The sequence below is a fragment of the Thalassophryne amazonica genome, chromosome 1, assembly GCF_902500255.1.
Source record: "Thalassophryne amazonica chromosome 1, fThaAma1.1, whole genome shotgun sequence".
NCBI lineage: Eukaryota > Metazoa > Chordata > Actinopteri > Batrachoidiformes > Batrachoididae > Thalassophryne > Thalassophryne amazonica.
Window position 1 is genome coordinate 107,374,540 of NC_047103.1, and position 1,089,942 is coordinate 108,464,481.

The window sequence follows — 1,089,942 nt, forward strand, 5'->3', positions numbered from 1 at the left end:
GCAGGATCATACTGGTTTGTGAAAAAAGTCCTCATAAACCACCCGTACCTGTGTGTGTGTGTGTGTGTGTGCGTGTGTGTGTGCGTTGGTGCGACCTGTATATGAGGACATAGCACCTGAATACGTACCGACATTATGAGGACATTTTTTGGGGGGGGGGGGTGGGCGGTTTATGAGGACAGGGCCAATGTCCTCATAATTCTGGCAGTGTAGAAGTGCTTAAAATGGCACCAGGAACACTCTCCCGCTTTTTCTCCACACATCTTTATAATTCGGTTTTACCTGATTATTGTGTATTTCTGTGTATCCTTGCTGTGTATAATCTCCAACTAGAGGCACCTCGATGATACTGCAGGGTTTTTACACATTTCTGCCGTTGATACACAGAAAATGCACAATTTCATTGGTTAAACAATCCTGGGCACTGAGTGGCTGCATTTGATGTCAGTCAACGAGATGCCGACCAGTGATTGGCCGACCAGTGATTGGCTGAAATGACATCAGCGAAAGAGACCCGTATGAAGTCCTGAAACCAGGTGAAGTGACGTGCAATTTAAATACCCAGTTAAAGAGTCCATCGAGAAGTTTACACCGAAGAAAAACTCCGGTACGAGGCGAAAATAAAACTTTCTTGAAGTTGAACGGTTACATTGGGGGAGTTTTTTTCATGTGTTCACTCAAGGTAAGTTTGAGATATATAATTTCCATGGGTTTGGCATCTATTTATTAGGCTAATTACAGTAAAGCTAATACGTTAAATAGTTAGCAATGCTAAGTTATTTAGCAGCAAATGGCTATTCATGTGCATTGCTACTGGCTACTTGCTGCACAGACATGATACGAATCTTACAGTGCAAGGTCCCTTTACAGATTAAATTAACAGATTCACGTGTATTAAGTAATGTGTTGCAGCCTACACAACCCTGTTATTATCTTAACAAAATGCATTTTGATAATTTAAAGAGTAGATGAATGTTTTAGAATACAAAACAGTACTTGTTTAATCAGACATAATTCACAGTCCCATTCTTTTTTCAGTAAACATGGAACAAAGAAGGAGAAAAAAACCAGAGAAGGATGCCAAGCAGCATATATATTATAACATTTAACATATATATTAGCTGGAAAAGACAAACCCTTCTTTGAGAAAAGATATATCAATGCATTTAAAGGTAAGTTGTGCATCACATGTTGCAATAGGCAGTTGCACACTTGTGAATCTTACCCAGAGGTGAAGGTTTCTTTTTATCATGTTAAATCCCCTCTTGTAAAAAATTTGCACACTCCAGTGACCAGTTCAGAGATAATTTACAAATGATGACTGTATTCGTATTCATATGAACACTACCTGTATCTGGATGGATCTGCAAAATCAATGAAAGAGTCAAGAGTCAACAGTTTGCTATATGAAGAAGGGTGACAAGAATATATAGAATATAAAGATACAAGAATTTCAGGGTAACCACTTTGCTTACAGTGATGCTGTGCAGTATGATGACAATGTTTAGATGCATCACACAGCAAATAAGAGCAGCAGCTGCTCTTCTGAAAGCACCTGTTCAGGAGACGCTTCTTCATATGTAGTTGGAGATTGGCTGATTTAGTACGTGCAGCTATTCTATCAGGACTCACAAGATTTAAACTCATAAGCAATGCTGTGGAATGTCATGAAATGGCAAAACTATACATGTTATCAAAATTAATAGGTCTAACAGAAAAAAGTGAGACTGTGAAAAATCTGAACCGTAGCATAACGGGCGTTACTGTATTGTATCTGGGCTCCAGAGCTTCTTGCTTTGCAAAACGTTTCATCTTCACCGCGTGTGTGAGCACTGTGCATGCTCGGCTTACGCCAGTGATTGGCTGTTACTCATACCAGTGCTTCTTGTGTAACCACTCTGATAAGCCTGTCACAATGATTATTATATGGACTTATCATTCTATAAGTAAAATGGAATCAATAGTTTTTTCTAGACTCGATAAATTGTTTATATGCATGTTCCTTTATCAACATTTAGTCGTGCTGCTTCTTTTCCTCTTCTGTCAGTGTTGTTCTTTGTGGAAGGCGTAAACCACGTGCACACACACCCAGACAGGCATGTGGACAGCATTGAAGCAGGTGAAGCACAAAGAAAGAATTAGTGTATTTGAAGCTAAGTTTTCCGAGAGGTTTCGTCCAGATGATAGCCCTACTTGTCACAGCCATACACAGTAATTAGTATGAAATCTAAAATACATGAGTGAGGCCGTTTCACATTCAGTTGAGTAAGAACATGAAAGCAACAGTGACTTGGATAATGGCAAATAAATTAATTGGAAAATAAGAAAGGTTGGAGAGATTATTTGGTGACATGGGAGTGAAGATGAGATGTTGGGATTCTGTGAAGATGTCACAGTGAGGAGTAACTTTTTTAAATTCATGTGGCCATTCATTTATTGCCATGCCAAAATACCACAAAATATAATGCTTTGTAAGCCATTTAAAAAAATTCCAATAGTTTCTTGTGTGGTGAATGAGATGTTGCGGAGATTTTCATGAATATTGTCATCCCATTGGTTTCTTGGACTGTACTAGATTGTGTGCCAATCTTGACACAAGCACAGTGCTCAAATAACAAGCTAAATTTTGACACCAAAAGCAAGCCAAACCATTTAAAACTGAGGAAAATAACGATAATTTAATTTGTTCTAAACATCAGAACCACAATTTAAATCCTGAGAAAACAGAAGCCGCAGTGCATTACAAATAACATATATTTGTCTTTTAACGGGTCCAAATTGACCCAGATGATTTAGTTTTTGAATAAAAAACAGGTCCTATCACTTTTAAAAGCATTTCTAACTAAAACCAAGTCAGAAATGCAGTAATAGTTTTACACTAGTGTTACACGTTTGTACATGACGACTGCTACTGAGCTATATCTTTTAACTTTTGTGGTTGAGTATTGTGGGATTCTCTCAGAAAATGAAGCTGAAGACGATCAAGGAACCTACTTATTTGACTTCAAGTGGAATGGAAAACATTATTGGTAAGTTGTTTGGTTTTTAGAGTCCTTTGAAATTCAACAAAAACCAAAAGGTTTAGATCAATACAGAGCACAGTGACTAAAAATTTTGGAAAAGTCCCAGACATGTAATCCCTATGTAAGGACGCGTTTTGGCGCCAAACCGTGCAGCGCGATGCAATGGACGCGAATGAAGTGACGCGAGTGAAGGGATTTTGAGCGTTTTGCGCATTTGTGGCGTGATATTGCGTCGCATCATGTCGTGTTGCCCTCCTCCCCAATTTGAAAAATCTTAACTTTTTCATCTCTTCGCGCCGCGATGACCAATCAGGGACTGAATATGTAGCGACGTGGAGATGTCTGGAGTTTGACTGAAGATATGAACATCTCAGTCTCTTTTGTCCTTTATTTCACAATTATGACAGAGTTTTTGGAGAGAGCAGCAGCACCTCAGTAGCGGGAGCGGAGTTTCTTTTTCCTTTTATGTACGTGCGCGCGCGAGTGAATCGTCTGTGGAGATTATTTTACTTATTAACTACACAGATGTATAATAAAGAAAATGGTGACTGATTTCTAAACACAATTATGACACAGTTTTTTTTGGGGGGGGGGGGGGCGAGCTGCAGCAAGCAGCGGAGTTTTTTTTTTCTTTTTTTTTTTTAATTGTTTACATGTGCGCGTGAACGGGACAGGAGGTCCTCAAACTGGGTCCTGCAGAGGTGGAAGGAGCTGAAAACGGCCATCATCCAGACGCAGCTCCTGCAGCAAATAATGATCCTCCCTGAATTGGGAGCTTTCCACCACAACTCGCTCCGTGTCATCAAGATCCATCATGTTAACTTGACTGACAACCAGAGCCTGCGAGGGGAATGGAAGCTCCTCCTATTTGATGACGCACCAGGGCGAATTTTCGCTGCAAAAGCAGAACAACACACCGGGCGAAGGAGGCGCGCCTGTCGCCACGCGACCTCCACAAATTTGTAGCGTCTGATCACGTCCAGTGTGAACGCAGCATAAAGCGCACTTAAAATCCCTAAATTTTCTCAAAAATTGGTAGTGTGCCTCATAATCCTGCACACCTTATGTATGAATACTTGTTGTGCATACTCACCTCGAACCAATTTTATGAGGTACACTACGTTGATGGATTGTCAATGTGCCCAGCTGACACAGGGACATTGTGTTAACGTTGGTCCTTGGTTGGATATGGGTTGCAACGGCAGACAACGTTAGATAACTAATTATGTAGTGCTGGCAAGCAACCATCCTCCAACATCTAGTCAATGTTACACTTGATAATTGTGATAACTGCACGTTTTCCTTGCTGCCACATGTGTGAATGTTTTTCTAAGAGTGAGCGGTTGTGGCTTCACTTATGTAGTAGTATAATTAGACATCAAGCCAAAGTTAGGTTTTTAAACCCAGTCACGCCAGTAGATGTGACCTGGGTGATGTCAGAAACAGTATATAAGCACACATTACCCAGCACTGAGTTATTTTTTCCATCTCTCGCATGAGAAGCAGAAGGTTGAGCCTTTATTCAGATTGCTTGTTGATCAGAGCCTCACAACCTTCCATGGTTGAAGCTGCGCATAGATGCCCTCCAGAGGCTGCAAGACCATGAGTTCTTTGTTCTGCTTACCGCTGTGGGTGAGTAACCCCACTTGGTCCAGGTGTTTGGTTGATTTGGCCTCAGCTCTCTGTGAGTAACTGTTTTTCTATGAGTGAGCGGTTGTGGCTTCACTTGTTTTTCCGCTACTGTGTGCGGCACGTGTCGCTCTCGTTTCCTACGAGTGCACGTTAATTTGTTACCGCTACTGAGAGCGGCACGTGTTGCTCTCGTTTTTCCGAGTGCACGTTAATTTGTTACCGCTAATGTGTGTTTGTGTGTGTGTGTGGGACATGCCAGGTCATGTTGCGCTGTAGGACATGCCGCACTGTCTTGACGTTGTGGTATGAATGTTAATTAGTCACTCTGAAGTTATTACACACTGCTGGCTTTCATGGCACCGTTTGCGCCCACGTGCCTGTTTTGCTTGCTGCTTTGATATATTACACTGCTACAAGTTTGGACACTGTTGTGAGTGTTTTTTCCGCTCCTCGTCATTCTGCTCCAAACATACAGCTCACTGGCGTTTTCTTAAATTGACGCTGCGGCACTTGCAAATTGCTCCTGCTGCATTTGAAATTGAGGCTGTGGCTCTTACAAATTGATGCTGTTGTTACGTGCTGAGTTTGGACACTGTGCTGTGAGGGTTTTTCTGCTCCCTTGTCACTTGCTTCGAACGTGCAGCTCGATGACGTTTCCTTTGAAATTACATTGTAGATTTTCACTCCTGCTCTACAGTTGTTGACATTGTGCTGTAGCGTTTTTTTCTCCTGCTCTATGGCTGTTGCTCTAGTTGTTGACATCTTGTTGACATTGTGCTGTAGTTGTGAGTGTTTTTCGCTCCTGCTCTACAGCTGTTGCTCGTTGCTCCACGTGCCGAGTTTGGAAGCTATGTGAAGCCCCTTTCACACCGGGGTTGCTCCCAGTTGCTTCCTGTGGTGTCATAATGATGCAGGAATTTCTGCGTCAGGTGCACGCAGCAGGGGGCAGAGAGGAAGTGAGAACGCAGCCTGCAGGTTCTCTGCACAGAGAAGTCAGTGCGCTCTGAGTTCTGTTATAGTTTATCTTTCCTCCCTTGACCGCAGGATGCGCGCAAACGAACCGTCAAGCAAATTTGGAGATGTCTGGAATTCCACTTGATGTTGACATGTCCTGTCTCAGGACTTACGTCCTTTTTTGTCTGTGATGTGAGAGTTTGAGCAGAGAACAAGGAACTAATGCCTGCAGCCAGACTTTTTTTTGTTCACATGTGCGCGCGTTTTTTTTTTCAGCATGTAGTTTTTACTGCATTAAGTACACGGTATAAAAACAATCCTGCGTGATTTATACTGCGGGGACAATGGAACACAGCAGGAATCATAAATCTGCTTCGAGCCACGCCGGGTAACGCCTCTTTTCCCCGACTTGCACTGGAACCACTTCCTTTCTGCGTCGAGCACAGGACGCCAAAGAAATTAAACAGGTTTAATTTTTCAGCGCCTGACTTGCTTTCTCCTTTTCGCCCTTGCGCTGTTGTGGCGCCGAGCTGCATCATCTGGGCACCGAGTTGCTTCCACGCAGCATCGTTATAATGACGCACGGCGCAACTGGGAGCAACCGGGAGCACCCCCGGTGTGAAAGGGGCTTTATGAGTGTCTGTGCTCCTGTTGCACTGTTGGTCTACATGCATTTGTGGAGTATTCTCAGATATCCCTGCTGATTGCGAGTGTTTTTGCTCTTTTCCTACAGCATTTGTTTTTCACAGGCTGTGTTTGCCCGCTGCTCTGTGTGTAGTTTTCCACAGTAGCTAGGGATACTTTGCCATTTGGTGGCTTACATTTGTAAGTGGGCTGTGAGTGCCACCGCTCACTACTGTTCTTACAACTAATACCTGGGTATGAGCCTGGGACACTGAGTGCTTTCACTCACTGCACCCCAACTTTTGTGTCTCTGTCACTGCTACACCCACACGCGTTAATGTCTACTGCATTGGTGCAAACGTGCAACAGCTGTCTGGTACCTCTGAGCCCAGAAAATGGCCATACGTTATGCCCATCCTGTCTCAAACATGGACACTTGAAACAAGCACTCACAGAAGATGCTTGCTTCAACTGTGTTTCTATGCCATTGACTGACAGATTGAATAGACTCTCCAAGCTTTAAGCAGCGATGTCCAGAGAGCATTCCCCCTGTCCTTCAACCACAAATTTCTACACTTTAGATGGTGATGCTCCTCGGGTGTCTGAGTCTGGCCTGTTAGTTGTTACACGGGCCATTCAGTTGGCCTTGTCATGGTTTGGTGTGGATGCTCCTCCCATGGAGACTGCCTCTTCTAGTGCGTTTTTTTTAGGGACACTCAGAAGCCAGCTTTCAGTGTCCCACCCTCCTTGCCATATATTGAAGAGCTGCAGAAGTGCTGGCCTGACTCAAAATCCTTCACCCATTTGCCACAGGATTTTAGGGTGCTGTGCACAATGTCTGATGCACCACAGTATGGCTTAGACCACATGCCTCCAGTGGATAGTGTTGCTAGTAGCCTGATTGTAGCACCTGCTGATGCTGCCCAGTCAGAGGCCCGTTGCCCGCGACCTCAATGTGGCAACTGTTTGTTGTGATTTGGCGCTATATAAAAAAATTGATTGATTGAATGTAGGGTCACTGATGACCTCCTTACCGAGAGCTATGACACTGCAGCTCGAATTGGTCATCTGGGAAACTCTCTGTTTCACCTTGTCCTTGCACTCTTCTGGTCTCTCCAGGATAATGGAGCTGACACTGACACGTAGAGCCTGAGTGATGCTTCGCTCCAGGCTTTTGCTTACATGTCATTGGTGCTTGGCAGACATGCCTGGCACCAGGTGTGGCTGGCTCAGTCTCTTCTGTCTGAGACTTGCAGGGGATCACTACGCACTCTGCCTATTATCCCAGATCAGGGTTCCAGCGGACCCAGCAGAACCTGTAGTGGCTGTTCAGGCTAACAGGTCTTGGCAGCAATTTGCCAAATTACTCCCAGGCGCCAACCTAAGTGCACAGATGGCTTCCTTCCAGCTAACGGACATGCTCCCTGGGTGTACCGCGTCAGCCCTCCAAGCAGTGTACCTTTTAGCCACATGTGGGTAAGCCACCCATGGCTGGATCACCCAGAAATTGCCGCCGTGACGGACAGGACAGTCGTGCTCACCCCTCAAAATCATTGTGGGGCCATAGTAGTCAAGTTTGATGCCAAATACAGGGCCACCGGTCATTTCTCCCAGACACACCTCAACCGGTGGCAGGAATGGTCTCAGATCAGCGGGTGATTTCCGCGTTGATCAGGGGCTACAATATTCAGTTCAGTCGTCGTCCTCCCAAGTTCAATGGTGTAAAGGTCACAGTTGTTACAGGCCCAGAGAGGTCTCGCATTCTCAGGCCGCAGACTCTCGAGCTCCCGAAGAAAAGAGCCATAGAGCGGGTCCACAGTTCAGATCACCTGGGGGAGGTTCTATTCAACCTGTTTTGTAGTTCCAAAAAAGGATGGTGGCTTTTGCCCCATCCTCGACCTCAGGAAGTTGAATAAGTATTTTCACATCACACTGTCAGTTCACCACAGGCATTCCTCCGGTTTGCATTTGAAGGACAGGTGTACCAGTTCAGAGTCCTCCCTTTTGGGCTCTCACTTGCTCCTCGTATGCTCACGAGGTGCATGGCGGCAGCACTTTCTCCCTTGCAGGCTCATGGGATATAGATTGTGGACATGGGATACGGATTCCGTATCTGGATGACTGGCTTGTATGCGCACAGAGCCAGCAGGAATCAATCAACAATACATGCACCCTTCTGGAAAATGTGTCACAACTAGGGCTCACTGTGAACTTTGCAAAGTGTTGTGTGGGCCGTTGAAGAGGAGGTACTGCTGGCCCACCACCACCAGATGGCACCCTGCTTGAAGTGCGGGCTTCAAGCACGAGAGGGCGTCATAGCAACCGGGAGTGACAGCTGTCACTCGTCATCAGCACCAGCTGTCACTCATCCACATCACCACCACCATAAAGGCCGGACTGCAACTCCACTTCCCTGCCGAGAAATCAACTACCACTCAGGTAACCTTCTCTGCGGTGATTTTGTTGTATCTAAACATTGTTCTGTGTGCAGCCGTGTTCCTGTGGCTACAGTCTGAAGCTGGATTGGCGGAAAGTGTGAGCGCAACGTCTTCACCTCTCACTCCTTCCAGGGAAGTGACTGACAGGAGCTGCACGGGTGACTCTGTTTCTGGAGGTGGAGGTTCTCCCTCCCGCAGGACCTGAGTACAGAGAGATTACTGGGTGTGTATCCACGCACCCACCATTAACTGTTTCTGTTTCTGCCAGCAGTACCAGGTCTGACAGCTGGAGACGGTGGCCACCTGGGACCCAGGACTTGGCGGCTACGGTGTTCTTCAGATCCGTTGGCGATGGAAGCCGTGTGGGATCCGGCTCTTCTCTGAACAGACGTCTTCTATCCTCGAGCCTGCCCACACGTCACCTTGTGTATGATTGACTGTACTCCTCAACTGCAATTGTCTGTATTCCGTTGTGCAATTCACAACATTAAATTGTTACTTTTTGGCTTAATCCATTGTCCGTTCATTACCGCCCCCCTGTTGTGGGTCCGTGTCACTACACTTTCACAACAGGATTTCTCGGCCAGCGTCATGGATCCCGAGGGGCGTCAACCATCGCTTGAACAGCCAATGGAAGAGCGAGGTGAACAGGCGTCAGCAGGAGGTGTGTTAGGTGAGCTGCAGCAAATCTTAACCGCTTTCACTGCTCAGTCACTGAGCAGAATGTTATTCTCAATCGGAGATGGAGGCTCTCACCGCCCAGGTGGAAGCGTGTGCTCAGGGCGCTGCTGCAGCACCTCCTCCTGTTGACCGGAGGCCTGAAACAGACATTCCGCTGGTCGTTCAACGACCCCCCCCCCCCCCCCACCATCCCCTGAAGCTTACATGAGCCCTCCGGAGCCGTATGGAGGCTGTGTCGAGACGTGCGCGGACTTCTTAATGCAGTGCTCGCTCGTCTTTTCACAGCGTCCCGTCATGTACGAGTCAGACGCCAGCCGGGTGGCTTACGTAATAAATTTGCTTCGAGGAGAGGCACGCGCCTGGGCTACGGCGCTCTGGGAGCAGAATTCACGGCTCCTAACGACATATACTGGGTTTGTGAGGGAGTTCAGACAGGTGTTCGACCACCCTCATAGAGGCGAGACTGCTTCAAGCGTGCTGCTGTCGATAAGACAGGGGTGCCGGAGCGCGGCTAAGTATGCAGTCGGCTTCCGCATCGCGGCAGCGCGAGCCGGCTGGAATGTTGTTGCGCTCCGCGCCGCCTTCGTAAACGGACTGTCTCTGGTCCTTAAGGAGCACCTGGTGGCGAAGGACGAGCCGCGGGATTTAGACGGGCTAATCGACCTGGTTATTCGGTTAGACAACCGATTAACAAAACACCGACGGGAGCGAGACAAAGGGCGTGGTCAGGCACAAGCCGTCCCTCTTCCTCCTGGGTCCGAAAGGGCGCAGACTTCCCCACGCTCCACAGCCAGGGTACTCCACGTGACGACAGCTCCCCCTGCTGCCGTTGTTAGGGAAACGAGCAGGACCAAAATAAGATCAGATCAGAGACAAAGGAGGCTGGTCCGTGGGGAGTGTTTTCTCTGCAGCTCAACCGAGCACTCGCAGAGAAACTGCCCCAAACGGTCAAAACAGCAGCACTCGTCCTTAGAGACTGGGCTAAGTTGGGTCATAATACTCACGCGGGGAAACCCCAACGATCTGCACGCATCCCAGTTATGATCCTGAGTGGGGATCTAACCCTTCACGCCCCAGCACTGGTGGACATGCGGTCAGAGGGGAATCTGCTGGATAGCAGATGGGCAAAGGAGGTTGGGCTCCCTCTAGTGGCCTTACCGTCACCATTGTCGGTACGGGCACTAGATGGCACCCTTCTTCCACTAATCACACACCAGACACAGCCAGTGACATTGGTTGTGTCTGGAAATCACAGGGAGGAGATTGTGTTTTATGTAACAACTTCTACCTCCCGAGTGATTTTGGGTTTTCCATGGGTGTTAAAACACAATCCCCGGATTGATTGGCCGTCTCGGGTTGTGGTTCAGTGGAGCGAAACCTGCCATCGGGAGTGTTTAGGATCCTCGGTTCCACCCGGTGTGACAGCTAAGGAGGAGGTTTTAGTCCCCCCCAATCTGGCGGCGGTGCCAGCCGAGTACCATGACCTTGCTGACGTCTTCAGCAAGGATCTGGCACTCACGCTGCCCCCGCACTGTCCGTACGATTGTGCCATTGATTTGATACCGGGCGCTGAGTACCCGTCCAGCAGGCTGTACAACCTCTCACATCCGGAACGCGAATCAATGGAGACCTACATCTGGGACTCGTTAGCTGCCGGGTTGATCCGGAACTCCACCTCCCCGATGGGTGCTGGTTTCTTTTTTGTGGGCAAGAAGGACGGCGGACTCCGTCCATGCATTGATTACAGAGGGCTGAACGAGATCACGGTTCGCAACCGATACCCGTTACCTCTGTTGGATTGAGTGTTCACGCCCTTGCATGGAACCCAAATTTTCACAAAATTGGATCTTAGGAATGCTTATCACCTGGTTCGGATCCAGGAGGGAGACGAGTGGAAGACGGCATTTAACACCCCGTTAGGTCACTTTGAGTACCTGGTCATGCCGTTCGGCCTCACCAATGCGCCCGCGATGTTCCAAGCGTTGGTTAATGACGTCTTGCGGGACTTCCCGCATCGGTTTGTCTTCGTATATCTGGACGATTTACTCATCTTTTCTCCGGATCCTGAGACCCATGTCAAGCATGTACATCAGGTCCTGCAGCGGTTATTGGAGAACCGGCTGTTTGTGAAGGGCGAGAAGTGCGAGTTCCACCGCACTTCTTTGTCCTTCCTGGGGTTCATAATCTCCTCCAACTCCGTCGCCCCTGATCCGGCCAAGGTTGCGGCGGTGAGAGATTGGCCCCAACCAACAAACCATAGGAAACTGCAACAGTTCCTCGGTTTTGCAAATTTCTACCGGAGGTTCATCAAGGGCTACACTCAGGTAGTTAGCCCCCTGACAGCCCTGACCTCCACAAAAGTCCCCTTCACCTGGTCGGATCGGTGCGAAGCCGCGTTTAGGGAGTTGAAACGCCGGTTCTCGACTGCACCAGTTCTGGTGCAGCCCGATCCCAATCGTTTATAGTTGAAGTGGACGCCTCTGACTCAGGGATAGGAGCCGTGCTATCCCAGAGTGGGGAGTCCGACAAGGTTCTCCATCCATGTGCCTACTTTTCCCGCAGGTTGATCCCGGCTGAAAGGAACTATGACGTTGGCAATCGGGAACTTCTTGCAGTGAAGGAGGCTCTTGAGGAGTGGAGACACCTGTTGGGGGGAGCATCGGTACCATTTACGGTTTTCACGGACCATCGGAACCTGGAGTACATCCGGACCGCGAAGCGTCTGAACCCCAGGCAAGCCCGCTGGTCACTATTCTTTGGGCGTTTTGACTTTCGGATCACCTACCGCCCCGGGACGAAGAACCAACGATCTGACGCCCTGTCCCGGGTGCACGAAGAGGAGGTCAAGACCGAGCTGTCAGACCCGACGGAAACCATCATCCCCGAGTCCACTGTCGTGGCCACCCTCACCTGGGATGTGGAGAAGACCGTCCGGGAGGCCCTGACACGGAGCCCGGACCCGGGGACAGGTCCGAAGGACAAGTTGTACGTCCCACCAGAGGCCAGACTGCTGTCACGGTTCCAAGCTCTCCTGTCATCCAGGGGTGCGAAGGACCGTGGCAGTGGTCCGGCAGCGCTTCTGGTGGGCGTCTATGGAATCCGATGTCTGGGAGTATGTCCAGGCCTGTACCACCTGTGCCAGGGGCAAAGCCGACCACCACAAGGCCCAAGGCCTCCTCCAGCCTCTGCCCGTGCCTCATCACCCCTGGTCTCACATCGGCCTGGACTTTGTCACGGGCCTCCCGCTGTCCCAGGGCATGACTACCATCCTCACGATAGTGGACCGGTTCTCCAAGGCGGCCCACTTCGTGGCCCTCCCGAAGCTCCCGACGGCCCAGGAGACTGCAGACCTCCTGGTCCACCACATCGTGCGTCTGCATGGGATTCCATCAGATATTGTCTCAGACCGTGGTCCTCAGTTCTCCTCTCAGGTCTGGAGGAGTTTCTGCAGGGAACTGGGGGCCACCATGAGTCTCTCGTCCGTGGTACCATCCTCAGACAAACGGACAGGCAGAGCGGGCGAACCAGGAATTGGAGCAGGCCCTCTGCTGCGTGACCTCCGCGCACCCGACGGCCTGGAGTAACCATCTTGCCTGGATCGAGTACGCTCATAATAGCCAAGTATCGTCTGCTACCGGCCTCTCCCCGTTTGAGGTGTGTTTGGGGTACCAGCCCCCATTGTTCCCGCTAGTGGAGGGAGAGGTCGGGGTGCCCTCGGTCCAGGCCTATCTGAGAAGGTGCCGTCGGGTGTGGCGTACCGCCCGCTCTGCCCTGCTCAAAGCCCGGACGAGGGCCAAGAACCATGCAGACCGCCGGCATGCCCTGGCCCCTACGTATCAGCCTGGGCAGGAGATTTGGCTTTCCACAAAAGACATTCCCCTGCAAGTGGAATCCCAGAAGTTAAAGGACAGATACATTGGACCTTTCACCATACTCAAAATCCTCAGTCCAGCCGCAGTGAAGCTGGCAGCTTCAGCTTCACTGCGGATACATCCAGTTTTCCATGTGTCACGCATCAAACCTCACCACGTTTCACCCCTCTGTACCCCCGGACCGGCGCCGCCTCCTGCCCGGATCATCGATGGGGAGCCGGCTTGGACTGTGCACCGGCTCCTGGACGTCCGTCAGAAGGGCCGGGGGTTCCAGTATTTGGTGGACTGGGAGGGGTATGGACCTGAAGAATGCTCCTGGGTGAAGAGGAGCTTCATCCTGGACCCAGCCCTCCTGGCCGACTTCTACCGGCAGCACCCGGACACTGTCCGACTTTGTCATACTGCAGCACTGAAACAGATTGCGGTGCAGCAGACTTTAATTGTGTGCACGTCAGAGAAGGACGATGTCATGCTCTATTAAGGATCACCACTAATCAAGACAGATCAACACACTCAGTTGCAACCTCCATGACATGAGGCAAAATGAGGGTGGTGTGTGACATTCATGGAAGATTTTCTGACAGCCAAAAACATGCTTCACGAAAATCACAAATATCACGCACCAACACGCATTACAACCCCAATTCCAATGAAGTTTGGACAAATGTAAATAAAAAAAGAATAACATGATTTGCAAATCCTTTTCAACCTATACGAGGTCTGTTAGAAAAGTATCCGACCTTTTTATTTTTTTGCAAAAACCTGATGGATTTGAATCACGTGTGCTTGCATGAGCCAACCTTGAACCTTGGTGCGCATGCGTGAATTTTTTCACGCCTGTTGATTGTGTCATTTGCTTGTAAGCAGCCTTTGTGTAAGGACATGTGCTGTGCGCTCAGCGGATTTTCATTGCGAGGAAAATGTCGGAACGACTGGAGCAGCGCTGCATCAAATTTTGCCAGAAACTGGGCGACAGCCAGGTGGAAACCATTTGGAAGATTCAGACAGCTTTCGGTGACGATCCTATGGGCATCACACAGATTAAGGAGCGTTACAACCGGTTTAAAGACGGCCGCACAACGGTGGAGAGCGAGCCACCGGGCGGCCATCAACATGCTGAAATGACCAGATCATTTCCAAAGTGAACGCTGTGGTGATGTGGGACCGTCGTGTGACTGTCGTGTGACTAAATCAATTCAAATCAAATCAAATCAATTTTATTTATATAGCGCCAAATCACAACAAACAGTTGCCCCAAGGCGCTTTATATTGTAAGGCAAAGCCATTCAATAATTACGGAAAAACCCCAACGGTCAAAACGACCCCCTGTGAGCAAGCACTTGGCGACAGTGGGAAGGAAAAACTCCCTTTTAACAGGAAGAAACCTCCAGCAGAACCAGGCTCAGGGAGGGGCAGTCTCCTGCTGGGACTGGTTGGGGCTGAGGGAGAGAACCAGGAAAAAGACATGCTGTGGAGGGGAGCAGAGATCAATCACTAATGATTAAATGCAGAGTGGTGCATACAGAGCAAAAAGAGAAAGAAACACTCAGTGCATCATGGGAACCTCCCAGCAGTCTAAGTCTATAGCAGCATAACTAAGGGATGGTTCAGGGTCACCTGATCCAGCCCTAACTATAAGCTTTAGCAAAAAGGAAAGTTTTAAGCCTAATCTTAAAAGTAGAGAGGGTGTCTGTCTCCCTGATCCGAATTGGGAACTGGTTCCAGAGGAGAGGAGCCTGAAAGCTGAAGGCTCTGCCTCCCATTCTACTCTTACAAACCCTAGGAACTACAAGTAAGCCTGCAGTCTGAGAGCGAAGCGCTCTACTGGGGTGATATGGTACTATGAGGTCCCTAAGATAAGATGGGACCTGATTATTCAAAACCTTATAAGTAAGAAGAAGAATTTTAAATTATATTCTAGAATTAACAGGAAGCCAGTGAAGAGAGGCCAGTATGGGTGAGATATGCTCTCTCCTTCTAGTCCCTGTCAGCACTCTAGCTGCAGCATTTTGAATTAACTGAAGGCTTTTCATGGAACTTTTAGGACAACCTGATAATAATCAATTACAATAGTCTAGCCTAGAGGAAATAAATGCATGAATTAGTTTTTCAGCATCACTCTGAGACAAGACCTTTCTAATTTTAGAGATATTGCGTAAATGCAAAAAAGCAGTCCTACATATTTGTTTAATATGCACATTGAATGACATATCCTGATCAAAAATGACTCCAAGATTTTCACAGTATTACTAGAGGTCAGGGTAATGCAATCCAGAGTAAGGATCTGGTTAGACACCATGTTTCTAAGATTTGTGGGGCCAAGTACAATAACTTCAGTTTTATCTGAGTTTAAAAGCAGGAAATTAGAGGTCATCCATGTCTTTATGTCTGTAAGACAATCCTGCAGTTTAGCTAATTGGTGTGTGTCCTCTGGCTTCATGGATAGATAAACCTGGATATCATCTGTGTAACAATGAAAATTTAAGCAATGCTGTCTAATAATACTGCCTAAGGGAAACATGTATAAAGTGAATAAAATTGGTCCTAGCACAGAACCTTGTGGAACTCCATAATTAACCTTAGCCTGTGAAGAAGATTCCCCATTTACATGAACAAATTGTAATCTATTAGATAAATATGATTCAAACCACCGCAGCGCAGTGCCTTTAATACCTATCGCATGCTCTAATCTCTGTAATAAAATTTTATGGTCAACAGTATCAAAAGCAGCACTGAGGTCTAACAGAACAAGCACAGAGATGAGTCCACTGTCTGAGGCCATAAGAAGATCATTTGTAACCTTCACTAATGCTGTTTCTGTACTATGATGAATTCTAAACCCTGACTGAAACTCTTCAAATAGACCATTCCTCTGCAGATGATCAGTTAGCTGTTTTACAACTACCCCTTTCAAGAATTTTTGAGAGAAAAGGAAGGTTGGAGATTGGCCTATAATTAGCTAAGATAGCTGGGTCAAGTGATGGCTTTTTAAGTAATGGTTTAATTACTGCCACCTTAAAAGCCTGTGGTACATAGCCAACTAATAAAGATAGATTGATCAAATTTAAGATCGAAGCATTAATTAATGGTAGGGCTTCCTTGAGCAGCCTGGTAGGAATGGGGTCTAATAGACATGTTGATGGTCTGGAGGAAGTAACTAATGAAAATAACTCAGACAGAACAATCGGAGAGAAAGAGTCTAACCAAATACCGGCATCACTGAAAGCAGCCAAAGATAACGATTTGTCTTTGGGATGGTTATGAGTAATTTTTTTCTCTAATAGTTAAAATGTTATTAGAGCAGGGGTGGTAGCCAAGTGGTTAATGTGCTTGGTTTCAATGCAGAAGGTTCCGGGTTCAAATCCCACCCCTGCCACATTTCTCCATGTAATGTGGAGTTGCGTCAGGAAGGGCATCCGGCGTAAAACCTGTGCCAGGTGAACATGCAGATCCACCTTGGATTTGCTGTGGTGACCCTGAGTGCAAACAAGGGAGCAGCCGAAGGGACTTACTAGTTAAAATTTTATTAGCAAAGAAAGTCATGAAGTCATTACTAGTTAAAGTTAAAGGAATACTCGGCTCAATAGAGCTCTGACTCTTTGTCAGCCTGGCTACAGTGCTGAAAAGAAACCTGGGGTTGTTCTTATTTTCTTCAATCAGTGATGAGTAGTAAGATGTCCTAGCTTTATGGAGGGCTTTTTTATAGAGCAACATACTCTTTTTCCAGGCTAAGTGAAGATCTTCTAAATTAGTGAGACACCATTTCCTCTCCAACTTACGGGTTATCTGCTTTAAGCTGCGAGTTTGTGAGTTATACCACGGAGTCAGGCACTTGTGATTTAAGGCTCTCTTTTTCAGAGGAGCTACAGCATCCAAAGTTGTCCTCAATGAGGATATAAAACTATTGACAAGATAATCTATCTCACTCACAGAGTTTAGGTAGCTACTCTGCCCTGTGTTGGTATATGGCGTTGGAGAACATAAAGAAGGAATCATATCCTTAAACCTAGTTACAGCGCTTTCTGAAAGACTTCTACTGTAATGAAACTTATTCCCCACTGCTGGGTAGTCCATCAGAGTAAATGTAAATGTTATTAAGAAATGATCAGACAGAAGGGGGTTTTCAGGGAATACTGTTAAGTCTTCAGTTCCCATACCATAAGTCAGAACAAGATCTCAATGTGGGGTTTAAATGTGGGGCTCACCTCTTCCACAATTTCTCGGATAGTCACACAACTGAAAAGCCACTGAAAGCCATCTACGTGTGGTCCTTACAGTCTTTCAGTAGTGTTCAGTGGCTTAAGTTAACTGTGGAACGGATTTTAAAGGACCAGAATGTACAAAAATGGAAAAGCCAATTACGGGAAATGACATCGTGTGACGTTTACGTTGAACTAAAAAAAGAATTCAGACTAGAAAAGTATCTATTGTGTGAAAATTTCAAATACAGGCAGGCCATTTGCAACCTGAGAACTAATAACACCAGGATCCCCAAGGTCATTGGCAGATACAAAGGCCTGGACAGATCACTGAGGACTTGTAACCTTTGTAATAGCTGTTCTGTGGGAGATGAATTCCATGTTTTGTTTGTTTGTACACATCATGAGGTCAACAGACTAAGAGAAAAATATATCCCTGTTTTTTATAGAGAGTGTCCGTCTAAACATAAGTTTGTGTTACTGTTTCAATCTGAAAACAGGAAAATTATTTGTAAACTTGGTGCCTATTTGAAACGGGTTCTGGATTTCTACTGAATTTTGATTTCTAGTGTTTTCCTTTTGTCAAAGTATGAATTTGTTTTTGTTTGTGCTCCATACCATGGATTGGTATGAGTAATCTATCTATTAAATTGAATTGAATTAAATTGAATCTTCCAAATGGTGGAAGAGGTGGGCATCATTTTTCAGAGTCCAGCATGTCCTGTGAGACTTCAACACGGAGTTGTTTTTTGTTCTGCCATTAGCGGCTTTGTGCCGAAGCGCGAATTTCTCCGCACATCTTTTCATGGCCAAATCTTCTGTCACAGTGGAATGTGCCGAAAAAGTGCTGATGTCCACCTCTTCTGCAATTTCTCAGATAGTCACACGACAGTCCCGCATCACCATAGCGTTCACTTTGGAAATGATCTGGTCATTTCAGCATGTTGATGGCCGCCCAGAGCACGGCTCGCTCTCCACCGTTGTACGGCCGTCTTTAAACCGGTTGTAACGCTCCTTAATCTGTGTGATGCCCATAGGATCGTCACCGAAAGCCATCTGAATCTTCCGAATTGTTTCCACCTGGCTGTCGCCCAGTTTCTGGCCAAATTTGATGAAGTCACGCTGCTCCAGTCATTCAGTCATTTTCCTCACAATGAAAAAACAATGAGCGCACACACATGTCCTCACACAAAGGCTGCTTACAAGCAAATGACGCAATCGACAGGCGTGAAAAAATTCACGCATGCGCACGAAGGTTCAAGGTTGGCTCATGCAAGCACACGTGATTCAAATCCATCAGGTTTTTGCAAAAAATAAAAAGGTCCGATACTTTTCTAACAGACCTCGTATTCTATTGAATACATCACAAAGACAATACATTAATGTTCAAACTGATAAACTTTGTTTTTGTGCAAATATTTGCTCATTTTGAAATGGATGCCTGCAACACATTTCAAAAAACCTGGGACAGTGGTATGTTTACCGCTGTGCTACGTCACCTTTCCTTCTAACAACACTCAATAAGCTTTTGGGAACTGAGGACGCTAATTGTTGAAGCTTTGTAGGTGGAATTCTTTCTCATTCTTGCTTGATGTATACAACTTCAGTTGTTCAACAGTCCGGGGTCTCCGTTGTCATATGTTGCACTTCATAAAGCGCAACACATTTTCAATGGGCGACAGGTCTGGACTGCAGGCAGGCCAGTCTAATACCTGCACTCTTTTACTTTGAAGCCATGCTGTTGTAACACATGCAGAATATGGCTTGGCATTGTCTTACTGAAATAAGCAGGGATGTGCATGAAAGACATTGCTTTGATGGCAGCATGTGTTGCTCCAAAATCTGGATGTACCTTTCAGCATTGATGGTGCCATCACAGATTTGTAAGTTGGCCATGTCATGGGCACTAACACACCCCCATACTATCACAGATGTTGGCTTTTGAACTTTTCGCTGGTAACAATCTGGATGGTCTTTTTCCTATTTTGTCCAGGCGTCATGATGTCCATGAATTTCAAAAACAATTTGAAATGTGGACTCATCAGGCCACAGCACACTTTTCCACTTTGCGTCTGTCCATTTCAAATGAGCTCGAGCCCAGAGAAGGTGGGGGCATTTCTGGATGTTGTTGATATGATTTTTGCGTTGCATGGTAGAGCTTTAACTTGCACTTGTAGATGTAGTGACGAACTGTGTTAACTGACAATGATTTTCTGAAGTGTTCCTGAGCCCACGCGGTAAGATCCTTTACACAATGATGTTGATTTTTAATGCAGTGCCGCCTGAGGGATCGAAGGTCACGAGGATTCAGTGTTCATTTTCGGCCTTACCGCTTACGTGTAGAAAGTTCTCCAGATTCTCTGAATTTTTTGATTATATTATGGACTGTAGATGATGGAATCCCTAAATTCCTTGCAATTGAACATTAAGAAACATTGTTCTTAAACTGTTGGACTATTTTTTCATGCAGTTGTTCACAAAGGGGTGATCCTTGCCCCATCTTTGTTTGTGAATGGCTGAGACTTTTGGGATGTTCCTTTTATACCCAATCATGAGTGTCCTCAGTTCCCAAATGCTTATTGAGTTTTGTTAGAAGGAAAGGTGATGTAACACATTGGTAAACATACCACTGTCCCAACTTTTTTGAAACGTGTTGCAGGCATCCATTTCAAAATGAGCAAATATTTGCACAACAATAAAGTTTATCAGTTTGAACATTAACTATCTTGTCTTTGTGGTGTATTCAATTGAATGTAGGTTGAAAAGGATTTGCAAATCATTGTATTCTGTTTTTATTTACATTTTACACAATGTCCCAACTTCATTGGAATTGGTGTTGTATTTTCAATCCCTCATTTGGCCATGTGGTCAGATAAATAACTTTCAAATTTTCACCATGAGTTGGTACATGTCTGAAGATATGATCAAAATATAGTGTTGTTACTGATCTTTATTCTGGAGTTCTGATGTTATTTTTCCATATTAAATACTTGCAAAGGTATGATGGAGGTGAATTTATTAAATTGAATTACTGCTTCAAGTGATAATACCCCCGTCACACATAGCCGGAATCACGCAGATTGGCGTCAGATTTATGAATTGGCACACATCCGAAAGGTGTCAGATTTCATTTCCAAAATGTTGTGACAGCCGTCTGTGGGACTCCACACAGTTGGTCAAAATCGGCCGATGGCCTTGAGTGTGATGCACTTTCATAATTCTCTGGGCGCAGTTGAGATGGGACTCCTATCCGACAGCGATCCATGTGTAATCTGACTATATTATCTGACTGCAATTTACATATTCTGACAGCAATTGAAATGATCTGATCACAGTTGATTGAACTCTGAGATCGATTGGTCACAGCAAAGCCTGCTGATATGTTGTTCCACATTTGTCCACCTCCACTGGACCTCGGCCAGGGAAAGTGAAGGAAATGTCATCATGTAATAAACATGTACGTGGCACTGTGTGCATGTCAGAGGCTTGGTGCAGTGCCCAACAGCGCAGTTGAACCAGGATTTCACCATCGTAACACAAGTATTCTTACACGTTCAGCTCCTAAGTCTGTTGCAGGTATGATGTGAAAATGTTTGCCAAGCACGGGATGACATAAATAAACATGTAACTCACCTCTGGTACCCCGAGTTCCACAGCGCAGACAGCTGGTCCCTTTCACCCCGCTGCTCTGTGTGCTGTCAATCAGATGACAAAAGTATAATCCACCTCTGATATACAAGAGTAGGCTGAAAGGTTCTAAGGCTCACCATGAAGGAGTAATGCCAGTTCAGTGAAACTTGGCATGCATCAATTTAAACTCTTCTGATGACTAAGTGTGTTGTTTGTTTGCAGATTATATACTAGTTTATGGTTCATAGCTGAGTTTGAAAGTTTGTGGTAGCGGGTTTCAGGGAAAATGGACAAAATCTGGCATCGTAGTGTTATTAAGTACCTGCAGAAGAAGGTGTTAACACCCAAGGACATTCATGCCGATATGGTTGTGGCATTAGGGGATAATGCTCCCTCCATATCTACAGTGCAGAAGTGGGCAGCTGAATTTAAGAGGGGTAGAGAGAGTCTTGAAGATGACCCAAGGTCTGGATGGCGTGTAACAGCCACAACCCAGAAAAACATTGACCTTGTTCATGAAATGGTGATGGACGACAGGCGATTGACGATAAATCAGCTAGCAGATGCTCTAGGAAAATCCCGTGAAAGAGTTGAACACATTCTTCATGAAGAACTTGGCATGGCAAAGGTTTCCCCTCGGTGGGTGCCGCGTCTTCTGACGTGTGATCAAAAATGCACCAGACTGGTCATGTCGAAGACAAACGTGGAACGTTTTGAAGAGGATCCAACTGATTACATGGAACGTTTTCTTACCCAGGATGAGTGTTGGGTTCACCACTTTGAACCAGAGACAAAAAGACAATCAATGCAGTGGAAACACCCAGGGTCACCGCCTCCAAAGAAAGCCAAGGTTGTTTCATCTGCTGGGAAGGTCATGGCCTCAGTTTTCTGGGATGCCAATGGCACTGTGTTCATGCACTGCCTTAAAAAGGGACAAACCATCAACGGAGAGTACTAACTTACTGAGACAGTTACACAAGGCTATAAAACCGAAACATCCAGAAAAACTGAGGAAAGGAGTGTTTTCCATCAAGACAATGCTCCAGCTCACAAGTCAATGGTGGCCATGCCTACTGTGCACGAATGTGGCTTCAAACTGGTAGATCACCCACCATACTCCCCTGACTTGGCAACCTTGGACTTCCATCTGTTTCCAAACCTGAAAAAAAAAAAAAAGAAAACTTAGCGGGGAAGCAATATCAGAGTGATGATAAGCTGATAGCAGCCGTTGAGGACTATTTTGACTCTCAAGATGAAAGCTTCTCCCTCAATGGGATTGAAGCACTGCAGCACCACTGGAATAAATGTGTGGAGCTAAAAGGGGACAATGTTGAAAATTAAAAATTAAATTGGTTTAATTCCACAACTGCATCATAGTGAGCCTTAGAACTTTTCAGCCTTCCCTCATAATTAAATCCCATGTGACGTGCCCTCCCGCACCAATTATCCAATTGCATTTGTGTTAAGATGCATATGAAGTAACATAACACCAAAAAATAACATTTAAGAAAAGAGAAAGCCCACTGGCTCCCTCTGAAAGTTGCACACGTGGGAAGTTGGTGCACTGACAGCATAATCAGCAGCAGTTGAGTGGCTGGTACAGTGTTCATGAACACATATACACACAACTGAGTGATCATTTTGGCCACACACTTGCACACTGCTTTGATCACCCGTTATGCACACTCACAGTGGCTCCTTCAGCCATTGTGAAAACAGGCGCAGCTGAGTGGACACACACTCATTACTCAAATCACCTGTTCTGCACGCGTGCACTCAGTCATGTGAGAGACGCTGATGAGAGGTGAGTTTAGCGCTGGGAATGTGAAAAAGCGGAAAACCGGAGATTTGAGTGGGTGGGTAAGTGACAGCTCCAATGTTGCTGCTGTCTGACAGCACTCTGTGTCATCTGACTGGCATCTGAAATATGTTTGGGCTGCATCCTGCAGGTGTGCACGAGGCAGTCCGGATGCGTTCAGGCCATGAAAGACCACGCCTCTTTTTCTGCAGACTTGAGTTCGCTTATGAAAATATTTGCCATGTCGGAATGGCTCCTCCACATTCTTGCTACAACCCCTAGCAAAAATTTGGAATCACCGGTCTCGGAGGATGTTCATTCAGTTGTTTAATTTTGTAGAAAACAAGCAGATCACAGACATGACACAAAATTAAAGTCATTTCAAATGGCAACTTTCTGGCTTTAAGAAACACTATAAGAAATCAGGAAAAAAAATTGTGGCAGTCAGTAACGGTTACTTTTGTAAACCAACCAGAGGGGAAAAAATATGGACTCACTCATTTCTGAGGAATAAATTATGGAATCACCCTGTAAATGTTTATCCCCAAAACTAACACCTGCATCAAATCAGATCTGCTCGTTAGTCTGCATCTAAAAAGGAGTGATCACACCTTGGAGAGCTGTTGCACCAAGTGGACTGACATGAATCATGGCTCCAACATGAGAGATGTCAATTGAAACAAAGGAAAGGATTATCAAACTCTTAAAAGAGGGTAAATCATCACGCAATGTTGCAAAAGATGTTGGTTGTTCACAGTCAGCTGTGTCTAAACTCTGGACCAAATACAAACAACATGGGAAGGTTGTTAAAGGCAAACATACTGGTAGACCAAGGAAGACATCAAAGCGTCAAGACAGAAAACTTAAAGCAATATGTCGAAATGCACAACAAAACAAATGAGGAATGAATGGGAGGAAACTGGAGTCAACGTCTGTGACCGAACTGTAAGAAACCGCCTAAAGGAAATGGGATTTACATACAGAAAAGCTAAACAAAAGTCATCATTAACACTTAAACAGAAAAAAACAAGGTTACAATGGGCTAAGGAAAAACAATCGTGGACTGTGGATGACTGGATGAAAGTCATATTCAGTGATGAATCTCGAATCTGCATTGGGCAAGGTGATGATGCTGGAACTTTTGTTTGGTGCCGTTCCAATAGGATTTATAAAGATGACTGCCTGAAGAGAACATGTAAATTTCCACAGTCATTGATGATATGGGGCTGCATGTCAAGTAAAGGCACTGGGGAGATGGCTGTCATTACATCATCAATAAATGCACAAGTCTACGTTGATATTTTGGACACTTTTCTTATCCCATCAATTGAAAGGATGTTTGGGGATGATGAAATCATTTTTCAAGATGATAATGCATCTTGCCATAGAGCAAAAACTGTGAAAACATTCCTTGCAAAAAGACACATAGGGTCAAGGTCATGGCCTGCAAATAGTCCGGATCTTAATCCAATTGAAAATCTTTGGTGGAAGTTGAAGAAAATGGTCCATGACAAGGCTCCAACCTGCAAAGCTGATCTGGCAGCAGCAATCAGAGAAATGTGGAGCCAGATTGATGAAGAGTACTGTTTGTCACTCATAAAGTCCATGCCTCAGAGACTGCAAGCTGTTATAAAAGCCAGAGGTGGTGCAACAAAATACTAGTGATGTGTTGGAGCGTTCTTTTGTTTTTCATGATCCCATAATTTTTTTCCTCAGAATTAAGTGATTCAATATTTTTTCCCTCTGCTTGGTCTAAAAAAGTAACCATTACTGACTGCCACAATTTTTTTTTCCTGATTTCTTATAGTGTTTCTTAAAGCCAGAAAATTGCCATTTGAAATGACTTGAGTTTTGTGTCATGTCTGTGATCTGCTTTTTTCTACAAAATTAAACAACTGAATGAATATCCTCCGAGGCCGGTGATTCCATAATTTTTGCCACGGGTTGTATGTGAGACAGTGGCTTAAGTATCAGAGCTGCCAAATAGACTTTTTACAGCAGTAATTAGTTTAATTCCTATTTTAGTTGAAAACAATGAAAAACCAACAATTTTATCCAGTTCACCACATTTGTTAAATGCTACAAACACCAGAGGTGTCAATGAAGTTTTACTTGTTAATAAGCCCCACATCCCGACTCCGGATAAAGCGGAAGAAAATGGATGGATGGATAATCCCCACAGCATAATTTCTTCAATTAACAAAGTCCACATTCAGGAATAAATCAATTTTAACCAGTTACATTTTAACGAACTTTAGTTACATTTTTACACACAAAAACTTGTAAGTTGGGTTTAGTGGGACATGTGTTTGAGACAGGCCCATTTGAAGCCTTTCACAGCGGATGTCGACGTGTACTCACACACGCCGACTCTAAGGCGGTTAATAAGGACGTGTGTTTATGAGAACATTGTCAATGTGGGGGATGGGTGACTAACCTGTTTGCACAGTGGTGAATGCAATTCATCTGTATTTGTCTTTTCAAGGAGTTTTCTAAGTTGTCCTGATGCTGTGTTCCTCTCTCACACACACATTTACAGGAAATGTGTAATGAGGAGCTGGGGACACAGAACATCGAGAAGCCCTGCTCATCAGAGACAGAGAAAGTAAGTGAACATATCTTCCTTCTTATGCTGCATTTATACATAACGACGGCAAGTCACGAATGCCACAAAGTATACATTCTTGGCTGCTGATCACGAATGTGATGATTCAGGGCAGAGGCATCGGGTGTCCTCAGGAACTGCTGCAACCTGTTACCACATGTAACAATTAATGGCACGTGTTGCTGGAGAATTATCAGGAACCATTACGCACGGACAAGAATAATGTTCCGCATTATGCACGATAGCGCACAACAGTGCATTCTTTACGTTCCAAATTGTCTCCCCACACATCCCCATATTCATCCTACCGTTAGTTGCTGAACAGTTCAGATCACTCCAGGTTTCTCCTCAAAATCTACAGCAGAAGACCTTTGTGACTGCATGCTTAGTTGGGCTCTGTGCCATGGAGTGGCGCAGAGAGGAGGAGGAGACTGAGAGAGCCAGATGTAACATAACACCAAAAATGACGTTTCAGAAAAGAGAAAGCCCACTGGCTTCATCTGAAAGTTGCACACATGCGAAGTTGGCGCACTGACAGCACAATCAGCAGCAATTGAGTGGCTGGTACAATGTTCATGAACACATATACACACAACTGAGTGATCATTTCAGCCACACACTTGCACACTGCTTTGATCACCCTTTATGCACACGCGTAGTGGCTCCTTCAGCCATTGTGAAAATGTGCGCAGCTGAGTGGGCACACACTCATTACTCAAATCACCTGTTCTACACGCGTACGTGTGCACACTCAGTCATGTCAGACACACACTGATGAGAGGTCAGTTTAGCGCTGGGAATGTGAGGAAAAGCGGCGATTTGATTGGGTGGGTAGGTGAGTGAGTGACGGCTCCAGTGTCGCTGCCGTCTGACAGCACTCTGTGTCATCTGACTGTTGTCTGAAATAGGTTTGGGCTGCATCCTGCAGGTGTGCCCGAGGCAGTTCGGATGCGTTCGGGCCACGGCAGACCACGCCTCTTTTTCTGCAAACTGCGTCAGATTATGAAAATATTTGCCATGTCGGAATGGCTCCTCCACATTCTTGCTATGTGAGACAGTGGCTTAAGTTTCAGAGCTGCCAAATAGACTTTTCACAGCAATAATTAGTTTAATTCCTATTTTAGTTGAAAACAATGAAAAACCAACAATTTTATCCAGTTCACCACATTTGTTAATGCTACAAACACCACAGGTGTCAATGAAGTTTTACTTGTAAATAATCCCCACAGCATAATTTCTTCAATCAACAAAGTCAACATTCAGTTTTAACCAATTACATTTTAACGAACTCTGGTTACATTTTTACACACAAAAACTTGTAAGTTGGGTTTAGTGGGACATGTGTTTGTGACAGGCCCATTTGAAGCCTTTCACGGTGGATGTCGATGTGTACTCACACACACACAGGCCGACTCTAAGGCGGTTAATAAGGACACGTGTTTATGAGAACTTTGTCAATGTGGGGGATGGGCGACTAACTTGTTTGCACAGTGGTGAATGCAATTCAATTGTTTTTGTCTGTTAAAGGAGTTTTCTAAGTTGTCCTGACGCTGTGTTCCTCTCTCACACACACATTTACAGGAAATGTGTAATGAGGCGCTGGGGGCACAGAACATCGAGCATCCCTGCTCATCAGAGACAGAGAAAGTAAGTGAACATATCTTCTTTCTTATGCTGCATTTATACATAACGACGGCAAGTCACGAATGCCACGAAGTATACATTCTTGGCCACTGCTCACGAATGTGATGATTTGAGGCAGAGGTGTCCTCAGGAACTGCTGCAATCCGTTACCACGCGTGAGGATTAATGGCTCCATGTTGTTATGCATGATAGCGCGCAACAGTGCATTCATTACATTCCGAATTGTCTCCCCACACACCCCCATATTCATCCTACCGTCAGTTGCTGAACAATTCAGATCGCTCCAGTTTGCTCCTCAAACTCCACAGCAGAAGAACTTTGTGACTGCATGCTTAGTTGAGCTCTGTGCCATGGAGTGGCGCAGAGAGGAGGAGGAGACTGAGAGAGCCAAATGTGTGGCTCCACGCAGCTCTCATCTCACTTGTTTTCCCAAACATCAGGCACAGTAGCAGCAGGTGGAACACCTGCAGGAGCTCACTGATGAGCATTGGAATGAGACTTTTAGTTGACTTGGCATCACTGTCCTTCAGCATACTGCAGCAATGAAACTGAATGCGTTGCAGCAGGGTTTAATTGTGTGCACGTCAGAGAAGGACGCTGTCACGCTCTATTAAGGATCACCACTAATCAAGATGGATCAACACACTCTGTTGCAACCTCCACAACATGAAGCGAAATGAGGGTGGTGCGTGTCATTTATGGAATATTTTTTGACAGCCAAAAATATGCTTCACGAACTTCACAAATATCACGCACCAACACGCATTATCAAGAAAGCTATTCTGATGCGTTAAGTTACATAAAGAATGTCAGGAATGTGCCAAGAATAACTCCATATGACATTTGTAACGTGTCTTGACTATGTGTAAACGCACCATTAGTGCTGACTTGTTCTGAGATTTAAGAAACCCTGACTGCTGCCCACAGTGGTCACTATACACAGACTCTCCTTTGAGATTGATAGTTACCTTGTAAAACCTTGGGTCATTCATCAAAATTACTAATGAATGGAAAAAAATATTGCTGTTTGGATAAGGGTCATTCCATCTCAAATTACCCAATATTGGAGGAATTTCCCAAGTCACCCTTTCAGATTCTTCTGAAAAAAATCTGAGGTGCTCCTATAGCACAGATATATAAAAACCCAAAATATTAGAGCTGTATCTGAGATAGTGTTGAAACCACAGCTCCTGGAAATTTTTGATAATTTTTTGAATTTTACCAAATGAGGCTTTTTGTTTGCTTTCTACCATGAATATCTCCCAATTGTATAGAATACACAGCTTTGAAAGTCAAAAGCAAGGGCTAACCTTTTCTGTAGAACTTGAAAATCTTTTCAGATTATATAAAGCACAGATTTTTTCTCATTAGTTTTGACATATTAGACCATATCTATAAGAAAAGCAACCTGTTGCTACTTCTGGAATGGCACAATTGTTAGATATATGCTTGATTTTTAATTTTGCCATTTTCAAACCTCATTTGGCCATGTGGTCAGACAAATATCTTTCATATTTTCACTATAAGTTGGCACATGACTGAAGACGATATATCAAAATATATAGTGTTGTTACTGGCCTTTATTCTGGAGTTCTAATGTTATTTTTCCAGATTAAATATTTGCATATGTATGATGAAGGTGAAATTATTAAATTGAATTACTGCTTCAAATAGACTTTTCACAGCAATAATTAGTTTCATTCTTATTTTAGTTGAAAACAATGAAAAACCAACACTGTTATCCAGTTCATCACATTTATTAAATGTTACAAGGACCACAGGTGTCGACTAGCTTTTACATGTAAATAATCCCTACAGCATAAATTCTTAAATCAACAAAGTCCATCAATTTTAACCAATTACATTTTAACCTACTTTGGGTACGTTTTTACACACAAAAACTTGTAAGTTGGGTTTAGTGGGACATGTGATTGAGACAGGCCCATTTGAAGCCTTTCACGGCGGATGTCGATGTGTACTCACACACACACAGGCCGACTCTAAGGCGGTTAATAAGGACGTTGTGTGGGCCGCTGAAGAGGAGGTACTGCTGGCCCACCACCACCAGATGGCGCCCTGCTTGGAGTGCGGGCTTCAAGCACGAGAGGGCACCGGAGCCACTGGGAGTGACAGCTGTCACTCTTCATCAGCACCAGCTGTCACTCAGCCAACTCATCACCATCTCCATAAAGGCCGGACTGCGACTCTACCTCCTCGCTGAGAAATCAACTACCTATCAGGTAATTTTCTCTGCTGAACAAAAACATTGTGTAATAGTCTGAACTTCTTTTGCAGCCGTTATCCTGTGGTGTTTGCCTTATCTGTGGGATTGGCGTTTGGTGTGATCAGCGACGGCTTCGCTTCACACGCCAACCAGATAAGTGGTTAGACAGGAGCTGCACGAGTGTGTGATTGGAGGTGGAGGTTCTCCCTCCTTTACTGAATACAGACTGTGGGATTACTGAGTGTGTGACCTCACACTCATCTGGACTGTCTCTGTTCTCTGCCAGCAGTACCGGATCTGACTGCTGAAGAAAGCGGCCACCTGGGGCGCAGGGCTTGGCGGCTCCGGTGTTCTTCAGCTCCGTTGGCGGTGGAAGCTGTGTGGATCCGGATTTTCTCTCGCCAGGCGTCTTCTATCGTCGAGCCTGCCCACACGTCACCTGGTGTATGATTGACAGTCACTGTATTGTTATTGTCTGTACATCGTTGTGTGATTCACAACATTAAATTGTTACTTTTTGGCTTATCCATTGTCCGTTCATTTACGCCCCCTGTTGTGGGTCCGTGTTCCTACACTTTCACAACAGGATTTCTCGGCCAGCGTCATGGATCCCGAGGGGCGTCAACCATCGCTTTAACAGCCAATGGAAGAGCGGGGTGCACAGGCGCCAGCAGGAGGCGTGTTGGGTGAGCTGCAGCACATCTTAACCGCCTTTACTGCTCGGTTGGACTTAATTACCGAGCAGAGCAGTGTTCTCAATCGTAGGATGGAGGCTCTCACCGCCCAGGTGGAAGCGCGTGCTCAGGGCGCTGCTGCATTACCTCCTCCTGCTGACCGTGTGCCAGAAACAGACATTCCGCTGGTCGTTCAACAAACCCCCCCACCTTCCCCTGAAGCATACATAAGTCCTCTGGAGCCGTACGGAGGCTGTGTGGAGACGTGCGCGGACTTCTTGATGCAGTGCTCGCTCGTCTTTTCACAGTGTCCCGTCATGTACGCAGCAGACGCCAGCCGGGTGGCTTATGTGATCAATTTGCTTCGAGGAGAGGCACGCGCCTGGGCTACGGCGCTTTGGGAGCAGAATTCACGGCTCCTAAAGGTTTATACTGAGTTTGTGAGGGAGTTCCGACAGGTGTTCGACCACCCTCATAGAGGCGAGACCGCTTCAAGTGTGCTGCTGTCGATACGGCAGGGGCGTCGGAGCGCAGCGAAGTATGCAGTCGACTTCCGCATTGCGGCAGCGCGAGCTGGCTGGAATGCTGTTGCGCTCCGCGCCGCCTTTGTAAATGGACTGTCTCTGGTCCTTAAGGAGCACCTGGTGGCGAAGGACAAGCCGCGGGATTTAGATGGGCTTATCGACCTGGTTATATGGTTAGACACCCGATTAATGGAACACCGACGGGAACGAGACGAGGGGCGTGGCCAGGCACAAGCCGTCCCTCTTCCTCCCGGGTCCGAAAGGAAGCCGACTTCCCCACGCTCCACTGCCAGGGCTCTCCACGTGACAACAGCTCCCCCTGCTGACATTGCTATGGAAACGAGCATGGCCAAAAAACGATCAGATCAGAGACAAAGGAGGCTGATCCGTGGAGAGTGTTTTCTCTGCAGCTCTACCGAGCACACACAGAGAGAATGCCCCAAACGGTCAAAACAACAGCACTTGTCCTTAGAGACTGGGCTAAGGGTGGGTCACAACACCCACGTGGGGAAACCCCGACGATCTGCACGAATCCCAGTCACGATCCTGAGTGGGGATCTAACCCTTCACGCCCCAGCACTGGTAGACACGGGGTCGGAGGGGAATCTGCTGGATAGCAGATGGGCAAAGGAGGTTGGGTTCCCTCTAGTGGCCTTACCGTCACCATTGTCGGTGCGGGCGCTAGATGGCACCCTTCTTCCACTAATCACACACCAGACTCAGCCAGTGACATTGGTGGTGTCTGGGAATCACAGGGAGGAGATTGTGTTTTATGTAACACCTTCTACCTCCCGAGTGATTTTGGGTTTTCCATGGGTGTTAAAACACAATCCCCGGATTGATTGGCTGTCTGGGGTTGTGGTTCAGTGGAGCGAAACCTGCCACCGGGAGTGTTTAGGATCCTCGGTTCCACCCAGTGTGACTGCTAAGGAGGAGGTTTCAGTCCCCCCCAATCTGACAGCGGTACCGGCCGAGTACCACGACCTTGCTGACGTCTTCAGCAAGGATCTGGCGCTCACGCTGCCCCCGCACCGTCCGTACGATTGTGCCATTGATTTGATACCGGGCGCTGAGTACCCGTCCAGCAGGCTGTACAACCTCTCACGTCCGGAATGCGAATCAATGGAGACCTACATCCGGGACTCGTTAGCTGCCGGGTTGATCCGGAACTCCACCTCCCCGATGGGTGCTGGTTTCTTTTTTGTGGGCAAGAAGGACGGCAGACTCCGTCCATGCATTGATTACAGAGGGCCGAGAACGAGATCACGGTTCGCAACCGATACCCGTTACCTCTGTTGGATTCAGTGTTCACGCCCCTGCATGGAGCCCAAATTTTCACGAAATTGGATCTTAGGAATGCTTATCACCTGGTTTGGATCCGGGAGGGAGACGAGTGGAAGACGGCATTTAACACCCCGTTAGGTCACTTTGAGTACCTGGTCATGCCATTCGGCCTCACCAATGCACCCGCGACATTCCAAGCATTGGTTAATGACGTCTTGCGGGACTTCCTGCATCGGTTTGTCTTCGTATATCTAGACGATATACTCATCTTTTCTCCGGATCCTGAGACCCATGTCAAGCATGTACATCAGGTCCTACAGCGGTTATTGGAGAACCGGCTGTTTGTGAAGGGCGAGAAGTGTGAGTTCCACCGCACTTCTTTGTCCTTCTTGGGGTTCATCATCTCCTCCAACTCCGTCACCCCTGATCCGGCCAAGGTTGCGGTGGTGAGAGATTGGCCCCAACCAACGAACCGTAGGAAACTACAACAGTTCCTCGGTTTTGCAAATTTCTACCAGAGGTTCATCAAGGGCTACAGTCAGGTAGTTAGCCCCCTGACAGCCCTGACCTCCACAAAAGTCCCCTTCACCTGGTCGGATCGGTGCGAAGCCGCGTTTAGGGAGTTGAAACGCCGGATCTCGACTGCACCGGTTCTGGTGCAGCCCGATCCCAAGCGCCAGTTTGTTGTTGAAGTGGATGCCTCTGACTCAGGGATAGGAGCCATGCTGTCCCAGAGCGGGGAGTCCGACAAGGTTCTCCATCCTTGTGCCTACTTTTCCCGCAGGTTGACCCCAGCTGAACGGAACTATGACGTCGGCAATCGGGAACTTCTTGCGGTGAAGGAGGCTCTTGAGGAGTGGAGACACCTGTTGGAGGGAGCATCGGTACCATTTACAGTTTTCACGGACCATCGGAACCTGGAGTACATCCGGACCGCGAAGCGTCTGAACGCCAGGCAAGCCCGCTGGTCGCTGTTCTTCGGGCGTTTTGACTTCCGGATCACCTACCGCCCCGGAACAAAGAACCAACGATCTGACGCCCTGTGCCGGGTGCACGAAGAGGAGGTCAAGACCGAGCTGTCAGACCCCCCTGAAACCATCATCCCAGAGTCCACTGTCGTGGCCGCCCTTACCTGGGACGTGGAGAAGACCGTCCGGGAGGCCCTGACACGGAGCCCGGACCCGGGGACAGGTCCAAAGAACAAACTGTACGTCCCACCAGAGGCCAGGGCTGCGGTCCTTGACTTCTGTCACGGTTCCAAGCTCTCCTGTCACCCAGGGGTGCGAAGGACCGTGGCAGTGGTCCGGCAGCGCTTCTGGTGGGCGTCTATGGAAGCCGACGTCTGGGAGTATGTCCAGGCCTGCACCACCTGTGCCAGGGGCAAAGCCGACCATCACAAGGCCCAAGGCCTCCTCCAGCCTCTGCCTGTGCCTCGTTGCCCCTGGTCTCATATCGGCCTGGACTTTGTCACGGGCCTCCCGCCGTCCCAGGGCAACACCACCATCTTAACGATAGTGGACCGGTTCTCCAAGGTGGCCCACTTCGTGGCCCTCCCGAAGCTCCCGACGGCCCAGGAGACTACAGACCTCCTGGTCCACCACGTCGTGCGTCTGCATGGGATTCCATCAGACATTGTCTCGGATCGTGGTCCTCAGTTCTCCTCCCAGGTCTGGAGGAGTTTCTGCAGGGAACTGGGGGCCACCGTCAGTCTCTCGTCTGGGTACCACCCCCAGACGAACGGGCAGGCAGAGCGGACGAACCAGGAACTGGAGCAGGCCTTCCGCTGCATGACCTCCACGCACCCGACAGCCTGGAGTGACCATCTGGCCTGGATCGAGTACGCTCACAATAGCCAAGTTTCATCTGCCACCGGCCTCTCCCCGTTTGAGGTGTGTTTGGGGTACCAGCCCCCATTGTTTCCACTGGTGGAGGGAGAGGTCGGGGTGCCCTCGGTCCAGGCCCATCTGAGGAAGTGCCGTCGGGTGTGGCGTACCGCCCGCTCTGCCCTGCTCAGAGCCCGGACGAGGGCTAAGGCCCATGCAGACCGCCGGCGTTCCCCAGCCCCTGCATACCAGCCCGGGCAGGAGGTTTGGCTATCCACAAAGGCCATCCCCCTGCAGGTGGAATCCCAGAAGCTCAAGGACAGGTACATAGGACCTTTTGCCATAACCAAAGTCCTCAGTCCGGCCGCAGTGAAGCTGGTAGCTTCAGCTTCACTGCGGATTCATCCAGTGTTCCATACCTCAAGGATCAAACCCTACCACACGTCGACTCTCTGAATCCCCGGACCGGCGCCGCCTCCTGCCTGGATCATAGATGGAGAGCCTGCCTGGACCGTGCGCAGGCTCCTGGATGTCCGCCGAAAGGGCCGGGGGTTCCAGTATCTGGTGGACTGGGAGGGGTATGGACCCGAAGAACGCTCCTGGGTGAAGAGGAGCTTCATCCTGGACACGGCCCTCCTGGCCGACTTCTACCGGCGGCACCCGGACAAGCCTGGTCGGGCGCCAGGAGGCGCCCATTGAGGGGGGGGTCCTGTTGTGTGGGCCGCTGAAGAGGAGGTACTGCTGGCCCACCACCACCAGATGGCGCCCTGCTTGGAGTGCGGGCTTCAAGCACGAGAGGGCGCCGGAGCCACTGGGAGTGACAGCTGTCACTCTTCATCAGCACCAGCTGTCACTCAGCCAACTCATCACCATCTCCATAAAGGCCGGACTGCGACTCCACCTCCTCGCCGAGAAATCAACTACCTATCAGGTAATTTTCTCTGCTGAACAAAAACATTGTGTAATAGTCTGAACTTCTTTTGCAGCCGTTATCCTGTGGTGTTTGCCTTATCTGTGGGATTGGCGTTTGGTGTGATCAGCGACGGCTTCGCTTCACACTCCAACCAGATAAGTGGTTAGACAGGAGCTGCACGAGTGTGTGATTGGAGGTGGAGGTTCTCCCTCCTTTACTGAATACAGACTGTGGGATTACTGAGTGTGCAACCTCACACTCATCTGGACTGTCTCTGTTCTCTGCCAGCAGTACCGGGTCTGACTGCTGAAGACAGCGGCCACCTGGGGCACAGGGCTTGGCGGCTCCGGTGTTCTTCAGCTCCGTTGGCGGTGGAAGCTGTGTGGATCCGGCTTTTCTCTCGCCAGGCGTCTTCTATCGTCGAGCCTGCCCACACGTCACCTGGTGTATGATTGACAGTCACTGTATTGTTATTGTCTGTACATCGTTGTGTGATTCACAACATTAAATTGTTACTTTTTGGCTTATCCATTGTCCGTTCATTTACGCCCCCTGTTGTGGGTCCGTGTTCCTACACTTTCACAACAGACATGTGTTTATGAGAACTTTGTCAGTGTGGGGGATGGGCGACTAACTTGTTCGTACAGTGGTGAATGCAATTCAATTGTATTTGTCTTTTAAAGGAGTTTTCTAAGTTGTCCTGACGCTGTGTTCCTCTCTCACACACACATTTACAGGAAATGTGTATTGAGGCGCTGGGGACACAGAACATCAAGAAGCCCTGCTCATCAGAGACAGAGAAAGTAAGTGAACATATCTTCCTTCTTATGCTGCATTTATACATAACGACGGCAAGTCACGAATGCCACAAAGTATACATTCTTGGCTGCTGATCACGAATGTGATGATTCGGGGCAGAGGCATCGGGTGTCCTCAGGAACTGCTGCAACCTGTTACCACGTGTAACGATTAATGGCACATGTTGCTGGAGAATTAGCAGGAACCATTACGCACGGACAAGAATATTGATCCCCTGTCAGTTTTGCAGGTTTTCCCACCTACAAAGAATGGAGAAGTCTGTAATTTTTATCATAGGTACACTTAAACTGTGAGAAACAGAATCTAAAAAAAAATCCAGAAAATCACATTTTGATTTTTAAATAATTAATTTGCATTTTATTGCATGAAATAAGCATTTGACCCCCTAGAAAACAGAGCTTAACAATTGGTACAGAAACATTTGTCTGCCATTACAGAGGTCAGACATTTCCTTGGCCAAGTTTTCACACACTGCAACAGGGATTTTGGTCCACTCCTCCATACAAAGGTTCTCCAAATCTTTCAGGTTTGGAGTTTCAGCTCCCTCCAAAGATTTTCTATTGAGTTCAGGTCTGCAGACTGGCCAGGCCACTCCAGGACCTTGAAATGCTTCTTACGGAGCCCCTTCTTAATTGTCCTGGCTGTGTGTTTGGGGTCATTGTCATGCTGGAAGACCCAGCCATGACCCATCTTCAATGCTCTTACTGAGGGAAGGAGGTTGTTTGCCAAAATCTCGCGATGGATGACCCCATCCATCCTCCCTTCAATACGGTGCAGTTGTCCTGTCCCCTTTGGGAGAAAGCACCCCCCAGACATGGAATCCCAGACCGAGGGAGATTGACAGTCATCTTGTGTTTCTTCCACATTCTAATAAATAATCATAACAGTTGTTGTCTTCTACTACCTACGATAAAAATTACAGACCTCTCCATTCTTTGAAGGTGCAAAAACCTGCAAAACTGACAGGGAGTCAAATACTTATTTCCCCCACTGTATTTGTCTGGGCTGAAAACTCCCTAAACGGATGCAACAAACAGGATGACATACTGGTGTGGTAGGCTTTAGTCAGAGACAAAACAGGCACAATGTACTTCTGGTTTTAATTAAAGTTACTGCTCACTCTGCATATTTAAAATTTAAGACAAAAGTTGCCTTAAAGATAGGATGCTTAATAAGCTGCAATTAAATTGAGACGTGACATCTGAAGTGTCCCACAGGCCCAGGACAAGTTGTAAAATGCCTGCTGTTTTGAAACTATTTGCATTGATGACATTACAGATGGTTTTAACAAATTACATGGCACATCAGTCTAGCCATTCATACAAAGGTAATTGAAGTCTTTTGGAGCCTTATAATCAGTAAAAATGTGACATCCCATGAAATGCCACTTAATAAATGCTTTTGTAATGTTCTTGGTAAAATTGTATTTTATGGCATTTGGCGTCAAATTGCACTCATGGTGTCTTTGAACATGACATGGGGATGACTGAAGTAATTACTCTTTAAAAAATACATTCTCCTGTCAGCTGTATGTTGAAATTTTATGGTATTTGTATTGTTGAAATTGATTATATAAGGGATTTCAATTGTTGCTTTTTATAGAAGAAGGGGAGATGGTAATGGAAGACACAAACAGCTTGTCAGGTATATTCATATTATTTTCATATTTTATTCCAGTCAAAGTGTTTAAATCCTTTCCAGTTCAAGAATTTAATGTTTGTTTTTCTTCTCAGAGGAAAGACAAGAGATGAATATGACCCAAGATGAGCCAGAAAGCTCCAAAGGTACACACACACGTGTGTATGTATGCGAAATTGAATGTTAATGTGAATCCATTTTTCCAAGGGCCTGTAAAGAGACTATGTTTCTTCCTTAAGATGTTTGCTCAGATTCAAGATGGTTAGGAAGTGTTTGGATTGAGAAGATTTATGGAGTAGTTTTCATGTGTTATTTGTGTTCACAGAGGTCACAGGTTTTGGAGCAACACATGCTGCCACCCAAGCAATGTCTTTTTCAGGGATGTCCGTGCTTATCTCAGCAAGACAATGCCAAGCCACATTCTGCACATGTTACAACAGCGTGGCTTTGTAGTAAAAGAGTGCGGGTACTAGACTGGACTGTTGAACAACTGAAGTCGTACATCAAGCAAGAATGAGAACGAATTCCACCTACAAAGCTTCAACAATTAGTGTCCTCAGTTCCCAAACGCTTATTGAGTGTTGTTAGAAGGAAAGGTGATGTAACACAGTGGTAAATATACCACTGTCCCAGCTTTTTTGAAACGTGTTGCAGGCATCCATTTCAAAATGAGCAAATATTTGCACAAAAACAGTTTATCAGTTTTTACATTAAATATCTTGTCTTTGTGGTGTATTTAATTTAATCTAGGTTGATGAGGATTTGCAAATTAATGTATTCTGTTTTTATTTACATTTTACACAACATCCCAGCTTCATGAAGTCATCAGCACAGGGATCTCTAGCAGCAGGCAACAGCAACCAGCAGGGTATTCTATCACCTTTGTAAAGGCTGGGGAGAAACGACGGCAGAGCCTACTGCTGGCAACAGCGCGGGACTGGCAGCTGAAGATTGACCTCGGGAGACGGCTTAAATTCCTGGAAAACACTGCAGTAACCACACTCAAGCCAGACATAGTCTTGGTGTCAGAAACAACAAGGCAAGTGGTCCTGCTGGAGTTGACTGTTGTCTGGGAAGACCGGATGGAGGAGGCCTTCGAGAGGAAGAGGGCCAAGTATGAGGAGTTGGCAAGCGAATGCCAAAGCAGGGGATAGAGGACTCAATGCAATCCCATTGAGGTCAGCTGCAGAGGATTCGTTGGCCAGTCACTCATCAGAGCACTCAAGATGTTTGGAAGTGAAGGGACTGCATTACAGAAGAGCCATTAAAAACATCACTGATGCGGCAGAAAAGGGGTGATTTGTGGACCTTTAAGCTACTCAGACACAAGCTGGGGCCTGATCACCCCCGGCTGGGTCGCCTGGGCGAGGGTGTATGATATGGAGAGACCCGAAACACCCATTGACCCCAGGGTACATCACTGAAGATGTGTCTGAGTTGCACCAAAAGTGTTTGTGAAAACCAAACTAAGACAGTCCGTCATTCAAATTGAGGCAATGTGAATGTGGTGGGGCCGCAGCAGTGTCCCCTGCAGATGCGAGCTCGGGGGGAGTGGCAAGGCGGAGGCAAGGAGGGTAGTAGGGGTGGGGGAGGGGAGATGGGGCGTGTGTCATGTGTGCAGATGAGATGAGTTCGCATCAGTCAGATGAGTTTGTATGTTTCGGTCAGTGTGTGCATAATGTCTGGAGTTGCCTTGACAACATCAGACTGTGGGGGAGGGCAGAAGATAAGAGGGCAGCCGAATGGTTCACCAAGGCCGTAGAACGTCTTCTGGAGGAAAACAGCAGGACGTTTTGACCTTCGGAGGCTGATAAGCCTGCCATGTTTAGGGTTCAGCAGAGAAACAACATTTGCAGCTCCTCTGACTGACCAAATCCAATTTGAGTATTCCCTGGTCTCCGACATCTTCCTTTGCAAGGCATACATTTGCTCCAATATGTTAACATCTTACATCTGACTTCAAGTTTGAGAATGTATCTCCTTGCCCAACTCATTAATCATGATGGACAGATGATGGGTCGTGGTTCTGGTAGCAGTCATCTTGCCAGTTCTCCAGTAGGACAAGCAGCACATAAACCAATAAGTACCAGCCCTTCCACAATAAAGCCAAATATAAATAAATCTTCGACGTCCTCCACAGAGAGTGGTACCAAGCACGCAACACGCTACTTCTCCCAGGTGTCGAGAACGTAACCCGTAGGGTAGGTTCCATCTGGGCACAAAGGGTCACCCAGCCCTGATTTCCTTGTTGAAAAAATTGTGTCGGTAGCATTCACAGACGAGCTGATCATTTCCATGGTTAATCCAAGTATAGTTTGAAGAATTCACAGTCCGGTGAAGTCCGGACTGTGAAGTTTGGAGCAGAGATTGAGGATAGAGAAGGAGATGCAACCGCCCTCACCAGAGTCCCAAGCTGAAGTGTTACCATGCGTTACAATTAATGGCACATGTTGCTGGAGAATTATCAGGAACCATTACGCAGTCAAGAATAATGTTCCACGTTGTTGCACACTATTGCACGTAACAGTGCATCATTACGTTCTGCCATATTGTGAATGAGGCGAATTGTCTCCACACACACCCCCATATTCATCCTGCTGTCAGTTGCTGAACAATTCAGATACTCCAGTTTACTCCTCAAAAGCCACAGCAGAAGAACTTTGTGACTGCATGCTTAGTTAGGCTTAGAATGGAGGAGGAAACTGAGAGAGCCAGATGTGTGGCTACATCGCTCGTTTTCCCAAACATCAGGCGCAACAGCAGCAGCAGGTGGAACACCTGCAGGAGCGTGCTAATGAGCATTGGAACGAGACTTTTAGCTGACTCTGGGTCACTGTCCTTCAGCATGTTGCAGCAATGAAACTGAATGCAGTGCAGCAGGGTTTAATTGTGAGCACGTCAGAGAAGAACACTGTCATGCTCTATTAAGGATCACCACTAATCAAGACGGATCAATACGCTCATTTGCGACCTCCACGACATGAGGGAAAATGAGGGTGGTGCGTGACATTCGTGTGAGATTTTTTGACAGCCAAAAACATGCTCCACGAAAATCACGAATATTACGCACTATTAAGAAACCTATTCAGATGCATTAAGTCACTTTAAGAATGTCAGGAATATGCCAAGAAGGACGCAAATATGACATTCATAACGCGTCTTGCCTATGTGTAAATGCACCATTACATGGAAACACCCACCATGCTTATAGGTTTCAGATGTGGCTGCATTTTATCTGGCAAAAAAATGCAACAGTGGACACGTACCTCGTTTTAGATGTCTCCTTGCTCCAACATACCTGAATTAAATGAAATTATCAGGCTTCTGCAGAGTTTAATAATGCACTATTTCAAACCAGGTGTGTTAGGGAAGGGAGACATCTAAAACTTTTAGGAAGGCAGATCTTGAGGACTGAACTTAGGCCCATGTGTGTTAAAAATTATCCCAAGACACATTATAGCGGAAAAAAATTCGAATGATGTTGAGTCTAAAAAGGAAAATGTTCTAATGTTGTGATTTTTGCAGAGGCCAATCGAAGGAGGAATTTGAAAAGGCCATGGAATGACAATGAAGTGAATGCGGTTATGAAACATTTCAAAACCCATATTTTAAAGGGGCATCTTGCAACAATGAAAGAATGTGAGCAGTGCTTTAATTATACTTGAACATTTATTTATTTAATTTTAGCAAAATGGATCTTTAGTTAGCCGATAACTTTTTATTTACTTTCAACAACACTGCACTTTAATTTTTGTAAAGAGAACATTTTATTTACCTTAAGGCAGATTTTCTTTGAATATGTTAAGGTCAAGAGATTTTATTTTATTATTGTTGGCCATGTTTATGTTCAAGAAATTACTTTGTGTCACAATGGTTGTGAACAAAATAAATGTTTTTTGTTCTAAAGTAATGATTTTGATCTTAATTCCAAGGTCTCCTTGATGCTGTTGCAGCAGAACTTCATAGTTTGCAAATAATTTTGTCACAGGTATGAGGACCTAATACCGCAACACTGATGCAATGAAATGGTCTTTCGATGTTTATTAAAGCAAATAGGGAGTGAGGAAGGGCAATGGTCAGGGGCAGCAAAGACTGCGTGTGAAGAGATCCCCAGGCTTGAGCAGAGGAGCGTGGGTCAGAAGCAGAACAGGCAGCACTAGAAAATCCAGATCCTTTAGTCACACAAACGGAACAAAATCCTATAACTAGGTAGGGTGTAAAGAGGGCAAGCAAGGCTTGGTAGTCAAAACAAACTGCTCTGGAAACACGGATGAACTCGCAACACGAAAAAGTACTGAATCCTAATATACATATACTAGTTACACCATGTGAATACAATGACATTTAGGCTGGGTGCATCACATTCGAGCGGTGACATGCAATCATACACTGAGGAAGGGAAGTTGAGGAGCCTGAAATGAAAGACAGCGTGAGACTTGAAAAATAAAATGGGAAACAGACGGGACAGAAATGTGAGTCTGTGACTAATTTAGCCGGCGTGGTCCACATTCTTGATAGAGTGCATACATCTGAGCCTATTTTAATGTGTGTATATAATATAATCATTAAGATTTAGCTAGACGTGGGTTTGGATTATGTCCTTATAAACTTAGACTGTCCTTATAATCAAGCTGCAGTTAGGTGTGTGTGTGGATGGTTCATGTCCTTCTTATAAACTCAGACTGTCCTCACAATCAAGCTGTAGTTAGGCATGTGTGTGTATGGTTTATGTCCTTATAAACCTAGATTGTCCTCACAATTCAGGTTTGGTTAGCCATATGTGTGTGTATGGTTGACTCCCTGTTAAACCTAGTTTGTCCTCAGAATTAATGTTTATGTCAACCCTTGTGTGTGTGTATGGTTAATGTCCACATAATCCCAGGATGTCCTATTAATTCATAATTGAGGTGTGTGTGTGTGTATGGTTCATGTCCTTATAAACTCAGACTGTCCACACAATCAAGCTGAAGATAGGCGTGTGTACGGTTTATCAAATCAAATCAATTTTATTTATATAGCGCCAAATCACAACAAACAGTTGACCCCAAGGCGCTTTATATTGTAAGGCAAAGCCATACAATAATTACGGAAAAACCCCAACGGTCAAAACGACCCCCTGTGAGCAAGCACTTGGTGACAGTGAGAAGGAAAAACTCCCTTTTAACAGGAAGAAACCTCCAGCAGAACCAGGCTCAGGGAGGGGCAGTCTTCTGCTGGGACTGGTTGGGGCTGAGGGAGAGAACCAGGAAAAAGACATGCTGTGGAAGGAAGCAGAGATCAATCACTAATGATTAAATGCAGAGTGGTGCATACAGAGCAAAAAGAAAAAGAAACACTCAGTGCATCATGGGAACCCCCCAGCAGTCTAAGTCTATAGCAGCATAACTAAGGGATGGTTCAGGGTCACCTGATCCAGCCCTAACTATAAGCTTTAGCAACAAGGAAAGTTATAAGCCTAATCTTAAAAGTAGAGAGGGTGTCTGTCTCCCTGATCCGAATTGGGAAATGGTTCCACAGGAGAGGAGCCTGAAAGCTGAAGGCTGTGCCTCCCATTCTACGCTTAAAAACCCTAGGAACTACAAGTAAACCTGCAGTCTGAAAGCGAAACGCTCTATTGGGGTGATATGGTACTATGAGGTCCCTAAGATAAGATGGGACCTGATTATTCAAAACCTTATAAGTAAGAAGAAGAATTTCACATTCTATTCTAGAATTAACAGGAAGCCAATGAAGAGAGGCCAATATGGGTGAAATATGCTCTCTCCTTCTAGTCCCCGTCAGTACTCTAGCTGCAGCAAATTGAATTAACTGAAGGCTTTTCAGGGAACTTTTAGGACAACCTGATAATAATGAATTACAATAGTCCAGCCTAGAGGAAATAAATGCATGAATTAGTTTTTCAGCATCACTCTGAGACAAGACCTTTCTAATTTTAGAGATATTGCGCAAATGCAAAAAAGCAGTCCTACATATTTGCTTAATATGCACATTGACGGACATATCCTGATCAAAAATGACTCCAAGATTTCTCACAGTATTACTAGAGGTCAGGGTAATGCCATCCAGAGTAAGGATCTGGTTAGACACCATGTTTCTAAGATTTGTGGGGCCAAGTACAATAACTTCAGTTTTATCTGAGTTTAAAAGCAGGAAATTAGAGGTCATCCATGTCTTTGTCTGTAAGACAATCCTGCAGTTTAGCTAAGTGGTGTGTGTCCTCTGGCTTCATGGATAGATAAAGCTGGGTATCATCTGCGTAACAATGAAAATTTAAGCAATGCTGTCTAATAATACTGCCTAACGGAAGCATGTATAAAGTGAATAAAATTGGTCCTAGCACAGAACCTTGTGGAACTCCATAATTAACCTTAGTCTGTGAAGACGTTTCTCCATTTACATGAACAAATTGTAATCTATTAGATAAATATGATTCAAACCACTGCAGCACAATACCTATGGCATGCTCTAATCTCTGTAATAAAATTTTATGGTCAACAGTATAAAAAGCAGCACTGAGGTCTAACAGGACAAGCACAGAGATGAGTCCACTGTCTGAGGCCAAAAGAAGATCATTTGTAACCTTCACTAATGCTGTTTCTGTACTATGAAGAATTCTAAAACCTGACTGAAACTCTTCAAACAGACCATTCCTCTGCAGATGATCAGTTAGCTGTTTTACAACTACCCTTTCAAGAATTTTTGAGAGAAAAGGAAGGTTGGAGATTGGCCTATAATTAGCTAAGATAGCTGGGTCAAGTGATGGCTTTTTAAGTAATGGTTTAATTACTGCCACCTTAAAAGCCTGTGCTACATAGCCAACTAATAAAGATAGATTGATCATATTTAAGATCGAAGCATTAATTAATGGTAGGGCTTCCTTGAGCAGCCTGGTAGGAATGGGGTCTAATAGACATGTTGATGGTTTGGATGAAGTAACTAATGAAAATAACTCAGACAGAACAATCGGAGAGAAAGAGTCTAACCAAATACCGGCATCACTGAAAGCAGCCAAAGATAACGATATGTCTTTGGGATGGTTATGAGTAAGTTTTTCTCTAATAGTTAAAATTTTATTAGCAAAGAAAGTCATGAAGTTAAAGTTAAAGGAATTGAGTTAAAGCTCAATAGAGCTCTGACTCTTTGTCAGCCTGGCTACAGTGCTGAAAAGAAACCTGGGGTTGTTCTTATTTTCTTCAATAAGTGATGAGTAGTAAGATGTCCTAGCTTTACAGAGGGCTTTTTTATAGAGCAACAGACTCTTTTTCCAGGCTAAGTGAAGATCTTCTAAATTAGTGAGACGCCATTTCCTCTCCAACTTATGGGTTATCTGCTTTAAGCTGCGAGTTTGTGAGTTATACCATGGAGTCAGGCACTTCTGATTTAAGGCTCTCTTTTTCAGAGGAGATACAGCATCCAAAGTTGAACTCAATGAGGATGTAAAACTATTGATGAGATAATCTATCTCACTCACAGAGTTAGGTAGCTACTCTGCCCTGTGTTGGTATATGGCGTTGGAGAACATAAAGAAGGAATCATATCCTTAAACCTAGTTACAGCGCTTTCTGAAAGACTTCTACTGTAATGAAACTTATTCCCCACTGCTTGGTAGTCCATCAGAGTAAATGTAAATGTTATTAAGAAATGATCGGACAGAAGGGGGTTTTCAGGGAATACTGTTAAGTCTTCAATTTCCATACCATAAGTCAGAACAAGATCTAAGGTATGATTAAAGTGGTGGGTGGAGTCATTTACATTTTGAGCAAAGCCAATCGAGTCTAACAATAGATTAAATGCAGTGTTGAGACTGTCATTCTCAGCATCTGTGTGGATGTTAAAATCGCCCACTATAATTATATCTGAGCTAAGCACTAAGTCAGACAAAAGGTCCGAAAATTCACAGAGAAACTCACAGTAACGACCAGGTGGACGATTGATAACAACAAATAAAACTGGTTTTTGGGACTTCCAATTTGGATGGACAAGACTAAGAGACAAGCTTTCAAATGAATTAAAGCTCTGTCTGGGTTTTTGATTAATTAATAAGCTGGAGTGGAAGATTGCTGCTAATCCTCCGCCTCGGCCCGTGCTACGAGGGTTCTGGCAGTTAGTATGACTCGGGGGTGTTGACTCATTTAAACTAACATATTCATCCTGCCGTAACCAGATTTCTGTAAGGCACAATAAATCAATATGTTGATCAATTATTATATCATTTACTAACAGGGACTTAGAAGAGAGAGACCTAATGTTTAATAGACCACATTTAACTGTTTTAGTCTGTGGTACAGTTGAAGGTGCTATGTTATTTTTTCTTTTTGAATTTTTATGCTTAAATAGATTTTTGCTGGTTATTGGTGGTCTGGGAGCAGGCACCGTCTCTACGGGGATGGCAGGGGGGAGAGAAGCTGCAGAGAGGTGTGTAAGACTACAACTCTGCTTCCTGGTCCCAACCCTGGGTAGTCACGGTTTGGAAGATTTAATAAAATTGGCCAGATTTCTAGAAATGAGAGCTGCTCCATCCAAAGTGGGATGGATGCCGTCTTTCCTAACAAGACCAGGTTTTCCCCAGAAGCTTTGTCAATTATCTATGAAGCCCACCTCATTTTTTGGACACCACTCAGACAGCCAGCAATTCAAGGAGAACATGCGGCTAAACATGTCACTCCCGGTCCGATTGGGGAGGGGCCCAGAGAAAACTACAGACTACAGGTTTATGTCCTTATAAACCTAGATTGTCCTCACAATTCAGGTTTGGTTAGCCATATGTGTGTGTATGGTTGACTCCCTGTTAAACCTAGTTTGTCCTCATAATTAATGTTTATGTCAACCCTTGTGTGTGTGTGTATGGTTAATGTCCACATAATCCCAGGATGTCCTGTTAATTCATAATTGAGGTGTGTGTGCGTGTATGGTTCATGTCCTTATAAACTCAGACTGTCCTCACAGTCAAGCTGAAAATAGGTGTGTGTACGGTTTATGTCCTTATAAACTCAGACTGTCCTCACAGTCAAGCTGAAGATAGGCGTGTGTACGGTTTATGTCCTTATAAACCTAGAATGTCCTCACAATTAAGGTTTGGTTAGATGTATGTGTATGGTTGACTCCCTGATAAACCTAGTTTGTCCTCATAATTAATGTTTATGTCAACCCTTGTGTGTGTATGTATGGTTGATGTCCACATAATCCCAGGATGTCCTATTAATTCATAATTGAGGCGTGTGTGTGTATGGTTCACGTCCTTATAAACTCAAACTGTCCTCACAATCAAGCTTGTAGATAGGCGTGTGTGTGTGTGTGTGTATGGTTTATGTCCTTATAAACCTAGTTTGTCCTCATAATTAAGGTTTATGTCAACCCTTGTGTGTGTGTATGGTTAATGTCCACATAATCCCAGGGTGTCCTATTAATTCATAATTAAGGTGTGTGTGCGTGTATGGTTCATGTCCTTATAAACTCAGACTGTCCTCACAATCAAGCTGAAGATAGGCGTGTGTATGGTTTATGTCCTTATAAACCTAGATTGTCCTCACAATTAAGGTTTGGTTAGATGTATGTGTATGGTTGACTCCCTGATAAACCTAGTTTGTCCTCATAATTAATGTTTATGTCAACCCTTGTGTGTGTGTGTATGGTTGATGTCCACATAATCCCAGGATGTCCTATTAATTCATAATTGAGGCGTGTGTGTGTGTGTATGGTTCACGTCCTTATAAACTCAGACTGTCCTCACAATCAAGCTGTAGATAGGCGTGTGTGTGTGTGTGTGTGTGTGTGTGTGTGTGTGTGTGGTTTATGTCCTTATAAACCTAGTTTGTCCTCATAATTAAGGTTTATGTCAACCCTTGTGTGTGTGTATGGTTGATGTCCACATAATCCTGGGATGTCCTGTTAATTCATAATTGAATCAAGAAACGCCTACTCCCGCCCCGTCCTTATAACAGTGTGGTGTCAGGTCTTAATATCTCTGGACTCTTTCACCATATTTGAATACCGAGTAGTGGGAATTTTAGCCCACATTTTTAGGAGCTGTTTGATACCTCTCACTCATGTCTAACACAACAGGAAGGATGTGTCCCCATAATGCAGGATCATACTGGTTTGTGAAAATGACAATAAAGTACACTTTGACACTTTGACTTTGTTGTTTTTATTGACCAATAATGTTGGCCTGTGTAACGGTGACCCCTTTTTATGAAGTGATCCAAATACCAGTAAATAATTTTGAAAATTCACTTAGTCATCCTTTGTGACATGCATTAGTTCTAAGCAGGTAACAATGCTAAGTGATTAACTGATTATTTTTACCTAGGATGGACAGCAACCAACTGCTAAGGATCAGTTAGTATCTTCTCAGAATCTGAATACCTGCTATAGGTAAGCTGGTAAGCTGGTATAGGTAATAGGCAAATTTGCCAAAGTGTTGGAATATCTCTTTAATGTTACCGGTCTTCTCTGATACTGCTATTGTTCTAAGGCAGTGGTGTCCAAAGTCATTCTAGAAAGGGCCAAGAGGGGCAGGTTTTCTCCTCCCATCTGCTCAAAGTGAAGGTAATTAGTGAAATCACCTGCTGGAGTCAGTGGCTGCAAGTTTTCTTTGTAACCACAACACCACCAGATGACTTCACTGATTAACAGCAGACAGGATGAGTTCAGTGAAATCACCTGGTGGAGATGTGGTTACAAAGAAAACCTGCACCCTCATGGCCCTTTCTGGAACGTATTTGGATACCACTGTTCCTAAACATGTTAGTCTTTTTTTTTCTCTCTCTCTGAATATGTTGTAGGTTCAAGGATGGGCTTTCAGCACTTGATGTCATTCATGCTTTGGAGCAGCATCCACTCCTATTCAAGACATGTATGTGCTCAAGTGTGGAAGAGCTGACATCCATAACACTGGACAATGTTTCTGTGTAGGCTCTCAGTTGTCCAGGTGGTTTCCATAGTAGAGAAGCTTGAATCTTCGACTGGACTGGGTTGCTTGACGCAAGGACGTTTCGCTTCAAATTGCAGAAGCTTCCTCAGCTAAAATTCTTGCTCTGGTGGTCTGACTTCTGTCTTGACTCTTGTAGAGAAGAATAATCAAGAAGTCACAAAAGCTGGAGTTTTAAACCTAACCAGACCCCTCCTACCGAGAGGCAGACTGCTATAGGCTGGTGACTAAACAATAGCTGTAATTAGCACCTATTGTGCTCTAGTTAACACCCTCCTAATGACAGGGCAGCTGTCCCTCTCCTGATGGCTCCCTTGACGACTCTGCTGATGACGTGAATGACTCATTACCATGAACAAAAGACTGAAACTGCTTTGACCTGAGTACCCCATTGTAAACAGGGGATAAAGCATGTCTCAGACCCCCTCCCCGGTTAAGGCTAGGTTTCAAACATTTCACAAAGAATGCCTCCTTGACCCCTCTCTCAAACCATTTCTTCTCTCTGGCTAATATTTTAACTTCCTTGTCCTCAAATGTGTGGTTAGTGTCTTTAAGGTGGAGATGAACTGCAGACTGAGGTCCACTGGCGCCCTCTCTGTGGTGCTGGTATAGCCTTTTGTGTAAAGGTTGCTTAGTCTCACCTATGTAGTGTTTGTTACAGTTTTCCTGACATCTGATAGAATACACTACATTGCTCTGTTTGTAACTAGGGATCCTGTCCTTAGGGTGAACTAATTTCTGTCTCAAGGTGTTAACCGGTTTAAAGTAAACTGGGATTTTGTGCTGTCTGAAGATCCTCTGTAGTTTTTCTCCTACTCCTGCTAAATAAGGGAGAGACATTCCTCTTCTTCTTGTCTCCGTCTCCTGTCTATCTGGTCTCTTTGTTCTCTGGGACTTCTGGACTTTGTCTAGGGACCATCGTGGGTACCCACATACTGTGAGGGCTTTCCGGACAAGTTGTTGTTCTTTAGCCCTTCCCTCTGCAGTTGTGGGCACCTGTAGGGCTCTGTGTTGAAGGGTCCTGATCACCCCGAGCTTGTGTTCAAGGGGGTGGTTTGAGCCAAAGAGCAGATATTGGTCAGTGTGAGTTGGTTTTCTGTAAACCCCTGTCTGGAGCTGCCTGTTCTCTCCAATCGTAACATCACAGTCCAAGAAGGCTAAATGGTTGTTTCTGGCATCCTCACTTGTGAACTTGATATTGGTGTCCACCAAGTTGATGTGTTCTGTAAAGTCCTCAACTTCCTGTTGCTTGATTTTAACCCATGTGTCATCAACATATCTGAACCAGTGTCTGGGAGAGATGCCCGTGAAAGATGTCAAGGCTGTCTTCTCCACTTGCTCCATGTACAGATTGGCCACAATGGGGGATACCGGAGACCCCATTGCACAGCCATGAATCTGCCTGCAGTAATTCCCCCTAAACAGGAAATACGTGGTGTTAAGACAGATCTCCTGGCAGATGTGGTCTGGTGTGAGTTTGGTCCTTTCAAGTAGAGACACATCCTCCAGCAGTCTCTGCCTCACAGCTGGACAGCCTCAGCGGTGGGGATGCAGGTGAACAACGAAGTCACATCAAAAGACACACTTGTTTCATCTGCCTCCAGCTGCAGGTCCTTGATCTTGTTCACAAAATCTTGTGTGTTCTCCACATGGTGTTCTGAGTTACCCACTAGAGGAGCCAAAATCAACTTGAGGTGCTTGGCCACATTGTACGTGATGGAATCTGTGCTACATACAATAGGCCTGAGTGGCACGTCCTGTTTGTGGATTTTGGGCAGTCCATAGATGCACGGAGTGGCATCCCCAGGGTACAGTCTGTAGTATGTCTGCCTGTCGATGAGTCCCTCTTTCTCCAGGTTTTGGAGGTAGCTATTGATTTTCTTCTTATAGCCGCTCGTGGGGTCTCTCTTCAGATGTTCGTATGTATTGGAGTCACTGAGCAAGTTGTTGATCTTGGCCTCGTAGTCAGATTTGTTCAGGACCACCGTGCATCTGCCTTTATCCGCTGGCAGGATAAGGATGCTTTGGTCCTTTTGCAGTGCTGACAAAGCTTTCCGTTCTTCTCCTGTGATGTTGGACGGAGGAGGCTTAGCACTGTTCAGCACTGCTGTGACTCTTAGTCGGAGGTCCCCAGCTTCTGACTCTAACAAACTGTTATGTTTAATGGCTGACTCTACTGCAGTGATGTTTAGGGGTCACTGAGAAATTTAGTCCTTTAGCGAGCACATCCTTTTCTGTCTGTGTAAGAACCCTGTTGGAGAGATTCTTTACCCAATTTTCCTTGTTGTCACTAATTTGTCTGGGTGTATCTTTAAAAATACTCCCACTGAAAGTACACCTTTTCTGCACTAAAAGGTTGTGAAACTTCCTGATTTGCTGCTCCTTACTTTTTAAATGCTCAGCCATTTGAATTTTAACTATGAACTTTGTGATTTTATTATGGGCCTCTTCCTCCACTAAAGTTTCTAACATTTTGTGCAGACTATCAAGATTATTTTGGAGGTCTAATATTTTAAAATGAAGCCTTCTAATTCTAAGACCCAAAATCCTCCTAAGGTAACTGTGCTGGATCTTTTCTGCTGTGTGACCTGCTTCTAGTGCCTTTTGCTTCATGCATTTGGGAATAACATTGTTTTGTTTGCATCTCAGGTTAAATCTTAAGTGGTTTCTAAAGTTAGCTATCTTTTTAGCAGTCTTTTCCAGCTTACGTACCAGTGCCAGGGCCTCATGCCCACAGTTGGTCGCAATGTTTCTAGCTGAGGAAGCTTCTGCGATTTGAAGCGAAACGTCCTCGTGTCAAGCAACCCAGTCCAGTCGAAGATTCAAGCTTCTCTAATAAACAACACTGGACAATCTTTTCCATGTTCAGCTCAGTGAACAAGGCACCACAAGGTGGCAAGAGGATAATAGAGTTCTAGCATTCTGGAGAGACTATCTCCTCGACACAGAAGGTTTATTAAAATAGCATGTCATAATATTGTTCCCATTTCTCTCATTTTATGAATGACAGCTAAAACAGTAATGCCCCCCCCCCACAGATAAACAAACTGGACTCTCCCTCTCGGACATCCTGATGTTCGCCACATGACTTGGGTCTCTGCCCCCATCTGGTTTTAAGCCAAGACCACAGCTGATATTTCAGAGGACGTCTCGATTCCCATGCAGCAGAACCTGTTCAAACACAATGGAAATTCCACTGTCAATGACATATGAACAGTTTAAGGAGGACATGGACTTTGGAATAAAAAGCTCGCCAGGTTTTGGACTGCACTAAATTGTTTTACCTGTTCAGTTCTGTTACAAATCAGCCAGTGTCTTCAGTGTTATATAAAGTTCAACACAGGTTTCCCAGATCTTTGGCTGCATTAGACCACTTTGTCTCTGAAGACCATCAAAGCATGACTGGAGATGCCGATCTCCACATGGATTGTGTGTTGCCTCAATCTGAAATGGCCGCAGTTCCTCCAGTGCAACTGGAAACCCACAGTTAGTTCCACCAAACCTAGTCATATGAGCAGGTACGTTACCATTCATGTATCACTTGTGGTTAATCTGTTGAGCTGAATTTAATCCTGTATAATGTTATCTGAGTGTGAGGATTTTGCACATCTTTTGATGATGTACTTTATTGTTCTTAAATTTTACACTGTTACGGTGCTTTCAAAATGTACAAGGATTTTGCACATCTTTTGATGTACTTTATTGTTCTTACATTTTATACTGTTACAGTGCCTTCAAGAAATATTCAGCCGCTTGGTTTTTCACACATTTTAATTTGTTTGACATTGCAAATACAAAAAGAAAATCAGACTTCTCAATGTAAACATTTCTAAAATGATCTTCCTCAAACTCAAAGCAAATCTTTACAATTTGATATAAATTAAAAATATAAAAGCCAATATGATGGGTTCCATTTTGTATCACCAGTTATACAGCTTCACGATGAAGTGGTATGTAGGAGGGTTTTCTTACGAAGCCCTGAAACTTTAGCTACAGACTGCCAGAAGGTACATCTGAGATGCAAGCCTAGATCTGATCTGTTTTGGTGAAAGAATATCCTCCGCTCTACTCCAAAATGAAGCTAACAGTGGTGATGCAAAATTGGCACTGTCTACAATTTCTCCATTCACAGCCACATAAGCCTATAACAACTTCTTGGTGTGTTAATGGTTTTCCTCACTCTTCTCCTTCTTGCACAGTCACAATTTTTGTAAGAACTGTCTGCTTCACATAGATTTACCATAGAGTGCCATACTGTTTGTATTTCTTCATAACTGATGTAAATAAAGTTCAAGACATATTCAGTGACTTGGAAATGCTGATGTATCTATCCCCACTTTGAAGAAAATTGGCAATAAAGCTGATTATTTACAGGTATACAAAAGCATTCCATAACTTAAGCTAGCCACCATCTTGGCTTTTTTATCCATCCATCCATCCATCCATTTTCTTCCGCTTTAGTCGGGTCGCGGGGGCAGCAGCTCAAGCAAAGCGGCCCAGACCTCCCGATCCAGACCTCCCACACCTTTTTTATTTTTAATTAATTGAAACCAGATTGTAGAGATTTGCTTTAAGTTTGAGTTTAAGGAAGATAATGTTGGGAAGGTGTCGTAGCACGGACCCACAACAGGGGGCGCAAAGGAACGGACAATGAATAAGCCAAAAAGTAACAATTTAATGTTGTGATAACACACAACTAAACACACAAAATCTGTAAAGTCAATTAACACCAGGTGACGTGTGGGCAGGCTCGAAGATAGAAGACCCCTGACGAGAGAGGAGCCGCGTCCCACACGGCTTCCACCACCAACGGTCTGAAGAACACCGGATCCGCCAAGTCCCGAGTCCCCAGGTGGCCTCTGTCTTCGGCTGTCGACCCTGGTACTGCTGGCAGAAAACAAAAACAGGATGGATGAGTGGGAATTCGTACACTCAGTAATCCACAGTCTGCACTCAGTTAGGAGGGAGCACCTCCACCTCCAATCACACACTCGTGCAGCTCCTGTTTAACCACTTATCTGATTGAAGTGTGAAGCGAAGCCGTCGCTGATCACACCAAACGCCAATCCCACAGATAAGGCAGACACAACAGGATAACGGCTGCAAAAGAAGTTCAGATTATCACTCAACGATTTGAGTCAGCAGAGAAAATTACCTCTTCGGTTGTTGATTTCTCGGCGAGGAGGTGGAGTCGCAGTCCGGCCTTTATGGTGATGGTGATGATGATGAATGAGTGACAGCTGGTGCTGAGGATGAGTGACAGCTGTCACTTCTTCTGGGTCTGGCGCCCTCTCGTGCTTGGAGCCCGCACTCCAAGCAGGGCGCCCTCTGGTGGTGGTGGGCTAGCAGTACCTCCTCTTCAGCGGCCCACATAACAGATAATTGTATAAATTTTTATATGGAGAAGTCTGATTTACTTTTTATATTTGAAATGACAAAATAAAAATGGGTGAAATACTGAGGGGTGAATACTTTTTCAAGGCACTGTATTTCAGGGAAGATGAAAAAAAAATTTAAAGCTGAAAACAAACCTGTGAGGTAGGTTATACATGACAGAGAGAAAACTAAGAGACTTTATGTCACATCAAAGGCTTTTGTTTGATGGATGATGTCACAGCCAATCAGAATCGACTATGTCACTAAACCCCGGCCCTAACCCCGCCCCTAACCCCGCCCCCACTATGATGTCACAGGCAATCAGAATCGACTGTCACTAAACCCTGCCCCTAATCCCGCCCCTATGACATCACAGCCAATCAGAATCTACTACATCACTAAGCCCTGCCCCAGCCCCCCTCTCCAAGCCCTGCCTCCAAGCTCTGCTTCCAAGCCCCGCCTCCCCGCCCCCTCCCACCAGGGTCTAATATTTTAATGTCCTTTTATTTCTTGAATTAAAGAATGATTAAAAAATACCTAGATCTTTTTTAATGTATTAATTAAAGAATTAACTAATTCTGAAATAATTAAACATAAATATCTAAAACAGCGTGTAATATATAGTACCCCTTTAATATTTTTTTATTCTTAAATTAAAGCATGTCCTTTTATGTTTTTTTAATTCCTCAATTAAAGAACGATTAAAAAATACCTGTATCTTTTACACAATTATGGGAGGTTTTCTTCAATTTACTGATTAAACGTGAATATTTTAACGCCCCTTTAATACGAGGTCTGTTAGAAAAGTAACGGACCTTTTAATTTTTTTCAAAACCTATATGGATTTGATTCATATGTTTTTACGTCACTCAAGCTTGAGCATGCGTGAGTTTTTCCACGCCTGTCGGTTGTGTCATTTGCCTGTGGGCAGGCTTTGAGTGAGCACTGCTCCACCCCTCTCGTCGTTGTTTCATTGCGAGGAAATGGCGGAATGATTTGGGCTTTTTTTTCCATCAGAATTTTTTCCGAAACTGTTAGAGACAGGCAGCTGGAAACCATTCGAAAAATTTATCTGGCTTTCGGTGAAAATTTTACGGGCTTCACAGAGAATAAGGAGTGTTACTACCGCTTTAAGGATGACCCACAATGGTGCACGGCGCGCCACGCTCTGAGCCGCCATCAAGAGGCAGAAACCACCACATAATTTCTAAACGGATGGCTCTGTGGATCCAGGACTGTCGTGTGCAGTTTCTCTGCTTATCACAAGAGCTGGACATCAGCCATTTTCCGGCAGATTTCACATTTAACAAGAGATTTTGTCATGGAAAGCTGTGCAGAGGCTTCGCGCATCACGACCAATTTGCTGATGAAGCGAGACAAAGGAACACCTCCGTTTCGGAGTGCCAGAGGACAAGTTGGGACATGCCCAGCTCTCCACAATTTCTCTTATACTCACTCGACTGGTAAGCACTGAAAGCCGAGATAGGCATGTCCCAACTTGTCCTCTGGCACTCCTAAACGGAGGTGTTCCTTTGTCTCGCTCCATCAGCGGCTCCGTCATGACGCGCGAAGCCTCTGCACGGCTTTCCATGACAAAATCTCTTGTTAAAAGTGAAATCTGCCAGAAAATGGCTGCTGTCCAGCTCTTGTGATAACCAGATAAATTGCACACGACCGTCCCGGATCCACAGAGCCATCCGTTTAGAAATGATGTGGTAGTTTCTGCCTCTCGATGGCGGCTCGGAGCGCGGCACACCATGCGCCATTGTGGGCCGTCCTTAAAGCGGTAGTAACACTCCTTATTCTCTGTGAAGCCCGTCAAATTTTCACTGAAAGCCAGATAAATTTTTCGAATGGTTTCCAGCTGCCTGTCTCTAACAGTTTCTGAAAAGATTCTGATGGAAAAAAAAAGCCCAAATCATTCCGCCATTTCCTCGCAATGAAACAACGACGAGAGGGGTGGACCAGTGCTCACTCAAAGCCTGCCCACAGGTGAATGACGCAACCGACAGGCATGGAAAAACTCACGCATGCGCACAAAGGTTCAAGCTTGGCTGATGTAATCACATGTGATTCAAATCCATATAGTTTTTGAAAAAAAGAAAAAGGTACGATACTTTTCTAACAGACCTTGTATTTTTAATTCTTAAGGATTTCTTTAATTTACTAATTACAGAAATATTGAGTTAGGATATAATTAAACATGAATATTTAAAACAGACTCTAATATTTTAATACCCCCTTTAATAATTTTTAATTCTTAAATTAAAGAAGGATTAAAAAATAACTGCCTCTTCAGTGTAATGGTGGGAGGGTTAAGTCTTTTGCAGCAAGAGCACCAGGCAAATACCCACTGAAGCTCCTCACCGAAACATAACCCCGCGACTGTAATACCTGTTTCAGAGGTGTGTGTGTGTGTGTGTGTGTGTGTGTGTGTGTGTGTGTGTGTGTGTGTGTGTGTGTGTGTGGCCTGGCAGGATGGCTGGGTGTCACGCCAGATGGTGGTTTTTTTTAGAGCAAAAGATTACCCGATCGAAGACTGTGGCGGGTCCGTTCGTTGATCGGGTAGATGCCGCTGGGGGCAGTTTTTTGAAGACAAAAAAACAAACTTTCTTCTCCGTCACGACCACCGTGAGAAGGAGTCTCCGCTCATTTTCAGCACGACAATTGAAGAGAGAAGACGTCAGGAGTCCACGATGGGTATAATATAGAATTAATTTGCGGTAAAAATTCCCTGGTCGTGAAAAAACCACGTTGTTTAATTAAGTTTTCTTGTCTTCGAGCAGAGTGCGAAAACCAGATCAGCTTTCAGGGTAAGCGATTTAAGTAATCTTTTTTTGATAGAAATGCATGTTTTTTTAAATGATGCTCATGGTCTGAAACAATGTCATTTTTTAGACAAAGCCACGCAGACGCTCCAGAGTGCATTTGGACCCGGTCTCAGTAATATATTTGAAATATTACAGAATATTAGTTTGGGAGACAGCTGCCTTTTTTTATTTTTATTTATTTTTTAATTCTAGAAATCAAGTCAGAGCCCCCTGAAGAAGTTCGAAGCCTGGAAGCCCCGACTTCATCACACAGATGTAAGTACACCGAGCGAAAATTAATTTACGTTTAAAACTTTGGAATAATAACCAGATTTTTTTCTGTTACAGCCCATGGAGAAGCGGGTCAGTGTCAGAGAACCGTAAAACGAACCTCAGAATTACATGGTAAGGAGCTGGTGTCATGTATTGTGTTTGCCCTCTATTGTAAATGTGGGGTTTTGGTTTTGGATTTTGTTGCTTTTCTGGCTGGGGGTGCTTTGCTTGGGTTTTTTCTGGTCTGTATGTCTCTTGGCTGCCTTCTCTGAGCTTGGTGGGGAGCGGTTCTTTGTGATTGGGTCACGTCTTGTTCTGGGTCTTTCTGCACCTTTTGCTGGGATTATTTAAACACCACTGGTTGCACCGGGTTTTTGCCTGATCGTTGTGCCCTGTGCCATTGTTTCAAGCTCTGTACCTCGCTCTGTCTAAGTCCTGCTTCCACCTTGTGTTTTGACTGCCTGCCTGTGTTTTTTGACCACGCCTTTGCCTGACGTTTTGGATCTGTTTGCTCTTAGACTGCCTTACTGCGTACCGTACCCAGCTAAGCCTCTCAGTAAACGCTTCCTTGAACCAGAGCTACTAAGTGAGTCCTGCATTTGTCTCCTGCCTTCTTTGTCTGACACTCCTGATAGAACGATCAGGCCAACAATGGAGACAGCGGACTCGGACCCATTCCAGCTGGCTGTTTGTCACCATAGCCGCCAGCTGCCAGAACAAGAGGACCGCATCACCATCTTAAGCACTGGTATCTCTGACGTGGCCAAAAGACAGGACACCTTCATGTCCTCAGTAAGCGCACAGATTAACCAGCTTGTAACCTCCCTGATGCCTCAGGCTCCGTCCAACTCGGCCTCTACCAACCAGCCGCCGACAGGACCGAGTGCGGGCCAGCCGTTGCCTACAGCTGCCCCTGTCGTCTGCAACCAGCTGTCTCGACCTGAGCATTTCTCCGGGGAATCCGGAGACGTCAAGTCTTTCCTTACACAATGCGACCTGCACTTCGAGTTAATGTCAGCAATGTTTCCGTCCGACAGGGCGAAGATCGCCTTCATCATAACTCACCTCACCGGCCGGGCAGCGGCGTGGGCCTCGGCAGAGTGGAGCAGGCAGTCTCCGTGTGGAATGCTCCAGGCTTTCAAGACCGCACTCCGCCAGGTTTTCCAGCATATCTCACCGGGCCATGAGGCAGCCCGTTCCCTGATGCGTCTCCGGCAGGGAAACAGACGTGTCGCCGACTACGCCATTGATTTCCGCATTCTCGCAGCTAAGAGCGAGTGGAACCCGGCCGCACTCCAAGACGTGTTCTTCCAAGGCCTGTCCACGCAGATCCAGGATCAGCTGATAGCCGTCGACCTCCCGGAACAACTGGACGAGCTAATCGCGTTAGCCATCCGCACTGATCGCCGGCTGGCGGATCTGCCCCGACGAGATGTGCGCGCCTCATCCCAGCTCTCGGAATCTTCATCTGCTTGTCACGTCGGGTCCTCGGCTTCCAGCTCCAGCTCGTCTCATGCAGCCTCAGAAGAACCGATGCAGTTGGGTCGTACCCGGCTGACCACCGAGGAGCGGCAGCGTCGGAGAGACCAGGGATTGTGTTTCTATTGTGGTCAGGCGGGTCATGTGGTCACTGAGTGCCAAGCCAGGGGTGCCCCCATGCGAACACAACGGGTACGCTGGGTGAGTCAATATTCTATTACTTCTGTCACTCCTCAAAACGTGATCACGGACAGGTTAATTTCTAATCATTCGTCATGTTCAGTTCCGATATTTATTGATTCAGGTTCTGACGCGAATTTAGTGCAATCTTCTCTCGCCAGGTCTTTACACCTCAAGCTTTACCGTCTCACACGGCCGCTGGTTATGCATGCCGTTGATGGTCATGTACTGGGTCACATCACCCACCGCACTCAGTCCGTTCAGTTGATCATAGCCGGTACCCATTCAGAAATGATAAGCTTTCATGTATTCGATAAAATGACTCACTCCGCCATTTTGGGGCATCCCTGGTTAAAAATACATTGTCCGATTATAAACTGGTCCGACGGACAAATCACTTCCTGGGGCTCCGCCTGTACGGGGCGCTGTTTCGCGATGTCCGTGAAGGTCGCTAATCCCTTTAACCCTGATTTGGCAGGCGTTCCTACTGAGTACCACGATTTATCCGAAGTGTTTAGCAAAGTCAAGGCAAAGTCGCTGCCACCACATCGTGCTTATGACTGTGCCATTGAGCTACTTCAGGGCACGAGTCCCCCACGGGGAAAACTATTTTCTCTGACCGGTCCTGAATGCATCGCCATGAACGAATACATCCAGGAATCCTTGGAGGCCGGTTTGATTCGCCCATCATCTTCTCCCGCAGGGGCGGGGTTTTTCTTTGTAGAAAAGAAAGATAAGTCACTCCATCCCTGTATTGACTATCGCGGGCTTAACGACGTCACTGTGAAGAACCGTTATCCCCTGCCCCTAATAGCTTCCGCGTTTGAGCTACTAGAAGGCGCCACTATCTTCACCAAGCTCAAGTCTCCGCAATGCCTATCATTTAGTGCGAATCAGACAGGGAGATGAATGGAAGACCGCTTTCAATACTCCCACTGGCCATTATGAATATTTAGTCATGCCCTTTGGCTTAACCAATGCACCTGCGGTATTTCAAAACCTGATTAATGACGTGCTACAAGATTTTTTGGGTAAATTTGTGTTTGTGTATCTTGATGATATTCTGATTTTTTCCCCGGATGCTGAAACACACTCTCGACATGTGCGTACCGTGCTTGAGACCCTGTTACGTAATCAGTTATATGTAAAAGCAGAAAAATGCGAATTTCACAAGTCCACTGTATCATTTCTAGGATTTATAATTACACCAGGGTCTAGCCGGATGGACCCAGCTAAGGTAGCCGCTGTGCGTGATTGGTCTACACCTAAGGATTGCAAGGAGGTCCAAAGGTTTCTTGGATTTGCAAACTTTTACCGAAGGTTCATTCGAAATTTCAGTGCGGTAGCTGCCCCGCTGCATAATGTCACCTCAGTACTCCGGCCCTTTTGCTGGACTCCAGAGTGTGAGGAAGCATTTCAGGTCCTAAAGAAACGCTTTACTACGGCCCCTGTGTTGCTCCTCCCTGACCCCGCCCTACAGTTTGTGGTCGAAGTAGACGCCTCCGACATAGGGATCGGTGCCGTCTTGTCTCAGGTCCATCCCATTGATCAGAAATTACATCCCTGTGTGTTTTTGTCCCGTAAACTGACTCCGGCTGAGCGTAATTATCACATCGGTGACCGCGAACTGTTGGCGGTTAAAGTGGCCTTGGAGGAGTGGCGCCACTGGTTGGAAGGGGCACAAGTGCCGTTTTTAGTATGGACCAATCATAAGAATCTCGAATATCTGCACTCAGCGAAATGACTCAATGCCAGACAGGCTAGATGGTCCATTTTCTTTAGTCGTTTTGACTTTGTTTTATCATACCGGCCTGGAACAAAGAACGGTAAACCCGATGCTCTCTCTTGTCGGGAAGAACCATCGGATGAATCGGCTGAACCGGGGTCCGTCTTGCCCGCATCCTGCTTCCTTTCAGTTCTTACCTGGGACATTGAGACCAAAGTCCGGTCCCCAATGCGCAGTATTCCTGTACCTCAGGACTGCCCTCTGGGGAGGCTGTACGTACCAGAGGGCCTCAGGGGGGAGGTGATTTGTTGGGCACATAGCAGCCATTTTGCTTGCCATCCAGGAATAGGAAAGACAGCCACAATCATCCGGGAAAGATTTTGTTGGCCTCGTTTACTCTCCAACGTCACAGCATATGTTGGGGCATGTACTACATGCGCTATGCACAAGGCGTCCAACCGATCACCAACCGGCAAGCTCCATCCGTTACCTGTCCCCACCTGACCATGGTCACACATCTCAGTGGACTTTGTTACCGGATTGCCTCCTTCCAAGGGACATACTGTAATTCTTACAGTGGTAGATCGTCTATCCAAGATGGCCCATTTTATACCGCTACCGAAGCTTCCTACAGCCAAAGAAACCGCAGAGGCCTTGTTAAACCATGTGTTCAGATTACACGGTTTCCCACAGGACATAGTGTCCGATCGAGGGCCCCAGTTTGTCTCACACTTTTGGGTGGAGTTTTGTCGTCTCCTGGGAGTCACCTCCAGCCTCACCTCCGGGTATCACCCTCAGGCCAATGGGCAGGCTGAGAGGGTCAATCAGGAGTTGGAAAAGGGACTTCATATTCTCGCCTCACAGCACCCGGCTTCCTGGTCATCTCAGTTAGTATGGATAGAGCTCGCACACAACTGTTTGCCATCTGCTTCTACCGGCTACTCTCCTATCCACGTATCACATGGGTTTCACCCTTCTTTGTTCTCTTCTACAGACTTGACCTCCCGGGTGCCCTCGGCCCTCTCCTTAATTTGCCGTTGTCGCCTAACCTGGAACATTGCTACGATCTTCGGCAACCTACAAAGAGGTGGCCGACAGGAGGAGGACCCAGGAACCGAGATACTCCCCGGGACAATGGGTTTGGCTCTCCACCCGGCATCTGTCCCTCCGAGGTCTGCTGAGGAAACTCGCTCCCAGGTTCGTGGGGCCGTTCCCCATCTCAAGGGTGGTTAATCCGGTCTCGGTGTGTCTGTGTCTGCCCCGGTCTATGAGAATTCATCCCACCTTCCACGTCAGCCAGGTCAAGCCTGCTCGGTCCAGTGTTCTGTGCCCTCCGGCCGTTCCCCCGCCTTCTGCCCGGTTTGTGGCCGGGGGTCCGGTTTTTACTGTGAGGCGCCTCGTGGGGTCTCGGCGGCGTGGGAGGGGGGTGCAGTACTTGGTGGACTGGGAGGGCTACGGGCCTGAGGAACGCTCATGGATCCCCTCTCGTTTTGTTTTGGATCCTGGACTGATCACGGACTTTCACGCTCAGCATCCTGGGTCCCCCGGGCCGTCAGGGGCCGGCTGTTGAGGGAGGGGTCCTGTCATGTATTGTGTTGGCCCTCTATTGTAAATGTGGGGTTTTGGTTTTGGATTTTGTTGCTTTTCTGGCTGGGGGTGCTTTGCTTGGGATTTTCTGGTCTGTATGTCTCTTGGCTGCCTTCTCTGAGCTTGGTGGGGGGGCGGTTCTTTGTGATTGGGTCACGCCTTGTTCTGGGTCTTTCTGCACCTTTTGCTGGGAGTATTTAAACACCACTGGTTGCACCGGGTTTTTGCCTGATCGTTGTGCCCTGTGCCATTGTTTCAAGCTCTGTACCTCGCTCTGTCTAAGTCCTGCTTCCACCTTGTGTTTTGACCGCCTGCCTGTGTTTTTTGACCACGCCTTTGCCTGATGTTTTGGATCTGTTTGCTTTTCTTGGACTGCCTTACTGTGTACCGTACCCAGTTAAGCCTCTCAGTAAACGCTTCCTTGAACCAGAGCTACTAAGTGAGTCCTGCATTTGTCTCCTGCCTTCTTTGTCTGACACTCCTGATAGCTGGAGTTTATTTATTTATTTTAAATATTTAATAACTAACGTTTTTTTCTCTTTTTTTTTCAGCTCACGCTGGTGGGAAAGCATCTATTTTCCACCGACACACCAAGCTCGAAGATATTCTGAGCTGGAATTAATTTCATCTTGCAACTTGTTGGAAAATGTGTATTCTGTTTTTTGTTTTTGTTTTTTTCTTATCCCGATGGAACGGGAGAATTCATTTTGAAGAGGTATATTAATTGATTGTTTTTTTAGGTAGATTCATCTTGGCACATTTTTTTTTTAAAGATGGAAGGAGAGAATTCAGACCGGGAGAATAACTTCGGACGGGTATATAAACGCTTCAATAATCGACTCAGCGGGGAGCGCTCCTGGAACAGATGGTCCATTAGCTGAGGTGTTAAATTCGCCGCCTCGAAATAACACCGAGTTCGGAGAGAGACTTTTAAGCCAAGTTCGTTTAACACCGCTAAATGAAGCTCTTAACAATTTGGCCGCTGAACGGGAATCGGAAGGACATTAACCCTCACATCATTTCTGCGATTAACGCATTAAATTCGCCGGTCCAGTCTGTGAGTGAAGATTGCCCTGATTCACCACACACCCCGCCTCGACATGAGTCCGGAGACAGAGTTTTAAACTGAGTACGCCTGACTCCTTTGAATGACGCCGTAAACCTCCTCGCTTGCGAAGTTAATCCTCACGTCCAGTCCGCGGTAGATGAATTAAACTAAATGCCTAACAACGCTTTTTCACCTTTAAGAAGTCCCTCCCCGTGCAATGCGTGCGGAGAAGATATTTTAAACAGAATGCGTTTAACTCCAATAAACACTGCAATCTCTGTTTTGATGGAAAGCGTCGATGATGCAGGAACTCGGTCTAGCTGCCATTCTCCTATGACAGGCGGTGGGGCTGCTAACGTCATCAGGAGACTGGCTTTTAACAATATCGAAATCAGGCAACCTCTAAATTTCCACCATGCTGATGAAATTCCCAACTACGCTGAATTTTATCGTAACGTCATTGGGACTCTTCAAAACTCAGTCAAAAAGGCTTTAACACACGCCAGGGTCGGGGACTTTATCCAGATGGAAATTCGTGGGGACTCATTTTACAACGAGGCTGCTTTGATCAGCTCATATAATGATGGAGCCGATGTGACAGCCTTCCAAAATCTGCTAGAACAATTGATACAATCGAATTCCAGTGTTTTATCCGACGACTCTCTGGAATTAGTGGTCCAAGTCATCCGCAACCAGAATGGTGCAGGGAAACGCAGAATAGATGACCTCCTCCATCACGAGGTTCTGAAGAAAAAAATCCAAATGCCTTAATATCGTGTATAATCCTGACTTTGAAACGTATGTCAATAATGACGGGGAACACGTACCATTTTACATCAGCGCTGTAACAAACACTGGGGATTTTTGGAGCGCGTGGGGGTCAGACTGCGTAGCCCGGTTCTTTAAACATTTTAGAATGAGAAAATTCAAAGAATACTTGTTCATCACTCACAACTCAAAAGGTTTTGACGGCTATCTGCTTCTAAAGTATCTAGTCGAGCAAGGCGTAACCCCCGCTGTGATTATGACCGGGAGTAAACTATTACTCATGACAGACGCCATCTTTAAACAGATATATATAGACTCGTTATCTTTCCTCACAATGCGCTTGGCTCAAATGCCGAAAGCCATGGGAATCCAGCTGAAAGACGAAATCGCATGAAAAGGTTACTTTCTGCAGCTGTTCAGTTCAGAAAAAAATCTGAACTATGTCAGCCTATACCCTGACTCTGCAGCTTATGGGGTCGTCAATATGTCAGAGGGAGAAAGAGAGGAATTTAACGCGTGGTACATGAGCAAAAAAAACGCAATTTTCGATTTTAAAGCCGAGCCCGTAATGTATTGTGATAATGACACAAAAATCCTGGCTGCAGCCTGTTCCAAGTTTATGTCAGAATTCATCGCTGAAACATGCGCGGACCCATTCACCTGCGTCACAATTGCCTCAGCGTGTATGAAAGTCTTCCAAACTAACTTTCTTGCTCCAAAAACGCTGGTGATCCCCTCTGCCGACAATTACTGAACGATGCATAAAAAATATTCGGACGTTGCCGTGCAGTGGTTAGAATGGGTTTCTGAGGCGCAAAACATAGCCATCGATCACGCTCTAAACAGGGGTGAGAAAAAAATAGGGTGTTATTATGTTGATGGGTATGCTCAGATTGACGGGCGGATAAAAGTGTGGGAGTTTCTCGGGTGTTTTTACCATGGGTGTCCTTCATGTTTTACACAGCACAAAATAAACCCGCTCACAAACACCTCATTTGGAGAGCTCCATGCCGCATGTCAGGAAAAAATAGCCTTTCTGCGGGCTATGCCGGGCGTCACCCTCAGCGTAATTTGGGAACATCAGTGGCTTGAAATAAGGCAGAGGCATGACAGCGTTCGGCGTTTCCTCAGCCGCAGGGGGTTACCGGCTCCCCTCGAACCTCGCGACGCTTTATACGGAGGTCGGACTTGCGCGTCCCGTCTGAGGTACACGGCTAAGCAAGATGAGAGGGTCTATTACGTCGACGTGACCTCGCTGTATCCTTACATTAACGTAAATTCATATATCCCACGGGGCATCCGGAAATTATTGACAGAAATTTCTGAGACCCCAGGACTTATTTCGGCCTCATCAAAGCCGTCGTGTATCCGCCCCGGGGGCTAAAATTCCCCATCCATCCGCACAGAACTCCTCATGGTAAACTGGTGTTTACTCTGTGTTGCACCTGCGCTGATGAAAATAATCAAGCAGGAGTGTGCACACACAGTCAGCAGCAGAGAGCTCTGTCTGGGACTTGGACGACCCCGGAATTCCACAAAGCTCTGGATACAGGCTACATTGTAGCTAAGATTTTTGAAGTCTGGCATTTTGAGGAAAAAAGTGATAAAATCTTTGAGGGGTACATAAACACCTTATTAAAACACAAGCAGGAAGCCTCCGGTTTCCCTCCTGAATTTGATAAAGACCCCGAGAGCAGAGAAAAATATATCACGGACTACTGGCTGAATCAGAAGATTCATTTAGATCCAGAAAAAATCACTCACAATCTTGCAAAACGACAGATGGCTAAGATCTGCCTCAAAGAATTCTGGGGGAAATTCGCCCAGAGGTCAAATCTGACACAGAACGCGCTCATGAAAAAAGCTGACGAGCTGTTCAGGTATCTGTTTTCTGAAGAGTATGAGGTCACTTATCTAAAATTCCTCAGCAGTCAGGTGGCTACGGTTCAATGGAGGTACGGCCCGTGGTACGTCAGCCGACCGGGTAAAGCCGTCAATATTTTCATCGCCGCATTTACAACGGCGTACGTGCGTTTGACCTTGTACTGTTTTATGGAGGCTGTGACAAATCCTGACAGGATTCTGTTTTATGATACCGATAGCCTGATTTACGTTTGTAGGCAGGATGAAACCCCGCTGCCTACCGGTAATTATCTGGGTCAGCTCACCGATGAGTTACGCTTATAAAACCGCAGGAGGTAAAACGGTCATGCGTGTGAAGGGGATCACTCAAACCCATGAGAGCTGTCAGAAAATAAACTTTGACAGCGTCAAAGATCTGGTCGAGGGTTATATAAAAGACCCCGCCCTCGCAGCATCTATCAAAACACCGCAGCAGGGAATTAAACGTCATAAAACCAGTTTCAGTCTGACAAATGTGTCATTTCAAAAATCCTTCAGGGTGGTGTATGACAAGCTGCGTCTTTTAAAGGACGGGGAAACCGAGCCGTTCGGGTTTTTTGAAACATGTCTCACTCTGGAAATACAGTGGAGTTTGACCCCAGACTTCAGCCCCCATTCTCCTGTCTCATCGTTGGACCGAGTGGTTCGGGAAAGACTGTGTTTGTGAAAACATTGCTGGAAAATTGTAGCCACGCTATGAGATATGTGCCTGACAACATTGTATGGCTGTATACGTCTGAACAACCTCTGTATTCTGAACTGAAGGTGAAGAATAAAAATATTAATATATTAAGAGGACTGCCTGACTCGTTTCTGGACGACAGCCTTTTCCCTGAGGGTCAGAGCCATCTGGTTATTTTGGACGATCTCATCTTTCAAGCAATGGATCATCCTGAAGTTGTAAGAATTTTTACCCAGTACAGACATCATCGGAATATGAGCGTCATCATGATCACACAGAACGTGTTTCATAAAGGGAAATACAGTCGAACCATCAGCCTGAATTGTAATTATATGGTGCTGTTTAAAAACCCCAGAGACAAGTTACAGATGAACATTCTGGCTCAGCAAATGTTTCCCGGCAGAAAACAATTTTTTTTGGAGGCTCTTGATGATGCTACGAGCGGACCTTACGGGTATTTATTACTGGATTGCACGCAGGAGTGTCCAGATCAGTTCAGACTGAGATCGGGATTACTCCCGCACGAGTGGCCCGCGGTTTATTTACAGAAAGATAAACGGATATGAGCTCTCTTTTAAAAAGGAACGCCCCCGCTCTTAAAACGCTAATCAAAGCTGGGGCGAGGTAGCGGCAGCACATCTTGAAGACGTGCAGGCCGAAGCTTCTGAAAACTTTATCCGAGATCGCTTTGAATATATTAAAGGGGAATATCGCCTTGAGCGACGTGCCTTGAAAAAATGAAAAAGAGTTTTACGTCTTCTGGCCGACAGAAAAAACAGTTACAAAAGGAAGCAGGGAGCGCTGATTCAGACGGGCGGCTTTCTCCTGCCTCTGCTCGCCGCGGCCCTGCCCACTATAACGAGTCTAATACTGCCCAGAGGATAATGGCCTTCAAAGCGGCACAAAAGATGTTTTTACTGACTCCTCAACAGCTGCATCAACTCGGCCATCCCGTCCAGCCGAGCGGAAATAGCATCAAACGGCCGAAAATGATTTAGACTCGCAAATGCGAGCCGTGCTGGAGGAACGTACTCACTCCCCTTATGAAAAAATTAAAAAGTATGAGGCTTTGCTGCAGTGTTATTTAAATCTGATCAAACAGGGGGAACTTGAGTCGCATGTTTCAGCCCCGCAAGAGACGCGTCACTAAACAACCTGAGGAGGAGGAGGAGGGGGAGGTGTGGGATGAGACTGTCACAGAGGTCCTGAAGAACATTCCCTCCAGAGATCGTAGGAACGCTGAATATATTATGAGGAAACTGTCAATGGGTGATACGCGCTGGAGTCCCCCCTACAGGCTGGGAGAAGTTCCTCAATACTTTACAGGAGCAGAACATTCCAGTGGCGTGCGTATCAAACCCGCAAGCCCGCGAACAGTTTCAGAAGCTTAAAAAAGGACGGAGCAGCTCACCGAATGAAATCCTTCTTTCAAATAAGTCGCCGGCCAGGAAGAAACTTAAGAAAAAAAAAGACTTCCAACGCTGGGAAGGTTTCTCGCCATAAAAGGAGGACGTGCGTGTCAAATAAAAAAAACTGAGTGGATATTATGATGAAGATTTTTTAATAAATTACCGTCAGACATGTTTTTTCTACCTTGTTACTAATAAAACACCGACTGAAACTAATCACCGGTCTTCATCACTTTTAATCGGCAGATGGTTAAAAACAACTTTCAACATCAACACTTCTGTATATAATAACAACGTTTTAAATTATGCAAACGCGATGAAACTTTAAAGGTATGTTCGGGAGACCATTTTCTACACATCTGGAACATTTTTTCACAAAAAACACATAAAAAAATCAAAGGTCAAAGGTCATCGCTTCATTCTGCGCTTAATAACAGCGCATCAAAGCGTGCAGATGGGAAAAAACTTTAAAGATATGATCGGGAGGCCACTCTCTCACATCCAACTCGTTTTCAGGCGAAAAAAGATAAAAAAAATTTAGGATCAAAGATTAACACTAGCCGTGACCATTTTTAAACGCGTGCAAACGCGATAAAACTTTAAAGGTATGTTCGGGAGACCATTTTCTACACATGAAGAACAGTTTTTCACAAAAAACACACATTAAAAAAACCAAGGTCAAAGGTCAATGCTTCTTTCAACGCTTAATAACGGCGTTTTAAATTATGCAAACGTGATGAAACTTTAAAGGTATGTTTGGGAGGTTGGCCTAAGACAGGGGTTACATTTTCACGCAAAAAAAAAAACATAAAAAAAAATTTAGGATCAAAGGTCGTGGCCGTGACAGAAAAAATCACTCACAATCCTGCAAAACGACAGATGGCTAAGACAGGCTGTGACAATATTTAAACTCATGCAAAGGCCCTGCTAGCTGGTTACAGGAGGTATTGCACCTTTTCTTAAGGCAATAACGATATCTTTTCACAAAATCAGAAACCAAATCATCATTTGCGATAGTATTTTCGGTGTATAAAGACAGCACATCTTGGTACGACTTCCCGACAGCTCTGTTATACAGATAATACACGCAGTGTTGTCCGCATACGTCCGATAGCTCGTGTTGAAGCTGTTTGTTGTGATACAGAATGTTTTTAATGCCGGGGTGATTCTCCAGATACTGCAGGATGCTTGTAAGATAGTATTCAAAGTCGGGGGTGAGGCCGAACGAGTCAAAAAATGTAGGTTGACCATTTTTTTCAACGGTGACCGCTAACCAGTGTTCCCCCGGTAAATGTCTCGGGTGGGTGTTTACAATAAAATATACGGGAGGGTTCGACTTGATCCGGAATAACTCGTCAGACGCGAAAACACCGACGAACAGGTCTCCTATTAAGCCCCTCATAACAGCATCCAATTCCAGGGTGTTCATCAGTAAAAATCCACGAGGACCTGCCGCTTGGAATTAATTTCCAGGAGAGAATCGTAACACGCGTACACTATCAGCATGGTGGGATGCGGAGTTGTGACTCTGAATCTCATCTCAAGTCGCAGGGTCCCTGTCGAGACAAGGCTCAGAGCCCCCCTGTCCTCCTCCGGGTTTAAATTGAAGACGTACAGGGCGTAACTGTGTGCAAAATCCCCCGGTCTATACAGAGAGGTAGGTCCTTGAGGTGTCTCCCCGTTGCCGTGTAGAGATGGTAAAACTCCCTCACAGAGAGTTCGTTGTTAAATTCAGGCTGGAAAGCTTTAGCCGGCAGCTGTCTCCCATTTTGACTGAGTGCGAGGTACTCCAGGTCATAGTGTGCAAAATCAAACGGGGACAGATCTCTTCTCCCGCTGAATGCATTGTGATTCACCATACCCAGAACCACATATTTGGGCATGGTTCCGAAAAACAGGTTCTCCTGGTTGCATATCCTGGAATGGCTGGGGATCACGTAAGTCTTAACGTTGATTCGTGATAACGGGTACACGGCGTTCCCTTTCATGAGAGCCGCGGAGTGACCCAATCTCTTTGCAGGGGATACGGAGACTTTCTTAACGAATAGGGAAGCACCCAGAATTTTCAGCTTGAAAGTAGAGGCCGCCAGCCCCATCAGGCAGAAATCATTGCTGGCTCGAATTAATTTAGCTCTTAGATCAACATTAGTCAGAAGAAGCCTCTCGCAAAAAAATATGTCCGCATGCAGCGGGCCCTGAACTTGAAATTCACGCGATTTGGCGCTAAAGCGTGCTCTGGTAACGAGGCCTTTATTTGGGCCCACGTCATCCACGATGGTCGAATTGTGGTGACCCGGGGTGTCTTTGTAAAACAATCCAGCTGTGAACTGTGATTTCAATGAAGCGGGCGAAAAGTTCAGCAGCGTCTCAATCATAGCCCTGTACGGGTGCATCACGCTGGACTGGGAAATTAGCCGGTCACTCAGAGTCACGTCGACTTGCGAGAAAATCGTGTTGAGAGGGTAATTTATTACCCCCACCCCCACGCGGGCGTCATTAGCCAGGTCAGTCCCGTCAGCGTTTGTAATTTTCAATCACAGATAAAGCATCGTATTATTGAGGTCTAAATACCTCTCACTGTCTCCGGGGATAAAAAATTCGATAGGGCCCGTGTCCGTCAGTGCTGATACTGGACTGACCTCGACGTATTGGCTTTGCTCGATGGACAGCTGGGTCCCGGGGACAGCAAATAAATCCAATTTGCTCTTGGTACATTCTGTTCTGAATTTTCATTGCCAATTTTATTATCCTCTCATGCGTCGGAGGGCTCCCAGTAGAGGAACCATACACTACTTTAGGTCGAGTACAATAATTTACTTCTCGAAATAAATAACAGTGAAATTACCCTACTTAAATTACCCTACTTAATTATACCCTAATTAAGGTCCTAAAATAAACATTATTGCGTTTCCAAAGTCTAAGAATAACCTTAATAGCATATCATCTTATACCTGTCTGAGAAATCTCAGGTACATTTCTCACAAGTATCCCCAACCCAGAATGCGTTTAGCACACACTGCGCACTTTAGCCACTTATTACCCTTTATCCCATCAGCCGGGCATTCTTTCTACGGTGCCTGGGGTGTAGAATCATCTCAGGAACATCTCACCGATCATCGCGTCACCTATGGATACCGTGCTCCGATTGAAAGGTGTTAATGGCGATTACCCTTTATCCCATCAGCCGAGCGTTCTCTCTAAAGTGCCTGGGGTATTTTTTTTTTGGTAACCTTTCCCCCGCATTTCAGAGTGCAGAGCGTCAATGATAATCAAGCTGATACATTTTCTCTTGTATTTAAAAATTCAGATCATTCACTTAAACTCTGCAACAAGGGATTGCATATACTGTACTAGTACATAATATTTTCTTTTTCATCAATCATTCCATCATTTTCCCCCCGGGGTGTTTGCGTTTGTTCCCCCAAACCCCCGAACTAGTAAAATTAGGCTTATCTAAAAACCAATCAAACCAAAACCATTTAACAATTCAAATAAATATATTATAAACTTAGGCTTATAAATTTGATCAAATACAATACATCAATAACTTAAATCATATAGGTTTATTAACCAAACGAAGTACTAACTTCCTAAATCACAATACGCTAAAATATATAACAAACACAATCGTTACTCTCTTTGTCCTATAATTCTTTTGAGTATTTCTTTGGCCTAACCTAAAATTAGGCTTAGTTATAACCCTTTATAACTACCTTAATTACTTACATCCTGTATTAATATATAGTTGAACTATCAAAAATGATTACACCACACCTCACACACGAATGTGGTATTTTTAAACAATTTACCATTTTATTCATTTTTAATAAAATTTTTACACAAATAACCTAAAATCTGGCTTAATTCTATAACCTTAATTTATCGAGTTTAACCATTTTTACCCAAAATCTTCTAGATCTTTTTTATGTGACTTGTTTATATCTTGTACTGGTGCATAGATCCCCCACCCCTTTAGCAGCCCACAACAACCCTTAAACCCTACACCCATCATAGACTACCTTAATCCTATATACTCCAAGGACTTCCCATCACACATTCCATTAAAATCTTCCTAAACTTTAAATGCCTATTTCCCTACTTTTACCAATAAGCATATTAAATCCTATATAACCCTAACTGTAAAAATTTGGTCCTAGTTTTATTATCAACTTTTACTAAGATTATACATGCAAATCTCCATCCACCAGTGAGAATGCCCATAACCCTAAAAGACTAATGGAGCAGATATCAGGCACGCACCTGCAGCCCACAACATCTTGCTTAGCCACACCTCCAAAGGACACAGCAGTAACTGATATTAGGCAATAGGTGAAAACCTGATCTAGTTATAGTAAATATAGTTAGTCAAATTCGTGCCAGCCACCGCGGTTACACGAATAACTAGAGTTGATAAACCCAGCACAAAGGGTGGTTAATTTACAAACAGATAAAGTCAAATATACCCACAGCTGTATAAACCTAAATAATAGTAGAAGCCCAATTCAGAAAGAAACTTTATTTCTTTGACACCACGTAAACTACAGCACAAACTGGGATTAGATACCCCACTATGCTTAGTCGTAAACTTTGTTACCACCAGGGCACTACGTGCTACCGCTTAAAAACCAAAAGACCTGACGGTGCTTTACTCCACCTAGAGGAGCCTGTTTCATAACCGATAATCCATGTTTTACCTTACCCTTTCTCGCATTCAGCTTATATACCGCCGTCTTCAGTCTATCTTAAAAAGATCAACACTAGGCATAGTTTAATTTCCTTCAGAACGTCAGGTCGAGGCGTAGCCTATGAAAGGGTGCAAAATGGGCTACATTCCCTTCCAGGGAATATGAAATAAGCACTGAAAAATGCTTAAGAAGGAGGATTTAGAAGTAAGTAAGCTTAGAATAGCCTACTGAAACCAGCCCTAAAGCATGTACATACTGCCCGTCACCCTCTCCATCTAATTACTAATCCTAACATAAACCACACTCAAAAGGATAAGGGGAGGTAAGTCGTAACAAGGTAGGTGTACTAGAAAGTGTACTGAAAAACAAAGTATAGCTAAAACAAAGCATCTCCCTTACAATGAAAAGATGTCCTCTAATCAGGACTACCTTGACACGCCCAATTGCTAGTCGAAACATATACACATATATAATCACATAAATAACCTAAAAACACTAACAAAATATTTACCTCTTTAGTATAGACGATAGAAAAAGCTAAACGAACTATAGAAAAAGTACTGCAAGGGAATGCTGAAAAAGAATTGAAATAAATATATCAGCACTAAAAAGTAGGCCTTAACCCCCGTACCTTTTGCATCATGGACTAGCTAGTCTAATAAGCACAGACCTCCTTCAGTTTCATCCCCCGAAACTACATGAGCTACTTCAGGCCATCAATTTTAAAGGATTATCCTAATCTCTGTGGCAAAAGAGTAGGAAGAGCCTCAAGTAGAGACGACACATCTACAGAATGTAGTGATAGCTGGTTGCTTAAGAAATGAATAAAAGTTCAGCCTTGTAAACCTTAACTTCACCTGTAGATCCATAAGACTTACAAGAGTCATCAAATGGGGGACAGCCCCTTTGATATCAGAAACAACTGCTAAGCAGGATAAAGTTCATAATTTATAATATTATCATTAGAGTAGGCTTAACACCAGCCACCTTAAGAGAAAGCGTTAAAGCTCAAACCATTAACACCAAATCCCGATAAATTAACTTACTCCCCTTAACCTATTAAGCTACACCACCCTGTGGTAAAAATAATGCGAGTATGAGTAATAAGAGGCACATGCCTCTCCTCGCACCACTGTTCATCACCCCCGAACATCGACTGATACTTATTCGGCCTCCCACCAGAGAGCATTAAAAACTATATAAACTACTAGATAACTTATTTTACTAAACCATAAAACCTACACAGGCGTGCATCAAAGGAAAGATAAAAAGAAAGTAAAGGAACTCGGCAAACAAGAATCTTGCCTGTTTACCAAAAACATCGCTTCTCGAACTTATAAGAAGTCCCGTCTGCCCTGTGATAATATTTAACGGCTGCAGTAACATAACTGTACAAAGGTAGCGTAATCACTTGTCTTTTAATTAAAGACCTGTATGAATGGCATCACGAGGATTCAACTGCCTCTATTTTCCCGTCAATTAAATTATTCTCTTCATGCAGAAACGAAGATTCTTCTATAAGACGAGAAGACCCTATGGAGCTTCAAACAGACCAAGAATATTCACAAACCCATATTCACTTAAAATCTGCTTTTGGTTGGGGCGACCATGAAGAACAACACAACCCTCATAAGGAATGAACCTCCTAAAACACGAACGACAGTTTTAATTAACAGAATTTCTGACCATCAAGACCCAGTACAACTGATTAATGAACCAAGTTACCCTAGGGATAACAGCGCAATTTTCTTCAAGAGCCCCTATCGACAAGAAAGTTTACGACCTCGATGTTGGATCAGGACATCCTAACAGTGCATCCGCAGTTAAGGGTTCGTTTGTTCAACGATTAAAGTCCTACGTGATCTGAGTTCAGACCAAAGCAATTCAGGTCAGTTTCTATCTATAACTTGCTTTTCTTCAGTACGAAAGGACCAAATAAAGAAGGCCAATAAAACATTTAAGCCTTATCCCTAAACAATTAATTAACCTAAAGTGTTAACAAGACATTAACATAATACTCGAGACAATGTTAAGGTAGCAGTATGGGTGATGCAAAGGGCCTAAGCCCCTTCAAAAGAAGTTCAACTCTTCTCCTTAACTATGATTACTATAATTAATTTATTAACTCTTATTATTCCAATTCTTCTAACCGTAGCATTCCTAACCTTAGCCGAATGAAAAATCCTGGGCTACATACAAACTCGAAAAGGCCCAAACATTGTAGGACCCTATGGAATACTACAACCTATTGCAGACGGAGTAAAACTATTTATTAAAGAACCAATTAAACCTTTATCCTCCTCCCACTATCTCTTTCTCCTAACCCCCATACTTGCGCTGTCATTAGCATTACTATTATGAACCCCTATCCCTCTTCCAACCCCCACAATCAACCTTAATCTCCCAGTACTTCTTATCCTTGCCCTCTCCAGTCTTGCAGTCTACTCACTCCTAGGTTCCGGGTGAGCCTCCAACTCTAAATACGCCCTTATAGGAGCCCTACGAGCCGTTGCTCAAACCATCTCCTATGAAGTCGTCTTAGCTTTAATTCTACTTAACCTACTTCTTATAACAGGGAACTTTTCCCTAGCAAGCTTCAGCGTAACTCAAGAAAAAATACCCTTTTTCCTATCCGCCTGACCCCTCGCAATAATATGGTTCACCTCAACCTTAGCAGAAACCAACCAAACACCCTTCGACCTAGCAGAAGGAGAATCCAAACTAGTCTCTGGGTATAATGTAGAGTATGCAGGAGGACCATTTGCCTTATTCTTCCTAGCCGAATATTCCAACATCCTTTTAATAAGCACCCTCACAACAATTTTTTTCCTGGGCACTACCCACTGACCTCTCATACCAGACATCTCTACACACCTTATTATAACCAAAATACTTATTATCTCCCTTTTATTCTTGTGAGTCCGAGCATCCTACCCTCGATTCCGTTATGATCAACTTATACATCTCACATGAAAAACCTTCCTACCCCTTACACTAGCATTACTTCTACTTAATAATTCACTAATTAATACACTACTAGGCACTCCCCCTATAAGACTTGTAGGACATAAACCCACATCTCCTGTATGCAAAACAGGCACTTTAATTAAGCTAAAATCTTTATACTAGATGAGCAGGCTTCGATCCCACAACCTCTTAGTTAACAGCTAAGCACTTAAACCAACAAGCATTCACCTAGGCTCCCCCGCCTGGGGGGAATGAAGGCGGGGGAGCCCCCCGGGGCAAATAAGGGGAGGGACATTCCTCTGTGGACAAATTTACAATTTGCCACCTATCTCGGTCACCTTACTAGAGCCCTAGTAAAAATTATATCGTTTTGTCATAACGAAGTTGTAAGTCAAAGCCTTACGAGCCCTACATGCCTCTAGCCGCCCAACTTAGTTTTCAAGATGCTACATCCCCTCACATAGAAAAGTTATTACTCTTCCATGATTCAGGCTTAATTGTAATTATCTTTATTAGCTCTTTTGTACTTTATATTTTATTCACCTTAACCTCTACTAAAACCTATAATAAATTCATTCTAGACTCTGATGTAGCTGAAACAGTCTGAACTATAATCCCCGCCCTAATTCTTATTTCATTGGCCCTTCCATCCCTACGAATCTTATATCTAATAGAAGAACTAAACTTTCCTTCTTTAACTATTAAAGCTGTTGGTCACCAATGGTATTGAACTTATGTATATACTGATCAAAACAATTTAGAGTTCTCCTCCTATATAATACCAACTAACGACCTAATACATGGAGAGTTTCGCCTTTTAGATGTAGACCACCGTATGGTTATACCTTTTAAAACTCCTGTTCGACTCTTAATTACAGCAGATGATGTAATTCACTCTTGAACCGTTCAAACCTTAGGGGTTAAAATAGATGCCGTTCCAGGACGACTAAACCAAACAGCAATAGTAGCATCACTTCCAGGAGTTTTCTATGGTCAGTGTTCTGAAATCTGCGGCGCAAATCACAGCTTTATACCAATTGTTGTTGAAGCCCTACCTTTACAGTACTTCAAAGACTGAGTAGAGACTCAAAGTGAGTCCTAAATATAAGTCTTAACCGAAACTATGCCTAAGCAATGCCTCAACTTAACCCGAACCCCTGATTAAAATACCTCCTTTTTTCTTGAATTGTTTTAATTATCCCTATAACTTTAATTATAATAAGCACTTATATTAACATACCCAATCTCTCTGAAAATAAAGAAAACTCAGCTCACTGAACTTGAACCTGGACATAGTGTTAACTTAATACAAGCCTAATGACTCTTCCATACTTCCTCCCCTATTCTACTCTAGTTTTAAAATTAATTATATATTAACCAATTGTCCATACATGAATCTTTTTGACCAATTTGAAAGCCCACTTCTTATAGGCCTTCCGTTAATTATTATTGCCCTATGCTTTCCCTTACTTATTATTAAACCTAAATCCTCTCGTTGAACAAAAAAACGCTTCACCACAATTCAAATATATTGAATTAAACAATTTATTATTCAACTTATACAACCTATTAATAAGCCAGGACATAAATGAACGCTTCTAAAACCCTCTTTTTATTCCTAATTTCCATTAATACTTTAGGCCTCCTCCCTTTTACCTTCACCCCAACCACACAATTATCAATTAACCTTGGCTTTGCTGTTCCCTTGTGAATGGCCACAGTCCTAACAGGGTTTTGAAATGATAGCACTAAAGCCTTAGGACACTTACTGCCCGAAAGCACACCACCTCTTTTAATCCCTATCTTAGTGATTATCGAAACAGTAAGTCTACTTATCCGCCCATTAGCCTTGGGCGTCCGTCTTACAGCTAACCTTACAGCCGGACATCTACTTATTCACCTCATCGCTACCGCAACCTATAAACTCCTAACAATCTCTATATTAACTGCTATATTTACCCTAATCCTCCTCGCCCTCCTCTCATTGTTAGAAATTGCTGTTGCTATAATCCAAGCGTATGTTTTTGTTCTTCTTCTAAGCCTATATTTACAAGAAAACGTTTAATGACTCATCATGCACATGCATTCCACATAGTTGACCCCAGCCCATGACCGCTTACAGGCGCCTCATCCGCCCTCCTCCTGACAACAGGCTTAATTATATGATTTCACTATAATTCTTCTAAACTATTACTTATAGGCTTAATTCTTCTTCTTCTTCTCACTATATATCAATGATGACGAGACGTTGTACGAGAAAGCACATATTTAGGTCACCATACACCTCCAGTCCAAAAAAACCTACGTTATGGCATAATTCTATTTATTACATCAGAAGTCTTCTTTTTCCTGGGGTTCTTCTGAGCCTTTTTCCACTCTAGCCTTGCTCCAACTCCTGAAATCGGTGGCCATTGACCCCCAACAGGTATTATACCCGTTAACCCATTCGAAGTTCCCCTTCTTAATACTGCTGTCCTACTCGCTTCTGGTGTAACCGTAACATGAACACATCATAGCTTAACTCAAGGGAATCATAAAGAAGCAATTCAATCTTTAACCCTTACCATCCTTCTAGGCTTTTACTTTACCCTTCTTCAAGCTATAGAATATTATGAAGCGCCTTTTACAATCGCAGATAGTGTTTATGGTTCTACATTTTTCGTTGCCACAGGATTCCACGGCCTTCACGTAATTATCGGCTCAACATTCCTTCTAGTTTGCCTATTACGACTAATCAACTTCCACTTTACTACAACACACCACTTTGGCTTTGAAGCCGCCGCTTGATACTGTTATATTATAAAAGTTATAATATAACTTTTATAACCTGATAAAGTTCAAGGCTCTCTTGTGCTTTAAAGATAGAAGTATCATTTGGCCTTAGGAGTCAACTCCCTTGGCGCAACTCCAAGTTAAAGCTATGAATAATCTCCCACTTACACCATCATGTTTCCTAATAATATTTGTTATCCTTGTACATCCACTTCTCCGCCCACAAACCCCTAACGCCCAGCTTCCCCTCTTAATTAAAAACACGGTAAAAACCACTTTCTTTATCAGCCTTATTCCACTTTTCCTGCTACTTAATAAAGGCCTAGAAAACACTACCACTTGTTTCACCTGAATAAACCTTCTCACCCTCCCTATCCGCATTAGCTTTAAATTCGATTTCTACTCAATTTTATTTACACCCGTAGCCTTATATGTAACCTGATCAATCCTAGATTTTGCTATTTGATACATAGCCACTGACCCCTACATAGACATCTTCTTCAAATATCTTCTTTTATTCCTTAGTACTATAATTATCCTTTTTACAGCAAACAACCTTTTCCAACTTTTTATTGGCTGAGAAGGTGTAGGAATTATGTCCTTCCTTCTCATTGGATGGTGATTCGGCCGAACCGAAGCTAATTCTGCAGCACTCCAAGCAGTGATTTATAACCGCGTTGGAGATGTCGGTTTAATCCTCTCAATTGCCTGAACCGCAACACACCTAAACACTTGGGAACTTAACCAGCTGTTTATTATAAACCAAAAACTAGATATAACGTTACCCCTTTTAGGGTTTATTTTGGCAGCCGCCGGAAAATCCGCCCAGTTTGGGCTTCACCCATGACTTCCATCTGCTATAGAGGGTCCTACCCCAGTCTCCGCCCTGTTACATTCTAGTACTATAGTAGTGGCTGGCATCTTCCTCTTAATTCACGTTAACCCTTTAATATATAATAACCAATTAGCCCTCACAACCTGCCTATGTTTGGGAGCAATCACAACAATATTTACCGCAACATGTGCTTTAACACAAAATGATATCAAAAAAATTATTGCCTTTTCAACCTCAAGCCAACTAGGCTTAATGATAGTTACCATTGGCCTTAATATACCCCAATTAGCCTTCTTTCCCATCTGTACTCATGCCTTCTTTAAGGCTATACTATTTAGGTGTTCTGGCTCAATTATTCATAGCCTTAACAATGAGCAAGATATTCGTAAAATGGGGGGCCTACATAATCTTCTACCAACAACATCCTCCTGCCTTACTATTGGAAGCCTTGCCCTCACAGGCTTTCCCTTCTTAGCAGGTTTCTATTCTAAAGACTTAATTATCGAAACAATAAACATATCTTACCTTAACTCATGGGCTATCACATTAACCCTGATTGCTACTTCTTTTACTACTATTTACTCTACCCGATTAATTTACCTAGTTGTACTAGGCCACCCACGATTTATATCCTTCTCACCATTAAATGAAAATAATCCGACACTCATCAACCCACTTAAACGCCTAGCTTACGGAAGTATAATTTCAGGCTTATTATTTATCTCATTAATTGTTCCAACAAAAACCCCTCCCACGACCCTACCCTTAATAGTAAAGCTAATTACCCTTCCATTAACCTTAACAGGCTTCCTAATAGCCCTAGAACTAGCCTCTTTTACTAATAAGCAAATTCAACCCTCACCTAATTCATCCCTGTTTTCCTTCTCCTCTTCATTAGGGTACTTCCCATCTATTATTCACCGACACCTTCCCAAACTCAACCTCCTTCTTGGTCACCACCTAGCTACCCAAACCATTGACCTCTTCTTCCTAGAGAAAACAGGCCCTCACCTTCTCTCATCCACCAACCAAAAAACAAGCATATACACAAGCAACCTCCAAAAAGGAAAAATCATAACCTACCTACTAGCTCTCGTACTAACTGCCTCATTAACAACCCTAGTAATAAAATACACTCCAACCTAAACTCTACAACATTATGCCTTATAATGATCTCGAGTTTCTCTCGCTTTTAAGCATGTTAATGTACTAATACATATTATGCATGTATTAGGACACTCATTTTTTTCGAACATTAATTGACATTACCCAAGAAACCCATCAAAAAAGTCATATATGACGAATTATTTCCTTGTTAATGACACACCCATTTTTCTCGACATGACTTCCAAGTTTATATAACAACCACATTTCTCGAAATAAATAACAGTGAAATTACCCTACTTAATTATACCCTAATTAAGGTCCTAAAATAAACATTATTGCGTTTCCAAAGTCTAAGAATAACCTTAATAGCATATCATCTTATACCTGTCTGAGAAATCTCAGGTACATTTCTCACAAGTATCCCCAACCCAGAATGCGTTTAGCACACACTGCGCACTTTATCCACTTATTACCCTTTATCCCATCAGCCGGGCGTTCTTTCTACGGTGCCTGGGGTGTAGAATCATCTCAGGAACATCTCACCGATCATCGCGTCACCTATGGATACCGTGCTCCGATTGAAAGGTGTTAATGGCGATTACCCTTTATCCCATCAGCCGAGCGTTCTCTCTAAAGTGCCTGGGATATTTTTTTTTTGGTAACCTTTCCCCCGCATTTCAGAGTGCAGAGCGTCAATGATAATCAAGCTGGTACATTTTCTCTTGTATTTAAAAATTCAGATCATTCACTTAAACTCTGCAACAAGGGATTGCATATACTGTACTAGTACATAATATTTTCTTTTTCATCAATCATTCCATCGTTTCCCCCCCGGGGTGTTTGCGTTTGTTCCCCCAAACCCCCGAACTAGTAAAATTAGGCTTATCTAAAAACCAATCAAAACAAAACCATTTAACAATTCAAATAAATATATTATAAACTTAGGCTTATAAATTTGATCAAATACAATACATCAATAACTTAAATCATATAGGTTTATTAACCAAACGAAGTACTAACTTCCTAAATCACAATACGCCAAAATATATAACAAACACAATCGTTACTCTCTTTGTCCTATAATTCTTTTGAGTATTTCTTTGGCCTAACGTAAAATTAGGCTTAGTTATAACCCTTTATAACTACCTTAATTACTTACATCCTGTATTAATATATAGTTGAACTATCAAAAATGATTACACCACACCTTACACACGAACGTGGTATTTTTAAACAATTTACCATTTTATTCATTTTTAATAACATTTTTACACAAATAACCTAAAATCTGGCTTAATTCTATAACCTTAATTTATCGAGTTTAACCATTTTTACCCAAAATCTTCTAGATCTTTTTTATGTGCCTTGTTTATATCTTGTACTGGTACATAGATCCCCCACCCCTTTGGGCCACACAACACACTCCACCTTCCCTATTTGCACAGCCCAAGAAAACAGCTATTCAAAGAAAGAAGACTTAAACCTCTACTATTGGCCCCCAAAGCCAAAATTCTACTTAAACTATTCTTTGCTATATACGCTAATGTAGCTTACATAAAGCATATCGATGAAAACGATAAGAAGAATGTCTAATTCCAGAAGCAATTAAGGAGTTATCCCCGAAAAAGGATCACCTTGATAGGGTGAAACATGAAAGCACTAATCTTTCTAACTCCTAGAAAAAAAGGTCTTGAACCTATCCCTGGGAGATCAAAACTCCCTGTGCTCCCTCTACACCACTTTCTAGTAAAATAAGCTAAATTAAGCTTTTGGGCTCATACCCCAAAAATGTTGGCCATTCCTTCTTTTACTAATGAGTCCTATAATCCTATCCCTTTTCCTATTAAATTTAGGCCTAGGTACTACTATTACCTTTGCTAGCTCCCACTGATTACTTGCCTGGATAGGTTTAGAATTAAGCACCTTAGCCATTATCCCACTTATAGTCCAACAGCACCACCCATCGCCCATTTCGGCTGAATCATTATTATCATTAAAATTTCCCCAATAATTGCACTTATGACTCTATTTATATAATAATAACATATTCCCTATTTATTATATTTTACCTAAACAAAGCCTACAACATCAATAGCTTAGCCCTATCCTGAACTAAAACCCCAACCATAATAACTTCAATAATTATTATTCTTCTAGCCATTGGTGGACTACCCCCATTAACCGGTTTCCTACCAAAATGACTTATCCTCCAACAATTAGCTAATCATAACCTAATTTTCCTAGCCACCATAACTACACTTTCCTCCCTACTTAGCCTCTTCTTCTATGTCCGACTATCATATAACCTAACACTAACTACACCCCCCAATAATATATCCTTTTCTTTACCATGACGTCTAAACCAACCCAGCCTAAACTTCTCTCTCCCTATCTCCATTTTATTATCTACAATATTACTTCCACTAACCCCCCTCTTAGAAATAATTTTTCTTTAAGCCTAGGTTAGCAAACACTAACTACTTAGGATTTGCAATCCTACATGTAAAACACCTCTAAGCTTCTAAACAGGGGTTAAGGATCATTCGACCAAGAGCCTTCAAAGCCCTAAGAGAAAGTCTTAACCTTTCAACCCCTAAACAACACCGGTGTCAATTACACGTTGAATATTCTCAACTAATCACAAAGACATCGGCATCCTTTACTTAATTTTTGGTGCCTGAGCAGCAATAGTAGGCATGGCCCTCAGCCTACTTATCCAAACAGAACTAACCCAACCCGGCTCACTCCTCGGAAATGACCAAATCTATAACTTTATTGTTACTGCCCATGCCTTTGTTATAATTTTCTTTATAGTAATACCTATTATAATTGGAGGCTTCGGTAACTGACTAATTCCCCTAATAATTGGAGCCCCAGATATAGCCTTCCCCCGAATAAATAACATAAGCTTTTGACTCCTCCCACCATCATTTCTTCTACTCTTAGCTTCCTCTATTGTCGAAAGTGGTGCTGGTACTGGTTGAACTGTTTACCCCCCTCTTGCTGGAAACCTGGCCCATGCCGGTGCTTCTGTAGACCTCGCCATCTTCTCACTGTTGTATGGCTGGGGGGCCTGGCTGCCTTTTTGTTTCTGTCTTTTGTTTTTCCTTCCAGGTGGCTTGCATTTGGGACTGAGTGGCTGTGTTGCTGAGGTTATCAGGACCTCACCCTGATCACCTGCGGCTCGTCAGGACTCACAGCTGAGGTGCATCTATATGGATTGGAACATGGTGGCATTTAAGACTGGAGTATACAGTGTGTATTTGCCAGAGACTCGACCTTGTGACCAGACGGGTGAGATCGTCGTCTCGGGAGCCATCTCATCATCAGTGGATGCAGAGAACGTCCAGGGTTTGATGCACAGTCTGTGAAAGAGGAGGGGGTGAGGTCTCACGCTCATCAGCACACTTCCTGAGGTACGTTAGATTTTGTGACTAACATTTATACAGTCAGTAAATGTGGTGTCCCTCACACCTTTATTATATTGAGCTGTATGTTAGTCATGTATCGGCTTCCACTGCAGTGGAGTTTTGTGAACTGGATGTTCCATGCCTGCAGGTTGGGAAGCTGATTAGTAATCAAGCCAGGAAGTGTTTGCTGTTTGTACACCTTTAAGTGTTCTCTCTGTGTGTAGAGTGTGGACTCACATAATGGTTCCTTCTTTCACAGACTCGGTTTGTTGCGGCCACCTGGGGGGTGTCGGCGGGATCCTTGGGTCCGAACAGCTTCTGGCTCCGGACCGTTAGCGCTGCTGGGAGCGCACCACGCCAGACCGCACTTTCTTTTGTTGTTTTTTGTATCACTGTTATGTATTAAATTCAGTTAGCCTTTGTACCGTGCTCTGCTTATTTCATACTGGGTCCTTCAAACGCTGGTCGGTTCTCCGAGCTGCGTCCGACACATAACACTCACTCCACCTTGCAGGTGTATCCTCCATCTTAGGCGCAATTAACTTTATTACTACAATTATTAATATAAAACCCCCAACTACTACACAGTATCAAACACCATTATTCATTTGATCAACACTAGTAACTACCGTACTTCTACTCTTATCATTACCTGTCCTAGCAGCTGGCATTACAATACTTCTTACAGACCGAAACCTTAATATTACATTCTTCGATCCAGCTGGAGGCGGCGATCCTATCTTATACCAACACCTCTTCTGATTTTTCGGCCATCCAGAAGTTTATATTCTCATTCTACCAGGATTTGGAATAATCTCTCACGTAGTAACATTTTACTCAGGCAAAACAGAACCCTTTGGATACATGGGCATAGTATGAGCCATAGTAGCCATTGGCTTCCTCGGCTTCATCGTGTGAGCCCACCATATGTTTACCGTAGGAATAGACGTTGACACCCACGCCTATTTTACTTCCGCAACAATAGTAATTGCTATTCCAACAGTTGTTAAAGTCTTCAGCTGATTAGCTACTATCCATGGAGGTACTATTTCATGAGACCCCCCCCCCCCCCCTTCTATGGGCGCTCGGTTTTATCTTCTTATTTACTGTTGGTGGCCTCACAGGCATTATTCTAGCAAACTCATCGCTAGATATTGTCCTCCACGACACATACTACGTAGTTGCCCACTTTCATTATGTGCTTTCAATAGGCACTGTATTTGCAATTATGGCTGGGTTCACCCATTGATTCCCCTTATTCACAGGCTACACCCTGAACAACTCACTCTCAAAAGTCCAATTCTACGTCATATTTATCGGCGTTAATCTCACATTCTTTCCTCAACATTTCCTAGGTCTAGCTGGGATACCACGACGTTACTCAGACTACCCAGATGCCTACACTTCTTGAAACCTAATTTCCTCAATAGGGTCTACCATTTCATTAACTGCAACCATTCTACTTCTATTCATTATTTGAGAGGGCTTTTCCTCAAAACGCAGAGTCCTTACCGTTCAACTCATACCTACCAATGTAGAGTGATTAAACAACACTCCTCCTCCATATCACACTTTCGAAGAAATCCCCTTCGTCCTCTCTCCTAAAAGTAGGCTTCTTAACCTCATTCCTATGGTATTACTAACCCTGTCTTTATAGACTACCCACTACAGTAAATATAGTTTAATAAAACACTAGATTGTGATTCTAGAAATAGGAGACCAAATCTCCTTATTCACCACTTTACTTTCGCCTGTGCCCCAACACCCTTATTTTATATATGTACCATGACACAATCCTCGAGTTATCTCTAACACTACAAATAAAGTTAAAAATAATACCCACCCTCCAATTATTAGTATTTTACCACACAACCCATACATTTCCCCTACCCCTACATCACCTAATAAATTACTTAATTCACAGCTGACATCCAAAACCCAAACTTCATCCAACCATCACTGTCAAAAAACCCCTAAAATACTAACTACAAAAACTATATATAACATTCCACCATATAGTGTTCCCCCTAATGATACTTCAGGGAATGGATCAGTAGCTAATGCTGTTGTATAAACAAACACGACCATTATCCCTCCCAAATAAATTAAAAATAACACTAAAGATAAGAAAAACTCCCCAACCTCACTCAATAATACACAACCCATGCCAGCAACAACTACTAAACCCAGCGCTCCAAAATAAGGAGAAGGATTATAAGCCACTGCTGCCACTCCCAAAACCATTATAATTACTACTAAAATCGTTATATATGCCATTATTCTAACTAGGACTTTAACCTAGATCTATGACCTGAAAAATCACAGTTATAATTTAACTATTAGAACATAATGACACTTCTCCGAAAGCGTAACCCACTCCTAAACATTATTAATAAAACTATTCTAGATCTTCCCTCCCCATCCAATCTTTCCATTTGATGAAACACTGGGTCTCTCCTAGGATTATGCCTAATTATACAAATAATCACCAGCGTTTTCATTGCAATACATTATATCCCAGACACAGCTATGGCCTTCCCATCCCTTGCACATTTAACCCGTGATGTTAACTACGGCTGATTTCTTCGTAATCTCCATGCCAACGGAGCCTCTATTTTCTTCATTTGCATATACCTTCACATTGCCCGAGGCCTCTACTATGCTTCCTATCTTAATAAGGAGACCTGAAACATTGGAGTAATTATTTTCCTAATAACAATACTAACAGCTTTTATAGGTTACGTCCTTCCATGAGGCCAAATGTTCTTCTGAGCTGCAAAAGAGACAATAAGAGAAAATATCTCCGGACAACCTCCTCTTCTTATGCTTCCTTCGAACTGTTATGCTTTTTCCGGGGGTCTTTCGCTTTTTAACCGTTTTGACCCATTTTCCCGGGGGGCGTTTCTGGGGTCTTCTTGAGAGCACCATGATCCCGGACCCCCGCTGCTGCTCGGGTTCCTGACTCCATCCGGCCCTCTCAACAATGTGGCTCACTACGTCGGAAGCGATGCTTCGAGCGGCATTTTTCAGGTGAGGTTTGGCGATCGTGTATCCTTGTTTAATCAGCGGCGACACAAATTTGAACAGTTTCGAAAATATGTTCCCGAGGCCACGACCATACAGGAGCGCCGTGGAACCCGTGAAGGCCATTCCTGACTTGATTTTCATAGTAAGGCACAAATCTATAAATGTCGGCTTTGTGCGCTGCTCCAGACATTTTTCATCCCGCCGGTTTAAAATGTAATGTCACAATCACTTTACCGTATGTGAAATTCACCGGTTGATCTTGATCGCTTTTGATTTCGATACGTATCTTCTCAATATGTCTTTTGAAGACCGGAATGTAATAAGCGGGGTTGAATTTCTTTGTAATTATTTCCCCGAAACGACCTTCAATTTCAAACGCTCAGAGGAGAGGAGCAAAAGTGTCGCTCACCGTCTGAGGCTGTACAACATCTGTATAGCAGAAGAGATGATACATCCTTGCTTTTATATCAGGGAAGTGGGGAGAACCCGTGACCCCAGGACCGCATCTCATCCATTTATAAGGCTGTATCCCCAGCATGTACGTCGTTGGGGGTTCAAGATATATGTGGCAGGGCTTGGAGGCGGGGCTGGGGGAGGGGGTTAGGGGCGGGGCTTAGTGATGTAGTCAATTCTGATTGGCTGTGACATCATAGGGAGTGGAATTAGGGGAGGGGTTAGGGGCGGGGCTTAGTGACAGTCTATTCTGATTGGCTGTGACGTCATCCATCAAAGAAAAGCCTTTGATGTGACATAAAGTGTCTTAGTTTTCTCTCTCATGACCTCTGGTTTCCCAGATGGACAATGAGACTGTTTAACAGGTCTGATTGTATGAGTATTCCACTTCTCTCTGCATTCATCAAGGTCATTTTGTAGCACATCCATAAACACAAATCGTAGCAGGCATGTGTGCTCATGACTACCATTGAAGAGACCTCTCTCTCAGATCATTCAGAAGGTCCATCCAAAATTGAGACCTGAAAAACACAAACTGGAATTAGTGTAATTTAATGGAATGTTTTTGGATTCTGCTGCAATATAAAATGATTGGATTTAATGATAAATATAATTTGTTGTTCCATCAAATGGCAATAAACATACAAGGACCACAATATCCTGAATAAATCTATCCATCTTTGCCTTTACTAGGGTGCAGTTTGGAAGTTGAATGAAAGTATATGGTGTATTTGTTTTAAAGTGTTTCCAGCTTGTAAAAATGAATAATGACACCACTGTTTGCGGAAATATGACCACCAGCTTTCAATTCTTTGGTTTGCCATTGAAGAACCGTACAAATGACTTGCAGCACCAGCATACTCGTTAGTGTGAGATGATCTTAAGGTACGCTGAATTGCTGCCATGGTGCCATTTTCAGTACCACAGTCAGCGCAAAGTCTCATTGGAATGATTCCAAGTTCTGAGAGACAGTCCAAATAATACTGGGCAATGACCCCTGGGTCATTGTTGCTTACTCCACATTTCAACCACAGCACTTTTCGAGAGTATCCATCTATGCAGCCACTTAATCCAAAACCATAGGGCTTTAATTTTCATAACCATCCACATGCCACACATGGTTTGGTCCATCAGAACTGTAAACTCTTTTTATAAATTTTCTTCTAGTACGAAGTTGAATTCCTTGTGGATCACGTTCTCTCATCAGGGCCATAACATCATCCCTCTTAATTGTCAAAGAGTACTTTTGGCACAGTGTCTGCCACATTGATCGGTAGCCGTAGTATTGACCTGGCCCCTTTAACTCCACCTGTATGGCAGCACGAACAGTATCAAGAGGAGAGTTTCAGATTCTTCAGCTCGCCGCGTTTGTGTGGACGTGGTGGAGGACTTGCTGCAGTTTGTAGGAGCAGCTTTGTGTGTCGACGTGTGAGCTCAGAATCGTTTCCATCATTTGAATCACTGATTTTAAAAGTTGGGAGAACTAATCCTTTTTATTGTGTTTTAATATATCATCCACCTGGTCAATGCACTTCCTTTCTCAAGGAGTTTAGTGACTTTTTATCTACAACTCTCAAACTGTCCAGACTTTTAATTGTTGGTGATTTTAATTTCCATGTTGATGATGATTCAGATAAATCTGCTGCTAAATTCATCAGTCTGATGGAATCTTTCAATTTGATCCAAAACGTGTCTGACCCCACACACAGCAAAGGTCATGTTTTAGATCTTGTTTTTACTCTGGGTCTTAATATTGAGTCTATTTATTCTGAGGATATTTTTTATTTCTGATCATGTGTGTATTCTCTTTAATTTGTCTCTTAATCTGGATTGTCTGTCTGCTCCTCCTGTGATCTGCTCTCGCATTTTTAATCATTTTACTGCAAATGTATTTTCTGCTGCTTTTAACCTTGATGAGTTGTTTAGTTTAGATGATGTTAATATTTTAGTTAATTCTTTCAATCATCATTGTCTCTCAATTTTGGACAGAGTGGCTCCTTTTAAAGCCAGACACGCCCCTCTGAATAACTCCTCCCCCTGAATGAATGACTATTCTTAGTGTTAAGAGATCATGTCGGAAAGTGGAGCGGTTGTGGAAATCTACAAAGCTCCAGGTCCACCTCCTTCATTTAAAGGAGCTTTTAATCTCTTTTAATAATATGGTGAAAGATGCGAGGGCTGCTTATTTTTCCACTTTAATTTCTAACAGCCGACGGAATCCAAAAATTTTGTTTGGCACAATCAGAGACATTGTTACACCTGCATCTCCTGCTGCTATCATTCAGTCAAATGAAGACTGTGACAATTTTTTGTCCTTTTTATCAGTAAAATTCGTGATATCAGGGCAACTATTAATCCCTCTCTTTCTTCTCCTGTCCCCTATCTTACTCGGCCATCAGTTCTGGATAGTTTTAAACCTATATCACTGAAAGAGCTCACTGGTCTGGTGGACAGATTGAAACCTTCCTCCTGCCCACTTGATATCGTCCCTACCTCCTTCTTTAAAAAGGTCTTCCATTCTATTGGCCCGGTTGTTTTATTGATAATAAACAGATCCCTGCTTTCCGGCTATGTCCCTCAGTATTTTAAACAGGCAATTATTCACCCTCTTTTAAAAAAAAAGCCTAATGCTGATCCTTCACGCCTTCAAAATTTTAGACCAATTTCAAAGTTGCCTTTTATTTCCAAAGTCTTAGAGAAAGTGGTGGCCAAACAGCTTAATGAGGTTTTAGCTGAACATAATATTCTTGATAAATTCCAGTCTGGGGTCCGTCACTTGCACTCTACAGAAACTGCCCTTCTCAGAGTTTCAAACGATATTTTAATGCGCAGAGATGCAGGTGAATATTCTGTACTTGTCCTTTTAGATCTCTCTGCAGCTTTTGACACGGTGGATCATGGAGTTTTAGTTGAGAGACTTGGGTGGGCATTTCTGGGTCTGCTCTGGACTGGTTTTTATCTTATCTTTCACACAGGACTTTCGCTGTTGCTACTGATAAATTTATGTCCTCCTCTGCCATGCTATCCTGTGGTGTGCCTCAAGGTTCTGTTCTGGGACCTATATTGTTTGCTCTATATTTGCTCCCACTTGGTCATGTCTTGAGCAGTTTTAAGGATGTCTCCTACCACTGTTATGCGGATAACATCCAGCTGTATATTTCATTCACTCCTCAAACGGTCTGTAGGGTATTTGCTCTTCAGAGCTGTGTTGAGGTTATTGGTGGCTGGATGGCGGCCAACTATTTGTCTTTAAATATAGCAAAAACTGAGGTCCTTGTTTGTGCCCCTGACGAGTTTGTTCCCACTGTGGTTGGGAATCTTGGTTCTCTGGCCCCTTTTGTTCGCTCAGCAGGGAGGAACTTGGGTGTTACATTCGAATTTTGACGCGTATGTAAACCACCTGGCACAGTCTTGTTTTTTCCATTTGCGTAATATTGCCCGTCTGTGCAGCACTGTGTCTCGGGCGGAGTTGGAAATGATCATTCATGCATTTGTGTCATCACGTCTAGATTACTGTAACTCACTATTTTTTAGCCTTAGCAAGTCCTCTTTGGACCGCTTACAAACGGTTCAGAATGCGGCTGCAAGGCTGCTGACGAGGTCATCAAAGAGGTCACATATAACCCCAATCCTCTCCTCCTTGCACTGGCTCCCCATCCATTTCAGACTCCAATTTAAAATTCTAGTACTGACTTTTAGAGCTCTGCATGGTCAAATGCCATCTTATATCACCGAGCTATTACATCCATATGTGACAAGCAGGTCTCTAAGGTCTTCGGACCTGGGCCTATTGGTTGTGCCTAGGACAAGACTGAAGACCAGGGGTGACTGTGCTTTCGAAGTGGTGGCACCTAAAATGTGGAATGCACTGCCTTTGGACCTACGCTCCGTGGACTCTGTTGAAACATTTAAAGTGAAGCTAAAGACCCTTTTGTATAGGTTGGCTTTTACCTAGTTTTATGGTTCTATGTTTCTGCTGCTTTTAATTTCTTTGTTCTTATGTGAAGCACTTTGTGATTTCTGTCTTGAAAGGTGCTATATAAATAAACCTTACTTACTTACTTACTTACTAGAGTAGTTTTTATGCCTGGATAAAGACAAGCTTTTCAGCTTCCTCTTCAGGGAGCGAAGTGTTGGGAAGGTGTCGTAGCACGGACCCACAACAGGGGGCGCAAATGAACGGACAATGAGTAAGCCAAAAGGTAACAATTTAATGTTGTGATAATACACAACGAAACGTGCAGGAATCTTCACAGTCAATAAACACCAGGTGACGTGTGGGCAGGCTCGAAGATAGAAGACCCCCGACGAGAGAGAAGCCGCGTCCCACACGGCCTCCACCACCAACGGTCTGAAGAACACCGGAGCCGCCAAGTCCCGAGTCCCCAGGTGGCCTCTGTCTTCGGCTGTTGACCCTGGTACTGCTGGCAGAAAGCAGAGATATGATGTGTGAGTGTGAGTCCGCACACTCAGTAATTCACAGTCCAAACACAGTTGGGAGGGAGCACCTCCACCTCCAAATCACACACACTCGTGCAGCTCCTGGTCAACCACTTATCTGAGATGGGGTGTGAGGCGAAGCCGTCGCTGTCACACCAAACGCCAATCCTCCAGATAAGGCAACACTCCAGGAAAACGGCTGCAATAGAAGTTCAAGTTATTACACACACAGTGTTAGTCAGCAGAGAAATTACCTTGGTACTGGTAGTCGATTTCTCTGCGAGGAGGTGGAGTTGCAGTCCGGCTTTTATGGTGGTGATGATGATGAACGAGTGACAGCTGGTGCAGGGGATGAATGACAGCTGTCACTTCTTCTAGGTCTGGCACCCTCTCGTGCTTGGAGCCCGCACTCCAAGCAGGGCGCCCTCTGGTGGTGGTGGGCCAGCAGTACCTCCTCTTCAGCGGCCCACACAACAGCGAAGGCTCATATGGATATCATGTCTTGAAGCCAAAAAATCCAAAATTTCAGCATTGCTGTAGTTGTGATTAAAAAGTCTTTGAATTAGATCCTCTTCTGTGGGGATATCTGGTGCTGACCCTGCCAAACATAAATGGGATAAAGACAGAGATTGACTTTTGTTAAAAGTACAACACTTTGCCTCTGATGTATGGTTGAGGTCCTTTAACATTAGAATCTGCATAAACACTAACTTTCTACCCTATGGCAGTGAAACTCTCTGCACCTCAGCGGCACAGAGCTGACTAAGATTTGTTTAGCTATATCACCATTCACCAAGCCCTATAAACTGATTACACAACACAAGCTGTTAAGTCAAATTTACATCAATGTACGAGGTGCGAACTACAATATCATTAAAACTTTGGGTATGAGTAATTTCATTAAATATCCACACTGCATAAATTAAAAGTCCACTTACTGTTGTCTGCATACTCTGCTAAAAATTGTACATTAGAGCCACATGAGGCACAGAACACTTGAATGGCTCCCAAATTTTGTCCACAGTAAGGGCAAAACATAGTAGCCTAGAAAAAGGTAGGCATGGAAGACTGGTGTAAGAGGGATTCTTAATGTACTATTAAAAAGTTATTTTGTATCAATTGTTAATCTTCTTATTGCTATTAGCATGCAGGCTAATCATCATGCAAATGTGCAGTGTTGTACATTTACAGACTACAGTCTGGTGTAAAATACAACAAAATAAACATCATGTAATGTGCACGTGGTATAGCGAAATAAATAATATAATATAATCAAATCAAAATCACTTTACCGTACAACGTCTCAACTTTCCAATTCACGGTGAGCCAGCTATTCTCCATCCTGTGTTCTATGGCTGTTATGGTGAGAGTGCCCCCTGCAGGTTTGGAGCACTTCTGTTGTGGTGACTGCCTATGCAGTGTTTTCACAGTTTGCATCGTTTCTCTATTTGCAGCACATTTGATGACGATGCATTTGCTTTTGTTTCTTGCAGCGCTTTTTTTTCTTTTGCATGTGTTTTCTTGGTTTGCATTGTTTTGTGCTTTGCATCGTTTCTCTATTTGAAGCGCATTTTTGATTATGCATTTATTTTTGTTTGTTTTTTTGTCTTGCAGCACATTTGGCCATTGCAGTGCGTTTGGTCCCTGTCGGCCACCGTAGGTTAGTGTTGACCCAGCGAGCATGCCCATTAGCATCAGCCTAGAAATGCTGGCTGTGGAGGACAGTTTTCTGACTGTGGTTAGGCGGAGAAACTCACGTAGGGCTTGGTTGTGGTACCTCGGTCACACACACCACTGTGAACTGTGAACTGGATTTCTCCCTTGGATACGCCTGGTGTGATTTCTTTGAGGCCACGGGTAACTTCCAGTCCTATCTCCAGGCCGAAATGCTGGGTTTTAGTTATAGGGGATTGTATCACCCGCCAAGTCAGGTTACAGACACCGGCTGAGGTTAAATGTGTTCCTGGGGCCAGAGCTCCTGACATTGCCTGCCATCTTATGGTGCTGGCACTCCAGAAGGGTAGACAGACAAAGGAACATGGCACTAGATTCAGTCACATAGTTATTCACGTCAGCGCCAATGATGTCAGGATAAAGCACACAGACACCACAAAAACAGACAGAGAGAGGACTTGTGACCTTGTCAGAAAGATGTGTTGGCATCAATTAATTGCCTCTGGTCCCCTCCCCTCCCGGGGTAATGATGAGGCGTTTAGCAGGCTGACATCATTAAATAGGTGGCTGGCATAATTTTGTAGACAGCAAGGCTTTAGCTTTATTGATAACTGGCCTTTGTTCTGGGGCCATCATGGCTTGCTGATGCTGAACAGCCTTCACTCCACTGGGGAAGGTGCCACCATCTTGTCTGTGAACATAGACAGAGCTCTACAGGGAGGGTAACATTAGGATTTTACAGCAGGCCATGGAGCAGGTGATTACAGACTCTGCAAGGCTTATGACAAATGTGGCTGTGGAATCCATTAGCTTAGCGAGGATTTAGTACAGAAAGTCCACTATGGTGAAAATGCCAGGGAGGGAAATTCAGCAAGTTGAGACTGGGGCGTGTTTCAATAGACATGTCCATAAAAATCACAGAGGGATATGGTTTGCAAACTTAATACCCATTACTACATTGCATACAGTGAAATTGAGGATGGCCTGATGGTTGTTCCAGCAATGTCAAATATTTTGTGTCTGCGACCTACAACCCATGTGAAATGTCTCACACCTAAACGTACTTCCAGGCATCTTATATATGCTACTCTGGAACCACTCCTTAAACTATGCAGTCCAACTGTCAACCCCACTGAGGTCCTTCGTCTGGGTCTCACCAACATAAGATAACTGTCCTCATAATCATTATTGATAAATGATCTAATTATCGATCATCACTTAGATGTGATTGGGTTCTGTGAAACCTGGCTTAAACCTACAGCTTTCTTCCCCTTAAATGAGGCCTGCCCACCGGCATACACATTTAGTCACGTCCCTCGTGATGTGAAGCAAGGTGGGGTCTTGCTCTTATTTCAAAATCTAGGTTTAGCTTATTAGCTGTTGGGGGTAATAAAGACCTGACTTATGTGAAGTGCCTTGAGGCAACCTAGTTGGAATTTGGTGCTATATAAATGAAAATAAAATGAAATTGTCAGAACAATAAAAATCAGCCGTGTTATTTTGTCACTGTATATAGGCCCCCTGGCCCATACTCTGAATTCTTAGATTAATTTGGTGCATTCCTCTCTAACTTGTCAACAAGTACAATTAACATTCTAATTTCTGATGACTTTAAGATTCATATAAATGAGCCTTCTGGATTTGGTTCTCACACGTGGTATTGCTGTCACGAATATTGACATTATGCCTCTTACATCAGTGATCTCTGATCACTCACTTATTAAGTTTACAGTTTCAATGCCTTGTTTAGTGGAACAATAACCTTTATATATCACTACAGTGATGCATCAATTCCTCAACTAAGACTGAACTTGAAGCTAGACTTGCCTGATGTGTGAGCTTCATATTTGGCAAATACCCAATCAGTAGACAGTCTTGTGGATAGTTTAAACTCAGTGCTCAGAACTTCACTCAACATGATTGCGCCACCTGTGTTTTAAAACTGCGCTCCCCCAAAACACAGTTCAATGAACACTTGGTTCAATGATTACCTGCGTGACCTCAAGCATATGCTAGAGGTCTAGAACAGAAATGGAGTACTTCAGAATTAGAAGTATTCCACCTTGCATGGCATGATGCTATCTTAGACTATAAGCATGCATTACTGGCTACAAAGCGGACATATTACTCTGATTTGATCAACAATAACAAGCATAACTCAAAATTCTTGTTCGACACACGGTGGCAACACTTATTCATAGACAACCACCTGTAGTTCACTCTCCTTTTACAGCACAGATTTCCTGGGTTACTTTGAGAAGAAAATAGAAGACATTAGGTTAAACATATCCCAGCATGCCTTAACCCAGCCATTACACTCTGCTCTTGAGGTGGGCGCCATTACTGAGGTGTTACCTAGATTCACAGAATTTGATAGTATCTCACTAGGCATGCTGACAAAACTCATAACGTCAACAAAAAGCACAACCTGTTTATTTGATCTTACACCAACAAAACTGTTTATGGACCTGTGGCCCACTCTTGGGCTGACTGTGCTGGAAATTATTAACCTTTCTTTAATTCTGGATCTGTTCCTAAATGTTTCAAATCTGCAGTGATTAAACCATTACTTAAGAAACCAAATCTTGACCCTAGTGCATTGAAAAACTTTCGGCCGATATCAAATCCATCATTTTGCTCTAAAATTCTGGAAAAAGTGGTTTCATGGCAGCTCATGGACTATCTTACTGAGAATAATCTCTTTAAGCCACTACAGTCTGCTTTTAGAAAATATCATTCCACAGAGACAGCTCTCACTAAAGTGGTGAATGATCTTCTGCTTACAATGGATTTGGGCACCACTACGGTTCTGGTGCTGTTAGATCTCAGTGCTGCATTTGATACTGTGGATCATCATATTCTACTTGATAAACTGCAAAATCATTTTGGGATTACTGGGAGTGCCCTTGCATGGTTGACATCATACTTGACCAGTTGTTTTCACTGTGTTTTGTACAGTAATACTACCCCTAACCTTAGTGACATGAAATTTGGGGTTCCACAGGGGTCGACTTAGGTCCCCTGCTTTTCTCCCTTTTTTATAGCACCCCTTGGGCACTTTTTGCGGCATTTTGGGATTACCTTTCACTGCTATGCTGATGATACTCAGTTATACATGCCAATAACTGCTGGTAATCTCATTCACATAAAATCCTTAGAAGATTGCCTTGCATCAGTGAGAAGTTGGATTCTACAAACATCCTTATTTTAAACTCCGATAAGACTGAAATGATTGTTCTTGGTCCAGTGAGACATCGGCATCAATTTTACCAGTTAATGCCTAGCCTAGGCTCATGTGTCAAACATCACACTGCAGTAGTCCAATCTAGAAGAGACAAACACATGAATCAGGGTCTCAGCATTAGCCATAGACAGGATGGGATGAATCTTCGCTATATTTTGCAGGTGGAAGAAAGCAGTCCTCGTAACATTTCTAATGTGGAGGTCAAAGGACAACATAGGATCAAAAATGACCCCAATGTTCCTCACTTTGTCAGTGTAATAACAAAGGTGTGACAAACATTACACTGACGAAGTGTAATGTTTGTTTAAACTAGCCGCAAGAATGTCGACTGATTGGGCTTTTGCCAAACATGAAGCTAAGATATCAGGCAGTCTAGCTTCGAGTTCAGTTGTAGTTGAGGAGTTGATGCATCACCACAGTGATAAATAAGGTTGTTGTTCCACTAAACACAGCAGCAAAACTGTAAACCTAATAAGTCAGTGATCAGAGACCACCGAAGCAAGAGGCATAATGTCACTATTCGTGACAGCAATAACACGTACAAGAACCAGATCATGAGATTACAGACCCGCTGCAGGATCATTTTCCTGACACACACCCTCAAAAACAACGGCTGCTCTGAAGGATTGATAAGGGAATCGTTAAGCAAAAAGGCTATTAATGTTGATGAATTGAATCATTTCTTAACGATACCCAAAAAGAACCGGTTCTCAATACCCAACTCTACCCCCAACAGCTAATAAGCTAAACCTAGATTTATAAATAAGAGCAACATCACCACCTTGCTTTGCAGGCCTCATTTAAGGGTAGGACAGCTGTAGGTTTAAACCAGGTTTCACATAACCCAATCATATCTCCGTGATGAGCCATAATTAGAACATTAATCAACAAAGGTTTTGTGGTTAGTGATCTTATGCTAATGACACCCAGACTAACGAACTCAGCGGGGTTGCCATTTGGACTGCTTGGGTTAAGGAGTGGTTCCACAGCAGCATAGATAAGATGCCTGGAAGGAGGTTTAGGTTTGAGACATTCCACGCGAGTTGTAGGTAGCAGACACGAAATCTTTGAAATTGCTGGAACAGCCAATGGGCCATACTTAATTTCAACATCATCAAATCAAATCAAATCAATTTTATTTATATAGCGCCAAATCACAACAAACAGTTGCCCCAAGGCACTTTATATTATAAGGCAAAAGCTATACAGTAATTACAGAAAAACCCCAACGGTCAAAACGACCCCCTATGAGCAAGCACTTGGCGACAGTGGGAAGGAAAAACTCCCTTTTAACAGGAAGAAACCTCCAGCAGAACCAGGCTCAGGGAGGGGCAGTCTTCTGCTGGGAGTGGTTGGGGCTGAGGGGAGAGAATCAGGAAAAAGACATGCTGTGGAAGAGAGCAGAGATCAATCACTAATGATTAAATGCAGAGTGGTGCATACAGAGCAAAAAGAGGTGAATAAAAACAAACACTCAGTGCATCATGGGAATCCCCCAGCAGTCTAAGTCTATAGCAGCATAACTAAGGGATGGTTCAGGGTCACCTGATCCAGCCCTAACTATAAGCTTTAGCAAAAAGGAAAGTTTTAAGCTTAATCTTAAAAGTAGAGAGGGTGTCTGTCTCCCTAATCCAAATTGGGAGCTGGTTCCACAGGAGAGGAGCCTGAAAGCTGAAGGCTCTGCCTCCCATTCTACTCTTACAAACCCTAGGAACTACAAGTAAGCCTGCAGTCTGAGAGCGAAGCGCTCTGTTGGGGTGATACGGTACTATGAGGTCCATAAGATAAGATGGGACCTGATTATTCAAAACCTTATAAGTAAGAAGAATAATTTTAAATTCTATTCTGGAATTAACAGGGAGCCATTGAACAGAAGCCAAAATGGGTGAAATGTGCTCTCTCCTTCTAGTCCCTGTCAGTACTCTAGCTGCAGCATTTTGAATTAACTGAAGGCTTTTCAGGGAACTTTTAGGACAACCTGATAATAATGAATTACAATAGTCCAGCCTAGAAGAAATAAATGCATGAATTAGCTTTTCAGCATCACTCTGAGACAAGACCTTTCTAATTTTAGAGATATTACGCAAATGCAAAAAAGCAGTCCTACATATTTGCTTAATATGCGCATTGAAGGACATATCCTGATCAAAAATGACTCCAAGATTTCTCACAGTATTACTGGAGGTCAGTGTAATGCCATCCAGAGTAAGGATCTGGTTAGACACCATGTTTCTAAGATTTGTGGGGCCAAGTACAATAACTTCAGTTTTATCTGAATTTAAAAGCAGGAAATTAGAGGTCATCCATGTCTTTATGTCTGAAAGACATTCCTGCAGTTTAGCTAATTGGTGTGTGTCCTCTGGCTTCATGGATAGATAAAGCTGGGTATCATCTGCATAACAATGAAAATTTAAGCAATGCTTTCTAATAATACTGCCTAAGGGAAGCATGTATAAAGTGAATAAAATTGGTCCTAGCACAGAACCTTGTGGAACTCCATAATTAACCTTAGTCCGTGAAGAAGACTCCCCATTTACATGAACAAATTGGAATCTATTAGATAAATATGATTCAAACCACTGCAGCGCAGTGCCTTTAATACTGATGGCATGCTCTAATCTCTGTAATAAAATTTTATGGTCAACAGTATCAAAAGCTGCACTGATGTCTAACAGGACGAGCACAGAGATGAGTCCACTATCTGAGGCCATAAGAAGATCATTTGTAACCTTCACTAATGCTGTTTCTGTACTATGATGAATTCTCAAACCTGACTGAAACTCTTCAAATAGACCATTCCTCTGCTGATCAGTTAGCTGTTTTACAACTACCCTTTCAAGAATTTTTGAGAGAAAAGGAAGGTTGGAGATTGGCCTATAATTAGCTAAGATAGCTGGGTCAAGTGATGGCTTTTTAAGTAATGGTTTAATTACTGCCACCTTAAAAGCCTGTGCTACATAGCCAACTAATAAAGATAGACTGATCATATTTAAGATCAATGCATTAATTAATGGTAGGGCTTCCTTGAGCAGCCTGGTAGGAATGGGGTCTAACAGACATGTTGATGGTTTGGAGGAAGTGACTAATGAAAATAACTCAGACAGAACAATCGGAGAGAAAGAGTCTAACCAAATACCAGCATTACTGAAAGCAGCCGAACATAAAGATATGTCTTTGGGATGGTTATGAATATTTTTTTCGGTAATAGTTAAAATTTTATTTGCAAAGAAAGTCATGAAGTCATTACTAGTTAAAGTTAAAGGAATACTCGGCTCAACAGAGCTCTGACTCTTTGTCAGCCTGGCTACAGTGCTGAAAAGAAACCTGGGGTTGTTCTTATTTTCTTCAATTGGTGATGAATAGTAAGATGTCCTAGCTTTACGGAGGGCTTTTTTATAGAGCAACAGACTCTTTTTCCAGGCTAAATGAAGATCTTCTAAATTTGTGAGACGCCATTTCCTCTCCAGCTTACGGGTTATCTGCTTTAAGCTGTGAGTTTGTGAGTTATACCACGGAGTCAGGCACTTCTGATTTAAGGCTCTCTTTTTCAGAGGAGCTACAGCGTCCAAAGTTGTGCTCAATGAGGATGTAAAGCTATTGACGAGATAATCTATCTCACTCACAGAGTTTAGGTAGCTACTCTGCACTGTGTTGGTATATGGCATTGAAGAACATAACAAAGAAGTAATCATATCCTTAAACTTAGTTACAGCGCTTTCAGAAAGACTTCTACTGTAATGAAACTTATTCCCCACTGCTGGGTAGTCCATTAAAGTAAATGTGAATGTTATTAAGAAATGATCAGACAAAAAGGGGTTTTCAGGGAATACTGTTAAGTCTTCAATTTCTATGCCATATGTCAGAACAAGATCTAAAGTGTGGTTAAAGTGATCTCATCCAATGTAGTAATGGGTATTAAGTTTACAAAGCATATCCCTCTATGGACACATCTACAGGAGCAGGCCACAGTGTCAACTTGTTGAATTTCCCTCCCTGGTAGATAAACTGCACTATCACCATAGTGGATTTTCTGCACTAATTTCCCTGCTAAGCTAATGGATTCCACACCCACATTTGTCATAAACCTTGCAGGGTTTTTAATCACCTGCTCCATGGCCTGCTGTAAAATCCTAATGTTACCCTCCCTGTAGAGCTCTATCTATGTTCGGAAACAAGAAGGCCTTCCCCAGTAGGGCGAAGGCCGTCCAGCATCAGCAAGCCACAGCAGCCCCAGAACAAAGGCCGGTTATCAATAAAGCTAAAGCCTTGCTGTCTACAAAATTACGCCAGCCACATATTTAATGATGTCAGCCTGCTAAACGCCTCATCATTACCCCGGGAGGGTAGGGGACAAGAGACTATTAATCAATGCCGATACATCTTTCTGGCAAGGTCATAAGTCCTCACATAGAGAACAGATAGGGTAAACATCAGCCCGCTGATGTCTTGACATCTTGTGTAAACATCCTGCTCCTCTGTTTCCTTTGCACAACAAACTTGCACACTCTCAACCTTGCATTGTTATTCTGCATGGGGAAAATAAAGAAATTGGTTGTACAAGTATTTACTGCTGATGGTCATGTGACAAAGTGTTTCCTTTTATTTTCTGAAATAGGGGTGCCTGCATGTCTCTTGTCCATTCTACAAGAATGCAGGACCTTCAGTTGTACCATCATGTTTTGTAACCATCAAAAAGTAAGAATCAGAATGAAAATACTTTATTACTGGATGTCATATTAATTGTTCATGATTTACATAAGGATTTCTGTGAATTGGTTGCTTGTGCTTAACCTGCTGATTTTATGCACTAATTATTGCTGCTCATGTTTATACACTGCTCTTCAGCTGCACAGTGGACACTGTCCTGTCTTCTACTTCCCATTGTCTTCTACAAAATTAAACTTTGATGTAAGTAACAGAGACCTGCGTACGTATATGCATTGCCACGTAAAGAACAAGCCAACTGCTCACTTTAACTGTGGAGACCCGTTGACTCCATTCTCTAGCTTGGCAGAACACATATTTTGTGTGAAGAGAAAGTGTTACAAAAAGAATGTCTGCTATGCTGTCCCACAGAATTCCTATCTGTTAGTAAAGAGGGCAGCAAAGAGCTCAACACTAAAATGTCTCTCTCAGCTCAAAATAATGGTGAAATAATGTATGCATGGGAAGAGTGATGACACCTCTGTTTTGATCTATTCTGGCACTGACCTGAATTTGTAATAGTGTTAGTTTTCTCTGACTCCCATTAACAGTTCCCTGTAGGCCCACACTCATGGTGGCTGCCTGACTTTAATTTTTAATCATGTTTCAGAACCAATCACACTATTCTCTTTAGACAGCCACAAAGATGAGTTATGGTTAAAGTTTGGGACTAAACTGCAAGTCCACATGGGTAAAGCAAAAAAACTTCAAACATCATGATTTATAATCAATGCAATGCCATGTGTGAGCCTAAATATTTTGCAATTGCATTGTTATTATTATTTTCTAATATTTCAGACACTCCCATTATTGTTATATTTTCAGTGCTGTATGTTTCAACCATTTTTTGAGGACTGGGGATTTCCTGTTCATGTTCTAGCTTTCTGTCATACTTACCGGCAACATGATTCAGCATGACCAGTTTGGTGGTGGGTCAGTGATGGTGACCCACCACCAAACCGGTCATGCTGAATCATGTTGCAGGCAAGCATATGTTCTCTGCAGCATGTCCTGCTCTTATTTGTGAAAAGCACAGGGCACCAGTGCTAGACCTGTCAATTCTTACGTTCTATGGCAAATGCCAGTCAAGCTCCATGGCACTGGCCAGTGAGTACAGGGCCCTCTACAGATCGTCGAGCCCTCACGCTATACCCATGAAGTCTGTTTATGATTATCTGGTCAGAGGCAATCACACCACTGGCCTGCTGGAAGTCATTTTGTACAGCTGTGGCAGTGCTCATCCTGTCCCTCCTTACACAAAGGAGCAGAGGACTACCTGTGCAACCTCAGTAGGGTCCAGGTACCACACTATACTACCAGGAGTGACACTGAACTTAGTCAAATGCAAAACTAGTGAAAAATCAGTCAGAAAAGGTGAGAAGAGAAAAATTATCAGTGGCCTCCACCTGTAAAACATTCCTGTTTTGGCAGTCATCTCACATAGGAGAACAGACCACATACCACCAGCCCCTCAATGAAGACATTGACCCAACAGCAAATGTAGGACTACAGTATATTGCTGTAGCATCTAAGGCCAACCACATCAGAGCAACCAGACCTAATCTAAGACCACAGGATGAATTAAATTTTCCATGAGCAGATGTAACTTACACTCAGTTAGAGAAAGCAGTCAACAGACCCTGAGTAAAATAATGGTCCAGTGCAGCACAGCAGAAGCCAGACAGACTGCAGTACAGCAAGCCCAACTGCACTTACTGTGACTGCAGGAGACGGACAGGCAGTTGGATCAATCCATGGAGTCATCCACTGCTGGGTGTAAGAGCCACACTCGAAAAACTGATATCTAAGAATAATAGAATTAACTTCATTTTTGTCTAAATAGAAAAATAATTTTGTCAAGCATTTTTTTTACATAAGAAAAAATGTATTGTTTTAGGAAAATGTATCTCACTTTTTTGAATAAGTTTTTCCAGCTAATATCAAGCTGCATTTCACCAGAAGCAAGGAAAGGCAATGATTTTAAACCATTCAAGCAAAGGAACACAATTGTTTTCCTTATTTTAAGACAGAGGCTAATCTTAAAATAAGAATTCTGTCTAGTTTTAAGGCACATTTAGATTATTCAGTGCCTAAACATTTTGCTAGTTTTGAGAATTCTAACCAAGTACATTTTTCTTAACCCATTGGCATTCCCACTCCCATTTTCAACCACTTCAATCTCTTCAGCTCTTCAGCTTAAAGGACACAGTGTGAATGATACTGAACAGATTTGCATTTACAATTTGGCAATACACAAAACTCAACCATCTTCAACAGATACATATCTTGAAAACATCATGTCTTTCTTGATTTTTAAACATTGATATTTAGACATTGTTTGAGTTCATCTGTCAGGTTATTCTATAGTCTAGGGCCACACATGGAGACACAGAAACCTTTCCTGGTCGTCTGAGCACCAGCAACTTTAAAATGATACAACCCCTTAAATTATATTTTCCCTCTCTCTCAGTAAAAAAAATTCTTGAATTCTAAAGGGCAGTTGTTTATTTTTCACTTTGTACATTAATTGAACAGTCTTGAACAAAATCATATCGTGAAGTTTTAATATTTGAGATTTAATGAACAATGGGTTGGTGTGGTCTCGATAACCTGCATTATGAATGGTTCTTTTTGCTCTTTTTTGATTAATAAATTATGGTTGCAATATAGTTTCATAATTGTTGCCTCAAACATCAGCACAGTAAGTCAGGTAGGGTGCAACCAATGAACAATACAAAGTATGGAGTGCTCTGCAACCACAACATGCTTTGCTTTGTTTAATACTGCAATACTCTTTGATACCCATCCATCCATCCATCCATCCATCCATCCATCCATCCATCCATCCATCCATCCATCCATTTTCTTCCACTTTATCTGGAGTCGGGTCGCGGGGGCAGCAGCTCAAGCAAAGCCGCCCAGACCTCCCGATCCACACACACCTCCCCCAGCTCCTCCGGGGGAACCCCAAGGTGTTCCCAAGCCAGCCGAGAGATGTAGTCCCTCCAGCGTGTCCTGGGTCTTCCCGGTGGCCTCCTCCCAATGGGACGTGCCCGGAACACCTCTCCAGCGAGGCGTCCAGGGGGCATCCGGAAAAGATGCCCGAGCCACCTCAACTGACTCCTTTCGACATGGAGGAGCAGCGGCTTGACTCCGAGCTCCTCCCGAGTGACCGAGCTCCTCACCCTATCTCTAAGGGAGCGCCCAGCCACCCTGCGGAGGAAACTCATCTCGGCCGCTTGTACTCGCGATCTCGTTCTTTCGGTCATGAGACAAATCTCATGACCATAGGTGAGGATCGGAATGCAGATCGATCGGTAAATCGAGAGCTTTGCCCCCCTACTCAGCGCTCTCTTCACCACGACGGTCCTATACAGCGACCGCATCACTGCAGGTGCTGCACCAATCCGTCTATCGATCTCACGCTCCATCCGTCCCTCACTCGTGAACAAGACCCCGCGATACTTAAACTCCTCCACTTGAGGCAAGGACACCCCACCGACCTGAAGAGGGCAAAGCACCTTTTTCCGGTCAAGAACCATGGCCTCGGATTTGGAGGTGCTGATTTTCATCCCGGACGCTTCACACTCGGCTGTAAACCGCCCCAGTGCACGCTGAAGGTCCTGATTTGATGAAGCCAACAGAACCACATCATCCGCAAATAGCAGAGACAAGATTCTGTGGTTCCTAAACCAGACCCCCTCTGCACCCTGGCTGCGCCTAGAAATTCTGTCCATAAAAATAATGAACAGAACCGGCGACAAAGGGCAGCCATGGCGGAGGCCAACATGCACTGGAAAGAGGTTTGCCTTACTATCGGCAATGCAAACCAAGCTCCTGCTGCGGTCGTACAGGGACCGGATAGCCCTTAGCAAAGGACCCCGAACCCCGTACTCCCGGAGCACTCTCCACAGGGTGCCCCGAGGGACATGGTTGAACGCCTTCTCCAGATCCACAAAACACATGTGGACTAGTTGGGCGAACTCCCATGAACCCTCGAGCACCCGATGGAGCGTGTAGAGTTGGTCCAGTGTGCCGCGACCAGGACGAAAACCACACTGCTCCTCCTGAATCCTAGGTTCAACCATTGGTCGAATTCTCCTCTCCAGTACTCTGGAATAGACCTTAGCGGGGAGGCTGAGGAGTGTGATCCCTCTATAGTTGGAACACACCCTCCGGTCCCCCTTCTTAAACAGAGGGACCACCACCCCGGTCTGCCAATCCAGAGGCACTGTCCCCGATCGCCATGCGATGTTGCAGAGGCGTGTCAGCCAAGACAGTCCCACAACATCCAGAGACTTAAGGTACTCAGGATGGATTTCATCCACCACAGGAGCCTCGCCACCGAGGAGCTTTCTAACCACCTCGGTGGCTTCGGCCTGGGTAATGGATGAGTCCGCCTCTGAGTCCCCAGTCTCTCCTTCATCTTTGGAAGACGTGACGATGGGATTGAGGAGATCCTCGAAGTACTCCTTCCACCGCCCGACAACATCCCCAGTCAGGGTCAACAGCTCCCCACCCGCACCATAAACAGTGCCGGTGGAGAGCTGCTTCCGCCTCCTGAGGCATCGGACGGTTTGCCAGAATCTCTTTGAGGCCGACCGATAGACCTCCTCCATAGCCTCCCCGAACTCCTCCCAGACCCGAGTTTTTGCCTCTGTGACCGCACGGGCTGCAGCACGCTTGACCTGCCGGTACCTGTCAGCTGCCTCTGGGGTCCCACCTACCAACAAAGATAAGTAGGACTCCTTCTTCAGCTTGACGGCATCCCTTACTTCTGGTGTCCACCACCGGGTTCAGGGATTGCCGCCGTGACAGGCACCAGAGACCTTGCGACCACAGCTACGAGTGGCTGCATCGACAGTGGAGGTGGAGAACATGGTCCATGTCTCCAACCTCCCCCGGGATCTGGGAGAAGCTCTCCCGGGGGTGGGAGTTGAAGACCTCGCTGACAAAGGGTTCCGCCAGTCATTCCCAGCAGACCCTCATGATACGTTCGGGCCTGCCAGGTCTGACCGGCTTCCTCCCCTCCCAGCGGATCCAACTCACCACCAGGTGGTGATCGGTCGACAGCTCTCCCCCTCTCTTCACTCGAGTGTCCGAGACACGTGGCCGAAGGTCAGATGATATGACTACAAAGTCGATCATCGACCTCCGGCTCAGGGTGTCCTGGTGCCACGTGCACTTATGGACACCCTTGTGCTCGAACATGGTGTTCGTGATGGACAAACTGTGACTAGCACACTCTTTGATACCTTCTTTTGAATATGTTTAATATGAGCTTTCCAATTGATTCTTTCATCAATAATGGCACCTAAAAATTTATTCTCTTTCACACATTCTATGTTTACCCCTTGTACAGTATATTTAACTGCATTTGTATGTCTTTTTTATATAATTTCCAAATAACATTAATTTAGTTTTTGACAAATTTAATGACAATGTCTTAATCTCAAAGCATCTCTTTAACTTTTGTCATTTCAGTTTCGACAAATATTGCTAAAATTCTTTACACCGGTTCTGATTTTGATTGGAGTTTTGATTGTTTTCTCCTGCTGTGCCATACCCTGTATTAAGGCAATGGTTACCAGGCTGGCAACCAAGCTGTTTGTGCAATTACAATTGGCTCACACACCAACCTATACATTTTTGAACCTCGAGGAGCCCCAGGAAGGATGTGATAATGTGGACTAAGGACAAGACACTTATGATGATAACTGACAGTTTAAAGTAATGAAGTTATGAGTGAAAATGTGTAAACAAGTGCTCATGATGGACGAGTGAAATTATGCTGAATTATTGTCATACACTGTAAATACATTTATTTTTACACTAGCTAACTACAAATAAATGCTAAAAGAGGAGGGAAATGATGGGGATTTTATGAGTTGTTACCATTTATTTAATTAATCATTGCCTGCTTACATGATATTCAATGTAATCAAAAGTAGTCTGAGTTAAGTTTCTGCTTCTTGTGAAATGAACTGTATCAACTATCTGTTATCTGTGTGATGTGGGAGTGAAACCAGCCACAAGACTGAAAGAATATGTCTTAGCTGACTTGTTAAAGGATTCTACATTTATTACTGTCTGAATTATATTCTTTTATACTTCATTTACTCATTCAATCATAATAATTATGTACCCATTCATATATGCTGCATTTAAGCTAAATGATTGCTCAGCCACAGTGATGAACTAAAGGTTGTTTCAGGACTCTGTTGACATCAAAATTTAACTGCTTACTCCCTTCTTTCGGTGAAAGAAACGAGCATGTTTCACAGGAAACCGTAACTCACAAGCAACCGTTCACCCCTCCCTTCCCCAAACGCAATGTACCCTAATGCTACATTGAATTGTTTATGATTTTTTTCTTTTTCAATAAAAGAGCAAGCGCCAGGAGGGGGCGGCAGAGAGGAGCAGGGAAAGCAAGGTTGGTCTTAGGTTTGTACGCTCTCTAAGAAGCTTCTCCCCTTTGCGCAAAGCTCAAAAGAGATCTCTGTCTAATGTTGTCTCTTTTTATGTGATTGTGCTTTGAGAAACTGTGTTTTGCAGGATACAATCTCAGGCACAGTTTAAGTGCCAGGTCCAGTTTGGGCAACGGACCTGACATGATGAAATGTGACAAAAGCCTTTCTTAGGTTAATAAATAAACCTGCTGCTATTACCCTTTGGTCCACATGTTTATTGATCTCTTCTATGGAATCGAGCAATGCCAGTGCAGTGGACCTTTTCGCTGTAAAACCATACTGACTTTCATCAAGCAAGTTATGTTGTTCTATAAATTTATCCAGTCTGCTGTTGTAAAGTTTTTCCAATATCTTTAAAAATTGTGACAATAGAGACACAGGCCTGTAGTCACTAAAAATATGCTTGCTACCAGATTTAAAAAAAGGTATTTTACCATTTTCATACCGTTAGGAACAATTCCAGTTTACTAAGGACATATGTACCTCATTATGATCTGTTGACATTTTACTTTTTTACATGTACTAACTATGTTAATAATTTCCTTTTCATCTATTGGGCCAAGAAACACTGTGTGCAGATTGCTGGCGATTAATTGCTGATTTTCCAATGGACTGTGTGGAATTTCAGCTGCCAGATCTGTCCCAACATTAGCAAAAAAAATTATGGAAACTATTCACTACTTGGCTCATGTTATATTCACCTTTGTTCTTATAAGTAAAGTATGTTTGGTAGTTATTTGATTTGGGTTTATTTTTTATGATATTAATCTGTATTGTCCATGTTGCCTTTATGTTGTTTTTATTATCATTTAGTATTTTTCCAAAGTATGATTTTTTTACAGTTCCACATAATAGTTTTTGGTTTATTTATTTAGTCCTTATATTTAATCTCTGCCTCTCTTGATTTACTTTTAATGAATTCTCTGTATATCATATTTTTCTTCTTACAAGCCTTTTGTAGACCTTTTGTTATCCACGAGTTAGCTTTATATTTATTATTTTTATTATACTGTATAATGTGACAATTGTTGTTGTATACATTGAGAAATATGTTTTCAAATTCGGAATATGCTAAATTTGCATCTTGCCTCTCATAAATGGGATTCCAATCCTGTTAATCATTTTTAAAGGAGTGGCAGCTTCTTCAGATTGCAGGTGCTTACAATGTGTTTTCGCAGTACATTTTTTTATTGAAATTTAGATAAGTTACTATAAAAATCAATCATATCAATATCATTTGTAAGTATACTATCAATGAGAGTAGCTGAATGTGAAGTTATTTTTTAAGGCCAAGTAATTTTTGTATATAAATTTAGATTGTACATAGTATTAATGAAATCCTCAGTTACTTTCTGCTGATACGGGTTTAAGAGATCAATGTTTATATCTCCACAGACAAATACTCGCTTATTACACATCTGTGAAAACAACTTCTCTGTCTAATTTTGAAACTCTTCAATTTTCGAGCCCGAAGCTCTATATATGCAGCTACAATTATATGTTTGCCTTTTTCCATACCTGTTTCAATTGTGATGGATTCCAGAAGATTTTTCACAGCCATAGTCATTTGATCTTTAATTTTGTATTTCAGCCTTTTGTCAACATACAATGCCACTCCTTCTATTCAGATGATTGATTCATTACTAACCCTCCAACTCAAAGTTTGTATCATCAACCTCTGCAAGGCAATTTTCCGTTATGGCAATTCCCATCACTTGTAATGCAGTTATTGTATTGTTCCTCTGTATAATACTGACAGTTACTGTTTATGAAGGAATAGAAATGATTGCCCAGATGTATCTCATATTCCAGATCCTGTATATGATGCTCAGTATACTGAAAAGGTTGTAATTCCAGACTATGATAACCATGTACGTATCATCTCGATTTTACTATTACTCTTCAGAAGCACTGCTGAATGGTCTGTATGTTTGTCAGTCATTATGAAAGTTGGTTGCCTTCACTTGCCATGTTTTATTCTTATTTTGCCAATTCCTCCATGCTTCTGATCAGCAACACTTTGGCTTCTTCTGGGGAACCGTTCAATTTGATGAATACTTTACAGTTTGTAGTCCATATGTTTTGATTTTTGTTTTGTTGTTGTTTTCTCAAGTATCTTGCCTTCTTTACTATATCTGCATTATGCTTGGTAAGATGCTCATTTAAGTAAAAATTGGATCCTTTAAGCTTATATCCTTGTTTGAGCAGAGTTGTTTTGTCTTTCCTGTTAACAAACCTCATGATGACTGTAGGATTGTCTGATGAATCCTTCTTGGGTAATTGGTGACACGCTTCAGTAGTGTTTATGTCCAGATCGATCTCCTTAGTTTGCAGAAAAGCAGCAACCTTTTGCTCCGTGGAGCATTCATGTTGATTATCGGGCTCCTCCCCGTTACCAGAGGCTGCTGTCCTTGCATATGATCTGGGTCTGTTGTAGAGTACAGATACATCATTCATTCGATTGTACTGCTCCATCTCAGTCACCCTCCTTTCCAAAGACATGATATGTTTGTCCTTCTCCTCGATAAGGCCTTTACTAATGCCAGTATCTCCTTTTGCTGAGGTTTTACGGCACAAATATCCTCCGTGAGAATATCCATAACCTTCTAAATATCCTCCAAATCCTCTATCACGCGTGCTGTCTTTGGCCCCATTCTACTGGTCTTATTTAACAGCTGTTTGTTGCACAACAGCTGATAGTAATTCGCTGTTAGCCAAAACCAGGCTGGCTTAGCCTAGCCTGCGACATCCCAGCTTCCCTGTGGGACTTCCCTGCCGACTGCCGATGTTAACTGCGGCCTCCAACGAGCTGCAGGCTTGGATGGTGTTTCTGGCAGCCAAGGGTTGGTGACAACCTCTGACGAGCTGCGGGGCTGTTGCGGCCTCCTTCAAGCTGCAGTCCCGGCTGAGGCCTCCAGTGAGCTGTGGGTTGTTGCGGCCTCCTTCAAATTACGATCCCGGCTGAGTTCTCTGGCGAGCTGCAGGCTGTTGCGGCCTCCTTCAAATTACGATCCCGGCTGAGTTCTCTGGCGAGCTGCAGGCTGTTGCAGCCTCCTTCGAGTTGCGATCCCGGCTGAGGCCTGCAGTGAGCTGCAGGCTCATGGCAAGCTCCTTCTAGCTGTGAGCCTGGCTGAGGCCTCCAGTGAGCTGCAGGCTGTTGGTGTCCATCGACGTGCCACAGTCCTGGCTGGGGCTTTCGACAGGCTGCGTACTCCGATCGAGGCCATGGGCAGTAAAAAATAGTAAGGCCTGCTTTGAGCTTTGGTCCTGGCTGTGGCATCCGGCGAGCTGCGGGTTGTTGGCGTCCACCGATGCACCACAGTCCTGGGTGGGGTCTTCAATGGCTGTGGACTCCGATCAAGGCTGTAGGGTGTAACAAAAGGTACGGCCGCCTGCACAACATGAATATTCTTACACTTACACTTAAGAATATTCATATTCTGAGTTCGTTCAAAAAACTTGTTCTGTAAATAGTTTGCTTACTTACTTTTGTGTTCAAAATTATTGATTTGAATCTCAATTTTGAGGCTGTTCTGTAAATAGTTCCTTTAATGATGTGATCAAAAACACTGAATTTCAATTCTGAGGCTGCTTCTGTAAATATTAATTCATAGACTTAAACATATTCATGTTCTGAGTTCATGAAAAACGTGTTCTGTAAATAATTCTCTTAGTTTTGTGATAAAAATCATTGATTTGAATCTCAATTTTGAGGCTGTTCTGTAAATAGTTTTCAAATAAACAATAAATATAGCAACTTCTGATCAATCCATGTCAATTTCAGGCTTAAAATAATGTACTGATTTAAGCCCCTTAAACCACACACACGCTTCTGGTTTAGGCCCCGCCCACTCTGAGTACAGATACAGATACTTTAGATGGTTGAACAGATACAGATACAGATAGTGGTGTACTCGTTCATCCCTACTTCATACTAGACAATTTGGCTAGATTTCAGATTATTTGGTTTATTTTGAAATGGACAGATTTTGCAGTGCAATGTTTGGTCTGGTCATGTTGCCAGGAAAACAAGGTCAGGCAGGACAGATGGATGTGGTTCCACAGTTGTGGAAAACAAGGTGAGCAGTAAGGTTGAGTTTGGCATAGTCTAATCTACTGTGGTGTTAGTGGACCTCAGGCACATGAGTTTTGAAGCCCAGTTGGTTGTGACACTGGGTAGAACAAGCTGTTCGGTAATGGCTCGGATGCTGGAGTGACTGGAGTCATGATGTCATCAAGACGTTTTAACAGAAGTAATTTACTTGACTTTAGATTCCAGTACTTGACACAACACTGGAAAATGGCAACTTTTGGCACAGACACTATATTCTGCGTGGTTCCTATAGTTGGGCCAACCTTGAGCTTCCTCAGGGCCAGCACTGTCCTACAACTTGCTTTTTTTGGGGGGGTAATATTATGCAATTTTGAGTTTAAAGTACAACTCCATGCTGACAATAACTAGCTCTCAAAATGCTTATCTCTTTAAAACAGCTCTGTTTTATAAATTTATGCAGAACATGCTTTCTGCATAAATTTATAAAACAGAGCTAATCTTGGAAGGTAAGAACAAGATTGTAATCAGATTACAATGCATATCATCAAAACCTGAACTCAAACCCTAATCTGACTTCAACCTCACAGCAAAAAGTGAAAAGCAACTCAACGAGCTAATGATGTGAAAATAAGCATGTTCCAACAAGGAAACAAGCCACTCTGAAGGTGATAGAAAAGCTTCTGTATGACAAACACCTAGTGTGCATAGTGAGTGTGATGAAGCAGGTTGTAAAAATATGTTAGACAGGAAACAATCTTGCTCTGATGGCTAACACTTTGGTTGTCTGCCAAAATGTTTTGCAGGCAGAGCCTGACATCTGTCAATGCTGAGGTGCTGAGGTTTGTGGAAAAGGAATATATGTAAATAAATGTTTATATCAAGCACCAGGTTTGACACAAACTGATGCTTGATGTAAACATTTGGTAACACTTTACTTGAAGGTATCGTCATAATAGAGACATGACACAGTCATGAAGATGTCATAAACTTATGAAATGTCATAAACATTCATGACTCCTGTCATTAAGTGTCATTCGGTTTTTGTATGACAAGTTGACAACTTGGCATACAACGGGAGATCAAAAAGGCCAAAGACAACTTCTGGTCATGTCACTTTGATTAAAGTCAAGTTGTTGTAATCAAGACAACCCAAAAAATGTCAAGTTGCCATTATAAAAACCGAATGACACTTAACGACAGCAGTCATGAAGGTCAGTAGTCATGACACCTTCATTACTGTGTCATGTAACAGTTATGACAGTTGTAGAGCATGACCTCGCTTCACCATAATTAAATAAATACATTAATACTTTCTCAACAAAAACCTGAGGTTTTGAAATGAGGACAGAGACTGTTGTGTTTTCATTCCTAACTGAAATTCCTGGTTCCATCCAGAGATAAGCTTTGGAGACAGTTACTTGGGGCTCCTCTGGCCCGACATCACAACAGAGCTGTCATTCAGAGTTTTTCAAAGGAGCCCTTGCTTGTTTATCGGTACAATTCCGGTTGCTATGAATTACATGACATTATAATTGCTTCACATAAGAATCTGAGTGTCAGGGTGGGCGGAAGCCCGTCACCAGGAGTGGCTGGACCCGCAATACAGACTCCCAGACTAGGCCCAGGTGTGGAGGTAATCATGGTCTATATTCCAGCATCAGGTTTGGTACACATGTAATCAGTCAGCATGGCAGAGGTACAAGAAGGTTCAGGCTGAGACGCAGTGATAAACAAGCAGGGTTCAGAGGCACAAGCAAACACCGTCATCCGAGATGAGGCAAGAGGCATGGTCGAAGACAACAGTGCAGGATTCGTAACACGGCAAGACAAAATCAGGACTATGAAGGGCACTGGAAAGTGTACAAGACAAAAATCTGGCGAGGAAGTGAAGGACTGTGGGGTTTAAATACATGTGGACTAGTTAGTAACAGGTGGTGTTAACAAGGTGCACCTGAGAGGAAGGAACGTGACAGGGGGTGTGGCTAATGAACAAAGATACTATGTTGTGCAAGACTGTGAGGGAAGAGAACACAAGGTGGAGAGAAGAAAAGACAAAGATGTGTGAACAGGAGTCAAGAGTGTGACTAAAGGGAGTGAGCACAGTGATGTGATGTAATAGACAAAGACACGGGAGCAGGTGCAAGAGCATGAGTGAATGGAAACACAAAGCAGACATAAACAAGGTGGGAGACAAAGACATGGGGCAGGTGCAGTGATGTGAAGTGAACATAAATAACTGGACGTGAGACGAGGAACAAAGACTTGATGGGACGTGCGGAGTGGAAACAAATGGCAAAAGCAGAACAGAGCTAAAATGGAAATCAGGGGCAGAATATGATGCAATAGCAAACCAGACATGAACATGAAAACTGAAAGAAGACACAAAGACAAAACTGAACTGGACTGACTAAGAAAACAGAGTGGTAAAACAAACCAAAAATAAAACAGACTGTAATAAAACCTGACACCAAAACACAACAGATAATATAACAAATGAGAAGAACAAAATAAACAAATGGTAAACAATAGAAACACAAACTGGCTGAACAAAACAAGAACAGAACCAGACAATGGCTAAAGTATAAAAGTAGCAAAGTAGCAAAGCAAAATAGAACACAATAAACCCAAGAAAAATAGCTAATAAAACAGAGCTGGGGCAGAGGGTGGGTAAAAGAAGGAGGAAAAATTAGGATTGAAGCCCACAGCTGGCCAAAATCGTAACACTGAGCCTCCCCAGGCCAGGAGAATCCACCTTTTTTGGCACCAAGCCAAGGCCAGAAACTCCCCAGAACTGCAAGAAGATCTCTTCCATGATAAGATGTGGCCAGAAACTTTGAGCCTTGACAACCAGCAACAACCCCAATTCCAATGAAGATGGGACGTTGTGTAAAATGTAAATAAAAACAGAATACAGTGATTTGCAAATCCTCTTCAACCTATATTCAATTGATTACACCACAAAGACAAGATATTTAATGTTCAAACTGATAGACTTTATTGTTTTTCTGCAAATATTTGCTCATTTTGAAATGGATGCCTGCAACACTGTTGTGTGGGCCGCTGAAGAGGAGGTACTGCTGGCCCACCACCACAAGATGGCGCCCTGCTTGAAGTGCGGGCTTCAAGCACGAGAGGGCGTCGGCTTGGCTGGAGGTGACAGCTGTCATCAATCAACACAAGCTGTCACCCATCACCACCACTACAAAGACCGGACTGCAACTCCACCTCCTCGCCGAGAAATCAACTACCATTCAGGTAATTTTCTCTGCTGACAGACACTGTGTGTGTTTAACCTGTACTTCTATTGCAGCCGTTTTCCTGGAGTGTGTCCTTATCTGAGGGATTGGCGTTTGGTGTGACAGCGACGGCTTCGCCTCACACCCCAACCCAGATAAGTGGTTGACCAGGAGCTGCACGAGTGTGTGTGATTGGAGGTGGAGGTTTTCCCTCCTTTACTTAATACAGACTGTGGGATTACTGAGTGTGCGAACTCACACTCATCTGGACTGTCTCTGTTCTCTGCCAGCAGTACCGGGTCTGACTGCTGAAGACAGCGGCCACCTGGGGCGCAGGGCTTGGCGGCTCCGGTGTTCTTCAGCTCTGTTGGTGTTGGAAGCTGTGTGGGGATCCAGCTCTTCTCTCTCCAGGCGTCTTCTATCGTCGAGCCTGCCCACACGTCACCTGGTGTATGATTGACAGTCCACCATATTGTTATTGTCTGTACGTTGTTGTGTGATTCACAACATTAAATTGTTACTTTTTGGCTTATCCATTGTCCGTTCATTAACGCCCCCTGTTGTGGGTCCGTGTCACGACACTTTCACAACAGGATTTCTCGGCCAGCGTCATGGATCCCGAGGGGCGTCAACCATCGCTTGAACAGCCAATGGGAGAGCGAGGTGCACAGGCAGGAGGCGTGGTGGGTGAGCTGCAACACATCTTAACCGCCTTTGCCGCTCGGTTGGACTTAGTTACCGAGCAGAGCAGTGTTCTCAATCGCAGGATAGAGGCTCTCACCGCCCAGGTGAAAGCGCATGATCAGGGCGCTGCTGCAGCACCTCCTCCTGCTGACCGTGTGCCAGAAACAGACATTCCGCTGGTCGTTCAACGACCCCCCCCACCTTCCCCTGAAGCATACATAAGCCCTCCGGAGCCGTACGGAGGCTGTGTGGAGACGTGCGCGGACTTCTTGATGCAGTGCTCGCTCGTCTTTTCACAGCGTCCCGTCATGTACGCGTCAGATGCCAGCCGGGTGGCTTACGTTATAAACTTGCTTCGAGGAGATGCACGCGCCTGGGCTACGGCGCTTTGGGAGCAGAATTCATGGCTCCTAACGGTTTATACTGAGTTTGTGAGGGAGTTCCGACAGGTGTTCGACCACCCTCATAGAGGCGAGACAGCTTCAAGTGTGCTGCTGTCGATAAGACAGGGGTGTCAGAGCGCAGCAAAGTATGCAGTCGACTTCCGTATCGTGGCAGCGCGAGCCGGCTGGAATGCTGTTGCGCTCCGCGCCGCCTTTGTAAACGGACTGTCTCTGGTCCTCAAGGAGCACCTGGTGGCGAAGGACGAGCCGCGGGATTTAGATGGGCTTATCGACCTGGTTATACGGTTAGACAACCGATTAACAGAACACCGACGGGAGCGAGGAGAAGGGCGTGGTCAGGCACAAGCTGTCCCTCTTCCTCCCGGGTCTGAAAGGGAGCCGACTTCCCCACGCTCCACTGCCAGGGCTCTCCACGTGACAACAGCTCCCCCTGCTGACGTTGCTATGGAAACGAGCAGGGCCAAAAAACGATCAGATCAGAGACAAAGGAGGCTGATCCGTGGAGAGTGTTTTCTCTGTAGCTCTACTGAGCACACACAGAGAGAATGCCCCAAACGATCAAAACAGCAGCACTCGTCCTTAGAGACTGGGCTAAGGGTGGGTCACAATACCCACGCGGGGAGACCCCGTAAATCTGCACGAATCCCAGTCACGATCCTGAGTGAGGATTTAACCCTTCACGCCCCAGCACTGGTGGACACGGGGTCGGAGGGAAATCTGCTGGATAGCAGATGGGCAAAGGAGGTTGGGCTCCCTCTAGTGGCCTTACCGTCACCATTGTCGGTGCGGGCACTAGATGGCACCCTTCTTCCACTAATCACACACCAGACTCAGCCAGTGACATTGGTGGTGTCTGGGAATCACAGGGAGGAGATTGTGTTTTATGTAACACCTTCTACCTCCCGAGTGATATTGGGTTTTCCATGGGTGTTAAAACACAATCCCCGGATTGATTGGCCGTCTGGGGTTGTGGTTCAGTGGAGCGAAACCTGCCACTGGGAGTGTTTAGGATCCTCGGTTCCACCCGGTGTGACAGCTAAGGAGGAGGTTTTAGTCCCCCCCAATCTGGCGGCGGTGCCAGCCGAGTACCACGACCTTGCTGACGTCTTCAGCAAGGATCTGGCACTCACGCTGCCCCCGCACCGTCCGTACGATTGTGCCATTGATTTGATACCGGGCGCTGAGTACCCGTCCAGCAGGCTGTACAACCTCTCACGTCCGGAACGCGAATCAATGGAGACCTACATCCGGGACTCATTAGCTGCCGGGTTGATCCGGAACTCCACCTCCCCGATGGGTGCTGGTTTCTTTTTTGTGGGCAAGAAGGACGGCGGACTCCGTCCATGCATTGATTACAGAGGGCTGAACGAGATCACGGTTCGTAACCGATACCCGTTACCTCTGTTGGATTCAGTGTTCACGCCCCTGCATGGAGCCCAAATTTTCACGAAATTGGATCTTAGGAATGCTTATCACCTGGTTCGGATCCGGGAGGGAGACGAGTGGAAGACGGCATTTAACACCCCGTTAGGTCACTTTGAGTACCTGGTCATGCCGTTCGGCCTCACCAATGCGCCCGCGACGTTCCAAGCATTGGTTAATTACGTCTTGCGGGACTTCCTGCATCGGTTTGTCTGCGTATATCTAGACAATATACTCATTTTTTCTCCGGATCCTGAGACCCATGTTAAGCATGTACGTCAGGTCCTACAGCGGTTGTTGGAGAACCGGCTGTTTGTGAAGGGCGAGAAGTGTGAGTTCCACCACTCTTCTTTGTCCTTCTTGGGGTTCATCATCTCCTCCAACTCCGTCGCCCCTGATCCGGCCAAGGTTGCGGCGGTGAGAGATTGGCCCCAACCAACGAACCGTAGGAAACTACAACAGTTCCTCCGTTTTGCAAATTTCTACCGGAGGTTCATCAAGGGCTACAGTCAGGTAGTTAGCCCCCTGACAGCCCTGACCTCCACAAAAGTCCCCTTCACCTGGTCGGATCGGTGCGAAGCCGCGTTTAGGGAGTTGAAACGCCAGTTCTCAACTGCACCAGTTCTGGTGCAGCCCGATCCCAAGCGCCAGTTTATTGTTGAAGTGGATGCCTCTGACTCAGAGATAGGAGCCGTGCTATCCCAGAGCGGGGAGTCCGATAAGGTTCTCCATCCATGTGCCTACTTTTCCCGCAGGTTGACCCCAGCTGAACGGAACTATGACGTCGGCAATCGGGAACTTCTTGCGGTGAAGGAGGCTCTTGAAGAGTGGAGACACCTGTTGGAGGGAGCGTCGGTACCATTTACAGTTTTCACGGACCATCGGAACCTGGAGTACATCCGGACCGTGAAGCGTCTGAACCCCAGGCAAGCCCGCTGGTCGCTGTTCTTCGGGCGTTTTGACTTCCGGATCACCTACCGCCCCGGGACAAAGAACCAACGATCTGATGCCCTGTCCCGGGTGCACGAAGAGGAGGTCAAGACTGAGCTGTCAGACCCCCCTGACACCATCATCCCCGAGTCCACTGTCGTGGCCACCCTTACCTGGGACGTGGAGAAGACCGTCCGGGAGGCCCTGACACGGAGCCTGGACCCGGGGACCGTTCCGAAGAACAAACTGTACGTCCCACCAGAGGCCAGGGCTGCGGTCCTTGACTTCTGTCACGGTTCCAAGCTCTCCTGTCACCCAGGGGTGCGAAGAACCGTGGCAGTGGTCCGGCAGCACTTCTGGTGGGCGTCTATGGAAGCCGACATCCGGGAGTATGTCCAGGCCTGCACCACCTGCGCCAGGGGCAAAGCTGACCATCATAAGGCCCAAGGCCTCCTCCAGCCTCTGCCAGTGCCTCGTCACCCCTGGTCTCATATCGGCCTGGACTTTGTCACGGGCCTCCCGCCGTCCCAGGGAAACACCACCATCCTAACGATAGTGGACCGGTTTTCCAAGGCGGCCCACTTCGTGGCCCTCCCGAAGCTCCCGACGGCCCAGGAGACTGCAGACCTCCTGGTCCACCACGTCGTGCGTCTGCATGGGATTCCATCAGACATTGTCTCGGATCGTGGTCCTCAGTTCTCCTCCCAGGTCTGGAGGAGTTTCTGTAGGGAACTGAGGGCTACCGACAGTCTCTCCTCTGGGTACCACCCCCAGACGAACGGGCAGGCAGAGTGGACAAACCAGGAACTGGAGCAGGCCCTCCGTTGCATGACCTCCGCGCACCCGACGGCCTGGAGTGACCATCTGGCCTGGATCGAGTACGCTCATAATAGCCAAGTCTCGTCTGCCACCGGCCTCTCCCCATTTGAAGTGTGTTTGGGGTACCAGCCCCCATTGTTCCCGCTAGTGGAGGGAGAGGTCGGGGTGCCCTCGGTCCAGGCCCATCTGAGAAGGTGCCGTCGGGTGTGGCGTACCGCCCGCTCTGCCCTGCTCAAAGCCCGGACGAGGGCCAAGAACCATGCAGACCACCGGCGTGCCCCGGCCCCTGCGTACCAGCCTGGGCAGGAGGTTTGGCTTTCTACAAAGGACATTCCCCTGCAAGTGGAATCCCAAAAGTTGAAGGACAGATACATCGGACCTTTCCCTATCCTCAAGGTCCTCAGTCCAGCCGCAGTGAAGCTGAAGCTGCCAGCTTCACTGCGGATCCACCCGGTTTTCCATGTGTCCCACATCAAACCTCACCACGTGTCACCCCTCTGTGCCCCCGGACCGGCGCCGCCTCCTGCCCGGATCATCGACGGGGAGCCGGCTTGGACCGTGCGCCGGCTCCTGGACGTCCGTCGGAAGGGCCGGGGGTTCCAGTATTTGGTGGACTGGGAGGGGTATGGACCCGAAGAACGCTCCTGGGTGAAGAGGAGCTTCATCCTGGACCCGGCCCTCCTGGCCGACTTCTACCGGCGGCATCCGGACAAGCCTGGTCCAGGAGGCGCCCGTTGAGGGGGGGGTCCTGTTGTGTGGGCCGCTGAAGAGGAGGTACTGCTGGCCCACCACCACAAGATGGCGCCCTGCTTGAAGTGCGGGCTTCAAGCACGAGAGGGCGTCGGCTTGGCTGGAGGTGACAGCTGTCATCAATCAACACAAGCTGTCACCCATCACCACCACTACAAAGACCGGACTGCAACTCCACCTCCTCGCCGAGAAATCAACTACCATTCAGGTAATTTTCTCTGCTGACAGACACTGTGTGTGTTTAACCTGTACTTCTATTGCAGCCGTTTTCCTGTAGTGTGTCCTTATCTGAGGGATTGGCGTTTGGTGTGACAGCGACGGCTTCGCCTCACACCCCAACCCAGATAAGTGGTTGACCAGGAGCTGCACGAGTGTGTGTGATTGGAGGTGGAGGTTTTCCCTCCTTTACTTAATACAGACTGTGGGATTACTGAGTGTGCGAACTCACACTCATCTGGACTGTCTCTGTTCTCTGCCAGCAGTACCGGGTCTGACTGCTGAAGACAGCGGCCACCTGGGGCGCAGGGCTTGGCGGCTCCGGTGTTCTTCAGCTCCGTTGGTGTTGGAAGCTGTGTGGGGATCCAGCTCTTCTCTCTCCAGGCGTCTTCTATCGTCGAGCCTGCCCACACGTCACCTGGTGTATGATTGACAGTCCACCATATTGTTATTGTCTGTACATTGTTGTGCGATTCACAACATTAAATTGTTACTTTTTGGCTTATCCATTGTCCGTTCATTAACGCCCCCTGTTGTGGGTCCGTGTCACAACACTTTCACAACAAACACGTTTTAAAAAAGCTGGGGCAGTGGAATGTTTACCAGTGTTACATCACCTTCTCTTAAATTAAAATAGGTGGTGCCCTGAGGTAATTAGATATTATTCTCATTAAATAATAATTATTAAACCCTGAGTGAGCACAGTGAGCACAGTGAGCACAATTGTTAATTATTTTGGTGACCCATTAAATTAGGTCAATTTAATTCAATTTGGGAGTTTAACAATACTTTCACTACATATTTTTGGTGCTCTCCGTCAGGCCAATAATACATTGTGAGGCTTAACTACTTATTCACTGCATTAAATTGGTGCCCGTGTGAAGTGCCATTCATTCCAAATAAGTAAATTAAATGTAATTCGTTACACAGTGTCATGTCTCTATTATGACGATACCTTCAAGTAAAGTGTTACCAAACATTCATATATATATATATATATATATATATATATATATATATATATATATATATATATATATATATATATCATCGTTATCTATTTATGAAATACTATTACCTCGATGAGTGTCTCTTTTCCTATCTGAGAGACTATTCAAGGACAAGTGTTGAGCCATTTAGTGTCTGCTCATAGTACACTGACAGTCATTTCCTAAAAACAAAGCAAAAACCCCCAATCACTGTTTCTCTCTCTCACCCATGTGTGCATGTACACACACACACACACACACACACACACACACACACACACACACACACACACACACACACACACACACTCTTGTCTCTCATAACCTTGCTGGTCCCAGGTCAGGAAAACTGACTGCATCAAAGCAAGGAATTCAATAGAGCAAGTGACATACATTTTGGAGTGAGACAAAAATGGTGTGGACGCACACACACACTCACAGATTCAAGTGTACTGTAGGTGTCTGTGATGGAGGGAGTGTTTCATAATGTTCTCTTTTGCTTCTCTCTTCCTCACCCCTCTCCTCATGACTTAGGAGTGCCTCTCATTTGTGGTGAAGAACTTAATTCATTCCCTGGGCTAAAAGCATTTTTTTTTTTTTTTTTTTTTTACATTCATGGTGTGTGTTAGGTTTTGTGGGACTGTGTGTTGTTTATGATTTGTCTTGCAGGAACAAAAGCTCTGAAAGGTTTTTGAAGTCTCTCTCTCTCTTTTCTCTCCTCTCCTCATCCTCTCCTCCCTCTCATTGGTGCCTGTCTGAGAAACTCTCACATGCTCACGCAATAAACAGACCATAACTGGATTAAGACTCAGCAATTTAGAGAAAGGGAGTTCAGTGAGTATTGGGGTCAACAATCATGCCATATCTCCAGGTTCAGTGATACATGTAGCATGTTCCCCATAACCACTGACATTCACATTCAGCTGTTTAATACATGACTGATAAATATTTTAAGAATACACATTATTATGCTGATATTTCTCTTTGATTTGATCATTTGTTTAATATCCAAGTAATTCATCAAGGCTGTGAGCAAATTGTTTTCATAAATTGACAGACTTCTACTGTACTGAACCCTGCCAAGGTCCCACAGATTAAGAGATACTATGATTTATATACAGTGACCTGGAAAGTATTCACAGCACTTCGCTTTTTCAACATTTTATATTATGTTACAGCATTATTCTAAAATGGATGAAATTTTTTTTCTTTGTCATTATGGGGTGTTGTGTGTAGAATTTTAATGTGGAAAATGTTTTTTTTTTTTAATAAATTTCCAAAAATCTCAAAATCAAACTAGAATGCACATAAGTATTAACAGCCTTTATCGTGAAGCTCAAAATTGAGCTCAGGTGACTGGACATGATTTGGAAAGGCACACACACACACCTGTCTACATATAAAGTCCCACAGTTGACAGTGCATGTCAGAGCGCAAACCAAGCATGAACTCAAAGGAACTGACTGTAGACCTCTGAGATAGGGTTGTCTCAAGGCACAAATCTGGGGAAGGGTACAGAAACATTTCTGCTGCTTTGAAAGTCGCAATGACCACTGTGGCCTTCGTCATCTGTAATTGGAAGAAGTTGTGATCCACCAGAACCCTTCCTAGAGCTGCCACCCATCTAAACTGAATGATCAGGGCAGAAGAGCCTTAATCAGGGAGGAGACCAAGAACCCGATGGTTACTCTGTCAGTGCTCTACCATACAGGCCTGATTGGTGGATTGCTGCTGAAATGGTTGTCCTTCTTGAAGGTTCTCCTCTCTACACAGAGGAATGGTGGAGTGGCCAGGTAGAAGACACTTCTGAATAAAAGACACATAGCAGTCCACCTAGAGTTTGACAAAAAACACCTGAAGGACTGTCAGACCATAAGAAACAAATTTCTCTGGTCTGATAAGACTAAGATGGAACTCTTTGGCCTGAATGCCAGGCATAGTGTTTAGAGGAAACCAGGCACCGTCCCTGCAGTGAAGCATGGTGGTGGCAACATCATGCTGTGGGGATATTTTTTTAGCAGCAGGAACTGGGAGACTGAGATGTGCTCTCAAATTGTTTGAAAATAAACATTAAAGGGACCAGAACACAACAGTAACCCAAAGTCATGTGATCCACACAGGTGGCTGTAACTGTGTAATCAACAGGTGTATATAATTAAAACGGCCACCTCATTATGGGTTCTTGGTCACAAAGAGAAATCTGTTGCCATGTGAGTTGTTCCCTAAATTTTTCATCATTGCACTGGATGCGCACAACACACCTGCTGCATTTCATGACTCTGTTAACAGATTATGGGCCCAGAGTCACCCAGAACCAGCAGTTTACCGAGAACAGTCGCAACGTAAGGCATGTCCGGTGAGAAACAGAAGAGTGTCGAGCCAAGCAGCCGCTGGTCACGGCTATTATTTGATGGAGAAGAACAGAAGTATGCACTATGGGAGACAATGTTTTTGGTTCATCTACAGCTAGTAGGTCGGAAGGAAACCATTCTGAATGAACCACCTGATGATGATGAAGGCGAAGATGAGAGGAATGCTGAGGCATATGCGGAGCTAATTCAGGTCCTCGATGATAAAAGTTTGTTGCTTGTCATGCGAGATACAGCTGATGATGGATGCAAAGCACTGAAAATATTAAGAGATAGTTATGTGTACAGGCTGATCACATAGGGTTTACCTGTGCATGCATAACAGACATCCCTCCTGAAGTTAAGTAGTGAAAATGTGACCAAATATGTCATTCTTACTGAAAAAAACCATCACCGAATCAGTGTCGATGCAAACATAGTGTAGCATGTGTAAGAGCAACACACACAGAGATGCCACTTGCAGGAGGAGGCAATGACATGTAGATGTGAAACAGGTGTCCGAGGAGGTGAGGAGTGCGAAGTTCGCATTTCGAGTGAGTGACAAAGAATGGACAGCCGAGAAACGTTGCAGTGTCAGTGTGGAGGGCCTGATGATGGTGGACTCAGGAGCAACTTCACACATCATTACAGACATTATGAAGTTCAGAGACTTTGATGAAAACTTGTTAATCTCTCACTAACTTCTGGATCTGTTCCTAAATGTTTCAAATCTGCACTGATTAAACCATTGGTTAAGAAATATAATCTTGACCCTAGGGTATTAAAAATTATAGGTGATATGAAATCCATCATTTAGTTCTATAATTCTGTAAAAAGTGGTTTTGCAGCAGCTCGTGGACCACCTTACTGAGAATAATCTTTTTGAGTCATTGCAGTCTGCTTTAAGAAAACATCACAGACAGCTCTCACTAAAGTAGTGAATGACCTTCTGCGAGCAATGGACTCTGACACCACTATGGTTTTATTGCTGTTAGATCATAGTGCTGTGTTTGATACCGTGGATCATCATATTTTACGTGATAGAATTAGTGTTAATATACAAAACAGAGTGAAAACGACTGGTCATGTATGACGTCAACCACACAAGGGTCACTTCCAGTAATCCCAAAATGATTCTCCAGCCTAACCTTAGTGACATGAAATTTGGGGTTCCACAAGGATCCATTTTAGGCCCCCTGCTATTCTCCCTTTATGTAGCACCCCTTGGGCATATACTGTGATGTTTTGGGATTAATTTTTGTTGTTATGCTGATGATACTCAATTGTACATGCCGATAACTGCTGGTAATCTCATCAACATTAAAATCCTTAGAAGACTGCCTTGCAGCAGTGAGAAGTTGGATGTCTAGTAACTTCCTACTTTTAAACTCTGATAAGATTGAAATGTTGGTTCTTGGTCCAGGGAGACATCGGCATCAATTTGACCAGTTAGCTCTTAGTTTAGGTTCGTGTGTTATACATCATACAGAGACAAAGTGAGGAACCTTGCAGTAACTTTTGATCCTACGTTGTCCTTTGACCTCCACATTAGAGACATTACAAGGACTGCTTTCTTCCATCTGCAAAATATAGCGACGCTTTGTCCCATCCTGTCTATGGCTGAGACTCTGATCGATGCATTTTTCTCTTCTAGGATGGACTATTGCAATGCTCTATTTTCTGGTTTACCATAGTCCAGCATTAGGGGTCTTCAATTGGTTCAAAATGCTGCTGCCAGACTTTTGACATGAAGCAGAGGGTCTGACCACATTGCACCCATTCTGGCATCCCTTCACTGGCTTCCTGTCTCTCTGATATCGGATTTTAAGGTGCTGTTACTGGCCTATAAAATTGTTCATGGACTGGCACCTCCCTACCTGGCTGACCTGGTCGAGCCCTACATGCCATCTCAGACCTTGCGTTCACAGGGTGCAGGACTGCTGTGTGTTCCTAGGGTGAGTAAAAAATCTGTGAGTCATAGAGCCTTTTCTTATCATGCCCCTGCTCTGTGGAATGATCCCCCGGTGCAGATATGGCAGTCGGTCTCTGTGAAGATTTTTAAGTCCAGATTGAAGACCAATTTTTTTCCCCCTGTTTTATCATTAGTATTTTATGTTATTGTGTGTTCTTTGTATTCTTTTTACTTTTTATGTTTTTATTCTTTTATTGTGCATTTTAGTCATTTAATTCATTTTGTTCTGTTTTTCAAGTTGTGTTGTGTGGAGCGCCTTGAGACGACCCTGTCATGAATTGGCGCTTTGCAAATTAATTAATTTCACTTCCAGCCCCAAACACACTTTGTCGAGTTGGCTGATGGCACAAGATGCAGCTGAGTTGCAGAGCGCAGAGGTGACGCCCACATACTCTTGATAGACAGCAGAGGACAAGGCTGCAGCACGACGCAGAGAAAAGTGCTGTACATTGCATCCTATTCCCAAGACATGTTTTCAGTGAGAACAGCCACTGCAATGGAGCAACTGTAATCTTTAAAAAGGGAAGTAATGCCTTAATTCACAGAGATGGTACAAAATTTGACATTACTGTGCATATCGGGTTGTTCTATTTGCATAATGAAATGAATGTGATGATAAAATCAAAAGCTGCTATGATATACAGAAATGGCATGAGATCTTTGGTTATTGTAATTTTGATGACAAAGAGATATTACAAGGTGGTGTTGGTGGCATGAGTATTAGCACTAGAATGCCTGGAACTTTCTGCCTCTGCTGCAAGGCCCTCCTCCCCCTCTCAAATTAGTGTTGTGGTGATCACCCTATTGACTGGTTCCTTTGAGTTGCAAATTAGATCAGTACCTGCTCCCTTGCCCCACTCAGACTGTGTTGAAAGAGGGAGACATGTAGGAAAACAGGTCTTGAGGACCAGGGTTGGGCATCCCTGGGCCTAAACTGAAGGATATAGGCCTGAAGGACTTTCACTGAAGGACTTCAGTGAAAAAACAACATTTATTTCACACATAAAAATATTCAAGAGAAATCGCATTGATAAACAGTTTGTGAGCACAGTCAACAAATTGTGAGTTCCTATGTATAGTGTTCTGTTTTATTGTTTGTATGTTTAGTTTTTGCAATTTTTACACATGAATGGAGATCCTTTCCTACATTTCCGACAGGTGTACTTGTGGCAAATGGCACATTTCTCTGTACTGCGATTTCTGTTGAAACTCTGACGCACTTGGCATGTTGTTGTTTTCCCTTTAGAAACTCTTCTCATTTTACGTAGTGCCTCCTCTCTCTCTTTCCAGTGCGCGTTCCTGCATGTGTCTATTTCTCAGTTCAATTGCAAGCTTATGCTGGAACTTTCGCCTCGACTCCTTTGATCCTGTACATGCCTTGTACAGTACATGTGCATTAGCAGCAGCAATGTCCAGGATGTTGTAGAAGACAGCTATAGGCCATCTCTGTGTTCCTGTGTGCACTGTGTAAGCACACAGTTTTTGATCCAGCACATAAACACCACATTTTAAATGGTTGTAGTCTATAATTACATTTGGTTTTTGCTGCAAATCTTCTTCAAGCTCCACTTTCTTATGAAACGTGCTGAGAAGACACACATTTTTCTTTTTTTAGCTGCATAAACTGTTAGCAGGGCACTGCCAGAAGTGAACACCTGTGGTGAAAACTCCTCATGTTCTCTGGTGTTTTTTTACCTGCTCTGGAACTTCCCATCAAATTTTGTTTATTGTGCCAAGCAGAGTTGTGTTGCATTGTAGAAGCCTGTTCGCCAGAGACAACGATGTGAAAAAATTGTCCATAGTTACAGTTCTGCCTCTGTCCAAAAAGGGTTCCATAAGCCTTGTCACAACATTGTCTGCAAGTCTCTCTCCTATGGCACGGCTGGGGTCTTTTCCTACGTAAGGAATGGCATTGCACATGTACTTAGTGTCCAACTCTGCTGCAATACAAAACTTTATTCCAAACTTGTCCGGTTTAGATGCAATGTATTGCAGAAAAGGACATTGGACCTTTGTTGGAAATACCTGTTCATCAACTATGTGTTGCCCTGGGTCGTATGACAGCACACAGTTCTGAATAAAGTGCCCCCAAATGTCTGAAATGGCAGCAAATTTGTCCGTCTGCATGCATTCCAAATGGGTGTCCTTGATATCAAAGTGTAAATAGTGCACCAACTCTTCATATTGGTCTCAGGACATTGTGGACATGATTTCCGGAACGCTGAAACATTTTGACCAGCAGTCACGCATGGCACCGGTTCTGCCAATCGCTCCTCTGAAGAATAAAACAGCGGTGAATGCCATTAGCTCGTAGACACTTGTGCTCCAGTCAGGGTTTGTTTTGCAGACTTTGTATACTGTGCAGTCTATGATGGTCCTCAGCATGATGATGTAAAATAGACAAGGGAAGCTTTGCAAGCAACTAGTCACTTTGCGTCTTGCAATCTCCGTCGGTCCTGCATTGCTGACTGATGTCTGGGTTGTCTGCGTTGGCTGAACGGTGCTGAAGTCCTCAATTTGTCGCTGAACCCAAACAGTTCCATCTCTCGCTGTCTCACAAGGTCCTGCCTAAAAATAACATGAGATAAGATGAAACCTCTATTGCCCAAAAGGGAAGAATTGTTTTGCATTTAGGAGCTTATATAAATAAAACCATAAACAGAAAGACGGGAACACAGACAATGCTACAATATAAAAGCAAAATGTAAATACCTTGGAGTTTTCGCTTGCGTCCTTGCTTTTCTGGGCCTTCTCTTCTCTTTTCTGGGACTTCTGTTCAGTGTACTTGCGCTTCTGGGATGAAGACGACTTTTCTCCAGTGCGCCTGCGTTTTTGGCACCATGGTTTGTCTTCAGCATGCTGTTTGCCTTTTCTGAATTGGGAAGACTTTACTTTCACAGATGAAGGCTTCTCTTCATCATCCTCCTCTGTAACAATTACTAGTCTTTTAGTCCACTTATGTGCAAGTCTCGTATGAAGAGGCTGTTTTGGCTGTGAATCAGTTGGTGCTGGCATGTCCTCATCAGAGGAGGAATCAGAGGGGATGAACTTGATTCACCAACGAAGGAATCTTCATCACTACTCCCTGCGTCCACATCTGTGAGTGCTTGAAAAAGAGCTCAGGCTTCCAGAGGAGTGTATTTCTTGCTTGACCGTCTTGCTGCCATTGTGATGTTTGTCTTCTTGACTTGAAGATGTGTCTGCTTTTATGGGGAACATAAAGTGAACACGGACGTCACATGTGAAAACAGCCATGAATAACAGTGGAAAACAACAAGAGCTTAAAGTCATGAACAAAACCTGAAATGCTGGTGAAACAGAATGGAACAGAAATATAATAATGCAGAGGCAAGAAAAAATAAAAGACTCAAAATACATAGGAGAAAAACCCAACCAGAGCCTGAGGAGCCGAGCTCACGAACCACACATTCACAGACACACCCATGCATGGGCTCCAGCAGCAGGCACCTACCACCAGGCCCAGAGCTAACCGTGCTGGGTGGGACTAACTGTTGCTAATGCAGCAGTAGCCACCCAGCAACAATCAGGGATGCAATGCCACAGAAGAAGACTCCTTCAGTTGAGGAGTTAGATGACATCAAAAGATCCTTGACTTTCTGGCAGAGGAAGTTTCTGCAGTTTGGCTACAGCAAAAAAAATATCTTGGAGCCGGTGGAGGAGGTCAAAACCCTGATCTGGAACAGTACACTCGTATAAACGACTTTATAGTAACCTGGAGACCAAACCCTGGTCATATGCCCAAGCAGTGGCAAGGAGAAATGGAAAGTAGCATGTGATGATTTTCCTTCAGTCCAAAGGGTTCGAGGTAGGCAAAAACAGCATTGGAGGCTGTCACCCTCTATCATGACGAAGCAAGACAGACAAACCTGCCATCATAATTTGATTTGTAAATAGAAAGCATATAAGTGAACTACTAAAATGAGGAACAAAGATGAGGATGTTCAGATGTATATCTGAATGAGTGTCGTGCATGGCCTCGATTCGCCCTGATTAAATAAATTCATTAATGCTGTTTCAACAAAAACCTGAGTTTTCAACTGGAGACAGAGGCTGTGCTTCCACCCCCACTTGAGGAATTCTTAAGTCATCTTGTGATCTTCAGAGAAGCTTGGAGACATCCCCGATGGTCCAACACTGCTTCGCAGAGAAAAACAAAACTGTAATTCAAAGTTCTTCTAAAGGAGCCTTGCCTGGTTTATCGGTTGAACTCCGGTCATTATGAATTACATGACATTATAATTGCTTCACGTCAGAATCTGAGCTTCTCCAGGCCAGGAGAACCCAAATTTTATGACTTCAAGACCAGGACAGAACCTCTCCTCATTGCCAGGACCTTCCCCCATGACAAGACCTGGTCATAAAACTTTGTCTTAACAATCAGCTTTTATCTTGAGGTTTAAAGCAAAGGAAAAGACCTTTTCTTTTAAAATAAAAAATAATTGCATCCGTATTTCTTTTTATACATATATAAAAAAACCTTTTAATGTTGTTGGTACTGATTATTCAAACAAAATGCTTTGCATATAATCAGTCAATTTTATTGATATGTGCTCCTTGCAACTGATATTATTGTGTGTGGGCCGCCAGAAGAGGAGGTACTGCTGGCCCACCACCAGTGGGCGCTCTGCCTGAAGTGCGGGCTTCAGGCACGAGAGGGCGCTGCCGCCATGGACACAGCCGGGGGTGACAACTGTCACTCATTACTTCTTGACAGCTGTCACCCATCTACTCAACATCATCTCACTCCATAAAGACCAGACGTCATCTCCACCTCGTTGCCGAGATATCATACTTCATTGGAGGTAATATCCTCAGCCTTTTGTAAATCTGTTTATTGTGAGTGTTTGCAGGAGAACCGGTCGTTTTTGAGGAGGCTGTGCGAGACGGCGCTCCTTTTCAGCTGAGACCGCTGCAACGCGCTGAGTGTGAGGTGGAGGTGGCATTCCCACCGTTATTGTTACTGGGTGTACACACACCCACACTTGACTGTCTTTGTTCTTCACCAGCAGTACCAGATCCGACAGTCGGGGACGGTGATCACCTGGGAATTCGGGACTTGGCGGCTCCAGTATTCACCAGGTTCTGGGGCGGCGGAAATCGTGTAGTTCCGGCTCTCCTCAGGACAGACGTCTTCTATCCTCGAGCCTGCCCACACGTCACCTTTGTGTATTGACTGTTGTGATATTCTGAGATTGTCTGTATGTTCGTTGTGCACATTCACAACATTAAATTGTTATATTTTGGCTCATCTATTGACTGTTCATTTGCGCCCCCTGTTGTGGGTCCGTGTCACTACACTTTCCCAACAGATATATTTAAATGTGATCTTTCTGCATTTTCAATATGTTGATGTTGAAATATTCTGTTTATCCAAACGATGTGTCTGACTGTTAATAATGTGTATCCATTTGAGTGTCTGAGAACAAATAGTATTTCAAAATAGTTAATGTGTTTAAATAATTTAATCATTTGTGTCTGCACTGTGACCATATGAAGTGTTCTGTGAAACTACACACCCTAAATGGGCGGAATTTGATGACATAAAAACCAGTTTTATTTGTTATTATCTATCGTCCACCTGGTCGTTACTGTGAGTTTCTCTGTGAATTTTCAGACCTTTTGTCTGACTTAGATTAAATGCAGTGTTGAGGCTGTCATTCTCAGCATCTGTGTGGATGTTAAAATCGCCCACTATAATTATCTTATCTGAGCTAAGCACTATTATTAGACTCTATTGGCTTTGCTCAAAAAGTAAATGAGTCCACCCACCACTTTAATCATATCTTAGATCTTGTTCTGACTTATGGTATGGAAATAGAAGACTTAACAGTATTCCCTGAAAACTCCCTTCTGTCTGATCATTTCTTAATAACATTTACATTTACTCTGATGGACTACCCAGCAGTGGGGAATAAGTTTCATTACACTAGAAGTCTTTCAGAAAGCGTTGTAACTAGGTTTAAGGATATGATTCCTTCTTTATGTTCTCTAATGCCATATACCAACACAGTGCAGAGTAGCTACCTAAACTCTGTAAGTGAGATAGAGTATCTCGTCAATAGTTTTACATCCTCATTGAAGACAACTTTGTGAGTTATACCACGGAGTCAGACACTTCTGATTTAAAGCTCTCTTTTTTAGAGGAGCTACAGCATCCAAACTCGTAGCTTAAAGCAGATAACCCGTAAGTTGGAGAGAAAATGGCGTCTCACTAATTTAGAAGATCTTCACTTAGCCTGGAAAGAGAGTCTGTTGCTCTATAAAAAAGCCCTCCGTAAAGCTAGGACATCTTTCTACTCATCACTAATTGAAGAAAATAAGAACAACCCCAGGTTTCTTTTCAGCACTGTAGCCAGGCTGACAAAGAGTCAGAGCTCTATTGAGCTGAGTATTCCATTAACTTTAACTAGTAATGACTTCATGACTTTCTTTGCTAACAAAATTTTTACTATTAGAGAAAAAATTACTCATAACCATCCCAAAGACGTATCGTTATCTTTGGCTGCTTTCAGTGATGCCGGTATTTGGTTAGACTCTTTCTCTCCGATTGTTCTGTCTGAGTTATTTTCATTAGTTACTTCATCCAAACCATCAACATGTTTATTAGACCCCATTCCTACCAGGCTGCTCAAGGAAGCTCTACCATTATTTAATGCTTTGATCTTAAATATGATCAATCTATCTTTGTTAGTTGGCTATGTACCACGGCTTTTAAGGTGGCAGTAATTAAACCATTACTTAAAAAGCCATCACTTGACCCAGCTATCTTAGCTAATTATAGGCCAATCTCCAACCTTCCTTTTCTCTCAAAAATTCTTGAAAGGGTAGTTGTAAAACAGCTAACTGATCATCTGCAGAGGAATGGTCTATTTGAAGAGTTTCAGTCAGGTTTTAGAATTCATCATAGTACAGAAACAGCATTAGTGAAGGTTACAAATGATCTTCTTATGGCCTTGGACAGTGGACTCATCTCTGTGCTTGTTCTGTTAGACCTCAGTGCTGCTTTTGATACTGTTGACCATAAAATTTTATTACAGAGATTAGAGCATGCCATAGGTATTAAAGGCACTGCGCTGCGGTGGTTTGAATCATATTTGTCTAATAGATTACAATTTGTTCATGTAAATGGGGACTCTTCTTCACAGACTAAAGTTAATTATGGAGTTCCACAAGGTTCTGTGCTAGGACCAATTTTATTCACTTTATACATGCTTCCCTTAGGCAGTATTATTAGACGGTATTGCTTAAATTTTCATTGTTACGCAGATGATACCCAGCTTTATCTATCCATGAAGCCAGAGGACACACACCAATTAGCTAAACTGCAGGATTGTCTTACAGACATAAAGACATGGATGACCTCTAATTTCCTGCTTTTAAACTCAGATAAAACTGAAGTTATTGTACTTGGCCCCACAAATCTTAGAAACATGGTGTCTAACCAGATCCTTACTCTGGATGGCATTACCCTGACCTCTAGTAATACTGTGAGAAATCTTGGAGTCATTTTTGATCAGGATATGTCATTCAAAGCGCATATTAAACAAATATGTAGGACTGCTTTTTTGCATTTACGCAATATCTCTAAAATCAGAAAGGTCTTGTCTCAGAGTGATGCTGAAAAACTAATTCTTGCATTTATTTCCTCTAGGCTGGACTATTGTAATTCATTATTATCAGGTTGTCCTAAAAGTTCCCTAAAAAGCCTTCAGTTAATTCAAAATGCTGCAGCTAGAGTACTGACGGGGACTAGAAGGAGAGAGCATATCTCACCCATATTGGCCTCTCTTCATTGGCTTCCTGTTAATTCTAGAATAGAATTTAAAATTCTTCTTCTTACTTATAAGGTTTTGAATAATCAGGTCCCATCTTATCTTAGGGACCTCGTAGTACCATATCACCCCAATAGAGCACTTCGCTCTCAGACTGCAGGCTTACTTGTAGTTCCTAGGGTTTGTAAGAGTAGAATGGGAGGCAGAGCCTTCAGCTTTCAGGCTCCTCTCCTGTGGAACCAGCTCCCAATTCAGATCAGGGAGACAGACACCCTCTCTACTTTTAAGATTAGGCTTAAAACTTTCCTTTTTGCTAAAGCTTATAGTTAGGGCTGGATCAGGTGACCCTGAACCATCCCTTAGTTATGCTGCTATAGACGTAGACTGCTGGGGGGTTCCCATGATGCACTGTTTCTTTCTCTTTTTGCTCTGTATGCACCACTCTGCATTTAATCATTAGTGATCGATCTCTGCTCCCCTCCACAGCATGTCTTTTTCCTGGTTCTCTCCCTCAGCCCCAACCAGTCCCAGCAGAAGACTGCCCCTCCCTGAGCCTGGTTCTGCTGGAGGTTTCTTCCTGTTAAAAGGGAGTTTTTCCTTCCCACTGTAGCCAAGTGCTTGCTCACAGGGGGTCGTTTTGACCGTTGGGGTTTTACATAATTATTGTATGGCCTTGCCTTACAATATAAAGCGCCTTGGGGCAACTGTTTGTTGTGATTTGGCGCTATATAAAAAAATTGATTGATTGATTGATTGACATAAGTCCCCTTTAAGAAGTTAGCACAGTGCCTTGCTCATTTCTCTTTTTCGGCCTCTTGCCCTTCTCCACTCTCTTCCTTGGCCCTCGCCCGTTCTGTATGCTCTTCCTTGGCTCTCTCTTCCTTAACACTTAATTTTTATTTTTGGGCCAAGGCCCCATTGCTAAGCTAAGCTAAGCTACCACATGACATTCATTCATTCTTCCTTTATTTTGACAAACTTAAAGTTTAACCTGATGCTTTAAGGTGCGTCAAGTCTTTTGAATTTTTTCAGAGAACGTCCGAGCTGAGCTTTTCAAATTAATAGCGAATTTACAGAAAAGCGACTCTCCTTTCTGTTGGCTCTTTTGTTTTTCAACACTTCTAAAGTTTTAACCTTTTTCCTAAATTCACAAAGATTTTTAATCTGGCTCCAACAAACTTTTTAAAAGCTACCAGAAACCATTTTCAACAAACACCTTCTACCTCTGGGTTTCTGCAAGCTGATGATGGAGCTAATTTCAAACCAGCAGCTAACCTGTCGGTAAAGCCAGTCGACACAAGCCTTGGTATTGCCCTGGGGAGACTGCTGACTTAACCCCTTTGACCCAAGTGAGCATGACGGATGGACGGACAGATCATCCGAACCATCTCTTCAAATGGACCAGCTAAGTGACCCAGTTAAAGGTTCCAGAAAAAGGGTTAATGGGTGTTGTTAATGGATACAAAGTGGCTCTTCTTATATTTTTAATTCTGCTTCCTTTTTAACATATTCATGTTTGTTTAATATTTTTCTTAATAATTGGCTTCAAATTTCATCATTAAATTTTAATCAGATTTATTCACTTATAATGTTTAAGCTTTATCTCTCTCTCTCTCTTTCGCTTTCAACATCTCATGAGTGAGTTAGAAAATTGCTTCCATGAATGAACTTGTTTTAATCACTGTCCACAAAAATGCCAGTAAACTGTTCATTTCTATATAATTGTAAATAAATTGTAAATATTTCTGCTGTTATTCATTTTGTGTTCAGAAGGAAACCTTTGGTTAATTGTATTGTGAATTCAGAGACTTTCAGATCAGAGACTGATTTAATTAAATTGAGCCTGATTAATTAATGAATGTTTAAATTAAAATACCTATGCTATAAATAGGTGGTGCCCCGAGTAAATGGTAAATGGACTGCATTTATGTAGTGCTTTTCCATCTGCATCAGACGCTCAAAGCGCTTTACAATTATGCCTCACATTCACCCCGATGTCAGGGTGCTGCCATTCAAGGCGCTCGCTACTCACCGGGAGCAATAGGGGATTAAAGGGCCCTTAGTGATTTTCCGGACAGGCGGGGATTTGAACCCATGATCTTCTGGACTCAAGCCCAACACCTTAACCACTAGACCATCACCTCCTCTAGTAATGATTAAATAATAAGTATTAAACCCTAAATTGTTAATTATTGTGGTATCTCATCAGATGGGGCCTAATGCGATCTAATTCAATTTGGGAGTTTAACTGCTTGTTCACTCCCCTCTCATGGTGCTTCCGTGTGGAGGCTCTAATATATAAATTACATATATTTATTGGTGCTCCCGTTTGGAGGCTATAATTGTAATTATGCTACAAATGCTTGAATAACGGTTAGTTGCACAAAGAAATAAAATAATTGTGAAAACATGTTCGGTGCGGTGTCATAATGCATCAATCAGTTGCTCCGTGAGGCATCACATCATCCAACTGGTTAGTGGCTTAGTGCGGTGTTATAACAGATGAATCAGTTGCTCCATGAGGCATCATAACATCAAGCCTGGTTCACATGGCGAGATAATCAGGCCGATATCGGACCCGATCTTCCACTTCCGATAATCTTAAGGACGCCCCGAAAATTGTAATGACACTAAATATAATCTTATCAGATATTCCTGCCGTGTGTGGTGTGTTAAGGACATGAGGAGCTAAATGTGACATGAAGCCAATCAGAAAGTGAGGTGTCTTACCTGAGAATGTTTGTGTATGAAATCTGTTCATGTGTGTTGTTTTTACCATGTGGATGCCACCACACATTGTACAACTACACCTTTTAGATCTATGATTTTTTTTTTTTTTTTATCTCCACATGTGGTCTCTCAGATTTTGGAAACCTACAGATAATTTTAAAATCCTGCGATCATCAGCACTGTGATAAAACCGGTCACCAGTAGATGGCAGTGTTTTATACACTTTAACGCCGGTTATATCACACAGCCTGAATCACAATTTAACAGATTTTTGGCTTTTGCAGGAAGCAGCCTGGGTTTCTTCTGGCATTTTTACATAAAACAAACACAATAACAACATTTATAAACCCAGAGAATATATTCACGAGAGTTTAAGGCACAATATACAAAGAATTTAATGCTGTTGTCCGGTGTGGAGCCTGATCAGAGCATCTCAAATGCATTTCTCCTGTCATGAATTTTTACCCAGAATTTAACCAATCTGTGTTTCTGTATTCTTCCTCTGTCAGGGTAGTACACCATGTAGACGGGGCTATTTCTGTCAAAGCCAATAAAAATGCCTCTTTCACATCTAACATCCAGCTTCTTCTTTTCCTGTTTATATGCAAAACACTCAGATCCAAACTTTTGCATTCTGGACAGGTTAGGCTTTCTACATGTCAAAAGGAAAAACCCCATTCTGCCCTGCATTCACGTATCCTCAGAGATGATTGTCATCAGCTGAAATGTATTTTAATCACACAAGTTTGCTTCCTTTTTGCTGGTCTATTGTGATTGTTTGGACACGCTGTCTCTCGTCTTTTGGATCTCCACATTGTTTATTTAGTAACTTTGTGTGTTGAAGCCGTTTGATTTTTCATACTCTCTGCAGGACTTTGTTCACATTGGGAGTTGTGTCACTGTCATATTTTTCACTGAGGTGTTGAACATTAAAACCTTTTTGCATTGGCACCTTATCCCTCTTAGTCTGGCTGTCTGCATATCCAGGTCCAACCTAGTCTTTTTGGAGTTCTATCTGTAACAGCATAGATCGGCCACTATGGAACCCGTGGACAGCCTTCCTGATTTTTCAACCTTCAAATCATTTTGTGATAAGTTCAACCTGTTTGCTAATTATGTGCACTACTGTAGCAATAAGAAGAAGAAAAACAATTTTGTTAAACAAATTTGGAAGCTAATTAAGACGCACCACTGGGTTTTGGTCCCATTCCCAGAGTTATATGCGCTGGAAGGGATTTTACAGCAGGACAGGCTCCCTGATGATGAAGGAAGGAGAAACCTGCTTCACCTCCAGAGGACGTTCCCAATGATTTCCTGAGTCCTTACCCTGATGGCTTTCCGGAGGAGACACCAGACTCAGTAAATGAGCCACCTCTTGGCTACGGGGTGGGTGTGGGGGCATCTAACATTTGTGCCATATCTTGCAGAGTTGTGAGCAATGCCAATAGTATGCCTGCAGATTACAGACAGGAGTGGCCCAGCTTCAGTGGACACCTTCAAGGGAGCCAGAGTCTCAGCCCCAATGGCGATGCCAAAGAACCGGCGACATCCACAGCCATCGATGTCACCTGGGATTGGATTGTCTCCAGAGTTAACAATGTCCTGGCTGGAAAAACTGCTCCCACACCCAAGGTCAACCCAGACACTACTGCACCTGCACGCACTAATGACATCTGGGAGCAGGTAGCTTCCACAGTGGTGGACATTGATGCTGACCCAGCTGCTTTTACAGCCCTCATGACTGATGATGACCACATCAAATCATCAGCCTCGTCTGAGAAAATCCGCCGGCCACCTGGCCACGATGCAACCTCTACTGATGATGACTATTGGCCACCTGGCCATACCACTCCCTCCACTGAGGACACTCACCAGCTACCTGGTTGCCTCACAGTCTCTGCTAGGGACACTTGCTGGTCGAGGGACCTGTCACCTGTTTCTTCTTTCTGCTCTCGCCAGCAATACAGCCAGGCTCTTGTGCTCAGATTCAGCTGTCGGTGGACAGCTCTGTTGTTGGCGGAGGTGGACATTTTCTATTTCTGAATCAAACTGTAATGTTGAATTGTTGTCTTCTGGGGGTTTGCCCTGGTTTGGGGGTGTTTCCGCGGTTCCTCCACCCACCTTCTGCCCGGTGTGGGGTTTTGGGGGTCTGGGTTTTTGTTTGTTTTCTTTGTTTAGTCTTCCTGTGGTTATCTCGTGTCCCCTGTTTTTTTTATCCATTCTTTTTTGGACGGGGGTTGTTTTTGGGCTGTCATGGATCTGCCTTTGGGGGGAGTCTTGTTGTGGTTCGGTTTGGTTGGCGATATATTTGTGTTCTCTTTATGTGTATCTGCCTTCTGTCATGTCTGGGTCTCTGCATGTGGAACTGATCCTCATTACTTCCTTCCCACAGACTGCATGCTAAATTGACACCCTGCAAATCAATACAAGGTTGTATTAATTTATTTTTCTAACACTTCTTTTAATTTTTAAGTGCATCTATCGTGAATCTCATTTAACTAAATTTCTCCTGTTGTGGTTAATGTTTCGTTTGCGGTTATCTTGCGCTACGTCGGCTGCATTTTGTTTTTGTAATTGGTTCTGTTATGACTGTTACCAGTCTAATACCTCTGCCAGTTTTTCAGTGTAACTGCTGTGAATTGTACCTCATTATTTTACTCCTGTGTGAATCTTAGGAGTCGTTAGCATTTTCATTAGTGGTTAGCTTGGCTGCACTCTTGAATGTTCTGGTGCACAGAGTACATGACTTTACACTTGACATTAATTTGACACAATGCTGGCAGATAGGGTGGCTCATTTAGAAAGCTGTGTCCATAAGCTTGAACAACTTCTTTGTTCAGTGGAGATAGATGTTACAGGCACTCCAGATGAGGTTAGTATTGGGCCAGCTAGTGTGCCCATTAGCATTAGCCTAGAAATGTTGGCTGTGGATGATGGCTTTCGGACCGTGGTTAGGCAGAGGAAGTTACATAAGGGCTTGGTGCCCGGTTGCGGAACCACAATCACACTTGCCACTGCAGACTGTCAACTGGTTTTCTCTCTTGGATATGACTGTTGTTAGTCCTTTAAGCCTACAGGTGACTTCCAAAACTATCTCCAGGCTTAAACGCTGGGCTTTAGTGATAGAGGATTCTATCACTGGGAAAGTCAGGTTACAGACGCCAGTTAACGTTAAATGAATTCCGGGGTCCAGAGCTCCTGACATTGCCTCTCATCTTATGGTGCTGACACTGCAGAAGGGTCAGCAGGGCCATCAAAGGAACATGACAGTAGATACAGCCACACCTCTGCCCCGATGATATCAGAATTAAGCACTCTGAGGTCACAAAAATGGACATAGAGAGGACTTGTGACCTCACATTGTCTCTGGTCCCCTCCCGGGGTAATGATGAGCCATTCAGCAGGCTGACATTGTTAAACAGGTGCAGTTTTGTAGACAGCAAGGCTTTAGTTTTATTGTCAACTGGCCTTCATTTTGGGGCTGCCTTGGCTTGCTGATGCCGGACAGCCTTCACCCTACTGAGGAAGGTGCCGCCATCATGTCTGCGAAAATAGATATAGCTCTACCGAGGGGGTAACATTAGGAATTTATAGCAGGCCACGGGGCAGGTGATTAGATACCCTGCACGGCTTCTGACAAATGTGGATGTGGAATCCTTTACCCTAGCAGGAAATTAGTGCAGAAAATCCACTATGGTGATAGTGCAGTTTGTGTTGCAGGGAGGGAATTTCGTCTAGTGGAGACTTTGGCCTGATTCCACAGATGTGTCCATAAAAAGCAAAGAGGGATATGCTTTGCAAACCTAGTACCCATTGCTACATTGGATGATGTTGAAATTGAGGATGGCCCAGTGGTTTTTCCCGCAATAGCAAAGATTTTGTGTCTGCTAATTAAAATGTGCATGGAATGTCTCAAACTAAACCTACCTCTAGGCATCTTATATATGCTACTCTGGAACCCCTAAATTCAAACAGTTCAATTGTCAATCCCACTGAGTTACTTAGTCTGGATCTCATTAACATAAGATCACTATCATTGACATCACTATCACTCAAAATCATTGTTGATTAATGATATAATTATTGATTATCACTTAGATATGATTGGGTTATGTGAAACCTGGCTTAAGGCTACAGCTGTCCTCCCCTTAAATGAGGCCTGCCCACCAGCATATACGTTTAGTCACGTCCCTCATGATGCAAAGCAAGGTGGGGGTGTTGCTCTTATTTATAAATCTAGGTTTAGCTTATTAGCTGTTGGCAGTCACAAATATTACTCGTTTGAGCATCTGATTCTTCACTCTGCTCAGGATATTACGAATTGCCAAGGTCAGAAGAATAAAAATCAGCTGTATTACTTTGTCACTGTATATAGGCCTCCTGGCCCATATTCTGAATTCTTAGATGAATTTGGTACGTTCATCTCTAACTTGTTAACTAGGGCGGATAACATTCTGATCATTGGTGACTTTAATGTTCATATAAATAAGCCTTCTGATCCCCTCTGCAAATCATTCATGGAAATTGTGGATGCATTAGGATTTCAGCAATGCATTCGGGACTCGACGCACATTAGTCGAAATACACTGGATTTGGTTCTCGCACGTGTTATTGCTGTCCCGAATATTGACATCATACCTCTTACATCAGTGGTCTCTGATCACTCACTTATTAAGTTCACAGTTTCACTGCCTTGTTTAGTGGAACAACCTTATATATCACTACGGCGATGCATCAACTCCTCAACTAAGAATGAACTCGAAGCTAGACTGCCTGATGTCTTAGCTTCACATTTGTCAAATACCCAATCAGTAGGCAGTCTTGTGGATAGTTTAAACTCAGGTGGCGCAATCATGTCGAGTGTAGTTTTGAGCACTGTGTTAAAAACCACGCCCCCCCAAAACACAGTCACCTTGGTTCAATGATGACCTGCATGACCTCAAGCATAGAGGTCTAGAATGGAAATGGCACAGTTCAAAATTGGAAGTATTCCACCTTGCATGGTGTGATGTGATCTTAGACTATAAGAATGCATTACTGGAAACAAAGCAGACCTATTACTCTGATTTGATCAACAAAAACAAGGATAACTGTTGTGTGGGCTGCTGAAGAGGAGGTACTGCTGGCCCACCACCACCAGAGGGCACCCTGCCTGGAGTGCGGGCTCCAGGCACCAGAGGGCGCTGCCGCCTCACAGGAGCAGCCGGGGTGACAGCTGACACTCATCACCTGTGACAGCTGTCACCACTCATCTGATCTGCATCGGTATATCAGCAAGACGTCATCTCCACCTCTTTGCCGAGATATCGTTCTACCTGAAAGGTAATATCCTCAGCCTGACTGCTTGATAGAAAGCCTTTTTGTTGTGATTTTTGTGAGTGATAACAGACTTTTTCTCCAACGAGAGGTGGAGGTAGCTTCCCTGCCGTGCAGATTGCTGGGTGCAGACGCACCCACGTTTAATTGTGTTTTTGTTCCTCGCCAGCAGTACCAGGTCCGACACGCGGAGGCAGTGGCCACCTGGGAGTTCGGGACTTGGCGGCTCCAGTATTCCCGGGTTCTGGTGGCGGAGGAAATCGTGTGGTTCCGGTTCTGCTTTGGACAGGCGTCTCCTATCTTCGAGCCTGCCCACACGACACCTTCTAATTTGACCTTTGATCTATTGTGGAATCTGTTGTGTTTGTTGTGCACGTTCGCAACAGTAAAGTGTTGTTATTTGACCTATTCTATTGTCCGTTCATTTGCGCCCCCTGTTGTGGGTCCGTGTACTTACACTTTCCCAACAGATAACTCAAAGTTCTTGTTCGACACGGTGGCAACACTTATTCATGGACGACCACCTGTCATTTGCTCTCCTTTTACAGAACAAGATTTCCTGGATTACTTTGAGAAGAAAGTGGGCGCCATTACTGAGGTACCTAGATTTACAGAATTTGCCAGTATCTCTCTGATTAAACTCATAACATCAACAAAATGCACAGCCTGTTTATTTGATCCTATACCAACAAAACTGCTTAAGGACCTGTGGCCCATTCTTGGGCCATCTGTGCTGGAAATTATTCATCTTTCTTTAACTTCTGGATCTGTTCCTAATATATTTCAAATCTGCAGTGTTTAAACCATTACTTAAGAAACCTAATCTTGACCCTAGTGTATTGAAAAACTATCAGCCAATGTCAAATCTATCATTTAGCACTAAAATTCTGTAAAAAAAAAAAAAGTAGTGTCATGGCAGCTCGGGGACTATCTTACTGAGAATAATCTCTTTGAGCCACTGCAGTCTGCTTTTAGAAAATATCATTCCACAGAGACGGCTCTCACTAAAGTGGTGAATGATCTTCTGCTTACAATGGATTCAGACACCACTACAGTTCTGGTGCTGTTAGATCTCAGTGCTGCATTTGATACCGTGGATCATTATATTTTACTTGATAGGCTGGAAAATCATTTTGGGATTACTGGGAGTGCCCTTGCATGGCTGAAGCCATATTTGACCAGTCGTTCTCACTGTGGTTTGTACACTAACACTACCTCTAACCTTAGTGACATGAAATTTCGGGTTCCACAGGGGTCTGTCTTAGGCCTCCTGCTTTTCTCCCTTTATATAGCACCCCTTGGGCACATATTGTGTTGCTTTGGGATTAACTTTCACTGCTATGCTGATGATAGTTATACGAGGTCTATTAGAAAAGTATCCGACCTTATTATTTTTTTCAAAAACCATATGGATTTGAATCACGTGTGATTACATCAGACATGCTTGAACCCTCGTGGGCATGCGAGAGTTTTTTCACACCTGTTGGTTACGTCATTCGCCTGTGGGCAGTCTTTGAGTGAGGAGTTGTCCACCCGCTCGTCGATTTTTTTCATTGTTTAGGAATGGCTCAGAGACTGTTGCTTTGTTTGATAAAATTTTTTTCAAAACTGTAAGGCACAACTGAGTGGACACCATTCAATAAATTCAGCTGGTTTTCGGTAAAAATTTTAACGGCTGATGAGAGATTTTGGTCTGGTAGTGTCGCTTTAAGGACGGTCCACGGCGCCTGACGGCGATCTGCGCTTCGAGGCGGCAGCGTCTCACCGTTTCAAGTTGAAAACTTCCACATTTCAGGCTCTGTTGACGCAGTAAGTCGTCAGAGAACAGAGAACTTTCAGAAGAAGTTGGCATGAGGAGTTTATTCGGACATTCCATTGTTAACGGTCATTTTGTAATGAAAGAACGTGCGGGCAGAGTCGCATGTCGGGCTGGACCCGACCGCGGGGGGTCGCGGCAGGAAAAACACCTCCGTTGGAAATCTTAACGGGCAAGTTGGAACATGCCCAAGCTGTTAAACAATTTCTCAGTTACTCACTTGTTGTTGAAAGCCATTAAAAGCCGCCTGAATTCTACAAATGGTTTTCAACACGGAGGTGTTTTTCCTGTCGCGGCGCACACAGATTTGCCGAGTCGTCATGGAAACGACTCGGCGAATTTGCGCGTACGTCTTTCATTAAAAAAATGTCCTTAAACAGTGGAATGTCCGCATAAATTCCTCATGCCGGCCTCTTCTGAATCTTCTCTGTTCTCTCACGATGTCCTGGGTGAATTAAGCCTTAAATTAGGATGTTTTCAGCTCGAAACAGGCCGACGACAGCGCCTGGAAGCGCTGCAGGACGTCCCGCTCCGTGGGAAGTCCTTACACCGACAGAAACACCCCATAATCTCTCATCAGCCGTTAAACTTTTCACAGAAAACCAGCTTAATTTCTCGAATAGTGTCCACTCGGATATTCCTCACAGGTCCAGAAAAATGTTTGATAAAGCAACGCGCGCCGTCTCGAGCAGCGTGTGAAACAAAGGAATTCAGCCGAGAGGGCGGGACCACATCTCACTCAAGGCCTGCCCACAGGGAAATGACGTCACCGACACGCGTGAAAAAACTCACGCATGCGCACGAGGGTTCAAGCATGATTGGTGTAATCGCATGTCATTCAAATCCATATAGTTAAAAAAATAAATAAAAGGGTCGGTTTATTATCTAAGAGACCTCGTACATGCCGATAACTGCTGGTAATCTCATTCACATAAAATCCTTAGAAGATTGCCTTGCATCAGTGAGAAGTTGGATGTCTAGAAACATCCTACTTTTAAACTCTGATAAGACTGAAATGATAGTTCTTGGTCCAGTGAGACATCGGCATCAATTTGACCAGTTAACACTTAGCCTAGGCTCATGTATCATACATAACACTGACAAAATGAGGAACATTGGGGTTATTTTTGATCCTACATTGTCCTTTGACCTCCACATTAGAAATATTGTGAGGACTGCTTTCTTCTACCTGCGAAATATTGCGAAGATTCGTCCCATCCTCTCTATGGCTGATGCTGAGAGCATGATCCATGCGTTTGTCTCTTCTAGATTGGACTACTGCAATGTTCTATCTTCTGATTTACCACAGGCCAGCATTAAGGCCCTCCATTTGGTTCAAAATGCTACAGCCAGACTTTCAACACGAGGCAGAAAGTTTGACCACATTACACCCATTTTGGCATCTCTTCACATGCTTCCTGTCCCAGTGAGATCAGATTTTAAGGTTCTGCTACTAGTCTATAAATTTGTTCACGGACCTCCCGACCTAGATGACCGAATTAAACCCTACCTACCCACCCGGGCTTTGCATTCTCAGGGTGCAGGACTACTTTGTGTCCCTAGGGTGAATAAGAAGTCTGCAGGTCATAGAGCTTTATCTTATCATGCCCCTGTTCTGTGGAATGATCTCCCTGCGTCAATAAAACAGTCAGATTCTGTGGAGACTTTCAAGTCCAGACTTCAGACACACTTATTTTCCCTTTCATATGGCTAGCATACCGGCAAAGTATAGCTCTACGGTTTTTACTCTTTTAATTCATTTTATTACGAAATGGAGCATGTCGTGGCCTCAACTTTACCTAACTTCTCGGTCTTTTAGTGAAGCTTAGAGCTCATGGCTGGCGATCACCTTAGTATTTCCTATTTTTCTTGTTTAATGCTGGCCAATTATACTGTATTTCTTGTCTTTCTGATGCTTGATTCTGTTTTTTTTTCTCTCTGTTTAAGTTGCAGCTCCATCCAGAGATGGATGTGGTATTTTTGCTGGAGACCCTCCTGTCCTGTGCACCAACAGCATTTCCTGTATATTCGTTTTTGTGAATTGAGGTTTCTTCCTCAGGGGGAGTTTTTCCTTACCACTACTGCTCTGGGGGTTAGTAAGGTTAGACCTTACTTGTGTAAAGCGCCTTGAGGCAACTCTTTTGTGATTTGGTGCTACATAAGTGAAAATAAATTGAAATTGAAATTAGGTGTAGTTTTTCCAGCTGACTGATTCTACTCTTTTTCTCTCTGTCTGAGGTACAGATAATGCTGCAAAGGATTGCAGGATTTACTGCTACAAACCACAGGGTGCCAGACTGACCGTGAGATGCCATGCCTGAGGTTGGTGCCGCACACTGAAATCTGCCTTTGGAATGGACATTGTCAATGGGACAGACCCACTGACTGCTTGAGGAATGCTGGATGTCCCCTGCCTGTGGTGCAAATGCCTGCATGGACTTCTCATTAAATTCATCTTCTTTTGTTTTGCTACATTATGTTGTTTGATTTCCTGCTTTCTTTCTTCTTTCTTTTGCAAAAACCTTGTAAGTGTTATAATGTCCTAAGCAGTGGATGACCCCTTTGAGTGTCATCTGCTTGTGGTTTCTTCCTCTGTCATCAGAGTGTTATTTTCCTTACCACTATCACCTCTGTGCTTGCTCTAGGGGTTGATAAGGGCCACTTCACACATTACACGAAGTTGGGTGAAAGAAGGAGAAACCAGCCAAAAAAGGGTGAAAAAAATGAATTGGTGAGCCACAAAAACTTCCAGCCGATGTCAGGCGGTACAGACAGTCAGCCATGCATGAATGATCCTGCGGTGATGGTTTTGTGCATGTATGACCACGTTTCTTGCCAGAAATATTTGAATATTTTGCTTGTTTAATGTGAATTTTAGAATCTACTGGCACAAGACACTGTACAATCTTATTTAACGATAATAATACAAACCTCTGGATATGGATCCGGCTGATGTGAATTAACTGCAGGCACACACTCAACCAACTGGTCGGATGGAGGATTCACTGATTTAAAAAACTCTTATGGCAGCAGGCATGGTTGCTGTTGGGGGGGAAATACAAGCAATAATCCAAAAATATTATTGATCACACTTGTAAAACACAAACAAACAAGTTGAAATCAATCAATCAATCAACTTTTTTCTTATATAGCGCCAAATCACAACAAACAGTTGCCCCAAGGCGCTCAATAATTAATAATACATATGCAAAACGTTCTATGTTGCTAACCAAAGTTACTATCAGTAATTAAATATTCACAGAGAAACAGTGCAAGACAATTGTGGGAATGCATAAATATAACACAATCATCAACTTATCTTCATAAAGTCTCTTTCTGTGCACTGACATTACTTAAACTTCAACTGTGTCAACACCCAATAAAAGACACAGTATATATTTTAGTCATGGTCATAAAAAGTTACGAAAATTTTAAATTTAGCCTTTATTTAACCAAGTTAGTCCTATTGAGATCAAGACCTCTTTTACAAGTGAGACCTGGACAATTATAAAGTTTCCAATTCACCCAACCTGCATGTTCTTGGATGTGGGATGCCCACACAACTTACTGACACTTTTAGGCTCCTGGTTTAATACCAGAATAGATAAAACATGGACAAAATATTAATTAGGCCTGTGTCTCTCTGTGTCTAACGTTAGTTCTTTGCTAGTCAAAAATGTGTTGGTTTGGTTCCCATTAGTCCATGGCTGGCATAATCAAGCTTTAAGCAGGTTCTGTCATTTCTGGCTAAAATGGGTTTGTGCTCACATTTGGTTCTGTTACCTTAAAGTGTCTTTTAATATTCACAGCATCATGGTCATGGTAGAAAGTTACGGTTGAGCCGGATACTCGTTTCAGATGAGTATCCGGTACGGATAAAGCATTTTTGATGAGCACGAGCATGAGCCGCGGAAAACTCATCAATATCTGTGCTCGTGCTGAAGGAAAATCCTGATCGGCTAACTGACTGTCTTCACACTCTGTGATTGGCCAGTCACACACAGAGCCCGCCCTACACAGACATGTCTCTGCAGCTTCTCGCACACACACTCTACCTCACATTACTCTCTCAGTAAAAAGTAAGTCCCTTCGGCTGCTCCCTTGTTTTCACTCAGGGTCACCTCGAATTTGCTGTGGCGAGTGCAAACAAGGGAGTGCAAACAAGGGAGCAGGAAAAATGGTCTGTGGGACTTCTGGATCTGCATGTTGAATTGGCACAGGTTTTACGCCGGATGCCCTTCCTGAAGCAACTCCACATTACATGGAGAAATGTGGCAGGGGTGGGACCTTCTGCACTGAAACCAAGTGCATTAACCACTTGGCCACCACCCCTGCACTCACGTTGCTCTCTCAGTACTCCATATTTTTTCTTCAATTCACCTCTGTTTTGGTTTGTACGGTATTTAAAGTTTCTTGGTGAACTTGTTTCATAACGTACGCAGTGCATTTGACAAGCCAGAGCTGAAAACGGCTTGTGCTGCGTCTGTCACTGCCTCCACTCTGGTCGTGTTTTTTTAACCGTTTGTTTGCTGGCTGGTGATATAAAGTCAGTTGGAAAACTTTGCTCGTACTGAATGTGGTGCTTTTGAGAAGAATACTGTGAACAAGGCTGACATATTATTTCCCTGTTTGCCATCACTGGATGTTTGCATGAATCACCAAGTTCACACAGATCATTAAAAAATAGACTAAATTAATAAATGGTCTTAGAACACCCTCTCTCTCTCCCTCTCACTCGGTCACACAGATGCACACAGACACACGCACAGACACCTGTGAAATCTAGTTGATGTTCTACATGCCACTGTAACATGTGTGAATGCTATATTCACCTCATGTTCAGCATGTGTGTTTAAAAATACGAGTATGTCTGATAATCTTTTAATTGCAACTTGTGAAGTGACCAGTAAAAAATATTGTCTGTGAGCTGTTTTACTTAAATGTCAATGCTTCCTGCTCATGCATGTTGTGAATCAATTTGAAATACCTTTAATGCATTTTTCCTTATCTACAAAAATGTTAAAGATATTATTCTTTTACAAAATTTGGCAAAAATGTATGTAAATCAGGTCTGTGGGACTTCTGGATAATAAGCTGCCATTGCAATCTGTTTCCATAAAAAAAACAAAAAAAAAAACATTTTTGGTAGCTCACAACCACAGTCTGTAGTGACTTAAATTATTTAGCAAAGATTAATATTCCAATTAACATAGCACATGTTTATGCAAGTTGCCCCAAGACATGTTTCTGAGTTAGCTCTGTCAGTTTATCACAGGAATCTTGAAATTATATATTCAGTAAGCCTGAATAATTCATAAATTAACAAATGCTTGGTTACCAATCAATCAATCAATCAACATTTATTTATAAAGCGCTTTACAGCACTGACTGGTGTCCAAAGTGCTTAACATTAAAAACACAAGTTCACAAACCATGGTAACCAGAGTGCTTAAATTATTTCCTATTGTTTATTCTACCTATGTTTGCATACATAATTTAAATGGAGTCCAACATTAACTTTTTCATGTAATAATATATGAAATTTTACAAAATTTTATAATATACACTTTTATTTAGAGGCAAGCTTTACACATACAACATGAACATTATGTGAATGGTCGCAAACACACTGAACATTATGCATACATTCTATGAACATTTGATTGATGTTTGCAAATGTTTGCTTACATGTTTGCCTAATGCTCGCTTCCAAGCAAACATTAGACAAACATCACAAACATTGCATGAACGTTTGCAAACTTGCTGAAGAGTAAATGAACATTCTCTGAATGTTTAATTGATGTTCGCAAATATTTGCTTCCATGCAAACATTAGACAAACATCATGAACGCTACAGGAATGTTCGCAAACTTGCTGAACAGTAAATGAACATTCTATGAACGTTTGATTGATGTTCGCAGATGTTCGCTTCCAGGTTTGACTGTCTGATGCCATAAGAAGATCATTTGTAACCTTCACTAATGCTGTTTCTGTACTATGATGAATTCTGAAACCTGACTGAAACTCTTCAAATAGAACATTTGAACTGTGGGATGAGCTGCCCCTGTACGCACATGCCCAAATCTGGTCACAAGGGGACGCACAGGCCTGGGTTGGCAGTTGCGCGGAACGAGGGCCGGTATTTGACTGCATGCAGTCCTAGTTATTATTATTATTATTATTATCACTTTTAAAATCAAAATTTCGGCCCTTTCCCGTCCTCAAAAACTCACCAAACTTTGCAAAGTCGTCCACTTGGATCCAAAATTCGATATTTTGGGGATCATGCACAAGGTCACAGCGAAATCGCGAAATAGCGCCCCCGAAAAATTTTCAAAAAACACTCCGCATAGGGTTTTTTTCATTGTAGCCTCACGAAATTCAGTACACATATTTACCATGCTGGGACGCACAAAGAAGTCTGTTACCGTAATGGTGAAATGTCGACAGGAAGTCGGCCATTTTGATTTTAAATTTCGATTTTGAGGTAAGGCAGCATGGCGGATTAGTGGTTAGCACTGTTGCCTCACAGCAAGAAGGCCGTGGGTTCAATTCCAATGGCCTTTCTGTGTGGAGTTTGCATGTTCTCCCCATGTTTGTGTGGGTTTCCTCTGGGTGCTCCGGTTTCCTCCCACATCCAAAGACATGCTGGTTAGGTGGATTGGAATCTTTAAAATTGTCTGTAGGTGTGTGTGTGTGTGTGTGTGGGTGTGTCTGTGTTTGTTTTTCTGTTTGTGGCCCTGCGACAGACTGGCATCCTGTCGTGGGTGTACCTCCGCCTCACGCTCTATGACTGCTGGGATAGGCTCCAGCCCCCCATGACCCTTGATAGGACTAAGCGGTAGAAGATGAATGAATTAATGATTTTGAGGTAATTTTTGCCATTTTTGGGAATTTCAACTACTTACATTTGAACAAACTCATCCTAGGGATTTCATCTAATCGTCTTCAAATTTGGTTAACATCATCATGACCCAATGGTGATCAAAAGTTATCAAAATAATGCAATTAGGTCAAAAGGCGTGGCTGCTAGGGTTTGTCAAACTCCTTCATCCTTTGCCTGATTGACTTGAAACGTCACGTGTGATGGCAGTTGGCCCCTGAACACACCTGGCCCCTCTGTTTGTGCTCTTAGCGCCCCCTAATGGATGAACAATCAACTAGTCATAACTCCTTCAGGCTTTACCTGATTGACTTGAAACTTCACATGTGTACTGAGGGTCAGCCCCTTACCATACCTGGCCCATCTATTTGTACACTGAGCTCCCTCTAGTGGATGAACTATCAACATGTTATAACTCCTTCATGCATTGTGTGATTTGCTTGAAATTTGAACTGTGTGATGTGTGGTTGCCCCTGTACACACATGCCCACATTTGGTCACAAGGGGGCGCGGTGGCCTCAGTAGGCTGTTGCGTGGAACGAGGGCCCAAATTTGACTGCTTGCAGTCCTAGTTAATCTTAAAACCATCCAATTAATTTTTTGTTAAGAAATTTAAAGATATTGTCAGTCTCAATAGAAACAAATCATAGGATAAATAATGCAGACCCGCAAGGTCTCCAAACTGCTGAAATGGGCCGAACCCTGAGGGGCTTCCAAAGTAACACTCTTTGTAGCTTTCCAATGTAGAAAAATATAATGCTTTGCTTTGTTTTGTTTATTTTAGTCACTTTGTGCCTCTGACATCAGCCTTTACGGCAAACATCGCCTGGGAGGACCTCATCCACCATCAGCCACCGATGACTCTTCTCGGCCAATACTTTGACACTGGACATGTCAAAGTATTTTGACATGTCCAATATTTTCATCACAAGGATGAAAATATTGGACATCCCTCCACTTCTCCATTAAATTGGGGGATATGTAGTGCATGGCCTCGATTCGCCCTAATTAAATAAATACATTAATGCTTTCTCAACAAAAACCTGAGGTTTTGAACTCAGGACAGAGACTGTTGTTTAACTCCCAACTCTGAAATTCCTTGGCCCATCTGGATATAAGCTCTGGAAGACACCCCCTGGGCCTCCACACTGTGGCCCCACACCATAACAGAACTGTGACTCAGAGCTTCAAAGGAGCCCTTGCTTGTTTATTGGTTAAATTTTGGTTACTATGATTTACATGACTTTATCATTGCTTCACGCCAGAATCTGATCTTCCCCAGGCCCAACGAAACCACCTTTCATGACCTCACATCAAGGCCAGAGCCTCTCTAGACACTGCAGGAAGACCTTTTCAACAATAAGATGTGGCCATAAACTTTGAGTCTTGATAACCAGCTATTATCTCTAAGTGAAGAAAAATACCGTTTTGTTTAAATGCAGAAGAATATTATATTATTTTATTCATATATAAAATTCTAATGCTGTTTCTATTGATTATTCAAACAAAAAGCTTTGCATGTAATCACTTCATTTAAATGACGTTTTCCTGTGTGTTTAAATGTGATGTTTTTCTGACTTGTTTTGATAACAGTAGTGTTGTGTGGGCTGCTGAAGAGGAGGTACTGCTGACCCACCGCCAGAGGGCGCCCTGCCTGAAGTGCGGGCTTCAGGCACGAGAGGGCGCAGCCACCTGCCAGAAGCAGCCTGGAGTGACAGCTGTCACACATCAACCATCAATCACCACATCCCATAAAAGCCAGGCAGCAACTCCACCTTCCTGCCGAGAAATCGTCAAACCATTCAGGTAAAACGACTCAGCCGTCTTGTGCAGTTTGCACATGTTAGGTTTGCAGCTAAGCGTAGTTGTAACGTCCTTTGCATCTAGGCTTGGAGAACTGTTTAACTATCAATTCTGAGTTTGCAGACGTAACCCGTTACACTTGCAGCTGGAGCTGAGGTTGTAGAAGTTGGGAAGAGTTGGCGTTCCCGCTCCTCAGCGGTTAAGTGTAATTTGGGATCTGCACGAACTGTGGATATTGTGAGATCAGGAGGTGGAAGTGTTTTTCCCCACTGGAAAGGAACTGCTTGCTGACTGTTTTGCTGGGTGTGTGCACACACACCCACCATTAATTGTTTCTGCTTCCTGCCAGCAGTACCAGATCTGACAGCTGGAGACGGTGGCCACCTGGGGACTCAGGACTTGGTGGCTCCGGTGTGCTCCAGATCCATTGGCAGTGGAAATCGTGTGGGACCCGGCTCTTCTCTGGACAGACATCTTCTATCCTCGAACCTGCCCACACGTCACCTTTGTACATTGATTGACTCCAAAATCTGTGATTGTTTGTATTTCGTTGTGCAATTCACAACAGTAAATTGTTGTTTTTGGCTTATCCATTGTCCATTCATTTACGCCCCCTGTTGTGGGTCCATGTCTCTACACTTTCCCAACAGGATTTCTCGGCCAGTGTCATGGATTCCGAGGGGCGTCAACCATCAGGTGAACCACCAATGGAAATGCAGGGTGCACAGGCGCCGGCAGGAGGTGTATTAGGTGAGCTGCAGCAAATCTTAACCGCCTTCACTGCTCGGTTGGACTTGGTGACTGAGCAGAATGTTATTCTCAGTCGGAGGATGGAGGCTCTCACCGCCCAGGTGGAAGCGCGCACACAGGGCACTGCTGCAGCTCCTCCTCCTGCTGTTCAGGTGCCGAATACAGACATTCCAGTGGTGATTCAACGAACCCCCCCACCGTCCCCTGAAGCATACATAAGCCCTCCGGAGCCGTACGGAGGTTGTGTGGAGACGTGCGCAGACTTCCTGATGCAGTGTTCGCTCGTCTTTGCACAGCGTCCCGTCATGTACGCGTCAGATGCCAGCCGGGTGGCTTATGTTATAAATCTGCTTCGAGGAGAGGCACGCGCCTGGGCTACGGCACTCTGGGAGCAAAATTAACGGCTCCTAACCACTTATACTGGGTTTGTGAGGGAGTTTAAACAAGTGTTTGATCATCCCAATAGAGGCGAGACCGCTTCAACTGTGCTGCTGTCAATGAGACAGGGACGTCGGAGTGTGGCCGAGTATGCAGTCGACTTCCGCATTGCGGCTGCGAGGTCCGGCTGGAATACTGTTGCACTCCGCGCCGCCTTCATAAACGGACTGTCTCCAGTCCTGAAGGAGCATCTGCTGGCTAAGGATGAGCCATGGGATTTTGATGGGCTTATTGACCTGGTCATACGGTTAGACAACCGATTAGAGGAACATCGTCGGGAGCGGGGTGAAGGGCGTGGCCAGGCGCAAGCCGTCCCTCTTCCTTCCGGGTCCAAAAGGGTGCCGCCATCCCCACGCTCCACAGCCGGAGAGCTCCGTGTGGCAACAGCTCCCCCTGCTGACGAAGCTATGGACACGAGCAGGGCTAAAGTAAAATCTAATGACAGACAACGGAGGCTGGCCCGCGGAGAATGTTTTTTCTGTGGCTCGAGTGAGCACATACAAAAGAACTGCCCCTAGCGGTTAAACTACAACGCCTGCCCCTAGAGACTGGGCTAAGGGTGGGCCATAACATTCATGTGGGGAAATCCCGTAGATCTGCACGCATCCCAGTGACGATCCTGAGTGGGGATCTAACCCTTCACGCCCCAGCACTGGTGGACACGGGGTCGGAAGGGAATCTGCTGGACAGCAGATGGGCAAGGGAGATAGGGCTCCCTCTAGTGGCTCTACCTTCACCATTGAAGGTACGGGCACTAGATGGCACCCTTCTCCCATTAATCACACACCAGACACAGCCCGTGACCTTGGTTGTGTCTGGGAACCACAGGGAGGAGATTGTGTTTTATGTAACACCTTCTACCTCCCGAGTGATTTTGGGATTTCCTTGGATGGTTAAGCACAATCCCCGGATAGATTGGCCGTCTGGGGTAGTGATGCAGTGGAGCGAAGCCTGCCACCGGGAATGCTTAGGATCCTCGGTTCCACCCGGTGTGACAGCTAATGAGGAGGTTAAAGTCCCCCCCCCCCAATCTGTCGGTGGTGCCTGAGGAGTACCATGATCTTGCTGACATCTTCAGCAAAGATCTGGCACTCACTCTTCCCCCACACCGTCCGTACGATTGTGCCATTGATTTGATCCCGGGCGTTGAGTACCCATCCAGCAGGTTGTACAATCTCTCACGTCCTGAGCGCGAATCAATGGAGACCTACATCCGGGACTCTTTAGCTGCTGGGTTGATCCGGAACTCCACCTCCCCGATGGGTGCAGGTTTCTTTTTTGTGGGCAAGAAAGACGGCGGACTCCATCCATGCATCGACTACAGAGGGCTGAACGAAATTACGGTTCGCAACCGATACCCGTTACCTCTGTTGGATTCGGTGTTCACGCCCTTGCATGGAGCCCAAATATTCACTAAATTGGATCTTAGGAATGCGTACCACCTGGTTCGGATCCGGAAGGGAGACGAGTGGAAGACGGCGTTTAACACCCCGTTAGGTCACTTTGAGTACCTGGTCATGCCGTTCGGCCTCACCAATGCGCCCGCGACGTTCCAAGCTTTGGTTAATGACGTCTTGCGGGACTTCCTGCATCGGTTCGTCTTCGTATACCTGCACGATATCCTCATCTTCTCCCCGGATCCTGAGACCCATGTTAAGCATGTATGTCAGGTCCTGCAGCGGTTGATGGAGAACCGGCTGTTTGTGAAGGGCGAGAAGTGCGAGTTCCACCGCACTTCTTTGTCCATCTTGGGGTTCATAATCTCCTCCAACTCCGTCACGCCTGATCCGGCCAAGGTTGCGGCGGTGAGAGATTGGCCCAAACTGACGAGCTGTAGGAAATTGCAGCAGTTCCTCGGCTTCGCAAATTTCTACCGGAGGTTCATCAAGGGTTACAGCCAGGTAGTTAGCCCCCTGACGGCCCTTACCTCCACTAAAGTCCCCTTCACCTGGTCAGATCGGTGCGACGCCGCGTTTAGGGAGTTGAAACGCCGGTTCTCGACTGCACCAGTTCTGGTGCAGCCCGATCCCAGTTGCCAGTTTATTGTTGAAGTGGATGCCTCTGACTCAGGGATAGGAGCTGTGCTGTCCCAGAGCAGGGAGTCCGATAAGGTCCTCCACCCTTGTGCCTATTTTTCCCGCAGGTTGACCCCGGCAGAGCGGAACTATGACGTCGGCAATCGGGAACTCCTAGCGGTGAAAGAGGCTCTTGAGGAGTGGAGACACCTGTTGGAGGGAGCTGCAATTTACGGGTTTCACGGACCATCGGAACCTGGAGTACATCCGGACCGCCAAGCGTCTGAACCCCAGGCAAGCCCGCTGGTCACTGTTCTTCCTGCGTTTTGACTTCCAGATCACCTACCGCCCCGGGACCAAGAACCAACGATCTGACGCCCTGTCCTGGGTCCATGAAGAGGAAGTCAAAACCGAGCTGTCAGATCCACCGGATCCTATCATCCCCGAGTCCACTATCGTGGCCAACCTCACCTGGGACGTGGAGAAGACCATCCGGGAGGCCCTGGCACAGAACCCAGACCCGGGGACCGGCCCTAAGAACAGACTTTCCGTCCCACCAGAAGCCAGAGCTGCAGTCTTGGACTTCTGTCATGGTTCCAAGCTCTCCTGCCACCCAGGGGTGAGAAGAACCATGGCAGTGGTCCGGCAGCGCTTCTGGTGGGCGTCCATGGAAGCTGACGTCTGGGAGTATGTCCAGGCCTGTACCACCTGCGCCAGGGGCAAGGCAGACCATCAGAAAGCACAAAGACTCCTCCATCTGTTGCCTGTGCCTCATCGCCCCCGGTCCCACATTGGCCTGGACTTCGTCACGGCCTCCCGCCGTCCCAGGGCATGACCACCATCCTCACGATAGTGGACCCGTTCTCCAAGGCGGCCCACTTCGTGGCTCTCCCGAAGCTCCCAACGGCCCAGGAGACCACAGACCTCCTGGTCCACCATGTCGTGTGTCTGCATGGGATTCCACCCGATGTCATCTCAGACCGTGGTCCCCAGTTCTCCTCGCAAGTCTGGGGGAGATTCTGTCAGGAACTGGGGGCCACCGTAAGCCTCTCGTCCGGGTACCATCCCCAGACGAATGGACAGGTAGAGTGGGCGAACCAGGATTTGGAGCAGGCCCTCCGCTGCGTGACCTCCGCACACCCGACGGCCTGGAGCATCCATTCGGCCTGGATCGAGTACGCTCACAACAGCCAAATTTCATCTGCCACCGGCCTCTCCCCGTTCGAAGTATGTTTGGGGTACCAGCCTCCATTGTTTCCGCTTATGGAGGGAGAGGTCGGGGTGCCCTCGGTCCAGGCCCATCTGAGGAGGTGCCATCGGGTGTGGCGCACTGCCCGCTCTGCCCTGCTCAAAGCCCGGACGAGGGCCAAGGCCCATGCAGACCGCCAGCGTTCCCCGGCCCCTGCATACCAGCCCAGGCAGGAGGTTTGGTTGTCAACGAAGGACATCCCATTGCAAGTGGAATCCCAAAAACTGAAAGACTGATACATTGGACCATTCACAATCCTCAAGGTTCTCAGTCCGGCCGCAGTGAAGCTGAAGCTGCCAGCGTCACTGCGGATCCACCCAGTTTTCCATGTTTCCCGCATCAAACCGTATCATGCTTCTTCCCTCTGTGCCCCTGGACCGGTGCCGCCTCCTGCCCGGATCATTGACGGGGAGCCTGCTTGGACTGTGCGCAGGCTCCTGGACATCCGTCATCAGGGCCAGGGATTCCAGTATTTGGTGGACTGGGAGGGTTATGGACCCGAAGAACGCTCCTGGGTGAAGAGGAGCTTCATCCTGGACCCGGCCCTCCTGGCCGATTTCTAACGCCGACATCCGGACAAACCTGGTCGGGCACCAGGAGGCGCCCGTTGGGGGGGGGTCCTGTTGTGTAAGCCGCTGAAGAGGAGGTACTGCTGGCCCACCGTCAGAGGGTGTCCTGCCTGAAGTGCGGGCTTCAGGCATGAGAGGGCGCAGCCACCTCCCAGAAGCAGCCTGGACTGACAGCTGTCACACATCAACCATCAATCACCACATCCCATAAAAGCCGGGCAGCAACTCCACCTTCCTGCCGAGAAATCGTCAAACCATTCAGGTAAAACGACTCAGCCGTCTTGTGCAGTTTGCACATATTAAGTTTGCAGCTAAGCGTAGTTGTAACGCCCTTTGCATCTAGGCTTGGAGAGCTGTTTAACTATCAATTCTGAGTTTGCAGACGTAACCCGTTACACTTGCAGCTGGAGCTGAGGTTGTAGAAGTCGGGAGGAGTTGGCGTTCCCGCTCCTCAGTGGTTAAGTGTAATTTGGGATCTGCACGAACTGCAGATATTGTGAGATCAGGAGGTGGAAGTGTTTTCCCCACTGGAAAAGAACTGCTTGCTGACTGTTTTGCTGGGTGTGTGCACACACACCCACCATTAATTGTTTCTGCTTCCTGCCAGCAGTACCAGATCTGACAGCTGGAGACGGTGGCCACCTGGGGACTCAGGACTTGGCGGCTCCTGTGTGCTCCAGATCCATTGGCAGTGGAAATTGTGTGGGACCCGGCTCTTCTCTGGACAGACGTCTTCTATCCTCGAGCCTGCCCACACGGCACCTTTGTACATTGATTGACTCCAAAATCTGTGATTGTTTGTATTTCGTTGTGCACTTCACAACAGTAAATTGTTGTTTTTGGCTTATCCATTGTCCGTTCATTTACGCCCCCTGTTGTGGGTCCGTGTCTCTACACTTTCCCAACAAGTAGAATATTCTATTTATCCAAATGATGTGTTTATGCCTTTAATAACATTATATTCGGCCCAAAAATGTCATTGTTTCATTCATTGCTCGATTTGTTGTTTCATTTTTGATAACTGAACAAATTAATAGCCTTGACAGAATTGACAGAAAAGCAACTTTCCTTTTCTGTAATTTTCCAACACTCTTAAAGTTTTAACTTTTTTTCTAAATTCACAAAGACTTTTAATTTGGCTCCAGGAAATGTTTTAAAAGCTACCAGAACCCATTTTCAACAAACGCCTTGCACCTCTGGAGTAAAGCACGCTGATGACGGAGCTGATTTCAAACCATCCTTTCAAGCCAACCTGTTGGTAAAGCTCGCCTTGGCTGAAGCCTTAGCTGAAGCCAGGTGATCCTTGGGATCATCTGCGGAGAACACTGAGTTAACCCCTGACCCAAGTGAGCACGCTGCAAAGAGCCTAGCATATCAACAATGGACGGACGGGTCATCCGAACCACCTTTTCAACTGATCTGCTAAGTGAACCAGTTAAAGGTTGCAGAGGGTTTTGTTGTCAGTGGATGCAAAGTGGCTTCTTTTTGAACATATTCATATGTTTATACAAGAAATGCCCCAAACTCCTCAGGAGGCTGTGGAAAACCATGAGGAAGATCTGGGCCAAGGGCACAATTCCACCTAGCTTGAAACTGGCAGAGGGATGCTTTGTTCCGAAGGAGGAGAGGTCCTCCACAATCTCTCAGTTCAGGACAATCTCTCTCCTTAGCGTAGAGTGTAAGATCTTCTTCTCTGTTCTGGCATGAAGAATTACCACCTACATGACGCAGAACCAATATATCAACACATCCATCCAGAAAGGTGGCATCCCAGGCTTTTCGGGCTGTCTGGAATGGGACACCTCGATGATCATGTTGTGGCTGGCGTGCCTGGCTGGCTTTTGTTTGTCTTCTGTTTCTGTCTTTTGGTTTTCCTTCCAGGTGGTGCGCATTTGGGACTGAGTGGCTGTGTGGCTGAGTTACCAGGACCTCACCCTGATCACCTGAGGCTGATCAGGTGCGGCTCGTTAGGACTCACAGCTGTGGTGCATCTACACGGATTGGAACATGGTGGCATTTAAGTCTGGAGTACACAGTGTGTATTTGCCAGAGACTCGACCTTGTGACCAGACGGGTGAGATCGTCGTCTCGAGAGCCATCTCATCATCAGTGGATGCAGAGAACATCCAGGTTTGATGCATGGTCTGTGAAAGAGGAGGGGGTGAGGTCTCACACTCGTCAGCACACTTCCTGAGGTACGTTAGGTTTTGTGACTAACATTTGCACAGTCAGTAAATGTGGTGTCCCTCACACCTTATTATATTGAGCTGTATGTTAGTCGTTTAATCAGCTTCCACTGCAGTGGAGTTTGTGAACAGGGTGTTCCATGCCTGCAGGGTGGGAAGCTGATTAGTAATTAAGCCAGGAAGTGTTTGCTGTTTGTACACCTTTGAGCGGTCTCTCTGTGTGTGGAGTGTGGACTCACATAATGATTTCTTCTTTCACAGACTCGGTTTGTCGCGGCCACCTGGGGGGTGTCGGCGGGGTCCTTGGGTCCGAACTGGTTCTGGCGCTGGACCGTTAGTGGTGCTGGGAGCGCACCGCTTTTCTACCACGCCAGACCGCGCACTTATTTGTTATATCTTTTATCACATCACTGTTATGTATTAAATTCAGTTATCCTTTGTACCGTGCTCTGCTTATTTCATACTGGGTCCTTCAAACGCTGGTCGGTTCTCTGTCCTGCGTCCAACACATAACAGATCAGCCAATTGATTCAAGAAGCAAGGCAGAAGAAAGGCAACCTAACAGTCGTCTGGCTACACCTTGCCAATGCTTATGGGTCAATTCCACATGACCTCATCCAAGAAGGGCTTGACCATTATTACATCCCTATGGCAATCCGAGGCTTGATTACCAACTACCCTGCAGGATTCCGACTCAGGTTTTCATCAGCGCTCTTCACCACCAGCTGGCTGGACCTCCAAAAGAGGATTCCAACAGGGTGCACCATCTCCCCCATCTTGTTCATTATGGGAATGAACCTACTGTTATCCGCAGCAGAGGGCATAACTCGGGGCCCCAAATTGGAATCCGGTGTTGTGCAGCCAGTGCTGCGAGTGTTCATGGATGACATCACTGTAACAACTGTGATGCACGTCCAAGCAAGATGGGTGCTGGAAACCTTGGGCAGTGTCGCCACCTGGGCAGGTATGCTGTTTAAAGCCAGGAAGTCCAGGAGCATGGTCATTAAGAAGGGCAGAGTCACCAGCAAGTTTAGCCTCAAAGTCCAGGGTGAGGTCATTCCATCCATCGAGGGCAGCCCAATAAAATGCCTGGGAAAATGGTTCAACGCGTGGCTGACGGATGGCGCCAATGTTGCTGAAGCTGTGAAGTAGACTGAGGAATGGCTGAAGAAGATAGACAAGTCTTTACTCCCGGGCAAGTTCAAGACCTGGCCGTATCAACACGGCCTCTTGCCCAGGCTACTTTGGCTATTCACGGTCTATGAGTTTCCCATGACTACCATCGAGGTCATTGAGAGGAAGACCAACAAGCACCTGTGGAAGTGGCTGGGAATTCCCCCAAGCTTCTCAGCAGTGGGCCTTTACATCCGGTCTTTTCAGCTGCAACTCCCCCTGTCATCAGTTGTTGATGAGTACAAAGTGGCAAAATGCAAGGTCGTCCTAAGCCTGAGGAATTCCAACGATGACCTCATCAAACAAGCTGGCATTACAACCAGGTCTGGATGCAAATGGTCTGCCAACACAGCTGTGGAACAGACCGTTGGGTCTCTGAAGTTGCGGGACATAGTTGGCAACCAATGCGTCCACCGACAAGGTCTCGGCTCTGCACAATTTCAAATCTGGGGAGGCGCAAACATGAGAACCAGGTGAGGCATGGTGCAGGCAGAAGTGAGGAGCAGGGAGGAGGAGAAGCGAGTAGCCAGAGCAGTGCAGCAAGGATCCCAGGGGGTCTGGACAAAATGGGATTTGCCCAGGCGCAAAGTCACGTGGAGGGAGCTGTGGCGCCTGGAGCCATACCGCATCTCCTTCCTCTTGCGGTCGGTCTATGACACCCTCCCCTCCCCAGTACATCTGCACACATGGGGGCTAAGAGAGGATCCACTTTGCAAGTTGTGCAGCCAGAAGGGGACCCTGGCCCACATACTCTCTGGGTGCAAAACATCTCTAACCCATGGGTGGTATAGATGGCGCCACGACAAAGTGCTCCTCTCATTGGCTGACACCATAGAGTGGGAGAGAGTCAAGCAGAGACCAGCCCACACAACTGCAGGAAGAGTGATCACCTTCCTTAAGGAAGGAGCCAGGCCTGTACAGACCACCAAAGGGAAAAGACCCAGCATACTTCATGCCGCAAGCTCCTGGGAGATGAGGGTGGATCTAGGGAGGAGGTTGCAGTTTCCCGAGGTGGTGCAAACATCCCTCCGCCCTGACATAGTGCTGTGGTTGGCAAGAGACCAGAAGATAATCCTGGTCGAGCTGACGGTGCCGTGGGAAGAGGGCTGTGAGGAGGCCCACGAAAGGAAGGCTGCAAAATACCAACCTCTGGTCCAAGAATGCAGAGACAGGGGCTGGCAGGCATGGGTTTTCCTTGTAGAGATAGGGTGTAGGGGCTTCCCAGCGAAGTCCAAATGGAGCTTCCTTTCTGCCATAGGGATGGACGAGCAGAGTAAAAAGCAAGCGGCTCGCCGGATGGGGGAGGAGGCAGAACGTGCCTCATGCTGGATCTGGAGCAAAAGGGAGGAGGAAAGCTGGAAGCCGGGGGCAGATGGGCAGTGAGCTGGCCACTCACTGCGGGCCCACCAACTGGAGGGTGTTGTAGTTCAGGGCCGAAACACCCGGTGAAGGTTGGACACCACCTGATGACATCTGCCCCTGGCCTAAAGCTACAGCTACCTGCTAAGGTAGCTGAGGAAGGCACCAACAAGTGTATTCATCAAGTCATGTTTAATAATTTTCTTAATAATAATTGTCTGAAAAATTTCATCACTAAATTCTAATCCGAGTTATTTACTTAAAGTCTTCAAGCTTTATCTCTCTACTTTCTTTTGTCTCATGAGTAAGCAAATTGTGTCCATAAATTAACTTATTTAATCACTGTCCACAAAAATGCCAGTAAAATGTTAATTTCCTGTATAACTGTAAATAAAATGCAAATGTTTCTGCTGTGGTTCATTTTGTGTTCAGAAGGAAACCCTTGGTCAGTCGTATTGTAGAATTCAAACATTCAGACCAGAGACTGATTCATTAAACTAATTAAATTAAGATTGATTAATTTGAGACTGATAAATGAATGTTTAAATTAAATTACCTTTGCTTTAAATACGTGGTGCCCCGAGGTTAGATATTATTCTAATTAAATAATAATTATTAAATAATTAATAATTATTAAACCCTAAAATTGTTAATTATTTTGGTGACCCATTAAATGAGGTCTTGGCCAATCTAATTCAGTTTAGAGTTTAACAATACTTTCACTATTTTTGGTGATCTCTGTGAGGCCAATAACACATTGCAAGGCTTAACTACTTAGTCACTACATTAATTTGGTGCACGTGTGAGGTGCCATTTATTCCAAATAAGTAAGTTAAATGTCATTTCCTTATAGTTTATTTTGGTTCGCCCGTGTGAGGAGATTTAGTTTCACTACACCAGACTACCTGATGTCTTAGTTTTACATTTGGCAAATACCCAATCAGTAGACAGTCTTGTGGATAGTTTAAACTCAGTGCTCAAAACTACACTCGACATGATTGTGCCACCTGTGTTAAAACCAAGGCCAGAGGTCTGGAACGGAAATGGCGTAGTTCAAAATTAGCAGTATTCCACCTTGCGTGGCGTGATGCTATCAGATTATAAGCATGCATTACTGGTTACAAAGCGAACCTATTACTCTGATTTGAACAACAAAAACAAGCATAGCTCAAAGCTCTTGTTCAACACAGTGGTAACACTTATTCATGGGCAACCACCTGTAGTTCGCTCTCCTTTTACAGCACAAGATTTCCTGGATTACGTTGAGAAGAAAATAGAAGACATTAGGTTAAACATATCCCAGCATGCCTTAACCAAGCCACTACACCCTGCAGTCGAGGTGGGTGCCATTACTGAAGTATTACCTAGTTTTACAGAATTTGAGACTATCTCTCTCAGCATGCTGTTAAAACTTGCAATGTCAACAAAAAGCACAACCTGTTAATTTGATCCAATACCAACAAAACTATAAGGAATAGTGGCCCACTCTTGGGCCGACTGTGCTGGAAATTATTATTTTTTTATTAACTTCTGGATCTGTTCCTAAATGTTTCAAATCTGCAGTGATTAAACCATTAAATAAGAAACCTAATCTTGACCCTAGTGTATTGAAAAACTATCGGCCGTTATCAAATCTATCATTTTTCTCTAAAATTCTGGAAAACGTGGTGTCATGGCAGCTCGTGGACAATCTTACTGAGAATAATCTCTTTGAAACACTGCAGGCTGCTTTTAGAAAATATCATTCCACAGAGACAGCTCTCACTAAAGTGATGAATGATCTTCTGCTTGCAATGGATTTGGACACCAATATGGTTCTGGTGCTGTTAGATCTCAATGCTGCATTTGATACCATGGATCATCATATTCTACTTGATAGGCTGGACCTTGCATGGTTGACATCATATTGATCAGTAGTTCTCACTGTGTTATGTACAGTAATACTACCTCTAACCTTAGTGACATGATATTTGCGGTTCCATAGGAGTCTGTCTTAGGCCCCCTGCTCGTCTCCCTTTATATAGCACCCCTTGGGCACATATTATGGCATTTTGGGATTACCTTTCACTGCTATGCTGATATGCCGATAGCTCCCCCTCTAGCTGCCACCTTATCGTGGTGGGGGAGTTTGCGTACCCGGATGATCCTAGGAGCTATGTTGTCAGGGGCTTTGTGCTCCCTGTAGGATCTCCCAAGGAAAACAGGTCGTAGGTGACGGGTCAGACTAAGGGCAGTTCAGAACCTCCATGACCAGTAAAAGATCAAGGATCAAGATGTCGCCCAGTATGGCGGAGCAGGGGTCCCACCTTGGAGCCAGGCCTGGGGTTGGGGCTCGCGCGTGAACGCCTGGTGGTCGGGCCTGAGCCCATGGGGCCTGGCCAGACTCAGCCCGAAAGAGTGACATGGGCCCGCGCTCCTGTGGGTTCACCACCTGCAGAGGGAGCCATGGGGGTCGGGTGCAGAGAGGATTGGGTGGGTCCATGCTCACAGCCCCTGGCTGTTTGGACGTGGAATGTCACCTCACTAGGGGGGGAAGGAGCCTGAGCTTGTGCGGGAGGGTGAGAGATACCGACTAGAGATAGTCGGGCTCACCTCCATGCGCAGCTTGGGCTCTGGTACCCAACTCCTGGAGAGGGGCTGGACGCTTCATTTTTCTGGTGTTGCCCATGGGGAGAGGCGGAGAGCTGGGGTCACATTGCTTATTGCTCCCCAGCTCAGTCGCCAAGTGTTGGAGTTCACTCCGGTGAACGAGAGGGTCGCGTCCCTACGCCTTCGGGTCGGGGAAAGGTCTCTCACCGTTGTATCGGCCTACGGGCCGAACGGCAATGCAGAGTACCCAACCTTCCTGGAGTCCCTGGGAGGGGTACTAGATAGAGCTCTGACTGGGGACTCCATTGTTCTCCTGGGGGATTTCAATGCCCACGTGGGCGGCGACAGTGAGACCTGGAGGGGGGTGATCGGGAAGCACGGCCTCCCCAATCTGAACCCGAGTGGTGTTCAGTTGTTGGACTTCTGTGCTAGTCACAGTTTGTCCATCACGAACACCATGTTCGAGCACAAGGGTGTCCATAAGTGCACGTGGCACCAGGACACCCTGAGCCGGAGGTCGATGATCGACTTTGTAGTGATATCATCTGACCTTCAGCCATGTGTCTCGGACACTCGGGTGAAGAGAGGGGCAGAGCTGTCGACTGATCACCACCTGGTGGTGAGTTGGATCCGCTGGGAGGGTAGGAAGCCGGTCAGACCTGGCAGGTCTGACCGGTATCGTGAGGGTCTGCTGGGAACGACTGGCAGAACCCTCTGTCAGCGAGGTCTTCAACTCCCACCTCCGGGAGCACTTCACTGCACTTCACTGCACTCCACTGCACTGGCATTGCTCGATTCCATAGAAGAGATCAATAAACATGTGGACCAAAGGGTAATAGCAGCAGGTTTATTTATTAACCTAAGAAAGGCTTTTGTCACATTTGATCACAATATATTATTTCAGAAGTTGAAGCTGTATGGCATCAGAGGGGTTGCTCTGAGTTCGATTAAAAGTTACTTACAAAACCGGAAGCAGTTTGTTAAACTCTGGGAATACTGTTCTTCATGTCTGGACATCATTTGTGGGCTTCCACAGAGTTCTGTGTTGGTCCCAAAATTATTTATTTTATACATTAACAGTTTATGTAAAGTTTCAGATCTGTTTAAAGCAGTTCCTTTTGCGGATGACACAAACCTGTGTTGCTCAGGAGAAAACCTGCAACAATTATTAACTAATTTAGGAACTGAAATGACAAAAGTTAAAGAGATGCTTTGAGATTAAGACATTGTCATTACATTTGTCAAAAACTAAATGTTATTTGGAAATTATATAAAAAAGACATACAAATGCAGTTAAATATACTGTACAAGGGGTAAACATAGAATGTGTCAAAGAGAATAAATTTTTAGGTGCCATTATTGATGAAAGAATCAGTTGGAAAGCTCATATTAAACATATTCAAAAGAAGGTATCAAAGAGTGTGCTAGTCACAGTTTGAGCACAAGGGTGTCCATAAGTGCACGTGGCACCAGGACACCCTGAGCCGGAGGTCGATGATCGACTTTGTAGTCATATCATCTGACCTTCGGCCATGTGTCTCGGACACTCGAGTGAAGAGAGGGGCAGAGCTGTCGACCGATCACCACCTGGTGGTGAGTTGGATCCGCTGGGAGGGGAGGAAGCCGGTCAGACCTGGCAGGCCCAAACGTATCATGAGGGTCTGCTGGGAACGACTGGCGGAACCCTTTGTCAGCGAGGTCTTCAACTCCCACCTCCGGGAGAGCTTCTCCCAGATCCCGGGGGGGGGGGGGGGGGGGGGGGGGGTTGGTGACATGGTGGTGGACACAGGAAGTAAGGGATGCCATCAAGCTGATGAAGGAGTCCTACTTATCATTGTTGGTAGGTGGGACCCCAGAGGCAGCTGACAGGTACCGGCAGGCCAAGCGTTCCGCAGCCCATGCAGTCGCAGAGGAAAAACTCGGGTCTGGGAGGAGTTCGGGGAGGCTATTGAGGAGGACTATCGGTCGGCCTCAAAGAGATTCTGGCAAACCATCCGATGCCTCAGGAGGCGGAAGCAGCTCTCCACTGGCACTGTTTATGGTGCGGGTGGGGAGCTGTTGACCCTGACTGGGGATGTTGTTGGGCGGTGGAAGGAGTACTTCGAGGATCTCCTCAATCCCATCGTCACGTCTTCCGAAGAGGAAGCAGAGACTGGGGACTCAAAGGCGGACTCAACCATTACCCAGGCCGAAGTCACCGAGGTGGTTAGAAAGCTCCTCGGTGGCAAGGCTCCTGGGGTGGATGAAATCCATCCTGAGTACCTTAAGTCTCCTTAAGTCTGGATGTTGTGGGGCTGTCTTGGCTGACACGCCTCTGCAACATCGCATGGCGATCGGTGACAGTGCCTCTGGATTGGCAGACCGGGGTGGTGGTCCCTCTGTTTAAGAAGGGGGACCAGAGGGTGTGTTCCAACTATAGGGGGATCACACTCCTCAGCCTCCCCGGTAAGGTCTATTCCAGAGTATTGGAGAGGAGAATTCGACTGACGGTCGAACCTCGGATTCAGGAGGAGCAGTGTGGTTTTTGTCCTGGTCGCGGCACAATGGACCAGCTCTACACGCTCCATCGGGTGCTCGAGGGTTCATGGGAGTTCGCCCAACCAGTCCAGATGTGTTTTGTGGATCTGGAGAAGGCGTTCGACCGTGTCCCTCGGGGCACCCTGTGGGGAGTGCTCCGTGAGTACGGGGTCCGGGATCCTTTGCTAAGGGCTATCCGGTCCCTGTACGACCACAGCAGGAGCTTGGTTCGCATAAGTCAAACCTGTTTCCAGTTCACGTTGGCCTCCGCCAGGGCTGCCCTTTGTCATCGGTTCTGTTCATTATTTTTATGGACAGAATTTCTAGGCGCAGCCAGGGTGTAGAGGGGGTCTGGTTTGGGAACCACAGAATCTCGTCTCTGCTGTTTGCGGACGATGTGGTTCTGTTGGCTTCATCAAATCAGGACCTTCAGCGTGCACTGGGGCGGTTTGCAGCCGAGTGTAAAGCATCCGGGATGAAAATCAGCACCTCCAAATCCGAGGCCATGGTTCTTGACCGGAAAAAGGTGCTTTGCCCTCTTCAGGTCGGTGGAGTGTCCTTGCCTCAAGTGGAGGAGTTTAAATATCTCGGGGTCTTGTTCACGAGTGAGGGACAGATGGAGCGTGAGAGCGATAGACGGATTGGTGCAGCATCTGCAGTGATGCGGTCGCTGTATCAGACCGTTGTGGTGAAGAGAGAGCTGAGTAGGGGGGCAAAGCTCTCGATTTACCGATCGATCTACGCTCCGATCCTCACCTATGGTCATGAGATTTGGCTCATGACTGAAAGAACTAGATTGCGATTACAAGCGGCCGAGATGAGTTTCCTCTGCAGGGTGGCTGGGCGCTCCCTTAGAGATAGGGTGAGGAGGTCGGTCACTCAGGAGGAGCTCGGAGTCGAGCCGCTGCTCCTCCACATCGAAAGGAGTCAGTTGAGGTGGCTCGGGCATCTTTTCCAAATGCCGCCTGGACGCCTCGCTGGAGAGGTGTTCCGGGCACGTCCCACTGGGAGGAGGCCCCCGGGAAGACCCAGGACACGCTGGAGGGATTACATCTCTCGGCTGGCTTGGGAACGCCTTGGGGTTCTCCCGGAGGAGCTGGGGGAGGTGTGTGTGGATCGGGAGGTCTGGGCGGCTTTGCTTGAGCTGCTGCCCCCGTGACCCGACTCTGGATAAAGCGGAAGAAAATGGATGGATGGATGGATGGATGGATGCTGGTAATCTCATTCACATAAAATCCTTAGAAGATTGCCTTGCATCAGTGAGAAGTTGGATGTCTAGAAACTTCCTACTTTTAAACTCTGATAAGAAATTAAATGTTTCTTGGTCCAGTGAAAGCTGGCTGTAAGCTTTAAAAAGAAAAAAAAAAGCAGTTTATGTTAACACCTTGTCTATGATCCCCTTCATGATCCTGGTGGTGTGTGTGAAGTGTAACCTTGTTATCATCTACATTGGCTCATTTGCTGCTGGGGTCGGAGTTGCTGCAGCGTTCCTCTTGCCCTGGTCAATGCTGCAACGTTGTTGACGATTTCAAGATGATTGACAAAGTGAGGAACCTTGGGGTAAATTTTGATTGAAACTTTGACCTCCTCATTAGAAATATTACAAGGACTGCTTTCTTCCACCCGCGAAATATCGTGAAGATTTGTCCCATATGGCTGATGCTGAGACCCTGATCCATGCGTTTGTCTCTTCTAGATTGGACTACTGCAATGTTCTATTTTCTGGTTTACTGCAGTCCAGTGTTAGGGTTCTCCAATTGGTTCAAAATGCTGCAGCCAGACTTTTGACATGAAGCAGAAAGTTTTACCACATTACACTCATTTTGGAATCTCTTCACCGGCTTCCTGTCCTAGTGAGAGCAGATTTTAAGGTTCTGCTTCTAATCTATAAAATTGTTCATGGACTGGCACCTCCCTTCCTAGCTGACCTACAGTAGTGTTCAGAATAATAGTAGTGCTATGTGAATAAAAAGATTAATCCAGGTTTTGAATATATTTCTTATTGTTAAATGGGAAACAACGTACCAGTAGATTCAGTAGATTCTCACAATTCCAACAAGACCAAGCATTCATGATATGCACACTCTTAAGGCTATGAAATTGGGCTATTAGTAAAAAAAAGTAGAAAAGGGGGTGTTCACAATAATAGCAGCATCTGCTGTTGACGCTACAAACTCAAAACTATTATGTTCAAACTGCTTTTTTAGCAATCCTGTGAATCACTAAACTAGTATTTAGTTGTATAACCACAGTTTTTCATGATTTCTTCACATCTGCGAGGCATTAATTTTGTTGGTTTGGAACCAAGATTTTGCTCGTTTACTAGTGTGCTTGGGGTCATTGTCTTGTTGAAACACCCATTTCAAGGGCATGTCCTCTTCAGCATAAAGCAACATGACCTCTTCAGGTATTTTGACATATCCAAACTGATCCATGATACCTGGTATGTGATATATAGGCCCAACACCATGGTAGGAGACATGCCCATATCATGATGCTTGCACCATGCGTCACTGTCTTCACTGTGAACTGTGGCTTGAATTCAGAGTTTGGGGGTCGTCTCACAAACTGTCTGCAGCCCTTGGACCCAAAAATAACAATTTTACTCTCATCAGTCCACAAAATATTCCTCCATTTCTCTTTAGGCCAGTTGATGTGTTCTTTGGCAAATTGTAACCTCTTCTGCACGTCTTTTATTTAACAGAGGGATTTTGCGGGGGATTCTTGCAAATAAATTAGCTTCACACAGGCGTCTTCTAACTGTCACAGCACTTACAGGTAACTCCAGACTGTCTTTGATCATCCTGGAGTTGATCAATGGGTGAGCCTTTGCCATTCTGGTTATTCTTCTATCCATTTTGATGGTTGTTTTCCATTTTCTTCCACGCGTGTCTGTTTTTTTTTTGTCCATTTTAAAGCATTGGAGATCATTGTAGATGAACAGCCTATAATTTTTTGCACCTGCGTATAAGTTTTCCCCTCTCCAATCAACTTTTTAATCAAACGACACTGTTCTTCTGAACAATGTCTTGAATGTCCCATTTTCCTCAGGCTTTCACAGAGAAAAGCATGTTCAACAGGTGCTGGCTTCATCCTTACATAGGGCACACCTGATTCACACCTGTTTGTTCCACAAAATTGATGAACTCACTGACTGAATGCCATACAACTATTATTGTGAACACCCCGTTTTCTACTTTTTTTTTTTACTAATAGCCCAATTTCATAGCCTTAAGAGTGTGCATATCATGCATGCTTGGTCTTGTTGGATTTGTGAGAATCTACTGAATCTACTGGTACCCTGTTTCCCATGTAACAATAAGAAATATACTCAAAACCTGGATTAATCTTTTTAGTCACATAGCACTACTATTATTCTGAACACTACTGTAATTACACCTTACGTACCGGCCCAGGCTTTGCGTTCTCAGGGTGCATGACTACTTTGTGTCCCTGGGGTGAATAAGAAGTCTGCGGGTCATACATCTTTCTGTTATCATGCCCCTGTTGTGTGGAATGATCTCCCTGTGTCAATAAAACAGTCAGATTCTGTGGAGACTTTCAAGTCCAGACTTAAGGCACACTTGTTTTCCCTTTCTTTTGGTTAGCATAATGGCATTATATAGTTATCCGCTTTTTACTGTTTTAATTAATTTTATTAGGAAACAGAGCGGGCCACGGTTTCAACTTTACTTAAATTCTGGGTCTTTTAGTGAAGCTTAGGGATAGTGGCCAGCGATCACCTTAGTATTTCCTGTATTTCTTTCTGATGCCTGATTCTGTTTTTTCTCTCTGTCTAAAGTGCAGCTCCATCCAGAGATGGGTGTGGTAGTTGTGCTGGAGACCTTCCTGTCCTGTGTACCAACAGCATTTCCCGTATATTCATTTTGTGAATTGTTCTGTAATTTGAGTCTGTAGCATGGTCCAAGCAGAGGGTCACCCCTTTGAGTCTGGTCTGCTTGAGGTTTCTTCCTCAGAGGGAGTTTTTCCTTACCACTGCTGCTCTGGGGGTTAGTAAGGTTAGACCTTACTTGTGTGAAGTGCCTTGAGGCAACTCTGTTGTGATTTGGTGCTATATAAATGAAAATTAATTGAAATTGAAAATCCTGCCACTACTCACTCATCTTCAACTGCTTACTAGGGTCACAGGGGGCTGGAGCCTATCCCAGCAGTCATAGGGTGTAACGGAGGTACACCCTGAACAGGACACCAGTCAGTCACAGGGCCACATATAGACACAAGTACAGTCACACTCGCACGCACACCTACGGACAATTTAACATGTCCAATCCACCTGACCTGTATGTCTTGGGATGTGTGAGGAAGCTGCAGCACCCAGAGAGAACCTGGGCAAACATGCAAACTCCACAAAGAAAGGCCACAGGTGGGAATTGATCCCTTTGTGCTGTGAGGCAACAGTGCTAACCACTAAGCCACTGTGCTGTCCATACTGCCACTACTCTAAAAGTAGATTTTTCATTTGAGCATCTTAAAATATGCTTTTGTCAAGCTTCTCTTCAGCATTGTGTTTATAAGTGATTTTGCAATCACATTAACTTCAAGATACTGTTGGGAGAGAAGGGTGAGAATGCTTCAGACTCAAGCCTGCCTGATACAATATTTGATGATTCTTCTGTTTGATATGCTGATATATACTGACTAAGGTTGGGTAGGATTACTTTGAAATAATACATGTGGATTACATGTATGTATGTGCATACATTTGGACTACATGTAATCTGATTACTTTTGGATTACGTTTCAAAGTAATCCTACCCCACCTTGATATTGACCTTGATTGTTTTTCCCCCAGAATCACATAATCGAATCAAAGATTTCCTCTAAATTTGTTTTGTGTAGTTTTTGTAATGACTCTGCATGACATAATGCAGTCTAAAATTAAATTTGTTTTACTGACCTAAGCTGAATTTGAACAGGACATGAAAATACACTACTTTTGATAAGTATGACTGCTTTGTACACTGTCAGTCAAATGTTTCCCATTCAAATGAATGGGAAAGTGTGCCCAAACATTTGGTACTGTATAAAAATAATCTGTCTAAACTCCTGCAATGGAAGTCATTGTAAAAGCTCCACGCAGTGCTCTTGCAGTGACAAAATGATCTGCTCTAAACAGAATTCATACCGATGGACTTTACAGGCCGTTCACCTGCACACCTGCTCTGCAGTACTTTAATAACCCATACAAATGTCAATAAAGATTACATTAAATTTACATTCCATCCAAGATGTTACGTTTTCAAAATCTGCATCATTTTATATTCATTCTATTATTGGTTTTTTTTTGTTTTGTTTTTTTTTTTCCTGTAAAGTGATGTTGTTAAATTGCACAGTTATGTATTTCACATGACAGCTAGCAACTTACCATGGAAACAAATGCTTTCTATGTTGCCGTCTTCTGTGGCAGCTGATTGTTGTGTTTCACAAATGTATGTTGACAAAAGGGGAGCAGCAAAACACTCTCTCATGGAAAAATTCTGCAATATCAACACTCATGCCATAGTATATTTATTGTTGATTTACTGGTTGGGCTCTGCTTCAGACTTTATTCAGTATTGTATCACACTGTTGTGTCTCTAGCACATTTTAATTTATAATTATAATCTGAACAATTTAAAGTATAATGCTTTTGGCAAGCCTCTCTTTATATTTGTGTTCAGAGATAATTTTGCAGTCTTATGAAATTCAGGATTCTGTTGGGAAGGAAGAGTAAAGTCTGGTTGACAGTTTGTTTGGTAGTGTAATTGCTCTAACTTCCTGAACAAACACAAATATATAAGTATTACTTGTGAATCTATGGACAGCCACTATAATAATAATAATAATAATAATAATAATAATAATAATAATAATAATAACAATAACAACAGTTACCATACCCAGTGATATGTGTCCAAATTAAAACTACCTGCCAATTAAAAAGGAATGAGAAAGCTAGAGGTCATTTCTTGGTTCAGCAAAACCTTGGAATGGCCATACAGTGAGGAAAATAAAAACACCCTGTGATTTTGCAAGTTCTCCCACTTAGAAATCACAGAGGGGTCTGAAATATTCATCTTAGGTGCATGTCCACTGTGAGAGACATAATCTAAAAAAAAACAAACATCCGGAAATCTTGCATGGAATCCCAGACCGAGGGAGATTGACAGTCATCTTGTGTTTCTTCCACTTTCATAAACAATAAGCAGTTGTTGTCTTCTACCAAGCTGCTTACCTGTTGTCCTGTAGTCCATCCCGGCCTAGTGCAGGTCTACAGTTTTGTCCCTGGTGTCCTTAGACAGCTCATTGATCTTGGCTATGGTGGACAGGTTGGAGTGTGATTGATTGAGTGTGTCTTCTATACAGGTAACAAGTTCAAACAGGTGCAATTAATACAGGTAGAGTGCAGAATAAGAGGTCTTCTTAAAGAAAAATTAGCAGGTCTGTGTGAGCCAGAATTCTTGCTGGTTGGTAGGTGTTCAAATACTTATTTGCAGCAGTAACATACAAATAAATTATTAAAAAATCATACATTGTGATTTCTGGATTTTTTTTTTTTTTTTTTTTTTTTTTTTTAAGATTATGTCTCTCACAGTGGACATGCACCTAAGATGAAAATTTCAGACCCCTCCATGATTTCTAAGTGGGAGAACTTGCAAAATTGCAGGGTGTTTAAATACTTATTTTCCTCACTGTATGTAACAGATACACTGCAATCAACAGCATATTCTGCAATTAAATGCACATTTTTTAGGGACATACTGAGATGGAAACATGATCCCAATGTCATTTTGTTTTCTTTTCTTTTTTAAAACATTAACCTGCAAGGTAGTACAATAATATCTTTACAAATGAAACCACTAGCATTACACAAAAGTACAGTGGACAGTATAAACAGAAAACAATGTGCATCCTCAGGTCAACTCGAAATGATCATTTCCCACAACCACATAGCAATAAATGAACTTCACAAAACTCAGAAGATATTTACACAACAAAAAACATAATTATTAATCATACTTTTGTCATTCACATTATTTTGTTGATCCTGGCTTGTTTCAGATAATGTTTAAATCTCCATCAAATTCAAGTCTACATCAACTTATATTACACGTCTTTGTTCACATGCAGTCATTATCTTCATCTATTATAAGTTTTCTGCTTCAGTTTCACACACTGGCAGTACTCTTGACTTTCAAATATACTGCTCTATCAATACATATCTCAACCTTTCTTTTGTGTCGAGTAATTATGATTTTGAATGCATGTTAATCTCCAGTCTTCTGGTTTCACACCTCCAGTCTTCATCGTTTGATCTTGTGAATGATTTATTAAATGTTCTGCAAACTTTCTTCAATTATTTTAATAGCTTGCTTCAAATCCATCTGCATCAAGAGCACTAGCTGTCCTAAATCTCTTTTCCAGCTCATATCCTTTGGCTCTTTTTAGAGTGTTTTCCTGTTATAGTCTTCTGTTTCCTGTTCTTACCCGAAAGATCCATTGGTTCATCAGTTCCCTGTATTATTTATCCTTGTCTTCTTCCAAATCACCTTGTACCAATATTTTTGTATTGGCACAGCAACAAATTCTTGAATGTCTTTTTAAAAGTAGCATTGCACAGGGCATAACAAGCTGGGTTGACAGTAGAGTTGACGTAACAAAGCCAGTAGCCAATAGCCCAAACGGTATCAGGAACACAGGACTGGCAGAAGGTAGAGATCAACACCATTACATTATATGGTGTCCATGTGATGATGAAAGCCAGTAAGATGGCAAAGATGGTTTTTGTGACCTAGAGGGAGGAAAAAGAGGACAAGTGAGATAAGAAAGAGGACGGAAAGGCAGCCTTCCCACCAGCGGCTGAAAGTCATTGAATGCCTTGCGAGTGGCCATTTGACCCATTCATTTCCAGAGTTTGCTGGAGTCCAGGTGCCACCCGCGAACATCCAACACCACTCACGGGGCACTTAGAAAAGGCGGGGCCGTTCGCGCTGCCAGCACGAGAGTAGAGAGCAGGTGACCACTTTTGACACGGCTTTGTGAATGGCCCTACATGTTCTAAGTGTCCCATGAGTGTGCCATTACCAAGCAACACACATGTCATGCAAGCCCCCCACGCCATATTCCAACATTGTCAGGTGCGGCTGAGGTGGCTGGAGTGCGTTCGTTGTCCAGCGCAGCGTACATCTGGATGGCTATAATGTCCAGCTGGAACAGATGACCTCTGTGTACTCGCAACTCAGCTGGAGGACATATGTTGTGCCATCAACAACATAAACAACACTCCATGCAATGCACATGTGAGGGCGGGCTCTCATGTTCTCATGACATGCTGATAATCATGTACAGACAAGATCACATGGGGACCAGCCGGCCATGTATGAGTGTGCACAGCACGGTGTGAACTTTGTTATCAGCTGGCAGCCCGACCTAATGAACCTTCCACCACGTACATTGTACTCCATATGACAGAAAGAAACAGTGGAACATAAATACAACATGTGGAAAGGCGTGAACTCATTCATGTGTTATTGCTTTGCTCATTGCAGTGTGGTCAGTTCCAGCTGACAGCAGCTCAATGCACACAATGTGTTAAATTAAAAACACAGAGACCAGGAAAATTAAATAAATACATACATAACTACACATATAAGTACATAACAAATACATAAAATAAATACTCACATAAAAAAGGAACAGAGAGTGAGACTACTGTCTTTGAGCTGGGTTTGTTCAGTAAGGTGGGTGTGTCCACACCAGCTGCTGCTGTTGGGACATGTGGACTCGCTGGAGAACACATATTGTGTTATGAAGGACATCACCTTACAACACTCCACCGTGAGGTGCGTGCATGGGCATGCTGTGTTCATGTGTAAATACATAAAAACACACATCGAATTTGCAACGGACTGGAGCGTCTGCATCAGCGTGCACATTGGCGGCCTGTCCCATGTGAAAAGAACCATCTGAAAAATGTGTACACTCAGCTGGCGATCTGAATGTCACATCACCTACGTCAGCCATGGTCCACAAGACACGGTGTCCTTCGGCGCGATGCTAGCTAGACATGATAAGAACGCACTGCTTCATTCACGTCATTTCATGACTTGATGTCTATGACCATGGATCATATACAGAGGAACAGAAGGATCCCTTGATAGGAGGGATTAAATATTAGAAAGTGTGTGTGTGTGTGTGTGGGGGGGGGGTTGGTATGTGTTTTTTTCCCACAGCAGCGGCACAATGTGGTGTCACATGTTCCACGTGCTCACACTGTTTGTGCGCGCACACAAACATGCCTGAAACAGTCACAACTGTATCATTCACGCCTGTCTGACCATGGGTCTCTCCCGACAGCAGATGGAATGTTTTGCAGTCCCCATTTTGTTTGTTTTTCAGTTTTTGGCAGGTTCCTGCTTCTTTCGCCCAACGGAGTAAGTGGTTATGTGTGAAGGGGTCATAACATTTACATGGATGTTAATATTAAGTAAGTCATTAAAGGAGTTGTAAATCCTAATAGAAATGTTTCATCTTATCATCAGTCAGAATAAAGTGGTTATATTTAATCAAAAATGTACTCAAAATTAAAAGTGCCTTTCATGATCTCTGAGATAGGAAATATATCCACATCAATATTTGAACAAATTGTCGTCTTTAGCTTTCAAAATTTTTCCACATGCTTTTGTGAACACCAGTGTGATTAGAGAACACAGTGTTTGACACCCGGGTACCCAGTTTATGCAGCACAATGGTTAATAGTATTAGATACTACTACAGTTGTAATTTTCAAAGCTCTAAGGAATGATTCCTTACAATATGCTTGCTCATATGGTTGGCAAAATCTATATCTTACTTGCATATCATGCCTTGAGATGATGGTCAGGTCAGGTCAGGGAGCATCTGCTTGTGCCAGCCATCATTGAATTAACCAAACTAGAGAAACACCCTAAGTCCTGAGTGGTTCATCCCCACCTCCCAAAAGTAGCCATCTATATGTTGCAGTCAAGTGACAGGTGGATGTTGCCTTGACCTTCCATTCCTGTCAAAGGTTCTGGAAAAAACTTCATCATGACCTCAAACACAATAACCTTTTTGAGAAGTTTCAGTCTGATTTCCGCCCTGGCCATACCACAAAAGCAGCCTTGGTCAGGGTCACCAATGGCCTCCTGATGGAAGCAGATTCTGATTTCTCATCCCTACTCATTCTCCTGGACCTAACAGCTGCTTTTAATACAGTAGACCACAACACTGTATACACTGCAGGTGGTGTATTGCACCACCTGCAATACACCACTGGATTCAAGAAATGTTCACAACTGGTTCATCTCATATGTGACCAGCAGAACCGAGCACGTCACCCTGTGCAAAGCCAAATCATACACCCACACTGTATATTATGCATATTACACTGCATATTCCCTCTATAAAAGGACTGCATTTATATAGAATTTTTCCATCTGCATCAGATTCTCAAAGCGCTTTACAATTATGCCTTACATTCACCCATTCACACAATCACACTCACACACTGAGGTCAGGGTGCAACTTTGGAATTAAGGACCTTGACCAAGGGCCCTTAGTGATTTTCCAGTCAAGCTGGGGTTTCAACTGATGATCCCCTGGTCTCAAGCCCAACGCTTAACCGCTAGACCATCAACTAGCAGTGGGCCTGTTATTAGCAGACTGTTATTAGCAGACATGGAATATCATTCCACTGTTGTGCTGATGACACACAGCTTTACTTCAGGACAACCCCCACTTTTTCTGCTCCCCTGCCAACATCCAGGACAGGAGTCAGAGGCATGGATGAAGTTCAGCTTACTTCAGCTGAACAGCTCCAAAATGGAAGCAGTCCTTGTTGGCATACCACATCAGCTCCACTCTTCCACTATCACTATTATCACTTTCTCTGGCCAAAACATCTCCCTTTCCACATCTGTCACCAATGTGGGTGTTAAAATAGATCCTCAACTCACCTTTGACACCCACATCAAACATTTCTGTAAGACATAATTTTACCACCTCAAGAACATCACCAACACTCACCCTGACAGATGCAGGGAAGCTCGTCCATGCCTTTGTCTCCTCCAAGCTGGACTAATGTAATGCATTCATCGGGATCTCTGGAAAGAGCATCCAGAGACTACAGTACATCCAGAACAGCGCTGCCGGGATCCTGATGAGGGTGTGCAAGTATGATCAAATCACCCCAACCTGAAATCCCTTCAATGGCTCCGTGTCTCAGTCAGAATTGATTATAAGGTCTCTCTCCACACCCACCAGTGTACTCATGGACATGCTCCCCTTTACCTCCAGGAACTCTTTACACCCCAAACTGCCTCACACTCCATTCTGCAACCACAAACATCTTCAAAGCCCACAGAACCAGGTTTCACAGCATGGGTGATTGGGCCTTTTCCTCTGCTGCTCCGAGGCTGTGGAACACCCTCCCTGACCATCTGAGGGGCCCACAGATTATATAGGTTTTCAAGTGAAACTTAAAAACCTATCTCTATAAAAAAGCATTTTGCTAAATACGTATATTTTATATGTTTCTCTGATGTCACACGGGAAGAGGTAGAGGACATCATCAAACAAAAAACACAAAATGAAGCCATCCTGTGCCCTGGACCCCTTTCCCTTCAGGCCTGCTGAAGGCCAACATCTCTGCCATTTCTCCATTATTGAACTTAACTTTTAACTGCATTGATTTTTTTTTTTTTTTTCTCCTGCTCTGCAGCACTTTGAGATTGCAGAAATGTAAAATGCAATACAAATAAAATGCATTACTATTGTAGAGAGAAAGGGCTACAGGATGAATATTATAATATTTTGGAATATGGAAAATTATCACTTGTGGATAATTTTACCTCAGGGGCACCACTTATTTCAAGGATAAGTCCTTCTGAGTTCAAGCATTAATTAATTGATTAGTCTCATTTAATTAATCAATCTCAGTTTAATTAATCAGTCTGTTTAATTAATCAGTCTCAAGTTTTAAAGGATAAGATCCGCAGGTCAGATCCGACACCCTCTGTAAAACCATACAAAAATCACAGACAACTTCACAAGTTTAAGATATTTATTTAACCCTGGCAGGAGTTAAATAACAGGACATATCACAGTGAGCAATTTAATTATGACGACATTCAATTAGCAATGATTATACGATGTTCTGATCGTTTGGTTTCGTAGCGGGAGTTTGGAGTAAAATTCGTCCTAATGTAACAGGTAGTTTACTTTGGTATTTGTCAACCTGAGAGAGAGTTAATGATTTTGAATAGAGTTAAATAAAGCCACTCTGTTTATCCGACAACACAGCCCGGTCTTACTTTGCGCCATCTTTGTGAGGTCCGATGCTGGAATCGTCTGGTTCAGTCGACGCTCTGTCCACCACACAGCTTCGTCAGGGACCTTGATAAAGGCTCTTCCGGTCCGACCTGCTCGGTCTCGTCAGTGGCGGGGATGAATTCTTTTATTGCTGTGATATCGCGGAGGCAGTTCAAGTCGCTTTGGGACATCTCAGCTGACCTGGATGTTTTTCTTCTGCAGAGCTCTGGCGTATGGCTTGTCAGAATAAAAGTCTGAGCATCTTTATTCTCTATCAAAAATCAAAATTTCGTCTTTCGTCATCGTCTTTTGGAAGCTTGCTCGAATCAGAATTCAATGCAAAAAGAGTTGACTTTAGAAGAAAAGGTTCGTAAAGGAATTTGGATGTTGAGAAGAAAAAGGATCTTAATTTGAAAATTCGAAAAAGGAAGTTAACTGCGTCCAGCGCGTTTAACTTGACAAAGGTTACAAAAGTTATCTGTCAGAAAAATAAATTCTTGTCGGTACACCAACAAGAATGAAAATCTTAAGTAGCACGTGGCTTCAGACAAAGGGTCATAAAATCTGGACGAAGCAGCTCAGGACACGCAGCAAAAAAACACCTCCGTCTTGGAAGTCTCACAGGACATGTTGGGGCATGTCCAGCTGTTACACAATTTCTCGGATACTCACTCGACTGAAAGCCATCGAAAGGTGTCTGAATGTTCTGAATGGTTTCGCTGCGCGTCCTGAGCAGCTCCGTGCCGATGCGCGAAATTCTCCGCACGTCTTTCATTACAAAATCTCCTGTAACAGTGGAATGTGCCACAAAAGTTGCCAGCTCTGTTGCCATTTCTGTGGTAGTTACATGATGTCCCGGATCAACACAGCGTTCAGTTTAGAAATGATCTGGTCGATCCAGCCTGTCGAATGGCCACTCAGCGCGCCGCGTGCCCTCTGCCGCTGTGGGCCATCTTTAAAAAGGTTTTAACAGTCCATAATCCACGTGACACTGACAGAATCTTCACCGATATCCAACTGAATCTATCGAATGGTTTCCAACTGCCTGTCTCTAACAGTTTCTGAAAAAAATTTCATGGAGCAAAGCGGTAGTCTCTCAGCAAGTTCTCAGACAAAAGAAATCCGACGGGAGGGGTGGACCAGTGCTCACTCAAAGCCTGCCCACAGGCGAATGAGGCAACCAACAGGCATGGAAAAACTCACGCATGCGCACGAAGGTTCAAGCTTGGCTGATGCAATCACATGTGATTCAAATCCATATAGTTTTTGAAAAAAATAAAAAGGTCCGTTACTTTTTGGACAGACCTCGTAAGACCCACAGAGAGACTGATGAAAGAATGGTAAAACACTGCTATGAGCCAGAATGTGTTTGACACCAGTATGACTCAGAATAGTGACAGGCACTCTGTCTGTTTCATTACTGGTCAGTGACACATAACCCTGCATAATCATAGGTTTAAACCTGTCATCAATTATTGTCTTTGCAGATTGTTCTGACTAAGGATAGGCCAGCCAACAGCAAAGGGGATTCCATTAGTATTTTGCAGTTTCTTTAGATTGGGGTGCACAGCAATGAAATGGCCTAATTTATGGCAGTAAAAACATGTGCACTCACTGACAGCAGCACCGTTACGCCGTGATGATTTCAGATATGGTGGCTTCTTATTTTCAGGTTGAGTACCACGATCTTGCTGACGTATTCAGCAAGGATCTGGCACTCACCCTTCCCCCGCACCGTCCGTACGATTGTGCCATTGATTTGGTTCCAGGCGCTATGTTCCCGTCCAGCAGGCTGTACAACCTCTCACGACCTGAGCGCGAATCAATGGAGACCTACATCTGGGACTCATTAGCTGCCGGGCTGATCCGGAACTCCACCTCCCCGATGGGGGCAGGTTTCTTTTTTGTGGGCAAGAAAGATGGCGGACTCCGTCCATGCATTGATTACAGGGGGCTGAATGAGATTGCGGTTCGCAACCGATACCCGTTGCCATTGTTGGATTCCGTGTTCACCCCCCTGCATGGAGCCAAAATCTTTACTAAGCTGGATCTTAGAAATGCGTATCACCTGGTTCGGATCCGGAAGGGAGACGAATGGAAGACGGCATTTAACACCCCGTTAGGTCACTTTGAGTACCTGGTCATGCCGTTCGGCCTCACCAACGCCCCCGCGATGTTCCAAGCCTTGGTTAACGATGTCTTGCGGGACTTTCTGCACCGATTCGTCTTCGTATATCTGGACGATATTCTCATCTTTTCTCCGGATCCTGAGACCCATGTCCAGCATGTACATCAGGTCCTGCAGCGGTTATTAGAGAACCGACTGTTTGTGAAGGGCGAGAAGTGCGAGTTTCACCGCACGTCTTTGTCCTTCCTGGGGTTTATCATCTCCTCTAACTCCGTTGCCCCTGATCCGGCCAAGGTTGCGGCGGTGAGAGATTGGCCCCAACCAACAAGCCGTAGGAAGCTTCAACAGTTCCTCGGCTTTGCTAATTTCTATAGGAGGTTCATTAAGGGCTACAGTCAGGTAGTTAGCCCCCTGACAGCCCTGACCTCTCCAAAAGTCCCCTTCACCTGGTCGGATCGGTGCGAAGCCGCGTTCAAGGAGTTGAAACGACGGTTCTCTACTGCGCCAGTTTTGGTGCAGCCCGACCCTAGCCGCCAGTTCGTGGTTGAAGTGGACGCCTCTGACTCAGGGATAGGAGCCGTGCTATCCCAGAGTGGAGAGACCGATAAGGTTCTTCACCCGTGTGCCTACTTTTCACGCAGGCTGACCCCGGCTGAACGGAACTATGACGTCGGCAATGGAGAACTCCTTGTGGTGAAAGAGGCTCTTGAGGAGTGGAGACACCTGTTGGAGGGAGCATCTGTGCCATTCACGGTTTTCACTGACCATTGGAACCTGGAGTATATCAGGACCGCCAAGCGGCTGAACCCCAGGCAAGCCCGCTGGTCACTGTTCTTCGGACGTTTTGACTTCCGGATCACCTATCGCCCCGGGACCAAGAAGCAGAGATCGGATGCCTTCTCCCGGGTACACGAAGATGAAGTCAAAACGGTGCTGTCGGATCCACCGGTGCCCATCATTCCGGAGTCCACTATCGTGGCCACCCTCACCTGGGACGTGGAGAAGACTGTCCGGGAGGCCCTGGCACGGAGCCCGGACCCCGGAACTGGTCCGAAGAACCGTCTGTACGTCCCACCAGAGGCCAGAGCTGCAGTCTTGGACTTCTGTCACGGTTCCAAGCTCTCCTGTCATCCAGGGGTGCGAAGGACCGTGGCAGTTGTCCGGCAGCGCTTCTGGTGGGCGTCTATGGAGGCCGACGTCTGGGAATATATCCAGGCCTGCACCACCTGTGCCAGGGGCAAGGCAGTACATAAGAAGGCCCAAGGACTCCTCCAGCCGCTGCCGGTGCCTCATCGCCCCTGGTCCCACATCGGCCTGGATTTCGTCACGGGCCTCCCGCCGTCCCAGGGCAACACCACCATCTTCACGATAGTGGACCGATTCTCCAAGGTGGCCCGCTTCGTGGCCCTCCCGAAGCTCCCAACAGCCCAGGAGACAGCAGACCTCCTGGTCCACCACGTCGTCCGTCTGCATGGGATACCCTCCGACATCGTCTCTGATCGTGGTCCCCAGTTCTCCTCACATGTCTGGAGGAGCTTCTGCAGGGAACTGGGGGCCACCGTGAGCCTCTCGTCCGGGTTCCATCCACAGATGAACGGACAGGCAGAGCGGGCCAACCAGGAACTGGAACAGACCCTCCGCTGCGTCACATCTGCACACCCGATGGCCTGGAGTAACCATCTGGCCTGGATCGAGTATGCGCATAACAGCCAGGTGTCTTCTGCCACCGGCCTCTCCCCATTTGAGGTGTGTTTGGGGTATCAGCCCCCATTGTTTCCCGTGGTGGAGGGAGAGGTCGGTGTGCCCTCGGTCCAGGCCCACCTGCGGAAGTGCCGTCAGGTGTGGCGCTCCGCCCGTTCTGCCTTGTTGAAGGCCCGGATGAGGGCGAAGACCCATGCAGACCGCCGGCGATCCCCGGCCCCTGCTTACCAGCCCGGGCAGGAGGTGTGGCTTTCCATGAAGGACATCCCCCTCCAGGTGGACTCCCCGAAACTTCAGGACAGGTACATTGGCCCCTTCAAGATCCTCAAAGTCCTCAGTCCTGCCGCAGTGAAGCTCCAACTCCCGGCTTCACTGCGGATCCATCCGGTTTTCCACGTGTCACGCATCAAACCTCACCACACCTCACCCCTCTGTGCTCCCGGACCGGCGCCGCCTCCTGCTCGGATCATCGACGGGGAGCCGGCTTGGATGATGCGCCGGCTCTTGGACGTCTGTCGGATGGGCCGGGGGTTCCAGTACTTGGTGGACTGGGAGGGGTTTGGACCCGAAGAACGCTCCTTGGAGAATCGGTCCACTATCATGAAGATGGTGGTGTTGCCCTGGGACGGCGGGAGGCCCGTGACGAAATCCAGGCCGATGTGGGACCAGGGGCGATGAGGCACCGGCAGCGGCTGGAAGAGTCCTTGGGCCTTCTTATGTACTGCCTTGCCCCTGGCACAGGTGGTGCAGGCCTGGATATATTCCCAGACGTCGGCCTCCATAGACGCCCACCAGAAGCGCTGCCGGACAACTGCCACGGACCTTGGGGAATCGGTCCACTATCGTGAAGATGGTGGTGTTGCCCTGGGACGGCGGGAGGCCCGTGACGAAATCCAGGCCGATGTGGGACCAGGGGCGATGAGGCACCGGCAGCGGCTGGAGGAGTCCTTGGGCCTTCTTATGTACTGCCTTGCCCCTGGCACAGGTGGTGCAGGCCTGGATATATTCCCAGACGTCGGCCTCCATAGACGCCCACCAGAAGCGCTGCCGGACAACTGCCACGGACCTTGGAGAATCGGTCCACTATCGTGAAGATGGTGGTGTTGCCCTGGGACGGCGGGAGGCCCGTGACGAAATCCAGGCTGATGTGGGACCAGGGGCGATGAGGCACCGGCAGCGGCTGGAGGAGTCCTTGGGCCTTCTTATGTACTGCCTTGCCCCTGGCACAGGTGGTGCAGGCCTGGATATATTCCCAGACGTCGGCCTCCATAGACGCCCACCAGAAGCGCTGCCGGACAACTGCCACGGTCCTTCGTACCCCTGTATGACAGGAGAGCTTGGAACCGTGACAGAAGTCCAAGACTGAGCTTCATCCTGGATCCGGCGCTCCTGGCCGACTTCTACCGTCGACACCCCAACAAGCCGGGTCAGGCGCCAGGGGGGGACTTGGCGGCTCCAGTATTTACCAGGTTCTGTGGCGGCGGAAATCGTGTGGTTCCGGCTCTTCTCAGGACAGACGTCTTCTATCCTCGAGCCTGCCCACACGTCACCTTTGTGGATTGACTGTAATTATATTCTGAGATTGTCTGTATGTTCGTTGTGCACATTTCACAACATTAAATTGTTACCTTTTGGCTCATCTACTGGCCGTTCATTTGCGCCCCCTGTTGTGGGTCTGTGTCACTACACTTTCACAACAGCAGTTGTACAAAATCCTTGACTCTACTGGCCTGGCACGACTTATCAACCAGCCTGCCTTTCTCATGGGCAAAGCCCACATTAAGTCTGGTTAAGTTCTGTTTCAGCACAGAATGTTCCCTGTTCAAAACCCATCCATCCATCTTCTACCGCTTAGTCCAATTAAGGGTCACGGGGGGCTAGAGCCTATCCCAGCACCCACCTCTGTTATATTTCTCTATGTAAGATGGAGTTGCGTCAGAAAGGGCATCCGGCGTAAAACATGCCACATCAACATGCAGATCCACCTTGGATTTGCTGTGGTGACCCCAAGTGAAAAAATAAGGGAGCTGCAAAACTTACCTGCATATGTGCCAGAGCAGCAGGAAACAACCAGTGAGAACAAAAACAAGAGCAATCAGAGATTTCTGATGTCCGCCGATCTGGATCCAGATCACACCCAAAATGCAGTGGAATCTTCCGTGCCCTAATATCTACCAGTGGTGCAAATCTAGTGAGAATCTGTGAAGTAGTTTGGAGGTAATTCTTCAAAGCCTAAATAAAGTGTAACTTGATCCAGAATCTTCATCCAGATCTGGATCACCTCCAGAATTTAATGGATTCTTCCATGTCCTAATGTGTATCTGTGTGGAAAATTTCATCAAAATCCATGCAGTAGTTTTGACGTAATGCTGTTAAGACTAATCCTTCAAAGCCTATATAAAGTGAAACTTGATCTAGAATCTGGATCAAGTTTAATGGAGTCTTCCTTTGTCTAATGTTGTCCAACAGTGATAAATTTTCTCAAAATCTGTGCAGTAGCTTTGATGTAATCTTGTTAACAGACAGACAAATAAATAAATAAGTGCCGATGATTTTATGACACCCTTGGCGGACATAATAATCTGTGCATAATCTGTGCACTGTGGTTGAGCTGAAACGTTGTTCGTCCTCTACGATCTGTGACACTTTTCTCTGCCTTAGACACAAACAAACTGGTTATAGAGATTCAAGCTTTTGTAGTTTTTAAAGTCCTCTGAGGGGTCCAGGTGAAGATAATAAATAATTCACGATGTCCATGTCCACTACACCAGCCAGATGAGGGAGTTCACATGATTTTCACCTCCAGTTAATTTATCTTCATCTTACGATCTCGGTCTCGGTGCGATCCTGCCTCACCGAGACCTCTGAGCGCAGGGACAAAGTCTTGTCAAGTTCACCTGCCTACAGTACTCCTTTTACTGTTTCTAAACACCCCAAAAAAACATTGAGTTGGTGTTTTGTTTTGTTTTTTGTTTTTTTCATCATGACTGGAGCAGTATGCCTGAATGTTTTTTATGACTGAACAGAACGTTGGTTTTTATATCATTACGCAATTCCGCATTCCGCATTCCGCGCGTACACACATGCTCGTGCACGCACGTGCACCCACACATGTGCGTTCACGCACACACAAGACCGATTCACTGTGCTGCCTGGAGGTTGTTAGCAGAAAGAGAGAACAAAAGCTGGACTCATTTCTGATGTGATTTTTTTTCGCTGCACTGAGGACGTATACAGTCTTATTTTTGTTGTTCACGCATGCACAAGCGCCGACCAGGTTGCGTGTGTGTGTGTGCGCGCGCGCGTGGGGGACACTACTCTCCTGAGACATAATTTGAGCTAACTGACACTGCTAATTCTTGTAACACACACACACACACAAAACAAATCCACTTGTGCTGTCTGTTAGCAGGAAGAGAAAGAAAACATTGACTCATTTCTGACGTGACTTTTTTTTTCGCTGCAATGAGGAGGTACACAGCTCAACCAAGCCGGTTGCGTGTGTGCGCGTGGCAGTACAGATGCCTCGGCCCTGCTCAGAAGAATAGAGCAACTGAGCAGTGGAGGACCATTGAAGCACAGGTGGATGTGAATGAGAATCTGATTGCAGCTACTGAGGCTGTGAATCGCTGGGTGATAGCGATGGAGTCCTACTGCACCATGGACCTGGGCTACAGGACTGCTGCTATGGCTGCTGCAGGGACCTTAAGGGAGGTAGAGGTACAGAGGAAGGCAGACCCCACTCACCAGGCAGAGATGGTGTTACCCCCTCCAGCTGTAGTGGCTACAGAGAGCCTTCAGCCCAGCACACCAGCCATGTTACCACCGTGGAGTTTTGTCTTGAGCAATGGGTGTAAAAAGCCAAATATTAATAATACACCCAAGAGGCGACCCGTATCCACTCAAGGGAAACGAGAGCAAACGAATAGGCCTCACGGAATTATTGGCATTGGCACAGAGAGCCAGTGATAATTTAGTTTCCCTAACTTTTAGTCTGCTAACATTTTTTTTTTTTTTTTGCTGGCATAGTAAGTAAAGCTAAACGAACAGAGACATTTGTAAACCCTAAAACCATACATGTTAGTTCCTCTTTGTTGTGTTTTGTAGCAGTCAGACAACTGTGAGGAGCTGAGCACAACCCTACCCCAGCAGATGGGACCTGGCTGCTTGGCTGCTACTACTACTACTACTACTACTACCTCTACTACTACTTGTAGCACGATGGCCTCAATTCACCCTGATTAAATAAAAAAAAAACCCCACTGGAGACAGAGACTGCGTTTCCACCCTTCAGTTGAAAAAATCCTGTCATCTGGAGATCTTCAGATAAGTCTGGAGACGTCACCCAATGCTCCAACACTGTTTCGCAGAGGAAAACAAAACTGTAATTCAAAGTTCTTCAAAGGGAAGCCCTTGCCTTTATTGGTTAAAGTCTGGTCATTATGAATTACATGACATTATAATGGCTTCACGTCAGAATCTGAGCTTCTCCAGGCCACGAGAACCCAAAATTTTATGATCAAGCTAAGAAAGGACCTCTCCTCATCCGGGGGAGCTCCATGATAACACGTGGTCATAAACTTTGTCCTGACAATCAGTTTTTATCTTGAGGTTAAAGCAAAGGAAAATAACTTTCTTTTAAAATAAAAGAATCACATCAGTATTCTTTGATTCACATATATAAAAACTTCTAATGGTGTTTGTATTGATTATTCAAGCAAATGCTGTGCATGTATTCCATTTTATTGACCTGTGTCCTTTTTAACTGTTGTGTGTTTAAGTGATCTTTTTGCAGTGTTAACATGTTGATGAAGCATTCTGTTTTAACCAAATGGAGTGTTTAAGTGTCTATTAATAATGGGTGTCCATTTGAGTGTCTGAGAACAAATAGTATTTCTAATTAATTAATGTGTTTAAATAGTTGAATCATTTCTGTCTGCCCTCTTTTGGAAGACATGAAGCTTTCTGTGAAGTTACACACCCTAAATGGGTGGAATTTGGGGACATCAGTCTCCCTTTAAGAAGTTAGGACAGAACCTCCATCTGCCCTTCTTCTGCTCTTTTCTCCGCCGGCAACTCTTTCTTCTCTCTCTTCTTTAACGCTTAATATATATATACAAGGGCTGTCAATAAAGTAGCGGTCCTTTTTATTTTTTTCAAAAACTATATGGATTTCATTCATATGTTTTTACGTCAGACATGCTTGAACCCTCGTGCGCATGCGTGAGTTTTTCCACGCCTGTCGGTGACGTCATTTGCCTGTGAGCACTCCTTGTGGGAGGAGTCGTCCAGCCCCTCGTCGGAATTCCTTTGTCTGAGAAGTTGCTGAGAGACTGGCGCGTTGTTTGATCAAAATGTTTGATCAAAACAGAGAAGTTTCAGAAGAAGTCGGTTTCAGCATTTTATCCGGATATTCCACTGTTAAAGGAGATTTTTTTTAATGAAAGACGTGCGGACGGGTCCGTGCGGACGGGTCCGTGCGGACGGGTCCGCGCGTCGGGACGCAGCCGACGAGGTGCGGCGGCACAGGAAAAACACCTCCGTGTTGATAACCATTTGTAAAATCCAGGCGGCTTTTGATGGCTTTCAGTGGAGTGAGTATATGAGAAATTGTTTAACAGCAGGACATGTTCCAACTTGTCCTTAAGGCTTCCAACGGAGGTGTTTTTCCTGTGGCGGAACGTCGCGGCGGCTGCGAGCCGACGCGCGGACCCGTCCGCACGTCTTTCATTAAAAAAATCTCCTTTAACAGTGGAATATCCGGATAAAATGCTGAAACCGACTTCTTCTGAAACTTCTCTGTTCTCTCACGATGTCCTGGATCAATAGAGCCTGAAATGTGGAGGTTTTCAGCTTGAACAGGCTGACGACGGCGGCTGAGAGCGCTGAGCGACGTCTCGCACCGTGGGAAGTCCTTAAAGCGACAGTATCACCTCAAAATCTCTCATCAGCCATTAAAATTTTCACTGAAAACCAGCTTAATTTTTCGAACCGTGTCCACTTCGATGTGTCTCACAGGTTTAGAAAAAATTTTGATCAAACAACGCGCCAGTCTCTCAGCAACTTCTCAGACAAAGGAATTCCGACGAGGGACTGGACGACTCCTCCCACAAGGAGTGCTCACAGGCGAAATGACGTCACCGACAGGTGTGGAAAAACTCACGCATGCGCACGAGGGTTCAAGCATGTCTGACGTAAAAACATATGAATGAAATCCATATAGTTTTTGAAAAAAATAAAAAGGACCGCTACTTTATTGACAGCCCTCGTATATGGGTAGGCTGAAAAGTTCTAAGGCTCACTATGATACAGTTAATGCATTAACTGCATTATAGTGAGCCTAAGAACTCTTCGTATTTTGGGCCAAAGCCCAATTGCTAAGCAGTGCTAAACTAAGCTAAGCTAAGCTAAGATACCACGTGGCATTCATTCATTCTTTACTTTTGGACAAACTAAAAGTTTTAACCTGATGCTTTAAGGTGTGTCAAGTCTTTTGAATTTTTAAGAGAACTTCTGAGCTGAGCTTTTCAAATTAAGAGCGAATTTACAGAAAAGCGACTTTTCCTTTTCATAATTTTTCAACGCTTTTAAAGTTTTACTTTTTCTAAATTCATAAAGATTTTTAATCTGGTTCAAACTAACTTTAAAAAAAAAAAAAAAAAAGCTATAGGAACCATTTTCAACAAACACCTTCTACCTCTGGGTTCCTGCAAGGTGACAACGGAGCTGATTTCAAACCTGACTGCATGCAGCTATAACCTCAGCAAAGCCAGCTGACACAAGCCCTGGGATCACTCAGGGCCACCGCTTGTTTAACCCCTCTGACCCAAGTGAGCTCACGCTGCCCAGAGCAGAGACATCCACGATGGATGGATCGATCATCCGAAACATATCTTCAAACGGACCATCTAAGTGACCCAGTCGACGGTTCCACAAAACGGGTTTGCTGTCTATGGATACAAAGTGGCTAATTTTAACCCTTTGGCTCCTTTTCTTAAACATATTCATGCTTAATATTTTTCTTCATAATTGGCTTCACAATTCATCACTAAATTCCAATCAGATTTATTTACTTAAAGTTTTAAGCTTTCCCTCTTTCTTCCAACGTCTCATGAGGGAGTAACAAAATTGTTTCCATGAATGAAGTTATATTTTAATCACTGTCCATAAATGTCAGTAAAATGTTCATTTCTTGTATAAATTGTAATTAAATTGTAAATATTTTCTGGTGTGGCTTATTTTGTGTACAGAAGGAAACTCTTGGTCAACCGTATCATTAGAATTCAGACTTTCAGATCAGAGATTGATTAAATTAAATCGAGACTGATTAATTCATTTGAGACTGATAAATTAATGTTTAAATTATAGTACCTATGCTATATAAAAAAAATTAATAGGTGGTGCCCCCATTACTGATTAAATAATAACTATTAAACCCTAAATTAATTATTTTGGTGACCCTTTACATTGGGTCTAGTCCAATCTGATTCAATTTGGGAGTTTAACTACTCATTCACTATAAATTGCAACATATTAATGGTTCCCCGTGTGTGAGCCGACCGCGTTTCATTCCATAAATAAATGGTACATTTTTGGTGTGTGGAGGCATAAAGATTTAAACAAAAACATTACATATAATGGAGCCCCATGAGAGCGTGATTCAGTAAAAAATATTTTATTAAATAAAATGTTACATACTGCTGAAAATTCAGTTTAAGTCTGACTGATACAGCGCACCAAATGGTGACGGTATGACATTTTGACCCAAAATGCATAGAACACCGCCATCTACTGCAAGGCAGTGTAAGTGTAAATAGCATCCAACTGTCATATGGTCACCATTCCATGGGCTCCTGAATCAGACTTAAACAGAATTTTCAGTGTTGCAAATGCCTCTTTACAAATGAAAAAAATACATATCTACAAATACAGATATATTTGTAAAATCCAACACACACGTTACAGTAACTTGTGTGTTGTTTTGTTTACAACCAACCAGTGATGAGGAGGCTCAATTTCCCATTTCCCTTTGAGCATTTGTGAGTTTTAATGCTCAAACATATCCCAGCATGCCTTAACCCAACCACTACATACTGCTATTGAGGTGGGTGCCATCACTGTGAGGTGTTACCAAGATTTATAGAATTTGATAGTATCTCACTAGGCATGCTGACAAAACTCGTAACGTCTACAAAAAGCACATCCTGCTTATTTGATCCTATACCAAGAAAACTGTTTAAGGACCTGTGGCCCATTCTTGGGATGATTATGCTGGAAAGTATTAATCTCTCATTAACTTCTGGATGTGTTTCTAATTGTTTCAAATCTGCAGTGATTAAACCATTACTCAAGAAATCTAATCTTGACCCTAGTGTATTGAAAAACTATAGGCCGATATCAAATCTATCATTTTGCTCTAAAATTCTGGAAAAAGTGGTTTCACAGCAGCTCATGTACCACTTTACTGAGAATAATCTCTTTGAGCCACTGCAGTCTGCTTTTAGAAAATATCATTTCACAAGGACAGCTCTCACTAAAGTGGTGAATGACCTTCTGCTTGCAATAGGTTCAGCCACCACTACGGTTTTGGTGCTGTGAGATCTCAGGGATGCGTTTGATACTGTGGATCATCATATTCTACTCGATAGGCTGGAGAATCATTTTGGGATTACTGGGAGTCCCCTTGTGTGGTTGACGTCATACCTGACCAGTCGTTCTCGCTGTGTTTTGTACAATAACACTACCTCTAACCTTAGTGACATGAAATTTGGGGTTCCACAGGGGTCTGTCTTAGGCCCCCTGCTTTTCTCCATTTATATATCACCCCTTGGGCACATATTGCAGTGTTTTGGGATTACCTTTCACTGCTATGCTGATGATACTCAGTTGTACATGTTGATAACTGCTGGTAATCTCATTCACATAAAAATCCTTAGAAGATTGCCTTGCATCAGTGAGAAGGTGAATGTCTAGTAACCCCCTGCTTTTAAACTCTGATAAGACCGAAACAATGGTTCTTCGTCCAGTGAGACATCGACATCAATTGACCAGCTGATCCTAGGCGCATGTGCCATACATCACACTGACAAAGTGAGGAACCTTGGGTTCATTTTTGATCCTACATTGTCCTTTGACCTACACATTAGATATATTAGAGGACTGCTTTCTTCCACCTGCAAAATATAGCAAGATTTGTCCCATTCTCTCTATGGCTGATGCTGAGAACCTGATTCATGCATTTGTCTCATAAAGCTGCTGCCAGACTTTTGACATGAAGCTGAAGGTTTGACCACATTACACCCATTTTGGCATCTCTTCACTGGCTTCCTGTCCCTGTGAGATCAGATTTGAAGGTACTGTTACTAGTTGTTACTAGGTACTGTTACTGTTCATGGACTGGCACCTCCCTACTCAATAAAACTTGCAGCATATGCTCCAAGAGACATCCTGACAGCATTCAAGCCATTCATTCTTAAGGGCCCCTACACACATAGTACATTCATTCATTCATGCATCTTCTACCGCTTAGTCCAAATTAAGGGTCACAGGGGGCTGGAGCCTATCCCAGCAGTCATAGGGCGTGAGGCGGGGTACACCCAGGACAGGACGCCAGTCTGTCGCAGGGCCACAAACAGACAAACAAACACAGACACACCCACACACACACCTAAGGACAATTTAAAGATCCCAACCCACCTAACCCGCATGTCTTTGGATGTGGGAGGAAACCAGAGCACCCGGAGGAAACCCATGCAAACACGGGGAGAACATGCAAACTCCACACAGAAAGGCCATGGGAATTGAACCCACAACGTTCTCACTGTGAGGCAACAGTGCTAACCACTAAGCCACCATGCCGCCACACATAGTACAAATAAGTACAAATCAGGGTGAATCACAGCGGAACAGCTCGTATGAGCAAAAAATGAAAACATCTAGCCAACTGACAGGTGTGAATGATGCTGCTGCGATTTTTTCGTTCAGGCAGCAACACAGTGCGAGCAGCTGTAGCATGTATAACCACATCGCGCAGCTGCGTCATGTGGAACAGAGCTCACGTGGGTGACGTGACACTCAGATCACCCGCTGCATGTTATAATCTGATGGTCCATTTCACCTGGGGTAGACTGTCAATGTGCACAGTGTGCGCTCCCTTGCTGCAGCCAATTGTAACAGCAATATATGTTTTTATGTATGTCCATGTGAGGACAGCAAGCAGACACACGGACCTCACAGTGGCCAGTTGTTAGTTCATGTCCGTCCAAACACAGTGCATGTTCCCCAGCTGGGAACTAGAACCAGAGATCTCCACAACCGCTCCTGTGGGTAGCCACCCCCCCCCCTTCAGTTCAGCACACACACCAATGTGTCACTGTGTCTGTTTGCAAAGCCACACTCATGGGGCACTTAGACAAATTCACATCCAGCTCGAAAGTGATCATCTGCTGACTGTTGTCATGCTAATAGGGTGAATGGCCACACATTTTCTAAGTGCCAAGCGAGTGGTGATAGATGTGTGTGCGCGTCACCTGGAATTTGCATGACAACTGCCGTGAGAGGGTTCAATGCGCTTTCACAACGCACACTCTGTCTTTCAGCTGCTGGTGCACTATGTCACTTTGGAATTTTCCAGCTCTTAGCTACATAGCGCGTAGCTCTGCCACACTTCAGTTAAGTTCCTGGTTCCTGGTCCAAAAATTACATTTTTGTGAATTTTATTGCTTATTTTACAACCCCAAATCCAACGAAGTTGGAACGTTGTGTGGAATGTAAATAAAACCATAATACAATGATGTGCAAATCCTCTTCAACCTATATTGAATTGAATACACCACAAAGACAAGATATTTAATGTTCAAACTGATAAACTTTATTGTTTGTGCAAATATTTGCTCATTTTGAAAAAGATGCCTGCAACACATTTCAAAAAGCTGGGACAGTGGTATGTTTACCACTGTGTTACATCACCTTTCCTTCTAACAACACTCAATAAGCATTTGGGAACTGAGGACACGAGGTGTGAGTGTCATGATTGGGTATAAAAGGAGCATCCCCAAAAGGCTCACCCATTCAGAAGCAAAGATGGGGCGAGGATCACCACTTTGTGAACAAATGTGTGAAAAAATAGTCCAACAGTTTAAGAACAATGTTTCTCAACGTTCAATTGCAAGGAATTTAGGGATTCCATCATCTACAGTCCATAATATAATCAGAAGATACAGAGAATCTGAAGAACTTTCTACACATAAGCAGCAAGGCCGAAAACGAACATTGAATGCCTGTGACTTTCGATCCCTCAGGCAGCACTGCATTAAAAACCAATATCATTGTGTAAAGGATCTTACCGTGTGGGCTCAGGAACACTTAAGAAAACCATTGTCAGTTAACACAGTCCGTCACTACATCTACAAGTGCAAGTTAAACTTAAGAAAACCATTGTCAGTTAACACAGTCCGTCACTACATCTACAAGTGCAAGTTAAACCTCTACCATGCAAAGTGAAAGCCATACATCAACAACATCAACAAACGCTGCTGCCTTATCTGGGTGTGAGCTTATTTGCAATGGATAGACGCAAAGTGGAAAAGTGTGCTGTGGTCTGATGAGTCCACATTTCAAATTCTTTTTGGAAGTCATGGACGTTGTGTCCTCCCGACAAAAGAGGAAAGAGATCATTGAGATCAAAGTTCAAAAGCCAGCATCTGTGATGGCATGGGGGTGTGTTAGTGCACATGGCATGGGCAACTTACACATCTGTGATGGCACCAACAATGCTGAAAGGTACTTCCAGGTTATGGAGCAACTCATGCTGCCATCCAAGCAACGTCTCTTTCAGGGACGTCCCTATTTACTTCAGTAAGACAATGCCAAGCCACATTCTCCCACGTGTTACAACAGCGTGGCTTTGTAGTAAGAGTGTGGGTACTAGACTGGCCTGCATGCAGTCCAGACCTGTCGCCCATTGAAAATGCGTGGCGCATTATGAAGGCCAAAATATGACAATGGAGACCCCGGACTGTTGAACAACTGTAGTCGTACATCAAGCAAGAATGGGAACGAATTCCACCTACAAAACTTCAACAATTAGTGTCCTCAGTTCCCGAACGCTTATTGGGTGTTGTTTGAAGGAAAGGTGATGTAACACAATTGTAAACATACCACTGTCCCAGCTTTTTTGAAACATGTTGCAGGCATCCATTTCAAAATGAGCAAACATTTGCATAAAAACAATAAAGTTTTTTAGTTTGAACATTAAATATCTTGTCTTTGTGATGTATTCAATTGAATATAGGTTGAAGAGGATTTGCAAATCATTTTATTCTGTTTTTATTTACATTTCACACAACATCCCAACTTCACTGGAATTGGGGTTGTATGACTTATTTTAATGATAAAAAAAATCACTAAGATTACATTTTTGCACGTTTCTAAACTGAACACTGTAGTACAACCAGTAGGACCCCACTGATGTGTGCAGAAAATTTTCTGTCACTACACTGTATAACATTGAATCTACTGAAATTTTAAACATTAACAAATATCCAAAGTTTTTTCACAATTACATTTTTGTAGTATAACCAGCAGGACCCCATTGATCTGTTCAGTGAATTCGGTGACACCACACCTGAATTTCTTGAACATTTTTCTGGCGTCTCTTTTCGTTTTTGCACTTTGTCGACGGTCCCTATGCTTCTGTTTCACAGCCATCTGCTCCCTCAGATCAATATGACTTTTCCAGCTCAGAGGACAGCTCATATGGATAAAAATAAAGTTGTAGCCCATTGTCTACCTTCCTGAGGCTAGAAACTAGTGCTGTTTGTTTTTCTACAATTTTTCTCTCAAGATTATTGATCTGTTTAGTGGAGGGGGAGGTTTCTATCCTCCCTGAGTTTGACACTTACTTTATCGTTTGAAAGGTGGACCGTCCCAGTCAAACTCCTCACCTGACACTGTCTCCGGAGCAAAACACACCCAGTTAATATATATATAATAATAATAATAATAATAATAATAATTTTTGCAGTGATGGGGTTTGTGATCAAGATTTCCTGCAGTAATTGATCCGTAAACTGAAATCCATAAACTACTTCATGAATGATATTCGCGTTTTGCGAGACCTGCATTCACTTTTTGGGAGATTTTTTTTTTTTCAGTATTCATGTTTTGCAATTAACGGTTTGCAGATAATTCACAATTTGCAACTGATTCACATTTTGGGGGTTAAGAACCCTCAAGATCTCCCACTTATGCCATATCATGGAATGCCAAAAAATTTGGATTTTTGATTACAGAAATAATGATGTATTCAACTTTCCAGCAGAAGATGTTGTGAAGGCCTGTCACAGGGATCTTGTTTGGATGATGAGCCATGCTTTTGAAGGAAGCATAGTACCAGTGTAGGTTGGTTTCAATGCCAAGCTTACTACTGTCAATCTGCTCTGACAAGAAGTTTGTTATATGCCAAGCCTTCATCAGCCCATCACAAATTTCGATGTGATCCACCAGACACTTATTGCAACAAAGATGTGCACAATGGAATGCAACCAAAAAGTATGGGGTAGTAACCAATGATTTAAATGCAGCAAAACCTGCAATTCAAATACAGTCTTCCAAATACGAAGTTTGACAATGTCTTTGTCATGCCGAGTACTTTTCATGTGGAGATGACCTTTTTCAAGGCCCTTGGCAAGCTTGGTGAAGAGTCCGATGGAGCAAACATGCTGGCCGAAAGTGATGTGCTTGCACCTGGGTCGTTGGGTTCCTTACAGTCAAACATTTCATTCTTTGTAAGCAGCTACACTCTCGGGATGTTTCAAGGAACATATCCTGCGAGTTTTATTGATGTACTCCGCATGCTGATTAAAACACTTGGGTGGGGTCAATGAGTGCACTTTTACCTGTCCATCATTCTTAAGTGGATTTGTCCAAACATTTCACACTTAAGAATGATTGATTTTTATTGTATGTTGGTAGAGCAATGCTTTTGGTGTAGATCACATGGATGTACTCAACCATGCTGATGTTAGCCGTTTTTTTTTGCCCCCATCTTTTTTATTTATTTATTTATTTGCATAACAACGGTACTTGGGAATGAATATTTAAATTAGTGACCCTTATTCCTCATTAAATAACACCCACCTATTTTCGGCTTGTGCACAAAAGTTGGACCTACCCAAGTGCCAAAGGTCATAAAAATAACATCTTACACCTCACAGGATTGCAATATGCCTCATTTTAAAGTACAGTTCTTCTAGTTTCTTGTGATATCCACCTTAACACTTAACTATTACACAAATCAAACAATGGCAGCTTAAATTTGACAAAGTTTTATGTTTTTTTCTCTCGAAAATAAAAAGCCTATGTATTCATGTCATTGGTTGAGTTTACATTATACTATGCATTTGAAATTCACACTTGTTATTCATGATGTTAAAAACAAGTGTGACAGGTTTTATGTCTTTGGGACAAAGTATGTTGATACTGTAGGTGTTTTTATATGAAATGGCTGCATTCGGCACAAGTGTGCCAAATCTTGCCAAATGTGCCAACTTTGGTACATGCATTTTACCACTCATTTCATCATAAAAAAGGGGGTTTTATCATTCAGATAGCTATAAAAATAATCTAGACAATGTTTTTTTTCCAGACTTTTTTCAGACTGGTTTTCAGTCCGATCGCTGTGCGTTTGCCGATAACAACAGTCTGTATCATCCACTTTACGCACGCTATTTACATGTCTACAGAGTGAAGAACCCCCAAGACCTGCCTATTGATGGAAACCTCTGCTTATTGGCTGTAGGCTGGTGTCAATCATTTTGACGTAGACCATAAATGAGGTGATGTCACATGAGAAAACAAGGAGAGAGCATGCGCATTGCCGTTCAGCGACAGGAGCATTTGTTATACTCGAAAGGGGTGGAGAAATCTACTCTTTTCACGTAGACTTAAGAGGATTGCAGTGGCTTGGAGATAATAATCAATCAATCAATTTTTTTATATAGCGCCAAATCACAACAAACAGTTGCCCCAAGGCGCTTTATATTGTAAGGCAAGGCCATACAATAATTATGTAAAACCCCAACGGTCAAAACGACCCCCTGTGAGCAAGCACTTGGCTACAGTGGGAAGGAAAAACTCCCTTTTAACAGGAAGAAACCTCCAGCAGAACCAGGCTCAGGGAGGGGCAGTCTTCTGCTGGGACTGGTTGGGGCTGAGGGAGAGAACCAGGAAAAAGACATGCTGTGGAGGGGAGCAGAGATCAATCACTAATGATTAAATGCAGAGTGGTGCATACAGAGCAAAAAGAGAAAGAAACAGTGCATCATGGGAACCCCCCAGCAGTCTACGTCTATAGCAGCATAACTAAGGGATGGTTCAGGGTCACCTGATCCAGCCCTAACTATAAGCTTTAGCAAAAAGGAAAGTTTTAAGCCTAATCTTAAAAGTAGAGAGGGTGTCTGTCTCCCTGATCTGAATTGGGAGCTGGTTCCACAGGAGAGGAGCCTGAAAGCTGAAGGCTCTGCCTCCCATTCTACTCTTACAAACCCTAGGAACTACAAGTAAGCCTGCAGTCTGAGAGTGAAGCGCTCTATTGGGGTGATATGGCACTACGAGGTCCCTAAGATAAGATGGGACCTGATTATTCAAAACCTTATAAGTAAGAAGAAGAATTTTAAATTCTATTCTAGAATTAACAGGAAGCCAATGAAGAGAGGCCAATATGGGTGAGATATGCTCTCTCCTTCTAGTCCCCGTCAGTACTCTAGCTGTAGCATTTTGAATTAACTGAAGGCTTTTTAGGGAACTTTTAGGACAACCTGATAATAATGAATTACAATAGTCCAGCCTAGAGGAAATAAATGCATGAATTAGTTTTTCAGCATCACTCTGAGACAAGACCTTTCTGATTTTAGAGATATTGCGTAAATGCAAAAAAGCAGTCCTACATATTTGTTTAATATGCGCTTTGAATGACATATCCTGATCAAAAATGACTCCAAGATTTCTCACAGTATTACTAGAGGTCAGGGTAATGCCATCCAGAGTAAGGATCTGGTTAGACACCATGTTTGTAAGATTTGTGGGGCCAAGTACAATAACTTCAGTTTTATCTGAGTTTAAAAGCAGGAAATTAGAGGTCATCCATGTCTTTATGTCTGTAAGACAATCCTGCAGTTTAGCTAATTGGTGTGTGTCCTCTGGCTTCATGGATAGATAAAGCTGGGTATCATCTGCGTAACAATGAAAATTTAAGCAATACCGTCTAATAATACTGCCTAAGGGAAGCATGTATAAAGTGAATAAAATTGGTCCTAGCACAGAACCTTGTGGAACTCCATAATTAACTTTAGTCTGTGAAGAAGATTCCCCATTTACATGAACAAATTGTAATCTATTAGACAAATATGATTCAAACCACCGCAGCGCAGTGCCTTTAATACCTATGGCATGCTCTAATCTCTGTAATAAAATGTTATGGTCAACAGTATCAAAAGCAGCACTGAGGTCTAACAGAACAAGCACAGAGATGAGTCCACTGTCCGAGGCCATAAGAAGATCATTTGTAACCTTCACTAATGCTGTTTCTGTACTATGATGAATTCTAAAACCTGACTGAAACTCTTCAAATAGACCATTCCTCTGCAGATGATCAGTTAGCTGTTTTACAACACACCCTTTCAAGAATTTCTGAGAGAAAAGGAAGGTTGGAGATTGGCCTATAATTAGCTAAGATAGCTGGGTCAAGTGATGGCTTTTTAAGTAATGGTTTAATTACTGCCACCTTAAAAGCCTGTGGTACATAGCCAACTAACAAAGATAGATTGATCATATTTAAGGTCGAAGCATTAAATAATGGTAGGGCTTCCTTGAGCAGCCTGGTAGGAATGGGGTCTAATAAACATGTTGATGGTTTGGATGAAGTAACTAATGAAAATAACTCAGACAGAACAATCGGAGAGAAAGAGTCTAACCAAATACCGGCATCACTGAAAGCAGCCAAAGATAACGATACGTCTTTGGGATGGTTATGAGTAATTTTTTCTCTAATAGTTAAAATTTTGTTAGCAAAGAAAGTCATGAAGTCATTACTAGTTAAAGTTAATGGAATACTCAGCTCAATAGAGCTCTGACTCTTTGTCAGCCTGGCTACAGTGCTGAAAAGAAACCTGGGGTTGTTCTTATTTTCTTCAATTAGTGATGAGTAGAAAGATGTCCTAGCTTTACGGAGGGCTTTTTTATAGAGCAACAGACTCTTTTTCCAGGCTAAGTGAAGATCTTCTAAATTAGTGAGACGCCATTTCCTCTCCAACTTACGGGTTATCTGCTTTAAGCTGCGAGTTTGTGAGTTATACCACGGAGTCAGGCACTTCTGATTTAAAGCTCTCTTTTTCAGAGGAGCTACAGCATCCAAAGTTGTCTTCAATGAGGATGTAAAACTATTGACGAGATACTCTATCTCCCTTACAGAGTTTAGGTAGCTACTCTGCACTGTGTTGGTATATGGCATTAGAGAACATAAAGAAGGAATCATATCCTTAAACCTAGTTACAGCGCTTTCTGAAAGACTTCTAATGTAATGAAACTTATTCCCCACTGCTGGGTAGTCCATCAGAGTAAATGTAAATGTTATTAAGAAATGATCAGACAGAAGGGAGTTTTCAGGGAATACTGTTAAGTCTTCTATTTCCATACCATAAGTCAGAACAAGATCTAAGATATGATTAAAGTGGTGGGTGGACTCATTTACTTTTTGAGCAAAGCCAATAGAGTCTAATAATAGATTAAATGCAGTGTTGAGGCTGTCATTCTCAGCATCTGTGTGGATGTTAAAATTGCCCACTATAATTATCTTATCTGAGCTAAGCACTAAGTCAGACAAAAGGTCTGAAAATTCACAGAGAAACTCACAGTAACGACCAGGTGGACGATAGATAATAACAAAAAAAACTGGTTTTTGGGACTTCCAATTTGGATGGACAAGACTAAGAGACAAGCTTTCAAATGAATTAAAGCTCTGTCTGGGTTTTTGATTAATTAATAAGCTGGAATGGAAGATTGCTGCTAATCCTCCTCCTCGGCCCGTGCTACGAGCATTCTGACAGTTAGTGTGACTCGGGGGTGTTGACTCATTTAAACTAACATATTCATCCTGCTGTAACCAGGTTTCTGTTAGGCAGAATAAATCAATATGTTGATCAATTATTATATCATTTACCAACAGGGACTTAGAAGAGAGAGACCTAATGTTTAATAGACCACATTTAACTGTTTTAGTCTGTGGTGCAGTTGAAGGTGCTATATTATTTTTTCTTTTTGAATTTTTATGCTTAAATAGATTTTTGCTGGTTGTTGGTGGTCTGGGAGCAGGCACCGTCTCTACGGGGATGGGGTAATGAGGGGATGGCAGGGGGAGAGAAGCTGCAGAGAGGTGTGTAAGACTACAACTCTGCTTCCTGGTCCCAAACCTGGATAGTCACGGTTTGGAGGAAATCTAACGAACATGCACATACCAAGAAGATGGCAGCTGGTACATGCATTTTGTCACTCATTTCATCAAAAAAAGGGGTTTTATCATTCAGATAGCTATAAAAATAATCTAGACAATGTTTTTTTTTCTTCAGACTTTTTTCAGACTGGTTTTCAGTCCAATCGCTGTGCGCTCATCGATAACAACAGTCGGTATCATCCACTTTACGTACGCTATTTACATGTGTACAGAGTGAAGAACCCCCAAGACCCGCCTATCGATGGAAACCTCTGCTTAATGGCTGTAGGCTGGTGTCAATCATTTTGACGTAGACCGTAAATGAGGTGATGTCACATGAGAAAACAAGGAGAGAGCATGCGCATTGCCGTTCAGCGACAGGAGCATTTGTTTTACTCAAAGGGGTGGAGAAGTCTACTCTTTTCACGTAGACTTAAGTGTTTTGACACCAAATATGAGTGAAAAGGACACAGTACGGAGATTCTACACCTCATTAGATGTAAGTAAAATGTTTTTTTCTATGCAGTAATCCTCAAACAAACTTGTTTGTTGTATTTTGTTTGATGTTTGTGTCATATTTTGAGTGATATGATCATTTTCTTGAGAAAGAGATGAAAAGAATGATGTATGGTGAGCAGGTATTGGGAAAGATTTAGACCAATCTTATAACTCGTGAACTAAATAAAAATGCATATACCCCGCCGGCGGTATAGCGTAGGCTGCAAGAGGTTTTTAAGAACTACATTTTAACACCAATCTTGACCCAGTCCCCCAAAATGGTGAGTCAAGGGAAGAAGGAAATGCACGGGTCACGACCTCTGACCATGTCTTAAGTAGCTTTGTCCACAAAACTGACACTTAAGAATTACCAATAAATATCAGCATGCCATAAAGTATATTCTGTAAAAGTGTCACTGATGTACTCAGCCACCTGATTAAAAGTGATAATTAGCATTAAATAGGTCATTCTTAAGTGGCAATCCACAACGCGTTCACTTAAGAATGACAGATCCTTTATCAGACACCAATGAAGATTAATTTAGCACTGGTTTGGAAGATGTACAGGAGTATGTTGATATAAAGTAATTTTGGAGTTAGTTTGAGAAGTGCCCCCTCGTGGATACCGCAGTTGCAGCACTTCAGAATGGCTTAAGAATTCAGGGATCCATGGCACCTAAGGTGTTCAACCCAGGTGTCAAACATATTGTGATCACCATGCTGATTAAATCTCTCTGGACTCTCTGATTATCACAGGTGCACACAAAGAGCAGGGGAGGCACATCTGCATATGTGTACACAAACCCAGCGGGCACATCCACACACATACAGGCAGGTGGGAGTGCCCGCAGCAACCAAGAAGGGGACAAACTCACACAAACGGGAGACATGAGACAACTCAGACATGCAGACAAAAGAAAATCCAAACACGTCCAAAAACTCAAAACGGCCAAGCGGGCCTCTGGGCGGAACCACAGGTGTTGTTCTGAGTGCACTTGTGATGCAAAGGCATGCCACTCTTTGAACATGAGTCAACGTAACCCTCACCCACTCCAGGCTCCACTCTGGTCCATCAAACTATTGCAGCAAAAATTAGTGTGGGTCTTACCACCGAAGTGTGCCCCGGGAAGTGTCCCTGGAGCAGATTCTTTAGGACATTCACCTGAGTGTTCAGAATGCCCTGTGGTGGAGAAATGAACTGCAGGTGATTGGCTGGATCCTTTCCTAAGATTCTGTATATTTTGAAGGAAACACTTTATCCCTACACCTCTCTATAGAAGGTTCTCCAGTAAAGTCTTTTGGCATTCTTAATGGCTGCTTTGTAACTATTTTCAGTCTTAACACATTGCTTCCATCTTTTAACAAATGTTTGAGTCCTATATCTGAGCCACTTGGCCCTCATGTCTTGCCGGAGTCCTGTTGGCTCTGGTGTCCACCATGATGATCTTCTTACCAGGCTTCCAGGTCTTCTGTGGACAAGCCGTCTCATAGGCCCTCAACACAGTCTCCTGTAAACTGGAAACTTCAATTTCTATATCTATTACAGTCTTAATTCTGACAATTCTACCCCCCATAAGGGTTGCCAGGGTCTTATGATAAGGATCCTGATCTGTCCCCTTTGGGTTTCTATAAGTTATTGGTTCTGTAATTCCTGCCTTCAGTGTGAAGTGGAGTTGTCAATGGTCTGACATCCACTCCTCCTTGGAAACAGACCGGTTACTGACTATATCTATTACGACTGTACTATGAATGACCTCTCTGTTAGAAACATAGAAAGTTGGTTCATTGAAATTCCAGTAAGGCCCTACCCCTTGGATTTATATTTAAGCTCCCCCGGCCTACGTGGTGAGCATTGGCATCACAACCAAGCAAAACAGGAATATGTTTCTGCAATACTTAACAATACTAACCATTTCCCTGATGGTGGGGGATCTGGTGAGTCAAATAAGAGGTAGACATATGCAATGACCATAGCCTTGTCCTCACATTCCAGTTAACATTTACTTGAACTGCAACTGTATAGAAATATATCAGTTCTGGCAGTGCTGTAAATCTTACTCCTTTTGTTAGTACCATTGCACTCTGGTTTTCTCACTGCATGAATCATGCAGGAGAGTACCCCCTGGGTAACCCAGGCCTCTTATGTGTGATCCCTAAAAAAACATGGTTCCTGGATTATGGCTATAACTGTATGCATCCCGCTGAGAGGAACACACAAAACAGCACTCTCCTCCTTACAGTGATGCAAATTAATCTGGATAATATTTGACTGTCTCTGCCATTTTGGCAAGACCATCATATTAGTTACCTTAGCTCTACTAACAGTTTGCCACTGACTTTGAAAGTCAGACAGCTCAGCTCAAAGTAGTGTTTGTTCTCCAGTCCCTCAAGACATTTCAGGGTGGCCCTCGTCCACTCCGAACAAACGAAATTGCCCACCCTCTTGGGGTTGGTTGTGGAGGACTCGCCAGACCTCTGGGTGAAGGTCTGGATTCTGCCTCTGGTGTCTCCACAAAACAATCCCAGACTCCTGCAGGGCACCAAGAAAGAATACAGAAACTCTCCTGATTGTTGGAAAGTCTCAAACCCTGTTTGCTAGGAAGGTGTGGCCCTCCCACTCAGGAAGTGCTAAAACAGTTCTCATGAGCCAGTCCAGTGAGGACTCATTAGTGCAGGTTACCTGAAAGGTCCCCTGCATGAGTGCAGACTCACTAAATCAGGGTGCCTCCTCTTCAGGGCATCCCATCTAGCAGGTTTATTAGACCAGCAGTAGTGAGAGGTCTTTGCTGGTTGTCACCAGAAGACCTGCAAGTCTCTCCCCCTCCACCCCCCACCAGAGTTTTTGTCTCAGCCTTCTGGTTGTCCAATGATAATGGAGACCTCTGTGCCAACCAGACCTGAAAGACCTCCTTCTTCAGCCTGACTGCTTCCCTTACTGCCAGTGTCCACCAGTGGGTGCTTTGGTTGCTGCCACAACAATCTCTGACAACCTTCTGGCCACAGCTCAAAGCAGTTCCCTCAGCAATGGAGGCCTTGAACATGGACCACTCCACTTCCATGCCCCTGGCCTCTCTCTGGATCTGGGAGAAGTTTCTTCAGAGGTGTCAATTAAAGGCTGTCTAGAGAGGCTCTTCCACCAACTATTCCCAGAAAACCATTACCATGTCTACAGACTTTCCAGGCTGGTTGTGTGTCTTATCCCACCATCTGACTCTTCTCATCACCAGGTGGTGATCATTTGATAGCTCCACCCCCTCTTCATGGCCACAGTTCTGATGACACAATTACAAAATTGACCTCTGACCATCAACGTTTGACCTTGGGTGCTCTGGTACTAAGTGTACTTATGAATACCCTTGTGCATGAACAATGTGTTGGTTATAGACAATCCAGGACTAGCACAGAAGTTCAAAAAAACACCACTTGGGTTCAGATCAGGTGAGCTGTTCCTGCCAATCACTCCCTTCCAAGATTCTCCATCATTGCTTCTGGGGGCATTGAAGTCCCTCAGTACAACTAAGATGTCCCCAGCAGGAACCTTTACAAGGATCCTTCTCATAGTCTCCAAGAAGGCTGGGTACTTTGAACTGCCATTTGGTGCATATGCACAAACAACAGTCAAATTCCTGTCTGTGACACAGAGTCGCATTGGGGCAGCCTTCTTATTCAACGTGGAAAACTCAAACATAATAGCACTCAGCCGAGGACTTGTGAGTATCCCCACACCCACCCAGTGCCTCTCATCCTGGACATCTCTGGAGAAAGAAAAAGTCCAGCCCCACTGCAGTTTTGTTCTAGAGCCCTTGCTATGGGTGGAGGTGAGCTCAACCATTTCTAGGTGGTATCATTCAAGTTACCGCACAAACTCAGGCTCATTCCCCACCAGACAGGTGACATTCCAAGAGTCCAATAGTCAAGTACCATAGCTGAGTGTCAGTCCATGTGGGCATTTGCCCCTGTCCACTGCCCGTAACTCAGCCCGCCAACAGGCATTGCCCTGCAAGCTCCCTGCACGCCTATGTATGTCCATTATTTACATTGTGTTATGTGTCGGACGCAGCCCGGAGAACCGACCAGCGTTTGAAGGACCCAGTATAAAATAAGCAGAGCAAGGTACAAAGGATAACAGAGTTTAATAAACATAACAGTGATGTGATAAATATAACAAAAGAGTGCGCGGTCTGGCGTGGTGGATTACGGTGCGCTCCCAGCAGCACTAACGGTCCGGAGCCAGAACCAGTTCGGACCCAAGGACCCCGCCGACACCCCCCAGGTGGCCGCGACAAACCGAGTCTGTGAATGAAGAAATCATCATGTGAGTCCACACTCCACACACAGAGAGACCGCTCAAAGGTGTACAAACAGCAAACACTTCCTGGCTTAATTACTAATCAGCTTCCCACCCTGCAGGCATGGAACACCCTGTTCACAAACTCACTGCAGTGGAAGCTGATTAAAACGACTAACATAACAGCTCAATATAATAAGGTGTGAGGGACACCACATTTACTGACTGTACCAATGTTAGTCACAAAACCTGACGCACGTCAGGAAGTGTGCTGACGAGCGTGAGACCTCACCCTCTCCTCTTTCACAGACCATGCATCAAACCTGGACGTTCTCTGCATCCACTGATGATGAGATGGCTCTCGAGACGACGATCTCACCCGTCTGGTCACAAGGTCGAGTCTCTGGCAAATACACACTGTGTACTCCAGACTTAAATGCCACCATGTTCCAATCCATGTAGATGCACCACAGCTGTGAGTCCTGACGAGCCGCAGGTGATCAGGGTGAGGTCCTAATAACTCACACAGCCATTCAGTCCCAAATGCGCACCACCTGGAAGGAAAACCAAAAGACAGAAACAGAAGACCAACAAAAGCCAGCCAGGCACGCCAGCCACAACAGCACGCCACCCTCACGGGAAGCCTCCCGGCGACCACACAAACCCGGCCCAGGAGAAACACCCCCCTCCAGGGACCATGGCTGGAAACCGTATCTGCATTCATCCTCCAACAGAATCTTCATTTAACAGAACGGTTGATGTCTTCTCCTCTGGCTGCATCTTTGCCTTTGTTTCTGTCAGTCAATTAGCACAGGTGTGGCCAGGAGTTCTTAAACCTGTGCGGTCAGCCTTTGTCCAACCATGTTCACATTCTGATTAGTCATAAAACAAAAAAGACAAACACAAACAACCAATCCACCCCCCCCCTCCCCAGAGGAGAAAAGAAAAACAACCCAAACTTAAGCTTGCAAATAAGAACGCTAACACCCCCCCCCCCCCCCTGACGACATGTAGGGACCAACACCCCCCAGAGGACATCCCGCCAGCTCCAGGAGTGATAACCACAGCCGAGGTCCCTCTGGAATCCAAGGTCACCCACAGGGACTCCCAGCGCCTCCCAGAGGACCGTTCCATCAACCCCAGGAGACGCCTCCCTTCATGACCAACGGACCCAGCCCTGGCCGTCTATGGCTAGATGGACCCACAGCCCTTTCCCCCCCAGAGGACACCACAGTCACACCCTGAGGGTGGAAACTGGGGGGAAAAACAAAAGGAAAGAAAAAAAAACATACAAACAAAACAACCCCAACCCCACCCCCTTGGCGCAGTGGAAACTGGAAGCATGTCCAGCGTCACCAACCATGACTATACCCCAGAAGCCAACCGGGAGGAGTGGAACAGCGGTTATGGCAGACGGCACAAAACGGCGCCACTCCTCCGACTTCCAAACCAGCCACCAGCTGTGGGTATATCCCACTGCCCCAAACCTCAGCCACGCCGATGGCAGACGGCTCAAAGGCGCGCTGAAGCCGGAGGTGGAACAGGGAATCAACAAACAAAAAAAAACAACAACACCCCGAACCCCCCCCCCCCTCCCAGGTGCAGAGGTTACCTGGGAAACGCCCAGCATAACCAAACTGCACCACTCCAGCAACGCCGACACGTACGGCTCACCCGGCTGGAGTCAGAGGAGAAGAGAGGGCATAACAAAAAAACAAAAAAAAGAAAAAAGAAAAAACAACCCAATTACCCCCCCATCACCCCCCAGGGGACCGTCCCATCAAACCCTGGGAGGTGAAACTAAAAGAAATAAAAAGAAAGACTAACAGACTAACATAAAGTTGCTTGGGTCCTTTTTAAGCTCTAAACAGACTGCAGGGTCACGACCCCAGAACACTAAACAGTGTTAAAAAAAAATCCCACACAAAAACCAACTCAAAAAACACCCACAAAAAATGAACCAACACTAAACTAATCAGTGACGTATACCGTTAAGCTCAAACAAATGGAACACACCTGTTCCAACTTAAGAGCTTAACGGTAATGTGACTCAGTTACCAACAGAGGGAGCCAAAGTGCTAAAAATGAAAAACCCCCTTTGGTAACAGAGAACCCAACTCATGCTGCTTTTCTGTGCGCAGCTGTGTGCAAACACACAACCAAAATGTGTTTCAACTAAATAACGCCGGAGCTGAACAACAGACGCAGTAGTTATCTTTACCCGGGGAAACGGGGCTACAACTGTAACACAGGAAGCTCAGCAACCCGTGCCACAGAGCTCCGCCGTGCGCGTTCACCCATTACAGACACACTCTTGCAGCTCCCGTTTAAACCTCTTATCCGGTCGGAGCGTGACGCGAAGCCGTCGCCAGTCACACTCCACCACGACCCACGGATAAGGCACAACACAGGATCACGGCTGCAAGAGAGCACAAATCAGTATTCAGTAATGGGTTCTCAAACACGCACCATCCGGGCGGAGAGCACCCGCAACTGATCCGGATAACTTCTGAACGTCTGCTGCCGCCTTCCCGGCGCGTTACCGTCTCTGCTACCGCTGGGTCCATGATGTTTGGCCAGAGACTACTGTTATGTGTCGGACGCAGCCTGGAGAACCGACCAGCGTTTGAAGGACCCGGTATAAAATAAGCAGAGCACGGTACAAAGGATAACAGAGTTTAATAAACATAACAGTGATGTGATAAATATAACAAAAGAGTGCGCGGTCTGGCGTGGTGGATTACGGTGCGCTCCCAGCAGCACTAACGGTCCGGAGCCAGAACCAGTTCGGACCCAAGGACCCCGCCGACACCCCCCAGGTGGCCGCGACAAACCGAGTCTGTGAATGAAGAAATCATCATGTGAGTCCACACTCCACACACAGAGAGACCGCTCAAAGGTGTACAAACAGCAAACACTTCCAGGCTTAATTACTAATCAGCTTCCCACCCTGCAGGCATGGAACACCGTGTTCACAAACTCACTGTATTATGGTTTTATTTACATTTTACATAATGTCCCAACTTCACTGGAATTGGGGTTGTACGTCCATTAATGCTGTCCACTGATTGGCTGAAACCTACGGTCCTTATGCAGATCGACTGGTTCATTCACACACAGAGCAAATTTGACCTGTTCATTTCAGTCCAATTCACCATCACAGATGTAAGTAAGTAAGCTTTATTTATATAGCACTTTTCACAGACCAAGGTCACAAAGTGCTTCACACGATATAAATAGACAATAAAAACAACACATACAAATATAGAACAATAAAATAAATTGACACTAAAATGCCAGTTTAAAAAATGTGTCTTTAGTTGCTGTCTAAAAACATCCACAGAGTCTAGTGAGCGAAGAGAACAGGGAAGCTCATTCCAGAGGCGAGGTGCCACAGATGGACATGAATCCACATAAAACTCCTGATTTTTCATAATAACATCTGAAAATACTTTAATTCGTGGTTGGAAATGTAACGTTTTAAAGCAAGTCCGTCTGTTTTTCTGCTCCAGGTGCGTTTCTCATGCCAGTGTCACACTGTGATGATTTAAAACGCCATCACTGTGGTGTGATCATTAGATGATCTGATCGATCGATCAGGGTGATCACACCTGATTAATGCACTGTTTAAACATTTAAAGTGCTGTCGCTTTCGGTGATCACCATGCTGACAGATCACACCTGATCGCAGTTGACTGGTGCTTTAAAAGTTTAAATCATCCCAGCATTTCATTTTTCAGGTCTGTGATGACCTGATCAGGTCTGATCAGCAGACTGATCAGAAATCAACAGCGCTTTCAATATTTAAAGAGACAGCACTTCATTCATTCACAGCAGCATTTAACACAGCCAGTCAACTCATCAGCATTCTGTACACAATGAAAGTGGTCCACCAAGATAAAAAAAAATGAAAATAAAATAATGATAAATTACTTGGTTTCTGTCTTGCACCACACCGTGCAGTACTGACCTGAACCACTGGGGGTAAAGAGAGTTTTACTTGGACATTTCACTGTACAATAAACTGTATTCCAGGTGTGATAAAATACTACAAACAGACCCAGTCTCCACAACCAGCCACAGCAAGTGGACTCTGAGCTAAAGACGAGATGCGGAGACACTCCACTCAGCAGCTGTCAGCCAAAGTGACCACACCCCCACCCCCAAATTTACAGAACTTTATGGCTTAAAACATCTTAAACTACAATAAGAAGTAAGAAAACAATACATCCCTGTACAGTTGTCATTGAGGAGAAAACTATAGGGACCAAACCCATTCTTTGCACCAAGCTGTAAACATGCTTATTTCTGCTATAAAGTTGGATATTCTATCATGGACTCCGATAGGAAATTGCTCAGTTTTGGAGCTAGCCTCAAGTGGCCAGTCAAGGAACTGTACTTCCGCAGTGGCTTCATTTCAAGGCCGTGGTTGCCACTTGGTCATATTGTAAAATTCCAGCTAATTTTATTCCTGGTAAAATATTTACTTTGGGCAGATTCCAAGGCAAATACAGTGAGTTCACTCAGTATTATTTTATAGTGAGGAAGAGGAGAAAAGAGGGTGCACATGCTCACATGCACAAGCTCTGAAGTTCATAGTGTCTTCCATGGAAACTGGGAACTCAGACTTTCCAGCTTAACTAAACATATAAAAAATGAAGCTGTAAAAAATGAATAAAATAAGTTAATCTTCGCCCTGACCCATTTTGGTAAACCAAGTAAAAACACTATCACTAACCCCCAATCTCAATTCTCTTCCCCTTCCCCTTGGCCCTACCCCTACACCTACCCCTTTAAAACAAGGGGTAAGGCGAAGGGGTATGCCTCTAGTCCTATGAATTGAGAAAGCCCTCCTCCTTAAGAAAAGGAGAAAAAAAAAACTGCCCGTGTCAAACTGCCGTCTTCACTGTTTGTTAACATTGCAACCGAAATGCAACTTGTTGCAGTAGCCTGTTTGCTCTATTTTCTCGCCTTTCTGCGTAAATGCAAAGAAATAGAAGTCGCAGATTTCTTTGACGCATCGCAATCATGTCATGTTAATTAATTTAATTAATTTGTAATTTATAATAATAATAATGATGATGATAATAATAATAATAATTAATAGTATTAATAATTAATTAATTTGTATGTTGTGTGGGCCGCTGAAGAGGAGGTACTGCTGGCCCACCACCACAAGATGGCGCCCTGCTTGAAGTGCGGGCTTCAAGCACGAGAGGGCGTCGGCTTTGCTGGAGGTGACAGCTGTCATTAATCAACACAAGCTGTCACCCATCACCACCACTACAAAGACCGGACTGCAACTCCACCTCCTCGCCGAGAAATCAACTACCATTCAGGTAATTTCTCTGCTGACTGACACTTTGTGTGTAATAACCTGAACTTCTGTTGCAGCCGTTTTCCTGGAGTGTGTCCTTATCTGAGGGATTGGCGTTTGGTGTGACAGCGACGGCTTCGCCTCACACCCCAACCCAGATAAGTGGTTGACCAGGAGCTGCACGAGTGTGTGTGATTGGAGGTGGAGGTTTTCCCTCCTTTACTTAATACAGACTGTGGGATTACTGAGTGTGCGAACTCACACTCATCAGGACTGTCTCTGTTCTCTGCCAGCAGTACTGGGTCTGACTGCTGAAGACAGCGGCCACCTGGGGCGCAGGGCTTGGCGGCTCCGGTGTTCTTCAGCTCCGTTGGTGTTGGAAGCTGTGTGGGGATCCAGCTCTTCTCTCTCCAGGCGTCTTCTATCGTCGAGCCTGCCCACACGTCACCTGGTGTATGATTGACAGTCCACCATATTGTTATTGTCTGTACGTTGTTGTGCGATTCACAACATTAAATTGTTACTTTTTGGCTTATCCATTGTCCGTTCATTAACGCCCCCTGTTGTGGGTCCGTGTCACGACACTTTCACAACATTGTAATCAATGTTAATAATACTAATAATAATTAATCAATAATAGTAATAATTAATATTATTTGATTAATCATTGATTGATTAGTAATTAATTAATTAATTAATTAATTAGTAATTAAAATAAATAAACACTTGAAATATATCAGTCTGTGTGCAATGAATGCATACATTATATAAGTTTCACTTTTTGAATGGAATTACTGAAATAAATCAACTTTTTCATGATATTCTAATTATATGACCAGCACCTGTATGTATGTTATGGGCTGGAACTAGTTCTGTCAACCTTATAATTATTTTTCAAATTCTCCCATTTTTTGCATCCAGCCGTATTTCCTTTAGAAATTTCCATGACAAATAATAGCAGTCTATTAGGACATCAGGTTATGTGTTATACATATACATGTGTGTATATATTTTACAACTTATTCCCATTGGTGAAACTTCTCATTTTCTGCCTGAAAGCTTATTAGGAGACGAGTGTGCTCAGGGCTCCCTGTTTGTTTACAAAATACACACACGTTACAGACCTTGAAATCCAACAGCAGGGATTGATATTATCCAAAAATTTATGAACATACAAATTAACGTGCTTACACTTTATCGTGATGTTCTCCATTGTGAGATATAAAAGTATCTTATCGTAGCATTCATGTGTATATGCATTTTAACGCCTCAGCACACAAGCGAAGTGACAATATTCTTCAGAACAACAATATATGCAACATGCATCCAGCTGCATACACGTTGCTGTCATAGGCAATTGCCTACTGGACAAGTCAGGGGCTCAGATATATGACCACCCAGGGCACCTGCTGCCTGCACATCTCTGGTGATTTTTGAATGCTCATTCGTTGGGTACTGAGGTCTAGTCTGAGTTACTGCCCATGATTATGCGAGTCAATTTGCTGCAGATTGAGGGGCCACAACTAATGGATGCTGACTACATCCGGGTTTGAATTCAGAGTTTTCCATCTCTTAGATGGGTGGTCAACCAAGTTTAAATGAGTCCCACCTACTCAGCCATTTTGGTCCATGGCCTCCAAAGAAGCCACAAGCAAGTACCAGCCATGCAGGCCAGCCTGCCAGCCCCGGTCATTGACCAAGGCTAACAGAGCCTGCTCACACAGCCAGCTGAGTCCACAGCAACCAAAGGAAGCTCTCCCATCCCTAAGAGGAATGAGAGTTAGTTTCCCACCAGAAGCCCCTTACCAGAATCGGCCACGCAAGCCAGTCTGCCAGCCCCGGTCATTGACAAAGGCCACCAGGACCCACCCACACAGCAAGTCCCAGCCCAAGGCAGCCCAAGGAAGCTCTCCCAACCTCCAAAGGAAAAGGAGCTGCCCCCATCTGCCACCCAGGGGATGCACCTCTATGCTTCAGCACGATGCAGGTATGCCATATATAGGCAGGTTCACAATGTGTGTATGGTCTGGTTGAATTCTCAGGGGTGCATATTAAAACAAAATTAAAACACAACTCAAATCTGTTCATGCACTTTGACACTTTTTCTGTGCAGAAACATTTCCTCACCACAAAACCTCTCACTTCATTCCCAGGGCACCCCCAGCTTTTAAAAGAAGTGAAAAATGACTAGGGTTGAGCCGGATACTCATTTCAGACGAGTATCCGGTATGGATAAAGCATTTTTGATGAGCACAAGCATGATACGAGTAAAACTCGTCAATAACTGTGCTTGTGCTGAAGGAAAATCCTGATTGGCAACTGACTGTCTTCACACTCTGTGATTGGCCAGTCACACATAGCGCCCGCTCCTCCCTACTCAGACACTTCTCTGCAGCCTCTCGCACACACACAGACTCTCTTTCTGTGCTTGGCTTGACTCTACCTCATGTTGATGTATCAGTACTCCTTAGGTTTTCTTCAATTTGCTTCTATTTTGGTTTGTATGGTATTTAAAGTTACTTGGTGAACTTGTTTCATAACATACGCAGTGCATTTGACAAGACAAATCTGAAAACGGTTTGTCTTGTGTCGGTCACTGCCTCCACTCTGGTCGGGTTTTTTTTTTAACCGTTTGCTTGCTCTTAGTTTGGCTGGTGATATAAAGTCAGCTGGAAAGCTTTGCTCGTACTGAAAGTGGTGCTTTTGAGAAGAATACAGTGAATAAGGCTGACATTATTTCCCTGTTTGCCATCACTGGATGTTTGCATGAATCCCCAAGTTCACACAGATCATTAAAAATAAACAGTCTTAGAACAACCTCTCTCTCTCCCTCACTCAGTCACACACACATACACACACACACACACACCTTAATCAACATTGTTTAACTTTGTGTGGAAAAAAATACCAAAAACATTAGGTAGTAAAAATAAATAAATAATTGGGAAAAAATAACAGTTTGATCATAAAATAAAAAAGAAAAAATATTAAAAAAGAAAGTTGTGCTGAGTATGACAACTCTTGCTCATGCATACTTAGTAGTTCATAATTTCCTACAACATTGAATGTCTGAGGCTGTTCTGTAAATATTCATTTATACACTTAAGAATATTCATGTTCTGCATTTATAAAAAAAACTTGTTCTGTACATAGTTCTTTACTATTGTGATCAAAAACATTGAATCTCAATTCTGCGGCTGTTCTGTAAATATTTATTCATACACTTATTTGTGTTCTGAGTTCATAAAAAAACTTGTTCTGTAAATAGTTCTCTTACTTTTGTGATCAAAATCATTGATTTGAATCTCAAATTTGAGGCTGTTCTGTAAATAGTTTTCAAATTACCAATAAATATAGCAACTTCTGATCAATCCATTTCAGGCTTAAAATAATGTACAGATTTAAGCCCCACCCTGGGGGCAAACCATGCCCACTTCCGGTTTAGGTCCGCCCACTCCAAGTACAGATAATTTAGATGGTTGAACAGATACAGATACAGATAGTGGTGTACTCAGTCTTCCCTACAAATGACAATCTTATTACAACATGTTACACCTGAAACACACCCATGATGAACTGGTAAAATACGTACAGCCCTTTAGCACTCTGCACCTTACTTTTCACTATGATTACAAACAAATAGCAATATGGAGTTGGACACGCCACAAATGCACTTGTGCTGTGGATTTTAGACCATGTGCTGCAAATTGTGCAGGTGTGTTGAATGTGATTATAACATACTTTCTTTTCTCTGGCAGCCATCTGTCTTTTCCTCTTCACTTGACTTCTAGCAATGCTTGCAAACTTCCGTGCAACAGCCCTGGGACGACTGATTGGGATTGAACTTCCCTCTGACCCTTCAACAGGTGGAACAATCTCTATAGCTGTGATGCATTCATCTCCTCTCCGTTTTGTTACAATCTTGATCTTTGACCACCTGGAGACATGGTTGATCTTGGGAGCAGCAGCATCAGCCATCAATGTGGTGACTGGCTTGGGATTTGTAACAGCCTACAGATGAGAGTTTTGTAACATAGTGTATATTATATGACCCATGCCCAACAGTACAGCCAAGAAAATTTACTTAAATACTTTGATACAAACCAGAAATCAGAGCTAAATGTTTCCACCAGTTTATATTGAATGTTATAATTAAACGTATCATTAAATTAATTACCATTAAGCAAAAGCTCCATGTCTGATGATATGCAAAATTCTGAATATTGTCTTGAAAAGATCATGTTGGACACATTGTTTATTTTAGCCCAGTTGTCAGGCCAGTATTTGGACAATGATTGTCGAAATACTGTTGGCCTGACTGGCCAAACACTAGCCTGATTTGGGGAAAACACTCCCCCCCCCCTACCAATAAGGAAAACAAGAAAATGGAAAATGAAAAAACCTACAAAAAACAAAGAAAAAATATTATTTTTGTATTTACTTTGACTTCTATTTCATTGCAGGCAGTACAGTACCTTGCAAACGTATTCACCCCTTAGGTTTTTACACATTTAATTTTTTATATCATTTCAAACACAAAAAGTAAAGGCTTCTCTATATTAAAATTTCTAAAATGATCCTCCATAAATCCAAACTGAAAGCAAATCTCTACAACTTGATGTAAATGAAATAAAAAATTAAGCCAAGATGATAAGTTGCATAAGTCAGCCCCCTCCGGTAACATGCAAATCATAAGTTTTCTTCAAACAAGTCAGGGGATAGATACATGAACATTTCCAACTCACTGAATAATAACTTTATTAATAGTAAACAAATTTTATCAGCACTCTTTTTATTTATTTGTTGTTGATTGTTGGTGTGGTAGTCATAGCTCTGTACACTGTAGACGTGAATGTTCAAATTAATTAAAAAGATTAAGTAGTGTAAATTCAAATTTTTAAGAAAATGTTCTACTTAAATATTTCAAGTTTGTGTAACACGGTCTTGCTTTTTGAGAAATATTTAACTCAGAATTTGTGATTGACTTGAACTAATTGCATATTAAGTAAGCAAAACCTCATAGCATAAAATTAAGCACAACTTAAAAGAATTAAGTAATTATATATGAAAAAAATTGAGTTGACTTAATGAACACTTTTGTAGGGGTGGCAGCCAAGTGGTTAGTGTGCTTGGTTTTGGTGCAGAAGGTTCCTGGGTCAAACCTCACCCCTACCACATATTCTCCATGTAATGTGGAGAATATGTGGTAGGGCTGAGGTTTGGAGTTACGTCAGTAAGGGCATCCTGCATAAGGGCACCTTCACACATAACATGATTGAAGCCAACTAGCGTATGAAGGAGGAATTGCATGCCATTCATGAAAAATCTGAGCTGCCTCCAACGCTTTGTACACCTATTGCAACAACCATTCGTGCACACCACCGGCCAAAAGACAGAGTGCCCTGTGAGTGCCCATCCAATGCCTCTGCAGATGTCGGCCAAATTCCAGGTGTCACACATGAACATCCAATACAACATGCGGACCACTTAGGAAATGTGGTGCCATTCGTGCAGTCAGTATGAAAACAGAGAGCAGGCAACTACTTTCGAGCTGGCTGAAAAAATTTGTCTTAAGTGCCCCATGAGTGTGGTGTCAGCAAGCAACACACATGCAGCATGCCAGAGTGTTGGCTCCCCCCTCAACACATGTGGCGTGAGTGTGTTTCATGCACCCCAGCCCAACACATGTGGTGTGTGGGGGGAGGCACACTTGCATGAAATGCATATATGGATGTACAGACATGATCACATGGGGGCCGGCCAGCCACGTCTGAGCACACACAGAACAGCAAGGTGCCTCTCAGCTGATCACCACACACTGACAGCTGGAAATGACAGCTCAGTACAACATTACAAACACAGAGACTACAGCCAGGACAGGTATATAAATAATTACTACAATGACTACATATACAATTACATAACAAATAAAACATTTATCACAGAGCAAAGAAAAGGAGAGTGACACTTTGTTCTGTGGGATTATTGAAAAATTGGGCGCATCCACGCGAGCCACTGCTGTTGGAATCTCTGGACCTCACAGCTGGAGAACATGTACAGTGTTCTGAAGGACATGACATAACAACGCTATGCCGTGAGGCGTGCGCTTGCTGTCCTCATGTAGAAATACATAAAACATGTATCGCCTTTGCCACAGGCTGGAGTGGATGCTCAGCATGCACACCGGCAGGCTGCTCCATGTGAAAAGAACCATCTCATTATGTAAACAGTCAGCTGTTGAACTGAATGTCACATCACCTACGTGAGCTCTGGTCCACATGACGCGGTGCGCTCCGGTGCGCTGCTCGCTGGACACGCGTGTGGGGCCAGCTGGACATGCGGGACCAGCAGATGTGGGCATGATAAGCACACACTGTGTCATTCATGTCATTTCATGAATGTACGTCTATGACCATGGGTCATCTACAGAGGAACAGAAGGTTCATACTTGTATTGTCGGTAAAAGGGATCAAATAAATTGCTATGTTTTTTAATGGTATGTGTGTTTTTTTTTCTCTCTACAGCAGCAGTGCGATGTGGTGCAACACGTTCCAGTAGCTCGCACTGTGTTTGTGCATGTCCACGAGCGTGCACAAACTCTGTCTGCCCTCTGTCGCCACGGTATTGTGCACACCTGTCCAGCCATGCATCCCTCCCAACAGCAGGTGGAATGTTTCGTGGTTCCCCATTTTGGTTTTGGTTTGCGGATTTTCTTCCGGTTTCTGCATCTTCGTGTTATGTGTGAAAGGGCCCTAAAACTTGTGCCAATTCAACATGCAGATCCACCTCGGACCTGCTGTGGTAACCCTGCATGAAAACAACACTGCGAGATTCTGTGGCAATTGATTGCCTCAATATTTTTTGAGTTCTGCTAACTTGTTCGGGTTTACAATGTACGAGCTGATCGCCATTTGTTACTTTTTCTCCCTTATTTATAGTCTTTTCAGTTTTCTTTTGTTTGTTATTCCAGAACCAAAATGACCAATTTTCCTGTTGTCCTGTTCCTGTATTTCCTGTATTTCAACCTCTCGCTCGTTTAACTTTTTTACATTCAGTGTGATTGTGGTCCTTCTACATTTTCTTTTTCATTTCTGTGTTGTTCTGTGACAGAACAGATATATCTTTTGAGTGATGTGAACATGCAGATGACTTTTTGAGGTTATGTCGATGCCCATTCATAAAAAAAAGTTGGGAGTGAAAAGCATAATCATAAGAAGAAGAACAACAAAAAGAAACAAGCTTTACATATTGAAAATGCAGCTGAAAAAAAAATGTTCTTACACATTGCCAAAAGATGATTTCAAATGTTTGACAAATTCAATGAAAAGCCAACATAAAGCCTCTTAATTAGGGATTGGGCCACCACTTGCCACTGGGAGAACTTCAATATACCACACCACTGATTCTACAAGTGTCTGGAACTTCAGCAGCAGCTCAAAATACCATTTTCTGAAAAGATACTCCCTTCTTTGATGTTTTGATGATCATGCTGGACACTGCTGTCTGACTTCTTAGTTCAAAAATCTTCAAAAGTTGTTTATTTAGGAGGGCTGCAACAACCATAGTGTATGATTCACATTATTTTCCAGCTCAACTATTCAGTGAGCCTCCTGGATGGATGATAGTATTAACTGTGTTTCTCCACATATTTATTGAAGTTTTTTCTTTAATGTTTCACTTGTCTATACGTGATGAGGTACTTTTCAGAACAATTGTGATAGTTGTTCGAAAACCAAGTGGGCAAAATGATACTTGAAGTTCAACCGAAGCATTAAAGCAGGATATATCAAGTTGTCAGTCAATTTACAAATGTGTGGACAATACATAAAAGATAGACACCAACTTTTGTTGTCTCGACGCTGTTGGTTTTCTCCTTTGGTTCTGGTGGCGGAATAATTGCTATGGATGAATCATTGGAACTCTCCTTTTCATCCTGGATAGACAGAGAGACATAACGCCAGATGTTGCTTATTAATATTTATTTATTGGTGGCAATAGTGGGTTGTCCATTAACTGATATGTCAGGAACTGAATCCCAGCTACACTTGTCAAAGTCTATTTGAAAGTCTATAAGTATGTTGCAAGACAGTTTTTTTTAATGTGGTGCAAGAAAGAAAGAAAGAAAGAAAGAAAGAAAGAAAGAAAGAAAGAAAGAAAGAAAGAAAGAAAGAATGAATGAATGAACTGATGCAACCCCAAGTCAGAAAAACTTGGGGCAGTTTGGAAAATGCAAAAAAACACAATACAATTATAGAAAAATAACAATAAAAAAAAAAAAAACAGTGATTCTTACACTTACTTTGACTTCTATTTCAAGACCAAATCATGATAGTGTTACCATGATAGTGAGCTGACCACTCACTATCATGGTAACACTTCTCCAGGGTTTTCCTGGAGAAATTGATGAAATCCAGAGAAGTCCAAAACATTCAAGAATGCTTTGTTGAAGTGATCTGAAGACTTATTAATGTGGATATTAAAATCACCAACAAATGAATTGTATCTGCATGTGTGACAAAATCAGCCAGAAAAATCACCAAATTCAACAAAAAAAAATTGCCATAGGTGCCAGGAGGTCAAAACCCAGCTAACAGCTAATGTTATCATAACATTACCATACGGTTCTCACAAGGTCAAGTTTTGTACCATTGTGAGAATGTTCTCAGAATGTTTGAATTGATCCTTAAAATATTTTTTTCTTAAGTAAATCAAATGGGAAAATGAACTTAATAATTTAAAAGCATCGTCTAGTCTAGTTCTTTAGTAACATTAATGGAACATTGCAGGGAAATTTTAAATTATATGTATATAAACTGTGACTGTGACTGGTGACCTCTACTGGTGGTTGGCTCTGACTGCGGTATTGTATCACTTCCTGTTCCGGAGCACAGCAGTGTTTTACCGTATCTGTTAGCTGTTTAATCTGCACAGTTAGATTGATCTAGTTAACTGGATAACGATTTGTTTCACAGTGTAATCTTCACGTGCCTTAACTAAAGCACTCCCTCTGCTGAATCACCTCTAAATTATTTACACATTATTCACTTTGTTTGTTTTTAGGAATCCGCTAGCTTCGCGCAGCTACTAGCTCTTAGCCGGTTTAGCATGGCAGCTTCTCCTGTCTCTCCAGCACTTTTCTGCTCTGGGTGTGAAATGTTTAGTTATTCCTTGGCCTCCTTTAGCAGTAATGGTACTTGTAATAAGTGTAGCTTATTCGTAGCTTTGGAGGCCAGGATGGGCGAATTGGAGACTCGGCTCCGCACCGTGGAAAATCCTAGAGCTAGCCAGGCCCCTGTAGTCGGTGCGGACCAAGGTAACTTAGTTCCCCTCCAGCATATCCCGAGCAGCCAGGAAAGCAGGCCGACTGGGTGGCTGTGAGGAGGAAGCGTAGTCCTAAACAGAAGCCCCGTGTACACCGCCAACCCATTCACATTTCTAACCGTTTTTCCCCACGCGGCGACACACCCGCCGAGGAACAAACTCTGGTTATTGGTGACTCTGTTTTGGGAAATGTGAAGTTAGCGACACCAGCAACCATAGTCAATTGTGTTCCGGGGGCCAGAGCAGGCGACATTGAAGGAAATTTGAAACTGCTGGCTAAGGCTAAGTGTAAATTTGGTAAGATTATAATTCACGTCAGCAGTAATGACACCGGGTTACGCCAATTGGAGGTCACTAAAATTAACATTGAATCGGTGTGTAACTTCACAAAAACAATGTCGGACTCTGTAGTTTTCTCTGGGCCCCTCCCCAATTGGACCGGGAGTGACATGTTTAGCCGCATGTTCTCCCTGAATTGCTGGCTGTCTGAGTGGTGTCCAAAAAATGAGGTGGGCTTCATAGATAATTGGCAAAGCTTCTGGGGAAAACCTGGTCTTGTTAGGAGAGACGGCATCCATCCCACTTTGGATGGAGCAGCTCTCATTTCTAGAAATCTGGCCAATTTTATTAAATCCTCCAAACCGTGACTACCCAGGGTTGGGACCAGGAAGCAGAGTTGTAGTCTTACACACCTCTCTGCAGCTTCTCTCCCCCTGCCATCCCCTCATTACCCCATCCCTGTAGAGACGGTGGCTGCTCCCAGACCACCAATAACCAGCAAAAATCTATTTAAGCATAAAAATTCAAAAAGAAAATATAATATAGCACCTTCAACTGCACCACAGACTAAAACAGTTAAATGTGGTCTATTAAACATTAGATCTCTCTCTTCTAAGTCCCTGTTAGTAAATGATATAATAATTGATCAACATATTGATTTATTCTGCCTTACAGAAACCTGGTTACAGCAGGATGAATATGTTAGTTTAAATGAGTCAACACCCCCGAGTCACACTAACTGCCAAAACGCTTGTAGCACAGGCAGAGGCAGAGGATTAGCAGCAATCTTCCACTCCAGCTTATTAATTAATCAAAAACCCAGACAGAGCTTTAATTCATTTGAAAGCTTGACTCTTAGTCTTGTCCATCCAAATTGGAAGTCCCAAAAACCAGTTTTATTTGTTGTTATCTATCGTCCACCTGGTCGTTACTGTGAGTTTCTCTGTGAATTTTTGAACCTTTTGTCTGACTTAGGGCTTAACTCAGATAAGATAATTATAGTGGGCGATTTTAACATCCACACAGATGCTGAGAATGACAGCCTCAACACTGCATTTAATCTATTGTTAGACTCGATTGGCTTTGCTCAAAATGTAAATGACTCCAACCACCACTTTAATCATACCTTAGATCTTGTTCTGACTTATGGTATGGAAATTGAAGACTTAACAGTATTCCCTGAAAACCCCCTTCTGTCTGATCATTTCTTAATAACATTTACATTTACTCTGATGGACTACCCAGCAGTGGGGAATAAGTTTCATTACAGTAGAAGTCTTTTTTTCTTTAATATTTATTTCATTCATTTAAAAGAAAAACAGAAAAGCAAAAAACAAAAGCACCACAATACCAGAATGAAAAGGAGCAGAAAGAAGAACAAGTCTTATGATTTCTGCCCCTTTTAACAATACAATCTTTCAATATACAGCATCATAGTCAACATTATTTAACAGATTGCATTTCTTTAACTTGTCACATACCACTGACCCATTTCATAATTATGACCATTAATTAATAGATTACATCACTGACAGGTTACATTTAAACTTAAGACACTCCAAACATTATTAACAGTTTACTTTTTTTTTTTTGACTTTCTTGCAGCCCACTGACTTACTTCATAGTTTCATACTTACTTAATACATCTAATTTAATATGTTTTTTAAATAATTTAAGCGACCTTAATTCTTTAATTTCTTTATTAAGATTGTTCCATAATTTGACACCATTTACTGCAATACTCCTTTCCTTTACTTTGGTTCTAAATCTTGGTTTTTTAAAGACTTCTATTCCTTTCAATTTATAACTACTTACTCTTTTTTCAAACATATTTTGAATGTTTGTTGGTAAAGTATTTTTATTAACTTGGTACATCGTTTGTAATATTTTCAAATCAACTAAATCATGAAATTTAAGTACCCTATACTTAATAAACAATGGATTAGATGAATCTCTAAAACCACTGTTACTAATCACTTTTAAAGCTCTTTTCAGCAAATTAAATAAAGGTTGTATATAGGTTGTATATGTTGATCCCCAGATTTCTACACAGTAAGTTAAATATGGGACAATCAATGAATTGTACAATGTTAATAAACCATAACTATTTAATGAATATTTTACTTTATGCAAAACAGCAATGGCTTTTGCTATTTTTCCTTTTATGTAATTTATGTGTGACTTCCATGTAAGATCTTCATCAATCATGACTCCTAAAAATTTCATTTCTTTTACCCTTTGTATATCCATTCCATCTATTTGTAATGACACATTATTTTCTTTCGCTCTATCATTAAACAATATGAAATTTGTCTTATTAATATTTAGTGACAATCTGTTTATATCAAACCAATGTTTAACTTTTTCCAACTCTGTATTTATCACTTGTGCTACTTCCTGTATATCTGATCCAGAGTAAAACAGCGTTGTATCATCAGCAAATAAAATGCTGCCAAGCACATTGGATACATTCACAAAATCATTGATATACAAAATAAACAGTTTGGGTCCAAGTACCGATCCTTGTGGTACTCCATAAATAATGTTACACAATTCTGATTTGGTATTATTTATCTGAACAAACTGTTTTCTATTTTCTAAGTAGCTTTTTACCCACTGATGTGCAACACCTCTTATTCCATATTGTTGTAACTTGTGGAGCAATCTTGAGTGGTCTATAACATCAAAAGCCTTTTTCAGGTCAATAAAAATACTTACAAAATAATCCTTATTATCTATTGTTGTTGATATTTTCTCTATTAGTTCCATAATTGCCATAGCTGTCGAATGTTTTGTTCTGAATCCATACTGAGCATTATTTAAAATATGATGTTTCTCAATAAATTTATCCAATCTTGTTACAAAAACTTTTTCCATAATTTTAGAAAACTGTGGAAGCAATGATACTGGCCTGTAATTAGAAAAATTATGTTTGTCTCCATTTTTATATAATGGGACTACCTTAGCAATTTTCATTTCATCTGGAAAAACCCCAGTTGACAGAGACAGATTACAAATATAAGTAAATGGTTCAATAACAATTTCTATTATACTTTTTACAGTCATCATGTCTAAATCTTCATGGTCAGTTGATCTTTTGCTTACACAGTTTTTTACAATATTTCTTATTTCATCTTTTTCCACATTGTCCAGGAAAATACTATTGACCGTATTTACCAATGTACATAATTTATCTTCTATTATTGGTTTATTTCCCACCAGACTTGACCCTACATTTGAAAAATAATCATTAAACCCATTTGCAACTTCTTTTATATCATATATCTCTTTATTTTCCTTAACAAAGTAATTTGGAATAGTTTCTTTCGTTCCATCACTATCAATCACACTTTTTATAATTCCCCATGTTACCCTCATATTATCTTTACTCTTATTTAGTTTTTCACTGTAATAATCTTTTTTTTGTTTCCTAATTATTGTTAATAGTTTATTTTTATATTTTTTGTATTTATGTTCTGATTCCTTTGTTTGCAATTTTAAAAAGCACCTGTAGAAATAGTTTTTCTTTGCACAAGCATTTTTTATTCCCTTTGTCAGCCATGGTTTATTTACTCTTTTCTTACTAATTTCAATTAATTTACAATTTTTATTGTATGATTTCATCAATATTTTCATAAATGAGTTATATGCTACATTAACATCACTGACATAAACTTCTTCCCAGTTTTGATTTTTAAGGTCATATTTTAATGCCTCTAAGGCTTTTACTGACTTATCTCTTTTAAAGTTTATATCAGTTTTTTTGTTGTACCTATTTTTATATTTAAATATTGAAAAAATTGGTAAATGGTCGCTAATATCTGTCATGAAGATCCCATTCTTGATAATTTCATCTGTTCTGTTTGTAAATATATTATCAATTACCGTTGCACTTTGCGATGTAATTCTGGTTGGTTTTGTTATCAAGGGGAATAACCCCAAACTATACACTGTATTCACAAAATCACTTGATCTTTGGCAGCTGGAGCTTTCTATGTTAATATTAAAGTCCCCACACATAAAAAGCGTTTTGTTTTTAATTTGATGGAATAATTCAATTATTTTATCTGTAAATTTCACAACACAAGAATCTGGTGCTCTGTATACACAACTAACTAAAATATTCTTAGATGTTTCATGTACAAGTTCCACTGTTACAATTTCTATGACATCATTCATAATTGTCATTTCTTCAACAATTGTACACATCAGATCTGTTTTTGTATACAGAGCAATACCACCGCCTTTTTTATATCTTCTGTTTACAAAATACAGCTCATATCCCTCCATTTGAACTTCATCCATGAGATCATCTTTAAGCCAAGATTCAGTGATTGCAACAATACTAAATCTATTTTTAAACTGATTTAAATAATCTTTTATTTGTGACATTTTACAATACAAGCTTCGACTATTTATATGTATGAGTGACAGGGTATCTTCTGCAATTTTTTCACTATTCAGCTGTTCTACTGTATAATACTCACAACCAATCGTTTTTAAGTCAAATATACTTTCATCAATATTAGTGTCTATGTCATATATTTTATCCTCTGTTTCCATGTTTGATCTGATTTTTTGTTGGTCCAATTACCAACAGATGTTATATTTGATTGTCTATTCAGGTCTGTATTTCGTAAGGTCCTCCATGTTTTTGATTTGTATACCGTTTGTTCCTTCTTTCACTCTAATCCACACCCTACAATTCCAGACCCATGTAGCAACAATATGTTTCTGTTTTCTTAGTAGTCTTGCTTCCCTAGCAATATCTGCATTTTTTTTTTGTTAGATGCTCATTTATATAGACACTCGTTCCTTTCAAATTCTTTGCCTGTCTTAATAACTCATATTTATATTTTCTGCTTGTAAATCGTATAACAATGTTAGATAGTTTATTTTTTCTATCTTTAGTTGGAATAGTATAACAGTCTGATATTGTATCTTGATGGATGACAACACCTTTTTGATATAAAAAGTTTGTAACTTGTTGTTCCAATGATTGTCTTTCTTCAGGTGGTGCATCCTCCCCACTGGCTACACCAGAATCCACCACCCTTGCATATGTCCGATGCCTTGTTTCTAGTCCAGATATTATAACGTCATCTTTTCTAGTAAATTGTTCAAGTTCATCTACACGTTGCTCAAGTTTCTTAATGATCTTGTCCTTCTCTTTAACCAGATTTTGGAGTTCTTTAATTTCCACCATCAGTTTGTCTAGATTAGACATGTCTTTTGATATATGGTTTAATGAGGTCTTTATCTCCTCTATATCTTCCTCGAGTTTATCTGTTTTCCTGGGTGGTGCCATGCCGACTGTCGTGGCTCAGTATGGCCACTATTGATTACAAAAACAATTCTCACCAGTAGCCTCCACCACCACAGGTCCGGTAGCCGCACCCCAACCCTCCCCGTTGCTAACCTCGTTCACAGCCGCCCCAGCCACGGTCGTAGCCGCCGCCAGCCCTGGATGTAGCCGCTGCTAGCCGCGGATGTAGCCGACGCCTCGGGCCTGGATGTATCGCCGCCACCGATGCCTCGGGCCTGAATGAACCGCCTCCACCGATGCCTCCGCTGCTAGCCTCGGACGTAGCCGCTGTTAACCTCGGATGTAGCCGACGCCTCGGGCCTGGATGTATCGCCGCCACCGATGCCTCGGCCTGGATGAACCGCCTCCACCGATGCCTCCGCCGCCAGCCACGGATGTAGCCGCTGCTAGCCTCGGATGTAGCCGCTGCTAGCCTCGAACGTAGCCGCTGCTAGCCTCGGACGTAGCCGCTGTTAGCCTCAGATCTTAGCTATCTTAGCTAATTATAGGCCAAACTACAACCTTCCTTTTCTCTGAAAAATTCTTGAAAGGGTAGTTGTAAAACAGCTAAGTGATCATCTGCAGAGGAATGGTCTATTTGAAGAGTTTCAGTCAGGTTGTAGAATTCATCATAGTACAGAAACAGCATTAGTGAAGGTTACAAATGATCTTCTTATGGCCTCAGACAGTGGACTCATCTCTGTGCTTGTTCTGTTCGACCTCAGTGCTGCTTTTGATACTGTTGACCATAACATTTTATTACAGAGATTAGAGCATGCCATAGGTATTAAAGGCACTGCGCCGCGGTGGTTTAAATCATATTTATCTAATAGATTACAATTTGTTCATGTAAATGGGGAATCTTCTTCACAGACTAAGGTTAATTATGGAGTTCCACAAGGTTCTGTGCTAGGACCAATTTTATTCACTTTATACATGCTTCCCTTAGGCAGTATTTTTAGACAGCATTGCTTAAATTTTCATTGTTATGCAGATGATACCCAGCTTTAAAACTAATTCATGCATTTATTTCCTCTAGGCTGGACTATTGTAATTCATTATTATCAGGCTGTCCTAAAAGTTCACTGAAAAGCCTTCAGTTAATTCAAAATGCAGCAGCTAGAGTACTGACAGGGATTAGAAGGAGAGAGCATATCTCACCCATATTGGCCTCTCTTCATTGGCTTCCTGTTAATTCTAGAATAGAATTTAAAATTCTTCTTCTTACTTATAAGGTTTTGAATAATCAGGTCCCATCTTATCTTAGGGACCTCATAGTACCATATCACCCCAATAGAGCGCTTCGCTCTCAGACTGCAAGCTTACTTGTAGTTCCTAGGGTTTGTAAGAGTAGAATGGGAGGCAGAGCCTTCAGCTTTCAGGCTCCTCTCCTCTGGAACCAGCTCCCAATTCGGATCAGGGAGACAGACACCCTCTCTACTTTTAAGATTAGGCTTAAAACTTTCCTTTTTGCTAAAGCTTATAGTTAGCGCTGGATCAGGTGACCCTGAACCATCCCTTAGTTATGCTGCTATAGACTTGGACTGCTGGGGGGTTCCCATTATGCACTGAGTTTCTTTCTCTTTTTGCTTTTTATGCACCACTCTGCATTTAATCATTAGTGATTGATCTCTGCTCCCCTCCACAGCATGTTTTTTTCCTGGTTCTCTCCCTCAGCCCCAACCAGTCCCAGCAGAAGACTGCCCTCCTTGAGCCTGGTTCTGCTGGAGCTGCTGGAAAAACTCCCTTCCTGTTAAAAGGGAGTTTTTCCTTCCCACTGTCGCCAAGTGCTTGCTCACAGGGGGTCGTTTTGACCCTTGGGGTTTTTCCGTAATTACTGTATGGCTTTGCCTTACAATATAAAGCGCCTTGGGGCAACTGTTTGTTGTGATTTGGCGCTATATAAATAAAATTGATTTGATTTGATACCATCATAATCTATTCTGTTGTAACATAGCCTCAGTGCTTATCAAATCAAATTAATTTTATTCAGCACTGGTTATAAGATCTTTGGTCTTGGCTATGGTGGACAGGTTGGAGTGTGATTGATTGAGTGTGTGAACAGGTGTCTTTTATACAGGTAACAAGTTCCAACAGGTGCAATTAATACAGGTAAAGCGTGTAGAATAAGAGGGCTTCTTAAAGAAAAATTAACAGGTCTGTGTGAGCCAGAATTCTTGCTGGTTGGTGCATGTTCAAATACTTATTTGCAGCAGTAACATACAAATAAATTATTAAAAAAATCATACGCGTACATTGTGATTTCCGGATTTTTTTTTTTTTTAGATTATGTCTCTCACCGTGGACATGCACCTAAGACGAAAATTTCAAACCCCTCCATAATTTCTAAGTGGGAGAACTTGCAAAATTGCAGCGTGTTCACATACTTACTTTCCTCACTATATATATATATATATATATATATATATATATATATATATATATATATATATTTATGTATTTCAAATATTTTGATGGCAACCAACATTTACAATGACTGACAAACATACTGACCATTCATCGGTGCTTCTGAACAGTAATAGTATAATCAAGATGATACATGTTTATGAGAACCTCGAATTACAACCTTTTCAGTATACTGGCATCATATACAGGATCTGGAATATGAGATAGATCCAGACAATCATTTCTATTCCTTCACAAATAGTAACTGTAAGTATTATACAGAGGAACAATATAATAACTGCATTACAAATGATGGGAAATGATCAATAATCCACTTTAATAGTAGGAGTCTACAAATTTTGGGGAGTATCAAAGACAATTTAAAACAATTTTGTAAACCATTCAGTATAACTGCCATAACGGAACCTTGGCTTGCAGAGGGTAATGATACAAACTATGAGTTGGAGGGTTATGAATTCAATCATCTGAATTGACAAAATAGAGGATGAGGAGTGGCTTTGTATGTTGATAAAAGGCTTCACTACAAAATTAAAATCAAATGACAATGGCTGTGGAAAATCTTTTGGAAGCCATCACAATCAAAATAAGTATGGAAAAAGGTAAAAATATAATTATTAGCTGCATATATAGAGCTCTGGGCTCTAAGATTGAAGAGTTTCAAAATTGGATAGAGAAGTTTTTTTTTTTCTTTTTTTTCACAGATGTGTAATAAGTGAGTATTTGTCTGTGGATATATAAACATTGATCTCTTAAACTCGTATCAGCATAAAGTGACAGAGGATTTGATTACTACTATGTACTGTCTAACTTTATATCCAGAAATTACTCAGCCTTCAAGAATAACTTCACATTCAGCAACTCTCACTGATAATATATTTACGAATGATATTGATACCAAACATTAAGTGGTTTATTAATTAATGATATTAGTGACCATTTACCAATTTTTATAGTAACTGATCTAAATGTCAATAAAAAATGTACTGAGAAAACACAATATTGTAAATGCCTGCAAGAATCTATCACTACTTTAAAAAATGATTTACTTTTACAGGATTGGAATCCCATTTCTGAGTAGCAAGATGCAAATTTAATATATTCTGAATTTGAAAACATATTTCTCAATATATACAACAGAAATTGTCCAATTATAAAGTATAAATGTTATATATATATATATATATATATATATATATATATATATATATATATACATATATATATAGATAGATATATAGATATAGATATATATATAAAGTATAATAAAAATAATAAATATAAAGTTAACCCATGGATAACAAAAGGTCCTCAACAGGCTTGTAAGAAGAAAAATATGCTATACAGAGAATTCATTAAACTAAACGATAATAAAAATAACATAAAGGAAACATGGAAAATACTGAATAGTATTATTGCAAATAAACCAGGGCTGTGAAATGAAAATTGTGAAATCCGAGGAAAATTTTCAGGGGGTCTGGGGGGTGCAGCTGGGGTCTACGGCCCTGTGGGGCCCCAGAATTAATTTTTTTATCTAATGATACTTTTTCAGCATCTCCTGGAAGAACAAATCTCAAATCGCATATTTAAATGATCCTACATTCAACCTTTTATTTGACCTGTCAATGATGATGTTGAAATAACAGAATATGATGTGGAAGTAGGACCTGGAATGATTTTCCTTTGAATCGTAAACCAAATTATGCATTAACTCAGAACAATTAAACTACATGAAATTTATGAAGACTGAAAAGACTGTTACAGTACTTCAAAAACCACAGCTAAAGCTTGTAGAATATTTTGAAAATCAGGGTAAAATATCAATAACATACCTTATAGTAAAAAGGCACTTATATTCTTGTGTAAATTAATGCAGCCTAAATCCATTCAAAACCACAATGTCTTTTTTACAATGAAAGAAAGTCTAGATTAGTGAAGAAAAGTCACAGAATCTTGTCAAAAATCCTGTTTGAACAGCAGAATGTTTATTTTCCAGGGAGAGAAAAATTCTTACCGTGTTTTCCTGAGAGGGCACAGTTCACTTTTCCAGTGCCAGCGATGATTCCACGGATTCTTGTCCTTATAAGACTTTTTCAAACAGTCTTTCTCGCCATCTTCTCTCTGTGCGACGTTGCTCCGTGATGCAGACATGCTGCACAAATCTTCTTTTAAAAACTTGAAAGCCCTAAAAGTTTGGGATGTCCACATGCTACGTTTAGCTTAAGCGCCGCACAGGAGCCACACGGCGTTACCGTAGCAACCAACCAGTCCTGCTTTATGACAACTGTCGTAACAGCTACGCTCTGAGTGGCATTTTTCCTCCGCGAAACTCCACGGATCCGAGGAAACTGATTTGTATCTGTAACACACAGATCAGTGTCTGCGGACTTATAAAACTTACACGATGTCGTAAAAAAAGAGAACGCTTTGCGATAAGCATTTTAAAAACTCAGTGATGATCACGATTAAATACATCACTAACACCCCACCCCCCTCCCCATGATGAAATCCGCGGAATCCCGTGGATTCGCTGAGTTTTCACAGCCCTGATAAACCCAAATCAAATAACTACCCAATATACTTTACTTGTAACAATAAACATGAATATAACATGAGCCATGTAGTGAATAGATTCAATAAATTTTTTGCTAATCCCACACAGCCCATGGGAAAATCAGCAATTTTAATCGCCAGGAATCCGCACACAATGTTTCTTGGCCCAATTGCCTTCTTAATTTCCTCAGCGTAATTTCACTTGTGAAATTAGCATTTTGTATCTCACCAATACTAGATCAATCTAAGTCCTTAAGAATTTTTTTCATATCTTCCACTTTAGTTTTTGAGGTTTCCATGTATAATCACTCTCACTCACTCTTCTTCAACCGCTTATTGGAGATTGGGCGTGGGGTCCAGGCATCTTCTTCTTTGTCTTTCGGCTGTTCCTGTTAGGGGTCGCCACAGCAGATCAATCGTTTCCATCTCACCCTGTCCTCTGTATCTTCCTCTGTCACACCAACCACCTGCATGTCCTCCCTCAGCACATCCATAAACCTCCTCTTTGGCCTCCCTCTTCTCCTCATGCCTGGTGGCTCCATCCTCAGCATCCTTTTCCCTATATACCCTGGGTCCCTCCTCTGCACATGTCCAAACCATTTCAATCTCGCCTCTCTGACTTTGTCTCCAAACCGGCCCACCTGAGCTGTCCCTCTGATATGTTCATTCCTAATCTTGTCCATTCTCATCACTCCCAAAGACAATCTCAACATCTTCAGCTCTGCCACCTCCAGCTCTGCCTCCTGTCTTTTTGTTAGTGCCACTGTCTCTAAGCCGTACAACATAGCTGGTCTCACTACTGTCTTGTAGGCTTTCCCCTTCACTCTTGCTGATATTCTTCGGTCACAAATCACTCCTGCCACCTTTCTCCACCCACTCCACCCTGCCTGCACTCTCTTCTTCACCTCTTTACCACATTCTCCATTACTTTGAACAGTTGACCCCAAATATTTAAACTCATCTACTTTTGCCACTTCTACTCCTTGTAACTGCACTATTCCACTGGGCTCCCTCCCATTCACACACATATACTCAGTCTTGCTTCTACTAACTTTCATTCCCCTTCGCTCCAAAACATATCTCCACATCTCCAGACTAGACTCATCTTGCTCTCTACTCTCACTATAGATTGCAATGTCATCTGCAAACATCATAGTCCATGGGGACTCCTGTCTGATCTCATCCATCAACCTGTCCATCACCACTGCAAACAAGAAAGGACTCAGAGCTGATCCTTGGTGTAATCCCACCTCCACCTTGAATGAGTCTGTCATTCCGACTGCGCATCTCACTGCTGTCACACTATTCTTGTACATGTCCTGCACTACCCTAACATACTTTTCTGCCACTCCAGACTTCCTCATACAATACCACAGCTCTTCTCTTGGGACCCTATCATAAGCTTTTTCTAAGTCCACAAATACACAATGTAACTCTTTTTGGCCTTCTCTGTACTTTTCCAACAGTATTCTCAGAGCAAACATTGCATCTGCAGTGCTCTTTCTTGGCATGAAACCATACCGCTGCTCACAGATCTTCACCTGTTTTCTAAGTCTCACTTCTACTACTCTTTCTCATAACTTCATGCTGTGGCTGATCAACTTTATGCCTCTGTAGTTACTGCAGCTCTGCACATCACCCTTGTTCTTGAAAATAAGAACCAGCACACTTCATCTCCACTCCTCAGGCATCCTCTCACTTTCCAAGATTTTATTAAACAATCTGGTTAGAAACTCTACTGCCATCTCTCTTAGACATTTCCATGCCTCCACTGGAATGTCATCTGGACCAACTGCCTTTCCACTCTTCATCCTCTTCATAGCAGCCCTCACTTCTTCCTTACTAATCTCTTGTACTTTCTGATTTACTCTCACCACATCATCCAGCTTTTTCTCTCGCTAATTTTCTTCATTCATCAGCTCTTCAAAATATTCCCTCCACCTTCTCAGCACAGACTCCTCACTTGTCAGCACATTACCATGTGCATCTTTTACCACCCTAACCTGCTGCACATCTTTTCCAGCTCTGTCCCTTTGTCTGGCCAGTTGGTACAAGTCCTTTTCTGCTTCCTTGCTATTCAACTTCTTGTACAGCTAGCAATATCCCTTTTCATTTGCTTTTGCCACTTCTCTTTTCGCCTTATGCTGCATTTCCTTGTACTCCTGTCTACTTTCTTCATCTCTCCGACTATCCCAAAACTTTTTTGACAGCGTCTTTCTCCTTATACTTTCCTGGACCTCTTCATTCCACCACCAAGTCTCCTTGTCTTCCTTCCACTGTCCAGATGTCACACCCAATACTGTCCTAGCTGTCGCCCTCACCACATCTGCAGTACTTTTCCAGTTGTCCAAAACTGCTTCCCCTCCCACCAGTGCTTCTCTCACCTGCTCGCTAAATTTCAAATCAAATCAAAATCAATTTTATATAGTGCCAAACCACAACAAACAGTTGCCCCAAGGTGCTTTATATTGTAAGGCAAGGCCATACAATAATTACGGAAAAACCCCAACGGTCAAAACGACCCCCTGTGAGCAAGCACTTGGCAACAGTGGGAAGGAAAAACTCCCTTTTAACAGGAAGAAACCTCCAGCAGAACCAGGCTCAGGGAGGGGCAGTCTTCTGCTGGGACTGGTTGGGGCTGACGGAGAGAACCAGGAAAAAGACATGCTGTGGAGGGGAGCAGAGATCTAATGATTAAATGCAGAGTGGTGCATACAGAGCAAAAAGAGAAAGAAACACTCAGTGCATCATGGGAACCCCCCAGCAGTCTAAGTCTATAGCAGCATGACTAAGGGATGGTTCAGGGTCACCTGATCCAGCCCTAACTATAAGCTTTAGCAAAAAGGAAAGTTTTAAGCCTAATCTTAAAAGTAGAGAGGGTGTCTGTCTCCCTGATCTGAATTGGGAGCTGGTTCCACAGGAGAGGAGCCTGAAAGCTGAAGGCTCTGCCTCCCATTCTACTCTTACAAACCCTAGGAACTACAAGTAAGCCTGCAGTCTGAGAGCGAAGCGCTCTATTGGGGTGATATGGTACTATGAGGTCCCTAAGATAACCTGATTATGACCTGATTATTCAAAACCTTATAAGTAAGAAGAAGAATTTTAAATTCTATTCTAGAATTAACAGGAAGCCAATGAAGAGAGGCCAATATGGGTGAGATATGCTCTCTCCTTCTAGTCCCTGTCAGTACTCTAGCTGCAGCATTTTGAATTAACTGAAGGCTTTTCAGGGACCTTTTAGCACAACCTGATAATAATGAATTACAATAGTCCAGCCTAGAGGAAATAAATGCATGAATTAGTTTTTCAGCATCACTCTGAGACAAGACCTTTCTGATTTTAGAGATATTGCGCAAATGCAAAAAAGCAGTCCTACATATTTGTTTAATATGCGCATTGAATGACATATCCTGATCAAAAATGACTCCAAGATTTCTCACAGTATTACTAGAGGTCAGGGTTGTTGTGAAAGTGTAGTGACACGGACCCACAACAGGGGGCACAAATGAACAGCCAATAGATGAGCCAAAAGGTAACAATTTAATGTTGTGAAATGTGCACAACGAACATACAGACAATCTCAGAATATAATTACAGTCAATCCACAAAGGTGACGTGTGGGCAGGCTCAAGGATAGAAGACGTCTGTCCTGAGAAGAGCCGGAACCACACGATTTCCGCCGCCACAGAACCTGGTGAATACTGGAGCCGCCAAGTCCCTAATTCCCAGGTGATCACCGTTACTCGACTGTCGGATCTGGTACTGCTGGCGAGAACAAAGACAGTCAAGTGTGGGTGTGTGTACACCCAGTAACAACAGCGGTGGGAATGCCACCTCCACCTCTCACTCAATAACTGCAGAGTACTGTAGATTCCTCAGGGGAAAAGAGTGCCTTCAACGCTCTCTCAGCTTTCACCGACGGAGGTACCAGTACTCCTGCAAACACTCACAATATACAAATATTGCAATCACAAATGGCTGAGGATATTACCTCCAATGAAGTATGATATCTCGGCAACGAGGTGGAGATGACGTCTGGTCTTTATGGAGTGAGAGGACGTTGAGTAGATGGGTGACAGCTGTCAAGAGGTAATGAGTGACAGCTGTCACCCCCGGCTGTGTCCATGGCGGCAGCGCCCTCTCGTGCCTGAAGCCCGCACTTCAGGCAGGGTGCCCTCTGGTGGTGGGCCAGCAGTACCTCCTCTTCTGGCGGCCCACACACAACAGGACCCCCCCCTCAACGGGCGCCTCCTGGCGCCCGACCCGGCTTGTTGGGGTGTCGACGGTAGAAGTCGGCCAGGAGGGCCGGATCCAGGATGAAGCTCCTCTTCACCCAGGAGCGTTCTTCGGGTCCATACCCCTCCCAGTCCACCAAGTACTGGAACCACCGGCCCATCCGATGGACATCCAGGAGCCGGCGCACCGTCCAAGCCGGCTCCCCTCGCCGGCGGTCTGCATGGGTCTTCGCCCTCGTCCGGGCCTTCAACAAGGCAGAGCGGGCGGAGCGCCACACCCGACGGCACGTCCGCAGGTGGGCCTGGACCGAGGGCACACCGACCTCTCCCTCCACCACGGGAAACAACGGGGGCTGATACCCCAAACACACCTCAAATGGGGAGAGGCCCGTGGCAGAAGACACCTGGCTGTTATGCGCATACTCGATCCAGGCCAGATGGTTACTCCAGGCCGTCAGGTGCGCAGATGCGACGCAGCGGAGGGTCTGTTCCAGTTCCTGGTTGGCCCGCTCTGCCTGTCCGTTCGTCTGTGGATGGTACCTGGACGAGAGGCTCACGGTGGCCCCCAGTTCCCTGCAGAAGCTCCTCCAGATGTGTGAGGAGAACTGGGGACCACGATCAGAGACAATGTCGGAGGGTATCCCATGCAGACGGACGACGTGGTGGAGCAGGAGGTCTGCTGTCTCCTGGGCTGTTGGGAGCTTCGGGAGGGCCACGAAGTGGGCCGCCTTGGAGAATCGGTCCACTATCGTGAAGATGGTGGTGTTGCCCTGGGACGGCGGGAGGCCCGTGACGAAATCCAGGCCGATGTGGGACCAGGAGCGATGAGGCACCGGCAGCGGCTGGAGGAGTCCTTGGGCCTTCTTATGTACTGCCTTGCCCCTGGCACAGGTGGTGCAGGCCTGGATATATTCCCGGACGTCGGCCTCCATAGACGCCCACCAGAAGCGCTGCCGGACAACTGCCACGGTCCTTCACACCCCTGGATGACAGGAGAGCTTGGAACCGTGACAAAAGTACAAGACTGCAGCTCTGGCCTCTGGTGGGACGTACAGACGGTTCTTCGGACCGGTTCCGGGGTCCGGGCTCCGTGCCAGGGCCTCCCGGACGGTCTTCTCCACGTCCCAGGTGAGGGTGGCCACGATAGTGGACTCCGGAATGATGGGCACCGGTGGATCCGACAGCACCGTTTTGACTTCGTCTTCGTGTACCCGGGACAAGGCATCCAATCTCTGGTTCTTGGTCCCAGGGCGATAGGTGATCCGGAAGTCAAAACGTCCGAAGAACAGTGACCAGCGGGCTTGCCTGGGGTTCAGCCGCTTGGCGGTCCTGATATACTCCAGGTTCCGATGGTCAGTGAAAACCGTGAATGGCACAGACGCTCCCTCCAACAGGTGTCTCCACTCCTCAAGAGCCTCTTTCACCACAAAGAGTTCTCGATTGCCGACGTCATAGTTCCGTTCAGCCGGGGTCAACCTGCGTGAAAAGTAGGCACACGGGTGAAGAACCTTATCGGTCTCTCCGCTCTCGGATAGCACGGCTCCTATCCCTGAGTCAGAGGCGTCCACTTCAACCACGAAGTGGCGGCTAGGGTCGGGCTGCACCAAAACTGGCGCAGTAGAGAACCGTCGTTTCAACTCCTTGAACGTGGCTTCGCACCGATCCGACCAGGTGAAGGGGACTTTTGGAGAGGTCAGGGCTGTCAGGGGGCTAACTACCTGACTGTAGCCCTTAATGAACCTCCTATAGAAATTAGCAAAGCCGAGGAACTGTTGCAGCTTCCTACGGCTTGTTGGTTGGGGCCAATCTCTCACCGCTGCAACCTTGGCCGGATCAGGGGCGACGGAGTTAGAGGAGATGATAAACCCCAGGAAGGACAAAGACGTGCGGTGAAACTCGCACTTCTCGCCCTTCACAAACAGTCGGTTCTCTAATAACCGCTGCAGGACCTGATGTACATGCTGGACATGGGTCTCAGGATCTGGAGAAAAGATGAGAATATCGTCCAGATATACGAAGACGAATCGGTGCAGAAAGTCCCGCAAGACATCGTTAACCAAGGCTTGGAACGTCGCGGGGGCGTTGGTGAGGCCGAACGGCATGACCAGGTACTCAAAGTGACCTAACGGGGTGTTAAATGCCGTCTTCCATTCGTCTCCCTTCCGGATCCGAACCAGGTGATACGCATTTCTAAGATCCAGCTTAGTAAAGATTTTGGCTCCATGCAGGGGGGTGAACACGGAATCCAACAATGGCAACGGGTATCGGTTGCGAACCGCAATCTCATTCAGCCCCCTGTAATCAATGCATGGACGGAGTCCGCCATCTTTCTTGCCCACAAAAAAGAAACCTGCCCCCATCGGGGAGGTGGAGTTCCGGATCAGCCCGGCAGCTAATGAGTCCCAGATGTAGGTCTCCATTGATTCGCGCTCAGGTCGTGAGAGGTTGTACAGCCTGCTGGACGGGAACATAGCGCCTGGAACCAAATCAATGGCACAATCGTACGGACGGTGCGGGGGAAGGGTGAGTGCCAGATCCTTGCTGAAGACGTCAGCAAGATCGTGGTACTCAACCGGCACTGCCGTCAGATTGGGAGGGACTTTGACCTCCTCCTTAGCCTGTAAACTGGGAGGAACCGAGGATCCTAAACACACCCGATGGCAGGTTTCGCTCCACTGAACCACCACCCCAGACGGCCAATCAATCCGGGGATTGTGCTTCAACATCCATGGGAAGCCCAAAATCACGCGGGAGGTAGAAGGAGTTACAAAAAACTCAATCTCCTCCCGATGGTTTCCAGACACCACCAGAGTTACTGGTTGTGTCTTGTGTGTGATTAAAGGGAGGAGGGTGCCATCTAGTGCCCGCACTTGCAATGGTGAAGGAAGCACCACCAGAGGGAGCCCTACCTCCCTTGCCCATCTGCTGTCTAGCAGATTCCCTTCTGACCCCGTGTCCACCAGTGCTGGGGCTTGAAGGGTTAAATCCCTGCTCAGGATTGTAACTGGGAGTCGTGTGGCAATCTGTGAGTGTCTCACGTGAATGTTTTGACCCCCCCTTAGCCCAGTCTCTGAGGGCGGTTGTTGTTTTGGCCGTTTGGGGCAGTTTTTCTGTGTGTGCTCCTTTGAGCTGCAGAGAAAACACTCCCCACGGATCAGCCTCCTCATTTTGGCCCTGTACGTTTCCCTAACAACGTCAGCAGGGGGAGCTGTTGCCCCACAGAGCGCTGCGGCTGTGGAGCATGGGGAGGGCGGCCCCTTTTCGAACCCGGAAGGGAGAGGGGCGGCGCGTATCCGGTCACGTCCTTCGCCTCGCTCCCGACGGTGTTCCTCCAACCGATTGTCTAACCGTATAACGAGATCGATAAGCCCATCTAAATCCCGCGGTTCCTCCTTAGCTACCAGCTGCTCCTTCAGGACCAACGACAGTCCGTTTATGAAGGCGGCGTGGAGCGCAACGTTATTCCAGCCGGACCTCTATTTGCGAGAGCGCAGCCGCTTATGCAGTCAACTTCCGCATCGCGGCTGCGCTCTCGCGTCCCTGTCTCATTGACAGCAGCACAGTTGAAGCGGTCTCTCCTCTGTTAGGGTGATCAAACACTGTTCTGAACTCCCCCACAAACCCAGTGTATGCTGATAACAACCGTGAGTTCTGTTCCCAGAGCGCCGTAGCCCAGGCGCGTGCCTTACCCCGAAGCAGAGCAATCACATAAGCTATTTTACTAGCATCTGACGCGTACATGACGGGACGTTGTGCGAAGACGAGCGAACACTGCATGAGAAAGTCCGCGCACGTCTCCACACAACCTCCGTATGGCTCAGGAGGGCTTATGTATGCTTCAGGGGATGGTGGGAGGGGTTGTTGAACCACCACTGGAACGTTCATATCCTGCACAGGGTCGGCAGGAGGAGGAGCTGCAGCAGCGCCCTGAGCGCTCGCCGTCATCTGTGCGGAGAGAGCCTCCACCCTGTGGGTCAGGAGGATGTTTTGCTCGGTCATCTGATCCAACCGAGCCGTAAAGGCGGTGAGAATGTGCTGCAGCTCACCAATCACACCTCCTGCAGACGCCTGCGCTCCCTGCTCTCCCATTGGTCGTTCAACAGCCGGGTGACGCCCCTCGGAGTCCATGACGCTGGCCGAGATATCCTGTTGTGAAAGTGTAGTGACACGGACCCACAACAGGGGGCGCAAATGAACGGCCAATAGATGAGCCAAAAGGTAACAATTTAATGTTGTGAAATGTGCACAACGAACATACAGACAATCTCAGAATATAATTACAGTCAATCCACAAAGGTGACGTGTGGGCAGGCTCGAGGACAGAAGACGTCTGTCCTGAGAAGAACCGGAACCACACGATTTCCGCCGCCACAGAACCTGGTGAATACTGGAGCCGCCAAGTCCCGAATTCCCAGGTGATCACCATCCCCAACTGTCGGATCTGGTACTGCTGGCGAGAACAAAGACAGTCAAGTGTGGGTGTGTGTACACCCAGTAACAACAGTGGTGGGAATGCCACCTCCACCTCTCACTCAATAACTGCAGAGTACTGTAGATTCCTCAGGGGAAAAGAGTGCCTTCAACGCTCTCTCAGCTTTCACCGACGGAGGTACCAGTACTCCTGCAAACACTCACAATATACGAATATTGCAATCACAAATGGCTGAGGATATTACCTCTAGTGAAGTATGATATCTCGGCAACGAGGTGGAGATGACGTCTGGTCTTTATGGAGTGAGAGGACGTTGAGTAGATGGGTGACAGCTGTCAAGAGGTAATGAGTGACAGCTGTCACCCCCGGCTGTGTCCGTGGCGGCAGCACCCTCTCGTGCCTGAAGCCCGCACTTCAGGCAGGGCGCCCTCTGGTGGTGGGCCAGCAGTACCTCCTCTTCTGGCCGCCCACACACAACAAGGGTAATGCCATCCAGAGTAAGGATCTGGTTAGACACCATGTTTCTAAGATTGAAGATCAAAGTAATGAGTTGATTTGACATAAAGAGCCATGCCACCACTATTATCTGCCCTATTTCTAGCATAAAATAAAAAAGATAACCCTCAAGTTGGACAGGATCAACATCCTCTTCTTTTAACCATGTCTCAGTAACTGCAATAACTGAAAAAATATGTATTAGCAATTTTCAAACAGTCCTGGATTTTGGACAAATTCATGGAAAGGCTTATCCTGTTAGAATGTACAATCGACAATGCACTGTTCATGAAGGACAAATTGTTCCCTCGTAAAATAATTACAGTGGTGATATCTATTTTTGAGAAAGAAATAGTCCGGATCAATATTACTTTTAATGTTATGAAATCTCTGTTCAGTGTCATCAAAAAAATTTAAATGAGCTACTGAGCAGGCGTAAATTTTGAAGACTCAGTTGCCATCCCAAAACAACTGTAATCCATGATTCAAAAATGCAATAAAATCTAACTACACGGCGTTAACCTGAACATGGCACAGAATTTCTCAAGATTTGTCCCTTGACAGATGAAACATCCTTACTCATAACATTCTAACTGACTCAAATTCTTGATGAGCAGACCTCTGGCATTTTCAGGGGCATCCTTTGGTTTGATAAAAACCTTGCAATTTGTGACCCAGACTGCATGAATTTTGCGCTGTTTTTTAAGTAGCCCAGCTTTCTTGGCAATGTCTGCGAGAGAGAATACTGAGAGACCTTATGTTAAAAACTGATTTATGGCCCTGTCAGCCAATCAGAATCGACTATGTCACTAAGCCCCGCCCCTAATCCCACCCCCTTATGACATCACAGCCAATCAGAATCGATTACGTCACTATGTCCCGCCCCTAAGCCCCGCCCCTAACCCCTCCCCTACTCCCGCCCCCTTATGGCGACACAGCCAATCAGAATTGATTATGTCACTATGTCCCGCCCCTAAGCCCCGCCCCTAACCATGCCCCTAGCCCCTCCCCTAGTCCCGCCTCCAAGCCCCGCCCCTGGCTCCTCCTTTAGCCCCACCCCCAAGCTCCGCCCCTGGCTCCTCCCCTAACCCTGCCCCAAGCTCCGCCTCCAAGCCCTACCTCCCCTCTCACCCGGGTCTAATATTTTAATGTCATTTTATTTCATGAATTAAAGAACGATTAAAAAAATACCTAGATCTTTTTTAATGTATTAAAGAATTAACTAATTCTGAAATAATTAAACATAAATCAGTGTCTAATATTTAAAACCCCTTTAATATTTTTTTAATTCTTAAATTAAAGCGCGTCCTTTTATGGTTTTAATGCCTCAATTAAAGAAGGATTAAAAAAATACCCATATCTTTTACACAATTATGGGAGGGTTTCTTCAATTTACTGATTTAACACGAATATTTTAATACCCCTTTAATATTTTTTTTAATTCTTAAATTAAAGCACGTCCTTTTATGGTTTTTAATTCCTCAATTAAAGAAGTATTTAAAAAATACCCGTATCTTTTACACAATTATGGGAGGTTTTCTTCAATTTACTGATTAAACACTAATATTTTAATACCCCTTTAATATTTTTTAATTCTTAAATTAATGCGTCTCTTTTTCTGTTTTTTAATTCTTAAATTAAAGAAGGGTTAAAAATAACCGTCTCTCGGCTGTAACGGCTGTAAGTCTTTGCAGCAAGACGGTCAAATACCCACGCATAGAGCTCCTCACGGAAACATGACCCCACGGCTGTAATACCTGTTGCAGACGCTAGCTGTGTGCGTGTGTGTGTGTGTGTGTGTGTGTGTGTGTGTGTGTGTGTGTGTGTGTGTGTGTGTGTGTGTGTGTGTGTGTGTGTGTGTGTGTGTGTGTGTGTGTGTGTGTGACCTGCGCAGCAGGGGTGTCACGCCGGATGGTCTTTTATAACATAGTAGAGAAGCTTGAATCTTTGGTTGAAGCTTGACTGTTTTATTACATCTGATTTCCTGATGACGGGGTCGTTAGCTGGGCTTGTTTGAAGACGGAAAAACAAAGCTTATTCTACGGGTCTTTTTACAAGGTGTCTGGCCTGGAGGGACGTGATCGATCAGGGGTTGCGGGACACCCACTGATCGGAGATGCTGCCCGAGGTGATGAAGGCGGAAAAAACAAAGTTTCTTCTCAGTCACGTCCCCCTGTGGGAAGGAGTCACCGCTCATTTCCACTACGACTGGTGAAGAGTGAAGGCACCTGGACCCCACGATGGGTATCAAATAGAATTAATTTGCGGTAAAAAAATAAAAAATCCCCTGGTCCTGAAAAACCATGTAGTTTAATTAAGTTTTCTCGTCTTCGAGCAGAGTGCGAAAACCACATCAGCTTTCAGGGTAAGTGATTTAAGTAATCTTTTTTGATAGAAATGACTGTTTTTAAATGATGCACGCCGTCTGACAATGTGTCTTTTTTAGACAAAACCACGCAGACGCTCCAGAGTGCGTTCGAACCCGGCCTCGGTAATATATTAGAAATATTACAGAATATCTGCTTGCGAGGGTGCTGCTTTTTATTTATTTATTTATTTTAATTCTAGAAATCAAGTCAGAGCCCCCTGAAGAAGTTCAAAGGCTGGAAGCCCCGACTTCACCACGCAGATGTAAGTACACCGACCGAAATTAAATCACGGTTAAAACTCTGGAATAACCTGATTTTTTCTGTTACAGCCCGTGGAGAAGCGGGTCAGCGGCAGAGAACCATAAAACGATCCACGGATTTACACGGTAAGGAGTCGGAGTTTATTTATTTTAAATATTTAATAACTAACGTTTTTCTCTTTTTTTCAGCACGCGGTGGAGGGAGACCGTCTATTTTCCACCGAGATGCAAGGCTCGAAGATATTCTTAGCTGGATTAATCTCATCTCGCAACTTTTTTGAAAATGTGTATTCTGTTTTTGTTTTTTTCTTATTCCGATGGAACGGGAGAATTCATTTTGAAGAGGTATATTAATTCATTTTGAAGAGGTATATTAATTGATTTTCTTGAGGTAGATTAATCCTGGTACGGATTTTAAAAGATGGAAGGAGAGAATTCAGGTCGGGAAAATAACTTCGGACGTGTATTGGATTTAAACGCTTCAATAATCGACTCAGCGGGGAGCGCTCCTGGAACAGATGGCCCATTACCCGAGGCATTACCCGCCTCGAAATAACATTGAATCCGGAGAGAGACTTTTAAGCCGTGTTCGTTTAACACCTCTAACTGATGCTCTTAACAATTTGGCGGCTGAACGAGAATCGGAAGAAATTAACCCCTACATCATTTCTGCGATTAACACGATAAATTCGACGGTCCAGTCTGATACTGAAGAGCCCCCTGACCCCCCGCATACCCCGCCTCCAGACGAGTCCGGTCCCGCGGTGTTGAACCAGGTACGTCTGACTCCTCTAAATAACGCCGTAAACCTCCTCGCGTGTGAAGTTAATCCTCACGTCCAATCCGTGGTGGATGAATTAAATCAAACGCCTAACGACGCATGCATTTTTTCACCTTTAAGAAGTCCCTCCCCACGCAATGCGCACGAAGATATTTTAAACAGAGCTTGTTTAACCCCGATAAACGCGGCAATCTCTGTTTTGATGGAAAGCAGGGATGATGCACGACCGGGGTCCAGCTGACACTCTCCCATGACGGGCGGTGGAGCTGCTAACCTCATCAGGAGACCGGCTTTTAACAATATCGAAATCAGGCAGCCTCTAAATTTCCACCGCGTCGACAAAATTCCTGACTACGCGGAATTTTATCGTAACGTCGTTGGGACTCTTCAGAACTCGGTCGAAAAGGCTTTAACACACGCCAGGGCCGGGGACTTTATCCAAATGGAGATTCATGGGGACTCAGTCTACAACGAGGCCGCTTTGATCAGCTCATATAACGACGCGGGCGATGTGACAGGCTTCCAAAATCTGCTAGAACGATTGATACAATCGAATTCCAATGTTTTATGCGACGAGTCTCTGGAATTAGTGGTCCAAGTCATCCGCAACTAGAACGGCGCGGGGAAATGCAGAATAGATGACCTCCTCCATCACGAGGTTCTGAGGAAAAAATCCAAATGCCTTAATATCGTGTATAATCCTGACAACAGTTTATGTTTCGCAATAAACCTTGTTCAATTACTGAATCCTCATCTGACTACGCACGAGGCTGAGCAGCGTGGGCTGGCGTTACAAATTAGCGTCGGATTAACGGCTGCTACGCCGGTATCTTTAGAGCAGGTGGGAAAATTTGAAAACGTTCTGGGTTGTAAAATTGTGGTGTTTTTCAGAGCTGAAGGGGAGAGAAAGCTGACAAAATTCCAGACAGGAATACCGGCGCTGCAGAAAACTCTTTTCGTTTTTCTGTTTAATAATCATTTTTACGGAATCACCGATTTAAAGAGATTTTTGGGAGTTAAATATGTATGTGAGTTTTGCTTTGAGAGGTACAATAACTCCGCCTCCCATAATTGTCCGTCATATTGTAAAATTTGTGAATCCACGCAGTGTTATGAGAAAAATAACCCGGTATTCTGCAGCGAATGTAATAAGAAGTGTCGCTCGCCCGCCTGTTACAGCCTGCATAAACAACCAAAGTATCGTCCTTCCACCGGTAAGTTCGTTAATGTGTGTGATAACAGAAAAAAATGCCCTCGATGTAAACGCGAGTATTACATAGCATTTTCTAAAAACAGCACTCCGCACATGTGTAAGCAGAAGAGGTGTCATATATGCGGTGAGGCTCTCCAGGAGCCGAGCGAGGGTCACCTCTGCTATATGACGCCAGTCAAAGCTGAAGAGACGCATTCATACAAATACGTTTTTTATGTCTTTGAAACGTATGTCGATAATAACGGGGAACACGTACCGTTTTACGTCAGCACTGTAACAAAGACGGGTGATTTTTGGAGCGCATGGGGGACAGACTGCGTAGCCCGCTTCTTTAAACATTTTAGAACGAGAAAATTCAAAGAATACGTGTTCATCGCTCACAACTCAAAAGGTTTTGATGGCTATCTGCTTCTAAAGTATTTAGTCCAGCAGGGCGTAACCCCCGCTGTGATTATGACCGGGAGTAAACTATTACTCATGACAGACGCCGCCTTTAAACAGAAATATATAGATTCGTTATCTTTCCTTACAATGCGCTTATCTCAGATGCCTAAAGCCCTGGGAATCCGGCTGAAAGACAAAATCGTCTGCAAAGGTTACTTTCCGCACCTGTTCAGTTCAGAAAAAAATCTGAACTATGTCGGGCCGTACCCTGACTCTGCGGCTTACGGGGTCGCAAATCTGTCAGAGGGAGAAAGAGAGGAATGTAACGCGTGGTACGTGCGCAAAAAAAAACGCAATTTTCGATTTTAAAGCCGAGGCCGTTATGTATTGTGATAACGATACAAAAATCCTGGCTGCAGCCTGCTCCAAATTTATGGCTGAATTCATCGCTGAAACACGCGTGGATCCTTTTACCTGCGTTACAATCGCCTCAGCGTGTATGAAAGTCTTCCAAACTTAGTTTCTCGCTCCAAAAACGCTGGCGATCCCCTCCGCCGACAATTATAGAACGAAGCATAAAAAATATTCGGATGAGACCGTGCAGTGGTTAGAATGGGTTGCTGAGACGCAAAACATTGCCGTTGATCACGCTCTAAACAGGGGCGAGAAAAAAATAGGAGGTTATTATGTTGATGGGTATGCTCAGATTGACGGGCGGATAAAAGTGTGGGAGTTTCTCGGGTGTTTTTACCACGGGTGTGCAACGTGTTTTACACAGCACGAAATAAACCCTCTCACAAACACCTCATTTGGGGAGCTCCACGCAGCGTGTCAGAAAAAAATAGCCTTTCTGCGGGCTATGCCGGGCATCACCCTCAGCGTAATTTGGGAACATCAGTGGCTTGAAATGAGGCTGAGGGATGAGAGCGTACGCCGTTTCCTCAGCTGCAGGGGGTTACCGCCGCCCCTCGAACCTCGCGATGCTTTATACGGCGGTCGGACGTGCGCGTCCCATCTGAGGTACACGGCTAAGCAAGATGAGAGGGTCTATTACATCGACGTGACCTCGCTGTATCCTTACGTTAACGTAAATTTCACATATCCCACAGGGCATCTGGAAATTATCGAGAGAAATTTCCGAGACCCCAGGACTTATTTCGGGCTCATCAAAGCCCTCGTGTATCCGCCCCGTGGGCTAAAATTCCCCGTCCTCCCACACAGAACTCCTCACGGTAAACTGGTGTTTACTCTGTGTCGCACCTGCGCTGATGAAAATAATCAAGCAGGAGTGTGCACACACAGTCAGCAGCAGAGAGCTCTGTCTGGGACTTGGACGACCCCGGAATTCCACAAAGCTCTGGATACAGGCTACGTTGTAGCTAAGATTTTTGAAGTCTGGCATTTTGAGGAAAAAAGTGATAAAATCTTTGAGGGGTACATAAACACCTTCTTAAAACAGAAGCAGGAAGCCTCCGGTTTCCCTCCCGAATTTGATAAAGACCCCGAGAGCAGAGAAAAATATATCACGGATTACTGGCTGAATCAGAAGATTCGTTTAGACCCAGAAAAAATCACTCACAATCCGGCAAAACGACAGATGGCTAAGATCTGCCTCAACTCCTTCTGGGGGAAATTCGCCCAGAGGTCAAATGTGACGCAGACCGCGCTCGTTAAAAACGCTGACGATCTGTTCAGGTATCTGTTTTCTGAAGAGTACGAGGTCACATATCTAACATTCCTCAGCAGTCAGGTGGCTATGGTTCAATGGAGGTACGGCCCGCGGTACGTCAGCCGACCGGGTAAAGCCGTCAATATTTTCATCGCAGCGTTTACAACGGCGTACGCGCGTTTGACCTTGTACGGTTTTATGGAGGCTGTGGCAAATCCTGACAGGATTCTGTATTATGATACCGATAGCCTGATTTACGTTTGTAGGCGGGGTGAAACCCCGCTGCCTACCGGTAATTATCTGGGGCAGCTCACCGACGAGTTGAACGGCGACGTCATCACAGAGTTTGCAGCAGCGGGGCCTAAAAGTTACGCATATAAAACCGTACGAGGTAAAACGGTCATGCGTGTGAAGGGGATCACTCAAACCCACGAGAGCTGTCAGAAAATAAACTTTGACAGCGTCAAAGATCTGGTCGAGGGTTATATAAAAGACCCCGCCCTCGCTGCATCTATCAAAACACCGCAGCAGGGAATTAAACGTCATAAAAGCAGTTTCAGTTTGACAAAGGTGTCATTTCAAAAATCCTTCAGGGTGGTGTATGACAAGCGGCGTCTTTTAAAGGACGGGGAAACCGAACCGTTCGGATTTTGAAACATGTTTCACTCGGGAAATACGGTGGAATTTGACCCCAGACTTCAGCCCCCATTCTCCTGTCTCATCGTTGGGCCGAGTGGTTCAGGAAAGACTGTGTTTGTGAAAACATTGCTGGAAAATTGTAGCCACGCTATGAGATATGTGCCTGACAACATTGTATGGCTGTATACGTCTGAACAACCTCTGTATTCTGAAGAATAAAAATATTAAATTTGAGGACTCCCTGACTCGTTTCTGGACGAGAGCCTTTTCCCTGAAGGTCAGAGCCATCTGGTTATTTTGGACGATCTCATCTTTCAAGCAACGGATCATCCTGAAGTTGTAAGAATTTTCACCCAGTACAGACATCACCGGAATATGAGCGTCATCATGATCACACAGAACGTGTTTCATAAAGGGAAATACAGTCGAACCATCAGTTTGAATTGTAATTATATGGTGCTGTTTAAAAACCCCAGAGACAAGTTACAGATGAACATTCTGGCTTAGCAAATGTTTCCCGGCAGAAAACAATTTTTTTGGGAGGCTCTTGATGATGCTACGAGCGTACCTTATGGGTATTTATTACTGGATTGCACGCAGGAGTGTCCAGATCAGTTCAGACTGAGATCGGGATTACTCCCGCACGAGTGGCCCGCGGTTTATTTACAGAAAGATAAACGGATATGAGCTCTCTTTTAAAAAGGAACGCCCCCGCTCTTAAAGCGCTAATCAAAGCCGGGGCGAGGGAGCGTCACCACAGCCTGAAGACCTGCAGGCCGGAGCTTCTGAAAACTTTATCCGAGATCGCTTTGAATATATTAAAGGGGAATATCGCCTTGAGCGACTCTCAATTCCGTGCCTTGAAAAAACGAAAAAGAGTTTTACGTCTTCTGGCCGACAGAAAAACCAGTTACAAAAGGAAGCGGGGAGCGCTGATTCAGACAGGCGGCTTTCTCCTGCCTCTGCTCGCCGCGGCCCTGCCCGTTATAACGAGTCTAATAGTACCCAGAGGATAATGACGTTCAAAGCGGCACAAAAGATGTTTTTACTGACTCCTCAACAGATGCTTCAACTCGGACATTCCGTTCCGCCGAGCAGAAATAACATCAGACAAACGGCGGAAAATGATTTAGACTCGCGAATGCGGGCCGTGCTGGAGGAACGTACTCACTCCCCTTATGAAAAAATTAAAAAGTATGAGGCTCTGCTGCAGCGCTATTAAACCCTGATCAAACAGGGGGAACTCGAATCACGCGTTTCACCCCCGCAAGAGACTCGCGTCGCTAAGCAACCTGAGGAGGAGGGGGTGGAGGAGGAGGAGGAGCTGGATGAGGCTGTCACAGAGGTCCTGAAGAATATCCCCTCCAGAGAGCGTAGAAACGCTGAATATATTATGAGGAAATTGTCGATGGGTGATACGCGCTGGAGTCCGTTGGGGGAATTTATTTACAAGGGGAAAGTCGTGAGGGGGGTCTCACGCCATAGATCTTATGAAACATCTCGGATCCTCGTTCAAGAAATCGAGCCCCCCTACAGGCTGGGTGAAGTTCCTCAATATTTTACAGGAGCGGAACATTCCGGTGGCGTGCGTATCAAACCCGCAAGCCCGTGAGCAGTTTCAGAAGCTTAAAAAAGGACGGAGCAGCTCGCCGGATGAAACCCTTCTTTTAACCGATTTGCCGGCCAGGAAGAAACTTAAGAAAAAAAAGACTTCCAACGCTGGGAAGGTTTCTCACCATAAAAGGAGGGTGTCGAATTAAAAACTGACTGGATATTATGATCAATATTTTTAAAAATACATCGCAGTCAGACATGTTTTTGTATATTGTTACTAATAAAACACAGACTGAAACTCATCTCCGGCCTTCATCACTTTTATTCGGCATATGGTTTAAAAACAACTTTCAACACTTCTCTACTTAATAACAACGATGCAAAAAACGAAAAACATTAAAGGTATGATCGGGAGTGTGTTTTCTACACATCCGGAACATTTTTCACAAAAAAACACACATAAAAAAATCAAAGGTCAAAGGTCAAAGCTTCTTTCTACGCTTAATAACGGGGGTTTAAAGCGTGCAAACGCGATAAAACTTTAAAGGTATGATCGGGAGGCTGCTCTTACATATCCATCCTGTTTTCAGGCGAAAAAACACACATAAAAAAATCAAAGGTCAAAGGTCAACATTTCTTTCTACGCTTAATAACGGGGTATTAAATTATGCAAACGCGATAAAACTTTAAAGGTATGATCAGGAGACCGCTCTCCCACATCCATCCCGTTTTCAGGCGAAAAAAACACACATAAAAAAATCAAAGGTCAAAGGTCAACGCTTCTTTCTACGCTTAATAACGGGGGTTTAAAGCGTGCAAACGCGATAAAACTTTAAAGGTATGATCGGGAGAGCGTTCTAAGATGGGGGTTACATTTTCACATGGAAAAACATCAAATAATAGGAACGCCGGTTAACACAAGCCGTGACAATATTTAAACTCATGCAAAGGCCCTGCTAGCTGGTTACAGGAGGTATTGCAGCTTTTCTTAAGGCAATAATGATATCTTTTCACAAAATCAGAAACCAAATCATCGTTCGCGATAGTATTTTCGGTGTATAAAGACACCACGTCCTGGTACAACTTCCCAGTGGCTCTGTTATACAGATAATACACGCAGTGTTGTCCACATACGTCCGATAACTCGTGCTGAAGCTGTTTGTTGTGATACAGAATGTTTTTAACATCTGGGAGATTCTCCAGATATCGCAGGATGCTTTTAGGATAGTATTCAAAGTCCAGGCTGAGGCCGAACGAGTGAAAAAATGTGGCTCGACCATTTTTTTCAACGGTGAGCGCTAACCAGTGTTCCCCCGGTAAATGTCTAGGGTGGGTGTTTACAATGAAATATACGGGAGGGTCCGGCTTGATCCGGAATAACTCGTCAGACACGAAAACACCGGCGAACAGGTCTCCTATTAAGCCCCTCATAACAGCGTCCAATTCCAGGGTGTTCATCAGTAAAAATCCACAAGGACCTGTCGCTTGGAATTAATCTCCAGGAGAGAATCGTAACACGCGTACACTATCAGCGTGGTGGTATGCGGAGTCGCGACTCTGAATCTCATCTCAAGTCGCAGGGTCCCTGTGGAGACGGGGCTCAGAGCTCTGCTGTCCTCCTCCGGGTTTAAATTGAAGACGTACAGCGCATAGCCGTGTGCAAAATCCTCCCGGTCTATACAGAGAGGCAGGTCCTTGAGGTGTCGCCCGGTTGCCGTGTAGAGATTGTAAAACTCCCTCACAGAGAGTCCGTTGTTAAATTCAGGCTGGAAAGCTTTAGCCGGCAGCTGTCTCCCGTTTTGACTGAGTGCGAGGTACTCCAGGTCATAGTGTGCAAATTCAAACGGGGACAGATCTCTTCTCCCGCTGAATGCGTTGTGATTCACCATACCCAGAACCACATATTTGGGCATGGTTCCTAAAAACAGGTTCTCCTGGTTACATATCCTGGAATGGCTGGGGATCACGTAAGTCTTAACGTTGATTCTTGATAACGGGTACACGGCGTTCCCTTTCATGAGAGCTGCGGAGTGACCCAATCTCACTGCAGGGGATACGGTGACTTTCTTAACGAATAGGGACGCACCCAGAATTTTCAGCTTGAAAGTGGAGGCCACCAGCCCCATCAGGCAGAAAGCATCGCTGGCTTGAATTAATTTAACTCTTAGATCAACATTATTCAGAAGAAGCATCTCGCAGAAAAATATGTCCGCGTGCAGCGGGCCCTGAACTTGAAATTCACGCGATTCGGCGCTAAAGCGCGCTCTGCTCACGAGGCCTTTATTCGGGCCCACGTCATCCACAGCGGTCGAATTGTGCTGACCCGGGGTGTCCTTGTAAAACAAACCGCCCGTGAACTGCGATTTCAATGAAGCGGGCGAAAAGTTCAGCAGCGTCTCAATCATCGCCCTGTACGGGTGCGTCGCGCTGGACTGGGAAATCAGCCGGTCACCCAGAGTCACGTCGACTTGCGAGAAAATCGTATTGAGAGGGTAATTTATTACGCCCACGCGGGCGTCATTAGCCAGGTCAGTCCCGTTGGCGTTTGTAATTTTCAATCGCAGATAAAGCAGTGTATTATTGAGGTCTAAATACCTCTCACCGTCTCCGGGGATAAAAAACTCGATAGGGCCCGTGTCCGTCGGGCTGATAACGGGCTGACCTCAACGTATTGGCTTTGCTCGATGGACAGCTGGGTCCCGGGGACGGCGAATAAATCCAATTCGCTCATGGTGCATTCGGGGGAATTATTTCGTAAAAGAGACATTGTTTAAGAGAAAATATCCCTGGACAACCTCCTCTTCTTATGCTTCCTTCGAACTGTTCTGCTTTTTCTGGGGGTCTTTCGCTTTTTAACTGTTTTGATCCGTTTCCCCGGGGGGCGTTTCCGGGGCCTTCTTGAGAGCACCATGATTCCGGACCCCCGCTGCTGCTCGGGTTCCTGACTCCGTCTGGCCCTCTCAACAACGCGGCTCACTACGTCAGAAGCGATGCTTCGAGCTGCATTTTTCAGGTGAGGTTTGGCGATCGTGTATCCTTGTTTAATCAGCGGCGACACAAATTTTAACAGTTTCGAAAATATGTTCCCGAGCCCGCGCCCGTACATAACAGGAGCGCCGTGGAAGCCGTGAAGGCCGTTCCCAACTTGATTTTCATAGTAAGGCACAAATCTATAAATGTCGGCTTTGTGCGCTGCCCCGGCCATTTTTTTATCCCGCCGGTTTAAAATGTAATGTCATAACCACTTTACCGTATCTGAAATTCACCGGTCGATCTTGATCGCTTTTGATTTTGATGCGTATCGTCTCAATATGTCTTTTGGAGACCGGGATGTAATAAGCGGGGTTGAATTTCTTTGTAATTATTTCCCCGAAACGACATCCAATTTCGAACGCTCGGAGGAGAGGAGCAAAAGCGTCGCCCACCGCCTGAGGCTGTACGACGTCTGTATAACAGAACAGGTGATACATGCCCGCTTTTATATCGGGGTAGCGGGGAGAGCTCGTGACCCCGGGTCCGCATCTCAGCCTGTATCCACAGCATGTACGCCGTCGGGGCTTCAAAATATACCTGGCAGGTACCGTCTCCTTCCCACAGAAACTTTTTCTGGATATCGTCATATTTTAAAGTCAGTTTCGGATCTATAGTCTTCAAACGAGGGTTTATCCACGCTGCAATAACCTCAAAGTTATCGTAATATCCCGTTGCGAGTGAACGGCGAGTTTGTTCTTGGGTGGTAAGCCCGTAATTTTCTTCACATGAAATGCACAGCAAGGCTTTTCCGGGATATTTAACCAGGTGTGCGGATAAGAAATTTCCGTCAGCGCCACATCCCAGTCACGCTCTAGATCCAGGTGTCGAGCCAAGTCCACCTGGTAGCATGAAATTGTGTTGTCCGGGAATACTTTTAGGCTGGCGTTTGAAGGCAGAGTCATATAAAATCCGTGTTTCAGATCCCGATCCATTTCTCATATGTCGGTTGAAGATAGATGTTCTCATATTTATACGGCCATCAGCTGGTCCGCGGGAACCCAGGAGTTAAATTTCTCGGGCCAATTTTTCCATCTGACAAATACAAATTTCTTCCCCTTGGTAAAATGTTCACAAATAATTTCTTGAACCTGATACGGTCTGTCTTTTGCTATTTTAACCTTCTGCAATTCTGGTTCATAGAATGAACCTTCAATGATCTCGCCGTCATAATCTTTCAATTTATAAACGGGCGGCGCACGTTGTATACATTCTGACACCGTGAACATTTCATCCGTAAAACTTTGTTCATATTTTTTATCAAAAACTCCCCTGAGCTTGGAGACCCTGACTATATCTCCGACCTTATATTTAAACTTCACAGGCCTCCTGCGTAGGGTGGATGCCCCGTACAAATTTTGAAACACTTGATCCACGTTTCGAGCATTAACCTCATTCGGTCTCATCTTAATGCTTTTATGATAACTCTCGTTATAAGCCGTGAGTAAAGACGGCAGGACGTCGCTGTATCTTCGTGTGTTTTTAGCAGTAAAATATCTCCACATTCTCGTCTTTAGCGTGCGATTAAACCTCTCGACAACCGAGGCTTTCAGATCACTGGCCGTGGCAAAATGTAGAATCCGGTGTTTTTTCATTAAATCTTTGAACGATTTGTTAAAAAACTCTTTCCCTGCATCAGTCTGCAGCTTCAGAGGCACCCCGCTCTGCTTTAAGAGCGAGGCAAAGGCCTGTGAGACTTCGCGCCCTTGCTTCGACTTCAGGGCTCTGGCATACGCTTTTTTTGAGAAGATATCGATAACGGTCAGCAGGTACTTGTACCCGTCGTTAAAATCTGATAACCCCTGCATGTCGCATAAATCCGCCTGAAATTGGTTAAGCGGGTTTGTGACAAATACTCTATTTCTTGGAAAATGCGTCCTGGCAGGTTTGTGTAATGTGTATGCATCTTCCCCCGACAGGAAATCTCTGATATGCTTCATACGAATTTTAGATCCGAGTTAGATCCGTGCAGAGCCCTGCGTAAACGCTCCGGTCCTCCAAAACTCCCTGGATTTGCCGGACTATAATACATAACCCTCATTAAACCCTCATCACCCATCTTTTAAGGCGGATCTCTTCAGAATGATGAAGGGGATAGTCCTTTTTCATTTTTATATGTTTTAGCGAACATAAATATTAATCTTTTGTTTTAAATAGGCGCTCTTGGAAACGTTAAATTGAACTCTGATTCAGTGCCGCGGAGAGCACTCACAGATCAGCCTCGTCCTTTTAATAAGACCGTGTTAAAACCCCGCATAAATTCATACGAGAACCTTTTTTCCACCAAAACCTCGTTTGTATGACTCTGTCTTGCAATATGAAGCGCCTTGGGGCAACTGTTTGTTGTGATTTGGCGCTATATAAATAAATTTGATTTGAAAACATTTCACCCTTTTTTCAACAATATTATTGGAAAGAACACTGACCGTCTAAGTTTTAGAATATATGCTTTATTACATTCATTAAAGTCACACACAGAGAAAAAACAATTGTTCATGTTTATTAAACACAACATACGTGGAGGAAAAAAGTATACGTTGATGTTTATTAAACACAACATACATGAAGGAAAAAGTATACGTTCACGTACAAAACTGGAAAACTCTGAGTAATACATCTCCCCCGCATTTACGGTTTATTTCAGTATTCAGCTGTAAAAGTGTAGGAACAATCTCCCCTCTGGGCAGTTCCAGCTGTTTCACCCGGCACGCTATCACATCCACAAACAGAGTGTATAATGTAAGCAGGTGCAGCGGATTACACCGTGTAAAATCGTCGGTGGTCAAAACAGAGATTTGCAGTAATACGTTGTACAGAGATTTTTCAGATGAATGGAGAGCCGCGTTGTAGATATGTTCTGTCCAGACTCCGGGCCCGGGGCGACGTCTGATAACGTCGAAGACCCTCTCCATAACACATGAAGGCGGGGTGTCTGGGGTCTCCAGCCTGCGAATGACTGCTTGCTCCAGCTTATACGAGAGGCCGCGTATAATATAAACTTCCCGCAGGCTTTGAAAGAGACTCATCACACAATTACCCATGACTGTACACAATATAATGATGATATTAAAAAAAAAATGCAGGTTTTTTTCTTCAGTCGTCTGGGTTATAGACGGCTACCATCCCCTCCAGGTCGAGATCAGCGTCTTCACTAAAATGTGTACAGTTCGTTGATCTTTGCTTCAAAATTATCAGTGTATTTCAGCTCAGTGAGGATGTTTTCTACCGCCCCCTGGACCCTCGCCGCCGATGGGTTGAGGAAGCACTGGGCTAGGAGTTTTACCACAGCCGGAATGAAGGTCAGTCCCCAGAGTCTCACCATTAATCTCTCAAAATGTCCGGTAAAGAAATATTCATTTAACGGGTCCAGGCACTCGTGCTGGCGCTGGCTGGGGTGATCGATCTCACACCCGTAGTTTTTGTCTGTAACTTTTGATCACAGCCAAAAGTAAGTGGGCCACGCCGGCTTTCACCGTTTTCAGGAATTCCTCTGACAGGAACCCGTCTGGCCGGTCTGATGCGTAAGATGTGGCGTATTTCTCAGGCCGCTCGAGGTCTTGTACCTCCCCCGGACTCGCGGCCTCCGTGACAGCGGGAAGAGAGCCCATGCCTCCCGGGCTAGAAAGCGCGTGAGAAGGATGGATCTCGCCCCAGACCGGTTCGAGCTGAACTCCCCACGGGGTCTCGTACCCGCCGCGGGTCCATGAAGCCTTCTGGCGCCGGTCCTGGTTCACGACCGGCTCGGCGGATCTCGTCCAGGCCTGCCCCGGGGATGGCGGGTCTCATCCACAGGCGAGCGCGCAGTCACAAGCGATGTCATCGGCCGGTGCGATGGGGGAGGTTGAGGAGGTCATGCTGGTTTGTCGTCCGATGCTTAAATGAGATGTGGTCCGCTGGTTTTTTTTATAGAAATCCCCGTGCATGCGGGGAAGGAGCTACGGCAGAGTTTTTTTGTTTGTTTGTTTGTTTTTTAAGTAAAAAGAGGGGCCAAGTTTTTTTGGACTTCGATCACGTCCCTCCAGGCCAGACACCTTGTAAAAAGACCCGTAGAATAAGCTTTGTTTTTCCCTCTTCAAACAATCCCAGCGAATGACCCCGTCATCAGGAAATCGGATGTAATAAAACATTCAAGCTTCAACCAAAGATTCAAGCTTCTCTACTATGTTATAAAAGACCATCCGGTGTGACACCCCCGCTGCGCAGGTCACACACACACGCACACACACACACACACACACACACACACACACACACACACACACACACACACCTCCGAAACACACACGCACACAGTTAGCGTCTGCAACAGGTATTACAGCCGTGGGGTCATGTTTCCATGAGGAGCTCTATGCGTGGGTATTTGACCGTCTTGCTGCAAAGACTTACAACCGTTACAGCTGAGAGACGGTTATTTTTAACCCTTCTTTAATTTAAGAATTAAAAAACAGAAAAGGAGACGCATTAATTTAAGAATTAAAAAATATTAAAGGGGTATTAAAATATTCGTGTTTAATCACTAATTGAAGAAAACCTCCCATAATTGTACAAAAGATACGGTATTTTTTAATCCTTCTTTAATTGAGGCATTAAAAACCATAAAAGGACGCGCTTTAATTTAAGAATTAAAAAATATTAAAGGGGTATTAAATATTAGACACCGATTTATGTTTAATTATTTCAGAATTAGTTAATTCTTTAATACATTAAAAAAGATCTAGGTATTTTTTTAATCGTTCTTTAATTCATGAAATAAAATGACATTAAAATATTAGACCCGGGTGGGAGGGGAGGTAGGGCTTGGAGGTGGAGCTTGGGGCAGGGTTAGGGGAGGTGCCAGGGGCGGGGTTAGGGGTGGAGCTTGGGGGCAGGGTTAGGGGAGGAGATTGGGGCGGGGCTAGGGGAGCAGCCAGGGGCGGTGCTTGGAGGCGGGACTAGGAGAGGGCTTAGGGGCGGGACATAGTGACGCAATCGATTCTGATTGGTTGTGACATCATAAGGGGGTGGGAGTAGGGGCGGGGCTTAGTGACGTAGTCGATTCTGATTGGCTGACAGGGCCATAAATCAGTTTTTAACATAAGGTCTCTCAGTATTCTCTCTTCTGCATTACTCTTGATAAGATGCTCATTTATATAAACATTTGTGCCTTTCAGCTTCCTTCCCTGTTTGAGTAATTAAATTTTATGCCTTCTGTTTGTAAACAGATGATGATAACTGGAGTGGATGTCTTATCACAGGTCGGCAAACTGTGACATACTTCGATATTTTCCTTATTAAGCATTTACTTTTACCATAAAATTAATAACGTCAGCATCTGTCATCATTTAATAAAAGGGGTTTCACAAAGAATGGATTAATAATTATGATGTTTTGAATACGTCATTTATTAACTGAGGGGCTCCGGTCTAACAGGAGTCAACGGCAGGCCTTGAACTTTTGCCCAGCATGTGATCTGATGCTTCTCTCTGATTGGCCAGCCTAAATGTTGCTTTTTGGGTGCACAGAACTGTGCCGCAACACTCCCATTTTTATTGACAGTGAATTGTATTGTGTTAGTGTTTCTTGTCCTCATGTGATTGGACAATGAGCACTGTCAATCACATGCCGTCACCGCAGCTGACGTCATACTCATATGCAACGATTGTACAAACCTTTTCTTTGCTCCTACCGTTGTAGAAAATGGCTGCTAAAACTCAGATATTTCATCAAAAAACGACCCATTCTCAAGTCGTTCACTGGAAGAAAGAAAGAGGATAAAGGAGCTTGGACCTGATCAATCCAATTTACAGATAAAGCAGCAGGCGAGTGATTGGGGCAAACTTACACCCAGGGTCATGCTATGCTAAGCACAGCTGGCTAACAGGCTGCAGTGTGAGTAATGGCTTTTATTGTTTCCCGTGTTTGTTGTTTCAAACAGTTGGCACTGATGCGTTGTGGGCCACAGCATGGGTTTGAGACCTGTAGCACCTCTCTGGAAAATGCAAATGGCACAAGAGTAGCTGAAGCCATCTAGACAGTGTTTAAGGCTGACTTTTTGTGGACAGCTCAATAAAGACTACAGGATTGGCATCAGGAGGCACAATGACGATATGAGTGACATGCAAAAATTCCCCCAACACAAAGTTCAAAGTTCTTTATTAAATGTCTCCTTTAGGATAAATTTGGCTTGGTCTATGAGGGGCTCTACTGCACAAAAAATAAAACAAGACCAACATTTAAAACAATTGTGGACTCAAGGCAGCTCCATCAGGTATTCAATTTCAATTTATTTTCATTTATATAGCGCCTCAAAGTATGGTATGCCCATCAGATGCTTTATTAATCTGTCTTTCAGGGAGGAAAGATTAGCTCTTTTATTAAGGTGCATATTTGTCTCAACTTTTAAATATTTAGCATGATGTTTGAAAATATTAGGCTAATTGTGTAAATATTTATCATCAACTAATCGGCAAAAGTTTCAGGTATGACAGAAATTTAATAATGTACTGTTTGCTTTTTTACCCCCAAGTTTTGGTTTTCATCTGTGCTCAAAACAAAACAAAACTGAAATGTTACTTGCATTCCCATGGCAATGAAATCAAAGGTGATTCTTTTTCTCCATTAAATAAAACAGTTAATTATGAAGATAAGACTCATTTTAAATGTCATTATTATGAGGAAAAGTCCTACGAGGACCCTATTGTAATTGCGCTGTTTATTATTATTATTATTATTATTATTATTATTATTTTGAATGAATGAATGAATGAATGAATGAATGAATGAATGAATGAATGAATGAATGAATGCATGATTTATTCAGCACGCACAAACAAAATCTCTCATTTACAAAACAAGTCAAGAGAAAACAAAAATTAAAACATATAGAACAAAACTCAAACAATTTACCAATTTAGTGCGGCTGAAAGGGTGTGGGCAGAAGCAAAAGCTTATAAACGCCCACCCCGTACACCAGTTTCTGTGTACAAACAAAAAATAAACACGAAAAACAATTACCAGTCAGCAATGTAATGCTGTTAAAGTAATACAACAGACAAACAAACAAAAAATAGCCACACAGGCAATTTACTTAATTACGCAAACTATAACAAGTTAATATATTATTTTTATATAGTCTTTTAAAACAAGCCAACGTACTAGATACTTTAATACAATCTAAACAATCATTCCACACTCTTAACACACTTTACGGAAATGCAATGACTTTTAGCAATAGTTCGAATCTTTCTTCTGTCAAACACCAAAGATCCACACAAATTATAACTGGACTCTTTCATTTGAAACAGCTCCTGGACATGTTGAGGCAAGAGTCCGTTTTTAACTTTATACATTATCTGTATTGTAAAATAATCAACCAAGTCATAAAATTTCAAAAACTGAAGATGAACACACAGTGAATTTGTCGGTTCACGATATGGTTTTTTTTTACTTATCACTCTTATAGCTTTTTTTGTAACAGAAATTTTGGATTAGTATTTGTTTTATATGTATTTCCCCAAACTTCAATGCAGTAAGTCATATAAGGGACAAGTAATGAGTGATACAATGAAACCAACAGATGTTGGGGGATAAAGTATTTTACTTTGTACAAGATAGCAATAACTTTTGATATTTTGGACTCAATATGTTTTATATGAGTTTTCCAACTGAGCTTGTCATCAACAAAAACTCCAAGAAATTTAGTTTGAGATACAATTTCAATTTCAAAGCCATTCAACAATAATTTACTACTTAAACGTCTGAGCTTATTTCCAAATATAATGCACTTAGTTTTACCGGAATGAAGTGATAATTTATTAGAGTCAAACCAGTATTTAAATTTTTGCAGTTTCCTCTCCACCAAGTCCAAGAGCTGGCTCAAATTATCTCCACTACCAATCACAGTTGTATCATCAGCAAACAAAATACAACTCAAAGACTTAGAAACCAAACCTATATCATTAATATACAGCAAAAACAATAATGGCCCAAGAACTGACCCTTGGGGCACTCAACATGTAATCCTCAAAAATTCTGATTTCATCCCACCAAGGTGAACACACTATCTATTACGTAAATAACTAGCTATCCAGTTAAAGGCCAGTCCTCTAATACCATACATCTGTAATTTTTTCAAATAATACGGTATGATCAATAGTATCAAATGCTTTCTGTAAGTCAAAAAACAAAACAAAACAACAGTGTATTGCTTCTTCTCTATTGCATTTGTAACTAGTTCCACAAAGTCTATTAAAGCCAAAGAATTTGTTTGATTTTTTTTTTCTGAAACCATACTGCTGTTCGTTAAGTATGTGATGTTTTTCTATAAAATCGTTCTTTTTAAAAATATATTTTTTTTCCAGAATTTTAGAAAACTGTGGTAACAAAGAGATTGGCCTATAATTTGAAAAAAATGTGTTTATCACCAGATTTAAACAATGGTATCACCTTAGCAATTTTCATTCTGGAGGGAAATTTCCCAGTCATGAGGGTTTGATAATACAGTCAATAATGATCTTAATTAAAACCATATCAAAGCTATCAATGTCAGTGGATTTTTTCCATGAATTTTATGAACTATGTTAAAAATTTCCTTTTCATCCGTTTCTTTAATAAACATTGAATCCTGAATTTTATTAATTAATTTACAGTTGTCCATAGAACACTTTGCCGTAGTTACAATTGAGTTTGATACATTTTTATAATTATTATTAGGGCCTGAGTAGGAAAAAGTCCTACGAGGACAATATAAAAAAGTCCTACGAGGACAATATTTTGGGGGTGTCGCACACGGTCGCAGCGAAATCGCGAAATAGCGCCCCCTACAAATTTTTGAAAAATCCCACCGCATTGGGTTTTTTTTGTCGCAGCCTCACGAAATTCGGTACACTTATTTACCATGCGAGGATGCACAGAAAAGTCTCTTACTGTCATGGTGAAATATCAACAGGAAGTCGGCCATTTTGATTTTAAGTTTCAATTTTTAACTAATTTTTGCCATTTTTGGCCATTTCCACTACTTACATTTGAACGAACTCGTCACATGTGTGACTCGCATAGACGTACAAAAAAGTATCTTGCACCATGGGTCTACTCCAAACAGGAAGTTGGCCATTTTGAATTTTCTGGTCATTTTGGTGTGATTTCCTCATGTTTTATTTGAACGAACTCCTCCTACGGATTTTGTCCAATGCACTTCAAATTTCTTTCACAGCATCACAGCTTTTCTCTATGTCGAAGGGTGTGGCCGCCATGGCACCGCCATTTTGACCCTTCGCCATGGAACATTATACTTAAACAGGTACTGAAGTCACATAGTTAACCCCATGAACTTCCTTCCACTTCTAAACCATGCAGAACAAGTTGTTGAATGTAGGCGAGGATCGCCGTGAACTTACGAGTAACGGCTTCTGTGTGGCAGCGTACCGAATATCACCCTTTCGCCATGAAATTACGTTCTTCCTTTTGACGGCTTTAATTTTGTCATATCATCATGAAAAACGATACCCAGGTCAAGCACGACAACCTCTTACAATTCATAGGGGCCTCGCCCATGGGCGGGGCAAAATGTCAATAGCACCCCCTTGAAAATTTCAAAAACCCCTCCCCATAGGGGTTTTTTTGGAGTAGGGAGATGAAAATTGGTACACGTGTGAAATGCATAGACGTACAAAAAGTCTCTTGCACCATCAGTCTACTCCAAACAGGAAGTCAGCCATTTTGAATTTTCTTCTCATTCTGCAATGATTTCCATATGTTATATTTGAACAAACTCCTCCTAGGGATATTGTCCAATGCACTTCAAATTTCTTTGACAGCATCCAGAGATGACACTGACCAAAAGTTATCGAAAGCTTTTCTCCATTTTGACCCTTCGCCATGGAACATCAAGTCATGATAACTCCTTCATGCTTTGCCTGATTGACTTGAAACTTCACATGTATGATGACGGTTGGCTCCTGAACACACCCAGCTCTCTGTTTGTACACTGAGTGCCCCCTAGTGGATGAACAATCAACATGTCATAATTCCTTGATGCATTGTGTGATTTGTTTAAAATTTTAACTGTGTGATGAGTGGTTGCCCCTGCATGCACATGCCCACATGTGGTCACAAGGGCACCCACTGGCCTGGGTAGGCGGTCGAGCAGAACGAGGGCCCGTATATGACTGCTTGCAGTCCAAGTTATTATTATTATTATTATCACTCTTGAAATTGAAATTTCGGCCTGTTCGCGTGCTCAAAAACTCACCAACTTTCCGAACTCATCCGGCAGGATCCGAAATTTGATATTTTGGGGGCGTCGCACATGGTCGCAGCGAAATCACAAAATAGCGCCCCCTAGAAATTTTCAAAAACCCCTCCACATTGGGATTTTTTCGTCGCAGCCGCACGAAATTCGGTACACATATTTACCATGCTAGGACGCACAAAAAAGTCTCTTACCATCATGGTGAAATATCGACAGGAAGTCGGCCATTTTCACTTTAAGTTTCGATTTTGAGCAAATTTTTGCCATTTCCACTACTTACATTTGAACGAACTCGTCCTAGGGATTTCATCCGATCATCTTAAACATTTGGTCAACATCATCACGACACAATGGTGATCAAAAGTTATCAAAAGATTCTAATTAGGCCAAAAGGCGTGGCTGCTAGGGGTCGTCAAACTTTGGCGAGATTTTCGGAGCACGCCGTTTCACGTCGAACGGCTGTCCCGCCCACATAATTCATCATAGATCCTTCAAACTTGCTGAACATGATGAGGGCTCCGCCTTGAACATCTACATATGTTAAGTTCCCACCTCCGCCATAGCACCCCCCGGTGGTGGTGGGAAATGTCCAATTTTTACTTTAAGAGGTCCTGATGTCACATACTTAACCCAATCAACTTCATTCCACTTCTAAAACAGGCATAACAAGTTGGGGAACGTAGGCGATGAACACCATGAAGTTACGAGTAACGGCGTCCGTGTGGCGGTGTGCCGAATATTGCCCATTCGCCATGAAATTACGTTCTTCCTTTTGATGGCTTTAATTTTGTCATATCATGATGAAAATGATACACAGGTCAAGCATGACAACCTCTTACAATTCATAGGGGCGTTGCCCATTGGCTGGGCAACATGCCTCAATAGCTCCCCCTTGAATATTTCAAAAACCCCAACTTGAAACATCACGTGTGATCACGGTTGGCCCCTGAACAAACCTGGCCCATCTGTTTGTACGCTGTCTGCCCCCTAGTGGATGAACCATCAACATGTCATAACTCCTTCAGGCATTGTGTGAATTGCTTGAAATTTTTACTGTATGATGAATGATTGCCACTGTACCCACATGTCCACATCTGGTCACAAGGGGATGCACTGCCCTGGGTAGGCAGTCGCGCGGAACGAGGGCCCATATATGACTGCTTGCCGTCCTAGTTATTATTATTATTATTATTCTCACTCTTGAAATCAAAATTGCGGCCTGTTCCCATACTCAAAAACTCACCAAACTTTCCAAAGTCGTCCGGCCGGATCCAAAATTCGATATTTTAGGGGCGTCGCACATGGTCACAGCGAAATCACGAAATAACGCCCCCTAGAAATTTACAAAATCCCCTCTGCTTTGGGCTTTTTTTTGTCGTAGCCTTACAAAATTCAGTACACATATTTACCATGCTAGGACGCATGAAAAAGTCTCTTACTGTCATGGTGAAATATCGACAGGAAGTCGGCCATTTTGATTTTAAGTTTCGATTTACGTTCCCACCTCCACCATAGCGCCCCTGGTGGTGGCGGGAAATGTCCTATTTTTACTTTAAGAGGTCCTGATGTCACATACGTAACCCAATCAACTTCATTCCACTTCTAAAACATGCAGAACAAATTGTTGAACGTAGGCGATGAACGACGTGAAGTTACGAGTAACGGTGTCCGTGTGGCGGCGTGCCGAATATTGCCCATTCGCCATGAAATTACGTTCTTCCTTTTGACGGCTTTAATTTTGTCACATCATCATGAAAATTGATACACAGGTCGAGGATGACAACCTCTTACAATTCATAGGGGCGTCGCCCATGGGCGGGGCAAAATGACTCAATAGCGCCCCCTTGAATCTTTCAAAACCCCCTCCCCTTAGGGTTTTTTTTGGAGTAGGGAGATGAAAATTGGTACACATGTGTGACTTGCATAGACGTACAAAAAAGTCTCTTGCACCATGGGTCTACTCCAAACAGGAAGTCGGCCATTTTTAATTTTCTTGTCATTTTGGCATGATTTCCACATGTTGTATTTGAACGAACTCCTCCTAGGGATTTTGTCCAATGCACTTCAAATTTCTTCCAGACCACCCAGAGACAATACTGACCAAAAGTTATCAAAAGCTTTTCTTTATGTTGAAAGGTGTGGCCGCTATGGCGCCGCCATTTTGACCCTTCACCATGGAACACTATACTTAAACAGGTACTGAAGTCACATAGTTAACCCCATGAACTTCCTTCCACTTCTAAAACATGCAGAACAAGTTGTTGAACGTAGGCGATGATCGCCGTGAACTTACGAGTAACGGCTTCTGTGTGGCGGCGTACCAAATATCGCCCTTTGCCATGAAATTACGTTCTTCCTTTTGATGGCTTTAATTTTGTCACATCATCATGAAAATTGATACACAGGTCAAGCACAACAACCTCTTACAATTCATAGGGGCCTCGCCCATGGGCGGGGCAAAATGCCTCAATAGCGCCCCCTTGAAAATTTCAAAAACCCCTCCCCATAGGGGTTTTTTTGGAGTAGGGAGATGAAAATTGGTACACATGTGTGATATGCATAGACGTACAAAAAAGTCTCTTGCACCATTTGTCAAACAGGAAGTCAGCCATTTTGAATTTTCTTTTTCATTTTGCCATGATTTCCACATGTTGTATTTGAACAAACGCCTCCTAGGGATTGATCCAATGCACTTCAAATTTATTTAACAGCATCCAGAGATGATACTAACCAAAAGTTATCGAAATCTTTTCTCTATGTTGAAGGGTGTGGCCGCTGTGGTGCCGCCATTTTGACCCTTCGCCATAGAACATCAAGTCATAATAACTTCTTCATGCTTTGCCTGATTGACTTGAAACTTCACATGTATGATGATGGTTGGCCCCTCACCACACCTGGCTCCTCTGTTTGTACACTGAGCGTCCCCTTGTGGATGAACCATCAACATGTCCTACCTCCTTCATGCATTGTGTGATTTGCTTGAAATTTGAACTGTGGGATGAGTGGTTGCCCCTATACGCACGTTCCCACATCTGGTCACAAGACAACACATTGCCCTGGGTAGGCGGTCGCGCGGAACGAGGGCCCGTATATGACTGCTTGCAGTCCTAGTTATTATTTGGGCCCGAGTAGGCAACGTCCTACGAGTACCCTATTGTAATTGCGCTGTTTATTATTATTATTATTATTATTTATTATTCTTTACACTTTTAAAATCCAAATTTCGGCCCTTTCCCATGCTCAAAAACTCACCAAACTTTGCAGCGTAATCTGGTCACATCCGAAATTTGATATTTTTGGGCTCGCGCACAAGGTCGCAGCAAAATTGCGAAATAGCGCCCCCTAGAAATTTAGGCGGTTGCGTGGAACGAGTGCCCGTATATGACTGCTTGCAGTCCTAGTTATTATTATTATTATTATTGCCACTTTTGAAATCGAAATTTCGGCCTCTTAACATGCTCAAAAACTCACCAAACTTTGCAAAGTCATCCGGCCAGATCCGTAATTCGATATTTTGGGGTGTCGCACATGGTCGCAGCGAAATCACGAAAAACCGCCCCCTAGAAATTTTCATAAACCCCCCCGCTTTGGGCTTTTTTCATCGTAGCCTCACGAAATTCGGTACACATATTTACCATGCCAGGATGCACGAAAAAGTCTCTTACTGTCATGGCGAAATATCGACAGGAAGTCGGCCATTTTGATTTTAGCTTTCGAATTTGAGCCAATTTTTGCCATTTTTGCCCATTTGCACTACTTACATTTGAACAAACTCGTCCTAGGGATTTCATCCGATCGTCTTCAAATTTGGTCAAAATCATCACAACACAATGGTGATCAAAAGTCATCAAAAGATTCTAATTAAGTCAAAAGGCGTGGCTACTAGGGGTCGTCAAACTTTGGCGAGCTTTTCGGAGTATGCCATTTCACTTCGAACGTCTGTCACGCCCACATACATCATCGTAGATCCTTCAAGCTTGCTGGTCATGATGAGGGCTCCGCCCTGAACGTCTACATATCTTAAGTTCCCACCTGCGCCATTGCGCCCCCCGGTGGTGGTGGGAAATGTCCTATTTTTACTTTAAGAGGTCCTGATGTCACATACTTAACCCAATCAACTTCATTCCACTTCTAAAACATGCAGAACAAATTGTTGAACGTAGGCGATGAACGACGTGAAGTTACGAGTAACGGTGTCCGTGTGGCGGCGTGCCGAATATTGCCCATTCGCCATGAAATTACGTTCTTCCTTTTGACGGCTTTAATTTTGTCACATCATCATGAAAATTGATACACAGGTCGAGCACGACAACCTCTTACAATTCATAGGGGCACCGCCCATGGGCGATGCAAAATGACTGAATAGCGCCCCCTTGAACCTTTCAAAAACCCCTCCCCATAGGGTTTTTTTTGGAGTAGGGAGATGAAAATTGGTACACATGTGTGACTTGCATAGACGTACAAAAAAGTCTCTTGCACCATGGGTCTACTCCAAACAGGAAGTCGGCCATTTTGAATTTTCTTCTCATTTTGGCGTGATTTCCACATGTTGTATTTGAACGAACTCCTCCTAGGGATTTGGTCCAATGCACTTCATATTTTTTTGACAGCATCCAAAGATGATACTGACCAATAGTTATCGAAAGCTTTTTCTCTATGTTGAAGGGTGTGGCCGCTATGGTGCCGCCATTTTGACCCTTTGCCATGGAACATCAAGTCATGATAACTCCTTCATGATTTGCCTGATTGACTTGAAACTTGTTTGAGTCTCCCATGTACCTTCTGGCAAATTGTGTCTGACATTCCACATCATCTTCCTTCTCTGTGCCTTATCAATTTGTATGTTTTTCCAAACTTGACAATGTTTTGTTGAAACACCCATTACCTCTAAAAGTGAATATGAGTAATGAATATGAGAACAAAAATGCTACAACTAAGAACAGCAGCGTTTACTAAATGCAACAATCCATGCAAAATAAAACAAAAAGAAAATTGCTGCAGCAATGGTGCACAAGTGCAAAGAGTCATTTTGATCTACCTGTGAGACTGTGATGCTGGACTGTGCTCGAGGCTGTGGCTGAGCTGATTTTGGCTCATCAGCTTTGCCGTTCTTCACAGCATCTACTGCGGTCATAGTTGATTCTGTGCTCAGTTTGGGAGTTGAATGTGGACTGGTTTCATTGTTGTTGTTCTGTTTTAACAGGTGTGTCTTCATTAAGTTGGGTATTCTGAAAGAAATTACAACAAACTGTAATGACATATTCCATAAAAAGCCCAAAAGTACCATATAATTTTAAAACAGCTTATAAAGGGCTTTCAGTTCTTCTTTGTCCATTTGTCTGGTGTGAGTCTCACACTCCCACCAGACAAATGGATGCCCACTGTTGCTGTTCTTCACCTGTCAAGCTGTCATTTCTTGCTTCTCGTCATCTGGTAAATACATAATTTAACTGCAGACATGAACCAAACATGAACCCATGGATGTTGAGAGTATCAAAACTGCTTATAAAAAGCTATGACAACATATTATCCTTAAATAAACAGTTTCTCTGTCCATTTCAATCCCATCAAAAATTAAGCAGAAGAGGTCCTGATTTGTATTTAGTTAACCCTCTGGGGCCGACGCCATCGTATACGACAGCTAAGACCAAGCTTTACTAAATTATAAATAAGTTTTGAATGATATGGGATAGAAATGTACTTTTTTTTGCTGAAAAGTTAACTCCGCGGACTTTCGAGCCAGCCATGGGACATCTTTGTACTCCTCATAGAAGCTGTGTGATGACGTGCGCAATGTGAGTGTCCAATCGGAATTGGTTCACCGTCACATGATTTTCCAAAATCCAATCGTAGGGCAGTTTTCCCTTACGTGAAAAGACAAAGATCATTTTCAGGAATGATGTGTTACTAGTTGGCCCATTTGAATAGCCCCCTGGGTGCTCCAATGAGTACATACTTTTAGTACATACTCAGTGCGCCCTGCGCCATTACGCACAGAGATCAGTGAAAGCAGGAGCACATGGAGAGCCTCTGATGACAATCTCAAATGCTCAAACAAAGATTGTGTAACTATCAGGAATGCTCCACTAGTTTGCATGTGAATGTTACTGGATAACTCTGTTGCTTTCTCTGCGTAAAACACTGTTTACCATATCAATGGACAACAAAATACATAGACCATTTTCAAGATTCAAGATTCAAGATGTTTATTTGTCACGTGCAAATATACAATATGTAAAATGCAGTGAAAAGTGTCTTTGTACCTACGCTGACAAAACAATAACAACAACATAGCAAAAGCACGCAATCATTAACACTAAAAAAGTAAAAGGTGCAATAAAAGTGAACTAATATACATATATATATATATACATATATATATATATATATATATATATATATATATATATATATATACGAGGGTAGGCTGAAAAGTTCTAAGGCTCACTATGATGCAGTTAATGCATTAACTGTATCATAGTGAGCCACAATAAAGTGGCAACAATGAAACAAAATTGTGCAAACATTGTGCAAAAAATGTGCTTAACAACAGTTAGGGCCCCTTCACAAATAGTACGAATAAGTACAAATCAGGGCGAATCATGGCGGAACAACTTGTATGAGTGAACCACAAAAACATCGAGCTGACGGGCAAATGTGAACGATCCCACTACAATGGTTTTGTGTACATGACAGTGTTGTGCACAAGTGTGGATGAAACCATCGCAGCGGGAACACTGTGAGCAGCTGTGATGTGTTGCACCACAAATAAAAAACAGCTGTATAATTAGTGAATATCACTGGGTTGATATAAATAATAAATAAAAGGGCATGCAATACAGAACCTTGTGGTTAAATAAGCCTGGTTAAATAAAAAAATAAATGCTACTCACGGGATTCGAACCTGCAATTTACAAAAGCTCTGATTACCAGATGGAGCAATATATGTTTTTATGTATTTCGACGTGAGGACAGCAAGCACACACACACGCATGTCCATCAACATGGTTCACGGACGTCTCACAGAGGTATCGAAGGATCGGAGTTCGTCCAGCCATGCTGAGTGCTTCATGTCAGCCAGTTATCGAAGAGGGGATTTTTAAACCATGTCTTCGGACAGAGTCGTCACAGGGGAGTTTAATTTACCGCCGCGGGTGGAGACACCGCACTCATCGATCAGGTAATTTACCAGCGCGGGGGGAGAATTACATGGTCAGCACCCCAATACATGTCCGCGAGGTCGCTGGACAGACGATATTTTTCAACTCATAAATATTTTGCCCTGTTTTTCTTAAAACAGAAAACAGATGACGAAAAACACCTACTGGTGCCTTTTGCTCTAAAAAACACCCCCTCCCTCTCTACCATCTGGTGTGACACACACACACACACACACACACACACACACAGTTCTAACCTCTGACACAGTCACTAAACACACAAACACAAACACACACACACAGTTCTAGCCTCTGACACAGTCACTACACACACAGACACACACGGGGTCATGTTCCGGTGAGGAGCATCTTGTTTCAGTGAGAGGCTATTTCTTTAATTAATCCAAAAAAAAAAAAGCTTTTTTATTTTAACACCTATTAGGTATTAACGTTAGTGGGGCTCATGGGATGTGATGCAAAAGAATCATGTGACACCTGGGGCTCTCGGTGCAAAGACTTTACCCTCCCTCCATTACATTAAAGAGGGGGTTATTTTTTAATCGCTCTTTAATTTAAGAATTAAAAATATTAAAGGGGTATTAAAATATTCGCGTTTAATTAAAGCATAACTAGATATTTCTGTGATTAGTAAATTAAAGAAATCCTTAAGAATTAAAAAATATTAAAGGGGTATTAAAATATTCACGTTTAATCAGTAAATTAAAGAAAACCTCCCACAATTGTGTAAAAGATATGGGTATTTTTTAATCGTTCTTTAATTCAGGAATTTAAAAAAACAAAAGGACATGCTTTAATTTAAGAATTAACAATATTAAAGGGGTATTAAAATATTAGACACTGTTTTAGATATTCAGCTTCAATTATTTCATAATTAGTTAATTCTTTAATTAATACATTAAAAAATCACCCATAATTACATTAAAAAAGATACAGATATTTTTTAATCGTTCTTTAATTCAAGAAATAAAAGGATATTAAAATATTCGACGCAGGTGGGAGTGGGGGGGAGGTGGGGCGTGGTTTGGAGGTGGGACTTGAGGCGGAGCTTGGAGGCAGGGCTTGGGGGGGTGGGGAGTGACCTTTGACCTTTAGGTCATAAATCAGGGGACCCAACCCTTTGATGTGACATAAGGTGGGTTATTTTTCTCTCTCACAGGACAGGTTGACTCTCGCTGTTCTCAAGCCAGATTCATCTCTGACTCTGAAGGCTTTGTCTCTGGCTCTCAGCAGCTTGTGGACATCACCTGTCAGCCATGGTTTCCGGTTGGCCCGGGTGATGATGGTTTTTGTGTGGGTCACATCATCAATGCACTTTGTGATGTAGGAGGTCTGTGTACTCCTCAATGTCAGTGTTGTTGTAGGTTGCTGCGTGTTTGAACATTTCCCAATCCGTTGTGTCAAAGCAGTCCTGGAGAGTAGAGGTTGCTCCCTCTGGCCACACTCTTACCTGCTTCTTAGCAGATCTGATGACTTTCATAGTTTGTCTGTATGCTGGCATTAGCATAACAGTGATGTGGTCAGATAGTCCCATGTGGGGGAGGGGGGTGGCTTTGTATGCTCCTTTTTGTGTGGTGTAAGCCAAGTCCAAGTTATTTTTCCCCTTGTTGGGAAATCAACATGCAGGTGAAATTTTGGAAGGACAGTTTTGAGATCAGCATGATTAAAATCTCCAGTGAGGATGATAAAACGTGTGCATGATAAAATGTGTGCATAACCACCCAGAAAGCCTTTTTTAAAATTGTGCTATTGGATACATTGTTAGTGCAATTTGATGAGGTTATTATTACCTCAAATCCAATACTTTATGCCTACCTTTAATTGGTTGTGAGGATGTCAAAGCAAACGGTTTTATTATCAAGCAAGATGAGATCATGAATGAAAAGATTATTTAAATTATTTGTATTTTTTACCATATTTGTTCAATTACTTCTAATTATAAATCCACAGCATGAGTCCCCATAGGCCCTCTGGGGCTTCATGTGTGCCTCATTGTGTGCCATAAAATTTTAGCCTGTGTGAAGCCCTTGCTGAGGAATGTTAAATACTGTATGAATTCTACCTGTCAGTACAGTTCAACAGCAACACAATTTGCATCCTCCAAAATGACAAAATAAGTCAACATCTTTCTCAAACTCATTGATGAGAAACAGATTGCACAACTGTTGTGTTATGGTGCATTAGGTTGATCCATGTGTTTTCACTATGATTGCTTTCTGAAGGTCAATGTGGTCAGGGCTGATCACTCACATGTAGTGCACAGAGTGTTTGCAGGACGGATAAAAAAAAAACAAAAACTTTTACTATCACCTCCAGCTGCACATCCTGTCCATTCAGTAATTACAGTTTTACACATCTGTTCTTGTGTCATTAAAGTTTTGCCCACTCACTAAAAGGGCAAAACTAAAAGGCTATGGTTAAGATTTTAATGGCACTACTACTCTGAGAGGTACTGTTTATCTAATCCAATCCTTTATTGGTACTTTTTGGAGTGAAGAATCAATTTAAGACATTGCTGGATTTTCAAAATACAATTTAACATGAAAATGTACAGCAGCAAACTGCAACAACATTGTTGTCAACAAATCAAGATGACATGGATCATATGGGGGGCTGTTACGATCATCAAACCACATACAGCCTCAGAAGAAGGGAAAGACAGAGTTAGAGACAGACACAGAGAATTCTCTATATTAAAAGCCAAGTGGCCTATGTATACGTGTATGCGTGTGTGCATGTATGTGTATAACTTTGATCACAAACTAGGGAGAGTTGACATTTGCCTTTTGGTATACTTATGTATTTTGGATCAAGGAGGAATGTCACCAGAATGGAATGTTGATTGAACAAATATTCTTGGAGAATCTATAGATATTTGGTAACAACAGTGAACAATGGACATTGATAACTACATTCTGGACTCACATGCCATTCCAGCAGGGGGCGGTAAATCATTGATATACAACCTCAATTCCAATGAAGTTGGGATGTTGTGTAAAATGTAAATAAAAACAGAATACAATGATTTGCAAATCCTCTTCAACCTACGAGGTCTATTAGAAAAGTATCCGACCTTATTATTTTTTTCAAAAACCATATGGATTTGAATCACGTGTGATTACGTCAGACAAGCTTGAACCCTCGTGCGCATGCGTGAGTTTTTGCGTCATTCGCCTGTGAGCAGGCTTTGAGTGAGGAGTGGTCCACCCCCTCGGCGGATTTTCATTGTCAGGAAATGGCGGAATGATTTGGGCTTTTTTTCCATCAGAAATTTTTCAGAAACTGTTAGAGACTGGCAGCTGGAAACCATTAGAAAAATTTATCTGGCTTTCGGTGAAAATGAAACGGGCTTGGTAGAGAATAAGGAGTGTTACTGTCGCTTTAAGGACGGCCCCCAGCGGCTGTGGGGCGCGCTGCGCTCTGCAGCTACCATCGACAGGCTGAACGACCATTTCACTTCTAAACGGATGGCTGTCTGGATCCATGACCATCGTGTGACATTTTTCTGGTTATCACAAGAGCTGGACATCAACCATTTTCCGTCAGATTTCACTTTTAACAAGAAGTTTTGTCATGGAAAGCCGAGCGGAGGCTTCGTGCGTCACGATGGATTCGTTACTGGAGCGAGACAAAACCACCTCCATTTTGGTCTCACAGGACGGCTTTGAGACAGCTGTCGGTGGTTTTTCCATCGAGTGATTATCCGAGAAATTGTGGATGTGCCTGGACATGCCAGAACATGTCCCGTGAGGCTTCATCATGGTGTTGCTTTGTGCCATGCGGCACCGCCACGATGCACGGAATTCCTCCGCACGTCTGTCTCAATGTGCCGAAAAAGTGCTGATGTCCACGTCTTTTCACAATTCCTGTGCTAGTCAGACGACGTCCCGGATAAAACACAGCGTCCAGTCCAGAACTTTCAGAAGAGGTCGGGATCAGCAGTTTATCCGGACATTCCACTGTTAAAGGAGATTTTGTAATGAAAGACGTGCGGACGGATTGGCGCATCAGTAGGCAGCCGGCGGGGCACACCGCCACAGGAAGAACACCTCTGTGTTGATAACCACTTGTAAAAACCAGGCGGCTTTTGATGGCTTTCAGTTGAGTGAGTATCTGAGAAACTGTTTAACAGCTGGACATGTTCCAACTTGTCCATAAGGCTTCCAATGGAGGTGTTTTTCCTGTGGCGGCGCGCCGCACCGGCTGCCTGCCAACGCACCAATCCGTCCGCACGTCTTTCATTACAAAAGCTCCTTTAACAGTGGAATGTCTGGATAAACTGCTGATCCCAACCTCTTCTGAAAGTTCTCTGTTCTCTCACGATGTCCTGGGTCAACAGAGGCTTAAATTTGGAGGTTTTCAGCTCGAAACAGGTTGACGACGGCGTCTCCGAGCGCGGCGCGATGTCCCGCTCCGTGGGAAGTCCTTAAGGCGACAGTAACACTCCATAATCTCTCGTCAGCCGTTAAAATTTCACCAAAAACCAGCTGAATTTCTCGAATGGTGTCCACTTCGATGTGCCTCACAGGTTCTGAAAACATTTTGATCAAGCAAAGCGCCAGTATCTCAGGAAGAAGTCAGACAAAGGAATTCCGACGAGGGGGGTGGACCACTCCTCACTCAAAGCCTGCCCACAGGCGAATGATGTAACCGACAGGCATAAAAAAACTGACGCATGTGCACGAGGGTTCAAGGTTAGCTGATGTAATCGCACGTGATTCAAATCCAAATATTTTTATAAAAAAATAAAAAGGTCAGTTTCTTTTCTAATAGACCTCGTATATTCAATTGAATACACCATAAAGACAAGATATTCAATGTTCAAACTGATAAACGTTATTATTTTTGTGCAAATATTTGCTCATTTTGAAATAGATGCCTGCAACACATTTCAAAAAAGCTTGGACAGTGGTATGTTTACCAGTGTGTTACATCACCTTTCCTTCTAACAACACTCAATAAGCGTTAGGGAACTGAGGACACTAATTGTTGAAGCTTTGTAGGTGGAATTCTTTCCCATTCTTGCTTGATGTACAACTTCAGTTGTTCAACAGTCCGGGGTCTCCGTTGTCATATTTTGTGCTTCATAAAGCGCCACACATTTTCAATGGGCGACAGGTCTAGACTGCAGGCAGGTCAGTGTAGTACCCGCACTCTTTTACTACGAAGCCACGCTGTTGTAACACGTACAGAATGTGGCTTGGCATCGTCTTGCTGAAATAAACTGGGACATCCCTGAAAAAGACATTGCTTGGATGGCAGCATGTGTTGCTCCAAAACCTGGATGTACCTTTCAGCATTGATGGTGCCATCACAGCTGTGTTAGTGCCCATGCCATGGGCACTAACACACACCCATACCATCACAGATGCTGGCTTTTGAACTTTGAGCTGGTAACAATCTAGATGGTCTTTTTCCTATTTTGTTCAGAATACATGACATCCAAGGATTTCCAAAAACAATTTGAAATGTGGACTCATCAGACCACAGCACACTTTTTCACGTTGCATCTGTCCATTTCAAATGAGCTCAGGCCCAGAGAAGGCAGCAGCATCTCTGGATGTTGTTGATCTATTGCTTTCGCTTCACATGGTAGAGTTTTAACTTGCACTTGTAGATGTAGCAACATACTGTGTTAACTGACAATGGTTTTCTGAAGTGTTCCTGAGTCCACGCAGTAAGATTCTTTACACAATGATGCTTCACCTCTCTCTTCACCTGAGTGTCCAAACATATGGTTGCAGGTCTGATGACAATGATTACAAAGTCAATCATTAACCTTTGACCTAGGGTGCTGTGGTACCAAGTGTACTTATGAACACCCTTGTGCACAAACAAGGTGTTTCCTATGGAGAAGGGCCTTTTGTCAGGGAGGTGACCAAGAACCCAATGGTCACTGTGTCAGAGCTCCAGCATTCCTCTGTGGATATATGAGAACCTTCTAGAAGGAAACCATCTCCACAAGAATCCACCAATCACACCTGTATGTTATAGTGGCCAGACAGAACCCATTCTTTAGTAAAAGGAACATGGCAACCCATCATATTCAAGAACACTTGAGGCTGTAATTGCTGCCAAAGGTACATCAAAAAAGCACTGAGCAAAGGGCACAAATACTTATGTACATATGATTTCTTTTTCTTTAATAAATTTGCAAAAAAAAAAACTTCTTTCATGTTGTCATTATGGGACATTGTGAGTAGAATTTTGAGGGAAGAAAATTAATTTACTCCATTTTTGAAAGGCTGCAACATAATAATGTGGAAAAAAAGTGTAGCACTGTGAATATTTTCCGATTTTTTTTTTTTGGAATGCCTCACTGATGCTTCTCTATTACCAATAGAATGGTACTGAATTCGGGAATTCTGACACCCTCAGGCATTTTTGTGACAAAGTTGGGAACTAGTCTTGTTTTGTCAGTTTGGGTGTGCTGAATTCAAATCTGCCACATGTCATTTACCTTTACGACCAAAAACGGCAAACTAAAAACATTTTCTGGCCTTCATAGAGAAACCTGGAATAGTAGTATGATGGATGAAAGTGAAAATTGGTTTTACATTGCTGATATACAGAAGTTAAATTGAAATATTCCATGTGTCTTTATTAAAATTGCATGTATGTGTTAGTCCAATAAAGCAAGCGTTGAGCTTGGCACAAAGAGCCAAGCCTCTGCAGTTGTTGTGGCCTCAAGAGACACAGATGTATTGGTTCTTCTTGTAGCTCATTTTTCCAACATCAGCTGTGACAAAATATGGATGATGGCAGGCACATCAAAGAAGCAGAAGTTTCAAAGGATTCAAGGATTCAAAGGATTCAAAAGAAGTTTATTGTCATATGCTGTCATATGCACATAGGAACATGTTCCCTGCACAATGAAATGTGTTTACTGCATTTTACCCATCCTAATTGCCAGTTAGGAGCAGAGGTCACCTTTTTGGCGCCCGGGGACCAGCTCTAGATGTATATCCCTGCCCTAGGTCACGAGCAGGGCTGAGCAAACCTTGACCGGCCTCATGACACTCTTAACAAACAACACACATAAGCCGGTCCGGTACATGAACACATATAAAAGCACACACAAGGACAGAATTGGGAAGAAAAACCTCCATTGCTGCTGTGTTGAACTCGCAGTACCACTGGAGAGCAAAAAAAAAAAAAAAAACCATAGCACAGAAAACAGTCATAACAAAACAAAAAAAACACAATAGACGACAGACAACAGCCGAGACTTGGATGTGTCCACTGTCCAGACAGACAGCCCGGAAAGGCCGCCCTTGAAGCGCCATCAGGCCTTATCTGTCCATCCTGGAGGGGGGGCATCCCAGTCCTGAATCAGTCCACCAGAGTTTCAAGGTCCCACAGTCAAAATCTCAGGACTGGGAAGGGAGGGAGGCAGTGGAAGACAAGGAGGTGGGGGAGACGAGGAGCGAGGCTATCAGGAGTGTTCTTCGGGGGGAGGATTTTATCCCAGCGGCCTTGAAGGACAGCTGGTGTTTGGGAACCAAATAGATATCCAGATTAACAGACGCCTGGCAGAATCCACAGTCTGAAACTTCAAAGTGGCTCCCAAATACATCTGAATAGAGGAAAGATGTGGTCTTACAGATGATCAAAGCGGTTTTCCAGTGCAGCCATTCTCCCCGAGATGGATTCCAATGTGCGGTTGACACCCGCCGACTGAGCTGACACTGCCCTTCCAATCGAATCAATCATGTGGGGCAGCCTGGATGGGCCAATTAACGCCGCCTCCACCTTCTTAATTTTCCGGTAAACCAGTGCTGCGGCCGCTCCACACAGCAGAAACCCGGTCACCACAGCTCCAAATAAGTAAACATCTTCAACGTCCTCCACAGACAATGTGTGCAGGCACATGACTTGCTACCTCCGCCAGCTGTCCATCACGTAACCCGCCACATGTGTCCCGGCAGGACAGGTCGGGTCCTCCGCTCCCGAGTGCCTTGTGGAAAAAAACAGTATCAATTGCGTTCAGAGACCACTTGATCAGATCCATTTTGCCGTTTTCCAGAGGAGCAGGGCTGGCAGCCTCACAGACAAAACATGCTACAGTAGCAAGAAAGTTGGGGAGGGAGGAGGAGAGAAAAATGCGACCGTCCCGACCGAGAGCAAGAAGGCAAAAAAAAAAAAAGTGATCCTTCTGCAGGTTCACCTACGGAAACCTTGTTACGACTTCCAATACACACAGTGGCTGAGAACCCAGGTAATGCTTTGCTCAATTGCTTGCCAGCCGTCCATGCTATCACAGGATGTGACACCACTTCATTCCTGGCAGGTCACTCAAAGAAATCTAGTTTCAAAGTTTTCATTGAGCACCATGATCTCCTGAAAGAACTTGGAAGAGGTGACGCCTGTACTGATGTGGAGGCCTTTATTTGCAAGGTCTTTAAAGCTGGCTTATGCACCTCATCAAACTATGCGAGGGCTTCTCTATTTGCCCAGGCTGTACCTCTGGAATCCTTACCTCCAAGCCAAGATGCTGTATCTTTTCATATCAAGAGGGCATACTATCAAGCAGCTGTATGGCTCCAAGCAAATCTACAAAGATCAGAACTACCTCCACAAGACACAATGGGTTGGCGAATTGAGAAAGATGCGCTTTTACCAGTTCTTGTTGTGTGGGCCGCTGAAGAGGAGGTACTGCTGGCCCACCACCAGAAGGCGCCCTGCCTGAAGTGTGGGCTTCAGGCACGAGAGGGTGCTGCCGCCTCAGGAACAAGCCGTGGTGACAGCTGTCACCCATCATCCGTGACAGCTGTCACTAATCAACACATCTGGTATAAAAGCAGGAAGACACCTCCACCAAACTGCCGAGATATCATCTTCATCTGGAGGTAATACTCTCAGCCCTTTTTGTGAGATTTATAAATCTGTTATTGTGAGTGTTCGCAGGAGAACCGGTCGTTTTTGCGGAGGCTGTGCAAGACGGCGCTCCTTTTCATCTGAGACCGCTGCAACGTGTTGAGTGAGAGGTGGAGGTGGCATTCCCACCATTGTTACTGGGTGTTCACACACCCACCCTTTGACTGTCTTTTGCTTTCTGCCAGCAGTACCAGATCCGACACACCGGGAAGGTGGCCATCTGGGGACTCCGGGACTTGGCGGCTCCAGTATTCCTCGGGTTCAGGTGGCGGTGGAAATCGTGTGGTTCCGGTTCGTTTCCAGACGGGCGTCTCTTATCGTCGAGCCTGCCCACACGACACCTTTATTAATTGACTGTTGCACATTCTGAATCTGCTGTGTTTGGTTGTGACATTCACAACAGTAAAGTGTTATAATTTGACTCCTTCCATTGTCCGTTCATTTACGCCCCCTGTTGTGGGTCCGTGTCACTACACTTTCCCAACAGGATATCTCGGCCAGCGTCATGGACTCCGAGGGGCGTCACCAGGCTGTTGAACAACCAATGGGAGAGCAGGGAGCGCAGGCATCTGCAGGAGGCGTGATTGGTGAGCTACAGCATATTCTCACCGCCTTTATGGCTCGAATGGATCAAATAGCCGAGCAAAACATCCTCCTGAACCGCAGGGTGGAGGCTCTCTCCGCGCAAGTGGTGGCGAGCGCTCAGGGCGCTGCTGCAGCTCCTCCTCCTGTCGATCCTGTGCTAGATATTAATGTTCCAGTGGTGATTCAACAACCCCTCCCACCATCCCCTGAAGCATACATAAGCCCTCCTGAGCCGTACGGAGGTTGTGTGGAGACGTGCGCGGACTTCTTATGCAGTGTTCGCTCGTCTTCGCACAACATCCCGTCATGTACGCGTCAGACGCAAGCAAAATAGCTTATGTGATCACTCTGCTTCGGGGAGAGGCACGCGCTTGGGCTACGGCGCTTTGGGAGCAAAATTCACGGCTCCTTCACACATACACTGGGTTTGTGAGGGAGTTCAGAACTGTGTTTGATCACCCTAACAGGGGAGAGACCGCTTCAACCGTGCTGCTGTCGATGAAACAGGGACGCCGGAGTGCAGCCGCTTATGCAGTCGACTTCCGCATCGCGGCTGCGAGGTCCGGCTGGAATAACGCTGCGCTCCGCGCCGCCTTTGTAAACGGACTGTCGTCAGTCCTAAAGGAGCACCTAGTGGCCAAGGATGAACCGCGGGAATTAGATGGGCTTATTGATCTCGTTATACGGTTAGACAATCGGTTGGAGGAATGCCGTCGGGAACGAGACGAAGGACGTGGCCGGGCGCGCGCCGTCCCTCTTCCTTCCGGGTCCGAGAAAGGTCCGCCCTTCCCACGCTCCCTGGCCTCTACGTCCCGTGGGGCGACAGCTCCCCCTGCTGACGAAGCTATGGACACGAGCAGGGCCACATTTAGACCACCTAATAGACAGAGGAGGTTTCCACGCGGGGCGTGTTTTGTTTGTGGCTCAATGGAGCATCAATTGAGCGATTGCCCTGAACGGTTAAACACCAAAGCCCGCCCCTAGAGACTGGGCTTAGGGTGGGCCAAAAAATTCACGTGGGACACACACATATTGCCGCACGACTCCCAGTTACAATCCTTAGTGGGGATTTAACCCTTCAGGCCTCAGCACTGGTAGACACAGGGTCAGAAGGGAATCTGTTAGACAGCAGATGGGCCAGGGAGGTAGGGCTCCCTCTGGTGGCGCTACCTACACCATTGCAGGTGCAAGCACTAGATGGCACCCTACTCCCTTTACTCACACACAAGACACCACCAGTAACTCTGGTAGTGTCAGGGAATCATAGGGAGGAGATTGAGTTTTTTGTGACTCCTTCTACCTCCCGTGTGATTCTGGGGTTCCCCTGGATGTTGAAACACAATCCCCGGATTGATTGGCCGTCCGGGGTGGTGGTACAGTCGAGCGAAACCTGCCATCGGATGTGTTTGGGATCCTCGGTTCCTCCCGGTTCCCAGGCTAAGGACCAGGTCCAAGTTCCCCCCAATCTGTCGGCGGTGCCGGTTGAGTACCACGATCTTGCTGACGTTTTTAGCAAGGATCGGGCACTCACTCTTCCCCCGCACCGTCCATATGATTGTGCCATCGATTTGTTGCCAGGCGTGGGGTTCCCGTCCAGCAGGCTGTACAACCTCTCCCGACCTGAGCGCGAATCGATGGAGACCTACATCCGGGACTCCTTAGCTGCCGGGCTGATTCGTAACTCCACCTCTCCGATGGGAGCGGGTTTCTTTTTTGTGGGAAAAAAAGATGGCGGTCTTCGTCCATGCATTGATTATCGGGGCTGAACGAGATCACGGTTCGCAACCGATACCCGTTGCCTTTGTTGGATTCAGTGTTCACCCCCCTGCATGGAGCCAAAATCTTCACAAAGTTGGATCTTAGGAATGCATACCACCTAGTTCGGATCCGGAAGGGAGACGAGTGGAAGACGGCATTTAACACCCCGTTAGGTCATTTTGAGTACCTGGTCATGCTGTTCGGCCTCACTAACGCCCCCGCGACGTTCCAAGCTTTGGTTAATGATGTCTTGCGGGACTTCCTGCACCGATTCGTCTTCGTATATCTGGATGATATACTCATCTTTTCTCCGGACCCTGAGACCCATGTACGGCATGTACGTCAGGTCCTGCAGCGGTTGTTGGAGAACCGGTTGTTTGTGAAGGGTGAGAAGTGTGAGTTTCACCGCACTTCTTTGTCCTTCCTGGGGTTTATCATCTCCTCCAACTCCGTCGCCCCGGATCCCGCCAAGGTCGCAGCGGTGAGAGACTGGCCCCAACCTACAAGCCGTAGGAAGCTACAACAGTTCCTCGGCTTCGCAAATTTCTACAGGAGGTTCATTAAGGGGTATAGTCAGGTTGTTAGCCCCCTGACGGCCCTGACCTCACCAAAAGTTCCCTTCACCTGGTCGGATCGGTGCGAAGCCGCGTTTAGGGAGTTGAAACGTCGGTTCTCGACTGCACCGGTCTTGGTGCAGCCCGATCCTGGTCGCCAGTTTGTGGTTGAAGTGGACGCCTCTGACTCAGGGATAGGAGCCGTGCTATCCCAGAGCGGAGAAACCGATAAGGTTCTTCACCCGTGTGCCTATTTTTCCCGCAGGTTGACCCCAGCAGAGCGGAACTATGACGTGGGCAATCGAGAGCTCCTTGCGGTGAAAGAGGCCCTTGAGGAGTGGAGACACCTGCTGGAGGGAGCGTCAGTGCCTTTCACGGTTTTCACTGACCACCGGAACCTGGAGTATATCAGGACCGCCAAGCGACTGAACCCCAGGCAAGCCCGCTGGTCACTGTTTTTCGGCCGTTTTGACTTCCGGATCACCTACCGCCCCGGGACCAAAAACCAAAGATCGGATGCCCTGTCCCGGGTGCATGAACAGGAAGTCAAGACCGAGCTGTCGGATCCACCGGAACCCATTCTCCCGGAGTCCACTATCGTGGCTGCTCTGACCTGGGACGTGGAGAAGACCGTCCGGGAGGCCCTGGCACGGAGCCCGGATCCCAGAACAAGACCGACGAACAGACTATACGTCCCACCAGAGGCCAGGGCTGCCGTCCTGGACTTCTGTCACGGGCCCAAACTCTCCTGCCACCCAGGGGTGCGTAGGACCGTGGCAGTGGTCCGGCAGCGCTTCTGGTGGGCGTCCCTGGAGACTGATGTCCGGGCTTACATCCAGGCCTGCACCACCTGCGCCAGGGGCAAGGCTGACCACCAGAAGGCACAGGGACTTCTACAGCCACTTCCTGTGCCTCACCGCCCCTGGTCCCACATCGGTCTGGATTTTATCACGGGCCTCCCGCCGTCCCGGGGACACACCACCATACTCACGATAGTGGACCGTTTCTCCAAGGCGGCCCACTTCGTGGACCTCCCAAAGCTCCCGTCGGCCCAGGAGACGACGGATCTCCTCGTCCACCATGTTGTCCGGCTGCATGGGATACCAACAGACATCGTTTCGGATCGCGGTCCCCAGTTCTCCTCGCAGGTGTGGAGAGGTTTCTGCCGGGAACTGGGGGCCACTGTAAGCCTCTTGTCTGGGTATCACCCGCAGACTAACGGACAGGTCAAACGGGCCAACCAGGAGTTGGAGCAGGCCCTCAGGTGCACGACCTCCGCACACCCAACGGCTTGGAGTGAACATCTGGCCTGGATCGAGTACGCTCATAACAGCCAGGTGTCCTCTGCCACCGACCTCTCCCCATTCGAGGTGTGTCTGGGGTACCAGCCCCCTTTGTTTCCTTTGGTGGAGGGAGAGGTCGGTGTGCCCTCGGTCCAGGCCCACCTGCGGAGATGCCGTCGGGTGTGGTGCACCGCCCGTTCGGCCTTGTTGAGGGCCCGGACGAGGGCTAAAGCCCATGCAGACCGTCGACGGTCCCCGGCCCCTACTTACCAGCCCGGGCAGGAGGTGTGGCTTTCCACCAAGGACATTCCACTCCAGGTCGAGTCCCCCAAGTTGAAGGACCGATTCATTGGACCCTTCCCCATCCTCAAGCTCCAACCCCCGGCCTCACTGCGGATCCATCCGGTCTTTCATGTCTCCAGGATAAAACCGCATCACACCTCGCCCCTCTGTGCACCCGGTCCAGCGCCGCCTCCTGCCCGTATTATCGACGGGGAGCCGGCTTGGACAGTTCGCCGGCTCTTGGACGTCCGTCAAATGGGCCGGGGTTTCCAGTATTTGGTGGACTGGGAGGGGTATGGACCCGAAGAACGCTCCTGGGTGAAGAGGAGCTTCATCCTGGACCCGGCCCTCCTGGCCGATTTCTATCGTTGCCACCCGGACAAGCCTGGTCGGGCGCCAGGAGGCGCCCATTGAGGGGGGGGGGGGGGGTCCTGTTGTGTGGGCCGCTGAAGAGGAGGTACTGCTGGCCCACCACCAGGAAGGCGCCCTGCCTGAAGTGCGGGCTTCAGGCACGAGAGGGCGCTGCCGCCCTCAGGAACAAGCCGTGGGTGACAGCTGTCACCCATCATCCGTGACAGCTGTCACTAATCAACACATCTGGTATAAAAGCAGGAAGACACCTCCACCAAACTGCCGAGATATCATCTTCATCTGGAGGTAATACTCTCAGCCCTTTTTGTGAGATTTATAAATCTGTTATTGTGAGTGTTCGCAGGAGAACCGGTCATTTTTGCGGAGGCTGTGCAAGACGGCGCTCCTTTTCATCTGAGACCGCTGCAACGTGTTGAGTGAGAGGTGGAGGTGGCATTCCCACCATTGTTACTGGGTGTTCACACACCCACCCTTTGACTGTCTTTTGCTTTCTGCCAGCAGTACCAGATCCGACACGCCGGGAAGGTGGCCACCTGGGGACTCCGGGACTTGGCGGCTCCAGTATTCCTCGGGTTCAGGTGGCGGTGGAAATCGTGTGGTTCTGGTTCGTTTCCAGACGGGCGTCTCTTATCGTCGAGCCTGCCCACACGACACCTTTATTAATTGACTGTTGCACATTCTGAATCTGCTGTGTTTGGTTGTGATAATTTGACTCCTTCCATTGTCTGTTCATTTACGCCCCCTGTTGTGGGTCCGTGTCACTACACTTTCCCAACAGTTCTCTTGTCCCTACCTTCTGTGCCACAGACTGTAATCAATCTTGTGACGTGGCTGCACCACACAGTGTCAAAGAAAGAACTGCAACTGCAAGAAACACAAGCTGCAGTGTTTCGTTGCCACACTTCAGGCAGCATTTGCCGAAACACAGCAGACTAGTTTTGGATGTACACAAAATTTTGATGTCCAGTTTGCGAAAGGAACCAATATAAATGCAATGTTCATCATGCAAATTAAACAAAAGCAGTTACAAAAATCAGATTTGTAAGCAGATGGGATACAGTACAGGACAATTTCAGAGCTCAACGCTTGCTTTATTGGACTAACACATACATGCAATTTGAATAAAGACACATGGAATATTTCAATTTAACTTCTGTATATCAGCAATGTAAGACCAATTTTCACTTTCATCCATCATACTACTATTCCAAGTTTCTCCATGAAGGCCAGAAAATATTTTTAGTTTGCTGTTTTTGGTTGTAAAGGTCAATGACCTTTAGAGGTCACCGGAGGTCACACAGACTTTTTAAGTTAGATTTATGAATTTAAGATCTTAGACTTGACAAAAGAGGGCCATTGCTTGAGTTAATTCATCACTTCAGTGCATCTCATTACTTATCAAACTGAAAAACTGGGTTCTGATGGGGCATTTTGGGTCAAAACGTTCAACGACCTCTCGATGACATGATAGCTTGTCATGTGGCAGATTTGAATTCAGCACACCCAAACTGACAAAACAAGACTGGTTCCCAACTTTGTCCCAAAAATGCTTGAGGGTGTCAGAATTCCTGAATTCTGCACCAGTCTATTTGAATCGCATGATCATCACATCTGTCTGTGTGATGCTAATTAACCACATTAGCACCATAATTCACATTTCAACAAAGTTGAGAAGGGAACAATTCAGGGGTTTAATAATAAAATACTTATAATAATAATACTAATACTTGTTGTGTGTTGGGGGGCTTGGCTGGACACTGTTTTGTTGGGTTTGTGTTTGTTTTCCTTCCTAGGTGGTCTGGGACTGACCTCTGGGAAAATTGTGCTGCAGAAGAGTCTCTCACCTCTGTGATGATTGGTTGCACCTGTTGCATCCTCGTGCGGCTCTTTATCAGGATGATCTGCAACACTTGTGACATTCACGTGCAGACTAAGGACTCTCAGCTGGTGTCAATGAAGAAATGAGGAGTTGCATTTTAAGCCAGCAGTGAATGAGGGGCTGTTTGCCTGAGATACAACCTTGTTATGACCTTGTATTGACCGTTGGGACGCTGAGGGCCGCTCCAGAGTTTGACATTACGTCTGTGAGGGAGGACTAGGGTAAGAGGCAAAAGCTGTCAGCACACATCAGAGGTGATTATCTTTAAAGGCTTATTTGTGAATATAATGTGGCGTTTTTTGCACAGCTAAATTTGAACTTGAAGAAATTGTCTTGTTTGCTCCTCGCGGCTGTGGTGTGCGGAATAATAAACCTACACAAGCCGTGAGCAGCTGTTCATCTGAATTAACTCTGAAACCTGTACTGAACGTGTTGCTGATAAGTGTGCCTTTAATAGCTTTCTGGTAATAGTATGGAATAATCTCACCTCTGTTCCCCCTCCACAGAGTACAGTTCTGGGAAGGGCCACCTGGGGGGTGTCGCCGGAAAACCTGAGTCCAGAACGTTCGGGCTCCGGTCCGTTGAGGCACTGAGAGAGCGCGCGGCCTCTTCACCCCACCAGTATTATTTAATTTGTATTTCTTGTACAGTACCGATGGGTGATTAGAAAATAAAATTGTTTCTTTGGGAGCTGCTTCTGGTTATTTAGCGCTGGGTTCAGTCAGACGCTGGACCGCTCCTTGAGCCGCGTCCCACACATAACAGAATTCTCCGGCCACAGCAGTATGGACCCAGCGGCAGAAGCAGCTCCATTTCAGGAGAGAGTCCAGAAACACCTGGAGATGATTTGGGAGCAAATACAGCACCTTTCAATCCAGATTAAGCAGACAGACGCCCGAGTGACGGAGCTTGTAGCGCAGGCTGTTCCGCTTATTGCGGCTGCAGCTCCGGTTCCATCAAGCCCGGGGCGGATAAGTTCGCCGTCTAGAGATTCGGCAGTTGAACCGGTTATTTGTCACCCAGAGCCTTATTCGGGAAATGTAGAGGCTTGTGCTCCGTTTTTAACGCAGTGTTCTTTAGTTTTTTCTCAGCGACCGGCATCTTTTTCTTCTGAGAGTAGCCGCGTTGCATACGTTATAAATCTGCTGCGGGGTGATGCCACTGTTGGAAACCTTCGATGAATTTTCCCGTGAATTTCGTTTGGTTTTTGATCATCCGGTGAAGGCAGATACATCGGTTCAGCGAATTGCTGAATCTCTGCCAGGGGGCGACGTAGCGCAGCAGACTATTCTGTGGATTTCGAATCTTTTCCGCACAGTCTGGGTGGAACGCTGCTGCTTTGGAGGGGGGTGTTTATAGACGGGTTTGAACGATTTCCTGAAAGACGAGCTAGCGGTCCGTGATGAATCGAAGGAATTAGATGAGTTGATATCCTTGGTTATCCGTCTGGATGATCGGATTAAGGAGCGTGGACGGGAGAGAGGGCGAGTGTCCAAGCGGAGTTTTGGGTCTCGGGGTTCTCCTCGACACAAGTCCGGACCGCCTCTTCTTGGTGCCACTGAGACTCCTCCGACAGGACCTCTAGCTCCTCTAGTGAAGGAGCCGATGAAACTCGGAAGGAATAGAACTGTTATATTGCCCCGGTCGACTGAGCAACTGGAAACAGCTCAGTGATGTTGCTCCAGGTGTTTTTTGGAGGGGTTGGGATGTAAATGGGAAAAAAATCGGTATTTTGATTTATGGGCACAGTATTTGTATGTAGTCCTGGTGGAGTGAACAGGCTGATCAGAGTTCGTTTGGACTCAGGTGAGTAGGAGTTTTTTTTTTTATTGTTTATAGTATTTAATTTTTTTTAGTGGGGTGGGTTGTTTTGTTTTGTTGGTTTTTATTTCCCTGTCCTCTAACCCCAACCTCACACATTTCTGACCATTTGTCTTTAGTGTTGTGGGGTGGTGCAGGTTGGTCACTGAGCATTCCCATGAGGACCTCTGCACCTGCGGGGGCGGTTGCGTTTTTCCTGTTGTCTTCACCGGCTCAGTAGTCCTGAGCCGATTGCCACGACGTGTCTGCCGATAGACTCTGGGCATGTTCCGGGGTCTTTCGGGGTGCTGGGGAGGTCAACGGGGCTTCCTGTTGTTTTTGTTTGCTCCTGGGGTGGTTTTTGGGGATCCCTGGGGGTTTGGGGTTTTTGTTTCCTCCTGTTTCCCCCGGGGTTTGATGGGACGGTCCTCTGGGGGGGAGGTTGGCTGTGGGGCCAACCGGCCGTGTTGGGCTGGGGTGTGGTTCCTGGGTTGTGGGGGTGTCTCCTGGGGTTTGATGGAACGGTCCTCTGGGGGATGTTAAGGCTCCTGTGTATGCCTGGGGATTCCTGGGATGCTCCACATGTTGTGGGAGGGCGTTGTTGTTTTTTCTTTTGACCTGTGTTCTGGTGTGTTGGGGGTTTTTTTGGGGGTTTTTTTTGGGTTTGTACGTTTTTCGTTTCTCCCCAGGGTTTGATGGGACGGTCCCCTGGGGAGGTGTTGGGGTGGGTGTTATGTTTTTTCTTTTGTTTTTCCCCGGTGTGCTTCCCTGGGGTGTGTTAGTGAGGTTCTCTGGGGGGGATGCTGGGGTTTTTTTTTTTTTTGTATTTTTGTTTTTTATGTGGGGTTGTGTTGGGACTCTTTTGGGGTTTTTGGGGGTGTTTTTGTTTTGTTGCCAGCCTGCCTTCCGGCCGCATTTCCTGGCCCTGTTGCCTGCTGTGGACCCTGTGGGCGTCGTTGCTGCCTGTTTCCTGTTTGGACCCCGACCAGGGGGCGGTTTTCGGGTCAGGTCTGTGCGGTCGCCGGGAGGCGTCCCACACATAACAAATACTACTACTAATAATAATAATGATAATAACAACAACAACAATAATAATAATAATAATAATAATAATAATAATAATAATAATAATAATGAGCCTAATTCACCAATATCTTCTTAAGAATCTTTTTAAGTTCCTTCTTAAGCTGTCCCTAAGAAGGTTCTTAAGGAAACTCTATGTCAGATTCATCAACATGTTCTTAAACTGCAGAAATGTTCGCAGCTGTGTTCTTAAATTGATAAATCTCATCTCCTCATAAAATGAAAGCACGCATGTTCAGTGTAAAGAGGAAACAAAATGCCAAAAGCAAAAGGAAAATCAATTTCAGTGCAGCAGACAAAGAGAAAAAAGAACTGTGGCAGTTCAGAGGAGAAGGTAATGCTGCATAATTATAATTCGTGATAAATTTTATTGTGTAAAAAAAGTATAAATTCAAAAAATAAAAGTACAAATTTGTATATATCGACACATCATAACAACACAAAAAGGGAAAAAAAAGATTTAAATCCTTGTGGTGTTACTATAATACAAATCAAAATTTTGTTTAAAAGCATCCACACTCGGCAAGGGAACCACATACCAAGGCAAACTATTCCACAGTATAATAGCTCTATTGCTACTGATTTTTTTTTTCCTTATATTCAAGCTAGTCCTTTCAATCTCAAGGCTCAGCCCACGGCCTCTAAGGCCAGCATATCTTCTCATTTCAAAGAAAGTTTCTAAATGAATATTTTCATGTCTATGTACGATTTTGTACATTTCAATTAAATCATCTCTAGTGTGTCTATCTTCTAAAGCAGGGCTATTCAACTGGTGGCCCGTGGGCCAGAACCAGCCCTTTAATAAATTTTGACCGGCCCGTGGCCCATCTACCGGTAAATAATAATAAATACACGATCAAAAGCCGCAACAAAGCGCATTTGCCAATTTTCTGCATTTTACAACACTTTGTGGCGCTTTGCGGCACGTTGAGTCCTTTACGGCACGTCAGTACTGTTTCCAAACAGACCCGTGTCACATGAGGGCATTGCGGGCACTGAACAGTTGGTGGCGGTAATGTACCATCTTGGTTTGCAAACCGCCAATAAACTTGAACAAAGAAGAAGACGACGATATCATGGCGCATTCAAAGGAGAGGAGACGTAAAGTTGATAATGAAAATAGAAGATTTAATAATGACTGGACTGATAAATATGTGCACATAGAAAATGCCAAAGGCAATCCTATGTGCTTGCTGTGTTATGACTGCTGTTCGGTGAATAAGGAATATAACGTGCGGAGGCACTTCATTACGACTCACTCCCGTTTTGACAATGAATATCCACCAGGTTCTGATGCTCGTCAAATACAAATAAAAGGACTTAATATGAACTACAAGCGAAGCACTGCAATCTTCTCTCGTAGCTGCACTCTGCAACAGAAGACAACAGCAGCATCCCTGCGTGTTGCGTGGGTTCTTGCTAAAAAGAAAATGCCGTTCACTGACTCCGAAACAGTTAAAGAATGCATATTAGCTGCCATCGATGAGGTGGTAGCGGACGACAAGCTGAAACAGCACGTACGGTCTTCACTCAAGTCAATCCCTTTGTCAGATACAACAGCTGCAAGATGAGTGGATGTTTAGCTACAGATGTTTTTGATACCTCTTCTATCTCAGTTGAAGAAAGCTGAATTCATGTCGCCGGCTGTGGATAAGTCACTGATAGCTCTGATACAGCACAACTTTGTTTGTATGTGCAGTTTTTCAATGGTGACTGTTCAAGGAGGATCTGTTGGGCCTAATTCCCTGGAAGGACAACAACAGGGGAAATAATTTTCCAAAAGATTATTGCTTTTTTTAAAGACAATGGACTGGACCTGGAGCATCTTAACCTGCTGGTTACAGATGGAGCTCCCTCGATGGCAGGAAGGGTCAAAGGACTGTCTGCACGACTGTCTGCTGTTGCACCAAAACTACAGTCTCTCCACTGTCTCGTTCACCAGAGTGTCCTCTGCTCTCAGCTTAGTGGTGAGTTGAAAAGTACCATGGACTCTGTGATTGCTGCAGTGAACTTTATCAGAGCAACATCCAGTCTTCAGCACAGGTTGTTTCGCAGACTACTTGCTGATATGTCAGCTGAGCACTCTGACCTACTTTTACACAACATTAGGTAGTTAAGCCAGGGCAATGCACTTCAGAGAGTCTGTGAACTGAGGGAGGAAATGATCACCTTTCTATGTGAATGCAAGCACAAGAAGGCTGAAACATTTCTGACAAAAATGTTGGATGAGAAATTTGTCTCAGAAATGTGCTTTTTAAGTGATGTCATGCATCATTTGAATGGTCTTAATCTGAGTCTTCGGGGGAGGGATAAAACAGTGGCTGATGTGGTTGAAAAGCTAACTGCTTTTATTAAAAAAAATAGACATTTTCGCATGTGAACTTAATGACAGGCTGCTGCACTTTCCCACACTTGAACACTTGAATTCATTAAGTCATCACAATGTGCCAGTGTCACAAAAGTAATGTCAGATTTTCAAGATAAGCTGAGGCACAACTTTGCACAGAGATTTAATGATTTTGGCATCCCAAAAGAGCTGCTGGGTGTAGTGAGGGACCCATTTACCAATACAACACACATTTCTCCCAAAGCAGGAGACTTCCTCAGGCTACATGACATTGATGAAGGGCCCATGCAGCTGGAGATTGTTGACATGCAGGCATCAAGTGAACTGAAAGATGCTTTTAAGCAACAGGGCTGTCCAGAGTTTTGGACCAGGTGTGTTGTTCCAGAGAAATTCCCTAAAATGAAAAGGTTGGCTTTGTGTGTGTTAACGGTGTTTGGTTCAACATACACCTGCGAATCCAGTTTCTCTCACATGAATGCCATAAAAACAGACAATTGTGCCTCTTTGACAAATAAGCGTCTGCATCATTGTTTGTTGTGCTGTGCACAGAGAGGCAGCAGCTGTCACCTTTCTCCACCCACTCCACCCTGCCCGCACTCTCTTCTTCACCCTCTCTACACACTCTCCATTACTTTGGACAGTTGACCCTAAGTATTTAAACTCATCTACTTTCAACACTTCTACTCCTACTTCTACTCTCATAAAGCGGAAAATTACAATTCATTGCATGCAGGCTCAGAGCTGAACAGATCTCACATAAATGTTCACCTTCTAACTCTCCAACAGCGGTCCAGAGGTGCTTCACAGCGCAGACGAGGACATGAAGCCAGGACAGCAGCCTGTAGTTAGAATCCTCTCACCCAAAAGAAAAAAATTATTCCATGTAATAATCCAACCATTGCGGTGTCCAGAGTTGCGTTGTGCTGCTGAAGTGGTCAAACAAGAAAAAAGAAAGTTCCCTGGAAAGCCTCCATCGGAGGGACTGTATGGCCCAACTGCCAGCAAACTTTGGAGTGAAGCTGTCCACTTGTCCAGTGGAAGGCGCGTGCAGGTGCACCCCGTGCGCTTAGTTGCCCATGCAGTGTTATGCGCACACACACACACACACACACACACACACACACACACACACACACACACACACACACACACACACACACACACACACACACTGCTGAGTGATAATTACAGCCCCACACATGTGCGCAGAGCACAGGTGAACACACGCAGACATGCGCATGAGGAAAACAGCGCTCCGGTCTGCCTGCAGCCATCTGGAGATCGGGCAGTCTGCAGCACCTTTTCTGGCCATCTGACCACAATCTATGTCATCCACCTGCTGTCTATCTACGCTTTGGATACCATTGTACAGGTGTGGATGAGGCAGGTTGTTTGCGTTTGGACCACAACTGGCCACACCTCTTTTCCACCAGACTGCATCAGATAATGGCAATGTTTGCCATGTCGGAATGGCTGTTCCACATTCTTGCTATGTGTGAGGGGGCCTTAGTGACGCCGTCTCTAAGCCGTACAACATAGCTGGTCTCACTACTGTCTTGGAGACTTTCTTGCTGATATTCTTCTATCACAAATTACGCCTGCCACCTTTCTCCACCCACCCCACCCTGCCTGCACTCTCTTCTTCACCTCTCTACGACACTCTCCAATACTTTGGACAGTTGACCCCAAGTATTTAACCTCATCTACTTTCAACACTTCTACACCTTGTAACCGCACTATTCCACTGGGCTCCCTCTGATTCACACACATGTACTCAGTCTTGCTCCTACTGACTTTCATTTCCCTTTTCTCCAAAGCATATCTCCACCTCTCCAGACTAGACTCAACCTGCTCTCTACTCTCACTACCAGATCACAATGTCATATGTAAACATCATAGTCCATGGAAACTCCTGTCCGATCTCATCTGTCAACCTGTCCATCACCACTTCGAACAAAAAATGACTCAAAGCTGATCCTTGGTGTAATCCCACCTCCACCTTGAATGAGTAGATCATTCGTACTTCGCATCTCACCGCTGTAACACTATTCTTGTACATGTCTTGTACTACCCTAACATACTTCTCTATCACTCCAGACTTCATCATACAATACCACAACTCTTCTCTTGGCACTCTGTCATAAGCTTTTTCTAAGTCCACAAACACACAATGTAACTCTTTATGGCCTTCTCTATACTTCTCCCACAGTATTCTCAGAGCAAACATTTTATCTGTAGTGCTGTTTCTCAGCATGAAACCATATTGCTGCTCATAGATCTTCACCTGTTTGCTAAACCTAGCTTAACAAATAACACCTGAATGTTTCATTGCATGGCATTTTAAATGACAAATTGTCTTTTAAATGTTGTGAGAAGGAATGGAAACATTACAGGATGGAAAACATTTTAGCTTCTCAATCATTTTGAAAATGTCTTTCAGGCCTTAAATGAATGAATGGATGTATTAAATGGAATGAAGCTGACCACAAAAAAACATGAAATATCTTGAGGTCATACTGTCCGCAATGAAATAGAAGTCACAGTCAAAGTAAGGATCACTTTTTTCCACACTTTCCATCTCATCCCATCCCATGCTAATTTGTTTCTTATTTGAGGATCCAGATCAAAGCATGCAGGTGAAATATTGACATTGTGAACTGTGTCCAAATGCTAGAAGAGAATACATTTAGGATATAAGGTTCATCCTGCTTGAAATGTGGTCAGTAAAGTACTTTTCCAAAGATAACTGGCTCATTTCAGGAATGCTCAGAGATTTTAAGATTTCAGTTTTTCTACATCTTCCATGTCTTTTCTAAGTTATTCCTTAACCCTCTGGGGTCTAAGGGCATTTTTTGGACAGTTCACTCGCCTGGCATAAATGTTTTATTATTGCTGTTAACAACTCTCCCTACATCCCACAATCAAGTTTTATGTCTCTTTTTTTCAGGACAACCTGTACTTTCAAAATATATATGCTGTAGTTGTGTTTTATAAGTGTAATAAAGGTTTACAATCAGAAATAAGAAAGGAAAAAGTAAAGCGGAAATAATTTTCCACAAACATTTATTCAAAACACACAGCAAACTATAATAAACTAGTTACACATGACTCGTAAAAGCAATCTTTGGTGTGTCATGTGAAGTGAATCTGCTCTACGATTAGATTTTGGAAAACCATGTAACGGTGAACCAATTCTGATTGGACACTGACATTGCACACGTCATCACACAGCTTCTATGAGGAGTACAAAGATGGTGATGGTGGCTCGAACGTCCGCGGAGTTAACTTTTCAGCAAAAAAAAGTATGTTTCAATCTCATATCATTAAAAAGTTATTTCTAATTTAGTAAAGCTTGGTGTCAGCCGCCGTATAGGACGACGTCGGCCCCAGAGGGTTAAAGTGAACCATATATCTATAGTGCCATTTATTTTGCTTAAGCGACAAAGTGTACTTACTTGGTTGCCTTCTCTTTCTTCTCTGGTTTGTGTTCGGACACCCTGCTTCTCGAGGCCAGGGAAATGTTGATATAGAGAACTGTCATAATAATGACAGGGAGATAGAATGCTGCTATAGCTGTGCCGAATGTCACTGCAGGGTTAGACAGGAACTGGGAGGGGGGACACAGAGAGAAATATTGATCACATTAGACCTTATACAAGATGATAGTCCTCTCCTTACCTGCCAGAGTGTTGACAAACATTCTCTTGTCACTACATTTTAGGTCCATTTTCACAGTGTGGTGGGCAGTAGAACTGTGAAAATATTCATTGAGAAGCTATCACTAATCAGGCATTTTAGAAACTATCAACATGGTGTTGCTTTTTAATGTTTCTCTGTGGCCATTCTTATTATTTTCCTGATGAAACCTCATTTTGATTTACTAAATAGTCAAAGCTGTATAAGGTGCACAAAGTACCAAAGAATAAAACAGCATGCACAGGTCCCTAAGAGGTTTCTTTTTCTTTTTTTTCTTTTTTTTTTTTGTCTTCATTGGAGTGTCATCTGCACTGTTTTATTGGTTTATTTGAGAATAAAGCCAGTAACTTATTTTTATTTTTATTATTATTATTGTTATTATTCATATGCACACCTTTGTAAAATGTCATTCAGAATAACATTAGATGTTGTTGGTTTTTTTTTCAATAAATATTTTATGTTTAATTTTCATAATCACATATTTTTAATGTCTATGATTGGACCGGCAGGTATATACCTACCCAGGAAAAACATTATTTTATTTTAATTTAATTTAATTAGCTTATAATGTGCCAAATCACAGCAAAAGCCGTCTCAAGGCTCCTTACATAAAACAAGTCAACATAAAATTGAATAAATAATTAAAAATTAATAAAAAATTCAAATACATAAATAAAAACAGAAGTAAAAGAATAAAACAAATAAAAATAAAAACTATCCATATGAAAAAGAATAAAAATAGGTTTTGAGTCTTGACTTAAAAATGTCCACAGACTCAGACTGCCTCATGGTCACAGGAAGACTGTTCCACAGGGTGGGTGCATGATACAAAAAGGCTCTTTGACCTGCTGACTTCTTCTTCACCCTGGGAACACAAAGAAGTCCCGCATCCTGCGACCGCAAAGCCCAGACCGGCACGTAGAGTTCCACCAGATCAGCCAGATAAGATGGCACCAGTCCATGAACAACCTTATAAGTCAATAACAAAACCTTAAAATCTGCTTTCACAGAGACAGGGAGCCAGTGCAAAGATGCCAAAATGGGTGTGATATGTTCAGACCTTCTGCTACGTGTCAGAAGTCTGGCGGCAGCGTTCTGAACCAGCTAAAGACCCCTAATGCTGGACTGTGGTAACCCTGAAAATAGAACATTACAATAATCTAGTCTAGCAGAAACAAAAGCATGAATCAGGGTCTCATCATCAGCCATGGACAGGATGGAGCGGATCCTCGCTATATTTCTCAGATGGAAAAAAGCAGTCCTAGTAACATCCCTGATGTGGAGGTCAAAAGACAACGTGGGATCAAAAATTACCCCAAGGTTCCTCATTTTGTCTGTATGATGTATGACACAGGAACCCAGGCTGAGCGCTAGCTGGTCAAGCTGATGCCGATATCTCGCTGGACCAAGAAACATCATTTCAGTCTTATCAAAGTTTAAAAGTAGGAAGTTACTAGATATCCAACTTCTCACTGATAGAAGACAGTCCTCCAGGGATTTTATGGGAGTGCGATTTCCCGCAGTTATCGGCATGTACAACTGAGTATCATCAGCATAACAATGAAAGGCAATCCCAAAACTCCGCAGTATACGCCCAAGGGGTGCCACATACAGGGACAAAAGCAAGGGGCCTAAAACAGATCCCTGTGGAACCCCAAATCTCATGTCAGCAAGGTCAGAGGTAGTGCCATTATACAAAACACATTGAGAACGACTGGACAGATATGACGTCAACCAGGCAAGGGCACTTCCAGTAATCCCAAAAAAATTCTCCAACCTATTGAGCAAAATATGATGATCCACTGTATCAAACACAGCACTGAGATCTAACAACACTAAAACTGTAGTGGTGTCTGAGTCCATTGCTTGCAGAAGATCATTCACAACTTTAGTGAGCGCTGTCTCTGTGGAGTAATATTTCCTAAAAGCAGACTGCAGCGGCTCAAAAAGATCATTCTCAGTACGGTGGTCTATGAGCTGCCGTGAAACCACCTTTTCTAAAATTTTGGAACAGAATGATAGATTTGATATCGGCCTGTAATTTTTCAATACACTAGGGTCAAGATTAGATTTCTTAAGTAATGGTTTAATCACTGCTGATTTAACCCCTTAACGCCTGAATTTATATAGCTGTATATAAAAAAATGTTTTGTGTGTGTTTTTGCCTTTAAGTAGATGGTAAATAATGTTGAGATTATTAATTTCACTTTTGCACAAAAACTAGATAGCAATATTGAGTATTCTGGTAATGACTTTATGTTATAATGTTATAATAATAATGATGGTATGTTGCAAATTTGCGACAATGGGCATACAGGTCAATTTGGTAAGTTGCATATTTGAGTCAGAGATTGTAGCATATATGTGACGATGGGCGTTAAGGGGTTAAAATATTTCGGAACAGATCCACAGGTTAATGACAGATTAATAATTTCCAGCACAGTCGGCCCAAGAGTGGGCCACAGGTCCTTAAACAATTTTGTTGGTATGGGATCAAATAAACAGGTTGTGCTTTTTGTAGACGCCACAAGTTTCGTCAGCACGCCCAATGAAATACTATTAAATTCTGTCAATCTAGCTAACACCTCAATGGTAGCGCCCACCTCCATAGCAGGTTTTAATGGCTGGGCCGAGGCGTGCTGAGATATGCTCAGCCTAATATCGTCTATTTTCTTCTCAAAATAATCCAAGAAATCCTGTGCTGAAAAGGGAGAATGACTAACAGGTGGCTGCCCATGAATAAGAAATGCGACCATGTCAAACAAAAACTTTGAGTTATGTTTGTTTTTACTGATCAAATCAGAGTAATAGGTCCACTTCGTGGCCAGTAGTGCATGCTTATAATCTAAAATAGCATCCCGCCACACAAGGCGGAACACCTCTAATTTGGAATAATGCCATTTCCGTTCCAAACCTCTAGACTTCTGCCTGAGGTCACGCAAATAATCATTGAACCAAGGTGACTGTGCCTTAGGAGGGCGTGACCTTAAAATAGGAGGCGCAATCTTATCAAGTGTAGTTTTAAGCCAGGGGTAGGCAACCTGTTCCAGAAAGAGCCAAGAGGGTGCAGGTTTTCTTTGCAGCCACTGACTCCACCAGGTGATTTTACTGATTAATATCACTTTGAGCAGATGGAATCAGTTAATCAGTGAAATCACCTGGTGGAGTCAGTGGCTGCAAAGAAAACCTGCACCCTCTTGGCTCTTTCTGGAACACGTTGCCTACCCCTGTTTTAAGCGTTAAATTTAGACTATCCATGAGGCTGTCCACTGATTTAGCATTCTCCAGATTCAAAACCACACATATTTGATACATCATGGGTATAACTCTAAATTTAGATTTTTTTGTGTGTGTTTGTGTGTAAGCATTTACTGACTTTCACTGAAAAAATATGAATGTGTTTAAAAATATCTTTCACTTTATCAGCTGAGATTTATTTTGTCTCCATGATTCAACAACACACGTTATTGTATTATAATATACAAGTAAAATGCTGGTGTTATACTGTATGACAATATTTTACCCTGAATGACACCTATCAAGATGGCCACAAAATATTGATTGAATGTGATTTGTTTTACAAGAACAACCATGATCATATGCACAATTATCAGCAGAACCACCAGTATTGTATTTTATTTTATTTTATTTTTTTATTTTTAAGTTAAAACAGTATGAATAGATACGATCTTTAAAATCTGCTAACTGAACTTTGAATTTTGCTGCACAACATAAAATAAAACTTTTCTGCACTCTGAACATAAAAATATTAACCACATCCAATCTCTGAAAGGAAGTTAGTTATTTGAGATACGAGAGAAAGAGAGAGAGAGAGAGAGAGAGAGAGAGAGAGAGAGAGAGAGAGAGAGAGAGAGATGATGGATGATCCATCCTGAACATACGAGGTCTATTAGAAAAGTATCCGACCTTATTATTTTTTTCAAAAACCATATGGATTTGAATCACGTGTGATTACATCAGACATGCTTGAACCCTCGTGGGCATGCAAGAGTTTTTTCACGCCTGTCGGGTACATCATTCGCCTGTGGGCAGTCTTTGAGTGAGGAGTGGCCCACCCTCTCGTTGATTTTTTCATTGTTTAGGAATGGCTCAGAGACTGCTGCTTTGTTTGATAAAATTTTTTTCAAAACTGTAAGGCACAACTGAGTGGACACCATTCGATAAATTCAGCTGGTTTTCGTTGAAAATTTTAACGGCTGATGAGAGATTTTGGTCTGGTAGTGTCACCGTAAGGACAGCCCACGGCACCTGACGGCGATCTGCGCTCTGAGGCAGCGTCATCTCGCTGTTTCAAGTTGAAAACTTCCACATTTCAGGCTCTGTTCACCCAGTAAGTCGTCAGAGAACAGAGAACTTTCAGAAGAAGTCGGCATGAAGAGTTTATGCGGACATTCCACTGTTAAAGGTCATTTTGTAATGAAAGAACGTGCGGGCAGAGTTGCATGTCGGGCCGCACCCGACCACGGGGGGTCGCGACAGGAAAAACACCTCCGTTGGAAACCTTAACGGACAAGTTGGAACATGCCCAAGCTGTTAAACAATTTCTCAGTTACTCACTTGTTGAAAGCCATCAAAAGCCACCTGAATTTTACAAATGGTTTTCAACACGGAGGTGTTTTTCCTGTCGCGGCGCACACAGATTCGCAGCATCGTCACGGAAACGATTCAACGAATTTGCGCGCACGTTCTTTCATTACAAAATGACCTTTAACAGTGGAATGTCCGCATAAACTCCTCATGCCGGCCTCTTCTGAATCGTCTCTGTTCTCTCACGACGTCCTGGGTCAACAGAGCCTTAAATTAGGATGATTTCAGCTCGAAACAGCCAGACGACGTCGCCTGGGAGCGCTGCGTGACGTCCCGCTCCGTGGGAAGTCCTTAAAGCCACAGAAACACCCCATAATCTCTCATCAGCCGCTAAACTTTTCACCGAAAACCAGCTGAATTTCTCGAATAGTGTCCACTCGGATATCCCTCACAGATCCTGAAAAAAGTTTGATAAAGCAACGCGCCGTCTCGAGCAGCGTCTCAAACAAAGGAATTCAGCCGAGAGGGCTGGACCAGTGCTCACTCAAAGCCTGCCCACAGGGAAATGACGTCACAGACACGCGTGAAAAAACTCACGCATGCGCACGAGGGTTCAAGCATGATTGGTGTAATCGCATGTCATTCAAATCCATATAGTTTTTTTTTTTATAAAACTGCCGGTTAGTTTTATAAGATACCTCGTACACATAGAGTGTGGGTTTTTCTATGCAACATGTAATTCAAATAGTATAATATGCATATAATGAGTGATAACATGATAATTCAGATGAATCCTCTGAAACATGAAATGGACTGTCAATGGATGTGTGATTACATGCTCAATCTAGACGTTATAGCGGTATAACGTCACACAGGCGATGCATCAGTGAGTCAGTGCATCTCAGAGCCAGCAGCCGGCTGTCACTGTGACGCTGGGCATCACTTTTCTCCAGAAGGCATTCGGCTTGTCCATGTGGTCAGCTGCAAATTTCAGGATTGAAGATGTCAATCTTGGAGCAGCGGCTTTGTTCTTGATTGGAAACCTCTCAGTCCATCTATTCATGCATCCATTTTCTGTACCTTCTTACTCCAATTAAAGGTCACGGTAGGGGGACTGCAGCCTATCCCAGCAGTCATAGGGAGTGAGGTGGGGTACACCCTGGGCAGGATGGTAGTCTATTGCAGGGCCCTCTCTGTCCATGACAGTGTAAAACTTGCTTAACTGTGAACCTTGATGCTGGTGTTCCAGTAGTTTCCAGTTCATGACAGGCCTGAGACTTGGTGATTCCTGGGTTGTTCCAGAACATGCTAACAAGTTTCCACTCATTTGAGGGTGACAGTGTGGGTCTTCTTCTAGACCTTGGCAAGGTCTTTCACTATCTTACAGAATGGTGCATAGACTTTTGTCACAAATTTGGTAGTCAGCCTATTGAAACTGTTTGACCATGGCTAACATAGCTGCTGTAATATAACTTAGGTGGTTGGAATTTCATGCTTTTTAACTGGTCAAAGCTCGACACTAATCTGTTTACCACCATGTCTCCCAGGATCCTAATGCCATTGTCATATCATACAATGAAGTAGTCCTGTTCAAGACTGGGAGGGAAATCTGGTGTCGCAGACCAAATGGTCCCCCCTAAAAATCAGTCCACCCTGCCTTCACTGCACATGCATCATTAGCCATGGTTCAGCAAATAACACCTCGTTTCTGCTTCAAACTGCACTCCAGTCATCATCTATCTCAGCGACAGATATCTGAAGCTTTTGTACAACAATCATTTCCACATAAATTCAGCCTTATTTCATAATAAAAGATGGAGGAAGCGATCAGAGCGCCACAGCTACACGAGCTGTTAGCTGACGCATTCACTGCGAGTCAGTTATTTCAAAGCGTCACTAATTGTTGCCTCGTTTCTGCTTAAAACAGCCTCGTTTCTCCTTAAAACTGACTTTAGAATGGTTTAAGAGGTTTTTACGTTGTCATCTGATGGTTAATAATCCCTTTAATCCATTTGTTTGCTTTGGATAAAGAGACTCAGTCTCAGAGCTCCGTAATGACACATGTGCAGTGGAGGCAGGGCGGACCAATTTTTAGGGGCGGACCGTTTGGTCTGCAACACTGGATTGAAATGTAGTGGGGTCAGTGGAGATGAGACATCATCCAGACATTTTCCACTGCTGTTGCTTTCAGAATGATATTTTGTAACACATCGTTGGACATATGAAGGAAATCCACCTCATGGTTTGTAATATTTTGGTTTGGGGGAACACCTTTATTTCTATGAAATTGCCAGAGCGCCATCCACCTGATTTGATCTGAAGTTAGACCTTAATTGTGCAAAGCACCTTGAGGCAGCTTGTTGTGTTTTGAAGCTGTATAAATAAATGAAAATGAAAATGACCTTGTTGACCTCCAGATTTTAAGAGTGCTTTGTAAAAGAATGTCCCCCTTAATGGTTGATACTTCCTAGAAGTATACAAGACATTCTTCATAAGTATAGAGGATATACAGTCTGATTCAATATCAAGCCAGGTAGACTCTGGGTCTTCCTGAAAACAGTCTCAAATACGTATATCTGCAGAGGCAAGACAGTTGGTCCAATTTAATGTCAGGAACAGCTAGACCACCCCTTTCAACTGGAGTTGTAAACGGGCAAGTTTTAGCCTTGATCCCTGGATGAGCTAGAGAAAACCTATGAATGCACGGTTTAACTGTGAATATAGAAAAAGGATGTATGTGTCAGTAATAGAGGGGCCATTTGGAAGGGGTATAGTAAATGTGGTCAAATATTCATTTTAACCCTCGGAGGTCGACGAGGTCGTATACGACCTCAGAGAGTATGCTTTACATTTTCGCATGTATCTTTTGATCCGTAGAAGCAATTTACTTTTTTGTGCAGAATAAAGTTGAGATTTCAAGCTTTCAGTGCATGTCTCCACTTTCCAGTTTGGCCCTCCACAACCTGTGTTTATAAAGCTCTGAAATGCCTGTCCAATAGCAGCATGTGCCTTACGCATATATGACGCGTGGTTCTCCAGTCAGAGCACAAAATACTCATGACAAAGGTTGTCAACAAGAGAATGATCTGCTTCGACTCTGTACGCTTGTAGTCACTATATACTTTTTCTGGGAAGAAGCAAGAATAGCAAAGAAAACTTTCACCTGTCCAGGAAGCTTTGCTGCAGACTTTTGACAACAGTGATGGAATTTTTACACCAACGAGGAGCTGGACTGTCTCGTGCGTTTGGATCCAGTTGAGGAGTAAGTATCCAAATTATTATAGGTAATAAGAAGTGCAGTAAAACTATTATATCTGTAGTAAATTGTGATAAACAGCAGTGCATTATGTTGTTCTGAGTGTATGTTGTTTTTTTTTTGGAGAATATGCAGTTTTCCCCTGCTCAGCAGTGTAAACAATATGAACATGTGCGTCTATGCATTTGTTATATGAGTAGACTATGTGAAACTCAGATTTTAGTGATTCTACACTAGTATTCACACATACTTTAATGTACGTGTACTGACTGTAAAAGCTAAGATTGTTGTTTTACTTTGGGAGTTTACTTGGAGCTCCTTTGTTCCTGTCTGTCACACTATTTTACACCTTTGGCCTGGGGGAATGGGGGTACTTAGGTGTGGCCCCTGGGGGATGAAGTGCATAAATTTGTAGACTTGTCTTTGTGAGATTACAGTGTAAATGCTATATTGTTATAATATAATAATAGTATAATGAGAAGTATTGCAAGATACACAAAGTAACTTATTTCTCTTCTGTTTTAGTGATGAATCTCCACCTACATCTCCTGTCCAGCCTGAAGAATCCCCCACCCAACCCAAGTGTTTTCTATGTCATGTCCCTCTGTGACTGATGGCTGACAGGAACTGTTTTTTTGAGTAGCACCACACCTAATCTGTCAGGACGAGTGACTTTTTTTTATTTATTAAAAAAAAATTACTTATTCCAGAAATTCTAAATTTTGCACATTAGTCAAGTAGACCTCCAAGATCATATTTCAGATGTGACTTTGCTTATTCATTGTTGTTTAGTGTGTTTTTCCATAAGATTATGATTTAAGATTTATTTATTTTATTTTTCGCCTAAATTTTTCCTTTGCATTTCTTGTTCTATACCTTTTTCTACCTTCACGCAAAGAGAACAAAGTGTGTATATTATGAAAATTTAGCTTGTCCTGAAAAAAAGGGTATATAGTACTTGATTGTGGCTCATAAGGTGGTGTTATAACAGCATAATAAAAAAAAAAAAGTCCAGGCGAGAGAAATGGCCAAAAAAGGCCTTAGACCCAGGAGGGTTAAATAAGTGTACCTTGCCCAGAAATTACAGTGGGAAACTGGACCAATGAGCAAGGTCACGGTGTAAAAGAGAGGGAGAAAATTGGCCTTACATAAAATTGTGTGGGGGGGGGGGCAGTGTCCTCCCATTGGTTTAAAATGTAAATTTTTGGCCACTGGTTGGACTGTGTTCTGGAAGGCTCTAACTTAACAAAAAATTATGTTTCCATTTTTTTTTTTTGGTAGTTTCTTTATACTTTTCATCTACTTTTAATATAATTATATTACCCCAAAATACATTCTGTATGCAAAGCAAACACCAAATATTTTGCTAAAAGTAATGTAATAATTAAGGAAAAAACTCTCCTTTGACAACTCAAACTTTTTTTTTTTGTTCTTGACTTTTAAATTGTACATACAGTGGTTAATCTCATAGCTCAAACATGTTTTATTTAGTTCTTTCGGGGCAACTGTTTGTTGTGATTTGGCACTATATAAATAAAATTGATTTGATTTGAACATTATCTGACCAAATTATGACATTTTAATATTATTCAAAGCTCACAAATCAATGAAATGAGAAGGAGGTGGGAATGGGCTTCACTGGGATTTGCATCCAAGATCCAAGGTGATGCAATAGTGTGGTGGATGCAATAACATGCTCCAACACATGCTCCCAGACCTAGCCTTACCTTGTTACAAATAATAACTAATAACAAATACTTGCCGATACAGCTGATAACATCGAAATCCCAAATCATAAAAGGTTTCCCTCTGTATGCAAACCCTTCCCTGTTGTACTACCAATAAACTGACCATTAGCTTTTAATTGCTTGCAGCCTCTGAGATCATTTTAGGTCTTTTCTGTCAGACTACAATTGAACCTTGTGTTCTCCTCTTAGTAGTCGTGCTGCAAGACACCCATAAACACTTGCGCAGCTCATATCCTATTTTATCAAAGATTAAGTAAAATTTAGGGCCCCTTTACACAGAACGCGATCGAAGCCGACTTTCGCACAAAGGAGGAATTGCATGCATTTGTGAAAAATCGGAGCCCCCTCAAATGTGTTGTACACCTGTCGCTGCAACTATTCGCACACACAAGTGGTCAAAAGACAGTGAATGCCTGCGTGTGCCCATTCGATCCCCCTCTCGGCAGGTGTTGGCCAAATTCCAGGTGTTACACATGAACATCTAACACCGCTTGCTACACACTTAGAAAAGGTGGGGCTATTCATGCACCTGTTATGATAGTAGACAGCAGGCAAGCACATGCGACCCGTCTGTGAAAAGTGTCAAAGTGCAACACCAGTATGGCGTCACCTAGTAACACACATGGGTGTAACTGTTCAAAACCCCGCTGCACACACACACACACACACACACACACACAAATGGCTTGTGGAGTGTGTCGTCAAACACATAATAATGCATACATGAAAGTAAAATCACAGAACAAAGCAACAGAGAGTGAGCCTTTTTGTTCTGTGAGCTACTGAGGTCCACTGACAGAGGTGGGCGTGTCCCCCTGTGACGTGCAGGGGGACACCTGTAGTGGCTTGTAGGATATTAAGTCGCATAACTACAGCGTGAAGTGCGAACATCTGCAAGCTGTCCTTGCATGGAAATAAATTAATACACATATTGCTTCAGTTGACCTCTGCATCAGCACACCGCTATGCTGGTGAATATCATCCCATGCAGGAGACCAACTTCAGATGTAGAGATGCTGTCTCGGTCAAGGCAAGGTCACACCTTGAAGATTTAGCCTGCATTTGTTGACCATATTAAACATGCTGGCATACATAGGCGTACGTCTAATAAATTAATGCAGCTGTCACACCTTGAAGATTAGCCTGCGTATGCCGATAGCCCTGTTTCTACCAAGCAGTTTGGGTCGGTACTGCACAGTGTGGTGCGGGTCAGAAACAGAGTAATTTAAATTATTTTATTTTATTTTTATCTTAGTGCATCATTTTCATCTCAAGCAGAATGCAAATGAATCAACTGATGACTGTGGTAAGCGCTGCCGTGAATGAAAGCGCTGTGAACAAACTTTTCAAGTGCTGGTCACCTGTCAGATCGGTTCCCCCCGTCTGAGGAACCAATCAAACTGGGTTTTTCATACATCCATCACTGGCCAGCATTGATGGATGTATTTTGACTCATGAATAAGTTAAAAGCAACGTGTCAACAATCACATAACTTACACACAACTTATGTCCCACATGTGCGGGATGTATACAAGTCATACGCTGGCATACATTGAAAATTTTCAGCATGCCCAAAATTTTTTGAGGTGCTCAGCGCATGAGGACATACGAGGGTAGGCTGAAAAGTTCTAAGGCTCCCCATGAAGGAGTAATGCATTAACTGCATTATAGTGAGCCTTAGAACTTTTCAGCCCACCCTCGTATATCAGCATGCTTTAACATGCTGTTAACTAACTTAATGTATCCATAACATATTAGACATATCCCAGCATTTTAATATGGTTGGCATATGCTGGCTAAATAGTCATGGTATGACAGGGCCTTCAGGAGCAGACCCTAAATAATCATGTTTCTTGATAGTGGGAGAAAAAACGGAGTGCCTGGAAGAAACCCACATGGGGAACATCCAAACTCCATACAGAAAGGATGGGAAGGGATCCCATGACCTTCTTGCTGTGGGGCATCAGTGCTAAACACAAATCCACCGTGCCGCCGCTATCTAAATTGTGTTTTGATGGAAAGTGTCTGTTTTAATATGCACAACTAATAAAGGGGTGTAATTAACAAACTGAAAAAAAGAAGCGAAGGGGGTCCAGAAGCACAATCTCCTGAAATTTTTTTCTAACTTGGGTCTTTTTTCCTTGCATTTCATGCATTTTAGAATACAAATTTGGGTAAAAACAATGCATATTCAACAGAATAAACCGTGTAATCAACCACATTTCACAACTAATGTAAACAAGACAAGGTAAAAGGTAAGCTGCAATAACTGATATTTTAATAGTAAAAAGTCAAACTTTGAGCAAACAAAACAGATTTTGCCAAATGTTAGTCAACTGCACTATCACATGACGCGACAGTACTTCACAGTACCTCAATCAATACCAATTAAAATCTCAGGCCTGTAGCCAGGATCTGAATAGGGGGGGGGGGGGGCTTTTTGGTGAAAGTGCATTTTCAACAATTTTGTATTTTTTTATGCCCAGGGATGTATAACCACAAGAGCTGTAATCATTTTCACATCATTGATTTCCCTCATCCTAACCAAACTGGAGCTACTGTATTGGCAATTTGTTCATGTAAATGGGGAATCTTCTTCACAGACTAAAGTTAATTATGGAGTTCCACAAGGTTCTGTGCTAGGACCAATTTTATTCACTTTATACATGCCTCCCTTAGGCAGTATTATTAGACGGTATTGCTTAAATTTTCATTGTTACGCAGATGATACCCAGCTTTATCTATCCATGAAGCCAGAGGACACACACCAATTAGCTAAACTGCAGGATTGTCTTACAGACAAAGACATGGATGACCTCTAATTTCCTGCTTTTAAACTCAGATAAAACTGAAGTTATTGTACTTGGCCCCACAAATCTTAGAAACATGGTGTCTAACCAGATCCTTACTCTGGATGGCATTACCCTGACCTCTAGTAATACTGTGAGAAATCTTGGAGTCATTTTTGATCAGGATATGTCATTCAAAGCGCATATTAAACAAATATGTAGGACTGCTTTTTTGCATTTACGCAATATCTCTAAAATCAGAAAGGTCTTGTCTCAGAGTGATGCTGAAAAACTAATTCATGCATTTATTTCCTCTAGGCTGGACTATTGTAATTCATTATTATCAGGTTGTCCTAAAAGTTCCCTAAAAAGCCTTCAGTTAATTCAAAATGCTGCAGCTAGAGTACTGACGGGGACTAGAAGGAGAGAGCATATCTCACCCATATTGGCCTCTCTTCATTGGCTTCCTGTTAATTCTAGAATAGAATTTAAAATTCTTCTTCTTACTTATAAGGTTTTGAATAATCAGGTCCCATCTTATCTTAGGGACCTCGTAGTACCATATCACCCCAATAGAGCGCTTCGCTCTCAGACTGCAGGCTTACTTGTAGTTCCTAGGGTTTGTAAGAGTAGAATGGGAGGCAGAGCCTTCAGCTTTCAGGCTCCTCTCCTGTGGAACCAGCTCCCAATTCAGATCAGGGAGACAGACACCCTCTCTACTTTTAAGATTAGGCTTAAAACTTTCCTTTTTGCTAAAGCTTATAGTTAGGGCTGGATCAGGTGACCCTGAACCATCCCTTAGTTATGCTGCTATAGACGTAGACTGCTGGGGGGTTCCCATGATGCACTGTTTCTTTCTCTTTTTGCTCTGTATGCACCACTCTGCATTTAATCATTAGTGATCGATCTCTGCTCCCCTCCACAGCATGTCTTTTTCCTGGTTCTCTCCCTCAGCCCCAACCAGTCCCAGCAGAAGACTGCCCCTTCCTGAGCCTGGTTCTGCTGGAGGTTTCTTCCTGTTAAAAGGGAGTTTTTCCTTCCCACTGTGGCCAAGTGCTTGCTCACAGGGGGTCGTTTTGACCGTTGGGGTTTTACATAATTATTGTATGGCCTTGCCTTACAATGTGAAGCGCCTTGGGGCAACTGTTTGTTGTGATTTGGCGCTATATAAAAAAATTGATTGATTGATTAATGCCTGAGTTTAGGCATTACGTCCAGAAAGTATTCACAGCACTTTTCCCACATTTTGTTATATTACAGCATTATTCCAAAATGGAGTAAATTCATTTTTACCTCAAAATTCTACTGACAACATCTAATAATTACCCCATATACCTTTTGCCAAAAATCCAGGTGGGCTGCCATGTGCCTTTTACTAATGAATGGCTTCTGTCTGGCCACTCTACCATACAGGCCTGATGGTTGTCCACAGAGGAATGCTGGAGCTTTGACACAGTGACCATTGGGTTCTTGGTCACCTCCCCGACTAAGGCCCTTCTCCCCGATCGCTCAGTTTAGAGGGACAGTCAACTCTAGGAAGAGACCTGGTGGATCTGAACTTCTTCCATTTATGGATGATGGAGGCCACAGTGCTCATTGGAACCTTCAAAGCAGCAGAGATGTTTCCGTGCCCTTCCCCAGATTTGTGCCTCGAGACAATCCTGTCTAGGAGGTCTTCAGACAATTCCTTTGACTTCATGCTTGGTTTGTGATCTGTCACACACTGTCAACTGTGGGACCTTATATGTAGACAGGTCTGTGCCTTTCCAAGTCATGTCCAATCAACTGAATTTACCCCAGGTGGACTCCAAATAATGTTACCCCAAATAACGTCCAAATAATGTCACCCCAGGTGGACTCCAGTTAAGCTGTCGAAACATCTCAAAGATGATCAGCAGGATGCACCTGAGCTCAATTTTGAGCTTCATGGCAAAGGGTCTGAATACTTATGTACATGTGATTTATTAGATTTTTTTTATTATTATTATTTTTAATAAATTTGCAAAACTATAAAAAAAAAAAACCTTTGTTCACTTCATCATTATGGTTACTGTGTGCAGAATTTTGAGGGGAAAAATGATTTTATCCATTTTGGAATAAAGCTGTAACATAAATGTGGAAAAAGTGAAGCGCTGTGAATACTTTCCACGTGCTCGCACTGCATTCGTGCACGTGAACACGGGTGTGCGCATGAACACGAACATGCACAAAACCATTGCCGAGATATCGTGCATGCCTATTCGACCGTGCATTCCTCCCGACTTATAGTGCTTCAGCAGCAGCAATCCAAAAATGTTCTTCAAACAGGGAAGATTTTTTGGAATTTTTTCAGACATGGATCCTGAAGGATTGTAAAAGTACCCTTTAGTAATCCTTCAGACAGGGGATCACCAAAGGGTTCGTCTGCCCAAAACAACCATCCATTAAAGGGTCCAGCAATTGCATCTCAAACAAAGAAAATGAGACCTGAAACAATAAACTGGTTAGTTTATTAATAAACTAATAAATAATTAATAATTAATAAACTAATAAACTGGTTATTAGCAACTCTCAAAATAATATTTCTGTGCAGTAATATAACAGAAACAGACTGGATACGAAAGTGGACATCAGCAGTTAGCCTTTAGCTTCACTAACAGACCCAGAATTTAAAATTATGAGATTGAAACCTACTCCATTGTTAGTAACATAATTATAAAGAGGGGAAGAAATAGATCAGTACAGTATAAGTATTCATATGAGAGAACAGATGTGTTTTTAATCTAGATTTGAATGTTTCCGGAGTATCAGGCTGTTTTATTTCGGCAGGCAGATTGTTCCACAAAATAGGTGCATGGAAAGAAAAAGCTGCTGACTCCTTTTTAACTTTTAGAAAACACAGCAGTCTTGCCTCTTGAGAATGCAGAGGATGGGGCATGCATAAGGTTTAATAGTTCGGTCATATAAGAAGGCAATAGTCCATGGTCATAACAAAACCTGACCTGACCTCATATGCACAGGAAGCCAGTGAAGGGAGGACAGAATTGGGATAATTTGGTCAAACTTTCTTCTTCTTCCGTGGTATAACTCACAAACTCGCAGCTTAAAGCACTGAAACACTGGCAGCTGTGGTTACCAGGGAATTCCTGTAAAAATGCAGCAGCACAGTAGATAACATTACAGACATAATATGTAAATGGATTTACAGTGAATGAACCACGGCTGACTCACATTAAAGAAACTGTTAAATCTACAAACAAGAGCTCTCTTTTTTTGTACATTTAACTGCTGTATTGTTTTACAGGAATTCCCTGGTAACCACAGCTGCCAGTGTTTCCCTGTAAAAACAACAGTCTTTTTTTACAGTGTATATATACATATACGAGGTCTGTCCGTAAAGTATAGGTCCTTTTTATTTTTTTCAAAAACTATATGGATTTCATTCATATGTTTTTACGTCAGACATGCTTGAACCCTCGTGCGCATGCGTGAGTTTTTCCACGCCTGTCTGTGACGTCATTCGCCTGTGAGCACTCCTTGTGGGAGGAGTCATCCAGCCCCTCGTCGGAATTCCCTTTGTCTGAGAAGTTGCTGAGAGACTGGCGCTTTGTTTGATCAAAATTTTTTCTAAACCTGAGAGACACATCGAAGTGGACATGGTTCGAAAAATTAAGCTGGTTTTCAGTGAAAATTTTAACAGCTGATGAGAGATTTTGAGGTGATTCTGTCGCTTTAAGGACTTTTCACGGTGCGAGACGTCGCGCAGCGCTCTCAGGCAGCGTCATCAGCCTGTTTCAAGCTTAAAACCTCCACATTTCAGGCTCTGTTGATCCAGGACGTCGTGAGAGAACAGAGAAGTTTCAGAAGAAGTCGGTTTCAGCATTTTATCCAGATATTCCACTGTTAAAGGAGATTTTTTTAATGAAAGACGTGCAGGCGGATTGCAGCGTCGGCTCGCAGCCGCCGCGACGCTCCGTCACAGGAAAAACACCTCTGCTGGAAGCCTTAAGGACAAGTTGGAACATCTCCAGCTGATAAACAATTTCTCATATACTCACTCCACTGAAAGCCATCAAAAGCCAACTGGATTTTAACAAATGGTTATCAACACGGAGGTGTTTTTCCTGTGCCGCCGCACCGCGTCGGCTGCGACCCGACGCGCGGACCCGTCTCTCAGCAACTTCTCAGACAAAGGAATTCCGACGAGGGGCTGGACGACTCCTCCCACAAGGAGTGCTCACAGGCGAATGACGTCACCGACAGGCGTGGAAAAACTCACGCATGCGCACGAGGGTTCAAGCATGTCTGACGTAAAAACATATGAATGAAATCCATATAGTTTTTGAAAAAAATAAAAAGGACCTATACTTTACGGACAGCCCTCGTACATATATGTATTAGCTTCTTGAAAGCCTGGGTGGAGCTGGGAGGAGAGAGTTCAATAATCACACAGCCTGGTGTATGAAGCTCTTTGTGAGTCTGGTGCGGGACCAAACTGAACTGAAGTCTATGAACAGCATTCTCACATATGAGTCCTTCTTGTCCAGATGGGTGAGGACTGGGTGCAGGGCTGAGCAGATTGCGTCCTCTGTAGATCGTTTGGCTCTATATGTGAACTGGGAGGGGTCTAGGGTGTGGGGGAGGATGGATTTGATGATGTGACATGACTAGCACTTCATGATGATGGGTGTCAGTGCCACCGGACCGTAGTCACTGAAGCAGGATGGAGCTGATTTTTTTGGCACAGGTATGATGATGGCAGCTTTGAAGCATGATGGAACAACGGCTTGCTTCAGGGAAGTGTTAAAGATGTCTGTGAAGACATCCATAAACTCCTCTGCGCAGTCCTTCAGCACGCGACCAGGGATGTTGTCTGGACCTGTTGCTTTGCGGGTGTTGATGGCCACTAGTGTCTTCTTCATGCTGGCGACAGAGAGGCACAGGGTCTGGTCGTGGGGAGGGGGTGCGGTCTTCTGTGGCTGTGTGGTGTTCAGTGCTTCAAAGCGTGCAAAGAAGCAGTTCAGGTTGTTGAGCAGAGAGGTGTTGCTCTCACAGCTCTGTGGAGCTGGCTTGTCATCAGTGACAGCCTGAATGCCTCGCCATAGGCTCTGTGTATCCTTGCTGTGTCTGAAGTGGGACGTTATCTTTTGTGTGTAGTCCTTTTTGCCTTCCTGATGCCACGGGACAGGTTGACTCTTGCTGTTCTCAAGCCAGATTCATCTCCGGCTCTGAAGGCTTTGTCTCTGGCTCTCAGCAGCTTGTGGACATCACCTGTCAGCCATGGTTTCCGGTTGGCCCGGGTGATGGTGGTTTTTGTGTGGGTCACATCATCAATGCACTTTGTGACGTAGAAGGTCACAGTGTCTTTGTACTCCTCAATGTTAGTGTTGTTGTTGTAGGTTGCTGCGTGTTATATGTAATGGTTAAATACACTATAATGGTTAAATAACATTTTACAGTGTCTTGTGCCAGTTGATTCTAAAATTCACATTCAACAAGCAGAATATTCAGACATTTTTGGCAAGAACTATTCTGTTGTATTTGGGATATAATTTGAAAATACAGTAAAATCTGCCAGTAATGAAGCTGTATATATTAACTTTCCTTCCTTAAAGAAATCATTTACAGGCCCTGTTACTTAATAAACATTTATTTATTACTGATATAAAGTTTTAGAATTCCTTATACAAAAACTCAATTTCTGTGTCCCTTGCATAATGTTTCATTTGCATTGTGTGTGCATACTGTTTATGGTACCATACACCTGAAACATATGTTGGAGAAAGTGTAAGCCACGGACCCACACAGGGGGCGTAAATGAACGGATAATAGAGATGCCAATAAATACAATTTAATATTGCAAATGTGCACTACAGGTCAAAATACTGCTTTAGTATGTCAATCAAAGTTCCACAAAAAAGGTGACGTGTGTGCAGGCCTGAGGATAGGAGACGCCTATCCAGAGAAGAGCTGGGACCCACAAGATTCCACCGCCAACGGAGACCTGCAATACACCGGAGCCGCCAAATCCCGAGTCCCCAGGTGGCCACTGCTCCCTCAGATCCGGTACTGCTGGCAGGGAAAACAAACAGGTTACAGTGGGTGTGTGTACACCCAGCAAACAGTCAGCAAAAAGTTCAGTTCCTCTCCTGAGGGAAAAATCCACCACTCCCAGAACACAGGAACACTGAAAACGTGCAGTACCAACAGTATACTTAGAGATAAGGAAAGTGAGGAGTGGAAACGCCAACTCCCTCCAACTTCCACAAACCCAGCTCCAAGCTGCGAGTATACAAGAGGTTACGACTGCAAAGGTCAGTAGCAATAAATGTGCGAACGGCACAAAGCGGCTGAGTAGGTTTACCTGTCAGGTAAGCTGATAACTCGGCAGAGTTGTGGTGTCTCTTCCAGACTTTTATGGAATGTGGTGATGATGAGTGATGTCTGACAGCTGTCAGCTTCGGGCTCCTGGGGCTCCTGTGAGGCGACTACGCCCTCTGGTGCCTGAAATCCGACGACAGGCAGGGCGTCCTCTGGTGGTGAGCCAGCAGTACCTCCTCTTCGGGCGGCCCACACAACAGGACCCCCCCCCCCAACAGGCGCCTCCTGGCGCCCGACCAGGCTTGTCGGGGTGTCGTAGAAGTCGGCCAGGAGGGCCGGATGCAGGATGAAGCTCCTTCTTCACCCAGGAGCGCTCTTCGGGTCCATACCCCTCCCAATCCACCAAATACTGGAACCCCCGACCCCTCCGGCGAACATCAAGGAGCCTTCTCACAGTCCATGCAGGCTCCCCGTCGATGATGTGGGCAGGAGGCGGCGCTGGTCCGGGGGTGCAGAGATCGGACGTGTGGCAGGGCTTGACTTTGGAGATGTGAAATACTGGATGGATCCGCAGTGAAGCTGGGAGTTTAAGCTTCACTGCGGCCGGACTGATGACTTTGACGATGGGAAAGGGTCCGATGAATCTGTCCGTTAATTTCAGTGAGTCCATGTGCAGAGGAATGTTCTTAGTGGATAGCCAAACCTCCTGCCCGGGCTGGTAAGCGGGGGCCGGGGTGCGTTGGCGATCTGCATGGCCCTTCGCCCTCGTCCGGGCTTTCAGAAGGGCAGAGCAGGCTGTTCGCCACACCCGACGGCACCTTCTGAGGTGGGCCTGGACCCAGGGGACCTCGACCTCTCCCTCCACAGCCGGAAACAATGGGAGCTGGTACCCCAAGCACACCTTGAAGGGGGAGAGGCCGGTCGCCGATGAGACTTGGCTGTTGTGGGCGTACTCGATCCAGGGCAGATGTTGACTCCAGGCCGTCGGGTGCGCGGAGGTCACACATCTTAGGGCCTGCTCCAGATCTTGATTAGCCCGCTCTGCTTGTCCATTAGTCTGTGGGTGGTACCCGGATGAGAGGCTCACGGTGGCCCCCAGTTCCCTACAGAAACTCCTTCAGACTTGCGATGAGAACTGGGGACCACGGTCTGAGACGATGTTCGTAGGGATACCATGCAGACGCACGACGTGGTGGACCAGGAGGTCTGCAGTCTCCTGGGCCGTCGGGAGCTTCGGGAGGGCCACGAAGTGGGCCGCCTTGGAGAATCGGTCCACTATCGTCATGATGGTAGTCATTCCCTGGGACGCAGGGAGACCTGTGACGGAGTCCAGGCCTATACGGGACCAGGGGCGTCGAGGCACCGGCAACAGCTGGAGGAGTCCTCTCTCTGCTTGATGAACTGCCTTGCCCCTGGCACAGGTGGTGCAGGCCCGGACACACTCCCGGACATCGGCTTCCATTGACGCCCACCAGAATCGCTGCTGGACCACTGCCACGGTTCTTCGCACCCCTGGATGACAGGAGAGCTTGGAACCGTGACAGAAGTCCAGGACCGCAGCTCTTGCGTCTGGTGGGACGTACAATCTGTTCGGTGGTCCACCGCCAGGGTCTGGGTGACGCGTCAGGGCCTCCCTGACGATGTTCTCCATGTCCCACGTGAGGGTGGCGACGATAGCGGACTCTGGGATGATGGTGTCAGGTGGATCCGACAGCTCTGTTCTGACCTCCTCTTCATGCACCCGGGACAGTGCGTCAGACTGTTGGTTTTTGGTCACGGGGCGGTATGTTATCTGGAAGTCAAAGCGTCCAAAGAACAGTGACCAACGGGCTTGCCTGGGGTTCAGACGCTTAGCAGTCCGGATGTACTCCAGGTTCCGATGGTCAGTGAAAACCGTGAATGGAACCACAGCTCCCTCCAACAAGTGTCTTCACTCCTCCAGGGCCTCTTTCACCGCCAGGAGCTCCCGATTGCCGACGTCATAGTTCCGTTCTGCTGGGGTCAACCTGCGGGAAAAATAGGCACAAGGGTGGAGAACCTTATCGGACTCCCCGCTCTGGGACAGCACGGCTCCTATCCCTGAGTCAGAGGCATCCACTTCAACAACAAACTGGTGGTTAGGATCGGGCTGCACCAGAACTGGCGCAGTCGAGAACTGGCGTTTCAACTCCCTAAACGCAGCTTCGCACCAATCTGACAAGGTGAAGGGGACTTTTGGGGAGGTCAGGGCTGTCATGGGACCCACCACCTGACTGTAGCCCTTGATGAACCTTTTGTAGAAATTTGCGAAGCCGAGGAACTGTTGCAGCTTCCTACGGCTTGCTGGTTGGGGCCAATCTCTCACCGCCGCTACCTTGGCCAGATTGGGTGCGATGGAGTTAGAGGAGATGATGAACCCCAGGAAGGACAAAGAAGTACGGTGGAACTCGCACTTCTCGCCCTTCACAAACAGCCGGTTCTCCAACAACCGCTGCAGAACCTGACGTACATGCTTCACATGGGTCTCAGGATCTGGGGAGAAGATGAGGATATCGTCCAGGTATACAAAGATGAACCAATGCAGGAAGTCCCGCAAGACATCATTTACCAAAGCTTGGAACGTCGCGGGGGCGTTAGTGAGGCTGAACGGCATGACCAGGTACTCAAAGTGACCTAACGGGGTGTTAAATGCCGTCTTCCATTCGTCTCCCTTCCGGATCCGAACCAGGTGATAAGCATTCCAAAGATCCAGTTTCGTGAACATTTTGGCTCCATGCAGGGGCGTGAACACTGAATCCAATAGAGGCAACGGGTATCGGTTGCGAACCGTAATCTCGTTCAGCCCTCTATAATCAATGCATGGACGTAGTCTGCCGTCCTTCTTGCCCACAAAAAAGAAACCAGCACCTAACGGGGAGGAAGAGTTCCGGATTAACCCGGCAGCTAAAGAGTCCCGGATGTAGGTCTCCATTGATTTGCGCTCAGGGCATGAGAGGTTGTACAGTCTACTGGACGGATACTCAGCGCCCGGAATCAAATCATTGGCACAATCGTACGGTTGGTGCAGGGGAAGGGTGAGTGCCAGATCTTTGCTGAAAACGTCAGCAAGATCATGGTACTCAGCCGGCACTGCCGTAAGATTGGGGGGAACACGGACCTCCTCTTTAGCAGTCGCACCGGGTGGGACCGAGGATCTTAGACACTCCCAGTGGCAGGTTTCGCTCCATTGAGCCACAACCCCAGTCGGCCAATCGATCCGGGGATTGTGTTTACTCATCCATGGATAACCCAAAATAATTCTGGAAGTAGAAGGTGTTACAAAAAACACAATCTCCTCCCTGTGGTTTCCAGACACAACCACTGTTAAGGGCTGTGTCTGGTGTGTTATTAAAGGTAGAAGGGTGCCATCTAGTGCCCGTACCTTCAATGGTGAAGGAAGGGCCACTAGAGGGAGCCCTACTTCCTTAGCCCATCTGCTATCAAGCAGATTCCCCTCTGACCCCGTGTCGATGAGTACTGGGGCATGAAGGGTTAAATCCCCACAGAGGATCTTGACTTGGACTCGTGCGGATTTTCGTGCATTTCCTGCGTGTGTGTTATGGCCCACCCTTAGCCCAGTCTCTAAGGGCGAGCGTTGGTGTTTAACCGCTTGGGGCAATTCTTCTGCAAATGCTCACTCGAGCCACAGATAAAACACTCTCCGCGGGCCAGCCTCCTTTGTCTGTTGGCTGATCTCATTTTCGCCCTGCTCGTGTCCATAGCTTCATCAGCAGGAGGAGCTGTCGTCACGCGGAGTGCTTTGGCTTTGGAGCGTGGAGAAGGCGGCGCTGTTTCGGACCTGGAAGGGAGAGGGACGGCTTGTGCCCAGCCACGCCCTTCGTCTCGCTCCCGTCGTCGTTCCTCTAATCGGTTGTCTAACCGTATAACGAGGTCGATAAGCCCGTCTAATTCCCGTGGCTCATTCTTAGCCACCAGGTGCTCCTTAAGGACCGGAGACAGTCCGTTTACAAAGGCGGCACGGAGTGCTACCGTATTCCGGCCGGCTCTCGCTGCCGCGACGCAGAAGTTGACTGCATACTCAGCAACGCTCCATCGCCCCTGTCGAATTGACAGCAGCAAGTTGGAAGCAGTTTCGCCTCGGTTCAGGTGATCGAACACCTGTCTGAACTCCCTCACAAACCCAGTGTATGTCATTAGGAGCCGCGAGTTCTGTTCCCAAAGCGCCGTAGCCCAGGCGCGTGCCTCACCTCGAAGCAAATTAACGACATAAGCCACCTGGCTGGAGTCTGACACATACATAACGGGACGTTGTGCAAAGACGAGCAAGCACTGCATCAAGAAGTCCGCACACGTCTCGACACAACCTCCGTACGGTTCCAGGGGGCTGATATATGCTTCAGGGGATTGGGGGTGGGGGGTGGTTCGTTGAACGACCACTCAGCAACAGGAGGAGCTGCAGCCGCGCCCTGTCCGCGCGCTTCCACCTGAGCGGTGAGAGCCTCCATCCTATGATTGAGCAGTATATTCTGCTCGGTCACCAAATCCAGCCGAGCAGTGAGGGTGGTCAGTATTTGCTGCAACTCACCCATCATATATCCTGCTGGAGCCTGTGCACCTTGCATCTCCATTGATTGTTCAACGAATTGTATGTGCCCCTCGGAATCCATGACATATGGCCGAGTTATCCTGTTGGAGAAAGTGTAAGACACGGACCCACACAGGGGGCGTAAATGAACGGACAATAGAGATGCCAATAAATACAATTTAATATTGCAAATGTGCACTACAGGTCAAAATACTGCTTCAGTCTGTCAATCAAAGTTCCACAAAAAAGGTGACGTGTGGGCAGGCCCGAGGATAGGAGACGCCTATCCAGAGAAGAGCCAGGACCCACAAGATTCCACCGCCAACGGAGACCTGCAATACACCGGAGCCGCCAAATCCTGAGTCCCCAGGTCCCAGCTGTCAGATCCGGTACTGCTGGCAGGGAAAACAAACAGGTTACGGTGGGTGTGTGTACACCCAGCAAACAGTCAGCAAAAAGTTCAGTTCCTCTCCTGAGAGAAAAATCCACCACTCCCAGAAAACAGGAACACTGAAAACGTGCAGTACCAACAGTATACTTAGAGATAAGGAAAGTGAGGAGTGGAAACGCCAACTCCCTCCAACTTCCACAAACCCAGCTCCAAGCTGCGAGTATACCAGAGGTTACGACTGCAAAGGTCAGTAGCAATAAATGTGCGAACGGCACAAAGCAGCTGAGTAGGTTTACCTGTCGGGTAAGCTGATAACTTGGCAGAGTTGTGGTGTCTCTTCCAGGCTTTTATGGAATGTGGTGATGATGAGTGATATCTGACAGCTGTCAGCTCTGGGCTCCTGTGAGGCGACTACGCCCTCTGGTGCCTGAAACCCGACGACAGGCAGGGCGTCCTCTGGTGGTGAGCCAGCAGTACCTCCTCTTCAGGCGGCCCACACAACAACATAAGGACTTCTATGCTATACTGCTGAGGTTTAGCACCTTATCTGGGGTGGAAAAACTGGCCTGACCCAACAAGAAATTAATTTTTGGAGATTCTTTTGATGGGTAAATAGATCTGAGAAAGCACCAGAATGCATTTGAGATTTTTCTGGGGGACAACCACCAAACCACGCCAGGGCCTTGCCAATATATTTCAGGTTTTTTTTTCTATGGCTCACTTTCATCACTCAGTTCATTCACAGATTTGTCCGTGCTCACGATGAAAGGTCAACAGCATTGGCTTAATCATTTGTAAAGCATAGGATTTAATGTAAAGTGGGAACTTCTGTATTAAGGTTGTAACATGTGGATATTTATATTTTGTGTTCCAGGAGAAGCAGAATGACATCATTCACAGTATCAAACAGCTGAATGACAAAGTTGATGCACTGCATCCTTGGACCATCCCGGTTCCCGGACATACCGGGAGAGAGAACAATGTGGACACTGTTGAGATGATCATCTGAAGAATGGCCAGCTCTAAACCAGAAGTGTGGGCTAGAACCAATTACAAGCAGTGCCTGGAAGTAATGGGCCTTCCAGTAAAGTCAGTCGAAGAAGTGAGTTAATGTATTTTATGTTTGTTAGATCCTCTTCACTTCAATAAAGTTTTGCCGTTTTATTTTTTACACAGTATATTATGAAACATGCTCTATTTTTGGAAATACAGTAGCTAAAGGGCCTTTCGCATTGCATGCTTTATACACATCAGGCTACGCATCAGGCAACGCCTCCCAATGCGTCTTGACGTCAATCGTGTCAATGCCTCCCGATGCCCCCAACACGTTGCATGCAGCAAGGAGGCGGAGATTTTCACACTGATTTTTTCCAGAGGAAAGCTGACAGATTGCCATGTTGTACAACCCCACTTCCAATGAAGTTGGGACGTTGTGTAAAATGTAAATAAAAACATAATACAATGATTTGCAAATCCTCTTCAACCTATATTCAATTGAATGCACCACAAAGACAAGATATTTAATGTTCATACTGATAAACTTTATTGTTATTGTGCAAATATTTGCTCATTTTGAAATGGATGCCTGCAACACATTTCAAAAAGTTGGGACAGTGGTATGTTTACCACTTTGTTTGTCACATCCCAGCTCAGTCTCACGTTTTTTTTGGGGGGGTTTTTTTTTCGTGCTCCCATGACGAAATGAGTCAAATTTTCGTGACAGGGTTTTTTTTTTTTTTTAAACTCACCATTACTTACCCTACTCCTACCCCCAACCCTAACCTTAATCATAATCTAGTAATCCTACTCCTTACCCTCACCCTAACCATAACCACCCCGACCCCCCGCTTCACTTTTAATTTCATGCAGCCATTACGGAATGAATTAGAATGAATTTGTGCTGCCGTGACGAAAATGAGGTGCTTTCGTCACAATATCACAAACCAATAGATTAATGTATATTTCGTGCTGCTGAATCACGACTTGCCGTGAGACTGTGTTGTACATTTTGACTAGCACAGAGTTAACGTTAGCCGCAGGCAAGCACAGGCCTAATTAAAATTTTGTCTGTTATTTATCTATTTTGGTATGAAGCCAGGAGCCTAAAGTTGTCAATAAGGTGCGCAGGCATCCCACATCAAAAGACATGCAGGTTTGGTGAATTGGAAACTTTATAATTGTCCAGGTCTCCCATGTAAAAGAGAACTCAATCTCAATGGGACTAATTTGGTTTAATAAAGGTTAAATTTAAAACGTACATACCTTTTTATGACCATGATTAAAATGTATACTCTGTGTTTTATTAGGTGTTGAGGCAATAGTAATGTAAAAGTAATGTCAGTGCACAGAAAGAGACTTTATGAAGATAGGTTTATGATTCTGTGATATTTTTTCGTTCCCACAACTGTCTTGCACTGTTTCTCTGTGAATATTTAATTACTGATAGTAACTTTGCTTAGCACCATAGAAAAGTTTGTATGAGTATATTTCAGCTTGTTTATTTGTGCTTTACAAATGTGGTCAATAATAATATTTTTGCATTATTGCTTATTGTTTTCTAACAGCAACCATGCCTGCTGTCATAAGAGTTGTTAAATAAATGAATCCTCCATCTGACCAGTCGGTTGAGCATGTGCCTGCAGTTGAATCACACCAACAGTACAATCCTCTGAGGAGAGGAGTGAATCCACAGGTTTGTATTATTATGGTTATATAAAACTGTACAGTGTCTTGTGCTGGTAGATTCTAAAATTCACATACAACAAGCAAAATATTCAGACATTTCTGGTAAGAAATAATCTGTAGATTTGGGATGTAATTTGAAAATACAGTAAAACTGCCAGTAATGAAGTTGTATATACTGACTTTCCTTCCATAAAGAAATAATTTACAGGCCATGTTACTTAATAAACATGTTTATTTATTACTGATATAAAGTTTTAGAATTCCTTATATAAAAACTCAATTTCTATGTCCCTTGCATAATGTTGCATCTGTATAGTGTGTGTGTGTATACTGTCTATGGTACCATACACTTGTTTCAAGTGTATGGTACCATAGTGTGTGGGGGGGTACATAGATCTGAGAAAGCACCAGAATGCATTTGAGATTTCATATTTTTTGGGGGGGGACAACCACCAGACCCCCTGCCAGGAGCTTCGGGCCATTGGCCCTTGCCAAGATATTTCAGGTTTTTTTTTTTTTTTTTTTTCCATGGCCCACTTTTGGCACTCCATTCGCGCACAGATTTGTCCATGCTCATGATGAAAGGTCGACAGCATTGGCTTAAACATTTGTGAAGCATGAGATTTAATGTAAAGTGGGAACTTCTGTATCAAGGTTGTAACATATGGATATATACATTTTGTGTTCCAGGAGAAGCAGAATGACATCATTCGCAGGATCAAACAGCTGTTTCTGTTCATTAGATCCTCATCACTTTAATAAAGTTTTGCTGCTTTACTTTTTTACACAGTATATTTTGAAACATGCTGAATTTATGGAAATACAATAACAATCAAATAGCAGTGGGTACATAGGATTCATAATTTTTATCTGATCTGCTTTTACTAGTGTGGTATACCTAAATGATAACTTCAGAAAATTTCTGCAAGCAATATAAACAGCTTGTTAAAAATATAGGGCCTGTCCAATAAGGTGTTGAGTTGAATACCAGTTATGACCATGCAGCTCAAATTATACAGTATCTGAACAGTAAAATATAGTTCATTGCTTGTGACTAACAGTGGAAATTTTCAACTTGCAGCTGAAGAGTGCTAATGACAAACTTGATGGCAAGGACAAGGAAACCAAGCACCGGAGGAATGCCTTAATCAATACCTTGACTGCATACACCCCTGGAATGGAACAAGGGAAGAATACAGTAAGAACCACTGTCAGGGGCTGCTTGTATGCTACGGCTCCTGTTTATCTTTGGCAGTGCTTCAGCAGTCAGGGTAAGTCAGGAACCGTCAAAGGCAGCCTTGCCAGGGATGTGCCACAAATTTACAGAGTTGTCATGGCACCTGCAATAAATATTAATCAATGGACAGTACTACCATCATTTCTACAACTGTGCCATAATCTGAAGACAGTCACAGTAGCGAGGCACCGTGACATCTGGGTTCTCTTTGGCTGCTAATCCAACATGGCGGAATCTGCTTCAAACCTGCTTTATTTCATTGTAATCTAACATGTCTATCATATATGTATTATGCTTTTAAAAATGATGTGTGTGTTCAATTGCACTGTCGTATCTGACTAATGTCATACTGAGTCTTCAAATCTATGTGATAAAAACAGAATATCTTTTCATATGAATTTTCAATAGATGAAGTTTTTTAGGGTTCATTTTAATTTCTGAAAGATTTATTCCTTTTGTCTGAACATTTTTTTGGAGTAGTGTCTGGTATACGATGTAAGAAATGTTTTGAAAATAAAGTTGAAAATTTTTCATTTTATGTGCATTATATTTTTGAGCAATGATTATTATTTCTGTAAAGATGAATTCCATCATTTAATCTGTTCTCAATCAAGTGATTTCAAAAGTTTCTGCATTATTGATTTTATATGTTAATTCCATAAATACATTGCAAGTCACTATTGCAATAAAACCTATTGAATTTTAAAATATTTATAAAGTTTCTTTTACTTCATTTTTAGTTCTCAATAGGAACAATTACAAAGATTTTAGGTAATTGAGCAAGAAAATTGCAGGAACAGCATATGAACAAAGAATGAGGATGGGTAATGTTCACATTCGGACATTCTACAAATGTTCATTTAATGTTCTGCTGCAACTGTTCATATGATGTTTGTGAACATTTGTGAATGTTTGTATAATGTTCATGCAAACATTACCTGTTCTCATTCTTTGTTCATATGATGTTCATGCCATGTTTGCCAACATACTCATGTAAACGTTCAATGAACATTCAAAGAATGTTCAGTTTGTGGGTGGGTGATGAAAAGAAATAAAAATGTACATTTTGGTTGTATAATGAATGAATGAATGAATTTATTCAGCACACACAGTCCAAAACAACAACAAACTTACAACGAAGAAAGAAAATGATTTCAATGCATCCGTGTGCCTGAAAGTGAAGCAAAGGCAGAAGCAAAGCTTATTAACGCCTCCCCCTTTAACCAAAAATGAAATTATCTAGTTCAAAAGGAGTGGGGAGAAGTAAAAAAAAAAAACATCTATTCCCACTCCCATTTTTAACCACTTCAAACCTTTCAGCTTAAAGGACACAATCCGAATGCTACCAAACAAATTTACATTTACAATTTTGCAACAGACAAAACTCAGCCTTCTTCAGCAGATACATATCTTGAAAACATCATGTCTTTATACTGCCGGAAAATGGCTGATGTCCAGCTCTTGTGATAACCAGAGAAAGTGCACACGACGGTCTCGGATCCACAGAGCCATCCGTTTAGAAATGATCCGGTGGTTTGTGGCTCTCGATGGCGGCATGGAGCGCGGCGCGCCGAGCGTCCTTAAAGCCATCCTTAAAGCTGTAGTAACAGTCGTTATTATTTGTGAAGCCCATAAAATTTTCACCAAAAGCCAGATACATTTTTCGAATGGTTTCCAGCTGCCAGTCTCTAACAGTTTCTGAAAAAATTCTGATGGAAAAAAGCCCAAATCATTCCGTCATTTCCTGACAATGAAAATCCGCCGAGGGGGTGGACCACTCCTCACTCAAAGCCTGCTCACAGGCGAATGATGCAACCGACAGGCGTGGAAAAACTCACGCATGCGCACGAGGGTTCAAGCTTGTCTGATGCAATCACACGTGATTCAAATCCATATGGTTTTTGAAAAAAATAATAAGGTCGGCTACTTTTCTAATAGACCTCGTATGAATGGCATATTTTACAAAAGCACATTTATATGTAAACCAACACGCACGTCACATTAATGTGTTGGTTTTTACATAGAATGAATGAGTCCAATCAGTGTTAGCAGAGGCTAATTTTACCCATAATGCCTTTGGCATCTGTGTGTGTTTGTTACAAAACTTCAGAATTAGTGCATTATGTAAAATTAAAACATATGTGTTATATTTTAACTTTGTACAAATGACAGAATTGTCATCAATGGAGTAACTGACCATAAGTCAAAACTGCTTTATATTCCAAGACTTCTGAAGAATGATGACTTTTCTTTTTTGTGTGTGTGTTAACCTGGTGGCCAGGTTGCTTTTGCTGCTGTACAGTTGAACTTAGCACCTCAAAACTGCTTCATTGCTGAAAAATAGTGGGCAGGGCGCTCAAAGACAGAAGTGGTGGCTCACTGTTTGGGTTTGTGATCATGGTGTTAAAACTCAAAATCAGCTTGTTAGTACCTGAGCGTGTACTGGATACAATACTGAAAGTTATCGGTTAGCTTTAGCTTCCAACAAATTTGTGGGTGGTTTATCAGTTTAGCTTTATTAAAAGATAACTTTTCAGTTAGCCGATTAGCTGTTATCGAAGCTAACTTTTTGGTTAGGTGTGCCCACCACTGGTGGCACTAAAAAAAGACAGGAGACAGAGCTGGTGGTGACAGAGCTGAAGATATTGCAATTCTCTTTGGGAGTGTTGAGGATGGACATGATTAGGAACGAACATATCAGAGGGACAGATCAGGTGGGACAGTTTGGAGACGAAGTCAGAGAGGTGAGATTGAGATGGTTTGGACATGTGCAGAGGAGGGACCCAGGCTATATACAACCCCAGTTCCAATCAAGTTGGGATGTTGTGTAAAATGTAAATAAAAACAGAATACAATGATTTGCAAATCCTCTTCAACCTATATTAAATTGAATGCATCAGAAAGACAAGATATGTAATGTTCAAACTGATAGACTTTGTTTTTGTGCAAATATTTGCTTATTTTGAAATGGATGCCTGCAACACTTCAAAAAAGTTGGGACGGGGCAACAGAAGACTGGAAACATTAATGAATGCTCAAAGAACACCTAATTGGAAACAGGTGAGTGTCATGATTGGGTATAAAAGGAGCATCCCCAAAACGCTCAGCCGTTCGCAAGCAAAGATGGGGCAAGGATCACCACTTTGTGAACTGCGTGAAAAAATAGTCCAACAGTTTAAGAACAATGTTTCTCAATGTTCAGTTGCAAGGAATTTAGGGATTCCATCATCTACAGTCCATAATATAATCAGAAGATTCCGAGAATCTGGAGAACTTTCTACCCGTAAGCTGCAAGGCCGAAAACCAACACTGAATGCTCGTGACCATCGATCCCTTAGGTGGCACTGCATTAAAAACCGACATCATTGTATAAAGGCTCTTACCATGTGTGCTCCGGAACACCATTGTCAGTTAACACAGTTTGTCACTACATCTATAATTGCAAGTTAAAACTCTACCATGCAAAGCGAACGCCATGCACCAACAACATCCAAAAACGCTGCTGCCTTCTCTGTGCCTGACCTCATTTGAAATGGACAGACGCAAACTGGAAAAGTGTGCTGTGGTCTTATGAGTCTACATTTCAAATTGTTTTTAGAAATCATGGACATTGTGTCCTTCAGACAAAAGAAGAAAAGACCATCCAGATTGTTACCAGTGGAAATTAGGACATTGGTGGACATTAGGTTAAGCATATCCCGGCATGCCTTAACCCAGCCACTACACCATGCTATTGAGGTGGGTGCCACTAATGAGGTATTACCTAGATTTACAGAATTTGATAGTATCTCACTCGGCATGCTGACGAAACTCCTAACATCAACAAAAAGCACAACCTGTTTATTTGATGCCATACCAACAAAACTGTTTAAGGACCTGTGGTCCACTCTTGGGGTGACTTGGCTGGAAATTATTAATCTTTCTTTAACTTCTGGATCTTAAGTAATTAACCATTACTTAAGAAACGTAATCTTGACCCTAATGTATTGAAAAACTATCAGCCGATAACAAATCTATCATTTTGCTCTAAAATTCTGGAAAGCAGTGGTGTCACGGCAGCTCGTAGACTATCTTACTGAGAATAATCTCTTTAAGCCACTGCAGTCTGCTTTTATAAAATATTATTCCACAGAGATGGCTCTCACTAAAGTGGTGAATGATCTTCTGCTTACAATGAATTCGGACACCACTACAGTTCTGTTGCTGTTAGATCTCAGTGCTGCATTTGATACAGTAGATCAGGGGTGGCCAAGTTCGGTCCTCGAGAGCCACCTTCCTGACACTCTTAGTTGTCTCCCTGCTCCAACATACCTGAATCCAATGAAAGGCTCATTAAAAGTCTGCTAACGGGTCTTTCATTGGATTCAGGAAGGTGGCTCTTGAGGACCGAACTTGGCCACCCCTGCAGTAAATCATCATATTCTACTTGATAGGCTGGAAAATCATTTGGGGATTACTGGGAGTGCCCTTGCATGGCTGACGTCATACTTGACCAGTCGATCTGACTGTGCTTTGTACAGTAACACTACCTCTAACCTTAGTGACATGAAATTTGGGGTTCCACAGGGGTCTGTCTTAGGCCCCATGCTTTTCTCCCTTTATATAGCACCCCTTGGGCACATATTGCGGCGTTTTGGGATTACCTTTCACTGCTATGCAGATGATACTCAGTTATACATGCCGATAACTGCTGGGAATCTTGTTCACATAAAATCCTTAGACGATTGCCTTGCAGCAGTGAGAAGTTGGATGTCTCGAAACTTCCTACTTTTAAACTCTGAAAAGACTGAAATGATGGTTCTTGGTCCAGTGAAACATCGGCATCAATTTGACCAGTTAACGCTCAGCCTAGGCTCGTGTGTCATACATCACACTGACAAACTGAGGAACCTTGGGGTAATTTTTGATCCTTTGTTGTCTTTTGGTCTCCACATTAGAAATTTTACTAGGACTGCTTTCTTCCACCTGCGAAATATAGTGAAGATTCATCCCTGTCATGCCTGGCCGGGGTCTAGGCCTTGATCCTTATTTTGCCTCTCTCTTTGGCTCACCTCCTGCCCCAGCTTTGATGTATTAGTTTTTTTTTGTCATCATGTGGTTATCTTCTGTTCTAGTTTTGCTGTGTTACTTTGTTTTGTTACTTTTCATACTTGAGTCATAATCCAGATCCATTCTAGTTTTGTTCTGCCGGTTTGTGTTTGCATTATTGATCATTGTTTTTCACTTGTTGGTTTTGCCTTCTGTAGTTTGTTTTCTTATAGCTTGTTTACCACCTCATTTTCCTAGTTGAGTTTTGCTTAAGCTCCCCCTCTAGCTGCCACCTTATCGTGGTGGGGGAGTTTGCATGCCCGGATGATCCTAGGAGCTATGTTGTCGGGGGCTTTATGCCCCTTGTAGGGTCTCCCAAGGCAAACAGGTCCTAGGTGACGGGTCAGACTAAAGGCAGTTCAGAACCTCCATGACCAGTAAAAAATCAAGGACCGAGACATCGCCCGGTATGGTGGAGCCGGGGCCCCACCCTTGAGCCAGGCCTGGGGTTGGGGCTCACGCATGAGTGCCTGGTGGTCGGGCCTTAGCCCATGGGGCCCGGCCGGGCTCAGCCCGAAAGAGCGACGTGGGCCCGCCCTCCTGTGGGGTCACCACCTGCAGAGGGGGCCATGGGGGTCGGGTGCAGAGAGGATTGGTTGGCGGTCGAAGGCGGGTGGCCCGGTGGCCTGGTCCATGCTCACAGCCCCTGGCTGTTGGGACGTGGAATGTCACCTCGCTGGGGGGGAAGGAGCCTGAGCTTGTGCGGGAGGTTGAGAGATACCGACTAGAGATAGTCGGGCTCACCTCCACGCACAGCTTGGGCTCTGGACCCAACTCCTGGAGAGGGGCTGGACGCTTCATTTTTCTGGCGTTGCCCACGGGGAGAGGCGGAGAGCTGGGGTCGCATTGCTTATTGCTCCCCAGCTCAGTCGCCATGTGTTGGAGTTCACTCCAGTGAACGAGAGGGTCATGTCCCTACGCCTTCGGGTCAGGGACAGGTCTCTCACCGTTGTCTCGGCCTATGGGCTGAGTGGCAGTGCAGAGTACCCGACCTTCTTGGAGTCCTTGGGAGGGGTACTAGATAGAGCTCCGACTGGGGACTCCATTGTTCTCCTGGGGGATTTCAATGCCCACGTGGGCAGCGACAGTGAGACCTGGAGGGGGGTGTTCGGGAAGCACGGCCTCCCCAATCTGAACCCGAGTGGTGTTCAGTTGTTGGACTTCTGTGCTAGACTTCTGTGCTCCATAAGTGCACGTGGCACCAGGACACCCTGAGCCCGAGGTCGATGATCGACTTTGTAGTTGTATGATCTGACCTTCGGCCGCATGTCTCGGACACTCGAGTGAAGAGAGGGGCAGAGCTGTCGACCAAACACCACCTGGTGGTGAGTTGGATCCGCTGGGAGGGGAGGAAGCAGGTCAGACCTGGCAGGCCCAAACGTATCGTGAGGGTCTGCTGGGAACGACTGGTGGAACCCTTTGTCAGCGAGGTCTTCAACTTCCACCTCCGGGAGAGCTTCTCCCAGATCCCGGGGGAGGTTGGAGACATGGACCATGTTCTCCACCTCCATTGTCGATGCAGCCACTTGTAGCTGTGGTCGCAAGGTCTCTGGTGCCTGTCACGGCAGCAATCCCCGAACCCAGTGGTGGAGACCGGACGTAAGGGATGCCGTCAAGCTGAAGAAGGAGTCCTACTTATCTTTGTTGGTAGGTGGGACCCCAGAGGCAGCTGACAGGTATCGGCAGGCCAAGCGTGCTGCAGCCCGTGCGGTTGCAAAGGCAGGTCTGGGAGGAGTTCGGGGAGGCTATGGAGGAGGTCTATCGGTCGGCCTCAAAGAGATTCTGGCAAACCGTCCGACGCCTCAGGAGGCGGAAGCAGCTCTCCACCGGCACTGTTTATGGTGCGGGTGGACCGGAGGGTGTGTTCCAACTATAGGGGGATCACACTCCTCAGCCTCCCCGGTAAGATCTATTCCAGAGTACTGGAGAGGAGAATTCGACCAATGGTCGAGCCTCAGATTCAGGAGGAGCAGTGTGGTTTTCGTCCTGGTCGCAGCCAGGGTGTAGAGGGGGTCTGGTTTGGGAACCACAGGATCTCGTTTCTGCTGTTTTCAGACGATATGGTTCTGTTGGCTTCATCAAATCAGGACCTTCAGTGTGCACTGGGGCGGTTTGCAGCCGAGTGTGAAGCGTCCGGGATGAGAATCAGCACCTCCAAATCCGAGGCCATGGTTCTCGACCGGAAAAAAGTGCTTTGCCCTCTTCAGGTTGGTGGAGTGTACTTGCCTCAAGTGGAGGAGTTTAAGTATCTCTGGGTCTTGCTCATGAGTGAGGGACGGATGGAGCGTGAGATCAATAGACGGATCGGTGCAGCTTCTGCAGTGATGCGGTCGCTGTATCGGACCGTTGAGTAGGGGGGCAAAGCTCTCGATTTATCGATCGAGCTACTTTCCGATCCTTACCTATGGTCATGGGATTTGGCTCATGACCGAAAGAACAAGATCGTAAGTACAAGTGTCCAAGATGAGTTTCCTGTGCAGGGTGGCTGGGCGCTCCCTTAGAGATAGGGTGAGATGCTCGGTCACTCGGGAGGAGCTCGGAGTCGAGCCGCTGCTCCTCCATGTCGAAAGGAGTCAGTTGAGGTGGCTCGGGTATCTTTTCCGGATGCCCCCTGGAGAGGTGTTCCGGGCACTTCCCATTGGGAGGAGGCCCCGGGGAAGACCCAGGACATGCTGGAGGGACTACATCTCTCAGCTGGCTTGGGAACGCCTTGGGGTTCCCCCGGAGTTGCTGGGGGAGGTGTGTGTGGATCGGGAGGTCTGGGCGGCTTTACTTGAGCTGCTGCCCCCGCGACCCGACTCCAGATAAAGCGGAAGAAAATGGATGGATGGATGGAGTTTTGCTTAAGTATTTATGTTCCATTTTCAGTCCTCATGTTCATACCCTGTTCTCGATTATGTTATTCTGCCCTCCGCTTTTATTTTTGTCCTTACATCTCAATTTCCCTCACACCCAGCTAATTAGGTTCACTCCACGTCCTGCACCTGCCATTATGTTTTTCCCTCACTTTGATTCAGTCTGTTTTGTTTCCATTCACTCACGCTCTTGCACCAGCTCACGTGTCTTTGTCTATTACATCACGCCACTTTGTGCACTCCCTTCCTCGCTGTCTTGCCCCATATATACTCTTTGTTCACTAGCCACACCCCCTTTCTAGACCCTTCTCCTCACGTGCACCTTGTTAACACTTGCTTATTTAATCTCCTCCCAGCTTCCACCCTTTTGCCAGTTTGTTGTCACTTTTTGCACACATCCCAGCCTTTTGTTCTCAGTCCTGTTTTGCCAAGCCGTGTATCGATAGTTGCTCTGTTTTTCCTCAACCACGTTTTTTGCCTCATCCTTGATTACTGTTTGCTCGTGCCTTGACCCCTGCTGGATCATGACTGTGTTTTTGTCTGACCCCAATTGTACCTCTGCTTCCCTGCTTGATCACCTGTGCACCGAACCCAAGCCTGAAATAAAAAACATGTTTTTTCCTACTCCAACAACAAGTCTGGAAATCTGCATTGCGGGTCCAGCTGCTATGGATGTCGTGCAGTCGCCCACCCTGACAGTCCCATCCTGTCTATGGCTGATGGTGAGACCCTGATCCTTGCATTTATCTCTTCTAGACTAGACTACTGCAATGTTCTATTTTCTGGTTTACCGCAGTCTAGCATTAGGGCTCTCCACTTGGTTCAAAATGCTGCAGCCAGACTTTTGACATGAAGCAGAAAGTACAACCACATCACACCCATTTTGGCATCCTTCACTGGCTTCCTATCCCAGTGAGATCAGGTTTTAAGGTTCTGCTACTAACCTATAAAATTATTCATGGACTGGCACCTCCCTACCTAGCTGACCTAATTAAACCTTACGTACTAGTCTGGGCTTTACGTTCTCAGGGTGCAGGACTCCTTTGTGTCCCTCGGGTGAATAAGAAGTCTGCGGGTCACAGAGCTTTCTCTTATCGTGCCCCTGTACTGTGGAATGGTCTCCCTGCGTCAATAAAACAGATTCTGTGGAGACTTTCAAGTCCAGACTTAAGACGCACTTCTTTTCCCTTTCATATGGCTAGCATACTGGTACACTTTTGTTTTATGCTTTTTACTCTTTTAATTCATTTTATTAGTAAACGGAGTGTGTCGCGGCCTCAACTTTACCTAAATTCTGGGTCTTTTAGTGAAGCTTAGGTCTTGTGGCTGGCAATCACCTTAGTATTTTTCTGTTTTTCTTGTTGATTAATGCTGGCAAATTATACTGTATTTTTTTGTCTTTCTGATGCCTGATTCTGCCTGATCCCTTTAGATTTTACATACAAGGGTCCTGCAAAATCAATGCCAGTAACTTCAAAGGGAGGTGATTCAGTTACTCTGTCTCGCGGTAAAGGGGCAGTAACCTGCTTGGCTGCTTTAACCTTTAGTTTTTTACAAATGTAACAACCTGAAACAATGCGTTTTACAAGCTGTCTCCCTCTCAAAATCCAGTATTCTTCTCTCAATTGAATCAAAGTGTCTCTTACACCAGAGTGCATCACCTTTTCATGACATGACTGAACCAATAGCTCAGAGAACTTGATTTGTTGCTAGTATCCAAGGATGCTGTTATCTGAAACTAAAATCAGACTTCTGTAGTCTTCCACCAACACTTAACAGACCATTTTCATCTAAGAATTGTTTTAAGTCTTTGATTTTAGAGTGTCTTCTCACATTTTGCTTTGACCTTCGCTGTGATATTTCTAAGCTAAAACAACTCTCCTGTGTCAATTTTACCCAATACATTTCAGCAGCAGTGAGCTCCTCGGTGGTTAACTCTCCTTGGACCTTTTGACTAGACCTTGAGTTAGTGATAAACCGTTTTACCCATGCTGTGACTCTTAACACAGTTTTGAGTCGGCTGTACCTTTCTAAGTTCAACAGAGATTCAGTTTGTTCAGTACCAGTTAGTTGCACAAAGGTTGGACACTTAGATTTCAGCTCAGCATTTACCTCATGAACCACATAGTCATCGTCAATGTCCAGTTTTTCTTCAGCTGTGGATAGTGAACTAGGTCCATTCCACCACAGCTGGTTCTCAATAAGGTTCCGTACATGCTGACCTCGAGTGGGAAGGTCTGCAGGGTTCATTTTGCCAGCACAGTGGGACCACAGCTCTGGGTTTGAGAGACATTGTATTTCAGCTACTCTGTTAGCCACAAATGGCTTCCACTGGACTGAGCTGCAGATCCAGTGAAGAGTGATCATTGAGTCTGTCCACATGTTAAGCTGGTTCCTCTCCATGTTCAATGGTTTAAGAAGACTGTGTCCTAATCTTGCTCCAATAAGTGCTCCCATAAGCTCCAAGCGAGGCAATGTCATTTTCTTTAGTGGAGCAACTCGCGACTTGGAAAAGGCACTTTACTCGAACAGAGAAGGGAGTGAGAAAGCCAATAGGGTCGAATATGTGAGCTGATGTATGTAACACACTTCTTTTTGTATTTTTCTTGTCCTTTAAAATGTCCATTAAGCCCTTTTGATCAAACACAAAATCATCCCTCTCTGGTCGCCAAATGAGTCCTAGCACCTTGAGAACATTCCCACAGGACTCAGTATCTCCAGTGAAATCTCCCGTCTCCTTCCACATAGCTCTCAGGTCTGGTGAGTTAGTGGTCCATTTACCATTTACAGAGGTTCATGCCTGCCTGAGAGAGACTGTCCTTTGCTGCAGATGTCACCTGTAGAGCTTCCTGCACAGAAGGTGAGCTGGAAATAAAGTCATCTACATACAGAGTCTCTGAGAGTCTGTACTGCTTTCGGCTGCTCTGTTTCAAATTGCTTGAGATGTTTTCTAACAGTGGCAGCAAGCAAGAATGGGCTGGGAGAGACTCCAAAAACGACTCTGTTCATTCTGAGGACACGTACCTCGTTTCTGCAGTCCTTAACTGGAGGTCCATGCATCCACAGAAACCTAACAGCATCTTTGTCCCTCTCTGCCAGGGAAATCTGAAGAAAAGCCTTCGTTATAGCAGCAGTAAAGGCTATCTCGTGCAGTCTGAATTTAATAAGAACATCTAGCAGGTTTGGGTTCAGGTTAGGCCCAGTATGTAAACACTCATTGAGGGATGGGCTGTTTTCATCATATGAGGATGCATCAAATACCACTCTGAGTTTTGTTGTGGCCTTGTCCTCTCTCACTACGGCATGATGTGGCATGTAGTATTTCCCAGTCTCTTGAGTCCCTGCCACTGTTTGACCCTCTGAAACCTCCTCACAAATCCCTTGTTGTACCTGTCTAACAAGGTTGCATCAGCTTTAAGTTTTCTTTTAAGGCTCTCAAATCGTTTCCTAGCTACCCTAAAGTTGTCTGGAAGCTGGTCTTTGTCAACTCGCCATGGTAACTTGACTTGGTAACGTCCATTTTCAAAGGTTGTAGTTTCTTCAAAGTGTTGTAAAACGTCCGAGTCCTCTGAGCTCTCTGCCGGTTGGTTTACAATGCCTAAGGACACTACCTCCCAAAATGCATGTAACTGCTTAGAGATTTGGGTGTCTTCAGTCAAACTAATGTGCATGCATGTGGTGTCTGTTACACTAGAAGTAGTCACTGGTCCCTGTAAAGCCCATCCAAAAATGCTTTCAACTGCCACTAATGAATTTGTGACCTTTTGGACCTTTCCAGTAACTGCTTGCCAGTAATAGTCAGCTCCTATTAACACCTGCAACTCTTGGTCATTAGCACCCTCTAGTGGAAAGTCTGCAAGTTGTAACCCTCTTTTGTTTATCTCTGCTTGAATAGGGTCACTTGGTACCCTTATCACTGCAGTACACACCTGAGGAGTCTCTACAGCTTCAATCTCAAGTCTGTGTTCAGTGTTCCACATATTTTCAAGCTTAACTCTCACAACATTGCGTTTTTCTGTTACAGGAGTGGTAGAACCAAAAACATGGAGATTTAGTGTCTCTTGCCTTACAACAGGCAGTCCTAAAGCTCTGACCACACTTCGATGAATGAAACTATGCTGGCTCCCTCCATCGAGCAGGCAGCGAGTTATCTTTCTCTCTTTTGTTCTCTCTTTTGGCCCTACAGTCCATGTCTTGACTGTCTGCAACAGTACCGTTTTCTGAGTATTTGTCTTTACCTCTACAGGGCTTGTCATTGAAGACAATACAGCATCTGTCTTTTCACTATTATTGGCAGCGTTAATTTCTGACTTAGTTTCAGACTGTTCACAAACCAACAGGTGGTGTCTACGGTTGCATAAGTTGCACAAAACCTTCACTCTGCAATATTTTGCGATATGCTTTGGGCCTAAGCAGACATAACACCGTCCAAGTTTTCTCAGCTTATCCTTGCGTGCACTTACTGCATGTTCAGGACGGTTCTCTGGTTTATGGTCACTACTGTCACAATACACGCAGGTCTGAGGCATGGCGCTAGCAGTGTGCAATGCAGTCGCTGAAGGGACGCTCCACTTTCGGGGTTTATCACAGACATAGGATGACTTAACCACAGGCTTGTGTTGTGGGTTAAGGTCCTTCGATGTGTGGCCTCGTCTGGTAAGTTGAAGCGCTCGTTCTCTGCTTTGCACCTCATTTTGCAGAAAGTGAATCAACTCTGGCACCTTCCATTCATTGGTTGAGTTTGGTTGTCGAGTGTAGGCAAGCGCGATGTCCTCTGGGATGAGCTGTAGAAACACTGGACATAGCAGGCAGCCATACGTATCACTTTGCACTGCAAGGGACTCCAAGCTGCATATCTGGATCTCACATTCATCATATAAGTGTCTCAAGGCTGCAACATCAGAAGATCTTTTGACAGGTGTTAAGTTCAGTAGTTTGGACATATGGGCACTTATCACAATGTCCTTTCTCCCAAAACAGCTCTGGAGTAACTCTATTGCAGCATCGTAATTGGCATCTGTCACTGTAAGCCCCGCAATAGTTCTAGCCGCTGCTCCAGTCAGATAGGATCTGAGGTAAGTAAACTTGTCCGTCTTGCATAGTGCATCATTTGTGTGGATAGCTGTTTCATACTGTGACCAGAATTCCTGCCACAGAACACCCAATCAAAAACCCAGACAGAGCTTTAATTCATTTGAAAGCTTGACTCTTAGTCTTGTCCATCCAAATTGGAAGTCCCAAAAACCAGTTTTATTTGTTATTATCTATCGTCCACCTGGTCGTTACTGTGAGTTTCTCTGTGAATTTTCAGACCTTTTGTCTGACTTAGTGCTTAGCTCAGATAAGATAATTATAGTGGGCGATTTTAACATCCACACAGATGCTGAGAATGACAGCCTCAACACTGCGTTTAATCTATTATTAGACTCTATTGGCTTTGCTCCAAATGTAAATGAGTCGACCCACCACTTTAATCATATCTTAGATCTTGTTCTGACTTATGGTATGGAAATTGAAGACTTAACAGTATTCCCTGAAAACTCCCTTCTGTCTGATCATTTCTTAATAACATTTACATTTACTCTGATGGACTACCCAGCAGTGGGGAATAAGTTTCATTACACTAGAAGTCTTTCAGAAAGCGCTGTAACTAGGTTTAAGGATATGATTCCTTCTTTATGTTCTCTAATGCCATATACCAACACAGTGCAGAGTAGCTACCTAAACTCTGTAAGTGAGATAGAGTATCTCGTCAATAGTTTTACATCCTCATTGAAGACAACTTTGGATGCTGTAGCTCCTCTGAAAAAGAGAGCTTTAAATCAGAAGTGCCTGACTCCGTGGTATAACTCACAAACTCGTAGCTTAAAGCAGATAACCCGTAAGTTGGAGAGGAAATGGCGTCTCACTAATTTAGAAGATCTTCACTTAGCCTGGAAAAAGAGTCTGTTGCTCTATAAAAAAGCCCTCCGTAAAGCTAGGACATCTTTCTACTCATCACTAATTGAAGAAAATAAGAACAACCCCAGGTTTCTTTTCAGCACTGTAGCCAGGCTGACAAAGAGTCAGAGCTCTATTGAGCTGAGTATTCCATTGACTTTAGCTAGTAATGACTTCATGACTTTCTTTGCTAATAAAATTTTAACTATTAGAGAAAAAATTACTCATAACCATCCCAAAGACGTATCGTTATCTTTGGCTGCTTTCAGTGATGCTGGTATTTGGTTAGACTCTTTCTCTCCGATTGTTATGTCTGAGTTATTTTCATTAGTTACTTCATCCAAACTATCAACATGTTTATTAGACCCCATTCCTACCAGGCTGCTCAAGGAAGCCCTACCATTATTTAATGCTTCGATCTTAAATATGATCAATCTATCTTTGTTAGTTGGCTATGTACCACAGGCTTTTAAGGTGGCAGTAATTAAACCATTACTTAAAAAGCCGTCACTTGACCCAGCTATCTTAGCTAATTATAGGCCAATCTCCAACCTTCCTTTTCTCTCAAAAATTCTTGAAAGGGTAGTTGTAAAACAGCTAACTGATCATCTGCAGAGGAATGGTCTATTTGAAGAGTTTCAGTCAGGTTTTAGAATTCATCATAGTACAGAAACAGCATTAGTGAAGGTTACAAATGATCTTCTTATGGCCTCGGACAGTGGACTCATCTCTGTGCTTGTTCTGTTAGACCTCAGTGCTGCTTTTGATACTGTTGACCATAAAATTTTATTACAGAGATTAGAGCATGCCATAGGTATTAAAGGCACTGCGCTGCGGTGGTTTGAATCATATTTGTCTAATAGATTACAATTTGTTCATGTAAATGGGGAATCTTCTTCACAGACTAAAGTTAATTATGGAGTTCCACAAGGTTCTGTGCTAGGACCAATTTTATTCACTTTATACATGCTTCCCTTAGGCAGTATTATTAGACGGTATTGCTTAAATTTTCATTGTTACGCAGATGATACCCAGCTTTATCTATCCATGAAGCCAGAGGACACACACCAATTAGCTAAACTGCAGGATTGTCTTACAGACAAAGACATGGATGACCTCTAATTTCCTGCTTTTAAACTCAGATAAAACTGAAGTTATTGTACTTGGCCCCACAAATCTTAGAAACATGGTGTCTAACCAGATCCTTACTCTGGATGGCATTACCCTGACCTCTAGTAATACTGTGAGAAATCTTGGAGTCATTTTTGATCAGGATATGTCATTCAAAGCGCATATTAAACAAATATGTAGGACTGATTTTTTGCATTTACGCAATATCTCTAAAATTAGAAAGGTCTTGTCTCAGAGTGATGCTGAAAAACTAATTCATGCATTTATTTCCTCTAGGCTGGACTATTGTAATTCATTATTATCAGGTTGTCCTAAAAGTTCCCTAAAAAGCCTTCAGTTAATTCAAAATGCTGCAGCTAGAGTACTGACGGGGACTAGAAGGAGAGAGCATATCTCACCCATATTGGCCTCTCTTCATTGGCTTCCTGTTAATTCTAGAATAGAATTTAAAATTCTTCTTCTTACTTATAAGGTTTTGAATAATCAGGTCCCATCTTATCTTAGGGACCTCGTAGTACCATATCACCCCAATAGAGCGCTTCGCTCTAAGACCGCAGGCTTACTTGTAGTTCCTAGGGTTTGTAAGAGTAGAATGGGAGGCAGAGCCTTCAGCTTTCAGGCTCCTCTCCTGTGGAACCAGCTCCCAATTCAGATCAGGGAGACAGACACCCTCTCTATTTTTAAGATTAGGCTTAAAACTTTCCTTTTTGCTAAAGTTTATAGTTAGGGCTGGATCAGGTGACCCTGAACCATCCCTTAGTTATGCTGCTATAGACGTAGACTGCTGGGGGGTTCCCATGATGCATTGTTTCTTTCTCTTTTTGCTCTGTATGCACCACTCTGCATTTAATGATTAGTGATCGATCTCTGCTCCCCTCCACAGCATGTCTTTTTCCTGGTTCTCTCCCTCAGCCCCAACCAGTCCCAGCAGAAGACTGCCCCTCCCTGAGCCTGGTTCTGCTGGAGGTTTCTTCCTGTTAAAAGGGAGTTTTTCCTTCCCACTGTAGCCAAGTGCTTGCTCACAGGGGGTCGTTTTGACCGTTGGGGTTTTACATAATTATTGTATGGCCTTGCCTTACAATATAAAGCGCCTTGGGGCAACTGTTTGTTGTGATTTGGCGCTATATAAAAAAAATTGATTGATTGAATTGATTGATTGACTGGCTTATTTCACCATCATACTTTGTTATCATTAGCTTGGGAAGCTTAACAGTTTGTCTGGACTGTGATGTAAATGAACCACTGCTTACGTCACTCACGCGCACTCTCGGTGTGTCTCTAGCTCTCGTTTGTGACCCGATAACAGTTGTGGCGCGAACTTTCCAAGTAAGAAGGAGGTCCATGTAATCCTGAGTGTGGCTTAGTTCCGTGTCCAGACCATCTGTGGGCGTCTCCTCTTCTATGCCCTTATCCAAGTCCAATAAACTTTCTTCCTTCACTGACAAAAGCACCAGGAACTCACGCATTTTGTCGATATCTGGTCTCTCCTTGCCCACCTCCTCCTCTAGGCGGGTTAACAGCCTGGTAGTAGCGGCGCGAACGCTCGCCCGTTTCTTCTTCATCCGCTCCAGTTGCTCCATCATGGCGGCTGCTAACTAGCCGTTAGCTGTTCACTCCGTTCCCAAAAAATTAATTTAAGTCTTCATCCCAGGTTTCGGCACCAAAATGTTACGTAGTGAAAGCTTCTACAATCATGACGGAGGCGCGGATGTCTTTTGTGAGCCTTAACTGTTCAGAATTTATTTACACAAAAAAAAGAAAAGGGAGCAACACCAACTTGCCATTTCACATCATAGTCAAGATGGCCACTTGAACTCGGAACAGTTCCTGTTAATCGCCTTCAGTATAATACTTCCAGGTTTTCAAAATAAATGAATACAGAATCCTTTCAATACATATTTTGGCACATTTAAATCAATGCACAAGCATGTTAATTAAACTGTTCAAGTAAATCATGTTACATTAATTTCATATCAAATAACAATGAATAATTCACAACAATAAATTGAAATTAAAATTGAAATTGAAATTGGAAAGTTCAAGAGCCAGCATCTGTGATGGTATGGGGTTGTGTTAGTGCCCATGGCATTATCAACTTACACATCTGTGATGGCACCTTCAATGCTCAAGGTACAACCAGGTTTTGGAGCAACACATGCTGCCATCCAAGCACTGTCTTTTTCAGGGACATCCCTGCTTATTTCAGCAACACAATGCCAAGCCACATTCTGCATGTGTTACAACAGCGTGACTTCATCAAATCAAATCAAATCAATTTTATTTATATAGCACCAAATCATAACAAACAGTTGCCCCAAGGCACTTTATATTGTAAGGCAAAAGCCATACAATAATTACAGAAAAACCCCAACGGTCAAAACGACCTTTATAGTAAAAGAGTGCGGGTACTAGACTGGCCTGCCTGCAGTCCAGACCTGCTGCCCATTGAAAATGTGTGGCACATTATGAAGCACAAAATACGACAATGGAGACCCCGGACTGTTGAACAACTTAAGTCGTACATCAAGCAAGAATAGGAAAACCATTGTAAACCATTCAAGAAAAGTTGATCATTAATAGTTTACCATTTACAAATGTAAAATCAGTCACTATTCATTAGTGATAAAAATACTTTACAAATCATATTTTTATTGTCTTTACATTTTTTTTCCTCACAAATTAAGCACTCTTTTTTATTAGCTACTCGTTGGTAAGAACATAAATAGATGACTTAATATTATTAATAACAAAATATGTAATGTCTTTATAAAACATTTATAAATTATTTTCAATTCTCTAAAAACCATTTAAGAATCCCACAATACCGTCTTCTCTCTGCAACTATTATTTGTTCATCACATTCCTCTTCTGTTTTTTAGCTGCTACCTGTTCTATGTGCTCTAATTCTTTCCTCTTTTCCTTTTTAGCTCTCTCAAATACTGTACCTCCGGTTAAGGAGGTCCTCATATTGAGCTTTTTCCCAGTGTCCTGCCCTTGGCAGATAAGAACTATAAAACAGCGTTTTATCACCATGTCGTGGTTGTTTGCTAGAGCAGAAAATTGCATGTTAATACAGGATGTTGTCATATGCAGCTGCCATTTCATTCTCATGCACAACTAGGAGCAGACGTCTGTTCTCTTCTGCAGCCATCCATTCGTTTAGGCTTGTGAAAGCATCATCTGTAAGTTTTTTCTTGTTTGTTGGCTCATATTTAAGCCATATTTGATGAGACTTTGTTATAAGATGTGTCAGTTTGACACATATGGTAAAATGGGAACAGATTACATTTAAAGCTGCATTTAAAGTGCACGTGCATTGTCATTTCATTCACATACAGCATAAATAGATAAGATATTTAAGTTAGAAATTAATATGGTATGCAGTGAGCTAAAGCTACTTGTCATTAAGCAATGTTTGCTATTTCTGTTTATGTTTTGTACAGTTTCACTCTGGTTTATGGATGCATCATCAACGGCATCTTATTAAAGGGCAAGACTAAGATGATTCCTGACTCTGCATTTCATAAACGGAGTTTGGCTGGCTGTTAATTTGTGTCGCCACACAAAGAGAACAGTACAGTGAAAAGATGTAAAACCTGCAAGCAGCGAATCACATGGTAGTGGACCTCATGCTCTTTCTGCATCATGTCTGAAGAAGGCAGATCAGTAACCTTAGCAAAGGAAGCTAAGGATGATGGAACAGGAGGCTCTTCACATTATATGACAGAACACAAGGCTGAGTTGGGCTCAAGACACTCACGCTCATCTCGCCACTCACATCGATCTGGGTCATCTGCTGCAGCGGTTGCAGCCCAAGCTTGAGGTGATGCTGAAGCTGCATGTACATGTGCACTATTTTCACAAAGATAAAATGCTATCAAACTTGACAAAATGAGGTTGTAAATGAGCCATCAGCTTGACCAAGCAAAGGTAGAAGCAGATCTAAATGTGTTACATCATGAGAAAGAGGCAGCCGCAGCTCTAGCTAAAGCTGAAATACTAGAGGCAGCAGCATCAGAGTTTGGAGAAGACTTACCCAGAAAGAAAGATCACGCAGTTTCAATAGAGAGCAAAATGGAACACACAAGAGACTGTAAGGGGTTAAGCTCACTTCACAGGAAGCCATATAACCACAGAACACTCACTTAAGAGAGAACCATCTCTGTACTCAGCAAAAAGCAAGCAGCTTCACCCTTCAGACCCTGTAATTAAAGACAAAAAAATTACATCACACCTGAAGCAAAGCAAAGGTGACAACTTATTCTTGATAAGATAACTTTGGCACAAGTCCACATGCAGCAGTCCATCATCAGCCTCCATCTTGAGATATGCTTGATCTTGCAAGATTTCTAGCACATAGAGAGCTTGTGAATACTGGGCTCACAAAGTTTGATGGCCAACCAGAGACTTTCAGGGCATGGAAGTCTGCTTTCATTAATTCTACGTATGGCTGGTGTGGAACTGGACTTAATCACTAAATGGTTGGGCAAGGAATCTTTGGAGCATGTGAGAAGGATCCGGTCTGTCCATGTGTCAGACCCAACAGCAGCTCTAGAGATGGCTAGGAATAGACTAGTGGAGTGCTATGGTGCACCCGAGATGATCGAAAATGCACTTTTCAAGAAGCTGGATGCCTTTCCTAGAATCTCAAACAGGGACTTTGTCAAGCTCAGAGAGCTTGGAGATCTTCACCTGGAGCTTCAAGCAGCAAAAGATGATAGATACTTGCAAGGTTTGGCATATTTGGACACAGCTAGAGGCATTAATTCCATAGTTGAGAGGTTGCCACATTACCTGCAAGAAAGATGGATTTCTCACAGTACTAAGTACAAAGAAGAGAATCAAAACTGTTTCCCTCCGTTTTGGTATTTCACCAATTTTATCTGTCATGTGGCCAAAGCAAGGAATGACCCTAGCTTCACCATCCCCACTAGTTATCCTGTTAAAGCTGACAAAACTATGCCCAGATTCAGCAGAACACCCATCACTGTCAACAAAGTAGATGTCACCCCCAAAAAGGTCCCAGACACAGATCAACTTCCAAAAGACATTGACCTAAACAAAAACTGTCCTATGCATAATGAGCCACACCCACTGAAAAAGTGTCGAGGCTTCAGAATGAAATCACTCTTTAGAACTTTAGATAACCTTTTCAATGGAAAGGTTATCTAAAGGACAATGGGATCTGTTTTAAGTGCTGTGCATCTTACTCCCATTTGGCACGCAACTGCAATGCTGCAGTCAAGTGTTCAGAGTGCAGCAGCGAAAACCATTGCACTGCCCTTCATCCAGGTCCACCTCCTTCAACCTCTCAAGCATACAGCTCCAGTTTAGGTCATGGTGGGGAGGAAGACCCCTCATCTGCATCACCAACTGTAAACACCTTTGTGCATGTACAAAGGTCTATGGTAAAGGATTTACTGCCAGGTCCTGTTCTAAGATACGTTTGGTCCAAATCTATCCCAAGGGTAAAAGAGAGAATGCAGTGAAAATGTACGCAATGCTGGATGATCAGAGCAGTAGATCACTGGCAAAGTCAGAGTTCTTTGAGCACTTTCACATCAACAGCCTACTCACATCACATCTCCCTACTCACTCAAGACTTGTGCAGACATTACAGACACAGCTGGCAGAAAACCTGAGGGCTACCAGATAGAGCCTGTGCATGGTGGAGTCAGTCTATCACTTCCTGTACTGATAGAATGCAATGAGATACCCGACAACCGATCTGAGATACCCACAGCTGAGGTTGCTTATCACCATCCACATCTCAAGCTGACTACCAAAGAAATACCAAAATTGGATGAGGAAGCTCAAATCCTGTTGCTGCTAGGCCGTGACATCTTAATAGTGCACAAAGTGAGGAAGCGAGTAAATGGACCTTCAAATGCCCCCTGTGCCCTCAAGTTGGATCTGGGCTGGGTAATAGTAGGAGATGTGTGTTTGGGCAGTTCTCATGTTCCTAAAGTGCAATGCTTCAGAACCTCCATTTTGGAAAATGGTAGGCCTTCAACATTCACACCTTGTGAAAGCCACATCAACATCAAAGAAAAGTTAAGCATGCAAGACAGAATACAACATGGATTCCATCATACTCCAAAAGGCAGCTTGACAACAAAATCAGAAGATCTAACTGGACACACAGTGTTTGAACAGACAGAGAATGACCATACACTTGCTCTCTCCATAGAGGATGAAATCTTCTTGGATATCATGGAAAAGGAAATATTCCAAGACGAAACAAACAGTTGGGTAGCTCCTCTCCCTTTCAGACATCCAAGACCTCCTCTACCAAATAACAGAGAGCAAGCTCTGAATCGTCTCTTCTCATTGCAATGCACTCTAGAAAAAGAAACCAGAAATGAAGCAGCAGTTCATCAACTTTATTCAGAGGTTCTTTGAGAATGAACACGCTGAAGCAGCACCTCCTTTGGTCAAGAATGCTGGTATCTGCCGACCTTTGGTGTTTATCATCCAAAAAAGCCTGAGCAAATCAGAGTGGTATTTGACTCAAGCGCACAATACCAAGGTCTCTCTCTCAACAGCATCCTCTTGACAGGACCCAATCTAAACAACAACCTCTTGGGCGTACTGAACTGTTTCAGAAGGGAAACAGTGGCAGTGACAGCAGATATCCAACAAATGTTCCACTGTTTCATGGTAAGGGATGACCACAGAGACTATCTGAGGTTTTTGTGGTTCTGTGACAATGACCTGGACAAAGACGTCATGGAATACAGGATGAGAGTCCATGTCTTTGGAAACACCCCTTCACCTGCAGTAGCTATTTTCGGGCTCCGATGGACACCAAGAGAGGGTGAACCTGAATGTGGTACAGACGTGTAAGTTCATGGAGCGTGAGTTTTACGTGGACGATGGTCTTATATCACTTACCACTGAAGAGGAGGCCATCAGCCTACTAAGAAGGATGCAAGCTTCACTCGCAGAGTCAAATCTCAGGTTTCATAAAATTGCTACCAACAGTGCAACTGTGTTGTCAGCATTCCCCTCAGAAGATTGTGCCAAAGGCATTAAAGACCTTGACCTTAGAGATGGAAATGTGCTCATTCAGCAAAGCCTTGGTCTTTGCTGGGATTTCGCCACAGACACATTTACTTTCCAGACACCAAGTGGTAACAAGCCATTCACAAAGGGTGGAGTCTTGTCTACAGTGAATGGTCTTTATGATCCAATCGGCTTTACAGCCCCAGTTACAATACAAGGGAGATTTATGCTCAGACAACTCTCCAAGGAAGTTGACGACTGGGACACTCCGCTTCCAGAAGGAAAGCTCAAGGAGTGAGAAACATGGAAAAACTCTCTCAATGATCTTCAACAACTTCATATTCCTCGAACATACACCTCAGAGACCCTCTCAAAGGCAAAACACACCGTCCTCTGTCTTTTTTCTGATGCCTCCACTAAAGCAATAGATGCAGTCACATACCTCAGAGTCGTTTATGAGGATGGAAAGTGTGAAATTGGTTTCATCCTGGGAAAAGCAAAGCTGACCCCTCAACACGAACCAACCATACCCAGACTGGAGTTGTGTGGAGCTGTGCTAGCTGTGGAGATGTCAGATTTTATTCTGCAAGAAATGGATATCAAGCCAGATGAAGTACATTTCTACTGCAATAGTAAAGTTGTGCTTGGATACATATACAACCAAAGCAGACACTTTTATGTGTATGTACACAACAGAATCCAGAGTATCAGACAGTCGACAAGACCAGCGCAATGGCATTACATTACTTCCGAGCTCAATCCAGCTGATCATGCTTCCAGATCTGTTCCTGCTTCTCGACTTAGAGACACAAGTTGGTTGACAGGACCAGCTTTCCTCTACAAGACACATGACCTTACGACATCAACCACCTTTCAACTGATGAGTCTAGAGAATGACAATGAGATTCACCCCCAGCCCCAAGTTATCACACCTGTTACAACTGTAAAAAACAAACAACTTGGGACAGAATGCTTTAAGTGGTTCTCCACATGGAACAGTTTGGTGAATGGACTTGCTTTACTCATCCACATTGCTAATTGTTTTCAGTCCCCACCTGACAAATCCAAGTGCACTGGTTGGCACCAAGCCCAGAAAGTAGTCATCGTCTTGGTTCAGAAGTCAGTTTTCACAGAGGAATACAATGCACTCATGGAAGGGAAAAGTATTCCTAAGAATAGCCCTCTGGCCACACTGAATCCTGTCCTTGATGATAATGGACTAATGAGAGTCAGTGGTTGTCTGGCCCATGCAGAACTGAACAGCAAAGAAAGGAACTCCGTCATCCTACCAGGTCACCATCACATCTCCATCCTTTTGATACGACACTACCACAACCAAGTCAAGCATCAGGGTTGCCTGTTCACTGAAGGAACTGTACGTCACTGAAGGTGCCAGCCAGAAACCTGCTGTCACCAACCAGCCAGCAGGTTTCTGGCTGGTTGGTGGCAAAAGTTGCATCAGCAACGTTCTTCACAAATGTCTCATATGCAGGAAGCTACGTGGGAGAAGTCAGCATCAGATTATGGCCAACCTACCAGAAGAACGGCTAAGCACATCTCCTCCATTCTCCTATGTTGGCCTGGATGTGTTTGGTCCTTTCACAGTCACAGCTTGCAGAATGAGAGGAGGACACATATACAGTAAACGACGGGCCATACTTTTCTCTTGCATGGGCACCCGTGAAGTTCATATCGAAGTTATTGAGACAAAGGACACTTCAAGCTGTGTTAATGCACTCAGACGGTTCTTTGCTGTCCGGGGACCTGAAAAGCAGTTACGCTCCGACTGCGGAACCAACTTTGTAGGAGCAAGTAAAGAGCTGGGACTCCACAAAATGGCAAAGGACCCCAAGGTGCTGAAATACCTGAGGGACAACTTCTGCACATGGGAGTTCAACCTGCCCCATGCCTCCCACATGGGAGGTGCCTGGGTACGTATGACTGGGATTACCCAGAGGATACTGGACTCCATGTTGATGCAGGCAAAGTTCAGACCTCTCTCCCATGAGGATCTTTGCACCTTTATGGCGGAAATCTCTGGAATAATCAATGCCAGACTACTAACTCCTGTGTCGACAGATCCTGACTCTCCCTTGATACTCAGTCCATCCATGTTGCTTACCCAAAAGGGTGGACTACCCCCTCCAACTGGAACATTCTCTGGAGGTGACTGCTTCAGACAGAGATGGAACATGGTTCAGAGTCTTGCTGACCAGTTCTGGCATCGGTGGAAACGTGAATATCTTTCCACCTTGTAGACCTGCCGCAAGTGGAGAACAACACAGCCTAACATCCACAAAGGAGACCTTGTCCTGATGAAAGATACTCAAGCAGCAATAAACGGCCCTTGTGTCAGATGTTCTCAAGAGTCCAGATGGAAAAGTTCACAAGACAGAAATCAAGGTTTCCAAAGATGGATCTTGCAAGACATACCTGAGACCAATCACAGAGATCGTTCTCCTGTTGTCAAGAATGGATCAACAGTGTTAGGTGGAGATGACATCTTACAGATCAATCAATCAATCAACTTTTTTTTTATATAGCGCCAAATCACAACAAACAGTTGCCCCAAGGCGCTTTATATTGTAAGGCAAGGCCATACAATAATTATGAAAAACCCCAACGGTCAAAACGACCCCCTGTGAGCAAGCACTTGGCTACAGTGGGAAGGAAAAACTCCCTTTTAACAGGAAGAAACCTCCAGCAGAACCAGGCTCAGGGAGGGGCAGTCTTCTGCTGAGACTGGTTGGGGCTGAGGGAAAGAACCAGGAAAAAGACATGCTGTGGAAGGGGGCAGAGATCGATCACTAATGATTAAATGCGGAGTGATGCATACAGAGCAAAAAGAGAAAGAAACAGTGCATCATGGGAACCCCCCCACAGTCTACGTCTAAAGCAGCATAACCAAGGGATAGTCCAGGGTCACCTGATCCAGCCCTAACTATAAGCCTTAGCGAAAAGGAAAGTTTTAAGCCTAATCTTAAAAGTAGAGAGGGTATCTGTCTCCCTGATCTGAATTGGGAGCTGGTTCCACAGGAGAGGAGCCTGAAAGCTGAAGGCTCTGCCTCCCATTCTACTCTTACAAACCCTAGGAACTACAAGTAAGCCTGCAGTCTGAGAGCGAAGCGCTCTAATGGGGTAATATGGTACTACGAGGTCCCTAAGATAAGATGGGACCTGATTATTCAAAACCTTATAAGTAAGAAGAAGAATTTTAAATTCTATTCTAGAATTAACAGGAAGCCAATGAAGAGAGGCCAACACGGGTGAGATATGCTCTCTCCTGCCAGTCCCCGTCAGTACTCTAGCTGCAGCATTTTGAACTAACTGAAGGCTTTTTAGGGAACTTTTAGGACAACCTGATAATAATGAATTACAATAGTCCAGCCTAGAGGAAATAAATGCATGAATTAGTTTTTCAGCATCACTCTGAGACAAGACCTTTCTGATTTTAGAGATATTGCGTAAATGCAAAAAGGCAGTCCTACATATTTGTTTAATATGCGCTTTGAATGACATATCCTGATCAAAAATGACTCCAAGATTTCTCACAGTATTACTAGAGGTCAGGGTAATGCCATCCAGAGTAAAGATCTGGTTAGAGACCATGCTTCTAAGATTTGTGGGGCCAAGTACAATAACTTCAGTTTTATCTGAGTTTAAAAGCAGGAAATTAGAGGTCATCCATGTCTTTATGTCTGTAAGACAATCCTGCAGTTTAGCTAATTGGTGTGTGTCCTCTGGTTTCATGGATAGATAAAGCTGGGTATCATCTGCGTAACAATGAAAATTTAAGCACAGATGCCAGGTGGGGAGTGTCCTGCCCTTGGCAGATAAGAAATACAAAACAGCGTTTTAGCACCATCTACTGTTTGTTTGCTAGAGCAGGAAATTGCATGTTAATACAAGAAGTTGTCATATGCAGCTGCCATTTCATCCTCATGCACAACTAGGAGCAGACGTCTGTTCCCTTCTGCAGCCATCCATTCATTTAGGCTTGTGAAAGCATCATCTGTAAGTTTTTTCTTATTTGTTGTCTCATATTTAAGCCATATTTGATGAGACTTTGTTATAAGATGTGTCAGTTTGACACATATGGTAAAATGGGAACAGACTACATTTAATGCTGCATTTAAAGTGCACGTGCATTGTCATTTCATTCACATACAGCATAAATAGATAAGATATTTAAGTTAGAAATTAATATGGTATGCAGTGAGCTAAAGCTACTTTGTCATTAAGCAATGTTTGCTATTTCTGTTTATGTTTTGTACAGTTTCACTCTGGTTTATGGATGCATCATCAACGGCATCTTATTAAAGGGCAAGACTAAGATGATCCCTGACTGCATTTTTTAAACGGAGTTTGGCTGGCTGTTAATTTGTGTCGCCACACAAAGAGAACAGTACACCCAGTGCCATCTTTTTTTATTTTTATAGTTATTATTTTATTTATTTATTTATTATTATTTATTAGACCTTATTTTTATTTTGTTTTATTAAATTTCTTAATTTTCATTTTTAGCACCCAATTGTTTGTTTATTTTATATTTTATTAATTAAAGTTCTTAATTTTAAGCACCCAATCATTTCAAGGAACATAAAGCTATTTTTTCAAACCAAATAAGTATGAGAATTGTCGTACAGAGAAGGCTGGAGACAAATGCGGGACTCGACACAGAGGCTCTGATTCAGAGGCGTTTACTGAAATGATCAGTGAGGTCCGGTACACAGAAAGGCAGTCCAAGAGAAGCAAACCCTGTCATCCACGAGTGCAACAACGAGTTTACGTCCACACTCAGATTACCAAAGACAAGATACAGCAATTAATCCACAATTATTACTTGTTTACCGTAATAATGGCACACATCAGAATTAAGACAACACATATACATTTTACATTGTTTATGTGCACTAAACTTGAAACAGTCCGTTTTCCGAATTGAAGCGATGTGAGTGTGGGGTAGCTGCAGCAACATGTAGTAAATGGTAAATGGACTGCATTTATATAGCGCTTTTCCATCTGCATCAGACGCTCAAAGCGCTTTACAATTATGCCTCACATTCACCCCGATGTCAGGGTGCTGCCATACAAGGCGCTCACTACACACTGGGAGCAATAGGGGATTAAAGGCTTTGCCCAAGGGCCCTGAGTGATTTTCCAGTCAGGCAGGGATTTGAACCCATGATCTTCTGGACTCAAGCCCAACACCTTAACCACTAGAAGATCACCTTTCACATGGGAGGTGATGGAGAACATAAACTGTAGTCATGCCGCCGCTAGCTTGGGGGGGTAACGGGGACCTACAGCAGCTAAAACTGCGCAGCACCCTGGAGGGGAAAGGGAGTGGTGTAAGCGGAGGCCGGGATGGGGTGTGGGATGAGGACAAGAGGGGGTAGGGGGGAGGTGGGAGCATGCTGTCTCTGTCCATGTGTGAGTTAAATGAGTCAGTTTCTGTCCGTGTGTGCTGGAGTTGGAGAAGATGAGAAAGGCAGCTGAATGTTCACCAAGGCCGTAGAAATTCTTCTAGAGGAAAACAATGGGGCATTTTGTCCTTCAGAGGCTGATAAGCCTGTCAGGTTTATGGGTGAGCAGTGAAAAACACATTTACAGCTTCAAATGAACAACCCTATCCAATTATGAATATTCCCTGGTCTCTGACATTTTCCTTTGCACGGTGTGCATTTGTTCCGAGAAGTTATCTATTTTGTGTCTGAGTTGAAGGGTTAACGCAGTCTGAGAATGTATCGCCATGCCCAACTCATTAATCATGATGGACAAGTGAGGGGTCGTGGTTATGATGGCAACCGTCTTGTCAATTTTCCGAGCTGCCATTGCCATTTTTTTATTTGTAAAAAAAAAAGCCATTTGTAAAAAAAGCCAAGTTGTAATTAGATAACCATCTGATATAACTGGTGTCAAAACAAATAGAACACTGCCATCTACTGGTGCCCAGATGCTCAGTACTTAGGGCGAATACTGCATGAACACTACTGGCCAGTAGATGGCAGTAGAGACCAGGAAAACTTGCCAAAACAAAATTCCAGATAATCCGTGTCTGGTATGTTTAAGATGTATGGAATTTAATAAACGCAAACTGAATTTCAGACATCTGGAACAAAGATGACAGAAAGTGTTTGACATAAGCAAGACGTTAAAGAGCAAACAGAAATCGATTGCAATGATTCAATTTGAAAATAATGGAGAAGCAACATGGGCTTTTTTCTGGCATTTTTACATAAAACTGTTGTGTGGGCTGCCAGAAGAGGAGGTACTGCTGGCCCACCACCAGAAGGCGCCCTGCCTGAAGTGCGGGCTTCAGGCACGAGAGGGCGCTGCCGCCTCAGGAACAAGCCGTGGTGACAGCTGTCACCCATCATCCGTGACAGCTGTCACTAATCAACACATCTGGTATAAAAGCAGGAAGACACCTCCACCAAACTGCCGAGATATCATCTTCATCTGGAGGTAATACTCTCAGCCCCTTTTGTGAGATCGATAAATCTATTATTGTGAGTGTTTGCAGGAGAACCGGTCGTTTTTAAGGAGGCTGTGCAAGACGGCGCTCCTTTTCAGCTGAGACCGCTGCAACGCACTGAGTGAGAGGTGGAGGTGGCATTCCCACCATTGTTACTGGGTGTTCACACACCCACCCTTTGACTGTCTTTTGCTTTCTGCCAGCAGTACCAGATCCAACACGCCGGGAAGGTGGCCACCTGGGGACTCCGGGACTTGGCGGCTCCAGTACTCCTCGGGTTCAGGTGGCGGTGGAAATCGTGTGGTTCCGGTTCGTTTCCAGACGGGCATCTCCTATCGTCGAGCCTGCCCACATGACACCTTTTATTAATTGACTGTTGCACATTCTGATTCTGCTGTGTTTGGTTGTGACATTCACACCAGTAAAGTGTTATAATTTGACTCCTTCCATTGTCCGTTCATTTACGCCCCCTGTTTCCCAACAGGATATCTCGGCCAGCGTCATGGACTCCGAGGGGCGTCACCAGGTTGTTGAACAACCAATGGGAGAGCAGGGAGTGCAGGCATCTGCAGGAGGCGTGATTGGTGAGCTACAGCATATTCTCACCGCCTTTATGGCTCGAATGGATCAAATAGCCGAGCAAAACATCCTCCTGAACCGCAGGGTGGAGGCTCTCTCCGCACAAGTGGCGGCGAGCGCTCAGGGCACTGCTGCAGCTCCTCCTCCTGTCGATCCTCTGCTAGATATTAATGTTCCAGTGGTGGTCCAACAACCCCTCCCACCATCCCCTGAAGCATACATAAGCCCTCCTGAGCCGTACGGAGGTTGTGTGGAGACGTGCGCGGACTTTCTTATGCAGTGTTCGCTCGTCTTCGCACAACGTCCCGTCATGTACGCATCAGACGCAAGCAAAATAGCTTATGTGATCACTCTGCTTCGGGGAGAGTCACGCGCTTGGGCTACAGTGCTTTGGGAGCAAAATTCACGGCTCCTTCACACGTACACTGGGTTTGTGAGGGAGTTCAGAACTGTGTTTGATCACCCTAACAGGGGAGAGACCGCTTCAACTGTGCTGCTGTCGATGAGACAGGGACGCCGGAGCGCAGCCGCTTATGCAGTCGACTTCCGCATCGCGGCTGCGAGGTCCGGCTGGAATAACGCTGCACTCCGCGCCGCCTTTGTAAACGGACTGTCGTCAGTCCTAAAGGAGCACCTAGTGGCCAAGGATGAACCGCGGGAATTAGATGGGCTTATTGATCTCATTATACGGTTAGACAATCGGTTGGAGGAACGCCGTCGGGAACGAGACGAAGGACGTGGCCGGGCGCGCGCCGTCCCTCTTCCTTCCGGGTCCGAGAAGGGTCCGCCCTTCCCACGCTCCCTGGCCTCTACGTCCCGTGGGGCGACAGCTCCCCCTGCTGACGAAGCTATGGACACAAGCAGGGCCACATTTAGACCACCTAATAGACAGAGGAGGTTTCCACGCGGGGCGTGTTTTGTTTGTGGCTCAATGGAGCATCAATTGAGCGATTGCCCCGAACGGTTAAACACCAACGCCCGCCCCTAGAGACTGGGCTTAGGGTGGGCCAAAAACTTCACGTGGGACACACACATATTGCCGCACGACTCCCAGTTACAATCCTTAGTGGGGATTTAATCCTTCAGGCCTCAGCACTGGTAGACACAGGGTCAGAAGGGAATCTGTTAGACAGCAGATGGGCCAGGGAGTTAGGGCTCCCTCTGGTGGCGCTACCTACACCATTGCAGGTGCGAGCACTAGATGGCACCCTACTCCCTTTACTCACACACAAGACACCACCAGTAACTCTGGTAGTGTCAGGGAATCATAGGGAGGAGATTGAGTTTTTTGTGACTCCTTCTACCTCCCGTGTGATTCTGAGGTTCCCCTGGATGTTGAAACACAATCCCCGGATTGATTGGCCGTCCGGGGTGGTGGTACAGTGGAGCGAAACCTGCCATCGGAGGTGTTTGGGATCTTCGGTTCCTCCCGGTTCCCAGGCGAAGGAGCAGGTCCAAGTACCCCCCAATCTGTCGGCGGTGCCGGTTGAGTACCACGATCTTACTGACGTTTTTAGCAAGGATCGGGCACTCACTCTTCCCCCGCACCGTCCTTATGATTGTGCCATCGATTTGTTGCCAGGCGTGGAGTTCCCGTCCAGCAGGCTGTACAACCTCTCCCGACCTGAGCGCGAATCGATGGAGACCTACATCCGGGACTCCTTAGCTGCCGGGCTGATCCGTAACTCCACCTCTCTGATGGGAGCGGGTTTCTTTTTCGTGGGAAAAAAAGATGGCGGTCTTCGTCCATGCATTGATTATCGGGGGCTGAACGAGATCACGGTTCACAACCGATACCCGTTGTCTTTGTTGGATTCAGTGTTCACCCCCATGCATGGAGCCAAAATCTTCACAAAGTTGGATCTTAGGAACGCATACCACCTAGTTCGGATCCGGAAGGGAGACGAATGGAAGACGGCATTTAACACCCCGTTAGGTCATTTTGAGTACCTGGTCATGCCGTTCGGCCTCACTAATGCCCCTGCGACGTTCCAAGCTTTGGTTAATGATGTCTTGTGGGACTTCCTGCACCGATTCGTCTTCGTATATCTGGATGATATACTCATCTTTTCTCCGGACCCTGAGACCCATGTGCGGCATGTACGTCAGGTCCTGCAGCGGTTGTTGGAGAACCGGTTGTTTGTGAAGGGCGAGAAGTGTGAGTTTCACCGCACTTCTTTGTCCTTCCTGGGGTTTATCATCTCCTCCAACTCTGTCGCCCCGGATCCGGCCAAGGTCGCAGCGGTGAGAGACTGGCCCCAACCGACAAGCCGAAGGAAGCTGCAACAGTTCCTCGGCTTCGCAAATTTCTACAGGAGGTTCATTAAGGGGTATAGTCAGGTTGTTAGCCCCCTGACGGCCCTGACCTCACCAAAAGTTCCCTTCACCTGGTCGGATCGGTGCGAAGCCGCGTTTAGGGAGTTGAAACGCCGGTTCTCGACTGCACCGGTCTTGGTGCAGCCCGATCCTGGTCGCCAGTTCGTGGTTGAAGTGGACGCCTCTGACTCGGGGATAGGAGCCGTGCTATCCCAGAGCGGAGAAACCGATAAGGTTCTTCACCTGTGTGCTTATTTTTCCTGCAGGTTGACCCCAGCAGAGCGGAACTATGACGTGGGCAATCGAGAGCTCCTTGCGGTGAAAGAGGCCCTTGAGGAGTGGAGACACCTGCTGGAGGGAGCGTCAGTGCCTTTCACGGTTTTCACTGACCACCGGAACCTGGAGTATATCAGGACCGCCAAGCGACTGAACCCCAGGCAAGCCCGCTGGTCACTGTTTTTCGGCCGTTTTGACTTCCGGATCACCTACCGCCCCGGGACCAAAAACCAAAGATCGGATGCCCTGTCCCGGGTGCATGAACAGGAAGTCAAGACCGAGCTGTCGGATCCACCGGAACCCATTCTCCCGGAGTCCACTATCGTGGCTGCTCTGACCTGGGACGTGGAGAAGACCGTCCGGGAGGCCCTGGCACGGAGCCCGGATCCCAGAACAAGACCGACGAACAGACTATACGTCCCACCAGAGGCCAGGGCTGCCGTCCTGGACTTCTGTCACGGGCCCAAACTCTCCTGCCACCCAGGGGTGCGTAGGACCGTGGCAGTGGTCCGGCAGCGCTTCTGGTGGGCGTCCCTGGAGACTGATGTCCGGGCTTACATCCAGGCCTGCACCACCTGCGCCAGGGGCAAGGCTGACCACCAGAAGGCACAGGGACTTCTACAGCCACTTCCTGTGCCTCACCGCCCCTGGTCCCACATCGGTCTGGATTTTGTCACGGGCCTCCCGCCGTCCCGGGGGCACACCACCATACTCACGATAGTGGACCGTTTCTCCAAGGCGGCCCACTTCGTGGCCCTCCCGAAGCTCCCGTCGGCCCAGGAGACGGCGGATCTCCTCGTCCACCATGTTGTCCGGCTGCATGGGATACCAACAGACATCGTTTCGGATCGCGGTCCCCAGTTCTCCTCGCAGGTGTGGAGAAGTTTCTGCCGGGAACTGGGGGCCACTGTAAGCCTCTCGTCTGGGTATCACCCGCAGACTAACGGACAGGTCGAACAGGCCAACCAGGAGTTGGAGCAGGCCCTCCGCACACCCGACGGCTTGGAGTCAACATCTGGCCTGGATCGAGTATGCTCATAACAGCCAGGTGTCCTCTGCCACCGGCCTCTCCCCATTCGAGGTGTGTCTGGGGTACCAGCCCCCTTTGTTTCCTGTGGTGGAGGGAGAGGTTGGTGTGCCCTCGGTCCAGCCCCACCTGCGGAGATGCCGTCGGGTGTGGCGCACCGCCCGTTCGGCCTTGTTGAGGGCCCGGACGAGGGCTAAAGCCCATGCAGACCGTCGACGGTCCCCGGCCCCTACTTACCAGCCTGGGCAGGAGGTGTGGCTTTCCACCAAGGACATTCCTGTCCAGGTCAAGTCCCCCAAATTGAAGGACCGCTTCATTGGACCCTTCCCCATCCTCAAGGTCCTCAGTCCTACCGCAGTGAGGCTCCAACTCCCGGCTTCACTGCGGATCCATCCGGTCTTTCATGTCTCCAGGGTAAAACCGCATCACACCTCACCCCTCTGTGCACCCGGTCCGGCGCCGCTTCCTGCCCGTATTATCGACGGGGAGCCGGCTTGGACGGTTCGCCGACTTTTGGACGTCCGTCGAATGGGCCGGGGTTTCCAGTATTTGGTGGACTGGGAGGGGTATGGACCCGAAGAACGCTCCTGGGTGAAGAGGAGCTTCATCCTGGACCCGGCCCTCCTGGCCAATTTCTATCGTCGCCACCCGGACAAGCCTGGTCGGGCGCCACGAGGCGCCCGTTGAGGGGGGGGTCCTGTTGTGTGGGCTGCCAGAAGAGGAGGTACTGCTGGCCCACCACCAGAAGGCGCCCTGCCTGAAGTGCGGGCTTCAGGCACGAGAGGGCGCTGCCGCCTCAGGAACAAGTCGTGGTGACAGCTGTCACCCATCATCCGTGACAGCTGTCACTAATCAACACATCTGGTATAAAAGCAGGAAGACACCTCCACCAAACTGCCGAGATATCATCTTCATCTGGAGGTAATACTCTCAGCCCCTTTTGTGAGATCGATAAATCTATTATTGTGAGTGTTTGCAGGAGAACCGGTCGTTTTTAAGGAGGCTGTGCAAGACGGCGCTCCTTTTCAGCTGAGACCGCTGCAACGCGCTGAGTGAGAGGTGGAGGTGGCATTCCCACCATTGTTAATGGGTGTTCACACACCCACCCTTTGACTGTCTTTTGCTTTCTGCCAGCAGTACCAGATCCGACACACCGGGAAGGTGGCCACCTGGGGACTCCGGGACTTGGCGGCTCCAGTATTCCTCGGGTTCAGGTGGCGGTGGAAATCGTGTGGTTCCGGTTCGTTTCCAGACGGGCGTCTCCTATCGTCGAGCCTGCCCACACGACACCTTTTATTAATTGACTGTTGCACATTCTGATTCTGCTGTGTTTGGTTGTGACATTCACACCAGTAAAGTGTTATAATTTGACTCCTTCCATTGTCCGTTCATTTACACCCCCTGTTGTGGGTCCGTGTCACTACACTTTCCCAACATAAAACAAACACAAAAACAATGTCTATAAACCCAGAGAATATATTCACAAGAGTTGTAGGCACAATATACAAAGAGTTTAATGCTGTTGTCCATGTGGAGCCTGATCAGAGCGTCTCAAATGCATTTCTTCTGTTGTGAATGTACTGAGAGTACCCATAATGCACTGGGCACAGCATGTCCACACTAAAATCTTCCAAATTAGTGCATTACTTTAAAACTAAAACATATATCTGATATTTTCACTTTATAAAACTTCAGATGTGACGCTAATTTAAATAACTTGTCCGAAATTAGTTTGGTTAAAATTTTAACCATAAGTTAAAACTGTATGCCTCTGGATGACTTGGGTGATATTGCCAGCATATCAGTATGGGGTCAAAATAAATTAGCTTTTTTTTCTTTTCTATGATCAGTTATCTTTTGCCTGCAGAAGATAGAGCGGTTTCTTCTGTTTGTAGAGAATAGAACTGCATCTACTACAAAACATTAACAGGTAGGTACTCAACTGATTTTAGACTTCATAAATATTTGTAACTGTTAAGCTTTGTTTACTATGTCTACAAAAATGTTACCAGTCTAAAAATTATCGAAGATAATTGGTCCAATGATGGTTTTCAGAGTTATCTGAAAAGCTAATCCAATAATGAAAACATTATCTTCGATAATTAGCGGTTAGCGGATTAGTGGAAGTGTGCCCACCACTGATTATGGTTAAACCAATCAGTATTCTGGATCTTTTTTAAAGAAATGGACACCAAGTTAGCATCCCAACTTTGTTTTGGAATGTGTTGTAGGGCTGAAATGCAGGAATCGATGAATATTGGCCACACAAACCATAAAATGTCATGGGTTCATGCTGCATGTAATAAAATAGAAGTCAAAGTAAAAATCACTGTGGGTTTTTTTTTTTCCCTTAATTTTCCATACAGTTCAAGGGCAGGGGTGGTGGCAAAAGAGTTAAGTATACTTATTTTCCGTCGTAAAGGTTATTGCTTCCAGGTCAACCCTGCCTATTCTCCATGTAATATGGAGTTGCATCAGGAAGGTGTAGCGAAGATACCCTCATTTAGAATTAATAAAGTGCATTAATTCTCTTTCCTAAAGAGGCTGATCTCAAACTGAAAAAAGACTGGTGTTACACTTTTGACTGACATTCTGATTCCAACTGGGGATGTCTCCCAAACAGCCTGCACATTCCAGCAGAATGCTAATGTAGTTTTCTTCAAAGGTGTCCCTGGAATCCTCCCAGGGAGTGTAATTTGTCGGACATTTTAACAGCCAAGTGTCAAAACCAGAGATATTTCAGGCTAGGAGTAGTTAACATCCCCCATCCCTGGGACCAGTTTTATTGACTACATGTCTACATGCTCTTCAAAGCATGCCTGGGTCAAATATCTGCAAGACAAACTTGGTTCATCACCAGAGTTTATCCTGGTCTTAGCAGTGGGAAAAACTTTGTGTTGCAAAGAACATTATTTTACATATGAAAGTTCTAATGTTTTTCTTGTGTGCATAATTAAGCAAAAACACTATTTGCATATACTATCTAATTTAACCTGACAGTTTCCTTTTATAACTCGGTGTATGTTACATATGTTTCTTGAATTATTAATGCTTTGCCATGGAGACATGTTCTTCTTTTATCAATGGTTTCTTTAAGAAGGTATTCAAAAGCTCTAATCATATTTTGGTGTCGTTAAAAGGAACCTAAGAACAAAATGTATGTCAATATATTTTATGTCTGCATCTGAAGTCACTTTCTCTGAGTGAAACCACACACCAAATGGGTGGAGCTTAGTGACGTAGATTCCACTTTAAAACGATGCTGGAGAGGACGCTGGCCTTTGTGTGTTCACCGCTTCTCTGTCTGAGCTAACATTACTTACGTTTTTGCCTATTTTTAAAACAAGTTAAAGTTATAGGTTTAACTTATAGGACTGTCCCATGTCCCGGTGCGGTTAGACTTCGGCGGACCTGGCGACGCCCCCTCACATCATCAACCCCACCCCCTCGGATGTGAGAGTTATCAAAAAATAAAAATAAAAAAGAAAGAAAAAGAAATACTGGAAAATATAGCAAAATATTAGTTATTCAATAATATCACATATTTAACAAATAAACCAAATTAATTAACTAAACTAATTAATTTTAAAACAAACGGCTATGGCGTGTGTCTGTGTTCAAGCGATTTGATAGGTTGAGGGTTGCGCTTGTCAGTGCAGCATAGGGCAAGGATCCTGAGTCCAGCGATTATGGCAAAGTGGACAAATTAAAGCATGCTCGATTTATTCATGAAGTGTCAGAGCTGGATTTCCTGGGATTCGTCAAGTCCAGTTAGTGCGAGAACTCTTTCTCAACATTAAAAGGAGTGTTCTGTGATCAGACGCAGCATGCTGCATGAACGAAAGGCAAACTTAGGCTGGCCAGACACTGTACGATATTTTCAATCGTTGTACTCGGCTCCAGCTCAAACTGTGCGACAAAACCGCAGGGTTTAAAAGTTCAGAGCGCACGATTCATGTTCTCAAACTGTACGGCCCGATGATCTGATGCGATCTGACTGCTCACATTGTACGTTCAAAAACCACACTGAAGCTTTTTTTTTCTTTAAAAAAAAATGTATTTCATGCCTATCAGCACGCAGTGAGTGAAAATCAGGTGGGGGAGACTGAACGTATATGCGCGCGCGCACACACAGCAGACAGCAACATGATCCATGAGAGGACGGTAAAAAAGAAAACAAACATTCATAAAAGGTGTTGCTGTTGTGTGGGCAGCCCGAAGAGGAGGTACTGCTGGCCCAACGCCAGAGGGCGCCCTGCCTGAAGGCGGGCTTCAGGCACCAGAGGGCGCAGTCGCCGCCAGGAACTGGAATTGACAGCTATCACTCATCACCTTCATCACACCTCACCCATAAAGGCCGGGAGAAGACACCACATCTCTGCCGAGAAATCGTCAAACCATTCAGGTAGACACTCAGCCGTTGCGTAATTCAGCTAAGTTGTGACGTCTTTTGCATCTGAGCTGGTAGTTGGTGAACTGTGCTTCTGAGTTTGCAGCTTTCCACTGTCTGCCGAGTTGGAGGGAGTTGGTAAGAGTTGGCATTCCGCTCTTCACTCTTACACTCGTGGAGTGGAGGCTGCACGTAAAAGGAAGTAGTGAGATCAGGAGGTGGTGTTTTCTCCTAAGGGATTACTGTTTTACTGGGTGTGTGCACACACACCCACTCTTGACTTTTTCTGTTTCCTGCCAGCAGTACCCGATCTGACAGCTGGAGACGGTGGCCACCTGGGGACTCAGGACTTGGCGGCTCCGAGGTGTTCCAGATCCGTTGGCGGTGGAAATCGTGTGGGTTCCGACTCTTCTCTGGACAGGCGTCTCCTATCCTCGAGCCTGCCCACACGACACCAACTTTATAACTGACTGTAGTATTGAATTGTATCTGTATCCGTTGTGCACTTTTCACAACATTAAATTGTTACTTCGTATTTCCATTGACCTTTCATATACGCCCCCTGTTGTGGATCCGTGTCATCACACTTTTCACAACAGTTGCTACTTACACTGTTTTATAAATAAACTATATTTTATACGGAGTCATACAGCTGTGCAAGGTGCAGTAACTTACTCCCTCATCTGTCGTAAATCCTGCTGTTGTCTGCTGTGTGTGTGTGTGTGTGCACGCATATACATTCAGTCTCCCACCGCCTGATTCCACTCACTGTGCGCGCTGATTGGCATGAACTTTAATATGATATTAGGTTATTGCGAGGGAACACACAAAAAAAACATAAGACTTTACATGAGATCACTGTTTGCTCTCTCTGGTGTTTGTTCATGCACAGTGCGCAAGGTAATCAGCGTAATCAACTTGTAGCACTGCTTCAGCAGCGCGGAACCCTCACGAGCCACGACGGCCGACGGCCGTTAATAAGGCTGGCATTTGAGAATGACCTAACCAGGAAATTCAGCGGAGAGTGGTGAGATGTCCTTCTCATAAGATTCAACGTGGCATCCAACCGAAGGCTTCAACTCTTCTGAGATAGGCTAGCATCCAGTTTCCACACAGAATTTTATATTAAGATATGGACTTTTATGGTAAGATAAAAGTTATGTATTGTTGTAAATATATCTACATGAAAGGTTTATCTTTGACCCATTGTGTGACTGTCATGCCCAATTGCGCTGTGTTTGTGCTTGTGATGGAGGGCTGTATGTGGGGTTAATCTACTGTCTCGTGTCATTTCTCAGATCAGTTGTTGGTTTGGTTTTGTGTTATGCAGGAGATCACTTGACTGAGGGTCTATACGTTCAAATAATAATTAAAAAAAATTCTGTCATCACTCTTTACTCTTACTCAGTGAGTCTCTACAATGGTGTAGCCTAAATACACGAGCTTTCCAGGAGTGCACCCAATTCATTACATACGCTCAGAGGCATTCCCCTCCAATGTACACTTTTTTTTGGGGGGGGGGGGGGGGGACGCGACCTCACCCCCTGTGATAAACTCATCGCCCCCTTAATATTTTTTTTCTGGCGCCGGGCCTGGACTTTGGGCTTGGGACCTCTTCCTCCACAGTAAGCTAACTAGCTGCCATTTCCTTCAACACCGGCTGACTGCTAGACAACCCACCACTCTCAGTGGGCTACATCTGGACCCGGACTCCCCATCTATCCATTGCTGTTACTCGGCTAGCTCCAGGCTAATACTCTTGGCGACCAGCAACATGTTCAAATATTTCTTTCCCCAATTGCTGAATCTCAACAACTGCACCACTCCAGCATGCATTTCAGTCATAAAACAACTTGGACTTCTACGCTGTCCACATTATATCCACAGAAGCTCACAGCAAAAGCTTATTTACCACCAGCATGGCCAACTGGCTTCATCCATTCCATCTATCTGGACTACTGTTGCACGTTTTCAGTGTCATCAGAGCACTATCGCTCTTAGTGTTAGTACAATGGGAAACATTGAGAGACCTCTGTATAATGAGTATGACAGAAAACGTGGAGTGGATTACAGTGTATTACGGCCCCTATAAAGGTTTACCACTTCATCAAATGTGAAAATAGAACTTTTTAATGCACAGTCCCTCACAAACAAATCTTCCTTTATACACTACCACATCATGGGCAAGGCACTGGATTTTATGTGTTTAATTGAAAAGCAACAGCCAAAGGTCTACTCCGCTCCAAATAAGGCCTGCCCTCTTGGTTATAATTACATGGAGAAAGCCCGCAGCACTGGTTGTGGAGGTGGCCTAGCAATAATACACCGTAAGGATTTGGATTTGGCCCCGCTACCTTTACCTGTTCTGTCTTCATTCAAATGCCTTGCACTTAAGTGAAACCCCTTTTCCTTGACTCCTTTTTCCTGTCCTTATCTATCAACCCCCTAAATCCAACTTGGCATTCATCTCAGAGATCCACAACCTTCTCATAACACTCTGCACAACCTCTACCAATATTATAATACTGGGAGATATAAATATTCATGTCGACACCCCCTCCAGGCACTCTACAGCCAAGTTTCTTCACCTACTGGACTGCCTCAACCTCCAATTCCAGGGGGCACACACTCGACTTGGTCATCACTAACTCTGCCCCAATTAATAACCTGCAGGTATACGATCTGGGTCTGTCTGACCACAAAGCCATTTCACTGGAGCTGCCTCTCCCCTTTCCCCACATTAAGCACAAGCGCCAAATCTGTTTCACAAATCTGAAAACATAAACCCAGACACCCTGGCACTGGACCTCCAGCTTCTTTCCTCTGCATACCTCTCCTCAGTCAGTGAGTCAGTGAATTACTACAACAAACCTTTAAGTAGTTTCCTCGATCTTCACGCCCCCCTCAGGTCTAGAACAGTTACCTTCTGGCACGCAGCACCAAGTGAGCTGTGGAAGATGAAGGTAGCTGGGCGTGTCCTTGAGCGACGATTCAAAGCCTCTGGCCACACTGTGCACAGACAAGCCTACATAGAGCACCAAAAGACCTATGCAAAGTTCCTCAGGGATGCATGGTCACAATTTTACTCCAACATAATCAACAATAACTCTGGTTGTTGATGTCTTAGTGTTAGTACAATGGGAAACATTGTACTAAGTAGCTTTTTTCTATGACAAACCATCTCCTCAAGCTGCAACCTCTCTCTCTCTCAGAAGACACAGAGGAGCGGTGTAATGACTTTGTCACCTTCTTCAAAAACAAGGTAGACACCATCCGCTTTCTTCTCTCCAGGTCCTCTGCCTTACCACTCCCAATTGCTGACCCTCAGTTTGGGACTTTCCAACCTCTCTGCTGTTTTTCTGACATCTCTCAGCAAGAGGTTGAGGACATCAAACATCTATGAGGCTCACATCAAACATCTGTGTAAGACCTCCTTGTACCACCTCAGGAATATTGCTAAACTCTGACCCATACTCACCCTGGCAGATGCAGAGAGGCTCGTCCATGCCTTTGTCTCCTCCAGGCTGGACTGCTGCAATGCACTCCTCATTGGGATTCCTAGCAAGAGCATTCAGAAGCTCCAGTACATCCAAAACAGTGCCGCTAGGATCCTGATGAGGGTGCGTAAATACGATCACATCACTCCCATTCTTAAATCACTCCACTGGCTTCCTGTCACATTCAGGATTGAGTACAAGGTTTCCCTCCTCACCTATCACTGCATCCATGGTAATGCTCCCCCCTACCTTAAGGAGCTCCTTAACCCCCCAAACTGCCTCATGCAACCTCTGCTCTGGAACTGCTAACATCCTAAACACCCCAGGACCAAGCTCCGGACCATAGGAGATCAGGCCTTCTGCTCAACTGCTCTCAGGCTGTGGAATGCCCTTCCTGAGCATCTGATAATGCCGCAGTCTGAACATTCCTTTAAACAAGGACTGAAAACCCATTTATTAGAGCTTTAATAAATTAATGGGTTTTATTATTGATCCTATAATTTTTACCTTGCACACCTGCTTTATTTTTACCTCAACTTTTGCCATGTTTCCTGTGGTTATTTTATGGCTTTATGTTTTTAATTGTAGCATTTAATGTTTTAATGTTTTTAACCTGTAGCACTTTGAGATGATCAAATGTAAAGTGCTATATAAATAAAATGTATTATTATAATAATAATTATTATTAAAAAAACAAGAACAAAGCAGTTCACGCTCTTGTTTTCTCTTGTTTTCTTCTTACGCTGTTGTTTTCTTTTCTGCTTTTACTTTTAAGAGTGCTTACTTTTCTTTGTGGCTGAACAGGCCCATTAGCTAAAAGCTACCATGTGGGCGTCTTTGCTAATAACTTTTTAAAACTTTTGATGGCAATGTGCCAGCCTGATCATTTTTTGACGTCAAGACTTGTCAAGTTTTTCACTTTTATAGACAACTTCCTAGTGGAGTTTTTCAGAATAAAAGTGAATTTACTGAAAAGCGTTTTTGCCCCTTTTTCTTGTAATTTTACAAGCGCTTTCAAGCCTTTAACTTTTTCTAAGTTTACAAAGACTTTTAATCCAGTCCCAGACATTTTTGAGGACACCAGAGTACCATTTTTAACAAACACCTTGGGTCAACCGGAACTCACAGACAGACTTGCAGAACCACTGGTCTGTCCTGCCAGCAAACTAAGCCAAAACCACATCTGGTATCACTGGGGAAAACCAGCAGTTCAGCCCCAGAACCAGGCAAGCTTATGCCAAAACCGGTGTCATGGACTGAACAGCCCCCCCTAAAAATCGGTCCATCTTGCTTCACTGCACATACGTCATTTCGCACCACAGCAGCACGTCTGAGACGGACTCTCTTCACCCAAAGCAATCAAATGGATTAATGGGATTATTAACCATCAGATGATAAAGGTAAAACCTCTTAAGTCAGTTTTAAGCAGAAACGAGGCCATTTTAAGCAGCTCGTTTAGCCACGGTGCTCTGATCACTTCATTCAACTTTTATGATGAAATAATGCTGAATTTATGTGGAAATGATTGTTGTACAAAAGTTTCAGATATCTGTCGCTGAGATAGATGATGACTGGAGTGCAGTTTTAAGCAGAAACAAGGTGCTAGTCCATGAACCACAGCTAATGCGGTTCACGGATTAGCTGTATGAACCGCATTAGTTCATGCACCAAGTGTGAAACAAGGCACAGTAACGTGCCTTGCTTCACATGCGCAGTGAAGCAAGGCAGACCGATTTTTAGGGGGGAACGTTCGATTGGTGACACCGGCTCATCAGCGACGGAACATGATCTTCAAAGGATCAGCTAAGTGACCCATCAAAAGATTCACCAGGGCTTTGTTAAGTGATACAAGGTGCTTTCTTTCAACACCTCATTGTAATCATTGTTCATATCCTCAAAATGCCAGTAACCTGTTCATTTCTTATATATCTGAAAATGTATGTAAATATCCCTGCAGTGGTTTTATCGTGTTCAAGTGGAAACAGTGTTGGTCAATCGTATCGTAGAAGTTACGACTTTTAGATCTGAGACTGATTAATGATTTAAGACTGCTTAATGATTACTGATAAATGTTTAAATTAAAGTTCCTGGTCTTTAATAAAACTAGGTAGTACCCTTAATTGAATATCATTCCAAATAAATATTCTTTACTAATGAGGCATGACTTATCTTAGTCCCCCACAAGGAGGACATTTCAATATTAAAGATTAATAAATCTTAATATTCAAATTCATTACATTGTTAGTCTGCCCATTTGATCCAAATAATAATTAATTGTTAATTATGTTGGTGCCCCGCTGGTGAGGCCCTTTACAATTTTGGATCTTAATAATTATTAAATATTTAAACTTGCTGCATCTTATGTGGCCGCCGTGTGTGGCCAAAGTTCAAAGTTTAATAACTGCAAATTATTTAAAATGATACTACAAAGGGCAACTGGGATCAAACTTGTGCCAAATCAACATACAGATCCACCATGGATCTGCTATGGTGACCCCAAGTGAAACAAATGAGAAGCTGAAGGGACTTACTTGCTTATGTTCTATACTGTTCGACTTTTTTTCTGATTTCAGGTTATAGGAGTAGATTTATTTGATACTGCAGCTATGTCTGCGATTTATCTATTTCTAAAATAAAAGTCTATAAGACTATGCAGTGATACTTCTGTGACTGCACCCTAAATGATGTCAAAGAACAGTAATATTCCATCTATCTTACATTAGTGCAAATAGCAGTGGAATTCAACTACTGCAACCAACAGAGTTTATCTTAACAGTACATGCTCTTACAAAGATTTATGATGGAGGTAAGAGCCACTAAGGACACTGGTATCTGCCCATTGAATGATGGTGAAATTGTTCATGCTGGATGGGACACCAGTTACAATGGTATCGAGGCAACAAAAGTGGCCAGTTCATAATAGGTATTTTATAATAGTACATCCAAACACTCTTTGAGTAATTTGTGGTGATACACAGACAGACAGAGCATGGCAAGGGTCATAATGCTTAAGTGATTGTTTAGGAATGTGTACCTGTATGTAACACTCTCCATGTGGCACTGTCCGCTCTCCAACGATGAACTGCCAGAACAAAATAGCAGGAGCCCAAAGGATGAATGATAAGATCCACGCTGCAGCAATCATTAATCCTGCCATCTTTGTTGTCCTTCTTGTTGGATACGTAAGTGGTTTTGTCACACAGAAATAGCGATCAAAACTGATGATCAGCAGATTCATTACTGATGCATTTGAGACAACATAATCTAAAGCAAGCCATAAATCACAGATTACTGGCCCAAGTGGCCAATGCCCCACAATGATATAGACTGTGTACAAATTCATGCTGAAAACACCAATTATCAAATCAGCACATGCAAGTGAAAATAAAAAATAGTTATTGACAGTTTGTAGGTGGCGGTTTACTTTGATGGACAACATGACTAAGATGTTTCCTGCAATAGTCACAAAGCTCAGTGACCCTGTAACCAGAGCAATAAAAAGCATCTCTAAAGTCTTGTAAGGACTTCCTGGCCTCACATGATCATCTTCCAGAGAGCAGAGCCTTGAATCATTCATGTACACATTGCAGGAGGTATTGGAGACCAGATCAGTGGACTCGATATATAAGCCTGTAGGGAGAAAAGGTGGGTGGGGGGGGGGGGGGGGGGGGGGGGGGGCTGGTGGTTAGAGTCAAGATATTTCACACAGCACTGACAAGAGATAAAACAGTACTGTGCAAAGATTCTAACATTTTTGTGCATCAAACATCTGAAAATAATGAACCTCATATTTAGTTACTTTATCTTGAGCATTCAACAGACACAATGTATTGTAGTCAATAAAAACTAAAGCACAAAAGTCACATAGTCTACATCACAAAAAACAAGTGTTTTCAAAAAGGGGCAAGAACAAGCACAAATGCTTATCAAATCCTACCCCTTCTTCTGTTATAAATGTTCAAAAGGACACCCCTTATATACTTAGCTTCCAGCTAATTAATTAACCTTTAGGTTAATTAACGTTAGGGGTCGCCACAGCAGATTAATCTTTTCCATCTCACCTGTCCTCTGTATCTTCCTCTGTCACACCAACCACCTGCATGTCCTCCCTCAGCACATCCATAAACCTCCTCTTTAGCCTCCCTCTTCTTCTCCTGCCTGGTGGTTCCATCCTCAGCATCCTTCTCCCTTTATACACTGGGTCCCTCCTCTGCACATGTCCAAACTATCTCAATGTCACCTCTCTGACTTTGTCTCCAAAGCCAACCCACCTAAGCTGCCCCTCTGATAAGAGGAACAGCTTAGGTGGGTTGGTTTGGAGCTACTGCTACTTTCCTCCATGAAAGAGCTGCTGCTACTTTCCTCATCTCTCCAACTATCCTAATTCTTTTTTGCCAACTTCTTTCTCCTTATACTTTCCTAAACATCTTCATTCCACCACCAAGTCTCCTTGTCTTCCTTCCACTGTCTAGATGTCACACCTTGGACCCTCCTAGCTGTCTCCCTTATCACATCTGCAGTACATTTCCAGCTGCCCAAAATTTCTTCCCCTACATCCACTGCTTGTCTCACCTGCCCACTGAATTTCTTCCTCCAGTTTCTAACATCTGATCCTTTGTTGAGCTCTGACTCTCTTCCTCTTCTTCACCTCTAAAGTCATCCTACAAACCACCATCTTATGTTTTTTAGAAACACTCTCTCCTGCCACTACCTTACAGTCTCCAATTTCTTTTAGCTTGCATCTCTACAAAGAATGTAGTCCACCTGTGTACATCTTCCTCCACTCATATGAAAATTCAGTAAGGCTTATCTTCTATTATACATCCCAAATCTAAGGGGGAATCCTCCCAGTACCTACTCAGGCACACCTAAATATCTTTACAAAAGGCAGAGCCACTTAGGTCCCTGGCCTTGAGAACCAGGGGTGATAGGTTAAAAAGCTCTTTTATGGGAACTCTCCCTACCCACCTATGTAGCTCATGGATATGGACAGTATCCATGAGCATTGTGTTACAGTGCATTGTGTACAATGTACTGTAACACAAGTTACAGTACATTGTACACAATCAGGGCAGTAAACAATGAATCCTAGGTGTTCATACAGGAGAGGATTGCAGCCTACATCTTCCTAGTCTGTGGACTTGTTGTAAAACTAAATTATAGCTAGTTGGCAAAGTTATAAATCTGGCTATATTAAGCCCCTTTCACACCGGGCCCACTTCGAGTTGCTTCCTATGGCGTCATGACGATGCAGGAATGTCTGTGTCAGGTGCCAGGTGCGCGCAGCAGGGGGCAGAGAGGATGTGAGATCGCAGCCTGCAGGTCCTCTGCACAGAGAAATCAGACTGCACAGTTTGGCTGCAGCCAGACTGTGCACTCTGATTTCTCTTCGAGTTTATATTTGTTCTTGTGCTGAGCTGTAGGTCTGCGCTCTGATTTCTGTTATAGTTTATCTTTCCTCCTTTGACCATGAGATGTGTGTGCATGCGTGTGAACGCACCATCCGTGAGTAAATGTGGAGATGTCTGGAGTTATACTTGATGTGGACATGTCCTGTCTCTGGCAATCAGTCTGTGAGCAGGACTTATGTCCTTTTTTGTCCTTTTTTAACACAGTGATGAGAGAGTTTGAGGGGAGAACAAGGAACTAACTGCCTGCAGCCAGACAGTTTTTTTTTCTTTTAACTGTTCACATGTGCGCGCGTGAACGAACCGTCTGTGAGTGGACTGGGGATGTCCAAACTTTTTATTGGATGTGGACATGTCCTGTCTCTGGCAATCAGTCTGTGAGCAGCACTTTAATGGACTTTATTTAAACACATTTGTGAGACAAGAGCAAGGAGCAGCAGCAGCAGCTGCAATCTGTATTTTTTTTTTCTGTGCTCTTTTGTGTAGTTTCACTGCATTGTGTACACGGTATAAAAACAATCCTGCATGATTTATATTTCTAGAACAATGGAACACAGCAGGAATAATAAATTGGCATTGCGTAACGTTGTATTGTGAGGGTGTGGCTTCCAGTCACGTTGACTACCGTCACGTTGCTGTGACTTGCGCTGAAACCAGTTAATTTCTGCATCAAGAACAGCACGCAAAAACAAACATTTAATTTAATTGCAACTCAAAATCATCCCGTTTATCAAAAATCTGCTGTTCTAAACTGTCTATCTATAATGCTCAACTCTAAGTATGAATGTTTGCTATTGTTTTCTGTAGTCTTTTTAAGTTCTAAATCTGATGGATACATATTTTTAATTTCATTCTCATAATTAGGGTTAGTTAAAGTAAGTTGGTCATCAATGTAATGGAAGGTATTACTAAAGGTTTTTGCTGACTGGCTATTTGTTTTAAGTTTAGCTTTCATAAATTTATATTCATAATAAAAAAGGAAAAGGTTTGCTAAAAGTGGAGCACAGTCTGTTCCCATAGGTATCCCTATTGTTTGTTTGAAATTCTGTTGCCAACCTCTATATACGAGGTCTGTCCAAAAAGTATCATACCTTTTTATTTTTTGCAAAAACCATACGGATTTGAATCACGTGTGATTGCATCAGCCAAGCTTGAACCTTTGTGTGCATGCGTGAGTTTTTTCATGCCTGTCGGTTGCGTCATTCGCCTGTGAGCAGGCTTTGAGTGAGCAGTGGTCCACCCCTCTCGTCAGATTTTTATTACGAATAAATGTCTGAATGATTTGGAGCTTTGCTGCATCAAATTTTTCCATAAACTGTGAGAGACCTCCAGGTGGACACCATTCGGAAAATTTAGATGGCTTTCAGTGACAATTTTATGGGGATTACACAGATTAAGGAGTGCTCCAGACTGTTTAAAGACCGCCCACAGCGTCTGAGAGCGCGGCACACTCTGAGCGCCGATCGACAGGCTCAAACCCCGCTCAACCAACCAGATCATTTCCAACGTGAAGGCTTTGTTGATCCGGGACGTCGTCTAACTTTCACAAAAAAGGCAGAAGGCGTGGACATCAGCACTTTTTCTGCACATTCTACTGTTACAGGAGTTTTTTCATGGAAAGAGAAGCAGAGGATTGCGCCACCATGCCGCTCATGGCGTGGGACAAAACCACCTCCGTGCTGGTCTCACAGGACGGCTTTCAGATGGCTCAGACGGCTTCCGGTTGCTTTTCAGTCGTGTGAGTATCCGAGAAATTGTGCATGAGCTGGACATGCCCCAACATGTCCTGTGAGGCTTCATCACGGTGTTGCTTTCCTCCGCTCCTCTTTCCATGACAAAAACTCCTGTAACAGTGGAATGTGCCATTCATTTCTAAACTGGACGCTGTCTTGATCCGGTATGTCATCTGACTAGCACAGGAATTGCGGAAGACGTGGACATCAGCACTTTTTGGGCACATTGAGACAGACATGCGGAGGAACTTCGCGCGTTGCGGCGGAGCCACATGGCGCAAAGCAACGCCGTGATGAATTATTCGCAATAAAAATCCGACGAGAGGGGTGGACCACTGCTCACACAAAGCCTGCTCACAGGCGAATGACGCAACCGACAGGCGTGAAAAAACTCACGCATGCGCACGAAGGTTCAAACTTGGCTGATGCAATCACACGTGATTCAAATCCATATGGTTTTTGCAAAAAAAAAAAAAAGGTCCGATACTTTTTGGACAGACCTTGTAGATATAGTCTACAAGGAATTCTATATGGTCAATCATGTTTTCTTCAGTTACATTATGAAAACATGTTGATGTTGTGTTAGACCAGTTTGTTGTGCCATCATTTCTAATAACAATGTATTTAGAGTCTCTAATACTAAAAGCTTCCCTGACTAGTTCACTGATACTATATATAAGTTAGTTATGTCAGATGTTCGTATACAGGGTGGAGAAATCAAAACTATTAAAATGAGTAGCTGCTTTTGTTTTGTTTAACTTTTTTAGTTTATTTAAAACCTCTATGGCATTGTCAGTAATCTAAAAATAGTTAACTCCAGTGTTCCAAGCTATACTTTTGCAGCATTGTTTAAAATGTTTTGTAACTAATTTAAGGCTTGAGGTTAGCAGTTGGGATAATGGCTATAAATCTACTACCTATTGGATTTTTGTGCATTTTTGGAAGCCAGTAAAAGGATGGTAAGTGTTTCATATCTGTAATAATTTTAATGTTATATTTAGTCATACATTTTTGGTGATTTGTTATAATATCTTCTATGTGACTATTACAAGACATATATGTTTGTGGGCTACTCCCATCACTAGTGCCAAGTTCCTTTAAAACTATATCCAAGTAATGTTTTTTGCAAACTATTAGGATATTGTTGCTGGCTTTATCTGCTGGTACTAAAACAAAATGTTTTTGAAAGTTATTTCAGTATTCTAGGCAAACTTTGTCTGACAGTACATGTTTCTTCATAGGGTTTTTTCCTTTCTTCCTAAGTCTGTCTATCCTAATTTGAACTGTTTCTAATACTCTACCTTCCCATTCATCCAGTGTTCTAATATCTACTTTTTTATGTTTTTGGCCTAACGTTTTTTATAATCCCTAATTTTTTTTGTTTTTTAACTATTTTGATGTTAGTGTCCAAGTTAATATTTTGTTCTCTAAACTTACTAAGCAATTTTCAATTTCAATTTATTTTCATTTATATAGCACCAAATCACAACAAGGTTACCTCAAGGCGCTTCACACAAGTAAGGTCTAACCTTACTAACCCAGAGAGCAACAGTAGGAAGGAACAACTCCCTCTGAGGAAGAAACCTCAAGCAGACCAGACTCAAAGGGGTGACGCTCTGCTTGGGCCATGCTACAGACACAAATTACAAAACAATTCACAAAATGAACATACAGGAAATGTTGCCTTTGCAACAGACACCAGACACCACACCCATCTCTGGATGGAGCTGCACCTCAAGGAGAGAGAAAAGAAAAAAAGCAGAATCAAGCATCAGAAAGACAAATACAGTGTAATTTGTCAGCATTAAGCAACAAGAAAAACAGAAGAAATACTAAGGTGATTGTGGCCACTAGCCCTAAGCTTCACTAAAAGACTCAGAATTTAGATAAAGTTGAGGCCGCGGCCTTTTCTAAACTTCCTGTTCTCAATTATTCCAAGGTTACCGGTTATTACATGTCCTGCTGGTTCATATTTGAAATCTGATGGGTGGCAATCGCAGCTAAGGTTTGTAGATCCTAATTCAAATTATAAATTTTTTATGCTTTGTTTGAAATTAAAAACTTTTCCAGCTATAGTTTTAGTATATGAATAGCTAATAACAGGGGGGTTTGATCACTGATGAAACTCGGTATAGTTTTTTTCAGCCCAGTCTCACATTTTTTTTTCCTCCTCCTGTCACGAAATGAGTCAAATTTTCATGACGGGTTTTTTCAACTGACTATTACTAACCCTACTCCTACGCCCAACCCTAAACTTAACCATAACCTAACCCTACTCTTTCTCCCAACACTAACAATAACCACCCCAAGCCCCCCCCCCACTTCATTTTTAATTTCGTGCAGCCATCACAGAATGAATTAGAATGAATTTGTGCTGCCGTGACAAAAATGAGGTGCTTTTTGTCACAATATCACAAACCAATAGATTAATGTATATTTTTGTGCTGCTGAATCAGTACTTGCTGTGAGACTGGGTTGAGTTTTTTGGATTGGTTTGCTATGTAGAATCTGTGATAGTGTGATAATTTCAATGCCTTTATTGTGAAAAGGCATTTTCAAAAAAGATTTTTTACTGTCAACGGTTATTATAGTTTTTTTTTTCCATTTTATCTAAGCCAAAGCTAAAGCTACGTAAGTCTTTTATGACAAGAGTATTGTATTTGCTAAAGCTATTATGATGCTAAGTTTATGTTGTAAAACTGAAAAAAATTAATGTGATAAGTTCATGTAGTAACCCAGGTCTATTGTGATTGTTAACTAGATCTCTCAATCTAAGTTCTAAACCTGTCTTTGTGGTAGCATGTCGTCTATTGCGCTTACGTGATCGTTTTTTTCAATATCATTTTTAGAAACATTACCTAGTTTTTTGGGTATTTGCCTGTATGGGTAAATTGTGGCTAGTTCCTTGTACCAGCATTCCTCCATTTGTAATCATTTAGAGACTAAGCTCAGGCATTCACCCTCTTCCAAAAATGCTTCCTCTATAGGCATTACATCTATGTCATCTACACTATGACCATATGAGCAAAAGTGTTGGTATAAAAATAAATCACACATTTTGTTAAACCTGTCTATGGTTGTTCATTCTACTTCTAAGGGTTTGGCTAGTTTCTCCCACATATTGGATTCCAATTTTTTTTGCAGCTAATCAAGTAAATTACATTTTTTGTTGTGCAAGTCATTTCTGTTTAACGTGAGCTAACCTAGTACTGTCTACCTGCAGCGTTACTACTGAACCTATTCCCTTCTACTATGTGTTTGCAAGTTTTACATCTACTACTAATGCATTTACTAAGTTTGGTGTCCTATGTAGCCTCAGTCACATCCCTTCCTACCAAGGTAGGGTTTGGGGAAGTAACATCATAATCACAGGACGAGTTAGTAATAAGAGGTCTACCCTCGTTTAAGGGACGAGAGTATGAGTCCATCACCTTGGTTTGCCGAGCTAAACGTAGCAATCTTTGTATCAAAAAGGGTTTTGTAGTAGTTTTAGTAAGTTAGAAAAGCTCAGTCAATGAGTTAGTCAGTTAAATTTAGTAGTAGTAGTAGTTCAGGCTTTTGACACAAAGCAGAAAGTTTGACCACATTAAACCCGTTTTGGCATCCCTGCAATGGCTTCCTGTTCCTGCAAGATCAGATTTTAAAGTACTGTTATTAGTTTATAAAATCGTTCATGGACTTGCACCTCCCTATCTGGCTGATCTGGTAAGCCCTTATGTACCAGCTCGTGCCCTGCGTTCTCAGGGTGCAGGACTTCTGTGTGTTCCCAGGGTGAATAAAAAGTCTGCCGGTCACAGAGCTTTCTCCTACCGTGCCCCAGCTCTGTGGAACGATCTCCCAGCACACATTCGGCAGTCGGATAATGTGGAGATTTTTAAGTCACATTTAAAGACTCATTTGTTTTCTCTGTTTTATCATTAGTATTATGAAGTGTTTTTATTCTTGTATTCTTTTATGGTTGTCTTTCTTTTATGGTCATTTTTTATTATGTTTTAAATTTTTTATTGTTTTTTGTGTGAAGCGCCTTGAGACGATTTTATCGTGAATTGGCGCTATATAAATTAATAAATTTGAATTTTAGGTTAGAAAAGCTCAGTCAATGAGTTAGTCAGTTACAAAAGCTCAGTCTCAGTTACACAATGTACAAACAACCATTGGAACATTACCAGGCACGAAAAATGTCCTCCCTTTTCTTAAAGTAGGTATTCACCAAAACCATTTCTATCCTTTTTGCAAACTCAACTACCATCTGGTCTTCCACATTCCTGTCCTTAATACCATATCTACTCATTACTTCCTCATCACCACTGTTCCCTTCACCAACATACCCATTGAAGCTCGCTCCAATCACCACGCTTTCATGCTTGGGTAAACTCTTCATTACCTTATCTTACTCACTCCAGAAATCTTGTTTCTCCTTTGGCACACAACCTAACTGTGGGGCATATGCACCAATGATATTTGCCCCTTCAATTTTCAAATTCACACACATCACCCTGTCAGACACGAGGGGAGGTGATGGTCTAGTGGTTAAGGTGTTGGGCTTGAGTCCAGAAGATCATGGGTTCAAATCCCCGCCTGACTGGAAAATCACTAAGGGCCCTTGGGCAAGGCCTTAGTGAGCTCCTTGTATGGCAGCACCCTGACATCGGGGTGAATGTGAGGCATAATTGTAAAGTGCTTTGAGCATCTGATGCAGATGGAAAAGCTCTATATAAATGCAGTCCATTGCTTAACCTCCAACACACTCTTAAGGGCCCCTTCACACATAGTATGAATGTGGTTGAATTGGACATGAAGCCAATTATAAAATTATACATTATATATTATAAATTATAAATCATTGTATATGTGTATAATTGTTTTTATAATTTATAATTATAAAATTATAAATTATACACAATTATAAATTATAAAAAAATCATACATTGTGATTTCTGGATTTTTTTTTTTTTTTAGATTATGTCTCTCACAGTGAACATGCACCTAAGATGAAAATTTCAGACCCCTCCATGATTTCTAAGTGGGAGAACTTGCAAAATCATAGGGTGTTCAAATACTTATTTTCCTCACTGTATGTGTCCTCACATGGAAATACATAAAAACATATATCGCTTTTGCGATGGGCTGGAGAGAGCGCACACTGACAGGCTGTCCCAGGCTCCAAGCTGAAACAGACCGTCGGTTCATGTGGACATGCAGCAGGTGCTATGAATGTCATGTCTGTCTGACAGGACACACGTGTCCTGTGAGCGATGTGCCACAGGACTGTATGACAAGCCAACAGTGTGACAAATATGGCACTTTCAGTCATGTATCAGCAAAAATATGCTGTAACAAATGCCGTTTGGTCAGTTATCACTGCGCTTTTTTCTGTTTTTATTTAAAATATATTTATGTCCTTGTTGATTTCAGGCTTTTTTTTTGCACCTTTTACAGGACAACAATGGTAGCGCAGTGGTAAAGTTTCTGGCTGGCAATCAGAGCTTTTGTTAATTGCAGGTTCGAATCCTGTAGGTGGCATGTATGTTTTTTTTTTTTTTCACAGCAGCTGCGCGATGTGGTTACGCATGCTCCAGCTGCTGAATTACAATTTCAAATTATTTTCATTTATATAGTGTCAAATCATGACAAAACTGCCTCAAGGCCCTTCAGAAAAGTAAGACTAACCTTACCAACCCCTCGCACTGTGCTGCGACGGTTTCGTGCTTATCCAGGGGAGCTCATCTCCCTGCTAGGTTGTTTAACAGGCTGTGTGAGCAGAGCTGTGGTATTTCTTTCAAATAGATGGTGATTTTTACAGCAATTACATCAAAATGAATGCAGTCGTCCCTTTAAAATAGAATCACAATGACAAACTAGAGCACCACGCTTGTAGAGCACAAACCTCCGTCAACACTCATGTCCAAATCCACAAATTTTTACAATGGAAAAAATGTCAAGGTCAAAGTCCTGTTAGAAGTGGGTTTTCATAAGCAAAAATATGATACAAAATAAAGCTCCAAAGGGCTTTTCAATGTTAAAAGAATCAAATACCCACTAAATCCACAATATGGATAAGATGTGGATCAACGTTAGTCTGTTCATTGAGCGTACCAATTTGCACCTCATTGTCACGAAGAAGACTAACTGGGGCACTTTTGACCGAGATATAATGTGAAATATACGAGGTCTGTTAGAAAAGTATTGTACCTTTTTATTTTTTTCAAAAACTATATGGATTTGATTCATATGTTTTTACGTCAGCCAAGCTTGAACCTTCATGCACATGCGTGAGTTTTTCCACGCCTGTCAGTTGCGTCATTCTTTTTTTTTTTTCTTTCTTTTTAATATTTATTTCATTCATTTAAAAGAAAAACAGAAAAGCAAAAAACAAAAGCACCACAATACCAGAATGAAAAGGAGCAGAAAGAAGAACAAGTCTTATGATTTCTGCCCCTTTTAACAATACAATCTTTCAATATACAGCATCATAGTCAACATTATTTAACAGATTGCATTTCTTTAACTTGTCACATACCACTGACCCATTTCATAATTATGACCAGAAATTAATAGATTACATCACTGACAGGTTACATTTAAACTTAAGACACTCCAAACATTATTAACAGTTTACTTTTTTTTTTTTTTGACTTTCTTGCAGCCCACTGACTTACTTCATAGTTTCATACTTACTTAATACATCTAATTTAATATGTTTTTTAAATAATTTAAGCGACCTTAATTCTTTAATTTCTTTATTAAGATTGTTCCATAATTTGACACCATTTACTGCAATACTCCTTTCCTTTACTTTGGTTCTAAATCTTGGTTTTTTAAAGACTTCTATTCCTTTCAATTTATAACTACTTACTCTTTTTTCAAACATATTTTGAATGTTTGTTGGTAAAGTATTTTTATTAACTTGGTACATCGTTTGTAATATTTTCAAATCAACTAAATCATGAAATTTAAGTACCCTATACTTAATAAACAATGGATTAGATGGATCTCTAAAACCACTGTTACTAATCACTTTTAAAGCTCTTTTCTGCAAAATAAATAAAGGTTGTATATAGGTTGTATATGTTGATCCCCAGATTTCTACACAGTAAGTTAAATATGGGACAATCAATGAATTGTACAATGTTAATAAACCATAACTATTTAATGAATATTTTACTTTATGCAAAACAGCAATGGCTTTCGCTATTTTTCCTTTTATGTAATTTATGTGTGACTTCCATGTAAGATCTTCATCAATCATGACTCCTAAAAATTTCATTTCTTTTACCCTTTGTATATCCATTCCATTCGCCTGTGGGTAGGCTTTGAGTGAGCACTGCTCCACCCCTCTCATCATTGTTTCATTGCGAGGAAATGGCGGAATGATTTGGGCTTTTTTTCCATCAGAATTTTTTCAGAAACTGTTAGAGACAGGCAGCTGGAAACCATTCGAAAAATTTATCTGGCTTTCGGTGAAAATTTTACGGGCTTCACAGAGAATAAGGAGTGTTACTACAGCTTTAAGGACAGCCCACAATGGTGCATGGCGCCGCGCTCCGAGCCCCCATTGAGAGGCAGAAACCACCACATCATTTCTAAACGGATCACTGTGTGGATCCGGGACTATCGTGTGCAATTTCTCTGGTTATCACAAGAGCTGAACATCAGCCATTTTCCGGCAGATTTCACTTTTAACAAGAGATTTTGTCATGGAAAGCCATGCGGAGGCTTCGCGCATCACGACCGATTTGCTGATGAAGCGAGACAAAGGAACACCTCCGTTTCGGAGTGTTAGAGGACAAGTCGGCTTTCAGTGCTTACCAGTCGAGTGAGTATAAGAGAAATTGTGGAGAGCTGGGCATGTCATGGGTGGAGCAGTGCTCACTCAAAGCCTGCCCATAGGCGAATGACGCAACCGACAGGCGTGGAAAAACTCACGCATGCGCACGAAGGTTCAAGCTTGGCTGACGTAAAAACATATGAATCAAATCCATATAGTTTTTGAAAAAAAATAAAAAGGTACGATACTTTTCTAACAGACCTCGTACATCAAATGGATCAAATTTTGTCAGGTGATAGTGAGTGCCAATCTGCACCTCACTTTCAAATATGAGAGTGATTGGGGCATATTTTAGTAAGATATGATGTAAAATATACATTAAATGGGGTTTTCAATATTAAATTCTAATGTCCAAAAAATCCACCATCTGGATCAGATCAGATCAGATCAAAGTCAAAGCTGGCTTTATTGTCAATTCTTCACATGTACTAGACATACAAGGAATCGAAATTTCGTTTCTCACCTTCCCTCTGTGATGACAGGACAAGACATTTCGACAATAAGGACAAGTATTTAGTATTTACAGTGTAGTGTCTGAGGTAATAGTAAAAATAAAAGTGGAGAGTGCAGTAGTGCAGACCATTCAGTATTTGTAGCAGCAGCAGATTTTTGTTAAGACACTGTGCAAGTGGTGTGATGGTGATAAACAAACAGTGCAGGACATTGTCATGGGCAACAGATATCATATATATATATTGAGGAAAATAAGTATTTGAACAAATCAAATCAATTTTATTTACTTTAATTTTATTTTTTACAATTTTATTACAATTTTATTTTTTTTATTTTTATTTTGTTTTATTTGATTTATTTTACCTTGTGTGTGCTTTTTATATGTGTTCATGTACCGGGCCGGCTTATGTGTGTTGTGTGTTATGTGTGTGTCGTCTGTCGTCATGAGGCCGGCCCTGCTGTTGACCTAATGCAGGATATACATCTGGAGCTGGTCCCCGGGCGCCTAAAGGCGACTTCTGCTCCTAACTGGCAATTAGGATGGGTTAAATGCAGTAAACACATTTCATTGTGCAGGGAACATGTTCCATTGTGCATATGACAATAAAATTCTTTTGAATCCTTGAATCCTTTGAATTTATATAGTGCCAAATCACAACAAACAGTCACCCCAAAGCACTTGATATTGTAAGGCAAAAGCCATACAATAATTACAGAAAAACCCCAACGGTCAAAACGACCCCATATGAGCAAGCACTTGGCGACAGTGGGAAGGAAAACTCCCTTTTAATAGGAAGAAACCTCCAGCAGAACCAGGCTCAGGGAGGGGCAGTCTTCTGCTGGGACTGGTTGGGGCTGAGAGGAGAGAGTCAGGAAAAACACATGCAGTGGAAGAGAGCAGAGATCAATCACTAATGATTAAATGCAGAGTGGTGCATACAGAGCAAAAAGAGGTGAATAAAAAGAAACACTCAGTGCATCATGGGAACCCCCCAGCAGTCTCAGTCTATAGCAGCATAACTAAGGGATGGTTCAGGGTCACCTGATCCAACCCTAACTATAAGCTTTAGCAAAAAGGAAAGTTTTATTGTGCAGGCATTGAAATAAATGTGGTCAGATTTCAGAAAGAAATAGCTGATATGTATTTATAAGACCCTTGTGAATGCAGTAAAGTAAATCTGTAAGCACAAATTTGTAATTCAGCGGAGAAATCTTCATTTAAAAATGACAAATTTGCAGCTAAAATTTAGCCCTCCGTGAAAACAGTTTGTACATCCGGATCATTTCCATGACGTCGGGGACAAGATGGAGCACTCGCGCCTTCAGTCCGATCCCGCATTGAAATTGATTTTATCTGTTAGTAATGTTACTATTATACACATCCTGGTTTCAACATCCAAAAGTAAGCTGCAATAAATGCGAGATACAGCTCTGCATGCTCAGATCAGCGGCGGCATCGACAGCAGGCGCCATTCTTCCCCGACGCCTCGCTCTCACTGCCTCCGATGCACTTACCGAGTGCATGCACTCGTTAAGTTCCACCGCGGGCCACTCACACCCCTGTGTCTGCTGTGCAGGCGCAGACACGTCCCTGTCTACTGAATGGAGGTGCAGCCAACTTGGCACAAGTCCAGAGACTACGCTCGCTGTTTTGATGGGGAGCGACCGGTGACACGTGTTGCTCGCAAGGACAGACTTCTTGCGGCAAAATCCGCAGCACCGCACGTCTCAGTAATCGGAGCCGCAGAGCTCCGTGGCCGCTGAGAGAGGTTTATATCTTTCTAATGACTTGGATTCTTTGCGGGTCCCGCATCCGTACCCCGCGACGGTAACACCGGAGGCTAAATTTTCAATGCGACACCACTCAATCAAACGGGCGTATGAAAAAGTCCCCAAAAATAATTTTCAAGCACAAATAAAAGAAATGTGTACTCACCAAGCGTACCGCAAGACAATATGAAGTTTTAAAAACTAGATCCTTCTGTATAAGACAAGAAAAAGGTGCAGATGCAAACTGACGGAAATCCACAAATTACAGTTGGCGTGCGCAATGCATGCTGGGATACGGTCTTCTCCCTGACGTCTCGGCAGCGTCATGGATGTGATGACAGTTTTGCAGAGGGCTAAATTTTAGCTGTAAATTTCTCATTTTTAAATGAAGATTTCTCCGTTGAATGACAGATCTGGGCTTGCAGATTTACTTTACTACATTCAGAAGGATCTTATGTGTAAATATAAGTCATTTTTTGGTCAAAAGATCTGACTGCATTTATTTCAATGCAGGTCTACTTTAAGTTTAATCTTAAAAGTAGAGAGGGTGTCTGTCTCCCTAATCCGAATTGGGAGCTGGTTCCACAGGAGAGGAGCCTGAAAGCTGAAGGCTCTGCCTCCCATTCTACTCTTACAAAACCTAGGAACTACAAGTAAGCCTGCTGTCTAAGAGCTAAGCGCTCTATTGGGGTGATATGGTACTATGAGGTCCCTAAGATAAGATGGGACCTGATTATTCAAAACCTTATAAGTAAGAAGAAGAATTTTAAATTCTATTCTGGAATTAACAGGGAGCCAAAGAAGAGAAGCCAATATGGGTGAAATATGCTCTCTCCTTCTAGTCCCTGTCAGTACTCTAGCTGCAGCATTTTGAATTAACTGAAGGCTTTTCAGGGAACTTTTAGGACAACCTGATAATAATGATTTACATTAGTCCAGCCTAGAAGAAATAAATGCATGAATTAGTTTTTCAGCATCACTCTGAGACAAGACCTTTCTAATTTTAGAGATATTGCGCAAATGCAAAAAAGCAGTCCTACATATTTGCTTAATATGCACATTGAAGGACATATCCTGATCAAAAATGCCTCCAAGATTTCTCACAGTATTACTGGAGGTCAGGGTAATGCCATCCAGAGTAAGGATCTGGTTAGACACCATGTTTCTAAGATTTGTGGGGCCCAGTACAATAACTTCAGTTTTATCTGAATTTAAAAGCAGGAAATTAGAGGTCATCCATGTCGTTATGTCTGAAAGACATTCCTGCAGTTTAACTAATTGGTATGTGTCCTCTGGCTTCATGGATAGATAAAGCTGGGTATCATCTGCATAACAATGAAAATTTAAGCAATGCTTTCTAATAATACTGCCTAATAATAACACCATGCGGTTTTGCAAGTTCTCCCACTTAGAAATCATGGAGGGGTCTGAAATTTTCATCTTAGGTGCATGTCCACTGTGAGAGACATAATCTAAAAAAAAAAAAAAAAAAAAAATCCGGAAATCACAATGTATGATTTTTTTTAATAATTTATTTGTATGTTACTGCTGCAAATAAGTATTTGAACACCTACCAACCAACAAGAATTCTGGCTCACACATTCTGCACTCTTTACCTGTATTAATTGCACCTGTTTGAACTTGTTACCTGTATAAAAGACACCTGTTCACACACTAAATCAATCACACCAACCTGTCCACCGTAGCCAAGACCAAAGAACTGTCTAAGGACACAGGGACAAAATTGTAGACCTGCACAAAGCTGGGATGACTACAGGACTAGCAAGCAGCTTGGTAGAAGACAACAACTGTTATGATTATTTATTAGAAAGTGGAAGGAACACAAGATGACTGTCAAGCTCCCTCAGTCTGGGATTCCATGCATAATCTCACTTTATGGGGTATGGATGATTCTGAGAAAGCTCAGAACTACACAGGAGGACCTGGTCAATGACCTGAAGAGAGCTGGGACCACAGTAAAAAAGATTACATTAGTAACACATGATGCTGTCATGGTTTAAAATCCTGCAGGGCAGCAAGGTCCCCCTGCTCAAGCCAGCACATGTCCAGGCCCGTTTGAAGTTCACCAGTGACCATCTGGATGATCCAGAGGAGGCATGGGAGAAGGTCATGTGGTCAGATGAGACCAGAATAGAGATTTTTGGAATCAACTCCACTTACCATGTTTAGAGGATGAGAACAACCCCAAGAAAACCATCCCAACCGTGAAGCATGGGCGTGGAAACATCATACTCTGGGGGTGCTCTTCTGCAAAGGGGACAGGATGACTGCACCGTATTGAAGGGAGGATGGATGGGGTCATGTATTGCGAGATTTTGGCAAAGAACCTCCTTCCCTCAGTAAAAGCATTGAAGATGGGTCATGGCTGGGTCTTCCAGCATGACAATGACCCCAAACACACAGCCAGGGCAACTAAGGAGGGGCTCCATAAGAAGTATTTCAAGGTCCTGGAGTGGTCTGGCCAGTCTCCAGACCTGAACACAATAGAAAATCTTTGGAGGGAGCTGAAACTCCAAGCCTGAAAGATCCAGAGAAGATCTGTATGGAAGAGTGGACCAAAATCCCTGCTGCAGTGTGTGCAAACCTGGTGAAAAACTACAGGAAACGTTTGACCTCTGTAATTGCAAACAAAGGCTACTGTAACAAATATTAACATTGACTTTCACAGGTGTTCAAATACTTATTTTCCTCACTGTATATATATATGTACACACACACACACACACACACACACACACATATACGAGGGCTGTCAATAAAGTTACGGTCCTTTTTATTTTTTTCAAAAACTAGATGGATTTCATTCATATGTTTTTACGTCAGACATGCTTGAACCCTCGTGCGCATGCGTGAGTTTTTCCACGCCTGTCGGTGACGTCATTCGCCTGTGAGCACTCCTTGTGGGAGGAGTCGTCCAGCCCCTCGTCGGAATTCCTTTGTCTGAGAAGTTGCTGAGAGACTGGCGCGTTGTTTGATCAGAATTTTTTCTAAACCTGTGAGACACACCGAAGTGGACACGGTTCGAAAAATTAAGCTGGTTTTCAGTGAAAATTTTAACAGCTGATGAGAGATTTTGAGGTGATTCTGTCGCTTTAAGGACTTTTCACGGTGTGAGACGTCGCGCAGCGCTCTCAGGCGGCGTCATCAGCCTGTTTCAAGCTGAAAACCTCCACATTTCAGGCTCTATTGATCCAGGACGTCGTGAGAGAACAGAGAAGTTTCAGAAGAAGTCGGTTTCAGCATTTTATCCGGATATTCCACTGTTAAAGGAGATTTTTTTAATGAAAGAAGTGCGGACGGGTCCGTGCGTCGGGACGCAGCCGACGCGGTGCGGTGGCACAGGAAAAACACCTCCGTGTTGATAACCATTTGTAAAATCCAGGCGGCTTTTGATGGCTTTCAGTGGAGTGAGTATATGAGAAATTGTTTAACAGGCAGGACATGTTCCAACTTGTCCTTAAGGCTTTCAACAGAGGTGTTTTTCCTGTGGCGGAGCGTCGCGGCGGCTGCGTCCCGACGCGCGGACCCGTCCGCACGTCTTTCATTAAAAAAATCTCCTTTAACAGTGGAATATCCGGATAAAATGCTGAAACCGACTTCTTCTGAAACTTCTCTGTTCTCTCACGACGTCCTGGATCAATAGAGCCTGAAATGTGGATGTTTTCAGCTTGAACAGGCTGATGACGCCGCCTGAGAGCGCAGCGCGACGTCTCGCACCGTGAAAAGTCCTTAAAGCGACAGAATCACCTCAAAATCTCTCATCAGCCGTTAAAATTTTCACTGAAAACCAGCTTAATTTTTCGAACCGTGTCCACTTCGATGTGTCTCACAGGTTTAGAAAAAATTTTGATCAAACAACGCGCCAGTCTCTCAGCAACTTCTCAGACAAAGGAATTCCGACGAGGGGCTGGACGACTCCTCCCACAAGGAGTGCTCACAGGCGAATGACGTCACCGACAGGCGTGGAAAAACTCACGCACGCGCACGAGGGTTCAAGCATGTCTGACGTAAAAACATATGAATGAAATCCATATAGTTTTTGAAAAAAATAAAAAGGACCGTAACTTTATTGACAGCCCTCGTATATATATATATATATATATATATATATATATATATATATATATATATATATATATACGAGGGTAGGCTGAAAAGTTCTAAGGCTCACTATAATGCAGTTAATGCATTACTCCTTCATGGGGAGCCTTAGAACTTTTCAGCCTACCCTTGTATATATATATATATATATATATATATATATATATATATATATATATATATATATATATATATATATATATATATAGAGGGAGAGAGAGAGAGAGAGAGAGAGAGAGAGAGAGAGAGAGAGAGAGAGAGAGAGAGAGAGAGAGAGAAAGAATCAATCAATTTTGTTGCCCCAAGGCGCTTTATATTGCTGTGGAGGGGAGCAGAGATCAATCACTAATGATTAAATGCAGAGTGGTGCATACAGAGCAAAAAGAGAAAGAAACACTCAGTGCATCATGGGAACCCCCCAGCAGTCTGAATCTATAGCAGCATAACTAAGGGATGGTTCAGGGTCACCTGATCCAGCCCTAACTATAAGCTTTAGCAAAAAGGAAAGTTTTAAGCCTAATCTTAAAAGTAGAGAGGGTGTCTGTCTCCCTGATCTGAATTGGGAGCTGGTTCCACAGGAGAGGAGCCTGAAAGCTGAAGGCTCTGCCTCCCATTCTACTCTTACAAACCCTAGGAACTACAAGTAAGCCTGCAGTCTGAGAGCGAAGTGCTCTATTGGGGTGATATGGTACTATGAGGTCCCTAAGATAAGATGGGACCTGATTATTCAAAACCTTATAAGTAAGAAGAAGAATTTTAAATTCTATTCTAGAATTAACAGGAAGCCAATGAAGAGAGGCCAATATGGGTGAGATATGCTCTCTCCTTCTAGTCCCCGTCAGTACTCTAGCTACAGCATTTTGAATTAACTGAAGGCTTTTCAGGGAACTTTTAAGACAACCTGATAATAATGAATTACAATAGTCCAGCCTAGAGGAAATAAATGCATGAATTAGTTTTTCAGCATCACTCTGAGACAAGACCTTTCTAATTTTAGAGATATTGCGTAAATGCAAAAAAGCAGTTCTACATACTTGTTTAATATGCGCTTTGAATGACATATCCTGATCAAAAATGACTCCAAGATTTCTCACAGTATTACTAGAGGTCAGGGTAATGCCATCCAGAGTAAGGATCTAGTTAGACACCATGTTTCTAAGATTTGTGGGGCCAAGTACAATAACTTTTAAACTTTGTTTAAAAGCAGAAAATTAGAGGTCATCCATGTCTTTATGTCTGTAAGACAATCCTGCAGTTTAGCTAATTGGTGTGTGTCCTCTGGCTTCATGGATAGATAAAGCTTGGTATCATCTGCGTAACAATGAAAATTTAAGCAATGCCGTCTAATAATACTGCCTAAGTGAAGCATGTATAAAGTGAATAAAATTGGTCCTAGCACAGAACCTTGTGGAACTCCATAATTAACCTTAGTCTGTGAAGAGGATTCCCCATTTACATGAACAAATTGTAATCTATTAGATAAATATGATTCAAACCACCGCAACGCAGTGCCTTTAATACCTATGGCATGCTCTAATCTCTGTAATAAAATTTTATGGTCAACAGTATCAAAAGCAGCACTGAGGTCTAACAGAACAAGCACAGAGATGAGTCCACTGTCTGAGGCCATAAGATCATTTGTAACCTTCACTAATGCTGTTTCTGTACTATGATGAATTCTAAACCCTGACTGAAACTCTTCAAATAGACCATTCCTCTGCAGATGATCGGTTAGCTGTTTTACAACTACCCTTTCAAGAATTTTTGAAAGAAAAGGAAGGTTGGAGATTGGCCTATAATTAGCTAAGATAGCTGGGTCAAGTGATGGCTTTTTAAGTAATGGTTTAATTACTGCCACCTTAAAAGCCTGTGGTACATAGCCAACTAATAAAGATAGATTGATCATATTTAAGATCGAAGCATTAAATAGTGGTAGGGCTTCCTTGAGCAGCCTGGTAGGAATGGGGTCTAATAGACATGTTGATGGTTTGGATGAAGTAACTAATGAAAATACCTCAGACAGAACAATCTGAGAGAAAGAGTCTAACCAAATACTGGCATCACTGAAAGCAGCCAAAGATAACGATACGTCTTTGGCATGGTTATGAGTAATTTTTTCTCTAATAGTTAAAATTTTATTAGCAAAGAAAGTCATGAAGTCATTACTAGTTAAAGTTAAAGGAATACTCAGCTCAATAGAGCTCTGACTCTTTGTCAGCCTGGCTACAGTGCTGAAAAGAAACCTGGGGTTGTTCTTATTTTCTTCAATTAGTGATGAGTAGTAAGATGTCCTAGCTTTACGGAGGGCTTTTTTATAGAGCAACAGACTCTTTTTCCAGGCTAAGTGAAGATGTTCTAAATTAGTGAGACGCCATTTCCTCTCCAACTTACGGGTTATCTGCTTTAAGCTGCGAGTTTGTGAGTTATACCACAGAGTCAGGCACTTCTGATTTAAAGCTCTCTTTTTCAGAGGAGCTACAGCATCCAAAGTTGTCTTCAATGACGATGTAAAACTATTGACGAGATACTCTATGTCACTTACAGAGTTTAGGTAGCTACTCTGCACTGTGTTGGTATATGGCATTAGAGAACATAAAGAAGGAATCATATCCTTAAACCTAGTTACAGCGCTTTCTGAAAGACTTCTAGTGTAATGAAACTTATTCCCCACTGCTGGGTAGTCCATCAGAGTAAATGTAAATGTTATTAAGAAATGATCAGACAGAAGGGAGTTTTCAGGGAATACTGTTAAGTCTTCAATTTCCATACCATAAGTCAGAACAAGATCTAAGATATGATTAAAGTGGTGGGTGGACACATTTACATTTTGAGCAAAGCCAATTGAGTCTAATAATAGATTAAATGCAGTGTTGAGGCTGTCATTCTCAGCATCTGTGTGGATGTTAAAATCGCCCACTATAATTATCTAGAGAGAGATTGGAGTGATTGGGGCATGTCTGATTAAGATATAATGTAAAATATACATTAAATTATGTTTTCAATGTTAAATATAAATGGCCACAAAATCTGTAATCTGAATCAAACATTGTCAGTCAGCAAAGGATACCATCCTCCATAATGCTCTCAAATATGAAAGAAATGCAATTTGTTTTTACTTATCGATTTTTTAAAATTCATTCAATGTTAAATATACTTCCCAAGATTTTTCTTGACTTTGCCCTTTGACCTATGACCTTCAAAAACTGAATCACTTCTTACAAATCAGGATATGATTCTTCAGTTTAAAAAAAATCATGATGATATATGAAAAACTGTGGGTTTCAGGCTGTTCACAAACAGACAAACAAAGGTAAAAATCACACTTATGTAAATTTTGTCATTAATCCACAGTAGGGCTGCAGCTAAAGAATATTTTTGGAATTGAGTAGTCTATCAATTATTCTTATTGATTAATCAAGTAATTGAATAAAAAGTACTTTTGCATTTTTAAACAATATCAAGAGCAGGGGCCTGTACTACGAAGCAAGGTTAACTTACTCAGATGTAACCCAGGGTTAACTCCTTAAACCGGGGTTGACAAAACCTGGTCTTCTCAAGTGGTGTTAATTGGTACTACGACGCTGATTAAGATGTTGATTTGTTGAACCTGTGTCAACCTAATTGGAGTTTGTACGCGTTCACATAAAAGGGGCAGGTTGCAGCGCACGTCACCATTTTTCAAGATGGCGTGGTCACCTTGCTTTACTGAAGAAGAATGCATGATTATTATGCGGAGCTACGAGGAATTTAAATTAACATTAAGGGGGAAATCGAACACATCGTCTGCCAATAAAGCAAGATAGGCTTGTTGGCAACGTATTGCTGATCGGGTAAATGCGTAAGTACAATTCAATTGTTCTCCAAATCTGTTACAGATGATTAACCTGTGGAATGTCTGATATGTGTAAAAAATGACCTTCTTTCATTAATTACGCCCAGATGCAACACGATTCAGAAGTGGGCATAGGCCTACTAATACGAGGGTAGGCTGAAAAGTTCTAAGGCTCCATTACTCCTTCATGGGGAGCCTTCAAACTTTTCAGCCTACCCTCGTAAATGTTAGGTTAATATAATGTTTCCTAAATAGGCTACCTTAACTGTATGATTGCTATTCCTAATCATGTCACTATTTCAGATGCAATAGCAGTGCCAAATGCACCTGGCAGCAGGTGAAGATGAAATATAAAAACATCCTTCAGAACGGTAGGTTTATAGTCATAGCTTGTATTAATATTTATTCATTACGAATGATTACGAAAGATGTTTCTAGTCTCCACTTGACTGCCTATTTCTTTCACAGCTAATAAGAAAAAGGTGTCTGTGAAGGGTATTGGTGGAGGGAAGGCACCTGAAGCTTTCACACCAGATGAGGAGTTGGCAATAGCCAACAACAGTGGAAGGCCGATTATGGAGGGGGTTGAGGGAGGCATGCAGTCCCATCCTGGTGCTGGGGAAAGCAGCCGTTATGTGCATGGTAATATGACATTCAAGTTTTACAGTGAAATGGTGATTTCATGATATTCAGTTTCATGTGTGTTGTACAGTTGAGGGGGAGAATGTGGAGCTCCTCCAGCCACCACAACCTAGCACCTCCAGTGATCCTCAGGCACAGGTAGTATAAGAATGGAGTTGAATTAAGTGTGATGTAGGCGCAGCTTCACAAGTGCACATGTTTATTACAGCAGGAGGTGGGTGAGGACTTAGGTGAGGATGTGGATGAGGACACCCTAACTGCCGGTTCAGACATGCACATCCAGGTTGGTTCATCACTCATACTTTACACTGAATAATATAGGAAGATGACTTATTACACTGCAGTGTTGCATCTGTGAATTGAGTGATTTTTATTTTTCAGGAAGAGTTGCAGCAGCCTCCTTCCCCTCCTGTGGCAACCTCCTCTCGGACAGCACGAACTGACAGGGTACATGTGCTCTGTGTTTGATTCCTCATGGTCAAACTTTATGCCTACTTAATGTCTTACTTACAGTAATTGATTATATAGGCAGGATCAGACAATGTGCACAGCCTATACGAGGTCTATTAGAAAAGTATCCGACCTTATTATTTTTTTCAAAAACCATATGGATTTGAATCACGTGTGATTGCGTCAGACAAGCTTGAATCCTCGTGCGCATGCGTGAGTTTTTCCACGCCTGTCGGTTGCGTCATTCGCCTGTGAGCAGGCTTTGACTGAGGAGTGGTCCAGCCCCCTCGGCGGATTTTCATTGTCAGGAAATGTCGGAATGATTTGGGCTTTTTTTCCATCAGAATTTTTTCAGAAACTGTTAGAGACTGGCAGCTGGAAACCATTCGAAAAATTTATCTGGCTTTCGGTGAAAATTTTACGGGCTTCACAGAGAATAAGGAATGTTACTACAGCTTTAAGGACAGCTTTAAGGACGGCTTTAAGGACGCTCGGCGCGCCGCGCTCTGTGCCACCATCGAGAGCCACAAACCACCGGATCATTTCTAAATGGATGGCTCTGTAGACCCGAGACCGTCGTGTGCACTTTCTCTGGTTATCACAAGAGCTGAACATCAGCCATTTTCCGGCAGATTTCATTTTTAACAAGAGATTTTGTCATGGAAAGCCGAGCGGAGGCTTCGCGCGTCACGACCGATTTGCTGATGGAGCGAGACAAAGGAACACCTCCGTTTTGGTCTCACAGGACGGCTTTGAGATGGCGTTCAGACAGCTGTCGGTGGTTTTTCCATCGAGTGATTATCAGAGAAATTGTGGATGTGCCTGGAATTGCCAGAACATGTCCCGTGAGGCTTCATCACAGCGTTGCTTTGCGCCATGCGGCACCGCCGCGACGCACGGAATTCCTCCGCACGTCTGTCTCAATGTGCCGAAAAAGTGCTGGTGTCCACGTCTTTTCACAATTCCTGTGCTAGTCAGACGATGTCCCGGATAAAACACAGCGTCCAGTTTGGAAATGAACGGCACATTCCACTGTTACAGGAGTTTTTGTCATGGAAAGAGGAGCGGAGACTTCACGCATCGCGGCGGTGCCGCATGGTGCACAGCAACGCCATGATGAAGCCTCACGGGACATGTTCTGGCATGTCCAGGCACATCCACAATTTCTCGGATAATCAGCAAATCGGTCGTGACGCGCGAAGCCTCCGCTCGGCTTTCCATGACAAAATCTCTTGTTAAAAGTGAAATCTGCCAGAAAATGGCTGATGTCCAGCTCTTGTGATAACCAGAGAAAGTGCACATGATGGTCTCGGATCCACAGAGCCATCCATTTAGAAATGATCTGGTGGTTTGTGGCTCTCGATGGCGGCACGGAGTGCAGTGCCGAGCGTCCTTAAAGCCGTCCTTAAAGCCGTCCTTAAAGACGTCCTTAAAGCTGTAGTAACACTCCTTTTTCTCTGTGAAGCCCGTAAAATTTTCACCGAAAGCCAGATAAATTTTTTGAATGGTTTCCAGCTGCCAGTCTCTAAGTTTCTGAAAAAATTCTGATGGGAAAAAAAGCCCAAATCATTCCGCCATTTCCTGACCAATGAAAATCCGTCGAGGGGGTGGACCACTCCTCACTCACTGCGTCATTCGCCTGTGAGCAGGCTTGCTCACAGGCGAATGACGCAACCGACAGGCGTGGAAAGACTCACGCATGCGCACGAGGGTTCAAACTTGTCTGACGCAATCACACGTGATTCAAATCCATATGGTTTTTGAAAAAAATAATAAGGTCAGATACTTTTCTAATAGACCTCGTATAAGCACATGCTTGAGCTCGACTGAGAGAAGAAGAAACTTCAAATAAAGAAACTGAGGCTTGAAATTGAGAAGCTAGATAGGCTACAGTAAGTCTACATTTACCAGTTTCATCAATGTGTGTACCATCATTCATTGATCCCACCTGATTTTCAGGAAAGGGAGAGGCCATAATAAAACATCTTGAATGTGTTTCTTTGTGTGGGTGTTTTTACTTTTAATGAGTGAAAAATTGGTTTGTGATTGCCTCTCTCACTGCACGTCCTGTGGGTTGGTCAAGGGTCATGGGGTCAACAATGTCTGGGAGCATAGGAGGGACATTTGGGACTTTCTTTACCAATTGTGGCAATATTGTGAAGCACCACACACGCACTTATAACCTGACAGGCCCACTCTGGCTTTACACGAAGGCCATTCAGACAGGAGAAACGTGCCTTCAAAATGCCAAACGTCATTTCAATCCTGGCCCTTGTGATGCTGTGAGCGGCATTAAAATGTCTCTGCGCCCTTGTTTGTGGGTCCGAATAGGGCGTTTGCAGATGCCTCAGACACGGGTATCCACTTTCCCCCAGCAGCAGACCATCAAAATGCCCTTTAATGAAATGGAAAATGTCACATGCAAGTTTATGTCCCAAAACAACTTTGGGATGCTAACTGCCTTACCCTCTTCAAATTTTGCAGATAGGATGGACTCCCTGAAAATGCGGGAGTTGTGGACTGCACCTGGCCACCTTGTATCCAGGCTGGTCACCATGTACTGGTGATCACATGTCATCTAAGGATTTAAAGCCAGTAATGGTCATTCTGTTAACATAGTTACATATATATCACTTTGGCATGAAGGTTATCCAACAGGACAGCCCCATGTGGGGAGAAAAAGAATGTGAAATATGTAATTATAGTAAATGTATATTAGAATATTTAGAAAAATCAACCAAACCAAAGCAACCCTTATGTTGCTGAAATAAATGAAAAGAAGGTGAGCTTAGAGTGGACTACACGATAATGGGTATATGAAATAGGCCGAATAGAACGGCTATACCTGCACATTGATACTGTGAAAAGATTTGCGATTGACATAATCGCCCTCGTGCTCTCCCAGGGGTGCACTGATTGGGATTTGCGTGCAATCAACGGCTCCTATTACTCTTGGGAAACCTAGGAGAAATTGTTATAAGCCCCACTTCGCCTAATTAATGGACATGCATTAGACCTATTTTGATATTAGTAATTATGTGCATAAAACCCTTCTTTGATTTGCATTGCGGATAAATGGCCAGGGAAAACGACAAATGCATCCAACAGTTTAGATAGAGCAAGTACTACCTTGCGAATCATACGACATACAGTATTCTTGCTCAGATGTTCAGCATCACCGATGGAATACATAAATTGTCCACTGGCAAAATAAGCACAAGGCACATTAGCTGCTCGATCGTCAGGGCATTGCTACGATGGGTGATGTTACAGACACCTGGCCCGATCAGCTGACAAAGATAACGAATTCCCTCGGCTGAGAATCTATATCTTTCATAGAGAATATCGTCCGGGTATGTCAGCGGATTCTGGCGGTATTTAAAAACCCTTGCCCTGCGAAGAGAGCCCCTCACAATTTGTGCCCCAATATCAAACGGATCATCCAGGTAGGCCGGCATTGTCTTCGGAGTGATTGAAGGTGGATGGGCGGTACTTATAAAGGGAGTGGTTAAGCGAAAACCTCAAGCTAACCTAGAACATAACCTGCTCGGAGCAGGTTTGGCATGCAGCGTAAATTGCCATGGCAGCATACCTCGTTCAAAACTCAACCTATCATTCTTTTTGAGTTCTACTCATGTGGTGATACCTTATTTACACCAGGATGTTAATAAAATCAATGCTTGTTATTCTCAGAATAAAGTACTTATATCCACAGTTTCAAATTGCATAGGTCAAATGGTGTCCACTTTATGGTCTTCTCAAAACATTAAAATTACTGTTCTGGATGCTCAGAATGCATCTGAGTTCATCTAGAAACCGTTGGCTTCTGGGGGCCTAAAGCGGCCCCCAGACCCCTGGCCTATGTGCTTCGGCCTTGCGGGACTCGCACTTTGTCCCCCCCAATTTCTAGTTCAAATTTGTGCCCTTGGTTTTGAGCAGTGGGCACAGATAAACAAAAAATTAACTTCGATAACAGATAATCAGATAACTGAAAAGTTATCTTTGATAAAGATAAAATGATAAACCACCCAAAAATGTATCGGAAGTTACAGATAACCAATAACTTCCAGTATTGTCTCTGGTACATTTGCAACAACTAATAAATTGAAATTGAGTTTTAACACCACGATCGCTTCTGGTAGCATCAAAAGCTACAACAGACCAAAACAATGAGCCCACACTTCTGTCTTTCAACATCTTACCCCCTGCTGGAAACTTTTGTTTACTACACAGCATCCAGCACAGACAAGCTGAAAACAGCCACAAAACACAGCTCTCTATCAATCATAATGCTCCGGTCAGACGGAGGTCTTGGAAAATAAAGCGATACTGACTTATGGTTTTGATTTATAAATAACATTAACAATGACAGAATAACTCCATTAATGTCAATTCTGTCATTTGTACAAAGTTAAAATATAACATATATTTTTTAATGTTGAATAATGCACTAATTCTGAGGTTTTGTAACAAACACAGACAGATCGCAAAGGATTCTGGGTAAAATGTGCCTCTGCTAAACACTGATTGGTTCAGTCATTCATTATGTAAACCAACATGTTAATGTGACATGTGTCGTGTGTTTACAGATAAATGTGCTTTTGTAAAATTTTCCATTTTTTTATTTGTAAAAATAGCCTTTTTTACGGAGCCCTGGAAGTGTTATTGCAAAATGTTTTGCATGTGGAGAGAATTGTATGATGTTTTATCTTATCTTTATGACCTATTTCTCACACAATATTGTCATGTGCTCTCATGAATTTGATGATGTTTTATGATGTTGTGTGCACGTTTTATTATATTGTGCAATGTGCACACGTTTTATTAGATTGTAAAACGTGCACTCAATATTGACACATAAATGTTGGCTATTTGCCCTATTGACGTTTCAAATCCCACAAAACCTTGGAGAGGTCGCCGCACTGCGAGATCTCAGTAACATTGAGAACTGCATTGAGACGCTCTGATCACGCTGCACTTTAACTGCACACAGACAAAACCATTAACATCGCAACATAAAACTATGTTTATATTGCCTAAAACTCTCGTGAATATATTCTCTGGATTTATAGACATTGTTATTGTGTTTATTTTATGTAAACATTTGAGAATCACAGGCTGTCTCTCTCTGTGACCAGATGTGGGCATGTGCATACAGGGGCAACCACTCATTTCAAGCAAATCACACAATGCATGAAGGAGTTATGACATGTTGATGGTTCATCCAGTAGGGGGTGCTCAGTGTACAAACAGAGGGGCCAGGTGTGTTGAGGGTCCAACCGTCATCATACATGTGAAGTTTCAAGTCAATCAGGCAAAGCATGAAGGAGTTATCATGACTTGATGTTCTATGACGAAGGGTGAAAATGGAGGCACCACAGCGGCCACACTCTTCAACATAGAGAAAAGCTTTCGATAACTTTTGGTTAGTATCATCTCTGGATGCTGTTAAATAAATCTGAAGTGCATTGGACCAAATCCCTAGGAGGAGTTCTAGAAGACACCCCTATGAATTGTAAGAGGTTGTCGTGCTCGACCTGTGTATCAATTTTCATGATGATGTGACAAAATTAAAGCCGTCAAAAGGAAGAACGTATTTTCATGGCGAATGGGCAATATTCGGCACGCTGCCACACGGACGTTACTCGTAACTTCACGGCGTTCATCGCCTACGTTCAGCAATTTGTTTTGCCTGTTTTAGAAGTGGAATGAAGTTTATTGGGTTAAGTATGTGACATCAGGACCTCTTAAAGTAAAAGTAGGACATTTCTCACCACCACCGGGGGGCGCTATGGCACAGGTGCGAACTTAAGATATGTAGACGTTCAGGACGGAGCCCTCATCATGTCCAGCAAGTTTGAAGGATCTACGATGAAGTATGTGGGCGTGACAGCCTTTCGAAGTGAAATGGCGTGCTCCGAAAAGCTCGCCAAAGTTTGACGACCCCTAGCAGCCACGCCTTTTGACTTAATTAGAATCTTTTGATAACTTTTGATCACCATTGTGTCGTGATGATTTTGACCAAATTTGAAGACGATCGGATGAGATCCCTAGGACGAGTTTGTTCAAATGTAAGTAGTGGAAATGGGCAAAAATGGCAAAAATTTGCTCAAAATCGAAACTTAAAATCAAAATGGCCGACTTCCTGTCGATATTTCACCATGACAGTAAGAGACTTTTTCGTGCGTCCTGGCATGGTAAATATGTGTACCAAATTTCGTGAGGCTACGACGAAAAAAGCCCAAAGCAGAGGGGTTTTTGAAAATTTCTAGGGGGCGCTATTTCGTGATTTTTCTGCGACCATGTGCGACGCCCCCACAATATCGAATTTCGGATCCGGCCGGACGACTTTGGAATGTTTGGTGAGTTTTTGAGCATGGGAAGAGGCCGAAATTTCGATTTCAAGAGTGAGAATAATAATAATAAGTAGGACTGCAAGCAGTCATATACAGGCCCTCGTTCCGCGCAACCGCCTACCCAGGCCAGTGGGTGCCCTTGTGACCACATGTGGGCATGTGCACGCAGGGGCAACCACTCATCACACAGTTAAAATTTTAAACAAATCACACAATGCTTCAAGGAGTTATGACATGTTGATTGTTTGTTCATCCACTAGGGGGCACTCAGTGTACAAACAGAGGGGCTGGGTGTGTTCAGGGGCCAACTGTCATCATACATGTGAAGTTTCAAGTCAATCAGGCAAAGCATGAAGGAGTTATCATGACTTGATGTTCCATGGCAAAGGGTCAAAATGGCGGCACCATAGCGGCCACACCCTTCAACATAGAGAAACGTTTTCGATAACTTTTAGTTAGTATCATCTTTGGATGTTGACAAAGAAATTTGAAGTGCATTGGACAAAATCCCTAGAGGAGTTCGTTCAAATACAACATGTGGAAATCAATTCAAAATGAGAAGAAAATTCAAAATAGCCGACTTCCTGTTTGGAGTAGACTCATGGTGACAAGAGACTTTTTTGTACGTCTATGCAAGTCACACATGTGTACCAATTTTCATCTCCCTACTCCAAAAAAAACCCTATGGGGAGGGGTTTTTGAAATTTTCAAGGGGGCGCTATTGACGCACTTTGATCGCCTTGTATTTTAATTTGGCACTTATTGCCTTTATTTGCTATCAGCTACGGTTTACTTCCTGTTTGAGATTTGATGCTTTTATTTTGCAGAGAACACTTCCTGTTTTTAACTGTTGGTGCGAGTTAGCTTAACAGCATTAACAGCATTAATAGACGGTGAAAGAAAAGTGACAGAGCTAAATTAAAATGTATTTAATTCTTAGCTGCCCCTTGTTAGAGGTACAAGGTACGTTCATATATTTGTGTTACCAATATGTACATTTGTTGAGTTCACTTGCTAAGATTTTTCAAGTAGATGGTTGTAAGAGTGTGGATGTTAGCTTTTGTTAGCTTACACAGTTTTTTGTGTCCTCAGCTCTTATGGTGAAATTAAGGGTTCACTGCCATTAAACCTGATAATTCTGTTGTGGCTGGGGTGCCTGGCTGGCTTTTGTTTCTGTCCTCTGTTTTCTGTCTTTTGTTTTTCCTTCCAGGTGGCATGCGTTCAGGACTGAGTGGCTGTGTGGCTGAGTTATTAGGACCTCACCCTGATTACCTGAGGCTGGTCATGTGCAGCTCATCAGGACTCACAGCTGTGGTGCATCTTTATGGATTGGGGCATGGTTGCATTTAAGTCTGGAGTACACAGTGTGTATTTGCCAGAGACTCGACCTTGTGACCAGACGGGTGAGATCGACGTTTAGAGAACCATCTCATCATCATGGATGCAGAGACCGTACCAGGTTTGATGCCATGGTCTGTGAAAGAGGAGGGGGTGAGGTCTCACGCTCGTCAGCACACTTCCTGAGGTACTTTAGGTTTTGTGACTAACATGAGTACAGTCAGTAAATGTGGTGTCCCTCACACCTTATTATATTAAGCTGTTATGTTAGTCGTTTAATCAGCTTTCACTGCAGTGGAGAATTGAACTGGGTGTTCCATGCCTGCAGGGTGGGAAGCTGATTGGTGATTAAGCCAGGAAGTGTTTGCTGTTTATGTACACCTTTGAGTGGTCTCTCTGTGTGTGGAGTGGTGGACTCACATGATGGTTTCTTCTTTCACAGACTCGGTTGGTCGCGGCCACCTGGGGGGTGTCGGCGGGGTCCTTGGGTCCGAACTGTTCTGTCTCCGGACCGTTTGTGCTGCTGGGAGCGCACCGTCTTTCCACCTCGCCAGACAGCGCACTTATTTGTTATTACTTAAGCACTCACTGTTATGTTATTAAATTCTGTTATCTTTTGAACCGTGCTCTGTTTCCTTTTTGCTGGGTCCTGTCAAACGCTGGTCGGTTCTCCGACTGCGTCTGACACATAACAAATTCATCAGTAAAGTCTCGTCTTTCAGCACAACGGGGGGTATGCTACAGTAAGAACTTGCCTCTCCTGGAGGAGCAAAGAACCTGTCGCCCAGGAGAAGCACGAGGCCTAATCGGAGGGAAAGCGCTTCACGCCACGAGCTACAACAAGCTGCCTGCAATCTCAAGGAACGGCACGGCAACGGAGCAGAGCAGCGAGCTGCAGCAATGCTTTAAGGATACGAGGTCTGTCCAAAAAGTAACGGACCTTTTTATTTTTTCAAAAACTATATGGATTTGAATAACGTGTGATTGCATCAGCCAAGACTGAACCTTCGTGCGCATGCGTGAGTTTTTCCATGCCTGTCGGTTGCGTCATTCGCCTGTGGGCAGGCTTTGAGTGACCACTGGTCCACCCCTCCCGTCGGATTTCTTTTGTCTGAGAACTTGCTGAGAGACTGCCGCTTTGCTCCATGAAGTTTTTTTCAGAAACTGTTAGAGACAGGCACTTGGAAACCATTCGATAGATGTAGTTGGATATCGGTGAAGATTCTGTCGGGGTCACGCGGATTATGGACTGTTAAAACCTTTTTAAAGATGGCCCACAGCGGCGGAGGGTGCGCGGCGTGCCGAGCGGCCATTCGACAGGCTGGATCGACCAGATAATTTCTAAACTGAACGCTGTGTTGATCCGGGACATCATGTGACTACCACAGAAATGGCAACAGAACTGGACATAGCACTTTTGCGGCACATTCCACTCTTACAGGAGATTTTGTAATGAAAGACGTGTGGAGGATTTCGCGCGTCGGCACGAAGCAGCTCAGGACGCGCAGCAAAAAAAAAACACCTCCGTGTTGGAAACCATTCAGAAGATTCAGACGGCTTTCGGTCGAGTGAGTATCCAAGAAATTGTGTAACAGCTGGACATGCCACAACATGTCCTGTGAGACTTCCAAGACGGAGGTGTTTTTTTGCTGCGCGTCCTAAGCTGCTTCGTGCCGACGCGCGAAATTCTCCGCACGTCTTTCATTACAAAATCTCCTGTAACAGGAGCCTCAGGTGATCAGGGTGAGGTCCTGGTAACTCAGCCACACAGCCACTCAATCCCAAATGCGCACCACCTGGAAGGAAAACCAAAAGACAGAAACAGAAGACAAACAAAAGCCAGCCAGGCACGCCAGCCACAACAGCACCCCACCCTCACGGGAAGCCTCCCGGCGACCACACAAACCTGGCCCAGGAGAAACACCCCCCTCCAGGGACCATGGCTGGAAACCGTATCTGCATTCATCTTCCAACAGAATCTTCATTTAACAGAACGGTTGATGTCTTCTCCTCTGGCTGCATCTTTGCCTTTGTTTCTGTCAGTCAATTAGCACACATGTGGCCAGGACGTCTTGAACCTGTGCGGTCAGCCTTTGTCCAACCATGTTCACAGTCTGATTAGTCATAAAACAAAAAAGACAAACACAAACACCCAAACCATCCCCCCCTCCCCAGAGGACCGTCCCATCAAGAAAAGAAAAACAACCCAAACTTAAGCTTGCAAATAAAAACGCTAACACCCCCCCCCCCCTCCCCAGAGGACCGTTCCATCAAACCCCGGGAAGGGGAGAAAAGAAAAACAACCCAAACTCAAGCTTGCAAATAAAAACGCTAACACCCCCCGACAACATGTAGGGATCAACACCCCCCAGAGGACATCCCGCCAGCTCCAGGAGTAATAACCACAGCCGAGGTCCCTCTGGGATCCAGCGTCACCCACGGGGACTCCCAGCGCCTCCCAGAGGACCGTTCCATCAACCCCAGGAGACGCCTCCCCTCATGACCAACGGACCCAGCCCCGGCCGTCTATGGCTAGATGGACCCACAGCCCTTTCCCCCCCAGAGGACACCACAGTCAGACCCTGAGGGTTGGAAACCGGGGGGAAAAACAAAAGGAAAGAAAAAAAACATACAAACAAAACAACCCCAACCCCACCCCCTTGGCGCAGTGGAAACTGGAAGCACGTCCAGCGTCACCAACCGTGACTATACCCCAGAAACCAACCGGGAGGAGTGGAACAGTGGTTATGGCAGACGGCACAAAACGGCGCCACTCCTCCGACTTCCAAACCAGCCACCAGCTGCGGGTATATTCCACTGCCCCAAACCTCAGCCACGCCGATGGCAGACGGCTCAAAGGCGCGCTGAAGCCGGAGGTGGAACAGGGAATGAACAAACAAAAAAAAACAACAACACCCCGAACCCCCCCCCCCCCCCCCCCCCCCCCCCCCCCAGGTGCAGAGGTTACCTGGGAAACGCCCAGCATAACCAAACTGCACCACTCCAGCAACTCCGACACGTACGGCTCACCCGGCTGGAGTCAGAGGAGAAGAGAGGGCATAACAAAAAACAAAAAAAAAGAAAAAACAACCCAATTACCCCCCCATCACCCCCCAGGGGACCGTCCCATCAAACCCTGGGGAGGTGAAACTAAAAGAAATAAAAAGAAAGACTAACAGACTAACATAAAGTTGCTTGGGTCCTTTTTTTGCTCCAAACAGACTGCAGGGTCACGACCCCAGACATTAATAGTGTAAAAAATCCCACACAAAAACCAACTCAAAAAACACCTACAAAAAATGAACCAACACAAAACTAATAAGTGACTTATACCATTAAGCTCAAACAAATGGAACACACCTGTTCCAACTTAAGAGCTTAACGGTAATGTGACTCAGTCACCAACAGAGGGAGCCAAAGTGCTAAAAATAAAACCCCCCTTTGGTAACAGAGAAAACAAACTCATGCTGCTTTTCTTGTGCGCTGCTGTGCGTAACACACAACCAAAAATGTGTTTCAACTAAAGAACACCGGAGCTGACACAACAGACGCAGTAGTTATCTTCACCCGGGGAAACGGGGCCACAACTGTAACACAGGAAGCTCAGCGACCCGTGCCACAGAGCTCCGCCGTGCGCGTTCACCCATTACAGATACTCTCTTGCAGCTCCCGTTTAAACCTCTTATCCGGTCGGAGCGTGACGCGAAGCCGTCGCCAGTCACACTCCACCACGACCTACGGATAAGGCACAACACAGGAACACGGCTGCAAGAGCGCTCAAATCAGTATTCAGTAATGGGTTCTCAAACACGCACCATCCGGGCGGAGAGCACCCGCAACTGATCCGGATAACTTCTGAACGTCTGCTGCCGCCTTCCTGGCGCGTTACCGTCTCTGCTACCGCTGGGTCCGTGATGTTTGGCCAGAGACTACCGTTATGTGTCGGACGCAGGACGGAGAACCGACCAGCGTTTGAAGGACCCAGTATGAAATAAGCAGAGCACGGTACAAAGGATAACTAAATTTAATTACATAACAGTGATGTGTAAAAATATAACCAATGAGTGCGCGGACTGGCGAGGTGGTAAACGGTGCGCTCCCAGCAGCACTATCGGTCCGGAGCCAGAAACTGTTCGGACCCAAGGACCCCGCCGACACCCCCCAGGTGGCCGCGACAAACCGAGTCTGTGAAAGAAGAAATCATCATGTGAGTCCACACTCCACACACAGAGAGACCGCTCAAAGGTGTACATAAACAGCAAACACTTCCTGGCTCAATCGCCAATCAGCTTCCCACCCTGCAGGCATGGAACACCCTGTTCACAAACTCCAACTGCAGTGGAAGCTGATTAAACGACCAACATAACAGCTCAATATAATAAGGTGTGAGGGACACCACATTTACTGACTGTATAAATGTTAGTCACAAAACCTAACGTACCTCAGGAAGTGTGCTGACGAGCGTGAGACCTCACCCCCTCCTCTTTCACAGACCATGCATCAAACCTGGACGTTCTCTGCATCCACTGATGATGAGATGGCTCTCGAGACGACGATCTCACCCATCTGGTCACAAGGTCGAGTCTCTGGCAAATACACACTGTGTACTCCAGACTTAAATGCCACCATGTTCCAATCCGTGTAGATGCACCACAGCTGTGAGTCCTGACGAGCCGCACCTGATCAGCCTCAGGTGATCAGGGTGAGGTCCTGGTAACTCAGCCACACAGCCACTCAGTCCCAAATGCGCACCACCTGGAAGGAAAACCAAAACACAGAAACAGAAGACAAACAAAAGCCAGCCAGGCACGCCAGCCACAACACACCCTTCCCAGCGTCTGTGTGAAATGATTTCTAACCATTTGACTGTTGACTTGACCCTGAATTTAAGTAGATGCATACATACATTTGTTCTGATACGAACACGTGGAAATTATTATTTAGCAATTTATTTTTAGTGCAAAATAAATTTTCACTCACAATTTCAAAATGAGCATTCTGTCCTGTTTCAAAGCATAAAATAAAAATCTCTCTGTAGTGCTTAACAACAAAACAACAGAAAATTTGCATCATCCAAAACAATGTAACAGTGCACATTTACATATTTAGTGTAATAAAAAGTGCAAAAAATAAAGTTTGAAAAGTAAACAATACTTAGCTGTTGTCGCGCACCTTTTCCACCCAGCCATTTTCCTTTTCTCATTCGCCCCTGTATTTTTGCATTCTTTTTTGTTGTTTTTTTTGTTTTTTTTTTGTTTTTTTTTTAGGAGGAGTAATGACGTTACAGACATTGCTGTCCGTAGGCATATCTGCAGTGCCAGTGTCGGTGTCTGTATCGATTAGCGACCGTCGTCGGCTCATGACGTCGGTATCTTCTTGCGAGCAGATGTCCCTCGACCAATGAGATAAGAGTGATTCTGTATTGTCAACTCGTGTCTGTCAGCTCATTGGTGAAGAGCAGGAGAGAGGCTGGGATCAAATTTACCATAAGTTTCCATATAAAGTGCCAGTCAATTCCATTGACATTTTACAGACTTTTTGATTCTCACAGAAATACGGGACAAACTGCGTCCCGTTTCAGGTCAATACGGAACGCACACTTTTATTTCCAAATAAGGGACGATTCCGTTTTTCAAGGGACGGTTGGCAACCCTATATGCATTCAGGACTGAGTGGCTGAGTATTAGGACCTCACCCTGAACACCTGAGGCTTGTTTTCACGTGCAGGTCATCAGGGCTCACAGCTGTGGTGTATTCTGTCTTGATCAGAGATTGCTGCACTTAAACCTTGAATGCACAGTGTGTGATTGCCAGAGACTCGACCTTGTGAGCAGACGTGTGAGATTGGCGTCGGGAGAACAATCTCACCATTACGGACGCAGAGACCGCTCCAGGTTTGACGCCACAGTCTGTGAAGGAGGATTGGGTGAGGTCTCACGCTCTTCAGCACACTTCCTGAGGTAATTTGGTTTTGGTGACTTTTATGAAGTAATGACAGTGGATTTGGTGTCCCTCACACCTTGTTGTATTGAGCTGTCACATTATGCTAATTGTCTAATCAGCTTCTGCTGCAGTGGAGATTTGAACTGAGTTGTTCCGTGCCTGCTGGGTGAGAAGCTGATATATATATTTAAGCCAGGAAGTGTTTGCTGATTGTGTGCACCTTTGAGCTGTGTCTCTCTGCGTGGAGAGTGTTGGACTCACCTCATATTTTCTTGCTTCACAGACTCGGTTTGTCGCGGCCACCTGGGGGGTGTCGGCGGGGTCCCTGGGTCCGAACTGCTGTGGCTCCGGACCGTTTACGCTGCTGAGAGCGCGCTGTGTTTCCACCTCACCAGACCGCGGACTTTTTAGTTGTTTATCACTTCACTCACTTTCATTAAAATGTGTTATCCTTTGAACCATGCTCTGCTTATTTTATGCTGGGTCCTGTCAAACGATGGGTCGGTGCTCCGACCGCGTCCGACACATAACAGGAACGTCATATTATGAAGGAACAAGAGGAGTTGCAATGTGAAATGAATGAAACTGTTAATGAGACGTTACCAAGACAATCAGAACGGCCTAGTGTCCCCACAGAGAAAATGCTCTCATATCAAAGGGATTAACAGACCAAAAGAGAGAAAAAACTGTTAACCATTTATGAACATTGGAAAGTCCAGGTCAGACTATGCAGAGAAGACTTGAAAAGTGATCTATCAGATTCACAATTAGCAGAGATGGCTGATGATATTGAAAAGACAGTAAATGACATGACAAAAGTATACAGTGAACTAAGAGTGCGTAATGCACCGTCCCATGTCATAAGGCGCAAAATGGACTCCTGTCAATCAATGACAAAGGACATTATGAAAATCATTTCTGAGCATTTAGCAGCCATAGATGAGTATGATACAGATCGAGAAAGGCACCGCCTCCATCAGCTCTTAGCTCATGAATATGCTAAGTCCATCTTTGGTACTGCATCACAGACAAGTTACCACTCTGAAGCAAGCATTGCCGCCAAAAGAATTGATGCAGCCGCAGAATTAGCTGCAAAGGAAGCTCAGTATAAAATCACACAAGAGGAAATCAAACAAAGGGAAAAAATAAGAGAAATGGAAGAGCAACACAGGAGGGAATTGGATGCACAAAGGTCTGAACTAGAGCGTTTACAAGCAGAAAAGGAAAAGCAAGCTGCACGTGCAAAATTTGAGATTTATGACAAGCAATTGAAAATTGATATGGACAGTCAGTTCATGTTACAGAACAATGGGACTTCTGTCAACCAAAGCTTTGCACAACCAGCCCCAGCACTTTCTACAGGGTCATATCACCTGCTCATGCAACAATATGCACCCATTCCTGTCAACAATCCTGTACAACAACCACAGTCTCAAGTTGTCACTCCATCATCTCCCACAGACATTTCCCAGCTGGCTAAAGCTATCCAAGATAGTATAGCTGTAAACAGAATCCCAGTGCCAGTGCCCATTGTGTTCAGTGGAGATCCCATCACCTACATAGAATGGAAGGCTTCATTCATCTCTCTGGTGGACTGTAAAGATATATCTCCTGCTGATAAACTGCACTTGTTAAAAAGGTACATCACTGGTCAACCACTTAAATGTCTTGAGGGCATATTTTATCGCAGTGATGAAGAGGCATACAAAGATGCATGGAAAAGGCTTGACCAACGCTATGGTCAGCCTTTTGATGTTCAAAAGGCATTCAGAGACAAACTGTCAAAATGGCCTAAAATCCACTCAAAGGATGCAGAAGGTTTAGGGACATTTTCTGACTTTCTCACAACATGTCATCAAGCAATACCACACGTAAAGGGCTTGGAGATACTAAGTGATTGTGAGGAGAACCAAAAGTTATTGCAAAAGGCCCCAGAATGGCTTGCATCACGTTGGAATTGTCAAGTCACAGTCGCTCTCATGGAAGGCAAAGATTTCCCCTCTTTCAAGGATTTTGCAGAGCTTGTAGCACTTGAGGCAGAAATTGCATGTAATCCCGTGACTTCCTCATATGCACTCCATTCATGCAACTCATCTCTGGAAAAAAGACACGCAAAAGAGATGAAACCAAACAGATCTATGACCCAAGTCTTCACAACACAAGCCACAGTACATGCAGAAAAGGAAAAGTCATCTAACATAAAGGTACCCTGCATGTTCTGCAAAGATGAGAAGCATCAGTTGTCAAAGTGCCAAAGCTTTTCAGAAAAGTCACTAGACGACAAACGAACATTCGTAAAGGACAATAAACTGTGCTACAGGTGCTTAAAGGTGGGTCACAATGCCAAAGACTGTCGTCATCGCCACACGTGATACCTGCAAAGGATGGCACCCCACTTGTTTGTACAATGAGAATTACAGGGTAAATGAAAGACAGAGTCCTACAAACGTGACTCCACCCAGAGAAAATGATACTATGGCAGCCACGGCTCTGAACATTACAAAAGTGGGTCAATCAGGTAGTACCTCCATGATTGTCCCTGTGTGGGTCTCTACCACCCAGAGTCCATCTAAAGAGCAATTAGTGTATGCTTTATTAGACACACAAAGTGACAACACATTTGTCAGCGAAGAGGTAACTAACCAGTTACAAGCAGAATCCCATCCAGTTAAGCTAAAACTAACCACAATGCTGGGAGTTCACATGACTGTCAAGAGTCAGAGAGTATCAGGGTTGCGTATGAGAGGTTATAACTCAGATGTTCACATTGACCTTCCGCCCTCTTACACAAAGGATTATATCCCATTTAACTATGATAACATACCCACGAACAAAATAGCAAAGCAATGGCCCCATCTGTCAGAGATTGTTGATTAAATGCCACCTCTCCTGAGCTGTGATGTTGGACTACTCATTGGATTTAACTGTCCCAGAACTCTAGCTCCAAAACAGGTTCTACTCGGAAAGGACAAGGAGCCATTTGCAATTCAGACAGATCTAGGGTGGAGCATTGTTGGTGGCTCCACATCAGAGTCAAATGAAACTGAAACAAGTGTGTGCCACAGAATTACCATAAAAGAACTGCCTCCTGTAACACCAATCGACGTGATCAGTGTTCCTGAGTCAGACTTTAAGGATACAAAGACAAGTGACAAAACAGCTGTGGTGCATCTTTATGGATTGGGGCATGGTTGCATTTAAGTCTGGAGTACACAGTGTGTATTTGCCAGAGACTCGACCTTGTGACCAGACGGGTGAGATCGACGTTTAGAGAACCATCTCATCATCATGGATGCAGAGACCGTACCAGGTTTGATGCCATGGTCTGTGAAAGAGGAGGGGGTGAGGTCTCACGCTCGTCAGCACACTTCCTGAGGTACTTTAGGTTTTGTGACTAACATGAGTACAGTCAGTAAATGTGGTGTCCCTCACACCTTATTATATTAAGCTGTTATGTTAGTCGTTTAATCAGCTTTCACTGCAGTGGAGAATTGAACTGGGTGTTCCATGCCTGCAGGGTGGGAAGCTGATTGGTGATTAAGCCAGGAAGTGTTTGCTGTTTATGTACACCTTTGAGTGGTCTCTCTGTGTGTGGAGTGGTGGACTCACATGATGGTTTCTTCTTTCACAGACTCGGTTGGTCGCGGCCACCTGGGGGGTGTCGGCGGGGTCCTTGGGTCCGAACTGTTCTGTCTCCGGACCGTTTGTGCTGCTGGGAGCGCACCGTCTTTCCACCTCGCCAGACAGCGCACTTATTTGTTATTACTTAAGCACTCACTGTTATGTTATTAAATTCTGTTATCTTTTGAACCGTGCTCTGTTTCCTTTTTGCTGGGTCCTGTCAAACGCTGGTCGGTTCTCCGACTGCGTCTGACACATAACAAATTCATCAGTAAAGTCTCGTCTTTCAGCACAACGGGGGGTATGCTACAGTAAGAACTTGCCTCTCCTGGAGGAGCAAAGAACCTGTCGCCCAGGAGAAGCACGAGGCCTAATCGGAGGGAAAGCGCTTCACGCCACGAGCTACAACAAGCTGCCTGCAATCTCAAGGAACGGCACGGCAACGGAGCAGAGCAGCGAGCTGCAGCAATGCTTTAAGGATACGAGGTCTGTCCAAAAAGTAACGGACCTTTTTATTTTTTTCAAAAACTATATGGATTTGAATAACGTGTGATTGCATCAGCCAAGACTGAACCTTCGTGCGCATGCGTGAGTTTTTCCATGCCTGTCGGTTGCGTCATTCGCCTGTGGGCAGGCTTTGAGTGACCACTGGTCCACCCCTCCCGTCGGATTTCTTTTGTCTGAGAACTTGCTGAGAGACTGCCGCTTTGCTCCATGAAGTTTTTTTCAGAAACTGTTAGAGACAGGCACTTGGAAACCATTCGATAGATGTAGTTGGATATCGGTGAAGATTCTGTCGGGGTCACGCGGATTATGGACTGTTAAAACCTTTTTAAAGATGGCCCACAGCGGCGGAGGGTGCGCGGCGTGCCGAGCGGCCATTCGACAGGCTGGATCGACCAGATAATTTCTAAACTGAACGCTGTGTTGATCCGGGACATCATGTGACTACCACAGAAATGGCAACAGAACTGGACATAGCACTTTTGCGGCACATTCCACTCTTACAGGAGATTTTGTAATGAAAGACGTGTGGAGGATTTCGCGCGTCGGCACGAAGCAGCTCAGGACGCGCAGCAAAAAAAAAACACCTCCGTGTTGGAAACCATTCAGAAGATTCAGACGGCTTTCGGTCGAGTGAGTATCCAAGAAATTGTGTAACAGCTGGACATGCCACAACATGTCCTGTGAGACTTCCAAGACGGAGGTGTTTTTTTGCTGCGCGTCCTAAGCTGCTTCGTGCCGACGCGCGAAATTCTCCGCACGTCTTTCATTACAAAATCTCCTGTAACAGGAGCCTCAGGTGATCAGGGTGAGGTCCTGGTAACTCAGCCACACAGCCACTCAATCCCAAATGCGCACCACCTGGAAGGAAAACCAAAAGACAGAAACAGAAGACAAACAAAAGCCAGCCAGGCACGCCAGCCACAACAGCACCCCACCCTCACGGGAAGCCTCCCGGCGACCACACAAACCTGGCCCAGGAGAAACACCCCCCTCCAGGGACCATGGCTGGAAACCGTATCTGCATTCATCTTCCAACAGAATCTTCATTTAACAGAACGGTTGATGTCTTCTCCTCTGGCTGCATCTTTGCCTTTGTTTCTGTCAGTCAATTAGCACACATGTGGCCAGGACGTCTTGAACCTGTGCGGTCAGCCTTTGTCCAACCATGTTCACAGTCTGATTAGTCATAAAACAAAAAAGACAAACACAAACACCCAAACCATCCCCCCCTCCCCAGAGGACCGTCCCATCAAGAAAAGAAAAACAACCCAAACTTAAGCTTGCAAATAAAAACGCTAACACCCCCCCCCCCCCTCCCCAGAGGACCGTTCCATCAAACCCCGGGAAGGGGAGAAAAGAAAAACAACCCAAACTCAAGCTTGCAAATAAAAACGCTAACACCCCCCGACAACATGTAGGGATCAACACCCCCCAGAGGACATCCCGCCAGCTCCAGGAGTAATAACCACAGCCGAGGTCCCTCTGGGATCCAGCGTCACCCACGGGGACTCCCAGCGCCTCCCAGAGGACCGTTCCATCAACCCCAGGAGACGCCTCCCCTCATGACCAACGGACCCAGCCCCGGCCGTCTATGGCTAGATGGACCCACAGCCCTTTCCCCCCCAGAGGACACCACAGTCAGACCCTGAGGGTTGGAAACCGGGGGGAAAAACAAAAGGAAAGAAAAAAAACATACAAACAAAACAACCCCAACCCCACCCCCTTGGCGCAGTGGAAACTGGAAGCACGTCCAGCGTCACCAACCGTGACTATACCCCAGAAACCAACCGGGAGGAGTGGAACAGTGGTTATGGCAGACGGCACAAAACGGCGCCACTCCTCCGACTTCCAAACCAGCCACCAGCTGCGGGTATATTCCACTGCCCCAAACCTCAGCCACGCCGATGGCAGACGGCTCAAAGGCGCGCTGAAGCCGGAGGTGGAACAGGGAATGAACAAACAAAAAAAAAACAACAACACCCCGAACCCCCCCCCCCCCCCCCCCCCCCAGGTGCAGAGGTTACCTGGGAAACGCCCAGCATAACCAAACTGCACCACTCCAGCAACTCCGACACGTACGGCTCACCCGGCTGGAGTCAGAGGAGAAGAGAGGGCATAACAAAAAACAAAAAAAAAGAAAAAACAACCCAATTACCCCCCCATCACCCCCCAGGGGACCGTCCCATCAAACCCTGGGGAGGTGAAACTAAAAGAAATAAAAAGAAAGACTAACAGACTAACATAAAGTTGCTTGGGTCCTTTTTTTGCTCCAAACAGACTGCAGGGTCACGACCCCAGACATTAATAGTGTAAAAAATCCCACACAAAAACCAACTCAAAAAACACCTACAAAAAATGAACCAACACAAAACTAATAAGTGACTTATACCATTAAGCTCAAACAAATGGAACACACCTGTTCCAACTTAAGAGCTTAACGGTAATGTGACTCAGTCACCAACAGAGGGAGCCAAAGTGCTAAAAATAAAACCCCCCTTTGGTAACAGAGAAAACAAACTCATGCTGCTTTTCTTGTGCGCTGCTGTGCGTAACACACAACCAAAAATGTGTTTCAACTAAAGAACACCGGAGCTGACACAACAGACGCAGTAGTTATCTTCACCCGGGGAAACGGGGCCACAACTGTAACACAGGAAGCTCAGCGACCCGTGCCACAGAGCTCCGCCGTGCGCGTTCACCCATTACAGATACTCTCTTGCAGCTCCCGTTTAAACCTCTTATCCGGTCGGAGCGTGACGCGAAGCCGTCGCCAGTCACACTCCACCACGACCTACGGATAAGGCACAACACAGGAACACGGCTGCAAGAGCGCTCAAATCAGTATTCAGTAATGGGTTCTCAAACACGCACCATCCGGGCGGAGAGCACCCGCAACTGATCCGGATAACTTCTGAACGTCTGCTGCCGCCTTCCTGGCGCGTTACCGTCTCTGCTACCGCTGGGTCCGTGATGTTTGGCCAGAGACTACCGTTATGTGTCGGACGCAGGACGGAGAACCGACCAGCGTTTGAAGGACCCAGTATGAAATAAGCAGAGCACGGTACAAAGGATAACTAAATTTAATTACATAACAGTGATGTGTAAAAATATAACCAATGAGTGCGCGGACTGGCGAGGTGGTAAACGGTGCGCTCCCAGCAGCACTATCGGTCCGGAGCCAGAAACTGTTCGGACCCAAGGACCCCGCCGACACCCCCCAGGTGGCCGCGACAAACCGAGTCTGTGAAAGAAGAAATCATCATGTGAGTCCACACTCCACACACAGAGAGACCGCTCAAAGGTGTACATAAACAGCAAACACTTCCTGGCTCAATCGCCAATCAGCTTCCCACCCTGCAGGCATGGAACACCCTGTTCACAAACTCCAACTGCAGTGGAAGCTGATTAAACGACCAACATAACAGCTCAATATAATAAGGTGTGAGGGACACCACATTTACTGACTGTATAAATGTTAGTCACAAAACCTAACGTACCTCAGGAAGTGTGCTGACGAGCGTGAGACCTCACCCCCTCCTCTTTCACAGACCATGCATCAAACCTGGACGTTCTCTGCATCCACTGATGATGAGATGGCTCTCGAGACGACGATCTCACCCATCTGGTCACAAGGTCGAGTCTCTGGCAAATACACACTGTGTACTCCAGACTTAAATGCCACCATGTTCCAATCCGTGTAGATGCACCACAGCTGTGAGTCCTGACGAGCCGCACCTGATCAGCCTCAGGTGATCAGGGTGAGGTCCTGGTAACTCAGCCACACAGCCACTCAGTCCCAAATGCGCACCACCTGGAAGGAAAACCAAAACACAGAAACAGAAGACAAACAAAAGCCAGCCAGGCACGCCAGCCACAACACACCCTTCCCAGCGTCTGTGTGAAATGATTTCTAACCATTTGACTGTTGACTTGACCCTGAATTTAAGTAGATGCATACATACATTTGTTCTGATACGAACACGTGGAAATTATTATTTAGCAATTTATTTTTAGTGCAAAATAAATTTTCACTCACAATTTCAAAATGAGCATTCTGTCCTGTTTCAAAGCATAAAATAAAAATCTCTCTGTAGTGCTTAACAACAAAACAACAGAAAATTTGCATCATCCAAACAATGTAACAGTGCACATTTACATATTTAGTGTAATAAAAAGTGCAAAAAATAAAGTTTGAAAAGTAAACAATACTTAGCTGTTGTCGCGCACCTTTTCCACCCAGCCATTTTCCTTTTCTCATTCGCCCCTGTATTTTTGCATTCTTTTTTGTTGTTTTTTTTGTTTTTTTTTAGTTTTTTTTTTAGGAGGAGTAATGACGTTACAGACATTGCTGTCCGTAGGCATATCTGCAGTGCCAGTGTCGGTGTCTGTATCGATTAGCGACCGTCGTCGGCTCATGACGTCGGTATCTTCTTGCGAGCAGATGTCCCTCGACCAATGAGATAAGAGTGATTCTGTATTGTCAACTCGTGTCTGTCAGCTCATTGGTGAAGAGCAGGAGAGAGGCTGGGATCAAATTTACCATAAGTTTCCATATAAAGTGCCAGTCAATTCCATTGACATTTTACAGACTTTTTGATTCTCACAGAAATACGGGACAAACTGCGTCCCGTTTCAGGTCAATACGGAACGCACACTTTTATTTCCAAATAAGGGACGATTCCGTTTTTCAAGGGACGGTTGGCAACCCTATATGCATTCAGGACTGAGTGGCTGAGTATTAGGACCTCACCCTGAACACCTGAGGCTTGTTTTCACGTGCAGGTCATCAGGGCTCACAGCTGTGGTGTATTCTGTCTTGATCAGAGATTGCTGCACTTAAACCTTGAATGCACAGTGTGTGATTGCCAGAGACTCGACCTTGTGAGCAGACGTGTGAGATTGGCGTCGGGAGAACAATCTCACCATTACGGACGCAGAGACCGCTCCAGGTTTGACGCCACAGTCTGTGAAGGAGGATTGGGTGAGGTCTCACGCTCTTCAGCACACTTCCTGAGGTAATTTGGTTTTGGTGACTTTTATGAAGTAATGACAGTGGATTTGGTGTCCCTCACACCTTGTTGTATTGAGCTGTCACATTATGCTAATTGTCTAATCAGCTTCTGCTGCAGTGGAGATTTGAACTGAGTTGTTCCGTGCCTGCTGGGTGAGAAGCTGATATATATATTTAAGCCAGGAAGTGTTTGCTGATTGTGTGCACCTTTGAGCTGTGTCTCTCTGCGTGGAGAGTGTTGGACTCACCTCATATTTTCTTGCTTCACAGACTCGGTTTGTCGCGGCCACCTGGGGGGTGTCGGCGGGGTCCCTGGGTCCGAACTGCTGTGGCTCCGGACCGTTTACGCTGCTGAGAGCGCGCTGTGTTTCCACCTCACCAGACCGCGGACTTTTTAGTTGTTTATCACTTCACTCACTTTCATTAAAATGTGTTATCCTTTGAACCATGCTCTGCTTATTTTATGCTGGGTCCTGTCAAACGATGGGTCGGTGCTCCGACCGCGTCCGACACATAACAGGAACGTCATATTATGAAGGAACAAGAGGAGTTGCAATGTGAAATGAATGAAACTGTTAATGAGACGTTACCAAGACAATCAGAACGGCCTAGTGTCCCCACAGAGAAAATGCTCTCATATCAAAGGGATTAACAGACCAAAAGAGAGAAAAAACTGTTAACCATTTATGAACATTGGAAAGTCCAGGTCAGACTATGCAGAGAAGACTTGAAAAGTGATCTATCAGATTCACAATTAGCAGAGATGGCTGATGATATTGAAAAGACAGTAAATGACATGACAAAAGTATACAGTGAACTAAGAGTGCGTAATGCACCGTCCCATGTCATAAGGCGCAAAATGGACTCCTGTCAATCAATGACAAAGGACATTATGAAAATCATTTCTGAGCATTTAGCAGCCATAGATGAGTATGATACAGATCGAGAAAGGCACCGCCTCCATCAGCTCTTAGCTCATGAATATGCTAAGTCCATCTTTGGTACTGCATCACAGACAAGTTACCACTCTGAAGCAAGCATTGCCGCCAAAAGAATTGATGCAGCCGCAGAATTAGCTGCAAAGGAAGCTCAGTATAAAATCACACAAGAGGAAATCAAACAAAGGGAAAAAATAAGAGAAATGGAAGAGCAACACAGGAGGGAATTGGATGCACAAAGGTCTGAACTAGAGCGTTTACAAGCAGAAAAGGAAAAGCAAGCTGCACGTGCAAAATTTGAGATTTATGACAAGCAATTGAAAATTGATATGGACAGTCAGTTCATGTTACAGAACAATGGGACTTCTGTCAACCAAAGCTTTGCACAACCAGCCCCAGCACTTTCTACAGGGTCATATCACCTGCTCATGCAACAATATGCACCCATTCCTGTCAACAATCCTGTACAACAACCACAGTCTCAAGTTGTCACTCCATCATCTCCCACAGACATTTCCCAGCTGGCTAAAGCTATCCAAGATAGTATAGCTGTAAACAGAATCCCAGTGCCAGTGCCCATTGTGTTCAGTGGAGATCCCATCACCTACATAGAATGGAAGGCTTCATTCATCTCTCTGGTGGACTGTAAAGATATATCTCCTGCTGATAAACTGCACTTGTTAAAAAGGTACATCACTGGTCAACCACTTAAATGTCTTGAGGGCATATTTTATCGCAGTGATGAAGAGGCATACAAAGATGCATGGAAAAGGCTTGACCAACGCTATGGTCAGCCTTTTGATGTTCAAAAGGCATTCAGAGACAAACTGTCAAAATGGCCTAAAATCCACTCAAAGGATGCAGAAGGTTTAGGGACATTTTCTGACTTTCTCACAACATGTCATCAAGCAATACCACACGTAAAGGGCTTGGAGATACTAAGTGATTGTGAGGAGAACCAAAAGTTATTGCAAAAGGCCCCAGAATGGCTTGCATCACGTTGGAATTGTCAAGTCACAGTCGCTCTCATGGAAGGCAAAGATTTCCCCTCTTTCAAGGATTTTGCAGAGCTTGTAGCACTTGAGGCAGAAATTGCATGTAATCCCGTGACTTCCTCATATGCACTCCATTCATGCAACTCATCTCTGGAAAAAAGACACGCAAAAGAGATGAAACCAAACAGATCTATGACCCAAGTCTTCACAACACAAGCCACAGTACATGCAGAAAAGGAAAAGTCATCTAACATAAAGGTACCCTGCATGTTCTGCAAAGATGAGAAGCATCAGTTGTCAAAGTGCCAAAGCTTTTCAGAAAAGTCACTAGACGACAAACGAACATTCGTAAAGGACAATAAACTGTGCTACAGGTGCTTAAAGGTGGGTCACAATGCCAAAGACTGTCGTCATCGCCACACGTGATACCTGCAAAGGATGGCACCCCACTTGTTTGTACAATGAGAATTACAGGGTAAATGAAAGACAGAGTCCTACAAACGTGACTCCACCCAGAGAAAATGATACTATGGCAGCCACGGCTCTGAACATTACAAAAGTGGGTCAATCAGGTAGTACCTCCATGATTGTCCCTGTGTGGGTCTCTACCACCCAGAGTCCATCTAAAGAGCAATTAGTGTATGCTTTATTAGACACACAAAGTGACAACACATTTGTCAGCGAAGAGGTAACTAACCAGTTACAAGCAGAATCCCATCCAGTTAAGCTAAAACTAACCACAATGCTGGGAGTTCACATGACTGTCAAGAGTCAGAGAGTATCAGGGTTGCGTATGAGAGGTTATAACTCAGATGTTCACATTGACCTTCCGCCCTCTTACACAAAGGATTATATCCCATTTAACTATGATAACATACCCACGAACAAAATAGCAAAGCAATGGCCCCATCTGTCAGAGATTGTTGATTAAATGCCACCTCTCCTGAGCTGTGATGTTGGACTACTCATTGGATTTAACTGTCCCAGAACTCTAGCTCCAAAACAGGTTCTACTCGGAAAGGACAAGGAGCCATTTGCAATTCAGACAGATCTAGGGTGGAGCATTGTTGGTGGCTCCACATCAGAGTCAAATGAAACTGAAACAAGTGTGTGCCACAGAATTACCATAAAAGAACTGCCTCCTGTAACACCAATCGACGTGATCAGTGTTCCTGAGTCAGACTTTAAGGATACAAAGACAAGTGACAAAACAGTCTCGAAAGAGGATCTCATTTTTCTGGACAAACTCAAGGAAGGAGCAAAGAAAAACGAACAAGGACACTGTGAGATGCCTCTTCCATTCAAACAAATGCCACACTTAACAGACAACAAAAGGCTTGCAGAAATCAGACTCGATCACTTAAAGCGAAAGTTCAACAAGGATGAGAAATACAAAAAAGACTATGTTGCATACATGAATTACATAATTGAAAGAGGAGACACTGAAGAGGTACACAACGAAGGAATACAAGGTCAGCAGTGGTACATCCCCCACCATAGGATTTACCACCCCAAAAAGCCCACAAAACTGCGTGTCGTATTTGACTGTTCAGCCAAACACAACGGAACAAGTCTCAATGATCATCTCCTCTAAGGGCCAGACTTAATAAACAATCTGACTGGAATTCTCTTAAGGTTCAGGCAACATCCTCTTACTTTAATATGCGACATAGAAAAGATGTTCCATCAGTTTCATGTCGACGAAAGAGGCCGGGATTATCTACATTTCCTCTGGTGGAAAAATGGTGATACAGGCACACAACCTCAAACCTACAGAATGAAGGTTCACCTTTTTGGTGCGACATCATCTCCAGACTGTGCGAATTACAGACTGAAATACTTGGCCAAAGAGCACTGCCACTCACACCCAGTAGGTTCACAGTTCATGGAGAAAGACTTTTATGTTGATGATGGAGTTACAAGCACAAGCACAGTGGAAGGAGCAATACAGTTGGCACAGGAGGCCAGAGAAATTTGTAGCAAAGGCAGCCTCCGTATCCACAAGTTCATTTCTAATGATCACACTGTTTTGCAAAGCATCCCTCCACCAGAATTTGCTGTAAACACAAACACAAAGGACTTAACTTTTAAAGAGATGCCACAAGAAAGAGCATTAGGCATCCAATGGAACATTGAAAAGGACTGTTTCAGATTGGAAAACACGCTAAAAATCTAGCCAGCCACACGCAGGGGCATCCTATCCACTGTTGCATCAGTCTTTGCCCCGATTGGACCCGAGTGTGTGTGTGTCTTACAAGAATTAGCAGTGTCAGTTAGCTCAAATTATGTCTTGGGAGAGTCGTGTCCCCCGCGCACGCACGCGCACACACACACACACACACACACGTGTGGGTGCTCATGCACATGAATGCACGAGCATGTGCATGTGCAACATACTCGTGCTTGCGCACGAGTACGTGTGCACACGTCGCGCACCTATGTGCGCGCACATGTAGGTGCGTGATATGTGCGCACGTGCATGAGGACATGCACGCTTGCGTGTGAGTGTGTGCGTGTGTGTGTGCGTGCGTGCGTGCACGCGTGCATGTGAGAGTGCAATGGTACCAAACGTATGGAACCAAATTTGCACTCTAAATGGAACGAAGCCGCACTCTGAATGCAATCCAACACAAATGGGATGAATTAATCCATAGGTGTCAAACTGATTCCAGAAAGGGCCAAGAGGGTGCAGGTTTTCTTTACAGCTACTGACTCCACCAGGTGACTCCACTGATTAACATCACTTTGAACAGATGGAATCAGTTCGTCAGTGGCTGCAAAGAAAACCTGCACCGTCTTGGCCCTTTCTGGAATCAGTTTGACACCTATGAGTCATGTGACACACAAAGCACCAATCAACTGACAATGACAAAATATTACTAATTTGACAAATATATATATATATATTTGTCAAATTAGTAAATTATTATTATTATTATGCAAAAACTGATTAACTGCGACTACCCAGTAAAAAGCTGTTATTTTACCTAATAATTTAATTGCGTCTTTTCCAGTTAAAACGCTTTATTTTTACCCACATTTAAATGTGTTGTTTAAAGTTCAAAAGAACGTCTGTGTGCTCTGAGCAAATTTATTTAAATATTTGTGGATGGACGCGTCAGACTTTTATTTTTGAAAACACAAAAGTGAATTCTTTTGGCTCCTCAAGTATCCGCTTCAGCCAAGCTGGAAAGCGAACGCGATTTATGACCTGTGACAAGCTACAGCCTCATATTGGCGCGTTAAAAAGCAGCCAACCATCTATTAGCCGCTAACACGTGAGCTAACTTACCTTTAAAATAAGAAACGATTAAATTCGTCGGCGCAAACTAACGTCGATCAACTGAAGGGAAGCTAATGAACAGAAACGTTGAGTCCGCCTACCGGCTTTAAATTTAACACGATAAAATTTACCAGTTAGCACGACAGCACATGGGCTAAGCTAGGCCACGCTACGCTAAGCTAACTCTGCTAACTCACTCGGAAAACCTCAGAAAGTCACCAAGCCCCTGTTGAAGAGCATTGTAAAAGGTTGCAGTGCTTAAACACAGTCGTAGACCAGACCAAAGCAGCCAGAAGATAGTTTTCCAAATTTATTTCTTCTCAAAGTGTCGATAAAAAAGCCTGCTTGGAACTGCGGACAGAACAGGAAGTGAGTGGGGGGAACCCCCCTCCTCTCCTTGAGACTCCAAGCCTATTGAACAAGTGATCCCACCTACAGGTGGAGGACCGCATTGCATCCTTTTTGGTTTCAAAGGCATTAAGCCAAATTTGTAAATAGTTGACCAGCTTCCTTTTGTGAATACTTGACAGTGATCAATGAAACTTATTGCGTCATTTAAAGATTTTTGATCACTTAAACTGATTAAGCTACTTGGGTGGCTTCCACCTCACTCCTGCAATTTAACCTACACCTTCTGCGATCATGTAAATCGAACAGCAAAAAATGAATGCAACACAAATAAAACCTGTAAACAGGATAAGACCCAATGGAATAAGGCTCGCCTCATCAGGGACACAGACCGTTCCTGGTGTAACACCACCCAGGCCCCTTACGCTAAGCGCTGTCACTGTGCAGCCATAGCGCCAACCCAAAAGGGCACTAGAGTCCTCACTTACTATTGGCTATGTGGGACCAAAGTTTACATTCACCTTCCTCTCGATTGGGGTGGAAGATTTGGAATGATTAATTTACACGAACCAGTAGTACATATTCCTAAAGATCAATGGTCCAAGGCCACCGTCAAGTTCCGTGAACCACATAATGTTCGCATTAAACGAGAACTGTCTGATACCAGCCATATTCCTAGTGATAAAATAATATTCAATCAGGGATGGAGGTCACTATTCGGCATGGTTCCACGTGTTAGGGTCAACCTCGTAGCTCTAGAAGTTGAGTTCACCCACTGGAAGTTTTTGCAATTCATGAACTCCACACTTGAGATGGCCAATGCAACCACTGAGGAAATTAGGGCCCTGCGACTGATGGTACTACAAATCCGTATGGTTCTTGATCAGCTGACCGCACCCTCCGGTGGAGTGTGTGGTTTGGTGGGCATCAGGAGATGACAGAGGTCCGTGACTCTGTCCAAGCAACAATGTCATCGCCTAGCTGGAGTTTCTGGTCATGGTTTACATCAGGAAGTTGGTGGCAACTTCTGCTACGAGCTATAACCCCTCTATTGATCAATGTTGCAGTTTTTGCACTCTTATTTTGCTGCGTAGTGCCTTGCCTCCGTTCCATGATTGTGAAATTAGTCTCCAACACCTTTGTCCAATGTAATGTCATACAGTGAGACCTCCATCGAGAGACTACCTATTTCCAACCATTGCCGATCGATGATATTGAGCAGGAACCAGAATATGATGTCCGCCAATCGCCATATGCCTATGCCTAGCCGTATCAACCACCTGATTACGAGGTCGATATTCCTGAGGTTCTGACATCGCCCTGTAAACAATAAAAGACACCATATAATGATTTTAAATCTTTATCATTGGTTCACTGTCATTTTGTCTTCCTGTTTTTGGTTACTACATTCATTTCTGCATTCGTCTATGAGGTTACAACTGGAAATGTTCGTAACAAGCGGTTGTGACTAATGTATTGGATGAGGCTGAGATGTAATAAACGATAAACAGGAGGGATATGTTAGATAAAATGTAATGTACAAACATGTTATTATTATTATTTATTACATCTGCTCTTTTACATTTTCCTTTTGACCATAATTCTCTCATTACCACAACCTGAGATGAACCCTGTAAGAATAGTTGCTTAAACATTCCAAGACCGTCAAGGTTGCAGACAGAGGCTTGATCAAGGACTGCATGTCCCTGTGCCAGCAGAAACTGATTAGTCAGAGGAGCAGAATGTTCCACAGCCTTGAAGTGTCTTGTGTCTGTCTGCTTGCAAAGTGCATCATACGATCACGTGTATGTAAATGAATGATTCACCCTGGAACCACCCATGTTTGTGTTTCAATAAAAGGCTGCAAAGTTGAGGACCTCTTTGGAATAAGCTGCACAGCAGGTTCTGTTGAGCTCTTCCCCTTTGCGCAAAGCCACAAAAAGAAATTTCTCTGTCTGTTTCCGTTGAGTCATTTTTTGTATGTGCAGGTAAAAACGGGGTTAAACCTGACATGAAGCTTGATATGTTGTAAGCAGCCTTTATTTGGGGTCATTTTGCCCAAATCACTCAAAAAATTGGTAATATACAAAAAAAAAAAAAAAAAAAAGCATGTTCACTCAACATGCGAAATTGGATATTTTCATTTTGGACATGATTATACACTAATTTATTCTTTTCATTCATTATTCTTCACATTACATTACTTTTGAGACCCACAAATTTTGGTAAATCCATTTCTAACACCAAAACAGTTTGTCCACATGAATAAAGGAGCATTTTCACTATTTTGAAAAATTCTAAAAATGATTTTTATATTTTATATACTTTTTATAAATGTATACTTTTACGAGGTCTGTCAATAAAGTAACGGTCCTTTTTATTTTTTTCAAAAACTATATGGATTTTATTCATATGTTTTTACGTCAGACATGCTTGAACCCTCGTGCGCATGTCGGTGACGTCATTCGCCTGTGAGCACGCCTTGGGAAGGAGTGGTCCCGCCCCCTCATCGGATTTTCATTGTCTGGAAATGGCGGAATGAAAAGGACTTTTTTTCATCAGAATTTTTTCAGAAGCTGTTAGAGACTGGCACCTGGAAACCATTCGAAAAATTTATCTGGCTTTCTGTGAAAATTTTACGGGCTTCACAGAGAATAAGGTCTGTTACAACAGCTTTAAGGACCCCTTTAAGGACGCTCGGCGCGCCGCGCTCCGAGCTGCGACGACGCGACACAAGACACCATTTCTAAACGGATGGCTCTGTGGATACGAGACCATCGTGTGCTCTTTCTCTGGTTATCGCAAGAGCTGGACATCAGCCATTTTCCAGCAGATTTCACTTTTAACAAGAGATTTTGTCATGGAAAGCCGCGCGGAGGCTTCGCGCGTAAAGACCGATTCGCATTGGAAGCGAGACAAAGGAACACCTCCGTTTCGGCATGTCAGAGCACAAGTTTGGACATGTCTATCTTGGCTTTCAATGCTTACCAGTCCAGTAAGTATCAGTGAAATTGTGGAGAGCTGTCTCGCTTCCAAAGTGAATCGGTCTTTACGCGCGAAGCCTCCGCGTGGCTTTCCATGACAAAATCTCTTGTTAAAAGTGAAATCTGCCAGAAAATGGCTGATGTCCAGCTCTTGTGATAACCAGAGAAAGAGCACACGACGGTCTCGTATCCACAGAGCCATCCGTTTAGAAATGGTCCGGTGGCATGTGTTGCGTCGTCGCAGCTCGGAGCGCCGAGCGTCCTTAAAGGGGTCCTTAAAGCTGTAGTAACAGACCTTATTCTCTGTGAAGCCCGTAAAATTTTCACCGAAAGCCAGATAAATTTTTCAAATGGTTTCCAGGTGCCAGTCTGTAACAGCTTCTGAAAAAATTCTGATGGAAAAAAGTCCTTTTCATTCCGCCATTTCCAGACAATGAAAATCCGACGAGGGGGAGGGACCACTCCTTCCCAAGGCATGCTCACAGGCGAATGACGTCACCAACAGGCGTGGAAAAACTCACGCATGCGCACGAGGGTTCAAGCATGTCTGACGTAAAAACATATGAATGAAATCCATATAGTTTTTGAAAAAAATATAAAGGACCGTTACTTTATTGACAGACCTTGTATATTTTATATGCTTTTTAGCCAACTCATATTGTGTCACAGTGTTCTAGACAAATATATGTCTCACATTCAGAAATCTGAGATTGTTCTGATCATTTTGATATGCATTACATTGGCTTTGTGTTATACACAGGTACATTAAAATAGGAAAGTGCTGAAGGATGGTGAAATTGAGAAAAAAACCTTAGGGCTATAAAGGTTGGTTAAAAATGCTGTAAAAGTTGTATTTCTTTATTTTAAACTGTAACTGTTAGAGTAATTATGCGCCTGACTGTGTATCACAATATAATCATAATATCATTGTATTATCACCAGCGCAACTTATATATATATTATATTGTCACAACGTATAATATCGTTTGTTCTGCATCACGTCACATGCATGCATATATCTTTTGCACCATGTAGTTTTGCACGTCTCTGTTGGGATTACAGCCTTGAAGCAAGGACAGTGTCTGTGGGAGGACAGCGAAACAATGGAATTGATGTGCACCGGCTGGCTTCACGTCATGTCGGGTGACATGATGTTTGATGGGGAAAAGGAGTACAGGCAGACAGCAGCAAACCCACGGAAACACATATTAGCTTGCAATAGCTCACCAGCTGCACAGGATGTTTTGCTCCTATTCATTGCTTTTATTCATGATATTTACAATAACCGACAATGTCATCACGCCCAGCTTGTATGCCACTTTTGCTTAATAAAAACGCTGTGCACAAGAAGACAGTTCGACGAGAGTCGAGAGAGAGGTGGTGACTGTTCTGAGACTGCTCTTCCCGCTGCATGCAGCTGACAAAAGTTTTGCTGGTCTCGTGTTCACTCATTTATAGATGTCCGTAAGGGGTAATGTGTTTTGACCCTGACAGTAACAGAGCTTTGTGGTGTTGGAGCACTGAACCCGACATCAGTATTCTATTCATTACTTTTGTCTGCAGCAAAACCATACACATGCAAACACAAGGCAAATGCATACATGAATGAACAAAGAAAACACACACACACACCTGATTCCTGAGGATGCCTTAAGCATTATCAGAACAATAACTGTCTGAAATTGTAGATTTTTATTTATTTACTTATTTATTTTAATTACAAGTGCGTGTGAACATGCTCAGATGGACAGTGCATAACATAGCACAAGGGGGATGTGGATGACCACGCAACACTTTCTGCTTGTGAAACTCCAGGGGCTGATCTGGCTTCAGGTGGTGGGTGGTTTGGCTCCCCGTGGAAATTTTTAAAAACTTAAAGCCTTTTTCCTGGATTCTAAGGCAATCTGGGAAGCTACATACTGACTCTCTAGTCATTGTTTTAATTCACAATTTTTATTTTAAATACTTTAAATCTTTTGAAGGCAGTGACGAGCATTAGTCAATCTGTTTCCCATATTTTATCACACAGTTTATGTTAAATGTCATATAAAAATACACAAAAACAGTAAATATAGTTTTGCTAAGCTAAAACAGTAGGACTAACGGTAAACCAAAGACATATAAATTTTAAGATTTGCCTTGAAAGATTAAACTGAAGTGGACTTTCTAAAATCATCAGGCAAACTGTTCTATAGGTTCGGAGCACACAGGCAAAGGCTTCAAAACAACCCTGAGAGCACAGAACAGACTCACATTCTGTGATTACAGGCCACAAGAAGGCACCTAAGTTTTGACAAGTTCAAAAAGAGCTTTTGTATTCGAAACTGTGTCATATCAGAATTGAAAAATGTGGATCGGCGCACACTCACACAGACACATGCACATCCAGTTCTGCAAATGTGAGCTCTGACATTTGCTGGTGAAGATGATCAGGAGGAGCAGAACAGAAACGTCGATGTGGAGGAGAAGGATTGCAAGTTCTCTCCATCCTCTGTTTTCATTGAATTATCTCCTCTCCTGCCACCTTTTTATGAGTATGTGTTCTTTAATGTAACTTTATTTTTTCCCAGGTTTAATAACATAATTATTAACCAGTCGTTTCTCGATGAAATCAATTATTTTCTGTTTGTCTCTTTGTTTTGATTGTCTGGATTTTTTTGTTTGTTTGTTTCTTACCAAAAATTCAATGGATGTGAGCCACTCTGAGCTCACGGCTTGATGCGTTTGTTTTTGGCTTCCACTGGCTGGTAGTTCTGAATAAAAGGTGGAATGGATGCGTGTGCGCACTTGGGTGACGCGAGGATTTTTTAACTCACCGCTGATGTTCCACAGGGACTGATGTCCACCGTCTCTGGAGCTGTTGCTGCTCATGATGGATTTCCGAGCGCAGGCAGCAGCGAACCTGAAGGGTTTCAGCTTGATTTCTCCGCCTTCTTGCTCCTGTTTGTCCAAGTTTCTTGTCCGCACTCCCTCGCTGTGTCTTGCCGATGCGTCGATGATGTTTCTTCTCTGGGACGATAAAGAACCATTCCTGCGCTGCAGTTTCTCACTGATGGGTGGTTCTGGTGCCACACCGACCTGCGTGTGACGAGTAGCAGGAGGAGGCTGATTATTTTTGCTTTGATCGTGCACGAAAAGACGGAGCGCTGCGCTGTCACCGCGCGCTTCCTCGCGCGCACGCTGTGTTCGTTGAGAGAGAGAGAAATGGGGGGAAGAAAGAGTGCGAGAGAGTGGAGAGAGAGGAGGGATGGGGAGAAAGAGCAAGAGAAAGGGGGAAAGAGGAGGATGGGGGAGAAAGAAAGAGAGCGGGAGAGAACTGAATGTAAAAACACACCTTTATTTACAACTATTTACATCACACCCCAAACAAAAACCAGTTTATTTAGTTATTTAGTGCGTGTGTGTCTTTCAACATGGACACCACAGACAGACATCAGAAATAGAGCACCAAACTACCATTTTGTGCAGACAGAATATTTCCCACACACTATGTGTCCTTGAAGATGTCCACATTGTAAGATCATAAAGCTGGAAATCCACCCTGATACAGGCTGCCAAGAGGTCCTTCAGCATAAACTCAGGGTCAGCTGACCCCTGACCCAAAACAGTTCTTCCGTGTCTTTCAGATGGCCATCTTGGCAGGTCCACAAAACATGTTGATTAAAACAAGTAATGTCCTTTGCTGTACACAATATTTGGGACCAACAATAAACATCCATGGTAAATGGGCTGCATTTATATTATAGTGCATTTCCATCTGCAGACACTCAAAGCACTTTACAATTATGCCTCACATTCACCCATTCACACTCATACATCGATGTCAGGGTGCTGCCATGCAAGGAGCTCACTACACAACAGGAGCAACAAGGGGATTAAAGACCGTACCCAAGGGCCCTCACTACTACTAACCCTACTCCTACCACCGACTCTAACCTTAACAACCCCTACACCCCCGCTTCACTTTTAATTCCATGCAGCCATCACCGAATGAATTAGCATGAATTCGTGCTCTTGTGATGAAAATGAGACGCTTTTCGTCACAATATCACGAACCAATAGATTAATGTATATTTCTTGCTGCTGAATCACGACTTGCCGTGAGACCAGGTTGACTGGGTTTCAAACAGAGGATCCTTTGGTCTTGAGCCCAACACTTAACCACTACACCATCACCTCCAATGGTGAAAACCAACTCAAATCTGTGAAACCACCTCCCCAACAACCCAAATAGCCACCCGTAACCCTAACCCTGACAACTGTTGGAAAAACATGGTGAACAGTTTCCCTAAGTGAAAAAAGGACAGTAGTCTGGGCTGCTAGGGCTCCAAATGGGTCAGATTGGGCAGATTTGTCTACAAACATGAAATTCGACAATTGTATAGTTTTCAACCTGCTGAATTCAAATCTGCTGGGAGCCAAAACCAATTCTCAGTGGTGTCACCCAGCCCAGTCTCACTTTTTTTGTGTGTATGTTCCCGTGACGAAATGAGTGACATTTTCGTGACTTTTTTAGTTACTCATTATTACTACCCCAACCCTAATCTTAACCATAACCTAACCCTACTCCTTCCCCCCACCCTAACCATAACCACCCCAACCCCCACCCCTGCTTCACTTTTAATTTTGTGTAGCCGTCATGGAATGAATTAGAATTAATTCGTGCTGCCATGATGAAAATGAGGCACTTTTCGTCACAATATCACGAACCAATAGATTAATGTATATTTTGTGCTGCTGAATCACGACTTGCTGTGAGACCAGGTTGTGTCACCATAATTCACATTTCAAAATGGCCACCACCCAAAAACATATATTTCCATTACTGTCCAACAAAAGGTCATAGAATTACAAAGAAAAGCAATTTTCTTTGTTTTTTTAACTTAAGAATTCTAAATCTGGATGTCTGCTTGATAGCAGTTTTGGCAGAGGATGTCATATTGGACAATTCAAGATGGACGACACCAAAAAACTGATTTTTCCATTACTAGCCAAAGAAAAGTCATAATATGCATATGTCACGGACATGAACGAGCAAAGCTCGTCAGCATCTCACCATGGCATTTAAGTTCTTTAGACTTTATTTTGAGTAAATGCTTCAGGGGAGTATTAGCATGGAAAAAACCTTTCAGCTTCTGGGGGAGCCCCCATCTTTTTAAGCATTTTTCTTTATTTGCCTCTCACATGCCTGGAAAAGCTCCTCCCCATCTAACCATGTCTTTTAGGTCCTTCAAGACATTTTTCAGTAAAATGGTTGTTGAGAGCATGAGCATGACTAAAACCTTTCAGTTTCTGAGAGGCCTCCCTCACCCCCCCAGACTCCCTGCCTTAAGCATTTTCCTTATTTTGCCTTTCAGCTTCTGGAGAGGTTCTGTACCCCATACTCTCCACATTTTTAAGCATTTTTCTTTTTTTGCTTTTCAGCTGACCCCCCAGTTACAGCCCTCTTAACCCCCTGCCACTTTAAGCATTTTTTTAATGTAGATGTAAATTAATATTCAAAGTTTTCAGCTAGTTGACAGTAGGGCTGTACAATATACAAGGTTGGATAGGATTACTTTGAAAGAATACATGTGGATTACATGTATGTACATACATTTGGATTACTTGTAATCTGATTACTTTTGGCTTACATTTCAGAGTAATCCTACCCAACCCTGACAATATGGCCAAGTTATCGTATCTCAATAGTCATATAAATTGTCATGTAAATGTCACCAGGCAACTAAGTGGCTCTACTCTTTTTTATTTTATTTTTTAAGATATTTAGGTGTACCTTAGTAAATACTAGTAGAGTTCCATCTTAGATTTGGAATGTATAATAGAAGATACACCTTACTGAATTGTGATATCAGTATGATAGACGATATGACTATGATTTGACACAAAGTGCAGCAACAGTGAAAATTAAACATTCTTAAACAAAACAGTAATAATACCACACTAATTTTGCACTCATCATAAGGTTAGGATACTGTGCCCTCCAAAAGTATCGGAACACTTGGAATTCCACACATTTTAATTTGTTTATGCCATTTTAAATACAAAAAATAAAGAATTAAAATTTCTAAAATTATCTTCCTCAAACTCAAACTGAAAGCAAATCTCTAAAACTTGATAAAACCTGTAAATAATAATCAGCTTTATTGCCAGTTTTCTTTAGAAGAGTCAGGGGATGGAAACATGAACATTTCCAAGTCAACTGAATATGTCTTGGACTTTATTTACATCAGTTATGAAGAAATAAATTATGAAGAGTGGAACCCTGCAATCACTTTGAGCAGATGGAATCAGTTAACCACACTGTTCAAGGAGTATCTTCTCAAGCCTGAATGGAAAGAGTTCTCTCAGGGAAAGGAAGCCTATATTTCTAGTAGCCAGACGTTTGGAGATCTACTAGATGAGGCCAAAAAGTCTCAGATAGATCAGGAGGATGCCTTATTGTTGATGCGAGCAGTAGTGGTCCTTTGGTAATGCTGTCTCCAGAGCACATTTTTGGGTGATTACTGTTTTGATTTATCCAATATGGTGGCCCCTAGCAAGACTACTGGCACACAGACATAAAAGTTATAATCCTTGTGGTCAGAAACTCCCCCAAAAATCCGTTTGTAATACTGTGACTTCTTGTTGGCTAGAAATGTAAAAATCAGTTTTTCAGTGGTGGCCATCTTGAATTGTCCAATATGGCGATCTATGTCAAAACAACTGTCAAGCAGACATCATATTTAGAAATCATGAGGTCAGAAACCCTAGATAAGTGTTTTTATGTGTAATTCTGTGACTTTTTGTTGGTCAGTAATGGAAATAGTTTTTGGGTGGCAGCCATTTTGAATCGTAAATTATGGTGACACCATTGAGAATTGGTTTTGGCTCCTGGCAGATTTGACTTCAACAGGTCAAAAACTTCAAGTGTGCCAAATTTCATGCTTGTAGACAAATCTGCACAATTTGATCCCTAACAGCCTGGACTACAGACCCCACCAACACTTGGATCAAGGCACAGCATATACCCGTTTGTAGCCAGAAGCCCATGCACAATCCTCCAATGAACACCCCTGTTTATCTACAGCATCCCACAAGAAACAAGTCTGTACCAAAAAACTCTGACCACCTTGATGCCTTTAACCCTGCCAAAGAACATGACTGTGACACTTTGGCACAGGTGTAAGAGAGCCTTTTTTCTCACTCTCCCCCAAACTTAGGTGTCCTGAAGCACAGGAAAGCTTTGTGTTCCTCCTGCCATGCTCCAACAGCAGGGGAGACAGTAAGAGACGGGAACACACACTCACATTCATTACAGGGAAGCACAAACCTCCCCCACTACCCTGAGCAGCATCCTTGAGGACCAAACTCCTGTTGTCTCTGCCAACCTCGCAACAGATGTCCGCAGTAGATGGCCCAATTTGAAGCAACACGCCTCTCTCAGGTGGGATCCTTAAGTGGCAGAGGACAACTACTTTGATCTGAAAAAGTCATTGAAGAAAAGGGGCTCCTTAAAACAGCCACTTGCCATTTTGTCTCTGTGAACAGTGAAGACCTGCCATGCATGGAGAACTGACCAGTAAAAAGGGGAGGTGTGCACCCCAATGACATCCTGCTGACACAGGAGGAAAAATGTTTGTCATAACCAAGACCTGCCTCCCTCAGCAGGACACGAGTCTCCTGCCAGTTCAGTCCAGGGGTGTACAACAGTTTTTGGGAGGCCAGCAGTCTGAAGGTTCACACCCTAAATGCAGTATCTGCGAGCCCCTGCCCTCCTTTGTGAAATGGCATGTACAGCATGGGAGCTCTGATCCACTGATAACCAGACCAGGAAGAGTCCACCAGTAAATGCTGCAACTGCTCAATAAGGCCCAGAGGTTGAGGGTTTCTTACAGGCAGGAGGACAGGCAGTTAGGATCACATCACTGAAGAGACCACGCTATTGGTGACCACAACATAACCCCTGTAGGACATCTGGGGCAACGGCCATTTTCATTTGGACAGTCTGGTGCACACCTTCACTAAGTCCTCTGAATTCTTCTTCTGATAATGATCTGTCTCCAACAGAACACCCAAAATCTTCACACCCCCAATCTCCACCTCAAACTGTGTGGCAGACAGAAAACTGACCTTTCCTGCCTGTAGAAATTGAACCAAGAGAAAGAGAGACAATTTCCACTTTTCAACAATGCATCTTGTGTCACTTTATTCACTAGAAAATACACTGACAAATATTCACATACACACAGATTAGAGAAGCTTGAATCTTCGACTGGACTGGATTGCTTGACGCAAGGTGTTTCGCATCAAATCGCATTAGCTTCCTGAGATAAAATTCTTGCTCTGGTAGTCTGACTTCTGTCTTGACCCTTGTAGAGAAAAACAAACAGAAGCCACAACAGCTGGAATTTTAAACCTAACCAGACCCCTCCTACCGAGAGGCAGACTGCTATTGCCTCGTGACTAAACAACTGCTTTAATTAGCAACTATTGTGCTCTAGTTAGCACCCTCCTAATGATAGGGTAGCTGTCCCTCCTAACAATGGGACTGACGCCTCTCCTGATGAGTCTCCTGGTGACGTGAATGACTTATTACCATGAACAAAAGACTGAAACTGCTTGGACCTGAGTACCCCATTGTAAACAGGGGACATTACATGTCTCAGACCCCCTCCCCGGTTAAGGCTGGGTTTCAACTGTTTCAAATACAATGCCTCTTTCACCCCTCTCTCAAACCATTTCTTCTCTCTGGCTAAGATTTTAACTTCCTTGTCCTTAAACGTGTGGTTAGTGTCTCTAAGGTGGAGATGAACTGCAGACTGAGGTCCACTGGCGCCCTCTCTGCGGTGCTAGTATAGCCTTTTGTGTAATGGCTGCTTAGTCTCACCTATGTAGTGTTCGTTACAGTTTTCCTGACATCTGATAGAGTACACTACATTGCTCTGTTTGTAACTAGGGATCCTGTCCTTAGGGTGAACTAATTTCTGTCTCAAGGTGTTACAGGTTTAAAGTACGAGGTCTGTCCATCAAGTATCGTACCTTTTTATTTTTTTCAAAAACTATATGGATTTCATTCATATGTTTTTACGTCAGACATGCTTGAACCCTCGTTCGCATGCGTGAGTTTTTCCACGCCTGTCGGTGACGTCATTCACCTGTGAGCACGCCTTGTGGAAGGAGTGGTCCCGCCCTCTCGTCGGATTTTCATTGTCTGGAAATGGGGGAATGAAAAGGACTTTTTTTCATCAGAATTTTTTCAGAAGCTGTTAGAGACTGGCACCTAGAAACCATTCGAAAAATTTATCTGGCTTTCAGTGAAAATTTTACGGGCTTCACAGAGAATAAGGACTTTAACTACAGGTTTAAGGACGGTCGGTGCACCGCGCTGCGAGCTGCACCTATGCGGCACAAACCACTGGATCATTTCTAAGCTGATGGCTCCTTTGTCTCGCTTCATCAGCGAATCGGTCGTGACGCGCGAAGCCTCCGCGTGGCTTTCCATGACAAAATCTCTTGTTAAAAGTGAAATCTGCCGGAAAATGGCTGATGTCCAGGTCTTGTGATAACCAGAGAAAGAGCACACGACGGTCTCGTATCCACAGAGCCATCAGCTTAGAAATGATCCAGTGGTTTGTGCCGCATCGTTGCAGCTCGCAGCGCGGCGCACCGTCCTTAAAGGGGTCCTTAAACCTGTAGTTAAAGTCCTTATTCTCTGTGAAGCCCGTAAAATTTTCACTGAAAGCCAGATAAATTTTTCGAATGGTTTCTAGGTGCCAGTCTCTAACAGCTTCTGAAAAAATTCTGATGGAAAAAAAGTTTTCATTCCGCCATTTCCAGACAATGAAAATCCGACGAGGGGGCGGGACACTCCTTCCACAAGGCGTGCTCACAGGCGAATGACGTCACCGACAGGCGTGGAAAAACCCACGCATGCGCACGAGGGTTCAAGCATGTCTGACGTAAAAACATATGAATGAAATCCATATAGTTTTTGAAAAAAATAAAAAGGTACGATACTTTATGGACAGACCACGTAAACTGGGATTTTGTGCTGTCTGTAGATCCTCTGTAGTTTTTCCCCTACTCCTGCTAAATAAGGGAGAGACACTCTTCTTCTTGTCTCCGTCTACTGTCTGTCTGTCTGACAGAGTTGCCATTGCTGGCGGGTCGACCAGGGTTCCAATACTTTGGCTATGGCAAAAGTCAGCAGCTTGTGGTTGATGAAAGCAGTAAACTGCCAGCCCTCCAGCAGTATGCAGAAGTGTCGGTTGGCAAGGTGAAGGGCCAGCAGTTCTTGGTCAATCGTGCTGTATTTCCACTTACTGTGGCGTAACTGCTGACTGAAAAAAGTGAGCATCTGCCAGGCTCCACTGTTCATGCACTGCCCCAATAGCATAATCTGATGCACTCGTGGTGATGGCTATGGGGGAGCGTCTGACAATAGATGAGCCAGCATCATTAGACGCCATGGCCACCTTGAGGGTGTGAGAATGCTGTCTCTCTCTCCTGTGACCAGTCCAATGTATGCTTTGGCACTGTCCCTTTCAACGCCCCATACAAGGGGTGCATGACCACAGCAGCTTTGAATGAAGCGGTGCTGAAATCATTCCCAAGAACTCCTGCAGCACTCACACTGTAGTTGGTCATGGGAGGATCAGAACTGCTTCCACCTTAGAGGGGAGTGGCACAACCCTGTCCTTTCTTGGACTCTGTGTCCAAGAAAGTCAGTCAGTGCTCCCTCTGGAGCAGCACCGGTGTGTGGCCGGTGCTGGCTGGGGTAGATGTGGCCATGTGGGCAAGGAGTAAGTGCCGCAGCAGCCCTCCCATGGTGTTGGCCAGCCAGGAAGAATTTATCCACCTCTTCTACTTGCACACAGCAGTCAGTGATGGTGGTGTTGGCCAGAGCTGCCTGCAACTGTGGAAGGAGTTTCTGCAGGAAGAGGTGGTTGAAGAGGAAATCCAGCCTGTGCTCCCCCAGGACCCGTAACATTCTCTCTATCAGTTCAGAGGGTTTGCTGTCCCCAAACCCATGCAGGGAAAAAAGTCTGCTGGCCCTCTCAGCGCCAGGAAGTTTGAGCCCTGAGGGTTGGATATTTATCTGCTGCTAATTTTGCAGAAGAGTGACTGGTCTTGTCATTGTGGAACTGCTGAGGGCTGACATGATGTGATTGTTAAAATGTATGGAAAACATATACAGTGGGGCCAAAAAGTATTTAGTCAGCCCATGATTGTGCAAGTTCTCCTACTTATAAAGATGAGAGAGGTCTGTAATTTTCATCATAGGTAGACTTCAACTATGAGAGACAAAATGAAAAAAAAAAAAAAAAAAATCAGGAAATCACATTGCAGGATTTTTTTTAAGAATTTATTTGTAAATTATGTAAATCTGTAATTATTATGTAATGATTGTATATAATGTATGTAATTATTATGCAGTTATTGTAAATCTGTGGTGTGCTGCATGAGGTGTAGAACATATTTGGAACAGCCTAAAAGGTAATTATTTGTAATGTTTATATTGTAATAGCTTGGTAAAACATCTTGTTATAATCGATTAGATGAGCTATGCTGTGTGTGCTGATGAAATCACTTCATATGCGTGACTCATTATTCGAATAATCACTGAAATTTCTGCCAAATCCATATGTGGCTCATTATTCATGGCTTTATTATTCAGTGGAACCAAAGCTTAAGGCTAGGCCCAACTCCTCACACCACAGGGGTCCTGACAGTAAAACATCAAAGGACCAGGCCAGCTGGTTACACACACAGCAGGGGCAAAATTTTGTCTGCTCCTGTCAGCATGCGGTGAATGGTCAGAATTTAAATATACGAGGGTAGGCTGAAATGTTCTAAGGCTCACTATCATACAGTTAATGCATTAACTGCATGTAATACAGTTAATGCATTAACTGCATCATAGTGAGCCTTAGAACTTTTTAGCCTACCCTGGTACATTATCCAGACAGCTTTAAGAACAATGAATCAAACATCGCCTGGCAGGGGTCCTGCCGGGAAAGCATTTGTGCGCTTATAAGCAGTTGTGAGCTTACTTAAGCACCTTTCACACTGGAGGTGCTCCCAGTTGCACCGTGCACCATTATGACGACGCAGCGTGGAAGCAACTCAGTGCTGAGACAATGCAGCTCGGCGCCACAACAGCGCGGGGGCGCAAAGGAGGAAGCAAGTCAGATGCTGAAAAATTAAACCCGTTTAATTTTTTTGATGTCCTGTGCTCAACGCAGAAAGTAAGTGGTTCCAGCGCAAGTCGGGGCAGAGGCATAACTCGGTGCAAAGAGGCATTACTCGGCGTGACTCGGAAGCCACACCCTCACAAGACGTTACCCAACGCCAATTTATGATTCCTGCTGTATACCATTGTTCCTGCAGTATAAATCACGCAGGATTGTTTTCATACCGTGTACTCAATGCAGTAAAAACCACACGCTTAAAAAAAAGACCACAGAAAAAAATGCTGATTGCAGCTCAGCTTCTTCTTTGTGTGGAGCTCTCTGGTGAAGAGAGGCACTGTGACGCAGCAGCAGCTTCTTCTCTCACAAATGTGTTTAAATAAAATCCATAAAAGTCCTGCTCACAGACTGATTGCCAGAGACATTCGGTAAAAAGTCCGGACATCTCCATTCCACTCACAGATGGTTCGTTCACGCGCGCACATGTGAACAATTAAAATAAAAAACTGTCTGGCTGCAGGCATTAGTTCCTTGTTCTCTGCTCAAACTCTCTCATCACAGTTAAAAAAGGACAAAAAAAGACATAAGTCCTACTCACAGACCGATTGCCAGAGACAGGACATGTCAACGTCAAAGTAGAACTCCAGACATCTCCCCATTTGCTCACGGACGGGTCCCTCACGCGCGCGCATGCGCAAGCGCATCTCGCGGTCAAAGGAAGAAAGATAAACTATAACAGAACTCAGAGCGCAGCCCTGCAGCTCTGCACAAGAACAAATATAAACTAGAAGAGAAGTCAGAGTGCACAGTCTGTCTGCAGCCAAACTGTGCACTCTGACTTCTCTGTACAGAGAACCTGCAGGCTGTGTTCTCACCTCCTCTCTGCCCTCTGCTTTGCACACCTGACGCAGATATTCCTGCGTCGTCATGACACCACAGGAAGCAACTGGGAGCAGCCCCGGTGTGAAAGGGGCTTAACATGCATAAAGCAGAGAATTTGAATATACTTGTGAAACAGGTTTTAACATATAGAGCCAGGAGCCACACATTGCAACCACAAGAGGTGATCTGACTTCATGACTTTGTGTCTGAACAGCACATTGCATGTGCCCATGTGCTACATGCCACCTCCCATCAATAGAACCTCACTCTTCACCCAGTTAACCTTTGGAGAGGCTGCCACCTCATAGAGCCATGCGCTGTCTTGCAAACCATCTACATCTGGCTAATTCACAAAAAAATCAGCAATGTCATCTGCATAAGCAGGCGAGATCAATGTAAACCAGGTAGAACAAGTCCAAAGAGCTTGACTGTTATTCTACACAGGACTAGCTCTTTTCTAAGGAATACAGCTAACCCAAGATAGGACAGCCCTGTCTTAATGCCCTCATTACTGGGACAGGGTGACTCAGCTCCCCCTATCCCAAACTTAACCAAACAAGAAGCCTCTTTATGCAAAACCCCAACATATGACAAAACCCCTTAACGAAAATCAAACAAGATTAAAAAAAAACTGTGGTCAGACTGGTCAAAAGGTTTTTCATGATCAAGTGACCATGGTTTGTGGTTTTGTGAGATGCAATGTTACACAAATCAAACAAATCTCTCATCACATAAAGGTTGTCCATAATTGTTCTGTCAGGCATACAATATGAATGGTCCTTATGAAATATAAGGTCCAGGACACCTTTCAGTCTGTTCACGAAAAGTTTTTATAGTCTGCACAGAAAAGAACAATTGGTCTCCAGTTCTTTAATGGAGTGAGATCCCATTTTTTCAGCAGTAGGGACAGAATGGCATTTGGACAAGAGGTATGCAAGAATCAAATCAAACCAATTTTTTTATATAGCGCCAAATCACAACAAACAGTTGCCCCAAGGTGCTTTATATTGTAGGGCAAAGCCATACAATAATTACGGAAAAAACCAACGGTCACAACGACCCCCTGTGAGCAAGCACTTGGCGACAGTGGGAAGGAAAAACTCCCTTATAACAGGAAGAAACCTCCAGCAGAACCAGGCTCAGGGAGGGGCAGTCTTCTGCTGGGACTGGTTGGGGCTGAGGGAGAGAACCAGGAAAAGGACATGCTGTGGAGGGGAGCAGAGATCAATCACTAATGATTAAATGCAGAGTGGTGCATACAGAGCAAAAAGAGAAAAACACTCAGTGCATCATGGGAACTCCCCAGCAGTCTAAGTCTGTAGCAGCATAACTAAGGGATGGTTCAGGGTCACCTGATCCAGCCCTAACTATAAGCTTTAGCAAAAAGGAAAGTTTTAAGCCTAATCTTAAAAGTAGAGAGGGTGTCTGTCTCCCTGATCCGAATTGGGAGCTGGTTCCACAGGAGAGGAGCCTGAAAGCTGAAGGCTCTGCCTCCCATTCTACTCTTAAAAACCCTAGGAACTACAACTAAGCCTGCAGTCTGAGAGCAAAGGGAAGGACATATCCTGATCAAAAATGACTCCAAGATTTCTCACAGTATTACTAGAGGTCAGGGTAATGCCATCCAGAGTAAGGATCTGGTTAGACACCATGTTTCTAAGATTTAACTTCAGTTTTATCTGAGTTTAAAAGCAGGAAATTAGATGTCATCCATGTCTTTATATCTGTAAGACAATCCTGCAGTTTAGCTAATTGGTGTGTGTCCTCTGGCTTCATGGATAGATAAAGCTGGGTATCATCTGCGTAACAATGAAAATTTAAGCAATGCTGTCTAATAATACTGCCTAAGGGAAGCATGTATAAAGTGAATAAAATTGGTCCTAGCACAGAACCTTGTGGAACTCCATAATTAACCTTAGTCTGTGAAGAAGATTCCCCATTTACATGAACAAATTGTAATCTATTAGATAAATATGATTCAAACCATCTCAGCGCAGTGCCTTTAATACCTATGGCATGCTCTAATCTCTGTAATAAAATTTTATTGTCAACAGTATCAAAAGCAGCACTGAGGTCTAACAGGACAAGCACAGAGATGAGTCCACTGTCTGAGGCCAAAAGATCATTTGTAACCTTCACCAATGCTGTTTCTGTACTATGATGAATTCTAAAACCTGACAAACTCTTCAAATAGACCATTCCTCTGCAGATCAGTTAGCTGTTTTACAACTACCCTTTCAAGAATTTTTGAGAGAAAAGGAAGGTTGGAGATTGGCCTGTAATTAGCTAAGATAGCTGGGTCAAGTGATGGCTTTTTAAGTAATGGTTTAATTACTGCCACCTTAAAAGCCTGTGGTACATAGCCAACTAATAAAGATAGATTGATCATATTTAAGATCGAATTATTAATTAATGGTAGGGCTTCCTTGAGCAGCCTAGTAGGAATGGGGTCTAATAGACATGTTGATGGTTTGGAAGAAGTAACTAATGAAAATAACTCAGACAGAACAATCGGAGAGAAAGATAACCAAATACCGGCATCACTGAAAGCAGCCAAAGATAACGATATGTCTGTGGCATGGTTATGAGTAATTTTTTTTCTCTAATAGTTAAGATTTTATTAGCAAAGAAAGTCATGAAGTTATTACTAGTTACAGTTAAAGGAATACTCGGCTCAATAGAGCTCTGACTCTTTGTCAGCCTGGCTACAGTGCTGAAAAGAAACCTGGGGTTGTTCTTATTTTCTTCAATTAGTGATGAGTAGTAAGATGTCCTAGCTTTACAGAGGGCTTTTTTATAGAGCAACAGACTCTTTTTCCAGGCTAAGTGAAGATCTTCTAAATTAGTGAGACGCCATTTCCTCTCCAACTTATGGGTTATCTGCTTTAAGCTGCGAGTTTGTGAGTTATACCACGGAGTCAGGCACTTCTGATTTAAGGCTCTCTTTTTCAGAGGAGCTACAGCATCCAAATTTGTCCTCAATGAGGATGTAAAACTATTGATGAGATAATCTCTCACTCACAGAGTTTAGGTAGCTACTCTGCTGTTGGGAAGGTGTAGTGACACGGACCCACAACAGGGGGCGTGAATGAACGGACAATGAAAATGCCAAAAGATAATTTAATGTTGTGAGAATGTGCACGAAATACAGATACCACTTTAGGAAACAGTCAATTAAACAATAGGTGACGTGTGGGCAGGCTCGAGGATAGGAGATGCCTGTCCAGAGAAGAGTCGGCCCCCACACAATTTCCACTGCCAGCGGAGACCTGCAAAACACCGGAGCAGCCAAGTCCTGAGTCCCCAGGTGGCCACTGCCTCCAGCTGTCGGATCGGGTACTGCTGGCAGGAAGCACAAAGATTATGTGGGTGTGTGAAACACCCAGCAACAATCAGCAACTCACAGTTCTTTCCTGAGTTAACACAGTCCTCCACTCCAAGGTAACAGGAAACACAATCCGTGCAGTACCTAATGTAACAACTAAGAATTTAGGAGTGGATTCGCCTACTCCCCCAAATTCTCACCAACCAGCTCCAAGCTGCGAGTATACAGAAGGTTACCACTGCAAAAATGTTCAGAACTATCCTCGTGTACGGCAATGATATGGCTGAGATGGTTACCTGTAGGGTAAGCAGATTTCTCAGCAGGGATGTGATGTCACTGCCAGGTTTTTATGGAAGATGGTGATGATGAATTATTGATGACAGCTGTCAGCTCCGGCTCCTGGGGGGGCAACTGCACCCTCTGGTGCCTGAAGCCTGCCTTCAGGCAGGGCGCCCTCTGGTGGTGGGCCAGCAGTACCTCCTCTTCTGGCGGCCCACACAACAGGACTCCCCCCCTCAACGGGCACCTCCTGGCGCCCGACCAGGCTTGTCGGGATGACGGTTGTAGAAATCGGCCAGGAGGGCCGGGTCCAGGATGAAGCTCTTCTTCACCCAGGAGCACTCTTTGGGTCCGTAACCCTCCCAGTCCACCAGATACTGGAACCCCCGGCCCTTTCCACGGACGTCCAGGAGCCAGCGTACTGTCCACGCGGACTCCTCGTCGATGATCCGGGCAGGAGGCGGCGCCGGTCCGGGGGTGCAGAGGGATGAGGTGTGGTGAGGCTTGATCCGGGAGACATGGAAGACGGGATTTATCCGCAATGAAGCTGGCAGCCTTAGCTTCACCACGGCAGGGCTGAGGACCTTGATGATGGTAAAGGGTCCGATATAGCGGTCCTTGAGTTTCTGGGACTCAACCTGTAGTGGGATGTCCCTGGTGGAGAGCCACACCTCCTGCCCAGGCTGGTATGCAGGGGCCGGGATACACCGGCGGTCTGCATGGTCCTTAGCCCTCGTCCGGGCTTTAAGCAGGGCAGAGCGGGCAGTGCGCCACACGCGACGGCACTTCCTGAGATGGGCCTGGACCGAGGGGGCCCCAATCTCTCCCTCCACGACTGGGAACACACCTCGAACGGGGAAAGGCCGGTCGCTGATGATACCTGACTGTTGTGTGCATACTCATTCCAGGCCAGATGGTTACTCCAGGCTGTCGGGTGCATGGAGGTTACACACCGGAGGGCCTGTTCCAGTTCTTGGTTGACCCGCTCTGCCTGTCTGTTGGTTTGCGGGTGGTACCCGGACGAAAGGCTCACGGTGGCCCCCAGTTCCCTACAGAAACTCCTCCAGACTTGCGAGGAGAACTGGGGACCACGATCCGATATGATGTTAGTCGGGATACCATGCAGACGCACGACGTGGTGGACCAGGAGGTCTGCAGTCTCCTGGGCCGTCGGAAGCTTAGGGAGGGCCACGAAGTGGGCCGCCTTAGAGAACCGGTCCACTATTGTCAGGATGGTGGTCATACCCTGGGACGCAGGAGACCCGTGACAAAGTCCAGGCCTATGTGGGACCAGGGGCGACGTGGCACGGGCAGCGGCTGGAGGAGTCCTTGTTCCTTTTTATGTACTGCCTTGCCCCTGGCACAGGTGGTGCAGGCCTGGACGTACTCCCGGACGTCGGCTTCCATCGATGCCCACCAGAAGCGCTGCCGGACCACTGCCATGGTTCGTCGCACCCCGGGGTGGCAGGAGAGCTTGGAACCGTGACAGAAGTCCAAGACTGCAGCTCTGGCCTCTGGTGGGACGTACAATTTGTTCTTCGGTCCATCGCCGGGGTCCAGGTGTCGTATCAGGGCCTCCTGGACGGTCTTCTCCACGTCCCAGGTGAAGGTTGCGATAACAGTGGACTCGGGGATGATGGTGTCTGGTGGATCCGACCGCTCTGGCCTGACCTCCTATTCATGCACCCGGGACAGTGCATCGGACCGTTGGTTTTTGGTCCCGGGGCGATACGTGATTTGGAAGTCAAACCAACCGAAGAACAATGACCAACGGGCTTGCCTGGGGTTCAGACGCTTAGCGGTCCGGATGTACTCCAGGTTCCGATGGTCCGTGAAAACCATAAAAGGTTCCGCAGCTCCCTCCAACAGGCGTCTCCACTCCTCAAGGGCCTCCTTCACCGCCAGAAGTTCCCGATTGCCAACGTCATAGTTCCTTTCGGACGGGGTCAACCTGCGAAAATAATAGGCACAAGGATGGAGGACCTTATCGGACTCCCCGCCCTGGGACAGCACGGCTCCTATCCCTGAGTCAGAGGCATCCACTTCAACTATAAACTGGTGATTGGGATCGGGCTGCACCAGAACTGGTGCAGTCGAGAACCGGCGTTTCAACTCCCTAAACGCGGCTTCACACCGATCCGACCAGGTGAAGGGGACTTTAGTGTAGGTTAGGGCCGTCAGGGGGCTAACTACCTGGCTATAGCCCTTTATGAACCTCCGGTAGAAATTTGCAAAGCCGAGGAACTGCTGCAAATTCTTACAGCTCGTCGGTTGGGGCCAATCTCTCACCGCTGCAACTTTGGCTGGATCAGGGGCGACGGAGTTGGAGGAGATTATAAACCCCAGGAAAGACAAAGAAGTGCGGTGGAACTCGCACTTCTCACCCTTCACAAACAACCGGTTCTCCAACAACCGCTGCAGGACCTGACATACATGCTGCACATGAGTCTCAGGATCTGGGGGAGAAGATGAGAATATCTTCTAGATATACGAAGACGAACCGATGCAGGAAGTCCCGCAAGACATCATTAACCAAAGCTTGGAACGTCGCGGGCACATTGGTGAGGCCGAACGGCATGACCAGGTACTCAAAGTGACCTAACGGGGTGTTAAATGCCGTCTTCCACTCGTCTCCCTTCCGGATCCGAACCAGGTGATATGCATTTCTAAGATCCAATTTGGTGAAGATTTGGGCTCCATGCAAGGGCGTGAACACTGAATCTAACAGGGGTAACGGGTATCGGTTGCGAACCGTTACTTCGTTCAGCCCTCTGTAGTCAATGCATGGACGGAGTCCACCGTCTTTTTCGCCCACAAAAAAGAAACCAGCACCCATCGGGGAGGTGGAGTGCCGGATCAACCCTGCAGCTAAAGAGTCCCGGATGTAGGTCTCCATTGATTCGCGCTCAGGACGTGAGAGGTTGTACAGCCTACTGGACGGGTACTCAACGCCCGGGATCAAATCAATGGCACAATCATACGGACGGTGCGGGGGCAGTGTGAGTGCCAGATCCTTGCTGAAAACGTCAGCAAGGTCGTGGTACTCGGACGGCACCGCCGCCAGATTGGGGGGGACTGGAACCTCCTCCTTAGCTGTCATGCCGGGTGGAACCGAGGACCGAACACTCCCGGTGGCAGGTTTCGCTCCACTGAGCCACAACCCCAGATGGCCAAACAATCCGGGGATTGTGTTTTACCATCCATGGAAAACCCAAAATCACTCTGGAGGTAGAAGGTGTTTCATAAAACACAATCTCCTCCCTGTGATTCCCAAACACAACCAATGTCACAGGCTGTGTCTGGTGTGTGATTAGTGGGAGAAGGGTGCCATCTAGTGCCCATACCTTCAATGGTGAAGGTAGGGCCACTAGAGGGAGCCCAACCTCCCTTGCCCATCTGCTGTCCAGCAGATTCCCTTCTGACCCCGTGTCCACCAGTGCTGGGGCGTGAAGGGTTAGATCCCCACTCAGGATCGTGACTGGGATGCGTGCAGATTTACGGGTTTCCCTGCATGAGTGTTATGACCCACCCTTAACCCAGTCTCTAAGGGCGGGCGTTGTAGTTTAACCGCATGGGGCAGTTCTTTTGTATGTGCTCACTTGAGCCACAGAAGAAACACTCCCCGCGGGCCAGCCTCCGTTGTCTGTTATTTGATTTTACTTTGGCCCTGCTCGTGTCCATAGCTTCGTCAGCAGGGGGAGCTGTTGCCACACTGAGCTCTCTGGCTGTGGAGCGTGGGGACGGCAGCACCCTTTCGGACCCGGGAGGAAGAGGGACGGCTCGTGCCCGGCCACGCCCTTCGCCCCGCTCCCGGCGATGTTCTTCTAATCGGTTGTCTAACCGTATGACCAGGTCGATAAGCCCGTCAAAATCCAGCGGCTCGTCCTTAGCCAGCAGATGCTCCTTCAGGACCGAAGACAGTCCGTTTATGAAGGCGGCGCGGAGTGCAACAGTATTCCAGCTGGACCTCGCTGCCGCGATGCAGAAGTCGACTGCATACTCGGCTGCAGTCCGATGCCCCTGTCTCATTGATAGCAGCACGTTTGAAGCGGTCTCGCCTCTGTTGGGGTGATCAAAAACCTGTTTGAACTCCCTCACAATCCCAGTATATGTCATTAGGAGCCGTGAATTCTGCTCCCAGAGCGCCGTAGCCCAGGTGCGTGCCTCTCCTCGAAGCAAATTTATCACATAAGCCACCCGGCTGGCGTCTGACGCGTACATGACAGGATGCTGCGTAAAGACGAGCGAACACTGCATCAGGAAGTCAGCGCACGTCTCGACACAACCTCTGTACGGCTCCGGAGGGCTTATGTATGCTTCAGGGGACGGGGGGGGTTCGTTGAACGACCACTGGAATGTCTGTTTTTGGCACTCGGCCAGCAGGAGGAGGTGCTGCAGCAACGCCCTGCGCGTGCACCTCCACCTGGGCAGTGAGAGCCTCCATCCTCCGATTGAGTATAACGTTCTGCTTGGTTACTAAGTCCAACCGAGCAGTGAAGGTGGTTAGGATTTGCTGCCGCTCACCCAATACGCCTCCTGCTGGCGCCTGTGCACCTTGCATTTCCATTGGTGGTTCACTCGATGGTTGACGCCCCTCGGGGTCAATGACGACTGGCCGAGAAATCCTGTTGGGAAGGTGTAGTGACACGGACCCACAACAGGGGGCATGAATGAACGGACAATGAAAATGCCAAAAGATAATTTAATGTTGTGAAAATGTGCACAACGAAATACAGATACCACTTTAGGAAACAGTCAATTAAACAATAGGTGACGTGTGGGCAGGCTCGAGGATAGGAGATGCCTGTCCAGAGAAGAGTCGGCCCCCACATGATTTCCACTGCCAGCGGAGACCTGCAACACACCGGAGCCGCCAAGTCCTGAGTCCCCAGGTGGCCACTGCCTCCAGCTGTCGGATCGGGTACTGCTGGGAGGAAGCACAAACAGATTATGTGGGTGTGTGAAACACCCAGCAACAATCAGCAACTCACAGTTCTTTCCTGAGTTAACACAGTCCTCCACTCCAAGGTAGCAGGAAACACAATCCATGCAGTACCTAATGTAACAACCAGTGATGCCGGTTACGCGTTACTCTAATCTGACCACTTCTTTTAGTAACGAGTAATCTAACGCGTTAATCTTTCCAAGTCAGTAATCAGATTAAAGTTACTTCTCCATGTCACTGTGCGTTACTATTATTTTTCATTGTGGGTCGATAGCAGCATTAAACTTGGTCCGTGGGCAGGGGGTCGGGGTTCAACTGAACTGCCCACTTTAAGCGAGCTGTGAGCTTTTCATCCACGGTTTTTTGCAGCTGCTCGACTCGTCCTCACCTCTTAAAGGGCGGTGATCAGCACACCTGCACTGAGCTTTACGAAGACATTTTTATACTTTTTCCTCCTTTATTTAGAATTCTGAGCTGAGCTGCTCCGTATCGTCTCGTTAAAAACAGCTGATCCTCCGCGACGCGTCAACAACTAACACTATTTTCCACTCAAATGCATCTAAACTCTTTCTGAGGACCACATGATGTGAAAACGCAATAAAACTTTCTTACCTGTAAATCTGGTCCTGTTTTCTGCATAAATAAATGTTATCCATTCTTTGTGCTCAAACGCCAAAGCAGGGGCGAATCCAGATGGAATGGGGGCGTGGGGGAGGGATGTGCCCCCCCCCCACAACAGCCCTAGATTAAAGGTCCAGTTTTGAAGCCGTTTTTTACTACAACTACTAATATTGCTTAAAATATAATTTCGACAAGTAAAATGTTTAGAGAGAATTTAAATGTTAGAAAAATGTTAGAATTTAATAGTTACATTTATAAACAATGTAGGTTTGAAATTGCAAGTTTTACTGTTACAGTGCTGTCAACAGTTAAATATGAGGTCAAGAAAGAGGTCTTTATTTTACTTTTTATAAAACAAGCATTTATTTTCATTGAAGTCAAGAAAGGGTGACTATAAAGTGAGTTTTGGCAAAACAGGTATCAGTGTCATGTTGATGTGGGTTGTTGTCGGCAGCTGGGGAAAGTAACTAAAAAAGTAACTAGTAATCTAACTTAGTTACTTTTACAATTGAGCAATCAGTAAAGTAACTAAGTTCCTTTTTCAAGGAGTAATCAGTAATTGGATTACTTTTTCAAAGTAACTGTGGCAACACTGGTAACAACTAAGAATTTAGAAGTGGATTCGCCTACTCCTCCAAATTCTCACCAACCAGCTCCAAGCTGCGAGTATACAGAAGGTTACCATTGCAAAAACGTTCAGAACTATCCTTGCGTACGGCAATGATATGGCTGAGATGGTTACCTGTAGGGTAAGCAGATTTCTCGGCAGGGATGTGATGTCACTGCCAGGTTTTTATGGAAGATGGTGATGATGAATGATTGATGACAGCTGTCAGCTCCGGCTCCTGGGGGGCGACTGCGCCCTCTGGTGCCTGAAGCCCGCCTTCAGGCAGGGCGCCCTCTGGTGGTGGGCCAGCAGTACCTCCTCTTCTGGCGACCCACACAACATCTGCCCTGTGTTGGTATATGGCATTAGAGAACATAAAGAAGGAATCATATCCTTAAACCTAGTTACAGCGCTTTCCAAAAGACTTCTACTGTAATGAAACTTATTCCCCACTGCTGGGTAGTCCATCAGAGTAAATGTAAATGTTATTAAGAAATGATCAGACAGAAGGGGGTTTTCAGGGAATACTGTTAAGTCTTCAATTTCCATACCATAAGTCAGAACAAGATCTAAGGTATGATTAAAATGGTGGGTGGACTCATTTACATTTTGAGCAAAGCCAATCGAGTCTAACAATAGATTAAATGCAGTAGATTAAGAAGCCAGTAGTAATGCTCTCCAACAGCACCTCCAGCAGATCAGCACCCAGAGAGCCTCAGAACTGAACATAAATGTCCACTGGTGAAGCGGACTTTTCATCAATTCCCAGAGCTTTTCCAGACGCCATCTACAGCACAGCCAACATAAGTTCATCCAGCAAGATTTGGAAGTCTAAGGCCGCTCTTTAGATGTCACCAGCTGTGGGAGATCCCTCAGAAGCTCAGCTGTACAGTCCTGCTTACAGTCTGCTGCACCATACAGGGCTGAATAGAACTCCATGGCATGTCTCTGCATCTTTGCTGAATCACTGGCTATCCGTCCATCAGGAAGGTGAAGGAAGACCATCTGTTTCTGATGGATTGCCCAGTTGACCCCCAAAATGTGAATCTGCTACAAATTGTGAATTATCCCCAAACCATTACGGAAAATTTACACAAACCTTGAATAATTGTGAAACATTAATAATTTTGCTGCAAACTGTGAATAAAGTATCCCACAAAACATGAACACAGGTCTCGCAAAGCATAATACCCCCTTCAGAGTTCCGAGCATGGACAGCCCACTTACAATCACATCACAGATTTTCAATAATATTCAGGTCTGGGGACTGAGATGGCCATTCCAGAACATTGTACTTGTTCCTCTGCATGAATGACTTATTGACTGCATGAATGATTTTGAGTAGTGTTTAGGATAGTTGTCTTGTTGAAAGATCCAGAACCGGTGCAACCTCAACTTTGTCACTGATTCATGAACATTGTTCTCAAGAATCTGCTGATACTGACTGGAATCCATGTGACCCTCAACTTTAACAAGATTCCCAGTACCTGCACTGGCCACACAGCATGATGGAACCACCTCCAAATTTTACTGTAGGTAGCAAGTGTTTTTCTTGGAATGCTGTCTTCTTTTTCAGCCATGCATACTGCCCCTTGTTATGTCCAAATAACTCAATTTTAGTTTCATCAGTCCACAGCACCTTATTCCAAAATGAAGCTGGCTTGTCCAAATGTGCTTTAGCATTCCTCAAGCAGCTCTGTAGCGTATACGCAGAAAAGGCTTAATCTGCATTATAGCATCATACAGCATCTCCTTGTGCAAAATGCACTGTATAGTTGAACGATGCAGAGACGCTATCTCTTTGGAGCAGGTCTGTGGGTTGACTATGACTATTCTCACCATCCTTCTGTCAGGTTCTGGGGTTGTTGGGTTGTTTTCTTGTTCTGTCTTCTGCTCTGTCTTTCTGCTTGGGTTTCCTCTGTCCTCTTTCTTCTTGTCTCCCTGTCTTGGCTCTTGGTGGTGGATGTCTCTCTCTCTCTCTGTCTGGCCAGACCCCAGTTCTGTGAGCTTCTCTGCGCATCTGTTCTTGATTTGTAGTAATCACCTGGGTGCTTATGAGCCTCACTGTTTGCCTTTGCTCTTCGCCAGATCGATGTGCCTTGTGCCTTCCTTCCAGCTCTGTTCTTGTTCTCTTGCCTTGCTTTGTTTGCCTTGTCATTTTTTTGATTACCTGCCTGTGTACTCTGACCATGGCTTGTTGCCCGATGTTTTTGACACTGTTCCTCTTTTTGGACTGTCTTTTTGTGTACTGATCCCAGCCTGTTTACCTAGTAATCATTTTGTCTCAACTGAGCTGTGTCCCTGCATTTTGCATTTGCGTCCAGCCTGTCCTGCCTATCGAGCTTGATAGCTCGATCTGGCCAACCATGGATGCAGCAGACAGACCCTTTCCAGCGGGCTGTATGCCACCACAGCCAGCAATTAGTGCAACAAAAGGACCAGCTGGCCGTCCTGAACTCCGGCAAAGCTGGCAATGAGGCAAGACTCATTCATGGACTCAGTGAGCACTCAGATAGAGCAACTATTAATTGCCATAAAACATTAGGCTAAGACCAGCACGACTCCCGCTGCCACACCACTTCCGGGCTTGTCAGCTGCCTTGCCAGTTTCCGTACCTGTTCCAGAGGTCAGCAACCAACTCTCGCGACCTGAACATTTTTCTGGTGAGTCTGGGGATGACAAACCCTTCATAACCCATTGTGAACTACATTTTGAATTGATGGCACCAATGTTCCTGACCGAGCGGTCGAAGATAGCATTCGTCATCACTCACCTGAGCAGTCAGGCAGCAGCGTGGGCTATGGCTGAATGGAGCCGAGATTCGCCATCTTGCTCCTTCCTGGCAGCCTTCACCAAAACACTTCGGTAGATATTCCAGCACTCTTCCCCTGTGCATGATGCAGCACGCGATCTGATGAGGCTAAAGCAAGGTGATCGCCATGCTGCTGACTACGCAATAGATTTCTGCATTCTGGCCATGACAAGCGATTGGACTCCCGCAGCACTCCAGGACGTCTTCTTCCAGGGATTGAACGACAGCATCCGCAATCAGCGCATCACGGTAAACCTGTTCAAAGACCTGGATGACCTCATAGCTCTGCCGTTGAAATGTTGCCAGCACCCCCTGAAGGCCAAAAGGCATGACTTTAAACTGATACATACCAAAAGGCGTTTTAAAGGCCATCAGTTCCTTTATCTCTGGTGCCAGGGCCACCTGCCAATATCCTTTGCTCAGGTCCAATGTGGTGATATAGTTGGCTCTGCCCACTCTTTCCAGCAGGTCATCCACCATGGGCGTTGGATATGGATCAAAGTTGGAAATGGCATTCAAATATCTGAAGTCTATACAAAACCTTAGCGAGTCATCCTTCTTTGGCACCAGAACAATCGGGCTACACCATTCACTGCATGAGATTTCAATAATCCTCATCTCCAACATCAATTGAATCTCCTTACGGAGCACTGGCACCAATCTCTCTGGTATCCGGTAGCTCCTCTGTCGTACTGGAGCATCTTCCTTAATCCGTATCTTGTGCTGTACAAGCGACGTGAACCCTGGACTCTCCTGGAAGAGTTCTGGATCCAAAAGTGGTTGAATGGCTTCCTGTTTCCCGGTAGAGAGATGTGACAGATCAACTGACACAGAATCTGCAGTGCAGGTTGGAAAGAATTTCTCAGATACCTCTTCATCCTGAACTACCCGAACCAATAACTGCTGCTGGATAGGTTCTTCATGACTCTGGAATTCTTTCAGTAAATTCACATGAAATTTCTGATGCTTCTTGAGTTTATCAGGCATATACAGTTCATATGTGACTTTACTCACTCATCTGATGATTTCATAAGGTCCATGCCATTTTGCTAGCAGCTTATTCTCACTGGTTGGGAGCAACAACAACACTTTCTGGCCTGGAGTAAAAACTCTGTCTCTTGCCTTCTGGTCATACCAGGACTTTTGATGACGTTGGGTTGCTCTCATGTTATCATGTGCCAATGCTGCCATCTCCTCCAGTCTCTCCCTCATCTTTACCACATACGCCACCACATTCTCCCCTTCTGGCTTAGGATCCTCCCAATAGTCCTTAAGGAGATCCAAAGGGCTCCTAATCTGGCGCCCATAAAGCAATTCAAAGGGGGAGAACCCAGTTGATGCCTGCGGCACTTCCCGGTAGGCAAATAAGAGGTAGGGCAGCCATTGATCCCAATCTGCACCTGTGGTAGAGACAAACTTGCGCAGCATGTTTTTGAGGGTCTGATTGTATCTCTCCACCAACCCGTCCATTTGGGGGTGATAAGGCGTGGTCTTAATTCCTTTAACCCCTAATAGTTTATACACTTGCTGCAAAAGTTTGGACAAAAAGTTTGTCCCACAATCTGTCAAAATTTCCCTCGCTATTCCTACTCGAGAAAAAAGCTGTAGGAGACAGTTTGCAATATGCTTGGCCTTAACTGACCTGAGTGGAAAGGCTTCTGGGTATCTCGTAGCATAATCACATATGACCAATATGAAACGATTCCCTGAGGAACTCTTTTCTAAGGGGCCCACAATATCCATCCCTATCCTTTTAAAAGGTGTTTCAATGATTGGCATAGATTCTAATTGGGCATGTACAACTCCTTTTCCTGAAGTCAACTGACATTTCTCACAAGAACCACAGAATTTAGAAATCTCAGTATACATCCCTGGCCACACAAATCTTCTACTAATCCTGCTTAAAGTCTTATGGAAGGCCAAGTGTCCTGCCCATGGAACTGAACGGCCAAGTTCCATAACCTTATGCCTGAACTGTAGTGGGAGGACCAAAGCTTCACCCTTACCCTTTCTCTGGTACAGAATGCCCCCTTTTATCACATAAACAGCATCCTTCAGGCAACTTACCTGGCCCTGTTGGACCCCTTCATTCTCAGTTACTTTAGCCAGCCATGGCTTAAGAGTGGGGTCATCTCTCTGCAATGTACCTACATCTGCAGGAATATCAAAATCAAACAAATTAGTTGGTTTAGGAATTTCAGTTCCTTTCCACTGAGAGCCTTTAAATTTATCCTTCCTTCTCTGCGCCTTCGACTTACGGGCCTTCGTTGGCTGAACTTCAAAGTCCTCTCCAAAAAAGGGCAACTCATTTAACCCTCCTTTTGCACTTTGTGCTCTTGTTACCGCATGGCAAGGGTTTACAAGTTCTATTAAACACTCTCCACTCACTGATGGGCCTGGTGAATCTGAAGATTCTTCTTCTAAACCCCCAGATTCTCCGTCACCAATTGACAGATCAGACTGCTTACCCTCAAACTGATGGACAAGGTCTAAAAGAGTGGGGATGTCATTACCCAATATCACTGAATATGGCAAAGTAGGTACCACAGCAACAGGCAAAAGATAAGTTTGACCCCCCACAGTTCAGTATACCTCAGCCGTAGGGTAATTACGCTCATCTCCATGAACACAGCTAATTCTAGTTCCCCCCTGACTCAGCTTTTCTCCCACAATCAGACTAGCATTTACTAAAGTCTGAAAACATCCTATATCCAGTAAAGCGTCCCTCCGCTGACCGTTCACTAAAACTGGTACAGTGCAACCTTTCTGTTCCACAGTCTCTACAGTGCTAGACCTGGGGACTGAACAAAGTGAAGGCTTAGCCTTAAGGGCTGGACAAAAATGCTGAATGTGGCCGAAGCCATTACAGTGGTTAACATCTTACATCCTGCTTAGAAGACTTAAAAGATGAATTTTTAACATAATTAGAGGGATGGGAAATGAGGTGCCTACTGCTTGAAAAATTTCTAACCTGATGTTGACCAGCACCATAATCACCCCCAATAGACTTACTGTGGTGGGCCTGGTAGGTCTCCCCGCTAAAGTTGGCTCTTATTCCCCCTCGTGGCTGATGTGAAGACTTCTGCAAGGCGAGCCGCTTCTTCTGCTGTTTTTGGACCATGCTCACGAATCCAAATCTCCAACTCTGGATGGACCATCCTTAAGAACTGCTCCAAGATTATCTGCTCACCTATATCTTTGACAGTTAATTTTTCAGGTTTGATCCATTTTAAAAACATCTCTTTCAGTCGTACATAAAGCTCACGTGGTGTCTCTCCTTGCTCAATCTTCAGTGACCGGAAGCGGCGCCGGTAAGTATCAGCAGTTATTCCACATTTAGCTAAGATTGCCTCTTTCACTTTATCATAGTCCTCAGCATCTGAAACATCCATGAGAATGTAGGCCATACGTGCTTTCAGCAGAGGTATCAACCGAATAGCCCATTCCTCTCTGGGCCACCGACACACCTGGGCCATTCTCTCAAATGTAATGAGGAAATGTTCAATATCATCATCTGCTGTTAAGGGCAGTAGCCTAGGTTCATTCTGAGGCCTGAAAACACGGCCTACCTGACTGGCTCTTCCATCTGACTCATCATCGTCATCACTTGCAACTCTGCGGGGCTGAACTGTGGAAGGGTCAGGTCTGTCCTCTTCAAGTGAGTTAACATGCTGCTGAATTTGCTGAAATTGGTGCTGCATCCCTTTCCATCTTTGCTCCTGATGTGACAACTCCTTTTCCATTTTCTGGTCTCTGGCTGCTTGTGTCTTCAGCAGAGATTTCACCAGGTCAGTCAGCTCCTCCAATTTCTCTTCAGGGGTAGGTGCCGCCATGGCTCCTTGGTCAGCCAAGGTAGCACCTCCCTCATCAGGTTCACCTTCTTGGCCTGGTTTCTTTGCGCCTCTGGTCATTGTACCTTCACTGTTGCGTGGCCCCCACTTCTGACACCACTTGTGACATAGATGGCCTGTGAGCGGCTGGAAACAGTGATGACCAAACAGAAAAACCAGTCTTTTCTTATCTCTCTTTATTCTTAAATACAAAAGGGAGCCCAGCACTCAAAACCAGTTCCAAGAAGTAGCTCAGCCTCCACCAGCAGCCGTGCCCAAATGAGCCAGCTGGCATCACTTTTGTCCTCTGGTCCTGATTGGACTGAACCACTTCCTCCATTGCAGGTGTTTCTCCCCTATCATAAATACAAACATTTTAAAAACTACCTTTAAACTTCACACACACACCTAAACCTCAAGCTACCAATCCCCCCCCCCCCCCCCCCCCCCCATCTGATGGCCTCTCCTAAAGCCTTTAAATGGCATCCAGGCTTGTAAGAAAAGTTTTGCCTGAACACCCTGGAGAGGGCACCAGATAGGTGAGTAAAGAGGCCTTTTCAATCAACTTCATCCTACTCATTTACCCCCATCTGACCCTGAAGTCTCTCAATATTCTCTTTCACAGGATCTGAAAGACAAAACCACATATATTACTAAATACTCCAATTCCCAATAATCATTTGTGCCAACTTTAAAGTACAGAATATGAATCAAAGTGCAAATAAGCAAGTCCAAGTGCTATACAATTATTTACTTTACACAGTTCATGTGATGAAGTGCTACTTCATCACAGGGCAACACTGCAATTATGACTGTAGTAGATCGATTGTCCAAAATGGTCCATTTTGTACCTTTACCTAAGCTCCCATCTGCTAAAGAAACTGCTGAGGCCCTATTGGTACATATATATAAGCTACACGGTTTGCCTCAGGACATAGTTTCAGACTGGGGTCCCCAGTTTGTTTCCCAGTTCTTGGGGGGAGTTCTGCCGACTTCTTGGGGTCATGTCTAGTCTTACCTCAGGTTACCACCCTCAAGCTAACGGGCAGACTGAACATCTTAATCAGGAACTGGAGAAAGGCCTGCGTATTCTGTCCTCTCAGTTTCCCGCCACCTGGTCCACCCAATTGCCCTGGATTGAACTAGCACATAATTGCCTGCCTACAGCTTCCTCTGGTTTTTCCCTATTCCACGTTGTTTTTGGTCATCAACTTTCTCTGTTCACTTCCACAGATCTGCGCTCATCTGTGCCTTCTGTACTGGGACTTGGTTTGTGGATGGGGGTCCCGTCTTCGCTGTGTGGCGTCTCCTGGCTTCCCGGTGGTGGAGTCAGGGCTTCCAGTACTTGGTGGACTGGGAGGGGTATGGCTCCGAGGAGCGGTCCTAGATTCCCTCCCGTTTTATTTTGGACCCCAGTCTTGTGTGTGAGTTTCATGCTTCTCATCCTTCTGCTCCTGGGTTATTGGGGGTCAGCCCTTGAGGCGGGCTACTGTCAGGTTCTGGGGTTGTTGGGTTGTTTTCTTGTTCTGTCTCCTGCTCTGTCTTTCTGCATGGGTTTTCTCTGTCCTGTTTCTTCTTGTCTCACTCTCCTGGCTCTTGGTGGTGGGTCTCTCTCTCTCTCTCTGTCCGGCCACACCCTGGTTCTGGGAGCTTCTCTGAACACCTGTTCTTGATTTGTAGTAATTACCTGGGTGCTTATAAGCCTCACTGTTTGCCTTTGCTCTTCACCAGATCAATGTGCCTTGTGCCTTCCTAAGCGCTCAGTTCTTGTTCTCTTGCCTTGCTTTGTTTGCCTCATCAGTTTTTTGACTACCTGCCTGTGTACTCCAACCATGCCTTGTTGCCTGATGTTTTTGATACTGTTGCTCTTTTTGGACTGCTTTTTTGTGTACCGACCCCAGCCTGTTTACCCAGTAAACGCTTTGTCTCTACTGAGCTGTGTCCCTGCATTTTGCATTTACGTCCAGCCTATCCTGTCTATCGAGCTTGATACCTTCGCTTCAGCTTATCTGAGATTTTTCTTGGCCTGCCACTTCAGGCCTTAACTAGTGCTGTGCCTGCGGTCTTCCATTTCCTCACTATGTTCCTCACAGTGGAAACTGACAGCTGAAATCTCTGAGATAGCTTTTGTATCCTTCCCCTTAAACCATGACGTTGGAACAATCTTTGTTTTCAGGTCATTTGAGAGTTGTTTAGAGGCTCCCATATTGCCACTCATTAGAAGAGATGCAACGAGGGGAAACATTTGCAAATGACCACCTTAAATACCCTTTCTTATGATTGGATTCACCTGTGTAAGGAGGTCAAGGGTCAATGAGCTTACCAATCCATTTTTTGTTCCAATAATTAGTGGTAAATGTATTAAAATCAATAAAATGTCAAGGGTGCCCAAATTTATGCATCTGCCTAATTTTGTTTAAATAATTATTGCACACTTTCTGTAAATACTAGAAAATTAATTTCACTTCTCAAGTATCAGTGTGTTCGTCTGCTATATGATATATTTAACTAAAATTTCTGATCCAGACAACCAATGATTTATAAAGGAAAATCATGCAGATTATCAGGGGTGCCCAAACGTTTGCATAAAACTGTATTTTAATCAATTTCTATCAGGTTTTAGAGATTTACTTTTTATATTGAGAAGCCTGATTTACTTTGTGTATTTGAAATGCCATAAACAAATTAAAATGCGTGAATTACCAAGGGGCTGAATATCTTTGCAAGGCACTGTATCTCATTACTGACTGAGCAGCAGCAAATGTCAATTATTACATGACAGCTAATATACACTTTATAGACAACATTGCACTCACAAATAACTTAGTGAGTGACAAGCTCAATATAATTCATAAATATAATGCCTAAAACCATTGATATATTTGTGTATTTAAATAATACAACTGCCATTTTGGTTAACTGAGCATTATCATTGTGTTCAGCCAAAAGGCATATGGATTGTTACATGCACAGCTAATTTTTTTCAGCTTTTTTGGGGGGGGGAGGGGGGATCCCACTCACAACATTACCTGTACACCAATATAATTGTTATTATTATCATTAGCATTTACTAAAGTATTGTGTCGTGTATATAACGTGATTTCTTTAGGTGTTATAATCATATTCAGTTTTCAACTGTCATTTTGTGTGAATCTGAATAAAATAACTGAATTGAAAAATTTAATTGTCTCCTGAAAGGACACTGCATGATATAACATTTCATAGTTTCAATTATTTTGTCATTTTGGGGACAAACAGCTGACTCCAGAGCCATCTCTGATTTAAATAGATATTTGCTAGATCTTTACAACTGGGCATTTGATAAATTTCTGATAAAACATAAAATTATGTAAATATTTCTCCTGCTTTATCGTCAGTTATGATTCTAAGCATTCCACACATCGCAAATACGCATATACGTATGCCTAATGTGTGTATGTATACATGTATGTTTCTCTTACTCAGGTGTGGCTTCAGCATGGCAGAATAAATAGTAAAATCAACAACAAAGTGCATGAGTTGATTACTTGAAAATATTTTTGGAAAATGTATGCATTTTCTATTGTTCTTGTGGTTTGCTCCATTAATGATCAAAAATGTATTTATAGTGAAAAAAAATATCTATAGTTGTAAAAAAAATTCACTTTTTGCAATATGTGCGTTCATGTTTCGTGAGAGATTTTTCAGTATTCACATTTTGCAATTCACAATTTACAGCAGATCACATTTTGGGCGTTAACAGGCCTTCTTCTCCTAGTCCATGAGCCAGTCATGAATTTTGACCTAATCTGTACCACGTAAAAGGAAAAAACAACACTTAGAATCCAGCCTCAGTGTATCATGGCCTACACAAAAATGTATGATAGCCATCCCAGGGTGGTAGCTGTAGCCAGGTAGGTCAAACTTTAAAAATGGTCCAATCATGTTGAAAACTATATCACATTATTTGCCTGATCATAACAATTCCAAAAAGGTATAGTTTGGACTATCTATGATGGATTGTTCTAGAGTTATGGGGTAAACGTGAGTTTAACTCTTTCATACTTTGCTCTGTGTATATTCCACCAAGCGCGGATGTGCATGAGGCCGAGCGCGCGCTCGCGGATCAGATTATGAGCGTGGAGAGAGACTTTCCGGACTCTCTTGTTATAATTCTCGGTGATTTTAACAAAGGGAATCTCAGTCAGGAATTACCAAAATACAAACAGTTTGTTAAATGCCCAACCAGAGAAGGGAGCATGTTAGATCATTGTTACATGACAGTGAGTGGTGCGTACCGAGCGGTGGCCCGTGCAGCTTTGGGACTCTCAGATCACGTGATGGTCCACTTGATCCCCACGTACAGACAGAGACTTCAACTCTCTAAACCTGTTGTGAGGACGTCTAAAGTGTGGAGCAATGAAGCTGTAGAGGAGCTACGCGCGTGCATGGCCACCACGGATTGGGATATGTTTGAGGTTTCAACAGACAGTCTAGATGACTACACGGACACTGTGACATCATATATTCATTTCTGTGAAGACAGCATCATCCCACAGCGTACCAGGGTGAGATATAACAATGACAAGCCCTGGTTCACACCTAAACTCCAGCAGCTCCGTCAGCAGAAAGAGGTGGCTTTCAGAGAAGGAGACAGAGACAGCTATAGAGGTGCAAAGTACAGATTTAGCAAGGAGGTGGCAAAGGCTAAATCCATGTACAGTTCACGTCTGCAGCAAAGGTTCTCTGCCAATGACTCGGAATCTGTGTGGAGGGGGGTGAAAGAGATCACCAACTACAAGCCCAAAGCACCTCGTTCTATTGACGACCTCAAGCTGGCCAACGACCTGAACGTCTTCTATTCACGGTTTGAAGACAGGGACTCACACTTCCCCACCCCCCACACAACTGGATATTCAAACACTCTGGACCTCCCCCCTCTCACTGCTGCCCTCCCCACTCCCCCTGTTGCCCTCTCGGTCCAAGAGGAGGACGTGAGGAGACATTTCAAAAGGCTGAATCCACGTAAGGCCCCGGGCCCAGACTGTGTCTCTCCTGCCACCCTGAGACACTGCGCTGATGAGCCGGCCCCAGTCTTCACAGGGATCTTCAACACGTCCCTGGAGTCATGCCATGTTCCAGTCTGTTTGAAGTCCTCAATCATAGTTCCAGTCCCCAAGAAACCACGCATCACTGGACTTGATGACTACAGGCCTGTGGCTCTCACGTCTGTAGTCATGAAGACCTTCGAACGCCTGGTTTTATCCCACCTGAAGTCCATCACCGACCCCCTCCTGGACCCCCTACAGTTTGCCTACAGAGCCAACAGGTCTGTAGATGACGCCATAAACCTGGCCCTGCACTCCATCCTGCAGCACCTGGACTCCCCAGGAACCTACGCTAGGATCCTGTTTGTGGACTTCAGCTCTACATTCAACACCATCCTTCCAGCTTTGCTCCAGGACAAGCTTTCTCTGCTCCACGTGCCCAACTCCACCTGCAGGTGGATCACAGACTTCCTGATGGACCGGAGTCAGCGTGTGAGGCTGGGAAAAAATGTCTCGAACACTCGGGTTCTCAGCACAGGATCTCCACAGGGCTGTGTCCTTTCCCCTCTGCTCTTCTCCCTCTACACTAACTGCTGCACCTCCAGCCACGACTCTGTAAAGCTCATCAAGTTTGCGGATGACACCACCCTCATCGGACTCATTTCGGATGGGGATGAGTCTGCCTACAGGAGGGAGGTGGACCGGCTGGTGACCTGGTGCAGCAGCAACAACTTGGAGCTCAACGCCCAGAAAACAGTGGAGATGATCGTGGACTTCAGGAAAGCCACAGCCCCCCCGCCCTCCCTCGCCCTCACCAACAGCCCCATCACCACTGTGGTCTGTCACCGCTTCCTCGGCACCACCATCAACCAGGACCTCAAGTGGGAGTCAACCATCAGCTCCCTCATCAAGAAGGCCCAGCAGAGGATGTACTTCCTGCGGCAGCTGAAGAAGGCCAAGCTGCCTGTCCAGCTGATGGTGCAGTTCTACACGGCCATCATCGAGTCCATCCTCTGCTCCTCCATCACGGTGTGGTACGCCGGGGCCACAGCCAGGGACAGACACAGACTGCAGCGCATTGTGGCCTCTGCTGAGAAGGTGATCGGCTGTAGCCTTCCATCTCTCCACGACCTACACATCTCCAAGACTCTGGGCCGAGCAGGTCGGATCACAGCTGACCCTTCTCACCCTGCACACGGTCTGTTCAAACCACTCCCCTCAGGCAGGAGGCTACGGTCCATCCGGACCAGAACCTCCCGCCATAAGAACAGTTTCTTCCCCTCTGCCGTTAGACTCATGAACTCCTCATAACTCAGTCACCTTAAGCTTAACTCTGTCACTTTATCATTTTATCACGGGTCACTTTAGACAGTGTACTTTGGTTTTTAATTGCACTCTTCCCACTGCACTGTTTTTTCTGTTTCTCTGTTTTTCTGTTGCACACAGCCTTTCATATTTCTTTTTTTATCTTAGATTTTATCTTAGCATTTTATCTCTTCTTAATGTTGCACCATTGTACCGAAGCAAATTCCTAGTCTGTGAATCCTGTTCACTGGCAATGGCAATAAACTTCTTCTGATTCTGAAAAAACAGCAAAAATGGTGATAAAGGTCAATTTCAGTTTGTACAGGGGTCAAAAGTAAAAGTTGCTCCAATTTCAGGAAAAAAATGATGCAAATTATTGGTTGAAATAAAAGGATCAATAAATGGAATAGTTTTGACTGTGTTGAATGCTTTGTCTCCAAAGAAAAGGTCAAACAAGGTCAACAGCCATTGAATTCTATGACGTGACATGATAACTAAGCATGACAGATGGTGCAAACTATTCCTTTTTAGAACCCTATTAACCCATACAATAATTTGCTTTTTTTAACTGAAATAGGAGCAACTTTAATATTTGACCCCTCTACAAACTGAAACTGACCTTTGTCACCATTTTTGCTGTTTTGACCCCATAACTCCAGAACGTTCTGTCATAGATCATCCAAACTATACCTTTTTGGAATCGTTATCAGACAAGTAATGTATATAGTTTTCAACATGATTGGAGCATTTTTAAAGTTTGACCTCTGTGTAATTCTTCATTAACCCCCTACCTGGCTACAGCTACCAGCCTGGGATGGCTGTCATCATACATTTTGTGTAGGCCATGATACACTGAGGCCGGATTCTAAGTGTTGTTTTTTCCCTTTAAGTGGTACCGAAAACATGCTTGGCCCATGGACTATCCAGGTTGAAGAAAGAATTGGGTGCATCCATGTCTCTGATGTTGGAAAAACGAGCCCTCATCATCGCCCCTTTAACCATTTCCTGTAACACAGCATACAGCTCTGCCTTCTTCCCCTCCAATAGACTTTGCTCTTGAGGAGCACAAGCTGTATGCAGATTGACCTAGAGAGGTTGAATTTTACTGGTCTCCCACCACTGACTTGCTGTCTCAAAGGTCTCTTTTGTTGCTCCTCCAGAACCCACCAAAAGATTTTAATAAATCATAGAAAGCCCTATCCTTCAATAGTTTAATGTTGACTTTCCAGTGTGTGTTGAACCTCCGAGTGTGTGAGTGGAATATTTCTGTGGAATATTTCTGTGTTCATCATCTCATCAGAGATGATGAATGAAAAAAACAAAACAATGGGGTGAATAAAACTCATCAGCGATCTGTTCCTGAATGATTTTGATTAATACGATCCTGTCAAGCCTGACTGCGGACGTAACCCCATCTGAAACCTGAACCCATGTTTACTGTCTATTCTGTTGATGTGTGACCCTCCATGTGTCCAACAAATCCACCTCATGCAAAATCCCAGCCCGAGAGCAAGTGTGGCTCCTCACAATCCAATCCAGTGACATATCTACAGAGCAATTAAAATCACCCCCCAACACCAAACAGTCACCAAGATCATGCTGAATTAAACTGTCCCTCACCCATCTGAATAACCAACCTGGTCTCACGGCAAGTCGTGATTCAGCAGCATGAAATATACATTAATCTATTGGTTCGTGATATTGTGACGAAAAGCGCCTCATTTTCATCACGGCAGCACAAATTCATTCTCATTTATTCCATGACAGCTGCACGAAATTAAAAGTGAAGCGGGGGGTCAGGGGTGGTTATGGTTAGGGTGCGGGGAAGGAGTAAGATTAGGTTATGGTTAAGGTTAGGGTTGGGGGTGGGAGTAGGGTTAAAAAAAAGCCCTGTCACAAAAATTTCACTCATTTCGTCACGGGAGCACAAAAAAAAACAAAAACGTGAGACTGGGCTGGAATAACCCCACCTGGTCCGAGCCATCATTATGTGCATAAATATTTGTGAACACAACTGTCAACACCTCAGTCTGAGCCCTCACCAAAAGCTCCGACCCTGCACAGTCTCAGTGGTGGATCAAACATTGATGTAAGGTGAGGAGAAAAGAGGACCGCCACTCCAGCACTGACACTGGAGCTGTGACTGAGAAGGAACTGGCCCCTCCACCATCGAGCCCAGTCCACTTCATGATCTGTCAGAATGAGTCTCCTGCAGGATCATCCCATGTAACCCCTCCTATTCAAACAGCCTCCTCCGCCCATCCCTGTCACTGTTCATGTTCAAAGAGCCCACCTTCAGATAGTGCATGTGGACTAAGTGGAGAGAGAACAAACAGAAAGACAGAAAATAAAAGACCCAGTGGAACACACGTTTGATCGTTCTATCTATCTATCTACCCCAATTCCAATGAAGTTGGGACATTGTGTAAAACCTAAATAAAAACAGAATACAATGAGGTTTTTCGACGTAGCCTCACAAAATTCGGTACACATATTTACCATGCTGGGATGCACAAAAAAGTCTCTTACCGTCATGGTAAAATGTCGACAGGAAGTCGGCCATTTTGATTTTAAGTTTCGATTTTGAGCTAATGCCATTTTTTACCATTTTTGACCATTTCCACTACTTACATTTGAATGAACTCGTCCCAAGAATTTAATCCAATCATCTTCAAATTTGGTCAACATGATCATGACCCCATGGTGATCCAGAGTTATCAAAGAAATGTAATTAGGTCAAAAGGCGTGGCTGCTAGGGTTCGTCAAACTTTGGTGAGCTTTTCGGAGCACACTATTTCACTTCGAACGGCTGTCACGCCCACATACTTCATCATAGATCCTTCAGTCTTGGTGGACATGATGAGGGCTCTGCCCTGAACATCTGCATATACTAACTTTCCACCTCCGCCACAGCGCCCCCCCCCCAGTGGTAACAGGAAATGTCTTATTTTTACTTTAACATGTCCTGATGTCACATAGTTAACCCAATCAACTTCATTCCACTTCTAAAAAATGCAAAATAAGATGGTGAACGTAGGCCATGAACACCGTGAAGTTATGCGTAACAGCGTCCATGTGGCGGCGTGCAGAATATCCCCTTCACCATGAAATTACGTTCTTCCTTTTGATGGCTTTAATTTTGTCATATCATCACGAAAATTGATACACAGATCAAGCACGACAACCTCTTACAATTCATAGGGGCGTCGCAGGGGAAAATGCCTCAATAGCGCCCCCTTGAATCTTTCAAAAACACCTCCCCAAAGCGTTTTTTTTTTTTTTTTTTTGGAGTAGGGAGATGAAAATTGGTACACGTGTGACTTGCATAGACATACAAAAAAGTCTCTTGCACCATGGGTCCAAACAGGAAGTTGGCCATTTTGAATATTCTTCTCATTTTGGCGTGATTTCCACACTTTATATTTGAACGCACTCCTCCTAGGGATTTTCTCCAGTGCCCTAAAAATTTCTTTCACAGCATCCAGAGATGATACTGATCAAAGTTTTCGAAAGCTATGTCGAAGGCCGCCATTTTGACCCTTCACCATGGAACATCAAGTCATGATAACTCATTCATGCTTTGCCTGATTGACATGAAAGTTCACATGTGATGACAGTTGGCCCCTGAACACACCTAGCAACTCTGTTTCTGAGTGCCCCCTAGTGGATAAACAATCAGCATGTCATAACTCCTTCGTGTTGTGTTGTGTATTGTGTGATTTGGTTGAAATTTTAACTGTGTGATGAGTGTTTGCCCCTGTACGCACATGCCCACATCTGGTCACAAGCTGACATGCTGGCCTGGGTAGGTGGTCGCGCGGAACGAGGGCCTTTTTATGACTGCTTGCAGTCCCAGTTATTATGGCCCGAGTAGGAAAAGTCCTACGAGGACCCTATTGTAATTGCGCTGTTTATTATTATTATTTATTATTATTAGGGCCCGAGTAGGAAAAAGTCCTACGAGGACCATATTGTAATTGTGCTGTTTATTATTATTATTATTATTTCTTTATTTATGATTATTATTATTAGGGCCCGAGTAGGAAAAAGTCCTACGAGGACCCTATTGTAATTACACTGTTTATCAGGGCCCAAGTAGGGAAAAGTCCTACGAGGACCATCTTGTAATTGCGCTGTTTATCAGGGCCCGAGTAGGAAAAAGTCCTACGAGGACCATATTGTAATTGTGCTGTTTATTATTATTATTATTATTTCTTTATTTATGATTATTATTATTAGGGCCCGAGTAGGAAAAAGTCCTACGAGGACCCTATTGTAATTACACTGTTTATCAGGGCCCAAGTAGGGAAAAGTCCTACGAGGACCATCTTGTAATTGCGCTGTTTATCAGGGCCCGAGTAGGGAAAAGTCCTATGAGGACCCTCTTGTAATTGCACTGTTTATTATTATTATTATTATTATTAGAACCCAAGTAGGAAAAAGTCCTACAAAGACCCTATTGTAATTGCGCTGTTTATTATTATTATTTTTTATTATTATTAGGGCCCGAGTAGGAAAAAGTCCTATTAGGACCCTATTGTAATTGCGCTGTTTATTATTATTATTATTATTTATTTATTTTTTTTTTTATTATTATTATTCTCACTCTTGAAATTTGGGCCTGTTCCCGTGCTTAAAAACTCACCAAACTTTGCAAAGTCATCCGGCCAGATCCGAAATTTGATATTTTGGGGGTGTCGCACATGGTCGCAGCGAAATCGCGAAATAGCGCCGAGTAGAAATTTTTAAAAAACCCTCTGCTTTAGGTGTTTTTTGGCACAGCCTCATGAAATTCAGTATATTTTGCCATGAAATTTTGTTGTTACATTTGATGGCTTTAATTTTGTCATATCATCAAAATTTATACACAGGTCAAGCACGACAACTTCTTACAATTCACAGGGGTGTCGCCCATGGGCATGGTAAAATGCCTCAATAGCGCCCCCTTGAAACTTTCAAAAACCCCTCCCCATAGGAGTTTTTTGTTGGAGTAGGGAGATGAAAATTGGTACACGTGTGACTTGCATAGACGTACAAAAAAGTCTCTTGCACCATGGGTCTACTCCAAACAGGAAGTCGGCCATGTTGAATTTTCTTCTCATTTTGGTGTGATTTCCACATGTAGTATTTGAAAGAACTCCTCCTAGGGATTTTGTCCAATGCATTTGAAATTTCTTTCACAGCATCCAGAGACGATACTGATCAAAAGTTATCGAAAGCTTTTCTCTATGTTGAAGGGTGTGGCCGCTATGGTGCCGCCATTTTGACCCTTTGCCATGGAACATTATATTTAAACAGGCACTGATGTCACATACTTAACACCATCAACTTCATTCCACTTCTAAAACATGCAGAACAAGTTGGTGAACGTAGGCGATGATCCCTGTTAAGTTACAAGTAATGGCGTCCCTGTGGCGGCATGCCTAATATCGACCATTCGCCATGAAATTACGTTCTTCCTTTTGACGGATTTAATTTTGTAATATCATCATGAAAATTGATACACAGGTACAGCATAAGAAACTCTTACAATTCATAGGGGCGTCGCCCATGGGTGGGGCAAAATGCCTCAATAGCGCCCCCTTGAAACTTTCAAAAAACCCTCCCCATAGGGATTTTTTGGAGTAGAGAGATGAAAATTGGTACACGTGTGACTTGTATAGACGTACAAAAAAGTCTATTGCACCATGGGTCTACTCCAAACAGGAAGTTGGCCGTTTTTAATTTTCTTCTCATTTTGGCATGATTTCCACATGTTGGATTTGAACAAACTCCTCCGTGGGATTTTGTCCAATGCACTTCAAATTTCTTTTACAGCACTGTAGCGCGATGGCCTCGATTAGACTTCATTAAATAAAATATTTTAATCCTCACTCAACCACAAAACCCCACTGGATGCAGAAACTGCATTTCCACCTCAGTGGAGAAATTCCTAAGTCATCTGGAGATATTCAGATAAGTTTTGGAGACATCACCCCATGGTCTAACACTGCCTTCCAGAGAAAAACAAGGTTGTAATTCGTTAACTACATGACATGATAATGCCTTAACATCAGAATCTGAGTTTCTCCAAGATGCAGGATACGCGATTAACCTGAAACTCGGTCCAAAAACTTCCTGCATGAAAAATCATCCTGCACAGTGTAAAGCACGTTTTACAACATCATAAAACGTGCGCACATTCTCTCCACATGCAAAACATTTTGCGATGACACTTCTAGGGCTCCGTAAAAATGACTGTATTTACAAATAAAAAATGGAATATTTTACAAAAGGACACTTATCTGTAAACACCAACACACGACAGACGTCACATTAACATGTTGGTTTACATAATGAACGACTGAACCAATCAGTGTTTAGCAGAGGCACTTTTACCCAGAATCCTTTGCCTGTATTTGTTACAAAACCTCAGAATTAGTGCATTATTCAACATTAAAAGATATATGCTATATTTTAACTTTGTACAAATGACAGAATTGACATTAATGGAGTTATTCTATCGGTATTAATGTTATTTATAAATCAAAACCATAAGTCAGTATGACTATTTTTCAAGACCTCCGCCGGAGCATTGAGATTGATAGGGAGCTGGTTTTATGACTGCTCTCAGAGGTCCTCTGTGTGAGGAGCTCTGTAGTAAACAAGAACTTCCAGCAGGGGCAGAATGTTCAAAGAAAAAATTGTGGTCTCATTGTTTGGGTCTGTTGTGTTACTTTTAATATTAGTAGAAGCTATTGTGGCATTAAAACTTAAATTGGTTTTATTAGTAGTTGTAAATGTACCAGAGACAATATTGGAAATTATCTGTTATCGGTTATCTGTAACTTGTGATACATTTTTGGGTGGTTTATAGTTTTATCTTTAACGAAGATAACTTTTCAGTTATCTGATTATCTGTTATCAAAGTTAATTTTTTTGGTTATCTGTGCCCACCACTGGTGTGTGTGTGTGACCTTTCTGCAGTATCTAAAATGCTGATGTTGAAGAACTCTGTTTATCCAAAGGATGTGTTTAAATGTCTCGTAATAATGTTTTCATTTGGGTGCCTTAGAACAAATAGTATTTCAAATTAATTAATGTGTTTAAATAGTTGAATCATTTCTGCCTGCTCTAAGACATGAGGTGTCTGAGATTACACACACCCTCAATGGGCGGAGTTTGGTGATGAGTCTTCTTTGCCCTCTCTGCCCCCGCTCTCTCCGCTCTCGCTCTTCCGCAACTTTTTCCTCTTTCTTTTGCTTAACGCTTAATTTTATTTTGGGCCAAGAGCCATTGCTAAGCTAAGCTACCATGTGGCATTTATTCATTCTTTACCTTTGGGACAAACTCAAAGTTTAACCTGACGCGTTTAAGGTGCGTCAAGCTTTTGAATTTTTAAGAGAACTTCCGAGCTGAGCTTTTCAAATTAAGAGCGAATTTACAGAAAAAGCGACTTTTCCTTTTTCATTCAATTTTCAACGCTTTTATTAAAGTTTTACTTTTTCTAAAGTCACAAAGACTTTAATTTGGCTCCAACCATTTTGAAAGCTACTAAGAACCATTTTCAGCAAACACGTTCCACCTCTGGGTTACTGCAAGCGGACAACTTCGCTGATTCCACACCTGACTGCAGCAGCTGGTGAAACCAGCCCACACCAGCCCTGGGATCACACCGGGGACACCTCTGAATGAACCCCTCCGACCCAGGTGAGCTCACGCTGCCCGATATTGATGACGGACGGACGGAACCAGCCCTCCAATAGCAGCTAATCGACCCAGTCCAGGCTCCATGAAGGAGGTTTGTTGTCAATGGGTACAGGTGGCTCCTCATCTCCTTTTTCTTTAAAGACATTCATGTAATATTTTTCCTTCATAATTGGCTTCAAAATTCATCACTAAATTTCAATCAGATTAATTTACTTAAAGTTTTAAGCTTCACCTCTTTCTTCTAACGTCTCATGAGTGAGTAAGAAAATTGTTTTCCTGAATGAACCAATAATTATTAATATTCGTTACAGTTTTATTGGTGCCTCCGTGTGAAGTTTAACCCATATTCATTACATTTTATTGGTGCCCCCTGTGGAGACATTAATATTCACTACAGCACCCAGAGATGATACTGATCAAAAGTTATCGAAAGCTTCTCTCTATTTCGAAGGGTGTGGCCACTATGGCGCCGCCATTTTGAGCCATCACCATGGAACATCAAGTCATCATAACTCCTTCATGCTTTGCCTGACTGATATGAAACTTCACATGTGTAATGAGGGTAAGCCCCTTACCACACCTTGCTCCTCTGTTTGTGCTCTGAGTACCCCCTAGTGGATGAACCATCAACATGTCATAACTCCATGCATTGTGTGATTTACTTGACATTTGAACTATTTGATGAGCGGCCCAAGTAGGCAACGTCCTATGAGGACCCTATTGTAATTGCGCTGTTTATTATTATTATTATTATTTATTATTATTCTCACTCTTGAAATCGAACTTTCGGCCTCTTCCCATGCTCAAAAACTCAAACTTTCCAAAGTCGTCCGGCCGGATCCAAAATTCAATATTTTGGGGGCGACACACATGGTTGCAGAAAAATCGCAAAATAGCGCCCCCTAGACATTTTCAAAAACCTCTCCGCATTGGGCTTTTTTCGTCGTAGCCTCACGAAATTCGGTACACATATTTACCATGCCAGGATGCACGAAAAAGTCTCTTACTGTCATGGTGAAATATCGACAGGAAGTCGGCCATTTTGATTTTAAGTTTCGATTTTGAGCAAATTTTTGCCATTTTTGGCCATTTCCACTAAAGGATGGAAAAGGTGCGCGACAACTGCTATAAGTATTGTTTACTTTTTCAGACTTTCACTGTTACATTGTTTTGGATGAGATTTTTTTTTTTGTTAATTTATACACTTTTAAGTTAAGCAATAACACGACAGAGAAAGATTTATTTTTAAAGAATTTTTTTTATACTTTGAAGCAGGACAGGATGCTCATATTGAAATTATGAGTGAAAATTTATTTTGCACTAAAAATAAATTGCTACATAATTTGTTTTCCGCATGTTCATATCATAACAAATGCATGTGTGCATCTACTTAAATTCAGGGTCAAGTCAATAGTCAAATGGTTAAAAATCGTTTCACACACTCGCTGGGAAGGGTGAAGGCAATGGTTGGTCCATGGAAATAGAGACTGGAATGGACGTCACGTGACTAGCGGCGTGCCCCACGGCGGCCATTACTGAGGGTGGAGAGAGACCATGATCCTGTTAAACAGAAGCGATATGAGGAGAAAAAAGGCAGCCAATGCGTCACCATCAACTGCACGAACCACAAAAACAAGTTCTCCAATACTAAAATGAACTGTACAAGAGCCTTAATGTAATTATGTAAAACAAATGTCTATTTTAAAGTCGTTATGCGGCAAATTAATGTCAATATACTGAGACTATAACTCAACGCCATAAGTTCTTTTCATTAAGCTGCGTTCACATTTATGTCTATATATATACTTGCAGCTGTTTAATATATGTACGTGGTGGTCACAGGAGGCATTTAAATTTGAACAGTGTGGTTGGAGGGGATGGAGGTACTTTTTACCCTGACTGACGGTCAAAAGTCATAAATTCTGAATGACTTTATATCTACTTGTAATAAAATGTTAGTAAAAATCATATATGTTGTTGTCATTAAAAGACTAGCAGTAATATTACAGTGGAAAAAGCAGCAAGGTAAATGAGCACAATGGCAAGGCTTACTTCAGATTAATATTTTAATATTAATCTGAGTAAATGAACAGAATGGAATATTTTCCCCAAATTTCCACACTTTACATAAAACATTTTTTTCTGCCTAGACATGTATGGGTTCATTAGAAAGAGCAATTAAAGGGCTTTAAAACAAGCCTACTTTTATTAAAATCTGTTAAATAGCGACAATAAAGCGAGAAAAGCAGCAGTTTGTCGTAATTTCCCCAAATTTCTGCATTTTACATAAAAGTTTTGTTTTTTTTTTTCACCCACACATGCATAGGTGCATTGGAAAGAGCTTTCAAAGGGCTTTGAAACAAGCCTACATTTATTAAAATCCATTAAGAAATAGTGACGCTAGTGCAAAAAAAGCAGTCAGTTTATTATTTATGAGCTGCACATTTCCACCCTTAGTAATGGCGCCTTCCTTTCCTGAGTGACGCTAATAGATAGAGGCGCGCATGTCCATTCCAGTCTATATTTCCATGGGCCGGTCAGCCCTGCCAGTGAGGTGTCCCTTATTTATTTTTCAGAGAGTTGGCAACCCTAGTCACGAAGCATGTCGCTGCTCCGAATTCACAATGCTCTGATAGCTGTCAAAGCTCTGCTAATGGACATGCGCGCCTCTATCTATTAGCGAAGTTAGCCACTGACTGACCTGACTTTCAGAAGTGACTGTGGAACTTGAAACGCTGGACAATTACAGATGGTTTTGGATTGTGGTGGTTGCCTACGAGTTTGACTAAGTCTGCATATGGAATTTCACCTGGTTTCCGTGGTGTAGCTAAGTTCCTTATCAGCTTATAAGTCTTTGCCCCACACACACTCAGGAGAAACGAGCGCTTCCGAGCCTCTTCAGTAATTCCATTAGCATTGAAAAAGTGTCCCAACCTTTCCTCATACTCGGGCCAATCCTCATCTCCCTCCACAAATGCACCGATTGTCCCAAACGTTGCCATGATGTGCACAGGTCGTTGTACTTCTCTGTGTCCCCTTTCCACAACAACTGGTGCTCTCTTTCTCTTGAAGACCACACCTTGTTCCTCTGCGATGGCTTGTTGTTCCTCTCCACTGTTTTTACTCATAGCTGCCTATTGAAAGCTAGCTATAACACTTGACAAGCTATAGCTAACAACAAAAAATAAATGAGAAAAACTCATCCAGTTCACCTCGTCGCCAAAAATATGGGGTAACTTGTAAATATAAAGAACCACGAAACACAGATGCCGAGTTTTCACCTTTATCTGAATTGTAAATATAAAACATATTTCTGTGTCAGAGAACCAACACGACTCAGGAACATGTAGTCTTCTTCTGTTTAACCCTTGCTGGCAATAGTAGTACACATCCCTACATTCTAATGGTCATAGAGTGCCACCTACTGGTAATAATGTACATTGCCCATATTTACTGCATTACAAGAAAAACGATGCAAGGTGACTGTTGGATTTATGTATATATGGATATGTCAGTTATCACACATTCTTTTATTATACATTCTTCTAGTCTATATTCCTTATATTATACATTCTTTTATTAATACTTTAGTAATGGAAATAAACTCATTGTATCTGTTAGAAGTCTGTTGCTGACTTCTTGATGACCTCTTGATAAAGTATGTTACAAATGAATGATTACATGAGTTGTTTTTATCCTTGCAGTTAGAGAGAAAAAGGAACTTATGTGATGTCGCAAAGCGAGGTCAGAAGAGTTGATGTCCAAAACAACTTATCAAACCATTAAAAATATAAAATATAAAATAAATAATAAGGAATGAAAATGTTTGTATATGATCATATGAATTGCTTTTGTGCAAAAGAGTTGTAAAGATTGAATATGATTCCAAAAGAAAGTATGCTGTATTGCAAATTGTGTTACTAGCTGTGTTGCCAAATGATGTTTCTACTGCACGCATGTGGTTTCAACCACAGGAAAGAACAAAAGGTTAACCGACATGTGCTGACTGAAGATAACACCTGAAGAACGGAGCCCAGGAGAGAAGTCCTGACCGCACCTTCCCCAAACCAGTAGCCTGAGGTCGCAGAAACCAGAAGTCGCAAATCTTGCTCAACTGTAGTTGCAAGACCTGTTTATGATTGCTCAACTGCTTATGCCACGTATGCTGACAACCGCACCTGTATGACGTCCTAATAAAAAGAGCGAGAGTGCAGCCAGAGTTTAGTGCAGTTTGGAGATTGTTAGAATAGTTTGTCTCTGTGCTGCACTCCTCGCGAGCATTTACAATTGAATTCTACTCTGACTCTTATTTGACTGTTGTGTCTTTCTCTGTTACAGTTTTATGATGTTTAGGTGGTTTTAAACCTAACATTACTTTGGTCCTTCGAGCCGGATGTCAACATACCTGAAGGGTTCCAGCGGACGAGACTGACACCAGGAAAATCCTTGGCCAAGGTACCGAGACCCTTTGACGGGACTGGCTCGGTCCGCCGGCTGGGATCCGGAAGGTTGAAGACTAATCCGTGAGGGGAAGACAGCGGTTGAGTGAGTAGAATTTTAATTGAAAAACAAACTATAAGTATGTGTGGTGACAGGTAGTCACATAAACGGACAGGACAGTGAATAGTGACAGGAAGTCATGTTAAAACCCTGAGAATTCTAGACAATGTCAGGTAATGTTAAACGCAGTTAAACCCCGTAAGGGTGAACAGAATCCTCTAGTATCGAACTAGTTAAACTCTGTATTAGGAGGCACGGGCTCCTCTGGCGTCTAAATTAATACCGGTGAAAAAGTGTGACAGTGTAATAAAGGTGACTGAATGAGAGTGACGGGTCATTAGATCCTCCTCTATATAAAATTACGGGAAAGTAAACAGCGACCACTGGTCAGAGGCAGAGGCAAGGATTTCCCGCTTCCTTCGGGGAGGAGAAAGGGAACTCACTGGCTGGTGGAAAATTAAATTCGCTGTCCCGTAAGAAGCACATAACCAGTGTTTAGAACACTGTAGGTGTTGAAAACCCACTGGTCTAAATTTTATCTTTATAAAAACAAAAAAGATAAAAATAACGTAAAAATGGGGAAGTCAAACAGTAAGACACAAAGGCAGGCTCCGCGGGACCGTCTAGGTAACAAAGATTGGAAATTTATGGAACAAAAGATCCTACACATGTCTCATATTTAGACACATGGATTACAAAACATGGATTCGACGGCCAAATAAACAGACCATCATTGTCAAAATTAAGAGAATCTATTAAAAAGAAAAACAAAAATGATGAGTGGAAAATGATGAAGGAGGGATGGAACAAAATTATTGCATGGGAGGAAGCTGCAGATCAAAGACGAGAAGGTGAGAGGAAGAGTAGGGAGAAAGACAGGGAAAAACAAAACAAGACTGAAGGAGGAAATTCAGAAATTTTCTTGCACAAAAAGGAGGACGATGAAACCACCTGTCCACCCATAAGAGTGCAAGTGTATGTTGAAGAAAGACGCGGAGAAAAGGAACAGATAAATGACACCAAATCAGAATCAAAACAAACTGAAAAAATGACTGATTCTACAAAACCAAGTCTGTATCCAGACCTGGAGCAACAAACGGATGACAAACCACCAGCATATCACTCACCGCCGCCCCAGAGACCAGTTACAAGGTCCTTGACACGATCGAGAAATTCTGTCCCCTCCCAGTGCACCTGAAGCATCAGGGTGGGATTGGGTTAAACTAAAGGGCTCAAAATCACCACCCGTATACTCACTTGATGGTACAGAACAGTACCCCATGATACAAGTAGCTAATCCAAATGTGGCGGTGGATCAAAGACCTACACTTTTGGTCTACCGCACTTGGACAATGGACGACATAAAGTCCGCATTAACAGGGGTGGCGGATCCTCAAGAAGATGTTGAACAGTGCTGTCGAGATTTAGAAAACCTCCGTGGTTCATATAATTTAGATGGCACGGAGGTCCAGCAGGTTTATATGGGAGCTTTAAAGAAATACTGGGGGGTTGTAAAAGGGGATTGGTCACCTGCAAGTGGCGACGGCACAGCTTTACCACATAATAGCGACATACTGACCCAGCGAGTGACAGCGTTACAAAAACGAATCAAAGAAAAATTCAAAAAACAAGCTAATTATGCTGATATTAATCGTACTAAACAAAAAGACGATGAACCTTTTGAAGATTACAAGTTAAGAATGGAAAAGGTTTTCCGTGCAAACAGTGGTCTAGTACCAGAGCAGGAAGAAGGAGTATACGAACAACTCAAAAACGCCCTCCATCAAAACAGCAAACAGGGAGTTAAACATTGGATTGAAAAACACATGATAAATTTTCCCACATCCACGTTAGATAACTATGTTGACCATGCTATGCATGCTGATAAGGTCCAGAGTCAGAAGAAAAATACAGGGAAAACACCTGCTGTTTTCCTGGCTGACCTGACCGATGATCCAAACGAGGACCTCTATTATCAAAGAGGATACCCGGATCGTGGTCAACAAGGCCGAGGGAATTTCAAGGGAAGATTTCAGGAAGGACGCCGACACATAGAACAGAGAGGTGGACCTCCACGTTGGAGTCAAAATAGCGACAGATTCAATGACAGGGGAAATCAGAAGAGACAGGACTTTCCACCACCAACAGGGCCGCAACAGTGTTGGATCTGTAATGAGGAAGGACACATCTCTCGGGACTGTCCTCGCAGAGGACAAAACACACATCAGAGTAAATGACTAACCGACCAATCACCAAAATTAGGTCTAGACATGCCTGTTGATCTTGATCTGCAGGAACTCATGTCAGTTGAAAGTGTCCGACCAGAAATAACGCTTTTGGTGAATGGACACTCTGTGTCCTTCTTGTGCGATTCAGGTGCCTGTAAGACAACCTGTAATGTGAAGATTCCTGGTGTCCATCGCGGAAGCGAAATATATTGGGTTCGATCAGCAAATGGGAAAATTACACCAGTCCCACTGTCTGACCCAATATGGCTGCGGGACCCTGAGGGACAATCATGTTACATGCCTATTTTACTGATGCCTGAATGTCCAGTTAATCTGTTGGGCAGAGATGGACTTTGTCAACTGAGACTAGCACTGGTGCCTCAGGGGAATAATATGATTGTGAAGCGAAAAAATGATTTACAACCTACAGATCTTAATGTCCTGACCACTGATGCAACTGATAAGTTTTATTACACATTGGATATTCCAAATGTTGAACCGCAAAACTTTGCTTCTTTACTCCTAAATTGGGGAAGGGACACCCTAACACAGGTCCAGGACGAAATGTCAGCAGAACAACTCCACATAACTATGTGGTACAAAAATACGCCAGGTCCCGACTTGCAATATGAAACCACCTTACGCACTCTTCCTACTCCACGACCGTTGGTGACCTATATCTACAGTGATGGGATCTCCAACGCGGCGTGCGGAGTGGAACAGTTATCGGACGCTGTGATGCATTTGTACAAACAAAGCGGGCCACCACACGTTTCCCTGTTCAAAGATTCTGTTGTCCCTTGGCATTGCTTATCAGCACTAGTGGACATGGGACAAAAAACCACCAATTGGGTGAGGAAAACTAGGGATATTTGGGAAAGCCCTCAGACAGGGTTGACTAGGACTCAAATTTATCTTCCAATCGACGCTCCTGTTGGAGTTCATACTGATGATAGCTCTGATGCATGAAATTTTGTACTAACTCAAGAAGAGCAGTCACTCCTTACGGAAGTACCGCCACATTTGTGGTCTTCAGGGCCAACTGATGTTGGACTAGTCAAGGGAGCACTACCTGTAGTCATCAGGCCAAAGACTGAATACAGACCTTGTATCAGACAATATCCATTAAAACCCGATGCATTGGAAGGCATCAAACCCGTCATAGCAGATCTTATTCAAGCAAAGGTCATTGTGGAGTGTCCTGATTCACCATGCAACACTCCAATTTTTCCGGTGAAAAAGGCAGCTCCTTCCACTGGTTGGAGAATGGTCCAGGACTTACAGGCTGTTAATAATGCTGTAGTCCAGAGGGCACCTTGTGTACCTGACCCACATACATTGCTGAATTCTCTTCGACCTGATGCTACGTTCTTCACGGTTGTGGACATCAGCAATGCCTTTTTCTCCGTTCCTGTAGACAAGGATAGTCAGTTCTGGTTTGCTTTCACCTTTGCGGGAAAGCGATACACGTTTACTCGCCTACCGCAGGGCTATTGTGAAAGTCCCACAATTTATTCGCAAGTAATGTCTGCCAGCATGGCATCCTTTGTTCCACCAGGAAACAGTCAAATTCTCCTGTATGTTGATGATATTTTGCTGGTCTCACCCGATAAAACAACATGTGTAGGAGACACTCTTGCTCTATTATTCCACCTGGCGAAAGAAGGTCACAAAGTCAGTAAGAATAAATTGCAGTTGTGGAAAAATGAAGTAAAGTATTTGGGTCACAATTTGAGTTGTGAAGGACGAACACTCGTAGCAGACAGGAAAACAGCCATTCTACAGGCCCCCAAACCACTGACTAAACGACAAGTGATGTCCTTTTTGGGCCTGACAAACTATTGCAGAAGTTGGGTGCCTGACTATGCACAAATTGTGCACCCTTTAAACAGATTAATGTACACTGAAGACATTTCAATGAACACAACTGTTAAATGGACTTCTGAAGCAGAAGACGCATTTTCAAAAATAAAACAAGCATTAACCTCTGCAGCTGCTTTGGCACTTCCAAATTATAACAAAACTTTTGTACAAATGATTGACTGTAAGGGCCACTTTATGACTTCCGTACTCACACAGCAACATGGAACCAAACTCCGCCCAGTTGCGTACTACTCTGCCAAATTGGATAGTGTGGCTTGCGCCCTCCCCCATTGTGTACGTGCTGTTGTGGCAGCATCAATGGCTGTGGAATGCAGTGCTGGCGTAGTCCTCTTCCACCCACTAATCCTCAAAGTGCCACACGCAGTGTCGGCATTGCTGCTACAAACCAACATGACCTTTTTATCACCGGCACGCCATCTGTCTTGCATGGCCACGCTGCTGTCCCAACCGCATGTCACAATCGAACGATGCACCACACTGAATCCTGCAACTTTGATTCCACTTCCTGATGACGGGGAACCACATGACTGTCTAGATTCGACTCAGACTGTAGCAAAATCCAGACCGGACTTACAAGACACGCCCCTGACACTTGGCGATGTAGTTTTCGTGGATGGATCTTCTAGGAAGAATGATATGGGCATAACTTTAACAGGTTATGCTGTAGTCACAAATACTCGCGTCCTGCGAGCCGAGCGCCTGCCACCGCATTTCTCGTCTCAGGCTGCAGAGCTAATTGCTCTCTCACATGCCTGCACCTTATATAAAGACAAACCAGTCACTGTTTACACTGACAGTCAATATGCATTTGCGTCCGTTCATGTATTTGCTCAACATTGGAAAAACAGGGGGATGGTGACCTCCACTGGTAAACCTGTCACACATGGAGAACAACTAAACCGCCTCCTGGCTGCTGTTCAGTTACCCTCCAAAATTGCAGTATGCAAATGTGCAGCTCACACAGGGAAATCTGACTCTGTATCTCAAGGAAATCATTATGCAGATATTTCTGCAAAGGCTGCTGCAGCAGGAGAGCTTAGTGTACTCCATGTTGACCCAGTACAGGACGTCACACTTCCTGTTGACAAACACAGTTTATCTTCTCAAGTTCTCTCTGATATGCAACATCAGAGTTCAGATGTAGAAAAGGACTTATGGACTAAACGCGGAGCTACTATCCGTGATGGCATTTATTGCTGACCATTGGGGAAACCCATTTTACCTAAAAATTTGTATAGATGGGCTGCCATATTGAGCCATGGAATTTCTCATGTCTCCACAGGGGGGATGATGAGCCAGATTAATGCCATCTATACAACCTTTGGATTTAACACGTACTCTAAACATTTTTGCAGAGCATGTCTCACGTGTGCCAAACACAACTCCCAAGGCAATTTGAGACCTAAAAGAGGAAAATTTCCCACTCCACAATATCCTTTTCAGGTTATACATATGGACTACATTCAACTAAGTAAAAGTGAGGGCAAAGAATATTGTTTAGTAATTGTGGATGCCTTTTCCAAATGGGTAGAACTTTTTCCAACCAAACGACCTGATGCATTGACTGTAGCCAAATCGTTATGCAAAAACATCATACCCCGCTATGGCATACCTGAACGAATCTATAGTGATAATGGCGCTCATTTTGTAAATGAAGTCATTAAAAACATAGGAACTATGTTTTGCATTGAACTAAAAAACCACTGTGCGTACCACCCTCAGAGCGCAGGATTAGTAGAAAGAACAAATGGAACAGTAAAAAACCGACTCAAAAAGACAATGGAAGAAACAGGGAGACCATGGACTCAGTGTCTTGAACTAGTACAGCTGTACATGAACATCACTAGTACTATAGGATTGACACCATTTGAGACCCTTTTTGGAAGACCATTTAAATTGCCTCACTTTAAAAGTCCCTGGGACATAGAAGATGAACCTAACCTAGCAGATTATATGAGAAAAATGCTCGAGAAACAGAAAACACCCACTGACGAAGAAACCCCCATCTCTCCACAGGACGACCTGTTGGTGAAACCGGGTGACTGGGTTCTAATCAGGAGCATCAAGAGGAAATGTTGGCATTCACCTAAGTGGGAAGGACCATATCAGGTCCTGTTGACAACCCCAACAGCCCTTAAAATAGCAGAGAGAGGAACTTGGGTACACCTCACACATGTTAAAAGAGTCATCTGGGCAAACCCGGTAATCAAGTAAGGGAAGTGAAGCAAAGTCTGGTAATAGTGTGGGATTCTGGTGTTAAGATCCAGGGTTGACACGAAAGCCAGTGAAGTTTTTACTGCCACTGACCTGAACTTAGGCTGACACCGGCTTTGACAAGATGGCCTTACCTAAACTGATGTGTATCACAGGAAGTATACAGGTGGTACTCCTGTTACTTATCTATTGGGGATGGTACTCATGGATTTCACAACGGTACTCGTGTAAAAGAATACCCCTAAGGGGGAAATTGGCTGAAAATTGGACAATTGACACTGTAAATAGAACTGAACAGGTGATCCATGAGTATGATCCTACGGTTAACAATTATGATTATGACCCTGCAATTGATGATTATAATCGCAACAGAGTGAGACGCTCTTTTTGTAGGGGAGGATGTACTGGGACTGCTGGGGCCAGACAGTTCACTAATCCTTGCTCCCCGACTACAACTGATACAGTCATTACCAGAGACCTTTATGTCTGTTACAATGCCACTCAGTTTGTTTCAAAAATTGTTATACCTTTTTCAATCATACGGGTGGGAGGACAGGCCACTCCAGAAATGAGTTCCGGCACTCACTGGAAATGGCATGAATGGTATCTCTCCAGTGTTGATTGGGACCAAGATTGGGGAACAATTTTTACGTATACTGGTAGTGACTGGACACCATATCCTACCACCCAGCATGCCAAAGAGTGGAAGCGTAGACTAACTCTGACTCGACATGATAACCATCTCCTGCTGTCGTTTAATACTACCGATCAGCCGCTTCTAGAAAAACCTCCCAGAATACACTCATATACAGAGGCATCTTGTTATCATTTAACATTATTTGTGTACAGGCCCGGTGTTTACACTGACCCACATACCGACTTCTCAATTTGTACTAACATAACAAAACGAACTGACTCTTCTCCGACGACACCCACAGCGGTAGGACTGTCATTGGGTCCACAAACGTCTGTGACAAAAATTCAGATCATAAATGGGAAAATTGAAACCGATGATTGGTTTTTGGTGACCACAGGAATTAGTGGACAAAGAAACAATTGGTTGCTCATGGCAGAGCAGGCAGCAAAACCTGCCAAAAAAGACTGTGTAGTGTGCTTAGGGCCTCGTCCAATACTGCGTGTAGTACCAGCCCCTTTGACCTCCGATTGTTTGCTTGAAATTATGGTGAACACGTTCATTCCTTTGAATCACAGGTGCATAAGTTGGGATACCATCTATCCTGTGGCCAACATGGCCAAAAATAAACCCCTGTTCTCTGAAGATGTGGCAGAGGGAAATTTTACCTGTGTTAAGCTTCCAGGTACTGGTCAAAAGTTAGGGGAACTAAATGAGACCGTGTGGTGTAGCCACACTCTCACACCACCAAGCCCTTTTAAACCCATTGCTAGAAGCGATGTGTGGTGGTGTGGAGATAATAGGATTTTTGATAGATTACCAAACGATGCCTCGGGTCACTGTACTCTAGTATCATTCCTTTTGCCTGTACAAGTGTTGCCCATGACTGGTGAAGAACTAACTTTAAATGCCAAAGCAGTCGTCCCTGAACATTGGACCCGCACTAAGCGAAACGCATGGAAGACTGCTGGAGATCCAACTTACATTGACGCCATAGGGGTCCCTAGAGGGGTTCCAGATGAGTATAAATTAGCTGATCAGATCGCAGCTGGTTTTGAATCCTCTATTTGTTGGTGGTGTACTGTTAACAAAAATGTAGATAGGATCAATTACATCCATTACAATGTTCAAAGATTAAGCAATTGGACTGAGGAAGGATTCCGAGCAGTGCGCTCCCAACTAGCCGCCACATCCTTGATGGCATTCCAGAACCGCATAGCCCTTGACATGCTGTTGGCTGAAAAGGGTGGGGTTTGCGCCATGTTTGGAGAACAGTGTTGTACGTTCATTCCAAACAATACAGCGGCTAATGGCAGCCTGACCCTGGCTATCGAGGGTCTGCGCACCCTGAATCATAAAATGAAGGAGCACAGCGGAGTTAACACTGCGTTTTGGGACTCGTGGTTGGATATGTTTGGGAGATATCGCACGTTAGTCTCATCTGCACTCATCTCTATTGCTGTCTTTGCTGCTATTTTGACCTTGTGTGGATGTTGTTGTATACCCTGTCTACGATCTCTAATCACTAGAATGATCACCACTGCTATCTCACCAGCAGGAAAAGACAATGCTCAGATGTACCCCCTCTTAGGAGACAACCCTGACACAGATGATAAAGAAGGCTGCTGTCATGATGACTTTGATGACAGCGTGCACTTGCCCGACCTGTTCCCAGACCCAGGTGACTACGGTGAACCTGATGACGACAATGACCTCCAAGCCTCCCGAGTGTAAATGCACCCTTACCACTGTTGGATGATCCCACAACTGAAAATCTGAAAAGAAGTGGTTGTTGGAATAAATTTTGTTCATGGGTGAATGTTCTATACCGTAAGAATGCATGATAAACAGGGGGGAAATGTTGGATTTATGTATATATGGATATGTCAGTTATCACACATTCTTTTATTATACATTCTTCTAGTCTATATTCCTTATATTATACATTCTTTTATTAATACTTTAGTAATGGAAATAAACTCATTGTATCTGTTAGAAGTCTGTTGCTGACTTCTTGATGACCTCTTGATAAAGTATGTTACAAATGAATGATTACATGAGTTGTTTTTATCCTTGCAGTTAGAGAGAAAAAGGAACTTATGTGATGTCGCAAAGCGAGGTCAGAAGAGTTGATGTCCAAAACAACTTATCAAACCATTAAAAATATAATAAAATATAAAATAAATAATAAGGAATGAAAATGTTTGTATATGATCATATGAATTGCTTTTGTGCAAAAGAGTTGTAAAGATTGAATATGATTCCAAAAGAAAGTATGCTGTATTGCAAATTGTGTTACTAGCTGTGTTGCCAAATGATGTTTCTACTGCACGCATGTGGTTTCAACCACAGGAAAGAACAAAAGGTTAACCGACATGTGCTGACTGAAGATAACACCTGAAGAACGGAGCCCAGGAGAGAAGTCCTGACCGCACCTTCCCCAAACCAGTAGCCTGAGGTCGCAGAAACCAGAAGTCGCAAATCTTGCTCAACTGTAGTTGCAAGACCTGTTTATGATTGCTCAACTGCTTATGCCACGTATGCTGACAACCGCACCTGTATGACGTCCTAATAAAAAGAGCGAGAGTGCAGCCAGAGTTTAGTGCAGTTTGGAGATTGTTAGAATAGTTTGTCTCTGTGCTGCACTCCTCGCGAGCATTTACAATTGAATTCTACTCTCTGACTCTTATTTGACTGTTGTGTCTTTCTCTGTTACAGTTTTATGATGTTTAGGTGGTTTTAAACCTAACAGTGACCTTGGAAACAAGAGCATTAATACATTTGAATAAACAAATATAAGTACCTGTTGTGTGGGCCGCTGAAGAGGAGGTACTGCTGGCCCACCACCACTAGAGGGCGCCCTGCCTGGAGTGCGGGCTCCAGGCACCGGAGGGCGCTGCCGCCTTACAGGAGCAGCCAGGATGACAGCTGTCACCCATCACTGGAGACAGCTGATCCCAATCAACAAGGAGGTATATCAGTAGGACGGCATCTCCACCTCATTTGCCGAGATATCGCCTTACCAAAGAAGTAACAATCTCAGCCTACACATACGTGTGACTTTAATTGTATTCTTGTTGATTATCTGTAGGACAGCTGACTACCAGACAGCATTTGGATAAGTACTCACCTTCCTACACTTCTTGATTGTTGTTGACGAGAGGTGGACTCTCCACCCTCCGTGTTGCTGGGTGCAGCCGCATCCACACCTGACTGTTTCTGTTTCTTGCCAGCAGTACCGGATCCGACGAGCGGAGGCAGTGGCCACCTGGGAATTCGGGACTTGGCGGCTCCAGTATTCCCGGGGTTCGGTGGCAGAGGAAATCGGGTTGGTTCCGGTTCGACTTGGACAGACGTCTCCTATCGTCGAGCCTGCCCACACGACACCGTTGTAATTAAACTCAGTCTCAATATTGTAATCGGTTGTATTTGTTGTGCCTGTTTCACAACAGTAAAAACAGTGTTATTTGACTCCTCCATTGTCCATTCATTTGCGTCCCCTGTTGTGGGTCCGTGTTCCTACACTTTCACAACAGTACATGCAACTAGTACATCTTGTTACATCATGTAACTGTAATGTGTAAATACACATCTATAACAAGAATGCGTTATTACTATATGTACCAACAATCTTAGTACACATTTGTAACAATACTCTTATTACATTACAAAACACTAGTACACATATTCCATTATGGATGTACAACTGAGTACAAGTAATTACAGATTAATACATTGCACTAAGTGTGGTCGGTACTATGTATTAAGGGTACTGTAAAATAAAGTGTTACCTATGTTTTTAAACACAAAAAAATCAAAGTAACTTAAAAAATAAAATTCTAAGGTACTTACCTAAAAAAGGACAAAAGAAAATAATAACACTAACTTTCCATTTCTAAAAAAAAAAAAAAACAGTTGCTTTTTTCTCAAACAACCACACTACACACAAAGGGTTAAAAGCAACCAAACAACATGAAACTAGGTTTCACTCCCCTGGAAAAAGGTGGGGAGAAAATAAAACTGATAAATAATAATATAAAGCAATAACACTACCCTAACCTAATAACCTACCCAACCTTGCCTACAGACGGGGCCGACAAATTAATGTTAGCTGCACGTCTTGGAGGGACAACACACCCCAGGACCGCTGGGACTTCTCCCACCCTCTAAGGCGCACTTATGCTTCTGTGACCAGGACACATGGACCCAGAAGCAGCGCCATGAGGATGGATCAGGTAAGAGAACAGGGCTACAAGCCAACACTCTTCCAAGGTAGGTCCCAGAATGGGCCAACATTTCCACACAAAAACAACCACAGGCACAAAAAAGACGCTACACGGCGTCACACTAACACACAAATCGCATACATTACACAGGGACACATTACACAGGACCCAGACTTTGGGGTTAAGGTTCACGCAACTCAGTTATTCGAACCATGCACCACCTGAAAAATGTATTGGGGATACTCTTCCACCAACCATAGCAAAGTTAACCAACAACCTGGCATCAATAATAAAGCCAGCAGCTCCCACTACGCAAACCCGAACATTACTGGAGGGCAATGCTAAAAACTGGGCATATACAACCACACTGATATTACAAGATCACGACAAGCACCTCATGGGGGAGGAAATTGGAAAACTAACAAAGATGTCCACCTATGCATGGTACGAACCCTTCAAAGTGGCCTCCATCTGGGCTAAAAGGAACCTAGGCCGTCGTCTAAAGGATGAAACATTGGAGCAGGTTGAAGCTGTACTGGTAGGTAAACTCACAGATCAATCCACATTTCTGATTGAGCCGGCTAGTAGGGAGACTGTACCACCAAACACAGGTCAGCCTGATGCTGCAGCATGTCCATCAATTACAGAGGTGATTGCAGACACACGAGGGTCGCACACCATAATGACACCAACCCCCATCAGTGTGAACACAGCACCCACATCATACAGCTCCCCCACACAGACAACACCAAAGCCACAGAGAAGGATAAGACAGGCTTCATGTACACAGGTCAAGAGAAGGATAAGACAGGCTTCATGCACACAGGTCCAACAGGGGGCACCTACCATGACTCCCACTCCTTCCTATAACCCATGTGTGTCCCGAGAAATACCTAACATCGTGGACTGCGCAGCAGAAGACTTAGAGGCACTGCTGGAGATATCACCCAGAACAAACACATCACAAACACACACTAACACGACACCAATCACAACCAGTACACTCAGAATGGCGATTCAGAGCCAAACGGACCAACGGTCACTCAGCCTCACACCATTGCCACCACCCATACCCATTGACAGACCTACAAGATACCCCAAAACACAAAACAAAATGCAGGATTGGGGTCTTAGTGAGGGCAAGAAGTGGCTAGTGATTCGGGGACTCCAATGTAGCAGGGTTTCCACCTTATGAAATTCCAGACCTACAGGTGGACAGCTACCCGGGGGCCACATTCAGACATGCGGAAACCATCTTAAACAGGGCAAACATTTACAACTCCATAACGGTGGAGACTGTAATTTTATCCTTTGGCTTAAACAACAGGTCACAGAACATAAAACAAACAACAATCAAACAACAACAGAGGATGGTAAAAGCAGCCAAACTCAAATTTCCACAAGCCACAATCTGGATGCCACAAGTCAATTATTCCAGGGCTATTCCCATTAAAGAACAATGCAACCTACAACAACTCAATACTTACATCACAAAAAATTACAGACATACCAAAGCTACCAGCCACAAAATTCTAAACAACAGAAGACAACATCTAATGGACACAAACCACAGCCCAACACATGCTGGAGCACTGGTCTGATATGGTAAACTAAGCATCCCCACAAACCTAACTAGACAGGAGTGGTCTAAGAATGTCAACAATTTGGCAAAAAAATTTAACCTTACGCCTCTGCAGTTTGCTCTACTCAACAGAGAGTTAACATTTATACCAACCAAGGGATGCAACAAACACATCATAGAACAAGGCAGAGCAGACTTACAGTCCTACCACAGAAAACTAAAATTGGCAACCTATTTTCAGCACAGGGACAATGCTATACAACTACCATTCACCCCCAAATCAACCTGGACTCCCCCTGATGGTACACTGCCACGGGAGATCCTGCACCTGATCAACAAGGACACTGCATATTTTGACAGGGATTTCAGGGTTTGCCCGCTAAAACCAAACTTGAGTAGGGAGGAGACAGAGGTCCTGACTGAACTAAAAAAATAACAAAAACATCATTAAACTGGTCGATAAGGGGAGTGCAGTGGTGATTATTGACAGAGAACAGTATCTGTGGGAAGGGTACAGGCGACAACATGTCACATATTAGCAAAACCCATCTACCAAGACACAATCCCCCTGGTGGAAGAAGTCATCCACAATCTACACAGGATTTTTTATTTTTTTTTTTATAAATGCTAAACAAAAAGCATTTTTCCTGGGAAACTCAGAACCCAGAGCCAGACTGTTTGCATGTTGCCAAAAATACAAAAGGACCCAGACAAATGGAGCAAACCTCATGAAATTCCACCAGGAAGACCGATTGTCTCGGATTGCAGTAGTTAGACTTACCACACAGTGGCTTTCATAGATTTTTATTTGAATACTCTGTCAATTTTACATTCAAGTTGTTGTGTGTTGGGGGGGTGTGGCTGGACATTATGGTGTTCTTTTCGTTTCTTTGCTCTCCAGGTGGTATGAAAACTGATTTGTCTGTGGAGAAGGTGCTGGCTAAAGAGTCCTTCACCCTCATCAGCATTATGTGCAGAACCTGTGGATGGTGCTCAAGTGCAACCTTAAAGACTTTCAGCTGGAGCAGATAATGAGATGGCGTTCTGCATTTAAGCCATGTGTGATTCAAGCAGAATTGCCGGGAACTCGACCTTGTGATGTTCGTTTGTGAGACGCTGAGGACTGCGCCTGGGTTTGACACATCGTGCCTGTGAAGGAAGAAGGGTGAGGGACACATGCTGTCAGCACACATCTGAGGTGATTAATTGTTTGACTAATTGTTGATAGTAACTTGGTATTTTGTTACGCAGTAGATTTGAATTGTGATGAGAATTGTGCAGCTTGCTTCTCACTGCTGTGGCGTGCGGAGTGGTAATCCTCCACCTGTTGTGAGAAGCTGCTCATTTACATAAAGCTTAAATACAGACCTGAATGTGTTGCTGATAGTGTGTGCCTTTTGAAGGATATTGGTTGTAGCTGCTGACTTACCTCACCTTTTCTATCTTTCGCAGAGAGTCGGTTTGTCGTGTCCACCTGGGGGGTGTTTGGCGGTAAAGTAAGTCCAGAAGCGCCGGGCTTCGATCCTTTTAGGCGCTGGAGAGCGTGCCAGCCTTCACTCCACCAGACTGACGCATCTTTTGTTCATAGACTTTGTTATGCACCAGAGGGTGGAAAAAATAAATTGTTTTGTTGTTGGAACCGCTTTCTGGTTATTTTAGCGCTGGGTTCCGTCAGACGCAGGTCCGCTCCTCAACCCGCGTCGACACATAACACAAGTTACATTAAGGACACATATGACTTTGTGGAAAAGGTAAAAAACTCAGCATACCCACAGATGCCATCCTGTTCACCATGGATATTGACAGCCTATACACAAATTTTGACATTAAAGAAGGCATACAAGCCATTCAAAAACTATTTCAAAAATACCCAAACAAAAAAAGACAAAGAACTCCTACAACACTTGGAAATAAATTTGACCAGGAATGATTTTGAATTCAATGGCGATTTCTTCCTTCAAATTAAGGGCACAGCCATGGGTAAAAAGTTTGCACCGGCCTACGGAAATATCTTTATGGCCGAATGGGAGACCTCTGCCTTGGCTACTTACCAAAAAAAAAACACTTCATTATTACAGATACGTAGATGACATCTGGGGAGTCTGGACTTACTCCAAGGAGGAATTCAACCAGCTTTTGTCGTGTCTGAATAATCACAATAAATCCATTACTCTTAAATCTACCACGGACTTGACCTCGGTAAATTTTCTGGACACAACATACAAGGGGAAGAATTTTTCGGAGACCAATAACCTGGACATCAAAGTGTTTTTAAAAAAGACGGACACATATTCATTGCTGTACAAAAACAAATCATCCCAAGCATACCTTTGCAGGTTTGATTAAATCACAGATATTACACTTTCATAGAATATGCACACACAGGGATGACTTTAAACAAGCTACCAAAACAATATTCTCAGTCCTATATACAAGGGGCTATTCCAGAGCCTTCCTCAGAAAATCCTACAAAACATTTCTGCAAACTAAACATATAGAGGTGTACGAAAAGTTACCCCTCATAACAATGTACTCTCCATCGGCAGTCCAGTTGGTCAGAATATTAAAAACAATTTCCAAAAGGCCATTACAGGCACAGAAATTTTACCACAACACAGAATTATAGCAGCATTCAGAAACAACAGAAACCTACAGGACCACCTGGTTAAAGCCAAAATCCCCCCGGTTAGGGTTACGGTTAGAGAGGAACTAAAACAACCTATTGACTAGATTCATTCTATACAGGCATAATATTTTAAAAACATAATATTTTAAAACACAAGGCAACAAATACTCCTCTGGTGGATCATTCCCAAAGACATGGATGGCAGGCAATCCAAGCCATAATATAGCAAAGTAATCCCAGATGGACCACTGCAACCATAAAAAGAACAGAAAGTGAATGGATTATTAAATTAAACAATTTGGCGTAGTGGCCTGAACGAGGCTAAGACTGTTCCTGGCTGGGGGCAGTGATGGCCTGCGCACTGAGTTCTGTCATTGGCTCCTGGTGATAAGGCTCAGACTCTAACTCCCTTCAACCCATCCCTAAATATACAACCCTCAAACCCCAACCCTAACACTAAACTCTAATCCAAACCCTAAACCTCACATTCACGCTAACCCGAACCTTAACCCTAATCTGACCTAACCCCAACCTTAACCATTTCACGTAACCCTAAATTAACCCTAACCACAACCCAATCCTGACCTTATCCTAACCCTATCACTACATATGTGGGTTAGGGTTCTGTCCCTACCATAACCCTAACCTTAACCCCTAACACTAACCCTAACCCCTAACTCCTAGCCCTAACCCTTAACATAACACTAACCCTAAAACCTAAACCGAACCCTAACCTCTAACCCTAAACCATAACAATAACCCTAACCCTAACCCCTAAACCCTAACCCTAACCCTAACCCCGAACCCTAACCCTAACCCCCAACTGTAACCACTAATCCTAACCCTATCCCTAACCCTAAACTTTTAGGCTTTGTAAACTGATTGACATCAAATAAACCAAACAGGCATTTTCTCAGCTCAAACAGCTGCTTTGGACACGGAAGCCAAAATACTTTCTGAATGTACAGAATGCAATATAGAATTGTCGAATTGAACACCACCAAGTTAATTTATGTGATTAGAGTCAATTTTTCAAATATTATGCACAAATTTTAATCATAAATTTTAAAAATATTATGCATAAATTCAGCATCATGAGAAGCCCAGCGCAAGACTTTAATCTCTTTCTGTAAATTCATTAATCCATCGATTATCTTTCTGAATCTGCTCTTTGATCATTTTTTTTTACAACCCCAATTCCAATGAAGTTGTGACATTGTGTAAAATGTAAATAAAAACAGAATACAGTGATTTGCAAATCCTCTTATGCTGTGTTTACACATAACGACGACAAGTCACGAATGCCACGAAGTACACATTCTTGGCCGCTGATCACGAATGTGATTATTCTAGGCAGAGGCGTCAGGTGTCCTCAGGAACTGCTGCAACCTGTTACCATACGTTATGATTAATGGCACATGTTGCCGGAGAATTATCAGGAACCATTACGCACGGGTGCGCGCTATTGCACATAATAAGTGGAAGATTTTTTGACAGGCAAAAACATGCTCCACGAATATCAAGAATATCACGCGCCAACACGCACTATTAAGAAACCTATTCAGATGCGTTAAGTCACATTAAGAATGTCAGGAATGTGTCACGAATGACAGAAAAATGACATTCGTAACACGTCTTGCTTATGTGTAAACGCACCTTTAAACCTATTTTCAATTGAATACACCACAAAGACAAGATATTTAATGTTCAAACTGATAAACCTTATTGTTTTTGTGCAAATATTTGCTCAATTTGAAATGGATGCCTGCAACACATTTCAAAAAAGCTGGGACAGTGGTATTTTTACCACTGTGTTACATCACCTAACATCCTTCTAACAACACTCAATAAGCATTTGGGAACTGAGGACACTATTTATTGAAGCTTTGTAGGTGGAATTCTTTCCCAATTTTGCTTGATGTAAGCAGGCCAGTCGAGTACCTGCACTCTTTTACTACCAAGCCATGCTCTTGTAAAACGTGCAGAATATGGCTTGTTGAAATAAGCAGGGACATCCCTGAAAAAGACGTTGCTTGGACGGCAGCATGCGTTGTTCCAAAACCTGGATGTACCTTTCAGCATTGATGGTACCATCACAGATGTGTAAGTTGCCCATGCCATGTGCACTAACACACCCCCATACCATCACAGATGCTGGATTTTGAACTTTGCGCTGGTAACAATCTGGGTGGTCTTTTTCCTCTTTTCTCCAGAGGACATGACGTCCATTATTTCCAAAAACAATTTGAAATGTGGACTCATCAGACCACAGCACACTTTTCCACTTTGCGTCTGTCCATTTCAAATGAGCTCAGGCCCAGAGAAGGAGGCGACGTTTCTGGATGTTGTTGATGTATCGCTTTTGCACAATATCAGTTTTTAATGCAGTGCCACCTGAGGGATTAAAGGTCACGGGCATTCAATGTTGGTTTTCGGCCTTGCCGCTTACATGTAGAAAGTTTCCCAGATTCTCTGAATCTTCTGATTATACTATGGACTATAGATGATGGAATCCCTGAATTCCTTGCAACTGAACGTTGAGAAACATTGTTCTTAAACTGTTGGACTATTTTTTTTTCACACAGTTGTTCACCAAGTGGTGATCCTCGCCCCATCTTTGTTTATGAACGGCTGAGCCTTTTGGGGATGCTCCTTTTATACCCAATCATGACATTCACAATTAGTGTCCTCAGTTCCCAAACGCTTATTGAGTGTTGTTAGAAGGAAAGGTGATGTAATACAGTGGTACACATACAGCAGCATCAGGAACAGAACAGGCAGCCCACAACAGGACCCCCCCAGTGTGAGCCCCCAGGTAACCTACCAGGATGACCAGGACAATCAGGATGGTCCCAGTAGAAGTCCCGGATGAGGGAAGGTTCCAGGATAAGCCCCCGCTTGGCCTAGGAGTGGTCTTCAGGGCCGTATCCCTTCCAGTCCACCAGGTACTGGAACCCCCGTCCCAGACGATGCACATCCAAGATCTCCCGGACAGTCCAGGCAGAATGACCATCCACCATCCGGGCAGGGGGTGGCAGAGGAGCTGGAGCACACAGAGGACTAGAGTGTACAGGCTTCAGCCGGGAAACGTGGAAGACCGGGTGGACCTGCAGTGAGCTGGGCAGCAGGAGCCGGACAGCTGCCAGATTTACCACCCGGTCAACCACAAAAGGTCCAATGCACCTAGGGGCCAGTTTTGGAGAGTCCATTTGAAGGGGAATGTCCCGCGAATAGAGCCACACCTCCTGCCCGGGTCAATAGTCGGGGTGGGGGTCCGGCGCTGATCAGCATGGCCCTGCGTCTGGGCCCCGGTCTTCAGCGGGGCAGAACGGGCAGTTTTCCACGCTCGACGGCACCTCCTGAGGTGGAGCTGTACAGAGGGAACTGAGATCTCCGCTTCTTGGGATGGGAATAGAGGAGATTGATAGCCTAGGGAGGCTTCGAAGGGAGAGAGTCCAATGGCTGAAGATACCTGTGAGTTTTGGGCATACTCCACCCAGGGCATGTGTAGACTACAGTCCATCAGGTGGGCCACTGAGACACACCAGAGGGTGGTTTCGAGGTATTGGTTGGACCGTTCTGCCTGCCCGTTGGTCTGGGGATGGAACCCGGATGACAGGCTGGCATAGAAGCTACGCCAGACTTGTGAGGTGAATTGGGACCCTCAGTCAGATACGATGTCCAAGGGTATGCCATGCAGCCGGAACACATGGAGGACGAGAAGGTCGGCAGCCTGCTGGGCAGATGGGATCTTCGGCAGGGGCACAAAGTGGGCTGCCATGGGGAACCGATCCACGACTGTGAGGACGACTGTGTTACCCTTGGATGGAGGAAGTCTGGTGACGAAGTCCACTCCGATATGTGACCACAGGTGGCCAGGAATCAGTAGTGGTTGTAGAAGTCCAGCGGGAGGTTGGTGGGAAGTCTTGCCCTTGGCACAGACTGAACAGGCTTGAACAAACTCCATGAAGTCTGCTTGGGCCGTGGTCCACCAAAAGCGGCGACGAAGAAGTTCCAGGGTGCGGTAAACTCCGGGATGGCAGGCCAGCTTGGATGAATGACAGAATTGAAGTACTTGAGAACTTGTCTTGGGTGGAACGAAAAGCCGACCGGGATCTGGATGGTGGGTGAGGGCTTCCTGGATGGCTCGCTCGACATCACAGGTCAGCGCCCCCACAATCATGGATCGGGGAAAGATGGTTTCTGGAGTACTGTGTGGTTCCCTTGATGAGGATGAGGAAAACTGATGAGATAAAGCATCTGGTTTAATGTTTTTGCTGCCTGGTCGGTATGAAATGGTGAAGTTAAATCTTCCAAAAAACATTGACCACCTGGCTTGCCGGGAGTTTAATCGTGTGGCAGACTGAATGTACTCCAGATTGTGGTGGTCTGTCCAAACGATGAACAGAACTGCGGCCCCCTCCAGCCAATGTCTCTACTCGGCTAGTGCCTCTTTAACTGCTATGAGTTCCCGGTTACCCACGTCATAATCCCTTTCAGCGGGGGACAGACGCTGTGAAAAATAAGTGCATGATTCATGGTCTCACACTGTACACCAGTCTCACCAGCCTTAGGTGGTGTACTGCTGAGTTAACAATACCGTTCTTGTTTTAACAAAGGCTGGGCTTACACTGTGCGATTTTTGGCCCTTTTTCATCCGATTTTTCACTCATGCGAGAATTTTTTGGATCGCGCAGAGTTTCAACTTAATCGTGTGTCCTGCATCGTGCAGTCTACATGGAGTAACGAGCTGCATTTAACATCTCACGACCACCTCCCGATGGGGAATCATATGGTCGGATAAAAATCAAACCTCGTGAGTGACTCGTGAGGGTTCCGCGCTGTTGAAGCAGCGCTACAAGCGTCTACGTGCTGATTACCTCGCCGGAGAGAGCAATCAGTGATCTCATGTAAAGTCTTGTGTTTTTCTTTCTTTTTTTTTTGCGTTCCCTCGCAATAACCTAATATATTAAAGTTCATCATGGCACACAGTGACTGGAATCAGGTGGGGGGAGACTGAACGTATGTGCGCGTGCACACAGCAGACAACAACAGGATTTACAACAGATGAGCACAGCTGTAAGACTCCATTTGAAATATAGTTTATTTATACAACAGTGTAAGTAGCAACACCTGTTATGAATGTTTGTTGTCTTTTTACCGTCCTCTCGTGAATCATGTTGCTGTCTGCTGTGTGTGCACGCGCGCGCATATGCGCTTTGTCTCCCCACCTGATTTCACTCACTGTGCGCGCTGATAGGCATGAAATAAATTTAAAAAAAAAAAGCTTCTGTTATGTTTTGCTTCCCGACGTGTGGTTTTTGAATGTACAATGTGAACAGTCAGATCGCATCAGAGCATCGGGCCGTACAGTGTGAGACCATGAATCGTGCGCTCTTAACTTTTAAACGCTGCGGTTTTGTCGCACAGTTTGAGCTGGAGCCAAGTACAATGATTGAAAATATCACACAGTGTATGTCCAACTTAACTAACTTTTACGTTCTACTACAACCCCTGGCAAAAATTATGGAATCACCGGCCTCGGAGGATGTTCATTCAGTTGTTTAATTTTGTAGAAAAAAAAAGCAGATCACAGACATGACACAAAACTAAAGTCATTTCAAATGGCAACTTTCTGGCTTTAAGAAACACTATAAGAAATCAAGAAAAAAAAGATTGTGGCAGTCAGTAACAGTTACTTTTTTAGACCAAGCAGAGGAAAAAAAAATATGGAATCACTCAATTCTGAGGAAAAAATTATGGAATCACCCTGTAAATTTTCATCCCAAAAACTAACACCTGCATCATATCAGATCTGCTCGTTAGTCTGCATCTAAAAAGGAGTGATCACACCTTGGAGAGCTGTTGCACCAAGTGGACTGACATGAATCATGGCTCCAACACAAGAGATGTCAATTGAAACAAAGGAGAGGATTATCAAACTCTTAAAAGAGAGTAAATCATCAGGCAATGTTGCAAAAGATGTTGGTTGTTCACAGTCAGCTGTGTCTAAACTCTGGACCAAATACAAACATGGGAAGGTTGTTAAAGGCAAACATACTGGTAGACCAAGGAAGACATCAAAGCGTCAAGACAGAAAACTTAAAGCAATATGTCTCAAAAATCGAAAAATGTACAACAAAACAAATGAGGAACGAATGGGAGGAAACTGGAGTCAACGTCTGTGACCGAACTGTAAGAAACCGCCTAAAGGAAATGGGATTTACATACAGAAAAGCTAAACAAAAGGCATCATTAACACCTAAACAGAAAAAAACAAGGTTACAATGGGCTAAGGAAAAGCAATTGTGGACTGTGGATGACTGGATGAAAGTCATATTCAGTGATGAATCTCGAATCTGCATTGGGCAAGGTGATGATGCTGGAACTTTTGTTTGGTGCCTTTCCAATGAGATTTATAAAGATGACTGCCTGAAGAGAACATGTAAATTTCCACAGTCATTGATGATATGGGGCTGCATGTCAGGTAAAGGCACTGGGGAGATGGCTGTCATTACATCATCAATAAATGCACAAGTTTATGTTGATATTTTGGACAATTGAAAGGATGGTTGGGGATGATGAAATCATTTTTCAAGATGATAATGCTTCTTGCCATAGAGCGAAAACTGCAAAAACATTCCTTGCAAAAAGACACATAGGGTCAATGTCATGGCATAGGGTCAATGTCAATGAGCAGATCTGATTTGATGCAGGTGTTAATTTGGGGGATGAAAATTTACAGGGTGATTCCATAATTTTTTCCTCAGAATTGAGTGATTCCATATTTTTTTCCTCTGCTTGGTCTAAAAAAGTAACCGTTACTGACTGCCACAATCTTTTTTTCTTGATTTCTTATAGTGTTTCTTAAAGCCAGAAAGTTGCCATTTGAAATGACTTTAGTTTTGTCATGTCTGTGATCTGCTTTTTTTCTACAAAATTAAACAACTGAATGAACATCCTCTGAGGCCGGTGATTCCATAATTTTTGCCAGGGGTTGTATAAGCCACCCAATTTTCAGTCAGCACATAAATGCCACAGCAGAACTATCCCTGTGTGCTGGCGGTTTGTGGGCCGTTTCAATATGAAACTCCCGGGCTGAAAAATGTTCCCAGCACACCCCTGATGCTCGCGTATTTACTTTATTGAACCAAGGGTTGGGCGAATAGCCACTCCGATCACTAAAAGTATAAATATAGAGAAATATTTTTTAAAAAATTGTTCTTTTAGTTGCTTTAGCCTGCTATTAAGTTATTTTTTTTTAATGGGCTACATATTGAACCTATGCAACTTAAAAAAATACATTTAACGCTACATCAACTTAATAATTTGATAAATAGCCAAATCAACATAGCTAATATTTAGGCTAGCTGTTACCTGAATTTGCAGTAACTGCAAGCACAAGCATTATAGCATTATTTCTCTTCTCTCAGACATTCAATTTTTTGCCTGTAAAACTTACGTGATGAAGCAATTGTCCCATTTCATTCCATTGCTAAGGTGCCAATAGGCTACATTTGCATGTGCATGTATGTACCTGTAGTTTTACATGCATTCTAATCTCGTGTTGTCTTTTTTCTTGCAAGTGTGCATGTTTAAATCTCGCAAATTTGTAACTTTCTCCTAAATTTGCATGTTTATTCTTGTATATTTGTGACTTTTCTATAGAATTTCCATATACAAGCCTATAGAGCAACCTATAGGCTTCTACAGAAAAATCTATAAGTGCCTATAGGCAATTGGGATGTTTCACCTATAGGATCCCATAGGCAGTCCTGTAGGGCCAGCTATAAGAACCTATAGGCCAACCCATAGGATCTCTATAGGAACCTATAGGCCAACCCATAGCATTTCTATTGGATCCTGTAGGGCCCCCATAAGAACCTATAGGCCAACCTATAGGAATTCTATAAGAACCTATACACCAACCCATAGAATTTCTATCAAAACCTATAGAACAACCTATAGGGCCCCTATAAGAACCTATACAATAACCTATAGGATTTCTATCAGAACCTATAGATCAACCTATAGGAGCTTATACAGTAGCCTATAGGATTTCTATCTAAACCTATAGATCAACCTATAGGCTCTCTATAAGAACCTACAAGTCATTATGCCATAAAATATACAAAGGATAATAGGAACAATTAAGCATTTAAATATAACATTTATTTCACAAATACACAAACGGTGACAATTTAACTTTGTATTGGATGAAATATTGAACATTAGGGGAAGGCTTTAATCAGTGGTATCACACTTCTTCAGTAAGCGTTTGCTTTCCGTGTTCAACAGGTGAGTGATGGCCGTTTTGACTGGTTTAGCATCAGGAGATATGAAAAAAAATTAATTAATTAATTAAATCTGTGAATTGTGGATGCAGCATACAGATAAAACAAAACCAACCAGCATAGGGTTAAACAGCAATTAAAATGGTTATTCAAAAATAATTCTCCAAGAAATATTACTTAAAAATGATACCACCAGTTCCCAAAGCAGGGGAAAAACATTACCGTATTTCTGTTGTATGGCTGGGGGGCCTGGCTGCCTTTTTGTTTCTGTCTTTTGTTTTTCCTTCCAGGTGGCTTGCATTTGGGACTGAGTGGCTGTGTAGCTGAGTTTATCAGGACCTCACCCTGATCACCTGCGGCTCGTCAGGACTCACAGCTGTGGTGCATCTACATGGATTGGAACATGGTGGCATTTAAGACTGGAGTACACAGTGTGTATTGGCCAGAGACTCGACCTTGTGACCAGACGGGTGAGATCGCCGTCTTGAGAGCCATCTCATCATCAGTGGATGCAGAGAACGTCCAGGTTTGATGCATGGTCTGTGAAAGAGGAGAGGGTGAGGTCTCACGCTCGTCAGCACACTTCCTGAGGTACGTTAGATTTTGTGACTAACATTTATACAGTCAGTAAATATGGTGTCCCTCACACCTTTATTATATTGAGCTGTATGTAGTCGTTTAATCAGCTTCCACTGCTGTGGAGTTTTGTGAACTGGATGTTCCATGCCTGCAGGGTGGGAAGCTGATTAGTAATTAAGCCAGGAAGTGCTTGCTGTTTGTGCACCTTTGAGCGTTCTCTCTGTGTGTGGAGTGTGGACTCCCATAATGATTTCTTCATTCACAGACTCGGTTTGTCGCGGCCACCTGGGGGGTGTCGGCAGGGTCCTTGGGTCCGAACCAGTTCTGGCTCCGGACCGTTAGCGCTGCTGGGAGCGCACCGCAATCCACCACACCAGACCGCGCACTTTTATATTTTTCACAGCACTGTTATGTTCATTAAACTCTGTTATCCTTTGTACCGTGCTCTGCTTATTTTATACTGGGTCCTTCAAACGCTGGTCGGTTCTCCGGGCTGCGTCCGACACATAATTTCCTCTATTAGAAGCGCATGGGCTTATGTAAATAATGGGCTTTTTTTAATGGTCTAAATGTTTCTGTTTCGAAAGAATTAAATTTTTGGTCTAGGTGCGCCTCTATTGGACGTGTGCTTCTCATAGAGGAAATATGTTATATGTAAGGCATTGCATTAATATCGTTATTGTTCTGCCAGTTCTGCCACGAGGTTAGGCACAAAATAAAGCTTGAGATGATGTACAACAGTAAGAAAAGTTTCCTACAACAAACAGTATACAAAGCATTGTCTAGAATAAGAAAAACATATTTTTTTCCACCAGTGAGGCTTGATGTGCACAAATGGAAGAAAAAATATTATTGCCTGGGTTTAATTTTGAATATTCCATTATTACTGCACCTACCATGTCCTCGCCACTTGTGTCTTCGGAATGAGCTGGTGAACAAGCAGCAGAAGATGAAGTGGACGCATATGCAGGAGAGGCATGCTGTGAAGAGCATGGTGCAGCTTTTAATTTTTTTACCACATCCGGTAAATCAGGCAAGTCTAAAAGAAAGACAGATTTGTGAGGACTAAAAATTCAAGCTAAACTACAAAAATCGCCAAAAGTTCATGACAACTGAAGATGGCCTGCTGCTGCTTGTGGTAAGATTTATATATACAACTCATCATTTCTGTTCAAACGTGAAAATTTGTTTATATACACAAATTATAGAAATAATTCATGGAAAATAAATGTCTAAACTTCAACAAGTAATATTTGTCATCCACTTGATACTGGGGCTTAGTAAATCACTTTCTAGACTGATTCACTGTGCCCCGGTTACATGTGACACACACGAGTCATGTTATCAAATAGCTGATAGACTGGAGAAGACATAACACATGCTCATCAGTTCGATAGGGTAGTCTTCTAACTAATAATTTTTTTGGGCCACCTTTCCTCTGTTGTGAGAAATAAATGCAAAGACACTGACGTCCACGAAATTTACTTTTGATAGGAAAAAACTGACTTCACTTGCCACTTAGTTTTACCCTTAATGCATCCAAAAACAAAACACAAATTTATAAGGGTAATGTCTTTATGTATAAAAATATGGCATAACTGCTGTAAATATAATATAACGAAAGGCCCCTAAAATGACTCATACAACACTTTTTATATCTTGTGGGTGTTAACATAGGTGTGGTTTAGTCTAACATTTCTAATGTTACTGGCTCTCACCAACAGGGGGAGTTCTCCCTGTGTCTGAAACTTGGACAGATGATAGAGTAAAACTTAACATATTTCTCAGAACGTCCAAACAAATAACACAAATACTTAATAGCTAACATAAAACAAAGAATTAGCACAGATATATATATATGCAAAAACTTCCATTTTGAGTGATAGAATTTAAGATCTACAGTGAAGTTTTAGGCTAGACGGTAGGCATAGTGGTTGAAGTCAGTTTGAAAAACAAGTTCAGTCTTTCATTTTAATTTCTCACCTAAAAAATGAACTGAACTTTGAACTAATTCAAAATTGAAATGGTGATCTATGAATGTGAACAGTTCACTTTGAACATGTGTGAACTGACCTAGTTCATGAAAAGTGTGAACTTGTACAACACTGATCAAGACTACACATGGACATTTTATACTTACTTCTCAGATTCTCAAGGGCCACATGCAGCCACTTATTTCTTGCCAAAAGTTTAGCATTTGCTTTTGTGAGGTTGTTGACCTTCTCTTTCAGCTGTAAATAATTGCAGATTGTTCAATAATTATACAAAGTCAAAATGATTGACACTATTGCCACTGGGTGTTTTATATGAGTTAAAAAGGACAATGAGGTGCTCACCAGTGCAATCTCCATGCCCTTGTCCATTACTTCATCATCATCATCTTCACTCTAACAGAATAATAATCATGATTAATTTAACCCTACTGAAATTAAACAAAGAGTTGCAATGATAAATAAAGCAAACAAAGAACAATAAGAATTGTAGATGTAGCTTACCTCAGGACTCAAAATACATTCTTCTTCTTGTGAAGCCGCTGTGGTCTGTACAGGTGTGGTAAAAAGAACAGTTTAATATGATGTGTATGTAAAGCATGCCAGTTAATGTAATTTATCTCTATATACTATTATACGATTCCTTGGAAACAATCATAATGTACTTTATACATACCTTCTCTTTCATTTCCTTCTCTATAGCTCTTGCTAGTTCTTCATCATTGTTCTTTGAAACCACTTTCTTTTTCTTCTTAATCTACAGAGACAAAATTATATTGCAACATTAACAGTGAAATCCACACATGACAAGGACATACAGACACTATCATAGTGCATTCATGAAGAAAATAATCCCTAAACTGCCATTAAGAGAGCAATGTTACTGGAAGGCATACACTGTCAAAATCACCATCAAATTCCAGAAGTATTTCTTTTACAAAAACTGCACAAATGCTGTGAACTTATTTTCAGTTTCTCAATCGAGATAATGGTGAAATTTGCAGGACATGAAAGCATGTAACACACGTAACACAATCCATACCTCTGTTTTACTTCCAATCGTAGACTCTGCAATCTGTTTCGTGGCCAACAATCCACTTGAATTCGCCTACTTCAACGGCATCTTCCTCAGAAAACTCAAAAAGGACGTATTTCACCATTATACAAGCATAAATGTGAAATAAAGGAAACAGACAAAAGTGACGCGGTCTTTCTCCAAGATTGGCCTCGTTTTAAAATGGCGCGATCCTGAGCGCGTGGCATCATGGGATATAACGACCTATGACCCGGAGACAGATTCATGACTTATACGTGTTTATTTGTTCACATTGATCTAAGTTTTAGATGTTTTTATGAAGAAAACTGAAAAGTTAATTCTATTTTAAATTTTTGTTTCATTTATTTAAAAAAACGTATTCATTTTGAATCATTGCGGGCGCTGTTGTGTTGTACGCATGCGCACATACCTGACGGCATCTCCTGACCAACACTGCAGTCCGGGTGGTGGCGGTAATGCTCCGTATAAGTTGGTTACCAACCGCCTTTAAACACGAAGACGGTGAAGAAGAAGAAGAAGAAGAAGAAGAACAACAACAACAACAACAACAACAACAACCCGACGTCCACAGCCAAAGCAAATATGTTTTGGAACAAATATGTTTGTTTTTTCTATGCACTGTAACCGTATGAATTAGGGCATTGTCTACTCATTTCATGACCTTAACCTTAACAAAAGAAAAACAAATTAAAATATTTTCTTACTTCAAACACACATGTACCATATTTCCTCTATTAGAAGTGCATCTTGGGCCAAAAATTTCATTCTTTGTATACAGGAATTTTAAATTATTTATACTTATTTTATTTTAACCATATACAAGATAAATGGCATAGGTAACCTAATTATTATGCAGTTCAAACAATATACTTTAGGTGTTTTAAATAAATAGTCATTATTGATTTAGAGTAATTATATTTTATTAATACTAAATACATAAAGCTGAGGATTATGCATTTCAAATAAATAGGAATTATTACAGTAATGAATATGACTCATGTAAGGTTTATTTGGTAGGTTTGTATTAAAACTATCTAAAAAAAAGTAAATGGGAATTAGTCATGTAATAAAATTGCATAAATCTTAAAAGTCAGGGTTAAATATTTCTGTGAGTGTAATAGTGTCACAATTAATGTTCGTATAATAAAAAATTAAGGCTCAACCAACTATAAACAGTCCATGTCTGATGAGTGCAGCCACATGTTTATCTAAGGCTCTTTCTGGTATCAGCCCCGTGACTAATGTTACACCTTTCTGATGATGCTCACTGTTTTGTTTTTTTGTGGGGTTTTTTGCCTTTTTTAGGGATTCAGCCTTGAAGATGGAAATCTTCCAATTTATCCAGATGCACCCATCACCAAGTCACAGAGTCTACTGCTGATAGTGTCCTATGTCTTGCAGCATGGTCTTTCTGATAGTGCTTTGGATGATCTTCTTTCTTTGATGAATATACACTGTCCAAACAGTGTTCCTACATCAACGTATTTGCTGTACAAGAGTTCTGAATATTCAGTGTACGAGGTATGTTTATTTTTTATTAAATCGTCATCTGTACTGACCAATGTGTTTCATATAAAGGGAGTTATGCTGCATTTACACATAGGCAGGACGCATTACGAACGTCATATTTGTTTCATTCTTGGCACATTCCTGACATTCTTAACATGATCAGTGGCCAAGAATGTATACTTCGTGGCATTCATTTCTTGTCATTGTTATGTGTAAATGCAGCATTAGTCTGTGCTGTTATCATTTGCCATGATATGCTAGTAAATCATGTTCTTGTTGGTGTATGTTTTTTTTTTTTGTTGCTATACAGATTGCTTATCATTGATAATCAGTGTTGCTCAAGCTTCTGTTGTGTATTACATAAACGACCATGCTCTCGCAGGTTTCAATGTTCTTATATTCATACCATTCTTCTATTTCAATTTCAGGTTCACTATTATTGCATGGCGTGCACTACATATCTTGGCCCCGAGAAATTGACAAGGAATTGTACAAACTGCGGCAATGAATTCAGTGCAGACATCTCAACTGCAGAAGGTAGTTTTTTTCTCAGGATGCCCGTCAGAATACAGCTGCAAAGAATGATGAAAGTACCAGAAGTGGCAGCTGCCCTTGAAAATCGAAATATTGATGAACTCTTGAGAGAAACTAACATAAATGACATTGTTCATGGTAAACTTTATCAAAACCTTCTTCATGATGGCATAATAGGTCCCAATGACTTGTCATTATTGTTCAATACTGATGGAGTTTCTATTTTTAAATCCTTCAATTTTTCTGTTTGGCCTTTGTTTGCCACAGTAAATGAAATTCCACCACATATGCACAGGAAACATATGATTATGGCAGGCTTGTGGTTTGGAGAATGTAAACCCAAAATTAATACTTTCTTAAAACCACTTGTGGATGAACTTAGAGATTTGGGTTTGCACTCACCTCTTGGCCAAACCAGGATTTTTGCTGTTTGCCTGTCAGTGGATGCACCTGCCAGGGCTTTAGTGAGGAATTCCAAACAGTTCAATGGGAAGTATGGATGCGACTGGTGTAAGCAGGAAGGCACATCAATACCAAATGGAAATGTTTATTGTGTGTTGGGGGGGTTTGGCTGGACAACGTTGGGTTGTTTTGTGTTTATTTTCCTTCCCAGGTGATTTGGGGCTGTTCTTTGAGGAAAATGTGCTGCAGAAGAGTCTCTCTCCTCTGTTACGATGATTGGCTGCACCTGTTGCATTCTCATGCGGCTCTCTATCAGGACAATCCACGACACCTGTGATGTTCACATGCAGATCTGAGGACTTCCAGCTGGTACCAATGTAGTGATGAAGAACTACATTTAAACCAGCAGTGAGTTGGATAAGATTGCCGGAGAATACGACCTTGTGACGACTGTGTGGGGACGCTGAGGGCCGTTTCAGAGTCTGACATCGCGCCTGTGAAGGAGGACGAGGGTGAGAGGCAAACGTTGTCAGCACACGACAGAGGTGAATATTCTGAAAAGTTTATCCGTGAATGTAAATTGGCATTTATACGCAGCTATAAGTAATTATTGGTGAAAATTGTTTGGCGTGCTCCTCACGGCAGTGGCGTGCGGATTAATGATCCTCCACTAGCTGTGAGCAGCAGCCTCTTTGAACTAAGTTTGAAACCAGACCTAAACGTGTAGCTGATAAGTTTGCCTCTAAACAATATTTCGTAGTAATAAGTGTTGAATAATCTCATCTCTATTCCTCCTTCGCAGAGTACAGTCTGGGAAAGTCACCTGGGGGGGGGGGTGTTGGCGGAACTCCTGAGTCCTGAACATTCGGACTCCGACTGTTGAGACGCTGAGAGAGCGCGCCGCCTTTTCACCTCACCGGAACTCTAATTATTTAGTATTTCATGTATAGCACAATGGGAGAAAAATAAATGTTTTCTTTTTGGAACTGCTTCTGATTATTTCATGCTGGGTTCAGTCAGATACTGGACCGCTCCTCAATCCGCGTCTTATCCTTAACAATGACCCTCCCATTCGTACTTACCCATACAATGGTGAAGCACTCCCAAGAACTGACGATGATCAGAGGAGATTGTCAATAGAGTCACAGAGAACAGGGATGTGTCAGCAAGGTGTGAAGGGGCCTTCAGTTGTCATGCAGTTACCACATTATGACTCTGTGAAAGGCATTTGTTCTGAATCACAACACACAGCTTTCTTAGGAGTTACTAGACATTTTGTGGGGACTTGGCTGGATTCAGCAAACAGAGCAGAGGCATATTACATTGGGGACCAAGTGAAGAATTTAGATGAGAGACTGCAGGATATAGCACCTCCAAGTGAAATAACCAGATGCCCCAGGTCTCTCAAAACGCGGAAGTATTAGAAGGTATCTGAATGGTGAGCTCTCCTGTTCTATTCTTTGGTGGTATTTCAGGGAATTTTACCTGCTGTGTATATGAAACACTGGTTCCTATTTGTATTTGGTATTTATGACCTCATGAGTGAGAGTGTTTCTGAAAGGTTCGTGAGAGCAACGCTTGCCTCAGGATGTTTGTTCTGATGACTGAGCGTTTATATGGAATAAGACATTGCACTTTCAGTGTCCACTCATTGATTCATTTTGTCCAGTCAGTTATCAACAATGGCCCTTTATGGGCAACTTCCACCTTTGTTTTTGAGGGATACAACAGGACTTTGATTAGGTATTTCCACGGTACCCAGGAAGTTGGTTTTCAGATTTGTGAGACATTCTCTCTCATGAAGGTGATGACAGAGTTAGCAGTTAGTTGCATGGAGGAGAACATTGATGTGTCTGTCCTGTATACCTCATTGGCCAGCAGACACACTAAATCAAAATGTACAAACGTACTTTCAAATAATTTGCATGCTCTTGGCAAAGGAGAGCAAGTTATTCTGCCTCCATCAAAGTTACTGGCTGCAAGCAGACTGACAGGGAACCAAGTGCACACTTCCGCCATTGTATACAAGAGATTTATTTTTCACCACCAGCTGTATTCCAGCAGTGACTATTTTCAATCTGCTCGGCATTGCAACTGCAATGTTGCATTTACTCATGGTGTGTATAAATATGGAAGAATTGAAACTTTTCTCTGTGTTAAGTTGGGACCAGACTGCATGAATGATGATGGTTTTTGTTTGTGTGATAAAGCAAATATCATACTAGTAAAGCCATTCAGCATTACACGAAGACCATTTCTTGATGCAAGACTAGGCTGTTCATCTGACTTTCTTGTAAATATTGACCAACATGCAGATAACCCAAGTATTTGTATTTATCCAGGAGACATCCTGCAAAAATGTATTTTTATGAAATCTGATGTTTCATCTTACCTGTGCCCACTGCCTTTTCGGTTCTACTGGGATTAAATTGTGAACTGATGGTTACACATGAATGTTTTACATGTTTGCAGAACTTGGCCCTCTATAGAATGCTATAGGGCAGCCTATAGAATTCTCCAGGTCCCTCTATAGAATCCTATAGGGCAGCTTACAGAATTCTCCAGGTCTGTCTATAGAATCCTATAGGGCAGCCTATAAAATTCTCTCAAAGTCACCGTCAAGTAACTCTCAAGTCATGAATCGGCCACCAATTGTTTGCAAACTCACTTGAGATTTGACTTCAGACTTGCCGATTCATGACTTGAGAATGATTTGACAGTAACTTAGTCCCACCTCTGGCATATAGGATATAGACGGTCCTACAGGATTGTATACACTGGCGTATGGGTTGAACTGATATAACATATGCATGTGTAGTTTCAGTTACAGATGTTATAGTAACCATTTGAAGCAAACTGTCTGCATTAATGCTGACCTGTTTGGATGTTTACATCTATACTTGTGTTTGATGATACTGCAGTTTCCAAGTTCCATGGTTCTACAAAGAAAATGATATATGTAATTATGTATATACATTTAATAATTTTTAACTTGTAATAAAAGATATTGTTGAATTTGTAATGTTGTCTAACTTTTTTATACTTTGCCTTTATCTACTTGTGTATAAGCGTGATGTGTATATACACACTTCTCAAATATATTATAGTTACAAGTGAACAAAAATTAATATCTCCTTGCTAGTACAGTGGCAATGTTATCTTGCATAAAAATATGCAGACAAAATAAAACAATCTGTTTTTTCATCCAAATTCCACATTTTTTTCTATCAGATAATTTATCAGCTACATTTGAGTAGAATGCCAGAAGTGATTAATATGGTGATTCTATATGCTGGCATGTCTATAGAAACCTATAGGTTTCGATACGCAGTGGCGCCTATAGGTCCTTATGTCTGTAGAATGCTATTGGTCTCTATAGGCCAAGACCCCTGTAGGTCGCTTGTCTATAGGTGTTCTATAGAAAGCTATATGACCTCTATAGAATCCTATAGAAACCTATTGAATTTTTTCGTAAGGGAGAGGATCCTTGGTTCAAATCCCAGCCTGACTGGAAAACCACTAAGGGCCCTCGGGCAAGGTCCTTAATCCCCTCGTTGCTCCCGGTGTGTAGTGATCGCCTTGTGTGGCAGTAGCCTGACATTGGGGTGAATGTGAGGCATTACTGCAAAGCGCTTTGAGCGTCTGATGCAGACAGAAAAATGCTATATAAATGCAATTATTTAATGACGTATTTATTTATTTAATTTCGGCACTTTTACTCTCCATAGACTGGAATAAGGGCGTATAGAAAATTAATGAATGAATTAATTTATTCGCGCATCTCCCCCCGGCTATTTTTTTCGTTTTGCCTTCACTATTCACACTTCAGGCCAGTGCGTGGCGGTACTGCGTCTTTCGCTGGTTTGCCAACTGCCATAACATTTAACAGAAGAAGACAAAGAAGCAAACGAAGAAGACGACGACCGTGGCAACAATAACAAAATACAACATGGCAGCCAGCATAGAAGAGATATTTCAGGATTTTATATTAAATAAAATCAGAGAACTAGAAGGTCACCACGAAGGTCAAAGGTATGTTATTGTGACATGCATTTGTCTCATAGGTCATCAGAGCCCACTGACTAAACTATCTGACTATCTGGTTTGTGATTATGACGGAACCCATTCATTGTTATTAACAAACTTCAACGCATGAAACGTGGCAATTGCGCAGCATATTTAGTGTAGTTAAGTGTTGCAGGTGAAAGCTGAACGAGAATTTCAGAAAGCCACAGTTAATCTCTATAAATGCACATGTGAGAATCCAGAAAAATACGCACGTAGGAGTTTAAACTTAAAATGTTTGCTTCGCCCCGAATATAAACTGCGGTGTACAGGGCATTTATTCGCTTTCTATTGAAATGTTACATCACATTATTTATTTTTTTGCTCCGAAAAAAATTAAAAATAAATATTTCACATTGTTTTTGAGCTTACAGCATTGCGCGCGCGCGTGCGTGTGTGTTTAAGTGTAAGTGTCAGGGTGGGTTCTCAGTCTGTAACGTATTTGATTAAAACAACAAATGGTTCTTGTTTAAAATGTGTCAAATGTCTTGCAAGTATGAAGACCCCAGCTTCTCTGTGAGAGGTGTCAAGACCTTAAAGATAGCATGACTTTAGCATATGGATCCGTGTCATTTCATTGGTGGGTTTTATGTCACATGACGTGATATAATTTGCGGCAGTGGCTACAGGTACTGACCCATATCTACACAGACGTTCTAAAGATACGGAGGGTGCCTTACCGACCAATCAGAATGCGCAAATATGTCCGTACCCGTACCATATGCGGCTAAAGGTCCGGCAAGGCTTCAAAACTCATCCGTACATTGTCCCTCCCTTCATGGACAGCGACATGATGTCTCCTAACTGGGCAAAATATTGATGAAGTACCCGGATGTTAATGCATTTTCATTGGGGATTCGCGACTGAGCACACTCAGAAAAATGCTTGCAAAAACGTGTTAAAATGCCATTTTGACCTGGATATCTAGCCAGTAAAATTAATTTAGATTAAATTATGTCAGGAAAGTATTAAACTTACTGTGACACACACACATTCCCAAATATTGAAAGTTACACAGATCTGCGCTGTTGAAGCTGCTGAGCTGAGGCGTCCTGCTGCAGCTGCTGTGTTCAACGCAGCGTGGCTCCGTACCTTTCGCAGTCCTGCAGAAGATACGGATGTACGTACCCGTAGCCACTTCGATAATTTGTTATTGTGTTTCATTGACCGTGCAATAATTCTTTTTTAGCATGCAATTTTGATGCTATATGAAATTTGCTAATGCATGCTTCGACCACCACGCGCATGCACTCTACTGGCAAAACATGGCAGTTTGTTTTTTTGGCGAACAATGACTTGAATGAGCTAATTGATACTCCTAATTCTTCGAACACAAAACCAATTTAAAGTTCACTTTGGACTGTTGACATGAAAACACTAGTAGAACACCAAATGTAAGTTCCTTTTTCTGTTGTTTATAAATTAATAAATATCAAATAAAAGGATCTATTTTAGCCATTACGTAAACCAAAGAATTAATATTTTTTTCATTCTTTCAGTGGAACAAATATTTAATTCACTTTGTTGAATGGTACATTCCATCATTCACCTCATGAAAATTCAGTAAGGTATGTCTTCTATAATACATTCCAGTTCTAAGTTAGAACTCTACTAGTGTATACCAAGGTATATCTATCTAAAAAAACAAGAGTAGAATAGAAGAGTAGAATAGAGTAGAGTAGAGCCACTTAAGTGCCTGGTCTTGAGAACCAGGAATGGTAGGTTAAAGGCTTTTTTTTATCCCATGGGAACTTATCCCATGGGAACTCTCTCTACCCATCCAAGCAGCTCAAGAAAATGGACATCATGTATATGTGATATTTACACAATAAGGGTAATAAACAACATATACAATAAATATAGTTACTACATAATATTAGAGGAGTTAGCTTCTAAAACCTAAATATTCATACAGGAGAAGATTGTAGAATACTTATACCTAGTCTGTAGACTAGTAGTAAAATTAAATTATAGCTAGTAGGCTAAGCTGTAAATATGGTTATTTTATTATAGAAATGGAAGCTATGATGTAATATGTTTTAGGTATCTAAAGTTCACCCTGCTAGCTTACTATAGGAAGACAAAAAACGTAGTCTATATGCTATCTAATGGAAAACCCAAACTTAGATACTATATGTTGATATCTATTAAAGAACCCATAAACTGAAGAATCATTAAAAATTTACACCATGTAAAATAAAAATGTAAATCACGAAAATAGGCTAACTATAGCTAAATGAGCTACTGTTAAATTAGCCATTAATAAGCCAACCATACCTTGCTAGCCAACAAGGTTAAACAAAGCCAGTAACTAGCGTATAAAGTACAATAGCGTTGTTTAACCCTACAATTACTGTATTAACAAATATATATATAACAACGAATGTAAACAAAAGTGTGTATTAACGCTAGCTTCCCAAACTAAACAGAACCGGCTATATTGTTAGCTATGATAAACGGTGCTGCAGACGGCTCGATAAGCTAACGTTAGCTGTTAGGTTTAACTAATTGTACCCCACTCCTCCATTTTTATCACTAATATAATAATATAAAAAAAAGAACAAGAAAAAGTTAAAGCGTGTTGAAATGTATAAGAAAGAATGGTAAATGGACTGCATTTATATAGTGCTTTTCTATCTGCTTCAGACGCTCAAAGCGCTTTACAATTATGCCTCACATTCACCCCGATGTCAGGGTGCTGCCATACAAGGCGGTCACTACACAGAATACATTAGAATGAAAGACTATAGAGGTGGAAACGCTCCCGACTAAAGAGAGCTCAGGGCTCGTGGCTGCAGCGACATGTAGGCTAGGCCTTTAACTAGCTTGACAGAGAGAGATAGGTAGCACCATATGTAAACCATATGTAGGTTTACTTGGTATGTTACTACTCATATAAGGAAATTTGTCAATATGAAAGTTAAAATCATCCCGTTTGTCAAAAACTGTTGTTCTAAACTGTCTATCTCTAATGCTCAACGCTATATCAAAGTATGAGAGTTTTTTGTTGTTTTCTATAGTTTTTTTAAGCTCTAATTCTGATGGATAAATATTTTAAATTTCATTCTCAAAATTAGGGTTATTTAAAGTAAGTAGGTCATCAGTGTAATGGAAGGTATTACTAAAGGTTTTTGCTGACTGGCTATTTATTTTAAGTTTATTCATTCATAATAAAAAAGGAAAAGGTTTGCCAAAAGTGGAGCACAGTCTGTTCCCATAGGTATCCCGATTGTTTGTTTGAAATTCTGTTGCCAACCTCTATATAGATATTGTCTACAAGTAATTCTATATGCTCAGTCATGTTTTCTTCAGTTACATTATGATAACATGTCGATGTTGTGTTAGACCAGTTTGTTGTGCCATAATTTCTAATAACGATGTATTTAGAACCTCTAATTCTAAAAGCTTCCCTGACTAGTTCACTGATACTACACTCAACAAAAATATAAATGCAACACTTTTGGTTTTGCTCGCATTTTGTACGAGATGAACTCAAAGATCTACAACTTTTTCCACATACACAATATCACCATTTCCCTCAAATATTGTTCACAAACCAGTCTAAATCTGTGATAGTGAGCACTTCTTTGCTGAGATAATCCATCCCACCTCACAGGTGTGCCATACCAAGATGCTGATTAGACACCATGATTAGTGCACAGGTGTGCCTTAGACTGTCCACAATAAAAGGCCACTCTGAAAGGTGCAGTTTTGTTTTATTGGGGGGGATACCAGTCAGTATCTGGTGTGACCACCATTTGCCTCATGCAGTGCAACACATCTCCTTTGCATAGAGTTGATCAGGTTGTCAGTTGTGGCCTGTGTTGGTCCACTCTTCTTCAATGGCTGTGCGAAGTTGCTGGATGTTGGCAGGAACTGGTACACGCTGTCGTATACGCCGGTCCAGAGCATCCCAAACATGCTCAATGGGTGACATGTCCGGTGAGTATGCCAGCCATGCAAGAACTGGGACATTTTCAGCTTCCAAGAATTGTGTACAGATTCTTGCAACATGGGGCCGTGCATTATCCTGCTGCAACATGAGGTGATGTTCTTGGATGTATGGCACAACAATGGGCCTCATGATCTCGTCACGGTATCTCTGTGCATTCAAAATGCCATCAATAAAATGCACCTGTGTTCTTCATCCATAACAGACGCCTGCCCATACCATAACCCCACCGCCACCATGGGCCACTCGATCCACAACATTGACATCAGAAAACCACTCACCCACACGACGCCACACACGCTGTCTGCCATCTGCCCTGAACAGTGTGAACCGGGATTCATCCGTGAAGAGAACACCTCTCCAACGTGCCAAACGCCAGCGAATGTGAGCATTTGCCCACTCAAGTCGGTTACGACGACGAACTGGAGTCAGGTCGAGACCTCGATGAGGACGACGAGCATGCAGATGAGCTTCCCTGAGACGGTTTCTGACAGTTTGTGCAGAAATTCTTTGGTTATGCAAACCGATTGTTTCAGCAGCTGTCCAAGTGGCTGGTCTCAGACGATCTTGGAGGTGAACATGCTGGATGTTGAGGTCCTGGGCTGGTATGGTTACACGTGGTCTGCGATTGTGAGGCTGGTTGGATGTACTGCCAAATTCTCTGAAACGCCTTTGGAGACGGCTTATGGTAGAGAAATGAACATTCAATACACGAGCAACAGCTCTGGTTGACATTCCTGCTGTCAACATGCCAATTGCACGCTCCCTCAAATCTTGCGACATCTGTGGCATTGTGCTGTGTGATAAAACTGCACCTTTCAGAGTGGCCTTTTATTGTGGGCAGTCTAAGGCACACCTGTGCACTAATCATGGTGTCTAATCAGCATCTTGATATGGCACACCTGTGAGGTGGGATGGATTATCTCAGCAAAGGAGAAGTGCTCACTATCACAGATTTAGACTGGTTTGTGAACAATATTTGAGGGAAATGGTGATATTGTGTATGTGGAAAAAGTTTTACATCTTTGAGTTCCTCTCATACAAAATGGGAGAGGCTGCTATTGATCTACTACCTATTGGATTTTTGTGCATTTTTGGAAGCCAGTGCATTTTTGGATGGTAAGTGTTTCATATCCGTAATAATTTTAATGTTATATTTAGTCATAAATTCTTGGTGTTTTGTTACAATATTTTCTATGTGAAAAGGACAGTGTGACTATTATAAGACATACGAGGGCTGTCAATAAAGTAAGGGTCCTTTTTATTTTTTTCAAAAACTATATGGATTTCATTCATATGTTTTTACGTCAGACATGCTTGAACCCTCGTGCGCATGCGTGAGTTTTTCCACGCCTGTCGGTGACGTCATTCGCAGGTGAGCACTCCTTGTGGGAGGAGTCGTCCAGCCCCTCGTCGGAATTCCTTTGTCTGAGAAGTTGCTGAGAGACTGGCATGTTGTTTGATCAAAATTTTTTCTAAACCTGTGAGACACATCGAAGTGGACACAGTTCGAAAAATTAAGCTGGTTTTCAGTGAAAATTTTAACGGCTGATGAGAGATTTTGAGGTGATTCTGTCGCTTTAAGGACTTCCCACGGTGCGAGACGTCGCGCAGCACTCTCAGCCGCCGTCGTCAGCCTGTTCAAGCTGAAAACCTCCACATTTCAGGTTCTATTGATCCAGGACGTCGTGAGAGAACAGAGAAGTTTCAGAAGAAGTCGGTTTCAGCATTTTATCCGGATATTCCACTGTTAAAGGAGATTTTTTTAATGAAAGACGTGCGGACGGGTCCGCGTGTTGGGACGCAGCCGACGCGGTGCGGCGGCACAGGAAAAACACCTCCGTGTTGATAACCATTTGTAAAATCCAGGCGGCTTTTGATGGCTTTCAGTGGAGTGAGTATATGAGAAATTGTTTAACAGGCAGGACATGTTCCAACTTGTCCTTAAGGCTTTCAACAGAGGTGTTTTTCCTGTGGCGGAGCGTCGCGGCGGCTGCGTCCCGACGCGCGGACCTGTCCCCACGTCTTTCATTAAAAAAATCTCCTTTAACAGTGGAATATCCGGATAAAATGCTGAAACCGACTTCTTCTGAAACTTCTCTGTTCTCTCACGACGTCCTGGATCAATAGAACCTGAAATGTGGAGGTTTTCAGCTTGAACAGGCTGACGACGGCGGCTGAGAGCGCTGCGCGACGTCTCGCACCGTGGGAAGTCCTTAAAGCGACAGAATCACCTCAAAATCTCTCATCAGCCGTTAAAATTTTCACTGAAAACCAGCTTAATTTTTCGAACCGTGTCCACTTCGATGTGTCTCACAGGTTTAGAAAAACTTTTGATCAAACAACGCGCCAGTCTCTCAGCAACTTCTCAGACAAAGGAATTCCGACGAGGGGCTGGACGACTCCTCCCACAAGGAGTGCTCACAGGCGAATGACGTCACCGACAGGCGTGGAAAAACTCACGCATGCGCACGAGGGTTCAAGCATGTCTGACGTAAAAACATATGAATGAAATCCATATAGTTTTTGAAAAAAATAAAAAGGACCGTTACTTTATTGACAGCCCTCGTATATGAAGCAGTTGGAGGATGGGCAAGATGGCACCAGCATGTACCGGCAGTTGTCTACCTGCTCTGTTATCTTTTTTTATTGCTGTACTGTCATTTATTTTGTGTGAAAGCATCGCTGGATTGCTAGTGTATGATCACCAGGCACTCATTGATCTCAAACTCTCTCACGAGGTGGTTTTAAGTAACAATTTTGGGCACCAAACATCCAGACTCCTCCCTCCCTTGAGCTCTGTACATGCTTACCTGCTATGCTCACCTGTCTTCACGCAGAAGAAGCGACCCAGAAAGCATGGTAAACGCGGAGGTGTCCTTGTAAAAATTAAGGCTCACTGGAGGTCCAACTGTGGAATTGTCCCTCTCTTCGGGACTCCTGGATTCCCAGTATCTAGAAGATCGTATGGATTATGATGGATCCAGCCCGTGTTCCCTGCGTGTTTGGACGCCGCCCTTTGTCATCTGCCGCTTGCAGCACCTCAGCTCAAACGCCTGGCTAAGTGCTGCGGTGTGGATTTTGGCGCCCTCTGGCCGCTGTGCCGCTGCTACTCGCGGGTCTGTGAAAGTGTGTCTTTACGCCTTGGCTTGTTGAATGCTAGATCGCTAGATAACAAAACGTTTTTATTGAAAGAATTCTTTACATTGTGCAAACTGGATATAATGCTGCACACAGAGACCTGGCTCCAAGTCGGTGAGTCTTCACCGTTCTCTGAGCTTTTACCCCCTGCATGCCTTTATCTTTATACGCCTCGGATGACTGGCAGAGGCGGTGGGCTAGCTACTGTATACAACCCCTGGCAAAAATTATGGAATCACCGGCCTCGGAGGATGTTCATTCTGTTGTTTAATTTTGTAGAAAAAAAGCAGATCACAGACATGACACAAAACTAAAGTCATTTCAAATGGCAACTTTCTGGCTTTAAGAAACACTATAAGAAATCAAGAAAAAAAGATTGTGGCAGTCAGTAACGGTTACTTTTTTAGACCAAGCAGAGGAAAAAAATATGGACTCACTCAATTCTGAGGAATAAATTATGGAATCACCCTGTAAATTTCCATCCCCAAAACTAACACCTGCATCAAATCACATCTGCTCGTTGACATTAACCCTATGTCATGAAATTGACCCTATGTGTCTTTTTGCAAGGAATGTTTTCACAGTTTTTGCTCTATGGCAAGATGCATTATCTTCTTGAAAAATGATTTCATCATCCTTAAACATCAGAAAAGTGTCCAAAATATCAATGTAAACTTGTGCATTTATTGATCATGTAATGACAGCCATCTCCCTAGTGCCTTTACATGACATGCAGCCCCATATCATCAATGACTGTGGAAATTTACATGTTGTCTTCAGGCAGTCATCTTTATAAATCTCATTGGAACGGCACCAAACAAAAGTTCTAGCATCATCACCTTGCCCAATGCAGATTCGAGATTCATCACTGAATATGACTTTCATCCAGTCATCCACAGTCCACGATTGCTTTTCTTTAGCCCATTGTAACCTTGTTTTTTTCTGTTTAGGTGTTAATGATGGCTTTCGTTTAGCTTTTCTGTATGTAAATCCCATTTCCTTTAGGCGGTTTCTTACAGTTCGGTCACAGACGTTGACTCTAGTTTCCTCCCATTCGTTCCTCATTTGTTTTGTTGTGCATTTTCGATTTTTGAGACATATTGCTTTAAGTTGTCTGTCTTGACGCTTTGATGTCTTCCTTGGTCTACCAGTATGTTTGCCTTTAACAACCTTCCCATGTTGTTTGTATTTGGTCCAGAGTTTAGACACAGCTGACTGTGAACAACCAACATCTTTTGCAACATTGCGTGATGATTTACCCTCTTTTAAGAGTTTGATAATTCTCTCCTTTGTTTCAACTGACATCTCTCGTGTTGGAGCCATGATTCATGTCAGTCCACTTGGTGAAACAGCTCTCCAAGGTGTGATCACTCCTTTTTAGATGCAGACTAACAAGCAGATGTGATTTGATGCAGGTGTTAGTTTTGGGGATGAAAATTTACAGGGTGATTCCATAATTTATTCCTCATAATTGAGTGAGTCCATGTTTTTTTTTCCTCTGCTTGGTCTAAAAAAGTAACCGTTACTGACTGCCACAATCTTTTTTTTCTTGATTTCTTATAGTGTTTCTTAAAGCCAGAAAGTTGCCATTTGAAATGACTTTAGTTTTGTGTCATGTCTGTGATCTGCTTTTTTTCTACAAAATTAAACAACTGAATGAACATCCTCCGAGGCCGGTGATTCCATAATTTTTGCCAGGGGTTGTATAAAGAAAGCTACACCTGTCGGCAGGTACCGGCAGGTGTAGCTTTGTCTCCAGCTTTCAAACTGCAGACTTTTGTGATAAGCTCTGATATTGTTGTGGAAGTGTAGGAACACGGACCCACAACAGGGGCGCAATGAACGGACAATGGAGGAAGATAAATAACAAGTTTTACTATTGTGAAACAAGCACAATAATTACAACAATCACAATTTGGGGCCGAATCCGCTGGTGTCGTGTGGGCAGGCTCGAAGGTAGGAGACGCCCGTCTCAGTAGAACCGGAACCACCCAGATCTCCTCTGCCACCGAACCCTGGAGATGCTGGAACCGCCAAGTCCCGAATTCCCAGGTGGCCACTGCCTCCGCTCGTCGGATCCGGTACTGCTGGCAGGAGAGAGCACACACACAGGTGGGATGCGAGCACCCGATAATGGAGAGGGGAGAAGCCGCCTCCACCTCTTGTCAATGTACAACAGGAAGGTGAGTACTTATCCAAGCAATAAGCTCCTAGTAGTCAACACTCCTGAAAAGGCTTTACAAATGATTAGTCAGTTTACACTAAATGTGCATGCGGAGATTACTACCTCAGTCGTAGACGATATCTCGGCACTGAGGTGGAGACGCCGTCCTCCTGATATACCCTGGTGCTGAGTTGAAACAGCTGTGTCCCATAATGGGTGACAGCTGTCACCTTGGCTGCTCTCACCAGGTGGCGACGCCCTCTGGTGGTGGTGGGCCAGCAGTACCTCCTCTTCAGCGGCCCACACATAACAGGACCCCCCCCTCAACGGGCGCCTCCTGGCGCACGACCGGGCTTCCCCGGATGGCGACGGTAAAAGTCGGCCAGGAGGGCCGGGTCCAGGATGAAGCTCCTCTTCACCCAGGAGCGTTCCTCGGGGCCGTACCCCTCCCAGTCCACCAGGTACTGAAGACCCCGGCCCATTCGACGGACATCGAGGAGCCGACGCACGGTCCACGCCGGTTCCCCGTCGATGATCCGGGCAGGAGGTGGTGCCGGACCCGGGGTGCAGAGGGGTGAGGTGTGATGGGGCTTTATCCGGGAGACGTGGAATACTGGGTGAATCCGCAGCGAGGCCGGCAACCGAAGCCTCACTGCGGCGGGATTGATGATCTTGAGGATCGTGAAGGGGCCGATGTATCGGTCCTGGAGCTTGGGGGAGTCCACTTGAAGGGGAATGTCCTTGGTGGATAACCACACCTCCTGCCCAGGACGATATGCGGGAGCCGGGGCCCGCCGCCGGTCTGCATGTGTCTTCGCCCTCGTCCGGGCCTTCAACAAGGCAGAGCGGGCGGTACGCCACACCCGACGGCACTTCCGTAGGTGGGCCTGGACCGAGGGCACACCGACCTCTCCCTCGACCACCGGAAACAAGGGGGGCTGATACCCCAAGCACACCTCAAACGGGGAGAGGCCGGTGGCAGATGACACTTGGCTGTTGTGAGCGTACTCGATCCAGGCCAGGTGGGTACTCCAGGCCGTCGGGTGCGCGGCTGTCACACAGCGTAGAGTCTGCTCCAAGTCCTGGTTCGCCCGCTCTGCTTGCCCGTTGGTCTGGGGATGATACCCAGACGAGAGGCTGACCGTGGCCCCCAGTTCCCGGCAGAAGCTCCTCCAGACATGTGAGGTGAACTGGGGACCGCGATCGGAGACGATGTCTGATGGTATACCATGCAGACGGACGACGTGGTGGACCAGGAGGTCCGCTGTCTCCTGGGCCGTCGGAAGCTTCGGGAGGGCCACGAAGTGGGCCGCCTTGGAGAACCGGTCCACTATCGTGAAGACGACGGTGTTTCCCTGGGACGGCGGGAGACCCGTGACGAAGTCCAGGCCGATGTGGGACCAGGGGCGATGAGGCACGGGCAGTGGCTGTAGCTGCCCTGAGGTCTTCTGGTGATTGGCCTTGCCCCTGGCGCAGGTGGTACAAGCCTGGACGTAGTCCCGGACGTCGGTCTCCAGGGATGCCCACCAGAAGCGTTGCCGGACGACTGCCACGGTCCTTCGCACCCCTGGGTGACAGGAGAGCTTAGAACCGTGACAGAAGTCTAGGACTGCGGCCCTGGCCTCTGGTGGGACGTATAGTTTGTTCTTTGGTCCGTTTCCGGGGTCCGGGACACGGGTCAGGGCCTCCCGGACGGTCTTCTCCACGTCCCAGGTGAGGGCGGCCACGATAGCGGACTCCGGGATGATGGGATCCGGGGGATCCGACGGTTCCGTTCTGACCTCCTCTTCGTGCACCCGGGACAATGCATCCGATCGCTGGTTCTTGGTCCCGGGGCGGTAGGTAATCCGGAAGTCAAAACGGCCAAAGAACAATGACCAGCGGGCTTGCCTGGGGTTCAGACGCTTAGCGGTCCTGATGTACTCCAGGTTCCGATGGTCAGTGAAAACCGTGAATGGCACGGCTGTTCCCTCCAACAGATGTCTCCACTCTTCGAGGGCCTCTTTCACAGCAAGGAGTTCCCGATTGCCGACGTCATAGTTCCGTTCAGCGGGGGTCAACCTGCGGGAAAAATAGGCACACGGGTGAAGGACCTTATCGGTCTTCCCGCTCTGGGAGAGCACCGCTCCTATCCCTGAGTCCGAGGCATCCACTTCAACCACTAACTGGCGGCTAGGATCGGGCTGCACCAGAACTGGTGCAGACGAGAAGCGCCGTTTCAACTCCTTGAACGCGGCCTCGCACCGGTCCGACCAGGTGAAGGGAACTTTTGGAGAGGTCAGGGCTGTCAGGGGGCTAACTACCTGACTGTAGCCCTTAATGAACCTCCTGTAGAAATTCGCAAAGCCGAGGAACTGTTGCAGCTTCCTACGGCTAGTGGGTTGGGGCCAATCTCTCACCGCCGCAACCTTGGCCGGGTCCGGGGCGACGGAGTTAGAGGAGATGATAAACCCCAGGAAGGACAAAGAAGTGCGGTGGAACTCACACTTCTCGCCCTTCACAAACAGACGGTTCTCCAACAACCGCTGCAGGACCTGACGGACATGCCGGACATGAGTCTCAGGATCCGGGGAAAAGATGAGTATATCGTCTAGATATACGAAGACAAACCGGTGCAGGAAGTCCCGCAAGACATCGTTTACCAACGCTTGGAAGGTCGCGGGAGCATTAGTGAGACCGAACGGCATGACCAGGTACTCAAAATGACCTATGGGGGTGTTGAATGCCGTCTTCCATTCGTCTCCCTTCCGAATCCGAACCAAATGATACGCATTCCTAAGATCCAGCTTGGTGAACATCTTGGCTCCATGCAGGGGGGTGAACACCGAATCTAACAAGGGCAACGGGTATCGATTGCGAACCGTGATCTCGTTCAACCCCCTATAATCAATGCATGGACGAAGCCCGCCATCCTTTTTACCCACAAAAAAGAAACCTGCGCCCATCGGTGAGGTGGAATTCCGGATCAACCCGGCAGCTAATGAGTCCCGGATGTAGGTCTCCATGGATTCGCGTTCCGGCCGTGAGAGGTTGTACAGCCTACTGGACGGAAACTCACTGCCTGGAACCAAATCAATGGCACAATCATACGGGCGGTGGGGAGGTAGCGTGAGGGCCAGATCCTTGCTGAACACGTCAGCGAGGTCATGGTACTCCGCTGGCACCGCCTTCAGATTGGGCGGGACTCGGACCTCCTCCTTAGCTTGGGAGCCAGGAGGAACCGAGGAACCGAGACACTCCCGATGGCAGGTTTCGCTCCACTGTACCACTACCCCGGACGGCCAATCAATCCGGGGATTGTGCTTCAGCATCCATGGAAACCCTAAAACCACACGGGAGGTGGCCTGAGTCACGAAGAACTCGATCACCTCCCGGTGGTTACCTGACACCACCAGAGTTACTGGAGGTGTCTTGTGCGTGATTGGTGGGAGTAGGGAGCCATCTAGTGCCCGAACCTGCACAGGCGAGGTAAGAGCCACCAGAGGGAGCCCTATCTCCCTGGCCCATCTGCTGTCAAGCAGATTCCCCTCAGAGCCCGTGTCCACCAGTGCTGGGGCCTTCAGGGTAGAATCCTCATACAGGATCGTGACTGGGAGTCGTGTAGCAATGTGGGTGTGTCCCACGTGCATGTTTTGGCCCACCCCTGGCCCAGTCTCTAGGGGCGGGCGTTGGAGTTTAACCGCTCGGGGCAGTCGTTTGCCATATGCTCACTCGAGCCACAAACATAACAAGCTCCGTGGGCCCGCCTCCTGCTCGTGTCCATAGCTTCGTCAGCAGGGGGAGCCGTAAGCGCACGGAGCGCCGGAACAGAGGAGCGTGGGGACGGCGGAACTCGACCGGACCCGGAAGGGAGAGGGACGACCCGTGCCTGGCCACGCCCTTCGCCTCGCTCCCGGCGACGTTCTTCTAACCGGTTGTCAAGCCGTATGACCAGATCAATGAGCTCATCTAAATCCCGCGGTTCGTCTTTAGCCACCAGGTGCTCTTTTAGGACCAGAGACAATCCATTTACAAAGGCAGCGCGGAGGGCAGTGCTATTCCAGCCGGATCTCGCTGCCGCGATGCGGAAGGCGACTGCATAGGCAGCTGCGCTCCGACGTCCCTGTCGTATGGACAGTAATGCGGTTGAAGCGGACTCTCCTCTGTTGGGATGATCGAACACCGTTCTGAGCTCCCGTACAAACCCGGCGTATGACTGAAGGAGCCGTGAGTTCTGCTCCCAGAGCGCTGTAGCCCAAGCGCGTGCCTCCCCGCGAAGCAGATTTATCACATAAGCTACCCTGCTAGCATCAGCTGCGTACATCACGGGACGCTGAGCGAAGACGAGCGAACATTGCATAAGGAAGTCCGCGCACGTCTCCACACAGCCGTCGTACGGTTCTGGAGGGCTTATGTATGCTTCTGGGGACGGAGGAAGGGACCGTTGAACGACCAGAGGAACGTTACTTTCGCGCGCAGGGTCCTCAGGAGGGAGAGCCGCAGCGGCGCCCGAAGGGCGCGCTTCCACTTGTGCGGCGAGAGCCTCCACCCTGCGGTTCAGGAGTACGTGCTGCTCGGTCATCAAGTCGATCCGAGAGGTGAAAGCGGTGAGGATCCGCTGCAACTCACCGAGTACCCCTCCCGAAGCCTCCGCCGCGCCTTGGTCTTCCATTGGCCGTTCAACAGCCGGTTGACGCCCCTCGGAGTCCATGACGCTGGCCGAGATATCCTGTTGAGGAAGTGTAGGAACACGGACCCACAACAGGGGCGCAATGAACGGACAATGGAGGAAGATAAATAACAAGTTTTACTATTGTGAAACAAGCACAATAATTACAACAATCACAATATGGGGCCGAATCCGCTGGTGTCGTGTGGGCAGGCTCGAAGGTAGGAGACGCCCGTCTCAGTAGAACCGGAACCACCCAGATCTCCTCTGCCACCGAACCCTGGAGATGCTGGAACCGCCAAGTCCCGAATTCCCAGGTGGCCACTGCCTCCGCTCGTCGGATCCGGTACTGCTGGCAGGAGAGAGCACACACACAGGTGGGATGCGAGCACCCGATAATGGAGAGGGGAGAAGCCGCCTCCACCTCTTGTCAATGTACAACAGGAAGGTGAGTACTTATCCAAGCAATAAGCTCCTAGTAGTCAACACTCCTGAAAAGGCTTTACAAATGATTAGTCAGTTTACACTAAATGTGCATGCGGAGATTACTACCTCAGTCGTAGACGATATCTCGGCACTGAGGTGGAGACGCCGTCCTCCTGATATACCCTGGTGCTGAGTTGAAACAGCTGTGTCCCATAATGGGTGACAGCTGTCACCTTGGCTGCTCTCACCAGGTGGCGACGCCCTCTGGTGGTGGTGGGCCAGCAGTACCTCCTCTTCAGCGGCCCACACATAACAGATATTCCAGTCCTGTGCGCGCTGGTGTATCGCCCTCCAAAGCCAAATAAAGACTTCATTCCGGACTTTACTGACTTTGCTGCCAGTTTATCATTGAATTACGATCACTTTCTGATTGTTGGGGATTTTAATATCCACGTCTGTTGTGATTGACTCCTTTAATTTGACTCAGTCTGTGTCAAGCTGTATGCAGAGAAGGGGCTTATTTTGGACATTGTGCTCTCTTTTGGTCTTAATCCTAATGCATTTGGGATTTGTGAAACCCACTTCTCTGATCACTTTGCTGTTCTATTTCATTCCTCCTGACCGCCAGAGTGCGCAGCACAGAGGTCGAGAATATATACCAACAAAGTCACGCCATTGAATGTGATCTGGGTGACGTCACTGGTTGTCTTTATATACCAGACGCACCCAGCACTCGCTTCTTTTCTACATTCTTGCATTCTTAGAGGTTGAGAACGCATTTAGTTGCGATTGCCGCTCTCGCTTGTAGCTTCGCAACCCACCTTCGGTTGGAGCTACGTGCACTGCACACGTCCTCCAGAGGCTGCGAGACACGGCTTCACCGTTTTTTGTATTCTTTGAGCGATGCCTGTCGTGAATACACCTTCCTAAATGCCAGGTGCGCGCCTTTGCCACTGCCCTGCTGGGTATTTTCCTCTGTGCACGTTAGCTGTGTTGTTTCGATGAAAGCTGGCTATTTGTTTAGTTGTGTCACTAACCCCGTTAACTACGTGGTAGTGTGTGTATCAGAACCAGTATAGTGTACTGTGTTGGGCTTGCCGTGAGTGTTTTCCACTCCTTGAAGTACTTCGTCTGCACTGCCGCCATTTGCTAAGTTTAACAGCTCCGCTAGCAGCTAGTGTTGTCGTCGTTGCTCTAAGTGACTTAGCACTTGGGCTGTGAGTTTTTCAGCTGTGTGCATCGTGTTATTACTGTGGCTGTGAGTGTTTCACGCTCCGGGCCTTGTATTAGCTTTTACACTGTGAGTGTTTCACGCTCCGTGCCTCGTGCCGAGTCTGCGGCTGGAGTGCTTCACGCTTCGTGCCTCGGGTCGAGTCTGCGGCTGTGAGTGCTTCACGCTCCGTGCCTTGTGTCGAGTCTGCGGCTGTGAGTGCTTCACGCTCCGTGCCTCGTGTCGAGTCTGCGGCTGTGAGTGCTTTACGCTCCGTGCCTCCTGTCAAGTCGACGGCTGTGAGTGCTTCACGCTCCATGCCACGTGTTACTATTTACACTGCGTATGATTCACGCTTTGTCTTTCCATCTGTAACCGTCAGAGCTTGCGTTAGCCATTTGCACGCAGTCCACAATGTTGACAGGGCCTTTGTTGCATGGCTGTAGTACCTGTTTGGCTCCCATGAGCCCAGATGATGGACATATGTTTTGCCCCTCGTGTCTTGGGATCGGACACCTGAGGGAAGCCCTGACTGGCGATGCCTGCCTTAATTGTGCCAGCATGCCACTGGCAGAGAGATCTGCTAGACTTGTGGCATTGGAAAGTGGAATATCTAGTGCGACTTTGGCCTCCAGCCCCAGGAAGGAACCAAAGCGCCGTAAATGCCCACATGCAGGAGCCCCTTCTGCTAACAAGGTTACTCATGACCATGCTCTGGCTGAAAAGGTCGAAACGTTGACTTCTGAGTTTGCTCAGATTAAGTCCTTGCTTCTGAATCTACAGCCTAGGGATGCAGTGACAGTTCCTGTTGTCCCTAATGAGGCTGATCAGACCAATGTAGTTACTCAGCAGGAGGAAGATGTCGTGTCTATTGCTGTGACTGATTCCTTGTACATGACAAGTGATATAAACTGTGGATGAGGATGAGAGGGGTCTTTCTCCAAGCCATTCATTAGTGGGCTCTCACACCTCTGAGGCAGAGTCCCTGCCGCAAACCTGGACCTGGACTGTCCTTTGTCAAGCAAGCTGTTCAGTTGGCTTTATCCAGGCTTGGGTTCCACAATCCCCCTGCAGAAACCACCGCTTCAAGTGCCTTTTTCAAAGTCAGTCAGAAGCCTGAGTTCAGCGTTCCAGTTTCACAACCATATATCAAGGAGCTCCACCGATGTTGGGCGAACCCCAAATCATTGACCCATCTATCACAGGACTGCAGAGCCCTTAGCTCTATGTGTGATTCGGCGCAGTATGGTCTGAACCGTATGCCCGCCGTTGACAGCATTATTGCGAACCTGGTTGTGGCTCCAGCTGATGCTGCTCCGCCGGATGCCCGCTGTCCACCTCCTCAGTGTAGGGTCACTGATGACCTCCTCACCAAAAACTATGACATAGCTGCTCGCATCAGTCACCTAGGCAACTCACTGTCCCATTTAGCCCTTGACGTCTCAAAGTCTTTGAGGGAGGCAGAGGTTGATGATGCTACGCAAAGTCTTAATGATGCCTCACTTTTGCTTGTATGTCCAGAGAGCTTGGTAGACTGATGTCAACCCTTACCATCACTAGACGTCAGGTGTGGCTTGCGCAGTCCCCCCTGTCCGAATCCTGCAGAGACACACTCCGTTCGCTGCCGGTTCTTGGACGATGTAATTCATCTCGTCTCACACATTCAACGGGCTGTGACGCTGCCTTTTGGTTTGCTGCTCCGGTTGATGGGCAAATTGACTGCAATGTCACTAGTGGTACCTTTGGGACTTCTGTTCTTACGTCCCCTACAGATTTGGATCAACAACCTAGGCCTCAACTCAAAGTTGCATCAGCACAGGCTTGTATGACTCTCCAACCAGTGCCTTCTGCACCTCAAACCCTGGGGGAACGTGGACTTCATCTGCAAGGGTGTCCCTCTAGGCTCCGTTCCTTCTCGCCGAGAGGTGGTTGTTACAGATGCATCACTCAAAGGTTGGGGGGCCGTGTGGAATCACAGGATGGTGAGGGGTATCTGGAGTCCTCAGGAGAGACTCCAACACATAAACATGCTGGAGCTTCGCGCTGTGCAACTGGCTCTCAAGCATTTCCTCCCGGCCCTGAGAGGAAGACATGTTCTTGTCCGGTCGGACAACACGTCAACAGTCTATCGCATAAACCATCAGGGGGGCACCAGGTCCAATCACTCATTGTCAGAAACTCTGAAGCTTCTCTTATGGGCGTTGCCTCGCCTTCAAAGTGTCAGAGCAGTTCATCTGCCCGGCGTACAGAACAGCGCAGCGGATTTACTCTCCAGACAGAAACCACCACCGGGAGAGTGGAGACTGAACCCGATTGTGGTCCAAATGATCTGGTAGAAATATGGTGCAGCGGAAGTGGACCTTTTCGCTTCAAGCACCTTGACACATTGCCCACGGTGATACTCCCTCTTGGAACCAGACAGCCCGCTGGGGCAGGATGCATTGGCTCACCCGTGGCCGGATTGCCTCCTTTATGCCTTCCCTCCTCTCCTGCTGCTAATGTTGACACTTGCACAGGATAGATCAGAGCAGCCACAGGGTGCTGCTGGTTGCTCCATTCTGGCCTGGGAGGATTTGGTTTCTCATGATTTACAAACTCCTCGAGGGGGAACCTTGGGCTCTCCCGGAGAGGAAGGATTTGTTGTCACAGCTACAGGGGAGGATTTGGCACCCTCACCCAAAACGCCTTCAACTGTATGTGTGGCCGTTGAGGGGCCAGACTCCTTGTTAAGTTCTTGTGACCAGGCTGTTGTTCAGACTATCCTTATTTCACGTGCTGCTTCTACCAGGGCTTTGTATGACAACAGATGGAAGCTGTTTGCGCGGTGGTGTGAGAAACAAAAGTTAGACCCGGAGCGTTGCCTTGTGCCTATTCTCCTCAAATATTTACAAGAACTGCTGGAGAAAGGACTTTCTGTCACTACCTTGAAGGTTTATGTTGCTGCAATCTCTGCCCGGCACGTCTACGTTGATGGCCGGTCAGTGGGTTCACACCTCTTAATGTGTCGTTTTTTTGAAAGGTGCTCTACGTTTGCGGCCTCCAAGGCTTGCACACGTACCTTCATGGGACCTTCCTCTAGTCCTGGAGGGTTTAAGCTTATCCCCTTTCGAACCAGTTGAAAGTGCTGATCTTAAATAGGTGTCAGTGAAGACTGCCTTTCTACTTGCACTGTCTTCGGCTAAGCGGTTGGGAGAGCTCCATGCCCTATCAGTCGCTGGGGACTGTTTGCGATGGAATTCTGACGGATCTGAGGTTACGCTGTGGCCTAATCCGTCCTTTTTACCCAAGATAATTTCAACTTTTCATGTTAACCAGCCAGTTTCCTTGGCTGTGTATGTCCCGCATTCTGATCCAGGATTATCTGTTTCAGGTTCCCTGTGTCCTGTCCGAATGTTGAAGCAGTACATTAGTGCGACTGCCGGGATCCGGAAAACGGATCCCCTGTTTGTGTGTTACTGTGATCACAAAAGAGGTTGTGCTGTCTCAAAGCAGCGACTCTCGCATTGGGTCGTGGATGCCATTTTACAAGTATACAGGTCCGGAGGTCTTCAGCCTCCTAAGGTTACGTGCCATTCCACCAGAGGGGTGTCCACCTCCTGGGCTGCACTGAGAGGTGTCCCTTTGAGTGATATTTGTGTTGCTGCTACGTGGGCTTCGTCCTGTACCTTCGCCCGCTATTACAGACTGAATGTGGCTGCTCCTCCTGCGGTGACTTCGGCGGTGTTGTCTGCCTCCACTCCCCACTGCTGATGCGAGGTGAGTGTGACTCTTCGTGACCTTGTTGGTATTAAGTCATCCAGGTGCTAAAGCACCGCCCTCTGGCGGTCAGGAGGAATGAAATAGAACGAGAGTTACGAATGCAACTACGGTTCTATGAATTCCGGATGACTGCCAGAGTTGCTTGTCACTCAGAGTTTTGCGAGTTCATTCCGAAAAGAAACGAGCGCTGGGTGCGTCTGGTATATAAAGACAACCAGTGACGTCACCCAGGTCACATTCAATGGCGTGACTTTGTTGGTATATATTCTCGACCTCTGTGCTGCGCACATGTAGTTATCCAGGTGCTAAAGCACCGCCCTCTGGCGGTCATCCGGAATTCATAGAACCGTAGTTACATTCGTAACTCTCATTTTATTCTTTTTAACGTTGTCTCGGAGTGTAGTCAGTCTGTGCGCCACGGCGTGCTGGGTGTGCACATTCAATACTGAGTCAGCTGCCCTGTTTTCTGATGAAATCTGGTATAGTTTTATGGATTGGTTTGCTATGTAGAATCTGTGATAGTTTGATCATTTCAGTGCCTTTGTTGTGAAAAGGAATTTTCAAGAAAGATTTATTATTATCTTTGATTATTGTAGTTTTTTCTGTTTTATGTAAACCCAACCTAAAGCTAACTAAATCTTTTATGACAAGAGGAATATAAATAGGTAATTTTTTTCTAAAAGTATTGTATTTGTTAAGTTATTAGGATGCCAAGTTTTTGTTGTAAAACCGAAAAAAATTAATGTGATAAGTTAATGTACTAATCCAGGTCTATTGTGATTGTTAACTAGTTCTCTTAATCTAAGTTCTAAATCTGTCTTTGTAGTTGCATGTTGTCTGTTGCGCTTACCTGATCGTTTTTTTTGAACTTGTGTTTTTTGTTAAAGTATGTCCATATTACAATATTTTCAATATCTTTTTTAGAAACATTACTTAGTTTTTTGACATTGTCATTAAGCGCGTATGGATAAATTGTGGCTAGTTCCTTCTACCAGTATTCCTCCCTATGTATTGGTTTTGAGACTAAGCTCAGGCGTTCACCCTCTTCCAAAAATACTTCCTCGATAGTCATTACATCTATGTCATCTACACTATAACCATATGAGCAAAAGTGTTGGTATAAAAATAAATCACACATTTTTTTAAGCCTTTGTCTACGGTTGTTCATTCTACTCCTAAAGTAAGGTAATCAAGGTAAAGCCCCTTTCACACCGGGCCTACGTAGAGTTGCGTAATGCAGCGTACAGACAACACAGCTCTACACCGATCTTAAGCAGCTGTACGCTGAGTTTATGCTGCCCTACGTGGCGGTATGCTGAGGGACACAAAGGGGTATGCGAGATGGACGCAAAAAATTAAACGTTTAATTAATTATTAATTAATTAAACAAGTTTGGAACCTCAGCTGTTCCTTTAAACATGTTTAAGCAAATATACACAACACTGCACAACTGTACACATCCAAAAACTGAGTGCATGCATCCAGAGTAAATTAGCTGGAAGAGAACAGGTGTATGCATGCATTGTACGCCAGTGAGTGCTTACAGGAAGTAAGTGCGTGTGCGTGCAGCTGCATGATCCACCCAGCCCACAGCTCCTCTGCCTGCTTACAACAGGTAGATCGAATGGGTGCACAAGAGTGTAGGGAAATGATCCACGCAGCCAGCCCACAGGACCTGTGCGTGCTTACAACAGGTGATCAAACTGGCGCATGTGTGCGTGCTTACAACAGGTGATCAAACTGGCGCATGTGTGCGTGCTCAGAACAGGAAATCAAACCAGCGCACGAGTGCGAGATGAAATGATCCCTCCACTGGCATGTTTGGTGCTGAATTAAAAATTAAATTTTCAGAATTCTATATGACCTCTGGTCGAGAGGTCATTGACCTTTATGGCAAAATATGGCAAGCTAAAAACAGATTCTTGATTTCATAAATCAGTTAACTGCAGTAATATGCCGTATGAAATTGGTCTTATTTTACCAGTCTGGATATACTTAATTTGAGTTGTCTATGTGACAAAAAAAAAAAAAAAAAAAAAAAAAAAAACTAGGACTGCAAGCAGTCATATACGGGCCCTCGTTCCGCGCGACCGCCTACCCAGGCTAATGCGTGCCCTTGTGACGAGATGTGGGCATGTGCGTACAGGGGCAACGACTCATCCCACAGTTCAAATTTCAAGCAAATCACACAATGCATCAAGGAGTTATGACATGTTGATGGTTCATCCACTAGGGGGTGCTCAGTGTACAAACAGAGAGGCCAGGTGTGTTGAGTGGCCAACCGTCATCATACATGTGAAGTTTCAAGTCAATCAGACAAAGCATGAAGGAGTTATCATGACTTGATGTTCCATGGCGAAGGGTCAAAATGGCGGCACCATAGCGGCCACACCCTTCAACATAGAGAAAAACGTTCGATAACTTTTGGTCAGTATCATCTCTGGATGCTGTTAAAGAAATTTGAACTGCATTGGACAAAATCCCTAGGAGGAGTTCATTCAAATACAACGTGTGGAAATCATGGCAGAATGACAAGAAAATTCCAAATGGCCGACTTCCTGTTTGGAGTAGAGCAATGGTGCAAGAGACTTTTTTGTACATCTATGTAAGTCGCACGTGTACCAATTTTCATCTCCCTGCTACAAAAAACCCCCTATGGGGAGGGGTTTTTGAAAGATTCAAGGGGGCACTATAGAGGCACTTTGCCCCGCCCATGGGCGACGCCCCTATCAATCAATCAATCAGTCAATTTTTTTATATAGCGCCAAATCACAACAAACAGTTGCCCCAAGGCGCTTTATATTGTAAGGCAAGGCCATACAATAATTATGTAAAACCCCAACGGTCAAAACGACCCCCTGTGAGCAAGCACTTGGCTACAGTGGGAAGGAAAAACTCCCTTTTAACAGGAAGAAACCTCCAGCAGAACCAGGCTCAGGGAGGGGCAGTCTTCTGCTGGGACTGGTTGGGGCTGAGGGAGAGAACCAGGAAAAAGACATGCTGTGGAGGGGAGCAGAGATCGATCACTAATGATTAAATGCAGAGTGGTGCATACAGAGCAAAAAGAGAAAGAAACAGTGCATCATGGGAACCCCCCAGCAGTCTACGTCTATAGCAGCATAACTAAGGGATGGTTCAGGGTCACCTGATCCAGCCCTAACTATAAGCTTTAGCAAAAAGGAAAGTTTTAAGCCTAATCTTAAAAGTAGAGAGGGTGTCTGTCTCCCTGATCTGAATTGGGAGCTGGTTCCACAGGAGAGGAGCCTGAAAGCTGAAGGCTCTGCCTCCCATTCTACTCTTACAAACCCTAGGAACTACAAGTAAGCCTGCAGTCTGAGAGCGAAGCGCTCTATTGGGGTGATATGGTACTATGAGGTCCCTAAGATAAGATGGGACCTGATTATTCAAAACCTTATAAGTAAGAAGAAGAATTTTAAATTCTATTCTAGAATTAACAGGAAGCCAATGAAGAGAGGCCAATATGGGTAAGATATGCTCTCCCCTTCTAGTCCCCGTCAGTACTCTAGCTGCAGCATTTTGAATTAACTGAAGGCTTTTTAGGGAACTTTTAGGACAACCTGATAACAATGAATTACAATAGTCCAGCCTAGAGGAAATAAATGCATGAATTAGTTTTTCAGCATCACTCTGAGACAAGACCTTTCTGATTTTAGAGATATTGCGATATTTTAGAGATATGAATTGTAGGAGGTTGTCATGCTTGACCTGTGTATCAATTTTCATGATGATATGACAAAATTAAAGCCGTCAAAAGGAAGAACGTAATTTCATGGCGAAGGGGCGATATTCGGTACGCCACCACACAGAAGCCGTTACTCGTAAGTTCACGGCGATCATCTCCTATGTTCACCAACTTGTTCTGCATGTTTTAGAAGTGGAAGGAAGTTGATGGTGTTAAGTATGTGACATCAGTACCTGTTTAAGTATAATGTTCCATGGCGAAGGGTCAAAATGGCGGCGCCATAGCGGCCACACCCTTCAACATAAAGAAAAGTTTTCGATAATTTTTGGTCAGTATCGTCTGTGGATGATGTGGAAGAAATTTGAAGTGCATTGGACAAAATCCCTAGGAGGAGTTTGTTCAAATACAACATGTGGAAATGACGCCAAAATGAGAAGAAAATTCCAATTACCAATTTTCATCTCCCTATTCCAAAAAACCCCTATGGGGAGGGGTTTTTGAAAGTTTCAAGGGGGCGCTATTGAGGCATTTTGCCCCGCCCATGGGCGACGCCCCTATGAATTGTAAGAGGTTGTCGTGCTCGACCTGTGTATCAATTTTTATGATGATGTGACAAAATTAAAGCCGTCAAAATGAAGAACGTAATTTCATGGCGAATGGGCAATATTCGGCACGCCGCCACACGTACGCCGTTACTCGTACCTTCACGGCGTTCATCGCCTGCGTTCACCAATTTGTTCTGCATGTTTTAGAAGTGGAATGAAGTTGATTGGGTTAAGTATGTGACATCAGGACCTCTTAAAGTAAAAATAGGACATTTCCCGCCACCACCGGGGGCGCTATGGCGCAGGTGGGAACGTAAGATATGTAGACGTTCAGGGCGGAGCCCTCATCATGTCCAGCAGGTTTGAAGGATCTACAATGAAGTATGTGGGCGTGACAGCCGTTCGAAGTGAAATGGCGTGCTCCCAAAAGCTCGCCAAAGTGTGACGACCCCTAGCAGCCACGCCTTTTGACTTAATTAGAATCTTTTGATAACTTTTGATCACCATTGTGTTGTGATGATTTTGACCAAATTTGAAGACCATCGGATGAAATCCCTAGGACGAGTTTGTTCAAATGTAAGTAGGGGTTAATGGCCAAAAATGGCAAAAATTTGCTCAAAATCTAAACTTAAAATCAAAATGGCCGACTTCCTGTCGATATTTCACCATGACAGTAAGAGACTTTTTCGTGCGTCCTGGCATGGTAAATATGTGTACCGGATTTCATGAGGCTATGACGAAAAAAGCCCAATGCGGAGGGGTTTTTGAAAATTTCTAGGGGGCGCTATTTTGAGATTTTTCTGCGACCATGTGCGACGCCCCCAAAATATCGAATTTCGGATCCGGCCGGATGACTTTGGAAAGTTTGGTGAGTTTTTGAGCATGGGAAGAGGCCGAAATTACGATTTCAAACGTGTCAAGAAGAATAATAATAATAACTATGACTGCAAGCAGTCATATACGGGCCCTCGTTCCGCGCAACCGCCTACCCAGGCAAGTGGGTGCCCTTGTGACCAGATGTCGGCATGTGTGTACAGAGGCAACCACTTATCCCACAGTTCAAATTTCAATCAAGTCACACAATGCATGAAGGAGTTATGACATGTTGGTGATTCATCCACTAGGGGGTGGTCAGTGTACAAACAGAGGGGCCAGGTGTGTTGAGGGGCTAACCGTCATCATACATGTGAAGTTTCAAGTCAATCAGGCAAAGCATGAAGGAGTTATAATGACTTGATGTTCCATGGTGAAGGGTCAAAATGGCGGCACCATAGCGGCCACACCCTTCAACATAGAGAAAAGCTTTCGATAACTTTTGGTCAGTATCGTCTCTGGGTGATGTGGAATAAATTTGAAGTGCATTGGACAAAATCCCTAGGAGGAGTTCGTTCAAATACAACATGTGGAAATCACGCCAAAATGACCAGAAAATTCAAAATGGCCGGCTTCCTGTTTAGAGTAGACCCATGGTGCAAGAGATTTTTTTGTACGTCTATGCAAGTCACATGTGTACCAATTTTCATCTCCCTACTCCAAAAAAACCCCTATGGGGAGGGTTTTTTGAAAGTTTCAAGGGGGCACTATTGAGGCATTTTGCCCCTCCCACGGGCGATGCCCCTATGAATTGTAGGAGGTTGTCATGCTTGACCTGTGTTTCAATTTTCATGATGATATGACAAAACTAAAGCCGTCAAAAGGAAGAACGTAATTTCATGGCGAAGGGGCGATATTCGGTACGCCACCACACAGAAGCCGTTACTCGTAAGTTCACGGCGATCATCGCCTATGTTCACCAGCTTGTTCTGCATGTTTTAGAAATGGAAGGAAGTTGATGGTGTTAAGTATGTGACATCAGTACCTGTTTAAGTATAAAGTTCCATGGCGAAGGGTCAAAATGGTGGTGCCATAGCGGCCACACCCTTCGACATAAAGAAAAGCTTTCGATAACTTTTGGTCAGTATCATCTGTGGGTGATGTTGAAGAAATTTGAAGTGCATTGGACAAAATCCCTAGGAGGAGTTTGTTCAAATACAACATGTGGAAATGACGCCAAAATGAGAAGAAATTTCAAAATGGCCGACTTCCTGTTTGGAGTAGACCCATGGTGCAAGTATGCAAGTCACGCGTGTGTACCAATTTTCATCTCCCTACTCCAAAAAAACCTCTAAGGGGAGGGGTTTTTGAAAGTTTCAAGGGGGCGCTAATGAGGCATTTTGCCCCGCCCATGGGCGACGCCCCTATGAATTGTAAAAGGTTGTCGTGTTCGACCTGTGTATCAATTTTCATGATGATGTGACAAAACTAAAGCCGTCAAAAGGAAGAACGTAATTTCATGGCGAATGGGCAATATTCAGCGATTTTTCTGTGACCATGTGCGGCGCCCCCAAAATATTGAATTTCGGATCCGGCCGGACGACTTTGGAAACTTTTTGAGCATGGGAAGAGGCCGAAATTTCGATTTCAAGAGTGAGAATAATAATAATAATAATAACTAGGACTGCAAGCAGTCATATATGGGCCCTTGTTCCGCGCAACTGCCTACCCAGGCCAGTGGGTGCCCTTGTGACCACATGTGGGCATGTGGATGCAGGGGCAACCACTCATCACACAGTTAAAACTTGAAACAAATCACACAATGCATGGAGTTATGATATGTTGATTGTTCATCCACTAGGGGGCGCTCAGTGTACAAACAGAGGGGCTAGGTGTGTTCAGGGGCCAACCGTCATCATACATGTGAAATTTCAAGTCAGTCAGGCAAAGCATGAAGGAGTTATCATGACGTGATGTTCTATGGCAAAGGGTCAAAATGGCGGCACCATAGCGGCCACACCCTTTAACATAGAGAAAAGCTTTCAATAACTTTTGGTCAGTATCATCTTTGGATGCTGTCAAAGAAATTTGAAGTGCATTGGCCAAAATCCCGAGGAGGAGTTCGTTCAAATACAACATGTGGAAATCACGCCAAAATTACAAGAAAATTCAAAATGGCCGACTTCCTGTTTGGAGTAGACCCATGGTGCAAGAGACTTTTTTGTACGTCTATGCAAGTCACACGTGTACCGATTTTCATCTCCCTACTCCAAAAAAACCCCTATGGGGAGGGGTTTTTGAAAGTTTCAAGGGGGCGCTATTGAGGCACTTTGCCCCGCCCATGGGCGACGCCCCTATGAATTGTAAGAGGTTGTCGTGCTCGACCTGTGTATCAATTTTCATGATGATGTGACAAAATTAAAGGCGTCAAAAGGAAGAATGTAATTTCATGGCGAATGGTCAATATTCGGCACGCCGCCACACGGACGCCGTTACTCGTAACTTCACGGCGTTCATCGCCTACGTTCACCAATTTGTTCTGGTCAGAGGTGACACTAGCCCTACGCGTTGAGGCAATGTTCCCAGCAGCAGAGAACAAGCGCTCTGAAGGTGTTGAGGTGGCTGGAATACTGAGAAAAGACTTTGCCAGCTTAGCCAGGGTTGGGTGTCTTACTGCATTTCCTCTCCACCATGACAGTGGATCCTCTTTTTTGGAGAGAGGGTGTTCACCAAAATATTGTAAGACTTCCGTCTGGACCTCTTGATTTTGATTCTCATCATTATCCTCTTCTTCATTGCTACTGGAGTCTGATGAAGGACATTGTGAGCTGATCCATGGGCTTGAGTAGCTGGGGAGTCGCCTTCTATGTTGGTGGTGGATTCATTTCCCTGCATATTGGACTCTTACTTTTGACAGTTAGTGTCATTGTTTGAATTGTGCTTGGGACCTTAAATGATTCCTCAGAAGACAAAAACTTAAGTTGTCTGAAGCGGTGGTCCATGGCAGCAGCAAGTAGGGTGTTAGGGTCCTCAGGTTTAAATACAACAGATCATCCCACCTGTCAGTGATCTGTTGAGCTGCAAGACCCTGAAATGTCTTCACTGTTGCAGTTTCAAAAGCTGAATTCATGGTGGATTTCTTCAGTGTTTGTACCAGCTGAGGAAGCGCAGACAGGGTCGCATATTGCTCCCCACTAAGGAACACTGTAGCCCCATGGAAAGGTTCAGTAACCTGAGCCAGCGCTTCAGTCAATATCCACTGCTCAGGCTTCAGATCCAAATAGTGATGTTTTTCCCGTGGGTTGACTGCAGGGTCGGAAAGCGCAGCAGTCACTGGCCACCTCTCCTCAAGGAGCCTGGACAGCATATGAATTGTACTGTTCCACCGGGTACTGACATCCTGGACCAACATGTGCTATTGCACTCCCATTTGCTGCTGCTTTTCTTTAAGTTTTGTGCAGGCCAGTTCACTCTTTTTAAAGTGCTCCACCAGGCATCTCGCAGAGGCAACACAGCTTGCAATGTTTTTGTTATTGTTTAGTGTATTCTGCACAACTAAATTCAGTGTGTGTCCTGCACATCTGACAGAGGCCCATCTATGCCTCTCTTTCAGAATTCTGGCATTTGAGCTGCCACTACATTGGCCCCATTGTCATGGACAACTGCCTTCACCTTCTCAAAAGGAATGTGAAATTTGGTAGCAGCCTCCTCCAGCCAATCTGCAATGTTTGTGGCTATATGCCTCTCCTCTAGAGGCATTGTAGTAAGGGAGAGGGACTTCATTTCCCAATCGTCTCCCAAGAAATGACATGTGATCCCCAGATAAGCCTCTGTCGCCACACTCGTCCAAATGTCAGTTGTTAGTGCAACAGACTCTATGTCCTTAAGAACACTTTGTAATTTTTCAGTTATTTCTGAGTATTTTTGCTCCATCATATTTGTGAAGTATGTTCTTGAGGGAATGGTGTATTTGGGATTGAATGTTTTGATCATATTCTTGAATCCTGTGTCTTCCACCATGGACAGTGGACGCATGTCTGTGATGAGCATATTTAAAATGCTGTTGGTCAAAACCACGGCCTCCTCAACAGTACATGAGGGACCTGTCTGGACAAAGCTGTCCATGCATCGCTGTGATGTGCTGGGGGGGGACTTTTCATTTGCAGGGTATAACAAATGCTAAAGTTGTCCAAAAGTAAATATATGCTAATGAATTTGTCCATCCATATTATTTATTTTGTGAGTGAGTGAGTGAGTGAGTGAGTGAGAGAGATGAATTGATTTGATGATTTTGTTGCATTTGCTCTCGTTAGCCTACTTATTAGCTTCTTGTTAGCCTATGTCTCATCACTATCGACACATAACACACAAGCTACACATAATTACTGAAATTCTAACAAGCGGTAGTGTTCATATCAGTTAACGTTAACAATCGTAAAATACGTTACCTTTTAGAGGCTCCGAGTCCGCTTGGAGAAGTGCAGTAGTTCACGTGAGGATGCTTTTGGTCGAGGTGTTGCAGCATTGACGAAGTACTGTTATGGTAGGCCAGGTCCGCTTTACAGTGTATACATTGCACTATATTGTCTGCCATACAAAGTGTAAAATGATCCCAAACATTAGACATTTTCTGCCTTTTACTCACACCGGTGTCTTCGTTTTCCGCCATCGCCAGAGAACTACATTGCACCGCATGAAGTCTTGTCCGGGAATTATTACAGTCCAGGGAAACAATGATATGGGAGCTGGCGACATGAATTAAACGAAGCTTCGAGGCAAAGAATTTGCCTCGAGCATTTTTTGTAATCGAGTTACTCGAATAACTCGAATAATCGTTTCAGCCCTAAGTGTGTGCACAGGTGTCTTATGCAGGTAATAAGTTCAAACAGGTGCAGTTAATACAGGTAAAGAGTGCAATAAGAGGGCTTCTTAAAGAAAAATTAACAGGTCTGTGAGAGCCAGAATTCTTGCTGGTTGGTAGGTGATGAGATAGTTATTTCATGCAATAAAATGTAAATTAAGTTTTTAAAAATAATACAATGTGATTTTCTGGATTTTTTTTTATTTTTAAGATTCTGTCTCTCACAGTTGAAGTGTACCTACAATAAACATTACAGACCTCTCCAAAATTGAGAGTGGATCAAATACTTATTTCCCCCACTGTATTATGTAAAAGCTAGAGAGAAATAAACATTTCTAAAACTGAAAACACCTAATAACGCCTCTGAACATATTTACAAGGCATTTCATGGACGTTAGCATGGTGATGTCACAGGCTGGTAGCTAGCTTCAAAACTCTGTTTCGTTTATGTGTAAAATATCCTGTTTTTCATATATTATGTAAAAGCTATTGAGAAATAAACACTTCTAAAACTGAAAATGTTCTTTTTGTTCTGGGGTTGTGCAAGACATTTTGCTTTGTTAGTGTGCATGCTAACCTCCGCTTACTCAAACCTAACTTCCTATGGAGTTAAATTTGTCTCATTAATATCAGCAAATGCACACAGGGTGATCAACAAATATTCCTTGATTTGCAAAACTTATACTCTTGTCAAAAGGTCATGTACACGCACATGCAAGGCCTCTTGCAGATGCCGTGAAGACGTAAATATTGTTTTTGATTGATTGAGGAGCTTTATTGAACATGTACAAATTGTATGTAAGACAACAGAATCTTAGCACATTTTACCATTGCGTTATATTTTAATTTACCTTTGTATTATATTATACCTGGTATTCATATACTGTTGACTTGAAGAAATTAAAACTGTAGACAATACGATGAAGATCTTGAAACAAAACTTATTAAATGCATGTACTTGTAGTGCCTCAATACACATGCACTGTGATGACAATATCAGCCCAATGCTAACGTTTCAAATAATTTATATTTTCATACTGTGAAAGGGGCTATTAAGACAGTCAAGACCCCCCTCCAAAATATACTGAAAGAAGAAATTCTGGACAACCTCCTTATGATTTCTGTTGATGGAGATGAGGTAAAAACATTCAGCTTTGAGTCAGCTTGCAACAACTGGGCCAAGATGAATATTAGAAGAATTGATGTGACAGCCTGAGCACTCTTGAATCAAATCTATGATAGAAATGTACAACTGTTTTAGTTTCAATAAATGTTGTTGTGAGCTCATGATTTGGTAGTATTTTGAGCTTACCTGATTGTCCAATATTTTGGGAACCTGGTATGTAAAAAGTAAAAATATCATTGTCTAATTAAGTTAATTACAGAGCTATTTGGTATATTTAGACAGACAAAGAAGGCCCTTTATAAGCCCATAATGCTAAAGATTTTAAATGTTTTTAAAGTGGTATCTGTATAGATGTTTACAGACTGTGGAGAAACACAAAAAGAAAATTTAAAAAGCAAGAACATGTATCTGTGTATATGTTGCAGAAAAGCTGTAGATCTATGTACACAGCATGGTAGGTGTGGAATGATATGAGGCTGGACCTACATTCAATTAGTCAATGTCATATTGACTAATTGAATATGTATTTTAATGTTGAAAATAACAATAGAAGCCTTCCACTATAGACATACCTTGGGAGAATTGACAGTTATTTCTCTGTGTCTGTCAGTGGTGTCGAAGGTCTGTGTTCTAGAACAAAATTTGCTGCAACAGAGACGGACAAAGAGGATGAGATCAGCAGCCACTGTGTGCAAAAGAAGCATAAGAAGCACAAAAAGCACAAGAAGAAGAAAAGGAAACGAGTGAAGGCAGACAAGGAAAGCAGCTCTGAGTCTGGGGCAGAATCTTATGACGAAACCAATCATGTGTCCAGGTGAGATCTTACAAATTCATTTATATGCTTAGAAAATCTCTAAAGAAATTACACCGTCAGATTAGATACGGTAATTTTGGAATAATTGAAATTACTTGTTGTTGAGGATTAACTCAAAAACACTTTTGAGTTAGATATTGATAATGCTCTGGAGAAGGATCCTTAAAAAATAGCAAATACTTTGACTACTTTTTAAATAGTATGCTCAATATAACAAATCAGTTTTCCCCCACCACTGTTGCACCTTGTTTTCTAAACTGACCAACCCATTTTCCAACTGGAAAAAATAACTGAAGACGAAGTATTAAAAATTATTAAAAGTCTTAAATGTTCCAAAGCTAAAGATGTAAATGGTATGGATACCAACTTTATAAAAACACATGCTAATGCATTTAGTACAGCCTATCACTCACTTGGTTAATTTGTCAATTCTTCATAAAACAGTCCCAACAGCCTGGAAAGTTGCTTCAGTGACTCCCATTTTTAAATCGGGCTGTAAAACTCAAGAGGCCAATTACAGGCCAATCGGCATTCTTCCAATTCTCTCCAAGATAGCTGAAAAAGGGAAATCAGCTGATCAAACACCTTGATAAAGGCTTCACACCACAACATCAAATGCAGTTTGGGTTTCGGTCGCACCACTCAACTGAAAAGGTTAAGTGTCTATTGGATAAGTATTCCTATGTATGTGCAGTGTTTCTTGACTTCAGGAAGGCATTTGACACCATCAATCACAAGGTTTTGCTTAATAAACTCACATACTTTAATTTCTCACCTAGTGCGGTTCAGTGGTTTGATTCGTGTCTTTTAAATACAACTCAGTTCGTTACAGTTGACAGAGTCAAATCTTCCTTTCGTAGATGTCTTGTAGGTGTCCGACAGGGGTCAGTCCTGGGGCCCTCATTATTTTCATTATACAAAAATGACCTTCCAGAGGTATGCTATGATCTCAATACTCAAATGTATACAAACGATGCAGACATTTACACCCATGGTTCTACAACTGATATAATATCTTACAAACTTGCCAATATTTTTAAACAAGGTACAAGACTGGCTTAATGATAATTGCCTGATGCTTAACCCTCTGGGGTCTGAGGGCATTTTTTGGACAGTTCACTCGCCTGGCAGAAATGTCTTATTATTGCAGCTCTCCCTGCATCCCACAATCAAGTTTTATGTCTCTTTTTTTCAGGACAACCTGTTCTTTCATAAAATATATGCTTTTGTTGTGTTTTATAAGTGTAATAAAGGTTTACAATCACAAATAACAAAGAAAAAAGTAAAGCAGAAATAATTTTCCACACATTTATTCAAAAAACACAGCAAACTACTATAATAAACAACTGTTTTGACACTTTCTAAAGGTAATTTGAGGTATTGTGTGAAAGACTGTATAACAGAAAAGTTCAAACAATAAACACAAATGCACATTTTGAACAATATATACAAAATGGTCTATGCGTTTATGCTCCAGTCTGAGGAGCGGCCCCTCTCCCTCACCCCATGATATGGTAAACAGTGCTTTACGCCAGAGGGTGAGAGCCACAGAGTAAATATTTGTATTCGTAGAGCTGCTCATTGTGGCGTATTGTCTGCGCTGAGATGAGCAGCTCTCCGCCCACTTTTAGCAGCTCTACGTTGAGTTTTTTCTCCCTGCGCAGCAATATGTTGAGGGCTACATGCGTAGAACGGAAGAAATTAAACATGTTTAATTTTCTTTGGCATAGAGCGCTGGACACAGTTTTAAGCAGGTCTGCGCAGCACAGTGTTGCTGCATGCAAGACTGTGCAACACTGCGCTCCTGGACACAACTAAAAACTGAGCGCTGCACCCAGAGTGATTCAGCTGAGAACATGATCACATGATCACGCCCACAGCGCCTGTGTGCTCAGAACAGGGAATCCAACCTCAACTCAGAAATCCAGAAATGCAACAGAAACAGCTGGTCGCTCGCTTGCGCTTTCTCTCTCTCTCTCTCTCTCTCGTGCTCTCTCTCTCTCTCTCTCGCGCTCTCTCTCGCGCTCTCTCTCGCGCTCTCTCTCTGTGTCTGATCAGACCTATGACTTTAAAATGAAAGCGCACACGCTGTATGTCGGTGCGCTCATCAAACGCCCTGATCAGTCAGGTCTGATCAAGCCTGAAAAGAGCTGTGACTCTTTAAAATAAAAGCGCACTCGCCAGAGTAGGCAACGTCCTACGAGGACCCTATTGTAATTGTGCTGTTTATTATTATTATTTATTATTATTATTATTATTAGGGCCCGAGTAGGCAACGTCCTACGAGGACCCTATTGTAATTGCGCTGTTTATTATTATTATTATTATTATTATTATTAGGTCCCGAGTAGGCAACATCCTAGGAGGACCCTATTGTAATTGCGCTGTTTATTATTATTATTATTATTAGGGCCCGAGTACGCAGCGTCCTACGAGGAGCCTATTGTAATTGTCCTGTTTTTTATTATTATTATTATTATTATTATTATTATTATTCTTAGGGCCCGAGTAGGCAATGTCCTACGAGGACCCTATTGTAATTGCGCTGTTTATTATTATTATTTTTATTATTATTATTTATTATTATTATTAGGGCCCGAGTAGGCAACGTCCTACGAGGACCCTATTGTAATTGTGCTGTTAATTATTAGGGCCCGAGTAGGAAAACGTCCTACGAGGACACTATTGTAATTGCGCTGTTTATTAAGGCCCGAGTAGGCAACGTCCTACGAGGACCCTATTGTAATTGCGCTGTTTATTATTAGGGCCAGAGTAGGCAACGTCCTACGAGGACCCTATTGTAATTGTGCTGTTTATTATTATTTATTATTATTATTATTATTAGGGCCCGAGTAGGCAACGTCCTACGAGGACCCTATTGTAATTGCGTTGTTTATTATTATTATTATTATTATTATTATTATTATTATTAGGTCCCGAGTAGGCAACATCCTAGGAGGACCCTATTGTAATTGCGCTGTTTATTATTATTATTTATTATTATTATTATTAGGGCCCGAGTACGCAGCGTCCTACGAGGAGCCTATTGTAATTGCGCTGTTTATTATTATTAGGGCCCGAGTAGGCAACGTCCTACGAGGACCCTATTGTAATTGTGCTGTTTTTTATTATTATTATTATTATTATTATTATTATTCTTAGGGCCCGAGTAGGCAATGTCCTATGAGGACCCTATTGTAATTGCACTGTTTATTATTATTATTATTATTATTATTAGGGCCCAAGTAGGCAATGTCCTACGAGGACCCTATTGTAATTGCACTGTTTATTATTATTATTCTTATTATTATTATTAGGGCCCGAGTAGGCAACGTCCTACGAGGACCCTATTGTAATTGCACTGTTTATTATTATTATTAGGGCCCGAGTAGGCAACGTCCTACGAGGACCCTATTGTAATTGCGCTGTTTATTATTAGGGCCCGAGTAGGCAACGTCCTACGAGGACCCTATGGTAATTGCGCTCTTTATTATTATTATTATTATTATTATTATTATTATTAGGGCCCGAGTAGGCAACATCCTACGAGGACTCTATTGTAATTGCACTGTTTATTATTATTATTATTATTATTATTATTTATTATTATTATTATTATTCTTGCCACTTTTGAAATCGAAATTTCAGCCTCTTCCCATGCTCAAAAACTCACCAAACTTTTCAAAGTCGTCCGGCCGGATCCGAAATTCAATATTTTGGGGGCGTCGCACATGGTCGCAGAAAAATCGCGAAATAGTGTCCCCTAGAAATTTTAAAAAACCCCTCCGCATTGGGCTTTTTTCATCGTAGCCTCACGAAATTCGGTACACATATTTACCATGCCAGGACGCACGAAAAAGTCTCTTAATGTCATGGTGAAATATCGACAGGAAGTCGGCCATTTTGATTTTAAGTTTCGATTTTGAGCAAATTTTTGCCATTTTTGGGCATTTCCACTACTTACATTTGAACGAACTCGTCCTAGGGATTTCATCCGATCGTCTTCAAATTTGGTCAAAATCATGACAACACAATGGTGATCAAAAGTTATCAAAAGATTCTACTTAAGTCTACTTAAGGCTTTTCGGAGCACGCCATTTCACTTCGAACGGCTGTCACGCCCACATACTTCATCGTAGATCCTTCAAACCTGCTGGACATGATGAGGGCTCCGCCCTGAACGTCTACATATCTTAAGTTTCCACCTGCGCCATAGCGCCCCCCGGTGGTGGCGGGAAATGTCCTATTTTTACTTTAAGAGGTCCTGATGTCACATACTTAACCCAGTCAACTTCATTCCACTTCTAAAACATTCAGAACAACTTGGTGAACATAGGCGATGATCGCCGTGAACTTACGAGTAACTGCTTCTGTGTGGTGGCGTACCGAATATCGCCCCTTCGCCATGAAATTACGTTCTTCCTTTTGACGGCTTTAATTTTGTCACATCATCATGAAAATTGATACACAGGTCAAGCACGACAACCTCTTACAGTTCATAGGGGCCTCGCCCATGGTCAGGGCAAAGTGCCCCAATAAAAAAAACTTCACATGTATGATGACGGTTGGCTCCTGAACACACCCAGCCCCTTTGTTTGTACAATGAGTGCCCCCTAGTGGATGAACAATCAACATGTCATAACTCCTTGATGCATTGTGTGATTTGCTTGAAATTTGAACTGTGGGATGAGTGGTTGCCCCTGTACGCACATGCCCACATGTGGTCACAAGGGCACCCACTGGCCTGGGTACGCGGTTGCGCGGAACGAGGGCCCGTATATGACTGCTTGCAGTCCTAGTTATTATTATTATTATTATTATTGTTATTCTCACTCTTGAAATCGAAATTTCGGCCTCTTCCTATGCTCAAAAACTCACCAAACTTTCCAAAGTTGTCCGGCCGGATCCGAAATTCGATATTTTGGGGGCGTCGCACATGGTCACAGAAAAATCGCGAAATAGTGCCCCCTAGAAATTTTCAAAAACCCCTCCGCATTGGGCTTTTTTCGTCGTAGCCTCACGAAATTCGGTACACATATTTACCATGCCAGGATGCACGAAAAAGTCTCTTACTGTCATGGTGAAATATCAACAGGAAGTCGGCCATTTTCATTTTAAGTTTCGATTTTGAGCAAATTTTTGCCATTTTTGACCATTTCCACTACTTACATTTGAACGAACTCGTCCTAGGGATTTCATCCGATCGTCTTCAAATTTGGTCAAAATCATCACAACACAGTGGTGATCAAAAGGTATCAAAAATATTCTAATTAAGTCAAAAGGCGTGGCTGCTAGGCGTCGTCAAACTTTGGAGAGCTTTTCGGAGCACGCCATTTCACTTCGAACGGCTGTCACGCCCACATACTTCATCGTAGATCCTTCATTTTGGCATGATTTCCACATGTTGTATTTCAACGAACTCCTCCTAGGGATTTTGTCCAATGCACTTCAGATTTCTTCCGCATCACCCACAGACGATACTGACCAAAAGTTATCGAAAGCTTTTCTTTATGTCGAAGGGTGTTGCCACTGTGGCGCCGCCATTTTGACCCTTCGCCATGGAACATTATATTTACACAGGTACTGATGTCACATACTTAACACCATCAACTTCCTTCCACTTCTAAAACATGCAGAACAAGTTGGTGAACATAGGCAATGATCGCCGTGAACTTACGCGTAACGGCTTCTGTGTGGTGGCATACCGAATATCGCCCCTTCGCCATGAAATTACGTTCTTCCTTTTGATGGCTTTAATTTTGTCACATCATCATGAAAATTGATACACAGGTCAAGCACGACAACCTCTTACAATTCATAGGGGCGTCATCCGTGGGCGGGGCAAATGCCTCAATAGCGCCCCCTTGAAACTTTAAAAAAACCCTCCCCTTAGGGGTTTTTTGTACTAGGGAGATGAAAATTGGTACACATGTGACTTGCATAGACGTACAAAAAAGTCTCTAGTACCATTTGTCTACTCCAAACAGGAAGTCGGCCATTTTGAATTTTCTTGTCATTTTGCCATGATTTCCTCACGTTGTATTTGAATGAACTCCTCCTAGGGATTTTCTCCAATGCACTTCAAATTTATTTAACAGCATCCAGAGATGATACTAACCAAAAGTTATCGAAAGCTTTTCTTTATGTTGAAGGGTGTGGCCGCTGTGGTGCCGCCATTTTGACCCTTCGCCATAGAACATCAAGTCATGATAACTACTTCATGCTTTGCCTGATTGACTTGAAACTTCACATGATGACAGATGGCCCCTCAACACACCTGGCCCCTCTGTTTGTACACTGAGCACCCCCTAATGGATGAACAATCAACATGTCATAACTCATTGATGCATTGTGTGATTTCTTTAAAATTTTAACTGTGGGTTGAGTGGTTGCCCCTGTATGCACATGCCCACATCTGGTCACAAGAGAACACATTGTCCTGGGTAGGCTGTCGCGAGGAACGAGGGCCCATATATGACTGCTTGCAGTCCTAGTTATTATTATTATTATTCTTGCCACTTTTTAAATCGAAATTTCGGCCACTTCCCATGGTCAAAAACTCACCAAACTTTCCAAAGTTGTCCGGCTGGATCCGAAATTCGATATTTTGGGGGTGTCGCACATGGTCACAGCGAAATCGCGAAATAGTGCCCCCTAGAAATTTTACTTAACCCAATCAACTTCATTCCACTTCTAAACCATGCAGAACACATTGGTGAACGTAGGCGAGTAACGGCGTCCGTGTGGCGGCGTGCCGAATATTGCCCATTCACCATGAAATTACGTTCTTCCTTTTGACGGATTTAATTTTGTCACATCATCATGAAAATTGATACACAGGTCGAGCACGACAACCTCTTACAATTCATAGGGGCGTCGCCCATGGGCGGGGCACAATGCCTCAATAGCGCCCCCTTGAAACATTCAAAAACCCCTCCCCGTAGGGGTTTTTTTGGAGTACGGAAATGAAAATTGGTACACGTGTGACTTGCATAGACGTACAAAAAAGTCTCTTGCACCATGGGTCTACTGCCTGGGTAGGCGGTTGCGTGGAACGAGGGCCCGTATATGACTGCTTGCAGTCCTAGTTATTATTATTATTATTTATTATTAGTACCCAAGTAGGCAACGTCCTACGAGGACCCTATTGTAATTGCGCTGATTTATTATTATTATTATTATTATTATTAGGGCCCGAGTAGGCAACGTCCTACGAGGACCCTATTGTAATTGCGCTGTTTATTATTATTATTATTATTATTATTATTATTATTAGGGCCCGAGTAGGCAACGTCCTACGAGGACCCTATTGTAATTGCGCTGTTTATTATTATTATTATTATTATTATTATTCTCACTCTTGAAATCGAAATTTTGGCCTCTTCCCATGCTCAAAAACTCACCAAACTTTCCATAGTCGTCCGGCCGGATCCGAAATTCGATATTTTGGGGGCCTCGCACATGGTTGCAGAAAAATCGTGAAATAGCGCCCCCTAGACATTTTCAAAAACCCCTCCGCTTTGGGCTTTTTTCGTCGTAGCCTCACGAAATTCGGTACACATATTTACCATGCCAGGACGCACGAAAAAGTCTCTTACTGTCATGGTGAAATATCGACAGGAGGTCGGCCATTTTGATTTAAAGTTTAGATTTTGAGCAAATTTTTGCCATTTTTGGGCATTTCCACTACTTACATTTGAACGAACTCGTCCTAGGGATTTCATCCGATCGTCTTCAAATTTTGTCAAAATCATCACAACACAATGGTGATCAAAAGTTATCAAAAGATTCTAATTAAGTCAAAAGGCATGGCTGCTAGGGGTCGTCAAAGTTTGGCGAGCTTTTTGGAGCACGCCGTTTCACTTCGAACGGCTGTCACGCCCACATACTTCATCGTAGATCCTTCAAACTTGCTGGACATGATGAGGGCTCTGCCCTCAACGTCTGCATATCTTAAGTTCCCACATGCGCCATAGCGCCCCCCGGTGGTGGCGGGAAATGTCCTATTTTTACTTTAACAGGTCCTGATGTCACATACTTAACCCAATCAACTTCATTCCACTTAGAAAACATGCAGAACAAATTGGTAAACATAAGCGATAAACGCCGTGAAGTTACGAGTAACGGTTCGTGTGGCGGCGTACCGAATATTGCCCATTCGCCATGAAATTACGTTCTTCTTTTTGACTGCTTTAATTTTGTCACATCATCATGAAAATTCATACACCGGTCGAGCACGACAACCTCTTACAATTCATAGGGGCGGTGCCCATGGGCGGGGCAAAATGCCTCAATAGCGCCCCCTTGAAACTTTTAAAACCCCCTCCCTGTAGGGGTTTTTTTGGAGTAGGGAGATGAAAATTGGTACACATGTGACTTGCATAGACGTACAAAAAAGTCTCTTGCACCATGGGTCTACTCCAAACAGGTAGTCGGCCATTTTGAATTTTCTTCTCATTTTGGCGTGATTTCCACATGTTGTATTTGAACTCCTCCTCCTAGGGATTTTGTCCAATGCACTTCAGATTTCTTACAGATCACCCAGAGACGATACTGACCAAAAGTTATCGAAAGCTTTTCTTTATGTCGAAGGGTGTGGCCGCTATGGTGCCGCCACTTTGACCCTTCGCCATATGAACATTATACTTAAACAGGTACTGAAGTCACATATTTAACCCCATCAACTTCCTTCCACTTCTGAAACATGCAGAACAACTTGGTGAACGTAGGCGATGATTGCCGTGAAGTTACGAGTAACGGCTTCTGTGTGGCGGCGTAGCAAATATCGCCCCTTCGCCATGAAATTACGTTCTTCCTTTTGACAGCTTTAATTTTGTCATATCATCATGAAAATTGATACACAGGTCAAGCACGACAACCTCTTACAATTCATAGGTGCCTCGCCCATGGGCGGGGCAAAATGCCTCAATAGCGCCCCCTTGAAATTTTCAAAAACCTCTCCACATAGGGTTTTTTTGGGAGTAGGGAGATGAAAATTGGTACACATGTGTGACTTGCATAGACGTACAAAAAAGTCTCTTGCACCATGGATCTACTCCAAACAGGTAGTCGGCCATTTTGAATTTTCTTTTCATTTTGTCGTGATTTCCACGTTGTATTTGAACTCCTCCTCCTAGGGATTTTGTCCAATGCACTTCAAATTTATTTAACAGCATCCAGAGATGATACTAACCAAAAGTTATCGAAAGCTTTTCTCTATGTTGAAGGGTGTGGCCGCTGTGGTGCCGCCATTTTGACCCTTCTCCATAGAACATCATGTCATGATAACTCCTTCATGCTTTGCCTGATTGACTTGAAACTTCACATGTATGATGACGGTTGGCCCCTCAACACACCTGGCCCCTCTGTTTGTACACTGAGCGCCCCCTAGTGGATGAACCATCAACATGTCATAACTCCTTCATGCATTGTGTGATTTGCTTGAAATTTGAACTGTGGGATGAGTGGTTGCCCCTGTACGCACATTCCCTGTACGCACATCTGGTCACAAGAGAACACACTGCCCTGGGTAGGCGTCGCGTGGAACGAGGCCCCGTATATGACTACTTGCAGTCCTAGTTATTATTATTATTGTTATTCTGCTCGAAATAAAATCCAAATTTCGGCCTTTTCCCATGCTCAAAAACTCACCAAATTTTGCAAGGTCGTCTGGTCGGATCCAAATTTTGATATTTTGGGGGTCTCATACATGGTCGCAGCGAAATCGCGAAATAGCGCCCCCTAGAAATTTTCAAAAACCCCTCCACTTTGGGCTTTTGTCGTCGTAGCCTCACGAAATTCGGTACACATATTTGCCATGCCAGGATGCACAAAAAAGTCTCTTACTGTCGTGGTGAAATATCGACTGGAAGTCGGCCATTTTTATTTTAAATTTCGATTTTGAGGTAATTTTTGCCGTTTTGGCCATTTCCACTACTTACATTTGAACGATCTCGTCCTAGGGATTTCATCCAATCGTCTTAAAATTTGGTCAACCTCATCACGACACAATGGTGATCAAAAGTTATCAAAAGATTCTAATTAAGTCAAAAGGCGTGGCTGCTAGGGGTCGTCAAACTTTGGCCAGCTTTTCGGAGCACACGTTTCACTTCGAACGGCTGTCACGCCCATATACGTCATCATAGATCCTTCAAACTTGCTGGACATGATGAAGGCTCCACCCTGAACGTCTGCATATATTAAGTTCCCACCTCCGCCATAGTGCCCCCCGGTGGTGGCGGGAAATGTCCTATTTTTACTTTAAGAGGTCCTGATGTCACATACTTAACCCAATCAACTTCATTCCACTTCTAAAACATGCAGAACAAGCTGGTCAACGTAGGCGATGATCACCGTGAAGTTACGAGTAACGGCATCTGTGTGGCGGCATGCCGAATGTCGCCCCTCGCCATGAAATTACCTTCTTCCTTTTGATGGCTTTAATTTCGTCATATCATCATGAAAATTGATACACAGGTCAAGCACGACAACCTCTTACAATTCATAGGGGTGTCACCCATGGGCGGGGCAAAATGTCTCAATAGCGCCCCCTTGAAACTTTCAAAAACCCCTCCCCATAGGGGTTTTTTTTTGGAGTAGGGAGATGAAAATTGGTTCACCTGTGACTTCCATAGACGTACAAAAACGTCCCTTGCACCATAGGTCTACTCCAAACAGGAAGTCGGCCATTTTGAATTTTCTTGTCATTTTGCGGTGATTTCCACGTTGTTTTTGAACGAACTCCTCCGAGGGATTTTGTCCAATGCACTTCAAACTTCTTTTACAGCATCCATGCATCATACTGACCAAAAGTTATCGAAAGCTTTTCTCTATGTTGAAGGGTGTGGCTGCTATGGTGCCGCCATTTTGACCCTTCGCCATTGAACATCAAGTCATGATAACTCCTTCATGCTTTGCCTGATTGACTTGAAACTTCACATGTATGATGACAGTTGGCCCCTCAACACACCTGTCCCCTCTGTTTGTACACTGAGTGCCCCCTAGTGGATGAACCATCAACATGTCATAACTCCTTCATGCATTGTGTGATTTGCTTGAAATTTGAACTGTGGGATGAGTCGTTGCCCCTGTACACACATGCCCACATCTCGTCACAAGGAACACACTGCCCCGGGTAGGCGATTGCGCGGAACGAGGGCCCGTATATGACTGCTTGCAGTCCTAGTTATTATTATTATTTATTATTATTATTATTTTTGAAATCAAAATTTTGGCCTCTTCCCATGCTCATAAACTCACCAAATTTGCAACGGTCTCCGGCCTGATCCAAAATTCAATATTTTGGGTGTTGCGTACATGGTCGCAGTGAAATCGTGCCCCCTAGAAATTTTCAAAAAACCCTCCTCATAGGGGTTTTTTTTCGTCATAGCCTCACAAAATTCGGTAAACATATTTACCATGCAGGGACACACAAAAAGTCTCTTACCGTCATGGTGAAATGTTGACAGGAAGTTGGCTGTTTAGATTTTGAGCTGCTTTTAGCCATTTTTGGCCATTTCCAGTACTTACATTTGAACGAACTCGTCCTAGGGATTTCATCCAATCGTCTTCAAATTTGGTCAACATCATCATGACCCAATGGTTATCAAAAGAATTTAATTAGGTCAAAAGGCGTGGCTGCCAGGGTTCGTCAAACTGTGGCGAGCTTTTCGGAGGACGCCGTTTCACTTCGAATGGCTGTCCTGCCCACATACTTCATCGTAGATCCTTCAAACTTGCTGTCCTGATAACAATATTAAAGGCAGTTACATATTTTGGCAAAATTACAAGTTGAAATGACCATTATGTCATAGAAATTCTACTTTACAATCACACTGCAGTCATTGTTAAATTATTTTCTGTTGCATTTATAATAAACATTTGTATTTATTTACAGTGTCTGTTTTTCTGGTTGAAATGAGATATAAATAATCTATTAGACTTTAAAAATGTACAAGTTTCCATGTTATTTTATTTGTCTAAAAATAAATGTCCAAGGTTCCTTATGTTAAACAAGAAATTATCTAATCTGAAATAACAGGTGGTTTTAATTTACAGATGAAAGGTTTCTAAAGAACCATTTATTGATTTATTTAGCTATTTTACTTACAAGTGTTCTAAACTTTTTTAACAGTAATCAGAAATTCTGAGGTAACAAACAACAGCAAAAAAAATTTCCAAGGATTTTTCTTCAGAAAACTGCTCTATAAATGAACAGTCCTGTGACACGTTTCTGTTTTTGTACAGATCAGTGGTTTCTGCACCGAACCGTTTTGTATAGATCAGTGGTTTCTGCCACTAGTCTTCCGTGTTTTGGCCCTACGCGTCATTCCTATTGGACAGCGCGAAGCTACGTCACAGCTCAGCACGTCGAAAGTTGGATTGGATTGAACTTTGACTGCGTCAGCCTGCCAACAAGCGGCAATGCGTGCTCCCATCAGAAGCGTCGTTTTAGCTCGGATTTTGACGCGATGCTTCTGACGCGTCTAAAAAGCAACATCTCATTGAAAATAATGCTTTTTAGACCGATTTTTGATGCTTCTGGCGTGTCTGACGATTTCAGTGTGAAAGGCCCCTGATGCGTCTAAAAAGCAACGCGTCTTATTGAAAATAATGCTTTTTAGACCGATTTTTGACACTTCTCACGCGTCTGATGCTTTCAGTGCGTAAGGCCCATAACTGCTGGCTCATCAGCTGTTGGTGTTTGCTGGTCACCGATGTTGAGACACTGTCGGCTGCTGGTCATTGGGGATGTTCCGAAACACAGCTAACATAGCTATTAACTGTGCTCTGAATGTCTTTGTGTTGTGTAGTTTAGTTTATTAGATTATTTAAGGGACAATGTACAGCATCATTATGCTCAGTGAGACAGAGATGAGTTGCATCAGATTATAGCTAAATAGCTCATTTTCATCCACAGTCCCTGGGTACATCAAATAAATTAGCAATGAAATTACAAAATATTCTAAAATTCCTCTGCCACAATAAATCACTTTCACAGACAGACAAAGTCAGAGCATATCACAGTCAGTCACAATCAGATCATTTCACATACATTCATCTACCACACAAAAAAAATTCACCATTCTCTACACAATGCTAATCAATTTCATTTCTACTAATATTTACAACACAGCTTACGTTACTTTACAATCCATGCCCCAAATCACAAAACAAAATAGATTGAAAACATGGAAGTAACTTTGAACAATTTCTTACACATTAAAAAAACAAAACAGACTCAGAGTCAATGCTGGCAGGTCTGACCATTCAACGGCCACTTTTTTAATTCACTGGTGAAAATAAAATAATTTGTTTGGCTTTTTAGTACAGTAGGAAGTTTGTTCCATTCTTTAATCGCTCTATATGAAAAAGCTGTCTGTGCAAAAGTTGTTTTACGTTTTGGAAAAGTGCAATGCCCCCTGGTAGTGGAGCATGTACTTCTGTTTGTCACTTGAGATGTTAACTGGACAAAGTTCTGAAGAAGAGCAGGTGCAGACTTATGTATAATTCTATGCTCTAATCAGATACTAGCCATTCTGAATATTTTCAAAATTCAACAATCTGTATTTTTCCAGAACATGGCAATGATGATGCTGCCTTGTTCTCCGCTCCAAAATTTTTAAGGCTTGTTTGTGAATGGATTCTAACAGCTTCAAAGTGGTTTTATTTCCTTGTGACCAGCATGTGATACAATAATGAAATCTAGACATTATCATTGCGTTAAAATTAGTTTTTGCTGCTTCCAAAGTTAGAGAGTTCCTGATACATTTAAAAGTTGCTATATTAAATTTAAGTCTGTGACACATTTGTTTTACATGTTTTTTTAGAAGTAAGCGAAGGATCCAAGATAATGCCTCAGTATTTATATTCTGTTACATTTTCAATCTGTTCCCCGTTTACATACACATTTGGAACACTTTTTTGATTAATTGTAAAAATACATAGTGGATGTTTCTTTATGTTTAAAATTAAGTTTGACTCTAATAGCCATGCTGCCACTTTACCCATGGCCTCAGTCAGTTTAGTAACAACCTGCTCAGTGTCTCTCCCCCAAGTATAAATCACTGTCATCTGCATACATTTGAATATAAATATCCTCCTGTATCACAGATGGCAAGTCGTCTACATAGAGGAAGAAGAGCAAAGGGCCCAAATTGGACCCTTGGGACAGCCTGATGTCAAGCTATGATAGACGATGTGGTATCGTTAATGCGAACACATTGAGAACGGTCTGACAGATAAGATTTTAACCAGGTCAGGATATTCACAGACAGTTTGAATTTAGTTAATTTAGAGAGAAGAACCGGGTGACTGACTGTGTCAAAGGCCTTTCGTAGATCTAAAAAGTTCTGCCTACTACTCCTCTATTATCCAGATGTTTTTTTTATGTTTTCGACAAGGAGGCAGCAAGCTGTTTCTGTTAAGTGGTTTGTCCTAAACCCAAACTGCATAAGATGTAGCAGGTCTTCAGCCTCGAGATGTTCAATGAGTTGCTTAGCTACAACCTTTTCAAGAGCCTTTGACACAACTGGGAGAATACTAATGGGTGTGTAGTTGTTAATGTCTCGTTTATCCCCTGTTTTATGGATAGGAATGACAGTTGCTGTTTTTAAAGTCTTTGGAAATATGGTGATCGGCACTGTTAAGCTGTCTTTGTAAGTTTTGATGAAAAGGGTGTCTTGTCCATGAATATCCTGACATCGTGCACTAGACAGTGAAGTGAGGATTTTGTGCACTTCTCTGCCATTGGTCAAAGTAAAATTTAGCTCATTCATGTTATGTATGCAAAACTGTTTACATGTAGATTGTGGGAAATTTGTGGGAACTTCTGACTGAGCATTTTAACTGATTCAGTAAAATAATGATTAAAATAATATCCAATGGTGAGACTATCAGATAGTTGTGTCATTCAAATTCAGTGTTATGTTATAGTCCTTTGTTTGTCCTCTTCCTGATAGTTTATCAATGCTTTTCCACAACTTTAATATTTCCTTTCGCAGTCTTAATTAATTCTAAGTAAAAATACGCTTTTGCTTTCCTTATCTGCATTGTAACCTTATTCCTTAGGCTTTTAAAAATCATTCTATCCATAATATGTCCCGTTTTAAGAGATATTTTAAGTGCTGAATCCCTTTTTCTTTATTCAGCCAGGGTATTTTTGCTTTTACATGTGTCTTACATGGTTGAGTTGCAGTGTATTTAAGAACTATTTGTTTGATTTCAGACAAAAGTTCATCACATGACCGGTCAATGTTTTCCCAGCTAACAATATTATTCCATGGGGCATTCTTTAGTTCATTTTCCAAAAGTGCCCTACTTCTTTTGGGGATGAAAGATGTCCTCCTTTTTTGTTGTGTAAGTAATTAAATTTTTTTCCTTCTTGCTCGATTTATATTTTGCAGCCAGTAACAGTAATGTCTTCATGTTGTGTAATTAATTTCATTTTCCCTCTCCCCTTGCTTGATTTAGGCTATATTCTGCTAACAGTAACAACAATAACAATGAATCTAATCTTTGTTTACTCATGTGTTTTGCGTGGCTGAGTATTATCGTACTGTGGTGGTGGGATCCAGAGGCACGTCCCCCATCCATCTTTGGATTTCTCCAACTCAGAGACTTGCACTTGGTCAATATCAGCTACTGATAATTTGTTTTCATTTCAGCTGATGTCCTCCTACTTGCAATGATTAATTCAATCAAATCGACAAAATCTTCTTTCCCTTATGTGTATATCAGTCTTACAGAGCAGTTTTACACACATAGAAAACTCACTCATTCTTGGCATGGGACTTCGACGAGGGCGGTCGCATCTCCTTCACTCTCCCTTATGTCTGTTCTCTGCTTTGACCTTCAAGTCCCTACTTCACCAGACTGTGAATTCCTCTAATTATATTGGATTCTGTGTCTATTGGACTACTATTGGATTAACCATGGAATTGATCAGCTGGTCTCTGAATGCTATTGACACCATTTTTTCTACAAGAAGGTCAGGACCGGGGGATCCTACCTGCCCAGATGGAACGTATCCTGCGGGCTATGTTCTTGACTCCCGGAGTTCCTTGCGTGTTGCATGCTTGGTGCCTTTCTCCGTTGAGGACGTCGAGGATTTATTCATTTTTGGTCTTATGGTAGCAGGGCTGGTACTTTTTGGCTTATGTGCTGCCCTGATCTACCGGAAAATTGGCAAGACGGCGGCATCAAGAACCACGGCCCCTCGCTTGTCCGTCATGATTAACGAGGTTGGCAAGGCAGTGCATTCTCAGACTGCGATGACTCTTGAACTCAGACGCAAATTGGATGACATCTTGGAGCAGATGCATGCCTTGCAGTTGAAGTTGAAGATTTCAGAGGCCGGTGAATATTCTTAATTCATAATTGGGAATATTCTTAATTCATAATTGGGATTTGGTTGTGGAACTGTTAAAAAGTGTTTTTCACTGCTCAAACCATAACATTACAGGGTTATCAAGCCTGAAGGTCAAAGTGCCCGACTGTTTTCCTCCAGAGAATTTTTTTCAGCCTGGGGATCATTTGGCTGTTTCTTATCTCAACTCACAAAGACAATAAACTGCTTTTCACAGGACTGAAGCATGTTCCATTAACCTCCCCCCACCTCCTCCTATCCCCCATCAACACTCCCCACACCGGTGCTCACGTCACTCCTTTTCCCTTCTGCTGGGGCGGTGCAGTTATAGCTGCAGCCCCCATTACTCCCCCCAAGCCGACGGCAGCGCATCTCAGGGTTGCTGCGTGACCTTCACCCACTTGCCTCAATTCGGATAACGGACTTCTTCAAACTTAGTGCACATAATCAATGTCAAATGTGTATGTGCTGTCTTTAATTCTGATGTGTGCCATTATTATGGTAAACAAGTAATAATTATGGACTAATTGCTGTCTGAGGTAACTGGAGTGTAAACATAATTTCTCCACTGTGAGATCAATAAAGTATATATCAAAAGGGCTCAGTTTTTAACGTAAAGTGGAAATATCTTGTTCTTCTTCTCCTGTTGTCTGGCAATGTACAGCCTAACCCATTGCCTCTCACCCTCCCTGAAAAATATTGACAATTTCAGAGCCAGATCAGACCTTGGCATCCTTAATTTAAATATCAGGAGTCTGCTTCCTAATGCTGTGTTTACACATAGGCAAGACGTGTTACGAATGTCATATTTGCATCATTCTTGGCACGTTCCTGACATTCTTAATGTGACTTAATGCATCTGAATAGGTTTCTTAATAGTGCGTGTTGGTGTGTGATATTCGTGATTTTCGTGGAGCATGTTTTTGGCTGTCAAAAAAATCTTCCACGAATGTCACACACCAGCCTCATTTCACCTCATGTCGTGGAGGTCGCAACTGAGCGTGTTGAGCCATCTTGATTAGTGGTGGTCCTTAATAGAGCGTGACAGTGTTCTTCTCTGACGTGTGCACAATTAAATCCTGCTGCACCGCATTCAGCTTCATTGCTGCAGTATGCTGAAGAAGGAGAGAGACGCCAAGTCGGCTAAAAGTTCCATTCCTATGCTCATCAGTGCACTCCTGCAGGTGTTCCACCTGCTGCTGTGCCTGATGTTTGGGAAAACAAGTGAGACGAGAGCCGTGTGGAGCCACACACCTGGTTCTCTCCGTCTTCTCCTCCTCTCTGTGCCACTCCATGGCACAGAGCCCAACTAAGCATGCAGTCACAAAGTTCTTCTGCTGCGGATTTTGAGGAGCAAACTGGAGCAATCTGAATTGTTCAGCAACTGATGGATGAATATGGTGGTGTGTGTGGAGACAATTCGCTTCATTCACTATGTGACAGAGCATAACGATGCGCTGTTATGCACATTCGTGCTTGAACAGTGTGCAACATTATTCTTCACCGTGCGTAATAGTTCCTGATAATTCTCCAGCAACACGTGCCATTAATTGTAATGCGTGGTAACAGGTTGCAGCAGTTCCTGAGGACACCTGACACCTCTGCCTCAAGTCATCACATTCGTGATCAGCAGCCAAGAATGTTTACTTTGTGGCATTCGTGACTTGTCATCGTTATGTGTAAGCACAGCATAAGATTGATTTAGTATGGATCTGGGTACAAACAATGGAACCTCATACCCTTGTATTTTCTGAGACTTCGCTGAGTAAATCAGTCTTGAATTCCGATATTGCTGTCAACAACTGCAATGTTTTCCATTGTGATCATCTCAGGACAGGCAGAGGTGTAGCCATTTATGTAAAGAAAGAGATTAATGTGACTCCCCTTTGTATCGATTAGCAAACAATTTGAACTTCTGGCATTGAAACTTGAATTTGAGCGGAGACAGTTTCTCACAGTCATGGGCTATTACAGGCCCCGCTCAGCCTGCTGTGTGACGGTCTAAGCTAGGTACATAATTGTATGTCGGGGTTAAACCCTGGTCAGCTTGTGTTAGTGGTGGACCTAAAGCTTGATTGGTTGTCGTTAGCCTCAGATAGCCTAAAATTTATCTGTGATTCACTAAATCTAAATCAGTGAATAGACAGTCCAACTCCACTCAATATGAAACACCTTTCCAGATTGTCGCTCCTCGATTTAATAGTAATGAATGCCGCCACAAATATCCTGAATTCGGGGTTTGCGGGAATGATCTGAGTGATCATTGTGTGAATGCAGTAGTCAGAAATACCAAACTCCCCCAAACCAAACCACTCATTGTACTTAAAAGAGACTTCAAACATTTTTGCAAACATGATCTATCTAATATCAAGTGGAACTGAATATCTCTCCTAGCTGATGTTGAGCAGGCCTGGCAGTTTTTCTAAAATGAATTAGTGAAGATAATTAATAAACATGCTGCTTGACATAAATTTAGAATTAAGGGGTGGGACAATCCTTGCTTTTCCTCCAAAATTGGGAACCTGTTAAAAGAAAGGGACCATGCCTGGTCCAAGACATGGAAAACTATAACAGGTTGATTGGATAATTTTTCATTAGCTCCACAACAGATGCACTTTCCTCATTAAGAAGGCTAAATCCGAATTCTATTTATCTATAATCACCGAAAATTTGAAAGACCTGGAACGTTGTGGCATCTGCTTGCGGTGTTAGTGGGGAAAATAAGTATTTGACCCCCTGTCAGTTTTGCAGGTTTTCCTACCTACAAAGAATGGAGAAGTCTGTAATTTTTATCGTAGGTACACTTCAACTGTGAGAGACAGAATCTAAAAAAAAAAAAAAAAAATCCACAAAATCACATTGTATGATTTTTAAATAATTAATTTGCATTTTATTGCATAAAATAAGTATTTGATCCCCTACCAACTAGCATGAATTCTGGCTCACACAGACCTGTTAATTTTTCTTTAAGAAGCCCTCTTATTCTGCACTCTTAACGTGTATTAATTGCACCTGTTTGAACTTGTTACCTCTATAAAAGACACCTGTCCACACACTCAGTCAATCACACTCCAACCTGTCCACCATTGCCAAGACCAAAGAGCTGTCTAAAGACACCAGGGACAAAACTGTAGACCTGCACAAGGCTGGGATGGGCTACAGGACAACAAGCAAGCAGCTTGGTAGAAGACAACAACTGTTATGATTATTTATTAGAAAGTGGAAGAAACACAAGATGACTGTCAATCTCCCTCGGTCTGGGATTCCATGCAAGATCTCAATTTGTGGGGTAAGGATGATTCTGAGAAAGCTCAGAACTACACAGGAGGACCTGGTCAATGACCTGAAGAGAGCTGGGACCACAGTCACAAAGATTACATTAGTAGCTCAAGCCAGCATACGTCCAGGTCTGTTTGAAGTTCACCAGTGACCATCTTGATGATCCAGAGGAGGCATGGGAGAAGGTCATGTGGTCACATGAGACCAAAATAGAGCTTTTCGGAATCAACTCCACTTACCATGTTTAGAGGATGAGAACAACCCCAAGAAAACCATCCCAACCATGAAGCATGGGGGTGGAAACATCATACTCTGGGGGTGCTCTTCTGTAAAGGGGACAGGACAACTGCACCGTATTGAAGGGAAGATGGATCGGGTCATGTATTGTGAGATTTTGGCAAACAACCTCCTTCCCTCATTAAGAGCATTGAAGATGGGTCATGGCTAGGTCTTCCAGCATGACAATGACCCCAAACACACAACCAGGGCAACTAAGGAGGGGCTCTGTAAGAATCATTTCAAGGTCCTGGAGTGGCCTGGCCAGTCTCCAGACCTGAACTCAATAGAAAATCTTTGGAGGGAGCTGAAACTCCAAACCTGAAAGATTTGGAGATCTGTATGGTGGAGTTGACCAAAATCCCTGTTACTGTGTGTGAAAACTTGGTCAAGAACTACAGGAAACATCTGACCTCTGTATAATAGCAGACAAATGTTTTTGTGCCAATTGTTAAGCTCTGTTTTTCTAGGGGATCCAATACTTATTTCATGCAATAAAATGCAAATTAATTATTTAAAAATCATACAATGTGATTTTCTGGATTTTTTTTTTTTTTTTAGATTCTGTCTCTGACAGTTGAAGTGTACCTACGATAAAAATTACAGACGGCTCCATTCTCCATTCTTTGTATTGACAGGGGGTCAAATACTTATTTTCCCCAGTGTATGTCTTATAGTGAGTGAGCCACCCAATTTCCTGATCAAAGATTCTATAAATTTGACTGGTAAACATGCCATGTCAGATCACCTTAATGAACATTTCATTAAAGCATATGCAGCTTCATGTTGAAGTGGTACAGAGGAGGGGAAGAAATCTGGGCTTGCATCTCAGATGTACCTTCTGGCAAATTGTAGTTGAACTTTCAGGTCTTCTTTTTAATAAAATCCTCCTCTATGCCACTTCATCTTGAAGTTGTTTAACTTGGGATGCAAAATGCAAAACATGCGCTATGCACAATTTCTCCAATCACAGCCACAGAAGACTGTAACTTCTTCTGGGTTGTCTGGGTGTCTTGTTGGCTTTCCTCACTCTTCTCCTTCTTGCACAGTCATTCAGTTTTTGAGAACTACTTCACACAGATTTACCATACTGTCTGTATTTCTTCATAATTGATGTAAATAAAGTTCAAGACATAATCATTTTTAGAAATTTTTACAACCGCAATTCCAATGATGTTGGGTCATTGTGTAAAATGTAAATAAAAACAGAAGACAATAATTTGCAAATCCTGTTCAACCTATATTGAATTGAATACACCACAAAGACAAGATATTTAAATTCAAACTAATAAACTTTATTGTTTTTGTGCAAATATTGGCTCATTTTGAAATGGATGCCTGCAACACATTTCAAAAAAGCTGGGACAGTGGTATGTTTTCCACTGTGTTACATCATCTTTCCTTCTAACAACACACAATAAGCTTTTGGGAACTGAGGACACTCATGATTGGGTATAAAAGGAGCATCCCCAAAAGTCTCAGCCGTTCACAAGCAAGGATGGGGCGAGGATCACCACTTTGTGAACAACTGCATGAAAAAATAGTCCAGCAGTTGTTCATTGTTGAATGCCCGTGACTTTCGATCCCTCAGGCGGCACTGAATTAAAAACCGGCATCATTGCCTAAGGCTGGGCAGACACTGTACGATATTTTCAATCATTGTACGTGGCTCCAGCTCAAAACTGTGCGACAAAACCGCAGGGGTTAAAAGTTCAGAGCACACGATTCATGTTCTCACACTGTACGGCCCGATTGTTATGTGTCGGACGCAGCTCGGAGAACCGACCAGCGTTTGAAGGACCCAGTATGAAATAAGCAGAGCACGGTACAAAGGCTAACTGAATTTAATACATAACAGTGATACAAAATACAACAAAAGAAAGTGCGGTCTGGCGTGGTGCACTCCCAGCAGCGCTAACGGTCCGGAGCCAGAAGCTGTTCGGACCCAAGGACCCCGCCGACACCCCCCAGGTGGCCGCAACAAACCGAGTCTGTGAAAGAAGGAACCATTATGTGAGTCCACACTCTACACACAGAGAGAACACTTAAAGGTGTACAAACAGCAAACACTTCCTGGCTTGATTACTAATCAGCTTCCCAACCTGCAGGCATGGAACATCCAGTTCACAAAACTCCACTGCAGTGGAAGCCGATACATGACTAACATACAGCTCAATATAATAAAGGTGTGAGGGACACCACATTTACTGACTGTATAAACGTTAGTCACAAAATGTAACGTACCTCAGGAAGTGTGCTGACGAGCGTGAGACCTCACCCCCTCCTCTTTCACAGACCGTGCATCAAACCCTGGACGTTCTCTGCATCCACTGATGATGAGATGGCTCCCGAGACGACGATCTCACCCGTCTGGTCACAAGGTCGAGTCTCTGGCAAATACACACTGTATACTCCAGTCTTAAATGCCACCATGTTCCAATCCATATAGATGCACCTCAGCTGTGAGTCCTGACGAGCCGCAGGTGATCAGGGTGAGGTCCTGATAACCTCAGCAACACAGCCACTCAGTCCCAAATGCAAGCCACCTGGAAGGAAAAACAAAAGACAGAAACAAAAAGGCAGCCAGGCCCCCCAGCCATACAACACCGATGCTCTGATGCGATCTGACTGCTCACACTGTACGTTCAAAAATCACACGTCGGAAGCTTTTCTTTCTTTAAAAAAAAATTATTTCATGCCTATCAGAGCGCACAGTGAGTGAAATCAGGTGGGGGAGACTGAACGTATATGCGCGCGCACACAGCAGACAGCAACATGATTCACGAGAGGACGGTAAAAAAAAAAGAAAATGTAAACATTCATAACAGGTGTTGCTGCTTACACTGTTGTATAAATAAACTATATTTCATACAGAGTCATACAGCTGTGCAAGGTGTAGCAACTTACTCCATCATCTGTCGTAAATCCTGTTGTTGTCTGCTGTGTGTGTGTGTGCATGCACGCATATATGTTCAGTCTCCCCCCACCTGATTCCACTCACTGTGCGCACTGATAGGCATGAACTTTAATATGATATTAGGTTATTGCGAGGGAACGCAAAAAAAAACAACAAAAACCTAAAAAAACCAAAAGAACACAAGACTTTACATGAGATCACTGTTTGCTCTTTCCGGTGTTTTCACATGGACAGTGCGCAAGGTAATCAGCGCGTAGACGCTTGTAGCGCTGCTTCATCAGTGCGGAACCCTCACGAGCCATGACGGCCGACCAAAATATCAAACAGGCTTGATTTTCATCCGACCATACAATTTCCGATCGGGAGGTAGTCGTGAGATGTTAAATGCAGCTCGTTACTTCATGTAGACTGCACTATGCAGGACGCACGATTAACCTGAAACTCGGTGCGATCCAAAAATTCTCGCACGAGTGAAAAATCGGCTGAAAATGGGCCAAAACTCGCACAGTGAAGCCCGCCTTACAGGATCTTACCATGTGGGCTCAGGAACACTTCAGAAAACCATTGTCAGGTTACACAGTTTGTCGCTACATCTACAAGTGCAAGTTAAAACTCTACCATGCAAAGTGAAAGCCATACATCAACAACTTCCAGAAACACTGCCGCCTTCTCTGGGCCCGAGCTCATTTGAAATGGACAGACGCAAAGTGGAAAAGTGTGCTGTGGTCTGATGAGTCCACATTTCAAATTGTTTTTGGAAATCATGGACGTCATGTCGTCTTGACAAAAGACGAAAAAGACCATCCAGATTGTTACCAGCGCAAAGTTCAAAAGCCAGCATCTGTGATGGTATGGGGGTGTGTTAGTGCCCATGGCATGGGCAACTTACATACATCTGCGATGGCACCATCAATGCTGAAAGGTACATCCAGGTTTTGGAGCAGCACATGCTGCCATCCAAGCAGTGTCTTTTTCAGGGACATCCCTGCTTATTTCATCAAGTCAATGCCAAGCCACATTCTGCACGTGTTACAACAGCGTGGCTTCATAGTAAAAGACTGCGAGTACTAGACTGGCCTGCCTGCAGTCCAGACCTGTCGCCCATTGAACATGTGTGGCGCATTATGAAGCACCACACATGGTTAATAAATAAAATAAATAAATAATAAATGGTTTGACAGGGCCTAAAGCAACCATATGCTACTATAAGCAAGTCTAGGAAAGCAACCATGCACCACCACACACCAGCCTACACAGGAACTACACCAAATGTGCGCAGTTTTCCAGCATACGCTATACGCATTTTCGCGCAACTGCATGTAAGCCCGGAGTAAAAGGGGCTTTAATTTGTTTGACACTTTACATTGTTTCCAATGTTGCTATGACCAAGATGATTGTATTTTATTTATTACCAGTGTTCTCATGTTGAGACTAACCTGTCCTTTATGACCTGTGCTGCCGCCTTTCTTGGCCTGGTTATCCTTTTAAAAGAGGTTTCGATCTCAATGGAATTCTACCTGATCAAATAAAGGTTATTATTTCCCGCACAACAATCTCTTGAGTTTACAGAGAAATAGAGATGACATCCCATCAGTGGCAGCTGTGCGGACGAAAATTGCTTGTTGATGTTAGAGGAAAATGGGCTGACTGGTTGAATGGGTTACTGGTTTCATTACACTGTTCAGATTAAAAATCATCAAATTGGCAATTTGGACCAAGATCTCTGAGGAATGTTTCCAACACCTTGTTGAATCTTTGTCACAAAAAATTAAGGCAGTTCTTTAGGCCACTGGGGTCCACCTTGGTATTAGCAAGGTGGTACCTAATACAGTAATAAATGTGCGTGTATTTTTAATATGAGTAAATGAAAAAGAGACAAAGATTGGCCCTGGGCATGAAATTCACAAGGTGCCTGATTAGCATTTGCTTTGTTGCATATGTCTAACTAAGGTTTTATCTTTGCTTCATAGAAGGGGAAGCACAGGAGATACCAAGAAAGACCAAGGTAAGGTTGTTGTTTTTGTTTTCTCTGCAGTATTTTGTGTTATTTTATTCAGGTCCAGATTGTTTTGTAATGTTGCGTATGTAAGCCACCACTGTTCAAATGAAATGAAACAATAGAGGCTGCCCGAGTTTCACCTACCTCCACCCTTTCCATAAAACCTTGCCTAACACCGCAACGCATTCTGGGAAGAAGATTGACATGCCCCACTGTATGTGATGGCATCACTCGACACTTTTTATCTGGTGTGTTTAAGGTGATTTACTTGTGTTAATTGTTCACATGCAGTATGTTTTTTTTTTCTGTGAAACTGCAGAATGTGCATTTCATTTACTCTGCTTTGTTTGTTTCTCTTTGACTAGTTCCATAATGTGTCCAACTAGACCACCTTCAATATTTAGTCAGGTTTAAGTTTGTTTGATTTTTGCGCAAAAGAAACATTACACTGTTCAGATTAAAAATCATCAAAGGCAGTGCGAACATCTTGTCCATGAAATCTGACACCATTTCATATAAAACATAAACTTTTTGAATAAATTGGGGGTGTTGCCTTTGTAAAATTGCATGTAGCACTGTCTGATGTCATATGGGGACAGTGATTCAACACAAATGTGGATCAGTTGGCTTTCACTTTTTCAATTTATTTTCATTTATATAGCGGCAAATCACACCAAAGTTGCCTCAAGGCACTTTACACAAGTAAGGTTGAACTTTACCAACCCCTAGAACAAGCACACAGAGAACACTGGTGGCATTGAGGAAGAAACTTCAAGCAGACCAGGGGTGACCCTCTGCTTGGGCCATGCTACTGACACAATAGACAATACAGGAAATTTTGGGAGAATTTGGGAGTCCATGCTGGTGCACAAGACAGGATGCCTGCAGAAGAAAACATCCACTCCCATCTCTGGATGGAGCCGCACCTTAAAGAGAGAGAAATAACAGAATCAGGCTGTTGTGTGGGCCGCCAGAAGAGGAGGTACTGCTGGCCCACCACCAGAGGGCGCCCTGCCTGAAGTGCGGGCTTCAGGCACGAGAGGGCGCAGTCGCCTCACAGGAGCAGCCAGGGTGACAGCTGTCACGCATCACCTGCAACAGCTGTTACCCATCATTTGATCAGCAGATGAATATCAGCAGGACGACGCCTCCACCTCTTTGCCGAGTTATCGTTCTACCTGGAAGGTAACGTGCTCAGCTGACTGGTTAACAGTGATCTTTTGTGACTTTTGTGAGTTGTTTAGCTGACTCCTTTTCCAACGAGTGGTGGAGGTAGTTTTCCTGCCGTACGGATTCCTGGGTGCAGACGCACCCACATTTAATTGTTCTTTTGTTCCTCGCCAGCAGTACCAGGTCCGACACGCGAAGGCAGTGGCCACCTGGGAGTTCGGGACTTGGCGGCTCCAGTATTCCCGGGGTCTGGTGGCGGAGGAAATCGTGTGGTTCCGGTTCTGCTTTGGACAGACGTCTCCTATCTTCGAGCCTGCCCACACGACACCTTTTGTGATTTGGCTTTTGTCTATTGTTGTAATCTGATTGTATTTGTTGTGCCCATTCACAACAGTAAAGTGTTGTTATTTGACCTCATCCATTGTCCGTTCATTTGCGCCCCCTGTTGTGGGTCCGTGTACCTACACTTTCCCAACAGGATATCTCGGCCAACGTCATGGACCCCGAGGGGCGTCGACCGGCCGTTGAACGGCCAATGGAAGAGCAGGGCGCACAGGCGTCTGCAGGAGGAATGATCGGTGAGTTGCAGCGAATCCTCACCGCTTTTACGGCTCGGCTGGATCTGATGACCGAGCAGAACGTCCTCCTTAACTTCAGGGTGGAGGCTCTCGCCGCGCAGGTGGAAGCGCGCCCTCAGGGCGCTGCTGCGGCTCTCCCTCCTGTCGATCCTGTGCGCAATAGTGACGTTCCACAGGTCGTTCAACGACCCCTCCCACCTTCCCCTGAAGCATACATAAGCCCTCCAGAACCGTACGGGGGTTGTGTGGAGACATGCGCGGACTTTCTTATGCAGTGTTCGCTCGTCTTCGCACAACGTCCCGTCATGTACGCGACTGATGCTAGTAAGATAGCTTATGTGATTAATCTGCTTCGCGGCAAGGCACGCGCTTGGGCTACAGCACTCTGGGAGCAAAATTCACGGCTCCTTCTGACATATGATGGGTTTGTGAGGGAGTTCAGAACAGTGTTCGATCACCCAAATAGAGGAGAGACCTCTTCAGCCGTGCTGCTGTCAATGAGACAGGGGCGCCGGAGCGCAGCTGCTTATGCAGTCAACTTCCGCATCGCGGCTGCGAGGTCCGGCTGGAATAGCACCGCCCTCCGCACCGCCTTTGTAAACGGACTATCGTTGGTCCTGAAGGAGCACCTGGTGGCTAAGGACGAACCGCGGGATTTGGACGGGCTTATTGATCTCGTTATACGATTAGACAATCGGTTAGAGGAACGCCGTCGGGAGCGAGGCGAAGGACGTGACCGGATACGCGCCGCCCCTCTCCCTTCCGGGTTCGAAAAGGGGCCGCCCTCCCCACGCTCCACAGCCGCAGCGCTTTGTGGGGCAACAGCTCCCCCTGTTGACGTTGTTAGGGAAACGCACAGGGCCAAAATGGGGAGGCTGATCCGTGGAGAGTGTTTTCTCTGCAGCTCAACAGAGCACACACAGAGAGACTGCCCCAAACGGCCAAGACGTCAACACTCGCCCTTAGAGACTGGGCTAAGGGGGGGTCAAGACATTCAAGTGAGACACACACAAATTGCCACACGACTCTCAGTCACGATCCTGAGCGGGATTTAACCCTTCAAGCCCGAGCACTGGTGGACACGGTGTCAGAAGGGAATCTGCTAGACAGCGGATGGGCAAAGGAGGTAGGGCTCCCTCTGGTGGCGCTTCCTTCGCCATTGCAAGTGCGGGCACTAGATGGCACCCTCCTCCCTTTACTCACACACAAGACACAACCAGTAACTCTGGTGGTGTCTGGAAACCACCGGGAGGAGATTGAGTTTTTTGTAACTCCTTCTACCTCCCGCGTGATTTTGGGCATCCCATGGATGTTAAAGCACAATCCCCGGATCGATTGGCCGTCTGGGGTGGTGGTTCAGTGGAGCGAAACCTGCCATCGGGTGTGTTTAGGATCCTCGGTTCCTCCCGGTTCCCAGGCTAAGGAGGAGGTCAAAGTCCCTCCCAATCTGACGGCAGTGCCGGTTGAGTACCACGATCTTGCTGACGTCTTCAGCAAGGATCTGGCACTCACCCTTCCCCCGCACCGTCCGTACGATTGTGCCATTGATTTGGTTCCAGGCGCTGAGTTCCCGTCCAGCAGGCTGTACAACCTCTCACGACCTGAGCGCGAATCAATGGAGACCTACATCCGGGACTCATTAGCTGCCGGGCTGATCCGGAACTCCACCTCCCCGATGGGGGCAGGTTTCTTTTTTGTGGGCAAGAAAGATGGCGGACTTCGTCCATGTATTGATTACAGGGGGCTGAATGAGATTACGGTTCGCAACCGATACCCGTTGCCATTATTAGATTCCGTGTTCACCCCCCTGCATGGAGCCAAAATCTTTACTAAGCTGGATCTTAGAAATGCGTATCACCTGGTTCGGATCCGGAAGGGAGACGAATGGAAGACGGCATTCAACACCCCATTAGGTCACTTTGAGTACCTGGTCATGCCGTTCGGCCTCACAAACACCCCCGCGACGTTCCAAGCATTAGTTAATGATGTCTTGCGGGATTTCCTGCACCGATTCGTCTTCGTATATCTAGACGATATACTCATCTTTTCTCCGGATCCTGAGACTCATGTCCGGCATGTACGTCAGGTCCTGCAGCGGTTGCTGGAGAACCGGCTGTTTGTGAAGGGCGAGAAGTGTGAGTTTCACCGCACGTCTTTGTCCTTCCTGGGGTTTATCATCTCCCCCAACTCCGTCGCTCCTGATCCGGCCAAGGTTGCGGCGGTGAGAGACTGGCCCCAACCCACTAGCCGTAGGAAGCTGCAACAGTTCCTCGGCTTTGCAAATTTCTACAGGAGGTTCATTAAGGGCTACAGTCAGGTAGTTAACCCCCTGACAGCCCTGACCTCACCAAAACTCCCCTTCACCTGGTCGGATCGTTGCGATGCCGCGTTCAAGGAGTTGAAACGGCGCTTCTCGTCTGCACCCGTTCTGGTGCAGCCCGATCCTAGTCGCCAGTTAGTGGTTGAAGTGGACGCCTCGGACTCAGGGATAGGAGCTGTGCTTTCCCAGAGCGGGAAGACCGATAAGGTCCTTCACCCGTGTGCCTATTTTTCCCGCAGGTTGACCCCGGCCGAACGGAACTATGACGTCGGCAATCGAGAACTCCTTGCGGTGAAAGAGGCTCTTGAAGAGTGGAGACATCTGTTGGAGGGAACGTCCGTGCCATTCACGGTTTTCACTGACCACCGGAACCTGGAGTATATCAGGACCGCCAAGCGGCTGAATCCCAGGCAAGCCCGCTGGTCACTGTTCTTCGGCCGTTTTGACTTCCGGATCACCTACTGTCCCGGGACCAAAAACCAGAGATCGGATGCCTTGTCCCGGGTACATGAAGATGAAGTTAAAGCGGAGTTGTCGGATCCACCGGAACCCATCATCCCGGAGTCCACTATCGTGGCCACCCTCACCTGGGACGTAGAGAGAACCGTCCGGGAGGCCCTGGCACGAAGCCCGGACCCCGGAACTGGGCCGAAGAACAAACTATACGTCCCACCAGAAGCTAGGGCTGCAGTCCTGGACTTCTGTCACGGCTCCAAGCTCTCCTGTCATCCAGGGGTGCGAAGAACCGTGGCAGTTGTCCGGCAGCGCTTCTGGTGGGCATCCCTAGAGGCAGACGTCTGGGATTATATCCAGGCCTGCACCACCTGCGCCAGGGGCAAGGCTGACCATCGCAGGGCATCAGGACTACTCCAGCCGCTGCCTGTGCCTCATCGCCCCTGGTCCCACATCGGCCTGGATTTTGTCACGGGCCTCCCGCCGTCCCAGGGTAACACCACCATCCTCACGATAGTGAACCGATTCTCCAAGGCGGCCCACGTCGTGGCCCTCCCGAAGCTCCCAACAGCCCAGGAGACAGCGGACCTCCTGGTCCACCACGTCGTCCGGCTGCATGGGATTCCAACAGACATCGTCTCCGATCGCGGTCCCCAGTTCTCCTCGCAAGTCTGGAGGAGCTTCTGCCGGGAACTGGGGGCCACGGTGAGTCTCTCGTCCTGGTACCACCCTCAGACCAACGGGCAAGCAGAACGGGTAAACCAGGAGGTGGAACAGGCTTTGCGCTGCGTGACTGCCGCGCACCCGGCGGCCTGGAGTACCCATTTGGCCTGGATCGAGTATGCTCATAACAGCCAGGTGTCTTCAGCCACCGGCCTCTCCCCTTTTGAGGTATGTCTGGGGTATCAGCCCCCGTTGTTTCCGGTGGTTGAGGGAGAGGTCGGTGTGCCCTCGGTCCAGGCCCACCTACGGAAGTGCCATTGGGTGTGGCGTGCCGCCCGTTCTGCTTTGCTAAAGGCCCGGACGAGGGCAAAAGCCCATGCAGACCGTCGGCGGGCCCCAGCCCCTGCGTATCGGCCAGGGCAGGAGGTGTGGTTATCCACAAAGGACATTCCCCTCAAGGTGGACTCCCCCAAGCTACAGGACCGTTACATCGGCCCATTTAAGATCCTTAAGGTCATCAGTCCAGCCGCGGTGAGGCTTCAGCTTCTGGCCTCACTGCGGATCCATCCTGTGTTTCATGTGTCCCGAATAAAACCACATCACACCTCACCCCTCTGTACTCCGGGTCCGGCACCGCCTCCTGCCCGGATCATCGATGGCGAGCCGGCTTGGACTGTATGCCGGCTTTTGGATGTCCGTAGGATGGGCTGGGGCTTCCAGTATTTGGTGGACTGGGAGGGGTACGGCCCCGAAGAACGCTCCTGGGTGAAGAGGAGCTTCATCCTGGACCCGGCCCTCCTGGCCGATTTCTACCGCCGCCACCCGGACAAGCCTGGTCGGGCGTCAGGAGGCGCCCGTTGAGTGCGGGCTTCAGGCACGAGAGGGCGCAGTCGCCTCACAGGAGCAGCCAGGGTGACAGCTGTCACGCATCACCTGCAACAGCTGTTACCCATCATCTGATCAGCAGGGGAATATCAGCAGGACGACGCCTCCACCTCTTTGCCGAGATATCGTTCTACCTGGAAGGTAACGTGCTCAGCTGACTGGTTAACAGTGATCTTTTGTGACTTTTGTGAGTTGTTTAGCTGACTCCTTTTCCAACGAGTGGTGGAGGTAGTTTTCCTGCCGTACGGATTCCTGGGTGCAGACGCACCCACATTTAATTGTTCTTTTGTTCCTCGCCAGCAGTACCAGGTCCGACACGCGAAGGCAGTGGCCACCTGGGAGTTCGGGACTTGGCGGCTCCAGTATTCCCGGGGTCTGGTGGCGGAGGAAATCGTGTGGTTCCGGTTCTGCTTTGGACAGACGTCTCCTATCTTCGAGCCTGCCCACACGACACCTTTTGTGATTTGGCTTTTGTCTATTGTTGTAATCTGATTGTATTTGTTGTGCCCATTCACAACAGTAAAGTGTTGTTATTTGACCTCACCCCTCTGTACTCCGGGTCCGGCACCGCCTCCTGCCCGGATCATCGATGGCGAGCCGGCTTGGACTGTATGCCGGCTTTTGGATGTCCGTAGGATGGGCCGGGGCTTCCAGTATTTGGTGGACTGGGAGGGGTACGGCCCCGAAGAACGCTCCTGGGTGAAGAGGAGCTTCATCCTGGACCCCCTGTTGTGGGTCCGTGTACCTACACTTTTCCAACACAGGCGGCAGAAAGACAACAAATACAGGATAATTTATCAGCATTTAGCAACAAGAAAACCAGACGAAATAATAAGTTGATCACCAGCCACTTGCCCTAAGCTTCATTAAAAGACCCAGCCTTTTGTTTAGCCACGGCCCACTCTCTTTACTATTAAAATGAATCTAAAAGGGTAGAATGCATAGTAACATACTATACCAGTATGCTAGCCATACGAAAGGGAAAATAAGTGCTTCTTAAGTCTGGACTTGAAAGTCTCTCCAGAATCTGACTGTTTTATTGATGCAGGGAGATCATTCCACAGAATAGGGGTATGATAAGAGAAAGCTCTGTGACCCGCAGACTTTTTATTTGCCCTTGGGTCACAAAGTAGTCTTGCACCCTGAGAATGCAGAGCCCGGGCCAGTACATAGGGTTTAAGTATGTCAGCTAAGTAGGGAGGGGCTGGTCCATGAATAATTTTATAGGTTAGTAACAGAACCTTAAAATCTGATCTCACAGGGACAGGAAGCCAGTGAAGAGACGCCAAAATGGGTGTAATGTGGTCAAACTTTCTGCTTTTTGTCAAGAGTCTGGCTGCAGTATTTTGAACCAGTTGGAGACCCCTAATGCTGGACTGCGGCAAACCAGAAAATAGAACATTGCAGTAGTCCAATCTAGAAGAAACAAATGGCAATGAATCAGGGTCTCAGCATCAGCCATAGGCAGGATTGGACAATTCTTCACTATATTTTGCAGGTGGAAGAAAGCAGTCTTTGTAATATCTCTAATGTTGAGGTCAAAGGACAACAGAGGATCAAAAATTACCATAAGTTTTCTCACTTTGTCAGTGTGATGTATGACACACGAGTCAAGGCTGAGCGCTATGACTCACGCACCTAGCTAGTCAAATTAATGCAGATGTGTCACTGGACCAAGAACCATCATTTCAGTCTTGTCTGGGTTTAAAAGTAGGAAATTGCTAGGCATCCAGCTTTTTATGTGGATGTGATTACCATCAGTTATCTGCATGTATACCTATCATCAGCATAGCAATGAAAGGTAATCCCAAAATGCCACAATATGTGCCCAAGGGGTGCTATATAAAGGGAGAAGAGCAGGGGGGCCTAAGATGGACTCCCATGGAAACTCAAATTTCATGTCACTAAAGTTAGATGTAGTGTTATTGTAGAACCCCAGTTCCAATGTAGTTGGGACATTGTGTAAAACAGGGGTGCTCAAGTTCGGTCCTCAAGATCTACCTTCCTGGCACTCTTAGTTGTCTCCCTGCTCCAACACACCTGAATCCAATAAAAGGCTCATTAAAAGCCTGCTAACGAGTCTTTCATTGGATTCACGTGTGTTGGAACAGGGAGACAACTAAGAGTGTCAGGAAGGTAGATCTTGAGGACCGAACTTGGGCACCCCTGGTGTAAAATGTAACTAAAAACAGAATACAATGATTTGCAAATCCTCTTCAACCTATAGTCAATTGAATACACCACAAAGACTAGATATTTAATGTTCAAACTGATAAACTTTATTGTTTTTGTGCAAATATTTGCTCATTTTGAAATGGATGCCTGCAACTCGTTTCAAGAAAGCTGGGACAGTGGTATGTTTACCATTGTGTTACATCACCTTTCCTTCTAACAACACTCAATAAGCATTTGGGAACTGAGGACACTAATTGTTGAAACTTTGTGGGTGCTAATTGTTGAAACTTTGTGGGTGGATTCTTTCCCAATTTTGCTTGATCTACGACTTCAGTTGCTCAACAGTCCGAGTTCTCCATTGTCGTATTTTACGCTTCATAATGCGCCACACATTTTCAATGGGTGACAGGTCTGGAGTGCAGGCAGGCCAGTCTAGTACCCGCACTCTTTTATTACGAAGCCACGCTGTTGTAACATGTGCAGAATGTGGCTTGGCATTGTCTTGCTGAAATCAACAGGGACATCCCTGAAAAAGACGTTGCTTGGATGGCAGCATGTCTTGCTCCAAAACCTGGATGTAGCTTTCAGCATTGATGGTGACATCACAGATGTGTAAGTTGCCCATGCCATGGGCACTAACACACGCCCATACCATCACAGATGCTGGCTTTTGAACTTTGTGCTGGTAACAGTCTGGATGGTCTTTTTCCTCTTTTGTCCAGAGTACACAACGTCCATGATTTCCAAAACAATTTGAAATGTGGACTCATCAGACCACAGCACACTTTTCCACTTTGCGTCTCTCCATTTCAAATGAGCTCGGACCCAGAGGAGGCGGTGGCATTTCTGGATGTTATTGACGTATGGCTTTTGCTTTGCGTGGTAGAGTTTTAACGACGAACTGTGTAAACTGACAGTGGTTTTCTGAAGTGTTCTTGAGCCCACGCGGTAAGATCCTTTACACAAAGATGTCTGTTTTAATGCATGGTTTCCTGAAGTGTTCTTGAGCCCACGCGGTAAGATCCTTTACACAAAGATGTCTGTTTTAATGCAGTGCCGCCTGAGGGATCGAACGTCACGTGCATTCAATGTTGGTTTTAGGCATTGCTCCTTACATGTAGAAAGTTCTCCAGATTCTCTGAATCTTATGATTATATTATGGACCGTAGATGATGGAATCCCTAAATTCCTTGCAGCTGAATGTTGAGAAACATTGTTCTTAATAAACTGTTGGACTATTTTTTCACACAGTTGTTCACAAAGTGGTGATCCTCACCCCATCTTTGCTTGTGAATGGCTGAGCCCTTTGGGGATGCTCCTTTTACACCCAATCATGACACTCACCTGTTTCCAATTAACCTGATCACCTGTGGAATGTTCCAAACAGGTGTTCTTTGAGCATTCATCAACTTTCCCAGTCTTTTTTGCCCCTGTCCCAGCTTTTTTGAAATGTGTTGCAGGCATCCATTTCAAAATGAGCAAATATTTGCACAAAAACAAAAAAGTCTATCAGTTTGAACATTAAATATCTTGTCTTTGTAGTGTATTCAATTGAATATAGGTTGAGAGGATTTGCAAATCATTCTATTCTGTTTTTATTTACAAAATGTCCCAACTTCATTGGAATTTGGGTTGTACGTTCTGCTCCAGGGCCACCAGCAGTTCAATTCAGTTTCTTTAGTTTATAGGGCATTAACTCACGATAGTGTCGCCTCAAGGCGCTTTACACAAAACAATTCAAAAACAGTTCATTATGTGTTAAAAAATTTAAAAGCACAATTAAAAGATTAAAACAAACACAATTAAGGACTAAAAAGCACAATATTCTAACCATAGGACAGAGTGAGTAGATGTGTCTTAAGTCCAGTTTTAAAAGTCTCCACAGAGTCCGACTGTCTAATTGACGCTGGGAGACCATTCCACAGCACAGGGGCATGATAATAGAAAACCCTTTGTCCCACAGACTTTTTCTTCACCCGAGGAACACAGAGCAGTCCTGCATCCCGTGAACGCAAAGGCCGGGCTGGTACATAGGGTTTAATTAAATCGGCTAAATAGGTCAGTGCCAGTCCGTGAACAGTTTTATAGGCTCACAGCAGGACCTTAAAATCTGATCTCACAGACATAGGTAGCCAATGAAGAGATGCCAGAATAGGTGTAATGTGGTCAAAGTTTCTGCTTGTCAAAAGTCTGGCAGCAGCATAATCCAATCTGGAAGAAACAAAAGCATGGATCAGGGTCTCAACATAAGCCATAGATAAGATGGGACAAATCCTCACTATATTTCGCAGCTGGAAGAAGGCACTCCTCATAATATCTCTAATGTGAAGGCCAGAGGACAATGCAGGAGCAAAAGTTACCCCAAGGTTCCTCACCTTGTCAGTATGATGTATGTCACACAGATCCAGGTCAAGCACTAGCTGGTCAAATTGATGCAGATATCTTGCTGAGCAAGAACCATCATTTCAGTCTTACCAAAATTTAAAAGTAGGAAGTTACTAAACCAGCGTCTCACTGATGCAAGGCAATCCTCTCAAGATTTTATGGAATTAAAATCACCAGCAGTTATCGGCTTGTACAGTTGAGTATCATCAGCATAGCAATGAAAGGCAATCCCAAAACGCCATAGTATGTGCCCAAGTGGTGCTATATACAGAGAAAATGCAGGGGGCCTAAGACAGATCCCTGGGGAACCCCAAATTTCATGTCAGTAAGGTTAGAGCAATGAGGGCCTCTGGTGGTGCTTGGACAAATAACATTAATGATGTTAAAATAGGTTCATGGCCAGGGCAGCAGTTGACAGACAGTGTTGGGAAGCAGCCGGCTGTTGGCAGTGGGAAGGAACAGACTGGCCACCGGGGGACTAGTGGTAATGGGCAGCAGTAGACTGATGCTAATGGGCAGGGGAATGTTCTTAGGCATACCTGGCCCAGGCCTATAGGCAGTATAGACAGTTGCTAAGGGTGAGGTCCATCCAGGGGGGTGCGCCACAAATGAGTGGGGAAAAAAATATCTAATTTTCATGATTCTTATACTAAAAGTAGTTAATGCAATTTAATATAAAATAAATATGTCCATATTGATTTAACTGCATAGCAAAGCCTATTAAATAATAATGATGATCATAATAGTTTCCTGGTCTGTCGGTCCCCATGTGTCTGGTAAGCGGAGCCCTTCTTAAAAAAAAAGAAGGCCCAAATTGTCAAGTGTTGGGTCATGATTAATTACGTGAATTACAAGTCAACAATGTCAAAATGGATGAATTTTTCTGGTGCTCAGTGGAGGAAAAAAGAAAATTAGAGGAGAAAAAATGGGACCAATAGAGGTACAGTGAAAATAATATGAATGCCAGATTATTTTTTTCAGTTGCATTGCGTCAGTGTTAACGTGCCTATATCCATGGTTTGCTAATACCTAACTTGTAAGGCATTTTGGGGTGAGGTTCGCCTAAACTGACCTAACCCAATATAAATTGTGTTTGGTTGGGAGTGGGAATCGTTGGTTGTCGAGTCTGTATGATTTTTAAAAATGTAATTTGCATTTTTATTGCATGAAATAAGTTTTTGATACAATAGTAAAACAAACCTTAATATTTGGTACAGGCAACTTTGTTTGCAATTACAGAGGTCAGATGTTTCCTGTAGTTCTTGACCAAGTTTGCACACTGCAGCAGGGTTTTTGGTCCACTCCTCCGTAGAGATCTTCTCCAGATCTTTCAGGTTTCCAGTTTCAGTTTCCTCCAAAGATTTTCTACTGAGTTCAGGTCTGGAGACTGGCTAGGCCACTCCAGGACCTTGAAATGCTTCTCATGGAGCCCCTCCTTAGTTGCCCTGGCTGTGTGTTTTGGGGTCATTGTCATTCTGGAAGACCCAGCCATGACCCATCTTCAATGCTCTTACTGAGGGAAGGATTTTGCTTGCCAGAATCTCGCGATACATGACCCCATCCATCCTCCCTTCAGTACGGTGCAATTGTCCTGTCCCCTTTGCAGAAAAGCACCCCCAAAAATGATGTTTCCACCCCCATGCTTCATGGTTGGGATGGTGTTCTTGGAGTTGTTCTCATCCTCCAAACAGGGCAAGTGAAGTTTATATGAAACAGCTCTATTTTGGTCTCATCTGACCACATGACCTTCTCACACACCTCCTCTGGATTATCCAGATGGTCACTGGTTAACTTCACACAGGCCTGGACATGTGCTGGCTTGAGCAGGGGGACCTTGCTGTCCTGCAGGATTTTAAACCTTGACGACATCATGTTTTACTAATGTAATCTTTGTGACTGTGGTCCCAGCTCTCTTAAGGTCATTGACCAGATCCTCCAGTGTAGTTCTGAGCTTTCTCAGAATCATCCTTACTCCACAAGGTGAGATCTTTCATGGAACCCCAGACTGAGGAAGATTTAACAGTCATCTTGTGTTTATTCCATTTTCTAATAATTATGCCAAATTGTTGTCATCTCACCAAGCTGCTTGCCTGTTGTCATGTAGCCCATCCCAGCCTTGTGCAGGTCTGCCATTTTGCCCCTGGTGTCCTTAGACAGCTCTTTGGTCTTGACCATGGTGGATAGGTTGGAGTGTGATTGATTGAGTGTGTGGACAGGTGACTTTTATACAGGTAACAAGGTCAAATGGGTGTAATTAATACAGGTAAAGAGCGCAGAATAGGAGGACTTCTTAAAAACAAACAAACAGGTCTGTGAGAGCCAGAATTCTTGCTGGTTGGTAGGTGATCAGATACTTATTTCATACAATAAAATGCAAATTAATTATTTAAAAGTCATACAATGTGATTTTCTGGATTTTTTTTCTTTTAGATTCTGTCTCTCACAGTTGAAGTGTACCTGCGATAAAAATGACAAACCTCTCCATTCTTTGTAGGTGGGAAAACTTCAAAATCAACAGTGGATCAAATACTCATTTGCCTCACTGTAAATTACATATATAATAAACCAGCTAAAATTGTTTCACATGTATAGATTATTTTACTGAGATTATTTTACTTTTAGTAAATCCCTAAATGGGTTAATTGAGAGAGCAAATGTTTGCTATGAACCTCTTAATCCAGAGGTCTCAAACCGGTTCCAGAAAGGGCCGAGAGGGTGCAGGCTTTCTGTGCAACCACCCACTCCAGCAGGTGATTTCACTCATTAACTAATTTCACCTGCTCAAAGTGATGTTAATCAGTGAAATCACCTGCTGGAGTGGGTGGTTGCACAGAAAGCCTGCACCCTCTCGGCCCTTTCTGGAACCGGTTTGAGACCTCTGTCTTTATCTTGTCACAGTCCAATAATGATAAATTTTAGGGTTGTGCCAGAGAGAGTAAATCTATCTGATGGTAACAGCATTCACAAGATGGATGTAGATTGCTACAAGGTAAGAAATTATGATATAATCGCTTACCAGATGTATCAGGACCAATAAGATGAGTATGTATGAAGTTATGTGCTGAAATTATGCGAGTTGTGTAAATGAGAGCCACAGAATTCAGATAGACTCTTGGTGTCAGGACCTCATACAGTGTTGTTGTAGTTCTGACAGAGTACTGGCCAGAGTTAAGGATGGTAGACCATGAAGACCAGGTTGGGCTTTTGAGGTTAAACCATGTCATGATGACTGTATCTTTTGGCACAAGTTATGATTAGATGTATGCTCTCCTAGAAATAGAGTACTTCACGATGTTATTAAATTTACTAAAAAGCAATATATGCATGCTAATAGGAGAAATAAGAGAGAGCAAGATGTAAATACAAGAGAGTTAGCTGCTGCCATCGTTTGCAATGGCAGCAGCTATTGCAAATGATAATTAAGGATTATTAACTGAGCGAGAGGTCTGTACGGGGAAATACTGTATCAGACCAAGGTGTTTAGTACGGACCGAGCACAGCGATGTTAATAATTTGTTATGTGGCTATTACATATTTTTATATATGAACATGCAGACTTACAGTATCGTCCAAATGTGGAAGTTGGTGCTGATGGTGTTGGGCTTGTAGTCAGACCTGTTCGCTTTCTTCACCTCCACTAGCTTAACAAATAGTCTGGTCGTTAGCTGGTAAGCTTTCAGTCTGTGTTTTTTCCGATGCTGTTTAGATATTTATGGAGTACGTTCATGTCCAGCTTGGTTTTTCTAATTATGCTGATCACTCACTTATTAGGTTTACAGTTTTGCTGCCGTGTGTAGTGGAACAACAACCTTGTCTATTCCTGCAGCGATGCATTAACTCCTCAACTATGACTGAACTCGAACCTAGACTGCCTGGTATCTTAGCTTCCCATTTGGAGAATACCCAATCACTAGACAGTCGTAGTAAGTCGCACTCCCTTTTCAGCACAGGACGTCTTGGATTACTTCAAGAAGAAAATAGAAGACATTAAGTTAAATATATCCCAGCATGCTACACCCTGCTATTGAGGTGGTGCCATCATTGAGGTGTTACCTAGATTTACAGAATTTGATTGTATCTCACGAGGCATGCTGACGAAACACGTAATGTCTACAAAAAGCACAACCTGCTTATTTGATCCTATACCAACTGTTTAAGGACCTGTGGCCCACTCTTGGGCCGACTGTGCTGGAAATGATTAATCTCTCATTAACTTCTGGATCTGTTCCTAAATGTTTCAAATCTGCAGTGATTAAGCCATTACTTAAGAAATCTAATCTTGACCCTAGTCTACTGAAAAACTACAGGCCAATATCAAATTGATCATTTTGCTCTAAAATTCTGGAAAAGGTGGTTTCACAGCAGCTCGTGGACTATCTTACTGAGAATAATCTTTTTGAGCAACTGCAGTCTGCATTTAGAAAATATCACTCCACAGAGACAGCTCTCACTAAAGTGGTGAATGACCTTCTGCTTGCAATGGATTCGGACACCATTACGGTTCTGGTGCTGTTAGATCTCAGTGCTGCATTTGATACATCATATTCTACTCGATAGGCTGGAAAATCATTTTGGGATTACTACAAGTACCCTTGCATGGTTGACTTCATACCTGTCCAGTCGTTCTCACTGTGTTTTCTACAATAACACTACCTTTAACCTTAGTTTCATGAAATTTGGTGTTCCACAGGGATCCGTCTTAGGCCCCCTGTTTTTCTCCCTTTATATAGCTCCTCTTGGGCATATACTGCGGCATTTTGGGATTACCTTTCACTGCTATGCTGATGATACTCACTTGTACATGCCGATAACTGCCAGGTAATCTCATCCATATAAAATCCTTAGAAGATTACCTTGCATCAGTGAGAGGCTGGATGTCTAGTAACTTCCTACTTTTAAACTCTGATAAGACTGAAATGATGATTCTTGGTCCAGTGAGACATCGGCATCAATTTGACCAGCTGTTGTGCTTAGCCTTGACTCGTGTGTCATACATCACACTGACAAAGTGAGGAACCTTGGGTTAATTTTTGACCCTACGTTGTCTTTTGACCTCCACATTAGTGATATTACGAGGACTGCTTTTTTCCATCTGCGAAATATAGCAAAGATTCATCCCATCCTGTCTATGGTTGATGCTGATACATGTATTTGTCTCTTCTAGATTGGATTATTACAATGTTCTATTGTCTGGTTTACTGCAGTCCAGTATGAGGGGTCTCCACTTGGTTGAAAATGCTGCTGCCAGACCTTTGACACGAAGCAGAAAGTTTGACCACATTACACCCATTTTGGCATCTCTTCACTGGCTTCCTGTCTCTGTGAGATCAGATTTTAAGCTTCTGCTACTAGCCTATGAAATTGTTCAGGGACTGGCACCTCCCTACATAGTTGATCTAATTAGGCCCTACGTACCGGCCCGGGCTTTGCATTCGCAGGATGCGGGACTACTTTGTGTCCCTAGGGTGAGTAAAAAGTATGCGGGTCACAGAGCTTTCTCTTATCATGCCCTTGTTCTGTGGAATGATCTCCCTGCGTTAATAGAACAGTCAGATTCTGTGGAGACTTTCAAGTCCAGACTTAAGATGCACTTGTTTTCCCTTTCATATGGCTAGCATACTGGCATAGTATGTTACTATGCTTTTTACTTTTTTGCTTTTTTACTGTTCTTTTTTATAATCTTTTATTTTATTTTGTTTTGTGTGAAGCGCTTTGAGGTGACTCTGTTATGATTTGGCACTATATAAAATGAATAAATTGAACTGAATTGAATTTAACTGTTCTGCATACCTAAAGTGGGATGTGAAGCACTATCTTTTTTAATTAGGGAATAACCCTGTTGTGTCTGATTATGTGTCAGACGTTCATGCTTGGATATACGGTCGAAAAAAGGCTTTTCTGGCGAAGCGTAGCGACCATATATAACTGTATATCAACCGTATATAACAGCATGAACGTCCGACACATCATCCAACACAACAGGGTTATTCCCATTCTAATCCAGTTCCATCGTTTGCATGGTTTATTTTTCTGTAGGTAATTCGATTGGCGAGGGTAGGCTTAACTTATTGTGACATAGCGAGCCATCTCTCCAACAGAGGTCAGGGTGCAGAGTAATCCATCAAATGTGAAAATCCATCAAAAGTGAAATGGTAATTCTGTCTCAGAATCCACATCAATACAGTCGTACGGTAGCTAAATTCGTCCATTTAGGTGGCGACACGTGACTTTCTCTCACTCTGAGCTAACAACACTAACAGCTAGCACAGCGCGCAGGCGGTGTTCTGACAAATTGTGTGTCTCAGAAGTTCTGCATCCCGACAATACTGCACATGCGCAGTTGCACGTGGAGGACAGGAATGACAGTAATCACATCTCGTCAGAACAACGGTCAGGGCGCAGAGTAATACATCTTTGGCCACTGGTCTAATATTTTCTTCTGTTCCACAGATACTGTGTTGTACACCTGAGTATGTCACACGATTAACCAATCACCTGATTGGTTAATTGGGAAAAATGTAATTGGATTAGAATGTAATGTGCAACCCTCTGTGCCAAGTTTTATAATATGTCATTGAATGAAAGAGTAGTACAAGATGACTGGAAGATAGCACATATATCGCTTGTTTTTAAGAAAGGTAATACACAACTACTGTCTCAGTACAGACCCATCAGTCTCACCTCTGTTATTTATAAAATACTTGAAAGAGCAATTAGAGAGAAGTCGCTGGGTTATCTTATTTAAAAAAATAATTCCAAAAAAACATGGTTTTGTTCTTAAATAGTCCTCAGTCATAAGCAGTGGTTGGCACATTTCCGATAATCCAATAACCGATAATTATCGAAGATAATGTTTTCATTATCGGATTATCTTTTTAGATAACTTTAAAAACCATTATCGGACTAATTATCTTACGGTAAATTTTTGGCTGATTATTTTTAGACCGATAACGTGGTAAATGCAACTGAACATCTACAAATATTTGGAAAACTTAAAATCAGTTGAGCACCTACCTGTTAAATGTTTCGTAGCTGATGTGTAGTTCTACCCTCTGCAAAACAGAGAAGAGCTGCTTTAAGAAGAAACCGCTCTATCCTCTGCACGCAAAGGAGAACTGGGCTATATTTTCAATCACTGTGCTCGTCTATAGCTCAAAATGTACCACAGACCGCACGGTGTTCTTACACACATTGTACAAACGTACCACACGTCAGACTCGTGTTTCCAGAAGCTACGGAACCCGGGAGAGGTCACTTAAAGTGATATTTTTTTCTGGCCATGATAATTTGTGCGCACATTTTCCTTTAATTGAGCCCACAAATGAATAAAACGTGCTATCAATTTAATAAAACGTGCTCACATTTTCCTGGCCGTGATAATTTGTGCGCACGTTTTCCTTTAATTGAACCCTCGAATGAATAAAACGTGCGCACGTTTTTCTTTCGTTCAAACTGAACTTCATAATATGACCTAAATTCTCATCCTCACAATGGGGAGATGCTTCGTCCTCAGCATCCTTTTTAATGTGCTTAAACTCCAGATGATGCCATGCTGGGCAGCTGAAGTTCTCTATATGTCCTTGTGCACCCAAACCATGATGATACATTCTGACCATATCCATTTCTAATGGGGAAATGCATTACACTGTGTGCTGGTTTAATAGCCAACATTTATGTGTCAAGACAATATTGAGTGCACATTTTACAATATAATAAAACGTGTGCACAATATAATAAAACGTGCGCACATCATAAAACGTGCGCACAATACAATGAAATGAGCGCACATTCTCTCCACATGCTAAAGATTTTGCAATGACACTTCCAGGGCACTGTAAAAATGCCTGTTTTTACAAATAAAAAAAATTGAGTATTTTACAAAAGCACATTTATCTGTAAACACCAACACACGACACACGTCACATTAACGTGTTGGTTTACATAATGAATTACTGAACCAGTCAGTGTCTAGCAGAAGAGGCACATTTTACCCAGAATCCTTTGCGATCTGTCTGTGTTTTTTACAAAACTTCAAAATTAGTGCATGATTCAACATTAAAAGATATATGTTATATTTTAACTTTGTACAAATTACAGAATTGACATTAATGGAGTTATTCTATCAGTATTCATTTTATTTATACACCAGACCATAACTCAGCATTGCTTTATTTTCCAAGACCTCGGCCTGACCGGAGCGGTGTGATTGGGTAGAGAGCTGAGCTTTGCGGCTACTCTCAGCTTGCTTCTGTGCTGGAAGCCATGTAGTAAACAAGAGCTTCCAGCAGGGGGAAAAAGTTCAAAGACAGAAGTGCGGGCTCATTGTTTGGGTCTGTTGTCACTTTTGATGCCACCAGAAGCGATCGTAGTGTTAAAATTCTAATTCAGCTTGTTAGTTGTTGCATATATACCAGAGGCAATACTGGAATTTATCGGTTATTGGTTATCTGTAACTTCCAATACATTTTTGGGTGGTTTATCATTTTATCTTTATCAAAGATAACTTTTCAGTTATCTGATTATCTGTTATCGAAGTTAATTTTTTGGTTATCTGTGCCCACCACTGGTCACAAGTCTGCTTGAATGTATGAATGATTGGACATCACACTTTGGTTAAAAAAAAGCTTCATTGTGACATTGTATATTTAGATTACTCAAAATGTTTCAACACCGTGTGTCTCAGCAAATTATTTCACAAACTGAAGGAAATATGGCCTACAGGGTTCCACTTAGAAATGGTTTGACAGTTTTCAGTGATCAATGATTCTTTGTCCCCACCACTGGCTGTAGAATCAGGTGTGCCAAGGGACACTGTTTAAGGCCGTGTTTTATTCCTTATGTATTCTGATGACCTCCCTAGAGTTGTCAGACTGCATTCCTGGACATCAAAAACCTACGTTATTTGGGGTCCTTCACTGCCTTTAGATCCCCTGCCAACAAAGGTCCATTATCACCCAAACCCCCCCCCCTGGACGCAACAATTTCAGGCCCTGGCTACAAGCCTATATATACTCAACAAAAATATAAACGCAACACTTTTGGTTTTGCTCCCATTTTGTATGAGATGAACTCAAAGATCTAAAACTTTTTCCACATACACAATATCACCATTTCCCTCAAATATTGTTCACAAACCAGTCGAAATCTGTGATAGTGAGCACTTCTCCTTTGCTGAGATAATCCATCCCACCTCACAGGTGTGCCATACGAAGATGCTGATTAGACACCATGATTAGTGCACAGGTGTGCCTTAGACTGCCCACAATAAAAGGCCACTCTGAAAGGTGCAGTTTTGTTTTACTGGGGGGGGATACCAGTCAGTATCTGGTGGGACCACCATTTGCCTCATGCAGTGCAACACATCTCCTTCGCATCATCCGTGAAGAGAACACCTCTCCAACGTGCCAAACGCCAGCAAATGTGAGCATTTGCCCACTCAAGTCGGTTACGATGACGAACTGGAGTCAGGTCGAGACCCCGATGAGGACGACGAGCATGCAGATGAGCTTCCCTGAGATGGTTTCTGACAGTTTGTGCAGAAATTCTTTGGTTATGCAAACCGATTGTTCCAGCAGCTGTCCGAGTGGCTGGTCTCAGACGATCTTGGAGGTGAACATGCTGGATGTGGAGGTCCTGGGCTGGTGTGGTTACACATGGTCTGCAGTTGTGAGGCTGGTTGGATGTACTGCCAAATTCTCTGAAACGCCTTTGGAGACGGCTTATGGTAGAGAACTGAACATTCAATACACGAGCAACAGCTCTGGTTGACATTCCTGCTGTCAGCATGCCAATTGCACGCTCCCTCAAATCTTGCGACATCTGTGGCATTGTGCTGTGTGATAAAACTGCACCTTTCAGAGTGGCCTTTTATTGTGGGCAGTCTAAGGCACACCTGTGCACTAATCATGGTGTCTAATCAGCATCTTGATATGGCACACCTGTGAGGTGGGATGGATTATCTCAGCAAAGGAGAAGTGCTCACTATCACAGATTTAAACTGGTTTGTGAACAATATTTGAGGGAAATGGTGATATTGTGTATGTGGAAAAAGTTTTAGATCTTTGAGTTCATCTCATACAAAATGGGAGCAAAACCAAAAGTGTTGCGTTTATATTTTTGTTGAGTGTATATATATATATATACGAGGTCTGTTAGAAAAGTATCCGACCTTATTATTTTTTCAAAAACCATATGGATTTGAATCACGTGTGATTACATCAGACATGCTTGAACCCTCGTGGGCATGCGAGGGTTTTTTCACGCCTGTCGGTTACGTCATTCGCCTGTGGGCAGTCTTTGAGTGAGGAGTCGCCCACACTCTCGTCGATTTTTTTTCATTGTTTAGGAATGGCTCAGAGACTGCTGCTTTGTTTGATCAAAATTTTTTCAAAACTGTAAGGCACAACTGAGTGGACACCATTCGATAAATTCAGCTGGTTTTCGGTAAAACTTTTAATGGCTGATGAGAGATTTTGGTCTGGTAGTGTCGCCGTAAGGATGGCCCACGGCGCCTGACGGCGATCTGCGCTTCGAGGCGGCAGCGTCTCGCCGTTTCAAGTTGAAAACTTCCACATTTCAGGCTCTGTTGACCCAGTAAGTCATCAGAGACCAGAGAACTTTCAGAAGAAGTCGGCATGAGGAGTTTATTCAGACATTCCATTGTTAAGACATTTTGTAACGAAAGAACGTGCGGGCAGAGTCGCATATCGGGCCGGACCCGACCGCGGGGGGTCGGGACAGGAAAAACACCTCCGTTGGAAACCTTAACGGGCAAGTTGGAACATGCCCAAGCTGTTAAACAATTTCTCAGTTACTCACTTGTTGAAAGCCATCAAAAGCCGCCTGAATTTTACAAATGGTTTTCAACACGGAGGTGTTTTTCCTGTCGCGGCACACGCCGAGTCGTTTCCGTGACGACTCGGCGAATTTGTTAAGTAAATTAGATCAATTTATTTTGTTGTGAACAGCATATGAATGCTTCTAAAATGTCAGTAGCATGCTTGTCTACCTTCTTAGTGTTTTTGGCATCCTTGGAGTTCAATATTTCCACCAGTTCCTCCTCTGTGAACTCAGCAAACCTTGCTGGCAGACGATTTTCTGCTGTTTTGACGTGTTTGTTGCCATTTTTTCAACCAGCGTCTGTCAGCAAGTTCCTGACCTCGTCATAAGTGATGTCATCTCATGAATAATTGTATGCCGCGCTCTGATTGGCTAGCTGTTGGCAGTAAGCTCTAACGCTATTGGTCAGTGGGAACTGATCCAATATAACTTTTGGTCCTAGCCTTTTTGGATCCCTTTGGATCCAACATAACTTTCTGGCGCCAAACATGCCAAAATACAGGCAAATGATGGACAGAAAGGCTAATCTGTGATTGGCTATTGCAATCTGAGTGGAGAATGTGTGTGTGTGTGTGTATATATATATATATATATATATATATATATATATATATATATATATATATATATATATATATATATATATATATATATATATAGATAGATATATATATAAAAAACATACAATGTCTGTGATTTTTAATGGTTAATGCTGGTGACTTAAACCTAGCAGTGTGTACTATTAGCACTTCTTCAACTGCATTGAGATGGTGCACAGAGGCAAATATTCCATGAGAAGAATTTGTCACTGTACAAAATACTTATGTATCTGACTGTATATCCAGAAATTTGACATTGGAACATAAAGTGTTCTGTGATTATACTTTACCGATGAATTCTTTGTCCAGGTGAGGATCCTGCAAAATCCAGCGGTTTAAAGCGATCGTCATCAGGGAAGAAGAAGAAGAAGAGAAAGAGAAGTGAGGATGACATCAAGAAGTTGTCAGATTCTGACTTAGAATTTGTGTCAAATCACATGCTTCAGCAATATAACTGTGGGTCATTATCAGCGCAACAAGACATCCTGCCAGATATCATACCCAAACAGGTAAATGTACACAACTAAAATGTAATGACGAACTAAGTGTCATTCAATTTGATTTTCTTAACATCCCTGCAACAACTTTTGTTTGTTCCAGTGTAAGTGGGGGTTATAACTTTTGACTGTCTGGCATATGATCACAAAACGTCTGTCCTTTATAGTGTAAAGTATTATTAATTATTAATTGAGGACTTCTGAGATTAAAGCACTTGGTACAAATGCCTTTATGGTGTGCTGCTTCAGAGTAAAAATCCAAACAACAGTATTTTTTAGTGAAACAGGGGCATTTGGATAAATGTACTGCAAGAGCTGCTCTCTTGTTTGCACTTGGGGTAACCACAGCAACTCTGAGGTAAATCTGCATGTTGAATTGGCGGAGGTTTTACACTGGATGCCCTTCTTGCCGCAACTCCACATTGCATGGAGAAATGTGGAAGGGGTGGGTTTGAACCGCTGTCGCCGAACAAAAGTCCCCTAAAAATCGGTCCCTCTTGCCATCACTGCGTATGCATCATTTCGGAGCGTCAGCAGCTTCATTTCAGAGTGTTAGCAGCGATTCACTGATTATCGCCTTATTTCTGCGTAAAGCTGTGCTCCAGTACACAATGACAGAACTCAGAGCGCAGAACTGCAGCTCAGCACAAGACCTAGAAACTAGAAGAGAAATCAGAGCGTGCACAGACTGGCTGCAGCTGAGTCTGTCTGCAGCACCTCCTCTGTGTCCTCACCTCCTCTCTGCACCCCTGCTGCGCACACCTGACACAGACAACTCGAAGAGGGCCCGGTGTGAAAGGGCCTTGAGTCTGATGTTCCACTGCGCCTACGTCATTTCGCAGCATCAGTAGCGACTCACCAATTATTGCCTCGTATGTGCTTAAAACTGACTTTAGAATGATTTAACACTCGAAGCTCCACAGCCCAGTCATTTGGCTTTTTTGCCTTCTATGCCCAAAGAGCAGCCAAGTGACTGGATTAGTTTTGAACTAAAGCCCCTTTCACACCGGGCCCACTTCGAGTTGCGTCGTGCAGCGTCATGACGACGCCAAGTGGAAGCAACCCAGTGCAGAGACGATGTAGCTCAGCGCCACAACAGCACGAGGGATGCAAAGGACGAAGCAAATCAGATGCCAAAAATTAAACATGTTTAATTTTTTCTGCGTCCTGTGCTCGACGCAGAAAGGAAGTAGTTTCAATGCAAGTCAGGGCAACGCGATGGCATTCAACGTGACTGGAAGGCACACCCTCACAATACGTTACCCGACGCCAGTTTACGATTCCTGCTGTGTTCCATTGTTCCCGAAGTATAAATCATGCATGATTGTTTTTTATACCTTGTACACAATGCAGTAAAAGTACACGCTCAAAAAGAGCACAGAAAACAAAAAACTGCTGATTGCGGCCTGACTGCTGCTGCAGCTCCTCGTTCTTAAATTCAGTCACAGATGTGTTTAAATAAAGTCCATAAAAGTCCTGCTCACAGACTGATTGCCAGAGACAGGACATGTCCACATGCAGTAAAAAGTCCAGACATCTCCAGTCCACTCATGGACGATTCGCGTACATGCGAACAGTTAAAAGAAGAAAAAAAAACTGTCTGCCTGCTGCAGTTCCTCACTCTCCACTCAAACTCTCTCATCACTGTGTTAAATAAAGGACAAAAAGGACATAAGTCCTGCTCACAGACTGATTGCCAGAGACAGGACATGTCCACATGCAGTAAAAAGTCCGGACATCTCCACATTTACTCACAGACGGTTTGTTCACGCGCGGTCAAAGGAAGAAAGATAAACTATAACAGAAGTCAGAGCGCAGACCTGCAGCTCAGCACAAGAACAAATATAAACTAGAAGAGAAATCAGAGTGCACAGTCTGGCTGCAGCCAAACTGTGCACTCTGATTTCTCGGACGAACACAAAATTAAAAGTGATCACAGTGTGAAATGACTGTGTTTAAAGTCAGGGAGAAAAATAAAGCCAGAAAGCCACAGATGGATTTTAAGCCAGTGAGACTGAGCACAGAAGCAGCTGTCCAGGATTGGAACAACGGCACGCTTGTGCAAAAGAGCGATTTTGCAGAAATAAATGGACGAACACAAAGTTAAAAGTGATCACAGTGTAAAAATGACTGTGTTTAAAGTTAGGGAAAAAATAAGGCCAGCAAGCTACAGATAGATTTTAAGCCAGTGAGACTGAGCACAGAGGCGGCTGTCCAGGAATGGAACAGTGGCGCGCTCGTGCAAAACAGCGATTTTGCAGAAATAAATGGACGAACACAAATTAAAAGTGATCACAGTGTAAAAATGACTGTGTTTAAAGTCAGGGAAAAAATAAAGCCAGCAAGCCACAGATGGATTTTAAGCCAGTGAGACTGACTTTTTTTAAGCCAGTGAGACTGAATGGAACAGCGGCGCGTGCGCGCAAAAGAGCTATTTTGCAGAAATAAACGGAAGAACACAAAGTTTATAGTGGGATTATGGTATGTGTATTTAAGCCGCAGAAGAAATAAAGCCGAGGAGCACAGAGGTGGCTCTCCAGGAACCCTTGGTTCGGTTCTAGCTGGTCTGGTGCAATACAGGTGGACAGCAGCCTGGTGCACAGCGCACAATCGCGGGACTGTACTAGAGCGTCTATTTTTGGACTTCATTTAAAAAAAAAAAGTGACATCTTTAAATGCTGCTGTGAATCTCTGAATTGAAAACCTGTATTTTAAAGGGACCAGGGGTGGGAGGGCTGGAGGTTTGGACCAAACCCATGTCTAAACGTGCGCCAACATGGCGTTATCACAGTACTATGTGGCTTAGTGTGGCTGATGCGAGCCATTCGAGGCTCTAATGACAGGTCGGTCGTGGCTCACTAGAGGCTGCTACATGGCACATGCGAGGTACAGAGAGGCACATAGAGGCACCTTCATAGCGGATACGTGATAGATGAAAACGTGGGCCATTCTTTGAATAATCGCTGACACGCCCATGCGTGGCTTATTATTCATCCTTCATTATTCGGTGGGACTCAGGCTTTACATGAATCATAAAATAGAAAAACATGTTTTGACATCCCGTCTCAATACTTTTTTATTAGCACTTTTTGTAGCACGCAAAGGCACAGTAGTTTTATTCAGATCACAATAGAAAGACAAGCTAGCATAAGAAAAACAAAATGTAACTAATTAAGAATAAAATCACCATAATATTTTTTACAACATAAACATAGTTTTATCAAGAAGAATACAAAAAGAGTACGACAATAAAACACATCAAAATAAACTAGGACTGCAAGCAGTCATATACAGGCCCTCGTTCCGCACGACAGCCTACCCAGGCCAGTGGGTGCCCTTGTGACCACATGTGGGCATGTGCATACAAGGGCAACCAGTCATCACACAGTTAAAATTTTAAACAAATCACACAATGCATCAAGGAGTTATGACATGTTGATGTTTCATCCACTCGGGAGCGCTCAGTGTACAAACTGAGGGGCCTGGTGTGTTGAGGGGCCAACTGTCATCATACATGTGAAGTTTCAAGTCAATCAGGCAAAGCATGAAGGAGTTATCATGACTTGATGTTCCATGGCGAAGGGTCAAAATGGCAGTGCCATAGCGGTCACACCCTTCAACATAGAGAAAAGCTTTCGATAACTTTTGGTCAGTATCATCTTTGGATGCTGTGAAAGAAATTTGAAGTGAGGTTGTCATGCTTGACCTGTGTATTAATTTTCATGATGATATGACAAAATTAAAGCTATCAAAAGGAAGAACGTAATTTCATGGCGAAGGGGCGATATTCGGTACGCCGCCACACAGAAGCCGTTACTTTTAACTTCACGGCGATCATCGCCTACGTTCACCAGCTTGTTCTGCATGCTTTAGAAGTGGAAGGAAGTTGATGGGTTAACTATGTGACTTCAGTACATGTTTAAGTATAATGTTCCATGGCGAAGGGGCAAAATGGCGGCGCCATAGCGGCCACACCCTTCGACATAAAGAAAAGCTTTCTATAACTTTTGGTCAGTATTGTCTCTGGGTGATCTGGAAGAAATTTGAAGTGCATTGGACAAAATCCCTAGGAGGAGTTTGTTCATATACAATGGGCCTCATGTATCAACGTTGCGTACGGCGATATTTGAGCGTATATGGGGTGTACGCCAAAACAGCTGCGCAACTTGGCATTTATCAATGTGGTCGTTGGCGTACGCTACGCTGAAAATATACACCAGGTCGAGAGGTGGTGTAAATTATACACCAAAATGAACCAGCGCTGGAATCCACATAAAAATGAAGATGATCAACATGATAAACAGTGCCATTATACAAATCAATGCATACGAGGGCTGTCAATAAAGTAACGGTCCTTTTTATTTTTTTCAAAAACTATATGGATTTCATTCATATGTTTTTACGTCAGACATGCTTGAACCCTCGTGCGCATGTGAGTTTTTCCACGCCTGTCGGTGACGTCATTCGCCTGTGAGCACTCCTTGTGGGAGGAGTCGTCCAGCCCCTCGTCGGAATTCCTTTGTCTGAGAAGTTGCTGAGAGACTGGCGCGTTGTTTGATCAAAATTTTTTCTAAACCTGTGAGACACATCGAAGTGGACACGGTTCGAAAAATTAAGCTGGTTTTCAGTGAAAATTTTAACGGCTGATGAGAGATTTTGAGGTGATTCTGTCGCTTTAAGGACTTCCCACGGTGCGAGACGTCGCTCAGCGCTCTCAGCCGCCGTCGTCAGCCTGTTCAAGCTGAAAACCTCCACATTTCAGGATCTATTGATCCAGGACGTCGTGAGAGAACAGAGAAGTTTCAGAAGAAGTCGGTTTCAGCATTTTATCCGGATATTCCACTGTTAAAGGAGATTTTTTTAATGAAAGACGTGCGGACGGGTCCGCGCGTCGGCTCACGCGACGCTCCGCCACAGGAAAAACACCTCTGTTGAAAGCCTTAAGGACAAGTTGGAACATGTCCTGCTGTTAAACAATTTCTCATATACTCACTCCACTGAAAGCCATCAAAAGCCACCTGGATTTTACAAATGGTTATCAACACGGAGGTGTTTTTCCTGTGCCGCCGCACCGCGTCGGCTGCGTCCCGACGCGCGGACCCGTCCGCACGTCTTTCATTAAAAAAATCTCCTTTAACAGTGGAATATCCGGATAAAATGCTGAAACCGACTTCTTCTGAAACTTCTCTGTTCTCTCACAACGTCCTGGATCAATAGAGCCTGAAATGTGGAGGTTTTCAGCTTGAACAGGCTGACGACGGCGGCTGAGAGCGCTGAGCGACGTCTCGCACCGTGAAAAGTCCTTAAAGCGACAGAATCACCTCAAAATCTCTCATCAGCCGTTAAAATTTTCATTGAAAACCAGTTTAATTTTTCGAACCGTGTCCACTTCGATGTGTCTCACAGGTTTAGAAAAAATTTTGATCAAACAACGCGCCAGTCTCTCAGCAACTTCTCAGACAAAGGAATTCCGACGACGGGCTGGACGACTCCTCCCACAAGGAGTGCTCACAGGCGAATGACGTCACCGACAGGCGTGGAAAAACTCACGCATGCGCACGAGGGTTCAAGCATGTCTGACGTAAAAACATATGAATGAAATCCATATAGTTTTTGAAAAAAATAAAAAGGACCGTTGCTTTATTGACAGACCTCGTATGTTACATAAATAACACTTTCCTGATTATACTACATAATAATCAATACAAATCCTGCCTTTGCGGGATTGTTGGTCTCGAGCACGATCCGTGGCTACAGCGCTGACAGGAAGGAACCACTGCTCGCCTTTTTCTCCCGACTTCGAGCCTGGAGCCAGAGCAGCACTGAGCTTAACTTCATGTGGTGTGATCGTTTTAGACTATGAAATTGATAATAACAACTGTAGTTTCGTCATTCCCTTAATTCGCCCGTGCTGCAACCAGCTTTTGTCGTCTCCATTCGGTTGTCACAATAAAATAAATACAGAAATACATTTAAAAAATAAAGAAATGTGACAGATTAGGCGTTTTTTATTAATTGAGCGAGCAAATACCCACATGTCAAGAATTATTGACATGTGAAAAGAGAATACAGTGGTCCCTCGCTATAATGCCGTTCACCTGTCGTGGCCTCAGAGTTTCGTGGAGTATTTAGTCCAATTTTGCATGCCTTTTTTTTTTTTTTACAGTGTTCTGTGTTCTGCATATCTGTTTATAAGAATCTTGTTGCCCAGAAGAGAAAAGAGCGCTAACAACTACTCATAGCTGTGTTTGTCACACGGAAACAGACACCTGCAGCCAGGTGTGAGTGGGGAAAAGGCGCGGCGTCAGGACGCAGAGGCCCAATCTGTGAAATACTGGTCAGTCACTATTAATAATTTCTTATGTGTCCGACCTTGTTCGTTGATCGTTAAAATTAATTTGTTAGTTCTAAATGCCATCATAATTATTTATAGGAAAATGTTCTATTTTTATTTCTCAAACAAATGTTTGGGCCTGAAAACAGTTTGGTATTATTTTCCTACTAAGGTTTGAACTTTAAGAGTGTTTACACACGAGAGAAACGTGAGAAAATGTTCATGCCTGATTGAGAAAGCGTATAAACTGTTTAGTGAGGGGTTTTACAGCTTTGAAACGTCTATAATAATTGTAAAAAATAACGCTGCCTAACGTCGCGGTTTCACATATTTCGGGCTATTTTTTAGAACGTAACTCCAGCGATTAATGAGGGACCACTGTAACACTTTATTGATTATATACTAAAAAACAATTGATACGACAGCCACTTTTGACGCTCTATTGGCATGCGTCGTGATTGGTGGAGTTCTTTTTCATTGCCGTCTTTCCGGCTTCCATGTCGTAAAATGAGGTTGTGTCTGAAGCGGAGTCTGAATATTTATGGGAGAGTTTATTATAATTAAGATCGTTTTCACCCGCCGCATTTATCAAGATCACGTCAGGCGTACGCCAGAAATGGGCAGGTGCGCACTGCTTGATACATGTCACGGCGACTTTGGTGTATTTCAAGTTTACGCCATAAATTTACGCCACAAGTGCGCAACACACCTCTCTGCAGCTTCTCTCCCCCTGCCATCCCCTCATTACCCCATCCCCGTAGAGACGGTGCCTGCTCCCAGACCACCAACAACCAGCAAAAATCTATTTAAGCATAAAAATTCAAAAAGAAAAATAATATAGCACCTTCAACTGCACCACAGACTAAAACAGTTAAATGTGGTCTATTAAACATTAGGTCTCTCTCTTCTAAGTCCCTGTTGGTAAATGATATAATAATTGATCAACATATTGATTTATTCTGCCTTACAGAAACCTGGTTACAGCAGGATGAATATGTTAGTTTAAATGAGTCAACACCCCCGAGTCACACTAACTGTCAGAATGCTCGTAGCACGGGCCAGGGCGGAGGATTAGCAGCAATCTTCCATTCCAGCTTATTAATTAATCAAAAACCCAGACAGAGCTTTAATTCATTTGAAAGCTTGACTCTTAGTCTTGTCCATCCAAATTGGAAGTCCCAAAAACCAGTTTTATTTGTTATTATCTATCGTCCACCTGGTCGTTACTGTGAGTTTCTCTGTGAATTTTCAGACCTTTTGTCTGACTTAGTGCTTAGCTCAGATAAGATAATTATAGTGGGCGATTTTAACATCCACACAGATGCTGAGAATGACAGCCTCAACACTGCATTTAATCTATTATTAGACTCTATTGGCTTTGCTCAAAAAGTAAATTAGTCCACCCACCACTTTAATCATATCTTAGATCTTGTTCTGACTTATGGTATGGAAATAGAAGACTTAACAGTATTCCCTGAAAACTCCCTTTTGTCTGATCATTTCTTAATAACATTTACATTTACTCTGATGGACTACCCAGCAGTGGGGAATAAGTTTCATTACACTAGAAGTCTTTCAGAAAGCACTGTAACTAGGTTTAAGGATATGATTCCTTCTTTATGTTCTCTAATGCCATATAACAACACAGTGCAGAGTAGCTACCTAAACTCTGTAAGTGAGATAGAGTATCTCGTCAATAGTTTTACATCCTCATTGAAGACAACTTTGGATGCTGTAGCTCCTCTGAAAAAGAGAGCTTTAAATCAGAAGTGCCTGACTCCGTGGTATAACTCACAAACTCGTAGCTTAAAGCAGATGGCCCGTAAGTTGGAGAGGAAATGGCGTCTCACTAATTTAGAAGATCTTCACTTAGCCTGGAAAAAGAGTCTGTTGCTCTATAAAAAAGCCCTCCGTAAAGCTAGGACATCTTTCTACTCATCACTAATTGAAGAAAATAAGAACAACCCCAGGTTTCTTTTCAGCACTGTAGCCAGGCTGACAAAGAGTCAGAGCTCTATTGAGCTGAGTATTCCATTAACTTTAACTAGTAATGACTTCATGACTTTCTTTGCTAACAAAATTTTAACTATTAGAGAAAAAATTACTCATAACCATCCCAAAGATGTATCGTTATCTTTGGCTGCTTTCAGTGATGCCGGTATTTGGTTAGACTCTTTCTCTCCGATTGTTCTGTCTGAGTTATTTTCATTAGTTACTTCATCCAAACCATCAACATGTTTATTAGACCCCATTCCTACCAGGCTGCTCAAGGAAGCCCTACCATTATTTAATGCTTCGATCTTAAATATGATCAATCTATACTCAACAAAAATATAAACGCAACACTTTTGGTTTTGCTCCCATTTTGTATGGGATGAACTCAAAGATCTAAAACTTTTTCCACATACACAATATCACCATTTCCCTCAAATATTGTTCACAAACCAGTCTAAATCTGTGATAGTGAGCACTTCTCCTTTGCTGAGATAATCCATCCCACCTCACAGGTGTGCCATATCAAGATGCTGATTAGACACCATGATTAGTGCACAGGTGTGCCTTAGACTGCCCACAATAAAAGGCCACTCTGAAAGGTGCAGTTTTGTTTTATTGGGGGGGGGGGATACCAGTCAGTATCTGGTGTGACCACCATTTGCCTCATGCAGTGCAACACATCTCCTTCACATAGAGTTGATCAGGTTGTCAATTGTGGCCTGTGGAATGTTGGCCCACTCCTCTTCAATGGCTGTGTGAAGTTGCTGGATATTGGCAGGAACTGGTACACGCTGTCGTATACGCCGGTCCAGAGCATCCCAAGCATGCTCAATGGGTGACATGTCCGCTGAGTATGCCGACCATGCAAGAACTGGGACATTTTCAGCTTCCAAGAATTGTGCACAGATCCTTGCAACATGGGGCCGTGCATTATCCTGCTGCAACATGAGGTGATGTTCTTGGATGTATGGCACAACAGTGGGCCTCAGGATCTCGTCACGGTATCTCTGTGCATTCAAAATGCCATCAATAAAATGCACCTGTGTTCTTCGTCCATAACAGACGCCTGCCCATACCACAACCCCACCGCCACCATGGGCCACTCGATCCACAACATTGACACCGCTCACCCACACGACGCCACACACGCTGTCTGCCATCTGCCCTGGACAGTGTGAACCGGGATTCATCCGTGAAGAGGACACCTCTCCAACGTGCCAAACGCCAGCGAATGTGAGCATTTGCCCACTCAAGTTGGTTACGACGACGAACTGGAGTCAGGTCGAGACCCCGATGAGGACGACGAGCATGCAGATGAGCTTCCCTGAGACGGTTTCTGACAGTTTGTGCAGAAATTCTTTGATTATGCAAACCGATTGTTTCAGCAGCTGTCCGAGTGGCTGGTCTCAGACGATCTTGGAGGTGAACATGCTGGATGTGGAGGTCCTGGGCTGGTGTGGTTACACATGGTCTGTGGTTGTGAGGCTGGTTGGATGTACTGCCAAATTCTCTGAAACGCCTTTGGAGACGGCTTATGGTAGAGAAATGAACATTCAATACATGAGCAACAGCTCTGGTTGACATTCCTGCTGTCAGCATGCCAATTGCACGCTCCCTCAAATCTTGCGACATCTGTGGCATTGTGCTGTGTGATAAAACTGCACCTTTCAGAGTGGCCTTTTATTGTGGACAGTCTAAGGCACACCTGTGCACTAATCATGGTGTCTAATCAGCATCTTGATATGGCACACCTGTGAGGTGGGATGGATTATCTCAGCAAAGGAGAAGTGCTCACTATCACAGATTTAGACTGGTTTGTGAACAATATTTGAGGGAAATGGTGATATTGTGTATGTGGAAAAAGTTTTAGATCTTTGAGTTCATCTCATACAAAATGAGAGCAAAACCAAAAGTGTTGCATTTATATTTTTGTTGAGTGTATCTTTGTTAGTTGGCTATGTACCACAGGCTTTTAAGGTGGCAGTAATTAAACCATTACTTAAAAAGCCATCACTTGACCCAGCTATCTTAGCTAATTATAGGCCAATCTCCAACCTTCCTTTTCTCTCAAAAATTCTTGAAAGGGTAGTTGTAAAACAGCTAACTGATCATCTGCAGAGGAATGGTCTATTTGAAGACTTTCAGTCAGGTTTTAGAATTCATCATAGTACAGAAACAGCATTAGAGAAGGTAACAAATTATCTTCTTATGGCCTCGGACAGTGGACTCATCTCTGTGCTTGTTCTGTTAGACCTCAGTGCTGCTTTTGATACTGTTGACCATAAAATTTTATTACAGAGATTAGAGCATGCCATAGGTATTAAAGGCACTGTGCTGCGGTGGTTTGAATCATATTTGTCTAATAGATTACAATTTGTTCATGTAAATGGGGAATCTTCTTCACAGACTAAAGTTAATTATGGAGTTCCACAAGGTTCTGTGCTAGGACCAATTTTATTCACTTTATACATGCTTCCCTTAGGCAGTATTATTAGACGGTATTGTTTAAATTTTCATTGTTACGCAGATGATACCCAGCTTTATCTATCCATGAAGCCAGAGGACACACACCAATTAGCTAAACTGCAGGATTGTCTTACAGACATAAAGACATGGATGACCTCTAATTTCCTGCTTTTAAAGTCAGATAAAACTGAAGTTATTGTACTTGGCCCCACAAATCTTAGAAACATGGTGTCTAATCAGATCCTTACTCTGGATGGCATTACCCTGACCTCTAGTAATACTGTGAGAAATCTTGGAGTCATTTTTGATCAGGATATGTCATTCAAAGCGCATATTAAACAAATATGTAGGACTGCTTTTTTGCATTTACGCAATATCTCTAAAATTAGAACGGTCTTGTCTGAGTGATGCTGAAAAACTAATTCATGCATTTATTTCCTCTAGGCTGGACTATTGTAATTCATTATTATCAGGTTGTCCTAAAAGTTCCCTAAAAAGCCTTCAGTTAATTCAAAATGCTGCAGCTAGAGTACTAACGGGGACTAGAAGGAGAGAGCATATCTCACCCATATTGGCCTCTCTTCATTGGCTTCCTGTTAACTCTAGAATAGAATTTAAAATTCTTCTTCTTACTTATAAGGTTTTGAATAATCAGGTCCCATCTTATCTTAGGGACCTCGTAGTACCATATCACCCCAATAGAGCGCTTCGCTCTCAGACTGCAGGCTTACTTGTAGTTCCTAGGGTTTGTAAGAGTAGAATGGGAGGCAGAGCCTTCAGCTTTCAGGCTCCTCTCCTGTGGAACCAGCTCCCAATTCAGATCAGGGAGACAGACACCCTCTCTACTTTTAAGATTAGGCTTAAAACTTTCCTTTTTGCTAAAGCTTATAGTTAGGGTTGGATCAGGTGACCCTGAACCATCCCTTAGTTATGCTGCTATAGACGTAGACTGCTGGGGGGTTCCCACGATGCACTGTTTCTTTCTCTTTTGCTCTGTATGCACCACTCTGCATTTAATCATTAATGATCGATCTCTGCTCCCCTCCACAGCATGTCTTTATCCTGGTTCTCTCCCTCAGCCCCAACCAGTCCCAGCAGAAGACTGCCCCTCCCTGAGCCTGGTTCTGCTGGAGGTTTCTTCCTGTTAAAAGGGAGTTTTTCCTTCCCACTATAGCCAAGTGCTTGCTCACAGGGGGTCGTTTTGACCGTTGGGGTTTTACATAATTATTGTATGGCCTTGCCTTGCAGTATAAGGCGCCTTGGGGCAACTGTTTGTTGTGATTTGGCGCTATATAAAAAAAATTGATTGATTGATTGAATTGAACATAGATCGATGAGGCCCATTGTGTGGAAATCATGGCAAAATGACAAGAAAATTCTAAATGGCTGACTTCTTGTTTGGAGTAGACCTGTGGTGCAGAGACTTTTTTGTACCTCTATGCAAGTCACACATGTATACCAATTTTCATCTCCCTACTCCAAAAAAACCCCTATGCGGAGGGGTCTTTGAAAGTTTCAAGGGGGCGCTATTGAGGCATTTTGCCCCGCCCATGGGCGACACCCCTATGAATTGTAAGTGGTTGTCGTGCTTGACCTGTATATCAATTTTCATGATGATGTGACAAAATTAAAGCCGTCAAAAGGAAGAACGTAATTTCATGGCGAATGGGCAATATTCAGCACGCCGCCACATGGACGCCGTTACTCGTAACTTCACAGCGTTCATCGCCTACATTCACCAACTTGTTCTGCATGTTTTAGAAGTGGAATGAAGTTGATTGGGTTATGACATCAGGACCTCTTAAAGTAAAAATAGGACATTTCCCACCACCACCGGGGGGGCTCTATGGCGGAGGTGGGAACTTAAGATATGTAGACGTTCAGGGCGGAGCCCCTATCATGTCCAGCAAGTTTGAAGGATCTGCGATGAAGTATGTGGGCGGGACAGCTGTTCGAACTGAAATGGCGTGCTCCCAAAAGCTCGCCAAAGTTTGACTACCCCCAGCAGCCACGCCTTTTGACTTAATTAGAATCATTTGATATCTTTTGATCACCATTGTGTTGTGATGATGTTGACCAAATTTGAAGACGATCGGATGAAATCCCTAGGACGAGTTCGTTCAAATGTAAGTAGTGAAAATGGCCAAAAATGGGAAAAATTTGCTCAAAATCGAAACTTAAAATCAAAATGGCCGACTTCGTGCAGATATTTCACCATGACAGTAAGAGACTTTTTTGTGCGTCCTGGCATAGTGAATATGTGTACCGAATATCGTGAGGCTACGACTAAAAAAGCCCAATGCGGAGGGGTTTTTGAAAATTTCTAGGGGGCTCTATTTCGCAATTTCGCTGCGACCATGTGCGACGTCCCCAAAATATCGAATTTCGTATCCGGGTGGATGACTTCGGAAAGTTTGGTGAGTTTTTGAGCACAGGAAGAGGCCGAAATTTCGATTTCAAAAGTGAGAATAATAATAATAATAATAATAATAAATAATAACTAGGACTGCAAGCAGTCATATACGGGCCCTCGTTCCGCCCAACCGCCTACCCAGGCCACTGGGTGCCCTTGTGACCACATGTGGGCATGTGGATGCAGGGGCAACCACTCATCACACAGTTAAAATATTAAACAAATCACACAGTGCATCAAGGAGTTATGACATGTTGATTGTTCATCCACTAGGGGGCGCTCAGTGTAGAAACAGAGGGGCTGGGTGTGTTGAGGGTCCAACCGTCATCATACATGTGAAGTTTCAAGTCAATCAGGCAAAGCATGAAGGAGTTATCATGACTTGATGTTCCATGGCAAAGGGTCAAAATGGCGGCACCATAGCGGCCACACCCTTCAACATAGAGAAAGGCTTTCGATAACTTTTGGTCAGTATCATCTTTGGATGCTGTCAAAGAAATTTGAAGTGCATTGGACAAAATCCCTAGGAGGAGTTTGTTCAAATACAACATGGAAATCATTTCAAAATGAGAAGAAAATTCAAGATGGCCGACTTCCTGTTTGGAGTAGACTCATGGCGCAAGAGACTTTTTTGTACGTCTATGCAAGTCACACGTGTACCAATTTTCATCTCCCTACTCCAAAAAACCCCTATGGGGAGGGTTTTTTGAAATTTTCAAGGGGGCGCTATTGAGGCACTTTGCCCCGCCCATGGGCGAGGCCCCTATGAATTGTAGGAGGTTGTCATGCATGACCTGTGTATCAATTTTCATGATGATATGACAAAATTAAAGCTGTCAAAAGGAAGAACGTAATTTCATGGCGAAGGGGCGATATTCGGTACGCCACCACACTAAAAGCCGTTACTCGTAAGTTCACGGCGATCATCGCCTATGTTCACCAACTTGTTCTGCATGTTTTAGAAGTGGAAGGAAGTTGATGGTGTAAAGTATGTGACATCAGTACCTGTTTAAGTATAATGTTCCATGGCGAAGGGTCAAAATGGCAGCGCCATAGCGGCCACACCCTTCGACATAAAGAAAAGCTTTCGATATCTTTTGGTCAGTATCATCTGTGGGTGATGTGGAAGGAATTTGAAGTGCATTGGACAAAATCCCTAGGAGGAGTTCGTTCAAATACAACATGTGGAAATCACGCCAAAATGAGAAGAAAATTCAAAATGGCCGACTTCCTGTTTGGAGTAGACCCATGGTGCAAGAGACTTTTTTGTACGTCTGTGCAAGTCACACGTGTACCAATTTTCATCTCCCTACTCCCAAAAAACCCCTAGGTGGAGGGGTTTTTGAAAGTTTCAAGGGGGCGCTATTGAGGCATTTTGCCCCGCCCATGGGCAACGCCCCTATGAATTGTAAGAGGTTGTCGTGCTCGACCTGTGTATCAATTTTCATGATGATATGACAAAATTAAAGGCGTCAAAAAGAAGAATGTAATTTCATGGCGAATGGTCAATATGCGGCACACCGCCACACGGACGCCGTTACTCGTAACTTCACGGCGTTCATCGCCTACGTTCAACAATTTGTTCTGCATGTTTTAGAAGTGGAATGAAGTTGATTGGGTTAAGTATGTGACATCAGGACCTCTTAAAGTAAAAATAGGACCTTTCCCGCCACCAGGTGGCGCAGGTGGGAACTTAAGATATGTTGATGTTCAGGGCGGAGCCCTCATCATGTCCAGCAAGTTTGAAGGATCTACGATGAAGTATGTGGGCGTGACAGCCGTTCAAAGTGAAATGGCGTGCTCCTAAAAGCTCGCCAAAGTTTGACGACCCCTAGCAGCCACGCCTTTTGACTTAATTAGAATCTTTTGATAACTTTTGATCACCATTGTGTTGTGATGATTTTGACCAAATTTGAAGACGATCGGATGAAATCCCTAGGACGAGTTCGTTCAAATGTAAGTAGTGTAAATTGGCCAAAAATGGCAAAAATTTGCTCAAAATCGAAACTTTAAATCAAAATGGCCGACTTCCTGTCGATAGTTCACCATGACAGTAAGAGACTTTTTCGTGCATCCTGGCATGGTAAATATGTGTCCCGAATTTCGTGTGGCTACGACGAAAAAAGCCCAATGCGGAGGGGTTTTTGAAAATTTCTAGGGGGCGCTATTTCGCGATTTTTCTGCGACTATGTGCGATGTCCCCAAAATATCGAATTTCGGATCCGGCCGGACGACTTTGGAAAGTTTGGTGAGTTTTTGAGCACAGGAAGAGGCCGAAATTTCGATTTCAAGAGTGAGAATAATAATAATAATAATAATAATAATAATCATAAACAGCCCAATTACAATAGGGTCCTCGTAGGACGTTGCCTACTCGGGCCCTAATAAATCATAATAATAATAATAATAATAATAACTAGGACTGCAAGCAGTCATATACGTGCCCTCGTTCCACGCGACCTCCTACCCAGGGCAGTGTGTTCTCTTGTGACCACATGTGAGCATGTGCATGCAGGGGCAACCACTCATCACACAGTTAAAATTTTAAACAAATCACACAATGCATCAAGGAGTTATGACATGTTGATTGTTCATCCACTAGGGGGCACTCAGTGTACAAACATAGGGGCTGGGTGTGTTCAGGAGCCAACCGTCATCATACATGTGAAGTTTCAAGTCAATCAGGCAAAGCATGAAGGAGTTATTATGACTTGATGGGCGACGCCCCTATGAATTGTAAGAGGGTGTCGTGCTCGACCTGTGTATCAATTTTCATGATGATAATCTTTTTTTTTTTTTTCCTCCTATCTGTAAGAAGGCTGTCGCATGGCATGTTGGCATTTGACAGTGTAGCACAAACCACAAATGGACCTTTATCATTCATCCAAAAAGAACAGAAATGTAGGGCTCCAAAAAGCCATGGAGGAGACAAAGTCTTCTGCTAAACCCATAGGACTTCACTCTGTTTACTAATTCTGAAGTTCTCCTTCCGTTGTTTTTTGGAGCCCAAGACTGGCAGTGAGGAGACCTTTATTAAAATAACTTTAATCAGGAAGCCAGGTTGAGGGGACAAGATTGTGGATGAAAGCCTTCTTGTCTCCAAAATCATCTTGTGCAGTATGTTTGTGCTTGTATCCAAAGATGGAATGTGGGGTTCCATAATGTGGGATTTGAATAAAATTCTTACCACACAATGAAATGAATGTAGACATCAAGCAGACTTATAAACTGTCACATACACTTTACTGTATAGCTGCAACAGACATAGTAACGCAACTGACTTAATTTTCCTTCTTGTTTTATATCAGGACTATTCCATTAAAGGAAGAGGTGATGTCAAGAGTCATGGGAGGATGAGGTGTTTATCATATTCACAGTCTCACAAGTCTTCCTGTTCCCAAGCCTCCTCTCACATAATTTCCTCTTCAATAAGAAAATCCTCTTCTTGGTCTAGTCAACACCACCGGAAATCCAGAGTGTGCTCCCGAACAGGATCGTGTCACGACATTGGCAGGCCCAGGTATGGCAAATAAACAGATAATTGGGGTGCGTTTGTTTAAAATACATTATTGGTTAAAATTTGTATTTTGTTATTATATTTATTATTTATTTATTTATTAGCATTGTGTATGATGTACAGGAAGACTATTGTATTAGTACATTTTATCAGAATCAAATTTATTGCCAAGTAAGTGCTTACATACAAGGAATTTGATCTGGTGTAAATTTGGGTGGTGGTGCATGGGTATTCTTAGTTGGTGGAGCGATTTGTCTGGTTAATTCCCACAACGAACAAGAGTCCAGCATGCTAACTAGTTACGCGGGCCCATGTGGTTTGCGTCAACTTCTTAGAGGGACAATTGGTGTTCGGCCACACGAGATAAGGCAATAACATGTCTGTGATGCCCTGAGATGTCTGTGCCTACATGTGCACCACACTGATCGGATCAGCGTGTGCCTATCCTTTGCCGAGAGGTGTGGGTAACCCCATGAATCCCACTCATGATGGGGAATGGTGAATGCAATTATTTCCCATGAACGAGGAATTCCCAGTAAGCGCCGGTCATAAGCGCGCATTGATTAAGTTCCTGCCCTTTGTACACACAGCCCATCACTACTACTGATTGGATGGTTTAGTGAGGTCCTCGGATCGACCTCACCCGGGTCGGAACACAGCCGTGGCAGAACACTGAGAAGATGATCAAACTTGACTATCTAGAGGAACTAAAAGTCGTAACAAGGTTTCCATAGGTAAACCTGCAGAAAGATCATGAACGTTCTTCAGAAGGTGGTGGCAGCAGAGACAAGCACGCACGCACACCCAGCCTGAGGCAGTCTCCTGCCGTCTGAGCTGAGGATCGGTGCCCACCCCTAGCCAGAGCTTGCCCTGAGGTGACCCTCGGAACACATCTCTCTGTGTGCGAGAGAGGGGGATGGAGACGGTGCAAACTCTGGCCGCCCACCCGCCCCTCCTCTCCTCACACACAGGAACCCACCTCTCCTCCGCCTGCATGCAGGGAGGCAGAGGGTTTTAATGACTCCATCATGTAACACATTAAATTGAAAATTAAACCCGGCCATACTGAAATTTAGTCCCCTACAAGAGTAAGGGCCTTTAGTGAAGGATTGCGTGACGTACCACAGAACAACTAATTAAAATTTTAAAGGAATGGATGGCTTAATTAAAGTTGTTTAACAATATGTCTTATTAGCTGTCGTACCGTTTTTCAAAACTTTGGAAAAGAATGGTGAAGGGCAAGCCCCGAAGGTCAAGACATTTTTGTTTTGTGGTGATGTGTGATGTAAACCACAGTGGTCCTGAATCTAGAATCGATAGTGCAACCACTGCAATGAAAGATTAATACTGTATCCTAATCCAAATACATTTGTTCCGCAAATCTGATTGGTTAATCTTGTGAGATTTCAGACCATAAAATATCACGTTGATGGTGGCAAAATATTCAACCTTTACACATTTGATGTATTACTCCATGCCCTGACCACGTTGCTACGCAGATGTCAATAATGGCGCTGTCAGTTGAGAGCCAGAGAATCTAGTGCAGTGATGACGATGCCGAAATGGGTGAATTTAATCTGTCATACGAAAGTATTGATGTGGATTCTGATATGGAATTACTCAATGCAGTTGATGAGCTGGAGAAATATGTGGGTCTGCTCACAGAATTTCCAGGTTGGCATGTTGCTACGGTAAGCTTCGCCAACCGAATTGCTTACAGAAAAATAAACCGTGCAAACGATGGAATTGGATTATAATGGGAATAACCCTGTTGTGTCTGATGATTTGCAGACGTTAATGCTGGATTATCGTCACAAATTGAGTTTTACCGGCGACGCGTTATAAAATCCAACAGTAACGTCCGCAAATCATCAGACACAGCTAAGGCTGCCACAAACGACTATTTTGATAGTCGACTAGTCAACGATTATTTTTGCGATTAGTCGACTAGTCGGATCATACATAATTTCCTAAATTAAGGCCTGCAGCATTTTCTGAGAAACGTCGGGATGAAAACATGAACATTTCCAAATCAGTGACTATTTCTTAGACTTCATTTACAGCAATCATTCAAAAATACAAACAGTGTGGTACGTTATAGTAAATCTGTGTCAGGTAGGCAATTCTCAAAAACTGAATGTCCATGTTGGAAGGAAGTTAAAATTTCACACAATGCATCAAGACATTACTAGGGGGGTGCTCAGTGTACAATCAGAGGGGGCCAGGTATGTTCAGGGGCCAACCGTCATCATACATGTGAAATTTCAAGTCAATCAGGCAAAGCATGAAGGAGTTATCATGACTTGATGTTCCATGGCGAAAGGACAAAATGGCGGCACCATAGCGGCCACACCCTTCAACATAGAGAAAAGCTTTCGATAACTTTTGATCAATATCATCTTTGGATACTGTGAAAGAATTTTGAAGTGCATTGGACAAAATCCCTAGGAGGAGTTCGTTCAAATACAATATGTGGAAATCACGCCAAAATGACAAGAAAATTCAAAATGGCCAACTTCCTTTTGGGAGTAGACCAATGGTGCAAGAGACTTTTTTGTACATCTGTGCAAGTCACACGTGTACCAATTTTCATCTCCCTACTCCAAAAAAACCCCTAGAGGAGGGTTTTTTGAAAGTTTCAAGGGGGCGCTATTGAGGCATTTTGCCCCGCCCATGGGCGACGCCCCTATGAATTGTAAGAGGTTGTCGTGCTTGACCTATGTATCACGTTTCATGATGATATGACAAAATTAAGGCCGTCAAAAGGAAGAACGTAATTTCATGGCAAATGGGGCGATATTCGGCATGCCTCCACATGGACGCCGTTACTCGTAACTTCACGGCAATTATCGCCTACGTTCAAGAACTTGTTCTGCATGTTTCTGAAGTGGAAGGAAGTTGATGGGGTTAACTATGTGACATCAGTACCTGTTTAAGTATTATGTTCCATGGCTAAGGGTGAAAATGGCGGCGCCATAGCGGCCACACCCTTCGACACAGAGAAAAGCCTTGGATAACTTTTGATCAGTATTGTCTCTGGATGATCTTGAAGAAATTTGAAGTGCATTGGACAAAATCCCTAGGAGGAGTTCGTTCAAATACAACATGTGGAAATCACGCCAAAATGACAAGAAAATTCAAAATGGCCAACTTCCTGTTGGGAGTAGACCAATGGTGCAAGAGACTTTTTTGTACATCTATACAAGTCACACATGTGTACCAATTTTCATCTCCCTACTCCAAAAAAAGCTCTATGGGGAGGGTTTTTTGAAAGATTCAAGGGGGCACTATTGAGGCATTTTGACACGCTCATGGGTGACGCACCTAATAATTGAAAGAGGTTGTTGTGCTGTACCTGTATATCAATTTTCGTGATGATATTACAAAATTAAAGCCATCAAAAGGAAGAATATAATTTCATGGCGAAGGGACAATATTCGGCACGCTGCCACATGGACGCCATTACATGTAACTTCACTGCGATCATCGCCTGCATTCACCAACTTGTTCTGTATGTTTGAGAAGTGGAATGAAGTTGGTTTGTTTAATTATGTGAAATCAGGACCTGTTTAAGTATAATGTTCCATGGTGAAGGGTCAAAATGGCAGCACCAAAGCGGCCACACCCTTCAACATACAGAAAAGCTTTCGATAACTTTTGGTCAGTATCATCTTTGGATGCTGTCAAAGAAATTTGAAGTGCATTGGACAAAATCCCTAGGAGGAGTTCTTTCAAATACAACGTGGAAATCACATCAAAATGACACGAAAATTCAAGATGGCCGACTGCCTGTTTGGAATAGACCCATGGTGCAAGAGACTTTTTTGTACATCTGTGCAAGTCACACGTGTACCAATTTTCATCTCCCTACTCCAAAAAAACCCCTAGAGGAGGGTTTTTTGAAAGTTTCAAGGGGGCGCTATTGAGGCATTTTGCCCCGCCCATGGGCGACGCCCCTATGAATTGTAAGAGGTTGTCGTGCTTGACCTATGTATCAATTTTCATGATGATATGACAAAATTAAGGCCGTCAAAAGGAAGAACGTAATTTCATGGCGAATGTGGCGATATTCGGCATGCCGCCACACAGACGCCGTTACTCGTAACTTCACAGCAATTATCGCCTACGTTCAAGAACTTGTTCTGCATGTTTCTGAAGTGGAAGGAAGTTGATGGGGTTAACTATGTGACATCAGTACCTGTTTAAGTATTATGTTCCATGGCTAAGGGTGAAAATGGCGGCGCCATAGCGGCCACACCCTTCGACACAGAGAAAAGCCTTGGATAACTTTTGATCAGTATTGTCTCTGGATGATCTTGAAGAAATTTGAAGTGCATTGGACAATATCCCTAGGAGGAGTTTGTTCAAATACAACATGTGAAAATCATTTCAAAATGAGAAGAAAATTCAAAATGGCCAACTTCCTGTTTGGAGTAGACTGATGGTGCAAGAGACTTTTTTATACGTCTATGCAAGTCACACGTGTACCAATTTTCATCTCCCTACTCCAAAAAAACCCCTATGGGGAGGGGTTTTTGAAAGTTTCAAGGGGGCGCTATTGAGGCATTTTGCCCCGCCCATGGGCGACGCCCCTATGAATTGTAAGAGGTTTTCGTGCTCAACCGGTGTATCAATGTTCATGATGATATGACAAAATTAAAGCCGTCAAAAGAAAGAATGCAATTTCATGGCGAAGGGGCGATATTCAGTACGCCGTCACACAGACTCCGTTACTCGTAACTTCACGGCAATCATCGCCTATATTCACCAACTTGTTCTGCATGTTTTAGAAGTGGAATGAAGTTGATTGGGTTAAGTATGTGACATCAGGACCTCTTAAAGTAAAAATAGGACATTTCCCGCTACCACCGGGGGGCGCTATGGCGCAGGTGGGAACTTAAGATATGTAGACATTCAGGGCAGAGCCCCCATCATTTCTAGCAAGTTTGAAGGATCTACGATGAAGTATGTGGGCGTGACAGCCGTTCGAAGTGAAATGGCGTGCTCCGAAAAGCTCGCCAAAGTTTGACGACCCCTAGCAGCCACGCCTTTTGACTTAATTAGAATCTTTTGATAACGTTTGATCACCATTGTGTTGTGATGATTTTGACCAAATTTGAAGACGATCGGATGAAATCCCTAGGACGAGTTCGTTCAAATGTAAGTAGTGGAAATGGCCAAAAATGGCAAAAATTTGCTCAAAATCGAAACTTAAAATCAAAATGGCCCACTTCCTGTCTATATTTCACCATAACAGTAAGAGACTTTTTCTTGCGTCCTGGCATGGTAAATATGTGTACCGAATTTCGTGAGGCTACGACGAAAAAAGCCCAATGCGGAGGGGTTTTTGAAAATTTCTAGGGGGCGCTATTTCGCGATTTTTCTGCAACCATGTGCGACGCCCCCAAAATATCGAATTTCGGATCCGGCCGGACGACTTTGGAAAGTTTGGTGAGTTTTTGAGCATGGGAAGAGGCCGAAATTTCGATTTCAAAAGTGAGAATAATAATAATAATAATAATAATAACTATGACTGGTCATATATGGGCCCTCGTTCCGCGCAACCGCCTGTGGGCATGTGCATGCAGGGGTAACCACTCATCACACAGTTAAAATTTTAAACAAAATGGCCGACTTCCTGTTTGGAGTAGACCCATGGTGCAAGAGAGTTTTTTTGTACGTCTATGCAAGTCACACGTGTACCAATTTTCATCTCCCTACTCCAAAAAACCCCCTATGTGGAGGGGTTTTTGAAAGTTTCAAGAGGGCACTATTGAGGCATTTTGCCCCGCCCATGGGCGACGCCCCTATGAATTGTAAGAGGTTGTCGTGCTTGACCTGTGTATGAATTTTCATGATGATGTGACAAAATTAAAGCTGTCAAAAGGAAGAACGTAATTTCATTGCGAATGGTCAATACTCGGCACGCCGCCACACGGACGCCATTGCTCGTAACTTCACGGCGTTCATCGCCTACGTTCACCAATTTGTTCTGCATGTTTTAGAAGTGGAGTGAAGTTGATTGGGTTAAGTATGTGTCATCAGGACCTCTTAAAGTAAAAATAGTACTTTCCCGCCACCACCGGGGGGTGCTATGGTGCAGGTGGGAACTTAAGATATGTATACGTTCAGGGCGGAGCCCTCATCATGTCCAGCAAGTTTGAAGGATCTACGATGAAGTATGTGGGCGTGACAGCCGTTTGAAGTGAAATGGCGTGCTCCGAAAAGCTCACTTTAGTTTGACAACCCCTAGCAGCCACGCCGTTTGACTTAAGTAGAATCTTTTAATAACTTTTGATCACCATTGTGTTGTGATGATTTTGACCAAATTTGAAGACGATCGGATGAAACCCCTAGGACAAGTTCGTTCAAATGTAAGTAGTGGAAATGGCCAAAAATGGCAAAAATTTGCTCAAAATCGAAACTTAAAACCAAAGTGCCGACCTTCTGTCAATATTTCACCATGACAGTTAGAGACTTTTTCGTGCGTCCTGGCATGGTAAATATCTGTACTGAATTTCATGAGGCTACGACGAAAAAATCCCAATGTAGAGGGGTTTTTTACAAAGTTCTAGGGGGTGCTATTTTGTGATTTTTCTGCGACAATGTGCGATGCCCCCAAAATATCGAATTTCGGATCCAGCCGGACGACTTTGGAAAGTTTGGTGAGTTTTTGAGCATGGGAAGAGGCCGAAATTTCGATTTCAAAAGTGGCAATAATAATAATAATAACTAGGACTTGAAGCAGTCATATACGGGCCCTCGTTCCGCGCAACCGCCTACCCAGGCCAGTGGGTGCCCTTGTGACCACATGTGGGCATGTGCATGCAGGGGCAACCACAAATCACAGTGCATCAAGGAGTTATGACATGTTGATTGTTCATCCACTAGACTAGGGTCGCTCAGTGTACAAACAGAGGGGCCAGGTGTGTTCAGGGGCCAACCGTCATCATACATGTGACGTTTCAAGTCAGTCAGGCAAAGCATGAAGGAGTTATCAATTATGTTCCATGGCAAAGGGTCAAAATGGCGGCACCATAGCGGCCACACCCTTCAACATAGAGAAAAGCTTTCGATAACTTTTGGTCATTATCATCTTTGGATGCTGTCAAAGAAATTTGAAGTGCATTGGACAAAATCCCTAGGAGTGGAAATGTGGAAATCACGCTAAAATGAGAAGAAAATTCAAAATGGCCGACTTCCTGTTTGGAGTAGACTCATGGTGCAAGAGACTTTTTTGTACGTCTATGCAAGTCACACGTGTACCAATTTTCATCTCCCTACTCGGAAAAAAAACCCCTAAGTGGAGGGGTTTTTGAAAGTTGCAAGGGGGCGCTATTGAGGCATTTTGCCCCGCCCATGGGCGTCGCCCCTATGAATTGTAAGAGGTTGTCATGCTCGACCTGTGTATCAATTTTCATGATGATGTGACAAAATTAAAGCCGTCAAAAGGAAGAACGTAATTTCATGGCGAATGGGCAATATTCGGCACGCCGCCACACAGACGCCGTTACTCGTAACTTCACAGCGTTCATTGCCTACGTTCACCAATTTGTTCTGCATGTTTTAGAAGTGGAATGAAGTTGATTGGGTTAACTATGTGACATCAGTGCCTGTTTAAGTATAATGTTCCGTGGTGAATGGTCAAAATGGCGGCATCATTGCGGCCCACCCTGCGACATAGAGAAAAGCTTTCGATAACTTTTGATCATTATCGTCTCTTGATGCTGTGAAAGAAATTTGAATTGCATTGATCAAAATCCCTAGGAGTTTGTTCAAATACAACATGTGGAAATCATGCCAAAATGACAAGAAAATTCATGACATCAGGACCTGTTAAAGTAAAAATAGCACACTTCCTGTTAACACCGGGGGGCGCTATGGCGGAGTTGGGAAGTTAATATATGCAGACGTTCAGGGCGGAGCCCTCATCATGTCCAGCAAGTTTGAAGGATCTACAATTAAGTATGTGGGCGTGACAGCCGTTTGAAGTGAAACAACGCCCTCCGAAAAGCTCGCCAAAGTTTGACTAACCCTAGCAGCCACGCCTTTTGACCTAATTACATTCTTTGATAACTTTTGATCACCATTGTGTCCTGATGATGTTGACCAAATTTGAAGATGATTGGATGAAATCCCTAGGACGAGTTCGTTCAAATGTAAGTATTGGAAATGGCCAAAAACGGCAAAAATTACCTCAAAAATGAAACTTTAAATCAAAATGGCCGACTTCTTGTCGACATTTCATCATGACGTTAAGAGACTTTTTTGTGTGTCCTAGCATGGTAGATATGTGTACCGAATTTCATGAGGCTATGACGAAAAAACCCCAATGCAGAGGGGTTTTTGAAAATTTCTAGAACTTGAAACTTCACATGTGATGATAGTTTGCCCCTGAACCTGCCCCCTCGGTTTGTGCTCTGAGCACCCCATCGTGGATGAACCATCAACATGTCATAACTCCTTCATGCACTGAGTGATTTGCTTGAAATTTGAACTGTGGGATGAGTGGTTTCCCCTGTATGCACATGTCCACATCTGGTCACAAGGGGACGCGCAGGCCTGGGTAGGCAGTCACGCGGAACGAGGGCCCGTATTTGACTGCCCATATAGGACCCTATTGTAATTGCGCTGTTTATTGTTAGGGCCCGAGTCAGACAGCGTCCTATGAGGAACCTATTGTTATTGCGCTGTTTATTATTATTATTATTATTCTCACTCTTAAAATCCAAATTTCGGCCCTTTCCCCTTCTCAAAAACTCACCAAACTTTGCAAAGTCGTCCGGCCGGATCCGAAATTTGACATTTTGGGGGTCGTGCATATGGCCGCAGTGAGGAAGTTGATTGGGTTAACTGTGTGACATCAGTACCTGTTTAAGTATAATGTTCCATGGCAAATAGTCAAAATTGTGGCACCATAGCGGCCACACCCTTCGACATAGAGATAAGCTTTTGATAACTTTTGATTAGTATCGTCTCTGCATGATCTGAAAGAAATTTGAAGTGCATTGGACAAAATCCCTAGGAGGAGTTTGTTGCAGAAAACAAGAGACAAAGTGGGAAACCTTTGGTATCAAATGTTAATTTGATGCTCCTGTTACAAGTTTCTAAATAAAATTTTCGAATAAGTTCTCTTTTCAAAAACTTTTGTATGATCAAAAAGTGGTAACATTTTATTGGCCCACCCTGTATAAAATTGTTCACGGACTGGCACCTCCATTCCTAGCTGACCTACTTAAACCCTACGTATCGGCCCGGGTTTGTTTTCTCAGGATGCAGGACTACTTTGTGTCCCTCGGGTGAATAAGGTCATACAGCTTTCTCTTATCGTGCCCCTGTTCTGTGGAATGATATCCCTGCCTCAATAAATCAGTCAGATTCTGTAGAGACTTTCAAATCCAGACTTAAGATGCATTTATTTTCCCTTTCCTATGGCTAGCATACTGGCATAGTATAGTTCTATGCTTTTACTCTTTTAATTCATTTTATTAGGAAACGTTACCTAAATTCTGGGTTTTTTAGTGATTCTTAGGGTTTAGTGGCCGGCGGCCACCTTAGTATTTCCTGTTTTTCTTGTTGTTTAATGCTTGCAAATTATACTGTATTTCTTGCCTTTCTGATGCCTGATTCTGTTTTTTTTTTTTTCTCTCTGTTTAAGGTGCAGCTCCAACCAGAGAATGGTGTGGTATTTGTGCTGGAGACCCTCCTGTCCTGTGTACCAGCAGCATTTCCTGTATATTCGTTTTGTGAATTGCTCTGTAATTTATGTCTGTAGCATTGCCCAAGCAGAGGGTCACCCCTTTGAGTCTGGTCTGCTTGAGGTTTCTTCCTCAGAGGGAGTTTTTCCTTACCACTGCTGTTCTGGGGGTTAATAAAGTTAGACCTTACTTGTGTGAAGTGCCTTGAGGCAGCTCAGTTGTGATTTGTTGCTATATAAATGAAAATAAATTAATAATTGAAAATTTCTACACCATCTTGTCACAATGGCCATTTTGTGTTTCAAAGACCAATCTGAATGTAATTTGCAGCCTTTCTCCATCCTGTACGTCATGTTACTTTGGGCTAACTAAAAAATGTGGAGATAGAGTGCACTTTTCCTAGAACAAGGTAATATGTTTTATTTTAGGCAAATAGGTCAGAACATATGTCATTGCTGGTGAGTTCCTACAGGCCAATATGTTGCCAGTACACGTGCTTTTTTCCCAGCTCAAGGTGAACCTTGTATTCAAAATTCTTCATGGTATGTCTCCTTCAGTTTTTTGGGATCAGTTCAGCTTGGTTTAAAATGTGCACTCCATCAACACAATGTCAAGTGCATCCTCTCTTCATGTCAAAGTATTTGGTAAATCTGCTTTTGTGTACACTGCTATCAAATATTTAATAACTTTCCATCAGCTGTCAGATCTTGTTGCACTCAAGTTTGTTTTAAAGGGCCTTTAACACTGTTCACACAGATGCGGCACACATTGCTCTAAAACCTATTATTTTCAAAGAGAACATTTGCATTGACTGAATTGATTAGATGGTTTGACTGATGCATCAAAAACCATGACTGTGGGGGCAGAGTCAGCAGCACATGGAGTAAGACGCTTATCCATGGGCTCCTGCAGAATTATTGATATATACGTCTTAAAATGCCACTTTTCCTTGTAAAACTTATCTAAATTATCCTGTGGATTGCCTCAAACTACCCAAGAGCTGAACCGACCGCAATATATGAACTTGAATGGATAAAAAATTGGAGAAGATTAAGCTTACAGCTAGTAGCCAGTGAGCTAAAAGAACCACGAGGCAGAACCAACCTACTCCAGCCAGCCCGGAGCAACCTTCACAGACTGCATCCACTGAAAGCATCATCGTGACTGCTGAAAACTTCCAAGCCGACTTCCTCGACACCATGAGGGGAGAAATATTGAAGATAATTAAATAGGAACAAGACTGAGTTACGAGCTGTATGGTCGGAAATTGCTAACACTTCAGCAGCTGTCAGGTCTGAAATAAATTAAATGAAGGCAGAGATACAAGATGTGACAGGAGGACTGTTGACACGGTCCGATGAGGTGACCTCACTGCAGTGGCTTACACGACATGTTTTACTCAAATATGAAATTTGTCCTACTTTAGGTTTTCTTTGACCTCAAGGTAAACCCCGAAGGTCAAGCTTGATCGCTTATCCCAGGTAATGGCTTATGGACAAGGCTAATCACTGTATTCATGCAAACTTTGGGGGCAAAAAAGCTCAAATTGTGACCAGGAAAGTTGTTTTGGTGATTTTAGTGTTTCACCTTCTTGTGAACTTGACGCTTTTGTGTGCTGAAATGTATCTCTATAGGACTGAAATATGTGAAGTTACATGTCTACAATGATGATTTGCATGCTTTTTCACAGCCTTTAAACAATCTAAATGGACATCATAACTTTAAACTATTGACATATTCTGGATCCTAAAGTGAATACTAGTTAATCGTTGGCTCCATATCTATTGTTTCCAGTACATGAATCACCATGGGTCTCACTAACATCAGCGTATTGTTTTTTTTTTTTCTGTTAGGCTTTTACAGCAGCCTCTTTCAGCTCTTGCATGTTTAAAGTCTCCTCTTTAGGAGGTCTTTAGGAGGTGCAGTGCATTTTCAGTTCTTCTTACATACATCTTCTTCTCACATACATGTAAGGGTGAATGCTCCAAAGAGGATTTTAAGTTGGCAAAAGCAACTTATTTTCTGCATGCTGCTATATTCATATGTTCTTGCTTATTTCTGTTCCAAGAAACAGGAGAAACATTACCTGACTTTACTGCATGCATGTAAGAGGCTTACCAGGAGCTGTTTCGGGGCTATTCACTGTTGCACAGTGTGTGCTGGGATTGATTCCTACCCTCACAGCTCTCAAAATGTCCAACCACCTGTTTGGATTATGGAAAGCTATCCGAACGACTTTCTAGGTGTTTCTAATGGCAGTCAGCACCTGTTAAACGTGATGCTGCATTTTATTATGACAGGAAGATTTTTTTTTTTTCTTTGTAATGATACTCTGTGACAGACTGGTGTCCTGTCCAAGGGTGTACCCTGCCTCACGCCCTGTGACTGCTGGGACAGGGTCCAGCACAATCCTTATTTGGAGTAAGAGGTGGAAGGTGAGTGAGTATAATGATATTTAATTCTGTCACTATCTGACTGTTGCCAGCTGTGCCACAAAGATGGAATCTTTGGATGACTCAAAGCCTTCAGTGTCTCCTGTTATGGCCTCCAGCCCAAGATTAAGCTGTATGATGCCAAAGACGAATGAAAATGACAAAGTCTTGAAGATGTATGAAGAGAACGTCCAAGCAACAACAGAAAAACTAGGTTAGTACTGTTTAGTAACCACAATCTGCTGCTTGCGAGTGTGTGTGTGTGTGTGTCTGTCTGTCTGTCTGTCTGTCTGTGTGTGTCTGTCTGTCTGTCTGTCTTTCTGTCCGTCCAACAAAAAAATTGTTAACTTTTATTGCAACTTGGGATGTACCATTCCAGATATCTGTGTAGGTATGTCAATGTGATCTTACAACCCCTGGCAAAAATTATGGAATCACCGGCCTCGGAGGATGTTCATTCAGTTGTTTAATTTTGTAGAAAAAAAGCAGATCACAGACATGACACAAAACTAAAGTCAGTTCAAATGGCAACTTTCTGGCTTTAAGAAACACTATAAGAAATCAGGAAAAAAAATTGTGGCAGTCAGTAACGGTTACTTTTTTAGACCAAGCAGAGGGAAAAAAATATGGAATCACTCAATTCTGAGGAAAAAATTATGGAATCATGAAAAACAAAAGAACGCTCCAACACATCACTAGTATTTTGTTGCACCACCTCTGGCTTTTATAACAGCTTGCAGTCTCTGAGGCATGGACTTAATGAGTGACAAACAGTACTCTTCATCAATCTGGCTCCAACTTTCTCTGATTGCTGTTGCCAGATCAGCTTTACAGGTTGGAGCCTTGTCATGGACCATTTTCTTCAACTTCCACCAAAGATTTTCAGTTGGATTAAGATCCGGACTATTTGCAGGCCTTGACATTGACCCTATGTGTCTTTTTTCAAGGAATGATTTCACAATTTTGCTCTATGGCAAGATGCATTATCATCTTGAAAAATGATTTCATCATCCCCAAACATCCTTTCAATTGATGGGATAAGAAAAGTGTCCAAAATATCAACGTAAACTTGTGCATTTATTGATGATGTAATGACAGCCATCTCCCCAGTGCCTTTACCTGACATGCAGCCCCATATCATCAATGACTGTGGAAATTTACATGTTTTCTTCAGGCAGTCATCTTTATAAATCTCACTGGAACGGCACCAAACAAAAGTTCCAGCATCATCACCTTTCCCAATGCAGATTCGAGATTCATCACTGAATATGACTTTCATCCAGTCATCCACAGTCCACGATTGCTTTTCCTTAGCCCACTGTAACCTTGTTTTTTTCTGTTTAGGTGTTAATGATGGCTTTCGTTTAGCTTTTCTGTATGTAAATCCCATTTCCTTTAGGCGGTTTCTTACAGTTCGGTCACAGACGTTGACTCCAGTTTCCTCCCATTCATTCCTCATTTGTTTTGTTGTGCATTTTCAATTTTTGAGACATATTGCTTTAAGTTTTCTGTCTTGACGCTTTGATGTCTTCCTTGGTCTACCAGTATATTTGCCTTTAACAACCTTCCCATGTTGTTTGTATTTGGTCCAGAGTTTAGACACAGCTGACTGTGAACAACCAACATCTTTTGCAACATTGCGTGATGATTTACCCTCTTTTAAGAGTTTGATAATCCTCTCCTTTGTTTCAATTGACATCTCTCGTGTTGGAGCCATGATTCATGTCAGTCCACTTGATGCAACAGCTCTCCAAGGTGTGATCACTCCTTTTTAGATGCAGACTAACGAGCAGATCTGATTTGATGCAGGTGTTAGTTTTGGGGATGAAAATTTACAGGGTGATTCCATAATTTATTCCTCAGAATTGAGTGAGTCCATATTTTTTTCCCTCTGCTTGGTCTAAAAAAGTAACCGTTACTGACTGCCACAATTTTTTTTCCTGATTTGTTATAGTGTTTCTTAAAGCCAGAAAGTTGCCATTTGAAATCAATCAATCAATCAATCAACTTTTTTCTTATATAGCGCCAAATCACAACAAACAGTTGCCCCAAGGCGCTCCACATTGCAAGGCAAGGCCATACAATAATTATGAAAAACCCCAACGGTCAAAACGACCCCCTATGAGCAAGCACTTGGCCACAGTGGGAAGGAAAAACTCCCTTTTAACAGGAAGAAACCTCCAGCAGAACCAGGCTCAGGGAGGGGCAGTCTTCTGCTGAGACTGGTTGGGGCTGAGGGAAAGAACCAGGAAAAAGAGATCGATCACTAATGATTAAATGCAGAGTGATGCATACGGAGCAAAAAGAGAAAGAAACAGTGCATCATGGGAACCCCCCCACAGTCTACGTCTAAAGCAACATAACCAAGGGATGGTCCAGGGTCACCCGATCCAGCCCTAACTATAAGCCTTAGCGAAAAGGAAAGTTTTAAGCCTAATCTTAAAAGTAGAGAGGGTATCTGTCTCCCTGATCTGAATTGGGAGCTGGTTCCACAGGAGAGGAGCCTGAAAGCTGAAGGCTCTGCCTCCCATTCTACTCTTACAAACCCTAGGAACTACAAGTAAGCCCGCAGTCTGAGAGCGAACCGCTCTAATGGGGTAATATGGTACTACGAGGTCCCTAAGATAAGATGGGACCTGATTATTCAAAACCTTATAAGTAAGAAGAAGAATTTTAAATTCTATTCTAGCATTAACAGGAAGCCAATGAAGGGAGGCCAACACGGGTGAGATATGCTCTCTCCTGCTAGTCCCCGTCAGTACTCTAGCTGCAGCATTCTGAACCAACTGAAGGCTTTTTAGGGAACTTTTAGGACAACCTGATAATAATGAATTACAATAGTCCAGCCTAGAGGAAATAAATGCATGAATTAGTTTTTCAGCATCACTCTGAGACAAGACCTTTCTGATTTTAGAGATATTGCGTAAATGCAAAAAGGCAGTCCTACATATTTGTTTAATATGCGCTTTGAATGACATATCCTGATCAAAAATAACTCCAAGATTTCTCACAGTATTACTAGAGATCAGAGAAATGCCATCCAGAGTAACGATCTGGTTAGACACCATGCTTCTAAGATTTGTGGGGCCAAGTACAATAACTTCAGTTTTATCTGAGTTTAAAAGCAGGAAATTAGAGGTCATCCATGTCTTTATGTCTGTAAGACAATCCTGCAGTTTAGCTAATTGGTGTGTATCCTCTGGCTTCATGGATAGATAAAGCTGGGTATCATCTGCGTAACAATGAAAATTTAAGCAATACCGTCTAATAATACTGCCCAAGGGAAGCATGTACAAAGTGAATAAAATTGGTCCTAGCACAGAACCTTGTGGAACTCCATAATCAACCCTAGTCTGTGAAGAAGACTCCCCATTTACATGAACAAACTGCAATCTATTAGACAAATATGATTCAAACCACCGCAGCGCAATGCCCTTAATACCTATGACATGCTCTAATCTCTGTAATAAAATTTTATGGTCAACAGTATCAAAAGCAGCACTGAGGTCCAACAGAACAAGCACAGAGATAAGTCCACTAATGCTGTTTCTGTACTATGATGAATTCTAAAACCTGACTGAAACTCTTCAAATAGACCATTCCTCTGCAGGTGATCAGTTAGCTGTTTTACAACTATCCTCTCAAGAATCTTTGAGAGAAAAGGAAGGTTGGAGATTGGCCTATAATTAGCTAAGATAGCTGGGTCAAGTGATGGCTTTTTAAGTAATGGTTTAATTACTGCCACCTTAAAGGCCTGTGGTACATAACCAACTAACAAAGATAGATTGATCATATTTAAGATTGAAGCATTAAATAATGGTAGGACTTCCTTGAGCAGCCTGGCAGGAATGGGGTCTAATAAGCATGTTGATGGTTTGGATGAAGTAACTAATGAAAATAACTCAGACAGAACAATCGGAGAGAAAGAGTCTAACCAAATACCGGCATCACTGAAAGCAGCCAAAGATAACGATACATCTTTGGGATGGTTATGAGTAATTTTTTCTCTAATAGTCAAAATTTTGTTAGCGAAGAAAGTCATGAAGTCATTACTAGTTAAAGTTAATGGAATACTCAGCTCAATAGAGCTCTGACTCTTTGTCAGCCTGGGTACAGTGCTGAAAAGAAACCTGGGGTTGTTCTTATTTTCTTCAATTAGTGATGAGTAGAAAGATGTCCTAGCTTCACGAAGGGCTTTCTTATAGAGCAACAAACTCTTTTTCCAGGCTAAGTGAAGATCTTCTAAATTAGTGAGACGCCATTTCCTCTCCAACTTACGGGTTATCTGCTTTAAGCTACGAGTTGGTGAGTTATACCACGGAGTCAGACACTTCTGATTTAAAGCTCTCTTTTTCAGAGGAGCTACAGCATCCAAAGTTGTCTTCAATGAGGATGTAAAACTATTGACAAGATACTCTAACTCCCTTACAGAGTTTAGGTAGCTACTCTGCTCTGTGTTGGTATATGACATTAGAGAACATAAAGAAGGAATCATATCCTTAAACCTAGTTACAGCGCTTTCTGAAAGACTTCTAGTGTAATGAAACTTATTCCCCACTGCAGGGTAGTCCATCAGGGTAAATGTAAATGTTATTAAAAAATGATCAGACAAAAGGGAGTTTTCAGGGAATACTGTTAAGTCTTCTATTTCCATACCATAAGTCAGAACAAGATCTAAAATATGATTAAAGTGGTGGGTGGACTCATTTACTTTTTGAGCAAAGCCGATAGAGTCTAATAATAGATTAAATGCAGTGTTGAGGCTGTCATTCTCAGCATCTGTGTGGATGTTAAAATCGCCCACTATAATTATCTTATCTGAGCTAAGCACTAAGTCAGACAAAAGGTCTGAAAATTCACAGAGAAACTCACAGTAACGACCAGGTGGACGATAGATAATAACAAATAAAACTGGTTTTTGGGACTTCCAATTTGGATGGACAAGACTAAGAGACAAGCTTTCAAATGAATTAAAGCTCTGTCTAGGTTTTTGATTAATTAATAAGCTGGAATGGAAGATTGCTGCTAATCCTCCGCCCCGGCCCGTGCTACGAGCATTCTGACAGTTAGTGTGACTCGGGGGTGTTGACTCATTTAAACTAACATATTCATCCTGCTGTAACCAAGTTTCTGTTAGGCAGAATAAATCAATATGTTGATCAATTATTATATCATTTACCAACAGGGACTTAGAAGAAAGAGACCTAATGTTTAATAGACCACATTTAACTGTTTTAGTCTGTGGTGCAATTGAAGGTGCTATATTATTTTTTCTTTTTGAATTTTTATGCTTAAATAGATTTTTGCTAGTTATTGGTGGTCTGGGAGCAGGCACCGTCTCTACGGGGATGGGGTAATAAGGGGATGGCAGGGGGAGAGAAGCTGCAGAGAGGTGTATAAGACCACAGCTCTGCCTCCTGGTCCCAACGCTAGACAGTCACAGTTTGGAGGATCCCAAAAAATTGGCCAGATTTCTAGAAATGAGAGCTGCTCCCTCTAAAGTGGGATGGATGCCGTCTCTCCTAACAAGACCAGGTTTTCCCCAGAAGCTTTGCCAATTATCAATGAAGCCCACCTCATTTTTTGGACACCACTCAGACAGCCAGCAATTCAAGGAGAACATGCGGCTAAACATGTCACTCCCGGTCTGATTGGGGAGGGGCCCAGAGAAAACAACAGAGTCCGACATTGTTTTTGCAAAGTTACACACCGATTCAATGTTAATTTTAGTGACCTCCGATTGGCGTAACCGAGTGTCATTACTGCCGACGTGAATTACAATCTTACCAAATTTACGCTTAGCCTTAGCCAGCAATTTCAGATGTCCGAAATGACTTTAGTTTTGTGTCATGTCTGTGATCTGCTTTTTTTCTACAAAATTAAACAACTGAATAAACATCCTCCAAGGCCGGTGATTCCATAATTTTTGCCAGGGGTTGTATTTGGCATATCAAGATTGATTAGACACCTCCAATTTGCAATAGTAATCCACATACATTTGGTAAATTAAATGTTTCTTGGTGCACTGATGTGCACCCATGCTGACTGTTAACTGTGGCTTGTCTGTGCTGTCCCTGTAATATTTAATTCTGGTGTTGGTTGTGAGTTAATGAATGATGCATGGACTAGTACAGTACAAAGCTTGATCAAATAAAAATTCAAAATGGCTTTATTGGCTTGGCCATGACCAGTGTTACCAAAGCACAGTGTGCAACATAAATTACCAGAAACAAGCAACAAAACAGTGCAACAGTAATATTATGGTGCAGAACAAATTCATGAGGTTAAACATTCAGAGTAGGAAACACAATTATACGATAACTCAATATGAGAATCAGTTTCTCAAATCAATATAATTCTGTCAGTTGATGGTGGAAAAGAAGTGGTGTAGCGGATATAAGTTAAAACACTGTTTAATTAAATATGAAATTTAATTAAATACCACTTGCACCCTGCAGTAATTCAGATCATGTTATGATAATCATCATAACATGTTATTCAGTTTTTGATCTGAAAGTCATTCTGGATACGATTGATTAAACTTCTGTCTCCAACTGGACACAAGATAAATAACTGGTGTAATATTTACAGATTTATTTAAGGCCCCTTCACGCATAACAGAAGTGAGGCCGAAACAGGCAAAATGGGTGAAAATTGCCAAGTTTGAACCACAGTTGGGAGGGACAGACATTTTGCAGCCGCAAGCGAATGGCGTCCAAATACCACCTAAATACCCAGAATGTGGTTCGAAGCCACCCCAAATGGATCATGTGCAGTCGGAGTGTAGCAGCTCTCGAATCCAGGTTGAATGCGCCAACTAGATTGAATGAATACCCAGAACCCTGAGGTCGGAAGACCAGGCAGAATGCAACCTGAATGCCGCACGACACACGGCTGGATGCTGTCCGAATAACACCTGAGGGTTGGTCGCAAGGCCACTAGGAATACTGTATTACACGAGCACAAAGATGACTAGAAGGCCCCCAGATCATGCACAACTGTGGGGAAAACATGCAGTGAGCCAAAGGGAATGTAGCCTGAATGACAGGAATGGGCCTAGAATGTGTCACGAATCACCCGACTGTAACACAAATGGCGCCCAGACAAACAGCTGTGTCATCATTGCCAGACAACTGTCTCACAATGGGGAATCCATGCAACGGAGTTCCACTGCTGCAGATGCCCTTGCTCCAGCAGCGCTTGTTGGAGAAACTGTGGGGGAGCAGGAGCGGTGCTAGGAGGAAGAGGACAAGGAGGAGGTATCAAACCCAACCATGGCTGGCAGAGGACCGGTGTCACAGACCGAACGGTCCAGCCCTAAAAATCGGTCCGTCTTTTGCATCTACACATGCATCATTTCGGACCACAGCAACACGTTTGAGACGGAGTCTCTTCACCCAAAGCAATCACATTGATTAATGGGATTATTAACCATCAGATGATAAAGGTAAAACCTCTTAAATCATTCTAAAGTCAGTTTTATACAGAAACTCTGTGAAATTCTGTGACACATTGAAATATCCGACACTCAGTGAACTCATCAGCTAGCAGCTCATTTAGCTGTGGTGCTCTGATCTCTTCCTTTGCCATTTATGATGAAATAATGCTGAATTTATGTGGAAATGAATGTTGTACAAAAGCTTCACATATCTGTTGCTGGGATAGATGATGACTGGAGTGCAGTTTGATGCAGAAACGAGGTGATAATCAATGAACTGCGTCATGAACCATGTCATCAAAGGGGGGACTGATTTTTAGGGGGACCATTCGGTCGGCGACACTGGAGACGACTCCATGGGCACTACATGAGGCTCGTGGAAGAGCTCCGTGTCAAACATACACGGGCCTTCCACAACTACTTGTAGATGGAGCCAGCCATGTTCGACGAGCTGGTGCAGATGTTTGGGTCACAGATCCAGCATAAGGACTCTTGTTGGTGGTAGACACTACCGGCAGGTCTAAAATTGGCCATCACAGTGAGGTACCTGGCGATAGGCGTCAGGAGTCCGTGTAGTGCACAACTGTGCCTCCATCCACACGTGTCACAGTCTGTGTGTGTGAAATGGAAGATTCACTGACGAAACCCTTTTGCATTGAGTTAATTACTGCACTACATGCCATGATACATATTGGCAGTGAGCAGTTAATTGGCACCTGTATGCCAGCTAAACCCATGCATTTGGTCGGAGATGCATGGGGCTAGCGGATGTATGACACATACACAACTGTAAAATCCCACCAGGAGTACATGTGTATAGCACACTAAATGAATGGCATCACCTGTGTGCGATGCCATCACATGCCACAGGTTGCAGTTCCCATCAGAAATGGCCTGACCACCACCACACCACCACAGCCTGTCCACAATATCCGTAGGACCTTATATACAGTGGGGGAAGTAAGTATTTGATCCACTGTCAGTTTTGCAGGTTTTCCAACCTACAAAAAATGTAGAGGTCTGTAATTTTTATCGTAGGTACACTTGAACTGTGAGAGACAAAATCTAAAAAAGTAAGTCCCTTCGGCTGCTCCCTTGTTTTGTACTCGGGGTCACCACAGCAAATCCAAGGTGGATCTACATGTTGAATTGGCACAAATTTTATGCCGGATGCCCTTCCTGACGCAACTCCACATTACATGGAGAAATGTGGTAGGGGTGGGATTCGAACCGGGAACCTTCCGCACTGAAACCAAGTGCATTAACCACTTGTCCACCACCCCTACACTTGTAAGAGACAGAATCTAAAAAAAAAAAAAATCCAGAAAATCACATTGTATGATTTTTAAATAATTAATTTGCATTTTTATTGCATGAAATAAGTATTTGATCCCCTAGAAAAACAGAGCTTAACAATTGGTACAGAAACATTTGTCTGCCATTTCAGAGATCAGATGTTTCCTCTAGTTCTTGTACAAGTTTGCACACTGCAGCAGGGATTTTGGTCCACTCCTCCATACAAATCTTCTCCAGATCTTTCAGGTTTGGAGTTTCAGCTCCCTCCAAATATTTTGTATTGAGTTCAGGTCTGGAAACTGGCCAGGCCACTCCAGGACCTTGAAATGCTTCTTACGGAGCCCCTCCTTAGTTGCCCTGGGTTTGTGTTTGGGGTCATTGTCATGCTGAAGACCCACCTACGAACCATCTTCAGTGAACTTACTGAGGGAAGGAGGTTGTTTGACACAATCTCACAATACATGACCCCATCCATCCTCCCTTCAATACGGTGCAGTCGTCCTGTCCCCTTTGCAGAAGAGCACCCCAGAGTATGATGTTTCCATCCCCATGCTTCACGGTTGGGACAGTGATCTTGGGGTTGTGGAGTTGATACCAAAATGTGGAGTTGATACCAAAAAGCTCTATTTTGGTCTCATCTGACCACATGACCTGGATCATCCAGATGGTCACTGTTGAACTTCAAATGGGCCTGGACATGTGCTGGCTTGAGCAGGGGGACCTTGCTGCCCTGCAGGATTTTAAACCATGATGGCGTTGTGTGTTACTAATGTAATCTTTGTGACTGCTGTCCCAGCTCTCTTCTGGTCATTGACCAGGTCCTCCTGTGTAGTTCTGAGCTCTCAGAATCATCCTTACCCCACAAAGTCAGATCTTGCATGGAATCCCAGACCGAAGGAGATTGACAGTCATCTTGTGTTTCTTCCACTTTCTAATAAATAGTCATAACAGTTGTTGTCTTCTCACCAAACTGTTTGCCCCTTGTCCTGTAGCCCATCCCAGCCTTGTGCAGGTCTACAGTTTTGTCCCTGGTGTCCTTAGACAGCTCTTTGGTCTTGACCATGGTGGACAGTTTGGAGTGTGATTGATTGAGTGTGTGGACAGGTGTCTTTTATACAGGTAACAAGTTCAAATAGGTGTAATTAATACAGGTAAAGAGTGCAGAATAGGAGGACTTCTTAAAGAAAAACTAACAGGCCTGTGAGAGCCAGAATTCTTGCTGGCTGGTAGGGGATCATATAGTTATTTAATTGGTATGTCACATGACATGGATTAATTCATCCCATTTGTGTAGCATTGCAGTTTGGCTCCATTAGGGGGGAATTTGGTTCCATACGTTTAGTACCATTGCACTCTTCATACACACATGCACATGTACATATCCTCGTGCACGCGCCCACGCGTGCAGGCGCATGCACGCGCGCGCACACATAAAAAGTGCACACACACAACACACACACTAGGGTTATGACAAATCTCAAATTTATTAGCCTGGGGTTATAAATGATGAACGTTTACCTAAAACTCACAAAAATGACTTTGGTTTTGCCAGACCTTGAAAAAACCTCCCGCACCTAAGACAGTTTCATATTTCACATTAGAACACCTAGCGGCTCAAACACTCTTTATTATAACATGTCAGTTTTACATACAATACACATGAGGAATACATGAAAATGAGTACATATAGCATTTGTCATGTTTTTAATAGTGTTTCAGATTTGTGTATTGGTGTTAATACATTTGCTGCTAAGATATTTGTCTGTTTTGCAACTAGAACAAACCTCCTCCATCAACCTTACAGCTCTCTCAGCTACTATGAGTAGAGAAGCATTTCACAGCTTTGGGACACTTAAGTTTGGATATTGATGACAGCAGGACTTCATAATATGTCTCTGAATAGTGTTGGTTAGAAAACCAGGCCCACGACCATGTAGTTGCAATGAAATCGGAACTTACCCTCAGCTGTTCTCGCCACTTTGCAAGAAGGAAAAATGCAATAAGTGCTAAAATTCCTTGTGAATTCCACCTGGCACTGTGAAGTGATGGCAGCTTGTGCCATTTGATGTGAGGCCATTTTTCCTCCATTTTGTAAAACTTGTATGCTTCACAAAGCTCAAAAAGGAATTTAAAATCATGTCTCCAGCCAAGGTTCTCATATTCCGGTATCACTTCTGTGCCCATGTGTGCATTTTGCAAATCATCATACTGTTCCAAAATCTCATCAATAAACTCGTAGTTAATGTTAGGTGACCGTGACCGTACAGGAAAAAAGAAGTCCAACACGTCACAGAACAAGATCAAGAATGTGGTGCTGGCAGCCGATGTATTAAGGTTCATCGAATCCCTTGTGTCGAAATGTTCTCTGAAGCCTGGCTACAACACAATTTTTGTGACCAGTATTGAATGCTGTTGTGTCAGAGATGATCATCTGAATACTGTTCCATGCAGAGTTGCGCTGTGCTGCTGAAGTGAGCAAAAACACAATAAAGAAAGTCAAGTTCACTGGAAAGCCTACATCTGAGAAATCCTGTGTGCATGGGAAAGCTTGGCCCACTGCCAGCACGCAGCAAAGTTTTAGGAGCAAACAGTGTCCAGTGGCTGACAACAGCACTCATCTGTGCATGCGTAGCGACTCATTCAGCCGTTATGAACACACACACACACACTGACTGAGCAATCATGTCATCATTTCAGCACCTGTTTTATGCACGCAGACACACGTGAGGTCAGTAGCGCTTGGGAAGCAGAGGACGAGCGACAATGTGATTTCATGGGAGTGAGTGAGTGACACATATGGCCTGAATCCAGTCCATACGCTGGCTGTCCGCCGATGTCAAGCACGGCAGGGACTGTGCAAGGGGGGACACAGTGCTCCCTCCCACTCCGGTCCTGTGTTTGTCATCCAGATGTTTGGACATCAGGCAGTCTTCAGCACCTTTTATGGCCGTCTGACAACAGTCTTTGTTGTCTAACTGTTGTCTAAATACACTGTGGATCCGATTGTGCAGGTTTGGGTGAGGCAGTCTGTACGGGATCCGCCTACATTCTACACGCCTCTTTCCCTCTCAACTGCGTCTGGATTATGGCCATGATATTTGTCTGATAGATATTTGTCTGATAGTCAATGAGGTTCAAACTTCACATGTGTGATGATGGTTGGGCCCTGAACAGAAATTGCGCTGTCCCGGGGAGGTGGTGGTGCTGGGACACGAGGGCCTGTCCATGACTGCTTGAAGTCCTAATTTATATAACGGCTGGAGGCTGTTGGCAGGAAGTTGGAAAGAAAAGCTGGATTCATTTCTGATGTGACATTTTTTTTCTCGCTGCACTGACGACGTACACAGTCAACTGACCCGGTTGCGTGTGCACACTCGGGGGAGCAACAACACGATGATTTCATTGAGCTAAATAACGTTGCACACACATACACACACACACACACACACACACACAAAATCCACTCCGCTGTAAGTCGTCTGGATGCATGAAGAGCTGTTCACATGAACAGCTGATGTGATTTTTGGCTGGACTGAGGAACTACACAAAGTCTTTTTTTATGGGAGTGCAAAGTCAGTGCACAGCATCACTGGACTACACATCACAATTTGGACTTCACCAGCAGTGGAACACGAAAATGTAAGTCCCTTTTCTGTTGTTTATAAATTAATAAAATATCAAATGACAAGGATCTATTTTAGCCGTTATATAAAACAAATAATGAATGTTTTTACATTCTTTCAGTGGAATAAATATTTAATTCGGTGAAAGCTGGAACCAACCATTTAACAAGGCGAAGCTGAGTTGAATGGTATGTTCCAGCTTTCACCTCATGAAATATTTGTTCCATTGAACTCATAAACATTCATTATTTGTGTATTGTGTATTATTTGTGCATATATATATATATTTATATACACACACATAAAATATCATCCAGGGTTTGTGGGGGGATGGGCCTATCTGTGAGTACACAGATGGCTGATGAGGCCAATTTGTGCAAATAAAATACGGGGTACTGGGGGCATAGGATGAGGTGGACATTTGGAGGCTTGCTGGCTCAGTCTATCCTAGCTCGCCTCTTCTGTTCTGCTGCAGCAGTCCTGTTGGTCTCATGCAGCTGGGCACCTTTGTGGACTGTGGAGCGCCATCTGTCTCGGTCCATGGCGGTCACCTCCTAGGAGTCAGGGCTGATATCAGATGCTTTCAGTGATGCTTTCAAAGCATCCTTGAATTGTTTCTTCTGTGTTCACTGGGAACCCTTGCCATGCTGGAGCTCACCGTAGAACAGGCTCTTTGGCTGTCGATTGTCTGGCATGTGGGCTATGTGACCAGCCCAGTACAGCTGTGTCTGCATCAAGATGGTATAGATGCTGGTCTTGTCTGCTTGTGCAAGTACCTCAGTGTCTGGAATCCTGTCTTGCCACTTGATGTTAAGGATTTTCCTGAGGCATGTTGTTTGAAAGTGGTAAGTGGTTCTGGCATGGCATTGGTACACTGTCCAAGTCTCGCTAATTGATGTCCAAGACATATTCAGTGGCAGCGTTACCAACTGGGAAGATTAAGAGCTTCATCCACAACTACCACAAAACACTCCAAGCTGTCACAGATGTCAAAAGGGCCAATACACGATATTCAGCCCCAGGCTATGTAAAATTTTGATCAGGGTCATTTGGGTAGTTTTCGTCATCATCATGACATAGAATTAGTCAACACAGTTGTTTGACAATAAGTGGCTTCACACAACCACTAACCATGCTGTCATTCACATTCCTTCAGAAATGACCAGAAAATCCAACATTCTGCCTTGGTATGTACATGTATGCGCACAAGAAGCATGCCATACACTGCAACACACCAAAAGAGGACATAATAAATGTTTATTGACATCGCACATCTGCACAGGACATGTGGTGGCACTCTCCATTACGGCTAAGTACACACACATCACAGCAGCGGCTTGGGGCAACAATTGACACTAAGGATGGGTATTGATAAGATTTTATCGATATCGATACCATTATCAATTCCGCTTATCGATCCGATTCCTTATCAATTCCCTTATTGATACCTCTTGTGAATTTTTTGTGTACTATAGAAGTAGGCTTTACAGGTTTTCTATGTCAGCAGGTCAAAGAGCTTTTTATTATCATGCTCCCGCTCTGTGGAACGGTCTTCCTGTGACCGTGAGCAGTCGGGAGTCCGTGGACATTTTTAAGTCAAGACTTAAAGCATATTTTTCTCTTTCTTATGAATAGTTTTTATTTTTTTAATCTGTTTTATTCTTTTACTTCTGTTTTTCATTATGTATTTGAATTTTTTAATTTATTTATTTTAATTTTTTTATGTTGAACTGTTCTGTGTGAGGCACCTTGAGACGGCTTTTGTTGTGATTTGGTGCTTTATAAGCCGATTAAATTGAAATTGAACATTTTATTGAGTCTTAAAGTAAATAAATATGAAATTAGTCACTGGATCCTTAAACGTTGGACATAATAAACTCTACATGGTGGATCCTTGATATCTGGACATAAGTAGAAATAAACAATATCTCTAGTTACTGTCAGAAGCAGTTCCTTTCAGACATTATTGGCATGAATGTCTTTCCATACATTTGAGCTGAGCTCAGCTGGCTGTGCTGCACGTCAGGATGTAATTTATAAAGAATGCAGGACATCTCATTTTGGGAGGAAAAAACATTTTAATCGATTGTAGTTTCTTGTCTGTATTACAACGTTTGTAAAAGATGTCATTTTATCTAAAGCGGCAATTCATTTTGAAGTTATTAATTCCGAGCGGACTCTGTCTAGACAGAGAGCTGCGCAGTGTTTGGAGCTGTGCCAACGGAACAGAGGACGAATCTCGTTTCTTGACTGCAACAAGACAAGAGTCCCAGTTAGTAACTTTAATCCACACAAAAGTGACTCACAATATTTTAATGGCTTTGAGAGGGGTTAAGAAGCGGACTTACCGTTTCTGAAGAGCAGTGAATCAAAGAACCAAGAAGATAGTGGATCGAAGCATTGCTTCACGCTTCAAAGTGGTGTCGCGCTGCAGAAACAGTTAATTACAGAGGTGCTGCAGGGTCTGTAATCAATGTAGAGGAATTATCATTTTCCTGACAAACACCCTCAAAAACAACGGCTGCTCTGAAGGACCGATAAGGGAATCGTTAAGCAGAAAGACTATTGATATCGGTGGATTGAATCATTTCTTGACGATACTTGAAAAGAACCGGTTCTCGATACCCAACCCTAATTGACACACACAAAGCATGGTGCAGCTGGCACAATATGCATGACAGGTTTAATAGGACATGTTATGTCTTCAAGTGTGGAAATAACACACACAGGTCCATCACAACATTTCTGCACCAGTGTGATGCTGTAGGATACTGTTGGCAAATACACATATGACTGAGATGTGCACCAGGGTACATTGGCATACCAGTGGCACAAGATACCTGCACTGCTGCATGGTGGCACATTGCTACAACAGCGCATGACACATTACCATCAGTGGAGCTAATAGGTGCACAGATACCAACACATACATAGTTTCCCCCTGCCCTCCAAATGGTGTCCCCGGTGTCCCTCATGTCCAGTTGTGCTGGCACTGTCTGTGATGCCTGTGTGGTGGTGGAGTGTGGTGGTGGTGTTGGTGGTAGTGACCAGGTCGTTGGGGAGTAACCAAGAAAAGCTCCCCCTACTAATACTGCTGAGGTTCCCCATGTCCTGTGTGTGAGTGGGTCTGCTGTGCGTGTATGTGGGTGGCTTGTAGAGGTCTCCAGTCAGGATGTTCTGCTGGACCCACCTAGTATCCTGGGAGCCCCACACAGAGGTTTGCTGCTCTGTGTGTGCTGGCCACTGAGATGGGTGGGGATGCCATCCCACGGCGATGGTGATGCCGCTGGGCCCAGCCGCAGGTGTGGGGGAGAAGTGCATGGGGTTGGTGGCAGCCAACTACATGGGTGACAGTATTGCTATACGATGGTCATGCTGGCTGACATATGGGCCACGTACCATGGCGATGTTACCTGTTATGCACATGTAGTATGATATATTGATGTTTGCATTTTAATCACACCTAACTGAGTTTACCTGTGCCATTTCCCAGTCCCACCAAACCATATCTCCCTCCCAAAGTATACATTACTTTTTTGGGGGTGGGGGGGGCACGGTGCCATTTTGTGTGACATGTAGCACGAGCATTGCGGCGACGCTAGTGCTGCATATGACACAAAATGGCGCCATGCCCTCTATAGTCACTACTCACTGTAAGAGGGATAACAACACACATGACCACAGCGCATGGATGTAACACGACAAGGTGTAACATGGTGCTAACACCAACGGTGACTCTCTTATTTTGCACAAGATGTGCCTGCAGGATCCAGGCATCCCTCTCTGTCAGCTCTTGGGCTCCTGCGCCAGATGGTTGGACCTTCATCTTCCAAAACCTGATGCTGTATCACTTCCTGATTTGATCAGCCATCTTCCCCATCTCCCGGGCCTTCACCTCCCACAGCGCATCCTTCAGATGTTTGTGGACATAGTGTGGGTGTTTCTTGTTTAGGAGGCACTCCTGTTCAGGGGCTTGGAGCCACTCCATGATGTCAGTCTCCTGTGCTTTGGTGAATTTCACCATCGCCATGTCTTGGCAGCGCTCAGGACGTCCTGGGACATCCCGGGACGTCTGATACCCTGTTGACATTGTGAAAGGCTTGACGGTTCTTCACAAAACCATTCTGATCTAGGTTGATCACAGTTGGGACCACCGGTTCCAGTCTTCTAGCCATTACTTTAGCAGGGGGATTTCCAGTCTGACTGTGTGATGGAGAAGATGTGCTTTGCCAATGCTCCAGCTAAAACTTTACCTTTTAGTGCTACAAAGCCCTCCACATCTGCTGTTACGATGCATATTGTGCACCTAACCTCTATCGTACATTTATTTAATGACAACTTATTTTAAATGTCTCAGAAGTCATCAAAATCAAGCAGGAAGGATGAGGCTAATGTTAGCATAACCCTCGAGGCTATCACATCGCTACTTGAGGAGCACCGCATAGAGTTATCTGCAGAGTTTAAAGCCACTTTCAGCCAGCTCGATGCCAAACTGGATCAGACCCAGCTCACGGTAAAGGAACAGGGCCAGCGTGTCTCATCACTGGAACTTGCCACTGATGACCTTAGCCAGCACCTGCCAGTCGTGGAAAACTTCTGCTCAACTTTACAGGAGCAGAATGCTAGGCTAAAGGCTAAGCTAGCAGATTTAGAGAGCAGGAGCAGATGGCAAAACATTTGTATTCTGGGTCTACCGGAGTCTACCGAGAGCGGACACCCCATGGACTTCTTCTCCAACTTGTTGTGCGACATCTACGGTCACGACACTCTCCTGTCCCTGCCCGAGCTAGACTGGGTTCATCGATCCCTCGCCCTGAAACCCGCTCTGGACCAGCGGCCGCATCCAGTAACCCTCCGCCTACACTGGGTCTAGGTGAAGGAGCTTCTCATCAGAGAGGCTTGATGAAGGGGAAAACCTGAGTACCAGGGGAAACCGGTGTGGATTGTGGAGGATTACACCCCCAAAGTTCTTGCCCCATGTGCGGGATATAAGGGCATGATGGCTTCACTCTACTCATTGGCTCTTAAGCCCACTTTGCGTTTCCCTGCCTGACTCTGCGTGACTCTACCTGGGGGAAATAGAAGTGGTTCAACTCTGTGGACAAGGCGCAGAACTACATCAGCACTTTAACTCAGTCTTCACAGCGCAAGTAAACATTAGGATGTAATTTTTCTCATGACTGAAGAGCAATGCGCTGATTCCACGCTGGTGGCGTTTCTATTGGCATACATGTGAGTACAGGACCATGCTGTGATGATTACTTAACATTTTCTGGTTATCAGTGCCTTAAGAGTGTGATTTTTGAGTTTTGTATTTATACCTATATAAATAATTGGTGTTTTTACGTATATGTGTAAAATATATACGTTTTTAATATACACACTTTAATTCTAATTTAGCATTCCTCTCTCAGTCCTTGAATAAAAATTGAATAAAACAGGGATGAAGTGGAGGTGTAAGAGTCACTAGGTGTTCACACGAAACTCTTATTTATTTCTATATTTATTTATTTATTTTCATTGTTAGTTTTATCTTTTCTGTTGTGTTTTGCTTCATCAGGTTCATTTAAAGATAAATTTTTGTCTCTTTCTCGAAAATTGTATTGTAGCATTATTAGTTATTGAGTTATTATTACTGTTGTTGTTGTTGTTGTTGCTGCTATTATTATTAATATATGAATAAAAATAAATAAAAAAATATCAGTTTGATTCTTTTCAACAACGAACGCTGAGCCATTAATTATTATACAGAAAACAAATGCACACAAAAGTGCTGAGATGCGTACAGCTTAATGCTAACTTTAACATTGAAAACGCATAGACATGCTAACGCATTAGCATCGGACCCATTTTTAAGTTTTAAAATATATCTATCAACTGTTTCAGAAGTCCATAACAGGTTGGCTTAACATAAAAAAGGTAAATATTGCTCACAGACATATGCACTTTAGGGTTTTAGCGGGGAAAAATTAAGATAAAGCGAAATAAAACAATGTCAATGTCAAATTTATTTATATAGCACATTTAATACAGAAATACCACCCAAAGTGCTGCACACTCCCAAAAGATAATAATAGTAATAATAAAAAACACAACATGAACAAAATGAGTAAAAGATAATCACAGCCAAATCAGAAATCGACTAGCTTGAGTCAAAGGCTAGAGCAAACAAGTGAGTTTTTAACAAAGACTTGAAGATGTTTAAAGACGGGGCCATACAAACATTCAAAGGAAGCCTATTCCAGAGTCTCGGAGCCGCTACTGAAAATGCACGGTCTCCCCTGGTTTTCAACCAGGATCTCAGCACTTCCAGAGTCAGTTGATTGGCTGATTTCATAGTTCTACCTGGAGCATGAACCGACAGAAGCTCAGAGAGGTAGGAGGGAACCAGTCTGCGTCAATTGCGCAAAGCAGGAGGGAGAGCTGACTGCCTGGACATGCAGATGGAGTTGATACATTGGAAAAAAGTCAGAATACATTATTTCCAGGAGTTAATGGACTTTATTACTGATTTCTTTTATCTGATTTCTCTTCTGGTTTATCGTTTTTTTCTGTCCCGTGCTGCAGGTGTGCGCTCTGATGTGTGTTCTAGTGTTTCTTTCTTCTTGTGCAGCGCTGCAGGTGTGTGCTCTGATTTCTCTTCTAGTTTAGATTTCTTCTTGTGCAACGCTACAGGTGTGCGCTCGGACTTCTCTTCTAGTTTAGATTTCTTCTTGTGCAGTGCTACAGGTGCACGCTCTGATTTCTCTTCTAGTTTAGATTTCTTCTTGTGCAAAGCTGCAGGTGTGTGCTCGGATTTCTGTTCATTTATCATTCTTCCTGTGACCACGGAGCTGCAGCTGGCGTGCGCAAACCGTCCGTGAGTGGACGTGGAGACATCCTCTGTGAGGAGTATACTGGATGTGGACATGTCCTGTCACTGGTAATCGGTCTGTGAGCAGGACTGCGTCTCGTATCGTGTCTCACAGTATTGTTTCGTTAGGCTGCATCAGCTCGGCGCTGGGTTGCATCAACTTAGCATCGTCATGACGCTACATGACACAACTTGAAGCAGGCCCGGTGTGAAAGGGGCTTTAGGTTTTTGTTGGTCATTTTGCAGCAACTTGTTGATTCCATGGCTGATTGGAGTCAACCAGACTCCCCAGAAGAATACTTTGACGTGTCGTAAATTAATTAGAGAGTACTTGTAGTTTAACATCCTGATCCTGCTTTGGCCCAGAGAAAATAGTTTGGTGTCATCTTTGATGTTCCACAGGCCTTGGGAGTAGAATTGAAGCCCCCTTTCTAAAAGGGCAGTGATGACATTTGGTTCCATGCAAACTCCAGAAATCTTGTGCAATCTTTCACAGTCTTCTCGTTAAGCAATCCTGTCTCAGAGGTCTGCAGACAATTCCTTTGACTTCATACTTGGTTTGTGCTCTGACTGTCAACTGTGGGACCTTATATGTAGACAGGTGTGTGCCTTTCCAAATCATGTCCAGTCAGCTGAATGTACCCCAGATGGATTCCAGTTAACCCCCCTAAAACTCGCCTCATTTTGGCTTGTCAATATCTCACAAATAAAAAAGTGAAATTTTCCATCGATGGGATATACAGGCTTAGAAGGGGTTAAGCTGTAGAAACATCTCAAGGATGATCAGTGGAAACAGGATTAAACATGTTTTTTTTTTTTTCACGGACTGTCAGAGCAGATGCACGGGCACAGTGTTCCACGCACGTCTACACAGGACTAATAACCCCTCATGGACAGATTGCCAGCAAGAGGACATGTCCATGTCCACTCCTCATAGACAGATTGCACACAAAACCGCCGACTGCAGTGCCACTCTTCTTTCACCTCCTTAAGTTCTCTCACAGTTGTGTCACTTCAAATAAAATCCATTAACTCCTGCTCACGGGCTGATCGCCAGTGAGACGACATGTCCAGGCCCACTCCTCATGGATGGATGCAGCTCTGTGGTGCTTTCACCTTCGTAAGTTCTCTCACAAATGTGGCATATTAAATAAAGTCCATTAACTCCTCAAAATAATGTATTCTGACTTTTTCCAATTTATCAAATCCATGTGCGTGCCCAGGCAGTTTGTAAACAGGGTCATGGAGCCAAGTTTCTCCCCCCTGCGCGCAAGGTTTTTTCCTGTCTTTCTCCCTGTGTGCAACTTACGCAGCCACTCTATGCAAGCCCAGTGTGAAAGGAGCTTTAGGTTTTTTTTTTTTGTTTTTTTTTTTTAAATGGATGCCTGCAACACATTTCAAAAAGTTGGGACAGGGTAACAAAAGACTGGGAAAGTTGATGAATGCTCAAAGGACACCTGTTTGGAAACAGGTGGGTGTCATGATTGGGTATAAAAGGAGCATCCCCAAAAGGCTCAGCCATTCACAGGCAAAGATGGGGTGAGAATCACCACTTCGTGAACAGCTGCATGAAAAATCAGTCCAACATTTTAAGAACAGTGTTTCTCAATGTTCAATTGCAAGGAATTTAGGGATTCCATCATCTACAGTCCATAATATAATCACAAGATTCAGAGAATCTGGAGAACCTCCTGTACGTAAGTGGCAAGGCCGAAAACCAACATTGAATGCCCGTGACCTTTGATCCCTCAGGCGGCACTGCATTAAAAACCAACATCATTGTGTAAAGGATCATACTGCATGGGCAGAGGAACACTTCAGAAAACCATTGTCAGTTAACACAGTTTGTCACGACATCTACAAGTGGAAGTTAAAACTCTACCATACAAAGCAAAAGCCATACATTAACAACATCCAGAAACACCACCGCCTTTTCTGGGCCAGATCTCATTTGAAATGGACAGATGCAAAGTGGAAAAGTATGTTGTGGTCTGATAAGTCCATATTTCAAATTGTTTTTGGAAATCATGGACATCGCGTCCTCCGGACTAAAGAGGAAAAAGACCATCCAGATTCTTACCAGCGCAAAGTTCAAAAGCCAGCATCTGTGATGGTATGGATGGTATGGTGTTAGTGCCCATGGCATGGGTAGCTTACACATCTGTGATGGCACCAACAATTCTGAAAGGTACATCCAGATTTTGGAGCAGCACATGCTGCCATCCAAGCAACGTCTTTTACAGGGATGTCCCTGCTTATTTCAGCAAGACAGTGCCAAGCCACATTCTGCAAATGTTACAACAGCGAAGCTTTGTAGTAAAAGAGTGCGGGTACAAGACTGGCCTGCTTGCAGTCCAGACCTGTCGCAAATTGAAAATGTGTGGCGCATTATGAAGCGCAAAATACGGCAACGGAGACCCCGGACTATTGAACAACTGAAGTCGTACATCAAGCAAGAATGGGAAAGAATTCTACCTACAAAGCTTCAACAATTAGTGTCCTCCGTTCCCAAATGCTTATTGAGTGTTGTTAGAAGGAAAGGTGATGTAACACAGTGGTAAACATACCACTGTCCCAGCTTTTTGGAAACGTGTTGCAGGCATCCATTTCAAAATGAGCAAATATTTGCACAAAAACAATAAAGTTTATCAGTTTGAATACTAAATATCTTGTGTTTGTGGTGTATTCAGTTGAATATAGGTTGAAGAGGATTTGCAAATCATTGTATTCTGTTTTTATTTACATTTTTCACAATGTCCCAGTGTCATAGACAGGCATCCTGTCCAGGGTGTACCCCACATCTTCTCCTATAATTGTTGGGATAGGCTGCAGCCCCCTGTGACCCTTGTTTGGAGTAAGTTGGTATAGAGGATAAATGAGTAACTGCAGGTTTAAAGGTATGGCCATGTATTTTTCATGCTGTAATTATTGAAACACATTATGCTGGATCACAGTATTGACTAACCTAGTTTGTTTCTACAGAATCTGACCAGACCACTGCACCAAACCTTCCTCATCTCAACGCTTCAGAAGACACAAAGTCTATGTCTGCTGCATATACCCAGTCCTCACGCATGATGCTGAAACCACCAAAGTTGCCACAAAATAAAAAGGAAGGAAAATCATCAAAGAAACACAGTAGGACAAAATCACCACACAGGAGCCACAGGAGGAGATCCAGGACCAGGAGTCCTGACAGAAAGAAGAGATCAACTCCAAGGTAGCTGAATTTTTACTTGATGACATTGGAATTCTTCCTGTGGCATACTTTCACATCAGGGCCACAGTATGGGGCACATCATTATTACTTGCTTTGCTAGAGTCAGCCCTTCTCCTGGGTGCACTGTAACTGGTGCACACAAGTGTTAAAAATACATCCAATAAGTGTGAACCACACTGAATAAAGTAAGTAACAAATACTAAATACGTACTGTACCTTGCAACACAACCACATCCTGCTGATTTTACTTCACCTGAAGAGGCATATACAGTAGTGTTCAGAATAATAATAGTGCTATGTGACTAAAAAGATTAATCCAGGTTTTGAGTATATTTCTTATTGTTACATGGGAAACAAGGTACCAGTAGATTCTCACAAATCCAACAAGACCAAGCATTCATGATATGCACAGTTTTAAGGCTATGAAATTGGGCTGTTAGTAAAAAAAAAAAAAAAGTAGAAAAGGGGGTGTCCACAATAATAGTAGCATCTGCTGTTGACACTACAAACTCAAAACTATTATGTTCAAACTGTTTTTTAACAATCCTGTGAATCACTAAACTAGTATTTAGTTGTATAACCACAGTTTTTCATGTTTTCTTCACATCTGCGAGGCATTAATTTTGTTGGTTTGGAACCAAGATTTTGCTCATTTACTAGTGTGCTTGGGGTCATTGTCTTGTTGAAACACCCATTTCAAGGGCATGTCCTCTTCAGCATAAGGCAACATGACCTCTTCAAGTATTTTGACATATCTGAACTGATCCATGATACCTGGTATGCGATATATAGGCCCAACACCATAGTAGGAGAAACATGCCCATATCATGACGCTTGCACCACTATGCTTCACTGTCTTCACTGTGAACTGTGGCTTGAATTCAGAGTTTGGGGGTCGTCTCACAAACTGTCTGCGGCCCTTGGACCCAAAAAGAACAATTTTACTCTCATCGGTCCACAAAATATTCCTCCATTTCTCTTTAGGCCAGTTGATGTGTTCTTTGGCAAATTGTAACCTCTTCTGCACGTCTTTTATTTAACAGATGGATTTTGCGGGGGATTCTTGCAAATAAATTAGCTTCACACAGGCATCTTCTAACTGTCACAGCACTTACAGGAAACTCCAGACTGTCTTTGATCATCCTGGAGATGATCAGTGGGTGAGCCTTTACCATTCTGGTTATTCTTCTATCCGTTTTGATGGTTGTTTTCCGTTTTCTTCCACACGTCTGTTTTTTTTTTGTCCATTTTAAAGCATTGGAGATCATTGTAGATGAACAGCCTATAATTTTTTGCACCTGCGTATAAGTTTTCCCCTCTCCAATCAACTTTTTAATCAAACTACGCTGTTCTTCTGAACAATGACTTGAACATCCCATTTTCCTCAGGCTTTCAAAGAGAAAAGCATGTTCAACAGGTGCTGGCTTCATCCTTAAATAGGGGACACCTGATTCACACCTGTTTGTTCCACAAAATTGACAAGCTCACTGACTGAATGCCACACTACTATTATTGTGAACACCCCCTTTTCTACTTTTTTTTTTTTTACTAATAGTCCAATTTCATAGCCTTAAGAGTGTGCATATCATGAATGCTTGGTCTTGTTGGATTTGTGAGAATCTACTGAATCTACTGGTACCTTGTTTCCCATGTAACAATAAGAAATATACTCAAAACCTGGATTAATCTTTTTAGTCACATAGCACTACTATTATTCTGAACACTAATGTACATAATCTCATGTTTTGTTTTAATTTATTTATTGTAATTATTGTTTGTTGTTGTGTGTCTGAGGACTACAAATGTAAAGTAGTTTTTAGCTAAATCTGGCATATTTACACTAAGGCATGAAAATGTACAAAGTGTTCATTAATGTGCATTGTCCTCATCAAATAAACACTAAAGAAAGAAAGAATGAATGGGTTGTAATGGCATGTGAGTCCAGAATCTTTTTAAAATCTTAGGTCTTAGACCTCAACAGTTTTTAGAACTCAACTCTTTTATTTCCTGTTAATTATGTAATTTTTAAAAATTTGTTATGACCTTTACATATTTATAAAGTGTTTAAGTTCTTATCATATACACAATATTATTATTATTATTATTATTATTATTATTACTTTTATTTTGTCATTTGATTTTTAAATGGACCACAATGGCAATAATTGTTTTCACTTTCTTGTGTCATCCATGTATTTTTAACGTATTTACAATTATATTATGTACTTACATTGAAATCGTTCATTCAAACCACTAGAGAGCTGCGTGTCGTCACTCTCTCAGAGCTGCGTGTCGTCAGAGCGAGCTGCAAAAAGTTTGTACCTGAGTTTTCTGAGGTGATGTTTGTAGTTGCCATCTGCCACGCCGGTGTTTGCCAACCCGGACAGTGGGAATACCACCTCAACCGGCAACTTAGCCCCACGACTGGACAGCAACAACGTCCGAGGCCCGCCCAACATGGTGAATTCACTGAGGCCGCGCGCTGCATCATTAAAGCCGCGCGTCACGAGTGCCGCTTCCCCGAGGCCTCGTGCAGCCACCGCGGATCCATCAGCGCGAAAACAGCGCAGTGCAGATCAAATCAAATCAAATCAATTTAATTTATATAGCGCCAAATCACAACAAACAGTTGCCCCAAGGCGCTTCATATTGCAAGGCAAAAGCCATACAATAATCACAGAAAAACCCCAACGGTCAAAACGACCCCCTATGAGCAAGCACTTGGCGACAGTGGGAAGGAAAAACTCCCTTTTAACAGGAAGAAACCTCCAGCAGAACCAGGCTCAGGGAGGGGCAGTCTTCTGCTGGGACTGGTTGGGGCTGAGGGAGAGAACCAGGAAAAAGACATGCTGTGGAGGGGAGCAGAGATCAATAACTAATGATTAAATGCAGAGTGGTGCATACAGAGCAAAAAGTGTTGAATAAAAAGAAACAGTGCATCATTGGAACCCCCCAGCAGTCTAAGTCTATAGCAGCATAACTAAGGGATGGTTCAGGGTCACCTGATCCAACCCTAAGTATAAGCTTTAGCAAAAAGGAAAGTTTTAAGCCTAATCTTAAAAGTAGAGAGGGTGTCTGTCTCCCTGATCTGAATTGGGAGCTGGTTCCACAGGAGAGGAGCCTGAAAGCTGAAGGCTCTGCCTCCCATTCTACTCTTACAAACCCTAGGAACTACAAGTAAGCCTGCAGTCTGAGAGCGAAGCGCTCTATTGGGGTGATATGGTACTACGAGGTGCCTAAGATAAGATGGGACCTGATTATTCAAAACCTTATAAGTAAGAAGAAGAATTTTAAATTCTATTCTAGAATTAACAGGAAGCCAATGAAGAGAGGCCAATATGGGTGAGATATGCTCTCTCCTTCTAGTCCCCGTTAGTACTCTAGCTGCAGCATTTTGAATTAACTGAAGGCTTTTTAGGGAACTTTTAGGACAACCTGATAATAATGAATTACAATAGTCCAGCCTAGAGGAAATAAATGCATGAATTAGTTTTTCAGCATCACTCTGAGACAAGACCTTTCTAATTTTAAAGATATTGCGTAAATGCAAAAAAGCAGTCCTACATATTTGTTTAATATGCGCTTTGAATGACATATCCTGATCAAAAATGACTCCAAGATTTCTCACAGTATTACTAGAGGTCAGGGTAATGCCATCCAGAGTAAGGATCTAGTTAGACACCATGTTTCTAAGATTTGTGGGGCCAAGTACAATAACTTCAGTTTTATCTGAGTTTAAAAGCAGGAAATTAGAGGTCATCCATGTCTTTATGTCTGTAAGACAATCCTGCAGTTTAGCTAATTGGTGTGTGTCCTCTGGCTTCATGGATAGATAAAGCTGGGTATCATCTGCGTAACAATGAAAATTTAAGCAATACCGTCTAATAATACTGCCTAAGGGAAGCATGTATAAAGTGAATAAAATTGGTCCTAGCACAGAACCTTGTGGAACTCCATAATTAACTTTAGTCTGTGAAGAAGATTCCCCATTTACATGAACAAATTGTAATCTATTAGACAAATATGATTCAAACCACCGCAGCGCAGTGCCTTTAATACCTATGGCATGCTCTAATCTCTGTAATAAAATTTTATGATCAACAGTATCAAAAGCAGCACTGAGGTCTAACAGAACAAGCACAGAGATGAGTCCACTGTCCAAGGCCATAAGAAGATCATTTGTAACCTTCACTAATGCTGTTTCTGTACTATGATGAATTCTAAAACCTGACTGAAACTCTTCAAATAGACCATTCCTCTGCAGATGATCAGTTAGCTGTTTTACAAGTACCCTTTCAAGAATTTTTGAGAGAAAAATTCTTGAAAGATCCATCCCGGTGACAAACAACGCAGGCTGTTAACATCGGCGATCGTCAAGCTGCCCATAAGCCGACCATGGGGCCTAAGAAGGTTCTGACAGCGGAGGAAGGTGACGATATTAAAAAATCTCTGGACTTTCTATCAGAGGAGATTTTTGTTGTGAAGCAGCAACAGAAATCAATCATGGATCTGGTGGAGGAGGTGAAGGCATTACGGCTCCAGAACGCCGAGAAAGACCGGCATCTGGTGCAGCTGGAAAATAGAGTGGCTGAATTGGAGCAGTACACCAGAATTAACGACGTCATCATCACAGGTCTTCACATCAAACCACGGTCCTACGCACGGGCGGTAACAGATGAGAGCAGAGGGGATCCCAGTGAACAGGAGGTCAGCTCTGTGGAAAAACAGGTTGTTGATTTCCTCCTATCTAAAGGTATAGAAATGGATTTAAATAACATTGAAGCGTGCCACTCTCTGCCCCGGAGAAATGACGGTGGTAAACGAACCGTCATCATGAGATTCATCAACAGAAAACACAAAACAGCACTGTTAAAACAAGGAAGAAAACTGAAAGGGACAAACGTATTCATCAATGAACATCTCACCAAACGGAATGCCGACATCGCCAGGAAAGCACGCTTCTTAAAGAAACAGGGAAAAATCCAGCACACATGGACATCAAACTGAACGGATCACCAGAACAAGCAAAGGTTATGGCAATAAGGAACATCGAGGAGCTGGACAAATATGAACAATAGGTATGAGGACTCAAACTCATCACAGCACCATGATGCAGACTGGAGCAACCCACTCATCCACATCATCTACACCCGGAGACAAGAGAGACATAATGACTAAGGATAATGATCCATTTATTTCTGCCCAGGAGCTCTGTCTAGATACATTTAATTATAATAACTCTGCTAACCACCTCTTCGAATCTGAAAATGATCCTGATACCTTTTTCAGTGAGAATTTTGTGAGACAGTGCAAATATTTTACAGAATTCAAAAATTATAAAATCAATGAAGATTTTTCAATTATACATTTCAACAGCAGAAGTCTTTCTCGTAATCTGTCCACTATTAATGATTGTTTGAAAACATCCAAAAAACGTTTTTCAGTTATTGCAATTTCAGAAACATGGTTAAATGAGGATAATAAAGATCTGGTATATCTTGATGGTTATGAATTGTTCCTGGTTAATAGGCAGACGAGAAGGGGCGGAGGCGTTGCATTGTTTGTAAGGTCAGATTATAACTGTAAACTCATTAACAACATGTCATTTACAGTGGACAACATCATGGAATGTGTTACCATAGAAATTACATCTATAAACTCCAAAAACATAGTTGTTAGTTGCATTTACAGAGCTCCTGGGACATATATTGACACCTTTGAAGACATTATCTTAGGAATGTACAACAAAATCAACAGAAATAAGCATTTATTTGTCTGTGGAGATTTCAATATAGATTTTTTTAAACCCTCACAATTATCCACAAATTACCTCATTTATAAACACCTTGTACTGTTTAGGACTGTTTCCAACCATCATTCATCCTAGCAGAATAACTATGGATACAACAACTCTCATTGACAATATTTTAACTAATGTTATATCCGGTAATCTTAGTGGGGGACTACTGGTCAGTGATATCAGTGATCACTTGCCAGTTTTCTCAGTCTTTGCATTGGAGGGTTGTTGTATGTATCGAAGCAATATCAAATTCATGAGTAGAAAAGTAACACCTGAAACAATTGATAATTTAAGGGAGGATTTATCAAGTCAGAATTGGTCAGATGTTTTTGTTGATGATGTTGACAGGTCATATGATGCTTTCATTTCCATTTTTTCCAGTTTGTATAATAAACACTGTACATTTGTTGACAAAATATATAGAAATCAATATAGCAACAAACCATGGATAACTAAGGGGCTTCAGAGGGCATGTAAAAAGAAAAACGTACTATATAAACAATTCATAAAACTACGAACTAAGGAAGCTGAAAGTAAGTATAAAACATATAAGAATAAGTTAATCAATATCATGAGACTCAGTTAAAAAAATATATTATAATGAGTTACTTGTCAAAAATAGAAATAACATCAAAAACACATGGAACATATTAAATGAAATAGTAAAAAAGAATAGAGTAACTAGAGATTATCCTTCATTTTTTCAGAGTAATAACTACATCACGATTGATAATGATGAGTCTATTGCTGAACACTTTAATGAATACTTCGTTAATGTGGGTAAAAATCTTGCCAGTAAAATTGACTCATCAACTAATAACTTCTGTGTAAATAATTCAACGTTTAACAAATCTGTTTCAATGTTCATTGGTGGTACTCATGAAAGGGAAATACTTGATCTGGTTCATGGTTCAAAAAGTAAGAAATCGACTGATTTAAATAATTTGGATATGGCTTTATTAAAAAAAGTTATTGATTGTATAGTAAAACCGTTCAATTATATTTGCAATATGTCACTAACTACTGGTAAATTTCCTTCTGAAATGAAAATAGCCAAAGTAATTCCTCTGTTTAAAACTGGTGACAAACACACATTTTCTAATTATAGACCTATATCACTCCTGCCACAATTTTCCAAAATTTTGGAAAAAATATTTGCTAAAAGATTAAATGATTATTTACTGAAGCATAACATCATTTGTGAAGAACAATATGGATTCAGAAGGTCTCGAACTACATCACATGCTTTGATGGACTTTGTGGAAAGTATAGCAACTGCAATTGACAATAAACAATACACAGTAGGTGTTTTTTTTTTATTTACTGAAAGCGTTTGACACAATTAACCTTGGAATACTATTAATTAAACTGCAGAAATATGGAATCAGAGGTCTGGCATATGAATGGATAGCTAGTTATTTACAAGGCAGATTTCAGTATGTTCAATTCAATAATACAAATTCTGAACTCAGGGATGTCACATGTGGGGTGCCGCAGGGCTCAGTGCTGGGTCCTTTGTTGTTTATAATCTATATAAATGATGTAAGTTGGGTGTCGAGTTCACTGAGATGTGTCCTTTTTGCGGATGATACAACTGTGTTCTGTAGCGGTGAAAATCTTGAAGAGCTTCTGGACATAGTGGAGAAAGAACTGGAAAAATTTAAGATTTGGTTTGACGCTAATAAGTTGTCACTCAACCTTGGGAAAACTAAATGTATTATATTTGGAAATAAACAGGCACCCAAATGTAAAAATTTAACTATAAACAATAAGGAAATTGAGTTAGTAACAGAGAATAAATTTTTGGGTGTTATAATTGATAATAAACGGTTTTGTATAACGATCGTTTTGTAAAACGATTTTGTATAAAGCCAAAGACCTACTGCCGCAAGAAGGGTTACTTACTTTATATCATTCTCTGATGGTACCATATATGACATATTATGTTGAGTCATGGGGAAACACTTACAAATCAAATACCAATCCAATATTCCTTTTGCAAAAACGAGCCATACGAGTCATCTGCAATAAACAATATCGTGAACCAACTCATTCTCTATTTGTGTCTTTAAATTTATTAAAATTCATAGATTTGGTCGATTACATTACAATTCAAACTTTATTTTGAGCGAAAAACCAAGCCTTACCGAGACATGTCCAGAGTCTGTTCCGATTGAGGGAATCCAGATATAGTTTAAGAGGTTGTGCAATTTTTATGAAACCACCAGTAAGAACAAATGTAAAGGATTTTTGTGTGTCTGTGGTTGGGGTGAGGAAATGGAACAAATGTTCAACAGAGGTTAGAATGAGTAGTACCTTAGTAAGATTTAAGAAACTACTCAAAAAGAACATTATGTCTAAGTATCATAAAGAAGCAAATATAATTTGATTTATATGGAATGTTCAATTTATAAGTGGGACTTATTGTATATTTGAATGTGTGGGTACGTATATGCGTATGTACATATAGAGATGGGTAGGTGTATATGTATATAAGTGACTGTGTATATGTATGTATATATTTATGTTTGTAAAGTATATACGTATGTATATAGGTATATATGGCACAGCCCAAGCAAAGGGTCACCCCCAAGAGCCTGGTCTGCTTGAGGTTTCTTCCTTATAGGGAGTTTTTCCTCACCACAGTTGCCTAGTGCTTGCTCTGGGGGTTGGTAAGGTTAGTCCTTACTGGCGTAAAGTGCCTTGATTCGACTTTCTTGTGATCTGGTACTATATAAATATAATTATAAGTGAATAGTATATTGATGTGTATGTCTGTGTGTCGACATGTAGTAGTGAATTTGTATTTATGTAAATATGACTGATTAGAATTGTTGGACTTGTACTAGCAGGGGTGGGCGCTAATAAGCTTTGCTTCAGCCCACACCCTTTCGGACTCACTAGTTTTGTCTGTTTGTGGAATTGTTCATTTTTTTCTATTTGAATATTTTGTGTGCCGAATAAAAAAACTTTGTCAAACTTTGTCACTTAACTTACTCCATAAAATCACAAATCGCACTCATGCACATTTTTAATACATAAATGATGTACTACCCTTGCTGGAATGGGGCATGAGTCCAAAATGTAATTATCACATTGTCCACTGTTGATAGCAAATATCTGTAGTTTCTCCAAAAATATTAGTCCTGTCAACTGTCCGTTTTGGCGGGGTTCGTCCTTGACTTATAGGGTCACTTCTTGAAAAGGCATCACCAATATGTGACATGAGGGTCAATTTTTAAATTTCCCAGCATGGTGATATAGACTGTAAGCTATGAATATATACGAACCATGGGGAATACATAAAATCCACTATTGAGATCAATCATGTTATGTTTTATTTATTTATTTATTTTGGATGGTCTCACGGGAAAGTCCCAGAGTGCTATTTTTGCTATATTAGGACTCGAGTGTAACTGGTTGAACCGGGACGCGAAACAAACATAAAACAAATAATTGATGATGGTTAGTTTATTGTTCAACTAAATTCGGTCTCCCTATGGGTTTAAGGCTCTCAAGAGTGGTGCTTTCATTAGCCGATGCAGTCGGTAGGAAAAGAGGTGTGGTCAGCCGTGCTCCAAATGTATCTGGACTGCCTCGTCCACACCTGCACGATGGCATCCAAACCATATGTAGACAGCAGGCAGATGACTGAGATTGCTGTCAGGGGGCCATATTATACTGGCATGTGCAGGTCATACCGGCAGGCATACTGTGCCAGATCTATCTCGAGGTTCCCTCGTATGCACTCAAATCATTTTGGATCCTGTTTTTCTACCATCAGAATTTGTAAATTGTGGTTAGTTGGTCCTCAGATTACACATGGATCAATGTCAGATATGTGTCCCGTCTCGACAGTGCTCAGAGAATTATGAACATGTGCGTCACACTCGGGGCTGCCTGCCAATTATAACAAAGTGTGTCGACTTCCAGAGATGACTATCAGAAGATTTTGGAACTGAAATCCGACACCTTTCGGATGTACGCCATTTCATAAGCCTGATGCCACTCTGCATGATTACAGCTATGTGTATTACCGACCCTTCCTCATCAGCCTCTCTCACTCATCTTCAACCGCTTTTTCCAGGTTCGGGTCGTGGGGCCAACAGCTCCAGCAGGGGACCCCAGACCTCCCTTTCCCGTGCCACATTGACCACCTCTCACTGGTGGATCCAGAGTCATTCCCAGGCCAGTGTGGAGATATAATCTCTCCACCTAGTCCTGGGTCTTCCCCGGGGTCTCCTGCCAGATGGACGTGCCTGGAACACTTCCCATCGGAGGTGCCCAGTAGGCATCCTTACCAGATGTCCGAGCCACCTCAGCTGGCTCCTTTCAACACGAAGGAGCAGTGACTCTACTCCGAGCTCCCCACGGATGACCAAACGTCTCACCCTGTCTCTAAGGGAGACAACAGCCACCCTCCTGAGGAAGCCTGTTTCTGCCGCTTGTACCTGTGCTCTAGTTCTTTCGGTCATGACCCAACACTCATGACCATAGGTGAGTGTAGGAACAAAGATTGACCAGTAGATTGAGAGCTTTGCCTTTTGGGTCAGCTCCCTTTTCGTCACAACAGTACGGCAGAGCGAATGCAATACCACTCCTGCTGCGCCGTTTCTCCGGCCAATCTCACGCTCCATTGTCCCATCGCTCGTGAACAAGACCCCGAGGTACTTGAACTTGGGGCAAGGCCATATTCCCTACCCGGATTAGGCGATTCATTGGTTTCCTGCTGAGAACCATGGCCTCACATTTAGAGGTGCTGATCCTCATCCCAGCCGCTTCACAATCGGCTTTGAACCGATCTAAGTCTTTGAGGTCACCGGCTGATGAAGCCAACAGGACCATGTCATCTGCAAAAAGCAGTGATGAGACCCTTAGCCCACCAAACCGGAAACCCTCCTCCCCCCGACGACGCCTCGATATCTTGTCCATGAATATCACAAACAGGATTGGTGACAAGGCACAGCCCTGGCGAAGGCCAACCTCCACCGGAAACAGGCCCAACTTACTGCCGAGCACCCGAACACAGCTCTCGCTTTGCAAGTACAGAGATTGGATGGCCCTGAGAAAGGACCCCCTCACTCCATACTCCCGCAGCACCCCCCACAGTATCTCCCATGGTACAGGATCATATGCCTTCTTCAAATTCACAAAATGCATGTAGACTGGTGGGGCATACTCCCAGGCACCCTCCAGGATCCTTCTGAGAGTAAAGTGCTGGTTGGTTGTTCCACGACCAGGATGGAACCCGCATTGTTCCTCTTCAATCAGAGGTTTGACTATCAGCCGAACCCTCCTTTCAAGCACCCTGGAGTAGACTTTATCAGGGAGGCTGAGTAGTGTGATGCCTCTGTAGTTGGCACACACTCTCTGGTCCCCCTTTTTAAATATGGGGACCACCACCCCAGTTTGCCACTCCTTAGGCACTGTCCCAGACCTCAACGCACTGTTGAAGAGACGTCTCATCCAAGACAGTCCCTCCACACCCAGAGCCTTCAGCATTTATGGACGGATCTCATCAACCCTCGGGGCCTTTCCATCAGCTTCCAGCTCTGCCCCTACTATAGAGAGTTCCAGTGTGATGTAGGAGTTCCTGAAAGTGTTCTTTCCAGCGCTGGATTATATCCTCAGTTGAGGTCAACAGAGTCCCGTCCTTTCTGTAGACAGATTGGATGGTTACCTGTTTTCCCCTCCTGAGGTGCCTCAGGAGGAGAGGCAACTCCTCCCACACCTGCTGCTTTGCCTCCCACACAGCAGAGGCTGCTGCCCTTCAGGTCTGTTGGTACCTTGCAACTACCTCTGGAGTCCTCTGAGATAACATATCCCGGAAGAACTCCTCCTTCAGTCGGACAGCTTCCCTGACCACTGGTGTCCACCTCAATGTTCCAGGGTTGCCGCCTCTTGAGGCACCTAAAACCTTCACCACAGTTCAGCTCCCCACTGCAGCTTTAGCAATGGAAATTTTGAGCATTGCCCATTCTTGTTCAATGGCTCCAACCTCCACAGGGATGCTAGAGAAGCTCTGCCGGAGGAGTGAGTTGAAGATCTGCCGGACAGTGGGCTTCTGCAGATGTTCCCAGTTCACCCGCACAGTCCGTTTGGGCTTACCAGGTCTGTTCAAAGTCCTCCCCCCACCCTCTGATCCAGCTGATCACCACCAGATCAGTTGACAGCTCTGCCCTCTCTTCACCCGAATGTCCAGAACACGCGGCCTCAAATCAGATGATACAATCACAAAATCGATCATCGATCTTCGGCCTCCGGTGCTCTAGTACCATGTACACTTATGAGCATCCTTATGTTTGAACATGGTGTTCATTATGGCCAGTCAGTGACTAGCACAGAAGTCCAGTAACAAACGACCATTCGGGTTTAGATCAGGGAGGCCGTTCCTCCCAATCACACCTTTCCAGGTGTATCTGTCATTGCCCACGTGTGCGTTGAAGTCCCCCAGCAGAACAATGGAGTCCCACACCCGGAGCCACATACAGGACTCCATTCAGGGACTTCAACAAGGCCAAGTACTCCAAAATGCTGTTAGGTGAATACGCACAAACAACAGTCAACCCAAAGATGCAAGGAAGGCGACCCTCTCGTCAACTGGAGTACACTCCAATGTAGCGGTGCTCAGCTGGGGACTCGTGAGTATCCCCACACCCGCCCGGAGCCTCACCCCCTGGGCAACTCCAGAAAAGAATAAGGTCCAACCCCTATCAAGGAGACTGGTTCCAGTGCTGAGGCTGCGCATGGAGGCGAGGCCCACCAGAACTAACTGGTATCGCTCCACCTCGCACAAGCGCCAGCTCCTTCCCCCACAGCGAGGTGACGTTCCAAACCCCCAGAGCAAGCCCCTGCCGCCCAGGTCTGGTTGGTCGAGGCCCTTGACCACCCAAAGAACAGCGCACCCGACACCAGCGTTTCCCCCTGTGGGTGGTGAGCCCACATTGTGGTAATGGAAGGTCCACGTTGCTTTTTCGGGCTGTGCCCGACTGGGCTCCGTGGCAAGCGCAGCCAACAGGCACTTGCTGACGGGCTCTACATCCAGGCCTGGCTCCAGATGAGGGCCCCGGACTTCCTCTCGGCCGGGTCATGTTTCCTCTACCTTGTTCTATCATGGTGTCTTGTGAACCATTCTTAGTCTGGCCTCTCGCCTGAGACCAATTTGCCATGGGAGACCCTACCAGGAGCACAAAGGCTGCAGACAACACAGCTCTTAGGTTCATAGCTGTACACAAACCTGTCCACCATGATAAGGTGATGGTTCCTGGAGAAGGGTTTTGTCCACTGCACTTTAAATTTGTTTGACCATCAGTGACCATCAACTTGTCATAACTCCTTAATGCATTACCTGATTGACTTTCACATGTGTAATGAGGCTCAGCCCCTTAACCCACCTGGCCCCTGTGTTTGTGCACTGTTTGTGCCTTAGTGGATGAACCATCAACTTGTCATAACTCCTTCATGCATTACGTGATTGACTTGAAACTTCACATGTGGAATGACAGTCAGCCGCTTAACACACCTGGCCCATCTGTTTGTGCACTGAGCGCCCCATAGTGGATGAACCATTGACTTCTCATAACTACTTCATGCATTGACTGATTTGCTTGAAACTTGAATTGTGTGATGATTGTCTGCCTCGTATGCACTTCACTCATCTATTTGTGTTCTGAGCGCCCCCTAGTCGATGACCCATCAACATGTCATAACTCCTGCATGCATGACCTGATTGACTTGAAACTTCACATGTGTGATGAGGGTCAGCCAGTGAACACACCTGGCCCCTCTGTTTTTGCTCTGAGTGCCCCCTAGTGGATGAACCATCAACTTGTCATAACTCCTTCATGTATTGTCTGATTTGCTTGAAACTTGAACTGTGTGATGAATGTCTTCCCCTGTATGCACCTGCCCACATCGAGTTACAACGGGATGCGCTGTCCTGGGTAGGAGGTTGCATGGCAAGAGGGCCCGTTTGAAATCCCCTCCCTATAGGGTTTTTTTTTTTTTTGGAGTAGGGAGATGAAAATTGGTACACATGTGTGAGTTGCACAGACGTACAAAAAAGTCTCTTGCACCATTGGTCTACTCCAAACAGGGAGTTGGCCATTTTGAATTTTCTTGTCATTTTGGCATGATTTCCACACATTGTATTTGAACAAACTCCTCCTAGGGATTTTGTCCAATGCACTTCAAATTTCTTTCAGAGCATCCAGAGCTGATACTGATCAAAAGTTATTGAAAGCTTTTCTGTATGTCGAAGGGTGTGTCCGCTGTTGCGCCGCCATTTTGACCCTTCGCCGTGGAACATTATACTTCGAGGCACTGATGTCACATAGTTAACCCCATCAACTTCATTCCATTTCTAAAACACGCACAACAAGTTGATGAACATAGGCGATGATCGCCGTTACGAGTAACAGCGTCCATGTGGTGGCGTGCTGAATATCAACCATTCGCCATGAAATTACGTTCTTTCATTTGACAGCTTTAATTTTGTCATATCATCATGAAAATTGATACACAGGTCCAGCAGTGCAACCTCTTACAATTAATAGGGGCATCACCCATGAGCAGGGCAAAATGCCTCAATAGCGCCCCCTTGCAATTTTCAAAAACCCCTCCCTCTAGGGTTTTTTTTTTTTTTTTTGAAGTAGGGAGATGAAAATTGGTACACGTGTGCCTTGCATAGACGTACAAAAAAGTCTCTTGCACCATTGGTGTACTCCAAACAGGAAGTCCGCCATTTTGAATTTCCATGTCATTTTGGCGTGATTTCCACACATTGTATTTGAACAACCTCCTCCGAGGGATTTTGTCCAATGCACTTCAAATTTCTTTCAGTCTACACTGATCAAAAGTTATCAAAATTTTTTCTCTAAGTTGAAGGGTGTGGCCGTTATGGCACCGCCATTTTGACCCTTCACCTTGGAACATCAAGTCATGATAACTCTTTCATGCTTTGCCTGATTGACTTGAAACTTCACATGTGTGATGACAGTTGGCCCCTGAACACACATGGCCCCTCTGTTTGTACTCTGAGTGCCCCAAAGTGGATGAACCATTTATTTGTCATACCTCCTTCATGCATTACTCGATTGACTTGAAACTTCACGTGTAATGAGGGTCAGCGCCTTAACACACCTAGCGCCTCTGTTTGTGCACTGAGCGCAGCCTAGTGGATGAACTATCAACTTGTCATAACTCCTTCATGCATTACCTGATTTACTTGAAACTTTACATGTGTAATGAGGGTCATCCCCTTAACACACCTTGCCCCTCTGTGCACTAAGCGCCCCCTAGTGGATGAACGATCAACTTGTCATAACTCCTTCATGCATTACCTGATTGACTTAAAACTTCACATGTGTAATGAGGGTCAGCCTCTTAACATACCTGGCCACTCGGTTTGTGAACTGAGCGCCCCTTACTTAGTGCATTGACTCATTTGCTTGAAACATGAACTGTGTGATTATTGTCTGCCCCGTACACACCGAACCTCTCTATTTGTGCTCTGAGCGCCCCCTACTGGATGACCCATCAACATGTCATAACTGCTTCATACATTACCTGATTGAATGGAAACTTCACGTGTGATGACGGTTGGCCCCTGAATACACCTGGCCCCTCTGTTTGTACACTGAGCACCCCATAGTGGATACGTTATCAACATATCATAACTCCTTCATGCATTGTCTGATTTGCTTGAAATTTGAACTGTGTGATGAGTGGTTGCCTCTCTACGCACATGCCCACATCTGGTCGCAAGGGGACGCGCTGGCCTGGACAGGCGGTCGCATGGAACAAGGGCCCATATATGACTGCTTGCAGTCCTAGTTATTATTATGGCCAGAATAGGAAAAAGTCCAACGAGGACCCTCTTGTAATTGTGCTGTTTATTAGGGCCCGAGTAGGCAACGTCCTACGAGGACCCTATTGTAATTGCGCTGTTTATTATTATTATTATTTATTATTATTATTATTATTATTATTATTATTAGGGCCCGAGTAGGCAACGTCCTACGAGGACCCTATTGTAATTGCGCTGTTTATTATTATTATTATTATTATTATTAGGGCCCGAGTAGGCAACGTCCTATGAGGACCCTATTGTAATTGTGCTATTTATTATTATTATTATTATTAGGGCCCGAGTAGGCAGCATCCTACGAGGACCCTATTGTAATTGCGCTGTTTATTATTATTATTATTATTTATTAGGGCCCGAGTAGGCAACGTCCTACGAGGACCCTTTTGTAATTGCGCTGTTTATTATTATTATTATTTTTTTTTATTATTATTATTATTATTATTAGGGCCCGAGTAGGCAACGTACTACGAGGACCCTTTTGTAATTGCGCTGTTTATTATTAGGGCCCGAGTAGGCAACGTCCTACGAGGACCCTATTGTAATTGCACTGTTTATTATTATTATTATTAGGGCCCGAGTAGGCAACGTCCTACGAGGACCCTATTGTAATTGCGCTGTTTATTATTATTATTATTTATTATTATTATTATTATTATTATTATTATTAGGGCCCGAGTAGGCAACGTCCTATGAGGACCCTATTGTAATTGCGCTATTTATTATTATTATTATTATTATTATTATTATTAGGGCCCGAGTAGGCAGCGTCCTACGAGGACCCTATTGTAATTGCGCTGTTTATTATTATTATTATTATTTATTAGGGCCCGAGTAGACAACGTCCTACGAGGACCCTTTTGTAATTGCGCTGTTTATTATTATTATTTTTATTATTATTATTATTATTAGGGCCCGAGTAGGCAACGTCCTACGAGGACCCTATTGTAATTGCGCTGTTTATTATTATTATTATTATTTATTAGGGCCCGAGTAGGCAACGTCCTACGAGGACCCTTTTGTAATTGCGCTGTTTATTATTATTATTATTATTATTATTATTATTATTTTTATTATTATTATTATTATTAGGGCCCGAGTAGGCAACGTCCTACGAGGACCCTATTGTAATTGCGCTGTTTATTATTAGGGCTAGAGTAGGCAACGTCCTACAAGGACCCTATTGTAATTGCACTGTTTATTATTATTATTATTAGGGCCCGAGTAGGCAACGTCCTACGAGGACCCTATTGTAATTGCTCTGTTTATTATTATTATTATTATTATTATTCTCACGTTTGAAATCGAAATTTCGGCTTCGTCCCATGCTCAAAAACTCACCAAACTTTCCAAAGTCGTCCGGCCGGATTGGAAATTTGATATTTTGGGGGCGTCGCACATGGTCGCACAAAAATCACGAAATAGCGCCCCCTAGAAATTTTCAAAAACCCCTCCACATTGGCCTTTTTTCGTCGTAGCCTCACGAAATTCGGTACACATATTTACTATGCCAGGACGCACGAAAAAGTCTCATACTGTCATGGTGTAATATCGACAGGAAGTCGGCCATTTTGATTTTAATTTTCGATTTTGAGCACATTTTTGCCATTTTTGGCCATTTCCACTACTTACATTTGAACGAACTCGTCCTAGGGATTTCATCCGATCGTCTTCAAATTTGGTCAAAATCATCACAACACAATGGTGATCAAAAGTTATCAAAAGATTCTAATTAAGTCAAAAAGTGTGGCTGCTAGGGGTCGTCAAACTTTGGCCAGCTTTTGGGAGCACGCCATTTCACTTCGAACGGCTGTCACGCCCACATACTTCATCGTATAACCTTCAAACCAGCTCGACATGATGAGGGCTCCGCCCTGAACGTCTACATATCTTAAGTTCCCACCTGCGCTATAGTGCCCCTTGGTGGTGGCGGGAAATGTCCTATTTTTACTTTAAGAGGTCCTGATGTCACATACTTAACCCAATCAACTTCATTCCACTTCTAAAACATGCAGAACAAATTGTTGAACGTAGGCGATGAACGCCGTGAAGTTACGAGTAACGGCGTCCGTGTGGCGGCGTGCCAAATATTGCCCATTTGCCATGAAATTACGTTCTTCATTTTGATGGCTTTAATTTTGTCACATCATCATGAAAATTGATACACAGGTCAAGCATGACAACATTACAATTCATAGGGGTGTCGCCCATGGGCGGGGCAAAATGACTCAATAGCGCCCCCTTGAAACTTTCAAAAACCCCTCCCCATTGTGGTTTTTTTGGAGTAGGGAGATGAAAATTTGTACACGTGTGACTTGCATAGACGTACAAAAAAGTCTCTTGCACCATGGGTCTACTCCAAACAGGAAGTCGGCCATTTTGAATTTTCTTATCATTTTGAAATGATTTCCACTTTTTATTTCAACTAACTCCTCCTAGGGATTTTGTCCAGTGCACTTCAAATTTCTTTTACAGCATCCAGAGATGATACTGATCAAAAGATATCGAAAGCTTTTCTCTGTGTTGAAAATTGTGGCCCTTTGCCATGGAACATCAATTCATGATAACTCCTTCATGCTTTGCCTGATTGACTTGAAACTTCACATGTATGATGACGGTTGGCCCCTCAACACACCTGGCCCCTCTGTTTCTACACTGAGCGCCCCCTAGTGGATGAACAATCAACATGTCATAACTCCTTGATGCACTGTGTGATTTGTTTAATATTTTAACTGTGTGATGAGTGGTTGCCCCTGCATCCACATGCCCACATGTGGTCACAAGGGCACCCAGTGGCCTGGGTAGGCTGTTGGGCGGAACGAGGGCCCGTATATGACTGCTTGTAGTCCTAGTTATTATTTATTATTATTATTATTATTATTATTATTATTATTATTATTCTCACTTTTGAAATCGAAATTTCGGCCTCTTCCTGTGCTCTGAGCACCCCCTAGTGGATGAACAGTCAACTGGTCATAACTCCTTCATTCTTTACCTGATTAACTTGAAACGTCTCGTGTAATGAAGGTCAGCCCCTTACCACACCTTGCCCCTCTATTGATGAAGTATCAACATATCATAACTCCTTCATGCATTGTGTGATTTGCTTGAAATTTGAACTGTGTGATGAGTGGTTGCCCCTGTACGCACAAGCCCACATCTGGTCACAATGGGACACGCTGGCCTGGGTAGGCGGTCGCGCGGAACGAGGGCCTGTACATGACTGCTTGCAGTCCTAGTTATTATTATTATTTTTTTTTTTTTCTCACTTTTAAAATCCAAATTTCTGCCCTTTCCCATGCTCAAAAACTCACCAGACTTTGCAACGTCGTCCGGTGGGATCCAAAATTCTATATTTTGTGGGCCGCGCACATTGTCGCAACGAAATCGCGAAATGGCTTCCCCTAGAAATTTTCAAAAATCCTCCGCACAGGGGTTTTTTTGTCGAAGCCTCATGAAATTCGGTACACATACGTATTTACCATGCTGGGACGCACAACAAGTCTGTTAATGTCATGGTGAAATGTGGACAGGAAGTCGGCCATTTTGATTTTAAGTTTTGATTTTGAGGTAATTTTTGCCATTTTTGTCCATTTCCACTACTTACATTTGAACGAACTCGTCCTTGGGATTTCATCCAATCATCTTCAATTTTGGTAGTCATCATCATGACCCCATGCTGATCAAAAGTTATCAAAAGAATTTCTGTGTGTCAAAAGGCGTGGTTGCTAGGGTTTGTCAAACTTTGGCAAGAGTTTCGTAGCACGCTATTTCTCTTTGTACAGCTGTCATGCCCACATACTTCATTGTAGATCCTTCAAGCTTGTGGGACATGATGAGGCCTCTGCCCTGAACGTCTGCATAAATTAACTTCCCACCTAACACATAGTGCCCCCTGGTGGTAACAGGAAATGTCCTATTTTTAGTTTAATGGGTACCGATGTCATATATTTAACCCTATCAACTCATTCTACTTCTAAGAAATGCAGAACAAGTTGGTGAACATAGGCGATGATCGCCGTGAAGCTATGAGTAATGGCGTCCATATGGCGGCGTGCCGAATATCAACCCTTCGCCATGATTTATGTTCTTCCTTTTGACGGCTTTAATTTTGTCATATCATCATGAAAATTGATACAAAGGTCAAGCACGACAACCTCTTACAATTCATAGGTGCGTCGCCTATGGGCATGGCAAAATGCCTCAGTAGCACCCCTTTAAAACTTTCAAAAACCCCTACTATAGGGGTTTTTGGAGTCGGGGGATGAAAATTGGTACACGTGTGACTTGCATAGACATGCAGAAAGTCTCTTGCACCATTGGTCTACTCCAAACAAGTAGTCCGCCATTTTGAATTTTCATGTCATTTTGGTGTGATTTCCACACATTGTATTTGAACTAACTCCTCCTAGGGATTTTGTCCAATGCACTTAAAATTTCTTTCAGATCATCCTGAGACGATACTGATCAAAATTTAAAAAGCTTTTCTCTATGTCGAAGGGTGTGGCTGTTATGGCGCCACCATTTGAACCTTCGCCATGGAACATCAAGTCATGATAATTGCTTCTTGCTTTGCCTGATTGACTTGAAATGTGTGATGAGGGTTGGCCCCTGAACACATTTTGCCCCTCTCTTTGTGCTCTAAATGCCCCCTTGTGGATGAACCATCAAATTGTCATAACTCATTCACTCATTACCTGATTCACTTGAAAATTGACATGTGTAATGAGGGCCAGCCCCTTAACACACCTGGCCCCTCTGTTTGTACACTGAGTGCCCCCCTAGTTGATGAACAACCAACGTCTCATAACTTCTACATGCATTGTAGAAGAGGCTTGCTTGCCTCTACTGGTGGTTGGCTCTCACTGCGGTATTGTATCACTTCCTGTTCTGGAGCACAGCGGTGTTTTTCTGTATCTGTTAGCTGTTTAATCTGCGCAGTTAGATTGATCTAGTTATCTAGATTACGATTTGTTTCCCAGTGTAATTTTTACGTGCCTTAACTAAAGCAGAAGTGCAGAAGTGGGCAGCTGAATTTAAGAGGGGCAGAGAGAGCCTTGAAGACGACCCAAGGACTGGGCGGCCTGCAACAGCCACAACCCAGAAAAACATTGACCTTGTTCATGAAATGGTGATGGACGACAGACGATCGATGATTAATCAGCTAGCAGATGCTGTGGGAATATCCCATGAGAGAATTGAACACATTCTGCATGAAGAACTTGGAATGTCAAAGGTGTCAGCTCGGTGGGTGCTACGTCTTCTGACGACTATTTAAGCATAAAAATTCAAAAAGAAAAAATAATATAGCACCTTCAACTGCACCACAGACTAAAACAGTTAAATGTGGTCTATTAAACATTAGGTCTCTCTCTTCTAAGTCCCTGTTGGTAAATGATATAATAATTGATCAACATATTGATTTATTCTGCCTTACAGAAACCTGGTTACAGCAGGATGAATATGTTAGTTTAAATGAGTCAATACCCCCGAGTCACACTAACTGTCAGAATGCTCGTAGCACGGGCCGGGGCGGAGGATTAGCAGCAATCTTCCATTCCAGCTTATTAATTAATCAAAAACCCAGACAGAGCTTTAATTCATTTGAAAGCTTGACTCTTAGTCTTGTCCATCCAAATTGGAAGTCCCAAAAACCAGTTTTATTTGTTATTATCTATCGTCCACCTGGTCGTTACTGTGAGTTTCTCTGTGAATTTTCAGACCTTTTGTCTGACTTAGTGCTTAGCTCAGATAAGATAATTATAGTGGGCGATTTTAACATCCACACAGATGCTGAGAATGACAGCCTCAACACTGCATTTAATCTATTATTAGACTCTATTGGCTTTGCTCAAAAAGTAAATGAGTCCACCCACCACTTTAATCATATCTTAGATCTTGTTCTGACTTATGGTATGGAAATAGAAGACTTAACAGTATTCCCTGAAAACTCCCTTCTGTCTGATCATTTCTTAATAACATTTACATTTACTCTGATGGACTACCCAGCAGTGGGGAATAAGTTTCATTACACTAGAAGTCTTTCAGAAAGCGCTGTAACTAGGTTTAAGGATATGATTCCTTCTTTATGTTCTCTAGTGCCATATACCAACACAGTGCAGAGTAGCTACCTAAACTCTATAAGGGAGATAGAGTATCTCGTCAATAGTTTTACATCCTCATTGAAGACAACTTTGGATGCTGTAGCTCCTCTGAAAAAGAGAGCTTTAAATCAGAAGTGTCTGACTCCGTGGTATAACTCACCAACTCGTAGCTTAAAGCAGATAACCCGTAAGTTGGAGAGGAAATGGCGTCTCACTAATTTAGAAGATCTTCACTTAGCCTGGAAAAAGAGTCTGTTGCTCTATAAAAAAGCCCTCCGTAAAGCTAGGACATCTTTCTACTCATCACTAATTGAAGAAAATAAGAACAACCCCAGGTTTCTTTTCAGCACTGTAGCCAGGCTGACAAAGAGTCAGAGCTCTATTGAGCTGAGTATTCCATTAACTCTAACTAGTAATGACTTCATGACTTTCTTTGCTAACAAAATTTTAACTATTAGAGAAAAAAATACTCATAACCATCCCAAAGACGTATCGTTATCTTTGGCTGCTTTCAGTGATGCCGGTATTTGGTTAGACTCTTTCTCTCCGATTGTTCTGTCTGAGTTATTTTCATTAGTTACTTCTTCCAAATCATCAACATGTTTATTAGACCCCATTCCTACCAGGCTGCTCAAGGAAGCCCTACCATTATTTAATGCTTCGATCTTAAATATGATCAATCTATCTTTGTTAGTTGGCTATGTACCACAGGCTTTTAAGGTGGCAGTAATTAAACCATTACTTAAAAAGCCATCACTTGACCCAGCTATCTTAGCTAATTATAGGCCAATCTCCAACCTTCCTTTTCTCTCAAAAATTCTTGAAAGGGTAGTTGTAAAACAGCTAACTGATCATCTGCAGAGGAATGGTCTATTTGAAGCGTTTCAGTCAGGTTTTAGAATTCATCATAGTACAGAAACAACATTAGTGAAGGTTACAAATGATCTTCTTATGGCCTCGGACAGTGGACTCATCTCTGTGCTTGTTCTGTTAGACCTCAGTGCTGCTTTTGATACTGTTGACCATAAAATTTTATTACAGAGATTAGAGCATGCCATAGGTATTAAAGGCACTGCGCTGCGGTGGTTTGAATCATATTTGTCTAATAGATTACAATTTGTTCATGTAAATAGGGAATCTTCTTCACAGACTAAAAGTTAATTATGGAGTTCCACAAGGTTCTGTGCTAGGACCAATTTTATTCACTTTATACATGCTTCCCTTAGGCAGTATTATTAGACGGTATTGCTTAAATTTTCATTGTTACGCAGATGATACCCAGCTTTATCTATCCATGAAGCCAGAGGACACACCCCAATTAGCTAAACTGCAGGATTGTCTTACAGACATAAAGACATGGATGACCTCTAATTTCCTGCTTTTAAACTCAGATAAAACTGAAGTTATTGTACTTGGCCCCACAAATCTTAGAAACATGGTGTCTAACCAGAGCCTTACTCTGGATGGCATTACCCTGACCTCTAGTAATACTGTGAGAAATCTTGGAGTCATTTTTGATCAGGATATGTCATTCAAAGCGCATATTAAACAAATATGTAGGACTGCTTTTTTGCATTTACGCAATATCTCTAAAATCAGAAAGGTCTTGTCTCAGAGTGATGCTGAAAAACTAATTCATGCATTTATTTCCTCTAGGCTGGACTATTGTAATTCATTATTATCAGGTTGTCCTAAAAGTTCCCTAAAAAGCCTTCAGTTAATTCAAAATGCTGCAGCTAGAGTACTGACGGGGACTAGAAGGAGAGAGCATATCTCACCCATATTGGCCTCTCTTCATTGGCTTCCTGTTAATTCTAGAATAGAATTTAAAATTCTTCTTCTTACTTATAAGGTTTTGAATAATCAGGTCCCATCTTATCTTAGGGCGCTTCGCTCTCAGACTGCAGGCTTACTTGTAGTTCCTAGGGTTTGTAAGAGTAGAATGGGAGGCAGAGCCTTCAGCTTTCAGGCTCCTCTCCTGTGGAACCAGCTCCCAATTCAGATCAGGGAGACAGACACCCTCTCTACTTTTAAGATTAGGCTTAAAACTTTCCTTTTTGCTAAAGCTTATAGTTAGGGCTGGATCAGGTGACCCTGAACCATCCCTTAGTTATGCTGCTATAGACGTAGACTGCTGGGGGGTTCCCATGATGCACTGTTTCTTTCTCTTTTTGCTCTGTATGCACCACTCTGCATTTAATCATTAGTGATCGATCTCTGCTCTCTTCCACAGCATGTCTTTTTCCTGATTCTCTCCCCTCAGCCCCAGCCAGTCCCAGCAGAAGACTGCCCCTCCCTGAGCCTGGTTCTGCTGGAGGTTTCTTCCTGTTAAAAGGGAGTTTTTCCTTCCCACTGTAGCCAAGTGCTTGCTCACAGGGGGTCGTTTTGACCGTTGGGGTTTTACATAATTATTGTATGGCCTTGCCTTACAATATAAAGCGCCTTGGGGCAACTGTTTGTTGTGATTTGGCGCTATATAAAAAAAATTGATTGATTGATTGATTGTCTGATTTGCTTGAAACTTGAACTGTGTGATGAGGGTCGGCCCCTGTATGCACCTGCCCACATCTAGTCACAAGGGGATGCGCTGGCCTGGGTAGGCGGTCACGTGGCACGAGGGCCCGTATATGCCTGCTTGCAGTCCTAGTTATTATTATTATTATTACTTCTATTGTGTCATTTCATTTTTACATGGTCAGTGGAAATAAGTGTTTTCGCTTTCTTTTGTTGTCCATGTTTTTTGACTTATTCTTGATTATATTGTGTCCTTACATTGAACTTAACTAAATAAAATCATTCATGCACATTGTTAATTTATAGATGATTTACCGGTTCTCATATATATGCAGTTCATAATCAGAGTTCTTGGAATAGTTCTTTATCAAAGCACAGTCACCTGGCAAGCGCTGCGTATTGGGATGGTGGTGGCTAAAAATATTATTTTGTTAAACTGGAAGTTCACAACACCACCAAATTCTGAACACTGGCTCCGTGAAATGGTGTCTGTTATCCAAATGGAGTGTGTGCGATTAGACAATATGAACCAAAAACAGAAACATGAGAGAACTTGGTGACTATTTCTTGCTCAATGTCATGTCATAAGTTGATTCTACTTGTGTATCTTATAGCAATGTAATTTGCTCTATAATTATTGACAGTTGCGTTTGTCTTGTCTGGCAGTCTGTATTTTGTTGTTGGTTTTTTTATTTTAAAAATGAAAACTTAATAAAGATAATATGAGAAAAAAAAAAAACATTAGTCCTATCAACATTCCATTTTCGCAGCATTCATCCTTGACCCAATATATATAAGCATACTAAACAACAAATGCCAGCTCTCCCCATTATGTCCGTGATCGAAGCCATAGGCCACTTGGCTATTATAATATAGATGTTGACAATGTAACGCGTTCTGGGTCAATGTTTCCTATGTCCAGTAAAGAGAATGTCACGAGTTATTATTGATACTGTCTCTTGTAGCTTTTACATGGGAAATATTTCACCCAAACTTTTTAAAACTTCAGTGACCCTGAAAATGATATTATTCTCACATGTGCACTTGACACTGGCCATCCTAAGAACAGCCAAGTTTGCCATTCAATTTCAGTTTTCAATTTAATTAGCTTATAATGCACCAAATCACAGCAAAAGCCGTCTCAAGGCACCTTACATAAAACAATTCAACATAAAATTTAAATGAATAATTAAAAATGAATAAAAAATTCAAATACATAAATAAAAACAGAAGTAAAAGAATAAAACAGATAAAAAGTAAAAACTATTCATAAGAAAGAATAAAAATAGGTTTTCAGTCTTGAATTAAAAATGTCCATGGACTCCGACTGCCTCACGGTCGCGGACCGGACTCACGGACGGACTATTCCACAAGGTGGATGCACGATACGGAAAGGCTCTTTGACCTGCTGACTTCTTCTTCACCTTGGGAACACAGAGAAGTCCCGCATCCTGTGAAGCAAAGCCCGGGCTGGCACGTAAAGTTCCACCAAATAAGCCAGATAAGATGAACAAGTCCATGAACAACCCTATAAGTCAATAACAAAACCTTAAAATCTGCTCTCACAGAGACAGGGAGCCAGTGCAAAGATGCCAAAATGTTCAGACCTTCTGCTACATGTCAGAAGTCTGGCGGCAGCATTCTGAACCAGCTGAAGACCCCTGATGCTGGACTGCGGTAACCCTGAAAATAGAACATTACAATAATCTACTCTAGAAGAAACAAAAGCATGAATCAGGGTCTCAGCATCAGCCATGGACAGGATGGGGCGGATCCTCGCTATATTACGCAGATGTAAAAAAGTAGTCCTAGTAACATCCCTGATGTGGAGGGCAAAAGACAACGTGGGATCAAAAATTACCCCAAGGTTCCTCATTTTGTCCGTATGATGTATGACACACGAACCCAGGCTGAGCGCCAGCTGGTCAAACTGATGCCGATGTCTCGCTGGACCAAGAGCCATCATTTCAGTCTTATCAGATTTTAAAAGTAGGAAGTTACAAGACATCCAACTTCTCACTGATAGAAGACAGTCCTTCAGGGATTTTATGGGAGTGAGATTTCCCGCAGTTATCGGCATGTACAACTGAGTATCATCAGCGTAACAATGAAAGGCAATCCCAAAACTCCACAGTATACGCCCAAGGGGTGCCACATACAGGGAGAAAAGCAAGGGGCCTAAAACAGATCCCTGTGGAACCCCAAATCTCATGTCACCAAAGTCAGAGGTTGTGCCATTATACAAGACACATTGAGAACGACTGGACAGATATGATGTCAACCAGGCAAGGGCACTTCCAGTAATCCCCAAAAAATTCTCCAACCTATCGAGCAAAATATGATGATCCATGGTATCAAACGCAGCACTGAGATCTAACAACACCAAAACCGTAGTGGTGTCTGAGTCCATTGCTCGCAGAAGATCATTCACTACTTTAGTGAGCGCTGTCTCTGTGGAGTAATATTTCCTAAAAGCAGACTGCAGCGGCTCAAAAAGATCATTCTCAGTGAGGTGGTCTACAAGCTGCCATGAAACCACATTTTTTAAAATTTGCCATTGCAAATTCTGTATTGTATGGTATTGCAAATCAAGCGCAAGCCATTGTTGCAATACCGTAAACAATTTTTGTAATGGCCAAAATTATGTCTGACACAGGCCTTCCATCTTATATTCATTTTGCATCTGCGCTCACATTTTGACATCAAAGTATGTTGGTAGGATTTGTTATTTTAAACTATACCAAAAACAAAACAAAACAAACAAACAAAAAAACAGCTCAAGTCTGTGCTGTGGTCTCTGCCTGCCAAAAAGTCTTTTAAGGTTATAGACAAATAAAAAAACCCACTTCTGCAGAAGTGACACCTTCAAGCTAGAGTGAAGTATGCTAAGGACAACCTGGAGAAAGATTATGCACACTAGTGTCCTTTGTTCAGATGAAGCAAAACAAGAGCTCTTTGGCCATAGAGATTTTTCTGATGTTTGGAGAAAGAAGGGAGAGGCATTTAACCCAAAGAACATTGTTCCCACAGTGAAACACTGGTGGGAGTATTATGTGTGGGGATGCTTCAATGCATCTGGAACTGGTAATTTCAAGGTGTAAGGAATCATGAAGAAATAAGGATATGTTACAATTTTGACAGAAAACCTCAAGCAGTCAAGAGCAAAACTAGGTCTGGGTCTTTGCTTTGTCTTCCAATGTGACAATGACCCAAAACATACATTAAGTGTACTGTTGAAGAACTGCCTCCAGAAGACCAAAGTGAATGTTATTGACTGGTCTGCACAAAGCCCCAACAGGAATCCCACTGAAAATCTATGAGATGAACTGAAGACCATGGTCCATGCCAGAAGACTGTCAAATCTAGAGTTGCTTGAAAGATTCAGCAATGAATGAGCTAGGATTCCTCAGGAGACATGTCTGAGACTTGTTGAATGCACCAACAAATGACTACAGGCAGTTAGTCAGCAAAAAAAGACACACAATTGAATATTAGCATTGAGCTAATTAAAATGTTAACAGCCACATATTAGCAAGTAATCATTTGTTTCAGATATAATTGTTAAAATACCAAACTGGATCTGGTGTGGATCAGCTGGATGCCCTTTTTAAGGCAACTTGTGATATACAGGGAGAATGACACATGGGTTGCTTTAAACCAGGTACTTTCTTGTTGGGAGGCATTTGTGGTAATCACTTTTATTTCCATGCTGCTTGCCTGTTCACTTTTTTCAAGGACAAATGACAAACATGCCAACCAGATTGGATCCAAAAATCCAAAATGTCGGAGAGATTGAGTAATTAGTAAAATGTTAATAAAGACAATCATTAGTCAGTTTTGCCAGTGGTGGGGATGTTGTATTTTTGTATTGCTTTCAAACATACCAAATTCTGTTTCTGTGCAGATCACGGTCACGTTCATGCTCAGTTTTACGGGAGAAGAGGAGGGATAGACACAGACAGAAGGACCACTGGAAAGAACAGCCAAGCCACTCACCTGTACTCATCCCTCACAGATCATCGGGCAGAAAATACAACTCAAGCAACAGTCCTCAGCGCATCAGTGAACTGGGTCAGCTCACTCAAAATATTTTACACTTCTCTGCATGTTGTATGTTGTGTTCAGGTTTATTCATGGGCGTTTAAGCACCAGTAGCACCTGTCCTGTAACCTTGTTATTTTAAGTTGTTATTCCAGAGGGTAGCTGGATATCCGTCAGATACAGAAATGGTCCCATAACTTGATATTGATGGAGTTCACATTTGAAACAGATTTGCAGTTAGTTGGATCCAAAAGGTTCGACCTGTAACAACATTTAGTGTTTGTTAAAAAAAAGAAATCCATAAAATACGATGTCTGTGAGAAAAGTATCGTACCTTTTTATTTTTTTCAAAAACTATATGGATTTGATTCATATGTTTTTACGTCAGCCAAGCTTGAACCTTCGTGCGCATGCGTGAGTTTTTCCACGCCTGTCGGTTGCGTCATTCGCCTGTGAGCACGCCTTGTGGGAGGAGTGGTCCAGCCCCCTCGTCGGATTTTCATTGTCAGGAAATGGCAGAATGATTTTGGCTTTTTTTCCATCAGAAAGGTCCGTTACTTTTCTCACAGACCTCGTAATTCTGGTCTTTTGCTTACTAGTGTTGGATATGTATTTTGACTATACAAATCTTAAACAAGGACATTAAACTGGACATTTTCAGATTTATTTTGGGCCATGTGCATATTCGTTTTGTAGCGTCTGGCCTCGATTTGTTGTTAAATTGTTTTTATTCAGTTATTAAATTAAACAGCAAAAAAAGAAAAAAAAGTCACAAAACCCTTGGCCCAGGGAAAAAAAACAAAAATAATGGTTAAAAAAAAAAGGAAATAGATATGTCAATGCCCTGAATAAAAAAAAGAACAAGATGCATCATCAAGGTCGCTGCATATGACATACGGTGCCATTAGTACGGTATCCCACATAAAAATCATTAAATAGTCACATCGAACCCAGGTGGGAGAGGAAAGGGTCCCAGATGGCAGCAAACGTGGAAGAATCCGTTCTGGAAAATCTCAGGTCCTCCATCTGTATAACAGATATCGTGTCAGTGATCCAACTTTTGAAAGATGGAGGAGTTGATGATTTCCACTCGTAGAGGATGAGCCGTTTAGCGACTATCGTGCCTAAGTTGGGAGACAGTTGTGTGGTTTTCGGAAGACTCAAAGAAGCCTCGGAGCAGCCAAGAATAGCCAGTCCAGCATCGGGGGGAATGGAACACATATACGCTTTTTCATACCAATCAAATATCTTGGACCAGAATGCTGTCAGAGAAGGGCAAAACCAAAATGCATGAGACAGTGTACTCTCAGACACTTTGCACCTGTCACACAATGGGGAAACAGAGGGATAAATTTTATGCAGCCAAACCTTTGAGTAATGAAGACGATGAACCACTTTAAACTGAATTAAATGGTGTCTGCTATTAATAGAACAAGACGTTATTGTACCTAAGCTGTTCTCCCATACTTGGTCAGAAATGCAAATGCCAAGTTCTGTTGACCAAATGTCTTTAATTTTACTACTAGAAATCAATTCACACTCTTCAAAAACATTTACAAATTTGGACACTAAATGCTTAGAATCTGGGGAATTTTGCAAAATATCAAAAAAAAATGTGTTCCCTTCTAAAAACCTCAGAATTGGATATTTTACTTTGAACATAATGTCTAACTTGAAGATAGCGAAAAAAATGTGAATGTAGCAGACCAAACTTCTCCCTCAGTGATTCAAAAGATGCAAGATGTCCATTTACATAAAGGTGTTTAATAGAAATTAATCCTCTCTCTCGCCAGGAGATGAAAACTTTATCAGACCATCAAGGTAGAAACGAATGATTATAGCAAATTGGTGTTAAAACGGAAGTCTCAGGCAAGCCCAGGGCCTTCCTAAGCTGATTAAGAATCCTGACTGAATGATTCAATACAAAGCCCAACCGCTTTAAATCTCCTGCCTTCTGTAGTTTAGAAAACAATAATGCAGGTAAGGAAGAGTTGACAACAGAGTTTGCCTCCATTTTTAGCCACAGAGGGGCACTGTTCTCTCTCTTATATTAGCAGCCCAATCAATAATAACGTCTGAAGCATGGCAAACCGAGCCCACCCTCAACCTTTGGCTTCTGCAGATGAATTTTAGAAATCCTATGGGTTTTATAATTCTAAACATAGGATAAAATTATAGCATCCAACTCTTTAAAAAAGGTAGACGTAAGAAAGATAGGTAAATTCTGACAAAGATAAAGGAATCTAGGAAGAGAGCACATTTTAATTGAATTTATCCGGCCAATCATAGACAAAGGTAAAGTTTTCCAATTTTCTATATTTCGTTTGAGTTTTGAAACAAACTCTGCAAGTTTAACTTGAACAGCAACCGAGAATCCCTGGGAATAGTTAAACCAAGATATGTGAAGCAATCTTTCACCACTTTAAAGGGTGTACTCTCGAGGAAACCTGAGGTATAACTGTTAGAGAGAGGAATAAACTAGTTTTCGTCCAGTTGATCGCGTAACCAGATAGGTTGCCAAAATATGTAATCAGATTTAACAAGATAGGTACAGATTTCTCTGAATTTTTAAGATACAGTATTACATCGTCAGCATATAAGCTGATACGTGTCTCTACCCCTCCTACTTGCAGGCCGACAATATCCACATGTCCTCTTATTTTGATGGCTAAGGGTTCTAATGCAATAGCAAAAAGTGCAGGTGAGAGAGGGCAGCCCTGCTGAACTGAGCACTGCAGTAAAAATGCTGCTGATCGATCCGAATTGGTCAAAACTGAACACTTTGGCCTAGCATAAATTAATTTTACCCAAGACCTGAATATTTCTCCAAATCCAAATCTGCTGAACGATTCAAATATATAAGGCCACTCAACCTGATTAAAAGCCTTATGAGCGTCCAAGGAAAGAATAGCCTCACCTGAGGTTTTTTGTCGTTCAGTGTATATTACGTTAAGACGACGCCAAACATTAAAAAAGGGAGCCTGCCGGAAATAAATCCAGTCTGATTGGGATGTGTGATAGATGGCAGGTGTGTATTTAATCTGCCGGCCAAAATTCTGGTAATTATTTTCCGGTCCACATTCTGAAGTGCAATAGGCCGGTAGCTAGCTGGATCCATTTCTTCCCTCCCCTTCTTAAGAAAGAGGCAGATATTAGCCTCATACAATGTTTCAGGTAGATGACCATTATTTTTGGAATTTACAATCATTCTCAACAGGAGTGGGGCGAGGATATCACAAAATTTCTTATAGAATTCACAACCGACTCCATCCGGACCAGGAACCTTGGCTGAAGGCGCCTGGCCTTGATTTGCCGTAATTAAATAAATACATTAATGCTGTCTCAACAAAAACCTGAGGTTTGAACTGCAGACAGAGACGGTGTCTTCACTCTCAGTTGAGAAATTCCTAAGTCATCTGGTGATCTTCAGATAAGCTTGGAGACATCCCCCCATGGGCCAGCACTGGGCTTCACAGCAGAAACAGACTGGTAAATCGAAGTTCTTCAAAAGGATCGTTTGCCTGGTTTATCGGTTAAATTCCGGTCATTATGAATTCCATGACATTATAATGGCTTCACGTCAGAATCTGAGCTTCTCCAGGTCAGGAGAACCCAAATTTTATGACCTCACGCCAAGGCCAGACCCTCTCAAGACTGCAAGACGATATCCCTTCCATAACACATGGCCATAAAATTTGCGTCTTGATAACAGCTATAATCTTTAGGGTCTAAGTGAAGAAAGACATTCTTTTAAAATAAAAGAATTGTATCAGTGTTATTTTATTAATATATAAAGACTTGTAATGTTGTATTGATTAATCAAAGGAAATGCTTTGCATATAATCATTCCATTTTATTGACATGTGCTCCTGGTAACTGATGTGTGTTTAAGTGTGATCTTTCTGCATTATCAGTATGTTGATGGTGAAGTATTCTGTTTATCCAAAGGATGTGTTTAAGTGATGATTAATAATGTGTATCCATTCGAGTGTTTTAGAACAATAGTATACCAAAATAGTTAATGTGTTTAAATAGTTGAATCATTTGGGTCTGCCTGGTGAAGACATGAGGTTTTCTGTGAGGTTACACACCCTAAATGGGTGGAGTTTGGTGACGTCAGTTCCCCTTAAAATGTTAGAACAGAGCTCTTCTCTGCCCGCGCTTCCTCTTCGCTGCTCTCTTGCCTCGCTCTCTTCCTTTCTAAAATGCTTAATTATTTTTGGGTCAACAAGGCCCCATGCTAAGCTAACCTGAAGCTACCACGTGGCATTCATTCTTTGTTTTATTCTTGTCTGAATTTTTGAGAATTTTAACCTGACACTTTAAGGTGCATCAAGTCTTTTGAAATTTTAAGAGAACTTCCAAGCTGAACTTTTCAAAATAATAGAGAATTTACAGAAAAGGGACTTTTCCTTTTTTTGTAATTTTCTGATGCTCTTAAAGTTTAACTTTTTTCCTAAATTGACGAAGACTTTGAATATGGCTCCAACAAACTTTTTAAAAGCTACCAGAAACCATTTTCAACAAATGCCTTCCACCTCTGGGGTCCAGCAGCTGACGACGAAGCTGATTTCAAACCTGACTGCAAGCAGCCATCCTGTCGGTAAAGCCAGCTGACACAAGCCTTTGGGATCACTCGGGGAGACCACTGAGTTAACCCCTGACCCAAGTGAGTACACTGCAGAACCAACATCAACGACGGATGGAGGGGCCGTCCGAACCACCTTTTCAATGGATCAGCTAAGTGACCCAGTTAAAGGTTCCAGAAAAAAGGGTTTGGTTGTCATTGGATACAAGGTGGCTTCTTTTTAAACATATTCATATGTTTGTTTAATAATTTTCTTAAAAATAATTGGCTTCCAATTTCATCACTAAATTCTAATCAGATTTATTCACTTAAAGTCTTTAAGCTTCATCTCTCTTTCACGTCTCGTGAGTTAGTAAGAATTTTGTCCATAAATGAGCTTATTTAATCACTGTCCACAAAAGTGCCAGTAAATTGTTAATTTCTTGTATAATTGTAAATATTTCTGCTGTGGTTCATTTTGTGTTCAAAAGGAAACCTTTGGTCAACTGTATCGTAAAATTTAGACTTTCAGACTAGAGACTGATTAATTCAGTTGAGAATGATTGATTAATTTGAGACTGATAAATTAATAAATGTTTAAATTAAAGTACCTATGCTTCAAATAAGTGGTGCCCCGAGTAAATTAAAAATTAAGTAATAATTATTAAACCCTAAAATTGTTAATTATTTTGGTGACCCATTGAATGAGTCCTTGGCCAATCTAATTCAATTTGTGAGTTCAACTACTTATTCACTACATTTTATTTTGGTGCTCCGGTGTAAGCCGATGTAGCAAATATTTGTTACATTATTATATTGCCCCATTGTGAGGCTTTGTAAATTCATTACATTTATTCTGGTGCTCCCGTGTGAGGCCTGAATATTTGTTACATTTATTCTAGTGCTCCCGTGTGTGGCCTTAATATTCGCTACAGTTTACAATAAAGCTGTGAAGTGTGAAATGTAAATAAAAACAGAATACAATGATTTGCAAATCCTCTTCAACCTATATTCAATTGAATACACCACAAAGACAAGATATTTAGTGTCCAAACTGATAAACTTTGTTTTTGTGCAAATATTTGCTCATTTTTAAATGGATGTCTGCAACACATTTCAAAAAAGCTGGGATGGGGCAACAAAAGACTGGGAAAGTTGGTGAATGCCCAAAGAACACCTGTTTGAAACATTCCACAGGTGAACAGGTTAATTGAAAACAGGTGAGTGTCAGGACTGGGTATAAAAGGAGCATCCCCAAAAGGCTCAGCCATTCACAAGCAAAGATGGGGCTAGGATCACCACTTTATGAACAACTGCATGAAAAAATAGTCCAACAGTTTCAGAACAATGTTTCTCAACATTCAGTTGCAGGAAATTTAGGGATTCCATCAGCTACAGTCCATAATATAATCAGAAGATTCAGAGAATCTGGATAACTTTCTACACATAAGTGGCAAGGCCGAAAACCAACATTGAATCCCTCAGGCGGCACTGCATTAAAAACCAACATCATTGTGTAAAGGATCTTACCCCAGGGGCTCAGCAACACTTCAGAAAACCATTGACAGTTAACACAGTTCGTCGCTACATCTACAAGTGCAAGTTAAAACTCTGCCATGCAAAGTGAAAGCCATACATCAACAACTTCCAGAAACACTGCCACCTTCTCTGGGCCAGAGCTCGTTTGAAATGGACAGACACAAGATAACTGAAACTTTGGGGAATGATCGTTCACAGACTGAAGTTTAAATCCAGCAAATTTTTTGAAATTTGTAGGACTTACCTTTGAAGGATTTGTTATAGTTTTATGGGTTCTGTTTTTTTTTTTTGGGGGGGGGGCGTATGTCCTACCATGAATTTGTCCATTCCATTCTCCTACAACTTTTCATATTTTTCAGGAATTGTCCTATTGGTGTCCTGTTGGTTATTTGTGACCCCAGAATAATATTTATATATGCCAGTATATTTTTAAATTAAATTTTTCTTTCTTCTTTTTTTTACCCAAACTGTTACAGCCTAACCGGAATGAAAGAATTGGATCCAAAAATGCAGGGAGCTGGAGTGGAAAAAAACAAGATGTCAGTTTATTGTACAATGTAGAATCATGATACAGAAATGTAGGTAAAGGCACAGGAATTTGGAGACAAAGGCTGGACCAGAACAGGTGGCGTGCAGGGAACCAGAACCACTTGGCCGCGAACGGAGCTGATGGCGAATTTGAATGCTGGAACAAAAATCAGAGGAGAATCAAAGCTCAGGAAAAAGGATGCAAGAAACATACAAAACTATCTGAGGAGATAGGGGCCAGGTTACCACAGGATGGACACTGAGTTTCTGGTGGAGAAAGGGACCTCCTTCTTTAAAGACTTAAATGGGCATGTTGTTGTCTCTGGGTGTTTTGTTGTTTTTCTTGCCTTTAAGTGTGAAGAGAGTTTCTTTGAGAGTTTTGGTTTGGTTGAGTTCTTTAAAGATGTCTTGGTCAATAACCCCTGTATGTTCCTTTGTAATGAAGCCACAGCTTGACACTCAAATTATTCGTTGTCATCCACAACGACGACCAAAAAAACCTCCACAGGATCCTCTGAATCCTGTTAAATATTTTACTTTCAAAAAATAAAACAGTAATTGATACAAAGTTGTCCACAAAGAGAAAGTAAAATGGAGTGGGAAAGACTGAGAAAGAGAGGTCAAAAAACTGTGTGACTCCACTCCGTGCTGCTTAACTGAAAAACAGACCAGGTAACCACACCTACACATAAGCCCGTGCTTGGCTGCAATTACACATGCGCAACCACTTAAAGCCACAAGGGGCTCTACAAAAATACCACATAAAGAATACAGATGAACTCTCAAACTATAAGAATTAGCCACACACATTTAAAGTGCAATAAATTAAATAGTAGGGATGCACTGATACCACTTTTTTTCCAGACTGAGTGTTGTGTGGGCCGCTGAAGAGGAGGTACTGCTGGCCCACCACCACCAGAGGGCGTCCTGCCTGGAGTGCGGGCTCCAGGCACCAGAGGGCGCTGCCGCCTCACAGGAGCAGCCGGGGTGACAGCTGTCGCTTATCACCGACGACAGCTGTCATCAATCATCAGATCCACAATGGTATATCAGCAAGACGGCATCTCCACCTCATTGCCGAGATATCGTTCTACCTGAAAGGTAATATCCTCAGCCTGACAGCTTGATTGAAAGCCTTTTTTTTGTGATTTTGTGAGTGATAACAGACTTTTTCTCCAACGAGAGGTGGAGGTAGCTTCCCTGCCGTGCAGATTGCTGGGTGCAGACGCACCCACGTTTAACTGTGTTTTTGTTCCTCGCCAGCAGTACCAGGTCCGACACGCGGAGGCAGTGGCCACCTGGGAGTTCGGGACTTGGCGGCTCCAGTATTCCCGGGGTCTGGTGGCGGAGGAAATCGTGTGGTTCCGGTTCTGCTTTGGACAGGCGTCTCCTATCCTCGAGCCTGCCCACACGACACCTTGTAATTTGACCTTCGATCTATTGTGTGATCTGTTGTGTTTGTTGTGCACGTTCGCAACAGTAAAGTGTTGTTATTTGACCTATTCCATTGTCCGTTCATTTGCGCCCCCTGTTGTGGGTCCGTGTACTTACACTTTCCCAACACTGAGTACAACTACAAGCACATACATTTGGGTACTTGTCGATACCGAGTATGCATACGAATACTTAATAATACCATTACAGTTTTGTGATGATGTTGAAATGTTTTTATTCATCAGCTGTTCCTTACTTTTTGACTGTAACTGCTACCAATATCATTAGCTTTGTTTTTCTTTACAAACATTTCACTTAAATCATATAACATCACTTTTTTACTCCAAGAAATTGTTCTTTAACATTGTGTGTTTCTTAAACATGACACTGCCAGGCATCTCACTGAAATGTAACCTGTGGACTTCAGCAAAACAAAATATACAACACCAGGAACAGAACCGAAACTGTCCATCAGTAACTATTTATGTCTGTGAGGACCAAAAGCCTTTTTTTGAAAATGTGAGGGACAGATTCATTTTGATGAAAAGAAGCTTCTCTGTGTTATCAGCTCTTTTTTTTTAATCTACAATGTGAAACACTGAGCTAAACAGCCTTTCACTCGCCACACTATTTTTAACTTTTAATGAAATACATACCGGTAACATACACAAATACAAACTGTATTTATTATGCAAAGGTGGAACATGTAATATTGATGAGCACAGCGTGCGCGCACACACACACACACACACACACACTGTTGTGCGGCATCTCTGCAACATGCAGAGGCAAATGGAAGTAGTTTTGCCATTATTTCATTTTTTCTTTCTGGATCATGGAATAATTTCCTCGCATGCAGACAGAATCACCCATTGCCTGTGGTAACTGAGCCGTTAACGACGCACAGCGACTCAACCTTTTGCCCAAATTGCAGCTTGTGGAGGCGAACGCAGGGTCCGAATGTGGCACCACAGACATTCTGCAAACGGATTACAGCTGTTGCGGACAGAGCAGCTCTGCCGAACACCAACAACAGGGGCTGAAACTTGATGGACAATCTCTGCCACCGAAATCGTGTTCGGAGGAGGATCTGGTGCCAAGAAAGTGCTGAACTCACGGAGGAACTTTTTTTTTCAGCCACCTGAGGAATTAAAGTATTTTTTCAGATGTTGTGTTCCAAACTCAGGAGGCTTTGTGCGGATTATTTTTCTTCAAGCTCATATGATGACGAATTCCACTGTAATGAACAGGTAAGACTTTTTATTTACTGTGTGTGCGACTTTACTCTGCATGATGGACAGTGGCTTTCAGCCAATCAGTGGACAGCATTTATGTACGTATTTGACTTATCAGTAAATTACATGAAAGCCTGTAATAATCCATAAATTAGCTGCATCATTGTTAAAGCCTCAGTGATCAAAACATGAAAAAAGTAGTGGTTTATAGTCCGGTAATTTCAGAGTGTGTATGTGAAAATCCCACATTGAGAGGTTGACTTCACACTGCTGTAAATGGGTATCAGGTCAGAGTATCAGAGACATTTTATGAGTACAAGTAAATTAATATGGGTTCGGGCCAATACCCGATCCTGGTATCAGTATTGGTGCATCCCTATTAAATAGTACTCTATTACTCGCAGTAAATGCTGTAAATAGTCCTTATTTGAATAGCCGTGAACTTAAATTATTGTCCAAAGATTAAGTAAGTAAGTGTACTTGCATTTAGGCTTCTGCAACCCTGTCACACTACAGGCTGAATGAGCCCCAATGGCGTCTGAATGAAAATTCAGCCTCCATTCAACTTCCAAAGTCGAGGCACAATAGAAAACCTCCGACAGCATTCTGAGTGCACTCCTGTTGTGTGGGCCGCCAGAAGAGGAGGTACTGCTGGCCCACCACCAGAGGGCGCCCTGTCTGGAGTGCGGGCTCCAGGCACCAGAGGGCGCAGCCGCCTCACAGGAGCAGCCAGGGTGACAGCTGTCACACATCACCGGCAACAGCTGTTACCAATCATCTGATCGGCAGGGGTATATCAGCAGGACGACGTCTCCACCTCTTTGCCGAGATATCGTTCTACCTGGAAGGTAATAATCTCAGCTGACTGCTTGACAGTAACCTTTGTGATTTTTGTGAGTGATTGCAGACTTTTTTCTCCAACGAGAGGTGGAGGTAGCTTCCCTGCCGTGCAGGTTGCTGGGTGCAGACGCGCCCACGTTTAATTGTGTTCTTGTTCCTCACCAGCAGTACCAGGTCCGACACGCGGAGGCAGTGGCCACCTGGGCGTTCGGAACTTGGCGGCTCCAGTATTCCCGGGGTCCTGTGGCAGAGGAAACCGTATGGTTCCGGTTCTACTTTGGAGAGGCGTCTCCTATCTTCGAGCCTGCCCACACGACACCATTGTGAATTGAATTTTGTCCATTGTTGTAATTTGTTGTATTTGTTGTGCACGTTCGCAACAGTAAAGTGTTGTTATTTGACCTATTCCATTGTCCGTTCATTTGCGCCCCCTGTTGTGGGTCCGTGTACTTACACTTTCCCAACACACTCCAAACAGTTGGAGTACCTGTGGCCGGCCCAAATGTTTAGCTCATGTTCAAAACATTTGAGGTGCAGTGGAGGTGGAAAAAGCTCCCAACTGCAGTCGAAGTGTAGTCTGACCACAGTCTGACTGCATTCTAAATATTCTCACGGCATCAAAACAGCATTCGGAACAATCTGATCATGCTCAAGAGAGATTCGCCATGGTCGGGCACGTCAAATGATGCTGGCCTGTCCCAATTGTGCTACGGATGAGCCGTACATGCACCTCCACTGGATCCCATTTGGAGTGCGCAATGGAAATATTGTTACATGCAATGTCTGTGGCACACATTCATCTTGTGAACTGGATGTGAACATTGTGCAAACAAACTGAAAGCGCCGCGTGTCACTGTGAGTCAATGCATCTCAGAGCAGCGCAGGTGCAGCAATGCATACATTTGAGTCATATCCGTAATAAAACAGATTGCCAATCCCTCCCATGATTTTGATAATGTATGTGAAATATTATGATCATCATAGCTGTAATGCTGCGTTCACACCGGGCGCGACGCGAGCGACAGCAGCGAAAGGTTGCCATGTAATCCCTATGGAACGACGCGTTTTGGCGCCAAGTTGCGCGATGCGATGGACGCGAATGAAGCGACACGAGTGAAGCGATTTTGAGCGATTGGCGCGTTTGTGGCACGATATTGCGTCGCATCACGTCACGTTGCCCTCCTCCCCAAGTTGAAAAATCTGAACTTTTTTGTCTCATCGCGCCACGATGACCAATCAGGGACTGAATATGTAGTGACATGGAGATGTCTGTAGTTTGAAGATGTGAACATGTCCTGTATCTGGTAGCCAGCCTGTGAGCAGGACTTATGTCTCTTTTGTCCTTTATTTCACAATTATGACAGAGTTTTTGGAGCGAGCAGCAGCCCGACAGCAGGGGGAGTAGAGTTTCTTTCTCTTTTTATTTTATGTGCGCGCGTGAGTGAATCGTCCGTGGAGATTATTTTACATATTAACTACACAGATGTATAATAAAACAAATGGTGACTGGTTTCTAAACACAATTATGACAGAGTTTTTGGAGCGAGCAACAGCACCGCAGCAGGGGGAGTGGAGTTTCTTTTTCTCTTTTTACGTGTGCACGCGAGCAAATCGTCTGTGGAGAATATTTTATTAATTAACTACACAGATGTATAATAAAACAAATGGTGACTGGTTTCTAAACACAATTATGACAATTTTTTTTGAAGAGCGAGCTGCAGCCCCGCAGCAAGCAGCGGAGTCTCTCTTTTTTTTTTTATTGTTTACTTGTGCACGCGTGAACAGGACAGGAGGTCCTCAAATTGGGTCCCCTAGAGGCGGAAGGACCGCTGAAAGCAGCCGTCATCCAGACACAGCTCCTGTGGCAATAGTGATACTCCCTTAATTGGGAACGTCTCATGACGTTTGTCAGCGTTCCACAACAACTCGCTCCGTGTGATCAAGGTCCGTCATGATAACTTGACTGACAACCGGAGCCGACGAGTGGAATGGAAGCTCCTCCTATTTGATGACGCACTGGGGCGAATTTTCGCAGCAAAAGCAGAGCGACACACCGGCGATGGTGGCACATCCGTCGCCACGCGACCCCCGCAAATTTGTAGCATCTGATCGCACCCGGTGTGAACGCGGCATAAGGCCACGAGCAGATGCGCCGCACTGCTGCTCCACGGCGAGTCAGTGCATTTCAGAGGCTTGGCACGGCACAACAGCTGAATGGGGCAGCTGTATTACACAAATTGTGACATGTACACAATCGAACCCTTTAGGAGGAATGATGTTCCAACTCTGCTGTCAAGCCATTACAATATAAATAAAAGAGAAAATCACCTTTGGAATGGCTCCAGATGCATCTTACAGTGCAGGGCGAAGTGATAAAATTCCTTTCATCCTGGGAGTGCCATGGTTACATCAGCTAAGTGCAGATGGCACATGCCTCATCCACCACGAAATATATATCCCATATGACGCGCCGGACAGCGGGACACCCCACTATGCATCAGGGCAAGTAACATGAGATGACAAAGTCCAGACAGTCTGTCATGTGAAGCACTAACTGATTGGCAGGACACGCACGTGAACCATACCATACCATACCAACTTTATTGCACTTAAATGCAACAACTGCTGACACAAATTGCTGTACACAAAAATATCCATTAAAACATACATTTAAATAAATTAATTTAAAATACAGTTTAAAACTAAGTCTCTCTGGGACCAAAGGCCAAGGAGAAAAATAGATTTTTAACTGAATTTTAAAAATAGGCATTGAAAGACCTCTCTAACAAACAAGGGGAAGCTGTTTCATAATTTAGGAGCAGCAATAGAGAAAGCCCTTTCCCCTCTGAGCTTCCTTCTGTATCTCGGTACTTCTAGGAGCAGCTGAGAGACCAACACGGTACCATATGGAAGAAGAAGCTCAGAAAGGTAAGGTGGGGCAACGCTGTGAAGAGATTTAAAAACAAACATAAGTACAGTGGTCCCTCGTTTATCGTGGGAGTTACGTTCTAAAAATAACCCGCAATAGGCGAAATCCGCAAAGTAATCAGCGTTATTTTTTACAATTATTATTGATGTTTTAAGGCATTTAAAACCCCTCACTACACACTTTATACACTTTTCTCAAACAGGCATTAACATTTTCTCACTTTTCTCTCTTGTGTAAACACTCTCAAAGTTCAAACTTTAGTAGAAAAATAAGTCCAGTATTATAGAATGAAACCAAAGATCAAAACCTGTTTTCAGGCCCAAACATTTGTTTGAGCAATAAAAATAGAAAGTTTTCCTATAAATAATTATGATGGCTTTTAGAACTAACGAATTTGATTTTAACGATCAACCTACGAGGATGGACACATAAGAAATTATTAATAGTGACTCCCCAGTATTTCACAGTTCCTCTGACCGTGTTTCTTGGTCCTGGCGCTGCTCCACTGTAGCGTCTTTTTCCACTGAGTGACACCTCGGTGCAGGTGTATTTTTCCAAGTGAAGAACACAGTTATGGGAAGTTGTTGGCACTCTTTTTTCTTCTGGGCGAGAAGATTATAAATAGGCACACGCAGAACACAATTGGCATGCACTCTCTTCACTCCGGTGTTACCGTTGCGGGACGGATGCGGGACCTGCAAAGAATCCAAGTCATTAAAAAGATACAAACCTCTCTGCGGCTGCGGTTACCAAGACCATGTGGCGCTGCGGATTTTTCCGCAAGAATTCTATCCTTGCGGGCTGCTGGAGCGCTCTGCATCAAAACAGCGAGTGTAGTCTCTGGACCTGTTGCCAGAGTTTGGTCGCAGCTCCGCACAGCAGACAGTGGGAGGTGTGAGTGGCCTGCTGTTGTGCTTACCGAGCCCGCAGACTCAGTAAGCACATCAGAGGCAGTGAGAGCAATCGCGGTGATGCTGACACGACCAGCCCGTCTGATAAGGACGCAGAACACAATACGCTGTTAAAAAAAAAAAAGAGAAGACGACGCATGCAAAATTGCACTAAAAAAATCCAGGTAACTGCGAGGCTGCGAAAGGTGAACCGCGTTATAGCGAGGGACCACTATATTTTAAATTGTACCCTAAAATATACAGGCAGCCAATGGAGAGAGGCCAATATAGGAGTTATATGATCTCGCTTTCGAGTTCCTGTCAAAAGTTGTTCACCAGCATTTTGAATTGCAGATGCGAAAGTAGCAACTGATTGAGTCTCACATAAAGTGAATTACAATAATTCAGCTGAGATTAAATATAAGCATGGATCACTGTGTCAAAATGCTGCCTAGACAGAAAAGATTTCACAGTTGCTAAGCGCCGTAGATGATAAAAACCAGACTTAACCACAGCTTTAATTTGGCTGTCCAATTTAAAATCACTGTCCACCTTAAATATCAATAATAAGAGGTCTAAAATAAACCTCCAAGGGTCCTAAGGCAATGGAGGAGGACTCACAGTGGCCACTGGGTCTAAACACCATCACTTCTGTTTTCATTAAAATTTAAAAAGTTCAAGGCCAACCAGGCTTTAATGTCATCTAGGCGTACCAGGAGCTGTTTTATGGAATTGACATCCTTCTGCCCTAAAGGCAGATAAATTTGGCAGTCATCAGCATAACAATGAAATGAGATCCCATGCCATCTAAGGATGGAACCCAGAGGCAGAAAATTCAATGAAAAAAAACAGTGGCCCTAGAATTGAACCCTGTGGGATGCCACATAACAAAGAAGCTGTAGATGATTCAGAACCATGAATATATGCACAGAAAAGGTTCTGTCTACCAGGTAAGACCTAAACCATTGAAGTGCAGTACCACTGATGCCCACTAAGTGATGTAGTCGAGATAATAAAATGTTATGGTCCACTGTATCAAAGGCAGCAGTTAAATCAAGCAAAACCAAAACAACGTTGTTACCAGAATCACACACATGAAGGATGTCATTAAAAACCCTTATTAAAACAGAGACAAGATCCAGCACTTGTATTGTAACACCACTGCATAGTGGTGTTACAATAATAACGAACTTGAACACTTCAAAAACCAAAGAAATTATAATAGACTTCTGGAAATCCAAATGAACTGAGCACTCTGAGCTGGACATCAATGGGAACAATATGGAGAAGGTGGACTGTTTCAGGTACCTGGGAGTACAAATCACAGCTGATCTCACCTCGTCAGCACACATCAGCCATCAGGTGGGAGAAGCCCATCAGGACGTTCCTCAGGAAGTTGAAGCAGTCCCAGCTTCCACAAAATCTGCTGGTCAGATTTTACATGGCCACTGTTGAAAGCCTCCTGTCCTACTGCTGCACTGTGTGGAGCTGCACAGCAGAGGACAAAAAACTTGACAGTGTGTGGTGAAAACAGCAGAGAGGGTCATAGGGACCACCTTGCCCCTCTGTCTGAGATTTATGCTGGCAGGCTTCAGAGGAAAGCCAGCTCCATCTCCAAAGACCCCACACACCCTGGACACCAACTGTTTACCCCCTCCCTTCTAGAAGGAGATACAGGGCACTCGGTGCACACACCAACAGACTGCTAAATAGCTTTTACCCGCAAGCGGTCAAGTGTATAAAACTTTCTCCTTAATTGCTATGTACATCAGCACTTTTTCTCTAAAAATGCACTTTGAGTCTGCATCAGCACACATCTAGCATCTGTTGTGTGTATATACAACCCCAATCCCAGTGAAGTTGGGACATTGTGTGAAATATAAATAACAATACAATGATTTGCAAATTCTCTTCTTCCTATATTCAGTTGAATACACCACAAAGACAAGATATTTAATGTTCAAACTGATAGACATTATTATTTTTGTGCAAATATTTGCTCATTTTGAAATGGATGCCTGCAACATGTTTCAAAAAAGCTGGGACAGTGGTATGTTTACCACTGTTTTACATCACCTTTCCTTCTAACAACACTCAATAAGTGTTTGGGAACTGAAGACACTAATTATGAGTGTCATAATTGGGCAAAAAGGAGCATCCCCAAAAGGCTCAGCTGTTCATAAGCAAAGAGGTGGTGAGGATCATCACTTTGTGAACAACTACATGAAAAAATAGTCCAACAGTTTAAGAACAATGTTTCTCAAAGTTTAATTGCAAGGAATTTACGGATTCCATCATCTGCAGTCCATAATACATAATCTGAAGATTCAGAGAATCTGGAGAGCTTTCTACACGTAAGCAGCAAGGCCGAAAACCAACATTGAATTTCTCCCTTCTTCAACACCCAGTTAAATACCTTCTGAAAAAGTGGGATTAATATTACCTTAAGTGATCTGTACTTGTTGGTCTTAAGATTTGAGATTGCTCTATTTATTTCTGCATCTGTCACTTCAGCTGTCAAAGCCTCATTCTGTTCTTCTGTTGCTCTTGGTAAATTTAAATTCTCTAAAAATGTATCCATTTGGGCTCCATTTGCCAGCATTTAATGCTGGCAAATTATGCAGTATTTTTTGTCTTTCTGATGCCTGATTCTGTTTTTTCTCTCTGTTTAAGGTGCAGCTCTATCCAGAGATGGGAGTTGTATTTGTGTTGGCGACCCTCCTGTCCTGTGTGCCAACAGCATTTCTTGTGTATTCGTCCGTGAATTGTTCTGTAATTTATGTTTGTAGCATGGCCCAAGCAGAGGGTCACCCCTTTGAGTCTGGTCTGCTTGAGGTTTCTTCCTCAGAGGGAGTTTTTCCTTACCACTGTTGCTCTGGGGTTGGTAAGGTTAGACCTTACCTGTGTGAAGCACTTTGAGGCAACGCTGTTGTGATTTGGCGCTATAGAAATGAAAATAAATTGAATTGAGTGGCTTTATTACAGGTATCTGGTTGAGATAATTGACGTTCAGATAATTTGGTTTCGTAGGGGGAGTTTTAGGAGTAAGATTCGTCCTAATTTAACAGGTAATTTAAATTGGTATTTATTAACTTGAGAGAAGATTAATGATTTTGAATAGAGTTAAATAAAGCCACTCTGTTTATCTGACAACATAGCCCAGTCTTACTTTGCACAGTGCAGAGGGTCTCTGTGAGGTCTGATGCTGGACGCCGTCTGGTTAAGTCAACGCTCCGTCCGCCACACAGCTTCATCAGGGACCTTGACAGAGAGGCTCTGCCGGTCCGACCCGCTCAGTTTCGTCAGTGGCAGGGAGGGTTTCTGTTATTGTGCTGTGATTTTGCGGCGGCAGTTCAAGTCTCTGTTGAACGTCTCAGCTGACCTGGATGTTTTTCTCTGCAGCGCTCTGGAGTATGGTTTGTCAGAATAAAAGTTTGAGCGTCTTTATTCTCTATCAAAAATTCGTCTTTCGTCATCGTCTTTTTGGAAGCTTGGTCAAATCAAAACTCAATGCAAAAATAGCTGACTTTAGAAGAAAAATGTTCGTGAAAGGAATAATAATAATAATAATAGCAATAATAATAATAACTAGGACTGCAAGCAGTCATATACGGGCCCTCGTGCCACGCAACCGCCTACCGAAGCCAGCGCATCCCCTTGTGAGCAGATATGGGCATGTGCGTAGAGGTACAACCACTCATCACAGAGTTCAAATTTCAAGCAAATCACACAATGCATGAAGGAGTTATAACATGTTGATGGTTCATCCACTAGTTTGTGCTCAGTGTACAAACAGAGGGGCAAGGTGTATTAAGGGACTGACCCTCATTACACTTGTGAAGTTTCAAGTCAATCAGGTAAAGCAGGAAGGAGTTATGACCAGTTGGTTGTTCATCCACTAGGGGGCGCTCAGATCACAAACAGAGGTCCATGTGTTTTCAGTGTTTGTGAAGTTTGAAGTCAAATTTCGCGATTTCGCTGCGACCATGTGCGACAAACCTAAAATATCGAATTTCGGATCCGTCCGCATGACTTTGGAAAGTTTGGTGAGTTTTTGAGCACGGGAACAGGCCGAAATTTTGATTTCAAGAGTGAGAATAATAATAATAATAATTATTATTATTATTATAAATAATAATAATAACTAGGACTGCAAGCAGTCATATACCGCGCGACCGCCTACTCAGGCCAGTGGGTGCCCTTGTGACCAGATGTGGGCATGTGCATACAGGGACAACCACTCATTACACAGCACAGTTTAAAATTTTAAACAAATCACACAATGCATCAAGGAGTTATGACATGTTGATGGTTCATCCACTAGGGGGCGCTCAATGTACTAACAGAGGGGCCAGGTGTGTTAAGGGGCCAATCGTCATCATACATATGAAGTTTCAAGTCAATCAGAAAAAGCATGAAGGCATTATCATGACATGATGTTCCATGGTGAAGGGTCAAAATGGCGGCTCCATAACGGCCACACCCTTCAACATAGAGAAAAGCTTTTGATAACGTTTGGTCAGTATCATCTCTGGATGCTGTTAAAGAAATTTGAAGTGCATTGGACAAAATCCCTAGGAGGAGTTCAAATACAACGTGTGGAAATCATGGCAAAATGACAAGAAAATTCAAAATGGCCGACTTCCTGTTTGGAGTAGACCAACGGTGCAAGAGACTTTTTTGTATGTGTATGCAAGTCACACGTGTACCAATTTTCATCTCCCTACTCCAAAAAAACCCCTATGGGGAGGGGTTTTTGAAAGTTTCAAGGGGGCGCTATTGAGGCATTTTGCCCCACCCATGGGCGACACCCCTATGAATTGTAAGAGATTGTCGTGCTTGACCTGTGTATCAATTTTCATGATGATATGACAAAATTAAAGCCGTCAAAAGGAACGTAATTTCATGGCGAAGGGGCAATATTTGGTACGCCGCCACACAGATGCCGTTACTCGAGCATCACCTTTGTTCAACAACTTGTTCTGCATGGTTTAGAAGTGGAAGGAAGTTCATGGGGTTAACTATGTGACTTCAGTACCTGTTTAAGTATAATGTTCCATGGCGAAGGGTCAAAATGGCGGCGTCATAGCGGCCACACCTTTCAACATAAAGAAAAGCTTTCGATAACTTTTGATCAGTATCGTCTCTAGGTGATCTGAAAGAAATTTGAAGTGCATTGGACAAAATCCCTAGGAGGAGTTCGTTCAAATACATGTGGAAATCACGCCAAAATGAGAAGAAAATTCAAAATGGCCGACTTCCTGTTTGGAGTAGACCCATGGTGCATGAGACTTTTTTGTACATCTATGCAAGTCACACCTGTGTACCAATTTTCATCCCCCTACTCCAAAAAAAAAAAAGAATTGTAAGGTTGTTGTGCTCGACCTGTGTATCAATTTTCATGATGATATGACAAAATTAAAGCCGTCAAAAGGCAGAACGTAATTGCATGGCGAATGGGCAATATTTGGCACGCCGCCACACAGACGCCGTTACTCGTACCTTCACGGCATTCGTCGCCTACATTCACCAACTTGTTCTGCATGTTTTAGAAGTGGAATGAAGTTGATTGGGTTAAGTATGTGACATCAGGACCTCTTAAAGTAAAAATAGGACATTTACCGCCACCAGCGGGGGACGCTATGGCCGAGGTGGGAAGTTAATATATGTAGACGTTCAGGACTGAGCCCTCATCATGTACAGCAAGTTTGAAGGATCTACAATGAAGTATGTGGGCGTGACAGTCGTTCGAACTGAAACGGCGTGCTCTGAAAAGCTCGCCAAAGTTTGACGACCCCTAGCAGCCACGCCTTTTGACCTAATTAGAATCTTTTGATAACTTTTGATCACCATTGTGTCGTGATGATGTTGACCAAATTTGAAGACGATCGGATGAAATTCCTAGGACTAGTTCGTGATAATTTTTTGTGCATCGCGGCATGGTAAATATGTGTACTGAATTTTGTGAGGCTATGACGAAAAAACCCCAATGTGGAGGGGTTTTTGAAAATTTCTAGGTGGCTCTATTTCGCGATTTCACTGCAATCATGTGCAACACCCCCAAAATATCGAATTTCGGATCCGGCTGGATGAATTTGCAAAATTTGGTGAGTTTTTGAGCACGGGAACAGGCCGAAATTTCGATTTCAAGAGTGAGAATAATAATAATAATAATAAATAGCACAATTACAATAGGGTCCTCGTAGGACTTTTTCCTACTCAGGCCCTAATAATAATAATAATAATAATAATAAATAATAATAATAAACAGTGCAATTACAATAGGGTCCTCGTAGGAGTTTTTCCTACTCGAGCCCTAATAATAATAATAATAATAAATAATAATAATAAACAGCGCAATTACAATAGGGTCCTCGTATGACATTGTTCTACTTGGGCCCTAATAATAATAAACAGCGCAATTACAATAGGGTCCTCGTAGGACGTTGTCCTACTCGAGCCCTAATAATAACTAGGCCTGCAAGCAGTCATATACGGGCCCTCGTTCCGCGCAACCGCCTACCCAGGCCAACATGTCCCCTTGTGACCAGATGTGGGCATGTGTGTACAGGGGTCCTTGGCAGGCTACAGCTCTTCCACTGCTTCATTCCATGACAGGCTGCTGTGTCACATCGGCTCTGTATGGCATTGGCAAGAAGAGTGCTTGGAATACCTGGAAAGGCCTTCCACAGGTCACTGAGTCCTGTGTGGCTCTGATGCAAGACCCTGCATGTCTCAGCATCAATTCCCCTCACATGCAGACACAAGAGCACTGGGTTGTACGCATGTACGGCAAAGACAGTGAAGCAGTTTCCCTGAATGCACCAAGGAGGCAGATGGACTGAAAGATCTTGACTCCATCCCTCCTACCAAGAATGCATTTTTCCAACATGCAAAGCGGGCACTGCTCTGTGCAGCTCTCATCTGGAAGCAGTCTCTCTGTCAGACTCCTCAGCTTCCATCTCCTGCCGACGGGCTGGACCTGGAATGCTCGAATGAAGGAGCGGGTGCCGCACTGGACGGCCCTGCCAGAGGTGACCCAAGCATGCTCTCTCTTACTGCACTGTGTATGCACAGTCGCTTGCAGAGGCAACTGCAAGTGCAGTAAAGCTGGCCCTTGCTGCACTTCATTGTGCAAATGTCAGGGAGGCTGCACAAACAGCAACCCATAAGTCCAGATTCTATGTTACCAAAGCTTGTCACCAGTTCAGTGGAAACATACATTACACAGAATGAATGGAAGTTCCGAAACTCAAATCTAGTATCTATTTTTAGGATTTTGCTGCTCAGTTCTCTGTTGACATTGATATTATATTATATTATATTATATTTTCCATAAAGTAGGTTTACTGGTCGAACACCCAAAGGAACACGAGTAATTCCAATACTCATGTATGCTTCAGGATTGGAATCTCAGATGGGAAATGTTTATGTACTTCATGTATTTGCTACAAATAAGCTGATACACAAATTTCTAAAGAGGATGCCTATTGTCTGCTCGGAAGGTTGAAATTTTGTTCTAGAAGTAGTAGGTAAGATTACCAGAACCTGTTGTTCTGTTGGTATAGTTTGATTGTACTACTAGTCAATAGGAAGATACACAAATGACATTGTCTAATGATGATGATAATTGTCTGTTCGGAAGGTTGAAGATATGTTCTAGGAGTAGTATGTAAGGTTACCAGTACCCGTTTTTCTTTTGGTATTGTTTGTTGATGTTGTTGTTTGTCAATAAGTCTGATTTGTCCATACTAACCTGGGACATGTACATGTATATAAGTTTGCATTGATTGTAGTTTAAGAAGTTCTTTATTTAAATATTTATCCCAGAGAAGTTGTAAAGTGACCTTGCCTCATCACAATGACAGTGGAACTTCTGGTTTACACCTTGCAGCTGCTGTGAGTCAAACTTGGCTAAGATTCTAAAAGTCAGATATATAGCCAAAGAATGTCAAAAAGATATTTCTCTCACTCCAAAATGTTTAATACTGTGCATTACAAATTGATTTGGAACAAAAACAACCAAGACATGATCTTGCACTCATATTTGACTTTGCCAAGGCAATAAAAATAAGACATTTGGCTGAAATTTTCAGTTTAGCTTTGTTGAAAATTAGGTATTACACTTTAAATTGTATCAAGTAGTTACCGAGATATGACGTTTTTCCTATTTTGAGGTGGCCATCTTGGATTTTGCGCATACTGGACACCAGGGGGCAGCGCCACTTTGTATGCAGTGGTTTTAGAAATGTACTGAGTCATATCTACCACCATGCCAAATTGTAAAAACTTGTCACCAAGTGCACAATTTTTACAGGTTCCCTCCCAGCCTTTGGCAAAAATGCCAACACCAGCCACAGCAGAGAGCAGCATGGGTCCGTAGCGCAGCAGCACATCCAAGCCGTGAGAGCCACAGTCAAGCAGGAGGAAGTGAAAGTGGACAGGGATATATAAAGGAAATGACCCGCAAAAATAAAACCACAGCAGGAAGTAGGGGCGCTACGTCATGTGTGTTACACAGCGCAATTACCATACGGTCCTTGTAGGACTTTTTCCTACTCGGGCCCTAATAATAATAAACAGCGCAATTACAATAGGGTCCTCATAGGACTTTTTCCTACTCGGCCCTAATAAATAATAATAATAAACAGCACAATTACAATAGGGTCCTCGTAGGACTTTTTCCTACTCAGGCCCTAAATATCAAAAATCCTTTCGATGGCTTTTGTATGAATTGGTACAAGCTTTGAAAGAAAGATTGAGGAGAAATTGTCAGAGTAATTTGGATGAAAATTTGTCTTTGCTGAAATGGGAGTTGCTCATGCGGTTTAATGCAGAACTTTTCAGCGCATCCAGATAAAGTTATTTATATGTTCAGCCTCCAGTTTCAGAAATTGTTGCAACAACTCTACTATGGTGGTTATAATGCTCCATCAGGTTATTTACCTTGTCAGTTTTTAAATAGATTTATAGTAATCTTGTTGATAAAATTTGATTTCACAAAGGTAATTTATTCATTAGTTATAGCAGGTTGAGTGAAAGAAGCCACACCCACTCAAAAGTGACAAGCGGTTGGAGCAAAATGGTGAAACAAAAATCTATTTAACAACTTTTATTTGGCTTGGTTCATAATTCCAAAAATTGTCTTTTCTGACTATTTGTGCACCAAACTATGTTGAAATTGGAATAGTTTGGAGAGACCTGTTTGTGCTTTTATTAGCATTTATCCACTTTTGTTGTCATTTTGTTTGTTTACTCAGATAAGGACCAGTTGTTGGAGATTGCCAAGGCCAATGTTGCTGCCATGTGTGCAAGGGCAGGTATGACTATCCCTGTCAGCCTGAGGTCCTCAACACTTCCCCTGACGGTGCCCGCTGTGACCATGAATCCTGCTATGGCCAGTATGACTGCAGGTATGATTTTCACCCTCAGTTTGCTTCCACTTTTTGTATTTTTATGTTATTGTACCATTTCATACACTTCGAGTTAATGCTTCAGTTTGTCAGGCTCCTGTAAATCGTTTGACTGTCAAGTACTGCCCATTACTCATTTTATATACCTGCTTACTCCATTTAAGGGTCATGGAGGGGCTGGAGCTTATCCCAACAGTCACTGGGTGAAAGGTGGGGTACACCGTGGACAGGATGCCAGTCTACTGCAGTCCACATTTTGACAGACAAACATAGTCAGACACACGCTCCCACCTACAACCAGTTTAGAGTCACCAATTCACCGAACTTGCATGTCTTTGGATGTGGGAGGATGCCAGAGCATCTAGAGGGAACCCAGGTGAACATAGTGCCTTAATTGAGAGAGTGGTGTCAACTCAAAACATGGCACCATTTTGGTTCCAACTGCGCTGAGACGACTGAATGTTTATGTTTTCAACATTTTTTTAAAGTAATTTAACCAGATACAGCAACACATCCAGGTACAGGTGCTATCAAAATAAATATAAAATAGTTAAGCTATCAAATTTACATAAATTTACAATTTATTATGATTTATTTAATGAATTTAAAGCCTGATTTTATGCTTCTGCATCTCTGTAACTCCATGTCACGCAATGACATGCATGACAGTTTTAAAGTTTCCGTCTCTGGATTATGCTTTATTCTGGACAAATTTGACCATCAACAAGCTTTTCTTTTTAAAGGAGATTTTTTAATGAAAGACGTGCGGACGGGTCCGCGTGTCGGCTCGCAGCCGCCGCGACACTCCGCCACAGGAAAAACACCTCTGTTGAAAGCCTTAAGGACAAGTTGGAACATGTCCTGCTGTTAAACAATTTCTCATATACTCACTCCACTGAAAGCCATCAAAAGCCGCCTGGATTTTACAAATGGTTATCAACACGGAGGTGTTTTTCCTGTGCCGCCGCACCGCGTCGGCTGCGTCCCGACGCGCGGACCCGTCCGCACGTCTTTCATTAAAAAAATCTCCTTTAACAGTGGAATATCCGGATAAAATGCTGAAACCGACTTCTTCTGAAACTTCTCTGTTCTCTCACGACGTCCTGGATCAATAGAACCTGAAATGTGGAGGTTTTCAGCTTGAACAGGCTGACGACGGTGGCTGAGAGCGCTGCACGAATTTTCACTGAAAACCAGCTTAATTTTTCGAACCGTGTCCACTTCGATGTGTCTCACAGGTTTAGAAAAAATTTTGATCAAACAACGCGCCAGTCTCTCAGCAACTTCTCAGACAAAGGAATTCCGACGAGGGGCTGGACGACTCCTCCCACAAGGAGTGCTCACAGGCGAATGACGTCACCGACAGGCGTGGAAAAACTCACGCATGCGCACGAGGGTTCAAGCATGTCTGACGTAAAAACATATGAATGAAATCCATATAGTTTTTGAAAAAAATAAAAAGGACCGTTGCTTTATTGACAGACCTCGTACATTGCAATCTGACAGGACATTTTTTCCGATGTGAGTGAAAAATCTGTTATACAAATTCCCATATATATGGTGTTTATTACATGGAAAACAACACAAAAACATTGGGACTTTTTTTGTTCGGTGACTGTGAATATCCTGTTTATACAATGACGGTTTAGGTGAGTTTTACTGCGTGGGAGTGAACAATAAATTTACCTCTCAAAACTTTGACAAAGCCGCTTCCATCACACACGGCTGACTTTATTTTCCCATATATTTCTTCTGTTCCGATCCGAAGGGAATCTGTACATCTTGAACCCCTTGTTGTGACCAGTTTTGCATTCAAATGCACAGCAACCCGGCATTTTCAGTGAATAAATAAATAAAATAGCCGGATTTACATGCAGACAGATTAACAGCCAACACTATTTTAGAATCAAGATGGCATCATGAGTCACGTGACCGTTTTTTTGTTGTTTTTTTTTCTCGACTTGTCAGTATACCTCTGTGCTGCCCATACTGGCAAATAGCAGATTGAAAATATTGTCATACAATACAGGGTTCTAGCTAGGATAAAATTTTAGCATAGTGGTAATGTCGAGGGAGCATAGTGACCAGGGGTGGGGGGTGCGGAAGGGGGGGAGCTTTTGAAAATTTAAGCTAAAAATTGGCCGTTCTAGGGCTACCCAAAGGGGAAAAGCCAGGTACGACAGCCCAGGTCCCTTCATCATGTTCAGAAGGCTGGGGAAGTTTGTTGAGTGGGCAATCTCATTCTGGGTTAGCCAGTACATGGCCCTCAGTGAGGCAGTCGGAGTCCGTGGACATTTTTAAGTCAAGACTTAAAACATATTTTTATTCTCTTTCTTATGAGTAGTTTTTATTTTGTTATGTTTTATTCTTTTACTTCCGTTTTTAATTAGGTATTTCATTTTTTTTTATGTTGAACTGTTTTGTGTGAGGCACCTTGAGACGGCTTTTGTTGTAATTTGGCACTTTATAAGCTGATTAAATTTCAATTGAACAACATTTTATTGAGTCTTAAAGTAAATAAATATGAAATTGGTTACTGGATCTTTAAACTCTGGCCATAATAAACTCTACATGGTGGATCCTTGATCTCTGGACATCAACAGAAATAAAATCTGTTAGTTTTTGTCAAAAGCATTTCCTTTCAAACATTATTATTGGCATGCATGTATTTCCATACTTATCTTGCAGCTGTGCTGTAGGTCAGGTTCATAAACAATGCAGGACGTCTCATATTGGGAGGAAAAAATATTTTAGTCAATTGTAGTTTGTTGTCTGTATTGCAACATTTGTAAAGAAATTTTATTTAAAGCAGCAATTCTTTTTGAAGTTATTAATTCCGAGCAGACTCTGTCTCTGCAGAGAGCCGCACAGCATTTGGAGCTGTGCCAACGGAACGGAGGACGATTCTCATTTCTTGACTACAGCAAGACGAGAGTCCCAGTTAGTGACTTTAATACACACAAAAGTGACTCGTGATATTTTAATGGCTTTGAGAGGGGTTAAGAAGTGGACTTACCGCTTCTGAAGAGCAGCAAATCAAAGAGCCACGAGCCATTGAATCAAAGCATTGCTTCATTGATTCACGCTTCAGACTGGAGTCGCGCTGCAGAAACGGTTGATTACAGACCAGCGTAACTGTCCAAAATTATAGCGTAATGGGCCGTAACGCATGTTTGCGCTAGCTAGAACCCTGCAGTAACTAAATTTATTACATGGTTGTGCCACTACACATGCTCTGATTGGCTGATTTCTGGTCTGATATGTTCCCATATCAGACCAGTTACCATGACAGTCAGTCTGGAATGTGTATCACATTCATTACAAACCAGAAAGTTAAAAACACGATTTGAAAAACCAAGTCGGACATGAACATAATACACAAATATTTAAACGGCATTGGAAAAAACAAAGCTTACCAGCTAATGCCTGGATAGTCTGTTAGCAAGTTCTTCACAGAAGTCTGACTATGAACCTTCAGCAGCTTCCATATTCAGGTGATACCGTAAGTTTGCGTAAATATATATATATATATATATATATATATATATATATATAGTAACCATATAATAAATTATTAACCTCGCTTGCTCAGTCTGTACAGGAATATCAGACCTCACTGTTTTTCGCACAGACTGATATTTTCCCGTACAGACCTCACACTCAGTTAATAATCCTTTTAAATAAATAAACAATGCAAGTAGTGCAAGAGAAATTAATGAACTTTTTCAAAACCATTTTAAGTCACAAAACAAAACAAAAATTAATTGCCATGCAATTATACACTACAGTAAATGAAGTATCGCATGTCCAAATATATTTGCATTGATGCTTGCTATTTTAAACTTCTGAATGCTCTATAATCTGATTGGTTAAGCAATTGAAGATAGATACAAATAGTTCAGTCCTTATTGCAGCCTTGTGAGTGGTACAGAACATTCAGATATGCATGGTCTAGTAATTGTTCTTCAAATGGTAAACTTGCTTTTCCTCTTCTCACCCAAGGTTTGTCACAATTTTTGCCGGATCTGGGCTTTGATTCAGGTTTTTCCTCTTTCTTTGTTCCCCTTCACGTGCCCCAGCCTTGATTTACTAGTTATTTTATTTTCATCATGTGGTTATTCTCTGTTCTGTTTTGATTTGTCACTTTGTTTCTTTTCTTACTTTGGTCATGATTCAGTTCCGTTGTTGTTTTATTCAGTAAGTCTGTGTTGTCATTGTTTATCATTCAGTTATCATTTGTTTTTCATTGTTCCCATTGCTTATGTGATCTTTTGTGCTTTAATATCAGTTTTTATCACTTAGTCTCTGTCTTATTTTATGGTCTGTTTAGTCATTTTTGTTTTCTTAGTCAGATCCTGTTCAGTTTCATTTATTTTCTTACTATTTTTTTTTCAGTGTGTTTCCATTCACTCATGCTCTTTGCACCTGTTCATGTATCTTTGTCTTACCTCACTCCACCTTGCATTGTCGTTCCTCACCATCTTGCAACATGCTTTATCTTGGTCTACTAGCCATGCCCCCTTTCTAGATTGCTCCAGACGTGCACCTCGTCCACCCGCATTTAGACCATCACAGCTCACTGCCACTTTGTTGTTGCTTTGTGCACACATCCCAGCCTTTGTATTTAGTCCTGATTTCTTGCCTTGCTGTGTACCGTGTTTTGCTCCATCCTCCTCGGCCACGCCTTTTTGCCTCATTCTTGAAAAAAGTGTTTGCTCATGCCTTTGAACCCTGCCAGAATATGACTGCATTTTTGCTTGACCCCTATTGTGCCTCTGTTCTGCTGACTGACCACCTGTGTACTGAACCAGAGCCTGGAATAATGACCATGATTTCTCACACGCCTAAACTAAGTCTGGGAGTCTGCTTTGTGGGTCCAGCTGCTCCTGGTGCTGGGCAGCCACCCGCCTTGACAAGGTTTTTGCAGTGTTTGTGCTTTTCTTGCCAGGTCTTTTGTGCGTTTGATTGTAGAGGGGCAGCTCTCTTCCATGCCAGCTGACTTGGGGGTCCTTCAGTCACCCCCCCTCCCCCAGATTTAGTTGGAAAATTCTTAAATGTAGGTCTAGTTGTTTATTTTATTTTATTTGTTGATTTTAGTTCTGCTTTTAATACTTTTCACCCTCATCTGTTGATAAGCAGATTGTCTCAGATGACTGTGGACCCACTTATTCTGAAATGGTTTTATTATTTTTTAATTAATAGAACTCAGAACGTTAAAGTAAACAATACAGTCTCAGACTTATGGGTACAGGTGTACCTCAGGGTTGTGTGAGTTCCCCTGTCTTGTTTACTTTCTACAAATTAATGCAGCAGTTATCTCCCCAGTAAACTCATTTTTAAGTTTTCTGATAACACTGCCATCCTCATCCTTTTACACAAGGACAAAGATCCCTCATCTTATTTCTCTGAGGTTGAGTCATTTGTTCAGTGGTGTGTTGCCAATCACTTGGTTATGAATGTAAACAAAAAGCATGAGATTATAGATATCGAGGTGTTCACTTAGATAATCTGTTTAGCTGGGAAACCCATATTAATCATTTATGTGCACGCTTGCAGCAAAGATTGTATTTTTTACATCGACACGGTCGGTGCATTGACCAGTGTGGAGGCCGAAGGATTTTCAGGCTCGTCTGTGAAAGAAAAGAGTCAAGACATTGGCTGTTTGTCAGATGACAGGCTTTTTAATACAGAGTACTCTGGATGCTGTGCCAACCAGGGTGTCCTGATTTGGGTTAGGGTTAGGAATGATTGGATTGGGTGGATAGGGTGGATAGGATTGAACAGTGTAAAGTGTGGCTTTCTGAGCCCAGCTTTTATCCACATCAGGGCAGGGGGCAGTTACACATACAGTGTTAAAAGCGAATACATCTGTTCAAACATAAACAGAGTTAATTACACAGGAACAGGATGTCAAAACAAGGTCTGGACTGAATGATTGTCCTTCTGTCTACAACATTGACAGGGCTGTGATGATCAAAGGGTCCCTTTCATGTAACAGAATGTCTTTTCATCATGGCATGGATCAGGGGTCACTTGGAGGTCTTGGCACGATGTCCCGCTGTGAGCCATTGACCAGAGTTGAGTTCTGCAGTGTCACTCAGAGATCATTTGTGTGATAAGGCAAGGGAAGGCTGGAGAAGTGTCTCTTATCAGATACCTTCACACTAAAGCCCCTTTCACACCGGGCCCACTTTGAGTTGCATTGTGCGGCATCATGACGATGCCACGTGGAAGCAACCCAGTGCCGAGACGATGTACCTCAACATCACAACAGCGCTAGGGCTGCAAAGGACAAAGCGAATTGGACGCCAAAAATTAAACATGTTTAATTTTTTCTGCATCGAGCACAGAACGCAGAAAATAATTAAACATGTTTAATCAGAAAGGAAGTGGTTTCAATGCAAGTCAGGGCAAAGCGAGGGTATTCAACGTGACTGGGAGCCACCCCCTCACAATACAGTGTTACCCGACACCAATTTATGATTCGTGCTGTGTTCCATTGTTCCCGAAGTATAAATCACGCAGGATTATTTTAACAGCTTGGGACTCCGGCAAGGGTGGTCGCATCTCCTCCTCTCTCCTCTATCTCTGCTCCAGCCTTCAAGTCCCCGACTTCACCAGACTGTGAAATCTTCAAAGTATATTGGATTAACCATGGAACTGATCAGCTGGTCTCTGAACACTATTGACACAATTTTTTCAACAAGGAAATCAGGGCCGGGGGACCCTGCGTGCCCAGATGGAACCTACCCTGCTTGCTATGTTCTTGACTCCTGGGAGACATGGTGTGTCGCATGCTTTGTGCCATTCTCTGTGGAGGACGTCGAGGATTTATTTATATTTGGTTTTATTGTAGGAGGGCTGGTACTTATTGGTTTATGTGCTGCCCTGACCTACCAGAGAATTGGCAAGACGGCTGCCACCAGAGCCACGACCCCTCACCTGTCTGTCATGATTAATGAGTCGGGCAAGGTGATACATTCTCAGACTGCATTAACCCTTGAACTCAGATGCAAATTGGATAATATCTTGGCGCAAATGCACGCCTTGCAAAGGAAGATGTCGGAGACCAGGGAATGTTCATAATTGGATCTCGTTGTTCATGTGAGCTATAAAGGTGTTTTTCACTGATCAACCATAAACATGGCAGGCTTATCAGCCTCTGAAGGACAAAATGCCCCATTGTTTTCCTCCAGAAGAATTTCTACGGCCTTCGTGATCTATTCGGCTACCTTCTTTCCTATGTTCTGCAACTCCAGCACACACGGACAGAAACTGACTCATTTGCCACTCACACATGGACAGAGACTGAAAGCGTGCTCCCACCCCCCTCCTGTCCCCATCCACCACCCCATCCCAGCTCCCGCTCATGCCACTCCCTTCCCCCTCCGGGGTGCCGTGCAGTTTTCGCTGCTGTAGCTCCCTGTTCTCCCCCAAGCTGGCGGCGGCGCAACTACATGTTGCTGCGGCTCCCCCACACTCACATTGCCTCAATTCGGAAAATGGACTGTTTCAAAGTTTAGTGCACATAAACAATGTCAAATGGATATGTGTTGTTTTTCATTCTGATGTGTGCCATTATTACGGTAAACAAGTAATAATTGTGGATTATTTGCTGTATCTTGTTTGTGGTAATTGGAGTGTGGACGTAATCTTGTTGTTGCACTCGTGTAATGACAATGACAATAAATCTCATACATCATCCATCCATACCGTGTGCACAATGCAGTAAAACTACATGCTCAAAGAACGCAGAAAAAACTGCTGATTGTCCATAAAAGTCCTGCTCACAGACTAATTGCCAGAAACAGGACATGTCCACATCCAGTAAAAAGTCCAGACATCTCCAGTCTAGTCACGGACGATTCGTTTGCGTGTGCACATGTGAACAATTAAAAGAAAAATATAACTGTCTGGCTGCTGCAGTTCCTCGCTTTCCATTCAAACTCTCTCATCATTGTATTAAATAAAGGACAAAAAAGTACAGAAGTACTGCTCACAGACTGATTGCCAGAGACAGGACATGGCCACATCAAGTAAAAAGTCCGGACATCTCCACTTTTACTCACGGACGGTTTGTGCGCAGCCCGCGGTCAAAGGAAGAAAGATAAATTAGGACCGCAAGCAGTCATATGCGTTCGCCCTCGTTCGCGCGACTGCCTACCCAGGCCAGCGCATCCCCTTGTGACCAGATGTGGGCATGTGCGTACAGGGGCAACCATTCATCACACACAGTTCAAATTTCAAGCAGATCACACAATGAATGAAGGAGATCTAACATGTTGATGGTTCAGCCATTAGGGGGCGCTCATTGTACATACAGAGGGGCCAGGTGTGTTCAGGGGCCAACCGTCGTCACACATGTGAAGTTTCAATTCAATCAGTTAATGCATGAAGGAGTTATGATGAGTTGATGGTTCATCCACTACGGGGCACTTAGTGCACAAACAGAGGGCAAGGTGTGTTAAGGGGCTGACCCTCATTACACATGTGAAGTTTCAAGTCAATCAGGTAATGCATGGAGTTATGACAAGTTGATGGTTCCTCCACTAGGGGGCGCTCAGTGCACAAACAGAGGAGCCAGGTGTGTTAAGGGGCTGCCCCTCATTACACATGTGAATTTTCAAGTCAATCAGGTAATGCATGAAGGAGTTATGACAAGTTGATGGTTCATCCACTAGGGCAGTCAGAGCACAACCAGAGGGGCCAGGTGTGTTCAGGGGCCAACTGTCATCACACATGTGAAGTTTCAAGTCAATCAGGCAAAGCATGAAGGAGTTATCATGACTTGATGTTCCATGGCAGAGGGTCAAAATGGCGGCGCCATAGCGGCCACACCCTTCGACATAGAGAAAAGCTTTCAATCACTTTTGGTCAGTATCATCTCTGGATGCTGTGAAAGAAATTTGAAGTGCATTGGACAAAATCCCTAGGAGGAGTTCGTTCAAATACAACGTGTGTAAATCACGCCAAAATGACAAAAAAATTCAAAATGGCCGACTTCCTGTTTAGAGTAGACCAATGGTGCAGGACACTTTTTTGTACGTCTATGCAAGTCATGTGTACCAATCTTCATCCCCCTACTCCAAAAAAAAAAAAAAAAAACCCTACGGGGAGTGGTTTTTGAAAGTTTCAAGGGGGCGCTATTGAGGCATTTTGCCCTGCCCATGGGCGACGCCCTTATGAATTGTAAGAGGTTGTCCTGCTTGACATGTGTATCAATTTTCATGATGATATGACAAAATTAAAGCCATCAAAACGAAGAACGTAATTTCATGGCGAAGGGTTGATATTTGGCACGTCGCTACACGGACACAGTTACTCCTCACTTCACGGTGATCATTGCCTATGTTCACCAACTTGTTCTGCATGTTTTAGAAGTGAAATGACGGAGAATCAGATGCTGAAACGAGTTATATTTGTGACCCCCCCAACAGCTAATAAGCTAAACCTAGATTTATAAATAACAGCAACACCCCCGCCTTGCTTTGCATCAGGAAGGACGTGACCAAATGTATATGCTGGTAGGCAGACCTCATATAAGTGGAGGACAGCTGTTAATTTAAGCCAGGTTTCACATAACCCAATCATATCTAAGTGATGATCAATAATTAGATCATTAATCAACAATGATTTTGAGGATAGTGATCTTATGTTAATAAGATTCAGACTAAGGACCTCAGTGGGGTTGACAGTTGAACTTTTTGGGTTTAGGGGTGGCTCCAGAGGAGCATATATAAGATGTCTGGAAGTAGTTTTAGGTTTGAGACATTCAATGTGAGTTGTTGGTAGTAGACACAAAATCTTTGATATTCCTGGAACAGCCAATGGGCCATCGTCAATTTCAACATTATCCAAGTAGTAATAGGTATTAAGTTTGCAAGCATAGCCCTCTATGATTTTTATGGACACGTCTACGGAAGCTGGCCACAGTCTCAACTTGTTGAATTTCCCTCCCTGGCAGATAAACTGCACTATTACCATACGAGTGTATTTTCTGCACTAATTCCCCCGCTAAGCTAATGGATTCCCCACCCACATTTGTCATAAGCCTTGCTGGGTCTCTAATCACCTGCTCCGTGGCCTGCTGCTTCCCTGTAGAGTTCTATCTATGTTTGCAAACAAGATGGCGGCGCCTTCCCCAGTAGGGTGGAGGCCATCTGGCATCAGCAAGCCACGGTGGCCAGAGAACAAAGGCCAGTTATCAATAAAGCTAAAGCCTTACTGTCTACAAAATTGTGCCAGCCACCTATTTAACAATGTCAGCCTGTTAAATGCCTCATCAGTACCCCGGGAGGGGAGGGGACCAGAGACTATTAATTAATGCCAACACATCTTTCTGGCAAGGTCACAAGTCCATTTTTGTGACCTCTGAGTGCTTTATCCTGACATCATTGGTGCCGACGTGAATAACTATGTGGCTGTATCTCATGTCATGTTCCTTAGTTCCCTTCTGCAGCGTCAGCACCCTAAGATGGGAGGCAATGTCAAGAACTCTGGCCCCAGGAATACATTTAACATCAGCTGCCGTCTGTATCCTGACTTTGTGGGTGATAGAATCCCCTGTCACTAAAGTCTGTTGTTTTGGCCTGGAGACAGGAGTGGAAGTCACTCGTGGCCTCAGAGAATTCACATCAGGGAAATCCAAGGGGGGGAGAACCGATTCACAATTCGATAAAATAATAAAATCATGTTAGTTGTAACACAAAGTGGTTGTGTTCTTCTGTTCTTCGAACTGTTGACTCCACAGGAAGCTCCCTGTCTTGTAGATATATTTGACCCAGGAATGCTTTGGAGAGTATTTTAGAGACATGTAGGCTATAAATTGGTCACAGGGATGGGGGATGTTAACTTCTCCTGGCCTGGAATACCTCTGGTTTTGATGCTTGGCTGTTAAAATGTCTGATAACGTACACTCGCTGGGACATTTCCAGGGACACTTTTGAAGAAAAAATAAATTATAAGTAATGGTAAGACTGATGGGGGAAGGTTTCGGAGACATCCCCAGTTGGATCCAGGAGGTCAAAAGCGTAACACCAGTCTTTTTTCAGTTTGAGATCAGCCTTTTAGGAAAGAGAATGAATGCACTTTATTGGATTAATTATAAATGAGGGTATCTGCGCTACACATCCCCAGTTCAGTCATATTAACGAAGGATGCACCGATCCCGATACCAGTTTTGGGTATCGGCCCGATCCTGTATTCATTTTCTTGTACTTGTAATCATAAAACTTCTCCTATACTGCAACATCCGATGCCCCTTTACAGCAGCGTGATGTCAAGCTCTCAATGGGGGATTTGCACACACATACTCCATAATTTCTGGACTATAAGCCTCTACTTTTTCATACATTTTGAACACTGTGGCTTAAACAATGATGCAGCTAATTTATGGATTTTTTCAGGCTTTCATGTAATTTACTCATAAGTCGAAATACGTCCATCAGTGCTGTCAGTTGGTTGGCTGAAAGCCGCAGTCCTCATGCAGAGTAATTTCTCACACAGAGTAAATAATAAAGTCTTACCTGTTTCAGTGGAATTCATCATCACATGATCCTGAAGAAAAATTATCCACATACAGCCTCCTGAGTTTCAAAAACATCTGAAAATACTTTAATTCCTTGTTGTGGCTGAAAAAAAGTTCCTGTGTGACTTCGTACTTTGCGCAGCAGTTGCTCCATCAGAACTCAGATCACGGATTCAGCGGTAAAAGTTGTAATCCATTTGCGGAATGTCTGTGTTGCTGTGTTCAGAGCTTCCTCTCCTCTCCACGAGCCGCAGTTTTGCACAAGAAGTTGAAAGTTTTACTGTGCCTCGCTAACATCTCAGTTACCACAGGCAACGGGCAATTCTGTCTGCATGTGATGAAATTATTCCTTGATCTACAAAGAAAAAAATTAAATAATGTAAAAATTACTCTGTTTTGCCTCTGTGTGGAGTGGAGATGCCGCACAGCACCATGTGTGAGTGTGACGCCGTGCTCATCAATTTTGCGTGTTCCACCTTTGGGGAAAAAAACAGTGACGGCTGGCGTGCGCAACCAGTCGATCCCGAGTGATCGGGGGCTGAGTTCCAGTCAATCGCGTGAAGAAAAAAAAAAAAAATCCTAAAAAATTTCCTAATGTTGTGAACTTGTTCACTCATATGGCAGTAAAACTTTTCTGATTCTGATTCTGATTTGGTGAAAAATGTGCCAACTCAACATGCAGACCCCACCACCTTGGATCTACTGTGGCAACCCCAAGTGAAAACAAGGGAGCAGCCGAAGGGATTTACGGATCTGTATGCACAACACCTCATGCATGTTGTGGGAACAACGGCTGTGGATGTGCTGAAAAGTATGGAAGTCTTGGCTGAAGTTGGGCCTCTTGATGGCAAAGTTCTGTAGGTGGGGCCCACAACCCGAGAGTTGCATCATTACAATTCACTTGAACCTTGTGGAGGCTTGGGTGGCGATCCACATTCAGGGCTTGGACCTTGCTAGCAGGTCTGGTTATTATTATTATTATTATTACCTTATTGTTTATTCTCTTTTGTCTCTGTGTTTTAGCCACCATGACAGCAGCCCTATCCAATTTGGGAACTCTGTCTTCATTTCTTACAATGTGGCCTATTACCAACAACCCAGCTTCTAGTGTTGCTGCTCAAACCAACATGGCAGCTTTGGAGGAAATGAAGAGGAAGGTAGTGAAGCAGGCCAACATCATCAGCATTAAAGAATTTACTGATGTAAGTATATTAGCATTTATCATATTTTATATGTTTAAATTGCAGTATTCACTGTAACTGCACTGCACAAATAAAGAAACCACACACTATCCACTCCAAAATTATTTTAAAATAAGTAAATTGACAAACTACTTTGAATGTCAGGTTTTATTTCTTGGATTTGATTTCTAGTTATATTAAATAACATAGAACCTTGCACAATTTCTGTTAGATCATCAAATTTTTGAGTGATCAAAAATATTTGTGGAGGCCATTTTTAAATAAATACTTGGGGCCCTCATACACTCAGCACAAAACAGCACAAAAGACAGAGTAGTTGTCATTGCTCATTTTCTTGAATGCTGTTGTCATGTTGTCATGTTTTCATGTTCATGTCCACTAAATCATAAGACCACTTCATGTGGGTATTTTTGTCAAAAAATTAGATATGGTCATCCATCATGAGAAAACATGCGGAACCAGGCTAGTAAAAACCAAGCCCCCTTCATAAAAGCGACTTGACAATGCATGTCCACTTTGCCTGAAGATGTTATCAGCCAGCAGCAACAGTATAATATTTTTTATTGCCTCCGCCAACGAAGTTGGAGTTATGTTTTTGCCCGTTTGTTTCTGAATAGCGTGAAGTGCACAATTTTTCATAAATCGTTATGAAATTTTTACTGAAGATTCATAATCTGATAGGTAAGAACTAATTCAATGTCACAGGTCAAAAGTCATAGTCAGGAAAAATCTTGGAAAATGTTTAACATTGAATAAATTTTCAAAACTTCATATCTCTAAAAAATTGCATTTCTTTCATATTTGAGAGCGTTATGTAGGAATGTATCTTATATCCACTGACAAACTTTGATCGATATCTTATCTACAGTAGTGTTCAGAATAATAGTAGTGCTATGTGACTAAAAAGATTAATCTAGGTTTTGAGTATATTTCTTATTGTTACATGGGAAACAAGGTACCAGTAGATTCAGTAGATTCTCACAAATCCAACAAGACGAAGCATTCATGATATGCACACTCTTAAGGCTATGAAATTGGGCTATTAGTAAAAAAAAAAAAAAAAAAAAGTAGAAAAGGGGGTGTTCACAATAATAGTAGCATCTGCTGTTGACACTACAATCTCAAAACTATTATGTTCAAGCTGCTTTTTTAGCAATCCTGTGAATCACTAAACTAGTATTTAGTTGTATAACCACAGTTTTTCATGATTTCTTCACATCTGCGATGCATTAATTTTGTTGGTTTGGAACCAAGATTTTGCTCTTTTACTAGTGTGCTTGGAGTCATTGTGTTGTTGAAACACCCACTGCAAGGGCATGTCCTCTTCAGCATAAAGCAACATGACCTCTTCATTGTATTTTGACATATCCAAACTGATCCATGATCCCATGGTATGCGATATATAGGCCCAACACCATAGTAGGAGAAACATGCCCATATCATGATGCTTTCACCACCATGCTTCACTGTCTTCACTGTGAACTGTGGCTTGAATTCAGAGTTTGGGGGTCATCTCACAAACTGTCTGCGGCCCTTGGACCCAAAAAGAACAATTTTACTCTCATCAGTCCACAAAATATTCCTCCATTTCTCTTTAGGCCAGTTGATGTGTTCTTTGGCAAATTGTAACTTCTTCTGCACTTCTTTTATTTAACAGAGGGACTTTGCAGGGGATTCTTGCAAATAAATTAGCTTCACACAGGCATCGTCTGTCACAGCACTTACAGGTAACTCCAGACTGTCTTTGATCATCCTGGAGCTGATCAATGGGTGAGCCTTTGCCATTCTGGTTATTCTTCTATCCATTTTGATGGTTGTTTTCCGTTTTCTTCCACGCGTCTCTGTTTTTTTTGTCCATTTTAAAGCATTGGAGATCATTGTAGATGAACAGCCTATAATTTTTTGCACCTGCGTATAAGTTTTCCCCTCTCCAATCAACTTTTTAATCAAACTACGCTGTTCTTCTGAACAATGTCTTGAACGTCCCATTTTCCTCAGGCTTTCAAAGAGAAAAGCATGTTCAACAGGTGCTGGCTTCATTCTTACATAGGGGACACCTGATTCACACCTGTTTGTTCCACAAAATTGACAAGCTCACTGACTGAATGCCACACTACTATTATTGTGAACACCTCTCCAGCGAGGCGTCCAGGGGGCATCCGGAAAAGATGCCTGAGCCACCTCAACTGACTCCTTTCGACATGGAGGAGCAGCGGCTCCACTCCGAGCTCCTCCCGAGTGACCGAGCTCCCTATCTCTAAGGGAGCGCCCAGCCACCCTGCGGTGGAAACTCATTTCGGCCGCTTGTACTCGCGATCTCGTTCTTTCGGTCATGAGCCAAATCTCATGACCATAGGTGAGGATCGGAACGTAGATCGATCGGTAAATCAAGAGCTTTGCCCCCCTACTCAGCTCTCTCTTCACCACGATGGTCCGATACAGCGACCGCATCACTGCAGATGCTGCACCGATCCGTCTATCGATCTCACGCTCCATCCGTCCCTCACTCGTGAACAAGACCCCGAGATACTTAAACTCCTCCACTTGAGGCAAGGACACTCTACCTACCTGAAGAGGGCAAAGCACCTTTTTCTGGTTGAGAACCATGGCCTCGGATTTGGAGGTGCTGATTTTCATCCCGGACGCTTCACACTCGGCTGCAAACCGCCCCAGTGCACGCTGAAGGTCCTGATTTGACGAAGCCAACAGAACCACATCGTCTGCAAACAGCAGAGACGAGATTCTGTAGTTCCCAAACCAGACCCCCTCTACACCCTGCTGCGCCTTGAAATTCTGTCCATAAAAATAATGAACAGAACCGGTGACAAAGGGCAGCCCTGGCGGAGGCCAACGTGCACTGGAAACAGGTTTGACTTACTACCGGCAATGCGAACCAAGCTCCTGCTGCGGTCGTACAGGGACCGGATAGCCCGTAGCAAAGTACCTCGGACCCCGTACTCCCGGAACACTCCCCACAGGGTGCCCCGAGGGACACGGTCGAACGCCTTCTCCAGATCCACAAAACACATGTGGACTGGTTGGGCGAACTCCCATGAACCCTCGAGCACCCGGTGGAGTGTGTAGAGCTGGTCCAGTGTGCCGCGACCAGGACAAAAACCACACTGCTCCTCCTGAATCCGAGGTTCAACCATCGGTCGAATTCTCCTCTCCAGTACTCTGGAATAGACCTGACCGGGGAGGCTGAGGAGTGTTGGAACACACCCTCCGGTCCCCCTTCTTAAACAGAGGGACCGGAGATACCTTCTTAATAAACAGGTATTTGAACACCTGTGAAAATCAATGTTAATATTTGGTACATTAGCCTTTGTTTGCAATTACAGAGGTCAAACATTTCCTGTAGTTTTTGAACAGGTTTGCACACACTGCAGCAGGGATTTTGGTCCACTCCGCCATACAGATCTTCTCCAAATCTTTCAGTTTTGGAGTTTCAGCTCCCTCCAAAGATTTTCTATTGAGTTCAGGTCTGGAGACTGGCTAGGCCACTCCAGGACCTTGAAATGCTTCTTGCAGAGCCCCTCCTTAGTTGGCCTGGCTGTGTGTTTGGGGTCATTGTCATGCTGGAAGACCCAGCCATGACCCATCTTCAATGCTCTTACTGAGGTTGTTTGCCAAAATCTCGCAATACATGACCCCATCCATCCTCCCTTCAATACAGTGCAGTTGTCCTGTCCCCTTTGCAGAGCATCCCCAGAGTATGACGTTTCCACCCCCATGCTTCACAGTTTGGATGGTTTTCTTGGGGTTGTTCTCATCCTCTAAACATGGTAAGTGGAGTTGATTTCAAAAAGCTCTATTCTGGTCTCATCTGACCACATGACCTTCTCCCATGCCTCCTCTGGATCATCCAGATGGTCACTGGTGAACTTCAAACGGGTCTGGACATGTGCTGGCTTGAGCAGGGGGACCTTGCTGCCCTGTCCTAGTTATTAGGGCCCGAGTAGGAAAAGTCCTACGAGGACCCTTTTGTAATTGCGCTGTTTATTATTATTATTATTATTATTATTATTATTATTTATTATTATTAGGGCCCGAGTAGGAAAAAGTCCTACGAGTACGCTATTGTAATTGCGATGTTTTTTGTTATTATTATTATTATTTATTATTATTATTAGGGCCCGAGTAGGAAAAAGTCCCATGAGGACCCTATTGTAATTGCGCTGTTTATTATTATTATTAGGGCCTGAGTAGGCAACGTCCGACGAGGACCCTATTGTAATTGCGCTGTTTATTATTATTGTTATTATTTATTATTATTATTAGGGCCAGAGTAGGCAACGTCCTACGAGGACCCTATTGTAATTGCGCTGTTTATTATTATTATTATTATTATTTATTATTATTATTATTCTCACTCTTGAAATCGAAATTTCGGCCTCTTCCCATGCTCAAAAACTCACCAAACTTTCCAAAATCGTCCGGCCGGATCCAAAATTCGATATTTTGGGGGCAACGCACATGTTCGCAGAAAAATTGCGAAATAGCGCCCCCTAGAGATTTTCAAAAACCCCTCCGCATTGGGCTTTTTTGGTGTAGGGAGATGAAAATTGGTCCACTTGTGTCTTTCATAGACGTACAAAAAAGTGTCTTGCACCATGAGTCTACTCCAAACAGGAAGTCAGCCATTTTGAGTTTTCTTCTCATTTTGGCGTGATTTCCACATGTTGTATTTGAACGAACTCCTCCTAGGGATGTTGTCCAATGCACTTCAAATTTCTTTGACAGCATCCAAAGATGATACTGACCAAAAGTTATCGAAAGCTTTTCTCTATGTTGAAGGGTGTGGCCGCTATGGTGCCGCCATTTTGACCCTTTGCCATAGAACATCAAGTCATGATAACTCCTTCATGCTTTGCCTGATTGACTTGAAACTTCACATGTATGATGATGGTTGGCCCCAGAACACACCTAGCCCCTCTGTTTGTACACTGAGCGCCCCCTAGTGGATGAACATTCAACATGTCATAACTCCTTCTTGCATTGTGTGATTTGTTTCAAGTTTTAACTGTGTGATGAGTGGTTGCCCCTGTACGCACATGCCCACATCTGGTCACAAGAGAACACACTGCCCTGGGTAGGCGGTCGCGCGGAACGAGGGCCCGTATATGACTGCTTGCAGTCCTAGTTATTATTATTATTATTATTATTATTATTCCCACTTTTGAAATCGAAATTTCGGCCTCTTTCCATGCTCAAAAACTCACCAAACTTTCCAAAGTCGTCCGGCCGGATCCGAAATTCAATATTTTGGGGGCATCGCACATGGTCGCAGCGAAATCGCAAAATAGCGCCCCCTAGAAATTTTCAAAAACCCCTCCGCTTTGGGCTTTTTTCGTCGTAGCCTCACGAAATTCGGTACACATATTTACCATGCCAGCACGCATGAAAAAGTCTCTTACTGTCATGGTGAAATATCGACAGGATGTCGGCCATTTTGATTTTAAGCTTCGATTTTGAGCAAATTTTTGCCATTTTTGGCCATTTCCACTACTTACATTTGAACGAACTCGTCCTAGGGATTTCATCCGATCGACTTCAAATTTGGTCAACATCATCACAACACAATGGTGATCAAAAGTTATCAAAAGATTCTAATTAAGTCAAAAGACGTGGCTGCTAGGGGTCGTCAAACTTTGCCGAGCTTTTGGGAGCATGCCATTTCACTTCGAACGGCTGTCACGCCCACATACTTCATCGTAGATCCTTCAAACTTTCTGGACATGATGAGGGCTCCGCCCTGAATGTCTACATATCTTAAGTTCCCACCTGCGCCATAGCGCCCTCCGGTGGTGGTGGGAAATGTCCTATTTTTACTTTAAGAGGTCCTGATGCCACATACTTAACCCAATCAACTTCATTCCACTTTTAAAACTTGCAGAACAAATTGGTGAACATAGGCGATAAACACCATGAAGTTACGAGTAACGGCGTCCGTGTGGCGGCGTGCCGAATATTGCCCATTCGCCATGAAATTACGTTCTTGCTTTTGGCGGCTTTCATTTTGTCACATCATCATGAAAATTGATACACAGGTCGAGCACGACAACCTCTTACAATTCATAGGGGCTTAGCCCATGGGCGGGGCAAAATGCCTCAATAGCGCCCCCTTGAAACTTTCAAAAACCCCTCCCCAGGTTTTTTTGGAGTAGGGAGATGAAAATTGGTACACATGTGTGACTTGCATAGACGTACAAAAAAGTCTCTTGCACCATGGGTCTACTCCAAACAGGAAGTCGGCCATTTTGAATTTTCTGGTCATTTTGGCGTGATTTCCACATGTTGTATTTGAACGAACTCCTCCTAGGGATTTTGTCCAATGCACTTCAAATTTCTTCCAGATCACCCAGAGACGATACTGAGCAAAATTTATCCAAAGCTTTTCTGTATGTCAAAGGGTGTGGCCACTATGGCGCCGCCATTTTGACCCTTCGCCATGGAACATCAAGTCATGATAACTCCTTCATGCTTTGCCTGATTGACTTGAAACTTCACATGTATGATGACGGTTGGGTCCTGAACACACCCAGCCCCTCTGTTTGTACACTGAGTGCCCCCTAGTGGATGAATTTGTCTTTCTCGCACACCTTGATCTCCGTTTCTGTCATTGTTTTACATGAAGTGGTCATACACATCGCATATGGAAAACTGCATTAACTGAATGATTTATTTCACTGGATGACAGACTCCTACCGTAGGGAAAATATCTTATCAATAACTACAAATTGGCCCTCCCTCTTTGACAACACTGAATGCAATACTGTTGCATAACTGAGAAAGTGCATTATTAAAACTGATTTAGGATTTTTTTTTTTGTTTGTTTGTTTGTTTGTTTTTTTTGTTTGTTTTTGTTTTTTGTTTTTTGCTTCAGTCATTTCAAGTATTGCCTGCTTGATGTTAATGGTATATCAAAATGAACTGAAAGTACTGGTGTTTAAGAAAGGTAAGGAAATGTTTTCCCATATTTTCCTGTCTAAGGGCCCAGGGCCAAACATCAGCCCCCTCCTTTTTTTGAAGAAAGTTGGTTAAACACCCACCTGAAATTAAATTAAATTACATGGAATACATTTAATAAATGAAAAAAGGACAAAAATGGACACAATCAGGTGAGTTATTGGTGATATATTTTTTTGTGATGACATTAAACATTTTATTGTAATTGACATTCCAATATACATGGGCCCTCTGATGGGAGGGCCCATGTGCCCTCTGATGGGAGAACGAGGTCATTTCTGTTCCAGGTTTATGGTTTAGTAAACTGCAGCCGTTATTTTGAATGAGACTCAAAACATAAAAAAAAAAAAAAAAAAAATCTGTCTTGTCCATTAACAGTGTGTTGACTAGAAACAGTACTGGACTTTCTGTTTGATTGTTGATTGTCTGTGATTGTAGAAATGTAAGATGATTGTGGACAGTAAAGGGGAGCTGCCAGTGGCAATGCCTCACATTTCAGATGAAGAGGAAGATGGGAGGCCTTTTGGAGGATCAGCTCTTCGAGATCAAAAAGCCATCACCTTCAACATCAATGTAACACACACACACAGATTACACCATTAATATTTTGCAGGTGTTATTGTTGGATTTTTAGAATTATTCTTAATAGTTTGGGAGACCTCATTCTGCTGTTCATATTTATACACATCTCACAAAACATATGGTCAAATATTTTATTAAATGTTTGTACTCATATCTGCCACAGATAAAACATTCTGTTGTAAAAGACAATGAGTGATGAAAATAGGTTTTCAGTAAGGGTTTGACATACGAGGTCTATTAGAAAAGAAACCGACAGTTTTATTTTTTTTAAAAACTATATGGATTTGAATCACGTGTGATTACATCAGCCAAGCTTGAACCCTCGTGTGCATGCGTGAGTTTTTTCACGCCTGTCGGTGACGTCATTCGCCTGTGAGCACGCCTTGTGGAAGGAGTGGTCCAGCCCCTTCGTCGGATTTTCATTGTCTGAGAAGTTGCTGAGAGACTGGCGCTGTGCTTGATCAAAATTTTTTCAAAACCTGTGAGGCACATCCGAGTGGACACCATTCGAGAAATTCAGCTGGTTTTCTGTGAAAATTTTAACAGCTGATGAGAGATTTTGGATTGTTTCTATCGCTGTAAGGACTTCCCACAGAGCGGGACGTCACACAGCACTCCGAGGCGACGTCGTCATCCTGTTTCAAGCTGAAAACCTCCAAATTTAAGCCTCTGTAGACCCAGGACGTCGTGAGAGAACAGAGAACTTTCAGAAGAGGTCGGAATCAGCAGTTTATCCGGACATTCCACTGTTAAAGGAGATTTTTTTAATGAAAGACGTGCAGACGGATTGGCGCCCGTCACAGGAAAAACACCTCCGTGTTGATAACCATTTGTAAAATCCAGGCGGCTTTTGGTGGCTTTCAGCTGTGGAGTGAGTATCTGAGAAATTGTTTAACAGCAGGGCATGTTCCAACTTGTCCTTAAGGCTTCCAACGGAGGTGTTTCTCCTGTGGCGGGCGCGCCGCGCCACAGGTACATAGAGCACAGCATTATTAGCCCCTGTATGAAAATTGACATTTCCTTTGAAATTTTCACAAGTGCTTTTTGAACAGAGCAAGGAATTTTCAATACAGCATTTCTAAATGTCCTTGTTTATTTTGGATACTTATAATATTTTACTTTGCGAACTGAGAAATTTCACAATGAGGAGCTGTGGCAGCAAGGAAATCAACTACCAGTTGACAGGCAGATTCTAAAGAGAAAATGGAGCTGGATTGGTCATACCTTGCGGAAAGCGCCAAGCAACATCATTCCCCAGTCCATGACATGGAATCCCCAAGGGGAGAGAAGAAGAGAATGACCCAGAAACAGCTGGCGACGCGACACAGAGGCAAACAGCCCAAACTCAAGTCTACTGGTGAGCTGCTGTCAATGGCCTATGATCCATTTGGAGTGAGGGGCTATAGAGGTAGAGCGATTATTTTACTTTGCACACAGAAACAAAATATTTAACAAAAACTACCAGGGTCAAAATTATTAGCTCTCCCCAATGCTAATAGTCAGTTGTGTGTCTTATTTGCTGGAAACCAGCCTGTAGTCATTTGTTGAAGTTTTCAATAAGTCTCAGACAAGTCCCCTTGAGGAATCCCAACCCATTCTTCTTTGGCGAATCTCTCAAGCTCCTCCAGATTTGATGGTCTTCTGGCATGGACCATCGTCTTCAGTTCACCCCACAGATTTTCAGTGGGATTCATGTCAGAGCTTTGTGAGACCAGTCAATAGCATTCACTTTGGTCTTCTGGAGGTAGTTCTTCACCAGGAGTGACAAATGTTTTTGGTCGTTGTCATGTTGGAAGACAATGCAATGACTGAGACCCAGTTTTGCTGCTGGCTGCTTGAGGTTTTCTTTCATTATCTTCACATATCCTTCTTCCTGATTTCTCATTCCCAGTTCCAGGCACAATGAAGCATCCCCACAAAATAAAACTCCCGCTGCCATGTTTCACTGTGGGAACTGAGCTCTTTGGGTTATACGCCTCTCGTGTTTTTCTCCAAACATAAGCAGCATCACTATGGCCACAGTTTCATCTTATCTGATGTATGTGTAATATTTCTCCAGATTGTCCTTAGCATAATTCAGTCTGGCTTGAAGGTGTGTCTTCTGCAGAAGTGGAGTTTTTCTTTGTCTGCAATGTTGCAGTCCATTCCTGTCCAAGGCTCTAGTGATTCATTCACTAGTGTCTTGGCAGTTGTTCTGGAGTCTTTAGACACATCTCTCACTAGTATTCTCTCCAGAGTCTTTGAAATCTTTCACTTCCTCCCTCTGCCGGGCTTATTCTCTACTGTGTGGTTCTCTTTGAATTTCTTGGTAAACAATATAAACTACTTCTCACTCCAGTTCCTGGAACTTGGAAACATTGTGATAACCTTGTATAGTCGCCTCCTACTTTGTGAGCATCAAAGTCTTTTTTTTATGCTTTCTCAAGTGACAGCTCAAACTCTTCCTTAAGTTTTTATACTGTGTGTACATCGGAAGATAACCCTCAGTTTTAACTTGATTTTTCAAGCTTCGAGCATTACAAAGTTAAATACATCACTGCACAATAGTAGTTTCTACTACGGGTCAACAAAGAGGTCAGTTCTTAAGAAGGCTAATAATTTCGACACTTGTGGTTTTTAGTTTTTGTGAAATAATTTTGTTTCTGTTTGCAATGCAAAATAAAACTAGAATGTTTCAAAATGAGGGCAGCACGGTGGCTTAGTGGTTAGCACTGTTGCCTCACAGCGAGAAGGTTATGGGTTCAATTCCTGTGGCCTTTCTGTGTGGAGTTCGCATGTTCTCCCCATGTTTGTGTGGATTTCCTCCGGGTGCTCCGGTTTCCTCCCACATCCAAAGACATGCGGGTTAGGCGGATTGGCATCTTTAAAATTGTCCATAGGTGTGTGTGTGGGTGTGTCTGTGTTTGTTTGTCTATTTGTGGCCCTGCGACAGACTGGCGTCCTGTCCTGGGTGTACCCCGCCTCGCACCCTATGACTGCTGGGATAGGCTCCAGCCCCCCGCGACCCTTAATTGGACTAAGCGGTAGAAGATGAATGAATGAATGAATGTTTCAAAATGATATGTTGCAAATCCCTTGCTTTGTTAAAAAAGCACTTGGGAAAAGTTTGAAGAAAATGTCCAATTGCATAGAGAGGTTAATAATTTTGTCCTCAACTGTAAATCATGTTTTTTTACATTAAGGTGTAAATGCTGCTGTAGTATGTAGCTGATTTCCAGAGAACATGGAGACAGAATTTTAAGTTCATTGTGGCCATTTGATGTTGTGCTCTCTGCTGCAGTTTCTTCCATAGGGCAGTCAATAAAGCTCCTTTAGGCTGCAGGCCTATTTACTTTTTATATGAAATATTTAAATTTCCTAAGGATACAGATGTATTCCCTGCTAGACAAGATGGGCTAGAATATATTGTCTTAGCCAGCAAGTTGAGAGGTGATGGTGTTCATGAGCACATTTCGACACCACCTCAGCACACACTGTATTTGCACAGAAACTGTGTCCACATGCACTTCCAAAACACACATCCCTTAGTTTCTATCTAAAGGTGATCAGCCACCATCTAAGGGCTCAGTCACACCAAGATAAACAGTGACCCAAATTAATGCAACTATGTGCAATCACCTTGTTATTATGTTGCAACCAGGAATCCCTGAAATGGGTGTGTCAACCAGGTCTGAGTCCACCTGTAGTCAGGTGCACAGTGACACTGTGGGAAAAAAAAGGCCATAAAACGGCATCTAACAGCAAGTCACCTGCTATGGGTGTACGATTGAACATGACCAGTTGGGATCCATCCATCCATTTTCAATATCTGAATACTCCAATTTTTTTCTGGTGCAAATTATATTACATTACTTTCTACACTAATCTTGCATGATACTGACAGATAGGGTAGCCCTTTTAGAGAGCTGTGTCCATAAGCTAGAGTAGCTTCTTAGTTCAGTGGAGTTAGATATTACAGGCACTCCAGATAAGCTTAGTGTCGGGGCAGCTACCACATCCGTTAGCACTAGCTTAGCAATGCTGCCTAAAGATGATGGCTTTCACACTTTTGTTAGGTGGAAGAAGTCACATAGGGCTTGGTGCCCTCTTGTGGTACCCGGATAACAGTTGTCACTGTAAACTGTGGCCGAAAGTTGAGTGCAGCTCATTCCTGGACTGCCAGTTTTGAAGAAAGCCCAGCAGTGACTCCACTGCCTGAGGGTGGTCAGGAGAAACAATCTGGCGGAGAAGCTGCTGGTGTTGTTCTACAGAGCCACCATTGAGAGCATCCTGACGTACTGCATCACAGCGTGGTACTGGGGGTGCTCAGCAGTAGACAGGAGATCGCTGCAGAGGGTGTTCAAAACGGCCCAGGGGATCACTGGTTGCTCTCTGCCCAGCCTGGAGGACATTGCCAGCTCTCGCTACCTCAGCAGAGCTGCCAGCATCAGCAAAGACACATCACACCCCATCAACCACCTGTTTGACCTACTACCCTCCGGCCGACGGTAAAGGTCAGTCAAAACTGGGACAAACAGACTCAGGGACAGCTTTCTCCCCAGAGCGATCACTGCACTGAACAATAACAAATCACTCTAATCCGCACCTTTCAAGTCTCTTGTGCAATATCTGTAAACCATGTGCAATATTCCCGTGCAATATGATTCCACAGTTGTATATAATTCTTGTTTTACATTTTACTTGGTCCACATTTTATTTTATTTTACCTTACGTTTATATTAGTTGTACATATACTCTGAATAATTCACCGTTAAATTTCACTATCTTTCATTTGGCTAAAAATTACTCGCACCACGGGAAGCACATTTTTGGAGTTGCACTCAAATCTCATTGCATTGCAAATTACAATGACAATAAAGGCGATTCTGATTCTGAAACGCTGTGTGTTAGTGATAGGGGATTCTATGATACACAAAGTTAGCTGACATTAAATGTATTCCTGGGGCCAGAGCACCCGACATTGCCTCTCACCTTAGGGTGCTGACGTTGCACAAGGGCAGGTAGCCAAAGGAACATGACACAAGTATAGCCACATAATAATTCACGTCGGCACCAATGATATTAGGATGAGACACTTGGATGTCACAAAAATGGACATAGAGAGGACTTGTGACCTCAGCAGAAAAAATGTGTCTGTATCGATTAATAGTCTCTGATCCTCTCTCTTCCTGGGGGTAATGATGAGGCATTTAGCAGGTTGATGTCATTGAATAGGTAGCTGGCACAATTTTGTATACAGCAAGGCTTTAGTTTCATTGATAACTGGCCTTCTTGTTGGGGTCACGGTGGCTTGCTGATGCTGGATGACCTTTACCCTACCGGGGATGGCACAACCATCTTGTTTGCGAACATAGATGGAGCTCTACAGGGAGAGCTACATTAGGACTTTACAGCAGGTGATTAGAGAACCTGCAGGGCTTACAACTAATGTGGCCATGGAATCCATTAGCTTAGTGGGGAAATTAGCACAGAAAATCCACTTTGGTGACAGTGCAGTTTATGTGGAAGGGAGGAAAATTGGTCAGGTTGAGACTGGGGCCTGTTTCCACAGATATGTCCATAAAGAGCATAGAGGGATATGTTTTGCAAATTACCCGTTACTACAACCCCAATTCCAATGAAGTTGGGACGTTGTGTAAAATGTAAATAAAAACAGAATACAATGATTTGCAAATCCTCTTCAACCTGTATTCAGTTGAATACACCACAAAGACAAGATATTTAATGTCAAACTGATAAACTTTATTGTTTGTATGCAAATATTTGCTCATTTTGAAATGGATGCCTGAAACACGTTTCAAAAAAGCTGGGACAGTGATATGTTTACCACTGTATTACATCACCTTTCCGTCTAACAACACTCAATAAGTGTTTTGGAACTGAGGACACTAATGGCGCTTTTCTACTTCACAAAAGTAGCACTACTCGGCACTACTCTACTCGTTTTTTTTTGCTTTTCCACTAGGGTTAGTACCTGGTACCGGGTGCTTTTTTTAGTACCTGCTCAGGAGCGGTTCCAAGCGAGCCGAGCCAATACTAAAATGTGACGTCAGCAGGCTGCCGGCCACTCATTAGTCAGAGAATGTCGTCACTGGATGAGTCATGAGCACGCCGTCCAAGACGAAAATCAAAACCCACCATTTTTAATTAGTCTCAGGGACCGTCCTTTTCTTTCGTTTCACGGCGAGTTTTTTTTTACTCACACAAAACCACACCGTGGTCCGTGGATGAGCTGCGGACATTTCTGTGTTTGGTGGCGGAGGAGAGAATACAGAGAGGTGGATGAAGCGACCCAAAATGAGAAAATCTCCCAGTCTTTGGCCGCTCACGGGTACCGGACATTACAGCAACGCAGAGAACAGCTGAAAAAGCTTAAAAGTGATTACAGGACCACAACGACCAGAGTAGGTTGGACCGTAAGGGCTGGAAACGGTTCGACCGCAGGAACACTGTTTACGGACACCGACTGGTGAGCGGGAGGCAGGATGACCGTGACTCGGCCACGGCTTTGTTGGAAGTGATGGATGGTAAGTGTTGTTGTGACTTTGTCTGTAGTCTGCTTGAAAGCACCGTTTAATGTTACTTATCCCATTGGTGGGAAGCGCACTTTAGCAAACGAAGATTGTGAATCTAAACTTGTGTTAAAGTAACATCGTTGTCTCATGTATGCGGACACAGTGAGCTAGCTGACTGCTAACTAGCGAGCTAGCTAACTCCATGCTCCGCTTTAAAGTATTAACTTCTGACAGAAAAACACCTCAAGTCAGCAAGACAACAAACGTGTACATTTGACTCATTTAGTGCCATTACTGTGATGTGTTTTTTTTTGTTGTTGTTGTTTTTTTACTTGTTGCTATTTTGTGTTTTTGCTGAAGAATCCAGTTCCATAAGCGAGGAGGGTTCGACCACCAGCTTCAACATCTGTATCAACATCCAGCACCATACAGCAACATGTCATCACTGGTAAGAATAACGTATCTCACATCACGTAACTTTCCCAAATACGATATATATACAGGGTGAACTCCCCAGAAAAAAAAAAAAAAAACCCAGAACCCATAAATATTGTAATAAATCCCAAAGTTTCGGTTATCTTGGTCGCTTTGCATAAAAGTCATGTTCTTTCAAAATTATGCTCCAAATGGTCTGATTTGTTGGAGGATAATTTTGAAAGAACAATTTTTATGTGACCAAGATAACTGAAACTCTGGGGAATGATCATAGAGAGAGAGAAGGTTTTTTTTGTAGGATTTTATTACAATTCTTCTGGGGGTTTATTTTTCAGGGGGGGGTGTCACTCTGTTTTTTTTGTTTGTTTGTTTTTAAACTTGCTTTCCCATTTCTACCTTCATGATTGTCCAGGTAAGAGAAAAAGGAGCCTGTTCCAGCAAGTGAATCTGTCCATCTTTAGTGATGTTAAGGCTGAAGCTGAACTGGGCCCAGTGTGATCGACACATCCGACTGATCCTTGAGGAAGCAACGGTGGTGGAAGCTGCGTTTAATCAGGCATATCTTGGCGTGCTGGGCGACCTTGTGCATGCGATGCATGACCGGGGCATGTGACCTGCGCCCCCACCCCAGACTACAGATGCATGAAACTTTTGTACAGTTTGTGTTGCTTTTTTTTTTGGATTTGCTCTTTTTTATTGCAGTAAACAATTTGACTCATGACTGTATGATAACTTGTCATTTCAGGCTGAGTCAACAGTAAAAAACATTTTGTCATTTATGTTTTGGGGGAATGAAGGTTCATTTCTAAGAATTTTTTATTTGGGTTTTGCCGCTCCAGAAGACACTGCACACTACACCTGGCTGAATCTTTACACAGATGCTGGAATAAGCATGTCTAAACTGAGATTTTACCAAATGGTATTTAACATGAACAAAAAGGTTTAGTCACTTCAGTGATAGTACCATTTCATCAAGGAATTTTGAACAACCAGTTTTACTGTCTGTTTACTTCAATTTACATTTATGACCCCATTAAATGTAAAACTTATTTTATTACTGGATTATGCTTAAACAGCTTTTCAAACTGTTAACCTTTAAATCAGTAAACCTTGGTAACTTTTACAAATCAAACTGATGTTACACAAAAGTGGTCTCCACTTTTGTGTAACATCAGTTACACAAAAGTTTGATTTTAGCAAAAAGTACAAAAATTCATTCAAAATTCACAGTGAAACATAACCGGTGTATAACATGATGATGATAAAGGTGTCCCATTCCGTGGCATGAACTTTTGCAGTCGTGACTCTGAGAAAACCATCTGAAACACACACAGCATACATATTTTAAGTAGTGCTGTCAGATTATTAAAAAAAATAATGTAATTGATTACACGGTTTGTGATCTAAATGAATCATTTAATTGCTGTTGTATGGCTGGGGGGGCCTGGCTGCCTTTTTGTTTCTGTCTTTTGGTTTTCCTTCCAGGTGGCTTGCATTTGGGACTGAGTGGCTGTGTAGCTGAGGTTATCAGGACCTCACCCTGATCACCTGCGGCTCGTCAGGACTCACAGCTGTGGTGCATCTATATGGATTGGAACATGGTGGCATTTAAGACTGGAGTATACAGTGTGTATTTGCCAGAGACTCGACCTTGTGACCAGACGGGTGAGATCGTCGTCTCGGGAGCCATTTCATCATCGGTGGATGCAGAGAACGTCCAGGGTTTGATGCACGGTCTGTGAAAGAGGAGGGGGTGAGGTCTCACGCTCGTCAGCACACTTCCTGAGGTACGTTAGATTTTGTGACTAACGTTTATACAGTCAGTAAATGTGGTGTCCGTCACACCTTATTATATTGAGCTGTACGTTAGTCATGTATCGGCTTCCACTGCAGTGGAGTTTTGTGAACTGGATGTTCCATGCCTGCAGGTTGGGAAGCTGATTAGTAATTAAGCCAGGAAGTGTTTGCTGTTTATGTACACCTTTGAGTGGTCTCTCTGTGTGTAGAGTGTGGACTCACATAATGGTTCCTTCTTTCACAGACTCGGTTTGTTGCAGCCACCTGGGGGGTGTCGGCGGGGTCCTTGGGTCCGAACGGCTTCTGGCTCCGGACCGTTAGCGCTGCTGGGAGCGCACCGTATCACCACCACGCCAGACCGCACACTCTTTTGTTGTTTTGTATCACATCACTGTATTAAACTGTGTTAAATTCAGTTAGCCTTTGTACCGTGCTCTGCTTATTTCATACTGGGTCCTTCAAACGCTGGTCGGTTCTCCGAGCTGCGTCCGACACATAACAGTAGTCTCTGGCCAAACATCACGGACCCAGCGGTAGCAGAGACGGTAACGCGCCGGGAAGGCGGCAGCAGACGTTCAGTAGTTATCCGGATCAGTTGCGGGTGCTTTCCGCTCGGATGGTGCGTGTTTGAGACCCATTGCTGAATACTGATTTGTGCTCTCTTGCAGCCGTGTTCCTGTGTTGTGCCTTATCCGTGGGTCGTGGTGGAGTGTGACTGGCGACGGCTTCGCGTCACGCTCCGACCGGATAAGAGGTTTAAACGGGAGCTGCAAGAGTGTGTCTGTAATGGGTGCACGCGCTCGGCGGAGCTCTGTGGCACGGGTCGCTGAGCTTCCTGTGTTACAGTTGTAGCCCCGTTTCCCTGGATAAAGATAACTACTGCGTCTGTTGTATCAGCTCCGGCGTTATTTAGTTGAGCACATTTTGGTTGTGTGTTGCACACAGCTGCGCACGGAGATGCAGCTCGTTTGTTTTCTGTCACCAAAGGGGTTTTTTTCATTTTTTGCACTTTGGCTCCCTCTTTTGGTGACTTAGTCACATTACCGTTAAGCTCTTAAGTTAGAACAGGTGTGTTCGATTTGTTTGAGCTTAACGGTATACGTCACTGATTTGTTTTGTGTTAGTTCATTTCGTGTGGGTGTTTTTTGAGTTGGTTTTTGTGTGGGATTTATTTATTTTTTTCCACTGTTTGTGTCTGGGGTTGTGACCCTGCAGCCTGTCTAAGAAGAAAAAAAAAAAAAAAAGGACCCAAACAACTGTATGTTGGTCTGTTAGTCTTTCTTTTTATTTCTTTTTGTTTCACCTCCCCAGGGTTTGATGGGACGGTCCCCTGGGGGGTGATGGGGTGGTACTTGGGTTTTTTTTTTCTTTTTTTTTTGTTTGTTTTTGTTATGCCCTCTCTTCTCCTCTGACTCCAGCCGGGTGAGCCGTAGTGTCGGCGTTGCTGGAGGGGTGCAGTTTGGTTGTGCTGGGCATTTCCCAGGTAGCCTCTGCACCCGGGAGGGGGGGGGGGGGGGGGTTTGGGGTATTTTCTTTTTCTTCCCTCTCTTCTCCTCTGGCTCCAGCCGGGTGAGCCGTAGTGTCGGCGTTGCTGGAGTGGTGCAGTTTGGTTATACTGGGCGTTTCCCGGGTAACCTCTGCACCTGGGGGGGGGGGGGGGGGGGGTTTGATTCCCTGTTCCACCTCCGGCTTCAGCACGCCTTTGGCCGTCTGCCATCGGCGTGGCTGAGGTTTGGGGCAGTGGGATATACCCGCAGCTAGTGGCTGGTGTAGAAGTCGGAGGAGTGGCGCCGTTTTGTGCCGTTTGCCATAACCGCTGTTCCACTCCTCCCGGTTGGCTTCTGGGGTATAGTCACGGTTGGTGACACTGGACATGCTTCCAGTTTCCACTGCGCCAAGGGGGTGGGGTTGGGGTTGTTTTGTTTGTATGTTTTTTTTTTTTTCTCTCTTCTTGTTTTGCCCCCCAGTTTCCGCCCTCAGGGTTTGACTGTGGTGTCCTCTGGGGGGGAAAGGGCTGTGGGTCCATCTAGCCATAGACGGCCGGGGCTGGGTCCGTTGGTCATGAGGGGAGGCGTCTCCTGGGGTTGACGAGTGGTCCTCTGGGAGGCGCTGGGAGTCCCCGTGGGTGACGTTGGATCCCAGAGGGACCTCGGCTGTGGTTATTACTCCTGGAGCTGGCGGGAAGTCCTCTGGGGGGTGTTGGTCCCTACATGTCGTTTGGGGGGGGGGGGGGGGGGGTGTTTTAGCACTTTTATTTGTAAGCTTAAGTTTGGGGTTTTTCTTTTCTCCTCTTCCCGGGGTTTGATGGGACGGTCCCCTGGGGAGGGGGGGTGTTTTGGTCGTTTGTGTTTGTCTTTTTTGTTTTATGACTAAAGACCGAACATGGTTGGATAAAGGCTGACTGCACAGGTTTAAGAACTCCTGGCCACATCTGTGCTAAATGACTGACTGAAACAAAGGCAAGGATGCAGCCAGAGGAGAGGACATCAACCATTCTGTTGGAAGACGAATGCAGATGCGGTTTCCAGCCATGGTCCCTGGAGGGGGGTGTTTCTCCTGGGCCAGGTTTGTGTGGTCGCCGGGAGGCTTCCCGTGAGGGTGGGGTACTGTTGTATGGCTGGGGGGGCCTGGCTGCCTTTTTGTTTCTGTCTTTTGGTTTTCCTTCCAGGTGGCTTGCATTTGGGACTGAGTGGCTGTGCAGTGGAGTTTTGTGAACTGGATGTTCCATGCCTGCAGGTTGGGAAGCTGATTAGTAATTAAGCCAGGAAGTGTTTGCTGTTTATGTACACCTTTGAGTGGTCTCTCTGTGTGTAGAGTGTGGACTCACATAATGGTTCCTTCTTTCACAGACTCGGTTTGTTGCGGCTGTTAGGTTTAAAACCACCTAAACATCATAAAACTGTAACAGAGAAAGACACAACAGTCAAATAAGAGTCAGAGAGTAGAATTCAATTGTAAATGCTCGCGAGGAGTGCAGCACAGAGACAAACTATTCTAACATGTTGTGTGGGCCGCTGAAGAGGAGGTACTGCTGGCCCACCACCACCAGAGGGCGCCCTGCCTGGAGTGCGGGCTCCAGGCACCAGAGGGCGCTGCCGCCGACGAAGGCTGTCAGGATGACAGCTGTCACCCATTACTAGACACAGCTGACTGCACTCAGGACGGAGTATATCAGCAGGACAGCGTCTCCACCTCAGTGCCGAGATATCGCCTTGAGATTAAGGTAACCTTCTTTGCTAGTATATATATTGAGGACTCTGATAAACCTTGCTAAACCATTTCAGGACAGCTGATTACAGAAAGCACCTTGCTTGGATAAGTACTCACCTTCCTGCTTCATTATTACAAGAGGTGGAGGCGGCTTCTCCCCTCTCCGTCTACTGGGTGCTGTCGCATCCATACCTGTGTGTTTGTGCTCTTTCCCGCCAGCAGTACCGGATCCGACGAGCGAAGGCAGTGGCCACCTGGGAATTCGGGACTTGGCGGTTCCAGTACTCCTGGTTTTCGGTGGCAGAGGAAATCTGGGTGGTTCCGGTTCGACTGGGACGGACGTCTCCTACTTTCGAGCCTGCCCACACAACACCAGCAGATTTCGACTTACAACTCTAAAGTATTAATTGTTGTATTGGTTGTGCCCTGTTCACAACAGTAAAACTTGTTATTCACCTTTCTCTATTGTCCGTTCATTGCGCCCCCTGTTGTGGGTCCGTGTACCTACACTTTCACAACATAACAATCTCCAAACTGCACTAAACTCTGGCTGCACTCTCGCTCTTTTTATTAGGACGTCATACAGGTGCGGTTGTCAGCATACGTGGCATAAGCAGTTGAGCAATCATAAACAGGTCTTGCAACTACAGTTGAGCAAGATTTGCGACTTCTGGTTTCTGCGACCTCAGGCTACTGGTTTGGGGAAGGTGCGGTCAGGACTTCTCTCCTGGGCTCCGTTCTTCAGGTGTTATCTTCAGTCAGCACATGTCGGTTAACCTTTTGTTCTTTCCTGTGGTTGAAACCACATGCGTGCAGTAGAAACATCATTTGGCAACACAGCTAGTAACACAATTTGCAATACAGCATACTTTCTTTTGGAATCATATTCAATCTTTACAACTCTTTTGCACAAAAGCAATTCATATGATCATATACAAACATTTTCATTCCTTATTATTTATTTTATATTTTATTATATTTTTAATGGTTTGATAAGTTGTTTTGGACATCAACTCTTCTGACCTCGCTTTGCGACATCACATAAGTTCCTTTTTCTCTCTAACTGCAAGGATAAAAACAACTCATGTAATCATTCATTTGTAACATACTTTATCAAGAGGTCATCAAGAAGTCAGCAACAGACTTCTAACAGATACAATGAGTTTATTTCCATTACTAAAGTATTAATAAAAGAATGTATAATATAAGGAATATAGACTAGAAGAATGTATAATAAAAGAATGTGTGATAACTGACATATCCATATATACATAAATCCAACATTTCCCCCCTGTTTATCATGCATTCTTACGGTATAGAACATTCACCCATGAACAAAATTTATTCCAACAACCACTTCTTTTCAGATTTTCAGTTGTGGGATCATCCAACAGTGGTAAGGGTGCATTTACACTCGGGAGGCTTGGAGGTCATTGTCGTCATCAGGTTCACCGTAGTCACCTGGGTCTGGGAACAGGTCGGGCAAGTGCACGCTGTCATCAAAGTCATCATGACAGCAGCCTTCTTTATCATCTGTGTCAGGGTTGTCTCCTAAGAGGGGGTACATCTGAGCATTGTCTTTTCCTGCTGGTGAGATAGCAGTGGTGATCATTCTAGTGATTAGAGATCGTAGACAGGGTATACAACAACATCCACACAAGGTCAAAATAGCAGCAAAGACAGCAATAGAAATGAGTGCAGATGAGACTAACGTGCGATATCTCCCAAACATATCCAACCACGAGTCCCAAAACGCAGTGTTAACTCCGCTGTGCTCCTTCATTTTATGATTCAGGGTGCGCAGACCCTCGATAGCCAGGGTCAGGCTGCCATTAGCCGCTGTATTGTTTGGAATGAACGTACAACACTGTTCTCCAAACATGGTGCAAACCCCACCCTTTTCAGCCAACAGCATGTCAAGGGCTATGCGGTTCTGGAATGCCATCAAGGATGTGGCGGCTAGTTGGGAGCGCACTGCTCGGAATCCTTCCTCAGTCCAATTGCTTAATCTTTGAACATTGTAATGGATGTAATTGATCCTATCTACATTTTTGTTAACAGTACACCACCAACAAATAGAGGATTCAAAACCAGCTGCGATCTGATCAGCTAATTTATACTCATCTGGAACCCCTCTAGGGACCCCTATGGCGTCAATGTAAGTTGGATCTCCAGCAGTCTTCCATGCGTTTCGCTTAGTGCGGGTCCAATGTTCAGGGACGACTGCTTTGGCATTTAAAGTTAGTTCTTCACCAGTCATGGGCAACACTTGTACAGGCAAAAGGAATGATACTAGAGTACAGTGACCCGAGGCATCGTTTGGTAATCTATCAAAAATCCTATTATCTCCACACCACCACCACACATCGCTTCTAGCAATGGGTTTAAAAGGGCTTGGTGGTGTGAGAGTGTGGCTACACCACACGGTCTCATTTAGTTCCCCTAACTTTTGACCAGTACCTGGAAGCTTAACACAGGTAAAATTTCCCTCTGCCACATCTTCAGAGAACAGGGGTTTATTTTTGGCCATGTTGGCCACAGGATAGATGGTATCCCAACTTATGCACCTGTGATTCAAAGGAATGAACGTGTTCACCATAATTTCAAGCAAACAATCGGAGGTCAAAGGGGCTGGTACTACACGCAGTATTGGACGAGGCCCTAAGCACACTACACAGTCTTTTTTGGCAGGTTTTGCTGCCTGCTCTGCCATGAGCAACCAATTGTTTCTTTGTCCACTAATTCCTGTGGTCACCAAAAACCAATCATCGGTTTCAATTTTCCCATTTATGATCTGAATTTTTGTCACAGACGTTTGTGGACCCAATGACAGTCCTACCGCTGTGGGTGTCGTCGGAGAAGAGTCAGTTCGTTTTGTTATGTTAGTACAAATTGAGAAGTCGGTATGTGGGTCAGTGTAAACACCGGGCCTGTACACAAATAATGTTAAATGATAACAAGATGCCTCTGTATATGAGTGTATTCTGGGAGGTTTTTCTAGAAGCGGCTGATCGGTAGTATTAAACGACAGCAGGAGATGGTTATCATGTCGAGTCAGAGTTAGTCTACGCTTCCACTCTTTGGCATGCTGGGTGGTAGGATATGGTGTCCAGTCACTACCAGTATACGTAAAAATTGTTCCCCAATCTTGGTCCCAATCAACACTGGAGAGATACCATTCATGCCATTTCCAGTGAGTGCCGGAACTCATTTCTGGAGTGGCCTGTCCTCCCACCCGTATGATTGAAAAAGGTATAACAATTTTTGAAACAAACTGAGTGGCATTGTAACAGACATAAAGGTCTCTGGTAATGACTGTATCAGTTGTAGTCGGGGAGCAAGGATTAGTGAACTGTCTGGCCCCAGCAGTCCCAGTACATCCTCCCCTACAAAAAGAGCGTCTCACTCTGTTGCGATTATAATCATCAATTGCAGGGTCATAATCATAATTGTTAACCGTAGGATCATACTCATGGATCACCTGTTCAGTTCTATTTACAGTGTCAATTGTCCAAGTTTCAGCCAATTTCCCCCTTAGGGGTATTCTTTTACACGAGTACCGTTGTGAAATCCATGAGTACCATCCCCAATAGATAAGTAACAGGAGTACCACCTGTATACTTCCTGTGATACACATCAGTTTAGGTAAGGCCATCTTGTCAAAGCCGGTGTCAGCCTAAGTTCAGGTCAGTGGCAGTAAAAACTTCACTGGCTTTCGTGTCAACCCTGGATCTTAACACCAGAATCCCACACTATTACCAGACTTTGCTTCACTTCCCTTACTTGATTACCGGGTTTGCCCAGATGACTCTTTTAACATGTGTGAGGTGTACCCAAGTTCCTCTCTCTGCTATTTTAAGGGCTGTTGGGGTTGTCAACAGGACCTGATATGGTCCTTCCCACTTAGGTGAATGCCAACATTTCCTCTTGATGCTCCTGATTAGAACCCAGTCACCCGGTTTCACCAACAGGTCGTCCTGTGGAGAGATGGGGGTTTCTTCGTCAGTGGGTGTTTTCTGTTTCTCGAGCATTTTTCTCATATAATCTGCTAGGTTAGGTTCATCTTCTATGTCCCAGGGACTTTTAAAGTGAGGCAATTTAAATGGTCTTCCAAAAAGGGTCTCAAATGGTGTCAATCCTATAGTACTAGTGATGTTCATGTACAGCTGTACTAGTTCAAGACACTGAGTCCATGGTCTCCCTGTTTCTTCCATTGTCTTTTTGAGTCGGTTTTTTACTGTTCCATTTGTTCTTTCTACTAATCCTGCGCTCTGAGGGTGGTACGCACAGTGGTTTTTTAGTTCAATGCAAAACATAGTTCCTATGTTTTTAATGACTTCATTTACAAAATGAGCGCCATTATCACTATAGATTCGTTCAGGTATGCCATAGCGGGGTATGATGTTTTTGCATAACGATTTGGCTACAGTCAATGCATCAGGTCGTTTGGTTGGAAAAAGTTCTACCCATTTGGAAAAGGCATCCACAATTACTAAACAATATTCTTTGCCCTCACTTTTACTTAGTTGAATGTAGTCCATATGTATAACCTGAAAAGGATATTGTGGAGTGGGAAATTTTCCTCTTTTAGGTCTCAAATTGCCTTGGGAGTTGTGTTTGGCACACGTGAGACATGCTCTGCAAAAATGTTTAGAGTACGTGTTAAATCCAAAGGTTGTATAGATGGCATTAATCTGGCTCATCATCCCCCCTGTGGAGACATGAGAAATTCCATGGCTCAATATGGCAGCCCATCTATACAAATTTTTAGGTAAAATGGGTTTCCCCAATGGTCAGCAATAAATGCCATCACGGATAGTAGCTCCGCGTTTAGTCCATAAGTCCTTTTCTACATCTGAACTCTGATGTTGCATATCAGAGAGAACTTGAGAAGACAAACTGTTTTTGTCAACAGGAAGTGTGACGTCCTGTACTGGGTCAACATGGAGTACACTAAGCTCTCCTGCTGCAGCAGCCTTTGCAGAAATATCTGCATAATGATTTCCTTGAGATACAGAGTCAGATTTCCCTGTGTGAGCTGCACATTTGCATACTGCAATTTTGGAGGGTAACTGAACAGCAGCCAGGAGGCGGTTTAGTTGTTCTCCATGTGTGACAGGTTTACCAATGGAGGTCACCATCCCCCTGTTTTTCCAATGTTGAGCAAATACATGAACGGACGCAAATGCATATTGACTGTCAGTGTAAACAGTGACTGGTTTGTCTTTATATAAGGTGCAGGCATGTGAGAGAGCAATTAGCTCTGCAGCCTGAGACGAGAAATGCGGTGGCAGGCGCTCGGCTCGCAGAACGCGAGTATTTGTGACTACAGCATAACCTGTTAAAGTTATGCCCATATCATTCTTCCTAGAAGATCCATCCACGAAAACTACATCGCCAAGTGTCAGGGGCGTGTCTTGTAAGTCCGGTCTGGATTTTGCTACAGTCTGAGTCGAATCTAGACAGTCATGTGGTTCCCCGTCATCAGGAAGTGGAATCAAAGTTGCAGGATTCAGTGTGGTGCATCGTTCGATTGTGACATGCGGTTGGGACAGCAGCGTGGCCATGCAAGACAGATGGCGTGCCGGTGATAAAAAGGTCATGTTGGTTTGTAGCAGCAATGCCGACACTGCGTGTGGCACTTTGAGGATTAGTGGGTGGAAGAGGACTACGCCAGCACTGCATTCCACAGCCATTGATGCTGCCACAACAGCACGTACACAATGGGGGAGGGCGCAAGCCACACTATCCAATTTGGCAGAGTAGTACGCAACTGGGCGGAGTTTGGTTCCATGTTGCTGTGTGAGTACGGAAGTCATAAAGTGGCCCTTACAGTCAATCATTTGTACAAAAGTTTTGTTATAATTTGGAAGTGCCAAAGCAGCTGCAGAGGTTAATGCTTGTTTTATTTTTGAAAATGCATCTTCTGCTTCAGAGGTCCATTTAACAGTTGTGTTCATTGAAATGTCTTCAGTGTACATTAATCTGTTTAAAGGGTGCACAATTTGTGCATAGTCAGGCACCCAACTTCTGCAATAGTTTGTCAGGCCCAAAAAGGACATCACTTGTCGTTTAGTCAGTGGTTTGGGGGCCTGTAGAATGGCTGTTTTCCTGTCTGCTACGATTGTTCGTCCTTCACAACTCAAATTGTGACCCAAATACTTTACTTCATTTTTCCACAACTGCAATTTATTCTTACTGACTTTGTGACCTTCTTTCGCCAGGTGGAATAATAGAGCAAGAGTGTCTCCTACACATGTTGTTTTATCGGGTGAGACCAGCAAAATATCATCAACATACAGGAGAATTTGACTGTTTCCTGGTGGAACAAAGGATGCCATGCTGGCAGACATTACTTGCGAATAAATTGTGGGACTTTCACAATAGCCCTGCGGTAGGCGAGTAAACGTGTATCGCTTTCCCGCAAAGGTGAAAGCAAACCAGAACTGACTATCCTTGTCTACAGGAACGGAGAAAAAGGCATTGCTGATGTCCACAACCGTGAAGAACGTAGCATCAGGTCGAAGAGAATTCAGCAATGTATGTGGGTCAGGTACACAAGGTGCCCTCTGGACTACAGCATTATTAACAGCCTGTAAGTCCTGGACCATTCTCCAACCAGTGGAAGGAGCTGCCTTTTTCACCGGAAAAACTGGAGTGTTGCATGGTGAATCAGGACACTCCACAATGACCTTTGCTTGAATAAGATCTGCTATGACGGGTTTGATGCCTTCCAATGCATCGGGTTTTAATGGATATTGTCTGATACAAGGTCTGTATTCAGTCTTTGGCCTGATGACTACAGGTAGTGCTCCCTTGACTAGTCCAACATCAGTTGGCCCTGAAGACCACAAATGTGGCGGTACTTCCGTAAGGAGTGACTGCTCTTCTTGAGTTAGTACAAAATTTCATGCATCAGAGCTATCATCAGTATGAACTCCAACAGGAGCGTCGATTGGAAGATAAATTTGAGTCCTAGTCAACCCTGTCTGAGGGCTTTCCCAAATATCCCTAGTTTTCCTCACCCAATTGGTGGTTTTTTGTCCCATGTCCACTAGTGCTGATAAGCAATGCCAAGGGACAACAGAATCTTTGAACAGGGAAACGTGTGGTGGCCCGCTTTGTTTGTACAAATGCATCACAGCGTCCGATAACTGTTCCACTCCGCACGCCGCGTTGGAGATCCCATCACTGTAGATATAGGTCACCAACGGTCGTGGAGTAGGAAGAGTGCGTAAGGTGGTTTCATATTGCAAGTCGGGACCTGGCGTATTTTTGTACCACATAGTTATGTGGAGTTGTTCTGCTGACATTTCGTCCTGGACCTGTGTTAGGGTGTCCCTTCCCCAATTTAGGAGTAAAGAAGCAAAGTTTTGCGGTTCAACATTTGGAATATCCAATGTGTAATAAAACTTATCAGTTGCATCAGTGGTCAGGACATTAAGATCTGTAGGTTGTAAATCATTTTTTCGCTTCACAATCATATTATTCCCCTGAGGCACCAGTGCTAGTCTCAGTTGACAAAGTCCATCTCTGCCCAACAGATTAACTGGACATTCAGGCATCAGTAAAATAGGCATGTAACATGATTGTCCCTCAGGGTCCCGCAGCCATATTGGGTCAGACAGTGGGACTGGTGTAATTTTCCCATTTGCTGATCGAACCCAATATATTTCGCTTCCGCGATGGACACCAGGAATCTTCACATTACAGGTTGTCTTACAGGCACCTGAATCGCACAAGAAGGACACAGAGTGTCCATTCACCAAAAGCGTTATTTCTGGTCGGACACTTTCAACTGACATGAGTTCCTGCAGATCAAGATCAACAGGCATGTCTGGACCTAATTTTGGTGATTGGTCGGTTAGTCATTTACTCTGATGTGTGTTTTGTCCTCTGCGAGGACAGTCCCGAGAGATGTGTCCTTCCTCATTACAGATCCAACACTGTCGCGGCCCTGTTGGTGGTGGAAAGTCCTGTCTCTTCTGATTTCCCCTGTCATTGAATCTGTCGCTATTTTGACTCCAACGTGGAGGTCCACCTCTCTGTTCTATGTGTCGGCGTCCTTCCTGAAATCTTCCCTTGAAATTCCCTCGGCCTTGTTGACCACGATCCGGGTATCCTCTTTCATAATAGAGGTCCTCGTTTGGATCATCGGTCAGGTCAGCCAGGAAAACAGCAGGTGTTTTCCCTGTATTTTTCTTCTGACTTTGGACCTTATCAGCATGCATAGCATGGTCAACATAGTTATCTAACGTGGATGTGGGAAAATTTATCATGTGTTTTTCAATCCAATGTTTAACTCCCTGTTTGCTGTTTTGATGGAGGGCGTTTTTGAGTTGTTGTTCGTATACTCCTTCTTCCTGCTCTGGTACTAGACCACTGTTTGCACGGAAAACCTTTTCCATTCTTAACTTGTAATCTTCAAAAGGTTCATCGGGTTTTTGTTTAGTACGATTAATATCAGCATAATTAGCTTGTTTTTTGAATTTTTCTTTGATTCGTTTTTGTAACGCTGTCACTCGCTGGGTCAGTATGTCGCTATTATGTGGTAAAGCTGTGCCGTCGCCACTTGCAGGTGACCAATCCCCTTTTACAACCCCCCAGTATTTCTTTAAAGCTCCCATATAAACCTGCTGGACCTCCGTGCCATCTAAATTATATGAACCACGGAGGTTTTCTAAATCTCGACAGCACTGTTCAACATCTTCCTGAGGATCCGCCACCCCTGTTAATGCGGACTTTATGTCGTCCATTGTCCAAGTGCGGTAGACCAAAAGTGTAGGTCTTTGATCCACCGCCACATTTGGATTAGCTACTTGTATCATGGGGTACTGTTCTGTACCATCAAGTGAGTATACGGGTGGTGATTTTGAGCCCTTTAGTTTAACCCAATCCCACCCTGATGCTTCAGGTGCACTGGGAGGGGACAGAATTTCTCGAGATCGTGTCAAGGACCTTGTAACTGGTCTCTGGGGCGGCGGTGAGTGATATGCTGGTGGTTTGTCATCCGTTTGTTGCTCCAGGTCTGGATACAGACTTGGTTTTGTAGAATCAGTCATTTTTTCAGTTTGTTTTGATTCTGATTTGGTGTCATTTATCTGTTCCTTTTCTCCGCGTCTTTCTTCAACATACACTTGCACTCTTATGGGTGGACAGGTGGTTTCATCGTCCTCCTTTTTGTGCAAGAAAATTTCTGAATTTCCTCCTTCAGTCTTGTTTTGTTTTTCCCTGTCTTTCTCCCTACTCTTCCTCTCACCTTCTCGTCTTTGATCTGCAGCTTCCTCCCATGCAATAATTTTGTTCCATCCCTCCTTCATCATTTTCCACTCATCATTTTTGTTTTTCTTTTTAATAGATTCTCTTAATTTTGACAATGATGGTCTGTTTATTTGGCCGTCGAATCCATGTTTTGTAATCCATGTGTCTAAATATGAGACATGTGTAGGATCTTTTTGTTCCATAAATTTCCAATCTTTGTTACCTAGACGGTCCCGCGGAGCCTGCCTTTGTGTCTTACTGTTTGACTTCCCCATTTTTACGTTATTTTTATCTTTTTTGTTTTTATAAAGATAAAATTTAGACCAGTGGGTTTTCAACACCTACAGTGTTCTAAACACTGGTTATGTGCTTCTTACGGGACAGCGAATTTAATTTTCCACCAGCCAGTGAGTTCCCTTTCTCCTCCCCGAAGGAAGCGGGAAATCCTTGCCTCTGCCTCTGACCAGTGGTCGCTGTTTACTTTCCCGTAATTTTATATAGAGGAGGATCTAATGACCCGTCACTCTCATTCAGTCACCTTTATTACACTGTCACACTTTTTCACCTGTATTAATTTAGACGCCAGAGGAGCCCGTGCCTCCTAATACAGAGTTTAACTAGTTCGATACTAGAGGATTCTGTTCATCCTTACGGGGTTTAACTGCGTTTAACATTACCTGACATTGTCTAGAATTCTCAGGGTTTTAACATGACTTCCTGTCACTATTCACTGTCCTGTCCGTTTATGTGACTACCTGTCACCACACATACTTATAGTTTGTTTTTCAATTAAAATTCTACTCACTCAACCGCTGTCTTCCCCTCACGGATTAGTCTTCAACCTTCCGGATCCCAGCCGGCGGACCGAGCCAGTCCCGTCAAAGGGTCTCGGTACCTTGGCCAAGGATTTTCCTGGTGTCAGTCTCGTCCGCTGGAACCCTTCAGGTATGTTGACATCCGGCTCGAAGGACCAAAGTAATGTTAGGTTTAAAACCACCTAAACATCATAAAACTGTAACAGAGAAAGACACAACAGTCAAATAAGAGTCAGAGAGTAGAATTCAATTGTAAATGCTCGCGAGGAGTGCAGCACAGAGACAAACTATTCTAACAATCTCCAAACTGCACTAAACTCTGGCTGCACTCTCGCTCTTTTTATTAGGACGTCATACAGGTGCGGTTGTCAGCATACGTGGCATAAGCAGTTGAGCAATCATAAACAGGTCTTGCAACTACAGTTGAGCAAGATTTGCGACTTCTGGTTTCTGCGACCTCAGGCTACTGGTTTGGGGAAGGTGCGGTCAGGACTTCTCTCCTGGGCTCCGTTCTTCAGGTGTTATCTTCAGTCAGCACGTCGGTTAACCTTTTGTTCTTTCCTGTGGTTGAAACCACATGCGTGCAGTAGAAACATCATTTGGCAACACAGCTAGTAACACAATTTGCAATACAGCATACTTTCTTTTGGAATCATATTCAATCTTTACAACTCTTTTGCACAAAAGCAATTCATATGATCATATACAAACATTTTCATTCCTTATTATTTATTTTATATTTTATTATATTTTTAATGGTTTGATAAGTTGTTTTGGACATCAACTCTTCTGACCTCGCTTTGCGACATCACATAAGTTCCTTTTTCTCTCTAACTGCAAGGATAAAAACAACTCATGTAATCATTCATTTGTAACATACTTTATCAAGAGGTCATCAAGAAGTCAGCAACAGACTTCTAACAGATACAATGAGTTTATTTCCATTACTAAAGTATTAATAAAAGAATGTATAATATAAGGAATATAGACTAGAAGAATGTATAATAAAAGAATGTGTGATAACTGACATATCCATATATACATAAATCCAACAGCGGCCACCTGGGGGGTGTCGGCGGGGTCCTTGGGTCCGAACGGCTTCTGGCTCCAGACCGTTAGCGCTGCTGGAAGCGCACCGTATCACCACCACGCCAGACCGCACACTCTTTTGTTGTTTTGTATCACATCACTGTTATGCTTATTTCATACTGGGTCCTTCAAACGCTGGTCGGTTCTCCGAGCTGCGTCCGACACATAACAATTGCAGGTATATTAAAAAAACCTCAGATCTGTGTGTGCTTGGGGCATTTAATAATCAGGTAAAAAAGGATCAGGGTTATTTTTGTTACATATGAATGAGGTATTAAACAAGCTGTAAATTGAGCTTAAGTTGGGATTACTGTAACTGTAATTTGGATGGGTTAAATGCAGACAAATTTCATTGTATGTATGTGTACAATGACAATAAAAGGCTATATTATAAAGAATGTCTATAAAAACAGAATTGTGGGAGTTTGGAGGCTGATTCTTTCTTCACATTATGACTCCTTTAATAATTATCTTATTAGATTTCATATTTAAATTTGTCCATTGAACATTAAAAGCTGGATGAAAAACAAACATTTTTAATGTGTTTTAAGCCTGTTAAGTTCAGAGACAATGTTAATTAACGGTCATTAAAACCGAATCAACATTTTGTGCATGAACGTCAGTAAACTTCCACATTTGAGATTTAACAATAAGTTATCAAAGCAAGTTACTTTGGTAAAAAAAAAAAGTATTGACATTAACATGTTTATTGCTCTCAGAAACGCGTCTTTATTTACAGACCAAGTCACTGACGTCAAAACAAAACGGAGCGTGATAGGTGCTGTAATTAATTAATCTAATTAACTAATCTAAATTAAAGCTTTATTTTGACAGCCACAATTTTAATATTACGAGCTACTTAGGAAGCTAACGATTAGCTTACCGTCATGCTTTGTCTCTTCGTTTCTTTTCAGCGTGTACCTTCTCGTCTTCATCTTCATATTGTTGTATGAATTCCCAAAGTCTTCTGTACTTTTCAAGCGTGTTTCGTCTCTCCGCCAGCAGCTTTCTCTTAAAAACTCACACAGCAGTAAACACACGGAGTCCGCCATTGTTTTTGTTTATGTCGCGTGTAAAACGACGTCACTGCAGTTTGCTCTGCTGACCCCACCCACGTTGAAGAGGTACTATTTGTAGTAGAAAAAGACGCGCTTGGAACTAAACCGAGTAGAATAGAGCCGAGTAATGCTACAGCTTTGTACTAGAAAAGCGGCTTAATTGTTGAAGGTTTGTAGGTGGATTTCTTTCCCATTCTTGCTTGATGTACGACTTCAGTTGTTTGTAGCACTCTTTCAAGTTACTTAAAGCAAGGATACCACTTAGGTTAAATAATAGTACTTAACTTAATGGAACCTGAACAATTTGGCCAATAAGTTTGACTACAGACAGGAGAATTGAAAAGAATGAGACTCAGACAACGGCTTGATTTTTTTTTTTTTTTTAATAAGCCGGCTTATATTTTTTAGAAAATTTGTAAGAAAAATAAAATAAAACAAAGTTTTAAAGAAAAGGTTCTTTTTCTGGTACCAGCAGTTCTTGATTACACTTTGTTTCACAATCAAGAAAGCTACTGAACAAAGTTACCCAGATTCACCCTTTTGGAGTCACAGATTAGGTTCAACCTTAGAAATCACAGTTTCAAATGCAAAATGATTCTTTACATTGCATGGACCATCAACAATCGATCAGTAACAAAACCCTTGTCTGAAAATATCTTTCTGTTAACCTGCACCAAATCCACTTCCCGCAATTGAAGATGTGTTACGTTCATAAAAGTCCTTAAGAGTTCCAAAGTCAAGAGTTCCAAGAAAACGTCCAAAAGTCCAGGAGGAATTTGTGTATGTGTATGAATGGGAAGCGAATGTGAGGTGGCCTTCTGTTCTGTTGCAGCTGGCCTACCACACTGCACCGTGCAGTAGAAGAAGTTGAGCAGTTCTTCCGAGGGATTGGCTGGCCATCAATAGTTTGGTCCACCCAGCACAAAAAAAAAAAACTGACCTGTCAACAACAGTGTCATAAAACACAGTAAGGCTGAGTCTCAATTCTACCCCTTGGCCCTTCCCCTTACCCCTTCCCCTCCGTTTGGGCAGGCACGAGAGACAGAGGGGTGTCTCAAAGGGGCTACAAACCCCTGCGTTTGGAGTGAATCTGGATGCACGCTCCGTTTGGAGGGGTAGGAGTAGCTTACTGCTGTCTCCAAAAAAACAAACATGGCGCCGAAAGAGCCGCACAAATGAAGCGGCTTTCATTACAAATTACACTGTTTAGAAAGTTATAACTTGCCAAAAAACTTTACAGCCAGTTGTCTATGACAGCAATGTGTATGCTGCTGGATGCATGTTGCATATATTATCTCACAGTGGAGAAAATCATGATAAAGGATAAGCACGTTAATTTGTATGTTCATAAATCTTTGGATAATATCGATCCCTGCTGTTGGATTTCAAGGTCTGTAATGTGTGTGTATTTTGTAAACAAACAGGGAGCCCTGAGCACACTCATCTCCTAATAAGAAAATGAGGTAGAAAATGAGAAGTTTCACCAATGTTGGAAAATATATACACACACATGTATGTGTGTAACACATAACCTGACGTCCTAATAGACTGATATTATTTGTCAAGGAAATTTCTAAAGGAAATAGGGATGGATGCAAAAAATGGGAGAATTTGAAAAAGCAATATAAGGTTAACAGATCTATAGATGCAGCCCATAACATATGTACAGGTGCTGGTCATATAATTAGAACATCATGAAAAAATTGATTTATTTCAGTAATTCCATTCAAAAAGTGAAACTTGTATACATTCATTGCACACAGACATATATTTCAAATGTTTATTTTAATTAATTACTAATCAATCAATTGATTAATCAAACAATATTAATTATTACTATTATCGATTAATTATTATTAGTATTATTAACATTGATTAATTACTAATTAATTATTAATACTATTATTATTATTATTATAAATTACAAATTAATTACATTAATTAGCATGACGTGATTGCGATGCGTTAAAGAAATCTGCAACTTCTATTTCTTTACATTTACACAGAATGCCGAGAAAATAAAAAGAGCAAACAAGCTACTGCAACAAGTTGCATTTTGGTTGCCATGTCGACAAACAGTGAAGACGACAGTTTGTGATGGGCAGTTTTTTTTTTTTCTCCTAAGGCGGAGGGGTGTCTCATAGGGCTAGAGGCATACCCCTTCACCTTACCTCTTGTTTTAAAGTCATAGGCGTAGGGGTAGGGGAAGGGCCAAGGGGAAGGGGTACAAAAGAGAATTGAGATTGGGGGTTAGTTTCTAAATAAAATTACATTTCACTCTTAGCATTCAAAACACTGCTAGTGACATTGGTCATGTTTGCGTTTTCAAATAAAAGTGCAAAATGTAATATCTGCATTGTTAAATGCATATCTCAGTATTCACATGGAATTACATTCTTATCGGCAAAGTAATAGTTAGGCCTTGCCTTTGGCTTTCAGTACAAAATAAAACAAAATAGTTCTAAAAAAATAAAATATCTCTACAATAAAACACTGTAAACTGCTTGTGTAGTCACTTTCACAACATTTGTCTAATATAACTCACAAAAATGCAATTTTTGTGTAAACAATGAAAACATTAAAATTTTGCTCACCGATCTCACAGAGGACAAGGTGGGAGGCACAAAATGGCACTGCCTCAAAGCTTAGAATTCTCTACAACCAATAGATGCAGAAAATAATCAAATCTGGTCAGTATTCGTACTCTAATTATCTTACAGTGAAACTAAAAGCAGAGCAAATTAGCTCAAAACTATAAATAGTGAAAATATTTTGCTCACCGATCTCTCCAAAGGATAAGACAGCCTCACAACCCTGACTTTGCCGTTCACACGGAGTGTTCAGAGTTTTCTGTCTTCAGGTTTCACTGAGTGTTCCTGTTTAAGGTGAAAAAGACTAAAAAGGTGCCTGCTTCTCCACACAGAGGAGGAGGGCGGGACAATGCGCCATTTTGCCGCAGCTCATTGGCGAAGAGAGGGTGTGTACAGCTCATGGGCAGCTTATTGGCTAAGAGCAGAAAGTGGGCATTTCATGTACAAAACGTTAACCTTGTGAATGCTGATAGTTTTTAATCAACACAAAGTGTAGCTGCTAAAATGAATACTTTATCACATTTAGGGGATATTTAGTGCATTTTAGAGCAACCATATTTAAAGGTGGGTTACATGTTCAACAGTCCAGGGTCTCTGTTGTCATATTTTGTGCTTCATAATGCGCCACACATTTTCAATGGGCGACAGGTCTGGACTGCACGCAGGTCAGTCTAGTACCCGCTCTCTTTTACTACAAAGCCACGTTTCGTGACACATGCAGAATGTGGCTTAGCATTGTATTGCTGAAATAAGCAGGGACGTCCCTGAAAAAGACATTGCTTGGATGACATGTTGCTTCAAAACCTGGATGTACCTTTCAGCATTGATGGTGCCATCACAGATGTGTAAGTTGCCCATGTCATGGGCACTAACACACCCCCATACCATCACAAATGCTGACTTTTGAAATTTGCGCTGGTAACAATCTCAATGGTCTTTTCCTCTTTTGTCCGGAGGACACGACGTCCATGATTTCCAAAAACAATTTGAAATGTGGACTCATTAGACTACATCACACTTTTCCACTTTGCATCTGTCCATTTCAAATGAGCTCGGGCCCAGAGAAGGTGGCAGCGTTTCTGGATGTTGTTGATGTATGGCTTTCACTTTGCATGGTAGAGTTTTAACTTGCACTTGTGGATGTAGTGACAAACTGTGTTCACTGACAATGGTTTTCTTACGTGTTCCTGAGCCCACGCGGTAAGATCCTTTACACAATGTCAGTTTTTAATGCAGTGCCAGGCATTCACGGGCATTCAGTGGTGGTTTTCGGCCTTGCCGCTTATGTGTAGAATGTTCTCCAGATTCTCTGAATCTTGTGAATATATTATGCACTGTAGATGATGGAATCCTTAAATTTCTTGCAATTGAACATTGAGAAACATTGTTCTTAAACTGTTGGACTATTTTTTCATGCAGTTTTCACAAAGTGGTGATCCTCACCCCATCTTTGCTTGTGAATGGCTGAGCCTTTTGGGGATGCTCCTTTTGTACCCAATCATGACACTCACAATTAATGTCCTCAGTTCCCTAAAGGCTTATTGAGTGTTGTCAGAAGGAAAGGTGATGTAACACAGTGGTAAACATACCACTGTCCCAGTTTTTTGAAAAGTGTTGCAGGCATCCATTTCAAAATGAGCAAATATTTTCACAAAAACAATAACATTTATCATTTTGAACATGAAATATCTTGTCTTTGTGGTGTATTCAATTGAATATAGGTTGAAGAGGATTTTCAAAACATTCTATTCTGTTTATTTACAGTAGCGTTCAGAATAATAGTAGTGCTATGTGACTAAAAATATTAATCCAGGTTTTGAGTATATTTCTTATTGTTACATGGGAAACAGGGTACCAGTAGATTCAGTAGATTCTCACAAATCCAACAAGACCAAGCATTCATGATATGCACACTCTTAAGGCTATGAAATTGGGCTATTAGTAAAAAAAAAGTAGAAAAGGGGGTGTTCACAATAATAGTAGCATCTGCTGTTGACGCTACAAACTCACAACTATTATGTTCAAACTGCTTTTTTAGCAATCCTGTGAATCACTAAACTAGTATTTAGTTGTATAACCACAGTTTTTCATGATTTCTTCACATCTGCGAGGCATTAATTTTGTTGGTTTGGAACCAAGATTTTGCTGGTTTACTGTTGTGCTTGGGGTCATTGTCTTGTTGAAACACCCATTTCAAGGGCATGTCCTCTTCAGCATAAGACAACATGACCTCTTCAAGTATTTTGACATATCCAAACTGATCCATGATACCTGGTATGCGATATATAGGCCCAACACCATAGTAGGAGAAACATGCCCATATCATGATGCTTGCACCACCATGCTTCACTGTCTTCACTGTGAACTGTGGCTTGAATTCAGAGTTTGGGGGTCGTCTCACAAACTGTCTGCGGCCCTTGGACCCAAAAAGAACAGTGTTGCTCTCATCAGTTCAGAAAATATTCCTCCATTTCTCTTTAGGCCAGTTGATGTGTTCTTTGGCAAATTGTAACCTCTTCTGCACGTCTTTTATTTAACAGAGGGACTTTGCGGGGGATTCTTGCAAATAAATTAGCTTCACACAGGCGTCTTCTAACTGTCACAGCACTTACAGGTAACTCCAGACTGTCTTTGATCATCCTGGAGCTGATCAATGGGTGAGCCTTTGCCATTCTGGTTATTCTTCTATCCGTTTTGATGGTTGTTTTCCGTTTTCTTCCACACATCTGTTTTTTTTTGTCCATTTTAAAGCATTGGAGATCATTGTAGATGAACAGCCTATAATTTTTTGCACCTGCGTATAAGTTTTCCCCTCTCCAATCAACTTTTTAATCAAACTATGATGTTATTCTGAACAATGTCTTGAACATCCCATTTTCCTCAGGCTTTCAAAGAGAAAAGCATGTTCAACAGGTGTTGGCTTCATCCTTAAATAGGGGACACCTGATTCACACCTGTTTGTTCCACAAAATTGACGAACTCACTGACCGAATGCCACACTACTATTGTTGTGAACACCCCCTTTTCTACTTTTTTTTTTACTAATAGCCCAATTTCATAGCCTTAAGAGTGTGCATATCATGAATGCTTGGCCTTGTTGGATTTGTGAGAATCTACTGAATCTACTGGTTCCTTGTTTCCCATGTAACAATCAGAAATATACTCAAAACCTGGATTAATCTTTTTAGTCACATAGCACTACTATTATTCTGAACACTACTGTACATTTCACACAACGTCCCAACTTCATTGGAATTGGGGTTATACATTGGATGACATTAAAATTGAGGATGCCTCACTGCCTGTTCCTCCAACATCAAATATTTTGTGTCTGATGCTTACAACCTGCATGGCACTCCTTAAACCTAAATTTAGGTATCTTATATATACTACTCTAGAATCACTCCCACTGGGATCCCACTGAGGTTCTTACTTTGTGTCTCATTACTATAAGGTCACTGTCCTCAAAATCACTGTTGATAAATGATCAAATTATGGAACACCACTGCAACATGATTGGTTTATGTGAAACCTGGCTTAAACTTACTGGTCCTTCCTTTAAATGAAACATAACCTTTAACTTGGACTCGTGTGTCATACATCACACTGACAAAGTGAGGAACCTTGGGGTACTTTTTGATCCTATGTTGTCTTTTGACCTCCACATTAGAAACATTATGAGGACTGCTTACTTCCACTTGTGAAATATAGTGAAAATTCATCCCATCCTGTCTGTGGTTGATGCTGAGACCCTGATTCATGCATTTGTTTCTTCTAGACTGGACTACTACAATGTTTTATTTTCTGGTTTACCACAGTCCAACATCAGGGGTCTCCAATTGGTTGAAAATACTGCTGCCAAACTGTTGACAGGAAGCAGAAAGTTTGATCACATTACACCTATTTTGGCATCTCTTCACTGGCTTCCTATCCGTTTGAGGTCAGATTTTAAGGTTCTGCTATTAAGCTATAAAATTATTCATGGACTAGCACCTCCCTACTTAGCTGACCTAATTAAACCCTACATACCGGCCCGGGCTCTGCGTTCTCAGGGCGCAAGACTACTTTGTGTCCCTATGGACAATAAAAAGTCTGCAGACCACAGAGCCTTCTCTTATTGTGCACCTGTTTTGTGGAATGATCTCCCTATGGAAATAAAACAGTCTGTTTCTGTAGAGACATTCAAGTCCAGACTTAAAATGCATTTACTCTCCCTTTTGTATGGCTAGCATGCTGGCATAGTATGGAACTATGCTTTCTATCGTTTTAAATTCATTTTATTAGTAAATGAACAGGTCTCGGCCTCAGCTCTGTCTAAATTCTGGGTCTGTTATTGAAGCTTGGGGTAGTGGCTGGCAATCATCTTCGTATTTTCTCTGCTTTCCTGTCAATTTACTGCTGATGAATTATACCTTAAGTGTAGTTTTTCCGGGAGACTTGTTCTGCTCTTTTTCTCTCTGTCCGAGGTAGGGATTGAAAACAGGGTGTCGGACTGACAGACTGCACACTGCAGTCTGTTTTTGGAATGGACATTGCTGCGGGATCAGGCCCACTGTCGGCATGAGGACTGCTGGATGACCACTGCCTATGCAATAACCGCCTGCATGGACTTCTCATCAAATACATATTCAAGAATTCAAAGGAATTTTATTGTCATATGCACAGAAGAACATGTTCCCTGCACAATGAAATATGTCTACTGCATTTAACCCATCCTAATTGCCGGTAGGAGCAGAAGTCGCCATTAGGCGCCCGGGGACCAGCTCCAGATGTACATCCCTGCCTTGGTCAACAGCAGGGCTGAGCAAACCAACACCGACCCATAACAAACAACACACACACAACACATAGGCCGGCCCGGTACATAAACATATATATGAAAAGCAAAACACGAGGGAAAAGGAGAAAAAAAAACCTCATAGCCGCTGCATTACACAGCAGCAATGAGGAAAAAAATCCCCATCAGCACAGAAAAACAATAATCACACAGAAAAAAACAAGGACACAGGACGACAACCGAGATTTGAAAAGGTCCAGTTTATCAGAACACTCCGGAGGCAGCCTGTTTGGCGCCGTCAACGGCCTTGTCCGACAATCCTGGAGGGGGGAGGGGCAGCCCTGAGCAGTCTGAGCAGTCCACACAGTCAACGTCAGAAAGCCGGTCACCACCAAGCCGAATATGTACACATCTTCGACGTCCTCCACAGAAAGCATGTAAAGGCACATGACCTGCCATCTCCTCCACGAGTCCATCACGTAACCCATCACATGCGTCCCGGCAGGACAGGTCGGGTCCTCCGCCCCCGAATGTCTTGTAGAAAAAATAGTGTCAATTGCATTCAGAGACCACTTTAACAGATCCATTTTTGTCGTTCCAGAAGAGCAAAGCTGCAGCCTCACAGACAACACACCACAGAAGCAGGAAAGATAAGGAGGGAGGGAGCTGGCAAAAAATATATATATATAAATATATAGTTTTGTTGTTATGTTATTTGTTTTGATTTCCTGTTCTGTTTCTTCACCTTTGTAAAATGTTGTAAAAACCTTGTAACTGTTTAAATGGCCTTAGCAGTGGGTCACCCCTCTGAGTCTGGTTTGCTTGAGGTTTCTTCCTCATTATCATCAGAGGGAGTTTGTCCTTACAACTGTCGCCTGTGTGCTTGCTCTAGGGGTTGGTAAGGTTAGACCTTGCTTCTTTGAAGCGCCTTGAGGTAGCTTTGTTGTGATTTGGCACTCTGTGGTCCTTCTATGGTCCTGGGGATCACCATCCCCTAGAACTCAAATGGGAGCTGAACTTCAGCTCTCTCACCAAGAAAGCACAGCAGAGGATGTACTTTCTGCGGCAGCTAAAGAAGTTCAACCTGCCAAAAGTGATGGTCCACTTCTCCACTGCCACCAGTGAGTCCATCATCTCCTCATCCATCATCGTCTGCTATGCTGCTGCCACTATTAAGGACAGGAGCAGACTGCAGCACAGAAGGTGATCGACTGAGATCTGCCATCCTTACAGGACCTATACACCTCCAGGACCCTGAGCACGAGCAAGGAAGATAGTGGCCGATCCCTCTCACCCAGGACACAAACCAGGACAGAGTGGGGATTGTTGTGATAGATGTGTATTTTATTTAAATCTTCTTTTTTCTTTTGATCCATGTGAGAAATGCCCTTTCATTTTACCTGCACTACAACGTTTTGTACAGCTAAATGATAATAAAGGTTGATTTGATTTTTTGATTTGATCAAAGAGCATTTGTGACTTCAGCTTTTAACATCTGTTACTGTTGGGAAAATGCTGTTGTTAAGAGGAGGGTTTTCTGAAAGAAACATTTCAGGCCAGTGTATTTGTCATTAATAGCCAAGTGTCCTCTGTGTGCATGTATGCATGTGTGTGTGCGTGTATATGTGTGTATGAGTTTGATCATGGGAAACTGGGCGGAGCTGACATTTGCCGTTTTGGTATGCTTTTTGTATTTTGGGTCAATGATGAACACCACCAAAATAGACCACTGATAGGCCAAATATTCTAGAGAAACTACGGATATTAGCTAACACTGAACAATGGACATTGATAATTACAATCTGGACTCACACGCCAATCCAGCAGGGGGCGATAAATGCTCTATGAGGTCTGTTAGAAAAGTATCGGACCTTTTTTTTTTTTTTCAAAAACCTGATGGTGTTGTGTGGGCCGCTGAAGAGGAGGTACTGCTGGTGCACCACCAGAGGGCGCAATGCCTGAAGTGCAGGCTTCAGGCACGAGAGGGCGCCGGAGCAACCGGGAGTGGCAGCTGTCACCCATTAACAACATCAGCTGTCACTCATCATCATCAATCACATCTCCATAAGAGCCGGGCAGCATCTTCACCTCACTGCTGAGAAATCGCCTACCGAACAGGTAAACAACTCAGGCTGAAGTATCACATTAGTAACGTCTTTGATTCTGTGTATACTAGTATTATTGCAGACGTTCCTGTTTGTACGGAGTAGTCGTGTGTGGGGAGTTAGCGTACTCCGCTCCTCGGTTGGAGGCTACGTACTTTTCCGACAGGATCTGCACGTAAACATTGCGATTGAGAGGTAGAGGTGCTTTCCACCTTTATACTGAACTGTTTGCTGGGTGTTCACGCACCCACCATCACCTGTCTGTTCTTCCTGCCAGCAGTACCCAATCTGACAGCTGGAGGCAGTGGCCACCTGGGGACCCAGCGCTTGGTGGCTCCAGGGTTGCTTCAGATCCGGTGGAAGTGGAAGGCGTGTGGGATCCGGCTCTTTTCTGGACGGGCGTCTTCTATCCTCGAGCCTGCTCACACATCACTGTGACTAATTTGACTGTTGATATCAGTTGTGTTGTCTGTTGCTGTGTTGTGCACATTCACAACATTAAATTGTTATATTTTCGGCTTATTCCACTGTCCGTTCATTTGCGCCCCCTGTTGTGGGTCCGTGTTCCTACACTTTTCACAACAGGATTTCTCGGCCAGCGTCATGGATCCCGAGGGGCGTCAACCATCGCTTGAACCGCCAATGGAAACACAGGGTGCACAGGCATCGGCAGGAGGCATGTTAGGTGAGCTGCAGCACATCTTAACCGCCTTCACTGCTCGGTTGGATTTAGTAACCGAGCAGAACGTCATACTCAATAGGAGGATGGAGGCTCTCACCGCCCAGGTGGAAGCGTGCACTCAGGGCGCTGCTGCAGCACCTCCTCCAGCCGACCGAGCACAAAATACAGACATTCTATTGGTGATTCAACGAACCCCCCCCCCCCCCATCCCCTGAAGCATACATAAGCCCACTGGAACCGTACGGAGGTTGTGTCGAGACGTGCGCGGACTTCTTAATGCAGTGTTCGCTCATCTTTGCGCAACGTCCCGTCATGTACGCGTCAGATGCTAGCCGGGTGGCTTATGTCATTAATTTGCTTCGAGGAGAGGCACGCGCCTGGGCTACGGCGCTCTGGGAGCAAAATTCACGGCTCCTAACGATATATACTGGGTTTGTGAGGGAGTTTAAACAAATGTTTCATCATCCCAATAGAGGCGAGACTGCTTCGACTGTGCTGCTGTCTATGAGACAGGGACGTCGGAGTGCAGCCGAGTATGCAGTCGACTTCCGCATCGCGGCTGCGAGGTCCGGCTGGAATAATGTTGCACTCCGCGCCGCCTTCGTAAATGGACTGTCTCCGGTCCTGAAGGAGCACCTGCTGGCTAAGGATGAGCCACGGGATTTTGACAGGCTTGTCGACCTGGTAATACGGTTGGACAACCGGTTAGAAGAACACCATCGGGAGCGGGGCGAAGGGCGTGGCCGGGCACGAGCCGTCCCTCTTCCTTCCGGGTCCGAAAGGGTGCCGCCGTCCCCACACTCCACAGTCAGAGAGCTCCGTGGAGCCACAGCTCCCCCTGCTGACGAAGCTATGGACATGAGCAGGGCCAAAGTAAAATCACATGACAGACAACGGAGGCTGGCTCGCCGGGAGTGTTTTTTCTGTGGCTCTAATGAGCACATACAAAGAAACTGCCCCAAATGGTTAAACTTCAACGCCCGCCCTTAGAGACTGGGTTAAGGGTGGGCCATAACATCCACGCGGGGAAAGCCCATAGATCAGCACGCATCCCAGTGACGATCCTTTGTGGGGATCTTACCCTTCACGCTCCAGCACTGGTTGACACGGGGTCTGAAGGGAATCTGCTGGACAGCAGATGGACCAGGGAGGTAGGGCTCCCTCTAGTGGCTCTACCTTCCCCATTGAAGGTACGGGCACTAGATGGCACCCTTCTCCCATTAATCACACACCAGACACAACCAGTGACATTGGTGGTGTCTGGAAATCATAGGGAGGATATTGTGTTTTATATAACACCTTCTATCTCCAGAGTGATTTTGGGGTTTCCATGGATATTAAAGCACAATCCCCGGATTGATTGACACCTTCCACCGGGAATGTTTAGGATCCTCGGTTCCACCCGGTGTGACAGCTAATGAGGAGGTTAAAGTCCCCCCAATCTGTCAGCGGTGCCTGAGGAGTACCATGATCTTGCTGACGTCTTCAGCAAAGATGTGGCACTCACTCCTCCCCCGCACCGTCCGTACGATTGTGCCATTGATTTGATCCCAGGCGCTGAGTACCCGTCCAGCAGGCTGTACAACCTCTCTCGTCCTGAGCGTGAATCAATGGAGACCTACATCCGGGACTCCTTAGCTGCCGGGTTGATCCGGAACTCCACCTCCCCGTTGGCACTTCTTTGTCCTTCCTGGGGTTCATCATCTCCTCCAACTCTGTCGCACCCGATCCGGCCAAGGTTGCGGCGGTGATGGATTGGCCCCAACCGAAAAGCCATAGGAAGCTGCAACAGTTCCTCGGCTTCGCAAATTTCTACAGGAGGTTCATTAAGGGCTATAGCCAGGTAGTTAGCCCCCTGATGGCCCTGACCTCCACTAAAGTCCCCTTCTCCTCGTCGGATCGGTGCGAAGCCGCGTTTAGGGAGTTGAAACGTCGGTTCTCGTCTGCACCCATTCTGGTGCAGCCCGATCCCAATCGCCAGTTTGTTGTTGAAGTGGATGCCTCTGACTCAGGGATAGGAGCCGTGCTGTCCCAGAGCGGGGTGTCCGATAAGGTTCTCCATCCTTGTGCCTATTTTTCCCGCAGGTTGACCCCGGCAGAGCGGAACTATGACATCGGCAATCGGGAACTCCTTGCGGTGAAAGAGGCTCTTGAGGAGTGGAGACACCTGTTGGAGGGAGCTGCGGTACCATTTACGGTTTTCACGGACCATCGGAACCTGGAGTACATCCAGACCGCGAAGCGTCTGAACCCCAGGCAAGCCCGCTGGTCACTGTTCTTCTGGCGTTTTGACTTCCGGATTACCTACTGCCCCAGGACCAAAAACCAGCGATCTGACGCCCTGTCCCGGGTCCATGAAGAGGAGGTCAAAGTCGAACTGTCAGATCCACTGGAACCCATCATCCCCGAGTCCACTATCGTGGCAACCCTCACCTGGGACGTGGAGAAGACCGTCCGGGAGGCCCTGGCATGGAACCCGGACCCGGGGACCGGCCCGAGGAACAAACTCTACGTGCCACCAGAGGCCAGAGCTGCGGTCCTGGACTTCTGTCACGGTTCCAAGCTCTCCTGTCACCCAGGGGTGCGAAGAACCGTGGCAGTGGTCCGGCAGGTTCACAATGGAATGTGCTGAAAAAGTGCTGATGTCCACCTCTTCTGCAATTTTTCGGACAGTCACACGACGGTCCCACATCACCACAGCATTCACTTTGGAAATGATCTGGTCATTTCAGCATATTGATGGCCGACCGGAGCATGGCTCGCTCTCCACCGTTGTGCGGACGTCTTTAAACTAGTTGTACCGCTCCTTAATCTGTGTGATGCCCAGAGCATCGTCACCGAAAGCCGTCTGAATCTTCCGAATGGTTTCCACCTGGCTGTCGCTCTGTTTCTGGCAAAATTTGATTCGTTCCGTCATTTTCCTTGCAATGAAAATCCCACAAGCGCACTACACACAACCTCACACAATTGCTGCTTACCAGCAAATGACGCAATCGACAGGTATGAAAAAATTCACGCATGCGCATGAAGGTTCAAGGTTGGCTCACGCAAGCAGGCTTGATTCAAATAAATCAGGTTTTTGAAAAAAAAAATAAGGTCCGATACTTTTCTAACAGACCTCGTATATATTAAAAGCAAAGTGTTGTCTGTGCATGTGTGTGATTTTATTTAGTAAGTACATACAAGTAATATAATTGTAAATACATTAAAAATACATGTATGACACAAGAAAGTGAAAACACTTTTTTCCATTGTGGTCCATTTAAAAATCAAGTGACAAAATAGAAGTAAAAATAATGATCATAATAATATTGATGATAATAATAATCATAATAATAATAATAAAGATAACAGTAACAGTGTGTATATAATAACAAGAACCTAAATAATTTATAAATACAGTAAGACCGTTAATTAACATTAAAAATTACATAATTATCAGGAAATAAAACGGTGGAGTTCTAAAAAACTTTCTGGACTCTCACACTATTCAAACTCATTATAGAAACTTTGCAGAATTTATTACCACCTTTGAAAAATATCAGCTACCTATTTTATAAACACGTCCCAATCTAGAGCCCGTGGATCCCCACAAGCAGCACGCTCGTTTGTCATTAAACTCAATATGGCAAAGATGCAGAAATGAACTGTTATTTTGCTTGACTAAATTCGCCCTCACAGTATATTGCTCAGAATCATATTAAAATTATTTGAGCTGATGAATTTAATACTAATTAGTCACTTTGTTGTGAGAACTGTAATATCACAGTTAACAAACAGTGCATGTAAACGTCTAATCACAGCTAGTATGTGCATGCTGCATTTTGAAATCATCAAAGTTAGTAACATTAACTTTATCACTTCCTCTGTTGTTCTTTCATCCCATCCCACCAGAGCACATCTGTTCGTCCATCGGTGCGTGCTGATGTTGGGATAGCGAAGGAGTTCCCCGTGTCTTCAGGATCTCATCATCGTAAGAAGGTCTGTATACATGCAGATTAGATCATGGTTTCAAGCGCCCCTCCCCCCAAAGAAGACATTAACACAGCACAAATAGTGCAACCAAATTTGAAATGTATTGAATTATTGCATAGTTCTCACTGTGATGACCGAGAACCCAATAGAAACATAAACATTGGGTTCCTGCTATATTATTTTTTATGTTTTGCATGTTCGTTTCATGATGAACACCGTCTTTATGTCTTGCCATGATGAACATCTTGTGCCAGACATCACATTATCATGTTTGCAGCAACAGCTCCCACATATATATATATATATATATATATATATATATATATATATATATATATATATATATATATATATATATATATATATATATATATATATATATATATATATATATATATATTAGGTTTGTGTGGGTGTGGCGACATTATTACAACCCCAAATCAAAAAAAGTTGGGACAATATGGACAATGTGAATTAAAAAACTCACAGTGAGTCTTACATTTACTTTGACTTCTTTTTCATTGTAGGCAGCTTGAACCTATTTCATGTTTTGTGGTTAACTTTGTTTCATTTGTTAATATACATCCATTCTTGCATTTAAAGTCTGCAGCACTTTCCAAAAAAGGTTGGGACATAGCAGTTTATTCTAAACGTAAAAATTTAGTCATCATTTTTACAGTCAGTTTTGTTGAGACAAGTCAGGGGATGGATACAGGAACATTTCCATGTAACTAAATATGTTGTGGACGTCATTTGCATCAGTCATTAATAAATATAAACAGTATGGTGCTGTACAATAAATCAGTGTCAAGTGGCCATCTCTCAAAAATTGACTGATCATGCTGGAAAGCGATTAGTGAAGGAAGCTACCAAGACCCCTATGACAGCTCTGGAATAATTATAGGCTTCTGCAGATGGGAATTGAGAAACTGGGAATGGTGCAAATTTTGCATGTTGCGTCACCATTCACAGCTTCATGTTGGAGTTGAGTAGAGAAGGATTATAAAACAGGCAAACAAATCAAATCTCAGCTCAGGTTTCCCATGTGCCTTCTGGCAAATAGCATCTGAAATTTCATGTTTTTTTTGTTTGTTTATTTCTTTTAAAGAAAGTCCTCCTCCATGCTAGCAACTGGAGGGAACCCATGTAGGCATGGGGAGAACATGCAAACTCCACACTGAAAGCTAGGGTGGCCATATTTTGACAGCCAAAAAACCAGGACACGGCCTGGCAATGAGATACTCAAAAGTTTACTCCAAGATGCCTTATAATTTCAATTAATTTAAAGCATGCTTCCTCTGTATTGATAGAATTTTTAATATTACAAAATACTATTCATATTGGCTTCTCAGAGAAACCAGGGAATGTCCTGGGAATACAGGACATTTGGTCATGCTACTGGAAGCGATCCCACCAACTTTTTGCTGTGAGGCATCAGTGCTAACTACTAAGCCACTGTGCTGCCCATTGCTAAAGCAACAGACAAAAATTGCACTATATACAATTTCTCCAACCACAGCCGAAACGAAATTTTTCAAGATATGTTAGTCAGTATGTTTTTTTTTGTAATCATTGCATTTTTCACCTTTAACCCTTTATCTACGGCGATGGCGCCCACGCCATATTTTCCATATGCGTAATTTTTTTTACTGTAACTCCGCCATAGTTTGTCCAATCCGAATGATTCAAAGTGCATTGTTAAGCTAACACCAAGGGCTTTCCAATGATATATGGTGTATTACGTTAAACGTAAACCTGTGACGTCATAACGTCATAAACACGGAAGTTTCACACTAGTGCGCCGCTGATTCTCATTACCGCAAGTTCTCATGTAAGCCCTCAATCTGAAAAATTTCAACACTGACAGCAAGCCAAGAACCCGTGCTTTCCAACAGTATGCTATATGTTGCATATATTACGGTAAAGTGCGTTCAGTGACTTTTGAAACGAGGGAAAAGTATGAGAAAGAGCGCAAAAGTGACAGAAAAGTACAGAGACAGACAGCAAACATAAATGTAGTAATTTTTGAGGAAAAGGCAGGGTGTTAGTGTCATTTGTGAAGGTGTGTGTGCGTGTTTGTGTGGGTGTGATGGCTCCATCAGCCACAAGCCACTGCCCGGTGCCAACAAGCAGTGGAAACCCAACTTGCCAGCGATCCACAAAGGGGCGGCATTCTTGCAAGGTTTGCAAGAGGTCAACCTGCTGGATGTGCAAACTTTGTAAAATTGGCCTCTGTCTTCAGCCAGACAGAAACTGTTACAAACAGTACCACACTGACTGATGTAGTTTAGATCTAATTTTGATTCTTGGTTATATATTTGTATATAGTTTGACACTTTATTGTTTTATTCATATTGTATAATTTTGCACAAAATGAGTGATCAAATGAGTGATTTTGCACATTTTAATAATACAGATATTGATATATTTATATATAGTTTTGCACTTTGTTTGTTGTTATTCATATTGTTTGGTTCTGCACTTTAAAATTGGTTACTTTTTGCATATTTTCGCCTTGTAAAATGTTTACTTTTGCACTGTTTCTGAGTTCTAGACACACAAAATTAATTATTTTGATTGTAAACACTTACAGCTTCCTGTTAAAAATGTGAAATCCAAACTTCCTTTACATAACAATCATTTTTCACTAAAAACTGAAAAAAATCAAGTTCGTTTTTGTGTTTTTTTTCTCATTTTAAATGCTAAAACTTACAAATAATGTGTATAAATAGTTAATCAGGTGTAATATAATTGAAATTCAGGTACTCTTGGAAAAGGGTACCAAAGCACACAAACATAGAACATTATTTCTTAATTTTATTGCTATAATAAAAAAATTACAACCAATCGTCCATTTATAGCCTCAGTAGGTAAAGGGTTAACTTGCTGTGCAGCACACAGTTTACATTGCAGACTCTTGTACGTTCACATGTAGCAGTCCAATGTAGGTACCTTTCAGCACACAAAAGGATCAAGCTCAAGGTCAAAGATCAAGGTCACAGCATGGTCAAACACAAAATTCAAACAACTTTCCTGGTCGCATTTTTTGAAATTTTGCCTCCAGATTTGGCACAGACACAGTGATTGGCCTTGACAATAAAGCCATTATCTGGGATCAGTGATTTACCTTGACCTTCAGGGTTTCGCTTGAGGTCAGAGGTCACCTAAATTAGGTTAAACTTCAGTTTACAGAAAAACATGTCATGTTATACAGCAAATTAAAGGGCTTGATGAGAGGATCTAGAATATAGCAGAGGTCTTACATTGTGATGTCATTTTATGATGTCATCATGAAAGAAACTGCAAAATTTAGATTTTTAAGGGTTTCCTTTAACTCGCTGTGGAGCACACAGTTTACATCGCAGACTGTTGCAGCTTCACAGATAGCAGCCCTAGCAAGGTGCCTTTCAGCCCACAAAAGGATCAAGGTCAAAGGTCAAGGTCACAGCAAAGTCAAACACTAAATTGAATGAAACAACCTTCCTGGTTGCAATTTTTGAAATTTTACCTCCAAATTTGGGACGGACACAGTGATTGGTCTTGCCCATAAGCCATTACCTGGGATCAGCAATTGACCTTGACCTTCAGAGTTTCGCCTGAGGTCAAAGGTGATCTAAATTACATCAAATATCAGATTTGAGTAAAACATGTTGTATAATACACTAAATCAAAGGACTTGATGGGGCGATCCACAATATATCAAAAGTTTTAAGTTATGATGTTATGTGATCACATTATCATGACAAAACTTGCAAAATTTTTATTTTTTAAGGGTGTGACAAAGCATGTAAGTCGTCATTAGAGACTCTTGTAAGTTCACATATACTCGTAGCAGTCTTATGGAGATACCTTTGACCACATAAAAGGATTAAGGTCAAAGGTCAAGGTCACAGCAAAGTCAGACACTAAATTCAACAAAACAACTGTCCTCGTCACAATTGTTGAAATTTTGCCTCCTAATTTGGCATGACTATAGTTATTGGCCTTACCCATAAGCCATTACCTGAGATATACTTTATTGATCTCACAGTGGAGAAATTATATTTACACTCCACTTACCTCAGACAGCAATTAGTCCACAATTATTACTTGTTTACAGGACTGTGAAAACTCCGCCGATCCGCGGGATTCCGTGAATTTCATCATGGGTGGGGTGGGAGTGGGGGTGTAAGTGTTGTACTCTTTAAAAGTGATCGTTACTGAGTTTTTAAAATGCTTATCGCAAAGTGTTCTTTTTTTACAACATCATGCAAGTTTTATAAGTCCGCGGACACTGATCTGTGTGTTACAGATACAAATCAGTTTCCTCGGATCCGCGGAGTTTCGAGGAGAATAAATGCCACTCAAAGCCTGGCTGTTGCGACAGTTGTCGTAAAGCGTGGCTGGTTGGTTGCTGCGGTGACACTGTGTGGCTCCTGTGCGAAGCTTAGCTAAAAGTAACATGTGGATGTCGCAAACTTTTAGAACTTTCAAGTTTTTAAAAGAAGAATTTTGCAGCATGTCTGTGTCATGGAGCGACATCAGACAGAGAGAAGATGGTGAGAAAGATGGTTTGAAAAAGTGTGATAAGGACAAGAATCCGTGGAATTGTTGCTGGCTTCATCAACACACCTGAAAGATAAACGGGAAAAACGAACGATTAAGAATTTTTTTCTCTCTCTGGAAAATAAACATTGTGCTGTTCAAACAGGATTTCAGAAAAGATTATGTGCCTTTTTTCGTTCATTAATCTAGACTTTCTTTCCTTGAAAAAAGACATTGTGGCTTTGAATGAATTTAGGCTACATGAATTTACACAACAGTGTAAATTAGTTTTTATTAATGTAGACTTTTTCATGGGAAAAAGACATTGTGGCTTTGAGTGGATTTACAAGAATTTACACGAGAATGTGTGGCTTTTTTACTATAAGGTACGAGGTCTATTAGAAAAGTATCCTACCTTATTATTTTTTCAAAAACCATATGGATTTGATTCATATGTTTTTACGTCAGCCAAGCTTGAACCTTCGTGCGCATGCGTGAGTTTTTCCACGCCTGATGGTTGCGTCATTTGCCTGTGAGCACGCCTTGTGGGAGGAGTGGTCCAGCCCCCTCGTCGGATTTTCATTGTCAGGAAATGGCGGAATGATTTGGGCTTTTTTTTTTCCATCATAATTTTTTCAGAAACTGTTAGAGACAAGCAGCTGGAAACCATTCGAAAAATTTATCTGGCTTTCGGTGAAAATTTTACGGGCTTTACAGAGAATAAGGACTGTTACTACAGCTTTAAGGACGCCCCACAATGGCGCACGGTGCGCCGCGCTCCGAGCCGCCATCGAGAGGCAGAAAACACCACATCATTTCTAAACGGATGGCTGTGTGGAGCTGGGACCGTCGTGAGCAATTTCTCTGGTTATCACAAGAGCTGGACATCAGCCATTTTCCAGCAGATTTCACTTTTTGTCATGAAAAGCCGCGCGGAGGATTCGCTGATCGAGCGAGGCAAAGGAACACCTCCGTTTCAGAGTGCCAGGGGACAAGTTGGGACATGCCTATCTCAGCTTTCAATGCTTACCAGCCCAGCGAGTATAAGAGAAATTGAGGAGAGCTGGGCATGTCCCAACTTGCCCCTGGCACTCCGAAACGGAGGTGTTCCTTTGTCTCACCGTGCGCCATTGTGGGGCGTCCTTAAAGCTGTAGTAACAGTCCTTATTCTCTGTGAAGCCCGTAAAATTTTCACCGAAAGCCAGATCAATTTTTCGAATGGTTTCCAGCTGCTTGTCTCTAACAGTTTGTGAAAAAATTCTGATGGAAAAAAAGCCCAAATCATTCCGCCATTTCCTGACAATGAAAATCCGACAAGGGGGCTGGACCACTCATATAACATATGAATCAAATCCATATGGTTTTTGAAAAAAATAATAAGGTCGGATACTTTTCTAATAGACCTCGTATGTTATTGATATTTTACCCTGATTTTTAAAATATTCTACAATCTTTAGCTGTGGTTTTTGACATGGTTTAACAGTCTTTTCAGTCTTCATGAATTTCATGTAGTTTAATTGTTCTGAGTTAATGCATCATTTGGTTTACAATTAAAAGGAAAATCATTCCAGGTCCTACTTCCATGTCATATTCTGTTATTTCAGCGTGATCATTGACAGGTCAAATGAAAGGTTGAATCTAGGATAATTTAAATATCCCCGGCTCCTGGGGAGCTGTGCCCCTCCAGACCCCCTGAGAATTTTCCTCTGATTTTACAATTTTCATTTCACAGCCCTGTTGTTTACCGTAATAATGGCACACATCAGAATTAAAGACAACACATACACATTTGACATTGTTTATGTGCACTAAATTTGAAGAAGTCCGTATCCGAATTGAGGCAAGTGGGTGAAGGTCGCACAGCAAGCCTGAGTTGCGCCACCGTCAGCTTGGTGGGGGAACGGGGACCAGCAGCAGCTAAAACCACGCCGCCCCCGCAGAAGGGAAAGAGTGTGACATGACCAGAAGCCAGAGTGGGGGGTGTGTGATGGGGGGTAGGAGGGGGGTGGTGAAAGGGAGTGGAGCATGCTTCAGTCCTATTAAAAACAGTTTATTGTCTTTGTGGGTTGAGATAAGAAGGAGCCAAATAATCACTAAGGCCTGAAGACATTCCTCCGGAGGAAAGCAGTTGGGCAATTTGTCTTTCAGGCTTGATAAGCCTGCCGTGTTGTGGTTTGAGCAGTGAAAAACACTTTTTATAGTTCCACTTGAACAACCAAATCCCAATTATGAATTAAGAATATTCCCAATTGTGAATTAAGAATATTCCCTGGCCTCTGAAATCTTCAGCCTCATCTGCAAGGCACACATCTGCTCTAAGATGTCATCCAACTTGCGTCTGAGTTCAAGAGTCATCGCAGTCTGAGAATGCAATGCCTTGCCCACCTTGTTAATCATGACAGATAAGCAATTGACCTTGACCTTCAGGGTTTCGTTTCGTTGTAAGGTATGTCATCATTTGACGATGTCATCACGGAAAAGCTTGCAAAATTTAAAATTTTTAAAAGGGTGTGACTAGGGATGGGTTCTTTTCGGGTATCGTTAAGAAATTATTTGATCCACCGACATCAATAGCCTTTTTGCTTAACGATTCCCTTATCAGTCCTTCAGAGTGGCTGTTGTTTTTTGGGGGTGTTTGTTGAGAAAATGATCATTTCTCCACATTGATTACAGACCCTGCAGTGGGTCTGTAATCAACGGTTTCTGCAGCGTGGCTTTGCTTTGAATCTTGAATCAATGAAGCAATGCTTTGATTTGCTGATTCGTTGGTTCTTTGTTTTATTTCGCTTTATCATAATTTTTCCCCCCTAAAACCCTAAAGAGCATACGTCTTTGAGTAATATTTACCTTTTTATGTTAAACCAACCTGTTATGAACTTCTGAAACAGTTGATAGATGTATTTTATATTTTAAAAACGGGACCGATGCTAACGCGTTAGCGTGTCTAGGGCATTTTCAGTGTTAAAGTTAGCATTAAGCTGTTCACATCTCAACACGTTTGTGTGCATTTGTTTTTTATCTAATTATTAATGGCTCAGCGTTTGTTGTCGTAAGAGTAAAATGTATTACAAATTGTAATATTTTTATTTATTTATTTTTATTTATCATTAATAATAGTAGTAGTAACAACAACAGCAATAATAGTAATAATAACTCGGAATAATTACACTCAACAAAAATATAAACGCAACACTTTTGGTTTTGCTCCCATTTTGTATGAGATGAACTCAAAGATCTAAAACTTTTTCCACATACACCATATCACCATTTCCCTCAAATATTGTTCACAAACCAGTCTAAATCTGTGATAGTGAGCACTTCTCCTTTGCTGAGATAATCCATCCCACCTCACAGGTGTGCCATATCAAGATGCTGATTAGACACCATGATTAGTGCACAGGTGTGCCTTAGACTGCCCACAATAAAAGGCCACTCTGAAAGGTGCAGTTTTGTTTTATTGGGGGGGGATACCAGTCAGTATCTGGTGTAATCACCATTTGCCTCATGCAGCGCAACACATCTCCTTCACATAGAGTTGATCAGGTTGTCAATTGTGGCCTGTGGAATGTTGGTCCACTCCTCTTCAATGGCTGTGCGAAGTTGCTGGATGTTGGCAGGAACTGGTACACGCTGTCGTATACGCCGGTCCAGAGCATTCCAAACATGCTCAATGGGTGACATGTCCGGTGAGTATGCCGGCCATGCAAGAACTGGGACATTTTCAGCTTCCAAGAATTGTGTACAGATCCTTGCAACATGGGGCTGTGCATTATCCTGCTGCAACATGAGGTGATGTTCTTGGATGTATGGCACAACAATGGGCCTCAGGATCTCGTCACGGTATCTCTGTGCATTCAAAATGCCATCAATAAAATGCACAAGGTTGTGCTTTTTGTTGACATTATGAGTTTCGTCAGCATGCCAAGTGAGATACTGTCAAATTCTGTAAATCTACGTAATACCTCAGTAATGGCCCCCACCTTAATAGCACAGTGTAATGGCTGGGTTTAGCATGCTGGGATATATTTAACCTAATGTCTTCTATTTTCTTCTCAACGTAATCCAGGAAATCTTGTGCTGTAAAAGAAGAGCAAGCTACAGGTGGTTGTCCATAAATAAATGTTGTCACCGTGTCAAACAAGAACTTTGAGTTATGCTTGTTTTTGTTGATCAAATCAGAGTAATAGGTCCGCTTTGTAGCTAGTAGTGCATGCTTATAGTCTAAGATAGCATCACGCCATGCAAGATGGAATACTTCTAATTTTGAACTACTCCATTTCCGTTCTATATCTCTACCCTTATGCTTGAGGTCACGGAGGTAATATTGAACCAAGGTGACTGTGTTTTGGGGGAGCGCGTTTTTAACAAAGGTGGCACAATCATGTCAAATGTAGTTTTGATCACTGAGTTTAAACTATCCACAAGACTGTCTACTGATTGGGTATCTGCCGTATGTGAAGCTAAGACATCAGGCAGTCTAGCTTCGAATTCAGTCTTAGTTGAGGAGTTGATGCATCACTGTAGTGATATATAAGGTTGTTGTTCCACTAAACACGGCAGCAAAACTGTAAACTTAATAAGTGGGTGATCAGAGACCACTGACGTAAGAGGCATGATGTCAGTATTTGTGACAGCAATACCACGTGCAAGAAAATCCAGGGTATTTACACTAATGTGCATCGAGTCCTGAATGCATTGCTGAAATCCTAATGCATCCACAGTTTCCATAAATGAGTTGCAGAGGGGATCAGAAGGCTTATTTATATGAATGTTAAAGTCACCAATGATCAGAATGTTATCTGCACTAGTTGACAAGTTATACATGATTGCACCAAATTCATCTAAGAATTCAGAGTATGGGCTATATACAGTGACAAAGTAATACGGCTTATTTTTATTCTTTTGACCTTGGCAATGCGTAAAATCCTGAGCAGAGTGGAGAATCAGATGTTCAAACGAAGAACGCCTCCGTTTCGGACATGCCCAGCTCTCCACAATTTCTCTTATAACTCACTCGACTGGTAAGCATTGAAAGCCCAGATAGGCATGTCACAACTTGTCCTCTGACACGCTGAAATGGAGGTGTTCCTTTGTCTCGCTCGAACAGCGAATCGGTCGTGACGCACAAAGCCTCTGTGCGGCTTTCCATGACAAAATCTCTTGTTAAAAGTGAAATCTCACAGAAAATGGTTGATGTCCAGCTCTTGTGATAACCAGAGAAAGTGCACACGACGGTCCCAGCTCCACACAGCCATCCGTTTAGAAATAATCCGGTGGTTCGTGCCTGTCATCGCGGCTTGGAGCGTGGCGCGCCGAGCACCATTGTGGGCCGTCCTTAAAGCTGTAGTAACAGTCCTTATTCTCTGTGAAGCCCGTAAAATTTTCACCGAAAGCCAGATAAATTTTTCGAATGGTTTCCAGGTGCCAGTCTCTAACAGCTTCTGAAAAAATTCTGATGGAAAAAAACCCCAAATCATTCCGCCATTTCCAGACAATGAAAATCCGACGACGGGGCGGGACCACTCCTTCCACAAGGTGTGCTCACAGGCGAATGACGTCACCGACAGGCGTGGAAAAACTCACGCATGCGCACAAGGGTTCAAGCTTGTCTGACGTGAAAACACATGAATCAAATCCATATAGTTTAAAAAAAATAAATAAAAAGGTACGATACTTTATGGACAGACCTCGTATGCTGGCGGGCAGGCCTCATTTAAGGGGAGGACAGCTGTAGGTTTAAGCCAGGTTTCACATAACTCAGTCATATCGAAGTGATGATCAATAATTAGATGAATAATCAACAATGATTTTGAGGACAGTGATCTTATGTTAATGAGACCCAGACTAAGGACCTCAGTGGGGTTGACAGTTGAACTGTTTGGGTTTAGGGGTGGTTCCAGAGTAGCATATATAAGATGCCTTGAGGTAGGTTTAGATTGGAGACATTCCACACGCGTTATAGGTAGCAGACACAAAATATTTGATATTGCTGGAACAGCCAATGGGCCATCCTCAATTTCAGCATCATCCAATGTAGTAATCAAATCAGATCAAATCAATTTTATTTATATAGCGCCAAATCACAACAAACAGTTGCCCCAAGGCGCTTTATATTGTAAGGCAAAAGCCATAGAATAATTACAGAAAAACCCCATCGGTCAAAATGACCCCCTATGAGCAAGCACTTGGCGACAGTGGGAAGGAAAAACTTCCTTTTAACAGGAAGAAACCTCCAGCAGAACCAGGCTGAGGGAGGGGCAGTCTTCTGCTGGGACTGGTTGGGGCTGAGGGGAGAGAATCAGGAAAAAGACAAGCTGTGGAAGAGAGCAGAGATCAATCACTAATGATTAAATGCAGAGTGGTGCATACAGAGCAAAAAGAGGTGAATAAAAAGAACCCCCCCAGCAGTCTAAGTCTATAGCAGCATAACTAAGGGATGGTTCAGGGTCACCCGATCCAGCCCTAACTATAAGCTTTAGCAAAAAGGAAAGTTTTAAGCTTAATCTTAAAAGTAGAGAGGGTGTCTGTCTCCCTAATCCGAATTGGGAGCTGGTTCCACAGGAGAGGAGCCTGAAAGCTGAAGGCTCTGCCTCCCATTCTACTCTTACAAACCCTAGGAACTACAATCCCTGGCAAAAATTATGGAATCACCGGCCTCGGAGGATGTTCATTCAGTTTTTTAATTTTGTAGAAAAAAAGCAGATCACAGACATGACACATAACTAAAGTCATTTCAGATGGCAACTTTCTGGCTTTAAGAAACACTATAAGAAATCAGGAAAAAAAACTGTGGCAGTCAGTAACGGTTACTTTTTTAGACCATGCAGAGGGAAAAAAAATATGGACTCACTCAATTCTGAGGAAGCAATTATGGAATCACCCTGTAAATTTTCATCCCCAAAACTAACACCTGCATCAAATCAGATCTGCTCGTTAGTCTGCATCTAAAAAGGAGTGATCACACCTTGGAGAGCTGGTGCACCAAGTGGACTGACATGAATCATGGCTTCAACACGAGAGATGTCAATTGAAACAAAGGAGAGGATTATCAAACTCTTAAAAGAGGGTAAATCATCACGCAATGTTGCAAAAGATGTTGGTTGTTCACAGTCAGCTGTGTCTAAACTCTGGACCAAATACAAACAACATGGAAAGGTTGTTAAAGGCAAACATACTGGTAGACCAAGGAAGACATCAAAGCGTCAAGACAGAAAACTTAAAGCAATATGTCTCAAAAATCGAAAATGCACAACAAAACAAATGAGGAACGAATGGGAGGAAACTGGAGTCAACGTCTGTGACCGAACTGTAAGAAACCGCCTAAAGGAAATGGGATTTACATACAGAAAAGCTAAACGAAAGCCATCATTAACACCTAAACAGAAAAAAACAAGGTTACGGTGGGCTAATGAAAAGCAATCGTGGACTGTGGATGACTGGATGAAAGTCATATTCAGTGATGAATCTCGAATCTGCATTGGGCAAGGTGATGATGCTGGAACTTTTGTTTGGTGCCGTTCCAATGAGATTTATAAAGATGACTGCCTGAAGAGAAGATGTAAATTTCCACAGTCATTGATGATATGGGGCTGCATGTCAGGTAAAGGCACTGGGGAGATGGCTGTCATTACATCATCAATAAATGCACAAGTTTATGTTGATATTTTGGACAGTTTTCTTATCCCATCAATTGAAAGGATGTTTGTGGATGATGAAATCATTTTTCAAGATGATAATGCATCTTGCCATAGAGCAAAAACTGTGAAAACATTCCTTGCAAAAAGACACATAGGGTCAATGTCATGGCCTGCAAATAGTCCGGATCTTAATCCAATTGAAAATCTTTGGTGGAAGTTGAAGAAAATGGTCCATGACAAGGCTCCAACCTGCAAAGCTGATCTGGCAACAGCAATCAGAGAAAGTTAGAGCCAGATTGATGATTAGTACTGTTTGTCACTCATTAAGTCCATGCCTCACAGGTGGTGCAACAAAATACTAGTGATGTGTTGGAGCGTTCTTTTGTTTTTCATGATTCCATAATTTTTTCCTCAGAATTGAGTGATTCCATATTTTTTTTCCCTCTGCTTGGTCTATAAAAGTAACCGTTACTGACTGCCACAATTTTTTTTCCTGATTTCTTTCAGTGTTTCTTAAAGCCAGAAAGTTGCCATTTGAAATGACTTTAGTTTTGTGTCATGTCTGTGATCTGCTTTTTTTCTACAAAAATTAAACAACTGAATGAACATCCGCCGAGGCCGGTGATTCCATAATTTTTGCCAGGGGTTGTATAAGTAAGCCTGCAGTCTGAGAGCGAAGCGGTCTGTTGGGGTGATATGGTTCTATGTGGTCCCTAAGATAAGATGGGACCTGATTATTCAAAACCTTATAAGTAAGAAGAAGAATTTTAAATTCTATTCTGGAATTAACAGGGAGCCAATGAAGAGAAGCCAATATGGGTGAAATATGCTCTCTCCTTCTAGTCCCCGTCAGTATGTAGTAATGAATTACAATAGTCCAGCCTAGAAGAAATAAATGCATGAATTAGCTTTTCAGCATCACTCTGAGACAAGACCTTTCTAATTTTAGAAATATTGTGCAAATGCAAAAAAGTAGTCCTACATTTTTGCTTAATATGCGCATTGAATGACATATCCTGATCAAAAATGACTCCAACATTTCTCACAGTATTACTGGAGATCAGGGTAATGCCATCCAGAGTAAGGATCTGGTTAGACACCATGTTTCTAAGATTTGTGGGGCCAAGTACAATAACTTCAGTTTTATCTGAATTTAAAAGCAGGAAATTAGAGGTCATCCATGTCTTTATGTCTGAAAGACATTCCTGCAGTTTAAATAATTGGTGTGTGTCCTCTGGCTTCATGGATAGATAAAGCTGGGTATCATCTGCGTAACAATGAAAATTTAAGCAATGCTTTCTTATAATACTGCCTAAGGGAAGCATGTACATATAAAGTGAATAAAATCGGTCCTAGCACAGAACCTTGTGGAACTCCATAATTAACCTTAGTCTGTGAAGAAGACTCCCCATTTACATGAACAAATTGTAATCTATTAGATAAATATGATTCAAACCACTGCAGCGCAGTGCCTTTAATACCTATGGCATGCTCTAATCGCTGTAATAAAATTTTATGGTCATCAGTATCAAAAGCTGCACTGAGGTCTAACAGGACAAGCACAGAGATGAGTCCACTGTCTGAGGTCATAAGAAGATCATTTGTAACCTTCACTAATGCTGTTTCTGTACTATGATTAATCCTGAAACCTGACTGAAACTCTTCAAATAGACCATTCCTCTGCAGATGATCAGGGCTGTTTTACAACTGCCCTTTCAAGAATTTTTGAGAGAAAAGGAAGGTTGGAGATTGGCCTATAAGCTAAGATAGCTGGGTCAAGTGATGGCTTTTTAAGTAATGGTTTAATTACTGCCACCTTAAAAGCCTGTGGTACATAGCCAACTAATAAAGATTTAAGATCGAAGCATTAATTAATGGTAGGGCTTCCTTGAGCAGCCTGGTAGGAATGGAGTCTAATAGACAAGTTGATGGTTTGGAGGAAGTGACTAATGAAAATAACTCAGACAGAACAATCGGAGAGAAAGAGTCTAACCAAATACCAGCATTACTGAAAGCAGCCGAACATAAAGATATGTCTTTGGGATGGTTATGAATAATTTTTTCTCTAATAGCTAAAATTTTATTTACAAAGAAAGTCATGAAATCATTACTAGTTAAAGTTAAAGGAATACTCGGCTCAATAGAGCTCTGACTCTTTGTCAGCCTGGCTACAGTGCTGAAAAGGGGTTGTTCTTATTTTCTTCAGTTAGTGATGAATCGTAAGATGTCCTAGCTTTACGGAGGGCTTTTTTATAGAGCAACAGACTCTTTTTCCAGGCTAACTGAAGATCTTCTAAATTAGTGAGAAGCCATTTCCTCTCCAGCTTACGGGTTATCTGCTTTAAGCTGCGGGTTTGTGGGTTATACCACGGAGTCAGGCACTTGTGATTTAAGGCTCTCTTTTTCAGAGGAGCTACAGCATCCAAAGTTGTGCTCAATGAGGATGTAAAGCTATTGACGAAATAATCTATCTCACTCACAGAGTTTAGGTAGGGTTAGTTGTTGGTATATGGCACTGAAGAACATAACAAAGAAGGAATCATATCCTTAAACCTAGTTACAGCGCTTTCAGAAGAACTTCTACTGTAATGAAACTTATTCCCCACTGCTGGGTAGTCCATTAAAGTAAATGTTATTAAGAAATGATCAGACAAAAAGGGGTTTTCAGGGAATACTGTTAAGTCTTCAATTTCTATGCCATTTGTCAGAACAAGATCTAAAGTGTGGTTAAAGTGGTGTGTGGGCTCATTTACATTTTGAGCGAAGCCAACTGAATCTAATAATAGATTAAATGCAGTGTTGAGGCTGTCATTCTCAGCATCTGTGTGGATGTTAAAATCACCCACTATAATTATCTTATCTGAGCTAAGCACTAAGTCAGACAAAAGGTCTGAAAAATCACAAAGAAACTCACAGTAACGACCAGATGGACGATAGATAATGACAAATAAAACTGGTTTTTGAGACTTCCAATTTGGATGGACAAGACTAAGAGTCAAGCTTTCAAATGAATTAAATCTCTGTCTGGGTCTTTGATTAATTAATAAGCTGGAGTGGAAGAATGCTGCTAATCCTTCTCCTCGACCCGTGCTTAGAGCATTCTGACAGTTAGTGTGACTCGGGGGTGTTGACTTATTTAAACTAACATATTCATCCTGCTGTAACCAGGTTTCTGTAAGGCAGAATAAATCAATATGTTGATCAATTATTATATCATTTACTAACAGGGACTTAGAAGAGAGAGACCTAATATTTAATAAACCACATTTAACTGTTTTAGTCTGTGGTGCAGTTGAAGCTGCTATATTATTTTTCTTTTTGAATTTTTATGCTTAAATAGATTTTTACTGGTTATTGGTGGTCTGGGAGCAGGCACCGTCTCTCCGGGGATGGGGTATTGGGGGGATGGCAGGGGGAGAGAAGCTGCAGAGAGGTGTGTAAGACTACAACTCTGCTTCTTGGTCCCAACCCTGGATAGTCACGGTTTGGAGGGTTTAATAAAATTGGCCAGATTTCTAGAGATGAGAGCTGCTCCATCCAAAGTGGGATGGATGCCGTCTCTCCTAACAAGACCAGGTTTTCCCCAGAAGCTTTGCCAATTATCTATGAAGCCCACCTCATTTTTTTTAGTAATGGGTATTAAGCTTGTAAAGCATATCCCTCTGTGATTTTTATGGACATGTCTACGGAAGCAGGCCACAGTCTCAACTTGTTGAATTTCCCTCCTTGGCAGATAAACTGCACTAACACCATAGTGGATTTTCTGCACTAATTTCCCCATTTAGTGTTTGGTAGGATAATATTGTCTTCCAGTAGTACACATGCCACAGAGTAGGCTTCCTCATTGCTCTCAGCGACCTTGGTAGGCACTGACTCACTGCCCACAAACACCTGGCGACCAGCAAAGATTGTCAAAACAGCAGCTTGCCCTATGCCCAGAAGCATAGGGTCTTGGATCGGACCAACAAAAACTTTCCAGTTGAGTTTCTGACTTCCAGTCTCTAAGGTGACTTCAAATTCCCCCAAGGTAGACATTCTGCTTCCAACTTCCACATTTCTCAGAGAGGTTCTGGTGAGCGGTTCCCGTGCTTCTTTTGGGAGCATGTTGTAAACCTCTTCCGAGATCACTCTAGCTTCTGCACGTGAGTCAACAATGGCTTGGACAGGTCGGCCATTCACTGATGCCTCAATTTGCAAGCTGGGACCTCTCTTAGCTGTGCGTCCTAGCTGTGGGCTGGCAAGTTTCTGTGAAGGCTCTCAGTTGTCCAGGTGGTTTCGATAGTAAAGACGCTTGAATCTTTGACTGGACTGGGTTGCTTGACGCGAGGGCGTTTCGCTTCTAATCGCAGAAGCTTCCTCAGCTAAAATTCTTGCTCTGGTAGTCTGACTTCTGTCTTGACTCTTGTAGAGAAGAATAACAGAAGCCACAAAAGCTGGAGTTTTAAACCTAACCAGACCCCTCCTACTGAGAGGCAGACTGCTATTGGCTAGTGATTAAACAATTGCTCTAATTAGCACCTATTGTGCTCTAGTTAGCACCCTCCTAATGACAGGGCAGCTGTCCCTCCTAACGATAGGACTGACGCCTGTCCGGACGGCTCTCCTGACGACTCTCCTGACTATGTGAATGACTCATTACCATGAACAAAAGACTGAAACTGCTTTGACCTGAGTACCCCATTGTAAACAGGGATCAAAGCGTGTCTCAGACCCCCTCCCTGGTTAAGGCTGGGTTTCAACTGTTTCACATACAATGCCTCCTTCACTCTCCTCTCAAACCATTTCTTTTCTCTGGCTAAGATTTTAACTTCCTTGTCCTCAAACATGTGGTTAGTGTCTTTCAGGTGGAGATGAACTGCAGACTGAGGTCCACCGGCACCCTCTCTGCGGTGCTGGTATATAGCCTTTTGTGCAACGGCTGCTTAGTCTCACCTATGTAGTGTTTGTTACAGTTTTCCTGACATCTGATAGAATACACTACATTGCTCTGTCCTTAGGGTGAACTAATTTCTGTCTGTTAAAGACCTTCAGCTGGAGGCAGATGAAGAAGATGATGCTGGTGGCTCAACAGGTGCTGCTGCAGCTCCCACCAATTCTTCAGTCTCATCCATTTTTTGTGTATCTTTTTATTTTTTTATGCACAATCAAAAAAAAACACAAAAAAAAACCAGACTGCCTTCACTTTTTTTTCCCCCAAAAAACCACAACATACCTACGTAGTTCCGGTAGCACGTAATTTACCATAACACCCAAATTAACTAACATAACTGAACTTCTAACATAACTGATATGCCAAACAACATGGGGTCTAAAACAAAACAGTAAGTGTATTAGTACTACACTAAGTATTTCAGCTGTGATACACCGTCAGCTGTGCTGAGCCTCTGACATGTGGGCAGCAGCACATCTGCTCAAGGTGTTACAGCTATGATGATCATACGAGGTCTCTTAGATAATAAACCGACCCTTTTATTTTTTTTTTAACTATATGGATTTGAATGACATGCGATTACACCAATCATGCTTGAACCCTCGTGCGCATGCGTGAGTTTTTTCACGCATGTCGGTGACGTCATTTCCCTGTGGGCAGGCCTTGAGTGAGATGTGGTCCCGCCCTCTCGGCTGAATTCCTTTGTTTCACACGCTGCTCGAGACGGCGCGCGTTGCTTTATCAAAATTTTTTCTGGACCTGTGAGGAATATCCGAGTGGACACTATTCGAGAAATTAAGATGGTTTTCTGTGAAAAGTTTAAAGGGTGATGAGAAATTATGGAGTGTTTCTGTCGGTGTAAGGACTTCCCACGGAGCGCGACGTCCTGCAGCGCTTCCAGGCGCTGTCGTCGGCCTGTTTCGAGCTTAAAACATCCTAATTTAAGGCTTAATTCACCCAGGACATCGTGAGAGAACAGAGAAGATTCAGAAGAGGCCGGCATGAGGAATTTATGCGGACATTCCACTGTTTAAGGACATTTTTTTAATGAAAGACGTACGCGCAAATTCGCCGAGTCGTTTCCGTGACGACTCGGCAAATCTGTGTGCGCCGCGACAGGAAAAACACCTCCGTGTTGAAAACCATTTGTAGAATTCAGGCGGCTTTTAATGGCTTTCAACAAGTGAGTAACTGAGAAATTGTTTAACAGCTTGGGCATGTTCCAACTTGCCCGTTAAGATTTCCAACAGAGGTGTTTTTCCTGCCGCGACCCCCCGCGGTCGGGTCCAGCCCGACATGCGACTCTGCCCACACGTTCTTTCATTACAAAATGACCGTTAACAATGGAATGTCCGAATAAACTCCTCATGCCGACTTCTTCTGAAAGTTCTCTGTTCTCTGACGACTTACTGCGTCAACAGAGCCTGAAATGTGGAAGTTTTCAACTTGAAACGGCGAGACGCTGCCGCCTCGAAGCGCAGATCGCCGTCAGGCGCTGTGGACCGTCCTTAAAGCGACACTACCAGACCAAAATCTCTCATCAGCCGTTAAAATTTTTACCGAAAACCAGCTGAATTTATTGAATGGTGTCCACTCAGTTGTGCCTTACAGTTTTTAAAAAAATTTTTATCAAACAAAGCAACAGTCTCTGAGCCATTCCTAAACAATGAAAAAAATCGACGAGCGGGTGGACGACTCCTCACTCAAAGCCTGCCCACAGGCGAATGACGTAACCGACAGGCGTGAAAAAACTCTCGCATGCCCACGAGGGTTCAAGCATGTCTGATGTAATCACACGTGATTCAAATCCATATGGTTTTTGAAAAAATAATAAGGTCGGATACTTTTCTAATAGACCTCGTATTATTTCACCTACATTTTCTAACCCATGGGGGGGATGACACTGTATCTGAAATATAAGGTTTATTATATTATATATAATAATATTATATTAGATGTGCGTGCTGCTCCGCAGCTTTGAGATGCAGTGACACAAGCTGCTTTTGGTTTGACTGCGCAATTTTCATGTCTAGTTCACAAAATGAATGCATTCCACAGACATTGCACATAGCAATATTTCCTTTGTGCACCAAAGGAATTTGTTCTATCTGAGATGCAAATTCAGAATCAGAAACTGGGTAAAGGTTCAGAGCTGTTTCAGTGTCATTTCCAACATTTGTTTTGTTTTGAGAGTCGACCGTGAGGGCCATAATGGTCTGGAGGACCATGTGGTCAGGGTCATCAAGGTCTTTTCTGCTGACAGTGTCTTCCTCAGAGATGTTCGCTGGGAATACAGTGATTGCTGCTGAGGGTTTTGAAAAGACAACCCCCCATTGTGAACAGGGAAGAAGTGATGGAGGGACTTGGCCAAGAACTGGGATATTCAGCTCAAAGTCCTGGAATTCAGTGCTGATTAACCAACCAAGTGGGGTGGCTTTGGGAATCAGAATATCTTCACCAGTGTCGTTATGCACCATCAAGCGAGTCGTCCGACTTCCTAGGCTCAGAAGTGGAGTGGCTTCAAGAGATAGTCCCAGTTTGGGGAAGAGCTGGGATGGCTGGAAGACAGCTTGTGAGTGTTAGAGCCATTGTCCTGGACGTATCACGAGGTGGAGTGGTGCATTTTTCAGGTTGGCAGGTATCGTGATGTGACCATCACTCACTACCTGACATGCGTCAGGGATCAATTTTCCAGACCTTAGATACTCCGGTTCAGAGTAAGTGGGGTCATTACGTGCTCTGGTCAAAGACCAGAGGACCTGATTGACTCTGTCAACCTGTACCTCCAATCGGACAAGGAGGTCGCCTCCTATGTAGACAGAGCATGGTAATCTTGGAACGACTAAGAATGAGTGGCTCAATTCTCGTCGGTTCCAGCGCATTCTGAGTGTGCAGATTCCAGTTGCCTTGAGTACGGTCTGGGGTAGAGGGTCCTTTGGAAAACGGAAACATTTTTCCACATATAAAATGTCTGGATTGGATTTGCTCAATGAGTCAAACAGACTTTGACTAATAGCTGATCTTTCGGCCCAAAGAGCCAGAGCTACATCAGCAGTGTGTGTGTTTTCCAAATGGAGACCATCTACTACCAGAGGGCAGTACTCACTTGCATTAGTGTCCTCGGCCAGTTTACAGAGGAAAGTGTCCTCGGCCAGCAGTGCATCTGGGGGCCATGAAGCATTCCGCGGGTCGACAGCCGACGGAATGTCTGCTGTGACCGTGTCATGTAGGGGTTCTGTATCATCTGGGATCTCAATGGCATAACATTGGGGCTTTGCCGGTGGAGTCACCTCAGGTGGGTGAGGGTGACGGACCTGTGCCCACAGTTTTAACCATTTAAAATCGATGAGGGGTTCAAATCGGTTGAGAAAATCTTTCCCTACGAGGAAGGTAATGGTGTCGAGTGCTGATATGTACACAGGGTGTACCAGACTCATGGGTCTGACAGTAATGTTGACCATAGCCATTGAGGACAAAGTTGCCGGGTTGTTCGTGTAGGGCTGGATCTCCAACGAACAAGGCGATAATTTGAGGTTTCTGTTGGCCTGCCGTGCTGCTACCTGCAGTTGTTTAAACAGTGAGGTAGACATCAAGGTGACATCGGCAGCAGTGTCCAGAAGAGCCTTATGTCTTAGTGAGTTTTCCAGGATTAGGGACAGATAAAATGTCTTTGCAGTCCCTTTCTCAGAGAGATTGCCTAAGACTTTCTGTACAGGTGGTTGTCCAGGTATAATGGACGCTGGATCAGCGTGTGATCTCTTGTCCTGATCAACCTGGACTACCAAGATGGCACTGGGAGGACCAGATTTGGTCTCTCTTGGTTCTTGGTCCCCATCTGAAAAGTACAGTGTCTCAGGACGTGGGTCCTGGGATGGTGATGCTAAATGGTTGTCTACACTCCGGTATAGGTCTTCCTCAGACGCCTCTGGCGGAGTTTGTGAAGACACCAGGTGGGTGGTTGGAGCTATGCAGTTTACACACAGTATGTTAGCTTTCTTTTTGGCCTTTTCATCCTCAAATTCCTGGAGGAGGTCTTTCGTGATCTTCTGGATTTCTTGGTGGAGGCTTGAGTCCACATACTTACCTGGGTGATTGGACAGGTCTCTTTCTCTGGAGTCTCGGTTCCAAGTGCTCTTATTGTTGCGTCCAGGTGGTCCCTGATGTGGGTGTCTGGAACCCTGCCATCCTTAGGATCGGTCACCTTGGTACTCACGTCTGTCATCGGGGTGATCTTCCCATGTTGTGGGCTTCTCCCACTGTCTGGGTTTTAATTTATTTCCCTGATTTTCAGCAGTTTCGGAGCCCTCTCTGGTTCCGAAGTCACTTTGGCTTTGTGGGGACCACTGTGGTTTTGCTCTTGGTCCACCTCGATCCTTGGGTCGGCTTCTGACAGATGATTTCTTCTGTCGAGGGGAGGCAGTGGCAGAGCCAGTATGGGGTTTAAATAACCCCGCGGAGGTGCCTTCAGGCTCGAGGGTAGGCCTAGATGCTTCAAGGCTGAGGATCATTTTGTCCTCGGATTTACCCTCTCTCTTAATTTGTTTAGCGAAACCTTTCATAGCAAGGTCCTGCAGGTACTGTTTGGGAGCCTCATTGGGATCTCCCAGGATCACCAGATGATGACTCGTGTTAGGGTGGAGGTTCTCAAGGAACAAGGTTTTAAAATTAAGGTCTTCCTCCATACCTGGTTCATTTTGGGTGCCGAAATAGGTACAGAGGAACCTGTTGTAATATTGCTGGGGCGGTTCGCGCCTGCCTTGTTTGACGGCCATAGCGGCGGCTAAGCCTGTCCAGACGGAATGATCTGAATATTCTTTTTCTTAAGCTAAGCTAAGTTTAGCAAAGTCTTGTTGTAGCTCCTCAGGTTGATGCTCAACGAACCGGCTGACCTCGCGGCTGGAAGTCTGCTTGATGAGGTAGATGTAATGTTCCCCGGTAGCATGAGTGAAATCCCTGAGGTAATAGCGTATGTCATTTAAATACGCACGTGTCTGTGGAGCCTCCTGGAGTTGGCTCAAAGTGGTTAATGAGCTGTGTAATCTTGTCCAGTTCTCTGTCATTAAGGATTGTAGTAGGACGCATCCGAGTGGGAAGGAGAGGTGGTGTCTCTCGATACCCATGATAAGGAGGTTGGAACTCCTGAGGATGCGACATGGGTCCTGACAGAAGTTCAGGGCGCACTTCCTTGCGGTCTGTGGTGAACGTTTGCGTTCCGCTTTTCAAAATGGCTTTTTGTTCAGGGTCTCCCGGTGGTTGGGGGTTTAATTGGAGTTCGCGCTTTAATGATTGCACTTCAGCATTGAGGTGCTCATTTTGTTCTTGAGTATCGTCTAAAAGAGTTTGTGTATCTGTCAGACGTCTCAGCACCTCACGAGTCTTCAGCTTTTCAGACTCCAAAATGTCTTCATGCTTTCCAGCATGACTCTTCAATGTTTTAAGCTCAACATATGCCTGTTGGAGTAAATCATGAGCTTCTCCTTGTTCCAGATGCACGGAACTAAGTTCAGTTTGTAACGCCTTAATTTCATTGTCACGATCCTGAAGAGTTTCTTTCAGGAGTAAGGTTTGGTCTTTAGCTTCAGGATCAGATGCGATATCTGATTCATTGGACTGATCTGGGGAAGCCTGTAGGTCTTCCAATTTTTCTTCAGCGAGGGTCAAAGACTGTTGTTTTTCTTCTAATTGCTGTCTCAGGAGTTTATTCTCCTCGTGCAATTCTGCATTTTGTTCTTTCTGCCTTTTTTGAGAAAGAACTGATTTCTTCATTAGTGATTCCACATGTTTAAGCTTCAGGGCTGTGGCAGTGGCTAACTTGCCAACCACTGTAGCCAGGTTTTTCTTTTCCACAGTTGCTGCTAATGTCTGACTGATGGGTTCAGACATTTCAGCAACTATGCCTTTGCGCGTGGCTTGTTGCATGTCGTGCAAGTAGCCAGGCAATATTTCGGCGGTCAGGTCCGATAAGACCTCTTCTAAAAGCTCACCTGAGTCGCTACGCCCTTGGCTTTCCAGGTCGGTGGAAGTTCTTGGTTTGTTGTCACTGGGCGTGGCCATGTTGGCTTTCTGGGATGACGATTAGACAGTATCCACCAGAAACAAAACAATAAAGAATTGACAACAAAATAAGATGAGCGATAATAAAAATATTTACAGATGAACCAGCTGCAGAAGTGTGAAAGGGATTATTGAGTTCACTGCAGGTGAAGCCAGCAGTGGAGAATTCACACGAATGCAAAAGGAAAATGTTGAGGAGTGTTATTCGTTGTATTATGTACACACAAGTAGAACTTTCTTTGTTTAGTTATTGTGATGTAACACCGATATTCACTGTTTAGAATTGCTATGGGTTACACTTTGGTAAAGCTTCAGCACTTTCACTTTAAAAAGAAATCACTCCTGAAGGAGGTGTTCTTTCAATGAGGTAGGAGAGTTATAAAAACAATTTTTTTTTTCCTTTATTGTTATTTAAATGATCTCCTGATTAATCCTAATTAAATAGGATTGAAACTCTAAAGTTCATTAGCTAGTTGTGAAAACAGCAGGATTAAATATGTGTGTACACTTGATTAGTATCAAAACAGTAGAATAAAAGATTAATATTTCCAATTAGAATTGGTGAAGCGACTTAAAAAAGTTTTAAAAAATTATTATGCAAGATAAAACTTGATAATAAATGTTTCAGTTAATACTAGTTATTCTTTTAAGTGGTCGGAAAAAGTTAAAAAGTCACTGGAAGTTATTTACATGCAATACAGGCTAGCTACCAGCAGTCAGCGTGCTGTCCGGTTACTGTAGCATGCTATTATGTTTTTAGCGGAAGCTAGGCTAACTGGTTAGGCACTTTAGCTGCGGTGATTAGCACCTGGGTTAATTCAATGATCGGAGCCTCGGCGTTTGCGAGCAGCTAACGGCCTGTTAGCACGTTACTGCCTCTGGCTTTCCGATGGCTGATTAGTGTTCAATCCAGGTTAAGGGACCGTAAGCACAGCTGTAGAAGCTAGTGCGTGTTAACGCTCTGTTAGCAGGTCTGTACTGTCGCGCGTAGTGCCGACAGTGGAAATCAATTGAAAGAAATTACACGGACTGATTAACATGCAGGTTTCATGCAGTTATTGACCGTTTGAAGCAGCTTGATTCACCAAGTAATGCTTAATGAAACAAATCGTTATGATTTTCAACACCGCTCGTGGCTGCTAGGCCGTTCGGAGCAGGCGTACTAAGATGGTGACTGTTTACATCGTGCGTGTGACGTAGCGCAGGTTGACGGCGGCGTGTCAAGCTATTGATGACGTCGTGACGTGATTCGCACGTAGAGGGTGTTTGAAGCAGGCAACGCCTCCTCTTCAAACCTTTCCACTCAACAACAATAAATTCTTAAAATGTGCTTGTTTTTCACAAAATAGTGGACGCGGCGGTCCTGCAGCACCTTTAAAACACCCAAGATGGTGGACTTGGCGGCCCTCCTCTTGTTTTTCACAAACAAGCTCAGGACGTCTCCTGGTCAGGGAAGCAATCACTGGCAATCATTGGGAATACAGGCTCAGTGTAAAATCAAAATCTCAGCTCACGCTGGACAGTCAGAGGCTGGACAATCAGAGCACAACGTGCTGACTGACTCACAAGTTTTGTGACTGGTTAAGGAGCTAATTTAACTAGTCCCTTGGAGTCACGAATACAGTGATTACAATAATTGCAATCTCGCAATTTTGCAATATGTATCCGGGTGAGCAGTTTAAATCTGGAAACTCACAGAATTTTAACTGTCACCGAGGCCTCATATTAAACATGAATTTCTCATGTGAAAATAACACAGCACTTTCTTTTCCCTCTTTTCTCTCTCTCATGCACACACACTTGAAAAAGGACAGATTAAGTTGCTCTGTACGCTTCCAGCTTAATTGGCTGTGTTTTCTGTATGACTCACAGAGGTTCAGACCTGATAAGTGCGCCTCACACGGGGCACCAATATACTGTAGGACGAAACCACAGGATGAATATAATAATGTTTTGGAATATTCAAAATGATCACTCGTGGATAATTTTACCTCAAAAAGGGGGCACCACCTATCGCTACCTGTATGATGATCTATAACAAGGTTATAATATCATTGATTTTAGGGTCAGTCAATAGTCAATATTAAAATCAGTCTCAAACTTTCAGGCGTAAGCTCCGCAGGTCAGATCCGACACCCTTTGTAAAACCATACAAAAATCACATCCAACTTCATACGTTTAAGATATTTATTTAACTCTGGCAGGAGTTAAATAACAGGACATATTACAGTGAACAATTTAATGATGACGACATTCAATAAGAAATGATTATATGACGTTCAGATAATTTGGTTTTGTAGCTGGAGTTTTAGGTGTTAAAAACGTCCTAATTTAGCAGTGAATTTACTTTGGTATTTATTAACTTGAGAGAAGATTAATGATTTTGAATAGACTTAAATAAAGCCACTCTGTTTATCTGACAATATAGCCCGGTCTTACTTTGCGCAGTGCAGCGGGTCTCCAATTAGTCCGATGTTGGATGCCATCTGGTTCAGTCGACGCTCCGTCTGCCAAGCATCTTCAGGGACCTTGACAAAGAGGCTCTGCTGGTCCGACCCGCTCGATCTCGTAGGTTGCAGGGATGATTTCTCTTATTGTGCTGTGATTTTGCGGCAGCGGTTCAAGTCGCTGTTGAACGTCTCAGCTGCCCTGAGTGTTTTTCTCTGCAGCGCTCTGGAGTCTAGCTTGTCAGAATAAAGGTTTGAGCGTCTTTATTCTCTATCAAAAATCAAAAATTCATCTTTCGTCATTGTCTTTTTGAACCTGGGTCAAATCAAAATTCAGTGCAAAAATAGCTGACTTTAGAAGAAAAAGGTTTACAAAAGGAATTTGGAGTTTGAAGAAGAAAAAGGTTTTAATTTGAAAACTCATAAAAGGAAGTTAAATGCGCCTGCGTGTTTAACTTGACAAAAGTTACAAAAGTTATCTGTCGGAAAAAGTAAATTCTTGTCAGTGCGCCCAAACAAGAATGAGTCTTAAGTAGCATGTGGCTTTAATCAAAGAGTCATAAATTTTCTTGATGGCTATGCGGCATCTTTAGACTCAGGAAAAAGAAAAGAAGCGAATGGCAAAAGAGAAAAGAGCTAAGAGCGAAGAGAGCGAATTCCCTGGCACGAGCTCTTTTAAAGGTTTAACAAGCTCCACCCCCAAGAATTCTGGGTAATGTAGTTTCTGGAGTTTCCTTTGTGTAGTTTTATATATATATAAATCAGCGTGGCCCTAAAATTCCGCTTTGAAACCAAACAAGTCCTGTAGGATAAATCTCGTAACTGGTTTACCTGGAATTATATACCACACACATATATAAGAAGAACACACAAAATAAACATTCCCCAATGAACAGAGTGTAACACATCAAATATAATACTTTCATGAATAAATAGAAAAGCTTCACATGTGATTTTCTTTTCTTTTTTTTCTGTTACAACAATACAATGAAATTTTCTTTTTAAAACATGGTTACAATTTTAAGTCTGCAGGAGTCGGTCACCTGCCCTTCCCCAAATTGTCCAACAGGCGTCACTCTTGTTCCATGGCTGAATTTGTATTTATTTGTAGAAACTGTGAAAAACGTAATACTGGGCCGATTTCAACCAGAGAAGCTTTGCAATAATTAGTAGATTGAAGGTAATCATTCAGTGACTTGTTTTCTTTTGAGTCTAGTGTGAAAGACCTCTTTTTAGGACTTTTGGTGAAGAAAGTATCTTTCTGTGGAGGTTTTTTTATGTTAGAGGGGAGTTGACACTTCTGGTATGGGGTACTGATAAGAATTCACAGCTCCGTGAGGAATGCATTTTGGGGAGTCTTAAATCCTGATTAGTGGTGGTGGTTTGACACAGAGCCAAGCTGTGCCTGGCTTGGGGCGTCTCCTCTTTGACACCTGGAGATATACCAGGCTTTGCTGTATGGAGTTTAGACTTCATGGCCTCTGCTTAATGCAAGCTTAAGATGTTGGTTGTTTGATCACAGCTTTCTGCTACAAAGCTCTACATACAAGGAATTTGATCTGTTGTTATTGGCACATAAACAACAATAAAAGAAAGGGAAAAAAAACTTCTGTAAGAAGTAATTGGTTCATAAACAACAATAAAAAGAAAAGGAAAAAAAAAACTTCTGTAAGAGGTAAGCGAGTCAAATAGACAAGTACAGTACCTGTCAGTTCATGAATATTCAGTCTATACTTTGTGGGAGTGGGGAGAAGGCAGGGTAAATGGGGGTGTCTGGCATTATTTATAAGTCTAGCTGCGGATGGAAAGAAGCTGATTTTGTGTCTTGAGCTTTTAGTCTTGATGGACCTCAGCCTGCTGCCAGAGTAACAAAGAATTAACAAAAAAATTTAACAAAAAAACAACAAAAAATTTGTGTCCTGGGTGAGAGGGATTGGCCACTATCTTCCTTGTTTGCCTCAAGGCCCTGAAGGTGTACAGGTCCTATAGGGATTGCAGTTGATTACTTTCTCTGCTGTGTGGATGATATACTGTAGTCTGCTTCTGTCCTTAGTAGTGGCAGCAGCGTACCAGGCAGTGATGAAGGAGGAGATGATGGACTCAATAATAGCAGTGTAAAAGTTCACCATCATTGTTTTTGGCAGGTTCCTTAGCAGCCACAGAAAGTACATCCTCTGTTGAGCTCTCTTGGTTAGAGAGCTGATGTTCAGCTCCCACTTGAGGTCCTGGCTGATGGTGATCCCAGGTAACAGAAGGACTCTACAGTGGTGACTGGGGAAACACACAGGGTGATGTGGTTGGCCTGGATTGGGTTCTTTCTGGAGTTAACAGCCATCTCCATTGTATTAAGAGCATTGAGCTCCAGGTTGTTCTGTTTGCATCAGGACACCAGGTGGTCGATCTCCCATCTTTGGGCAGACTCATCCCCATCAGTAGTGAATCTCATGTGGATTGTATCATCTGCAAACTTCAGGAGTTTTACAGACTGGTGACTGGAGGTGCACCTGTTGGTGTACAGGGAGAAGAGTAGAACGTAGGTGCGTGGGGAATCCAAATACTGGAGGATGAGGTGGGGCGGTGTTGACTGCATCATCTACCGACCTGTTGGCTCTCTAGGTGAACTGCAGGGAATCCAGGTGAGGGTCAGAGATACCCTTGAGGTGTGTGAAGACAAGGCACTCAAAGGTCTTCATCACCACAAAGGTCAGGGCAACAGGTCTGCAGTCATTAAGTCCTGAAGTTCATTTGTTTTGATTTGTGATCTGACTCTGAAGTTAGCATTGTTATTCTAAATTTTTATATTCTGATTCTGAAAAGACTTTTCCATCTCATTTGATGTGATAATTAAATTGGTGTTACATAATTATACTCACTGACCAGTGTCCATAATGTGATAATATACTTTCTAGGAGGGTGAAGCACTTGAGGCTTATGGACAATGGATTCCTGTCGACAGATCAGCAAAAAAAGAAGTCACTGCAACTCACAAAGCAGTGACCCCTCTTTCTGAGGCAACAGCCACTTTATCCTCAATGGACACCAAGCCAACAACAGAATTACGAACAGCTGTAAAACATCCCATGTTTGTCTTAGAAAATGACAGCATTTTTCCTGAGCCACCACTGCAGGTAAGAAGTAAAAATTGCAGTGTTGTTATTAATGCATTCTTACATTTTTTGATTCCAATTTAGTATTTTGATGGTGATATAAAATTTTTAGATGAGGGGATGGTGGGCAAGTGGTTAATGCGCTTGGTTTCAGTGCGGAAGGTTCTCGGTTCAAACCCAACCCCTGTCGGTTTCTCCACGTGAAATGTGAAGTTGCATCAGGAAGGGCATCTGGCATAAAACCTGTGCTAATTTAACATGCAAATCCACATCAGATCTGCTGTGGTGAAAACAAGGGAGCAACTGAAGGGACTTACTGTATTTACGTCTTGTTTTGAGGAGGTATTTACCATGTACATTGCATCCGGAAAGTATTCACTGCGCTTCACTTAGCACATTTTCTTATGTTAGACCTTTATGGATTAGATAAGAGCCTTTGTTATGTATTCATCCCTTCTGCAGGATGAATACATAATGAATAGAGTTATTCAGAGTACATTTGTTGTACTTATTGTAAAAAAAAAAAAAAATTATTGTTCACTCTTTACTGTTTCTGTTTGTGGCAAAATAATTTCCTTCAGGATAAATAAAGTTGATCTTATCTTATTTCAAAATGAGTGTGCCCTGTGAGAGCCCATTCAGTCCCTCTTGTGGCAGTTGTTGGCCATATTCGAGGTGACACATGCACATCTAACACCGCTCGCTTGGTGTTGCCATTCGCGCTGTTAGCACGACAACAGTCAGCAGACCATCACTGTCGAGTAAGTAACTCCCTTTGGCTGCTCCCTTGTTTGCACTCGGGGTCGCCACAGCAAATCCAAGGTGGATCTACATGTTGAATTGGCACAGATTTTACGCCAGATGTCCTTCCTGACGCAACTTCACTTTGAGACCATCACTGTCGAGCTGGATGTGAAATTTGTCTAAGTGCCCCATGAGTGTGGCTTTGCAGACACACACGTGGTCTGCATGTGGTCTGTCAGCTGCTGATCAGAGACTCACTGACAGCTCATGTAACACAGACAGAGTGACACTTTGGTGTGTGCGCTGAACTGACAGGGAGGGGGTGTGTCCGCTCACAGGAGCGGCTGTGCAGATCTGTGGTTCAGGACATCCCAGCTGGAGAACATGTACCGTGTTTGGACAGACATGAACTAACAACTGCCCACTGTGATGCGCGTGTGTCTGCTTGCTGTCCTCACATGGACAAACATAAAAACATATATTGCTTTTGCAATGGGCTGCAGTGAGCGAACACATGTCGCAGACATTGACAGGCTACTCCAGGTGAAACAGACCTTCAAATCATAACACGCAGCGGGTGATCTGACGGGCCAGATATGCGCGCGGTGCTGGCTGGACACGCCGCCAGCAGGTGTGGACATGATAAGAGTGTCCTGCTTCATTCATGTCATTTTATGACTGTGACCATGGGTCATCTACAGAGGAACAGACAGATCATACTTGTATTGCCCGCTTGATAAGAGGGATTCAATAAAATGCGGCGTTTTTATATGGTGTGTGGTTTTATTTTTTAAATACATCCATGTCCTCCTTGATATCAGACATTTTGCCACACTTTTTACAGGACAGTGATTGGTAGCTCAGTGGTAACATTTCTGGGTGTCAATCAGAACTTTTGGAAATTGCAGATTTGAATCCCGTGGGTGGTATGTATGTTTTTTTGTAATTTTCGCAGTGTTCCCTCATGCACAAAACCCTCGCAGTGGCATTGTTCACGCCTGCACTTCAGCTCGATGTTTTCGTGTTCCACCATGATTCCCCCTGATTTGCACTTATTTGTACTATGTGTGAAGGGGCCCTTAGTTCTGCAGCTCTCGTTCTGCAGCTTCTGCAGTTCTGAGAATAATTTAAAAATAAAACGTGACATTACTGCACTGCTGAAGGTTTGCTAATGCTAACTTAGCCTTTTAGCACAGGTGAGTTGAGTGAACGTTGTGAACGTTTTAATTTGTAAATGGTTCTGACCCTGCAGCAGGTTTGTAATCAACCACTTTTATAATGGCTCCACTTTGAAGCTCGAAACAATGAAGTAGTGCTCTGATCCACTTCTTCGTTGGTCCATTGCTTCACTGCTTTTCAAAAGCGGTAAGTCCGCTTCTTAACCCCCCCTCAAAGCCATGTAAAAATGTCAATCATGAGTCACTTTTGTGCTGATTAAAGTCACTAACTGGGACTCTTAATAACTTCAAAGCGAATCACCGTTTAAATCAAATGACACATCTTTCCAAACATTGTAACACAGACAACAAATTTTTTTTTCCTCCCAAAATGAGACGTCCTGCGATCTTTATGAATGAGACTGATGTTAGTGAAGGTTACAAATGATCTTCTTATGGCCTCGGACAGTGGACTCATCTCTGTGCTTGTTCTGTTAGACCTCAGTGCTGCTTTTGATACTGTTGACCATAAAATTTTATTACAGAGATTAGAGCATGCCATAGGTATTAAAGGCACTGCGCTGCGGTGGTTTGAATCATATTTGTCTAATAGATTACAATTTGTTCATGTAAATGGGGAATCTTCTTCACAGACTAAAGTTAATTATGGAGTTCCACAAGGTTCTGTGCTAGGACCAATTTTATTCACTTTATACATGCTTCCCTTAGGCAGTATTATTAGACGGTATTGCTTAAATTTTCATTGTTACGCAGATGATACCCAGCTTTATCTATCCATGAAGCCAGAGGACACACACCAATTAGCTAAACTGCAGGATTGTCTTACAGACATAAAGACATGGATGACCTCTAATTTCCTGCTTTTAAACTCAGATAAAACTGAAGTTATTGTACTTGGCCCCACAAATCTTAGAAACATGGTGTCTAACCAGATCCTTACTCTGGATGGCATTACCCTGACCTCTAGTAATACTGTGAGAAATCTTGGAGTCATTTTTGATCAGGATATGTCATTCAAAGCGCATATTAAACAAATATGTAGGACTGCTTTTTTGCATTTACGCAATATCTCTAAAATCAGAAAGGTCTTGTCTCAGAGTGATGCTGAAAAACTAATTCATGCATTTATTTCCTCTAGGCTGGACTATTGTAATTCATTATTATCAGGTTGTCCTAAAAGTTCCCTAAAAAGCCTTCAGTTAATTCAAAATGCTGCAGCTAGAGTACTGACGGGGACTAGAAGGAGAGAGCATATCTCACCCATATTGGCCTCTCTTCATTGGCTTCCTGTTAATTCTAGAATAGAATTTAAAATTCTTCTTCTTACTTATAAGGTTTTGAATAATCAGGTCCCATCTTATCTTAGGGACCTCGTAGTACCATATCACCCCAATAGAGCGCTTCGCTCTCAGACTGCAGGCTTACTTGTAGTTCCTAGGGTTTGTAAGAGTAGAATGGGAGGCAGAGCCTTCAGCTTTCAGGCTCCTCTCCTGTGGAACCAGCTCCCAATTCAGATCAGGGAGACAGACACCCTCTCTACTTTTAAGATTAGGCTTAAAACTTTCCTTTTTGCTAAAGCTTATAGTTAGGGCTGGATCAGGTGACCCTGAACCATCCCTTAGTTATGCTGCTATAGACGTAGACTGCTGGGGGGTTCCCATGATGCACTGTTTCTTTCTGTTTTTGCTCTGTATGCACCACTCTGCATTTAATCATTAGTGATCGATCTTTGCTCCCCTCCACAGCATGTCTTTTTCCTGGTTCTCTCCCTCAGCCCCAACCAGTCCCAGCAGAAGACTGCCCCTCCCTGAGCCTGGTTCTGCTGGAGGTTTCTTCCTGTTAAAAGGGAGTTTTTCCTTCCCACTGTAGCCAAGTGCTTGCTCACAGGGGGTCGTTTTGACCGTTGGGGTTTTACATAATTATTGTATGGCCTTGCCTTACAATATAAAGCGCCTTGGGGCAACTGTTTGTTGTGATTTGGCGCTATATAAAAAAATTGATTGATTGAAATTGATTGATTGATGTTGACTTGCAGCCAACCAGCTGTAAAAGCTCAGTTACTTAAGGGTTTGTTTTTTTTAAAGTAATCCCCCAGTGTCCGTCTGCTCTGGGTGAGTTTCTCTGACTGAGCTGGAGGACGCCAGATCTTTGTCCCACCACCGACAAGAAGAAAAAATAATAATATGCTAAATTTGACTGTTAAATTACACTGTTAACAACATGTTACAGAAGCAGGGCGATGACATCATCCTTTCAGTTTTCCACAGTAAGACACATCTTACATTTTCAGACTTATGTGATCAGATAAATACATTTATCAACAGAATTGATTGTGTTACACAAAATGAGTGTAACGTGATGTTCAATGACATCATGTTCAACAATGTCATGATAATAATAAATTTTATTTATAATGCACCTTTCATTAATAAAATTCTCAAAGTGTTACAGGAAAAAATTAAAACCAAGGATAAATGAGAGAATAGAATAAAACAAACAAAAAAAGAAAACAGAATAAACAGACCAAGATGCAACAGATTGAGACCTGTAATAGGCCTGTCTAAACAGGTATGTCAAGGCTTTTTTAAAAGCTTCCACAGTCAGATGGTCAGGGAGGGAGTTCCAAATATGAGGAGCAGCTGAACAGAAGGCCCTGTCTCCCATGGTGTGATGTTTGGTGCTAGAGGGATAGAGAAGATTAGTGTTGTATGAATGGAGGGAATGGGAGGATGTGTGTGGAGTGAGGAGGTCTTTGAGGTACGTGGGGGCATTGCCATGGATGCATTGTTGGGTCATGAGAGCAATCTTAAAATGGATTCTGTAGGTGATGAGGAGCCAGTGAAGTTTATGGAGAATAGGTGTAATATGCTTCTGTTTACATACTCTTATCAGAATTCTAGCTGCATTGTTTTGAATGTATTGGAGCCTTTGAATGTTTTTTTTTGTTTTTTGTTTTTTTCCAGAGATTCGAAAGAGCAGGGAGTTATAGTAGTCAAGCCTAGAGGAGACAAAGGCATGAATGAGTTTTTCAGCATCAGTGATGATGTCGTACTGTAGTGAGTGTAGTTTCAAGTTGCTGAAATGCTTTGGACTTTGCTGCCCAAATATCCATGAGTAGAATTGGAAAGAAGTGAAGTCTGTATTGCCTAAAGAACTATCTGAGGAATATTAGAAGGCACAAACAAACCAGTGACCCAGCGTCACTCCTGGAGTTTAACTCTCACAGAACATGGCCTCTGGACAGCAACCAGATCATTGATGATTTTGCTCTTAACCATAACAACAGGCACATTGTGCTGTTATGAAGACATCAATCGTAGGGGAAAGATTTTCTCTCTGCCTGCTGTTGGCATTTTTTCCCTGAGGCTATAGACTACATGTGTAGGTCTGTGAATATGTGTATTGAACAGCAGCCTAGGTTTGTGTGTATAATTTTGGTCTTTCTGTATGTCATTAGTGACTGTCACAGATGAGAATGTGGCTATGTGTACGCATGCCTGTGAATGTGGCAAAATTGTAGCAGAGAGCTGTCGTGACAGACGAACCCATTGCACCCTCATAAAAATGCCAAGCTCCCCCATAGCACCTGCAGAAAAAAAATCTCTGCTCTTTAAAATGGGAGAAAAGGGTCTTAAACAACTCCATCAGAGGTCAAAGCTGCAAAGAGACCATCATCTGGTTAAATGTCTCGAGAATCCAGTAAACCATCACCTGCTTCTAAATAAAACATAGGCTCTTTAAATAGCAACTATTTTATTATTTAAAAAAAAAAATCTGTTTCATTTTATATCTTAACATTAAATGAATGGATCATTAAAAATATCCATGAAGTCAAAGTTCAGTCAAAAGACATGCACACTTAGAAGCCCTGCCCCTATTGTGCACAATTTTAAAACATTCACAATCACTAGTCAAATTAATATTTGACTCTGAGCCAATCACATATTCTGATGTAATTATAAGTTGAAAAGACTCAATTAAAAAAATGATTTCATCATGAGGTTTATGTCACATAATTTACAATCACACTGCAGTCATTGTTAAATCATCTCCTGTTGCATTTATAATAAACATTCGTATTTATTTACAGTGTCTGTTTTTCTGGTTGAAATGCAGATATGAATAATCTACCAGACTTAAAAATGTAGACATTAATTGCCATGCTATTTTATTCATCTAAGAATTAGTGTCCAAGTATGTTAAACAAAAAATCACCTCATCTGAAACAACAGGTAAGTTATGGTTTTAATTTACATATGAAGAAAGGTTTCTAAAGAATCTTTTATTTTTTGCTATTTTAAATAGAAGTGTTCTAATGTAAGAAACATTTTTACAGTATTCACAATTAATCTTGAGGTTAAAAAAACATTTGCAAGGATTTTCTTCAGAAAACTGCTGCGTATAAATCGGCAGTTCTGTGACACATTTCTGTCACTGATCTGTATATAAGACAGAGATTTATACAGATTAGTGATAGATTTCTGCACTGCATTCTTCCATATTTTGGCCTGATGCCTCGTTTCTATTGGACAGCGTGAAGGTACGTCACAGCTCATAGCAGCAAAAATTGGATTGCATTGAACTTTGACCGCAGCAGCTTGACAGCAAACGGCAATGAGCACTTGTGGCGAACTATCGCTTTTGCTCAGTTTTCAACGCGACACTTGGCGACGCATCAAAACCCCGAAGTGTCTCATTGAAAATAATGGTTTTCAGACTGATTTGTGACATTTCTCATGCGTTTGATATCAAACAATATTTACGCCCTGTCAAGAATGAGAGCAAGAATGTGCCGGAACCATACCCAACACGGCAAATATTGCCATAATCCAACACAGTCGAGAGGAAAAGCCCTGTCAAACGCATCTGGAGTACCTCATCCACGCCTCCATGATGGCATCCAAAGCGCATGTAGACAACAGGTACATGACACAGACTGCACAGACTGATGGCCATAAAAGGTGCTGAGCACTGCCCGTCCCAAACGTCTGGATGGCAAACACGGGACTGGAGCTCTGTGTTCCTCACGTGCATATGCACACAAGTGCACAGCGCGTGCGTGCATGTGGCACACGTGCCCTCCGCGCACATGCGTTGGGGCTGCAATTATCACTCGTGTGTGTGTGTCTATGTGTAATGCTGCACAGGCCACTAAGCGCGCGTGGGGCGCATGTGTGCGCACGTGCCACTGGACAGCTTCGTTCAAAGTTTTCTTGCAGTTGGGCCATGCTGTCCCCTGCATCAGACGGAGCGCCTTTCCGGGGAACTTTCTTTTTAGTTTGCTCACTTCAGGAGCACAGCGCAACTCTGGACACTGCAATGGTTGGATTATCACATGGGAATTCATTTTTATTTTGGGTGAGGGGATTTTAGCCACAGGCTACCAGTTTTGGCTCCACGTCCACGTACGCGCTGTGAAACACTCGTGGACCACTGTTGGAGGTGAGATTCATGTTTATTAATGGTATAACGGCTTAGCCCAACAGTTCCATGTCATATCTCCTACAGAATTAGAAGCTGATTATATATTACAGCGTGACATCCGTGCAGCTCTGAGGCTGACGCGTGTCATGATGCGTTACTGCGCTCCACGGAGAGGGACAGCTGCCCATGTTATATACAGTTATGATGGAGACAATAGTTCACATTTTTTGCGTCGCCCATGGGAAGGAATGGACAAATATCTGTACTGTAAGTTCTATTGTGGATATAACAGCCTGTTCAGGTTTGTGGTGGCATGCGCACAATAGCGCATGGAGCTATCGGTTTGATAGCCACTGATCATGTTCATTCACTGTACATTGTAATAATTCATAATTATTATCATGATGAAGGGTGCCACATACATATAAACAGTTCCTTTGCACTCTGGAGTGGTGAACAGGTCATGCCAGCATGCTTTGCTGTGCCAGATCCATCTCGAGTGTATGCGCTCAAATTGTTTCAGATCCTGATTTGTTGCCATCAGAATATGTCATTTACAGTCAGATGGTCCTCAGACTGCACATGGACTGCTGTTGAATAGGTGTCCCATCTCAGCTGCGCCCAGAGAGTTTTGAACATGTGCATCACAGTCGGGCTAGCCGGTTTTGGCCAACTGTGTGGTCTTCCCCAGATGGCTGTTGGAACGTTTTGGAACTGACATCCGTCACTTTTTCGATGTGCGCCAATTCATAATTCTGATGCCATTCTACTTGTACGTGATTCCTGCTATCTGTGACGGGGGTATTAAAAAAAACTCTACCTGTTCATAGTTTTACAAACATTGTCATGGCAGTAAATATCAGCTGAGAAAAAAGGGAGGTTGCTCATATTTTATTGGTATTTTGATTGCACATTGGATTTTTAGAACTACAAAGTCAGCTGCCCCGTTCATTTGAATTCATTCGCACAAAGGATGCAATTGTTAAAGGTGAATACAGCACTCAGAGGCTTTAGAAGTAATAGTCTTTGAATAAAAGGGTTTCTGTGTAGGCTCTCAGTTGTCCAGGTGGTTTCCATAGTAGAGAAGCTTGAATCGTCTACTGGACTGGGTTGCTTGAAACGTCCTCACGTCAAGCAACCCAGTCCAGTCGAAGATTCAAGCTTCTCTACAATAAAAGGTCAAAAAGTGTCAAAAAGTCAACCTATGGACAGATTTGATTGCTGTCTTTATTCAGTGTCAAGGAACGTGCTATTGTCAAAAATTTCAGGATAATCACAGCCACATCCATGAGGGGCAATACACTGAAGAAGCATTTCATGATAACATTATTTATTAGGTTTTTGTTTTACTTTTATCTATTCCATGATCCATTTGTATGATTCTGTCAGTTGTGCTCTGCCTCTGTCTGTGCATGCAGGCTGTGGATATCAGCCAGGCTGTAAATGAGAGAATCAAAGCTCAAAGGTGTTTAGCTGAAAACCCCTATGATGTCAGTGCCATCTGCATGCTGAGCCGTGCACAAGAACAGGTGAGTCTGTTTACATATGTTTTTTTTCTTTGCTCTTATGGTTCAACGGATTGATTAATTTCTGCACACATGTGCACACACACACACACACACACACACACACACACACACACACACACACACACACACACACTTCTGTCTGTTGGTCAGTCCATCGGTGTGCTGGTTGGGTGGAATGTCGGTGTCTGAAGATCATCATCATTGTGTCTTTACTGCCAGGGTTTCTCACACATAGACTTTACTTGGGTAGTGTTAGAAAAGTTAACGTTAAAGCTCTGTAAAATATATTTAGCATTATAATTGTCTTAGTAATTGATTGAGCAATGCCATGGAAGTGGAAGTGTACAAAGGGCCCAGATAAGTTTGATGAGGTGTTCATCAGTGCACGATGAGCAAGAAGAAAAGGACTATTCGTCTGATTGTCTTATGCTATATGATGAGGCGAGACAATGTTTCATCAGTATATGATGAATGACCAAAGAATGGACTTTTGAGACTGACTGTCTTATACTGTCATATGATTTCATTGAATAGACTTGGTAACAGCTTGGGACCCTATACGAGTATAAGTGGCATGAAAACTGAATGTATTTTGTATTTTGTCTTCAAGTATGACATCTACCTTTAAAGCTTTAAACGAGGAAAGATCTTAGAAACTGAAACGTGTTTCTTCTGGTCTCTCATTTGCTGTCTGTGTCAGTGTTTTTAGGTAATTTTCCTAACAGGTAGGATGTCCATTTGCAATATAATAATACAATAGCATGCTTATGGAGGGCGGTATGCATTTTCAGAGGCCTCATCTAACTCGGACGAATATCTGTCATTTTGGGCGACGGCATGGGCGGAGGGACTCAGAAAATGCATACCACATGACAGCAGCATATATTTGCGTTATTATCACTTACTGAGATACACAACACGTAACGCATACATAAAAACTTGGCTCACTTTAACTTTTGTCGTGTTGGCTGGCATGCGCTGCTCTCCAAATTCGGCAGTGCATCTTCATCAAGCTGGCTGCTTTGGATGCTGTTCATTGTCACACTACAGTATCCATGAGAAAATCATCCGGAATATCCATATTGGGACCAACACACACTTCTTTTCCTCTGCGGACAGTTCTTGGTCGGAGCGCGCGTGTGCTATGACGTCATTTGTTTACGCACAGCGGGCGGGCATAGCCAGGTAGCGTTGACATAAATCTATGCTACCGGCCTAGCAACGCCTCAGTAAAGTGATAATAATGATTATTATGTTGTGAAAATGAGGTTTTGTAAGACATATTACTCATTATGTATGGGATTGTTTTGTTTGTAATAATTGCATTTTTAGGGCCCGAGTAGGCAACGTCCTACAAGGACCCTATTGTAATTGCGCTGTTTATTATTATTATTAGGGCCCGAGTAGGCAACGTCCTACGAGGACCCTATTGTAATTGCGCTGTTTATTATTATTATTATTATTATTATTATTATTATTATTATTCTCACTCTTGAAATCGAAATTTTCGGCCTCTTCCCATGCTCAAAAACTCACCAAACCTTCCAAAGTCGTCCAGCCGGATCTGAAATTCGATATTTTGGGGGCCTCGCACATGGTCGCAGAAAAATCGCGAAATAGCGCCCCCTAGAAATTTTCAAAAACCCCTCCGCATTGGACTTTTTTCGGCGTAGCCTCACGAAATTCGGTACACATATTTACCATGCCAGGACGCACGAAAAAGTCTCTTACTGTCATGGTGAAATATCGACAGGAAGTCGGCCATTTTGATTTTAAGTTTCGATTTTGAGCAAATTTTTGCCATTTTTGGCCATTTCCACTACTTACATTTGAACGAACTCGTCCTAGGGATTTCATCCGATCGACTTCAAATTTGGTCAAAATCATCACAACACAATGGAGATCAAATGTTATCAAAAGATTCTAATTAAGTCAAAAGGCGTGGCTGCTAGGGGTCGTCAAACTTTGGCGAGCTTTTGGGAGCATGCCATTTCACTTCGAACGGCTGTCACGCCCACATACTTCATTGTAGATCCTTCACACTTGCTGGACATGATGAGGGCTCTGCCCTGAACGTCTGCATATCTTAAGTTCCCACCTGCGCCATAGCGCCCCCCGGTGGTGGCAGGAAATGTCCTATTTTTACTTTAAGAGGTCCTGATGTCACATACTTAACCCAATCAACTTCATTCCATGTTTAAAACATGCAGAACAAATTGGTGAACATAGGCGATAAACGCCGTGAAGGTACAAGTAACGGCGTCCGTGTGGCGGCGTACCGAATATTGCCCATTCGCCATGAAATTACGTTCTTCCTTTTGACGGCTTTAATTTTGTTACATCATCATGAAAATTGATACACAGGTCGAGCACGACAACCTCTTACAATTCATAGGGGTGTCGCCCATGGGCGGGGCAAAATGCCTCAACAGCGCCCCCTTGAAACTTTCAAAACCCCCTCCCCTTAGGGGTTTTTTTGGAGTAGGGAGATGAAAATTGGTACACGTGTGACTTGCATAGACGTACAAAAAAGTCTTTTGCACCATGGGTCTACTCCAAACAGGAAGTCGGCCATTTTGAATTTTATTCTCATTTTGGCGTGATTTCCACATGTTGTATTTGAATGAACTCCTCCTAGGGATTTTGTCCAATGCACTTCAAAGTTCTTCCATATCACCCAGAGACGATACTGACCAAAAGTTATCGAAAGCTTTTCTGTATGTCGAAGGGTGTGGCCGCTATTGTGCCGCCATTTTGACCCTTCGCCATATGAACATTATACTTAAACAGGTACTGAAGTCACATATTTAACCCCATCAACTTCCTTCCACTTCTAAAACATGCAGAACAACTTGGTGAACGTAGGCGATGATCGCTGTGAAGTTACGAGTAACGGCATCCGTGTGGCAGCGTGCCGAATATTGCCCATTCGCCATGAAATTACGTTCTTCCTTTTGACGGCCTTAATTTTGTCATATCATCATGAAAATTGAAACACAGGTCAAGCATGACAACCTCTTACAATTCATAGGGGCATCGCCCGTGGGCACGGCAAAATGCCTCAATAGCTCCCCCTTGAAACTTTCCAAAACCCCTCCCCATAGAGTTTTTTTTTTTTGGAGTAGGGCGATGAAAATTGGTACACATGTGTGACTTGCATAGACGTACAAAAAAGTCTCTTGCACCATGAGTCTACTCCAAACAGGAAGTCGGCCATTTTGCATTTTCTTCTCATTTTGAAATGATTTCCATGTTGTATTTGAACGAACGAACTCCTAGGGATTTTGTCCAATGCACTTCAAATTTCTTTGACAGCATCCAAAGATGATACTGACCAAAAGTTATCGAAAGCTTTTCTCTATGTTGAAGGATGTGGCCGCTATGGTGCCGCCATTTTGACCCTTTGCCATGGAACATCAAGTCGTGATAACTCCTTCATGCTTTGTCTGATTGACTTGAAACTTCACATGTATGATGATGGTTGGCCACTGAACACACCCAGCCCCTCTGTTTGTACACTGAGTGCCCCCTAGTGGATGAACAATCAACATGTCATAACTCCTTGATGCATTGTGTGATTTGTTTAAAATTTTAACTGTGTGATGAGTGGTTGCCCCTGCATGCACATGCCCACATGTGGTCACAAGTGCACCCACTGGCCTGGGTAGGCGGTTGCGCGGAACGAGGGCCCGTATATGACTGCTTGCAGTCCTAGTTATTAGGGCCTGAGTAGGCAACGTCCTACGAGGACCCTATTGTAATTGCGCTGTTTATTATTATTAGGGCCCGAGTAGGCAACGTCCTACGAGGACCCTATTGTAATTGCGCTGTTTATTATTATTATTATTATTATTATTAGGGCCCGAGTATGCAACGTCCTATGAGGACCCTATTGTAATTGCGCTGTTTATTATTATTATTATTATTATTATTATTATTACTATTAGGGCCCCAGTAGGCAACGTCCTACGAGGACCCTATTGTAATTGCGCTGTTTATTATTATTCTCACTTTTGAAATCGAAATTTCAGCCTCTTCCCATGCTCAAAAACTCACCAAACTTTCCAAAGTCGTCCGGCCGGATCCGAAATTCTATATTTTGGGGGCGTCGTACATGGCCGCAGAAAAATTGTGAAATAGCGCCCCCTAGAAATTTTCAAAAACCCCTGCGCTTTGGGCTTTTTTCGTCGTAGCCTCACGAAATTCGGTACACATATTTACCATGCCAGGACGCACGAAAAAGTCTCTTACTGTCATGGTGAAATATCGACAGGAAGTCAGCCACTTTGATTTTAAGTTTCGATTTTGAGCAAATTTTTGCCATTTTTGGCCATTTCCACTACTTCCATTTGAACAAATTCGTCCTAGGGATTTCATCTGATTGTCTTCAAATTTGGTCAAAATCATCACAACACAATGGTGATCAAACGTTATCAAAAGATTCTAATTAAGTCAAAAGGCGTGGCTGCTAGGGGTCGTCAAACTTTGGCGAGCTTTTCGGAGCATGCCATTTCACTTCGAATGGCTGTCCCGCCCACATACTTCATCGTAGATCCTTCAAACGTGCTGGACATGATGACGGCTCCGTCCTGAACGTCTACATATCTTAAGTTCCCACCTGCGCCATAGCGCCCCCCGGTGGTGGCGGGAAATGTCCTATTTTTACTTTAAGAGGTCCTGATGTCACATACTTAACCCAATGAACTTCATTCCACTTTGAAAACATGCAGAACAAATTGGTGAACGTAGGCGATGATCGCCGTGAAGTTATGACCAAAGTTATCGAAAGCTTTTCTGTATGTCGAAGGGTGTGGCCGCTATGGTGCCTCCATTTTGACCCTTCACCATATGAACATTATACTTAAACAGGTACTGAAGTCACATATTTAACCCCATCAACTTCCTTCCACTTCTAAAACATGCAGAACAACTTGTTGAACGTAGGCGATGATCGCCGTGAAGTTACGAGTAACGGCATCCGTGTGGCGTCGTGCCGAATATTGCCCATTCGCCATGAAATTACGTTCTTCCTTTTGACGGCTTTAATTTTGTCATATCTTCATGAAAATTGAAACACAGGTCAAGCACGACAACCTCTTACAATTCATAGGGGCATCGCCTGTGGGCGGGGCAAAATGCCTCAATAGCGCCCCCTTAAAACTTTACAAAACCCTCCCCATAGGGGTTTTTTGGAGTAGGGAGATGAAAATTGGTACACGTGTGACTTGCATAGACGTACAAAAAAGTCTCTTGCACCATGAGTCTACTCCAAACAGGAAGTCGGCCATTTTGCATTTTCTTCTCATTTTGAAATGATTTCCACATGTTGTATTTGAACGAACGAACTCCTAGGGATTTTGTCCAATGCACTACAAATTTCTTTGACAGCATCCAAAGATGATACTGACCAAAAGTTATCGAAAGCTTTTCTCTATGGTGCCGCCATTTTGACCCTTTGCCATGGAACATCAAGTCATGATAACTCCTTCATGCTTTGCCTGATTAACTTGAAACTTCACATGTATGATGATGGTTGGCCCCTGAACACACCCAGCCCCTCTGTTTGTACACTGAGCGCCCCCTAGTGTATGAACAATCAACATGTCATAACTCCTTGATGCATTGTGTGATTTGTTTAAAATTTTAACTGTGTGATGAGTGGTTGCCCCTGCATGCACATGCCCACATGTGGTCACAAGGGCACCCACTGGCCTGGGTAGGCGGTTGCGCAGAACGAGGGCCCGTATATGACTGCTTGCAGTCCTAGTTATAGTTATTATTATTCTTGCCACTTTTGAAATCGAAATTTCGGCCTCTTCCCATGCTCAAAAACTCACCAAACTTTCTAAAGTCGTACGGCCGGATCCAAAATTCGATATTTTGGAGGTCGCGCACATGGTCGCAGCCAAATCGCGAAATAGCACCCCCTAGAAATTTTCAAAAACGCCTCCGCTTTGGGGGTTTTTCGTCGTAGCCTCACAAAATTCGGTACACATATTTACCATGCCAGGACGCACAAAAAAGTCTCTTACTGTCATGGTGAAATATCGCCAGGAAGTCGGCCATTTTGATTTTAAGTTTAGATTTTGAGCAAATTTTTGCCATGTTTGGCCATTTCCACTACTTACATTTGAACGAACTCGTCCAAGGGATTTCATCCAATCGTCTTCAAATTTGGTCAAAATCATCACAACACAATGGTGATCAAAATTTCTCAAAAGATTCTAATCATGTCAAAAGGCGTGGCTGCTAGGGGTCGTCAAACTTTGGCGAGCTTTTGGGAGCATGCCATTTTACTTCGAACGGCTGTCACGCCCACATACTTTATCGTAGATCCTTCAAACTTGCTGGACATGATGACGGCTCCCCCCTGAACTTCTACATATCTTAGGTTCCCACCTGCGCCATAGCGCCCCCCGGTGGTGGTGGGAAATGTCCTATTTTTACTTTAAGAGGTCCTGATGTCACATACTTAACCCAGTCAACTTCATTCCACTTCTAAAACATGCAGAACAAATTGGTGAACGTAGGCGATGAACGCCGTGACATTACGAGTAACGGCGTCCGTGTGACGGCGTGCCAAATATTGCCCATTCGCCATGAAATTACATTCTTCCTTTTGACGGCTTTAATTTTGTCACATCATCATGAAAATTGATACACAGGTCGAGCACGACAACCTCTTACAATCCATAGGGGCGTCGCTCATGGGCGGGGCAAAATGCCTCAATAGCGCCCCTTTGAAACTTTCAAAAAATCCTCCCTATAGGGTTTTTTCTTTTTTTTTTGGAGTAGGGAGATGAAAATTGGTACATGTGTGACTTGAATAGACATACAAAAAAGTCTCTTGCACCATGGGTCTACTCCAAACAGGAAGTCGGCCATTTTGAATTTTCTTGTCATTTTGGCGTGATTTCCACATGTTGTATTTGAACTAACTCCTCCTTTGGATTTTGTCCATTGCACTTCAAATTTCTTCCAGGTCACCCAGAGACGATACTGACCAAAGGTTATCGAAAGCTTTTCTTTATGTTGAAAGTTTTGGCCGCCATGGCGCCGCCATTTTGACCCTTTGCCATGGAACATTATACTTAAACAGGTACTGTAGTCACATAGTTAACCCCATGAACTTCCTTCCACTTCTAAACCATGCAGAACAAGTTGTTGAACATAAGCGATGATCGCCGTAAAGTTACGAGTAACGTCTTCTGTGTGGCAGCGTACAGAATATCTCTCCTTCGCCATAAAATTACGTTCTTCCTTTTGACAGCTTTAATTTTGTCATATCATCATGAAAATTGATACACAAGTCAAGCATAACAACCTCTTACAATTCATAGGGGCGTCGCCCGTGGGCGGGGCAAAATGCCTCAATAGCGCCCCTTTGAAACATTCAAAAACCCCTCCCCATAGGGGTTTTTTGTAGTAGGGAGATGAAAATTGGTACACATGTGTGACTTGCATAGACGTACAAAAAAGTTTCTTACCCCATTGGTCTACTCCAGACAGGAAGTCGGCCATTTTGAATTTTCTTTTCATTTTGCCATGATTTCCACATGTATTTGAAGAAACTCCTCCTAGGGATTTTGTCCAATGCACTTCAAATTTCTTTAACAGCATCCACAGATGATACTAACCAAAAGTTATCAAAAGCTTTTCTCTATGTTGAAGGGTGTGGCCGCTGTTTTGACCCTTCGCCATGGAACATCAAGTCATGATAACTCCTTCATGCTTTGCCTGATTGAATTGAAACTTCACATGTATGATGATGGTTTTCCCCTCAACACACCTGGCCTCTCTGTTTGTACACTGAGCGCCCCCTAATGGATGAACCATCAACATGTCATAACTCCTTCATAAATTGTGTGATTTGCTTGAAATTTGAACTGTGGGATGAGTGGTTGCCCCTGTACGCACATGCCAACATCTGGTCACAAGGGAACACACTTCCCTGGGTAGGCTTTTGCGTGGAACGAGGGCAAGTATATGACTGCCTGCTGTCCTAGTTTGGGCCCGAGTAGGAAAAAGTCCTACGAGGACCTATTGTAATTGCGCTGTTTATTATTATTATTATTATTATTATTATTATTTATTAGGGCCCAAGTAGGAAAAAGTCCTACTAGGACCCTGTTGTAATTGCGCTGTTTATTATTATTATTATTATTATTATTAGGTCCCGAGTAGGCAACGTCCTATGAGGACCCTATTGTAATTGCGCTGTTTATTATTATTATTATTATTATTATTATTATTATTATTATTATTATTTATTAGGGCCCAAGTAGAAAAAAGTCCTATGAGGACCCTATTGTAATTGCGCTGTTTTTTATTATTATTATTATTATTATTATTATTAGGTCCAGAGTAGGCAACGTCCTACGAGGACCCTATTGTAATTGCGCTGTTTATTATTATTATTATTTATTATTATTAGGGCCCGAGTAGGAAAAAGTCCTACGAGGACCCTATTGTAATTGCGCTGTTTATTATTATTATTTATTATTATTTTTGACAGGAAGTCAGCCATTTTGACTTTAAGTTTCGATTTTGAGGTAATTTTTGCCATTTTTCGCCATTTCCGCTACTTACATTCTTCATCGTAGATCCTTCAAACTTGCTGGAGATGATTAGCGCTCCGTCCTGAACGTCTGCATATATTAACGTCCCACCTCTGCCATAGCGCCCCCCCCCCCCCCCCCCCGTGATAACAGGAAATGTCCTGTTTTTACATTGACAGGTCCTGATGTCACATAGTTAACCCCATCAAATTCATTCTATTTCTAAAACATGCAGAACAAGTTGGTGAATGTCGGCGATGATCGCCGTGAAGTTACTAGTCATGGCGTCCCTGTGGCGGCGTGCCGAATATCGTCCCTTCGCCATGAAGTTGTTATTCCTTTTGACGGCTTTAATTTTGTCATATCATCATGAAAATTGATACACAGATCAAGCACAACAACCTCTTACAATTCATAGGGGCGTCGCCTATTGGTGGGGCAAAATGTCTTAATAGCGCCCCCTTGAAACTTTCAAAAACCCTCCCCATGGGGTTTTTTTTTTGGAGGAGGGAGATGAAAATTGGTACGCATGTGTGACTTCCATAGACGTACAAAAAAGTCTCTTGCACCATTGGTCTTCTACAAACAGGAAGTCGGCCATTTTCAATTTTCTTGTCATTTTGGCGTGATTTCCACACGTTGTATTTGAACATACTCCTTGTTGGGATTTTGTCCAATGCACTTCAGATTTCTTTCAGATCATCCAGAGATTATACTGATCAGAAGTTATCAAAAGCTTTTCTCTATGTCGTAGGGTGTGGCTGCTATGGCGCCGCCATTTTGACCCTTCGCCCTGGAACATCAAGTCATGATAACTCGTTCATGCTTTGCCTGATTGACGTGAAACTTCACATGTGTGATGACAATTGGCCTCTGAACACACCTGGCCCCTCTGTTTGTGCTCTTAGCGCCACCAGTGGATAAACAATCAACTGGTCATAACTCCTTCATGCTTTACCTGACTAATTTGAAACTTCACATGTGTTATGAGGGTCAGCCTCTTACCACACCTTGCCCCTCTGTTTGTACACTGAGCACCCCTAATGGATGAACCATCAACATGTCCTAACTCCTTTGAACTGTGTGATGACTGGTTGCCCCTGTACGCACATGCCCACATCTGGTCACAAGGGGACACGCGGAACTTGGGCCGTGTATGAGTGCTTGCAGTCCTCGTTAGGGCCCGCGTATGAAAAAGTCCTACGAGGACCCTATTGTAATTGTGCTGTTTATTATTTATTTATTTATTTATTTATGTATTTATTATTAGAGCCCGAGTAGGAAAAAAAAGCACAAAAAAGTCTCTTACCATCATGGTGAAATTGTTATGTGGAGACGCGAGTTGAGGAGCGGACCAGCGTCTGACTGAACCCAGCGCTAAATAACCAGAAAGCAGTTCCAAAAACAAAACAAATTTATTTCCCTTCAGTGCAATAATTGTGTACAACATAAATATGCGGTTGTCTGGCGAGGTGAAGGACGGCGCGCTCTCCAGCGCCCAAATGGATCAAAGCCCGACGCTTCTGGACCCAGACTCACTGCCGAACACCCCCCAGGTGGACACGACAAACTGACTCTGTGAAGGATGGAAAAGGTGAGGTAAGTCAACAGCTACAACAAATATCCTTCAAAGGCACACACTATCAGCAACACATTCAGGTCTGAATTTAAGCTTTATGTAAATGAGCAGCTTCTCACAACAGGTGGAGGATCATCATTCCGTACGCCACGGCAGTGAGAAGCGAGCTGCACAATTCTCATCAATGTTCAAATATACTGCGTAACAAAATACCAAATTACTGTTAACACTTATTCAGACAATCATCACCTCTGATGTGTGCTGACAGCATGTGTACCTCACCCGTCCTCCTTCACAGTCACGATGTGTCAAACCCAGGCGCGGTCCTTAGCGTCTCACAAACGAACGTCACAAGGTCGAGTTCCCGGCAATTCTGCTTGAACCACTCATGGCTTAAATGCAGAACGCCATCTCATTATCTGCTTCAGCTGAATGTCTTTAAGTTTACACGTGAGCATCATCCACAGGTGCAGCTAATAATGCTGATGAGGGTGAAGGACTCTTCTGCCAGCACCGTCTCCACAGACAAAAAACCAGTTTGCATACCACCTGGAGAGCAAAGAAAAGAAAACAACACCAAAATGTCCAGCCAAACCCCCCAACACACAACAGTACCCCCCCATCAACGGGAAGCCTCCCGACGACCGAACAGACCAGGCCCGACAACAGCACCTCCCTCCGGGGTCCTTGTCAGGAAGCAGACGGCGTAACGCTCCCAAGGTCCACCGCAGACAGCAGGACAGGGCACCGCAGCTGGAAGGCCGGCTGGCATCAACAAAAAACCCCAAAAAGTCCCATATACAACCCAACATACAAGAAAAAACACAAAACCCACCCAAACCCTCCCCAGGGGACCGTCCCATCCAACCCCAGGAAGAAAAGAAAAACACCCAAATCCAAAAACCCAACATAGCCCCAACAACACAATACCAACATAAATTCACAAAGAAAAATAACAAACAACCCCCCCCAGAACGACTTGCAGAGCCCAACACCCAGAAGACCTTTACCGCCAGTTCCAGGAGTAACAGCCAAAGCCGGAATCCCACAGAGGTCCCCAGGTATTCATGGAGCAACAGTGCCCCCCAGAGGACCGTACCATCAACCCCAGGAGGCAACCTCCCCACAACCCAGGAACCCCAGATCCGGCCACACTTGGCTAGTTGGCCCCACAAGCCAATTCCCCCCCAGAGGACCGTCCCATCAACCCTGGAGGTGGAACCTGGAAGGAAACATAACAACACAAAAATCCAACCCCCGGCGGACTTCATTAAAACACCCCGGGGGCAAAATAAAACAACTGGCAAACCCTGTTACCCCCCCAGCACCCCGAAAGACCACAGATCACTCCCAGAGCCTATCGTTAGCCCTATTTTGGCGAACGGCACAAAACTACTAAGCTGGGGAAGGAAACAGGAAAAACTAACCCGGTCCCATCCCCGAAGCGCAGCGGAAAACCGGAAAGACGTCCGGTGCCCCAACCTGACCATACCACCAGCCTATCGGGAGGGGTGGAACTACCGAAATGGCGAACGGCAACAGATCGGCCCACCACTCCGACTGAGGTATGTTCCCGCTGCACCACACCCCAGTAACACCAATGACGAACGGTCAAAGGCCCACCGGGGCTGGAGAGGAACCGGGCCCTAACCAAACCCAAAAAAACGCCCCTGACAACCCCCCCCCTAGGTGCAGAGGTTTTCTGAGAAACGCTCAGCGTAACCAACCTGTACCACCCCACAACCCAAAAGACAAACGGTCTTAGAGCATGTGCGGTTGGGGTTAGGAAACAGGGAAATTAAAACAACAAAACAAAACGACCCAATCCTCAAACAAAAATTACCTAACTTCAAATAATGATTACCTGAGTCCAGCCGAGCTCCGAACCGCCAGTCGTTTACTCCACCAGAACCGCCTCTAAATCCCCAAACAATTTATAACCCCTTACATGAAAACAAAAAACAGCCCAAATAACTAAACAACCAAAGATCTGCCCCTTTTTTTTTTGTGTCCATTATTATGCCTGTCTAAGAACACCTGGAGATACGTTATCACTGTCTTTCTTGACGCTTATGTGACCGGGGCAATATGGCGGCTTCAGCTCGTCCGAGCTGCATGGGCTTCAACGTTTCCCGCATAAGGCTCCGGATGACAAATGATTGATTCGGAAGCCGAATCTCTGGGTGACGGAGTTATCTGCACCGGTTTCGATGGTGCCGCAGCTGGAGCAGCAGGAAGCGGAACGGCTTGCGCTGCAAGCTCCGTAACGCGGGCATCTGTTTGTTTAATTTGGTTTGCGAGATGCTGTAATTGCTCCCATATTTTCTCCAAGTGTTGTTGAACTCTTTCAGCAAAAGGAACCGCTTCTGCCGCTGGGTCCATTTTGGAATGGCCGGGAACTACTGTTATGTGCAGACGCGAGTTGAGGAGCGGACCAGCGTCTGACTGAACCCAGTGCTAAATAACCAGAAAGCGGTTCCAAAAACAAAACAAATTTATTTCCCTTCAGTGCAATAATTGTGTACAACATAAATATGCGGTTGTCTGGCGAGGTGAAGGACGGCGCGCTCTCCAGCGCCCAAATGGATCAAAGCCCGACGCTTCTGGACCCAGACTCACTGCCGAACACCCCCCAGGTGGACACGACAAACTGACTCTGTGAAGGATGGAAAAGGTGAGGTAAGTCAACAGCTACAACAAATATCCTTCAAAGGCACACACTATCAGCAACACATTCAGGTCTGAATTTAAGCTTTATGTAAATGAGCAGCTTCTCACAACAGGTGAAGGATCATCATTCCGTACGCCACGGCAGTGAGAAGCGAGCTGCACAATTCTCATCAATGTTCAAATATACTGCGTAACAAAATACCAAATTACTGTTAACACTTATTCAGACAATCATCACCTCTGATGTGTGCTGACAGCATGTGTCCCTCACCCATCCTCCTTCACAGTCACGATGTGTCAAACCCAGGCGCGGTCCTCAGCGTCTCACAAAGGAACGTCACAAAGTCAAGTTCCCGGCAATTCTGCTTGAACCACTCATGGCTTAAATGCAGAACGCCATCTCATTATCTGCTTCAGCTGAAAGTCTTTAAGTTTACATGTGAGCATCATTCACAGGTGCAGCTAATAATGCTGATGGGGGTGAAGGACTCTTCTGCCAGCACCGTCTCCACAGACAAAAAAACAGTTTGCATACCACCTGGAGAGCAAAGAAAAGAAAACAACACCAAAATGTCCAGCCAAACCCCCCAACACACAACAGAAATGTCGACAGGAAGTCAGCCATTTTGATTTTAAGTTCCGATTTTGAGGTAAATTTTGCCATTTTTTGCCATTTCCACTACTTACATACTTCATCGTAGATCCTTCAAACTTGCTGAAGATGATGAGGGCTCCGTCCTGAATGTCTGCATATATTATCTTCCCACCTCTATCATTGCGCCTCCTGGTGGTAACAGTAAATGTCCTGTTTTTACTTTGACAGGTCCTGATGTCACATAGTTAACCCCATCAACTTCATTCTACTTCTAAAACATGCAGAACAAGTTGATGAATGTAGGCGATGATCTCCGTGAGGTTACGAGTGAGGGCGTCCATGTGGCGTGCCGAATATTGCCCCTTCGTCATGAAATTACGTTATTCCTTTTGACGGCTTTAATTTTGTCATATCATCATGAAAATTGATTCACAGATCAATCACGACAACCTCTTACAATTCATAGGGGCGTCGCCCATGGGTGGGGCAAAATGTCTCAATAGCGCCCTCTTGAAACTTTAAAAAAAACACTCCCCATGGGGTTTTTTTTTTTAGAAGAGAGAGATGAAAATTGGCACACGTGTGACTTGCATAGACGTACAAAAAAGTCTCTTGCACCATGGGTCTGCTCCTAACAGGAAGTCGGCCAATTTGAATTTTCTTGTCATTTTGGCGTGATTTCCTCACGTTGTATTTGAACAAACTCCTCCTTGGGAGTGAACGTAGGCGATAATCACCGTGAAGTTACGAGTAACGGCATCCGTGTGGCGGCGTGCCGAATATTGCCCCTTCGCCATGAAAATACTTTCTTCCTTTTGATGCCTTTAATTTTGTCATATCATCATGAAAATTGATACACATGTCAAGCATGTCAACCTCTTACAATTCACAGGAGCATCGCCCATGGACGGGGCAAAATGCCTCAATAGCGCCCCCTTGAAACTTTCAAAAAATCCTCCCTACGGGTTTTTTTTTTTTTTTTTGGAGTAGGGAGATGAAAATTGGTACACATGTGTGACTTGCATAGACGTACAAAAAAGTCTCTTGCACCATGGGTCTACTCCAAACAGGAAGTCGGCCATTTTGAATATTATTCTCATTTTGGCATGATTTCCACACGTTGTATTTGAACGAGCTCCTTCTAGGGATTTTGTCCAGTGCACTTCAAATTTCTTTGAGAGCATCCAGAGATGATACTGATCAAAAGTTATCGAAAGCTTTTCTCTATGTCGAAGGGTGTGGCCTCTATGGCGCTCCCATTTTGACCCTTCTCCATGGAACATCAAGTCATGATAAGTCAAGTCAGAGTCTGTTTGTGCTCTTAGTGCCCCCCAGTGGATTAACCATCAACTTATAACTCCTTCAGGCATTACCTGTTTGACTTGAAACTTCACATGTGTAATGAGGGTCAGCCCCTTAATACACCTGGCTCCTCTGTTTGTGCTCTGAGTGCCCCCTAGTGGATGAACCATCAACTTGTCATAACTCCTTCATGCATTACCTGATTGACTTGAAACTTCACATGTGTAATGAGGGTCAGACCCTTAACACACCTTGCCCCTCTGTTTGCACACTAAGCGCCCCTTCGTGGATGAACCATCAACCTGTCATAAGTCCTTCATGCATTACCTGCTTGACTTGAAACTTCACTTGTGTAATGAAGGTCAGCCCCTTAACACACCTGGCCCCTCTGTTTGTGCACTGAGCACACCCTAGTGGATGAACCATCAACTTCTCATAACTCCTTCGTGCGTTGACTGATTTGCTTGAAACCTGAACTGTGTCATTATTGTCTGCCCCGAACACACCTGACCCCTCTATTTGTGCTCTGAGTGCCCCCTACTAGATGACCCATCAACGTGGACTAACTCCTTCATGCATTACCTGATTGAATTGAAACTTAACATGTGTGATGATGGTTGGCCCCTGAACACACCTGGCCCCTCTGTACACTGCCCCCCCCCCCCCCCTCGTGGATGAACCATCAACATGTCATAACTCCTCCATGCATTGTTATTTGCTTGAAATTTGAACTGTGTGATGAGTGGTTGCCCCTGTACGCACATGCCCACATCTGGTCACAAGGGGACGCGCTGGCCTGGGTAGGCGGTTGTGCGGATTGTGGGCCCGTATATGACTGCTTACAGTCCTAGTTCAAATTGAACTTGCTTTGCAGCACACTGTTTACATTGCAGACTCTTCCAACTTCACACATAGCACATGTGGCAAGATACCTTTCAGAAAGAAATAGGAAAAATTCCTGGGTTACTATACAATTCCATATTTGCCTAAACTGGACCCTGATTATTACCCCATGTGGAGATCCAGTATGTTATTTTACTTATATTTGCAGCCCAATAGTACTTCATGAAGCAGGGCAAGCCCAGACCACCTGCTGGCCTGGGTACCTCCAGAAACATTTTCCTCATTCTTGGGACCAATTCATTCCACACGAAAGATGAAATCAAGGTGTCTATCTCCTTAAACACAGACTTGGGTAGAAAAAAAAGCAACATCTGAAATACTTACAGGAAGCATGGTCGGACTGTCATCTTAGTTGTATTCACTCTTCCAGCCAAAGAAGTGGGTAATGTAGACCATCGTGACAAATCTTGTTTCGTGCAAAGTTTTAAAATTATATTGCTAGAGATCTTTATACAGATGTGTAACTTTAACTGCTAAATATGTGAGTTCCTCAACTCTGTTGAAAGGGAAAGAACTAAAGTCTGTTAATTTTGCCAAATCATTAATCGGGAACAAAGTACTTTTGGAAAAATTTAGTTTGTACCCTGATATATTGCCGTATGTGCCTAATATGTCAATGAGGTTTGGTAAAGATTGCATAGAATTTGAAAGGTATACTAAAAGGTCATTCACATACAGTAGTGTTCAGAATAGTAGTGTTATGTGACTAAAAATATTAATCCAGGTTTTGAGTATATTTCTTATTGTTACATGGGAAACAAGGTACCACTAGATTCAGTAGATTCTCACAAATCCAACAAGACCAAGCATTCATGATATGCACACTCTTAAGGCTATGAAATTGGGCTATTAGTAAAAAAAAAGTACAAAAGGGGGTGTTCACTATAATAGTAGCATCTGCTGTTGACCCTACAAACTCAAAACTGTTATGTTCAAACTGCTTTTTTAGCAATCCTGTGAATCAGTAAACTAGTATTTAGTTGTATAACCACGGTTTTTCATGATTTCTTCACATCTGCGAGGCATTAATTTTGTTGGTTTGGAACCAAGATTTTGCTCATTTACTAGTGTGCTTGGGGTCATTGTCTTGTTGAAACACCCATTTCAAGGGCATGTCCTCTTCAGCATAAGGCAACATGACCTCTTCAAGTACTTTCACATATCCGGACTGATCCATGATACCTGGTATGCGTTATATAGGCCCAACACCATAGTAGGAGAAACATGCCCATATCATGATTCTTGCACCACCATGCTTCACTGTCTTCACTGTGAATGGTGACAGGCAACAACCCTGTCTCATGCCCCGGTGCAACGGGAAATAACTTGATGTCACAGAGTTGGCAGGTATTGCTGCCATTGGTGTTGAATAAATTATTTTGATTTATCCAAATTTGTCCAAGGTAGTAAATATTCCCACTCCACCCAATCAAATGCCTTTTCAGCATCTGAAGAAATTACAACCTCCGGCTGATGGATGGAGTGGGAAGAATACAACACATTAAACAGACAGCTCATGTCGTAAAATGACTGTCTCCCTAATATAAAACCTGATTGGTCTGGATCAGTTATGTTAGGTATCACTGTTTCAAGATGGCGAGTTAGAACTTTTGTGAGAATTTTGTAATCACAGCAGAGCAGACTTATTGGCCAATAAGAGTTACAGTCTCGAGGGTCCTTTCCTTTCTTGGGCAAAACAATGATAGTAGCTTGATTCATGGTGTGGGATAATTTTTGCGTTGTGAAGATTTCTTCAAAAGGTTTACTTAAATAGGGGATAGTTTAGCTGAAAAAGTCTTATAAAATTCAACTGGCAGTCCATCTGGGCCAGGCGATTCACCACTTTGCATAGAATTTATTGCTTGTGTTATTTCTTCACTTTCATTTTGGAGTTCATGACAGACTGGTCTTCCGGACTGACCTTTGGAATTTCAAGTTGATCAAAGAAAATCTTGGTCTCATGGGGACTGGTGGAATCCTGTGATGTATAAATGTTAGTATAAAACTTTTTAAATTGCTTGTTTATAATTATGGGATAGGGGACAGTAATCCCTGTGTCGTACGAATTTTAGTTATAATTTGATCAGCTGAAGTTTGTCCCTGTGTCATACGAATTTTAGTTATAATTTGATCAGCCGAAGTTTGTCTAAGTTGATGAGATAATAATCTGCCAGCCCTATCACCATGCTCATAGTAGGTTTGCTTTGTTTTCAATAATAGTCTTTCTGTTTGTTCAGTGGAAAGGTCATTAAATTCGGCTTGAAGTATCAATCATTCTTTATACAAATTGGGATTTGAAGAGGTAGCATACTTATTATCTAACACTTTAATTTGCTGCGATGACCACGTTCTTTTTTCCTGTGAGATTCATATGAAATTATTTGCCCCCTAAGGTAGGCTTTGAGTGCTTCCCAAGTAATAGTGTAAGACATACCTGGCATGCTGTTAGTATTATTAAAAAACTCACTTTGGTCTGAAATATAGTTTTGGAAATGTTTATGGGATAGTAACAATGGATCCAGATGCCATGTACGATGAGTTGCAATACCATCTGGAAGCTCATATCTAATTGAACAGGGGAATGGTCAGAAATTATTATGCTATGGTTCTGGCAATTAGTAACAAAAGAAAAAATTCTATTATTGATCAGAAAAAATCTATCCTTGAATATGAACGATGTACAGGTGAAAAAAAAAAAAAGCAATTTTGCCTAGATGCAGGGTTGTCATTTCTCCAAGGGTCTAATAGTTTATAAGAGTCCATAAGCAAAAGAACCGTATTTGTAGATTTGGATATCCTATTTGCGAACTTGGGATTTGATCTATCCAGATTTGGCTCAAGCACCAATTTGAAATCTCCCCCTACAATTAAGTGAAAGGTGTTATGATCAGGAATATTTGGGAAAATGTGGATCATCACAGTTTGGGCCATAAATATTAACCAGAGCTACCTCCGTACCAAACAGTTTTCCTACAACTATAACATATCTACCTTTAATGTCAGATATTGTTTTAGTTGATACAAATGGGACACCTTTCCGAATAAGAATGGCGGCACCTCTAGAGCTATCCCTGTACTCGGAGTGAAAGATTTGGCCTATCCAGCCTCTTTTTAATTTTGAGTGTTCATTGGCACGGAGGTGAGTCTCCTGTAGAAAAATTATTTCAGGCCCTAAGGATTTCAGATGTGTAAAAATTCTGTGACGCTTAATGGGATGATGCAAACCTTTAACATTCCAACTAATAAAGCGTATTGAGCCTGAAGAAGATGCAGTAGGCCTAGTCATATATTAAGTAGGTTGACTGTAAATGAATTCCCTCCTAATACCAGAGCAGTAAAAATAAATAAATAAATAAATAAAACCTGACCAGTGCTGTCCCCTCTGGAACAGCTGGAGGTCGCACCCACACTCCTATCCCCCATTAGTCAAAATAAAAGAAGCACCAAAAATGCACGGGGTTAACTCACACACTAAGCTCTAAACACAGCAGAGCAACAGCTAGAAAAAAAATGCAAGGCACCTGTAAATTGGTGTTAAACAGCAGTAGAAATGTAAAAAATATATATCTATGTATACCTCAGAAGAGTATGAACATTATAATGTGTATACATATATACCTCCACTTCCCTCAATGCAGAACTGCCCAGGTACTGCAAAATGGAACTTGTGAAAGGAGAAAAAAAAAAACCAATAGCCTAATACATGAACAGACATGCTCCACATATTATATGCATACGACATGTGCAAATTTGTTTATGTCCCGAAAAATAAACAATATTGAATAGAGCACTTTTAACAAATAAATTTGGAAACTCACAGCCTGATATTCTTTTATCCATCTAACGTCATTAATCATCTGTTCAACTCCCTTTAATGTTCTTTTTGATGTACATCTGGGCCTCCTCTAGGGTGGAGAAGGTTTTCTCAATTTTCTGATAGGTGATTCTTAGCCGGGCTGAGTGAAGGATACCGAACCGCACCCGCTCAATCCCATGAAGTTGCTGTCTGACGTCATTGAATGTTGCACAGGCTTTGGCGGTTTTTGCAGTGCAGTCTGGAAAAACTGAGATAGTCATTCTGTCCATCTTAATCCGTTGTTTCTCCCATGCGAGGCGAAGAATGTTTGCACAATCCTGGAAATAGTGCAGGCGAGCCACAATGATGGGTGGTGGATTCCCCTGTCGCACCGCCAGGTGGAGTGAGCGGTGCGCCGTGTACAGCAGCGGCGCATTTTCCAAATCAAATGCTTTTTTAAGCAGTACCGAAACAGAGGATGTAGAACAACTCTGAGCCTCAGGCACCCCCACTATCCTGACATTATTTCTTTGCGATCTGCCCTCTAAATCTTCACATTTGGTTTGCAAAGCATCCGTCATTGCAGTGAGGTGATGAACTTCTTTGTGCATCTGTGAGATGTCATCCATGCATGTCGACAGGCTCTGCTCCATATCCTTCACCCTGACATCCAGCGCAGACAGCTCCGATGCTACTGACTGTCTGTATTCCTTTAGCTCAGACCTGGCTGTGTTGATGTCGGCTCTGATGGCTGCCATTTCACTTTCCAACACAGACCGAACCTCAATTTTCAAATTATCTCTTAAATCCTGACGCAAGGAAAACAGAAGCTCACGTTTGAATGACTCGGTGTCCATCGCTGATGTGGCCGGAGCTGAGTGTTCCTTCTCTGGGCAGGTTTTTTCAGTGGAGGCCGTGGCTGAAGTAGGTGACACAGGTCTTGTTGTTAAGAGAGTAGTTTGTCGTGTTCTGGATTGTTTACCAGCCATTTTTCGGTTCGTCACCTTGCAGTCACACTTCAGACTCATCCACAACAATTTTTCTTCCCGCTTGTGCCCCAAAAAATACGCTTTTTAGACAGGTTGCTCCGCAGTGCTCAGCAAACACAGCTCACTCCATTGCTGCTCAACAGCGCCCCCACCATAAAATATCTTAAATAATAAGTCAAAGAAAAAAGTTTATTCACTCATTCATTTCCAGTCACTTATCTGGGTCCAGATCATGGTGAGCAAATGTTTAATTCAAGGAAAAGGAATATAGTGCAGCAATCTACATGTAGGAATCAAACAACAAAATAATGACTAAAAAGTAAAATTCAAGCCACTTTCTGGAGGAAGAGCAAAACACTGTTAGCTCAAGTTAAAAAAAAATTAAGAGAAAATTAATTTGCAGTTAAAAGTGTATAAGAAGATCAATTTACAATTTTTAAAAAAGTATGATTTGAGTAACGACTTTTTGAAACATAAATCATCAAAACTAGTTCTGTCAACTCACACTAACAAGCACACCCAAGTGCATACGAGGTCTGTCAATAAAGTAACAGTCCTTTTTATTTTTTTCAAAAACTATATGGATTTCATTCATATGTTTTTACGTCAGACATGCTTCAACCCTCGTGCGCATGCGTGAGTTTTTCCACGCCTGTCGGTGACGTCATTCGCCTGTGAGCACGCCTTGGGAAGGAGTGGTCCCGCCCCCTCGTCGGATTTTCATTGTCTGGAAATGGCGGAATGAAAAGGACTTTTTTCCCATCAGAATTTTTTCAGAAGCTGTTAGAGACTGGCACCTGGAAACCATTCGAAAAATCTATCTGGCTTTCGGTGAAAATTTTACGGGCTTCACAGAGATTAAGGTCTGTTACTACAGCTTTAAGGACCCCTTTAAGGACGCTCGGCGCGCCATGCTCCGAGCTGCGATGACGCGGCACAAACCACTGGATCATTTCTAAACGGATGGCTCTGTGGATACGAGACCGTCGTGTGCTCTTTCTCTGGTTATCACAAGAGCTGGACATCAGCCATTTTCTGGCAGATTTCACTTTTAACAAGAGATTTTGTCATGGAAAGCTCTGATGTCCAGCTCTTGTGATAACATTAGGCAGCATAACTCGGCGTCATCATGACGCTGCATGATGCAACTCTATGTTGGCCCGGTGTGAAAGGGGCTTAACTCTCCCTCCAGGCAATTAACTCATTAGGTGTGCTCAGCCAGTCAAGAGCTGGAAGACACCACTTTTAAAAGATCAGGTGTGACTTGAATAGGTAGACGTTGAAAACGTGCAGGGCAGGGGCTCTCCAGGAACAGGGTTGGTGACACCTGTGCTAGGAGAATGCAAAATATATATTTAAGATACAGTACCTTCTCACTTGTGGCCTGAAGTGCACAAACCTGAAGTTTGAATTTGACCCTTAGGATGTCATCTTTAGACAAGAACTTCACCTTGTGAAACCTGGGGTCAAGAACAGCAGCAGTCACACACACCTTTTTACTGTCATGTCTGAATGTGGTCTCATGGTCTCACCATGAAGCTGCCTCATCTTGAAGCTTTGATGGCCTCAGATGAAGCCCTACTGGAAGAAGAAACACTTGCAATTTTTTAACTGGCCACTTGAGGCTGGCTCCAAAAAGGAGCACATTCCCAAAGTAGACCATGTTAAAACTCAAGAAAAACCTCTAAATGCTAGAGCAGAAATAAACATGTTTTACAGCTTGGTACAAAAAACAGTTTTGGTCTCTATACATAGTTTCTCCCTCCATGACTGTGGATGGGGGGGGGGGGGGGGGGGGTTCTAACTTCTTAGTTTAAGCTGTTTTAAGCCATAAAGTTCTTTATAATTGGTAGTGTAGTTGCTTGGAGTGACAGTGGTTCAGTCAAGTGTTTCCACCTCTCAGAACATCAGTAACGTCAGAGGCCACTGACTGGTGTTGTTGCTGTGTCTATTTTGTTTGATGCATTTTATTATAAACACCTGGAATGATATGGTTTGTTGTGTGGAGAAACATCCTAATGGTTCATCTAAGATCTCTCTGCTGCAATATCTGCGCTTACCAGAGTGAAACTCTGGTCAGATTTAATGTTGCATGTTAATCGCGTTAGCACTTTTAGTAGCTACTGGCAGCCTAATTGTTAAGCCCCATTAATGCAAGATGACAGAGAAAATGAGCAGCTCCTAACATTTACTGTCCACACCCAAGTAAATTGTTAGGAAAACCGCCGTGCAGCCCCCCCCCCCCCAAAAAAATGAGTTAATTAACACCTGAGCCAAGGTTACCCTGTCAGCTTAGATGGTTTGGACTCGAAGAGTTCAGTGTTCAGGCTTCTTTCCTCACATGCTGCACCACCCACGCCTCACCTGTAAATGCATTAATGAGTTCATCATGATGAAGACAGAATAAGCACTGTTGCTGCTTCTGGCAATGTGGCAACACACAGATACGGGCTTCATATCGGCTGTTCCAGGTCTCTACAGAAGACTTATGGATGATGTCATGCAGGCTTTGTCCAGTATATGTACAATCTGTGGTGTCAACCTGCTGATTTTGCACTCAGTCTTAAGGGCCCCGTCACACTAATACCACAAATACCATATGAATCACATGAATCCGTACAGCCATGTACGAATGTTGTTCGAATACACAAAATGTGGTACGAAGCCGGCTCGAATGATTCGCACAAATATGGAAAGCAGCAGCTCCCGAATTCAGGTCAGCTACCCAAAGTGCAGGTCAAATGACAGTGTAAAAGGAAAAAATATAAACAGAATAAAAAAATAAAAAAGACAAAGAGTAAGAAGAACACAACATGAAACCCCACAATGAATGCAGAATGCCCCTCCAATGTCGTACGTGCCACCAAAGATCTGGGTGGAAGGCAAGCGGGGGGGAGGGTGGCAGGGCAAGCACTGTAAAGACCTGCTGTGTCACACTGTTGGGTGCTGAATGACATCCAATCCAAGGACTGATGACGGATTATTACGGACATCTGGTCACCAACATGCACACCCACAGCCGTCATTACTGTTAACAGCCACCAGTCGCAGTGCAATGCAGTGAACCCATGTACAGGGGATCCTATGATACATAGCAGTCTGTATATTGGATAAAATACGAGAGTTAAGGCAGGTCCTGACATTAACGCTCCCTCCCCCCATGGCACACGCACCTTCACTCTCTTACCCACAACAAAATCAGTTGTTTGAAGCAGGCGTATGTGCAAGGAAGCAATCAGCTGTTTATGAGTGCATAGACGTAGGTGAGCGCACTTGTGTTTCAGCCTCACGCATGCACTGTGTTTCAATCAGCTGTTATCCCGGCCGGGCGAAAAGGTGCAATGGTGCCGGTTAATAGTCTCTGGTCCCCTCCTCTCCCAGGGTACTGATGAGGCGTTTAGCAGGCTGACATTGTTATATAGGTGGCCAGCACAATAAGCAAAGTGCGCAACGCATCTGCGCATGCGTGGGTCAGTCTGGGGCAAAAATCCCAACTACCAAACTCACACCACTCCCATTGAATTTTGTATACAGTAGCATTAGCAGACTGTGAAAGTTAAGGATTTTACAGGGATTGTTTCACAGGCTTTAAGCCTTTGCAAATGTTTTTAACAAAAATGGTGAAATCCCATCTGGCCCTGCAGCCTTTTTTTAACGGAGCACACCGAAGGAGACGTTCAACCTGTTGTGGATCAGTCAACAGTCTGTGTGATGCATTTTCAGGGTGGGGTAGGGAGTCCAGCTCCTTGTTACACTTTTCAGAGAAGTTATGTGTCTCAAATCTCAAATAAAAATCATTTAAATCATTGGCCATTTTGGAGTCATCAGGTGATATCAGGTGGCCTTCGTTCTGGGACCGCTGTGGCTTGCTGATGCCGAATGGCCTCCACCGTACTGGGGAAGGCGCCGCCATCTTGTCTGCGAACATAGATAGAGCTCTAAAGGGAGGGTAACATTAGGAATTTACAGCAGGCCACGGAGCAGGTGATTAGAGACCCTGCAAGGCTTATGACGAATGTGGGTGTGGAATCCATTAACTTAGCGGGTAAATTAGTGCAGAAAATCCACTATGGTGATAGAGCAGTTTATCTGCCAGGGAGGGAAATTCAACAAGTTGAGACTGCGGTCTGCTTCTGTAGACGTATCCATAAAAATCATAGAGGGATATGCGTTACAAACTTAATATCCATTACTACATTGGATGATGTTGAAATTAAGGATGGCCCAGTGGTTGTTCCAGCAATAGCAAAGATTTTGTGTCTACTACCTACAACGTGAGTGGAATGTCTCAAACCTAAACCTACTTCTAGGCATCTTATATATGCTACTCTGGAACCACCCCCAATATCCAAACAGTTCAACTGTCAATCTCACTGAGGTCCTTTGTCTGGGTCTCATTAACATAAGATCACTATCCTCAAAATCATTGTTGATTAATGATCTAATTATTGATCATCACTTAGATATGATTGGATTATGTGAAACCTGGCTTAAACCTACAGCTGTCCTCCCCTTAAGTGAGGCCTGCCCACCAGCATATACATTTAGTCACGTTCCTCGTGATGCAAAGCAAGGTGGGGGTGTTGCTCTTATTTATAAATCTACGTTTAGCTTATTAGCTGTTGGGGGTCACAAATGTAAATCGTTTGAGCATCTGATTCTCCACTCTGCTCAGGATATTACGCATTGCCAAGGTCAGAAGAATAAAAATCAGCTGTATTACTTTGTCATTGTATATGGGCCTCCTGGCCTGTATTCTGAATTCTTAGATGAAGTTGGTGTGTTCATCTAACTTGTCAACTAGTGTAGATAACATTCTGATCATTGGTGATTATAACATTCATATAAATAAGTGTTCTGATCCCCTGTGCAACTCATATATGGAAATTGTGGATCCATTAGGATTTTGGCAATGCATTCAGGACTTGACACACATTACGAAATACCCTGGATTTGGTTCTCGCACATGGTATTGCTGTTATGAATATTGACATCATGCCTCTTACATCAGTGGTCTCTGATCACTCACTTATTAGGTTTACAGTTTCACTGCCATGTTTAGTGGGACAACAACCGTATATATCACTACGGCGATGCATCAACTCCTCAACTAAGACTGAATTTGAAGCTAGACTGCCTGATGTCTTTGCTTCACATTTGGCAAATACCCAGTCAGTAGACAGACTTGTGGATAGTTTAAACTCAGTGCTCAAAACGACACGACATGATTGCACCACCTGTGTTAAAACTATGCTCCCCCAAAACACAGTCACCTTGGTTCAATGATTACCTAGTGACCTCAAGCATAACGCTAGAGGTCTAGAACGGAAATGGCGTCGTTCAAAATTAGAAGTATTCCACCTTGCGTGGCATGATGCTATCTTAGACTATAAGCATGCATTACTAGCTACAAAGCAGACCTATTGTATTACTCTGATTTGATCAACAAAAAACAAGCATAACTCAAAGTTCTTGTTTGACACGGTGGCAACACTTATTCGTGGACAACCACCTGTAATTCACTCTCCTTTTACAACACAAGATTTCCTGGATTACTTTGAGAAGAAAATTGAAGACATTAGGTTAAATATGTCCCAGCATGCCTTAACTCAGACACTACACCCTGCTATTGAGGTGGGCACCATTACTGAGGTATTACCTAGATTTACAGAATTTGATAGTATCTCACGAGACATGCCGATGAAACTCGTAACGTCAACAAAAAGCATAACCTGTTTATTTGATCCTATACCAACAAAACTGTTTGAGGACTTGTGGCCCACTCTTGGGCCGACTTTGCTGGAAATTAATAATCTCTCATTAACTTCTGGATCTGTTCCTAAATGTTTCAAATCTGTAGTGATTAAATCATTACTTAAGAAACCTAATCTTGACCCTAGTGTATTGAAAATCTATCAGCCAGTATCAAATCTATCATTTTGCTCTAAAATTCTGGAAAAAGTGGTGTCATGGCAGCACATGGACTCTCTTACTGAGAATAATCTCTTTGAGCCACTGAAGTCTGCTTTGAGAAAATATCATTCCACAGTGATGGCTCTCACTAAAGTGGTGGATGATCTTCTGCTTGTAATGGATTCGGACACCACAACAGTTCTGGTGCTGTTAGATCTCAGTGCTGCATTTGATACCATGGATCATCATATTCTACTTGATAGGCTAGAAAATCATTTTGGGATTACTGGGAGTGCCCTTGCAGGGCTAATGTCATACTTGACCAGTTGTTCTCACTGTGTTTTGTACAGTAACTCTACCTCTAACCTTAGTGACATGAAATTTGGGGTTCCATAGGGGTCCATGTTAGGCCCACTGCTTTTCTCCCTTTATATAGCACCCCTTGGGCACATATTGCGGTGTTTTGGGATTCCCTTTCATTGCTATGCTAATGATATTCAGCTATACATGCCGATAACTGCTGGTAATCCCGTTCACATAAAATCCTTAGAAGATTGCCTTGCATTCGTGAGAAGTTGGATGTCTAGAAACTTCCTACTTTTAAACTCTGATAAGATTGAAGTGATGGTTCTTGGTCCAGTGAGACATCGGTATCAATTTGACCAGTTAAGGCTTAGCCTAGGCTTGTGTGTCATACATCACACTGACAAAGTGAGGAACCTTGGGGTAATTTTTGATCCTACATTGTGCTTTGACCTCCACATTAGAAATATTACGAGGACTGCTTTCTTCCACCTGCGAAATATAGCGAAGATTCATCCCATCTTGTCTGTGGCTGATGCTGAGACCCTGATCCATGCGTTTATCTCTTCTAGACTGGACTACTGCAATGTTCTATTTTCTGGTTTACCGCAGTCCAGCATTAGGGCTCTCTAATTGGTTCAAAATGCTGCAGCCAGACTTTTGACACGAAGCAGAAAGTTCAACCACATTACACCCATTTTAGCATTACTTCACTGGCTTCCTGTCCCAGTGAGATCAGATTTTAAAGTTCTGCTACTAGTCTATAAAATTGTTCATGGACTGGCACCTCCCTACCTACCTGACCTAATTAAACCTTACGTACCGGCCCGGGCTTTGCGTTCCCAGGGTGCAGGACTACTTTGTGCCCCTAGGGTGAATAAGAAGTCTACAGGTCATACGGCTTTCTCTTATTGTGCCCCTGTTCTGTGGAATGATCTCCCTGCGTCAATAAAACAGTCAGATTCTGTGGAGACTTTCAAGTCCAGACTTAAGACGCACTTATTTTCCCTTTCATATGGCTATCATACTGTTATAGTTTTGTTTTACGCTTTTTACTTTTTTAATTCATTTTATTAGGAAATAGAGCATGCTTCTGCCTCAACTTTATCTAAATTCTGGGTCTTTTAGTGATGCTTAGGACTAGTGGCCGGCGATCACCTTAGTATTTCCTGTTTTTGTTGTTGTTCAATGCTTGCAAATTATACTGTATTTCTTGTCTCTCTGATGCCTGATTCTGTTTTTTTCCCCCTCTGTTTAAGGTGCAGAGGTCCAGAGATGGGAGTTGTATTTGTGCTGGAGACCCTCCTGTCCTGTGCACCAACAGCATTTCCTGTATATTTATTTTGTGAATTGTTTCTGTGAATTGTTCTGTCATTTATGTCTGTAGCATGGCCCAAGCAGAGGGTTACCCCGTTGAGTATGGTCTGCTTGAGGTTTCTTACTCAGAGGGAGTTTTTCCTTACCACTGTTGCTCTAGGGGTTAGTAAGGTTAGACCTTACTTGTGTGAAGTGCCTTGAGGCAACTCTGTTGTGATTTGGTGCTATATAAAAGAAATAGACCCTGACTGGGGATGTTGTTGGGCGGTGGAAGGAGTACTTCGAGGATCTCCTCAATCCCATCGTCGCATCTTTCGAAGAGGAAGAAGAGACTGGGGACCCAGAGGCGGACTCATCCATTACTCAGGCAGACGTCACTGAGGTGGTTAGAAAGCTCCTCGGTGGCAAGGCTCCTGGGGTGGATGAAGTCCGTCCTGAGTACCTTAAGTCTCTGGATGTTGTGGGACTGTCTTGGCTGACACGCCTCTGCAACATCGCGTGGCGATCGGGGACAGTGCCTCTGGATTGGCAGACCGGGGTGGTGGTCCCTCTGTTTAAGAAGGGGGACCGGAGGGTGTGTTGCAACTGTAGGGGGATCACACTCCTCAGCCTCCCCGGTAAGGTCTATTCCAGAGTCCTGGAGAGGAGAATTCGACCGATGGTTGAACCTCGGATTCAGGAGGAGCAGTGTGGTTTTCATCCTGGTCGTAGCGCACTGGACCAGCTCTACACGCTCCATCGGGTGCTCGAGGGTTCATGGGAGTTCGCCCAACCAGTCCACATGTGTTTTGTGGATCTGGAGAAGGCGTTCGACCGTGTCCCTCGGGAGTATGGGGTCCGGGGTCCTTTGCTAAGGGCTATCCGGTCCCTGTACGACCGCAGCAGGAGCTTGGTTCGCATTGCCGGAAGTAAGTCAAACCTGTTTCCAGTGCACGTTGGCCTCCGCCAGGGCTGCCCTTTGTCACCGGTTCTGTTCATTATTTTTATGGACAGAATTTCTAGGCGCAGCCAGGGTGTAGAGGTAAAAAGGTGCTTTGCCCTCTTCAGGTCGGTGGAGTGTCCTTGCCTCAAGTGGTGGAGTTTAAGTATCTCGGGGTCTTGTTCACGAGTGAGGGACGGATGGAGCGTGAGATCGATAGACGGATCAGTGCAGCGTCTGCAGTGATGCGGTCGCTGTGTCGGGCCATCGTGGTGAAGAGAGAGCTGAGCAGGGGGGCAAAGCTCTCGATTTACCGATCGATCTACGTTCCGATCCTCACCTATGGTCATGAGATTTGGCTCATGACCAAAAGAACGAGATCGCGGGTACAAGCGGCCGAGATGAGTTTCCTCCACAGGGTGGCTGGGCGCTCCCTTAGAGATAGGGTGAGGAGCTCGGTCACTCGGGAGGAGCTCGGAGTCGAGCCGCTGCTCCTCCACGTCGAAAGGAGTCAGTTGAGGTGGCTCGGGCATCTTTTCCGGATGCCCCCTGGACGCCTCGCTGGAGAGGTGTTCCGGGCACGTCCCATTGGGAGGAGGCCCCAGGGAAGACCCAGGACACGCTGGAAGGATTACATTTCTCGGCTGGCTTGGGAACGCCTTGGGGTTCCCCCCGGAGGAGCTGGGGGAGGTGTGTGTGGATCGGGAGGTCTGGGTGGCTTTGCTTGAGCTGTTGCCCCCGCGACCCGACTCCGGATAAAGCGGAAGAAAATGGATGGATGGATGGATGGATGATTGAGTGTTTGCCCAGCTGTTCCCCTCCTGCACCTTTCAGTCCAGCAGGCTGGCTGGTGTGCGCCGAGCGGGTCCATCTGGAGCCATTCAAAAGGTGACTATTTATTCTATTCATACTGTGATGGCTTGGTAATACAGTTGCAACATCAGTCCTTCATATGTGTTACTGTGATATGATCACTGGATTGGATATGATGTGTATTTCAGCTGTGAGACCATACAGCCACCATACAGCCATGTTTGGTGTAGTGCAGCTCTGAGATGTGCTGACTCGCTGTAACACAGAGTGTATTTGTTGTGATAGTGCAATATTCACGTCCAGTGCACATAATGATTGTTTGCCACAGAATTTGCACATTACAATACAGTGGTCCCTCGCTATAACGCGGTTCACCTTTCGCGGCCTCGCAGTTTCGCAGTTTTTTTTTTTTTCAGTGCAATTTTGCATACTTTTTTTTGTTTTTTTCCCAGCACATTGTGTTCTGTGTCCTCATCAAGCGGGCTGGACGGCATCATCGCGAGTGGCTAAGGGAGAGCACACGCATTGTGTTCTGCATCCTGATTGGCTAAGGGACTGTAGACCATTGTCAATCACTCTCCTCTGTGCCGTGTCTCCTGTACAGTACAGAATGCGGTCAGCTTGCCAAATTTGTTTATAAGAATCTTCTCACCCTGAAGAAAAGAAAGAGCGCCAACAACTACCCATAACTATGTTCTTCACTCTGAAGAAGACACTTGCACCAAGGTGTCACTCAGTGGAAAAAGACGCTATAGCGGAGCGGCGCCACGACGAAGAGGCATGATCAGAGGAATTGTGAAGAAATACTGGTGAGTCACTATTAATAATTTCTTATGTGTCCAACCTCATAGGTTGATTGTTAAAATTAAATTCATTAGTTCTTGTCATGTTCAGCCCCAGCTCAGGGGTTAGGGCTTCACTCTTTGCGTGGGTGTTCTGGTTTTTCCCTTTCATTAGTTTGTACTTTGTCATGTTCGTCTGTTTGGTTGTGTTTATTGCTTTGCTTTGTTTACTATTTAGTTACTGGTTTCATTCTTTATCTTATCATTTAGTTAGTCATTCAGTTATTTATTGCTTTTCCTTGTGTTACACTTTCATCACTGATTCATTCTGTGGTTACCATTTATTCTGTAGTCTCTGGGTTTGTTTATTCTCTGTTTATCATCTCATTTGTGTTATCAGTTATGCAGTCGTATCGGGTTTTGTTTTCTGTTAATTACTAGTCTTTGTTTGTTTTGTCATCTGCTTGTATTCTTCAATCATAGTCAGCTCCAGTTCAGTTTTGTCTTAGTGTTTATTTTCCGATTCAGTTCTTATGTAATTTATCTTCTATGTTATCTACTTGTTTGCTTTTTGTTCTCATGTTCATGCTTAGTTCTGGTCTTGTTCATTATGGTATTTTATTCTGTTCTTAGTTGCTGTTCATGCTCTATTTTAGTCCTCTGTTTCTGTTTGATCTCTGTTCTCAGTTTGCCCTCACACCCATCTGTTTTGGTTCACTTCACATCACTGCACCTGCCTCGTATCTTTCACTCACACTCTTGCCACCAGCTCATGTGTTTTTGTCTATTATATCACTCCACTCTGTGTTTCCCTTCCTTCACTATCTTGCACAGTGTTTAATCTTTGTCCACTAGCCACACTCCCTTTCTAGAATCTTCCCTCCACACATGCACCTTGTTACCTAATCATTCTGCACATGCACCTGTTATTTAAGCCTCCACAGTCTCACAGCTCACTGCCAGATTGTTGTCTCTGTACACTCTCCAGCCCGGTTCCTTGCTTAGTTTTTGTCTATCTGTATTCTGACTCTGCCTCGTTTGTTGACCTTGTTGCAGCTTTACCTCTGATAGCCCATACACCGTGTTTTTTGACCTGTGCCTGTTATTGAACTACGTCTCAGCCTCTGGCCATTCTGATACCTTTGCTTCGCTGCTGGACTCCCCGTGTACCGACCACCTGCCTGTTTCTCTTATTAAACCTTTTGAACTCTATCAGTCATGTGAGATTGCATTTGTGTCCACCCGGTTTGTGCCACGCCTGATAGTTCTAAAAGCCATCATAATTATTTATAGGAAAACGTTCCATTTTTATTTCTCAAACAAATGTTTGGGCCTGAAAACAGATTTTGATCTTTGGTTTCATTCTATAATACTGGACTTATTTTTCTACTAAGGTTTGAAAAGTGAGAAAATGTTAATGTCTGTTTGAGAAAAGTGTATAAAGTGTGTAGTGAGGGGTTTTACAGCCTTAAAACATCTATAATAATTGTAAAAAATGCGGTCCCACTGCCCTTTGACTGCAACACAAATGTAGAATACATGTGCTCTTGCCACATGAATGTCACAAATGCTGTTTGAGGCATTTGAATGCAGATCGAAATGCATGAATGTCATTCAAATGGCAATTCATACAGCATTCATGCAGTTCATGCTCTAGTGTGAGAGGGTATCAAGGCAGAAGCACATAAATGCTGCATTCAATGTGACATCACCTTACTGGAGAGTTTCACCAGCACAAACTATCTTATCTGAAGATCATGATAATTAAATGTTTAAACTTTTATTGGTTGGCACCAAGTCTTATGGTTCATCAGGTTGAAACGTTGCTCTTCACTTTCCACTTAGACCAGGGACAGACTAAGACTGTGCTGGTTTTCCTCACCTCAGGAGGTGATTTCCCAGATGATCAGGGCCCATATCCACGAAGCATCCTAAGGCTAAAGGTAGCTCCTACTGATGTTATTCTAAGAAAAATCTTAGAATTCAAATTCTTAGCCATTTCTTAGAATTTTCCCTTGGTAAAATAAAAGTTGTTCACAAAGCACTTTAGGCCTTAAGCATGGTTTACACATAGACGGTTTTGTCGGCTGGTAGTACGTAGACCTCGCATTAGTTCCGGCTGTTTTTGCAGTGGAAAGGGGCGGAGCATTTCGTCGGAGTTTTGACCACCGTACTAGCCGCAAATACGTGGATAAAACGCCGCTAAATCCGCCGAATAAAGCTGCGTTTTGACGCGGTAGCATCCGGCACACGTCAGGCAACGGGGGTTAATACCCAGTTCTATCCTTTACAATCGCAGGTTAAGACGCGCGTGAGAACGGCGGTGTTCTGCTGCCGCCGATAATGCCCTGTGTACCGCTGGATTTATCCAGGCAAATCCTGCATTACTCCAGGAACTTTTGCATATAGGCACCGCCCCCAGAGTATAATAGGCTGAAGCAGCAGGAATACATGCCTCTGTCACTGCAGGGGGAGGGAGATCATCCTCAGCCTTTTCTTCTCCTTCCTTTCCCCCTCCTCAACGTGTTGCTCCGTCTCCACCACAGGGTTACCCTCTGCTTCTGAACCAGACCTCTTGGTAAGTCCTTGCCGCTGCCAGTTTTCTTTTAGGAAGCATAGTGGAGCTTCTTTGCAAAAATATCTGGAGCTGGCCGCGAGTGAGAGGCCTGCATGTAGCGTGCTAGCATTTTTATATTGACCGCCGCTTATCGGCCGCTTGGAATGCCGTTTTAACCGGGAAGTGGCGTTTAGAACGGCGTACTGTCTGCTAGCGTCGCCGTTTTGTCTGCCTCTGTCGCCGGTTAAAACGCCCTTGAGGATGCCGATGTGGGCTCTATCGCCGTTTTACACGCCGTTGATTAGGGATACAATGCCGGCCGCCAATTACAGAGGTGTAAACTACAGGAAGGGGCAAGATGAAATGGCGATTAAAAAGTATCAAACGCCGTTGTTCGTGTTGTCTCCGTCATCACGCGAATTCTCCGGGAGCGCTACCGGAGTTATTCAACATGTTGAATAATTTTTTCAACGATTCCCGGTAAAGCCGGAACTAAGCCACGCCCCCTAGTGCCGGCGTTAACAACTGCGTGTGATCCTTAAGACGGCCAAAAACTCTTCCGGGATGCTTCTGAGAGCTCTTACCGTCTATGTGTAAACAGTGCTTAAAGAGCGCTCCTAAGGTGAAAAACTGTTCAGAGTAGGGAGGAGGATTTTTAAGAAGCCTAAGAGTGTCTTAGGCAAAGAAGATGGCACAAAAGACAGAGTGGAATGGCAGTTATACAGTTACACACTACTGGCTTGATCGTGCACAGATACTGTTTGTGGCTGACATCATCATGAATGAGCTTACTTTTCCCACCTGGCATAGTAACTCAGTAATGCCTGAGATGAAGGTCATCGCAACGTTGTGATAACTGGCTACGGGAAAAAATGTAAATTGCATTTGTGTGTGTGTGTGTGTGTGTGTGTGTGTGTGCGTGCGTGCGTGCGTGCGTGCATGCGTGTGTTGCCCGTAAAATAGGTAGCTGACATTTTTCAAGGGTGGTAATAAATTAAGCAAAGCGTGTATCATGACTTGAAATGGCATGTGATTCCAGAATCTTAGACCGCAACCATTTTTAGAAGAACTCAACCCTATTATTTCCCATTAATTATTTAAATTTTTTAATGTACTGTCTTAATGTATTTATTTAGGTTCTTGTTATCATATACACACTATTATTATTGCTATTTTATTTTTACTTCTATTTTGTCATTTGATTTTTAAATGGACCACAATGGAAACAATAAGTGTTTTCACTTTCAGTCATGTATTTTTGATGTACGAGGTCTGTTAGAAAAGTATCGGACCTTTTTATTTTTTTCAAAAACCATATGGATTTGAATCACGTCTGATTGCATCAGACAAGCTTGAAGCTTCGTGCGCATGCGTGAGTTTTTTCACGCCTGTCGGTTGCATCATTCGCCTGTGAGCAGGCTTTGAGTGAGCACTGGTCCACCCCTCTCGTCTGATTTTTATTGCGAATAAATGTCTGAACGATTTGGAGCTTTGCTGCATCAATTTTTTTCCAGAAACTGTGAGAGACCTCCAGGTGGACACCGTTCGGAAAATTAATATGGCTTTCAGGGACGATTTTATGGGGATTATACAGATTAAGGAGTGTTACTGCCGCTTTAAGGATGGCCCACAACTGCTGAGAGCGTGGTGTGCTCCCAGCGCCGATTGACATGCTCAGACCCCGCTGAAACAACCAGATCATTTCCAACGTGAAGGCTTTGTTGATCCGGGACCTCATCCGACTTTCACAAAAAGGCAGAAGGAGTGGACATCAGTACTTTTTCGGCACATTCCACTGTTACAGGAGTTTTTTTCATGGAAAGAAAAGCGGAGGGACGCGCCACGGAGCCGTTCATTACGCGGGACAAAACCTCCTCGGTGTTGGTCTCACAGGACGGCTTTGAGGTGGCTTTCAGATGGATTCCGGTTGCTTTTCAGTCGTGTGATTATCCAATTGTGATTGTGCATGAGCTGGACATGCCCCAACATCTCCTGGAAGGCTTCATCACAGCGTTGCTTTGCACCATGCGGCTCCACCGCGACGCGCGGAACTCCTCCGCACGTCTGTCTTAATGTGCTGAAAAAGTGCTGATGTCCACGTCTTTTCACAATTCCTGTGCTAGTCAGACGACATACCGGATGAAGACAGCGTCCAGTTTAGAAATGAATGGCACATTCCACTGTTCCAGGAGTTTTTGTCATGGAAAGACGAGTGGCTCCACCATGCGTCGCGGTGGAGCCGCATGGCGCAAAGCAATGCCGTGATGAAGCCTTCCAGGACATGTTGGGGCATGTCCAGCTCATGCACAATCACAATCGGATAATCACACGACTGAAAAGCAACCGGAATCCATCTGAAAGCCACCTGAAAGCCGTCCTGTGAGACCAACACCGAGGTGGTTTTGTCCTGCGTAATGAACGGCTCCGTGGCGCGTCCCTCCGCTTTTCTTTCCATGAAAAAAACTCCTGTAACAGTGGAATGTGCCAAAAAAGTGCTGATGTCCACTCCTTCTGCCTTTTTGTGAAAGTCAGACAAGGTCCCGGATCAACAAAGCCTTCACGTTGGAAATGATCTGGTTGTTTCAGCGGGGTCTGAGCATGTCGATCGGCGCTGGGAGCGCGCCGAGCTCTCAGCAGTTGTGGGCCGTCCTTAAAGCGGCAGTAACACTCCTTAATCTGTATAATCCCCATAAAATCGTCCCTGAAAGCCATATTAATTTTCCGAACGGTGTCCACCTGGAGGTCTCTCACAGTTTCTGGAAAAAAATTGATGCAGCAAAGCTCCAAATCGTTCAGACATTTATTCGCAATAAAAATCCAACGAGAGGGGTGGACCAGTACTTACACAAAGCCTGCTCACAGGCGAATGACGCAACCGACAGGCATGAAAAAACTCACGCATGCGCACAAAGGTTCAAGCTTGTCTGATGCAATCAGACATGATTCAAAGCCATATGGTTTTTGAAAAAAAATAAAAAGGTCCGATACTTTTCTAACAGACCTCGTATTTACAATTATTTTGTGTATTTACACTGAACGTACTAAATATAATCATATAATATAATATCCGTACCTTCTCCAAAAATATTAGTCCTATCGATGTTCCATTTTCGCAGCATTCATCTTTGATCCAAAATACATAAGCATATCAAACAGCAAATGTCTGTTGTCCCCAGTTTATCTGCAATCAAAGTTGCAAACATGCACAGCTGCTGTAAGCAGGTACTTTTAATTTGACCAAAAAAGATGTTGGCAGGAGGCATTAAAAACACTCCTTATTTCACTCATAGTACCAGCTACAAAAGCACAATAAATCACCAACACTAACAACACACTAACATGAACCACAATAACGACATTTAAAACCTCAAAACCCCGAACTCCCATGGTGCATTGCAACACAATGTCTACTGTTTACTGGTTAGCTAAAATTGCTAATTTCTCCAAAAATGTTTGTCCTAACAACTTTCTGTTTTCGCAGTGTTCATCCTTGACCGAAAATACACAAGCATACCACTCAGCAAATGTCAGCTCTCTCCGGTCTTTGCGTGATCGGAGCCAATAAATAAATACTATATATATATATATATATATATATACACACAAGGTCTATTACAAAAGTATCCGACCTTATTATTTTTTTCAAAAACCATATGCATTTGAATCACGTGTGATTGCGTCAGACAAGCTTGAACCTTCATGCGCATGTGTGAGTTTTTTCACGCCTGTCGGTTGCGTCATTTGCCTGTGAGCAGGCTTTGAGTGAGGAGTGGTCCACCCCTCTCGTCGTTTTTTTCATTGTTTAGGAATGGCTCAGAGACTGCCGCTATGCTTAATCAAAATTTTTTCAAAAACTTTGAGGGACATCAAAGTGGACACCATTCGAGAAATTTTTGGTGAAAATTTTATGGGCTTCAAAGAGATTACGGAGTGTTACTGTCGCTTTAAGGACGGCCCAGAGTGACTGGTGGTGCGCCGCGCTCCGAAGCCGCCATCGACAGGCTGAGCGACCATTTCATTTCTAAACGGATGGCTGTATGGATCCATGACCATCGTGTGCAATTTCTCTGGTTATCACAAGAGCTGGACATCAACCATTTTCCAGCAGATTTCACTTTTAACAAGAGATTTTGTCATGGAAAGCCGAGCGGAGGCTTCGCGTGTCATGATGGATTCGCTACTGGAACGAGACAAAACCACCTCCGTTTTGGTCTCACAGGACAGCTTTGAGATGGCGTTCAGACAGCTGTCGGTGGTTTTTCCATCAAGTGATTATCCGAGAAATTGTGGATGTGCCTGGACATGCCAGAACATGTCCTGTGAGGCTTCATCATGGCATTGCTTTGCGCCATGCGGCACCACCGCGACGTGCGGAATTCCTCCACACGGAATTCCTCCGCACGTCTGTCTCAATGTGCCGAAAAAGTGCTGATGTCCACGTCTTTTCACAATTCCTGTGCTAGTCAGATGACATCCCTGATAAAACACATCGTCCAGTTTGGAAATGAACGGCACATTCCACTGTTTTTGTCATGGAAAGAGGAGAGGAGGCTTCGCGCGTCACAGTTTTTAGTTTTTTTTTTTTTTATCAACTCAGAACATGAATATTCTTAAGGGTATGAATGAGTAACAGAACAGCCTCAGAATTGACATTCAATGTAGTAGGAAATTATGAACTAAGTATGCATGAACAAGAGCTGTCATAACCAACACAACTTTCTTTTTTATTATTATTTTTAATTTATGATCAAACTGTGATTTTTTTTCAATTATTTCTTTATTTTTACATTCTTGGTATTTTGATTAAGGTGTCTGTGCGTGTGTGTTTGTGTGTCCGTGTGTGTGACTGAGTGAGAGGGAGAGAGAGAGAGGTTGTTCTAAGACTGCTTATTTTTTAATGATCTGTGTAAACTTGGTGATTCATGCAAACATCCAGTGATGGCAAACAGGGAAATATGTCAATCTTGTTCACTGTATTCTTCTCAAAAGCACCGCATTCAGTACAAGCATAGTTTTCTAACTGACCTTATATCACCAGCCAGCAAAACAAGCGGTTAAAAAAAAAACAGTCAGTGAGCGACACAACATGAGCCGCTTTCAGCTCTGTCTTGTCAAATGCACCGCGTACGTTATGAAACAAGTTCACCAAGTAATGTTAAATACCAAACCAAAACAGAGGTGAATTAAAAAAAAATTAAGGAGCACAGCAACGTGAGCTAGAGTCAAGCCAAGCACACACACAGAGAGAGAGATATTCTGTGTGTGCGCGCGCGCGAGAAGCTGCAGAGAGAACGTGTCTGTGTAGGGAGGGGCGGGCGCTATGTGTGACTGGCCAGTCACAGAGTGTGAAGACAGTCAGTTGGCCAATAAGGATTTTCCTTCAGCACGAGCACAGATATTGATGAGTTTTATTCGGATCATGCTCATGCTCGTCAAAAATGCTTTATCTGTACCCTAGTGTATTGTTCCTTTCTTGACAGTTCCACAGGGGGGTATGGAAACAAATGCACATAAAGAGTGGGGGAGGGCCAGCAGTGAGTTTTTATGGCATTTTTTGACATATGTACTCCTGAACTGTAGGTGGAGCTCTATAGAAAACAATACTAGTAAAAAAAAACAACAACAACAAAACAGAAAAAACTGACAAAAGGTACACAGTTCTCCTTTAGAATGAGCTGTAATTTTGCAACATAAAAATAAATCTACGTTATGATGCTTGGATTTCAGTAGAAACTATTTTTTTTTTAGAATTTTGTGAAATCTGAAAGGCCATACAGTTTGAAGAGTCCCACCTCTCATTAATACTGTGATCAACTCACAGCATTTAATACACTGGTCAACATTTTTTTTTGTCAATATGTTATTTTGGTAGGTGAATGCATGGGCCCAGTCCACCACTATACCTGGTCTTTTCACTGGCTCAACTGGAGCACAAGTTCTCAGCTCAGAAGATCTTTCCACCAGTGGACCACAGGCTTGGCTGAAGAAGGTAATCAAGCATTTATCATGCAATTTTCATTTGTTTTTCTATTTATTTATTTATTTATTTATTTTTTTTTGTGGTTTTTAAAATCCTTCCATTTAATTTGGAATGAAGTTGGATGGCTTTCAACACTTTTCCAAGATAATAGAAGTTGCACTCACATGTTGGTAGTGTGCACTATACTGTACAGTAAACCATATGCTCCATTCATTTCACTGAAAGAACAGCAAATAACCCCTTCTAGGCTGACTGTGATAGTAGCACACTGATTGATTATTTCAGTTTTGCAACTTACCACAGCTGCATTGATGTTAATTTAGCCTCACCAGTGGACAGCATTGGGGAAAAAAATAGTCCAGAGAATAAAATTGATTGAATGATTTATATAGCATTTCAGAAAGAAGTTAAACTCCCAAAAGCAGTCCTATTTCAATACAATGTGGGAAATCTTCTACCCGGTTCTGTTCTGTGAATCCGTGCCTGGGTTGCTGCTCCTGCTGACGCTGGCTCACAGATCTGGCAACTTGCTTCCAACGGATTGTTTCCTGTTGTGATGCTTCCTTTATTTCTGTTTAACACTTCTTTTGGTTTTTAAGTGTATCTACTCTGAATCTTATTTAACTACAGTCCTGTTGTGAATCACTAATGGTTAGCTTTCACAAGCGGTTAGCTTTCCAGGGCTCGAAATAGTACATGCATGTGCTAGTTTGTGCATGTATTATTCGAGTGGTGCACGTAATTTTATACTCCACTAGCACTGGTGCAAGTAATTTTATCCAAGTTTTATCAACTATAAGCACCACTAGAATGAACCAATAAAGGAATAAATAAGGAAAACACAATTTCCAGTGTGTTGTCTTCATCTTCCCTGCGTTTTATGACTCTCACACATGGAGCGAGTTGCTGTGCTCTATTTGTTGTGTTCGCACGCGCACATGTAAACAAAGAAAAGAAAAAAAACTGGCTGCCACTGCGGTTCCCTCTCTCTCTACCCCCCCCTCAAACTCTGTCATCATTGTGTTATAAACCAGTCACCATTTGTTTTATTATACATCTGTGTAGTTAATAAAATTATCTTCACAGATGATTAGTTTGCACGCGCACATGAAAAAAAAACCTGGCTGCCGCTGCGGTTCCTTTACGGAACCTGTGAGAGGTCACTTAAAGTGATTTTTTTTTTTTTCTGGCCATGACAATTTGTGTGCACGTTTTCCTTTAATTGAGCCCACAAATTAATAAAACGTGCTCTCAAATTAATAAAACATGCGCACGTTTTCCTGTCCATGATAATTCGTGTGCACGTTTTCCTTTAATTGAGCCCTCGAATTAATAAAACGTGCGCACGTTTTCCTTTCGTTCAAAATGAACTCCATAATATGACATAAATTGTCATCCTTACGATGGGGAGACGTTTCACCCTCAGCATCCTTTTTAATGTGCTTAAACTCCAGATGATGCCATGCTGGGCAGCTGGAGTTCTCTGTATGTCCTTGTGCACCCAAACCATGATGATATACCCTGACCAGATCCATTTCTAATGGGAAAATGTATTACACTGTCTGCTGGTTTGTTGACTAATAGTCAACATTTATGTGTCAAGACAATGTTGAGTGCACGTTTTACAAATTGTGGCCACGTTTAAGTAGATCGTGTCCTTGTTTCACTCAAAAACGAGCACACAATATCATAAAACGTGCGCACATTCTCTCCACATGTAAAACATTTTGCGATGACACTTCCAGGGCTCCGTAGTTCCTCACTCTCTCTCTCTCTCCCCCTCAAACTCTGTCATAATTGTGTTATAAACCAGTCACCATTTGTTTTATTATACATCTGTGTAGTTAATAAATAAAATTATCTTCACGGACGATTCGTTCGCGCGCACACGTGACAAAAAAATTTAACTGTCTGCCGCTGCTGCTGCTCTCCCCTCAAACTCTCCACAGAGAGGAAGAGTCTGACACATCAAAGGAGGAGTTTTAAGGTTGATATAAGACTGACTTTTGGTTGTGCAAGTAACTTTTTTTTGGTGCAAGTAATTTTTTTGTTACTAGCACCAGTGCAAGTAGGTTAAAAATGTATTTCAACCCCTGGCTTTCGCTGATGGTTAGCTTTTGCTAGCAGTTAGCTTGTGTTAGCTAGGTCGACTTCCCCCCACCCCCTTCCATTTCTGTATTACTGTTTTTACCAGTCTAATACTACTATTAGTTTTTCAGTGTAACTGCTGTGAATTTTAGGTCATTATTTTACTCCTGTGTAAATCTTAAGAGTGGCTAGTATTTTCGCTAGCAGTAAGCTTGCGTTAGCTAAGTTGACCCCCTGGTGTTATGTGCCGACGCGGGTTGAGGAGCGGACCTGCGTCTGACTGAACCCAGCGCTAAATAACCAGAAAGTGGTTCCAAAAACAAAACAATTTTATTTCCCCTCTTGTGCAATACTTGGTGTACAACATAAAAGTGCATTTGTCTGGCGGAGTGAAGGACGGCGCGCTCTCCAGCACCCAAAGGGATCGAAGCCCGGCACTTCTGGACTCACATTCACCGCCAAACACCCCCCAGGTGGACACGACAAACTGACTCTGTGAAGGATAGAAGAGGTGAGGTAAGTCAACAGCTACAACTAATATCCTTCAAAGGCACACACTATCAGCAACACATTCAGGTTTGAATTTAAGTTTTATGTAAATGAGCAGCTTCTCACAACAGGTGGAGGATCATCATTCCGTACGCCACGGCAGTGAGAAGCGAGCTGCACAATTCTCATCAATGTTCAAATATACTGCGTAACAAAATACCAAATTACTGTTAACACTTATTCAGACAATCAATCACCTCTGATGTGTGCTGACAGCATGTGTCCCTCACCCAGGCGCGGTCCTCAGCGTCTCACAAACGAACGTCACAAGGTCGCGTTCCCGGCAATTCTGCTTGAATCACTCATGGCTTAAATGCAGAACGCCATCTCATGCGTCAGCTGAAAGTCTTTAAGTCTGCACGTGAGCATCATCCACAGGTGCTGCGAGTCATTAGGCCTGCACATGAACATCCTCCACAAGTGCAGCCAATAACGTTGATGAGGGTGAAGGATTCTTCTGCCAGCACCGTCTCCACAGACAAAAAACAGTTTGCATACCACCTGGAGAGCAAAGAAAAGAAAACAACACAAAAACATCCAGCCAAACCCCCCAACACACAACACCCTGGGTCTATAATATTTCTGTTAGGTTTTTAGTGCAACTGCTGTGAATTTTAGCTCATTATTTGTGTTAAATCTTAGGAGTGGTTTACTCTTAGGACCCCCCCCTCCCGTTTCTTTTATTACTGTTCCTACCATTCTAATATTTCTGTTACTTTTTCAGTGTAACTGCTGTGAATTTTAGCTCATTAATTTACTCCTGTGTGAACCTCAGGAGTGGTTAGCATATTCATTAGTTGTTAGCTTGTGCTTGCTTGGTTATTCTCTTGAATTTTCTTTTGCACAAAGTACACTACTTTACACTTTACATAAATCCTGCATGATGCTGGCAGATAGGGTGGCTCTTTTAGAGAACTGTGTCCGTAAGCTCGAACAGCTTCTCAGCTCAGTGGAGATAGATGTTAGGGGCACTCCAGATGAGGTTAGTGTTGGGCCGACTACCGTGCGCATTAGCCTAGAAACGGCGGCTATGGAGGACGGCTTTTGGACAGTGGTTAGGCGGAGGAAGTCTTGCAGAGCTTGGTGGTACCCCAATCATACTCGCCATTGCGAACTGTGAATTGGTTTTCTATCTTGAATATGCCTGATGTGAGTTCTTTGAGCCTACGCGTAACTCCCACACCTATCTCCAGGCCGAAATTCTGGGCTTTAGTGATAAGGCACTCTGTTACCCGCAAAGTCAGGCTCCTGATGCCGGCTAACGTTAAATGTATTCCTGGGACCAGAGCTTCTGACATTGCCTCCCATGTTAGGGTGCTGACGCTGCCGAAGGGTAGACAGACTAAGGAACATGACACGAGATACAGTCACATAGTTTTTCAAGTCCGCGCCAGTGATGTCAGGTGAAGCACTCACAGGTCACAAAAATGGACATAGAGAGGACTTGTGACCTTGCCAGAAAGATGTCACATCGATTAATAGTCTCTTGTCCCCTCCCCTCCCAGGAGTTGCCTCAAGGTACTTCACACAAGAAAGGTCTAACCTTAATAACCCCCAGAACAGCAGTGGTAAGGAAAAACTCCCTCTGAGGAAGAAGCCTCAAGCAGATCAGTCTCAAAGGGGTGACCCTCTGCTTGGGCCATACTACAGACACAAACTACAGATCAATTCACAAAATGAATATACAGGAAATGCTGTTGGTGCACAGGACAGGAGGATCTCCAACACAAATACCACACCCATCTCTGGATGGAACTACACCTTAAACACAGAGAAAAAACAGAATCAGGCATCAGAAAGACAAGAAATACAGTATAATTTGACAGCATTAAACAACAAGAAAAACAGGAAATACTAAAGTAATCGCCGGCCACTAGCCCTAAGCTTCACTAAAAGACCCATAATTTAGGTAAAGTTGAGGCCGCAGCCCACTCCTTTTCCTCATAAAATGAGTTAAAAGTGTAAATGCATAGAACTATACTACCAAGGGGTGCCTAAGACGGACCCCAAATTTCATGTCAGTAAGGTTAGAGGTAGTGTTATTAATCCATTTTATTTAGAAGATAAAAAAAGAAACAGAGAAGCATATATAAAACTGGAAGCTGTAGAGTTGCAGTACGTGAGATCATGTGGTGTGTGTAGTCATATGATGTGTGTGGTCATGTGGTGTAAGTGGTCATGTGGTGTATGTGGTCATGTGGCATGAGCGATCATGAGGAGTGTGTGGTCATGAGGTATGTATGGGCATGCTGTATAGGATTGTCTGAACAGGTGAGTTTTGAGTCTGGATTTGAAGAAGGGAAGGGAGTCAGTGTTGCGGAGGTCAGGGGGGAGTGAATTCCAGAGCTGGGGAGCAGAGCGGCTGAAGGCTCTGCTCCCCATGGTAACGAGACAGGAGGGGGGGAGAGTGAGTTGGAGAGAGGAGGAGCGTAGAAAGCGAGAGGGAGTAACTATGTGAAGGAGATCGGAGATGTATTGTGGAGCAAGGTTATGGATAGCTTTGTAAGTAGTGATGAGAATTTTGAAATTAATTTGTTGTTTTATTGGGAGCCAGTGGAGTTGTTGGAGAATGGGAGTGATGGAGTGGTGGGTGTCCTGGTGATGACCCATGCTGCAGAGTTTTGAAGGAGCCACAGTTTCTGGAGGGATTTGTTGGGGAGGCCAAAGAGGAGAGAGTTGCAGTAGTCGATCCAGGAGCTGACAAGACTGTGGACAAGGATGGCAGTGGTGTAAGGAGTAAGGGAAGGACGGAGACGAGCGATATTGCTGAGGTGGAAGTAGGCAGAGCGGGTGATGTTATTGATGTGGGAGTGAAAGGAAAGGGTGCTCTCGAGGATGATGCCCAGACTCTTGACCTGAGGGGAAGGGAGGACAGTGGAGTCATTGATAGTGATCGGAAACCTGTTGGATTTGGAAATAGTGGAGGACGTGCCTACAAGGAGGACTTCAGTTTTGTAGCTATTGAGTTTGAGAAAGTTGGAGGAGAACCAGGTGTTGAGTTCCTGTAAACAGAGGGTGAGGGAGGAAGGAGGAAGTGATGAAGAAGGTGTAGTAGAGAGGTAGAGCTGGGTGTCATCCGCGTAACAGTGGAAGTGAATATTGTATTTACGGAAGATGGAACCAAGAGGGAGAATGTAGATAATAAAGAGAAGGGGCCCCAGGACAGATCCCTGAGGCACACCAACAGAAACAGGGAAAGGGATAGATTCATGAGATTTGAGCTGAACAAACTGAGTACGTTTGAAGAGATAGGAAGTGAACCAGGAGAGAGGAGTGTTAGAGATGCCAATAGACTAGAGTCTGTGGAGGAGAATGCTATGGGAGATGGTGTCAAAAGCCGCTGTAAGATCAAGGACGATGAGGATGGAGAGTAAACCAGAGTCAGAAGCTATGAGAAGGTCATTGGTGATTTTCAGAAGTGCAGTTTCAGTGCCATGGAGAGGGCGAAAACCGTATTGAAATTGCTTAGATATTGTTAGTTGTGAGATGGGAGTGGAGTTGAGAGGTGACAGTTTTTTTTTTGAGAATTTTAGAGACGAAGGGGAGATTGGAAATTGGGTGGACGTTGTTAAAGTTATTAGGGTCCAAGCCAGGTTTTTTCAGAATGGGAGTTATTGATGCAGTTTTGGATGATGAGGGGACAGTTCCAGAGGACAGAGAGGAGTGAACAATGTTAGTGATGAAGGGGCGAGTGAGAAAAGACAGGATTTGACGAGAGCAGTAGGGAGGGGGTCGAGGGGACAGGTAGAGCTTTTAGATTTGAGAATTAGATCAGAAATGGCTTGGACAGAGGGGAGGGTAAAGCTAGAAAATCATGTGATAGGGCTTAGAAATGAAAGAGAGGTGTCCACTCCAGACAATGCAGCTCCGGTCGTCAGGAGTTGGTGAATTGAGATGACCTTGGAGATGAAGAAAGACATAAGTGAATTACAGAAATCAGGGGAGTGTAGGTGGTTGGGGAGGGAGTCTGGGGGTTTAGTTAGGTTGGAGAGAAGGGAGAATAGAATCCTGGAGTTATGGAGGTTGGAGTGGATGAGGCCAGAGTAGAAGGATATTTTAGCTGAGGAAATAGTGTCCTTGTAGAGAGTGATGTGGTTATTGTACATATCTTTATGTATTGTAAGTCCAGTTTTCTTGTACAGTCTTTCAAGTTGTCGTCCTTTGGCTTTGAGATGACGGAGAGTGGGAGTGAACCAGGGTGCAGAGCGGGAGAAGGAGACAGATCTGGTTTTGAGAGGAGCATGGGAGTTGAAGAGTGCGTGAAGGTGGCTATTGTAATGAGTAACCAGGTCGTCAGGTGAGGTGTGAGGATCAGTGGAAGGCAGGCTGTTGATGTCAGATGTGAATTTGTCAATGTTAATATCCTTGATTTTGTGAAATGAGATAGAGCGAGGGAGAGACAGTTTAGATAGGGAGAGGTTAATATTGAAAGTGATGAGCAGGTGGTCCGTGAAGGGGAGAGTATGGGATGTGCAGTCGGTAGGGGTTAATCCAGAGCAGCAAACCAAGTCCAAAATGTGTCCTTTGCAGTGGGTGGGGAAGTTGAGAAATTGTTGTAAGCCAAAGCTATCTAAACAGGAGGAAAAGTCTTTGCAGTGTTGGTTATTCAAATTGTCCAGATGAATATTTATGTCGCCAATGATAATGATATTACTTGATAATGTAGAGAGTTGAGTGAGGAGGTGAAAGAAGTCATTAAGAAAGTCCTTATTATATTTGGGTGGGCGGTAGTCAGCAGTGATAACTGTGGGAATGGGTCCTGGCAGAAGAGAAGCGGAGAGCTCGAAGGAGGAGCAAGCAGGCACGGACACCGGCAGGACTTTCCAAGTCTCGCGGTAAATCAGTGCGAGACCTCCGCCCCAGCCGCTAGCGCGACGCTGGCAGATATAAGCAAATCCAACCGGAGTGGAGTCATTAAGCGCGACAAAATCTCCCTGCCGCTGCCAAGTTTCTGTTAGACACAGAAAGTCAAGCCTTCGGTCGCTGAGGAGGTCCCGGACCAGCTGTCCCTTTGTACCGAGTGAGCGGACGTTGAGACCAAAGCGGAGAGAGGTGGAGATGTTGGCGGAGCGAGGCAGGGAAGAGAGCACGCGGGAATCGACCGTCCAACCAGCGCAATGGGAGGGACGCCGAGATGTGGATCAGATGGACTTTATTGCAGTAGCGTCATTATGGTGAGATCTCCGGCGAGATCCGCGGTGGATGTATCTCTGCCTTGGCTGATAGCCGATGTCCGGGGGCACAAGGCCAGGCTGTGGAAGCGAGACAGAGTGTCGTAGCCTCAACAGGTCAGCCGGAGAATATTGGAGGAGCGCCGCCACATGCAGTCGGACGAGGGACAGGACGAACAAGGTGAGTGTGAGGCACTGCACCAATTTGTAGATTCACATAGCCAGTAAGAGGTCCAGAGGTTGAAAACAGAATCCAGTTTCGTAAAATTGTTTATCTTTTTCTATTCCGGAGAGCAGCGGCAGCTAAAATGCGCCAGTGTTCACTCAAACCAGAACCGGATATTATTGTACACACTGAGAATGACTGGTCAAGTGTGACGTCAACCATGCAAGGGTACTACGAGTAATCCCAAAATGATTTTCCAGCCTATCAAGTAGAATATGATGATCCACTGTATCAAATGCAGCACTGAGATCTATCAGCACTAGAACTGTGGTGGTGTCTGAATCCATTGCAAGCAGAAGATCATTCACCACTTTAGTGAGAGCCGTCTCTGTGGAATGATATTTTCTAAAAGCAGCTTGTCTGCGAACATAGATAGAGCTCTACAGGGAGGGTAACATTAGGATTTTACAGCAGGCCACAGAGCAGGTGCAAGGCTTATGACAAATGTGGTTGTGGAATCCATTAGCTTAAGTTCAAAGTTCTTTATTAATTGTCTCCCTTAAGAGAAATTTGGCTTGGTACATAAGGGGGCTCTACTGCACAAACAATAAAACAAGACTAACATTTAAGATAGTTAAAACCACAATAGATAGATACAGCCAACAGTAAAATATACCTTTAAAGAACCTTAAAACAGTGAAAATAAACATAAAATTGTGCCAGGAAATGCGATTCTTAAGTTTCGCAAGTGGTGGGTGTGGCGAGGGGCTACACCCAAAGTACCCCCCTCCCCCAAAATGGGTTTATTTATCATGGGAGGTGCAGACTTCGTTCCAATGCCAGTTGATGCAGGTGTATTTACTGAATGGAAAAATCCAACTTAAGAAGATTTTTTTTTGGTGGAAGCACTAATTAAGAACACAATTAATTAGTGCTAATTAGAGTTTTATTTAACATGAAAGGTGCACAGTTGAAACCAACTTCATTACATAGTGTCACATCTCAGTAGTTAGAAAAATAAACTTAAGAAGAAAAATGATGGTGGAAAGACCTCTTAAGAAGGGCCACACCCTGCCACACCCCCCCAAAATGGATTTATTCAACATGGGAAGTGCAGACTTTATTTCCGTGCCAATTGATGCGGGGCTGTTCACTGAATGGAAAAACCCAACTTAAGAACATTTATTTTGGTGGATGCACTAATTAAGAACACAATTAATTAGTGCTAATTAGAGTTTCATTTAACATAAAAGGTGCGCAGTTGAAACAAACTTCATTACATAGTGCCACATCTCAGTAGCCATAAGAGTAAACTTAAGAACAAAAATGATGGTGGAACGACCCCTTAAGAAGGGCCATACCCTGCCACACCCCCCAAAAATGGATTTATTTAACATGGGAAGTGCAAACTTTATTTCAGTGCCAATTGATGTGGGGCTGTTCACTGAATGGAAAAACCCAACTTAAGAACATTTATTTTGGTGGAAGCACTAATTAAGAACATAGTTAATTAGCGCTAATTACAGTTTTATTGATGATGAATACTTTATTGAGCAAGTTAAAAACATTTATACATTGCGCACATTCATTTTTGAAAATCCGTACATTACTCAAAGGGAGTAGAATGAAGTAAAACTTATATTTTCTACCCCCTTTCACATGTTTTATTTTCGACTACGCAGACAAGAATAAATACAAAAAATTTGAGATCATATATACCTATATAAACACACACCTTGCATTATAAATATCAACATGTATTTACATAAATACACTACCTCTATACACAAATACCCTTGCATACACCAATACACACACTAGATTCAATGAGATTTGACAGTATAACACTTTTAACCCACATACATGCACCCATGGGCACCCAGCGCATGCATGCATGCACGCACATTTACCCTTTCAATAGGAACCATGTCAATTTTAAGATTTACTTTTGTTTTCATTTCTCGGTTTCCAAAGAGCATTAATTTTGTCTTTGAAATATTAAGTGACAATTTATTACTATCAAACCAATTTTTTATTTTAATAATTTCTATTTGCATTTCGATCACAAGTTGTTCCAAGTTTTCCCCAGAACATACTATCGTTGTGTCATCAGCAAAGAGGATAAATTTCAGTTTTTCAGAGATGAATTGCAAGTCATTAATATAAATTTAAAAAAGTTTAGGTCCTAAAACGGACCCTTGTGGAACTCCACAATGTATCTGTTTAAACAAAGATTTATATTCTCCTATTTGTACATATTGTTGCCTGTTGTTTAAATAAGATTGGAGCCAATTTAGTGCAATACCCCTTATGCCAATTTTTTCCAATTTACGTAATATTATGTTGTAGTTAATAGTATCAAACGCCTTTTTTAAGTCAATGAAGATCGCCATTGTATGTTTCTTTTTATCAATATTATTTGTTATTTCTTCCACTAAATCAATTAAAGCTAAAGTTGTTGATCTATTTTTTTCTGAAACCATACTGGTTATCGTTTAATATCTTGAACTTTTCAATGTATTGATCTAACCGTACTGTATATAGTTTTTCTAAAATTTTTGAGAATTGAGAAAAAAACAGATATAGGTCTATAATTTGAGAATAGATACTTATCTCCACTTTTATATATAGGTGTAATTTTGGCAATCTTCATTTGACTTGGAAACTCTCTCTCTCTGTCTTAACATAAAAGGTGCACAGTTGAAACCAACTTCATTACATAGTGCCACATCTCAGTAGTCAGAAAAATGAACTTAAGAACAAAAATGATGGTGTAAAGACCCCTTTAGAATGGTCATACCAAGATACCCCCAAATGGTATTATATAACACAATAGGTTTAGACTTAATTTCAATCACTGAAGGGGGTATTCACTGAAACCCTATTGTTAAATCCTTTTGGAAGGTCACAGTTGAAACCTACTTCATTACATAATATGACATCTCGGGGGGGGATAAGGAAAAAGTAATGCCGAAAGTCACTCCTTACAAATAAAATAAGAAGGATGATTTGTATAAAAGCAAAGAGGTATAATATATAATATATGCTTTTATACAAATCATCATCCTTAAAGTATTAAATAGCAGACATCATAATGCTCCTACCTGTGCAATTGGTATATTCAAATGCTATACTTTCTAAAACATGTTGAATGACCATTAGCTTATTGGACAATGGATCAATGGATCGAGGCAGGCACAGTGAACGCAATCAAATATGGGAGGTGTAGGGGTGTGGAGTGGAAACAAATGGCAACAACACAACAGAGCTAAAACGGAAATCAAGGGCAGAATATAATACAACGACAAACCGGGCATGAAAATGAAAACTGACAGAAAATAAACACCAAGACAAAACTAAACTGGAACTAAGAAAACAAAGTGGCTAAATAAACTAAAAATAAAACAGAGATTGTGATTAACAAAACCTGGAACTAAAGCACAACACATAACAAACAAGAAGAACAAAATAAACAAGTGGCAAACAATGAAAACACATTCTGGCTAAACAAAACAAGAACAGAACTGGACAATGGCTAAAGTATAAAAGTAGCAAAGAAACAAAGTAACAAAGCAAAACTAGAACAGAGAATAACCAAATCATGAAAATAATTAATAAAAAAGCTGGGGCAAAAGGGGATGAACTAAATAAAGAGGCAAAATGAGGAGTAAGGCCTAGACCCGGGCTGGACATGACATTTCCTACCGGTTCCATTTGCACAGAGGGATGTGATACCTCCTCCCTGAGTTTATCAAAGTATACTCTGAGTGCAGAACATGTGAGCTGTTCGTTAAGATGTTTTTTGCTTGTGCAATGGTTACTTGGTCAGAGAGTTCTTGAAAACTCGGAGTGTGGCCCATGATCTTACCCGAGGTTTTAATGAGGGAATGGATCTGTGCTTTCAATTTGACTGGAAGGTTCCCAGACCAGCCGGTGATACCATAGCGAACAATGGACTCAGTTGTTAGCATCATATTCTTGCAGACCCCGAATAAATGGAGTCTGTGCAGGAGGTGAAGACGTTGATGAATCTGTACAGACGGAGATAACCTGTGCTGCCAGCTTTAGTTACGTTCAATGTGAACACCAAGGTATTTGGAAGAGGTCACCTGGTTAATTGTAAGGTTGTGTATGACAACAGGGCTCTGGTCACCGGCTGATCTGGGATCCAGCATCATCTCCACCATCTTGTTTGTATTAATCTGGAGTTTATGGTTGTCACACCAAGCCACAAACTCATCCACAGTGGCCATGGGGGAAGAAACATCTAGGGACCTGGAAAGTAGACTCAGAATTACAGTATCATGATAAAACTTCACCACATGCTGGTCAGGCCTAGAGCTAACACAGTCATTAGTGTGCAGGGTAAACAGGAATGGTGAGCTGAGGCACCCCTGGGGGGCTCCTGTATAGTACAGCAGATAACAGAATATTTACAGAGGAATCCTTCAAATCTGGAAACAAGCACCAAAGTTGGCACAAATACTCCTTAGACATTACTCTTTTGAAAAAACTGAGTATCCACTTGAATTTTCAGTAGGCGGCCAGGTAGGGTCAGTTGAAGAATTACACAGGGGTCAAAATTTAAAAATGTTTCAATCATATTGAAAGCTATACTACATTATTTGTCTGATCACAACGATACCAAAAAGGTATAGTTTGGACTATCTATGACTGAATGTTATGGAGTTATGGGGTAAAAACAGCAAGAATGATAACAAAGGTCAGCATTAGTTTGTACAGGGATCAGATGTTAAAGTTGCTCTAAGTATTGTAAAATGTGATGCAAATTATTGGTTGAGTTAATAGGTTTTAAAAGGGAATAGTTTGCACTATGTGGCATGCTTAGTTATTATGTTACAGGGTAAAATATGTCACATGTCATAGAATCCAATGGACATCGACATTATTCTACCTTTACCTTGCAGACCAAGCATTCAACACAGTCAAAACTGTTTCATTTATTAATCCTATTAGTTCAACCAATAATTTGGACCACTTTTTACCAACTTTAACTTCTAACCCCTGTACAAACTGAAATTGACCTTTGTCACCATTCTTATTGTTTTTACCCCATAACTCCATAACATTCAGTCATAGATAGTCCAAACTATACCTTTTTGGTATAGTTGTGATCAGACAAATAATGTGGTATAGCTTTCAAAATGATTGGAGCATTTTTAAATTTTGACCCCTGTGTAATTCTTCAATTGACCCCTACCTGGCTGCCTACTGAAAATTCAAGTGGATACTCAGTTTTTTTCAAAAGAGTAATGTTTGAGGAGTATGTGTTCCAATTTTGGCACTTGTTTCCAGAAATGAACAATTGTTACAGTTATCTGCTCCACTAGTACAGCTTACCACTGTATCAGAAAGTTGTCCATTTATTTTTTACCACCTGATTAAGAAAGGGTTACCTTTCATTTGTGCCAGCTTCCTAAGAAGAATGTGTGGCTGAATAGAGTTAATTTAGCTCTTCTGCAAATGTTTTCAGCAGAAAAATGGACATTTTGTCTGGCCCTGTTGCTTTTTTCCCACACGTGGATTTAAATGTTTTTGCCACAGCATCGGACTCTATCTGAATCCTGTCCTTTGAATCACATGTCACATCCTTCAGGACAGCACAACAATCCTTAGTGTTATCAGTTTGAAATCGTAAATAAAAGTTATTCAGCTCATTTGCCCTCTTAGTCTTATCAATGTTGTGAAGATGTAGGAACACGGACCCACAACAGGGGGCGTTAAATGAACGGGCAATGGATAAGCCAAACAGTAACAATTTAATGTTGTGAAGTGCACAACGGAATACAGACAAATACAGTTTTGGTACTACAAACAATTATATGTTGAGTGACGTGTGGGCAGGCTTGAGGATAGGAGACGTCCGTCCAGAACCGATCCGGATCCCACACGGCCCTCACTGCCACGGATCTGAAGAACACCGGAGCCGCCAAGTCCTGGATCCCCAGGTGGCCACTGTCTCCAGCTGTCAGACCTGGTACTGCTGGCAGAGAACAGAAACAGTATAGATGAGTGTGAGTTCGCACACTCAGTAATCCCACAGTCTGTGTTCTTTTGGGAGGGAGCACCTCCACCTCCAGTCACAAACTTGTGCAGCTCCTGTCTAACCACTTATCTGGTTGGAGTGTGAATCGAAGCCGTCGCTGGTCACAACTAACGCCAATCCCACAGATAAGGCAACACCACAGGAAAACGGCTGCAAAAGAGTTCAGACTATTATTCAGTTTTAAGTCAGCAGAAAAATTACCTCTTCTGGTAGCTGATTTCTCGGTGGGGAGGTGGAGTTGCAGTCCGGCCTTTATGGTGGTGGTGATGTGATGTGGATGAGTGACAGCTGGTGCTGATGACGAGTGACAGCTGTCACTCCCGGTTGCTATGACGCCCTCTCGTGCTTGAAGCCCACACTTCAAGCATGGCACCATCTGGTGGTGGTGGGCCAGCAGTACCTCCTCTTCAGCGGCCCACACAACAGGACCCCCCCCCCTCAACGGGCGCCTCCTGGTGCGCACAGTCCAAGCCGGCTCCCCGTCAATGATCCGGGCAGGCGGCGGCACCGGTCCAGGGGCACAGAGGGGAGAGGTGTGGCAGGGTTTGAGTCGTGACACGTGAAAAACCGGGTGTATCCGCAATGAAGCTGGCAGCTTTAGCTTCACTGCGGCAGGACTGAGGACTTTTAGGATGGTGAAGGGTCCTGTGAATCTGTCCTTAAGTTTTTGGGATTCCACCTGCAGGGGGATGTCCTTTGTAGATAGCCAGACCGCCTGCCTGGGCTGATACGTAGGGGCCGGGGCACGCTGGCGGTCTGCATGGGCCTTAGCCCTCGTCCGGGCTTTGAGCAGGGCAGAGCGGGCAGTATGCCACACCCGACGGCACCTCCTCAGATGGGCCTGGACTGAGGGCACCCCGACCTCTCCCTCCACTAGCGGAAATAATGGGGGCTGGTACCCCAAACATACCTCGAATGGGGAGAGGCCGGTGGCAGAGGACACTTGGCTATTATGAGCATACTCGATCCAGGCCAGATGGCCACTCCAGGCCGTCGGGTGCGCGGAGGTCACGCAGCGGAGGGCCTGCTCCAGTTCCTGATTCGTCCACTCTGCCTGCCGTTCGTCTGGGGGTGGTACCCGGACGAGAGACTTACGGTGGCCCCCAGTTCCCTGCAGAAACTCCTCCAGACCTGGGAGGAGAACTGAGGACCACGATCTGAGACAATGTCTGATGGAATCCCATGCAGACACACGACATGGTGGACCAGGAGGTCTGCAGTCTCTTGGGCCGTCGGGAGCTTCGGGAGGACCACGAAGTGGGCCGCCTTGGAGAACCGGTCCACTATCGTGAGGATGGTAGTCTTGCCCTGGGACGGCGGGAGGCCCATGACGAAGTCCAGGCCAATGTGAGACCAGGGGCGATGAGGCACTGGCAGAGTCTGGAGGAGGCCTTGGGTCTTTTGGTGGTCCGCTTTGCCCCTGGCGCAGGTGGTGCAGGCCTGGACGTACTCCCGGACATCAGCTTCCAGAGACGTCCCCCAGAAGCGCTGCCGGACAACTGCCACGGTTCTTCGCACCCCTGGGTGGCAGGAGAGCTTGGAACCGTGACAGAGGTCCAGGACTGCAGCCCTGGCCTCTGGTGGGACGTACATTTTGCTCTTCAGTCCAGTCCCCGGGTCCGGGTTCCGTGTCAGGGCCTCCCGGACGGTCTTCTCCACGTCCCAGGTGAGGGTGGCCATGACAGTGGACTTGGGGATGATGGTTTCTGTTGGGTCTGACAGTTTGGTCCTGACTTCCTCCTCGTGCACCCGGGACAGGGCGTCAGACCATTGGTTCTTCGTCCTGGGGCGGTATGTGATCCGAAAGTCAAAACGCCCGAAGAACAGTGACCAGCGGGCTTGCCTGGGGTTCAGACGCTTGGCGGTCCGGATGTACTCCAGGTTCCGATGGTCAGTGAAAACCGTGAATGGTACCGAAGCTCCTTCCAACAGGTGTCTCCACTCCTCCAGAGCCTCCTTCACCGCAGAAGTTCCCGTTTGCCGACCTCATAATTCCTTTCAGCCGGGGTCAACCTGCGGGAAAAATAGGCACATGGGTGGAGAACCTTGTCGGACTCCCCGCTCTGGGATAGCACAGCTCCTATCCCTGAGTCAGAGGCGTCCACTTCAACTATAAACTGGCGATTTGGATCAGGCTGCACCAGAACTGGTGCAGTCGAGAACCGGCGTTTCAACTCCCTAAACGCGGCTTCGCACCGATCCGACCAGGTGAAGGGGACTTTAGTGGAGGTCAGGGCTGTCAGGGGGCTAACCACCTGACTATAGCCCTTGATGAACCTCCAGTAAAAATTAGCAAAATTGAGGAACTATTGTAGTTTCCTACGGTTTGTTGGTTGGGGCCAATCTCTCACCGCCGCTACCTTGGCCGGATCGGGTGCGACGGAGTTCGAGGAGATGATGAACCCCAGGAAGGACAAAGAAGTACGGTGGAACTCGCACTTCTCGCCCTTCACAAACAGCCGGTTCTCCAACAACCGCTGCAGGACCTGACATACATGCGTAACATGAGTCTCAGGATCCGGGGAAAAGATGAGTATATCGTCTAGATATACGAAGACAAACCGATGCAGGAAGTCCCGCAAGACGTCATTAACCAAAGCTTGGAACGTCGCGGGGGCATTAGTGAGGCCGAACGGCATGACTAGGTACTCAAAGTGACCTAGCGGGGTGTTGAATGCCGTCTTCCATTCGTCTCCCTTCCGGATCCGAACCACGTGGTACGCATTCCTAAGATCCAGTTTTGTGAAAATTTGGGCTCCATGCAGGGGCGTGAACACTGAATCTAACAGGGGCAGAGGGTATCGGTTGCGAACCGTGATCTCGTTCAGCCCCCTGTAATCAATGCATGGATGGAGTCCGCCGTCCTTTTTGCCCACGAAAAAGAAACCTGCACCCATCGGGGAGGTGGAGTTCCGGATCAGCCCGGCAGCTAATGAGTCCCGGATGTACGTCTCCATTGATTCTCGCTCAGGACGTGAGAGGTTGTACAGTCTGCTGGACGGGTACTCAACGCCCAGGATCAAATCAATGGCACACTCGTACAGACGGTGTGGGGAAGGGTGAGCGCCAGATCTTTGCTGAAAACGTCAGCAAGATCATGGTACTCACTTGGCACCGCCATCAGATTGGGGGGGACTTTAACCTCCTCACTAGCTGTCACACCAGGCGGAACCGAAGATCCAAGACATTCCCGGTGGCAGGTTTCGCTCCACTGAGCCACAACCCCAGACGGCCAATCAATCCGGGGATTGTGTTTTATCATCCAAGGATAACCCAATATCACACGGGAGGTAGAAGGTGTCACGTAAAACACAATCTCCTCCCTGTGATTACCAGACACCACCAATGTCACTGGCTGTGTCTGGTGTGTGATTAATGGAAGAAGGGTGCCATCTAGTGCCCGTACCTTCAAAGGTGAAGGTAGAGCCACTAGAGGGAGCCCGACTTCCCTTGCCCATCTACTGTCCAGCAGATTCCCCTCCGACCCCGTGTCCACCAGTGCTGGGGCGTGAAGGGTTAGATCCCCACTCAGGATCGTGACTGGGATGCGTGCAGATTTTCGGGGTCTCCCCGCATGGGTATTGTGACCCACCCTTAGCCCAGTCTCTAAGGACGAGTGCTGCTGTATTGACCGTTTGGGGCATTTTTTCTGTGTGTGCTCAGTTGAGCTGCAGAGAAAACACTCCCCATGGACCAGCCTCCTTTGTCTCTGATCTGATCGCCTTTTGGCCCTGCTCGTTTCCCTAGCAACGTCAGCAGGGGGAGCTGTTGTCAGGTGGAGTACCCTGGCTGTGGAGCGTGGGGAAGTCGGCTCCTTTTCGGACCCGGGTGGAAGAGGGACGGCTTGTGCCTGACCACGCCCTTCGTCTCGCTCCCGTCGGTGTTCTGTTAATCGGTTGTCTAACCGTATTACCAGGTCGATAAGCCCGTCTAAATCCCGCGGCTCGCCCTTTGCCACCAGGTGCTCCTTAAGGACCAGAGACAGTCCGTTTACAAAGGCGGCGCGGAGCGCAACAGCATTCCAGCCGGCTCACGCTGCCGCAATGCGGAAGTCGACTGCATACTTAGCTGCGCTCCGACACCCCTGTCTTATTGACAGCAGCACGCTTGAAGCGGTCTTGCCTCTATGAGGGTGGTCGAACACCTGTCGGAACTCCCTCACAAACCCAGTATATGTCGTTAGGAGCCGGGAATTCTGCTCCCAGAGCGACGTAGCCCAGGCGCGTGCCTCTCCTCGAAGCAAATTTATAACGTAAGCCACCCGGCTAGCATCTGACGCGTACATGACGGGACGCTGTGAAAAGACGAGTGAGCACTGCATCAAGAAGTCCGCGCACGTCTCAACACAGCCTCCGTACAGCTCCAGAGGGCTTATGTATGCTCCAGGGGAAGGTGGGGGGGTTCGTTGAACGACCAGTGGAACGTCTGTTTCTGGCATTCGGTCAGCAGGAGGAGGTGCTGCAGCAGCGCCCTGAGCATGCGCTTCCACCTGGGCGGTGAGAGCCTCCATCCTCCAATTGAGAATAACGCTCTGCTTGGTGACTAAGTCCCACCGAGCAGTGAAAGCGGTTACGATTTGCTGCAGCTCACCTAACACGCCTCCTGCTGACGCCTGTGCACCTCGCTCTTCCATTTGCTGTTCAAGCGATGCTTGACGCCCCTCGGGGATCCATGACGCTGGCCGAGAAATCCTGTTGTGAAGATGTAGGAACACGGACCCACAACAGGGGGCGTTAAATGAACGGGCAATGGATAAGCCAAACAGTAACAATTTAATGTTGTGAAGTGCACAACGGAATACAGACAAATACAGTTTTGGTACTACAAACAATTATATGTTGAGTGACGTGTGGGCAGGCTTGAGGATAGGAGACGTCCGTCCAGAACCGAGCCGGATCCCACACGGCCCTCACCGCCAACGGATCTGAAGAACACCGGAGCCGCCAAGTGCTGGATCCCCAGGTGGCCACCGTCTCCAGCTGTCAGACCTGGTACTGCTGGCAGAGAACAGAAACAGTATAGATGAGTGTGAGTTTGCACACTCAGTAATCCCACAGTCTGTGTTCTTTTGGGAGGGAGCACCTCCACCTCCAATCACACACTCGTGCAGCTCCTGTCTAACCACTTATCTAGTTGGAGTGGGAAGCGAAGCCGTCGCTGGTCACACCTAACGCCAATCCCACAGATAAGGCAACACCACAGGAAAACGGCTGCAAAAGAGTTCAGACTATTATTCAGTTTTAAGTCAGCAGAGAAATGACCTCTTCTGGTAGCTGATTTCTCGGTGGGGAGGTGGAGTTGCAGTCCGGCTTTTATGGTGGTGGTGATGTGATGTGGATGAGTGACAGCTGGTGCTGATGACGAGTGACAGCTGTCACTCCCGGTTGCTATGACGCCCTCTTGTGCTTGAAGCCCACACTTCAAGCAGGGCACCATCTGGTGGTGGTGGGCCAGCGGTACCTCCTCTTCAGCGGCCCACACAACAATCAATGACAAACAGAGACTTCCTTTTTGCCTCCATGTTGGTCATGGCTTTGATAGAGTCCCACAATTTCCTGGAATTGGACATAGAGTGGTCTTCTATCCACTCTTTGTATTGAAGCCTGTCAAGTCTCATCTGATGGTTCAGTTCCTTTTGGGCTCCTCTGACACCCCCAGTGTCACCAAATTTGAAAGCATTCTTCTTCCTCCTGATGCAATACTTAATAGCTCTTGTGATGTACAGTTTAGTATTTGGAAACCTTTTAACGGTTTTCTGAGGTACAATGGAGTCAACACAAAAGGAAATATAGGCAATTATGGATTCAGCAGCACAACTAATGTTCATATCATTGAAGAAAATGTCCCAATCTGTAGACAGAAAACACCCTTTCAATTCCTCAATGTTTTCCCTGCACCACAACTTTACAGTCTGGATTTCTGGTTTGTTAGACTTGAAAACTGACCGATAAATGAGTAGCAGATGGATCACATTGTGGTCAGAGTTACTAATAGGAGGTTTAACTTTGGCAGTATAAGCCCCCTTAATGATTCCATAACACTTATCCAGGATGTTAGTTTATTTTGTCACTGTATATAGGCCCCCTAGCCCATACTCTGAATTGTTAGATGGTTTTGGTGCATTCATCTCTAACTTGTCAACTAGTGCAGATAACATTCTGATTATTGGTGACTTTAACATTCATATAAATAAGTCTTCTCTGCAAATCATTTATGGAAATTGTGGATTAGGATTTCAGCAATCATTCGGGACTTGATGCACATTAGTGGAAATACCCTGGATTTAGTTCTCACACATGGTATTGCTGTCATCATGCCTTTTGCATCAGTGGTCTCTGAGCACTCACTTATTAGGTTTACATTTTCGCTGCCGTGTTTAGTGGAACAGCAACCTTATTTATCACTGTGGTGACGCTAGACTGAATTCGAGGCCAGACTGCCTGATATCTTAGCTTCACATTTGGAAAATACCCAATCAGTAGACAGTCTTGTGAATAATGTAAACTCAGTGCTCAAAACTATACTCGACATGAATGAGCCACCTTTGTTAAAACCGTGCTCCCCCAAAACACAGTCACCTTGGTTCAGTGTTAACTTCCGTGACCTCAAGCATAAGGCAAGAGGTCTAGAACGGAAACGGCGTCGTTCAAAATTAGAAGTATTCCACCTTGCGTGGCGTGATGCTATCTTAGACTATAAGCATGCATTACTGGCTACAAGGCGGACCTATTACTCTGATTTGATCAACAAAAACAAGCATAACTCAAAGTTCTCGTTCGACACGGTGGCAACACTTATACATGGACAACCGCCTGTTGTTGGTATAGGATCAAATAAGCAGGTTGTGCTTTTTTAATCAGCATGCCTAGTGAGATACTATCAAATTCTGTAACTCTAGGTACAGAACCTCTAGGTACACCCACCTCAGTAGCAGGGTGTAGTGGCTGGGTTAAGGCATGCTGCAATATGTTTAACCTAATGTCTTCAGTTTTCTTCTCAAAGTAATCCAGGAAATCTTGTGCTGTAAAAGGAGAGCGAACTATAGGTGGTTGTCCATGAATAAGTGTTGCCACCGTGTCGAACAAGAACTTTGAGTTATGCTTGTTTTTGTTGATCAAATCAGAGTAATAGGTCCGCTTTGTAGCCAGTAATGCATGCTTAAAGTCTAAGATAGCATCATGCCACACAAGGTGGAATACTTATAATTTTGAACGACGCCATTTCCATTCTCGACCTCTAGCCTTATGCTTGAGGCCATGCAGGAAATCATTGAACCAAGGTAACTGTGTTTTGGGGGAGCGTGGTTTAACACAGGTGGTGCAATCATGTCGAATGTCATTTTGAGCACTGAGTTTAAACTATCCACAAGTCTGTCTACTCATTGGGTATTTGCCAAATGTGAAGCTAAAACATCAGGCAGTCTAGCTTCAAATTCAATCTTAGTTAAGGAGTTGATGCACTGCTGTAGTGATATATATACGTGACTAAATGTATATGATGGTGGGCAGGCCTCATTTAAGGGGAGGACAGCTGTAGGTTTAAGCCAGGTTTCACATAACCCAATCATATCTAAGTGATGATCAATAATTAGATCATTAATCAACAATGATTTTGAGGATAGTGATCTTATGTTAATGAGACCCAGACTAAGGACCTCAGTGGGGTTGACAGTTGAACTGTTTGGGTTTAGGGGTGGTTCCAGAGTAGCATATATAAGATGCCTAGAAGTAGGTTTAGGTTGAGACATTCCACACGCGTTGTAGGTAGCAGACACAAAATCTTTGATATTGCTGGAACAACCATTGGGCCATCTTCAATTTCAACATCATCTAATGTCGTAATGGGTATTAAGTTTGCAACGCATATCCTTCTATGATTTTTATGGACACGTCGATGGAAGCAGGCCACAGTCTCAACTTGTTAAATTTCCCTCCCTGTCAGATAAACTGCACTATCACCATAGTGGATTTTCTGCACTAATTTCCCCGCTAAGCTAATGGATTCCACACCCACGTTTGTCACAAGCCTTGCAGGGTCTCTAATCACCTGCTCTGTGGCCTGCTGTAAATTCATAATATTACTCTCCCTGTAGAGCTCTATCTATGTTCGCATACAAGATGGCAGTGCCTTCCCCAGTAGGGTGGAGGCCGTCCAGCATCAGCAAGTCACGGCGGCCCCAGAACAACGGCCAGTTATCAATAAAGCTAAAGCCTTGCTGTCTACAAAATTGCACCAGCCACCTATTTAACAATGTCAGCCTGCTAAATGCCTCATCAGTACCCCGGGAGGAGAGGGCACCAGAGACTATTTAATCAATGCCGACACATCTTTCTGGCAAGGTCACAAGTCCTCTCTATTTCCATTTTTGTGACATCTGAGTGCGTCAGCCTGACATCATTGGTGCTGATATGAATAACTATGTGACTATGTCTCATGTCACGTTCCTTAGTCTTCCCTTCTGCAGCATCAGCACCCTTAGATGGGATGCAATGTCAGGAGTTCTGGCCCCAGGAATACATTTAACATCAGCTGGCATCTGTAACCTGACTTTGCGGGTGATAGAATTCCTTATCACTAATGTCTGGTGTTTCGGCCTGGAGACACGAGTGGAAGTCACTCGTTGGCTCAGAGAATTCACATCAGGCAAATCCAAGGGGGAGAACCGATTCACAGTTCGCAGTGGTGAGTGTGATCGGGGTACCACAACCGGGCACCAAGCCCTACGGGGCTTATTCCGCCTAGCCACAGTCCAAAAGCCGTCCTCCACAGCCAGCGTTTCTAGGCTAATGCTAATGGGCATGCTAGCCAGCCCAACACTAACCTCATCTGGAGTGCCCATGTCATCCATATATTTTTAGTGTATTTACAATTATATTACGTACATACATTTAACTTACTAAATAAAATCATGCATGCATGCACTCACGGTTTTAATGTAAAAATGATTTATCCTGATCCCCCCCGCTGGAATCGTGTATGAGTCCAGAATGTCGTTAGCAATGTCCATTGTTCAATGTGTTGCTGGCTAATATCCGTAGCTTCTTCAAAAATATTAACCCTGTCAATGTTCCATTGTGGCGGTGTTCATCCTTTTGTTTTTTTTTTAATATTTTATTTTTGTTTTCAGAATATGAAATTACAAAAACAAAAAAGAGATAAATAAAAAGAGAAAAAACAGTCCTAGGCACTCCCCAAACCCACCTGCAGACAAACTATAAACAACATAAACCAAGATGCAAGGCAAAAGAAATCAAATGGGGCCAAAAAGTATTTAGTCAGCTCCTGATTGTGCAAGTTCTCCTACTTATAAAGATGAGAGAGGTCTGTAATTTTCATCATAGGTACACTTCAACTATGAGAGACAAAATGAGGAAAAAAAATCTAGGAAATCACACTGTAGGATTTTTAAATAATTTATTTGTAAATTATGGTGGAAAATAAGTATTTGGTCAGTAACAAAAGTTCAACTCAGTACTTTGTAATGTAATCTTTGTTGGCAGTGACAAAGGTCAAACATTTCCTGTAAGTCTTCACCAGGTTTGCACACACTGTAGCTGATATTTTGGCCCATTCCTCCATGCAGATCTCCTCTAGAGCAGTGATGTTTTGGGGCTGTTGCTGGGCAACACAGACTTTCAACTCAACAAATTTTCTATGGGGTTGAGGACTGGAGACTGGCTTGGCCACTCCAGGACCTTGAAATGCTTTTTACGGAGCCACTCCTTTGTTGCCCGAGTGGTGTGTTTGGGATAATTTTCATGCTGGAAGACCCAGCCACGTTGCATCTTCAATGCTCTCACTGAAGGAAGGAGGTTTTGGCTTAAAATCTTACGATACATGGCCCCGTTCATTCTTCCCTTAACACAGATCAGTCACCCTGTCTCCTTTGCAGAAAAACAGCCCCAAATCATGATGCTTCCACCCCCATGCTTCACAATAGGTATGGTGTTCTTGGGATGCAACTCAGCATTTGTCTTCCTCCAAACATGACTAGTTGAGTTTTTACTTAAAAGTTCTATTTTGGTTTCATCTGAACACATGATATTCTCCCAATCCTCTTCTGGATCATCAATATGTTCTTTGGCAAACTTCAGACGGGCCTGGACATGTACTGGCTTAAGCAGGGGGACACGCCTGGCACTGCAGGATTTGAGTCCCTCTTTGTGTAGTGTGTAGCCTTTGTTACTTTGGTCCCAGCTCTCTGCAGGTCATTCATCAGGTCCCTCCGTGTAGTTCTGAGATTTTTGTTCACCGTTCTCATGATCATTTTGACCCCACAGGATGAGATCTTTCATGGAGCCCCAGATCGAGGGAGATGATCAATGGTCTTGTATGTCTTCCATTTTCTTACAATTGCTCCCACAGTTGATTTATTCACACAACCCTGCTTGCCAATTGTAGATTCATTTTCCCAGCCTGGTGCACAGCTACAATTTTCTTCCTGGTGTCCTTTGACAGCTCTTTGGACTTGGCCATGGGTGAGTTTGGAGTCTGACTGTTTGAGCCTGTGGATAGGTGTCTTTTATACAGATGAGTTCAAACAGGTGCCATTAAGGTAACAGGTGGAGGACAGAAGAGTTTCTTAAAGAAGAAGTTACAGGTCTGTGAGAGCCAGAAATCTTGCTTGTTTGTTGGTAAACAAATACTTATTTTCCACCATAATTTACAAATAAATTCTTTAAAAATCCTACAGTGTGATTTCCTAGATTGTTTTTCCTCATTTTGTCTCTCATAGTTGAAGTGTACCTATGATGAAATTTACAGACCTCTCTCATCTTTATAAGTAGGAGAACTTGCACAATCAGGGGCTGACTAAATACTTTTTGGCCCCGCTGTGTTTGTGTGTGTGTATATGTGTATATATATATATATATATATATACACACACACAAATACATACGAGGTCTGTGAGAAAAGTATCCGACCTTTTTATTTTATGCAAAAAATATATGGATTTGATTCATATGTTTTTACGTCAGCCAAGCTTGAACCTTTGTGCGCATGCGTGACTTTTTTCACACCTGTCGGTTGTGTCATTCGCCTGTGGGCAGGCTTTGAGTGAGCACTGGTCCACCCCTCTCGTCGTTTTTTCATTGCGAGGAAATGGCGGAATGATTTGGGCTTTGTTCCATCAGAATTTTTTTCAGAAACTGTTAGAGACAGGCAGCTGGAAACCATTCGGAAAATTCACATGGCTTTCGGTGAAAATTTTAATGGGCTTCACAGAGATTAAGGAGTGTTACTACCGCTTTAAGGACGGCCCACTATGGCGCACAGCGGGCCGCGCTCCGAGCCGCGATTGACAGGCTGAAACGACCATTTCATTTCTAAACGGATCGCTGTATATGGATCCAGGACCATCGTGTGCAATTTCTCTGGTTATCACAAGAGCTGGACATCAGCCATTTTCTGGCAGATTTCACTTTTAACAAGAGATTTTGTCATGGAAAGCCGCGCGGAGGCTTCGCGCGTCACGACGGATTCGCTGATGGAGCGAGACAAAGAACACCTCCGTTTTGGAGTGTCAGAGGACAAGTTGGAAAGAACAAACTTCACTTTCCCCCCAGAACGACGTGATCAGGAAGCGATTGTAGCTCACAGCAGCTCCCATTAAAAATAACGGAGAGACAGCCTGTGATTCTCGCATGTTTACATAAAATAAACACAATAACAACGTGTATAAACCCAGAGAATATATTCACGAGAGTTTTAGGCACAATATAAAAATAGTTTCATGTTGCGATGTTAATGGTGTTGTCTGTGTGCAGTGGTTAAAGTGCAGTGTGATCAGAGCATCTCAGTGCAGTTCTCAATGTTACTGAGATCTCGCAGCGTGGCGACCTCTCAGAGGTTTTGCGGGATTTGAAACAACAATAGGGCGAATAGCCAGCATTTATGTGTCAAGACAATATTGAGTGCACGTTTTACAATATAATAAAACGTGTGCGCAGTATAATAAAACGTGCGCACAACATCATAAAACGTGCACACAATATAATAAAATGAGCACACATTCTCTCCACATGCAAAACATTTTGCGATGACACTTCCAGGGCTCCGTAAAAATGCCTGTTTTTACAAATAAAAAAATGGAATATTTTACAAAAGCACATTTATCTGTAAACACCAACACATGACACACGTCACATTAACGTGTTGGTTTACATAATGAATGACTGAACCAATCAGTGTTTAGTAGAGGCACATTTTATCCAGAATCCTTTGCGATCTGTCTGTGTTTATCAATCAAATCAAATCAATTTTATTTATATAGTGCCAAATCACAACAAACAGTTGCCCCAAGGCGCTTTATATTGTAAGGCAAAGCCATACAATAATTACGTAAAAATCCCAACGGTCAAAACGACCCCCTGTGAGCAAGCACTTGGCGACAGTGGGAAGGAAAAACTCCCTTTTAACAGGAAGAAACCTCCAGCAGAACCAGGCTCAGGGAGGGGCAGTCTTCTGCTGGGACTGGTTGGGGCAGAGGGGAGAGAATCAGGAAAAAGACATGCTGTGGAAGAGAGCAGAGATCAATCACTAATGATTAAATGCAGAGTGGTGCATACAGAGCAAAAAGAGAAAGAAACACTCAGTGCATCATGGGAACCCCCCAGCAGTCTAAGTCTATAGCAGCATAATAAGGGATGGTTCAGGGTCACCTGATCCAGCCCTAAGTATAAGCTTTAGCAAAAAGGAAAGTTTTAAGCCTAATCTTAAAAGTAGAGAGGGTGTCTGTCTCCCTGATCTGAATTGGGAGCTGGTTCCAGAGGAGAGGAGCCTGAAAGCTGAAGGCTCTGCCTCCCATTCTACTCTTACAAACCCTAGGAACTACAAGTAAGCTTGCAGTCTGAGAGCGAAGCGCTCTATTGGGGTGATATGGTACTATGAGGTCCCTAAGATAAGATGGGACCTGATTATTCAAAATCTTATAAGTAAGAAGAAGAATTTGAAATTCTATTTTAGAATTAACAGGAAGCCAATGAAGAGAGGCCAATATGGGTGAGATATGCTCTCTCCTTCTAGTCCCCGTCAGTACTCTAGCTGCAGCATTTTGAATTAACTGAAGGCTTTTCAGGGAACTTTTAGGGCAACCTAATAATAATGAATTACAATAGTCCAGCCTAGAGGAAATAAATGCATGAATTAGTTTTTCAGCATCACTCTGAGACAAGACCTTTCTAATTTTAGAGATATTGCGCAAATGCAAAAAAGCAGTCCTACATATTTGTTTAATATGCGCACTGAATGACATATCCTGATCAAAAATGACTCCAAGATTTCTCACAGTATTACTAGAGGTCAGGGTAATGCCATCCAGAGTAAGGATCTGGTGAGACACCATGTTTCTAAGATTTGTGGGGCCAAGTACAATAACTTCAGTTTTATCTCAGTTTAAAAGCAGGAAATTAGAGGTCATCCATGTCTTTATGTCTGTAAGACAATCCTGCAGTTTAGCTAATTGGTGTGTGTCCTCTGTCTTCATGGATAGATAAAGCTGGGTATCATCTGCGTAACAATGAAAATTTAAGCAATGCTGTCTAATAATACTGCCTAAGGGAAGCATGTATAAAGTGAATAAAATTGGTCCTAGCACAGAACCTTGTGGAACTCCATAATTAACCTTAGTCTGTGAAGAAGATTCCCCATTTACATGAACAAATTGTAATCTATTAGATAAATATGATTCAAACCACCGCAGTGCAGTGCCTTTAATACCTATGGCATGCTCTAATCTCTGTAATAAAATTTTATGGTCAACAGTATCAAAAGCAGCACTGAGGTCTAACAGAACAAGCACAGAGATGAGTCCACTGTCACTAATGCTGTTTCTGTACTATGATGAATTCTGAAACCTGACTGCAACTCTTCAAATAGACCATTCCTCTGCAGATGATCAGTTAGCTGTTTTACAACTACCCTTTCAAGAATTTTTGAGAGAAAAGGAAGGTTGGAGATTGGCCTATAATTAGCTAAGATAGCTGGGTCAAGTGATGGCTTTTTAAGTAATGGTTTAATTACTGCCACCTTAAAAGCCTGTGGTACATAGCCAACTAATAAAGATAGATTGATCATATTTAAGATCGAAGCATTAATTAATGGTAGGGCGTCCTTGAGCAGCCTGGTAGGAATGGGGTCTAATAGACATGTTGATGGTTTGGAGGAAGTAACTAATGAAAATAACTCAGACAGAACAATTGGAGAGAAAGAGTCTAACCAAATACCGGCATCACTGAAAGCAGCCAAAGATAACGATATGTCTTTGGGTTATGAGTAATTTTTTCTCTAATAGTTAAAATTTTATTAGCAAAGAAAGTCATGAAGTCATTACTAGTTAAAGTTAAAGGAATACTCGGCTCAATAGAGCTCTGACTCTTTGTCAGCCTGGCGACAGTGCTGAAAAGAAACCTGGGGTTGTTCTTATTTTCTTCAATTAGTGATGAGTAGTAAGATGTCCTAGCTTTACGGATGGCTTTTTTATAGAGCAACAGACTTTTTCCAGGCTAAGTGAAGATCTTCTAAATTAGTGAGACGCCATTTCCTCTCCAACTTACGGGTTATCTGCTTTAAGCTGCGAGTTTGTGAGTTATACCACGGAGTCAGGCACTTCTGATTTAAGGCTCTCTTTTTCAGAGGAGCTACAGCATCCAAAGTTGTCCTCAATGAGGATGTAAAACTATTGATGAGATAATCTATCTCACTCACAGAGTTTAGGTAGCTACTCTGCCCTGTGTTAGTATATGGCATTGGAAAACATAAAGAAGGAATCATATCCTTAAACCTCGTTACAGCGCTTTCTGAAAGACTTCTACTGTAATGAAACTTATTCCCCACTGCTGGGTAGTCCATCAGAGTAAATGTTATTAAGAAATGATCAGACAGAAGGGGGTTTTCAGGTAATACTGTTAAGTCTTCAATTTCCATACCATAAGTCAGAACAAGATCTAAGGTATGATTAAAGTGGTGGGTGGACTCATTTACATTTTGAGCAAAGCCAATCGAGTCTAACAATACATTAAATGCAGTGTTGAGACTGTCATTCTCAGCATCTGTGTGGATGTTAAAATCGCCCACTATAATTATCTTATCTGAGCTAAGCACTAAGTCAGACAAAAGGTCCGAAAATTCCCCAAGAAACTCACAATAACGACCAGGTGGACGATAGATAACAACAAATAAAACTGTTTTTTGGGACTTCCTGTTGTGAAAGTGACGTGACACGAACCCACAACAGGGGGCGTTAATGAACGGACAATGGATAAGCCAAAAAGTAACAATTTAATGTTGTGAATCGCACAACAACGTACAGACAATAACAATATGGTGGACTGTCAATCATACACCAGGTGACGTGTGGGCAGGCTCGACGATAGAAGACACCTGGAGAGAGAAGAGCTGGATCCCCACACAGCTTCCACCACCAACGGAGCTGAAGAACACCGGAGCCGCCAAGCCCTGCGCCCCAGGTGGCCGCTGTCTTCAGCAGTCAGACCCGGTACTGCTGGCAGAGAACAGAGACAGTCCAGATGAGTGTGAGTTCGCACACTCAGTAATCCCACAGTCTGTATTAAGTAAAGGAGGGAAAACCTCCACCTCCAATCACACACACTCGTGCAGCTCCTGGTCAACCACTTATCTGAGTTGGGGTGTGAGGTGAAGCCGTCGCTGTCACACCAAACGTCAATCCTCCAGATAAGGAAACACTCCAGGAAAACGGCTGCAAATAGAAGTTCAGGTTAAACACACACAGTGTCAGGCAGCAGAGAAATTACCTGAATGGTAGTTGATTTCTCGGCGAGGAGGTGGAGTTGCAGTCCGGTCTTTGTAGTGGTGGTGATGGGTGACAGCTTGTGTTGATTGATGACAGCTGTCACCTCCAGCAAAGCCGACGCCCTCTCGTGCTTGAAGCCCGCACTTCAAGCAGGGCGCCATCTTGTGGTGGTGGGCCAGCAGTACCTCCTCTTCAGCGGCCCACACAACACGTCCAGTTTGGATGGACAAGACTAAGAGTCAAGCTTTCAAATGAATTAAAGCTCTGTCTGGGTTTTTGCTTAATTAATAAGCTGGAGTGGAAGATTGCTGCTAATCCTCCCCCTTGGCCCGTGCTACGAGCGTTCTGGCAGTTAGTGTGACTCGGGGGTGTTGACTCATTTAAACTAACATATTCATCCTGCTGTAACCAGGTTTCTGTAAGGCAGAATAAATCAATATGTTGATCAATTATTATATCATTTACTAACAGGGACTTAGAAGAGAGAGATCTAATGTTTAATAGAGCACACTTAACTGTTTTAGTCTGTGGTGCAGTTGAAGGTGCTATATTATTTTTTTCTTTTTGAATTTTTATGCTTAAATAGATTTTTGCTGGTTATTGGTGGTCTGGGAGCAGGCACCGTCTCTCCGGGGATGGGGTAATGAGGGGATGGCAGGGGGAGAGAAGCTACAGAGAGGTGTCTAAGACTACAACTCTGCTTCCTGGTCCCAACCCTGGATAGTCATGGTTTGGAGGATTTAATAAAATTGGTCAGATTTCTAGAAATGAGAGCTGCTCCATCCAAAGTGGGATGGATGCCGTCTCTCCTAACAAGACCAGGTTTTCCCCAGAAGCTTTTGCCAATTTTTTGGACACCACTCAGACAGCCAGCAATTCAGGGAGAACATGTGGCTAAACATGTCACTCCCGGTCCGATTGGGGAGTGTTGTGAAAGTGTAGTGACACGGACCCACAACAGGGGGCGCAAATGAACGGTCAATAGATGAGCCAAAAATTAACAATTTAATGTTGTGAAGGTGCACAACGAACATACAGACAATCTCAGAATATGATTACAGTCAATCTACAAAGGTGACGTGTGGGCAGGCTCGAGGACACGATTTCCGCCGCCACCGAACCTGGTGAATACTGGAGCCGCCAAGTCCCGAATTCCCAGGTGATCACCGTCCCCGACTGTCGGATCTGGTACTGCTGGCGAGAACAAAGACAGTCAAGTGTGGGTGTGTGTACACCCAGTAACAACAACGGTGGGAATGCCACCTCCACCTCTCACTCAATATGTTGCAGAGTAACGCAGTGATTCCTCAGGGGAAAAGAGTGCCGTCCTGCTCTCACTCAGCCTCCACGGAAAGAGGGACCGGTACTCCTGCAAACACGCACAATATACAGATATGTTGTAACACAAATGGCTGAGAATATTACCTCCAACGAAGTACGATATCTCGGCAACGAGGTGGAGATGACGTCTGGTCTTTATGGAGTGAGATGATGTTGAGTAGATGGGTGACAGCTGTCAAGAGATAATGAGTGACAGCTGTTACCCCCGGCTGTGTCCGTGGCGGCAGCGCCCTCTCGTGCCTGAAGCCCGCACTTCAGGCAGGGCGCCCACTGGTGGTGGGCCAGCAGTGCCTCCTCTTCTGGCGGCCCACACAACAGGGGAGGGTCCCAGAGAAAACTACAGAGTCCGACATTGTTTTTGCAAAGTTACACACCGATTCAATGTTAATTTTAGTGACCTCCGATTGGCGTAACCGGGTGTCATTACTGCCGACGTGAATTACAGTCTTACCAAATTTACGCTTAGCCTTAGTCAGCAGTTTCAAATTTCCTTCAGTGTCGCCTGCTCTGGCCCCCGGAAGACAATTGACTATGGTTGCTGGTGTCGCTAACGTCACATTTCTCAAAACAGAGTCACCAATAACCAGATTTTGTTCCTCGGCAGGTGTGTCGCCGAGTGGGGAAAAATGGTTAGAAATGTGAGCGGGTTGGCGGTGTACACGGGGCTTGTGTTTAGGACTACGCTTCCTACTCACAGTCACCCAGTCGGCCTGCTTTCCCGGCTGCTCGGGATCTGCTGGAGGGGAACTAACGGCGGCTAAGCTACCTTGGTCCGCACCGACTACAGGGGCCTGGCTAGCTGTAGGATTTTCCACGGTGCAGAGCCGAGTCTCCAATTCGCCCAGCCTGGCCTCCAAAGCTACGAATAAGTTACACTTATTACAAGTACCATTACTGCTAAAGGAGGCCGAGGAATAACTAAACATTTCACACCCAGCGCAGAAAAGTGCGGGAGAGACAGGAGAAGCCGCCATGCTAAACCGGCTAAGAGCTAGTAGCTGCGCTAAGCTAGCGGATTCCTAAAAACACACAAAGTGAATAATGTGTTAATAATTTAGAGGTGATTCAGCAGAGGGAGTGCTTTAGTTAAGGCACATGAAGATTACACTGTGAAACAAATCGTTATCTAGTTATCTAGATCAATCAAACTACGCAGATTAAACAGCTAACAGATACAGCAAACACAGGAAGTGATACAATACCGCAGTGGGAGCCAACCACCAGTAGAGGCAGAGTGTATGTTCAAAGTGTTTATTACAAAACCTCAGAATTAATCCATTATTCAACATTAAAAGATATATGTTATATTTTAACTTTGTACAAATGACAGAATTGACATTAATGGAGTTATTCTATCGGTATTAATGTTATTTATAAATCAAAACTATAAGTCAGCAGTGCTTTATTTTCCAAGACCTCCGCCTGACCTGAACGTTGTGATTGGGTAGAGAGCTGGGCTTTGTGGCTGCTCTCAGTTTGCTTCTGTGCTTGAAGCCGTGTAGTAAACAAGAGCTTCCAGCAGGGGGCAAGATGTTCAAAGACAGAAGTGTTGGCTCATTATTTGGGTCTGTTGTAGCTTTTGATGCTACCAGAAGCGATTGTGGTGTTAAAACTCAAATTCAGTTTATTAGTAGTTGCAAATGTACCAGAGACAGTAATGGAATTTATCGGTTATCGGTTATGTGTAATTTCCGATACATTTTTGGGTGGTTTATTGTTTTATTTTTATCAAAGATAACTTTTAAGTTATCTGATTATTTGTTATCGAAGTTAATTTTTTGGTTATTTGTGCCCACCACTGGTTGTAGGCGTCCATTTGTACACAAAGTCTGCAGGAACATTTTCTTGAAGTGGATACATTCCAGTTAAAACCCAAGGTGGAACATTTTCTTTTTCAAAAAGAAAAGAGATGAGATGCATTTGGGCAGCCAAGTAGTGCTTTTTAAGATTAGGTAGGCTAAAACCCCAGTTTATAATCCCATGTAAGTTTTCTTTTGAGCCCTTTGGATTTTTCCCATTCCATATAAATTGTCTAATGTGTTTAGTAACATTAAAAAAACCTAAGTGGCACTGGAATTGGCAAAGACTGAAAAAAAGTACTGTAAACTTGGTAATATATTAATTTTAATACAGTTTATTTGGCCAATCAAAGTAATAGGTAAATTTGTCTATTTCTGTAAATCCTCTATAATATGTTTAACTAGTGTTGCATAATTAAGTTTGTATTAGTTTTTAAAATTATTATCTACCATAATTCCAAGATATCTTATCCTATTTGGGGACAATTTAAATGGGCTCTTTTGCTGGCAGTCCTCATAATGAAAGTTTGAAAGTGGAAGAATTTCACTTTTATCGTAGTTTACCTTATATCCTGAGACAGATCCAAAAGCATCTATAGTGGAGCAGATAAGTATGACTTTTGGCCAGAATTGTTCACATGGTTATGCAAGCATCAGATTTAGTATGAATGTTCTACATAAATCATTGTTTGAGGAAAAAGTGCTGGCGACTTGAAAATCCAATATGACGGCCAGGTAGGGGTTAATGAAGAATTACACAGAGGTCAAAATTTAACTAGAAGCACTCAGAGAGTGCAAACCTCCGCCAAGGCCATGGGGTCACTGATGCCATAACATCTACACGCCGTGGAATCATTGAACCTAAAAAGGTCTAACAATGATGTTTGCTCAGTAGTAAAAAAAAGTTTCATCTGCTGTGACTGGATAGCATGTATCCTTAGTGCTTGGCATCACAGTTTATTGCAACTTGCACCTTTCCCAGAAGCTATTGTCATCTGAGCACTGATATTGATATTGCATGTGCTTATAGACAAAAACAAATAAGAGACAAAATTCAATTTATTATTCAACTAAACTGCAAATATATGCATTTTTTAACATTTATGAAACACTTCTCTAAACAAGGCCATAGGGTCACTGACCCTAAAGAGATTCCCTCCTTGGCACAGTGATCTATTCAACCATTCAGTGTTACAACCAAAACTATGATACATACACTTTTCTTTCCTTTATATTTGACATCCTTGACCATGAAAACATACCACTAGAACTTGGAATCACTTTTATGTCTTTATTAGTTCAAAAGTTATTGTATAAAAACGATTTTTCGGTAATGGCGGATTTCTTCTTGATCTAGCTCTAGCTAACATTTGAAGCTACATCAAATCTGATGACCCTTACTGAATCAGTACAGATTCGGCTACAATTTGGTGTTAGTTGTGCATCTCTAGCTTCATTTGTCACCTCACACTGACACATTTTCCATTTTCCCTATATTTTTGCATATTCTAGATCACCAGATCCGGAATCCGGATCCGATCATCACCAAACTTTGTTGTTTGATAGAACATTTGACTGTGTTACACCCTAATTTTTTTCAAGCCTTTCTGCCTTGTTTTTGTGGAGTTAGAAACTAGAATGTCAAAATTCCCCCTATCCCGCAATGGTGAAGAATCCTTTAAAAAAATTCCTGGATGCGGATCGTGAGCCGGATCACCACTAAAATTTAATCACTTGTTCCTCTTGTCATTTCCAACCGCTCTACAAAATTTCATCAAAATCCGTTCAAAACGTTTTGAGTTATCCTGCTGACAAACAGACAGACAGACAAACAAACGCGACCGAAAACATAACCTCCTTGGCGGAGGTAAAAATGCTCCATTCATATTGAAGGCTATACCACATTATGTGTCTGATCACAAAGATTCCAAAAAGGTATAGTTTGGGCTATCTATGACTGAATGTTATGGAGTTATGGGGTAAAAACAGCAAGAATGGTAAGAAAGATCAGTTTCAGTTTGTACAGGGGTCAGGGGTTATCTGCTGCACTAGTAGCACTGATTGTAATTTAGCAAGAGATTCAAGAGGATTTTGTTAAATTCAGAATTATGTCATCTGCCAGAAGGTTGATTTTGTGTGTCATCTGACCCACTTTTACACCCTTTATACACTCAACAAAAATATAAACGCAACATTTTTGGTTTTGCTCCCATTTTGTATGAGATGAACTGAAAGATCTAAAACTTTTTCCACATACACAATATCACCATTTCCCTCAAATATTGTTCACAAACCAGTCTAAATCTGTGATAGTGAGCACTTCTCCTTTGCTGAGATAATCCATCCCACCTCACAGGTGTGCCATATCAAGATGCTGATTAGACACCATGATTAGTGTACAGGTGTGCCTTAGACTGTCCACAATAAAAGGCCACTCTGAAAGGTGCAGTTTTGTTTTATTGGGGGGGGATACCAGTCAGTATCTGGTGTGACCACCATTTGCCTCATGCAGTGCAACACATCTCCTTCGCATAGAGTTGATCAGGTTGTCAATTGTGGCCTGTGGAATGTTGGTCCACTCCTCTTCAATGGAACTGGTACACGCTGTCGTATACGCCGGTCCAGAGCATCCCAAACATGCTCAATGGGTGACATGTCCGGTGAGTATGCCGGCCATGCAAGAACTGGGACATTTTCAGCTTCCAAGAATTGTGTACAGATCCTTGTAACATGGGGCCATGCATTATCCTGCTGCAACATGAGGTGATGTTCTTGGATGTATGGCACAGCAATGGGCCTCAGGATCTCGTCACGGTATCTCTGTGCATTCAAAATGCCATCAATAAAATGCACCTGTGTTCTTCGTCCGTAACAGACTCCTGCCCATACCATAACCCCACCACCACCATGGGCCACTCGATCCACAACATTGACATCAGAAAACCGCTCACCCACACAACGCCACACACGCTGTCTGCCATCTGCCCTGGACAGTGTGAACCAGGATTCATCCGTGAAGAGAACACCTCTCCAACGTGCCAAATGCCACGTCGGTTACGACAACGAACTGGAGTCAGGTCGAGACCCCGATGAGGATGACAAGCATGCAGATGAGCTTCCCTGAGACGGTTTCTGACAGTTTGTGCAGAAATTCTTTGGTTATGCAAACCGATTGTTTCAGCAGCTGTCCGAGTGGCTGGTCTCAGACGATCTTGGAGGTGAACATGCTGGATGTGGAGGTCCTGGGCTGGTGTGGTTACACGTGGTCTGCAGTTGTGAGGGTGGTTGGATGTACTGCCAAATTCTCTGAAATGCCTTTGGAGACGGCTTATGGTAGAGAAATGAACATTCGATACATGAGCAACAGCTCTGGTTGACATTCCTGCTGTCAGCATGCCAACTGCACGCTCCCTCAAATCTTGCGACATCTGTGGCATTGTGCTGTGTGATAAAACTGCACCTTTCAGAGTGGCCTTTTACTGTGGGCAGTCTAAGGCACACCTGTGCACTAATCATGGTGTCTAATCAGCATCTTGATATGGCACACCTGTGAGGTGGGATGGATTATCTCAGCAAAGGAGAGGTGATCACTATCACAGATTTAGACTGGTTTGTGAACAATATTTGAGGGAAATGGTGATATTGTGTATGTGGAAAAAGTTTTAGATCTTTGAGTTCATCTCATACAAAATGGGAGCAAAACCAAAAGTGTTGCGTTTATATTTTTGTTGAGTGTATCTGGATCCTGTCTGACCATCTCAGCCAGAGGCTCAATGGCCAGAACAGAGTCCAGGGGACAGAGGGCAGCCTTGTCTGCTGGACCTGCTTAGGGGGAAGGCAGTGGTCATTTGTGCATTGGTGATAATTTTAGCTTGTGGTTTCTTATAGAGCACTTTAACCCAATTCATAAAGTAATGACCAAATCCAAATTTAGACAACAGCTTGAATAAATATGGCCATTCAAGCCTATCAAATGCCTTTTTGGCATATAAGGTAACGGCTATGCTGGGTTCAGGAGTGGAGGTTCCCAAATGAATAACATTTAATAACCTACACAAGTTATTGGTTGACAGTCTCTTCTGAATAAAACCAGAGTTTATCAGTTTAGGTATGTATTTACTCAACCTGTTTGCTAATGCTTTAGAAATCAGTTTATAGGGGACTTCCGGTTCCGCTGGGGAAGTAATGGCTGCTTGAGACGTGAGCTCCCGACGGTTTTGGTGAAAATAACCCCGCCTAACGTTACTCTTATGCCAACTTTGAGGCTTATTCTAGAAGATGGTCAAGGGGGCAACTACTAGACGTAAGAAAATGGCAAATTCGATGGAAGAAGAAATGAGGCATACCGACGACCAAAGCAATCCAGAGGAGCTAATGCTAGCTGCGGAGAGCGTAGGCCCTCCGGACTCCACTATGCATAATATTCTGAGAGAATTGAGGGACTTCAGAAAGGAGAATAATGAACAATACTCGGATATAAAATCTGAACTGACTAGGGTTAACAACAGAGTGGAAGAAGCAGAGGGGCGTATTGAAGAAGTAGAGATGGTGTTGCAGGCTGCATCGATGCTAATCAAGCGGCTATCCGATCGCCAAGCTATACTTGAAGCTAAACAGATTGAACAGGAGGGTCGCGCCCGCAGGATAATGTTAGGATATATGGCATAGCGGAAAACAAAGAGGGCTCGGACATGGTGACTTTTCTAAATAACCTGTTGAAAAACGAGCTTGATTTCCCCTCTGATCAACAATTGGGAATCTTCCTGGCGAAAGAAGGAAATCTTTTGTGACAGTGTTCGGTTTTTTTGGATCACGACTATCCCATTGAAGTGCTTAAGAAGCGGAACGAATACAAGGAGGCTAAAAAGATTCTTAAAGAGCACCAGATAAAGTTTTAAACTCCATACCCGGCAAAGTTGAAGGTTTTCTACCGAGATGCTACACGGCTGTATAAGGACGCAGTTGAAGCAACCCGAGACATGGCCGCACGAGGGCTCCCAGTCACCGTGTTGAAAACAACGACTACACCGGACCAAGGGGAGCTGGAGCTGCTATCTACATGGTGCAAAGCACATGGACAGCACAGAGGCCAGGATCACGGAGAGTCTACACAAGAGAGTCATCACGCCCGCCTCAAGGAAAGACTTCAGGTGTTTAGGAGAGAAGTGGACGCTTAATGGTATCCTTAATTTTTTATATTTGGTGGGTTTATCCGCACTTTTTATATGTATGATGGTTGACTTTTTTTTTTCTCTATGTTGTATTGCAGAACTTGCTGTTTTTGTACTGTTTTGATTTACTAGATATTCAGATAGTCGGGACTGAATCTTTATGTGGGTCGAAAAACTATTTCTCTAGCAAGAAGACATCATTAGGGCTCTCCCTCACGCACGAGGTGAGATCCTCCCCTAATTGGTCCTTAACACCGCGGGACCATACAGGGTTATTTACATGAGCCCCTACCTTGGAAGGACCTTTTTTATTTTTGGTGTAATTGTTCAGTTTGTTCCAGGTTCTTTTGTTGTTTGTTCAATGGGAGAGAGTCTGCTTGTGCACCATTTTAATTTAAATGAAAGCAAATGTTATCTCTATAGTTTTTATTTTATTTAATTTTAGATAAGACACCATGAACATAGAAGATATTAGAATAGTTACATTTAATGTTAAAGGGATCTCAAATCCAATTAAAAGGACTAAAATACTATCAAAAGTAAAAAAAAAAAGATAATGCCCAAATTGTAATGTTACAAGAAACTCATCTTTCTACAGTAGAACACGAAAAAGTTAAAAAGAATGGGTTACACAAGAATATATTTTTCATCTTATAAAAACGTCCGAAGAAGAGGGGTGGCGATATTAATTTCAGAGAAAATACCTTTCGATTACGTGTCTGAGGAAACTGAGAAAGATGGAAGATATATAGTAGTTTCGGGTAAGATCAATGATGTGATAAGTTTTTGTAATATTTATGCCCCCCCGGAAGTAATTTCTCTTTTTATAGGAAGGTCTTTGATTTGATAATTGGTGCTCCAGGAATAATAATCAGTGGTGGCGATTTGAACCTACATCTTAATTCCAATTTAGATTCATCTAAAATCTCAGCTAATAACATATTGTCTAAAAAAGTAAACAATTTGCTGTTTGAATTTGGAATAATTGATCTTTGGAGAGATTTTTACCCTTTGGGTCATGATTATACTTTTTATTCACATCCTCATGACACATACTCGCGTATAGATTATTTTTTTTTATCTTTAAGAGGGACCGTCATAGAATTAACAGTTGTGATATAGGCTCAATTGATTTATCTGATCACACTCCAGTCAGTTGTACAATACAGGTTGATAAAACTTTGCGTAATACACTTTGGAGATTTAATACAAGTACTTTGTATAATCCATTATTTGTGGCTAACATGAGAAAGGAGATAAAACTATTTTTAGAAATTAATGATAGTGGGGACGTAGATTCAACTATAGTTTGGGATGCCTTGAAAGCAGTAATTCGGGGGAAAACTATATCCTGGTGCGCCCACAATAAAAAGGAAAAACAATTAAAACGTCTAAACTTGGATAAAAACTTAAAAGAGTTAGAAATTGAGCATAAAAAGAAACAATCCCCAGGTATATTGGAAGAGATTAAAAAACAAGAAACGAAATAAACTTATTATATACTCAGGAAATTGAAAAAAAGTTAGTTTTTGTGAAACAAAAATATTATGAGGCGGGCCCTATGGCATCAAAAATCCTTGCTAGAAGGCTACAAAAAGAAAGGGCAGATAATACAATATATAAAATAAAAGATTCAGACTCTGGTCTTCTATTGCATAAACAAGAAGAAATACAAAAAGCATTTGAGAAATTTTATAAAAGCCTGTATACACAACTACCTTTAGGGACAGATTCACAAATTGAGGAATTTCTAAATTCCCTTAATTTACCTACTTTATCTGAAGAGCACAATAGTATATTGACAGCAGAGAAAGAACTAAACAGTGCCATCTCTAGGTCGAAAGCCAATAAGACACCTGGCCCAGACGGTTTCCCTTCAGATTGGTACAAGGTATTTTGTAAGGAACTGACCCCTAGCCTTTTAAAAGCCTGAGAAGGCATTTGACTCAGTTAGTTGGGCGTTTTTGTATAAAGTTCTGGAACAATTAGGGATACACAATTTTATTCAAGTAATTCGCACACTGTATGATAAACCCTCGGCCCGGGTTAAAATTAATGGACACTTCGCGGAATCTATCACACTACAGCGCGGCTCGCGCCAAGGATGTCCGGTATCACCGCTATTGTTCTCACTTTATATTGAACCACTCGTTCAATGCATCAGACAATCAGAGAAAATAAGAGGAATTACTATTGGTGACCAGGAACAAAAAGTTGCATTATATGCAGATGATGTATTGGTATATCTCTCTGAACCCAATGTTACTCTTCCGGAACTAATGAACATTCTGCTGAAATTTGGAAATTACTCGGGATATAAATTGAATATACAAAAGACCCAAGTTTTAACACTTAATTTTTCTCCACCTAAACATCTCTGAAAAATTTCCATTAAAATGGGAACTGCAATCTATAAAGTTTTTGGGTATCCTCTTACCAAAAGACCTTTCAGTTCTCAAATAAATTAATTATACCCCTCTAATGTCCAAAATGAAAGAAGATTTAACAAGATGGAATGCTATTTATTTTCTTAGTTTCAGTCATAGAATTGATGCTATAAAGATGAATATGCTTCCACGTTTTCTTTTTTTATTTCAAGCACTCCCAGTGGAAATTACCCAGAAAGAATTTTCAGAAATTGATAAAATAATTTCCAGATTTATTTGGCAGGGTAAAAAGCCATGTATTAAATATAAAACACTACAGCTATCAAAAAGAGAGGGAGGATTCACTTTACCATATTTTAAAGGATACTTTTTTGCCGCTCAGATTAAACCACTTACTAACATGTGCTCATCGAGGTTTAAGGCTAGATGGAAAGATATTGAATTGTCAATAACAGACCCTCCAATCCAGACAATATTGGCTAATAAAAACTTAGGTAAATATATAGACTTGTGCAAAAATCCATGGATTGCAACTCAATTAAAAATCCGGGGAAAAGTAAAAGAATTGTTTAAACTAGATGATAAAATTCAGATAATCCATTGGTGTGTGACTGATCCCAACTTCAAACCCAATATGTTGGACAATACTTTTAAACAGTGGATCTCTAAGGGTATTACAACCTTTTACTCACTTACTCATAACGGAAAAATGAAGGATTTTGACAGTTTAAAGGGAGAATTTCAATTACAACACTCCAACTTTTTTCGGTACCTCCAACTACGACACTACTTTCAACAGAATATTATTAATAAAACCGACATTAACGATCCAATTTTAGTCATTTTCTTGAAGGCGTATAAAAATAATTTGATTAAAGGAGCAACAGGAACACTTTACAAAGGTCTACTGTCAAAAATGAGTCACTCCACAAAATATATTAGGGATAAATGGGAAGGAGAGGGTTCTCTTTCAATAACAGATGATGATTGGCTTGATATATGTCAATTGCAATGGAGGTGTACCAATTCTCATAAATGGCGTGAATTTAGCTGGATGTGTCTTATGCGTTTTTTTGTTACTCCAAAGCAAAAGGTACATTTTGATGGAGGGGCAGCAGAATGTTGGAGACGCTGTGGGGAGCAGAAGGCAGGTCACTGGCATATATTTTGGGAATGTCCAAAACTGAAATCCTACTGGGTTGAAATTCAGGAAAATTTAGTGAAAATATACTATTGCAATTTCCTATTTTATTTCTGGGAAAGACCGAGATTCATTTTAGAAAATCTTTTAATAATTATCTTTTTCTGGTTTTAATAACAGCAGCCAAAAAAGCAATAACAAAACGCTGGCTCCTGCCTGAGCCCCCTACAGTGTCAGAGTGGATAAATATTGTGAATGGGATTTATGTTACATTTGCAATTAGACTTAAAAAGAAAGTTTTTATCAAACTATGGAAACAGTGGGTCCAATTTGTTAAACCTCTCTGCCCAGATTTTACGGAAGTAACGGTGCTTGAGAGACTAAAACAGAACTGCATCCCTTTTATGTAATGGTGTCTAACTCTTATTCTGTGTCTTTTTCACTCATTTTAATGGTTGGCTTTACTAATTTTGTACAACATGCGATGGTCTTCTCTCTCATTTTGTTGTGTTCTTTCTTTGTTCTTTCTTTATTATTCTTTTTCAGAAAAATAAGAGTGGACTCTTGTAATGAGCCAGTCTGTAATTGACTCCCTCTGTTTTGTTTTCCACTCTTTGAAAATAAAGAATTAAAAAATTTTTTTATAGTGTTCAAAAGTGAGATTGGTCAAAAAGATGAACATTTTAGGGGGTCTTTCTTTTTTAATGGATCACTGTAATTATAGCCATGACAGAGTAGTTGAGGCCGAGTTGGCTTTAGAAATGGAAGTGGCTGATTTATCCAAAATTGGATCTAAACAGTAATTGAAGTCTCCTCCCATGAGAATATATTCGTGGCCCCCCTGATACTTTAAGAAAAATGTCATGAATAAAAGAACTATCATCGTACTTGGGGGCATAAAGGTTTACCAAGGTCCAATATTCCGAATAAATCTGACAATTTATCATAACATAGTGACCTAATGGATTAATAATTGTATCCTGAATTGTGATGGAAATGTTTTTATTTATTAAAATAGCAACACCCCTTGCCTTAGAATTAAAGGATGAATAGAAAACTTGGCCTTTCCATCCTTTCTTTAATTTTATGTGCTCTTGTGGAGTAAGATGAGTCTCTTGGATAAAGGCTACGTCTGTTTCTACCTGCTCTGGTTCCTCGTCCAGAACAAAAGAGGGATCATCTCCTTCAACATCAGAATCCACACTGTCTGACAACACGCTGGGCGCTACGTCTTGCTCCAGTTTAAAAAAAGGGCTTTTGACTTTTTGTCAACAAATAAAAGCCTCATATTTTAATTGTGACGCTCTCCTCTTATTTTAAATTGCCTGTGAAGGTTTGATTGCTGCTCTTAAATTTTTTCAGAGTCAAGTGAGGTTTTAGGGAATGGTGATATGTCCAAGCCAAGCCTTCAGTGTCCAATACTGGTTGTCCTCAGGACTGTGTCCTTTCTCCTCAGCTTTTTATTCTATACACAGACAGTTGTAGGGCAGGTCAGGAGAGCAGCTACCTGGTGAAGTTCTCCAATGATGCAGCTCTGTTGTCTCTTCTTCATGTTTCTGTGTCAGGCCGTGGGGATGCTTTGTTGATGTTTGTTAAATGGAGTGATGACAGCTTCCTTTACCTTAATGTCCAAATGATGATTAAATGATGATGATGGTGATGATGTACAAATTGAACAAAAGTAATGTAACTAATGAGGTAAATAGTACTCTTAAGATTGAGCAATCAGCAAAGTAACTAATAGTTACTTTTCTGAGTACCAAATCTTAAAAATAACCAAGTTAGATTATGAGTTACTTCATTAATTACATACAGCAGCTGCCGACAAGTTGTCCACAGATACTAATGAAGTAACTCTATAAAGTAACTGTAAAATATAACTGTATAAAGTAACTAATGAAGTAAATTTTCAAAGTTACTTTGGCAACACTGGTCACCAGTGTGGAGCCTTGGAGCCAGGCTCCTGGCGACTAGCAGTGTGCCACTGAGCAAGACTTCTGCATGTCTCAGTGCTGTCACAGGTTAGCATGAGAGAAAAATGAGTCGACACACTGAGTGAGCTTAGAAGACAGTACAATTTCTTTATTTTCCAGATGTACAGCATTTATACAAGTTGTTAAACAATGGACCAGGAAATGCTTTATTTTTGTGAACAAAGGAAGGACAGTGAGACTCGGGCATCAGACTTTGATCTGTACCGTTGATCATGTGTATATGGCCGAGAATGGGTCAGCTCGCCACCTGCAGGTTGTGGGGACATGAAAGAGACCTTTAACCCGTTTTCACTCACTGGGAACAATTGGTGAAGTGTATCACTGTCATTTTCTACTCACAATAAATGCACCTTGGCATGTTAACATCCGCTGCCGGACATGGGACATGAAAAGGCATTAACATGTATAAAGCAGAAGCAGACAATAGGTCGCCATGCGGACCAGAGTTCTGTCGGCAGACATTAATTTGTCTAGGATTCAGCTTTGTGTGGCAGGCAGGTAAAAGACAGTGAAATCACATATGACTTTGTGTATGGTGACTGAAAGGTGCTTATGATGAATTTTTGTCTCAAAGGTATAGCTTGGTTGCTACAATGTCACCATTTTTCTCAGTTAATATATTTCTAAAGGTGCCCCCCCACACACACACATCTTCAACTGCTTAGTTCAAGTAAGGGTCACGGGGGGCTGGAGCCTTTTCTGTGAAACAGTTGTTCAGTTGCTCTCCACAAGTGGTCTTTTGCTCTTGCACAACTCTTCTGATAATTCTTTTCAGTCCTCTGTCAGAAAAATTGCAAGGAGCACCTGGTCATGGTTGGTTTATGGTGAAATGATGTTCTTTCCAATTCCAGATTATGGCCCCAACAGTGCTCACTGGAACATTCAGAAGTTTAGAAATCCTTCTGTAACCAATGCCATCACTATGTATGAGGTCTATTAGAAAAGTATTAAAGTATTATTTTAAAAAAAAAAACATAGGGCTTTGAATCACGTGTGATTGCGTCAGACAAGCTTGAACCCTCGTGCGCATGCGTGAGTTTTTTCATGCCTGTCGGTTGCGTCATTCGCCTGTGAGCAGGCTTTGAGTGAGGTGTGGTCCACCCCTCTCGGCAGATTTTTATTGCGAATAAATGTCTGAACGATTTGGAGCTTTGCTGCATCAATTTTTTTCCAGAAACTGTGAGAGACCTCCAGGTGGACACCGTTCGAAAAATTAATATGGCTTTCAGGGACGATTTTATGGGGATTAAACAGATTAAGGAGTGTTACTGCCGCTTTAAGGACTGCCCACAACTCCTGAGAGCGCGACGCACTCCCAGCCCCCATCGACAGGCTGACACCCCGCTGAAACAACCAGGTCATTTCCAACGTGAAGGCTTTGTTGATCCGGGACCTCGTCTGACTTTCACAAAAAGGCAGAAGATGTGGACATCAGCACTTTTTCCAGCACATTCCACCGTTACAAGAGTTTTTTTTCATGGAAAGACGGATTCCGGTTGCTTTCCAGTCGTGTGAATATCCGATTGTGATTGGATATTCACACGACTGGAAAGCAACCGGAATCCGTCTGAAATCCACCTGAAAGCTGTCCTGAGAGACCAACACCGAGGTGGTTTTGTCCCGCGTAATGAACGGCTCCGTGGCGCGTCCCTCCGCTTTTCTTTCCATGAAAAAAACTCCTGTAATGGTGGAATGTGCCGGAAAAAGTGCTGATGTCCACATCTTCTGCGTTTTTGTGAAAGTCAGGCGAGGTCCCGGATCAACAAAGCCTTCACGTTGGAAATGATCTGATTGTTTCAGCGGGGTGTCAGCCTGTCGATGGGGGCTGGGAGCGTGCCGTGCTCTCAGGAGTTGTGGGCCATCCTTAAAGCGGCAGTAACACTCCTTAATCTGTTTAATCCCCATAAAATCGTCCCTGAAAGCCATATTAATTTTTCGAACGGTGTCCACCTGGAGGTCTCTCACAGTTTCTGGGGAAAAATTGATGCAGCAAAGCTCCAAATCGTTCAGACATTTATTTGCAATAAAAATCCGCCGAGAGGGTGGACCAGTGCTCACACAAAGCCTGCTCACAGGCGAATGACGCAACCGACAGGCATGAAAAAACTCACGCATGCGCACGAGGGTTCAAGCTTGTCTGACACAATCACACGTGATTCAAATCCATATGGTTTTTTTTTTTAAATAATAAGGTCGGATAGTTTTCTAATAGACCTCGTATTGCAACAATAAGGTTGCAAAGATTTTGAGAGCTCTTTTCTTTTATCCATCATGAGATGTTTCTTGTGTTGTCGTCGTCTTCTGTTCCGGAAGACAGTGGACTACACCGGAGATGTCATTTGGCTTTTGTACAGTGTCAGCTCTTGCTGAACAGTCCAATTTCTGTGTGGCAGTCTCTGTCTCAGTGCCTGGACAGGAATGCAGTTGGTAGTGCAGAGGCAGAAGCTGCTCTCATCCTCTGTCCTTCCTTCCTGTTTTTTGCCACTGTTCTCTCCCTCTGCTCTCTGTTTCCCTTTCTTGATGGTTTTTCCACCAGTTGCTGTGATTGTCTGTAGTGACCTCTGATGTACTTGGGCTGATCTCTTGCAAATGTCCTTATAACCCAGCATTGGACAGTCACTGGTTTGGAGCCTTATGCATGTTCATTGTATAGTACGTCTTCTGGAAGGCCACCATCCTCCATGCAGTGAATGTGGCCGAGCCATCTTAGGCATCGCTGGGATGATTGCAAACATGCTTGGAATTTTTGCCCAACAAAGTATCTCTGTGTTCATTATGTGATCCTGCCAAGATATGCTCAGAATGCACCGCAGGCACCAAAGGTGGAAGCTGTTGAGGCAGTGCTCTTGTCTTGTCTTGCATACACTGTTCCAATTTTGCTGCCATTCTTGGACAGTCTTTCCATGGTGGATGCGGCCTTGCTGATGTGTTTGCTAGTCTCAGCCTCGAGGGACAGGTTGTTGGAGAGTGCCAAGCCGAGGTACTTGAATTCCTCAATGACTTGCTAAGTCCAGCTGGTGCTAGTGGTGTGATCTTTGGTGTCTCCAAGACACTCTGTGGTGCGGCTTTGTGTTGAAGAATGTGTTGGTAATGCAGAGCTTGCGTTAAGAACACAGTTCAAGCAGTCTGTGCCCATGGTCACCATCAACTCTAGCATTGAAGTCCCTGAACAGTAACAGGTGCTGTGTAACTGGAACACCTGAATATGTTTCTTGTGTGACACCTTGGTAATGAGACACCTTTTTATAGGCCATAAGCTGGGAATGAACCAGCTGACAAGAATTAATTAATTTGCACTGACAAGAGGCAGGACTGCTTTGTAATTACTGATAGATTTCAGCTGGTGTCTTGGCTTTACGTGTCTTGCTTGCACCTCCCTTTCTTCAGGTGTTCAATAACTTCCTGTCATTTCACATTATTAGACAACATAATTTAGAGACATCTGTGGTTGATGTCTTTGTATGTGTGGATTACTTGAGTTGTTGCCAACATCTCGTGAAAATTTCATGTCTTTAGAAATAGCACCTTTAGAAATAGGTTTACTGAGAAAAATGGTGACATGTTAAATGCTTATTTTACCTGCTATATCTGTATGTACTGTATAATAACTCACCTAATTTGTTTAATCCATCACACACTGTGAACAAGGATGAACAAAGTCTGCACATTTCACCTTGGTCTTCGAAACACAAAATAGCCATTTTGCAAACACTGTAGAAGCAACTGCACTATTGCTATGTGTATGTGATATCACAACTCAGAGCTCTTTTTAGTTTAACTGTACCATAGCTCTTCTATGGGATTTCTTTCTTCTTTGAACTTGTAAGCACTAAGTATTTCTGTTTATGTCTTTGCAGGACCAGTTCCTTCGGGCAGCTCCTGTATCAGGAGGTGTTGGGGAGTTCCTGATGAGAAAGATGGGCTGGAAGATGGGAGAAGGCTTGGGAAGGAACAGAGAGGGCACAGTGGAGCCAATCATCGTTGACTTCAAGGTTGATCGCAAAGGTCTGAGTTCACATAATACTGGAGCAACAATATTGCTATAAATTTAAATTGTGAATAAATTTTAAAAATGTCATGTATTTGGTATGAAGTGGGACCAGTTAATTGGGTTTGGTGGCACTGTTGAGCATACTGTTATACTGCATACTGTTGAGCAACATAGATATGACAAATGGCAGAAAGATAGCACATTATAACTACAAGGAATAGGTGAAGAACTTTTCATTGTGCTGTGGTACTCATAAATCAATTCCTATTGCAAACCAAGTACAGCCTAATTAAGTACCGGGAGACTTCATGACCTCAGGTGTCTGTGCTATATCCTAGTAAGTAAGTCCCTTTGGCTGCTCCCTTGAGTTTCACTCGGGGTTCCCACAGCAGATCCAAGGTCGATCTGCATGATGGTTTGGCATAGATTTTACGCCGGATGTCCTTCCTTGGTGCTATTTCTCACTTTTGATGCTTGGAAATGCTGTGATAACTTTGTATATCTTTCTCCTGCTTTGTAAAAATCAGCAATTCTTTTTTCTAGTCTAAACTGATTTCTTTTGGTTGCTTTCTCAGGTGAGAGCTCAAAGCCTTACTGAAGTTTTTATACTGTGTGTACATCAGAACATAACCCTCAGATTTAGCTTCATTTTTCAAGCTTTGAGCATTGCAAAGTTAAAGCACATCATTGTATAACATTATTTTCTGCTATGGCTCAGCAAAAAGGTAATTTCTTAAGGGGGTTAATAATTTTGACCCTTGTAGTTTTTGGTTTTCCTGAAATAATTTTGTTTCTGTTTGCAGAGTAAAACAATGTAAGCATCCAAAAGGATGTTTAGAAATGCTGTGTTGAAAATTCCTTGCTCTGTTAAAAAACAACCCTAGACCTGGGTTGTGCTGCAGTTGTCTCATTGAACGTCCTAAATCCTAGCTAAGTACATTGACTGACTTTAGTTTGCACTCATTCCACTTCAGCAAGGTAAAACTTTTATGTGCGTTGCCGTGCACATGCACACTCCTGCACTTTGCACTTATGTCAGAATCATTGAAAGAGGAATGTGTATTGTGTTATTGACTGAACTTTGTTGCACTGCTGATATGCTGACAGTCAGACTGCAGAAAACATCACACGCAACAGCTGCTCTCAGGTTGTGTATGTCAATAGTTCTCAAACCAGTCCTCAAGGACCACCTAACCTACACGTTTTCCATCTAGCCCTGCTCTGCCACAAGCTGAGTAGCTCATTCAGGTGTGCAGCCAATCAAGTACTAAATGAAAGTGTTGCTGAAATCTTTTTTAAAAATGAAGATAAGTATGTCTTGGGAGGTGCAGGAAAAACTTAACACTTAAATATGTAACTGTTCTAGATTTTGGCATAAAACTGAGGTGGCCAAGGATTGTCTTTTCCTGGATATGTCATGGGTCAACTGTCCGTTGGCGTGTGTAAACATCTTCTTCTCGGAAACTGCTGTACCAGTGAAGCTGAAGCTCGGTGCCCATGTTCCTACCCAAGAGGACAGGTGTTCCAATCCAATTTCAAATATGGCTGCCATGGTGGCCATCTTGAAAATATCATATGTGTAGCCGTATGTCAGCCATTTATGCAGCAAGTGAGCTGAAATTTGTGCCATGGATAACAATCAGCAAGCCAAAAAATGAAATCTAATGGTTTTGAGAATCTCGCTGGATAAGCCATACCCATTTACACCTAGTTAGCTTGTCGGCCATTTTTAATTTTTTTTGCTGATTCTCCCCCCACCCCACCCCCCCATTCCCACATGGTTTGTTCAATCTTCATGAAATCTGACACATACCATGTTTGGATTGAGCTGCACAAAAGTTATCACATGGATTTTTTTTTTTACCCCCCCCCCCCACACACACACACACACACAGTTTTGCTGCTGTTGGCTGCCAAATGTGAGTGGGTGTGGACTAATTCACAAAATGAGGTTTAACTCATGAAAGAATTAGTGCAGCAGATAAAAGAATACTTACAGAGGAAGCACTAAATTTAGCACAAATACTCCTTAGATTTTACTCTTTTGAAAAAAAAAAATGATTGGCCATATGAATTTTTAGTAGGCAGCCAGGTAGAAGTCAGTTGAAGAATTACACAGGGGTCAAAATTAATAGATGCTCCACTCATATTGAAAACTATACCATATTATTTGTCTATCATAAATATTCCAGAAAGGTAGAGTTTGGACAATCTGTGAGTGAATATTATAGAGTTATGGGGTAAAACAGCAAGAATGGTGACGAAGGTCAGTTTTACTTTGTACAAGGGTCAAAAGCTAAACTTGCTCTAATTTTTGGTAAAAAGTGATGCAAATTATTGGTTGAGTTAATAGGGTTTTAGAGAGGAATAGTTTGCACCATGGGCCATGCTTAGTTATGATGTTATGGGTTAAGATATCTCACGTCATAGAATCCAGTGGACGTCGATATAGTTTGACCTTTACTTTGCAGACAAACTGAAATTGACCTTTGTCACAGTTTATGCTGTTTTTACCCAATAACTCCACATTGAGTCACAGGCACTCCAAATTATACCTTTTTGGAATCTTTATGCTCAGACAAATAATGTGGTGTACTTTTCAATATGATTGGAGCATCTTTTAATTTTGACTCCTGCGTAATTCTTCAAGTGATCTGGCTGCCTATTGAAAATTCAAATGGCCAATTGCTTTTTCCAAAAGAGTCATGTCTAAGGAATATTTGTCCTCAATTTGTTGCTTCTATCATCATTTGTGGGATTGCTTCAGTTATCTGCTGCACTATTAGTCTTTTGAAGTCAAACTTGGGGGACATGATCAGTAGTGCCTTCAAAACTGATACCTTAACCGACCTGATGGGGAGCTACAACCACCACAACAGACTTTTGGCAATAACTACTGAACCCTGTGTCTTAGCATCGTGGTTCTTTTGATTTTGATTTATCCCTACTCTTCACGAACAGCTATTTTGCTCAGACACTGTAAGTGTGTTACCAATTAACCTTGTCACATAGCTTCCCCAAGGCACCCACTACTCATGAATTTTTTTGAGGGAAACACAGACAGGTCATCTGAGTGACAGGGGACGGGGGAGATTTGCCACAGCTGTTACTGCCATGGGTCAAAATGCTCGAACAGGGCTTGGACCTTGTCAGTCGGTGCTTGCGGCCCTATTTTAATTTTGACCTTTGTACAACTTTTGGAGTTTGACCATGCCCACGTTTCTAACTGAAACTGTGATGTCTTGCATCATCCAGGTGAGCTAGAGTGTTCGTGGCACATTTTTCTCTGTCGTCACTTAACATGTTTGTGTGTAAACATAGGTTTTGACTCTTTTCCTCCACCCCGCTGGCCTTGGCACCTGTAGAGGTTCTGCACACTTTCTTCCCCCCATTTTGTAGGACAGTAGGTGTAACAAAGCCATATGGCAAATGTACATAAGTAAAAAGTAGATTATTGGCTCAGAAAATGAGTAAGCGTAGAAATATCTATTTTTCAAATGGAACATGGAAAATGCTTGCTCCTCTAAAAAAAACTTTTTCTTAACCTACATGCATTTTTTGTAACGCATTTGTACCCACCACTGATGCTAGTGATGTGTGTGTTTCAGGACTACTTGCTGAAGGAGAGAAACCACAGAAGCAAACAGGAGGTCTGGTTGTAACCAAGGACCTCATGGGTAATCATACAGTACTCATATTATGTATTGTACACAGAAAAACTAAATATTGTCCTTCACAATAATGTACCTGGGTATTTGCCTTTACTATTCTGCTAAACTGTATATTTTTTGCTAAATTCCTGACTGTCATTCAAGGAAATTAGTACTCATGGTCCAGAGAAACACACTACATGTCCAAAATGCTCTAGGTGATGTTCCCTGAGGAGCCTCATCTCATTCTCCCCAAGTAACCATTAGTTTTATGCAGACTCATTCCAGTAGTACTCAAGGAGCTTCCATCAAGACCAAATACCATGCGATCAGCCTGTCATCACAATCTTGCAGTGAAGGTTCCACTGCACTAAGCCATGAGCCAAAAATCTCGAGGGTCGACTGTAAAATGTTCATTGGCGAGTGGGTTACCTATTGTATTTTGAAGTAAGATTTGAATTAACATGAAGGCTGTTCTGTGGTGATACCTTTTGGACCAACAAATGGACTGTCTTCCATCTTTCAGATATTCCCATTTGCAATTTTATTCACAAAATCACATGTCACCATTTTTCTAAAGGTGCTGTTGACATTAAATTTTCACCAGATATCAGTAACAACCCAAGTAATCCACACATACAAAGAAATCAAACCACAGATTTCCATATTTTAAGTTGCCAAGACAGCAGAACCAGCTGAAATCTATCAGTAATTACTTTCTGCAAATTGATATCAGTGCAAATTAATATCAGCTGGTTAAGTTCCAACTGATGGCCTATAAAAAAGGTGTCTCCTTATCAAGGTGTCACACAAGAAAATCTTATGATGGGTAAGATTTGAGCTCTTTCAAGATCTTCACAACCGTGGTTAGTGCACTTGGTATCAGTGTGGAAGTTTTCCCAGTTCAAGCCACACCCCTGCCACATTTCTCCATGTAATGTGAAGCTGCATCAGGAAGGGCATCCGATGTAAAACCTGTGCCAATTCAACATGCAGATCCATCTCGGATTTGCTGTGGCGACCCTAAGTGCGAACAAGGGAGCAGCTGAAGGGTCTTACTTTTTATTTTTTTATTTTTTTATTTTTACTAATGGCACTGGTTACAGAAGGGTTTCTAAACTTCAGAATGTTCCAATGAGTACTGTTGGGGCCATAAACTGGAAGTGGAAAGAACATCATTTCACCGTAAACCGGCCACGACCAAGTACACCTCGCAAGATTTCAGACAGCAGACTGAAAAGAATTATCAGAAGAGTTATGCAACAGTCAAGGACTGCTTCAGAAAGACCTGGAATTAGCAGGTACAGTTGTTTCAAAGAAAGCAATAAATAATGCACTCAACCACCATGGCCTGTATGCACATTCACCATGCAAGACTCCATTGCTGAAGGAAAAGCATGTTGAAGCATAATTAAAGTTTGGTGCACAACATTTGGACAAGGCTGTGAACCACTGGGAGAATATACAGGGTTAGAGATTTTTTTTTTTTGAACCTGACGGTTAGGACCAGTAGCACTAATTATGTTACTGGTCCTCTTTGTCCAATGAATGTATGTAAAGTACTAAATATTTTCTTACTTGATCCTCTGCTTTCATGTGAATGTACTGTGCACCTTATACTTCACGTTTCTGTAATTCTGGCCTTGTCTTATACAGCCTAAACAACCTTTACCCTTGTTACTTAATCCACCTCTTGCTACGTGAACTCTATAATCTCTCTGATTTTTTGGGCAACAATTACACCTGTTGCTACTCAGACTAGTATGATGAAAATTTTATGAATGGAAGAGGGGTCTGCAACCTTTACTGTCAAAAGAGCCATTTTTGTCCCGTCTTCCACAAATAAAAATTTTCTAGAGCCACAAAACATATTTATTTGACCTTTAAAACGAATCGATAAAGATAACACAGCTTATGATGTTTTTCTATATACACTTCAACTACATTTTTTAATTGTTCTTTTTGTTTTGTTTGTTATAACTCCAAATCAGTAAAGTTTGGATGTTTTTCAAGATTCAAAGCTTTTATTGTCATATGCACAGTAAAGAAACATGTTTCTCTGTGCAATGAAATTCTTACTTTGCTGCCCACACTGGATGCCCAAATATATATATATATAGATACCAAAGTATAAAAATATAAGTGGGTGGAAAATGTAATAACATAAAATAAGCATGCTGGTGAGAAGTGTAGAATATAACAAGCAATGTAATAAAAATGTAATAATGTAATAAAAAGAAATATACACTGTAAGAAGGGAAATATAAAATATGCTTGTGTAATGGCCTACATGATATCTACATGATAGTGCATCAGTGTGCAACATTCACTGTTTTGTACAACATTCAGCAGTAAATGGTTTCATGCAATTTAGTGCAATTGAGCCAATGGATTCAAGTTAGCAGGTATTGTAGTGCAATAGAATAAAGTGTCCGTAATATAGTAGAGTGTCCAATAGAAGATAAAGTGACAAGTGATGGGGGCTCTGTCCTTAAGGGGTGGGGGTGGGGTGGGGGGGGGGTTCAGCTGTTTAACAGTCTAATGGCTGTGGGAAAGGAGTTCTTGAACCTGGTGGTTCTGCATCGCACAGTCCTGAACCTGTGGCCTGAGAGGAGCAGTGTGAATAGTCCATGTTGGGGATGAGTGGGGTCTTTGATGATGGAGACAGCTCTCCTGTGGACTCTGCGGTGGTAGATGCTCTGCAGAGAGGGTTGTGGGGTCCTGGTTATCTTAGACGCAGTCCTTTTCACTCTCTGCAGGCATTTGCGGTCCCACACAGTAGAGCTGCCATACCACACAGTGATGCAGGTGGTCAGGACTGACTCGATGCAGCTGTAGAAGTTGCTGAGGATCTTGGGTGCCATCCCAAATTTCCTCAGCCTCCTCAGGAAATACAGCCGCTGCTGAGCCTTCTTCACCACCTGTGTGGTGTTGAATGTCCAGGTGAGGTCATCGCTGATGTGGACCCCCAGGTACTTGAAGTTCCTCACCCTCTCCACCTCAAGAACTCGGATGAACAGCGGCTGGTGAGGCCTCCTCTCCTTCCTCATGTCCACTATCACCTCCTTGGTCTTGTCTGTGTTGAGGGTGAGGTTGTTGTCTCCACACCATGTCACCAGACTGTCCACCTCCCTCCTGTAGCCACCTCGTCTCCACCAGTGATGCGTCCTATCACGGCAGTGTCGTTGGCAAACTTGATGATGGTGTTGTTGGGGTGGGAAGCGACACAGTCATGAGTGAACAGGGTGTAGAGGATGGGACTCAGGACACAGCCTTGTGGGGTCTCCATGTTGGTAGTGATGGTGGTATGATGTCCTTCTCCCGATCCTGACAGACTGTGGCCTGCCAGTAAGGAAGTTGAGAAGCCAGTCACAGTGGGAGGGGTGAAGTCCGAGGGCTAACAGTTTGTGGGTGAGGACCGTGTTGAAGGCGGAGCTGTAGTCGATAAAGAACATCCTAATGTAGGAGTCTTTATTTTCCAGATGAGAGAGGGAGATGTGAAGGGCAGTGGCGATGGCGTCTGACGTAGACTGGTTGTGCCTGTAGGCATACTGCAGTGGGTCGATGGTGTCCGGGATGCTGTTATGAATGTGGGACAGTATCACTCTCTCAAAGCACTTCATAATGACTGAAGTGAGTGCTACTGGCTGGAAGTTATTCAGTCAGGATGGGGGTTCTTCCTTGGGAGGGGGACCATGGTGGTGGTCTTGTAGCATCTCGGTACGATGCATTGCCTGAGGGAAAGGTTGAAGATGGAGGTGAGAACATCAGCCAGCTCATTAGTACATACTCTGAGGGCGTGTCCTGGTACATTGTCTGGCCCAGCAGCCTTCCGGGGGCAGACGCTCCTCAAGGTTTTGTTTACCTGGGCTGATGTGACGACTAGGGGGGGTTGAGTGGGGGTGGGGCTCTCAAAGCGGGTGTAGAAGGCTTTGAAGTCGTCTCATAGGCTGTCCAACGAACTGATGGTGGTGGTTCTGGAGCTGGTCCTGAAGTCTGTGATGTGATCCAGACATTGCTACATTCTCCTGGGGTCAGCGTTAAAGTAGAAGTCCTCCGTCCTCTCTCTGTGCTATCTCTTGGCCGCCCTTATGGCCTTCTCCAGTCTGCACTGTGCAGCCTTGTACTCGGCTTCGTTGGCAGATGTAAAAGCAGCAGTGTGAGCACCTTTCTGTTTATCCAGGGCTTCTGGTTGGGGAACTTCCTCACTTGTATGGTGGGTATGATGTTCTCAACACAAGTGCTGATATACCCAGTCACATATTCAGCATAGTCTTCTACGCTGACAGAGGAGTCCTCTCAGGTGGCTGCAGCTCTAAAAACATCCCTGTCAGTTGTGGCAAAACAGTCCTGTAGAGTGCTCTCAGCCTCTGGTGTCCATAGTTTAACCTGTCTGGTGACATGGTTCGACTGCTTGAGTTCTTGTCTGTAGGCTGGGTACAGAAACAAAGAGATGTGATCTGAGTCATCAAAGGGGGGGTGCCCCGGAGTGCACCACGTATGTTGCTGTAAACATGGTGCAAGGTGTTTTTCCCCCTGGTGGGAATGTCCACATGCTGAAAGTATTTAGGGAGTACATACCATAAATTGTAGTGGTTGAAGTCACCAGCCACGATAAAAACAGCATCAGGATGAGCTGTCTCCAGCGCGCTGATGACGTCATGCAGCTTGCTGAGAGCCTCAGTGTAGTTAGCGCGTGGATGGATGTAAACAGCAGCCAAAAACACGTGAATTCCCTTGGTAGATAAAAGGGACGGCGGCATCACAGCATGAAAAGCTCCAGATCTGATGAGCAGTGCTTGTATACAGTCTGTACATCTTTACACCATGCGTCGTTGACATAAACACACACACCTCCCCGTCGTCTTACCAGAGGCAGCAGTCTGGTCCCCCCGGTACAATGAGTGGGTCTCCAGGTGAACAGCGGAGTCTGGAACACTTTCCCTCTGTGATGTTATCCTAGCTCGTAGCTCGTCCAGTTTGTTCTCCAGAGACCGCACGTTAGCTAGCAAGAGGCTGGGGAGCGGTGGTCTGCTCGGGTGAGCCTTTAGCGTAGCGTGGAGCCCGCCTCTCTTGCCTCGCTTACAGCGCCACCTTCTCGACGCTCTCCTTGGGTCAGCGTACTCACTCAAGGCTGGTGTTTCGAGGCCTTCCTGGGGAAGCCGGCGGTGACTTTGAGGCCGAACAATGAGTTGCATTTCCGGCAGAATATATCTGGAAAAAACAGTATTGTGCAAAGCAATGTCCAAGAGTGCCTGCCTGGTGTAAGTCTGCAGTGCACAACACTTAAAAGCCAGCGAAAACACACAAGAGGAAAAAAAAAAAGGGAAAATCCAGCATCCCGATGTGGAGTAAGCAAACATGTCTGCCTTGGGGGGCGCCATGATACTTGAGCTTGAAATATGTGGTGGTGGTGTTGGGGGGGTGGGGGGGGAACGACCCCATAATGATCCTGACATTTACTTTGACTTCTATTTACTGCAGACTGTGTGAAACCAACATATTTCATGTTTTGTGTGGTCAGCTTTATTTTATTTGATAATACGTATATATCCATTCTTATATTTAAGGCCTGCAGCATTTTCCAAGAAAAACAAAGGTTGGGACAGGGCATTTTATTCTAAATGTAAGAATTCATTAATCATTTTTCCAGACAGTTTTCTTGAGAAATGACAGGGCATGAAAACATGAACATTTCCAAGTCACTGAATATTTTTTAGACTTCATTTACAGCTGCTGTGCCCAACCAGTCGGTCGATCGTGGCCTGAGTTCCAGTCGATAGCATGAAAAAAAAAATCTGTCCCTGGACTCGAGAGAATTTAGAGCTGCTATAACAGACTGATGCAGCAGGTGACAGCAATGCACCAACAAGGAAGCCGGCTGCCGTTAAATGCCAGAGTAGAAGAAGAAAAATTATAATTTTCATCCTGTATTATTTTTTCATTTATTCGAATGGCAAATCCATCTGTCTCATCTGCAATGTAATTGTGGCTTTACTGAAGAAAGGCAATTTGGAGCAGCATTTCAGACGATTCACAAGAAATAGGATGCTAACTTCTAATGCTAACCTGACTAAATCCCCTCTGCTTGCTCGAAAAGTCCAGGAATTGAAAATTTGGCAAGCAGCACAATGATTCATGGTCCATAAATATGAAGAGTGATGAATTTGGAGAACAAGATTGCAATGTTCTGTTCGGGCCAGGAGTCTGAGGATGCATTTATTCTGTTCGCAGCTGAAGGAGAAGCACATCTGCTGCACACAGACGTTAGGTGGCTCAACAGAGGTAAGTTTCTGGACAGCTGGACTGAAAGGTGCAGGACACGCAGGAGCCGAAAATAGCACAAGGAGTGTGCAGGATGCCTGAAAAAAAAAAAAAATTTAATGTGGGGGGGGGGTCAGCTTCACTGGGCTCAGCTACCTTATATAGGCCAGAATTAATCTTTTGTGTGGATATAATGAATTAGTTTACCAAAAATAAAACAAAAAACACACTCCTGCCAGAAGCAACTGCCGAGTCTTCTGCCTAAAATTAAAGAATTTCTAAAACATTCAAACCATGCTGAATATGCACAGCTTTTGGATTTGAAAGCAAGTTTAAAAGCATATTACATGTGCTATCAAGCAGGTTGCAACAGTGTGACCTGCAGACCTTTCTGCACTAATTCTGAAGTTTTGTAACAAACACAGACAGATGGTATTCTGCGTAAAATGTGCCTCCGCTTGACTGATTGGTTGATTCATTCTATGTAAACCAAAACATTAATGTGAGGTTTGTTGTGTGTTGGTGTTTACAGATAAATGTGCTTTTGTAAAATATGCCAAAAAAGGCATTTAAAAAAAAAAAAAAAAAAAAGCCAAGTTATAATTAGATAACCGTCTGATATAACTGGTGTCAAAATAAATAGAACACTGCCATGATCTACTGGTGCCAGTGCGAGGTTTGGCCTTTTTTCAGTTGATTTTTCATTGGTGCGAGAATTATTTGGATCACACTGAGTTTCAGGTTAATCTCGCGTCCTGCATCGTTTAGTATACATGAAATAACGAACTCCATTTAACATCTCACGACCACCTCTCGCACTGTGCCTGTGCAAACACCGCAGACCTGTCTTGTAATTTATTTATTTTTTTTAAACTTTGATGTCTCCCATCGAGAGTTTTTGTAAAATAAGTTTGAAAAAAAAAGCTTCTGTTTACGTTTTGCTTCTGGAAACAAAAGTCCGACGTGTGGTTTTTGAACGTACAATGTGTGTGAGAACATTAATCGTGCGCTCTGAACTTTTACACCATGCGGTTCTGTGTTCTGAGTACAGTGATTGAAAATATCAGCCCAGCTTCAGTTTGAATACTGCCATGAACACTACTGGCCAGTAGATGGCAGTAGAGACTTGCCAAAACAAAATTCCAGATAATCTGTGTCTGCTGCTACTCTGCTACGTTTAAGATGAGTGGAATTTAATAAACACAATAACGTCTATAAACCCACAGAATATATTCACAAGAGTTTTAGGCACTAGAGTTTAATGCTGTTGTCCCTGGAGTCTGATCAGAGTGTCTCAAATGCATTTTTCATGTCTGAGATTATCCTATACCCATAATGCACCTGGGCACAGCATGTCCACACTAAAACCTTAAAAATTTGCGCATTACTTTAATACTGAAACATATATCTGATATTTAAACTTTATAAAACTTCAGACATGACGTTAATTTAAATAACTTGTCTGAAATTAGTTTGGTTAAAATTTGAACCATAAGTTAAAAATGTATGCCTCTGGATGACTTGGGTGATATTGCCATCGTATGAGTATAGGGTTAAAAGAAATGAGTTTTTTTGTTTTTTACCAGTTCTCCTTTGCCTGCAGAGGATAGAGTGGTTTCTTCTAGAAGCAGCTCTCCTCTTTTTGCAGAGGGTAGAACTACACATCTGCTACAAAACATTTAATAGGTAGGTGCCTAACTGATTTTAAATTTTCTAAGAGTTTGTAGATGTTCATCTTTGTTTACCACATTATCGAGCTAAAAATTATCAGACAAAAATTTATCGGAAGATAATTAGTCCGATAATGGTTTTCAAAGTTATCTGAAAAGATAATCCGATAATGAAAACATTATCTTCGATAATTATCGGTTATTGGATTATCAGAACTGTGCCCACCACTGTACATCCCCAAACCCTACCTTGGTAGGAAGGGATGTGACTGAGGCTATACAGGACACTAAAGTTAGCAAATGCAGTAGTAGTAGTAGATGTAAAACTTGTAAATACATAGTAGAAGGGAATAGCTTCAGTAGTAACGCCACAGGTAGACAGTACAAGGTTAGCTGTGACTGTGACGTGCACTACAAAAAATATAATTTGCTTGATTAGCTGCAAAAAATGTGGAATCCAATATGTGTGAGAAACTAGCCAAACCATTAGAAGTAGAATGAACAATAGACAGGCTTAATAAAATGTGTGATTTATTTTTATACCAAAACCTTTGCTCATATGGCCATAGTGTAGATGACATAGATGTAATGCCTATAGAGGAAGTATTTTTGGAAGAAGGTAAATGCCTGAGCTTAGTCTCTATGCAATTACAAAGGGAGGAATACTGGTACAAGGAACTAGCCACAGTTTATCCGTACGGGCTTAATGACAAAGACAGGTTTAGAACGTAGATTGAGAGATCTAGTTAATCACAATAAACCTGGGTTAGTACATGAACTTATCACATTAGTTTTTTTCAGTTTTACAATGAAAACGTCGCATCCTAATAGCTTTAGCAAATACAATACTTTTAGAACAAAAATTACCCATTCCTCTTGTCATAATTTAGCTAGCTTTACAACAAAAGATGGGAAAGTTGATGAATGCTCAAAGAACACTTAATTGGAAACAGGTGAGTGTCATGACTGGATTGTAGCAGAACCCAAGAAATATTAAAATCAGTCTCAAACTTCAGGAGTAAGTTCTGCAGAACAGATCCAACAACCTCTGTAAAACCATACAAAAATTACAGACAACTTCACACGTTTAAGATATTTATTTAACTCTGGCAGGAGTTAAATAACAGGACATATCACAGGAAGCAATTTAATGATGATGAAATTCAATGAGCAATGATTATATGATGTTCAGCTAATTTGGTTTTGTAGTAGGAGTTTAATGAGTGAAATTCGCCCTAATCAGGGGATTTACTTTGGTATTTATTAATGTGAGAGAAGATTAATGATTTTGTTGGATAGAGTTAAATAAAGCCACTCTGTCTTTTTATCTGACACCTTAGCCTGGTCTTACTTTGGAGGTGCTGTGCAGATCGGTCTCCGTTGGTCAGGTGCTGGAATCGTTTGGTTTTCAGTCGATGCTCCGTCCGTCACACAGCTGCTTCAGGGACCTTGACAAAGAGACTCTGCCGGTCAACCCACCCAGTTTCGTTGGTTACCGGGGACGCTTTCAGTTGTTAGGCTGTAACCTGCGGCGGCGGTTCAAATCACTGTTGACGTCTCAGCTGACCCGGGTGTTTTTATCTCTGCAACGCTCCATAGTCTGGCCTGTCAGATTAAGGGTTTGACCATCTTTATTCTCCATCAAAAAAATCAAAAATTCGTCTTTCATCGTTGTCTTTTGGAAGCCGGGTCAAATCAAAATTCAGTACAAAAATAGCTGACTTTACGAGAAAAATGCTCACGAGAGGAATTTGGAGTTGAAGAAGAAAAAGGTTTTAATTTGAAAAATCAAAAAAGGAAGTTAAAAGCACCTGCACGTTTTAATTTGAAAAATCAAAAAAGGAAGTTAAAAGCACCTGCACGTTTAACTTTACAAAAGTTGAGCAAAAGTTATCTGTCGAAAAAAGGAAAAGTAATTTCTTGTTGGCACGCACAAACAATAAATAAGTTTTAATCAGCACGTGGTTTCAAACAAAGAGTTGTAAATCTTACGGCAAGGCAGCGTCTTAAGACTCAGGAAAAAGAGAGACACGAAGGGTAAAAGAGAGAACGGCGTAAGAGCGAAAAGAGCGCGAGTTCCTGAGGCACAGGCTTTTTAAAAGGGTTACAAGCTCCACCCCCAAGAATTCTGGGTACTGCAGTTTTTCCTGAGTTTCTTTGACTGGTTTTATATATAAATCAGCGTCTGCTCCTAAATTTCCACTTTGAAACCAAACAAGTCCTGTAAGATAACTCTTGTAAATGGTTTTCCGTGGAAATGTGCACACAACACAATTATATATGAAAGAAAGCACATTAGATAAACTTTCCACAATGAACAGAGTATAACATACAGATATCTTACTTTCATGCATGAGGTTAAATGGTCACATGTTGTTTTCTTTTTTTTCTGTTACAAAAATACAATGAAATTCTTTTTTTTTAAACGTGGTTACACTTTAAATCTGCACGAGTTGGTCCCATGCCCTTCCCCAGTTCGTCGAACAGGGGTCACTCTTGTTCCATGGACTGGATTTTGGATTCTCTCACAAAATGTGAATGAATACTAGGTCGATTTTAACCAGAGAAACTGGACTGTGATCAATAAGTTGATGGCAATTCTTCAGTGAGCTATTCTTTTCTTGAATCTGGTTGTAAGACATATTGTTAGGACTTATTGGGCAGATATGTCTTTCTGGGGTGTGTTTCTTTTTTTATGGGAGAGGAGCTGGTACAGCTGGTTTGGGATCTTGATAAGGTAATTCGCAGCTCCGTTAGGAATGCACTTTGGGCAGTCTTAAATCCTGGAAAGGGTGGGGGTTTATGACACTGAGCTATCCTGTGTTGGCTCAGAGGGTCTCCCTTTGACACCTGGAGATATACCAGGCCTTGCTGTGTTGAGTTTCTCTTTTTTAAAGAAACTTCATGACTTTTGCTTGATGCAAACTTAGGATGTTGAATGATGGGCACAGCTTTCCGTTACAGGGTATAGAAGGAGCATCCTCAAAAGGCTCAGCCGTTCACAAGCAAAGATGGGGCGAGGATCACCACTTTGTGAACAACTGTGTGAAAAAATAGTCCAACAGTTTAAGAACAATGTTTCTCAATGTTCAATTGCAAGGAATTTAGGGATTCCATCATCTACAGTCCTTAATATAATCAGAAGATTCAGAGAATCTGGAGATCTTTCTACATATAAACGGCAAGGCCGAAAACTAACACTAAATGCCTGTGACCTTCCATCCCTCAGGCAGCACTATATTAAAAATCATTGTGTTAAGGATCTTACCGCATGGACTCAGAAACACTTCAGAGAACCACTGTCAGTTAACATATTTCGTCGCTACATCTACAAGTGCAAGTTAAAACTCTACCACGCAAAGCGAAAGCCATACATCAATAACATCCAGAAATGCCGCCACCTTCTCTGGGCCCGAGCTCATTTGAAATGGACAGATGAAGTGGAAAAGTGTGCTGTGGTCTGATGAGTCCACATTTCAAATTGTTTTTGGAAATCAGGGACGTCATGTCCTCAGGACAAAAGAGGAAAAAGACCATCCAGATTGTTACTAGAGCAAAGTTCAGAAGCCAGCATATGTGATGGTATGGGGTTGTGTTAATGCCCATGGCATGGGCAACTTACACATCTGTGATGGCACCATCAATGCTGAAAGGTACATCCAGGTTTTTGAGCAACACATGCTCCCATCCAAGCAACGTCTTTTTCAGGGACATCCCTGCTTATTTCAACAAGACAATGCCAAGCCACATTCTGCATGTGTTTCAACAGTGGGGCTTCATAGTAAAAGACTGCGGGTACTAGACTGGCCTGCCTGCAGTCTAGACCTGTCGCCTATTGAAAATGTGTGACGCATTATGAAGTGCAAAATACGACACCAGAGACCCCGGACTGTTGAACAACTGAAGTCGTAAATCAAGCAAGAATGGGAAAAAATTCCACCTACAAAGCTTCAACAATTAGTGTCCTCAGTTCCCAAACGCTTATTGAGTGTTGTTAGAAGGAAAGGTGATGTAACACAGTGGTAAACATACCACTGTCCCAGCTTTTTTTTGAAATGTGTTGCAGGCATCCATTTCAAAAGAGCAAATATTTGCACAAAAACCATAAAGTTTTATCAGTTTGAACATTAAATATCTTGTCTTTGTAGTGTATTCAATTGAATATAGGTTGAAAAGGATTTGCAGATCATTATATTCTGTTTTTATTTACATTTTACACAATGTCCCAACTTCATGGGAATTGGGGTTGTATTGGTGCACAGTATATTACAGCTACGCTGTGGCGTTCATATGGCTTGGTAAAGCTCCATACACTGTCAACTTTAAAAGTAGATCTCGGTACAAAAAAGGTTGGGCATCCCTGATTTGCATCAGTCATTCAGAAATACAAACAGTGTGTTACTTTATGGTAAATCTGTGTCAGGTAGGCAGTTTTCAAAAACTAAATGTCCATGCTGGAAGGAGACAAGTGAGGGAAGCCACCAAGACACAACTCCGGGAAGAGCTTTTGAGTTCTGTGAGTGTGAGTGTGAGTGGAGAAACTGGGAAGAGTGCAGCATTTTTGTTTTTAATCTTCATTTTGCATATAGTCCCAACTTTTTCTGATATATGGTTGTTTTCTGTTGCATTTATGAAATTACAGAACTGCTATAAAGAAAAGTGTTAACATTTTATTGCTTTTTAAAACTTTGTAGAATGGATGTAAACACCAAACTCTTATAAAGAAAAAAAAAATACCTGGGCATGTGCAGGCAAACTTTGATATAAACTGAACAGAACAATGCAGGCTGATTGAACTCCCCATGTTTTTTGAAAATAAGAGTAACATAGGAGGTAACTTACTTTGAAATAAAGAAAACATATAGTTGCAGCCTAATGACTTTGAAAAATAACATAAATTAGCAGCTCTTATTTTTATTCTGACTGGAATTCATTTTAGTTGTGATGATGGAATTCATCCTGTTTTTTCTCCTCCTCAGTCATTTTTTGTGTTTGAACATAAAACAACTACATTAAGCTCAAGATCTAAAATAAATACTAGGGATGCACCGATACCACTTTTTCCCAGACCGAGTACAAGTACAAGTACATACATTTGGGTACTCGTTGATATCGAGTACCGATATGAATACTTAATGATACCGTTACAGTTTTATGATGACTTTGAAAATGTTTTATTCATCAGTTGTTCCTTACTTTTTGACTGGAACTACCAATAGCATTAGCTTTGTTTTTATTTACAATCATTTCACTTAAGTCATGTGACTTCACTTTTTGACCGTGTGTTTCTTAACAAACATGACACTGCCAGACATCTCACTGAAATGTAGCCTGTGGACTTCAGCACCACAAAATATACAACACCAGGAACTAAACTGAAACTGTCACTAATTTTACTTATGTCTGTGAGCACCAGTGTTGCTTAATTAGTTACTTTCAGCAGCTGCTGACAACACCCCCTGCCACCTCATCATGAAAATGATAACCTGTTTTGCCAATACTCACTTTATAGTCACCCTTTCTTGACTTCAGTAAACATAAATACTTGTTTTATAAAAAGTAAAATAAAGACATCTTTCTTGACCTCATATTTAACTTGACAGCACTGTAACTGTAAAACTTACAATTTCTGACCAACATTGTTTATAAATGTAACTATTACATTATTTCTAACATTTAAATTCTTTCTCAACATTTTAATTGTTAGAATTATTATTATAGTAGTAGTAGTATGAAAAAGTGTCTTCAAAGTGGAACTTTATTATCGGTGTGTGGAGGGGGAAGCATGCTCCCCTTTCCATCTGGATTCGCCCCTGGATGGCTGTCTGAGCAGAACGAATTGAAAAAACACCACCAGATTGAGAGGTAGGGATTTGTATTTTATTTATTTATTTATTTATTTTTTTGCATTTTTTTATACTTCATGTCATCCTCAGAAACAGACTTTAAGTGTGTTTGGGTGGAAAAAACAAGCATTAGCATTTGTTAATGTGTGCGGATCAGCTGTTTTTAGCGAGGACCCACATGGAGCGGCACAGATTTTTAAAGAAAAAAAAAAACGTAAAAATGTTCTGTGCAGGTGTGTTGCTGTCACCGTGCTTTGAGAGACGACAAGTGTTTTCAACTCTGACTCTGAGTATCAGGTTCGATAGGCAGGCCAGGCTGGGCGCAAATGCAGGACGCAGGAACACAGCTCATTGGAGTTAAAAATGTTTACTACTAGGGGTCGGTACACTGAAAGGCAGTCCAAGCAGAGCAACAGTATCAAAAACATCAGGCAGAAAGGCGCGGTCAAGGTACACAAGCAGGTAGTCAAAAAACGATGAGGCAAACAGAACAAGGCAAAAATACAGGAACTGAGCTGGAAGGAAGGCACATCGATCTGGCGAAGAGCAAAGGTAAACTGTGAGGCTTATAAAGCACCCAGGTGATTAACTGCAAATGAAGAACAGGTATGCGGAGAAGCTCCCAGAACCGGGGTGTGGCCAGACAGAGAGAGACACCCACCACCAAAAGCCAAGAGAGGGAGACAAGAAAACGCAGGACAGAGAAAACCCAAGCAGAAAGACAGAGCAAGAGACAGACAGAACACCAAAATAACCCAACAGTCCAAGAACCTGGAGGGAATCCAGGACCGCTGCTCAGGGCCATCACCCTCCCAGTCCACCAGGTACTGGAAGCCATGATCCCCACCGTCAGGAAGCCAGAAGGTGCCGCACAGTAAAGACGGGCCCCCCATACACAATCCGGGTGGGCTGCGGGGTTAAGATGGATGACGTGGAAAGTGGGATGGACTCTCATGGACCTTGGAAGATGAAGATGGACAGAAACTGGATTAATAATCTTAGCTACAGGGAACAGGCCAACGAACCTGGGAGCCATCTTCCAAGGTACACCACGAAGCAGCAGGTGTCACGTGGATAGCCAGACCTGTTGTCCCGGAATGTAAGAGGGTGCCACCGACCATCTACGATCCGCCGCCACCTTGTAACTTTTGGAGGACCCCAACAGAGCCCTCCAAGCTTGCCCCCAGGTCCATTGGCACCGCATGATGAGTCCCACAGCAGAAGGTACAGGTGAGTGCAGGTCTGTGGAGGTGAACAGAGAAGGTTGATGACCAAAAACAATGTGGAATGGAGAAAAACCAGAGGAAGCAGTAGGCAGGCAAATATGTGCTAGCTCTATCCAGGGTAATTGAGTGGAGCAGGAGGCGGGGAACTGGGAGAACAGAATACGCAGGCCTTTCTCTAGTTTTTCATTACACTAGATATACCAACACAGTGCAGAGTAGCTACCTAAACTCTGTAAGTGAGATAGAGTATCTCGTCAATAGTTTTACATCCTCATTGAAGACAACTTTGGATGCTGTAGCTCCTCTGAAAAAGAGAGCTTTAAATCAGAAGTGCCTGACTCCGTGGTATAACTCACAAACTCGCAGCTTAAAGCAGATAACCCGTAAATTGGAGAGGAAATGGCGTCTCACTAATTTAGAAGATCTTCACTTAGCCTGGAAAAAGAGTCTGTTGCTCTATAAAAAAGCCCTCCGTAAAGCTAGGACATCTTACTACTCATCACTAATTGAAGAAAATAAGAACAACCCCAGGTTTCTTTTCAGCACTGTCGCCAGGCTGACAAAGAGTCAGAGCTCTATTGAGCCGAGTATTCCTTTAACTTTAACTAGTAATGACTTCATGACTTTCTTTGCTAATAAAATTTTAACTATTAGAGGAAAAAATTACTCATAACCATCCCAAACACATTTCGTTATCTTTGGCTGCTTTCAGTGATGCCGGTATTTGGTTACACTCTTTCTCTCCGATTGTTCTGTCTGAGTTATTTTCATTAGTTACTTCATCCAAACCATCAACATGTCTATTAGACCCCATTCCTACCAGGCTGCTCAAGGAAGCCCTACCATTATTTAATGCTTTGATCTTAAATATGATCAATCTGTCTTTATTAGTTGGCTATGTACCACAGGCTTTTAAGGTGGCAGTAATTAAACCATTACTTAAAAAGCCATCACTTGACCCAGCTATCTTAGCTAATTATAGGCCAATCTCCAACCTTCCTTTTCTCTCAAAAATTCTTGAAAGGGTAGTTGTAAAACAGCTAACTGATCATCTGCAGAGGAATGGTCTATTTGAAGAGTTTCAGTCAGGTTTTAGAATTCATCATAGTACAGAAACAGCATTAGTGAAGGTTACAAATGATCTTCTTATGGCCTCAGACAGTGGACTCATCTCTGTGCTTGTTCTGTTAGACCTCAGTGCTGCTTTTGATACTGTTGACCATAAAATTTTATTACAGAGATTAGAGCATGCCATATGTATTAAAGGCACTGCACTGTGGTGGTTTGAATCATATTTATCTAATAGATTACAATTTGTTCATGTAAATGGGGAATATTCTTCACAGACTTAATTATGGAGTTCCACAAGGTTCTGTGCTAGGACCAATTTTATTCACTTTATACATGCTTCCCTTAGGCAGTATTATTAGACGGCATTGCTTAAATTTTCATTGTTACGCAGATGATACCCAGCTTTATCTATCCATGAAGCCAGAGAACACACACCAATTAGCTAAACTGCAGGATTGTCTTACAGACATAAAGACATGGATGACCTCTAATTTCCTGCTTTTAAACTCAGATAAAACTGAAGTTATTGTACTTGGCCCCACAAATCTTAGAAACATGGTGTCTAACCAGATCCTTACTCTGGATGGCATTACCCTGACCTCTAGTAATACTGTGAGAAATCTTGGAGTCATTTTTGATCAGGATATGTCCTTCAATGCGCATATTAAACAAATATGTAGGACTGCTTTTTTGCATTTACGCATTATCTCTAAAATTAGAAAGGTCTTGTCTCAGAGTGATGCTGAAAAACTAATTCATGCATTTATTTCCTCTAGGCTGGACTATTGTAATTCATTATTATCAGGTTGTCCTAAAAGTTCCCTGAAAAGCCTTCAGTTAATTCAAAATGCTGCAGCTAGAGTACTAACGGGGACTAGAAGGAGAGAGCATATCTCACCCTCTCTTCATTGGCTTCCTGTTAATTCTAGAATAGAATTTAAAATTCTTCTTCTTACTTATAAGGTTTTGAATAATCAGGTCCCATCTTATCTTAGGGACCTCATAGTACCATATCACCCCAGTAGAGAGCTTCGCTCTCAGACTGCAGGCTTACTTGTAGTTCCTAGGCTTTGTAAGAGTAGAATGGGAGGCAGAGCCTTCAGCTTTCAGGCTCCTCTCCTGTGGAACCAGCTCCCAATTCAGATCAGGCAGACAGACACCCTCTCTACTTTTAAGATTAGCTTATAGTTAGGGCTGGATCAGGTGACCCTGAACTATCCCTTAGTTATGCTGCTATAGACTTAGACTGCTGGGGGGGTTCCCACGATGCACTGAGTGTTTCTTTCTCTTTTTGCTCTGTATGCACCACTCTGCATTTGATCATTAGTGATTGATCTCTGCTCCCCTCCACAGCATGTCTTTTTCCTGGTTCTCTCCCTCAGCCCCAACCAGTCCCAGCAGAAGACTGCCCCTCCCTGAGCCTGGTTCTGCTGGAGGTTTCTTCCTGTTAAAAGGGAGTTTTTCCTTCCCACTGTCGCCAAGTGCTTGCTCACAGGGGGTCGTTTTGACCGTTGGGGTTTTTACGTAATTATTGTATGGCCTTGCCTTACAATATAAAGCGCCTTGGGGCAACTGTTTGTTGTGATTTGGCGCTATATAAATAAAATTGATTGATTGATTGATAGTTCCTGATTAAGGCATTCTGTCTGGCCATGAGCTTGAGGGTGGTAACCGGAGGTAAGACTAGATGTGACCCAGAGAAACCGGCAGAACTCCCTCCAGAACTGTGAAACAAACTGGGGACCCCGATCTGAGACTGTGTCCTGAGGCAAACCATGTAGCTTAAAAACATGTACCAGTCGTGCTTCAGCAGTTTCTTTTGCGGACAGGAGTTTAGGAACAAAATGGACCATTTTGGACAATCGATCTTCTACACTCATAATTACAGAGTTGCCCCTAGAGGGCAGCAAACTAGTCACAAAATCCACTGAAATATGAGTCCAAGGCCGAACAGGAATGGGTAGAGGTAACAGAGCACCCACAGGTGGGTGCGTAGAAGATTTATGCATACCACAGATGGAACAAGCATTAACATGTTCTTTGATATCAGAAAACATCTTTGGCCACCAAAACCTTTGAGTGAGAATATACATTGTTCTTTGGGTGCTCGGGTAGCACGAAAAGCAACTGTCATGTCCCCACTGAATGACCTCCCCCCTAAGAGAGGTTGGAACAAACAACTTGCCATTGGGGCAATCTGGGGGTCGGGAGTATTCCCCAATACCGACCTAACTTTAGATTTGATATCGGAGGTGAGAGCGGACACGAAACATGTTTCGGGAAGAATCGGCTCTGGAGCGTTAGTTGCTTGCCATTATTGGACCCTGGATGATACAATAAAATGAAATTGAACTGGCTGAAAAAGAATGTAAATGGCCTTGGTAATCCAATTAAGAGGAGCAGGTTATTAACAAACATAAGAAGGTACAAAGCTCAGGTGATTTTCCTCCAAGAAACCCACCTGTCAAAAGCAGAACATGAGAAATTTAAAAAGATGGGCTACAAAAATTCATTTTTTTGCTCCTATAAAAATAACAGAAGAAGAGGAGTAATTACTCTTGTAACTAATTCTGTAAATTTTGAATTGCTGGAGGAAGACTGTGATAAAGATGGGAGATATGTGATGGTCAAAGGAAAGATTGATAATGTCATTGTCTCTTTAGTTAATGTATATGCACCTCCAGAGGGAGATTGGAATTTTTTCAATTATTATATGACAAGATCACTACAAAGACTGAGGGTATACTAATAAGTGGAGGGGATTGGAATACTGTCCTAAATCATGCCAAGGACTCAACCAGCACTAAAACATATAAAAACAACAGAACAAAAGATCTTAAAAAGTTATAGATGTGTGGAGAGATCTTCACCCCCAAGACAAAGACTATACTCATTACTCAGCAGCCCACAAGGTGCACTCCCGGATTGACTTTTTTTAATGAACACCATTGATAGACACAGAGTTACAGACTGCAGAATAGGAGTAGCAGATATATCAGATCATAATTCTATACATTTAACTATCCATTTAAAGAATCAAAATAGGACAACATTATGGAAGATGAACACAAACATCCTCAGTAATGAAAAGGTTGTACTAGAAATTAAAAAAGAAATTCAAGATTGCATAGCAGATAACAAAGATGACCAAATAGAGCCCATAATAATATGGGACACTGTCAAAGCAGTTATGCGAGGCAATTTGATTTCAAGAACAGCTCATATCAACAAAATGAAAATGCTTAATCAGACCAAATTAGAAGAAAAATTGAGGGAATATGAAAAAAAAAAAAACACTTCAACAAAAGCGAAGCCTTGGCTAAATGCTTAAAAGATATAAGATACCAACTGTCAAATCTGGCGAAAGAAGAAATAGGGAGAAAATTAAAATTCATTAAACAAACCTTTTACGAATCAGGCCTGAAAGCGACAAGATTATTGGCAAAACGTTTAAGATCTCAACAGATGAGAAATGCGATCTACAAGATCCCAGATGCACATACTAGAGAAATTAATAGTGAACCAGAAAAAATTAAAAACATCTTTCAAACCTATTTTAAATCTCTGTATGACAAATCAGATCAAGTAGATGGAAAAGAAGTTGAAGATTTCTTGGCTAAATTAGACCTCCTCAACATAGGAACAACTCAGAATAAGACACTATCCAGACCCATAACTAAGGTAGAACTGGACAAGGCAATTAGTAGGTTAAAAAGTAATAAAACTCCAGGGAGTGATGGTTATCCCAACGAATGGTACAAAGTCTTTAAAGACGATTTAACCCCTTTAATGTTAGACTCATTTAATTGGACACTTAAACATGCAAAATGTCCTCCATCATGGAGAGACACAGTCATATCAGTTATACTAAAAGAAGGGAAAAATAAGGAATACTGTGTGTCATATCGCCCAATTTCCATATTGAATGTAGACTATAAATTATTCACCTCCATAATAGCAAGAAGAATAGAGACTTTCCTTCCTGACATAATAGATGAAGACCAGACAGGATTTATAAAAGGAAGGCAAACACAAGACAACATTCGACGTACCCTGCACATAATTCACGAGGCCAAGAAACAATATACCATTAGCCTTAGTAAGCCTTGACTCTGAAAAAGCGTTTAATAGAGTATGTTGGAGATTCTTATTTGCAGTCTTGAAAAGATTTGGATTCTGTAACAATATCATTAAGTGCATACAAGCCCTATATTATAAACCAATGGCAAGAATTAAAATAAATGGTGACTTGACAGAGAGATTTGAGCTTTTTAGAGGCACTAGACAGGGTTGTTGTTTAAGCCCTGCTCTCTTTGCCTTGTTTATTGAGCCCTTAGCCCAACACATATGACAAACAACCCAACTGAAAGGAGTAACGGTATCCAAAGAAGAGCAAAGACTAAGTCTCTTTGCGGACGACATAATAGTATACCTCTGAAACCCTGATCAAACATTTCTCAACCTGATAAAAACCTTAAAAGACTATGGAAGAAAATCAGGTTATAAATTAAATTTTACTAAGACTCAGGTTCTCTGTATCAATTACAGACCAGTTGAACATATCAGACAAAAATATAAACTTAATTGGGACTCAGAACAAATCAAATACTTAGGGATTTATCTGACCAGAGAAAACAAAACATTATTTGAGGCTAACTATGATAAAATAAATGAGGTAATATACAGAGACCTGACAAAATGGACAAATTTAATTTTGGACTTTAGTTCCAGAATTGAGGTAATTAAAATGAATGTTTTGCCCCGTCTGTTATATCTTTTCATCTCTTTACCAATCCAAATACCAGATACACAATTTGTAAAATGGGACAAACAAGTGAGCAGTTTTATTTGGAAGGGAGCAAAACCTAGGGTGAGGTATAAAACACTGCAACTGGGTAAAAACAAAGGAGTACTCGCCCTTCCAAATTTTAAAGAATATTTTTTAGCAGCCCAATTAAGATATATTGTTTTTTGGTGTTCTCCAGAATACTATTCTAAATGGAAAAGCATTGAAACTAATTATGACGAACATCAACACTGTATATTAGAGATAAATGGGTAAAGGAGTTACAGGAGGACATAAGTAATGACGTGGTATAATATTTGCAAATCTCAAGTAACTACAACTAGCTCAAGAAATTGGAAAATTTACTGTTGGAAAAATTTAGTCAGATATTTTATTACACCAAAGATAAAAAAGGCATCAATATCCTTGCACCAGCCCTGCTGGAGAAAGTGTGGAGAGCAGGATGTGGGACATGCACACATCTTCTGGCAGTGTCAAAACTTGTCCCAATTTTGGGAAGATGTTGGTAGTGAAATTGAAAAGGTATTTGGGTACAGTATACCAAGAACAATAGTGACATTATACTTTGGGTATGTAATGGGAGCAGGGATTCAGAAAAAAGATGTATACTTATTTAACATTTTTTTGGCAGCAGCAAAAAAAAGCCATCACACGCAAATGGTACAAACAAGAACCCCCCACAGTTAAAAACTGGATGGACGTTGTTGAAGAAATTCACAGTATGGAAAGACTTACTTTTATTTTAAGGTTGCAAGAAGCTAAACACGAAGACTTTTGGGAAAAATGGACAATGTATATTGATGACAACTGACCAGTTGTTCTGTGTATTTTGTATTTTGTTATAATTTGTGAAAACCAATAAAAAACAAGTATAAAAAAAGAGAAACTAATTATGACACATGCAAACCTCAATCAAGACTGGGTGACAAAGTCAGCCCACAGCCCAAAGAAAAGAATCAAATAATTGAATTCTCTATTAAGATTTGGTGAGACACAATAAACAAATTCAAATTAGAAGGAGACTGTAAATTATTGACATGGCCTTCTCTTTCTCCCAACTTCAGAAGTGGCCAACTGGATTGTACATTTAAAAGGTGGATTGACAGGGAAATCACAGCCGTGACCACACTAACCAAAGGAAGAGTTTTTAAACCTTTTGCCCAATTAAAAAGGGAATTTGCCCTAGATGACACTGACCTGTTTAGATATTTTCAATTAAGACATTTTTATAACTCCGAAATTAGGCCTCATCTTTCACAAGAAAGCAGTGAACTAACTGAGATAATAACTGGTGCATATAGAACATTGCCTTCAAAAATTGTTTCCAAATTGTACAAATGTTTGCAAAACTCCAATGGGACTGACTCAATATATATATATAAAAAAGTGGGAATCTGAACTACAACTCAATTTGTCAGAGGATGATTGGCATTCTATCTGCCTTTTCCAGCATACTACAACCACCTCTAGACAATGGAGAGAATTCGGCTGGAAAACATAATAAGATATTTTATTTCACCACACATCAAAAGTAAGCAGCTCAAACCTCCTCAACAGTGCTGGAGACTTTGTGGTAGTATGAGTGCCAGTCATTCTCATATATTTTGGACATGTCCTATTGTCAGACCTTTTTTGGAATCCATAACTAAAGAAATGGAGGATATACTTGGCTACAAGATTCCTAATGACTTTCAGAGTATGTACTTGGGTTTAACCCCTGAGAAGGTTTTACGGGCAGAAGATATTTACCTTTACAAAGTGATGATGATTGCAAGCAAGAAAACCATCACAAAGAACTGGCTGAGAAACATCACTTTAACATTGACGCAATGGAAAGAGATTATGGAGGAAATTTATGAGATGGAAAGAATTACTCACCATTCAAGGCTGCAAGTACCAATTTTCAATATGGTTAACCTATAAGACTCATGTATAAAACCGCATGCATCAGGCTTTAAATTCATTAAATAACTCATCATAAATGGTAAACCTATGGAAATTTGATATCTTAACTATTTTTATATTTATTTTGATAGTACCTGTGCCTGGATGTGTTGCTGTATGTGGTTAAATGATTTAAAAAAAAAAAGTTGAAAACATAAAAGACTCATTCAGTAGTTTAGCACAATTAGAACCAAAATGGTGCCATGTTCTCAGTAGATGCTACTCTCTGAATGAAGGGACTCTAGTGGGGACCAGCCAGCTCTCCAGGCAGGTAGATGAGGTAATCTGTGACATCACCTGTTTTAGGTGTAAAAGTAGAAACAGTACATAGTAGGACTTTTACTCAACAAAGTCAGGGTCGACCCACCTCATCCTGCAATCATGGCATCCATTAATTATGCATCACAGCATCATCCACAAAGTCAAGGTCCTTTAAATCTTTCATTGCTGACAAAGGGGACAAAGGTAAAGCTGATGGAACCACAAATTTACCCAGGGATTGAACAGAGTAGGAGCCAGAACACATTCCTGACAAATGCCCAAACTCAGTGGGAATAAGTTAGACTATGTCCCCATTTTGCACAGCATTCACAGTATCTGTGTACAGGCCAGCTATGATGTCCAGCTATGTTATTAGGGAGCTCATACATTTTCTGGATTTCCCACAGTACAGCCCTGTCAACTGAATCAAAATTTTTGCAAAAATCAGCACATACTGTAAAAAAGCACTGTAGATATTCTTAATGTAGTAGTTACTGCAGTGTTACTGCAGTGTTTATATCGAGATCCAGGAACTTGTAGCCCCTGGCTTTTTGCAAAGTCAAGGCACATTGAACCATTTTTACGACAGTTACCAGCTCCAAGGGGTCTGACAGAGTTCTTGTACCCAGCCCTGTTGTTTTCTGTGATCGCACTGAAATCACCCATGGCCAGTGGAATGTCACCTCTTACGTAGTCGTCAATCATAATGAAGATGCAAGTAAAAAGTGTCGGGTTTAGAATACTGTATCTTTGATAAGAGGAAGAGACAACCAGGCAATAAAACAAGTGAGAGATAGAATTCAATTTTAAGCTCGCGAGGAGTGCAGTCAGGCTGTACACCAAAGCTACACTAAAGTCTGGCCTGCGCTCCCGCTCTTTTTATTTAGGACTTCCCTACATACATGGGCGGTACAGCTCCTGAGGGGAAGAGTGATAGCGCGTGAGCTGTTGCCGCAGAACTGCTGATTGCACAATACATTCAGGATGTTCAGAACCTTTTTAATCTTGGGCTCGATTAAGATGTGTTTAAGACATCTAACGATTAATCACACTTCTTCTGACACAAGGACTGATGTATCACAATTACACTGTGGTTGGAACATTCAATTCTCTATTCTTTATCTCACTGCTCAGCTTCGGCTGCATCCTGCGTGAGTCATCTTCACATGTCCTAAAAAGAGCTTAGCGTGCACACAGAGATACCACAACTTGCAGAAACACGTCATGTCACATATCTTAAGTAACCTTCACCCATCACATCAGTACAATACACTTTATCAGAGCAGAGAGAACTACATTCTACCAGAGCAGAGAACACAAAACATGCATGATAAAATAAAACAGTGTATCTACAGAATAACTCCAACATTTCCCCCCTGTTTATCATGCATTCCAACGGTATTACATCTTCACCTAAAAGTAAACAATTGTTACTAAGCAACCACTTCTTATTCAGATTTTCAGCTGTAGGGTCATTAAACAATGGTAAGAATACATTTACACTCGGGAGGTCTTATCGTTGGTGTTGAGGTCATCGTCAGGTTCACCATAATCACCTGGATCAGGGAACAGATCTGGAAGATAGTGGTCGTAGTTGTCTTCTTCATCAGTTTCTAAGGCTTCATAGGCTAAGAGTGTGTTAACTCATCACGTCAACAGTTCAAGCTTGAACTGGAGTTGTGAGCTTTTCAATATCATCATAATTCTCAGCACAGTCATTATAGTTTTCTCCACTAAGGTCTGACTGTTTCAATGCTTGATATTTTGGCATAGTTTGTTGGAAAGCCAGATTACACTGTACAAATGTATTTGACACCATTTTGCCAACCATTGTTTTGATATAAGGGATCACACAACACATGCAAAGTCCAATCAGAATTAGGACTATAATAACTGGTGTCACCATTTTCAATAGTAACTGCCACCATGGTCCTGAAGTCAACCAGGACCAGGGAATCCACCGGTTCACGGCTAGGGTGTCTTTATGCATTGCATCACGAAGTTTATTCAGCTCTTCCAATGCGTCCTGCACATCCACTGAATGAATGGAGTCTGGGATGAAAGTACAGCATGTTGTGTTCAGCAGAACACAAACTCCTCCCTGTGAACCAGTAAGCAAGTCTAAAACCATGCGAGTTTGCATCACCATGGTATGTAAAGCATCTATTTTAGTGTTTTGAGCTGCTACTATTTTCTCAGTTACATTCATGAACAGACCCAATCGATAATTCAGAGTTTCAATCATTAATGAATTTTTTTTTTCACTCCTATCCAGGGGAACAATGAATGTGCTATTTTATCTCCTACAGACCACAATTTTTGGTCCTTTGGTACATCCGAGCCCCACATGTGATCATGTGGTAACACATCTGGGTATATCAATCTCCTCCGTCTGGTGCTGCCATTCTTCTCTGTGGAGGTCCTTGGCACTACCACATATGTATGGTCAGTCACCTGGGTAGGTGCACACACACCACCCCAATTTGGTGGGAGACTCATGTACAGTCTGGAACCACAAAGCCAATAGATGTCATCATACACCGGAGTACCATTTACAGGTGGTAGCAAAAACTTACTAACATAAGCACATGCTTCATCCGTTCCCCATGGACAGGAGCCTGTATAATTACATCCCCGTCCAATGTGATGAAGATAAGTACCATCCACATAATATGTTTTGGTTAGGCTTAAATTATTTGATAAAACATACGTTTGGGTACACAGACGTTTCTTAATTTTACCTACAGTTTTATTCCCTGTCCCGTAAAAGCAAATCGGGAATGGCTGTTGTGATGACAATTTAACGTGATGATATTTTTGCATTTCCCTTCAGTCTAGTCAATGGAGCAGCACTTGGGCACGCTTGTACGTCCTCTGTTGAAATCCCTATCATATAAGTGGTTGCACTGAGGCAAGTGGTGTTACATCTTATCAGATTTGCTGAGAACTGCTGCCCCCGAAATACAGTTTGATTATGCATCCGTATGATAAGACATTCTGTCACCCTAGCAGGGTACGGTTTAGCCGTCAGAGCTGGGTGTGTTGAGGATATAGGCATTTGCGAACAAACATAACAATTAGTAACGTAATTCCATAGCCAATAAATGAACATCTCTGTACCACAAATTAGTATGGTATATATGAGGGTGTCCATCTGTCTCATTCACATTATGAATAAACCTCTTCTGACGTTGCTTGCGTTGTTCTCTGGCTCGGTCCACAGTGAGCTGCAATTCTTGGGTCAACCACCAGGCTAGGAATCCGAGGAGCACGAAACACACTAAGATCACAACGCAACCGGCTGCCCTACCAACAGTCCGGCAGCGGCGGCGCTGAGCACACCGCTCCGGGGTCTGCTGTAGTTTAGTCATGTTTGCTAAGATACAGTGTTGTTAACCAACCTCACCTAATAGTGCAAGGATCTCCCTGCTTCACTGGCATTGAGACAATCTATTGCTAATTAAATAGACTCCCTTTGTAGCCAGACTTCCCCTTACACTGTGGAGGCAGCCAACACACGCTGTATCTTACAGTGACTTAGATGTATCCACGTTGATCTCTCCGCTATCTTTACTGCAGTTGGTGTTGTTAACAGCACTTGGTATGGACCTTCCCAACGAGGACTGGACCAGTTCTTCCTCTTAATCACTCTGATGAACACCCAGTCTCCTGGCTGGACTACTGGAAGGCCGTCCTGTGGAAGATCAAAATTATTCGGCAGTAAATGTGTTTAAGTTATCTCTTTCTGTGTTAATGTCTTTTTCATAAAATCTGCTAATGTTTGTTCCTCATCTGCTGTTTTAGTATCCATGTCAAAAATTGGTAGACAATATGGTCATCCATAAAGTATCTCAAATGGTGTTAAACCTGATGGTGTTGGTGTTATTCTCATATACAATTTTACTAGGTCCAAACATTCAATCCAGGTTCGTTTTGTCTCTTCTATACATTTCCTTAATCTTATTTTTATTGTGCCCTTTGTCCTTTCCACTAATCCTGCACTTTGTGGGTGGTAAGCACAATGATGTTTTAACTTAATTTTCATGTGTTCTGCTACTCTTTGTACAACTTCATTTACAAAATGTGTTCCATTATCACTGTACAATGTCTCTGGTATTCCATAATACGGAATAATTGTCTTACACAGTGCTTTTGCTACTGTTAAAGCATCTGCTTTTTGTGATGGAACAATTTCTACCCATTTTGAAAAGGCATCAATTAATACTAGACAGTATTGATAAGGTCCACATCGATTTAGTTCAATAAAGTCCATATGAACAATTTGAAAAGGATACTGTGGTTTTGGGAATTGCCCTCTCCGGGGTCTTATACTTCCCTGTGGGTTGTGTTTCAATCAGGTAACACAGGCTTTACAAAAAATTTTTGAGTATAAATTAAATCCATAGGTAGTAAAGTATTGGTCTACCATATATACCATCCCCCCTGTCCACACACCCATGTGTCGCAATTGCAGCTGCTTTGAATAAGCTTTTGGGTAGGATGGGTTTGTTATGTATACAATAAAGTCCTTTGGGGTTTGGGGTTGCCCCATTTTTCAACCACAAATGTCGTTCCTGCGCTGGTGCCTGTTTTTGCATATCCAATAAAAGGTCAGAATCTATTAATGGTTCATTGTCTGTCTGGCAGGCGATAAGAATGTATCCAAACGTTTGGAATAATAGCCAACTGGTTTATTTTTATTACCATGTTGTTGTAGCAAGACTGCACACATGAATCCCCGTTTTGTGTCCACCATGAGAGTGAATGGCTTGGCATAATTGGGCAGAGATAATACTGTGGAACTCACAAGTTCTTGTTTAAGAGCTGTAAACTGTTCTTCAGCTTCTTTATTCCACTGTATTTTGTCAGTCATAGCCATTGGTATAGAGTGTATTAAATCCTGCAATTTCTGCACCATCTCTGCATAACATGGAATCCAGGCTCTGCAATAATTACAGATACCTAGAAAAGTCATCATTTCCTTTTTCTGCTTCAGGTTTTAACGGATATTGTTTGATCCGTGGTCTCCAATCAGATCGTGGCTTAATTTTGACTGGCGGAATATTTTTCAACAGTCCTACATCTGTGGGTGCATTCACCCAGAGATGAGGAGGCAGTTTGGCCAATAAAGTCTCATCTTCCTGTGTCAACAACACAGATGTTGTTAAATTTCAATCATCCAGATCTACTTCATGTATCACCAGTGTCGTCCAAGCACTTACAAACTTGTATTTCCGATACAAGCCTGTGGATGGACTGAAATCCCACACCGACATTGCATCTGCTTCATGCCAATCAGTTGCTTCCTCAGCTATTTTAACAATTCCTCCAAGGTCCTTCCAGGACTGAGTGTCTGCCTTTGTCAGTGAAATATGCGGCACAGCCTCAGGTTTTCCTCTGTACCATTTGTCTGCACTTTGGGTCAGCACTACACTACACACAGAGGTGGTTTTTCTGTCTGTGTATACGTGTGCTACTGTCTGTAATTCTGATGGAATTTTCAGAAATCCTGCTCCATACCTTTCATCCTTTCGTGGAGTGAATAGCATAGTTATGTGTAGACCTTTATGTGACATCATTAACAATTCCTCTGTTTTCACAGGTCATCAGACCTTCCTCCAATAATTGTTCAGTTTGTCTCAACTCCGACAGATCCAAAGAGTACTGCCAGGCCTGGGCCAAATTTGTATATACAGTAGCGGGCTGCCTTTTTTGTTTTCAGATTTCTTTCTGCGTGTATGGCGTGGTCTAAATACTCTTGTAACCCAGCTGTTGGGAGCGTTATCATGTGTTTGTCTACCCATGCTCGGATATCTGATCTGGAGTTGGCATGGAGTGCATTTTTCAATTGTTGTTCATACACGCTATCATTTTTCAGTGGTAGAAGACCACTGTGCACTTTAAAAACTTTTTCCATTCGATGTCGATAGTCTTCGAATGGTTCATCATCTTTCTGTTTTGTGCGATTTATTTCTGTGTAATTTGACTTCTGCTGGTATTTCTGCTTAATTCTCAGCAATAGTGCGGCCAATCGATCTTCCAATTCCTGACTATCATGGGCTAATGGAGTGTGGTCTGCCTCTGCAGGATCCCAATCTCCTTTTACATCAGCCCAATCCTTTGTCACAGTTGCCATTATGACTTGTTGAACTTCATCCCCTCTAAGATTGTAGGATTTAACCAAAGCGGTTACGTCAATAATGTACTGGGCTACATCTTCTCGTGGGGGAGTTATACCTTCCACATCTGCCTTAACGTCTGCTTGTGTCCAAGTTCGGTACACAAGAATAGTTCTTGGTCCTGACGTATGTGGATTTGCCACATGAATCATTGGATAGACTCCTGATCCACCTGGTTCCTGATCAGCCGGTGGGGCTGATGGTCCAGGTTGTTTTTCTTCATCTTTTGGTGTTTTGCATCGTGTTCTCATGACGTGTTGTGTAGGGTCTACATATGATGGGGGTTGTCCCTGTGGTAAATCTGGATAGAGTTTATTCTCCTTTATTTCAGCTTCTGGCTGACTGTGTTTTGTAGTATCCAATTTTACTACCATTTCTACTTTTGGAGCCGCAGGCCCTGTCTCATTATCTTCTTGTCTGTGAAACATCACGTTCTCCTGCTCCTTCGTATCATTTACTGTTTCTTTCTGTCTTTTCTTTGCTTCTCTAAGGCCCTTCTTTCGTTTCTCAACTTCTCTTTCCCATACTACAATTTCACCTTGACCTTCTTTTTCCTTTTTTTTTTTTTTTTTACTTGTTCCACACTTCTTCTCAATACTGTTCTTTAGTTTAGTTAATGACTCTTTCTGCAGGCGTCCATCAAATCCATGATCTTTTATCCACTTATCTAAGTGTTTTGTTGAATTTGGATCAATTTTATTCATGTATATCCAATCTTTTGTTTTTAGATCGTCCCGGGACTTAGGTCTCTCATTTTTACTGTTAGATTTTCCCATTTTGTGTTTTCAGAACGTTTTAGACCAGTGATGGTTTTGCCCCTACAGGGTCCTAATCCACTGGTGTTGTTACAATCACAGGGTAGTAATCAACTATTCTGAGAAGTGCGTTCCCTTTCGCCACCCCGGAGGGCACGGGAAGGCCTTGCCTTTGCTTCTTCTCAAAACTTACTACTTACTTTCCTGTGAGATTTTCATAGAGGGGAGTCGAAGTGACTCCACACTCTCACTCAGTCACCTTTATTACACTCACACACAGTTATTTTATTTACACAAATATATAGAAACACTTTTAATAACTGTACGCGTATTCTTAGGCCAGGGGAGCTCGCCCTCCCATGGAATTTAACTAATGTCCTGCATTAGGGGACTCCACCGTCCCTGCGAGGTTTAACTGCCTTTTCACTGTGCACTTATTTCGCGTATTCTTAGGCCAGGGGAGCTCGCCCTCCCGTGGAATTTAACTAATGTCCTGCATTAGGGGACTCCACCATCCCTGCGAGGTTTAACTACCTTTTCACTGTGCACTTATTTCGCGTATTCTTAGGCCAGGGGAGCTCGCCCTCCCGTGGAATTTAACTAATGTCCTGCATTAGGGGACTCCACCATCCCTGCGAGGTTTAACTGCCTTTTCACTGTGCACTTATTTCCCTGTTTAACCGTGACTTTGTCACTATTTCACTATTTCAACATTTCTATTTTACGCAGCCTACTGCCACCATTCACAACAAAAATTTTATCAGAATCAAATTCTATACTCACACTCCGTCGGTCTCTTTCCCTCTCGGTGATCCCGTCAACCTTTCAGATCCCAGCCAACGGATTGAGCCAGTCCCGTCAAAGGGTCTGAGTTACCTTGGCCAAGGATTTCTCTGGTGTCGATCACGCTCGCTGGAACCGTCAGGTCTGTTGGGATCCCAGACGAGCCCCCAGTCTTTGTCGGGTTTAGAATACTGTATCTTTGATAAGAGGAAGAGACAACCAGGCAATAAAACAAGTGAGAGATAGAATTCAATTTTAAGCTCGCGAGGAGTGCAGTCAGGCTGTACACCAAAGCTACACTAAAGTCTGGCCTGCGCTCCCGCTCTTTTTATTTAGGACTTTCCTACATACATGGGCGGTACAGCTCCTGAGGGGAAGATGTGTTTAAGACATCTAACGATTAATCACACTTCCTCTGACACAAGGATTGATGTATCACAATTACACTGTGGTTGGAACATTCAATTCTCTATTCTTTATCTCACTGCTCAGCTTCGGCTGCGTCCTGCATGAGTCATCTTCACATGTCCTAAAAAGAGCTTAGCGTGCACACAGAGATACCACAACTTGCAGAAACACGTCATGTCACATATCTTAAGTAACCTTCACCCATCACATCAGTACAATACACTTTATCAGAGCAGAGAGAACTACATTCTACCAGAGCAGAGAACACAAAACATGCATGATAAAATAAAACAGTGTATCTACAGAATAACTCCAACAAAAAGATCCCTTGCCTACCTGTTGCTGAGCTCACCTCATTCTCACCCCCCCCCCCCAATCTCCTGATTTTCTTAATATTTACTGAGGTGTGTGTGTGGGTGGGTGTGGATGTGTGTGCATGTGAGAATGTGTGTGGGTAAGTTATGTGTCAATGCAAACATTGTTTTTCAGGATGCACAAGCAAATTTCATTGTGCTGTTTTACTGTGCAGTGCCAATAAAGGTGATTCTGTATTCTGTTTCCAGTTCTCCATTGTAACATTGTGGGTTTCATTTGTAATATCCTTAATAATATTATCCCATTATACGTTATCTCTTTATTTGTGCCCAGGGAAGCATCCTGTGTCTGCTCTTATTGAGTTGTGTACTAAGAGAAAGCTGATGCAGCCGGACTTTGTCATGATTCATCACAGTGGTCCTGACCACCGCAAGAGTTTCCTCTTTAAGGTCTGTCTCTTTTTTGTTTTACTCTGTCATGCTACATACATTGTGTAACTTATTCTTAGCTAGTCTTACTTACAACTGATTTACTAAGTTTTTTTCTACCTACTGAAAATTAAAAAAAAAAATTCTGGTACTATGATAACTACGTAAAAATGGGAATAGTCACTAGTCCAACAATATAAGGTAATATACTCTTACTCTGTCCCTTAAACATAAGTTAAAATATAATGATAGCTACTTATAAGAGGGGGTGGTCACTAGCCCTATAAACCAAGGTGATGGACTCTTACCCTAGTCCCTTAAACAAGGGTTTAAATATCATGATGGCTACGTATAAAAGAGGCGGTCACTAGTCCGGCAAACCAAGGTGATGGACTCATACCCTAGTCCCTTAAAGGAGGGTAGACCTCTTATTTCCAACTCGTCCTGTGATTATGATGTTACATCCCCAAACCCTACCTTGGTAGGAAGGGATGTGATTGAGGCTATACAGGACATCAAAGCTAGTAAATGCGGTAGTAGCAGATGCAAAACTTGCAAATACATAGTAGAAGGGAATAACTTCAGTAGTAACGCCACAGGTAGACAGTACAAGGTTAGCTCACATGAAACACAAATGACATGCAACACAAAAATATAATTTACTTGATTAGCTGCAAAAAATGTGGAATCCAATACATAGGAGAAACTAGCCAAACCCTTAGGAGTAGAATGAACAACCATAGACAGAGGCTTAATAAAATATGTGATTTATTTTTAAACCAACACTTTTGCGCATATGGTCGTAGTGTAGATGACATAGATGTAATGCCTATAGAGGAAGTATTTTTGGAAGAGGGTGAATGCCTGAGCTTAGTCTCTAAACGATTACAAAGGGAGGAATACTGGTACAAGGAACTAGCCACAATTTATCAGTACGGGCTTAATGACAATGTCAAAAAATGAGGTAATGTTTCTAAAAACGATATTGAAAATATTGTAATATGGACATACTTTAACAAAAAGCAATGTAAGTTTAAAAAACGATCAGGTAAGCGCAATAGACAACATGCAACTACAAAGACAGATTTATAACTTAGATTAAGAGAACTAGTTAACAATCACAATAGACCTGGGTTAGTACATGAACTTATTACATTAATTTTTTCGATTTTACAATGAAAACTTAGCATCCTAATAGCTTTAGCAAATACAATACTTTTAGAACAAAAATTGCCTATTTATATCCCTCTGTATTTAGCTAGCTTTAGATTAGGTTTACATAAAACAGAAAAACTACAATAACCAAAGATAATAATAAATCTTTCTTGAAAATTCCTTTTCACAACAAAGGCATTGAAATGATCAAGCTATCACAGATTCTACATAGCAAACAAATCCAAAAAACTATACCAGATTTCATCAGTGATAAACCCCCCCCGTTATTAGCTATTCATATACTAAAACTATAGCTGGTAAAGTTTTAATTTCAAACAAAGCATAAAAAATTGAGACTGAATTAGGAACTACAAACCTTAGCTGTGACTGCCACTCATCAAATTTCAAATACGAGCCAACAGGACATGTAATAACCGAGAACAGGAAGCTTAGAAAATTGCTTAGTAAAGGACCATCATTTAGAGAACAAAATAATATTAACTGGGACACAAACCGCATAATGGTTAAAAAAGCCATTAGGGATTACAAAAATGTTACTATGTTACTAAATGTACTAGAACATTGGATGAATGGGAAGGTAGAGTATTCAAAACAGTTCAAATTAAGATAGATAGGAAAAAAGAAAAAATCCATACAAAAAAAAAAAGTATTGTCAGACAAGGTTTGCAGAGAATACCTAAATAACTTTCAAATACATTTTGTTTTAGTACCAGCAGATAAAGGCAGCAACAATATCCTAATAGTTTAGTAGAGAAGCTTGAATCTTCGACTGGACTGGGTTGCTTGACGTGAGGACGTTTCGCTTCAAATCACAGAAGCTTCCTCAGCTAAAATTCTTGCTCTGGTAGTCTGACTTCTGTCTTGGCTCTTGTAGAGAAGAATAAACCAGAAGCCAACAAAAGCTGGAGTTTTTAACCTAACCATACCCCTCCTCCCGAGAGGCCGACTGCTATAGGCTAGTGACTAAACAATAGCTCTAATTAGCACCTATTGTGCTCTAGTTAGCACTCTCCTAATGATGGGATGGAAGTCTCCCCTAATGGCTCCCTTGACGACTCTCCTGATGACGTGAATGACTCATTACCATGAACAAAAGACTGAAACTGCTTTGACCTGACTACCCCATTGTAAACAGGGGACAAAGCGTGTCTGAGACCCGCCCCCCGGTTAAGGCTGGGTTTCAACTGTTTTACAAAGAATGCTTCCTTAACACCTCTCTCAAACCATTTCTTCTCTCTGGCTAAGATTTAAAAAAATTAAAATCTTAAAAGCAGTTTCAGTCTTTTGTTCATGGTAATGAGTCATTCACATCATCAGGAGAGTCGTCAAGGGAGTCATCAGGGGAGGCTTCCATTGTTGTGTGGGCCGCTGAAGAGGAGGTACTGCTGGCCCACCACCACCAGAGGACACCCTGCCTGGAGTGCGGGCTCCAGGCACAAGAGGGCGCTGCCGCCTCACAGGAGCAGCCGGGGTGACAGCTGTCACTTATCACCTACGACAGCTGTCACCAATCATCTGATCTTCAGTAGTATATCAGCAAGACGACATCTCCACCTCGTTGCCGAGCTATCGCTCTACCTAGGAGGTAAAGTGCTCAGCCGATTGTGTTGTCTTCCCGACAATAATACTTTGTTGCTTTGTGTGTTTAATAGCAGACAGTGAGTATTTACAGCTGGAGACTGTGTTGGACTTTTTCCCTACCTCTTTGATAAGTACTCACACTCCTGCACTTACCAGTTTCTGATGAGAGGTGGAGGTGGTTTTCCCACCATACGTGTTGCTGGGTGCAAACGCATCCACATCTAACTGTTTTTTGTTCCTCGCCAGCAGTACCAGATCCGACAAGCGGAGGCAGTGGCCACCTGGGAGTTCGGGACTTGGCGGCTCCAGTATTCCCAGGGTTCGGTGGCGGAGGAAATCGTGTGGTTCCGGTTCTGCTTTGGACGGACGTCTCTTATCTTCGAGCCTGCCCACGTGACACATTTTTGTGAATTGACTTCATTGCTTACTATTGTGATCTGCTGTGTTTGTTGTGCTTATTCACAACAGTAAAGCGTTGTTATTTGACTTCCTCCATTGTCCGTTCATTTGCGCCCCCTGTTGTGGGTCCGTGTTCCTACACTTTCACAACATCCATCCCATCATTAGGAGAGTGCTAACTAGAGCACAATAGGTGCTAATTAGAGCTATTGTTTAGTCACTAGCCTATAGCAGTCGGCCTCTCGGTAGGAGGGGTCTGGTTAGGTTAAAAACTCCAGCTTTTGTTGGCTTCTGGTTTATTCTTCTCTACAAGAGTCAAGACAGAAGTCAGACTACCAGAGCAAGAATTTTAGCTGAGGAAGCTTCTGTGATTTGAAGCGAAACGTCCTCACGTCAAGCAACCCAGTCCAGTCGAAAATTCAAGCTTCTCTACTATGGAAACCACCTGGACAACTGAGAGCCTACACAGAAATCCTAATAGTTTGCACAAAATATTACTTAGATGTAGTTTTAAAGGAACTTGGCACTAGTGATGGGACTACAAACATATATGTCTTATAATAGTCACATAGAAGATATTGTAACAAAACACCAAGAATTTGTGACTAAATATAACATTAAAATTATTACTGATATGAAAGTTACCATCCTTCTACTGGCTTCCAAAAATGCACAAAAATCCAATAGGTAGTAGATTTATAGCAGCCTCTAGTGCATGTACAACTAAACCATTATCCCAACTTCTAACCTCTAGCCTGAAATTAGTTACAAAACATTTCAAACAATACTGCGAAGGTATAGCTCAGAACACTGGAGTTAACTGTTTTTGGATTATCGATAATGCCACAGAGGTTTTAAATAAACTAAAAAAGTTAAACAAAACAAAAGTAGCTACACATTTTCATAGTTTTGATTTTTCCACCCTGTATATGAACAGCTGACATAACTAGTCAGGGAAGCTTTTAGGATTAGAGGCTCTAAATACATCATTATTAGAAATTATGGCACTACATACTGGTCTAACACAACATTGACATGTGATCGTAATGTAACTGAAGCAAACATGATGGAACATATAGAATTCCTTGGAGACAATATCCATATAGAGGTCAGCAACAGAATATTCAAACAAACAATAGGGATACCTATGGGAACAAACTGTGCTCCACTTTTGGCAAACCTTTTCCTTTTTTATTCTGAATATAAATTTATGAAAGAAAAACTTAAAACAAATAGCCAGTCAGCAAAAACCTTTAGTAATACCTTACGTTACATTGATGATCTATTTACTTTTTAATAGATATCAAGAGATAATATCGAAGTTTGGGGTTTCCATTAGAAAGCATGTAGAAGATGGAATTTTTTTTCTGCCTATAGTAGCTAGCCATAACCTAACAATTAGGATAAACTTTAGATATAAATCTAAAACATATCTTAGCTTCTGTTTATATAGTAACATAGCTACAATTACAGCTTAGCCTACTAGCTACTAATGATCTAATAACCTGCCTAGGCCTCATTCACCTTATACAACCCCAATTCCAATGAAGTTGGGACGTTGTGTAAAATGTAAATAAAAACAGAATACAATGATTTGCAAATCCTCTTCAACCTATATTCAATTGAATACACCACAAAGACAAGATATTTAATGTTCAAACTGATAAACTTTATTGTTTTTGTGCAAATATTTGCTCATTTTGAAATGGATGCCTGCAACATGTTTCAAAAAGCTGGGACAGTGGTATGTTTACCACTGTGTTACATCACCTTTCCTTCTAGCAACACTCAATAAGCTTTTGGGAACTGAGGACACTCATTGTGAGTGTCATGATTGGGTATAAAAGGAGCATCTCCAAAAGGCTCACATGGGGCGAGGATCACCACTTTGTGAACAACTGTGTGGAAAAAATAGCCCAACAGTATAAGAACAATGTTTCTCAATGTTCAATTGCAAGGAATTTAGGGATTAATTCATCTACAGCCCATAATATAATCAGAAGATTCACAGAATCTGGAGAACTTTCGACATGTAAACGGCAAGGCCGAAAACCAACATTGAATGCCTGTGACCTTCAATCCCTCAGGTGGCACTACATTAAAAACCGACATTATTGTGTAAAGGATCTTACTGCGTGGGCTCAGGAACACTTCAGAAAACCATTGTCAGTTAACATAGTTTGTCGCTACCATGCAAAGCGAAAACCATGCATCAACAACATCCAGAAACACCGCCGCCTTCTCTGGGCCCGAGCTCATTTGAAATGGACAGACGCAAAGTGGAAAAGTGGGCTGTGGTCTGGTGAGTCCACATTTCAAATTGTTTTTGGAAATCATGGACAGCGTGTCCTCCGGACAAAAGAGGGAAAAGACCATCCAGATTGTTAGCAGCGCAAAGTTCAAAAGCCAGCATCTGTGATGGTATGGGGGTGTGTTAGTGCCCATGACATGAGCAACTTACACATCTGTGATGGCACCATCAATGCTGAAAGGTACATCCAGGTTTTGTAGCAACACATGCTGCCATCTAAGCAATGTCTTTTTCAGGGACGTCTCTGCTTATTTCAGCAAGACAATGCCAAGCCACATTCTGCACGTGTTACAACAGTGTAGCTTCATAGTAAAAGAGTGCGGGTATTAGACTGGCCTGCCTGCAGTCCAGACCTGTTGCCCATTGAAAATGTGTGGTGCATTATGAAGCGCACAATATAACAACGGAGAGCCCAGACTGTTGAACAACTGAAATCGTACATCAAGCAAGAATGGGAAAGAATTCCACCTACAAAGCTTCAACAATTAGTGTCCTCAGTTCCCAAACACTTATTGAGTGTTGTTCATGGGTGCAAGCAACTGAAATTTTTTTGACTGAACATTTTCTCTAAGTGGACAGCCGAGCACCAAAGCTGCGAGGTCCCCTTGGGGATCCAGGGGCATGCCCCCCTGGAAATGTTGAAAAAAATTATGCAGTTTGGTGCACTCTGGGAGCACTTTGGTCAGTTTTGTTGGTTTAAATCAGTGGTATTTGACTCTTATACTGGAACAAAATATGTCTCAAGTCTTAATTTCATTAAAATTTATTTTCTATCTTGTATGTTTTGTCAGTAACAAGTTTCCACAGATGGACTTACTGTCTGTATTAACTGACTTTAATTCTGCTTTCATTGTTTTCATTCTACATTTATCAAAAGTGTGTCTTATAAAACAAATCAATAATTACACACTTTCTACAGTAAATAATACACTTAAAGCTACACTTTAAGTAATTTTAAACTGATGCAATAATTAAAAAATTAAGTTAAAAAAAGACCATCACCAGATCAAGACCACATATTAATGCCAAATTCAACCATATAAACTATACGAGGGCTGTCAATAAAGTTACGGTCCTTTTTATTTTTTTCAAAAACTATATGAATTTCATTCATATGTTTTTACGTCAGACATGCTTGAACCCTCGTGCGCATGCGTGAGTTTTTCCACGCCTGTCGGTGACGTCATTCGCCTGTGAGCACTCCTTGTGGGAGGAGTCGTCCAGCCCCTCGTCGGAATTCCTTTGTCTGAGAAGTTGCTGAGAGACTGGCGCGTTGTTTGATCAAAATTTTTTCTAAACCTGTGAGACACATCGAAGTGGACACGGTTCGAAAAATTAAGCTGGTTTTCAGTGAAAATTTTAACGGCTGATGAGAGATTTTGAGGTGATTCTGTCGCTTTAAGGACTTCCCACAGTGCGAGACGTCGCTCAGCGCTCTCAGGCGGCGTCATCAGGCTGTTCAAGCTGAAAACCTCCACATTTCAGGCTCTATTGATCCAGGACGTCGTGAGAGAACAGAGAAGTTTCAGAAGAAGTCGGTTTCAGCATTTTATCTGGATATTCCACTGTTAAAGGAGATTTTTTTTAATGAAAGACGTGCGGACGGATCCGCTGCTGGAAGCCTTAAGGACAAGTTGGAACATGTCCTGCTGTTAAACAATTTCTCATATACTCACTCCACTGAAAGCCATCAAAAGCCGCCTGGATTTTACAAATGGTTATCAACACGGAGGTGTTTTTCCTGTGCCGCCGCACCGCGTCGGCTGCGTCCCAACGCGCGGACCCGTCCGCACGTCTTTCATTAAAAAAATCTCCTTTAACAGTGGAATATCCGGATAAAATGCTGAAACCAACTTCTTCTGAAACTTCTCTGTTCTCTCACGACGTCCTGGATCAATAGAGCCTGAAATGTGGAGGTTTTCAACTTGAACAGGCTGACGACGGCGGCTGAGAGCGCTGAGCGATGTCTCGCACCGTGGGAAGTCCTTAAAGCGACAGAATCACCTCAAAATCTCTCATCAGCCGTTAAAATTTTCACTGAAAACCAGCTTAATTTTTCGAACCGTGTCCACTTCGATGTGTCTCACAGGTTTAGAAAAAATTTTGATCAAACAACGCGCCAGTCTCTCAGCAACTTCTCAGACAAAGGAATTCCGACGAGGGGCTGGACGACTCCTCCCACAAGGAGTGCTCACAGGCGAATGACGTCACCGACAGGCGTGGAAAAACTCACGCATGCGCACGAGGGTTCAAGCATGTCTGACGTAAAAACATATGAATGAAATCCATATAGTTTTTGAAAAAAATAAAAAGGACCGTTACTTTATTGACAGCCCTCGTATAAACAGTTCTTGAAAGTTAGAACTATGGAATCTGAAAAAAAATAAGGTATACAAAAATAAGTTGACCACAATACTAAGAATGAGTAGGAAGTTGTATTTTGAAAGGTTATTGAATCAAAACAAAAATAACATTAAAGGAATATGGAATGTAATTAATGGATTACTTAAAGATAAGGCAGATATCATGGACACCTATCCAGAGTATTTTATTGACAGAAATGCTGAGAATTATAATATGCAAAATGTGGTGAACAAATTTAATGAGTTTTTGTAAATGTGGGCCCAGATCTAGCGGCTGGAATCCCTGCAAGTAATGAAGGTCAATCACTAATTGAAAGAAATCCAAAAAATATCTTTCTCTCAGGAGTAAATGAAACAGAAATTAAAGAAATTGTTTGTAAGTGTAAAAATAAATGCTCCACTGATTGTTTTGATATAGACATGAGATTAGTAAAAAAAAGTCATAGATGGCATAACAAAACCATTAACGTATATTTGTAATATTTCACTGCAAAGTGGGATTGCTGGCTGTCTGAGTGGTGTCCAAAAAATGACGTGGGCTTCATAGATAATTGGCAAAGCTTCTGGGGAAAACCTGGTCTTGTTAGGAGAGACGGCATCCATCCCACTTTGGATGGAGCAGCTCTCATTTCTAGAAATCTGGCCAATTTTCTTAAATCCTCCAAACCGTGACTATCCAGGGTTGGGATCAGGAAGCAGAGTTGTAGTCTTACACAACTCTCTGCAGCTTCTCTCCCCCTGCCATCCCCTCATTACCCCATCCCCGTAGAGACGGTGCCTGCTCCCAGACCACCAATAACCAGCAAAAATCTATTTAAGCATAAAAATTCAAAAAGAAAAAATAATATAGCACCTTCAACTGCACCACAGACTAAAACAGTTAAATGTGGTCTATTAAACATTAGATCTCTCTCTTCTAAGTCCCTGTTAGTAAATGATATAATAATTGATCAACATATTGATTTATTCTGCCTTACAGAAACCTGGTTACAGCAGGATGAATATGTTAGTTTAAATGAGTCAACACCCCCGAGTCACACTAACTGCCAGAATGCTCGTAGCACGGGCCGAGGCAGAGGATTAGCAGCAATCTTCCATTCCAGCTTATTAATTAATCAAAAACCCAGACAGAGCTTTAATTCATTTGAAAGCTTGACTCTTAGTCTTGTCCATCCAAATTGGAAGTCCCAAAAACCAGTTTTATTTGTTGTTATCTATCGTCCTCCTGGTCGTTACTGTGAGTTTCTCTGTGAATTTTCAGACCTTTTGTCTGACTTAGTGCTTAGCTCAGATAAGATAATTATAGTGGGCGATTTTAACATCCACACAGATGCTGAGAATGACAGCCTCAACACTGCATTTAATCTATTATTAGACTCAATTGGCTTTGCTCAAAATGTAAATGAGTCCACCCACCACTTTAATCATATCTTAGATCTTGTTCTGACTTATGGTATGGAAACTGAAGACTTAACAGTATTCCCTGAAAACTCCCTTCTGTCTGATCATTTCTTAATTGCATTTACATTTACTCTGATGGACTACCCAGCAGTGGGGAATAAGTTTCATTACACTAGAAGTCTTTCAGAAAGCGCTCTAACTAGGTTTAAGGATATGATTCCTTCTTTATGTTCTCTAATGCCATATACCAACACAGTGCAGAGTAGCTACCTAAACTTTGTAAGTGAGATAGAGTATCTCAATAGTTTTACGTCCTCATTGAAGACAAGTTTGGATGCTGTAGCTCCTCTGAAAAAGAGAGCTTTAAATCAGACGTGCCTGACTCCGTGGTATAACTCACAAACTTGTTGTGTGGGCCGCCAGAAGAGGAGGTACTGCTGGCCCACCACCAGAGGGTGCCCTGCCTGAAGTGCGGGCTTCAGGCACGAGAGGGCGCTGCCGCCTTACAGGAACAGCCGAGGTGACAGCTGTCACTCATCAACTATGACAGCTGTCACCGATCATCTGCATCTCACCCTGGATAAAAGCAGGATGACACCTCCACCACGTCGCCGAGATATCGACTTCTGTGAAAGGTAACTTTCTCTGCCAGCATTAATTGATTCCAAGAGCTATTGTGTTGCAGCTGTCAACCAGAGGACCGGCGTGGGTCGCGACTGTTTCGTCCTACTTCCCGTCAGATAAGTGGTTAAACAGACGCTGCACGAGTGTGTGTTAAAGGTGGAGGTGGAATTCCCACCGTTATTGTTACGGGGGGTATACACACCCACACTTGACTGTCTTTGTTCTCCGCCAGCAGTACCAGATCCGACACGCTGAGACGGTGGCCACCTGGGGACTTTGGGACTTGGCGGCTCCAGTATCCTTCGGGTTCGGTGGCGGTGGAAATCGTGTGGTTCCGGTTCATCTCCAGACGGGCGTCTCCTATCGTCGAGCCTGCCCACACGACACCTTCATTAATTGACTTGTATTTATTCTGTAATCTGCTGTGTGTGGTTGTGACATTCACAACAGTAAAGTGTTCTAATTTAACTCCCTCTATTGTCCGTTCATTTACGCCCCCTGTTGTGGGTCCGTGTCACTACACTTTCCCAACAAAACTCGCAGCTTAAAGCAGATAACCTGTAAATTGGAGAGGAAATGGCGTCTCACTAATTTAGAAGATCTTCACTTAGCCTGGAAAAAGAGTCTGTTGCTCTATAAAAAAGCCCTCCGTAAAGCTAGGACATCTTACTATTCATCATCAATTGAAGAAAATAAGAACAACCCCAGGTTTCTTTTCAGCACTGTAGCCAGGCTGACAAAGAGTCAGAGCTCTATTGAGCCGAGTATTCCTTTAACTTTAACTAGTAATGACTTCATGACTTTCGTTGCTAATAAAATTTTAACTATTAGAGAAAAAATTACTCATAACCATCCCAAAGAGGTATCGTTATCTTTGGCTGCTTTCAGTGATGCCGGTATTTGGTTAGACTCTTTCTCTCAGATTGTTCTGTCTGAGTTATTTTCATTAGTTACTTCATCCAAACCATCAACATGTCTATTAGACCCCATTCCTACCAGGCTGCTCAAGGAAGCCCTACCATTATTTAATGCTTCAGTCTTAAATATGATCAATCTATCTTTATTAGTTGGCTATGTACCACAGGCTTTTAAGGTGGCAGTAATTAAACCATTACTTAAAAAGCCATCACTTGACCCAGCTATCTTAGCTAATTATAGGCCAATCTCCAACCTTCCTTTTCTCTCAAAAATTCTTGAAAGGGTAGTTGTAAAACAGCTAACTGATCATCTGCAGAGGAATGGTCTATTTGAAGAGTTTCAGTCAGGTTTTAGAATTCATCATAGTACAGAAACAGCATTAGTGAAGGTTACAAATGATCTTCTTATGGCCTCAGACAGTGGACTCATCTCTGTGCTTGTTCTGTTAGACCTCAGTGCTGCTTTTGATACTGTTGACCATAAAATTTTATTACAGAGATTAGAGCATGCCATAGGTATTAAAGGCATTGCGCTGCGGTGGTTTGAATCTATTTATCTAATAGATATCTATTTATCTAATAGATTACAATTTGTTCATGTAAATGGGGAATCTTCTTCACAGACTAAGGTTAATTATGGAGTTCCACAAGGTTCTGTGCTAGGACCAATTTTATTCACTTTATACATGCTTCCCTTAGGCAGTATTATTAGACGGCATTGCTTAAATTTTCATTGTTACGCAGATGATACCCAGCTTTATCTATCCATGAAGCCAGAGGACACACACCAATTAGCTAAACTGCAGGATTGTCTTACAGACATAAAGACATGGATGACCTCTAATTTCCTGCTTTTAAACTCAGATAAAACTGAAGTTATTGTACTTGGCACCACAAATCTTAGAAACATGGTGTCTAACCAGATCCTTACTCTGGATGGCAGAGATTTGTGGGGCCAAGTACAATAACTTCAGTTTTATCTGAGTTTAAAAGCAGGAAATTAGAGGTCATCCATGTCTTTATGTCTGTAAGACAATCCTGCAGTTTAGCTAATTGGTGTGTGTCCTCTGGCTTCATGGCTAGATAAAGCTGGGTATCATCTGCGTAACAATGAAAATTTAAGCAATGCTGTCTAATAATACTGCCTAAGGGAAGCATGTATAAAGGAAATAAAATTGGTCCTAGCACAGAACCTTGTGGAACTCCATAATTAACCTTAGTCTGTGAAGATTCCCCATTTACATGAACAAATTGTAATCTATTAGATACCCACCCAGAAACTGAACATTCTTTGAATGTTCATTGAACATCATATGAACAAAGAATGAGGACAGGTAATGTTTGCATGCAAACATTCAATGAAGATTATACAAACATTCACAAACATGTGAACAGTTGAACCAGAACATTAAATGAACATTTGTAGAATGTTTGAATGTTAACATTACCTGTCCTCATTCTTTTTTCATATGATGTTCGTGCAATGTTCCTGCTCAATATATCTACAATTTTTGTGATTTTTCCTATTGAGAACTAAAAATGACGTAAAACAAACTTTATAAATGTTTTAAAATTCAACAGGTTTTATTCAAATAGTAACTTGCAATGTATTCATGGAATTCACATATAAAAATCAATAATGCAGAAACTTTTGAAATCACAGATTTAATGATGGAATTCATCTTTACAGAATTAAACATCATGCTCAAAAATAAAAAAGCACATAAAATGAAAAATTTTCAACTTTACAAAAGATTTCTTACATGGCATACCACCGACACTACTCCAAAAGATGTTCAGACAAAATAATAAATCTTCGAGAAATAATAATGAAACCTAAAAAACATTCATCTATTGATCTACAACCTACACATTTTAGGAGCAAAAATAAATTCAGCTTACATCTACATACAGTTAATAATACTTTATGATATTTAAGAGCAAATCTGTGGACAGTTTTAAAACAAACATTACTCTCAAATTCCCTGAGAAAATTCCTATGAAAAAATATTAATATAAAGATTTAATCACAGATTTGAAGACTCAGTATGACAGTCAGATATGACAATGCAACTTGCTGAACACACATTTTTAAGAGCGAAACTGAACAGTTTAACACAAACACATTACAATCAATAAATTTCCTGAGGAAATTCACATGACAAAACACTAAGTTTTTATCACATAGAAATATGACACTTCAGATACGACAATATAATTGAACACAATTTTTAAAGCAAAATTAAACAGTTTTAACACAAACATTACAATAAAATTTCCTAAGGAAATTCATGATAAAAAAAAAATATACAAAAATAATAAATTAATTTAAATTAATGTTTGATCACCAGAGAAAAAGTTTCTCCGGAAGTAAAATAAACTTTTATCAAAAATATTCCATGTACAAGGCAAATTAAATGCTGCTGCTAATCTGCTCATAAGCTTTGATATTATGAAATATAAACACAATGCTAAAATACCCTCAGCCATATGAGGATTGTCTTCATAATAATTACTTAATTGGTATCCCAGTGCAAAGTGTGTGTGTGTATATATATATATATATATATATATATATATATATATATATATATATATATATATATATATATGCCCTTTATTGTGTTATCTGTGTATCTCTAATATATTCGCCGGAGATCATGCGTGTGCACATGTATGAGCTTCTGAAAAATGTGGAAGTTACCATCGACTGCAGGATGTGTGTGCACACTGATGTCTGCGAGAAAAAAAAAATAGATTTGCAAGATTGTTAGTTTCTCAAACCTGTAATCTGGGTCAGGAAGAAGTTCAGGATGGTCCCGTCTATAATTCTTCTGCTTGGATAGGATATCTTCGGATTATGGCACAATTGTAGAAATGATGATTGTGATATTTATTGCAGCCTCCATAACAACTCTGTAAATTTGGGGCACGTCCCTGGCAAGGCTGCCTTTGACGGTTCCTGACTTGCCCTGACTACTGAAGCACTGCCAAAGATAAACGGGAGCCGTAGCGTACAAGCAACCCCTGACAATGCTCATTACCGTATTCTTCCCTTGTTCCATTCCAGGGGTGTATGCAGTCAAGGCATTGATTAGGGCATTCCTCTGGTGCCTGGTTCACTTGTCCTTGCCATCAAGTCTGTCATTAGCACTCTTGAGCTGCAAGTTGAACATTTCCATTGTTAGTTATAAGCAATTATATATACTTTCCTGTTCAGATACTGTATAATTTGAGCAGCATGGTCATAACTGGTATTCAACTCAACTCCTTATTGGACAGGCCCTATATTTTTAACAAGCTGTTTATTTGCTTGCAGAATTTTTCTCAGGTTAGTTATCAGTGCGGTATACCACACAGGTGAAAGCAGATCAGACAAAAATGATTAATCCTCTGTACCCAACGCTATTTGTGTAAAGGGCCTTTCACACCGCATGCTTGGAAGTGTCAGAGGCATCACAAATCTGTCTAAAAAGCATTATTTTCAATGAAACACATAGCTTTTTACAGGCGTTAGAAGTGTCGTGTCAAAAGCTGAGCTAAACAGATGCTTCTACCAGGAGTGTGCGCATTCCTGGTAGTCAATAGAATGACGTTCAAAGTTCAACCCAATCCAACTTTTGGCGCTCTGAACTGTGACAAAGCTTCGCACCGTCCAATAGAAACGTGTTGGGTCCAAACATGGAAGACTTGTGGCAGAAACCACTGATCTCTACAAAACAGAAACGTGTCACAGGACTGCTCATTTATACAGAGCAGTTTTCTGAAGAAAAATCCTTGCAAATGTTTTTTAACCCAAAAAATTAATTTGATTGTGAAATCAAATTGCTATATTAAAGCTTTTTCTTGGTTCATCGACACATATACAACATGGCAATCGCTCAGCTTTCCTCTGGGGGAAAAAAAAAGAAAAAAAAATCTGTGAAAATCTCCACCCCCCTGCTGCATGCGTCGCGTCAGGGTGTAGGGAGGCGTTGACACAACGTGACTGACGACACATTGGGAGTTGTTGCCTGACGCGTATAAAGCATGCAGTGTGAAAGGCCCTTTAGTTACTAGTTTCCATAAATACAGCATGTTTATAATACACTGTGTAAAAAAAAAAAAAAAAAAAAAAGGCAAAACTTTATTTAAGTGAAGAGGATCTAACAAACAGAAAACACATTAACTCACTTCTTTGAGTGACTTTACTGGAAGCCCCATTACTTCCAGGCACTGCTTGTAATTGGCTCAAGCACACACTTCTGGTTTAGCTGGGCAACCTTCGGATAATCGTGTCAGCAGCGTCCACATTGTTCTCTCTCCTGGTATGTCTGGGAACCAACACTTTCAGGGATGGTCCAAGGATGTAGTGCATCAACTTTGTCATTCAGCTGTTCGATACTGTGAATGATGTCATTCTGCTTCTCCTGGAACACAAAATGTATATAGATCCACATGTTACAACCTTAATACAGAAGTTCCCACTTTTTTATTAAATCCTATGCTTCACAAATGATTAAGCCAATGCTGTCGACCTTTCTTCATCAGCACAGACAAATCTGTGAATGAACTGAGTGATGAAAGTGAGCTATGGGAAAAAAAAAATTGAAAGATCTTGAAAAGGCCCTGGCGGGGTCTGGTGGTTGTCCCCCAGAAAAATGTGAAATCTCAAATGCATTCTGGTGCTTACTCAGGTCTATTCCAAAAGAATCTCCAAAAATTAATTTTTTTGTTGGCACAGGTCAGTTTTTCCACTCCAGATAAGGTGGTGAACCTCAGTAGTACAGCATAGAAGTCCTTATGTTTCAAGTGTATGGTACCATAGACAGTATGCACACACTATGCAAATGAAACATTATGCAAGGGACACAGAATTTTTTTATATAAGAAATTCTGAAACTTTATATCAGCAATAAATAAATATGTTTGAGTAACAGGGCTGATAATTATTTCTTTAAGGAAGGAAAGTTAGCATATACAACTTCATTACTGACAGATTTTACTGTATTTTCAAATTATATCCCAAATAGAACAGAGTATTTTTTGAAATGTTTGAATATTTTGCTTGCTGAACATGAATTTTAGAATCTACTGACAAGACACTATACAATCTTATTTAACCATTATAGTACAAACTTCGGGATAATCGGGCTGATGTGAATCAAATGCAGGCACACACTCAGCCCACTGATCAGATGGAAGATTCACTGATTCAACTCTTATGGCAACCGGCATGGTTGCTGTTGGGGGGGGGGGGGAAATAAGCAATAATCCAAAAATATTATCACAAGCTTATCTTCATAAAGTCTCTTTCTGGGCAGTGACATTACTTAAATTTCAAATGCGTCAACACCTAATAAAAGAGAGTATATATTTTAGTCATGTTTTAGTTATTAATTAGGCCTGTGCCTCTCTGTGGCTAACGTTAGCTCTGTGCTAGTCAAAAATGTGTTGGTTTGGTTCCCATTTATCCATGGCTGGCATAATCAAGCTTCAAGCAAGTTTTGTTATTTCTGGCTAAAACGAATTTGTGCTCACATCAGGTTCCGTTACCTTCTTTTGATATTCACAGCGTCGATATCACAGCACAAAGGCCCCGCCATTTGAAGCTAGCTGCTACCTCATGGGTAGCTATGTGGTGGTTCTTTGTGAGGAATCCCAGTCGACGAGCATCCAGCGTTAGTCTCCTCTTCTGCTCTCAGTGGTCTCTTAATCACAGTATAGAGACTGAACAAGCAAATTAACTTGTGGAACACAAACTTCTATTTGCTAAAACAGAACGGAGGTGAGTGTTGTAACTCAGCTAAGTCTTCTTCTTCTGCTCTGTAAACAGCGGGTTTTAACCCAACTCGGTGCACTACTGCCACCAACTGGTGCGTGAGCAGCACTGCAAGCAACTGTGAAGCAGCAAGCATATTGTTAACAAAATAATTTAATAGTAAATAGATCTATGTACACAAACTACTTTAAATAAAATGAATTCATTTAAATTGTATCCTCTGATAATGTTGGTCAAACATGTTTTAAAGTAAAGCACTATAGTGTTTCAGACGTTCTGACCCAATTATTACAGTAGTTTTGTGAGACAGCATTTCTCTGAGCTGATAAACCTGCTCTGGCTTTACCTTTAACCATGAAGGAACCAAACACTTATGCTAGAAATTTGTTAACTTAATTGGCAATACTTGAATGTATAATGTGATTACAGGAAATTATACACAATGATCACTGATGCTTTTTTATTTATTTATTTTTTACCAGAATGAGTATGTTGCATTTTACATACAGAAATGATTGTATCCAGGTCTTACAATTATATTGTGTACAATGTACATGTTTTACCCTGGATAATTATAATATCATGCCTCACTGCAAACATGAATTAAGCAGCCTAAATAAAGGAATCAGAAAGCAAGAAATATGTTGTAACAATTATGTGGTAACAATTCCCACCAAACACTGTTCGACTGTGACATGAAGTCATCCTCAAATGAGGCCTGAGTGAAACACTAAACCCTGGACAAATGTTCATTCTGGAAATGTGAAATCGAGTTGATTTCTGCCACTGTAACATGTGTGACTGCTATATTCATCTCATGTTCAGCATGTTTGTTGAAAAACATGTTTGAACTGCAAGTTGTGAAGTGACCAGTAAAAAATATTTGTCTGTTATTTAAATGTCAATGCTTCCTGCTCATGCATGTTGAAAACATTATTTTGTAAATCAATTTTTAATAACTTTAATGTATTTTTCCTTATTTACAAAAATGCTAAAGATAGCCTTTTTTTAAATTTGGTAAAATGTATGTAACTCAGGTCTGTGGGACGTCTGGATAATAAGATGCCATTGCAATCTGTTTCCATAAAAAACATATTTTGGTAGCTGACAATCACAGTCTGTAGTGATGTAAATTATTTTGCAAAAATTAATATTCCAATTAACAGAGTGCATGTTTATGCAAGTTGCACCAAGACATGTTTCGGAGTTAGCTCTGTCAGTTTATTACAGTAATCTTGAAATTATACAGTATATTCAGTAGGCCTGAATAAATGATAAATCGACAAGTTCTTGGTTATGGTAGAGTGCTTAAATGATTTCCTATTGTTCATTCTAACTATGTTTGCACGCATAATTTAAATGGAGTCCAACATTAACTTTCTGTATGCCGTAAATGATATTTAATGTTTTCCTATAATGTGAAATTTTACATATATATATATATATATATATATATATACGAGGTCTCTTAGATAATAAACCGACCCTTTTATTTATTTTTTTTTAACTATATGGATTTGAATGACATGCGATTACACCAATCATGCTTGAACCCTCGTGCGCATGCGTGAGTTTTTTCACGCTTGTCGGTGACGTCATTTCCCTGTGGGCAGGCCTTGAGTGAGATGTGGTCCCGCCCTCTCGGCTGAATTCCTTTGTTTCACACGCTGCTCGAGACGGCGCGCGTTGCTTTATCAAAATTTTTTCTGGACCTGTGAGGAATATCCGAGTGGACACTATTCGAGAAATTAAGCTGGTTTTCTGTGAAAAGTTTAACGGCTGATGAGAGATTATGGGGTGTTTCTGTCGGTGTAAGGACTTCCCACGGAGCGGGACGTCCTGCAGCGCTTCCAGGCGCTGTCGTCGGCCTGTTTCGAGCTGAAAACATCCTAATTTAAGGCTTAATTCACCCAGGACATCGTGAGAGAACAGAGAAGATTCAGAAAAGGCCGGCATGAGGAATTTATGCGGACATTCCACTGTTTAAGGACATTTTTTTAATGAAAGACGTACGCGCAAATTCGCCGAGTCGTTTCCGTGACGACTCGGCAAATCTGTGTGCGCCGCGACAGGAAAAACACCTCCGTGTTGAAAACCATTTGTAGAATTCAGGCGGCTTTTAATGGCTTTCAACAAGTGAGTAACTGAGAAATTGTTTAACAGCTTGGGCATGTTCCAACTTGCCCGTTAAGATTTCCAACGGAGGTGTTTTTCCTGCCGCGACCCCCCGCGGTCGGGTCCAGCCCGACATGCGACTCTGCCCGCACGTTCTTTCATTACAAAATGACCGTTAACAATGGAATGTCCGAATAAACTCCTCATGCCGACTTCTTCTGAAAGTTCTCTGTTCTCTGACGACTTACTGCGTCAACAGAGCCTGAAATGTGGAAGTTTTCAACTTGAAACGGCGAGACGCTGCCGCCTCGAAGCGCAGATCGCCGTCAGGCGCCGTGGACCGTCCTTAAAGCGACACTACCAGACCAAAATCTCTCATCAGCCGTTAAAATTTTTACCGAAAACCAGCTGAATTTATTGAATGGTGTCCACTCAGTTGTGCCTTACAGTTTTGAAAAAATTTTTATCAAACAAAGCAACAGTCTCTGAGCCATTCCTAAACAATGAAAAAAATCGACGAGCGGGTGGACGACTCCTCACTCAAAGACTGCCCACAGGCGAATGACGTAACCGACAGGCATGAAAAAACTCTCGCATGCCCACGAGGGTTCAAGCATGTCTGATGTAATCACACGTGATTCAAATCCATATGGTTTTTGAAAAAAATAATAAGGTCGGATACTTTTCTAATAGACCTCGTATATATATATATATATATATATATATATATATATATATATATATATATATATATATATATATATATATATATATATATATACGAGGTCTGTCCATAAAGTATAGGTCCTTTTTATTTTTTTCAAAAACTATATGGATTTCATTCATATGTTTTAACGTCAGACATGCTTGAACCCTCGTGCGCATGCGTGAGTTTTTCCACGCCTGTCGGTGACGTCATTCGCCTGTGAGCACTCCTTGTGGGAGGAGTCGTCCAGCCCCTCGTCGGAATTCCTTTGTCTGAGAAGTTGCTGAGAGACTGGCGCTTTGTTTGATCAAAATTTTTTCTAAACCTGTGAGGCACATCGAAGTGGACACGGTTCGAAAAATTAAGCTGGTTTTCAGTGAAAATTTTAACGGCTGATGAGAGATTTTGAGGTGATACTGTCGCTTTAAGGACTTCCCACGGTGCGAGACGTCGCGCAGCGCTCTCAGGCGCCATCATCAGCTTGTTTCAAGCTGAAAACCTCCACATTTCAGGCTCTATTGATCCAGGATGTCGTGAGAGAACAGAGACGTTTCAGAAGAAGTCGGTTTCAGCATTTTATCCAGATATTCCACTGTTAAAGGAGATTTTTTTTAATGAAAGACGTGCGGACGGGTCCGCGCGTCGGGACGCAGCCGGCGCGGTGCGGCGGCACAGGAAAAACACCTCCGTGTTGATAACCATTTGTAAAATCCAGGCGGCTTTTGATGGCTTTCAGTGGAGTGAGTATATGAGAAATTGTTTAACAGCTGGACATGTTCCAACTTGTCCTTAAGGCTTCCAACAGAGGTGTTTTTCCTGTGGCAGAGCGTCGCGGCGGCTGCGAGCCGACGCTGCAATCCGGCTCTGCAATCCTCCCGCACGTCTTTCATTAAAAAAAAATCTCCTTTAACAGTGGAATATCCGGATAAAATGCTGAAACCGACTTCTTCTGAAACTTCTCTGTTCTCTCACGACGTCCTGGATCAATAGAGCCTGAAATGTGGAGGTTTTCAGCTTGAAACAGGCTGATGATGGCGCCTGAGAGCGCTGCACGACGTCTCGCACCGTGGGAAGTCCTTAAAGCGACAGTATCACCTCAAAATCTCTCATCAGCCGTTAAAATTTTCACTGAAAACCAGCTTAATTTTTCGAACCGTGTCCACTTGGCCGCGCTCCAAAGCCGCCATCGACAGGCTGAGCGACCATTTCATTTCTAAACAGCTGGTGATCCGTGACCATCGTGTGCAATTTCTCTGGTTATCACAAGAGCTGGACATCAACCATTTTCCGGCAGATTTCACTTTTAACAAGAGATTTTGTCATGGAAAGCCGAGCGGAGACTTCGTGCGTCACAATGGATTCGCTACTGGAACGAGACAAAACCATCTCCGTTTTGGTCTCACAGGACAGCTTTGAGATGGCGTTCAGACAGCTGTCGGTGGTTTTTCCATCGAGTCATTATCCGAGAAATTGTGGATGTGCCTGGACATGCCAGAACATGTCCTGTGAGGCTTCATCACGGTGTTGCTTTGCGCCATGCGGCACCGCCGCGACGCGCGAAGCCTCCGCTCCTCTTTCCATGACAAAAACTCCTGTAACAGTGGAATGTGCCGTTCATTTCCAAACTGGACGCTGTGTTTCATGATGTCATCTGGCTAGCACAGGAATTGTGAAAAGACGTGGACATCAGCACTTTTTTGGCACATTGAGACAGACGCGCGGCGGAATTCCGCGCATCGCAGCGGTGCCACATGGCGCAAAGCAACGCCGTGATGAAGCCTCACAGGACATGTTCTGGCACATCCACAATTTCTCGGATAATCACTCGATGGAAAAACCACCGACAGCTGTCTGAACGCCATCTCAAAGCTGTCCTGTGAGACCAAAACGGAGATGGTTTTGTCTCGTTCCAGTAGCGAATCCATTGTGACGCACGAAGTCTCCGCTCGGCTTTCCATGACAAAATCTCTTGTTAAAAGTGAAATCTGCCGGAAAATGGTTGATGTCCAGCTCTTGTGATAACCAGAGAAATTGCACACGATGGTCACGGATCCATACAGCCATCCGTTTAGAAATGAAATGGTCGCTCAGCCTGTTGATGGCAGCTTCGGAGCGCGGCGCACCACCAGTCACTCTGGGCCGTCCTTAAAGCGACAGTAACACTCCGTAATCTCTTTGAAGCCCATAAAATTTTCACCAAAAACCATCTGAATTTCTTGAATGGTGTCCACTTTGATGTCCCTCACAGTTTTTGAAAAAATTTTGATTAAGCAAAGCGGCAGTCTCTGAGCCATTCCTAAACAATGACAAAAACAACGAGAGGGGTGGACCACTCCTCACTCAAAGCCTGCTCACAGGTGAATGACGCAACCGACAGGCATGAAAAAACTCACGCATGTGCACAAAGGTTCAAGCTTGGCTGACGCAATCACACGTGATTCAAATCCATATGGTTTTTGAAAAAAATAATAAGGTCGGATACTTTTCTAATAGACCTCGTAATTTGAAAAGTTCAACACATTTAAGCTGCACAAATGGGTGGAACTTGGACAAATTATGGTGAGAAAATGGTGCGCATGCGTAGTGTCAGTGTTCCATTGTATTATATATATTGCCTTATAATACAACCCCAATTCCAATGAAGTTGGGAATTGTTGGGAAAGTGTAAAATCTAAATAAAAACAGAAAACAATGATTTGCAAATCCTCTTCAACCTATATTCAATTGAATACGCCACAAAGACAAGATATTTAATGTTCAAACTGATAAACTTTTTTGTTTTTGTGCAAATATTTAAAATTAAATGGATGGAACTTTGAGCTGGTAAAAATCTGGATGGTCTTTTTCCTCTTTTGTCCAGAGGACATGACATCCATGATTTCCAAAAACAATTTGAAATGTGGACTCATCAGACCACAGCACACTTTTCCACTTTGCGTCTGTCCATTTCAAATGAGCTCGGGCCCAGAGAAGGTGGCGGTGTTTCTGGATGTTGTTGATGTATGGCTTTCGCTTTGCATGGTAGAGTTTTAACTTGCACTTATAGATGTAGCGACGACCTGTGTTAACTGACAATGGTTTACATTGAATTACATTACATATGTACAGTGAGGAAAATAAGTATTTGTACACCCTGCAATTTTGCAAGTTCTCCCACTTAGAAATCATGGAGGGGTCTGAAATTTTCATCTTAGGTGCATGTCCACCGTGAGAGACATAATCTAAAAAAAAAAAATCTGGAGATCACAATGTATGTTTTTTTTTAATAATTTATTTGTATGTTACTGCTGCAAATAAGTATTTGAACACCTGTGAAAATCAATGTTAATATTTGGTACAGTAGCCTTTGTTTGCAATTACAGAGGTCAAACATTTCCTGTAGTTTTTCACCAGGTTTGCACACACTGCAGCAGGGATTTTGGTCCACTCCTCCATACAGATCTTCTCCAAATCTTTCAGGTTTGGAGTTTCAGCTCCCTCCAAAGATTTTCTATTGGGTTCAGGTCTGGAGACTGGCCAGGCCACTCCAGGACCTTGAAATGCTTCTTACGGAGCCCCTCCTTAGTTGCCCTGGCTGTGTGTTTGGGGTCATTGTCATGCTGGAAGACCTAGCCATGACCCATCTTCAATGCTCTTACTGAGGGAAGGAGGTTGTTTGCCAAAATCTCACAATACATGACCCCATCCATCCTCCCTTCAATACGGTGCAGTTGTCCTGTCCCCTTTACAGAAGAGCACCCCCAGAGTATGATGTTTCCACCCCCATGCTTCACGGTTGGGATGGTTTTCTTGGAGTTGTTCTCGTCCTCTAAACATGGTAAGTGGAGTTGATTCCAAAAAGCTCTATTCTGGTCTCATCTGACCACATGACCTTCTCCCATGCCTCCTCTGGATCATCCAGATGGTCACTGGTGAACTTCAAACGGGCCTGGACATGTGCTGGCTTGAGCAGGGGGACCTTGCTGCCCTGCAGGATTTTAAACCATGACAGCATCATGTGTTACCAATGTAATCTTTGTGACTGTGGTCCCAGCTCTCTTCAGGTCATTGACCAGGTCCTCCTGTGTAGTTCTGAGCTTTCTCAGAATCATCCTTACCCCACAAAGTGAGATCTTGCATGGAATCCCAGACCGAGGGAGACTGATAGTCATCTTGTGTTTCTTCCACTTTCTAATAAATAATCATAACAGTTATTGTCCTCTACCAAGCTGCTTGCCTGTTATCCTGTAGTCCATCCTAGCCTTGTGCAGGTCTACAGTTTTGTCCCTGGTGTCCTTAGACAGCTCTTTGGTCTTGGCTATGGTGGACAGGTTGGAGTGTAATTGATTGAGTGTGTGAACAGGTGTCTTTTATACAGGTAACAAGTTCAAACAGGTGCAGTTAATACAGGTAAAGCGTGCAGAATAAGAGGGCTTCTTAAAGAAAAATTAACAGGTCTGTGTGAGCCAGAATTCTTGCTGGTTGGTAGGGGATCAAATACTTATTTGCAGCAGTAACATACAAATAATTCATTAAAAAAATCATACATTGTGATTTCCGGATTTTCTTTTTTTTTTTTTTAGATTAAGTAAGTAAGTAAGCTTTATTTATATAGCACTTTTCACAGACCAAGGTCACAAAGTGCTTCACACGATATAAATAGACAATAAAAACAACACATACAAATATAGAACAATAAAATAAATTGACACTAAAATGGCAGTTTAAAAAAATGTGTCTTTAGTTGCTGTCTAAAAACATCCACAGAATCCAGTGAGCGAAGAAAACAGGGAAGCTCATTCCAGAGGCGAGGTGCCACAGCTTTAAAAGATCTGTTCGGGGAACCATCAGCAGGTTCTGATTGGAAGACCTCAAACTCCTGCTGGAAACATAAGGCTGGATCAGGTCCTTAATGTATTCCGGTGCCTGCCCATGTAGAGCTCTAAAGGTCAGCACAAGGATTTTGTAATTTATCCTGTAAAAAACAGGGAGCCAATGTAAAGACTTGAGGACAGGAGTAATAAGCATTCTCCTGTGGGCGCGGGTAAGAAGTCCTGCAGCAGAATTTTGCACTACCTGCAGGCGGGCCAGCTCTTTCTTATTGAGGCATGTAAAGAGACTGTTACAATAATCAAGTCGTGAAGAAACAAATGCATGCACAGTCATCTCTAGCTCATTAAAAGCCACCATTTTGCGTAATTTGGAAATGTTTCGAATTTGGAAAAAACAGTTCTTAACGAGCTGCCTAGTGTAATGTTCCAAAGACATCCTTCCATCCAAAATGACACCCAGGTTACGCAGGCTGCCTTTAACAGAGCTGCTCAGATTACCAAGGTGATTCTTAATGACAGACATAGCACTGTCTGGAGCTACAATCAATGTCTCAGTCTTATTAGAATTCAACTGCAGGCTGTTTTCAGTAAGCCATTCTGTAATTTTAGTGAGACAACTAATGAGAGAACAAATTTTCTGTGCTTCAGTTGTCTTAAAAGAACAGTACAGCTGCAAGTCATCGGCATTATGTCTCTCACAGTGGACATGCACCTAAGATGAAAATTTCAGACCCCTCCATGATTTCTAAGTGGGAGAACTTGCAAAATCACAGGGTGTTCAAATACTTATTTTCCTCACTGTAATTCATGAACTGTAACAAATACAGTGGTGGTTATCCAGTTGTCCACTTTATTGCATATGATACAGGTTGCTGATAAAATAGTTGACTTCTGAACCAGGATGGTCCTGCCACTTTTTAAGAAGTGTTTTTTTTTTTTTTTTTGGCTGGTGGTTCATTGAGTGGAGAGCATCTTGATCTTTGGCTCGCTTTTCAGCCTGAGGAGTAAGGAGGATCACATTTAATTAGTAGGTACAAATGTATTTAATTAAAAACATACTAAATGTACATATATGTATGTTCTCTGCTCTGTACAGTGACCACAAACATCCATGTAAATGTAAAGGAGTAAACAAGGCCTTTCAAATACTCTGTCAACAATGAGCCCTAAAATATTACAAAATATTCTCCTAATGTACCTTGGCAAACAAAATTATGTCGGTGAATTAATGATAACACATCGGATGAAATCCAAAGCCAGGGTGTTCCTAGGCATCATCATGAAAATCAAGAAAGGATGTCTCTCCATTTCGCCAGGATTTACAGCAATCGACAGCCCACCTCGCTGCTGTCATTGGGGCTGATTTCTCATTATTTACAGATTCAAGAAGGAAAAGGCATTTAATTTCTGCTTCTTACACCAGCACTCGCCATATTGTTTACACGCTGCTAGGATGTGAAAGCTGAGCAGTGATTGGTCCAGGTGTATCACATGGGTTTCCTCTTCTCAGTGAAAATATTTTTTTTCCTCACAGTTATATCTCGGTGTTGTGCACACTTTTTGAGTTGAACTCTGTGAAATCTGCTTTTGTATATTTTTAGCAAAATTACTGCATAAAACTCTTTTAGACCAATTTTACTGGAACGGAATGTAAAGAATGATTTTTCATTCAATCAACTATGAGGTACAAGGGAGGAGAGGGGTGGTGACATATCAGGCCATGCCCCACTCCAGTCAGGAACGGCTTTGCTCACCGGGCCTGCCCTCGGGTAAGGGGGCCCAGCTACAAGGGGCCAACTGAAAATCCACAGTGCTTCGGCATCGCTTTGTCTCGGCAGCATTCTGACTTAGGGGCGTCCAGTCATAATCCCACAGATGGTAGGTTCGCACCGTTGGATATTCCTGAGAAGGGATTCCCACACTGCATACTCCCGCAGCACCTCCCACAGTATCCCACAGGGTAACCGATCATCACCTTCTCCAAGTCCACAACTCACATGTAGACTGGATGGGCATACTCCCAAATCCCCTCCAAGATCTTTGTGAGAGTGAATAGCTGGTTAGTTGTTCCATGGCCAGGACAGAACCCACATTTTTCCTCTTCAATCTGAGGTTCGACCCTCCTTTCCAACATCCTGGAGCAGACTTTACCAGGATGACTGAGTAGTGTGATGCTCCTGTAATTAGCACACACTCTCTGGTCCCCTTTTTTAAATATAGGGACGGCCTTCCCAGTATGCCACTCCTTAGGCACTGTCCCAGACCTCAACACAATGTTGCAGAGACGTCTCATCCAAGACAATCCCTCCACACCGAGAGCCTTCAGCATTTCTGGATGGATCTCATCAACCCCTGGGGCTTTGCCACTGCAGAGTTGTTTGACTACCTCAGTGACTTGTACAGGGAAATTGATGATGATCCCCCATCAGCTTCCAGCTCTGCCCCTACTATAGAGGGCGCTCATGTCTGATGCAGGAGTTCCTCAAAGTGCCCAGTGCCCGATTACCTCCTCAGTTGAGGTCAACACAGTCCCATCTTTACTGTTGACAGTTTGGATAATTCCCCGTTTTCCTGTCCTTAGGTGCCTCATGGTCTGCCAGAAGCACCTTGGTGCTGACCAAAAGTCCTTCTCCATGGTTACTCCAAACTCCTTTCACACCCGCTGCTTTGCCTCCCTCATAGCAGAGGCAACCGCAGTTCTGGCCTGTCAGTACCTTGCAACTACCTGGAAGGACTCCGTCTTCAGTTCTTCAGTGCTCTAAGGGTTGGTAAGGTTAGACCTTACTTGTGTTGAGGCAGAATTAAAGTCCCAAAGTCATAGTTTTTATTTTGCCGGCAAAAGGAAGCAGCACACAGATCACGTTACAAACATCACCACGACTGCTTTGAAGAATTTACACATTTTATGCACTTCAGGGGTCAGGGACTCCACCCAAAATGAGTGGCCTTTCTAAACTTAGCACTTTTTTACACCAATGAAAACAGTTATTAATGACATCATTTTACAAATGCAAATGAGTTCATTTCTTGGAAATCCCCCTCCCCTGCGAGTTCGCTCTCAGTCAACATGCAAGTGATAGCATGGAAATTTACCAGGTCAGGGCCTTTGTCTCTGATTCACCAGGCCATGAGCAATGAAAATTTACTCCTCTGGTGAATCCCACATTTTTAATCCAACATTCATTTTCTTTACAGGATTAAGTGTTTTCACTCAAACTGTACTTTTAACTCCAAATTCTGGTCTTATAGTTTTCTTTGAAAGAAAATATACATTTTGCACAAAACATTTTTTTATTTTCTGTTAAACATCTGTTCAGTGTCATCAGAAATACACAATGACCCCCTTTCCTGGCATCACATACGATCATAGGTTTTCCATTAAGCAAATCATATTTCTTTAACAAAAGATGATAGTGATGATGAAAAAGTCACACTCATTCACGCACCAGTGTTGCAGCGTCCCATTGACCATGAGTGGCTCAAAACCTATACCTACCCATGTCAGCACTGACAGGGATCCATACTCCGTACTGGATCCGTATAATGTTCCAGTAACCTGTGGACTGCTTGGTTCAGATTTTAATTTTGTTGCAATTTGTGCTTGAAAAGAAAACAGGCAACGTGACCACACCAATAACATTTCATTTTGCGTAAGAATTTGATAATACTGGAAGACAAAAATCCATATTTAAAAAACTGTATCTTGGAGGACAAAAAAGGGCAAAAAAAAAAAAAATATATATATATATAGGATGAGAAATCATACATAATGAGCCCAAAGGAATATTTTTAGAACGAGCATACAAAACAAAACTTTTTGATAAAGAGCCAAAATAAAATACAGCAAACCAAAAGGAAATAGAGATACATGTGTGTTCACTGACTCACACTTCTTTTTTTAACAGTAACTTATACTACTTTTCAGGAAATCAGATTACTTCTTCTCAGACAGCCATACTTGATGCAGTGCAGCATGAGGCAGGTAACAGTCCAGTTTGCAACAGGAGCAGTTCGTGGAAAGTCACAGTTCGTAGCACAGGGCAAGTGACAAAGGGCACAAAGCAAGGGGCAAAGTGCTGTGATTGGCCATGAAATCCAATGTGTAAAATTGAAATAAAAACAGAATTCAATGATTTGCAAATCCTCTTCAAACTATATTCAGTTAAATACACCACAAAGACAAGATATTTAATGTTCAAACTGATAGACTTTATTGTTTTGTGCAAATATTTGCTCATTTTGAAATGGATGCCTGCAACACATTTCAAAAAAGCTGGGACAGTGGTATGTTTACCACGGTGTTACATCACCTTTCCTTCTAACAACACTCAATAAGTGTTTGGGATATGTTTGTATATGTTTGTAAAAGTGTTTGTATATGATGTGCATATGAACCTGAATGACATGTAACTGCTATTATTAAGCTAAATTAGTAGGAATGAGTGAGTACACCACTATCTGTATCTGTTCAACCATCTAAATTATCTGCAGGGCCTAAACCGGACATGGGTGTGGTTTAACCCGAAATGGCTGGGACTTAAATCAGTACATAGTTTTAAGTCTGAAATTGATATGGATTGATCAGAAGTTGCTATATTTGTTGTTTATTTGAAAACTATTTCCAGAACAGCCTCAAAATTGAGGTTCAAATCAATGTTTTTGATCACAATTGTAAAGGAACTATTTACAGAACAAGTTTTTTTTTTTTAACTCAGACTATGAATATTCTTAAGTGTATGAATGAATAACAGAACAGCCTCAGAATTGACATTCAATGTAGTAGGAAATTATGAACTACTAAGTATGCATGAACAAGAGTTGTCACACTCAGCACAACTTTCTTTTTTTATTTTATGATCAAACTGTGATTATTTATTTATTTTTACTACCTAACATTCTTGGCATTTTTTCCACACAAAGTTAAACAGTATTGATTAAGTGGTGCCTGTGTCTGTGTGTGCATGTGTGTGTGAGGTTGTTCAACTGACCAATTTATTTTTATGAAATGCAGTGAGAAAGTGTCAGATACTGCATGCAGCCATATACAATAAAAATATTAATGGGCTACTTTGTGTGTTCAGCTATATGTGTGTATTTGTGTAAGTGGTCTGTAAGACTGTTTATTTTTTAATGATTGTGTGAACTTGGTGATTCATGCAAACATCCAGTGATGGCAAACAGGGAAATAATATGTCAGCCTTGTTCACTGTATTCTTCTCAAAAGCACCACGTTCAGTAGGAGCAAAGTTTTCCATCTGACGTTATATCACCAGCCAAACTAAGAGCAAACAAATGATTAATAAATAAATAAATAACTCAACCAGAGTGGAGGCAGTGACCGATGCGACACGAGCCATTTTCAACTCTGTCTTGTCAAAAGCACCGTGTTATGATACAAAACAAGTTCACCAAGTAACTTTAGAATCACACAAACCGAAAAAGAGGCGAGCTGAAGAAAAACGTAAGGAGTACTGAGAGAACAACGTGAGGTAGAATCAAGCCAAGCACAGCGAAAGAGATCCATGCAGAGAGATGTGTCTGTGTAGGGTGGGGCGGGCACTATGTGTGACTGGCCAATCACAGAGTGTGAAGATAGTTAGCCAATGAGAATTTTCCTTTAGCACAAGCACAGATATTGACAAGTTTTCCTCAGATGCTTGTGCTTGTCAAAACTGCTTTATCCATACCGGATGCTTAGTCTGAAATGAGTATCCAGCTCAACCCTATTAATTAGATATCCACAACCCGCGGTAACAATGGTCCCAAACAAATAGTTATAACTCTACATGCTGTAGCTTCATCCGCTAAACTGTTGTCTTTCACTATAAGAGTGACGCACATAATAATTGCATGTGCTTTCGTGAAAGTATAATTTCTAACAAAGCTGAGATGGCGTACCCAAGAATTACCAGTGTGCCATCTGCTCTGCTGAGTCCCAAATGGTGCCAAATATATGGCAGACTGCATAAGCACATTAAGAATCAGTGTAACACTTAAAAACCTTTTTGTCAAGCAATACACTTCGATTAATTACACTTTAATTTCTGCACGTTGTGCTGAGCTGGGCTGAGGCGGTTTAAAAAGTAAAAAAAAAAATGCGACCAGGAAAGTTGTTTAGTTGAATTTAGTGTTTGACCTTGCTGTGGCCTTGACCTTTGACCTTGAGCTTGATCCTTTTGTGTGCTGAAAGGTACCTTGCTAGGGCTGCTGTATGATCATCCCAGGTAATGGCTTATGGGCAAGGCCATTCACTGTGTCCATGCCAAATTTGGAGGTAAAATTTAAAAAATTGCGACTAGGAACAAAAACAATCATGGTTCAGTAAGTTTTTACCATACATTGGAAACTAAAACATGCAGTTCTGCCCATCAGCCCATTTGGCTGTGTTTTTCAGTTTATGTATTATTTTGGTGGGTTTTCACTTGTCATTGTTTTCTGTTCTCTTGTGTGGGTGTGTCTCCCCATGTCCTTCATGTGCACCTGTGTGTGTGTGTTGACTCATTTCCCTCCTCTGGTGTGTGGATGTGAGTGTGTGTCTTCCGTTTGACCCCCTGCGTGTGTGTGTCGTTGTGTTTTTTAATTCATTCTTTGTGCTATTTTGCCTCTGTTATTTGGTCTTGTCCACATGCTTTTAGTTAGTGTATCATTCTCACAAAATTTGTTTATCTATAATCAATTGGTCCTTTTCTTTCAAGGTCACAGTGAATGGTGTGGACTACCAACCACAAGCAGCTAGTCCCAGTAAGAAACATGCAAAGGCCATGGCTGCTACTGTTGCGCTGCAGGCCCTGGGAGAGGTAAGCAAATACATGCACACTTTTTTTTATTGTGTTGTTTTTTTTTAGTTATGGAGGTGGAGAAATCTATAGGCAGATGTACGTATAAGGCTGCAAGAGTTACAGACAATAACATCAGGACAAATACATAGACAGGAGTTGTATGTAAAAGTTTGGGCACCCCTGATAATTTTCATGATTTCCTTTTTAAATCATTGGTTGTTTGGATCAGCAATTTCAGTTAAATATATCATATAGCAGACAAACACAGTGATATCTGAGAAGTGAAATGAAGTTTATAGGATTTACAGAAAGTGTGCCATAATTCTTTAAACAAAATTAGGCAGGTGCATAAATTTGGGCACCCCAACAGAAAAAATACATCAATATTTAGTAGATCCTCCTTTTGCAGAAATAACAGCCTCTAAATGCTTCCTATAGCTTCCAGTGAGAGTCTGGATTGTTGTTGAAGGTATTTTGGACCATTCTTCTTTACAAAACATGTCAGGTTTGTTGGTTTCTGAGCATGGACAGCCTGCTTAAAGTCACACCACAGATTTTCAATAATATTCAGGTCTGGGGACTGAGATGGCCATTCCAGAACGTTGTACTTGTTCCTCTGCATGAATGACTTAGTAGATTTAGGATCGTTGTCTTGATGAAAGATCCAGCCTCGGCGCAACTTCAGCTTTGTCACCGATTCATGAACATTGTTCTCAAGAATCTGCTGATATTGACTGGAATCCATGTGACCCTCAACTTTAATAAGATTCCCAGTACCTGCACTGGCCACACAGCCACACAGCATGAGGGAACCACCTCCAAATTTTACTGTAGGTAGCAAGCGTTTTTCTTGGAATGCTGTGTTATTTTTATTTTTATTCTTATTGCCAGTCCAGGCCGGTTGGCCATCAATGATCCAGGTAGGAAGTGGAGGAGGAGCCGGAGGGCGCAGAGGGCTTCAGCAGACAGGCTTGAAATGGGACACATGGAAGACTGGCTGGATGTGGAGGGACTGGGGCAGGCTCAGATGTACAGCTGATGGATTCACCACCAGTCCACCATGTGAGGTCCAATTTAGCGGGGTGCCAGGTTAGAGGATTGTGACTATAGCGGGATGTCCCGGGAGGAGGCCCACACTTCCTGCCTAGGCTAGTAGTCAGGGGCCGGGGGCCGGTGTCTTCCACACCCAAAGACACCATTTGAGATGATGTTATACTGACAGAACAGCAGTGTCTGATTCTTGGGCCAGGAACAACAGGGGCTGGTATCCCAAGAATGCCTTAAATGGTGAGAGTCCTGTTGCAGTGGAGATCTGGGAGTTCTGTGCATACTCAATCCATGGAAGGTGGATGCTCCAGTCAGTCGGGTGAGAAGATGAGGTGCACCTCAGGGTGGATTCTAGGTCCTGATTAGCCCGTTCTGCCTGACTGTTGCTCTGTGGGTGGTATCCTGAGTTCAGGTTGACCTTAGCAGAAGCACCTCCAAACCTGTGAAGTCAATTGGGGACCTTGGCCAGAGACAGTATCTTCTGGGATGCCATGCAACTGCACCACATGGTGGAGCAAGAGGCCTGCTGTCTCCTTATCTTCTGCAGACCCACAAAGTGTGCTACCTTGGAAAACCAATCCACAACCATGAGGCCCTACTGTGTTACCCTGGGATGAAGGCAATCCCGTAATGAAGTCCAGGCAGGCATGGATCCAGGGTTGACCAGGAGTTGGCAGTGGATGGAGATGTCCAGCAGAAGGCCAATGGAGAGTCTTGCCCCTGGCGTAGGTGTTGCGTGCTTGAGCAAAGGCATGCATGTCTGCCTGGATGGTGGGCCACAGAAGCGGCAGCAAACAAGGTCTTGAGTCTGAGAAATACCTGATTGACAGGCAAGTTTGGAAACATGACAGTATTTCAGGACTTCCAATCTGGCTCCTGCTGGTACGAAAAGCCATCTGGGGCTTCCTCCTCTGGGGTCAGGTTGATGGTCCAAAGCCTCCCGGGTGACTCTCCCAACATCCCAGGTGAGGGCCCCCAGGATCATGGATTGGGGCAGAATGGGGTCAAAGTAGTAGGTGGATCCAATGAGTCGAATAGACGGGACAGAGCATCTGGCTTCCTGTTCTTGTTTCCAGGTCTATAGGTTAGTTGGAAATTGAAACGTGTAAAAAACAGGGACTACCTGGCCTGCCAGTGGTTGAGATGTTTGGCTGTCTGGATGTACTCAAGGTTTTTGTGATCTGTCCAAATTATGAACGGAACTGTGGCCCCCTCCAACCAGTGCATCCACTCTGCCAGAGCCTCCTTGACCACCAGGAGTTCCTGATTCCCAACATCATAGTTTCCCTCTGTGGGGGTCAGACGCTGGGAGCAATAGGTGCACGGATGTAGTCTGTCATCATCAACCACTCTTTGTGACAGGACCGCCCCTATGCCATAGTCGAAGGCATTAACTTCAACCACAAACTGGCAGTCCGGGTCCAGCTGGGTAAAGACTGAGGCTGTGGAAAACTGGTGTTTGAGGCAGAGAAATGCCTTGTCGGCCTGAGCTGACCACTGGAAAGGAACCTGAGATGTGAGGGCAGTGATGATAAGTGTTCCTAAGATCGAGCTTGGAAAAAAAATTGAGGACCCCTGCAGGAAAGTGAATGCTGAATTAAGCAGGGGGAGTGGGTACCGAATGCAGACCGTAATAGCATCCAGTCCTTGAAAATCAATGCAGGGGTGCAGGGTGCCCTCTTTCTTCCCGACGAAGAAGAAGCCTGCTCCAACGGGGAGAATGAATACCATATCAGCCCAGCTGACAGGGAGTCCCGGATATAGATATCCATTGATTCCCTTTCCTGGTGCGAAAGGTTGTAGAGTCATCTGAAAGGCTACTTCGCGCCCAGAAGTAAATCAATGGCACAATCATAAGGATGGTGAGGAGGGAGTGACAGAGCGCGATCCTTACTGAATACCTCAGCAAGATCGTGGTACTCTGCAGTGGTGGTGGGCACAGTTCCGCTAACCACTAATTAGCAAAGCTGACTTTTTTGTTAACAGATTAGCTTTTCAGCTAATTTTGAAAATATTCAGCAGACCACTTAGTTTCCACTAACTTTCAGCCCGCTAACAATTTTTTGCTGGCATAGTGAGTAAAACTTAACAGTCAAAATCATACATCTTAGCCTGTATCTGTTGCGTGTTTTGCAATAGTCAGACTGCTGTGAGCTCAGTCCTCCCCCAGCAGAAGAGAGCAGGCCAGCTGCTGGTTGCTGTTGCCACAAAAAAGTGTCATTTACTTTCCATATGCAATGAGACAGACAGTGCGCTTTTCAGGAGACATGAAAATCAATGTCCTTTTCACTCATGGTTTTACTTATAAACAACTAATTCTGGACAGTTTATCGACAGTAATGGTAACTCTGACATTTGTACAAAGTGAAAATATTGCACATATCTTTTAAAGTAATGCACTAATTCTGAAGGTTTGAGCTTTAACAGACACATGCGCCTAAAAGAATTATGGGGAATTCAAATGAGCCTCTTTCTCGCACTCACACACACACACACACACACACACACACACACACACCATCAAAATGCATAGAACACTGGACCTACTGGATGGGAATGTGATTAGCACCCAACGTTGGTCATGAATTACACTTCACAAACAGAATTTTCAGTTTTGCAAATACCTTTTTTACAAATAAAAAAGATGTGTAATGTTATTTTATTTATTTATTAGAGTCTCCACACGGGAGCACCAAAATAATGTAACCAAATTATTAAATAAAACATCACCTGCGGGCAACATAAAGAATGTAATGTAATTTTTAGTGGAATTTACAAATATTCAGGATCGGCTCACACTGGTGGACCATAAAGATTGTAGAGAATAAGCAGTTAAACTCCCAAATTGAATTAGATTGGATTAGGCCCCATCTGATGAGTCGCCAAATGAATTAACAATTTAAGGTTTAATACTTATTATTATTCAGAGCACCACCTTTTTATACCATAGGTACTTTAATTTAAACATTAATTAATCAGTCTCAATTTGAATTAATCAGTCTCAATTTAATTAAATCAGTCTCTGATCTGAAAGTCATGAATTCACAATACGATTGACTGCAGGTTTCCTTCTGAACACAAAATGAACCACAGCAGAAATATTTACAATTTATTTACAAGTATATAGAAATGAACAGTTTACTGGCATTTTTGTGGACAGTGATTAAATAAGTTCATTCATGGAAACAGTTTTCTTACTAACTCATGAGACATTGAAAGAGAGAGAGATAAAGCTTAAAGATTTTAAGTGAATGAATCTGATTAGAATTTAGAGATGAAATTTGAAGCAGATTATTAAGAAAAATATTAAACATATGAATATGTTTAAAAAAGGAAGAACAATAATAAGGAAGAGCCACTTTGTATCCATTAACAACAAACCCTTTTTCTGGAACCTTTAACTGGGTCACTTAGCTGGTCCGTTGACAAGGTGGTTCGGACGGCCCATCCATCCGTGATTGATGTAGGCTCTGCAGCGTGAGCTCACGTGGGTCAGGGGTTAACTCAGTGGTCTCCCCAAGTGATCCAAAAAGGCTTGGGTTGGCTGGCTTTACTGACAGGATGGCTGCTTGCAGTCAGGTTTGAAATCAGCTCCATCGTCAGCTGCCTGAACCCAAAGGCGAAAGGTGTTTGGTATATTTTGGTATAATACTGTTCTAAGACACTCAAATGGATACACATTATTAATCGTCACTTAAACACATCCTTTGGATAACGGAATATTTCACCATCAACATATTGATAAAACAGAAAGATCACATTTAAACCCACGTCAGTTACAGGAACACATGTCAATAAAATGGAATGATTATATGCAAAGCATTTTGTTTGATTGATCAATACAAACACCATTAGACATTTTTTAGATATGAATAAAAGAAATACTGATGCAATTCTTTTATTTTAAAAGAATGTATTTCTTCACTTAAACCTAAATATAATAGCTGCTTGTCAAGACAAAGTTTTATGACCCTGTGTTGTGGAAGGGATATCGTCTTGCAGTCTTGAGATGGTCTGGCCTTGGCGTGGGGTCATAAAATTTGGGTTCTCCTGGTCTGGAGAAACTCAGATTCTGATGTGAAGCCATTATAATGTCATGTAATTCATGATGACCACAAATTCACTGATAAAAAGGCAAGGGCCTCCCTTTGAAGAACTTTGAATTACAGTTTTGTTTTGCTATGAATCCCAGTGTTGGCCCATGGGGATGTCTCCAAGCTTATCTGAAGATCTCCAGATGACTTAGGAATTTCTCAACTGAGACGAAAAACACTTTTGTCTTTTGTCTGCAGTTCAAAACTCAGGTTTTTGTTGAGACAGCATTAATGTATTTATTTAATTAGGGCGAATCAAGGCCATGCGCTACAGATGACATATTTACAAATACACATTTATTTGTAAAAACCAACACACACTGTAGTAATCTGTGTTGGTTTGTACAAATAAATAAACCAACCAATCTGTGAAGGAGACTAATTTACCTGTCATTCCTTGCCTTAGCATGTGAGCGAAAACGTCCGGAGGGTTACAGAGATGGAAAATGAACTGAGGAGAAAACTCTCACATAGGCCTGACCCTCCTCTCAACACCTGAGGCTTTGGCAGTGAATGTGCACAAAACTCCCACATGGTGTAATGCTATACTAATGGGAAAACAAAGCTAAATACTGCTAAAATACGGTCTGTAAACACCCAGGTCCTCACACAGTTGGCCTGGTGTGGGTGTCTAGGGCTCATCTTCACTGTAGAGGATAACAGGGACGACCAGGACTCCTAGCCCCATTCCTTGGCCAGACATAATCTGTATCTATTGCTTAGCTAAATTATGTATTATATTTCATAATGTAGGATGAGAAGACAAACTGTCAAATAATGCTAGTGATAAAACATAATAATAATAATAATAATAATAAAAGTGCATGCTGGGCATCTTGACTGGAAAATGGCTGGAAAGAAAACAAAAACAATTACAATCTCTCCTCCTCATCATCAGAACTCATCAACATGTCTTGAGAGACCACAAAGTGTTGCAGCCAAGCCAAGTGGAGCATTTGTAGCTGAGATGCAAGCATCGTTTTAATGTACCTGACACACAGCGCATGCACACAGAATGGCGGCAGCCACAGCTATGGATACCATCAATGACAGGGAGAAATTCTTCTACTTCCCAAACCAGTTTTCTAACCATTTTGACAAGGAGTTGTCTACTCTGGCATTATCCTGCATAAGGTCAGAGTGGGCTTTCATTTGAGGCAAAACTTCGTCTAACCGTCAGTCCAGGCCACGATTATTAGGGATAAAGGTGCAACATTCATCTCCAAACATTTTGCTTAGACCTCCTGATTCAGCCAACAACATATCCACAGCTATAGCCAGTTGTTTAGTCATTTTTGTATTGGTGTGCACTTCTTCTTGAAGCAACAACACAGCTTTGCAAGTGAGATTTGCCTGATACATCTGATTGTAATGCATGTAATTGATCCAAACTACATTTTTGTTTATAATACACCACCAGTAAATAGAAGATTCAAATCCTGCTGCAATTTGGTCTCTGGCCTTTTATATATCTGGCACCCCCTAGGGATACCTATGGAATCGAATCAGATACTTGTTCCGATTTCATCAACTGCCTCCCTGGTCGACCCTGTGTCCCTACTGGTCCTGTGATGGACTCATAGGGACAGGGTGCTGGGTGTTAGTACCAGGTATTTCAGTGTATGAAAAAGGCTGTACCAAAACAACACGTGCACAAATACTTTTCCATCCTTTGGGTAAGGAAGCATGTAATTTATCACATCTGCACGCCCACCAAATGTGTGCCAGGGCTATAGTCTGACCAACTGCCATGGCCAATTGGACCCATGCCCCTTTATCTGAGTTATGGGGAGTGTTGTGGAGTAATACCTTAATCACCATTACTTCAATGCACGGGTAGGTAGCGACAGTGCCTCATGGAATACTTGGATGGCCTTGGAACCACTGTATGCCCATGACTCAGCCATGGTGGTGCACTCACCTGGTGAATTGCAGTGCCCTCGCAACACCTTCAATGTTGCAGCAACTGACGTAGGTCTCACCATCAACATGAGGAAAACAGAGGTGAGGTTCCAGCCCTCTCCAAAGTTGACCGTACCGGACCCTGTCATCCTCTTAAATGGCACAAGACTTGGAACGGTCCAGCACTTCACATACCTAGGTAGCACATTGTCAAGCAACAGCCTTGACAAAGAGGTCAAAAGAAGGATCAGCTCCACAGCCACAGTGTATGGCAAACTACAAAGCAAAGTGTGGAAGAGGCCAGAAATTCACATGTGAACCAAGTGTAGTGTGTACAGAGCTGTGGTTCTCTCCTGTCTGCTTTACTCAGTGGAGACTTACATCCTCTACTGCTGTCATATTCGACAACTCCAGTGAGCCCAGATGTAACAACTGAGGCACCTCATGAAAATACACTGGAAGGACAACATCCCTGATGTTGAAATACGGAGACATGTCAACATACCCAGCGTCGAAGCCGTCCTTGCCCAGTGCTAACTGTGCTGGGCTGGCCATGTGTTGCATATGGATGATCACCGCCTTCCGAAGGTTGTCTTCTATGGAAAATATGATGGACTGAAGAGAGGAGTAGGCAGACCCAAGCTGCGGTACAAAGACTGCCTGAAACACAACCTCAAGGCTGGAGACATCCAAGTCGAATCATGGGAAGCTCTCACCAAGGACAGGCCCAAGTGGTGGCGACCAGCAAGCAGAATGCCTACCCGATCCACTTTGTCCAGGTCTCCCTTGCAAAAGAGATCTCGATCTGAATGGAACTAACATGGTTAAATAAAGGTTAAATTAAAATGGAGCATGCTCCATTCATCATAAAAAAAATGATTGCCAGGCCAACTCAACATCAACAAAGAGATATTTGGTTCCACACAAAAATAGACAGATCATAAAAGAAAGCCTGCTCATAAAAATGTTTAAAATCTCTTTTAAATAAAATGCTTGGTTTAGTTTTGGGGAGTTTGGCATTGCCACCACTGCAACAACCCAAGTATCAGAATACTTGTGGGGAGCATTTGTCATTATGAAAGGAGTGATCATCTAGAGGGATGTTTAATATTTGGCTGAGTTGGACTGTCTTTTAACTGAATTACATTCAGTGAGTCACAGACAGATTTTAGGCTATCTGAGACTGAAGACAACCAATCAAGGTTTAGGTCTCTCACTAACACAAACTCATCATAGTTTAACCCTAAGATACAATTACAGTGAGGTGGATAAGTATTTGATCATTTGATCCACTGTTGCTTTTGCAAGTTTTCCCACCTACAAAGAATGGAGAGGTCTATAATTTTTATCGTAGGTAACTGTGAGAGACATAATCTAAAAAAAAATCAGAAAATCACATTGTATGATTTTTAAATAATTAATTAGCATTTTATTACATGAAATAAGTATATGATCCCCTACCAACCAGCAAGAATTCTGGCTCTCACAGACCTGTTGGTTTGTCTTTAAGAGGTCCTCCTATTCTGCACTCTTTACCTGTATTAATTGCACCTGTTTAACTGGTTACCTGTATAAAAGACACCTGTGCACAAACTCAGTCAGTCACACTCCAACCTGTTCACCATAGCCAAGACCAAAGAGCTGTCGAAGGACACCAGGGACAAACCTGTAGACCTGCACAAGGGTGTGATGGGCTACAGGACAACAGGCAAGCAGCTTGGTTAGAAGACAACAACTGTTGGAGTAATTATTAGAAAATGGAAGAAACACAAGATGTCAGTCTTCCTTGGACTGGGGCTCTATGCAAGATCTCACCTCGTGGAGTAAGGATGATTCTGAGAAAGTCCAGAACTACACAGGAGGACCTGGTCAGTGACCTGAAGAGAGCTGGGACCACAGTCACAAAGATTACATTAGTAACACACGACGTCGTCATGGTTTAAAATCCTGTAGGGCAGCAAGGTCCCCCTGCTCAAGCCAGCACATGTCCAGGCCCGTTTGAAGTTCACCAGTGACCATCTGGATGATCCAGAGGAGGCATGGGAGAAGGTCATGTGGTCAGATTAGACCAAAATAGATTATAAATCTACATTCTACATATGTAGGCAACTGAAGTTCAGTCAGTGTCAGCAGCCTAAGTTTCTATTTATAGAACTGTAATGCTGATATCATCTCAAAGTTGATCGGGGCAGCATACACAGCTTAGATGCTCTACAGAAGAAAGGTTGAATTTGAGGCTGAGAGTAGGCCAACATGGAGCCAGCTGATTGAAGGCCCTCATGTTCCCCTTCCTCAGAGGTGGGGTAACTTTATTGCCCTGGATGACAACAAGGCAGATCTGGCCAGGTTTCTCTCTGAAGTTATGATAACCAAAGGCAGACAGCTTCCAGACCATTGGGAATTGGTCACAGGAGGGGGATTTGGCACTGCAGAAGGTGCAAAGTCAACCAAGAGGAATCACTGAATGCAAACCATGAAGAGGCTGACACCAGACTCTTACTGCACTCCTTCGCACGTCTGTCTCAATGTGTCGAAAAAGTGCTGATGTCCATGTCTTTTCACAATTCCTGTGCTAGTCAGCTGACATACCGGATCAAGACAGCGTCCAGTTTAGAAATGAACGGCACATTCCACTGTTACAGGAGTTTTTGTCATGGAAAGAGGAGCGGAGTTCCGCGCGTCGCGGTGGAGCCGCATGGTGCAAAGCAACGCCGTGATGAAGCCTCACAGGACATGTTTGGGCATGTCCAGCCCATGCTCAATTTCTCAGAGCATGAGAAATTGCTCCGAGAAATTTCTCGGAGCAATTTCTCGGAGCAGGTGAAATTGCTGATTTCACCTGCTGAAATCAGCAATTTCAGCAGGTGAAATTGGATCCATCTTTTGGTGGATCCAAATCAGCAATTTGGATCCACCAAATTGCTGATTTGGTGGATCCAAAAGATGGTGGATCCACCTGAATGGATGGATCCACCATCCATTCAGGTCCTGAGAGACCAACACGGAGGTGGTTTTGTGCCGCGTAATGAACAGCTCCGTGGCGCGTCCCTCCGCTTTTCTTTCCATGAAAAAAACTCCTGTAACAGTGGAATGTGCCGAAAAAGTGCTGAAGTGCGCCTTCTGCCTTTTTGTGAAAGTCAGACGACGTCCCGGATCAACAAAGCCTTCACGTTGGAAATGATCTGGTTGTTTCAGCGGGGTGTGAGCTTGTCGAACGGCGCTTGGAGCGCGGCGCGCTCTCAGACGCTGTGGGCCGTCCTTAAAGCGGCAGTAACACTCCTTAATCTGTGTAATCCCCACAAAATCGTCCCTGAAAACCATATTAATTTTCCGAACGGTGTCCACCTGGAGGTCTCTCACAGTTTCTGGAAAAAAATTGATGCAGCAAAGCTCCAAATCGTTCAGAGATTTATTCACAATAAAAAAACGACAAGAGGGGTGGACCAGTGCTCACACAAAGCCTGCTCACAGGCGAATGACGCAACCGACAGGCGTGAAAAAACTCACGCATGCGCACGAAGGTTCAAGCTTGGCTGATGCAATCACACGTGATTCAAATCCATATGGTTTTTGAAAAAAATAAAAAGGTCGGATACTTTTCTCACAGACCTCGTGTATATATATATATATATATATATATATATATATATATATATATATATATATATATATACACACACACACACAGTGGGGAAAATAAGTATTTGATCCCCTGTCAGTTTTGCAGGTTTTCCCACCTATAAGGAATGGAGAGGTCTGTAATTTTTATCGTAAGTACACTTCAACTGTGAGAGACAGAATCTCAAAAAAAAAAAAATCCAGTACATCACAACGCATTAAATTATTGGTTGCCCTTAATTGTGTCTTTAGGAAGTAAAAGATGTCTTACCTTTAACCTTTATGTATCTTGCCAGCTTTTTCTGTCTTGTCATAAATGGTGAAAATACAAAGTTTTCAGACAGCAAATCTTCAAACTGTACTGGGTTGTACACCAAAGCAGTTATATTTTACAGATACAATATAATGTTATGTTGAATCTAATAACTTCTTTGGTTGAATGTATTCAGAAAGGAAGGTAAACTGGGTAGTACAGGACAGTCAGGTGCTTAACAGTTGAGAAACCACATGGTACAACACTGTATGGTCTTACATAAAAGGCTATTTCTTACATAAAAGGCTATTTTGGGGGTAAAAAAAATGGTATCAGTTTGTTCCCCATGTCACGAGTATTCAAAATATATATAGTTTTTAGGGCTACATATTATAGTTTGGGAGTTTATCCCGGACAGACAGACAGACAGATTTATGTATGTAGATACAAATAATGAATGTTTATGAGTTAAATTGTATGAATATTTCATGATTTGAAAGCTGGAACATACCATTCAACTTGGCTTTGCTTCGTTGAATGGTATGTTCCAGCTTACACTGAATTAAATATTCGTTCCATTGAAAGAATGTACAAACATTCATTATTTGTTTTATATAAAGGCTAAAATAGATCCTTGTCATTTGATATTTTATTAATTTATAAACAACAGAAAAGGGACTTACATTTTGGTGTTCCACTGCTGGTGAAGTCCAAATTGTGACGTGTAGCCCAGTGATGCTGTGCACTGACTTTGCACTTCCATAAAAAAAGACTGTGTAGTTCCTCAGTCCAGCCAAAAATCAAATAAAATCAAATCAATTTTATTTATATAGCGCCAAATCACAACAAACAGTTGCCCCAAGGCGCTTTATATTGTAAGGCAAAGCCATACAATAATTATGGAAAAACATCAACGGTCAAAACGACCCCCTGTGAGCAAGCACTTGGCGACAGTGGGAAGGAAAAACTCCCTTTTAACAGGAAGAAACCTCCAGCAGAACCAGGCTCAGGGAGGGGCAGTCTTCTGCTGGGACTGGTTGGGGCTGAGGGAGAGAACCAGGAAAAAGACATGCTGTGGAGGGGAGCAGAGCAAATCACATCAGCTTTTCATGTGAACAGCTCTTCATGCATCCAGACGACTTACAGTGGAGTGGATTTGTGTGTGTGTGTGTGTGTGTGTGTGTGTGTGTGTGTGTGTGTGTGTGTGTGTGTGTGTGTGTGTGTGTGTGTGTGTGTGTGTGTGTGTGTGTGCAGCGTCAGTTAGCTCAATGAAATTATCGTGTTGTTGCCCCCCCGAGTGTGCACACACGCAACCGGGTCGGTCGACTGTGTACGTCGTCAGTGCAGCGAAAAAAAAATGTCACATCAGAAATGAATCCAGCTTTTCTTTCCAACTTCCTGCCAACAGCCTCCAGCCGTTATATAAACTAGGACTTTAAGCAGTCATGGACAGGCCCTCGTGTCCCCGCACCACCACCTCCCCGGGACAGCACAGTTTCTGTTCGGGGCCCAACAAGTCATCACACATATGAAGTTTGAACCTAATTGACTATCAAACAGATATCATGACTTGATGTTCCATGGTGAAGTCAAATAGCAAGAATGTGTGGGAACCAGGCCGACATGGCAAAAATGGCCATAATCTAGACGCAGTTGGGAGGGAAAGAGGCGTGTAGAATGTGAGTGGATCCTGTACAGACTGCCTCATCCAAACCTGCACAATCGGATCCACAGTGTATTTAGACAACAGTTAGACAACAAAGACTGTTGTCAGACGGCCATAAAAGGCGCTGAAGACTGCCCGATGTCCAAACATCTGGATGACAAACATAGGACCGGCATGGGAGGGAGCACTGTGTCCCCCCTTGCACAGTCCCTGCCGTGCTTGACATTGGAGGACAGCCAGCGTATGGACTGGATTCAGGCCATATGTGTCACTCACTCACTCCCATGCAATCACATCGTCGCTCATCCTCTGCTTCCCAAGCGCTACTGACCTCACGTGTGTCTGCGTGCATAAAACAGGTGCTGAAATGATGACATGATTGCTCAGTCAGTGTGTGAATGAGTCACTACGCATGCACAGATGCGTGCTGTTGTCAGCCACTGGACACTGTTTGCTCCTAAAACTTTGCTGCGTACAGGCAGTGGGCCAAGCTTTCCCATGCACACAGGATTTCTCAGATGTAGGCTTTCCAGTGAACTTGACTTTATTGTGTTTTTGCTCACTTCAGCAGCACAGCGCAACTCTGTACACTTTGATGTACAGAGTTGTATTATCACATGGGATTTATTTTTGCCGTGGTTGTTTGCAGCACACAGCAGCCAGGTGAGAGGCTTTTCACCACAGGTTGTGATCCCTCGCTTCTGTCTGCCCTGTGCTATGAAACGCTCCTGCGGCCATGCTGGAGGTGAGATTCACTTGCAACCTTCCAAACCTTGCCAGCCTGAGAGTACCTTGAGTATTCTTATAATGATTGATTGATCTCTATTAGATGATACTATGTATATATGCACTTTATATAACAGCTGTCATTTGATTGGTGCTTCATATGTCACATGACATGGATTATTCATCCTGTTTGTGCTGTGTTGCATTTAGCGTGCAGGGTTCTCCCCAGACAATGGAACAACAGCGCCGTGCCATCATAGTGTTTTCACAGCGCCGTTATATTGTTCTCTGCTCTCAGGTAGTTTTCCAGCCAGGCTGTTTATGCTGAACTGCCGGCTCGCCCCTCCACCACCGGCAGAGGGCCGAGCAGAACAGTGCTGCAGCTCAGAGAGAGAGAGAGAGCGCACACATTGAAAAAACAACTCAATAGCGCCAGAAATTCATTTATAGGCTTTATTTTACAGTTGAAAGCCTTCATGTTTCCAAAGTTTGCTCAAATATAGTGTGAGAGTGAAGAATGTCTTATTCCCTCACAGAAAGAGAGAGAGAGAGAGAGAGAGAGAGAGAGAGAGAGAGAGAGACAGAGACAGAGACAGAGACAGAGAGACAGAGAGAGGGAGAGGAGAGGAGGACAAAGTGTGAACAGCAGACGCTACACGCTGTAAAAAAGCAGAGAAGCAATTTTAATCAATGATCATCTTCACCACACAGCTTCAGTGAAACATTGGCTACGTTTACATGCTGTTAATATTCGGGATAAAGTCAATATTCCGGTTTCTGAATCATTAGGAATAACCCGTTTACATGCTTAAGCAGACAGAGTTACTCCTGTATACATGATCATTGGTATCATTTGGAATATCCCCATCTAAACTGCGACGCACATCTTCCACCGGTGCTTGATTTGGTCTGGCGTTCATGCAAATCCTGCTTCGCGTAACTTTTTGGCCACCTTCTTGTAAATGTCGCTATCATTATATTCATGTCTTTCACGATACTAATGAAGTACTCGGTTTCTTCCTCGCTCCAAAAGTGTGGTGCAGTGCTGCCGTGTCTGGATTTCCCCAAGCTTGTTTACCTCTGCTTCTGTGGTGTCCGGTGGGTTGCGCGCACCGCATACAAGTAGTTGCCGTACTCAAAAGACCAAGATTCCTTGCGGATAGGACATGCGCAGAACACAAAATAATGTTCCTTTCTATGGGGATAGTCTGATGCACGTTTATATGACCTGATATTCGTGTTAGAAAAAGAGTAACCCAGGGGTCATATTCGAGTTTTTAAAAATCAGAATATGTGCATATTCGGGTTTTTGCGGGTGTTTACATGGCCGTGCGCAACCGGGTTATTCCTAATATTCCGGTTATGAAAGGGTTATGAAAGGGTTATTGGCTGCATGTAAACGTAGTCAGTAAAGTGTGAAAAACTGATTCAGAAAGTTTTTCTTCCAGAATTTCATCATTAAAAGAACAGATTTACTCCTTTACTTTTTATTGTTTTTTTTATGCACCAATGACACCAGATCAAATTACTTGTATGTGAGAACTTACTTGGCAATAAAATCGATTCTGATTTAACAGTCATATCAGTCCAGATTTAGCTCTTGTTCAAACAAGACAATTGGGGGTTACATTGTTTTTTTAATAAGTATGCAATCCCACTCAAAAATGTTGAAAAAAAGCTAAATTATCAGCATGACAAAAACTCTGCCTGTCTGACTGGATTAAAGGTACATTGTGTCATTTTTAAAGAAGAGAGCAAATGCTATGTCCATCAAATACTAATGCGTTTTTAAACTTTTCAGTGTTATTTTCTTAACTTAGACAGAAAAATACAAAAAAGAACTTTGATATTATAACATAAGTGTAATTTTTTTTGTCTATTATTCTTGCTTTCAATGCATCTAAAACCAGTGAACATGACTCACAACGCATTGCCTCGGGCGATAATTGCCAACAGCACCGCTATACTAAAAATTTCTGGGGAGAACCCTGGAGTGCAATTTGATTCCATTTACAGTGCAAATTTGGTTCCATATGTTGTGTACCATTGCATGCTGAAACCACCACCCAGTAGTGGGGGTGGCGTTTAGCTAAACATGGCGAACTTTGTTTTGCTGATGGACGATGATTTGAAGGAACTAATTGATGGTGCTATTTCTTGTAACACACACACAAATAACAAATTTGCTATGCTGTAAGCCATCTGGAGGCATGAAGAGCTGTTGAGATGAAAAGCTGGGCTAATTTCTGACATGATTTTTTGCTGGACTGGGGAAGTACACAAAGCCTTTTTTTTGGGAAGTGCATGAAGTCAGTGCATGACATCACAGACTACATCTTCAGAATTATTTTGGAACTATCTAACTGTTTTTCCAAGTTCACTGAGAACAATTTTGGACTCCTATTTAAAGTTTGTGTTGGACTGTTGATGTCAAAGGACCAGTGATGAACATGAAAATGTAAGTCTCTTTTCTGTTGTTTATTAATGAATAAAATATCAAATGGCAAGGATCTATTTTAGCCGTTATATAAAACAAATAATGTTTTTATTCTTTCAGTGGTATGAATATTTAATTCGGTGAAAGCTGGAGCGTACTATTCCAGCAGAACATTCCAGCTTTCACCTTATGAAATATTCATACCATTGAACTCATAAACATTTATTATTTGTATACTATTTTATGAACCAGGATGGATGGGTTTTTATCTCCCTTTATTATTTATTACATAAATCAAATCAATGTTATTTATATAGTGCCAAATCACAACAAACAGTTGCCCCAAGGCGCTTTATATTGTAAGGCAAAAGCCATACAATAATTACAGAAAAACCCCAACGGTCAAAACGACCCCCTGTGAGCAAGCACTTGGCGACAGTGGGAAGGAAAAACTCCCTTTTAACAGGAAGAAACCTCCAGCAGAACCAGGCTCAGGGAGGGGCAGTCTTCTGCTGGGACTGGTTGGGGCTGAGGGGAGAGAATCAGGAAAAAGACATGCTGTGCTGCAACTTGGCTAAATTGGAGAACATAACAAAGAAGGAATCATATCCTTAAACCTATTTACAGCGCTTTCCGAAAGACTTCTACTGTAATGAAACATATTCCCCACTGCTGGGTAGTCCATTAAAGTAAATGTAAATGTTATTAAGAAATGATCAGACAGAAGGGGGTTTTCAGGGAATACTGTTAATTCTTCAATTTCCATACCATAAGTCAGAACAAGATCTAAAGTATGGTTAAAGTGGTGGGTGGACTCATTTACATTTTGAGCGAAGCCAGTTGAGTCTAATAATAGATTAAATGCAGTGTTGAGGCTGTCATTCTCAGCATCTATGTGGATGTTAAAATCACCCACTATAATTATCTTATCTGAGCTAAGCACTAAGTCAGACAAAAGGTCTGAAAATTCACAGAGAAACTCACAGTAACGACCAGGTGGACGATAGATAACAACAAATAAAACTGTTTTTTGGGACTTCCAGTTTGGATGGACAAGACTAAGAGTCAAGCTTTCAAATGAATTAAAGCTCTGTCTGGGTTTTTGATTAATTAATAAGCTGGAGTGAAAGATTGCTGCTAATCCTCCCCCTCGGCCCGTGCTACGAGCATTCTGACAGTTAGTGTGACTCGGGGGTGTTGACTCATTTAAACTAACATATTCAACCTGCTGTAAATAAATTATAGCAGGAAATAAATTGTTTTTTTTTACTTTTTAAATTTTGTGCTCATAACGTCCGCCAAGCACGTAATAAAATTATCAGTGTTTATTTATTTATTTGTCTGTCTGTATATTAGCAGGATTATGTCAAAACTACTTCTTGGATTTTGATGATAGATATTAGACCATGAAAGACTCCATTAGATTTTGGAGGTGGTCCGGATTCGGATCCGGATTCTCGATCAAGATTTCACTTTGTATAGGCTTTGAAGGATTATGTTAAAACTACTTCAAGGATTATCAACAGATTTACACCACAAATAGATATTAGGGCATGGAAGACTCCACTGAATTTTGGAGGTGATCTGAATTGGCAAACGGCAGAAATCTCTGATTGCTCTTTTTTAATTTGTTTTTACAATTATCTCTATGTGCAGTTGTATGCAAAAGTTTGATCATTCATGCAGAGGAACAAGTACAACATTCTGGAATGGCCATCTCAGTCCCAAGACCTGAATATTATTGAAAATATGTGGTGTGATTTTAAGCAGGCTGTCTATGCTCAGAAACCAACAAACCTGAGATATTTTGTAACGAAGAATGGTCCAAAATACTTTCAACCAAAAGCCAGACTCTCTTTGGAAACTATAGGAAGCATTTAGAGGCTGTTATTTCTGCAAAAGGAGGATCTACTAAATATTGATATATTTTTTTTCTGTTGGGGTGCCCAAATTTATACACCTTCATTTAACTTCATTTCACTTCTCAAACTGAAATTGCTGATCCAAACAACCAATGATTTATAAACGAAAATCATGGAAATCATCAGGGGTGCCCAAACCTTTACATACAACTGCACATAGTTGAGTCGGTTTGCTGTTTCTTCCTTAAGATGAAGGAAAAAAAATGTCTAATTGTAAGTTTTAGTTTCATCTGATATTGGCATGAATGCATGGGGTGAGACATTGGCAGGGAAAAGAGTGGAGGAGAAGAAATGGAATATGCCTTATATGAGCATGCTGAATCCCTGCGACCCATCCCGGATAAGCGGTTGAAGATGATTGAGTGAGTTAGAAAGAATACTGAATGTAGTGAGTTTGGTTCAATAAGAAGTGAGAGGATCAGAAGTACAGCCAATGTAACAGAGCTGCCAAAGGAAAGTTCAATCCAAGCTGGATAAACTGTACAATTTGTTGTGGGCGTGCCCTGTTAGTCTCTGTCGATTCTGTTCCGGGAATTTAGGGGTTTCTCTAGGTTTCTTTTTGGTGTTGTGGGTCAGGTGCATGTCAGTGTTGTGCACACCCTTCTCATCACATGTCTGTGTTAATTCATATGTCCGCTGCCTTGTGTGTCATGGCTGGAGACCTCGTGTATATATATATATATATATATATATATATATATATATATATACGAGGTCTGTTAGAAAAGTATCCGACCTTTTTATTTTTTGCAAAAACCATATGGATTTGAATCACGTGTGCTTGCATGAGCCAACCTTGAACCTTCGTGCGCATGCGTGAATTTTTTCACGCCTGCCGATTGCGTCATTTTCTGGTAAGCAGCCTTTGTGTGAGGATCGGTGTAGTCTCTCATCGTTTTTTCTTTGCAAGGAAAATGGCGGAACGACTGGAGCAGCACGACTGCATCAAATTTTGCCAGAAACTGGGCGACAGCCAGGTGGAAACCATTCGGATTATTCAGACGGCTTTCGGTGACGATGCTATGGGCATCACACAGATTAAGGAGCGGTACAACCAGTTTAAAGACGTCTGCACAACGGTGGAGAGCAAGCCACACTCCGGTCGGCCATCAACATGCTGAAATGACCAGATCATTTCCAAAGTGAACGCTGTGGTGATGCGGGACCGTCGTGTGACTATCCGAGAAATTGCGGAAATGGTGGACATCAGCACTTTTTCAGCACATTCCACTGTGACAGAAGATTTGGCCATGAAAAGAGTTGCAGTGAAATTCATGCCGATGGCTTCGGCATGAAGCTGATGGCGGAGCAAAAGCGCCACCGTGTTGAAGTCTCACAGGACATGATGTGACACGCCCAGCTCTTCCACAATTTCTCGGATAGTCACACGACTGAAAAGCCACCGAAAGCCATCTGAATCTTCCGAATGGTGGAAGAGGTGGGCATCATGTTTCAGAGTCCAGCATGTCCTGTGAGAATTCCTGAGTTGAATTGAGGGTTGCACCAGCAACCCTCAATTCAGCAACCCTCAATTCAGCTATATCATTTTATTTATTTATTGTTCAACATGCATATTTAATTTCACATCTTTAAGAGTTCTTTAATGTAATAGCTGTCTGCTCTATGTACATCTGATCCTGTCAGATTGTAGAAGCAAAGCAGAGTGGATCCTGGTTAGTACTTGGTGGGAGTTCACAAATGAAGACCAGGGGCTGTGTGTGTTATTCTGGGTAGAAATTAAATTGGGTCAGGAAGAGCATCCAGTGTAAAAATTGTGTGAAATTTTGATGTGGACCTGTACTGGGTCAGCTGTGAAGACCCTGTACAGATGGGGGCAACCAAATAAAACAACAATAGCACTTTAATATTATTTTAAATTGTGTGTAATAGTTTATAGTTTGAGTTTTTTGGCCACCCCAGTTGCTCGGGTTTGCCACAGCAGAGCAGATTTAACACCTTTCACACTCGATGCCCTTAATACTGCAGCTCCAGTTCTGCAAGTAGAAATGTGCAGTTCCCGGTGTTTCTTAGCAGTCTCCCAGCCAAGTACTAATCAGCACCTACTGTGTTTAACTTCTGAGATTTTGACATGGTCAGGTGTACACAGAGCAGACTGGCTGCATTCATAATACTGTATGACTGTACTGACTATACTGTATCTATCATGAAATTGTGACGGACCCTTACACTTGTTAGGAAAATTACCTAAAAACACTGACACAGACAACAAATGAGACATCAGAGGAAACGGGTTTCAGTTTCTAAGATCTTTATTTCATGCCACAGTCCCAAGGTGTTCCAAAGTCCAATCAATGAAATCATTTGATAGTATAAGACAGTCACTCTCAAAGTCCATTGCAGATCATCAATCATACACTGATGAAACATTGTCTCGCTTCATCATATAGCATCAAATAGACAATCAGACAAATAGTTCTTTCCTTCTTGCTCATCATGTACTGATGAACGCCTCATCAAACTTATCTGGGCCCGTTGTACACTTCTTCTTCCATGGTATTGTTCAATCAATTATTAAGACAATTATAATGCTACATATGTTTTACAGAGCTTTACAAAAACATTAACTTTTATAACACTTGTTATATTGACCTGTTTTATTTTCTTCCTAGGTTCCTGCTGATGGACCAGGACTTTACACTGGCCCCGTGTTCACTGCCGCTTCAACTGGTCCATTGTTCTCCACCTAAATATGAACACACTCCTGGGACTGACAAATCCTTTACAGTGGAATTATTGCTGTTTTTTCATTTAAAGCAAAAGTCTACTTATTATAACCAGAGTCACATTAAAACATTGCTAGCAATCAACCTCCTGAATGCTGTAATCAGTTGTCTTTTTTCATTTAAAGATATTTAAGAATTAATGAATGTCGGTCAGCAGGGTAGTAGCTCACCTAGAAAGAACAAAAATAAGCTGTCAAAACCTGCCTCAAAATAGGAAAGAAATAATGTTGAGCACATTAGTTATAGAATAATGCCTGAAGAAATATGTCCAACTCTGTGTATTTTTCAAATATAATGGTATATATAAATCTTGCTGCAGTCTTAAGCCTGGGTCCCACCAAATAATGAAGGATGAGTAATGAGCCACGCAGCATGTTTTCTTTGCTACGAGAGGGTTTATTCAACTATTGTGGGAGAATAGTGGCTCTGAGAGGCATTATCTTCAGTTAACGTGGCTCCTTTGTGAGCGTGGTGCTAATTTCAAGATGTTCAAAATTTAGCAACAACAGTGTGGGGCAGTTTGTGTACGAGGTTTTAGAGCAGGGGTAGGCAACCTGTTCCAGAAAGAGCCATGAGGGTGCAGGTTTTCTTTGCAGCCACTGACTCCACCAGGTGATTTTACTGATTAATATCACTTTGAGCAGATGGAATCAGTTAATCAGTGAAATCACCTGGTGGAGTCAGTGGCTGCAAAGAAAACCTGCACCCTCATGGCTCTTTCTGGAACAGGTTGCCTACCCCTGTTTTAGAGGCATGTGTGGTGCTTACAGGGCTCTATGCAGGACCTGAGAGGCTATTTTTGGAGCGGCTGCCCTCTTGCGCACACAATTCCACCTGCTCTGTGCGCTGGACACTGCATATAAAATAATTATTCTGTAGGATTAATCATTTTCTGCCAAACCTTGGATGCTGAAAACACCTCTAATCGCTTCTGAAATCACAGAGGACTGTTTCATCTGGATGCTTTTTTCCTCTTTCCTGCTCCATGAGGAATTTATTTTGAACAGCTTAAGGTAACTATTTTTAATGTTTTATAGCTTGATAAAACAGTTCCTAGCTGTAAAAGTACATCTATGGTTGATTTAATATCTTGTTAATGGATCACCATGAGCTCCGCTGTGTGCTCCAGTGACTCATCATGCTCCAAACCAGCATTTAGGCAGAACGTCAGCTCACAAAAGAGTGATTTTTCAGTAAATAATGGACAAACAAAGTTAAAATTTGGATGACTGTGTGAAAGTGGCTGTGCCTTTAAAGCCGTGGAAGAAATAACTCCAGTGAATCAGCGCAGAGCTGTGCAGCAACACAGAACGAGAGCACGCAAAAGAACAATTTTGAAGACATAACAGAAAGTTAAAAGTTGTGTCACGGTGACTTGTAAGCCACGGAACAAATAAAGAATTTTTTTTTTTAAAGTGATCTGCATGAGTTGCGGCAGCAGGTGTATATAATTAAAGTGGCGACCTCATTGTGTAAGCAGAATGGCAGTGTGCATGCAAAAGAGCAGTTTTGCAGAAATAAATGCACAAACACAAAGTTAAAAGTGGGATCACGGTGTGAAAATGACTGTGTTTAAAGCCAGGAAACAATAAAGCCAACAAGCCACGGACGGAAAGGAAGCCAGTGAAAAGGAGCACAGAGGCGGCTGTGCAGGAATGGAGAACAGCAGGCACATGCAAAAGAGCAATTTTGCAGAAATAAATGGATGAACACAAAGTTTAAAGTAGGATCATGATGTGTGTGTTTAAAGCCAGGGAAAAAATAAAGCCAGCGAGCTGTGGAGCCAGCGAGGAGCACAGAGGTGGCTCTCCAGGAGCCCTTGGTTCAGTTCTAGCTGGTCTGGTGCATTACAGGTGGACAGCAGCCTGGCGCACAGTGCACAACCACAGGTCTGTACCGGAGCGTCTATTTTTGGACTGCGTTTAAACAATGCTGCTGTGAATTGAAAACCCACACTTTAAAGAGACCAGGTGTGGGAGGGCTGGAAGTTTGGACCAAACCCATGGCTAACGCAATGATAATATCGCGTTATCATGGCACTATGTGGCTTAGTGTGGCTGATGTGAGCCATTCGAGGCTCTAATGACAGGTCGGTCGTGACTCACTAGAGACTACTACGTGGCACATGCGGGGTACAAAGAGGCACATAGAGGCGCCTTAGTAGTTGATACGTGATAGATGAAAATGTGGGTCAGTCTTCAAATAATTGCTGACACACCCATGCTTGGCTCATTATTCTTGGCTTATTATTCGGTGGGACCGAGGCTTTAGAGGTTAACTCTGTTCAGTTTCTTTACCCAATGTCATTTGAAGATCTTACACTTAGGTCAGGTCTGAAAGCATGCAGTGGTGCTGTGCGTTACTGCATCAGCCACATTAACCTCTTATACCCTATACCTGTTTCCAGACTTCTGCTCAAAAATGACATGTCCAAAATAAACTCAGAATATATATATCTCAGAAACTACAAGAATTATTTGTATTATCTTGGTATCATAATAAATAAATAAAGTGAGAGTGTAAAGCCTCAGTCACACTGAATAATAATCCATGAATAATGAGCCACATGTGAGTGTTTCAGCAATTATTCGAAGAATGATCCACATTTTAAGCCGTCAGGTATCTGCTATTAAAGCTCCTCTATGTGCCTCTCCGTACCTCACGTGCCACGTATCAGCTTCTAGTAAGCCACGACCGACCTGTCATTTGAGCCCTGTTCAGCCTCCAATGGCTCGTGTCGCTGCATATGATCCATGTCAAGTCACATATGATCCATGTGGGGCCATTATAACGTGACGTTGGTGCACGTTTAGGCATGGGTTTGATCCAAACCTCCAGCCCTCCCACACTTGGTCCCTTTAAAGTGTGGGTTTTCAATTCACAGCATCCATTCAAGATGTCACATTTTATAAACGCAGTCCAAAAAAAGATGCTCCTGCACAGTCTCACCGGTGTGCGCCGTGCACCAGCCTGCTGTTCACCTGTGTTCCAGAGTCATTAAATGTGCTCCTCTCTGGCTTTATTTCTTCCTCAGCTCACAAGTGATCCAACTTTTAACTTTGTGTTTGTCCATTATTGATTCCAAAATCACTCTTTTGCGCGCTTGTGTTCTGTGTACATGCTCGTCTTCATTTTGACACCGGTGATCCAACATTTACGTAATTATTGTATGGGCTTGCCTTACAATATAAAGCGCCTTGGGGCAACTGTTTGTTGTGATTTGGCGCTATATAAATAAAATTGATTGAATTGATTGATTGATTGATTTAACTTTGTGTTTGTCCGTTATATTGTCTGCAAAATTGCTCTTTTGCGCACTCTCATTCTGCATAAATGCTTGTCTTGAGCGCGAGTCATTGCGTCAGTGAGCACACACATTGAGCTCATCTGATCCATTATAATGATGTTAAATCTATCATAAACATACTTTTACAGCTACTTATAAAAAAAGAAGGAATGAACATGAAACAGTTTTACATGCAACTGTTTTACCGAGCTATTACAACAAAAGCATTACAAATGCTCTTCTTTCGCCACCTCAGTGCACAAAAGAGAGGGAGATAAAAAGGGTCCAAAGTCCTCTGTGATTCCAGAAGGGATTAGAGGTGTTTTCACAACTGCCAAGCTCTGACAGAAAATGATTAATCCGCTACAAAATAATTATTTTATATACAAAGTTTGGCACACTTTATCAGATGGGATTATAGTGCGCGAGAGGGCGGAGCCAAAATAGCCTGTCTGGTCCTCATAGCTGCCAGGTGCTCGGATAATGGGCTTCTAACTGTTGTGTGGGCCGCTGAAGAGGAGGTACTGCTGGCCCACCACCACCAGATGGCGCCCTGCTTGAAGTGCGGGCTTCAAGCACGAGAGGGCGTCATAGCAACCGGGAGTGACAGCTGTTACTCGTCATCAGCATCAGCTGTCACTCATCCACATCACCACCACCTTAAAGGCCGGACTGCAACTCCACCTCCCCGCCGAGAAATCAGCTACCTTGGAGGTAATATTCTCTGCTGTATTTAACACTGACTAATAGTCTGAACTTCTTTGCAGCCATTTTCCTGTGGTGTTGCCTTATCTGTGAGATTGGCGTTTGGTGTGATCAGCGACGGCTTCGCTTCACACCCCAACCAGATAAGTGATTAGACAGGAGCTGCACGAGTGTGTGACTGGAGGTGGAGGTGCTCCCTCCCAAAAGAACACAGACTGTGGGATTACTGAGTGTGCGTACTCACACTCACCTGTGCTGTTTCTGTTCTCTGCCAGCAGTACCAGGTCTGACAGCTGGAGACGGTGACCACCTGGGGACCCAGGACTTGGCGGCTCCGGTGTTCTTCAGATCCGTTGGCGGTGAGGGCCGTGTGGGATCCGGCTCGGTTCTGGACGGGCGTCTCCTATCCTCAAGCCTGCCCACACGTCACCCAACGTGTAATTGACTGTAGTTCCACAGTGATTGTTGTCTGTATTCCTTTGTGCACAATTTACAACACTAACAGCCTCGTTCTCACAACAAACATGCCTCAAATTCTTGTAGTACCTCATACACAAACTGCCCCATGCTATTGTTGCTAAATTTTGAACTTCTTGAAATTTGTGCCACGCTCAGAGATGAACCTCGTTAGCTGAATATTCTGCCTCTAAGAGCCTCTTAGGGCCACTATTCTTCCACGATTGTTGAATAACTGGACTCGTACCAAAACAAACATGCTGGATGGCTCATTACTATCCTTCATTATTCGGTGGGCTTAAGAATCAGTATATATGTTTCTGGGTCAGACTAAATGAAATTGGCACACAACAAAAAATGAAAATTTCATCTGCACCTAAAAATGTACACTTTTAGAGTGAATTGTCCTTTGAAATGATGCAGCTGTAACCCAAAACTTCTAGAAAATCATATTACAACTTCCAATTCTTACCTGCACCTCAAAGCTAATGACAAAAACTGAAACAGAGAAGTTCTGGAGAGGTATGTGTTGAGTAATATTTAGGCAAACTCTCCAAATTGCTGACACCTTTTCCATTGTTAATAACATGAAAGAGGAGTCACAATTCCATACATCGGTATGCTCCTCATATGAGAGGGGGAATAGATGTGTCTTTAGTCTGCACTTGAATGTCTCTACAAAATCTGACTTTTCTCTGCAAGGAGATCATTCCACGAGACAGACACAGGATAAAAGAAGGCCCTGTGGCCTGTTGACTTCTTTTTAATCTTAGGGATACAAAGTAGTCCTGTGTTCTGAGAAGGAACAGCATAAGCTGTTATGTGAGGTGTAATTAGGTCAGCTATGTAGGGATGCGCTGGTCCATGACTAATTTTCTGTTAGTAACAGAACTTTAAAATCTGACCTCACAGAGACAAGAAGTCATTGAAGTGAAGTCCAAAATCAGTGTAATGTGGTTGAACTTTCTGCTTCTTGTCAAAATTCTGGCAGCAGCACTTTAAACCAATTGGAGACCCCTAATGCTGGACTGCGGTAAACCAGAGAATAGGACATACAATAATCCAGTCTAGAGGAGACAAATGCATGGATCAGAGTCTCTGCATGAGCCATAGACAGAATGGGAGGAATACTCGCTATGTTATGAAGTTAGAAGAAAGCAGTCTTGGTGATTTCTCTAATGTGTAGGTCAAAGGACATCATGGGATCAAAAATCACCCTAAGCTTTCTCGCTTTGTCAGTATGGCGCACAGGTGCAGGTCAAACTGATGTCTATGTCTCACTGGACCAACGATCATCAATTCAGTCTTCTCTAAGTTTAAAATTAAATTGCTTGACATTCAACTTTTCACAGAAATAAGTCTTGATGTGTATGAGATTACCAGCAGTTATCCAAGTATCTACAGTGAGGAAAATAAGTATTGGAACACCCTGCGGTTTTGCAAGTTCTCCCAGTTAGAAATCATGGAGGGGTCTGAAATTTTCATCTTAGGTGCATGTCCACTGTGAGAGACATAATCTAAAAATTCTTCTCTGTCTTCAGGTGTCCTTCCTTGTTCCTTTAAACAGGCCATGATACAGCCCCTTTTAAAAAAAACATAATTTGGACCCTGCTATTTTTTCTAATTATAGACCCATTTCTAAGACATCATTTTTATCTAAAATACTTGAAAAGGTGGTCTATACTCAACTACAGTCGCACCTTACTGCATTTGACATAACTGAAAAGTTCCAGTCTGGTTTTAAACCTTTGCACAGCACTGAAACTGCTCTTTTAAAAGTTTTTAATGATCTTCTTTTAATCATGGACACTGGCAGCTCAGCTGTGCTTGTGCTTTTGGATTTAACTGCAGCCTTTGACACTGCTGACCACCAGGTCTTATTATCTCACCTTGAATTGTGTGTTGGATTAAATGGCACAATGCTCAAATGGTTTAAGTCCTATTTGACTGGTCTGTGCTTTTCTGTAAACCTTGGTCCCTTTGCGTCACAGAAAGCCCCTTTGACTTGTGGAGTACCTCAGGGTTCAATTTTAGGGCCAATTTTATTTTTGCTTTATTTGCTTCCTTTAGGATCAATTTTTAAGAAATATAACATTCAGTTTCACTGCTTTGCTGATGATGTGCAGATTTATCTACCTCTGAACCTTAAAACAAACTCATCTGCCATCCTACAGACTTGCTTTCAAGAAGTCAAAGACTGGATGTCTTTAAACGTTTTGAATCTAAATGAAAGCAAAACAGAGATTGTGGTCTTTGGTGATTTTGACCTTTCTGCCCTTGGTCCACTTGCCTCCTACTGTCGTTCATCTGCTAAGACCCTTGGTGTTTTTATAGACAGCTCTTTTAAATTCGAGAAGCAGATCAACACAGTGGTCAAAACAAGCTTCTTCCAGCTTAGACTTTTAAGTAAAATCAAGCGTTACCTGCCCCCAAATCAGATGGAACAGGTTGTGCACGCCTTGATCACGTCTCGTTTAGACTACTGCAATTCTTTGTATGTTGGTCTTAATCAGTCGTCTTTGCATTGTCTCCAGATGGTGCAGCTGCACGTCTGCTCACTGGAGCCAAACAGCACCAACACATTTCTCCTGTTTTAGCTTCACTGCACTGGTTGCCTGTTGCTTTTAGAATTGATTTTAAGATTTTGTTGCTTGTTTTTAAATCAATTCACGGTCAAGCCCCATTCTATTTATCTGATATGCTGTCATTGCACACTCCAGGAAGAGCTCTGCGCTCCGCAGACCAGAGTTTACTGGTCTGTCCCAGATCTAAGCTAAGGACCAGGGGAGACAGAGCCTTTGCTGTTGTGGGGCCCAAGCTCTGGAACTCTCTGCCATTGAATGTCCGACTGGCTCCTTCAGTTGACTCTTTTAAGACTCTTTTAAAGGCATATCTTTTTGCACTGGCTTTTAATACAAGATGAGCTGAACACTGCCACATCTTTTACTGTCTTGTTGATTTATTTTGTTCTTGTATTTAACTATATAATTTTAAATCCTTTTATTGTACAGCACTTTGGGGCAGTGTTGACTGTTTGTAAATGTGCTTTATAAATAAACCTGACCTTGACCTAAAAAAAAAAAAATCCGGAAATCACATGGTATGATTCTTTTTAATAATTTATTTGTATGTTACTGCTGCAAATAAGTATTTGAACACCTGTGAAAATCAATGTTAATATTTGGTACAGTAGCCTTTGTTTGCAATTACAGAGGTCAAACGTTTCCTGTAGTTTTTCACCAGGTTTGCACACAATGCAGCAGGGATTTTGGTCCACTCCTCCATACAGATCTTCTCTAGATCTTTCAGGTTTGGAGTTTCAGCTCCCTCCAAAGATTTTCTATTGAGAGAGACTGGCCAGGCCACTCCAGGACCTTGAAATGCTTCTTACAGAGCCCCTCCTTAGTTGCCCTGGCTGTGTGTTTGGGGTCATTGTCATGCTGGAAGACCCAGCCATGACCCATCTTCAATGCTCTTACTGAAGGAAGGAGGTTGTTTGCCAAAATCTCGCAATACATGACCCCATCCATCCTCCCTTCAATACGGTGCAGTTATCCTGTCCCCTTTGCAGAAGAGCACCCCCAGAGTATGATGTTTCCATCCCCATGCTTCACAGTTGGGATGGTTTTCTTGGGGTTGTTCTCATCCTCTAAACATGGTAAGTGGAGCTGATTCCAAAAAGTTCTATTCTGGTCTCATCTGACCACATGACCTTCTCCCATGCCTCCTCTGGATCATCCAGATGGTTACTGGTGAACTTCAAATGGGCCTGGACATGTGCTGGCTTGAGCAGGAGGACCTTGCTGCCCTGCAGGATTTTAAACCATGACAGCATCACGTGTTACTAATGTAATCTTTGTGACTGTGGCCCCAGCTCTCTTCAGGTCACTGACCAGGTCCTCCTGTGTAGTTCTGAGCTTTCTCAGAATCATCCTTACCCCACAAAGTGAGATCTTGCATGGAATCCCAGACCGAGGGAGATTGACAGTCATCTTGTGTTTCTTCCACTTTCTAATAAATAATCATAACAGTTGTTGTCTTCTACCAAGCTGCTTGCCTGTTGTCCTGTAGTCCATCCCAGCCTTGTGCAGGTCTACAGTTTTGTCCCTGGTGTCCTTAGACAGCTCTTTGGTCTTGGCTATGGTGGACAGGTTGGAGTGTGATTGATTGTGTGAACAGGTGTCTTTTATACAGGTAACAAGTTCAAACAGGTGCAGTTAATACAGGTAAAGAGTGCAGAATAAGAGGGCTTCTTAAAGAAAAATTAACAGGTCTGTGAGAGCCATAATTTTTGCTGGTTGGTAGGTGTTCAAATACTTATTTGCAGCAGTAAAGCACAAATAAACTACACTCAACAAAAATATAAACGCAACACTTTTGGTTTTGCTCCCATTTTGTATGCGATGAACTCAAAGATCTAAAACTTTTTCCACATACACAATATCACCATTTCCCTCAAATATTGTTCACAAACCAGTCTAAATCTGTGATAGTGAGCACTTCTCCTTTGCTGAGATAATCCATCCCACCTCACAGGTGTGCCATATCAAGATGCTGATTAGACACCACGATTAGTGCACAGGTGTGCTTTAGACTGCCCACAATAAAAGGCCATTCTGAAAGGTGCAGTTTTATCACACAGCACAATGCCACAGATGTCGCGAGATTTGAGGGAGCGTGCAATTGGCATGCTGACAGCAGGAATGTCAACCAGAGCTGTTGCTCGTGTATTGAATGTTCATTCCTCTACCATAAGCCGTCTCCAAAGGCGTTTCAGAGAATTTGGCAGTACATCCAACCACCCTCACAACCGCAGACCATGTGTAACCACACCAGCCCAGGACCTCCACATCCAGCATGTTCACCTCCAAGATCGTCTGAGACCAGCCACTCGGACAGCTGCTGAAACAATCGGTTTGCATAACCAAAGAATTTCTGCACAAACTGTCAGAAACCGTCTCAGGGAAGCTCATCTGCATGCTCGTCGTCCTCATCGGGGTCTCGACCTGACTCCAGTTTGTCGTCGTAACCGTCTTGAGTGGGCAAATGCTCACATTCGCTGGCGTTTGGCACGTTGGAGAGGTGTTCTCTTCACGGATGAATCCCTGTTCACACTGTTCAGGGCAGATGGCAGACAGCGTGTGTGGCGTCGTGTGGGTGAGTGGTTTTCTGATGTCAATGTTGTGGATCGAGTGGCCCATGGTGGCGGAGGGGTTATGGTATGGTGGCGGTGGTCTGTTATGGACGAAGAACACAGGTGCATTTTATTGATGGCATTTTGAATGCACAGAGATACCGTGACGAGATCCTGAGGCCCATTGTTGTGCCATACATCCAAGAACATCACCTCATGTTGCAGCAGGATAATGCACGGCCCCATGTTGCAAGGATCTGTACAAAATTCTTGGAAGCTGAAAATGTCCCAGTTCTTGCATTGCCGGCATACTCACCGGACATGTCACCCATTGAGCATGTTTGGGATGCTCTGGACCGGCGTATACGACAGCGTGTACCAGTTCCTGCCAATATCCAGCAACTTTGCACAGCCATTGAAGAGGAGTGGACCAACATTCCACAGGCCACAATTGACAACCTGATCAACTCTATGCGAAGGAGATGTGTTGCGCTGCATGAGGCAAATGGTGGTCACACCAGATACTGACTGGTATCCCCCCCCCCCCCCCAATAAAACAAAACTGCACCTTTCAGAGTGGCCTTTTATTGTGGACAGTCTAAGGCACACCTGTGCACTAATCATGGTGTCTAATCAGCATCTTGATATGGCACACCTGTGAGGTGGGATGGATTATCTCAGCAAAGGAGAAGTGCTCACTATCACAGATTTAGACTGGTTTGTGAACAATATTTGAGGGAAATGGTGATATTGTGTATGTGGAAAAAGTTTTAGATCTTTGAGTTCATCTCATAGAAAATGGGAGCAAAACCAAAAGTGTTGCATTTATATTTTTGTTGAGTGTATTAAAAAATCATACATTGTGATTTCCGGATTTTTTTCATTTTTTTAGATTATGTCGTGGTTGGTGTGCTTGGTTTCAGCGCAGAAGGTTCCGGGTTCAAATCCCACCCCTGCCACATTTCTCCATGTAATGTGGAGTTGTGTCAGGAAGGGCATCCGGCGTAAAACCTATGCCAATTCAACATGCAGATCCACCTTGGATTTGCTGTTGCAACCCTGAGTGTAAACAAGGGAGCAGCCGAAGGGACTTACTAGATTATGTCTCACAGTGGACATGCACCTAAGATGAAAATTTCAGACCCCTCCATGAGTTCTAAGTGGGAGAACTTGCAAAACCGCAGGGTGTTCAAATACTTATTTTCCTCACTGTAAGTATCATCAGCATAGCAGTGAAAAGTAATCCCATAGCATCACAGCTGTCAGGAACTGTGAGGACATGACACGACAGGCAGGTGGACACAAATGCAGACTGATCACTCAGAGGTGGGATTTAGAAAAAGGTTTAATGAAAAACTGGCTCAGATCGATACACAGGGTGACAAGCAGGCAGGCGGAGGTACAGACAGTCATGAGGCGGTGTGGTTAGTAACGAGCAGAGTTCCAGCACGGGCAAACAGGTGTATCAGAGGAGCCAAAAACGGAGTCAAAAAACAAGCAGGGTTCAGGCACACAGAAGCAGGTTAACTGGCTCAGGCAAAAGGCAAGGTCAAAACAGGCGAGGGTCATACACGGCAAGGTAACAGACTATGGCAGAAAAACACGAGAGGGTTGGAAGGAGGCAATACACACAACAAACTAGCAGTGAGTGGTGAAAGACAAGTGGTTTAAAAGCAGAGGATAATCAGGGTGTGATGAGATGCAGGTGCAGGAAAGAATGCGTGGCCTAGTTCAGGGTGTGATGAGATGCAGAACAGATTATAAAGCCAAGACTAAAGTGTAAGAAACAGAAAATGAACACTCAGGGCCAGACAGAAGGACCAAGATGGAAACGGACGAAGACTGGGGGACAAAAGCAAATTCTGGGCAGGTTCAGGGCTAAAACATGACAACAGGACTCAAGGATTCTTTATTGCCATGATACAAAATTAGGTTTCAAATGGATATAAATAAGTAAGAGCAAGAATAAAAATTTTTTAAAAGCAACACAGTTGTCATGAGCAGCATGACAGAATTGTTAAATACATGTGTAAAAGTTCAGTTATTGTGCAAATAAGTGTGCAAAAGGCCATGGTGTTGTACAGCCAGGTTATTAACAAGTGCTTACCTGTCCGAGGTAGTATAGTTAATGTTAATGTGCAGGAGGCAACATGGCTATAGTGCTCCACCAGAGCTCAACAGCCTCACAGCCTCTGGGAAGAAGCTGTTTCTCAGTCTGGTGGTTCAACACCTGATGCGCCGCAGGCTCCTGCCTGAAGGAAGAGGAACAAACATCATGCTTGCTGAGTGGGTGGGGTCTTTATTGATGCTGGCAGCCCTGTCCCTGCAACTATTTGTGTCTGTGATGGTGGGTAGGCTGCCTACCACAATCCCCTGTGCAGCATTCACAACCCTTTACAGAGCGTTCTTATCCACAGTGGAGCAGTTGCCTGCTACACAGGAGCACATAACACTCTCCAGCATGCACCCGTAGAAGGCCTCCAGAACAGAGCTACCATATCCAGCATGCCTCAGCCTCCTGAGGCAGTACAGGTGCTGGTGTGCCTTCTTGTCCAGGCCTGAGGTGGTGGTGTTAGACCCAAAAAATGGGTTGATTTACCATGCATCTGGAAAGTATCCACAGTGCTTCAATTTTTCCACATTTTATGTTACCTTATTCCAGAAGGGATGAAATTAATTTTGTTCCTGAAAATTCTACTCACAATACCCCATAAAGACCATGTGAAAAAAGTTATATTTTGATATTTCTGCAAATTTATAAAAAGCTAAAAAAAAAAAAAATTGCATGTCCATAAGTATTCTCAGTCTTTGCCATAAAGCTCAAAATTGAGCTCAAGTGCATCCTGTTTCCACTGATCATCTTTGAGATGTTTCTACAGCTTAATTGGAGTCCACCTGGGGTAAATTCAGTTGCTTGGAGATTATTTGGAAAGGCACACGCCTGTCTACATATAAGGTCCCACAGCTGACAGTGCATGTCAGAGCACAAACCAAGCATGAAGTCAAAGGAATTGTCTGTAGACCAGTGAGACAGGATTGTTTTGAGGCACAAATCTGGGGAAGGGTACACAGAAACATTTCTGCTGCCTTGAAGGTTTCAATGACCAGTCGCCTCCATCATCTGTAAATGGAAGATGTTTGGATCCACCAGGACTCTTCCTAGAGCTGGCCACCTGTCTAAACTGAGCATTCGAGGGAGAAGGACCTTAGTCAGGGAGTTGATCAAGAACCTGATACAGATGAGCCCCGTTAACTCCCGTTAATTAAGTTGACCAAAAAAACAAAAAAACAAAAATAAACTTCAAATTAGCTTACTTTGCCATATAAAAGTTTTGACCATTTACAGCGTGAGTCCTTCCTGGATGGTGATGATTTCTTCACCTGAAGCAGGTTTGATATCTTATTCTTCATCCTCCTGCTGCTGCAGGTCAGCGATGAGGGTGTCATCATCAGTGCAGAAGACTCCTGACAAATTCAAAGTTTTTGGATGTGACTCTTTAGATCCTTACTGCCGGTGTCCTGATGAGATGTCATTCCTGTTGAGAAACCAGCCGCCCGCGCAACTGCGCATGCGCAGTTCTCTTGACCCAGATTTTCACCCATCCTCCTGTCAGGGTTGACGTGCCTCTCTTTACCGCGCAACTGTGCATGCACATTTCTTTCTGCAACAGACTCTGACCGAGCGGTTGAAGAAAACCCACATCGAAGAAAAATCCCTTAAGTTTTGTCTTTGCATGTAAAGACGACAGCAATAAGTGTCTTTCAATTTTAAAAGGTTAAAATTTGCATGTGCACGCTATATTTACAGCACAATATTGTGGAGACGCTCAACTTGACAGAACATTCACATGGGGAGTTGAGCTCTCTCACCGAAGGAAACCCAGGTAAGTTTTGTCTTTGCATGAAAATTCAACAGCAATAAGTGGACCTTTGTGTATCTTTACAGCTTTGTCTGGTTAGTCACTTTATTGCATCATTTTTTGTGTTACACTGTCAGGTTATTTATCTTCACAACAAAATATGCATATTTTTTTGCAGTTAGTCAATATGGAGAGTAGATATGAGGACATTTGCAACTACATCTCTCTGGGAAAATACCCAGAAGGATTTTCCAAATCTCAGCAATCTACTCTGAGAAGAAATGCGTAAATATTTACCTTAAGACATACGAGGTCTGTTAGAAAAGTAACGGACCTTTTTATTTTTTGCAATAACCTTATGGATTTGAATCACGTGCACTTGCATCAGCCAAGCTTGAACCTTTGTGCGCATGCGTGAGTTTTTTCACGCCTGTCGGTTGCGTCATTCGCCTGTGAGCAGGCTTTGAGTGAGCACTGGTCCTCCCCCCTCTTGGGATTTTCATTGTGAGGGAAATGTCTGAACGGCTGGAGCAGCGGTGCATCAAATTTTTCCAGAAACTGTGAGAGACAGCCAAGTGGACACCATTTGGAAAATTCAGATGGCTTTCCGTGAAGATCCTATGGGGATCACACAGATTAAGGAGCATTTACAACCGGATTAAGACGGCGCACAATGGCGGATGGCGCGCCGTGCTCCGAGCGGCGATCAACAGGCTGAAACGACCAGATCATTTCCAAACTGAATGCTGTGTTGATCCGGGACGTCGTCTGACTACCAGAGAAATGGCAGAAAAGGTGGACAGCAGCACTTTTCCGGCACATTCCACTGTTAAAGGAGATTTTGTCATGAAAACAGGAGCGGAGGAATTCGCCACAGAGCCGCTAATGGCGCGGAACGAAAGCACCTCCGTGTTGGTCTCACAGGACATGCCCTGACATGCCCAGCTCTTCGACAATTTCTCGGATACTCACTCGACTGAAAAGCCACCCAAAGCCGTCTGAATATTCCGAATGGTGGAAGAGTTTCTCTTATACTCACTGGGCTGGTAAGCATTGAAAAGCCGAGATAGGCATGTCCCAACTTGTCCCCTGGCACTCCGAAACGGAGATGTTCCTTTGTCTCGCTCGATCAGCGAATCGGTCCTGACGCGCAAAGCTTCCGCGCGGCTTTCCATGACAAAATCTCTTGTTAAAAGTGAAATCTGCCGGAAAATGGCTGATGTCCAGCTCTTGTGATAACCAGAGAAATTGCTCACGACGGTCCCAGCTCCACACAGCCATCCGTTTAGAAATGATGTGGTGTTTTCTGCCTCTCGATGGTGGCTCGAAGCACGGCGCGCCGTGCGCCATTGTGGCACGTCCTTAAAGCTGTAGTAACAGTCCTTATTCTCTGTGAAGCCCGTAAAATTTTAACCGAAAGCCAGATAAATTTTTCGAATGGTTTCCAGCTGCTTGTCTCTAACCATTTCTGAAAAATTTCTGATGGAAAAAAAGCCCAAATCATTCCACCATTTCCTCGCAATGAAACAACGATGAGAGGGGTGGACCACTCCTCCCACAAGGCGTGCTCACAGGCAAATGACGCAACCGACAGGTGTGGAAAAACTCACGCATGCGCACGAAGGTTCAAGCTTGGCTGACGTAAAAACATATGAATCAAATCCATATGGTTTTTGAAAAAAAATAATAAGGTCAGAACGAGATACTTTTCTAATAGACCTTATATATATATATATATATATATATATATATATATATATATATATATATATATATATATATATATATATATATATGAGAAGAGGGTCCATCTGATGCCCCACACTTGGTCCGCTGTTGTCTGCCTCATCACCCAGTCAGTTGTCATGTTGAAGACCAATGCCGACATCGGTCTCCGCCATTCTGTGCACTGTTCTATGATGTTGCGCAGGGTGAAGATCTGGTCTGTGCATCCTCTTCCTGGTCGAAAACCTGCCTGTTCCTTTCTGAGAATTTGGTCCACTGCTTCTGCAAGTCGCTTGATGATGATCTTTGCCAGACAGTAGGGTGATTCCTCTCCAATTGTTACAATTGCACAGAGCTCCCTTCTTTGGGATTTTTACAATTACACCTTCTGTCCAATCTTCTGGTAGTTGTTTTTCCTCCCAGATAGTAGCAAAGAGTGGTTGCAGAACTTGCGCTGCAAGCTCTGGATCTGCCTTGAAAAGTTCTGCATTGAGGCTGTCTTGACCAGGGGCCTTTCAATTCTTGAGGGATCTAATGGCTGGCATAATTTCTTCCTTCCCTGGTGGTGCTGTATTGACATCTAGGTCATCCTCAGGGTCTTGTACTTGCACTTCTGCTATTGGTGGTGGTCTATTAAGAATGTTCTATTAAGAATGTTCTCCCCATCTTGCCTCTTGCTGTGATTCTGTTGTTAGTACTCGCCCCTGCATATCTGTGATAGGTGTGTCTATGGCTCCCCAGTATTTGTCACTGACAAGCTTGGCGATCTTATACACTTCCTCTTGTTCTCCCCTGTTGGCTGCCTCCTCTGCCTGACTTGCAAGGTCTTCCATGTAGGCCTGCTTGTCGGCCCATGTCATTCTCTTCACTGTTTGGTCTGCCTCCCTGTAGTCTTGCTTGTATCTCTCTTTCAACCTCTTTGACTTGGTTTCAAGGATCTTCACTGGTCTGTGTGTAGACTGATCTGACTTGCTTGCACGTGGTGTCAATACCAGCCGGCTCTGCCTGCGTACAGTTGTCAGCATCTGCCAATGCTTGAAATTTGTTCTTCAGCTGTAGGATGAAGGTACCGTTTCATTTGAGGTCTTGCAGCTTCTCCACATCAAACTGCTGTTGTTTCTGTCAGCAACTGCAACGCTGAAAGCTTCACTTTGATTCAATTGAATACACCACAAAGACAAGATATTTAATCTTCAAACTGGTAGACTTTTTTGTTTTTCTGCAAATATTTGCTCATTTTGAAATGGATGCCTGCAACACATTTCAAAAAAGCTGGGACAGGGGCAACAAAAGACTTGGAAAGTTGATGAATGCTCAAAGAACACCTGTTTGGAACATACCACAGATGAACAGGTTAATTGGAAACAGGTGAGTGTCACGATTGGGTATCAAAGGAGCATCCCCAAAAGGCTCAGCCGTTCAAAAGCAAAGATGGGGCGAGGATCACCACTTTGTGAACAACTGCATGAAAAAATAGTCCAACAGTTGAAGAACAATGTTTCTCAACGTTCAGTTGCAAGGAATGTAGGGATTCCATCATCTACAGTCCATAATATAATCAGAAGATTCAGAGAATCTGGAGACCTTTCTACATGTAAGCGGCAAGGCCGAAAACCAGCATTGAATGCCCGTGACCTTTGATCCCTCAGGCAACACTGCATTAAAAACTGACATCGATGTGTAAAGGATCTTACTGTGTGGGTTCAGGAACACTTCAGAAAACCATTGTCACACAGTTCGTCGCGACATCTGCAAGTGCAAGTTAAAACTCTACCATGCAAAGTGATAGCTATACATCAACATCCAGAAATACCACCGCCTTCTCTGGGCCTGAGCTCATTTGAAATGGACAGACGTAAAGTAGAAAAGTGTGCTGTGGTCTGATGAGTCCACATTTCAAATTGTTTTTGGAAATAATGGAACGTCATGTCCTCCAGACAAAAGAGGAAAAGGACCATCCATTCGCAAATCATTGTCTTCTGTTTTTAGTTACATTTTACACAACATCCCAACTTCATTGGAATTGGGGTTGTAAAGACAAAACTTATGTGTTTCCTTCTGTGGGGGAGTTAAACTCTGCGTGTGAATGTTCTGTCGAGTTGAGCAGTCAAGTTGTGCGACCCGACAATATTGCACTGTAAATACAGCGTGCACATGCAAATTTTAAGTTTTTAAAGTTGATAAGACACTATTGCTGTCGTATTTTCATTCCTCGGTCGCTTGGTCGGGGAGTTCAACATGGTAAAAAGAAGCACCGTCAACCCGACAGGGGGAAGTGTGGACGGGGGGAGGTGTGAAAGTCTGGGTAGAGGGGCTGGGGGCACTGGGGGCTGGCTTCATGATAGGAATGACATCTCATCAGGACACAGGCCCAGACTCTGCGTTCTCAGAGTGCAGGGCTACTTTGTGTCCCTTGGGTGAATAAAAGTCTGCGAGCCACAGAGCATCTCTTATCATGCACCTGTTTTGTGGAATAATCTTGATCTTTCTGCATCAATAAAACAGTCAGATTCTCTGGAGATTTTCATTTCTCGACGTGAGACTCATCTATTTTCCCTCTAGTATGGCTAGCACACTGGCATAGTACTATGCTACCTATCCTTTTTAAGTCATTTTATTAGCAACAGAACAGGTCTCTGCCTCAACCTTATCTAAATTTGGGGTCTGTGAGTGAAGGTTAGGACGAGCAGCTGGCAATCACCTGAGTAATTTCTCTGTTTTCCTGCTGATTTACTGCTGATGAATTTTACCTTAGGTGTGTTTTTTTTTCTTTTCCGGCTGATTGATTTCAATTTATTTTAATTTATTTAGGGCCAAATCACAACAGAGTTGCCACAAGATGCTTCACACAAGTAGGGTATAACCTTACTAACCCCCAGAGCAAACTGAAATGAGGGTTCTTGGTCCAGTGACACATCGGTATCAGTTTGACCAGCTAAAGCTTAGCCTTGGCTCGTGGTCATATATCACAGACAAAGTGAGGAACCTTGGGGTAATTTTTTATCCTACATTGTCCTTGGACCTCCACATTAGAAATATTTGAGGACTACTTTCTTCCACCTGCAAAATATAGTGAAGATTCATCTCATCCTGTCTATGGCTGATGCTGAGACCCTAATTCATGCATTTGTTTCTTGTAGACTGGACCACTGCAATGTTCTAGTTTCTGGTTCACCACAGTCCAGCATTAAGTCCAGTCTGTTCTGTGAAATTGTCTCCCTGCATCAATAAAACAGTCAGATTCTGTAGAGACTTTCAAGTCCAGACTTAAGACGCACTTATTTTTCCTTTCGTATGGCTAGCATACCGGCATAGTATGTTGCTATGCTTTTTACCCTCTTAAATTAATTTTATTAGTAAACGGAGCGTGCTACGGCCTCAACTTTATCTAAATTCTGGGTCTTTTAGTGAAGCTTAGGGCCAGTGGCCAACAATCATCTTAGGATTCAGTTTTTCTTGTTGCTTAATGCTAAAAAATTATACTGTATTTGTCTTTCTGATGCCTGATTGTTTTTTTTTCTCTCTCTCTCTCAGGTGCAGCTCCATCCAGAGATGGGAGACTTATGCAACCCTCCTGTCCTGCTCATCGGCAAAATTTCTTGTATATTTGTTTGGTCAATTCTGTCTGTAGCATGGCCCAAGCAGTGGGTCACCCCTTTGAGTCTGGTCTGCTTGAGGTTTCTTCCTCAAACCATCAGAGGGAGTTTTTCACAGGCAACAGTGTTACCACTGTTGCCTGTGTGCTTGCTCTAGGGGTTGGTAAGGTTAGACCTTGTGTGAAGCACCTTGAGGCAGCCTTGTTGCGATGTGGTGCTATGTAAATGAAATTTTAAAAAATGCTCCACACAGATTTACCATAAAGTGCCATACTGTTTGTATTTGTCCATAATTGATGTCAATAAAATTCAAGACGTATTCAGTGACTGGAAATGTTAGTGTCCATCCCCTGACCTTTCTAAAGAAAACTGGCAATAAAACTGATTATTTACGGGTATTAATACCAAAGCATTCCATTACTTATGCAACTCATCATCTTTATATTTATAATTACTAGGGATGGGTATTGGGAGCTGGTTCTTTTTGGGTATCATTAAGAAATGATTCGATCCACCGACATCAATAATAATTTTGCTTAACGATTCCCTTATCGGTCCTTCAGAGTAACCGTTGTTTTTGAGGGTGTTTGTCAGGAAAATGATCATTTCTCTGCATTGATTACAGACCCTGTAGCGGGTCTGTAATGAACTTTTCTGCAGCGCTGCTTTACTTTGAACCTTGAACCAGTCGAAGCAGATTTGCAGATTGAAGCAGTGCTTTGATCTGCTGCTTTGTTGGTTCTTTGTTTTATTTTGCTTTATCTTATGTCTGTGAGTTATATTTACCTTTTTTATGTTAAACCAACCTGTTATGGTCTTCAATTCAATTCAGTTTATTAATTTATATAGCATCAACTCATGACAAAGCCACCCAAGGTGCTTCACACAATTCATAACAACACAAAGTAATTTAAAATCAAAATTAAAATCAGGAAAAAACACAATAAAAAGATAAAACACAGTAGAATAAAAGAAATTACAAAGCAATCATAAAAACAAATTAGATTAATGATAAGACAGTCTAAAAAAGAGGGTCTTCAGTCTTGATTTAAAAGTCTCCACATTGTCAGACTGCCTAATAACTGCAGGTAGATCGTTCCAAAGAGTCGGACCATGGAAGGAGAAGGCTCTATACCCCACAGATGTCTTGTTCACCCTCGGAACACACAGAAGCCCTGCGCCCTAGGAACGCAAGGGCCGTGCAGGTACATAGGGCTTAACCAAGTCCGCCAGGTAGGAAGGTGCCAGTCCGTGAACAGTTTTATAAACCAACAATAAGACTTTAAAATCCAATCTGGCAGAAACTGGTAGCCAATATAAACAGATGCCAGAATGGGTGTAATGTGGTCAAACCTTCTATTTTGTGTCAAAAGTCTGGCAGCAGCATTCTGTACCAATTGAAGTCCCCGAATGCTAAACTGCAGCAGGCCAGAAAATAAAGCATTATAATAATCCAGTCTGGAAGAAATAAACGCATGTATCAAAGTCTCAGCATCACCCATAGACAGGATGGGACGAATCCTCGCTACGTTTCGCAGATGGAAGAAGGCAGTCCTCGTAATGTCCCTAATGTGGGGGCCAAAAGACAACGTAGGATCGAAAAGTACTCCAAGATTCCTCACTTTGTCCGTATGATGCACAACACACGAACCCAACTTAAGCGCCAGCTGGTCAAATTGATGCCGATGTTTGGCTGGACCAAGAACCATCATTTCAGTCTTATCAGAATTCAAGAGCTGGAAATTAGTAGACAACCAACTTCTCACAGATATAAGGCAATCTTCTAAGGCTTTCATATGGGTAAGATTACCAGCAGTTACCGGCGTGTAAGTGTCATCAGCATAACAAAGGCAATGAAAGGCAATCCCGTAATGCTGCAGAATATGCCCAAGGGGTGCTATATAAAGTGAGAAAAGCAGACCCCTGCAGAACCCCAAATTTCATTTCCCCAAGGCCAGAAGTAGTGTTATTATGCACAACACAAGAAGAACAACTGGACAACTATGACGTCAGCCAAGCAAGAACACTTCCAGTAAAGTAATTTTCCAGCCTACCAAGTAAAACACGATGATCCACAGTATCAAACGCAGCACTAAGATCCAGAAGCACTAAAAACATCATGGTGTCCGAATCCACTGCACACAGAAAATCATTCACCATTCTGATAAGCGCTGTCTCTGTGGAGTGATGTTTTCTAAAAGCAGACTGAAGTGGCTCAAAAAAATCATTCTCAGTAACATGGTCCACAAGCTGCCATGAGACCACTTTTTCCAGAATTTTAGAACAGAATGACAGATTTGATATCAGCCTATAATTACTCAATACACCAGGGTCAAGACCAGATTTCTTAAGCAATGATTTAATCACTGCAGATTTAAAACACCCAGGAACAGAACCAGAGCTTAATGAAAGATTAACAATTTCCAGCACAGTCAGCCCAAGAACAGGCCTCAGGTCCTTAAACAATTTTGTTGGTATAGGATCAAATAGGCAGGTTGTGCTTTTTGTAGACGTCACAACTTCGCCAGTGCGTCTAGTGAAATAGTATCAAATTCTGTAAATCTAGGTGTCACCTCATTAATAACACCCACCTCCACAGCAGGGTGCAGTGATTGAGCCAAAGCATGTTTAGATATGCTCAATCTAATGTCTTCTATTTTCTTCTCAAAGTAATCCAAGAAGTCTTGAGCTATAAACGGAGAAAGACTAACAGGTAACCGACCATGGATAAGAAATGCTACAGTATCAAACAAAAATTTTGAGTTGTGCTTATTTTTATTGATCAAATCTGAATAGTAAGCCCACTTTGTAGTCCATAATACATGCTTATTGTTATGTGTCGACGCAGATTGAGGAGCGAACCTGCGTCAGACAGGACCCAGCACTAAAAATAACCAGAAAGCGGTTCCATCAACAAAAAACAATTTATTTTTCACCTGTGCCTAAATAAATTATACAAAAAACCCCAACCCAATGTCCTTCAAGAGGAGTGACTGCTGGCACGCTCTCCAGCGTTCATAAGAAGAGAAGTCCGGCGCTCCTGGACTCACTACCATCAGACAAACACCCCCCAGGTGGACACGACAAACTGACTCTCTGTGAAGCACAGAAGATGTGAGGTAAGTTAGCAGTTATAACAATTTCTTTCACAAGACACACGCTATCAGCAACACATCAAGGTCTGTACTTTTTATCTTTATGCACATGAGCAGCTTCTCACAATAAGTGGAGGATCACTTATCCTGCACGCCACAGCAGTGAGAAGCAAGCCACACCATTCTCATCACAATTTCAAGTATACTATGTAGCAAAACATCATCGAAGTGGACATGGTTCGAAAAATTAAGCTGGTCTTCAGTGAAAATTTTAACAGCTGATGAGAGATTTTGAGGTGATTCTGTCGCTTTAAGGACTTCCCACGGTGCGAGACGTCGCTCAGCACTCTCAGCCGCCGTCATCAGCCTGTTTCAAGCTTAAAACCTCCACATTTCAGGCTCTGTTGATCCAGGACGTCGTGAGAGAACAGAGAAGTTTCAGAAGAAGTCGGTTTCAGCAATTTATCTGGATATTCCACTGTTAAAGGAGATTTTTTTAATGAAAGACGTGCGGGCGGATTGCAGCGTCGGCTCGCAGCCGCCGCGACGCTCCGCCACAGGAAAAACACCTCTGTTGGAAGCCTTGCGGACAAGTTGGAGCATCTCCAGCTGATAAACAATTTCTCATATACTCACTCCACTGAAAGCCATCAAAAGCCAACTGGATTTTAACAAATGGTTATCAACACGGAGGTGTTTTTCCTGTGCCGCCGCGCCGCGTCGGCTGCGTCCCAACGCGCGGACCCGTCCGCACGTCTTTCATTAAAAAAATATCCTTTAACAGTGGAATATCCGGATAAAATGCTGAAACCGAATTCTTCTGAAACGTCTCTGTTCTCTCACGACGTCCTGGATTAATAGAGCCTGAAAGAGAGTGCTGAGCGACGTCTCGCACCGTGAAAAGTCCTTAAAGCGACAGAATCACCTCAAAATCTCTCATCAGCTGTTAAAATTTTCACTGAAAACCAGCTTAATTTTTCGAACCATGTCCACTTCGATGTGTCTCACAGGTTTAGAAAAAATTTTGATCAAACAAAGCGCCGGTCTCTCAGCAACTTCTCAGACAAAGGAATTCCGATGAGGGGCTGGACGACTCCTCCCACAAGGAGTGCTCACAGGCGAATGACGTCACCGACAGGCGTGGAAAAACTCATGCATGCGCACGAGGGTTCAAGCATGTCTGACGTAAAAACATATGAATGAAATCCATATAGTTTTTGAAAAAAATAAAAAGGACCTATACTTTACAGACAGCCCTTGTTGTGTGGGCCGCCAGAAGAGGAGGTACTGCTGGCCCACCACCAGAGGGCGCCCTGCCTGGAGTGCGGGCTCCAGGCACCAGAGGGCGCAGCCGCCTCACAGGAGCAGCTAGGGTGACAGCTGTCACGCATCACCTGCAACAGCTGTTACCAATCAGCAGGGGTACATCAGCAGTACAACGTCTCCACCTCTTTGCCGAGATATCGTTCTACCTGGAAGGTAATATTCTCAGCTGACTGCTTGACAGTAACCTTTTGTGATTTTTGTGAGTGATAACAGACCTTTTTTCCAACGAGGTGGAGGTAGCTTTCCTGCCGTGCGGATTACTGGGTGCAAACGTGCCCACCTTTGTGTTTTTGTTCCTCGCCAGCAGTACCAGGTCCGACACGCGGAGGCAGTGGCCACCTGGGAGTTCGGGACTTGGCGGCTCCAGTATTCCCGGGGTCTGGTGGCGGAGGAAATCGTGTGGTTCCGGTTCTGCTTTGGACAGGTGTCTCCTATCTTCGAGCCTGCCCACACGACACCTTTGTGAATTGATTCTGATCTATTGTTGTAATCTGTTGTATTTGTTGTGCACATTCGCAACAGTAAAGTGTTGTTATTTGACCTACTCCATTGTCCGTTCCTTTGCGCCCCCTGTTGTGGGTCCGTGTACCGACACTTTCTCAACAGGATATCTCGGCCAGCGTCATTGATCCCGAGGGGCGTCAACCGGCTGTTGAACGGCCAATGGAAGAACAGGGCGCACAGGCGTCCACAGGAGGAATGATCGGTGAGTTGCAGCGGATCCTCACCGCTTTCACGGCTCGGTTGGATTTAATGACCGAGCAGAACGTCCTCCTTAACCGCAGGGTGGAGGCTCTCGCCGCGCAGGTGGAAGCGCGCCCTCAGGGCGCTGCTGCGGCTCTCCCTCCTGTCGACCCTGTGCGTAACAGTGACGTTCCACAGGTCGTTCAACGACCCCTCCCACCTTCCCCGGAAGCATACATAAGCCCTCCAGAGCCGTACGGAGGTTGTGTGGAGACGTGCGCGGACTTTCTTATGCAGTGTTCGCTCGTCTTCGCACAACGTCCCGTCATGTACGCAACTGATGCTAGTAAGATAGCTTATGTCATTAATCTGCTTCGCGGCAAGGCACGCGTTTGGGCTACAGCGCTTTGGGAGCAAAATTCACGGCTCCTTCTGATATATGATGGGTTTGTGAGGGAGTTCAGAACAGTGTTCGATCACCCAAATAGAGGAGAGACCTCTTCAGCCGTGCTGCTGTCAATGAGACAGGGGCGCCGGAGCGCAGCTGTTTATGCAGTCGACTTCCGCATCGCGGCTGCGAGGTCCGGCTGGAATAACACTGCCCTCCGTGCCGCCTTCGTAAACGGACTGTCGTTGGTCCTGAAGGAGCTCCTGGTGGCCAAGGACGAACCGCGGGATTTAGACGGGCTTATTGATCTCGTTATACGATTAGACAATCGGTTAGAGGAACGCCGTCGGGAGCGAGGCGAAGGACGTGACCGGATACGCGCCGCCCCTCTTCCTTCCGGGTTCGAAAAGGGGCCGCCCTCCCCACGCTCCACAGCCGCAGCGCTTTGTGGGGCAACAGCTCCCCCTGGTGACGTTGTTAGGGAAACGCACAGGGCCAAAATGGGGAGGCTGATCCGTGGAGAGTGTTTTCTCTGCAGCTCAACAGAGCACACACAGAGAGACTGCCCCAAACGGCTAAAACGTCAACACTCACCCTTAGAGACTGGGCTAAGGGGGGGTCAAGACATTCAAGTGAGACACACACAAATTGCCACACGACTCCCAGTCACAATCCTGAGCGGGGATTTAACCCTTCAAGCCCGAGCACTGGTGGACACGGGGTCAGAAGGGAATCTGCTAGACAGCAGATGGGCAAAGGAGGTAGGGCTCCCTCTGGTGGCGCTTCCTTCGCCATTGCAGGTGCGGGCACTAGATGGCACCCTCCTCCCTTTACTCACACACAAGACACAACCAGTAACTCTGGTGGTGTCTGGAAACCACCGGGAGGAGATTGAGTTTTTTGTAACTTCTTCTACCTCCCGCGTGATTTTGGGTATCCCATGGATGTTAAAGCACAATCCCCGGATCGATTGGCCGTCTGGGGTGGTGGTTCAGTGGAGCGAAACCTGCCATCGGGTGTGTTTAGGATCCTCGGTTCCTCCCGGTTCCCAGGCTAAGGAGGAGGTCAAAGTCCCTCCCAATCTGACGGCAGTGCCGGTTGAGTACCACGATCTTGCTGATGTCTTCAGCAAGGATCTGGCACTCACCCTTCCCCCGCACCGTCCGTACGATTGTGCCGTTGATTTGGTTCCAGGCGCTGAATTCCCGTCCAGCAGGCTGTACAACCTCTCACGACCTGAGCGCGAATCAATGGAGACCTACATCCGGGACTCATTACCTGCCGGGCTGATCCGGAACTCCACCTCCCCGATGGGGGCAGGTTTCTTTTTTGTGGGCAAGAAAGATGGCGGACTTCGTCCATGTATTGATTACAGGGGGCTGAATGAGATTACGGTTCGCAACCGATACCCGTTGCCATTATTAGATTCCGTGTTCACCCCCCTGCATGGAGCCAAAATCTTTACTAAGCTGGATCTTAGAAATGCGTATCACCTGGTTCGGATCCGGAAGGGAGACGAATGGAAGACGGCATTCAACACCCCATTAGGTCACTTTGAGTACCTGGTCATGCCGTTCGGCCTCACAAACGCCCCCGCGACGTTCCAAGCATTGGTTAATGATGTCTTGCGGGATTTCCTGCACCGATTCATCTTCGTATATCTAGACGATATACTCATCTTTTCTCCGGATCCTGAGACTCATGTCCGGCATGTACGTCAGGTCCTGCAGCGGTTGTTGGAGAACCGGCTGTTTGTGAAGGGCGAGAAGTGTGAGTTTCACCGCACATCTTTGTCCTTCCTGGGGTTTATCATCTCCCCCAACTCCGTCGCTCCTGATCCGGCCAAGGTTGCGGCGGTGAGAGACTGGCCCCAACCCACTAGCCGTAGGAAGCTGCAACAGTTCCTCGGCTTTGCAAATTTCTACAGGAGGTTCATTAAGGGCTATAGTCAGGTAGTTAGCCCCCTGACAGCCCTGACCTCCCTAAAAGTCCCCTTCACCTGGTCGGATCGTTGCGATGCCGCGTTCAAGGAGTTGAAACGGCGCTTCTCGTCTGCACCCGTTCTGGTGCAGCCCGATCCTAGTCGCCAGTTAGTGGTTGAAGTGGACGCCTCAGACTCAGGGATAGGAGCCGTGCTTTCCCAGAGCGGGAAGACCGATAAGGTCCTTCACCCGTGTGCCTATTTTTCCCGCAGGTTGACCCCGGCCGAACGGAACTATGACGTCGGCAATCGAGAACTCCTTGCGGTGAAAGAGGCTCTTGAAGAGTGGAGACATCTGTTGGAGGGAACGTCCGTGCCATTCACGGTTTTCACTGACCACCGGAACCTGGAGTATATCAGGACCACCAAGTGGCTGAACCCCAGGCAAGCCCGCTGGTCACTGTTCTTCGGCCGTTTTGACTTCCGGATCACCTACCGTCCCGGGACCAAGAACCAGTGATCGGATGCCTTGTCCCGGGTACATGAAGATGAAGTCAAAGCGGAGTTGTCGGATCCACCGGAACCCATCATTCCGGAGTCCACTATCGTGGCCACCCTCACCTGGGACGTAGAGAGAACCGTCCGGGAGGCCCTGGCACAAAGCCCGGACCCCGGAACTGGGCCGAAGAACAAACTATACGTCCCACCAGAAGCTAGGGCTGCAGTCCTGGACTTCTGTCACGGCTCCAAGCTCTCCTGTCATCCAGGGGTGCGAAGAACCGTGGCAGTTGTCCGACAGCGCTTCTGGTGGGCGTCCCTAGAGGCCGACGTCCAGGATGATATCCAGGCCTGCACCACCTGCGCCAGGGGCTTGGCTGACCATCGCCGGGCATCAGGTTTACTCCAGCCGCTGCCCGTGCCTCATCGCCCCTGGTCCCACATCGGCCTGGATTTTGTCACGGGCCTCCCGCCGTCCCAGGGTAACACCACCATCCTCACGATAGTGGACCGATTCTCCAAGGCGGCCCACTTCGTGGCCCTCCGGAAGCTCCCAACAGCCCAGGAGACAGCGGACCTCCTGGTCCACCACGTCGTCCAGCTGCATGGGATTCCAACAGACATCGTCTCCGATCGCGGTCCCCAGTTCTCCTCGCAAGTCTGGAGGAGCTTCTGCCGGGAACTGGGGGCCACGGTGAGTCTCTCGTCCGGGTACCACCCTCAGACCAACGGGCAAGCAGAACGGGTAAACCAGGAGGTGGAGCAGGCCTTGCGCTGCGTGACTGCCGCACACCCAGCGGCCTGGAGTACCCATTTGGCCTGGATCGAGTATGCCCATAACAGCCAGGTGTCTTCAGCCACCGGCCTCTCCCCTTTTGAGGTATGTCTGGGGTATCAGCCCCCGTTGTTTCCGGTGGTTGAGGGAGAGGTCGGTGTGCCCTCGGTCCAGGCCCACCTGCGGAAGTGCCGTCGGGTGTGGCATGCCGCCCGTTCTGCTTTGCTAAAGGCCCAGACGAGGGCAAAAGCCCATGCAGACCGTCGGCGGACCCCGGCCCCTGCGTATCGGCCTGGGCAGGAGGTGTGGTTATCCACAAAGGACATGCCCCTCCAAGTGGACTCCCCCAAGTTACAGGACCGTTACATCGGCCCATTCAAGATCCTGAAGGTCATCAGTCCAGCCGCAGTGAGGCTTCGGCTGCTGGCCTCACTGCGGATCCATCCTGTGTTTCATGTGTCCCGGATTAAACCTCATCACTCCTCACCCCTCTGTACTCCGGGTCCGGCGCCGCCTCCTGCCCGGATCATCGATGGCGAGCCGGCTTGGACTGTACGCCGGCTTTTGGATGTCCGTAGGATGGGCCGGGGCTTCCAATATTTGGTGGACTGGGAGGGGTACGGCCCCGAAGAACGCTCCTGGGTGAAGAGGAGCTTCATCCTGGACCCGGCCCTCCTGGCCGATTTCTACCGTCGCCACCCGGACAAGCCTGGTCGGGCGCCAGGAGGCGCCCGTTGAGGTGGGGGTCCTGTTGTGTGGGCCGCCAGAAGAGGAGGTACTGCTGGCCCACCACCAGAGGGCGCCCTGCCTGGAGTGTGGGCTCCAGGCACCAGAGGGCGCAGCCGCCTCACAGGAGCAGCTAGGGTGACAGCTGTCACGCATCACCTGCAACAGCTGTTACCAATCAGCAGGGGTACATCAGCAGGACGACGTCTCCACCTCTTTGCCGAGATATCGTTCTACCTGGAAGGTAATATTCTCAGCTGACTGCTTGACAGTAACCTTTTGTGATTTTTGTGAGTGATAACAGACCTTTTTTCCAACGAGAGGTGGAGGTAGCTTTCCTGCCGTGCGGATTACTGGGTGCAAACGTGCCCACCTTTGTGTTTTTGTTCCTCGCCAGCAGTACCAGGTCCGACACGCGGAGGCAGTGGCCACCTGGGAGTTCGGGACTTGGCGGCTCCAGTATTCCCGGGGTCTGGTGGCGGAGGAAATCGTGTGGTTCCGGTTCTGCTTTGGACAGGTGTCTCCTATCTTCGAGCCTGCCCACACGACACCTTTGTGAATTGATTCTGATCTATTGTTGTAATCTGTTGTATTTGTTGTGCACATTCACAACAGTAAAGTGTTGTTATTTGACCTACTCCATTGTCCGTTCCTTTGCGCCCCCTGTTGTGGGTCCGTGTACCGACACTTTCCCAACAGCCCTCGTATTTATCTTTATTTAGTATGTATTTTATACGACTTTAGCAGCCTTCATTTATTAAATAATTTTCATGTGTCCCATCGAAATGAGTTCTACTGCACTTTAACAACTCACATTATGAGTTTAGCAACAAAATGTATTAATTGTTTTAACTAAAGGCAGTTTTGAGAAGTCTACACTGTAATTTACCAAACTATAGTAGGTATGGGAGGATATAATTTTTTCTGTCAAGATTATCTTGGCCATTGTAATTGAGATTAACAATAATATCAAAATAAACACTGTACAAGTTTAAAAGAGCTTTAAAATGCTGGAATCACAACAGTACAATTTATTGGAGGCTAAAACTGATAAAAATGATAACGAATCCTTTAAAAAAATTACTGGATCCGGATGGTGTTCCGGATCATTACCAAAATTTAATGGCGCCTGTGTGTTTGGCATGCCGTCAGCCCTGTCGCTCGTCGAGTTTTTTGCTATTTGTTGCTGTGTTTTTGCTCTGTGTGTTCTGCTGGGACACTTCAGCCTTGCTTGTGTATGGTCGCCAGTCTCTCTTGGACATTAATGCTCTTTATGAGCCGCTGCTGTCGTCTGAGTCCGGGCTTGGAGGGCCCCGCCCTGCTCTGCCACCTGTGCTCGCGGACGTCCCGCTCCACCTGCTCCGTTTTCCTTGCGTTCCTCTCCGGAGGAGGCGCTTTAGAAGGCGCGGAAAGCGGAGCGGTCTGTTGGTGAAACTTAAGTTTTACCTGGCAGCCTTCACTAGAGGGTCTGATCCTCGCCGCCTCTGTGATGGACGATATTTTTGGGCGTGGGAGCGTGCGCTGCACACGAGAGGCTGCTGGATTCGTCCTGTTCCTGAACTGATGACCGGACCAGCTCCGCTAAAGCTGTGCCCGTTTGTGCCACAGCTTCCTGTTGCTGCCTCTCCCCGGGCTGCGGAGTTTTTACGCCGGTGCTGTCGTCTGCAGGCTCTCAGACGCGGTGTTTCACCTGAGCTCCTCCGGCCGTTGAAACACGCTGCGTCACTGGCTGCTGAGGAGCAGAACTTCCGCATGACCTCATTAAAACCTGCTGATCCCGCCGAGATCCTTAGTTTGAGTCTCATTAACATCAGATCATTGTCTCTGAAATCATTGCTGGTGAATGACTTAATTGTGGATCATCGTCTGGATATGCTTTTATTATGTGAAACCTGGATTAAATCCACAGCTGTCCTTCCTCTGAATGAGGCCTGCCCACCGGAGTACACTTTTAGTCACTCACGTGATGTGAAGAAAGGCGGGGGTGTTGCTTTTATTTATAAATCCAGGTTTACTTTAGTAATTGTTGGGGGTCAGAAATATAATTCATTTGAGCATCTGATTCTCCGTTATGCCCATGATGCTAAGTACTGTCAGGGTCATAAAACTGGAAATCAGCTATGTTATATTGTCACTGTCTACAGGCCTCCTGGCCCATATTCTGATTTTTTAGATGAATTTGGCACATTCATCTCTAGTCTTTCAACTAGTGTAGACAACATTTTGATTATTGGTGACTTTAACATTCATATAAATAAGCTCTCTGATCCCCTCGGTAAATCATTTATGGAAATCATGGATGCATTAGGATTTCAGCAGTTCGTTCATGGTTCAACGCATATCAGTGGTAATACTCTGGATTTGGTTCTTGCACGTGGCCTTGCTGTCACAAATATCGACATCCTGCCTCTTGCATCAGCGGTCTCTGACCACTCGCTTATTAGGTTTACAATTACGCTGCCGCGTTTAGTGGAGCAACAACCTTGCCTATCATTGCGGCGACAAATTAAACCTTCAACTGTGACTGAACTCGAAGCAAGACTACCTGAAATCCTAACTTCAAGCTTGATGAAATTTCAGTCAGTAGATAGTCTTGCAGATAGCCTGAATTTAGTGCTAAAAACCATACTTGATAAGATTGCGCCTCCTCTATTAAAGCCACGCCTTCCCAAAGCACAGACACCCTGGTTCAATAGTTATTTGCGTGACCTTAGGAAGAAGGCTAGAGGGTTGGAACGGAAATGGCGTAGTTCCAAACTAGAGGTGTTTCACCTTGCGTGGCGTGAAGCTATTTTAGATTATAAGCATGCTTTATTGGCTACGAAGCAGGCGTATTATTCTGAATTGATCAACAAAAACAAGCATAACTCAAAGTTCTTGTTTGATACGGTGGCATTTCTTATTCATGGACAGCCACCCGTTGGTTGTTCTCCTTTTTCAGCACAGGACTTTCTGGATTATTTCGAAAAGAAAATAGAAGATATTAGGTTGAGCACATCTCAGCATACTTTGGTTGAATCATTGTATCCAGCTACTGAGCTGGGGACTACTACTGAGGTGCTACCTAGATTCATGGAATTTAACAGTATCTCACAAGGTGTGCTGACGAAACTCGTGATGTCTACTAGACAACTTGTTTATTTGATCCTATACCAACAAAATTGTTTAAGGATCTTTGGCCCATTCTTGGGCCGACTGTGCTGGAAATTGTTAACCTTTCTTTAAACTCTGGATCTGTTCCAAATTGTTTTAAATCTGCAGTGGTTAAACCACTACTCAAGAAATCTAATCTTGATCCTGGTGAATTGAAAAATTATAGGCCGATATCAAATCTATCATTCTGCTCTAAAATTCTGGAAAAGGTGGTTTCACGGCAGCTTGTGGACTATCTTACTGAGAATGACCTTTTTGAGCCACTGCAGTCTGCTTTTAGAAGACATCACTCCACAGAAACAGCACTTATTAAAGTAGTTAATGATCTTCTGCAAGCAATGGACTCGGATACTACTACAGCATTGGTGTTGTTGGATCTCAGTGCTGCGTTTGACACAGTTGATCATCATATTCTACTTGATAGGCTACAAAACTGTTTCGGGATTACTGGAACTGCTCTTGTGTGGCTGACGTCTTATCTGTCTGGTCGTTCCCATTGTGTTTTGTGCAATGACACTACCTCTGACTTTAAGGGCATGAAGTTCGGGGTTCCGCAGGACTTCAGTTGGTGCAGAATGCTGCTGCCAGAATTTTGACACAAAGTAGAAGGTTTGACCACATTACTCCCATTCTGGCATCCCTTCATTGGCTACCGGTTTCTGCCAGATTGGATTTTAAAGTTTTATTGTTGGTTTATAAAATTGTTCATGGACTGGCGCCTTCCTACTTGGCGGACTTGGTTAAGCCCTACGTACCTGCGAGGCCTTTGCGTTCGCAGGGCGCAGGGCTTCTGTGTGTTCCGAGGATGAACAAAAGGTCTGTGGGGTATAGAGCCTTTTCCTACCGTGGTCTGGCTCTTTGGAATGATCTACCTCCTGTTATTCGGCAGTCTGACACGGTGGAGATTTTTAAATCAAGACTGAAGACCCACTTTTTTAGACTGTCTTATCATTAATTTTTTAATCTGTTTGTGTTTGATTTGTAATTTCTTTTTATTCTACTGTGTTTTATCTTTTAACTGTGCTTTTCTTGCTTTTAATTTTGAATTTAGATTGATTTGTGTTGTGAATTATGTGAAGCGCCTTGGTGCGACTTTGTCGTGATTTGGCGCTATATAAATTAATAAATTATAAAACTAATATTTTCATTGTGCAGTTTTTCACATTAACGATAATCACAATAATTAATAAACACTGTACAAGTTTAAATGTTATGATTCAGGCGTGAGTGGAAGACGAACCCAGAAGCAGAGAGCAGAAAGTGAGTGGTAACAAAGGATTTATTGAACAGAATAAATATGTAAGGCTGCCTAGCCGAGTGGAGACCGGCCCGCTGAGCGGGGGAACTAGGGAGTCCGCAGTTCAGAACGGTTTCAGTCCCAGCAGATGGATCCGGAGCCAGGTGGCCGCCACAAGCTGTAAACGAGGCTGGAGGAAGAGACACAGATGGTGAGTGCTGAGCCAGTAACGTCCAGAAGCGGTTCACACAGTCAATCAGTGATAACTTATCATAGCTGGTCTAGATAAGCAGGCAGTTAGGCAGAAAGATTCTCTTAAGTTTCTGCTAATCCCTTCTTAATCAGGAAAAGTTCTCAGTTCAGTTTGAATCAGTGGTAACTGATCACAGCTGGTCCTGGTAAGCAGGCAATTAGACAAAAATGATTCGGTGCAGTTTCTTCCAGTTGCTCCTCTTCAGGAAAAGTTCACAGTTCTTGTATTACGTTTCAAGCAGAGTTCAGTATGCAGCAACTCATAAAAGCAAAAGAGACTTAACTTGGCTGATGTGGAGCGTAGGAGCTTCATCACAGGCTGCAGGAAAGTCTTGGATTGCTTCAGCGACAAGCTGTGTCTTTCAGGCTGGTGTGTGGAAACACTGAAAGAAAAATATTTGAGCAAGAGAAAAATGACCAGTCTTACCATGGAAAGTTTTCAGAGTTTCTGGCGGAGATGGAGTGAAGAGCCAGGGTGCATATACTGCAGTGATGAGATGTGTGTCGATCAGCTTGAGGCGCGCCACCTGTGCAGAAAGGAGAGAGAGAGCAGCAGCAGGAGACAGAGCAGGCAGCCCACAACATTAACACATTAAAAGGGCTTTAAAATGCTGGATTCACAACCGTACATTTTATTGGAGGCTAAAACTAATATTTTTGTTGTACAAGTTTTTCCTATGGGCCAGTAGCAACTGAACTTTAATTATAATAATTTCTCTGTCCAATAAAGTCCAAAAGACACTAATAATAATAATAAAAAAAAGTCTCCAGGTTAAGAATACTTATCTTTTACTAGCGAGTACATTTTACCGGAGCCGCAGCCGGAGAAGGAAGAAGCAATCATCCAGAATTGTCCGCACTGACAATCCCTCACAAAACGGTCCAAATAAAAAAAAAAATAGTCTCTTTTATAGATAGTCTAAATTTTTGGGGTCCACAACTTGACCATGAGTAAAACCGAATCGTGACTTATGCATGCGCGAATTAACGAGGCTCACCTGTAGCTACTCTGTCAGAGCTCCAGCATTCCTCTGTGGAGAGAGGAGAACCTTCTAGAAAGACAACCATCTGCAACAATCCACCAATCAGGCCTGTATGGTAGAGTGGCCAGGTGGAAGCCACTCTCTAGTAAAAGGCACATGGTAGCCTGCCTGGAGTTTGATGAAAGGCATCTGAAGGACTCTCAGACCATGAGAAACAAAATTCCCTGGTTTGATGAGACAAATATTAGCCTCTTTGACATGAATGCCAGCAGTGACGTGCAGTGAGGCTGATGGCTAGTGAGGCACTGATTTCATCACGATCAGATTTACAAGCATATGAACCCCAGAGAGTAGCTTATTCACCGTTTGATTGGCAGCAGTTAACGGGTTATGTTTAAAATCTCATATCAGCATTCTTTACACATTCTTTGTACACAAAAAAGCACATTTAATTAAAAAAAAAAAAACATTATGGACTTACCTTTACTTAGAAATGAAGTCCATTCGCTCTTTCTGAACAAAAGTGTCTGACTTGTTTGTAGAAGTGTATTATCTTCCATCAGTTTAAAAGTATCTCTGTCTCAGTGGAGATCACTGCCAGGGAAGAAGGTCATCCTTCATCAGTCCTGTTCTGACTATGTTTTTATGCTTTTCTGGCTTTGAATCTGAGTGGTCGACTTGTGTTTGATGAGATTTCTTTGTAAATTCTTCAGGTCACAGTATGCCATCTGAGTCCAGACATTGTCACAAGTTGAGGAAATAAAGCAGGAAAAGCAGAAAAGGCAGTTTCTTGCAGGACGTCCACACAGCCAGATGTTACGTGTGTCCTGCTCCATTTGAAAAGTGCGGGTCTTCTGTCCCACAGTATGAAACAAACCTTTTACCTCTAGTGTTGGTCATCCTTTAATTATTACCTCCTGCTTTTATTGAAGGTCCAGTTTAGAAAATTGTTATAGTTTGGATATGTAATCCTACATTCTGAAAGTAAAGTCCAGGTGAGAGGAAAAAATAAATGAACGGCTGCTCTTGTAGCTTGCTGTCACGTATTCTGCAGCTGAGGAGTTGCTGCTAGAAGAATCCCTGGGATCATTAGTGCCCTCTAACATGAGGCAGGAGAACTGCATGCCTCACCTGGTGCCTTTTTGCAGCAGCCGATCGCTCAGCACACGAAACATGTTACACACACATACAGCTGTTGACAAAAAACACTGTACATTATGTACATCAGCTTAACTATGGAATTTAAGTTCATACAGACCAAGTGTTTGACCATTTTAATGGCGACATACAGAGAGACAGTGAGACAGAATCTGACTGCACAGCATGCCAGCAGTTAGCCCAGTGATTGCACAATCCAAGGTGAGGCACAGCTGGCTGCTGCCTCAATGCACATCTCTTCTCAGTATTTGAAAGGCAAATGTGAAAATTCAGCGATTTTGAATAAAAAATAATCTAAAACTGGCGAAGATAAGAGGAAAATAACTTTATAGTACAAATCACTGGATAAAAATAACCATTTAATTTATTTTTTCATTTTGCATTTTATTCTTTCCATGATGACAGCCTCCCCTGACTGCACGTCACTGAATGCCAGGCATCATGTTTGGAGGAAACCAGGCACCCTCCCTACAGTGAAGCATGGTGGTGGCAGTATTATGCTGTGTGGATGTATTTCAGTAGCAGGAACTGGGAGACTAGTCAGGATTGAGAGAAAGATGAATGCAGTAATGTACAGAGACATCCTGCTCCAGAGTGCTCTTGACCACAGACTGGGGCAACGGTTCATCTTTCAGCAGGACAATGACCCTAAACACACAGCCAAATATCAAAGGAGTGGCTTCAGGACAACTGTGTGAATCATGGAAATAGAGACCTGGAATGGACGTCACGTGACTAGCGGCGTGCCGTACGGCGGCCAATACTAAGGGTGGAGAGAGCACCTTGAGCCTGTTAAACAGAAGTGAAATGAGGGGAAAAAAGGCAGCCAATGCTTCACCATCAACTGCATGAACTACAAAAAGAAATTCTCGAATACTAAAATGAACTGTACAGTAGCCTTAAAGGGTCCCTGCCACGCCATGATGTTTTTACATATTCTTGAAGAATAAAAAAGCTTTTTCCACATATTTGTTTTTACCATAAAATTACACTGAACAAGGATTTAGATGTTTCGTTACCCATCTGAGAGTTTGAATTTACCGCCTCCGAGTTGACCTACTTTTTCGCTGCGACGGATGTGATGTCATTCTAGTACGAGGTCTATTAGAAAAGTATCCGACGCGTGAAGCCTCCGCTCCTCTTTCCATGACAAAAACTCCTGTAACAGTGGAATGTGCCGTTCATTTCCAAACTGGACGCTGTGTTTTATCCGGGACGTCGTCTGACTAACACAGGAATTGTGAAAAGACGTGGACATCAGCACTTTTTCGGCACATTGAGACAGACGTGCGGAGGAATTCCGCGTGTCGCGGCGGTGCCACATGGCGCACAGCAACGCCGTGATGAAGCCTCACGGGACATGTTCTGGCATGTCCAGGCACATCCACGATTTCTCGGATAATCACTCGATGGAAAAACCACCGACAGCTGTCTGAACGCCATCTCAAAGCCGTCCCGTGAGACCAAAACGGAGGTGTTCCTTTGTCTCGCTCCATCAGCAAATTGGTCGTGACGCGCGAAGCCTCCACTCGGTTTTCCATGACAAAATCTCTTGTTAAAAGTGAAATCTGCCAGAAAATGGTTGATGTCCAGCTCTTGTGATAACCAGAGTGGCCCAGCCAGAGCCCAGACCTGAATCCGACTGAACATCTCCGGATAGATCTGAAAATGGCTGTGCACTGACGCTCCCCATCCAACCTGATGGAGTTTGAGAGGTGCTGCAAAGAAGAATGGACCAAACTGCCCAACGATAGGTGCACCAAGCTTGTGGCATCATATTCAAGAAGACTTGAGGCTGGAAATGCTGCCAAAGGTGCATCAACAAAGTATTGAGGGTGTGAATACTTTTTTTTTTCTTCTTCTTCTTCTTATTACAGAGATATTTACATTGATATAATCAAGAAATGGCTTCCATGTTCTTTCAAAGGCATTAGTTTTGTAGTGCAGGAGACAGGTCAAAAAATCCAGAGGTATATATTTCATTATTGTTCTATGCCATCCTTCAATTGAGGGGGCTTTATCTGAAATCCAGTGTTGAAGGATATTAAATGTCATAATATTATACAATTTTTTTCTGATATGTATCAGTTACCCGACCGTCAGGGAGACCCACATGAAGGGAGACAGGGTCAAGTTCAAGCTCCTTCTTCAGAACCTTTGGTATTTGAAATAAGACATCATTCCAATATTTCTGTATTTTTACACAGGACCAGAAACAGTGAGTAAGATCACCAATTCCCATCCTGCATTTAAGACAAAATGGAGAGATGTCCTTTTGTGTATTTGGAGAGTCGATTTGGAGCAACATGTGCCCTATGCAGTATCTTAAGTTGCATTGCTCTTGTTCGGTTACACACCGTTATTTTCCTTGCATTATCCTAAATGTCCCTCCACATCATCTCTGTTATTGCAACTCTCAGGTCCCTCTCCCAGGTTGCTCCCAGCGCCCAGGCACCTGAAGAATCTCTCAGACTAGCATAACGGGTTCTAATGGAAGCATCCCCCTGAGAAAGAAGCACTTGTTTTTCCATCTGTGTGACAGACATATCAGCCAGTAGTGATGTATCTTTTATAATAAAATCTCTGACCTGCAAATAACGAAAGAGGTCATTTCTAGATATACCATATTTTTCCACAACTTGATTAAAAGAAATGAGGACAGAAGCATCAAAAAGATCACCTAAGGAAAAAAAAAATTCCCTTAAATGTCCAGCATTTGAAAACTGTATCCAAGTTCCCTGGGTTATCATTGATCGGGGTGAAAACTGACGTAAGCCCTGATCCACCTTCCATATGCTCTACATGCTCCTCCATGCTCTAACAGTATTAATTACAACTGGGTTGCTGCAATGCTTTTTGACACACTTCAGTAGAAAAAGTAGATTTCTTAGAGGACAATTGGATAGGGACTTTTTATATCAAGCCATACTGAGGAGGCATCATCTTTAACCCAACCAGCTATATATCTTAGATGGGCACTCAATTGATATCTCTTAAAATCTAGAAGATCTAGTTCACCCATAGCACTTATTAGTTGTAACACTGACATCCTAATCTGTGCTCTTTGTTTACACCAGATTAAAGAACTAAACCAACCGTTCAATTTTTTTTTTGTGATTAAATAAGATGGGAATCATTTATATCAGATAGAGCAGATGTGGAAGGACATTCATTTTCAAGAGTGACATTCGGCCCAGCCATAATACGAGGTCTATTAGATAAGAAACCGACACTTATATTTTTTTTTTTAACTATATGGATTTGAATAACGTGCGATTACACCAATCATGCTTGAACCCTCGTGCGCATGCGTGAGTTTTTTCACGCGTGTCGGTGACGTCATTTCCCTGTGGGCAGGCCTTGAGTGAGATGTGGTCCCGCCCTCTTGGCTGAATTCCTTTGTTTCACACGCTGTTCGAGATGGCGCGCGTTGCTTTATCAAAATTTTTTCTGGACCTGTGAGGAATATCCAAGTGGACACTAATTTATAAATTGTAAATAAATTGTAAATATTTTATGCTGTGGCTTATTTTGTGTACAGAAGGAAACTCTTGGTCGACCGTACTGTGAGCATTCATGACTTTCAGATCAGAGATTGATAAACCTAAATTGAGACTGATTAATTCATTTGAGACTGATAAATTAATGTTTAAATTAGAGTACCTATGCTCTTAACAATAAATAGATGGTGCCCCATGCTTAAATATGCTTAAATAATAAGTATTAAACCTTAAATTAATTATGTTGGTGACCCGTTATTTTGGGGCCTAATCCAGTCTAATTCAATTTGGGAGTTTAATGACTTATTCACTACAACTAAATGCTACATATAATTGGTCCCCGTAGTGAGGCCTGAATATATGTAAAGCAAAGTGTCTCCACTCAAATCAATAAAACAAAAATGCTACATATTTATTGGTGTCCCGTGTGGAGGCTTTATTATTAAAACTGCTACATTCTTCTGGTGCCCCGTGTGGAGGCTTTATTATTAAAACTGCTACATTCTTCTGGTGCCCCGGTGTGAGCTGATCGTGGTTTATACCGCACCAATAAACACTACATTACATTCTTCTGGTGCCTCCATCTGAGGTTTAACCCATATTCACTACAAACATATTCATCATAGGCTCTAATAAAAGACTCTGAAATTCTTTATAAAACTCACTTCCTAGACCACCACTGTCTGGTGCCTTGCCTATTTGAAGAAGTTGAATGGCCTCACGCAATTCAGCCGCTGAAGTCGGGACATTTATTTTAGATTTCTGATCTTGCGATATACAGTAGATGGGAGATCAAACTCAGAAAAGAAAGCTTCAGCTTGTTCTGACTGATATAATTTTGTATAAAAATTCCTAAAAGTGTCATTAATTAGTTTAGAATAAGAGGAGCGAATCCCCGACCCGTTAAGAATTGACTCAATAATTTGAGAAACCCTTCGCTTTTTAGTTAAATTGGCTAAATATCTTCCTGGTTTATCCCCATGTTATTTTTTTCCCCTGCTTTCTTTGTTAATAGGGAGTCTAATGTAGAGCGAATAGCAATAATTTCACTCAGTTTATCTGGTGTGGGTTTCTAGACATATTCCCTCTCTGATATAATCTTTTTTTCCAATAAAGCTTGTTCCCTTTTTTTTTTTTACATCTTTTGTAGCAGTATAGGGTATAATTAACCCCCTGGCGTAGGCCTTGGAGGTCTCCCAGAGGACAGAAGGAACAGAAGGAGAGTTAATGGAAAGGAAATGCCAAAATTCTGTAGTAAAATACGATAGAAATTTGTGATCTTTTGAAATTGATGTGTCCGTTCTCCAGCTCATGTTTTTTTTTTTTTTTTGGAGAGTTTTTAAATGTAATGCCCATATACATTGCCGCATGATCTGATATTATAATATTTCCAATTGAGCAGGAGACAACAGATTCTACAAGTTGTTTTGGGGACAAAAAAAAAAAAAAAAAAATTTGTGTAACATTTGTATGGGTTAGAAAAAAAGGTGAATTCTGAGGGGCACAGCTGGTAAATGTAGTGGAATGTATCGCGGCCATTGCAGAAACACAATGGCCAAACACGGATGTATAAAACGCATGGATAGAGGAGAGGGATCGGACGCAGAGCGACGAACACGGCAGAACAACGGCTGTAATGGGGACGCAGTGCACGTGTGGCGGGAACTGCGGTGGTGGCGTGCATGCGCCGCATTTGCATCGCGGACACGAAGCGCAAACGGGCCTGCCAGGATCAGTATTCACAGAGACGCCAAAGAGACAACATGCCGCCACGGACAAGACACGGGAGGAGGGGACAGAAGGCCACAACAGCCACGGAGGACAGGGCGCCATCTCCCACCACACCACCTCCAGCAACAGACAGGGCACGGACCCCCACCCTGCCACCTGCAGCCACCGAGGAGGTCCTGGAGGATGTCCCTGGCCGGAGTGACGCCAGGGATGAAAGTGGGACAGGGGCCACCGCCGGGAAGGGGAAGGCCAAGGCCACAAAACACACAGAGATGGCAGTGGACCAGCGGCCAGCGAGGAAGGCCAGAAAGAACTACACGCTCCCACCAGAAAATGAGGACACCGTCTTCAAGTGGCTCAGGGACAACGAGTTGCTGTGGCGAAGGGGACACCGGTTGTTTAAGGACACGAACAAGAAGGCGGCCATGTGGGAGGACAAAGGGAGGTTGCTGAACATTTCCCCTGACCACCTGCATGGCTGGTGGCGGGGCATGCATACATGGTATGTCAAGCTGCACAAGGGGCAGGCCGCCAAGAAACTCACAGACCGGGAGAAGTATGTGCTGCAGACATGTGCCTTCTACGAGGGGGAACTGCGACACTGCACGGCTTCACCCATGAAACCCGTAAGTACTGTCCCCCAATGTGTGATATATGTTAGTCGGTCATGCTGATTATGTTATGTGCCCCCCCTCCCCTCGCACATTGGGTGTCCAGGCGTCGAAAATCATCATTTAAGCAAACGGCATGGGTGGTAAAAAACAAATACAACAAAAAAAGCTGCACCAAAAAACGTGTCTGAGGAGAGTGTGAGGGGAAAGCAGCAGCAGCGGCGGCAGGACAGTGTTCCCGTTTGTCACATGCTCGCGCGAGCACATCGGCCCTGAAGATCATCTTATCTAATAACTACACAGAGGTGTAATAACTCAAATGGTGAGTGGTTCATAACACAGTTATGACAGAGTTTGAGGGGGACAGAGTGCGGGAACCACAGCCAGCCAGGTCTCCATACTTTGTGTACATGTGTGCGCGCCTACACAACAGATGGAGCACAGCAGCGCGCCCCATGTGTCTGGGTCTTGTAACGCAGGGAAGACGAAGACAACACACAGCAGGGCCCAAAATACTACGTGCATGTGCCAGTGTGTGCATGTATTATACACGTAATGCACACTGGTGCAAGTAACGTCATTCAAGTTTGATCAACTATAAGCACCAGTAACATGGACCAATAAAGGAATAAATAAGGGAAAACAAACACTACTGCCATTGCGCTGGCGTCGTCTGCCCTGTGTTGCATGACTCAGACACACAGTGCGAGTTGCAGTGCGCCATTTGTTGTGTTGGCGTGTGCACATCGAAGCAATGAAAGGACAAAAAAAACTGGCTGGCTGCGGCTCCCTCTCTCTCTCCCTCTCACTCGCCCCAAACTCCGTCAGAATTGTGTCATAAACCAGTCACCATTTGTTTTATCACGCCTCTGTGTGGCTAATAAATACATTGATCTGCACGGACGGTGCGCTCGCATGTGAGAACAGGAAGCACTGTCCTTCCGCTGCTGCTGTTCTCCCCTCAGACACTCCCCAGAGGGGAGGAGTCTGACACATCAGAGGAGGGGTTTTACGGTTGATAGCAGACTGACCTCTTATGTGGTGGTGCAAGTAACCTGTTTTTGGTGCAAGTAATATGTGTTAGTAGCACCAATCCAAGTGCAGTATAAATTCACGTGCGCCACACGAATAATGAGAGCACAAAATAACACATGCACGTACTATTTCGAGCCCTGGTTTATGATGCAACAACATTAACCTGTAATTACTCTGGTTATACCTACAGCTGGCCCGTGACGCTGTGGAGGCTGCATCTGAGCCTGCGTCTGAGGCAGAGAGTGTCCCCACGGATGCAGCCGACCATGACAAGGAGATGGAGGCTGAAGGGCAGCTCTCACACATCGAGAGGGCCGCAGCACAGGCAATAGATGCAGTCAACATCCAATGTTACAACCTGCCACTGACTACATCAGGGGGTGGTGAACTTACCGGTATGCCATCCATGTGTGAGGGTCTGTCCTTATACCAGGTCCACCATCCTGTCTTGCCAGGCCACAGCACCAGCAGGTGAGTTGCACCAGTGTTTGATTAGGTTCCGCTGCAGCTTCGCAGCTTTGGACGCCCTGTTGGGTGCCTGGACATCCACGGTGTCATCCAGGTTCTGGCCCCTCCACCATTCCCCTGGCACCATTTGCTCATCTTGCAGCTGTTGGTCCAACAGCGTGTTCTGCAGGACTGGGTAGCGGGTCCGCATTAGGTTGTGTAGCAGCACACATGCCCTCACAATGAGGCGCACTGTGTCCACATGGTGCTGCATGGTGGTAAGCAGTACCTGGAACCGATTGGCCAAGATTCCAAATGCACTCTCCACCACTCGTCATGCCCTTGACAACCTGTAGTTGAAGATGCGCTCCTCCCTGTTGAGGTTCCTGGAGCTGTAAGGCTTCATCAGGTATGTCCGCAGGGAGAAGGCATCATCACCCACAAGGAAGTAGGGCATGTCCTGTATGTCATTGGGCAGGGGGTCTGGAAGTGGCCACCTAGTGATGTCGCCGTGCTCTAGACCGTGCCTCAGCTCACTGTTGTTATATATCTGGGCATCTGATGCAGCACCACAACCTGACACGTCCACCCAGAGGAATGTGTAGTCAGAGCTGACTAGGCCAAGCAATATGATGCTGAAGTAGCCTTTATAGTTGTAGTACTGCGAGCCTGTGTTGGGGGGAGCTTTGCATGCCACATGTTTGCCATCTATGGCACCGATAGTGTGGGGGAAATTCCACCGCTGCAGCCACCCATCGGCAATGTGGCGCCATCCTGCTTCGGTGGTGGGGCAGGTCATGAGCTTGTCCAAGAACTCTCCCACTATGGCCTCACACACCTCTCTGATGACCTTGCTCAGTGTTATGTGGCACTCTCCAGGTGTACTGCATGTCCATGTATGTTGTACCTGAGGCCAGGTGGCGCAGGGTTACTGCCACCTTCAGGCCTGGTTCCAGGTTGGGTCTGCAGTTGGTGCTTGGCCTAGTCAGTCTGGGTGTGAGCCGGTTTACCAGTTCATCAAACATGTCAGGGGGCATTCGCATGATAATGTGGAAGGCACGTGGGTCCTTGTTCCGCAACTCCACCAACAGCCTATTGTAGATGCCCAGGTCCGGTCTCCTGGCGATCCATGGCCTCATCCACACAGCCCTCTGTGCTGTTCTGTGCCTCCTCCTCCTCTGCAGCACATGCAGGAGCTGGGCGAGTTGCATTGTCTGCTGTTGGATGGCAGCAACCGTGATGGCACGTCTTCGGCGATCCATATCTGCGTCTGTCAGTATCTACAGCTGGGCTGGTGCTGGCCGGCATTTATGTGTTTTGTAATGCATCCGCGTATGATCGCATATTGGATGCACAGCGGCCGTGATGCACTCGCTTCATCCGTACCCACTCTGTCTGCATGCACGACATACCATTTGCGACCGTGATGTGACCATGCTGGACACACGTTATATCTGTTTTGCACGCTGTCCCAGTCCGCCGCCAAGCCACGCCAACCCGTCAGTGGATATCAGCGGATGACAGCGGATATACGGCGCGTTGATTGTGTATGTCCTGCGTATGCGCCGCATATCTGCAACACAATCAAGCTTCAGTATGTGTAGAGGAAGTGATGCGCATCCGCAGCCAGGATTTTTGAGCCGCTCAAAAATCCTGGCTGCGAACGGACGTGTTCAGATGTCAGCCGGCTCATACAGGAATGTTACACAGATATTGCTGTTGTTTGGCGGATGTGGGCCACTTTTGTGCGCATTCCATACGCAAATCCTCCTAACCGCCAGTGGGACAGGGCCCTTAAATGAAATCTATCCATGGAAGGATTCATAAGGCAATTAAAATCACATCCTACAATAGTGTTTCCTACCACAAAACCTGATAACTGGGTAAATGCCTCTGTCAAAAATTTAGGGGATGGCATCGAGAACAGTAAACATTTAAGAGAGCAAAGTCATCTTCGTGTAAAGAGGCTGCAATAATTACAAACCGTCCGTACTTATTTTGAATACATTTTAACTGGTAAATTTTTCCTAATGAGTATTGCCGCTCCTCTGCTTTTGGTGGAAAAGGATGAGAAGTAAACTTGATCAAAGCCACACTGTTGCAACTTTAAATGCTCCTCATCATTCAGATTTGTTTCTTACAGCACAGCAATGTCCACCCTTTCAATTTTTAAAGATAACAGTATTTTTTTTTTCCGTTTGACGGTTGAGTGGCTTCCCTTAATATTCCAAGTGCATAGACTCAAAGTGTCACAAGTCATAATATTTTTATTAAGAAGGTTTAAGCTCCAAAATGTGAAAATCTCCACCTTGATTTTGTACGTGATTGTAACCCAGTTTAAAGACAAAAAACAAAGACACGTTACAAATAACAAACAACAGCACTATTAGAGGAACCTTTTCCATGTGATAACCAGGGGATTACCATGACCTTCTCCATAACTAGACACAAACCTAACCTTTTCTTGCAATTTCAAGCTCAAACTAGGACTGTAAGCAGTCATATAGGGGTCCTTGTGCCAGTGGCGGTCCTAAAGTGATTTACTCCCCGGGCGAAACCCCCTGCGTGCGCCCCCCCGCGCACACTAACGTGGCCACCACCTCCGCCCCACCACCCATGAAAACACTAACTTCGTCAACACCCAGAATCCCTCAAATTAAATCACAACAGCTATTTTCAAGAACAAATTTCCAGTTTTAATGACTACTGCAATAAAAAACACAAAGAAATTGGCACAGTCTAATGTGTCATCATCCATGCACTTATCTGCAATGATCATCTCAAAAGTTTGCAGGAGGGCATCATAATTGTTTGACCCAGTGCTCACTATCCGTGATGTGAAATTCCATCGAGTAGGAGCATTTCTGGGCAACCTTGAGCAGCCTGCAGACTCAAGAAAAGACATCCTTTTTGTGGATTTTGAGAAAAATGTGGCAAACCCAGAGAGTGATGCAAAAAATATTCTGCACTCAGATAAGCATTTAGCCCCCTGAGACAGAACCAGATTCAGTCTGTGTGCATAGCAATGCACAAACATTGCACTGGGGGCTATTGCTTTAACTTTGGCCTGCAAACCATTTAGAGCTGAAGCCATGTCAGCAGCCATGGCTTCTTCGTAAGGAAGACTATCAAATGGCTTCGCCAAAATCCGGTCCACAACATTCAAATTGTCTGCCATTATGTGCAGCTTGGTACCTAGCTAGCTCACTAGCTGGGACTGGCGCGAGGCTAGTGTGAAGTTTGTCCGCCTGTGAGTGCTTTGTGGCGGTGAAGGAGCTCAGCAGCACCCGCTGCTCGGTAGGGACAGAAACTGCGATAGAAGTCAGAAAGAGTGATAGAAATCCTGTTGTGAAAGTGTAGGAACACGGACCCACAACAGGGGGCGCAAATGAACGGACAATGGAGTAAATCAAAATAACAACGCTTTACTGTTGTGAATGTGCACAACGAATACAACCAATCACGGAAATGGACAACAGTCAATTCACAGAAGTGTCGTGTGGGCAGGCTCGAAGATAGGAGACGCCTCTCCAAGGTAAGACCGGAACCACACGGCTTCCTCCGCCACAGGACCCCGGGAATACTGGAGCCGCCAAGTCCCGAACTCCCAGGTGGCCACTGCCTCCGCGTGTCGGACCTGGTACTGCTGGCGAGGAACAAAGAACAGTTAAATGGGGGCGCGTTTGCACCCAGGACTCCGAACAGCAGGGAAGTTACCTCCACCTCTCGTTGGAACAGTAATCCACAAACTAAGCACAAATCCAAAAGGATACACTCCGTCAGCTTTGATACGTTACCTCTCAGGTAGAAACGATATCTCGGCAATGAGGTGGAGATGCCGTCCTGTTGATATACCCCACTGATGATTGCTGTCAGCTGTCTCAGGTGATGGGTGACAGCTGTCACCTTGGCTGCTCCCGTGAGGCGGCGGCGCCCTCTGGTGCCTGGAGCCCGCACTCCAGGCAGGGCGCCCTCTGGTGGTGGTGGGCCAGCAGTACCTCCTCTTCAGCGGCCCACACAACAAATCCATCTCCAAACACAAGCAACTACAAAAAAAACACACCAGAAATAGAAGGTCGATTTGTCGCTAGTCGTTTTTAACAAAGAAAATGCAGCTAAGAGGATTAGGAAAGTCTCCGGTTCAACTCAGAAAAGAATGAAAATGCTCCCACGGATGTTTACACCAAAAGATCGCTGATTCGCTCATTTCGCTGTCAATCAAAAAGGGATTCAGTCTCAGACAGATCATCCAATCATCATGCAGAAGCAGCGTGTGCCGAGGCCAGCCCACTGCCCCATAGACCCCCAGACACGCTGAGCGTCCGATGGGCGGGACAAAGCCCAGCATTTATCCAATGACTCGTCTTGTTTCGCTGAAGTCTTTGCTTCACTACTGTTTATAGCACTGTGAAGCTGTGGGAATGAGTGAGTGGAAAGCCGCCATGGGACGGGAAGGTGGGGGTGCCGCTCTGCCGTAACGTAACGTAACCACGAACCCCCCCGTCAGGACAACCCCCCCACCCCATTTTTTTTTTTTACCTTTTTTTTTTTTTTCCGCACAGCCGTGCCGCCCCCCTGCGATGCCACCCGGGAGGCTGCCCGGTTGGCCCGCCTCCAGGACCGCCCCTGCCTTGTGCCACATGACCGCCTACCCAGGCCAACGCATCCCCTTGTGACAAGATATGGGCAGGTGCATACAGGGACCAACCCTCGTCACACAGTTCAAGTTTCAAGCAAATCAGACAATGCATGGAGTTATGAGAAGTTGATTGTTCACCACTAGCTGACCCTCATTACACATGTGACGTTTCAAGTCAATCAGGTAATGCGTGAATGAGTTATGACAAGTTGCTGGTTCAATGGTGCAAGAGACCTTTTTGTACGTCTATGCAAGTCACGTGTACCAATTTTCATCTCCCTACTCCAAAAACACCCCTATGGGGAGGTGTTTTTGAATGTTGCAAGGGGGCGCTATTGAGGCATTTTGCCCCGACCATGAGCAATGCCCCTATGAATTGTAAGAGGTTGTTGTACTTGACCTGTGTATCAATTTTCATGATGATATGACAGAATTAAAGCTGCCAAAAGGAAGAACGTAATTTCATGGTAAAGGGGTGCTTTTTGGCACGCCACCACACGGACGCTGTTACTGCCCACCCGGAAACTGAACGTTCTTTGAATGTTCATTGAACGTGTGCATGAGAACATTCACAAACATGGCATGAACATCATATGAACAAAGAATGAGGACAGGTAATGTTTGCATGCGAACATTGAATGAAAATTATACAAACATTCACAAATGTTCACAAACATCATATGAACAGTTGCAGAACATTAAATGAACATTTGTAGAATGTTCCAGTGTGAACATTACCTGTCCTCATTCTTTGTTCATATGATGTTTGTGCAATGTTCTTGCTCAATTACCTATAATTTTTGTGATTTTTTTTCCTATTGAGAACTAAAAATTAAGTAAAACAAACTTTATAAATGTTTTAAAATTCAGTATGTTTTATTCCAATAGTGACTTGCAATGTATTTATGGAATTCACATATAAAATCAATAATGAAGAAACTTTTGAAATCTTAATTGATAACAGATTAAATGATGGAATTCATCTTTACAGAATGAATAAACATCATTGCTTAAAAATAAAAAACATAAAATGAAGAATTTTCAACTTCATTTACAAAAGATTTCTTTCGTGGTATACCACATACCCCACTCCAAAAAAATGTTCAGACAAAATAAGAATAAATCTTCTAGAAATAATAATGAACCCTAAGTAATTTCATCTATTGGCCTACATATGACTGAGCAAAAATAAATTCAACTTAAACATAAATCTCCACTTGAAACAAAAACTACAATCTTTTAGACATCTCCATACAATTAATAATACGAGGGTAGGCTGAAAAGTTCTAAGGCTCACCAAGAAGGAGAAATGCCATTTCAATAAAACTTGGCATGCATTAAGTTCAACTCTTCTGATGACTAACTGTGTTATTTTCTTCCAGGTTGTGAGGTAGTTTGTGGTTCAAAGCCAAATTTGAAAGTTTGTGGTAGAGGGAAACGGCAAAAATAGACAAAATCTGGCATCGTGGTGTGATTAAGTACCTGCATAAGAAGGTGTTAAAGCCCAAGGACATTCATGTGGATATGGTTGTTACATTAGGGGATGAAGCTCCCTCCATATCTACAGTGCAGAAGTGGGCAGCTGAATGAGGGGCAGAGAGAGCCTTGAAGATGACCCAAGGTCTGGGCGGCCTGCAACAGCACACCACAACCCAGAAAAACATTGACCTTGTTCATGAAATGGTGATGGACAACAGATGATCGACGATTAATCAGCTAGCAGATGCTGTAGGAATATCCCGTGAGAGAATTGAACACATTCTGCATGAAGAACTCGGAATGTCAAAGGTGTCAGCTCAGTGGGTGCCACGTCTTCTGACACCTGATCAGAAATGCACCAGGCTAGTCATGTCGAAGGCAAACTTGGCGCAATTTGAAGAGGATCCAGCCAATTACATGGAACGTTTTCTTTCCCAGGATGAGTGTTGGGTTCACCACTTTGAACCAGAGACAAAAAAACAATCAATGCAGTGGAAACACCCAAGGTCACCACCTCCAAAGAAGGCCAAAGTCATTTCATCTGTGGGGAAGGTCATGGTTTCAGTTTTCTGGGATGCCAAGGGCATTGTGTTCATGGACTATCTTGAAAAGGGACAAACCATAAATGGACAGTACTATTCTAACCTACTGAGACGGTTACGCGAGGCTATCAAAAAGAAGCGACCAGGAAAGCTGACAATAGGGGTGCTGTTCCATCAAGACAATGCCCCAGCTCACAAGTCAACAGTGGCCATGGCCACTATCCACGAGTGTGGAGTCGAACTGGTAGATCACCCACCATACTCCCCTGACTTGGCACCCTCGGACTTTCATCTGTTCCCAAACCTGAAAAAAAACTTGGCTGGGAAGCACTATCGGAGCAATGATGAGGTGATGGCCGTTGAGGACTATTTTGACTTTCAAGATGAAAGCTGCTATGCCAAGGGAATCGAAGCACTCAATACCGCTAGAAGAAGTGTGTGGAGTTACAGGGAGACGATGTAGAAAAATGACCCTGAATTTGTTCAATTTGCCAACTGCATCATAGTCAGCCTTAGAACTTTTCAGCCTACCCTCGTACATCATCATATTTAAGAGCAAAACTGCTTTAACACAAACACATTACTATCAATAAATTCCCTAAGAAAATTCCTATGAAAAACATTGTATGTTTTTAGTCACATAGATTTGAAGACTCAGTATGACATTAGTCAGATACGACAATGCAATTGAACACACACATCATTTTTAAGAGCGAAACTGAACAGTTTAACACAAACATATTACGATCAATAAATTTCCTGAGGAAATTCACATGACAAAACACTACATTTTTAATCACATAGAAGTATGACAGTCGGATACGACAATATAATTGAACACATAATTTTTAAAAGCAAAACTGAACAGTTTTAACACAAACACAATACAATCAAATTTCCTGAGGAAATTGACATGATGGAAAAAAATATATCATACAAAAATAATACAAAATTATTATTTTAAATTAATGTTTGATATAATCACAATGCTAAAATACTCTCAGCCATATGAGCATTGTCTTCTTAATAATTGCCAGTTGTTTAATTGGTATCCCAGTGCAAAGTGTGTGTGTGTGTGTGTGTGTGTGTGTGTGTGTGTGTGTGTGTGTGTGTGTGTGTGTGTGTGTGTGTGTGTGTGTGTGTGTGTGTGTGTGTGTTCTTTATTGTGCTATCAGTGTATCAGTGATATATTCACCTCTGTATGTTTATATTGATGTTGTAGGATAAACTCAATAACATTTTATTTACGTTTTAATGGCATCTAAAGGACATGCGTGTGCACATGCATGAGCTTCTGTAGAGCGTGGAAGTTATCTTTGACCGGACGATGTACGTGCACACCGATGTTCGTGAGCAGTGATGCCGTTAACGCGTTACTCTAATCTGACCACTTTTTTTTAGTAACGAGTAATCTAACGCGTTAATCTTTCCAAATCAGTAATCACATTAAAGTTACTTCTCCAAGTCACTGTGCGTTACTATTATTTTTGCATTGTGGGTCGATAGCAGCATTAAACTTGGTCCGTGGGCAGGAGGTCGGGGTTCGACTGAACTACACACTTTAAGCGAGCTGTGAGCTTTTCATCCGCGGTTTTCTGCAACAGCTATGACTTGTCCTCACCTCTTAAAGCGCGGTGACAACAGCACACCTGCACTGAGCTTTACAAAGACATTTTTATGCTTTTTTTTTCTCCGAGCCGCTCCGTATCTGCTGCTAAAAAACAGCTGATCCTCCGCGACGCGTCAACAATTAACACTATTTTCCACTCAAATGCACATAAACTCTCTTTCTGAGGACCATATGATGTGAAAACGCAATAAAACCTTCTTACCTGTAAATCTGGTCATGTTTTCTGCATAAATAAATGTTATCCATTCTTTGTGCTCAAACGCTAAAGCAGGGGCGAATCCAGATGGAATGGGGGTGTGGGGCAAGGATGTGCCCCCCACAACACCCCTAGATTAAAGGTCCAGTTTTGATGCTTTTTTTTTTACTACAACTACTAATACTACTTAAAATAATAATTTCGACAAGTAAAATGTTTAGAGAGAATTTAAATGTTAGAAAAATGTTAGAATGAATTTAATAGTTACATTTATAAACAATGTATGTTAGAAATTGCAAGTTTTGCTGTTACAGTGCTGTCAACAGTTAAATATGAGGTCAAGAAAGAGGTCTTTATTTTACTTTTTATAAAACAAGTATTTATTTTCATTGAAGCCAAGAAACGGTGACTATAAAGTGAGTTTTGGCAAAACAGGTATCACTGTCATGTTGAGGTGGCAGAGGGTTGTTGTCGGCAGATGGGGAAAGGAACTAAGAAAGTAACTAGTAATCTAACTTAGTTACTTTTCCAGTTGAGTAATCAGTAAAGTAACTAAGTTACTTTTTCAAGGAGTAATCAGTAATCAGTAATTGGATTACTTCTTCAAAGTAACTGTGGCAACACTGTTCGCGAGATGTCTTAAATCACTCCAGATGTGTTATCAGGTTGTGGAAACAGTGTAGACGTGTTTTTCAGTAGCTTTTACATAATATATGATCGACATGTTAGACTTACACAGAAATTAAGCTGTTTTGGAGTGGATTCTGCCATGTTGGATTAGCAGCCAGAGAGACCAGACGTCACGGTGCCTCTCTACTGTGACTGGCTGTGACCCCTCCAAAAAAAAAAAAAAAAAAATTGCAAGATTGTTAGTCTCTCAAACCTATAATCTGGGTCAGGAAAAAGTTCAGGATGGTCCCGTCTATAGTCCTTTGATTCTGCTTGGATAGGAGAGCTTCATATTATAGCACAATTGTAGAAATGATGGTAGTACTGTCCATTGATGTGATACTTATTGCAGCCGCCATGACAACTCTGTAAATTTGTGGCACGTCCCTGTCAAGGCTGCCTTTGACGGTTCCTGATTTGTCCTGACTGCCAAAGATAAACAGGAGCCACAGTGTACAAGCCGCCCCTGACAATGCTTGTTACCGTATTCTTCCCTTGTTCCATTCCAGGGGTGTATGTAGTCAAGGCATTGATTAGGGCATTCCTCTGGTACCTGGTTTCCTTGTCCTTGCCATCAAGTTTGTCATTAGCACTCTTGAGCTGTCATAAGCAATTATATATATTTTCCTGTTCAGATACTGTATAATTTGAGCGGCATGGTCATAACTGGTATTCAACTCAACACCTTATTGGACATGCCCCATATTTTTAACAAGCTGTTTATACTGCTTGCAGAATTTTCTCAAGTTAGTTATCAGCTAGGTATACCACACAGGTGAAAGCAAATCAGACAAAAATGATTAATCCTATGTACCCACTGCTATTTGTGTAAAGGGCCTTTCACACCACACACTTTGGAAGCATCACAAATCGGTCTTCTTAGAGGCGTCAGAAGCATTGCGTCAAAAGCCGAGCTAAGCCGATGCTTCTTCCAGGAGCCCGCGCATTGCCGCTTGTCAACAAGATGACATGGTCAAAGTTCAACCCACTCCAACTTTCGCCACTCTGAACTGTGACATAGCTTCGCACTGTCCAATAGAAACAACGTGTCGGATCCAAACTCGGAAGACGAGTGGCAGAAACCACTGACCTCTACAAAACAGAAACATGTCACATGACTGCTCATTTATACAGAAGAAAAATCCTAGCAATTTTTTTTTAAACCTCAAAATTAATTTAATTGCTATATTAAAGCTTTTTTGTGGTTCATCATCGAATACAACATGGCAATCACTCAGCTTTCCTCTGGAAAAAAAATCAGAGTGAAAACCTCCGCCCCATTGCCACATGTGACGCGTTGGGGGCGTCGGGAGACGTTGACGCGACTGACATCACGACACATTGGGAGACGTTGCCTGACACGTATAAAGCGGGCAATATAAAAGGCCCTTTGGTTACTGTATCTCCATAAATACAGCATGTTTCATAATATACTGTGTAAACAATAAAATGGCAAAACTTTATTAAAGTGATGAGGATCTAACAAACAGAAAATACATTAACTCACTTCTTCGAGTGAATTTACTGGAAGGCCCATTACTTCCAGGCACTGCTTGTAATCAGTTCTAGCCCACACTTCTGGTTTAGCTGGCCATTCTTCAGATGATCATCTCAGCAGCGTCCACATTGTTCTCCTGGTATGTCCGGGAACCGACACTTTCAGGGACGGTCCAAGGATGCAGTGCATCAACTTTGCCATTCAGCTGTTTGATACTGTGAATGATGTCATTCTGCTTCTCCTGGAACACAAAATGTATATATCCACATGTTACAACCTTAATACAGAAGTTCCCACTTCACATTAAATCCTAATGCTTCACAAATAATTAAGCCAATGCTGTTGACCTTTCATCATGAAAAAAAAAAAAAACCCTGAAAGATCTTGGCAAGGCCCTGGCGAGGTCTGGTGGTTGTCCCCCAGAAAAAAAATGTGAAATCTCACATGCATTCTGGTGCTTTCTCAGGTCTATTTACCCACCAAAAGAATCTCCAAAAAATTCATTTTTTGTTGGATCAGGTCAGTTTTTCCACCCCAGATAAGGTGGTAAACCTCAGTAGTACAGCACAGAAGTCCCTCTGTTTCAAGTGTATGGTACCATAGACAGTATGCACACACTATATGCAAGGGACACAGAAACTGAGTTTTTATATAAAGAATTCTAAAATGTTATATCAGTAATAAATAAACATGTTTATTAAGTAACAGGGCCTGGTGGCCAAGTGGTTAATGCGCTTGGTTTCAGTTCGGAAGGTTCTGGGTTCAAATCCCACCCCTGCCACATTTCTCAATGTAATGTGGAGTTGCATCAGGAAGGGCATCCGGCGTAAAACCTGTGCCAAATCAACATGCAGATCCACCTTGGATTTGCTGTGGCGACCCCGAGTGCAAACAAGGGAGCAGCCGAAGGGACTTACTATTAAGTAACAGGGCCTGTAAATGATTTTTTTAAGGAAGGAAAGTTAGTGTATACAACTTCATTACTGGCAGATTTTACTGTATTTTCAAATTATATCCCAAATAGAACAGAATATTTCTTGCCAGAAATGTTTGAATATTTTGCTTGTTGTATGTGAATTTTAGAATCTACTGGCACAAGACACTGTACAATCTTATTTAACCATTATAGTACAAACCTCTGCATAAGGATCAGGCTGATGTGAATCATCTGCAGGCACACACTCAACCCACTGATCAGATGGAGGATTCACTGATGTAACAACTCTTATGGCAGCCGGTGTGGTTGCTGTTGGGTGGGAAACAAGCAATTATCCAAAAATATTATCACAAACTTATCTTCATAAAGTCTCTTTCTGGGCACTGACATTACTTAAACTTCAACTGCGTCAACAGCTAATAAAAGACAGAATATATTTTAGTCATGTCATAAAATATGTATAGTTTAAATTTAGCCTTTATTTAACCAAGTTAGTCCCATTGAGATCGAGACCTCTACAAGCGAGACCTGGACAATTATAAAGTTTCCAATTCACCCAACCTGCATGTCCTTGGATGTGACATGCCCACACACACCTTATTGACACCTTTAGGCTTAATATCAGAATAGATAAAACATGCACAAAATATTAATTAGGCCCGTGCCTCTCTGTGGCTAACGTTAGCTCTGTGCTAGTCAAAAACCATGGAAATAGAGACCTGGAATGGACGTCGCACGGCGGCCATTACTAAGGGTGGAGAGAGCGCCTTGAGCCAGTTAAGGCATCTGTTAAACAGAACTGAATTGAGGGGAAAAAGGCAGCCAGTGCTTCACCATCAACTGCACCAACTAAAAAAACAAATTTTCAAATACTAAAATGAACTGTACAATAGCCTTAATGTAATTATGTAAAACAAATGTATATTTTAAAGTCCTTATGTCAATATAACTCAACGCCATAAGTTCTTTTCATTAAGCTGTGTTCACATGCATACAAATACGGAAACAAAAATGTTTAAATATATTTATGTATATATACTTGCAGCTGTTTAATATGATATGTACATGGTGGTCACAGGCGGCATTTAAATTTTAACAGTGTGGTTGGAGGGGATGGAGGAGGTACTTTTTACACTAACTGAGGGTCAAAAGCCATAAATTCTGAATGGCTTTATATCTACTTGTAATAAAATGCTAGTAAAAATCATATATATATGTTAAGCAATAATATTACAGTGGAAAGAGTAGCAAGGTAAAAGGGCACAATGGCAAGGCATACTTCAGATTTATATTTTAATACATAAGGATTGTTTATCCAGGCATGTATGGGTTCATTAGAGCTTTTAATCAGCTTGAATACAACTTACAAGGCCTCATTTATAAAAATCCATCGAGAATTATGACAGGAAAAAAATCACAGTAAATGAACAGAATGGCATATTTTTCCCCAAATTTCCACACTTTACATAAAACATTTTTTTTCTACCCAGGCATGTATGGGTTCATTAGAAAAATCAATTAAAGGGCTTTAAAACAAGCCTGCTTTTATTAAAATCTGTTAACAAATAGCGACAGAGAAAAGCAGCACAGTTTGTCATAATTTTCCCAAATTTCTGCATTTTACATAAAAGTTTGTTTTGTTTTTTTCACCCACACATGCATATGTTCATTGGAAAGAGCTTTCAAAGGGCTTTAAAATAAGCCTACATTTATTAAAATCCATTAAGAAGTAGAGACGCTAGAGCAAAAACAATCAGTCAGTTTATTAGTAGTGGGCCTTCCTGTCCTGAGCGACACTAATAGAATGAGGTGCACACGTCCATTCCAGGTCTATATTTCCATGTCAAAAACATTTAGTTTAGTCAATTAAAGAAGGATTAAAAAAATACCCGTATCTTTTACACAATTATGGGAGGTTTTCTTCAATTTACTGATTAAACACAAATATTTTAATACCCCTTTAATATTTTTTAATTCTTAAATTAAAGCGTCTCCTTTTCTGTTTTTTAATTCTTAAATAACCGTCTCTCGGCTGTAACGGCTGGGAGTCTTTGCAGCGAGACAGCCAAATACCCACGCATAGAGCACCTCACGGAAACATGACCCCATGGCTGTAATACCTGTTGCAGATGCTAGGTGTGTGTGTGTGTGTCTGTCTGGGGCTGTTTGTGTGTGTGTGTGTGTGTGAGACCTGCGCAGCGGGGGTGTCACGCCGGATGGTCTTTTATAACATAGTAGAGAAGCTTGAATCTTTGGTTGAAGCTTTAATGTTTTATTACATCCGATTTCCTGATGACGGGGTCGTTCGCTGGGCTTGTTTGAAGACGGAAAAACAAAGCTTATTCTTAGTCACGATAGATGCAGTTTCTTTTAAGATATTACCTGGTTGATCGGGGGTTGCGGGACACCCGCTGATCGCTGATGCCGCCCGAGGTGATGAAGGCGGAAAAACAAAGTTTCTTCTCAGTCACGCCGGATGGTGTTTTTATTCATCCGAGGCATTGAATTAAGCCCCGCGGGCCAAAGACAGGGTTTAAAAATCCCCTTTTCGATGACAGAGTGACATGCAGCATTCACCATTGCAAGACGAACTCCGATCCTCCGTTACATCTGTGAGACACCCGTGAACATCACCATGACGACAGAGGGCTCACTCGCTCCAAAAAAAGCGAGGATGTATGTCAGCGCTTGAGTCAGCCGATACCGGAGGAAGATTTGACGTACGGCCTGGAGGGGCCCGAACGTTTAACTTACACGTTCGATCCGTATTTCGCCCAAGTAAGTTTCTTCACTCTGGCTGAGGGTGAGACTGCCACTCGAGGAACCCCACGGGTGGCGCTTACTTCCGCCGACTGGGGAGTGTTTTCCGCGGCTGCAGGGTCAATGATTCGTGACACGGTCAACCCTGAGCCTCCAGGAGATCAGACGCCAGAAAAGAGGAAAACTCACTTCCAACTCACCTGGCTCAGCCCTCAGGGGCCGCGCTATAGGGTGATATTTCAGCGGGGACCTCCTGACGGTGACTCTGAGGGTGAAATTAAATTGGAGAGAGTTACTGCCAGCGGCCGCGTCAGATCCGTCACAGCCACGGCTGAGAGCTGGGACGAGCTGTTCAACACCTGCAACGAAAGGATTACGGGTCTTTTTACAAGGTGTCTAGCCTGGAAGGACGTGATCGAAGTCCGAAAAAACTTAGCGCCTCTTTTTACTTAAAAAAAAAAAAAAACAACTCTGCCGTAGCTCCTCCCCCGCATGCACGGGGATTTCTATAAAAAACCAGCAGACCACATCTCATTTAAGCATCAGCTCCTCAACCTTCCCCATCGCACCGGCCGATGACATCACTTGCGACTGAGCACTCGCCTGTGGAAGAGACCTGCCATCCCCGGGGCGGGCCTGGACGAGATCTGCCGAGCCGGTTGTGAACCAGGACCAGCGCCAGAAGGCTTCACGGAACCACGGCGGGTACGAGACCCCGTGGGGAGTTCAGCTCGAACCGGTCTGGGGCGAGATCCATCCTTCTCAGGCGCTTTCTAGCCCGGGAGGCGTGGGCTCTCTTCCCGCTGTCACAGAGGCCATGAGTCCAGGGGAGGTACAAGACCTCGAGCGGGCTGAGAAATATGCCACATCTTATGCATCAGACTGGCCAGACGGGTTCCTGTCAGAGGAATTCTTGAAAACGGTGAAAGTCGGCGTGGCCCACTTACTTTTGGCTGTGATCAAAAGTTACAGACAAAAACTCTGTTACGGGTGTGAGATCGATCACCCCAGCCAGCGCCAGCACGAGTGCCTGGAGCCGTTAAATGAATATTTCTTTACCGGACATTTTGAGAGATTAATGCGGAGACTCTGGAGACCGACCTTCATCCCGGCTGTGGTAAAACTCCTAGCCCAGCGCTTCCTCAACCCATCGGCGGCGAGGGTCCAGGGGGCGGTAGAAAACATCCTCACTGAGCTGAAATACAGTGATAATTTTGAAGCAAAGATCAACGAACTGAGTCAGGAACCCGAGCAGCAGCGGGGGTCCGGGATCATGGTGCTCTCAAGAAGGCCCCGGAAACGCCCCTCGGGGAAACGGATCAAAACAGTTAAAAAGCGAAAGACCCCCGGAAAAAGCAGAACAGTTCGAAGGAAGCATAAGAAGAGGAGGTTGTCCGGGAATATTTTCTCTTAAACAATGTCTCTTTTGCGAAATAATTCCCCCGAATGCACCATGAGCGAGTTGGATTTATTCGCCGTCCCCGGGACCCAGCTGTCCATCAAGCAGAGCCAATACATCGAGGTCAGCCCGTTATCAGCCCTGACGGACATGGGCCCTATCGAGTTTTTTATCCCCGGAGATGGTGAGAGGTATTTAGACCTCAATGATACGCTGCTTTATCTGCGACTGAAAATTACAAACGCCGACGGGACTGACCTGGCTAATGACGCCCGCGTGGGGATAATGAATTACCCTCTCAATACAATTTTCTCGCAAGTCGACGTGACTCTGGGTGACCGGCTAATTTCCCACTCCAGCGCGACGCACCCGTACAGGGCGATGATTGAGACGCTGCTGAACTTTTTGCCCGCTTCATTGAAATCGCAGTTCACGGGCGGAATGTTTTACAAAGACACCCCGGGTCAGCACAATTCGACCGCCATGGATGACGCGTGCCCGAATAAAGGCCTCGTGAGCAGAGCGCGCTTTAGCGCCGAATCGCATGAATTTCAAGTTCAGGGCCCGCTGCACGCGGACATATTTTTCTGCGAGAGGTTTCTTCTGAATAATGTTGATCTAAGAGTTAAATTAATTCGAGCCAGTGACGCTTTCTGCCTGATGGGGCCGGCGGCCTCCACTTTCAAGTTGAAACTTCGTTAAGAAAGTCACCGTATCCCCTGCAGTGAGATTGGGTCACTCCGCGGCTCTCATGAAAGGGAAAGCCGTGTACCTGTTATCACGAATCAATGTTAAGACTTATGTGATCCCCAGCCATTCCAGGATATGCAAGCAGGAGAACCTGTTTTTAGGAACCATGCCCAAATATGTGGTTCTGGGTATGGTGAATCACAATGCATTCAGCGGGAGAAGAGATCTGTCCCCGTTTGATTTTGCACACTATGACCTGGAGTACCTCGCACTCAGTCAAAACGGGCGACAGCTGCCGGCTAAAGCTTTCCAGCCTGAATTTAACAACGGACTCTGTGAGGGAGTTTTACAATCTCTACACGGCAACCGGGCGACACCTCAAGGACCTGCCTTTCTGTATAGACCGGGAGGATTTTGCACACGGTTATGCGCTGTACGTCTTCAATTTAAACCCGGAGGAGGACAGCGGCGCTCTGAGCCCCGTCTCCACAGGGACTCTGCGACTTGAGATGAGATTCAGAGTTGCGACTCCGCATACCACCACGCTGATAGTGTACGCGTGTTACGATTCTCTCCTGGAGATTAATTCCAAGTGACAGGTCCTTGTGGATTTTTACTGATGAACACCCTAGAATTGGACGCTGTTATGAGGGGCTTAATAGGAGACCTGTTCGCCAGTGTTTTCACGTCTGACGAGTTATTCCGGATCAAGCCGGACCCTCCCGTATATTTCATTGTAAACACCCACCCTAGACATTTACCGGGGGAACACTGGTTAGCGCTCACCGTTGAAAAAAATGGTCGAGCCATATTTTTTGATTCGTTCGGCCTCAGCCCGGACTTTGAATACTACCCTAAAAGCATCCTGCGATATCTGAAGAATCTCCCAGATGTTAAAAACATTCTGTATCACAACAAACAGCTTCAGCAAGAGTTATCGGACGTATGTGGACAACACTGCGTGTATTATCTGTATAACAGAGGAGCCGGGAAGTCGTACCAGGACGTGGTGTCTTTATACACCGAAAATACTATCGCGAACGATGATTTGGTTTCTGATTTTGTGAAAAGATATCGTTATTGCCTTAAGAAAAGCTGCAATACCTCCTGTAACCAGCTAGCAGGGCCTTTGCATCAGTTTAAATATTGTCACGGCTTGTGTTAACCGGCGTTCCTATTATTTTATGTTTTTCCGTGTGAAAATGTAACCCCCGTCTTAGAACGCTCTCCCGATCATACCTTTAAAGTTTTATCGCGTTTGCAGAATTTAAAACACCGTTATTAAGCGTAGAAAGTGTTGACCTTTGATTTTTTTATGTGTGTTTTTTGTGAAAAAATGCTTCGGATGTGTAGAAAACGCTCTCCCGATCATACCTTTAAAGTTTTATCACATTTACATAATTTAATACGTTGTTATTAAGAGTAGAAAGAAGCGTTGACCTTTGATTTTTTTTTATGAGTGTTTTTTGTGAAAAAATGCTTCGGGTGTGTTGAGAACGCTCTCCCGATCATACCTTTAAAGTTTTATCACGTTTGCACGCTTTAAAACCCCGTTATTAAGCGTATAAAGAAGTGTTGACCTTTGATTTTTTTTATGTGTGTTTTTTGTGAAAAAATGCTTCGGATGTGTAGAAAACGCTCTCCCAATCATACCTTTAAAGTTTTATCACATTTGCATAATTTAATACGTTGTTATTAAGCGTAGAAAGAAGCGTTGACCTTTGACCTTTGATTTTTTTTATGTGTTTTTTGTGAAAAAAATGCTTCGGATGTATAGAAAACGCTCTCCCGATCATACCTTTAAAGTTTTATTGCGTTTGCACGCTTTAAAACCCCGTTATTAAGCGTATAAAGAAGCGTTGACCTTTGACCTTTGATTTTTTTCTGTGTGTTTTTTGTGAAAAAATGCTTCGGGTGTGTTGAGAATGCTCTCCCGGTGATACCTTTAAAGTTTTACCGCGTTTGCACGCGTTTAAAAATTACCACAGCACGTGTTAATCTTTGATCCTAAATTTTTTTAATGTTTTTTTTCGCCTGAAAATGGGTTGGATGTGTGAGAGCGGCCTCCCGATCATACCTTTAAAGTTTTATCGCGTTTGCACGCTTTAAAACCCCGTTATTAAGCGTATAAAGAAATGCTGACCTTTGATTTTTTTTTTATGTGTTTTGTTTTGTGAAAAATGTTCCGGATGTGTAGAAAACGCACCCCGATCATACCTTTAATGTTTTTCGTTTTTTGCATCATTGTTATTAAGTAGAGAAGTGCCTAAAGTTGTTTTTAAACCATATGCCGAATGAAAGTGATGAAGACCGGAGATGAGTTTCAGTCGGTGTTTTATTAGTAACAAGATACAAAAACGTGTCTGACTGCGATGTATTTTAAAAAATCTTGATCATAATATCCAGTCAGTTTTTAATTCGACACCCACCTTTTATGGTGAGAAACCTTCCCAGCGTTGGAAGCCTTTTTTTTTTTCTTAAGTTTCTTCCTGGCCGGCGAATCGGTTAAAAGAAGGGTTTCATCCGGCGAGCTGCTCTGTCCTTTTTTAAGCTTCTGAAACTGCTCGCGGGCTTGCGGGTTTGATACGCACGCCACCGGAATGTACCGCTCCTGTAAAATATTGAGGAACTTCACCCAACCTGTAGGGGAGCTCGATTTCTTGAACGAGGATCCGAGATGTTTCATAAGATCTATGGTGTGAGACCCCCCTCACGACTTTCCCCTTGTAAATAAATTCCCCCGACGGACTCCAGCGCGTATCACCCATCGACAATTTCCTCATAATATATTCAGCGTTTCTACGCTCTCTGGAGGGGATATTCTTCAGGACCTCTGTGACAGTCTCATCCACCACCTCCTCCTCCTCCTCCACCCCCTCCTCCTCAGGTTGCTTAGCGACGCGAGTCTCTTGCGGGGGTGAAACGCGCGATTCGAGTTCCCCCTGTTTAATCAGGCTTAAATAGCGCTGCAGCAGAGCCTCATACTTTTAATTTTTTCATAAGGGGAGTGAGTACGTTCCTCCAGCACGGCCCGCATTCGCGAGTCTAAATCATTTTCCGCCGTTTGTCTGATGTTATTTCCACTCGGCGGAATGGAATGCATGAGTTGACGCATCTGTTGAGGAGTCAGTAAAAACATCTTTTGCGCCACTTTAAACGCCATTATCCTCTGGGCAGTATTAGACTCATTATAACGGGCAGGGCCGCGGCGAGCAGAGGCAGGAGAAAGCCGCCCGTCTGAATCAGCGCTCCCCGCTTCCTTTTGTAACTGGTTTTTCTGTCGGCCAGAAGACGTAAAACTCTCTTTCGTTTTTTCAAGGCACGTCGCTCAAGGCGATATTCCCCTTTAATATATTCAAAGCTATCTCGGATAAAGTTTTCAGAAGCTCCAGCCTGCAGGTCTTCAGGCTGTGGTGACACTCCCTCACCCCGGCTCTGATTAGCGCTTTAAGAGCGGGGGCGTTCCTTTTTAAAAGAGAGCTCATACCCGTTTATCTTTCTGTAAATAAACCGCGGGCCACTCGTGCGGGAGTAATCCCGATCTCAGTCTGAACTGATCTGGACACTCCTGCGTGCAATCCAGTAATAAGTACCCGTAAGGTACGCTCGTAGCATCGTCAAGAGCCTCCAAAAAAAATTGTTTTCTGCCGGGGAACATTTGCTGAGCCAGAATGTTCATCTGTAACTTGTCTCTGGGGTTTTTAAGCAGCACCATATAATTACAATTCAAACTGATGGTTCGACTGTATTTCCCTTTATGAAACACGTTCTGTGTGATCATGATGACGCTCATATTCCGGTGATGTCTGTACTGGGTGAAAATTTTGACAACTTCAGGATGATCCGTTGCTTGAAAGATGAGATTGTCCAAAATAACCAGATGGCTCTGACCTTCAGGGAAAAGGCTCTCGTCCAGAAACGAGTCAGGGAGTCCTCTTACAAATTTAATATTTTTATTCTTCAGTTCAGAATACAGAGGTTGTTCAGACGTATACAGCCATACAATGTTGTCAGGCACATATCTCATAGCGTGGCTACAATTTTCCAGCAGTGTTTTCACAAACACAGTCTTTCCCGAACCACTCGGTCCAACGATGAGACAGGAGAATGGGGGCTGAAGTCTGGGGTCAAACTCCACCGTATTTCCCGAGTGAGACATGTTTCAAAATCCGAACGGTTCGGTTTCCCCGTCCTTTAAAAGATGCCGCTTGTCATACACCACCCTGAAGGATTTTTGAAATGACACATTTGTCAAACTGAAACTGCTTTTATGACATTTAATTCCCTGCTGTGGTGTTTTGATAGATGCAGCGAGGGCGGGGTCTTTTATATAACCCTCGACCAGATCTTTGACGCTGTCGAAGTTTATTTTCTGACAGCTCTCGTGGGTTTGAGTGATCCCCTTCACACGCATGACCGTTTTACCTCGTACGGTTTTATATGCGTAACTTTTAGGCCCCGCTGCTGCAAACTCTGTGATGACGTCGCTGCTCAACTCGTCGGTGAGCTGCCCCAGATAATTACCGGTAGGCAGCGGGGTTTCACCCCGCCTACAAACGTAAATCAGGCTATCGGTATCATAATACAGAATCCTGTCAGGATTTGTCACAGCCTCCATAAAACCGCACAAGGTCAAACGCGTGTATGCCGTTGTAAACGCTGCGATGAAAATATTGACGGCTTTACCCGGTCGGCTGACGTACCGCGGGCCATACCTCCATTGAACCATAGCCACCTGACTGCTGAGGAATGTTAGATATGTGACCTCGTACTCTTCAGAAAACAGATACCTGAACAGATCGTCAGCGTTTTTAACGAGCGCGGTCTGCGTCAGATTTGACCTCTGGGTGAATTTCCCCCAGAAGGAGTTGAGGCAGATCTTAGCCATCTGTCGTTTTGCAGGATTGTGACTGATTTTTTTCTGGGTCTAAACGAATCTTCTGATTCAGCCAGTAGTCCGTGATATATTTTTCTCTGCTCTCGGGGTCTTTATCAAATTCGGCAGGGAAACTGGAGGCTTCCTGCTTGTGTTTTAAGAAGGTGTTTATGTACCCCTCAAAGATTTTATCACTTTTTTCCTCAAAATGCCAGACTTCAAAAATCTTAGCTACAATGTAGCCCGTATCCAGAGCTTTGTGGAATTCCGGGGTCGTCCAAGTCCCAGACAGAGCTCTCTGCTGCTGACTGTGTGTGCACGCTCCTGCTTGATTATTTTCATCGGCGCAGGTGCGACACAGGGTAAACACCAGTTTACCGTGAGGGTTGGGGAAAGGGTTGAGTTTAGGTTTAGGTTAGGGTTAAGGTTGGGGTGTGGGTTTGGGGTAAGGTTAGGGTTACGGTTAGGCTTAAGGTTAATATTGAGATTAAGGTCAGGGTTAAGGTTAGGATTGAGGTTACTGTTTAGGATTAGTGTTAGGGGTTAGGGTTAGTGTTTAGGCTTAGGGGTTAGTTTTAGAGTTGGTGTTCGGGTTAGGGTTTAGGGTTAGGATTAAGTTTAGGGTTAGGTTTCGAGTTAGATGTCAGTGTGAGGGTTAGGGTTTAGGGTTAGGGTTTAGTTTTCGGGTTGGGGTTGGCATTTAGGGTTAGAGTTTGGGTTAGGGTTTAGGATTAGTGTTGGGGGTAGGGTTTAGGGCTACTGTTAATGTTTAGGGTTAGGGTTTACGGTTAGGTTTAGGGTTTACGGTTAGGATTAAGTTTAGGGTTAGGGTTTAGGATTAGGTTTAGAGTTAGAGGTCAGTGTTAGGGTTAGGGTTTAGTGTTAGGGTTTAGGGTTGGCATTTAGGGTCAGGGTTCGGGTTTAGGATTAGGGTTTAGTTTTAGAGTTGGTGTTCGGGTTAGGGTTTAGGGTTAGGATTAAGTTTAGGGTTAGGTTTCGAGTTAGATGTCAGTGTGAGGGTTAGGGTTTAGGGTTAGGGTTTAGTTTTCGGGTTGGGGTTGGCATTTAGGGTTAGAGTTTGGGTTAGGGTTTAGGATTAGTGTTGGGGGTAGGGTTTAGGGCTACTGTTAATGTTTAGGGTTAGGGTTTACGGTTAGGTTTCAAGTTAGAGGTCAGTGTTAGGGTTAGGGTTTAGTGTTAGGGTTTAGGGTTGGCATTTAGGGTCAGGGTTCGGGTTTAGGATTAGGGTTTAGGTTCCGGTTAGGGTTTAGAGTTAGTGCAAAGGTTTAGGGTTTGGGTTCCGGTTAGGGTTTAGGGTTAGTGGTTAGGGTTAGGGGAAATTGCAATTGAAGCTAACCAGCACTGGAACCCAGTGACATGGTCAGATCCACGGGTTAGTGTTTGGGTTAAGGGAAAAGGTTGGGGGAATGGGTTAAGGTTAGGTTCTGCTTAGGGGAAAGGGTTAGGGTCAGGTTAGGTGACAGGGTTAGGTTTAGGGTTCGGGTGAGTGTTTGGGGTTAGGGTTAAGTTAGGGTTGGGGGAAGGGGTCGAGTTTAGGTTTAGGTTAGGGACAGAATTATCACCATGTTGAAGACATGGTTATGGGCACTGGCACACGCGGTAATATTCTTATTCAGGAGTAAAGCCTCCCAAAAAGTATGTATTTAAAAAAATGTAAAATAAAAAAATAAATAAGTAAATAAAAAATAAAATTAAAATTAAATTGCCTCCCCCCCACTGGCTGAAATTTGAGGTGCAGTCAACCAATCCCCTGTCAGGAGGACTGATTTGGCCCCATACAATAGCTGGACTCCAAAAAAATTGTTGAACAATTGTCCTTTGCCTCCATCTAGTGGCTTAAAAAAAGCACTGCAGCCCGAAGACGAGTCAACTACACATAGGCAAAATTAAAGGCTAGTCCATTCTAGACCATATACCATGCTTAAGAGAATGTGTTAGAAAATACCTTTTTCAGAACAGAGCATACAATCCAACAAACTCATCCCATAAAAAAATTGTAGCCCTTGGTATCCCAGCTACAGATATCACATATTATAAAACTGGAGCCAAGCCCATCCTCCCCTTAACATTATTAATCTACAAGTGAGGGGAACCCCGCCCCTAGCACCTCCCCTAACCCTGCCCCAAGCGCCGCCTCCAAGTCCCGCTTCCCGCCCTACCTTCCCTCCCACCCGGATATTAATAATATTTTAATGTCCTTTTATTTCATGAATTAAAGAATGATTAAAAAATACCTAGATCTTTTTTAATGTATTAATTAAAGAATTAACTAATTCTGAAATAATTAAACATAAATCAGTGTAATATTTAATACCCCTTCAATATTTTTTTAATTCTTAAATTAAAGCGCATCCTTTTATGGTTTTTAATCCCTCAATTAAAGAAGGATTAAAAAATACATGTATATTTTACACAGTTATGGGAGGTTTTCTTCAATTTACTGATTAAACATGAATATTTTAATACCCCTTTAATATTTTTTAATTCTTAAATTAAAGCGTCTCCTTTTCTGTTTCTTAATTCTTAAATTAAAGAAGGATAAAAAATAACCGTCTCTCGGCTGTAACGGCTGGGAGTCTTTGCAGTGAGACAGCTAAATACCCACGCATAGAGCACCTCACGGAAACATGACCCCACGGCTGTAATACCTGTTACAGACGCTAGGTGTGTGTGTGTGCGTGTGTGTGACCTGCGCCGGGGGGGTGTCACGCCGGATGGTCTTTTATAACATAGTAGAGAAGCTTGAATCTTTGGTTGAAGCTTGAATGTTTTATTACATCCGATTTCCTGATGACGGGGTCGTTCGCTGGGCTTGTTTGAAGCTGGAAAAACAAAGCTTATTTTTAGTCACGATAGATGCAGTTTCTTTTAAGATATTACCCGGTCGATCAGGGGTTGCGGGACACCCGCTGATCGCTGATGCCGCCCGAGGTGATGAAGGCGGAAAAACAAAGTTTCTTCTCAGTCACGTCCCCCTGTGGGAAGGAGTCACTGCTCATTTCCACTACGACCGGTGAAGAGTGAAGGCGCCTGGACCCCGCGATAGGTATAAAATAGAATTAATTTGCGGTAAAAAAAAAATCCCCTGGTCCTGAAAAACCATGTTGTTTAATTAAGTTTTCTTGTCTTCGAGCAGAGTGCGAAAACCACATCAGCTTTCAGGGTAAGTGATTTAAGTAATCTTTTTTTGATAGAAATGACTGTTTTAAATGATGCACGCGGTCTAAAACTGTGTTTTTTTTAGACAAAACCACGCAGACGCTCCAGAGTGCATTTGGACCCGGCCTCGGTAATATATTTGAAATATTACAGAATATCTGCTTGCGCGGGTGCTGCTTTTTATTTATTTATTTATTTTAATTCTAGAAATCAAGTCAGAGCCCCCTGAAGAAGTTCGAAGGCTGGAAGCCCCGACTTCACCACGCAGATGTAAGTACACCGACCGAAATTAAATCACATTTAAAACTCTGGAATAACCCAATTTTTTTCTGTTACTGCCCGTGGAGAAGCGGGTCAGCGGCAGAGAACCGTAAAACGATCCACGGATTTACACGGTAAGGAGTCAGAGTTTATTTATTTTAAATATTTAATAACTAATGTTTTTCTCTCTTTTTTTTTTTTTCAGCTCGCGCTGGAGGGAGACCATCTATTTTCCACCGAGACGCAAGGCTCGAAGATATTCTGAGCTGGGATTAATCTCATCTCGCAACTTGTTGGAAAATGTGTATTCTTTTTTTTTTTTTTCTTATTTCGATGGAATGGGAGAATTCATTTTGAAGAGGTATATTAATTGATTTTCTTGAGGTAGATTCATCCTGGTATGGTTTTTAAAAGATGGAAGGAGAGAATTCAGGCCGGGAAAATAACTTCGGACGGGTATTAGATTTAAACGCTTCAATAATTGACTCAGTGGGGAGCGCTCCTGGAACAGATGGCCCATTCCCTGAGACATTAAATTCGCCGCCTCGAAATAACATCGAATCCGGAGAGAGAATTTTAAGCCGTATTCGTTTAACACCGCTAAATGATGCTCTTATCAATGTGGCGGCTGAACGAGAATCTGAAGAAATTAACAGCTACATCATTTCTGCGTAATCAAAATGAAAGTTTATTTTTTGGGCAAACTCCTGTTTTCTCCAGCTGGAACTTGGACTCGGACTGGATCTAATGAGGTTCAAAATAATACATTTTTAAATATCCCTTTTTGCCTGAAAATACATTTTATTTTGATTTCATTGCCCTTAAGAACCTTTTCTCACTAAATGCACATGCTGTCGTCAATCCCCCAACCACAAACTTCACATACCATAGGTTATTCAATACAATTCTGTTGTTAGTAACTAAACGTTAAATATCAACCAGTGTATACACACTTCAAGCCCAATACTCAATACCCTTGGTCGAAGGTAAGAATAAATAGACCACACAAGACAATCATTTTATTTGGAGAGTCACGACACCATGCACAATAATGCTTCAAACCATTTAGGGAGAAAAGAGTTCACCAAATATTTTTGGATAATTATCCCTTCATATTAAGGCCAAATGGATCAATTGAATTCAAACTGGAAATCCAGTTTCTTTCAGCAATTTCACGTTGTGATAGGGACCATGTTTTACTAGTCTCCAATCTGAAAACCCGTGCATCATCAATCAGGTGAGTTTGAAAATGAGTATAAAGGAGATTGCCCAAGTCACCCTTCTTGATATGGTACGTGTTGTTTAAATCTCATTTCCATCAAATTTTTTGTTTCCCCAATATACATTCATCCACATGTAGTGCATTGTATGCAATAAACCACATTGGTGGTTTCTGGCGTAATTTCAAGCCAGATTGGTGCACTTGTCCCTGCTAAAAGGTTTTGAATGAATTTGGGGTAAACAAAATTTAGGTTTGAGGATGATTTTCTACCATTAAATTTGGCATGCACCAATATATCCTGTAGGTTTTTATTTCTTCTATATGCTAAAATCACTTTAAATTTCCTCAGGGCTGGAATCTCCTCTTGTGCCCGTGAGAAATGCGTTTTCAACCAGGAACTGAGACTCACCGTCGCCTGCGAAAAGGTACAAACAAAAGGGATTAAGTGTCTATCCTCCCTGGCCCTCCAATAGGCCTCTGTATTGGAAAACAATTTTATCACTTCTGTTTTAATTTTCCTGAGGAAGCGTTTGGTATAGCCCCTAGGTCTAAGTGCTGTGAAAAGCGTTTCGGTGGCTTTATCCACGTCTTCCTGGAAAGTACAGATTCTGTGAAATCAAATTAATTGGGACTTTATAATACCTCTAAATGTATGTTTTGGATGATAGCTGGATTTATGTAATAAAGCATGTCTATCTGTTTCTTTAAACCAAACCTTCATGCCCAGTGTTTTAAAGTCTGCCTCATTATCAATAAAAAAAAACTTGCATATCCAGGAACTCTAATTCCCTATTATGGACATTGTGTGTGATCTTTATGGCTTTATGATGTGTGCCCAAAATCTTCAGGAAGGCTTCAAACTCTTCTCTCGATCCTCCCCATATGCCAAAAATATCATCTAAGTATCTAAGATATAGAAGAGGCAGAACACTGCATTTGGCAAAGGCGGTTTCTTCCCACATGCACATATAAAGGTTTGCATATGCAGGCACAAACTTTTTGCCCATAGCGGTCCCATGTATCTGCAAATAAAATGTGCTATTAAATTCAAAATCATTGCGGGTGAGGCTAGGTTCCAGGAGTTGTAGAAGGGCCTGGTCCGGACGTTGAGGATCTGGAAATTTCTGAAAGGCCTGTTTTACAGCCTGTAAACCCAACTGATTATCAATATTAGTATATAAAGAGGCTATATCAATTGAAAATAAGAAAGTCTCCTTTGGTGCCCTTATCGTCCCCAGCCTGGAAACAAAATCGTAAGTATCCTTTACATAACTGTGGTGTTTTTGTGAAAGTGGATTAATATAATAGTCGATATATGCAGCTAGTCTATAAGACTCTGTGCCACAATCGCTAACAATAGGGCGGCCCGTCGGGACTTGAAAAGGGACCGTCCAACTTTCTGGAGTATGGATTTTAGGCAAAAGATAGAATTGTCTGGATCATGGATTATCTGGTCCATTGAGAAAAATATACTGTTTAAGAGTTATAGATTTCTGATCCAGTAGATTCTGTAGAATTTCTTGAATCATAGACTGTGTAGACTCTTGAGTGAGATAAAAGTGTTGTGTGGGCCGCCAGAAGAGGAGGTACTGCTGGCCCACCACCAGAGGGCGCCCTGCCTGAAGTGCGGGCTTCAGACACTAGAGGGCGCTGCCGCCTCACAGGAACAGCCGAGGTGACAGCTGTCACTCATCAACTGTGACAGCTGTCACCGATCATCTGCACTTCATCCTGGATAAAAGCAGGATGACACCTCCACCACATCGCCGAGATATCGTTCTTCTAAGGAGGTAATATTCTCTGCCGTACTAAAGGAATTATAACTTACGTGTGCTCTGTTAGCAGCCGTTGTCCTGTGGAGCCTTGTCAGCTGATTGGTGGTTTGTGAGAGTGCCGACGTCTTCGCCTCTCACTCTTTCCAGATAAGTGCTTAAACAGGAGCTGCACGAGTGTGTGATTTGAGGTGGAGGTGGAATTCCCACCGTTGTTGTTACTGGGTGTACACACACCCACACTTGACTGTCTTTGCTCTTCGCCAGCAGTACCAGATCCGACACGCGGAGATGGTGGCCACCTGGAGGACTCGGGACCTGGCGGCTCCAGTATCCTTCGGGTTCGGTGGCGGAGGAAATCGTGTGGTTCCGGTTCTTCTCTAGACGGACGTCTCCTATCGTCGAGCCTGCCCACACGACACCTTTATCCATTGACTTTGTATCATTCTATAATCTGCTGTGTATGGTTGTGGCATTCACAACAGTAAAGTGTTCAAAGTTGACTCCTTCTATTGTCCGTTCATTTGCGCCCCCTGTTGTGGGTCCGTGTCACTACACTTTCACAACAAAAAGGGCATAATGTAACTTATTTTTCAGCTGTCTGTTAGCCTCCAATAAGTATTGAGATTTATCCATAATTACAATTTGTGAGCCCTTATCTGCAGGTTTAATCACAATTTGATCATTCTTGCTTAATACTTTCAGGCCATCATTTTGTTCTTTAGTCAAATTATAAGATTTGGAGCGCTGAGGCTTATACTCAGTCAATATTTCCAAATCTCTATTCATCAGAGTTTTGATACTAGCAGAAGCTGCTTCTAAAGCAGGAGCCCAGGTGGACGGACCCGTAAAAGGTAAGTGAATGTCATTAATCTCATAATTAAAATGATCCAAAATCCTAAGTTTTCTTTGATATCTATAAAGGTCCTGATGAAGCTCTTCCCAATCTTGTGAATGAGGGGTGGGGATAAAAGTGAGACCTCGCTCCAAAACCTTGTCTGAATGGAAGTTAGGACAAAGAAGGAGGAGAGGTTATTGATATTATAAAGAGGGGGAGTTGTACTTAGACAATACTCCCCATGGAAATATTTATGTTATCCAACCAAAGTTTAAGCATTTTTGATGCTGTCACCCCAGTCCAGTGTACTGGATCATGTGGTTCTGTTTGAAAATCCATTGTACTAAGGGCTGGTAAATACTGACATTTTTGTTTAATAATGTCATTAAGGGAGAGCAGACGTTCATTTTGAGTCAAGGTGAGACTCTCTGAATAATTGATTAGAAGAATGAAAACCATTGCAATTGGAAATGCTTCCTCACAGGTTTTCAGCTGCTGTAATTGTTTCCAGATAAGTAGTACTGTTTTGTACACTTAAGCAGTTGTTAAGGCCCAGTGATAATACGACTCTTTCTGGTTTCAACATTGGGGAATTTTTCCTCAAAATTTCCCTAATATATTGAAAATTAGCACCCGGGTAACTATCCAGCTGTACTTGTGGATTTTGAAAAGAGGGGATCCTAGAAAGGTTTGAGTCCCCAATTATGATCACTGGTTTACGAGCAGTAAAGGTCCATTCCCCTATTTTTCTAAATGTGTTTTTATGTCTTGTAGGCTCGAGATTTATGTACTCACCAGATCCCTCACTATGGTGAGTAGGGTTTTTATTAGGGGATTCAGATTGGAGGTCACCTGGATATTGTTTATCCTTTGGTGTGAAAAGGTTGAGGTTAGGTTTAGGTTAGGGTTAAGGTTGGGGGAAATTGCATTTGGAGCTCTCTGGTGCTGGACCCCAGTGACAGGATCAGACCCACAGGTTAATGTTAGTGGAAAGTTTGGGGGGGTTGGGGTTAGGTTCTGGTTATGGTTGGGTTAGGATTAGGGGAAAGGGTTAGGGTTAGGTTTAGCATTCGGTTAGGTGAGGTTGGGGTTAGGGTTAGTTTAGGGTTGGGTGAAGGGGTTAAATTTTTAGGTTGGGTTTTGGAACAACATGTCTTCCTGTATTGAAACATACAGGATGTGCACGGGCACAGGAAGCTTATAATTTATGCCAGGAGATGTATATTCTTTCTTTAAGAACAATAAAAGAGGTAATACAAAAAGGCCCATAAAAATAAGTAAAATTCTAAGAAATATCACAAAATATAAAAAACAAATGTTTGCTTAGCCCCCCTTTTTTGTAGATGGAGAAGGATCAGGCCCCAGGACCAAACTGACCCTTTTATCACACCAAGGTAAGTATAGAGATTTTTTTCCATATATCGGATAGACACAATTAACACTATGTGATAACTTCTTTTTTTTCCAGGTTCTTTAGTCAAAGTTTCCAAAGGAAGATAAGTATTATATTTCAAACAGTCTCATATTAGAGTTCACTGAAATATAAGAATCAGTTTACAGTGATGGTGAGTATAATAGTCTGTGTCTCCCTCTGGTGGTATCATAGTGTAGGTACCAAACTCAAAAAATTAAAAACATGCATTAAAAACCATGCATCTTTACACACCAAAACACAAGGTTACTTAATTAAGCTTAGAATATTAGTAATTTAAGCACACAGTAAACCCACACACCAAAGTCTGATTAGTAAAAGAATATCACATAATCATTGTGAATCCATTCAAACATACATCTACTTGTGTGTGTTTGGCCAGTATGGTCCTTTAAATAATGACCTAATCATGGTCTTCATATCTATTTGTGTATATAAACCAATAGGGAATTGTTGTGTGGGCCGCTGAAGAGGAGGTACTGCTGGCCCACCACCACCAGTGGGCGCCCTGCCTGGAGTGCGGGCTCCAGGCACCAGAGGGCACCGCCGCCTCACAGGAGCAGCCAAGGTGACAGCTGTCACCCATCACCTGAGACAGCTGACAGCAATCATCAGTGGGGTATATCAGCAGGACGGCATCTCCACCTCATTGCCGAGATATCGTTTCTACCTATGAGGTAACGTATCAAAGCTGACGGAGTGTATCCTTTTGGATTAGTGCATAGCTTGTGGATTACTGTTCCAACGAGAGGTGGAGGTAACTTCCCTGCTGTTCGGAGTCTTGGGTGCAAACGCGCCCCCATCTAACTGTTCTTTGTTCCTCGCCAGCAGTACCAGGTCCGACACGTGGAGGCAGTGGCCACCTGGGAGTTCGGGACTTGGCGGCTCCAGTATTTCCGGGGTCCTGTGGCGGAGGAAGCCGTGTGGTTCAGGTCTTACCTTGGAGAGGCGTCTCCTATCTTCGAGCCTGCCCACACGACACTTTTGTGAATTGACTGTTGTCCATTTCGTGATTGGTTGTATTCGTTGTGCACGTTCACAACAGTAAAGCCTTGTTATTTGACTTTCTCCATTGTCCGTTCATTTGCGCCCCCTGTTGTGGGTCCGTGTACTGACACTTTCCCAACAGGATATCTCGGCCAACGTCATGGATCCCGAGGGGCGTCAACCGGCTGTTGAACGGCCAATGGAAGAACAGGACGCGCAGGCGTCCGCAGGAGGGGTAATCGGTGAGTTGCAGCAGATCCTCACCGCTTTCACGACTCGGTTAGATTTGATGACCGAGCAGAACGTCCTCCTGAACCGCAGGGTGGAGGCTCTCGCCGCGCAGGTGGAAGCGCGCCCTCTGGGCGCCGCTGCGGCTCTCCCTCCCGTAGACCCTGTGCGTAACATAGACGTTCCACTGGTTGTTCAACGACCTCTCCCACCTTCCCCGGAAGCATACATAAGCCCCCCAGAGCCGTACGGAGGCTGTGTGGAGACGTGCGCGGATTTTCTCATGCAGTGCTCGCTCGTCTTCGCACAGCGTCCCGTCATGTACGCGACTGATGCTAGTAAAGTAGCTTATGTGATAAACCTGCTTCGCGGTGAGGCACGCGCTTGGGCTACAGCGCTCTGGGAGCAGAATTCACGGCTCCTTCTGACATATGATGGGTTTGTGAGGGAGCTCGAAACCGCTTCAACCGTGCTACTGTCAATGAGACAGGGGCGTCGGAGCGCAGCTGCCTATGCAGTTGACTTCCGCATTGCGGCTGCGAGGTCCGGCTGGAATAGCACTGCCCTCCGCGCCGCCTTTGTAAACGGACTGTCTTTGGTTCTTAAGGAGCACCTGGTGGCTAAGGACGAACCGCGGGATTTAGACGGGCTCATCGATCTTGTCATACGGTTAGACAACCGGTTAGAAGAACGTCGGCGGGAACGAGACGAAGGGCGTGGCCGGGCATGCGCCGTCCCTCTCCCTTCCGGTTCCGACCGCGCTCTGCCTTCCCCACGCTCCACGGCCCCTGCGCTCCGTGGGGCCACAGCTCCCCCTGCTGACGAAGCTATGGACACGAGTAGGGCAACATTTAGGGCACCAGATGCACAGAGGAGACGGGCCCACGGAGCTTGTTTTGTTTGTGGTGCAATAGAGCACCATATGAGAGACTGCCCCGAGCGGTTAAACTCCAACGCCCGCCCCTAGAAACTAGGCTAGGGGTGGGCCGAGACATTCACGTGGGACACACCCACATTGCCACACGACTCCCAGTTACGATCCTTTATGAGGACTCAACCCTGAAGGCCCCAGCACTGGTGGACACGGGCTCTGAGGGGAATCTGCTGGACAGCAGATGGGCCAGGGAGATAGGGCTCCCTCTGGTGGCGCTTACCTCGCCTGTGCAGGTTCGGGCACTAGATGGCTCCCTACTCCCTCCGATCACGCATAAGACACCACCTGTAACTCTGGTGGTGTCAGGAAATCACCGGGAGGTGATCGAGTTTTTTGTGACTCAGGCCACCTCCCGTGTGTTTTTAGGATTTCCCTGGATGTTGAAGCACAATCCCCGGATTGATTGGCCGTCCGGGGTAGTGGTTCAGTGGAGCGAGACCTGCCATCGGGTGTGTCTAGGTTCCTCGGTTCCTCCCGGCTCCCAAGCTAAGGAGGAGGTCAGAGTCCCGCCCAATCTGGGGACGGTGCCGGTGGAGTACCACGACCTTGTCGACGTGTTCAGCAAGGATCTGGCGCTCACACTTCCCCCCCACCGTCCGTATGATTGATTTGGTTCCGGGCAGCGAGTTTCCGTCCAGTAGGCTGTACAACCTCTCCCGGCCTGAGCGCGAATCAATGGAGACCTACATCCGGGACTCATTAGCTGCCGGGTTGATCCGGAATTCCACCTCCCCGATGGGCGCAGGTTTCTTTTTTGTGGGCAAAAAAGACGGCGGTCTTCGTCCATGCATTGATTATAGGGGGCTGAACGAGATCACGGTTCGCAACCGATACCCGTTGCCCCTGTTGGATTCGGTGTTCACACCCCTGCATGGAGCCCAAATCTTCACCAAGCTCGATCTTAGAAATGCGTATCATCTGGTTCGGATCCGGAAGGGAGACGAGTGGAAAACGGCATTTAACACCCCCTTAGGTCACTTTGAGTACCTGGTCATGCCGTTCGGCCTCACAAACGCCCCCGCGACGTTCCAAGCATTACTTAATGATGTCTTGCGGGATTTCCTGCACCGGTTCGTCTTCGTATATCTAGACGATATACTCATCTTTTCTCCGGATCCTGAGACTCATGTCCGGCATGTACGTCAGGTCCTGCAGCGGTTGTTGGAGAACCGGCTGTTTGTGAAGGGCGAGAAGTGTGAGTTCCACCGCACCTCTTTGTCCTTCCTGGGGTTCATCATCTCCTCCAACTCCGTCGCTCCTGATCCGGCCAAGGTTGCGGCGGTGAGAGACTGGCCCCAACCCACAAGCCGTAGGAAGTTGCAACAGTTCCTAGGCTTTGCTAATTTCTACAGGAGGTTCATTAAGGGCTACAGTCAGGTAGTTAGCCCCCTGACAGCCCTGACCTCACCAAAAGTCCCCTTCACCTGGTCGGATCGGTGCGATGCCGCATTCAAGGAGTTGAAACGGCGCTTCTCGTCTGCACCTGTTCTGGTGCAGCCCGATCCTAGTCGCCAGTTAGTGGTTGAAGTGGACGCCTCGGACTCAGGGATAGGAGCTGTGCTGTCCCAGAGTGGGAAGACCGATAAGGTCCTTCACCCGTGTGCCTATTTTTCCCGCAGGTTGACCCCGGCTGAACGGAACTATGACGTCGGCAACCGAGAGCTCCTTGCGGTGAAAGAGGCTCTTGAAGAGTGGAGACACCTGTTGGAGGGAACGTCCGTGCCATTCACGGTTTTCACTGACCACCGGAACCTGGAATATATCAGGACCGCCAAGCGGCTGAATCCCAGGCAAGCCCGCTGGTCACTGTTCTTCGGCCGTTTTGACTTCCGCATCACCTACCGGCCTGGGACCAAGAACCAGAAATCGGATGCCTTGTCCCGGGTACACGAAGACGAGGTCAAAACGGAGTTGTCGGATCCACCGGAACCCATCATCCCGGAGTCCACTATCGTGGCCACCCTCACCTGGGACGTAGAGAGAACCGTCCGGGAGGCCCTGGCACGAAGCCCGGACCCCGGGACTGGACCAAAGAACAGACTTTACGTCCCACCAGAAGCACGGGCTGCAGTCCTGGACTTCTGTCACGGCTCTAAGCTCTCCTGTCATCCAGGGGTGCGAAGAACCGTGGCAGTTGTCCGGCAGCGCTTCTGGTGGGCGTCCCTGGAGGCCGACGTCCGGGACTATATCCAGGCCTGCACCACCTGCGCCAGGGGCAAGGCCGACCATCGCAAGGCTCCGGGACTGCTACAGCCGCTGCCCGTGCCTCATCACCCCTGGTCCCACATCGGCCTGGATTTTGTCACGGGCCTCCCGCCGTCCCAGGGAAACACCGTCATCCTCACGATAGTGGACCGATTCTCCAAGGCAGCCCACTTCGTGGCCCTCCCGAAGCTCCCAACGGCCCAGGAGACAGCGGACCTCCTGGTCCACCACGTCGTCCGCCTGCATGGAATACCATCAGACATCATCTCCGATCGCGGTCCCCAGTTCTCCTCGCACGTCTGGAGGAGCTTCTGCCGGGAACTGGGGGCCACGGTCAGTCTCTCATCCGGGTATCACCCCCAGACCAACGGGCAAGCAGAGCGGGCTAATCAAGAAATGGAGCAAACACTACGTTGTGTGACAGCCGCGCACCCGGCAGCCTGGAGTACTCATCTGGCCTGGATCGAGTACGCCCACAACAGTCAAGTGTCATCAGCCACCGGCCTCTCCCCCTTTGAGGTGTGTTTGGGGTATCAGCCCCCACTATTCCCGGTGGTTGAGGGAGAGGTCGGTGTGCCCTCGGTCCAGGCCCACCTGCGGAAGTGCCGTCGGGTGTGGCGTGCCGCCCGTTCTGCTTTGTTGAAGGCCCGGATGAGGGCGAAGACCCATGCAGACCGGCGGCGGACCCCGGCCCCTACGTATCGCCCCGGGCAGGAAGTGTGGTTGTCCACCAAGGACATTCCACTGCAAGTGGCCTCCCGAAAACTGCAAGATAGATACATAGGTCCGTTTAAGATTCTCAAGGTCATCAATCCCGCCACAGTGAGGCTTCGGCTTCCAGCCTCACTGCGGATCCATCCGGTATTTCATGTGTCAAAGATCAAGCCCCATCACACCTCGCCCCTCTGTGCACCCGGTCCGGCACCACCTCCTGCCCGGATCATCGATGGCGAGCCGGCTTGGACAGTGCGCCGGCTGTTGGACGTCCGACGGATGGGCCAGGGCTTTCAATATCTGGTGGACTGGGAGGGGTACGGTCCCGAAGAACGCTCCTGGGTGAAGAGGAGCTTCATCCTGGATCCGGCCCTCCTGGCCGACTTTTACCGTCGCCACCCGGACAAACCCGGTCGGGCGCCAGGGGGCGCCCGTTGAGGGGGGGGGTCCTGTTGTGTGGGCCGCTGAAGAGGAGGTACTGCTGGGCCACCACCACCAGTGGGCGCCCTGCCTGGAGTGCGGGCTCCAGGCACCAGAGGGCGCCGCCGCCTCACAGGAGCAGCCAAGGTGACAGCTGTCACCCATCACCTGAGACAGCTGACAGCAATCATCAGTGGGGTATATCAGCAGGACGGCATCTCCACCTCATTGCCGAGATATCGTTTCTACCTATGAGGTAACGTATCAAAGCTGATGGAGTGTATCCTTTTGGATTAGTGCATAGCTTGTGGATTACTGTTCCAACGAGAGGTGGAGGTAACTTCCCTGCTGTTCGGAGTCTTGGGTGCAAACGCGCCCCCATCTAACTGTTCTTTGTTCCTCGCCAGCAGTACCAGGTCCGACACGCGGAGGCAGTGGCCACCTGGGAGTTCGGGACTTGGCGGCTCCAGTATTTCCGGGGTCCTGTGGCAGAGGAAGCCGTGTGGTTCAGGTCTTACCTTGGAGAGGCGTCTCCTATCTTCGAGCCTGCCCACACGACACTTTTGTGAATTGACTGTTGTCCATTTCGTGATTGGTTGTATTCGTTGTGCACGTTCACAACAGTAAAGCCTTGTTATTTGACTTTCTCCATTGTCCGTTCATTTGCGCCCCCTGTTGTGGGTCCGTGTACTGACACTTTCCCAACAGGGAATCTCCATCTTATTTTTAGCCCAATTATGGTTAATATTCATGTATAATACTATAAGCCTTGTAATCCCAATAGTTTGTATTTTTATAATTTAAACTTATTCCAATTAGTTGGGGGGGGGGGGGGGGGGCATCTCCCTCTCCATCCTGGAATGACCAGGACTTATATAGAGGTATAATTTTCATATATATATATATATATACACACATATAACCATGAGGATGTCTAAAATTGACTGATTAATTTAACATCTTCCAGTTTAATATAATAAAGAGTCCCCTTCTAGATCAAATTAAGGGTTCAAGTATCTCTTTTATATCCCTTACCCTGAGCCAGTGAGGTGGTCCGCCATCCAAATTTACATACATCATTTACATACATCACCCTATTAATAAAAACTTAAAATGTTTCAACCTCCATAGATTTAAAACAATCCTATATGTAATATTTCAGAAAGACTGTCAAAATCATTAGTCAAAACCACAATGTTGGTACAAATCCTTTTATTTGGATGGCAAACAACATCATACGGCCCAAGCATGCAAAATGACCAATGAGTATATATGCATCAATATGCTTTTTCAAAAACAGGGACTATTATCTAACATTTAAGCCCATTGGATCCACACAGTTCTGGGAGATAATCCAGTTTCTCTCTGTTCTCCTTCGCTGCCCTGTTGTCCAAGATTTTTTACTTTCTAATCCAAAGATTTGTACATCCTCAATAGAATGGGTTTGGAAATGAGCATAAAGGAGCTTTCTTGTATTTCTTTTTCTGATATTGTACAGATGTTGTTTAAACCTAGTTTTCAGATTATGTTTCGTTTCCCCAATGTATAATCTCTTACAACGGGCGCATTGAATCCCATATACCACATTAGATGTACTTAATGTAAAACTTTGCCAAATGGGGGCGCCCGTTCCTGCCCATGGGTTCTGGATAAACTTCAATGAGACAAAATATTTACATTTTTGGGTATATTTGCTAAATTTAGCATGTACTAACATGTCTTGAAGGTTTTTATTTCTCCTGTACGCTGAAATAACACGGAAAGCTCCTAAAGCTGAATTCTCTCTCTGTGCCTGTTGAAAATTCATTTTAATTTTGGGACCGAGCCTCATCGCATTTTGTGAGAAAGTTGAAACAAACGGAATTATAAAGCGAGTATCTATTTCTTTTATATAAGAGCGTCCATTAGAGAATAATTTCTTTGTTTCTGCCTTAATGCCCCTCAAGAAACGTCTAGAATAGCCTCGCTGTATTAAAGCTGAAAAGAGGATCTGTGTGGCTTTCTCCACATCCTCTGGGAAAGTACAAATTCTGTGAAATCGAATTAGCTGTGATTTGATAATTCCTTTAAACGTATGTTTTAGATGAAAACTACATTTAAATAATAAGGCATGTCTATCGGTCTCTTTAAACCAAACCCTAGTTGCTAATGTTTTGCAATCTGCTCCCTCTTTGTTATTAAAAAAGACATGTGTGTCAAGGAACTCTAGTTCCTGACTTTGGACATTGTGTGTAATTTTAATAGCGGCGTGATGTGTCCCTAGAACTTCTAGGAAGGACTGGAATTCTTCCTTTGTTCTTCCCCAAATACCAAAGATGTCATCCAGGTATCTCAAATATAGTAGGGGCAGTACATTACATTTTGTAAATGCGGTTTCCTCCCACATGCACATGTATAAATTCGCATATGCTGGGGCAAACTTCTTCCCCATGGCCGTTCCATGTATTTGTAAGTAAAATTTGTCATTAAATTCAAAATCATTACTAGTGAGGCTCAGTTCCAATAATTTTAAAAGTGCCTGGTCAGGTCTATTTGGATCTGGGTGGGCGTCAACCGCTTGTTTTACTGCTTTTAATCCCAGGTCCGTATCTATATTAGTGTAAAGGGAAGCAATATCTATGGAAAATAGAAATGCTTCCCGGGTTGCCCTCACCGTCGCCAGCTTCGCCACAAAATCATACGTATCCCTTACATAACTATGATGTTTTTGGGATAAGGGATTGATGTAATAGTCAATTAACTCTGCTATTCTGTATGATTCCGATCCACAGTCGCTTACTATTGGTCTACCTGTTGGGATTTGAAATAGGACCGTCCAAGATTCCGGAGCCTTATGAATTTTAGGTAATAAATAAAATTGTCTAGGTCTGGGATTGTCTGGCCCTTTAAGGTAAGTATATTGTTTAAATGTGATATATTTTTGTTCCAATATTTGTTGTAGAATTTTTTTCATCATAATCTGTGTGGTATCTTGAATCAAATGAGGTAACTCAAAGTAATGAAATTTATTGTTGAGTTGTCTATTCGCTTCAACTAAATATTGGAATTTACTCATGATTACAATTTGGGAGCCTTTATCCGCTGGTTTAATAATATCCTGATTTCGGTTTAGAGTTTTTATGGCTCTAAATTGTTCAACATTCAGATTATACTTATAAATTGGTATTATTCTAATATTTGAGAGAGCCTGTAAGTCTTGATAAATCAAAGTCTTAATACTAGAGGAGAGTCCTTCCAACGATGGTGTCCAAGTAGAGGGGGCCATAAAAGGTACCTGGGGAAAATCCAGGTCATAAGCAAAATGATCCAATAATCTAATTTTACAATGGTATTGATATAGGTCCCTCCGAAGTTTATTCCTATTCTGTGTTTTGGGCGTAGGGATAAATGTTAAGCCCCTCTTCAAAAGCTCAATTTGGGCAGGTGATAATACGACCCTGGAGAATAGATTAGTGATATTATATATGGGAGGGGTGTTTAAACAAACCTCCCCTAAACAAAATTTATCTGTTCCAACCAAAATTGGAAGATTTTGGTTGCAGTCTCCGTAGTCCAATGTATAGCATCATGGGGGTCTGTTTTGAAGGAGAGTCCATCAAACGCTGGTAGATGTTTACATTTCTCTTTAATGATGGTATTTAGAGCTTGCAGCCTCTCAATCTGTGGCTGGCCACGTTTATCTGAAAAGTGGATTGATAGGCACATAGACCTCAGCATCTGGAAAAACCTCCTCACATGTTTTAAGGAGTTGTTGCAATTGTTTCCAGCTCGTGGATGTACTTTGTAAACTTAAGGCATTATTCAAACCTAATGCTAAAATAATTTTTTGGGGAGTCAGCATAGGTGGATTCTTCTTCAAAACTTCTCTAATGTGTTGAAAATTTGCCCCTGGATAGCTGTCTACCTGCAGCGATGAGTCCTCAAATGGAGGGATTCTGGATAAATTTGAATCTCCAATTAACAGGATAGATTTGTGGGCCGTGTGTTGTGTGGGCCGCTGAAGAGGAGGTACTGCTGGCCCACCACCACCAGTCGGCGCCCTGCTTGGAGTGCGGGCTTCAAGCATGAGAGGGCGCCGAGACAACAGAGTGACAGCTGTCACTCATTTACACCAGCTGTCACCAATCACCACCGTCCCTACAAAAGCCGGATTATTACTCCACCTCCTCGCCGAGAAATCAGCTACCGTCTAAGGTAACCTTCTCTGCTGTGATTTGGTTGTATCTAAACATTGTCCTGTGTGCAGCCGTTTTCCTGTGGACTCGGTCTGAAGCTGGATTGGCGGATAGTGGGAGTGCGACGGTCTTCGCCTCTTACTCCATCCAGGGAAGAGACTAACAGTAGCTGCACGGGTGAAATTGTATCTGGAGGTGGAGGTTTTCCCTCCTTGAAGATCTGTATTGAAGGATTACTGGGTGTGTGGATACACACTCACCATTAACTGTTTTCATCTTCTGCCAGCAGTACCAGGGTCTGCAACAGAAGACGGTGACCACCTGGGGACTCAGGACTTGGCGGCTCCGGTGTTCTTCAGGCCGTTGGTGGTGGAAACTGTGTGGGTCCCGGCTCTTCGATCGTCAGAGGTCTCCTATCTTCGAGCCTGCCCGCACGTCACCTTGTGTTTAATTGGCATTATATTTTTGTCTGTATCCAGTTGAGCGTTTCACAACATTAAATTGTTACTCTTTGTCTTATCCATTGTCCGTTCATTTGCGCCCCCTGTTGTGGGTCCGTGTTACGACACCTTCCCAACACCGTGAATGTCCACTCCACAATTTTCCTATAGGTGTTTTTATGCCTCTTGGGTTCTAAGCGACTGGAGGCGTCAGTCTGTCCCCGGAGTTGGGGTATGTAATTTATAGGGGGTTCAGTTATTGTTGAGTCACCACAATGATGTACATCATTAGGTGCAACCCTTCTCCTCATTACTCCCTCAGTTTTTTCCAAATTCCCCAAAGAGGAAGGAGTCTGCACCTCCAGTGCTCGTTTTTGTTGTGAATCCTGTGATGGAGATGAAGAAGAAATGTCATTGCCGCAGGGGACTGCCACATTGGTATAAATAACCAAATTTAAAGATGTTGAAATCTGAGGAGTTCTTTTGGCTTCAGTCTCCTGTCCCACATTGGCCTCTAGGGAATCTTCCTGTTCCAAATAGGAGTCATTTTGTTCTGGGGAAACCTCCATAACTACCTGATTTTGATTATGGACTATGGCCATTTCTGCCTGTACGGCTAGTGTATGGCTCCGTCCATGAACCAGGGAGCTCTGCTCTTTCATAGTTGGAGTTTCTCTGTGTGATATATTCTGAGGAGTAAGTGTAAAAGTCCGATTAGGTGTAATGACCGGTACTTTTCCGGGTTGGTCCCGTACTTGTACCAATGTGGGAGGCTCTCTAACTACATCTGAATAAGATTTAGTCCCAGGAGTTACTGTTACATTACTTTTGAACTGGCTCAAGGGTGGATACTCTATCTCGTTTACACTCGGAGGTGTAAGAGGAGTACCATTTAATTGTTCACTAATCAAGAGTTTTGTTTCCATTGAACTCTGTGTAAGTTTACGTTTGCATCTTGTTTACTCCAGGCTACTGCTTTCATAAAAGCCTCCTCATTCCAAGTCCTCAGGCTCTCTAAATTTTTTTGCAATCACATCTTCATAATGGTTTTTTAAAATCAATACGTTCTCCTTGAGCCAGGTTCGAGTTGTCAAGCTAACCTTTTCCATAATGTCAGAATTGGGGGAGGATGGTTTTATAAATGCAGTTAATTGATTTACTTTTTTCATCATGCCTGGGGGAGCCGTTTGATTTTTTTCAAAATTTTCCAAGTGATGAATCGCTTGTAAAAGTTTGAAATAAGTCTTTGCAGTGGTCCTATTCAGAGCCAAATTCAAATCCAATCCCTGTACTGGGTCAGGAATAGTCTTCTGCTGTTTACCCCTATTTTTTCTAGGCCATATATTATGTGATACAGGAGTAGCGATTTTGAACTTCCCTGGTAGTCAAACAGTGAATCAAAATGATCAAATTTAAGTTATCTATGTAAAATCAGCATTAGCTGGAGACGGTGAGGGCACCACTTATATGAGGGGGAAAGCAAAAGGGCCTAAATGAAAAAAATAAATAAATTAATTAATTAATTAATGGAGTTCACCCCTTCAAACAATTTGTAGTTAATTTAAAATTTACCAAAACACATGGGGATAAACAACAATTTTAAACCCGTACTTACACCTGGTGAAAGTCTTGAGGATTTTGGCTGAATAGTTGTTTGGAGTTAGGTAAGTATACAAAAAAAACCCCTTTGTTCCTTATAACTCCTATTATCCAAGATGGAGTTTAGAGACCGGAGTTGACCATTTAGGCTTGACTTAATCTTCAGATGTGCACACCACTTAAAAACAGTTTTCAAACCTTTTGGTAAAGGATTCCCATACTCACAACTCCTTTTCAAACTTTCTTCTAACAGCCTTTGTCCCACACCAAACTGGAAGGCACTGGTTGAACCCCCAATTTTGATAAAAGATATAAAGGTGACTCCAACAAACAAACAAACAAAAAAAATTAAAACAAACCAAACTCCTGACGTTTCACTTGAGCAGCTTCTTCAGAGGGGTTAAGGTTAGGGTTAGGGTTGAGGTTAGGGTTATGGTGAAGGTTAGGGGTTAGGGTTGACGTTAAGGTTAGGGTTAGGTTATGGTTGGGGTTAGGTTGTGGTTAGAGGAAAGGGTTAACATTAGGGTTAGGGTCAGGGTTAAGGTTAGGGTTAAGGTTAAGTTAGGGTTAGGTTAAGGCTAGGGTTAGGGTTAAGATTAAAGTTACGGTTCCGTCCCCGACGTGGTTAGGAGGTGCACGGGCACTCCCTCGCTCAAAAAACCCCCCCCCATGGTCGTAGTCTGTTTGAAGCCTGGGTCGGCGTCTGTTCCTAACTAATGTCCAGCCGGACATTTCCGTGTCAGCGTGTAATGCTGTGTCGAAAACGCTAGCAAGCTCGTTAGCTTGCTAAAAAAATTAATATGGCCAAAAAAATTGAAAAAAGTGCTCCGTCGTGACGTTTCGATCGTTAAAGATCTTTGTCAGGCATAGGAGCACGGTGAAAAAGTCTTTAAAAAGACTGTTAGTTTCGTCGTCCAGGGCAGCAGGTAGCAGTCTCTGTCTTATCAGTTTGATGCTCGGTGTGGAAAAACAAGGTTAGGGTTAAGGTTAGGTTATGGTTACGTTGTGGTTAGGGTTAGGGGAAAGGGTTAAGGTTAGTTTAGGGTTAAGGTTAGGGTTACGGGAAAGGGTTAAGGTTAGGTTAGGGTTAGGTTTGGTGTTAGGGGTTTAAGGGATGGAGATTTAGGGTTTGGTTGAAGGAGGTTGAAGTCTGAGTCTCGCCACCGGGAACCAGTGATAGAACTCAGTGCGCAGTCCATCACTGCCCCAATCCAGGAACAGTCTATCTCTCATTCAGGCCCCTAGGCCAAATTGTGTTTAATTTAATGATCCATTCTCTTTCTGTTCTTTTTCTGGTTGCAGTGTTCCACCTGGGATTACTCTGCAATATTGTGGCTTGGACTGCCTGTCCTGTGGAAATGATCCACCAGCGGAGTATTTGTTGCCTTGTGTTTTAAAATATGTCTGTGTTGAGTGACTCTTGTCAATAAGTTGTTTTTAGTTTCTCCCACATTGAATGCCACATTTGGTGCATGTGATCAAGTATACGCAGTTGTGGCAATGTGGGCTTCCCCCGTCATTGTTTTATAAACATTATTGTTGGATCTGTTTTGTACCCAGGTCCGTTGTTTAAAAAAGTGCCCGTGTCCTCTCTTGGGTGGTAGTTTCATTGGGGGGATTTTGGCTTTAACCAGGTGGTCCTGTAGATTTCTGTTCTTTCTGAATGCTGCTATAATTGTGGTAGAATTTCTGTGCCTGTAGTGGCCATTTGGAAATTATCTTTTAATATTCTGACCAACTGGACTGCCGATGGAGAGTACGTTGTTATGAGGGGTAACTTTTCGGACACTTCTATGGGTTTAGTTTGCAGAAATGTTTTGTATGATTTTATGAGGAATGATCTGGAATAGCCCCTCGTATATAGGACTGATAATAGTGTTTTGGTAGCTTGTTGAAAGTCATCCCTGTGTGTGCATATTCTATGAAAGCGCAATAGCTGTGATTTGATCAAACCTGTGCTTGGGATGATGACTTTTTTTGTAAAGCAGTGAATGTGAAGTCAAGTCCGTGGTGGATTTAAGAGTAATGGATTCATTGTGATTATTCAGACAGAACAAGAACTGGTTGAATTTGTTGGGAAAGTGTAGGAACACGGACCTACAACAGGGGGCGCAAATGAACGGACAATGGAGGAAGTCAAATATCAACACTTTACTGTTGTGAAACATGCACAACAAACACAACCAATTACAATATCAGACAATAAGCCGAATCACAACGGTGTCATGTGGGCAGGCTCGAAGATAGGAGACGGCTGTCCAAGCAGAACCGGAACCACACGATTTCCTCCGCCACCGAACCCCGGGAATACTGGAGCCGCCAAGTCCCGAACTCCCAGGTGGCCACTGCCTCCGCTTGTCAGATCCGGTACTGCTGGCGAGGAACAGAAACAGTCAGACCAAAGTACTGCACAAGGAAACATTGTGAAGTGCAAAGCAACAGAGTGACTTCTGAAAAGTGGGACCAAAGTATTGCAAAACTGTTGGGTTTGCACCCTGTTTTTAAAGAAATGAGAGGCACAAACACTGAAAAGAAACCAGTCAGAGAGAGACAAATATATATTTTTTGCTCTGCGCAGAGGAGGAGAACAATGAAGCAGCTTGTAAGTTCTCAGCTACAAAGCTCTCCTAAAATCTCCTCCTCTGGCCCAGCCTTTTATTTAGTTCATCAACATGAGAAAAAACAAACAAGGACAGTCGGGAGAGGTTACACATGAGTCATGTCTGCAAGAGGGTGATAGCAAAGCGAGGTAACAGCTGAAACCTTCCATTCCTGCAACATGAGCCTTGTGGCTCGTCAAAGCAGGATAAGGCAAAATGAAAAATAGTTTGCTCAATCATGAAGAATGCAGACAACAAGTCTTTCTTTCTAAAACTTCCTCTTCTCACAAAGAGGAAAAAATAATAAGCATAAACTATAAGAAAATAAATAATAATAATAATATATTATTATTTATATTATTTATAAGAAAATAAATGATAATAATATAAGCATAAACTAAAGAAAATAAATGATAATAAGAGCATGAACTATATAAAATCCTTGACAAAAAGGAAACACTGAAGTGCAAATCAACTGAGTGACCTCTGAGAACTTGCTTTGCACTTCACAATGTTTTCTTTTGTAGTACTTTGGTCGCAGTTTGCAGAAGTCACTCATTTGCTCTGCACTTCACAATGTTTCCTTTTGCTGTACTTGGTCACAGTTTTCAGAAGTCACTCTGTTGCTTTGCACTTGACAATGTTTCCTTGGGCAGTACTTTGGTCAGTTTTCATACGTCCCTCAGGTGCTTTGGAATTCACAATGTTTCCTTTTGCAGTACATTGGTCCAAGTTTTCTGAAGTCACTCTGTTGCTTTGCACTTCACAATGTTTCCTGTTGCAGTACTTTGGTCCCCATTTTCAGAAGCCACTCTGTTGCTTTGCACTTCACACTGTTTTCTTTTGCTGTTCTTGGCTCACAGTTTTCAGAAGTCTGTTATGTGTCGGACGCAGGACGGAGAACCGACCAGCGTTTGAAGGACCCATATAAAATAAGCAGAGCACGGTACAAAGGATAACTGAATTTAATAACATAACAGTGATGTGCTACAATACAAACAAATGAGTGTGCGGTCTGCGAGGTGGAGATACGGTGCGCTCCTAGCAGCACAAACGGTCCGGAGCCAGAAACAGTTCGGACCCAAGGACCCCGCCGACACCCCCCAGGTGGCCGCGACAAACCGAGTCTGTGATAGAACAAACCATCATGTGAGTCCACACTCCACACACAGAGAGACCACTCAAAGGTGTACATAAACAGCAAACACTTCCTGGCTTAATCACTAATCAGCTTCCCACCCTGCAGGCATGGAACACCCAGTTCACATTCTTCACTGCAGTGGAAGCTGATTAAACGACTAACATAACAGCTCAATATAATAAGGTGTGAGGGACACCACATTTACTGACTGTACTAATGTTAGTCACAAAACCTACTGTACCTCAGGAAGTGTGCTGACGAGCGTGAGACCTCACCCCCTCCTCTTTCACAGACCATGGCATCAAAACCTGGTACGGTCTCTGCATCCAAGATGATGAGATGGCTCTCGAGACGACGATCTCACCCGTCTGGTCACAAGGTCGAGTCTCTGGCAAATACACACTGTGTACTCCAGACTTAAATGCAACCATGCCCCAATCCATAAAGATGCACCACAGCTGTGAGTCCTGATGAGCTGCACATGACCAGCCTCAGGTGATCAGGGTGAGGTCCTAACAACTCAGCCACACAGCCACTCAGTCCTGAACACAAGCCACCTGAAAGGAAAAACAAAAGACAGAACAGAAGACAGAAACAAAAGGCAGCCAGGCACCCCCCGCCATACAACAAAGTCACTCTGTTGCTTTGCACTTCACACTGTTTCCTTTTGCAGTACTTTTGTCTCAGTTTTCAGAAGTCACTCTGTTGCTTTGCACTTCACAATGTTTCCTTGTGCAGTACTTTGGTCACACTTTTCAGAAGTCACTCTGTTGCTTTGCACTTCACAATGTTTCCTGTTGCAGTACTTTGGTCCCCATTTTCAGAAGCCACTCTGTTGCTTTGCACTTCACAATGTTTCCTGTTGCAGTACTTTGGTCCCCATTTTCAGAAGCCACTCTGTTGCTTTACACTTCACAATGTTTCCTTTTGCTATTCTTGGCTCACAGTTTTCAGAAGTCACTCAGTTGCTTTGCACTTCACAATGTTTCCTTTTGCAGTACTTTGGTCTCAGTTTTCAGAAGTCACTCAGTTGCTTTGGACTTCACACCGTTTACTTTTGCAATACTTTGGTCCCAATTTTCAGAAGTGACTCTGTTGCTTTGCACTTCACAATGTTTCCTTGTGCTGTACTTGGGTCACAGTTTTCAGACGTCCCTCAGTTGCTTTGGACTTCACAATGTTTCCTTTTGCAGTACATTGTTCCAGGTTTTATGAAGTCACTCTGTTGCTTTGCACTTCACAATGTTTCCTTTGGAAGTACTTTGGTCAAGGTTTTCAGAAGTCACTCAGTTGCTGTGCACTTGACAATCTTTCCTTTCTTTTGGTCCCAGTTTTCAGAAGTCACTCAGTTGCTTTGCACTTCACAATGTTTCATATTGCAGTACTTTGGTCCCAGTTTTCAGAAGTCACTCAGTTGATTTGCACTTCACGTTTCCTTTTGAAGTACTTTGGTCCAAGTTTGCAGAAGTCACTCAGTTGCTCTGCAATTCACAATGTTTCCTTTTGCTGTACTTGGGTCACAGTTTTCAGACATCCCTCAGTTGCTTTGGACTTCACAATGTTTCCTTTTGCAGTACTTTGGTCATAGTTTTCAGAAGTCACCCTGTTGCTTTGCATTTCACACTGTTTGCTTTTGCAGTACTTTGGTTACGGTTTCCAGAAGTCACACAGTGGCTTTGCACTTCAAACCTTTTCCTTTTGCAGGACTTTGGTCACAGTTTTAAGAAGTCACTCTTTTGCTTCGCACTTCAAACCTTTTCCTCTTGCAGTACTTTGGTCACAGTTTTCAGAAGTCACTCGGGAGCTTTACATGTCACACCTTTCCTTCTGCGGTACTTTGGTCACAGTTTACAGAAGTCACTCAGTTGCTTTGCACTTCAAACCTGTTCCTTTTGCAGTACGTTGGTCACAGTTTTCAGAACTCACTCAGTTGCTTTGCTCGTCAAACCTTTTCCTTTTGCAGTACTTTTGTCAAAGTTTTCAGAAGTCACTCCATTGCTTTGCACTTTTTGAAGTGCACCATGCGCACTTCAAACTTCTTCCTTTTGTGGTACTTTGGTCACAGTTTTCAGAAGTGACTCCTTTGCTTTGAACTTTAAACGTCTTCCTTTTGCAATACTTTGGTCACAGTTTTCAGAAGTCACTCTGTTGCTTTTCAAGTCAAACCTTTTCCTTTTGCAGTACTTTTGTCACAGGTTCAGAGCTCAAAGGAACAGAGTGACTTCAAATTGCACAAGCAAACAGTGTGAAGTGACATCTGAAAACTGTGACCAAAGTACTGCAAAAGCAAACAGTGTGAAGTGCAAAGCAATGGAGTGACTTCTGTAAAATGTTACCAGTGTACTGCAAAAGGAAAAGGTTTGAAGTGCAAAACAAGTGAGTGACTTCTGAAAACTGTGAACAAAGTACTGCAAAAGGAAAAGATTTGAAGTGCAAAGCAAGTGAGTGACTTCTGAAAACTGTGACCAAAGAACTGCAAAAGGAAAACGTTTGAAGCTCAAAGCAATAGAGTGACTTCTCAAAACTGTGACCAAAGTCCTGCAAAAGGAAAAGGTTTGAAGGGCAAAGCAAGGAAGTGACTTCTGAACACTGTGACCAAAGTACTGCAAAAGGAAAAGGTTTGAAGTGCAAAGCAAATGAGTGACTTCTGTCAACTGTGACAAAAGTACCGCAAAAGGAAAAGGTGTGATGTGCAAAGTTCCAGAGTGACTTCAGAAAACTGTGACCAAAGTACTGCAAAAGTAAAGTTTTGAAATGCAAAGCTACCGAGTGAATTCTGAAAACTGTGACCAATGGGCTGCAAAAGGAAAAGCATTGAAGTGTAAATCACCTGAGTGACTTCTGAAAATAGTGACCAAAGTACTGCAAAAGAAAAAGGTATGAAATGCAAAGCTCCCGAGTGACTTCTGAAAACTGTAACCAAAGAACTGCACAAGGAAAAGGTTTGAAGGTCAAAGGACTAGAATGACTTCTGAAAACTGTGACCAAAGTACTGCACAAGGTAAAGGTTTGAAGGTCAAAGGACTAGAATGACTTCTGAAAACTGTGACCAAAGTACTGCACAAGGAAAAGGTTTGAACTGCAATGCAACCGAGTGACTTCTGAAAATTGGGACCAAAGCACTGCAAAAGGAAAAGGTTTGAAGTGCAAAGCTACCGAGTGACTTATGAAAATTGTGACCAAAGTAATGCAAAAGGAAAAGGTTTGAAGCTCAAAGGAATAGAGTGACTTCTGTAAACTGTGACAAAAGTCATATCAAATCAAATCACTATTATTTATATAGCACCAAATCACAACAAACAGTTGCTCCAAGGCGCTTTATATTGTAAGGCAAAAGCCATACAATAATTACACAAAAACCCCAACGGTCAAAACGACCCTCTATGAGCAAGCATTTGGCGACAGTGGGAAGGAAAAACTCCCTTTTAACAGTAAGAAACCTCCAGCAGAACCAGGCTCAGGGAGCGGCAGTCTTCTGCTGGGACTGGTTGGGGCTGAGGGAGAGAATCAGGAAAAAGACATGCTGTGGGAGAGAGCAGAGATCAATCACTAATGATTAAATGCAGAGTGGTGCATACAGAGCAAAAAGAGGTAAATAAAAAGAACCACTCAGTGCATCATGGGAACCCCCCAGCAGTCTAAGTCTATAGCAGCATAACTAAGGGATGGTTCAGGGTCACCTGATCCACTGCTAACTATAAGCTTTAGCAAAAAGGAAAGTTTTAAGCTTAATCTTAAAATAGAGTGTCTGTCTCCCTAATCCGAATTGGGAGCTGGTTCCACAGGAGAGGAACCTGAAAGCTGAAAGCTGAAGAATTTTTGAGAGAAAAGGAAGGTTGGACATTGGCCTATAATTAGCTAAGATAGCTGGGTCAAGTGATGGCTTTTTAAATAATGGTTTAATTGCTGCCACCTTAAAAGCCTGTGGTACACAGCCAACTAATAAAGATAGATTGATCATATTTAAGATCGAAGCATTAATTAATGGTAGGGCTTCCTTGAGCAGCCTGGTACGAATGGGGTCTAATAGACATGTTGATGGTTTGGAGGAAGTGACTAATAAATCAAAGCAAAATCAATTTTATTTATATAGCGCCAAATCACAACAAACAGTTGCCCCAAGGGGCTTTATACTGTAAGGCAAAAGCCATACTATAATTACAGAAAAACCCCAACGGTCAAAACGACCCCCTATGAGCAAGCACTTGGCGACAGTGGGAAGGAAAAACTCCCTTTTAACAGGAAGAAACCTCCAACAGAACCAGGCTCAGGGAGGGGCAGTCTTCTGCTGGGACTGGCTGGGGCTGAGGGGAGAGAATCAGGAAAAAGACATGCTGTGGAAGAGAGCAGAGATCAATCACTAATGATTAAATGCAAAGTGGTGCATACAGAGCAAAAAGAGAAAGAAACAGTGCATCATGTGAACCCCCCAGCAGTCTAAGTCTATAGCAGCATAACTAAGGGATGGTTCAGGGTCACCTCATCCAGCTCTAACTATAAGCTTTAGCAAAAAGGAAAGTTTTAAGCGGGGAGGTGATGGTCTAGGTGGTGTTGGGCTTGAGTCTAGAAGATCATGGGTTCAAATCCCCGCCTGACTGGAAAATCACTAAGGGCCCTTGGGCAAGGCGTTTAATCCCCTATTGCTCCCGGTGTGTAGTGAGCGCCTTGTATGGCAGCACCCTGACATCGGGGTGAATGTGAGGCATAATTGTAAAGCGCTTTGAGCGTCTGATGCAGATGGAAAAGCGCTATATAAATGCAGTCTATTTACCATTTAAGGCTAATCTTATAAGTAGAGAGGGTGTCTGTCTCCCTGATCCGAAGCTGCCTCCCATTCTACTCTTACAAACCCTAGGATCTACAAGTAAGCCTGCAGTCTGAGAGCGAAGCGCTCTATTGGGTTGATATGGTACTATGAGGTCCCTAAGATAAGATGGGACCTGATTATTCAAAACCTTATAAGTAAGAAGAAGAATTTTAAATTCTATTCTAGAATTAACAGGAAGCCAATGAAGAGAGGCCAATATGGGTGAAATATGCTCTCTCCTTCTCGTCCCCGTCAGTACTCTAGCTGCAGCATTTTAAATTAACTGAAGGCTTTTCAGGGAACTTTTAGGACAGCCTGATAAGAATGAATTACAATAGTCCAGCCTAGCGGAAATAAATGCATGAATTAGTTTTTCAGCATCACTCTGAGACAAGCCCTTTCTAATTTTAGAGATATTGCGCAAATGCAAAAAAGCAGTCCTACATATTTGCTTAATATGCGCATTGAAGGACATATCCTGATCAAAAATGACTCCAAGATTTCTCATAGTATTACTAGAGGTCAGGGTAATGCCATCCAGAGTAAGGAACTGGTTAGACACCATGTTTCTAAGATTTGTGGGGCCAAGTACAACAACTTCAGTTTTATCTGAATTTAAAAGCAGGAAATTAGAGATCATCCATGTCTTTATGTCTATAAGACATTCCTGCATTTTAACTAATTGGTGTGTGTCCTCTGGCTTCATGGATAGATAAAGCTGGGTATCATCTGCGTAACAATGAGAATTTAAGCAATGCTTTCTAATAATACTGCCTAAGGGAAGCATGTATAAAGTGAATAAAATTGGTCCTAGCACAGAACCTTGTGGAACTCCATAATTAACCTTAGTCTGTGAAGAAGACTCCCCATTTACATGAACAAATTGTAATCTATTAGATAAATATGATTCAAACCACCGCAGCGCAGTGCCTTTAATACCTATGGCATGCTCTAATCTCTGTAATAAAATTTTATGGTCAACAGTATCAAAAGCAACACTGAGGTCTAACAGGACAAGGACAGAGATGAGTCCACTGTCTGAGGCCATAAGAAGATCATTTGTAACCTTCACTAATGCTGTTTCTGTACTATGATGAATTCTAAAACCTGACTGAAACTCTTCAAATAGACCATTCCTCTGCAGATGATCAGTTAGCTGTTTTACAACTACCCTTTCAAGAATTTTTGAGCGAAACGGAAGGTTGGAGATTGGCCTATAATTAGAAAAGATAGCTGGGTCAAGTGATGGCTTTTTAAGTAATGGTTTAATTACTGCCACCTTAAACGCCTGTGGTACATAGCCAACTAATAAAGATAGATTGATCATATTTAAGCTCGAAGCAGTGCTGAAACCTGGGGTTGTTCTTATTTTCTTCAATTAGTGATGAGTAGTAAGATGTCCTAGCTTTACGGAGGGCTTTTTTATAGAGCAACAGACTCTTTTTCCAGGCTAAGTGAAGATCTTCTAAATTAGTGAGACGCCATTTCCTCTCCAACTTACGGGTTATCTGCTTTAAGCTGCGAGTTTGTCAGTTATACCACAGAGTCAGGCACGTCTGATTTAAGGCTCTCTTTTTCAGAGGAGCAACAGCATCCAAAGTTGTGCTCAATGAGGATGTAAAGCTATTGATGAGATAATCTATCTCACAGAGTTTACATAGCAACTCTGCACTGTGTTGGTATATGGCATTGAAGAACATAACAGCACAGGTGAGTGTGAGTACGCACACTCAGTAATCCCACAGTCTGTGTTCTTTTGGGAGGGAGCACCTCCACCTCCAGTCACACACTCATGCAGCTCCTGTCTAACCACTTATCTGGTTGGAGTGAGAGGCGAAGACGTCGGCACTCTCACTGACCGCCAACCCAGCTGACAGGGCACCACAGGACAACGGCTGCAAACAGATCACACGTAAGTCAACGTTCAGACACAGCAGAGAATATTACCTCCAAGGTAGCTGATTTCTCGGCGGGGAGGTGGAGTTGCAGTCCGGCCTTTAAGGTGGTGGTGATGTGGATGAGTGACAGCTGGTGCTGATGACGAGTAACAGCTGTCACTCCCGGTTGCTATGACGCCCTCTCGTGCTTGAAGCCCGCACTTCAAGCAGGGCGCCATCTGGTGGTGGTGGGCCAGCAGTACCTCCTCTTCAGCGGCCCACACAACAATTACGATTGTTTTCACCCGCCGCATTCATCAAGATCACGTCAGGCGTACGCTGGAAATGGGCAGGTGCGCACTGCTTGCGTCAAGCTGAATTTTATAGAACTGAATGTGTCAAATTTAGTTATTTTTTACAGAAACAAGAACTGTGTGTCACTAGGGGAAATAAAATAATGAAAAATAAATCGAATATAATGAACAAAATAAAACATACTTCAGAACTTCAAATGTATTGAAAAATCGCCTTGCCAGTGGCGATGTTGCAGACGGGCATGTCAATGATCCTTGACTTCACCCCGTGTGTTTTTTAGGGATGGGTATCGATAAGATTTTATCGATACCATTATCGATTCCGCTTAGATACGATTCCTTATCGATACCTCTTGTGAATTTTTTGTGTACTAAAAATAGGCTTTCCAACTTTTCTATGTCAGCGGGTCAAAGAGCTTTTTCTTATTGTGCACCCGCTCTATGGAACGGTCTTCCTGTGACCGTGAGGCAGTTGAAGTCCGTGGATATTTTTAAGTCCAGCCTTAAACCCTATTTTTATTCTCTTTCTTATGAAGTTTTTTTTTTATCTGTTTTATTCTTTTACTTCTGTTTTTAATTATGTATTTGAATTTTTTAATTTTTATTTGTTTATTTTAATTATTTTATGTTGAACTGTTCTATGTGAGGTGCCTTGAGATGGCTTTTGTTGTGATTTGGCACTTTATAAGCCCATTAAATTGAAATTGAATGGAATAACATTTTATTGAGTCTCAAAGTAAATAAATATGAAATTGGTCACTGGATCCTTAAACTTTGGCCATAATAAACTCTACATGGTGGATCCTTGATCTCTGGACATAAATAAACAAAATCTGTAGTTTTTGTCAAAAGCATTTCCTTTCATTTTGGCATGAATGTCTTTCCATAAAAAAAACGTTTTATTCGATTGTAGTTTATTTTCTGTATTACAGCATTTGGAGAGGTGTCATTTTATTTAAAGCGGCAATTTTGTGTCAACGGAACGGAGGACGATTCTCGTTTCTTGACTACAACATGACAAGAGTCCCAGTTAGTGACTTTAATCCACACAAAAGCGACTCACGATATTTTAACGGCTTTGAGAGGAGTTAAGAAGCGGACTTGCTGTTTCTGAAGAGCAGCGAATCAAAGAACCACGAGCCAGTGGTTCGAAGCATTGCTTCAGTGGCTCACGCATCAAAGTGGAGTCGCGCTGCAGATGATGACAGACCCGCTCTAGACCAAACCCTGAATATCCGTAAGACTTTATTTGTACGTCCGTATGACTCTGAAACTCGGAAAATCCTTATAGAGGGTTTACAATCACATGACCAATATGTCACATGAAACCCTCTATAGGTTGACATGTATGGGCCTGACTTTGTTGCAGTCACTAGTAATCAGTGGTGTCTCTGGGTGAAAACACGACTTTTTTCGTGTGTGTGTTTGTGTGTGTCTGTTTTGTTTTTGTTTTTTTTGTAACGAGTAACGACAGGGCGAATAGAAAATGTACCGGAGTAGAAGTATGCAATTAAGGTCGGAAATGTAGTGAAGTAAAAGTGAAAGTAAGCTGAATTAAAAAAAACTCAAGTAAAGTACAAAGTCTCCCAAAACATACTTAAGTACAGTAGTGAAGTATTTTTACTTCGTTATTATACAACACTGCATAGCACTACTATTATTCTGAACGAGGTACGAGGTCTGTTAGAAAAGTATCAGACCTTATTATTTTTTTCAAAAACCATATGGATTTGAATCACGTGTGATTGCGTCAGACAAGCTTGAACCCTCATGTGCATGCGTGAGTTTTATCATGCCTGTCGGTTGCTTCATTCGCCTGTGAGCAGGCTTTGAGTGAGGTGTGGTCCACCCCTCTCGTCTATTTTTTATTGCGAATAAATGTCTGAACGATTTGGAGCTTTGCTGCATCAGTTTTTTTCCAGAAACTGAGAGAGACCTCCAGGTGGACATTGTTCAAAAAATTTATATGGCTTTCAGGGACGATTTTATGGGGATTACACAGATTACGGGGTGTTACTGCCCCTTTAAGGATGGCCCACAACTGCTGAGAGCGCAGCGCGCTCCCAGCACCGATGGACAGGCTGACACCCCGCTGGAACAACCAGATCCTTTCCAACGTGAAAGCTTTGTTGATCCGGGACCTCGTCTGACTTTCACAAAAAGGCAGAAGATGTGGACATCAGCACTTTTTCCGGCACATTCCACCGTTACAGGAGTTTTTTTTCCATGGAAAAAGAAGCCGAGGGACGCGCCACGGAGCCGTTCATTACGCGGGACAAAACCACCTCGGTGTTGGTCTCACAGGACGGCTTAAAGGTGGATTTCAGACGGATTCTGGTTGCTTTCCAGTTGTGTGAATATCCGATTGTGATTGTGTTTTCAGGGTATCATGCAGCAGTCTCTTATTAACGTGATGAAAGGCATAAAAAATTACATTTTTGTAGTATAATAATTTACAATTGTCATCATGTGGATTCTCTATGTTGTTTTGACTATTGACTCTGTGGTCCACAAGGGATTATGGGATACATGAAAACCCTGAATTCCCAGTTTCTCCACTCACAGAAGCCAAAAGTTCTTCCAGAGTTGTGTCTTGGTGGCTTCCCTCACTTGTCACCTTCCAGCATGGACATTTAGTTTTTGGAGAACTGCCTAGCTGACACAGACTTACTATATAAAGTACCACACTGTTTGTATTTCTGAATGATTGATGTAAATGAAGTCTCGTCACTGATTTGGAAATGTTCATGTTTTCATCCCGACGTTTCTCGGAAAAGGCCTTAAATTTAGGTAATTACGTATGATCCAACTAGTCGACTAATCACAAAAATAATCGACTAGTCGACTATCAAAATAGTTGTTTGTGTCAGCCCTAATTTAAAGCCTGATTTATGCTTCTGCAGCTCTGTAACTCCGTGTCATACGTGTGTGACAGTTTTAAAGTTCTCTGTCTCTGGATTTTGCTTTATTCTGGACTACAACCCCTGGCAAAAATTATGGAATCACCGGCCTCGGAGGATGTTCATTCAGTTGTTTAATTTTGTAGAAAAAAAGCAGATCACAGACATGACACAAAACTAAAGTCATTTCAAATGGAAACTTTCCGGCTTTAAGAAACACTATAAGAAATCAGGAAAAAAAATTGTGGCAGTCAGTAACGGTTACTTTTTTAGACCAAGCAGAGGGAAAAAAATATGGAATCACTCAATTCTGAGGAAAAAATTATGGAATCATGAAAAACAAAAGAACGATCCAACACATCACTAGTATTTTGTTGCACCACCTCTGGCTTTTATAACAGCTTGCAGTCTCTGAGGCATGGACTTAATGAGTGACAAACAGTACTCTTCATCAGTCTGGTTCCAACTTTCTCTGATTGTTGTTGCCAGATCAGCTTTGCAGGTTGGAGCCTTGTCATGGACCATTTTCTTCAACTCCCACCAAAGATTTTCAATTGGATTAAGATCCGGACTATTTGCAGGCCATGACATTGACCCTATGTGTCTTTTTGCAAGGAATGTTTTCACAGTTTTTGCTCTATGGCAAGATGCATTATCATCTTGAAAAATGATTTCATCATCCCCAAACATCCTTTCCATTGATGGGATAAGAAAAGTGTCCAAAATATCAACGTAAACTTGTGCATTTATTGATGATGTAATGACAGCCATATCCCCAGTGCCTTTACCTGACATGCAGCCCCATATCATCAATGACTGTGGAAATTTACATGTTCTCTTCAGGCAGTCATCTTTATAAATCTCATTGGAACGGCACCAAACAAAAGTTCCAGCATCATCACCTTGCCCAATGCAGATTCATCACTGAATATGACTTTCATCCAGTCATCCACAGTCCACGATTGCTTTTCCTTAGCCCATTGTAACCTTGTTTTTTTCTGTTTAGGTGTTAATGGTGGCTTTTGTTTAGCTTTTCTGTATGTAAATCCCATTTCCTTTAGGCGGTTTCTTACAGTTCGGTCACAGACATTGACTCCAGTTTCTTCCCATTCGTTCCTCAGTTGTTTTGTTGTGCATTTTCGATTTTTGAGACATATTGCTTTAAGTTTTCTGTCTTGACGCTTTGATGTCTTCCTTGGTCTACCAGTATGTTTGCCTTTAACAACGTTCCCATGTTGTTTGTATTTGGTCCAGAGTTTAGACACAGCTGACTGAACAACCAACATCTTTTGCAACATTGCGTGATGATTTACCCTCTTTTAAGAGTTTGATAATCCTCTCCTTTGTTTCAATTGACATCTCTCGTGTTGGAGCCATGATTCATGTCAGTCCACTTGGTGCAACAGCTCTCCAAGGTGTGATCACTCCTTTTTAGATGCAGACTAACGAGCAGATCAGATTTGATACAGGTGTTAGTTTTGGGGATGAAAATTTACAGGGTGATTCCATAATTTATTCCTCAGAATTGAGTGAGTCCATATTTTTTTCCCTCTGCTGGGTCTAAAAAAGTAACCATTACTGACTGCCACAATTTTTTTTCGTGATTTCTTATAGTGTTTCTTAAAGCCAGAAAGTTGCCATTTGAAAAGAGTTTAGTTTTGTGTCATGTCTGTGATCTGCTTTTTTTCTACAAAATTAAACAACTGAATGAACATCCTCCGAGGCTGGTGATTCCATAATTATTGCCAGGGGTTGTACTTTGACCCTCAACAAGCTTTTCTTTCAACAATCATCACCTCCAAATCAAAGGTAAACTGAACATTTTCCTCTTTTACGACTTGCAGACTTTTCTGATCCATTTGTAATCAGTGTGTACATAGCAAATACTATTATCAGGGCTGTGAAATGAAAATTGTGAAATCCGAGGACAATTTGCAAGGGGTCTGGGCGTAGGCCCCCAGGAGCCGGAGTGAGCCATCCAAATTAATTTTTTATCTAATGATATATTTTCAGCCTGGAAAAAAAAAATCTCAAAATTAGTGCATATTTAAATGATCCTATAATCAACCTTTCATTTGACCCGTCAATGATAAAGTTGAAATAACAGAATACGACGTGAAAGTAGGACCTGGAATGATTTTCCTTTTAATTGTAAACCAAATTATGTATCAACTCAGAACAATTAAACTACATGAAATTCATGAAGACTGAAAACACTGTTGAAGTATTTCAAGTATTTACAGCTAAAGCTTGTAGAATATTTTGAAAATCAGGGTAAAATATCAAGAACACAATGCGCTGTAAAAAAAAAAGCATGCAAAATTGGACTAAAAAAATCCACGAAACTGCGAGGCCGCGAAAGATGAACCGCATTATAACGAGGGACCACTGTATTACTCAACAATACAATTGCTATAAAAACTTGTCCTATATATATGACAATAAAGATACTGCGCACTTACAGGTGAACAGTGCACACTGAGAGCGTGCGCTACATGCGCTCACACCATACATCTAAACTTCAGATGCATGTGTGAGTGCTTATGAAAGTGGAAACGGAGGAAGTGATACAGTGCTGCAATGTTTTTCAAATACATCGCTCCCCATTCTGGCAAAAATCAGTCTGATCCCTCAGAAAGATGTCACTTTGAATGTGTGGTCAGCCACGGAAGGAGGCGAAAAAAGGGAAATCCTTCACCACCATGTGATCTTAAACTCGTAGATGGGCCTCTTGCAGTAGTAGTGGTTGATAAGATGCTTGTCACAAACACCAATGCACTGGTGCTCCGCGGCGATTCCGCGCTCAGCCAAGTCACTGACGATGCAGTGCAGCAGGTCGTAGACATCGGCCACTGCCTCCCACGGCCCGAAGGACACGTCCACCTCACATTGGTGCTCAAAGAGCTTTGCCTCACTGTCTGAGCGCTCAAAGTGAAGAGAGTTGAAAACAGGCCGCTCATAGGGCGTGATGGGCGTCTCTTCCTTGTACACACAGACCTTCAGCTTGGCAAATCGAGCTTTTTTTTGCGTGGCTCTCAGTCTAGCGATTTCCACAATACGTTCCAGGTTATCTGAAATGAAAATTGGAAGAGATATTAACTGAGACGCATAAAGAAGGATTATGAAAATAAAATGCTTTTGCCTTCATTTGACCTATGTTTGCTTTTTGTTTCTAGGGATGGTGGATTGTTTTTTCCTTTTAATGACAGAAAAAGTAGGTCAAACCAAACTGCAGCACAAACACAAACTATGATGGTGAAACATAAATTAGAGCAACAGGACAACACTTACAGAGAAGAATGGTGCGTCCCGGAAGCTCTTCAGAGAGCATGTTCTCTCTTAACATCAACAACATGCCTAACTCGCATTGAACACACATGTCCTCTCTCGCTGCCTTTCAGTGCCCAGATGACTTTTACACTCTGGTATCGACTTCCATTTCAGCTACATCACTTGGTGGTTTTATGTGTATGTAACAACAGCATTCATTATTACGCAAATGTCAACATTAAATTGTAAAGATAGTAACAGTTGTTAAGGGCCCCTTGACACATAATACGATTGAAGGCGACTACCACACAGAGGAGGAACTGCATACCATTCATGAAAAATCGGAGCCTCCTCTAACACCTCTTAGACCTGTCGCTACCACCATTCACACACAACAGTAGTTGAAAGACAGAGAGTGCGCTGTGAGTACCCATTCAATCCCTCTCTCGGCAGGTGTCTGCCAAATTCGAAGTGTTACACACGAACATCCAACACCATTCGCGGAGCACTTAGGAAACATGGTGCCATTCGCACAGCCAGCATGAAAACAGAGAGCAGATGAGAACTTTCGAGCTGGCTGTGAAAACTGTCTGAAGTGCCCCACGAATGTGACGTCCGCAATCGACACACATGTGGCGTTGGCTCCACGCTCAGCACGTGGCGTGTGTGTGTATCGCACATGTGCGTGTGTGTTGCTCCCCCCCACAACACATGTGGCGTATGTGTGTTTCGCCCCCCAACACGTGGCATGCGGGGGGAGGTATGTACAGACATGATCACATGGGGCCGGCCAGCCACGTCTGAGCGCACACAGCAGGGCAGTGCGCCTCAGATCACAGCTAGAAATGACAGCTCAGTGTACACGACGTGTTACATTACAAACGCAGAGACCACAGCCAGGACAAGTATATGAATAAGTTCTACAATAACTACATACACAATTACACAACAAATAACAAAAAAATTCATTACAGAGGAAAGAAAAGGAGAGTGACACTTGTGTGGGATGATCGAAAAATGTGGGCGTGTCCACACAAGCCACTACTGTTGGAATCTCTGGACCTGGAGCTCACAGCTGGAGAACCTGTACCATGTTTTGAAGGATATGACATAACTCTATGCTGTGAGGCATGTGCTTGCTGTCCTCACGTAGAAATACATAAAACATATCGCCTTTGCCACGGGCTGTTCAGTGCACACATGGGCAGGCTGCTCCATTTGAAAAGGACCATCTGATCATATGAACATTCAGCTGTTGATCTGAATGTCACATCACCCACTTGAGTTCTGGTCCACATGATGTGGTGTCTCTCATTTGGTGCGCCGCTTGCTGGATATGTGCGCAGGGCCAGAAAATGTGGACATGATAAGCACACACTGCTTCATTCAAGTCATTCCATGACTGTACATCTGTGGCCATGGGTCGTCTACAGAGGAACAGACGGTTCATACTTGTATTGTCCGCTCAATAAGAGGGATTCAATAAAATGCAGTGGTTTTTACGGTGTGTGGTTTTTATTTTTTTCCCTACAGCAGTGACGTCTGCGAACAAAGGGGAACAAAGGGTCTGTGCCCCCCCTACAACTCAGAGCCATGATGCATGTGTCAGTGCGGGATTTACCCAAATTGTAATAAAGAAAAGCACATATCACATTTGCAATGTGATCACTAGCGGAACACTGATGCGTTCATGAGACGGAAGCCAACTCTGAGGTCTTCTTGAGAGGAGTGCATCAGGTAATTCAAGATATGAAAAAGAGAACATTAATCCACGTCATTTCATTACTTCCTGGCGTATGTCTAGGTGGAGTATAACTCTGCTCTTTATAGCAAGTGCCAGCATGTTTCAAGGCCTCCACCATCGCCCCCTCCCCATCCCCTAAAAACAAAGAACTTCAGGACTTAATGACTGCAGATCCGTCAGCCTGACCTCTGCGGTGATGAAGACCTTCGAGCACCTTGTCCTCAGATACCTCAACGCCATCATTGACCCACACCTGAGGTTCGCCTACAGAGCCAACAGGTTTGTAGACGACGCTGTCAGCATGGCCCTCCACTTCATCCTCCAGCATCTGTACTCCCAGGAACCTATGGCAGAATTCTGTTTGTGGACTTCACTTCTCCAACGTCTCCAACACACGGTCCATCAGCACCGGATCCCACCCAAGGCTGCGCTCTTTCTCCTCTACTCTTCTCCCTGTACACCAACAGCTGCACCTCCAGTCACCAGTCTGTGAAGCTCCTTAAGTTCATGAAGGCTAAAATCCTCATAGGACTCATCTCTGATGGGGACGAGTCTGCCTACAGATGTGATATCGATCACCTGGTGTCTTGGTGCAAACAGAACAATCTGGAGCTCAACACCCTCAAGACAGTGGAGATGGTTGTTGACTTCAGAAAGAACCCAGTCCTGTGTGACTCCCCAGTGTCAGGACTGGTGGCGGCTTGACAAAACATTGACTAGTAGGAGACCAGTGCAGACTCTCAGGCATGGCTGGTTTAGATGAACAAAAGGCTTTATCGTGTAACCAGGCAGTAGATTCGGTACACGGGAAGTCAGACATACAGGCAGAGGTGTCAGGCATGGTGCAGGCTGGGTCGTAGTCCAGAAACAGGCAAAGTTCATACAAGCGGTGTCGAGGAGTAATACAGGCAAACCAGAGGCAGAGTCAAAAACAGGCTGAGTTCAGGGTAACGGCGAGGTGGAGGTTGGAGTACACAAGCAAGGTCAAAAACATACAAGTGCAAACAGGACGAAAACAAAAGGCGAGAGAGTGAACAAAGTCAACAATTGGCAGTGAGCTGTGGGACTGTGAGGGCTTAAATAAGGAGCAAACCAATCAAGGTGATGTGAAGCAGGTGTGTGGAAGTCTCTGGAAGGGGGATAGTGAAGGAAAGAAAATAGAGTGGAGTGACGAAAGAGAAAGACATGCGAGTAGGTGCAAGAGCGGGAGTGGATAAAAACACAGAGCAGAAAGAATCATAGTGAGCGACAAAGACAAGAGCTGGTGCAGGGGCAATCAAATAAGACGAGGCAAAAACTGAGAATACAATACAACTATGGTCAGGAACAAACTAAGCATGAACAGAAAAATTAATCAGAATAAAAACAAAACTAGAATAGAAACTAATCATGGCTGAAGGAAGAAATAAAAATAACCAGGTGGCAAAACAAATACACAACCAGAGACTAAACAAACCCGGTGACTACAACATAATGCAATAAATAAAACAAGGTAACTGATAAACAGATAATGCAATAAATAACTTAAAGGATAAGTAACTTAAAGGACCCAGAGTGAAAGAATACAATAACCAACTACAAAATAAATGATAACCAAAGAGTGAACTAGTGACGAAAGTACAAAACAAAGAAAAGCAATAAACAGAACCAAACTGAGATTTACATGAGAAAGTATAAACATATGAAAACTAAAACCAGAAAACCATTGAGGACATAGAGCCGAAAATCTGAACCTAAACCCTGAGCCGGGGCTGAGTATGACACCCAGCTGCCATTGTAGAGGCCTTCTGCTACCTGGAGATCACCATCACCCAGGACCTCAAGTAGGAGCTGAACATCAGCTACGTCAAGAGAGTAAAACAGATGATGTACTTTCTCCAGCAGTGAGGAAGTTCAACCTGCCACAAACAATTATGGTGAACTTTTACACTGCCATCACTGAGTCCATCATCTTTGTCTGTCACCACTAATAATCTAAACAGCCACAGAAATTTTGTAAAGATATTAAATCTCTGTCTGTGAGGAAAAGCTCTCAATGGCATGTTATGTTTTCGTGTACCTCGTGTCTTCACTAAAGCAGGAAGAATGCCTTTAGTTTTTCAGCTCCCTCTGATTTAAACATTCTCCAATCTGAACTGAAACTGTCCAGACTGACCTCATCGAACACCTTCCAGTCTATTTGATGAGATCATGAATGGGATTCTTTTGGGCAATACCTGTGTTTCTAAAACTAAATCTGCCTGATACTTTACACCATGTGCAATGTTATTATGACCAAGTCGTTGTATTTTATTTATCACTATCGTTCTCCTGTTGATGTTAACCTGTCCACTATGACGTGCTGCAGCCTTTCTTGGCCAGGTCTTCCTTCTAAAAGAGGCTTAAATCTCAATGGAATTCTACCTGGTTAAATAAAGGTTATTATTATTGAACATGGTCTGTGTTCTGAAATTGTTACTGTCCACAAGGGGGTGCCACAGGGTTGTTTATTAGGCCCCCTTTTATTTACTATTCATAAACTTTTTGGGCTCTGATGTGTCAGATGCTAATTTGCATTTTCTTGCCGATGGCACAGTTATTTATTGCTGTGGTTCAACTCTTGTCCAGGCCGTTGAATACCTGCAGAAAGCCTTTGTTGCTGTCCAGCACTCATTATTTCAGCTGAAACTAGTTCTCAATGCAGATAAGACGGTAAGCTTATGTTATTTTCTAACTCTAAGAAGTGGTCAGAAATGATGCCCTCAGTGACAACCCTGGAGGGAAATGAAATTGAGGAGGTTCACACGTATAAATACTGGGGTGTCTTGATTGATGACTTTCTCATTTTCAAGCTGCATGTGGAGAAACCTGTGAAGAAGCTGAGGTTTAAATTGGGTTTTTATTTTTGAAACAACCTGTGTTTTTCTTTTAATGTAAAAAGCAGACTTTTTTTTTTAATCTGTGCTGGATTATGGAGATCTTTTATATATAAATGCTTCTGTGTCTTGGAACAGTAGACACTGTTTACGGTGCTTCTCTGAGGTTCATTACAAAGTGTTGACCACCACTGTCAGTTATACTCTCGAGGGGGCTGCTCTGGCCACCAGAAAGATCAGTCATTGGTATATTTATATATAGCAATACTCAGACTGTTGCCTTCCTACATTTGTACTTTAACTGTAAAGAGAATTATTGGTCCTTACTGTTTCCACTCACAAAATTACTTGTTGCTTTGCTTTCTGTTCCATGTACCATACAGAAGAAAGCTTTTGCCTGGAATAATTTGCAAGAGGGGTGGAAATTAAAAGTATAAAGTACATGTGTGAGAGTTCACCTACCATTACTCTTTTAATTAATCACTCATTGTCAAAGCAATCATATACACTCAACTGTTCAATTAATCATTAAAACTGCTCACACAGGAAAGTGAACAGATGATCTTTGGCTTAGTGAATGTGCAGACTGTTTTGCTAAAGCTATGTTTTTGCTAAGCGCAGATGTGCATCTTTAATTAACGGGTCAGCCTTGAGGGAAGAGTGGTGTGACCGGCACACTGGTTCAGGGCTGAACGTTGTTATTGGAGGACGAGGAGACTGGAAGCGTAAAGCCATAACAGTTTTCATATCAACGTGAGACCAGACTCTGTGTCTTTTTCTTGATTTGTCCTATATGCTTGTATGTAACTTTATTCAATAAATAGGAGAGGCACATGGGCGAGGCCCTTCAGAGCAGACGAGACTGTTGTTGGTGAGGGGTCACGCTCGTTTGCTCTCTTCTGATCAGGAAATGAAATTCAGTGTCTCCTGCGTGATTATTTTCTGTGTTAACTGAGTTGTTCTTTTCAGGTCCAACTCTGAACAACTCTGGGTGCGTCCCCCTCCCAGAACATTTTTAAAGACCAAGTCAAATTTTGTGTATTCTGGTGAATTTTAACAGGTATGAAGCCCTCTGGCGCAAATAAAACTCACTTCAATCTGAAGTCACTTCATCTGAAGTAAAAACACAGTATTGATTATGGGGGTCTGGGAGATCTCCCACAGAATTCAAAGTCAGAATTCAGAATTCAGTCAAATTTTGTATATTCTGGTGAATTTTAATGGGTATGAAGCCCTCTGAAACAAAGAAAACTTACTTGAAACTAGGGGGGTCTGGGGGATCTCCCCCATAAATTTTTTAAAAGAGCAAGTCAAATTTTGTACATTCTGGTGAATTTTAATGAGTATGAAGCCCTCTGAAACCAATAAAAGTCACTTCAAAGTGTGAAGTTAAAACACATTATTGATTATGGGGGGTCTGGGGGTGCTCCCCCAGGAATTTTTTAAAAGAGCAAGTCAAATTTTGTACATTCTGGTGAATTTTAATGAGTACGAAGCCCCCTGAAACCAATAAAAGTCACTTCAATCTATTAAGTAAAAACACAGTATTGATTATGGGGGGTGTGGGGGTCCTCTGAAACAAAGAAAAGTCACTTCAAACTGTCAAGTAAAAATTCTTTGTCTTCTGTAGTATTTTGATTGGTTCTAATCCAGTAAATAGTAAATCCAGATAAGGCCTGATGGCGCCTCAAGGGCGGCCTTTCCGGGCTGTCTGGACACTGGACACATCCAGTTTCGACACGATTAATCGGATTAGTGGGGAATTTTTTAAAAATGTGCCAGGGAAACAATTTTTCTCTCCTTCCATCACTTTATTTAACAACAGAACATTATTTGAAAACTTAAAATACTTGAAAATCAACAAATTGTCAAATGTCCCTTGGCTGTTGAAATATAAAATAATAAAGAATAAAACAGTTTATAATAAAGAACAAAAATAATTATTTCAAATGGCATTGCTTTATCAAAGGGCTGAGTTGCCATAAAACAACATTGAAGCATATAAATGTTATAAAATATATGGTGAAAAAAGAGGTATTTTTATTGCTGCAAATGAGCAATTAGCATAACCAGTTAAACATAAAACCTAAATGAAAAACTGTAGCCTGACTCATTATATATGTGCAACATTCTCTGTATAACTTGTAAACTATGTGGTCATTTCACAATGACACACGTGACTCATCCCACATATTCTCTCTCTCAGCAAACTTTGGAAACATGAAGGCTTTGAACTGTAAAATAAAGCCTATAAATGAATTTCTGGCGCTCGTTTTATGTGAAGACTTTGACGGAGTTTTTTCCGCTGCAGCGCTGCTCGGCTCTCTGTCTGCGGGGGGGGGGGCATAGTTGTGCGAGAAGAATTTGAATGTTTTAAACCCAAAAAAAAAAAAAATGCCACTTGTCCGGTCGGACAACGATTTCAGACAACTTGTCTGATCACATTTTACACTTGTCCTGGACAATCGGACAAGCGTTAATGTCGATGGTCGGACTTTGACAACATTAATAAAAAACTGTCGGTGCTGTTACTGTTTTTCTCTCCCTCTCTGCCTCACTGCTCTGGGAGATGCGCAGACAGCCTGGTCCTGACTAGCTTCATATCACTGCCTGACCTGTCATACTGAGACGTTCCGACTGCTTAAACAAAAATAAACATTTGTTAACTTGCCCAGACACTGAGCTCTCCCCTTCCTCGTTGATGACTCCGACATGCTTTCGTTTGAGATGCTGCATCATTACCGTCGTACTCCCGTGCCATGCGAGGTCCGACTTGCAAATGTTGCAGTTAACAAGCGTCTTTGCGTTAACGTAAAGTGCTCCCACACTTTTGAAGTCTTGACTTTCTTCTGTCTACTTGCTTCTGCCATATTCTAAGTGTGTAGTTCTACGAAACAGCGTCTGATCTGCTCTGTGCACTGGTCGCTTCTGGCGCCATAATTGCTAGACACAACGCATCGATGACGCAATGTGTTGCCAACGCCTGTCGTAATCGATTTTATCGATTCGTTGTTGCAGCCCTACTGTACAGTCAATAAAATACAAAATTAGGGCCTAAAGCAACTGACAACGTTGTTCTGCTGTGCACAAAGTAACACTGTCACCAGTTTTGAAAATGCATGCGCACTGAGAAACTCAAAACTGGCATATTCACATTTAATCTGTAAAATGCTCTCACTCATAAAACAAAACTAAGGCTGCAACTAACAATTATTTTAGTAATCGATTAATCATTTTTTTAGTTGTTGATTGTTTCTTTGTTATTTACTTACGTGTGAGTTTTGTCATTATTTCTTAAAGTGAGTTATTATTAAAAGGCCTTTATCACGCAATATCAACGTTTGAGCTTATAACAAAGTTATGTTATATTGTCAAAAACATACCTGGAGTAGTGTTTTGTTTTATTTTGCATATACATACATCACCGACAAACCACAAAGATTTCCATCAGGTTTCACCCGATTATGAGCATTTTTAGATGCCTACAGCAACTATCTCAACTACTGACAACATATTACAGCAAGAGTCCACAAAAGCATTTTAAAGGCCTGACTAAAGTGATCTTTAATAAGTTATTTTCATGAAAAAATACACAAATGTGCAGTTTACAGCATTTTATTTTTTTCTTGTGTAAAAACACAGATCTGGTTTGACCGAAACAAATTGTCATTAAACTTAACAGGGATGAATTTGAGGTTTGAGTCACAAGGTGTTCACAGGAAACAGTTATTTATTTCTATATTTATTTATTTATGTTCATTGTTAGTTGGTTTTACCTTTTCTGTTGTGTTTTGTTTTATCAGGTTCTTTTCGTCTAACTTGGGCGAATATCTGTCATTTTGGGTGACTGGGCATGGATGTCGGGCCTCTGAAAATGCATACCGCCCTCCAAATGCATGTTATTGTATTATTTTTACTTTTGATGTTGTTGCTATTATTATTATTAATATATAAATAAAAATAAATAAAAAAATACTACAATTTGCAATACATTTGACTCTTTTACAACAACAAACACAGAGCCATTAATTATTATACAGAAAACAAATGCACACAAACGTTCTGAGATGCGAACAGCTTAATGCTAACTTTAACATTGAAAATGCCATAGACATGCTAACGCATTAGCATCAGTCCCGTTTTTAAGTTATAAAATACATCAACTGGTTTAGAAGACCATAACGGTTTAATATAAAAAAGGTAAATATTACACACAGACATATGCTCTTTAGGGTTTTAGTGGGGGAAAATCAAGATAAAGCGAGACTAACATGAGGAAGAACTGCCATGAAGAAGGACTGATGTCAAGGGAATATACTATATTCATGCCAAATTTGGAGGCAAAAAAGCACAAATTGCAACCAACAAAGCTTTTTTGGTGATTTCAGTGTTTGACCTTCCTGTGACCTTGACCTTCATACTTTTGTATGCTGAAAGGTATCTGTGGGACTGCTACATGTGATTTAACAAGAGTCGGCAAAGATGATTTACACGCTTTGTCACACCCTCAAAAACCTAAATTTTGCAGGTTGTATTGTGATGACATCATCAAATGACATCAGAACCTAAAACTTTTGATACATTCTGGATCATCTCATCAAGCTTTAATTTGATGTATTAAACGTCATGGTTTACTGTAATCTGAAATTTGACCTAATTTATATCACATTTGACCTTCCAAGTAATGGCTTAAGGGCAAGGTCAATCACTATCTTCATACCACATTTGGAGGCAAAATTTCAAAAACTGCAACCAGGAAAGTTGTTTTGCTGAATTTAGTGTTTGACCTTCCTGTGACCTTGACCTTTGGCCTTGAGCTTGGTCCTTTTGTGTGCTGAAAGGTATCGACATTTTTATTTATTTATTTATTCAATGTTTTACCAGGTAAGTCAATTGAGAACACTTTCTCATTTACAATGACGACCTGTATCGACATTGGACTGCTGTATGTGAACTTACAAGAGTTTGCAATGATGATTTACAAGCTTTGTCAAACCCTTAAAAATCTAAATTTTGCATGTTTTTTCATGATGACATCATCAAATGATGTCATAACTTAAAGGCTTTGCTATATTCTGGATCCTCTCATTGAGCCCTTTAATTTGGTGTATTACACAACATGTTTTAATGTAATTTGTGACAGACTGGTGTCCTGACGTAGGTGTACCCCGCCTCGCGCTCTATGACTGCTGGGATTGGCTCCAGCCCACCACGACCCTTAATTGGACTAAGTGGTTGAAGATGTGTGTCTGTGTGTGTGTGTGTGTTTTACTGTAATTTCAATCTTGACCTTATTTAGAAGACCTTTGACCTCAGGCCAAACCCTGAAGGTCAAGGTCAATCGCTTATTGTCGAAGAAAGCAGTCCTCGTAGTATCTCTAATGTGGAGGCCAAAGGACAACATAGGATCAAAAGTTACCCCAAGGTTCCTCAGTTTGTCAGTGTGATGTATGACACACAAGCCTAGACCAAGCGTTAACTGGTCAAATTGATGCTGATGTCTCACTGGACCATGAACCATCATTTCAGTCTTATCAGAGTTTAAAAGGAGCAAGATGTTGGACATGCTGCACTCAAAAACACTGATGCAAGGCAGTCCTCTAAGGATTTAATGTGAATATTACCAGCAGTTATCAGCATGTTATCGGCAGCAAGATGGGCTTAGGCAGTCTCCCTTGGCAAACAGGGATAGTGGACACTGTGGGAGAGTGTCAAAAGGAGAAGGTTGAGCTAGAAGGATGTGTGGGGCATGGAAACAAGGACTTTGAGCTTTGTCATCAGAGCCACATATGACATCTTTCCAACACCAACTCATCTCCACCAGTGGGTTGGCACTCAACCCTCTGGCACATACTCACAGGGTGCAAGACTAGTCTCACCCAAGGGCGGTACACTTGGCACCGCAACAGGTTTTAAAGAGCCTTGCATCTACACTGGAGAGAAAACAAACCAGAATCAGCATCCTACCACCACCATTATCTAACACCTCATGGACAGCCGCCTTTGTCCGTGAAGGGGCTACAGCTACAAACTCCACACCATCAGAGAGAAGACAGCTGTGCTTAGCACATGACTGGAAACTGCTAGTGGATATTGGCAAGCAACTCGTTTTTCCTCCACAGATTGCCACCACCACGTTGAGACTTGATCTGGTGCCCTGGCCCCCTTCTCTAAAGAAGGTTTATTTAGCTCACTGTACCCTGGGAGGATTCTATGGATGAGGCATATGAGCAAAAGCATCTGCGATATGCTGAGTTAGCTGCTGAAGCACAACATCTTGGCTGGAACACAGAAATCCATCCAGTGGAGGTTGTATGCAGAGGGTTTGTGGGAACATCTACCACAAAACTGCTGAGGGTCTTGGGAATCAGGGGCCAAAGCCATCAAACTGCATCAGAGGCAGCTGAGAGAAGCAGCCAGAGGTTCTATGTCAGGGTTGGCCAAGTTCGGTCCTCGAGAGCCACATTCCTGACACTCTTAGTTGTCTCCCTGCTCCAACACACCTGAATCCAATGAAAGGCTCATTAAAAGTCTGCTAACAAGTCTTTCATTGGATTCAGTTGTGTTGAAGCAGGGAGACAACTAAGAGTGTCAGGAATGTGGCTCTCGAGGACCGAACTTGGCCACCCCTGCTCTATGCTGTCTCTGCCAGAGGCTCTGGCTGAAGAGGACTGACCCCTGCTAGGCCCCCAAGTAACAAGCCGGGAGGTATGTGGGCAGATTAGGCCTGACTCAGGGAACTGGACACCCCTACCTTGCATAGTCCCAGGAGATGTCTGCCATCTGACAACAAGGCAACTCTCATGGCTTGGGACGCAAGCTCAGGTCTGATCAGCCTGTAGCTGGCCACCTCTGCTGAGGGTGTATAATGTTAAAGGTTGAAACACCCCATGTGCCAGAGGAGCGCCACTGATAATGTGTCCCATAAATTCAACTTTCCTTAAATATTCTCCACATCTGCCATCTACCATTCACTGACAAGTCCACCAATTATCTGTACGTGCTTGCACAAGGATATCAACATCTTATCCTGTGTTTTGGAATCTGTGTTTTAGAATGTAACTGTTGTTAAATACTCTGGCATTAATGGTTTATTTTACAGATTAACTTTTTTTTCTCTCTCTCTCAGACTCTTTCACTTTGTTGACCACAGCCCCTCTTGCATCACGGACCTCTTGAGAGCCGAGGTCCCCAGTGCTCTCAATACCTCATCCTTCAGGAAGCATCAGTGTGTGTTAATGTGTTTTGGTAGTGTGGTCTTGAAGGGGGGCCTGAATGGAGAGAGGATGTTTTCAAATTAAAACTTTAACTTGCTTGTGCTAGTTTATCCAAAATTAGGCAACCTAGTTTTAAATATTTTAACAGAATATGTGAACATGAACACACTTTGCCTTATGTGATGGAAAAAAAAATCCAGTTACCTTTGTAATAGGGTAGTAGATCCAGGAATGCTTGACGAACTTTCTCTCCTGTGAGTGGCTGAGTGTCCTCCAGGTGATCAAGCAATGGGCCGATGGTGTAGTACTGAGCTTCTTTGTACACTGACCTCACTCTGTCCCTGTGAGGAAGCTCGCCTTCTCGAAGAAAATTTAGGATGTCCCTGTGGATGAAAATTCCATCAGAACCATTTTAATGTTTGAGTATGTGTGTTTAGTATTAGATAATATGTCTTTGTAGTACATCATATTTCAGAAACAAATACAACATGTCTTACAAGTAAAGACAAAAACAAACAACACCACCATGTATGTTACAAAGACAAAAAATAAAAATCACACAACTTCAACACAAACACAACCCCCCCCCCCCCCCCCCCCCCTGCTGTTTTCTTACAAATGCAGAGTATTTTGGCCTTCACAAGAGCATGTGGCACTTAGGAGTCAGTTTAAAAAAAAAATAGACTACCTCAGATTGGATTTAACTACACAAAGGAAGGACTGCAGCGCCATCATCCTCACAGAGACATGGCTTAACCACACTGTCCCAGACAACGCCACTCAGGTGGACGGTCTAACATCGTTCCGGGCAGACAGAAGAAAAGTTCTCAGCGGTAAGTCACGGGGTGGTGGTGTGTTGATTTTCATCAACAACTGGTGTACTAACGTTAAAGTCATCTCAAGCCACTGTTCTGAGGACAAAGAATTTTTAACAGTCAAGTGCTGTCCAACATACTTGCCCAGAGAGTTTGCAGCCATCGCTATAACAGCTGTGTATTTACCGCCCAGCACGAACACAAAGGACACACTCTCTACACTGTATCAGTCTGTGACCTCGATGCAGGACTTAAATCCAGACGCTGCTAACATAATCATGAGCGATTTCAATCAAGCCAAATTGAAAACAGTACTCCCTCACTATCACAAACATGTGGATTTTGCAACAAGGGGAGAAACCATTCTTGACCAGGTGTATATTGATGTTAAGCAGGCATACAGAGCTGTTCCCCACCCCCACCTGGGAAACTAAGATCACCTCTCTATCAGGCTCATTCCAGCCTACAGACCACTGCTAACGAGGTGCAAACCTTCTGTGAAACAGATTAGAACTTGGCCAGAGGGGGCCACCTCAGCACTACAAGACTGTTTTGATCGCACAGAATGGAATGTTTTCAGAGAGGCCGCCACTTCCAACCAGCATGTCAACATAACGGAATACACTGAGTCTGTGACAGGCTACATATCCAAGTGCATGAAAGATGTGACTGTCATAAAACACATCACCACAAGGGCAAACGACAAACCCTGGTTCACCAGGGAGGTGCATGAGCTCCTGAGAACTCAGAACACTGCTTTCAAGTCTGGAGACAAGGAAGCCCTCAGATCAGCGAGGGCCAACTTGAGCCGGGGCATGAGAGCAGCCAAGCATGCCTATGGAGAGAAGATCCAATCACACTTCACTGACACAAAATACCCCAGACGCCTATGGCAAGGCATTCAGTCAGTAACTGACTATAGGCCCACCCCCCCCCCACCCTGCGAGGACAGCACAGAGTTTCTTAACTCACTCAATGTCTTCTTCAGTTGATTTGAAGAAAATAACACCACCACCCCACCAAAAGCCCCTCACTGCTTGGACAATGCAACACTTCAACTGGACCCGGGCTGATGTGCGGAGGACCCTTGAAAAGGTGAACCCCAGGAAGGCTGCCGGCCCTGACAATATACCTGGGCATGTGCTTAGACACTGTGCTGACTCACTCACAGATGTTCTCACAGATATCTTCAACATCTCTCTGAGCCAAGCCATCATACCAGAATGCTTCAAAGTCACCACCATCATACCGCTACCCAAGAAATCTCCAGCAACAACCCTGAATGACTACAGGCCCATAGCACTCACTCCCATTGTTATGAAGTGCTTTGAAAGGCTGGTCAAGGCTCACATAACATCCAGCCTACCCGCCACTTTTGACCCATTTCCAGTTTGCGTACCGTCCCAAGCGCTCCACTGATGATGCCATAGCAGCAGCATTTCACCTCAGCCTGGCTCATCTGGAGAACAAAGATAGCTGCGTGCGGATGCTGTTCATTGACTTCAGCTCTGTCTTCAACACAGTCATCCCACAACACCTGGTGAACAAGCTGAGTGCTATAGGCATCAGCACCCCACTCTGCAACTGGCTACTGGACTTTCTCACCAACAGATCACAGACAGTAAGAGTTGGCAAAAACTCCTCACAGACCACCATCATGAACACAGGGGTCCCCCAGGGATGTGTGTTGAGCCCTCTGCTGTTCACCCTGATGACCCATGACTGTTGTGCCAGACACAACTCAAACCACATCATCAAGTTTGCAGATGACACAACAGTAGTGGTCCTCATCAGCAACGATGACAACTCAGCCTACAAAGAGGAGGTACACCATCTCATCAACTGGTGTGACATCAACAACCTGCACCTCAACGTCAACAAAACAAAGGAAACAACTAATGGCAGTCCTGTGGAATCAGTGAAAAGCACCAAGTTCCTGGGGGTGCCAACACCACCTCCCTTGTCAAGAAAGCACAGCAACGCCTCCACTTCCTCCGCAGGATAAGGAGAGCCAGTCTCCCCCCTTCTGCACTCACCACCTTCTACAGGGGTGCCATTGAGAGCATCGTCACCAGCAGTCTCTCAGTCTGGTATGGCAGCTGCCATGTTGCTGACCAGAAAGCGATACAGAGAGTGGTGAGAACATCAGAGAAGATCACAAGGTCAGCCCAACCATCCATACAGGACCTGTACCATCCCGCTGCCACAGAAGAGCCATCAACATCATCAAAGACCCTACCCACCCCTCAAACAAACTGTTTACCCTCCTACCATCTGGCAAGCGCTACAGCAGTATGCGCTGCAGGACCACCAGACTCAGCAAGAGCTTTTTCCCACAGGCCATCAGACTGCTAAACTCACGCCCGAAAGCAAGAGCATAACCCCCCAACACACACACTACAGACTATACTACTTTTATGCACATTCTTTTGCACAAAAAACAAAAAGTTTACAAACTTATTCACCTCCATGCTGCTACTCTGCACTTTTGTCACATTACACCTATACTGTTGTACTCCATACTATTGCACTCCAGTAGCATATCTCAACTGACTACATTCTGAAACACTGACAGCCTTGGAAATGTATGCTCACTGTTGTCTATATGTTGTGTTGATTGTTGTTCTGTTAATGATATTATTTGCATTTTATGTCCTAGTGATGTCTCATGTCCAGTTTATATTTAGTTGTACCGTAGTGTTCAGAATAATAGTAGTGCTATGTGACTAAAAAGATTAATCCAGATTTTGAGTATATTTCTTATTGTTACATGGGAAACAAGGTACCAGAAGATTCATATCACAAATCCAACAAGACCAAGCATTCATGATATGCACACTCTTAAGGCTATGAAATTGGGCTATTAGTAAAAAAAAAGTAGAAAAGGGGGTGTTCACAATAATAGTAGTGTGACATTCAGTCAGTGAGTTTGTCAATTTTGTGGAACAAACAGGTATGAATCAGGTGTCCCCTATTTAAGGATGAAGCCAGCACCTGTTGAACATGCTTTTCTCTTTGAAAGCCTGAGGAAAATGGGACGTTCAAGACATTGTTCAGAAGAACAGTGTAGTTTGATTAAAAAGTTGATTGGAGAGGGGAAAACTTAAACGCAGGTGCAAAAAATTGTAGGCTGTTCGTCTACAATGATCTCCAATGCTTTAAAATTGACAAAAAAAAAAAAAAAAAAAAAAAAAAACAGACGTGTGGAAGAAAATGGAAAACAACCATCAAAATGGATAGAGGAATAACCAGAATGGCAAAGGCTCACCCATTGATCAGCTCCAGGATGATCAAAGACAGTCTGGAGTTACCTGTAAGTGCTGTGACAGTTAGAAGACGCCTGCGTGAAACTAATTTATTTGCAAGAATCCCCCGCAAAGTCCCTCTGTTAAATAAAAGACGTGCAGAAGAGGTTACAATTTGCCAAAGATCACATCAATTGGCCTAAAGAGAAATGGAGGAATATTTTGTGGACTGATGAGAGTAAAATTGTTCTTTCTGGGTCCAAGGGCCACAGACAGTGTGTGAGACGACCCCAAACTCTGAATTCAAGCCACAGTTCACAGTGACGAGAGTGATGCATGGTGGTGCAAGCATCATGATATGGGCATGTTTCTCCTACTATGGTGTTGGGCCCATATATCACATACCAGGTATCATGGATCAGTTTAGATATGTCAAAATACTTGAAGAGGTCATGTTGCCTTATGCTGAAGAGGACATGCCCTTGAAATGGGTGTTTCAACAAGACAATGACCCCAAGCACACTAGTAAATGAGCAAAATCTTGGTTCCAAACCAACAAAATTAATGCCTCACAGATGTGAAGAAATCATGAAAAACTGTGGTTATACAACTCAATACTACGTAGTTTAGTGATTCACAGGATTGCTAACAAAGCAGTTTGAACATAATAGTTTTGAGTTTGTAGCGTCAACAGCAGATGCTACTATTATTGTGAACACCCCCTTTTCTACATTTTTTTTTTACTAGTAGCCCAATTTCATAGCCTTAAGAGTGTGCATATCATGAATGCTTGGTCTTGTTGGATTTGTGAGAATCTACTGAATCTACTGGTACCTTGTTTTCCATGTAACAATAAGAAATATACTTAAAACCTGGATTAATCTTTTTAGTCACATAGCACTGCTATTATTCTGAACATTACTGTATGTCTAATTTAGCCTCTGTTACTGCACATTTGGAGTTTGGGAAAATGCAATTTCAGTCTTTTGTGTAATGTACTGTTGCATGGCTTGATTGACCATACAGTTCACTTTGACTAAATTCAGCAGAAGTTTTAGCTGAGCATCAGACAGACAACACTACACAGTGGACAAAAATGACAGTGTCTTAAAAAAAAAAAAAAAAAAAAAAAAAAAAAAGAAAGAACGAAGGAGCAACAGGTGCATTTACTTTTGTTGCCAAAATATCAAATGTTAACTCTTGAAGAAAGATGATCAATTGGAACATAGACTGCACAGCCACAGGCGCTAACCACAAACACTAAACACTACATGAGTTGCATGGAGTTCTGTCAACTCTGTTCTCGCTTGTGGACATTTTCTTAAGTCAATAAGACAGAAATTAACACTAGATTAAGTCAATATTCCATAAGAATCTTTCACTTGATGGCACAAGCACCACATTTGGCACAAATGAAGTATAGGACCTATTTTGTAAGAAAAGCACAATGCCCAAACTGAAAATTCAAGATGGCCACCAGTTTTCAAGATGGTGTCTCATAAAATAGGAAAAAAAAACGTTTTCAGCATAACATGTAGAAATAGAAACATGCTGTTGATCCAAACAATAAAAAGCATGTATTCTGACTGGAAAAATTATTGCAGATATTGCAGGGCAACATCTATGATCATTTATTGAGATGCTGTGGATGAGCTCTATTACTTCATGTGAATAATAGTGATGTCAAAGCACAACCAGGGCACACTGGAAGCCTCACTGCTGTGAGACTCCGCATGGGGTTCAGTGTTGGCTTGTTGTGTACTAGTTGTAGCTGTAATTTGCTAACAGTAAGTTGTAGTACTAAACTGCAGTTTGTAGTAAACTTTAGTGTGTCACAAATTCTATCTAATAAGCCCCTGGATATATCTCAACTCTCAACTGGTCTCTTTGGAACAAACTCACCGTGAGGTCTTTAATGAATTTCAATTGGGAAAAGTTTGTGGGCCACAAGATTAACTGGGAGTTTTCTGGAATGGCCACTGACCAAGGGCATAAGCAGGCCAATGCAGCACTGAAAGGTGATGGTGGTGCCATTGGGCTTACTGAGGATCCAGCTGCACTGAGAAGGTGGAAGGTGTCTGAACCAGAGGTTGGCCAGCTAAAATAACACTACGAGTTGGCATCTCAGGCCAAAGTGGCAAATGAAGATATCAAGCACCGTGAGCAAACCAGCTTATCTCAGAAATCCTTATCTGACAAGGTCCAGGAGTTGTTTGGTGGGATGAAGGATCTGGGTAATCCTTTTCAGGAAGAATCAAAAGACCTGCTCACATTGGACACACACAAAAACCACTGTGCATTCCAGTCCTGCTGAGCTTCTAAGGACTCACCTTGAGAAAGATAAAGTTGCCTTCAGAGACTTTTTCAATGGTCTGGGTGATGAGGCTTCCTTCTATAGACTGATCAACAAGAACAAAGCTGACTTCTTTCGCCAAGAGGCAGCTGCAACTTCTGGCGACATGAAGAAGCAGGTACTCAAAGATGATTGGCATCTGGTCTTGCAACTCTTTATATCCTGCCAATCGTGAGAGTGTGACCTGCTTGAGTTTTTCCAACATGAAAAACAGTCTTTCCCTGTGGCACTGAGTGACACTGGGAAACTCCACACTGGTCAGAAATCGCAGCTTTCAAACATTCAGAAAATTCCGGTTACTCCTCCCAACACTTGAGCAGAATGTGATGCTATTACTTTGACAGGTCCACTATGGGTATTCATTGCCGCCAAAGACATCAAAGACCTTTGAAGAATATGCTGTCCTAGATGTGGGTCCAAAGACGCAGATGTACTCATTAAATTTTGAGAGGACAGACACAGTTTTTGATGTCTATTGGGCTTCCAGTCTGAAGGCTGGAAGAAGGTCAAGAGAGGCAAAGGGGATCAACGCAGAGTGATGTTCAAAACCAAGCTACCACAGAACTGGAGACGTTTCCTGAGAGACAACGACAACAAGACAGAGCTCTTTTGGTTCCTTGCTGATAGGATAGTGACCCTGTGCCCTGACAATGTCGTTGTTGTCATCAAAGGAGATCAGGCTCTTTCCAACAAATGCATCAGTCTTGAAACCATGAAGAAGCTGAATCCAGAATCTTCACTCATGGTCTTCACACAGCCAAGCAACAGATGGATGGATGGATGGGATTTATTGTCATTGTCATTACAAGTGCAACAACAACGAGATTACGTCCACACTCAAACTGCCACAGACAAGATACAGCAATTAATCCACAATTATTACTTGTTTACCGTAATAATGGCACACAACAGAATTAAGACAATACATATACATTTGACATTGTTTATGTGCACTAAACTTGAAACAGTCCGTTTTTCGAATTGAGTGTGTGGTGAGTGTGTGGTAGCCACAGCAACATGTAGTCACGCCGCCGCCAGCTTGGCGGGGACTGGGACCTACAGCAGCTAAGACTGCACAGCCCCCAGAGGTGGAAAGGAGTGCCATGTGCGGGGGCCGGGATGGGGTGGTGGAAGGGGACAGGAGGGGGGTAGGGACGATGTGGAGCATGCTTTCAGTTTCTGTCCATGTGTGAGTCAGTTTCTGCCCATGTGTACTGGAGTTTAGAGAAGATAAGGAGGCAGCCAAATGTTCACCAAGGCCGTAGAAATTCTTCTGGAGGAAAACAATGGGATGTTTTGTCCTTCAGAGGCTGATAAGCCTGCCATGTTTATGGCTGAGCAGCGAAAAACACTTCAAGGATTAACGCAGTCTGAGAATGTATCGCCTTGCCCAACTCATTAATCATGACGGACAGGTGAGGGGTCATGGTTCTGGTGGCAGCCGTCTTGACAATTTTCTGGTAGGTCAGGGCAGCACATAAACCAATAAGTACCAGCCTTCCTACAATGAAACCAAATATAAAATCCTCGACGTCCTCCACAGAAAATGGCGCAAAGCATGCGACCCGCCAATTCTCCCAGGAGTCAAGAACATAGCCCGCAGGGTAGGTTCCATCTGGGCACGCAGGGTCCCCCAGCCCTGATCTCCTTGTTGAAAAAATGGTGTCAATAGCGTTCAGAGACCAGCTGATCAATTCCATGGTTAATCCAATATAGTTTAAAGAATTCACAGCCTGGTGAAGTAGGGACTTGAAGGTTGGAGCAAAGATAGAGGAGAGAGGAGGAGATGCGATCGCCCTCGCTGGAGTCACAAGCTGTTGCAACAAGATGAAGTCTGTGTTGATTAAAGCATGTGACACAGATGTTCTTGTTGTTGCAGTCAGCATTTTTGCTACCCTCCAAGATGCAGGCATGGAAATGGTGTGGGATGAATTTGACCAGGGTCAGTCCATCAGGTGGTTGCCAATTTATGACATGGTGGTGAATCTTGGTCCAGACAAATGCATTGCCATGTTGTTCTTAAACACCTTCACTGGCTGTGATGTTGTGTGAGCTTTTTGCAGCAAAGGTTAAAAAAAAACAAAAACTACATGGCAGGCGTGGGAGGTTTGCCCTGAAGTGACCCCTGTCTTCAAAAAGTTCAGTCAGTACCCACCAGTCATGGACAATGGCGACCTCAAGGTCCTTGAGAAGTTTGTCATAACTATGTATGACAAGAACAGCACTACAGACAAAGTTGTTGAGGCAAGACTGGACTTGTTAGCAAGAAAGCAAAGGTCTTATGATGCCATTCCACCGACAAGTGGATCTCTCATGTAGCAAAGGAAACAGTCTGTGTACCAAGCAGGCTGCATATGGCGCCAGACAACAGTACGCAAAATGCAAACTGAAAGTCATGCCAACTGGTTTGGCAGAAAGATGGTGAGGTCTGGCAAATCTTTAGGTCAACCCTTCCACCCAGAGTTGTCAGCAGTTGCCAAAATGTGGCTGCAAGACCGAATGCTGAAGGCAATGCAAATGCTGTCGCTTCAGCCTCAAGTGTACACAGTTTTGTGCATGCAAATGTGAGGACTAAATGATTCACTAATCCACCACGTGAATCAAAAGAAAATCATTTCCTGCTCCATATGCTATATTCTTCAAATTTTTTGCAAAATGTAGACAGGAAGTTGACATCATAATACCTACCAGGAAAAGTGTAATCATATGTCTAAAGCACCAGCCTACCCCAGATTAGTAGTACCACATCTTCTTATACTGCTGAAATGCAACACGGTCATATGTTCAAGTTAAAAGCATCGCTAAGAAAGTGTTTCGTCATTTAATTCCTGTCATATCATCTAAGTTGTCAATAATTAGGATTTTGTAAATGCATAATTGGATTTTTCATACTCAGAACATATATTTTGTTGTATAGAACATCAAAATAGCATTATTCCATCAAAATCTAGCTCAAACACTGTTTAAAACCACTTCAAACAGTGGCCATCTTGAAAAATTGTGGCCATTTTGTTTTTCAATGTGGGTAACGTACTTTTCTGAGAGAATAGGTCCCGAAGCACATGTGTACCAAATTTGGTGCTTGTACCACCAAGTGAAAGATTGTTTCAGCAATCTGCTACACTACATCAGATATAAGCAAACTCTTTGAGCCTGCTATCAATAGAGAAGTCCTCAGTCATCTTGCCAGAAACAATCTCCTCAGTGATGTGCAGTATGGTTTTCATTCTGCAAGGTTTATGGCCGACATTTTAACTGTCATCACACACAGGATTAGTGAATCTCTCGACTATGGGCAAACAACCAGGGTTAACATCTCTAAAGCTTTTGATAAAGTTTGCCACAGAGGACTCCTGCACAAACTAGCTACTTATGGCATCTCAGGGAATGTCCTTGCTACTATCAAGTCTTTCCTTGCAGGTACATCTTTGAAGGTTGTGGTGAATGGTCAGACCTCTGTGTTTGACAGAATAATGGAGGTGTACCACAGGGATCTCTTCTTGGACCTACCTTGTTCCTGATGTTCATAAATGACCTTCCTGATCACATCATTAGATCATTTGTCAAGATCGAGCTGATGATACAACATTTTATGGCCAAACTTCCAGAAGCCAAAATGATCAGTCTTTGGCTAGTGATCTCTCTTATGATTTAGAAGAAATAGCCCAACGGGGAAATAAGTGGATCATGACCTTCAACACCTCTAAAACCAAGTTAGTCTCTTTTCACCATTGCTCAGATCCATCCTTCCCCTATGTTCATATGAATGGTTCAACTCTCCCTGAAGCTTCCTGCTTTGAAGGACTGGTAGGCCTTAAATTTACCCTGGATCTTAAGTGGAACTTGTACATCCTGTCTGTTGCTAAAACTGTGGGTAAAAAGGTAGGGTTTTTCTATTGTTAGAGAAGGTATCTGACACCTGCTGCTATTTTATATACAGTAAATTTTGCAGAGTAAAATACTCCACCGGGATAACATTTGGTCCAAGTCTAAATAGAGTAAAATACACTCTGTTAGTGAAATCAGCTCTACTGTTTTGTCAAATCAAGTTTTTCTACTCCAATTTTACACTGTGATAAACAGGGTTCTAGCTATGGTGGGTGGTGCTGGGCAGCCCCGCTCTGCACTGCAAAGTTCCACCTGGTTCTTGGGTTCAAATTGGCTATGCCACCCAGCACAGAATTTATGAAAAAAGAACTGAAATGTTGCTGAACATGTACCAATTCCATCGTATTTCAAGCTTATAGAGTCATAGTTTTCCAATAATTAAAGTAGTGCGAAAAATATTTCTCATTTTCTTCGTACCAAATCACAAAGAGCAGAGATCAGCAAGTCAGTGCGTTCTGTGGCCACAGAGCTGTGACTGGCAGCAGCTGAAAACAGCGTCTCTGCTCCACTCTGAACTGAAGAAAGGAAAAATAAAACTCTGCCATGAAAATTCTACATTAAATAATCCAGAGGTCCTTCTGTATCTGATGATACATTTAGAAATTTACAGTTTATCTTACAGTTGGAAGGCTTTGTGTTTCCAAAAAAGCTCCGCATTTCAAAAACAGCAGATGCCTGAGTGCTCAGAGAGAGAGAGAGAGAGAGAGAGAGAGAGAGAGAGAGAGAGAGAGAGAGAGAGAGAGAGAGAGAGAGAGAGAGAGAGAGAGAGAGAGAGAGAGAGAGAGAGAGAGAGAGGGGCACAGCATCAGTGAAGGAGGTGAAAAACTGAAGTTTTTCATTTAAAAGAAGAGGTTTGATGAATCAGTCAATTTTCAATTTCAATTTATTTTCATTTATATAGCGCCAATTCACAACAAAGTTGCCTCAAGGTGCTTCACAGAAGTAAGGTCAAACCTTACTAACCCACAGAGCAAGAACACAGGTGACAGCAGTAAGGAGAAACTTCCTCTGACGATTAGAGGAATAAACCTCAAGCAGACCAGACTCAAAGGGGTGACCCTCTGCTTGGGCCATGATACAGACATAAATTACAGAACAATTCACAAACAGAATATACAAGAAAAGCTGTTGATGCACAGGACAGCAGGGTCACCAGCACAAATACCACACCCATCTCTGGATGGAGCTGCACCTTAAACAGAGAGAAAAAACAGAATGAGGAGACAGAAAGACAACGAATACAGTATAATTTGTCAGCATTAAACAACAAGAAAAACAGGAAATACTAAGATGTTCGCCGGCCGCCCTAAGCTTCACTAAAAGACCCGAATTTAGATAAAGCTGCGACCCGCTCCGTTTACTAATAAAATGAATTTAAAAGGGTAAAAAGCATAGAAACATACTATGCCAGTATGCTGCTATTGTGCACAGAGAATTTTGAAATGTTCAAAAAATCTTTCACACATAAATGTCGTGCTATGTGGCGTGATCTAATCGCCAACACGATGTGCAGCTCCTTAAGTGGAGTAAAGACGTGAACAGAGCGAGTGGTGACATCAGTGGATCGCATCAGAGCGCAGCTCGTCTGAACGATTATAACAAGAACTTAAATCAGTTATAAATATAAATATATATATAATTATAATTATACACATATATATAATTATAAATATACTTGCACAGCTGCACACAAGAAGAAAAGAACACACAACTGTTTTATCAAGACACACACAATGTAAACATGACAAATAATTACCTTCTTAGACAGCTCAAAATGCTTTCTGCAGCTTGTCAGGTGCGCGCGAACAGCTGAAGCTGTGATTCAGGAAGTGATTACAGCCATTTTCAAGGGCCAATTTGCAGAGAAAATGATTAATCCAACACAAAATAATTATTTCATATACACAGCGTCCAGCACAGAAAACGTGGCAGCCGGAAGAACAAAGAACGGCATCCAGCTGTGAACACAGTGGGTGGGATCATCACCACGACAGGCGTGCTAGTGTGTGAATCAAAGACATGCTCGCATAAGGGGGCCTTAATTCTGTCACCAACTGCAATTGGAGATTCCTTCAAAGTGGGGAACTACATGCAGGTTGGGATTTTGTTATACTTAGGACAGCAAAGTGTCTTCCAGCAGAACACTTCAAAGTGCACCAGGGAATTATTTCCCTTCACTTTTAAAGGACAACAAACTACACTCTGAACTATGCTTATTGTGACATTATTTTGGTTAACAGTGGAAAGAATGTGGCAGCACGGTGGGAATTAGTGGTTAGCACTGTTGCTTCACAGAAAGAGGTCATGGTATCGATTCCCACCTGTGGCCTTTCTGTGTGAAGTTTGCATGTTCTCCCCATGTTTGTGTGGGCTTTCTCCCACATCCAAAGACATGCAGGTTAGGTGGACTGGAAACTTTAAATTGTCCATAGGTGTGAATGTGTTTGTTTGTCTGTATGTGACCCTGTGACAGACTAGTGTCCTGTCCAGGGGAAACCTGCCTCTCACCCTGTGACTGCTGGGATAGGCTCCAGCCCCCGTGACCCGATATTGGATAAGCGTTTGAAGGTGAGTGTGAGTGGAAAGACTGTCCAGCATACCCAAAATAGGTCCCATCACGGTCAATGAAGAAACGACCTTCAGCATCACGTGGAATGTAATGACGTCCACTAAACATGGCAGCCAGCATGCTGTCTTCATACCTCTGCAGTGTAGACAGGCGTGTAGTGAAGTACGTGCCACCCACATTCAGAGAAATTACTTCTGGAAACTTGACATGAAAAAGAAAATACAGTATATGAGAACTTGACCTTGAGATTTGTTAAACATGTACAATACATGGGTATAACAAGGCAGTGTTTCCCCTAGAACTGTTTTTTTTTTTCTCTCTCCCAGACCAGGTGGTACTCACCAAAACCCCTCCCAGGTGCTCAGAAACACTAAAGCTAAAGTCATGTAAGAATAAGAAAGAATTTTATTCATCCTGAAGGAAATTAGTTCACCAAAGTGCTGAAGCTGTAAACATTGCCTTTTTTTCCAATCAGAACAATGAGTCCAACATGTTTATGCAAAATGATTGAAGACATTTGCTCAAGATGCTTTACAGTACTGCACACAGCCCCGAGGGAGGAGTTACACAGTCTGACTGGTGCAGGTCAGAAAGTGATGTGCTCAGTAATCCTGTAAACATTCCTGTTAACTGTGGGAAATGTCAGAGGGAGAGTTTTTTTGGACGAGCAAAACGTGAACGTGCAGCTCACCCTCGAGCCCTACAGAGCACCTTTAATTTTTTTCTTTTTCTTATTAATTACCGTATTTTTCGGACTATAAGTCGCACTTTTTTTTTTACATGTTTTGGCTGGGGGTGCGACCTATACTCCAGAGCGACTTATAAATGAAAAATATACCGGTAGATTCTCAATTAATTTGCCGTAAACAATTTTACGTGACAGAGTCGCTCTATGTTTTAAAATGGCCACCGGAAATGGAAATGCAATGCATCATGGGCACTGTAGTATGGCGGCCGCCCTATAGGTCACGCTGGTCGAGATAACCAATCAGAGAACAGAACATTGGACGTGTATTCTTCACCTCACCCAGACAATGATTGTGAAACAGCGTGTGAAGCAGACGAACACGGTGCTTGCTGTTATTCCGGGAGGACTAACAAAACAGCTTCAACCCTTGGATACCAGTGTGAACAGAGTGTTTAAGTTGAGGCTGAGAGCTGCGTGGGAACACTGGGTGAGCGACGGCGGAGGATTAGCATCTGCACTTGGAAGGAGCTGGCGTCGACACCATGGGGAGGTCATGAGCTGCGTAGGTAGGTGCTGCACGAACACCGGCAGCTGACACCTGGTGTGTACTATGGTCCACAGCGGGTAATGTGTCAGAAAAGAACCGTTCAGCGATGGTGCGGGTTATGGTTCGGCTCAATGTGGTCCGCAAAATACAAACATATCTGTAGGTAAAATGCAGCTCACGAGAGGGCGCTCAAGGCTTGTGTGACTGTTCCTGCTACTTCTGACTACCATAGAAAAATAAAAATTTCAACATTACTGATAACTTAACAAGACAACGGAGAAGGCCCGAAAAAATGCCACCAAAAAGAGAATCATACTCTGCAGATTACAAGTTATGAAATATGTTACAAAATATTTACAAGTTACGAAATATGCATCCGAAAACGGTAGCCGTCACAATATTATCATCTGAACTTTTCATGTTAAGTTAACATACCTGTATGTCCATGCAACTTATTTATGGTTTATTTTTCTTTATAATGGATAAAATGGCTGGTGCGATTTATACTCCGGTGCGACTTATAGTCCGGAAAATACGGTAGTTAATTAATTAATACCATTTAATTATCCATTAATTAGTTCATTGCACAGTATCTACAACGGTTAAAAAAGTCCAGTAGAGCTAAGTGCCACTCTTAGCAGGTTGGAGTTCATCTTTTGTAGGTTTGAAGTCAGTCACCCTGCAATCTGAGTCGAGTACCCCTGGCAAAAATTATGGAATCACCGGCCTCAGAGGTTCATTCAGTTGTTTAATTTTGTAGAAAAAAAGCAGATCACAGACATGACACAAAACTAAAGTCATTTCAAATGGCAACTTTCTGGCTTTAAGAAACACTATAAGAAATCAGGAAAAAAAAAAAATTGTGGCAATCAGTAACGGTTACTTTTTTAGACCAAGCAGAGGGAAAAAAATATGGAATCACTCAATTCTGAGGAAAAAATTATGGAATCATAAAAACAAAAGAACGCTCCAACACATCACTAGTATTTTGTTGCACCACCTCTGGCTTTTATAACAGCTTGCAGTCTCTGAGGCATGGACTTAATGAGTGACAAACAGTACTCTTCATCAATCTGGCTCCAACTTTCTCTGATTACTGTTGCCAGATCAGCTTTGCAGGTTGGAGCCTTGTCATGGACCATTTTCTTCAACTTCCACCAAAGATTTTCAATTGGATTAAGATCCGGACTATTTGCAGGCCAAGACATTGACCCTATGTGTCTTTTTGCAAGGAATGTTTTCACAGTTTTTGCTCTATGGCAAGATGCATTATCATCTTGAAAAATGATTTCATCATCCCCAAACATCCTTTCAATTGATGGGATAAGAAAAGTGTCCAAAATATCAACGTAAACTTGTGCATTTATTGATGATGTAATGACAGCCATCTCCCCAGTGCCTTTACTTGATGATGCAGCCCCATATCATCAATGACTGTGGAAATTTACATGTTCTCTTCAGGCAGTCATCTTTATAAATCTCATTGGAACGACACCAAACAAACGTTCCAGCATCATCACCTTGCCCAATGCAGATTCGAGATTCATCACTGAATATGACTTTCATCCAGTCATCCACAGTCCATGATTGCTTTTCCTTAGCCCATTGTAACCTTGTTTTTTTCTTTAGGTGTTAATGATGGCTTTTGTTTAGCTTTTCTGTATGTAAATCCCATTTCCTTATAGTTCGGTCACAAACGTTGACTCCAGTTTCCTCCCATTGCTTCCTCTTTTGTTTTGTTGTGCATTTTCAATTTTTGAGACATATTGCTTTAAGTTTTCTGTCTTGACGCTTTGATGTCTTCCTTGGTCTACCAGTATGTTTGCCTTTAACAACCTTCCCATGTTTGTATTTGGTCCAGAGTTTAGACACAGCTGTCTGTGAACAACCAACATCTTTTGCAACATTGCGTGATGATTTACCCTCTTTTAAAAGTTTGATAATCCTCTCCTTTGTTTCAATTGACATCTCTCGTGTTGAAACCATGATTCATGTCAGTCCACTTGGTGCAACAGCTCTCCAAGGTGTGATCACTCCTTTTTAGATGCAGACTAACAAACAGATCTGATTTGATGCAGGTGTTAGTTTTGGGGATGAAAATTTACATGATTCCATTTTTCATGATTCCATCATTTTTTCCTCAGAATTGAGTGATTCCATATTTTTTTTCCCTCTGCTTGGTCTAAAAAAGTAACCGTTACTGACTACCACAATTTTTTTCTTGATTTTTTATAGTGTTTCTTAAAGCCAGAAAGTTGCCATTTGAAATGACTTTAGTTTTGTGTCATGTCTGTGATCTGCTTTTTTTCTACAAAATTAAACAACTGAATGAACATCCTCCGAGGCGATGATTCCATAATTTTTTTGACACATTACAAATGTCATACTTGTGTCATTCTTGGCACATTCCTGACATTCTTAACGTGACTTAACACATCTGAATAGGTTTCATAATAGTGCATGTTGGTGCGTGATATTCCTGATTCCGTGGAGCATGTTTTTGACTGTAAAAATCCTCCACGAATGTCATGCACCACCGTCATTTCGCCTCATGTCATGGAGGTGTTGATCTGTCTTGATTAGTGGTGATCCTTCTTCTCTGACGTGCGCACAATTAAACCCTGCTGCACCGCATTCAGTTTCATTGCTGCAGTATGTTGAAGAAGGACAGTGATGCCAAGTTGGCTATAAGTCTTGTTCCAGTGCTCCTCAGCGCGCTCCTGAAGGTGTTCCACCTGCTGCATGTGCCTGATGTTTGGGAAAACGCGTGACACGAGAGCCACACTTCTGGCTCACTCTGTCTCCTCCTCCTCCTCTCCACGCCACTCCATGGCACAGAGCCCAACTAAGCATGCAGTCACAAAGTTCTTCTGCTGTGGCTGTTGAGGAGCAAACTGGAGCGATCTGAATTGTTCAGCAACTGACGGTTGGATGAATATCGGTGTGTGTGTGGAGACAATTCGTGTCATTCACAACGTGACAGAACTTAACGATGCGCTGTTCTGCGCAATAGTGCAGAAACTTATCTTGACCGTGCGTAATGGTTCCTGATAATTCTCCAGCAACACGTGCCATTAATCGTAACATGTGGTAACAGGTTGCAACAGTTCCTGAGGACACCTGACGCCTCTGCCTGAAATCATCACATTCGTGATCAGCGGCCAAGAATGTATACTTCTTAACATTCATGACTTGTCGTCGTTATGTGTAAACACAGCATAAAGTTCACCTGAAGGAAAAATTTTTAAAAGAACAGATGACCTTGAACTACTTGTGACGGCATAGATCACGTGGGAGCTTCACCAGACTTGCACAAAGCATTATGGGAAGCACATGCTGGCAGCCAATCAGAGTAGAGAGGGACAGTGACGTGCTGGCTTGTCTCTCTCTGGCTCCTCCTCCAGCATGCAGAAAACGCTCTGAAACAGCAGCGTTTATGTGTAAATCTAAATTAGTTCTCATATATGATGTAAAAAACTAGCAAGAAATAAACACTACTAAAACAAAAAACGCTGTTTTTGTAACCTGCTTCTGCTTCTGTAACCATAACACTTCTGGAGTGATTTACAAGACATTTCATGGACGTCAGTGCCACACAACACATAAAGATGACTTCCGGTCTTTTCAAAAGCTCATGCACGTGCACACACACACACCCTCCTGCAGACGGTGTTAAAAAGAAAATATTCATTCTGGGATTCCCCCCAGATAAATATGTTCTCTTAATTAAGACGAGCTGTGATTTTACAAGATGTTTCTAAAATAAACAGACATCATAATGCTTAGATTTCAATAGAAACTAAAATTTGGTAATTTAGTGAATGTGGGCGTGGCCCGCTAGCTTTAATTGAAACTGATAGCTGGTGTTTTCAACAATTGCTGATTGCTGGTAATAGCAACAAATAACAACAACAATAATAATAATAAGCTGACTAAGACAGCACGGTGGATTAGACTTCCGGCAACTACACTGTTGCCTCACAGCAAGAAGGTTTTGGGTTGGATTCCCAGCTGTGTCCTTTCTGTGTGGAGGTTGCATGTTCTCCCCATGTCTGCGTGGGTTCTGTTCAGGTGCACTGGCTTTGGGGGAGGTGATGGTCTAGTCGTTAAGGTGTTGGGCTTGAGTCCAGAAGATCATGCATTCAAATCCCCGCCTGACTGGAAAATCACTAAGGGCCCTTGGGCAAGGCCTTTAACCCTTGTATGGCAGCACCCTGACATCGGGGTGAATGTGAGGCATAATTGTAAAGCACTTTGAGCGTCTGATTCAGATGGAAAAGTGCTATATAAATGCAGTCCATTTATTTATGGTCTGGTAGGGGTAGTTTGGCCACCCACTCAGCCTATAATGCTGTAGGGGAAACACTGCAAGAACACCAAATCAAGACCTTTAGGATATTCTTGGAAATTCTGCCAAACACACTTTTAACCATCCAAGGTCCAAGGTCCAGAATGTCTAGGTGTACTTTTCAGGTTTCTATGAATACATCAGCAAGACTCCATTTGGCCATGTCTTCAAACAAATTTTCAATTTTCAACTTTAAAATCCATCTCTCCTCTGGTTGGTCTTTGACTCACAGGATATCCTAGTGATGGATAATTTCAAGTGGTCCGTCTCCTCACTGTCCCTGTGAGAGCCTACACTCTGACCGCATTGTCTTTCAATAGGAGATCCTCACTCAAACATGTTACTAAATGATCATAAACTCTAAAAGAATGGTTTTGTTGAACTGAATACACTTTAATTTTGTTTATTTTTACAAAAAAAATTGGCAAAGAAAATGTGGAGGGATTACATTCTTCAGGAACTGTGTAGCAATTTTTATAAGGACTTTTTTTTTTTTTTACACCAATTTTTATTGCAACTGAACTTTATTCATCCAAAAAGGAATGAATCCAAAAGCTAAGACATTCAGCAGACAGGTAGGTGATATTATTTTACGAATGAGGAAAAAATTATCAGCCCCCCCCACCCCAAACGAGGAAATGTAATATTTTTGTCAAACATTTTCTCAAGTGCTTTGTTCACAGAGCAATGAATTTTCAAGACAGCTTCTATAAACATCCTAGTTTTATTTTGGATGGTTACATTATTTTACTTTGCACACAAAACAAAATAATTTCACAAAAAAAAAAAACTGCCATGGTCAAAATCAGACCCCCCCCCCCCCCCCCCCCAAAAAAAAAAAAACCTGACCTTTTTGTTACACTACAGCACAAACCACAGTTATGCAGTGATGTACTTTAGCTTTATAACACTCAAAGATTGTAAAATCAAGTTAAAACTGAGTGTTAAAACTGTGTACATCTTCCAATGTACACACAGTATAAAAAAAAAAGAACAAGACTGGCAGAGGTTGGACGTGGAATATTTCAAAGACTGGAATGAAAACTAATTAAGAGCTTTTTATTGTCATGTGCACAGTAAAAAACAGGCAGTTATACCACACAATGAAATTCTTACACATTGTAAAACACAAATTATTAGACTGAAGAATGTATTATACACAATATTTAAAGGATGTATAGAGGATGTGCAGATGTGCAGTTTATGCAGTATTGGCAATTTTGAGTAATACGGTGTAGTTTTAAGCACCAATCCTGCTGTACAGGAGTCATAAGGTGAATGAGGCATGAATAGTGAACAGAGCTATGATATAATAAATACTTAAGATGATGATGGTAATAATGAGGAGGAGAATGAGAGTGAAATAACAGTCAGTCAGGTGGTGGAGGGGTCAGTGTGTGAAAGAGTTACTGAGAAGTCGAGTGGCCTGTGGGTAGAAGCTGTTCCCCAGCCTAGTAGCCCTGGACTTCAGACTCCTGTACCGTCTGCCTGATGCTAGGAATATGAAGACTGAGTTTTGGGGGTATGTACTGTTCCTGATAAGGTTGTGTGTCCTACTGTGTATAGTGGTGTGCGCAGCTCCCCACTTCTCCTTGGGTCAGTAACCATCTCTTTGGTCTTGTCTGCATTGGGGTACAGATTATTGTCATGACACCAGGCTACCAGATCTGCCACTTCTCTTCTACACGCTGTCTCGTCCCCACCAGTGATCAGAACAATGACCTTAGTGTCATCTGCAAATTTACTGATGCTGGTGTTGTTCTGGGACGCTGCACAGTCACATGAGTGTGTAGAGCAGGGGGCTCAGCACACAGCCCTGGGGAGTCCCCGTGCTCACAGTTCTTATGCTGGATGTGCGGTTGTGAACTTTAACAGGGGTCTGCCTGTTAGAAAATTCAGCCCCCAGTTACGGGGGGTGGGTTGTTAGTCTGAGTGGGAGGAGCTTATCTGTGAGTTTGTGGGGATGATGGCTGTGTTGAATGCTGAGCTGTAGTCGAACAGCTTTCTGACATATGTGTCCCTGCTTTCTAAGTGCGTGAGGGTGTTAGTTGCATCATCAGTGAATCGGTTCTGGTGATATGCAATCTGTGGGGGGTCTACCTGTGTGGGATGGTCTTTTTAATGTGGGTCATGACTATCGTTCCAAAGCACTTAATTATGAATGGAGCGAGTATGAGACAAATGTCATTTAAGCAGGTAACAGTACTTCTCTTGGGGACGGGAATTATGGTGGTGGACTTAAAACAGGTGGGTACAAAGGCTTGTGCAAGGGACAGATTGAATATGTCAGAAAACACATCAGCTAGCTCTGATGAGCAAACCCTGAGTGTGCGCCCGGAGATGTTATCTGGGCCAGCTGCTTTCTGTGAATTTGTTTTGCTCAGAACCCTGTGAACGTCTGCCCATGTCACCATGAAGAAGACCAAACTGAATGTTACTGACTAGCCTGAACAAAGAATAGTCCTGAAAGCCCTGACTTGAATCCCACTGAAAATCTGTGGGGTGAACTGAAGACCAAGGTCTATGCCAGAAGACCATCAAATATGGAGCTGGAGAGAGTCATGAAAGAAGAAAGGGCTGGGATTCCTCAGGAAACATGTCCGAGACTTGCTAAAAACTATAACAAAAGACTGCAGGCTGTTATCCAGCAAAACTGACATAACTAAGTCTTAGCATCGGGGGCTAATAATTTTAACCCTGGCGGTTTTTGTTTTTTGCGAAATTATTTTCTTTGTGTGTGCAAACCAAAATAATTTAAGCATCCAAAATAAAACTAGTATGTGTTGAAAATTCCTTGTTGAATTAAAAAAAAAAAACACGAGAAAAGTTGGAAAAAATTTTTAGAATTTCATAGACATGGGTTGATAATTTTGTCCTAAATCTGCATGCTGCTGTGGAATGTTACGGTGCACTGCTGTGTAGTTTCAGAAGGTGGTGATGTTGCACTTTATGGCACAAATGTATTTATTTATCATACATTGTTTTAATGAGCTAAAAACATTGTTAAACCAATTGTAAAACCAAAACAATTACAGGAATAAAAAAATGTACATTCACAAAAAAAAAATCCTCAAGATTTTCTAAAAACACATCTAATATTTTTAGCTTTAGAGCCAAATTATATCTTCCACGCAGTACTGTAAACAAATATATGTCACACATTCAGTAAGCTGAGACTGTGCAAAATATTTTGATGTGCAAGACAGGGGCATTATACTAAAAGAAAGTACCTAAAAGCGGGAATTACTGAAAGTATGGTAAAATCAAGAAAATACCCTTGGACCCCAGATGGTTAACAAAATAATAATAATAAAAAAAGATAGAAGCATATACATTTTAAAAATAATTAAACTGTTGACCATATAGATTTGAATTACACTCATAGTACTAACAGCAGTGCTGATCCTGGGTCTCTTCATGCCTGGGACAAGACTACAAAAGAAACACAGGGACAGAAAAGAATGAATATTACGGTAAACACAAGTTTAAGAGTGAACATTTTCTTGTCAAAAGAGCTGCAGAGGCAATATATTATGGTAGACCTGTTTGTTCCAGAGTTAGCAGACTTTGCCATGAGAATTAGAATTCTAACCCTATCCACAAAACCTAACACAGCACTAATTCTAACCCTGAACCCCTGACCATAGAAGTAGAGAGATGGAACACCAACTTCTGATCTCGAGGGCTGAGGATGTGCTGCGCATACGTGAGAGGACTTGGGGTTCAACGATATCAAACATCACAAAATAAGATTAAAGATTAACATATATTTTGATCAATTATTCTGAATAATTTACCGAGCCTTACATTTTGTAGCTGCCCTGATTATCGCTCACAAAGTCACCCTGCTGTCAAAATGAAAACGCTTCCTCAGTGCCGCACTGTTATTGCTGGAAGGTTTGCAAACAACCAGATAGGTTGAAAGATCAAGATACGAGGTCTGTCCATAAAGTATCGTACCTTTTTATTTATTTTTTAAACTATATGGATTTGATTCATATGTTTTCACTTCAGACAAGCTTGAACCCTCGTGCGCATGCGTGAGTTTTTCCACGCCTGTCGGTGACGTCATTCGCCTGTGAGCAGGCCTTGTGGAAGGAGTGGTTAGAGCTAATAGGATTAATAAATTGAATAGTTTTGACTGTGTTGGTTTGTCTGTCTTGGTTTGCAAAGTAAAGGTTAAACAATATCAGCATCCATTGGATTCTATGACGTGACATATGCTACCCTGTAACATAACTAAGCATGATACATGATGCAAACTATTCCTTTTTAAAACCGTATTCACCCAACTAATAATTTGCATCACTTTTTTACCAAAATTGGAGCAACTTTAACTTTTGACCCCTGTACAAATTGAAATTGATCTTTGTCACTGTTCTTGCTGTTTTTATCCCATAACTCCGGAACATTCATTCACAGATCGTCCAAACTATACCTTTTTGGAATCTTTATGATCAGATAAATAATATGAAATACCTTTCAATATGATTGGAGCATTTTTAAATTTTGACCCCTGTGTAATACTTCAACTGACCCCTTCTTGGCCGCCTATTGAAAGTTCACGTGGGTACCCGGCATTTTTAAAAGAGTAATGTCTAAGGAGTATGTGTGCCAAATTTTGTGCTTGCATCACCATTTGAAGGATCCCTCAGTAAATATTCACTTAAATGCTGCACTAAAATGAGATTTTGAGTTGGCATTCCATCTCTCTACTTCTATGCCCTGACCTAACTCGAACCATAATGCTGTCCTGAAAAACCATCCACACGTTACATGATGATATGACATGACGCTGCATTACAGCAAGAGCCTCAACAAATCCACACCATCCTGGAGCACGTACGGACTTACTGACAGGACTGTTTGTATGCTGGCAACGTTGGGTATAGACAAGGGCAGGTTTGGTTATGACCATCATATTAACAGTTACTGATCGTAAGACCCTTCAGCTGCTCTTGTTTGCACTCCGGGTCACCACAGCAGATCCAAGGTGAATCTTCATGTTGATTTGGCACATGTTTTATGCTGAATGCCCTTCCTGATGCAACTCCACATCGAATGGAGAAATGTGGCAGTGGTGGGGTTTGAACCTGGATCCTTCTGCACTGAAACCAAGTGCAGAAGCCACTTGTCCCTCACCCCTGCCTTAACAGTTACTGCAGGTAATTGTCATAATAAGAGAAATTTATTTATTAATAATTTAAGTCATTACAAAATTTTGTGACACCAGCCTGGTAACAGGGACCAATATCCACCTTTAAATGGAACCATCTACCCTGGGTGTGTGTCTTTTGCTCATACTAACACACATTTTTGACTTTATAAACATTAACCTTTGTGCTGCTGCGACCTGCCATCTTATCTCTGTACAGGGCCTTTCACACAGAACGCTTCTGTTGATTATTCAAACGCTTTCACTTGCGTTGGATGCAGCAACAACACCCAGAGGGGCAATCTGGCTTTTCGAGGGCCCGAGTGAACAACCCTGAAGGCCCCTTCACACATAACACAAAATTAGGTGAAAGAAGCAGAAACTGACAAAAAAAATGTGAACAAAAAACGAAATGGGGACCCATGAAACATTCCACCTGCTGTCGGGACAGGCACGTGGTTGGAGAGGTGTGCACAACACCACGGTGATGGTTTAATGCACGAACACCATGTGAACACATGGAACGTGTGGCACCACATCACAACACTACAATTTCTAATATTTGTCACAAAAAAGATGCACACCGAAGACAATTCACAAAGCTACGCTAGCCATGCTAATCCACAAGATGGCAGCACAAGACCAAAAGGTAAAGAAAATTCCAGTCAACTTGGAAATGATCTTGCAAGAACAACAAGATTTTAGACATGAAAATAAGCAACATCTGGATGTCATCAGAGAAGACATCAACAACACAAATCAAAGAATTAGCAAAGGTGAAAGCCGAATTAGTGCAGCGGAAGCTAAGCTAGAGACGATGGAGCTAACCATGAGGAGCATGTTAAAAACTCAGACTCAAATCGAATTCAAGGATTTTTGATTTTTTTTGTGGAAAAGCTTCTCAGAGAAAAACTAAACATTCCTGACTCCCTTGAACTCAATATTGAGTTCTAACACCGAAACCAGCAGGAGCCAAAAAACCCAGATTGATTGTGGTCCAGTTCCTGTTGTACAAAGGAAGAAATACTGAGAAAGGTCTGGGAAAAGGAGATCCACGTGAATACTCAGAGGAGCTACTTCAACCGCGATTACCCCACTGCTATTCTGAGTTGTTGCAAGGAATACAATTAAGCGAAATGAATACTGAGGGACAAGAAGATCTGGTTCCAGATGCCGTACTCCTCCAAGCTCTGCATCTTGTATGAAGACGAGACACGTATCTACCACGAGGCTACAAAAAATATGTGTGACCGAGACT

The 1,089,942-nt window shown here is 43.4% G+C and overlaps 4 protein-coding genes, 4 long non-coding RNA genes and 4 pseudogenes across 14 annotated transcripts; 6 read left to right on the forward strand and 6 right to left on the reverse strand.

Annotated features, from left to right (window-relative positions):
• Positions 1–74,374: 74,374 nt before the first annotated feature.
• Positions 74,375–75,917, forward strand: LOC117512903 (annotated as a pseudogene).
• A 295-nt stretch (positions 75,918–76,212) lies between these two features.
• LOC117512892 lies at positions 76,213–77,601 on the forward strand (annotated as a pseudogene).
• Positions 77,602–77,628: 27 nt separating this feature from the next.
• LOC117511166 lies at positions 77,629–79,574 on the forward strand (annotated as a pseudogene).
• Positions 79,575–82,276: 2,702 nt separating this feature from the next.
• On the reverse strand, positions 82,277–83,580 carry LOC117512916. The gene is made up of 2 exons (XR_004561419.1): positions 83,444–83,580; positions 82,277–82,584 (listed from the first exon to the last, which is right to left on the reverse strand). It is a non-coding gene; the product is annotated as an uncharacterized LOC117512916 (long non-coding RNA).
• A 143-nt stretch (positions 83,581–83,723) lies between these two features.
• LOC117511253 lies at positions 83,724–84,602 on the forward strand (annotated as a pseudogene).
• An 88,519-nt stretch (positions 84,603–173,121) lies between these two features.
• Positions 173,122–365,307, reverse strand: chrm4a (cholinergic receptor, muscarinic 4a). Of its 2 annotated transcripts, XM_034173199.1 has the most exons (6): positions 364,716–365,307; positions 293,341–293,492; positions 266,926–267,115; positions 218,560–218,649; positions 214,458–214,727; positions 173,122–173,759 (listed from the first exon to the last, which is right to left on the reverse strand). In XM_034173199.1, exons 1-6 carry the CDS (start codon positions 365,256–365,258, stop codon positions 173,514–173,516), a joined length of 1,491 nt encoding a protein of 496 aa, XP_034029090.1. In that variant the 5' UTR covers positions 365,259–365,307; the 3' UTR covers positions 173,122–173,513. The 2 variants fall into 2 exon arrangements, with proteins under 2 accessions (XP_034029090.1, XP_034029096.1); XM_034173205.1 differs by lacking the exon at positions 218,560–218,649.
• Positions 177,343–196,629, reverse strand: LOC117512983. Its single transcript, XR_004561434.1, has 3 exons — positions 196,609–196,629; positions 179,599–179,602; positions 177,343–177,426 (listed from the first exon to the last, which is right to left on the reverse strand). It is a non-coding gene; the product is annotated as an uncharacterized LOC117512983 (long non-coding RNA).
• Positions 365,308–467,241: 101,934 nt separating the features above from the next.
• On the forward strand, positions 467,242–479,294 carry LOC117511339. The gene is made up of 6 exons (XM_034171407.1): positions 467,242–467,283; positions 473,367–474,973; positions 475,754–475,928; positions 478,394–478,470; positions 478,805–479,035; positions 479,167–479,294. Exons 2-6 carry the CDS (start codon positions 473,689–473,691, stop codon positions 479,292–479,294), a joined length of 1,896 nt encoding a protein of 631 aa, XP_034027298.1. The 5' UTR covers positions 467,242–467,283; positions 473,367–473,688.
• A 21,611-nt stretch (positions 479,295–500,905) lies between these two features.
• On the forward strand, positions 500,906–952,432 carry LOC117512923 (protein SON). Of its 5 annotated transcripts, none has more exons than XM_034173153.1 (21): positions 500,906–501,030; positions 532,022–532,225; positions 557,034–557,068; positions 579,439–579,638; positions 596,143–596,237; positions 596,346–596,354; positions 608,535–608,695; positions 630,674–630,911; positions 659,099–659,265; positions 682,458–682,610; positions 695,161–695,339; positions 702,747–702,881; positions 741,120–741,206; positions 769,702–769,920; positions 778,664–778,774; positions 817,643–817,759; positions 865,254–865,401; positions 868,996–869,064; positions 900,900–901,015; positions 931,855–931,956; positions 952,234–952,432. In XM_034173153.1, exons 1-21 carry the CDS (start codon positions 500,948–500,950, stop codon positions 952,309–952,311), a joined length of 2,706 nt encoding a protein of 901 aa, XP_034029044.1. In that variant the 5' UTR covers positions 500,906–500,947; the 3' UTR covers positions 952,312–952,432. The 5 variants fall into 5 exon arrangements, with proteins under 5 accessions (XP_034029044.1, XP_034029053.1, XP_034029060.1 ...); XM_034173162.1 differs by having other exon boundaries at positions 695,161–695,294; XM_034173169.1 differs by lacking the exon at positions 702,747–702,881.
• Positions 849,490–869,054, reverse strand: LOC117512991. Its single transcript, XR_004561437.1, has 3 exons — positions 868,922–869,054; positions 852,273–852,278; positions 849,490–849,500 (listed from the first exon to the last, which is right to left on the reverse strand). It is a non-coding gene; the product is annotated as an uncharacterized LOC117512991 (long non-coding RNA).
• LOC117512980 lies at positions 916,133–917,464 on the reverse strand. Its single transcript, XR_004561431.1, has 3 exons — positions 917,302–917,464; positions 916,885–916,988; positions 916,133–916,175 (listed from the first exon to the last, which is right to left on the reverse strand). It is a non-coding gene; the product is annotated as an uncharacterized LOC117512980 (long non-coding RNA).
• A 99,846-nt stretch (positions 952,433–1,052,278) lies between the features above and the next one.
• Positions 1,052,279–1,087,038, reverse strand: LOC117512964 (BTB/POZ domain-containing protein KCTD7). Of its 2 annotated transcripts, none has more exons than XM_034173217.1 (4): positions 1,086,907–1,086,975; positions 1,077,978–1,078,147; positions 1,065,281–1,065,459; positions 1,052,279–1,053,061 (listed from the first exon to the last, which is right to left on the reverse strand). In XM_034173217.1, exons 1-4 carry the CDS (start codon positions 1,086,946–1,086,948, stop codon positions 1,052,685–1,052,687), a joined length of 768 nt encoding a protein of 255 aa, XP_034029108.1. In that variant the 5' UTR covers positions 1,086,949–1,086,975; the 3' UTR covers positions 1,052,279–1,052,684. The 2 variants fall into 2 exon arrangements, with proteins under 2 accessions (XP_034029108.1, XP_034029116.1); XM_034173225.1 differs by having other exon boundaries at positions 1,052,284–1,053,061; positions 1,086,922–1,087,038.
• Positions 1,087,039–1,089,942: the final 2,904 nt, after the last annotated feature.

Excerpts from the sequence above, each read along its gene's own strand:
- chrm4a (XM_034173199.1), bottom strand. The coding sequence starts at position 365,258 with ATGAATGATTCAAGGCTCTGCTCTCTGGAAGATGATCATGTGAGGCCA. Across the intron at positions 293,493-364,715 it reads ATGGAGAGTGTTACATACAG|TTCCTGTCTAACCCTGCAGT; the intron begins GTACACATTCCT and ends CCCCCCTCCCAG. Across the intron at positions 173,760-214,457 it reads TGGCTGCCAGAGAAAAGAAA|GTCACAAAAACCATCTTTGC; the intron begins GTATGTTATAAT and ends TCCTCCCTCTAG.
- LOC117511339 (XM_034171407.1), top strand. The coding sequence starts at position 473,689 with ATGGCCTTACCTAAACTGATGTGTATCACAGGAAGTATACAGGTGGTA. Across the intron at positions 475,929-478,393 it reads GACCTCCAAGCCTCCCGAGT|GACACATGGACCCAGAAGCA; the intron begins GTAAATGCACCC and ends TTCTGTGACCAG. Across the intron at positions 478,471-478,804 it reads CAAGCCAACACTCTTCCAAG|ATCACGACAAGCACCTCATG; the intron begins GTAGGTCCCAGA and ends TGATATTACAAG.
- LOC117512923 (XM_034173153.1), top strand. The coding sequence starts at position 500,948 with ATGGCAGCCAGCATAGAAGAGATATTTCAGGATTTTATATTAAATAAA. Across the intron at positions 869,065-900,899 it reads TGTAACCAAGGACCTCATGG|GGAAGCATCCTGTGTCTGCT; the intron begins GTAATCATACAG and ends ATTTGTGCCCAG. Across the intron at positions 901,016-931,854 it reads GCAAGAGTTTCCTCTTTAAG|GTCACAGTGAATGGTGTGGA; the intron begins GTCTGTCTCTTT and ends TTTTCTTTCAAG.
- LOC117512964 (XM_034173217.1), bottom strand. The coding sequence starts at position 1,086,948 with ATGAAGAGACCCAGGATCAGCACTGCTGTTAGTACTATGAGT. Across the intron at positions 1,078,148-1,086,906 it reads CTGCTGTTAGTACTATGAGT|TTTCCAGAAGTAATTTCTCT; the intron begins GTAATTCAAATC and ends TTTCATGTCAAG. Across the intron at positions 1,065,460-1,077,977 it reads CGTGATGGGACCTATTTTGG|GGACATCCTAAATTTTCTTC; the intron begins GTATGCTGGACA and ends TTTCATCCACAG.